Source organism: Carcharodon carcharias, chromosome 4 (assembly GCF_017639515.1).
Source record: "Carcharodon carcharias isolate sCarCar2 chromosome 4, sCarCar2.pri, whole genome shotgun sequence".
In the NCBI taxonomy this organism is placed as follows: Eukaryota; Metazoa; Chordata; class Chondrichthyes; order Lamniformes; family Lamnidae; genus Carcharodon; species Carcharodon carcharias.
The window spans coordinates 136,599,715-137,587,624 of NC_054470.1; the positions used below are offsets into that span (position 1 = coordinate 136,599,715).

The 987,910-nt window shown below is 43.2% G+C and overlaps 3 protein-coding genes and 1 non-coding gene across 15 annotated transcripts in view; 2 read left to right on the forward strand and 2 right to left on the reverse strand.

Moving 5' to 3' along the window:
* Positions 1-5,391: 5,391 nt before the first annotated feature.
* On the reverse strand, positions 5,392-78,108 carry slf1 (SMC5-SMC6 complex localization factor 1). Its single transcript, XM_041187076.1, has 16 exons — positions 78,036-78,108; positions 76,886-76,999; positions 66,902-66,980; positions 65,892-66,132; positions 58,266-58,428; positions 55,564-55,800; positions 55,347-55,418; positions 47,639-47,800; positions 36,856-37,022; positions 34,967-35,107; positions 34,201-34,360; positions 33,610-33,757; positions 33,211-33,356; positions 32,252-32,421; positions 26,746-26,834; positions 5,392-6,296 (listed from the first exon to the last, which is right to left on the reverse strand). The coding sequence occupies exons 2-16, from the start codon at positions 76,997-76,999 to the stop codon at positions 5,809-5,811; spliced, it is 2,577 nt and encodes an 858-aa protein (XP_041043010.1). The 5' UTR covers positions 78,036-78,108; the 3' UTR covers positions 5,392-5,808.
* Positions 78,109-82,920: 4,812 nt separating this feature from the next.
* On the forward strand, positions 82,921-690,944 carry kiaa0825 (KIAA0825 ortholog). Of its 2 annotated transcripts, XM_041185962.1 has the most exons (21): positions 83,037-83,125; positions 157,476-157,621; positions 190,154-190,322; positions 195,160-195,609; positions 195,703-195,826; positions 236,311-236,481; positions 240,962-241,053; positions 243,487-243,705; positions 266,485-266,750; positions 267,560-267,713; positions 274,278-274,468; positions 278,098-278,280; positions 301,620-301,739; positions 316,498-316,637; positions 355,351-355,533; positions 366,502-366,723; positions 369,576-369,978; positions 417,309-417,465; positions 420,332-420,487; positions 422,595-422,689; positions 690,286-690,944. In XM_041185962.1, exons 1-21 carry the CDS (start codon positions 83,087-83,089, stop codon positions 690,380-690,382), a joined length of 3,777 nt encoding a protein of 1,258 aa, XP_041041896.1. In that variant the 5' UTR covers positions 83,037-83,086; the 3' UTR covers positions 690,383-690,944. The 2 variants fall into 2 exon arrangements, with proteins under 2 accessions (XP_041041895.1, XP_041041896.1); XM_041185961.1 differs by lacking the exon at positions 83,037-83,125 and adding an exon at positions 82,921-83,012 and having other exon boundaries at positions 195,160-195,826.
* Positions 690,945-716,518: 25,574 nt separating this feature from the next.
* Positions 716,519-987,910, forward strand: part of fam172a (family with sequence similarity 172 member A) — a 684,886-nt gene continuing 413,494 nt past the window's right edge. For 5 of the 11 annotated variants that reach the window (XR_005942765.1, XR_005942766.1, XM_041185656.1 and 2 more), the window contains exons 1-7: positions 716,522-716,706; positions 718,240-718,381; positions 764,432-764,533; positions 777,006-777,106; positions 834,917-834,982; positions 840,692-840,883; positions 964,845-965,063. Coding sequence is in view for 9 of the 11 variants with exons in the window: in XM_041185656.1 (XP_041041590.1) it covers positions 718,273-718,381; positions 764,432-764,533; positions 777,006-777,106; positions 834,917-834,982; positions 840,692-840,883; positions 964,845-965,063 (789 nt within the window). In the remaining 2 variants the exon portion in view is untranslated. Of the gene's footprint in view, positions 716,791-718,239; positions 718,382-764,431; positions 764,534-774,322; positions 774,607-777,005; positions 777,107-834,916; positions 834,983-840,691; positions 840,884-964,844; positions 965,064-987,910 lie in introns of those variants that run through there. The other 6 variants (XM_041185660.1, XM_041185658.1, XM_041185663.1 and 3 more) reach the window with 5 other exon arrangements.
* The window catches only part of LOC121277513, a 106-nt gene continuing 5 nt past the window's right edge, over positions 987,810-987,910 (reverse strand). Inside the window, exon 1 of the small nuclear RNA XR_005942893.1 lies at positions 987,810-987,910. This exon is cut by the window's right edge and continues 5 nt beyond it. This is a non-coding gene — a small nuclear RNA (U6 spliceosomal RNA).

Genomic DNA, 987,910 nt, shown 5'->3' on the forward strand with positions numbered 1-987,910 from the left:
ACTTTTAATTATATCTTATTTCCTAGCCCCCTCAGGTAACCCCAATTTTTAACTTATCTGCCAACTCTGTTAACTTACTCATGGTTATTTTTTCCAACCCAATCAGAGTCGTATCTTCTACTCCCAGATGCATGTTAACAATTGCCAAAGCCATCTTGCAGTCTCACCACTTCCAAAACACCTCACCAACTCCTGAATTCAAAGTGCTTCTCATATTGGTAACCTTAAGATTCACCAATTCCAAACCAATTAAGGAATAATAAATTTTATCCTGGATGAGCTCCCAATTGTTATGACACAGCAGTTGCTAAAGGCTGTTGTTTAAAATCCCAGAGGGAAACTCTAAACAACTATCATAACCTATATTTTCAACTGGTATGTTTGAGATGCAACTCTGAATTCAGAAATGACCCCACAAAGCCTCCAGAGGTTTTATATCAAACTAACTCAAACAGTTTATTAATTTACAAGGTATTAAACACATATACATGTCTACAAATTACTATTATCATAACTTTTTAACAAATTCCAAAATTCATCTCCACTAAGGCAACAATAACCAATAGGCTTAACCAGCCACCAGGCAAAGCATTTTTACCTTACAAATTCAAAATGAGATTCCTTTCAATTTGGTTCCTTTGCAGACAGTTGTTGGCCTACAGGCTTAGATCTTACATGCCTCTGACCTGCACACACAAACTCCTCTCAAGTTATACCTAGCCATCCTTTTTGAATGCAATTTCTCATTGTAACAACCAGGCCCTTTGAATTCCACCTCTTCTAACAATAAAACCCATTTCATAGTCCCAATTTTATTAGTAATATAAACATTTCTTGGTGTCTCCTAGCTGGGTGCAAGATTTCACTCCCACTCTTGAATGCTCTATTCAACAAAATGTAAATGTACCCTCTATCTACTGTTTACATCTCAAAACTACTATACATCAAAGTACCCAGACTAGCTGGCTTTAATCCAATTAATACACACACAGACCAAACATCTATTTTTAAAATATAATTTCCAATAACATTATATACATTAATATTTCTTCCTGACACAAACTCAAAATGTCAACTGTTTTTCTCTCCACAAATGCTGCTAGACCTTCTGAGTTTTTCCAGCATTTTCTGTTTTTGTTTCAGATTTCCAGCACCCGCAGTATTTTGCTTTTATCTTAGTGTTTAGTTCACTGCCACTTCTCTTCCAGGAATGTCTACCTTGAAGAAGTACTGCTCTTCTCTCACACAGGATTTCTGTTTGTCTCTTTTGCCCTAGTCCATGTTGTTCTTTCACACAATGCTCACCCTTGTTCTGCTATTATCACATTCTGCTTTCTTACCTTTACTGCACTATCAGCACCTTTTTTTTAATAGCCCTTACCGCTACCAATAACACTCTCTTTGTCCTTTAGTTGATGACATCTTTGTCAATCTCTCCTTTGTCCCCACCTATCGCAGGCCTACTATCTAGCTTCATCTGCTCCACCCCCCTTGGACATCTGGGAATTGGTTGTCAGCCCCAATTGCGTGTGATGGGCCTGAAGATCCAAAAAACAGAAATGACCCTCCTTTTCAGAATCTCAGAATTATTACTGCTCAGGAGGCCATTCAGCCAGTCTCATCTGCATTGGCTATCCTTAGGAGCAAGTTACCTGGTGTTACCGCCCCCCTCCCCCCCCCACCCCCCCCACCCACAACCACCCTCTGCGTAGCCCTGCACGTTCTTCCTTTTCAGATAACAATCCAATTACCTCTTGATTGTGTGTGCAGGGGAGGCAGGTTCAGACAGCGTATTCTAGATCCTAACCACTTGCTACATTTTTCATGTTGCCATTGCTTCTTTTGCCAATTACCTTAAATCTGTGCCCTTTTGTTCTTGATCCTTCCACAAATGAGAACACTTTCTCTCTATCTACTCTGTTCAGTCCCCTCATGACTTTGAATACATCTATCAAATCTCCTTTCAAACTTCTCTTCTGAAAGGAAAACTGCTTCAGCTTCTATAATCTATGTAACTGAATCTCATCATTTGGGCTGTTCTCGAGAATCTTTTCTGCACTCCCTCTCTAATGCCTTCACATCTTTCCTAAAGTGTGACATGGTGAATGGGGAAGTATTCAAGACACTTGAAGCTTTAAAATTGATAAAGATGATTTATTGGATAGGCAGTTTGTACTGAGCGTTGATAACCCACCAAGGCTGTGGGAGATGCAGCAAAGGATATTGAGGGAACTGGACACAATACTTCAGTTGAGGTCAAACGAGTGTTCTATACAAGTTTAACATGTCTTCCCTGCCTTTATAATCTATGCCTGTATTAATAAACCCCAGGATGCTGTATGCTTAATTAACTGTTCTCTCAACCCGTCCTATTACCTTCAATGACTTATGCACATATGCAATCCGACTCCCCGCTCCTGCACCCCCATCAGAACTGTATGGGCAGAATCTTGCCCTTGTCGGGCAGGCTGGGTCGGGGCCAATTAAGGCCCATCCAGCATAAAACGTGAGCTGCAGCACTCATTGCTGCCTGTGCTGGCGGGGGCAAGGAGGGCAAGTGTGAACTTTGTACATGCTTGCAAGTACGAGCTTCACAATCTCGCTGAGGCCCAGTGCTGCCTCAGGGAGGTGAAGAGTTATATAAAAAAATGAAAAATGACTGTCACGTGAGCAGGGACATGTTATAAATTAAGTTTTAAAATTTTTATTTGTTTTAGGAAACCTCATCCCTTCTGTGGATGAGGTTTCCTAAAACATGCAAAGGCCGCGTGGCCTTTTTGTCTGCCCATCTTTTAATTGTCAGGGTAGGGGGGCACGCGCACCTGCCAACCAAAATATCACATGACTGCGTTGAGATCGGGATGCTTGCCCCACGTCAACGCACGTCATTTCACACTCGAGCAGGTCGAGCACGCAGCCGTCCGTTGAGCTAAAAATTTGCCCCATCTTTTATTGTCACCCCATGTTCTTCCTACCAAAATGGAACTCCCTCCAAACAGCACTGAGTGTACCTACACCACATGGACTGCAATGGTTCAAGGCAGTGGCTCACCACCAACTTCAAGGGAAATTAGGGATGGATAATAAAAATGCTGGCCTAGCCAGCGATTCCCATGCCCCCGGAAGCATTTTTAAAAAATGAATCACTTGAATCTTCTCTGCATTAAATTTCATCTGTCACTTGTCCACCCATTCCATAAACCTGGCTATCTTCATTTGAAGTTCTACACTATCTTCTTCACAGCTTGCAATGCTTTTGAGTTTCGCATCATCCGCAAATTTTAAAATGGTATCCTGTATGCCAAGTTCTAGGTCATTAACATACATAAGAGCAAGGGTTCCAACACTGACCCCTGGGGAACTCTACTGTAAATCTTCCTCTAGTCTGAAAAACATCCATTAACCACTACTCTGGTTGCTGTCACTCAGCCAATTTTGTATTCACGTTGCTCCTGCCCCTTTTATCCCATGAGCTATAACTTTGCCTCCAAGTCTACTGTGTGGCACCTTATCAAATGCCTTCTGGATGTACATGTACACCACACCAACATCACCCTCATCAACCCTGTATTGCCTCATCAAAAAACTCAAGCAAATTAGTTAAATATGATTTGCTTTTAACAAGTCCATGCTGGCTTTCCTCGACTAACCTGCATTTGCCCAAGGTCCTATGAATTTTGTCCCAAATTATTGTTTCTAGAAACTTCCCCACCACTATGGTTAAATTGACTTGCCTGTCATTGCTGGGCTATATTTACACCCTTTTTTGAACAAAGATGTAACATTTGCAATTTTCCAGTCCTCTCATCTCAAGTCTAAGGAAAACTGGAAAATTATGGCGAGTGCTTCCACAATTTCCACTCTGAATTCCCTCAATATCCTTTGCTGTATCTCCAATAATCCTGGTGCATTATCAAATTTCAGCACAGACAGCCTATCCAATACCTCCTTCATCATCAATTTTAAGCCCAAGTGTCTGAACTCCCTATTCACCATGTCCAGTGCAGCATCCTCTTGCTTGGAAAAGCCAGATACAAAGTATTAAGTTAATACCTCTGCCTCCTTGCATAAATCCGTTTTTTAATCCCTAATCAGCACCACTCCTCCATTTACAATTTATATAGCTATAGAAGACTTTTGGATTCCCTTTTATGTTGGTTGCCAGTTTCTTCTCATACTCTCTCTTTGCTTCTCTTATTTGCTTTTTCACTTCCCTTCTATATTCAGTCTGGTTCTCCATTAGATTGTTGGCCTGACTGGCATAAGCACACTTTTTCTTCTTCACCTTAATCTCTATTGTCATCCAGAGAGCTTTGGACTTGTTTGCCCTGCCTTTCCACTTCCTGAGAATATATCTAGTCTGTGTCCAGACTCCCTATTGACAGCCCATTATTCAGATATTGCTTTGTCTGCCAACCTTCAATTTCAATTAACCTTTGCAGATCCAGTCTCACCCCATTGAAGATGGCTTTCTGCCAGTTAATAAGTCTTACTCTGAATTGTTCCTTGTCTTTTTCCATAACCAGCCTAAACCTTATGATGCAATGATCACTGTCCCCAAATGTTCTCCTACTGACACTTGACTCACCTCATTCCCAAGGACCAGGTCCTTTCTTGTTGGACTAGAAACATACTGTAGGAAACTTTCCTGTACACTCTAGCAATTCTTGCCCCTCTCTGCCCTTTATACTACTATAATTATCAAATATAGACTGGGATGAAAGTCCCCCATTATAACTACTATATAATTCTTGCACATCTAATTTCCTTGCAAATTTGTTCCTCTACATCTTTGCCACTGGCTGGTGGCCTAAAGACCACGCTGTGCAATGTAACTGCACCTTTTTTGTTCCTTAGCTCTTAGCCAAATAAATTCTGTCCTTCATCCCTGTGGGACATCCCCTCTTTCCAGCACCGCAATATTCTCCTTAATCAATGCTGCCACCCATCTTCCTATCCTATCTTTTCTGAACCACCTTGTATCCATGAATACTTAATACCCAGGCTTGCCCTTTGAGGCCAGGTCTCTGTTATAACCACACCATCATATTTCCACATGGCAATCTGTGCCTGCAACTCACCAGACCTATTTAACACACTCCTTGCATTTACATACGTGCACAGTAACCCTAATTTAGAGTTCACTACTTTCTATTGTACTCTAAATCTACCTACTAAATTACTATTCTCTCCTAGTCTGCTCCTGTCTAATATGGAACTATCCTGTTCTCTAGCACTGCTTAGCATTCTAACGTATTCATCTTATTCCTCTTTTCTACTTCTATATACTGGTGCCCATTCCCCTGCGAATTTAGAAAGAAAAAACCTTGTGTTTTCTGTTTCTATTTGTTAAAAGCCAAGATATACTTATAGGTGCAAAAAAAGTTAATATTTGAATGCAAAGCAATTTAATCAATGTATAGGGAGTTACAACTATGCAAAAGATGGAGTAAAGTAATTGTTACACCTCATTGCATGCACAAAATGAAAATATGACAAATTTAAGGAAAACATTCATGTAATTGAATCAAAAGAAAAAAGTTATTTTTACAAAACCACATTTTAAAAAATATAGACATCAAGAACTATCATATATTAAACATTCAGCACAGCTTTGTCATGCCATGGACAATTAGCAGCAACACCATCTCAAGTCTTTCCTGCAAACAATTCTGCAAATTATACAGAATGCATCAATTACAATTACAAACAATTTCAGATTTCCCCGTGGTTAAACACTTCATAAGAGTTTCAGTTTGCAATCATTTCTGAGCAGCATTTTCACTTCAGGCCAAGATAAGCAATTTATCATTGCCATTTGGATTGATTAATAAGTGTTGATTCCATGTGCAGCAGGAGCAACTGCGTGTGCACCCCAAGTGCCAGAGATCCATTCCTCAGATTGCCAAACACTTGCTGGATGTAATTTGGAAGCTCCCGATAAGCTTTTACATCTTCAGCATACTGCACCATCAGCTGGTCAGGAAAGGAATTTACCAGGTTCTCAAACCTATTCTTACCTAAAAATTGAACAGTAGTCAAAGATGAATCATTCATAACACGACAGATCAAGGGCAAATTATGATTTTCGATGTAGTTCTTTAGAAGTATAGACCAGAGATAAGCACTGGGCTCAATTTCAGTGATGTCTTTGTTCAAACTTCCAAATTGCCTTTCAGCAATCTCCTCCGATCTGACTTCAGTGATGGCAGTAAGGTCTTCCTTTACCTTCGGACAATCAATATAATTTAAGGATGTTTTTCCCAGACAGTCTTGTTGTTGTAACAAAGCAGCGCCTGTAGGAACAATGACATATATTAATACTAATGACATTTACACATGAGTGACTGAAACAGCTGTTCTCTTTTCACCTTGGGGCTTATCTATAACCACTTTAGGCAGTAACTAATGTTGACACAATTAACTTATACTCTACCTGGGGAAATGAGCTGCTTTAAAACCAATTCAGTCTGCAGTAAATATCTATGCGAATCGCCCACAATAAAAATGACATTAATATTTGGAATACAAAATATTTTACCTTATAAAATCTCAATATAGAATGAAGGAATGCATTCAGTTTTTGAATGGGGGGAAAAAAACTTGCATTTATATAGGTCCTTTCATCAAATCACTTTACAGCCAATGAAATATTTTTGAAGTCTTGTATGTGGAAACAATGATCAACTTCATTTCAGCTATAATCAATGGTACTGCTACTACCCTGAAAATGTCCTCTAAAATTATGAAAGATAATGAAAGTAGTCACAGAAAGTTTCAAATTATTGCTGGCTCAGTTTTCTCATTTCCCGCAGTCATTTGCAAGCTAAACAACCCTCAAACAAAATTTCTCCGCATCTCTGTCTTAAATGGGCAACCCCTTATTTTTAAACAGTGGCCCCCAGTGCTAGATTTTCCCACGAGAGAAAACATCCTCTCCATATCCACCCTGTCAAGACCCCTCAGGATCTTATGATTCAATCAAGTCACCTTCTACTCTTTTAAACTTCAGCAGATACAAGCCTAGCTTGTCCAACCTTTCCTCCTAAGACAATCTGTCCATTCCAGGTATTAGTCTCGTAAACCTTCTCTGAACTGCTTCCAATGCATTCACATCTTTCCTTAAATAAGGAAACCAATACTGCACACAGAACTCCAGATGTGGTCTCCGCAATGCCCTGTATAATAGACGCATAACTTCCTTACTTTTGCATTCAATTTTCCTCACAATAAACAATAACATTCTATTAACTTTCCTAATTACTTGCTGTACCGGCATACAAACCTTTTGCGATTCAAGCACGAGGACACCCAGATTCCTTGGCATCTCAAAGCTCTGCAATCTCTCACCATTTAAACAATATGCTTCTTTTTTAGGCTTCCTGCCAAAATAGACAATTTCACATTTTCCCACATTATGCTCCATTTGCCAGATCTTTGCCCATTCACTTAACATATCCTTGGCCAAGATTTTACAATCAGGATGCTGGGATGGGCCTGACGTGTAAAATGACGTGCGATGTTTCGTTTGGCGGGCACGTGCACGCCAGAGTCAGCTGCGCGCCCACCAATAATTGACAGGCTTACTAAGGCCATAAACAAAGTAATTAATATCAAGTTTATGCTGCCAGTTCAACCTTACAGTTGGCAGGCAGGCGAAAAGGCCGAGTAGCCTTTAATTTTTTTTAGAAAATCTCATCCACAGCCTAAAGCTTTTATGAATTAAATAAAAAGTTTCTCTGAAAAATAAAAACATGTCTCATCTCATGTGACACAGTCACGTGAGGGGACATGTTTCATTAAATTTTTCTTGGTTTTATTTATTGTTTTCAATCTCCCTGAGGCAGCTCCGCATGCGCAAAAGAGCGCTGGCCCTGACTCTTCCTCCTACCCCCCACCCGCACAGGTAGCGCTGAGCGTTACCATTTGCGTATATGCTGGGTAGGCCCTAATTGGCGTGGAGCCAATCATGGGGGGGAGGGAGCGCGGTCGGCTCCGCAACTGCCCCTGCCAAGCCTGCGGGAAAAATTCAGGCCTATATCTTTCTGTAGCCTCCTTGTGTCCTTTTCACAACTTACTTTCCTACCTATCGTAGTATCATCAGAAAGTTTAGCAACCATTCCTCCGGTCCCTTAAATCTAGTTATGATGCTACAAGTTCAAAATATAATAAAGATGTTGAACAAATCAGTCCTTTGTAAATATGAAATGACATTAATAATGCAGGTCTGGTTTGAGGACAGGATGAGCCAGCAGCACTTAATTGTAATGCTAGTTCTGTGCCACTCAAATTAGAGTAAAGCAGGTATATTTATACTCAAAGTCCGAATGTCAAAAAGGTATCAAAATGTCAGCTAAATTTTAAGCATAAGCAAAGTGGTGGCATTCTATCAATTGCCAAGTTTGAAAACAGTCCAGTCAGATCTTCAAGTTTAAAAATTAACTTCACACCAGTTGCAGAATATTCAAATTTTTAGCAGGCCAAAAGCAAAGGCAAGATTACCTTCATCTGGTGGAGCCAATAAATTGTACTGACATCAGTTTGGCTTCAGGTATACTGCATAGTTTGTGTCTGCAAAGCCAAAATTGCTTTACAGTGATGCAAAACTTAGTATGAATGCACACAAATTCAGTTTAGAATCAGCTAAGGTGAAAGTTACAAGTTGCAACCCAAGTTTAAAAGAACTCGAGAGGTCCTTGAACAAAACTAAATTTAGACATCTGTAACCCAATGGCCTTTCTATGCTTCTTACAGTCCAAGATAACTAGATAATCTTATAACTTCAGTCCTCAATCTTTGTGGAATGTTCCACATCGATCATGTGAATCTTAAGACAGAGCAACATCTAAAGCTATCTTTGCTACAACAAAGCTATTTTTGGGCTAATACGTTCATTGATGAAAAGGGCACATATGCAAGTGCAGACTTTTTGATTCCATAAATTTCTAATTCTTATTTTGTATGCACAAAATAATGCATTCATAAGAAGTGACTTATTTTGATTCAGTTCCAGTTTATTGGACGAAGGAAGTGGCCATCAATGCATCATTAGTGTTATAAATAGTTTATAGTGGAAACTACATATGCCATCTAAATTTCTCTAAAATATTTCTGAAAGCTCAATTTAAATCTACCAGGGATTAAAGTTGTTTTCTAGTTAGTAATCCAATTTCTTAAATTTCCTGATCTCAATCACTGTTCCTGGAAACCCATTCTAAACCCTTTCAGGTACCTATCCTAAATATAAACTTAACCTTCAAAACATTATATCTGTACCTTTTTGTCATGCTGCTCTGGCATATTCTAAAGTTAATTCACTATTCTGTTTACATATTTTATACATTCTCAAAAGGCTCAAATCCCTAGGAGGAGCCTTGTTGTGTCTCTCTGTCTCTATGGCCCAGAGAGCCTGCAGAATGTGTTTTCTTACAAGAGGTGTATCCGATAAGTCAAATCAGGTGCAGCCTGATTGTACAACTTCATCTCCGCTTCCAGAGAAGTGTCAGCTTGCACCGTTTGGTCACAACATGTAATGAATCAAACTATCCATACAAGCTCAATCCATCCATGGAAAACATGTCTTTTTACTTCTAATATGCAATATATTTATAGCCACATCAAACTTCATTTGCCATTGACCATACTAGTGGCAAACTTAGTTGAATCTCCTTTTCAAAATCTTGCCCTTTTTCTCAGTATCTAGTTCATCCTCTGTAACTTTATCCTTATACTGGGCTTGCAAAGCTCAGAACTAGTATCATCTCATGACACACATTGCTTTACAAAGCATCTCTCGTGAGGTAATTTAGCAAGAGTCACATGGCTTTCCCCTTCAATTTAGGGCATTGCCCCCTCAAAAGGTGTGGGGAGATCTATCTGTCCTGAAGCAATGTTGTCCATTTAATTGGTTATTTGCATACAAATACATTATTGCTCATTATCCATTACTTCAATATTTTGACTATTGAGGTTGACTAGTTGTATTGGTCACTCTTCTTGAACATCCCAGTCTCCAGTCCTCCCCAGTGTTTCACAAAATATCCTCAGTAATACTCAAGTATCGATCATCCAACATGCCACATTTAATCTGGGGATGCTCCATTGAAAATGAATTGGAAATGCCTTGGTTTGGACAAGCCTGAGCTCTGATTAAACCCAACAGTGCCACACCAAAGCACACAGGTTGCCTTAACTTGAAGTCACTGGAATGTCTTGAGAGGATAGGGGAGCAGGGGCTCATGTAGAGAGAGAATAGAGAGAGGGCAAAAAGACAGCAGTGAGAGGAGAGAGAAATTTCCATGAGACTGCAAACATAACACAAAGCCTTTACCACTTTGTTAGGAACTTAAGAAATAACAAAGCATTTTCACATCCTTTTCTTCTTTCATTAAAAAAAATTACAAAAAGCTACACAATAGAACTGGAGAAATTAACAGTGCCCCCATTACTATTTTTTGAAATACTTAATTACTATTATTTAAAATCCTATATCATACATCAGGGTGAGAGAAGAAAGAATTTAGCAACTTTCTTGCTATTCCTGCCATGCAGAAACAAGCAGCCAAAATGCACTACAAGCCCATTGTGTAATTGCATTAAAAACTGAGTAAACAGATCTAGTTCCTATCAAGGTATTGTCAATACCCAGAATGTAAAAGATGCAGATAATACGATATGAACGCTGTATAATTGCCAGCAGAACTTGAGAATATAAACACCAGTTGATCTCCTCCCTTGGGACAACAGAAATAACCATTGTCTTTTTTTTTAATGGTCTGGAAAATACACATCTGTCAGCATTTTGCCATTTCCCATTGAGGAGCAGGACTTGATAAGTTAATGGCATTCATCACTGAGACCAATTGAAATAGGGCTAGGTATATGCTCAATATGTCAGAAGGCTTGCTTTAAAGATAAATAAAACATCTGTGGGATTATAGAACCTCTTTTGTGATGAAAGGATAAATGCATGATACTAACAACGATGGGTGAGCAAAGGAATTCAGGTCATCAGCTTAAAGCAACATACCAAGTCCAAAACAGCCAACAGGGGGCAGGAGTGGACCTTAAATTCAAGAACTGCTTATAATCAAATTTTCACAGCATTATCACTATAGCTGGAGGTTTTAATAAAGTGTTGCTAGGTCAGGAAGACATCAAGGGAACTGCACACATAGGTGAAGGGGCTTACTACAGTGCATTTTCCTAGAGGGTGAACAGAACTGCCTTGAACACCATAATATGCCAAAGTATTAAGTAACATATGGCAACTGTATTTCACATATGGATATGCATGGAGTTCTTTTGCCCTTAAGCTCAGTGTGAGTTGTTGCTGGGAGTATAATGCAGGGCTGGTAGCATACACTACAAATACTAAGATCAAACTTGTGTAGATTAACTGGTTATGAAACAAAGCTATAGAATTCCTTAGCCAATGAGGATTACTAAAAAATCTTAAAATTACATTTTGCAATGATTTAATGCTGAGTGTTGAACAGCATTTCTCTATTTATTGCAATTTATTTGATTTTCCCTGGTCAGAAACACTTTTTTCTATGATGCAGTGCTTTTGAAATCTCAATTGACCCATACTGTCCTCTGCAAAGTTTGTTCTCCAGCATTTCACATGTATCCTGCATTTCCTGCTTTCTAAAGTTTGAGCTGCATCAAGTCCAAAAAATTGGCAAAAAAGGGCAATGCAAACATGCAGCAATTAGTTTCAGAAAATTGCTATGATATAATTTCAATCAGTTTCCCATGATTAAAGACAGAAGGAGATTCTATAGTAAAGTTACTGAGATAGAGACACATTCTCCAATTCCTTTACTTCCTCCAGGAGCAAGTGGCCAGCTTTCACTGCACATGTAACTTTGAAGGGTGATCCAAATTAGTGAATGCCAAAATGTAACAATAAAATAAATGTGTGTCCAGATTCTCCATTGTGCACTGGAACTCCAATGTTTAATCAAAGATGTGCTACTGTATATGTTGCCAACTATGTAGGACAAGTGTCCTTCACCTTACTGAAGAGGAATAAAATTGAAAGCAAACCATACAAATAAAATTGCAGTAAAATGAATACTGAGAACGCTGTTTCTCAAATGTTAATTTTTTTTTATGTGCTTATTGTTCATAATTGCTTAGCTTTAATACAACCTGTGCTGGTAAACTGTGTGGAAATATGATTTATTCCATTGCAACCTTTTCATCCCTACTGGTACATTACTTCCAAATTTTGAATGCTTCATTTTATACTTCCAGCATCAAATTATAGAAACTAATATTTCTTATAATACATTTTTTGTTTTCAAATAATTCAATTTCTCCTGCACTTATTACAATCAATGATAACATGCAAACAATATGCTTAAACAATTATTCAGTCTGTATTGAACACCTATTTAAAATACAAACTGAAAAGTCAGTTGATAAAAATAATAGAATTTTACAGAAAAAATGGCAATTCCCCAAAGGCAAGAAACAATACAAGAAACTATGGTTAACATAATAGTGGTATAAAACTCAGTTTACTTGTCATTTACCAGATACCAATTGGTTTAGCTTTGCTGCAAATTTACCTCAACAGCTCTAGAGAATAGGACAGTCCAACACAAAAGCAAAAGTTGTCACTGAGTACAAAGCAAGACGTCAGATCGTATGAACAGAAGAAATCTAATTTTAAACAAAGAGGTCAGTAAGTGCACAGATCTACCTTTTGCCAAACCCCCTAATTACAACATCTGCCTTAAACAAGCTTTGACTCCCATGTCCATTGATAGGTATCGGTGGCCATTAAAAAAGTCCTCAAAAGTTCCAGAAAAGCTTTCTAAAAATACCATTAAGGAATGCAGATGTACTACTATATATGTTGCCAACTGTGTAGGACAAATGTCCTTCACCTTACTGAAGAGGAATAAAATTGAAAGCAAACCATACAAATAAAATTGCAGTAAAATGAATACTGAGAACGCTGTTTCTCAAATGTTAATTTTTTTTATCTGTGTTTATTGTTCATAATTGCTTAGCTTTAATACAACCTGTGCTGGTAAACTGTGTGGAAATATGATTTATTCTATTGCAACCTTTTCATCCCTACTGGTACCTTATTTCCAAATTTTGAATGCTTCATTTTATACTTTTGGCATCAAATTATAGGAACTAATATTTCTTATAATACATTTTTTGTTTTCAAATAATTTAATTTCTCCTGCACTCATTACAATCTGACTAAAATAAGGAAACATTTGTTAGAAAGTGCTTTTGATTGACACTCTATGCCAACAGATTTAAGGTTGCTCATATTAGTCGCCAGAGACCAATGTCTGTAAAGAAATTACATCTTTAAAAAGTTACTGAGGGAAAACTAAAAACGAGGGGGCAGATTTTCATGTTTGAGACAGGTATCTAGAGTCGGGAATTTTCCCAACCCTGTGATCCCGTCTCTGTCCTGGAGGAGTCTACCTGCCCTATTTTCATGCAGGCATCGGTTGGAAATGGGCCTGCCACTTTAGAAGGCAGGTGCAGGGCAGCAACAAAGGCGGGTGGATGGCAAGGCTGACAGGTTAGAAGACCCACCTCCATTTACTGGGACATTGGTACAGTTCTATTCACAGGTGTTAGACCTTTTAGCTCTCACCCACCTACCCAAAGCCCCCATGGCCACTCACCCAGTGTCCACTAGATACATAATTCATAAACCACTGGCAAGTCTTTGAAATGCTCACAAAATAAACATCAGGCATCGATTATTCCTTCAGAAAAAAAAAAATCTGCCCCTTAGAATCTCATAAAGCTGAGAGTCAAACACAGGCAGTGAAAGTCCCATGAATCTTGTCCAAATAAACACACAGGCATTGAAAAACAACTTCAAAGAAAGATCAAGGAACAGTCTCCTTTACAGATGTATAAATTGCCCCCCAGAGAGCTGAATGCATTAGTCAGTCTTGGAGCTCAGACTATCAATCATTCATAATGAGACCATGTGGCAAACAGATGCCTGGCCATCTATTCGGCCTGCTTTTGTTGATACAGTATGCTCTTTAAAACAGCCAACATTATTGTATTAGTCTTGCAAAATTATGCATCACAAAAAGAGGAACAACTCATTTCTTACCATCTTATTTTTGAAAGGCAGTGATATGGGACCTGGATATCGATTGTGGAAGATGCTGAAAATGAATGAAGAACATGGCATGGCTGGGATACATGGAGGTCATGCTCATCTTAATGGCAGGAACTCATTAATATCTTGTAGCTCAGCTTCCCACCAGACTGCTGGACAAATGGTCTGCATGGCTGGCAAGCAGCATGGAGCAGCTGCAACAAGATATCCTAGGGAACAGTTGGCAATTAGGAGTGGGAGAGAAGCCTGCGATAGTGATGAGGGTAGCAGAGGAGATTGAAAGCTTCCTTGAGGGGCTTGTACACAAAACACAAAATTAACATATGGGAACAGCAAATATATTGGTCTTTAGTGCAAGGAAGTTGGAGTACAGAAGTAAGGATGTTTTGCTGCAATTGTGGTGAGACTACACCTGAAGTACAGTATGCAGATTTTGTCTCCATATCCAAGGTAAGAAAGGGTGCAACCAAGGCTCACTAGATTGGTTCCTGGGATGAGAGGTTTGTCTTATTAGAGTTTGAGTAAGAGCTGATCTCATTGAAACATAACTTACCGGTCAAATCCTCTCAAAATTTTGAGAGAAGTTGTTTCAACTGGCTAGAGAATCTAGAACCAGGGAGCACGGTCTCATAGCAAAGGGTTAACCATTTAGGACCAAATGAGAACATTTCTTCAGAAACTACCTCAAATACATTCCCATGAACTTACTCTCCAAACTACTTTTTCCATTCAATTAGTCCAGTTTATAAGAATTAAGTCTCCCAGGATTACTGCTCTGCCCTTATTACAAGGTTCTCTTAATTCTGATTATAATCTGATCAACAAAATAGCTATTGTTAAGGGGCTCTGTGTGTACTGCAAGTATTTTTTGCCCTTTATTATTTATCTTCACCTATACCGATTTTACTTCCCGCTCTTGCAAGTCACCACAGCCCTCATGTCATTCTTTTCCATTTTGTCTGCCTTTGAAACATCACGCAACCTAGAATATTTAGTTCCCAACCTTCTCCATCATTTGGCCATGTCTCTGCAATAGTTATTATAGATCAAGCCCATTTATTGCTCGCAGGGAGGCAGTGGCATACGGGTATTGTCATTGGACTGGTAATCCAGAGACCCAGGGTAACGCTCTGGGGACCAGGTTTGCATCTCACCATGGCAGATGGTGGAATTTGAATTCAATAAAAAATTTAATGATGACTGTGAAACCATTGTCGATTGTCACAAAAACCTATCTGGTTCACTTAAGTCTTTTAGGGAAGGATATCTGCTGTTTTCACTTGGTCTGGCCCACGTGACTCCAAATCTGCAGTAATGTGGCTGACTCTTAAATGTCCTCCGAAATGGCTTGGCAAGCCACTCATTGTATTCAAAAGTCAATTTAAAAAAAGGAATGAAACCGAATGGACCACCCGGCATCGACCTAGGCACCAGAAATGACAATGGCCATCCTGACAATGACCCTGCAAAGTCCTCTTTACTAACATCTGGAGGCTTGTGCCAAAATTGAGAGAGCTGCCTCATAGACTAGTCAAGCAACAGTCTAACAGTCACACAAACGGAATCATACCTTATAGATAATGTCCTAGACACAACCATCACCATCCCAGCAGAGATGGCGCACAGTGGGAGGGAGTTGCCCTGGGAGTCCTCAACATCGACTCTGGCCTCCATGAACGCTCAGCGCATCAGGTCAAACATGGACAAGGAAACCTCCTGCTAATTACCACGTACTGCTGGCCCTCAGCAGATGAATCAGTACTCCTCCATGTTGAACACCACTTGAAGGAAGCACTGAGGATGGCAAGGGTGCAGAATGTACTCTGGGCAGGGGACCTCAATGCCCATCACCAAGAGTGGCTCGGTAGCACCACCACAGACCGAGCCCAAAAGGACATGGCTGTGAGGCTGGGTCTGCGGCAGGTGGTGAGGGAACCAAGTAGGAAAAACATACTTGACCTCATCCTCACCAATCTTCCTGCTGCAGATGCATCTGTCCAAGACAGCAGCAGTAGGAGTGACCACCGCACAGTCCTTATGGAGGCAACGTCCCATTTCACAATGAGCATACCCTCCATCGTGCTGTGTGGCACTACCTCCATGATAGATGGGATCGATTTTAAACAGATCTGCCAACTCAAGGCTGGGCATCCATGAGGTGCTGTGGGCCATCAGCAGAACTGTACTCAACCACAAACTGTAATCTCATGGCCTGGCATATCCCCTACTCTACTATTACCATCAAGCCAAGGGATCAACACTGGTTCAAAGAAGAGTGCAGGAGGGCATGCCAGGAGCAGCATCTGGCAGAACTAAAAATGAGGTGTCAACCTGGTGAAGTTACAATGCAAGACTAGTAGCATGCCAAAAAGCATAAGCAGCAAGTGGTGACAGAGTCAAGCGATTCCATAACCAACAGATCAGATCTTCAGATCTAACCTCTGCAGTGCGACCACATCGAGTAGTGAATGGTGGTGGACAATTAAACAACTCACTGGAGGAGGCGGCTCCACAAATATTCCCATCCTCAATGACGGAGGAGCCCAGCATGTCCGTGCAAAAGAGAAGGCTGAAGCATTTGCAACAATCTTCAACTAGGAAGTGCCGAGTGGATGATCCTCCGGAGGCTCCCAGCATCACAGATGCCAGTCTTCAGTCAATTCAATTCACTCCACGCAATATCAAGAAATGTCTGAAGGCACTTGATACTGCAAAGGATATGGGCCCTGACAATATTCCCGTAATGGGTCTGAAGACTTGTGGCATTTTCTGGACCACATCCCCAGCCAAGTTGCATTTCTGATCTCCTACATGTGCAGTTGCAGGATACCACCTGTACAGCTGTCCTTATATTTCCAAAACACTTCCAATATATGTTTCACTGCCAGGTGCCTGAAGGCTGTGATTTTGGAAAAAATCAAGTGAAAGGTGAGTTTTTAAAATGACAGATTAGTACATAAGTATACTTACTGGAGTTTGAGATCAGTTTTTATTCTACACATATAAAAAATGGTCATGTTCAAGGACAATGAATATGAATCTATTAGGTGCAGTACCCTGTTTAGAAAAATTCTTAAGTTTTCTAAAGTGCAATTGCGATACTGTATATTTTATTTTACTCTACAGCTTTCTTGCTGTGAATAAAATAGGCACTCTGAACATTAAAGGTCATCAATATTACATTGACACTTCAGCTTCCAAGCTCTGAGGAACAATATACAGTGCCATTGCTACAGTCAAGTCATATGCCCATAAAGTTTATTAGGAGATGGACATTACTTTTAAAAAGCAACATGGGATATACAAACATAGACAATAGGAGGAGTAGGCCATTCGGCCCTTCAAGCCTCCTCCGCCATTCATCATGATCATGGCTGATCATCCAACTCAATAGCCTGCTCCCACTTTCTCCCCATATCCTTGATCCCTTTCACCTCAAGAGCTATATCTCCTTCTATAACTCCTTCTTGAAAACATACAATGTTTTGGCCTCAACTACTTTCTGTGGTATCGAATTGCACAGGCTCATCACTCTCTGGTTGAAGAAATTTCTCCTCATCTCAGTCCTAAATGGTCTACCCCATATCCTCAGACTGTGACCCTTGGTTCTGGACTCCCCCACCATCAGGAACATCCTTCCTGTATCTACCCTGTCTGGTCCTGTTAGAATTTTATAGGTTTCTATGAGATCCCCCCTCATTCTTCTGAACTCCAGAGAAGATAATCCTAACCGACTCAATCTCTCCTCATATGTCAGTCCCGCCATCCCAGAAATCAGTCTGGTAAACCTTCGCTGCACTCCCTCTATAGCAGGAACATCCTTCCTCAGATAAGGAAAACAAAATTGTACACAATATTCCAGGTGTGGTCTCACCAAGGCTTTGTATAATTGCAGCAGGACATCCCTGCTCTTGTACTCGAATCCTCTCGCTATGAAGGCCAACATACCATTTGCCTTCTTTACTGCCTGCTGCACCTGCATGCTTATCTTCAGTGACTGGTGTACGAGGACACCCAGGTCCCATTGCACATTCCCCTCTCAATTTATAGCCATTCAGATAATAATCTGCTGTCTTGTTTTTGCTACCAAAATGGATAGCCTCACATTTATCCACATTGTACTGCATCCGCCATGCATTTTTCCACTCACTCAGCTTGTCCAAATCACACTGAAGCATCTCTGCATCCTCCTCACAGCTCACCCTCCCACCCAGCTTTGTGTCATCTACAAATTTGGAGATATTACATTTAGTTCCCACATCTAAATCATTAATATATATTGTGAATAGCTGGGGTCCCAGCACCGATCCCTGCAGTACCCCACTAGTCACTGCCTGCCATTCGGAAAAAGACCCGTTTATTCCTACTTTGTTTCCTGTCTGCCAACCAGTTTTCTATCCATCTCAATACACTGCCCCCAATCCCATGCGCTTTATGGACAATGTACATTCACAAAATGGACTAGAGAGAGTCAGGTGACTCCTTTGTTGTTTTTCTACAGATATAGGCAGACATATCTGAACATATCTCTGGAAATTAATTAAAATGCAAATAGTCTTCCCAGGTGCTGATTGACTATCCCTCAACATTTCAATGGAAGAGATTTAAAATGACACTGGCTGGCCATATGAAAATGGAATTTCAAATAAAGTTAGTTAGGGGGATAATCATAGCTGGAATGTTGATGGGATACCAAACATTCCTCCATTATGTGTCAATTACATTGGCTTCAATCCATTGTGTGGGCAATAGAATACATCAATTCCATCATCACATGACTGAAACTGGCTGGATAGAGAGTCAATACTCACAAGGACAGCTCAGCAAGTCAGTCAGAGATACCTCTTAGCCAGCACAAGGAAGGACCCTGTCTCACAAGTCACTTTAGGTGAAGAAGAGGGGCTTATTAGTTTTACCTGCAAGATTATATGCCTTCATTACAGGAGTTCGGATACAATTTTGTTTCAAACAACCAGAAACTAAAAACCTTACACTGTCTCGAGTAACCAAGACAGAATCCTTCAGCCTACAACGTTTCAACCACTATCTTTAGGATTGTGTAAACTAATGACCAGTTTCCTTTTATTCCATTAGTAATCCAAGTTTTTATTTTAAACTTATTCTTTCACAGCATGTAGGCGTTGCTGGCTAGGCCAGCATTTTCGCCCATTCCCAATTTCCCTTGAGAGGATGGTGAGCTGCCTTCTGGAACCGTTGCAGGCCACATGGTGTAGTTATATCTTTAGAAATCATCTTTTTTTTGTCTGCGAGTGCCTGTGTGTTTGGAGAGTGGGTGTTTGTTGTGTTTACATTTTGGGTATTGTGAAAAATCAATGTTTACCTTTTCTTTTGACTTAAATTTACAAGAAAGCCCATCCGTGTCTGTTCTTTAAAGTCACAACATTAAAGGGGAGTTAAAACACTCCTTTTCGAAAGTACATCTTGTGGTGGTCAGCTGAGAGGTGAGGAAAAGTGAAAGTTATCCTGCATTTTCCCCATCCGTAACACTACAGTTACAAAAAGTTTTAAAAATTTCAAGACCTCCAAAACGGAAAGATTTACACAATGTTCAACAGAACCGTCAAAAGTTGAATGGCAAGTTGCATGTAGAATGGTGCATGATAATACACTAAATGGTCTCAACAGACTTGCAGTTTTGCTTTGATTGTTAAACAATTCCAAGGTGCACTAAATTCTTGGGAAATACAGGACTGAAAGTGTTGTATCTGAATGCACGCAGTATACGAAATAAGGTAAATGAGCTTGTGGCGCAGATTGAAATTGGCAGGTATGATGTGGTGGGCATCACGGAGACAAGGCTGCAAGGGGATCAGGACTGGGAGCTTAATATCCAAGGAGTTCCATCCTATCGAAAAGATAGGCAGGTTGGCAGAGGGGGTGGGATTGCTTTGTTAGTAAGAAATGAAATTAAATCGATAGCAAGAAATGAAGTAGGGTCAGATGATATAGAATCTGTGTGGGTAGAGTTGAGGAATCGCAAAGGTAAAAAAACCATAATGGGAGTTATGTACAGGCCTCCGAACAGTAGTTAGGATGTGGAGCACAAGATACACCAGGAGATAGAAAAGGCGTGTAAGAAAGGCAAGGTTACAGTGATCATGGGGGATTTCAATAGGCAGGTAGACTGGGAAAATCAGATTGGTAGTGGATCCCAAGAAAAGGAATTTGTAGAATGTCTATGAGATGGCTTTTTGGAGAAGCTTGTGGTGGAGCCTGCTAGGGAACAGGCAATTCTAGATTTAGTGATGTGTAATGAGGCAGATTTGATAAAGGGACCTTAAGGTGAAGGAATCCTTAGGAGGAAGTGACCAAAATATGATAGAATTTACCCTGCAATTTGAGAGGAAAAAGCTGGAATCAGATGTAATGGTATTACAGTTGAATAAAGGCAACTACAGAGGCATGAGGGAGGAGCTGGCCAGAAATGACTGGGAGATGAGCCTAGCAGGAAAGACAGTGGAACAGCAATGGCAGGAGTTTCTGGGAGACACAGCAAAAATTCATCCCTAGGAAGAAGCATGCGAAAGGGAGGACGAGGCAACCATGGCTGACAAGGGAAGTCAGGGACAGCATAAAAGCTAAAGAAAAAGCATACAATGTGGCGAAGAGCAGTGGGAAATCAGGGGATTGGAAGCCTACAAAGACCAATAGAGGACAACTAAAAAAGAAATAAGGAGGGAGAAGATTAAATATGAGTGTATACTAGCCAGTAATATAAATGAAGATTGCAAGAGTTTTTTTTTTAGATATATAAAGGGTAAGAGAGGGGCAAAAGTGGACATTGGGCCGCTGGAAAATGACACTGGAGAAGTAGTAGTGGGGAACAAAGAAATGGCGGAGGAACTGAATAGGTACTTTGCGTCAGTCTTCACGGTGGAAGACACGAGTAACATCCCCAAAGTTCAAGAGAGTTGGGGGGGGGGGGGGGCAGAGGTGAGTATGGTGGCCATTACCAAGAAGAAGGTGCTAGGAAAACTGAAAGGTCTGAAGGTGGATAAATCACCTGGGCCAGATGGATTACACCCCAGAGTTCTGAAGGAGATAGCTGAAGAGATAGCGGAGGCGTTAGTGGTGATCTTTCATGAATCACTTGAGTCAGGAAGGGTCCCAGAGGATTGGAAAATCACTAATGTAACCCCCCTATTTAAGAAGGGAGTAAGGCAACAGATGGGAAATTACAGGCCGATTAGCCTGACCTCGGTCGTTGGTAAGATTTTAGAGTCCATTATTAAGGATGAGATTTCAGAATACTTGGAAGTGCATGGTAAAATAGGGCAAAGTCAGCATGGTTTCATCAAGGGGAGGTCATGCCTTACAAATCTGTTAGAATTCTTTGAAGAAGTAACGAGTAGGTTAGACAAAGGAGAGCCAATGGACGTTATCTGCTTGGGCTTCCAGAAGACCTTTGACAAGGTGCCACACAGGAGGCTGCTCAGTAAGATAAGAGCCCATGGTGTTAGAGGCAAGGTACTAGCATGGATAGAAGATTGGCTGTCTGGCAGGAGGCAGAGAGTGGGGATAAGGGGGTCCTTCTCAGGATGGCGGCTGGTGACTAGTGGAGTTCCGCAGGGGTCAGTGTTGGGACCACAACTTTTCACTTTATACATTAATGATCTAGATGAAGGAACTGAGGGCATCCTAGCTAAGTTTGCAGGTGATACAAAGATAGATGGAGGGACAGGTAGTATTGAGGAGGCGGGGAGGCTGCAGAAGGATTTAGACAGGTTAGGAGAATGGGCAAAGGAGTGCCAGATGGAATACAACGTGGGCAAGTGGCAGATGGAATACAACGTGGGCAAGTGTGAAGTCATGCACTTTGGTAGGAAGAATAGAGGCATACACTATTTTCTAAATGGGGAGAGAATTCAGAAATCTGGAGTGCAAAGGGACTTGGGAGTTCTAGTTCAGGATTCTCTTAAGGTTAACTTGCAGGCTGAGTTGGTAGTTCGGAAGGCAAATGTAATGTTGGCATTTATTTTGAGAGGACTAGAATATAAAGCAGGGATGTGCTGCTGAGGTTTTATAAGGCTCTGGTCAGACCACATTTAGAATATTGTGAGCAATTTTGGGCCCCGTATCTCAGGAAGGATGTGCTGGCCCTGAAGAGGGTCCAGAGGAGGTTCATGAGAATGATCCCAGGAATGAAAGGCTTAACATATGAGGAACGTTTGAGGAATCTGGGTCTATACTCGATGGAGTTTAGAAGGATGAGGGGGGATCTGACTGAATACTTACAGAATACTGAAAGGCCTGGATAGAGTGGATGTGGGGAAGATATTTCCATTAGTAGGAGAGTCTAGGACCCGAGGGCACAGCCTCAGAGTAAAGGGAAGACCTTTTAGAACAGAGATGAGGAGAAATTTCTTTAGCCAGAGAGTGGTGAATCTATGGAATTCATTGCCAGAGAAGGCTGTGGAGGCCAGGTCATTGAGTGTATTTAAGACCGAGATAGATAGGTTCTTGATTGGTAAGGGGATCAAAGGTTACGGGGAGAAGGCGGGAGAATGGGGTTGAGCAACTTAGCAGCCATGATTGAATGGCAGAGCAGACTTGATGGGCCGAATGGCCTAATTTCCGCTCCTATATCTTATGGTCTTATTCCAGTAGAGATGGTGCAGCAGTTAATTTGGAAGACAATGTGAATGTTGGGCCACTATTGCATGGGCATTGGCGTACAGGAATAAAGAAGTCTTGCTACAATTTTACAAGGCTTTGATGAGACCATATCTGGAATAGTGTGTGTAACTTTGATCTCTATATTTAAAGGAAGGATATACTTGCATTGGAGGTGGTCCACTAAATTGGTACTTGGGATGAGGGGTATTCCCATGATGAGAGGCCGGGTACATTGGGCCTATATTCTCCGTAGTTGAGAAGAAAGAGAGGCGATTTCATTGAGACATACAAGATTTTGAAGGGGTTTGACAGGGGAAATGCAGAGAGGTTGTTTTAGATTCCCTGAGCAAAAAAAAGAGTCTCAGGATAAGAGGCCGATCATTTAGGACTGAGATAAGGAGAAATTATTCACTCAAAAGGGTTGTGAATCTTTGGAATTCTTTATCCCAGAAGACTGTGGATGCCCTATAACTGAATATGTTATAGGCTAGGATAGACAGTTTTAAAATTTTCAAGACCTCCGAAATTGTTATTGTAGTGTTACGGATGGGGAAAATGCAGGTTAACTTTCCCTTCTCAGTTGACTACCACAAGATGTACTTTGGAGGAGTGTTTTAACCCCCCTTTAATGCTGTGACTTTAAAAGAACAGGCACGCATGGGCTTTCTTGTAAATTTAAGTCAAAAGAAAGGATAATCGTTGATTTTTCACAATACCCAAAATGTGAACACAATTGATAGACAGATTTTTGGTCTCTAAGGGAATCAGAGAATGAGGAGCAGGTGGGGAAGGTGGAGCTGAAGCCCTAGATCATCCACGATTGTATTGAATAACAGAGCAGGATCGAAGGTCTACTCCTGCTCCTATTTCTTGTGTTCTTGAGAGATCAGCATGACAACAAGTTTTCTTGATTAAACCCCCATGACAATGTTATACCATTAAAATAGAGGAAAGGAAAGTTGGAAAAAAAATTGCAACAGAGGAATATAGAGTGGTTTTTTTTTTAAAAAAAGTAGGGTGATGACATCTGTTAGAAGGACAGGTACCCAAGGCAGAGCCATTTACAATGTCAGTTGACAGGGCAGTCTGAAAAAGGCAGTAATATAGTGGAATAGGGTCAAAGAATTAAGGGATAGGTCTCAGATGAGCTCAGAGAACTTGAGGGAAGGGGAAAAATTAGAGATGGATGTGGGATCAGGGCTAGAATAGGGGAGGTAAAGTTTGGTTTGGTGAACAAGGGGAAGGGGTGAAGCAGCAGAGGCATATGAATCTTAATAACAAAGAAGTTGGAGTTCCTTGAATTTGTGGGAGATAAGGGTTGAAGAGGCTTGGGAGAAGGGGTTTAAGGAGATGGCTGGTAGCACAAAAAAGTTGCCAGAATTCAGGGTTTATCTATGAACCTGGGAGTAGTGGACAGAAATGGTGAGGCTTGAAGTTGTCCAAGTGTGTCAGAAGTAAAGGAGAGATGAGGGAGCATAATTGACAGTTGCATTTGGGAGGTTGAGGGTTCAGTGAGTAACTTCGGGGAAAGTGCTTCTTTCTAGCGCTGGACTGCACTGGATTTAAGGAACTGGAATTAGAATAGGATTAGGTTACGTGGGTGTGAATGATACAAGGAACTGGTGGGAGGTGGCTTGGTTAAGATTGAAACCATGCGGTTGGAGTTGCTGTTAGATGGCAAGGTCGAAAGGGCAGCTGTGAATATGAAGGAAGAGATAAAAAGGAAGAGGTTTTGTGAAAGCAAGGCGAAAATAGATATTGAAATCAGAGGTTAAAAAGAGTTACTCTGGTGTAGAGGCTGAGGGAGAGAAATAAAAAGGATCTTGGCAAAACAAAGAATGGGGTTTGGGGCCCACAATGGCAGTAGAGAACATGGCGACATGCTTGAAGGAAAGCATGCTGGATGAGGGGGAAAAAAAGAGTCCAAAGTGTAATTTGCTGATAAGGGACATCTCAGTGGTTCGGTGGCGGAAAATATTGTCAAGCTGGGGTGGGGGGGGGGCTTCAGCAAGGGGCAAGGTCTTGCCACCCATGATCCAGATTTCACAGACAAAGCTCTGTCTTACAATTAGCAGTGACAGGTTGGGAGAGGAATCAGAGAGGGGGAGGTTGTGGTTGGTTGTACGGGGCAAAGAACACAAGCAAAAAAAATGAAGGCATGTCTGGATAGAAAAGGATAGAATACAGGAGAGAAAGAACCAAGAAAAAAACTGGGAAATGCAGCATCCAATTTGAATATCGTGATATTCCATCAGCCTGAAATATTAACTCTCCATAGATGTTACCCTGGCCTGCTGGTGTTTCCAATATCTCCTGTTCTTTTTTCCTTGTCAAGCATCTACAGAATTTTATTTCTACATTTATCTATTACCTAATCTGAAGTATATGTGAATGCCTCATAATCAGTGTTCCTTTCAATTAATAGTCATGTTCCTCCAAAGTTAGAAATATAAAACAATATTTTAAATCCAAAATAACAGTTTATTTCCATTCAAAAAGGTTTTCCTGAGTCTGACTACTTAACATTCTAGATAAGACACAGCTCTAGACACAGTCCCATCCATGGATTTTTGGACAATGGGTAAGTTTATAGGTTTTTTTGTGCATTATTATGTGTTTGCAATGTTACAAATGTTATTATTTGCACCAAACCTTTAGCAGCTGAAAACATTCAAAGTTGAGTAATTTCACTGTTACTGTTTCTCCTTTCTTTATTGACAGCAATTTACTTTTTTGATCGATAGATGTATGTCTGCTTGCTAATTTTGGGGGGCTGGTTAGCTTAGTTGGCTAGAGTGGATCAGATTAACGCTAACAATTACAGCTTTGATCCCTGTTCCAGCTGAGGTCGAGTCAGCCTGCCTCTTTGCCCTACCCGCAATTAAAGAAAAAAATGGCACTCTGCTGTGGTTCAGCAAATAGTCACCAAGGACCTGCCTTTGGTCAGAGAACTCATCATACTGCATTTCCTTATTTTGACATTGCACTGCTGTTTTTCAGATTATGCTATTTCAACGAATCAAATGTGACAGAATTTTCATATGTAACACAGTCAAGTGGTAATGGACCTACAAGAGACATGATTTTAATCATGTAGATCAAAATTAAACCTTGTTACTGTGTTTTATATTTTAGAACGGCTAGCTTTGCATTTTGTTGTCAACCTTCAAATGTGGCATTATTTGCTCCATTATCCCAAATAGCTAACCTACTATTCGATTTTAAAAAAGTTAGAAATTCTTCAGTTTATTTTATGAAATCTGATTGGTCTGTCACTTTTGTAAAATATGATAGGTAACCTGGACCGGCATCAAATGAAATAAAAATTAGGTGAAATAGGATGCCCTGTAAAACCATTCAAAAAGTTGGTAAAGGTGACAAATAATTGAGCTGATCCACGAACAATTTTATGTGCTAATGGTAAATGAGCAATCATTTCCAAGATAAAAAGGGGAAATGCAGGAAAAGCTCAGCAGGTCTGATAGCATCTGTGGACAGAGAAACAGAGTTAATGTTTTGAGTCCGTATGATTTTTCTTCAGAGCTCAATAATTTCCAAAGATCTATTTAACAGCTCTGTTTTTCAAGCATTTAAATTATGGAGTTCATGGTTAAAATTGGCTTTGTGAAAATTAATTAGGTGTGTGGTGGACTAGCAAGGGAAGAAATAAATGACATAAGATGTGAGCAAGACACATAAATAAATTTATAAAATATTTCTACATTTGATTCCTCAGTGCAGAGGAGATCCTTTTTTAGCTCAAAAGAGTGCAGAAACTTTGCAAACTGCTGTAGCCAGTATCCCTGGCTGTGGAGGAAGTGTATATATGCTGGGACACCGTTCTTAGTTGTTGTCTATTGACTCTTGCTGAAAGTGCATATGGGCAAGAACAAAATGAAACTTAACTGTGATACCCTAAAACTGAACACCTTGCTGATACTTGATTTCCAGTTGAATAATTTAAAGTTGAACAATTAAGTTTTTACCATTCAGGTTTATTTTACTAGATCCAATTTTGGTGTTCTTCACTTCCAGAGAAGAATTCCTCCTTGCCAATAATGGAAGATTCTGCTCACTAGAAAAGGCAATAAAATAAATTGTTATAATTCTTTAATACATAAAGCATGATATATACATAAATGTTAATTTGCTATACTTTGGATATTACAACTAAAATGAGTTCACGAAAAATTAACTATTAACAATCCTGTGTGACGGAGCCTACAATTTGAACAAACCATTGCAAACACGGAGCTGAATACCGTTTCAAATTAATAAAGCTGGCTCCTTGGACTGGCTGAAGCATAAAGTGACAAACTAAATTACAATTGGTAGAAGTTGTACATTGCATCAAATATGCAATAAATTTAGCAATTTTAAAAGCAACATCAGCAGGAAGCTGCAACTCTATTATCTTCTTATAGCATTGTGGATGGATGGGGTGGAAAAAGGAGACAGGTCTCTTGGGTAAATAGTCACATCCATTCATGGAGTACTACTTACCACCTAAGAGAAGCAACGCTTCGTAAATCAAAGAAATTCATCCCACTCTATTTCACATAGGAATAGTACTGATGGAGAAATGCACTGGTATGAATTCAACATTAAATGGGAGGTTAAATATTATAGATAAAGCACCAGGGAAAGGTTATTCCCTGAAGAAGAGAAAATTATTAAAACTGCATGGTGTACAAGCAGATGTGCCATTGGTTATTCACTTTTAAGTCTAAGGATATATAGTGTTACAGCGTATGGATTAACACACCATGGCCGGGATTTAATGGAGCTTGCCAGAGTGGCCATGATGGTGGGGAGGCCGGGAGGATCTGGCAGGAGTACCCACTTCTCTGGTGTCAGGAAAACTGTCTTGAATTTAGTGGGGGATGTGAAGGACCCAACATGGGAATCCCATCCACTGGCAGCATTTAAATCAAGTGGCTCATTAATGAGCCTAAAGCCAGTTACCCCCAAATCCACCGGAATTTAATAGTGGCTCAGGAATTTAATGGAACTCACATGGGTTTCCCGAAGGCCGCCCAGCAAACCCTGTCTGGTTTGCCAGCACCTGACCAGGCAGATCCCTTGTTCAGAGGCACTCAGTGCCCACCAAGGAACCAGGCCTCAGGTGGAGGTGGGGAGTGGTGCGTGTGGAATGCCACCCCACTGCCCTTGCATCTAATCCCCCTTCCCCCCGCAAGAGATGTCTTCCCCATGAACCCCATCCCACCCAAGTCACCTGCCTTCAAGATGGTCCCGGGTGAAGGCCTCTGATCATTACCGGCAGCAGCCACAGCTCCTGACGGTGCTGCCAGCAATAGAGAACAGCCAGCTGCCAATTGGCCTGCAGCTCTTAGGGCCGGGGTTTCCACACTGCTGCAGACTCAATCCAACAGAAGGCTTGACACTGTCCAGTTGAGGAGGGGGATGGTGGGGGTAAAAAAAAAAGAGACCTGCATCACTGGAACTAAATTCCTCCCCATTTATTACTAGAAGCATTGATTTACAGGTTACTGGATATTAACTTGGTTTCATTGAAGAGTTTCCTGGAATTTCAGTATTTTTAAGATTCCGCACACTTTCAGTTATCTGTATATAAAGGCTGCAGTGGTCTCAATTATTTTATATATATAAATGTCCTCCAAGTTGTAGAGATGAAGTCCTGTCTTCTCATTGAGGACACCCTCCATCATGTTGTGTGGCACTACCATCATCCTAAGTGGGATAGATTTCAAACACATCTAGCAGCTCAAGACTGAGCAACCATGAGGCGCTATGGACCATCAGCAGGAGCAAAAATGTACTCAACCACAATCTGTAACCTCATGGCCTGGCATATCCCCCACTCTTCAATGAACCAGGGTCAATCTCCTGGCTTGGCAGTAATGGTAGAGTCCAGGACGGCATACCAGGAGCAGCACCAGACATACCTAAAAACGAGGGGTCAACCTGGTGAAGCAACAGCTCAGGTCGACCTGCTTGCCAAACAGCATAAGCATAAGACCATAAGACACAGGAGCAGAAATTAGGCCATTCGGCCCATTGAGTCTGCTCCGCCATTCAATCATGGCTGATAAGTTTCTCAACCCCATTCTCCTGCCTTCTCCCCGTAACCTTTGATTCCCTTACCAATCAAGAACCTATCTATCTTGGTCTTAAAAGCAGCATGCAAAAGATAGAGCTAGGTGATCCCGCAACCAAAGAGTCAGATCTAAGCTCTACAGTTCTGCCACATCCAGTCGTAAATGGTGATGGATAATTAAACAACTCACTGGAGAAGGAGGTTCCACACATATCCTCAATTTCAATGATGGAGAAGCCCAGTATGTCAGTGCAAAGGCTAAGGCTGAAGCATTTGCAAGAATCTTCAGCCAGAAGCGCTGAGTGGCTGATTCTTCTCCACCTCCTCCAGGTGTCCTCAGCATCACAGATGCCAGTCTTCAGTCAATTCAATTCACTCCATGTGATATCAAGAAACAGCTAAAGGCACTGAATATTGCAAAGGCTATGGGCTCTGACAATATTCCAGCAATAGTACTGAAGACTTGTGCTGCACAACTTGCTGCGTCCTTTGCCAAGTTGTTCCAGTACAGCTACAACACTGACATCTAGCCGGCAATGTGGTAAATTTCCAGGTATGTCCCGTCCACAAAAAAGCAGGACAAATCCAACCCGGCCAATTATCACCCCATCAATCTACTCTTGATCAGCAAAGTGAAGGATGGAGTCAGCAACAGTGCTATCAAGTGGCACTTGCTTAGTAATAACCTGCTCACTGACAGTCAGTCTGGGTTCTGCCAGCTCCTGAACTCATTAGAGCCTTGGTTCAAACAGGACAAAAAGGACTGAACTCGAGAGGTTAGGCAAGAGTGACTGTCCTTGACATCAAGGCAGCACTTGACCCAGTGTAGCTTCAAGGAGTCCTAGCAAAACCGGAATCAATGGGAATCAGGGGGAAAACACCCAGCACAAAGGATGATGGTTGTGGTCGTTGGAGGTCAATCATCTCAGTTTCAGGACATCACTGCAGGAGCTCCTCAGGGTATTGTCTTCAGCCCAACCATCTTCAGCTGCTTCATCAGCGACCTTTCACCATTCACGACTCTTCAGATGCTGAAGCAGTCCATGTCCAAAGGCAGTATCACCTGGACAACATCCAGGCTTGGGCTGACAAGTGGCAAGTAACGTTCTTGTCACACAACTGCCAGGCAATGACCATCTCCAACAAGACAAGATCTAACCATCGCCCCTTGACGTTCAATGGTACTGCCATCGCTGAATCCTGCACTAACACCACCCTGGGGGTTACCACTGACCAGAAACTGAACTAGACTAAACCTTTAAATACTATGGCTACAAGAGACTAGGAATCCTGTGGTGAATAATTCACCTCCTGAATGCCCAAAGCTTATCCACCAGCTACAAGGCACAAATCAGCAGTGTGATGGAATACTCCCCACTTGCCTGATGAGTGCAGCTCCAACAACACTGAAGAAGCTCAACATCATCCAGGACAAAGCAGGCCATTTTACTGGCATCCGATCTACAAATATTATCTCCTGCCACCACAGTGGCAGCAGTGTGTAACATCTACAATATGCTCCGTAACAACTTACCAAGGCTCCTTAGACAGCATTTTCCAAACCCATGACTGCTACCATCTAGGAGGGCAAGGCAGCAGATGCTTGCACTACCTGCAAGTTTCCCTCCAAGCCACACACCATCCTGACTTGGAAACATCACCTTTCCTTCACTGTCGCTGGGTCAAAATCTCAGAACTACCCCCCTAACAGCACTGTGGGTGTACCTACACCACATGGGCTGCAGCGGCTCAGGAAGGTAGCTCATCACCACCTTCTCAAGGGCAACAAGGGATGGGCAATAAAAGCTGGCATAGCCAGCGATGTCCAAATATAAGAAAAAAATGGCATAACTGTGGGAACTGGAATTATTGATTTGAGCTCAGTAATAGATTTTTGGAGTTTAGTGCATTCGGTCGAGGCAAGTGTAGAAATACTGCCTCAACGAGAAGTCCTGTCTCCAACTTGTCAGGCACTTTCCTGTTAGTGCATAAGTTGTTAACTATTTTCTGACCAGAGTTGAAATTTCCATTTGTAAAAACAGTATAAAGGGAAAATAAAACATTGGAAAACCATCCAGATCAACATGGGCTGGAAACAAGGTTAGGTGGGGTTGGGGAAGACTCAGGTAGGCAGGTTGCAGGGCAGCAGCAAACAAGTCAATGAGGGGACCATTTTCTTTTTAAAAAAAATTCATCCATGGCATTGCTTAGGGCTATATGAAGCACAAAGCAGTAGCCTCAAGAGTCAAATGTGACCTGCTGCCATTTTATGTTTATCAAATTCCAACCCATCAGATCCAAATGTAACAGAAATCAGCATGTTGCATAAGTACATGGCACACACTATGCAGCTTTTCTTGTATTACTAGGAGATCTCTAATGGCATTGCACTTGATTAGTCAGAGGCTATGTGGTGGTATTAGCTTATTTGTTTAGAAAAGCTTCCACTTTGAAGACTTTTGCAACAGTTGATGGAAGTATTTTGACCAATGGTGCAATAATTAGCACTTGAAACACTAACACATAGATTGGATTTTCTGAACTTCCAAGAATTCATGTTTGCACTGCCCTGTCTTTGCTTCCAACTGGGCTTCACTCACTTGCCTAATTCAAACTGAAATTGCAAACAAAAAAAATTCATGTTTTGTTCAAATGAAACAGTTTATTAAATATAAAATGAATATTAAATTTAATATATCAACAATTCATATTATTGCTAAAAAAAGGCATGAAATCACAGCTTTGTGCCTTGCACTCATCAGGATAGCTCACGAGAATTTTCCCAACAGTAACGGGAACAATTTGCATGAAAAGAGAGTGCTGATTGGTTGGCATGTGGACTCTGATTGGTGGAGGCATTGCCAAGGAGAATGCAGCATGGAAGAGTTAACTGCCCAGCTTTGTTCAAATTCAAACATGGCAGGTTGACTCTGACTGGTCAAGGCATTGGCCTGGGGAATGTTCCAGGGAATGACTTCCCCAAGCTTTTGTTTTGTTGAAAAAGGTGCAATGTGTGGAAAAGTTCCTTTTGTCTGCAAAGGACAGGCCGTGTGTTTGAATAGCCATACTTCGATCCCAGCTGATAAATCTTATTACTTAAAAACATTAAGCTGTAATTATCCATTAAGTTCAATACTGGGTGAACAAACAACTTTTTCACAATACAGTTAAAATTTAATACAGAATAAAATCCATGTATTTCCAGAGAGCAGTCGAAACTATAAAATTAAAATTCATATACACTTTTTTTTCCCATTTGAACTAAACCGCTCAAAAGAGAAAAAAAAACGAGTTTCTGACACTGACGATTAGCTGGGAACAAAATATGGGTCACCAAAAGGCTATGAAACATTTCAGTCAAACAGGTTTCCCAGAAGTCACTTTGAAGCAATGATGTTGTAAGAATTACTCACGCTAGAACGGTCAGCGCTTCCACAAGCTTCTGCCCGTCACCAGTTAAATTAAGTGACGGCCTCAAAGGTTCAGGCCAAGGCCACTGTCCCATCTTCTTTCCCTTGGGGTCTTTCACCACCACTTTCCTACAACTTCCTAGCCTCCCCAGGGCTATTAAATATGAAGAGATCTATCAGGACAGGAAAATTCATTCAATGAGATTTACAATCCATTCGCCTCAGTGGGATTTGAATGGCATTTGCCCTAAAAGTCATCCACTACTGATCTAATGTAAGGTCATTCTTAGAAGATACTTTTTTCTTGTTTGTCACTTCTGTCTGCATGTCTAACTATGAGCATTTCAACTGCACAGCTGTTGCTCAAACACAATGCAACAATTTTTCATGCTTTAATTTCATTAATATATCTTAGAAAAATCAAAAGCTACTAAAACATCGACTGCTTAAGCACAATACCGAATAACTACGTCACTTTCCATTTATACTTAGTTGAACAATTACATTATGCGGAGTTCCAACAAGGAATTTCATAAAACAATTGTCCTACATGGTCCATAAGTATATTTACTACTTAAGGGCATGGTGATATCTTTTGCATCTCAACATCCAAATTAGTAGAGTCCCAATTTAACTTACCCTTCAGTTAGTAAATTAGGAAACATATTGTTATCCTTCTATCTTTGAATAAAGAGTTCAATACCAAAAATCACAAAATAACTACACCCACAATTTCACAAACAAGGATGGCTACACAATAATCAGGCAAAATAAGGAACCCAGAGGGTTAATTGAAAAAAATAATCAGAATTTCTTCAAATTTTCTTATACAATGGTTTTTGCAACTTACACTGTATAGGGAATCTGGAGGTTAGAAATTTCATATACATACACTTGGCAGAAAAAGGCAAGTTCAAATGATTTACCCCATGTAACAGACTTTAGATAGAACTAATACTCACAATTTGATGCAGCGAGAAAGATTTTTCAGAGATTTCAATGCCATTATTGCAGCATATCTGCTTATAGATAGCATGTGCCATGAACATTTGTAGCCAAGGTGATGGCATTAATTTAAACAACATTTCTATTTCCTCTTGATTGTAATCTGTAAGGAATTACAAGTCTTAGTTTCTATTATGATAGTTATTTTGGAGCACATTCACATCATCCCCCAAACCAAGTCAATAAAAAAAAGATTTTATCCTCATCTTTCATTCATTTTACAACATTATTTTGTTTTTGAAGCTGTCAGTTCATTTTTGCTGAACCAATGCAAATTAACAAAATTATTACAGAAGCTGAGAAAATAAATTCAGAATGGGTTTTCAGGACTATAATAGATTGAAAATTGTTCTCACCTTGACAACATATAGGAATGTAAAACTGTAAATCATCCCAAGCTCTGCCAGATAAGGATCTCCCACGTAGCCTATTTGCCAAAAGCCGATATTCCACAACTACTCCTAATATGCCATGCAAAATGTAAGCTGTTTCACAGGAATCTCTCTGAGCAGGAAGATAAAGAACAGTTAAAATGAACCAATGTATAGTCACCTCTGATGGCTAGCTCAAGTTCAAATAAATCACTTTAAAATAAATGCACATTATGTAAAAGGGGCCTAAACTAGTTCCTAATCCTTCGGAGTTTGAAAGTTTAATACACTGTCTGCCCTAATCCAGTACCTAGTGCATTTCTCCATCCCTATCCAGAATTATAATTGCATAATTATGCTAAAAATATAAAACCATCAACTGGTGATTGTATTTTTTGATGCAAGCTGGAAAAAGTAAAACAATTCTCAAATTCACTTGAAGTTCACATTCTTCACATGCACACCCAGACAACTTACATAGATACTTCCAAGACAATGCATCAGGTCAATGTATTAGATATAAGGAAGTCACTGGAAAACCAAACTAACTTGTTGTAATTGATTAATTTTACTCACGTCATTTGGTTTCTTAACCAGTGCTTTAGTTGCTTGAAGAACACAATCCAACAAAACACCAACAGGATTTGTCATTACATCAGAGTATTCCAAGAAAAAATTTGCAAGGACAGAAGGAGGTATGGTACGGGAACACCCATAGTTTGCGTTTTCATAACAGCTTTTACACAGCAAAAGAAAAAAAAAGTACATTTACATCTTGTCAATCTCAGTAATTGTGGCCCAGTTTTTGATAAAGGAAATAAACTTAAATGTACAACCAAGAAAGAGCTTGACACATGATTTTCTATTGTCAGAGTCAGATTAGCATTATTCCAACAGCTATAATACCTGAATTTATACAATGCGTTGTGTTAAACATCTCAAAATAGTTTCCACATCGAATTACCTTTATATAAAAATGACTTTTCCTATGTAAGCAAATGCACTAGCAATCTCTCAGTTCATCTGTGCTTTACTTGGTAGCAGTAACCCAAGGAATGTTGACCAGTAGACAATCTTATTCTATGGAAAATGCTATGGGAACTTAAACATCCCAGGTAGACAAAGACTCCATTTCTAACATCGCATTAAAAATATTCAGCTGGAATGTCAGTCAAGATTACCCACACGTCTCGTGTTGAGGGTCAAACCCACAATGTTTTAAACCCAGGGTACTACCACAGAAGTAAAGCTAACACTTCATATCTCCATTGCTGTTTGCAAAAATCACTTACACATAACAAGATCCCTTATCAAAGGTATTATAGTGTTCATTCCAAGTTACCTTTTATTTAAAGCCTCTAGTTCTGCTTCAAACAAGTCAAAGAAGTACTTTAATAGCAATCTATAAAATGGCTTCAGTTCTGAAATGGATAGTTCTCGATTTGATGGCTGATGACAAGGTTCTTCATCATAAACACAGGATCTAAAATTCCAAATTAAAAGTTCATTTATAAATTAGTGATGGAAGAAATAAACTATCTTTGAAAACAGAACTGCTTACAGCAACTTGGCTTCTTATTACAATAAAAAGGCTTCAAGATATTGAGAAGTGTTTTTAACAGAAAAGTTGAAAATTTAATACTCTTCAAATCCAATCATAGATTCAGATTACTTGAAATATCTTTTGCTACATGTTCTAAAAGATCAATTCCTAAAAGTGCATTTTCCTGGTTATTCATAATTTTGTCAACACTATTGTTGCGTTAGTGCAACAGCAGTCCATTGACACTTTCTTACTTTTCCTAGTTGACATTGACATTTTAAAAAAAGTAGCCCAAAATTATTAAAATTAAGATAAAAGCAAAATACTGCGGATGTTGGAAATCTGAAACAGAAACAGAAAATGCTGGAAAAACTCAGCAGATCTAACAGCACCTGTGGAGAGAAAAAAAAATTCATACAGACTCGAAACATTAACTCTTTCGTTTTCTCTCCACAGATGCTGTTAGACATGATTAAAATTAAAAGGGTTTTCATGGGTCTATGTATTATACAGAAAGTCAATTTTCAACATATGGTAGTAAATTGTTGACTTTGCAAGACACTATGACAGTATTTTGTCAACACACATCTGCGCAAGGCATCAAGGTAATATTTCCAAGGTAACTGAATTCAGAGTGGCTAATTACCTCAAAGTACAGTTCAAACAGACCATTTAGAAATTCACGTGTAAATGCAATGCATACCAAACAAAAACATGCAGATGTTACAGCACAATTACCATTGTAAAGTCACAGCCAGTAAATATTTCTGTTTAATGCTTTACAAATTAAGTTTCTTATATATCATGTAAAAGTAGTTCTGAAATATGAAAGAGCTCCTACAGATATGAAATCTGACTATTTGTAATACAAGCTGATCCCACAGAACTAGCCTTTCAACATCAGCAACAGCAATGGGGAAATTCATACACCTATATATAAATTGAAGAGCAAGTGTCTAATCATGCACCTATAACAAACCTAGCTTTTTTGAAAAAACTTTTAAATGGCATATAATCATTTATTTTTTGAAATTGGCCTATACTCAATGCAGACAAATGATAATCTGCACTAATAATGAAAAAGTCCATAGGTTTATGTGGATAGCTTTGTAAAAATTCTTGAGATGTGGGCACCACTGGCAACGCCAACATTTGTTGCTTCAGCCCCAATTGCCCTTGAGAAGGTGGTGATGGGGAGCCACCTTTTAGAACCGCTAGAGTTTATCTAGTGCAGGTGCACACAGTGCTGTTAAGGAGTTGCAGGATCCTGATTTTGCAACTTCTAAGGAAATTGGGGCCCAAAGTGAGATTTCACTTTTAAAAGCTTATTTTACGTTGTAGTGATGTACTGCAGGCAGGGAGGTGACTGGAGTGATAATAGCTCAAATCAGCCCAGCCTCCTGGCATCACCTGAGTCTGTGATTAAAGTGCACAATTCTATTTCGAGTATTATTGATGGACAAAATGGAACCAATATGATTTGGTCATAATCAGCTTTTACCATCAGCACCATATCTTTTAAAATTACAAAACAACATTTAGAAAGGATTCATTAGCATACTTTCTTAAACAAAAGTGAGAGCCAAAAGTGGAGAAAACCATATTTTAAAATGAAAAAATTTGTGCAGTAGTCATACATGTGAAAAATACTGTCAATCCTGATATTTAGACATGTACAATTTTCTTACCTTGTAAGTGACTCCAAAAGAAACAAACTTCCTTTCTTACAATTGGAGCACTGAAGAATCCCCATATAATAACTCACAATCGAAGACGGTTGCCATGGTGGATGATGAAGAATTAGAGTTTGCATGATGCTAATGAACTCATGTAAAAAACCGATGTCTACAGTACCCTACCATGAAAACAAAATGATTGTGATTCAGTGGACACCCAACAGTACTGCACCATTTGAATGGAATGTATCTCTTTTTTCACCTTGCAAGTCTTTGGTGATAAACTTACTAATTATAGAAAATGCTAAATATACACAGTAGGCCAGTCAGCATTTGTAAAGAAAAAATACAGATGACCATTGATGTTAATAAAACGCCCTCTCTCTTTACTTTTTTGGCTAAACTGCAATGCATTCCCAGAATATTAGATTCCAGCATTTGCAGTTGTTTTCTTCTTGCTTTAGAAATAATTAGCTGTTCTTCGTACTCATGACTATCCTAGTGCTAAGCTCTGTTCCACAATTCGCCTGATAATGAAGCAGGTTATGACAGCTCCTACAGTACCTGCACAATATCCAGGCTTGAGCAGAGAAGTGGCGAATGGCTTTTATGCCACACAAATGGCAAGCAATGACCATCTCCAAGATTAAGCCCAATCACCTCTCCCAACCTTCAAATGCATGACCATGGAGTCCTCCACTATTAACATCCTGAGGAATAGGATACTAATGGCCAAAAACTTAACTGGACCAGTAAAATCAACAAACTTGCATTCATATACTGCCTTTCATGTAATCAGACAAAAATGAATAGAGCCAAAGAAGGAGATATTAGAATTGATGACTAAAAGCTTGGTCAAAGAGACAGGCTTCAAAAAGCATCAAAAAAGGAAGATAGAGAGGTTTAGAGAGGGAATTACACAGCTTTGGTTGGATGGCTAAAGGCATATATGCCAGCAGTGGGATGAAAGATGTAAAAGAGGATACAGCTGGAGGAACAGTTCTTGAAGAGCTGTAGCGCTGGAGGAGAATACAGAGATAGGTTGGAACAAGGTAATAAGGTATTTAAACATGGGGTAGGATTTTTTGGAGTCGTTGGGAAAGGGAAGGCGAAGCCAAAAGAGGGTGGCAAATGCCTTCTCACTGCAAATCCTGTTCACTTGCCAGCCAGTGGGGTGACTGATCACTCAGTGGCCGGAAGCAGGCCATGAGGTGGTGGCTGCATTGTCACCCAACGTGGAAGGGAATGCAGGCGCCATGCTTGAAGGGTAACAAGCACAAACCTGCAGCATCTTCTGGTGGTAGTCAAAAATTATTTGCATGTTAAGGGAATGAAGTCCCTTCCAGTTAACAAAGTCCGCTGGCTGGCCTGTAGGATCTTTGATGGCCCTCCTGTCTAACAGGATGCTGCTGGTCTTCATAAGGTTCCTTGTTTTGAGGGTGCCTGTCTTCAGCATTGAGGGCCTCCCTCACTCTCTGCAACACCACGTTTCGCAGAGGGTAGCACACCACCACTATCTGGGAGATCCTTGCTGGAGAACTTTGAAGTGCCCCATAAGTTTCCACCCTTGCAGGTGCAGAAAAGCTATGGCAGCTAGGAGTGTCCAAGAATGCATACTATGTGGCTGCTCCCAGGGTAACAAGCACAAACCTGCAGCATCTTCTGGTGGTAGTCAAAACTTATTTGCATGTTAAGGGAATGAAGTCCCTTCCAGTTAACAAAGTCCGCTGGCTGGCCTGTAGGAGTTTTGATGGCCACATGCATGCGGTCTATGAGACTCTGTACCCGAGAAGATCCATCAATGGCACCAAATCTACTGGCTTTTGATCTGTCTACGTCAGTTTGGAAATTTATGTACTTGTTGGCCCTCCTGAAGAGGGCATCTGTCACTACCTTGATGCAGTGAAGTGTGGCTGATTGGGGGATGCAATGCATGCTGCCAGTGGCCCTTGAAATGAAGCTGGGGCATAGAACTTCAGGACCACAGTGATCGTAGAGCCACTGGCATCAGATGACCACCAATATAACCGGAGCTCAACTTCTCCACCTTCAGGGCACAGATTGGTTAAGGCCTCTCAGGAGAAGTGCAGTCTGGGGTGACACTTCTGCTTTGACATCTAGGAGGTAGCTCATCCTTTGTAGAGTCTGGTCAGAGGGTACCTTTATGTCTGCACTGGTGTGCAAATGGCCCCCATTGCGGCCTTCTGCCCCATCCCCCTCATTAGAGTGTCCTGCATGTGGCCAAATGGTTGCTGAACGGGACCGGAAATTCCAGGAAAGTTAACAGAAATTTGGCTAGTTCACCAAATTTTCCGTCCCCCCTGAAAATCCCAGTCCTAAAGTTCAGATCAGTGTACCTGCACATCTCCCATCTCAAGTTTTCCTCCTCAGGAATGCATGATGTCCATGCCTCCTGGGCACTGCCATTCTGACTGGGACACCATTGTAGTAGCTGCAGAAACTCTGCCCAGCTACCCCAACAAACCACCTCCCCACCGAGCAACCTCTCTCAGGCCCCCCCTCCAATGAGCCCCTGCCAAGTGTATGATCTCCTCAATTAATGGCTGCATAACTCGTTTCTAGGAAAGAAGTAAAAAGCTTCACTGCATGGCTGCCGAATGCAGCAATAACAACTGCTTTCACCCTTTAAAAGCTGCCAAAGCTCCAAAAGCCACCCTCCCATGTGCTTACCAGAAAACAGGGGTCAAAATAATTTCTTTTTCTCAGGGGCTGCTTCTTGATTTTGTGGAGCTACTTTTTGGTTTTCAGGGACTCCAGTTTCATTTTTATCAGCTCGTTCATTTGATGATGTAGTCATGTAGTAACATTACATTCTGTATTTGAGTTTTTTTTTTAAGGTTTCCATCCTTTGGTAGATAAGGCAGCGCAAATACCAGAGATTATTCATCTATTTTAAATCTTTCAACTTAGAATCTATAAATATGATGCTTTTGTTAATTTATAAATAAATCTCCCAAACTCTGTTCCCAAAATGAAAATTCTAACTTCTTGGCACAAAGTAACTTATTGGAAATGAGTCTCATATCTGCAGCCCCTGTTAATATTAATTGCACCAAGTAGCACTCTCCAGCATCAGTTGGCTTTGTTCCAATTTCAAGTTTCTTTCCTTTCAATACTTCTGTTTAGGAACATAGGAAACAGGAGGAGTACACCATTTGGCCCCCCAAATCCACTCCACCATTCAACTATATCATGGGTGATCTTCTGGCTCAATGCTATTTTCCCGCACCATTCCCATATCCTTAATAGCTTCAATATCTAGAAAAAGTTAAAGAGGATGTCATTCACTGAGCCAATATAACATATCAACTTTTAAAAAGAGGCAAAAATCCAAAGGATTTATTAGTCAGGAGCAGAGGGAGGACACCCAAAGCCCTTCCCTGCTCACTCATTCAGCAGCCTCACTTCCCTGCCGCCGCAGTTTCTCTCTTCCCCGGCTGCCTATCTCTCTCCCACCGCTGTCGCTCCGGTGCTCAGGCTCATGTGCCACCACTCGCTTTCCCACTGCTCCTCCAATCTCAGGCCGTTTCTTATCCATGTTTGCTGCTGATATGCTCACTAGTGAGATGCAGTTGAGTGATCAGCAGCAAGCCTGGGAGAAAAACAGCCCATGATTGGCAGAGCAGCTCCTCAAATTCTGTCACTTCCACATACGGGGGAACATTTCTCTCATTTGTCACCCTCGTCACTGATTTCTCGCAGGCTTTTGGTAGGTCTTTCAAGGATGTATTTTCATGTCAACTCCAATCTTTTGAAACCTGGAAAAATCCGCAAAATTGGGTTCGACCAGCTCATTCACAAACTCAAAATGCCTCTCCAATGCAAATTTTGGTAATGAGAAGCATCCCCTCGCAGCTTGCTGATCAGCGTAAAATTGGGGCCCAGTGTGATAACATAAGGGGCCTGACTTGACTGCATCTCATGCAAATTTACGGACCCCAAACTTCATTGCCTTCCATTTCTGCACATAAAATCCCGCCTGAGAATTTTTATTTCAAGGCTTTGGTACACAGGAAGCTGATGAGGATTAGCAGGCACAGGAGGAATGATGCTTGTGTGGGACTTGGCATAAGTTAAGATACAGGCAGCAGAGAATTACAGACAGTATGTCAGCCATGAGAGCATTAGAATAGATGATTTCAAAGGAGATTTCAAAGGTATGGATAAGCTTTGAAGCAGATGGATATGCATCTCAAAAATCTCGCTCAGATAGCACCTCCCTACCTCAATCATTAAGGAGGACACAAAGAGAAATATTGTAACATCACTATCTCCAAGGGCAGAATTTTCCATTTGACATACGTCCGTGAGTAAAATGACGCGCGGTGACGTTGGGCGAGAGTCCTGACGTCACCGTGTGCCATCACGATATTTCGCTGCGCGATAAAATTCGATGCGCATCAGCCCTTATTTAACGGACCACTTAAGGCCCTTTAGTCTTCAATCGATGCCGATTTTTCGCTGCCCGTGCGATCTTCGGGTCGGTGCACGAGTGCAACGGACAGGCGGGTAGGAGACATTTGTATTAACCTCATCCACGGGCGGGATAAGGGGGCTTGGTGGGGTCGTGAATCTGCAGTGTGAAGTATTTATTGGTGAAAATTTTTCAAACTTGCTTGTGTGATCTGCAGTGCTTCAAAACACATCCCAGCGGCCTTTTCAGGACTCTTAACTTTCAGGTCAACACTGAGCAGAGAGGAATCTTTCCTGGGCCTGCAGGTTTCAGAAAGCCTTCCCTTAGCCTGGGTATGGGAGCTGATCTGTCCACTGGAGGCACCTCCTCTGAGGAGAAAGGGAGGGCTAGAAGGGGGAGGAGGCCAGGAGGGCACATTCAGCCTCCAGTGGGGCCACCTTTAGGAGTAAAGTCGCAGGCACAAGGGGCACAGGGCCAAGAGGTAGTCCAAGGTGGAAGGGGCCACAGAAGACACCAATATCCTGCTGCCATGTTATACAGGTGGCAAAGCAGTTACCTCAATATGTCTGAGGTGCAGTGCCAAAGGAGGCTCTGACTCTCAAGGGAGACAGTCAACTATATCTGTCAGATGGGTGGCCCTGAGATCTCCCGTGTGGGCGGTCACCCCATGCCAGTGGCCCTGAAGGTCACAGTTGCCCTCAGCTTCTATGCCTCTGGCTCCTTCCAGGGTGCAGTGGGCGATCTTTGCGGTGTCTCCCAATCAGTTGTCCACAGGTCACAGACGCTCTTTTCAGGCGTGCATTGACCTTCATCCACTTCCATTGGGAACAAGTAAGCCAGACACAGCAAGCCAGAGGCTTCGTGGTGATTGCTGGCTTCCCCCGCGTCCAGAGTGCAATAGACTGCACACATGTGGCCAAAGCATCAGCAGGTGAGCCCGATGCCTTCGTCAAAAGGAAGGGCTTCCACTCCATGAACGTGCAGATAGTGTGATCACCGGATGCTGATTCTACAAGTCTGTGTTAGGTACCCAGGCAGCTCCCACGACGCCTACATCCTCAGACACTCCCAGGTGACGGGGCTCTTCAGTGCTCCGGCTCAGCTTGATGGATGGCAAAGGCTATCCCCTCAGAAGGTGGTTCATGACACCTCTTCGCCATCCAAGAACAGAGGCTGAGCTGTGGTACAATAGGAGCCATGACTCCACAAGGGCTGTGGTGGAGACAGCCATCGGTCTTCTCAAGGTGTGCTTTCGATGCCTAGACTGTTCAGGGAGCGCACTCCAGTACCCTCCAGATCGTAACGTGGTGATAGTGGTTGCATGCTGCGCTCTCCACAATTTTGTGCTGGAAAGGGGGGATGCAGTGGACGATGAAGGCGTCGATGCAGTGTCTATGGCTGCACACGATGAGTCCAGCAGTGATTCCGAGGATAAGCATGCACAGGAAAATGCTGAGGGAGTAGACGCTGGCCCAGGACTACTCCAGGGAGGCAGGGACACCCGGGGTGCTTTAATCCAATGAACCTTCAGCTAGCACAACACAGATGGACCTCCAGGACAAGCCTGGGCTGCCGCCTCGATACTCAACACTTAAGTGCAAAATCTGCCAAGTCAGCAGCACTAACTAAGGGCCTTGTACATAAAGCTGAATGTCCAACAAATCACTCATTACATTTTTCTTAAACATATACATGCAGAAGAAACGAGGCACCCTCAGCCATGGTCACACATCTAGCATTTAATGTGTGAAGCAGAAGTTATCACAAATAGAAAATAATAGTGTAAACAATCAAAAAGAAATTATAAGGATCTAATCTTGAGCCAACACAAAAGGACCAGTGAAAAACCCGTAGTGTGCCTAAGGTGCCTTATGCTTACATTTACAGGTGTTACGTTTTGGTGCTGCCACATTGCTGGGAGTGGCATCTGAGACAGCCTGCTGACTCTGCTGTCCTGTTGGCCTTGATGACCTTGGCAGCCGTCCTCTGGCCCGTGAAGCCTGTGCTGGCCCTGCCTGGGAGGGAGCTGCCGGTTCCACAGCTGGCATCTCCACAGTCGTTGCAGCCTCACCGGATGATACGGTCACTGGGGGAGGAGCGGAAGAGCTGCCGCCCTCATCCGGAGCTCCCTGAGGGGAACCCGCAGAGATGACAGGCATCTACTGCACTGACGTGAGGTCGCTTCGGACCTCCCTGCTCACTGTGGATGGATGTGCAACGAGCTGGGAAGCTTGATTCCCACACCATCTCCCATACTGGCAGTGACCAACTAAGGCCATTGCCGATATGATGGCTTGCTGGTCAGAGCACATCCCCAGGAAGCCCTGGCGGGTCTCCTGGAGTAGGCTCTCCATGAGAGTCGTCACTATCTCCATGGAGGACACATGGCACTTGGACATGTGGCTCATTGCTTTGGTGAACATCCGCGTGGACTCCTCCACCACGGACAACATGCTAAGCATAGCCTCATGTTTCACCCGCAGTCACTCCCGCACAACCGGCTGCGCTTCCTGTCCCTGCTGCGTCACAGACGACTTCAGAGACACATCATCAGGCACCAACTGAGCATGTGCCTGGTCCCCTGCAGTCCTCCGATGATGGCACCATGGGCACTCTCTGTCTCTGCTAGCTCCTCGAGCAAGAGTGAAGTGTCGTCACCACTATGCCCCGGGACACTAGCCGATGTTCTAATTCCCATCGAGGTGCTGGTATCTGCGCTGGTGCCTGCCTCGCAGAAATGGTGTGATGCTGGTGAGACTTCAGGCCCCTCAGGTATGAGGGGGGGCATCTGCTGCTCCTCCTCCCGGCCATGCTCTGATGATCCTGAAAGGAGGAACAAGGACAGTGCATCAGTTAGCGTGCAGACAATGACGAAGTTCATCCCTGTCTCTCCCCAGGCTTATTATGCGCTCAACCTTCCATAACCAATGGCCCAGCAATGTTGCAACAATAACTAATTTAACGATCATCAGTGCTACGGCTGTTGGGAGAATAATGCGGACCTCACTGTTCGGCTTAAATACTGGGCCGTGGCACCCCAGCTTCACCGACACCAGTAATCCTGGGTGCATGGTGTCTCTCCAGTTCAAGGGCCTCCTGCTCAAAGCAGCTTAATATGGAGAGTTATGTCTGGCCCCCTCCAGTCCTCACATGCTCAGCCATGTTATGAGCATTCTTCTCCTGAAAAAGAGAGAAGAGCATTGATTAGGGCAAATCGCACATGGACTCTGTTTGCACACACCACACCTCAACCAGAGTGGGACATATCAGGCTTTCAGTGCCTCCTCACCCCACTGTTACTGATCACTCAGATAAAGATGGTAGGCCTGCTCCCCAACCCCCCACCCTTGGACACATGCTGCCTACATCACATTAGGGACCACACGGTATTTCCTTCCATAGAAAGGAGGTGCAAGCACGTGCAGCGTAGAGGGCAGCAAATGGTTTGTTGCCATGCCACCTTGAGGCTCCCCTTCCACCATCTCATCACCCTGACTAGGACATGTCCTGGAGTTCTGAGTCTGTGCCTAGGTGTAGCTCCTCCAGGTTGCTCCCAAACCAATCATGTGGGACAAAGATCAATACATGCCGCGTTAAATTAGTTATTGTCTCCTCATGACCCACTCAGGCTGACCTCAGCATGGGCACTATCTGCTTGCCCACCCAGCAAAGGAAAAGTGCCCTCAATGATTCAGTGCAGTCACGACACTAAGACTTGAGGGAGGGGAGGCGGGGAGCGCAGAGACTAAGGTTACATGCTTGAAGCGCTTGCAGCACTGGATCCAGGTGCACCGCATCACATTGCAGGAGCTCACCACCTCCTCCCAGGCATGTTTGGTCATGTAGGGGGTCCTCCTCCTCCCATCCTGGGGGACCAATACCTCCCACCGTGCTTCCACCTCCTTGAGGAGGGCAGGAAGGCAGTCATCAGAAAAACAAGGGGTGCCATGGACCCCCACTGGCCTACCCTGCAGCCTGGCCTATCCACCTGAACCCTTCTACTGCAGCCTGGAACTGGCCATTGTGAGCAGCCAACAAAAGGCCTTCTTTTAAAGAGGCTGCTGGGTCACCAATGGACCTGGTGGTCTGTGCATGCCCGCCGCCGTCCTCAGGAGTCGGGAAATATGCTGTGTGGGCTTTAGTTGGCCCACACGTATAAAATGGCAGTGCAGACCCGATCGTGGGTGGTGATCGGGTTCGCACCCACCCGCCCCGCCAAAAGGAAAATCCTGACCCAAGTCGCACACCATCCTGATTTGTAGACATATGTTGCCATTTCTTCATTATTGTTGTTACTTCGTGCCATGGGCGCAACATCAGGAGAAGGCCTGCTAATGCCCTCTTAGGGCAACTAAGGAACAATATAAACTAAACTGGACTAGCCATATAAATACTGTGGCTACAACAGCAAGTCAGAGGCCAGGAATCCTGTGTGGGTAATTCACTTCCTAACTCCCCAAAGCCTGTCTGCCATCTACAAGGCACAAATGTGATGGAATACTCTCCACTTGCCTGGATGAGTGCAGCTGCAACAACACTCAAGAAGCTCAACACCATCCAGAACAAAGCAGCCCGCTTGATTGGCACCCCATTCACTCCCTTCACCACTGACAACCGACGCACAGTGGTAGCAGTGTGGACCATCTACAAGGTGTACTGCCTGAATTCACCAAGTCTCCTTCATCAGCACCTTCTAAACCCAAGACCACTACTATCTGGAATTGGCTTGTCTAACCTTTTCATTTGGAAGGCCACATTTGCATGTTTTTCTCACTCAACGGGCTGATGAGCACATTTCGGAAAGGTAAGGTTCGGCTCAACAATATCAATTTAAAAAAAAAAATGATGAGGTTTTAAGGAAAGAAACAACTGCTGAGCAAAAGTACAGCAATGTCATAGCAATAAATTATTAATTTAAAAAACAGTAAGTATTAAAAATTAGCAGTGAGAGAGGTCAGAGTATGTGGCTCAGTGCCAGTGTCAAGGTGCTCACTCACTCACCCTCTGTGAGTGGGTGCATGTGTATGTGTTGGTTCGCCCCAGATCTGCCAAAACCTCAGACCCCACGCACGCACGCACACACTCACCCCACCAACCTCCACCACCCCCCCTCACAAAAAACAAAACTTCACTCTTCATGGCCCAACATACCTGGATCCCCGGGCTCCAGCACCTTCCTGGCCTGGCAGCCCTCAGCACACTTAGCAACGCTGGTGTTCGCTACTCCTCCAATCAGAGATTGTTTCTGTCTCTAATTTGCTGTGATCCTATCAGCAGCAAACATGGGAGGGAAGCAGTCTCTGATTGGAGGAGCAGCTCCATGCAATCTTCCATTGAACTCACTTGTTTGACCAGAATTTTGTAAACTGGTTCTGGGGGGGTACATAGAGGGGCTTCACAGGCCGCAACCGTCCCACAGGCCGTATGTTGGACAAGCTTGATCTAGAAGGGCAAAGGCAGCAGACACAGGGGAACACCACCACCTGGAAGCTCCCCTTCATTCCATTTACCACTCTGACTTGGAAATATATCACTGCTCCTTCATTGTTGCTGGGTCAAAATCCCAGAACTCCCTTCCTATAACAGCACTGTGGGTGTACCTACACCACATGGACTACAGTAGTTCAAGGCAGCAATTCTCCACTGCCTACTCAAGGGCAGTTATGAATGGGCAATAAATGCTGGCCTAGCCAGCAATGCCCACATCCCACGAATGAATAAAAAAAAAATGAATAAATGCATATCGCTCCATCCCAAGAATAAAAAGCGGTTACAGAAAACTTGCAGACCACCAGTATAATCTGGATTTAAATCCAGCCCCCAGGAAAAGTGCCACAATGTTACCTAAATTTCAATGTACACACCCAACACACACTAAGAACAGGTTGATTATCCACAAATAGAAATAAATAACGGTGCTTTGTTACATCATCAGGATATCACAACCAATGAATTGCTTTGGAAGCATAGTGATTGTTATATAGGTAAATTCAGGAGCTAAATGTTCTTCCTAAAACTTTGCTTTGTACAAAATAAATTGAATAACCAATGACTCTCCTTTTAGTGGTGTTGGTTGAATGAGGAACTTTGCTCAGAACAGCAGTGTTCCTAGGTCTTCTTTAAATAACACCAGTGACAGCTTTTAGACCCAAGAAGAGCTAACTGTTTGGCTGAAAGTTGTGAAAAGAAAGCAATGATGTCTTTATTTTTGAAGTGGCTCAGATGTAGCCATTTGGCAGTGTTAAATTTTCACAGGTGTGGGTGCCACCAGCATAAGTGAGCAGAAACTGGTAATAACTTCTCCCCCGACTCCTGAAAGTTAGAAGAGATTTAATTTAACACTGAAGCTTTTCAACTCACCTCCAGAATGAGTTGCAAAAGAGACTGAAGAAGATGTGCGGGTGGAAAAAATTTGGACGACAAGTGGAAGCGTATTTCCTTCAATGCTTCCATATAGAATTGCCCCTCCAAAATACCTTCTATTCTATTAACGGTTACTCCAGGGAATATCATCGCTTGTATCTGGAAGCAGAAGTTCTCCTTTCATGAATGACACTATGTTCAAGCATTCAAACTAAAGTTAAACAATCTTTCAGTCAAAGAACATGGCTGCGTATCTTCACTCCAGAAAGGCCTTCAGCAGCTTAACTTAGGTGATAACATGAAACAATAATTTCAACTGACACGGACACAGGCAGACAGCATAGTTACTACCGAACTAATTGCTGATTGGAATGCTGACACAGTTTTCACTATTCCACCACTCATTTAAGTTCCTTCACATTATTTTAGGAAATGCGTATTAGTGTGACAGCACAAGAAAGTTAAGAGAACGTACTTGGGGGCTCAATTGTAACAAAATAGATTCTGTCTTTAAGGGACATGAAATGATCTATGCTATTGGGTGCATACTATAGGTCACCAAATAGTAGGGAGGAGGTGAAGGAACACATTGCCAGGCAATATTGTCATCAAAATAATAATTTTCATAATATTGGTGATCTATTGTAAAGGTAGGTTAATAGTGGGACTTGGTTAAGTTTCTCTGTATGGATGTGTGTGTGTGTGGGGGGGTGGGGGGGTCTTAACTGAATTGGAGACAGCTGGTCTGGAGGTTTTGAGTCATCAAAAGGGAAACTAGGTTTGAAATGCTAAATACGTAAATATGTCTGATGTTTTAGAATGTGAGGTATGAGGAACATTTGCATTTTTAGATAAATTAGGTTAGTTTGAATTTCAAAGAGATGGGAAGATGTTACACCTAGCCACAAGAAGCTAAGCCAAACTGTGTTTATATTTCCCATAGGTTACTGATAATATGAGTACCATGAAAGATATATATTATGAGAAAAGTAAAGTTGCAAAGACATATTGGAACAATGGAATTTACATTAAAAAAGGAGAAACATGTACAAAGGAGATGAGATTATGGTGTAAGGGGGAAGGCATTCTAAGATCTAACATAAGTGTGAAAAGCCTCCAGCCACTGTGCATTAAGTTGCTATCTACAGGAACCAAAGCCAAGAAAACTCACTTTGAATATCACTGTTCAGAGCATTGTGTATTTTGCTTGGGTCTGTTGAAATTTTTGTTTTTATTATTGCCTTAATGGAGATGACTGGGGGCCAGATTAATTAGAGTTAGGTGTTATTATAGTAGTAATTTGTAGACCTATGTATGTGATTAAAATCTTTTCTTCTATTAATAAATGTTTAATTTAGTTTTGTAAAAAAAACTTCTAAGCCTCAGTGGACTTATTACTACTGAATTCAAGGCACACACCTCGAAATAAAATACAAATTGCAAAACAGTTGTGGCAGAGGTTTCAAGTTTCCCTCTGAGATTTGAGCAGCTCCGCATTTACCATCCACTGCGCCATAACAATATGCAGAAAGATGCAAGAATTTTAGAGTAATGGTAACGGGAGATCACAATACTAGGTTTAGATTAGCAAAGACAAAGAAAAGTCCAATGAGAAAATACTCATGCAGAGGATTAATTTTCTGAAGGTTGAAAATGGATCTGGCACAGAGGATTTGTATCAAAGATTGACAGGTAAAACTGTAAAATAAGCAAAGGGGCAGCTTCAAAAACAGACACACAGTTTGGGTAAAGACTAGACATTCCCACGAAGGAGAAAAAAGGGCAGCAAGGCTAGAGCTCTCTGGACAACTGAGAGAGATTAAAATGAACCAGGAAGAGGCTAACGATAAATGCCTGTTTCATAATTCAATAACAGCAACTTGGATCAAAAAGCACCTTTAACACATTAAAATGTCCCCGGGCACTTCAGAGGTATTATAAAACAAAATGACATCAAGCTATGAGGAAATTTTAGGGCAGCTGACCAAAAGCTTGGTCAAAGGAGGTAGGTTTTCTTAGTGTCTTGATGGAAGTAAGAGGGATAGAGGCAGACAGGATTAAGGAGGAAATTCCAGAGCTTAGGGCCTAGAAAGCTGAAGGCATGGCCACCAATGGTGGAGTGAATAAAATCAGGGATGCCACAGAGGTTGAATTCAGTTAAGAGCTAAGCTGAATTCAAAATGGACAGGAGGACTGAAAAAGGAAATAAGAGGGGCATGAACGTATGAGAATAGGTTAGCTAGTGTTATAACTGTTGCTACTGTGGATTATATTAAGGGTTAAGAATGTAGCGTTTTAGTTTCAGTTGAAAGTGAGTTGGGAGTTGTTTACTCTTGGGTTGGTTTAGTATGCCTGTGCACGCTTACAAACCACGCTTGAACTTTCAACTCAGTTGAGTGGCTTTTAGAAGCAAGAAAGTCAAGATTGCTGTGGAGAAAATTGCTGAGGGTGGAGCTATGCTCTGAAAAAAAAACAGGTGGTTTTGTTTTTTTTAGGAAAAAAGTGCAAGAGAAGCTAACCTGGAAGCTGCAGACATTCAGTCTATTGTGCTCAATCAGATAACTTAGTTCTGTATGCTTAGAGAGGAACACAGTGAGTTCTAAAGAATTGGGTAGGACCAAATAACTCTGTAAAGAGAGAAGTCCATCTGCAGAATAGATGCCAAGGGACTGCCTACATGTGTCTGGTGGATCATGGCATGTAACTGTCAACGACACCTAGACTTGGACAAGGAGGTCATACTGGATGGAATATACCATAGATCTAAGCTGTGACCTGTGTAGCCAGACCTAGAGAAAAAGGAACTGCCTCCCAGAGTATGAACATAGTTAATAGCTTATTACAGTGACAGCCACAGTAAAAAGGTTAAACTGGGCCAAGTCTGTTGGATTGAGGTTAAGGTAGAAGCTCATATCTTTTAGAATCAATATGTTATTTGCTCAGTGCACCTATTTAGTCATTATCGTTTGTGTTTGTTTGTTCAAGTTTGTATGGCAAAGATTCTTTTGGTGTTTCAATTTAACCTTGGAGTCCTGCCCCTTATTTCCTTACCCTAGGTTCTTCCACACATTATATTCTTAAAATGAATTTGATCTATCAAGCCAGATCCTAACAAGCATCAGACTTGTCCCATATTCTCATAGCTGGGATCTTAACACTGGTAACATAAAATGGGAACACAAAGTATTTTATAAACATAAAAGTAAGGAGAGGCTATTTCTAGCGGCAGAGGACACCGATTTAAGGCAAATTGGCAAAAGAAGCAAAGGCAATGTGAGGAAAGAAATTTTATACAGGGTGTTATGATCTAGAATGACTTGAAAAGGGTGGCAGAAACAGATTCAATAATGACTTCCAAAAAGGGAACTGGATCTATACTAGAAGAAGTGGAAAAAATTGTGGGGTTGAGGAAAGAGCAGGGGAGTGACAGTAATTGGATTTTTGATAAAAACTGATGGGCCAAAGAAGCTATAATGCTATGAAATAGAATAATTTCCATTCACTAGACAGGTTATGAATAAAAGCAGGCAATGGACGTCTTAAAAAAGTCAAATTCATAAAATTAGAAATTTCATAAAAGCAGTCTTTCCCTATTCAGTTTAAATTGATGTTACGTATCATGCAGTTACTAACAACTCAGTTATAAAGTAGTTTTCCCCCCAACACCTCTCTTCATTCTGATAACTTCCATTTTATCATTTAAATTTTCACATCAATTTTTCAATTTCAAATTTTTGACATTGATTCCTGGACGAAATAGTCTTACCCATTTACTTTGTCAAAGCCCTTTATGACATTACAAACTATTAAAGTTTCCTCTTAGGCTTCTCTGTTACAGTGGAAACAGTCCTAGTATCACAAGTTTGTCTTCAAATTACTTGGCTGCATTTTGCAGTTGTAATGACAGTGAAACTATCAGCATTCGCTATCATTACCCTGTGAAACAGCAACTTCTAGTGTCCGCGCATGTGCGGCTAAATGTGAAAATCCAGAAATTACTGTCAGTGATTTCCTGTTCCTCCACAGGATGTGCTGTTAAGTCCCTGCAGATAGCAATTTTTAGAAAAATCACAATGCTGAGAACTTTCCCTTTTGTGCAGCGATGCCATCGTTTAAAACCCTCTGAAAATGTTATGCCTTGTTCATGAGATGTAACTGGGTTTTTAAAATGGCATACTAAGCTATAACTATTGCTAAACAACCTCTCTGGCCCTCAAAAACTAATTTTGTATAGTGTAATATCAGTTTTTTCCATTATTAAAAACTAAACTAAAATTTTTAAACTTCATGGGCTGAATCTTCCGGTTGGCGTACAGGGGCGGGCCCGACACACCGACGCATAAAACAATGCGCAATCTCGCCATGCGTCACTTCGATATTTCGTTCGGCAGGCGCACGCCTACCAAAATGTCAATGGCCTATTAAGACCATTAAAAAAGTAATTAAGCTTGTTAGATCGCTGCCTGTCCAATCTTAATGTTGGCAGGCAGGCGAAGAGCCTTCGCGTTTTTCAGGAAACCTCATTCACGGGTGGGATGAGGCTTCCTGAAGATTTTCTAAAATAAGTAAATTTTCCATACTTCACAAACATGTCCCAACTCATGTGGGCACATGTTTAAATAAATTTTTTACTTTATTTATTGAAAAGTTTATCTATTTCCTTCTTAAATATATTCAGTGACTTGGCCTCCACAGCCTTCTGTGGTGGAGAATTCCACAGGTTCACCAACCACTGAGTGAAGATGTTTCTCATCTCAGTCCTAAATAGCCTATCCCTGCAGCCTGAGACTGTGACCCCTTATTCTAGATCCCCCAGCCAGAGGAAACATTGTCCCTGCATCCAGTCTGTCCATCCCTGCCAGAATTTTATACATTTAATGAGATCCCCTCTCATTCTTCTTAACTCCAATGAACACAAACCTAGTTGGCCGAATCTCTCATATGACAATCCTGCCATCCCAGAAATCATTCTGGTGAACCTTTGCTGCACTCCCTCTATGGCAAGTATATTCTTTGTTAGGTAAGGAGACCAAAACTGCACACAATACTCTGGGTGTGGTCTCACCAAGGCCCTGTACAGCTGCAGTAAGACATCCTTGCATTTGTGTCACAAAGTGCCAGGGAATAACCATCTCCAATAAGAGAGAGTCTGAACATTACCCCTTGACATTCAAATGATGTTGCCTTCATTGAACTCTGACTATCAGCATCCTGGGAGTTACCATTGACCAGAAACTAAACTGGACGAACCAAATAAATACTGTGGTTACAAGAGCAGGTCAGAGGCTAGGAATCCCCTGTGGCAAGTAACCTGCCTCCTGACTCTCCAAAGCCTGTCCACCATCTCCGTGGCACAAGTCAGGAATATGATGGAATACACTCCATTTGCCTGGATGAGTGCAACACTCAAGAAGATTCACATCATCCAGGACAAAGCAGCCTGCTTGATTGGCACCACATTCACAAACATTCACTCCCTTCACCATCGATGTACAGTGGCGGCAGTGTGTACCATCTACAAAATGCACTGCAGGAACTTACCAATACTCCCTAGACAGTACCTTCCAAACCAGGACCGCTACCATCTAGAAAGACAAGGGCAGCAGACACATGGGAACACCACCGCTCCTGACTTGGAAAAATATTGCTGTGCTTTCATTGTTGCTGGGTCAAAATCCTGGCACTGCCTCCCTAACAACACTGGATGTACCTACACCTCATGGTCGGCAGCAATTCAAGAAGCCAGCTCACCACCACCTTCTCAAATGCAGTTATGCCTAGCCAGCGATACCCACATCCCATGAATGAATAAAAAAAATTGAACCTCATGCAATGTCAAGGGGATCTCCAGGCATTCAGCAAAAGTATCATCAAGCAGGGTAAGCAGCTGGCCACATTTTCTTTTTGAGAACTCTTCAAAATGCACTGATTATCCCTCCATTTTAGACAGCAAAATTAGGTTTGGAAAATACACATAGGGGAGAATATTTTTCTATGGCGGGGGCAGGTGAGGAGCCGATCACTGCACGTGATCGGCTGTGCACTGCCATTTTCCATGGGCGGGCATGTGTGCGAAAAGGTGCAGCAATCTCCCTGAGCACAGAGCTGCAATCATCAGCAAACATCCTCACTTCTGACTTATGATGAAAGGAAGGTCATTGCTGAAGTAGCTGAAGATGTTTGGGCCTAGGATACTACCCTGAGGAACTCCTACAGTGATGTCCTGGGACTGAGATGATTGTCCTCCAACAACCACCACCATCTTCTTTTGTGTCAGGAATGACTCCAATAGCAGAGAGCTTCCCCCAACCATCACCACCCCAGATCCAGTTTTGCTAGGGCTCCTTGACGCCACATTGTCAAATGCTGCCTTGATGCCAAGGGCAGTCACTCTCACCTCACCTCTGGAGTTCAACTCTTTTGCCCATGTTCGAACCAAGGCTGTAATGAGGTCAGGAGATAAGCTTTTTTATTAATCTTGCAAAAGGTGAACTTCATGCCACCAAGGTTGCTAGATCTTTGTGGGCAGCCTTGAGGTCAGTGGTGAGCACCATTGCTTTGCTACTGATCACAAAATCTGGCCCAGTGTTTCTGATTCTTAACACCATCCTGCTTGCAATGGCTTGAACATTCTTTACTTAATGGGGCACCCAAATGGTTTGTATGAAGTTACTTTATCTTATACTATAATCCCCTACTTATAAAATATAATATTTTAGGATTTGCAGTGTGTAATTCTAGTTTCTAGAATATAATGGAAAGTAGACAGCTTGCAGGTTTGGCTATCAGAAAGTGCAAAGGCTATGTAGCAGTAATATTGTCCTGAGCAAGAAGCCCTTAGCATCCAGTTGCTGAATCCACTTCATCTATCTTTTTCTGGATGCAAGGGCTTCCGAACAAGATTTTTCTATTCGGCTCTCTCCCAATTTACCACTTGGAATATTAAGGCACCTGCTGAATCTCATCTCACCTATCTTATAAGAACATCAAAATGGTTGAGACATTGTGGGTGCTGCCCAAGAGTTAGATCATGGACAACTTCAAGAGCTTATTTTTTCTATGCTAACATTCATCCTTCAGAGTTGCCATCTTCTGATGAGATAAAGGAGATTAAAGGCCCACTCTTGGTAGCCTATTTGGTAATAAGCCTTGACATTTAAGAATCTTGCATCATTAAAACTGTGATACTGTACTTTAGGTTCTCTCGAGCTAGGGGAGAATCACAGCTTAGTTGGTTATTTGTTCTGTCAGCTCCTCGTTAATACTCAACTCAGTAAGTACACTGTGCTATTGCTTTAACATTCATAATACAACATAAATAATGGAAGCAATGCTCATCCTGTTTTAATCTATCAAATCTCTATTATAGATTATTTTTTATGAAATTTGATAAAGTCTAATATATTTTGGAAAACAGAGATGAATTCTGCAATTGGGTGCATAAAAATGGCAAAATGTACAAAACTCCCTTGGCGTAAACTATGCCATGCACAGCACATAAGGATATAAGGCTCTATATGGAAGATATAATTATGTATTGCACTCTAAACACAAGAAAAATGATTAAATATTCTCCAGTACAAATAATCATTTGTCTTTGTTTATTGGTTATTATTTTTAATTTGATTAAAAAATTGTATTACAACATATTACAGAACACCACAGGTTTATAACATTCACTGCACAAATTTAAAAATCAGCATACCTGATGATGATTCGTAGTTGAGGTATACAAACAGCATCCTATACCTGAGGGTACATAATTGCTTCGTATTGCCTAAAGATGAAAAAGAAGAATTGCAAGAAAAACATCTAAAAGTACTGCCACTGAATCTCCCGAAATTTTGAAACCATCACATTTGTGAAGGGGTTTTTTAAAAACGTGATTGAGGTGTTACAGACAAAACTTTTTGTTACCCTACCTCAGGTAAACTGAGGCACATCTGAAGTCTGTATTTAAATGCATCACTCTGGATATTTGATGTAAAGACAGAAGACTCCTCAGATTTCATTTCCGGGAAATAACCAGCATTCGGCTGTAGGATTTGTGCAACATCAAACGTTGAATCCAGGAAAGAACTTGAGGATGTGTGTGCAACGTCCAGAATATTCACATAGGAGATCTTAAGATCCTCATTAGACATTTTAAAACAAAGTGGCTGCAAATCAAAAATTAAATTTCAAATAGAAATTGCCATAAACACTGTGATGGTAAACAAATTAAGACATTATAATTAATTTAAATTATTAATTTTCCTTCTTTTAAAAGTTCTGATTTTAAAACAACTTCCCCCCCCTACAATGTTTCTACAGTGCTTACTATGAGCGGATCTTGTTCCTACAAATGAAAGCATACATCCAACCAGTTTTGGCTTCAGGGTTGACATGGCCTGGGTCTAAAAATAAATCTAACTGCAAGTAGGTTCTGTTAGAATTGCCAGTTCGAACCAATCTAATTGGAAAGCAGTAATATTACACAGGAACAGACTGTGTAGATTAAATCATTGGGATATTTTCAGTTTAGTTAACAGCAATGAACAGTGCAAGGCCTATAATACTAGATAGAATGGGAACATACAAAAGTGTAACACTCCAAGGGAGTCAGTGTTCATCCTTTTCATCAGTGGAATTTGGAAAATAATCTTTTGATGATTAGAAGTTAATCACAAAGTTCCGTTGTGCAACAATTCTAAATTTATTGCTGCAGGCCAGATTCTCTCTTTTGGCTTAGTATTTTCACCCTCTGTTAAAGATCCCCATCCTTCGCAGGACTAGTCAGAGATTCCATCTCCAGGCACCTGCTCCTTCAGCAGTAGATAGCCTCTAGATTCTAAGAGCCTAAATTTGTTAGGCTGCCACATTGCAAATTTAGGGAACAAAACTGCACCATGCAATGATGCAAAATTAGGTTGCAAAATATTCAGTTATAAAGCTGTTTTTACAATGGTTTTATTTCTAATTCTGGGAGACTGGTATTAGAAGCCTGTTCACTGTGTTTGGACTACTATGTAGGGATTTCCAATCAGTGCCAGTCACGATCATATCCTGAGAATAAGTTGAAAAAAAATCAGTTGGAAAAAATACATAATTCTGCAGGAATTAAAATAAGAGATAGATTGCTAGTAATCTAAATACAGGATGCTGACTCGTGAACTGACCAAAAGCCAGCATCAGCCATTATCTCACATGGCATTCCTAAAATTCTTACCTTAGACTATCATAATTAAGCAGAGTAAAGCTAACCTCCTGCATTCACACATCCTACTTGTCATCAGGTCATCTATTTTGCTACTGAAACACACCACAGCATTCATTTTGACTGGGTACATCAGAATTTAAATATAGACAGAAACAACTATAAGTTTCTATTTTTATCTCCCCAGCATCCCCAACTACTGCTAACCACCTCTACATCAGTTAAAGCTATATTATAACTTAGGTATAGAATTCACCACTAAATTACCAAGACTGCTCCATAAATCGCGTCTCCCACCTTGCTGTGCTCTAAAAGGGAGAGAAGAGAATTTTTCCAATATCTGGTTATAGCAACAAATGAGTCAGCATGCTTAATTTTGTTTCTTTCTGTTCCTTGAAACTTGTCATGGTAGGTTTAGACTATAAACATTTGAAAGCAAATGCAGTCAAAAGAGCTCAATTGTAGTGCCCTAACATAGTAACTAGAATATTTTTACTTTCTAAAGCAGTCCTCCATCTATTTAAGCTGACGCTTCTGGCTTTGAACTAATTTCACCAATCAGGTGATTCATTTGAATGATGAATATTAGATCATAGCTTCTGCTTCAGCAAACAGGGGTTAAAGAATTGAACAAACTGTATAGATGAAAAGCTATGCAACACTCGATTTTTATGCTTAATACTAAACAGCTTAGAGGACAGATCTGTTATTCTTATATCAACAATGCTTTATGAAGTTGCATTCATTTCTCCCTACTATTCTTTCATTTCAAATAATTGCATTCCGAACAATCTGAATTTCTGAGAAACAAGTCATTAAAAATAAAATCTTGGGTCTTCAGGACCACAGTAGTAGAATAGTAAACTATTTCGCTCAAGAGACAAGACTTTGATTGAGTGTATGAATGGATGTTGCAAAGGAAGGCTCTCTTCACATTTTCCATGTTCAGATAGCTGTCTAGAGATTACAAGTATTATATGTTACAAATACATAATCTTTCAACCAAGTTGGTTTTCGTGGAACAAGATTCAACTATTGATGGAAGAAATTATTCTCCCCTTGCATATAGCCAGGATTTTACAAAAGGTCTGAAAATAAATTACAAAGAGACCAATCAGGTTTTTTCTATCCAAACGTTAGTGGTGACTTCCAAATTAAAAGTCACTATTATCGAGTGAGCATTCATGTTCAACATTACAGTACTGACCCCCTAACTGGTGCAAATCTACCAGATATCATTATGTCCTTGTGAAAAGCATCCACAAAACTAGCTTTATTTCGAATTTGAATGTTTTAGGATTTAGCAATGCAACTAGCCTAGTTACACTCACACAGTTAGTCTCTTTAGATTAGTTTCTCTTACTTAACGCACAATGTTACCTGTCTGTTGCAGCAACAAAACTTAGTTTAAAAACGGTGTTAGGTTACCTCCAATATGAATTGGCCAATGTACTCTACAGGAAAGTAAGGTGCCTTGTATATATTTTTCAGCCTCTCCATTGTGTAATTCCTGTTTTCTGTTAATACATGTGTAATTTCACAACAATTTCTTGGTCGATGATACACTACTGCTTTTCCAGCATGCAGGACTCTGAAAGAGAAGCAATTTTTAAATTCACCCTACCTTTAAAAATGCATATTTTCACATAAAAATGAATCTACACCTACAGTGTGATTTTTTCTGTCATTTATCTCCCCCTTCCCATTTCCCCAAGGAATATGCTATATGGAGAATTACTTCACTGTTTTATCCCCAGCCACCCACCTCCCTCCACTCTGAACCAAAAATAACCCAGAACCTTGGCTACATGACACACTACCATCTGACATAGTTCATGACTGGGATTTTTGCTTAAGTATATAAACACCTTCAAAATGCAATCTCTACATTTATAGGCGCTAATGGAACAGCATCTTCTCAACCCATTTTTTTTCTCCTCAGGGTTTTGAAGATCGGATTTGCAAAGCTTTACTTCATGCAAATGGAGAATTTATATAAATACATAAAATTGTGCTTTCTATTCTGAACGCAACCACCACCACACCCTCACCTCCTGCCTGCCAGCAAAATAGAATCAACACATGTGAATGCCAACAGTTATGTGAAAAAAAGTGTGAAAAGCAATTACTATTTTTTTTTGTTGGTACAGGTCACTCACCACATTTGGTTGTATGTAATTTTTTTTAAAACTCCCGAGAATTTGTGAGGTGCAATGATGTTTTAATATTAAAAACTGGAAAATTATAAGCCAATGAGACGTGTGTTCTAGGAGGCAATTTTTGTTTCCAGAAATTTGTCCTCAAAGACGGTAAAGGTCACCAAATTCGCTAATAGTGCATGTTGCAAGACATGTCTCTTAAGCTCACTGCAGGGAGATGCTGCTCTACACTGTGCCAAAACCCAGCAACCCAAATGTTCCAAACACTCTCCTGGGTCTCCTGGGTCCTGACTGAATAAGATGAATTACATAGAGAGGTATATACACGAATACCTATATAGGAGGTCTCGTTAATCCTCTGACCTCAATCGTGACAAGCCCATTTCCAACCCCTTACTTCTCGTCCTTCACCACTTACATAGCCCTGCCTACTTCCAGCTCCACTACCTTTGATGTCCCTCAAGAAAAAATGTCGCACAAGTCACTTACAACTGCTTGGCCTTTGATCTTCCAGGGGGAAGGCAATGGCATAGTGGTATTGTCACTAGACTAGTAATCCGCAGAGGTAATGGTTTGGGGACCTAGGTTTGAATCCCACCACGGCAGATGGAATTTGAATTCAATAAAAATCTGGAACTAAATGTCTAATGATGGCCATGAAACCACTGTCAATTGTTGTAAAAACCCATCTGGTTAACTAATGCCCTTTAGGGAAGGAAATCTGTTGTTCTTACCTGGTCTGGCCTACATGTGACTCCAGACCCAAAGCAATGTGGTTGACTCTTAAATGCCTTCTGTCCCACCGGCAGGACAGACCCAGTAGGGGGTAGTGGCACAGTGGTATACATCATGAGGGAGTTGCCTGGGAGTCCAGCTCCAGACCCCATGAAGTCTCATGGCATCAGGTCAAACATGGGCAAGGAAACTTCCTGCTGATCACCATGTACTGCCCTCCCTCAGCTGATGAATCAGTGCTCCTCCATGATGAACACCACTTGGAGGAAGCACTGAGGATGGCAAGGATGCAGAATGTACTCTGGGTGGGGGACTTCAATGTCCATCATTCCAAGAGTGGCTGGGTAGCACACCTACTGACCGAGCTGCTAGATTGAGTCTGTGGCAGGTGGTGAGGGAACCAGCAAGAGGGGTAAAAAACATACTTGATATCATTGTCATCAACCTGCCGACTGCAGATGCATCTGTGCATGACAGGACCAGTAGGAGTGACCACACAGAGTCATTGGAGACAAAGTCCCGCTTTCATTGAGGATACCCTCCACTGTGCTGTGCTAAATGGGACAGATTTCGAACAGGTCTAACAACTCAAGACTGGGCCATCCACGAGGTGCTGTGGGTCATCATCAGCAGCAGAATTGTACTTGAACATAATCTGTAACCTCATGGCCCGGCACATCCCTACTCCACCTTTACCATCAAGCCAAGAGATCAACCCTGGTTCAATGAAGAGCAGGAAGGTATGCCAGGAGTAGCACCAGGCATACCTAAAAATGAGGTGTCAACCTAGTGCAGCAATAACACAGGACTATTTGCATGCCAAACAGCATAAGCAGCAAGCAATCCACAACAAACAGATCAGATCTAAGCTCTGCATTCCTGCCACATCCAATCATGAATGGTGGTGGACAATTAAACAACTCATTGAGGGAGGCTCCACAAACATCCCCATCCTCAAATGATGGAGGAGCCTAGGACATCAGTGCAAAAGATAAGGCATTTGCTACAATCTTCAGAAGCCAGGAATGCTGAGCGTATGATCCATTGCAGTCTCCTCCTAAGGTCCCCAACATCACAGATGCCAGTCTTCAGCCAAGTTGATTCACTCCACGTGAAATCAAGAAATGGCTGAAGGCATTGGATACTGCAAAGGCTATGGAGCCCGACAATATTCTGGCAATAGTACTGAAGACTTGTTCTCCAGAACTTGCCGCGCCCCTAGCCAAGCTGTTCCAGTACAGCTACAACACTGGCATCTACCCGGCTAAGTGGAAAATTGCCCAGTTATACCCTGTGCACAAAAAGCAGGACAAATCCAACCCAGCCAATTACCACCCCATCAGTCTACTCTCCATCATCAGTAAAGTGATGGAAAGTGTCATCAACAGCACTATCAAGCAGCACTTGCTCAGCAATAATCTGCTTATTGATGTCCAGTTTGGGTTCCGCCAGGACCACTCAGCTCCTGACCTCATTACAACGTTCAAACATAGATAAAGGAGCTGAACCCCAGAGGGGAGGAGAGAGTGACTGCCCTTGACACCGAGGCAGCATTTGACCGACTTTGGCATCAAGGAGCCCTGGCAAAACTGGAGTCAGGGGGAAATGGGAATCGGGGGAAAACTCACCGCTGGTTGGAGTCATATCTAGCACAAAGAAAGATTGTTGCAGTTGTTGGAGGTCAGTCAGTTCAGCAAGAGTTACTCAAGGTAGTGTCCTCAGCCCAATCATCTTCAGCTGCTTCATCAATGACCTTCCTTCCATCATAAGTTCAGAAGTGGGGATGTTCGCTGTTCAGCACTGGGGATGTTCGCTGTTCAGCACCATTCGCGATTCCTCAGATACTGAAGCAACCCATGTCCAAATGCAGCAAAACCGACAATATCCAGGCATGGGCTGATAAGTGGCAAGTACAGCACTTTCCAAACCCAGGACTACTACCATCTAGAAGGACAAGGACAGCAGATAGATGGGAACACCACCACCTGGAAGATCCCCTCCAAGTCACTCACCACCCTGACTTGGAAATATAATCGCCGTTTCTTCACGGTCACTGGGTCAAGATCCTGGAATTCCCTTCCTAACAGCACTGTTGGTGTACCTACACCACATGGACTGCAGCAGTTCAAGGCAGCAGCTCACCACCACTTTCCCAAGGGCAACTAAGGACGGGCAATAAATGCAGACCCAGCCAGCGAAGCCCACATCCCATGAAATGAATAAAAAAAATTCACCACAATACTTCTGCAGCTGCCAATCTGTTTAACCACTCCCTTACTGGCATCTTTGATATCCTGGGCCCAGTAATTGTAGTGCTTTGTCAACACCACTGACATAGTTCCATGTTTGTTCCAATTTCAAGGGACATAGATTTAAGTATATCTGGTGTACGGTTTGTTTAACCGCCCATCACCGGGCCCAATTATGGCCACATCAAGTCTTCATCTCCTCTGGCAAAACCACCTATGATTCCAGGATTATTGTGGAGAATAGCCCTGAACTTGCATCTTTCTCTAGCTTGACTATCTACCTTCATACCTCTGCTGGGCTCACCTGGTCCATAAGTGTCACTTGTTTCAACTTCATTTCCACTAAGCTGCTAGCCACCCAGCTTCCTCTCCTTGCCACGAGTTAACTGGCATTATAAATGGCTCCTTTTCATGAGGTACTGCACACTTCCTTCTGAAAACAGCCAGCATCGCACCTGTCCTCCAAGAATCCATCTTCGACTCCAGTCCCTCCGTACCCTAACAAGATCTTGCATCCCACTGTTAACACTCCCTTTCCCCTCATAAAGTCCTATTGTCTGTGCCCATCTTTCCTGCAATTCCATTTGGATCTCTAATCAGGTTTCCTCTCCGTTAATTCACTGACTTGGCCCTAATCGAAATCACAATTACTTTTGCTCCACGTCCTCCTCACCCTCTCTGCAGCCTTTCATATGTTCAACCATATCATCCTCCTCCTGTTAGGAAATAGATAGTTTAATTGAAGTTATATTGGTATTTGTAGGTGTTAAAAATGAATTTTAGCTTTAAAGTTTAAGTTTGTTTTGCATTGCATTTCTGTATTTGTGTGTTAAGAATGGTCAAAATGAGTTTAGCTTTAAAAAGGTGCCTGCATTTCTAATGAGTTTTTTTATGACTGTAAGCTAAGGTAAAGAAACAAGGGTGGCAGAATTGGGCTGTTGTCTTGCAACAGGGGCCCAGAGAGGCAGGTCCTTCCCACAGACACACACAGAAAAACTAAAGAAACAGCAGTTTTAAGTTCAGTTTGAAGCCAGGACCCCAGAGAGACTGGTCACTGGGAGAGGGAGCTGCAGACTTCCCAAAAGAACCAAAAAAGGTCCCAGGGCCCACGGTGTGACAAGCGTCTGGGGGGAACTGAGGAGAGATCCATAGCATCTGTTTCAGGTAGCATCTATCACTTGGTTTCAGAGTGTGGTGTGTCTGGCCACAGGGTTGCCATAGGTTTACGTGGACTGTGCACTAACCATGGACATTAGAGTATAAAATAGCTTTTGTAACTTATGTTATCCTTACAAATCTGTATATATTTATAAAGGTACAGTTGTGGGTAAAGGAGTATTGCAATATAGTTCATATTTTCTTGTTGAATAAAATGTTTTATTCTTTTGTTAAGAGCTCATCAACTGACTCCTGTGCCTCTGTTCAGTGGCTACTTTCCACGTCTCTAAACAAAGTCAGGATTTACCAAGCTGGGTTCCACTCTGGGATCACGCTTCTCCAGGGGGAACCTCAGCTGGGTTCATAACACTCCAAAGTTTCTCCCTGTTGTCCAACTCAGTGGCACTAGTTTTGACAATTCCAGTCATAACCATTTAATTGTAGCAGAGCATTTCCAGCAATTGCTTATTTCCTAGCGCCAAAATATTAGCTCAAGTATTTTCCCCCAGCCCAACCTCAAGAGATCTATGAACTTAACCTCTGCCTAAATCTACGTTCTGACCCATATCGTTATCATTTTGAACGAGGACCAGCGCACATGTACACCAACTACATCCAGTTCCATCACCTCTCCCAACCCCTTCACTACTTTTATCTGTCAAACATAGGGTATAGTAGCATGGTAGTTATATGTTACTGGATCAGTAATCCAAAGGTCTGGACTAATAATCCAGACATGTGCTCAAATGCTAATGATAACCACCCACCCCCTGTCTAGATTGTTGATGGTGGGGGATTTAGCGATGGAAATATCACTGAATGTCAAGGGCAGGTGATTAGATTCTCTTGTTGGCAATGGTCATGACTCATGTCCTGACTCCTAAAAGCCTTGCCATCAAGGCACAAGTCAGGACTGGTACCCGATCCACCTTTAAACAGTCACTTCCTCCACCACCGGTGACCAGTATGGCAATTTGGCCACCCTGTGCATCACCTACAAGATTCACTGCAGCAATTTGTTAAGGTTTCCTCATCAGGACTTCCCAAACCCACAACTTCTACCACCTTTAAGGACAAGGGCAGAAGCATAGGGGTACCACTTGGTTACACGTCACCTTGGCACTTGGAAATATATTGCCATTCCTTCATTGCCATTAAGTAGAAATCCTGGAACTACTTAATAGCACCATGGGAGTACCTTCACCACATGAGCAGCAGCATTAAGAAGATAGCTCAGCATCATTCAAAGGCAATAAGGAATGGGTAATAAAGGCTGGCTTTGCCAGAGTCTCCTACATCCAGTGAATGAATTAAACAAAAAAAAAGTCTATGCCTGACATCCAGTTTTGGATGAACCCCAACTCCGTCTGGTAAAACTTGGGGAAGAATGGAGCCATTGCCGTAAGGTCCTTCCACCAACTCTGTATACTTACCAAGTGATTCCATTCCTGTCCCTAACCATTGCTTCAAGTTGAACCAGACCATTCACAACCTTGACACTGTATTTGACCCAGAACTGAGCTTCACACACCATACTCTCTTCATTACAAAAGGTCCTCACTTCCACCTCTGTACATTGCATGCCTCTGCCGATTTAAAAAAAAATGTATCCTTTCATAGGGTGTGGGTGTTGCTGGCCAGGCCAGAATTTATCGACAATCTCCAATTTCCCTCAAGTAGGTGGTGGTGAGCTCTCTTCTTGGATCACTGCAGGCCATGTGGTGTAGCTACACCCACAGTGCTGTTAGGGAGGGAGTTCCAGGATTTTGATGCAGCGACAGTGAAGGAACAGCGAGTCAGAATGGCAAGTGGTTTGGAGGGGAACTCGCAGGTGGTGGTGTTCCCATGCAAGTGCTGCCTTGTCCTTCTTGCTGCCCTTGTCCTTGGAGGTGGTAGAGGTCACATGTTTGGAAGGTGCTGTCAAAACCTTTGCGAGTTGCTGCAATGCAACCTGTAGATGGTATGCACAGTGGCAGCAGTGTATCGGTGGTGGAGGAAGTGAATGTTAAAGGCTGCGGATGGGGTGCCAGTCATGTGGGTTGCTTTGTTCTGGATGGTGTTAAGTTTCTTGACAGTTGTTGGAACTGCACTAAGCTAGCAAATCCAGGCTAACAAATCACTCAAGCATTCCTTTGTCATCTCCAGATTTGACTACACCAGTGGCTTCTGGCCAATTTTGCACCTTCCACCCTCCAAATTTTGGCCCACCCAAAATGCTGGTGTCTACTTCCTATCCAGCACGAAGTACCACTCCCTTATCTACCTTCTTCCTGATTTACATTGTCTTTTGGTTGTGTCAACACTTCCAATTTTAGACTCATTTCCTCGTGTTTAAACCTCCATGTATCCCCCCGCCCCTGCATATCTCTAATCTTTTCTTTTCAGAATAACCCACTGGAACTTTTCTTTCCTCTTATGCTAGTTTCTCATGCATCCTTCTCTTCTTGTAGCTACCAGTGTAATTCCCTCTAACCCCCTGTGCCACCTTTAACACCATCCCTCAATGTATTGGCTATGCCATTTATTTTCTCTTTTGGGCATTCATTTTCCTTTGAGTGTCACTCCGGAGTGCTTCAGCATGTTTTTGGTGCTGTATAAATGCTATCACTTTTCCAATAGTGCTAGATGTTGGGTTAACATAATAGGATGTCTCCATTCATAATCAGCAACCCCTGTGATAAATACCATTTATCCCAGATTAAACAAATATTATAGGATATGGAAACATTAGTAACGCCCCTTCTGAACAGTACCTTTTGAAAATAGCTCTTCTCGCTTCATCATTGATCAGAAGCACTACTTTCCAGTTGTGAAACACTCCGGGTATGCCAGAACGGGCCAGCTCCTCACGCCATATTTTCGGTACCGATCCTATTGGCACAGCATACTGTGAATTACTTTGAATCTTATATCCCCACTCGTACTGTATTTCATCGAGCCACCTGCCATTTTTAGCACTGTCAATGATGTAATCTTTAGTTAAAACCCAATTCCCTAAAATGGAAGATGGAAAGAGACGACAAACAGATTTACAGCAGTTTTTCATAGCTATTACTGCATTAAAAAGTTAATTAAGGAAAAGCAATAAGACATAGTAATGGATAGGTTCTTAATTGCTTAAGGTTCATCAAAGAACAATCCCCTTCAATCTTTCTCTCACTTCAGAAACAAATATTCTCTTACTACAATTCAGACATGAACCACTGTAACCTTTTAGCTCCCAGATGTACTCCTGCTTCTAAACAGTTTACTGTGGTACAGTTTCCCCACCACACAGTTCAGACCAACTCTGGTCCTTCACCCTTCTCGTTTCAAGACATTATCCGTCCCTAATGGTCTTATCAGTATGAGTACTGGCTGCAACACATACCTGCTGCATTGCTTCAAAAATGGAATCTGTGCTGAGGCAGGAATTCCTGATCTATTCCAAAACCAGGATTTTTTTTTTACTTACAGCACACGAGGTACACTGAGTGAAGTAGGTATGCCAGGTACAATTGGCATCCACATAAAGTAATGACAATTGGAGCAGAAGGCACAGCAGCAATAATCATCTGACCAGGTCCCTTGGGGCAGCAAAATCAGTTGAATCATGAGCTCGTGCTGCAATAATTTGCTATCCCAGGGGATTAAATAAATGTGCATGTTTATTTACAGTGCATATGGCTGCCTACACTCTATTTGCAATAAGATTTTTTTTTCATCCAATATGAACAAGCTTATTTTGATTCAAGCAAGGTAAAAATGAAACACGTTCACTCACCTGCAGCACAAGCTGCTAAAAATTTCTCACTTCGACTTGGTTTATTTGCTATCATATGAGTGCACTGCTGCTTATATTCCTAATTTTAGAGGAAAAGAAACAACCCTCTTAGTAAAATGAGCATTCTAAAGACCCCACCATTTGGAGCATTATTTTTCCATTAAAAGTAAGTGTCCCCAGTAACATTAGGAACAGAGTTAAAAACAAAATCACTTTACAATCACATTTCCTTAGAAGAACATGGGAAGCCATAGTTGTTTTTTTTTTAAAAAAGCCTTCTGGCCCAATCTAGCTTGATCTTTCAAGATCTTAACTGCTTCAGCAATATTAAAGGGTCAACATAATTGTACTTCCAGCATTTTCAATATTTTTCCTTTTTATTCACCTGAATATTTGTGCTAATTCAAATGCACTCACCATGTACTTGACGGATTTTTGACCTATATGCAATAATAATGTATGTGCTAAATTTAATTTACCTTGTTTTGTCCATAATATTTCTGTGAGGTGTAGAACAAGACCACAAAGTGCGCATTTTCCCTCCGCTACACATCACTGATGGGGCTGGGCATGTGCATTTGGAGCTTGCTGGATGACTTTGGCCTTCTGAATGTTGAGTGTAAGTCACTTCTTCTCATATGACTCAGTAAATGCACCAGTGACTCTCTGGAGATCTGTTTCTGACACAGCATTTAGTGCAGCATCATCAGCCATAAGCTTCCATCACATGTATGTTGATGAAATCCAGCTTTACCTCGCCACCATTATCTATGAATGTCATTGCAGTGTAGCTACCATAAATTGCGGCATACAAGTCAACCCAATTATTCTGGCCCCAAAAATCACTTTTTGCATATACTTGCATATAAGTTGACATCTTTTCAGCCACGCAATGCTCGACTCGCATTAGTACTCAGCCTCAATCTTTTTCCCGACAAATGCATGTTTTACTTAGTGATACCTTATAACTAGGTGTAAGGGATCAAACAGGCGATATGGGCTAACACAGCAAAGGTGCGTGGGAGTTAAGACATGTCCAGTCTGCAATGGAAGATGACATTTCAAAGAAGTAAGCAAGCATGACAATAACAGCTCATCATTGAGTGCAATTCGAGACAGAGTGGGAGTTTGGGAATTTGGTGCAGTGAAGGAGAAGGTACTGGTCTGAACTTTTACATAAAGGGAGTGTACTGAGAGAGGGAGTCAGAGACCAGTAACGGCACCCAAGAGCTGAAGCTCAGCAGAATAAATTAGGTTGGTAAATTTTAAGTGTTTTATTCCTCTCCAAATATGGGCAGTAGCTTAAACTGGTACGGGGGAGATATAAGTATTGCATTAAAGTTATAGCTTAACTAGTTAAATCACTTGATACTACAGATAACCGCTGAGTGATATTTCTAAACTTAATTCATTAAATAAAACACAATAAAGATGACAGGGCAGGTGATGTCTTGCAACTGCAGCATGTGGGAACTGATGGAAACCTGTGCAATCCATAGCAATCATATCCGCAGGAAGTGTCAGCAAACTGGAGTAACTTTGGAATTGAGTTGATGAGCTAGACACCGAGCTTCAGGCACTGTAATGCATCAGGGAAAGGGAAAGTTCCTACTTTGTTCCAGGAGGCAGTTAAACCCCTTAGGCTAGGTAATTGGAATTTGGTCCACTGTTAGGTAGACAGGAGGGTGTGACTGTCAGCGAGGCAGGTAGGGAAATCCAAAAGATAGAATTGGAGGAGCTTCAGTCCTTGCAATTGTTAAACAGGTTTGAAGTTCCTGCAACTTGTGTGGACAAGTGCAGGAACTGCAGGGAAGATGAGCAGACTGACTACTGCACCATGGTGCAGGAAGCCATTAAATTGGGCAGGGGGTGTGCGGAGTTAAAAATAATGTAGTGTAGTACGGGACAGTATAGTTAGGGAGATAGATGATAGATATAGTTCTTTGCAGCTGTGAGCGAGTCCAGAAGGCTGTGTGGCCTACCTGTTGCCAGGGTTAAGGACATCTGGAGGTGGGCACGCCCTGCTCCAGCGCCTCACGACCTTTGAGGAGCAGGCCATGAATCTGAGGAGGAGGTAGGTGGCCAGGGCAGCAGGTGGCGGCGAGGCCAATGGCGCCAGCAGCCGGAGGGCTGCAGGGTACGAGGCACATGCTGAGTCTGGCAATGATGATGTGCCTCTGGAGTTGTCACCAATGCGGCGAGGCTGGGGTCCAGGTATTTGAGGTCCACGGTTCCGTTCACTCTGTCCACCATCTAAACCACTGATGGCTGCTGCAGTCGTTAATGCTGCTCATTCACAGACTGACACACTCTGACGTGTGGGTCATACACAAAGGTCCCTCGTCCCCTTGAGGAATCATGTCTCCACTACCTTCCAAAGTCACCTTACCCCATTTGTGACCACTATCCCCATGGCCTAACATGCCATGGCATCGTTGCTGCACAGCCAAAAACTGATTGCATCTCAGGGGGTTTGAGACCTCCACTATCCTTTCAGCCAGTGCGCCCCACATTACTCTGACCGAAAGGTCCTCAGCACCTCAGCTGTGAACCTCATGGCACTCAACTTAAATAAGTGCCACCATGTTACTCATCCTGCGCCAAGGGGAAATGTTGCCTTCTGTCTACCCGGTCTATGCCCCTCCTAACGGTATGAGGGTCAACAATGTGACCTGTCAATCTCCTGTGATCCACAGCAAATGTCGCAAGTGTTTGCAATGTTTCCTCATCACCGCAACTCTCCAGGCCAGCATGCATCCAAGTCAGGTACCTCTGCACTCTCACTACCCAATGGTACGTAACCTGCCATTTGGCATTCCTGAGGCCATCTGACCACTACTGCCTGCTACTTTTTCTTTAACTTTCCAAATCTCCCCTCACATGAACCCTTCTCCACCCACCCTTCTCTACAGTTCTTGTTATGTGATTCACCAGGGCATTGGTGCCAGCATGATTCCGGTGAAGGCTGTCCCAATGGTACAGCTCCCTCTTTCCCCAATACTGGCACCAGTGCCCCATGAATCAAAGCCTATTTCTCTCACACCAATGTTTGAGTGATGCATTCAGCTCTGATCTTATTTATCCCATGCTAATTTGCTTGAGGGTCAGGTAGTAATTCAGAGATTATTATCTTTGTGGCCAGAAGTTTGCCTTTGACAGCCGGGCGGGCCCGAACGACTCGGTGGCAGGCGGGCAGCCGATTGCCGCCACCGAAACAGGCCGTGCCACTATTTTCTGCGGGTGGGCCAATTAAGGCCCACCCAGCGGGTTAGTGACTCCTGTGGAGAACGGGAAAATAGTCGCCGGGCGGGCATGTTCCAACCACCGGTTCCAATAGGAAACCGGCAATTTGTATAAAGAGTGGCCAGGCAGCCTGCTTGAGGCAGTGCCCCTTGGCCACATGGAGGGGGGGGGGGCGGAGTCAGCTGTGGTTGGGCATGAGCAGGAGGAGGGGGGCAGGCTGCAGGAGAGGCCAGTGGGGGGCCACTGTGCCACTCGCTTCTCTGATGCATGCTTTGCTGTCCTCCTCCAAGAGGTTTCCAGCTGTCGGGATGTATGGTATCCGGACGATGGGGGGAGGAGGAGGGCCCCCCATGTCACCAGGCAGGTGTGGGAGGAGGTTGGTGACGCTGTCAGCACCCATGATGATGTGTGGCGCACAGGCATGCAGTGCCGCAAGAGATTCAATGATTTGCTGCGCTCTGGAATGGTGAGTACCATGTCAGCCTTGGCCATTTGGCCCAGCAAGTAGCCTTAGCCTTTGAGCCCCTCCGCCACTTCTTGCTATCGTTACTGCATTAGGCATTTGGCGCACACTGGGTGGGCAAATGGGTACTGACCATGCTTACATCAGCCTTAGTGGTTGAGGAGAAGATGAGTTCTCTCCGCAGCATATGTTGGTGTTTGTCACATTTGAGTAGTCTGGGGGCAACCAGCAGGGGAGGCTACTAGATATATATTCAGAACTCCAACACATGCCATATTGATGCTGATGAGATGGTGGAAGGGGAGCCTCAAGTGTTGTGGCCAAATGCCATCTGCTGGCATTGGCACCACACCTTGTTGCACCTCCTTGCCATGGGCGCTAAGACCTATGTGCTATTCAAAGTGATGGACACCGAATGTGTCCAAGGTGGCCATTGGGGAAGGGGGTTGCGACCAGCCGTACTATCTTCTGGGGACTGATCACCGGTAGTATGGACAGAAGCTGCTGGAGGCCTCAACTGGGCCAATGTGGTTGGGGTGTGGCGTATGCGTGCAGAGTACATGAGTGATCAGCTCCAACAAATCCTCTTCTCTGTTCTGCAGGCAAAAATTGAACACAGTCAGCATTTACATGCTGTTGGAGCTCCTATGTTAAAATAATGACCTCACCTCAATGAATTTCGGGCTCGACATGATGCTGAACTCTTCTTCCGCCGTCTTCGTCTCCGGGCTCACTTCTTTGGGCAGTCCTCTCCCAGTTCAACGGATCCTTTTACCCATCTCCAATATTCTCCCTCCACCTGGACCCCTCCCTCTGGATTCTTACCTTCTCTCGATCTTTTCATTGAGAACTGTCGGCGCGACATTAGTCGTCTCAATTTCTCTGCTTCTCTCACCCATTCTAACCTGTCTCTCTCTGAACTTACTGCACTCCATTCTCTCAGGTCCAACCCTGACATTGTCATCAAATCCGCTGACAAGGGTGGTGCTGTTGTTGTCTGGCGCACTGACCTCTACCTCACGGAGGCTGAGCGTCAACTCGCAGACACTTCCTCCTACCTCTTCCTGGACCATGACCCCACCAATGAACATCAAGCCATTGTTTCCAGGACTGTCACTGACCTCATCTCCTCTGGGGATCTCCCTCCCACAGCTTCCAACCTGATAGTCGCCCAACCTCGGACGGCCCGCTTCTATCTCCTACCCAAAATCCACAAACAGAACTGCCCCGGTAGACCGATCATCTCAGCTTGCTCCTGCCCCACAGAACTCATTTCTCGTTATCTTGACTCCCTTCTCTCTCCCCTTGTCCAGTCCCTTCCCACCTACATCCGTGATTCCTCTGACACCTTACGTCACATCAACAATTTCCAGTTCCCTGGCCCCAACCGCTTACTCTTCACCATGGACGTCCAATCCCTCTACACCTCCATCCCCCACCAGGATGGTCTGAGGGCCCTTAGCTTCTTCCTCGAACAGAGGCCCGAACAATCCCCATCCACCACTACTCTCCTCCGTCTGGCTGAACTTGTTCTCACGCTGAACAATTTCTCCTTCAACTCCTCTCACTTCCTCCAAATAAAAGGTGTGGCTATGGGTACCCGCATGGGCCCCAGCTATGCCTGTCTCTTTATGGGGTATGTGGAACATTCCTTGTTGCAGTCCTACTCCGGCCCCCTTCCACAACTCTTTCTCCGGTACATCGATGATTACTTCGGTGCCGCTTCATGCTCTCGTCAGGACTTGGAAAAATTTATTAATTTTGCTTCCAATCTCCACCCCTCCATCATTTTCACGTGGTCCATCTCTGACACTTCCCTTCCCTTCCTTGACCTCTTTGTCTCAATCTCTGGTGATAGACTGTCCACCAATATCCATTACAAACCCACCGACTCCCACAGCTATCTCGACTACAGCTCCTCACACCCTGCTTCCTGTAAGGACTCCATCCCATCCTCTCAGTTCCTTCGCCTCCGTCGCATCTGTTCCAATGATGCTACATTCAAAAACAGTTCCTCTGACATGTCCTCCTTCTTCCTTAACCGAGGTTTTCCACCCACGGTCGTTGACAGGGCCCTCAACCGTGTCCGGCCCATCTCCCGCGCATCCGCCCTCACGCCTTCTCCTCCCTCCCAGAAACATGATAGGGTCCCCCTTGTCCTCACTTATCACCCCACCAGCCTCCGCATTCAAAGGATCATCCTCCGCCATTTCTGCCAACTCCAGCATGATGCCACCACCAAACACATCTTCCCTTCACCCCCCTTATCAGCATTCCGTAGGGATCACTCCCTCCGGGACACCCTGGTCCACTCCTCCATCACCCCCTACTCCTCAACCCCCTCCTATGGCACCACCCCATGCCCACGCAAAAAATGCAATACCTGCCCCTTCACTTCCTCTCTCCTCACCGTCCAAGGACCCAAACACTCCTTTCAAGTGAAGCAGCATTTCACTTGCATTTCCCCCAACTTAGTCTACTGCATCCGTTGCTCCCAATGTGGTCTCCTCTACATTGGAGAGACCAAACGTAAACTGGACCGCTTTTCAGAACACCTGCGGTCTGTCCGCAAGAATGACCCAAACCTCCCTGTCGCTTGCCATTTCAACACTCCACCCTGCTCTCTTGCCCACATGTCTGTCCTTGGCTTGCTGCATTGTTCCAGTGAAGCCCAACGCAAACTGGAGGAACAACACCTCATCTTCCGACTAGGGACTTTACAGCCTTCCGGACTGAATATTGAATTCAACAACTTTAGGTCGTAAGCTCCCTCCCCCATCCCCACCCCCTTTCTGTTTCCTCCTTCCCCTTTTTTTTTTCCAATAAATTATAAAGATTTTCCTTTTCCCACCTATTTCCATTATATAAAAAAAAACCCACTAGAGCTATACCTTGAGTGCCCTACCATCCATTCTTAATTAGCACATTCGTTTAGATAATATCACCAACTTTAATTTTAACACCTATGTGTTCTATTGTAGTTGACATCTTTTGATGATCTGCTTCTATCACTGCTTGTTTGTCCCTACAACCACACCCCCCCAACACCCCCCTCCACCTCTTTGTCTCTCGATCTCTCCGCCCCCCACACACACACCTTAAACCAGCTTATATTTCAACTCTTTCTTGGACTTGAACGCAAGTTCTGTCGAAGGGTCATGAGGACTCGAAACGTCAACTCTTTTCTTCTCCGCCGATGCTGCCAGACCTGCTGAGTTTTTCCAGGTAATTCTGTTTTTGTTTTGGATTTCCAGCATCCGCAGTTTTTTTGTTTTTATAAAGAAACATGATGCCCTGGATAAGTCAAATTCCAAGTAAGCTTTCTTAACTTTGGTACTTTGAAGACAGCAGCTTGAGACATAGATGCTAAAGGCTTTTTCACACTTGTAAGATCTTAAAAATGCCTTCCCTTACAAACAAACAAGTCTCTTCTTTAAACATATCTTCCTCTTTGAATGCAAATACTCATTGTTTCACTGTGTCTTTGGATAATAAAACTTAGTGCTGTGAGCGGGTTTTATCAGTAATCTTTGGGAGAAATAAATACACTGTTTCTAAACTTCACCTGGTAGGTGACACATTTCACTCCTCCTTTGAAAACAATCCAGGCTGGTTCATTTAGAAATGTAAATGTTCCCTTGACACCCATGTTTCTGAACTTTCCCATGTTTACCTAATTAACATTTCAAACCCAACCTCTCTTCTTAGATCAAAGCACCCAGGCTAATTCAATTAAATCTCACACACATACACGCAAGGACACATCCCACTAGAACTCTATTTTACAATAAATCCATTAATATTCCCTTTATCTTTTCTCTAGTGATAATGATCATTCTAACGTCATCACTCCCTTTTGTTTCTCAACTATTTTTGGGATGCTTTGTCTTCTACCAAGAAGATGGATACAAAATATTTGCTCAAAGTTCTGTTATTTCCTCATTTCCCATTATCAATTCTCCAGCCTCGCCCTCCAAGGGATCATTGCACACCTTCGTGTTATGGATGGGGTAAGAGAAAACTGCTGAAATCCCAGTTTCCTTCCCGACTGTCTGTGACCTGTAAGCTTTTGAAAGGAAGGTGTGTATATTTTAACCCCTGAGCGTGTGGACAATTTGAATAATCAGCAGCAAGCATTCCTTGATTAAACAAACGATTATTGTCCATTTAGTTGGGGGGAGGGGGGTAGGTCTTTTGGTGCAGTGTTAGCATCCCTTCCTCTGCAGCAACTCCAGGTGCAAGTCCCACTTCAGGACTTGATGGCCATGGAAGGTGCGTTCATAACGTGGCCAAACAAGTTGATCATCAGCCTGTAAATCCTTCTAACATGCCTGATGGCAGGCAGTAAGGGCAAAGGGTTCCTGGTCAGCCATACTACTGAAGGCAGCAGCAAACAACTGCAGTATTTTGCTAACCATAATCATGGACCAGTCCAATGCAAGTCCATGGTGACTAACACCCTCATAGGGCATAGTACAAGGAGGAGGAAGATTGTTTATTCAAGCACTCACTCTGAAATCTATCACTATGCCATTCACTCATACACAATCACATACACAAACACACTCCAGGAAAGTGCAGCCGGAGGGAACAGTGCACTTTTACATTTTTTTTAAAAAAACAGTTAATAATTCACGTGGCCATCTGGTTCTGGAGAAGCTATGTGCAGACCCACTGGAAGAACTTCTTCACTCCTGAAGTGTAGATTAGGCGAGTTCAACAGCAGAAACCATGCACTGAAGTCATTTTCAGGACTCCCTCAATGTGGTGGATTTCCTGCAGATCATGCAGTTAGTCGATTATAGTCTCGTTGCCAGGTGGTCAGTTTGCTTAAATGGTGTACTCAAAATGGAACAGGCTTGGAGACCTTTGGATGTTCCAGCCTCTTTCCTACTGTCTTGTTTGCTGCTCCCTTTCTGCTGACAGCATTTAAAAGATTAAAAGGGACAAACATGACTACTCCACCATGTGACTCCTCAGACTAGTTTCTTTACCAAATATGGTGGTGGTCTTGGGTTGAAACATAGAAAATAGGAGGAGTAGGTAATTCTGACCTTCGAGCCTGCTCCAGCATTCAATATGATCGTGGCTGATACTCTATCTCAACGTTGTACTCCTGCGCTCTCCCCATACCCCTTGACACCTTTGGAGTCCAAGATTCTAATTCCTTCTTAAATACATTCAGTGGCTTGATCTCCACAGCGTCCTGTGGTAGAGAATTCCACAGGTTCACCACCCTCGGAGAGAAGTTTCTCCTCATCTCAGTCCTAAATGGTCTACCCCGTATCCCGAGACTGTGACCCCTTGTTCTAGACCCCACCCCCAGCTAGAGGTTCGCAGCCTGTGCCACTTCCTGACCCTTTTTCTCACTTCTTTCCAGCTTGTGGCTTCCCTCCTACAAGTCAAAGGTGTTTTTCCTGCCCTCTTGCTGCTTATCTCCAGGGCCCTTGTTCACAAAAAGGTTCAGAAGCTAGACAGTTTGAGTGAGTGGGTATAGGTAATTAAGCAAAATAAAGTTGTGAATTCACTCCTTATTGTAGAACTTAAGCACATAATCTGGGCTAACACTTTAGTGCAACACTGAGAAAAAGCTGCATTGTTGGAGGTACTAGATTTTGGTTAAGACACTGAACCAAGGCCTGTCTGCTGATGATACCAATATAAAAAAAGGTCCTGTGGCATTATTCAAGGAACAGTAGGAAGTTTTCCCCAATTGCCCTAGCCAACTTTCCTCAATGCTGATTGATTGAGAACAGATAAATGAATTGCGTATCTCATTTGTCCTTCGTGGAGCTTTGTGGTGTACAAATTGGCTACCACATTTGACATTTTGAAAAGCAGTTTACAGTAAGCCCCCATTTTAAGTTGCCTTCTTTAAAGTCGTTCAGTTTTAACGTCAGTTAATGAAGCCCGTATTCCAGTTTAGCACCGGAAGTTTGTTGTCTTGTGTCAGGCTTGACGTAGGACCGCAAGACCGGAAAGGCAACTACAACTTTAAGTGAGGACTCACTGTATTAGATTTCAAGATTTTTGAAATAGCCAGGGAGCAAACTTTGCTGCATAAGCTTTGCTTTTACTTATGATGATGGTTAATGACAATTATAGTGTAAAGCACTGTTAGTCAATTGAAACTAAGAGAACAAGGAAAAAAAGAACAAAAGCACTGTGTTCTTGTTTCAAAGAATCCAATTTGGAAAAAAAAACTATGTAAAAGCAAAATTAAACCAGCTAAAAAGATAAAGTTTTCAATATCATTTTGCCTAATCAATAGGACTTACCTGTGCAAGGAAATAAATGCAGTCTAGCTGAGTAAGTAGTTTGACAAGGGCTTCTTTTTCAGAATGTTTGAATCCTGTCAACTGTATTATAGGATTCTGTGCTAGTCCAGCCATCTGTGCATAAAAACTATAATTAGCAGTACACAAGATCACATTTATTCTTTTGTGAATGTCAAATGTTTTTGGTGGGGAAGTATATTATAGAACAAACATACAGTTATGAGGTCAAAACCAGGTGATGTTTGCAGATGAAGTAGGATTAGAGGGCAATTCTACCAAGATATGCAAGTGCAAGATTTTTAATAAGTTTCAGATAGATTAATATAAAAATACATGCTTAATCCCCAATTAAAAATAAATATGCTGTCCCTATTTTTGTTTAGTACTTTAAAGGTTGACTAAAGAATGTCTTTCGTTTTTGTACAGGCTGAGGCAATACAGCACCACCATTGGAGAGAGGTTGCATTTATACTGAGAAGTTAAGGTGGATAGTTTGTATCCATATTCGTAATGGAAAAAAAGTTAACCCAGTATAATTACAGAAGCAAGGTTTGTAAACTTAACATGTCTATAGACAGATGATGTTTTTAAAAATTAACTTGGAATACAGTAGTGTATTTCATATCCTCTGGACACCCCAAAGCACTTTACAGCCAATGAGTTATTTTTGAAGTGTACACACTTGCTTAGCCAATTAACACAGCAATATTTCATATACAGCAATATGAGTGATTGATTAATCTATTTTTGGTGGTGGTGGCTGAGAACAAGTGTTGGCCAGAATATTGAGAAATTCTCCCATCATTTCTCTAATAGTATTATGAGATGCTACATGTTATGTATCTGAGAGACTGCGTGCTTTGGAGATGGTGGCCCGGGGTGTGGTGGGGGAGGGGGGGGGAGATGCGAAGAAGATGACAAGGTCCCCTAAAAGGACTACAGAAGTCATGATGTGGGAGCAGTGTTTGCAGCAACAGCAGGACTAGGTCCAGCCGGAGCATTAGATAAGGCAGGAAGAATCTTCACAGCCATCTCAAACCTCTCCTCTGCATTTTAATCTCCAAACCACCTGGACTTGATGGGTGTGAGTGATTGAAGAAGTGTGAGGAAGTGTTTGCATGTTTCATGGTTTTCACTCACCCTCACATACCTGTACACATTCACAGTGGGCGTAGATGAGGTTGAGTGATTGAGCACCCTGAGACGGAGTGAGCTGGACACACACTCACTAATGGTCATCTTCATTAATTACTCATTTAAAAAAAATAGCAATTTATTGCTTTGACATTTTTTATTTTTGCTCAGCAAGTTGTTTCTTCTCTTCAAACCTCACCTTCTATTTTGAAATTCATGGTTAATGTTGTGCTCAACCTCATCTTTCCAAAATTTGCTCACTGGCCCCTTGAGTGAGGGAAAAAAAAAATGAAATGTGGCCCCTCGCATGCAAAGGTTGGACAACTGGTATCTATTAGGACAGGGTGGGAAGCACATAATGAATAGAGAACAGGGTGTTTCATGAGCCGAATTCTAAGCTAGCAATTTGGTGTAAGTGGGAATTCAGTGCAGAGGGTGAAGGAGGTGCTGTTTTTTAATTCTTTTTTGTTTTACTTCCAGTAGCTGGAGAGCATTCTTCTTTTCCCTGCAGGCTAGGAGACTGTAATTTGCTGTTATTTTAGCTAACTAACTTGGTGACTAATTAACTAAGCAAAGAAAATATGGTTAGATAGTCAAAGCAAGGATGGTGGCATACCACAACTGCGACATGTGGGAATCTGTGCACAGTCCCAGACAATATGCGTGGTAAGCATCTGCAGTTTGAGCAACTTCAACTCAGAATTGCTGAGCTGGAATCAGAGTTGCAAAAATTGGGGTATCAGGGAGGAAGGGGCAAGAGTTACCCGAACACTTTCAGAATGCAGTCATACCCCTTAGGTTAAGTAGAGCTTTACAGTTGGTCAATGGTCAGAGATGGGGGAATGTGACAGTGATTCAGGCAGGTATGGGGATCCAGCACGTAGTGATGGATGAGTCTCAGACCTTGACCGAGAGGTACAAGGTACTTGCTACTTATGCAGATGAGAACAGAGATTGCAGGTGAACAAACTGACCATGGCATCATGTGCAGGACATCATTCAAGTGGGTGGAGCAAAAAAAAAAGCAGTAGTGATGGGGAAGATAAAATTGGGGGGGGGAAGCAGATACTATTCTCTGCAGCTGTGAGCAGGAACTCCAGAGGTTGTGTTGCCTGCCTGGTGCTAAGGTTAAGGGCATCTCCACGTGGTTAGGAGGCGAACTTTGAGTGAGAATGGGAGGATTCAGTCGTTGTGGTCCACAAAGGAACCAATGACATAGGTAGAACTAGGAATAATGTTCTGCTGAGAGTTTGTGGAGTTACGGACCAGATGAAAACACAGAACCTCAAAAGATAATCATCACTGGGCAATTACCTGAACATGGGTTGATTGACACTCGTCAAGCAGCTAAGAGAATTAAGCACATGGCTTAAAGATTGGTGTTTCGTGGGGCATGGCACTAATACACAGGAAAGAGGGAGATGTTCTGTTGGACCCTTCTTCAGGAGAAGGGTCATATGGACTCGAAACGTCAACTCTGTTTCTCCACAGATGCTGTCAGACCTGCTGAGTTTTTCCAGCATTTTCTGTTTTTGTTTCAGATTTCCAGCATCCGCAGTATTTTGCTTTCATCTTAGATATACTGTTGGGATGGTTTCACTTAAATTGGGCTGGATCACCGGCCTGGCGAATAGCATAACCAGGACTGTGGATGGGGCGAAACACCAGCAAAAAAAAAAATTGAACAAATGGTGGCAGAAATGAAGCTAAATGGTTTGGATCTAATATTTACACATACATGGTTACAAGGTGACTGAGGTTGGGAAATAAATATTCCAGGATACACAATGGCCCAGATCTTCCAATCTCTGGGTAGTCAGAGACCATAAGTACTGCGGATCCATCAGAAGTCCAAACATAAGGGGCTGTGGGAATTTCCCAGGAAGTTTGAACTGCTTATGGGCAATTCCCCTGCTCTCTGGGACCCTCTGAAAGTCTCGAATTCTGAGTTAGAGGTTGGGGACATCCAACAGTTATGACTTATTTGGATAGTTACCCAGGAAATGTTAGACAGAAAAAATCCTAGTCAAACTCCAAGGTAACAACACAATCAGCTCCAACCACATCCCCTTCCTCCCCCCACACCCCAAAAAAATCACTCACACTGACCCCTCTGATGACCTGACTAGGCCCCAACCCAAGTTCCCTCTCCCCATTAACCCCACTCCTATGTCACCGACCCCCCCCCCCCCAACCCCCGGTGACCTAGCCCAACCAACCAATGACCTGACAACCCCTTCCGACTCAACTAGCCCCCAGTCCACCCCCACCCCCTTAACAGCCCACTTCCTAGGACTCCAAAAGAGACAGGTGCAGAGATAAAGAGGTGCTGGCTATAATTTTCCAAAATTTGTTAGATTTGAGAATGGTCCCAGTAGATTGGAAAGGAGGAAATGTAATGTCACTATTCAAGAAAGGAGAGAGAGGGGGAAATTGGGAACTACAGGCCAGTTAGCACTTTCCTGATGACTGATATCAGGCTAAGTGCTGGAATCCATTATTAATAATATTAGTAATATAATAATCTAAGTCTTAACAAGGCACTTAGAAAATCATAGAATGGTCAGACAAAGTCAACACGATTTTACGAAAGGGAAATAGTATTTGACAAATATAGTTTTTTGAGCATATAGATAAAGGGGAACCTGTAGATATAATATACTTGGATATCCAAAAGGCATTCAATAAGATGTTGCACAAAAGTTTAACATACAAAATAACGGGTAATATAATAGCTTAGATAGGGGATTGGCTAATAGGAAACAAAGCATAGGGCTAATCAGGCCATTTTCAAATTGGCAGGCAAGCTGTGCTGCAAGGTTCAGAGCTGGGGTCTCAGCTATTTACAAGAGGTCTTGTGGCTCAGTATGCAGCAGCCTGAGTCAGGAGCTCAAGTCCCACTTCGGGACTTATTAGCCACAAATTGAGGGTCCATGACATGGTTCACCATGTTGACTACTTATCCTTCCAACGCTTCCCCATAGGGAAAAAAAATTGGGTGAAGATACAAAACTCTGTTTCTTTATCTAAATTTAACGACAATACAAAGCTGGGAACACAAGCTGTTAGGACACAAAGAGGCTGCAAAGATATATATAGATGAAGTGAGTGGGCAACAAGGTGGCAGATGGAGTACAAGTTAAATGAGAGGATATTCTCTTTGGTTGTAATAATAGAAAAGCAACTTTTTCAAAAACAAGACCTGAAACTTGTAAACGTTGATGTTCGAAGGGTCTTGGGTGTACTTGTACAAAGAACAAAGTCAGCATGCAAGTACAGCAGACAAATAGGAAGTCAAATTACATGTTGGCTTTTTTGCAAGGGGATTGGAGAACAAGAATGAAGAAATCATGCTACAATTGTACAGGGCTTTGGTGATCCCACAGCTGGAGTACTGTATGAAGTTTTGGCCTCCATATTTAAGGAAGGAAATCTCTGCATTGGAGGTAGTATATCTAAGGTTCACTAATTTGGTCCTTGGAATGAGGGTTGTCCTATGAGAAGCTGAGTAAATTGGCCCTACACTCTCTGAGATTAGAGAATGAGGTAATTTTATTGAAATATACAAGATTCTGAAGGGGTTTGACAGGGTAGACACTTGTTTCCCTTGGCTGGGGACTCCAGAGCACAGTGTCTGCATAAGGAGTCAATCATTTGGGACCAAAATGAGAAATATCTTGAGGGCTGCAAATCTTTGGAATCATGTATCCCAGGGGTTACAGATGCTCTAGCATTAAGTGTATTTAAAAAGGCTGAGATAGACAGGTCGCTGGTCTCTCAGGGAATCAAGGGACATGCAGGAAAATGGAGTGGAAGCAGAAGATCAGCCATAATTGTACTGAATGGTGGAGCAAGCTTGAGAGGCTGTATGGTCAACTCCTGCTTTTCTTACTGTCAAGTTGACAGGTAAGAGAAGCTTAGATGAGCGTTTCAGCAGATTAACTGTGGCAGGGGCAAAGTCAGATGATGTTATAAAGGTGGGAAAGGTCACAGATCTGTTCAGAAGTTCATCACAGGGTCCAATATGGAACCAGGGTTACAAACTGTCAAGCTAAGTCTCCGAGTTGTCAGGGAGAAAGATAATGGGATGAAATTTTACGACTCCTCCCGCCGGCACGATTTTCCAATCCGGCCGGAGTCTATAGACTTTTCAACGACTCGTCGCATTTTCCGGGCCCGCAAAAATTCCGACCATGGAGTTCGTGCTTGGGTAACTCAGCGGGACAACAGAGGGAGCATATTCAACACAAAAACAAAAATAAAAATACCTGGAAAAACTCAGAAGGTCTGACAGCATCTGCGAAGAGGAACACAGTTAACGTTTCGAGTCCGTATGACTCTTCAACAGAACAGGGAGCATATTTTTGTACTGCGAAGAGGATTTAACTGACCATACATAAATAGAAACAGATTATAGGCGATATGCGTATTTGCGGATGGAAATCTATAAACCTCTGGATATTACCTTTGTCTTTACAATGAACAGGAACAAGCCATCCTCATGTTTACCCCGTCAGTCGGTTACCTCAAGTCCTCCCACCTGTGCAAGAAAGGTATTACAGCAACCGCTGGCAGCACAAGTTCATGTGAATGAATTGCTCAGATCAAGCCCGCGCTCAAGGCCGTTGCTTTCCACATCTACACCAATCCCTCGCGCCAAACTGCTAACAATTCCGATCGCCTCCACTACTTAACACGCTGGTGGCAAAAAAAGACACATACAACAAATAGAAAATAAGGCGGAATTATTTATTTAACTACAGCTAAATTTAAGCAACCAACAGTGATTTGAGGCATTTTGTATTTTTCCACGAAGCTTATTTTTAAAACAAATTAATCACCCCCTCCCCCCCATTGCTCCCAAGGTAGTACAGCCTGGTCACGTGCCATCCGGGCTTTGGGAATGACGCTAACGTCTCTGGGCGACGCGCGTTTGTAAACAGGTTGGTGAAGCTTAAAGGCAGGAATTTGGGGCAAGGCCACGTTGTCGCATGTAAGTCTTAACTCAAGGGATATCTGCTATCTTATTCTCACCTCCCTTCAGTGCCGGTATATCGCATACGGTTAATGACCCCGCTCCAGGAGTTGGTGCTGTTTCACTATTCTGTGCGTGAGTAGCAGCACAATCGATGCTTGTGGGATGTTACAGTGATTATCGTCAAATACAAACCCAGACCTGCGAATGGACAAATAGCGAATGTAGTCTTTTGTTATTTACAAACAAAGCTTTTTTTCCAATTGCGGAGAAATGATTTTCTATTTTTTGGTATCAGGCCTCACTGAGCATGTAATATATACAATGTAGTAATGGAAGGATGTTACAACAGGGTTTTACTTTTACTCGTTCCCTTCGGTTGAGTAGCAAAACCGTTCTCTCTGTTATGTTTGTTTTTAAGATAGTCTAATGTTGTTTTAGGCCTTAGTTGTTACGTGATTGAACATGGTAGAACTAATTGAAACAAAGTACTCGAGTTGACGCCTGAATTTTGTCTGCTCAAAACCAACCCATCTACTGTTAAAACCCTCATCAGTGCTTTTGTTAGATCCAGATCCGTCGATTCCAGCTCTCATTTTCAACTTTTCATCCTATGTAAACATGAGCTCATCCGAAACTCTGCCCATATCCTAACAGACAAGAAGTCTTGTTCACCCATCATTCCTGTGTTCCTATGTTGTTGGTTCTTATTCTGGCAGCACCTAATTTTTAAAATTCTCTTGCTTGTGCTCAAATCCTTCTATGGCCTTGTCTCCTTATCTGCTGCAATTCCTCTGAACTTAGAACTCTAAATCTGGATTCTTATGCATCCCCAGTTTCCCACAGAAGCATTATCAAACAAAATTTGACACCAGGCCACATAAGGAAATATTAGGACAGGTGGACAAAGCTTGGTAAAAGAAGTAGGTTTAAGGGGTTAAAAAAAAGAGCAAAGTGGAGAGGTTTGAACAATAAATTCCAGATTTTGGGGCCTAAATAGTGAGGGTGCCACCAATGACTTTGGGATGCAAATAGTGGATGTGCAAGGGATCAGAATTGGAGGATTGCAAAAAAGGGTTGTAGCACTGGAGAAGGTTAGAGAGGTTGGAAAGTGCAAGGCCATGGAGAAATTTGAAAAGAATGAAAATTTTAAACTTGAGGTGTTACCAAGCTGGAACTCTGTGTAGGTCAGTGAGTTGAGGGGTAATGGATGATTGGATCTAGGTGCAAGTTGTCATTCTCAAAGGCAATTAGAGATGGCCAGTAAATGCTGGAATTGCCAGTCATGCTCACAACCCACGAATGAATTGTTTAAAAATGTGGGCAATAGCATTTTGGATGAACTCAGGTTCACAGAATGAGCAAGCTGAGCAGCTGACCTGAAAACCATGAAATAGTTGAGTCTAGAAATAACCAAGACATTGATGTGGGGTTCAATAACAGTTGAGCTGTGATAGGGATGACGTTAAAGGCAGTGATTGAGTGGGCATGGTGTCAGAAGCTTATTGGTCAGAAAGGACACTCTTAGCAATTTGATTCTGATACCAAAATATGGTTTGCAGCCATAAATTTATTTATTGTGTTTGCCCAAGTTCAGACATATATGCTGTTTTTAAGCAGCAGACATACAGAGAAACAAGTTATTACCCCCTTCCTTTCCCTGGGTAGACACATAAGCTTTATCGCCCCTTTTGAACCTGACTCTTCCTACAATGTGTTAAAGAAAAGCTTAGGGTTTTCACAAACAAAGTCTTTGGAATACATTTAGTGCTGATTCATTGTGTCATGTCAAGTGTTAACATAAAACAAGATTCCAACAAGGAAGCATTTCTGTCAAAATAACGCGAACCTGTTATTCCTTAAGTCTCCATTGTTCCACCTATCTCCAAACTGTCTCGGCTATCCCACAATGCAGTCATGAAAATATATAAGTCACACACCCTGTGCCTTCAGTAAACACTTAAATAACAGTGATGAAAGCAAAATACTGTGGATGCTGGAAATCTGAAACAATAACAAAAAATGCTGGAAAAACAGCAGGTCTGGCACAGCATCTTTAGAGTCATAGGGACTTGAAACGTTAACTCTTATTTGTTTCTCTCTCCACAGATGCTGCCAGATCTGAGTTTTTCCAATATTTTTTGTCTTTATTACTTAAACAACAGTACCAGCTAAATTTCACCCTGACATATTAAACCCTGAAGTATCCTGGAAGGAACAACTTTTAACCTTTTCATTATTTCTATCTTCAGTACAAATCTACAAACTATCCATAACTAAAAGAAAGCAGAAACTTTAATCATAAGAGATGAGACCCAATCCTAATCCTATGTATAAATGTATACAGTGCCATAGTTGCAAATGTTGTGGTTCAGCCTTACACAGTGACCAGGAAGCAGGCTGGAGTTGGTGGCAATGGAATGGTGTTTGAAGTGGGAACAAGGACAAGGAATTTGATCTTTTCAATATTTAGGTAGAGAAAATTTCTGCTCATCCAGTGCTGTATGTCGGACAAGCAGTGTGACAAATCAGGCAGTGGAGGTGCAGAGAGAGGTGGTGATGAGGTAGAGCTGTGCGACATCAGCGTTCATGTGGAACCTGACATGTTTTTGCTGCCTGCATAGAGATGCGAAATAGGAAGGGGCCAAAGGTAGATCCTTGGGGGCTTCTGGATTACTAGTCCAGTGAGGCAGTGGCATGGTGGTATTGTCATTGGACCAGTATTCTAGAAACCCAGGGTAATGCTCTGGGGATCGCGGTTTCAATCCCACCCAGCAGCAGATGGTGAAATTTGATTTCAATAAAAATCTAGAATTAAGAGTCTGATGATGACTATGAAACCATTGCCAGTTGTTGTTTAAAAACCCATCTGGTTCACTAATGCCCCTTAGGGAAGGAAATCTGCTCATTGATAATGAGCATATCAATAAGATTTTTAACCTTCAAAGATTACACAAACACAGCTTTGATGATAAATGGTAGCTGTCATAAACAAAATCTAACTTCCCAATTTTAACAGCACAAGCAATAGCTTTATTACTTGTATGAATAATCAGTATTTGGATTTCAAACATAACTTCTGAAGTTCTATACAAGAAGTTAACAATCATATACTTTGAACATTAATTCTGTAATTTAGATGGAAGGACATGACTTCTGTAATCTGATAGATTAATTGATGTTAGCATCAGTGGGATACAATAAGAATCCCTGTGGAAGTGGTGACAGTTGATTCTTACTGTTGTTTGATGTATGGATCTCTGACTTTAGTTAAATAAATTATTGGCTAATTTATTAGTTCTCTTTAAAATTATTTGGTGTACAGATTAAAGTATGCTTAGTTCAAACATGCTTTCAGCAAGTTCTTGCATTTTTGCCTATTACATTACATTACACAAAAACAGGCCATTCGATCCTACTAGACTCTCCAGTCCTAAACTCTATGTGAGCCTCTTTCCACCCTACCCCTCTATTCTCTTGTGCTTCATCTATACATCAAACCTTCCCTTAGATGCATCAATGCTACCTGTTTTCAGCCAGTTGGAGTTGAATTTCCCTGACTCAATGGCAATCACCTGAGAAGCGGGAGGGCTGGCAAAATGGCAGCGGGAGTTGTCATGAGGGAAGCCCATCTGCCACTGTGCCATATTGCCAGTGGCAGTAAAGTTGGTCACTTGGCTGCCCACTGGATGGCCTTTGAGCCACTGAAGTCACAAACCAAGGGCCATCATGGGCATTTTGCCTATGTTGTGACAACATGCTACTGGGTGGGCAGCCCACTGGGTGAAAACTGTTAGCCTCACTGTGGGTTCTGGGGTTTATTGGCGGGGGGTGGGGGCGTATCTCCCTTATGGGCACTTGGCCAATGGAGGCCCACCCAACTGAATAGAATGGCTGTCTCTGAGGCAGTAGTACTGCTGGTGGTGAGTGACACCATTTCCCTCCCCCACCTACCCAGATCATTGAGGTCTGCTAGAGCTGATATTACTGAGTTGATGTCCCTTTTGATTGGGGCGGTAGCTCTTGGGGAAACGTCTTTAATTGGATTGCAGCCTTGCAACAACCACTTAATTGTTCATTACTGGTCATGATAGGTTCTGCCACTGCTCAAGCAGGGTCACATCACACCTTTGGCCCTGGTAGCCGAAATTCAAGTTAAGCAGCAAAATTCAACCCCTCTACGTGGCAATGAGTTCCACATTCTCACCACCTTCTCCAAAGAAATTGCTCCCAAGTTCTTTATTTGATCTGGTACTGGCTATCCAATATGTGTTCCACTTGTTCTGGACTCTTGTACCCTGTTTAATCATTCCCAATTCTTGTAGTTTCTTTCTTGTTTTTGCTTGCCGCCTTTGTCCTTCACTTACCATACTTTTTTCACTTTTACTGAGTTCCTTTGCTATTCCAGTCCTTTTATTTAAGAGTGATGGCTTAAATGGTTAAACTGCTAGAACTGAAAAGTAGCTTCGTGCAATCTAGTCAACTACAATAAAAATTACTTCTCCATGTGTTTTAATATTTCCAGTTAAAACTATAATTCTTGTTCTTTAAACAGTCAACGTCCAGTTATTGTTATCTCACTAAACCTCTTGCTCGTGCAATTGGCAAGCAGTATTTAATCCAGGCAATGGTCGGGGGGTCTTGCCTGCCATTGGAGAGCCAGTGAGCGCCCCACGTCACATCTTCTGGGGAAGGGCTGTGTATTAAGTGACAATCAGGCACTTCAGTGGCCAGCAGCCGGCATTACCCGATGTCAACGAACTTGTGGGCATAAATCCTGCTCCTCGAGAACAGCTGACCAGTCGGGTTGGCAGCTCATCATTGCTGTCAGTGCCACCAGGAGTGCTGGCTCTTGCCGGTAAAGCAACCACCAGAGGCCCAGAATCAGCAAGGAACCCAGGTCACGGCCGCGTGAGGGCAGGGTGGATGTCATGAGAGTGGGAGGAGAGGGATCAGCAGCAAGGGCAGGGGGTGGCTCTCAACAGACTTGCCCTTCCCAATGCTACATCTCTCAATAAGGCGCTGAATGCCTGACAACAAGGATCCCATCTCTCCCGAGAGCTCACAGGCAAGCATGACAGGGTTTGCTTTTTAGGCTTCCTGCATGATGACTGCCCCACCCACCACTGGTTGAATATCAGCAGCGGCAGGATGAGGCCCTTAAGTGGACATTAATTGACCACTTAAGGGCCACAATTGGCAGTGGATGTGGGAAGGCCATCCATGAGCCTGCCTGCTCTGGACTTAATTGGGTCAGAAGTCGGAAGGTGGCAGAGTCCCAACGTGGCACCGTCCCACCCAATTAAATGACCTCCCCCTGCCCAACCTCAAAATTCACCTCGGGGAAACCTTAAAATTCCCATTATGCCTGAGAACGCTAGCATGGTTGCATACTATTGCTGATAAACTTGTCTGTAGGATTCAGATGCAAAGTGTGAATCTGTGTGAAGTTGGAATTTTTAAAAAAAATTTGGGAATATGGAGGAATTCTGTAAAGAAGGCAGTGAGTGAGTGTGTGTAATTAAACTTGGGGAAGGTTAGTAAAGACAGCTTGTCTATGGGAACAGAGATGGAGGATTAAAGTGATTGATGCATGTAATGGGAGGCTATGGTGAAGTTGGTTGTAAGAGTAAATAGGTTGGGTTTGAAATTTGCATTATAACGTAAGTAGGAACATGACTTTTCAGTTGTTTCAAAGGGAGCTTAGAAGTGACAAGGGCTTTTACAACTTGCAACGGTTTCACAAGTAAACAAGGGAAGGTTATTAAATTTTATTTTACTCAAAAGTGGAAGCAATAGGAAGACATGAAAAATTTTTATATTTAGAAAAAAATTGAGATCAAAGAGGTGCTGAGAACAATGGAGTCTAAGATCAAATGGGAAAAGGATATTTAAGGAGAGATGTTTAGTTGAGTTGTGTTGGCTGTGTGGGGGAGATGTCCTGAGACCAGCTCTGTGCTGAGAAAAGTTGTGAATTTGAAACAGCCATCCAGTTTCTAGCCAGAGAAGTTTTTTTTTTCAAAAAGCAGTCTGTTTTCTGAACCTTTCTTTCTGGGATTTCCATAGCAGAGTGGAAGAGAGTGAGAAGTCATGTGGTATACCTGTTACTAAAGTGACAGCAGTTTTGACAGGGTGATGTTACTGGATTTTTATTGTTAAAAATCTATAAGGGACCTGTTGCCTAGCTGTTTACTTGTGTATTTTGACCAAGTGGACTTTTTGGGGAATGTTTTGTAAGATTGTTTAACTGTGTAATTTTAATCTTGTGTGTTTAAGTGTTTTTTCTTTTTGTTAATAAATCTTTAATTTTAAAATTGTAAAAGTGTTACTGGGATGCTATGCTCCTCGGATTAGTAGTTTTCCTCTTGTTTTTAAGATACAAAAAAAAAGTTATGATCAGGAAAACAAGTTCTCCTCTGCGATTTGGCTTGCTCAGCGAATAATATCAGCTGTGGTCGTAACATCTGACCATCAATGTAGTGGTGAAAAATGCCCGTTTAATCTTACTTGTGTCATTTTAATCATTGCTCTAAAAGCACAATTGAGGTATTGACTTTAATTGCTGCCAGCATCATTTGTAAGAATTGAGCCTTTTATTTAGTGAAACCTTGTAATGGCGATTAATTCAATTGCGGTGGGGAGGGGCATGTTCAGCTTTATTGGTTGGTGGAGATGGGGGATGGCTTTTTAGCAATGTTTGTTAAACTAGTGTGTAAGATGGCAGAAGTTTGATTTTCACTGGATGTAATTTGTACCTTAAGTTCCTTCACGTTCAGTGCTGGCTTAGTTAATTTTAGGTGAATGGCATCAAATGATTCCGGACCCAGAGCAATGTGGTTGACTCATAACTGCCCCCTGAAATGGCCTAGCAAGCCACACAGTTCAAGGGCAATGAGGGATGGGTAACAAATGCTGGCCTTGCCAGTGACACCTACATCCCATGAAAGAATAAAGACCAGCATTTATTGCCTATCCTTAATTGCCCTTAAGAAGTTATGGTGAGCTGTCTTCTCAAACCACTGCAGTCCATGTTGTGTAGAAACTCTCCCTGTGCTGTTTGGAATGGAGTTCCAGTGGCATTGAAGGAATGACGACTATAGTTCCAAGTCAGGATGGTGTGTTATTTGGAGGCATGGGCTTCTTGAGTGCCTGCTGCTCTTGTTGGGCATCTGGAAGGTGCTGTCGAAGAAGCCTTGACAAGTTGCTGTAGTGCTGTAGTACACAGTGCACAGATGGTGAAGGGACCAACTGTTTTGTTGGTGGATGGGGTGCTGATGAAGAAGGTTACTTTGTCCTAGTTGGTGTCAAAATTCTTGTGTTGTTGGAGCTGCACTCATTTTATGCAAGTGGAGAGTATCCCATCACACTACTAATTTGTGTGTTGTAGATAGTGGAAAGGCTGTTGTGAGTCAGGAAGTGAGTCACTCGCTGCAAATAATTTTGACTCTGACCTACTTTTGTAGCTACAATATTTGTCGCTGGTCCAGTTCAGTTTCTGCTCAATGATAATCTGCAGGATGTTGATGGTGAGGGAGGTGGTTAGACTTTCTCTTGTTGGAGATGGTCATTGGCTGGCACTGCGTCGCAGATATTAGTTTTTACTTATCAGCCCATGTCTGAATGTTGTCTAGGTCATGTCGCGTGTGGGCCCAGACTGCTTCATTGTCTGAGGAGTTGAGAATGGAACAATAATCACCAACAATAATCAGTTCAGATCTCATCATAGTAGTTTGAGTATGTGAATTTGAATTCAAAAAATCTGGATATAAAAATGGCTCTGAAGCTGTCAGATTGTTTTAAAGAATCCACTGATTGTTTTGATAATATATATTGGTGATAATTAGTTGTAACTGAGAAAAGATCATTGTGGCTTCTTATAAAAGTGATCCTATTTGGAAACATTTTAAATATGCCATTAATACATAGAAACATATACGGCAAAGAAGAAGGCCATTTGACCCGTCATGCCCGTGCAGCTTGAGAAAGAGCCATCCAGACTAATCCCAGCTCTTGGTCCTTAATCCCGTAGGTTACAGTATTTCAAGTGCATAAACATATATTTTTTAAATGTGATGAGGATTTTTGCTTCTACCACCCTTTCAGACACTGAATTCCAGACTCCCACCACCCTCTGAGTGGGAAAAAAATCTCCTCAACTTCCCTCTGCCCCTGGTTATTGGCCTCTCTGCTAATGGAAATAGGTTCTTCCCATCCAGCCTACCCAGGTCCTTCATAATTTTATGCACCTCAATTAAATCTCCCCTGAGTCTCTTCTGTTCAAAAGTGTGCAACCTCTTGAACGCCTATAACTGCCCTACATTTAAAAATGCTGAATAAAAAGATATTTATCTGCATTATCAAAATTTACGATGCTTATATTTTCAAACAGGAACGGAATTATTTTCTATGAGGAATAGTAGGGGAGAAAGCCACTAGTAGGAGTGCTCATCAGGCTGCCTAAGTAATCACAATGTAGGACAAAGTATACAAGAAAAAATATTGGGTGCTTGTGATAAAGGAACGGCATTAATTATGGGTGATTTTAATCTACATATAAACTGGAAAAATCAGACTGGATGAGGAATTCATAGAATGCTTTTGAGATAGTTTCTCAGTTCTTGAACCAACCAGAGAGCTGGTTATATTCAACTTGGTATTGTGTAATGTGACAGGATTAATTAATGACCTGGGGTAAAGGCACCCCTAGGTAGCAGCGACCACAATATGATTGAATTTTACATATAAGGGAGAAGAGTGGGTCTAGGACTAGTATTTTAAACTTAAAGGCAACTATGTAGGCAGCTGAGCCAGTTGAAGTTAACTGGGACACTAGGCTAGGGGATAGATCAATAGAGAAGCAGTGGCAGACATTTAAGGGGATTTTTCAGAAAACTCTGAGTATATTCCTACTATGAAAAAAATTTCTAAAGGGAGGACTAAACATCCATGGTTAACTAAAGAAGTTAGGGAAAGATTCAACTTAAGGAGAAAGTATATGACTGATAGATGAGTGGCAGGTCAGATGATTGGCCAGAATGTAAAGAACAGCAGAGAACGACTAAAAGGTTAATCAGGAGAAAGAAATTAGCGGATGAGAAGAAGCTAGCTGGAAATGTAAAAACAGCAAGAGTTTCTACAGGTATTTAAATAGGAAAGGAGTAGGTAAAGCGAGTGCTGGTCCTCGAGAAAGTAAGAATGGGGAGTTAATAGCAGATAATAAGGAAATTGCGGATGAAATGAACAAATATTTTGCTTCTGTCTTTACTGTAGAGGATATAAAAATCATTCCAGTAATAGCTATGAATCAGGAGGTGGAGGGGAGAGGGGAATTGGTGAGATTGAAATCACTAGGGAAGTAGTACTGAGAAGCTGATGGAGCTGTGGGCTGACAAGTCTCCGGATCCAGATCTAGGGTCTTAAAGTAGGTGGCTAATGAGGTGTTAGATGCGTTGGTGTTAATTTCCCAACATTCCCTAGATTCTGGAAAGACTCCAATAGACAGAAAAGTAGCAAATATAACCCCTCTATTCAAAAAGGGAGGGAGGCAGAAAACGGGTAACTATAGGCCAGTTAACTTGACATCTGTCGTGGGGAAGCTGTTAGAGTCGATCATTAAAGGGGTTATAGCTGTGCACTTAGGAAAACACAAGGTAATGGGGAAGAGCCAACATGGTTTTGTGAAAGGGAGATCATGTTTAACCAATTTATTAGAGCTCTTTGAAGGAGTAACAAGTGCTGTGGATAAAGGGGAGCTTGTAGACATACTGTATTCGGATTTCCAGAAGGCATTTGATAAGGTTCCACATCAAAGGTTATTGCGGCAAATAAAAGCTGATGGTGTAAAGGGTAACATATTAAGCTGGATAGAGAATTGGCTGGCTGGCAGAAAACGGAGTATGCATAAATGGGTCTTTGTCTGATTGACTGGATGTCAGGATGTGATGAATGAAGTCCCACAGGGGTCTGTGCTGGGGCCTCGACTTTTTTCAATTTGTATCAATGACTTGGATGAGGGGATTGAAGGTATGGTAGCTAAATTTTCAGATGACACAAAGACAGGTAGGAAAATATGTTGTGAAGAATACATGAGTTTGCAGGTGAATATAGATAAGTTGAGTAAGTGAGCAAAAATCTGACAGATGGAGTATAACGTGGGAAAATGTGAAGTTGTTCACTTTGGCAGGAAGAATGAAAGCCGTAGTCCCAGAGGATCATAGGCTGTTATCTCATTAGATGGAGACGACTGGTGGTGAGTTTAACCTGAGGGTCACCACACCTCAGGTGAGAGGCGAGGTTGAGAAGGCCGGGCCTTCATGGATGACCTCAGTTGGTACAGGAATTGAACCCACGCTGTTGGAGTCAGTCCGTCACAAACCAGCCGTCCGGCCAACTGAGCTGACCGACCCCCAGGCAGGAAGAATAAAAAAGCCGAGGGTTATGTAAATGGAGAACAACTGCAGAATTCAGAGATGCAGTGGGATCTCGGTGTTTTTGTGCATGAGTCACAAAAAGTTAGTATGTTGGTACAGCATGTAATCAAGAAGGCTAATGGAGTGCTATCCTTTATTATGAAAAGAATTGAACATAAAAGTAAGGTTCAATTATACAGGGCATTGGTGAGACCACATCTGAAATACTGTGTGCAGTTTAGATCTCCTTATTTAAGGAAGCATGTAAATATATTGGAGGTGGTTCACAAGAGGTTTATTCAATAGATACCTGGAATGATCAGGTTGTCTTATGAGGATAGGTTGGACAGGCAGGGCTTGTTTCCACTGGAGTTAGTAGAGTGAGGGGTGACTTGAGTGAGTTATATAAGATCCTGAATGGTTTTGACAAGGTGGATGTGGAAAAGATGTTTCCTCTTGTGGGTGAGTCCAGAACTAGGGGGCACAGTTTTAAAATTAGGGGCCGCCCTTGTAGGACAGAGATGAGAATTTTTTTCTCTTAAGGGTTGTGCGACTTTGAAACTGTCTGCCTCAGAAGGCATGGAAGCAGGGTCACTGAATATTTTTGAGACAGAGATAGATTCTTGTTAGGCGAGGGAATCAAAGGTTATCGGGGTAGATGGGAATGTAGAACTCGAAACACAAACAGATCAGCCATGATCTTAGTGAATGGTGGAGCAGGCCCGAGAGGTTGAATGGCCTACTTCTGCTCCAATTTCATATGTTCGTTTTTTCTCACCCTTGAAGCTTCCTTTTGCAACTGTGGACTTGAGGGCCAAATTTCCTAAACCTTGCTCTTCGGGAACCTTTAGTGCCTTGGGCATAAAGATTGGGAGCAGTGTCACTGTCCCTTTAATGTTGTCTGAGAATTCTCCTGACTCTCCTGATTAAATTATTGAAATGAATAATTCAAGCTCTACATGCTGTCTGTGATATCAACTACAGGTATAGGATCGGTTTCCATATACATGTATATATTGATATGCTTTACTGCTCAAATATCGCTTGATCCATCCATTGCCTCCATGCCACAATGATTGTTCAACATCAAGCCTTGAATGAGCTATATTTTGCTACAGCTAGGGATTAACGAGACCAAAGACACTGTACTTGGCCCCTGCTGCAAATTCTGTACCTTCACCACTGACTCCATCTCCGTTCCTGGTCACTGTTTCAGTCTGAACCAGTCTGTTCTCAAACTCACTGCTATTTTTCCCAGGCTGATCATCTAGCCACATGTCCTGTCCATCACAATGACACTAATTCAGACCATCTTTCATTTCAAATCCTACCTGTGCTTTTATCATTTCCACACTCAGCCATTTTAGTGCTCCCTGGCTTATCTCCTACCCTATATCCATCATAAACTTCGACTCATCTAAAATTCTGCTACTCTTGTGCTTTTGCCCATCACCCCTATCCTCTTGGAGCTACTTTGATTACTGATTCCTCAACACATCTCAAGTTTAAAATTCTCACCTTTATGCTTAAATTTATGCATTGCTTTCTCCTTCCTATCTGTTCCCTTCTGAGGACAGCAAAGCATGATATATTGGTGTTTCCAAAATCGGTACAGGAAAAGTGCAAATAAAAACAGAAAACGCTGGAAATACTCAGCAGGTTGGGCAGCATCTGTGAAGAGGTAACACCAGGTCAATGATCTTTCATTAGAACTGGAAAAAGTTAGAAATGGAGAAGCCCAGCCTTGGTCTGCATCAATTTATTTGCTTCTTCAAAAGCATTTTGTGTGGGACAGAGGAATAACAGTGTTCAACATGTGAACAATTTGATTTTGACACCAAATATAGTTTGCAATGCATACTGCCTGTATTATATTCAACCAGAGTTACATTATGGGCAGAATGAGCAGGGGGTGGGGCCCGCTCGCCGACATGTAAAATGACACGGGATGACATTGGCCGGAACCCCCGTTGTCATCCCCGCCCATTTAAATTTTCAGGAAGGCGGGCCCACAGCAAAATTAGCTGCGGGCTCACCGACCTGTCAATGGCCAACTATACAATTAAAGGACCTGCCTGTCCAACCTTAAGGTTGGCGGGTAGGCCAGGAGCCCCGGCGGCAAAAAGATAAAACATGAAACCTCATCCACCGGCGGGATGAGGTTTCATGTAGGGTTTAAAAAAGTTTAATAAACTTATTATGTAAATTATGAACATATCCCATCTCATGTGACATTGTCATATGAGGGGGACATGTTAGGGAATTTTTGTTTTTCCATTTTTCATATTTTTAAAACTGTAAGCGATTTCCCAGAGGCAGCACTTTACCTCAGGGAGATGTGCGCTCTTTCGTGCGCTTTTGGGGAATCCCTCCAGCCCGCACAGGAAGAGCATAGCACTTCCTGCCGGACGTCATGCTAAAGGCCCGTCCACGTAAAATGGCGGCGGGGCCCGCTTCTCTGGTGGGGATCGGCTCCCCGCCCGCTGGAGATTGGGTCGGCCCGCCCAACAAGCAGAAAATTCTGCCCAATGTCTTTAAGAAGCAGGCATACGGAAAATAAACAATATTACTGTATTTTCCCCAGGTGGAATTGCAATCTTTTTGATATTTTTTTCAAAACCAACTCTCTCTACAACTTAAGAAAAACTTGTGATCTTTATAGGCTGACTCTCAGGAACACTGTCAGTTTCATGATGGCATGCTAAGTGTTATTGTGAACAAGGCCCCAGAAAATAAATATTTACTTCAAAATGGCAGATGCCAACTTGTTTTCCATCTTGTCCTGTTGTCTCACTTCCTATCTCAAAACTGTCTTAGCTATGTCATTTCACAATGTGGCTATGAAGGGCCACTAATCAAACACCCTGCAGTTTCAGTAAAACGAAAAACAGTGCCAGCTAAATTGTACCCTGACACGATAAATCCTGGGATTAAATAACTTTAACTATTTCATTATTTCTAATTACAGTACAGATCTCCAAACTATAAGTAGAAAGAAAAACTTTAATTATATGAGATTAAACCAAATTTTAATCAGACATAGATACAGACTAGGGTATTTTACAAACAGGCAAGATGCAACTTGCCTTAGATAACTCAAATGCCCTGGGATGATCTCGCATTATTAGCTATATCTTTATACATTTGTGTTATTTTCTGCTGGTTCCTTTTCACAGTTGATTCTGGTCATGTGAGATCATGGCTGCATAGTATAATATGGAATTTTGTGAACTGAAATTTGATGGTACTTGTTTGCTGGGTTTGGCAATGACGTTTTTCCAACAAAGCAATAGCAGGGATCTGTTGGAAGTGGGTTAGAAACTGGCCTTTCACTTTAGGGACTCAGGTTCAAATCCAGTCTATAGCTATGCAACAAAATGTCTCCTTTATGTCTACTGGCTGTGAGGGTCCTGTATGAAATGGGTTTGGGCAATCTCAACCCAAGTCATAATAGGTATAGACCAGGCCATAGTAGCACAGAACTTTCCTTATTTGGTAATCTATCTCAAATAGAAAGCTAGTGTGATGTTGGAGCGATGCTCCTCCTAGGATTATTATAGTTGAGGCACAATGTTGGGGCAGAGGGGAGAGAGCTTGTGTCTGCCTATTGTTGTACCACACATGATTTATTAAAATGGTAACAAAGGGCATAAACAACATTTTGCTCAAGAACACAAATAACATTAGTAGGTTCTGAATTGCTGCCTTTCTATTTGGTGAACGGGCTCTAATTCACTCACGATTATAGGTACAGTTTTTGCAACGTTTTAGATCAGTTTCAGTTTCACTGTGCTATAGCTCGTAGGTTCAGGGTTGTGCAGAGTTGAACTTAAAAGTAACAAATATTTTAATTATTAATCTATTGAAAATATATGTAAGTCAACTTTTGTAATGGATGCATTGCATAATTTTCCAGAGGAAGATCAAGCTAGATTTTTTCAAATGATGCTGCCTGTTACTGATAATGAAATAGCTTCAGGAAATACAACCCAGCTCAATAGCATTGAGAGATAGGTTCAGGGAACATGCATGGCGTGATTACACAGAGATGGCAAAAGTGAGCACAACATGGCAGAGTTGCACAAACTTAGGCAGCTTCAAGGAAAATGCTGTAATTACAAAGAAAAGCTTTGAGAATATGCCACATAACTTCATGTGTGGCATGGTTACTGCTATTTTTCTTCCCAAATAGCAGCCCATGAAAAGAATCGAGAAAAAAGAAAATGACATGACAAAAGATGCAACCAATTTAGGATTTTATGTTTTCAAATTCAAAATAAGCAAGAAATCATATGATTTCTCTTTATAATTGTAACATATTATGCATTTTGCACATTTTGACTCAACTGCCTTAAGGTAGTGGCTTTGTGATGGAATAGCTAACCAAAGAATGATTTTACCCAGGATCAAAGTGTTACAGTGTTGCAATTGGCTTATGTCCCTCCATTATAAAATCAGCACAGTTAAATACTATAAGCATTAGGAGCGCCTTGATAAATGGAATAAATTTAAATTTTTAATAATTTTCTTTACAGTACTAGATGAACATAACGTAATAACTAAGAACAGGAGGAGGCAATTCAACTCAACGAGCCTGCTCTGCCATTCAATAAGATCATGGCTGATCTGATTTTGGCCTTAACTCCATTTTCCTGCCTGCCCCCATAACCCTTGACTCCCTTGTCAATCAAAAATCTGTCTAACTTAGCCTTGAATATATTCAATAACCCAAACTCTGCTGGGGAAGCAAATTTCTTAAATAACAATTTTTTAAAAATATTCATTTGTGGGATGTGGGCTTCACTGGCTAGGCTAGCATTTATTGCCTACCCCTTATTGCCCTTGCACAGGGGGCATTTTTTTAAGATTCAATCACATTGATGTGGGTCTGGAGCCACATGACAGACATTAGATGGGATTTTACGACAGTCATTTCATGGTCTTCGTTAGACTTTTAATCCAGATATTTATTGAATTCGAATTTCACCATCTGCTGTGGTGGAATTCGAACCCGGGTCCCCAGAGCATTACCTTGGGTCTCTGGATTACTAGTCCAGTGACAGTACCACTATGCCACCACCTCCCTAAACAATCCTCTGAGAAGGAATGCCTTCTCATCCCTGTCTTAAATGGGAGACCCCTTATTTTTAAACTGTTTCCCCCAGTTCTAGATTTCCCCCCAAACCTCATGGCATCTACCCTATAAAGCTCCCTCAGAATCTTTCTTCTTCTTCTCTGGAATCAGCCAAGTGAATCTTCTCTGAACTGCTTCCAATACATGTTCCTCCTTAAGTGAGGTGACCAAAACTATATACAATATTTTAGGTGTGATCTCACCAATACCCTGTACAGTGTAGCAAGACTTCCCTACTTTTATAATCTGTTCCTCTTGCTAAAGAGGTCAGCATTCCATTTGCCTTCCTAATTATTTGCTGTACCTGCATGCTGACTTTTTGTGATTCATGTACAAGGACTCCAGACTGCAGCACTCAAAAGTCTCTGTTTAAGTAATATTCTGCTTTTCTATTCTTACTTATGGATATACGAGCATATGAATTAGGAGCAGGAGGAGGCCACTTGGCCCTTTGATCTTGTTCCGTCATTCAATAAGATCATAGCTAATCTGATTGTCACCTCAACCGCACATTCCTGCTTACCCCCAATAACCTTTCACCCCCTTATTAATCAAAAATCTATCTAGCTCTGCCTTAAGAATATTCATAGATGCTGGTTCCACTGCCTTTTGAGGAAGAGTGTTCCAAAGACTCTCAACCCTCAGAAAAAACTTTCTCCTCATCTCTATCTTAAATGAGTGACCCCTTATTTTTAAACAGTGACTCCTAGTTCAAGATTCTCCCACAAGAGGAAACATCCTCTCCACATCCACCTTGTCAAGACCCTTCAGGATCTTAAAGGTTTCGATCAAGTTGACTTTTACTCTCCTAAACTCCAGTGGTTACAAGCCTAATCTGTCCAACCTATCCTCATAAGACAACCTGCCCATTCCTGGTATTAGTCTAGTAAACCTTTTCTGAGCTGTTTCTAATGCATTTACACCTTTTCCTTAATTAAGGAGACCAGTTCTGTACACAGCACTCCAGATGTGGTCTCACCAGTGCCTTGTACAACTGAAGCATAACCTCTCTACTTTTGTCTTCAATTCCGCTCTCAATAAACAACAACATTCTATTAGCTTTCCTATTATTTGTTATATCTGCATACTAGCCTTTTGTGATTCATGTGTCAGGACACCCATATCCCTCTGAACCTCAGAGCTTTGCAATCTCTCACCATTTAGATAATAAGCCTTTTTTTATTCCTGCCAAAATGAACAATTTCACATTTGCCTACATTATACTCCATTTGCCAGATCTTTGCCAACTCACTTAATCTATGTCCCTTTGTGAATAGGACATAAGGAGGCTACAGATTAGTTTCCTACCTATCTTTGTGTCATCAGCAAATTTAGCAACCATACTTTTGGTCTCTTCGTCCAAGTCGTTTATATAAATTGTAAAAGTTGAGGCCCCAGCACTGATTCCTATGGCACACCACTTGTCAAATCCTGTCAACCAGAAAAAGATCCATTTATGCAAACTCTCTGCTTCCTGTTAGCTAGCCAATCTTCTGTCCATGGCGATGTGTTAACCCCTATACCATGAGCTTTTATTTTCCGCAGTATCCTTTGATGTGGCACTTTATAAAATGCCTTCTGGTAATCTACGTGCACCCACAGATTACCCTTTATCCATAGCACATATGATTCCTTGAAAGAACTCCAATAAATTGGTTAAACATGATTTCCCTTTCACAAAACCATGTTGACTCTGTCTGATTGCCTTGAATTTTCCAAGTGCTCTGCCATAATAACATCTTTAATAATGGATTCTAACATTTTCCATATGACAGATGTTAGGCTAACTGGCCTGTAGTTTCCTGCTTTCTGTCTCCCTCCCTTTTTGAATAAAGGAATTACGTTAGCTATTTTCCAATCTAATGGAACCTTCCCTGATTCTAGAGAATTTTGGAAAATTAAAACGAATGCATCAACTATCTCACTAGCCACTTCTTTCAAGATGTTAGGGTGAAGTCCATCCAGACCTGGGGATTTGTCAGCCACAGCTCCCACAACTTGGTCAATACCATCTCACTGACGATTGTAATTTTCCCGAGTTCCTCCCTGCCTTCCATTTCCTGATTTACAGCTGTCGTGGCCTGTTTATTATTTCCCATATTAATACATTTCTCTCTTGTCTTGTCTCTATTCTTTGGTTTACTACACATTCCCAAATTTTTGATCCCTTGCCCCCACTATTCAGTTTAAAGCCCTCTCTACTTCCTTAGTTACGTGGCTAATGAGAAGACCAGCTCCACTATGGTTCAGGTGTAGACCGCTCCTAGTGGTATAGATCCCACTTTCTGCAATACTGGTACCGGTACGCTACGAATCGGAACCCATTTCTTCTACATCAATCTTTAAGCCACACATTTGTTTCTCTAATCTTATTTGTCCTATGCCAATTTTGTACGTGGCTCAGGTAATAAAGCAGAAATTATTACTTTTGAGATTCTGCTTCTTGATTTGGTGCACAGCTCCTCATACTGACTATGCAGAGCCGCCTCTTTCATCCTACCTATGTCATTGGTACCAACATGAACCACGACGACTGTATCCTTCCCATCCCACTGCAAGTTCCCCTCTAGCCCTGAGCAGATGTCCCTGCTACCAGGCAGGCCGCATAGCCATCTGGGCTCTCGCTCCTTGCTATGGGGAACAGTGCCAAATCCCATACTATACTGTCCCCTATTACCATTACATTCCTTTGTGCTCTCCCCACTTGAATGGCTTTCTGTATCGCAGTGCCATGGTCAATCAGCTCATCCACCCTGCAGCCCCCACTCTCATCCAAACAAGCTAAAAGAACCTCAAACCTGTTGGACAATTGCAGAGGCTGACACTTCTGCCCTCTTGCCCTCTGGGTCCCCTTGCCTGCCTCAGCTACTGTCACAACCCCTCCTGTCTCTGACCACCACCCGAAATGGTGTTACCAGCACTTGCTACAAAACGTTGAGGTAACTTTCCCCCTCCCTGATGTCTTGCAGTGTCTCAGCTCATCCTCCAGCTCAGTGACTCTGAGCTGAAGCTCCTCAAGCCGCACAAACTTACTGCAGACGTGCTTTCCCTGGATAACACTAGTACCTGGGAGCTCCCACGTGCTGTAGCCATGGGACATCACATGTCCTGCCATACTGACATGGTTTAATAAGTTAATTATTTTATTCAATGATATATTTTCTTTTATATTGTATGGAACATATCTTTTTACTTCTGTTGGACTGTGGACTAAAATTACAATGGCTGCAGTTTGGAAGACATGTCCACTGGAACAGGATGAAATATATATACAATGTTGCAGTCCTGGAACAGTGTGCCATGAAAGACAGGATAGTGCTGGAAAGGAGTGCTGGACCAAGGGAGCTGTCTGGCAACAATGTTTTAGTTGGCTCCTGACCAGATGGCCAGGTTTTTTGTGAGAGCAGTGCAGCAGCAGAATAGCTCCTAGTCTGAAAGGAACAAGACCTAAAACCTCTTTCTCCTGTATGTGCAAGATTCCAGTAATTCCACAATAAGAGCTGGATGGCTTTTTCTCCTCATATCTCTATAACTTGCCCTCTCTCTGAAAACCACTGTCAAGAGGCAAAGGAGAAAATCTCTGTTAGAGATATTGAAAGGCAAGTGCTCAACCAGTGAGCTAAATGCTGAAAATGCTGGAAGACCACCTCATGTCATCAACAAGAACTGAAAGGAATTTGGAAGACATCAAGCAAAATCAGTTCATCGAATCCTGTACTCTGGAATTGGTGCTATTGAACTGTTTTATCCCACCCTTAAAATCCATGTTTTTTGTGTGTCTTATATGTCTTGTAGGCGTGTGTGTATAGGGATTTAAGAAGGAGTAGAGTTTAGGTTATGGAGTTAGAAATTAGCAGTTCATATTTCTTTCTTTTGCCATTGGTTAACGACAGTTTGTTCAATAAACAGTTATTATTAAGTTTACACACCTGGTGCTCATATTCTGTAAACCTAAATTAAACAGTTATGTGGAATTGGGGCAATCTGGTGGTTTGCTCAAACTTTTCACATTTGTCGCGGCTCGGGGAACAGTGGGGCTTGAGATTACAGCACACTATCCCCAAAGAGTCATGACTATATTTTTATTAATCTTATCACACATTCCTGTACTATCTTAAACCTCAGGAAAAGAATAGACCTTGACCACTTACCAGATACTCATCAAACAGCTAGCTTCTTCCCCTGCAGTAGAGCAAGAACCAGTTTCTACAGGGTGAAAAAGTTAGAAAAAGCAAAAGGGCACCCCTGCCACTCCCTCCACTGAGCTCCCTTGGCCCACCAAACCTCACACTCCGTTGAGGTTGACACTTAGTTCTTCCCTCCAAAGTGGACAACCTCACGTTTTCCTACATTATATTCCACCTGCCAAATTTTTGCCCACTCTGTTAGCCTATCTATGTCACTTTGCAGACTCTGTATCCTCCTACTCAACCTGCTTTCCTACTTATCTTTCTTTAGGAACATCAGAACTTAAGAGCAGAGTAGGCCATTTGACATGTCGAGCCTGCTCGGCCATTCAGTTAGAACATGGCTGATCATCTACATCAATGCCACTTTCCCCTGCATTATCCCCATACCCTTTGATGTCATTAATGTTCAGAAATCTATCGATTTCTGTCTTGAACATGCTCAGTGATTGAGCTTCCACAGCCCTCTGGGATAGAGAATTCCAAAGATTAACCACCCTCCGAGTGAAGAAATTCCTCCTCAACTCAGTCTTAAATGGCCTGCCCCTTATTCTGAGACTATGTAGTGTTCCCGGGTTCTAGACTAACCAGCCAGGGAAATATCGTATCTACATCTACCCTGTCATGCCCTGTAAGAATTTTGTTAGTTTCAGTGAGATCACCTCCTATTCTTCAAAACTCTAGAGAATACAGGTCCAGTTTCCTCAATCTCTCCTTGTAAGACAATCCTGCCATCCTGCATCAAAGAGCCCTAGCAAAACTGGAGTCGATGGGAAGCGGGGAAAACTCTCCACTGGTTGGAGTCATATCTAGCATAAAAGAAGATGGTTGTGGTTGTTGGAGGTAAATCAGCTCAGCCCCAGGACATCACTGCAAGAGTTCTTCAGGGCCCAACCATCTTCCGCTGCTTCATCAATGACCTTGCCTCCATCATAATGTCAGAAGTGGGGATGTTTGCTGATATTCAGCACTACTCTAGACTCGTCAGATACTGTGCCTATTTGCAGCAAACCTGGACAACATTCAGATTTGGGCTGAAAAGTGGCATGTCACATTCGTGCCACACAAGTATCAGGCAATGACTATCTCCAACAAGAGAACCTAACCATCTCCCCTTGACATTCAATGGCATTACCATTGCTGAATCACCCGTTATCAACATCCTAAGGGTTTGCCTTGACCAGAAACTGAACTGGACTTGCCATTAAAATACTTTGACCTGCTCTTGCAGCCAAAGGCTGGGAATTCTGTTGTGAGTAACTCCCCATCTCTCTCCCCAATGCCTGTCCACCATCTACAAGGCACAAGACAGGTGTGATGGAATACTCTCCACTTGGATGAGTGCAGCTCCCAAAACACTCAAGAAGCTCAACACCATACAGGACATTGGCATACCATCCACCATCTCTAATATCCACTCCCTCCATCACTGACACACAATGGCAGCAGTGGGTACCATCTACAAGATGCATGGCAGCAACCACCAAGGCTCCTTCAACAGCACCTTCCAAACCCGCGACCTCTACCATCTAGAAGGACAAGTGCAGCTGATGCATGGGAGCACCACCACTTGCAAGTTCCCCTCCAAGCCACACGCCATCCTGAATTGGAAATATATCATTGTTACTTCACTGTCACTGGGTCAAAATCCTGGAACTCCCTCCCAAATAGCACTGTGGGTGTACCTACACCACATGGCCTGCAGTCATTCAAGAAGGTGGCTTACCACCTTTTCTCAAGGGCAATTAGGGATGGGCAATAAAAACACTGGCCTAGCCAGTGACGTCCATGTCCTGTGAAAGAATTTTAAAAAACCTCCGCTGTACTCCTTCTATGGTAAGTATGTCCTTCCTTCGATAAGGAGACCAAAACTGTACATAATACTCAATGTGTGGTCTCACCAATGTTCTGTACAATTGTAGCAAGTCATCTTTATTCTTGTACTCAAAAACCCTGGTGGTGAAGGCCAACATACCACTTGCCTTCCTAATTGCTTCCTGCACTTTTATGCTACCTTTTAGTGACTCATGAACAAGGACACCTGGGTTGTTTTGGATGTCAACACTTCCCAACCTTTCACCATTTAAGAAATACTCTGCCTTTCCGTTATTTTTACTAAAGTGGATAACTTTACACTTACTCACATTGTATTTCATCTGCCATGTTCTTGCCCATTCACTTAGCCTGTCCCCTTGAAGCCTCCTTGCATCCTCCTCACAACTTAAAAGGTGTCCTTGTCCATAAGTCACTGAAAGCTAACATGCAGGTGCAGCAGGCAATTAGGAAGGCTAATCGAATGTAAGCCTTTATCGGAAGAGGATTTAAGTACAGGAGTATTGAAGACTTGTTGTAGTTGTTTAGAAACTTGATTAGACTGCACCTGGAGTACTGAGTGCAGTTTTGGTCCCCTTACCTCAGAAAGGATATTATTGCCACTGAGGGAGTGCAACAAAGGTTCACCAGACTTGTTCTGAGGATGGCGGGACTGTCTTATGAAGAGAGATTGGGGAAACTGGGCCTGTATATTCTTGAGTTTCGAAGAATGAGAGGTGATCTCATTGAAACCTACAAAATACTTGAAGGAATAGACAGGATAGATGCAGGTAAGGTGTCTCCCCTGGTTGGGGAGCCTAGAACCAGGGGACACAATTTCAAAATAAGAGGGAAGCTACTTAGGACCGAGCTGAGGAGAAACTTCTTTACTGAGAGGGTTGTGAATCTTTGGAATTCTCTACCCCAGAGGGCCGTGGAAGTTCAGTCATTGAGCATGTTTAAGGTAGAAATTGATAGATTTCTGATTAACTATAAAGTAAAGGGTTATGGGGATAGTGTGGGTAAAAAACATTGAAGTGTTCAATCAGCCATGCTTGTATTGAATGGTGGGGCAAGCTCAATGGGCTGAACAGCCTTCTCCTGTTCCAATGTAACTACATTCCGAGCTAGTTTTCTGCCATCAGCAAATTTGGAAGTATTACATTTGGTCCCCACATTCAAATCATTTATATGGATTGTGAATAGCTGTGATCCCAGCCCTGATCCTTGGGTTACCCCACTAATATATCACCCTCAACACCATGAACTTTTATCTTGTATAGTAACCTTTTATCTGGCACCATATCAAGTGTCTTTTGGAAATCCAAATACATGACATCTACTGGTTCCCCTTTTATTCACCCTGCTTTTTACATCTTCAAAACTCTAATAGATTTGTCAAACATACTGCCAAGCTGACAACGACCCGTTTATTCCAATCTCTGTTTTCTGTCTGTTAATTAATTCTCAATCCATACCAGTACATTATCCCCAGCCCATGTGCTCTAATTTTGTTTACTAACCTCCAGTGTGGATTTTTATAAAAAGCCTTCAGAAAATCCAAATACACCACATCCATGGTTTCTCCTTTATTTAAGCTACAAGTAACATTCTCAAAAAACTCCAACAGGTTTGTCAAACATGATCTCCCTTTCATAAATCCATGTTGACTCTGCCCGGTCATTATTATTACTTACCAAGTACCTAGTTATCACATCCTTTATAATAGATTCTGACATTTTCCCTACTACTGACACCAAACTAATGGATCTGTAGTTCTTTGTTTTCTCTCTCCCTTCCTTCTTAGATAGTGAGATTACATTTATACTTTCCAATCTGCAGGAATATTTCCAGAATCTACAGAATTTTGAAAGATAACCATCAATGCATTGACTATTTACATAGCCACTTCCTTCAACACTCTTGGATGTAGCTCATCAGTCCAGAGGATTTATCAAGCTTCAATCCAAGTCATTTTTAATTAATTAATTTTGTTAAAACAAATTTCTTTCATTTCCTCATTTTCACAAGCCCACATCATCAGCAAATTGGCTTCCATACAATCAGTCCCTTCATCCCAGTCATTAATATAGATCGTAAATAGTTGAAGCTATTTGCAGTTTGACAACCTGAAAATGATTTTTTTAACCAGAACAGTTTCCTGTTAGTTAGCCAGTCCTCAATTCATGCTTATGTATCACCCCCAACACCATAAGCTCTTTATTTTGTGTAGTAACATTTTATGTGGCACCTTATAGAATGTCTTTTGGAAATCCAAATACACGACACCTACAGGTTCCCCTTTATCCATCTGCTTGTTACATCCTCAAAGAACTCCAATAAATCTGCCAAAAAGGATTTCCCTTTCAGAAAACCATGTTAACTCTGCCTAGTTGCTCTATGATTTTCTAGATGCCCTGCTATTACCTCTAACAATAACTTCCAGCAATTTCCCAATGACGGACATTAGGCTAACTGGCCTTTAGTTTCCTGCTTTCTGTCTCTTCCCCCTCCCCACCAGTCACCACCACCCCCACCCCCACCCTTTGACCAGTTTGTGATTTCGAATCCGCTGGGACCTTTGCAGAATCTAGGGAATTTTGTAAGTTTACAGGCAATGCATCCATTATCTCATCAGGTCCAGGGTTGTTGTCAGCCTAAGTTCCATAAGTTTTCCCATTACTTTTTTTCCAGTGATAGTGAAAATGGATACTCAGTGCATTACACTATGGATTCATTTCATTTCACCCAGCATACTGGTATATGAGCTAAGAGTTTTGATTTGTATTAGTTGCTATACATGTGATATTGACACAGTATTTTATGCATAATGTGAACATCACTATGATGGAACAATGTCAGTTGGTAATTGATAAATGAATTTTCAAACAAAATATCTACCTCCATAGGTGGACTCTTTTCAATGATTTGAAATCACAATCTGGATAATACTAGATTCTACCAACAAATATTTTCTCATTCACTCATTAAATCTGCAGATTAACTTTACAATAAATTCGCTTTTTTCGGTATCATTTTTTTTACATTTCAGTTTACAATGGAAATCTAACAAAAACACTGTAATATAGTAAGTGAACTCCTAATGGTCAAGATTTCCACATTAGTATAGTCCATGTCTCCAATTCTCCTACAAAACTTATTAAATAAACATAAATATTTCCATTGTTAAATTATTTACTAAAATCATATTTATACATAATTGCTGGAGAGAAACAAATTCACACTCACAGAAGTTTGTTTTTGCCAAAGCTCAGACTCAAAAATGGAAAGCCTTTCATTCAAGATTTGGTGATTCCATTTAAATTAGCCATTAGTTAGCATATTTAAACTTGAGTATAGAGTACAGACAGCCTGCCTAAATTCTTCTTTAAATGATCTATATTAAATGGCAATGCAAAGAAATGTGAATAACATATAAAAAGCACAATCACCATTTTCTCCTGCCTTAAAATTAGATCAAAATGAATGAATATGGCAAGAAGCGCAGGGGTAACTAAGCATTTTATGATAGTAACCCACAATGCATTAATAAAATTGATCTTAAAACTGGAACAAAATGGGCAGCAAATACAAATGGGAAAAAGATGTAAACCAAGGTTTTCAAAAAGCTCTCAGGAGATCGAGATATTATGAACCTCTTGTGGATGTGGAAAATGCTGCATTTTATATAGTTAATTCTTTTACTTCTAAATGCGTTTCATCACTCCTTCAAATAAAGTCTAATTATGGGAAAGCAAATTTGAACTACTCTGCACCTAGGGAAAATCACATTAGGAAATACAAAGCATAAAATTTCAATTGCTGAAAGACATTGAGAGGTACGCGCAAATCAAAATGCACAAGCGGGAAATATTACAGTACTTGCTATAACTGGCAAGAGATCAATAAATATAACTATTAACTGGACACATGGCTGAAATCTCCAAAACCATATGCTGATGTCAGCATTTTTCAGCAGAAGCAAATGCCATATGATTTTTCATGCAAATCTTGCACAGATGTTCAACAAGCCTCCAAAATATTTTACTCAAGTGGAACATTGTTTGCCAAATAACTAACCCCTGACTAACTGTTCCAATTATTAATACTTTAGTCTTTGAAGCACTTGGTTCCACTAACCTTTTCCATTGATTTTATGGAAATTAGATCAAGGAAACAGTAAAATTATCTTTCATGGACTATTCTTTTGTGTTAGGTTTACAACAATTTAAAAAAAAAATTAACACTACACAGTCAAGTTCCATTATCCTGCCAAAACAAATCCTGTGATTAGTTTAATAATCCTGTAATCCTTGGGAATAAATAAATATTGACTGCAGTTGACAGGTAATAAGAAAATGATAAACCCAAAGTTTAGAGAACCAACTTAGAACCTTATAAAGCATGAAGTCAGAGGCTCAGGCTATTGTTGAATATTCAAGACCACTTCCCCCAATCTGATTTGTATCTGGAAACTGGACTGAGTTTTTTTATTTTTTCGTATATGCTAATGTAAATTTACTTTAAGAACAGGAAACTTTTTTGATTTGCTTAAGCTTCAATCTAGGCTGTTGAAGCTGTTCAACCTCTTGCAAGAACAATTTCTGTTTTTGCCATTTATACTAAAGTTATTAATATGTGTTTGAAGAACATGTTTATATAGTGGCTACAGATAGCAAATGAGTGAAATTATTCCCCATATTGTCTCCACTCTATAAAAGCTATTTGCTGCTGACATCATTTGGTGCAAACTATTTTATCACAAATAACTGCCCTAAACACCACTGTATAATAAAGCAAATATGTACATTCTCTGAACCCTTCGTTACATTTTCCTCTTCTGAGACAAATAATGAACTATTATTTTAACTTGAATTTTTTTTTAAATAAGTGACTTTGCTTAAGGCCAAAGTATTTAAAAATTCTTTAAATATAATTGATTTTAGACAGCATACAGAAAGAAACCAGAGTAGGTCATTCGGCCATCTGAGCTTTCTCCATCATTTTTATAGGCAGAGCAACTTAATCCTTTAATGCCAATTCCTTGCTTTTCCTCCATACCCATATTTTCTCAGTATCTATCTCCCTTTTAAACTCCTCAGTTGGTTTTACACCTACGGTCTTCTGGAGCAGTAGAATCCCCAATTTTACACCAATTTATATGAAGAATAATTTTCAGCATATATTTATAACCAATTTAATTCTTATTTTAAGATTATGTCTCCTATGAAAATCAAGAATTTTTCCATCTTTATTTTTCCCATTCTTATGTTAAATTTCTGTTGACCCCCAAGGATCTATCCTTGGCTCCCTCCTTTCTCTTATCGATATGCAACATGTCCTAACTTGCACCAACTTTCACTCACCTATATTTACTGTGTTTGCTGATCTACACTGGCTCCTGGTCAAGCACTGCCTGAATTTTAAAATTCTCACCCTTGTTTTCAAAACACTCTCTTTTTGTGAAAGGGAAATCATGTTTAACTAATCTAGTACAGTTTTTTGACAAAGTACCATTCAAGGTAGATAAAGGGAAACCAGTAGGTGTGGTGTACTTGGATTTGCAAAAGTATTTGATAAGGTGTCACATGAAAGATTATTGACAAGATAAGAGCACATGGTGTAGGGGGTAACGTATTAGCATGGATAAAGGATTGGTTAGCTTATTCGGAAACAGAGGTGAGGGAAAAAATGGGTCTTTTTCAGATTGGCAAACTGTAACTAGTGGAGCACCAAGCAGATCAGTGCTGGAACCTCAACTGTTTACAATCTGGATCAATGACTTGGATGAAGGGACCAAATGTATAAATAGAAGATTGGCTGTCTGGCAGGAGGCAGAGTGTGGGGAAAAGGGGGTCCTTCTCAGGATGGTGGCCGGTGACTAGTGGAGTTCTGCAGGGGTCAGTGTTGGGACCACAACTTTTCACTTTATACATGAATGATCTAGGTGAAGGAACTGAGGGCTAAGTTTGCAGATGATGCAAAGATAGGTGGAGGGACAGGTAGTATTGAGGAGGCGGGGAGGCTGCAGAAGGATTTGGACAGGTTAGGAGAATGGGCAAAGAAGTGGCAGATGGACTACAATGTGGGGAAGTGTGAGGTCATGCACTTTGGTAGGAAGAATGGAGGCATATGCTATTTTCTAAATGGGGAGAGAATTCAGAAATCTGGAGTACAAAGGGACTTGGGAGTCCTGGTCCAGGATTCTCGTAAGGTTAACTTGCTGGTTGAGTCGGTAGTTAGGAAGGCAAATGTAATGTTGGCATTTATTTTGAGAGGACTCGAATATAAAAGCAGGGATGTGCTGCTGAGGCTTTATAAGGCTCTGGTCAGACCACATTTAGAATATTGTGAGCAATTTTGGGCCCCGTATCTCAGGAAGGATGTTCTGGCCCTGGAGAGGGCCAGAGGAGGTTCACGAGAATGATCCCAGGAATGAAAGGCTTAACATATGAGGAACGTTTGAAGACTCTGGGCCTATACTCGATGGAGTTTAGAAGGATGAGGGGGAATCTGATTGAAACTTACAGAATACTGAAAGGCCTGGATAGAGTGGACGTGGGGAAGATGTTTCCATTAGTAGGAGAGACTAGGACCTGAGGGCACAGCCTCAGAGTAAAGGGCAGACCTTTTAGAACAGAGATGAGGAGAAATTTCTTTAGCCAGAGTATGGTGAATCTATGGAATTCATTGCCACAGAAGGCTGTGGAGGCCAGGTCATTGTGTGTATTTAAGACTGAGATAGGTTCTTGATTGGTAAGGGGATCAAAGGTTACGGGGAGAAGGCAGGAGAATGGGGTTGAGAAACTTAGCAGCCATGATTGAATGGCAGAGCAGACTTGATGGGCCGAATGGCCTAATTTCTGCTCCTATGTCTTATGGTAGCTAAATTTGCCTATGACACCAAGATAGGTAGGAAAGTAAGTTGTCAAAAAAAGGTAAAGAGTTAAGTGAGTAGGCGAGAATTTGACAGGTGGAATGTAACGTGGGTAAATGTGAACTTGTCCATTTTGGCACAAAAGCATAGAAATAGGAAAGCAGTGCACTACTTAAATGAAGAGAGATTGCAGAACTCGGTGATACTGAAGGATCGCGGTGTCCTGGTACGTGAATCACATAAAATTAACATGTAGGTACAGCAAGTGATTAAGAAGGGGAATGGAATGTTGGCATTTATTGAAGAGGAATGGAATATAAAAGTGGGGAAGTTTGACTACAGCTGTACAGGGCCTTAGTGAAACCACATCTGGGGTACTATGTATAGTTTTAGTATCCTCATTTGAAAAAAAAGATGATGTATACTTTAGCAGCAGTTCAGAGAAGGTTCAGTCGTCTAATTCTTGGGATAAAGGACTTATCTTATGAAGAAAGGTTGAACAGATTAGGCCTAAATCCAATGGAGGTTAGAAGAATGAGAGATGATCTTATTGAAACATATAAGATATTGAGGGGCATGGAACTAGTGGTTACCAGGAGGATGTTTCCTCTTTTGGGATGAACTAAAACTAAGAGGGGTCTCCCTTTTAAAACAAATTAGGAGAAATATTTTCCTCTCAGGGTAATTAGAGTGTGGAATTTTGCTTCTCAAGAAAGCAATGGAGACTGGGTTTTTAAATTTACTCAAAGCTGAGTTAGATTTTTGTTAAACAAGGGAGTCGAGGGTTATGGGGGGCAGACAGGAAAGAGGAGCTGAGACCACGACCAGATCAGTCGTGATCTTATTGAATGGTGAAGCAAGCTCAAAGGGCGGAATGGCCAATTCCTGCTCCAGTGTTCCTCTGTTGCTATGGCCTTGCCCCTCTCTGATAGAAGGAACCTATTTGGCATGCATTTACAAACTATGAATACTCATTAAATGGAAACTTCACCAAATTAAGTCCTTACCTCAAAATTAAGTCAATGGCACATGAGAAATTCATGCCTCCTGTTTCCCAACAGCTTAAAGGTGGCCATAAGACCATAAGATGTCGGAGCAGAAGTAGGCCATTCAGCCCATCAAGTCTGCTCCGCCATTCAGTGAGGTCATGGCTGATCTGATAATCCTCAACTCCACTTTCCTGCCTTTTCCCAATAACCCTTGATTCCCTTACTGATTAAAAATCTGTCTATCTCAGCCTCAAATACCCTTAACAACCCAGCCTCTACAGCTCTCTGCGGTAAAGAATTCCGCAGATTGACTATCTTCCGAGAGAAGAAATTCCTCCTCGTCTCTGTTTTAAATGGGCACCCCCTTTGAGATTACGCCCTCTGGTTCTAGATTCTCCCACAAGGGGAACAAACTTACAGCATCTACCCTGTCAAGCCCCCTGAGAATCTTGTATGTTTCAATAAGGTCGCCTCTCATTCTTCTAAACTTCAATGAGTACAGGCCCAACCTATTCAACCTCTTCTCATAAGAAAATCCCTCCACGCCCGGGATCAACTGAGTGAACCTATTCTGGACTGCCTCCAATGCCAGTATATCTTTCCTTAGATAGGGGGACCAAAATGGTTCACAGTATTCTAGGTGTGGTCTAACTAATAGTTTTAGCAAGGCTTGCCTATTTTTATACTCCATTCCCTTTGAAATAAAGGCCAACATCCCATTTGCCTTCCCTATTACCTGTTGAACTTGTATGTTAGTTTTTTGAGATTCATGCACAAGGACCCCCAAATCCCTCTGTGTTGCTGCTTTCTGCTGTCTTTCTCCATTTAAGCAATATTCAGCTCCACTATTTTTCCTGCCAAAGTGCATAACCTCACACTCCCATCTTGTATTCCATCTGTCAAGTTTTTGCCCACTCATTTAACCCGTCTATATCCCTCTGAGGACTCCTTGTATCATCCTGACCACTTGCCTTCCTATCTATTTTTGTGTCATCTGCAAACTTGGCAATAGTACATTCATTTTCCTGATTTAAGTCATTAATATACATTGTAAATAATTGAGACCCCAGCACTGATCCCTGTGGCACTCCACTAATTACAGGTTGCCGTCCTGAAAATGCCCCCCTCTTATCCCAACTTTCTGTCTTCTATTAGTTAGCCAATCCTCTATCCATGCTAATATACTACCCCCAACACCATGGGCTCTTATCTTATTAAGTATCCTTATGTGCAGTACATTATCGAATGCCTTTCGGAAATCCAAATATATTATATCTACTGGTTCCCCTTTATCTATCCTGCTTGTTATCGCCTCAAAGAATTCTAATAAATTTGTTAGGCATGATTTCCTCTTCATGAAGCCATTCTGACTCTGCTTGATTAGCTTAAGTATTTCTGAATGCTCTGCTATTACATCCTTTATAATAGACTCCGACATTTCCCAATGATAGATGTTAAGTTAACTGGCCTATAGTTACCTGTTTTTTATTTCCCTCCCTTCTTGAATAAGGGCGTTATATTGGCCGTTCTCCAATCCTCTGTGACTTTTCCAGAATCTAAGAATTTTTTGAAGATTACTACCAGTGCATCCACTATCTCCGTAGCTACTTCCTTGAATATCCGAGGATGCAACCCATCAGGTCCAGGTGACTTATCGGCCTTTGGCCCCATTAGTTACCCTAGTACTTTTTCTCTCATAATTATTGTATTTATTTCCTCCCCCCACCTTTTGCCCCTTGGTTATTTAGTATTTTTGGTATGCTATTAGTATCTTCTACCGTGAACACTGATGCAAAGTATTTATTCAACCCCTCTGCCATTTCCTGGCTCCCCATTATTATTTACCCAGCCTCATTCTCTCAGGAGCCTATGTTCCCTTTGGCCTATCTCCTTTTTATATATTTAAAGCTCTTACTGTCCGTTTTTACCCTACTTGCTAGTTTACCCTGAAAGTTTATTTTCTCCCTCATTATTTTTGGTCGTCTTTTGTTGGTTTTTAAAACTTTCCCAATCCTCTGGTTTACCACTAATCTTTTGCACATTGTATGTTTTTTCTTTCAATTTGATACTCCCTTGGTTAAGCATGGTTAATTTAACCCCTTCCTTGAATCCTTCTTCCTCACTGGGATATATCTTTGTTGAGAGTCATGAACTATTTTCTTAAACGTCTGCCATTGTTCACCAACCGTCTTTTCTGCTAAACTGCTTTGCCAGTCCACTCCCGCCAACTCTACCCTCATTCCATTGTAATTACCCTTATTTAAGTTAAGCACAATTGTTTCCCACCCAAGTTCCCCACACTAAAACTGAATGCTAAATTCTACCATATTACGGTCACTGTTTCTTAGAGGGATCCTTACTCTGACATCATTTATTAAACCTGCCTCATTACACGTTACCAGATCCAAAATGGCCTGATCCCTGGTTGAATTCACAAGATATTGTACTAAGAAACTGTCCTGAATACACTCTTATGAATTCTTGCTCGTGTCTACCCCTGCCAATTTGATTTTCCCAATCTACATAAAGATTAAAGTCATCCATGATTAACGTACTGCCTTTTTTTACATGCCCTCATTATCTCCTGATTTATTCTCTGTCCTACAGTATAGCTACTGTCAGGGGACCTATAGACTACTCCCACCAGTATCGTCTTTCCCTTGTTATTTTTTACCTCCTCCCGTATGGATTCTACATCTTCAGATCCAAGATCCTTTCTTGCTATCATACTTATTCCATCTCGTACTATCAAATCTATCTCACCACTCTTTCCTTCCTACGTGTCCTTTCGAAAAGTCATATACCCCTGAATATTTAGTTCCCAGCTTTGATTTACTTTTAACCATGTTTCTGTAATGGCTTTAAGATCATACCCATTAACCTCAATTTGTGCCTTTTATTCATTTATTTTGTTCTGAATATGACATGCATTTAAGTCAAGGGTCATAAATTTTGCCTTTTACCAAATTTTCCCCTTTGGCTCTATTTGTTGCTGTTCTTTTATGTTTGTACACTCTGTCTCTTTCTGTTACGCTCTGGGTATCATTACCTAAATAGCTGCCCTGCGATGCTGCCATATCCTTTTGCTTTGTAAGCCTTATTTTCAAGAACAATCCCCCCTCAATTTAGTTTAAAGCCCTCTCTACAGTCCTAGTTATTCGGTTCACCAGGACACTGGCCCCAGTATGGTTCAAGTGAAGCCCGCCCCACTGGAACAACTCCCTTCTATCCCAGTACTGGTGCCAATGCTCCATGAACTGAAACCCATTCCTCCCACACCAATCTCTGGGCCATGATTTAACTCCTTGATTTTATTTACTCTATGCCAGTTTGCCTGTGGCTCAGGTAGCAATCCCGAGGTTATTACCTTGGAGGTTCTGCTTTTTAATTTAGCTCTTAACTATTCAAATTCTTTTGTCAGAACCTCCTTTCTAGTCCTATCAATATCGTTGGACGATGACAACTGGATCCCTCCCCTCCCATTCCAAGTTCCTCGCTAGCCCTAAGGAGATGTCTTTAACCCTGGCACTGACAGACAACACAGCCTCTGGGACTCATGCTCATGGCTGCAGAGAACAGTATCTATACCCCTAATTATACTGTCCCCTACCACGACTACGCTCCCATTTCTTCCTCTCACTTGAATGGCTCCCTGTACCATGGTGCCGTGGTCAGTTCGCTCATCCTCCCTGTAGCCCTTGTTCTCATCCACACAGCTTGCAAGAACATCATAACTGTTGGACAGTTATAGGGTTTGTGGCTCCTCAGACACTACCCCTGGATCCCCACACCTGTTTCACCTGCAGACACACCCTCCTATCCCTGCTCACAGACCAAATTTGAATTATCTAATCTGAGAAGTGTGACTACTTCCTGGAGCAAAGTGTCCAGATGACTTTCCCCCTCCCTGATGTGGCACAATACCTGCAGCTTGGACTCCAGCTCCTTAACTCGGATCCGAAGTTCCTTGAGCTGGAAACACTTGGTACGGATATGTTCACTTTGGATCACCGTGGTGTCCAGCATCCCACATATTGCAGCAGCAACACATCACCCGTCCTTTCATCGCTATTGTATTTTATTCAGTTTATTAATTAATTACTCTATTATCCCCACTCTTTACACTTTATTATAATTTATTTTATACAAACCAGTATCGATCTTATGCTTAACAAGCTATCTTTAAGAAAAAGAGAAAAAAAGACTAGAGATCTAAACACAAACAAAAGACCTTACTTTTATTTTAAACACTAAAATTACTCACCAATCAGCTGCTCTCTGCTCTTTTCCGTCTCGCCCTCTTTAACGATCTCACATTCTTCTCTCACTCTCTCACAGTTAAAGGCCCCGCACCTCTTGCACTCACTCCCTGTAAATGACCCACTGTTTCTCTCACACTCCCTCACTGTAAATGACCACGCTATTTCTCTCTCACACAATCACTGTAAATGACCAGGCAGTTTCTCTCGCACTCTCTTGCTGCAAATGGCCCCACTGTATCTCTCTCTCTCACGCTCTCTCTGTAAATGACCTCGCTTCTCTCTCACTCTCTCCCTGTAAATGACCACGCTGTTTCTCTCTCACTCTCTCACTGTAAATGACCACACTGTTTCTCTCTCTCTCTCGCTGTAAATGACCAAGCTGATTCTCTCTCACTCTCTAGCTGTAAATGACCACGTTGTTTCTCTCTCACTCTCTCGCTGTAAATTACTACGCTGTTTCTCTCACTGGCATGCAGCAGGTGAGGTTGTTCATTCATAAGAAACATAACAGATAGGAACAGGAATAAACCATTTGGCCCCTCGAGTCTGCTCCGCCATTCACTTAAAATCATGGTTGATCTGCTTGTATTTCGAATTCCACATCCCTATCTACCTGCAGTAATCTTAGATTCTTATTAGGCAAGGGAATCAATCTATCTCTGCCTTAAAAATAAAACTGTTTTCACCAGTTTTTGAGGCAGAGTTTCAAAGTCGCACAACCCTCAGAGAAAAAATTTCTCCTCATCTCTGTCCTAAAAGATGACCCCTAATTTTAAAACAGTGCCCCTTTGGATCTGAGTGAAGTTTTGTCTTTGTCTAGCTCAGTAGTAGAGGGAAGGGGAGCAAGAGAAACCGGACAGTCCGGTAGCAGCAAGGACAAAGAGAGGGGGAGAGGGTGGTGGCAGTCAGATCTCAGACAGTGCAACAGTTGTGCTGGCAAGAGGATGGTGGTGGTTAGGGCCTCAAACAGCAGAACATGAAGGCACTGGTATGTGGGGGCAGGTGGAGGGAGGAGGTGTCTGAAGGAAGCCAGGCTCCAGCCTATCGGGCAAGGTCTGTTGTTGCAGCAACTTGGTCCTGTGTTTGTCTAAGGGAGGCAGCTGTCTCACATGGCAGATCAATCGTCAGTGAAAGGATATGGAGCTTGAAGCAGGTAATGTCCAGCTATGGAGAGAGCATATCGATGGTTTTTGAGAGAGGATCAAGGGATATTGGGGACAGGTCAAGGATGATGAAAGGAGGCTGCTGTACTGGCTGTGGTTCAAGGCTGATGGTTGGAGGCTCCAGGATTGGGGAATGTTGGCAGAGTTGAAATAAGAAGCAGCTTGAGGGTGACAGGTGGAGGTGGATGGCCTGCAGCTGCAGGGTCACAATGTGCATGTCCATCCACATGGCTGCTAAGAAAGTTTGAGCTCACAGGAGATCAGGTTGTTGTGGGAAGAGGCCACTGTGCAATGTGAGGAGTTCTATGTGTGGCCCATGAGAGGATCATGCGTTCCCATTTATCAAGTGCAGCTGCTGTAGGAATGAAGATCATGTAAACAGAGGTGCTCATATCTTGGCCTGTATTCTTCACACAGTTCACTTTGTAGACCCATCCGCAATGGGTCTCAGACACCCAATATTTTTTGCAACCTCAGGCAGTGGAGGAGAGGATTTGCCAGAGGCAGGCTGTGGTCACACAACAGTATAGGCCACGAGGTCATCAGCTGGCACCTACCAAGGGGGAGGGAGGTTTGGAGGAAGGCAACCAGGGCCGTCATCATTGCTGAAAAGCTTTGGTGCATCAGTGCCTATTCAAAATGGGCACTAATTACCTTCTGATGTCCAAGGGATGATGCCAGAGATGGCTAATGCTTTCCAGGGAGGCATTCACTGACCTGTGTGTGCTCCATCAACAAAATCTACAGTTTCATATATTTGATGAGGACCCAATGCCAGTTACTCTCAAAGTGATTGTGGCCCTAAATTTTCACACCAACAGCTGATTCCAGAGTTCGACGAGTGACATATGTGGCATCTTCTAGGCTGCAACACTTAGATGCTTATGGGGGGTGACCTATGTCCTGTTCCTGAATTCATTAGATTCTCAACTAATGATGATAGCCGGACTGCAAGAGCAGTTGACTGTGGGGCCATCACCTGGTTCCCACAAGTATAGGGTGTAATTGATTGCACTCTTATGGCCATTAGACCACCTAGGGAACAATCAGTTGCATTTGTCAGTTGGAAAGGGTTTCACTCCCTGAACGTTCAAGTAGCCTGTGACCACTGGAAAAGAATTATGCAGGTCTAATTGTCTTATGCGCAATGTCACATGGGCTGGCCTCTAACATGTGGTACTGATGGTGACCATGTTTTTCCCAGCTTGGTCGCTCTCCCCATTTGCAAAGTCCCTTTGCTTGATACCATCATGAGACTCTTCGATGCAACGCCACTTTGCCACTTACCCTGGCTGATCGAAGGAAGTTGTTCATCTTTTTGCAGCACTGTATCCAAGTTCGTGGCTAGACCCCACAGCTGCTCACCACCTCTGTGATCCCTGTCAAGGCTACCTTGGTCAAGCGGGAGGGTCTCCTATTGCCATCCCTGGGGAAGAGCACCTCCCGCTGTTCCCAAATGATCTGGAGGAGAAGTTTCGGGAGGTATCACTGAACTGTGGGGCTGCTCTTTTTCTGTATACAGACATGTTGCTGAAAGAGGGGAAGTAATGGGGGCCAAAAAGATGCTTTGCCAGATGAAGATGGTGGGGGATGGAGGGGGGAAAATGATAAGGATTCAAGAAAATGCTTTGCCAGATGGAAGGGAGAATATTGGAGGTCATTTGATAGAAGGTATCAAGGGGGATGGTGGCTTTAAGTTGGAGGATCTTAATCAAATTTGGAATTAATTTCCCCTTCTGCAGAGGCTGGATGCTTGCTTTTAAAGCTTGCTACAACCAGAAATCGAGACACCTTATGGTGGGAATGGACACTTCCTGCCCGCTGCCGGGCCCCCCCCCCCCCCCCCCCCCCCCCCCCATGTAATTCTATGTGCAATTTGCATCGTAATTGTGTGTTGCAGCTTCTGTCATGAGTGGAAGTGGTGCCCACTTCTGGTTCCCCCATTAGGAGCTGCACTCTTCTGACAAAATTCCACCCACTGTTTCCAGTGGTTGAGAACCTGGAATGAGAGAACTTATAAAATCAAATGTAAAAGATTGAGGACAGAGGGCAAGACCAACTTTTTTTGCACAGCTTTATAAAGCAATGCAATGCTAGAATTTTTGATGAAGTAGAGACCATATTAACATTTAACTTAGGAAAATTGGTTAGAGGAAAGTGGGATAAAGAAATTTGGGTGCATGGATTAGGACTACTGCTCATGTGGAGAATAAACATGAACATGTTAGGTTGAATGGCCTGATTCTATGCTGTAATTTTTATTTAATCCTGCTGACCAGTGCACTAGGAGAACTCCAAATAGCATAACGGAGGCCTGCTGTGCTATCGAAATTCTGATCAATTTTAGGGAAGGCAATGTATTGTTTTGGCTGTGAGCAATGACTATATTGTTTCACTTCTGAGTATAGTGGCTAATGTATCCAAAATAAAAAAAATCATGCTGACTATTCTTGGGGACCAAAATGTGGATGATCTCCTAGCATCAGCAGCGTAGGTGCTATTGTTGCATGATGGGGAGATGGCAGGATAGTGGAAATGTCACTGGACCAGTAATCCAGGGTTAATGCTCTAGGAACACGTTCAAATTCCACCACAGCAACTGGTGGAATTCAAAATCAATTAATAAATTCAAACAATTAATCTGGAATTGAAAGTTAGGCTCAGTAATTTTACCATGAAACCATCATTGATTGTCGTAAAAACTCATCTAGTTCACTAATGTCCCTTGGGGAAGGAAATCTGCCATCCTAGCTTGGTCTACACGTGATTCAGATCCATAGCGATGTGGTTGAATCATAGCTGCCCTCTGAAATGGGCTAGCAAGCCACTCAGTGGGACCAAACTGCGACAGACAAGTCAAAAAGGAGTAAAACTAGACAGACCACCGTAGTCATCGACTAGGCACCGGAAATCACAACACATCCAGCCCTGTGGATCCCGTGAAGTCCTCCTTACTATTATCTGAGGGCTTGTGCCAAAATTGGGAGAGCGATCCCACAGACCAGTCAAACAACAGCCTGACATAGTCATACTCATGCAATCATATTTTACAGACAATGTCCCAGACATCACCATCCCTGGGTATTTCCTGTCCCACCAGAAGGACAGATCTACCAAATTTAGCAGCACTGTGGTATACAATCCGGAGGGAATTGCCCTAGGAATCTTTAACATTGACTCCAGACTCCATGAAATTTCATAGCATCTGGTCAAACATGGACAAAGAAACCTCCTGGTTACCACTTACTGTCCTTCTGCAGCTGATGAATCGGTACTTCTCCATGTTACATAAGAACATAAGAAATAGGAGCAGGAATAGGCCATTCGGCCCTTCAAGCCTGCCCTGCCATTCGATAAGATCATGGCTGATCTGCCCCAGGTCTCAATTCCTCTTTCGTGCAGCTCCTCATACCCCTCAACTCCTCGTTATTTCAAAAATCTATCTACCCCCTCTTTAAATACTTGCAGTGATCTAGCCTCCACAACTCTGAGGTACAGAATTCCAGACATTCACTACCCTTTGAAAGAAGAAATTCCTTCTCAGTTTTAAATGAGTGTCCCCTTATTCTGTAACTTTGTCCCCTAGTTCGAAATTCCCCTATGAGTTGAAACATCTTTTCAACATTTACCCTTTCAAGCCCCCTCAGAATCTTGTATGTTTCAATAAAACCACCCCTTATTCTTCTAAACTCTAATGAGTAAAGGCCTAACCTGTTTAGCCGTTCTTGAGGAGTCAACCCCTTCTCAGGAATCAGCCGAGTGAATCTGTTTTGAACTGCCTCCAATGCCAGTATATCCTTTGTTAGATACAGGGACCTAAACTGTACACAGTACTCCAGGTGCGGTTTCACTAACACCCTGTGCAGTTGTAATAAGACTTCACTATTTTTAAACTCCAACTCTCTCGCAAAAAATAGGCCAACATTCCATTTGCTTTCTTAATTACTTGCTGCACCTGCATGCCAACTTTTAGTGTTTCATGCACAAGAACACCCGGATCCCTCCGTGCTGCACTTTTTTGGAGTCTCTCTCCATTTAAATAATAGTCTGCCCTTTGATTCTCCCTACCTCACACTTTCCTACATTAACCTCCATATGCTAAGTTTTTGCCCGCTCACTCAACCTATCTATGTCCCCTTGCAGATTCCTTATGTTCTCATCACAACGTCCCTCCCACCTATTTTTGCATCATCAGTAAATATGGATACATTGCATTCTGCCCCCTCCTCCAAGTCATTAATATAGATAAATAATTGAGACCTTAAGATTGATCCTTGTGGCACTCCACTAGTTACGTCTTTCCAACCTTAAAAAGACCCATTAATCCTGACTGTCTGTCTTCTGTGTGTTAACCAATCCTCAATTCATGCTAATATATTACTCCCAAGATTGTGAGCACTTGTGCAATAACCTTTTATGTGGCACCTTATCGAATGCCTTCTGGAAATCCAAATACACTACATTTACCTGTTCCCCTCTATCAACTCTGCTTGTTATATCCTCGAAAAACTCTGTCAAATTTGTCAAACATGATTTCCCTTTCACAAAGCCATATTACTTTGGTTGCATCAAGCTTTTCTAAACATCCTGTTATTTCTTCCTGAATAAAGGACTCTAGCATTTTCCGAATGACAGATGTTGGACTGACTGGCCTATAGTTTTATGCTCTTTGTCTCCCTCCCTTCTTGAATGGGGGCGTCACATAAGAGGTTTTCCAATCTGATGGGACCGTCCCAGAATCCGGTGAGTTCTGGAATATTAAGACCAATGCCTCTGCTATCTCTGCTGCCACTTCCTTTGAAACACTTGGATGCAGGCCATCAGTTCCTGATGACTTGTCTGCCTCTAGTCCCATTAGTTTGTCAAATACCTTGTCCCTTGTGATAGAGACTGTTACAAGATCCTTCCTCCCATTAGCTTCTTGCTTATCTGATATCTTTGAAATGTTTATAGTGTCCTCCACTGTGAAGTCCGATGCAAAATATTGATTTAAAATATCTGCCATTTCTCTGGTCCCCGTTATCAATTCTCCAGTTGCATCCTCCAAGGGTCCCACGCTCACTTTAGCTGCTCTCTTTTTATATACCCGTAGAAGCTCTAGCTGTTTGTTTTTATATTTCTTGCCAATTTACTTTTATAACCAATTTTCTCCCACTTTTCATTAGCTTTTTAGTCATATGCTGCTGGTTCCAAAAAAAAAAATTCCCAATCTTCTCTCCTACCACTAGCTTTGTTTGCCTTAGTTTTTGATTCGATATTCTCCTTGACCACTTTTGTTAACCACTGATATGTTCATGCTTTTCATCGAGTCTTTTTTTTTGACTGGGATAAATTTTTGCTGAGCATTATGAAATATCTGCTTAAATGTCTGCCTCTGCTCATCCACTGACCTTCCCCTTAGTCTATTTTCCCAGCCCGCTTTAGATAATTCTTTCTTCATACCTCTATAATTGCCCTCATTTAAGTTGAGGTTCGAGATTGGAATTGTTCGCCCTCAAACTGAATTTGAAATTCTACCATGTTGTGATCGCTACCCCCTAGGGGATCCTTAACTACAAGATCTCTTATTAATCCTACCTCATTGTACACTACTCGATCTAAAATAGCCTGTTCCCGGGTAAGTTCTGCAACGTAGTGCTCTAAGAAACAAGCCCTGATGCACTCCACAAATTTGTCTTCCATGTTACGCCTGCCAATCTGATTGTCCAGTCAATATGCAGATTAAAACAACCAATGACAATTGTAGCGCCCTTCTTACACGCCTCCATTATTTCCCAATTTATACTTTTTCCTACAGTGAGGCAACTCTTCGGGGGCCTATAGACAACTCCCACCCATGACTTTTTCTTCTTGCTGTTCCTTATTTCAACCCAAACTGATTCCACATCATGATCTATTGCACCTACATCACTACTCACCACCACACTGATGCCTTCCTTTATTAACGAAGCTACACCGCCTATTTTTCTGGAACGTCAAATACCCTTGAATATTGAGTTCCCAGTCTTGGTCACCCTGCAACCATGTCTCTGTAATAGCTCACAAGGCATATCCATTTATTCCTATTTGTGCTGTCAACTCATTTATCTTGTTACAAATGCTGCGTGCAATCAGATAAAGAGCCTTAAGCTTTAACTTTTTATCATTGTTACTCATTCTGGTTCTAATTCCTGTTGCACTCTTCTGCTTATATTTTCTGTCCCTTCCTGTCACACTTTGATTATCGTTCGCCTCTTCACTACCCTGCACTTCTGCTCTCTCGATTATTTTTGATTTTCTAAACTTCCTTTAAATTGAACCCTCCCCCCACTAATTAGTTTAAAGCCCTATCTACAACCCTACTTACACGATTTGCCAGGACACTGGTCCCAGCATGGTTCAAATGAAGTCCATCCCAACGGAACAGCTCTCTCCTTCCCCAGTACCGGTGCCAGTGCCCCATGAATTGGAACCCATTTCTCCCACACCAATCTTTGAGTCACGCATTTACCTCTCTAATCTTATTTACCCTGCACCAATTTGCACGTGGCTCAGGTAGTAATCTGGAGATTATTACCTTTGTGGTTCTGCTTTTTAATTTAGCCCTGAGCTGCTTGTAGTCCCTCAGCAGAATCTCTTTCCTAGTCCTACCTATGTTGTTGGTACCTACGTGGACCATGACAACTGGATCCTTCCCTTCCCACTCCAAGTTCCTCTCCAGTTCAGAAGAGATGCCCTTAACCTTGGTACCAGGTAGGCAAACAGTCTTTGGGGCTCTCTGTCTTTGCTACAGAGAACAGTATCTATTTCCCTAACTGTTATCCCTTTTTACTACTACATTTCTCTTTTCTCCCCCACTTGAATGGTGCTGTGGTCAGTTCACTCATCCTCCCTGCAGTGTGTGCCCTCGTCCACACCGGGAGCAAGAACCTCATTTCTGTTGGACAAGGGCACTAGCTGAGGCTCCTTAAAAGCTAAGTTCTAGATCCCCACGCTTTCCTCACTCTCAGTCCCACCCTCCTGCCCCTAACCACGGACCACATTTGATGTAATTAATCTAAGGGGTGTGACTGCCTCCTGAAACAGTGTCCAGGTAACTCATCCCCTCCCTGCTGTGTCACAGTGTCCGCTGCTCGGACTCCAGTTCATCAACTCTGAGCTGAAGCTCCTTGAGCAGCCAACACTTGCTGCAGATGTGGTCGTAATGGTACTCTTGCTGGACTAGTAATGCAGAGACCCAGGATAATGCTCTGGGAACCTGGGTTCAAGTTCTGTCATGGCAAATGGTGGAATTTGAAATCAATAAACATCTGGAGTTAAAAGACCTAATGATGACCATGAAACCATTGTTGATTGTTGTAAAAGCCCATCTGGTTCACTAATGTACTTTAGGGAAGGAAATCTGTCATCCGTACCTGGTCTGGCCTACATGTGACTCCAGACCCGCAGCAATGTGGTTGACTCTTAAATACCCTCTTAAATGGCTTAGCAAGCCACTCAGTTGTAACAAACCACTACCAAGTCAGAAAAAAGGAATGAAACTGGACGGAGCACCTGGCATCGACCTAGGCACTGGAAACGACAATGGCAATCACAGCCCTGTCGATCCTGCAAGGTCCTCCTTACTAACACCTGGGGGCTAGTGCCAAAATTGGGTGAACTGTCTCACAGACTAGTCAAGCAACAGCCTGACATTGTCATCCTCACAGAATCAGATAAGGTCCGAAACTCCACCATCACTATCCCTGTATAAGTCCTGTCCCACCGGAAGGACCGACCTAGCAGAGATTGCGGCGTGGTGATATACAGTCGGGAGGGAGTTGCCCTGGGAGCCCTCAATATCGACTCCTGACCCCATGAAGTCTGATGGCATTAGGTCAAACATGGGCAAGGAAACCTCATGCTGATAGGAACCGCCCGTCCTCAATTGAAGAATCAGTGCTCCTCCATGTTGATCATCACTTGGAGGAAGCACTGAGGTGGCAAGGGTGCAGAATATACTCTGGGTGGGGGACTTAAATGTCCATCACCAAAAGTGGCTCAGTAGCACCACTACTGACCGAGCTGGCTGAGCCCTAAATGACATAGCTGCTAGACTGGGTCTGCGGCAAGTGGTGAGGTTCCCAACAAGAGGGAAAAGCATACTTGCCCTCATCCTCTCCAGCCTGCTTGCCGCAGATGTATCTGTCCATGTCAGTATCAGTAGGAGTGACCACCGCAGAGTCATTGTGGAGACGAAGTCCCGCCATCACATTGAGGATACCCTCCATCGTATTGTAAGGCACTATCACCGTGCTAAATGGGATAGATTTCAATTCAAGACTGGGCATCTGTGAGGCACTGTGGGCCATCAGCAGCAGCAGAATTGTACTCGAACACAATCTGTAACCTCATGCCCGACATATCCCCCACTCTACCATTACCATCAAGCCAAGGGATCAACCCAGGTTCAATGAATAGTGCAGGAGGGCATGGCAGGAAGCACGAGACATACCTAAAAATGAGGTGTCAACCTGGTGAAGTTATAACATAGGACTACTTCCATGCCAAACAGCATAAGCAGCAAGTGATATACAGAACTAAGAGATCCCACAACCAACAGACCTGATCTGTTAAACAATTAATTAAACTAATTAAACAACTTACTGGATGAGGAGGCTTCATAAATATCACCATCCTCAATGATGGAGGAGCCTAGCAGAGCAGTGCAAAAGATAAGGCTGAAATGTTCACAAGAGTCTTCAGCCAGAAGTGCTGAGTGGATGATCCATTTTGACCTCCTCTGGAGGTCCCCAGCATCACAGATATCAATCTTCACCCAATTTGATTCATTCAACGTTATATCAAGAAACAGCTGAAGGCATTGGATACTCAAAGGCTATGGGTCCTAACAATATTCCAGCAATAGTACTGAAGACTTGCACTCCAGAACTTGCCGCACCCCTAGCCAAGCTGTTCCAGTACAACTACAACACTGGCATCTATCCAGCTATGTGGAAAATTGCACAGGTATGTCCTGTACACAGGACAAATTCAACCCGGCCAATCACCGCCCCATCAGTCTACTCTCGATCATCAGTAAAGTAATGGAAGGGGTCATCAACAATGGTATCAAGTGGCACTTTCTTAGCAATAACTTGGTCACTGATGCGCAGTTTGGGTTTCACCAAGGCCACTCAGCTCCTGACTTTATTACAAACTTGGTTCAAACATGGACAAAAGAGCTGAACTCCCGAGGTGAGGTGAGAGTGACTCCCCTTGACCTCAAGGCAGTGTTTGACTGAGTGTGGCATCAAGGCTTTATCAAAACTGGAGCCAATGGGATTCGGGGAAAATTCTCCGCTGGTTGGAGTAATATCTAGCATGAAGGAAGATGGTTGTGGTTGTTAGAGGTCAGTCATCTCAGCTCCAAGATATTACTGCAGGAGTTCGTCAGGGTAGTGACCTAGGCCCAACCATCTTCAGCTGCTTCATCAAACACCTTCCTTCCATCGTAAGTCCAGAAGTGGGGATGTTTGCTGATGACTGTACAATGTTCATCATCATTCGTGACTCCTCAGATACTGAAGCAGTACATGCCCAAATGCAGCAAGACTTGGACAATATCCAGGCTTGGGATGACAAGTGACAAGTAACATTTGTGCCACACAAGTGTCAGGCAAAGACCACCTCCAACAAGAGGGAATCCAACCATTGCCCCTTGATGTTCAATGGCATTACCATCACTGAATCCCCCACTATCAACATCCTGGGGGGTTACCATTGACCAGAAACTGAACTGGACTAGCCATATAAATACTGTGGCTACAAGAGCAGGTCAGAGGCTAAGAATCGTGCGACGAGTAACTTGCCTCCTGATTCTCCAAATCCTGTCCACCATCGGCACAAGTCAGGAGTTTGATGGAATACTCCCCACTTGCTTGGATGAGTGCAGCTCCCACTACACCCAAGAAGCTGGACACCATCCAGGACAAAGCAGCCAGCTTGATTGGCACCACATCCACAAAACATTTACTCCCTCCACCACCAAAGCACAGTGGCAGCAGTGTGTACCCATCTACAAGATGCATTGCAGGAATCCACCAAAGCTCTTTAGACAGCATCTTCCAAACCCACAGCCACTACCACCTGGAAGAACAAGGGCAGCAGATAGATGGGATCACCACCGCCTCCAGGTTCCCCTCCAAGTAACTCGCCATCCTGACTTGGAAATATATCTCCGTTCCTTCACTGTCGCTGGGTCAAAATCCTGGATCACCCTTCCTCACCGTGTTTGGGTGTACTTACACGACATGGACTGCAGCGGTTCAAGAAGGCAGCTCACCACCACCTTCTCAAGGGCAACTAGGGATGGCAATAAATGCTGGCCCAGCCAGTGAAGCCCACATCCTGTGAATGATTAAAAAAGTTGAAGGGGCTCTCTGCCGCCAGTTTTTATCTCCTGCTGCCGCTACCATTCTCACGCAGACCTGCTCTCCTTGTGCTCCTCGCCTCACCTCTCCTCTGGCGGTTTTAAGCTGTGAATATCCTGGCTCTCCTCTAGCTGTTTTAAACTGTGAAAATCCCGGCTCTGCTATAGCTGTTTTAATCTGTGAAAATCCTGGTTCTCTTCTCGCTGTTTTAAACTGTGAAACTGTTGGCTGTCCTCTCACTGTTTGTAACTGTACAAATCCTGGCTCTCCTTTGCTGTTTTAAGCTATCAACTGTTGAATAACACTTGGAAGAAGCACTAAGGGTGGCAAGGGCATATTGAAGTCCCCCACCCAATGTACCTTGTACAATGTCCATCACTAAGAATGGCTTGGTAACACCACTACTGACCACGCTGATCAAGTCCTTGAGGACATACCTGTGGCAGGTGGTGATGAAACCAGCAAGAGGGAAAAACCTACTGCACCTTATCCATGACAGTATTGGTAGGAGAAACCAACGCACAGTCCTTGTGGAGATGAAGTCCCGTCTTCACACTGAGGATACTCTCCATTGTGTTGTGTGGTGTTACCACCGACCTAACTGGGATAAATTTGGAACATATCTAGCAATTGGGCATCCATGGGACACTGTGGGCTATCAGCAGCAGCAGAATTGTATACAATCACAATCTGTAACCTCATGTCCTAGATATCTCTCACTTTACCATTACCATTAAGTCAGGGGATCAACCTTGTTTCAATGAAGAGTGTAGGAGAGCAAGCACACCTCAAAATGAGGTGTTACCCTCATGAAGCTACAACTCAGGGTTACCTGTCTGCCTAACTGCAGAAACAGCACGGCAGTGAATCAAATCAAAACTCTGCAGTCTTGCCATTTCAGTTATGAATGGTGGTAGAATATTAAACAACTAACCAGAGGAGGAGGTTCCACAATTATTCCCGTCCTCAATGGTGGGTGAGCCCAGCAAATCAGTGCAAAAGATAAGGTTGAAGAATTTGTAACCATTTTCAGTCAGAAGTGCCGAGTGGATGATCCACTCTGCTTCCTCCTGAGGTCCCCTACATCACAGATGCCAGTCCACAGCAAATTCAAAATCACTCCACGTGATATCAAGGTATGGCTGAAAGCACTAGTTAGTGCAAAGGCTATGGGCCCTGGCAACATCCTGGCAGTAATACTGAAGGCTTGTGTTGCAGAACTAGCTGTGCCCCTGGCTGAGCTGCTCCATTACAACTATAACACTGGCATCTACGTGACAATGTGGAAATTTGCCAGTCCGCAAAAAGCACAATTTCAATGGGACAAATTACCACTATTCTTAATCGTCAACAAAGTGATAGAAGGTGGTTGTGTTCTTTTGTCCTGTTGTTTATGACATCTTTTGATAATCTGCTTCTATCACTGCTTTTGCCTACAACCACACCACCCCCCCTCCCCACTTTCTCTCTCTCTTTCTATCTCCGCCCCCCCCCCCCCCCCCCCCCCCCCCCAACACCTTAAACCAGCTTATATTTCAACTCTTTCTTGGACTCGAACTCAAGTTCTGTTGAAGGGTCATGAGGACTCGAAACGTTAACTCTTTTCTTCTCCACCGATGCTGCCAGACCTGCTGAGTTTTTCCAGGTAATTTTGTTTTTGATAGAAGGTGGTGTTGATAGTGCTATCAAGCAGCACTTACTTAGCAGTAACCTGTTCATTGACGCTCAATTTGGGTTCCGCCAGGGCCACTCAGCTCCTAAACTCATTACAGCCTTGGTCCAAACATGAACAAAAAAGGTAAATTCCAGAGGTGAGATGAGAGTGACTGCCCTTGATATCAAGGCAGCATTTCACCGAGTATTGCCTCAAAGAGCCCTGACAAAATTCAAGTCAATTGCAATCAGGGCGAAAGCTGTCTACCATGGTTGTTGGAGGCCTGTCAGCTCACTCCCAGTTCTTTATTGCAGGAGTTCCTAAGGGTAGTGTCCTAGGACCAACCATCCTCAGGTGCTTCATCAGTGACCTTGCCTCCATCATAAGGTCAGATTGGGGTTGCGTTCGCTGATGATTGCCCAATGTTCAGCACTGTTTGTAACTCAGATACTGAAGCAGTCTGTGCCCATATGCAGCAAGACCTGGTTAACATTCAGGCTTGGGCTGATAAGTGGCACATTCATGCCACACGTGTCTGGCAACGTCCATCTCCAACAAGGGAGAACCTAACCATCCCCCCTTGACATTCAACGGTACTACCATCGCTGATTTCCCCATCAACATCCTACCATTGACCAGAAAGTTAACTGGACCAGCCATATATTGTGGCGACAAGAGCAGGTCAGAGGCTGGAAAGTCTGCGAAGAGTAACTCAACCTCCTGACTCCTCAAAGCCTGTACGCCATCTACAAGGCACAAGTCAGGTGTGTGATGGAATATTCTCCATTTGACTGTTGTTGGAGCTGCACACATCAAGGCAAGAAGCTCGACGCCATTCAGGACAAAGCATCCCACTTGATCGATACTTAAACATTCACTCCCTCCATGCATAGCGTCAGTAATGTGTACCATATACAAGATACACTGCATCAAATCACCAAGGCTTCTTCAACAGCACCTTCCAGATCTGTGGACCTTCACTGCTTAGGACAAAGGTAATTGTTGCTTGGGAACACCACCACCTGCAAGTTGCCTTCCAAGCCACACACCATCCTGACTTGGAATTATATCCCCATTTCTTCACTATCAAAATTCTGGAGCTCCTTTCGTAATAGTACTGTGGGTGTACCTGCAACACATGAACTGCAGCAGCTCAAGAAGGTGGCTCACCCCCACCTTCTCAATTAGGGGTGGGCAATAAATGTTGGCTTTGCCAATGATGCCCACATCCCACGAAACAAATTAAAGAAATGAGGACAGTTAGCGTAATATTATCAGCTGCTGAAAATGAAAGAGATAGCTTACACTTGAATAGCTGCACCTTCTGTCAGTCTTGTCTCATTCAGTCTTGCCTCATTCCTTTATGGGAAAAGATGTACGAGAATGGTTCCAGGAATGGGAGTTGTCAGTTATTTAGAGATGAGAAGGTTGAAAGAAGATTTGATAGAGGTGTTCAAAATCATGAACGCCTAGACAGATTAGACGGAGAGGAATGATTCCTATTAGTTGAATGGTCAATAGCTGAGAACCAGAGGACACAGATATGTGGTGATTGACAAAAGAACCAATAGCGACATCAGGAAAAAACCTCTTTGCAGGGAGTGAATGGGATTTGGAATGTACTTGCTTGAGTTTGTGGTGGAGGCAGATTCAATCATGGCTTTCAAAAGGGAATTGGATGAGCACCTGAAGAGAGAAAATTGGCAGGGCAAAGGATGAGTGAGTGGGATTAGCTGAGTTGCTCTTGTAGAGAACCTGCATGGACACAACAGGCTCTATCGTTAGAGCAGAGAAGGAGGCTATTCTATGATGTTCAGAAATCATACAGTGATAAATATATTATTTTTGTTGACTATATTCACTGGTCTAGTCTATGAAGTACTGTGCTAGCTTCATTTCTCACCCAAAAACAAGCGGAAAATTTAGTGTAAAGTTTGGAAAACTAAGGGAAGGATGTTACCAAATCACTGCTTATGAGTGATTTCTAAAATTAGTAAGTAATTGACAGATTTTTCTTCAGCTGCATATCATGCCATAAGATGATCACATCAGTCAGAAGGAATAGTAATGATTCGAGTTTAACCCTAAAGTACAAAAATAAATAGTTTAAACAAATAAAATAAAAATGAATCAACATGGTTTATTTATTATTTGCTGTATTTCCATCTGTACTCTTTCTATATTTAATTATTTCTCCAGAATACCAACTTGAAAATTCTGTACTTTTATCTCAGTGGTCCTTTTTGGCAATCAATTTTTTGAAAAAACTTGGTTTAATATTGGCTAGGAAAGAAACCTTTGGAACCAATTAAATGGCAGACAACAAAGATGGTTTTTCAGCATGAGTCAGTGAAATGTGCTTGCATGTTAAACAACTTCCTGCCAGCAGATGATCATATTCCACAGCTTACAAGCAGACATTTTTGTCTACAATGTACTGAAAATCAGTATTGAAATTATGTTATTTCAAATGTGAACATAAATTCTGATTAAAGAACAAGATGTAAAGTTCAATATGTGTATGAGGGAGTGGTTAATAGAGAATTGTAATTGCAAAATTAAAGCAAACCAAGGAGCACATGTACCATAGAGCAGACAAGACTTTTGGTTAAAATATAAGATAAAAGTGCCTGTGAAGTTCTTGGGAAGAAGCAGTAAGAAGTATTCAGCATCAGAACTGCACATTATGTTAAAATATGGATTCTTTTCATGGATTCCTTTATTATCCTTCTAGACTCCCTCTGCTGGTACATGGGTTTGATAGCCTTAAGTGACAAAATGCACAATGCAATTTGCAATGCACAACATCTTTCCTCTTGGTAAATGAGAAACATAACATGTTTCGATGGTTTGCTTACAGTAAACGTAAGCTTAACTTGAACATTCAGCTTCACCAGGAATACTATTACATATGCTAACTTCTGTATTAATTTGACAATGCACTTCGTCATATGCAATGAGATAAAAGATTTGTTCACAAAATAAAAATAGCTCACTTTGTAACATCACTTGGGCACGGTGGAATTTTTCCTCATGCAAGTAGGACACTGTCTAACATAAGGCGTGGTCTCATTTAACTCGTTCTTCATCTGAGATGTTGGAATCGGATTCAATGATTTTTTCAGTACTTTGAAGGATGGCGTGTTTCATGTGGTGATTTATGAACCTTGCTCAGCAGTGATAATTGATCAATTTGTGTTAGCTTCAACAAATGGCTGGATGTCATATCACTTTTTTGAAGTATGCATAAATCTCTTGACTTCTCCATTTGCTCTTGATCAACGAGTTGAGATTTTTCGATAAATGACGCCATAAGTTCACATTTACTGAACTCATCACTTTTAAATGGGAGTCAATTGTCACTTCTCACTGTTTGAGGGAGTCCAAACAAAGCAAAAATTTGGTCAAGCTTTGGGATGACTGCTTTCATTGAAGTGGATGTAATTACTTCTACAACAGGGACTCTGCTGTAGTTCTCACTGATGACAAGCAGGTGTTTGCAAGTGTGCAAATCTGTGAAATCAATGTAACTTCAATCCATTGTCCTACAGGGAGCTCAAACATCTTGAGAAGATTTGACATTGTGGTTGCTTAACATGGCAAACACTGGCAAATTTTTTGTTCTGCCTGGGAATCAAACCTTTTCTCTGAGGAGTTGTTTGCTTTTGACAATTCCCTGGTGACTTTCATGTATTATATCAACAGCCTATTCCCTCAGAGTGCGGGATAGCAATACAGTTGCCACATAACACATGATCAGATGTGGTTGTAATAAAATTAGCTCATTTTGAACTTCATGAAGACCTTTTAGTGAGTCAGCAATTTTGTTTTTCGACATTCTCTTGATCATGACTTTAGGGTTTTGTGATTCCATAGTCGTCATATGTAGTTGCAACACCACATCTTGTTTCGTTGCTACTTTGATGTCAACCAATTTTATCAATTTTAGCACTGCATTTGCGATGCAACTACGATATTGTTTGGCTTCATGACTAGCAGGACTGTCTGTCAGCAACAGATGTCGTGAAAGATAGTCCGCTGGGTTGAGCTTGCTTGGCTGACACTCAACAAGGAACTCGTACTCTTGTAGCTTGAGTATTCAATGCTCTTTTTGAGTGGGTGGCTTGATATATGGATTGTTGAATGAGCTTAGCAGTGATCTAAATGAACATACGAATAAAGAGCAGGAGTAGGCCATTCAGCCCCTCGAGTCTGCTCCACCATTTAATAAAATCATGGCTGATCCGAAATCTGCATCCCACCTACTGCTGGTAACCTATCACCCCCCTGCTTAGCAAGAACCTATCCAACTCTGCCTTAAAAATGTTCAAAGACTCTGCTTCCATTACCTTTTCAGGAAGGGAGTCCCAAAGATTCAACGCCCTTTGAGTGAAAAAAATTTGCCTCATCTCTGTTTTAAATGGGCAACCCCTTAATACACCTCAATCTTATATGTTTCAATCTAGTCACCTCTTGCTCTTCTAAGCTCTGGCAAATATAAGCCTAGTCTGTCCAATCTTTCCTCATAAGACAATCCACCCATTCCAGGTATTAGTCTGGTAAACCATTTCTGAACTGCTTCCATAGCATTTACATCCTTCCTTAAATAACGTGACCAATACTGTACACAGTACGCCAAATGTGGTTTCAACAATGCCCTGTGCAACTGAAGCATAACTTCCCTACTTTTGTATTCAATTCTTTTTGCAATAAATGATAACATTCTATGAGCTTTCTTTATTACTTAGTGTACTTGCAAACTAGCCTTTTGTGATTCATGAACTAGGTCATTTAGATCCTTCTGCACCTCAGAGCTCTGCAATCTCTCATCATTTTGATAATATGCTTCTCTTTTATTCTTCCTGCCAAAATGGACAATTTCACATTTTCCCACATTAAACTCATTCTGCCAGATCTTTGCCCACTCACTTAACCCATCTACATCTGTTCGTAGCCTCCATATGTCCTCTTCACAACTTTCCTAGCTGTCTTTGTGTCATCAGCAAATTTGGCAAACATCCCTTCAATCCTTTTATCCAAGTCGTTTATATCATTTGTAAACAGTTGAAGCCCCAGCACTGATCCCTATGGCACGCCAGTTGTTAAATTGTGCCATCCTGAAAAAGACCCATTCATGCTTACACTCTGCTTCCTGTTAGCCAGCCAATCTTCTATCCATGCCAATATGTTACCCGCTATACCAAGAGCTTTTATTTTCCGCAACAACCTTTAGATGTGGCACTTTATCAAATGCCTTCTGGAGATCTAAGTACAGTACATCCACTGGTTCCTCTTTATCCATAGCACATGTTACTTCCTCAAAGAACTCCAGAAAGTTGGTTAAACTTGATTTCCCTTTCACAAAACCATGTTGACTCTGCCTGATGACTTTGAGCTTATCCAAGTGCCCTGCTATAACTTCTTTAATAATAGCTTCTAACATTTTCCCTACAACAGATGTTAAGCTAACTGGCCTGTAGTTTCCTGTCTTCTGTCTCCCTCCCTTTTTGAATAATGGAGTTACGTTTGTTATCTTACAATCTAATAGGACCTTCCCTGAATCTAGGGAGTTTTGGAAAATTAAAACCAATGCATCAACTATCTCACTTGACTCTTCTTGTAAGACCCTATAGCGAAGTCCTTCAGGACCCGGGCTCTTGTCAGCCCGCAGTTCCAACAGTTTACTCAGTACCACTTCTCTGGTGACTGTAATTTTCCTGACATCCTTCTCCACTTCCACTTCTTGGTTTATCTCTGCTTCTGGGATGTTACTTGTATCCTCTATAGTGAAGACTAATGCAAAATACCTGTTCAATTCATCTGCCACCTCCTTGTTTCCCATTATCAATTCTCCAGACTTACTCTCTATAGGACTAATGCTCATTTTGTTAATTCTTTTCTTTTTTAAGTATGTATGAAAACTCTTATTATCTGTTTTATACTTCTGGCAAGCTTTCTCTTATACTCTAATTTTTCCATCCTTATTAGACTTTTAGTCATTCTTTGCTGTTCATTATATTCTGTCCAACCTTCTGGCCTTCTACCTATCTTTGCACAATTATATGCTTTTTCTTTAAGTTTGATACTATCTTTAACTTTTCTATTTAATCATGGATGGCGTGTCCATCCCTTGGATTTTTTCTTACTCATTGGAATGCATCTATTCTGTGCATCTTGAAATATCCCCTTAAATATTAGCCACTGCATTTGTATTGACCTATCCCTTAACCTAATTTGCCAATTCACTTTCGCCATCTCAGCTTTTATGCTCTCATAATTGCCCTTATTTAAGTTTAAAAACTTAGTTTACCTCCTCTCTCCCTCAAACTGAATGTAAAATTCAATCATATTATGGTTGCTGCTACCTAGGGATGCCTTCACTATGAGATCATTAATTACTCTGATCTCATTGCACAATACCAGGTCTAGTACAGACTGTTATAAAAGCAAAAAACTGCGGATGCTGGAAATCCAAAACACAAACAAAAATACCTGGAAAAACTCAGCAGGTCTGCCAGCATCTGCGGAGAGGAGCACAGTTAACGTTGAAGGGTCATTCGGCCTCGAAACGTTAACTGTGCTCCTCTCCGCAGAAGCTGCCAGATCTGCTGAGTTTTTCCAGGTATTTTTGTTTTTTTCTAGTATAGACTGTTCTCTGGTTGGCCCCAGAACATCTGTTCCAAGAAACTATCCCGAAATATTCAATGTACTCCTCACCTAGGCTATCTTTGCCCACCTGACTTTTCCAGTCTAGATGATTATTGCCGTGCCTTTCTGACAAGCTCCAATTATTTCTTCCTTTAGGCTCAACCCTACCATGTTGTTACTGTTAGGGGGCCTGTACACAACTCCCACAAGTGACTTCTTACCTTCACTATTTCTCATCACTACCCAAAATGTTTCCACATCCTGGTTTCCTGAACTTAGGTCAACCCTCTCTATTGTGCTAATACTATCATTAACTAACGGAGCCACCCCTCCACCTTTCCCTTGCTTCCTGTCCTTCCTAATTATCCTGTACCCTTCAATATTCAGGTACTAATCCATGTCCTCCTGCAGCCATGTCTCTGTAATGGCTATCAAATTGTAATTATTTATTTGTATGTGCGCTCTCAGTTCACCTGTTTTGTTTCGAATGCTACGTGCACTTGTATACAGAGCTTTTAGTTTTATCCTTTTTATCCTTTATCCTTTTTATAACCTTTAGTTTCATCTGTTGATTTACTGTTAGATTTGTACTCTCTATCCCTTCCTGTCATGGTCTGTTTTTCGTTTCTCGTAATGATACCTTTTTCCATTGCCTTGTCTCTACTCTTTGGTTTATCACATCTTCCAAAATTTGATCCTTTGCCCCCACCGTTTAGTTTAAAATCCTCTCAACTTCCCTAGTTATGTGGCTCACAAGAACACTCGTCCCAGGACAGTTCGGATGTAGACTGTCAGAATGGTACAGATCCCACTTTCCCCAGCACTGGTGCCACTGCCCCACGAACTGGGAACCCAACTCCCAGCACTCTTTCCTAAGTTGCACTTCTTGTAATAAACCTTACCGGCAGCACCTCTTTCCCCCGTGCCCCAAATTCCCAAATATACTCACTCGGTCTCTGCCTCACTTAGGCCGGAGTCTCCACTCACTGTGCGTCTCTATGATTGGTTATTACTTCAAACTCACTTCCATACAACTAGAGATCTAGGTGTAAGATACCCCAAGTGAATGAGAGTGCTTCGCTCTGCTTGTGAATAATGTTGCTCATCATAACGATTGATGAGTTACCTGTCTTGTCTTTCTGCATGAGGACTGTATCCAACTGAGCTTCCATCCACAACTTGGGTGATTTTCTGAGTGTTGAAATAGTCACTTCTGCAACTTGCTGACAACCATCATTTGATCTGGTGCACAGTCTTTTTGTGTGATTTTTGTCCACTTCCACTTGGTGGTCTCTTTTGTCAGTGTTTTGTGCACATTGTGCAGGCCGTCCTCTTGCTAATCCCAAGCTGGGTGCCTCCATGTGTATCTCCTAACAGGCTACAGCACCGATGACTTCCCTCAATCTCCAACTTAAAGTGCTGTTGCAGAAAGTAGACACAAGACCTCCCAAAAGTTTCAAGCCTGAAAGCAAGATTTCATGTTTTCACCCTCTTCATCATCATTGTAAAGTTTTTGGGGAGAAACGGTATGATTCAATATCAGAATCAGAACTGCATGCACTGTTAAACATAGATTCCTTTATTTTCTTTCTGGACTCCCTCTGCTGATACATGGGTATGGTAACCTCAAGTGGACACAATGCATAATGCAATTTTCAATACACTACAGCACTAAAAAATCCTTCCAAAAATATATGCAAGTAAGCAAATCAAGCATAGTTCAGTATATTTTCTTATATTAATGTACTTGAATGTATTTTTTTTTAATTTACTCAATACAATTTAATAATGATGAACAGTTGGTGGAACAGAAGAATTTGGACTCCATTTGTGGGCACATGCTTGTAGCTAGTAATGAGTCCATAGAGTTGTTATGGGGGAACTCTGCTTTTGGATGGCACCTTCTTTTGGATGAGATATTAAACTAATGTCATGAATAACAAGGAAACCTTTCTATAACTTGTATTTCCAGATAATGTAAGGAATTAAATATGTATTTGTCAGCACTACTTAAGTGACTGCTAATAAATAACCTAGCATGCGGTAGCCAATTGGTTATGGTATTGATGAACAATCCAGAGATTGAGAGTTCAAATCTTACCATGGCAAATAGGCAAATTTAATTAACCAAATCTGGTGATTTTGTGGGCCAGCAGCCAATTTTAGAAAAGCATAAAAGCTGCCGATTGTCTTAAAAGCTTGACTAATTCGCTACTGTCCTTCAGGGAAGGAAACCTGCAACCTCTGTCTTTCTGGCCTACATGTGGCTCTATCTCACAATACATTATTAAACTCTCAATAAGCTCAAGGCAATTAGGAATGGGCAAATAAATGCAGTTTTGCCAGCATTGACCACATCCCGGGAACAACTGTAATGAGTATGTTGTTTTAGTACCCATTCAGTAACCGCATGTACATCTTCAATTCTACATCTAATTTTTCTTTTTTTATTTAAACCTCATTTCTGATGCTTCTGAAGGTGACATATCTCTTTGTGTACTACTAGTTTTTTCTGCTTTTAAAAGCATAAATGCAATTGTTGGGTAACTAATCCATTGAAGGGATCAGTACTGAACAAGTCGCTCATATCAAAATGTTGGCAGCTTCAGTTTAAAAAAAAACTTGGTTAACTGTAAGGCTTGTCAAGTGTGAAAATAATATTTGTCCAGCTAGACAGCTTTCTTTTGTGGCAGTTAAATGAATGTTGAGCTCTTTTCTCCCTGTTGAAGGCTCCAGTGTCAAGAAGGTAATGTGGACTTTGTGATTTGACAGGGATTATTAAAATCAGGATAGATGGAGGAAACTGAGTGTGTGAAAATGAAATTGACACTGACACCCTCCATTATCTGACACTTGAGTTGTGATAAGTGTTTATATTGTAGATCCAAAATGCCCAGTACAACTGGTTAATTTTTGGCAATATGCTTTATAGTGATAAATAATTATAACTGAAAATGCACAGAATGTAATGCTTTGGAGCTAAGGTGATTTGTTCTTTGTTTTAGCTTTGAAAATTTCAGAAATAGCAGAGGGATTATTTTCTGGTTCCATTGTCCATTGCATTGGCAATTTTTAATATATTTAAAGCCAGAATTCTCCTATAGCACTTAATTCCCTTTTGAATAATACTGTAAATTGCTTTGTACGCAATTCTCAAAAACTCTCATTTAAACCCACATAGCAAAATATAAAGCCTTTTGAGGATAAATATGGCTCTCCACACTAACGCATTATTTCATCCTATAATAATTATAAAATTATTTGCTATAAATATGCTCTATATGACTTACAAAATGTATGTATTTTTGAGCTACTAAATATTTCCTTTTGCAATTATCATAAAACAACCACCAACAGTCTTTTCCATTTGTTTAGTGTAAACCTGCTATTTAAACCATCCAAAGGTTAACTGAATACACGTAGTAACTGCACTCTGCAACCAAAACAGGGAAGCTGTTAATTATAAGATTGCTACATTTGCTCTCAGACCAGAAAATGGAAAATCATGGTGACTGACAGTGTTTTTTTGTTTTGCGTTTAATATTTCACGTGTAAAAATATATTGCCGAAGAATGATTTAAACTTAAGGCTTCTAGTTAATCAATGTTTTTGTTTAGCATTTTGAGGAAATGTCAAACTACCATTGGATGTATTGTTTAAGTTGGTGAATTTGCTTTGGCCATTGCGGGAGATGCCAGACTAATTGGAGAGCTACTGAAGATTTAGAAGATGGATGTTAAGTTGAAAAAATGCAATGGATAAAAAAGAATTAGCAAAATATGCTGATGCTGACACAATGAGTCAAATGGGCTCCTTCCATACTGTAAAAATTCTGAGATTCTATTCCAAATGAGTTGAAAAGGACATAAAATTGGCACCCCACCTTATTTTCATGATTGTAGTGTAGTTCCCAAGTGGCTTCTGTGCTGGACTGCTCTTTGGAATGCTGCCAGTGGACTCTGTGCCACTAGGGGGCTGACTTGAGTTAATAAAGTAACCACTTGCTCCAGGCAGCCTTACCTTCAGAAGCAGGCAGCCCCGATAGGGGGCAAGCTACAGCAATGCACTACAGGCTGCTGCATAATAACTTTGGTTCAGTGTGAATCGAGGAGGGTGTCACATCACTCCAGCGAAAAGGCTTCCCACTTCAATGACATAACTTTGGAGGCACTGGTCAGATTGAGAGAGGCCACAACATCCAGGAAAGCCACAGAACGAGCAGAGGACCAGCGTGCCTGCATCCCCTTGCACCGTCAAGGAGACGATCCATAGAATCATCGGGACCATTGCCATGATGGAGACAATGGCACCGGCACTGCAGAGGCCATTGAAGATGATGTTGAGTTGCTGCCCCTTCTCTATTCACTCCTCACCCCCATCCTAAAATATGCCATTAAATGAAAACTGCAGATGAAGTGACTGTAGAACACCTGCTTTCCTCCGCCCCACACCCCGCCATTTCCCGTTCTATCCCATCCCTCAGCCTTCCATCTCCAAACACTTTTTTGCTTTCAGATATCCAAAAAAATGATTGCTATTCAGCCCCCAAAGAGCTATGAGAAAGAGCAAACTCATGAGAGGGAAGAGGAGACACCATTACTTGACATCACACTTGCAGCTATAGCTCAGATACTGGCATTGCATGAATGCTAGAGGTAAGTGTAGAGTTGGGATCAGCATGTGGTGAGTCACTGGGCAGAATGGGCTGCAACCAGGTGAGGACCTCATTGGGGTGGACTACAGGAAAACACTGGTGATGATGCACTCAGAGATGCTTGGTCCATTGGCAGGCCTGCCAGATATGCTCCAGTCACTGGTTAGGAGCATTGAGGAGTCTGGCTCCAACATGACACAGGGTGTTGCCCAGAACTTGGAGCCCATCCTTTTCACCGTGGAAGAGGTGGGCAACTTCTTGGCAGCATTCCAGACTGACCTATGACTGAATGTTTGCTGGCCGCCATCTCAGCTTCCATGTCAACTCAGGCAGAGGTCTCCTGATGTTTCTGCTAAAGTAAAAGTTGAAATGGAGATCATGAGATCCCTGGCTACTGATATGCAGGCTCAGGCAGCTGTCATCATGGTACTAATCTCAGTTTTTAATGGCCAAGCAGGTCCTCAAGTCCAGCAATCTGTGATCTAGCAAATTATGAGGATTGCTCAGGTGTCACTGTATGACAGTGGCACTGTGGAGCATCAACCTGCTTCTTTCAGGATGACATGCACCTGCTGTCTTCACAGTCACCCTGCCAGTGCCTTTGCTGTTTCTTCTCAGCCAACTGACCCAGACTGCTGCCTTCCATGCTGAGGTGGTGCAATCCGTTGCCAGGCCCTTAAGTCTTAACTGCATAAGGGTGTTCTGAAAGGCTATCTGCAGTCTTCCTCAGTGAAAGTTAGCAGCCTTCCACCAGCCATACTGCAGCCACTCGGGTAACACTGTGAAGGAGCATCAGGTCAGAGAAGTGCACCTACCTGCAAGACAGTCAGCAAGGAAATGTGCAAGTGTAATTAGTTATATTTTGCTTTGTATTATTTATGTAATGCTGTGCGATGTTGTTAAGTGAAGATATTTGCTGTTAGCCTTTATTGAATGATGTTGATCAAAGGGACTTTGTGACTTGTTTGTACTGTAAGGGAATGGTTGGTTAAGTTTTCACTTGCTGGAGATGGTCATTGCCTGGCATTATTGTGGCATGAATGTTACTTGCCACTTGTGAGCCCAAGACTGCATGTTGTCCAGGTCTTGCTGCAAAAGGACATGGACTGGTTCAGTATCTGAGGAGTAACGAACATTGTGCAATTATCAGCGAACATCCCCCACCCACTCCTGACCTTATGATGGAAGGAAGGTCATTGATGAAGCAGCTGAAAATGGTTGGGCCTAGGACACTACCCCGAGGAACACCTGCAGTGATGTCCTGGGTCTGAGATGACTGAATAACTGCAACCATCTTCCTTTATGCTAAGCATAGCTCTAACCAGTGGAGAGTTTTCCCCCTGATTTCCATTGACGTCAGTTTTGCTAGGGCTTCGTGATGTCACATTCGATCAAATGCTTGATGTCAAAGCAGTCACTGTCACCTCATGAGCCTCCATGAGATTATTTGTAATTATAATGATGTAGAGTTATTACATGGCAGAGGTATGCACAGTACCCTCTTCATTTGTTAAAACAGAAAATGCTGGAAATAGCAGGTCTGGCAGCATTTGTGAAGAGAGAAACAGTGCTAGCATTTCAAGTCAATGTCCTTTCATCAGAACTATAAAAAGTTAGAAATGTAGCAGATATTATGCAAATACATAGGTGGGGAAGGGGGAGTGAACAGAAGGGAAGCTCTGTGATAAGGTGGAAGGCAGCAGAGGCCAAAGGGATGATGGCACAATGCAAAAGGAAATGGAAATGGAAGAGGTAAAGAAACAAAAGATGGGTGTAGAGAAGTTGTAAATGGGGGCAAGATCCTGCGCGCGGGCTCCCCCCCACCCCACCGCCCCCACCCAAAAATACAAGCCATCCTGACCTCAAAAGAGTCCTTCATTGATGCTGTGTCAGAATCCTGGAACTTCTTACCTGATAGCACTGTAGGTGTACCTACAGCACAGGCTGGAGATGGGCAATAACTGAGGGCCTTCCTTGCAACACACTCACCCCTTGAAAAAATTGAAAAAAAGCAGAATCATCTCCGTCAACAGCTGTCCAAAAAAATAAATGGGGTCAGAGGTTATGATCTGAAATTATTCAATTCAGTGTTGAGTCCAGAAGACTAAAGTACCAAATCGAAAGGTGAGGCACAGTGTGGGACACTGAGAACAGAGAGGTCAGAGTGGAGTGAGGCGGAGAATTAAAATGACAAGTGACTAGAAGCTCAGGGTCAAGCTTGCATACTGAATGGAGAGGTTCTGCAAACTGGTCACGCAATCTGTGTTTCATCTCCGCAGTTATGGTTGGAGAGTACGGTGTGTTAATTGGAAGTGCAAGTAAGCTGTTTTCCATGGCAGAAGAGGTTCAGATGTGCCCTTGGTAAAATAGCCTGCCAATGCTCATTGAATATTGGCCAGTTGGATAATAAACAGCATAAACAGCATTTATGAAACACTGTGTCTACTGCTAATGCAAAATGGTTGTCTGTGCATGTGCACTGGCCCATGCAGACATCACTCTGCCCAAAGTGATGTCAGCAAAGGTTGAGAAAGGAAAAAAGTGAAACCACTCAAGCAAATTGCAAACGTTCCAGCGCTGAGAGCAGATTTCGAGTAGAGTAAGTTCTTTTTAAAATAGTTACTCACTTCCCATTTAAAAGCTACTATGGCTTCTGCTTCCAGCACTATGCCCCCCGCCAGCCCCCACACAAAAAAATTCTCTTAAAATATCCTTGAATGTTTATAGCAAACTTCAGTTTGTGCTCTCTAGTTCGAGATGAGAATAATATTGCCCAATTTTACCTTAGTGAAGTGTCTCATAATTTTGAGCATCTCAGAGAAAATTTTCTCTGTTCCATTTTTTTATAATTTCTAATTTCTAATATCATTATAGTTAATCCATTCTGGGCTTTACAAGGCCTTAACGTCCTTTCTAAAGTGAGATGGTCAAATGGATACAGTATGAGAACTGTGCCATAACTGATGACTTGCATAGATTTTTGACAGTTTATTATATAATTTCTGTAAGACACTGATGGTATTGAGGCTTCCCACTGACAGCATGGAAGTCTATGATTACTGCTTAACATCTGCAATTTTTTGAAAGCATTGTATTGACTCTGCGAATGGATGGTCCCTGACAACATTCAGGCAGTAATACTGAAGACTTGTGCCCCAGAACAAGCCACACCCTGAGGCAAGCGATTCCAGTGCAGCTACATCACTGACATCTAACCGACAATATGGAAAATTGCCCAGGTATATCCTGTCCACAAAAAGCAGGACAAATACAGCCTAGCTAATTACCACCCATCGGTCTACTCGTGATCATCAGCAACGTGATGGAAGTTGTCATCGACTGTGCAATCAAGCAGCACTTAGTCAGCAATAACCTGCTCACTGCTGCTTAGTTTGGGTTCGTCAGGGCCACTCATCTCCTGACCTCATTACAACCTTAGTCCAAGTGTGGCACATCAAGGCAGTATTTGACCAAGTGTGGCATCAAGTCCGAGCAAACCTGACATCAGTAAGAATCACGAAAAGTCTTCATTGGTTGGAACCATGCATCGCACAATTGAAGATGCTTGGGGTTGTTGGAAGCCAATCATCTTAGTCCCAGGACATCACTGCAGGAGTTCCTCAGGGTAGTGTCCTCGGCCCATCCTCAGCTGCTTCATCAATGATCTTCCGTCCGTCATAAAGTCAGAAGTGGACATGTCTGCTGATGATTGCACAATGTTCAACATCATTTGCAACTCCTCAGCTACTGAAGCAGCCTGTGTACATACGCAGCAAGACTTTGATATAACATTCAGGCTTGGGCTGACAAGTGGCAAGTAACATTCAAGCCACACAAGTGCCAAGCAATGACCATCTCCAACGAGAGAATCTAACCAGCTCCCCTTGACATTCAATGGCATTATCGTCAATGAATTCCCCCACTGTCAACATCCTGGGGGTTACCAATGACCAGAAACTGAACTGGACCAGCCATTTAAATAGTGTGGCTACAAGAGCAGGTCAGAGGCTGGGAATTCTGTGGCGAATATCGCGCCTCCTGATTTCTCCAAAGCCTGCCCACCGTCAAAAGGCAGAAGTCAGGAGTGTGATGGAATACTCTCCACTTGTCTGGATGAGTGCAGCTCCATCGACATTCAAGAAGCTTAACACCACCCAGGACAAAGCAGCCTGCTTGATTGGCACCCCATCCAACACCTTCAACATCCACTCCGTCCACCACTTACGCACAGTTGCAGCAGTGGGTGCCATTTACAGGATGCATTGCAGCAACTCACCTTGGCTCCTTTGACGGTACCTTCCAAACCTGTGACCTGTAGCACCAGAAGGACAAAGGCAGCCGATGCATGGGAACAGCACCACCTGTAAGTTTCCTTCCAAGTAATACACATCCTGACTTGGAACTAAATCGCTGTTCCTTCACTGTCGCTGGGTCAAACTCCTGGAACCTCCTCCCAAGCAGCACTGTGGGTGTACCTACATGACATGGACTATGGCGGTTCATGAAGGGGGCTCACCACCACCTTCTCAAGGGCAATTAGGGATGGGCAATAAGAATGCACCCACACCCTGTGAAAGAATAATAAGAAACAGTTTTTCATCTTTTTAATGACCTTTTAATGTTGCAATATACTTCACCACTTAAAGTGTATTGTATGTTCAATTCTTTAATAGACTTTTAAATAAGTTAGTAAATATGTAGTCTGACGTGGTATTCTGTATACAACTCCAAAAACCCTTCTTTGTATACTCTTAGGTGGGGGGATGCATTATTGAAGAAACCCTTATAATTTCCGGGATATTTATAACCTAGCTGATGCTTAATAAAGATGACTATCTGGAAGAAGGTAACATTCTTTGCCGGTTCCTTTCCTTAAGGGAGCGAGAGATCAGTTCTTCAGACCCTAACAAGCGTCGGTGAGATATGGCTAGCTTAAACTTGAGCGAGAGTGATCATCAGTGAAATGCACCAGATCTGGAATAGCCCCATAAGGGGTTAAGGTTATAAACCACTTCATACCATCGACAAGATGCACAGCAGCAACTTGTCAAGCCTCCTAAAATATCACCTTTTGATCGCGTAACCTCTATCACCTAGAAGGACAAGGGCAGCAGACGCATGGGACCACCACCACCTGCAAGTTTCCCTCCAAACCTCACACCATTTGACTTGGAACTATATTGCTGTTCCTTCACTGTCACTGGGTCAAAATCCTGGAACTCCTTTCCTAATAGCACTGGGTGTGCCTACATCATGTGAATTTCTGCAGTTCAGGAAGGCAACTCACCACCATCTTCTGAAGGGCAATTTGCACTAATAAAACTAAATCCCATTGTGCTATTTTGCAGAATTGCGCTGGAGTTATCTCCATTGTCATGGCCAATACTTATCCTCATTCAACATGACAAAATCAGATTATCTGCTCAATATCACATTGTTTGTAGGAGCTTGCTGTATTGCAAGTTGACTGCTATGTTTCCTACATCACAACAGTGAACATCAGAGCAGGAGTAAGCCATTCAGCCAATGGAGCTTGCTCTGCCATTAAATATGATCATAGCTGATCATCCACTTCAATGCCTTTTTTCCCATGCTATCCCCATATCCCTTTATGTTATTGGTATTTGGAAACCTGTGAATCTCCACTTTAAACATACTCAATGACTCAGCTGCCACCGCCCTCTGGGGCAGAGAACTCCAAAGATTCACAACCCTCTGAGTAAAAAAAATTCTCCTCATCTCAGCCCTAAGTGGTTTCCCCTTATTTTGAAACTGTGTCCCAACCAAGGGAAACATCTTACCTGTGTCTTATTTTATAGGTTTCAATGAGATCACTTCTTATTCTTCAACACTGTAGAGAATACAGGCCTGATTTCTCCAATCTCTCTTCATGGGTCAGTCCCACCATCCTGGGAACAAATCTAGTGACCTTTCGTTAGCTCCCTCAATGGCAATAATATCCTTCCGAAGGTAAGGGGATCAGAACTGCATACAGTATTCCAAGTGCAGTTTAACCAAAGTTCTATACAATTTAAGCAAGACTTTGCTACTCCTATACTCAAATTCTCTTGTGACTAAAGGCTAACCTACCATTACCTTTCCTAATTACGTATTGCAGTTGCATGTTAGCTTTCAGTGACTTATTGACTAGGACACCCTGGCCCCTTTGTACATCTACATTTCTAATTTCTCACTATTAAAGAAATGCTCTGCACATCTGTTCCTCCTACCAAAGTAGATAACCTCACACTATCCCATCTGCCATGTTGTTGCCCACTCACTAAATCTGTCCACATCTTCAAACCACTTTGCATCTTCCTCACAACACACATTCCCATCTATCTTTGTGTCATCCACAAACTTAGAAATATTACATTTGGTCTTCACATCCAAATCTTTGATATATATTATGAACGGCTGGGCCCCAAGTACTGATCCTTGTGATGCTCCACTAATCTCAGCCTTCCAATGTGAGAAGAACCCTTTTGTTCCTACTGTTTTCTGCCTGTTCGCCAATCCTTATCCATCCCATGTGTTTTAATTTTGCTAAGCAACCTCCTGTGGGGTCTTTATCAAAAATCCAAGTATACTATATCCACCAGCTCCCATTTATCAATTCTGTTTGTAACATCCTCAAAGAACTCCAACAGGCTGGTCAAACATGATTTCCTGTTAATAAATTGATGCTGCCAATGCTGAATCAGATCATTATTATCCAAATGTCCATTTGTCACATCCTTTCTAATAGATTCTAGCATTTTCCCTACTACTGGTCAGGCTAACAGGTCTGTAGTCCTCTGTTTTCACTCCTCCTCCCTTCTTAAATAGTGGAATGACATTTGCTACCTTCCAATCTGTTCCAGAATCTAGGGAACTTCAGAAGATGATTATCAATGCATCCACTATCCCCATAGCTACCTCTTTCAACACTCTGGGATATAGAATGTCAGGCCCTGGGGACTTATCAACCTTCACTCATATTAATTTTCCCAATACAACCTTCTTACTAATACTAATTCCCTTCAATTCCTCATTCACCTTAGTCACTTGGATCTCTAACTCTGGGAGATTTTTGTATCTTCCTTTATGAAGACAGATACAAGATGTTTGTTTAGTTTCTCTGACATTTCCTTATTCCCCATTATAAATTCTCCTGACTCTGCCTATAATGGACCCGCATTTGCCTTAACCAAACGTTTTTTACGTACCTATGCAGCTTTTACAGTCCATTTTTATGTTTTTTCTAGTTTACATTAAAATCCTATTTTCCCTTTCTTTAACTGTTTCTTGATCCTCCTTTGCTGCATTCTAAAATGCTCCCAATCCTTTGGTTTACTACTATTTCTGGGAACATTATAGGCCTTTTCTTTTAATCTTCAACAATCCTTAACTTTGTTAGCCATGGTTGAATGACTTTTCCTTTTGGGTTTTTGTGTCTTGAAGGAATATAGGGTTGCTGTAAACTATGTAATAATTCTTTAAAGACTCCCCATTGCCTATGTACCTGCATACCTTCTAATGTATTTTCCCAGTCCACCTCAGCCAATTTGCCACTTACACCTTCATAATTTCCTTTGTTCAAATTTAACACCCTGGCTTCAGATTGAACTGCCTCACTTTTAAGCAAAATGTACAATTCTATCATATTATGGTTATTCATCCCCAAAGGTTCTTTTATGGCAAGGTTATTAATTAGTCCTTTTTCATTACATAATACTAGATCTAAAATAGCCTGTTCTTCAATATACTGCTCTAGGAAACCACCCCTAACACACAGCAGAAACTCGTCCTCTACAGCATTAGTGCTTGCTCATTAAGTTTACCCAGTCTATATGTAGATTGAAGTCACTCATGATTACAGTATTACCCATGCTACATGCTTCTCTGATTGCCTGATTAATACTGTTGTGGTAAAAATGACCACTCTTGAGTCTGAGAGATTCAAGCAAGTAAAGATTTTATTACAAAGCATATCCTGAGAGAAGCACAGCCTGGTTCTCGCAGGGTGTTTCTCCATAATACAAAGACTGTGTCACAATTTATAGTCCTTGGTTCTCACATTTCACTACACTGGTACAACCCTTAATCACTAATGTTATTTTAGCACATACATCACATAACCTAATTAATGAGTGGGACTATTCATGCTTGCAGATGCTCCCTGTTATCTCAGCTTTCGGCCTAGGGAGGTTTGTTAGTGTCTGGGGTCTAATAACCTGCGGTCTGTTTCCTTATCTCCTTAACATTTTGTTTATTCAAGCTGTGAATGCCATTAAATTTTACAACTTGCATACTTATCTAAGTTCCCACAGTATTGGCTGCATACCTCATGCCTACAGTGTTAGCCATATTTCCAATCATGCTTTGAAAGAGCTCTCATAGCTTCAATTGTCTATTCTAAAGCTATTAATGCATGTCTTAATATCATTCTTAATGTGAAATAATTTCAGTTATCCCACTTCATTACTATGCCCCACACTACCACTACAGTTTGGTGGCCTATAAACAAATCCCACCAATGTTTGCTGCACTTCAAAAGTATCTCTTTGGTAGTAAAGAGCTTTGGGACATCCTGAGGTCATGATCTGGTCAGGAGGAAACAACTCTCATTCCTCCGGCCTGGGTATTCTGCTGCGGGGAGGCAACTTCACCGTCTCCGAGGTTAAGGAGGTGGTGGGTAGGTGCCTCCTCATAGCAGACGTAATTTATAAGAGTGCTCCACCCCAGTTAATTAACATGTATGCCCCAGCACAAAAGGGCGAGCGGCTGGCGGTCTTTCAGCAACTCCCACTGCTGCTGGCGACCTCCAAACCGGTCATTCTGGGCGGTGACTTCAACTGCATCATCGTTGCGGCTGGACGATCTGGCAGGGCCGACAGCAGATTGGAAGCTACATCCAGATCCCTGATGGAAACAGTAAAGGATGCCAAGCTGCACGATGTCTTCAGTAACCCTGCAGACGGAGCGCAGCGTAGATACACCTGGTTGCGGCCAGGTGGGTCCATCTTCCAGGATAGACTTCCTGTTTGTGTCCTGTGCGTTCACAGTCAGATCCACCGATGCCAGTGTTCTTCTCTGGCCACTGCCTGCTTCTGGCTGACTGTCATTTGGAGGAAGACCAGAGGGTTGGCAGGGGGTCATGGAAGCTAAACGTGCAACTGCTGACCCTAGAGAACATTGAGGAGCTCAAGAGGGAGTACAAAGGTTGGAGGACCGTGAAACCCCTCTTTGAGTCCCTGACACACTGGTGGGAAGCGATCAAGGGAAACATCAAGAGGTTTTTCATCCACAAAGGGATCCAGAAAGCTAGAAAGGAACAGAGGGAAATGTCCCGACTCTAGAAAAACATGCAGAACCTGCTCTGGCTGCAGTCGATGAAGGTCGATGTCAAGGAGGAACTGCAAGAGGTGAAGAGCCAGCAAGCCTCACTCTTTGCCTCGGACGCCTCCAAGATCATCTTCCATTCCAGAGTCCGCTCCGTGGAGCAGGATGAGATGTGCTCATGTTTCTTCTCCCGAAAGGTACACAGAGAGAGCTCTGTGATCAGCCACCTGAAGGAAGAAGACGGCTCAGTAAAGTCATCGCGGTCCAACATTTTGAGGATCAGCAAATCCTTTTATGCCGGTTGTATGACGTGAAGCCCACAGACAGCACGGCCACCCAGTCCTTCCTGTCCTCTATCACGGAGGTCTTAGACGACAGTACACAGGAGAGCCTGGAGAAGCCGCTGACTTCTGACGAACTGACTAAGGCCCTTGAGTCCTTCAAAAAGATTAAGACTCCTGGAAGTGACAGCTTGCCGGCTGGGTTGTATTCGGCTCTGTGGGACTGGATCGGCCCAGACCTGCTAGAAGTGTACGAGAGTATGCTCTTGGCTGGCAACATGTCAGAATCCATGAGGAAAGGCATCATCACCCTCATTTACAAGCACAAGGGGGAAAGGGGAAATTAGAAATTGGCGACCCATTTCACTGTTGAATGTGGACTATAAGATTCTGTCCAAGGTCATCGCCAATTGGGTCAAGTCCACTCTGGAATTGGTGATCCAGCTTGACCAGACCTGCGCTGTGCCCAGCAAGAAGATCTCTGACAGCCTTGTGCTACTCAGAAATACGATTGCCTATGTGCAAGACAGGGGTGTGGACACCGCCTTGTCAGCCTGGAACAGGAGAAAGCCTTTGACAGAATATCGCACATCTACATGGTGGATGTGCTCTCCAAAATAGGGTTTAGGGATGGAATTCGCAATTGGATCCAGCTGCTCTACACTAACATCAGTAGCGCAGTCTCAATCAATGGGTGGGAATCAGATAGCTTTCCTATTAAATCTGGAGTCAGGCAGAACTGCCCCCTCTCCCCTGTCCTGTTTGTGTGTTGCATAGAACCCTTTGCTGAGTCCATCAGGAAGGATCTGGGCAAAAGAGGAGTGACGATCCCAGGCAGTGGAAGCACTCAGGTCAAAGCCTCCCTGTACATGGACGATGTCGCCGTCTTTTGCTCGGATCTGCTGTCGGTGCGCAGACTGATCCACATCTGTGGCCAGTTCGAACCGGCCTCGGGAGCCAAAGTAAACCGTGGGAAGAGCGAAGCCATGTTCTTTGGGAACTGGGCTGACCGATCCTTTGTCCCCTCCACCATCAGGGCTGACGGCCTGAAGGTGCTAGGGATATGGTTCGGAAGGACCAGGGCATGCGTTAGAAACTGGAAGGAGCGAGTGTCTATGGTGCAAAGAAAACTGGGCATGTGAAAGCGATGCTTCCTCTCCATTGCGAGTAAGAACCTGGTCATCAGATGTGAGACACTCTCGCTGTTGCTGTATGTGGCGCAGGTCTGGCCCATTCTAGACTCCTGCACGATGGCGATCACCCGAGCCATCTTTCGCTTTATCTAGAGGTCGAAAATGGATCGTGTCCGCAGGGACGCGATGTACAAGCCTCTAGATAAAGGGGAAAAAAACGTCCCCAACATCGCCCTCATACTGATGGCCACCTTTGTGTGCGGCAGCATCAAGCTGTGTGTAGATCCTCGGTACGCAAACACCAAGCGTCACTACGTGCTGAGGTTCTACCTGCCCTCAATGTTGCAAAGGATGGGTCTGACCACGCTGCCGCGGAAAGCTCCAAGTAGTTGGACCGTGCCATACCACCTGTCCCTCGTGGAAAAATTCATGCAGAGAGACACCTTTGACCACAAGTCCATCAGGCAGTGGTTAGCACACAAAGTCTTCAAGGCACTGTGGGAAAAGGAGAGGGTGGATCCTGTGGGATGGTTCCCCGAGCAGACTGTCAAAGTAATTTGGCAAAATGCCTCGTTGTCAGAACTTTCCAACAAGCACCAAGATGTAGCTTGGCTCGTGGTGAGAAAGGCCCTCCCGTCAGATCCTTCCAACATGCCAGGAGTCTCACCCCCTCCGCATGTTGCCCTCGAGATGGCTGTTGTGGGGACGAGACCATTGTTCACCTCCTTTTGGATTGTGCTTTTGCAAAGAAGGCCTGGAGAGAGATGCAGTGGTTTCTGTCGAGGTTCATCCCAAGAAGTTCTGTGACACAGGACTCTGTGCTCTATAGGCTGTTCCCAGGGACACACACCGAGACAAGCACCAACTGCAGCTGGAGGATCTCAACTCGATGAAAGACGCTCTTTGGTCTGCCTGAAACTTGTTGGTCTTCCAGCGCAAAGAGTTGTCCCCGACTGAGTGTTGCAGACTGGCACATTCCAAAGTCCAGGACTACGTGCTGAGGAACGCACTAAAGCTTGGGGCAGCCGCCGCAAAGGCGCAATGGGGAAAGGTCGCTGTCTAAGACCTTTCTGCCATTGTGCACTGAGAGGCTGGGAACTGTTAAGGGCCCCTCGGGCTGTACAGCTCACTATGAATGTATGCATTGAATACTAATTGTATTATAATTGTATTGAAGCAACTCAAAAGTGCAACATGATGTATGTTGCTAACTCCAATACCATTGTCTGATTGTCTGCAATGACCATATTGAAATGATGGTAATATACATTGTATTGATGCACCTCATGATCCATGTGTAAAAGTTGAATCTGATTGTACTTTTTGTGATGGTGGTTTTGAAATGTTTTGTAATGTTCTTCCAGATATTTTATAAAGTATATTCTTAAAACAAAAAAAAAATCCTGAGGTCATGCAAGGCTCTCTGAATGCAAGCCTGTCTTGTTTTTATCGGCTCCACTAGCCTTACCCCATTATCATTTTTGGTCTTTAGCACTGCTGCCTTCTATCCTATCACAGAGTTCAACCTTTTGTTCTTTTCCTGTCACCTTTTCCCTCAGTTCATATTTGCTTAAAGGCTTTTCATATCTAACATTTTTGAAACAAAAACAGAATTACCTGGAAAAAATCAGCAGGTCTGGCAGCATCGGTGGAGAAGAAAACAGTTGACGTTTCGAGTCCTCATGACCCTTCAGCAGAACTGGTTGAATCCAAGGAGAGGGGTGAAATATAAGTTGGTTTAAGGTGGGGGGGGTGGTTGGGTGGGGGCAGAGAAGTGGAGGGGGGTGGTGTGCTTGTAGGGTCAAGCAAGCAGTGATAGGAGCAGATAATCAAAAGATATCACAGACAAAAGAACAAAAGAACACAGAGGTGTTGAAGTTGGTGATATTATCTAAACGAATGTGGTAATTAAGAATGGATGGTAGGGCACTCAAGGTATAGCTGTAGTGGGGGTGGGGGGGTCATAAAAGATTTAAAAATAATGGAAATACGTGGGAAAAGAAAAATCTATATGAATTATTGGAAAAAACAAAAGGAAGGGGAAGAAACAGAAAGGGGGTGGGGATGGAGGAGGGAGGTCAAGATCTAAAGTTGTTGAATTCAATATTCAGTCCGGAAGGCTGTAAAGTGCCTAGTCGGAAGATGAGATGCTGTTCCTCCAGTTTGCGTTGGGCTTCACTGGAACAATGCAGCAAGCCAAGGACAGACATGTGGGCAAGAGAGCAGGGTGGAGTGTTAAAATGGCAAGCGACAGGGAGGTTTGGGTCATTCCTGCGGACAGACCGCAGGTGTTCTGCAAAGCGGTCACCCAGTTTATGTTTGGTCTCTCCAATGTAGAGGAGGCCGCATGGGGAGCAACGAATGCAGTAGACTAAGTTGGGGGAAATGCAAGTGAAATGCTGCTTCACTTGAAAGGAGTGTTTGGGCCCTTGGAAGGTGAGGAGAGAGGAAGTGAAGGGGCAGGTGTTGCATCTTTTGCGTGGGCATGGGGAGGTGCCATAGGTGGGGGTTGAGGAGTAGGGGGTGATGGAGGAGTGGACCAGGGTGTCCTGGAGGGAACAATCCCTACGGAATGCCGCCAGGGGATGAAGGGAAGATGTGTTTGGTGGTCGCATCATGCTAGAGTTGGCGGAAATGGCGGAGGATGATCCTTTGAATGCGGAGGCTGGTGGGGTGATAAGTCCCTTCCCACCTACATCCGTGATTCCTCTGGCACCTTATGTATGCCCTCATCTCAGTGAATTTCGGGCTCGGCACGATGCTGAACTCTTCTTCCACCATCTTCGTCTCCGTGCTCACTTCTTTGGGCAGGAGTCCTCTCCCCGTTCAACGGATCCTTTTACCCACGTCCAATATTCTCCCTCCACCTGGACCCCTCCCTCTGGATTCTTACCTTCTCTTGATCTTTTCATTGAGAACTGTCGGCGCGACATTAGTCATCTCAATTTCTTTGCTCCTCTCACCCATCCTAATCTGTCTCTCTCTGAACTTACTGCACGCTGTTCTCTCAGGTCCAATCCCAATATTGTCATCAAACCCGCTGACAAGGGTGGTGCTGTTGTTGTCTGGCGCACTGACCTCTACCTCGCGGAGGCTGAGCGTCAACTCACAGACACTTCCTCCTACCTCTCCCTGGACCATGACCCCACCACTGAACATCAAGCCATTGTTTCCAGGACTGTCACTGACCTCATCTCCTCTGGAGATCTTCCTCCCACAGTTTCCAACCTGATAGTCGCCCAACCTCGGATAGCCCGCTTCTACCTCCTACCCAAAATCCACAAACAGAACTGCCCCGGTAGACCGATTGTGTCAGCTTGCTCCTGCCCCACGGAACTCATTTCTCGTTATCTGGACTCCCTTCTCTCTCCCCTTGTCCAGTCCCTTCCCACCTACATCCATGATTCCTCTGACACCTTACGTCACATCAACAATTTCCAGTTCCCTGGCCCCAACCGCTTCCTCTTCACCATGGACGTCCAATCTCTCTACACCTCCATCCCCCACCAGGATGGTCTGAGGACCCCTGGCTTGTTCCTCAAACAGAGGCCCAAACAATCCCCATCCACCACTACTCTCCTCCGTCTGGCTGAACTTGTTCTCACACTGAACAATTTTCTCCTTCAACTCCTCTCACTTCCTCCAAATAAAAGGTGTGGCTATGGGTACCCGCATGGGCCCCAGCTATGCCTGTCTCTTTATGGGTTATGTGGAACATTCCTTGTTCCAGTCCTACTCCGGTCCCCTTCCACAACTCTTTCTCCGGTACATCGATGATTACTTCGGTGCTGCTTCATGCTCTTGTCGGGACTTGGAAAAATGTATTAATTTTGCTTCCAATCTTCACCCCTCCATCATTTTCACATGGTCCATCTTTGACACTTCCCTTCCCTTCCTTGACCTCTCTGTCTCATTCTCTGGTGATAGACTGTCCACCAATATCCATTATCCATTACAAGCCTACCGACTCCCACAGCTACCTCGACTACAGCTCCTCACACCGCGCTTCCTGTAAGGACTCCATCCCATTCTCTCAGTTCCTTCGCCTCCGTTGCATCTGTTCTGATGATGCTACCGTCAAAAACAGTTCCTCTGACATGTCCTCCTTCTTCCTTAACCGATGTTTTCCACCCACGGTCGTTGACAGGACCCTCAACCGTGTCCAGCCCATCTCCCGCGCATCTGCCCTCACGCCTTCTCCTCCCTCCCAGAAACATGATAGGGTCCCCCTTGTCCTCACTTATCACCCCACCAGCCTCCGCATTAAAAGGATCATCCTCCGCCATTTCTGCCAACTCCAGCATGATGCCACCACCAAACACATCTTCCCTTCACCCCCCCTGTCGGCATTCCGTAGGGGTCGTTCCCTCCAGGACACCCTGGCCTACTCCTCCATCACCCCCTACTCCTCAACCCCCACCTATAGCACCTCCCCATGCCTACGCAAAAGATGCAACACCTGCCCCTTCACTCCCTCTCTCCTCACCGTTCAAGGGCCCAAACACTCCTTTCAAGTGAAGCAGCATTTCACTTGCATTTCCCCCACCTTAGTCTACTGCATTCGTTGCTCCCAATGCGGTCTCCTCTACATTGGAGGGACCAAACATAAACTGGGCGACCGCTTTGCAGAACACCTGCGGTCTGTCCGCAAGAATGACCCAAACTTCCCTGTCGCTTGCCATTTTAACACTCCACCCTGCTCTCTTGCCCACATGTCTGTCCTTGGCTTGCTGCATTGTTCCAGTGAAGCCCAACGCAAACTGGAGGAACAGCACCTTATCTTCCGACTAGGCACTTTACAGCCTTCCGGACTGAATATTGAATTCAACAACTTTAGATCTTGACCTCCCTCCTCCATCCCCACCCCCTTTCTGTTTCTTCCCTCTTCCTTTTGTTTTTTCCAATAATTTATATAGATTTTTCTTTTCCCACGTATTTCCATTATTTTTAAATCTTTTATGCCCCCCCCACCCCCACTAGAGCTATACCTTGAGTGCCTACCATCCATTCTTAATTACCACATTCGTTTAGATAATATCACCAACTTCAACACCTCTGTGTTCTTTTGTCTGCAACATCTTTTGATTATCTGCTCCTATCACTGCTTGCTTGACCCTACAACCACACCACCCCCCTCCACTTCTCTCTCTCTCCCCCCCCCACCCCACACACACACACACCTTAAACCAGCTTATATTTCACCCCTCTCCTTGGATTCAACCAGTTCTGTTGTAGGGTCATGAGAACACGAAACGTCAACTGTTTTCTTCTCCACCAATGCTGCCAGACCTGCTGAGTTTTTCCAAGTAATTCTGTTTTTGTTTTGGATTTCCAGCATCTGCAGTTTTTTGTTTTTATCTCTAACGTTTTTGAATCTGTTGAAAGGTCATTGACCTTAAACATTAGCTTTCTCTCTCCACAGATGCTGAGTTTTTCAAGCATTTTCTATTATGACATTAGTATTTGAAATGTGTTGTATATTTTTCTAATTGGATTTTAGATGAATGGACTTCTTTTATTTTAACAACACTGTTAAACCGTTGGTTTAAACTATCGTTTTCAGGTATTGGTGATGGCATGGGAAGCAGAATACCTATTGGATTATTCCTGCTCAGGCTGCCTCTTGGACACAATACCAGGGGAAGGGGAAGTGGAATTGCATCAAGCTCTTGGTGACATTGATGAGGATCTGAAGCAGAATGCTGTGTGGTAGGTTGTTCACTATATGGCAAGTTATGCTTTGATTGCATACACCAATTTCAGAATGATATGCTAATATCTGTATTTTTTGTTATTATTTCATTTTCTTTGATTCAAGAAAGTTTGCCTATTTTATTCAGTAATTATTTGATGTGGAGTATATGACAATGCACATTTCAGAATACTTGCTCTTGTGTGCTGTGAGGGCTATATTAATTATATAGTGTATGCTGCGCTGTTAGACTAAGGAATTACTGCACCAGCGGTTCTGTGTTTCAGATGAGTTGTTACATCGAAACCCTATGTTCCCACTCTGATGGATATAAAGGATCCCACAGCACTCTACATATACAGGGAGTTTTTCTGGTGTCGTGACCAACATATTTCCTTCAATCAACAACTGATTATTTCTTCCATTGCTATTTGTGAGATTGTGTAAATTGGCATTACCAAAGTGAACAGACGTCAAAAATACTGAATTGACTACGAAATGCTTTGGCATGTTTTGAGGTCATAAACGTGCTATGTAAATGCATTTTTAGGACAACAAAAACAACTTGTGTTTTGATAGCATGTTTAATGTAGAAAAATGTCTTGGAGTTTCATAGAAGCATACTCAGAAAAATTAATGCTGAGCCTAAGAAGATGATATTAGGTGCAGGTTACCAAAGCTTGGCCAGAGATTGGTTTTAAGGAGTGCCTTGAAGGTGGAGACACTTGCAGAGGGAATTCCAAAGCATAGGACCCTGACAGTTATAGGCATGACCATCAGTGATGGACGAAGAGTGATACAGAGACCTGAGTCTGAGGAACATAAAGTTTGGGGGTAGAAAGTGGGTGGTAGGGGGCAGGGGGGAGTGGGTGTGCTGCGGTAAAAAGCCTGAAGGAGATTATAGAGGTATGGAGGAATAAGGCCATTAAGGGATTTTAAAATGAGGAAGAGAAAATTAAATCTGAAGTGTTGGAGGACTGGGAACCCAGAGTTTGACGTCATAATACAGGGAGTCCCGGGATCGAGAGGAGGGAATCCAGAGAGGTCCAGGGAGACCACCAGGGAAGGAGCCACTGGGATGAGATCACTGGTAGGAACCACCAAGAAGTGAAACCACTGGTAGAGAAGCAAAGAAAGAGACTTCCAGTAGTGAAAGTGCTGCTGTTGACAGGCTCAGGTAGCGATGACTCAGGAGATGCCCTGGAGAGTTGAAGTTCAGTGACTCCATGCTGCAGGTTGTTAAGTCAAAGGTAACCCTTTGGAGCAGTGGTGTTCTGTTTGGTGTGGCTGAAGAGCTGGAGTTGTGTTTGTGATTTGGCGCTGGAGTGTAGTCTCGGGAAGCCAGTGGAAGTAGCCTCATGAAAAGAGATTAAACCATGAAGAGGTGAGCAGTTGTTGAGACATCTGAGTTGAAGCGCTGTTTTGGAGGGAATTCAGAGGCTAGATCTTCGACAGGGAAGACTTGAAACCTCTTGTGAGGGAGACAATATTTTAATGAGATTGGTTGGGTTGCTGAGAAATCCGTGTGATCTACCTTGATTGCATCTGCTATTAATTATGCAGTGTGGTGCGTTTGATCACAGTTTGCATGTTAATTTGCACGTACCTCGTTGATTCTGATTGTTGGAGTATGAGATAGATATTGTAAGTTGTTTTATTTTTATGACTGTATAGTAAAGTTTATTTTGTTTGTTCAAAGACTGGAATCTTGTGGCTTTATGCTTTTTGTAAGAACTTGGGATTTCAAACTTTGACTGCTATAAACAAAATGTTACTGGCCCCTAACCGGATCGTTCCAAAATCTTAACAATGGTAATTCAGTAAATGTAAGTTATCTGGATTTTCAAAAGGCCTTAATTAAGGGGCTCATCATAGAGTAATGAATAGATTAAAGAATCATAAAATGGTTACGCACAGAAGGAGGCCATTTCACTGCTGTTACTAAGCTGGCTCTCTGTAAGAGCAACTTACCTAGTTCTGCTCCCCCATCTTTTTGTTGTAACCCTGCAATTTTTTTCACCAGATAAATATCCAATTCTCTTTTGAAAGCCACGATTGAATCTACCTCCACCACAGTCCTAGGCATTGCATTCCAGATTTTAACCATGCGCTGCGGGAAAGGCTTTCCTCATATTGCTTCTTTTACTCATTGTCTTTAAATCGGAGTCCTCTGGTTCTTGATCATTCTATGCACGGGAACAGTTTCTCTCTATTTATTTGACCTAGGCCTATCATGATTTTGAATACCTCCATCTAACCTCCTCTCAACCTTCTCTTCTCCAAGGAGAACAGCCCCAGCTTCTCCAATCTATCCAGGTAACTAAAGTTCTTCGTCCCTGGAATGTTCTCATAAATCGTTTCTGCAACCTTTCTAATGCTTTCAAATCTTCCCTAAAATAGGGTGCCCTGAACATAATATTCCAGTTGAGGCCGGTCCATTGTTTTATACAGGGTTATCTTAATTTCCTTGCTTTTTTACTCTATGCAACTATTTATAAAGCCCAGAATCCTGTGTACTTTTTTTAACTGCACTCTCAACCTGCCCTACTATCTTCAATGGTTTGTGTATAAATACACCCAGGTCCTTCTACTTCTGCACCCCTTAAAAATGAATCACTTCACACTACTCTGCATTAAATTTCGTCTGTCACTTGTCTGCCCATTCCATCAACGTATCTATGTTTATTTTGAAGTTTAACACTAACCTCCTCATGGTTAATAGTACTTTCAAGTTTTCTATCAACTGCAAGTTTTGAAATTGTACCCTGTATACCCAAGTCTTGATCATTAATATACATCAAGTCGGGGTCCCAACGCTGAATCCTGGGGGACTCTACCATAAACCTACACCCAGTCCAAAAAACAACTATCCACTACTACCCTGTTTCCTGTCATTTGGCCAATTTCATATCCATGCTGCTGCCAGCCTTTTATTCCATGAGCTCCAATTTCGCTCACAAACCTTTAATGCGGCACTTTTATCAGATTCCTTTGGGAGGCCCATGTACACCACATCAACTGCATAGCCCTCATTTACTCTTTTTGTTACCTCACCAAAAACTTGGGCGAGTTAGTTAAGCACAATTTGCCCTTAACAATTCTGTGCTGACTTTCCACACTACTGAAGTTAAACTGATTGACCTGTTGTTGCTGGACATATAATTGCATCCGTTTTGGAACAAGGGTGTAACATTTTTCATGTAGTTTTCCAGTCCTCTAGCACCAACCCTGTATATAGGGAGGATTGGAAAATTATGGGCAGTGCCTCCACAATTTCCACCCTTAATTCCCTCACTATCCTTGAATGCTTTTGATTCAGTCCTGGTGACCTTTTAGGTACAGCCAGCCTATCTATCATCTCCCCTTTAACAATTTTTAGTCCATGAAGTGTCTCAATTGCCTTCTCTTTCACTATGAATAGGGAAGCACCTTTCTCCTTGATAAAGACAGATGCAAAGCATCATTCAGTGCTTCAACCATGCCTTACTGCCTCCGTGTGTAAATCTCCTTTTTTGGTCCATATTGGGCCCACTCCTCTTTTTAACACTTTTTAAGTATTTATAATCCTATTGAAAACTTTGGATTCCCATTTATATTAACTGTCAGTCTCTTCTCATACTCCCCCTTTGCTTTTATTTATTTCTATCACTTCCCCTCTGAGATTTCTATATTTAGGCTGGTTCTCACTTATATTATCAACCTGACATCTGTCATTTGCACCCTTTTTCTGTTTCATCTTACTCTCTATCCGTTTTTGATATCCTGGGAGCTCTGGCTTTGTGCTCCTAGCTTTCCCCCTCATGGGAATGTACCTCGGCTATACCTGAACCATATCCTCTTTCAAACCCCTGCATTGCCTTTACAGTTTTGCCTGCCGTCCTGTTCAGGTCAAACACTTTTCATCTGAACTGGGAAATGTTAGAAATGTGACAGGTTTTAAGTAAATGTAAGGGACGAGGGTAGAAAAAGAACAAAAGTTAAGTTCTCTGATAAGGTGGAAGACGGGAGAGATTTAATGACAAGGGTTGGTGCGGCAGGCGAAGAGTGAGGAGTGGTAATGAAACAAGTAAATAAAAGAGGAGATAAAAGCAAAATACTACCGATGGTGGAAATCTGAAACAAAATCAAAAATAGCTGGTAAAACTCAGCAGGTCTGACAGCATCTGTGGAGAGGAAGACAGAGTTAACGTTTCGAGTCCGTATGGCTCTTCATCAGAACAAGTGACTTGTCTGTATGACTCTTCTTCAGAGCTAAAGAGAAGTAAAAATGTGATGAAATTTATACTGTTTAAGTAGGGGGTGGAGCAGGTGGTGGTGGTGACAGATATGGCGGAGCATGATTCATTGAATACAGAGGCGGGGGGGGGGGGTGGAAGATGAAGACAAGCAGAGCCCTAACATGGTTCTAATAGAGTTGGGCTAGGATTAAGAGCAGAAGTATGGGAAATGTGATGGATATGGTCAAGGGCTTTGTCAATTACGATGGTAGGGTGTCTTCAAAGTGCTGGTTCAGAAGATTGCATCATTAGGACAGATGCAATGGAGATAGAAAAACCGGAGAATGAAATGGAGTCCTAACGGGAAGCAGGGTGTAAGGCTGTGTAGTCCAGGCAGTTGTGGGAGTTGGTGGTACCATGTAGGTACCCATAGCAATACATTTATTTGGAAGAAGTAATTGGAGTTAAAGGAGAAGTTGTTCAATATGAGAACATGTTCAGCCAGATGGAGTAGGGTGATGGTGGATGCAGACTGGTGGATCTCCATTCAAGGAAGAAGTGGAGACTTCAGACCTCCTGGTGTGTGATGAAGGCATGGAGAGATTGGTAGTCCATGGTGAAGAGGAAGAAGTTAGGACCAGAAAATTGTTGAAGTCACAGAGAGCATGATGCAACTTTATATTTTAACTTAATTTCAAGAGAGCTTTATCAGATTTATTTTGGAACAGATTCAACACATAAACAGTTGTTCTGAGTTTGCAAACGAAATGCAACTGTGGTAATCTCAAACCATCGGTGAAATGTCAATTGTTGACAGTTGGGGATATTTTGAATTTTCTTTTATTAGTTCATGGGATGTGGCATCACTAGTAAGGCCAGCATTTATTGCGCTTCAGAAAGTGATGGTGAGCTGCCGCCTTGAACCACTGCACCCCATGTGGTGTACATACATCCAGTGCTGTTAGATTGGGAGTTCCAGGATTTTGACCCAGCAATGATGGAGGAACAGTGATGTATTTCCAGGTCAGTGTGATGTGTAACTTGCAAGGAAGCTTATAGGTGTTGGTGTTCTCATGTGCCTGCTGCCTTTGTTCTTCTTAGAATAAAAGGAGTAGGAGCAGGAGTAGACCATACAGCTCTATGAGTCTTCTCCATCATTCATTACAATTGTGGCTGATCTGCCTCAACTCCACTTTCCCACTTGCTCCCTTGATTCCCTTGATTCCTTGGGAAACTACAAGGTAAAATATTTCTCTCAGCCTTGAATAAACTCAACGAAGGAGCCCCCACAACCCTCTGGGATAGAGAATTCCAAAGATTCACAGTCTTCCGAGTGAAGAAATTTCTCTTTATCTCAGTCCTTTGTGATTGACATCTTATCCTGAGACTGTTCCCCTGGTGCTCTAGACTTGCCAGCCAGGGTAAACAACCTCTGTGTCTAACCTGTCAAGCTCCTTTTCGAGTCTTGTATGTTTCAATGAAATCACCTCTCATTCTTCTAAACTCCAGAGAGTATATGCCCAATTTATTCAGCCTCTCATCATAGGACAACCCTTGCGTCCCAGGAATCAATCCAGTGAACCTTTGTTTTACCACCTCCAAAGCAAGTATATCCTTCCTTCAATATGGAAACCAAAACTGAGCATAGTAGTCTGTGTGGACTCACCAAAATCCTATAAATTTTATCAAAACCTGCTTATTCTTCTACTCCAATCCCCTTGCACTAAAGCCCAATAAGCTTTTTGACTACCTAATTTTTGGCTGTACCTGTATGTTAACTTTCTGACCTGGATTTTCACGGAGCCATGGAGATTTCACTGTGTATACAATATGTCAGATGTACCCCAGATCTGGAACTCCCACCCCCATACCCAACAAAAACCATTTTCACTGGAGGCAGGAGGTGACTCCCACATGTTGGACTCAACAAGGCCATTTGAACTCTCTGCTGAGTTCAACCAGATCCCACTTTTGCTGAAGTAAGGGCCATATTCCACAGTTTGGGAGTTGGGAATTTTTGGAAAGTGCTCATAAAGGGCTGATTGAGGTCCATGCAACTGTCAGGCTGTCAAGTTATTTAAATAAAAGCAAAAAAACTGCGGATGCTGGAAATCCAAAACAAAAACAAAAATAACCTGGAAAAACTCAGCAGGTCTGACAGCATTTGCGGAGAGGAATACAGTTAACGTTTCGAGTCCGAATGACCCTCCATCAGAACTCTTCTCAAGACTCTTCATTCAGTTCTGATGAAGAGTCATTCGGACTTGAAATGTAAACTGTGTTCCTCTCCGCAGATGCTGTCAGACCTGCTGAGTTTTTCCAGGTATTTTTGTTTTTGTCAAGTTATTTAAATGTCCATCCCTTTAAAAATTGAAAAGCTACCTGAGATTTGGAAAAAAAATCTGTTCTAGCAGTTTCTTTAGCTGCTTCACTGTCATTATCAAGGTTGGGGAGCATCTGTAAATTCAGAGTTTGATTAACAGCTCCAAGAGATTATTAAGGTATTAGCTGTCTTTGATGTGGGGCTCTGAATACAAATGTTGTTGTTATAAGGGCTAAGGTATGTGAGGGGATAAAATGTATTGAATGGGCTTTCATGAATGAGAGTTTTTTATACAGTGATATCTGTAATAGACATTTAGAACTTTTCTTTATTTCATCTAAGCATGATTCCTGAGGTCTGTCCATGGTAATTACTGGGTAAGTTGGCATAGGGACTGTAAGGGGCCATTGGGATGTGTGGGGGGCATGAGTTGGAATTAAGTTGGCATCAGGGCTATAAGGGGCCGATGGGGGGGGCAGGAGTTGACTTCATCCTGGCCAATTTTTCCTGGGATCAGGGCAGTGAGCTGCAAAATTTCCTGGCTCTGCACATATGCCTCGGGAGCAAAATCCTGTATGAGTACACCCAACTCTTCTTGAACGTCAACATTTAAAATTTCACATCTTTTTAAAAAGTCTTCTGCTTTCTATTTTTAAAACTAAAGTGATTAACCTCACACTTCCCCACATTATACTCATCTACCACCTTGTTACCCACTCACTTAATCTGTCTATATTTCTTTGCAGCCTTTTTGTGTCATATTCACAGTTTACATTCCCTCCTCACTTTATATCATTAACAAACATAAATAGAGTACAGTATTCTTGCTCTCTTCACCTAAGTCATTAATATAGATTGTAAATGAGTGAGGCCCCTACATTTCAAAAGTTGCAGTCAACTTGAAAATGCTCCATTTATCTCTATGCCCTCCTTTGTGTCTGCTAACTAATCCTCCATCTATGCTGCTATATTACTCCCAATTCTATTAGCCCTTTTGTTGCATATTAACTTTTAATGAAGCACCTTATCAAATGCCTTTTGTAAACCTGAGTACACCAGATCTACTGGTCTCCCCCTTTATCTATCTATTAGTTATATCAGCAAGGAATTCCATTAAATTTGTCAAGCACAATTTCACTTTTTTAATACTGTGATGGCTCAGCCTGATTATACTGTGGCTAGGATTTTATGTTCGGCGTGTCGGCTCAGCGGGAGTGGGTGGGGGCAGCCGGGAAACCGATCGCCACCCGTGATTGGCTCCACACTGCGATTTCACGTGGAGGAGCCAATTAAGGTCCGTCCAATGTAAGACCCGATGGCAGCAACAGTGAGAAGGGGTGGGCGGGGGCGGGAGCTCAATGCCTGCTGGGCCGAATAGTGACCTGGCGACCGATTCAAAAACAACCGCGGCAGCCATTTGAAGGATGCCGGTGAAGCACTTGCACCCCGTGATGGAGATAGTTACGGGTGAACACAGCAGGCGGGAGGGCAGATCGGTGGGTCAGTCAGCCCTGCATTTTTCAGATGAGTGTCTCACTGCTCTCCTGGAGGAGGTGGCAGCACGGAGAGAGATCCTTGTCCCCAGGGACGCAAGGAGGAGGTCCCCCACCTCACCAAAAATGCCTGGGAGGAGGTGAGATCCAGGGTAAGCTCCCATGATGTGATGAGGCGCACATGGGTGCAGTGCCATAAGTGGTTCAATGATCTGCGATCAGGAGGGGTGAGTACTGTGTTGGCATGGGTCACTTAGCATAGCAGTTAGGAGCTGCCCTCCTCCCCTCCACCCGGACCTCAGAGATCTTAGAGTGTGAGCGGCAAATGTCAATGAGGTAGCATCTGGGCAAGGGGGTGAGCCCTGGCTACTTGGAATGAGTGTATTGCGGCTCCGGGGTCACGATTTAGCTGAGCCCTGCGAGGTATTCCTCACATGGGGCTGGCCAGGCTGCAATGGCAATGCAGGTACAGGGTGGATTAATCAATGCTACTTTGTCCTTTCAGGAGAAGACATCCCATAACAATGCCAAGAGGTTGCAGACTGGCGGTGGACTGCCCCACCTACTCATCCTAACTCGATATGAGCAGGAGGCCCTGGAGTTGGAGAGGTGCCATGCGCCTAGGTCAGCCGGCTGGGGTGCCACAGGGAGGAAAGAGTGCGGTGCACTGTGGTCAGAATGTCTGCAATTGCAACCATTCCACTGTAGTCTCTACAATGATGTGACCCTCGAACAGGGAATCCCCATTGATAATGGAAAGATGAGGGCACCCTGATTCGGGTGCCAGGCATGCACAGTAACAGTGTAATGACTTCAACTAATGACATGTCCTTGTTATTCCTTTCAGGCTCACCAGCAGCCCATCGAGGTGAGGAGCTTGAAGGTTCTCCACTGACCCCAGAGGACAGCAACCATCACAATGCACCTGCGTTACACCCTCTCAGCCAGGCAGGCACCAGCGCAGATACCAGCACCTCGGTAGGCATTACATTGGCAGCTGGTATCTCAGTGCACATCGGTGAGGGCACTTCACATTCGCTTGAGGTGCAGGCAGAGACAGAGTACGCCCAGGGCGCTGGCAGTCAGAGGAGTGCTGGGGACCAGGAACATGCCCAGTTGGTGGCTGATGATGTGCCTCTGGAGTCGTCCCTGAGGCAGCAGATGCTGGAAGCCCAGCTGGGTGTCGGGGGGATGATCTGGCAGAGATACATGAGGGAATGCATGCAAGGCCTCCGTTGTGGAAGAGATCTTGCGGACCATGAGCAATGCAATGACCCTCATGGCCGAGCGCACTGCCTCCTCCATGTAGAGAGTGGCAACTCTCATGGAGAGGCTCCTTCAGAAGTTGAATCAGGGGTTCCTGGGGATGCGCTCGGATCTGCAAGCCCTCACACCGGCAATGACCTCAGGTGGTCACTGTTAGTATGGGAGATGGATTGGGTATTCAGTATCTCAGTGAGGTCCCCATCCATCAATCATGAGCAGGGATGTCCAAAGTGCCCTCATGTTGGCATACGAGCAGCTTTTTGTCTCTGCCGGCTCCTCTCAGGGCGCTCCGGATGATGGCAGCAGCTCCTCCGCCTCTCTGCCAGTGACCGTAGCATCCGATGAGGCTGTGGCGACTGGGGGAGATGCCAGCTGTGGCACTGACCGCTCCCTCCCAGGTGGGGCCAGCACAGGCTCCACTGGCCAGAGTACACCCACCAAGGTCATTAATGCAGTGAGCAGGCTGTCTCCAATGCCAGTGCCAGCGAGGGGGAACCACCTAGATGTTGTACCCACAAGCGAAAACTTAAAGCACCTTAAGCACATCACGGGCTTATCACTAGTGATATTTTTTTCCCCACTATTACATTAAATTTTATTTGGTTTTATGGGTAACACCTATCAATTTAATTTGTATTATGTATGCCAGCACCACATCATTAAATGTGTTTCTATTCGACAAGCCTCTGGGTGCTTCATTAGTTCTGCAGGTGCTTGGTAACCCATGATGTTACGGATGACTTGTTTGTCATTGAACTTTATTGAAATGGCACATAGTGCATGTTGTTCACCAAGCAAATGCTCCTGTCAGGTATCGAGTATGGAGCCTGCAACACTGGCATGTCGTGGTGGTGGTTCTTATTTGGTAGGCTAGCTGAAATAACGTTGGATCAAAGCGTCCCAGGTGTCCCTGCCTCCCTGGAGGTTGCCCAGGTCAGCGTTTATCCCCTCAGCTCATCCTCGGACTCACTACTGGACTCATCGTCTGTTGCCAGAGCAGCTGCAATACCCCCCAGATCGTGTATCACTGATCTTCTTCCTCCACTGCATCCCCCTCTTTCTAGTGCCAGATTGTTGAGAGCACAACAAGCAATTACTATCAGTGACACACGATCTGGGGGGTATTGCAGTGCACTCCGAATGGTCCAGGCATCGGAAACACATCTTGAGAAGGCCTATGGCTCTCTCTTACACCGCCCTTGTGGAAGCATGGCTCCTATTGGACCACTGCTCGGCCTGTGTTCTTGGATGGTGGAGAGGTGTCATGAGCCACTTATCACCCAGCAGCCATCCATCCAGTCAGGCTGGAGCACTGAAGAGCCTTTGCACCTGGGAGTGTCTCAGGATGTAAGCGTTATGGGAGCTCCCTGGGTACCCTTGCAGAATCTGCATCCTCTGGTCACACACTATCTGCACGTTCATGAAGTGGAATCCCTTCCTGTTGCTCACCCACTGGCACTTTGATGGCCACATGTATGTGCAGTGGATTGCGCCCTGGATGCAAAGGAATCCAGCGATCGCTGCGAAGCCTCTGGCTCGCTCTGCCTAGCTGGCCTTGTCTGTGCGGTAGTGAATGAAAGTCAATGCGTGCCTGAACAGAGTGCTTGTCATCAACTTGACACAACTGTGGACAGTTGATTGGGAGATTCCACAAAGATCACCCACCGATCCCTGGAAAGAGCCGGAAGCATAGAAGTTGAGGGTCACTGTGACCTTCAGTGCCATGGGCATGGGGTGTCCACCCACGCAGTCGGAGCTGATCTCAGGGCCAATCATCTGTCAGTTGGAGGTCACGGTCTCCCTTGCCTCCTTTGGCATTGCACCTCAGACATATTGAGGTAGTTGCATCACCGTCTGTAAACCCAGGCAGCAGGACAGTGGCGCCTTTTGCGGCCTTTTCTGTCTTGGACTTCTTGTTGGCCCTGCGCCCCTTGTGCCTGCGCCTGTCCTCCCACAGGTCACTTTCCTGGAGGCTGAAAAGGGACACCTAGCCTCCTCCCCCTTCTGGCCCTCTCTTCCTCCTCAGAGGAGGTGCCTCCAGCGGAGACCACAATCCCCATTCTCAGGGTAAGGGAAGGCTGTCTAATGATACCTGGAAGGACCCAAGTGGTATGACTCCTCCCGAGTCCTGAAGTCTCTTATTTCTGTCAAAGCAGCTCTGATGCGAAATTAAGATGTCCTGTTCACACAAGCAAGCAGCAGCAACTTATAAGCTAAGGTACAAACAACTCGCATTAGCAAGCCCACTCACCCCTCTTATCCCGCCTGTGGATGAGGTTCTTGAAAATGTGGCCTACCTACCTGCCCGATGCGCCCATGCGATGCCCTGAAAATTGCACGGGCTACATAAACTCCAGATAGTTGGTGTTTCAAGGGCCTTAACTGACCCGTTAATTAATGACTGGCGCATCTCTGTGTTCATCACGCGCCCATCCATCGAAATATTGCAAGGGTGCACGGTGACATCGGGACGCATGCCTGCACACTCAAGGTAAAGTTTTGGCCTATGAGCCTCTACATGCATTGTTAGGACTCCCTTAATAGATTTCAGTATTTTTCCAATGACGGATGTAAGGCTAATTAGCCTATGCTTCCTTGTTTTTTCTCTCTTTCCTTGAGTAGTGGTGATACTGTAGATATTAAATTAATTGCAGGTCATAAATCAGTCTTAGATCTTGTCTGGAGAAGACCCTTGTGCAACTGATGTACCTACAAGACTTTGACCAATTGGCAATCAGGGTACTTGGATGCTAATTCAGTAAAGTTTATTAGAGAGTAAAATAAGAAGTAAAATATGCTTAGTAGAAAACTCAGGATATCGACTTTGCAGCTCTAGTCGGTTGTGCGTTCTGGTAGAGCACAAGTCACAGATGAGACATATACCCTCTCAGGACCCTCTGGACTCGATGTTGAAACCACACATGAAGAATGCATGATTTGCTGCCTCTGGGGTCATGTCTGCATGATGAGATCTTAAAAGAATATAAACATGAAGCCTTGCCTGATTATCACCCACTGACTGTCAGGGCATGCTGGCCAGGCCTTTGGTGCCAAGTGTCACTAAGCTGATTTAATTTCTTTTTAACTGATATCTTCTAGTTGATAACCCCTTGTTCAAAAGAACAGCGATGTTTCACCCATGGAGAGCAATAGCTTCTTTACCAGTTTTAATCTGATTTTGAGCAAAGCCCTTTATAGTAAGACCAGACACCTCAAAGTCTTGGTGATTTGGCTTCATGGGGTTATTTTGCAATGTCTCATGCTCGTACTTGACTGAAAACCTCTTGCATTGGCCAAAATGAGCTTAAAACATAAATTACTTAAAATCAATTAATCATTACTGTTGCTTGATTATTACATAGCATAAATCAAAAATCATTGATTACATAACTTATTAATTAACTCAATCCAGAGTTAGCCAAGGCTTTGAATTAATCTTAAGGCAGTGATACAAAATGGCTGAATAAACCACTATTGTTAGTCTAAAAATGGCCTTTTTGATTTTATATTCTTTACTCAATCAAGACTCCTGGCTTAAATTGATTTATTTTAATAAAAACTGACTCCTTTGGCTAAAAACTAATTCATAACTACCCACCTAAATTTGCTATTATGTTGCATTTTACATTTTTTGGGCTATCTCGTGGCCTAATCTATGCTGGGAAGATTTCCCCCTACTCATGAGTGACTTAGGCTTGACTCGGGTTACTTCAAAACTACTTTTTTTACACTACATACATGATAAGCTACCAGGTAAGCACATCTCTCTTGTGTACAGACTGTTCCATCTTCTCTACAGAGTCTCCAGCATATGACTGCTGTTGTCACTGTTACATCATGATAAACATCACTATCTCATTGCCATAACTATAGCCCATTATGCTACATCTCCCCAAAGTATAATGCCAACCTGTTTAAATAACAGTGTTAAACTATTTCTTTAACTATTTGCATTGCTTTTTCGAACTCCTGTATCCTTCTTTAATGTTACAGGTTCCTACCCCTACTCTTTACCCCTGTTCCCCACATCACTGTCATAAAGGATTCAATCTCCACCGTGTTTTTAACTGTCTGAGAGGACATTGTGGATACATGCAGGCGTTGTTTTTTCCCTGGAAGACAACAATATTGGCAGAGTGGGACAGCAGCTTTCCATGACTGCTGGCAATTGGGCTGTGATCTCTACAACTGAACTGTAAGGAAGGTTAGAACCTTTTCAATGAAAGACTGATCCAAGAGAGAAAACCTCAGGACATTGACAATTGCATTCTCTTGAAAAAGAAGAGGATAGACTTGTATTCGCTCAGGAACCTTCTGCTCCCTCTTAGCACACTGGAAGGTGAAGTACCTTCAACTCCAGTGAAGAATTGTACAGCTGCATCATTCACTCCTGCATTGAGGATGAAAAATCTGAGATTTGAACAAATCTGAGCGACAAGAAGAACGACAAAATTCATAAGGACATTGCAGGAAATTGAAGAAAATATGACTTCCTGACACCACTTTGGAAACTACTTTTACTTTCTGCGGGCAGTGGTAACATAGCCACATTTTCTTCAGCATGAGGCTGCTCCACTGTAGGCAATGGGATGACTGTGTCAGCATAAGATAAGGCAACACCAACTTCAGCAATGGAATGAATCTCCAGAACTAAGTGTTGATGAAATTCTTGTACAGGCGTCTGCAGCGATAGAAGCTCTGGTCACTGCTTCTGCACTGAAGGACAACTTTAATGGAAGGAAGATTTTCTGATGAGATTGAAGTGTGGGCATCAACTTAATTTCACCCAAGTTAACAGGCTCTACCAATGCTCTGGCAGTGTGATCCTCTATGGAAGCAAACATTTTGTTCTCCCTGGACAACTCTTTGGTCTGTCAGCAACATACAGTGCATATCATTGGTAGGTTCGGTGGGATAAAGATTTTGCTCTTCGACAGCAAACACCACTGACTGCTCAAAAAAAAGTCTTCACATGCTACAGCAGTAGAATCAAATAGCATACCATTCTCTAAGTCCTTATCTTCCAATGGATCATTCATTGCTACAATGGCTTATTTCCTATAACCTTCAGGAAAGAACCAAACTAGATAGAGAAGGTCCTCTTGCAGATGGTCACCATCTGCTGCCGTGGCTCCTGTTTCCGCACCTTCTGACCTACCTTCAAAAAAGAACGGCAAGATCCACAGTCTTAATCTCCTCTTGAGGTCCAGTGGATGGTATTTCTGTGATGGAAAATAATCCCCTCTCGATGGCACCAACCAACCCATTGTTAGGTTGGTGTCACCACCACTGCCACCATGTTTTGTATGCTGGTCATGTGGTCTATCTTATCTTGAGTAACTCTGGTCTGAGTTGGGTAGTTACTACAAACTGCTTTAATTACACTGCATATGCTGTTTACATATGAACTACCATCTGGGGACATCTCTCTTGAGGAGAGACAATTCTATCTTCTCTACAGAATCTCTAGCACATGACTGTTGATGTCACTGTTACATCATGATACGCATCACTATATCATTACCATAGCTATTAACCCACTATGCTACAACATTTTCACTCTGCTGGGACCATTCTGAAATCTTGGAAAATCTTAGTCAGTGCATCCACTATCCTTGCAGCCTGTTTTAGATGTAGGGTGTAGGCCATCAGGGCCTGTGGATTTCTTAGCTTTTGTTCTGTTAGGTTTTTCTAATTAAATATTCCCTGCTGATATTAATTACCTTAGTTTTCTAACTCTTATTAGCCGCCTGGTTACCCTCTCTTTCCAGTATATAACTGGTGTCTTCTATTGTGAAGACAGACACAAAATATTTGTTTAATGTCTCTGCCATTTCCTCATTCCCCATACTAATTTCTCCTGTCTCCGTCTCTAAGAAACCAATGTTTACTTTAGCTACTCTCCTTTTTATATACTTGTAAAAGCTCTAACATATATATTCCTGCCTAATTTACTTTTTTTTTTCTTCTTTTATCAACTTTTTCGCTGTTTTCTGGCTTCTGAAACTCTCACAATCTTGAGGTTTACTACCATTTTTGCAACATTATCTAATCCTATCCTGAATTTGTCATGTAAACCACAGATTAATTTTTCTTACTGAGTTCTTAGGCCGGAATCTTCTGGTCAGCCTGCGGGGGCGGGCCCCGCTAGCTGAAGCGTAAAATGACGCGCAGTGACATCAGGTATGCGTCCAGATATCACCGCGCGTCATTCAGATCTTCAGTTCGGCGGAAGAGCAACGGAGTCAGCTGTGCACTCACCAAACTGTCAAAGGCCTGTTAAGACCGTTAATAATCTTATTAAGCTAGTTGTCTGAGCTGCCCATCCAGCCTTAAGGTTGGCGGGCAGGCGAAGAGCCCAGGCAGCCTTCGCATTTATCATGAAACCTCATCTACGGGCGGGATGAGGTTTCATGAAGTGTTTATAAATTGAATAAAATTTTTTATTAAAATTCATTGACGTGTCCCAGCTCATGTGACACTGTCACATGAGGGGACATGTCTGAATAATTTTATTCCCTATATTTTAATTCTTCATAATCAAACTAACATTTAAAGAGACACCACTTTAACACTGCACTTTTATGTTGCCACGACATTTTTCTTTCGATTTCTAAATTTCCTTTCACCTGACCCTTCCCCTGCCTTTTAGTTTTAAGCCCTATTCACAGCCCAATTTACCAGGATGTTGATCCCTTTCCAGTTTAATTAGAGCCCATTGCAGTGCCCTATGAATTGCAATCTTTCTTCCCAATCCACTCTTTGGGCGACATATCTGACTTTCTAATCTGCTTGATTTTGTCAATTTGCATGTGACTAAGGTAATAATCCAGAGATTAACACCCTTGAGTTTCTGCTTCTTAATTTAGAACCCAGTTCCTCAAACTTCCCCTGCAGAACTTCATGCTTAGATTTACCTATGTCTACGTGGACTACGACAACTGGATTCTCCCTCTCCCACTCCAAGTTTTTCTCCAGCTGTGCGGAGATGCCCTGAATCTTGACACTGGGCAAGCAACACAACCTTTGGTCTTAGCTTCAGAGAACAGTATCAATTCCCCTGGCCATGCTACCCTGTACCACTACCACATTTCTTTTTACTCTCCCCACTTGAACAGTCTACTGCACCATGATGCCATGGTCAGTTTGTCCATCCACCATGCGGTCCTTGCTTTCAATATAAGGCAACAAGTACCTTGTACCTGTTGGACAAAGATAAGAGCTGAGGCTCCTCCCTCGCTACATCTCAGACCCCTATATCTACCTGATACACCTGTAAGAGGTTTCAAGACCAGACAATAAATTTCAAATGAGGAGACACTTAATGCAGAGGCATCAGGACAATTTATTAAGCAACAAAAGTTATACTTAACAAACAAAGGCAACCGATACCCTAGTTCTAATGGTTTTTTTTTTCCCTCCTTGCTAGGGGCACAGATGGCTCGCGACGTCTTTTCTCTCTTCTCTCCCTTTAACTTCTTGAAATCTGTCCGATGAGTCTCTTTTACCCTCTGTAGCCAGGGTTCTCCTGTGTTCTGATGTTGCCATTGTGCTTTGATCTTGCTATTTTATTTGTCTTTGGTCAAGGACCCATGGTCACAACGCATAGAGGATATTGCTAACACCTAAACAGCCCATTGTTAACTTTTTCCTGTATAACCATTTTCTAAACTTGATAATCAGTATCCTTATTTAGTTATTGATCCAAAGTCCTTTGATTTCAAAGCATTTGCTTTGAGCACAATTGGTATTATAGTTTGGACACCTGCCTCTGTTTCCCTTTTGCTATTCACACTATCGGTTCACACTAGAACCTAACCTGCTGCAGCTATGGCACACCATCTTTCTGCCATAACTAAAACGATGGAAGTCAGCAGATCAGGCAGCATCTGTGGAAAGAGAAATAGAGTTAATGGCCGAGATTTTCCAGGCCTACTGTGATGGGACCCGCCATGGGTGATTCAGCAGCCCAACCAAACCATTGACTTTTGGCAGGACTGGACAATCCCAGTGGCAGGCAGGACCTAGTTAATAACCTTTCAGCCAGCTCTGCCATGTCTGTCTAAACTGTTTACTTATTTAATGACTTAAGATTATTGTTCAGTTGATTAACTTAGCTTTATCGATAAAGTAATTCATTTGATTTATTAATTCAATAAAGTGATAGTAAATTACAGCTCTGAGTTTGATGCATCTCCCTAGCTTAAAGAGTAGGAATGAAACTACAAAATTCACCATCCAGTCACCTTCGTGCTTCCCTGTGATACCACTCCTTGATTTTTATTTGTTGATTGATGGTCCAATTTTGAGTCTTTTTCCCACTGCTCTGGGCTCTGCCACGGCGGCACTGTTTATGTATTTTCAGTCCTCTCTTATCTGTCCCCATCTCTGCTGCTGCTGCCACCGCAGCACTGTTTGTATATCCTCAGACCTCTCCCTTGCTGTTCCAGGCTCTGCTGTGATTGCCACCAAAGCTCTGTTTATATACCCTCAGTCCTCTCCTGCATTGCTCTGGACTCTGCTACTGCCAGCATGCTCTTTAGATATCCTAAGCCCTTTCCTGTGTTGCTCCGGGCTCTGCTACAACCTCCACACTGTTTACATGGCCTCTGTCTTCTCCCACGCTGTTCTTGGCGCTGTTTGCACTACCAAGTATTTATGTATCCTCAGTCCTCTCCCATACTGTTCTGGGCTCTGGTGGTGTCACTGCTGCTGCCGCTGTGCTGTTGTGGACATCCTTAGTCCCCTTAGTCCTATCCCATGCTGATCTGGGCTCTGGATAGAGGTCACAGGCTTGAAAATTCACATTACTTTTAATATTTGTGTTAATAGTGTAAAATTAGCACTACAAATAAAAAGACATATCTGAACACCTTTATTATTGTAATATTACCCTGGGTCAGCAATACAGTGGCTAGCCCAGTAAGACTTTATTTCTCGGGACCTACTGGCAACTTGAGTTAATTCGACTTTTTTTTAAAAAAAAATGATTATCTGATTTGTAAAGTATGAAGTCTAGTTTTGAGATCGGCTCAAAATTCAAGGAGCAGAACTTACAATGGACTAGATTTTGTGGTCAGCGACAGAGCAACAGTGTTTACTGTTAACTCCAGAGATAAAATCTAGCGATCTCAGTTGTGGACTTCCACTTTTATGACGGCAGTTTAAATTTGATTGTTTGTTAAGGGGATCTCCAAGCATGCAGCAGTAGTAATGTCAGCAAGCCGGGTAAGCAGTTAATCATGTCTACATATTTTCACAGACCGCAAACCAGGAAATTAAAAGCACTGAATCCCTTCACTTATCTCACTGAAAATTTAAATTCAGATATGTGACTATGACTGCATTAAGATAAAAATATTAAACATAAATATTTTAAAAGAAAATTGTTTTAAACATGTGGATTTTTTTTATCACATTGGGGAAATTTGACATTCTACAAATACTGCACAAAATTAGCTTTTTGGGCCAATAAGGGTACTTAACAGTAATTATGAAGCTGGTACACCTTAAAAAACCAGTTGCACCTCATTCAACAAGGTGTAACTTTTTCAAGGTTTTTTACGGTGAAACTAATGGTTTCGAAGTGGAAGTTTTCTTAATTCACTGATTGATTTGGGAATTGCATTCTGGTGGGGGCGGTGGCGGTGGCGGGAGTGGGACCTCAACATTGCACCCTCTGGTGGAGTGTAGAATTACTGACAGCAGCTCCTGGATTTTGGCATTATTCTGAGCATGTGTGCATCCTGAGTTCACTGTCAGTTTTGATGGAGTAATAAAGGCAAAAGCTAACAGTTTCGCCATCATTACCACTGCAAAATGCATGCCAATAAATTCAATTTCAATCAACGAACTATCGCAGGATGGCAATTTTCTTTCTGTTTGTGCATAATATAGGTGCACAGTTGAAGAATAATCTCACTTGTAAACATAAATACGTGCAGAAATTATTTCTGCATGCATTTATTTTTATAAGTGAGAATATTCTTCATTTGATTTTTGAATCTTAAAGATGATTTTTTTTATATTCCCACTATGTTCTTAAAAATTTGAACAGAGAATTTATGAAAATCTGTTACCACAGTAATTTAAATTGTTAAGTACTTCTTGCTATATAGTTAAGTAGTTAATCAATTGTGATTTTGATTGGAAGAACTGTTGAAACATCTTTATATAAAAGCAAAAAACTGTGGATGCTGGAAATCCAAAACAAAATTAAAAATACCTGGAAAAACTCAGCAGGTCTGGCAGCATCTGTGGAGAGGAACACAGTTAATGTTTCAAGTCCGTACGACTCTTCAACAGAACTAAGTAAAAATAGAAGAGAGGTGAAATATAAGCTGGTTTAAGGGGGTGGGACAAGTAGAGCTGGATAGAGGGCCAGTGATAGCCAAAAGATATCATAGACAAAAGGACAAAGAGGTATTGTAGGTGTGTTGAAATATCTTTCTTGTGTGTAATGATAAATATTTTATCTACTGAGCTGTCACTAACATAAAGTTCATTTATGCAAAACATGTCTGTGTTTGTGGAACAAAAGGCCTGAGCCCAATGTTAAGTTTTTGGTGCTGCATTTGACATGTAGGGTGGTCTTTTGAAATTCATCTATCAAGTTGTCTTATCATTATTGGGAACAAATTACTGAAATCTCTAGTTCTGTAAAGACTGAAACTTATTTATAGACTCGGGTCATTGCCCAGCACCCAGACTCTGAAGCCAAAGATTTACCTAAATGACACTTCCTAATTGAAGCAGATTGATTAGACTGCTAACAGTTGAATTCTTCCTGTATGAAATCCATTATATCCCTTCTAAGTGGAGACTTATGGCTGCTCACAATGAAATCCTTTGACGAAGAGTTTCAGGGGCTGTGTATACAGCTATGGAATCATATTTCACGAGGCTGGGAACTGCTTACAGTATATGGTAACTTATTTGCCTCACTTAACACACACAAGCATTTACAAAGGTCTGTCTGACAAGTGAATCACTAAGAAACCAAACCACAGGCAGTGTGGTGTTCATTTTCATTTTACCTGTTCAGTTTTAAGAAAAGCATCTTTGATTCTGCCGAAGTATTGGTTTCAGTGTACCTAAATTTCAACACGTAAAAGCTCTTAAGATCTTTCTTCCCAGTTTAAAGTGGTGTATTATCCAGTTCATTTTGACAAAGCACTTTTAAGTAGTTGTCTAATCAGTGGATTTTGTTTCAGTCGTTCTAATTGCTTTATATTTAATTTTTAATTAAAGAATACGTGATTAGGTATTTTATGTTTATGTCACTATATTGCTAAGTTTTATCAGGATGAATAGAAATTGGTACATGAAAAATGATCTTTGGTATCATAATTGCAGGAATATAATAATATAATAACTGGCTTAAAAAGTAAAATAATCAGCAACATAAAACTTTAGCTACTTTGACAAGTTTGCACTTATTCTCCTTGTTTTTTTAAAATATTGGTAAGATATACGTAGTCAGCAATGAAAATCTGCTTTTCTGTTACTCGCTCAGCTTCTAAACTTAATTCAAAAATTGTAGGTCAGAAAATACTGTTGGTATTTTTAGTGGACAATTGCTGAGCAATTGTGACATTTTGTAACCTGTTATTTTAATGGATGTGTTAAAATAGTGAACAGAAAAATTTCATATGAATGTGATCAAAATTGCCAACGGTAACTTGAAACATTAAACCATGCCCTCACAGCCCTGTGCTGCATCAAGGAAAGCAACATTGAAGAAGGGACATTGTTTGCACATCTCAAATTCATTCTTGAACTTCCTCTTCTTTTTGCTTTCTCCAAAGTGCATCTATTCATTGGGCCTTCATATACTGGAGTTGATATTGTGTCATGTAGGTCTTCATCACTCTTTTTTAATTCATTCACAGGATATGGGCTTCATTGGCTGGGCCAGCATTTATTGTCCATCCCACTTGCTTTTGGGAAGGTGGTGGTGAGCTGACTTCTTGAACCGCTGAAGTCCATGTGGTGTAGGTATACCCAAAATGCTGTTAGGAAGGGAGTTCTAGGATTTTGACCAGCAACAGTGAAGGAACAGCAATATATTTCCAAGTCAGGATGGAGAGTGACTTGGAGGGGAACTTACAGGTGATGGTGTTCCCATCTATCTGCTGCCCTGGTCCTTCTAGATGGTAGTGGTCGTAGGTTTGGCAGGTGCTGTCTAAGGATCCTTGGTGAATTCCTGCAGTGCTTCTTATAAATGGTACACGCTGCTGCTACTGTGCGTTGGTGGTGGAAGGAGTGAATGTTTGTGGATGTGGTGACAATCAAGCAGGTTGCTTTGTCCTGGATGGTGCCAAGCTTCTTGAGTGTGCTGGAAGCTGAACTCATCCAGGTAAGTGGGGAGTATTCCATCATACTCCTGACTTGTGCCTTGTAGATGGTGGACAGGTTTTGGGGAGTCAGGAGGTGGTTTACTCATCACAGGATTCCTAGCTTCTGACCTGCTCTTGTAACCACAGCATTTAGATGGCTAGTCCAGTTTAGTTTCTGGTCAATGGTTAACACCCCCCCCCCCCCCCCCCCCAGGATGTTGATAGTGGTGGATTCAGTGATGGTAATGCCTTTGAACTTCAAAGGGTGATGTTTAGATTCTCTCTTGTTGGAGATGGTCATTGCTTGTCACATGTGTGGCACGAATGTTACTTGCCACTTGTCAGTCCAAGCCTAGATATTGTCCCGGTTTTGCTACATTTGAACATGGACTGCTTCAGTGTCCGAGGAGTCACGAGTGGTGCTGAACATTGTGCAATCACCAGTGCACATCTGCCACTTCTTACCTTATGATGGAAGGAAGATCATTGATGAAGCAGCTGAAGATGGTTGCACCTAGGACACTACTGTGAGGAACTCCTGCAGTGATGTTCTGGAGCTGAGATGACTGATCTCCAACAACGACAACCATCTTCCTTTGTGCTAGATATGACTCCATGCAGCGGAGAGTTTTCCCCCTGATTTCCATTGACTCCAATTTTGCTAGGGTCCCTTGATGCCAACTCAGTAAAATGTGGCCTTGATGTCAAGGGCGGTCACTGGCACCTCACCTTGGGAGTTCAGCTGTTCTGTAATGTTTGAACCAGGGCTGTAATGAGGTCTAGAGCTGAGTAGCCCTGGCGGAACCCAAACTGCGCGCCAGTGAGCAGGTCATTGCTAAGTAAGTGCTGCTTGATAGTACTGTTGTTGACCCCTTCCATTACTTTACTGAGGATGGAGAGTAGACTGATAGGGCAGTAATTGGCGGGGTTGGATTTGTCCTGCATTTTTTGTACAGGACATACCTGGGCAATTTTCTACACAGCTGGGTAGGTGCCAATGTTGTAGCAGTACTGGAACAGCTTGGCTAGGGGTGCAGCAAGTTCTGGAGCACAAGTCTTCAGTACTATTGCTGGGATATTTTCAGACCCCATAGCCTTTGCACTATCCAGTGCCTTCAGCCGTTTCTTGATTTCACGTGGAGTGAATTGAATTAGACCTCTGGAGGAGGCCTAGATGGATCATCCACTCAGCACTTTGACTGAAGATTGTAACAAATGCTTCAGCCTTATCTTTTGCAATGATGTGCTGGGCTCCCCCATCATTGAGGATGGGGACATGTGTGGAGCTGCCAGGCATTGGACACCAAAGCCGGAAGTGAAACGATAATGAGCTGGCTGGATTAAGTAGCCACAGATTAGATAGGCTGAACTTTCTTCCATGTTTCCCACTCAATGTCTGACCTCCTTTGCTCTGAATGCATCATGGTACTGGGTTTGTAACCCCAAGATCAAGAGTTCAAATCTCACAATGGCAAACTATGAAACAATGTAACTTCATCTGAAACAGATTGAAACGGGTTTGTACTCGAAAGAGTTACTTCTTAATTTATTTGAAAAACCTTTAGTTCACGGACTCTCAGGACACGTGCCCTTTTTGCGGTCTTGTGGAGTCCGTGGACCATGTATACATAGGGTGTTGTAGTCTGCATTCCCTTTTTAGTTATTTGAAAAACCTTTTATTGATGTTTTGTTTGCACTTCAGCCCCACGCTCCTGATCTATGGGCACCCGGTGCGGAAGGGGGTCGGGAAGGAGGAGGACCTCCTCGTGAACCTGCTCCTGGGCCTGGCCAAGTTGGCCATTAACAGGTCCAGGCAGCGGGCGATCGACGGGGGAGTCCCGCCCGATTGTTTGTCCTTCTTCCGCAGCTACGTTCGCTGCCGGATGTCCCTGGAGAGGGAGCACGCGGTGTCTGCTGGCACTCTCGAGGCCTTCCGTGCTCAGTGGGCACCGCGGGGACAGGGGTGTTTTGTTGACCCCTTTAATCACATTTTGATTTAAAGTTTGTAAGGTTCCTTTAAACTTTTGTCCTTGGTTTTACAGCTGACCTGAATTAGGGGCTGTGCCTGATTTATCCCAATTTTGTTGATTTGGTTTACTTGTTTTCATTTAAAAGATTATCAAGTTAATATCAGGGACTTTGACCTCAAATACAATTTAGCTCATTTCCTTAATGACCAAAGGTATGGATACTTTATATTAACAAAAACAACTTTTATTAAAAATTAACACATTTATAGCTACAAATTATAAAATAATTATAAATTATATGAATATTCCTTCTGCTATGAACTAAATTCAAAAATGAGAAGATGCTATCAGTACACTTCCCATGATGCTACTCACGGGAAGTTGGCAGATAGAGCTTCTGGTTTATTTACTTATAAAGCTTTTCAGTTGGTGTTTGCCTGTGTCTATATGACTTGTTCTCTGTGTCTTTCTGTTTGTTCTGTTTTGTTCATGTCACTTTCCCTTAGTATTTCTTATGTTGTCTTTCATTCTTGTTTGTTTTCTTTTGCTTTTGGGTGTGAGGTAATGCATTGCATGATGATGAATGGAGACGCTGAAGGGAACAAACTATGTTTTCTGCTGGTATTGGGAAGAACGTAATGGGTGGGAGAAGATTGATAACAAAATAGGGGTACCTGGCTAAGGCTGCTGGTATGAATGAAAATGAGCCATTTAGAGGGTGTTTGACAACTGGGTGTAAGTGCTAAGCTTGGCATAAAAAAGCAGCCTGAAGCAGCAGCTGCAAAGCAGCATGGCGCCATAGGTTACTGAATAGTTTGCAACACCTAGTTTCACTGATGGTGTAGAAACATAAATAAATTAGTTCCATGAACAAAGCTACACAACGAGTGGGATGAAGTCCAGAAAAAATGAGCAGCCTGTCGAGAACAGTTGAATCAGCAAGACAGATCCATGAATTGTGCTGAATTTCAGTGAGTTGTGTAGAAGATCATCTATGTGCCCATGCAGAACTAAGCATTAGGCGTATGTGCAATCTTGCTAAAAGGCAGAGGGAGGTGGGAGTTCATCTCGAGGAGTGGGAGCAACGAGGCTTCAAAAGAGGCATGGAGAATAAGAGTTCACCCTGGAAAGGAGCGAGAGCGACTGGGGCTATCCACTGCCAGTTTCCAGTCCAAACTGGCATTCTAAAAGAAAAATCGAGGTGTGACATCAAAGGAAAGCAGGTGATTTGCTGGTGAGTATCCATTGGCTTTGCTTGTTTATCTTTCAAAACTTGTAATTTATTAGTAATTGTAAGGTTTTATGAGTCGTAACAAGGTTTACTAACAGTAATAAAGCTCATTGGGGTAGGAAGGTTTATTAATCATAAATTTAAAAAAATAATTCACACGTAATAAAGATGGCAGGGCAGGCGATGTGTTGTGACTGCAGAATGTTAGATTTCCTGGATGCTAGTGTGATCCAGGGCAAACACGTCTGCAGCTGAAGGAGCTGCAGCTCAGAGTCATTGAACTAGATGCTGAGCTGCAGACATTGCGATGCAGCAAGGAGGGGAAAAGTTACCTGCACACTTTGCTCCTGGAGGCAGTCACACCGCTTAGGCTAGGGTCGTCTAATTTGGTCAGTGGTCAGGGTCAGGAGGAGTGACTGCAAGTAAGGCAGGTAAGGGGGTTGAGAAGATAGAAGTGAAGGAGCTTCAGCCCTTGCAATTGTCCAACACATTCGAGGTGCTTGTAGCCTCAATGGACAAAAGTGGGGGCTGCAGGTGGATGACCATGAACTGACCATGGTACCATGGTATAGAAAGTCATTCAAGTGGTGGAAGTTAATAGGAACGTAGTAGTAGTAATGAAAAGTATAGTCAGTGGGGTTGACAGTTCTCAGCAGCCAAGAGCCATAATCCTGCCCGGTGTCAGGGTTTGGGACATCTACTCTGGGCTGAAAAGTAGTGAGAGGGGATGGATCCAGTGATCATAGTCCATGGGTGCCAACAACTTAGGGAGGACTAGGAAAGAGGCTCTGCTTGTCGAGTATGAGCAGCTAGGGGCTAAATTAAAAAACAGAACCTCAAAGGTAATAATCTTTTGATTATGACCTGAACCATGAGCAAACTGGCATAGGGTAAATAAGATTAGAGGGTTGAATATGTGTCTCAAAGATTGGTGTGGGAGGAATGGGTTTTGATTCATGGGGCATTGGTATCAGTACTGGGGAATATGGGAGTTGTACCATTGGAACGGCCTTCATCTGAACCAGTGTTCTGGCAAGCCATATAACTAGGGCAGTGGAGAGGGCTTTAAACTAAATACTGGGGGGTGAAGGATCAAATATAAAAAGAAGAGATAAATTAAAGTGAAAAGAAAAGGCAAGAGAGCAAGGTAGCATTAAGGGAAATGATAAGAAGAGCATGACAGTAATTGACAAAGCGTATAGACTTAAGAGTGAGCCACCAAATAGACTAGAGACTACGAAAATAGTGTGAACGAGGGAACTAAAGGCTTGCATCTAAATGTATGTAGCATTCATAACAAAACTGATGAATTGGTAGCTCCAACATAAAGAAAAGAGTATGAGAGAAAGCTAGCTAGAACTATAAAAACATAGTAAGAGTTTCTATATGTAGTTAAAAAGGAAATGAGTAACTAGAGTGAGTGTTGGCCCTCTAGAAAATTAATAATGGGAAATAAGGAAATGGTGGCTGAATTGAACTTCTGCCTCTTAATATGCCGTTTCTTCTCATATCTTGTACGATGTATGTATTGAAGAACTTAATCTTTTAATCATTTATTTCTTACTATTTTAATGACACAGTTCAAAAGTGTTTCAAAAAATACAGTTGGACCATATTATACAACTTGTGATCATAAAGGCTTGAAGGAGGAGTCACTTAGGCTGGTAATGGCCAGGCAAGATAGGGAAAATAACAACGGCATAAATAGGACAGAAGACTGGTGTTCTAAAAGTGCAGTTTTAGTAGACATTAATCAGAGAAAAACATAGCATGGAATGATGCATTCACCCATATAATGCCTGTGCTAGCTCTTGGAAAAAGCTATTAAATTAGCCCAACTCCCCTGGCTTTTCCTCATAACCCTGCAACTTTTCTCCCCTTAAAGTATTTATACAATTCCCTGTTGACTGTTACTACTGAATCTCCTTTCACCATCCTTCCAGGCAGTGCTTTCCAGATCATCCTAACTCACTTTGTATATTTTTTCTGCAGCTCTCTGATTCTTTTGCCAATTACTTTAAATCTATATCTGCTTACCGATCCTTCTGTCACTGGAAACAATTTCTCATTTACTGTATCAAAACTAATCATGATTTCCATTTCCATCAAATTTCCACTTAATCTTCTCTACTATCAGGAGAACAATCTCAGCTTCTCTAGCCTCTCTACATAACTGAAGTCCCTTATCCCTGGTACCACAACCAATGGATCAGATCTAATTTCTGCTGTTCTGCCACAGTAAATTGTGAATGATGGTAGACAAATAAACAACTACCTGGTGGAGGAGGCTCCACAAATATCCCCATCTTCAGTGAGGGGGAGCCCAGTACGTTTGCAACCCTCCAGCCAGAAGTGCCGAGTGGATGATCCATCTTGGCTTCCTCCTGAGTTCCCCAACATCACGGATGCCAGTCCTCAGCCAATTCAATTCACTCCATGTGATATCAAGAAATGGCTGACAGCACTGGATATGCAAAGACTATTGTCCCTGACAACATTCCAGCAATAATACTGAAGATTTGTGCTCCAGAACTAGCCACTCCCCTAGCCAGGCTGTTCCAGTACAGCCACAATAATAGCTTCTATCCAGCAATGAGGAAAATTGACCAGGTATGCCCTGTCCACAAAATACAGACAATTACCACCCCATCAGTCTACTCTCGATCACCAGTAAAGTGATTCAAGGAGTCATCAACAGCACTATGAAGTGGCACTTACTCAGCAATGACCTGTTCACTGAAGCTCAGTTTGGGTTCTGTCAGGGCCACTCAGCTCCTGATCTCATTACTGTCTTGGTCCAAACATGGACAAAAGAGCTGAACTCAAGATGTGAGGTGAGAGTGACAAGGCAGAATTTGACCAAATGTGGCATCAAGGAGCCCTAGCCAAATGGAAGTCATTGGGAATCAAGGGGAAAATTCTCCACTGGTTGGAGTCATACCTAGCATAAAGGAAGATGGTTGTGGTTGTTGGAGGTCAATCATCTCAGTCTTGGGACATCGCTGCAGCAGTCCCTTGGTCGTGCCCTAGGCCCAACCATCTTCAACTGTTTCATGAATGACCTTCACTCCATCATAAGGTCAGAAGTGGGAATGTTCGCTGATGATCGCACAATATCCAGCACCATTTGCGACTCCTCGAATACCGAAACAATCCGTGTCCAAATGCAGCAAGACCTGGACATTATTCAGGCTTGGGCTGATAAGTGGCAAGTAACATGTGCCATACAAGGGCCAGACATTGATCATCTCCACAAGAGAGAATCAAACCATATCTCATTAACATTCAATGGCATTGCCATTGCTGATTCCCTCACTATCAACATCCTGGGGGTTACATTGACCAGAAACTGAACTGGACTAGCCATGTAAATCTTGTGGCTACAAGAGCAGGTCAGAGGCTGGAAATTCTGCAGAGAGTAACTCACCTCCTGACTCCCCAAGCCTGTCCACCCACTACAAGGCACGAGTCAGGAGTGTGATGAAAAACTGTACACTTGCCTGGATGAGTGCAGCTTTACCTAGAAGGACAAGGGAAGCAGATGCATGAGACTATCACCACCTGAAAGTTCCCCTCCAAGTCATACACTATCTTAAGTTGGAACTGCATCGCCATTCCGTTGCTGATCCTGGGTCAAAATCCTGGAACTTCCTCCCTAACAGCACTGTGGGTGTTCCTACAACACATGGATTGTAGTGGCTCAAGAAGGCAGCATACTACCAGCTTCGCAAGTGAAATTAGGAATGGGTAATGAATGCTGGCTTAGCCAGCGACACATGCATCTGATGAACAAATATAAAAAAAAATTTCTGGTAAATTTCTCCTTCCTAAGTAATTACATTACTTCCTAATATATGGTGCTCAGGAGTGAACACAATACTCCAGTTGTAGCCTTAACTGACTTTTATAAACCTTTATAAAGGTTTAATATAACATGCTTGTTTTTGTGCTCATTGCTTCTGTTTATAAACCAAAGGATCCCCTTTGTTTTTTGAACAGTCTTATCAACTTGTCCTGCCACCTTCAAAAATGTGTACAATTTAAAATTGCACTATTTACTTTATATTGTTTTCCTCATTCTTCCTATCAAAATGAATCACTTCACACTCCTGTGCTAAATTTCACCTGTCATTTGTCTTTCCATTTCAGTAGTCTATGTCCTTCTGAAGTCTGTTGCTATTTTCATTGTTTGCTACATTTCACAGTTTTGTGTTGTCTGCAAACTTTGAAATTATGCTCATATATCCAAGTTCAAGTTATTAGATATCAAAAAGAACAGGCCTAATATTGACCCCCACGAGACATCACTGTGTACTTTCTTCTGGTCTATAAAACAACTTTTGGCACTACTCTGATTTCTGTCATGTAGCCAATATTCTATCCATCTAGCCAATGACCCTTCAATCTCTTGTACTTCAATTTTGCTAAGACGTTTACGTGGTACTTCAACAAACTCCTTTTGAAATCCACATACACCACATCAACTGCATTATTTTCATCAACCCTCTCCGCAAATCAATACCATTTAATTGTGTCAATGTCTGTTAAATCAGAATTTCAGCTGAAGATGTTACAACATAATTTTAGAGCCTTGAAGACTAGTTTTAAGTTTTGGGAATATTTACTTGAGCCTCAGGAATTCATTCTTGTAGCATTTTAAAACTTGCTTCAGTGATCTCAAAGGCTTTTATTATTGAACTTGAATGTTGCTAATAAAGGTAGACATGTTGCCAAAGCTTTTCATCTTGCATTCATCTGGACAAATGCAAGAATGCCATATTTCAAACAATCACAACAGTTATTCTACAGGAGCAGAGGGTACTGATTGGTTTATACATCAACTCTAACCGAGGCATTGCCATGGAGAACCAAAGGTTCCCAAACTTCATAAAAGGTGCAAGGTTTGAACATATTTCTTTTAATTGCAGAGTATGGGTCCGTCAACTAATTATCTTAAATTGGTTGATAGTTTAGCTATTAGCACACGCCAGCTTGTTTAGCAAGTGTCACCCAATCATGGAATCACGATTAGATATTTTGTTTTGGGTTTTACAAGTGTGGGCTGGTGGAGTACAGCCTGTACCCTGCCTATTATGAACAACCAAAGGTATATGCTGTTTGATTCAATCAGCCAGTTCTTGTGATGTATGACTTACGTACCTGGCATTGTACCAGCACTGAAATTCATACACAGCGTTGCCCAATTGTGCGGTAGACAGAATGTCTTCTTGGACTGACAGCAGGGTCCTGTCGGTGGAAAATACTGCTCATGTAGCCACTGCAAAGTAGCAGTGTAAAATGGCTTGCTTAACTTATTGTTCAAATTTCTAGATACTTTGCCTTTTTAGGGTAATTTGAGGTAGACCGGTCACCTTCGGGTCCAAAAGTGGCAACCTTTGGCCCATTTGCAAATTTACATGATACACAGTGAACAATGATCTGATTGTCCTGCGGGATAGCTTTGATGCGCTCTATTTCTGCATCAAGTTTGCAAGGTTAACAAATGGACCTGTTTACAAGATTGCTGGGAAGACCAATCTTATAGTGCATGCAGCTAGCCGAATTCCAAAGTGTTTACTGACTAGGGAAACTAGGCATGAGATAGATAGTAGCCGAGAACCCATTAGTGGATTTCTCAACTAGGCAAATGTCATGACCATGGATCATAGCCCGAATTACTTAGGGGCATATTGAACTTTTAAGTAAGTTTTTTTTAAAAAGGGCCTTTAAGCAAAAGACTGTAAAGTAACCATTCGCTTGAAAATTCCTGTATGGATTACACTTGACCAACTAGTCCAGAGAGAGTGGAATGTTGCACCTAAAAAGGTGTTAAGGCCTCCTTCAGACAGAGATACTTCAAAGGAAGAGATGCAATGCAAAATAGACTGATTACCATCTCAGCAGAAATCATCTTCTGTTGAGTTATATCCCAGACAGTGGATATGACCTAGGTTGAAAGAAAGCAGTTTCTGGGTGCAAGACATGTTTATTTTTTCCTTCCAGGAATACAAAAGAAAGGGGTTAAAAGCCAACTGCAACCCTGGTCTCTGTGTGCTAGTCTGGTGTTCTAGTTCTACTGTGCTAGTATGTGCTGTGAAGGCTACAGCTGAAGAACTAGGCATCCCTGTGCTTGCAGGTTAAAAAAAAAAGCCTCTCTCTCTGATTGCTAGAAGCAAGTCACAAGTCAGCAAAGCCACAGTCAAAAAGAAAACAGGACTACCCCTTTCAGCTAACCTGAAAAAACAAGAATTTCCAAACCAACTGCCCAACAGCCCAAAGTCGGCTCTACCAGAATCATCCAACTTAAGGGCTGCAATGTTTCATCATCAACTCCTCACAGACAAGCCAAAGACTGATTTGTATATCTTTTTTAACATTTATTTTTGGACATGCTTCTCATTTCTAATTTGTGTGTATGTGTGTTGCATTTTTATTATTTTTTCACGTGTTTTAGTAACTAATAAACTTTCTTTTTCTTTGACTCAAGAAAGTTTGGTCAAATTGGCTCCTTCTAAAACATATAAATACGTTTAGCCTGGGAAAAGGTATCCACGAGGGAAGGGATCTTTTAAAATTAACCTTGTTACGACTAACCAAGGGGATTGAATAAAGAAGGGGAGCCAATTCATCCCTCTTCACACGTGAACATAACAATTTGGGATACTTTGTCCGGGATCGTGACAAATTGGCGGGGTTGGTGGGGGGGGTGGTGGGAGGACCTCGCCCGGGGATCGGTCGTAACACATGTTGGGATTTTTATAGCCTACATGCCTATCCATCTGCCTTGGTGTCCTTGGATAGTATACAGGGAGATCAGATTTGGAAAAGAAATATGGAATGTAATTTTAAGAATGCAGTTTAATTTCGATAAGTTTGCAGATGAGATAGTGGGATCTGATGAGGGAATTGAGAGCTACAAACAGCCCAAGACAGTATTTGCCAGTAGGCAAAGCTGTGCTGGCTAAAATTAACTATGGGAAGTGCAAATTGGAGAAAAAATGGTAGGTCACTTTACATGATAAATGTTATTAACCGAACTGGAGAAAAGACAGATATCTGAGAGGAATCCTGCTGTGGATACCTAAAGAAAAATACCATTTGTTAGGAGTCATTAGAGCATAATGGATCCTTAAAAAATTGTCAGTGGAATTATGATGCTGGAAGAGCAACAAATGGGTATCCAGTGCTGTGTTACCTGCCCTACCCAGCTCCACCCCAACCCCCTGGTTTGGCAGTCATTTGAAATGCGATCATTGGTACCTGGACACCTGACAAAAAATTGCTAAATTTAATAGAAAAATTTAATCCAGAATGCAATTTCAAATTAAAACAGGCATGGAGAAGAAACAGACAGGTACAAGTTCATAAAGAGTCTTGTGTAAGGAAGTACTTTTTTAATACAAAATTTAACAGATATGTGGAATGGTTTCTTCAACAGAATAGTGAAATTTAAAATGTTAGAATTAGTCAAGAAGCTGTTAGATAATATGATGGGGTAATTATAGGTTTCTGTGAAAGGGTAAGCTTAACAAGGCAAATGGATTCCCTCATCTATACTTTGTGAAAAGAGGAAAGATTAAAACAAAATTCACTTTATTATTGCCTGTCCAAGATGTCTGTATTTAAGTTGTCATTCCTTTTACGTGGCCTTGTTACATAAAAGACATTTGATTTGATTTGTTTCTTATATTTCCCCATTCTTATCTTTCAGCATTGAGCAGACAATGAGGGAACTGCAATCAGACCTTAGTAAGCTGTGCATGGGAGAGAAATTGCAGAACACTGGTGATTGCCTACAGTGGTTAAGCAGTTACAGTATTTCCTGTGTCAAGCCATTCACCACTCCATGTGATCAATTGACAAACTTTCTTAAAGCACTGGTAAGTAATTTTTATTTTAATTGTTGAAACATAGTGGAAAAGTTTGCTAGAAAATTATTTGTGACTAAATTCACAAAATTATTGTATTCAAACTTGGAAAAGTATCTTGACATTCATTGTGACATACTTCAAATTAATCTTTAATTAGCAAAGTGTGATGTTTATTTTAATTACTTTTTATTACTTTCAAAAGTTATTTGATTAGTTTGTGTTGTAATACTGGCAGAAAGAAGTATAAAGAAGAATGATGAGTAGGATTATGGGTTTTATGTTGGGATCAAATGGGGGACCCTGATCTCTCACTAAAATGGGAGCAGTCGCACAGCAATGATTTTCCCTGAATTAGCCAATTAGTGGCCAGAGGATGCACTTGCCATCTAACTAAGGATGGCAGGTGGGCCCTGAGAACTGGCAGACCAATACAGCGGAAGGAGCTGCAGCTTGTCATTTAAGATGAGAGTGTGCCTCCAGTTTGCGGTATCCTCTAAACACTTCTAAAACTTTTCAATGAAAAAATGGCCACAGTTGTTGGGCAACTATTTGCAGGGGAAACTCCTCTACATGGTAACCTTTGGCTGTAGCTGTGGCTAGGCAGGTGGGGAAGGCCTCAAATTCTGCCTGGAGTACTGGCTCTCCAGTCTGCCATTGGGAGGCAACTTCTAGACAGTTCTTGACACAGTGGGAGGCCCACAGGCTGACTGGGAAATTCCAGTCAGCCTCTGTTAAATTGCCTTAATTAGCCATTGACTTACCTTAATTGGCTGCCTGCTTTTTGCAGATGGGAAACCCTTTCACCTCCAATCCCACCTCCGGGAACATGGTCCAGGAGTGAGATGGTGCCAGAAAAATGGCCAATGGTACAAATTTATCCACCCACCTGCCTCTGTCCTTATCTCCATATCAGGGTGAAAATACAGTCTGACAAATCTACCTGCCTTTTATAAGTTTTGACTTAGTTTGAGATCCTGTTCTTGGTAGTCAGGTGGACAGAGACACAGCAGCATCAGATTGTGAGTCAGAAGCAGCAGCAAAGTGCTGTTAAATAATGAAAAATAAGTTAAAACTGGTTTCACAAAGTCAGATATGAAGTATTGCTATTCTTCTGCCTTCCCAATTTTCCTGCTCTTTCTAAAGATTAGATTACCTGGAATATTTGGTTTCCAGACATGATTAGCTTATAGGCTGTTCTCTTTAATGGCTACTTTCTGGAGTTTGCAGCATAGAAGTAGGCCATCCTGCCCATTGTGCTGTGCTGGCTCTTTGAAATACCTAACCAGTTAGTTCTTCACTCTTTCCCAATAGTCCTGCAATATCATTTATTCCTCATACATCATGACCTAGAATTTGGACCACATTCATTTTTGGGCAGCAGGGGAACTAGTTTGTCTTGGTCAGGCATGGTGGCAGTTGGGGGAGCACTTGTACCTGCATTCGGATAAATTGCTTACCACCTTTGTCGCAGATAATCCCAAGGGCTATTTTCTCTGAGTATAACCTATGTAGACCATTTTGGAGAAGGGCCTTCAAATAGGCAATGGGCCTCTTAGGTATGCATGTAAAGGCCTTAACATACGCTTCAGGCATGGGTAAAAACATTACTTTTTTAGCCTTATCCAATATGGCAAGCTACGCACTTCTGATTAGAAACTTGTGCACGCTTCCTGCCTGCCATATTGGGACTTGAGTAGTCCAAGCATCCTCCCTCTGCTCTTCCTCAGTGCTGAAGTCTTGTTTAGCAACTTCTGTTTGAAAGCAATTTGTTTAAGGTAGAGATGGGCAACTCAGACAAACTGGCTCATACACCAGTAAGTTTCATGGGTGCTTGTAGCTTCTGATACCCTGCCCAAATAGACATTCTTTATTTATAACTCTGGAAAATAAGTACAAGCAGACAACTCATTTATAAGAACTACCAATAAACTTAATGTTTTTGTTGCCCAGCATACACACCAACATGTACTTTGCATATTGGAGGAAGCACTGAGGCTGTCAAGAGCACACAATGTACTCTGGGTGGGGGACTTCAATGTTTATCACCAAGAATGGCTCGGTAGCACCACTACTGACCGAGTTGGCTGAGTCCTAAAGGACATAGCTGCTAGACTGGGTCTGTGACAGGTAGTGACGGAACCAACAAGGGGGAAAAACATACTTAACCTCATCCTCACCAATCTGCCTGCGACAGATTATCTGGCCAAGACAGCATCAGTAGGAATGACCACTGCACAGTCCTTGTGGAGACGAGGTCCCATCTTCACATTGAGGATACCCTCCATCGTGTTACGTGGCACCATCACCATGCTAAATGGGTTGGATTTCAAACAAATATAGCAACTCTAGACTAGTCAACCATGAGACACTGTGGGCCATCAGTAGCAGCAGAACTATACTCAACCACAATCTGTAACCTCATGGCCCAGCATATCCTCCAGTCTGACATTACCATCAAGCCAGCGGATCAACCCTGGTTCAATGAAGCATGCAGGAGAGCATGCCAGGAGCAGCATGAGGCACACCTAAAAATGAAGTGTCCACCTGGTGAAGCTACAGCTCAAGCCTACTTGCATGCCAGACAGGGTAAGCAGCAAGTGATAGACAGATCGAAGTGATTCCTCAACCAACGGATCAGATCTAAACTTTGTAGCCCTGCCACATCCAGTCGTGAATGGTAATGGACAATTAAACAACTCATTATAGGAGGAGGCTCCAAAAATATCCTCGTCCTCAATGATGGGGGAGCCCATCACATCTGTGCAAAGATAAGGCTTTTGCAACAATCTTCAGCCAGAAGTGCTGAGCGAATGATCCATCTCACTCACCTCCGGAGGTTCCCAGCACCACAGATGCCAGTCTTCATCCAACTCGATTCACTCCATGTGATATCAAGAAATGTCTGAAGGCACTGGATACTGCAAAGGCCATGGTACTGAAGACTTGTGCTCCAGAACATGCCATGCCCCTAGCCAAGTTGTTCCAGTCTAGTTACAACAGTGGCATCTACCTGGCAATGTGAAAAATTGTCGAACTATGTCCTGTACACAAAAGGTAGGACAAATAACCTAGCACAAAGCAAGATGGTTGTGGTTGTTGGAGATCAATCATCTCAGTTCTAGAACACCACTGTAAGAGTTCCACAGGACAGTGTCCTGGGCCCAACCAACTTCAGCTGCTTCATCAATGACTTTCCTTCCATCATAATGTCAAAAGTGGGGATGTTCGCTGATGATTGCACAATTTTCAGCACCATGAAGCAGCATGAAGCAGTACAAATGCAGCAAGACCTGAAAATATCCAGGCTTGGGCTGACAAGCGGCAAGTAACATTCGCGCTATAAGTGCCAGGCAATAACCATTTCCAACAAGGGAGGATCTAAGCATCGCCCCTTGACGTTCAATGGCATTACCATTGCTGAATCCCCCACTATCAACAACCTGGAAGTTACCATTGACCACTGAACTGGACTAGCTATATAAATAGTGTGGCTACAGAGCAGTTCAAAGGCTAGGAATCCTGCGGCGAGTAACTCATCTCCTGACTCCCCATAGCATGTCCACCACCTACAAAGCACAGGTCAGGAGCGTGATGGGATACTCTCCTTGCCTGGATGAGTGCAGCTCCATCAATGCTCAAGAAGCTTGACACCATCCAGGACAAAGCAGCCCACTTGATTGTCACCCCATCCATAAACATTCACTCCCTCCACTGCACAGTGTCAGCAGTGTGTGTCATCTACAAGATGCTCTGCAACAATGCACCAATCCTCCATGGACAACACCTTCCAAACTCCCGACCGCTACCATCTGGAAGGACAAGGGCAGGAGACACATAGGAATACCACCACCTGAATTTGCGCTCCAAGTCACTCACCATCCTGACTTGGAAATATATTGCCGTTACTTCACTTGCTGGGTCAAAATCCTGGCACTCCCTCTCCAACAGCACTGTGGGTATACCTACACCACATGGACTGCAGTAGCTCAAGAAGGCAGATCACCACCATCTTCTCAAAGGCAATTAGGGATGGGCAATAAATGCTGGCCTCGCCAGTGATGCCCATATCCCATGAATAAATTAAAAAAAATTAGGTTAATAAATTGAAATAGTAATTATGGCATGCTTGTGATTTCTCAATGCGCTGTTACCCATTCTTGTCGTGTTATTGTAGTTACAGTTGAGCAAAATCGGGCATTTCCCGACAGAGCATGAGGAAAAATCAGTTGGAAACTCAACTGACACTGTGTCTGTGCACATTGGTTCAAATCAACAATTGAGAGTCTGTATTTACATTGCCTGTTCATTCTCTAAGTCTTATGTACAACACACCCACAGGAAAAAGGGAAAGTTTTGAACCCAAAAGAGGTGAGAAAATGGCATTCACACAGAAAACATATGAAGTAAATGTATTTATGACTGTATTGAGGCAATACAGTAAGAATTATGTGAAAAAGTAGCACACAAAAGAATTTTAAGTCACTTGTGTGAATTTCCTGCTCCAAGGTCCAAGACACTTTCAAGGTCAAGGAGTGGGAATCTTATTTTAAAGTACCATTTCATTGAATGATACAAAAGTTATTCTTTGCTTTTAGTTGTAAATCAACTGCATATTTATAGCTAGAGAAGATTTTGGAAACCATTGTATAAAGTGATATTCCCATTGCACTCAATAATATTCCTAAAGTTGCCTGAGGTGCAATATCTATCTTGTACTGTGAAGCTCTGGTTCCTGATACAGATATCATCATTATACCTGTCAGGAAGAAACAGTAACTGGTTACTGCTGACGTCAGTCCTATAGTTATCAATGAGTATTTATTCTTGTCTCTTTTTTTATTACAAGCTTCACTTTCTGAAGACTGAAGAAGGCCCGGAAGAAATGATCATGCAGCTACTCCTGGATCTCTCTGCTGAGTGTGGTGTTGTGTTTCCATTGAATTCATATGGAGCTTCATTTCATGTTCCTTCTACGACATCAGTTCATGCCGTTGAGTTCAATGATTCTCTTGATGCCCTGTCTGTGTGGGATGACGTGAGGTTACACCTTCGCAGGTTCTTAGTTGATAAGCTTCAAAATTGTCAAGAAATGAATAACATGCTTCCAAATATTCAATTCAAAGCACAGTGCCTTCAGCGGCTTCTATTTCTGTACCCAGAAACTGAAGTTCTAACCAAATATCAAAGTATCCAGTGCAAATCTGTGCAAGATCTGCTGCAGAATAGTGTCTTAACCAACAGCGATGATATCAGTTTTGACAAAGTAGCTCATGGGTTTGAAAGCTCGATTCCTGTGGTGTGTACAATGATGAGACAAGATTTGTATGCTTTACGTACACTTGTGGAGGATTCTAAAGTATTGAAATTTATTAATGATGCGTACTTACAGAATATTGCAGAAACACTCTACATTGTAACAGAAAAACTTGGTGAACAACAGCTGAGGAAAAACGTGCAACATTTGAAGACAAACAAAAGCTTAAGCAAACAAAAAGGAGCAGTACGGATTATGGGTTAGTGCTTTCCATTGCTATTTATTTTGGCAGAAAGAGCTTTAATATGTTTACTGGTTGCATAGATATTTCTTTAGTTAAATGAATGCTCATTACATTGTCAGCCTTGACTCACTGGTAACACTCTCACTTCTGAATCAGAAGGCTGAAGCCCTACACTCCAGGCTAACAATTCACTGAAGTACTAGGGCACTGCTACATTGTCGAAGGTGTCATCTTTGGATTAAACATTAAACCTAGGCTTTGTCTGTCCCCTCGGATGGCTGAAAAGATCTTTTTCTTTTCATCCTCTCTTTTTAACTCTTTTTCTCTTTACTCCCATCATCCACAAGCATGACATGCTTCCTTCTGTGCTACAAGGAGAGGTTAAAAAAGTTAGAACAGTTCTCCTTGGAACAGAGAAGGTTAACGGGTGACCAGATGGAGAGTTCAAGATGCTGAGGTCCTGATGGAGTATATAGGCGAAAAAAAATACCCTCTGCGAATTGGTCAATAACTAGAGGTAATTGATTCATAATCATTGGAAAATGATCTAGAGAGTTGAGAAGAAATATTTTTACTCAGAGATTTTTCTGGATCTGGAACCCTCTTCCTGAAAAGGTGGTGGCAGCTGATTCTGTTAACAAGTTTAAAACTGAATTGGATAATTAGTTGACCTTATTGGGTTATGGACAAAAAGTCAGGATGTGGGACTAAGTGTGACTACTCTTTCAAAGAGCCAGCCCAGTCACAACTTACCCCCTTTGTGCTGTAAGTTTCTTTGATTCAAAATTTCTAAGATTCAATAGTATGTTAATTTAAGTGTACTCTTTTGTTCACATTGAGTTCTGAGCCCAGGATGATGTTATTTATGACTGTATGGCTTTTCTACATTGCGGAAAGTTGTTATCACTAGCACTCTATCTAACATGCGATTTGAGTAGTTGATCAATTTTGATATTTTCATTTTTCACCTGTGCCACTCAAACATATAATAGCAAACCAATGGGAAAGGAGAAAATACAGCCAGCAGTGAAGTGTGGGTTAGATTAAAATTATTTTCTGAATTCCCCACTGAGAATACAACTTCACCAGACAAAAAAGGGTACACATAACTGTTATTTTGTAGCAGTGCCATTCAATTTAACATATTCAGCCCATGTGGATGATAATGTACAGTATGATTTGACACAGTCTGAGGTGAGGCCTGTCAGAGATCAGTTAATTTCACCAGAAAATTTGTCATTTCCACTTATAAAATTCAGATGTAGTAAGCTAAACAATTTCCTATTTTCACATATATATTCATATTTTTATTATAATATGACTTACTTATTATCTGAACTATCCCCAATTCACCATTTGTTTTATGAAGAGACATTTGATGATATATTATTAAGTAGTTGAGTAGCTGACTACTGATTATAGTAACTAAACCAATGAATAGAAAAGCAAAATGTTGTGGAGGCTGGAAATCTGAAATGAAAACAGAAAATGCTGTATATAATCAGCAGGTCAAGCAACATATGCAGAGATAGAATTAGAGATTTCAGATGTAACTTTTTAAGCAAGTACAGAGGGACGGAGAGGGGGGAGCAGGGGAAGGAACAAAAGAGGAAATCTGTGATATGGTGGAAGAGTGATGTGATTAAATGAGTAATATTTACACATATAATTACCTGTGTGATTATGTTAATTTTAATTTTACAGACAATTCTCTTAATTCCTAACCTGATCTATACATCATCTTTAATTTGTTTTATTGGTTATCTTTTTATGTTCTGTCTAGCTGACTTGAAATCATTCAAGAAATTATTCTGACATGTACTAGTTTTTTATTAGGTAATTTATGGCTTTTATGATGAGCTCTTTCTGTCTGGTTACTCATTTTCTAACTGCAATAATTTGGTACTCTACTGCGTGTGATCTACAGGTGTATACAAAATTAACAAAATGCTGTGGACACCCAGGTTACTGTATAACTCAATAGCTGACTGAAAATATTGCTTTGCAACAACCCGTACCACTTTTGTGATCCAACAACTTGAGACTACCTTTGTATCAACTTGGCTCAATGTAACAACTCTTGATTCTAAGTCAGAATGTTATCAGGGGTTTTCTTAGTGTCCTGGCCATCTTCCTCCCTCTACCAATGCCACAAAAAGACTAATAATCTCACTGCCTTTTGCAAGATGTTGCTGCTGCGGGGAGGCAGTGGCGTAGTGATATTGTCATTGGATGAGTAATCCAGAGACCCAGGGTAATGCTCTAGGGAGGTGGTGAAATTTGAATTCGATAAAAATCTAGAAGTAAAATTGACCAAAAAACATTGTTCATTGTTGGAAGAACCCATCTGGTTCACTAATTAGAGAAGGAAATTTGTTGCCCTTATCTGGTCTGGTCTACTTGTGACTCCAGTTCCACAGCAATGTGGTTGATTCTTAAATGCCCTCTCAGTTGTATGTAACAGCTAAGGAGTCTAAAAGGAATGAAACCAGATGGACCACCTGGTATTGACCTAGGGAGTGGGAATGTCAATGGCAAACTTGGCTCTGTCGATCCTGCAAAGTCTTCCTTACGAACATCTGGGAGCTGGTGCCAAAATTGGGAGAGCTGTTCCAACAGTCCAGGCAACAGCCTGACAGTCATGCTCACTGAATCATACCTTACAGAAAATGTCCAAAGGCACCACCTTCACCATCACTGGGCATGTCCTGCCACCAGCAGAACAGACCCAACAGAGGTGAAGTCACAGTGGTATATAGTCGGGAGACAGTTGCCCTGGGAGTAGTCCTCAACATTGACTCTGGAGCCCATGAAGTCTCATCGCATCAGTACAAACATGGGCAAGGAAACCACCTGCTGATGACCAAGTACCAAACCCCACCTCCAACCCCTCTCAGATGATGAATCAGTACCCCTCTGTGTTGAACACCTCTTGGAGGAAGGAATGGCAAAGGCCATCAATATTCCCAGGAGTGACTCAGTAGCACCACCACAGACTGAGTCCTAAATAGCATGGCTGCTAGACTGGGTCGACGGCCGGTTGTGAGGGAATCAACAAGAGCGAAAACATACTTGACCTCATTCTCACCAACCTGCCTGCCACAGATATATCTGTCCATGATAGTATCGGTAGGAGCAACCACTGCACAGTACTTATGGAGACCAAGTCCTCCTGTCTTTATATTGAGGATAGCCTCCAACGTGCTGTGTGGCACTACTACTGTGCTAGATGGGATAGATTTCAAATAGATCTAGCTGCTCAAGATGGGGCAACCATGAGGCACTGTGGGCCATTATCAGCAGCAGAATTATCCTTACCCACGATCTGTAACCTCATGGATTGGCATATCCCACACTCTACCATTACCACCAAGCCAGGGGATCAATCCTGCTTCAATGAAGAATACAGGGGGGCTTGCTAGGAGCAGCACCAGGGACACCTAAAAATTAAGCTTCAACCTGGTGAAGCTAAACACAGGACCACTTGTGTGCCAGACAGCATAAGCAGCAAGTGATTGACAGCGCTAAGTAATTCCATAACCAATGGATCAGTTCTAAGCTCTGTAGCCCTGCCACATTCAGTTGTGAATGGTGGTGGGCAAGTAAACAACTCTGGAGGAGAAGGCTCCCACAAATATCCCTGTGCTTAATGATGGGGGAGCCCATCACATCAGCACAAAAGATAAGGCTGAACATTTGCAACGATCTTCAGCTAGAAGTGCCGAGTGGATGACCCCTATCCCCAGCATTGCAGATGCCAGTCTTCACCCAATTCAATTCATTCCATGTGACATTAAGAAATGGATGAAGGTACTGGAAACTGCAAAGCCTATGGGCCCTGACAGTATTCCAGAAATAGTACTGAAAATTTGTGCTCTAGAACTTGCCGTGACCCTAGCCAAGCTGCTGCAGTACAGCTTCAACACTGGCATCTACCTGGCAATGTGGAAAATTGCCCAGGTATGTCCTGTACACACACAGTAGGACAAATCCAACCCGGGGTCATCAACAATGCGATCAAGCGGCACTTAGCAATAACCTGTTCACTGACGCTCAGTTTGGGCTCCGCCAGGGCCAATCAACATCTGACCTCATTACAGCCTTGATACAAACATGACCATAGAGCTGAATTCCTGCGGTGAGGTGAGAGTGAATGCTGTTGACATCAAGGCAGCATTTGACTGAACATGGCATGAAGGAGCCCTAGCAAAACTGGTGTGAATGGGAATCAGGGGGAAAACCTTCCACTGGTTGGAGTTCTACCTAGCACAAAGGAGGATGGTTGTGTGGTTGTTGGAGGCCAATCATCTCAGTTCCAGGACATTACTGCAGGAGTTCCTCAGCTTACCTGCAAACGTCTTCAGCTGCTTCGTCAATGGCCTTGCTTACATCATAAGGTCAGAAGTGGGAATGTTCGCTGATGACTGCTCAATGTTCAGCACCATTCGTGACTCCTCAGATACTGAAGCAGTCCATGTCCAAATGCAGCAAGACCTGAAAATATCCAGGCTTGGGCTGACAAGTGGCAAGTAACATTCACGCCATACAAGTGCCAGGCAATGACCATCGCCAACGAGGGAGGATCTAAGCATCGCCCCTTGACATTCAGTGGCATTACCATCGCTGAATCGCCCACTATCATCATCCTGTGGGTTACCATTGACCAGAAACTGATCTGGACCAGCCGTAAAAATACTGTGACTACAAGAGCAGGTCAGAGGCTAAGAATCCTGTGGCAAGTAACTCACCTCTTGACTCCCCAAAGCTTGTCCACCATCTATAGGTCTCAAGTCAGGTGTGTGATGGAATACTTCCTTGGATGAGTACAGCTCCAACAACATTCAAGAAGATTGACACCATCCAGGGCAAAGCAGCCCACTTGAATGGCACCCCATCCAAAAGCATTCATTCCCTCCAGCACCGACGAACAGTGGCAGCAGTGTATACCATCTACAAGATGCACTGCAGCAACTCACAAAGCGTCCTTGGACAGCACCTTCCAAACCCATGACCGCTACCATCTAGAAGGACAAGGGCAGCAGACACAAGGGAACACCACCATCTGAAAGTTCCCCTCCAAGCACTCGCCATCCTGACTTGGAAATATGTCACCATTCCTGCACTGTCTTTGAGTCAAAATCCTGGAACTTCCTCCCTAACAGCACTGTGGGTGTACCTACACCACATGAATTGTAGCAGTTCAAGAAGGCAGCTCGCCACCACATTCTCAAAGGCAATAAGGAATGGACAACAAATGCTGTCCTTGCCAGCGACACCCACATCCCATGAATGAATTGAAAAAAATGATTACTACAATTATCAACGTAACAGTTGACGACAATTCAAATGTGATTTAGTTTGTTGAACTCTTGAAGACATTTGCATGTGAAGACACACTAAATACAGGAATGTGAGGTTTACTGATGCCCTTTCCATAACTAAACCACCCTAGAGAGCTGTGAATGGCTCAAATTGCTGATGATTTCCAAATTTAAGTACCGTAGAAATCTGGACTGAAGGTGTCATAATATATTGGATATTTGGTGGTTTATTTGCCTGGCTGAACTCCAAGTGCCACTTATAACTCACTTCCCTGTCTTTTATTTTCTATGTAATGCATCCAAATTTTACCTAAAGGGAATTTCATTTGAAAGCAAGCATTTTAGGATGTGATTTCAATTTAAACCAACTTTCTTAAACCATTCGATGAACAGGTGTATAAAATAATCCTATTTGATTTATTTAAATGAGAAATCTGCTTTAGTTTGAGGAGTATTATTATCTGAATTTAATAAATCAAAAAATTAAAAAGCACCAACAGCACTTTAAATTTCCCATTGATGTGCTGCACTGCGGTTGAGGTGAGTTGAGGGGCAAGGGCTGCACTGCTTTTGATGGTAGTGCACAAGCATGTGCGGGTTTGGGGAGAAGGGAAGTGGCCATGCATTAGGGAAACCTTGTATAAATGACCATTTCTCCACAGCTGAGACAGTTCAGGTGCAGCCACATTGGCATGCTTGGAATCTGACCTCGAGCTTATCTGCCCATTCGAGCAATGCAGAGACTTGAAAGTGCTACCAAACATTCCAGAGCTTTTCACCCCTTGGACACAGACAGCAAACTAATGAGTGTTTTAGTGGACTGCAGAACAATTGGATGACTGGGCACGTTGTACAATCTCCTTGCGAAAGCTAGCCATGCAGCAGTCACTGGTGGAGTCGCTCACAGCTCCTTGCAATGTCATTATTCCGGTTTGGACCAGTCTCCCCCATGGTTCAAGCCAATAGTGCAGCCTTGCAGTGTGGGTTAGGAGAATGCTTGCACCTGAGCTGAGAGCACAGCATGCAGTCCAGTGGGCAAAGCTGTCGCCAATCGGTCAGGTGGAGTAAAGGGGAGATGGGTGGTGTTTCAGGATACTATGCAGTGCACTAATCTCTGGCCATCCAAGTGGTGGCCAACACTCTCTGGGATATGTTAAGGGTCCTTCAGACTTAACCAAGAGAGGTTCTTAGTACACCCAAGCTAACACACATGACTCTCTCTTTCATCCTGCAAGAGGAGTACATCAAAAGCATGGAGCTTGGTGACCTAGCTGTATGCTTCATGGTTTTCAGAGAGCGGAGACAATGGAGAAGAGAGTGACGGAGGCACCTGGCTGGGCAAAGGGAGGAGCAGCAACCTCAGGAAGAAGGGGTGGCTGGGGCTCCCATGCATGCCGTTGAAGAGCCGCAGCGAGCTGTCGCTAGTCGGTGCCTAGCTAGACCCAGGGCCTACAGATGGTGCTTGTCATTTCTGCAGATGACCGAGAACCAGTGTCACCGAAGACTGTCCAGGGAACTGTTTGGTCACATCTGCCAGGTGCTGCAGGATTTGGTGCCATGGGGACATAGAGGGCATCCATTGCCAGTGGCTGTGAAGGTGATTGTGGTGTCAATTTTTACGCCAGTGGCTCTTTTCAGGGCTCTACAGGTGACCTCTGATATTGCAAGTCTACACGCACAAATGCATCATTGATGTCATGGACGCCATCTTCATGAAGGCACACAAATTGGTGTATTTCACCTGGGATCAGGAAAGCCAGAATGCAAGAGCATGGGTTTTGCCCTGATCTCAGGTTTTCCACAGGTGTATGGTGGCATTGACGGCACTCATGTGATGCTCAGATCTCCGTGGCAACTGCAAGGGCTTTCACTCACTGAATGTTCAGCTGGTGTGCAATCACCACAAACGTATCCTATAGGTCTGCGCACAGTTCCCAGGGAGTGTCCACGACTCCTACATTCTCAGTACGTCTCAGATCCCTGATGTCTTCCAGGTGTCAAGAAAATATAAGAAGTTGTAATATTTTTCTAGTAATAACCCTGGCATATTTTCTTATGTACTAGAAGTCAGGCTATAATTGAATTAAGAGCTAGAGTGACGGTAAGGGTCCAAAATTAACAGTAAGAAGTGGTTTTAATATGTTAATGAACCAAGGGGAGCTTTAATCAGAGTTTTACATGAAGCAATAACAGGAATAGTTTGAATTGAATTGTTTTAGTTTAAAGGGGGATATGTGCAGGTTGTAAAAGGTGTGAGGAAGTTAGGTAAAGATCGGGTAAGTTTATTTTAACAGGACTAAGAGCTAAAGTAAAGAACGATTTAATCAATTCTGGGAGGAAGCATTTTTGAAGAGACTAGTTGAAACAATAGATAGATCAAAGGGAAGGGACACATTTAAGGAAATACTGAAGCCTTTGTGAGGGGTTGCTGCTTAGATCTCCCAGAAGACAGGTTGAGCAAGGCCAGACTTCAAGACCCAAGGAAAAAAGAAACTATGTAGTAAAAATTACTGGAATTCTATAGATTTAAAAATCTATAAGGATAGTTGCTCAACGGAGAAGAGAAAGTTTACCTCTGACGGTAGTTAAGATTTGTGGAACTGTTTTAAAGCACTGTTTACTGTGCGAAGCCATTCTTGTGTTTTAAATATAATTGTGTTTTTTTTCCCCTCTATTCTTTTATTAAATGTAAATGTTATAAAATCATCACAAGTAGTTGGGGACATAATTTCCTGATTTCTGAACTGCTCCTCATATGATATAAATTGCAAAAACCTTTTTGGCAGCTATTTTAAGTTTCCTTCTGTGATTTGAGCAGCTTGGCATTGACCATCCGTCGTGCCATAATACAGGGTCCACAGAGGCTGCAGAGCTGGCTTCTCCGGGACAAGGGCTACCCATAGAGTATGTAACTGACGACACACGTGCGGCAGCCTCAGAGTGCAGCAGAGAGAAGATCCAACAAGGCTCATGCTGCAACCCGCAACTTGGTGGAATTTTGAAAATGAGATTCCAGTGCCTAGACTGGCCTGGTGGAACCCTTCAATACAGTCCACAGAGGGCGTCACACGTCATCGTTGCCTGCTGCGCCCTAAACAACCTGGCACTGAAACAGGAAGAAGAGGAGATGGAGGAGCTGCACATATGTTTCGATGAGGAAGGTGTTGACAATTAGGCCATCACACTGGCCAGACGAGGCAGGTGTGCTGGGGAGGCCCTTATATCTGCTAGATTCGTGGAGGATGATAACAACATGCAGAGAGGAGACACCATAGATCCTCACATACCTTATGTGAATGCCTGATTTCTATCTGGCTGATGGCACCTCTGTGAACAGGGTCATATCATGGAATTGCGGTGGGGAAGCTTTAACTTCTCCTAATCCTATGACATCCTTCATGAGCTGAACCCTTCAGGACCACACTGTCACTGGACACAAATGCTGATGAGATGGGGGGCCAGCTGCATCTCAAAGGTGCCAGGTGCACACAGAGAATGACGGAACTCTGTGCCGCCGGCCCAGGACATTGTGGCAGAAATGATAAGCCCCATCGAGGTGCAGGCATGACTGATGTGACAGTGACAGTGAAGGCACACCATCAGTGTGCTGGGAAGGTTGCACAAAGCACAGAGAAGACGCTCTGGACTGAGACACCTGCCTTTATCTTGTGCAGGAGCCAAGGTTTCACATCTGAGCGACATGAACGCTACTCATCAGAATAAGGAGACATTCTTGGGAGTTTATTTACCAAGTGAATATTATATTCAAGTGATTAACATCCATGCCCAGGCTGTGCGACTACACTTTCTTAAACTCTCTAACCCTGCCACTACATCTTGGTGCTTCCCCAACATCCACAGCAGAGGTGGAGGCAGCCTGCTGATTGCTATACCCTGCCCTGTCTGTGATGACCTTGACAGGCGGCACCTGGAGGGCCCCAGTATGCTTTTGGGGCCCTGCTGTGTGGCAGTGGCACCCTCCTCAGCCTGTGGAGCTGGATTTGCTTGGGTCATAGGAAGGGAAGGTTCAAATGTGCCAGATACTCCAGAGTCACCTGCATGGACGGCCCCGGATGCAATTGTTGATCTTTCTCGCTATTAGTGCCCAAGGGCCACTGGCTGACTCCTTGGGGAGAAGGTGAAGCTGGAGTGAGATCAAGCTGCCCTGCACCTCTCTTGAGTTGATACTGTTGGAGGCCAATAATGGCAACAGTGATGGATTTCAGCCCATGCAGCAGTGCAGGACTGATGTTCTGGATCAAGGTCTCCATGGCGGCCACCATCCTACCAGTGTTGACCTCTGTGTGTTGGCATTTTGGTGCTATCATTCAGGCTAAACGTGGACAGGCTCCTCCATTGTGCCTTGCAATCTGAGGAGTGCAACGGACATTTCTTCCTGTTGTTCCTGAGCTTACCTTTGCAGCTCTAGCAACTGAGGTATGACCGAGTCCAGAGGTTCATCATCTGGCTCGGACTCAGCTGATTTCTGGTCTCCAGCAGTCCTCTGGGTGCCGGAAACCTGGGAAGTCCCTTCCACCTGCTGCTTGCTGTGGATCAGATTGTGACTCCCACAGCTACTCTAGAACTGGGTCCCACCGAGCTATGTGTCCCTGCGCTGGAGTAGGGTTTGGGAGGGCGCTGTGAGAGGTATTCAATGAGGTTTTCAGATCCCGCTTCTGAGATGTCTTTGGGGCTTGAGTGAATACCTGGGTCATGTGCTTGCGAAAGCAAGGAAAGATCATTTGTGCATGGCAGTGTCCTGTGAAACAGACACATCACTCACAGCATGGTCGTCTGATGCATGTTGCACTGCTGGATCCATACTTGGTTGGGCACCACCTTCCTCACCGTCAGCACAGGAATGGTCCAGATCTTCACCGACCAGCTGCGTGACTCTATTTTCAAAGTCCGTGAGCACCTTGATTTCAGGCATTCTTCCTCCAGTCTGCGACCTGTCTCTCTTGTGTGCTAGCTTGTCCTGCATGGAGACAGATGGAGAGAGTGTAAGCAGGACTCCTGCCCAGCCAGTTGATATGGATTCTTGGCATGTGTGGGTGGTGAGTTGTCCTGTGAACAGGATGAGGACAATGAAGGTGTGTATGAGAGAGTGAATGGTGATGTCCCTTGAACTGACAGCGAGTGTGTGTGATGGGTTTGAGAGTTTGTGAATTGAGTGTGATGAGAATAGTGACTTACCCTGGTGGAACAGAGGAGATCTTTCAGCACTAGGTGGCTGCCCCCTTTTACAGGATGTTGGCACTGACCACTGCTGCCATTGCTTCCCATGCTGGATTGGTGATGCTCCTGCCCCTCCAATGGCCAGAGCGGGGGTAAAGGACATCACGGCGGGCCTCTACAGTGTCCAAAAGGCAATCACACGGCTGCAGTCTTCTTGCCTTTCAGGGCCATGTCTTCTGTGCAGCAGTCCTGGGCTGGGAACAGTGACAGGTGTGCGAGTGGCTGCCCGGTGTGAGGATTCAGCAAGGCGGCGGATTGGGACAATACGGCATGATAAATCGCCTTTGCGGCTAGTGGGCAAATTTTTTTTTTCCCAGCCTGCTACCGCACTGAGTGCAAATCTGGGATGATTCTGCCCTTGGACAATGGCAAGGGCATTTGTGCTGACTGTGAGTTGACTATTATTCTCCAAGTCTCACAGGAAGTGTTAGGAATGTAAGGTTTTATTAACAGTTATACTTTAAACTATTTAGTTCCAAGATGGAATGGACTTGGGGGTCTTGGGGATAGCTAATTAGCATTTCTACCTGGATATAAGACCCATGTGATTCACATTGCTATAAAGATGGGCTTTGTGCGGAGAAAAGTCCATGGCAAAGCATTGTAGCATTGGGTCACAGGTTTTATAAGATACCTCTGAAACTCTCAGACATTAGTCAGTCTGCAAGAAGCAGAGAGAGAGAGAGCAGGAAAATAGAGGCAGCCTGTCTTGTACGTGAAGCAGAGAAAATGCTGATACTTCTGTTCATCATGCAGAAGACGTACACTCAGATTGATGAGGTCAAGTTTGTGAGAGTATAAAGAAGACTGGAAGGTTCACCTAGCTTAGGCTAAGTAGCAGCAGTCTCCAGTGTAACCCTCACTGTGAAAGTCAGTTCTGGGATTAGACATTACCAAACTGGGAATGGAGAAAAGAAGCAAGCCATTGGGATCAGAGAATAGCTTTGGACTGGTTCAAAGCGTCTAGTCCACTTAAGGGATGGTGTAAAATAACACCGTGGTGGGGTTTCTTGGTCATTTTAAAAGTTAAATTCATAAGCTTTCTGCCGTTCAGAATATAAGTTGTCAAACAAAGTGTTTAGTCAATGTTGCTTTTAGTTTGTTGATTACAAAAAAGTCTTAAAACCTGAAATCTTCTCATGTGATCTCTGTAGTCAGTCACTAGAATTCAAATATCTTTTCAAAAGTTATCAGTCTCTGGAGATCGTAACAATGTCAATGCATCTTCTTCCTCCTCCTGTTAGTGGTTTGATTGTCTACCACTATTCGTGATCTGAATGTGGACTGCAGAAGTTTGTTCCAATCTGTTGGTTGTGGGATTGTTTAACCCTGTACTTATATTGTTTGTCATGCATGTTGCTTCAACAGGTTGGCTGCTTATTTTTAGTTACACCTGGCACTGTTTCTCCTATGCACTTCATTCTCCTCATTGAACCAGGGTTTAAAAATAACAAGAAAGAATTATCAGCTATAGCTCAGTTTGTAGCACTCTCACCTCTGAGGCAAAGGATTGTTGGTTTATGCCCTACACCAGGGCTTCAGCACAAAGATCAGTACTGATGGATTGCTCTGTTGGAGGTGCTGTCTTTTGGATGAGACATTAAACCAAGGTCCCATCTGACCTCTGAGGTGGACATAAAAGATCCCATGGCACTCTTTTCAAAGAAGAGCAGCGAAGTTATCCTTGGTGTCCTGACCAATATTTAATCCTCAATCGGCGTCACAGAAACAGATTATCTAGTCATGATTACATTGCTGTTTGTTAGAGCTTGCTGTATGCAAGTTGGCTGCCACATTTCCTACATTTTAGCAGTGATTGCACTTCTTTAAAAAAAGGGTTTTTTTTGGGCAGACAGTTTGGGCTGTCCGGTGGTGCTATCTAAATGCAAGCCTTTCTTTATTCAGGGTTGGTGTCTTGGCTTGATGGTATTGGTAGAGTGTGGGATATGCCATACTGTAAGTTTACAGTTGTTAAGGAGTACAATTCTGCTGCATCTGATGACCCACGGCTCCTTAAGAATGTCCAGTTCTGATCTGTTAGATCTGTTCTGAATCTATCACAGTTAGCATGGCAGTAATGCCACACAGCAGGAAGGTGGTTGCCCTCTGTGTGAAGTCGAGATGACTTCTCCACAAAGCCTGTGCGGTGGTCACCCAGACCGATACTGTCATGGACAGATGCATCTGCAACAGGTAGATTGGTGAAGATGGGGTCAAGTAATTTTTTCCTTTGTGCTAGTTCTTTCCTGCCGCAAAACCAATGTCAGCCAGCTCTTTCAGTGAAGTCTCCTTCTCGGTACCTTTTATGCCTTGATGCTTCTTCCAAGTGGTGTTCAACATGGAGTACTGATTCATCAGCTGAAAGAGGACATTTAGATTTTAATGAGCAGGAGGTTTACTTGCCCATGTTTGACCTGATGAATTGAGACTTCAAGGATCCAGAGTCAATGCTCAGGGCTCCCAAGGCCACTCCCTCCTGAATGCATACATCTGCACTGCCACCTCTGGTGGGTCTGTGCTGCAAATAGGACAGGAAATACCCAGGAATGGTGATCAACATGATCCTGTCAGACTATTGTTTGATCAGTTTATGGAACTACTCTCTCAATTTTGGCACAAGTATATTAGTGAGGAGGACTTTGCAGGGTTGACTGGGCAGGATATGCCTTTCTGTAACGCAAGTATAATTTTCACAATATTTTTCTGGTTTATTGTGAAATAGGTTTATGGGTGTGATTTAATTACATTTGGAGTCAAGTAGACTGCAAGCTTGAAATCATCAAAAGAAGCTAGGTGTAGGAATGTGCTTGACATTCTAATGAGTAAACATGGATGCTGGCTTAGCATGTCAGATTTGAAGGGAATTTGCATTTTTGGATAACGAAGGGATTGTTGGATTTCAAAGGGATTTTAGTCTGTTTACAACTAGCCAGATAAGCAAAGCTAAGGAATGTGTTTATTTTTTTCTAAAGTTACAATATTGGCAACATGAAAGTTTTTGTATTTTGAGGAAGATACAGTTTCAAAGACACATGGAACAATATATTAAGGAGCGAGAAACATATATAAAGGAGAATGAAAGGCTATTTAAAGAGAAGGCCATTTAAGATCTAGCGGGAGCAAATGAAACAGCCTTCAAGATGCCTCCGGCCATTTGTGCATAAGTCTGCTATGTAAAGTAACTGAAGTTGGACAAAAGCCATTTGGAACCCCACTGTCAAGTGGGTACCATGTTAAATTGCTGGGTTTGTTTTAAATCTCAAATCTGTTTTGGACTGTTGCCTCAAAGGGGTGTAATGGCGAGTCAGGTTAACTAGGAATTTTAGGATTTGTTATAGTTGTAAGTAATTGTAGTCTCATGTATGTGCTTGAAATGTTTTATTTTGTTAATAAATATTTTAATTTTTTAAATCTCTAAAGGTCTTGGTGGGCTCATTGCTACTGAATTCAGTGCACACTTATTCTCATAATAAATACAAATTGCAAAACCATTGTGATAGTGCGACCAAGTTTCCCTTGTGGATTTGGTCCGTCTGGCACACATCATTTGCCACGTCATAACACTGTCATGTTCAAGGCCTAGTTTGATTCCAAGTGGCCTGTCCAGCATTATTCTCAAGAATCTCTGTAATGATTTGAGTTTAGGTGACTTGCTAGCTCCCCTAGGAGGCAGTTATAAACCAACCACATTGCCTTCTATTTGGAGTTGTGTCTCAGAAGGTCTGGGTAAGGCCATTGAATTTTTCACCACCCCACTAACATGCCCCTCCATCTTCAGAGATCTATGGACACATATGCCAAGGTCTCTTTGTTCCTCAGAACTTCCTAGTGTCATGCCGTTCATTGAATACTTCCTTGTCAAATTACTCCTTCCGAAGTATATCACCTCACACTTTTCAGGGTTAAATTTCATCTGCCACTTAATTACCTATTTGACCATCCCGTCTATATATTCCTGTAGCCCAAGACACTCAACCTCACTGTTAACCACCCGGCCAATCTTCGTGTCATCCGCAAACTTACTAATCCTACCCCCTACATAGTCATCTATGTCGTTTTTATAAATGACGAATAATAGGGGATCCAGCACAGATCCCTGTGATATGCCACTGGACATTGGCTTCCAGTCACTAAAGCAGCCTTCTGTCATCACTCTCTGTCTCCTACAGCTAAGCCAATTTTGAATCCACCTTATCAAATTACCCTGTATCCCATGTGCATTTGCCTTCTTTAGAAGTCTCCCATGTGGGACCTTGTCAAAGGCCTTGTTGAAATCATGATAGATGACATCAACTGCACTACCCTCATCTACATACCTGGTCACCTCCTCAAAAAATTCAATCAAATTTGTTAGGCATGACCGCCCTCTGAAAAAGCCATGCTGACTATCCCTGATCAAACCTTGTCTCTCCAAGTGGAGATACATTCTCTCCTTCAGAATTTTCTCCAATAGTTTCCCTACCACTGACGTGAGACTCACTGGCCTGCAGTTCCCTGGTTTATCTCTACAACCCTCCTTAAATAGCGGAACCACATTAGCTGTTCTCCAGTCCTCTGGCACTTCCCCCGTAGCCAGAGAGGAATTAAAAATTTGGCTCAGAGCTCCTGCGATCTCTTCCCTTGCCTCCCTCAGCAGTCTGGGACACAAATCATCTGGACCTGGAGATTTGTCCACTTTTAAGCCTGCCAACACCTCCAATACCTTGTCACTCCCTATATCAATTTGCATAAGAACCTCACAGTCTCTCTCCCTGAGTTCGATACCTTCATCCTTATTCTCTTGGGTGAAGACGGATGTGAAGTATTCGTTCAACACTCTACCGATGTCTTCTGGCTCCACCCATAGATTGCCCCCTTGGTCCCTTTTGGGCCCTACTCTTTCCCTGGTTATCCTCTTCCTGTTGATATACTTAAAGAATATCTTGGGATTTTCCATATTTTTACCAGCCAGAGCTTTCTCATATCCCTCATTGTTCTCCTAATTGCTTTCTTAAGCTCCACCCTGCACTTTCTGTACTCCACTAATGCCTCCACTGATTTGCTTCCCTTGTACCTGCTAAAAGCCTCTCTTTTCTTCTCATCGTATCCTGAGTATCTCTGGTCATCCATGGTTCTCTGGACTTGTTACTCCTTCCTATCACCCTAGAGGGAACATGTTGATCCTGTACCCTCCCCATTTCCTTTTTGAACGCCCCCCACTCCTCCTCTGTACATTTCCTCACAAGTAGCTGTTTCCAGTCTACCTTGGCCAGATCCTGCCTTATTTTACTAAAATCTGCTCTCCCCCAATCCAAAACATTTTTTTGCAACTTGTCTATTTCTTTCTCCATAACAAGCTTAAATTGTACCATGTTGTGGTCGTTATCACTAAAATGCTCCCCCAGCATCACCTTAGCCACCTGTCCAGCTTCATTCCCCAGAATTCGGTCCAGCACTGCACCATCCCTCGTTGGACCCTCTACGTATTGACCTAAAAAGTTCTCCTGTACACATTTCAAGAAATCCACTCCATCCAAGCTCTTAACACTATGTCTATCCCAATTAATGTTGGGAAAGTTAAAATCACCTAATATAATTACCCTATTATTGTTTTTACACACCTCTGCAAATTGTGCACAAATTTGCTCCTCAATTTCCCGCTGACTATCTGAGGGTCTATAATAAACACCTAACAATGTGGTTGCCCGCTTTTCATTCCTAAGCTCTACCCACAAAACTTCATTCAATGCCCCCTCCAAGATATCATCTCTCCTTACTGCATTAACTGACTCCTTAACTAATAATGCAATGCCGCCTCCTCTTTTGCCCCCTCCCTGTCTCAGCTGAACATTCTCTATCCCGGAATGTTGAGCTGCCAATCTTGCCCCTCCCTCAACCATGTCTCAGTGATGGCTACTATATCACAATTCCTCACCCTTGTCAATCCTCACCCTTAACTCATCCGTTTTACCTGTAATACTCCACTGATATTAGAGTAGAGGCCATCCAGCCTTGCCTTACTACCTTGAAACTTAATGCAGCTGTACTCCCTCTGACTTGATTATTTTACAGTATTATGATGTGTCCCTATTCTAACATTCTGTTTCCCCTCCCCCTGCCGAATTAGTTTAAATTCCGCCCAACAGCACTAGCAAACCCACCAGCAAGGATGTTAGTCCCGTTCTGGTTCAGATGTAGACCGTCCTGAGATGTAGACCGCAGAAATGGTCCCAGTGATCCAGGAATCTAAAAGCCTCTCTCCTGTATCAACTCTTAAGCCGCGTATTCATCTGCGCTATTCTCCTATTTCTGTGCTCATAAGCACTTGGCAATGGATGTAATCCAGAGATTATAACCTGAGAGGTCTTGTTTTTCAGTCTACTGCCTAACTCCCTGAATTCTTGATGCAAGACCTCATGTCTCTTTCAACCTATGTCATTGGTACCAACATGTACCATGACCTCTGCCTTATCACCCTACCCCTTCAGGATGCCCTGTAGCCATTCAGTGACATCCCAGACCCTGGCACCAGGGAGGCAGTACACCATCCTGGAGTCATGTTGGTGGCCACAGTAGCGCCTATCTGTTCCCCTGACTATAGAATCCCCTATTACATTTGCTCTTCCTCTCTTTCCCTCCTGTACAGACAGGCTGCTTGTGGTGCCAGAAGCTTGGCTCTGTCTGCACTCCCTGGAGGAACCAGTGCCCTCATCAGCCTCCAAAATGGAATACTGATTTGCGAGCAGGACCCCAGGGGACTCCTGAACTACCTGCCTGTTTCTCTTGGACTGCCTGGTGGTCACCCATTCCCTTCCTTCCTCAAAAGTCCCTTCAATTGCGGTGTGACCACCTCTCTAAACAAGCTATCCATGATGCTCTCAGACTCGCGGATGCTCCACAGTGTCCCCAGTCGCCGTTCCAGCTCTGAAACCTGAGCCTCCAGGAGCTGCAGCTGGACACATTTCCTGCACACATGCTGGTCCTGGGCACTGGAAATGTTCCTGGCTTCCCACATGGAACCCAAGGAGCACACCACAGCCTTAAGCTCTCCTGCCATGGCTTATCCCTTTAAATGAAACCTTTTCAATCAATTACTCTAGGGCCCATCTTCCCTGATCCCCGTTACTATGGAATATACAAACTATAAACCACAAAAAGACCTTAAACTATAAACGATAAAAGTAGTATATACTAACCTGACCTTACCCACTACTTAGCAGTCATTCCTTTCCCTTGTAGCCTCTACTGCTGTTGCAGGGCAAGACCACTCTCTGAAGATTTAAGAAGGTGGATAGCAAAGAAAAAATGCAAAGAGCACCTTTTCTCCTCAGCACCGAATTCCCACTGTGCACCAAATTGCCTATACCCACACTCACTCTGGCTGTGTCTCCAATAAACATATTTAAAGAAAAATGTTGGCTGAGTAGATGTCAGAAAAGACCATTTGACATCTCGCTGCAAATTCATTAGTCTTAGCAGACCAATCACAGAAAACAAACCAAGTTACTATGGCAAATTCTCAATTGAAGGGTGCGATAAAATAGCATAGTGGTTATTTTACTGGGCTAGTAATCCATAGGATTGGAATAATGATAGTCCTGGGCTGGAATTTTATGCTCCCCAGCGGTGGGATAATTGCTTTGTTGGGATTTCACTTCATGGGCTAAACTTAATGCTGAGGGCAGGGTCCCCTCACCTGCGTACCACTCCCCCGCCCCAGCGTAAATGCTGGCTTGAGGCAGAACCCCCATCCCCATCAGGGAGGAAATCCCACCTCCAAGAGCTGCCAGCCGGTCAAATGGCTGGCAGCTTTCTTGTCCGAACAGCGCCACTTGAGAATGGTGACCACTACAGGGACTGCAGAGAAGGGGACGAGCAGCGATGGAGCCGGCCTTAAAGTTAAGTCTTGGATCTTGATTGGGGCCAGCTGGCAGGCCCCCCACAAGGATTTGGGGAGCCAGGATCCTTAAGGGATGAAGGGGTGGAGTAGAGTGGGGAGAATTACTTTGGTGGGGGCGCTGGGTGCTCTGATGGACATGGAGCTGAAAAGGAGTCAACCCATTCCTTGCCCCGCCTTGGCCTCCCCTAGTAGTGATGCTACCGAGCCACTCTTGGTGATGAACATTGAAGTCCCCCATCCAGAAAACATTCTGTGCCCTTTCCATCCTCAGTGCTTCCTTGAAATGATGTTCAACATGAAGGAGCACTGATTCATCAGCTGAGGGAGGGCAGTACATGGTAGTCAGCAGGAGGTTTCCTTGCCCATGTTTGACCTGATGCCATGAGACTTCAAGGGGTCTGGAGTCCAGTTTGTTGTCAAATATTCACTGCTGTAGGTTGTAGAAGGTTGAACTGGGGCAGCTGATCTGGTGTTGGATCTCCTCACCAATGGTGACCTTTTGAGCGAGGTGGCTGCCAAGTATGTGAAGTGCTCAACATATTCCAGAGTATCTCTTTCAACTTATATGGGAGGTGGAATATATGGCTGACCAGGTGTGGGTTGATACATATGTTTTGTTTTGGCAACATTCAAGGACAGGCCAAGTTTCTTGTATGCAGAATTGAAGAGATCAGAAGTGGCTTGCAAATCTGGTGCAGAGTGGGCAATGACATCGCAGACATCCGCAAACTATAGATGTACAACTATGGTGGTCAGTTTAGTTTTGGCACAGAGGCAACTGAGGTTGGAGATTTCCATCTAGGCAATGTTTCGTACTGACATCAGAGTTCAGTTGATCTTTGAGGTGGATAGCCACTGTCAGGGAGATTGTAAATAGCATGGGCGTTGTCACACCGCCTTGCTTGACCCCTGTCCGGATTTTGAAGATGTCTGTTTCTGATCTCCCATTCAACACAATTGCAGTCATATCATCATGAAACAATTGCAGGTTTGTGATGAAGTTTGTTGGACGTCCAGATCTTTGGATGTTCCACAGAACCTTGAGATATGAGAAAATGCTATGGTCAAGTCACTGAAAGCACTGAAGATTTCTCGTGTTTGCAACATTTTTCTTGGATTTGTCTGGCAACAAAGATCCACAGGTTCCTTTAGTGGTCTCAAGCCCCACTATGTCTTTGGGAGGATTTCCTCAGCTATAGTGAGCAGGAGAATGCATGTCAGGATTTGCCTTACCATGGACAAGAGGGAACTATCTCAATAGTTTTCACAGCATAATTTATCTCCCTTCTTGAAGATATTTGTATGTATTCTGGCTGTGTTTGCCCAAGGTAATATACACAGAAAAGTGGCTGATATATTTGAAAAAGCCTATATAAGGTTCCTTTTGTTTTAATGACTTTGTTTTTAAAGACAGTGAGCCTTACTCGTACCAACTCTTAGCTGGCCTGAGTTCCTGAGGCCTTTTAGTGGTGGAATAGGCAGAATTTTCACGAGAAAGCCAGGAACTCCTTCAAATATGCTGTGTGCATAGAGTATTAGGTGGGTAGAATAGCCTGACCCTCAGCCAGAATGGCTGCTTGAGTGAGGATTTCAAATAATGTGGAATTACATAAATTAGCATCTTCAAAAAAAGAACGGGAAAAATTCAGAAGGAGTCATCTCATGTGATCTAGAAGATAGCTTATCTAGATAATGACATTTATGTCTTTATAAAAATATAATAACACGCCGTGTAAAAGAAAGGCTAGCCACTGGAGAATGGTTCACAGTAACATTGCTGCATTTGGGTTTTAGTGATACAGCTAGGTTGGTCTGTGTGAAATTTCTGGTCATTAGATTCCTAGACACAAAAACTAAACACAAAGTTATTTGATCCTTTTGTCCATCTAATTTTACTTGCAATCAATTTGTTTTCTAATATGGCTTCTTTGCAAGAAAGGAAAGTTACTTGAAGACCATGCACTGGCATGATAGATGCAGATTTTTTATCACTAGAATTTGTACAGTATTTTCATGCATCAAACTGAGCGTTACCACAACATGTTTCATGTAGCTTTTAATTATTTGAATCATGTCAGTAAATGCAGAAAATGGCAGTGATTCCATTGGATTTAGTTTTTAACTTTCACTTTTCAATCTAAATTTCTGTCCTTACTCTGATCCTATTTTGAAAACGATTTATAGTTCCAGTGCTTTGCATTGGGTTTTAAATCATCTTGGTTCACTGTCATGCTGCACTGCACACTTTCCCAATAAGCCACCAGAGTGGTGTTGCATGCCTGCTTAATATCTTAAGAGTGTAGCTTATTTATGAACAAATGCAGTCCAGAGGACATTTTTTAATTTAAAATGTCAATTATTATACACATAGAGCAATTCATATGACAATGACCACATTGCTTTATATATTGCCTTGAGCATGGAAAATATTCTGGTGTGATTGACATGGGGCGGTGGGGGTAGAAGAAAAATATAAATGTAGAGTCCAATGGGCAAACAGGATTTAATGCAGTTTAGGTTTTTTTCCTGAATCTGGTTGTCTGTCATTAACTTAAATATCCAATGTTACCTAAGTTCAAATACCCCTGAGCAAAGAATAATAATTAGAGTTTAGCAATTGCTATATAGTCCATTCCTGGACATCCAGACAAATAAGATGCAGTTAGTAGTATCTCTACAAATGAACATCTTTAATGTAGCGAACATATTCCAAGACTTTTCATGGGAAGTAGCACGGAAAAAGAGTTGGGGAGGTGGCTGAAAGCATGGTGGAAGACTTCTAAAGTTTGAGAGAAATGCAGAAGGCACAGGTTGTTATTATGAAGCTCTAAAATTTAGAGGAAACATGGCTGTTTCTCAACCAATGGTGCTGTTAGGGGATAAGCACACAATTGACCTGATTCAGAAGAGTAGAAGAAGTTAACAGAGACCTGAGGTTGGTGGTTGTAGAACAACTGTGTAGAAAAGCCATGTAAGGACACAAGGTGACTTTGAACTTGCCATTTTTCAGTTCCAGAACATTTTGGCTCCTTGACCATTTGGTATCTGACAAGTAGTTAGGTAGTACAACAGCTTCTGTCATAGTGAAAGTGATATTGGACAGACAAAATTGGCTATCATATATGGAAGCTTGCTTCATGTTTGTGGGTTATAGTGCAGCTTATAAGTGAATAACATGGTGTTGTGAAGCCATGCATTATGTCAAAAAATACTTTTGAATTTATTGGCTGGAAACCCCTCACTGATTTTTTTTAAAAAGACTAAAGCCATATTCCAGTGACTTGGGTTCACTGTCAAAGATGGCTGCATATTTGCATCACTATACCTTGAAAATTACAAAACCATTGAAGCGGACACACCCTGACATCAAAGCCGCACCAGGAACAGCTACCTTGAAAGAAATGAACGTGGGCCATCTCTTATCCTGTTACCCAAAGCTTCTAGAAAATCATTTGGATACTCTACAGGGTGGATACAAATCATTAGACATAATCACTTGGACAATAGGACCCTGGCTGAAAGAGGAATTCCCAACCATGACCTAATCAAGATAGTGGGAATACACAAGCCATGACCATATTTGGGTCAGTGAGCAGTTGGGGAGAGAGAGAGAGGTCATGTGACATGCCAACCCTTTGTGTGTTTAAGGACTTTCTTTCTCTGCAGAACAGGTCAAGCAGCTGAGATGTTGAAGGACCAAGACCCTGGGTGGGTTCCTTCTCTCTCCCCCTTCCTTCACTCCCCCTCCATCCTACTTGCAAGTTTTGAACCCTGTCCACTGACTATCCAGGTGCCGCAAACTGAGATTTTAAAAATAACTCAACTCAGCTTTGCTGTCTTCAGGAGAACAGTTAAATTGTCCATCAACATCTTTAAAGCGCCTCGACGCCAAGAGCAGCAAGACCACTAAATTCAGCTTGAAGCCAGCCTAGTCTCAAAGCATCAAGTTCCATTTAATTTTACTAGACTCTGAGGTACTTAATCTATCCTCCCCGCTCTAATCTGCATGTGTGTGAGAGAGATAAAATCAGTGTTTTTATTATTTTTATTACACCAGGTTAAATATTTTTTAAAACTAACCCTTTTTATTTAAAAAACTCCAAAACAATCTGTCTGATTGTTTTTTGTGGTCATCAACAGTTTAACATTCATGGAATTAGCAAGTATATCAGTTTTAATAAAAATACTGTTGTGATCAAATGAGGGGAGGGAAAAGAGGGGAGGTATTTGACCCTTCCTCAAGGATATATGATGATTGTGTTGGGAATAGGACCATATAAAGGCTAAGTGGTAAATTACAGAGGAGAGAAGGGTTAGGCAGATAATTGATAATAGGGTGATTGACCAGTTAGCAGGCCATAAAGTATTAGAGGAGAACAGAGCTCCGCAGCCACTCAATGTTATTGGTGACTTTGGGCGTCTCTCGAAGACAGAATAATGAGTCTCAAACAGGAGAAGTGGACATTGAATTCAGTGGCAATACATTCTGTAATCTTCAAGTGAAACAGGAAATGGCTTAGTAATTGGGAGAAGTTGGTGCAGCTGATGGTGGGCTTTTTAATCTTGGGTTGATGATAGCAGTTTTGAAAGGTGAAGTGGTGGAGGTGGAGAAACCAGTCTTGATTGTTTGGATATGGTTAGTTGTTTCTGAAGTCCAGAAATGGTCAGCATTATATAATATGCAAAGGCAGACATGTTAAATTTCTGAAGATATTTGTGTCATTTGCATATTTTCCTTGCAGTATTGAGAATTTTTTTTTTTCATTTACAGAGAATGCATGTGATAAGTATATCAGATCAAATTGTTCATGGATTTTTAGAACAAAAAAGGCAGCAGGATTCCCCTGGCCTATCTATTTCTTCTCTTTCAAGATTTGAAGTGCAATCATGATAAGGCAGAAATGTGTCATATGCAGCTGTGTACAGCCGGCACAGTGTACAACTAATTTGTGCAGGAAAAATTAAATCAGGAGGTAAATTATTTCATGATTGCTGATTCCCAGTAGACTTGAGTATCAGTTTGACGAAAATATATAATAATTGGTTTCAGACCATGTCAGGCACACACAATTCCCTCTACTAATGGCTGTTATGGTAGTGCTAGGCCTCAGGGGTCAGAAAAAGACTGAAAATAGCCCCGTGCTCTGATCGACAGTGCGGATAAAGTACGTAGGAAATGAAGTGGCAATAAGTATAATCCATAGGGGAAATGTACTTCAGTTGGGGTTTATTACATCTACTTAGAATCTGGCAGCAGGCCAAACAATGATTGTTTACTTTTTTTCAACATCTGCATCTGTTCTGTTTTGTAGATGGCACTTAGCTTTGTGCCAATATAATGTTGAAATTAATAACAACTGTTAAGGGATTTTCTCCTTTAACTTATTCAGTATCAATTGGACACAGTAAACAATATTTATTTAAGATTAACATGAAAGCATTAGCATGGTCAGAAGTTTCTAGATGATTTTTAAAAATGGAAAGGTCTGAAGCACTTGAATCTATGATTTTAATTCATTTTGTAGCAGTTTCAGATTAAAACAATGTCAACCTGTGGACACACTGTTAAATGTAGTGCAAAAAGAGGAGTATTAATCGATATAAAATTATGTTGCTACAGATGAAGATTACTGCAGATTTCTTTGCTTTCATACTGATGTAAGTAATTTTAAAACAGTAAAAGGTAATGCCATATTCAATTTTCTTGGTATTTATAAAAAATTGCTTAATTTCTTGCCTTATGCTCAGGTACTTGTACCTTTTGCGTAGTGAAACTCCATTTCCAGATTCCCTCCTCTATAATGTTTGTCACGACCACGTAAAAGGCATTTCCTCAAAGTGGTCCAAGAGCTAAGAATTTGCTTCTATGTGTATGTAGCGCCCCCCCCCCCCTTTTAATTTATGAGTGATTTTAAATTGAATCAATCAGCAGCAAAGCTTTACTTTTAAATCAGATAAGTTTATTACAAAAAATACTGTTGTAAGTTACTTATGTAAAAGTAGTAAAGTTACTAACTAAATACATACAAAGATTAAATGCAGATAAGGGTAAAAGGTACTTATAAAGATGAGAATAAAAATAAAAATACCTGGAAAAACTCAGCATGTCTGACAGCATCTGTGGAGAGGGACACAGATAACGTTTTGAGTCTGTATGACTCTTCAACAGAATCATACAGACTCAAAACGTTAACTGTGTTCCTCTCCGCAGATGCTGTCAGACCTGCTGAGTTTTTCCAGGTATTTTTATTTTTGTTTTGGATTTCCAGCATCTGCAGATTTTTGCTTTTATCTTATAAAGATGATATTCAGTTCAGTCCTTTAAGATATTGTTGCAGGCCTGTAGCTTGCAGTTGAGATGTTGTTTATCTGGAGTGAAGGGTTGAACTTGAAGAGTTGTGTTCATCAGTTGCAATGACTTAAGTGGTCAATTAGTGAGTGTTTGCCTTTTCAGGTGGACTCAGCAGGTTGGCAGGTTTTGGGAGAGAGAAGGTTTCTTGTTCCTCACTAGTTCTGCGGTTACAGCATGTGAAGATTGGTTAGATTCTTTTCAGCAGAACAATGGTTGATTTCTGGATTTTTTTCTTCTCCACCGATGCTGTCAGACCTGCTGAGTTTTTCCAGGTAATTCTGTTTTTGTTTTGGATTTCCAGCATCCACAGTCTTTTTGTTTTTATCTCTGTGTTGATTTCTGGATACCTTCTCTTTGTTCTCCCTTAGCTGTGAACCCCCTCTGATGATGTGTCTCCAGATTCTTCCTGGGAGTTCTGCAGACAAGGCTTTCACAGCTTGTTTTATCACAACCAAAGCAAAATGGCTGCTATTATAATTGCAAATGAACCATTGTTACACCAGGCAAAGAAGTTAATTTAGTTCAGATCCTTTGAAGACCCTTCCTGTCTCCTGTTCTCTCGGACCTTTCAAAGATTCAGTGGACAGCCTTGGAGGGGTCTCGCATTTTAATGTCTCTGTGATCAGTTCTGGAGATAAGAGTCTGACAAGGTTTGAACAAACTCAGAAAGGTGCCAAAGTAAAAACAGAATTACCTGGAAAAACTCAGCAGGTCCGGCAGCATCGGCGGAGAAGAAAAGAGTTGACTTTTCGAGTCCTCATGACCCTTCAACAGGGTCCTTCTGTCGAAGGGTCATGAGGACTCGAAACGTCAACACTTTTCTTCTCCGTCGATGCTGCCGGACCTGCTGAGTTTTTCCAGGTAATTCTGTTTTTGTTTTGGATTTCCAGCATCCGCAGTTTTTTGTTTTTATCAAGGTGCAAAAGTATCTGTCCACACCTCCGTTTTGAAAAGAGCATTTGAACTCAATTCAAAGGTTTGAAAGCAAATTGTACCGTTAAACAATTGTCCTTAAAATCTGTACTATTATGCCTACACTTTTGTGACATGTTATTTATGTCCTACAGTGCATCACCCAGAGGCAACCTGTTTTCAGGTTGGGAGTATCTGACCCCCAACCAGATGTTCATGAGCTTCAATCCCGATATAAGCAGTCACTTGAATTTACTTAAGTGAGACTGTGTGATTACAAAATTTGAATGTTGGAGCTAAAAAATAAAAAAATTCAAATGTTGGAAATCTGAAATTAAGAATTAAAAACTTTCAAGAAGTTAGCATCTGAAGCAAATGGTAAATTATTGTTTTGGGTAAGGCTATTATCAGGTGAAACCTCTTTTCATCGTCTATAGATGGCAAAGAGCTAAAGAAGTACAGATGGCTTCAGTAGAGTGCTTTTCATTATCAAAGTAAAAGGTTTGTTTCTGTGAATCAAGTGCTACACATGTACAAGCCCAAAAAGAAATTTGTGCATTGAACCAAAAGACGTGCAAGACTACTTGAAAACTGCTTGATCCTGCATGCCTGAAGCAGTGCCTGCAGCAGCTCCAAAACCCGGGACATCGTCCAGATCGTGGATTCCGCCCTGACATGCAGTATAAGTGCATACCAGAAGCAGTCCTACAATCACACCAAAATCCAACAGAGGGTATCATTCGGTTCCCCACCTGTGAACCTGACCTGCCACACAGCACAATTTCAGGACGGCAAGACAAATAATGAAAAGCAGAATAGAGCTTTGGCATGACTTTTCGTTCTCTTCATTTTCCCATTCACTCCACAGAAAGGAAACTGCACCATTACTGGAGATATTGCAATTCTAGGTTGATGCGTGGAATGGAAGGAGCAAGTCCCTGCAGATGAACGTATTGGAGCCAGACACAAATTTTAGCTCAGTAAAACACTGTCAAAAGCAAGCATAGTCAAGAAAACTTGGCTGGAATAGAACAGAAGATGGTTCAAGTTCAACTCTTTTAATTCATATGAACATACAAATTAGGAGCAGGGGTAGGCCGTTCAACCCCTCGAGCCTGCTCTGCCATTCAGTAAGAACCTGGCTGATCTGATTGTTGCTTCAACTCCACATTCTGCCTACCTCCCATAACCTTTGAATTGTTAGTTGAGAATCCATTTACCTTTGCCTTAAAGAAATTCAATGATCCAGCCTGCACCACTCTCTGGGGGAAAAGAGTTCCAAAGATTCACAACCTTCTGAGAAAAAGAAATTCTCCTCATCTCAGTCTCAAATGGGAGACCCCTTATTTTTAAACTGTGTCCCCTGGTTCTAGTCTCTTCCACAAGGGAATCATCCTTTCAGCATCTGCTCTGCCAAGACCCCTCACGATCTCGTATGCTTCAATGTCACCCTTTATTCTTCTAGGCTTCAATGGATACAGGCCTGATCCTGTCCAGCCTTTCCTCATAAGATAACACCCTCATCCACGTATTAGTTGAGTAAACGTTCCTTATGGGACTTGGGCTGAATCTGTCATCTGATGCTGATTATGCAGCTAGCATGACATTATTTTATGAATCTACCTCTAATACTTTGGGTATTGCAATCTCAGTTATTACAGTTGCGTATTGTACAAAATATGTTGCAAAAATAGTAGATTATTGAAGACTGGGTGTCATACTAGCAGTTAGACAGCACAGAAGTAGTGAACAGAGTGTTGATGGAGCGATCTACCTGGGTGACAACAGTGTACATGTGGAAGCCATCCCCATAACTTTGGATGACATTGCCAAGGGCCAACATATAGTTAAGGAAAAAGAGAGGGCTAAGAATAGACCTTTGGGTAACTTGGGAGGTGACTGCAAAGGTGGGAAAAAAACATTGGTAGAGATGCCGTGGCTACATTCAGATAACTAAAAGTGGAATTGAGCAAGGACAGATATTGGAGGAGGATGTTGTGATCAAACACGTCACAGGCATCAGAGCAGTTTCAGAGGTACAATGGACAGGGACATGGTAATAGAAAACATCATTCCTGACTGGTTCTGATGCTGTGGGAGGTATAGAAATTTGATGGAGTGATTCTGCAGTGAAGTGGGGGAAAGAGGTCATAAATTTGTATGGGAACAATGTTTTCAAAGATCTTGAAGATAAAATGTTTTACGCAAGGCCTATGCCATACTTGCACTGACTGACACAAACGTTATCTTTGTAAAGCAACAAATCACAACTAAGCTGATGGGGTGGGAATTGTAACCAACTCCATATGATGGGAATGGACTTTAAACAGGTGTCTTCAGCCTTAACCGTCCAAATCCTAGTGGTCACTATTTTAATGCTTACTGTAGTTGAGTGGCTGAGTGACAACCTGAAACAGTCAGGAGCATCATAAATTTATGCAAATTGGGGTGAACGACACCCTGATTGCATTTTGATCCAGTGTGAGCATGGATGGAAGCTGCCATATCTTTCCCTCCAGGTGAAAGTAGATTGGCAGCTGTCGGGAGGATGAAAAGGCCCTCTAAGCTTCGTGCAAATCTTTCTTTCTTGAGGCTAGAAAGAGCAGGAGAAACCCTGTCCTTGCGACTTGCCAGTGTGCGTTAATTTGGTAGTAGCCTGCACCCTCCAGCTGCACAAACTCCACTCCCACCAAGTAGCCAGCTGCTGCTTTCTGCCACTTTCAGACAGCCAGCTAATCGGTGGCATGCAGATGATGCCTGGGAATTAAAATACCCCAGGCATCAAATTTAGGCCTACAAATGTGTTCTCCATTCACTCCATTTCCCTGCTTATTCGAAACTCGCTGGTTGTTAAAAGCAATCCCAGAGAACACAACAATGAAAAGTAGCATCTGAAGGAAAAGTTTAAAGAAGAAGCAATTATCTATTATTGAGTTCAGAATTTGCCAATTAATAGTAGTTAGAAGCTGTGCCCTTAAAGGGACTAATTATATTAAATGAAACACTATTTCAGCAACAGAATAGTGGGTGGCATTTTACAAGTTATCACAATGCTGTCATTATATAAAAAAATTCAACTGACAGTGAGCAGTTATATAGGTAATCGACTGGAATTAACATAGTTATAAGTTTAATTTCAAACCCCATTACTGTTCGTATAGTTTACAATGTGTTATTGTACCTAGTCATTCCACCTATGTAGCCACATACGAATTAAACAAACCCTTCTGCTTTGATCTGCACAGCTGATTCATTCAAATTTGTTTGTGGGTTCAGAGCAAGTGTGTGATCATGGGGAAGTAATGTCCCTCCCAAATGAGGATACCTAATGCAACTGAAGACATGTGGAAGCAGATGTGCCACAAGTACATTCAGATTGTGGAAACAATTTATTATCTGCACATATCCTTCCCAGGGCAATAGAAGTGAAGGGAACATATCTTCCAATGCTCATAGGTATTATCTCATTTAGCCCCTTGGAGTTCTAGACCATGCAGGATGTTGGAATTTAGTTTTTTATAGGAGAGATTTGGTACACTTGTGGACATTGTACAGGCTGGGTTTACTTATGTACGTAGAGGCATAAATTTTGCAGAATCTGGTAGCCATGGTATGTCGGGTTGAAAATCTGTAGCTATTTTAGTGAACTCTAGTGCATTCTCACCCCAGGCAAGTGTGATATTAGGCTAGGGCCTGGGATCTGGCCTGATATTGGAGAATCTGTGGGCTTTGGAAGGGATGGAATTGCTCATATTACTAAGGCTAGCAGTGTGGGAGGGAATAGAGAGGTATCATAGACCACAAATGCCTGGAGTTCCTAAACCCCCATTTCTGAGGGACTCAATGATAACGTATGAGATTGCCAAATGGTGGTGGCAGACATTAGGACTGCAATTGTTGCCTGGATGACCATTGCAAAGGTAAGTGTTTTAAAAACTATTTTAAGTACCCCTCTGACATGAATTGAGCAGGGTGGGAATCTTTAAAACATTAGAAATAGAAACTGGAATAGGCTATTTGGCCCCTTGAGCCTTCTCTGCCATTCAATAAGATCATGGCTGATTTGATTGTTTCCTTAACTCCATTTTTCTGTTCGCCACCTTTGACTCCCTTGCAGATCAAGAATCTGTCAAACTCAGCCTGTAGTATATTCAATGACCCAGCCTCCACTGCTTGATAGGAAAAAGAATTCCAAAGATTAATGACCTTCTGTGAGACAAAATCCCTCCTCATCTCTGTCTTACATGGAAGAAGCATTATTTTGAAAATGTGCCCTTGCTCTAGATTTTCCCCAGAGGGTAAACATCCTGTTAGCATCTACCCTGCCAAACTCCCGAAGAATCTTATGTTTTAATATGATCACCGCTCATTCTTCTAGACCCCAATGAGAATAGGCCCAAAACTGCTCAACCTTTCCTGATGAGACGATCCCTTTATCCCAATAATCAACCTAGTGAACCTTCTATGAACTGCTTCCAATGTAAGTACATCCCCCCATTAAATAAGGAGACCAAAACTGTGCACATTATTCAAGTTGTGGTATCACCAATGTCCTGCACAGCTGTAATAAGACTTATCTATATTTATATTCTATCCCCTTTGCAATAAAGGGCAACATTCCATTTGCCTTTCTAATTATTTGCTGTACCTGCATATGAACATTGTGTAATTCATATGGGAGCACCCAGATCCCATTTAACTACAGCATCCTGCTGTTTCTCCATTTAAGTAATCCTCTGCTTTTCTAGTTTTCCTATCGAAGTAGACAACCTCACATTTTCTCACATAATCCATCTGCCAATTTTTTCCCATTCAATTAATCTATGTATAATCTATTTGCAAACTCTTTTGTGTCTTCCTCACAACTGGTTTTCCTATCTACCTTTGTATTATCAGTAAATTTGGGTACAAACATATGCTGTCCCTTTATCGAAGTCATTAATATAGACTGTAAATAGTTGAGACCCCAACATTGAACCCTGTGGCACCCCACTGTTACAGTTTGCCAACCTGAAAGTTACCCATTTATCCCAAGGCTATCAAACAGTTCCCTGTTTGATAGCCAATCCTTTATCCATGCTAGGAAATTATCGCCAACACCATCTTGTGTAGTAACCTTTTATGTGGCACCTTTTCGAATGTCTTTTGTAAATCAAAATGCACTACATCTAATGCTTCTCCTTTATCCACACTGCTTGTTACATCCTCAAAGAACTCTTAAAATTGTCAAGCATGATTTCACTTTCAATCAGACAACGCCAACCTGGTTTTAATGTGATTTTCTATGCGCCTACTACTACTTCCTTAATGGATTCTAGCATTTTTCCAATGCATATGTTAGACTAACTGGCCTATAATTTCCTGCTTTCTGTCTCTCTCCTGCCTTGAATAAAGGTGTTACGTTTGTGGTTTTCCAATCTGCAGAATCTAGGGAATTGTGGAAGATTATAACCATGTCCATCCACAATCCCTGTAACCACTTCATTTAAGACCCTTGGATGCAGGTGATCAGGTACATAGGACTTGTCAGCTGTTGATTTCATTAATTTTGCTGGTACTTTTTCTCCAGTGATTGTTTTATGTTCCTCCTCCATTTTTGTGCCTTGATTTCGTATTATTCTTGGGATGCTTTTTGTGTCTTCTACCATGAAGACTGATACTTGTTTAAAGTCTCTGCCATCTTCTTGTTTCCCTTTGTTAATTACCCAGTCTCATCCTCCAATGGACCAATGTTTGCTTTAGCTACTCTACTGCTTTTTATCTACTTGTATAATTCCTTATGGTTGTTTTTATGTTTCTTTCTAGTGTACTCTCATATTCCAATTCCTCCATTTTTTTTCATCAACCTTTGCTGGTTCTACAATTTTCCAAGGGCAGCATTTTCACTTCACTGGGCCAGTGTGCGCCAGACCTGCTCGACTGTGAAATGATGCGTGATGACGCGGACGAGCGTCCCGACATCAACATGCAGTCGCGCGATGGTTCGGTCAGCCGGTGCGTGTGGGAATCGGCAGTGGGCCTCCGACAATTTGAAGGCCAGTTAAGGCCATTAAAGTATTAATTAACTTAAATTTTTCGCTGCCCGTCCAACCTTATGGTTGGTGGGCAGGTGAAATGGCCAAGCAGCCTTTGCATTTTTTTGGAAACCTCATCCACAGGCAGGATAAGGTTTCCAACAACAAATAAAAATAAAGTAAAATTTTTCAAATTTCATTCATAACATGACAGCCACACGAGGGGACATGTTTTTTTAAATCATTTTTTAAATCTTTATTTCTAATTTTTTTAAAACTCTTCATCTTTCTGAGGCAGCTCTGTGCCTCACAGAGGCCCCTGCCCCCACATAGGCAGCTGCTCCTGTTTCACGCTGGGCAGGCCTTAATTGGCCCGCCAGCGTGAAATTGCAGTCCAGTCACGATCACGGGCGGTGGTCAGCCTCCAAGCCACCCCTGCCAAGCCCGCCCGACAAGCTAAAAATTCTACCCCTAATCTTCAGGGGCACCACACAGCATTGTATGCCTTTTCTTTCCATTTGATACCATCCTTAACTTCTTTAGTTAGCCATGGATAGTGCATTCTTCTCACAGGGTCTTTCTCAATGGAATATACCTTTGTTGAGAGTTATGAAGTATCTCCTTAAATGCCTGCGTATCCACTGTCTTACCTTTTATCCTACTTTCCCAGTCCACTGTAGCCAACTCTGTCTTCAGAACTTTGTAATTGTCATTATTTAGGTTTAAGACAGTAGTTTCAGATTCAAGTTTCTCATACTAAGCTGAATGTGAAATTCGATCATGTTACAATTACTCTCACTAATAGGATCCTTTACTATGAGATCATTTATCTTATCTCATTAGACTTTGCCAGGTCTAAAATAACCTTTTCACTGGTTTCAGAATATATTGTTCTAAGAAACTCTCAAATACACTGTATGAACTCATCCTCAAGTTTACCTTTGCCAATTTGATTTGTTCAATCTATATAAAGATTAAAATTGCTGATGGTACTTAAAAGCCCCCCCTTGTTTCTTGATGTATAATCTGCCCTACAGTGTTGGTACTGTTAAGGGGCCTATAAACTTCTCTCACTAGTGTCTTATTTTCCTTGCTATTTCCTACCCCACCCAAACTGATTCTGCATCTTGATCTTCCGAGAAGGCGGCCCCAATACCCATCCTTGCTTGGCTATTGTCCACTGCATTTTGCAGTCTCTTTGGCAGTTGGGTGTTTGAGGCATGCTTATATTGGAACATTGCCTACCATTGCCATTCAATGTAGGTGACCACCTGCTGGCCCCTCAAACTATAAGTCACAGAGTACCTGGGAGGATTCATCTCAGTACTTAAGCTAGGATGTGCCCTTTCCAATAGATTTTTACTCTATTCTATCTGGACACCTGCATTTCAACTATTGTCAAGAATTCGCCTGTCCTATTCCCTAACCTGGCAGATTTTACCAAATGTACTTTTATAGATCCAACTTAAGATCATCAAAAGGGAAATGTTCAAACAACATCTGATGGCTTTGTGACAGGTAATAGTCATTGAGGACTCTTCCCATATTTTCTCAGTAATATCAGTAAATAAATTATTTAAATAAAACTTTACAACACAATAGACTGTTGGTTAAGTTTAAAAATTATGCACATAGTTGTATGTATGTTCACTTTTTAATTCTACATAATGACATATGGTTTATATTGGTTTTCAGATACTTAAATCAATGTAAAATCAAACTGTTAATTGCAATAAAGAAATTGTATTAATTCTTTCTTTGTTTTGTCTCTTCAGATTGTATTTTTTAGTAAATTTAGACAATTGGGCCCATTTGTGGGAATGTGAAGTTGAGGTTACAACCGGATCAGCCATGATCTCATTGAACAGCAGAGCAGGCAGTCCATTTGTGGGAATGTGGAGTAAAGATTACAACCAGATCAGCCATGATCTCATTGAACAGTGGAGCAGATGTGAAGGGCCGAGTGGCCTATTTCTGCTCCTAATTCATAGGTTCATATATTTCCAATGCCTGCCTTGCTGCTGGATAGGTATTAGGACCTGAAATATGCTCTGCCTCTTGAAGACAGTAGGGCTGCTACTTGTCTTGGGTTAAATGGCTTGAGGGATCCCTGGCATAGACTTGCCTCTGTGGGGCTTAGTGCTGGCAAAATGGCGAGGGGTGTTATTGGAAATTTGTGTACAGCTACATTTGCAGTTCTAACCACTGGTTTCAGGGTCTTCTCTAAAGTGCCACAGTGAGGTTCTAAGATTGATGTGGTGGTACACTCAAAAGATTGACAAGAGGCAGGAGGCTGGAAATGCTCCTCCTCTAAGGAAATGTTAGGGCCTATCAGAGATGTAACTTGGTAACGTGCGTTTATGCTGCAGATGTGGGCAGGGTTCTCAATGAGTTTGTCTCTGTCTTCACTAAGGAGAGGGATGATACAGACATCCTAATTAAGGAGGAGTGGTGTCAGATATTAGATAAAATAAGCACAATGAGAGTGGAAGCACTGGAGGGACTGGCATCCTTGAAGGTGGATGAATCACCTGGGCTGGATGGATTGTACCCAGGTTGTTAAAAGAAGCTAGGAAGGAATTAGCGGATGCTCTGAGGATCATTTTCCAATCCTCACTAGACACAGGCTCGGTACAAGAGGATTGTAAGTCTGCAAGCATTGCACCAATATTTAAAAAGAATGCGAGGGATAGGCCGGAAAGATATAAGCCAGTCAGCCTGACTTTGGTGGTGGGCAAATTATTGGAATCAGTTCTGAGATACAGGATAAACTGTCACTTAGAAAGGCAGGGATTAATCAGGCATAGCAAGGTTTTGTCATGGGAAGATTGTGTCTTACTAACTTAATCAAATTTTTTGAGAAAATAATGAGGATTGATGAGGGTAGTGTAGTGGATATTGTCTACATGAATTTTAGTAAGGCATTTGGCGAAGTCCCACATGGCAGACCGGTCAGAAAAGTGAGATCCCATGGGGCACAGGGGAAGGTGGTAAGTTGGATCCAAAATTGGTTCAGTGACAGGACACAAAGTGAAATGGTCGATGGATGTTTTTGCGAATGGAAAGCAGTTTCCAGTGGTGTTCCACAGGGCTCAGTGTTGGGGCCCTTGCTGTTTTTTGTATATATTAATGATTTGGACTTAAATGTGGGATACACGATTGGGAAATTTGCAGCTAACACACAAACTGGCTGTGTAGTTGATAGTGAAGAGGAAAATGGTTGTCTCCAGAATGATATTAATGGTTTGGTTGAGTGTGCAGAAAAGTGGCAAATAGAATTCAATCTAGAAAAGTGTGAGGTAATGCATTTGGGGAGGGCAAACAAAGCAAGGGAATACTCAGTAAACAGGAGAATATTGAGGGGTTGAGGAAGTGAGAGACCTTGGAGAGCATGTCCACAAGTCCCTGAAGGTGGCAGGACAGGTGGATAAGTTGGTAAAGAAAGGTTATGGAATGCTTTCCTTTATTGGACATGGCTTTGAATACAAAAGCAGGGATGTAATGATAGAACTGTATAAAACGCTGGTTAGGCACAGCTGGAATTTTGTGTACAGTTCTGGTCACCACATTACAAGAATGACATAATTGCTCTGGAGAGAATACAGAGGAGAATTACAAGAATGTTGCCAGGGCTGGAAAGTTGCAGCTCTAAGGAAAGTTTGGATAGGCTAGAGTTGTTTTCCTTAGAACAGAGGAGGCTGAGGGGTGTGACCTAATTGAGGTGTACAAAATTATGAGGGGGCTAGATAGGGTAAACAGGAGCAACCTGTTTCCCGAGCTAAGGAGTCAATTACCAGGGGGCATAGGTTTAAGGTGATTGGAAGAAGGATTAGAGGAGATATGATGTAAACCTTCACACAGAAGGTGGTGGACATCAGGAATTCATTGTCTAAATTGGTGGTTGAGACTGAAACACTCAACTCATTTAAGAGGGACCTGGATCTGCACCTGAAGTGCTGTAACCTGCAAGTCTACAGACCAAGTGCAGAAAAGTGGGTTTAAAAATGAACACCTAGTTTATTTTTTTTTATTTTTTTTGACTGGCGTAGATATGATGGGCTGAATGGCCTCTTTGTGCACCATAACTTTTCTATGGTTCTATTTATTTGACAATGATGGGCCTGAATCTGTTACAGATACAGGGCTAACCCTGTTCCCCCAAGGGAAGCCTGAGAAATTACAGGATGACATAAATGAATATAGATATTTTTTACCAGGTGTTGCGAATATCTGATTTCACAATTTATTCATATGTTTACTTCAGAAATTAAAACTTAAATGTAGATAAATAGAAACACTTGGTTGAAAAACAGGTAAACAGACCTGGGATAATTTCAACCCAAAGGGTAACCTGTGTTTATTTAATAATGTCAGAGTTAGAAGTGAAAAAATTTAAGCAATGGATGACCCATCTTTGGGCTCTTGGTAGGGTCAGGAGGTCTACATTTATTTCAATAGGAGATTTAAATTTTTCATGTAGTTCCCAGATCCGGGAAACTAAAAGTGCCTTTGTAAATGAGGTTGGAACCAGCAAGTCTGGAAAGAGAGCTGTTAACTCTATTGGAAATATAAATTAGTCATGTGGGTCACAGAATCAACGGGTTGTTTTGAAGATAAAGGACATTCAGTTTACGTTTTAGTTTGGAATATCCCAAAGCATTCCACATGTTATGGAGATAGGTTGTGGGGATTAAGGAGGCTCCTTTGTTTTAATTTACCTGTGTGCGTTTGCTCACAGGAAAAAAGCAGAGTCAGCTTGGAAGGCTGAGAGAGAAAGCTGCTGGCATGGTTGACTTGAAATGTTAGGAGTAGACAGTTGGGAATCTGCCAGCATCCAGAACAAGGAGCATAGGGGCAGTAGGAATCAGGGATGTTTCTGATCTGGAGTCACTAAGCAGGAATTGTGTTTGGGGCCCGTGCTTGGAATGAAAAGTCCAAGTGCATGGAGAATTAACATTATCTGATCTGCCTGGGAAGCCTGGGGGAAAAGATCAGCAGTGGAATCCTTGCATGGAAAGAGAGTTCTGGAAGTCTAAGTGCCGGACTAAGGAAGTCAAAGTGAATTCCTAAAAGCTGTGGGACACTCTGGTTTGGACTCAGAAGAAGTGAAGGAATCCTCAAGATCCTGTAATTTATAGAGGAACTCGCGGGTGAAAAATAAAATGGAACAGGGAGTGCCCTGTTGAGATTTTCAGCCTTAAATAATAAGGGTTTACAAAATATGGTGTTAAATTATAAGTACTTGATTTGTTTAACTTCTGTGCAGTGAAAGTATTTGTTTGAAACATGACATCTTGTGGCACAATTTTTTTCAGTTAATAACTGGGAGTTTGTACTTTTTTAAAGTTAAAGGTCTCACTCAAGGTCATAGCACAGGTCTCTGACCCCATTCTCCTGACCATCGAGTTTAGAAAAAGTGTTTCCAAGGAGGGAAATTAGGAAAAGTTAGCCAGCATGGATTTCTAAAGGGGAAATCATGGGCAGAATATCGTTGTTGGCGTGCAGAGGCGGGCCCTAAATGCTGACACGTAAAATCACGTGAGATGATGTTGGGCGTGTGTCCCAAAGTCGTCGCGCGTCATTAAGATATTGCGTTCAGTGGGCACACGCCGGCTGAACTGTCAACGGCCTATTAAGGCCATTAAGAAAGCAATTAACTTTATTAACAAAGCAGCCCGTCCAACCTTAAGGTTGGTGGACAGGCGAAGAGCCCAAGTGGCTTCCACGGATGGGATGAGGTTTCCTGAAGGTTTTATAAAATTAATAAATTTTTATGAACTTCACAAACATGTCCCAGCTCATGTGACACTGTCATATGAGGGGACATGTTTAAATAATTTTTTACTTTATTTTTAAAAAACTTTTATTATCCACTTAATCTCTCTGAGGCAGCTCCATGCCTTAGGGAGATTGCTGCGCTCTTTCATGGTAGCACTTTATTCTGGGCGGGCCTTAATGGGCCCACCTGCGTAAAATGGCAGTGTGCAGCCGATCGCAGGCGACGATCAGCTGCGTGCCTGCCTACATTCGCTCCCGCCCAGTCTGCCTGCCATAGGTAAGACTCTACCCCATGTTTAACTAACTTGCTGGAGTTTTTTGAAGCGGTACAGAAAAGGTCGATGAGAGTAATGCCGTTGATGTGGTGTACACGGACTTTCAAGAGGCATTTGATACAGTTCCACACAACCGACCTGTGAGATAAGCTATTGCTCATGGAATATAAGGGACAGCAGCAAAGTGGATACAAAATTGGCTGAAAAATGGGAAGCAAGAGAGTAATGGTCAATGGATATTTTTCAGAGTGGAGGAAGGTTTGTAGTGGAGTTCCCCAGAGGTTTGTATTGGGACTCTTGCTTTTCCTGATATGTATTAGTGACCTAGATCTTGGTGTGCAGGGAACAATTTCAAAGTTTGCGGATGATACGAAGCTTGGGGGTGCTGTAAACTGTGAGGAGGACATTGTAGAACTTCAAAAGAACATAAACAGGTTGGTGGAGTGGGCAGATAGGTGACAGATGAAGTTCACTGTGGAGAAGTGTGACGTGATGCACTTTGGCAGGAAGAAAATGGACAGACAATATAAAATAAGGGGTGAAATTTTGAAGGGGGTGCAGGAGCAGAAAGACCTGGGTGTATATGTGCATAGATCGTTGAAGGTGGCAGGACAGGCAGAGGGAGCAGTTAAAGCATATAGCATTCTGGACTTTATTAATAGGGGCTTGGAGTTCAAGAGCAAGGAGGTTGTGCTGAATTTATATAAGACGCTCGTTAGACCTCAGCTGGAGTATTGTGTACACTTCTGGGTGCCACATAATAGGAACGATGTGAACACAGAGAGAGTGCAGCAGAGGTTTACAAGAATAGTTCCACGGGTGAGAAACTTCAGTTACGAAGATATGTTGGAGAGGTTGGGACTGTTCTCCTTGGAAAGAAGGCGGCTGAGAGGAGATTTGAAAGAGATGTCCAAAATCTTGAGGGGGCTGGACAAGTAGATAGGAAGAAGCTGTTCCCGCTCATGAAAGGATCAAGAACGAGAGGGCACAGATTTAAAGTGATTTGCAAAAGAAGCAAATGTGATGTGAGAAAAACCTTTTTTCACACAACGAGTGGTTCGGGTTTGGAATGCACTGCCTGCAAGTGTGATGGAGGCAGGTTCAATTGAAGCATTCAAGTGGACATTGTTTCTATTCAAATAATCATCTAATGTGCAGGGGTATGGGGAAAAGGTAGGGTATTGGCACTAGGTCATGCTGCTCATTTGGAAAGCCAGTGCAGACATGATGAGCTGCATAGCCTCCTTCTGCACCATTGAAATTCTGTGATACTAGCTTGATGCAATTGAGTAACTTACTCTGTCATTTCAAAGGGCAGTTAAAAATCAGCCACGTTTCTGTGGGTCTGGAGTCACATGTAGACCAAACTGAGTATGGATGGCAGATTTCGTTCCCTAAAAGGTATTGGTGACCCAGATGGAATTTTACAATGATCTGATAATCTCATGGTTACCATTACTGAGACTAACTTTTAGGGCTGAATTTCAGTGTTGGGGAGGTGGGGTAGAGTGTGTGTATTGCTTCCCCCCCGCCCCCTTGCAAAATTCAGATGCCAGTGAATCAACTTAAAAAAAAAAACACCCCACAGCAATAATGCGCTGCTGGTGAGCTAAACGAGCAGAGAGTGGGACTTCTGCCCCTTGGTGGGAGGAAGTTCCACCCTTGAGAGCTGCTGACCAATCAGATTGGCTAGCAGCTCTAACAATTCCAACAGTGCCAGAACTGAGTGGTGGATGCCGCTGGGGCTGCAAGTAGGCCTTGAGATTAAGGCAGCAATGGTGTCCGAACCCAGGTTAGTCCTGGGTTTTGGATAGGGAGGGTTATGGGAGCCTGGTGGGGAGGGAGCAAGGAGGGTGGGGTCAGGATTTGGAGGCCAGACGAGGGAGGAACAAAAGGGGAGGATGCCCCCAATGCACACAGGGCATCCCCTGAATGGTGCCCCTCCCCCCGCCTTTTCCACAAAGTTATTTTAAAACGGCCTTCTCACTCCCGCCTGCCTATCCACGCCAACCCTATCATGGCGTGAGCAGCATAATATTTGGGTCAGTTGGCTTGGTTATTAAAATATATTTAGTAATGGCAGGTAGGCTACCGAATTCGGTGCACACCCACCTACCATATTATGGGACCAGGTCGTGGCTGGGCAGGAAGGTGATGGGCTGGCCTGCCCACCTGCCGAAAGGGAGAATCATAAAATCCAGTTCTTAATTCCAGGGTTTAGTTAATTCAATTTAAATTCCCCAGCTACCTTGGTGAGATTTGAAACTATGACTCTGGAGTATTTCTATGTGCCTCAGGATTACCGGTCTAGTAACATAACCACTATGCTTCCTTTTCCATTAACAATCAGTAATCTTAAAGAAACTGCAGCACAAAGGAAGGCCATTCATTCTGTCCTGTCAGTGCTATCTCTAAGAACTAAGAAGTGCTATCTACTCCAATTCCAATTCCCTGCACTTTTCCTATACCCACTTATATTTTCAAATATTCATTGATGTTTGGGATGGGGATGTGGAGGGGAGAAGGAAGAGGCAATACATTACTCTTTTTGCTATTGTAACAAGCTTAAATCGTGAAACCTTTGTTAATGTTGCTGCTAAAATATGTGTTAAGCTGTGCTGAATGTTCACACCATAACATTGCTAACAGTAACTTTCAGGTTGTTTTTATTCTTATTAAGTGTAGTGATTTACCAATTTACATTTTCGTTACTTTGCTTTGTTTGATCAGTTTCACAGGAACAGACTAAGGAGGTAAGGAACTTATGTCTCACTGCGCATCAGCTTAGGTGCCTTTCCCACCTGATGAAAACTCTCCTTCACTTGGAAAAGCGAATGAAGGAACTAGCTTCGGAGGTCTTTTTGGGAAACTTTTCCACACAGCATGGCAGGAATGTTCGAGGTAAAGCTTACCCATATCTAATAGATTTAAAATTATTTGTTTTCCTTATTTCCAAAGAATGATAACATCCTTTTTATATTTTGTGGGAATATGTTTTCCTTTGCTTCCCCCCTATTTTCCCTGGCCTGTGCAGCATGATATCTCAAAGCATGAGTGTGTGACCTAATCTGATTCCACCTTCGGGAATAAATGGGAGTAGTGCTCAAATATGTTGTGTCACTGTGCTCTGCAGCAGTATAATAAAATTTTTTAATTGTACTGATCACCCCCAAAAAGTAATTTTAAAATCAGTGGTTGTGACAGGACTGTTGGAAGAAATCTGGGACAGTCTTATTGCGTAATTTTGAAAACTAAAATACTCAGATGTACAGAATGTTATTATTGCATACATAAGCATACTTGCCAACTATTCAGATTTGTATCTAAATTACAGATTTTCAAATGTTTTGTGTATATTTTTAAGTGCATCAAATATTTTAAACCATCTATTATGTATTAAAAGTGCTGAAAGGGCCTAACACTGTCTTTAAAAAAAATGGACATTTCTTACCTCAGGCTTTGTGAATTGAAAAATGCATTTTAAAATTGGCAACATTTACCTGCAGTACCAGTTAGGAGAACCTTGATAAGCTCTAACATTTATTAAAAGATCTGTCATGTTATATTAAAAGCTGAAGATACCGCCAATGTAATGTAATAATAACAATAGCAATATAATGTAGCACTGTGAGTGAACATGTAGTCAAACTCCAAGCCATTGTACGGCTGTTCACCATTGGTTTTACCTGTAATAAAGTTGAACAATGACTAAAATTTATTGTAATTGTTGCATAGGCATACATTTCCCTCGTTTTTTCCGAAAAACTCCTTGACCACCCTTCCTTAGCTCTCTTGAAAGGATGAGATGTGGCCCTTGCCCCAAACTTCAAAGGAAAGGAAATTTGAGCAGGATGCACAATAAATAGCCTATCCATAATGTTTAACACTATCATACAAAGTTGAAATGACTTTCCCTTCTTATTTTCTAACTGTTGGAGCCTATAAAATATTACTTAATTGATATTTCATGTTAAATTTTTAGAAATATTATTGCATATTAAATATTATAACCTTATCCAAATATGCTGTTATTTCTTTTAATGGGAATGGACATTTCTTTTTAGATTCTGCTGTCAGATACATCAGGAAGCTTCAATGTTGCAGCTTCAGTATTTAATATTGAGGTAGAGTTTTTGCTAGGTTGCTGACTGCTCCAGTGTAATTCACAACACATCACATAATCCACTGCAAAAGATCAAGGAATTTCAAGCGCAAGAATGTACAAAGCAAATCAAGTTTCAGTGCTGATTTAAAGAACATTGTGCTGGAAGCCAGCTCCGCCCACAAAACTGGTCACGCCCTCAGATTGATTTAGTCATCATTGCAAGTTTCTGCCAATTGTGCCCCTTTTGCAGGCCTTCAGGGAGGCTCCTAATATTAAGCTTTTTTGTTAGGTGCAAGGATGCCAATAGGCACCCTATAAAAGTTCTTACTATTAAAATCATAAGAATACATGAAATACAAAAAATAGGAGCAGGAGTAGACCATATGACCCATCGAGCCTGGTCCTCCATTCAGTAAGATCATGACTGATCTCAGGCTTCAACTCCACTTTCCTGTCTGCTCCCCATATCCCTTGATTTCCTGACAGACCAAACACCTGTTTACGCTAGCCTTAAATATATTCAATGGTAGTGCATCCAAAACCCTTTCAGATAGAGAATTTCAAAGGTTCACAATCCTTGAGTGAAATAATTTCTCCTCATCTCAGTTCTAAACGTTCTGCTCCTTATCCTGAGATTGTGCCCCATATTTTAGATTCCTGACCAGCTGAAACAATCTCTCAGCATCTACCTGATTTAAGCCCCTTCAGAACCTTATATGTTTCAATGAGATTGCCTAACATTTTTCTAAACTTCAGAGAATACGGGCCAATTTACTCAGCCTCTCATTATAGGTCAACCCTCTCATTCCTGGAATCAATCTAGTAAACTGTCTGGCTGTACTGTCTCCAATGCAAGGGTATTCTTCTTTAAATATGGAGACCGACAAAACTGTACACACAATTCCAGATGTCGTCTCACCAAAAGCATGTATAATTGTAAAATATTCAATTTGCTAAGAAACTAACTATTGTATACCAATTTAACTAGAAAATGATTCTGTACAGTTTTTACAGTTGCTTTCACTTATTTAAAATCAAGTTACACAGAGGTGACAGAATGGATACTCTGATTATGAATGCTTATTTTTTTCTGCTAAACTCATTTTCAGCTGTATTAATAAAATTGTACCAGGTAACCACTTAAATATATCAAGAAATATTTTTAATGCAAAATAAAATTAAACTCTAAAACACTGCCTAATTGTGATGGTTCAATGTGGATTTCAGGTTGTAATATGAAAATATATTTGAGCAAGAAGCTTGAGCAAAAGTGGCAATTCAGAAAACCAGCACAATTTTGACTGCAATTTTGCACCAGTCGTTGTCCAAGACAGAAACTTAATCCCACTGTTTAGAATGGAAAGTCTTTAAAGCTATTAGATAATTTTTCAAATCAAAAGCAGAATACTCTTTTTACTTGACTGAAACAGAAATAATATTTGTGTTTATTGTGAGGTTGGATGTTTCCAAAAAAAATTTTGGGTAATATTGTGTTATTCTGTGAAGAAGACTGTAGGTAGAATTTTTCCATCAGTGAGCTGGGGGCGGGGCCTGCTCGCCGACGCGAAAATGACACGGGGGGAACCCCCGGTGTCATCCCACCCCATTGAAGTATTCAGGAAGGCGGGGGGAGAGCGTGATCAGCTGTCCTCTCGCCGACCTGTCAATGGCCAATTGAGGCCATTGATAGGGTAGTTAAATCAATTAAAGGCCCTGCCTGTCCAACCTTAAGATTGGTGGGCAGGCCAGGAGCCCTGGTGGGCTTCTGAAAAAAACATGAAACCTCATCCACCGGTGGGATGAGGTTTCATGTTTGTTTTAAAAAAACTTTATTAAAGTTTCTGTGATATTTATTAACATGTCCCATCTCGTGTGACATTGTCACATGAGGGGGACATGTTAATGGCTTTTTTATTTTTCATCTTTCAAAAACTGTCAGCGCTGTCCCTGAGGCAACACTTAGTCTCAGGGAGATGTGCGCTCTTTTGTGTACATGCATGAAAGAGTGCACTCTGGCAGTTGGGGAGTTGTCGTCCCCCCCTGCCTGCACAGGAAGCGCACAGCGCTTCCCTTCGGGTGGCCCGCTGGGCAGGCCTTAACTGCCCCACCCACTCAAAATGGCAGCGGGGCCCGTTTCGGCGGCAGCGATTGGTGGCCCGTTTCGGCGGCGGCGATTGGCTACCCGCCCGCCCATCAAGGGCAAAATTCTGCCCTGTGTGTCTGTGTGTAAATGATTTGATTAAGCTGTGGGAAATTTACGAGAGACATTCTCTGGGAGGTTTAAAACATGAAAGGAGAGAGGCGTTAAGTATGCATTTGTAATGAGACATCCTGTGGTAGGTTTGAGGTACAAGTAAATAGTTTGGATCTAACATTTGCACTTTTAGATAAGTTGAGTTTGTTTGAATATTAAAGGGAAGTCAGAGGTGCCAAGAAAAATTTTTGCATCTTATAGGAGTTCCATGGGTAAACAGAAGAAGATATATTACATTTTTATTGACCCAAAAGTAGATACAAAATAGAAACATGAAACATTTTGTATTTGGAAGGAGTTTCAAAGAGGTGTGAGAACAATGGAACCTGAGATGAAAGGAGGAAAAGGTATTGTGGAGAGTTTAGGGGTTGGTTGGCTAGTGGGCAGTTAGCTGTTGGCTGTTGGGTATGTGAGGAAGATGTCCTGGAAACAGATCCAGGCTGGGAGAAGATGCATTTTGAATCAGCCATCCAGTCAAGCCAGAAAAGTCTTGGGCTAGAAAAAGCAGTCTTGTTCTGAAGTCTTGGATTTCTACAGCAGAGTGGAAGGAAGTTTAAGAGTAGCATGCCTTTATTATAGCTGCAGCAATTTGCCTTGGGGGACTTTTATAGTTAAACATCTATAAAGGAGTGTTGCCTGGAAGGTGTTTACTTCTGGGCCTGACCAAATAGAGGGTCTTTTGGGAGAATGTTTTGGAAGACTAATTCTAAATGTGTAACTGTAATCTTGTCCTTAAATTTTCTTTTCTTCTTGTTATTAAAACTTTTCCATCTAATTTTTAAAATCCCAAAAGTGTCACTGGACCTCTTGCTGCTGAGTTCAGTATATTTTCTTCTTGTTTTCAGAATAAAAAAATAAGGGTATAGCCTGTAAGACAAGTTTCCCCCAAGGATTTGGTTTGTTCAGCAATTAACGTCTGCTGTAGTCATAACAATCTGAGTGTAGTTTATCAAGATTGCATGAGATCCATGTACTGCAGTATGGCAATATTTACACAAGTACAATGGTATTTTCTCTGCTAGGAGTGTTAAAGAAGACCCCAGCAAATACTGATGTGCCATCAGAGGTGAACAAAGCTCATATCCAAGCTGAGCAGTTACTACTTGTGACCGAGGTAATCTAAGCTTTGTGTTAACTTTTCTGTGATGCCAATGATTACAAGAATAATTTATTCTTAAAACCTTGATATTTCCAGTCTGGAGGCCACCAGCAGTTTTCAGTCTCAATTTTAGCAGAAGATAGTTTTAAAAGAATGATGCCAGAAAGTGCGTTCTTTAATAAATGCCATCATTTTATGGCATCCACCCTGAAACATATAAGATACTGAGGGGCCTTGACAGGGTAGATGTTGAAACGATGTTTCCTTTGTGGGAGAGACTAGAACTAGGGGACACAGTTTAAAAATAAGAGACCTCCCATTTAAGATGGCAGTGATTTTCTTTTTCTGTTTGAGGGCTGTGGGTCTGTGGAACTGTCTTCCCAAGAGAGTGGTGGAGGCAGGGTCACTGAGTATTTTTAAGGCTGGGTTAGATAGATTCACGATTAACAAGGGAGTCAAAGGTTATAAGAGGTAGAAAGGAAAGTGGAGTTGAGGCTACAATCAGATAAGCCATGATCTTATTGAATGATGGAGCAGGCTCGAGGTGCTGAATGGGCTACTCTTGCTTCTAATTTGTATGTTTTTTATATTCAATCATGGGATGTGGGCATTGATGGCTAAGCCAGCATTTTTGCCCTTCCCTAATGGCCATTGAGAAGGTGGTGGTTAGCTGCTTTCTTGAAACGTTGCAGTCCATGTTGTGTAGGTACACCCACAGTGTTTTTAGGGAGACAGTTCCAGGATTTTGACTTCATAATTGTGAAAGAACGGCGATATATTTTCAAATCAGGATGGTGAATGACTTGGAGGGTAACTTCCAAGCGGTGGTGTTCCCATGTGTCTGTTGCCCTTGTCCTTCTAGATGGTAGTGGCCTTGGGTTTGGAAGGTGCTGTCTAAGGAGCCTGGATGAGTTTCTGCAGTGCATCTTGTAAATGGTACACATTGCGCCACTTTGCATTGATGTTGGAGGGAATGAATGTTTGTGGATGGGGTGCCAATCAAGCGGGCTGCTTTGCCCTGAATGATGCCAAACTTCTTGTGTGTTTTTGGAGCTGCACTCATCCAGGCAAGTGGAAAGAATTCCATCACACTTCTGATTTGTGCCTTGCAGATGGTGGACAGGCTTTGGGCAGTCAGGAAGTGAGTTACGTGCCATAGGATTCCTAACCTCTGACCTGATTTTGTAGCCACAGCATTTGAAAGGCTAGTCCAGTTCAGTTTCTGGTCAATGATAGCCCTCAGGATGTTGATAGTGGGGGATTCAGTGATGATAATGCCATTGTCTGTCAAGGGGTGATGGTTGGATTCTCTCTTGTTGAGATGGCCATTGCCAGGCACTTGAGTGGCACGAATGTTACTTGCCGCTTGTCAGCCCAAGCTTGGATATTGTCCAGATCTTGTTGCATTTGGATATGGACTGCTCCAGTTTCTGAGGAGTCACAAATGGTGTTGAACATTGTGCAATCATCAGCGAACATTCCCATTTCTGATCTTATGATGGAGAAAAGGTCATTGATGAAGCAGTTGAAGACAGTTGGGCTGAGGACACTACCCTGAGGAACTCCTGCAGTGATGTCCTGGAACTGAGATGACTGACTTCTAACAACCACAACCATCTCCTTTGTGCTAGATATGACTCCAAACAGCGGAGAGATTTCCCCCTGATTCCCATTGACTCCAGTTTTGCTAGGACTCTTTGATGCCACGCTCGGTCAAATGTTACCTTGATGTCAATGGCAGTCATTCTCACCTTGCATTTGTTCATATGTTTGTATCATTGCTTGATAGCTCACCCACAGAATTCATCAGCAGTATTTTTGTAGAAGTGAATTAATCTCAATTGTATTGTAAAGTAAATAATGACTGCAGTTTTATTTAGAGTGCCATAGTATGTCCTCTTTGATTCTACTCATTATTTCATTTTATAATGATGTCCAGAACAATATTGGTCACTGCTGGTCTTACTCGAGTCCATGGAGTTTATGCTGCTATGTTTGGCTCAGAAATTTTCACCGATTGTGCAATATTTGTCATGGCATAATTTTTACTTGCCAGTATGGCGAGTTTCATACTTTGAAACAATCCATGTTTGCAATCAGTGCCAGATCTCAATTGTTCCATTCTTTAATCCTGTTATCAAAGTTTTAAAAAAACTGATCAAAAATGTATTTTGAAATATTGAGCAAGGTTTTATCTCACCTCCATTCCTTCACTTGCCTGCAAATGGGACTGTAATTGGATGAATTTGATGGAATTGAAGGTATTGTTTTGGAATGATCAAGTAGAATCATACTTTGAATTCATATGATCTGAACATTTAAGCCTTAAATTTTCCTAGCTTTTATTCTTCATTTCAGGTTTATTGTAATAACGAGGCTTGCTAGTTTTTCTTTTAAATTTTGTGGTCTAATTTTTAACTCTTATTCTTTTGCTTATTTATGTTGTAGTCTGTTTCTCTTGAATGCAACTGGAGAAATGCTTTTAAGGGCCTAGCATCTTCTACAGCCCATTGTGTGAAAAGGGTAATTGAAGATACATGTTCAGGATGCCTTGAACAAGAAGCAAACCAGTACACATCAAGGAAAGGTTTGGCAACATGTACTCACCCAGTGAAAGCTACATGGGATCTGTACATGGAAGAAGAGCAACCCAAAAAAGTCGCAAAGGTAATACCACCATAACCAAATGTTGACATACTATTAAAAGATGTGAGGTACAATAGAAATTTGTCACAACAGCTTATATACTAGCCATTGTATTCAAGTGTTTGAATAGTGACCATTTTAGGAAGAATGTAACAATACACAAAAGCCCAAAAAAATTATATTTGCCCTTTTAAGTCCTTTCCACCTGTAGATCATGCAGTCTGCTGTTCAAGGGTTTTAATCAGTTTCTCTCCAAGATCCTTGGGTAAATCACGAATACCTCCAGAATATCTGTCTAATTTTATATCTAATACTTTATCCATCTGAATCCATTGGGTTTCATGTTGCTTTGGGTGGGAGGTAGCAACTTCACACAGCTTGGGCTGTATCTATATGAATGTATTCTTACAACCCACAATCTCATTCTTCAACATAAAATTACCTAATCCATTTTTAAAGTCATCATACATATGCACCACTCATGATCAATGTTTCACAATAGAAAAATGCATGCCCGAGAGAACAGTAACACCAAAGCTACATAAATTAGCTTCATCATTATGGCACCAACCAAATCTGCAAGTCATGCACACCCATAAGAAAACAGCGTGAGTGGAGAGGCAGTCGGGAGTCTGAAAACAGTGCAAGAGAGGCAGTTGGGAGATTGGAAACAGCATGAATGGAGAGGCAGTCAGGAGTCTGAAAACTGTGCATTTGGAGAGGCAGTTGGGAGATTGAAAACAGTATAATTGGAGAGGCAGTCAGGAGTCTGAAAACAGTACATTTGGAGAGGCAGTTGGGAGATTGAAAACAGTATAATTGGAGAGGCAGTCAGGAGTCTGAAAACAGCGCGAGAGAGGCAATTGGGAGATTGAAAACAGTATAATTGGAGAGGCAGTCAGGAGTCTGAAAACAGCGCGAGCAAACAGATAGTGACATCACAGCAAAGAAGCAATTTGGTTGGTTGGAGAAGAAGCTAGCTGTTTGGTGAGTATCTAGTAAGTGGTTAAGGTTTATTCTCTTCCTAGGCTTTAAAATAATATGGGCACTGTACTTTTGTAAGTTGATAGTAAGTTGATTGGCCGGTAAGTGTTTAGCGTTAGGGACAGTGTGTTAATAACCAACTTAGAACAAAGGAGTTAAGGTTGATTTAGAAATAAAATAGAACTAAAACTTAACTTTAACTATTTTATTATAATTTTAAACACCTAAAACACAGCAATGAGCTGTATCTATATGAATGTATTCTTATAAACCACAATCTCATTCTTCAACATAAAATTACCTAATCCATAACTGGTGTAGCTAAGAAACATGTAACTTTTAGCTGTCAGTGATACTAGCATTTAATAAGCACAGTAAATTTTAACATATTTGGAAATTACTCTATGTTAATTAAGAAAGTGATTAAATTAACTATATTAACATAAGTAACAATGGCAGGACAGGTGTTATGTTGCAGCTGTTGAATGTGAGAGCTTTTGGATGCCAAGGTTCACAGAATCACAGAATTGTTACAGTGCAGAAGGAGGCCATTTGGCCAATTGTGTCTGCACGGGCTCTCTGAGCATTTTAGCTTAGTGCCAATCTCCTGCCTTTTCCCCGCAACCTAGCACAGTGTTTCTATTTAAATAATCATCCAATGTCCTCTTGAATGCCTCAATCGAACATGCCTCCACCACACTTCCAGGCCGTGCATTCCAAACCCTAACTATTTGCTGTGTGAAAAAAAAATTCTCACCTCACAGTTGCTTCTTTTGCAAAACACTTAAAACTGTGCCCTCTGGTTTTCAATCCGTTACAAGTGGAAACAGTTTCTCCCTATCTACTCTGTTCAGACCCCTCATGATTTTGAAAACTTCTATCAAGCCTCCTCTTCGCCTTCTCCTCTCCAAGCAAAACAGTCCCAACTTCTCCAATCTTTCCTCATAACTGAAGTTTCTCATCCCCGGAAACATTCTCGTAAATCTCTTCTGCACTCTCTCCAATGTGTTCACATCCTTCCTATAGTCTGGCGCCCAGAACTGTACACAATACTCCAGCTGAGGTCTAACCAGTGTCTTATGTAAGTTCATCAAAACCTCACTGCTTTTTTACTCTATGCCCCTATTAATGAAGCTGAGAATACCATATGCTTTAGAAACAGCTCTCTCTACCTGTCTGCCAACTTTAATGACTTAGAGGTCATTAAAGGTGGCAGGACAAATACGTCTGCAGAAAGCGTAAGCAGCTAGAGGAATTCCTGATCAGGATTATTGATCTGGAAACCAAACTGTACAACATAAGGGAGGACAAGGAATACCTGGACACTTCATCCCAAAAGACGGTCACACATTTTAGAATAGGGTCATCTGTTTTGGTCAGCGGTGAACGACAGGAGGATGTGACCATGATTGAGACAGGTAAAGGGACCGAGCAGACAGTAGTGGAGGAGCCTCAGACTTTGCAATTGTCAAACGGGTTTGAAGTGCTCACAACCTGTGTGGACGAAAGCAAGGTCTACAAAGTGGATGAGTAGCCTGACCTTGGCACCGTGGTACAGGAAGCCCTTCAATTGCAGCAAACAGGAATGTAGTGGTAGTCAGGGACAGTATAGTGAAGAAATTGACAGTGTTCTCTGTAGCAAAGAATGACGGCCCAGAAGGCTACGTTGCCTGTCTGGTGCCAGGATTTGAGATATCTACTCAGGGCTGGAGAGGAACTTGCAATGGGACAGGGAGGATCCAGTCATCATGGCCCATACAGGTACCAACGATATAACTAAGACAAGGGAAGAGGCTCTGCATAGTCAGTATGAGGAACAAGGCACCAAATTAAGAAACAGAAACTCAAAAGTAATAATCTCTGGATTGTGCAAATTGACATAGGGCAAATAATATTAGAGAGATGAATACATGGCTCAAAGACTGGTGTGGGAGAAGTGGGTTCTAGTTCGTGGGCGCTGGTGCCAGTACTGGGGAAAGTGGAGGCTGCACTGTTGGGACAGTCTACACCTGAACCATGCTGGGGTGAGTGTTCTTGTGAATCGCATAATTGATGGGGAGAATTTTCTCCTTGTCGGGTGGGCCAGTCGGGAGCAGGTCGGGGGATGGGGGGTGGCGCGGAGCCGATCGACACCTGCGATCAGCTGCGAACTGCCGTTTTACGTGGGCAGACCAGTTCATGCCCGCCCAGTGTGCCTCAGTGCTACCTGTGCGGACAGGGGGAGGAGGGTGAGTCGGAGCCTGCGCCCTTTCACGCATGTGCACGAAAGAGCGCAGAAATCTCCCTGAAGCACGGAGTTGCCTCAGAGATTAAGTTCAAAATGAAAGTTTCAAATAAAGAAAGAATAAAATTATTTAGACATGCCCCCTTCCGTGACAGTGTCACATGAGCTAGGGCATGCTTATGAATTCTGTGAAAAATATTTATTAATTTAATAAAACCTTCATGAAACCTTATCCCGCCCATGGATGAGGTTTCATGCAAAATGCGAAGGCCGCTTGGGCTCTTCGCCTGCCCGCCAACCTTAAGGTTGAATGGGCTGCCCTGTCAATTACCTAAACTGGTTGATTAATGGTCTTAACAGACCTTTGACAGTTCAGCGGGTGCGTGCCCGCCGAACAGAAGATTGGAATGATGCGCAGTGACGTCGGGACACACGCCCGACATCACCGTGCATCATTTTACACGTCAGTGTGCGGGGCCGGCCCCCGCACACCAATGGGAAAATTCTCCCCATGAAGTACAATGGGTTTTAAACTAAACCATGGCAGCAAGGGGTCAAAGGTGGGAAACTGTGGTAAATTAAAGAGTAGAGACAAAGTAAGAGAGGGAGGTATTAATTTGGGAAATGATAAACAGACCATGACAGGAAGGGACAGAGAGTATAAGTCGAAGAGTAAACCAATAGATAAGGCTAGATGTTACAAAAATAATAAAAGGACAAAACTTCAAGCTCTGCATCTGAATGCACATAGCATTCGAAGCAAAACAGATGAACTAATTGTGCAAATAGAGATAAATAGGTACAATCTAATGGCCATTACAGAGAGATGGCTACAGGATGGGATAGATTGGGACCTGAACATTGAAGGGTATGTGATTTTTAGGAAGGATAGGAAGTTAGAAAAAGGTGGAGGGGTGACTCTGTTAATTAAAGACAACATTAACACAATAGAGAGGGATGGCCTAAGGGTAGGAAAGCAAGATACAGAAGCAGTTTGGGTAGAGAAGAGAAATGATAAAGGCAAGAAGTTGCTTGTGGAAGTTGTGGACAGGCCCCCTAACAGTAATCAAATGGTAGGATGGGGTATAAAAGAATAAATAGTGGGAGCTTGTCAGAAAAGTATGACAATTATCATGAGGGATTTTAATCTACATATATACTGGAACAACCAGATGGGCAAAGGTAGCATAGATGACAAATTATTTGAACGTTTTTGGGATAATTTCTTAGATCAGCACATTTTGGAGCCAACCAGGGAGCAGGCTACACTGAATCTGGCCTTATGCAATGAGATAGGCTTAATTAATAACCTCATAGTGAAGGCACCCTGAGGTAGCAGTGATCATAGAATGAATTTTACATTCAGTTTGAGGGAGAGAAGACTGGGTTTAACAGTAGTATTTGAATAAGGGCAATTATGAAGGCATGAAAGCAGAGCTAGTGAAAGTCAACTGGCAATTTCGGTTAAGGGATAGGTCAATCAAGATCCTGTGGCAGACATTTAAAGAGGAATTTCAGAATACACAGAATTGATACATTCCAACAAGAAAGAAAAATTCCAAGGGGAAGATCCACCATCCGTGGTTAACTAAAAATGTTAAAGATCATATTAAACTTAAAGAAAAAGCACATAATTGTGAAAAGATAGGTGGCAGGTCAGAAGATTGGACAGAGTATAAGTACAGCAAAGAATGATTAAAAGAATAATAAGGAGAGAAAAATTAGAGTATGAGTGAAAGCTAGCTAGAAATATAAAGACAGTAAGGTTTCTATAGATATTTAAAAAGGAAAATATTTAACAAAGTGCCTCTTGGTCCTATAGAAAGTAAGTCTGGAGAATTAATAATGGAAAATAAGGAGTTGGCAGATTAATTGATAGGTATTTTGCATGGGTCTTCACTATAAAGGATACAAGTAATGTCCCAGAAATGGCTGTAAATGAATAATTGGGAGGGAGGAACTCAAGAAAATTACTTTTGTCAGGTAAGTGGTACTTAGCAAATTGTTGGAACTGTGGGTTGACAAGTCCCCGGATCCTGATGGATTTTACCCTAGGGTCTTAAAAGAAGTGGCTAGTGAGATAGTTGATGGGTTGGTTTCAATTTTCCAAAATTCACTACTTTCAGGGAAGGTTCCATTAGATTAGAAAACTAATGTAACTCCTTTATTCAAAAAGGGAGGGAGACAGAAAGCAGGAAACTATAGGCCAGTTAGCTTAACATTTATCATAGGGAAGGTATTTGAATCTATTAGACATAACAAGGCATAATCAAGAAGAGTCGACATGGCTTTGTGAAAGGGATATCATGTTTAACCAATTTATTGGAGTTCCTTGAAGAAGTAATAGGTGTTGTGGATAAAGGGGAACTGGTGGATATGCCGTACTTAGATTTTCAGAAGGCATTTGATAAGGTGCCTCATCAAAGGTTATTGCAGAAAATAAAAGCTCATGGTGTAGTGGGGTAACATATTGCCATGGATAGAAGATTGGCTTGCTAACAGGAAACAGTGAATAGGCATAAATGGGTCTTTTTCTGGTTGGCAGGGTGTGACAAGTGGTGTGGCAAAGGGATCAGTGCTAGGGCCTCAACTCTTTACAATTTGTATAAATGATTTAGATGAAGGGATCGATGGTATGGTTGCTAAATTTGCTGATGACACGAAGGTAGGTAAATAAGTTGTAAAGAAAACCTAAGGAGGTTACAAAAGGATATCGCTAGGTCATGTGAGTGGGCAAAGATTTGGCAAATTGGGTATAATGTTGGGAAATGTGAGGTTGTCCATTTTAGAAGGACAAATAAAAAAGAGGTATATTTAAATGTGAGAGATTTCAGAGCTCTGAGATGCAGAGGGATCTGGGTGTCCTAGTGCATGAATTGTAAAAGGTTAGTATGCAAGTGCAGCAAGTAGTTAGCAAAGCTAATAGAATGTTTTTGTTTATTACAAGAGGAATTGAATACAAGAGTAGTGAGGTTATGCTTCATTTATACAGGGTATTGGTGAGACCACATCTGGAGTACTGTGCGCAGTATTGGTCTCCTTTTTTAAGTAAATATGTAAATGCATTAGAAGTAATTCAGAGAAGGTTTACTAGATTAATACCTGGACTGGGCGGGTTATCTTCTGAGAAAAGGCTGGTCAGGCTAGGTTTGTATCCGCTGGAGTTTAGAAGAGTAAGAGGTGACTTGATTGAAACATATAAGATCCTGAGAGGACTTGGCAGGGTGAATGTCGAAAGGATATTTCCCCTTGTGGGAGATTCTAGAACTCGGGGTCACTGTTTCATAATAAGGGGTTGCCCATTTAGGTCAGAGATGAGGAATTATTTTTCTCTAAGGGTTGTGAGACTTTGGAATTCTCTTCCTCAAAAGGTGGCTGAAGCAGAGTCCTTGAATATCTTTAAGGCAGAGGTAGATAGATTCTTGACAAGCAAGGGGGTGAAAGGTTATCGAGGATAGATAGGAATATGAGGTTAAAATCAGATCAGTCATGATCTTAATGAATGGCGGAGCAGGCTTGAGGGGCCAAGTGGCCTACTCCTCATAATTCTTATGTTCATAATATGGAGAACTGGCTCTGAAGGCTCCAAGTTTCTGTGCTGTATAACTATGACCCTATAAAACATGAATTGTGCCACCTGCTGTAAGGACATCTGCAGCTAACACGCAACATAGGGGAGTCACCACCTTTAACAATGAATATTAACACAATCCTCAATAATTTTGCCTAACCCCCTTACATCCTTCCTGTTTAGCCAATGGATTATCTGCATTGAAAGCCAATGTCTTTGGCAAAACAAAAACAAAAACAGAATTACCTGGAAAAACTCAGCAGGTTTGGCAGCATCGGCGGAGAAGAAAAGAGTTGACGTTTCGAGTCCTCATGACCCTTCGACAGAACTTGAGTTCGAGTCCAAGAAAGAGTTGAAATATAAGCTGCTTTAAGGTGTGTGTGTTGGGGGTGGAGAGAGAGAGAGAGAGGTGGAGTGGGGGTGTGGTTGTAGGGATAAACAAGCAGTGATAGAAGCAGATCATCAAAAGATGTCAACAACAATAGTACAAAAGAACACATAGGTGTTAAAGTTAAAGTTGGTGATATTATCTAAACAAATGTGCTAATTAAGAATGGATGGTAGGGCACTCAAGGTATAGCTCTAGTGGGGGTGGGGAGAGCATAAAAGATGTTAAAAAATTTTTTTTTTTTATATAATGGAAATAGGTGGGAAAAGAAAAATCTATATAATTTATTGGAAAAAAAAGAAAAGGAAGGGGGAAACAGAAAGGGGGTGGGGATGGGGGAGGAAGCTCACCACCTAAAGTTGTTGAATTCAATATTCAGTCCGGATGGCTGTAAAGTGCCTAGTCGGAAGATGAGGTGTTGTTCCTCCAGTTTGCGTTGGGCTTCACTGGAAAATTTTTTTTTTTACATCTTTTATGCTCTCCCACCCCCACTAGAGCTATACCTTGAGTGCCCTACCATCCATTCTTAATTAGCACATTCGTTTAGATAATATCACCAACTTTAACTTTAACACCTATGTGTTCTTTTGTACTATTGTTGTTGACATCTTTTGATGATCTGCTTCTATCACTGCTTGTTTGTCCCTACAACCACACCCCCACTCCACCTCTCTCTCTCTCTCTCTCCACCCCCAACACACACACCTTAAAGCAGCTTATATTTCAACTCTTTCTTGGACTCGAACTCAAGTTCTGTCGAAGGGTCATGAGGACTCGAAACGTCAACTCTTTTCTTCTCCGCCGATGCTGCCAAACCTGCTGAGTTTTTCCAGGTAATTCTGTTTTTGTTTTTGTTTTGGATTTCCAGCATCCGCAGTTTTTTTGTTTTTATAAATGTCTTTGGCAATATGTGCGTCAAACAAGTGGCTCATACATAGATTAACATCTTCTTTCACCTTTTTCACTGAATAGCAGCAGTAATATGACACAGCTACACTGTTATATTTCCCAAAGTAGAGAGAAATGGTAACCATGTAACCATCCTAAAATCCATCCTGTGTGTCATTAAATGACCATGCTTCACGCAGTTGTTACATTATGATTTTTATTTTTGCATTAAACCTATTTTAAATTTAAGCTTGCCATGAGTTTCCCTCAAGCTGCGACTTGAATGTATGCCCTCTTGGTGGATGAATGTTCATGATAGGCATTCAGAAAACAGTAAATTTAGGTGAAGAGTAGACAAGGACCAGCAGTAAATATGGAACAGGTTGATCGGCTGTTTTGTGCAGCGTGCATACATGGGCCATCTACTTGGAAAATTGTACTGTTAAATAATATTACCTTGACAGCTTTCTTAAAGCTTGCTTTCTCTACCTGCATATTTCCAGTTCCTGCGGTTGGTGAGCAAAATGCTGATTATGACATCGATTTATGTGAGGCATATTGCACTGCTGCCTTCTGAGGGTGTGACCAGGGCATCATTCCTCACATTCAACTTATTCGGTAGCTGCCACATTTTTTCAGCCATTAGGCCCAGGTGCTCACTCTTCCACCATTTACCTATAAACTCTATTTTGTGCCAGCCAATGAATTTCGATGCCCAATTTTTTGTATTCTGTTGCACCCTGTGTAAAGATTGAAATACACTTTTGCAATATTTACCAACTTTATAAAGGCTGGACCAACAATTATTCCCCTATATGATCCCTTACATTGAACTGGCCAAAACCCTCTACATTTTAACAGCAGCTCTTCCCCATCCTTCCATGAGCTTGGCAAAAAACACAACATGCTGTGGGTGCTTGGCATAAAATTATTCATTAGGGCTAGCATAAAAACCCCCAGGAGTTTACTGCAATGTGAAGTCATGTTCCTGGATTATTAAGCAGACTCACCCATCATATTTTGTGTTTCCAACAATAACTTATATTTGCATAGTACCTTTAATATAATGAAACCTCCCAAGGCACTTTACAAGAGCATTATCAAATGGAATTTGGCGCTAAGTCACATAAGGTGATATTAGGGCTTGGCCAAAGAGATAGGTCTTAAGTAGCATCTTAAAGGAGCGATGGGAAGCAAATAGGTTTAGGGAGAAATCCCAGAACTTGGCACCTGATGGCACAGCTGCCAATTGTGGAGCAATTAAAATTGAGGATGCTCAAGAGGCCAAGAGTGCAGATTTCTCAGATGGCTGTAGGACTGGAAGAGATTACAGAGACATGTAGGGGCGAGGCCATGAAGAGATTTGAAATCAAGAATAAGAATCTTAAAATCAAGGCATAGCTTAACTGGGAACCAGTGTGGGAGTAGTAGGTGAACAGGACTTGACCAGAATTAGAGCACAGGCAATAGAGTTTTGAATTACCTCAAATTTACAGAGGTTAAAAGATGGCGGCCAGCCAGGAGTGGACTGAAATTATAAAATCTAGAGGTAACAAAGGCATGGATAAGGCAACAAGTGAGTCAGGCAATATTACAAAAGTGGAAATAGGCAGTCTTAGTAATGGCACGGACATGTGTTTGGAAGATCATCCTGGGGATTATGTATAACTCCCAAGATTGCAAACAATCTGATTAAGCCTCAGCCAGTTGCCTGGGAGAGAGATGAAGTCCAAAGCTAGGGAATGGAGTTGTAGTTGGAACTGAAGACAATGGCTTTGATTTTCCTAATATTTAGTTGCAGGTAATTTCTGCTCAATCCTGAATGGCAGACAAGCAATCTGAGTCAGAAAGAGTCAAAAAGAGTCAGTGGAGAGATCAAGAGAGGTGATGGTGAGGTAGAACTGGGATTCATCACCGTACATGTGGGAACTGACAATCGTGGTTTGCTTGCATACAGGGAGTTCCCTGTAGAAGCTATCTCGCCCTTTTCTGGAATTTGGGGGGTAGATTCCAAGGCCAGTGGGATGTCCCCTTGTATCTGGCAGGAAGCAAATTAGGCAATTGAAAAAGGCAATTAAGAGCTTCTTTAACCTTGCATATCTCTTTCCTAGCCAATGCACAGGTTCCATGCTGTTCATATAGCTCGCCAGGTTGGAGGTGGTGAGTACACAGCAGGAAGCCATTGATCTGATAGCAAAGTATGATACAGAAATTGGCAAGCCTCTGATTAGCCACAATGAAGGCTAGCATGCAGCTTTAGGTCTTTCATCCTGAACCACTAATTTCTTTGGGAATTGCAGCTTTGTCCAATAACTATCAAGTGCTTTGGATTCCACTGCCCTCAATCTCAACCTATTGTCTGTTACAGTTCCTGCAAAATGGCTTCTACCTATTCTGCAGTTGCTTGGACCGCTGATGAGGCTGCAGCTCAGCAGCCATTGCGACAGGCCAGCCATTCCAGCAAAAACAGTAGCTGTGTTCTTCAGAGTCGCATGCAGCTACATGGGACAGAGTGCTGAACACAGAGCAGCATCATGGATGGATGCAGTACCCCAAGTACGGGGTTTATAGAGGAAGGATTAGCTTCCTCAGATTGTATTAACAACAGTGCCTCAGAAAACTCAGACTCTTGTGGTAGATATTTGCAAATATCTGCAGCCTTTTAGAAGCAAGACATCCACCTAAGAGGAGCAGGTGGCCACACATTGCTTGTGGCTGTCAATGTGACCTCTGCCCTCAATTTCTTTACATTTGGCTCCTTCAAGGGACCTGCGGATTACATCTACCGGATTTCACAATCTGCATTCCACATCTGCATCACCCAGGTCACTGATGTATGGTTTGCCAAAGTCTCCAACCATATTCACTTTGACCTGGATGAGGCCAATCAAGCCCAGAGGGCTGTCAACTTTGCTTCACTCACAGAATATCCACATGTCCGGAGAGTGATTTTTTTTCCTGTGGCATTCAAGGTGCCATCAGATCAGCCAAGAGTCTTTGTTAATCAGAGTGACATTTACTCCCTTAATATGCAGCTGGTCTATATTAAAGATGTAGAGTAAGATGAAACAGTAAAAAGGTGCATATGATAAATATCAGGTTGATAATACAAATGAGAACCAGAAGGAACATATAAAATACATAAAGGATGTGAGTAACAATCTACAATACTTACCTTAATCGGTATTTGGAGATTATGAGTTCAGAGGCCAGGAGCTACAGTTCTTGCTGGGCTTCAGGACATCTGCGTATGCGCCAGCCGGAAAAGGGCCGCACGTGCACAGTTCGTTTGTTTTCACATCATCAGGCTGGAAACCAGCCCTGCGCACATGCATAGAAGAAAAAGAAGCAAAATGACACCAAACTAGTGGTCAGGTGACCTTAAACAGAGTGCCTTTTGAGAGAAGGTGTCCCAAGGAGCAGAGCATGGGGAGGGGTCAGGGAGAATGTCCCAAACCAAGAAGAAGATCCCAAACCAGGGAGTGGGGCAGAAAGAGACTTCAGAAGCAAGTTCTAGACAGGGACAAAGACAGGGATCAGAGATAGATCTTATTGGATCACGATAAATGACAGAAGCAGAGAAAAAGGCTTCAAGTTAAAGAAAGGACCTGCGAGGAGCAGACTTGAAGCAAAGTGGGCTCAAGAGGAGCCCAGAAGATCTGAGCGGGCAGCAGGCCATAAGGGCAAATGTATCCTTTTGAAGCAGTGGTGTTCTGCTTGGCACAGCTGAAGATCTAAGTGTGTTTGGAAGGTGAAACTTGAATGTACTCAGAGATCCAGGAGAAAGGAGTCTCAGAAGGTGAGATTGAAACTGTGGAGGTGGACCCTTGTTGAAGCTGTCCAAGTTGGAACAAAGTCTGGAGAGAATTCCAAGGCAATTTCTTCAAATATGGAGATTGGAAATCCTCGTGAAAAAGACAGAGTTTCAGTGAAACTGGTTGGTTTACTGTGTGACAAACGTCTGAGAGGGTTGTTGAGAAATCCATAGAATCTGTTTTGGTCGCATCTGTCATTTACTTTGGAGTGTCCAACCCTTACCTGAAAATTTTATCATTATTTTTGCAATCAAGTGTGTTTAATGTGCTTGATTACAATTTGACATCGAGTTCTAACTTGGAATGAATTTGACATCAAATTTGATAGTGCACTCAAAGCTATCCAGTGCGCTCCTCCCCCTCACCCTGCATCCCAGTCTCAGTCTAAACACTCTCTCTTCCCCCCAATCTCAGGGTCTAAACTCTCCCTCCAACCCCCACTCCGCTTCTAGTCTCAAGGCCTAAACTCTTAGCCCTCTCCCCCCCTCCAGTCTCAACTCTCTCCACCTCTCTCTCTCTCTCTCTAGTCTCTAAACTCTCATCCCTCTCTCCGTCCAGTTGAAAGCTCTCCCTTCTCTCCCTCCAGTCTCCAAACTTTCTGCCACCCCTCCAGTCTTGATTGTCTCCTGCCAATCTCGAATCTCTCCGCCCTCTCCAGCCTCCAAACTCTTCCCCTCCAGTCTCTACTCTCTTGCCCCTTTCTCACTCCAGTTTCCAAACTCCCCCCCTCCATTCTCGACTCTCCCCCTCTCCCTCTCCCTGAAGTCTCGAATCTCTTCCCTCCCTCCAATCTCCAAACAGCCTCCCCTTCCACCAGCCTCCAAACTCTCCCTCTCTATCCCTCCAGCCTCCAAATTCCTCCGCCACCCACCTCGGTTCCCCCCCTCCCCCCCCACCACCACCACCATCACCAAGCCCCCAGGCCTTTTTTCCTGCTGATGCCACCGAATTCCAGGTCTCGTCGATCCTCCAGGCCTTGCCAATGCCCCAGGGTCTGGCCAATGCACGAAGGCCCACCAATGCAACAGGGCCCACTGATGCCACTGAACTACAGGCCATCCCAAGCTCTCTCTTTCTTCCTGATCTCTTCCCATCCCCCACCACCCCGAACACTCTCCAACCCTGTCCTGAACACACTCTCTCCCCGAACTCTCACCCTCCCAAACTCTCTTGAGCTCATCCCTCCACCTCCCTGACCTCCTCTACCCCCAACTCCCTCCCCTCTCCCCAGTACTTAACTTGTTGTAACCGTCCACACTGCTCCTGTGCCAGCTTCAACACTGCAGCAGAGCTGGGCAGAAAATGGCATTTCCTATTTCCAGCCAGCCCTCTAAGCTGAGTTCTCCAGTTTGTGGGTGGGGTGGGGTGGCGGGTTGGGAGTGGGTGGGAAGATAGAGGTGGAAGGGAAAGCGGGGGAGGGGAGAGGAAAGAGGAGGAGGGGAAGGGGTTGGGAAAACAGTGAAGGGGAGGTCGGGAAATGGGGGGGTGGGTAAAGAGGAGGGAGAAAGAGTGAGGAGTAGGGACGAGGGTAAAGAGGGGGAGGGGAATAATGGAGGGGAGGGGAAGGAGTATAAGAGGGAGGGTGGGTGGTGGGAGGATGGAGGGGAGAGAGGTAGAGAACTGCTACAATCTGGAGGTAAGGAATGGGCAGCTTTTCAGGTTTGAATTTTTATACTTATCAAGGTAAATGCAAAGGAATGAAAGACCTACCGCCGGGATGTTCCAGTCCCACAGCAAGACTGGAAAATCCTGCCCTCCATTTTAGACACCCAGGCGAGGATATTTCCCACATGCTTCAGGATCCCAACATCAGTGTTAAATAGGGGTCAGAAGTCCACATTGTGGGGAAAGCTGTCTGTGATTTTCCTTGAATCTTTAAAACCCATTTAACCTCTTTGGTTAGACTTTTGGGCACCTGGCCTAATACTGTCTTATAGAGTCATAAAGTTATACAGCACAGAAACAGGCCCTTCAGCCCAACGTGTCTGTGCCAGCCCTATCTAAAACCTCACTTTATCTAAAATGTTTGACTTTTGAAAGTTTGGGAGGGAACGTGGATGATAATTGCTTGTGGAGGGTTGTGGTGGGGCGGAGGGTTTGCTGAGAGAACTACTGCAATGGGCTAGATGGGGAGGCCGGATGGGCACCTAGCTGGGAGGTTGTTGAGTGGACACTGGGTGGGGAGTAGCAGGCTTGTACTGCACAAGTTATCATTATAAAGAAAAGTATGTACGTATTTCATCAAAAAAGGGTCTTTCTTTTTCTAAAGTTAGCTCAGTTTCATGATGTTTGAAGCTATCGAAATTCTGAAAAGAAACACAATGATTGATTGTTTTTCGTGTCCAATTGCTTAAATGAATTACAAACGTTTGAGCGCTTTGGTTTGAGGCAGTTGATGATATTGATGTCAGTTATGGTACTTGTATTGTTAAATTATAGCTAAATAATTTTTTTTAAGCACAATTGATATCAAATGAGTGCAAATGAGCAGTGTTGAACATGAATTATGTCAAACCTTTCAGGCAGGGTGGTGTGCCTGATCACAGTTCGTTCAAATGTACTGCATACTTACTCTGAATATTAGAGTATAAGATTGATGTGGTAAATTGTTTTATTTTTCCGAATTTGTATGTGTCTGTAAAGATATAGCTGGGATAAGGGAATAGTGAATATTTGAATCATTTTTTGTGTTTGAATTGAGATCTTTCCAACCTTTTTGTCCAGTGTAATATAGTTCATTTTTCTCGTCTAATAAATGTTTTTTCTTTGTGTCAAAAGTTCATCAGCAGCCTCCTGTGAATTTGTTCAATAACTTTACTTCATGGCTTCAACAAAACGTTAGGATCTATCAAGCCAGGTTTCACTCTGGGATCTAGCTGGTCCAGCAGTAACATCAGCTGGAATCGTAACAATACGAAAGAAGGAATTAAGAGCAGAAAGGAGAGAGAACATGAGAAGAGATTAGCAACCAACATAAAAGGCAATCCAAAAGTATTCTATAGGCATATAAATATTACAAGGGTGGTGAATGGAGGAGCAGAACCAATTCGGGACCAAAAAAAGTTTTTATGCATGGAGGCAGAACGCATGGTCAAGGAATGAAATGAGTACATTGCATCTGTCTTTAGCAAGGAAGATCATACTGCCAAAATAATAGTGAAAAGGCGGTAGTTGAGACACTGGGTGGGCTAAAAATTGACAAAGAGATATTAGCAAGGCCAACTGCATTTAAAGTTAATAAGCCACCAGATCAGATGAATTTGAGGATACTGAAGCTAGGTAGCGTGGAAATTGTGGAGGCACTTGCCATGGTCTTCCCATTTTCCTTTGAAATAGGGTTGGCCCCAGAGGGCTGGAGAATTGCAAATATTGCACCTTTGTTCAAAAAAGAGATGGGGCAGAATTTTACACCTTGTGGATAGGCGCGCACCTGAACCGATTGGGTATAAAATAGCGCAAGAAGACGTCGGGTGAGCATCCTGACATCATCCCCATGCATGCAATCTTCAGGTTGGCGGGTGTGTGTGGGTGTCGGAGCTGTGCCCCCCCATCAATTAAGAGGCCACTTAAGGTCATTAAAGACCCAATTGAACCCGATTTTATGTTGCTCGTGCGATTTCGTGCTCATCACACAGGGCTAAACAGGCAAGCAGGCAGCCCACATTTTGCAAAACCTCATCCAAGGGTGGGATGGAAAGGGTCAGCAGCATTGCCAGTGTGAGTAGTGAAGAGTTTGAAAGCTAGTTTGTTGCTGGATGCATATTTGAACTTGACAGCTTCGCTTCTGTTCTGAGCTTCATTCTTAGCTTTTCCAGCTTCATTTCAGGACTCATTGCCATCTAAAAGACCTCTGGGGGTGCATGTGGACCCTTCTAGGTATCAGAGAGCCTTCTGTTCCCTGGTAATGGGGATTGTGGTCACCACTGGTGACACCACATCTGAGGGCGAAGGGAGAGGAGGCCAGGTGTCCCGATGCAGCTTGCAGGGAAGTGACCTGTGGGAGGAGAGGCACAGGCAGGGCCAGCCTGTAGTCGAAGGCAGAAGAGGCCGCAGAAGACGCCATGATCCTGCTGCCAGGGTTTACAGGCGGCAATGAAGCTCCCTCAATATGTCCGAGGTGCAATGCCGAAGGAGGCTCCACCTCTCCAGGGAGACCGTGACCACCGTTTGTCAGATATTTGGGCCTGAGATCATCTCCAACTGTGTGGGTGGACACCCCATGCCATGGCTCTGAAGGTCACAGTGGTTCTCAACTTCTGTGCCTCTAGCTCTCTCCTGGGGTCAGTGTGGGATTTTTGTGGAGTGTCCCAATTATCTGTCCACATTTGCATGAAGTTGGTGACAGAAGCTCTGTTCAGGTGGTTGATGACATTTATTCATTTCTGTATGGACGAGGCCAGCCAGGCTGAGCGAGCAAGAGAGTTTGCAGTGATTGCTGGGCTCCCCTGCATCCAGGCTGCAATCAACTGCATACGTGACCATCAAGGAGCCAGCGGGTCAGTTGGGTGCCTTTGTCAACAGGAAGGGATTCCACTCTGATCATCCAGATAGTGTGTGACCACAGGACACAGATTCTGCAACTCTGTGCATAGTACCCAGGCAGCTCCCTTAACGCTTATATCCTGAGACACACCCAGGTATCGAGGCTATTCAGTGCTCCAGCCCGACTGGATGGATGGCTGCTGGGTGACAAGGACTATCCGTTGAAAAGCTGGCTTATGACGCCTCTCTGCCACCCAAGAACAGAGGCAGAGCAGCATTAGAATAGGAGGCGTGCCTCCACAATAGTGGTGATAGAGAGGACCATAGGTCTTCTGAAGTTGTGTTTCTGATGCCTGGACCGTTAGGGTAGCACTACAGTAACCAACCCCCCCCTCCCCCACCCCCACACACACACACACACACACACACACACACACACACACAAGAGCAGGTGTCACTGATAAAGGTTGCATCTTGTGCTCCCCACAATCTGGCACTGGCAAGGGTGGAATCCACTGGAAGAAGAGGATCTTGCTGCAGCTCCACAGGCCACAGAGGATGAATCCAGTAGTGAATCAGAAGAGCATGGTGAGGAGAACGCTGAGGGCGTGGAGGCAGACCTCTGTATCTTTCAGGGAGGCAGGGACACCTTGATCCAACACTCCATCAGCTAGGCTACCAAAGATCTGCTTCCACCTCATGCCACGGTTGTTGCCTCCATCCCAAATGTCTGAAATGACCCTTCCATTTTAATCCAAAGCCCCTCAGTGCCTGTGCAATAAAAGTTTGTGCCACAGACGTTCAACATTACACGCTGGCATATCCTGCACCAAAAAAATACACAGGTGAAGCATACTCAGGCCAATACAACAAAAACAAAAATTATCTCATTTTGACAATCCAAAAAAATTAACATAACCTTCTCTGGTCTTCATTCCCAGACCAGAAAACATCAACAAAACATTACACAACAGAAGATCACCCATGACCAGACCTCCTTGTGCTCATGGTGCCTTAAACATACATTTGCGAGTACTACGTATTGGTGCCCACCTCCCCCCCCCCTCGCTGGCAGCGGCATTGGAGACAGCATGCTGACTCTGGTGTCTTATTGGCCTTTTTGACCTTGGCAGTCGTCCTCTTGCCACTGGAGCCTGTGCTGGCCCTGCCTGGCAGGGAATGGCCAGTGCCACTGCTGGCATCTCCCCAGTCATTGCAGCCTCATCAGATGCCACAGTCACTGGTAGAAGGGCAGGGGAGCTGCTGCCATTATTCAGAGCACCCTGAAAGGAGCCCGCAGAGATGACAAGCAGCTCGTGCACCAATGTGACGTTGCTCTGGGCCTCCCTGCTAGCCATTGATAGATGGGCACCTAGCTGGGATCTAGGTGCCTCATCCATCTCCCACACTGGCACTGACTGCCTGAGGTCATAGCCTGTGTGATGGCTTGCAGGTCCAAGCGCAACCCCAGGAACCCCCGGTCCCTGGAGCTGCCTCTCCATGAGAGTTTCCATTGTTTCAAAGGAGGTGGCAGTGTGCTCGGCAATGAGGGTCAACACATTGCTCATGCTCTGCATGGACTCCTCCAAACCAGAGACCATAGTATGCATGCCCTAGTGGATCTCCACCAGATCCTCCCACACATGCTGCAGGACATCCAGCATCTGCTGCCTAATGGACGACTCCAGAGGCTCATCATCTACCTTACACTCAGCATTGTCCTGGCTTCCAGAAGTCCTCTGACTGCTAGTGCCATGGGCACCCTCTACCTCTGCCTGCTCCTCAAGTGAGTGTGAAGTGCCCTCAGTGCTGTGCTCTGACATTCTAGCCGAGGATCTAATGCCTACCATGGCGCTGGTATCTGCGCTGGTGCCTGGTTCAGAGAGTGGGTGTGACGCAGATGCACATCAGGTGTGGTTCTTCGGGGTCCTGTGATTGAGTGCATGCTGACAAATCTAAGGGAGAACAACAACGTGTCATTAGTTTAAGTCATCACATTGTCACTGTACATGTCAGGCACCGTGGTGAGACAATGAAGATCTGCATCATGGTGCCGTTGTCTTTCAAGGAACAGTGGGGAATCCAGTTTTGAGGCTCTCATCAAGATGAGACTGCACAAGAATGTTTGCACCATCTGAATCTCTCACCTTTCTGCTCTGCACTCTTACCTTCATCTGACACCCCAGCTTCTCCAGGACAGGTTGACCAAGGTGCATGGAGCCACTCCATCTCCAAAGCGCCCTGCTCAAATCTGGATAGGTTTGGGGGGGCCTCCGCCTGTCCGCGACTTTTCAGTGTTGTTCTGGGTCGTCTTCTCATGAAAGGACAGAGGAGCATGGATTACTCTTTACCTGCAACGCATTTGCAGCCTGGCCAACTCCACCTGAGGGAGCTTCTTCCAAATAAAAGGTGTGGCTGTGGGGACCCACATGGGCCCCAATTATGCCTGTCTCTATATGGGGTAAGTGGAAATCCCCCTTTTCTCTAATAATTTATTTTTTAAAATATATTTTTCTTTTCCCACCTATTTTTATTATTATTTTAAAATGTATTTCCATTCATTGTTTTATCTCCACCTTTTAGCTTATTTCAATCCCTTCCCCTACCCAATCCCACAAGGGCCATCTGTCACTTGCTTGTCCTGCTTTCTACCCTTAATGTCACCATTAGCACATGCTTTGCCTAATATCATCACCGTCAACACCCCTTTGTCCTTTTGTCTATGACATCTTTGGCAATCTCTTTGCTTCCACCTATCACTGGCCCTCTATCCAGCTCTACCTGTCCCACCCCCCTCAAACAGCTTATATTTCACCTCATTTCTATTTTTCTTTAGTTGTGATGAAGAGTCATTCGGACTCAAAACATTAACTGTATTCCTCTCCACAGATGCTGTCAGACCTGCTGAGTTTTTCCAGCTATTTTTGTTTTTGTTCCACCTGAGGGATACCTTGCAGGGCATATCCGAGTCGTGGCCCTTGAGCTGCAAGGCACTCAGTCCAAGAAGCCAGGGCTCACCACTTTCGCTGGCTCGGGCATCATTGACAGTTGGCACTCAGACTCTAACACCCCTGAGCCCACAGGAGCACGACCAGACCTTAACAATTCAACACTCTGGTCCATGCTAACACGGTACTCACCCTTCTCGAGTTCAGCACGTTGTTAAATCTTTTGCAGCACTGCACCCATGTGCACTGCACACCGTCGTGGTTGCTGACCTGCGCTGCCACCTCCTCCCAAGCTCTTTTTGTTAGGTGTGTTGGCCTCCTTTCTGGGGACAAGGGTGCCCCCCTGGCAGCCACTGCGTCCAGGAGGATTGCGAGGCACCCATCCGAAAACTGGGAGGCTGTGTGCCCACCTGACCTGCCCTCCCATCTGGCTTATCCAGCTGTACTTGAGGCCGTAACTTTGGTGGTTCGCAACGCTGTAAATATGTTCCTCCCTGGCAGCCTTTAAGGAACTGCCTGCGCCATTTTTGAACCGGCTTCCAGGTAGCCATTGGACCTGACGGCCGACAGGCCCCCGCCCCCGCCTGCCCCTTCTCGAACATTGAGAAGACACGTTTCATGCTGGGCAGGCCTTAATTAGTCAGCCAGCGTAAAATCGTGGCCAGGAGTCAACTGCGGGTGGTGGCCTGTTTCCCAACCAGCTACCGGCCCGCCAATCGTGCCTGCCCCCCAAGGGTAAAATTCAGGCCATAGGGATAAACCCCGAAACCAGAGGTCAGTCAGCTTAATCTTGGTGGTGGGGAAAGCTTTCAGAAATGATAATCTGCAACAAAAGTTACAGTTGGTGGGACAAATATGGAATGTTAGCATGGATTTGTTAAAGGCATTTTGTGTTTAACTAATTTGCTTGAGTTTTTTGTTAAGCTAACAGAGAGGTTGATAAGGGCAATGCGACTGATGTGATTCTGTGGGCTTCAAAAGGTATTTGATAACAGGCCACATAACAGGCTTGTCAGCAAAGTTGACGTCCAGGGAATAAAAGGGACGGTGGGAGTATGGCAACAGAGATATAGGGTCTTGAACTGCGGTCAGAAAGCCTAGAGGTCCATTGTCCTTACGTTTGAAGAGAGTTTAGTCGATGGCAGCTATGAAGTCCACCAGGGAAACTGCCACTAGCTATATCTCCTCGCAAATTCAGAAGTTTCCAGACATCGCCAATTTGTAAGTCAGGTGACTTCAGCCATTTTAAAGTCATTGCCTTTGCTCAGCAAAAGTCCCTTGAAAGAAGTTTGATATATACGTCTGACCAGCCAATGAAATTAAAGAATATTCCAGATACACCCGTCACATCATCATGATAACAGAAAGTTGCCATTCAACCTGTCGTGTTTGTGCTGGATCCTTGCATGTGCAATTCACCTAGTTCCATTCCCCGTTGTTTCCCCATAGCCCTCCAAAAATTTTCCCTCCACATAATTATGAAATTCTCTTTTGAAGGCTTTGAATCTGCCTCCACCAAGCTCTCAGGCACTGTATTCCACATCCTATCCACTCGCTACATAAAAAACCAAAAGAACATAGACAGATTGGTGGAATTGGTGGACAAGTGACAATGATATTTAATGTAGAGGTGTGCAATGATACATTAGTAAGAGGAATGAAGAAAGGCAATATGAAATAAATGATACAATTTAAAGGGATGCAGGAACAGAGGAAGCTGGGGGTATATGTGCACAAACCATTGAAGATGGCTTGGCAGGTTGAGAAAGTGATTAATAAGGCTCCATGAATAGAGATGTAGGGCTAGATTTAATGTTCCCACACTCGCCAGTTGATTTGAAGGCAAGGGACCATTAAACCTATCAGGTGGCCTGCCCTCTGCCCACCCTCCAGCCCCTGCCCCATCGTAATTTTACCAGTGACAGGGGTGACACTTTGCAACCTGCCCTCTGCCTATCCTCCTATCCCTGCCCCCACCGTAAATTTACCAGCGGCAGGCTCGCCTGCCACTGGGCCAACTGAGGTCCTTAAATGGTGAATTAATGCCCAAATAAGGTTCTCACCCCACCACCACCAGAATTAAACTGGCAGAGGGAGATGCCCACACAAAGCCGTCAGCTTGGCATGGGGAGTGCCTCCTTAACATGCCTCTTGGATCCAACTGAGGCCCCCCGCCAAGGTGTTAATTCCCAGCTTCCCCTCCCCCTATGGTGTCTCAAATTCCAGCCCCCACCCCACTCGTTGACTTCCTGTCCCTGACCAAATAATTACAAAGTTCTGAACCATCGCTGAACGCCTCCTCAATCCCCAAGTACAGTATTGGCAATGGCCACAGTGGCACCTACTGGTCCTTGAGAGCTGGTAGCCCCCTGAGTGGCTGGCAAGTCTCTGAGGCAGGACTTCCTGTCTCTGAGGGGAAGAAATCCAGCCTATTAACCACTATTTGGTCATTAAATAGCTGTAGGGCAGTTGTTCTTTCCCTGGGTGGGCTCCCAATAAGTCAGGCCATAGAGTACAAAAATAAGCAAGTTATAAAACAGCCTGATGTGCTGTTCGTGGCTGCAGCCACAGACCTGCTGCCAGATATGCCCATGACAGCCTCAGCCAAGTAAGTTTCACTTGATAAATGTGCTTGCAGTATTGTATGCTTTCCTTTGTGACCCCTATGCAACCCCTCCCAACCCTCACCCCCTCCCTCTACCCCCAGCAAACCTCTTTCCAATAGTTTGAGTTCTGCCAGGGCTACTTGGCTCCAGACCCATTACCTCCTTGGTCCAAATATGCAAGGATGTGCACTGCCTCTAAAAATCCTGACAGAACCAGACACACTTTCCTTTGCTGCTCCACAAGTACTATTTTCGTGGACCACCCCCCCACAACCCCCCTCATCCAAACCCCACACCCGAGGCTCAGCCTCTGTGTCAATAGTGTAACTCATGAGTTTTAATGTATTGTGGTCTGGCTTGTGGTGCGAATTTTAATTTGTTAACTAGTATTCAAAGTCAGTTGTAGTAGATAAAGCAGTAGTAATTGATTCTGAAATATTGTTTATTACATGTAATTAGATGTAACAAATTAAGCTTTGTAACATAAAAATATGGCATGTCCTCTAAACAAATGCACTCAAATTGATATTTAAATAGCTTTATAAAAGGAAACTCTGAATTGCAAATCATTATTGACATTTACTTTCTATTGATGTGTTCTTAAAATTCATCTTTGAGCAATTTCTGAACTATACGTATTGTAAAAGTGCATACATAGCAACGGAATACTAATTTGTGGAAATAGTTTAAATTAGCTTTTATAAATCATCTTTTTCAAATAAGCATTTTTATTAAAATAATTTATACCAGAGTGAGTCGATCTATTTTATCACAACTCTTGTATATTACTAGACTCTACCATTTTCTTGATGCAAGAATGTGTTCAAGGAGTGCATAAATAATGTGGTTATATCAGGTCTCAAATAACATGTTGCTACTTTTATTCTTCTCTAGTTTTGTTCTTACATCATGGAAGAACTTGACACGTTACTTCCATTGGCCCTGGCAAGCAGTGAGAGCTTTCTTCAGGAAATTAGAGAAAGCTTTTTGGATGGCTGTTCTAAAGTAGCTGTAGATATCCTGTCTCGACTTGAAGAGAGAAGCAAAGAGGTCCCCTCCAAGGTTCCAGTACAAAACCTGTATGTTATCCTCTCTACAGCAATATTCGTCCATAATTACTTAACTGAATATAAGAATTTGCTGAAAGAGTCAAACATAAAGTAAGTCCTCTGCACTCAAGCATTTAAATTGCAATTGCAAATAAACAATTAAATAAATTTGTGTTTCATAGTTACCAAAAGGCATCTGATGATATCTGCTGGTGGTGGGTTACAATTCACTGAGGGATTCTGAGTTGTTGTGGCAACATGCACTTTTACATGTATGTTATAACCTGGAGCTATGGATAGTGATGATGGAGGCTCCAACTTTCTTTCCATCACATGGCTGACCAGGAATCTCCCCCACTGTTACCGCCTGCCATTGGCATGTGTTGGAAGATTTGCAGGTTGATACTCAACCTTCTTGGCTGCTTTATGAATTTGTGCTCCTTAACCAGCAAGACCTGGGGTGGGACTCAAACTCAGAGCTCCTGGCTCAAGGCAGGTACTCTACCCATTGCATCAAAAGACCTCTATTCCTGATGCTTTCTACTTAATAAGAAAAGTGTAATTAATTCTTCTTATATATAGAGTTATTTGCCTCTGTAACTACAAGAAAATCATGGAAATAAGTTTGCAGTGTGCAATAATTGACACAAAATATTGAAGTAAAATATTGCAAGTTGTATAAATATTATGATATTATTGTCTTGATGAGAGGAGAACTTAAATTTGTCCAGAAACATGACTTGTTTTAAACGCTTAGAAACATAGAACAGTTTATAAAAGTGATTTGAATACTAATATTAGCTCTAGGTACAGCACAGAAAGGAAATGGATGATTGATACTTAATGATCAGAACCATTTGTAGCACTGAGATTGTTGCCATCTTATGCTAAGACCTTAAATCTCTGTCATTCTTTCTAAGTAAGCCATTGTTCTTGCTGCCAATTCAGCGGTATCAGGAATTCATCAGAGCGATTCAGTTTCAAGTTTCCAATTACTGCATAAGAGTTTGTGCTACGAGCATTTTCCAGGATGCACAGAGCCACCACTGGGATGACTCCAAATCTTTTTATGAGGTGGGAGAATTAATTCAGTAGCTCTTTGTTTCTTACCTATTTTGACTACTGTGCTCTAATTGTATTTTGACTATCTGCTGAATAAGAAAATAATCAATGCTGCTTATAGATAGGTGTGTTATTTACAGCACTGCTGTGCAAAATGGTACATGATAACTTAATCCATGTTTAATGTAGCTCTAAGTAATAATGGCTGTATTTTTTTCTGGGAGAAAATTTTAGCAGATTTGTTACCTTTTGTGTTTGAAATATCACTATCAAATGAAAACTTAATTTTGCACTTCTCTAATTCAAATATATAAATATAAATAAGTCTAGCTTTCCACTTGCAGTACAGTTTACATTAGCGTGACTGTTGCTGGAGCTTAGAATATTTAAGTGGAAATATGTTCTTTTCACCCAATTGTGTATGCTAAAGTCATTACTATACAGGTGCAGATTTGGACATGATTGAAGTGAATTAAGTGGGAATGAAATTTAAAGGGATGGGACCAGTAGTAAAACTGAAGAAGTTATGTCTTGATTTCACTTTGAAAAGGTTCCTTTAATTCAGCCATAAGGAGTTTAAAAAATTCTAGCTGCAGCTAGAATTTTGTCCAAAGCTTAACTGTATACAAATGTTGCAGTTTTCATCAATTGTCTGAAATTGTATTTTATATCAATTTCATATTTCGGTTCCAACTTTTAATGTCTTTTTTTCTTCACTAGTCTTGATGTGAAGGTGAATTTTTGGTTACAATATATGCTTATAACAAAAATAGTTCTTTGTAACTCCTGGCAAGGGAAACAATATAAGTTTACAATCTAAATGCTTCTCTTTTGTAGATAACCTTTATATATCCAGTGTCTATTGTGTTAAACTTCTTACCATGCTGGGTGCTGTGCTTCTCTGACAGTTTCCCTCAGAAGTTTCAGATGGACTCTCAATTTAACTGGCTATAATTCCTTAAATATCTCTGGGACTACAGAATAACTGTCTACCATAAATTAAATGACTGTCTTCCATAGAACTGAACAAATCTTGCAGTCCACAGCTTGACTTTTCCTTCAAGTATTTGAAAAGTCTAGCTGATGAAAGGTGGAAAAGGCAAGTACGTAAATAGTTCAAAGCAAAGTAGTTTTACAACAGAATGACAATAATTTCAAAAGCCTGTAGAAAGCCTCAGAAAACATCTCAACTGAATATCAGCCTTTACCATCACAAACAGCTGGGATCTAAGAAGAAAAAGCAAAGAAAGATAAAGTAACTGAAGATGCAAGTATGGGTCTTCAAGCAATTGATAAAGTAGCCCAGCACCTAACCTTCCCTGTTTAACGGCTGTTAAGGTGACAACACATGAAGGAGACATGAATGTCATATAAGCAGTATTAACATCTAAGATCCTGCATGCAAGAATAACTGAAACTGGTGTGCCAAAATAAGTTTTCAAACGAGTATCTGCCTATTTGAGGCTTTCGCCGCCACTGGTCTCATCCACTAGAAACTCTGCTGAAGTGCTAAGTTCGTGGTGTTCCAGTGATGTGAGACTTCTGCCTATTTCTCACACCTGAGTGCCCAATCATAGCTCTGCAAAGTAAAGCAAGGGGATAGATAATCTAGACTGCAGTCCACCAAGCCACATTGCACAAATGTTTTCCTTTTCGTTTGTTACTACCACTCATAGAAATAACATCAGTTTGAAGTTGGACATTTTTCTAGCACCAACATTTTCCTGGATCCAGAAAGCCACAATTCACAATCCTGAAGTTTAATCCTCAGCAACATGGTTTTCTATGTGCACAACAAACTAACAAAATACATAAGTCTGAAAATTATCCAGTGCAACATTATCATGTAAACCCATTACTCATTTAAGTGGTAATATTACTGAGTAATTTCCAAAGTATACTTACTACATGGACTACATCATCATTTTTATGAGTATTTATTTACAGATGTACACATTACAAACAAGCACCTCCTAACCCCACCACTAGAGGACTGTTACTATTTGCGGAAGTACGTGCAGTTAACGTCCACCACCTGCATATGTTTAAATAGAATTAATATACAAGTAACAGCAGCGCCCTCTATACTACACCTTTCGTTCAGTTTTGTGTCACTCTCAGCTAATGAACATAAGACAATTGTGCCTTAAAAAGGAACATGCTTAAACTTCCATAATTTTTAGTTCAGTTCTAAAAACAAAGCTGTGACCACGAAACTTGGCTCTATAGAACCCGATTTTTGGTGGTAGGTGTGTCATTTTGCCTCCAAATTAGCATTCATGGTACATGCACACACTTCTAGTGGTAGATTGTGGGCACATTAGCAAAAACGTCCACATGCAGAGCAGATAGATTGTGACATCAATCAGATATAACAGATTTGACTCTAGTGCTGCCATTTTGGAGCTCAGCTCTCCAACTGAAGCCATCTCTTAATCATGCATGGCACAACATGTGTTTAGTAGCTGGAAAGACCTAACCTCCCCTCCCCACCAATCAGTGCTATTTAAAGCAATCATTAACTGCTTGTAGGTTAGTTGCTGATTGATTAGACTGGCTATTGCTATGATTGTACAAATGTTTGGTACTTTCTAGAGTTTTTTAAAGTTGCTCATGTCTGCAGTGAGTATTGTGACAGATGCTGAAGGACTTGGTCTTGCGGATCCACAAGCCCTATTGAAAGCTGAGCTTGCCTGGGAGCAGTCTGATCTTGTAAGACAAAAGTCAGAGCTCCATTGTACCACCCAAACATTGTGTGGCTTCTGCTTATGCTGCAATGGACACTGAGACATGGGCCATCAGATGCTGCATTGTGGTTGGGTCCACAAGTGTGCTAATGGAGTTTCTCAGTGCTTCCATTGCTAGAAAAGATGGTTTTAAACCTCTACACAAAGCCATGGGCAAAGTTGGTGCTGGAAGTGTTCCATGCTCCTTGACATTGCCAGCAGGCTTTCTGGCAGGCCTGCCAATTCACTAAGCAGTTCATTGTGCATATCCATCAGCCTTCTTCTGTAGCCAGCCCCATCGACGTACTCGTGTGAGCCTTCTGCAGAGGCATTTGTGTGCGACCTCACCCTTCGGGGCATTGGCGCATGTGTTGCCCATGCCCGCTACCCTGGCCGAAGCCCTCTAGTGTCTTGTATCTCATTAGGTACATATCCTGCCTCTAAGATATCCTCTAAATTATGTGCAGTGTCAGTATCTCATGGTTACTGCAAGTATAAGATCAGTTACTGGTGTTCTTCATCACTTTCTACTTGCTGTTCCACCATTCTGCTGTTGCTGTTCCACCATTGTCTGGCCAGGTTACAATTCTTGGATGTCTGAAAAGAGAAAGACACAAAGTTAGGCTTGTGGTGTGAGGAGGGGAGAAACTAAGAGGTGATTTTTGATTGATAATTGGTTTATTGGCAAATCAACATGGCGGCAGGTGCCGGACTGTGGTGACAATACGAATAAAGCAAGTAAGTAATAATTCATAACATAGACAATCATTAAAATAAAAATAAAGTATAAAATGGGAAAAGGAATGCACTATTATTGTAATTTCAGCATACAAGTAATTACATTGCAAAGTGCAGGTCTCCTTAATTTGCAGAATAGAAAGGAAATGTCTGCTACACTCTGCATTTTGTATTAAAGCCCTTAAATCATATGTTGTCAAGTTAAGTTCATGCAATTCTTAATCATTAGAAGGCATATGGGATAATTGCCTTTATTAGCCGAGGCATAGAATATAAGAGCAGGGAGGTTATGCAGGACAAAAACAAAAATACCTGGAAAAACTCAGCAGGTCTGACAGCATCTGTGGAGAGGAATGTTTTTCCTTAGTTCCACTGAAGAGTCATACGGACTGGAAACATTAACTGTGTTCCTCTCCGCAGATGCTGTCAGACCTGCTGAGTTTTTCCAGGTATTTTTGTTTTTGTTTTGGATTTCCAGCATTCGCAGCTTTTTGCTTTTATCTTAGAGGTTATGCTGGAACTGTATAAAACGCTGGTTAAGCCACAGCTACAGTATTGCGTGCAGTTCTGAAATCCACATTATAGGAAGGATGTGATTGCATTAGAGAGAGTGCAGAGGAGATTTGCTAGGATGTTGCCTGGGCTGGACAGTTTTATTTATGAGGAGAGATTGGACGGACTGGGGTTATTTTCCCTGGAGAGGAGATTGAGGGGGGGATATGATTGAGGTGTATAAAATTATGAGGGGCATAGATAGGGTAGACAGGAAGGAACTTTTCCCCTTGGTGGAGGGATCAATAACCGGGTGTATAGATTTAAGATAAGGAACAAGAGGTTTAGAGGGGATGTGAGGAAGAATTTTTTCACCCAGAGGGTGGTGGGAATCTGGAACTTACTGTCTGAAAGGGTGGTAGAGGCTGATACCCTCATAACATTTAAGAAATATTTGTGCACTTGCGATGCCATGGCATACATGGCTATGGGCCTAGTGCTGGAAAATGGGATTAGAATTGTTAGGTACTTGTTTGACTGGCACAGACTCGATGGGCTGAAGGGCCTTTTTCTGTGTTGCAGACCTCTATGACTCTATTTACACACCCTCCTTTTACCTATACATACACAGATTTATACAATACATTTGTAGATAGACTTTTATAAAGTAGGGGATTGGGCTGTCTCGCAGTCTATTTGTTCTACATGTTAGTCATGGAATGATGTCTTTTCTCTTTAACTTTATTGCACATTTACTTTTGTGGGGTTGTGACAAGATGTAATGGCAATAGGAGGTAGAATTCAAGAGTTTTCTCACCAGGCTCAGCTAACTTTTTTCGCTCTTCAGCGAGGGAACACATATTGAATTGTTTGACTGTGCCAGAGTAGTTTTGTCATGTATTATCTAGGATCAATTTCAGTGCTCGTTTCTGAATGCTTTCAACCTGTTCACATGCATTCTGAGACCATCCTCAGCTTATAAATCAGTTGAGATGAGGGAGAAGTGGGATGTGAAAAGGTGCCATCATCTTTTATTGTTTCATCCCTGTTTCTGGCCACAGTTTCAACAATGGCTACTCTATTGATGGTGAGCACTGTCTCCTCCATGGGGAGAAGAACATGCAGATGTGCCCATTCCCCCGTCAGTTAGCACCTGATCCACCAGTTGGTCATCACCTTGTCTTGCAGGAGAGGGAAGTGTATCAGTGATTGTGTGCAATATATTTGGATGCTGTGACTGTCATGGTTGAATAGTTGACAGATGCACAAGCTGTAACATGTGGGTGTGAGGCTTTCAGCAGTGCTAAATGTGTGCGGGTGAGTTAAACCATGACTATTAGGTATGACTTGTGAATGATAGAGGCTGTTGGTAGGTTAGTGACAGATGTGTGATGTGTTGAGCAGTGTGTGAGCCCAATGGCACAGTTGGTGATGCATTTATTGATCACTCTTGTGAGGCAATTGAAGTTTTTGCAGTACTGCATTCAGACCCTAGGGGCTTGACTCCTGACATTGACTTCATGGCTATCTGGTCTCACTGTCTTCTGAGAGTTTGTCTGGGGGGCTTCCTGGCCTCCTGCCAATAGAGCTGGTCTCTCCTCTTCTACTCCTTGACTACTGTCTCCAGTGCAGCATTTGAAAATCTTCGATTTCGCTCTCTCCCATGTTGTGCTTTTTTTCTGTCTTTCCCAGGTTGGAATCTGTTGAGAATGACTGCCAGCACCTGCTCCAGTCACGGTGCACTACCCTATGGTGACTGGCTTTAAATAGTGCAGGCTAGCTTTAACTGGTAGTGACCTCCCACAATTTTGAACCCCTGCTGTGGTGCAGAGCCATTCAACCGTGCTTTTAGAGCTGGCATAATGCTGCGATCATGTTAAATAATTAACAAACAGTACAGAGTTGATAAACTGCCTGCATTGGAAGCAACGGTCGAGGATTAATCCTGCATCACGATCCCAGCGGTTGTTTTTGGGTGCGACTGAATTTAGCACCCACCCTCTCCCTACTTTTTAGCTATTGTCCTGGAAATTTATGTAACATTAAAGGAGCTAAGATGCTAAGTCATTTTGGGCAGAATTTTTGCTAACCTGATGCCCAGGGAACGGTTAAGCCAGAAAGTCATGGGAAATCACAATTCAAGATTCCACCACACAGTGCGGAGGAAAGAGGTTTAATGATGGAGGGGGAGGAGAGGGCATTGATCCGAGGAGGAGGGGAGCGTATGGTCAATCCAAAGTCTGTCGATCCTTGAAGGATATCAGGTGGGAAAGTTGGAGGCCTGATGGTGGGGAATTCAGAGGTTGGGAAAGTGGAATTAGAGGCCTCACTGTGTGTGAGAGAGGTGGATTTGTGGATCAAAGTCTTGGTAGGGATGGGAGACTGTTCAGAGGCTTGGTATTGGGATCAGAGGCCTTGGTAGGGGAAGGTCATTGACATGGATGGATGTGCTTCACAGGCAGGCACCTGGACCCGTCTGTATACTGTTTCTTTCTCTCAGTCCTCTGGTCCAGAAACTACCCACGGTTTCAGTTATTTCATTTTCACATTGAATCATTTACAGATTTATTAAAAATAAACTAATAGCTTAATCTCTATTGTTCACTGATTCATTTCACAGGGAGAGAGATGCTCTTTTTCCATTCAAATGTGGCATTACTATTGCGGTGCGCTTCGTTATGATCTTTGGACTGTGCTGCCCTCTAGATTAGCCCAGGAACTTCTAGCTGAGGTGTTGAGTGAATCCTTAACCATTCTGGCCTGCAGATACTCTCAGTCTTGTCCTACGTATAACAGAACTTCACAGATAAGGTAGGCTTAATTAAGTATTATGAAAAATAAGTTTGTATGAAATAACTTTGAAATACATTATCCATTTTTATAAAAAAACATTAGAATGTGTGCAGGGTTGGAAAAGATTATTTCAGTTAATCTGGTCTATCCCAAACTTAAAAATATACTAGCCTGTACTCAATCTCTTAGATTTATCAATTGCTTTATTCAGTAAAAATTTATTTAGCATTATACTGAATTTGTCAGTACTGTCTCATCTCTCCATATATAAGATGCAGACATCTGAGTTATAAGTTTAGTGCCTTCCTCTGTGCCTTCTCCAGAACCAGGATGTCATTAGTATAGTGAATAAAATTGTACATGAAGCAACGGATGGGAATTAAGCATTTATTCTGTGCAATTTCATTATTACTTATGTTCTTTCCCTGAGGCTTTACACCATTTTATGCCTTCTTTGCTGCTGTTATTGATGTGATCATTGAGTTATCTACCAGTAGTACCCTTTGATCCCTCAGCTGTATTGTATCCTGGAGCCTACACAATTCTCCCATTTTTTATCCCATTTCCTCAGTTTCAACACCAAAATAAGCTATTACGACCAACTCCCATTTCATCCAGGTACCTCTACATTTGATCTCTTTGCTCCCGTTACTTCCAGCCACAACCCATTCCCCTATTTCATATTATGAACAAGCTTTGTTTTTCATTTTCATGACTTCCTCTTCAGACTGCCCTCTGACGTTTAGCCAATTACAAATCTTAGTTCCGGGCTCGAGGAACTATATGGTCTACCCCTTCTCTAACTTGTAATATTCTTACATTCTTAATTGCTCCACCTCTCCGCTTTGTTCATTCTCTCATCTCCTTTCAGACTGTCTTCAGAACCCAGCATTTCAATCAATTTCTGCTCAATGCTAGGACATGTGCTGAAAGATGGAAATAGATTACTCGAGTGGAAAATCAGCACTGAGATAGTGTAGATGCAGCATGTGTAAGATGCCCAAGTTGGAACAGATGGATGTCATGGGCTGTCCAATGAGATTGATTTCATAAACCAATTAATCTGGGTGGTGTCCCCATCCATTCCACTGAAATTAGCTAATTTTCTTTATCTTTGACTTTACCTGCTTTCATTGTGAGGGTAATTATGTTATTTCCCAAGTATTTCCATCTTCAGACCACTTATTTGTTACCAACAATCAGATCTAATACCCCATCTTTCCTTGCTGAAGATGTAATGTTCTCATTAATGAAGCAGTCCTGTGCACATTTTAGAAATCCCTCTCTTTTTGACCAATGATTTTTGCTTGTCCAAATCTAATTTCAGATAGTTGAAGTTCCCATTATTGCAATTCTGTTGCTATTCCATACCTTGCTGAATTGAACACAAATTGCATCCTTGTTTTTCAAAATATTAATTCTGGGGAAGTGGTTATTGTTGGCAAGGCCTTGTTGCCCATGAAAAGGTGATGGTGGACCTTTCTCTTTTACCACTGCAGCCTGTTTTCTAGAAGTTGCCCCCAGGATGCTATTAGTAGAGATTTCCACAATTTTGATCCAACAAAGATGAAAGAACAGTAATATATGTCAATTCAGCACGGTGTTCACATGCATCTGATACCCTTATTTTTCCAAGTGACAGAGATGTCTGGATTTTCAGCTGACGACAAAGCTCTGGCAAGTTACAGCAAATCACTCTATGGATAGTATACATTACCATGGTATATCAGTGGTAAAGGGAGTGGATGTTTAGTGGTTGAAAAGTTGATCAAATGGGCTGCTTTGTCCTGGATGGTGTGAAGCTTCTAGAGTGTTATTACAGCTACACCCACCGAAGTGAATAGAGAGTATTTTATCACACTCCTAATGTGTCCCCTAGACGGTGTAGAGGAAGTCAGGAGGTAAGCCACTCACAACAAAATGCCCTGTCTCTGACCTGTCCTAGCAGCTAAGGCATTTACGTGGCTGGTCGTTTTGAATTTCTGGTCAATGATAACCCCCTGAAGATATTGATGGCAAGGGGCTTGGAGATAGCAATGCCATGGAGAAGTGGTTACACTCTGTTGTCAGAGGTAATCATTGCCTGGTACTTGTGTGCACAAACCTTTATGCCAGTTATCAGTCCTGGATGTTGCACAGGTCTTGCTGCATGCTGAAATGATTGGCTTCCAACAAACATTGCCAGGTTTGACTTCAGCCACCACATATTTTTTCTCCTAATCTCAACTGATTTAGTTTCAATCAGGCTCTTTAGTGCCACACTTCATTGAATGCTGCCTTAATGTCAAGGGACAGACATTCTAACCGCACCTCTTGAATTTTGGTTTTGTGCCCATATTTGGATCAAGGATGTATTAAGGTTTTGAGCAACTCTGATGAGGCCCAAACCAAGCATCGGTGAGGAGGTTATTGGTGCGTTTCTTTTCCACCGTTTGGTGGATTATTATGTGCTTCCAATATGCTAGGGAATCTTTTAATATTTTTTAGCTCAGACTCTGTCAGAACATCAGTATCAATAAAAGCTTTCTTGGTTAAAATCGTATCTTTAATTAATAATTCTTAAGTGTATCACTGTCTGTATTCTACCTGTTAGCTATCATCCTTCATCTGTTCCATACCTCTGTATCCTTTCTAAATCAACTTTAGTTTTCTTCTTTTTTTGATCCGCTCTGTTTGGTCTCACTTTTACTATTTGAAACCCTCTCCAATGGCCATGTTTACATTTTCTGCAAGGACATTGCACAGTTTGATTTAGTGGAAGCAATGCTTGGTTTTCTCTTCTACACCAGAATTCTTCCCAAAACCCCCAGAATCTGAAAGCTTCCTTTTTACATTACTCTAACATACCTGATCTGTTTCTTTTGTTTCTTTTTAGAATGGCAAGTTGTAATAACTGGCTTACCTCAGGAATCTGTTTTTGGACTTCTCTGTATACATAAATGATTTAAACATATCATTAGATAATAAAGCTTGTTAATAATGCCAAATTATAGGACATGGTAAATTGTTAGGAAGAATACAGAAGAGTTAAGAAGGTTTGAGAAGTGAACAGATATGTGCTAATGCATTTCATTGTATGTAAATGTGAGGACTTGCATTTATAAAATGCTTTGCATGACCACTGGATGTCTAAAAACGTTTCACTGGTGTAATGTAGGAAATGGGGCAGCTAACTTATGTATAGTGAGCTCACTTAGAGAGCAATTTTTTAATGAGAGAATCTGATTTTTTTTATGTTGATAAATGTTGAGGGATGAATATTGGCCAGGACACCAGGCTTAACTCCCTTGCTCTTCTTTGACAGAGGGCCTTAGGGCCTTTTACATCCATCCAAGCAGGCAGATGGGTCCTCTGTTTAACGTCCAATCCTACAAATAATACAGACAGTGAAAAGTTTAATATTTGTACACTTTTTTTATTTGGTGTTATCAAATGTTTAAATACTGAATTGTAGCTGAAGCACTCATTCCTTTTTGCCTAACAGTATATATGAATGCATCAAAAGCTGATTAGATGATTTTTTTTTAAGAAAGCAATATTTTAACTTTTTTTTTGAAGGTAGCAAATTCTCGATGTGATAATGTATTAAATAGATGTTGAGATATTTTAACATGCTATCAATTTAGTATGTGTGCATTCATCAACAGAATTGACATCACTGCCATACTTGTGTGCACCGAAAATCTTTTATGGTCAGTTTGCCGTTCAGCTCAAGAATTACTTCAGCCTTCAGAGGATCTGTCTCGCTGGATCTTCATTATTCATAACCATTGCAATGCACTTCTTAGTGCTCTTGCTATCTTAACATCACCTCTAGACAAACTATATGAGTAAGTGTATTAAAATACATTTATTAGTAAATGCAAAAATTGTCAATTAAATGAAAAACTGACTATTCCATATAAAGTACATTATGGATTAACTGTGTGACCTGTGGAATTTCTAATGAGTATTCAGAACTTGGGAGTGCAATTGTGATGTTCAGAGTGGTCATAGTCAGAGATAGTGAGCAGAGCACAGCTTGGGTGAAGTGTAATTCAGAATTTAGGATTTGAATCACTGGATATCAAGAAAATTAGGGCCAGGATTTAGCCCCCCCCCCCCCCCCCCCCCCCCCCCCCCCCCCAACCCCGCCAGCAGATGCAGTGAGCCATTTAAACCTCCATTCAGTTCTATGGGACCATAATATCCCACCAGGCGGGAGGGGCTGTAAAATCCTGGCCAGGGAGTTAGCCTGCTTAAAATCATCCAGAGTGCAACATCCTGTGGTATTGTGGCAATAGTTGTGCTGAGAGAATTTTTCCCTCAGATATCATTTCCAATTAGGACCTTGTATGTGGAAGGAAAATAATGATTTTCTAAATAGAATTGAAATATTTGTTGAAACTCTAGAACCTTTCATGATTGAGAAAAACTGTCCATTCACAGACTGTACAATGATTTCTTGTTTTTAAGCTCAATCATATCTGTCCAGTATTATATTAGACTGAGGAGAAAATGGCTGGTCCTGTCTGCTACACGTTAGTGACATATAAATTTTGAGAGATGTAGATTATCAGTGTAACATGCGCAGAGGGATGTTGGTAAATTCTTGGTTGAGCCTTTTAATTCGGGAAAGCGTGGATAAATGACAGAAACTGCAGAATTCAGCAGAACTGAAGCCCTACATTTCATAGTGACAGAAGACCTATGCAGAAGAAACTTATTGAAGCTGTTTCTACTATACAGTGACAGGTCATTTGGATAATTTTAGTGGGTTATGTTCAGAATTAATTATTTTCCTGTATTATTTATACGCTATATATTTCACTGGACTAGAACTGCATTAGGTGGTGACTGAAAATTGTTTTGAAAAGTAAATTGCATTGTATTACAGGTTAATTGTATGGCAGCTGCTGCTACCAAATTAATAGAATTCTGACATCTGCAGCCTCCTGGAACAGTGGAGCAGGTGGGCAGTGGCTCATAAGGTGCCTGTCACTGGTGGGCCACCGCCCTCCTCAGGCCTCTACCTTTAGCTGCAAGGAGAGAAAGCAGACAGGTGTGAGTGTTTGTAATGGCTTGTTTGGAGAGGAGGGAAGAACAGCATTTGTGGAGGGTGAATGTTGTGGGTAATGTGAGAGGGTAATAGGATGAGAGTGTGTGTGAATATTGGCTGCTTGGGGATGTGGGAGGATGGCAGTGTGAGGTGCTTGCAGGGAGAGGAATAAGTGCAGCATTTAATTTAATTTATTCACTGGCAGGGGTATTGAATATAAAAGCTGGGAAGTCATGCTGCAGCTCATTAGAACCTTGGTTAGGCCACACTTGGAATATTACATGCAATTCTGGTCGCCACATTACCAGAAGGATACGGAGGCATTGGAGAGGGTGCAGAGGAGGTTTACCAGGATGCTGCCTGGTCTGGAAGTTATTAGCCAAGAGGAGAGGTTGGAGAAATTCGGATTATTCTCATTAGAGCGATGGAGATTGAGGGGCGACTTGATAGAAGTTTACAAAATTATGAGTGGCATGGACAGAGTAGATAGTCAGAAGCTTTTTCCCAGGGTGGAAGAATCAATTACTAGGGGACATAGATTTAAGGTGAGAGAAGAAAACTGTAAAGGTGATGTGCGGGGCAAGTTTTTTTACGCAGAGGGTAGTGAGTGTCTGGAATTCGCTGCTAGAGGAGGTTGTGGAAGCAGGTACGATAGTGGTGTTTAAGAGGCAACTTGACAAATACATGAGTAGGATGGGAATAGAGGGATATGGACCCCGGAAGTGCAAAATGTTTTAGTTGACGGGCAATATGATTGGTGCAGGCTTGGAGGGCCGAAGGGCCTGTTCCTGTGCTGTATTTTTCTTTGTTCTTCGTTCAAGGGTATGGTCCTGAGGAGAGCTGTGCTGCAGAATGTTGTGAAAGCAAGAGAATGAAGCTTAGCACCGGAAGGTGTTATGCCATTCACCTATAGTGCCCCCTGATGTCCTATAGAATCATAGAATATTTAAAGCACAGATGAGGCCTTTTGGCCCATTGCATCCATGATGGCTTACTGCAAGAGCAACTCAGCTAGTTCCAAGTCCTTGCCATTTCCCATAGCCCTGCAAATTTTTTCTTTTTGGATATGTCACGAACATGTTATAGGCGTTTCCTTAAAGTGGTCCTTGAGCTAAGAATTTGTGTGTGTTTATGTAGTCCCTTCTAATTTATGAGTGATTCAATTAAAAATAATCCAGCAGACATCTTTCAGTCTTAAATAAGGTAAAGGTTAGTTGATTACAAAAACCACTGCTGTAAGTTACTTAGGTAAAAGTGATAAATTTATTAACTAAAATATAGATACAAAGATTAAAAGTGGATAAAGATAAGAGGATACTTAAAGATGGGAGTTCAAATCAGTTTTTGAGATATCATTGCAGGCCTGCTGCTTGAATTTCTTCTTCCCAAAGTGAAGAGGTTGAAACTTGAGGTTTGGTTTAATGGTTGCGATGGCTTCTGCAGTTGATTATTTGGAGGTTTGCCTTTTCAGGTGGACTCAACAGGGAAGGAGAGAAGATTTCCTATCCCTCAATAATTCTGCAGTTATGGGCACTTGCAAATTGCTTGAACTCTTTCAGCAGAACAGCGCTCGATCCCTTAATCCCTTCTTCTTTGTCATCCTTTGGCCAAGAACCCTGTCTGACGATGTTTCTCAGAGTTTGTCCCAAGGCTTTGCACTCAAAATACCATTCCAAACATGAAATGGCTGCTGTGTTAATTTTTATGAAGCATTGTTCCATCAAGCAAAGAAGTTAGTTATGTTGAGGCCCTTTGATGTCCCTTCCTGTTTCCTGTTCCGTTAGAAGTAAAAAGGTTTTATCACACCTTTTGGAATTCAGTGAAATCCCTGGAGGGATCTTTACATTTTTATTGACTCTTTGTAGTCAGTTCCAGAGATATATATCTGACGAGGTTTGAATAAACACTGGAGGGTACCATGCTGCCTGGCCATATTTTGAAAAAAGCTTTTACAGTCAATGTAAAGGTTTGAAAACAGAAATGTGCCTTTGAAACAGTTGTCCTTAAAATCTGTAACATCATAATTACATGTTTGTGACTGGGTGCTTGTCCAATTCCTTTTTGAAAACTGTAATTAAATCTGCCTCCACCACACTCTCAGGTAATGCATTTCAGATCCTAATCATTTGTTGCGTAAGAAATATTTTCCCCGTGTCAGCATTTGTTCTTTTGATAATCACCTTGAATAGAATTATTACAACTCAGAAGGAGGCCATTTGGTCCATTTTGCCTGCACTGGCTCCCTGAATGAGCAATTCACTTAGTGCCATTCTCCCCACATCCCTACACACCCTTCCTTTTCAGATTACAGTCGAAGTTCCTTTTGAATGCTTCAGTTGAACCTGCCTTCACCACATTTTAAATCTGTGTATTCCAGATCTTAACCACTTGCTGTGTGAAAAAGTTTTTTCTCATGTAGCTTTTGCTTCTTTTACCAATTGACCATAATATGATAGAATTTACCCTGCAATTTGAGAGGAAAAAGCTGGAATCAGATGTAATGGTATTACAGTTGAATAAAGGCAACTACAGAGGCATGAGGGAGGAGCTGGCCAGAATTGACTGGGAGATGAGCCTAGCAGGAAAGACAGTGGAACAACAATGGCAGGAGTTTCTGGGAGTAATTTAGGAGACACAGCAAAAATTCATCCCTAGGAAGAAGAAGCATGCTAAAGGGAGGTCGAGGCAACCATGGCTGACAAGGGAAGTCAGGGACAGCATAAAAGCTAAAGAGAAAGCATACAATGCCGTGAAGAGCAGTGGGAAACCAGGGGATTGGGAAGCCTACAAAGACCAACAGAGGACAACAAAAAAGGAAATAAGGAGGGAGAAGATTAAATATGAGAGTAAACTAGCCATTAAATAAAAGGAAATTGCAAGAGTTTTTTTAGATATTTAAAGGGTAAGAGAGAGGCAAAAGTGGACATGGGGCTGCTGGAAAATGACGCTGGAGGAATAGTAGTGGGGAACGAAGAAATGGCGGAGGAACTTAATAGGTACTTTGCGTCAGTCTTCACAGTGGTAGACACAAGTGACATCCCCAAAGTTCAAGAGAGTCGGGCGGGCAGAGGTGAGTATGGTGGCCATTACCAAGAAGAAGGTGCTAGGAAAACTGAAAGGTCTGAAGGTGGATAAATCACCTGGACCAGATGGATTACACCCCAGAGTTCTGAAGGAGATAGCTGAAGAGATAGTGGAAGCATTAGTGGTGATCTTTCAGGAATTGCTGGAGACAGGGAGGGTCCCAGAGGACTGTAAAATTGCTAGTGTAACCCCCCTGTTTAAGAAGGAAGTGAGGCAAAAGACGGGAAATTACAAGCCGATTAGCCTGACCTTGGTCGTTGGTAAGATTTTAGAGTCCATTATTAAGGATGAGATTTCAGAATACTTGGAAGTGCATGGTAAAATCGGGCAAAGTCAGCATGATTTCATCAAGGGGAGGTCATGCCTGACAAATCTGTTAGAATTCTTTGAGGAGGTAACGAGTAGGTTAGACAAAGGAGAGCCAATGGACGTTATCTGCTTGGACTTCCAGAAGGCCTTTGACAAAGTGCCGCATAGGAGGCTGCTCAGTAAATTAAGAGCCCATGGTGTTAGAGGCAAGTTACTAGCATGGATGGAAAATTGGCTGTCTGGCAGGAGGAAGAGAGTGGGGATAAGGGAGGTCCTTCACAGGATGGCGGCCAGTGACTAGTGGAGTTCCACAGGAGTCAGTGTTGGGACCACAACTTTTCACTTTATACATTAATGATCTAGATGAAGGAACTGAGGGCATCCTGGCTAAGTTTGCAGATGGTGCAAAGATAGGTGGAGGGACAGGTAGTATTGAGGAGGCAGGGAGGCTACAGAAGGATTTGGACAGGTTAGGAGAATGGGCAAAGAAGTGGCAATTAGAATATACCGTGGGGAAGTGTAAGGTCATGGTAGGAAGAATAGAGGCATAGACTATTTTCTAAATGGGGAGAGAATTCAGAAATCTGGAGTGCAAAGGGACTTGGGAGTCCTAGTCCAGGATTCTCTTACGGTTAACTTGCAGGTTGAGTCAGTAGTTAGGAAGGCAAATGCAATGTTGGCATTTATTTTAAGAGGACTACAATATAAAAGCAGAGATGTGCTGCTGAGGCTTTATAAAGCTCTGGTCAGACCACATTTAGAGTATTGTGAGCAATTTTGGGCCCCGTACCTCAGGAAGGATGTTTTGGCCCTGGAGAGGGTCCAGAGGAGGTTCACGAGAACGATCCCAGGAATGAAAGGCTTAACATATGAGGAACGTTTGGGGACCTTGGGTCTATACTCCATGGAGTTTGGAAGGATTGTGGGGGATTTGATTGAAATACAGAATACTGAAAGGCCTGGATAGAGTGGACGTGGGGAAGATGTTTCCATTAGTAGGAGAGACTAGGACCCGAGGGCACAGCCTCAGAGTAAAGGGAAAACCTTTTAGAACAGAGATGAGGAGAAACTTCTTTAGCCAGAGAGTGGTGAATCTATGGAATTCATTGCCACAGAAGGCTGTGGAGGCCAGGTCATTGAGTGTATTTAAGAGCGAGAAAGATAGGTTCTTGATTGGTAAGGGGATCAAAGGTTATGGGGAGAAGGTGGGAGAGTGGGGTTGAGAAATTTATCAGCCATGATTGAATGGCAGAGCAGACTTGTTGGGCCGAATGGCCTAATTTCTACTCCGATGTCTTATGGTCTTACTTTAAATCTGTGCCCTCTTATTCTCGATCCTTTCAGGAGTGGGAACAGTTTCTTCCTCTCTACTCTGTCCAGACCCGAGATAATTTTAAATATCTCCATCAAATCTCATCACAGCTTTCTCTTCTCCAAGGAAAATAGCCCCAGCTTCTCCAACCTACGTAACTGAAATTCCTCATCCCTGGAATGATTTTCGAGAATCTTTTCTGCACTCGCTCCAGTGCCTTCACACCCTTTCTGAAACAGCACCCAGAACTGGATGCAATGCTCTAAAGTAGTGTCTTACATAAGTTCATAACCTCCTTGCTCTTGCACTCTATTCTCATATTAATAAAGTCGAGGATACTGTATACCAGGGGTGTCCAACCGGTGTCCCACAACTGGATTGTGGCCTCCAAAGCCAGTTTTCAAAATGACAGTTAAGTAGAATGGAAGATTCTACAAGGATCTGCTCCTCCAGTAACAGACCATTTCTCTCCCATGTTTGCTGCTGATAGGCTTACCGGTGGGAGAGAAATAGCCTGTGTTTGGAGGAGCAGCAAATGCCAATGGTGGTGAGTCTGCTTGGGAGAAAGAAGTTTTTCTTCAAAGGGAGGGTGGGGAGGTGGCAAGAGTGGCAAGGGGCCACAGTGCCTTGGTCTGGGGGTGGGGAACAGAGTGCCGGGGCCTGGGAGCAGGGAACAGAGTGCTGGGGCCCGGTGAGGGTGGGACCAGAATGCCTGGACCTGGAGGCAGACCATAGTGCCGGGTATTGGGGGGTTGGTCGAGGGTGCTGGAGCTCTGTGGGGGAGGGGAGGAGGGGGCTGACAAGAGGATTTTTTAATTCATTCATGTGATGTGGGCATTGCTGGCTAGGACAGTATTTATTGGCCATCCATGATTGCCCTTGAGAAGGTGGTGGTGAGCTGTCCTCTTAAACTGCTGCAGTCCACGTGGTATAGGCACACCCACACTACTTTTAGGGAGGGAATTCCAGGATTTTGACCCAGTGACAGTGAAGGAACGGCGATATTTTTCCAAATCAGGGTGGTGCATGGCTTGGAGGGGAATTTGCAGGTGGTGGTGTTCCCACACACCTGTTGCCCTTGTCCTTCTACTTGGCCACAGCCTTGGATTTGGAAAATGCTGTCTAAGGAGCCTTGGTGAATTCCTGCAGTGCATCTTATTGATAGTACACACTGCTGACACTATGCATCGGTGGTGGAGGGAATGAATGGTTGTGGATGGGGTGCCAGTCAAGCGGGCTGCTTTGTCCTGGATGGTGTCAAACTTCTGGAGTTTTGTTGGAGCTGCACTCATCCAGGCAAGTGGAGAGTATTGCATCACACTCCTGACTTATGCCTTGTAGACGGTGGACAGGCTTTGAGAAATTAGTAGGTGAGTTACTCACTGCAGGACTCCTAGCCTCTGACCTGCTCTTGTAGCCACAGTATTTATATGGCTAGTCCAGTTCAGTTTCTGGTCAATGTTAACCCCCAGGATGTTGATAGTGGGGGATTCAGTGATGGTAATGCCATTGAACATCAAGGGGCAATGGTTAGTTTCTCTCTTGTTGGAGATGGTCATTGCCTGGCACTTGTGTGGAAACAAGGTCACAAGTCAGTAAAGCCACAGTTGAAAAGGAAACAGGACAAATCCTTTCAGCTAACCTGCAGAACTAAGAATGTCCAAACCAGCTACTCAACTGCCCAAAATCATCTCTACCAGAATCATACAACTTAATGGCCGCGACATTTCATCATCTATTCCTCACAGACCAGCCAAAGACTGATTCACATACCTTTTTAACTTTTATTTCTGGACTCACTTCTCATTTCTAATCTGCGTGTATGTGTGTTGCATTTTTATATTTTTGCTCGCGTTTTAGTAACTGATAAACTCACTCTTCATTTAACTCAAGAAAGCCTGGTTGAATTAGCTCCTTTTAAAACTTAAATATATTTGGGCTGGGAAAAGGTGTCCACGAGGGAAAGGATCCTTTTTAAATTAACCTTGTTGTGACCAGCAGAGGGGATTGAATAAGGAAAGGGAACCTTTTAATTCCTTCTCAACCGGGAGCATAACAATTTGGGGTATCTCGTCTGGGATCATGACAAATTCGGGGAACCTTGCCCGGGGACCGGTCATAACAGTTGGCACTGCTAACCCAAGCCAGAGTGGTGACACTGATGGGCCTCCTGTGGCTAGAGCGGGGGTAGAGGACATTGCGACCAGCTCCAATGGTGTCCAGAATGTATGCCAAAGATGCGTCACTGAATCGGGGGTTGCAGTCTTCTTGCCTTTTGGGGCCATGTCTCCTGGCCTGGAAGCACTGAGAGGTGTGCGTGCAGTTGCACTTTGATTATGGCACCCAGCATGAGGAAGCGGCAAGATGATGGTATGGCGGATGAATCAGAGGCCACTCGCCAGCAAAATGGTGTATTTCCTGGCAATGTATGATTTAATGAGGCGGGATTGGGATGATATGGCGTGAAAACCTGCCATTGCAGCCAGCGGGTAAAGCATCCTTTTTTCCTGCCACTACAGCACTTCGTGCAAATCTGGGGTGATTCCACTCAGTGTGTTTGTGGGAGGAAGAGAATGAGTGTGTGTCTGCCTTATTCCCAGTTTCAGGTTTCTCACTCACTCTCACGGCCACACACTCATTTACAGTGGGTGAGTGTGAATGAGTGAGCCCCTTGAGACTGGGAGTGAGCCTGGCACACACACTCACTCTCTGGACATTTTTATTAATTGCTCTTTTTTTAAACTTAAAAATTTATCGCTATGACACTGCTTTATTTTTGCTCAGCAATTATTTCTTTTCATACCTCAAACTATTTTTGAAATTCAATTTAGAGTTTTGCCAAACCTTATGTTTCCACAATTTGCTCATTGGCCTCTTGAGTGGGAAAAAATGGAATATGGCCCCCCCACAAGCAAAAAGAATGGACAAGCCTGCTGTATGCTTTAATAACTCTGCTCACAACCTGTCCTGCCACTTTCAGTGACTTTTGCACAAATATACCCAGTTCCCTCTGCCCCTGCACCCCTTTAGAGTTGTACCCTTTACTTTATATTGCCTGTCCATGTTCTTCCTATCAAAATGAATCACTTCACATTTCTCGGCACTGAACTTGATCTGCCACCTGTCCGCCGATTCCACCAACTTGTCCATGTCCTTTTGAAGTTTTACAGTATCCTCCTCACGTTTCACAATGCTTCGAAATTTTGTATCATCCACAAGTTTTGAAATTGTACCCTATACACCATGGTCTAGGTCATTAATATATACCAGGAAAAACAAGGGTTCCAAAACTGACCTCTGGGGAACTCCACTACAAACCTTCCTCCAATCTAAAAAAAACATCCATTAACCACGACTGTATGGGCAGAATTTCACTTCCCGCGGGCAGGTGCGCGCCTGACCCGATCTAGCGTAAAATACAGTGAGATGATGTCGGGCGAGCATCCCAATGTCATTGCACACTCGCACGATATTTCAGTCAGTGGGCACGCGCAAGAATCAGTAGCGTGCCTACCGACAATCAAGAGGCCTATTAAAGCCAATAATGTATTAATTAAGTATGGTTTTATGTTGCCCGTCCAATGTTACGGTTGACGGGCGGGTGAATTGGCCAGGTAATCTTTGCATTTTTGAGGAAACCTCATCCATGGGTGGGATGAGGTTTCCAATACTGATTTAAAGAAAAAATGTTTTAACAGAATTTTTGTAATCTATATGTTCACGCGAGGGAGTCTGATGTGTGAGCATTCTTTCCTGCATTGTTAAATATTTATTTCATGGTTTAAAATTCTTCCGCTCCATGACGGTGCTGCCTTCAGGGAACTTTCATTGCGTGCTCCCCCACGCTCACGCAAACTTTAGTGCTCACCCTTCTCCCGCCTCCACCCCGGCAGTGCTGAGCCTTTCAGTGCGCCTTTCACGCTGGCTATCAATTGGTCATCCAGGGTGAAATCGCGGCCGGGGGAGCCGATCACGGTCAGTGACCCAGTTGCTGGACACTCCAGGGTCCACCCGCCAGACAACCCAAAAATCTTGCCCTATGTTTCCTGTCACTCAGCCAAATTTGTATCCATGGGCGAATGTATCCCAGATTTGCACAAAGCGTGGTAGTGGGTGGGAAAAAGGTTGTTTTGCCTGCTGGCTGCAATGGTGGGTTTTCATGGCATATCATGCCATTCCTGGCGCATCCTGCCTTATTAATAATGCATTCACGGGGAACACACCAGATTGCTGGTAGGTAGGCTCGGATTTGCCCGCCCCGCTGTACCTCAGCGCTTCCTCGCTCTGGGCACCATATTTAAAGTGCACCAGAGCACATGCTTACTTCATGTATACAGACCAGGACTGGTCCAGGTGACAGAGGGCCCCAAAAGCAAAGAATATGGCAGCCCCCAAATCTAATGACACCTCTCTGGGGAGCCTGCTGGATGTAGTGGAAGACCACCGCAATGTCCTCTAGCCCCACTCTGGCCGCAGGAGGTCCACCAGAGTCACCAATCCAGCCTGGGAGGCAGTGGCAGTCAGCACCACCGGAGTACAGTGGAGGTCAGCCATCCAGTGCAGGAAGAGGGTGAACGTTCCGCCATGGTAAGTCAACCACCTAATCACTCTCAACTCGCACACTCACAAACCCATCACACATCCACAGGGATCTCACATCTCAAGGGACAACACCATTAACTCATACACACCCTCACATCTCCGTCAGGCTCATATCCTCTGGAGCTCACGTCCTCATCCCATTCATGGCTCCGCTCACCACACAAACATTCCATGCACTGCCATGCATCCTCACACTCTCTCTATCTGTTTTCATGCAGGAGAAGCTGGCTCACAGCAGCAGGGAGACGTCCCAGAATGGGAGTGGTGTGGCCCACATTAGGCCCCTCACTCACTTTGAGGAGCATGCCATCATGCTGATGGATGAGGACGTGAACCATGCCTGCGGCAACGGTGAGGTCGGCAGCAAACGCCCACATGAAGATCCTGCACCACATCATCCCTTTCTCAGCACAACTGTGAGTGCTCTCTCCTGCGTTTAACTCTGCAGCCATGCACTAATTATCTCTGCTTTGGTTCACAGCTTTGCGAAGTAACCAATGCCCTCAGCCTGCCAGACTCTCAGCTCCATCCTGGTCCTCACCTCCAGCCAAGAGGACACTCCTCCATTGAAGAGCTCAAAATAAGCCTGGAAGACCTGTTATAGCGCTGACCCGCACCCTCCACAAGCACAGAGACACACACAGAGACACACATCTCTAGAGCTGGAGCAGGTTTGGGTTCACAATCTGGTGGTCACTGCACGGACAAATGTCCACAGCAGGAAGAAGCAGGTTCAGTTGATCTCCCCGACACTCAGAGAACTGCTGGGGAAGAAGCATCTGGGAATTTTGAGTCAGATGACAAGCCGTTGGATTTGGCCTTCCAACTCATCGTGGAGATTCAGCAGAAGGCGGGGGAACATCACGCAGAGCTTTTGGAAGTCCTCATCAAAGTGTGTCCACATGCTCTCTGGTGAAGCGGTACCCACGTGTGCTTATGGAGGTCTCCATGCAAAGGATAGCAAACACCATGGAGACCTTGGTCCAGCAGAACACAGAGATGCGCTCAGACCTGTATTCCATTGCAGCAGCCATGGGTGAGCTCCTGCAGTGGCAACACGAGAGGCAAATGAGGCACTTTAGCGTCCCTCCAGATGCTCCTTCCCCTGAAGGAGTCAGGCTGGGGCCTTTGGGCACCTGAAGGGAGGAGGAGCAGCAGTTGGACGCCCCGTGTCATCAACTTGGGAATCTTAGAGCCTGTCTGCTCCCTTCAAGTCCCCTTTGCCTGTGAGCCCCTTAGTCTCATCTGTCACTGCAGAGGGGACAGCTGGCCCACAGGAGAACAGCCAAAGAAAGCCAGGCCCCTTAAAGCTTTGGATCTCCAGAGGACGCATGCAAAGTCATCAGAGGAAACAGGCCCAACTATTACACAGGTTGTCTCCACCCCTGCTGCAGATGTCAGGGCAGCGCCTGAAAGAAGTGATAGGCCTAAAAATGTTAAAGAATTCGGATCACGTGGTTGCATGGGTGAACAATTTTGTCACGATCATCGGAAAATATATTCACTTTCACTGAATGACATGTAATGTTGTCTTTCAGCTTCATTTACAGGCTTTGTGATTCCTACCACTAGTAGTTCAGCTGCACTCAGCTGGACAACTAGTGATTCTGGAGAGAGAATGTGTGTAGCAGGGCCTTTCGGAGCCTCATGCAAGCACTGTCCAAAGCCTGTCCACCATCTACAAGGCACAAGTCAGGAGTGTGATGGAATACTCTCCACTTACCTGGATGAGTGCAACTCCAGCAGCACTCAAGAAGCTTGATACCATCCAAGACAAAACAGCCTGCTTGATTGGCACATCTTCCACAAACATTTATTCCCTCCACCACTGATGAACAGTGGCAGCAGTGTGTACCATCTACAAGTTACACTGCAAAAATTCACCAAGTCTCCTTAGGCAGCACCTTCCAAACCCATGACTGCTACCATCTAGAAGGACAAGGGCAGCAGATACATGGGAACATCACCACCTGAAAGTTCCCCTCCACGCCACTTACCATCCTGACTTGGAAATATATCATATATTGCTGTTCCTTCACTGTCGCTGTGTCAAAATCCTGGAACTTCCTCCCAAACAGCACTGTGAGTGTACCTACGCCACGTGAACAGCAGAGGTTCAAGAAGGCAGCTCATCACCACTTTCTGAAGGGCAATTAGGGATGGGCAATAAATGCTGGCCTAGCCAGCGATGCCCACACCCCATAAGTAATAAAAAAGCTCTCCTACGCACATGGAGCCTTCATCCATCACATTCATCTCACCGTCCTGAACATTTTCAATGCTGCCTGCTGGGATTCTCTTTCCGTTGTCCATCTGATGCTGATCTGCATCACCGCCAACCCACTGATTGCACTTCCATGCAGCACCTGTGCCCTTCCAACATGAGATTCTGCTCACTTTCGATTTCAGTAGCCATGGTAATCTTTAAGTTTCTGATCAGCTCCCCCATCCTGTCCCCGCCCTCAGTCACCCATATCTTTCCCCCATCACTGTTGATCCCCTTGGCATCACCTTCCACCTCCATACCGTCATCCAGGATGTCCAAGTGAACGTGCAAATTCCCTACTTCCCTGGGAATCCCATCCCCATTCATATTGACCTCCCCAATCTCCATCTCCCCACCCCCAGGGTCCGAGTCTGCCTCTGAGTCTCCACCAACCACCCTTGCTGTCCCTTCCACCGCAACCATTGCACTCTAACCCTCATGGCTCACTGCAACCCCTCTCACACTCACCGTTCCCCCCGACCACACCCATCCTGTGTTCGCTCCCCAGGAGGCAGTCATTGACTCCACAGACCCCTCCCTTACAGGTTTACCTGGACATCCGCCTCTTCCCCCACTTGCTTCCGCCTCCACCCTTATTCCCTCCTCCACCCTTACTCCTTCCTCCATCCTTACCCATTCCTCCCCTCCGACACCTTCCCTCCCCACTGGACTCCTTCATCCATGAACTCCTTTGTCTCCCCAGGCTCCTCCCTCCCCCTGGACTCCTTCCTCCCCCCAGGCATCTTCCTCCCCTGGACTCCTTCCTCCCTCTGGACTCCTTTTTCCTCTGGATTCTTTCTTCCCTCTGAACTCCTTCTCTCCTCCGAACTCCTTCCCTTACACCTTCCTCCCCCTTACACCTCCCTCTGTGCTTGCTGCATTCTCCTCTGTTACACCTTCCTCCCTGTGTACTCCCTCCTCCTCCCTCCCAATCTCACTCCCCCCACAACACCGTTCCCCCCCACTTCCAACCCCACCCCTCCGACACCTTTGTTTCCCCCCTGCCAACCTCACCCTCTCCCCCCCAACTACACTTTCCTCTCACAGTCAAACCTAGATCTTCTCCTCCCTTCCGTCACCCCCTCCCCCACTACACCTTCCTCTCCCACTTACTGCTGGACCTTGCTCTTCACCCCCCTCACCGATCATGTGTAGCAGCCTATGGCGAAAACCATGATATTTTGAATCAGGCCCAGGACATCAATAGAGGCCCCCCACCTTTCGTGAGCTGATTCGCAGTGGAGCCAAGTCCATGAGAATTCACCCAGTATGCGGTGCTCGTGTTCCTCCAGGGTCCAGTAGTTCCTCGGATGTCCGTGATCTGAGCAAGGGCGAAATGACATGTCCAGACTTCTGCACTCACACTTGTCCAGACGTATTCTGGGCCAGTGTGGTAAATCTGGCATGGGGTGACAATTCCAGTCAGGCCTTACTTTGCATTCCATTAGTGGGATGCAAAGTGGGTTCCTCTGGCCTCCGGTGGATTGGCACTGTGCCACGGCGGACACCATCGGATGATCCCACTGTGCTTTCACACCAGTGTGAAACTGATTTTTTGGCCTTCTCGCCATACACCACCCGTGTCCACCATGATGCCAATAGGGCTGGAAAATTCCGGCCCACGTTGCTACTGTCCCTTTTATTCCATGAGCTATTACTTTGCCCACAAATCTGTCATTCAGCAAATGCCTTTTGCCTACTGTCAACATGGGCAGACATTGACAATGAGGTTCGATACCACCTGAGGAAGAGAGTTTTTGAAGGAAAGAACCTCAAACCCGACACCAAGCTCATGGTTTACAGAGCAGTCATGATACCCATCCTTCCCTCTGGTTCAGAGATGTGGACTATGTGCAGCAGGCATCTCAAAATTCTGGAGAAGTACCACCAGCACTACCTCTGCAAGATCCTGCAAATGCATTGGCAGGATAGGCAAACCAACGTCAGTGTTCTCGCTCAGGTCAATATCCCCAGCATTGAAGCATTGACCAAGCTCAATCAGCTGCGCTGGGTGGGCCACATTGTCCATATGCCTGACATGAGACTCCCAAAATAGCGCTCTGCTCAGAGCTTCGAAGTGGCAAGCGAGCCCTAGGAAGGCAGAGGAAACACTTCAAGGACACCCTCAAAGCCTCCATGGAAAAAAGTGCAACATCCCCGCAGACATCAGGGAATCTCTGGTTCAAGATCGCCCAAAGTGGAGGGAAAGCATCCGGGAAGGAGCTGAACACCTTGAGTCTCATCACCTAAAGAACTAGCTGAATCCAAGTATCGATAGCAAAAGGAGCAAGTGGCAACCCGGGCACCCCACCCACCCACTCCTCCTACCAACGTCTACTCCACCTGTGACAGAGACTGTAGGACGTGCATTGGACTCTTCAGTCACCTGAGAACTCATTTTTAGTATTGAAGCAAGTCACCTTCAACCCTGAGAGATTGCCTAAAAAGAAGAGGAAATGCCTTTTGGATGTCCATGTATAATACAACAATGGTATTAACCTCATCAATCCTCTCTGTTACCTCTTCAAAAACCTCCAGCAAGTTAGTTACACATGATTTTCCCTTAAGAAATCCAAGATGACCTTCCTTAATTAATCTGCATTTGTCCATGTGACTATTAATTTTGTCCTAAATTATTGTTTCTTAGAGGTTTCCCCACCACCAAAGTTAAATTGAGTTGTCTGTAATTGCTGGGCTTATCTTTACACCCTTTTTGAACAAGGGTGTAACGCTTGCAATTGTCCAGTTCTCTGGCACCACTCCTGAGTCTATGGAAGACTGAAAAATTATGGCCAGTGCCTCCGCAACTTCAACTGTCACTTCCCTTCATCTCCTTGAATGCACCTCATCTAGCCGTAGCACTTTGTCAACTTGAAACACAAACAGCCTATCCACTATCACCTCCTTATCAATTTTAAACCCTTCTAGGATATGAATTACCTCCTCTCTCACTTTGGTCTGCACAGCATCGTCTTCCTTGGTAAAGACAAATGCAAAGTATTCATTTAACATCTCAGCTATAACCTCTGCCTCTGTGCATAAATCCCCTTTTTGCTCCCTAATTGGTCCGATTCCTCCTTTTACCACTATTTTATTATTTATATGCCCAAAGAAGACTTTGGCAACTAACATAAAAGGGAACCCCAATCTCTTTTCATATCCTCTCCTTGCTTCCCTCATTTGCTTTTTCACCTCCCCTCTGAACCTCCTATATTCAGCCTGTTTCTCAAATGTATTTTCTACCTGACGCCTATTATAAGCACACATTTTGTTCTTTATCCTAATTTCTATCTCTTTTGTCATCCAGGCATCTCTGGATTTGTTTGCCCTACGTTTCCCTTCTGAGGGAATGTACATTGACTATGCCTGAATTTTCTCTTCTTTGCAGGTAGTCCGTTGTTCAGCTGCTGTTTTTCCTCTTAACCTTTGACTCCAATTTTTTGGCCCAGATTTGTTCTTACCCCATTGAAGCAAGCTTTCTCCTACTTAATCATTCTGGATTGCTTTGTCCTTTTCAATAGTCAGCATAAATCTTATAATACAATAATCATTGTCCGCAAAATGTTCCCCAACTGACACATGATCCATTTGGCCCATCTCATTCCCAAGAACCAGGTCCAGCAATGCCTTCTTTCTCATTAGGAACATAGGAACAGGAGAAGGCCATTCAGCCCGTCGAGCCTGCTCTGCCATTCAATACGATCATGCCTGACTGAACACTTCAGTGCCTTTTGCCCACATTATCCCCATAGCCCTTTACATTATTGTTAATCAGTTTTCTATCAATCTCTACCTTAAACATACTCAATGACTGAGCTTCCAGAGCCCTCTGGGATAGAGAATTCCAAAGATTCACAACCCTCTCAGTAAAGAAATTTCTCCTCATCCCAGTCCTAACTGGCTTCCCCCTTATTTTGAAATTCTGTCCCCTTGTTCTAGACTCCCCAACCAGGGGAAACATCTTGCCTGCATCTACTCTGTCAATACCTTTAAGTATTTTGTAGGTTTCAGTGAGATCGCCTCTCATTCTTTGAAACTCTAGAGAACACAGGCCCAGTTTCCCCAATCTCTCTTCATGAGACAGTCCCGCCATCCCCGGAACAAGTCTGATGAACCTTTGTTGCACTCCATCTATGGCAATAATATCCTTTCTGAGCTAAAACTGTGCTTGGTACTGCAGGTGCGGCCTAACTAAGCTTCTATACAATTGAAGCAAGCCTTTACTACTCCTGTACTCTCATCCTTTTGCTATAAAGAATAACATTCCATCAGCCTTCCTAATCACCTGCTGCACCTGCATGTTAGCTTTCAGTGACTTATGGACAAGGATACCCAGGCCCCTTTGTACATCTACACTTTCTAATCTAGTATTTAGGAAATACTCTCCGCATCTGTTCCTTCTACCAAAGTTGATAACATCACATTTTTCCACATTATATTCCATTCTTGCCCACCTACTAAGTCTGTCCAAATCCTCCTGTAGCTGTTTTACACCTTCCTCACAACACACATTCCCACCTAGCTTTGTATGATCCATGAACTTGTAAATATTACATTTGGTCCCCGCATCCAAATCATTGATATATATTAACAGCTGGGTCCTAAGTACTGATCCTTGCAGTACCCCACTAGTCCCAGCCTGCCAACACAAGAATGACTTGTTTATTCCTGCTGTCTGTTTTCTGCCTGTTAGCCAATCCTTAATTCATGCCAGTATATTGCCTCCTATCCCATGTGCCTTTATTTTGCTAATCAACCTTCTGTGGGGGACTTTATCAAAAGCCTTCTGAAATCCAAGTATACTGCACCCATCAACTCTCCTTTATCACTTTTGTTTGTAGCATCCTAAAAAAACACCAACACGGTCTATACACAGTCCTACCTTTTAATGTATTTTGCCAATCCACCTCAGCCAATTTGTCCCTCATGCCTTCATAATTTCCTTTATTCAACTTTAACACCTTTGCTTCAGAGTGAACTACCTCACTTTCAAACATAATGTAAAATTTAATCATATTGTGGTCACTCATCCCTAAAGGTTCCTTTGCAACAAGATTATTAATTAGTCCTTTTTCATTACATAATACTAGATCTAACATAGCCTGTCCTCTAGTTGGCTCCTTAATATACTTCTCTAGAAAACCATCCCTAACATATTCCAGAAACTTGTCTTCCACAGTGTTAGTGCTCAATTGGTTTACCCAGTCTATATGCAGATTGAAGTCACCCATGATTAATATATTGCCCATGCTACATGCTTCTCTCATCTCTTGATCAATACCATATTACCCACATTTCCAACACTGGTGGCCTATAAACAACTCCAACAATGTCTGCTGCCCTTTGCTGTTTCTTAGCTCCACCCAAACAGGTTCCACACATTGATATAAAAGCAAAATACTGCAGGTGCTGTAAATCTGCAACAAAAACAAAAATTGCTGGAAAAACTCAGCAGGCCTGACAGCATCTGTGGAGAGAAAGACAGAGTTAACATTTCGAGTCCGTATGACTCTGAAGAAGGGTCATGAAGACTCGAAACGTCAACTCTTTTCTTCTCCGCCGATGCTGCCAGACCTGCTGAGTTTTTCTAGGTAATTCAGTTTTTGTTTTGGATTTCCAGCATCCGCAGTATTTTGTTTTTATCACAGGTCCCACCTGCCCTGGAACCGGTCCCAATGCCTCAGAAACCTGATGCCCTCCCTCCTACACCAGTCCTCCAGCACATATTTAATCAACCAATCGTCCTATTCCTATGCTAACACATGGCACTGGGGGTAATTCTGAGATTACTGCTCTTGAGATCCTGCTTTTTAGTTTCCTTCCTAACTCCCTAATATCTGCTTTCAGGACCTCATCCCTCTTCCAGCCTATATCATTGGTACCAACGTGGACCACAATTTCTGGCTGATCCCCCTCCCCCCGAAGGATGTCCTGTAGCTGCTCCATGACATCCTTGACCCTGGCACGAGGGAGGCAACACACCATCTTGGAGTCACGTTTACTGCTGCAGGAATACTTATCTGATCCCCTGACTATGGAATCCGCTATCACTGTTGCCCTGCCATTCTCCTTCCTCCCCCCCCTGTACAGCTGAGCTGCCCATGGTACCACAGGCTTGGCTCTGGCTGCATTCCCCTGAGGAACCATAGCCCTCATCAACATCCAAAATGGAAAACCAATTAGCAAGCAGGATAGACTCCGGGGACTCCTCCACTACCTGCCTCGTTCTCTTAGACTGCCTGGCAGTCACCCATTCCCTGTCTGGCTGTATTCTTCTGACCTGTGGTGTGACCACCTCCCTAAACGAGCTATCCATGTAGCCCTCTGCCTCGCGGATGCACAACAGTAACTCCAGCCACCGCTTTAGTTCCAAAACCTGGAGCTGAAGCTTGTGCAGCTGGTAACACTTCCTACAGATGTGTTTGTCAGGGACACATGGTGTATCCACGACTTCACACTTACCGCAGAATGTACACTCCACTAGGCTGAGCTGACCTGCCATCCCATAACTCTAGGAACTATTTATTACACTTAGAGTAACTAGAATAAATTACTAGTAACTTTACAACACTTAAGCTATCTTACTTTGATTTACTTTATTACTTTATTTCACTTTGACTTGATTTAACTTTACTTACCTATTGAAATCCAAGTTGCTACCTCTTTATAAATGATATGTTTTTCTAGTTTTAAGCTATTTAAATGCACTCCCTAACAGCAGCTTCTCACAAACCAATGAGCTTACAGTTTTCCTGTGATGTCACTCGGGATTTTCTTTTCAAACTCAGCCCGCTGCCCGAGTTGGTGTCCCAAACAGGTCTGGCTGTCTCCATTCCCGGAAGGTGGGTCAAGGCCCTGAGCCTCGCCCTCTACTTATCCACTGCCCGAGTAGAGGTGACCTTCGCAGATGCATCTGTCTCCGCTCCCGGAAGGGCAGTGAAGGCCCCTAGCTTCGCCCTCTACTTATCCGCTGCCTGAGTAGGGGTGTCTCTCGCATGTCCAGCTGCCTCCGCTCCCACCCAGTCATTAGACTGAAAACATACGGTTGTAGTAAATTTTCCTGATCACACTCTAGGATCTCTGCTCTTCTTTGCCCTTCACATTATTACTATCCTAGTCTATATTCAGAAAAGTAAAAACCCCATTTTAACCACTCCATAATTTTTTCACCTCGCTGTAATTTTCTTGTAAATTAGTTCCTCTACATCCTTTCTATTAGTTGATGGTCTATAAACTACACTGAGCAATGTAAATGCCCTTCTTTTGTTCCTTAGCTCTAGCCGGATAGATTCTGCCCTTGACCCTTCTGGGACATCCTCGGTCCCCAGCACTGCAAGGCTCCCCTTAATCAGTGAACACCTTGTATCCAGGAGTACACCTAGTCTTGCCCTCCTTTGAGCCAGGTCCCTGTTCTTACCACAACAACATATTTCCACATGGCAGTCTGCACCTGCAACTCACCAATATTATTTACTACACTCCCTGCATTTATGTACACACACATTTAACCTGATTTCGACTTCATTACTTTCTCCCTTACTCTGACCCCACCTACTAATTTACTATTCCCTATTTTAGTGCTATCTATCTCTCCCAGTATTCTGTGTACTTAGGTATTCCTCTCCAATTTTACCTCCTGGTTTCCACATCCCTGCCAAATTAGTTTAATCCCTCCCCAATAGCACCAGCAAAATGTCCGACAAGGAACTCAGTTCCAGCTCTATTTAGATGCAACCTGTTTGACCTGGATGAGTCACATCTTCCCCGAGAGCTGGTCCAAGTGTTCCAAGAATCTAAAGCCTTCCCTCCTGCACCATCTTTCCAGCCATGCATTCATTTGCTTTACTCCATTTCGATACTCACTTGCGCGTGGTACTGGGAATAATCCCGAGATTACTTCTTTTGAGATCCTGCTTGCTAACTTCCTAACTATCCCTGAGATCCCTAAATTCTGACTGCAGGTCTACATCCCTCTTTCTGCCTATATCGTTTGTAGCAATGTGGACCACAACTGTTAGCTGTTCACCCTCCCACCTCAGGGTGCTCTGCAGCCGCTCCATGACATCCTTGACCCTCCACCAGGGAGGCAACACACCATCCTGGATTCATGTCTGTGGCTGCAGGAATGCCTATCCATTCTCTCAACTATTAAATCGCCTATCACTTGCTCTTTCAGTCTTCCTTGTAACACCCTATACAGCTGAGCCACCTGTGCTGCCATGGACTTGGCTCGGGATGCACCCCCCTGATGAACATATGAACATACGAATTAGGAGCAGAAGTAGGGCATTCGCCCCTGGAGCTTGCTCCGCCATTCAGTAAGATCATGGCTGACCTGATTGTGGCCTCAATGCCGCTATTGTCTACCCCCCATTATCCTTTGATTCCCTTGTTAGTCAATAATCTATCTACCTCTGCCTTAAGAATATTCAATGATGCTGCCTTTACCACTCTCTGTGGAAGAGAATTCCACAAACTCACAACCCTTTGAGAGAGAAAAAGATTTTCATCACCTCCATCTTAAATGCAAGACCGCTTATTTTTAATCTATGTCCCCCAGTCCTGGTCTCTCCCACAAGGGGAAACATCCTTTCAGCGTCACTCTGTCTACCACCCTTAATGACTAATCACTCTCATCAGTGTTCAGAACTGAATACTAGTTGGAGAGTGGGATGCACCTAGTGGACTCCAGCACTACCTGTCTATTCCTTTTTGACTGTCTTATGATCACCCATTCCCTCTCTCCCTGCAGCCCCTTAAGCTGTGGAGTGACCACATCTTTAAACGTGCTACCATGCAACTCTCAACCTCCCAGTTATGCGAACTGCTGCTCAAGTTCCCAAAGTTAGAGCTCAAGCTTCTGCAACTGACCACACTTCTTGTATAAATGGTTAGTCAGGACACTGGAAGCATCCTCGAGTTTCCACGTAGCACAGGATGTACACTTTGGAGGTCTGCCATTCCAGTAATTATTAGTTTACCTTGCTAATAAATCTTACCTATGCTAATAAATCGTACCAATACTAATAAATTTTACAATACTAATAAACCTTACTGGTATTAATAAACCTTACTACTATTAATAAACCTTACTAATACTGATAAATCCTACTAATACTTAACACACCTTACTAGTGGTAATAAACCTTACTCAAAAATAAAAGATAAGACTCATCGGCTCCTCACTTGTTCCTGATTAATACTCAATATTTTTATCTGCCAGTTGTTTAAACTCAGTCCCGCAGCAATACTCACTAGCCAATCAATTTATGACTTTTCTGGGATGTCACGGTTTGATTCCTTTTTCAAACTTCACCTCGAACTTTATGGCCCCGAAGTCTCCCCGGAACATCGGCTGCTTTTCAATCCTCGGAACTATTGCTGTTTTACGCTAACTCAAACTCTTGCTACTTTTCAATCCTCTGAACTCTCACTGCTTTTCAATCCCTGGAACTTTTGCTGCTTTAAACTGACCTGAACTCTTGCTGCTTTTCCATGTGTCCGCTGATCCTTGACCCTCCTGCCAATGGGATCAATTTCTCTCTATCTGCTCTGTGGAGACCTGTAATGATTTTGAACATCTAAGCCAAATTTTCTGTCAAACTTTTCTACTCTAAGGAGAACAACCCTAGCTTCTTCAACTTGTCCATGTAACTGAAGTCCCTCATTCCTGGAACTATTCACATAAACCTGTTTTGCACCATCTTTCAAGCCTTCACAGCCTTCCTCATGTGTTATGTTCAGATTTGGGCACAATGCTCTAGTTGAAGCTGAATCAATGTTTTATACAGGTTCATCATAACTTACTTGCTTTTGTACTCTGTACCTCTAATGCCCAGGATCCTGTATGCCCTGGATCCTCTTGGTGCACTGTTTCCAGATTTGAGAGACGATATTGGCTGCTGACTTCTTCAGCCATTTTATCCATGCCTGTTTGATTGGAAAGGCTGTCCTCTTCCTCCCATCCTGCAAAGTGGTCATCTCACTGCACCCTGTCAGACCCCACAACAGGACCTCCTGGTAAGATTGAGAGACCTAGGGACCAGCATTCTCAGGTCTCCTATTCATTCCAGTGGTTGCTGCAGCCTCAAAAATCCAAGATTTTGTGAGCCATCCTAACCTATATCATGGTCCCTTTAATTAAAAATCCTTCTTTTGCCAGACCAAGTACATCACCCGCCTACCATTCCTGATTGGCTGGGAAATCTGAAGGGGGAATATCAGTCAAAGAGTCTCCAGCTATCAACAGGTTCCTCATCTGCAAATAGTCCCACAGTTTGGTCAGGTACTAAACTGGGAAAATTCCACCACTACATTCTAATCTGCCAAATTCTGCTTTCCTTCCTTGTATTCCTATACTGGGCAACCCAGCCAAGACTAGGTGCCAAAGTTAGTCAAAGCTTAGATTTCAGCTTGGCCGTCATAATCAAGCCTGATGTCCTATTGTTTTAACCTCCAGGTTACTCTATTTTATTGGCTTTATTTAGTAGTGTGATGGATTTGCTGATTTTAACTCAACTAATCTCCTAATTATAGTTCTCAATTTTGATTTTGTCAGAATATTTTGCAATGGTTTCTCTGGATATATCTCTACGCTGGCATTGGACCCAATAAATAATGGCTTACTGGAATGGTTACATTGGATTCAACTCTCCGGTTTTTCAAATGAATTACGCAGGTAAATATAAAGTTTCCATATACTTTGTGAGAGGGTAATGAGATTTGCTATTTTTACTTTGGAGTTGCCATCCATGTTTAATTTCACAGCTTTACAAAGAATATGGTTTAATAAAAAGATCAATGCACTCTGATTTTGTTGCAACAGGCACACACCAAGGTAACTGTCACTCACCAAAACTAGCCCTTTGAGCCAGACATAAGCCACCATGAAAGGATAGCTCCCTATCGATGCCTCTCAGATGCGTTGAGCTGTATATGGGGTGATAATGTATTTTTAAAATTCTTTCATGTGATGTGGGCATTGCTGGCAAGGGTAGCATTTGTTGCCCATCCCTAATTGCCCTTGAGAAGGCGATGGTGAGCTGCCTCTTGAACCGCTGCAATCCATCTGGTGTAGGTACATCCACAGTGCTGTTAGGAAGGCAGTTTCAGAGTTTTGATCCAGTGACAGTGAAGGAGTGGCGATGTTGTTCCAAGTGAGGATGGTGTGTGGCTTGTTGGGGAACTTGCAGGTGTGCTGCCCTTGTCCTTCTAGCTGGAAGAGGCTGCTGGTTGGAAGGTGCTGTTGAAGGAGGCTTGGTGAGCAGTTGCAGTGCATCTTTTATATGGTACACACTGCTGCCACTATGTGGAAGGAGTGATGGTAGATAGGGTACCAATCAAGCGGCCTGCTTTGTCCTGGAATGTGTTGAGCTTCTTGGATGTTGGAGCCGCACTCACCCAGGTAAGTGGAGGGTATACCATCACACTCCTGACTTGTACCTCGTGGATAGTGGACAGACTTTGGAGAGACAGTTGTGAATTCCCAGCCTCTGACCTGCTGTTAGAACCACAGTATGTATTTGGCTGATCCAGTTCAGTTTCTGAATGGTAACCCCCAGGTTGTTGATAGTATGGGATTCAGCAATGGTAATGCCATGCCATTGAATGTCTGTGGAAATGGTTAGATTCTGTCTTGCTGGAGAAGGTCATTGCCTGGCACATGTGTGGCGTGAATATTACTTGCTCCATTTCGACACAAACCATTCAATATCTGAGAAGTTACAAATAATATTGAATATTTTACAATCATCTGTGACCATCCCCACTTCTGACCTTATGATGGAGAGAAAATCATTGAAGTAGCTGAAGATAGTTGGGCCTCGGACACTACCCTGAGGAACTCCTACTGCAATGTCTTGGGACAGAAATGATTGGCCTCTGACAAGGCAAACTACCAAGCCATTCTTGGTGATGGACATTGAAATCCCCCAGCCAGAGTACATCCTATGTCCTTGCCACCCTGAATGCTGCTGCTAATTGGTTATAACATAGCTGAGTATTGATTTATCAGCTGAGGGTAGGCAGTAATCGGCAAGGGGTTTCCTTGCCCATATTTGACCTGATATTATGAGATTTCATGCGGTCCGGATTCAATGTTGAGGTCTCCCACGGGAAGTCTGTCCTGATTCTATACCACCGCCTCTAGTGGGTCTGTCCTGCCAGTGGGACATGACAAACCCAAGGATGGTGATCATGGTATCTGGGACATTGGCAATCAGGTATGATTCAATGTGTATGACTGTATCAGGATATTGTTGGACTGGTTTGTGGGACAGTTTTCCCAATTTTGGCACAAGCCCCCAGATGTTAGTACGGAGGACCTTGCAGGGTCAACAGGGCTGGATGTGTCGTTGTCAGTGCCGAGGTCAATGCTGGGTGGTTCGTCCAGATTTATTGCTTTCAACTTTCCTGTTGTGTTTAGTACAACTGAGTGGCTGCAGAGGGCAGTTAAGAGTCAACCTCATTGCTGTGGGGCTGGAGGCACATGTAGGCCAGACCAGGCAAGGACACCAGATTTTCTTCCTCAAAGGACATGAGTGAACCAATGGGTTTTTACAACAATTGAGGTAGTTGGTAGTTTCATGGTCACCATTACTGAGTCTAGTTTGAATTGAGTTGAGCTCTACTAAGTTCAATTCCAGATTATTATTAAATCATTTAATTTCTTAATTAAATTCAATGTTCACCAGCTGTCAGAGTGGGATTTGAACCCTTGTTCCCAGAGCATTAGCTTGCGCCTCTGGATTACTAGTCCACTGACATTACCACTACGCCATTGTCTCCCTATCTTTGTATTCATCTACTCATATACAATGGGCATGAGTCCCCAAGTTATTATAAACTGTGGCCTGTCCAATGTCTGCCGTGCATTATAAAATTTCAGCAGAGGTGGGTAGGTAATGGGTATGGCGCCCCTCGACATGTCACCTGAGTTTACAACCTCCAACCCCCCTTTGCTAGCCAAGTCCCGAATTTGGGGGGGTGGGGGAGTGGAAAATTCCAACCTTTAGGAAGGTTGATTAAAAGCTTGATCAAAGAGGTAGATTTTAACAATAACAACTTCTTTTTATTCGTACCTTTAATGTAGGAAAACATCCAATGTGCTTCAGAGGACCAAAAGCTTGGTCAAAGAGATAAGTTTTAAGTGGAGAAGGGAAGTAGAGAGGTAAAGATGTTTAGAGAGGTAATTCCGGAGTTTAGGGCCTTGGTATCTGAAGGCATGACGGCCATTGGCAACGCAATTAACATCGATTAAGCTCAAGAAGTCAGAATTGGAGGAACGCATATATCTCAGAGGGTTGTGGAGTTGGAGGGGAATACAGAGATGGGAGAAATAAGGTCATGGAGAGATTTGAAAACAAGGACTTGAATTTTAAAACTGAGGTGTTTCTTAACCAGGAGCCAAAGTAAGTCACAGGGCTGATGGGTGAATGTTACTTAATGTGTTTGAATACTGGCGAGAGTTTTATATTACCTCAAATATATGGAGGATAGAACATGGAAGGCTGGTCAGGAATGGATTGGCTAGTCAGCTTTGAAAGTAACAAAGACATGGATGAAGGTGTCCACAGCAGGGGCAGAATCGGACAATGTTATGGAGGTGGAAATAGGGGGTCTTACTGTTGGTGCATATATGTGGATGGATGCTCATCCAAAATACGACACCAAAGTTACGAATAGTTTGGTTCAGCCTCAGACAGTTGCCAGGGACAGGATTGGAGCCAATGGCTAGGGAATGGAGTTTGTGGTAGGGACTGAAGACATTAGCTTTGGTCTTCCCAATATTTAGTTAGTGGAAGTTTTTGCTCACCCAGTCCTGGATATTGGACAAGCAGTCTGACAACATGAGACAACGGAGTGGCCAAGAGAGGTAGTGGTGATGTAGAGCTGGATGTTATCAGCGTGCATGTGGATGCTGTGTTTTTCAATGATGTTGCACCACGTATAAGAAATGGAAAGTGTAATAATTTTAATCTTTCCAATGCATGAATTGCACTTTCTTTCTTCTTCCACTTCTCTTCTCGGTACCTCATGCCTTCATGAATTCTCAAACTCTCCAAGAGTGTGAGCGCGGATCTACACTTAGGAATTTCTCTCCTCTACTCACTGCGCTGAAGCCTCCCAAAGTTTCAGGGTTGGACACAGTTGGATAATTGACGGGTCCTTATGGTCCGATAAAGATTAATTTCATTACAAGATGCCCAATTAAAGTCAAGTTATTTGTCTAAACTATTTAGTAAAAGCCCACCTTAAATTGCCTTCCACCCCCCATTAGCTTCTTGAGCCTTCACAGGTACCTTCTATACTTGATCAACCAGGACTTTATATTATCATCTTTTTATTTCATCTCATGCTGTTGCCTCTGATCAGCTTCTTCCTTCCAATAAATATTTCACCTCTAGCCTTCTTGCAGAAGTTCCATTATTTATACAGTATCCGTTTTATCATCAGTTATTTATTTGTAAGGCTGTTCATAAGGCATGATAAGTTGTTCATAATGGTAAAAACACGGTTTGGTTTCCCTGCTAGAAAAACTGTAAAGTTTTTATTTTGCCATTAGCCAAAAGTTCCTGTATATCAGCTGTACAATGTTACAACTTATTTCAGTTTTCAGTTGGCCTTGTGCAGCCCCACCTTGTCAGTCTTTTTAGTCAATCTTCTACCTATTTATGTGTTTTCTTGGCACCGTTCTCAGTATTTTTATTATTTTTTAGCCCATCTGTTAGTGCGGCCTCTGATGTTTGTGATTTCTCCTTATAGTCCATGCCATTGCCACTTCTATTCTTTTTCAGTTCCACTCCCAATTTTGTGCATTTCAGTAATTCACTGCAGGGCCAGATCTTAGCTCCCAAGATGGGCAGCTCAAGTCAGAAAATTTCCCGGCTCAGCACGCCCGCCTTGGGAAAAAGTTTTTGCTCAGGGGTCGGGAGGTAGGGGGTGATGGGGGAGGGCGGGGGTGTGCACAGGGGGAATAGGATTGTGGGAATGGTGGTGGGTGGGTGTAGTTGGAGTCAGGTCTGCCACCCCCAGCCAGAGATCGGAGGATGCCAGATGAGCTGCTAAGTGCCAAGGCAGGCTGGTTTAAAGGCCTGCCTCGGTTCTTTGGAACTTTGTCCCAGTTGTTTTGTTAAGTATTAAGTTGCTAGCCCTCAGTCTTCACACACTCTCAAAGTCCACCCACTCCCCAAGCTCCATCCATGCCAACTCATGGCCCCTCATACATTGCATGTCAACCCATGCCTCCACCCATCCTCATGGCCCCTTCTCGTCCCCATACCAACTTAGTGACAGTTCATGACTCCCCACCTATCCCCCATGGCCTCTTATAGCCCCTTTACCAATTTAGTGTCAACTCATGTCCCCCCCCAACTCATCTGTATGGCTCTTTATGCCACTTATGATAACTTCGCGCCAACCTATGCCCCCCACCCACCATCATTTGCCCTTGCACCTTCCGTGCCAACTGATCCAGTATCCATCATAAGCCATACTGTAATGATATAAAATAAAATTCTAAATATCAATTACAGAGTTCATTATATCAAAATGTCCCATTCCTGAAAGCCCATTCAATACATTTAAATTCCTTAAAAAACAAGCATTTGTATTCAGAACCCCACATCAAAGACAGCTAATCCTCTAATATGTTTTTGAGCTGTCAAACTGTGAACCTACAGTCACCACTCTGATAATGATTGGTTGTGGCAAGCAGTCATATAGTTATAATGCTATAATAATAGCGCTTAGAATTATGTCAACAAACAGATATTGAAATTTTCAGAAGTTTTTTTTTCAAATTTTAAAGGGGAGTGGATTTAAATAACTTGACAGCTTTACAATTCTACGTGCCTTATTTGGTCTTCAAGAACATCTACATCTCCACCATAAAGTCATGGAACACACACTGCAGTTTGAGGCTATTCCTGGAGTGAAAACTGGGTCTGTTTGTCCTTTACACTTTAAATGGCCCAGCCAATTCGAGGACATAAGGAGACTACAAAGGGATATATATGGGCCTTAACAATCCCCATCCACCACCACTCTCCTCCGCTTGGCTGAACTTGTTCTCACTGAAAAATTTCTCCTTTAACTTGTCTCACTTCCTCCAAATAAAAGGTACCCGCATGGGTCCCAGTTACGCCTGTCTTTTTGTGAGGTATGTAGAATGTTCCTTGTTCCAGCCCTACTTTTTCTCTGTTACATAGATGACTGAATTGGTGTCACTTCATGCTCTCACCTGGACCTGGAAAAATTTATTGATTTTGCTTCCAATTTCCACCCCTATCTCACCTTCACATGGTCCATCTCTGATACTTCCCTTCCCTTCCTTGACCTCTCTGTCTCCATTCCTGGGGATAGACTGTCTACCAATATTCATTACAAGCCCACCGACTCCCACAGCTATCTCGACTACAGTTCCTCAAACCCTGCTTCCTGTAAGGATTCCATCCCATTCTCCCAGTTCCTCTGCCTCTGTCGCATCTGTCCCATAATGTTACCTTCCAAAACGGCGGTTCTGACATGTCTTCCCTTTTCCTGAAACAACGGGTTGATAGGGCCCTCAACCGTGTCCGACCCATCTCCCGCACCTAAGCCCTCACCTCTTCCCCTCCTTCCCAGAACCATGATAGGTACCCCTTGTCCTCACATTTCACCCCTCAGCCTCCACATTCCAAGGATCATCCTCCACTATTTCTGCCAAGTCTAGCATGGTGCTGGAGTCACCCCACCCTGTCAGCATTCCATGGAGGCCGTTTCCTCGGTGGTAGCCTGGCCCACTCCTCCATCATCCTCAACTCCTTATTCCCTTCCCATGGCACCTTCCCATACAATCACAGAAGGTGAAACACCTGCCCCTCCTCCCTCCTCCCTCCTCACCATTCAAGGCCCCAGACACTCCTTTCAGGTGAAGTAGCGCTTCACTTGCACCTATTTCAATTTGATCTACTATATTCGCTGCTCCCAATGTGGTCTCCTCGACATTGGGCAGACTAAATGCAGACTCGGTGACCCCTTTGCGGAACACTTTTACTCCGCAAGCATGACGCAGACATTTCTGTCAGTTGCCATTTCAACTCACCATCTTGCTGTCATGACACATGTCTGTCCTTGGCCTGCTGCAATGTTCCAGTGAAACCCAATGCAAACTGGAGGAACAGTACCTCATCTTCTGGTAAGGCACATTATAGCCTTCTGGATTTAACATTGAGTTCAAACCATGAACTCTCTACTCCATCTTGACCCCTTTTTTAATCCAATTTGTTCCCCTCGCCGCCCTCCAGCCACCGCCACCAGGCCATCTGTCACTCGTTCTTATGTTTTGCTTTCACAGGGCACTGACCATTGTTCTGCTGTTAACATATTCTGCCAACTTACCTTTATGCCACCACCAGCACCTTCTTTAGTCTTTAACACTACCATTAACACTCCCTTTGCCTTGTGTCCATAAACTCTTTGCTCAATGTCTCCTGAGCTCCCACCTATCCCTCTCCTTCTATCTTGCTCTAACTGTTCCACCTGCTCTGCCACAGTACCAAATCCATTAAAATTTCTGTCTCTCTTTAGCTCTGAAGAAGAGTCACATGGACTCAAAATGTTAACTCTGGGTGGAATTTTCCCAGAATTGCACTAAGCGGGCAGGTAAAATGGAGTCCTACCCGCCAACGAAAATGGCGACTTTTCACACCATATCATCCTGAGCCCGCCTCATTATTTACTCACTCCCACGAAACACGCGTTTGCATGGCGAGTGAGCTCTCATTCGGCCACCCGCCATCACCTTGCTGTTGCATCACGTCAGCCACCATCTTTAAAAAGCAGCCACCAGCTCACCACCGCTGCCTGGGAGGCATGGCTATCCAAGGGAAAAAGACTGCAGCCCCCCACTTCAATGATGGGTCCCTCAAGCGACTGCTGGAATCCATGGAGGCCCATCGGGATGTGCTATACCCCCGCTCTGGCCACAGGATGGCCAGCAAAGTCACCAACCCGGCTTGGGAGGCGGTGGCACCAGTGATCAGCTCAAACGCCCTGCAGAGGAGGACAGCCACCCATTGCTGCAAAAGGATGAATGATCTCCTCTGGTCCTCATCATTCCCAACTCTCATATTCACAAACGCATCACACATCCACAGGGCCCTCACTCACAGCCAGTGCAAAGGACATCGCCATTCACTCTTTCACACACACTGCCATTGTCCCCATCCTGTCCATGGGACCACTCACCACCCACATAGACCAGGCATGCTTATCATCTGGCCTGTCAGGCATCCTGATACACTCTCCCCATCTCTATTCATGCAGGACAACTGGCACACAACAAGGGGGAAAGGCCGCAGACAGGTAGAGGGATGCCAGAGATCAAAGTTCTGACAGAATTCGAAAACAGAGCCACCCAGCTGACCGGCGATGACTGGTCCTGTGCTGCTGGTGAGGTTGGCGCTGCTGTACCGGGTGAGGATCCAGCAGTGCAACATCCATCGGACAACCATGCTGTGATTGATGTGTCCTCATTCACAGGCCACTGCTATGCACTAATTATCACCCCTTGCTTTCACAAGCACATCTGCCAAACAGCCGACAGAGTCCATGACTCAGGGCCTCCAATCAAACCCCAAAGAAACCTTCCTTGAAGACCCGTCACAGCGCTCACCCACATCCTCCACCAGCGCAGAGACACCACCTTGGTGGGACCTTTAGCCTCGGGATCACAATCTGGTGAGCACACCGTACTTGCTGACACACAGCAGGCGGATGCAGGGACTGCCCAGGTCCCCGGCATTTGGAGGACTGCTCGAGGCCAAAATGTTGCCGAGTCCGAGTCAGATGATGAGCCTCTGACTCGGTCATGTCACAGTTGCTGGAGTTGCAAAGGCAAGTTAGGGAACATCAGGAAGGCATGTCTGTTGCACTCCTCAGATTGCAAGGCACGATGGAGGAGTCCATCAGTCTTCAGGCTGAGGTGATAGCGCTGGCATTGCAACGCACCAAGGTCAACATTGGCAAGATGGCGGCTGCCATGGAGACCTTGGTCCAGGACGTCACTCCTGCACTGGTGCACGGGTTTAACTCCATCGATGCCACAGTTGCACAGTTGGCCTCCAACAGTGTGTATGCAGGAGGGGTGTTGGGCAGCACGATCTCACTCCAGCCATCCCTTCCACCGCTCAGGGCGTCAGCCAGGGGCCCTCGGGCATCCATAGGGAGGAGGATCAGCAGGTGCACGTCCCAGGGCCATCCATCCAGCTGACTTGGAGTGACCTGCCCATCCGAATCCCCTCTTCCTGTGACCTTCGCAGTTCTAGCTTCATAGGCCGAGGAGGGTGCCACTGTCATACAGCAGGACCACGAAAGCAGGCAGGGGCCCACTAAGTCTTGGCCCTCCAGATGACGTCCGCCAAAGTCATCACAGCCAGGGGTCACAGTCAGCGGGCTGCCTCTACCTCCGCTGTGGATTTCCAGGGTGCATCAAGACGTAGCAGCAGGGTTAGGAAAGTTAAGTAAAAGTAGTTGCACAGAACGGGCACGGGTGTTGTTCACTTGTACATACTGTTCACTATTGTCAATAAACTCCTAAGAATTCTCCCTGCCTGTGACCCCTTGTTCTCTTTTTCCGATGAACAGTGTTCTTGTCACTCGGATGTGAAACCTTTCTGCACAAGATAAAAAGCAGTACCTCAGTCCAGGGCTTCTTCTCTGTGCTCTGTGCAGCCTTCAGACCATAGTGATGGTCTAGCCCCACACTCCCTGGAAACGTCACTGATGCCTGCACCTTGGCCGTGCTGTCATTGCTGCCAGAATATAGTGGGCAGGCACCACAGAGTTCTCTCATTCTCTCTGTGTGCTCTCAGCACCTTTAAGGTGGGGCTGGACCCCATCACACCAGCATCTGCGATCAGTGATGCTCTGCACCAGCTCCCGAAGGATTGAGGTCTTGAAGGTGGATGCAGCATCAGATGCGTCAAAATTTTCATGACTGCATCAATGATATGGCCCTGATCATGGAGTGCAAATGAGCTGCCCTCTGACAGACAGGAGTCAGACATTCTAAGAGGCTATCTGAAGATCTGTGGAGTGTCCTCACTGCATGTTGTCATAATCCTTCGATCAAGCGACTATTAGGGTCACCACTGCATATCCACGGCAGGAGCATTTTCACATGGTATTGGCACTGCCATAAGCTAAATTGGAGTCAAACGTTCACAATTGTGATGTGAGGATCTATGGGGGCACCTCTCTGCATGTTGTCATCATCCTCCACAAATCTGGCAGCTATGTGGGCCTTCCGAGTGCGCCTGCCTCGTCTAGCCAGTGCAAGACCCTCATCCCCTTCATCATCACCACCGAGGGCCCACTCATCCTCCTCCCCATCAGTGTCCTCTTCATCTGAGGAGATCTCCAGCTCTTCCATCTTCTCAGCCAGCACGTCTTTCCTTTGGAGTGCCAGGTTGTAAAGGCGCAGCAGACAATGACTATGCGGACTGTATTGCACCAGGCACCGGAACCGCATCTTCAGCATCCCAATAGTATGCTCCACCAAGTTGCAAGCTGCTGTATAAGCCTCATCATAACATCGCTCTGCTGCAGTCTGACGCTGCCGCACGCTTGTCATTAACCACGGCCTCTGCAGCTAGCCCTTGTCCCCAAGGAACTAACCTTGCAGCCTCTGTGGACCCTGGAAGACTGTAGGGATCTGCGAGTGATTCAGGATATAGGCGTCATGCACACTCCCTGGAAACTGTGCGCACACCTGCAGGATGCATTTCTGGTGGTCGCATACCAGCTGCACGTTCAGTGCCCTTGCGGTTGATAAAGTCTACCGAATGTAGCAATGGAGACCGGAGTGCCACATGAGTACAGTCAGTCGCATCTGTGAGGATCCCAAGATCAGGGCGAATCCAATGGTCCTTGCATCCTGGCTGTCCCAATCCTGGGCAAAATGCACAAGTTGTGTGACATGGAGAAGATGGCATCTGTGACCTCATGGATGCATTTATGGGTGGTGGTTTGTGAAATCCCACAGAGGTCACCTGTGGAGCCCTGAAAGGAGCCACTAGCAAAGAAATTGAGCACTGCGGTCACTTTCACAGCTACTGGCAGTGGATGCCCTCCATGTCTCCTTGGCGTCAAGTCCTGCAGTAAGTGGCAGATATGAGCCACCAGGTCCCTAGACATGCGCAGTCATTGGCGAAACTTGTTCACAGTCATCTGCAGGATAGCAAGCAGCACCTATAAACCCTGGGTGTTGCTAGGCACTGACCAACCACGGCTCACATCGCTCCTGGGCAGCATGTGCAGGAGCTCCTGCTGCCCTTTCTTCATGAGGTTGCTGCTCCTGCCTTTGCGCAACCAGAAGCCTCAGTTGCTCTTTCCTCAGTCTTCTATGGCCTCTGTAGGCCAACAGGCATACAGCTAGGTTACCGGGATCCATGATCCTGATGTGCTCTTCCTGCAGCATGAAAGAGAGAGAGACATGGTTATCATGACTGTACTTAACACCTTTCCTGGCCCTGTTTGACCGTCCCTTAACGCTTCCCAGAGAGTGCTGGTCACCCCTCGGATGGCCAGAGATAAGTGTACTGCATGGCTGCCCTGTCAACCTGTGACATGGGGAACACTGGTCCAAACCAGTATGCTGAGATTGCAAGGGGCTGAGAGTGCCTCCAGCAGTGACTGCTCCATGGCCAGTATTGCTTGCGTTGCTTGCATGGGCGGGCAGTCTAGGAGCCTGACACCAGTCATATCACTGTGGCTGCACCTGACCTGTCTCATTGCAGAGGCATGGTCAGTTTACACAGGTGTCCGTGGCCACTTCCCTTGTCTACCCTGACCCCCACCCCGATTGCCTATGCGCGGGATGCAGCACCAGGGCAGCACGTGACCTCACCCCCCACACCAGTTGCCTCTGAGGCTGGCCAGCACTTGCCCCTGCCGCCCCTGAGGCGAGCTGTGGAGAATGCTGCTACTCACTCACCTCAGTTCCTCCAAAGTGAAGGCTGCCAAGTGCATGTCGCCTGCGTGCTGTTGTGAAACACGTCGGGGTGCTTTCACGCCTATGTGAACAGACGATACGGCGGGGTTCCAAGAGCCTGGCACGATTGCTTTTTAGTTATATGTTAATGTTTTACAATTAGCTCTCCACTAACCGATGGTGGGAAACGCGGCCCGCCATCAGCGGGTTGAGCAGACTATGATGACCTGCCTTGACACTGTTGTGAAGCAGGTCATGCCATATTTTCCATGCACGCCACCCATCACGCCCACTGCCAGTTTCTCGCTCCACAGATGCTGCCAGACCTGCTGGGTTTTTCCAGCACTTTCTGTTTTTATTTCAGTTTCCAGCATCTGCAGTATTTTTACTTTTATTATATATGGGTTAAGTGCCCTTTCATCAATACGATCCACAGATGTTGCATTTCTGTACCTGAAAAATGATCTATGAAAGGAGCCTATCTTTTAAACCTTGCAGTGCATATGAATAGATCTGTTTTTATCAAAGAACCCTTTAATGTCATTTTAAACATGTGTCTTTTTGACTGACGATGGTCGCCTCCGAGGCTGGCCAGCACTCGTGCCCAGACACTACCCCACCCCACTCAGCAGTCACCTCTGAGGCTGGCCAGCACTTACCCCCGGCACCCCTGAGGCCTGTAAACAACAGGCGAGCTGTGGAGGATGCTGCTGCTCACTCACCTCAGCTCCTCCGAAGTGAAGGCCGCCAAGTGCACGACCCCTGCGTGCTGTTGTGAAACATGTCAGCATGCTTTCCCGCTAACGTGCATGGATGATATGGCGGGGTTCCAAGAGCCTGGCATGAAATTTGGACTCTTTTTCTTAAAAGTCAAGCCACATACTAATGTTAAAAATATACACCTTAGATTGCCCCCACTGGTCCATTTCAGAGATTTATAGTTGAAATAATGAAATAACATTTTTAGGGTATGTGATTTTTTTATTTCTTGGTTTTTAGCAAAAAACCATGGGCAATGATGGAAACTGAAAATTGCAAGCTGTTCAATTTAACTTTAAGGGCTGAATTTTACCAGCCCTTTGGGGATGGGCTGGGAGGCAGGAAGGCTGGTAAAATAGTGTGCGAAGGTGGCATGTGGTGCAACTGTCATCTTCCCAATGGTGGGAAAGTTGGCTGATGGCTCTCCCATCGAAAGCCCAATTAAGCCAGTTAAGGGCCAATTAAGGACGGCTTCATACCCCCTAGCATTTTACCAATGGTTGGAGGGCTCTGCCATGTGGGGAGACCACCAGGTAAATCGTGGCAGCCTCCCAGTGGACTTCAGTGAGGGGGAGGCCTGCTTTTTGGGCACTCTTTGGAGCAGGGAAGTGTTCCCCCACCTCCCCTGTGACAATGGTGCCTTCCCTCAGCAACCCTCCTGCTCACCAGGGCCGCCTTGTCTGTCTGCCGTGCCCCCAGACCCTATTTGCTTGACTTTGAGTATGTATGGCTGTCAATGCGCCTTCATCCAGCTGGTACATCCCCTTATTTAGCTGCCAACGACAAAATGCGGCTGTGTATTCCGCTGCCTGCAGAAGCAGGGTTGCCTCCCCCACCTCTGCACCCCACATGTGACCCCGGCAGCTGGACCTCTGCTTTCTACATAAAAATTCAGCCCTAAGCTTTACCGTAGTATCATCTTTATCATTTAATTATCTTTTTAATGTAATTCCTACATTCTGCATTATTGAACTGATGCACTTAGCTACTATTTACTGCTTTACTTTATAATTTCTACAAAATCTTTTAACTTTGGTGTTGTCCTGCATTATGAGTCTTGTCACTTTACCTACGCTCTCATTAGAATGTTTAATCTTGGGACTAGATATTTCCACAATATTAACAATTTGCATTATAATGAAGCAAGGACTGGTCACACATCACAATTCTTCAGTACATGTATTAGTGTTCCTTTATTTGTTTTGTTATACATAATATGGAAGGAAAATGAATTTTAAGAAGAACTAAAAATGAGCTACATTGATTCTTAGATGATTTTATTACTGAATTGTATAATTATAAAACATTACCTTCACCTGTCCCACTTTGTGTGCCTGCATTTGATTCGTACTAATTATTTCATATGGTGAAACGGCACAAAAAAGCACCTTTAAGCAGGTGGCAACTGATCCAAAAGCCAACATATTATGCAACTGAGTTTTTTATTGGTTGTTGTATTTATATATAATCATTTGGTAGTACAGAACATGAGAATCATTGAGAAAAGAGACATGGTGAAGCTTTTTGTCTTGCAGTTATCAGGACACTGACAAGCATACCAAATGTAAAGGGAACAACAATTGTATTTATATATGTTTATGTGCTGAAATAGGGCAGGTATGATTGCATATGAAATTATGGAGGAGAAATCAAGACTTTACACTCATACTTTAGAGGCAGAATTCATGATTAAGTGCTAAGTGGGAAGCACTTGTATATTTTGTGTATTACTTTAACAAATACTATTTAAATATAAAACAAAAACATAAAATGCTGGAAAAACTCAGCATGTCTAGCTGCATCAGTGGAGAAAGAAACAGAGTTAACGTTTCGAAGGGTCATTGAGACTCAAAATGTTAACTCTGTTTCTCTCTCCACAAATGCTGCTGGACCTGCTGAGTTTTTCCAGCATTTTCTGTTTTTGTTTCAGACTTTTGGCATCCACAGTATTTCGCTTTTATCTTACTATTTAAATATAGTTTTATTTAAATTGAAATGTTCAGCATCAAATAGGGTAGACTTTGTTATTGGAAGATTAAACAGAAGATATATAAATTTAACAAAAATAGTGAAATCCTTTCAGTTTTGATTTATTGGTGTGAGGCATAAATTATATTTGCTTGAAGAATATCAAGCAAGGTTAATTGCACAATTGTAACGCTTCAACTGTAGTCTCTTTATAACACTTTTGTCTCCTACTGTTTAGCTTATTCAATCTCACACATCCATTGGTACAGATTTTTTTTTTTACATCATATCTGTTCATACTCTACAATAGCCTTCCTTTTGACTCTAAGTCAGCTCTGTGCAAAACTTAAATTCTCATTGAATCTGTGACATAATTTAACTAAACTTCAATCTTTTAAGCATCTTATCAGTAGCTGCCAACAGCTTTAAAAGGAATTGGCCTACATTTATTCATTTGATGTTGATTAGTTATTCTTTTTATTTCACTAAGTGTATCCATGATCTGTCTTATAGGCTTAGTGATACACATATTGTCTTAGCATTTTAGTTGTGAATTATTTGAGGTGTTCCTAAGATTTGACATTTTCTTCAAATGCAATAAGCCATGACATAATATTCTTTTAGAATATATTCAAGAACTATTGGGAAGAAATGTCATCTATTTTCAGTATTATATTTTAGGCTACTCATTCCCTTAAACATGTGAAGTATAATCTTTGTTTGGTGTGTGTTTCAGCCCTTCATCATGTGATAAAGTTGCAGTCGACCAGCACCTTATGTTGTTATTGTCACAACCCAACTGCAACTGGAACTTATTACTGCAAATGCTAATGCTTCAGGACTGTCTGGTACCTCGAATCCTGCTGAATAACACATGTAAGTATGAGGTTTTATAAATGGTTGCAACTAAATGTCAGCTAAAAAAAAACTTTCTGCGTAAGATAAGGCATAACAAAACCTACGCAGAAGTATACTCAAGAACTGGGACTGGAGAAGATTGACAGTTCATGGGATAGATCTCTGAGAAAATGGGCAGAATTTTTTCCACTTTAGTCCCTTCCATATAGCGGGATCATTAGCAGGTCAGCAACCTGTTGAACTCTTCAGCAGGCTTTGCCAAGGCTCTTTAACTGATAAATATCATGATCATCCTATCTCTAGGAATCCCATGCAAACAGGGAGGGCATATGGGGTGACACGCTGGATCTGTCAAAGGGAGGATTTCTAATGAAAGGGATCCTGGCATGATTTGGAATGGGTCAACTGGACATGGATTTTTGAGGCTTCAACAATGAGAGGAATAGAAAGGAGACTTGGGAAGGCTCTAACTCTGAACTGGAGATCCTGTTGTGGGATCTGAGGGACTGCAGTGAGCTGATCTTTCCCACAGATGGGAGGAAGAGGCCAGCCACTCCAACCAAACAGATGTGGATGGAAGTGGCCAAGGAAGTCAACAGACATGTGATCTCTCCAATTTGGAGCCAGTGCACCAAGAGGATCCAAGACTTATGGAGGATGGGAAAGGTGAGTAGCATTGCAATTTCTGGTGCTGAACCCCACACTCTGACTTTTCCCAGCATTCTCCTGCATAGCATCCTAAGAGCAACACACCTTTAAGCTCCACTTATTCCTCTCTCTTCAGACACCTCATCCCCATCAGACCAGCCAATACTCATTTCGCCCTCACCCCATGGCTCTCTTGTATCTATGCCTCATAATTACCCTCCACCAATGTTGTTTACCCTTATCCACACCATCCATTACTAACACTCAAAATTCTGATGTGTCTTCTTGCAGGAGAAGATAACACATAACATTGATGAGAGGCAGCGATATGGGGGTGCTGGGGGTTGGTTGGCCCATCAGTGTCAGTCATCATGATGGTCACTAGGAAGGAGGCCTTGGTCCAGAAGGCCGCAGACGTTAGCAATGACCTACCATGTAAGCCTGGCCTTCCTGAGACACTGGTGCTCATACATGTTAAGAGAACTGATCCTCTGTTTTGTTTGACTCTGTGTTGAGAGTCTTGGAGCTGGACATCTTTCCATTCCCTCTGCCCTGTGGAGCAGCATGTGGCTGAGGAAAAGGCAGCTGAAGCCGTTAGTGTTGGTGTTGCTGCACTGCTTGCCCTTCATCAGAGGTGCAAGGCAGAGCTGCATAAGCTGCTCCTTTGCCGTATTGAAGGCTGGCAGCAAGGAACTGCAGCTAAAGTAAGTGGGGTGCAAGGCAGCTTGAAATAGTTCCCTGAAGAAGTAGAGCCTTAGTGCCCTGCCAAAGGCAAGTCCAGGATCTCACCAAGGCCACACTCACAGGTCCTGGCAAGAAGCCTTTGGAGGCTGGGATTGATAGAGTGGGCAAGAGCAGAAATGCGGAGGTTGGTTAAACTTGTAGAGGGTGTCCGATGGGCACAAGATGCCCAAACAGGAAACAAATCCGCTGGTGTGTGGCCATGATGTGAGGTAAAATCCCAGCGGCCGTGGGCAGAGGCCCCTAAGCAGCCATTAATTGGTCACTTAAGGGTCTCATCCACCTATCCACTCATCCACCTACCCCCCGACCCACTTATCCACCCTACCCACTTACCCACCGCACCCATTTACCCATTCAATCATTCATCCACTTATCCATTCACTAGCATTCAAAGACTGGATATTTAAACTTACCATACAGCAGTTGGTGCCATAAAAAGAGATCATATCCTGTCTTCCCCCAACTCTACTCCACTTTGACAGAGTTTCTGGTGGACACTGCGCTTCACATTTCTGGAAAAGCTGGTGGAAGGTCCTGGAAGAAATGTGGAGCAGCGTCGAGTTAGGGGAGTTTTCTCGCAGAACAGCAAACCGACGATGATTGCCACTCCTCAGAAGATCCAAGCCATTCTGCTTTTCTATTGAGAAAAGGCTGCTGCAGTAAAAAGGTGTTGTAAAATCTCATGATAAAAGGCATTGGGAAATCAGATTTTAGTAGATATAATTAATTTTAAAAAATTAAAAATTAAACATTTTTTCAAACTTAAAATTTAAACAATTTTTTAGAAAGTACAATCATTTTGAGCACAAATAATTTTAATAAGTAATATTTAAAAAGTCTGATAAATCATGCGAAAAGGTCATATATCTTACATTTCAACAAGATTCATCAGACTTTTAAGTAATTTAATATTAATAAATCCATGCATTTTAACTTGTAAAATAGTGTGGGCCTCCTTGTTAAGCATTTGAGAATTGAGAGGAGGACCCTTATGCCTGGGAATACAGATGTAACATTTTAAAGTGTAATTAATTAGGAATTAGTGGGCAATTAGCCCAAATTTGCACCGGTTCCATATTTGCTGTTTGAAATTGTGAACCCATGAGAGTACAGTTGGTTGGCCTACTGCACCTTTCAGATTAGTGGAAAATCTGTTGAACTACTTTTTTAATTCACATGACTGTCAAGTGTACTTATTGTGCACCTAATGTGAAAATTCCCTGGTGGAAGACTACAGAGAGAAATCTTACCAAGTACCAAGTGCACTTCAGCCTGGAAGTTATGTAGCCTCTCCAACACCTAGTAGTGGCAAATGCAAAATTCAGCCCAGTGTCCTCTTGCTTCAAGGCACAGTGCATTTGTGCATCAGTTTACTGTGCTATGATGAAACTTCATATGATCAGTTAAGAAGAACAAGTATCACAACCAAAAGTAAATTTAAAAATGAATTGTTTACTTGGAGATTAAAGTGGGAGTGTAATGGTGGAGCAATAGTTCAAATTGTAAGTACCCTGTACTTTGTTTGAAATAAATAGAAGCAAATGAATTGCTTTGACATTCAGCCATTGACGACATAATGCTAGTACTTATCTATTTCAAGGGAATGGTTACTGAAGACTAGGATTAAGCAAAGGGAAAGTTTCTCTGCAGAGTGTTCAATAATATTGGTGTCAACACAATTGTTGCTATTTACTGTGCGTTTAGTGGAGGATGATGGTATGATATTTTTGCTAATCCGCATCATCTATGTGCTACCACTTAGTGCAAATTTATTTAAAAAAGTCTAAAATCAGTATTATAGAAACATAGGACAGAATCATCCCAGATTTGTACAAAGTGCAGGAGCGGGCGAGAGAAAGGACGTTTTACCCGCCAGCTGCAATGGCGGCTTTTCGCACTGTATCGTCCCATTCCCGGTGCGTTCCGCCACAATAATAATGCATTCCCGGGAAACACACTGGGTTGCTGACGGAGCAGCCACTGATTCACTTGTTCCACCTTCACCTCAGGCCTTCAGCAATATATTTCAAGTGTGCCGCTGCACAGAGCTAGCACTCTCTAAGGCATCGGAAGCTGCTGCAAAGTCCGGCTGCCAAAGAGAGGGAACATGCTGCCCCCAAATTTAGCAACACCTCCCTTGGGCAGCTACTGGATGCTATGAAATCCTCTACCCCTGCTTGGGGCGAAGACCAGCAAGCAAGGTCACCAATCCAGCATGGAAGGCAGTGGCAGCAGTGGTCAGCGCCAGTGCCCTGCAAAAGAGGGCAGCCACTCACTGTCTGAAGAAGACTTCTATGGACTTGAAAAGTTAACACTGTTTTTCTCATTCCATAGATGCTGTCAGACCTGCTGAGATTTTCCAGCATTTTCTGTTTTTATTTTGGTCATACCTCAGTTGCTGGAGCTGCAAAAGCAAGCTTGGGAACATCAGTAAGGGATGTCCGCTGGATGGCGGAGGGGTGGGCTGGATGATTCCCCAGGAGTTGGCGCAACGTGCATCGGTGGATGTCCAGCTTGTGGCCAATGCCACCAAGACTTAGGGTGGTCATGCTCAGCCCCGGTGTCATACTGGGACTCGAGGTGGCGCAGGTGCATGGTGGTCTTCTGTCTGAGCGCACCCCTGTTCGGACAGAATTCCACATTAGCCCCAAGCCCCAAACCCTCCCCCGGGAGCCGGTGCCCAAAGCAAAGGGGTGCCGTCAGGGACCTATTAACCTTAACTAGACACTCTGCAGCAGCGTACAGAAGTCAGATCCAAGCAATGAAATGCACCCCGAACTTGAATGCTCGCAGAGTCCCTAATAAATATTCGTGATCCATCCTGTCAAATTCCTTCTCCTGGTCAAGAGATAAGAAGGTGCTCGACAGACCAGTCCTCTGGGAGAACTGGATGATGTCCTGGACCAGATGGATTTTATCAAAAATAGTGTGGCCTGGAACCATGTAGGACTGGTCAGGGTGGATCATGTGATCCAGCACGGTGCCAAGGCAAGAAGATATTGCCTTGGCAAAAATCTTGTAATCTGTGCTGAGGAGAGAGACCAGGCGCCAGTTCTTAAGTTGATGGAGATCCCCCTTCTTAGGCAGCAGGGCAATGACCGCCCTATGCCATGAGAGGGGGATCTCCCCAGTAACGATACTGTCCCCCAGGACCCTTGCGTAGTCATTCCCTAGGAAGTCCCAGAATTCCCTGAGGAACTCCACGGTCAGCCCGTCCAGCCCCGGAGACTTGCCCCTGGAGAGGCTGTCAAGGGCGCCGGTCAGCTCCCCCAGACTTATAAGGGAGTCAAGCTTTCTGGCGCCCTCCAGGCCGATTTGTGGCAGGTCCTCCCACAAAACTCAGCGAGCATCCTCGCTGGACCGGTCCAGAGAGAACAGGGCAGTGTAGTAGGTTTTGACAATGGCCCTGATGCCCTCCAGATCCAAGACAAGGGATCCGTCATTGGCCAGCAGTGCTGACAGACCTGGTGCCTTTTTTCCAGCAAGTAGAAGGGGGAGCCATGGCCCAAGTCCTCACGTACGCGCCATGGGACCCAACGTGTTGCAGGTCCTACAGCATCCCTTTATTCTCTTCAAACGCCAGCTGCAGGGCCGGTCCGCATTGGGCTGACAGAGATGCGCCTCCAGGTCAAACCCCTCATAACCCTGGATTTCTGCCTTTTTGTCAACCCCCTCACATACACCTGACAGAAGACGCGGACGTGAGCCTTGCCCATGTCCTACCATAGCCTCAAGGAGAATCCTCCCTACTTCCTTCTCCAGCCTGTCGGAAACGATGGAACAAGTTCAGGAACCGCTCTTCCTCCAGCAGGAGGTTATTAATGTGCTAGTACGTGGACTCTGTCTGAGCACAGAACGGAATGAGTTCCGCCCACACAAGATCGTGGGCCATGCACAGCACCTGCTGCACAAAAGCCAACGGAACGCAGGACACGAACGCCTTGGAAATATAAAGGTGGTCGAGTCTGGACGTTCCAACTCCAGGTGACCCGAAAGTGAAAATGCTGGAGTCAGGATGGAGCTGTTGCCAGACGTCCACCAAGTTGAAGGACCCGACCAGGTCCCTCAACTTACTCACACCTAGCGTGCAGTGCTGGACACCGTGACGGTCCCTTGCCTCGAGGGTGCAGTTGAAATCCCCCCTGAGGATGATGCACTCGCCCACGTTGATGGAGCTAAGATGAGTGGACACTTCCTCAATGGACCTCACATGCTGCTGCGTACACATTCACAAAGTGAAGTGCCATGTCCTCTCGGTGCACAGTAAGGTGCAGCAACCAACCTGGCACCAGCACCTTGACCCCCAAGATCTCCGGCTAAAAATGTGAGGCCAACAAGTTGACCACCCCACCAGAATTGGAGGCTAGGTGACTCATGTAGACCCTACCTCGCCACTCCAGGAGCCACGCAGCTTTGTCTCCCAGAATGGTATGGGTTTCCTGCAGGAAGCACATGGCGTACTTCCCGTCCCTGAGGACTGAGAAGTTCTGGAACTTGTGTTGTGCATCCCTGCTGCCATTGATGTTGAAACTAACTATGGTAGTCTTCATTGTCAGAAGTTTGTGCTACCATCACCATACCTTGTGTAAAAAGGAGAGGACTATTTTAATCCTTCCTCTCCTTCAGGAGCCTAGCAAGAAACACGTGGACCCTCCTCTTAGCATTCTGGTCCAGCAAAGGGGCCTTGAGGGACTCGCGGGTGGACCAGAACATGAGGAAAAGAATGCAGCCAGCCGAGGGCCAACTGGACCCTGTCTCAGCGACTGCGATTAGTGGCTAAAAAACCCTGGAGTTCTCATAAAGGGATGAGGGGAGAATCAGTGAAGGGGGGCACCAAGGGATCCACCACCTCACCTGACAATGACTCCAATTTGTCCCCAGTGCTCACCACCGAAACCTAATCCTCCTTCAGGTCGTCGCCTCCAGCTTCCAACCCTTCCCCTGTACTGAGTTTGGGGGCTGGTTTGGAGGAGCTGCCAGTCAGCTCCAACCCCACCTTGATCCCACCCCTAGGATCAAGGGCAGAGGGGTCCTCTCTGATCTCCTCTTGGGGATATGGGCCAAAGGTGACGACGGCTCGGAGCCCTGCTCCTCCTCAGGCACTGGGTCACCCAGCGAGTCCGGAAAAAGCTCCAGACCAGGATGGAGGCACACGGCGCTAAAGGTCGGGAGGAAGCAGGGAGGCCTTCCTCACTACCACCACCTGATGACCCAGTGTGTGGGGCCATGAAGGGACTGCCACAGTCCCTTGGCGGGCCAGATGGCATCTCAGGGTGGGTCGTGGTTGGGCACCACCAGAAGGGCGACACCCTCACTGACCCCCGAGATGCTCTGTTCAGGGGACTGCAGCAAGGGGTCGGGGATTTGGGCTCCCCCCAAAGGACAAATCCAGGACTTAAAGTGGGGAGATGTCACCACCTTTTCATTGGGGGAGGAGACACTTCTGACCTCACAAGTGGTGAGGTCCTCCCCCTCCGAGGGGTGGCGCCTCTTCCGGGGTAGGCTGGGGGCTTGGGAGACCTCTAACTGCGAGGCTTCCGCAGCCTGCACCAACCCCCCACCGGATGCTCTCCCCTCTGGGGTTTGGGCAGGTCCACCCTCTTTAATAAGACCACCGGCTTGGGGTTGCACGCCTGATCGCTACTGGACCCGGGAGCCCACGCAGGGACGACGCCAGGCCCAGCACTTGGAGCTGAGGCGTCCTTGGGCACAAGAGCAAGCTTTGCCATGATGCCAGGGCTGAAAGGTGCTTTTTCCCCTGAGCCGGTGTCTTCAGGTCTCTTGGGATCCAAGTGTTTTTAGGGTGTTCAGGGGCCGCCCCCGGGTGGCGGGTCCTTCTCTTACAGCATGGATTCTCTCCCCCACCTCGCCAGCAGCCAAGGTGCCATTAGCTGCCAACGTCATCATCCCCGTTGTAGTGGAGCAGTTGGAGTGGTGGTGGGGTGAGGTGTGGCGGTGCCTGCCGCAGCTGCCTGGGTGCTGTTGGTGGCTTTGGAGGCGTGGCAGTTCTTCCTAACATGCCCCACTTCCTTGTTGGTGTGGCACCGCATGCCATCCGCCGTCCAAAATACCCGGTAGGCAGCCCCCTCGAAAATGACATCAAACCACCCCTCTGTGCACTGCCCCCGGGCCAGGCGAATGAAGACCTGGCGCCGGAAGGAGTACATATGGCGGAGACTGGGCTCCCTGAGGTCGAGCGGGATCGGCACAACTCCGGACCTGACCTCCCCTAGTTGGTGAAGGCGGGGAGGAGGAGCTCACCGGGAATAAAGGGTGGGACATTGGATAACATGAACTTCTAAAGGATCCACCGCCAGATAGGTTCCACCCCTGGTGAAGTGCACAGCCTGCTCAGACATCAGGAAGAATACCACCTTCGCATACATGCATGAGGCCGTGACGATGGCTGACAACCCTGGCCAAAGCTTTCACGCACGCTTTTATGCTCATCTTGTGATGGGTGTATCTCTTTATCCTGATTGCCCTGGTCAGGAGGCAGAACGGTGACGGGACTGCAGGAGCAGCGGAGGCCACAGAAGCAGCCAATCCAGCGTAGGTCTTTTTGGGGGGCCCCGGCACTGATGGTAGTGCCACCTTCACAGCTACCCTGGAGGACCCGGCTACCGGTGACCCCGTTGTAGCCATAGGGGCTGACCCACACTCACCCCAAGCTCTTTCTGGCAAGTCTAGACAGTATGGCCACAGGGGGAGTGTGGGGGGTAGATGACGTAACCTCTCCCTCCTTGCGGCAAGTAGAGGTAGAGAGAAAAGGACTGGGAGAGACAGGAGGAAAAGGGTAAAGGCTGTGGGGGGGTGGGTGTCACTCTGTGGAGTGGAGAGTGGATGGGGGCCTCGTTGTTCTTCCCGTAGAGGGAGGTCGATGTCTTCACCAGGCAACAGGTACTGCCTGGCACACAGGAGTCAGCCCTGCCCCTCTTCACCAGGCAGCACCAGCTACCTGGAGTCAGAGATGAGTGGAGTGAGGTGTGGTGGCAAGATTTTAGGCAACACACACAGGCCTTCTCCCCAGGTCTCTGTAATGGTCTTCACTCCTCCACCCACATAGCACACGATCATCTTCAGCACCCATTGAAGAAAAGTTTCGACACCCATCTCTGATGTTATTTCAAAAAGACCCTGGCTTCCCCATCACACAACACTCTCTCTCTCTCATTTGTTCACTATTGTAAGTAAACTCCCAAGAATGCCTAAGATAAAAGCAAAATACTGTGGATGCTGGAAATCTGAGAAAAACTCAGCAGCTCTGGCAGCATCTGTGGAGAGAGAAACAGAGTTAACATTTCGAGTCCATGTGACCCTTCTTCAGAGCTGAAGAGAAGTGGAAACGTGATGAAATTTATACTGTTTAAGGGGGGTGGGGCAGGTGGAGCTGGACATAAGGCCTGCGATAGGTGGGGACAAAGGAGGGATTGACAAAGTTGTCATGAACTAAAGGATAAAGGAAGTTGTAATGGTAGTAGTTAGTGCTAAAACTGGTGCTGATAGTGGCATAAAGGTAAGAAAGCAGAATGTGATCATAGCAGAACAAGGGTAGCATTGTGTGAAAGAACAACATGGGGCAAGTAACAGATGGCCCTGTAAGGGATGGGTTTGGGAGGAGAGGGCAGTGGTGAGGAAAAAAAGGATGGAAAATGGGATAGAAGGAGAGATAAAACCAAGGATAAATGAATAAAAATGAAAAAAAAAAGTGGATAAAAAATAAAAATGAATGTAGAAAAAGTGGGTGAGGATAGAGGAGAGAGTTCATGGTCTGAAGTTGTTGAACTCAATGTTATGTCCAGAAAATTGGAAAGTGCCTAATCGGAAGATGAGGTGCTGTTCCTCCAGTTTGTGTTGGGCTTCACTGGAACATTGCAGCAGGCTAAGGGCGGACATGTGGGCATGAGAGCAGGGTGGTGTGTTGAAATGGCAAGCGAGCAGAGCAAGGGTAGCACTGTGTGAAAGAACAACATGGAACAAGTAACAGATGGCCCTGTAGGGAATGGGGTGGGGGGAGGGGGCTCCCAATGCGGTCTCCTTTACTTTAGGGAGACCAAATGCAGATGGGGTGACTGCTTTGCGGAATACCTCCGGCCTGTCCGCAAGCATGACCCAGACCTTGCCATTTCAACACACCATCTTGTCTCCTCTTACTCTTCTAAATTCCAGTGGATACAAGCCTAACCTGTCCAGCCTTTCCTTATTAGATAACCTGCCTATTCCTGGCATTAATCTAGTAAATCTTCCCTGAACTCTTTCTAGCGCATTTACATCTTTCTTTAAATAAGGAGACCAATACGCAGTACTCCAGATGTGATCTCGCCAGTGCCTTGTACAACTGAAGCATAACCTCCCTACTTTTGTAATCAGTTCTCCTCACAATAAATGATAACATTCTATTAGCTTTCCTTACTATCTGCTGTACCTATTTGCCTATATTATACTCCATTTGCCAAATCTTTGCCCACTCACCTAACCTATCTATATCATTTTGTAGCCTCCTTACGTCCTCTTCACAACTGACTTTCCTACCTATCTTTGTGTCATCTGCAAAAATTCCTTCGATCAAGACATTTATATAAATTGTAAAAAGGTGAGGCCCCAGCAAGGATGTGGCACTTATTTCGTCATATCCTGCCAAACAAAAAAAAGACCCATTTATGCCAGTCCTCTGCTTCCTATTTGCTAACCAATCTCCTATCCATGCCAATATGTTACCATGAGCTTTTATTTTCTTCAATAATCTTTGATGTGGCACTTTATCAAATGCCTTCTGGAAATCTAAGTACAGTATATCCACCGGTTCCCCTTTACCCACAGCACATGTGACTCCTTCAAAGAACTCCAATAAATTGGTTAAACATGATTTCCCTTTTACAAAACCATGTTGAATCTGCCTTTTTCTAAGTGCCCTGTTATAACATCTTTAATAATAGCTTTTAACATTTTCCCTGTGACAGATGTTAAGTTAACTGGCCTATAGTTTCCTGCTTTCTGTCTCCCTCCCTTTGCTATTTTCCAATCTAATGGAACCTTCCCCGAATCTAAGGGATTTTGGAAAATTAAAACCAGTCATCAACTATCTCACTAGCCATTTATAATCCTGCTGATGAGTTAAAATGATCCACATTGGTGGTAGTTATGAGGTCTGCAGTAAAGTTTTTATTCAATATATCTTCTGCCTTTTGGTTACTCAATGAAATAACAAGTCCCAGTAAGTGTTTGTTACACTTACTCCAAGCCAATTTGTTGGTGTTATTGTCAGTGCTATTGTTGTTTTTCATTCAGGTTTCTGTTACTTGTCAATTTTTTACCTCAGCTCCAATAGTTCCAACATCAAAATATAGACATTAAAAAAGTGAAGCATGATTGGTCTTTAAAAAGAGAAATCCCTCCCACCAGATGCCCTAAAACAACAACTTGTATTTCTCTAGCACGTTTAATATAATAAAAAATCCCAAGACGTTTCACAGCAGTGTAATTTGACATCAAGCCACATTAAGAGATATTATGGCACATGACCAAAAGCTTGTCCAAAGAACTAGGTTTTACGGAAGTCTTCAAAAAAGGTATGTTGAGAAGTGGAGAGGTTTAGTTAGCAGATTTCAGAGCTTAGGACCCTGGCTACTGTGCTAAACTGTGGATCGACACAAGCCTGTTATTGGAGGAGTGGAGATAGCTTGGAGAATTGTGGGGCCAGATGAGATTACAGAGAAAGGGAGAAACGAGATCATGGGGGGATTTGAAAATAAGGATGAGAAATTTGAAATCCAGTAGTTGCTCAACCAGGAGCCAATGTGAGTCAAGTGATTCAATCTGTGGGAAGCGAGGTGTCATACAAGAGTTGGAGGCTTGGCAGGGCTTCCCATTGTTTCAACAATGCTGACCTAGATTTCATATTGGAGGCCATGAAGGAGAGGTTCTCTTCCAGGAGGGCGGCAGAAGGTGACGACCAGCGAAACCAGAGAGGCCTGGGTGCAGATTGCTGCTGTAGAACTGAGACTAGAGAACCTGGATTAAGTGCCATAAAAGGTTCAACGATCTCATACATTCTGGCAAGGTGAGTGCAACTTCCAACTCTCTGGGCAGTGTTCAGGGTTTGCACCTTCCAGCAGACACACCATCTGAAGAATCTCCTAAGACATGGAATGGAAATCGTGTTTGACAATTTTTTTTAGAGTTTTTTGAAAGTGTAACTAGTAGGGTAAATAAAGGGGAGGCAGTTGATGTAGTAGTCATCTCAGTCCTAAATGGCCTACCCCTTATTCTGAGACTATGTCCCCTGGTTCTAGATCCCCCAGCCAGGGTACACGTCCTTCCTGCATCTACCCTGTCGAGCTCTGTAAGAATTTTATAGGTTTCAATGAGATGACCTCTCATTCTTCTAAACTCTAGAGAATACAGGCCCAGTCTCCTCAATCTCTTCTCACAGAGAAGACCACTGGCATCCCAGGAATCAGCCTGGTGAACCTTTGTTGCACTCCCTCTATGGCAAGTATAAAGTACATCTAAGGGGATATTTCAGAGTATTCAGAATAATTACATTCCAATTATAAAGAAAAATTCTAAGAGGAGGACCCACCATCTGTGGTTAACTAAAGTTAAAGAAAGCATCAAACTTAAGAAAAAAGCATACAACTCCACAAAGATTAGCGGCAGCACAGATGATTGGTCAGAATATAAAGAATGGCAGACTCATCTCCTGTGCCTCTGCTCTCCCACCTTCCCCTCCTTCCCAGAACCATGATAGGGCCCCCGTTGTCCTCACTTTTCACCCCACTAGCCTCCGCATGCAAAGGATCATCCTCTGCCATTTCCGCCAACTCCAGCATGATGCCACCACCAAACACATCTTCTCTTCACCACCCCTGTCGGCATTCCGTAGGGACCATTCCCTCTGGGACACCCCGATCCACTCCTCCATCACTCCCAACACTTCAACCCACTTCCACGGCACCTTCCCATGCAATCGCAGAAGGTGCGACACCTGCCCCTTTACCTCCCTCCTCACTGTCCAAGGGCCCAAACACTCCTTTCAGGTGAAGCAGTGCTTTACTTGCACCTCCTTCAATTTGGTCTACTGCATTCACTGCTCCCAAAGAGGTCTACTCTACATTGGAGACACCAAACGCAGACTGGGTGACCGCTTTGCGAAACACCTTTGGTCTGTCCGCAAGTATGGCCCAGACCTTCCTGTTGCTTGCCATTCCAATAGCCCATCCTGCTCTCATGCGCACATGTCCGTCCTTGGCCTGCTGCAGTGTTCCAGTGAAGCCCGACACAAACTGGAATAACAGCACCTCATCGATTAGGCACTTTACAGCCTTATGGACTTAATATTTAGTTCAACAACTTCAGACCATGAAGCGTCTCCTCCATCCTCACCCCCTTTATTATCCCCTTTTTCCAATATTCATTTTAATTTTCCAATTTTTATTTTTTAATTTTATTTTTTACAGACTTATTTTTATTTTTATTTATTTTCATTTTTATTCATTGTTTTATCCCCACCTTTTATCCTATTTTCAATCTTTTTTCCCACCACCCCATCCCCACAAGGGCCATCTGCCACTTGTTCATGTTGTCCTTTCCACAGTGCTCACCCTTGTCCTGCTATTATTAAATTCTACTTTCTGACCTTAATGCCACCATCAGCACCTCTTTTAGCCTGTACCACTATCATTAACACCCATTTGTCCATAACATCTCTGGCAATCTCTCCTTTGACTCCACCTATCACTGTCCTTCTATCCAGCTTCAAATGCCCCACCCCGCTTAAACAGTATAAATTTCCTTACATTTTTACTTCTCTTTAGCTCTGAGGAACAGCCATAAGGCTTGAAACGTTACCCCTGTTTTTTTTCTCCACAGATGCTGTTAACCTGCTGAGTTTTTCCAACATTTTCTATTTTTACCCCACTGGTCACAGCCTGCCAACCTGAGAATGACCCATTTATCCCTACTCTCTGTTTTCTGTCCGTTAACCAATTTTCAGTCCATAGCACTACATTACCCCCATCCCAGTTTCGGGATTAGGGGCTCATCATTTAGGACTAAGATAAAGAGAAATTTCACTCAAGGGTCGTGCCTTTGGAATTCTCTATACCTGTGGGTTGTGGATGCTCCATCCTTGAATATATTTAAGGCTGATATAGTTTTTTGGTCTCTCAAGGAATCAAGGGTTATGGGGAGTAGGCAAGAAAATAGAGTTGAGGCAGAAGATCAGTTATGATTATATTGAATGGTGGAGAAGACCTACTCTTATTTCTTATGTTCCAACATGGGAAGTGTGTCTGCCCAGGTAATTTACTGACCTCTCAGAATTCCTCACAGCCACAATGTTACTGAGAACCTGTCACCACTGAGACATGCAGCTCCTAAGGGAAAGGGGCAGATGACATTGGCTACAGAGGCAACAGTGCCTTATCTCACTCTCTTTTGTCCTCTCAGTTGAAATAGGCACGCCATGTCCAGGAAAAGGCTCAGACAGAAGAATAGGAACTGTTCTCTGCGGCATCACACCAATGGAGTTGACAGCAATGTAGATAACCAGAATAGTGGTACAGCAGGCAGTGGACATGGCAAGATGGGAGCTTTCAGTAGATCTGATGATTAGAGGGCAAGGTGGTCATTCAGTGGATGCAGTGTGCTTCGCCACCCCCCCCCCCCACCCCCTGTCTGTTAAGTGTGTTGTACAATGAGTAGCTTCAATATCACAATGGTTTCTACTCTCTGAGGCTAGCTCTTATTATCTTTTTTTTAATTAATTTATGGGATCTAGGTGTTGCTGGCTAGGCCAACATTTAATGCCCTTGAGAAGGTGGTGGTGAGCTGCCTTCTTGAAACGCTGCAGTCCATGTGGTATAGGTACACCCACAGTGGTATTAGGGAGGGAACTCCAGGATTTTGACCCATCAACAGTGAAGGAACGGTGATATATTCCCAAGTCAGGATGGTGAGTGGCTTCGAGGAGAACTTCCAGGTGATAGTGTCCTCATGTATCTGCTGCCCTTGTCCTTCTAGATGGCAGTGGTTATTGGTTTCGAAGGTGCTGCCTAAGGAGCCTTCATGAATTCCTGCAGTGCATCTTGTAGATGGGACACAAGGCTGCCACTGTGCGTAGGTGTTGGAGGGAGTGAATGTTTGTGGTTGGGGTGCCAATCAAGCGGGCTGCTTTGTCCTGGATGGTGTCAAGCTTCTTGAGTGTTGTTGCAGCTGCATTCGTTCAGGCAGGTGGAGACTATTCCAACACACTCCTGACCTGTGCCTTGTAGATGGCGGACAGGCTTTGGGAAGTCAGGAGATGAGTTACTCACCGTAGGATTCCTAGCCTCTGACCTGATCCTGTAGCTAAATGGCCAGTCTAGATCAGTTTCTCATCAATGGCAACCCCCAGGATGTTGATATTGGCGGATTCAGTGATGATAGCGCCACTGAATATCAAGGGGCGATGGTTAGATTCTCTCTTGTTGGAGATGGTCAATGCCTGGTACTTGTGTGGCAAGAATGTTACTTGCCACTTGTCAGCCCATGCCTGGATATGTCCAAGTCTTGCTGCATTTGGACATGGACTGCTTCAGTATCTGAGGAGTCGCGAATGGAGCTGAACATTGTACAATTATCAGCAAACATGGAAGGAAGGTCATTGATGAAGCAGCTAAAGATGGTTGGGCTGAGGACACTACCCTGAGGAACTCCTGCTGTGATGTCCTGGAACGGAGGTGATTAACGTCTAACAAACACAACCATCTTCCTTTGTGCTAGGTATGACTCCAACCAGCTTACCCCCTTATTCCCACTGTCTCCAGTTTTGCTAGGACTCCTTGAAGCTACACTCTATCAAATGCTGCCTTGTTATCAAGAGCATTCACTCTCACCTTGCCTCTGTAGTTCAGCTCTTTTGTCCATGTTTGAACCAAGGCTGTAATGTGGTACGAAGCTAAGTGACGCTGAGGGAACCCTTCCATCACTTTGCTAATGATCGAGAATAGACTGATGAGGCGGTAATTTGTCAGGTTGGATTTGTCTTGCACTTTTCACATTGCTGGATAGATGCCAGTGTTGTAGTTGTACTGGAGTAGCTTGGTTAAGGGTGCGGCAGGTTCTGGTGCACAAGCATTCAGTACTATTACTGGAATATTGTTAGGACCCATAGCCTTTGCTATAACCTGGAGTGAATTGTGGAGCTTCCTCCCCCAGTGAGTTGTTTAACTGTCCACCACCATGGTTTTTTACGACAATCAACAATGATCCATGGTCATTATTAGACTTTGTAATTCCAGATTTTTTTTTTTTAATTGAATTCAAATTCCACCACCTGCCATGGTGCGATTTGAACCTTGGTCCATAGATCATTGCCCTGGTGTCAAGAAGAGATGTTAATGTTTATAATATTATTGGAAGTTATTGTTAAATTGTAATTGTAGTAGGGTCTGTACCTTTGTGTATGTCTGTGTTTGGCTTAATTGGATTAAAGCCAGCTAGTCTGCTTGCTTTGATGTACAGTAGTTTGAGATGTTAATTAGATAAACGTAAGGAGGAAAAGGTAAAGTGTAAATTTGCATTTGTTGAATAAAGCATTCAAGAGTGGGAGTAAAATCTTGCAACTAGCTGGGAGATGCCAAGTAATGTGTTTATATTACTAATAAAATTGGTGGAATGAAAGGATTATTGTTAGGAGAGGTAAAATGAAAAGCCTAGGATACAATAGAAAATTTACATTCAAAGGGGAAGCTAGGTATAAACAGAAAGGAGTTTGTGTGTGTAGGTCAGCGGCATTTTGGATCTAACCAGCCTGTAATCCTACAACTGTGTCTGCAAAGGAACCAAATCACAAGGAACCTCATTTTGAATTTGTAAAGTCAAATGTGCTTTGCCTAGTGTCTGTTTAAAGTCTATGGATTATTGTTGCCTTGGTGAAGATTTACGTGGGAGTGATTAATTTGGGGATTTGTTTAAAAGTTGTTATGGTAGTAATTTGTAGACATGTGTCTGTGTTTAATGTAGTGTTAATTAATAAATGTTTAATTTAGTTTTATTTTAAAAGCCTTTCAAAACTTGGTGGTCCTATTCCTGAATTCAGAGTTGCATCTTTTAATTGAAAATATAGGTTATAACAATTGTTCAAGTTTCCCTCTGGGATTTAAACAACTCAGCCTTTGCCAAATGTTGTGTCATAACACCTGGGTCTCTCGATTACCAGTCCACTGACAGTACCACTACGCCAGAGCAGCTAGGAGGAAATGAAGAAGCATGGTTGGATCTCCAGAAATGCACTGTCCGCTCGCACAGATACTCACGTCGCTTGGCCTAAACACCTTTGTAGGTAGTGTGGCACAGGGTGATGACCAAGGCACTAGTCATAAGGAAGAGGTGCCGGAGGCAGAGGGATGAACCTGGTTGGAAGGAGAACAAATTTTTCCCTGCTCAGCTGAGCACAGGTGCAGGGCCTCCGAAGTCAGTGTAAAGGAGGCTATACACTGAACAGCACAGGAGATGTGCTCCCATTTGTTGAAGTTTCCTGAAGCTGTGTGGATTCTTGGGTTGAGAATCGACGAGCCCATTCTCATCCATCAGGAGAGGTGGTGGCATAGTGGTATTGTCACTGGACTGGTATTCCAGTAATGTTCTGGGCACCCAGCTTCAAATGGCAGATTGTAAAATTTGAATTCAGTAAAATTTTGGAATTAAAAGTCTGATGGTGACCATTGCCGATTGTTGTAAAAATCCATATGGTTCACTAATGTCATTTAGGTAAGGAAACCTGCCGTCCTTGTCTGGTCTGGCCTACATGTGACTCTAGACTCACAGCAATGAACAACGGCAATTAGGGCAATAAATGCTGACCTAGCTAGCGACACCCAGATCCCAGGAACAAATAAAAAAATTCATCTCATGTTCCACAATTGCTCAGGACTATGAATGCATTTGCTTCTCCATAGAGAATGTGGCCAACCTCTTGGAGAGCCATATGCAACATCTTGGAGTACGTGCAGGAACTGCTCACTAACATCCACAGGATGCATGGGATGCTGGATAGCATGGACCAGTCAGTGGCACTGGTAGTTGTCCACCTGGCAAGGTTTGAGGATGTCACAGAGGAGGATGAGGGTGCCACACCTCACAGGACACCTTTATCATCTTGCCCCCCTTGACCCCTCTGCAGCAGGGCCACATCATGGAGGTGCCCATTGGAAGATCCAGTGATGGTGCTGAAACCCACTCTCGTTGTGTCCTTCTTGAAATGAATGCACAATCCAGCTCTAACAAATAAGGCATCAATGACCTTCAAGATGACATTTGTGGGACGCCACTGAGATCACACCGGATAATTAGAAGGATCCAAAAGCAAAGAAGCTCAAGGCCATAGTGATTTTGATAGCTAATGGCAGGGCATGGCAACCAGGGCTGCAAGGTGCAAGGTCTTCGGTGACAAGGTCACAGATGCCTGTGACCATCTGCCTCGAATGCCGCAGTCTCCTATGAAACTGAGCCTTGGCCATCTCCAGGTGGCCCTGTTTTCAGTTACCTGTGTTGAGGGCATGGCCTTTATTGCCTTCCTGCCCCTCTTTCCTCTTCCATTCCCTGCTGCTGCTCTGGGTTCTGCTCTTCCTGAACCCCAAAACCTCATTGTGCCCCAGTTGCCAGCTATAGCCTTCCTTGTGGGCAGCTAGCTGCCCTACTGTGACTGGCAGCCTTGCGCCCTGCTCTTCTGCCCCCCATTGTGCCAGGGGTTGGCAACCATGCCTGAGTGCTGTGCCTATTTTCTCTGCCCATTGTGCCACTCCAAGGGCACCTCTGTTCCAAAGGCTGCAACCTATATGCCCTGCTGACCCTCTTACAGGGCTGACCTAATTCTCTGGGGCAGCCATCACTGGCTTCCCACTCTGTGTGCACCTCCCTTCATTTGGTCAGCAACAGACCACGCGTGAAACCGATCTGATGGCAGTGGTATGTTATGGATCACTCAGGGAGTCCGAGTTGCTGTGGCAACATGCACTTTCACATGCATGTTACAGTCTGGAGCTATGGATAGTGATGGCAGAGACTCCAACTTACTACCCAGTACACCACAAGACCTCCCTCTGTAACCCATGTACCCCTGTCAAAATTTCAACCTCCACCGCCAATGAGCTGCTTTAATTGTTCAATTGGTGGCTGATTTGGGATCACTGTCCCAGCAGCTCTGGTAAACATTGCCAGTGCCAGGAACGACATATCAAAACCAATACACTGGCTGGCATCAGTATTTTCAGGTCCCGCTCACCTCAGTTCCTGACCTTGGGGCATTTTTTTTTTATTCATTCACAGGATGTTGGCTTCGCTGGTTGGTCCAGCATTTATCACCCATCCCTAATTGCCCTTGCGAAGGTGGTGATGACCTGCCTTCTTAAACTGCTACATTCCATGTGTAGGTACACCTGCAGTGCTATTAGGAAAGGAGTTCCAGAATTTTGACCAAGCAACAGCGAAAGAACGGCGATATATTTCCAAGTCAGGATGATGAGTGACTTGGAAGGGACCTTCCAGGTGGTGGTGTTCCCATCTATTTGCTGCCCTTGAACTTCTAGATGGTAGTAGTTGTGGGTTTGGAAGATGCTGCCTAAAGAGCCTTGGTGAATTCCTGCAGTGCATCTTGTAGATAGTACACACTGCTGCTACTGTGCATCAGTGGTGGAAGGAGTGAATGTTTGTGGATGTGGTGTCAATCAAGCAGGCTGCTTTGTCCTGGATGGTGTCAAGCTTCTTGAGTGCTATGGGAGCTGAACTCATCCAGGCAAGTGGAGATTATTCCATCACATTCCTGACTGGTGCCTTTTAGATGGTGGACAGGATTTGGGAAGTCAGGAGGTGAGTTACTTGTCGTAGAATTCCTAGTCTCGGACCTGCTCTTGTAGCCATAATATTTATATCGCTAGTCCATTTCAATTTCTGGTCATTGGTAACCGCCAAGATGTTGATAGTGGGGGATTCCGTGATGGTAATGTCATTGAACGTCAAGGGGCAATGATTAGATTCTCTCTTGCTGGGGATGGTCATTGCCTGACACTTGTGTGGCGCGAATGTTACTTGCCATTTGTCAGCCCAAGCCTGGATATTGGCCAGGTCTTGCTACATTTGGACATGGACTGCTTCAGTATCTGAGGAGTTGCAAATGGTGCTGAACATTGTGCAATCATCAGCAAACATCCCCACTTCTGACCTTATGATGGGACGAAGGTCATTGATGAAGCAGCTGAAGATGGCCGGGAATGAGGACACTACCCTGAGGAATTCCTGTAGTGATGTCCTGGAGCTGAGATGACTGACCTCCAACACCACAACCATCTTCCTTTGTGCTTGGCATGAATCCAACCAGCGGGGGAGTTTTCCCCTGATTCCCATTGCCTCCAGTTTTGCAAGGGTTCCTTGGTTCCACACTCGGTAAAATGCAGCCTTGATGTCAAGGGCAGTCACTCTCACCTCACCTCGGGTGTTCAGCTCTTTTGCCCATGTTTGAACCAAGGCTGTATTGATATCAGGAGTGGCCCCAGCAGAACCCAAACTGGGCGTCAGCGAGCAGATTATTGCTAAGCAAGTGCCGCTTAATAGCACTGTTGCTGACCCCTTCCATTTCTTTACTGATGCTCAAGAGTAGACTGATGGGGCGGTAATTGGCCAGGTTAGATTTGTCCTGCTTTTTGTGTACAGGACATACCTGGGCAATTTTCCACATAGCCGGATAGATGAACAACTTAGCTAGGGGCGAGGCAAGTTTTGGAGCTCAAGTCTTCAGTACTATTGCTGGAATATTGTCAGGGCCCATAGTCCTTGCAGTATCCAGTGCCTTCAGCCCTTTCTTAATATCTCATGAAGTGAATTGAATTGGCTGAAGACTGGCATCTATGATGCTGGGGACAACCGGAGGAGGCCGAGATGGATCATCCACTCGGCACTTCTGGCTGAAGGTTTTAGCAAATTCTTCAGCCTTACCTTTTGCACTGATGTGCTGGGTTCCAATATTTGTGGAGCCGCCTCCTCCAGTGAATTGGTTAATTGCCCACCACCATTCATGACTGGATATGGCAGGACTGCAGAGCTAGATCTGATCCGTTGTTTGTGGGATCGCTTAGCTCTGTTTATCACTTGCTACTTATACTGTTTGGCATGCAAATAGTCCTGTGTTTATAGCTTCACCAGGTTGACACCTCATTTTTAGGTATGCCTGGTGCTGCTGCTCCTGGCATTCCTCCTGCACTCTTCATTGAATCAGGGCTGATCGTAATGGTAGAGTGGGCGATATGTTGGGCCATGAGGTTACAGATTGCATTTGAGCACAATTCTGCTGATGCTGATGGCCCATAGGACCTCATGGATGCCCAGCCTTGAGTTGCTGGATCTGTTCAAAATCTATTCCATTTAGCACGCAACACGATGAAGGGTATCCTCAATATGAAGGCGGGACTTCATCTCCACAACGACTGTGCGGTGGTCACTTCTACTGATACTGTCATGACCGGATGCATCTGCAGCAGGCAGGTTGGGGAGGATGAGGTCAAGTGTGATTTTACCTCTTGTTGGTTCCCTCACCACCTGTGGCAAACCCAGCCTAGCAGCAATGTACTTTAGAACTTGGCCAGCCCGGTCAGTCGTGGTGCTACTGATACACTCTTGGTGATGGACATTGAAGTCCCCCACCCAGAGTACATTTTGCCACCCTCAGTACTTCCTCCAAGAGGTGTTCAACATGGAGGAGCACTGATTTATCAGCTAAGGGGTGGGGGGGCAATTGCGTGGAGTACGTGGTAATGAGCTGGAGGTTCCCTTACTCATATCTGGCCTGATGCCATGAGACTTCATGGCGTCCTGAGTCGATGTTGAGGATTCCCAGGGCAATTCTGCTTCCCCACAGCCCTCTCCCCCCCCCCCCCCCCCCCCCCCCCCCCATAGACTGTATACCATTCTGCCACCACCTCTGCTGGGATTCGAACTCAAGTTCTGTCGAAGGGTCATGAGGACTCGAAACATCAACTCTTTTCTTCTCCGCCGATGCTGCCAGACCTGCTGAGTTTTTCCAGGTAATTCTGTTTTTGTTTTGGATTTCCAGCATCCGCAGTTTTTTTGTTTTTACCACCTCTGCTGTGTCTGTCCTGTCGGTGGGACAGGGATGTTGCAGGCATGGTGATGGTGGTGTCTGGAACATTATCTGTAAGGTATGATTCCGTGACTATGACTATGTCAGGCTGTTGTTTGATTTGCCACCTCTGCTGTGTCTGTCCTGTCGGTGGGACAGGGATGGTGCTGGAGGTGTCTGGGACATTATCTGTAAGGTATGATTCTGTGACAATGACTATGTCAGGCTTGATTCGTCTGTGAGACAACTCTCCCAATTTTGGCATCAGCCCCCAGATGTTAGTAGGGAGAAATTTGCAGGGTCGACAGAGCTGAGTTTGCCGTTGTTGTTTCCAGTGCCTAGGTTGATGTCAGGTGGTCCATCCACCTTCATTCCTTTTTTGTGACTTTGTAGCGGTTTGATACAACTGAGTGGTTTTCATCTAAGAGTCAACCACGTTGCTTTGGGTCTGGAGTCACATGTAGGTTAGACCAGATAAGGATAGCAGACGGATCTTTACAACAATCAAGAATGGTTTCATGATCATCATTAAACTTTCAATTCCAGATTTTTATTGAATTCAAATTCCACCATCTGTGGCATTCGAACCCGGGTCCCCAGAGCGCATTACCCTGGGTCTCTAGATTACCAGTCCAGCGACAATACCACTATGCCACCGCACTTCCCTGTTAGCTTTGCCAAGTTGACACCTAATTTTTAGGTATGCCTGGTGCTCTTGCTGCTGGCTTGCACTCCTGTAGACCCTTTAAATGCAAATATTTTAAGAATCATTAGTTTCCAAAGAAAATAAATACCTTATTTTAACCAAAGTGTAACTTTTCTTTCATTAGTATTGCTTATTTTAGGAATACCATCATTTTTCAACTCAAGGAGATCCCACTAGTTAAGCGTCAGTAATGGAATAAAATTTACAAATTATAGCTCGGACCATTGCACCTTTTAAGGTCAAAGTGAGTCAGTGCATGAAACAGAAGATTCTACAGGGACATGAGGATACAGCAGATTAGTAGATACTCTAGGAAGAAATCCTTTGTGCATGTAAATTTTGATGGCTCTATTGAATTTGGGTGCCAAACAGGGAACAGTGCCTCTGTCAAGCATACATAGGAGGAGGAGTAAGCCATTTAGCCCATCGAGCCTGCTCCACCATTTAATATGATCATGGCTGATCATCTATTTCAATACCTTCTCCCTTCACTATCTCCATATCCCTTTATTGGCATTTAGAAACCTACCAATCTCTACTTCGAACATATTCAATGACTGAGTGTCCATAGCCCTCTCGGTCAAAGAATTCCAAAGATTCACAACCCTCTGAGTAAAAAAATCTCCTCATTTCAGTTCTAAGTGACTTCCCCCTTATTTTAAAATTGTGTCCCCTGGTTTTAAGAGAAAGGCAAAATACTGCGGATGTTTAGTTATGCGGAGAGATTGGATAAACTGGGGTTATTTTCCCTGGAGCAGAGGAGATTGAAGGGGGTCATGATTGAGGTGTATAAAGTTATGAGGGGCATAGATAGGGTAGAAGGAAGGAACTTTTCAATAACCAGGGGCATAGATTTAAGGTAAGGGGCAGGAGGTTTAGAGGGGAAGTGAGGAAGAATTTTTCCACCCAGAAGGTGAAAGGGTGCCTAAAAGGGTGGTAGAGGCAGAAACCCTCATAACATTTAAGAAGTATTTGGATGTGCACTTGCGATGCCATGGCATACAAGGCTATGGGCCTAGTGCTGGAAAATGGGATTAGAATAGTTAGGTACTTGTTTGACTGGCGCAGACTCAATGCCGAAGGGCCTTTTTCTGTGCTGTATACCTTGATGACTTTATGGCTCTATGCTGGAAATCTGAAACAAAAACAAAAAATGCTCGAGAAACTCAGCAGGTCTGAAGGCATCTGTGGAGAGAAAGACAGAGTTAACGTTTCGAGTCCGTATGATGGCTCTGAAGAAGAATCATATGAACTCAAAATGTTAACTCTGTCTTTTTCTCCACAGATGCTGTCAGGCCTGCTGAGTTTTTCCCAGCATTTTCTGTTTTATTTCAGATTTCTAGCATCTGCGGTGTTTTGCTTTTATCTTTCCTCTTAAAACCACTTTGCACCTTCCTTGCAACACACATTCCCATCTAGTTTTATGTCATTCATGAATTTGGAAATATTACATTGGTCCCCACATCCAAATCAATGATATATATTGTGAACAGCTGGGGCCTGAGTATTGATCCCTACGGTACCCCACTAGTCACAACTTGCCAATGCAAAAATGACCCGTTTATTTCTACTTTGTTTTCTGCCATAGAACCAGAGGAACATAGCAAAGTTACACCGCACAAAGAGGCCATTCAGCCTTTCTATGCTGGCCAAAAAAAAAGAAAAGAAACTAGCCACTCACTAAGTCTGTCCAAATCCTTTTAAGTCCTCTTCCAGACTTAACATTGAGTTCAATAATTTCATACCATGAACTCTCTCCTTTTAATACTATTTTCCGGCACCTGGTCCATAGCCTTGCAGGTTAAAGCATTTCAAGTGCAGAGATCCAGGTACATTTTTAATGAATTGAGCCTTTTGGCCTCAAACACCAATTTAGGCAGTGAAGTCCAGACACCCACTACCCTCTGGGTGAAAAACTTTTATCCTTATGTTCCCTCTAATCTATGCCTCCTGTCCTAGAGGCTTAACTGGAGGTACTGCACAGTGGAGGGAACAGCCATAGGGAGGGGGAGTAGAATGTGGTCGGCTGGAAAGTCCAGGGTGATAGTTGAATGACTGAAGGTTTCAGGAAAGGTTCACAGAAAAGGACGAAACAGGTGGTTTGGATAATGAGAGGAGTCAGGGCCAGGATGAGCATGGGGACGGTAACAGGTGTAAGCTCAGAGTGGAGAGAAGGCATGTGGAGGGTGATGGTTATAGGAATAAGGGTAACGAGGGGTGTTTCAAGGGTGACAGAGGGGAGGGGAATGGTTATATTGGGTGCGTCAAGGGTGATGAAGTCGGGAAGTTGATGGGTGACAGGGGAAGGGTAGAGGTGATGGAGCAAGCCTGGAATGTTATGCATACCATTTTTGTGTCCTCACATATCCAACGATATCACTGTGAATCTGTGATAGCTTGAAATGGGAGGAGGGTCTTTTCAGGTGGGTGGAGTTCAAGGTCAGCACAATTGGTGGAATAAAGAGACACATTAATAATCATGAGGCAACTCCTCTCTATGATGGAGCTCACACATCAGCAGGCTTTTTCCCGACTCATGGGTGTCACAACATTGAGAATCCAGCAAAATCTGGAGCTGCTGTTCGTTCCTTGCGATTTGCCATCTACTACTATTAGAGGCAGGGAGGGACAGAGGTGGATGCCCCCAAGGGGCACAGCTATTGGACAAAGTCAGCAAACTCCCAACTCCAAACCTCCATCCCCCCTAGATGAATGGCCATGGCTCATATGGGCTCATGTGGCATGTTTTACTGCGCTGCCAAGGCAATGGTCTCTCCATCGAGTCTTGAGAGTAATGGAGGAAAGCTGAATAGTGTCTGAGAAAGGATTCTTGCACATGGCTGTCACCACCTCAGTGAAAGAGCAATGTCTCCATGGGCAGTCATGTACGAACAGGAGGAACACTCATCTCTGTTTCTCCAGGATGTCTTTCACCTGATGAAAGGGGTGGAGTGGGAATGCCATGCCTAGACGGAAGCCAGATTCAGGACTTAGCACTGGCTTGGTGGTTGTGAGATAGTTGCAAACCTGAAAAGAACATGCTCACTAGATTGATTACTGCAATTCATTGACAGATCCACTGAGACCTAGATGTTGCAGGCTCCAGGCAACCCTACCTTTCAACTGGCTCTCGTCTAGATGATGATGAGGAGGAACCAGCACAGGTTGGCACAGGGCGAGGAGGAGCAATGGCCTGAGCAGCAAGAGGTAACAGTGCCTCAAGAACGTCAGGACGCTGGCAATCAGGAGCCACTGCAACAGTGGCTGGCCCAACCATGGGTATATTGTGGGCAATGCAGCTATCTGCACATGAGCAAAAAGCAATGCCAGAGACATGTTTGAATATCCTAGAATGTGCTTACACACATATGCCAAATTCACCATGGCAACCTGAGACCTCAAGAAGCTAAGGGAAACTCATGCCAGTGGCGTTAAAGGTCACCAATGCCTTAAACTGCTTTGCTAGTGGCTCCTTCCAGAGGTCCACTGGGGACCTGTGTGTGTTGCTGATTAAGAGTTGCCACAAGTGCTTCCAGGAAGTGACAGGTGTCCTGTTCAGGAGAACATGCATTTGTCCAATTCCACCTGGATCCCGGAAACCAGGCTGCAAGAGCGTAGGGTTTTACCCTTTAAATATGGCGCCTGGACCTTCGACTCTATGAGGTAATGACGGGGATGGTGACTTCCTGCCCACCCCACCATGAGATCCATGCATGGTCAGTCATCCTGCCCCCCTCAGTGGAAATCACTCCCACTTCCATGCCCGCCACCAACACCAGAACATAAGGTTCTGGCAGTTAACCCTATTTCCCTGTCCTCAGATGCGGCCAAACCTGCTGAGTTTTTCCAACACTTTCTGTTTTCATTCCTCCATATTTTATTGTTTTAATTTCACCATGTTGGATAAAATGCCGTTGTTAATCATGAAGCAATAGATAAGGAACTGAATATCCAGGGGTATTCAGTATTTTGGAAGGACAGACTAAAAGGAAAAGGTGGTGGAGTGCATTGCTGGTTCAAGAAGAAATTAACGCAATAGTGAGGAAAGATATGTGGAATCTGTATGGGTAGAGTTGAGAAACACTAAGAGGCAAAAAACGTTAGAGATGCATGCAATAAAGGAACATCTGTAATTATGGGTGACTTTAATATGCATATAGATTGGGCAAATCAAATTAGTAACAATACCGTAGAGGAGGAATTCCTGGAGTGCATAAGGGATGTTTTTCTGGACCAATACTTTGAGGAACCAACGAGAGAATAGGCCACCCTAGACTGGGTATTGTGTAATGAGAAAGGAATAATTGGCAATCTAGTTGTACGAGGCCCCTTGGGGATGAGCGACCATAATACGATAGAATTCTTCATCAAGATGGAGAGTGACGTAGTTGATTCTGAAACTCGGGTCCTGAATCTTAATAAAGGAAACTACGATGGTATGAGGCGCGAGTTAGCTATGATGGATTAGGAAACGTTACTTAAAGGGATGACGATGGATAGGCAATGGCAAACATTCAAAGAGTGCATGTGTGGACTGCAACAATTGTTTATTCCTGTCTGATACAAAAGTAAAACAGGAAAGGTGGCCAAACCATGGCTTACAAGGAAAATTAGACATTGTATTAGATGCAAGGAAGAGGCATACAAATTGGCCAGAAAAAGAAACAGGCCTGAGGATTGGGAGCAGTCTAGAATTCAGAAAAGGAGAACCAAGGGATTGATTAAGAAGGGGAAAATAGAGTACGAGAGTAAGCTTGCGGGGAACATAAACTGACTGTAAAAGTTTCTATAGTTATGTGAAGAGAAAAAGATTGGTGAAGACAAATGTAAGTCCCTTACGGTCAGAACAGGGGAATTTATAATGGGGAACAAAGAAATGGCTGACCAACTAAATACATACTTTGGTTCTGCCTTCACAAAGGAGGACACAAATAACATACCAGAAATGTTGGGGAACACAGGGTTTAGTGAGAGGGAGGAACTGAAAGAAATCAGTATTAGTAGGGAAAGTAGGGAAATGCTGTTTGGGGACATTGGTGGGATTGAAGGCCGATAAATCCCCAGGGCCTGATAATCTACATCCCAGAATATTTAAGGAAGTGGCCCTAGAAATAGTGGATGCATTGATGGTCATCTTCTGAGATTCTATAGACTCTGGAACAGTTCCTACGGATTGGACAGTAGCTAATTTAACCCACTATTTAAAAAGGGAGGTAGAGAGAAAACAAAATTATACACCAGTCGGCCTAATGTCAATAGTGGGGAAAATTCTAGAGTCCATTATAAAAGATTTAATAGCTGAGCACGTGGAAAACAGTGGCAGAATTGGACAGAGACAGCATGGATTAATGAAAGGGAAATCATGCTTTACTAATCTACTGGAATTTTTCAAGGATGTAACCAGTAGTGTTGATGAGGGGGGAGCCAGTGGATGTGGTTTATTTGGACTTTCAGAAGGCTTTCGACAAAGTCCCACATAAGAGATTGGCGTTTAAAATTAAAGTGCATGGGATTAGGGGTAGTGTATTGAGATGGATAGAAAACTGGTTGGCAGACAGGAAATAAAGAGTAGGAATAAACGGGTCTTTTTCTGAAAGGCAGGCAGTGACTAGTGGGGTACCGTAGGGATCGGTGCTGGGAACCCAGCTATTCACAATATATATTAATGATTTAGGTGAGGGAACTAAATGCAATATCTCCAAATTTGCAGGTGATACTAAGCTGGGTGGGAGGGTGAGCTGTGAGGAGGATGCAGAGATGCTTCTGTGTGATTTGGACAAGTTGAGTGAGTGGACAAATGCATGGCAGATGCAGTATCATGTGGATAAATGTGAGGTTATCCACTGTGGTAGCAAAAACAGGAAGGCAGATTATTATCTGAATGGCTATAAATTGAGAGAGGGGAATGTGCAATGGGACCTGGGGTGTCCTCGTACACCAGTCACTGAAGATAAGCATGCAGGTGCAGCAGGCGGTAAAGAAGGCAAATGGTATGTTGGCCCTCATAACCTGAAGATTTGAGTACAGGAAAAGGGATGTCTTGCTGCAGTTATACAGGGCCTTCGTGAGACCACACCTGGAATATTGTGTGCAATTGTAGTCTCCTTATCTGAGGAAGGATGTTCTTGCTATAGAGGGAGTGCAGCGAAGATTTACCCAACTGATTCCAGGGATGGCAGGAATGACATATGAGGAGAGGTTGAGATGGTTAGGATTATATTCTCTGGAGTTCAGAAAATTGGGGGGGGATCTCATAGAAACTGATAAAATTCTAACAGGACTAGACAGGGTAGATGCAGGAAGGATGTTCCTGATGGTGGGGGAGTCCAAAACTAGGAGTCACAGTCTGAGGATACGGGGTAGACCATTTAGGACTGAGATGAGGAGAAATTCCTTTACCCAAAGAGTGGTGAGGCTGTGGAATTTGTTACCACAGAAAGTAGTTGAGGCCAAAACATTGTATGTTTTCAAGAAGGAGTTAGATATAGCTCTTGGGGTGAAAGGGATCAAAGGATTTTGGGAGAAAGTGGGAGCAGGCTATTGAGTTGAATGATCAGTCACGATCATAATGAAAGGCAGAGCAAGCTCGAAGGGCTGAATGACCTACTCCTGCTCCTATTTTCTATGTAACTGTTTCAAGACATTCTGCAAAAATCATTTGAATAATCACTATTTTATATGACTGGCCTGAGTGTCCGCTTTTTCTGCTTTTAGTCCTCCCCACTCAAAATACTGAAGAAATCTTTGATGTTTGTGACACGTATTGCATTTTTAATTAAATGTGCTCTGTTATCTGCCAAGGGTGCTGCGCTGGGACATCATGATTGTCAGATTGTAGTGTCAGCAGAAATAAAAACAAAAAATGTTGGAAAAACTCAGCAGACCAGGCAGCATGTGTGGAGAGAAGCAGATTCATTTTGGGTCGAGTAACCTTTCTTGAGAATTTTTAAGCCAGTGGAAGGGGGGATTAGCCGGAAGAAAAGGGAAGCTTTGTGATAGGGTGGAGACCATGAGAGCTTAAATAACAAAAGATTTCATTATGCAACAGCCGTGGTAATGGGTATGGTAAAGAAACATAGGTTGTGTCCAAAGGAGGCATGAATGGCTACATAAAAAAAATCTTAATGCAACATGAAGGCATAAAGAAAGAAACAAGACAAGACCTAACCCAGCAAAACAAAGAAAAGGAAAAAAAAACACACACAAGATGAAAGCAACTGTTATGATCTTAAGTTGTTGAACTCGATGTTGAGCCCAGAAGGCTGTAGAGTGTTGAGTCTGAAGATAAGATGCTGTTCTTGAGTTTGCATTCACAGGATCACAACATCTTTACAGTGCAGAAGGAGGCCATTCAGCTTATCGAGTCTGCATTGGCTCTCTGAAAGAGCATTCCTCCTTGTCCCATTCCCCTGTCTTAACCCCGTTGTACATTTTCTCCTTTCAGATAGGAGTCCAATTCCCTTTTGAATACCTCAATCGAACCTGCCTCCACCACCCTTTCAGGAAGTTTGTTCCAGACTCCCACCACCCCCTGGGCGAAAAAAAAATTCTTCACATCACATTTACTTTTGTTAATTATTTTGAATCTGTGCTCTCTCATTCATGATGTTCTCTTGAGTGGGAACAGCTTCTCACTATTTACCCTATCCATACCCATCAAGATTCTTCAATACCTCTATCAAGTCAGTCCTTGGCCATCTTTTCTCCATGGAAAACAGTCCCTACCTCTCCAATCTATCCTCATAATTACATCCCAGGAATCATTCTTGTGAATCTCCCCTGTCCTCTCCACTGCCTTCACATCCTTCCTCAAGTATGGTGCCCAGAACTGGACACAGTACTCCAGATGAGGCCTAACTAGTGTCTTACACAAGTTCAACCTGACCTCCTTACTGTTGTACTCAATGCTCTTATTAATAAAGCCTAAGATACTATATGTTTTATTAACTGCTCTCTCAACAGGCCCTGCCATCTTCAATGAGTTATGTATGTATACACTGAGGTCCCTCTGTTGCTGCACCTCCTTTGGAGGCTCTCCCTTTGTTTTATACTGTCTCACCATATCTTTTGATATCACCTCACACTTGCCTGCATTGAACTTCATCTGCCACTTGTCTGCCCAATCCACCAGTGTCTATGTCTTTTGAAGTTCAAGGCTAAGTCCATCACAGTTGACAACATTTCCAATCTTTGTACCATCTGCAAATTTTTAAATCATGCCTTCACACTACAGTCTCGGTCATTAATATATATCAGGAAGAGCGGAAGGTCAGCAGCCTTCTACCAGCCATGCTGCAGGCATTGGGTAGAAGTGCATAAGAACACTAAGAGAGATAAAGGCATTTGGAAGACAGACACTAAGGGAATGCACAGGGGTGATTGGTTAACCCTTGTGTGCCATGTGGCATGATTTTGTTTATAACTTGGTTTGAACTTCTATTTTAGGTTGGCTTTTACCTTTGCATTTTGGCGGCCTGCTGCTGTGTGGGGAGACTGCCAGGTACATTGAGGTGACTTCCGAGCAGCTTTACTGCGGGGGAGAGGACTTTCTTCCTGCGAACTCCATGTCCCATGGAGGAGATCCCCAGCAGCAAGGGCACCCCCCCCCCCCCCCCCGCGAAAACTTGCTCCAGTGCTGCCGCTGGACTTCACCCCTGCAATCGCCGGGGCCTGCCTGCCTGCCTGCCTGTTCCTGGACATTGAGAAAAGTTTCTTATATGCCCTTTGAGGAGGCCTCAACATGGAAGTGCCCTCTCTTTTCCCTGCAGCCTCAGCAGCGGCCACCTCTGTGGAGGTGCTGCGGACACTGCCGTGCTTCCAGCCCTCTGATTGGGTAGGCTTGGAAAGGCAGGCCTCCGTCCTTAATTGGATGGCAGCTGTCTGTTAATTGGCCACTGCTGATAATGTCCTCTCCCCAGCTCCACTTACATCCACATGGGGCTTGGCCTAAATAGCCAAGTGGTTATGGTACTGGGTTTGTAACCCCAAGATCAAGAGTTCAAATCTCACAATGGCAAACAATGTAACTTCATCTGAAACAGATGGAAATGGGTTTGTACTCGAAAGAGTTACATCCACATGGGCTCATGAGGTGCATTTGGTACCAGTGGCAGGACACCGGTAAAGTTCCAGCCAAGGTGTTTATTGTAAAAAGTGGTAAGGTTTTATTATTTTTAATGTAGCATGATTTTAATGAGAAATACATGTAACTGAATGCTAGTTTCAATATGTCATTTTCAAATAATAGAAAAATTGTTATGTTTCAGCCTTATCAATAAATTTCCTGATGTTCAGTTTAAATCAGTAAAAACATTTATCATCTTAACAGGGAACAGTAGAGGAGAAATACAATGTACATTTTCTCAGCCAGTGTCCCCGAAGTCTCAAGTGTGTTAATACAGCCCTACCACCAAATAAAAAACACTAACATACCAGTATGAAGGCTACCTGAATAATTATACTTTGAAAGCATTGGAAAGCATCAACATTTTCATGATCATAGTTTTTTATGAGAAAAATTGTACTCAACACAATCTTGTGAGTTGCAATGATTCAGTTCCTTTGTGGCTTCACAGGGTGACGTATAATCCTAGTCGCATTGTGCTGAGGCCACTTTCATGGCTTATTTCTTTTTATATTATGTGATCATGCTACCATTATTGGAGAAAAGGATTCTCCTGTAGAGGAAAGATTGGTCACTTGATAGGCTAATAACTCCTGTCAGCAGGTCCTTGAACTACTGGTAGCAGGTAGCAGGAGATAATACAGTACAGCATTGAAGTATGAGGGTGGTTAAGATTGTGCACGTCAGTCTTTGTGAGAGATGACAGGTAGTTGAATAGATATGCAATTTCCTGAATCAGTAAAGAACATGATGAAAACCGAAGCATTGTTTATACTTTTTTGACAAATATCTGACTGCTTAAAAATGACAACACTAAGTTAGGTTACCATACTGAAGCAAGTAGACCGAGGAGTATAGAAATTATGCTCGTTCGCCTCTGCTTTTCGAATGCTACAAATGCCCTCAATGCTCCAAAATAGTGTCTAGGGCACACACACGCTTCTGGGGGAATCATACCACATTACATATTGGTTGCCATTAGCACTTGCACTATGAACATCTGCCAGAAATAGGCAGAGCTGGCAGATCATGACGTCAAATAGAGTGCAAGCTGATTTACATTAATGGTAGATGCACCCATCCAAAACATATTAGCTCCTCTATCTCCCCCGCCCCCCACAAATGCTGCCTGATCTGCTGTATTTCCATCATTTTCTATTTTTCTTACTTTAAGTGTGGTGTTTTTTAAATCACATGATTATTGCTTCTCCCTCTTAAAGCATTAGAATATCTATGGCATACCTTTTTGCAAAGTTCCCATGGCTCTTCCATTGAAGTTACAGTGGTTAAGCAGTGCAACCCCCACAAAGACTTACCTTCCCCAAATCTTTTACCATCACCACATTGCTTTTATCTTTATAATCTCATTACAGTGCAAAGATTCAAGTATCCAAAATGCAGCTACGACAGTCTGTTACTGAATTTATTCTCAATATTGTAGAACACAGCAAGTGAATTCGGATGTATTGAACTTAATTGCTGCTAATTGATTTGTTTAAAACACTGCATTGTTGGTTACATTGTTAGTTAGTTAGATGCAACCATGTCTTGAGATATTTCATCATTCTTTGAAGAAAGGATTTGGGAATGAGTTTTATTTAAATATTGGGCAGAATCATCTCAGATTTGCACGAAATGCAGTAGTGAGCTGGAAAAAAGTCATTTTATCCGCTGGCCGCAATGGTGGGTTTTCGCATTGTATCATCCCATTCCTGCCTCATTAATTATGCAGCCACGGAAACATGCCATCTCGCTGGCGGGTGGCTTCCAATTTGCCAGTCACTCCATTACCTCGCTGTTTCCTCTCCAGGGTGCCATATTTAAACAGCAGCCGAGTGAACACTTCTCAATGCTTGCAGCCCAGAACTGCTGTGGTGAAGACATGGCCCCAAAAGCCAAGAAGAGTACAATCTCTCAATTCAGTGACACATCCCTGGGACGCCTTCTGGATGCCATGGAGAACTGCAGGAATGTCCTTTACCCCTGCGCTGGCCACAGGAGGCCCATTAGTCTCACCACTCCGGCTTGGGAGTCGGTGGCAGAGGTGGTCAGAGCCAATGCTGCCATCCAGTGCAGAAAACAGATGAATGATATCATCTGTGCCACCTGGGTTAGGCAACTATCTTGTCACTCTAAAATCTCACATTCACTGTCATCTCACTTACTGCCAGCTGAAAGGATATCACCACTCTCACTCTCACACACAGCCTTACACCTTCATCTGGCTTCATCTTGCCTGTTAATCTTGAGGATAGCAGGAAATGTTTTCTTTAAATTGGTACCCAAAGGTGGGAGCTGAGGTGGGTAATTTTGTTGACAGAATCAGTAGTCTAACAAGGGAATGTTCAACAAATCCAATAATAGGAATGATATAGCATTTTTTAAGCATTATTTTTCCCGTCCTTGAGGTGGGTTTTGTGCTTAGTTAGAATGAGATTAGATTTGATTGCAACTTTCAGTCTGTATGTTCACTTAATGTCTGTATCATAAAGCAGCTCAATGATTTACATCTGTCCTTTTCTCACTAAGGTGTTTAAATTCACCTTCGGCAAGCTTGGAAAACTTTATATGAGGGCACATGTGAAAGACATAATTTCCAGTGCAAATTACAACAGGTTACATTTGTTACATAAACAGAATTACCTGGAAAAACTCAGCAGGTCTGGCAGCATCGGCGGAAAAGAAAAGAGTTGACGTTTCAACTCTTTTCTTCTCCGCCGCTGCTGCCAGACCTGCTGAGTTTTTCCAGGTAATTCTGTTTTTGTTTGTTTTGGATTTCCAGCATCCGCAGTTTTTTTGTTTTTATACATTTGTTACATTCCTGATTATGCTATTATATAATTAGCATATTATAATTATGCTATTATATAATTTGATATTGGATAGTGTCTAATGTATGACATTCAAACCAATTGCAGAAGTGACGAGTCAATGTGAGAATATCGATAGAAATCACGAAACTTGTTATTTGTAACTTTTAACCATGCATAAAATCAGTGGTGGGAAGCCTGGGCCCATCGGGGTTCCAAGTGCGGCCAGCGAGACATTTTGTTGACCAATACCCACATGCAGGCACGCACTGGTATGGTTCAATCAGCACGCCCTGCGAATTGTGAGTATGCGAGTACAGTTTGCAAAATTACCCTTTCCTGGGAGACCATCATGGTTATGACACCAGTGGACTTTGGGAGGTTGCGTTTTTTGATGTTACTTTTGCCAGTAACCCAGAGTTAGAAGATGAAAACTAGGTTTTGGATGTGGCTTTTCTTGCCAACATCACAGGTCATCGGAACGCTTTGAACAAGTCGTGGCAGGGGAAAATCACCTGTTGCCCACACTAGCTGCTCGTATCAGAAAATTCATACTACGCCTGCAGTTAATGTGCACTCAATTACCTTCATGTGACTACGCTCACTTCCCAAATTTGAAAAAAATAATGGAAAACACCCTGACCAAGGAAATTAATCTGATCCATCTGTTCACATACAAGATAAAAACAAAAAAACTGCAGATGCTGGAAATCCAAAACAAAAACAGAATTACCTGGAAAAACTCAGCAGGTCTGGCAGCATCGGCGGAGAAGAAAAGAGTTGACGTTTCGAGTCCTCATGACCCTTCGACAGAACTTGAGTTCGAGTCCAAGAAAGAGTTGAAATATAAGCTGGTTTAAGGTGTGTGTTTGGGGGGCGGAGAGATAGAGAGACAGAGAGGTGGAGGCGGGGGGGTGTGGTTGTAAGGACAAACAAGCAGTGATAGAAGTAGATCATCAAAAGATGTCAACGACAATAGTACAATAGAACACATAGGTGTTAGAGTTAAAGTTGGTGACATTATCTAGGTCGTGATATTAGGTCGTGAGCTCCCTCCCCCATCCCCACCCCCTTTCTATTTCCCCCTTCCCTTTTTTTTCCAATAAATTATAAAGATTTTCCTTTTCCCACCTATTTCCATTATATAATAAAAAAAAACCCCACTAGAGCTATACCTTGAGTGCCCTACCATCCATTCTTAATTAGCACATTCGTTTAGATAATATCACCAACTTTAACTCTAACACCTATGTGTTCTATTGTACTATTGTCGTTGACATCTTTTGATGATCTGCTTCTATCACTGCTTGTTTGTTCTTACAACCACACCCCCCCCTCCACCTCTCTGTCTCTCTATCTCTCCGCCCCCCCACACACACACCTTAAACCAGCTTATATTTCAACTCTTTCTTGGACTCGAACTCAAGTTCTGTCGAAGGGTCATGAGGACTCGAAACGTCAACTCTTTTCTTCTCCGCCGATGCTGCCAGACCTGCTGAGTTTTTCCAGGTAATTCTGTTTTTGTTCACATACAAGTGCTGTCTACACTGGCAGAGCGTTTTGAGAACCACCTTTCTTCTCTGAGTGATCTGAAGCCCTACCTCTTGTTGCTCTCAAATCCATTTGAATTTGATCTGAGCAAATGTGGCATAGTATGTCAAAGGCTTGGGGTTGATAAAAGGAAGTTTGACGAGGAATTGGATGAAGACAAAATTAACTAGCTAAAGAGGAAAGGTAAATGAGAACTTTGGTTGAATATCCCTGGTCCAGTTCTCTGGCATTGCATTGCAAAGCTGATGTCAACCTTTGGATCAACATACATCCCGAGCAGACTTTCTCTGCTATGGGACACATCAAATTCAAGAAGCATAACAGATTAACGGATGGAAACCTCAGTGCTGAATTGTGAAGCATCTGCACATCTCTGAGTCCTAACCTCAGAAAAATTGTGGAGGACAGATCCAACCAGAAGTCGCACTGAGTATATTGTAGGTAAGGCAAGTGTAAATATTTCTTTTGTTTTTATCGTTTGAAGTTAATGATGGATCTATTAATGTATGAATGATTAAGCATTTTCTGTAACTCATTATGAAATATTCAGCGTATATTATTCATAGGGCAATGGTTAATGCAGATGCCTGAATTCAATCTTGCAGCCCACTGAGATGAAGGAGGGCCACTCAAGCAGCCCACTCACTAGCCTAGGTTGCCCATCACAGATCTATATTCTGTACACAATAAGTCAGTTGATGTCATCATCCAATTTATGTTTTACCATTAAAAAAAAGTAATTTAGTTTGGAAAGGTTTTGTCCAAATGATCATGTACTGTTTTTACTGCACATGATTAATACATTTGTCTCAAACTTCTCAATGATTGTTTTAACAAAGTTATTAAGTCAATCCTTTTAATTCAGTTGATAACTTTTGTTAAAATAGCACATTTAGGAATTTTACAGAAATGTTACACTGAAATAGCACAGAAGAATGTCAGCCCTTAAAAGTATCAATAGACTTTTAAAGATATTAATTGATGAATGCTATTTTGATCAATTATAAAATTAAAAGAATGAATGGTTCATTTTTTCACATTTTAACTTCAGGTGATAAATGGTCTCTTGGTGGCAGCACCATCTGCTCTCTTACTGAGTTTCAACTGAGGCTGACTGTAAAGAAATTAATAATAACAATGGGTATTGCCAGACAAAATGGCATTAAGGGCAGAATTTTTAGTTTGGCAGGTGGGCGCGCGCCCGACCCAATCGGATGCAAAATCACGTGATATTTTGGCGGTGGGTGTGCACCAAAGTCAGAAGCATGCCCACCGACAATGAAGAGACCAATTAAGGTAATTAAAACGTATATGTTCAGGTGACTGATTAATTGTGATGCTTGCACATTTTTCCCTGATTTTAAAAGCTTTATTTAATGCTTTTCAGGTCTTCAGCTCCCTGAGGCAGCTCTCTGCCTTCAAGGAGCTTTCTGTCAGCGCTTGACCACGTCTGCGCTGACATCAGCACTGAGCATCTCAGCCTGCATTTCATGCTGGCTGGCCGTTAATTGGCCCGCCAGCGTGAAATCGCGGTCAGGAGCCGATCGCAGTTGGAGGTCCATTTCCCGGCCGGTCCTGTGCCCGCCGATCGCACCCACCAGCGGACCTAAAAAATCAGGCCCAGTTTTGGCATTATTGATTAAGGAATTTATTTCAGCTGCTGAATTATTTTAAAGTACAGAAAAGGTCTCTATCTTTATGTCCAATTGTGTCTCTCAATCCTCTCCAGTTCCAATATTTCATGCTTTCAAACTTCTGGTTAGAAATAGCCTAGGAACAGATATTTTCTATTAAATTTACGTTGCATTAGATGCATGAAATGTAATGAGAGAGCAGTCTGGTCATAATGTAGCTGTATTTGTTGTAAAAGCATTTCTAGCATTTCATTTTTGCAAAATATTTGGTACTGAAAGTAACCTTTCCATTCGCTACTGTCACTTCTAAACTAATTTATGTGCAAAGTATTAAAATGCAGTAACATTCTATGAGTAATTCTGATATATTTGAAAGACTTCAGAAGCCTGAAGATGGTAGATTATCTCAAAATCTGTGCAAGAATAATTTTAAATTTGGAAAAGAATAAGTAAATTAGATGGTATGAAGGAGCGTTGGAAGAAAGTAGTTGTAGCTTTATTTTACAAGTTGGTTTCTTAGGTCTCATCTGACAGTTCTTAATGCTTATGACAAAATCCAAATATGTTGCCTGACTCAGAGAGATAGCATTACAAAACTTCATCAAAAATAATCACCTGAGGAATGTTAAGGAAAAGATGTTGATTGAGGAAAAGATGATACATTATGAATAAAAGGATATCATGATAGGACTTTGCAAGAGCTATGAATGTCAGAACCACAGGCTAATCAGATTAACCGGCAGTTCTCTAGGGCAGGTCTTCCTTCCAGATGGGGGCAGAAGTCCTACTCTGAAACAATTAAGGCTGTTTCCAACATAATAACACTGCAGGGCAGCTGTGTTTCAGGTGGGCAGGCTGATGACTGCTTTTTCAGTCAGGGGGGAATACGGCATCTCATAAAATACAGCCCATAGGGTTCTGGGAAAGATGAGGGTGCATTTGGGAATTGACAGCATGTACAATGACTTTGGAGAAGAAAGGAAAGTTGAAGATGTGACAATAGTTTGCAAGGGTGATGGAGTACAAGATTTTTGAGGCAAAGGATGATTATAGCAGATTTGAAGAAAAAGAACCATTAACAATATCAATAACAATAGCAGCCAAGAAGGGAAGTTAGGTTCTCAGCATTTTTGGGGAGAACAGGATCGAGGGAGCAGGAGGTGGGTTTTGTCCAAGTTGAGCCTGAAGATGGCATATGGGGAGATAGGAGAGAAACTAGAAAAAGATGTTGAGTTCAGGGCTACGGAAGAGGAAGTTTGGGCTGGTGGGCTCGACTGAGAAAATGCCCTTTATTATGAGTCTAACAAAAATTGCCAACATCAGCCGTTCTAACCTGGTCAGCTGATTGAGTTTCAAAGCGTGAATATTCATTCTGAAAACATTGCTTTTCTTGCTTTCTAGCTATTGATCAAGAGAACTTTGATATCCGGACAAAGGGAAAAAACAATGATGTGCAGTCAAAATTGATGGAAGCAATCATGATGGTGATGATATACTCCAAATCATTGCCCAGATGTCTCAGTATTGTTCTTGAAGATTATCTTGACAAATACCAGATGTGGAATCAGTTGTGTTACTTATCAGGTGTGGTATTCCAACATTTTAATGCATTTGTGATATTAATGCTGAAAATATTAATTGTAAGTTGGTTAAGGAACAGAATTGCAGGTTGATTTTATTTTCGTGAACAAGTATCTTTTAAAATTTCAGTTGCAAAGAAGTTAAAGCAAATTATTATATTGTCTTTGATTTTGTTGTGGAAACAATTCTAAGGAAGCAGAACAAGAATAGCATTTTCTGATCCCCAATTCTGTGCATTATACCAGAATTATTTTTAAAAACCTGTAAACTGAAGACCATAGATATAATTCTTGACTAATCCCAATAATGATTGAATGCTTTTAACTGTTGTAATTTTTAAAACAATGAATATGGAAGCCAGCATTGAAAATTAATTTTTAATTTTCAAGCTATATGGATATTTACATCCAAAAGCATGCCAATGATATAAATAGTTCAGTGTTTTTAGTATGTGAGTTCCCTCACTTTTTGTAGCACAAAATGGCATATGGAATTATCACAGCAAGTTAATTGGGTGGAAGTCATTTGCACCCATTGTGGATCTTTAAAAGCTTATCCAAATTCCTTTTTACTTCCTGAGCCTTCCCACATTGCAGCTGCTTGGTCCTCGATTTTCACACTTACATTGGAATATTGGCCTTGATGATTTTCAGCTCCTTAACTTCTTGCTGGTAAAAAAAACACATTTCAGCGTATATGTTTACTTCAAAATAAGCCCCGTTCGATTTCAAATAGCATTTGCATTTCTGTGCATTTTCTCTTTCTTTGTCAATTTTCTTTCCTCTTCTCTGCTTCCCTCCTGAAAGAAATGACTGCAACTCCACTGCCATCATAGCCATCTTGTCAGCCTAGACAGCAAATATTAACAAGCTGGTTGATCATGGTGGACATCACAATCAAGCTTAATTCTGTCCTGATAAACACACTGGGCTGAATCTTACCTATTTCGGGAAGGAGTGAGCGGGCGCGGAGCTGACCGCCACCCGCGATTGGCTGCACGCTGTCTTTTTATGTGGGTGGGCCAATTAAGGCATGCATGCGAAATAGCGCAGCAATCACCTTGAGGCACGGAGCTGCCTCAGGGAAATTGAATAGACAATAAAAGTTTTTAAAAATTTATGTGAAAAATTATTTAAACATGTCCCCTCATGTAACAGTGTCACATGAGCTGGGACGTTTGTCAAGTTTACCAAACTTTTTTATTAACTTTATAAAACCTTCAGGAAACCCTATCCCGCCCCTGGGTGAGGTTCCCTGGAAAACGTAAAGGCCACTTGGGCTCTTCGCCTGCCCGTCAACTTTAAGGTTGGAAAGGCAGCGTTGTTAATGACGCAAATTGCTTTCTTAATGGCCTTAATAGGCCTTTGACAGTTTGGCAAGCGTGCAGCCGCCTCCGGCATGCACCCGCCAAACGCAATATCGAAATAATGCACGATGACGTCGGAACGCACACCCGATGTCATCTCGCGTAATTTTACACGTTGGTGTGTCAGGCCCCGAACGCTGATGGCAATATTCTGGCCACATTTGCAGTTTCTGGCAGAGTTCACTAATGCCCCTCTTTAACTCAAGCATGTTGAAACCAATTATAGGATATCTGTGAGGATTATGCATAGAGCGTTAAAATTAGTTTACCAATTACAAATCTGTTAGAGACCTAAGGTAAAAGCAAAGTACTGCGGATGCTGGAAATCTGAAATAAAAACAGAAAATGCTGGAAAAGCTCAGCAGGTCTGACAGCATCTGTTCAGAGAGAAACAGAATTAACATTTTGAGTCCACATGACCTGGAGAACGCTCTGAAGAAGGATCGTATGGACCCAAAACGTTAACTCTGTTTCTCCCTCCACAGATGCTGTCAGACCTGCTGAGTTTTTTCAGCACTTTCTGTATTTTTTCCTGTTAAAGACCACTTGGGCTGGATTTTCCTATAAGCACTGGGACCAATTGGGGCTTCCAAGCAGCGAGATCAGCTTAACAATCTTCTGGAAGGCCCTCAAATTGACCACGTCCATGCTTGCCATCCTATTAGAGGACAATGGGTGAGCTCCGGAAACTCCTCATCAGAGGACCAACAGCCCTAGAACCTCGACAGCCCCACCAGGAGAGGCCTCAACTTGGAGGCACCCTCAGAGGCATACATTTAAATTAAAATTTCTGAGAGCAAAGCTAGTATAGGCCACTCAGAGCAGAAGGGAAACCTAATAGTTCGTTTGGGCCATGGATGGAAACTTTTTGGACTATGGCCCCATCGCTGGGGCATGCCTCCATTGAACCAGCAACCTCTGCTCTCAGGCTGTGTGTCCGATCCGCTGCCAGCTAAATGCTGGTGAGGATGCAAAATCACTCCTAATTAGAACCTTAACAATGTTAATTAGCTGTCCACCTCCATGGAGCAGCCTTTCCAGCCTGCCTCTGGAAATGTTCTCCAGAGGTAGGAATGCATCAGGGAACCATGCTTTTCCTGGTCCCCCACCCCTGCCTCCAAGCCTGCCACCATGGTGCTGTGAAAATTCAACCCATTTAAATAATTGTTATTTTGATTTTAATTATAATTTAACCCTATAAGTTGATTTAGACCTCTAGCTCAAGTACACCTGACAGCAAACACATTTGTAAGTAGTTGCTTGATATAATACAGTAATACTGTAGTTAATTCATAAAATAATTCAGTGTTTGTGTATTAGTTGATGCTCTCAATTACATTTTTTAATGTCTTCATTTCATGGTACCAAAGAGATTCAGAAAACTTAGGGAGGGATTTTCCTATCCCAGTAGCGTGGCAGGCAGGACTGGAAAATTCGGAGTGCAGCCAGAAGTCAGTCTCCCACTGGTGTAAAAATGGATTGCAATTTTCCTCTCCTGACTTTCATGGCAGGTCGGGTTGCTCTACGTGCCATGTTGGGAACCACATTTGTCTGCCTTTGCATCTCATGAACGCTCATTAAAAACCCAGTTCACTGGAATTACACTCCACTCCAAAATCTAATGGCCACGCCAGCGGCTAATTAGACAGCTGTGAATCACGACTGGATATAACAGACGTGCTCCTGGCGAACTGCATTTCACATGCAACTTTGAGGTTTGTTTGCGCAGCTGTCGCCCACCTTTCACTGTGCTGCTTTCATGGCTGCTCCAACCCTGTGCCAAGGCTGCTCAGGCAAGACCAGTGGGAAGGGGTGGGTGGGAGGTGCATGCTTGACTTGAGGGTGGGGTGGTGATACTGGACAGGCATAGAAAGGAAGAGACTGGAAGGCACATGCCTGACTGGGGATGTTGAGACTAGATAGAGGCAAGGGAAGGAAGGGGCTGAAAGGTACACACTTGACTGGGGGAGAGGTGAAACTAGAAAGACGCAAGGAAAGGGGGAGGTAGGAAGCACATGCTTGACTGGGAGAGTAGACTAGACAGAGACAAGGGAACGGGGGTGGGGTGGAAGGCACATGCTTGACTGGGCGATGGTGGGAGGATGAGACTAGAGGATCAAGGGAGGGTTTGGAAGGCACATGTTTGACTGGGGTGGGTGTGCAACTAGACAAGACCAAGGAAAGGGAGGGGGTGGAAGGCAAACACTTGATTGGGGGGGGGGGGGTGACTGGAGCACACGAGGAAAGGGGTGGACAGAGACACATGATATGGGTGGGGGTGGATGAATCTGAAGCAGCCCAGGGCAGTGTGCACAAATGTAGTTGGGGCCAGGAAGCAAAGGCCATCCAGGGCAGTGCATACCCTGCCGGGGCCAGAAAGCAAAGGCAGTCCAGGGCAGTGTGCACCAAGGAGCTGGGGCCAGAAGTAAAAGCAGTCCAGGGCAGTGCACACCATGTAGTTGGAGCCAGAAAGCAAAGGCAGTCCGGGGCAGTGTGCACTAAGGAGCCGGTGCCAAAAAGCAAAGGCAGTCCTGGTCAGTGTGCCTCAAGGAGCTAGGGCCAGGAAGCAAAAGTAGTCCAGGGCTGTGAGCACCAAGGAGCCGGGGCCAGAAGGCAAAGGCAATCCAGGGGCAGTGTGCATCACGGAGTCAGGACCAAAAAACAAAGGCAGCCTGGGGCAGTGTGCACTATGCTACAAGGCTATGCCTGACATGCATGTCATGGTCCCAGTCCAGGGAGGGGAAGGGCATGTCCATACGGTGTCAGTCATGCACAGTGTAGTGTCAGGGCATGGTCAGTCCTTCATACATTTGGGTCCTGGCGTTTGGTGGCTTGGTATTGGGCAGCAGATGGCACAGTCACAGTCAGGAGAGTCATCTGCAACCTGTAAATGGGGAACTGTAAATAAGTTGGGGGGGCGGGGTGCGTCTTGGGAGGTCACTGTGTTTAGGGCCTCAAGATGGGTGAGGTAGACATGGACCATGGGGATAATCAGAGGAAGGGGTTCAGGGGGAGAACAGGGAAATCTATGAGAAGAACGATGGGCTCCAGGGCTAAAGGGGAAGGCAGGAGTGTGATTGGAGAGAGGGAAACTTGCACAAGATGCTCTTCCAGGATGATAGAAGGGTCTTGAACCGTGACGGCAGGGGGTATGGGTGGATGCTGGAAGCTGGTCTTATAATAGAAGTGCAGTGCCATTTTGACAGCCGATGGAATGACAAAGTTGAAAAACAACCTTGGAAGAAAATTGCCAAAGGAGAGTTCTGAGGGCTTGAGAGAGGAGTTGACGACTGCACTTTTGGGCCGATTGAAGGGGCACTCTAAAAATTTCTGCTTCACAACATGGAGAGCAAGGTTCAGCTGAGACAGGTTAGGAAGACTCAAATTCCAACTGAAGGATTTAGGCACCTTAACTCATGGTGTGAATACTTGTGATAATACATTACGGCTTGGGGCCAAATGTTGATAGGGGATGAATTAGCATTTGTCCCTTCCATAGGAACATGCAAAGGTCAGAAGGGTCCAACTGAAAAGGGCAGCACCTCAAGTACATATCCAAAGAGAGATTGAGCAGTTTAGGTCTACACTCGCTAGAGTTTAGAAGGACGCGAGAAGATCTAATTGAGGTATATAAGATGCTAAAGGGGGTAGACAAAGTAGACGTGGAGCGGATGTTTCCCCTTGTGGGGCAATCTAGCATGAGAGGCCATAGTTTTAGGCTAAGGGGTGGTAGATTTAAATCAGAGATGAGGAAGGACTACTTTTCTCAAAGGGTTGTGAATCTGTGGAATTCACTACCTCAGAGTGCCATGGATGCCAGGACACTGAATAAATTTGAGGAGGAGATAGACAGATTTTTAATTAGTAATGAGTTGAAAGGTTATGGGAAGAGGGTGGGAAATTAGAGTTGAGGCCGAAATGAGATCAGCCATGATTGTATTGAATGGCAGGGCAGGCTTGAGGGGCTGAATCACCTACTCCTGCTCCTAGTTCTTATGTTCTTATATAAAATGCTCCAAAGAGCCCAACACATTGCAGCTGAGAGGTTCAGACTTTACACAGCTCAATGATTGCAGCCATTACATTACTGCAAGGCTGGGCTCTAGTCTACTCCAAAAAAGGCAGCCTGACAGTGCCTTGACTGACACTGATAGCGCCTGGCTGTAATCATCCAGGTCCAACCCCCTTTGTTGACGCCCTGTCAAACCTGGGGCGATGGCAGCGGAGGGGTCGGTGGGGGGCTGGGGGGGTGCTGGGGAGGTGCGGTTAACTCAGCTACCTGTGATCCTTAAGGCTGTGCTACAGCTGCAAGGGAGGATCTGGGAATGGAATGCCTGGAATGAGGACAGCCCAAGGACTTTACAATGACTCCCTAGCTCAGTGATGGAAGGTGATCATTGCAGGGTAAAGTTCAATCATGTCTCTGATCAATTTTTCCACAGAGATGAGAAGGAGTGCTGAATGAAGGCAGCAGGCAACACTACCTTTTTCATGCAACTGAGGAGGAGAAGAAGGGCCCTTCGCCGTCATCTGGGGCACAAGGAAGGACCTCGCCCTGAGGAACATGGGCCAGCGGTGCCCCATCAAGGCCCAGAAGTTTAGGAGGAGAGACCAATTCCACAGAGGCGTTTTGTGAACCCAGGGTGGATTGAAGATGCCTTTTACACTTGACGATGAGCAAAAGACAGTGCCAAAGACCTCTTCACTTATCCAGGGGCCTGGTGACTTACATTTGCCACATTTTTCAGAAGGGTCTGATGCCACAGGGATTGAGAGGCCATCCATTGCCAGTGGCCCTAAAAGTTACCATTACACTCAACGTTTTTGCAAATGGCTCGTTCCAGGGCTCCACTAGGGACCTCTGCAAAATATCACAATCCTCCGCTCACAAATGCATCCGAGAGGTCACCGATGCCCTATTCAGTAAGGCACACAATTATGTCCACTCCTCCCTGGATGAAAACAGCTAGGCTGCCAGAGCTGTGGGACTTGCAGCGTTTTCCGGCTTCCCACAGGCGCAGGGTGCCATCGACTGCACATATGTGACACTAAGAGCTCCGTGGCAGCAGCTACTCATTCATCAATAGAAAAGGCTTCCACTCTCTCAACGTGCAGCTGACCTGCAATCACCAAAAGCAAATTATGAGCTTGTACGACTCTTACATCTTGAGACACTTGCAGGTGCCACGGATCTTCAAGCGCCCTCAGCACATTCAGAGTTCCCTCATCATTGATAAAGGATACCCTAAAAGAGGTGGCTAATGACACCCATTCGGCGGTCACAGAGTGCTTCAGAGGAGATGTACCATGTAGCTCATTCTGCAACTGGCTCCTTGATTGAGCAGACCATTGGCATGTTGAAGATGCATTTCAGAATGTCTGGACTGGTCAGATGGCGCTCTCCAGTACTCTTCCCTGAGGGATTCCACATCATTGTGGCTTGCTGTGCTCTACACAACCTGGCACTCCAAAGGGGAGATGAGTTGCCAGGTGGAGAGATGGAGAACCTGAACGTCTCTTCCAATGAGGAGAATGTTAAAAGGGATGAGCTCGAGGAGTGAGCGGATGTTTGAGGCCCCACAGGAAGAGGCCATAGCACTGGCCAGATGTGCCAAACATGCCCGTGAGACCCTGAAGTTCCAGGACGATGAAGATGACTAGCTCAAATGAGCCTTTTTCACGTGTGCCCTCCATGCAGGCTCAACATTAACACCTTCTTTGCTAACTTCATGCATCCCAATGAAGGACATCAATCTCGAATGAGTACACTCAATCTTGTGTGACGATGGCCCCATCCATGGAAGGCTAGGTAGCCTTTGTATCGTGTGGCTGTTCTGTAATAGGATAAGAACTCCATCTGCCCTTACTGTGAAGCAAGTAGATATGGTGCAGTCCTTTCAAGCACCCACATTTCACTGCCTTTGGCAGTCTTCAAGAGGTAGGGGGCAGCACTGCAAACCTCAGTGCATGCATAGCAGTATCCCTGGAGCGTTGCAAAACACCTTAAAGAGGGCAATCATCAATCATGATTCTCGCGTGAATGTTTGGGGACTGATCTGAATCCGAACAGCGGCATCTCTCCACAGGCCATCTCTCATGCAAGAGTAATTTTCTAGCCTCACCCTTATATCTAGCCCCAAGCATGAGATTGTTGTTTAGGATGCTGTGATTTGTCACTCTCAGCCATGGATGCGAGCCTGTGAGTCAGGCCACCTTTACGTGGACAGAGAGAACTTCAGCAGCAGTCTAATCATTGACAAGGACTCATGGCTCAGCCTTCGTCTGGAGCTTCCCAAGTTCATGTCCAGCATTGCCTTGGCATCTAGGTGTCAGGTGGCCCAGTCAATCTCAACACACTGAGCATTACTTAGTAACTTCATTGATAAGAAAGCGCACATATCAGGTGTACTGGAGCTTTGATCTGACCCCATTTGAGGTCTCAACATTTTCATTCCAGCAGATTAAGATATACTCAAGGAAACCTGGCACACTGATGTCACTGTCATGATCATGATTGCCCTTCTGAGAGCTAGCTCAGGGATTCCGTCAAGCCATGCAAGCCAGATGTACAGGTGCAAACCAGCATCCTCCCATCCAATAGTCCGGCATAAGGAGCTTAGACACCCACCTCTACCCTCGCACAGGCATGTCCCCCTAGCAGACATTTAAGGATTCAACAGTGCTATCTAGGTCCATAACATCATGCAGGTGGAGATTGGGAACTATTATAGGGGGAAATATTTAGCCATTAATGTGGTCACAACTTCACGCTACTGGATGCCATGAATGGCTAAGGTCCCCGAATATTACTTGAAATGTAACCTACACCCAAACCTGATGGACATTACGTGGCGGCCATTGAAAAATGCGCCAGGTTAGGATGACTCCAATGCAGGTTGCCATTGTAATCTATAAGATCCACCGAAAACAGACCTCAATGCATCAGGAGAATAAAGAAAACTGCAAAATCTATACTCCTGAGGTCACATGATATGATCCTCTGACACAAGTCTAAGATATGCATTGCTCAACCACCATGTTGATAGAGCAACTGACTTTACTCATGTCGCTCCGGTGGACATAAAGGCGACTCACCGTACTGAGATTGTGCGAAACACCATAGACCGGAGGGACATGATGGGAGATAAGTGAGGTGGTTGGGTTGGGGGGGGTGGGGTTTGGGTTGGCGGGGGCGGGGGGGTGCATCTGTTATACTTGGATGACCTCGGAGCATTGCATCAAATAGAAGAGTTATTCACTAGATGAAACTTTCAGAAAAGCAAAATATATCTACAGGTGTGCAAAGTATATACAGTGAATGAACACCCATGCCACCATTGTGCTCTCAATATTTCTTACCCCACAACCACATCTAGATGCTTCTCCAATATCCTCAGTAGAGGTGGAGGCAGCTTGCTAACTGTTGTGCCCTGTTGCCTGTGGCAACCTTGGCAAGCATCCTCTGGAGGGCCCGGGCTTGCTTTGGGTCTCCTGCTGTGGAGCAGCTGGAGTTGCTGGGGTCATAAGCAGAGGGGACTTGGAGCTGCTGGACAGCCTTGGAGAATCCTGGGTGTATTGCCCCCGGGTATCCAGCTGATGCTCCTCATTCCTGTGGGTACCTGAAGGCCCCTGTCTGAAATCTTGAGGAGGAGGGTTTGCTGGAGGGCAATTGAGGCATCCCATCCCCCTCTCTCATAGCCACTGATGGATCCCACTGATAACTATGGCTATGGTGTGCAGGTCCGAGAGCTTATCTGGCACAGACTGCTAGACCTGGGTCTCCGTGGTGGACGCCACCCTTCCAATGATGACCTCAATGCACTGGCATGTCGGTGCCACTACATTAGACAGAACATAGACAGACTCCTCCATCCCCCATTCTAATCTGCTGACGGCCTCTGACAACCCTGCCTGCTGTACCTCTGTCTGTCTTTGGAGCTCCAGCACTTTTGTGAGGGCCAATTCCAGAGGCTCGTTATCAGACTTGGACTCAGCAGGAGCTAGCCTGCAGCTGGGTGGCAGTGGCCATGGCTGTTACTGCCTCCACCAGCTGTGGACCCACATTTATGCTATGCTCACCAGATGGTGACCCCAAACCTTCCTCTAAAACTAGGTCCTACCAAGGTGTGTCTCTGCGTTAGTGGAAGATGCAGGTGAATGCAGTGATGGCTCTACATCTAGTGGGTCCTGGGGATTCTCATCCGAGGTGATCTGGGGGGCTGAGGCTGATGGGTTGGTTGGTGTTGTTCCTTCGCCTTTTCTTGCTGGTGGCTGTAATAGAGAGAAGAGATAACCAGTGATTGGCTGGAGATTTAGTTATATTAAAGAGCACTCACAGGTTCAGAGGGTGGGTAAAGACTACTCCTCACTTGTTGGCTTGTTGGGAGATGCTGATCCCATGTTCGGTGCAGGAATGGTCTCTCCTCACCTGTCAGTTCTACTACCTGCTCTTCAAAGGTGGTGAGTGGCTTGAGTTCTGGCATTCCCCCTCCTGTCTGGGATCTCACCCTGTTGTTGTGGGCAATCTTGCCCTGCATAGACAGATGGACAGACTGTGAGCAGGAAGGATGTCAACGCAGATGATAAGCATGCATGTCTTCTGTGTATGCTGAGTGGACCTATGTAAGGGCTGAAGATGCAACTTGTGCAGGATATGACAAGGGATGAAGATGGTAAAGTATGTGTGAGAATCGGTGATGATTTCCCTTGTGCTGGTAGTGTGTGAGATCCCTGTGGACCGTAACCCTGCGAATGCCTGATGGCCTTATGAGAGTGTGAGTTGATGGTGAGGAGAAGGTTGACTTACCCTGGTAGAGCGGATGACATGAGTAATTCTCTTCCTGCATTTGAGAGTGGTCCTCTTCTGAGGTCCGCAGGCACTGACCGCCCTGGCGACCTCCTCCCAAGCCTTGGTGATGAGTTTGCTGGATCTCTGACTCCCATCGAGGAGGTAGAGGACCTCCCTCCGGCCCTCGACTACCTGGGGTCCTGAGGTGCAGAGCGTGAATGTGTGCTTGGGTGCCATTTAAAAATGGTGCCCAGAACAATGAGGTAATGGCAGGGCAGATGAATATCAGCCCACCCTGCACAAAATACGATGGGCTGTTTGTTTATGTATACATAATGAGGTGAAAAGTGGGCAATCTGGGATGGCAATCTGCCCCACCTGCTAGTGGGAGCCATGCCAACTTTCCAGCCTGCCACTGCACCTAGTCTCCAGAGCTGAAAATTACGTGCTTAGTTTTCAGCAAAGTGCACAGTTCAGCTCATAACCTGGGGAAAAAAAAAATTAATAATTTTATTGGATTAAATGTTGAGTGTGCAGTGTTTTAGAAATTAGGGGTCCAATTTTAACTCTGTGTAAGTGAGTAGGTTTTGAATGAATTAAAATCTAGTCCAAGGTAACTGCTTACTGAACCTGAAATTGTTACCAATCTTTGTTAAAATGTAAGTGAGTAATACGAAGGCAACTAGGACTTAAAGCAATGATTAAGTTATATTTGTTTCTAATAAACAAAGACTTACTTTCACAGAATTCCATTGTGTATATACCTTAAAAGCAATGTATCTTATTAAAAGTTGACTAAGATTATCATCTTTTACAGCTGCAGACAAGTCAGAGGTGCTAAGGTGTCTGAAACTGTATATATCCAAAGCAAGCAAGGCAATATTAAAGCAGGTCGTCTCCTTGGTTCTCATGTGGCAAGCAGTAGAGAATCCAGGCACATATCATTATAAGCAAATGCTTCCAGAAAGTTTGCTCAGTAAAATTCCCAAAGCATGGGATTATATACCAAGGGAATTTAAAAGAGGAGAATCTGGAAAAAGTAAGTGTCTTTTTGTTGAAGCTGATAAATTCAATCAACCGTCTTGTTTTCTGGGAATGAAATTAATCATACAGATCCTAGCAACAATTTTTTTAATAATTGTTTTATATAGGATGGAATAAAAAATGAATTGTATATGATTTGTGGTTTTCATGAAGCAACTTGCTCAAAGCTTATGTTTAAACATTTTGTTAAAATATTTGCAATACCTTTAATATCAATTTTAGTTTTCCTGAATTAAGTTCATTTTTTGACAGGATATTTTTATTTGTTCATGGGATGTGAGCATCTGTTGCCCATCTGTAATTGCCCTGTAGTGGTGAGCTGCCTTCTTGAACCATTGTAGTCCATGTCACATAGGTACACACACAGTGCTGTTAGAGAGGGATATGCAGATTTTTGATTCCGCAACAGTGAAGGAATAGCGACATAGGTTCAAGCCAGGATAGTGTGTGGCTTGAAAAGGAACTTGCAGGTGGTAATATTCTTATGCATTTCTGCCCTGTTCTTCTAGACAGTAGAGATTGCAGGATTCTCTTAAGGTTAACTTGCAGGTTGAGTCAGTAGTTAGGAAGGCAAATGCAATGTTGGCATTTATTTCGAGAGGACTAGAATATAAAAGCAGGGATGTGCTGCTGAGGCTTTATAAGGCTCTGGTCAGACCACGTTTAGAATATTATGAGCAATTTTGGGCCCCCTATCTCAGGAAGGATGTGCTGGCCCTGGAGAGGGTCCAGAGAAGGTTCACGAGAACGATCCCAGGAATGAAAAGCTTAACATATGAGGAACTTTTGAGGACTCTAGGTCTATACTCGATGGAGTTTAGAAGGATGAGGGTGAATCTGATTGAAACTTACAAAATACAGAAAGGTCTGGATAGATGGACGTGGGGAAGATCTTTCCATTAGTAGGAGAGACTAGGACCCGAGGGCACAGCCTCAGAGTAAAGGGAAGACCTTTTAGAACAGAGATGAGGAGAAACTTCTTTAGCCACAGAGTGGTGAATCTATGGAATTCATTGTCACAGAAGGCTGTGGAGGCCAGGTCATTGAATGTATTAAAGAACGAGATAGAAAGGTTCTTGATTGGTAGGGGAATCAAAGGTTACGGAGAGAAGGCGGGAGAATGGGGTTGAGAAACTTATCAGCCATGATTGAATGGCGTAGCAGACTCGATGGGCTGATTGGCCTAATTTCTGCTCCTTTGTCTTATGGTCTTATGGTTTTGAAGGCTTGGAAATTTTGCTGCAATACATCTTGCAGATGGTAGACACTACAGCTATGGTGCCCAAAACACTAGTTGTATTCTGGAAATATTAACGTATATCAGAGGCAGGTGTCATCAACATTGAAGGTTGGGTACTAACGTACAGGGCAGAATTTTGAGGCCGTCGGGCGGGCGTGGTATGCGGGCCCATGAGCAACCGGGAAACAGTCTGCTGCCTGCGATCAGCCCCCGACCACGATTTCATGCTGGCTGGCCAATTAACAGCCAGCCAGCCTGAAACGCAAGCTGAGAACCTCAGCGCTGCCGGGGTGGGGGTGGGGGTAGGTGGAGGGGGCGGAGAGCGCACTGGAGGCTCCCTGAAGGCAGGGAGTTGCCTCAGAGAATGAAACAATTTTAAAATCAAAAATAAAAATGTTTAAAATCTGAAAAAAAAGTGTACCGACATGGGACTCAATCACTATAACATCAGCAGAATAAAAATTTTGCCCCCTAATTTTTAAAAAAAATTTAATTGTGGAAACTTCATCCCGCCCATAGATGAAGTTTGCTAAAAAAAATCAAAAGGCTGTCTAACCGATTTGCCTGCCCGCCAACCATAAGTTGGGTGGGCAGTGAAAAATAGGTTTTAATTAATTAAGGGCCTTAATAGGCCTCTTAGTTGTTGGCGGGCACGCTGCCGAATCTTGTGCGTGCCCGCCGACTGAAATATCACGTGAGTGTGTGGTGATGTTGGGATGCTCACCCGATGATATTGCGCACTCTTTTACGTCTGATTGGATTGGGCGCATGCCCACCTGCGAGACATAAAATCCTGCCCGTACAGAACAATTTTCCATTCAGGGCAACTTAGGTCAGGGTGATTTTAATGCAATTCTCAGCCATCCTGGTCTCACTTATTGATCAACAATCTCAACAGGAATAATGACCCTGATTTCAACTCCCCATGCCAGGTGGAAACTGGGCTGGTGGGCCGCTAAAATGGACTTACTTACTCACTCCTTTCCCACCTCGATCAGACTACATTTTAAATTGCAGGCAGTAAGAACAACTTCCCATGCTGGTGGGGACTCATTCAATATGTAGATCAGGCTGAAATGGCATCATCCAGGCCTGAAATGCTATGTTAACTGGTGGCCTGAGGAAGGGAACAGTGACGGACGGTTTCCCTAGTAAGTTAAGTCTACCTCGGTAGTTAAGTTTTTAAAAAGATTTTTAGATTTCTTTGCGGGTCACACAGAATAGCTTAGGCTTGTCTTGTACACTCTCGCGGTCCTTGGAAGGGGCCTTCTGCTACATGAGTCTTTATCCCTGTTCCCTCCCTCCTGCCTCCACACACAGTGAATTCTGCTCGGTTTGAACAGGAGTTGGAGCTTACATATAGAAATGAGCCCTGGAGTTAAAATCTCTCTGTGCTTTTAAATGTCAGCTAGTGACTTCCCTAGGCCCTTCACACTGAACAATTCCACCTCATGATAAAATTGGGATTCATATGCAAAAAATTACACTGATAAAAATTTATAAATAAACTCAAAATATTAATTTGCAGTTGCTATACAGGGACATAGTCCTGCAAGTAATGTTGTGAGTAATGACATTAATTATGATCATTAATATTTTCCTTTCAGATTTGACAAAACTTATAGCTCAGGCTGTTTCAGTTGTAATTGGTAACCTGCCTGGAGCAATTGCTTCATTGCCTTCAACAATTAAATACCTCTTCAACTTAGCGGATAAAAAACTTCATAACAACATTCCTGAGCTCAGAAAATCATGCCTTCTTTGTTATGTTATGACTATTTGCCAAACCCTGGAAGATGGAAATGGCATAGAGCTTTTGACAAGTGTTGCATTAGATAGATGGAGTAAAGATAAACTGGGTTTGCTGAGTGAATGTCTTCTGAACATTATGGGACAGGGAAAGGAAAGTCCCAAACCAATAATACAGAAGGTCATCAATTGTTTGGAAAAACAGAAACCTAAATGGATTGAAGCCCAGCTACAAAAAGCAAGAGAACTGTGCACAGAAAGGTAAGTGACAGTTGAAATACACTGCATTATAATATTGTTCAAACATATATATTCATGAATAGATTGTCAGTTCAATTCAGTATATTAAAATATTAATGTAAATAAAGCTACAGATTGTAGACTTGAAAAACTGTTACAAGTCAATATAATTTTAAAATATATCTGGATTGAGGGGAAGTTATTTCAGTAGACCCATGTTTAGTAGTCATGATTGCTTCAAGTATGAATTCAAACGATCCTTTTGTCCTTCTTTAATGGCCGTTAACTACATTTAGTTATCATTGTTTCAAAATATGTAAGATGAAGAGCAAGTCTTCATCAATTTTTATTTGCCATTATGCAACGTTTTTAAATTTTATAACTAAGTTAGACTCTGAAGTTTAGAGTTTGGGGGTATTGGGGGGATGCTTGTAGGACAGAATTAGAGATAGTAGGCAATGAAGGGATAAAAGCACAAGGATGAGAATTATAAATTAAAACAATGTACGTCAATAAGAACAGCAGTTGGCGAAGCTGAGGATCTAAGTATTAGAGTTCTCAAAGAATCATAAAAATTTACAGCATTGAAGGAGGCTATTTGGCCCATTGTGTCTGTGCCAGGCAAAATGTAGTCATTCAGCCTAATGCCACTTTCCAGCTCCCAGTTTATAGCCTTGTAAGTTACGACAATTCAAGTGCATATCCAAGTACCTTTTACTTGTTAAGATGGCTTCTGCCTTTACCACCCTTTCAGGCAGAGAGTCCCAAATCTCCAACATCCAGTGGGTGAAAACATTTCCCCTTTAATCTTCCTACATCTTGAAGTGGATTATAACCTTCATCCTTTGTGGGCCTATTCCAGATCAGGAGCATTTCTCTGATAATTGCTGTCACTCAAGTTCATGGTTCATGGGAGCCAACTCTTACAAATATTTTTTTGGGTCTGAAAACCTGATCTATCTCTCCCTTAAGGAGAGGAATCAGCAAAAAATATCTTCTTCAAGATAGTTGTCTTTAATTAGCATCAGCTAGGTTATAAGTTTCCTGGAAATTATAAGGGTCCAAGGGTCTCTCTTCAGTAATGTGTCTCCCCGCTTAGAAGTATAAAAAGCGGGGTTCTTGGAGTTGTATACAGAATACTACGTGAGACGATATATTTTACTAACTTATCTGAAAAGTTATTAAAGAACCAAATATATAATATACTTTGGGAAGAATTTTCAGGTTGGCAAGCGGGGGCTGGGCCCACTCGCCGACATGTAAGTTGACACACGGTGACGTTGGGCGGGTGTCCCAACGTTACCGCACGTCATTTAGATTTTCAGTTCGGTGGGCGCACAGCCGACTCGGCTGTGTGCCCACCAAACTGTCAAAAGCCTATTAAGGCCATTTAAATTGTCATTAAAACAATTAACAGGGCTGCCCGTGCAACCTTAAAGTTGGCGGGCAGGCGAAGAGCCCAGGCAGCCTTCACATTTTTCATGGAACCTCATCCGTGGGCATACACAGCACTTCCGGGTGCATGTCATGCTGGGTGGGCCTTAATTGGCCCCCCCATGTAAAATGGAGGTGCAGCCCCGATCGGGGGTGCCGATTGGGTTTGTGCCCACTCCAGCCTGCCTCCGCACAACCCTTTATTTCTGCCCTTTAAGTGGTTAAGTACATCACAACATTAAAGATTATAAAAGGGTGGAAAACATAATCTTATTTCTAATATTGGATACAACAGTTAAACTTCTACAATGCCAATATATCTTAGACTATCCATCAGAATCTAAAGTGTTACCATAAATCCACGAGTAGCAAGCCACCTGCTTAGCAAGATGCTTCTACTCAATTAAGAGTAGTGTATCTGACTAAGCATTTAGCACCTTTTACCTTGAGAAGCATTGAAGATTTCAATTCTTCTGAATTTTCAATGGTGAAGTTCCTATCTCTATACTGTTTTGAATTTGATTAGCTCATCTTTTGCAAATGTGGGTTTTGCCTCTTTGTGTATGTTCACCCTCTTTTCATTAACCTTATAGGGCTATATCATTCACTATTATTAGTAAATTATTTAATTGTTGAAAATTATCTTATTATGGATTTGTGAGCTTTTATCTGGACAAAAATGTTTGTAAGCCTTACGTTAATCCCTATAACTATTTTACTTCATAATCTGTATCTTATCCTTAAGTGTTTTTAAACTTTACTAAGAACGGTCAGCTCAGTTTTTATTTAGAATCAGGTCATCCAAAGGCTACATAGCATCTGTCCTCTTGTCAGGGTTGTATGTAATGCTCCATTTCTGTCCTTCAGTTGATTGATAATTTTTAGTTAATTGACAAGAGTCCACAAGAAATCGGTTCCATTCTAGTACCAGTTTCTAACAAATTCTTTCTTCAAACTTTAAAACATTAAAACTTTAAAACATCGCCAGGTTACAGGCAAAACTAATATTGATGCATGTTAATATCTTTTTAACATTCCTTTTGCTAAAATCTAGATCATCAGGATTATGAAGTATACATAACTTAAATATTGTTTCATGTAGTAGCTTGTACCAGGTTACCCTATATTTGAAATTTTTTTTTTAAAACCATGAACATGTGTTTTAAATCAGGTAACATAGATATCCCTTGTCTGGGTGAAAACTTTAACCCTTTTCTGCTTGAATTCATTTCTATTAAGGGAATCTGTATTCCTAAAATGTACCGTCCAAATTATATCAGAGTTCTACCTAATTATCTGTGCTCCACCGAACTGCATCTATTTTCCTTCATACTCTAAGCTAAGATCTATGCCCTCTGGTTATTGACCCCTCAACCAATGGGGAATAGGGCTGCCTTAGCTGCTCTGTTTAGACCCCTTATAATTTTAAACACCCTATTTAGGCCTCCCCTCAACCTCCTCTGTTCCAAGAAAATCAACACTAGCCTATCCAATCTTTCTTCATAATTAAAATACTCCAGTCCAGGCAATATACTTATAAATCTCCTCTGTATCCTCTCTATTATAATCTTTCCAAAGTGCAGTTATCAGCAGTGGACATGTAAAAGCTGAGCATATCTCTGAAGATGATGTCACCCAAAGGTAGTATATCAGTGAGGAAGAGGAGGTGGCCAAGACAAAGCTCTAGGGTAATGGTGTTAGGAGGGGACACCAGCCATTGTTGAAGATCTTCTGGCTACAACTAAATGCAGAAGAGTCGAATTAAGTGATGCCAATCCCACTAAAATGGATAATGGAAGAAACGTATCAGAGTACAATCGTGTGGTTGATCATGTCAGAGGCTACAGGGAGGCCAAGGAGGGTGAAGAGGCATAATATCCCACTGTTACCATCACACAGAACGTCATTTGGGATTTTGATTAAAGTTTGTATGTACTGTGGCAGGAACAATAACCTGATTAGAGAGGTATAAATATGGAGTTACAAGAAAGATGGGTTCATATTTGGTAGCTGACAACACATTCAATAACATTGGAGAGGAAAGGAAGATTGGATTGTGGTTTTGCAATGACAGAGATCAAAGAAATGGTTTTTGAAGAGGGACTCATTATAACATTTTTGAAAGTACCCAAATAGAATAAATGATTTAAAACATTAGCCTAGCATGGGAGCCAGGAAAGCAAATTGTGTGATCAGCAATTATTGGGAACTGTGTCAAGGGGCAAGAGTTGGGTCTCATGGACAAGATGAGTTGAGAAATGGTAATGATTAAAATCATTGCTTCACCCAAGATAGACATACTTGAACAAGTTTACCAATAAAACTATAAAAAGGAGAGAGTTGAAGTAAAATTGGTAGCTGATCTGTAAAAATATGATTAGATTCTGTATTATGATCCAATTTACAAGATTGGAGTTTATTTATAGGAAATAGAAATAAATAACAAACACACTTGTTTAATTGCTTTTATTACTTTTTTGACAAAATGTAGAAAAATCAAATTTTCTTCAGTCCAGTATTATTTGGCTTTAAGAAAATCCATTTAAAGCCAGTCCCATTAAGGTAAATATGATGAGCGGTATAATAGCAATGTAGATTGTTACAAGTCTCTCCATATATTGTTTTTGCTTTATCTAGTTCCTGTTATCTTCTTTTTCCTATTTTTGATTATTTGCATTTTTGTTATTTTAATCAGGAGTCTCACATGATATTGCTTATTGTGAACATGTTGCAGGGGGCGTTTTGATGTAGGGGGCAGGAATGGAACTAAAAGAGTGGTGCACATTACCATTGAAATAAGCTGGTAAAACCTTTTTAAGAGATCTACCAGAGATGTTGAAGTAAGTTATTTAATTAGCTCCGAGGAGTTTTTCTCATCCACTGCAGTTGGAGAAATGGACCCATAATCCTTAGATGCAATACTTGCATAAATACATTATCATACATGTTAAATTGGAGAGCACTTTTTACTGTTAATTTGCTTAGGGTGTGGACTTTTGGAGTGAAAGGAAAAAAATATATAACACTCAAGAAAACTAATTTTGTATCTTTCCTTCTTGGCCAAATATCTCTCAAATAGTATTTAATGTTACCAAAATAAACTTGAAATTTAAATTCAGGACATTTATTTAATCGTCCCTTCAAACTGAAATAATGTCAGTCTTCTGGCTACTACTTAGACTTAAAAAAAAAAGCAAACATTGATATAAGGATAAAATTGGCACTGTGGCACCCATTTAGAGCAGGGTTAGCCAGAGTCCAGCCCGCCCAGGGTTTCTATCTGGCCTGCCAACCAATGTTCAAAATACACCTAAGTGGAAGTGACAGATTCTATAAGGAGCAGTGCCTCTAATCACAAGCTGGTTCTCTCCCATGGTTGCTGCTGGTAGACTCACTAGCAAGAGAGAAACATCCTGTGATTGGAGGAGCAATAAACAGTGGGAAGGTAAGTGGCAGCGCTCAGCCTGAGGCCATCAAGACTGGAGCAACGGCTGTGAGAGAGTCTGCGGGACGGGAGAGATGGTGAGAGAGGCTGTGGGGCAAGAGAGAAGTTGAAAGAATCTGCTGAGCAGGAGAGATGGTAAGCGAAGCTGAGAGGCAGAAGAAGTGGCAAGGGAGCGGCTGTGGGGGGAGAGGTGGTAAGGGAGCGGCTGTGGTGGGGAGAATTGGTGAGGGAGAGGCTGTGTGGGGGAGAGGCCGTGAGGGTGTGGCTGTAGAGGGGGAAGGCAGTGAGGGAGCAGCTGTAGAGGTCAAGAGATGGCGAGGGAGCGGCTATCTACTGGGAGTGGGAGTGGGGGAGCGCATGGAGGGGAGGCTCTGAAAAATCCTGGATTATTCTGTCAATCTTCTGAAAGCAACAAGCACTGAATTGAGACGTTGAGTTTCAGAATATCATGAAAATCGTAGATTTGTCCCCAAATTGCTGCTGTGCTTCTTTGTTTGCATCAGATTTGTACCCAAGTTACACCTTTTTAGCAGTTGGAAAACTCCAAAGGACTGCGAGTCTGGAGTTGACTCTGGAAGATGCTTTGGGCCTGTCCCACAGTTTACTGGGAGAAAGTGCTCATGCAGAAATGCAGATGGTGGTTCAGTCCTTCACCTGCTTAATTCACATTGGCAGCCACTGACTGTCAGTGTGGGCTGTCAGGTGTAGGTCAAAAGTCTTAGTGGCAGTTAGTTCAACTACTGGACTTGGCAAGGTATGGACGTGTTGGGAGGGAGCATCATTCTATTTTAAAATCTCTTAAAGAATAAATGTACTAATGAAGTCAAATAGGACAGCATGAGAGAAAAGGAAAAATAGAAAAATATAAAACTTGCATGACTACAGCACTCTTGAACACCTCAGGACTGATTAGCACGAGTTCCATTCATCCATCACCCTCTGTGCTCACTGACCTACATTGGCTCCTGGTCAAGCAACTGCTGGATTTCAAAATTCTCATCTTATAAGCTCATAAGTTTGTCTCTCATTTGAAGCTTGTTCATAAAAATGCACAATTTTTGTTGTTTTGATTAACAGTGAGATAAATTTCTAATGCCTTCTCTTTGCGAAATTTGCTCACATGCCCCATGAGTGAGAAAAAAATTGAAATGTGGCTGCTCACGTGCAAAAGTTAGATACCCTGATTTAGAGTATATCCCAACATATAATGATCTTCTCAGGGTCTATCTTCAATCATAATTTTTCTGCTCAGCTGTGTTGGTTTGTCTCTCATACAGTACATACGGGTCTTCAGCTAGTATCTTGTCTGTTGGATTTTGCTTTCAAAGTTACCTTGGATAATTTGAAAATCTAAATATTTCATTTAAAAAACACAGTTTCTGGTTATTCCTAAAAATGGTTTCCATGTATTTTTTTCCTTCTCAGCAATTTTACATTAGAGGGGTTTGGGTTTATGAACAGAATGTACAGACACTCCATTAATAGCTAGACTTGCTGACAATCGCAACAATTTCTAGAAGTTGTGTGTAAGCTAATTCCATTGTTGTATCACTGGCACATGTTGGAGTCTGTCAGTTTGAGTATCTTCAGCTAACAGTGATAAGTTGGGAACTTAAATGAACTCTAGGTTCAAGCCCATGTTCTCAGTGGAAATACAACTAGAGGCATTTTTAGGAGAGAAAATGTTATATTATAAGGTAAGTTTAATAACTTGATTTTTCTAAATTTTAATGTCCTGTATTGTTGTCACAAGTCTGATATCTAATTGCATTCAGTTTGGTTCCTGCTGAAAAGGATTTATTAGTTCGCTTTTTTTTTGTTGGTAGCTGTTACTGTCTGTGCATTATCAATTTATATTTTATTGATTGGTAGTTATCATTTCTGCTTGCATCTCAGTGATTGGAATGATCCCCACCTATTTTTATTGCAAGCATGAGACAACAATTTGCACACATACAGACATGCTGCTTATTGTGTGGCACCTAACATGCGACAAAAGATGCTGCAATAGATAATGTTGTTAATGGTGACTCACTGTCACAAAGAGCAGATATAGTGTGTGGACGGAGGAATGGTCACATCTGCATTTTGGAATTTGTAAAATGTGTTATCTCTACGTGTAATATGACATGTTAGCTCTTTACTCATTGTTATTTGGTAATATAGAACTTGAGTATTGCTGAAAAAAGACATTTTGTCGAAGCGTTTCATCTTGCACTCATCACGACAAGCGTAAGAATGCCAACATCAGGGCAAGTAACAACTTTATACTGTATGAGAAGAGAATGCTGATTGGTTGGCAAGTGGACTCTGATTGGTAGGGGTGTTGCCATGGAGAATGCACCAGTTAATGGTGACTAACAGTTAACTGCCAGGCATTGTTTGAAATTTTAAATCAGGCAGCTTGACTCTGATTGGTCAAGGCATTGCCCTGAGGAATGAACTAGCAAATGGCTATCACTTATTTTGTTTAGCTGAAATGGAACAATGTGTGCACATGTTCTTTCTGTCTGCAAATTACAGGGCCCTGTGTAACTTCCAGTACATACAAATGCACCACACTGCGAGACCGACTGACAATCTTAAATTGATTGTCAGCGTAATTTTTAGCATACTGAGCACTCTACCACCGTGCTAAATGGGACAGATTTCGAACAGGTCTAGCAGCTCAAGTCTGAGCATCCATGAGGCGCTGTGGGCCATCAGCAGCAGCAGAATTGTACACAAACACAATCTATAACCTCATGGCCTGGCATATCCCCCACTCTACCATTGCCATCATACCACGGAATCAACCCTGGTTCAATGAAGAGTGCAGGAGGGCAGCCAGGAGCAACACCAGGCATATTTAAAAATGAGGTGTCAACCTGGTGAAGATAAAACACAGTACTACTTGAATGCCCAACAGCATGAGCAGCAAGTGATAGACAGGGCTAAGCGATCCCACAACCAAAGGATCAGATCTAAGCTCAGCAATCCTGCCACACCCAGTCATGAATGGTGGTGGACAATTAAACAACTCACTGGAGGAAGAGGCTCCTCAAATATTCCCATCCTCAATGATGGAGGAGCCTAGCACATCAGTGCAAAAGATAAGGCTGAAGCATTTGCTATAATCTTCAGCCGGAAGTGCCTAGTGGATGTTCCATCTCGGCCTTCTCCGGAGTTCCCCAGCATCAAAGATGCCAGTCTCCAGCCAATTTGATTCACTCCACGTGATATCAAGAAATGGCTGAAGGTACTGCATACTACAAAGGCAATGGACCCTGACAACATTCCAGCGATAGTACTGAAAGCTTGTGCTCCAGAACTTGGCGCGCACCTAGCAAACGATCCCAGTTCAGCTACCACACTGGCATCTACCAGGCTTTGTGGGAAATTGCTTAGGTATGTCCTGTACACAAAAAGCAGGACAAATCCAACCCAGCCAGTTATCGCCCCATCAGTCTACTCTCTATCATCAGTAAAGTAATGGAAGGGGTCATCAACAGTGCTATCAAGCGGCACTTGCTTAGCAATAACCTGCTCTTGGATGCCCAGTTTGGGTTCCACCAAGGCCACTCATCTCCTGACCTCATGACAGCCTTGGTTCAAACATGGACAAAATAGCTGAACTCCAGAGGTGAGGTGAGAGTGACTGCCCTTGAATTCAAGGCCAAATTTGACCAAGTGTGGCATTAAGGAGCCCTAGCAAGACTGGAGTCAATGGGAATCAGGAGGAAAACTCTCCTCTGTTTGAAGTCATACCTAACACAAAGGAAGATAGTTGTGGTTGTTGGAGGTCAGTCATCTCAGCTCTAGGACATGACTGCAGGAGTTTCTCAGGGTACTGTCCTTGGCCCAACCATCTTCAGCTGCTTCATCAATGACCTTCCTTCCATCATAAGGTCAGAAGTGGGGATGCTCGCTGATGATTGTACCATGTTTAGCACCATTTGTGACTCCTCACATACTGAAGTAGTCCATGTCCAAACGCAACATGATGTGGATAACATCCAGGCTTGGGCTGACCAGTGGCAAGTAACATTCGTGCCACACAATTACCATCTCCAACAAGAGAGAATCCAACCACCGCCCTTCAATGTTCAATGGCGTTACCATCACTGAATCCCCACTATCAATATCCTGGGTTACCATTGACCAGAATCTGAACTCGACTAGCCATATAAGTACTGTGACTACAAGAGCAGGTCAAAGGCTAGGAATCGTGCGATGGCTAACTCACCTCCTGACTCCCCAAGCCTGTCCACCAGTCAGGAGTGTGTTGGATTACTCCCCACTAGCCTGGATGAGTGCAGCTCCCACAACACTCAAGAAGCTTGACACTGTCCAGGACAAAGCAGCCCACTTGATTGGCACCACATTCACAAACATTCACTCCCTCCACCACTGACCAAAGTAGCAGCAGTGTGTACCATCTACAAGATGCACTGCAGAAATTCCCCAATGTTTGTTCAACAACACTTTCCAAACCCACAATCACTACCATCTAGAAGGGGAAGAGCAGCAGATAGATGGGAAAACCACCTCCTGGAAGTTCCCCTCCCCATCCTGACTTGGAAATATATCGCCGTTCTTTCAATGTGTCTAGGTCAAAATTCTAAAACTCCTTTTCTAACAGCACTGTGGGTGTACTGACACCACATGGACTGCAGAGGTTCAAGAAGACAGCTCACCACCACCTTCTCAAGGGCAACTAGGGATGGGCAATACATTCTGGTGCAGCCAGTGAAGCTCACATCCCATGAATGAATAAAAAAAAATTTTGCAAATGTTGACCAATCACGGAATCACACTTAATGTTGGACACTGTGTTTTGAGTTTGGCAAGCACGGGTCGATTGGGTACAGTCTGTACCTTGCCCATTGCGAACAGCGGAAGGGACATGCCGGTAAATATGACCCGCTAGCCTTTGGGACATACGGCCTACATACCTAGCATCACACTGGCACTGAAATTTATATACCACAATACTCAGATAAAAGCAAAATCCTGCAGATGCTGGAAATCTGAAACAAAAACAGAAAATGCTGGAAAAGCTTAGCAGGTCTAACAGCATCTGTGGGGAGAAAAGCAGACTTAATGTTTCGAGTCTGTATTGCTCTTCCTCAGAGCTAAAGAGAAGTAAAAATGTGATGAACTTTATACTGTTTAAGGGGAGTGGAGCAGGTGATGCTGGATAGAAGGTCAGTGATAGGTGGGGGGAAAGGAGAGATTGACAGAGATGTCATGAACAAAAAGGCAAAGAGATCATTGAAGGTTAATGGTGCAGGATGTCTTTGATGAGCGCTATTTCTGCATCAAACTTGCATGGTGAGCAAATGGCTTGGGCCCTATTTACGAGGTTGCTGATAAGGCCAATCTTATGGCACAAGGAAATGTAAGAATCTCAACGGCCAATAGAGGGCGCTGGTGAGAAGTGACTGAAGCATTCTGAGAGAAGTCACCGCAGCCACTGCAACTCAGGAGGTAATCGAGGAGAAGGACTCTTGCACTCAACAGGAGGAAGAACATCCAACAGAGGGGGCTGGTGAGAAGTGACTGAAACATTCTGGGAGAAGTCACCGCAGACACAACGACTCAGGAGGGAATTGAGGATGACCCACTGTCAAAGAACGGAATAGCCCCAAATATTACATTGCTGTAGTGTTTCCATCTCTCCCTGCTCCTCAAACCTAAAAAAAAGAGAGGAAGAGGCAGTGCCTTCATGAGGGCACCAGACCTGTGAGTGACACTCTTCTGAAAGTGCATTTTAAAGAAAAAGCAGCTCATTGGTGAGTAAATCCTGGGAGCAGACTCAGAGGGAGGAGCACCGGAGCGGTGACCTCGAGGCACAGAGTAACTGAAGCCAAAACTGAAAAAGTGACATCACAGGAAAGCTGTGACCTGATTGGTTGGTAGGAAATCTGCGCCAAATTTGAAAAAGAACACTGCAAAGCTAATTAATAAATTAATTATCTAAGTCGAGATGGCTAGGCAGGTGATGTGCTGTAGCTGTATGATGTGGGAGCTGGCAGATCCTATTGTGAGCCACGGTGACCACATCTGCAGCAAGTGTTGGTTGTTGGAGGAACTCCGGCTCAGAATTGATGAGCTGGAGTCCGAGCTCCAGACACTGCAGCACACTCGGGAGGGGGAGAGTTACCTGGATGCTTTGTTTCAGGAGGCGGTCACACCCGGTAGATTAAGTACTTCAAGTTTGGTCAGTGGTCAGGGTCAGCAGGGTGTGACTGCAAGTGAGGCAGGTAGAGGGATCCTGTGTTCAGGAACAGAGGAGCCTCAGCTCTTGACCTTGTCCAACAGGTATGAGGTACTTGCTCCCTGTGTGGATGAGGAAGAGGGCTGTAGGGAGGATGAGCCAGCTGACCATGGCACCGTGGCACAGGAGGTCATTCAAGAGGGGGGTGCAAAAATACAGGTGGTAGTTGTAGGGGATTCTATAATTAGGGGAACTGATTACATCCTTTGTAAGCAGGATCGAGAGTCCCACATGGTATGTTGCCTGCCCGGTGCCAGGGTGAGGGACATCTCTGACCAGCTTGAAAGGATATTGGAGAGGCAGGGGGAGGATCCAGTTGTTGCGGTCCATGTCAGGACAAATAACATAGGTAGGACTAGGAAACAGGACCTGTTTGGGGATTATCAGGAACTAGGAACTAAATTAAAGAACAGGTCCTCAAGGGTTATAAATCTCCGGATTACTATCCGAGCCACATGCAAATTGGCATAGGGACGCGAGAATAAGGGAAGTAAACACATGGCTAAATGAGTGGTACAGGAAAGAGGGGTTCCATTTCGTGGGGCACTGGCATCAGTATTGCAACAGGAGTGATCTGTACCGTTGGGATGGTCTCCACATGAACCAATCTGGGACCAATGTTCCAGCAAACAGGGTAAATAGGGTGGTCAACAGGACTTTAAACTAGAAAGTGGTGGGGGGGAGGGAAGGGTAAAACTCCAAGATGTATGACAAATGGGAAACAAAGCAGCAGGTTAGCATATGGGTGTGTGGATTTGACTTCAATGAAAATTATGAAAAAACTGAAAAGAAAGGAGAGCCCAGGAGAGGCTATTAACGTCCCCAGAACACAACATAGGACAGAGTGTTTGGAAAGGGCTAGGAATCTAACTTCGAGCACATCAGATAAAGGGACAACAATGAGAAAAGGGACGGGAAATACAGGACTGAAGGTGTTGTATCTGAATGCACGCAGTATACGAAATAAGGTAAACGAGCTTGTGGCACAGATTGAAATTGGCAGGTATGATGTGGTGGGCATCACGGAGACATGGCTGCAAGGGGATCAGGACTGGGAGCTAAATATCCAAGGATATACATCCTATCGAAAAGATAGGCAGGTTGGCAGAGGGGGTGGGGTTGCTTTGTTAGTAAGAAATAAAATTAAATCGATAGCAAGAAATGAAGTAGGGTCAGATGATGTAGAATCTGTGTGGGTAGAGTTGAGGAACCGCAAAGGTAAAAAAAAACATAATGGGAGTTATGTACAGGCTTCCGAACAGTAGTCAGGATGTGGGGCACAAGATACACCAGGAGATAAAAAAAGATGTGTAAGAAAGGCAAGGTTACAGTGATCATGGGGGATTTCAATATGCAGGTAGACTGGGAAAATCAGGTTGGTAGTTTTCCCAAGAAAAGGAATTTATACAATGTCGACGAGATGGCTTTTTGGAGCAGCTTGTGGTGGAGCCTGCTAGGGAACAGGCAATTCTAGATTTAGTGATGTGTAATGAGGCAGATTTGATAAGGGAGCTTAAGGTGAAGGAACCTTTAGGAGGAAGTGAACATAATATGATAGAATTTACCCTGCAATTTGAGAGGAAAAAGCTGGAATCAGATGTAATGGTATTACAGTTGAATAAAGGCAACTACAGAGGCATGAGGGAGGAGCTGGCCAGAATTGACTGGGAGATGAGCCTAACAGGAAAGACAGTGGAACAGCAATGGCAGGAGTTTCTGGGAGTAATTTGGGAGACACAGCAAAAATTCATCCCTAGGAAGAAGAAGCATGCTAAAGGGAGGACGAGGCAACCATGGCTGACAAGGGAAGTCAGGGACAGCATAAAAGCTAAAGAGAAAGCATACAATGCGGCGAAGAGCAGTGGGAAATCAGGGGTTGGGAAGCCTACAAAGACCAACAGAGGACAACAAAAAAAGAAATAAGGAGGGAGAAGATTAAATATGAGGGTAAACTAGCCAGTAATATAAAAGAAGATTGCAAGAGTTTTGTTAGATATATACGGGGTAAGAGTGAGGCAAAAATGGACATTGGGCTGCTGGAAAATGACGCTGGAGAAGTAGTAGTGGGGCACAAAGAAATGGCGGAGGAACTGAATAGGTACTTTGCGTCAGTCTTCACGGTGGAAGACACGAGTAACATCCCCAAAGTTCAAGAGAGTCGGGGGGCAGAGATGAGTATGGTGGCCATTACCAAGAAGAAGGTGCTAGGAAAACTGAAAGGTCTGAAGTTGGATAAATCACCTGGGCCAGATGGATTACACCCCAGAGTTCTGAAGGAGATAGTTGAAGAGATAGTGGAGGCATTAGTGGTGATCTTTCAAGAATCACTGGAGTCAAGGAGGGTCCCAGAGGACTGTAAAATCGCTAATGTAACCCCCCCTGTTTAAGAAAGGAGTGAGGCAAAAGATGGGAAATTACAAGCCGATTAGCCTGACCTCGGTCATTGGTAAGATTTTAGAGTCCATTATTAAGGATGAGATTTCAGAATACTTGGAAGCGCATGGTAAAATCGGGCAAAGTCAGCATGGTTTCATCAAGGCAGTCATGCCTGACAAATCTGTTAGAATTCTTTGAGAAGGTAATGAGTAGGTTAGACAAAGGAGAGCCAATGGATGTTATCTACTTGGACTTCCAAAAGGCCTTTGACAAGGTGCCGCACAGGAGGCTGCTCAGTAAGATAAGAGCCCATGGTGTTAGAGGCAAGGTACTAGCATGGATAGAAGATTGGCCGTCTGGCAGGAGGCAGAGAGTGGGGATGAGGGGGTCCTTCTCAGGATGGCGGCCGGTGACTAATGGAGTTCCGCAGGGGTCAGTGTCGGGACCACAACTTTTCACTTTATACATTAATGATCTAGATGAAGGAACTGAGGGCATTCAGGCTAAGTTTGCAGATGATGCAAAGATAGGTGGAGGGACAGGTAGTATTGAGGAGGCGGGAAAGCTGCAGAAGGATTTGGACAGATTAGGAGAATGGGCAAAGAAGTGGCAGATGGAATACAACGTGGGGAAGTGTGAGGTCATGCACTTTGGTAGGAAGAATAGAGGCATAGACTATTTTCTAAATGGGAAGAGAATTCAGAAATCTGGAGTGCAAAGGGACTTGGGAGACCTAGTCCAGGATTCTCTTAAGGTTAACTTGCAGGTTGAGTCAGTAGTTAGCAAGGCAAATGCAATGTTGGCATTTATTTTGAGAGGACTAGAATATAAAAGCAGGGATGTGCTGCTGAGGCTTTATAAGGCTCTGGTCAGACCACATTTAGAATATTATGAGCAATTTTGGGCCCCATATCTCAGGAAGGATGTTCTGGCCCTGGAGAGGGTCCAGAGGAGGTTCACGAGAACGATCCCAGGAATGAAAGGCTTAACTTCTTTAGCCAGAGAGTGATGAATTTATGGAATTCATTGCCACAGAAGGCTGTGGAGGCCAGATCACTGAGTGTATTTAAGAGTGAGATAGATAGGTTCTTGATTGGTAAGGGGATCAAAGGTTACGGGGAGAAGGCGGGAGAATGGGGTTGAGAAACTTATCAGCCATGATTGAATGGTGAAGCAGACTCGATGGGCCGAATGGCCTAATTTCTGCTCCTATGTCTTATGGTTTCAACATATGTATTGACCAGTGAAGGTAGGCTTGCGGTAGACCATGGTAGAGAACCCCCTGACAGATTTCTCAATTAGTATGTCAAGGAAGGGGAGTTCATTTGACTGGTGCATTTCAAAGGTGAATTTGAGTGCAGGTTGGAGCACATTAAGACATGCAAGGAAATGATTATGTGCTGCTGCGGATTTAAATATAGCAAACATATCATCCGCATATCGGAAAAATGCAAGTGGTTGTCATCCTATCGAAGACAGGTTTCTCATGAAACCAACAAAATTGTTTGCAAGAGCTGGGTCCACAGCAATACCACTATTGGGCACACATGATGTCATTAAAACTGAACTCAATTGCACGAGTTGCCAGGTTCTTCAGTTCAATGTATACTGATTCACGCAATGGCGGCAAGTCCAGATCACATGATATAGCGCTGCAGCACAGATATCCCAAATTTGCTCTTTTTTTATCTCTGTCTCAGGTATACAAATAGTCATTTAGTAGTAAAGAACTTGAGTATTGGTGAAAAAAGAGACATGTCGAAGCTTTTTGCTTTGCAAATATCAGGGACAACTGCAAAAATACCAATGTCAGGGGAAGCAACAACTTTATACTGTGTGAGAAGAGAGTGCTGATTGGTTGGCAAGTGAACTCTGATTGGTAGGGGCGTTGCCATGGAGAATGCACCAGTTAACTGCCAATCATTGTTTGAAATTTTAAACCAGAAAGCTTGACTCTGATTGGTCAAGGCATTGCCCTGAGGAATGAACCAGCGAATGGCTATCACTTATTTTGTTTAGCTGAAACAGATGCAATGTGTGTACATGTTCTTTCTCTTTGCAAAGAATAGGGCCCCGTGTATTAATATATGTAGCCTCCAGTACATGCAAGTGTGCCACACTGCGAGCCGAACTGACAATCTTAAATTTGTAGTCAGCGTAATTTTTTTCAGCTAAAGAAAATAAATGATAGCCATTTGCAGGTTCATTCCTCAGGTCAATGCCTTGATCAATCAGAGTCAAGCTGCCTGGTTTAAAATTTCAGTGCTTGGCAGTTAATTGTCAGTCACCATTAACTGGTGTATTTTCCATGACAACACCTCTACCAGTTGGAGTCTACTTGTCAACCAATCAGCGCTCTCTTCTCATACAGTATGAAGTTGCTACTTCTGCTGACATTGGTATTCTTGTGATAGTCCTGATGATTGCAAAACAAAAAGCTTTGATAAAATGTCTCTTTTCAGCAATTTTCAAGTTCTTGACTGATCATTGCTTAAGGGTGTATTTTTAATGAATTAAAAACCAATATAAATCTTTAGTTTACCTTTTTATCTATTGTTTTACTTATCTCTCTTTACTTTGTATCTTTGCAACAGTACAGAGCTTATTAAATAGACTTTTTGAAAAAAATATTTTAATTCAATAAGTTTTCTCCAAATTTGAATAATGGTACAGTCCTTTCAGATGTTGTTACATCTTTTGCTTATATGAAGAACCAGTTTTTGTGTTGCCATTATTTCATTTGACATTAGGGCGGGATTCTCTGGCCCTGCCCACCGCCAGGATCGTCCGGTCCTGCTGAAAGTCAATGAACTTTTGGCTGGGCCGCCAAATCTTCTGTGGTGTCTCCTGCCAGGTGTGGGCTGGATAATCCTGGCCTTAGACATTTCAAACATTGAAAATAAACAACATCAACTAGTTTTTATATAGTGCCACTCAGGGCCAGGAAGAGAAATAATGGTTGCTAGTTCTTCCCCTGTTTCCAGACCCCCTTATCCTCCCCACTTTACCCCTTCCGCATTCATTAAGTGGAGCCAGTTGACATGTAGCTGTTTCAACAATTCTTTGAATTGGAAACTGTACCAGTTGAGGCCAACTGGATTGACTTAAATCAAAAAAGATTGCCAGGAGCAGCTTAAAAAAAATTGCTGCTCTGGACGAACCATTTCACAAATTTGTTGCCACAGGGCACTGTCACAGAAACAATATAGCACCTTAATTTTCAATGAGTATATTTTGAAGATTACTATCAGTGATTTTTGTCTCAAATGCAAATTTTCTGACATAACTGGAAATAATCTTTGCATGTAGATTTATATGTGACATCTGGAATATTTGCAGCATTTGTTTTCTTATCAACGATGCAGGACAATTTTTATCAAAGCTGGCCTATTAAGGATAATTTATGTCCCATTGTGGACTCTTGCATATAAACATGTAAACACGCTGATTGCTGGTCAAAGATGCCTGGAGGGATTCCAAAACTGAAGTCCTGGCTGTTCCCCTGCTCGAAGGCCAAGCTTCCTGATCTCCTGCTTGATGGCAGCCCTTCCCAACTTCCTCCCTGTCGATGGCAACCCTTCTTGACCTCCTCGCACTTGATGTCCCTCTCCTGAGCACTTACTTACAGCAAGGGCTCAGCAGAAGATTGTCAAGTGGAAGGGAACAAGAAGGGCCATCAAGTGGATGAAGGTCAGGAAGCTTAGCCATTGAACAGGAGGTGGTTGGGAAGCTTAGCCATTGAGTGCAGATTTGTGGACACTTGATGTAATGTGGTACTGGGGACAGAGAAGCTAAAACATTGCATCAGGAAACTGTGAGGCAGGATGTGGGGTTAAGGCCATTAACTTAATGCAGAGGCAAGTGCTTTATCTTGTTTACCTTGTACTCCAGGTCTGAAGAAGGCACTCGCTGTGTCCTCTGCCACTAACATCCAACAAACGCACCTCTCCTCACATGAAGCAAGCAAGAAAGTAGGAATTGGGGAATCTGGCACGTTCTGCTCGGCCAGTGATCTGGCAGTATCCAAAGTAGCTAATCTGTTGCGTCGACCATCCCAATTGTCAGGCTATTTGACCAATTATTGCTGTTGTTCTTGCAGTGTGTGGAAAATATTTGCTTGAGCCTGGGCCCCCAAGGGCACAGGCCATGGTGTTTTGCATCTAGGGCACCTCCCTCTCCCTGGCCCTGGTGCCGCTCGTGTAGAAAGCCATGCCAAGATGCTTCAGGTGTAAGCACTCTGGTCAGTGGAGAATTCGAAGGATTTTCAGAAGTTTTTGGAGTGATTTTAGCTTTTCCTTTTGTTGTTAACTAATCTTGACTGATTTATTTGTTTTCATTGGTCAATATATACGTTGGAATTTGTATTGCTCCACACACTATAAGATTAGCTTTTTCAGCAATCTTGTAAGCAGGGCCGTGGCCATTTGCTCACCTTGCAAGCTTGACACAGTAATAGAGTGCATCAAAGCTCTCCTGCAGGACAATGACTATCCTGATCAGATCATTGTTCTCTGTGTAGCACACAAACATGCAAATGGGCCAAAGATGCCTCTTTCAGACCTGAAGAGTACCTCGAATTACTCTGCAAGGCAAAGTATCTCAAAGCTTTGGACAACAGGTTAAGCAAGCCGTTTCACGCTACTACTATGCAGTTGCTACACGAGTGGTATTTGCCATTAACAGGATAAGAGCATAAGAATTAGGAGCAGGAGTAGACCACATGGCACATTGAGCCTGCTGCGCCATTCAATACGATCATGACTGATCTTGGGCTTCAGTGCTATTTCCCTGCCCACCCCCCATATCCCATAATTCCCTGTGAAACCAAAAAACCTGTCTATCCCAGCCTTAGACAGATTTTTGGGTACCCTGGGAATTTAGGGATTTGGAGAGTAGATGGGAAAATGGAATTGAAGCCCAAGATCAGCCATGATGCTATCACTCCCAAAATATGTTCCACTCATCACACACGCACTATGTTACATACCTATCTAATCCTGAATTATTTTAAGAAAGACACTTGTATTTGCATTGCATCTTCTATGACCACAGGATGTTCAAAAACGCTTTACATTCAATAAGTAGTCACTATGGTAACATAGAAACACTACAACTTTGGGTACAAAGGTTGATCCAACCAACTGCAAAATTTTTTTTATTTGTTCACTTGTATTTTTCATATGTTACTTAAAGTGAAGAAAAAAAACATGTTAAAATCACATAGAAGAATCACATTATTCAACAAATAGAGCAATAAATAAATTGCTTAAATGTGTTTGGGTTGTTTATTGAATCTGTACTGTATTAGACATTACTAGTCTGGCCAATCTTCCTCACATATATTTTTGTGAAATACACTAGTGTGGGTGTTTAATAGCATGAAATAGCTTCACTCCTATATTCAAAAAGCACAGTATGTTAAGCATTGGAGAAAATGGCAGCAGGATGCATCACCTGCCTGTGTATACTTTGTGGTAACATTATTGTTCATTAAAATAACTTTCAGTCTGAAGTATAGTCTCAGTGGTAAACCCATCAGTCAGTATCCTAAAATAAATATGCAGTTCAGAATCTGAAGAAATGCCTGACTTTGCAAAGTAATTTGTCCAAGAAAAGATTATTGTTTTCCATCATAGTGACCCTGACTTGGCTGGCTGGGCGCATACATAGATTAAGATGAATGCAGTTATTCCTTGGCTGAGGACTGCCTCTTTCAGGCCACATTCTCTCTAATGACATGATTGATAGGCTGTCCCAAATCTACAGAGGAACTCATTAATCATTGGTGTGACTGAATACAATCATCTGCTTCACCTGCAAAGTGATAGACAGAAAAGGATACAATTCAGGTGTTGACATGATGTACTGATTGGTCAGAGGCCTCAACTTTTTCAATGTCAGCCTGCAAGATTCCTGATAAATGACATAGTTTATTCTACCCTTCTGTTCTGAAAATAAGACATGGTGTCCTTTCAGAATTGTTGAGCTAGTATTTAACAAAGAGAAATTTGAATATTTAAAATTCTGCTTTGTTACTTTTTCTTACTTGCATTGTATTTGTAAAATTTCTATCAGCAAACACTGAAATACACTTATAGATTATTCCTTTTTATTACCGTTTTGTTTCCCTTCACCCTATCCTTTATTTTTATCGTCATTCTCCTTGAAAGATCATTCTTTCAAGCTGAGGAGAATGTTAGCAGAATCTGCCATCATTTTCCATAGTTAAGCAGACAAGTGGACACATCAGTCTATTTATTCCTTTCACACTGGACTACTTCAGTGCTAAGTTTGAATACCCAGTGCCATGCCTATGTCCAAAAATAACAGTATAGTTCATAATTCAAATTAAGTGATTATACGTGAGGCAAATTAATTTGAAAAACAGTTATTTGAACTAATATTAAACTTGTATGCATTTACATGCTGAATAAGTGTATGCCACTATTATTTCCATTATTATTAATTTTATTATGGTAGAACAAATGCATGTAAACATAAGCCGAGGCCATGGAGACTTTTAAAAGCAAGGATGAGATTTTTAAAATTGTGGTGTTGGTGGATTATGAGCTTCAATGCTGAACTTCAATGAAAGCTTCAAAATGTCTTTGAAGCACATTCTTTGTTCTCCCCTGGAACATTGGCCATTTGAGAGTTGAGAGAACAGTACCTGGTAGGGGAGATGGTTTTCAGCCATCCGGACACAGTGTCTTGTCCATCAAAGTTGATCTTGCAGGAGTTTTGCATGAAGGACAATAGCATTTGGTCAACGGTCTTCCCATTGAATCTGAAGGATGTGGTGGAGGCAGTGCTGTTGGAATTTCTCTAGCGCTCTTATGTGCCGCTGATACACAGTTCAGGTTTCAGTTCAGTACAGGAGGGCGGTAACAACAACTGCTCTGTAGATTAGGACTTTTGTTGACTTGCGGAGGTCTTTGCTTCAAACACTCGCTGTCATAGTTTGTAGAAGGCTCAGCTTGTGCAGCTGATCCTGTGTTGGATCTCCTCATCAATGGTAGCCAAGGTATGGGTAGCACTCAACATATTCCAGAGTGTCTCCTTCAATATATAGGAGGTGGAACATTTAGCTGACAAGATGTGGGTTGATATATGAGGTTTGTTTTAGCAGCATTCAAGGACAGGCCAAGTTCCTTGTATGTAGAATTGAAGAGATGAAAAATGGTTTTCAGAACCTGGTGATAAAAGCAAAAAACTGCGGATGCTGGAAATCCAAAACAAAAACAAAAATACCTAAAAAAACTCAGCAGGTCTGGCAGCATCTGTGGAGAGGAACACAGTTAACATTTCGAGTCCACATGACTCTTCAACAGAACTAAGGAAAAATAGAAAAGGGGTGAAATATAAGCTGGTTTAAAGTGGGGGGGGGATAAGAAGAGCTGGATAGAGGGCCAGTGATAGGTGGAGATAACCAAAAGATGTCACAGACAAAAGGACAAAGAGGTGTTAAAGGTGGTGATATTATCTAAAGGAATGTGCTAATTAAGGGTAGAAAGCAGGACGAGCAAGGTACAGATAGCCCTAGAGTGGGTGGGGTGGGGTGAAGGAATCGAAAAAGGCTAAAAGGTAGAGATAAAACAATGGATGGAAATACATTTAAAAATAATGGAAATTGGTGGGAAAAGAAAAATCTATCTAAATTATTGGAAAAAACAAAAAGGAGGGGGAAAATTGGAAAGGAGGTGGGGATGGAGGAGACATCTAAAATTGTTGAACTCAATATTCAGTCCGGAGGGCTGTAAAGTGACTAGTTGGAAGATGATGTGTTGTTCCTCCAGTTTGCGTTGAGCTTCAACTGGTGCCAGGGTCAAGGATGTCACGGAATGGCTGCAGGGCATTCTAAAGGGAGAGGGCAAACAGGCAGAGATTGTGGTATATAATGGTACCAACGACATAGGTAGAAAGAGGAATGCGGTACTGCAAGCAGAATTTAGGGAGCTCAGAGGCAGATTAAAATACAGGACCTCAAAGGTAGTAATCTCTGGATTACTTAGAGTGCCATGCGCTAATGAGTATAGAAATAGGATGTTGGTCCAGATGAATGCGTAGCTGGAGAGATGGTGCAGGAGGGAGGGCTTTAGATTTCTGGGATATTGGGACCATTTCTGGAGGCGGTGAGACCTGTATAAGGCGGATGGGCTGCATCTGAATCGGAATGGCACCAACATCCTTGTGGGAAGGTTTGCTAGTGCTGTTGGGGAGGGTTTAAATTAACTTGGCAGGGGGATGGGATTCTGAGAGGAGGTTCAGCAGGAAGCGATACACAGCCAAAATTAGAAGAGAGAGCAAGTGAATCTGGAAAGCATAGAAATTATAGGTCAGTTAAGGGACAAGAGAGAGTGGCATGGTTGGATGGTAATTATTTTAATGCAAGGAGTCTGACAAATAAGGCAGATGAGTTGAGGGCACAAATTAACACACGGAAGTATGATGTCATTGCTGTCACAGAGACATAGTTGAGAGAGGGGAGGATTGGCAGCTCAATATTCCAGGATATGGGGTCTTCAGGCAAGACAGGGAAGGAGGTAAAAGAGGAGGTGGTATCACAATATTGATCATGGAATCAATTACAGCAGTGAGGAGGGATGACATCTTAGAAGGCTCCTCAAATGAAACCATATGGGTGGAACTGAAAAACAAAAAGGAGCAATCACATTGCTGGGAGTGTATTATAGTCCCCAAACAGTCAGCGGGAAATAGAACAGCCAATATGTAGGTAAATTTCAGAGAAGTGTAAAAATAATAGGGTAGTAATGTTGGGAGATTTCAACTTCCCCAAAATTAACTGGGTTAGTAATAGTGTAATAGATTTAGAGGGAGCGAAATTCTTAAAATGCATCCAGGAGAGCTTTTTAAGCAAATATGTAGAAGGTCCTACAAGTGTGGAGGCGGTCCTGGACTTAATTTTAGGGAATGAAGCTGGGATAATGGTAGAGGTATCAGTGGGGTAGCATTTTGCAGATAATGATCATAATTCTGTTAGATTCAAGGTTGTTATGGAAAAGGACAAGGATGGGCCAGAAGCCAGAGTTCTAAACTGCGGGAAAGCCGATTTTAATAAGATCAGATATGATTTGGCCAGAGTGGACTGGGAGCAGCTACTTTTAGGTAAATGTGCATCAGAGCAGTGGGACTCATTCAAGAAGGAAATAGGGAGAGTACAGGGCCAACACATTCTAGTAAAGATGAAGAGTGGGACCAACAAATCCAGGGAATCCTGGATGTCGAGGGATATACAGGATTGGATAAAGAGAAAAAGGGAGGCTTATGGCAGATACCGAGGGCTCAAAACAGTGGAAGCCCTAGAGGAGTATAGAATGTGTCGGGGGGAACTTAATAGGAGAACAAAAAGGGGGCATGAAAAACATTGGCAGGTAAAATCCGAAGTTACTTAACAAGTACATTAAGAGTAAGAGGATAACTAGGGAAAGAGTAGGGCCCATTAAGGACCATAGTGGTAATTTGTGTGTGGAGCCGGAAGACGTAGGTAGGATTCTAAATGAATACTTTGTGTCGGTGTTCACAAGTGAGAGGGACGATGTTGGTATGGAAGGACTGTGATATAATTAAAGAAATTAACATAGAAAGGGAGAGGAGGTCTAAGTGGTCTGGCAAGCTTAAAAGTAGAAAAATCTTAAGGCCCGGATGAAATGTATCCCAGGCTTTTGAGTGAGGCAAGGGAGGAGATAGCAGGGGTGCTGGCAATCATTTTTAATACCTCTCTGGCCACAGGAGAGGTGCCAGAGGACTGGAGGCCAGCCAATGTGGTACCGTTATTCAAGAAGGGAGGAAGGGATAAACCAGGGAACTACAGGCCAGTCATTCTAACCTCAGTGGTGGGGAAACTATTGGAAGCAATTCTGAGAGACAGAATTAATCTACACTTGGAGAGGCAGGGATTAATCAAGGACAGTCAGCATGGCTTTGTTAAGGGGAGGTCACGTCTGACTAATTTGATTGAATTTTCCGAAAGGGTGACCAGGTATGTCATTGAGGGCAATGCATTTGCCATTGGACTTCAGCAAAGCTTTTGATAAGGTCCTACATGAGAGACTGATAGCGAAGGTAAGAGCCCATGGGATCCAAGGCAATTTGACAAATTGGATCCAGAATTGCCTGAGTGGCAGGAAGCAGAGGGTGATGGTCGAGGGGTGTTTTTGTGATCGGATGCCTGTGTCCAGTGGGGTTCCACAGGGATTGGTGTTGGGTCTCTTGCTGTTTGTAGTATATATAAACGATTTAGACTTGAATGTAGGAGGGTTGATCAGTAAGTTCGTGGATGACACGAAAATTGTTGGGGTGGTAAATAGTAAGGAGGATACCCTGAGATTACAGGAGGATATAGACGGGCTGGTCAGATGAGCTGATCAGTGTCAAATGGAATTTAATCCAGATAAGTGTGAGGTGATGCACTTGGGCAGGACAAACAAGGCACAGGAATACACGATGAATGGTAGGACCCTGGGAAGTACCGAGGATAAGGGGGTCCTTGGTGTGCATGTCCACCGGTCCCTTAAGGTAGCGGGACAGGTAGCTAAGTGTTTAAAAAGGCATATGGGATACTTGCCTTTATTAGCCAAGGCATAGAATATAAGAGCAGGGAGGTTATGCTGGAACTGTATAAAACGCTGGCTATGGGCCTAATCCTGGAAAATGGGATTAGAATAGTTAGGTACTTGTTTGACTGGTGCAGACTCAATGGGCTGAAGGGCCTTTTTCTATGCTGCAGACCTCTATGACTTTATAAGCCTAGTCCACCATTCAATAAGATCATGGTTGACCTGGTTGTGGTCTCAGGTTCACTTTGCTGTATGCCCCTATAACCGTTGTGTGAGGGACTAAGACCTCACACTATAGTTTTATAAAATATATATAGACACCTTCATGGCTATTTCTATTTTTTTTTAAAACTGAACAAAGATCCTTAAAATGGCTGAAACTGTGTGTGACTGTGACTCCAGAACAAATGCAACCACTTTGCGGTTTCGTAAATCCCACACCTCGTTATCTCTGCGGAGCTATTAATGATCACCTGAGACTGCACAGCCCAACTTCAAAGGGAGCTACACAAAGGCCATTTCTGTTTAATAATCCAAGCTGGCCTACTAAGACATTGGCCTCCCAAACATTCCTTTTAACCCACAATGGCTGAGACACTCTCAGCCTGGAACACGAAACCAATTTCCAAACATTAGATAAACATCCTTTGTTGAAGACTTCATGGGGAGGTAAAGTCACTTGACCTAGGCCTGTTGCTTGTTGAACATGTAATATTGCCTTGCTAGGCTGAATTGTTCAGTCTGCTGTTTACCATCTGACTGGCAGCCTCACAAAAAGGAGCTCAGCCCAGGTTGAACACCTGGCCCCCATCTACACTGCTTCTGCCGGAACTTCTGTGCCATCGTCTCCAAGGCTGATTCATCTCTGCATGCCTATCTCATTGTGTGAAGTCAACACCACCGGAAAAGTGTATTCTACAACATCAGTTTCCAACCCACTGACCTCCGTGAAGGAATATCTTATTGGATTTTGATCCTGGACTCTGGAACCCCCGTGAACCAATATTTGTTTTATCTGTGGTCTCTGTATTGTAAATCCTTCTTTTCTCTATCCCTCTTTTTACTGTCTGAGTGTGGTGGCGATTTGTGACTCTCCTCTCATGTTTTGAGTGTGTGCAAATAAACTAACCCTTTGAGTTCATCCTATCTCGAATTTGCTGTGGGGTTATTACTAGAAAATTGGATCACACAAAAACAGAGGGATTGGGGAAACACACCGTCACTTATAAAGAGAGAAACAAATCAAAGCACCTTTCTGTTTTATGGACAGGTGCTGAGAGGAGAAATTAGTTCTGTTTAAATTAAGCCCCCCTCCTGTCCGCAACACCTTTATTCCCCTGTTCAACAAAAATCCATCTAACTTTGCCTTAAATAAATTCAGAGGCCCAGCCTCCACTACTTTCTGGGGAAGAGAATTCCACACACCAAAGACACTTTGGGGGAAAAAGTTTCTCCTCATCTCTGTCTTAAAACAGAGACCTCTTATTTTTTAAACTATGTCTCTAGCTTTAGCCTTCCTATAAGAGGAGACATTCCCCAGGTATCCACACTATCCAGACCCTCAGGATCTTACGTGTTTCAATATATTTTACCTCTCATTCTTCTAACCTCTAATTGGTATAGGTCTAACCTGTTCAACCTTTCTTCATTAGACAATCCCTTCATCGCAGGAATGAGTCCAGTGAACCTCCTCTGAACTGCTTCTAAAGCAATTATGTTTTTTTTTAAAAAAGGAGACCAAAACTGCACATTGTACTCCAGATGTGGTCTCACCAAGGCCCTGTACAGCTGTAATAAAACTTTTCTACTTTTATATTCCATTCCTCTTGCAATAAATGCCAACATTCCATTTGCCTTCCTAATCACTCGCTGTACCTGCACACTAACTTTATGTAATAAAAACAGAAGATGCTGGTAAAACTCAGCAGGCCTGGTTGCATCTGTGGAGAGAGAAACAGTTAACATTTCGAGTCCTTATGGCTCTTCTTTAGCTCTGAAGAAGAGTCATTTGGACTCAAAACATTAACTCTTTTTCTCTTTCCACAGATGCTGCCAGACCTGCTAACTTTTACAAGCATTTTCTGTTTTTATTTCAGGTTTCCAGCACCCATGAACAAGGAGCAGGAATCGGCCATTTGACCCCTTGAGCCTATTCCACGACTTAATAAGATCATGGCTGATCTGATAGTGACCTCAAATCTGCACCCTGCCTAACCCCGATAACCTATCACTCCCTTGCTTGTCAAGAATCTATCCATCTTTGCCTTAAAAATATTCAACGACTCTGCTTCCACTGCCTTTTCAGGAAGAGAGTTCCAAACACTCTACAGTATTTCGCTTTTATACTAACTTTATGTGATTCACGTACTGGGCACTTAGATCTTTCTGTAACACCAAGTTCTACAATCTTCCTCCATTTAAATAGTATACTGCTTTTCTATTCTTCCTGGCAAAGCGAAGACGTTCATATTTACCCATGTTCTGCCAATTTTTTGCGCGCACACTTAACCTGTCTATATCCCTTTGCGGACTCTCTATCTCCTGTTGACATTTTACTTTCCTACCTATCCTGGTGCCATTGGCAAATTTACCTTTTATTGGCTCCCTTCATCCAAGTCATTTATTTCGATTGTAAATAGTTGAGGACCCTCCACTAATCCCTATTGCATTCTACTAGTTACAGCTTGCCAATCCAAAAAAGACCCATTTACCTCTACTCTGCTTCCTGTCAGCCAACCAACCCTTTATCCATGTTAATATGTTACCCACTACACTATGTGCTCTTGTGTAGTTACTTTTGATGTGGTACCTTATCAAACACCTTTTGGAAATCCAAATACACCACATCTACTGGTTCCCCTTTATCTACCTTGAATGCTGCTTTGTCAAAAACTCCAACAGATAGTTAAACCCTTTCACAAAGCTATATTGGCTCTGCCTGATCAAATCGTGCTTATCTAAGTATCCTGCTATAACCTCCTTAATAATGGGTCCTAGCACTTTCCCTGTGACAGATGTCAGGCTAACTGGCCTATAGTTTCCTGTTTTCTGCCTCCCTCCTTTCTTGTGTAAAGGTGTTACATCAGTTATTTTCCAATCTGCTGGATCTTTCCAAAATCTGAGGAATTTTGGAAGATTATAACCAATGCATCAGCTACCTGTGCCACCACTTTTTTTAAGACCATAGAATGCAGGCCACGTGGTCCTAGGGACTTGTCAGTCTTTCGGTCTAATAGCTTTCCTAGCACCCTTTCCCTGGTGATGGTGATTGTATTAAGTTCATCCCTCCCTATCACTTCTTGGTTTTCAAGAACCTTTGGGAAGTTTTCTAAGTCCTCTACCCTGAAGACAGACAAAAAAAATCTGTTTATCACCATGGCCATTCCTGTGCTTTCCATTATCAATTCCCCAGACTCAGTCTCAGCTTTAGTTACTCTTTTCCTATTCAAATACTTCTAGAAACTTTTACCATCTGTTCTTATATTACTAGCTAGCTTTTGGTCATACTCTGCTTTCTGCCTCTTTATTATCATTTTGTCATTCTTTGCTGGTTCTTAAAATTTGTCCAATCCTCTTTGCAGATTTGTATAGTGTTTCTTTCAATTTAATACTATTAACTTCCAAATTTAGCCATGGATGATGCATCCTCCTCGAAGAGCCTTTATTTCTCACTGGGATTTATCTTTTCTGAGTGTTATTAAATATCTCCTTAAAAGTCTGCCACTGCAACTCTACAGTGCTTCCTTTTAACCTAGTTTCCCAGTTCACCTTAACCAACTCTGCCTTCATAATAGTTACCTTTTTTTTAGGTTTAAAAATACTAGTGAAGGGCCCACACTTCGTCATTTCAAATTGAACGTAAAATTCTATCATGTTGTGAACGCAATCACCTAGAGGTTCCATGACCATGAGCTTATTGATTACTTCTGTCCCATTGCACTTTACCAGGTCTAGGACAGCCTGCTCCGTGGTTGGCTCTCGAAGGCTAAGAAATTGTCCCATAAACACTCTATGAACTCATTTTCCAGGCTCCTTTGCCAATATGATTTTCCCAATCAACATGTAGATTAAAGCCAACCATGATTATCATGGCACCTTTCTTACACGCCCCATTTATTTCTTCCTGTATGCTCTGTCCTACAGTGTAACTGCTGCTATGGGGCCTATAAACTACTGCCACAAGTGACCTCTTAGCTTGACTGTTTCTTATCTCTCCCCAAACTGATTCCATATCTTGCTCTTTCAAGCTAAGGTCATCTCTCAATACTGAACAAATGCCATCCTTAATTAACACCACACCCTCTTTTCCTAGCTTTCTGTCATTCCGATATGTCAAAAACCCTTCAACATTCAGATTCCAGCCTTGGTCACCTTTCAACCATATCTCTGTAATGCCTGTCAGGTCATATATATTTATCTCTATCTGTGCTAGCAATTCATCCCTTTGGTTACATATACTTATTCTGACAGCCTGCTGCATTCTCCATTAGATGGCTGTCCATAGAGATGTGGCCCTGGAATCAGATAACTCATCGGAGGAAAAGAAGGGAGTGGAGGTGGAGGGGGAGACTGAGAACACCATGGTGTCCCGGCTGGGCAAGTGGGTTCTGGGAACGGCACTGGCCTTGAAGGTCTCATCAAGATGCCTTAAATATCAGGGATTATTTGTTTTAGGAATAATTCAACTGAGTTCCTCTGACCTCGGGATGAAGACATAGTTTGGATGTCAGTCTGAGGCACTTGTGCTAACACATCCATTGAAAATGCAGCCTGAAAATCTAAACTCTTAGCACCAATGAAGGCTGCATATCTGCCCAGAGGCTTTCCTCTCACTGTGAAAGAACCCTTAATCTCCTTCACCACCTCATATCACTTTTCTTGTCATGTTAGCTATAAAAGGAGTCTCAGACTGTGGGTTAACGTGTCATTATTTATTCAATGCTAAGAAAGAGAAACAGCGTACAGAGGTATTGGAGGCAGCATACTCACTCATCTCTGCTTGCGGTTGAAATGGATGTGGCGGTCACCCCTCGTATTGGAGGTGCTCATGAGGACATCTCAAGAGACTGCTGCAACTGCACTATTGCAGGGGTAGCCTCTGTTACTTGACCCTGCTACACAAAGGCTGCCACTGACAGAGGAGCCACGAAGGCAGAGGATAATTAAGGTATCCCATCATGGGTAGAACTCTCATCCTCCTTCATGACATCCTCAATCCTTAGCAGGCATGTCAAATGCCTGGATTGGAGCACCAGCTGAGATGCAACTGTCCTCAACTGCAAACATCTCTGCACCGCCATCATGACTGATCAGTCCAGGTCATGCAGTGGCATGCAACCTTTTGACATCTGTGTGCATTCCCCAAAAACACTCCAAGTTTGCCACATATTGCTCTCCATGAATTTGGCCACTATCTCAATGGAGGAGCTCATGCACTCGTAGCCCTGTTCCTTTGCGGCGCCCTTGAGCTGGATGGACTCCTCCAGCCTCTGCCAATAACCAGACACCACATCAGGGAACTCTGACAAGTGAGAGCACATCTGCTGTTGATCTAAGTAGAGCCAGTTTTCCTGTGAGTCTTGAGGCTCTGCATCTGTGCCCAGCAGAGCAGGGCTGTTACTGTCCTTCCTCCTCCAAGAGGAACTGCATACAGCTGTCTCTGCTTTGGATACTTCCTTCTGCACGATAGTGCCTTGCTCCTCACCCTCACCCTCATACACTTAGCACAAAGGAAGATGGTTGTTGTTGCTGGAGGTCAATCATCTCAGTTCCAGGATATCACTGCAGGAGTTCCTCAGTGTAGTGTCCTAGGCTCAACCATCTTCAGCTGCTTCATCAATGACCTCCTTCTATCATAAGGTCAGAAGTGTGGATGTTCACTGATGATTGCACAATGTTGAACACCAATCACAACTCCTCAGGCACTGAAGCAGTCCATGTCCAAAAGCGGCAAGACCTGGGCAATATCCAGGCTTGGGCTGACATGACCAGTAACATTCCTGCCACACAGGTGCCAGGTAATGACCATAGCCAACAAGAGAGAAACTAACCTTCGCCCCTTGACATTCAATTACCATTGCTGAATCCCCCACTATCAACATCCTGGTGGTTACCATTGACCAGGAACTGAACTGGACTAGCCATATAAATACCGTGGCTACAGGAGCAGGTCAGAGATTAGGAGTCCTGTAGCGAATAACTCACCTCCTGACTCCCCAAAGCCTGTCCACCATTGACAAGGCACAGGTTAAGAGTGTGACGGAATACTCTGCACTTGCCTGGGTGACTGCAGCTCCAACAGCACTCAAGAAGTTTGACACCATCCAGGTCAAAGTTACCCACTGGATTGGTACCCCATCTACCAACTTTAACATTCAATCCTTCCACCACTGATGCACAGTGGTAGTAGTGTGTAGCAGTCTGAAAATAGCGCAAGTGGAGAGGCAGTTGGGAGATTGAAAACAGGGTGAGAAAACAAATAGTGACATCAGAGCAAAGAAGCAATTTGATTGGTTGGAGAAGAAGTTAGCTGTTTGCTGAGTATCTGGTGAGTACCTGGTAAGTGGTTCAGGTTTATTCTGTTCCAACAGTTTAAAATAATGTAGGCACTATACTTTTATAAGTTGATTGGCCAGTAAGAGCCTAGTGTTAAGGACAGCGTGTTAATAATCAGCTTAGGACACAGGAGTTAAGGTAGATCTATAAATAAAATAAAACTAAAACTTTACTTGAATTATTTTATTTTAATTTTAAATATCTAAAACACCTGTGCAGTTTAAAAAATGTGTATCTTTTAGTTGTCAGTGGAACTTAGCATTTAATAAGCACAGTAAGATGTGGCAAACATAGGAATTACTCTAAGTTAATTAAGAAAGTAATTAAGTTAACTAAATAACATAAGTAACAATGGCAGGGCAAGTGTTATGTTGCAGCTGTGGAATGTGGGTGCTTTTGGACGCCAAGGTTGTCCAGGTCAAACACATCTGGAGAAAGTGTAAGCAGCTACAGGATTTCCGGATCAGGATTATTGATCTGCGAGCCAAACTGCAGACACAGCGCAATATAAGGGAAGGGGAGAAATACCTTGGCACTTTGTTTCAGAAGATGACCATACCACTGAGAATAGGGTTGTCTGTTTTGATTAGCAGTGAGGGACAGGAGGATGTGACTGTGAGTAATGCAGATAAAGGGACTGAGTAGACAGTAGTGGAGGAGCCTCAGTCTTTGCAGTTATCAAACAGGTTTGAAGTACTCACAGCCTGTCTGTCAAAAGCATGGTCTACAAAGTGGGTGAGCACTTTGGTGGCCCTGGTACAAGAAACCGTTCAAGCAGGGGGAGCAAGTAGGAATATAGTGGTAGTTGGGGACAGTATAGTGTGGGGGATTGACACTGTGCTCTGCAGTTAAGAGCGAGGGTCCAGAAGGCTGTGTTGCCTGCCTGGTACCAGGATTCGAAACATCTGCTCAGGGCTGGAGAGGAGCTTGCAGTGGGAGGTGGTAGATCCAGTTGTTGTGGTCCATATAGGTACCAATGACATTGGTAGGACAAGGAAAGACGTTCTGCATAATCAGTATGAGAAGCTAGGTACCAAATTAAGAAGCAGAACCTCAAAGAAAATAATCCTTGGATTATTACCTGATCCATGTGCAAATTGACATAGGACAAATAATATTAGATGAATGTGTGGTTCATACATTGATGTGGGAAAAGTGGGTTCCAGTTCGTGGGGTACTGGCACCAGTACTGGGGAAAGTGGGGGCTGTACCATTGGGATGGTCTACATCTGAACCATACTGTGATGAGTATTCTTGTGAATCACATTACTAAGGAATTAGAAAGGATTTTAAACTAAATTGCGGGGGCAAGGGATCAAATTTGGGAAGATGTGGTAAATTAAAGAGTAGAGGCAAGGTAAGAGAGGAAGGTATTAATTTGGGAAATGATAAACAGACCATGACTGAAAGGGACAGAGTTCAGTCGAAGAGTAAACCAATATGTAAGGCTAGAGGTTACAAGAATAATAAAAGGACAAAATGTATCTGAATGCATGTAGCATTTGAAACAAAACAGACGAACTACAAGTGCAAATAGAGATAAATAAGTATGATCATTACAGAGACATGGCCACAGGATGGGATAGATTGGGACATGAACATTGAAGGGTATGTGACTTTTAGGTGGGAGAGGACGTTAGGAAAAGATGGAGGGTGCCTTTGTTAATTTAAGACGACATTAACACAATAGAGAGGGATGGTCTAAGTGTAGGAAACCAGGATATAGAAGCAGTTTGGGAAGAGTTGAGGAATGACAAAGGCAAAAAGTTGGTTGTAGGAGTGGTGTAGAGGCCCCCTAACAGCAATCACATGGTAGAAGAAATAGCAGGAGCTTGTCAGAAAGGTACAGCGATTATCATGGGGGTGTTTTAATCTACATATAGACTATAATAACCAGATGGGCAAAGATAGCATAGATGACAAATTCATAAAATATTTTAGGGATAATTTCTGAGATTAGCACATTCTGGAGCCAACCAGGGAGCAGGCTATGCTGGACCTGGTATTGAGCAATGAGATGGGATTACTTAATGACCTCATAGTGAAGGCAGCCCTAGGTAATATTGATCATAATATGATTGAATTTTACATTCAGTTTGAGGGAGAGAAGACTGGATCTAACACTAGTATTTTAAACTTAAGTAAGGGCAATTATGAAGGCATGAAAGTAGAGCTAACGAAAGTGAACTGACAATTTAGGTTAAGGGATAGGTCAATCAAGATCCAGTGGCAGATATTTCAGGAGATATTTCAGAATACACAGAATCGCTACATTCCAACAAGAAAGTAAATTCCAGTTGGAGGACCCACCATTCATGGTTAACTAAAAAAGTTAAAGATAGCACACAATTGTGCAAAGATGGGTGGCAGGTAAGAATATTGGACAGAATATAAAAAAAACGCGAAGAATGATTCTAAGATTAACAAGGAGGGAAAAATTAGAGTATGAGAGAAAGCGAGCTAGAAATATAAAGAGTTTCTGTGGATACTTAAATAAGAAGAGTTAACAAGGTGAGCAATGGTCCTATAGAAAGTGAGTCTGGGGAATTAATAATGAAAAATAAGGAGATGGCAATTGAATTGAATAGGTATTTTGCATCAGTCTTCACTATAACGGATACAAATGACATTCCAGAAATAGCTGTAAATCAGGATTATTTTTCTTCTTTATTCTGTCATGGGATGTGGGCTTCACTGGCAAGGCCAGCATTTGTTGCCCTCCCTAACTGCCCTTGAAATGAGTGGTTTGCTAGGCCATTTCAGAGGACAGTTAAGAGTTAACCACATTGCTGTGGGTCTGTTGTCACATGTAGGCCAGTGCAGGTAAGGATGGCAAATTTCCTTTCCTAAAGGGCATTAATGAATCAGATGGGTTTTCATGACAATTGATGATGGTTTCACTGTCATTGTTACTGAGGCTAGCTTTTCAATTTCAGATTTTATTAAATGTAAATTCCACCAGCTGTCATGGTGGGATTTGAACCCAATTCCCCAGAGAATTCACCTGGGCCTCTGGATTACTAGCCCAGTGACATTACCACTATGCCACCATCTCCTCCAGAGACATTGAAAGGAGGGAGAAACTCAAAAAATAAATTAAAATCACCAGGGAAGTGGTACTTAGCAAATTGTTGATACTATGGGTTGACAGGTCCCTGGGTCCTGATGGATTTCATCCTAAGGTCTCAAAAGAAGTGTCTAATGAGATAGTTGATGCATTGGTTTTAATTTTCCAAAATTCACTAGATTCGTGGAAGGTTCCATTAGATTGGAAAATAGCTAATGTAACGCCTTCCTTCAAAAAGGGAGGGAGACAGAAAGCAGGAAACGTAGGCCAGTTAGCTTAATATCTGTCATAGGGAAGATTTTAGAAGCTATTATTAAAGACATTATAACAGAGCACTTAGATTAATTCAAGGTAATCAGGCAGTGCTAACATGACTTTATGAAAGGGAAATCATGTTTAAACAATTTATTGGAGTTCTTTGAAGAAGCAACAGGTGCTGAGGTGCTGTAGGAAAAGCGAACCAGTGGAAGTGCTATACTTAGATTTTCAGAAGGCATTTGATAGGGTACCTCATCAAAGGTAATTGTGGGAAAAAAAGCTCATGGTGTAGGGGGTAACATATTGGCATGGATAGAGATTGGCTGGCTAACGGGCAACAGTGAATAGGCATAAATGGCTCATTTTCTGGTTGGCAAGTTGTGACGAGTGGTGTGCCACAGGGATCAGAGTTGGGACCTCAACTCTTTACAATTTATTTACATGATTTGGATGAAGGGACCGATGGTATGATTGCTAAATTTGCTGATGACACAAAGGTAGGTAGAAAAATAAGTTGTGAAGAGGATGTAAGGAGGCTACAAAAGGATATAGATAGGTTAGGTGAGTGGGCAAAGATCTGGCAAATGGAGTATAATGTAGGAAAATGTGAGGTTGTCCATTTTGGCAGGACGAATAAAAAAGGGGAACATTATCTAAATGATGAGAAATTGCAGAGCTCTAAGATATATAGGGATCTGGGTGTCCTTGTGCTTGAATTGCAAAATGTTAGTATGCAGGTGCAGCAAGTAATTGGCAAATTGAAATGAATAAATATTTTGCTTCTGTCTTCACAACAGAGGATACAAAAAACATTCCAGTAATAGCTGTAAATCAAGAGGTGGAAGGGAGAGGGGAACTTGGTGAAATTGCAATCACTAGGGAAGCAGTTCTGAGCAAACTGTTGGAGTTGTGGGCTGATAAGTCTCTGGGTCCTGATAGACTTCATCCTAGGGTCTTAAAAGAGATGGCTAAAGAGGTAGTAGATGCGTTGGTGTTAATTTCAATCTGGGTGTCTACAGACTCCCCTTTATCCATGGCGCAAGTTATTCTTTCAAAGAACTCCAATAAATTGGCTAAACATGATTTCCCTTTCACAAAACCATGCTGACTCTTCACAATTACCTTGAGCTTTTTGAAGTGCCCAGCTATAACCTCCTTAATGATCGATTCTATCACCTTCCCCATAACAGATGTCAGGCTAACTGGCCTATAGTTTCCTGTTTTCTGGCTCTCTCCCTTCTTGAATAGAGGGTTTATGTTTCTTACTTTCTAGTATGATGGCAAGGGAATCAAAAATTACCAGGGGTAGATGGGAATGTGGAATTATAAATACAGATAAATCAGCCATGATCTGATTGAATGGAGGAGCAGGTTCGAGAGGCTGAATGGCGCAAAATTCATGGAGGTGGAGGAGTTGATTAATGAAAAATTGTTGAAGCTTGAGATCCTTGACACCTGAAAGGAAGAGAACATTTTTTGTAGTTAAATCACCAAATGAGACAAAGGTTGAAATGAAATGCAACTGTGGACCAGATCAGCTTTGAGATAGAATGAGTCAGTGCTGCTGAAGGGCTAGGACAAGAGCATGCATGTGGTGACATATATTGTTAACTTTTGACCTCAGTACATGGCGAGAACAGTGGTTTGAGGAATGTTGAATGCTGAAAAAAGAGACATGCTATCAAAGCTTTTTGCCTTGCACTCATCAGGATAGCTTGCAAGAAATTACCAACAGTAATGGGGAACGGCAATTTATCCTGCATGAGGAGAGATTGGTGGACTCTGATGGAGGCATTGCCATGGAGAATGCAGCATGCAACAGTTAACTGCCTAACTTTGTTCAAATTCAAACCAGGCAGGTCGACTCTGATTAGTCAAGGCATTGCTCTGGAGAATGAACCAGGGAATGATTGTTCCCTAAGCTTTTGTTTAGTTGAAAGAAATGCAAAATTTGGACATGTTTTTTCTGTCTGCAAAGAATAGGGCCCAAGTATGAATGCATCTGGCTTCTAGCATGCGTAAATGAGTCACACTGTGAGCCTGACTGAGAATCTTAAAGTGGTTTTCAGTATAATCCTTAGCACAATCAGAAATTGTTCAACAGGTGTTGTCCAATCACGGAATCACATTTAATGTTGAACACTATGTTTTGAGTTTTGCAAGCAAAGACTGGTTGGGTACGGTCAGTACTTTGCCTGTTATGAACAGCTGATGAGATGTGCTGTTTGATACGATTCACCATCATTGGAATGTACGGCCTTGAATACCTGGCATCACTCTCCAGGGCAAGGCCTTGAACAATTTGAGTCAACCTACCCAGTTTGAATTTGAACAAAGCTGGCTAGTTAACTGTTCCATCCTGCATTCTCAATGGCAATGGCTCCACCAATCAGAGTCCACTTGCTAACCAATCAGCACTCTCTTCTCATGCACTATAAATTGTTGTTCCACCGTTACTGTTGGTAATTTCTTGTGAGCTATCCTGATAAGTGCAAGATGAAAGCTTCAATAGCATGTCATTTTTCAGCAATACTCAAGTTCTGCACTACCAAACAACTAATGTTGAATATCTTGCAGATATTTGTCATCATGACCGGAATTTTCCACTCCAGGACTAAGTCCCATGGCGGGGCTGGGAAGTTGGAGTGACTTCCTCTGTAAAGCAGAATGGGAGAGCACGCCGAATCATGCGCTGCTCTCGTCATTAATAATGCAGCCATGAGGTTCATGTTGAATCTCGTGGTGGAGCAGGCAGGAAGTCACTTAGCTTGTAATCATGTCCAGGCGCCAATCATTCATCACACTAGGATTTTAGGAGACAAAAATGTTAACGAGAAGGCAGCAAGTTCTGGCCCCGCACTTCAGCGATGCTTCCCTCGAGAATCTCCTCCAGGCTATCGAGGAAAGATTATCTTTCCAAGGGATGGCAGCAGGAGGCCCACTTGTCTGACCACAGCAGCCTGGGAGGAAGTGACCTGAGTGGTCAGCGCCTATGGAGTCCAAAAGAGGACATCCCTGCAGGTCTGGAAATGGATGAATGATCTCAACTGCTCCACTCAGGTAAGTAAACTTTCTACTCACTCAAGACTCTCATCATCGCTCATTTTGTGACTCTGTCATGGGATATGGGCATCACCAGAAAGGCCGGCATTTTTGTTGCCCATCCCTAAACATCCTTGAGAGAGTGGCAGGATGGTGCCTTACTAAACCACTGAAATCTATGTGGGGTGCTGTTAGGGAGGCAACTACAGAATTTTGACCCAACAACAGTGAAGGCACAGACATGGGGGTGTGGAGTAGAGGGCAACTTGCACGTGGTGCTGCTCCCATACGTCAGCTGCCCTTGTCCTCTCTGCTAAAGGACGCGGGTTTGGAATGCACTATCAAAGGAGCCTTGGCGACTTACTGCAATGTAGCTTGTACGTGGCACATACTGCTGCCACTTTGTGTTGGTGGTGGAGGGCGTGAATGTTGAAGGTGGTGCATGGGGTATCAATCAAGTGGGCTACTTTGTCCTAGATGATGTCAAGCTTCTTGAGTGTTGTTGGAGCTGCACTCATCCTGGCAAGTGGAGAGTATTCCATCACACTCCTGACTTGAGCCTTGCAGATGGTGGACAGACACTGGGGAGTTCCTGGAAGAAAAGTGGCAGTTAATTAAATACTAATACAAAAGCAAAATACTGCAGATGCTAGAAATCTGAAATAAAAATACAAATTCTGGAAATATTCAGTAAATCAGTTGTATCTGAGGAGAGAGAAACAAGGTTAATTCTCCTGCCTTATTAACGGCCTTCGCTTTTGTTCTTTCTTCCTCTCCACTTTTCCTGTCTGTCTACTTGCTTAAAATCTGTTACATCTCTGACTTTTCCAGTTCTCATAAATGATCATCATCTTGAAATATTGGGAGGAATCGTCCTAGATTTGCATTAAGTGCGGTAGCAGCCAGTTGCGATGGCGGGTGTTCACACCATATCGTACTAAACCTGCCACGTTATTTATGCATTCCTGGGAAACATGCCGTTCCCATGGCTGGCAGGCTCCAATTTGCCTGCCATGCCTCACGTTGCTGCTTCATCACGCCAAGCACCACATTTAAAGTACATCCGCGCTCAGTGTTTCCAGCCCAAAACTGCAGAAAAAAAGTAATGGGCCCGAAAGGCAAGAAGACTGCAGCCCTCAAACACTCTTTAGGTGCCATGGGGGCTCACAGTGATGTCCTCTATCCCCGCTGTAGCCACAGGAAGAGCAGCTACATTACCACCCCGGCTTGGTAGGTAATGGCAGTGGTGATCAGTGCCAATGAGAGGATGGCCATCCAATGCAGATTTTCTTTTTATTCATTTATGGGATGTGTGCTTCACTGGCTGGGCCAGCATTTATTGCCCATCCCTAGTTGCCCTTGAGAAGGTGGTGGTGAGCTGCCTTCTTGAACTGCTGCAGTCCCTGTGGTGTAGGTACACCCACAGTGCTGTTAGGAAGGGAGCTCCAGGATTTTGACCCAGCGACAGTGAAGGAACGGTAATATATTTCTGAGTCAGGATGGTGATGTTTGGAGGGGAACTTCCAGGTGGTGGTGTTCCCACATATCTGCTGCCCTTGTCCTTCTAGATGGTAGTGGTTGTGGGTTTGGAAGGTGCTGTCTAACGAGCCTTGGTGAGTCCCTGCAGTGCATCTTGTAGATGGTACACACTGCTGCTACTGTGCATCAATGGTGGAAGGAATGAATGTTTGTGGATGTGGTGCCAATCAAGCGGGCTGCTTTGTCCTGGATGTTTCGAGCTTCGTGAGTGTTGTGGGAGGTGCACCCATCCAGGCAAGTGGGAAGTATTCCAAAACATTCCTGCCTTGCGCCTTGTGGATGGTGGACAGGCTTTGGGGAGTTAGGTGAGTTACTCGGCACAGGATTCCTAGCCTCTGACCTGCTGTTGTAGACACAGTATTTACTTTGCTAGTCTAGTTCAGTTCCTGGTCAATGGTAACCCCCCAGGATATTGATAGTGGTAGATTAAGTGATGGTAATGCCATTCAATATCAAGGGGCGATGGTTAGATTCTGTCTTGTTGGAGGTGCTGGCACTTGTGTGGCGCGAATGTTACTTGCCACTTGTCAGCCCAAGGCTGGAAATTGTCCAAGTCTTGCTGCATTTGGAGATGGATTTCTTCAGTGTTTGAGGAGTCACGAATGGTGCTGAACATGGTGCAATCATTAGCAAACATCCCCACTCCTAACCTTATGATAGAAGGAAGGTTATCGATGAAGCAGCTGAAGATGGCTGGGCCGAGGACCCCACCCTGAGGAACTCCTGCAGTGATGTCCTGGGTGTGAGATAACTGACCTCCAACAACCACAGCCCTCTTCCTTTGTGCAAGAAATGAATCCAACCAGTGGAGAGTTTTCCCTTTGATTCCCATTGACTTTTGCTAGGGCCTCCTTGATGCCACACTTGGTCAAATGCATCCTTGATGTCAAGGGCAGTCACTGTCACCTCACTTCGTGAATTCAGCTCTTTTGTCCATGTTTGAACCAAGGCTGTAATGGAGCTGAGTGGCCCTGATGGAACCCAAACTGGATGTCAGCAGGTCATTGCTAAGCAAGGCTGCTTGATAGCACTGTTGATGACCCCTTACATTACTTGAGGATGAATGTGCTCATCTCTGCAGCCAGGGTATAGCAACCATCTCAGCATGCTAAACTCATACACTGAAACCCATCACATATTCACTGGCATCTCACTCACTGCAAGCTCAAGGGACATCACCACTCGTTCTTACACACATTCCCTCACATGTCCATCTGGCTTCATCTCCTTTGGAGACTGCCTCCTCAGGCATCACCATCTTGAGGCCACTTGCACAGTTTAACATGTGCCCCAACACACACCCCCAGCACAGCCCTCGTCCTGCAGCCTGTTCCCTTGCCTAAGGCCATTTCTCCCCTTTTGCCAATTAAACCCTAGCCCTGCAACCATTGAAAAGTCACCCACATATGGCTGATCTGGTAGGTAGAGACCTATCCGTGAACTCCGCCTAAAAGTGATGTGGTGCTGTCTGTGAAGCCTGGCACTGATGACTGCGAGTGCTGACCGAAGCATGGTAGACAAACAAACCTTGAAGTCCCGAGCGAACTGCAGCACGCCCAGTGCACACCACTTATTTGCTGTTGTGAAGCACGTCAACGTGTTTTCCTGCTGACGTGGGCGCACAATACAGTGGGAGGAGGACGATTCCAGTGGGCTAATAATGCTATACTGATGTTTTACAATGAGGTTCCCGACATCCAATGGCAGAGCATATGGCCCACCATCAGTGGGATGAGCAGACGATTGCAAACTGGTTTCACACCGTCGTGAAATCGATCACGCCATATTGTCTGCTCATGGCACCAAACACATCCGACACCAGCGGGCACGGAAAATCCTTGCCATTAATTCTGTTTATCTCTCCACAGATGCTGTCTGCCCTGCTGAAAATTTCTAGCATTTTCTGTATTCTATTGTAGTAGTTGTAATTACTGCCCTTAACTCCCTGGAGACACCTCTTGAAATTCACCCCAGAGGAAGCAATTCAATGTCTTCAACAATTGATCATGAAATTGGACAGTGTCAACTTTGAGAAACCCGAAAATAAAATTCTGAGGAAGGGAAGTGTCATACTGATTTGACTTCTGAGTTTAAGGTTGAAGTATAGACAAGTTTAAATATTAGACTACATCCAATTTTGATGAAGGGTGCATTCAAATCTGAAGAAAGACTTGAAAAATTGGAGCTGTTTTCATTCGACCTGAAAAAATTATGGGTAATGCGATAGTATTGATTGGACAGGATTTATAGAAACATACTGTTTCCAGTGACTATGATACCTTGTATGAAAAACGGAGGGGCCAATTTTCTCTGTCCTGCTTAGCAGGAACTGGAAAATAATGTTCTGAAAATCATGGGACTGAACTTACTTCACTATTCCCATTCTCCATCTGTCTACTAACATTTTCAGTGAGGCATTTACATGGGTGACATATGCAGGACATCAGCACAATTTTGTAGTACCTGAATGCCCCTCACAGCCCTTTCCCACCCAGTGTTGGTTAATGTATGCTGGCACCTCCCTGTTACAACCAGCAATTGCCTCCTTCACTCTTTATCACCCAGCTTGTTGTGTGACCATAACATGGATAGGCTGATTTGTGTGTTGTAATCTTTATGGAATCTGTGCATTCCTGAGAGCAGTCTGTCTTTGACAGCAAGATAGAAAAGAGTTGTCTTGTTCTGGTCATGTCCTCCCTTGGTGAGAACTAAAATTGAATTTTCCACCTGTTTTTTTTCCATTTAATTAAAAATGTTGTTAATATTTAAAATTTCTGTTGCTATAGCTAGTGATCTAGGAATATAGCAATAAAATTGAAGAAAAAATAAGTGAATTTATAGAATATTTAGAAGTAAAAGATGTCCAATGCCTCCAATGATAATGACAGCTCCCTTATAGATGTTTAACCATAAAAATCCAAGGCACAAACTGCTGCAACTTTATTAAAGTATACCACATGACTTCTCACTCTCTTCCGCTTTGCTGTGGAAATCCAAAGGAAGTTCAGAAACAGACTGCTTTCCGAAAACAAAGACTTTTCTGGCTTGAAACTGGATGGCTGCTTCAACTTCACAACTTTTCTCAGCACAGAGTTGGTCTCAGGATATCTCCCCCACACAGCCACCTCAACTCAATCAAACATCTTTCTTTAAATATTTTTTTTCCCTTTCATCCTGGACTCCATTATCCTAAGCACCTCTTTGAACTTCACATTTTCAAAATATGAAAATCTTTCATGTCTTCCTATTTCCCCCACTTATGGGTCAAATAAAATTTAATAGCATTCCCTTGTTTACTTATGAAACCCTTGTAAGTTGTAAAAGTCCCTTAAACTCCTTTTGAAATTTAGCAGCTGAAAAGTCAAGTCCTTACCTATCACCTAAAGCAAATTTTAAAACACAACTTATTTACTTGTAATAACAACATCATCATTGACTCTCCACAAATGCATACACCTAGCACCCTTACCTTTCATCTCTCAGTTCCCATAGACAAGTTGTCTTTACTAAAACTCCCCCTTTTTAATTACCCATGGGCGCGCACAAACACATAGCCGTCTTTACAGAATACCACCATATTCCCCAAAATATTAAAAAAGATAATATCCAGCTTCACATGATCACATGACACTTGGCAATAACCTGCTCACCAAAACTGGGTTTGGCTTCTGCCAGGGGCACTTGGCTCCAGACCTCATTACAGTCTTGGTCCAAATATGGGTGAAAAAGCCGAATTCCAGACCTGAGGTGAGAGTGACTGCCCTTAACATCAAGGCAGCATTTGGCCGAGTTTGGCATCAAGAACTCTAGCAAAACTCGAGTCAATGGGAATTGGAGGGAAACCTAAATTGGAGCCATTTGCAAAAAGGAAACACAAAGGAAGGCAGCTGTGGTTGTTGGAGGACAATCATCTCAATCCCAGGACTTTACTGCAGGAGTTCCTCAGGGTAGTGTCCTACACCCAACTGTCTTCAGCTGCTTCATCAATGACCTTCCTTCCATCGTAAGGTCAGAGGTGGGGTTGTTCACTGATGGTTGCACAGTAACTGACCCTTCAGTTACTAAAGCAGTCTGTGTCCAAATGCAACACAACCTGGGCAACCTTCAGGCTTGGGCTGATAAGTGGCAAGTAACACTCATGCCAGGCAATGACCTTATCCAGCAAGAGAGAATCTTGATGCTCCAGGGCATTACCATCCCTGAATTCTCACACCATCAACGGGGATTACCGTTGACCAGAAACTTAACTGGACCAGCCATATAAATACTGTGCCTACAAGAGCAAGTAAGGGGCAGGGTATCTGCAGCAAGTAACTCACTTCCTGACTCCCGAAGCCAGTCCACCATCCACAAAGCACAAGTAAGGAGTTTGAAGGAGTACTCTCCATTTGCCTAGATGAGTTCTGCTCCGACAACACTCAAGATGCCCAGCACCATCCTGAATAAAGCAACCTGCTTAATTGGCACCCTGTCCACCACCTTAAACATTCACTCCCTCCACCACTGAAGCACATTGGCAGCAGTGTGTACCATATACAAAATGCACTGCAGCAACTCACCAGGGCTCCTCCAATAGTGCCTTCCAGACCTGCATCCTCAGACACCTGGATGGACAATGGCAGGGAAAGGCCAGGCGGCGACCACGGAGCTCAGGGGTGTAAGAGTCTGAGTGCTAACTGTCAATAACACCGGAGCTGGCCAAGTGGGTGAGCTCTGGCTGCTTGGCCTGAGTGCCTTGCGGCTCAAGGGTCATGACTCGGATGTGCCCTGCAAGGTGTTCCTCAGGAGCGGTTGGCCAGGCTGCAAGTGCGCTGCAGGTAGAGAGCCATTTAAGGAGAAGAGGAGCCATAACAACATAGAGAGATCAAAGATAGGCATGACGAGGTATAAAATGGACGCTTTGGAGCTGGAGAGCCGCCACCCACCTCGGTTAGCTGGTCGTGGAGAGGCAAGAGTCTCTGATGAAGGTAAGAGTGCGGCGCACAGAGGTGAGAGTTTCGGATTGTGCAAACATTCTTCTGTTGTCTCATCATTAATGGGAGCCTCAAAACTGGAGTCCCCATTGATCATTGAAAGACGATAGCACCATGATACAGAGCTCCATTGTCTCACCAGTACCCCTGGCATGCACAGTGACAGTGTGATGACTTAAACTAATGACATGTCATTGTTCTCCCTTAGATTCGCCAGCACGCACTCATATGCAGGCCCCCGAAGAGCCACCCTTGACGCCAGAGGACCGCTGGGCTTCAGATGCACCTGCGTCACACCCACTCTCTGAACCAGGCACCAGCGCAGATACAAGCACCTCAGTGGCTGTTAGGTCGGTGGCTGCAATGTTGGTGCACAGTGGTGAGGGCACTTCACACTCGTTTGAGGAACAGGCGGAGGCAGTGTGTGCCCAGGGGTACCGGCAGTTGGAGGACTGCTGGAGACCAGGATGATGCTGTGTCAAAGACAGATGATGAGCCTCTGGAGTTGTCCATCAAGCAACAGAAGCAGGATGTCCAGCAGGATGTGAAGGAGGAGATCCATAAGGGTATGCGTGCCATGGTCTCTGTTGTGGAGGAGTCCACGCTGAGCATGAGCACTGCGTTGACTCTCATCACTGAGAACACAGCCTCCTCCATTGAGAGAGTGGTGACTCTCATGGAGAGGCAGCTCCAGGGACAGAATCTGGGGCTCCTGGGGTTGCGCTCAGACCTGCAAGCCCTCACGCAGGCAATGGCCTCAGGTGGTCAGTACCACTGTGGGAAACGGATGAGGCACTCAGTATCCCAGCTAGTGCCCGTCCATCAGTGGTGAGTAAGGAGGTCCAGAGTGACCTCATGTTGGGGCATGAGCCGCTTATTGTTTCTGTAGGCTCCTCTCAGGGCACTCTGGATAAGAGCAGCAGCTCCTCCGCCCTTTTGCCAGTGACTGTGGCATCTGATGAGGCTGCGATGACTGTGGAGAGATGCCAGCCATGGCACTGGCCGCTACCTCTCAGATGGGACCAGCACAGGCTCCACTGGCCAGAGGACAACTGCCAAGGTCATCAAGACCAACAAGACACCAAAGTCAGCAGGCTGCCCCCAATGCTGCTGCCAGTGAGGGGTCTGCACCAAGACGCAGCACTCGTAAACATAAGCTTAAGGCACCATACGCACATGAGGGACTGGTCACAGGTGATCTTCTGTTCTGCCATGCTTTGTGTATATGTTTACAGGTGTTGGCTTTAACACCAGATATGATAATGTTCATTTGTTTTGAGTGTCAAAATTATATAAATTCTGCTTTTGTCTTAATGGCCTGAGTATGCTTCACCTTTTTTTTGGCGCAGGGTATACCAATATATAATGCTGGACATGAGTGGCTCTAAATTTTATTGCACAGGCACTGAGCGGACTTTGGGTTCAAATGAAAAGGTCATTTCAGACATCCGGGATGGAGGCGGCAGCCCTGGCATGAGGCGGAAGCAGATCTTTGGTAGCCTAGCTGAAGGAGTGTTGGATCAAGGTGTCCCTGGTTTTCCTGCCTTCCTGAAGGAGACAGATGTCTGCTTCCACGCCCTCAGCATTCTTCTCACTGTGCTCCTCTTCTGACTCACTACTGGATTTATCCTCTGTGGCCTGTGGAGCTGCCTCAAGATCCTCTTCCTCCAGTGGGTCCCCCCTTGCCAGTGCCAGATTCTGGAGAGAGCAGCATGCAACCACTATCAGCGACACCTGCTCTGGAGGGTACTATAGTTCTTCCCCTGAATGGGCCAGGCATTGGAAGCACATCTTCAGAAGACCTATCTTCTCTATCACTGCCCTTGTGGAGGTATGACTCCTATTATAACGCTGCTCTGCCTCTGTTCTTGGATGGCGGAGAGGCGTCATAAGCCACTTTTTCAATGTATAGCCCTTGTCACCCAGCAGCCATCCATCCAGTTGGGCTGGAGCACTGAATAGCCTCAGCACCTGGGAGTGCCTCAGGATATAAGCATCATGGGAGCTGCCAGGGTACCTTGCACAGACTTGCAGAATCTTCAACTTGTTGTCACGATCTATCTGGATAGTCATTGAGTGGAATCCCTTTCTGTTGATGAAGACACCCGGCTGACCCGCTGGCGCCTTGATGGCCACATATGTACAGTCGATTGCACCCTGAATGCGGGGGAACCCAGCAATCGCTGCAAATCCTCTGGCTTGTTCGGCCTGGCTGGCCTCGTCCGTACGGAAATGAATAAATGTCATTACCTGCCTGAACAGAGCTTCTGTCACCAGCTTGACGCAACTGTGGACAGCTGATTGAGACACTCCATAAAGATCCCACACTGACCCCTGGAAAGAGCCTGAGGCATAGAAGTTGGGGGCCACTTTGACCTTCAGAGCTACTGGCATGGGGTGTCCATCCACACAGTTGGAGGTGATCTCAGGCCCAATCATATGACAAATGGAGGGGGAGCCTCCTTTGGCATTACACCTCGGACATATTGAGGAGGTTGCATCGCTGCCTGTAAATCTTGGCAGCAGGATAGTGGTGTCTTCTGCGGCCCGATCAGCCTCGGACTACCTGCTGGCCCTGCATCCCTTGTGCCTGCGCCTCTCCTCCCACAGGTCGCTCTGTTGGAAGCTGTATTTGGACAGATGGCCTCTTCTCCCTTCTGTCCCTGTCTTCCTCCTCAGAGGAGTTGCCTCCAGCGGAGAGCACAATCCCCATTACCAGGTTTACAGAAGGCTGTCTGATATCTGGAAGGGCCCACACAGTCAAAATTCTCCGGGGGCCTCGGAGACACCAACGAGTCCTGAAATGAAGCCTAGAAATGCTAAGAATGAAGCTCAGAACAGAGAAGTGTCAAGTTGAAATAAGCAACCAGCAGCAAACTATCACCCAAACACCTCACTACTCACAATGGCAATGCTGCTGACCCTTTTTATTCTGCCCTTGGATGAGGTTTTGCAAAACGTGGGCTGCCTGCCTGCCCGTTTTGCCCCCGCAATGAGCATGAAATCACACGGGCAACATAAAATCACGAACAATTGCCTTTTTAATGGCCTTAAGTGGCCTTTTAATTGGTGGTGGCTGCAACTCTGACATCCGCCCGCTGACCTGACGATAGGTTGTGTGCAAGATGACATCAGAACGCTCGTCCGATCTCATCTTTTGCGATTTCATGCCCGCGTGCCCACCCACGAGATATCCATTCTGCCCATCGTATAAAGTTTCTGGAATTATCCATTCTTGGATTCCTTTCAACTAAGTCCAACTCCAAGCAATAGGCTCACAGAGGGATAATGGTGGCTACATATAGTACAATATATATTTGGATTTCTTCTGACAATGACTGCAATTAAGCGTATTATTGAATTGCAATCTTTTGAATGCACTATTTGGCATATGTGAATGAAGAGACAAATGAATTTATCAGCTTTGTCATTGCGCCCTCAGTGTCAAAATGAGCCAGCATAAAGGTTCCAGATCAGAAGATCAGAATGTGGTATCAAAAGCTGAATTATAATTAGGGAAATTTACACTGTCAATGAAACTCACCTGTTTGTAAGCCACCTCAATAAAATTAGTATTAAGTCTAACTGTTTTTTGCTCATGTTAATACAATATATAAAAGTTGCAGGAATTTTAATGAGATACAAGGGAACTAACACCTGGAGCCTCTTATACGTACTTTTGAACAAATTTCAAAGAACCTTTCACGGCGGCATTAACTTTATTACAGTTAATCAATTATTTTTAAGAGAAGAAATTTAAAGTTGCAATATTTTCATGAATCTTAAATGTGCATGAAATAATTGTTTTTTGCCCCTGCTGTTGCAGTACATTTCTCACAGACGGAGGTTGCTTTGCACAGGAGAAAGGCAGTTTTTCTGAATTGACTAAGCAGAAAATGAGCATGATACTCCTGGATATCTGCCACCAGCCAGGTGGTAGTGAATACCTGAGGCAAATTTATCACATCATCCAACTCAATGAGGTAGGGAAACGGACTTTTACCAAGCAATTAAATGTGTTTTGGCCTGAGGCAGCGTCTGCTATCAGCTAAGGGTTAGTCAAGAAAGCAAAACTCCTTTTAGTCAGTAGAAAATCAGAATAATAAAAAAAAGTTGTAAACAATATTTTTTTTCTTGAACATTGTTCAAAATAGATCTTATATATAATTACATATATATTTTTGAAACATATAGGGCCATGCTCGCTGACGTGTAAAATGACGTGCAGTGGCGTCGAGCGTGCATCCCAATGTTACCGCCTGTCATTCAGATCCTCAGTTTGTGGGCTTGCAGCCAACTCCACTGCGCGCCTGCCGAACAGTCAAACGTCTCTTAAGGCTTTTTAATGCTAATTAAAATAATTAACTGAGCTGCCTGTCCAACCTTAAGGTTGGTGGGCAGGCAAAGAGCCCAGGCGGCCTTCGCATTTATTATGAAACCTCATCCACAGGCGGGATAAGGTTTCATGAAAATTTTTAAAGTTTAATAAAAGTTTTTAATAAAATTCATTGACATGTCCCAGCTCATGTGACACTGTCACATGAGGGGACATGTCTTAATTTTTTTTTTTCTTTATTAAACATATTTAAAAATCAAACTAATCTCCCTGAGGCAGGTCTGTGCTGAGCAGGCCTTAATTGGCCGACCCATGTAAAATGGCGGTGCACAGCCAATTGCAGGCAGCGATCGGCTGCACGCCCACCTGCTCCTGCCCAACTCCCCCCCTCTCCCGACGGAGAGAAAATTCTCCCCATAATCTTATTTATATGTACAGTTTTTCTAATAGCATTTAATTAGTTTAATTTACATATATCTGACTTGTAATTTTGTTATCCACTGTAACATGCTTTCTGTATTATTATGACTAAATTATATTAGCAATAAAATTTTGTCACATTGTTTTTCCATTTGCATTTTTTAAAATCTTATCACTGAGACAGTTTGATTTAAATTTACTGCAGTTGAAATAAGATCACATTTACAAGACTACACAGAAGTCAGTCTGGACCAACATAACTTCACCCTTTATTCAGGGAATTCTCTGCTCTTGTGTGTATTTGCAAAGAGCAACTCATTGCACAAATCAGATAGGAACCTGTTTTATTCTGGATTGCCAATTCACATGGGTTCGTTCTGCTATGAAACAAAAGTTAACTGAGGGAGAAACTGCACATTCCAGTAATGATCCACTGTAAAACTGAAAAACCATGATCCCTGATGTACTTTCTCACGAGGCAGAGAGTATGGTACATTTATATTTCAGAAATTTTTCAGCATGTAGTTCTGCAATACTGATTCTCAGAACCTGGCTTAATAGAAACTCTCTTGTTTATATTGTAAGGCAGGTTCTACAATGTATAGTTCTGCACTGCACATGCACTTGTTTTGAAGTCATGTTTTGTAATATTGATACACATAGTTGTCAGCCACCAATCTGTTCGGGCAAATTCAGCTTTCAGTAGCCAGAAACATGGTTATTTCTTCTTCAAATGTCAAGCTTGTGCTCTGTTTATGTTGTTATTGTGGGCAAGCTGCTGCCAAAGATCTCTGCAGAAGCTATCCTTTTTGGTGTAGAGTAAATGTGCCCTTTGCCCTGTCCATTGATCGCATTAGCTCCAAACTAAAAAGGTTGCCTCCAATAGCAGACATGCGCTGAAAGATCTTTTTGGCTGATCCATTGGTGGCAGATTTTAGGCTTGGCTGCAGACAGCAATTTTAGATCTTTCGGGTGAGCTAAGCAGTCAGCTTGACATCGGAGTAAGTGCCATTCAAAGAATGCACACACAGGATTCACCACTTTGGAGAAACTTCATTATTTTGTGCAAGTATAATGGTCAATTGTTAGTAAAATGGGCCATCGACTATCAAGTGGCAGCAAGGCACCCGGCATATTAATATAGGTATAAAACAATCTAAAATAATTTCACTTGGAACACTTTTGAACAGAAGGCTTTGACACCATAGTGTCAGGTTGATTTGTACCCTCATCCAGGAGACATAAGATTTGGATTTAACTTACAATAACACCAAGCTTTCTTTCCCCTTTGAAAATAACTGTGAATTTAAGTATTGCTGAAAAAGAGACATGTCGAAGCTTTTTGTCTTGCATTCAACAGGACACTTCACAAGAATGCCAACATAAGGGGAAAACAACAATTTATACTGCACATGAAGAGAGTGCTTTTTGGTTGCCAAGTGGAATCTGATTGATTGAGGTGTTGCCATGGAGAATCCACCAGTGATAGTGACTGACAGTTAACTGCCAAACATTGTTTGAGAGTTAAACGAGGCAGCTTGAACCTGATTGGTCAAGGCATTGCCCTGAGGAAATAGTCAGCAAATGACTGTCACTTATTTTGTTTCGCTGTAACAGGTGCAATGTGTGTACATGTTCTTTCTGTCTGTAAAGAATGAGGCCCTGTGTACTAATATACGTTACTTCCAGTACACGCAAATGTGCCACACTGCGAGGCCGACTGACAATTCTAAATTGGTGGTCAGCATAATTCTTATCACACTAAGGATTATTTAGCAAATGTTGTCCAATTGCGGAATCACATCTAATGTTGAACACTGTGTTTTGAGTTTTGCAAGCGCGGGACCCCTCTTCCTGCTCTTCCCCTTCTCTCTCTCCCTTTCTTCTCTGTCAAGACTGAGGAGCTTATGTTTTAAACTTATTGGCAATAGTAATACTAGAATACTGATAACGTTATATTAAGTAATTAATTTACTGAATTTTTTTTAAAACCTTTGAAAAGCATTAGACTTAAGACAGATTTGTTTGCAATTAAAGTTTGTTCCACTGGTTTTTTTTGCTGAGTGTTAATATTTTCTCTATTCCATCTTTAGGATTGGTTGAAGGAACAAATTTATTCTCAACGTTTTTCAGATGAGAAAGGGGTCCCACAAAAGCCTTGGCAACTTACTTTGCACGGTTTTCAGCAACCTTTGATGTTTAACCCTTTGCATGTTTTTAACCATATTGGTTCCAGTAACTTTAGCCAGGTAAATTTCACAATAAAAACACAGTAGAATTAAAATGTGCATTATTCTTATTGATTTTTTAATTTATTGTTTTAACAAGATTTTAAAAAATATATCTGTGATTTTCATGCCATATCTTCTTTGCCTCATGTCTGCCAAGCCTCCCTGAAGTATGATGCCAGATCTGTTCACAGATCTCTGATAACTTCCCTTTCAGTTATCATCAATGAGACATTAAAGTACCATCTAGACAGAACATTCTAACTAATTTTCTCTCCATTCTGTAAATAGATAACAGTTCCTCCTTCTAGTGTCTCTCCACATAGGAAGTAAATGGAGTAGAAAATCTAATTTGCGTTCTCCCTACTCCATGGTAATGCCTATTGGTGCTCAACTTCTGTTGTCTATTATTTAAAAACATAGAACTAAAGCCTATATAAATAAATACTAAACTATATTTCCATTTCTGATATTGATTATTTATCTGATTTTACCATTAATTTGTATTAAGCCTTTTTGTTTTTATAATATTTGAAATTAAATGATTAAAATTACCATTTATTGTATTTTTATTTCCATTTAAGTTCCTCGATTATCTATAGATGCTTGCCATCATATAACCTCCTTCAACCAGAAGGATGGTAGGCCTGAGCTTAGGACTTCCTTATGACAGCTCCTAAAGCCATTTTCTCATCAGCTGAGAGAAAATGTATTTTCATAGAGGCAAGCTATCTATGCCCACCAAATTTTGCCTTCGTGTGCCATTTAGTGACCTGGCCAGGAATTTCCAACAGTGGTTTGGCAACTTTGATAACTCACAGTCCAGGAAATCAAACTAATAACTACTTTTTTGTGCCTGCGGTATTGAGCCAAATTTAAAACAGGTTGTAACTTAGTACATTAACGTTTTGAAAAAAAGATTACTAATAAAGTATCTGTGAAAAGACAGAGGCACAAGGTTAGCATATCACTTCGAAGTGTGGCGTGCTCGGTGAAAATTACATTAGGACTAGGACATGTTGAGCACCAACAGAGGCTGTGAGTACCAACAGATTGATTTGGACATGCGTGGAATTTCTGCCTGCCCCAAAGAAGATTCATGATTTACAAGAGTGTGGGGCTGAGGAAAAAGATTTCCCACATCACGAAATTTGTCACTGTTGGCTGTGACCTAGATACTAATTGAGCCCAGCATATAGGTCAGTTATGGGGTGGAAGTTGTGTTCACTGGGATTTCACAGCAAGGGTCATGATCTGAAAGGCTTCCGTTATGGGGTAATTTAAAGTTTTGATCAGCTGTCTTATAAAATGGGGCTAATCTTCATGGAGGCCAGCACCTTTGGGATATATGCTAGCAGCACTTCTCCCTCTGCCCACACCCCAAGCAGTACCATATTTGTTCCCTTATACACCACCCCCCTCTCTCCTGCTCATGTAGCAGATACCCTAGATATGCATACTTATGTGGTCAGAAGTAGTCACTTGCACCTGCTCCACTGCACATATACCAGTAAAGCAGAGCCAGTGATTTTTAGAACCCTATTTTTTGACATTCAGTTTTTGTGGTTGCAGATTTCTATTGTAAATGCAAGAGGTAAATTAATTAATCCTACACTCCCATAGAATGCTATGTTCAACCCACTACAATGCTGTAGAACAAATCCTTCATTTCAAATTTTTTTGGAGTATAGCTCCCCTCTGGGCTCATAGTACAGTTAATTCGCACATAATCAATACTGTTGAGCCCAACTTTTCTCTGAATTTTGCTTATTACTGTTTATTTTATCCACAGAATTACTTGCATCAATGTGATTTGAAAAAAATCTCATGTGGAGACTGCCTGTAAAAGTGGGTGGGAAAAATAACATTGTGGCCTGAAAGAACAGCAGCAACAAAATTGATTTAGCTTTTTAATAAGAAATGAGTACATACCCAAATTAATTTATAAATTAATTGTCATCTTTTTGGAATAAAAGTCTTTTCTGTGTGCTTGATTAATATTTTCTGTCTCAGCCCATGTTCAAGACCTCCTCCTCTTTATTTAGGCCATCACAGCTGGAGCTGTAATTTACTGATCATATTATATCAGATTAATAACTAACAATACCTTATTTTCATTTATCAACAGTCAGCTATAACAGAGTGGAATTGGGATTGGTCAAAAGTGCTGCAGAGTAATCTGGGACTGAGTCAATTGACCTTCAGGGCACTGCTAGCAAACAGGTAATAGCTTATTTTCAGAACTGACTGTCATGTTCAGTTTTTACATTATTTTATTACACATACTCATGTGGCATTTTTCCAAGAAATAAATGCTTGTGTGATTTGTGCAGCAGAACTATTTCATAAATCTGATCATAAAAACATGATTCAGCAACAAAATGTTAGCAAACAAATGCACTTGTACTCTGTTTTTTCTGAATGTAGGCTATTAATTCATGCTTTAATTAAGGAAAATTAGAAATATGTACAATTTAAAAGTTCTTTGATACTTCACTTGCCCAGAACTTTAATTTTGCTTTATTTTCTTAATTTTACATTAAAACAAATGTATTTATGTGTTTTGTGTTCTCCCTTTCCATTTTACTGGAAATGGTTGCTTCTTGTGTTTTAGTTTCTGATTTGCCGAGTTTGTAGTTAGCTGATGTTTATGATCCACATTGCATTCTTTGTTCATACAATGCATAGTACATACTGGATGATATCTAAAGGAAGACACATATTTGATATGCATCTGCAGTAAAATCAATTTTACTCTCTGTTCCTTTCTACCATACTCATTAACTTCCGTAGAATTCATAAGGCTTTATATTTTTCCTTTTCCTGGCATTAGTACTAATCCAGGTGGAAATTCAACAATAATACAGCTAAGTTTCTTTTTTGAAAAATGGCAGTATTCTCCCCTTGATTGAGGAACTATGCACATTCTATTTGTATAAGACTTTCATAATAACGCGATAAAAGATTGGAAATATTATTTTGTAATAATAGTGAAAGAGAAAAAACATATTCAAGATTATGTAGAGGAAATCGCCATGGGACCTGTGTTAGTGTCACAAACACTTTTGACTCAGAAGATGAATATCATATTATTGACAAACGGATCTGGTGCTGTCTATACCTGAATAAGGACTAAAATGAGAGAGCGGCAGGAGAAGGCTAGCCAGACAGATCAAGGAGGCATGGCTGGGGTCCCAGAGAATGTGAGTAGTCACAGCTTGGTGAGCAGGACCTGGACACAATACTGCAAACCTTCAATGACCTTCTGCGAACTGATAAGGTGATTGCAACCCTGCGCCTCGATGACAGGGCTAAAGGTGTAATGATCTCCTTAGAGATTGATAACTTTTATAATTTCCAGTTAACAGCTGAAAGAATAACATGCCCAGTTTCATATTTTAAAACTTTTACTGTATCAAATGACTAAAAACACCATTAACTAAAGACTTTTTTCTTTTGTAGGTAACTTATACTTTAAGCTATAATATATGCAGCTCCTTTTTACTTATCACACATTGCACTCCCCACAGAATTACAGTTATTATCGCAAACAGTTCACAATTGCTCAAATTTCCAATGGGTTGCTTCCTTTTTACTTTCCCAGTCAGGTAACTTCTAATCCTTTGAGGATTGCACTGTAAATCTCTTCCTCTGGCTCCAAGCTAGGCAAATCTTTCAGCCTCCTTTAACTGCTCATGAACTTGGTCTTCAATCTGACTACGAGCTCCCACTTGCATTCTGTGTGGTGAACAATAGAGTCAACATTTTTTCTGCTTCAGGTGCAGGCTTGGCTGATTCTACTTCTTGCTGTCTACCTCTCTGTTTACTGCACACCACACAAGACCAAACTCCAATTGCTCTCTGTCTGTGGTATTCCTGGATTTATAGGAAAGCCTGTAACCTGATTCAAAATGGCTTCCTCTTCCCCAAGGCAACAGGAAACACATTAGCTTTATATCTAAGTAGCAAAGCTAATTAATTATCCTTGATTCCAACTTTCTTGCGAACGTACGAACAAGGAGCAGGAGTAGGCCATTCAGCCCCTCGAGTCTGCTCCGCCATTTAATAAGGTCATGACTGATCTGAAAGTAACCTGAAATCTGCACCCCACCTACCCCCGATAACCTATTACCCCCTTGTTTACCAAGAATCTATCCACCTCTGCCTTAAAAATATACAAAGACTCTGCTTCCACCACCTTTTCAGGAAGAGAGTTACAAAGACTCACAATCCTCTGAGTGAAAAAACTCACCTCACCTCTATCTTAGAGGAAACGTCCTCTCCACATCCACCCTGTCAAAACCCCTCAGGATCTTATTCGTTTCAATCAAGTGGCCTCTTACTCGTCTAAACTCCAGCAGATACAAGCCTAGCCTGTCCAACCATTCCTCATAAGAGAGCCCACCCATTCCGGGTATTTGTCTGATAAACCTTCTCTGAACCGCTTCCAACGCATTTGCATCCTTCCTTAAATAATACCGTACATAGGAAGAGCGGACGTGGGGAAGATGTTTCCATTAGTAGGAGAGACTAGGACCCCAGGGCACAGCCTCAGAGTAAAGGGAAGACCTTTTGGAACAGAGATGAGGAGAAACTTCTTTAGCCAGAGAGTGGTAAATCTATGGAACTCATTGCCACAGAAGGCTGTGGAGGCCAGGTCATTGAGTGTATTTAAGACCGAGATAAATAGGTTCTTGATTGGTAAGGGGATCAAAGGTTACGGGGAGGAGGCGGGAGAATGGGGTTGAGAAACTTATCAGCCATGATTGAATGGCGGAGCACACTCAATGGGCCGAATGGCCTAATATCTGCTCCTATGTCTTATGGTCTTATAACACTCCAAATGTGGTCTCACAAGTGCCCTGTACAAGTGAAGTGCCCTGTATAACTCCCTACTTTTGTATTCAATTCCCCTTGCAATAAATCATAACATTATATCAGCTTTTCTAATTAATTGTTGTACCTGAATACTAGCCTTTCTTGCACTAGGACACCCAGATTCCTCTGTACCTCAGAGCTTTGCAATCTCTCACCATTTAGATAAAATATTTCTCTTTTATTCTTCCTGCCAAAATGGAAAATTTCCCAATTTACCGCCTTATACTCCATTTTCCAGACCTTTGCCCACCCACTTAACCTATCTATATCTTTTTGTAGCCTCCTTATGTCCTCTTCACAACTTACTTCCCTACCTGTCTTTGTGTTATCAGCAAATTTGGCATCCATCCCTTCATCCAAGTCATTTATATAAATTGTAAATAGTTGAGGTCCCAGCACTGATCCCTGTGGCACACCACTCATTACGTCTTGCCAACCTGAAAAAGACCCATTTATACCTACTTCCTGTTAGCCAGCCAATCTTCTATCCATGTCAATATGTTACCCTCTATACCATGAGCTTTTATTTTCTGCAATAACCTTTGATATGGCATTTTATCAAAAGCCGCCTGGAAATCTAAGCACAGTACATCCCCTTTATCCACAGCACATGTTACTTTCTTAAAGAACTCCAATAAGTTGGTTAAACACGATTTCCCTTTCACAAAACTATGTTGACTCTGCCTGATGACCTTAAGCTTATCCAAGTGCCCTGCTCTAACTTCTTTAATAATAGCTTCTAACATTTTCCCTGCGACCAATGTTAGGCTAACTGGCCTGTAGTTTCCCGCTTTCTGTCTACTTCCCTTTTTGAATAATGGAGCTACATTTGCTATCTTCCAATCTAATAGGACCTTCCCAAATCCAGGGAGTTTTGGAAAATTAAAACCAATGCACCAACTATCTCACCAGACACCTCTTTTAAGACCCTAGGATGAAGTCCATCAGGACCTGGGCTCTTGTCCACCCGCAGCTCCAACAATTTACTCAGTACTACTTCTCTGGTAATTGTAATTTTCCTGAGTTCCTCCCTCTTTTCCATTTCCTGGTTTATAGCTGCTCCTGGGCTGTTACTTTTATCCCCTATAGTAAAAACTGATGCAACATAGCTGTTCAATTTATCTGCCATCTCATTAAGAACATAAGAAATAGGAGCAGGAGTAGGCCATTTGGCCCCTCAAGCCTGCCCCACCATTTAATAAGATTATGGCTGATCAGCCCCACGCCTCAACTCCTCTTTTGTGCCAGCTCCTCATAGCTCTCAACTCCCCGATATTTTAAAAATCTATCTACCATCTCTTTAAATCCTTTCAGTGATCGAGCCTCCACAACTCTCTGGGATAGAGAATTCCACACATTCACTACCCTCTGCAAGAAGAAATTCCTTCGCATCTCAGTTTTAAATAAGTGCCCCCTTATTCTGTAACTATGTCCCCTAGTTCGAGATCCCCCCACCAGTGAAAACATCTTCTCAACATCTACCCAATCAAAACCACTCAGAATCTTGTACATTTCAATAAGATTATCCCTCATTCTTCTAAACTCCAATGAATAAAAGCCTAACCTGTTTAGCCATTCTTGAGAAGTCAACCCCTTCATCCCAGGAATCAGCCTAGTGAATCTCTTTTGAACTGCCTCCAATGCCAGTATATCCTTTCTTAAATATGGGGACCAAAACTGTACACAGTACTCCAGGTGCGATCTCACCAACACCCTGTACAGTTGTAACAAGACTTCCCTATTTTTAAACTACAGCCCCCTAGCAATATGGGCCAAAATTCCATTTACCTTCTTAATTACTTGCTGCACCTGCATGGTAACTTTTTGTGTTTCATGCACAATAACACCCAGATCCCTCTGAGCTGCACTTTTTTGGAGTCTCTCTCCATTTAAATAATAGTCTGCCTTTTCATTTTTCCTACCAAAGTGCATGACATCACACTTTGTTACGTTAAACTCCATTTACCAAGTTTTTGCCCATTCACTCAACCTGTCTATATCCCCTTGCAGATTCCTTATGCCTCATCACCACATGCCCTCCCACCTATTTTTGTATAATCAGAAAACCTGGATGCATTACATTCTGCCCCCTCCTCCAAGTCATTAATGTAGATAGTAAATAATTGAGGCCCGAGGACTGATCCTTGTGGCACTCCACTAGTTATGTCTTTCCAACCTGAAAAAGACCCATTAATCCCGACTCTCTGTCTTCTGTGTGTTAACCAACCCTCAATCCGTGCTAATACATTACCCCGATACCGTGAGCTCCTTTTTTGTGCAATAACCTTTTATGTGGCACCTTATCGAATGCCTTCTGGAAATCCAAATACACTATATCTACCAGTTCCCCTTTATCAACTCTGCTTATTATTATCCTCAAAGAACTCTAGCAAATTTGTCAAACATGATTTTCCTTTTATAAAACCACATTGACTCTGTTTGATTGCTTTAATCTTTTCTAAATGTCCTGCTGTTTCTTCCTTAATAATGGACTTTAGCATTTTCTGAATGACAGATGTTAGGCTGACTGGCCTCTAACTTCCTGCTTTTTGTCCCCCTCCCTTCTTAATATGGACATCACATTAGCGGGTTTCCAATCTGCTGGGACCCTACTGGAACCCAGTGAGTTTTGGAATATTTCGACCAATGCCTATGCTATCTCTGCAGCCACTTCCTTTAAAACCCTAGGATGCAGGCCATCAGGTCCTGGCGACTTGTCTGCCTTTAGTCCCATTAGTTTGTCAAATACTTTGTCCCTCGTGATAGAGACTTTTACAAGATCTTTCCTCCCATTGGCTCCTTGCTTATCTGATATCTTTGGGATGTTTATAGTGTCCTCCACCGTGAAGACCAATGCAAAATAATGGTTTAAATTATCTGCCATTTCCCTGTTCCCCATTATCAATTCTCCAGTCTCATACTCTGAGGGTCCCACGCTCACTTTAGCAATTCCTTTTTTATATACCCATAGAAGCTCTTGCTGTTTGTTTTTATATTTCTTGCCAATTTACTTTCATAATCAATTTTCCCCCTCTTTATTAGCTTTTTAGTCATCCGCTGCTGGTTCCTAAAAAATTCTCAATCCTCTGGCCTACCACTATTTTTGGCCGCTTTGTACGCCTTAGTTTTTGATTAGATACTCTCCTTGACCACCTTTGTTAACAACGGGTGGTTCATCCTTCTCATCGAGTCCTTCTTTTTGACTGGGATAAATTTTTACTGAGCATTATGAAATATCTGCTTAAATGTCTGCCACAGTTCATCCACTGACCTTCCCCTTAGTCTATTTTCCCAGCCTGCTATAGACAACTCTTTCTTCATACCTCTATAATTGGCCTTATTTAAGCTGAGGACGCTAGTTTGAGACCCGAGTTGCTCGCCCTCAAACTGAATTTCAAATTCTGCTATGCTGTGATCGCTACCTCCTAGAGGATGCTTAAGCATGTTACCACCTTATTAATGCTACCTCAGATTAAAATCATCCTTGACAATTGTAGCGCTGTTCTTACACGTCTCCATTATTTCCCAATTTATACTTTGTCCGACAGTAAGGCAACTCTTCGGGGGTCTATAGACGACTCCTACCCCTGACTTCTTCGCCATGGTATTCCTTATTTCCACCCAAACTGATTCCACATCACGATCTATTGTACCTATATCACTACATACCACTGCATGGATACTTTCCTTTATTAATAAAGCCACCCCACCTCCTTTTCCTTTTTGCCTATTTTTCCAGAACATCCGATACACTTGAATATTGAGTTCCCAGTTTTAGTCACCCTGCAACCACGTCTCTGTCATAGCTATCAAGCCATATCCATTTATTTCTACTTGTGCCTTCAACTCATCTATCCTGTTGCATGCATTCAGACAAAGAGCCTTGAGCTTTGACTTTTTACCATTATTACTCTTTCTGGTTCTAATTTATGTTGCATTCTTCTGCTTATATTTTCTGCACCTTCCTGTCACACTTGCGTTGCTTTTTGATTTTTTAAACTTCCCTTCAGTTGAACCCTCCCCACAACTAATTGGTTTAAAATCCTATCTACAACCCTAGTTATACGATTTGCCAGGACACTAATCCCAACATGGTTCAAATGAAGCCTGTCCCAATGGAATAGCTCTCTCCTTCCCCAATATTGGTGCCAGTACCCTATGAATCAGAACCCACTTTTCCCACACCACTCTTTGAGCCACACATTTACCCTATTTATCTTATTTACCCTACGTTTTCCCTTGTTTTCCATTATCGTTTCTCCAGATTCATTTTCTATAGGACCAATGCTCACTTTGTTTACTCTTTTCTTTTTATAATATTTATAGAAACTCTTACTCTCTGCTTTTGTATTTCTGGCTAGCTTTCTCTCGTACTCTAAATTTTCCCTCCATAGTGGTCTTTTAATCGTTCTTTGCTGTTCCTTATATTCTGTCCAATCTTCTGACTAGCCACATGTCTTTTCACAGTTATATGCTTTTCCTTTAAGTCTGACACTATCTTTAACCTTTCTATTTAACCACTTTTGGTGTGTCCGTCCCTTGGACTTTTTCTGATGGGTTCAAAAGCACCTATTCTGTGCGTTCTGAAATATTCCCTTAAATATTAGCCACTGCATCTCTATTGACCTATCCCTTAGCCTAATTTGCCAATTCACTTTAGCCAGCTCAGCTTTCATGCCCTCATAATTGCCCTTATTTAAGCATAAAAACATAGGGCAGAATTTTGGCCTTGGCGTGCAGGATCGGTGAGGGTGGTTGGGAAGCCAACTGCCACCCGTGATCAACAGTGCACCATGATTTCACACTGGCAGGCCAATTAATGCCCGCCCAGCATGATATGCAAGTGGCAGCGCTTGGCGCTGCCTGTGCGGGCGGGGGGAGGAGGGCGAGCAGGCCTAGTGTAAACTTTGCACATGTATGCAAAAGATGCTGAATAATGTCCCTGAGGCACGGAGCTGCCACAGGGAGATGAAGAAAATATTGAAAAAATTATTAAACATCAGAAAAATTTAATAAAACATGTCCCCTCGTGTGTCTCTGTCACAGGGGCAGGGACATATTTTTAATCAAGAATTAAAGTTTTAATTACACTTGTATTTGCTTTTGGAAACCTCATCTCCCCCGTGGATGTGGTTTCCAAAAAAACACAAAGGCCGCTTGGCCTTTCCACTTGCCCGTCAACCTTTAGGTTGAACGAGCAGTGAAAAATTAAGGACAATTGATAACTTAATGGTTGCAATAGGCCTTTTAATTGTCGGCGGGCACGCTGCCAGCTCTGGCATGCGCCCACTGACTGAACTATCGCACAACTGTGCATTGACGTTGGCAGATGTCAGTAACACTGTGAGTCAACCAATCTCACTGAAACTCTGTCTCTCTCACGAGGGATTCAAGTGTTCACCTTCGAGGATCTAACCTTCAAATTCTCTCCAAAAGTCACTCCAACTCAGATGGCCTCAACAATGGCCCATCTCACAGGGTTTCAATCGTGTCTCCCAAGATTCAATTCCTCTAGATTCCTGAATTGGCATTCAAGCACCAAATCACAAGCAAACTTCAGCTTTTTGGCCACGCTGAGCAGAGCACTACTGCTCCAAAGCGGTTTTCCCTCAACGGCCCGCAGCATGGAGTCACCAGCATTCTGCTGCCTTCCTGGATCTTCAGGGCTTCTCCTGAGCCCTCTTCACCTAAAGTCTGTTAACCACAGCCCATATCCCATTTGGAGCCTATTTCTCTGCTCCTCTCTTTTTCTTAAACTTAACAGATCTGCCTCTGTGCCCTCTCCTTGTCCTTTGCCTGGGACACTTGTCTTCAATGCGTTCTGCTTCCAGAAGCATGGCATGGGTTTTTTTGTTGTTTTCCTCTAAAGCGTGCTGGGTCCAAAGAAATTGAAATGCAGCACTGCACATGTGAAGCCCACTCCTGGTCTCTGCATGCACGGAAACTCCGAGGTCTTTCGGGACTTGGAGTTCCCGACTCCTGTTCTCAACTTTTAGGTAAGTCTGGCATTCGTAACATAGTTTACAGCACAACTGTTTATAACTTTATACTTTTAACCTTTGGAAGGTTCAGCGTCTACTCATTATAGACTTAGAAACTGCTGCCGTTGCTTCCAAGTGTAAATACCTTTCTCCTCCCTCTCAGTAAAACAAACTGAGTCCCTTCATGTCTAGCAACTAAACTGCCCAAGCTTCCGATCAAGCAGACTCCAGCACAGGCCATATGATCCCCATCGCCGACCCTACATTTAAAGCTACAGTCCCAAACTGCAATCATCTTATTAACCAAAAGATACAGTCCCAAAACATCATAATCTTACAAACTTCACAATTATCACACAGGTCTACAGTCATGAGCATACTCTTGCGCATAGTTTGAGTGAAACAATGAGAACTCAATACAGCAGATATGGTGTTGTTTCCAGTCTTTGATGAAATCAAGATAAAAGAAGGAAGATGTGGCAGAGCAACACAAAGGTTTGTGCTCATAATAAATGTGTGGCCAGTGGTAACTTGTGCCTCATTTATTATGGGAAACAACGGAAGACCTCTGCATCGATGCGATTTCTTATTTATGTGAAGTTGAGTATCAGACCAAAGTGCTTTCTGGGATAAAGCACCCTTAGGAGAAATGTTCTTGGATTAGAGTAGCCTGCATTCCCCTGCCATTCTGTTCAATGCATTGATCTCTGTTCTCATCCTATGTAAGGCCTCGCAAAGCATGGGCACTGTCCTCCATTGCCCCTTCTTCCTCCTCCGAGGATGTGTATTGCTCCACCTCTTTTCCTGTTATGATCTTGTTAGGGACTGTTAGCATTTAAAGAATAAATCTAAACACCCCACAATTAAGCGATAAAACTACACCACAAGATTTCATGTTTTTAATCAAAAACAAACTTTATTGTATTTAAAGAGAAATTGAACAATGCAAGCACCACTATCAGTATAGCTTATAAAAACTTATGCTATAAACAAAGTTCTACTTTATCCCTCCCCCTAAGAGTTCCCTTATCTTACAAAACTTTGGAAGTGCAATCACTTCTCCCAGAGACCAAACCAAAGTGATGCCACAGCCCTCCAGAATTAACTTTAATTCTCCTCAGTGTTTCAGCTATCTTCCAAGGTAAGATTCCATGGGGTCCTTCCATTGGATTTTTAGCTATGCTGGCCTCCATCTTTTCTTTACAGGCCTCATGACTGCAAATGCCCCAGCTCCATGTTTGAGTTGCTGGCAGATACCCAACTGCCTTCCCACAGCCTTCCAAGCTAACTCTGCTGACTGCTTTCTGCCACAAAGCTCTTGTGAGGGCTACTGTAGATTTCTTCTGCTAGCTGAAAGTCAGAGCAAATCTTCTAGCTGCTTTTCTCGCACGGAATCCAAACTGAAATAGAGTCCCATCTGCATTCCACACTGTGAATAATGAAGTTAGTACTTTTTGGAGGGAGGCCTAACTGACTAACATTTATTTTCTTTGGTTCTCCCAACTCAATGAACTGCAACTACCCCAGACCAAAACTGCAGAAGCCTCTGTCTGTTCCCAACTGAACTGCTTGGTTCTGTCAGAAAACACACAAAGATAAAGTAAACAAAAGAAGCTTCTACCCAACGTTCGAATCTGAATCACTATCTCTATGGCAACATGGCATGCTTTGGGATGGTTCAAACAGAAGCGCAAACAATTATTTTAACTTCAACACAATTCTTTGATTCTGTAACCCATATGAATAATTTATATTTCTAACAGATGTAATTGTCCTCTCTCCAGACTCCCTGGCCAGAATATTGCGCTCATCAGGCAGGCGTGCACCTTACCGAACGAGTATAAAATGACGCGCGATGACATCGGGTGAGCATCCTGAAGTCATCGCGCATTTGCACGCAATTTTCCGTCGGCAGGTGCACAGGGGGGTTGGCAGCACGTCCGCCAACAATTAACAAGTCTATTAAGGCTATTAAAGATCTAATTGAATTAAATTTTTCGCTGCCCGTCCAACCTTATTGCTGGCAGACAGGCAAGAAAGCCAAACTGCCTTTGGATTTTTTGCGAAACCTCATCCACAGGTGGGATGCGGTTTCAATCTGTCATTAACAAAAGTAAAAAAATTTCAAACTAATTTCTAACATGTCCCTGCTCATGTGACAGAGTCACATGAGGAGACATGTTGTTAACATTTTTTAAATCTTTCTTTTTAATTTTCATAAATCTTCACCTCCCTGAGGCAGCTCTGTGCCTCAGGGAGCTTTTCCTGCATGCACCTGCGAACTTCTACGCTCAGCCTCCTCTCCCCGGCCCCCCCGCCCCTGACACAGGCAGCACTCAGCACGGCAGAGCGCGTTTTCATGCTGGATGGGCCTTAATTGACCCGCCAGTATTAAATCGTGGTCGCAGCCTGATCGTAAGAAATGGTCGGCTTCCCGACTGCTCCCCCCCAGCCCTTGCCGAGCCCACCTGACGAGGGCAAAATTCTGCCCCCTAGATCTTTGAAGAGGCCCAGAGATGGCTCATCCATTGTTTCATAATTTCTTTGCTATGAAGTTCGACCTTGTAAGATAAACACAGCTTAATTTTTAAGTGTAATAAACCCAGGCTGATTGAGTTACATTCACATTCACTTGAGATGCATACTAATTTCCTAAACAAGTGTTTCCAATTATTTTACATTTAACACTTTACTTCCAAATTGAAAGTTATATTCCTAAAACTAAAAGTTATTTTCCTAAAATGTGTGAACTATGAACTAGATATTCACAGCAGTCCAAACCTCTCCAAAGGGTCATTTATGGAGAACTCAACAAACAACCACAATGCAAGAAACCTTTAAGGGAGGGTACTGGAGGGCACCTCCTGACCAGGGCGTCAGAACTGCATCTTCAGAAGTTCGATGGCTTGTCCAGTAGTAGGTTTAGTGATGAGATAACATCAGTTGTAGCACGGCTGTTCCTTCGTTTCAGTGTATCACATCGGTGTCAGTAGATATCTCTTCAGCAGAGATCCCTTGTCCCATAACAGCCATCCACTGAGTTTCTTGAGTGCCATGAAGAACTGTGGCACTGCAATTGCCTGAGGATGTAGGAATTATGGTTGCTGCCAGGATATCATTCACATGCCTGCTTGAAATGATCACAAACCATTGATAACCCTTCCTGGCTGCACAGATGATGCCTTGATGGCCTGCACCTGTGGGAATCTGCAGGAAAATGGAGGCAAATCCCACTGCCCTCTGTGCCTACATTGCACTATCCATTTTGAACTCCATGTAAGATCCGACTCTCTCAAACAACACATCCGTGACTGCCTTAGGCAGTTGTTAGCAGCTGCTAGAGAAATGTCACCCAGGTCAGCTCTCAATCTTTGGAACAACCCAGATGCAAAGAAGTTTAAAGCAACTCTGACTTCTGCTGCTATTGGCACGGCATGTCCACGAGACCTTCCAGGCCTGAGGTGATCTTCAACGAGGGCACACAAGTCAGAAACCAATTACCTGGATATGAGCATCCTCATGCAGCACTGATGTTCTGACTTTTCTAGAAAACTTACTCTTCTTCGGTACACCCTATTGTGAGGGTATCGACTTCATGATCTCCCAGCCTCTAAGTCCTCACCTTTGTGCCCTCATGTCCAAGGGTCTGCTACTGAGGCTGCTTCTCATCGCTGCTCATCTTCAATTCAGAGTAGCTAAATCCCACTTATAGGAAAGGCCTTGCTTGCCCAGCTGGAATATCATGGACTGCCCCTACCGTGCCCCCGTGACCCCTGTAGCTCTATTCTGCACCTTTGTGTTTTCTTGTATAGTTTCTGGCATTCAGCACTCTTTCTTGATTATTCTGCGATAGGTATCACTGTAAGTAGGTACAATTTAACTTTGGAAAGATCAAAAACAACATAGGAAATAACACAGCAGCTCCGATTCACGAACCCGTGCTCCCATTGAGCATATCTTGGCACTTGAGTGTAAAATTACTAAATTAATCCTATAGTGTTGGTGCTCAGTTTCTCTCCCCTCAAGCTATTTTCATAACAGGTATAAGTATTCAGGATCCGAGGTTTTAAAAATGAATTCGTCTCTTTGTAAACTCAGTCATGACCCTGTGATATGAATATAATGTGGAGGATATAATAGGCCAGAAAGATATGGAAGATTATCAGGGAACTTTATTATAGTTTACTCAAAGACTGGTTGGGACATCTCAAAAGCTTTCCAGTGCTTCTCTTAATTACACCTGTAGTGCAACAAAGTACCAAATACATTTCCTCAGGGGTTTATATGAATTTCAATCAGAGTTATGAGTTATAATATCAGACCATAAATATATTCTCTCGCTAATCATGTCCATTGCGGAATATATCCAGTAAGGACTTGAATTAAATAGAGGATTTCTAATGAGGTATGTACTAATCAAGTTTGGCACCACATAGTAGTTGTTCATAGAATTAAATCCTCATGAATTTTGAAAAAGGAACAGTTGCATCCTCTGAAGGAAAATTCAGCCACACCTGTTTAATCAATTGTACCAAAGCTCCCGAGAAAACCAGCAATGGTATGAAAATCTTATTGCATTTACATGCTGTTGGAGCTCCTATGTTAAAATAATGACCTCACCTCAATGAATTTCGGGCTCGACATGATGCTGAACTCTTCTTCCGCCGTCTTCGTCTCCGGGCTCACTTCTTTGGGCAGTCCTCTCCCAGTTCAACGGATCCTTTTACCCATCTCCAATATTCTCCCTCCACCTGGACCCCTCCCTCTGGATTCTTACCTTCTCTTGATCTTTTCATTGAGAACTGTCGGCGCGACATTAGTCGTCTCAATTTCTCTGCTCCTCTCACCCATTCTAACCTGTTTCTCTCTGAACTTACTGCACTCCATTCTGTCAGGTCCAACCCTGACATTGTCATCAAACCCGCTGACAAGGGTGGTGCTGTTGTTGTCTGGCGCACTGACCTCTACCTCACGGAGGTTGAGCGTCAACTCGCAGACACTTCCTCCTACCTCTCCCTGGACCATGACCCCACCACTGAACATCAAGCCATTGTTTCCAGGACTGTCAGTGACCTCATCTCCTCTGGGGATCTCCCTCCCACAGCTTCCAACCTGATAGTCGCCCAACCTCGGACGGCCCGCTTCGATCTCCTATCCAAAATCCACAAACAGAACTGCCCCGGTAGACCGATCGTCTCAGCTTGCTCCTGCCCCACAGAACTCATTTCTCGTTATCTTGACTCCCTTCTCTCTCCCTTTGTCCAGTCCCTTCCCACCTACATCCGTGCTTCCTCTGACACCTTACATCACACCAACAATTTCCAGTTCCCCCTGGCCCTAACCGCTTCCTCTTCACCATGGACGTCCAATCCCTCTACACCTCCATCCCCCACCAGGATGGTCTGAGGGCCCTTAGCTTCTTCCTCGAACAGAGGCCCGAACAATCCCCATCCACCACTACTCTCCTCCGTCTGGCTGAACTTGTTCTCACGCTGAACAATTTCTCCTTCAACTCCTCTCACTTCCTCCAAATAAAAGGTGTGGCTATGGGTACCCGCATGGGCCCCAGCTATGCCTGTCTCTTTATGGGGTATGTGGAACATTCCTTGTTCCAGTCCTACTTCGGCCCCCTTCCACAACTCTTTCTCCGGTACATCGATGATTACTTCGGTGCCGCTTCATGCTCTCGTCGGGACTTGGAAAAATGTATTAATTTTGCTTCCAATCTCCACCCCTTCATCATTTTCACGTGGTCCATCTCTGACACTTCCCTTCCCTTCCTTGACCTCTCTGTCTCAATCTCTGGTGATAGACTGTCCACCAATATCCATTACAAACCCACCGACTCCCTCAACTATCTCGACTACAGCTCCTCACACCCTGCTTCCTGTAAGGACTCCATCCCATTTTCTCAGTTCCTTCGCTTCCGTCGCATCTGTTCCAATGATGCTACCTTCAAAAACAGTTCCTCTGATATGTCCTCCTCCTTCCTTAACCGAGGTTTTCCACCCACGGTCGTTGACAGGGCCCTCAACCGTGTCCGGCCCATCTCCCGCGCATCCGCCCTCACGCCTTCTCCTCCCTCCCAGAAACATGATAGGGTCCCCCTTGTCCTCACTTATCACCCCACCAGCCTCCGCATTCAAAGGATCATCCTCCGCCATTTCCGCCAACTCCAGCATGATGCCACCACCAAACACATCTTCCCTTCACCCCCCCTATCGGCATTCCGTAGGGATCGTTCCCTCCGGGACACCCTGGTCCACTCCTCCATCACCCCCTACTCCTCAACCCCCTCCTATGGCACCACCCCATGCCCACGCAAAAGATGCAATACCTGCCCCTTCACTTCCTCTCTCCTCACCGTCCAAGGACTCAAACATTCCTTTCAAGTGAAGCAGCATTTCACTTGCATTTCCCCCAACTTAGTCTACTGCATTCGTTGCTCCCAATGTGGTCTCCTCTACATTGGAGAGACCAAACGTAAACTGGGCGACCGCTTTGCAGAACACCTGCGGTCTGTCCGCAAGAATGACCCAAACCTCCCTGTCGCTTGCCATTTTAACACTCCACCCTGCTCTCTTGCCCACATGTCTGTCCTTGGCTTGCTGCATTGTTCCAGTGAAGCCCAACGCAAACTGGAGGAACAACACCTCAACTTCCGACTAGGCACTTTACAGCCATCCGGACTGAATATTGAATTCAACAACTTTAGGTCGTGAGCTCCCTCCCCCATCCCCACCCCCTTTCTGTTTCCCCCTTCCTTTTCTTTTTTTTCCAATAAATTATATAGATTTTCCTTTTCCCACCTATTTCCATTATAAAAAGAGAAAAAGAAAAAAAAATTATTTATTTATTTATTTATTTATTTACATCTTTTATGCTCTCCCCACCCCCACTAGAGCTATACCTTGAGTGCCCTACCATCCATTCTTAATTAGCACATTCGTTTAGATAATATCACCAACTTTAACTTTAACACCTATGTGTTCTTTTGTATTATTGTTGTTGACATCTTTTGATGATCTGCTTCTATCACTGCTTGTTTGTCCCTACAGCCACACCCCCACTCCACCTCTCTCTCTCCCTCTCTCTCCACCCCCCACACACACACCTTAAACAAGCTTATATTTCAACTCTTTCTTGGACTCGAACTCAAGTTCTGTCGAAGGGTCATGAGGACTCGAAACGTCAACTCTTTTCTTCTCCGCCGATGCTGCCAGACCTGCTGAGTTTTTCCAGGTAATTCTGTTTATGTTTTTGTTTTGTGTAATATAGCAGCTAGCTGTCTTACATTAACTAGTTAACTAATGTGTTTATGTGCAGCAGAGTAGCTGCTACCAATGAAGTCCAGTTTAGATTTAGAAAAAATGTGAAACACAATACTAAAGACAAGTCTGTACTTCTACTGACTTCAATTCTCCATCCTTGAGAAGTCAGGACTTTGGCATATTAGTGTAAATCAATGGCCTGGATTTTGCAGGTAACTGCAAAACAATGACACTTCTGTTGACCATAAAGAAAATTACCCACAAAGATCAAGCAATATCTGTGGCATGGCTTTCACCTTCCCCAATGTTAATTCGAATCTGGTGCCAGCTCAAAGGGATCTTCAGGCATCCAGCAATAGTGATGTCATGGCGCAGAAGAATTTTCATAGTCAGCAAACTAGGAAGCTAAAGTCTCTGATACTCCTTCACTTTTTAATTATCATTTTGCAGAAAGAATAAAGCTTGAGAAATACATATGTGATTACGGAAGAAGCTGAAATAAGACCATCAGATGTAGGAGCAGAAGTAGGCCATTCGGCCCTTTGAGTCTGCACCACCATTCAATGAGATCATGGCTGATCTGATAATCTTCAACCCCACTTTCCTGCCTTTTCCACATAAACCTTGATTGCCTCACTGATAAAAAATCTGTCGATCTCAGCATTGAAAATATTTAACAACCCAATTTCCACAGCCCTCTGCAGTAAAGAATTCCAGATTAACTACCCTCTGATAAAAGAAATTCCTCCTCATCTCTGTTTTAAATGGGTGCCCCCTTACTCTGAGATTATGTCCTCTGGAACAAAAACAAAAATTGCTGGAAAAACTCAGCAGGTCTGACTACATCTGTGGAGAGGAAGACAGTTAACGTTTCGAGTCCGTATGACTCTTCATCAGAACTAAAGAGGAATAAAAATGTGGTGAAATTTTAGCTGTTTAAGCGGGGTAGGACAGGTGGAGCTGGATAGAGGACCAGTGATAGGTGGAGACAAAGGAGAGATTGCCAAAGATGTCATAAACAAAAGGACAAAGGTGTGTTGACGGTAGTAATATTAGCTAAAAGATGGTGACATTCAAGGTAGAAAGCAGGATGAGCAAGTGTCAGATGGCCCTAGTGGGGGTGGGGTGGAGGGAAGGGATCGAAATGGGCTAAAAGGTGGTGATAAAACAATGGATGGAAATAAATTTTAAAAATAACAATAGAAATAGGTGGGAAGAGAAAAATATATTTAAAAAAATAATTATTAGAAAAAATGAAATCAAAAAGGGGGTGGGATTCAAACAATATAAGGGGCACTGAGGGAGAAAAATTCATGCAGTGTGTCCAGGAAAATTGTCCTCAGGCTGGCATGGACAAGATGAGCCAAATGGCCTCCTTCTGTGCTGTAACTTTTCTATGGTTCTATGGATGGAGGAGAGAGTTCATGATCTGAAGTGGTTGAACTCAATGTTGAGTCCGGAAGGCTGTAAAGTGCCTAATCGAAAGATGAGGTGCTATTCCTCCAGTTTGTGCTGAGCTTCACTGGAACATTGCAGCAGGCCAAGGACGGACATGTGGGCATGAAAGCAGGGTGGTGTGTTGAAATGGCAAGCGAGAGGAAAGTCTGGGTCATGCTTGTGGACAGACCGAAGGTTTTCTGCAAAGCGATCACTCAGTCTACGTTTGGCCTCTCCAATTTAGAGGAGACCACATTGGGAGCAGTGAATGCAGTAGACTAAATTGAGGGAAGTGCAAGTGAAGTGCTGCTTCACTTGAAAGGAGTGTTTGGGCCCTCGGACGGTGAGGAAGGGACAAGTAATAGGGCAGGTGTTACACCTACTGCGGTTGCATGGGAAGGTGCAGTGGGAGGGGGGTTGAGGTGTAGGGGGTGGTGGAGGAGTGGACCAGGGTGTCCCAGGGGGAACAGTCCCGATGGAATGTCGACAGGGGGCGTGAAGGGAAGATGTGTTTGGTGGTGGCATCATGCTGGAGTTGGCAGAAAAGGCAGAGGATGATCCTTTGAATGCGGAGGTTGGTGGGGTGATAAGTGAGGACAAGGGGGACCCTATCACGGTTCTGGGAGGGAGAGGAAGGTGCGAGGGCAGATGCACGGGAGATGGGCCAGACACGGTTGAGGGCCCTGTCAACTTCCTCAGTTAAGGAAGAAGGAAGACATGTCAGAAGAACTGTTTTAGAAAGTGGCATCATCGGAACAGATGTGATAGAGGCAAAAGAACTGAGAAAATGGGATGGAGTCCTTACAGGAAGCAGGGTGTGAGGAGCTGTAGTCGAGGTAGCTGTGGGAGTCAGTGGGCTTGTAATGATCATTGGTGGATAGTCTATCACCAAAAATTGAGACAGAGAGGTCAAGGAAAGGAAGGGAAGTGTTAGTGATGGACCATGTGAAAATGATGGAGGGGTGGAAATTGGAAGCAAAGTTAATAAATTTTTCCAGGTCCAGACGAGAGGAAGAAGTGGCACCGAAGCAGTCATCGATGTACCGGAGAAAGAGTTGTGGGAGGGGGCCGGGGGACTGGAACAAGGAATGTTCCACATACCCCATAAAGGGACAGGCATAACTGGGGCCCATGCAGGTACCCATGGCCACACCTTTTCTTTGGAGGAAGTGAGACGAGTTTAAGGAGAAATTGTTCAGTGAGAGAACAAGTTCAGCTAGACGGAGGAGACTAGAGGTGAATGGGGATTGTTCGGGCCTCTGTTCGAGGAAGAAGCGGAGAGCCGACACACCATCCCGGAGGTGTAGAGTTGTATATGCCCTCTGGTCCTCGACTCTCCCACAAGCGGAAACAAACTCTCAGCATCTACCCTGTCCAAGCCCCCTAAGAATCTTATATATTTCAATAAGGTTGCCTCTCATTCTTCTAAATTCCAATGAGTACAGGCCCAACCTACTCAACCTCTCCTCATAAGAAAATCCCTCCATACCTGGGATCAGCCTGGTGAACCTTCTCTGGACTGCCTCCAATGCCAGTCTATCTTTCCTTCGATGAGGAGACCAAAATTGTTCACAGTATTCTAAGTGTGGTCTAACTAATGCCTTGTTTAGTTTTAACAATCTTAGACTTCCCTATTTTTACACTCCACTCCCTTTGAAATAAAGGCCAACATTCAATTTTCCCTATTACCTGTTGAACTTGTATGTTAGCTTTTGGGATTCATGCACAAGGACTCCCAGGTCCCTCTGTGCTGCAATCTTCTCCAGTCTTTCTCCATTTAAATAATCTTCAGCTCCTCAATTCTTCCTGCCAAAGTGCATAAACTCACATTTTCCCACATTATATTCCATCTGCCAAGTTTTTGACCACTCACTTAACCTGCCTGTATCCCTCTGTAGACTCCTTGTGTCATCCTCACTACTTGCCTTCCCACCTATTTTTGTGTCATAACATAAGAACATAAGAACTAGGAACAAGAGTAGGCAATTCAGCCCCTCGAGCCTGCCCTGCCATTCATTACAATCATGGCTGATCTAATTTCAGCCTCAACTCCAATTTCCTGTCCTCTCCCCATAACGTTTTAACCCATTACTGATTAAAAATCTGTCTATCTCCTCCTTAAATTTATTCAGGGTCCCAGCATCCACTGCACTCTGAGGTAGTGAATTCCACAGGTTCATGACCCTTTGAGAAAAGTAATTCCTCCTCATCTCTAATTTAAATCTACCACCCTTTAGCCTAAAACTATGGCCTCTCATTCTAGAATGCCGCAGAAGGGGAAACATCCGCTCCACGTCTACTTTGTCTAACCCCTTTAGCATCTTATATACCTCAGTTAGATCTCCTCTCATCCTTCTAAACTCTAGCAAGTATAGGCCTAAACTGCTCAACCCCTCCTTATAAGACAAGCCCCGCATCTCTGGAATCAAGCTACTGAACCTCCTCTGAACCATCTCCAATGCAACTACATCCTTCCTCAAGTAAGGGGACCAAAACTGTGCACAGTTCTCCAGGCGCGGTCTCACCAATGTCTTGTAGAGTTGCAACAATACTTCCCTATTTTTATACTCTATTCCTTTAGCAATAAATGCCAAAATTCCATTTGCAAACTTGGCGATAATATATTCACTTCCCTCATCTAAGTCATTAATATATATTGTAAATAACTGAGGCCCTAGTACTGATCCCTGTAGCACTCCATTAGTTCCAGGTTGCCATCCTGAAAATGCCCCCCTTATCCCAACTCTCTGTCTTCTATTAGTTAGCCAATCCTCTATCCATGCAAATATGCTACCCTCATACATCATGGGCCCTTATCTTATTAAGTAGCTTATGTACAGTACCTTATTGAACGCCTTTTAGAAATCCAAATATATTACGTCTACTCATTCCCCTTTATCTATCCTGCTTCTTATCTCCACAAAGAATTCTAATAAATTTGTTAAGTGTAATTTCCCCTTCATAAGTCCAAACTGACTCTGCTTGATTAGATAATGTATTTCTAAATGCTCTGCTGTTATATCCTTTATAATAGACTCCAACATTTTCCCAATAACAAATGTTAAACAAACCAGCCAACAGTTACCTGTTTTTGTCTTGCTGTTTTTTTGAATAAGGGTGTTACGTTGGCCATTTTCCAATCCTCTGGGACTTTTCCAGAATCTAAGGATTCTTTGAAGATTCTACCAGTGCATCCACTATCTCAGTAGCTACTTCCTTTAATATCCTAGGATGCAACCCATCAGGTTCAGGGGACTTTAGCCCAATTAGTTTCTCTAGTACTTTCTCGTTAGTTATTGTATGTATTTCCTCATCCCACCTTTTGCCCCTTGATTATTTAGTATTTTTGGAATGGTATAGTATCTTCTACCATGAAGAGTGAAGCAAAGTATTTATTCAACTCTTGTGCTATTTCCTGGTTCCCCATTATTATTTCCTCAGCCTCATTCTCTTAGGGACCTATGCTCACTTTGGCCTGTCTCTTTTTATATATTTAAAGAAGCTCCTGCTGTCCGTTTTTATATCACTTGCTAGTTTGCCCTCAAAGTTTATTTTCCCCCTCTTTATTATTTTTGGTCATATTTTGTTGGTTTTTAAAACTTTCCCAATCCTCTAGCTTACCACTAATCTTTTCCACATTGCATGTTTTTTCTTTCAATTTGATACTGACCTTAACTTCCTTTGTTAACCATGGTTGGTTTATCCCCTTCCTTGAATCTTTCTTCCTCACTGGGATATATCTTTGTTGAGAGTCATGAACTATTTTCTTAAACATCTGCCATTGTTCATCAACCATCTTTTCTGCTAACCTGTTTTGCCAGTCCACTCCAGCCAACTCTGCCCTCATTCCACTGTAATTACTCTTATTTAAGTTTAGCACGGTTCTTTCCAACCCAAGTTTCTCACTCTCGATCTGAATGCTAAATTCTCCCATATTATAGTTAAAGTTTCCTAGGCGATCTTTTACTCTGAGATCATTTATTAAACCTGCCTCATTACACTTTACCAGATCTAAAATAGCCTGATCCCTGGTTGGACTCACAACATATTGTTCTAAGAAACTGTCCCAAATATATTGTATGAATTCTTTGTCCTGTTTACCTCTGCCGATTTGATTTTCCCAATCCACGTGAAGATTAAAGCCACCCTTGATTAATGTACTGTCTTTTTTACATGCCCTCATTATCTCCTGATTTATTCTCTGTCCTACAGTATAGCTACTGTCTACACCCGCCAGTATCATCTCCCCTTTGTTATTTCTTACCTCCACCTATATGGACTCTACATCTTCTGATCCAAGATCCTTTCTTGCTATCGTACTTATTCCATCCCGTACTAATAAAGCTACTCCACCACCCTTTTCCTCCTGCCTTTCGAAAAGTCACAAAACCCTGAATATTTAGTTCCCAATTTTGGTCTCCATAAAGGCTATAAGATCATACCCATTAACCTCTATTTGTGCCATTACTTCAATTATTTTGTTCCAAATATTACTTGTATTTAAGTAAGGGGCCATTAATTTTGCCTCAACCATTTTTCCCCCTTTTGACCCTATCTGCTGCTGTTTTCTTTTATGTTTGTACACCCTGTCCCTCCCTGTCACACTCAAATAGCTGCCCTGCAAGGCTGCTATGTCCTTTTGCTTTGTAAGCCGACGTATCCCCTTTCCAGAACCCTCCCCCTCTCTATTTAGTTTAAAGCCCTCTCTACAGTTATTCAGTTCGCCAGGACACTGCTCCCAGCACGGTTGAAGTGAAGGCCCTCCCACCGGAACAGCTCCCTTCTACCCCAGTACTGGTGCCAGTGCCCCATGAACTGAAACCCATTCCTCCAACGCCAATCTCCGAGCCACGTGTTTAACTCCTTGACTTTATTCACCCTATGCCAGTTTGCCCCTGGCTCCGGTTGCAATCCCGAGATTATTACCTTGGAGATTCTGCTTTTTATTCTAGCTCCTAACTGTTCAAATTCTTTCATCAGAACCTCCTTTCTAGTCTTATCAATGTCATTGTTACCAATGTGGATGACGACAACTGGATCCCTCCCTTCTCATTCCAAATTCCTCTCCAGCCCTGAGGAGATGACCTTAACCCAGGCACCGGGCAGGCAACACAGCCTTCAGGACTCATGCTCACGGCTGCAGAGAACAGTATCTATCCCCCTAATTATATGTCCCCTACCAATACTACATTCCCATTTCCTCCCCCCACTTGAATGGCTCCCTGTACCACGTTGCAGTGGTCAGTTTGCTCATCCTCCTGCAATACCCACTCTCATCCACACAGCTTGCAAGAGCCTTGTAACCGTGGGACAGTTGCAGGGGCTGAGGCTCCTCGAACGCCAACCCCTGGGTCCCCAAACCTGCTTCACCTGCAGTCACATTCTCCTGTCCCTGATCAGAGACCAAATTTAAATGACCTAATCTAAGGGGTGTGACCGCCTCCTGGAGCAAAGTGTCCAGGTAGCTCTCCCCCTTCCTGATGTGGCGCAATATCTGTAGCTCGGTCTCCAGTTCCTTAACTCAGATCCCATGTTCGTCGAGCTGCAAACACTTAGTACAGATGTGTTCGCTCTGGATCACCTTGGGGTCCAGCAGTTCCCACATGCTGCAGCAGCAACACATAACCCTTCCTGCCATTGCTATTGTATTTTATTCAATTTATTAATTAATTATTCTCGTGCCCCACTCTTTACACTTTATTATAATTATTTTTATACACACCAGTATCGATCTTATACTCAACGAGCTATCTTTAAGAAAAAGAGAAGAAAACAAGACTAGAGATCTAAACACAAACTAAAGACTTTACTTTAAAGACTAGAAATACTCACCAATCAGCTGCTCTCTGTGTTCTTTTCCCTCTCGCGCTCTTTAACGGTCTCAAACACTGCTCGCACTCTCTCACTGTTAAAGGCCCCGCTCCCCTCACACTCTCTACCTGTAAATGACCAGGCTGTTTCTTCTACGCTCTCTCACTGCAAATGACACTGCTGCTTCTCTCACATTCTCTCGCTGTAAATGACCAAGCTGTTTCTCTTACACTCTCTCGCTATAAATGGCCCCGCTGTTTCTCACACTCTCTCACTGTAAATGACTACGCTATTTCTCTCACACCCTCTCACTGTAAAAAGCAAACTTTAAAAAAAAAGATATCTATGGATTTTTTATCATCGTGGAGGAATCTGGCGTTCTACAAATGCAGAATTCATTTTCCAGGGCCAGATAAGTTATTCAGCAGTGTTTGTGATGTTAATACACCATTGGAAAGCCAATTTTACTTCATTCAACAAGGTGTAACCTTTTCAAGGGTTTTTTACAGCTGACCTAATAGCATAAAAGTGGAAGTTCTCTTAAGTTAAATGCTTTCTAATGAATTGCAGTCTTTAGGGACCAATGTCATATATCTTTGAATAAGAACTAGAAAATAAATTCCAGTGATCTAAATAAATATGCAACAAAGGTAGAAGCTTAGAAATAACTTTATTTGACTTTATTGGTCACGAGATGCTTAATTTGTTTATGCTTTTCATCCACTATGTTAGGACAGATATTAACGCTTTTGCAGTAAGTGGGTTAACACATAAGTTAACATAATGGACACAGGAATTTGATGTTTGTGTGCTAAGTATGTATATACGAATGCTATCAGAAGTACTTCTAAACTATGATCTTTTCATCCAGACATAGTCATTAGTTGAAGGAACCTGAGGGTTAGCCTTAATAAGACTAATGAACTCACTATAATTAATACTAAGTTTTAGTACTGAATAACATGCTAAATGATTTTGTACAATACCAATACTAACATTACAATTAATAATGAATATTAACCATGATACTGTGTACTGGCAAGAAAAGAAGTGGTAAGTTTACAATTTAAAATCTGCATAAGTCATAAAAAGATATTGTATCCAATTAATATAAAATAGTATAGGCATGTATATATCCAAAGGAAATTGAACTTATAATACTTTGCATTGAAAAGAAACATTTTTTTAAAGTTGTTTTAAACTGGTGAGATACTGATTCTAATTGACACTAATTATCACCACTTATCTTCAAAATAAAAATTAAACTGCGCAACTGAAATGATTGATAATGCATGAGTACATAGGAACTGATAAATAAAGATCCTCAAAATGCCTATATTACTGAAAAACAAGTGGGTGATCTTATTCAGAGTTGAAAAATACAATCTTGAATAAACTCTTTCGTTATTTTTAACAGCACAAAGGGAACTGCAAAGCCTAGGCAGAGGATCAAAACTGTCCAGATGTAAATGTAAATCAAGATAGTCCCTCACTGTGTCCAAAGAATAATAATTTGTTTTCTCAATGTCAAGTTCCTGTGTTCGCTGTCTCTCATTGGTCACATCGTGATTCAAGTAGAAAAGCAAACACAAAGAGAAAGGCATTTTATTTTAAACCCTCGGCTTGATGAAAATGTAAAAGAAGATTTTGAAAGCAGACAAAATTAGTTATAAGATGTTGGTTGAAAACTAGGAACTCTTCACTTAAAAATGACTCTGTTTTAGTTACCATTTTACTTAAATGGGACTATTTTACCAACATTGGTGAGAAATTGGGTTCTGTAACATCCATTTTTTAGCTGCTAATCAGCCACTTAAAGGTCAAAAATCAAACCTTGGAAGTGTGCCAGACACCACCTTAGTATAGTAGTTTGCATGTACAAAGCTAATGACTGTCGACACATCACAAGAAACATTATAGGGCATGCCATCGGCATCACCAAACAATGTTTCCATTGCCTGGACTGCTTTCAAGAAGCCCTGAGTGGGCATCAAGATTTGTGGCAGTATGCTGCATACTATATATTTTGGCCATTATGAGTGAATAGCCCGTGCCAGCACCTGCTGGGAGGAAGTTGAAGAGAAGCGAGTGCCACAGGGAGAGGAAGGGAGGATAGACAGCCGCCAACTGCCTGGGCTGTACAAGATCAAATAATTCACGAGTGATCCCATTAAACTCAATCACAACTCCCCATTCACAAACAGTCCCGCACTCCTTACCTTTCCTTTAATCAATGACAGCCACATCATCTTCTTTCTGACAGCACAAAAATAAAAGCCACCAAAAAATGCACATTATAACCCAAATTTATAAATTTAGTCATGACATAATTAATAAAAAAACTAATTGCCCTTGTGCATTCCCTTTATCCCTCTTCTATGTCCTTTTTCCTCTCCTAGTGCTCCTACAAGGTGCTTCCCTGGTGGCTGCAGCATGAATGGTGGTAGGTTGCAGACCTTCTACTGAGGAGACTGCAGATAAGCTTTGATCTCAAGCAGCTCTTGGCCTAGAAGGCCCGACTTCTGCCATTCATCTCACCATGTGCTGCAACAGTGTGGGCTGGCTGGATAAGAGACAACAACAAGGACACTGGCAGTGTGGGAGGTGGGAGCACGAATATTGTCATACTGAGAGGGACAAGACATTCATATTCCACTGCCATGGCTGCAGAGTGGCACCTCAGCAATCCTGGTAACCTGTTGGGGTACAGATTGATGGACTGCTGAGATGCACTCTGAACACTAGTATCCAAACCAGAATGTAGCAGTCTGAACTTGCATGGCAGCAATCTGACCTTCCACTGCAGTTCTCAGACTTTGTTAGAATTTGCTTTGCTGCAATAGAAGCTGAGACATTGACAGTTAGATGCTCCATCATGCTGAGTTCCACGTTGTACTAATAGAGGTGATCACCCATTCCCTGTTGTAATGGATGGGCTCTAAGGTCTGAGTTAAACCCTGTGCTAAGTTGGTACTGGACTCCTCCATGCTTTTTGATATTGAGCATAGGCTTTCTCGCAGACTTTGCAGTACATCGAGCAGTTGGGTATGTACACCCATCAGCCTTCTTCTGTAATCTAGCCCATTGAAGTCCTCATCTGAGTCCTCTGCAGCAGAACTAGTGAATGACTTTACCATTGTTGTGAGCATGTTGTGACCATCTATACTGTTTTTACTGGAACTTCTGAACTTTTGTACCAGTGCCTGCAAGACTAATTCATCTCTGTGCCTGTCTCATTGTGAAAGTCATCTCAACTGGAAAAGTGAATTCTCCAGCCTGCTGACTTCTATGAAGCAATACACCATTGGACTTTAATTCTGGACTCTGGTCTCATGTGAAATAATAATTCTTTATTGCCCTGTAAATCTTTTGTTCTCTATCCCTCTTCTGAGTATATGACTGAAAAAGGAGGTTACATTGCCACCCTCCTCTCATGTTTGAGTGTGTGCGAATGAACTACCCCTCTAAGTTTACCCTATCTTGAGTTTGCTGTAGGGTTATTAATAGAAATTGGATCACAACAAACTGAGGGGTTGGGAAATACACCACCACTTATAAAGAGGGAAATCAAAATACACCTTTCTGTTTACAGACAGGTGGTGAGAGGAGAAATCAGGTCTGCTTAAATTAACCTCCCTCCTGTCCGTAACAAATACCTTGAGGAGGTGGTGAGTTTACTCATTTTTGAGATGGCCTTTGCCCAGCACTTATGCCGCTTATGAGCCCCAGCCTGGGTGTTGTCCAGGTGTTGGTGTAACCTAATTTGGATGACTTTACTATCAGGAGATTGGTGAATGGAACTGAACACTACGGCCAGAATTTTATGCTCTCCCCTCATCCCCTGAAGGGTTCTGAGGCACGGGGGGGGCGGGGGCGGGAGCGTGAAATTGCATGAACAGGATTCCCTCCGGGATCCTGCCCCTCTCCATCTGGGCGTAATTTTATGCTGGGGTCGGCAGGGCTTCAGATGGGAAGTCCGCCCTTGCCTCAATTAAAGCCCTTAAGTGGCCTCAATATTTAGGCTGGCAGGCGGATGATAGATTGGGGGGATACCAAAATTGAACAAAATCTGATGTCAGGTGGGGTGGGGTTTAGGGGACTCCTCCATTAGAAGCCTCTTTTTGACTGGAGATGGTTTTCCCTTAGGGCCTGGTGACCTCCAGACCTCCCTCCTCCCCGACCTATCCTCCAGGCCCCGAATGCTCCCCTTGCAACTACCCCAAACCTTCCCCTGCATCCCTTGACATTAAGCGCTTACCTCTCCTCCGGTTCCCAGCACTTAGTTCAAAGCAGCTAGCTACAGTGCCTTTTCCAACCACTGCAACGCTATTCCTGGATTACTGTAGAGCTGCCAGAAAATCTGATTGACAGAGCCCCCACCATCCTGCAAGATCTGACCTATGAAATCATTCATAAGCAGACATTATATCAGAGGGAATGTTACTGATGAAACACCTGAAAACGGTGAGGAACTTTGGCAGTAATGTCCTGGGGCTGTGATGAATTGGCACTAAGATACACAATCACTTTTTGAGTGTCAGACATGAGTCCAGACATGGGCATGTTTTAGTGTTGACTCACATTAATGGAAGTTTTGCTGGGGCTCCTTGGGGCCATTTCCAGTTAAATACTGTCTTAATATCAGCAGCAGCTACTTAGATCTCCCCTTGGATTTATTTCTTTCTCCCATGTCTGGTTCTAAAACATTATGAGGTATGGAGCTGAGTAGCTCTGGTGAAATCCAAACTTAAATGTCAATTATTTCAGCCTTATCCGTGTCACAGGCACCCCACAGTATGTCTAATGATCTGTGTGGGAGGAGACCTGAGCATAAAAGTACTTTGTGTTGGCTTTCTCCATCTAATCTCCCAGATTGTTGAAGCAGAGAAGAGGGTCTCTTGGAGTCCAAGGCATTGCAAGTGTTCACAAAAGATACTCATCTGCCCTTTGTCACTATGGACTCTGCTAAGATACCTAATACCTGTATCCTCATGAACACATCATCACCCCAGAGACTGCAGAAGACCCACCCATTACTGTCTCCTTGGTGCAAATACAATAAACACAAGCTTGTCAAAATTGGCCACATCCCATGGATAAATATCAAAAGGCCTGAGAGTATAGTTCAGTTAAGTATTTAACTACACAGATGTGAGTATAGGATCCTCCTGGACTCATTGGCATACTCTGTAGTGTGTTTGCTACTCTTTCAAGTGATTGTGCAAAATATTGCCGCTCAGTTTGGAGCGTTCTTTTAAAAGTAAAATCATGAAATATGGTAGCCTACTGGTAAAATATTAGTTTGTGAATGTGAACTCAAATCTCAACAGCCAGTCGTTAAATTTAATTTTAAAAACCTGATCGTTTGTTATGTTAACCCCAGAAATAACCGTGAAAGCTGCCTGTTATAACAATTCAACTGAATCACTAATGTCCTTTAGGTAAAAATATTTGCCACCTCTACCTAATGTGACTTCCACGTAACTCTAGTCCTACGTATGATTGACTGGTAATGCCCTCAGCGTGACAATGGCTGGACAGTAAATGTGGTTTTGCAATTGCTGCCCACATCTCTAGAACAAATAAAAACATGGCATCTATAGCTGATGAGAAATGCAACAAGATGGGAGCTTGCTTCATCTTTCCTGTTATTCTCATATCCTTCCATGATTCACTCAGTGTATGGCCCTGAAAGTGACTAAAGTACCAATATTAGATATAACTGTGCTGGTTGAAATGGGTAGTACAAATCACACAGGGTGTAGTGAGCACTTTCTTGATCCATTTATGTGGGCAATCGGACTGTTCTTTGGAAACATGCATAAAAATGCAATAAGAACACCTCTTCAAACAGTGTATCTTGTCCTCGTTGGTTTCCTTTCATTGTCAAAAATGGCTATATCTTGTATGTGTAGAATCATCTGTTGTGAATTCTAACGTGGCAGTGAAGTCCAAGTGAAGACTTTCATGGCTTTCCACAGTGCAGGTAAGGATGAATAGTTTGATTCTGTTGGGACTGACCGGTCTTCCTAGCTTGCCTTTTGTCCTTAACTGCCAGTATTCTTTGCTGTTTGAAGGAAACAATGTCATTACATGTGATTGCTCCCTAGGTACTTCTTTCTTATGCATTTTTCTCCCAATCTGTGGTGGACATACCACATTTCCTGAAGTTTGCCTTCAAGGAGTTCTTGAACCTTAATCTTGGCCTACCTCGCAGGTTGTGTCCAAGTTTAAGTTGTCAGTTATATGTACTACATGTCACTGCATCTGAGCTGGTCTCTGTCAAGTGTTTCAATTCCAGACCATTCTGCTCTTTGAAATACCTCAGTGTTGGACACTTTGCCCTCCTATTTTATGTCTATGATGCTCTGAATGCATCTCTTGTAGAACCTGTCTAACTGCTTAACATGCCTGGAATAGGTAGTCATTGTCTCACAGGCATGTGGGTAGGTAGGTATTATCATAGCTTCATACACAGCAAGTTTTGTTGAGAATTTGATACCTCCATAGTATCTTGCATAAGCAGGCAAATGCTGAGCTTGCTATGGCAATTCTATTTGCCACCTCGTTGTCAATGCAGAATTTTCTGGCGATTGTGCTTCTGTTTTAAGTGAAGTATCTACAGCCTTTACTGTCGTGTCATTGATAGTTATAATGGGTGGGGTAGTCAAAGTCAGACTTTGATGGTGATTGGTAGAGTATCTTGGTGTCAGGAAGGTATAATAATTTTCATAATGTTATTTGGAATTTATTATTTATTGTAAAGTAGAGTCATAGTGGTGTGTGTGTGTGTGTGTGTGTGTGTAAGGCAGTGGGTCCATAGGCTTTGATGTATCAGAAGATAAGATAGGTTTGAAATGTTAACTAGGTAAACATGGGGGAAGTTTCAGAATGTGAGGTATAAAGAGAACATTTGGATTTTTAAATAAACCCGAGTAGCTTGAATTCAAAAGAGGGGGTGAAATGTTTCGCCTAGCCAGGAGAAGTTAAGAAATAATGTATTTATTTTTCACAAAGATTACTGGTAAAATTAGTACTATGATAGATTTTTATTATTCGAGAGGTAAAGCCCAAAGACGTAGTGAAATATTGGGAATTTGCATTCAAAGGGGAAAATATGTATAAAGGAGAGAAGGCTGTGTGTAAGGGCAGGCATTTTAAGATCTAACGCAAGTGTGAAAAGCCTCCAGCATCTAAGCCTCAAGCTGCTATCTGCAAGAACTGAAGTTAAGAAAACTCACTTTGAATTCGACTATTTGGGGCATCGTGGTTCTTGGCCTGAGTCTTTTAAAATGTATGTGTTTTACAGTTGCCTTAATGGAGGTATAACTGGGAGTTAAATTAATCTGGGGAGTTAGGAGTTATAGTAGTAATTTGTAGACCTATGTATGTGCTCAAAATCATTACTTCTATTAATAAATGTATAATTCAGTTTTGCAAAAACCCTCTAAGACTCGGTGTCTTATTACTACTGAATTCAAGGCACAAATCTCAGTTTAATATACAGATTGCAAAACAGTTGTAGTAGTTGTTTCAAATTTCCCTTTGGGATTTGAGCAGCTTACCATTAGCTCTGCCATAGCACTCTGCCTTCCTTAAGCTGATGGCTAGCCCATAGTCATCAGCCACTTTTGAAACACTGTTCATGATCCTTTGAAGGCTGTGCTTACAGTGTGACATGAGGGCACAGTCATTGGCAAACAGCAATTCCCCATCATCATCTTTGATACCTTAGTCGAGGATTTCAGTTGTCTCAGGTTGAAGAGATTGCCATCTTTTCTGCATTGGATGTATATTCCATCAGCATTTCTATCAAACGCCCCAGAATGCATGGCAGCAAATAATATACTGAAGAGCACTTGGACCATGATACACCTCTCTCCTTCACACCACTTATTACATCAAATGAATCAAAGGTATTCACCACAGTCAACGACTCTGACTGTCATTCCACCATGAAACTGCTGTATCAGATTTATAGCTCTATCAGAACATCCAAGTTTCATTAAGGCTTTCCACAAGGCTTCTTTATTTACTGGGTCAAAGGTCAAAAAAAGCATTGTAGAGTCCAATCATGGCATTCCTCTTGTATTTCTTGAAGGGTGAAGATCAAGTCACAAATGCCTCTGCCTTTCCTGATCCTACTTTGACTTTCTGGCAGATCACGTAGTGTTATGTGGCTTGCCAGTCTGTTGGGTAGAACCTTTGCTGGAATCTTATCAGCTGTCACAAGCAGCAAGATTCCTTTGTGGTTGTCACATACTGATTTTTGTCCTTACCCTTTGTACAAGTGAACAATTGTAACATCTTTGGGGTCCTGAAGAATGGTTTGTTGATCCCTCATTCTGTGATATAGTTGTGTAAGTTGATGGCAAGATGAGATTCCCCCAATTTGTAAATTTCTCCTGGGATCCTGTCTGAGGCTGGAACTTTCCTTGAGGATAAGGAACTGATGGCTTTGTCAAACTCCACAACAAAGCGTTTGCTGCCTTAGTTTTCACATTTGGCCAGTCTGAAAGCATGTCTATAGCTATCCCATTTATGGTGGATGGGCAGGTCCAACAGTCTTTAATAACTGTTCCGTCTGTCAGGAGAGATTCACTGTCAATGCCAAGGACAGGTGAGTTAACGGGTGAGGGAGGACCATACACAATCTTAAGGGCTTTGTAGAAATTCCTCATGTCATGCTGATCAACATAGACGACACTCTCTGGCTTGTTTGGCCCACCTTGCGTCTTGCATCCTATGCAGCTTCTGTTGCATGTTCCTTTGCTATTCTGGATTGATTTCTTAGCAGTGGATGTATCTTTGTTTCTCAGCCATATGCATATGCTGCATTTTCTCATGTAGCATTTGATCATTGTTTTCATCAAACCAATCTCACTAGTTCCAGCAGTGCACCTAGGGCCAAATATTGTATACTATAATAGCAGAGTGGAGTGCAAGCACACTAGTGAGTATGTCTGTTATGTTTCCAGCCCAACAACGAAGGACACAGAACTGAATTTAGTTTTGGGAATTGAAGCAGGGGAAGTGGAGCATTGTTCAGTAGGGGAGCACTTGGAGAACAGTGATCATAATATTATAAAGCTTAGAATAGTTATGGAAGAGAACAAGGAACAATCAAGCAAAAAATATTTAACTAGAGGAGGACTAAATTTGGTGAGTTGAAAAGGGATTTGGTCCAGGTACTGTGGATTGGGAAAAATGCCCAGTCTACCTCAGATTACCCTGGGAGGAGAAGGTATCTCAAAATTTGTGCAACGGGTGAAGCTAGCCATTTCACACTGCTACTATGCAGTGGCAACACGCGTGGTGTTCACCACAACAGGATGCTAACATCAAGCCAAAAAAACGTTCTGCCTATCACACAAATGAATAATGTGGTATATGAATTTCAGTGCCGGTGTGATGCTAGGTATGTAGGCTGTATGTCTCAAAGACTGACAGATCATATCAAACAGCATATCCCTTTGGATGTTCACAACAGGCAAGGTACTGATCATACCCAACCAGCCTGTGCTTGCAAAACTCAAAACAGTGTCCAAAATTAGATGTGATTCTGTGATTGGACAACATTTGCCAAACAAACTTGAGTGTGCTAAGAAGTACTCTGACAACCAATTTAAGATTATCAGTCAGTCTCGCAGTGCGGCGCATTTACACGCGCTAGAAGCTACATATATTAATACACAGGGCCCTGTTCTTTGCATTCAGAAAGACATGTTCACAGATTGTGCCTGTTTCAACTAAACAAAAAAGACGACAGCCACTCTCTGGTTCATTCCCCTGGGCAATGCCTTGACTAATCAGAGTCAACCTGCTTGGTTTGAATTTAAACAAAGCTTGATAGTTAATTGGTGCATTCTCCATGGCAATGCCTCTACCAGAGTCCACTTGCCAACCAATCAGCACGCTCTTCTCATGAAGTATAAATTGTTGTTCCTTTTACATTTGATATTCTTGTGAATTATCCTGATGAGTACAAGATGAAAAGCTACAACAACATGTGTCTTTTTTCAGCAGTATATTATATATAGAGATATATATTAATGGCTAGGACTTGAAGGGCTGTAACCTCCAAGCTCCCCAGCATTGGATTTGGTGGGGGGGTACCCCAAAGATGCACCACGGAATCACTCGTGGAAGTTCCCAGATAAGGGTTTGCACGGCAATTGCCCAGAAGTGCACATTTCCTCTGGTCAACTGTGCTTTGCTGGAAACCATCCGAAATGCGGTTTAAATCACAAACTTCGCATGGTTCCACCAGGATTACATCAATAGTTACTCAGAAAAAGTTAGAAGAATTAAAACCTCTTCTAGCTTCTGGATAACTATTTTAAAGACCCAGGCCGACCCCACCGCTCCAAACTCCGATCTCCGAACCCCCAGCTACCCAACCTCCAATACCCCACCATCTCGACCCCCGATCCCCCATCCCTCGACCTCCAATTCCTCACCGTCTCTGATCTTCGACAACCAGATCCCCCACCACTCCCTGGACCTTGGGCCCCCTCCACCGCCCCTATCCCCTGGACTCTCAACCCCCGCCCCGCCTTGGACTGCAACCCCCCCCCCCCACCCCGGTCCCACCCAGGACCTCTGACAGCCCCCGAACCTCAGATCTATCCCAGAACTTGGATCCATCCTGGACCTCAGATCCACCCTGGATCTTGGAGCCCTCAACCCCACTAGCCTCCATCCTCCCCTCCCCAGACCTCAGGCCCCCTCCAAAGACATCGCCCCCCACCCCCCCCCAGGATCTCGGACCTCCAACCCAGACCTCGATCTCCACTGAACTTCTGACCCTCCTCACACCTTGGGCCCCCCCGGACTTTGGACCCCCACCCAACCTCCAACCTTCCCTCGAGCCTCGGCCCCCCCAGCCCACTGAACCTTGGGCCCCACCCTGGAGACTCCTGTCAACCCCACTCAGACTTCAGGTCCTCCAGACCTCAGACCCCCTCCAATTCCCTCCCCCGGGACCTCGGAACCTCCCACCGGACTGCCGACCATCTCCCACCCCCCCACCCCCCACCAGACCTCCGACTTCCCCCAACCCTCCAAACTCCACCCCCAACTCCCCACAAACTTCTGACCACCCCTCACTCCCCACGAATTTCAGACCCTCCCTCCCCACAATCCCCTCCACCGACCTCCCCTGGACACTCCGGGCTCCCCCACCCCCCAAATTCTAGCCACTTACCATAGACTCTTATCTTTTCTCTGGCCTGTCATTTCCCTGGCCCTTTAAACTTCCGTAAAAAAGGAAGTGTGGCTCCTTGAATCCACCGGAGCTACACTTCACTGGTATCTGTGAGGAGTCCTTCAACGCAGGCCCCAAGCAGCTCTAGCGACCGGAAGGGTCAGTGTAACTTTCAAGAGCAGGTAAGTGTGCATTTATTTCTTCTAATTCTTGCAGGCCAGAACTTCCCGAAATCCGGAAACGTAGAAAACACTAAAGAAGGTATTAACAGACTTCAGGGAAAAATAGATGAACTGGTGAAATGGGCAAACACTTATCAGGTGCAATTTAAAGCAGAGAAATGTGAAGTGATACATTTTAATTGGAAGAATGAGGAGAGGCAATGTATACTACATGATGGCAATTTTAAAGGGGGTATTGGAACAGAAATAATGGGGGTACGGTCCAAATCTTTTCAAAGATAGGAAATCGTTGAAAAGGCTTATAGGATCCTTGGTTTTATTAATTCAGGGATACAGCATATATTAAAGTTAAAATACAATTTTTTTTAAATGAAATCGATGGTTTGGTTGGGGGGGGCAACATGATAGGACAGTGTACTTCTATAGACTTTTATGGTTCCATCGATAATTTCACAGCTGACAGACAAAGGAGGTTTTCATCCTGTTTGTCAGGGTTGGGTTCAAGGTAAAAAGACTACATTTCTAAATGTTTTTCAGGAGACAAACTACTGCATGTAAGGAGACTTGTAATTTGCAGTTTTATATGAATTACTTAAATGCAGTATTAGACAAATTCATTTTGTACTGATAATCAAAATAATTAATTATATTTACAAACAGCATGGTCATGTTTCTCAATTGTATGTTCTCGTGTAAAGAGAATATTATTTTTCTTAGCATTACTGTGGGATACTAAAGCAGGTGTGTGTGTATGTATGTGTATGTGTGTGACTAATTTAATTAAACTGAACTGCATGGCTTAAATCATCAAAGAATTAGGTGTAAAAGCAGGCATTTTGAATTGGAGATGGGCAAACTAAGATGAGATCCCAGTAGATACAGTATGAATGAAAACTTACATTAGGAGATAAGTGTGGAGTGAAGTGTTAGCTGTTTGAATTTCAAAGAACATATCTAGGAGTTTACAATTGGCAAAATCGTAAATAAATAAGGCAAAGTTATTAAGTTTGTTTTCCCCTAAAGTGCTGGCCATAATGACAACATGAAAGATTTTTTATATTCTAGGAAAGGTAACTTCCAAAGAAAGTTTACAACATTGAGTTTTAAGGAAATATTGAAAGCTGTATGGTGAGTGGCTGTGTGAGAACTTGAAAAGTGGGCTGTACAAAGACAGATTTGTGAACAGCTGCCTCTAGCTACCCCAGAGAAGTGTTTTCTTGTTCCAATAGCAAAGTTTTGTTGAAAGCCTTGGATTTTCCATTGTTGAGCGAGAAAAAGAAAGAAGCTGTGAAATACCTCCCTTATTAGTAACAGTAGGCCCCTTGTGGTAATATTGTTGGATATTTTATAGATTAAGAATCTATTTGGACTGTTGCCTGGGAAACGTGTTTATTTGGTAGTCCAGCTAAGTAGAAATCATTTGAGAAATGTTGCAAGACTAAATTTAACTGTGTAACTGGAATCTTGTGTATTTAAGTTTTCTTTTCTTTTGTTAATAAATATGTTTATTTAATATTTAAAATCTCCAAAAGTGGCAGTGGCACCTTTACTTCTGATTGCAGTGCACATACTTTCTCATAATAAAAATACAAATTGCAAATCATTGTGATAGCTTGGCCAAGTTTCCCTTTGGGATTTGGAGAGCCTGGCAATTACCACTTGCACTATCATAACACATGTAGCCATTATTGTTCCCATAGGGATAAATCTGTTAAGCTATTTTTATATTACTATCTTCACATTGACAACTTGGTTCTGATCTGATACTGAGGCTATAAGCTTTATGACTATTTGCAGTATGAAGTCTCAGACTACAGGAGCTTGGCACTGGACATAGTTTAATGTAAAGCTGTGCTTTAAAATTATGCAGGTAGGATTGGATCATCTTAGATCCTGCACATTTAAATTAAATCCTGTTAACATGATGAGGTTGGACAATGCAGCTGGTTCACTCGTAACATTGAAATTAGTTACCTGGAGAGTGGAGCTGTACATGGTTAATTGCATATTAAGTTCATTAGCAAAGTTTATTTTGATCTAGCATTCCTAAAACTCGACAGCGAATTGCAACTGGCAATATTACGCTGGACTGCTGCCTAATCATTGCTCTATATAGTTACCATGATTGATAACAGTAACCAATGCAAAGCAGTGGTATGTACAGTATCAAAATTAGTTACATCAAGACATTTTAGATGCAATTCAGTCTACTTTCAAGTATTAATGTAGAATGAATAGAAGTTTTACTGTTCAATTTGCTTAAGTTGTAGTTTAAAACGAAATGGCTTTTAATGCATTTTGAAAAGCGATAAATATGTGCTTTTTTTCTAAAATGTATTTATTTCTATGGCAACATCAAAATTACACTGTGAATTTTTGGATGCTGAAGTCAACCATTTTGAAGAAATGTTCATATATTCTTTTAAATATGAAGATACAATTTGTTTTAAATTCTAGCTATATGGTGAAGTTTATCGGAAAATTTTTCGATTGTTTCCACTTTTACTTATCATCACATGAACTGAATTTTTTTAAGATTAGTTGTTTTCAGAGTATTGAAAGTACTCATTGCTTCAAGGTTTTCACTGTTTGCATTAATGTTTATCCTAGCAAATTTGCCTTTTTAACAAGCTAATAAGTCATTCACCTTGAAAATTGCCATAATTTTCTGAAGAACATATGAAAATGTTAAGGATTTTCAGTTAACATCTCTAAAATATCCTGTTTTTTTATGGAAAGTCCTTCGTCTATCGACAAAATCTGAAATTGTCACTCAGGAACTTGACGTTATATGGAATGTCATTGTGGAAGGTCTTATGCTTCTTTAAATTGACAGGCTGGGACAAAACTGCATTCATGTAACTTGAATAAATCTTTTATCTAGTTTAACATGCATTTTGGCTTGTCGAGACAATGATATATTGAGGTTTTCATTAGCTTTAAACAGGTGTGGCTTTCTTTACGGAAGATACCTTGCTGGCATTGCACTGAAGGCAAATAAATCACTGAAGCCCAAAAAGGCCATGGCCCTCCTTCAGATGGTGGCGATGAGTTGAAAGACTCATTAATCAAAGCCAAAGTCACAGGTGTGATGGCTTTCCCAGAAACTGCCAACAGACTGTGAAAGTCACAACTAACACACTGAACTGTTAGTGAGTCAGGCCATAAACCATTATAACCCGGATCTCATATACTTACAAACAAAAATATTCACTTCAAAATTGTGTGCTTTTTAAAAATTCTCTTAGGTATTTAAATTATTACTCATTAAGAAAAAGCAGTGCTCTTTATTTGAACTGATTAAAAGGGCGACCAATAATTTTAAGACTGAAGTTTCATCTCAGTTGATTAAATGGTTGGTTTAACAGCCAACTACAATAACATATCTGTGACATCTCACTAAATGGTAAAAGGCCAGCTGTTTATTTAATACTGCTTAGAAAAGTTGTAATGTGTTTCATTCATTACTCCCATTTGTCACATTGTCAGTTTACCATGGTTTATTTTCAAGGTTGTGTAGGGAACATTTTGTTGGAAAAGAAGTGGCAACATGACTTGGTGTGTGAACACTTTATAGTTAGCGTAAAAATGGTGGGCAGGTTTTCATTCCCAGGTCCTGATTGTGCCATTGGCACGAAATATGTGTTGGGAACCCACAAATGCCAGCTGCAGGACTTAAAAGGCGATTTTGGAGAAGGAGGCCAATTAAGTAGCCGCCTCCTGGACCTAGGTTCAATGAAGGATAGAAGATGGGTTTCCAAGGCTGGCGGGCCAACAGGAGGTCATCCTGCATTGGAAGATCGGCAGCCCCACTGTCAGAAGTTTTACTGCCAATGTAGGTTAGAGAACAAGAGGATGCCTCAAAATGAAGACGCCTTCTAAAGAATTTTCAAAGTTAAAATGTAAAAGGTGGCCACAGCTGCTGCCAGGAGTCCAGCTTCATTCATCGACCAGTTTTCAGTCTCAATGGTGGCTTGCATGCTGTCTGGACTTTTTTGATCAGTGCTCTCAATGAACAGTTTCATGAACCTAATTGGTCAATGCTGTTGGAAGACAGGTAGGCCAGCACAGTGGCCAGTGGCAGGAAATTGCCAGCACACCTGCCTCCTCCACATTTCCATAAAAATCCAGCTGGTGTTAAAAAGAAAATAGTGAAGATGGTAGACATGGAAGGCTAGAGCACTAATGCACTTTTAGATCTCATTATTTGAATGCACAATGTAGCTCCCAAAAAATTGTATTCCCTTTTGGATTAATTCAAACAAAGAAGAAACAAAGCAACAGTCCTTGGGATCTCTTGGATCCCAAATAGAACCAAGATGTTGGGCTAGATTTTACACAGAGGTGATGGCCCCATGCTCTGGCTTAAAAGTCAGGAACGAGCCAGCCTCCACTTAGCTGGATCTCCCCGGGTTAATTTTACAACCATCGGGTCATTAATTGGCTTGGCAGCCTCACCACGTGGCCTTGGCACTAATTAGAACCTCAGTTGACCCAAGGATGGGTAAAATACCAGTGGAGGCAGGTAAGCAACAGGCATGATACGGCCACCACGGACCCCGATTTTACACCCCCACTTGCCAGCCTGCTCCTGGTGGGGGTCAGAGGAGTGTAAAATTCCACCATGGACTCATTCTTAGTTTCAGTGTTGGGTTATATGGCTTACAGTGTTTCATCTTACAGAGTAATTGAGCTGTTTGGCCGATTAGAGAAGCACACTATAGCTTTTTTTCCTATTATTGTGCTTTTAGGTATCATGTGAGGGGCAGTATGTGGGAAGTTGTTTACACCTCATTGATGTACAGAAGAGTCATGGGACTGAGTTAATCCTGTCCCATTGCAATGAGCACCTGTCATGGACCTGTTGCTGGTTGCAAATTTGGAAGGAATTCCTGGGCAGCCTATTTTCACCTTTCATGTTCCACTGGCTCATTATTCTGTTGGGGATGGGTGGAGGCTTGACATGTACTGCAGACCTGAATGAGGGCTGCATCATGCTGCTGTGACTTCTGGTTGGCATGGTTCTCATCATCCTCGTCACTATTATCTTCTTTCCCCTGTGCCGCTTGTGTGCTTTATTGGATCTGCAAGAAGGATGGGTAAAAGGCAAGAATATTCGGAAGATGCTGAGTTTATGAAGGTAGACAGATGGGTAGAAGGGTGTGACTGTGTGATGTTTTACAGGGATGTTAGGGTCACATTGCAGGTGACCAATAAGTAACCTGGTTCTGCCAAGGTAATATTGCCATCAGTATCTCCCACCACATAAGCTTTGTAACATCTCCATGAGGTGCCTGACCTTGTCTCCAAAGTGGGTGAGAGATTTAAAGGTAGGAAACTTCTTCCCAGTTGCAGGCATTGTGTGCCAATTTCTTCTGCAGAGAAAATAAACTGGCACTTAAGAATTTTAGAATTACAAAATTGTTATGACGTGGAAGGAGGTCATTTGGCTCATCATGTCTGCACCAGCTCTCCAAATGAGAAATAAGGAATGTGTGAAAGTAGCATGGAAGAGGTGAAGTAATATATAAGGCCTGTCAGGATGTTAAAGCTGTGGAAGAGCTTTTGGGGTTGTGCAAAAGAATTGTAATGTGCTAGGAGAGTTATGTAGCTATAGTGCAGGTTAGAAACCTGCAGGTGCCCTTACAAGGCAGCATTGTGAAGAGTTGGTTGTATGTTCTCAAATCACCTTATGTGATTTGCTGTCTAATTTTGCTTTATAATGCTCCTTTGAAGAGCTTTGAATATTTTATTATGCTAAAGGTGCTATATGACCATGAGTTGTTGAAAGTGGTGCTTTAAAAGTGTGAAATAAGAGTGTGCTGGTGCCCAGAACGGAGAAAAAGAGAAGGGTGTTTTGTGTGTTGCCTTTGCAATACCTGTTGAGGATGTGGAGCTTCTTGTGGCATTATTCTGCAGTATTGAAGTTAGCAGTCAGTGCCAGTGCCACATCCTTCCAGGTTATATGAGTGATCATTCTTGATGAATTGGTAGTATCCACCCACAAGAATCTGTTCATCTTGTCATCAGAGCACTTGAAGGACTTACAGGACTAAACGAGTGAATTTGTGCATTCTTCACCCATGTCTTATTGCCATGTCTTCATGCTGAGCTCTGAGCATAGATGGCACTTGAATATTCATAATTCTGTCCAAGTCTAATAAAGTTTTAGTAACAGATATAGTGAAATAATTTAAGAGAAAAATGAAAAATTACAAACATTATTCCTGCCTTACCTTCTTGTAGTGATTTATGTTCTAGTGTTCTACTGAATAGCACAGGCTGAGCAATACAATTACAACATTGAATTGAAGTTTCCACTTGGTTCAGCTGTTTCACCCTGGTTTTGCACAAGTGCTTGTCCAAATGATAAACAAATGAGCATACTCAGGGAAGTTCCAACTCTCTCCAGAGACTAATGACTGATATAACACTTCATATTAAAGGTGCAACTGTGGTGTAAAAACACAGCTACTAAATTCCACACCTCTGATCTTCCAATTTCACAAACAATCCAAACTTCAAAAACAATGTTCAAGATCTCAAGGGACAAAGAAAGAAACTCAAAAACATAAAATTTTTGAAAAAATTAGGCTCAGATTTTAAAAAGGTGGAGTAATACCTTCTAAACACAATGTAAGTTGCTTTTACATTCAGGAGTTTCTGGGAAAGGCCATGATGTTGCCACAGTTTTATGTTATGTAGGACCCATTCTGGCTATTTTATAAACTGGAAAGTACAAAAGGTAAAGCTTTTTAAAATTTTGATTGGGAATTTTAGTTTCCAATAAGTCTAATTGTTTAAAATAAAATGGCAATGTTCATTTAGATTGAAATTATGACAGGCAAGGTAATGAAAAAAATCTATTTTGTCAGCTGTGAAATTATTAAGCTATGTTTACACAAACTGATTATGCAAAAGTTAGTTGCAGTGCTGGTTCTAATCCAGTACCTTGACAAAGTATTTTCCAACCTTAAAAGCATGCCTTTTCCCTCAGTGGAATTTCCAGAATCTGTATATTACCTTTTAGACCAGGCCTGAGAAAGAGAATTTATTTCAAGCAATTGTGATGTTAGAACTTTTGTTGGTGTGCAAGCAGGTTATCCAAGACAATGGTAGAGTTTGAATCCAGTCTTTATGATATCAGCAGTTTGAAGAAATTCAAAGCTACAACCATCACATGGAAGTTTTCACATCTAGAAACTGAAATCTTTGAAATTCTTCAAACATATTGTTGTAGCCAGAATTGCTGCTGACTTCAGTTCTCCATCGATACGGATATCCATAACTGATGCTATTGCTACGGTAATAACTAAGGCTGTTCTTAACCCTTACCATAAAGTTGTTGTCCTTTTCAGTTGTCCTGTGGAAAAAAGATCTGTCTTTAAATAGAAAATTCAGGACAAGTTAATTTTTACTATTGAATGGATTCATATTGGTATAATTTTGAGTGTCAGCACCTGTTTTTATCAGACATAGCAAAAAAAGAGAGATTTCCAATTTATCGGCCCAGTTTTTTTTCTTTGGGATTCCTGAGTGAAACAATCCAGATTTACAAGAATTATGTTATTACCAATGGTATACTGATCAAAATAAGCCATGTCAAACCTTTCTAATTATGACAAAAGCAATGACAATGACAATAGCTCCCTGGTGCATTCTGCATGGCACCGCCTCAACCAAAAAGAGTCAACTTGCCAACCAATCAGCACCCCTTTTCTCATGCAGTGTAAGTTGTAGGTCCCTTTGAAATTTGGCATTCTTGCGTCTGTCCTGATGATTGCAAGACAGAAAGCTTTGACAACATGTCTCTTTTTTCAGCAATTACAAATTTAGAAAGCGGTAGTGATTATATCGCAGTCATTAACTGTTTAGTGCAGATGAAAGCATGCACCTACTGCATTTTGTACATTGCCAGCTGGTGTCCACCACTGAAACAAGAGACCCTAAACAGAAGTACAGTAAATCACTGTACAAATTCCACTGTAAGGGATCTATGATATATACTAATAAAGGGAGTGACTTTAACACTGTAATATTATCTCATTCAAAAACAAAAATTGCCGGAAAAACTCAGCAGGCCTGACAGCATCTGTGGAGAGGAAGACAGTGTTAATGTTTCGAGTCCATATGACTTCACCAGTTCTGATGAAGAGTCGTATGGACTCGAAATGTTAACTGTCTTCCTCTCTACAGATGCTGTCAGACCTGCTGAGTTTTTCCAGCAATTTTTGTTTTTGTTTCAGATTTCCAGCATCCGCTTTTTGCTTTTAATATTATCTCATTGTTTGAAAAATAACTTAAAACCTCTCCACCATTGCCTTTGTGCTTGATGACCTACCTCAACTGAATTGCACAATGAGTTTCTTACTCCTAGGTATTAATTACTCTGCAAAATTTATATTAGTGATGTGACCTAATTACTCTTTTCATAATCAAATTTAAATGTCAGCTTCTTCCTGATGTGTTAAACAGGCCAAACGTTCACTTATGGTTCTGTAATTCTAATATGTTGTGGTCGCATTTGGCTCCTTGGCACTCTTTTTTGATGCCACGTTTCCTCTGCAAGCTGTACCAGATGCCATTCTGGTGAGGACATTAGCATGCACACGGGTAATCTGTTCGATTTATGTAGAAAGGGCAGATTGTGATGTCAGTCAACACGTAATGCTGATTTGATATCAGTGCAGTTGTATTGGATCCCAACACTCCAGCTAGCATTATTTCTTAAATTTGCGCAACACATTTAGCAGCAGGAAGGATTTCCCCACCAAGACTTATTTAAAGGGATCATAAACTACTCTTAGGTTAGTTGCTGATTAATTTCTACCGGCTGCTGCATCAAGCTCAGTTTTCATGACAACAGTCTGAGCTTAAGTGGCTGTAAGCCCCTTGCATCACTTCAGTCTGAGCTTCCACTTCAAGTTCCAGATGTTGGATGGCTTCTGTTTATCCCCCAGCCGCAAAGGTGGCTTTTGATATTGTAATGTCCCAATCCCGCCTCATTAATCGTGCATTCCCAGGAAACAGGCTGTTTTGATGGTGAGCTTGCTCTCATTTGCCTGCCATGCCAGCACCTCGCCACTTCAGCGCGCCGGGCGCCATATTAAAAGAGCAGCAGCACGAACACCTCCCAGTGCTTCCTGCCCAGGACTGCTGCAACGGAGACATGGTGCTTCGAGGCAAGAACACTGCAGCTTCCCAGTTTAATTATGTGTCCTTCGAGCACCTTTTGGACGTAGTGAAAGCATGCTGTGATGTCCTCTACCCCTTGCTCTGGCCACAGGAGGGGCAGCAACATTACTCATCCAGAATGGGAGGCGGTGGCAGCGATGGTCAGCACCAACACCCTATGAATGAAGACAGTCACCCAGTGCCAAAAAAGGATGAATGATCTCCTCCATTCCACCAAGTTAAGTCACTCTTCTCATCACTCTCAACTCACACACCCATCACATATCCACAGGGATCTCACTCATTGCCAGTACAAGGGGCATCACCATTCACTCTGTCACAAACACTTTCATTGTCCTCATCCTGTCCATGAAACCACTCACCAAGCATACTTATTACCTAGCAGGCATTCGATTTAGACTCCATCTGTATTCATGCAGGACAAGCTGGCACACAACAAAAGGGAGAGGTTGCAGACTGGCTGAGGAATCCCTGAAATCAGGGTCCTCTCAGACTTTGAAAGTAGAGCCATCCAGCTGGCCGGTGAGGATCTAGATCATTCCTGTGGTGACGGTGAGGTCAGCAGTGCTCTAGCAAGTGAGGATCCGGCACTGCAACATCCATCAGACAACCATGCTGTGGTGATGTGTCATGTTCTGCACTCCCCTGCCATGCACTAATTATTGAGGTGCAACACTTTATAATCTGAAATTATATTCACTTTCACTGAATAATGTGTAATGTCTTTCAGCTTCATTGATAGGCTTCGTGAGTCCTCCAACAGCATCCCTCCACCACCCCCCTCACGAGCATTTCAGCTGCACACAGACAGACCACGAGTGATTCTGGATGGATAAGTGCCTGGAGCAGAGCCTTGTGGAGCTTCATGCAAGCACTCTCCCACGCACATGGAGCCTTCATCCATCAAACTCATCTTACTGCCCCGAATATTTTCAATGCTGCCTTTTTGGGGTTCTCTTTCAGTTAACCTGCATCTCTGCCCACCCATTGATTCCACTCTCATGCAGCACCTGTGCCCATCAAACACGAGGCTCCCCTCACTTGCGATTTCGACAACCATGGCCCTGGTCAAGTATATTGTCAGCTTCCCTGTCCTTTTCCCTCCCCAGTTACTCCCAGCATCACCTTCCACCTCCCCACCATAACCTACCAACCCAAACTCTGGTCGTTTAGGATGTCCAGGTGAACGTGCTCATTCCCTACCTTCCTGAGAATCCCACCCCCATTTGTATTGACCTCCCCAACCTCCTACTTCCCACCCCCAGGATCTGTGCCTGTCTCCAAGTTGTTATGGCACAGCTGATGGTAAATGTGGAGCTGCTTAAATCCCAAAGGGAAACTTGAAACAACTGTTACAACTGTTTCGCAATTTGTATAAATTTCAAGATGCATGCCTTGATTTCAGTAGTAATAAGGCCACCGAGTCTTATAGGTTTCTTACAAAACTAAATTAAACCTTTATTAATAGAAGAAATGATTTTAAGTACACACATAGATCTACAAATTACTACTTTGATAATTTCTAAATCCCCTAGTTAAACTAACTCTCAGTTAGATTTTCATTACAGCAACAGTAAGACACATAGACAAAGGTAAAGAAAAACGATACCCTGAACAATCCAATTCAAAATGAGTTCTCTAAACTTCAGTTCGCTGTAGACAGCAGCTTGAGGCGTAGTTGCTGGAGGCTTTTTCATACTTGTTTCAGACCTTAGAATGCCTGCCCTTACACACGACCTTTGCTCCTTTATACATATTTTCCTCTTTGAATGCAAATTCCCATTGTTTTACTATGGCCTGAATTTTCTCGGGCGGGGCCCGCTTTCCCACAGGAAAATCATGCGGGATGACGTCGGGAGGAGCCCCCGACATCATCCCAGTTCATTTAAATCTTTAGTAAGGCAGGCGGACAGCAAAATCAGCTGTCCGCTCGCCGACCTGTCAATGGCCAATTGAGGCCATTGACAGGGTAATTAAGATAATTAAAGACCCTGCCCGTCCAACCTTAAGGCTGGTGGGCAGGCCAGGAGCCCCAGCAGGCTTCTGATAATACATGAAACCTCATCCATTTGCGGGATGAGGTTTCATGTCCGTTTTTAAAAACTTTAATAAATTTTATGAGATATTTATTAACCTCCCATCTCGTGTGACATTGTTTCTTTTATTTTTCTATTTTTTAACTTTGTAACACTTTCACTGATCTCCCTGAGACAGCACTTAGTCTCAGGGAGCAGTGCGCTCTTTCGCGTGCATGCGTGCATGCGTGAAGGAGCGCTCTTTGACAGATGGGGAATCCCTCCCCCCCGACACAGGAAGCGCATAGCACTTCCCGTCGGGCAGGCCGCTGGGCGGGCCTTAATTGGCTCGCCCACTTAAAATGGCAGTGGGACCCACTTCGGTGGCGGAGTTCAGCTGCCCGCCCGCCCGCCACTGAGCCGGTGGGGCCTACCCGCCAACCGAAGGCAAAATTCTGCCCTATGTCTTTGGACTTTACCTCTCTAATAATAAAATCGATCAAAGCACCAATTTTACCAGTAATTTTTGGGAAAAATAAACACACTGCGCAGAATTTTGCCCTTAGCGTGCGGACTCGGTGGGGGCAGTCGGGGAGCTGACCGCCACCCGCAATCGGGCCCAGAAGACAATTTCATGCTGGCAGGCCAATTAAGGCCCGCCCAGTACAAAACACGAGCAGCAAAGTGCTGCCTCAGGGAGATGAACTGATTTCAAAAAAATGAAAGCTTTTGTAAATGACCCTGTCACATGAGCAGGGACATGTTATTAAGGAAAAAATAAAGTTGTTGTTTGATTTTTATTTGCTTTTGGAAACCTCATCCTGCCTTGTTGATGAGGTTTCCAAAAAGGTGCAAAGGTTGCTTGGCCTTTTCGTCTACCCTCCAACCGTAAGGTTGGACGGGCAGCAAAAATTTCCGTTAATTACCTAATTAATGGCCTTAACAGGTCTTTTAATTGTTGGCAGACATGTGCCCACCAACTGAAATATTGTTTGATTGATGTCATCGCGCATCATTTTATGCTCAGTCAGGTGGGGCTCGCCCACCCACCGAGCTAAAAATTTTACCCACTGTTTCTTAACTTCTCCTGGCTGGGTGAAACATTTCACCCCTTCTTTGAAATCAATCTAGTCTGGTTTATTTAAAAATGCATATGCTCCCTTTACACCTATGTTTACCTACTTAACATTTCAAACCTAGCTTATCTTCTGTTATATCAAAGCCTTCAGACCAGCTGCAGTTTAATTCATTTAAGTATCTCTCACACAGCCCCACACACCTCCATACCCACACACACCCCCACACACATATACAAACAAAGATCCCACTATTACTCTACAATAAATTCCAATAACGTTATGAAAATTATTATATCTTCCTGACAGAGATCCCACCAACCACCCTCGCCACTCCTTCTACTATTACTGATGCACCCTCACCCTCCCACCCTACCGGATCCCTATGCCCCCTCTGATACTCACCATTCTCTCCTACCACACCCACCCTCAGTTTGCTCCCCAGGAGGCAGTCATTGACTCTACAGACCCCTCTGTTGCACATTCACCTGGACATACACCTCCCATACTCCTTCCTCCACCTGTACTTCCTCCTCCGCCCTTACTCCTTCCCCTCTCCACACTCCCTCCTCCTGCCGAACACCTTCCTCCCCGCACTCCCTCCTCCCCCCAAAGACCTTCCCCTCTCTGCACTCCGTCCTCCACACCCTCCGTACCCACTCCTCCCCCGAACATCTTCCCCATTTCGTACTTCCTCCTCCCCCCAAACACTTCCCCCCCCAGCACTCCCTCCCTTACTCCTTCTTTCCCTCTTACACCTACCTCCTCAGTTGTAGCATTCTCCCCATTACACCCTCCTCCTCCATATTCTCTCCCCTCCCAAACTAATCCTCCCCTTCCGCCCCCGCTGTACACCTTCCTCTCCCACTCTTTCATCGATCAGCCATAGCAGCCCATGGCCAAGACCGTGATGTTCCGAAGCAGACCCGAAGCATCAACAGAGACCTCTCACCTTCTGAGAGCTGCTTCGCAACGGAGCCATGTCCATGAGGATCCACCCAGCATACGATGCACATGTTCCTCCATGGTACAGTAGCTGTAGGGCTCCAGCATCTTCTGCTCCCTGGGTGTCCACAACCTGAGCAAGGCCCTAAAGGTGAGTCCCGATTTCTGCACATCTCTCTTGTTCAGACGCGTTCTGGGCTGGCGTGCTTTCCTACCTGTGTTGCAGGAAATTGGGTGTGGGGGGATGATTCCAGTTAGGCCTTACTTTGCATCCCATTCACGCCGGCCTCCAGTGGGATCCACATTCTGCCATGGCAGACGCCATCTCGATATGTTTTCACATCAACGTGAAACCAATTTCTGCTCCTCCTGCCAATTTGCTCCCCCCCCCCCCCACCGCCCACCATCACACCCGCCACCAATTGGACCGTATGATACCGCCCTATAAATTAGGCCACTTTGTTACAGCTTTGCAAAGTTTTATTTTTGCATAATACAGTTACTTCTCAAGAAATATTGGAGTAGAAATTGCCAAGTTTTGCTCCTGCTTTTAGAATAGATGGCCTGTTCCCAATCTGGGCAGGCATTGGCTCAATTTGTGGGGCCCCATTAGGCTTGTCATTAACAAATCCAAGAGATATAACACCTGTTGAAGGACAGCATTTGAAAGTAAGTGGTTTGTTATGACTGAGTGGCTTGCTAGGCCATTTCAGAGTCAACCACATTGCTGTGGGTTTGGAGTAAGATGTAGGCAAGTACAGCAGATTTCCTTCGCTAAAGGATATTAGTGAACCAGATGAGTTTTTACTATAATGGTTTCACATTCATCATTGGACTAGAATTTAATTCTAGATTTATTAAATGAATTTAAATTCCATCAGCTGCCATGGTGGGATTTGAACCCAGTACCCCAGAGCATTAGCCTGGGCCTTTGGATTACTCGTTCAGTGTCATTACTTCCATAACTCACAACTCGCCAAGACTCCTTCGACAGCACCTTCTAATCCCGTGACCTCAACCAGCCAGAAGGACAAGGACAGCAGATGGGAACACCACCACCTGCAAATTCCCCTCCAAGCCACACACCATAGTAATTCCTTCACTGTCGTTGGATCAAAATCCTGGAACTCCCTTCGTAACAGCACTGTAGGTGTAGCTACACCATATGGACTAAGTGGTTCAAGAAAGCAAGTCACTGCCACCTTGTCAGGGGCAATTAGGGTTGGGCAGTAAATGCTGACCTAGCCAAGCCAGCGATACCCACATCCAGTGAATGAATAAAAAAATGGTGGGCAGAGATTGGACCTTCCCAAGTCAGGATTTTTCTGCGGCTGCCAACGGCAGGTTAGTGTAAAAATGTTGTTTTAAAAAGTAATTCTCTTCCTTTGGAGTCAGAAGGAGCAGGAGTGCTTCCACAATTATAGTTGTTACAATCAGCCACCCTCCCGGTGTTTACTTTAGGACTGCTGCTTACAAGGCAAGTAGCCCTCAATTGTAATTGCTAAGCAAGCAGCTCACCCTGATAATGCTGATGAAACTTGAAGACCAACTTTTGTTGATCCTTTTGGATCTGATGCATGATGGCTGTTCAGTGCTGATTTGGCCCCCAAAACAAGCCTAGATAAGTTTTTACCTCGCTATTTTGTGAAATGAAAATGACTTTCTGTACGCTCAGAGTTATAAATCTAAACTTTATATCAATTAGTATTTCATGTTGCATGAGGTAATGGCCCAGATTTTGCTTTAGCGGTGCATCTCAAGGTGTACCCTGTTAGAATTGTTTGTGCATGTTTAGGTTTTCAAATTTTTTTGTCCACAAAGTTGCTGGAAGTTCAAGCTGATAACACCAGAGCGAGGGTACTAGGACATCTGGGGCCTTGGTGTACAACAGAACAATGAATACATATCCTTAACCAATGAAATTAAGGGATTGAGAAATAAAAAGAGGAGGATAAATTAGAGTAGGTGAATTTTATATCAAATCAGGTATAGAAAGAAAAATAAGGATTAAGAAAGATTGGAGTAAGAGAGAGAAAGAAAGAATGAGAAGGGGAGAGGAAATAGAGACGGAAAGGAAAAGTAATAAAAAATAAAAGTTAGCATATTTAAGATCACCAACAAAAATGCACACCTGAAGGAATGAGACTCCATATTAAAATTGTTCACTTTCTAGCAAGAGAGGTTAATGGGCAGTCATTAAAAATTATCAGATCATTAAAAGTGTACTTTGGCAAATAATTGCTAGACTTAACTTTCTGTGCCAAGTTTAACGGGCGATTAATGTGCAAATGCTGTAACTTCATGAAAGGGAGGTTAAGGGTGAGTTAATGATTTTTGCAACGCTAACAACTGAGGGGTGCAAATTGGTCAGCAGCTTGTGGTGCCTCACAATTCATGGGGTATCTCTTCCTCATAAAATTCCTGCCGATTTTGTGCATTAATAACAGAATACATTGTTCAGACACTTTTTTTTAGCAAAATCTAGGTCAATAAATTTAAATAAATATTGCAGCGCAGTCTATTCCTCTTAATTCAAAGTCATTTAATGCAAATTAGCTAATAATTCATTGTCTGACACTCGATTCCTACTTTGCTATTTTAATTACTGGATAAATCATTCTATTGCACAAAACAACTTTAAATTATTCTCAATAAATTGTACACAAATAAACAGTTTCTGTTTAAATTGGTAATTCCCAATATGCTACATATTCTAATCAGATTTTTGTGGATAGTACCTTTTAGGTCGGATGATTTTGTTATTTTTAACTATCAGTTTTCTAGTGTATGTTGACGGTGAAGAACAGCAATAAGCAGAGCAGAAATGTAAATGTAATAAGACTTTAACCTAAAAATAAAACCCTGACACTGCTAATAATCTGTGCTTGGATGAAGAACCTTTTCTAAAATATAGGGGAAAGGAGTTTTTGGAAGTTTAAGTCAATCACTGTACGAGATACTCAAGATCTCCCTTGTGTCTGGTCTCACATGTAGATTATCTCACAATGTCATAGTAATTAATGTCTCATCTTTCACTTCACATACAAAAAGACAAATTTAAGTAACTTTATCATTCAGTAGAGACATATTTATTATCTTCTGCAGATTATGGGCTTCCTAGTAAGCTGAAAGGGGCAATGTCTAGTAAATTCTGTTAAAATGGGCTGACTGCATGCAGTATTCATTCAATGACAAATTTATCGTTATTGCAATCTATCTGTTATGACCCAGTTGAATACATGCTGATGTTTGAGAGGGTGCCCATTGATAAAGGACCCAAATGGCAGTAAAAAGGTGGTACTTGCTTTCATGTTGGACAGCAAGGTCAGTGGAGGAAATGGAAATATTGGTTCCTATTTCTCAGTAACTTCATGGCCTCTGCCCTTCTGTCTATCTATAATGTTGACCTACCAAGTTCAAGTAGGCACTCGTCATTTTCTAAAACGTCATGTAGTTGTTCGATGAAGGCTGCAGGATATCTGCAAGAAACCTTAGCACTGAACATTCCATTAAAATTGAACTGTCACACCAGCTGACTAAAATCTCAAGGTGACCTAATGAAGAGGATTGTTCTTTACATGTTCTGAGAAAAGGAAACATTTATTGTTTCTACCAGGAGGTAACTTTGTCCAAGTGCATTATTTATATGGAAACTAGTAGATCAAGGGACATTGCTGAAGTGTTATTTTGTATAAAAGAATCAAAACATGTTAGTTGCATAAGATATTACAGTACATTAGCTGTTCAAATAATGATTAATATCTGTCCTGTAATATTGAGGATAAAATTCCTCAATTTTCATACTATCATCATGTTCTTTCTTCAAGGAAATACCAATGGAGCTGCCAAATTTCTGTTTTATTCTTTTAGTGTCAGTTTGAATGTTATAAGTAGTGATTTTATTTTAAATAAAAGTATGTTGTTCAGAGGATTATACACCTGGGGCATCTGAAAATTAAAAAAGTGAATGGATACTGAATTGATTCAGGCTTACTTATCTACAGTACTAGTTAAACCATAGAGAAATGCACTCTTAGTGACATAAAAGAAAACTGTAACAGATTCCATTTCTGTATGTTGACCTGTTTGACATAAACCTGTCAAATAAACTTCTGATCATTCACACACTATACGTTTTCTTCCTTTCAATCCTTCTCCAATATCTCGTTAATTTTCTAAGGTGAAATTTTTATTCTTATTAAAAACATTATATTAAGCTGCAGGCTATAAAAATAAATTACATTTTCTCTCTTTTTTGCAAGATTAAACCACTAGGTATTTTTTTTTAAAAGAATACCAATGACATAGAAACCTTGTATAAATGGTGCTACATAGGTTTTCAAATTTGCCCTTTGCAAATTGAACAAAGTTAATAAAATTAGTCAAAATTAAAAATACATTACCGTATTATTCAGAAGTACCAAAGCTATAATGAAAATGATCAAACTGAAATTGTGTAAATTATTTGTTGTGCACTATATACAAATAGTCCTGACATTACTGTGTACCTCTAAAGAACAATTCATGATTAACATAATATAATTCATAATGTGTAAATAGTGCAACTGTCTACATTCCTACAAAGATTGAAGTAGCATTTCTGAGTGGAATCACTAAATAGTGCAATATTGCGAGAGAGCTATCAGTAAATGTATTTTTCTCTCAATTTTATTGCAAGAAATAATTAACAGTTTGCAACACCAAAGGCAGTTTTGAGAATTAAATGGCTTTGTGTGCTCATTCAAGTACTTTTAAGGCAGTATACCTTTGCTGCCTACAGTTTTCACAATTTCAAATTGTCAAGTGAAAGATTTAAAATAGTTACTATTTGTGAGCAAACTTTACCAAGTTCCCGGGAATCATGTTTGTCATGGTGAAAACAGATTTAATATTGACATAACTGCATTTAATGGCAATTACAATTGTTGGTGAGTCACGACTGTGATCTTTTTATTAATACAAAAATGGGTCAGCTTTTGTGTCCTAAGGCTAGAATGTGTTCCATTGTTGTGGTGTCACTCCATCCCGACACGTATGACCTTTGCATTTTGATGATTTATCGCTGTCCATCGTCTTGCTTTCAAAAATCCAGATTGCCCTTTTCCCCCCACTAGGGGGTATCAAAACCTTTTGCAGCAGAATTTGAAGAATAACAAGATTTTTGAAAACCAATTTTTGTGGACACTTTACTCCGCCAGATGTCGCAAAGGTATCATTTGAAGAATGTTACAAGGATTGTATACATATGCAAAATACATTTGATTGTTTCTTTTTAAAAAATGCGAAGGTCTTAACAGGTCATTGATCTGCCAGCAATGCGAAAAGTCATATGTAACCCAGTTTGATGAAAAATCCCAGTGATTGCTCGTATCTCAACCTTTGAAAATTTAGTGTACCTATTCCAGAGGTGTGGTTTGGCATAAAATACATAGCTACGCTAACATAAGCTCTCTGCAGTTTTTCAGAACACTTCAATGTTTCTGTTTTAATGTTTAAATATTTAAGGGTTCAGTATAATAACTTTGAACTGGTCAGGCACATGGGGCCACCCAACACCTCATAATGCGAATGGTTATCCGAATAGACAAAAAAGTATTCGATGTATTAATTGTTGCCTTTATCTTTACTCTTAGTTTAGCAAAAATATGGTGGCTCTATTTTTATGCGCGTGTTCCCTCACATTGGCATAAGAATCTAAGAACTCCTTTGCGCAGAATATATTAAACTGTTTTCAAATTATATAAGTCATCAATTGCAATAAAATGTTTTACAAGCTAGTAAATTACGATGCCAAGTGATTTTTTTTTGTAACAGTTTCACTCTTTTATAGCTCCATTATTTACTTTTTGGCTTTCTCCTGTTTTACATCTCACATTGACCTATATCTAAATGAAGATACACAACAGTGACTTAAGAGGCTCATTCTCCAGTTCTATTTGTTTCCCTGACCATGAGTAAGCGTCAATCTTTTGCTTGTGCTTTCTCTCTATCTCCACAATCTGATAGCAGTTAGGAAATTGTTACAAAGAGATTCACAAACTGATTAATGCCAATTTTTAAAGTGATGCAAAGGATTTAATCTACCATTACCTTATATAAAGTGTTTTTTTAAAAAAGAGCTGGTTAATTAGGTGTAAGTTTGATTTTCATTACTTTTATCCTTTTAGTTTAGATTGGATTTAGTGTTGCGATCTTTAGCCCTTGGCTCTCAATCTAAACTGAATAATATGATGATACTTCCCCTATCTCTGGAAACTTATGGATTTCAAGTGAAATGAGTTTGGCAGTGCCATTCCAATTCCTTGCAGATATTTGTTCACAAGATAAAACAACTATTAAATATGATATTTAAGTAGCAGTGTCAATATTGACAGAATACATAGTTAACTGATGTAAATGCTAAGAAGCAGAAGGAAAGAATATTTTTGAGGTTGGAGTTGAAGTGCATTATTGAGCCAATGTGGGTGGAACTTTGAATTGAAATTAAACTGTGGTTTTCAAGCAGATGCTGTCACTATGTACACAATGGATAAAAATATCCTATTCTCTAGTACTGTCAAACCCCAGTTTGATGAGTACATTTGTGAAATAAAGTAATTTCAATCATTATGAGGTTAATGGCTGTCAACTCTACTGGAATTCCATATTCAAACTTTTGTTATTTGTTTGAAGATATTTAACCTGCATTTTGGTAAGACATTTTAATCATCCTGCAAGCAGATAAGACTTCTACATAATGAAGTTCAACATCTCAAAAAGTGGTGAGCTTCTTCAATGCTGCTCTGGGATATCAATATTAAGTACAGGTTCAAATTCCTTGCCCAAGACCTTGAACCAACCTCTTATACCTTTAATTTTATTTCTGTCTTCTTGGGCACTGACTATAAAAAGCATCCACTTGCAGGCTGCAAGATTCTTGGTTTCTAGAAAATTTGTTTTGTATATATAATACTCAACAATACTCAACCATCATTCCAAATTATTATGCATGATAATGAGAACACTGAAAGAGATGCTTTTCAAAGATCTCTGCATATAAATTTTTTGTCGCTATGATTTGTTGCAATTCCCCGACTATACATTTTGAGTCCCTCTCTGCTACCCAATTCCTCTCAGTGCATATATACCAACTACATCATGAGGGAAACTAGGCACATACAAGAGTATCAAAGATCAGATGGGCCAGATATTCGCTCACAAGTGGGAAGCTCGAATTGGGAAATTTCCCAATTCAGCAGACCCGTCTCCATGTGCGTCTCCCCGCACACACTATTATCACTCCAGGGAGGCACAGGCATCATTGAATCGGGTCTGCTGACCCAGAAGCAATTCGGAGGCAATCATAGAGGCTTGCATGTGCCAAGGTGTGCTAGTTAGAAGGCCTCAGTTTTCTGGAACTTGAGCCTAGTTGCATTAAATGTTGCTAGACCCCTAACCCTCACCCCTCATCCACTCTGCATGCCTCCTAATATCCCTTATGCCTCTCCATGGCCATTCATATCCCTCATTCCTCCTCTCCGTGCTCCTTCATACCTCCCTCACTGCATCCTCCATACTCACTCAACCAGTATGCTTTATGTACATAACCAATGAGCCCTATAGAAACAATGGAAATTTTTGAATTGCTCATGATTAAAACACCCATTCAGAAAAATGCTTTAAAAAAAAATGAGGCCATCCGGCAACTGTATCTTCAGAAACAGATGTCCAGACATGAGTTTCTCCAATGACCTCATTATGAATGCTTGACTGAGCTCCAAGACTCACTGATAGAATCAGCTCAGAAGGAGTCTTGTTTACACAGTCTGGAATGGAATGTTAGTCTTGATTGATTGACATTTTTATGAGATTACAATAAGTTATTCTTTCTTTGATCTGTTTTTCCAATGTCTGTATGCTTATTTAGACAAGATTAAGAGGTGTGAAGTGGGGTAACATTTCTATAATTGAAGCTATGAATGGCAGTGTCTTGTTGATACTTTTATAAGGTTGTGTGGAACAGTTTTTTTTTAAAACAGATTTCTGAATCCGTGTTTTTTCATGATGAGCGTACCAAGACTTGCCATTGTTATTTTATGGCACATAGGTTCTGTACATAGTGTATTCTGGATGAGCAGGCAGTGAAACATGGAAGAGGGTGGGGCCATGGAAGAGCCATGTGGGTAATGGAAGGCAGATGGAAGGGTCATGGGAGATATGAGGGGGCATGTGGAGCATGGAAGGGGCATGGGTAAGAGCTTTAACATTTCAAAGGTCCCTGAATCCAGATTATAGTTCATGGCTCTTCTGAGGGGCTGTGAACCACAACTCCTTGAGAAGCTGGCCAAACTCCATGAAAATTGAGGGGGTAATATGAGATGCCTACCCCTGCAATGGAACCAATCAGGTTGAGATTGCAGGATGCAGGCTCACTTCCCTCACCCTCATCCTAGCACCAGAAATGGGGGTGAGAATCCCAGAACTGGATCCTGACTGCCATTATTAAAGACCTTCAGAGTCAGCCTGACTCCACAAAAATACGGGTTGATGGGTGGAATCGTCCCAGAATCGTACTAAGTGCAGTAACGGTCGGGTAAAATGTTGTTTTACCCACCGGAAACAATGGCAGGTTTTCAAGCTATATCATTCCAAATTTGCATTAGTTATGCATTCCCTGGAAACATGCTGTTTCAATGGCATGTTCTCATTCACCTGCAAACCATCACCTCGTCTCTTCTTCACGCTGGACACCATATTTGAAGTCCAGCCATGCGCACACATCTCAGTGTGTCCAGCCCATGACTATTGCAGGGAAGATGTCCACGATGTAACTTGGCCACAATCTCAGAAAAACATCCCCAAATGTATCAGTGTGACTTTCTTCATCTATTTTCAACATTAGCTATTCTTTGACCTTTGAGTAAGTCTGTCCGTTAGTGCTGAGTTCGGACAGTTTTGTACCTACAAGGATCTGGATTGAGATTGCCAATTGCACAAAGGACCTTTGCAGCTAATTGACAGAGGAAGCTTTCATCCCTAAATCTTAGTTGGATTTAAATGCTGAGTTCAGAGATGAAAAGTCAGCCCCCGTCCCATTTTTCTCTATCCCTATTTTATAGTTTGTACTAGTGATAATTTTACAGAAAAATAAGAATTATAACTATTATGATATATCATCAGTCACTTGACTAATTTAGAAATAAGTACAGTTGGTCTTAAGAAGTTTAAAATGACCTCATACGCATGTAATATGTTTCAGTATGTACAATTGGATGTTTAATGCTGATCTATTTTACTCCTAAATTAAATGGCCTTTGCATTTGTGAAATAAAACTCAGGATTCCTCTAGAAAAATATATTGAAGTGTGTGTATTTAACAAGAAACTAGAAGAGATATAAGTATGCCCTGAAATGTATTGTAGTTTTATATTTTTCCAGATATTATTCTACCATCAAGACTAACACTAATCCAACAAAAACAAAGCTAATTTTAATTTTTGGTATTCTTTAGATATTAAGCAGGGTCAATTGTAATAATACTATTATTATTTTTTTCAGAAATGTTTTAAAGTTCAGTTGTTTCCCTATAAAAGTGAAAGCACAGACCTTATCTGTGAAGTACAATATGTCTTGAGGTAGAAATAATAGAGGAACCTCCAGTATAACGGTCTGTTACTGCAAATAAATTTATTTATATAAATAAAGGATACTGTGTGATCTGCTTTTTTATTTCTGTAAGTAAGGCAACAATATAACTCACCAGCAAGAAATTTGAATGAGTTGTAGTTAGAATTACAAAAGGATATAAAAGCTCACAGACCGCCGTGAGGTACTCTTGCTTATAATATTTTGTTTTCGTTAGGCTGGTAAATGGGGAGAAATATGAAACTTTGTTATGACCTCTTAAATGCGGGAATATTATTTTAGTGAGTCTACAACTACCTGAATGTTATAAAATGGAAGTAAGACTTATTGAGGTATAATTTGCATATGATTTTGAAGACTTTATAGTACAAACCCGATTATTCAACGGCATTGGGTATACATTACAGTATGTGAACTACGTTCACCGACAAACCTATTCACAGACCTATTGGTTTTCTTTGCTGGAACAATGTTCAAAATGCTTCTATTAAATTTGTTTGTAATTTTTGGGATACAGGAATGGAGTAATATGATGACCATAGTGGCCCCCAAACAGAAATGGCATTGTGTGTTTGAATAACTTTGAGGAACCAAGGAAGCGAGCTTGGGCCAGAAATGATATCATGAGGTTGTGTCCTTATAGATTGGGCATGCCCACTGAACTCCACAATACTACTAATTATTCACAATGTTTCAGGCCTACTTGTTACTGATTGCTTTGCTAATCTGATCTCTATGCAGGGTGAGTGGATATTGGTGGGTCAACAGAATAAAATAGTTTGTTTTATATTTTATATTTAAATTATTGCATAATAAATGTAAAGGCAGTACATTAGAAGTGTGGATAAAATCTATGTTCTAGTTGTTTTGTAAAAGTTTTTGTTTTATTTTATTTTTGTAATTTTTCTATTTTTTTAGTCTATTTGTTCTTCAATTACATTATTGTTAAAGCATCTGCAGCTTTCAAAAACTGGTCAGTTTGGAAAATACTCCAACTCTGGTGCTTTTAATGCCAAAATATAAAATATTCATCAGGGTGGTCTTTATTGAAATGTATCTTTTTACCATTTAAAAGAAAATTACTGAGAAACCCATGTACCATTCATTCTAGCATATATGCACATAGCATCACAACTTATTTACTTATTGGAACTATGGTAATGTTGCCTTGTATGGAAAAATGTGCTTTATAGATTACAAAAGCAAACTGAATCTATTTCAATAAATTAACAGGGATGAGAATCTCAACCCATCTTATTTTCTCAGAGGTTCATATACATTGAAATGAAATGCACCAAGTTTCTTTACTTGAAATCCAAATGAGACTCTTTTTTTGGCTTGCAGCCTTGACAGTCCTTTTCATAAATGCTGTTTGTGCGCAGACCTGGTAAAATGCCTCTTTTGTGAGATGCACAAGAGACAGTATAATACCAAGAACAACGAAGGTGTCAAAACACAAAGTTACTGGCAACCTAATCAATGCCTTGAAACCCATCCTTTGAATACTCTGCTCATTTCCACTATTTAATTATAAAGCCTATCTTTAAGAAGAGCTGTTATTTAATATTTTTCAATGTCATTCATTATAACATCATTTGTACCTTTTAAAAATGTTTTAGGCATCATTAGACGGAAAATTGGAGGCCTCCTAAGCCCGTTGTTCAACCTGAGTAGTTCCAGTATGAAGAATAAAAGCACATGGGTATCTTATCCAAAACAAAATTGTACCACATATGTCTTTAATCTCATAGCACTCATGAATTGCATTTCCCTTGTTGAACTAATGTCATCAGCAAGATCCATTTTTAACTTAATATTTAAGAAAGTTGGAGTGAGGGTGCCTCCATCTTGAAGTGCCATCTTCCTTACTTGACCTCTATTACAGCCACTGATTGGCCCACCAGCTCCAATAGCCTGTCCAACATCCTTAATTGTACAGCAAGCCCTTCTCTAGGACAAATAAGGGGGCTCCCACATGAAAATCATAATGAATGACTGTATGCCCCCAAAGATGGGGGGCGGTGTGGGGAGAGTGGGGTGGTGGTGTGGTTCAGGATCTGGAAATAGTCCCAACCTCTGTTCCCTCCCAGATTGAAAATCCTGCATCTTGTTTCACACTTCTGAAAATCCATGCACAGTATATCTATTGCATTCTATTAATCCATTCAATTGTGCATTTTATCAAAAGCATCTATTAAATTTGTTAAACATGTGTTGTCGTTAACAAATCAATGCTGGCTATGCTTGATTATCCCATGCATTTCTAAATGCTTGCTAAGTGAATTATGAACTCTAAACATTCGCTACAATCTATCCAACTCTGTTCACTTTTGCACCCAAAAATCTATCCTTATGCTGAAAGTTTTGCTTGGGCTTGATGGAGAAATTAATTTGGCACTGGTCCAAAAATGTGTAAATCAGGAATATTAGACTTTTTAGAATTTAGGTTAATGCATTGTCCTTTTGAACACTAGCTAGTGATGCCAATAACTTATAAATCTTTCATTTAATGCTAAACAAACTTAAGCTATGACAAACTGGGATTGCGTCAATCAAGAGATCTCACCTTGTGAGTAATTATGGGTCTAAATTGCTCTCTGGGGAGCTATTTTTCCTATATTGCTTTTGGACAGCTTAATTTTCCTATGCTGATTTCAGGACAGCTGCTTTCTCCAAAGTTACTATGTACAGGGCTTCTTTCTTCTACATTGTTCCAGAGAGAGCTTCTTTCATTGCACTTTTTTCCCCTACATTGCTATCTGTGTGGTTTAAATTTCTTATTTAATAGGTCTGAACTGTTTATTTAAATGAACGTTTATTTAAACGTATGCTGAACTACTCTTCTACATTTCGTTCTGATCAAGTTGTTTCATTTTCTTTTGTAAAGCCCCCAGTACACTGTAATCAAGATCATTACAGTACTTAATAGTTATTTTCTAGAAATATTCACTGGAGAAGCAAATACTGATTTGTTGGTCAATCATTGTGGTATGAATATTATCATTTTGAAATACATGAGAATGAAGTACTTGATAACTTACAAAGGCTGGATCAGTACACCTTTTGGATCAGATAAGTTATCCTAGAATTCTGAAGAAGAGAAAGGATATATGGAGTACTAGAAATTGAAATAAAATAGTCATAGGGTGCAGAAGAGATTCCATAGCACTGGAAGCAAGTAAAATACCATGCCTATATTTAAAATGGGGGAAAGATAAGATCCAGGTAACCATTATCCTTACTTCCATATCAGGTAATATAATGGATACTCAACACAAATGTAGACTGGAGGATTAATTGTATGGACTTAGAACAGGAGAACTAACAAACTTTTTAATATCTGTGGGGATAGTTGCATATAAAATATAGAAGTCCTTAGAATATAATTTACTTGAAATAATCCAATGCTGAAACCCTCATTCATGCTTTTGTAGCCTCTAAACATGACTATTCCAATGCATTCCTGGGGTAGAGTTCTTAGCTCGGCACGCATGCGCGCGCCTAACCCGATCGGGTGCAAGATGACATCAGGCGAGCATCCTGCGTCATCCTGCGCTCGTGCGATATTTCGGTCGGCAGGCGTGTGCAGAGGTCCAAAGAGCGCCTGCCAACAATTCAGAGGCCAACTAAAGCAATTAAAGGTGCAGTTGTCTCCAATTTTTTGTGATCCATCCAACCGTACAGTTGGCGGACAGGTGAATAGTCCAGGCGGACTCTACACTTTTCATGAAACCTCATCCAAGGGCGGGATGAGGTTTCTGTTATTAAGTGAAAGGAAAATAAAAATCTATGGACAGTGTTTTTATCATGTATATGTTCAGGTGACTGATTGTGATGCTTGCACATTTTTTTCCTAATTTTAAAAACATTATTTAATGCTTTTCAGGTCTTCACCTCCTTGCCTTCAAAGAGCTTTCTGTCAGTGTTTGCCCGTGCCTGCGCTAATGTTAGTGCCCGCCCTCCTCCCACCCCCATCCCAGCAGAGCTGAGCTTCTCAGTGTGTGTTTCACATTGGCTGGCCTTTAATTAGTCAGCCAGTGTGAAATTGCGGATGGGGGCCAATCGCGGTCAGCCCGCCGACCTAAAAATTCTGCCCCTGGTCATGCTCTACTGTCCATAAACTTGAGGTCATCCAAAACTCTACTATGCCAGGTCTAACTCGCATCAAATCCTGTTCACCTATTGCTTCAGTGCTTGCTGATCTACCATGCCTCCCAGTTTTAATACACCTCGATTTTAAAATACCCATCTTTGTCTTAAAATCACTCCATAGCCTCACTCTTCCCTATCTCTGTAATTTGCTCCAGCCCACAACCCTCGCGCTCTTCCATTCTGACATTTTGAGCATTCCTGATTTCAATTGCTCCACCATTCACGGCCACACAAGACCCTAAGCTCTGGAATTCCCTCCCTAAACCACCCTACCACTCTATCTCTAATTCTCCCTTTAAAACACTGCTTAAAATCTACCTCTTTGATCAAGCTTTTGGACATTTGCCCTACTATTTCCTTATGTGACTCAGTATCAAATCTTAAACAAAAACAAAACTTGCTGGAAAAACTTAGCAGGTCTGACAGCATCTGTGTAGAGAAAAACAGAGTTAATGTTTCGAGTCCTTCTGACTCTTCTTCAGAACTAAAAAGTTTGTTCGTACTTCTGTGAACTGCTTGGACACTTTGCTATGTTAACTGCATTTTTTCAATACAAGTTGTTGTATTTTGTGTTAAAACTCCCTCCCTAACAGCACTGTGGGTGTACCTAAACTACATGGACTGCAGCGGTTCGAAAAGGCAGTTCACCACCACCTTCTCAAGGCAATTAGGGATGGGCAATAAATGTTGGCCTAGCCAGCGAAGCCTACATCCCATGAAGGAATGACAAAGACAAAGTCTGGAATTGGCTGAAAATTTGTCACTTTCAATGTTAACACAATGTACAAAGCAATTAACTTAAAGAGTCTGCTGGAATATATAGCCAGGATAGTCTACAGAGCTGAAGCTTTATAATGCATGGGTCAGATCTCATTTGTTTGCAAATCCAGTTGTAATACTTCCAAGGGTACTGGAAAGGGTACAGAGAAGAGCAACAGAATTACTTATAGTTCATGGATAAGAAAACAGGAAAAGGAGCTCTGTATTTAGAGAGAAGGAGAATAAACGGCAATCTCACTGAGACATGCAAAGTATATGACATAGATAAGGCAAACATAAGTATCAGTTTAAGGATGATCGGGCTACTAGAACAAGAAGATGTGCACATAGTTACTGAGAAGTAAATTGAAAACATCTTCATTCAAAGGATGACAAATTTTTGGGAATGCATTACTAGATAAGACAGGGAAATCAAAAGCTTTAATGGAGTTTCAAAATGCATTTGAGTGCTAAGCTGGGTGATTTGAAATGCTAGAGTAGAACAGGCACAATGGGCTGTAAGGCCTCCACCTTTGACTTTTTTCTTAATTCTTTATTGTTTTCTAATGCATTTCCACATGGATCTTTATTACTAGTACTTGCAAAGTAGGGGAATCATCGGTCCTATAGTTTAAGGTATAATTTAGAACTTAAGTTCAGAGTTCTGTGTTTACCTCCCCCAAATTATTGAACTGGATTTTTTAAAATGGCATACATCACCCGATTCTGGCGTTCACACCCCCCATTCCTGGCACCCCCAATTTTTGCTAGTGAGGGAGAAGGGTCTGTGCAGCGAGCCCACGCTCTGCATTCCCAATCTGGTCAGCTTCATTGCTGAGGTAGATATCTTCTAGCTACCCGCAATTTTCATGGAGTCAGCCCTACTTCTGAAGGATTCCCCTCAGAGGAGTCATGAACCATAGTCAAGATGCGGGAACATTTTGAAAGATAACTTCAAAAGGTCTAATCTATGCCCCCCACCCCTGCATTGGTCCTTCATACCCTTCATGTCAACCCATGCCCCTTCGCCCACCCCCAATGGTCCCTTATTGCCTCCATGCCCCTCCACGCAAAATGAGGCTTGGCTGAGAGCCCAGACTTCCATTAGTTTGTTGAAACAGGTGCACACAAGGGAAAACATTGCTTGATTGACAGCTTTTTTTCCTTCGATCTATTTTGTCAATGGATCAATGTTTATTTACACAAGAAAAACTGGCATCAAATGCTTATAGTTTCTGCTTTTCATAGTTTAAAGGTTTGGTTGATTGACACTTTGATAGGGTTGTAGTAACAGTAGTTCTTTTAAAGAACATTCTGAATTGTTGTTTCTTAAGCTTTTTCACAAATGGCATTGTTACTATTGGTTCTAGATTGGTCTGTACAGAGTGTATACTGTATTAATGGGCATGGAAGTGCTATGAGTTGGCAGGTAAGGGATCATAGGTTAACGTGGAGGATATGAGGGACCATTGAAGGTGGGGAAATGGGTTGAAATGAGTTGGCATGGATAGGACATAGGGAGCAAGTTGGGAGGGGAGGTGGAGAGGTGTTAAGGCTAGAGGGCCTAATATTGAACAAAACGACAGAGATAAGGGCCCAGATAACCAAGATGGACCTTTTAACCAGCCAGCCTCGGCATTTGGCAATCCCTGTGTCCACCTCTGAACTCATTTTGTGGATGGTCACCACCCCAAACACCCCCACCCCTCCACTTTGGAACAAAAATCGTGCCTTTCATGGTACTTTTTTCCCACTCCTGCTACCCGCCTCTTAACATGAAAATCCAGCCTATGAAATATAGTCTTATTTCTTCTGCTGAGGCCATTGCTGAATTTTGGAGCTGAATGTTTAATCAGTAACTAAGATTTGAAAGCCATTATGTTACCGTTAATTTATCAAACAAGGATATGGTTATATCCAGCTTCAACTATATGAAAATAAAATAACTATTTTGTTTTAAACAATTAAATAAGAGCCAACTGTTATGAACATAATAGATAATTTTATAATTGTTATAATATATTTGCTTTCAGAATTAATGTACAACATATTCTAATTACACAGTTTCATCACGAATAAACAACCTGGACAATAAAAATGACATTTATTTTAAATATATTTCAATGAAATTTATGTTATTCAACAGTTTATATCAAAGTCTGCAACCAGAAGAAGGAATTTTTACATGTGATTTCACAAATTATTTGCAGAAATGCTATTGCAGTGATCACAGAACAAGTTCTGTGATGCTGACCTCCAGATCAAAATGGTGCTGAAAGCGAGTGCCATTTGGATAATTACTATAACCATATCTCCAATCATTGTTTCCTTCAAATTGTGCTTCCAGTCTAAGCATGACAGCTCTAAATTTACCCTTAAACCTGTTCTGGTTCAGTAATATTTTTTGTGCGCTATATCAATCGATATAAATAGCAGTGGGAAACCAGTTACCCATTTTTTTAATATTCATTTATGGGATGTAGGTGTCACTGGCTAGGCCAGCATTTATTGCCCATCCGTAATTACCCTCAAAGGTGGTGGTGAGCTGCCTTCTTGAACCGCTGCAGTCGACATGGTTTAGGTACATCCGCAGTGCTGTTAGGAAGGGAGTTCCTGGATTTTGACCCAGCCACAGCGAAGGAACAGCGATATATTTCCAAGTCAGGATGGTGAGTGGCTTGGAGGGGAACTTTGGGTAGTGGCATTCCCATGTATCTGCTGCCCTTATCCTTCTAGATGGTAGCGGTCGTTGGTTTGGAAGGTGCTGCCTAAGGAGCCTTGGTGAGTTTCTGCAGTGCACCTTGTAGATGGTACACACTGTTGCCACTCTATGTCGGTGGTGGAGGGAGTGAATGTTTGTGAATGGGGTGCCAATCAAGCTGCCCGCTTTGTCCTGGATGGTGTCAAGTGTTGTTGGAGCTGCACTCATCCAGGCAAATGGAGAGTATTCCATCATACTCCTCACTTGTGCCTTTTAGATGGTGGACAGACTTTGGGGAGTCAGGAGGTGAGTTACTTGTTCCAGAATTTCTAACCTCTGACCTGCTCTTGTAGGCACAGTACTTATATGGCTAGTCCAGTTCAGTTCAATTTCTGATCAACAGAAACCCCCAGGATGTTGATAGTGGGGCATTTAGCGATGGTAATGCCATTGAATGTCAATTGCAAGCTGACAAACTGTCTTCTTGGTACTAGAATGTATTTCAATATAAGTGCATAAATATAAAGAAAATTGTAGAGCTATATGTATTAAAGAGTTAGAAGATTAGTAACAAACTTCAGTTGGGCAGACACATGATAGATGAAATTTGATGAGGAAAAATATGAGGTGACACATTCTGGGAGGTTGAATGAGGAGGTGGAATATAAGCTAAATGGTACAATTTTAAAGGCATTGCAGGAAAAGAGAGACCTGGAGTTCACATACACAAAACTTTGAAGGTAGTAGGACAAGTTGATGAACCTGCTTTTAAAAAAAAAACATATGGGATCCTCTGCTTTATGAGCAGTAGCAGAGGGCACAATTTTTCCAGCCAGGTGAAGGCAAGTTCAGATGCATGTGAAGCGGAGAAGTCCCAGAAAATGACATCAGGTTGGGATCTTGACATCAACTCACCTTCTGGCTTTCCCCATGGTAGGTTCTGAGTTCAGGCCCCTGTTGGTTTGGCGAAAAATCAATTGAGGTGATTGAAAAGGCAATTTAGAACCTTTTTAACCATGAGTTCTCTCTTTTCCAACAATGCACAGCTTCTACGCTGTTCCTGCACCTTGCCAGGCTCATCGAGGAGAGTGCACAGTGGGAACAACTTCTTTTGTGAAACTGACAAGCAGGGGAGACTTTGATCAGTGCCCCTGAAGAACTACAACCATAGCCATTGAGAGACTGCTGTTCAAAGGACGACTCCTCTCAGAAAGTGCTTTCAATGCTTTACAGGTGATTGCCAACTTTTTGGAAAGCGCTTCACCTACCTAGTACTTCTCTGTCGCCAGCCTTCAAAGGGGCATGGCAGCAGCTTATGCAGTTCTACCTTCCACCTCTGCTGAGGGGCAAAAGCCACACCACAGCCAACAGCTCCAGCAGCAGCAGGAGCAACACCAGTAGCAGCACTAGCTCCCTTCTGCTCAACTGCATATTCCTCCAGTCAGATGGGATGTGCACCACGATCCAGCTAGAAGGAGGCAGAACCCCCAATACAGGGTCTAGAGGCAGAGCATCAATTCCCTTGACATTTCGGGGTATTAGTGCCTCAGGAGGCATAGGTCCTGATGGAAGGTGCTGCTGTCATCTACAGCCCCCTGGAACAATACCTCTTTTTAACTGGAGCAGGTGGGCACACATTGCCAATGGACGACAGGTTGCCTGTCGCTGCAGCCCCCCCCACCACCACCACCACCACCACCTGCCCCTGGGGCTCTGCGTCTCACTAAGATGTATCCTCTTCCTCAAGAAGAGAAAGCAGAGAGATGAGTGTGTTTGTAATGGCTTGTGTGGAGAGGAGGAAAGTACACCGTTTATGGGGAGTCACTGTGAGTTATGGGTGCAAGAGGGCAATAGGCTGAAAATGAATGCGAGTGTTGGCTCTTCAAATGGTGATGTGAGGTGCCTGCAGAGAGAAACTTTGATCAGTTCCCCTGAAGAACTACAAACATAGCCATTGAGAGACTGCTGTTCAAAGGACGACTCTTCTCAGAAAGTCATTTCAATGGAGCTGGAAGGTATCTTGCCTGAGGAGCGCTGTGCAGGAATATGCTGGGCAAGTCACAGTGTGGGACTTGGCACCTGGAAGTGTTATTTAACTCACCTGTCATGCTCTCCTGAGGTCCTCGATTCTCTAAGCAGGCTGTCCTCAGGTTGTAGGGAGCACATTCCTGCTGCTATCCTCCTTGGCCATTTCCATCCTTGCCTGCTTGGTTGAAGAGGTCGTCCCTTTTTTTCCTTGGGAGAGCTTTCCTCACTGCAGTTCCTCAGATTCCACAGCAGGTCCTCCAGGTAAGAGTGAGAAACCTGCGGGGCAGCCTTTCCAGCCTTCTCCTCTCCATTCCTGTGCTTGTTGCGGCCTCAAAAACCCAGTTGCTGATGAGTCCTTATGCTCATGCTACGCTCCTTTTAATTAGATATTCTTCCTTTGACAGAATGGACTTGTCATCCTGCTGCCTTCCCTAATTGGTTGGGGAGCCTGAAGGCAGGGTAGTAATGTCATTATTCTAAGAAAATGCCTCGGCAAAGCTACCAATTAGGAAGTTGGGTTCCCAACCTGAAAATTGTCCTGCTTGTACATCTCTAAGTGGACAAGAATCCCCCCCCAAAGAGTACGAAAGCAAAGCTGTTTTGATAAACCTGTATAAATCACTGGTTAAACCTCAGGTGGAATATTGTGTCCAATTCTGGGCACTATACTATGGGAATAATGTTGAGTGTTAGATTGCAGAGGAGATTTACCAGAATAATTCTAGGGATGAGGAACTTCAGTTATGTGAAGACACTAGAAAAGCTGAAAATCATCTTCCTAGAGCGGAGAAAATTAAGGGGAGATTTAATTGTGGTGTTCAAAATTATGGGCCTGAATTTTTCAGATGGCAGGATTTCACTTCCTGCCATCTGAAGAGTCAGCAGGGAACACATCCCCACCGAATCCGAGTGCCCTGCAATTGAGCATTAAGTGGCTACAGGTGGGACTTCTGCCCCTCACTCCGGAAGGAAGTCCCACCTTAGAGAGCTGCTGGCCAATCTGATTGACTAGCAGCTCTCCTGTCCCTTCATTGACAAGAGCTGCAATGAACTGAAGTGGAATTGCATGGAGAACGCCTGAGACTAAGTCTGTGCACCGGACGCCCAGGTAAGCTTAAAAAGTACTAGGGCGGGGAGGGTACGGAAGGCCTGGGGAGGGGTGGGGATTGGGGTCTCTGGGAAGAGGCCGGAGAGGGGTGGGAAGTCTGGAGGTCAGCAGACCTTGGGGAGGGGGTGCGGTAGCTGGGGGGCAACTTCATAAGAGGCCTTCTGATGGAAGCCCCCCCCAGTGCCCACCCTTCCCACCTGAGATTCAATTCCACTGATTTTTGGGCTTCCTCCATGAAGGTCAATCCTTCCGCCACCTAAAAATTGACGCTGGCTAGGAAATGGCCCTTAAGTGGCCAATAATTGGCCATTTCAGACCTCAATCGGGGCCTTGCCCACCCCAGCGTAAAATCACTGTGTGGTCAGCGTTGGCGGGGACCCAGAGGTAATCCTGTTTCTTCAATTTCACACTCTGCCCCTCCCTGCCTAAAAACCCACCAGCGGGGGAGTATAATGTTCAGGCCATGAAGGGTTTTGTTAAAGTATGTAGGGAGAAACTAAATAAATTAGGAAAAACCGATTCCACTGTCAGATGAGTTGGTAAGCAGAGGACACCAGTTTAAGATAATTGGCAAAACAACCAGAAGGAAAATGAGAAGGAGATTCTTTTACTCAGAGTCATTGTGATCTGGAATAGATAGACTGAAAGGATTGTGATTCTTCTCACAATGCATCTGCCTTGCTCAAGTTAGTGTGTAGAAGACCCTCTGGCAGAACTATGATCATTACAAAGTGAAGAAGTCGTCAAGTTATGATTTTTCCTCTAAATTTCTCTTATACTTCTACAGCAATGAATATTCAGCGGAATACATAACCAAACCTCTCTCCTCGGTACCCCATGATACTTCATGTTCATTCTACAACATGTTTGAGTTTTCAACTTAAGTTCTTTATTTAAGAAACATATAACTGATCTGTTTTCTGAAAAACTGATTTCTTTTGCTCCAAAATTATTTTCGGTAGACTAAACTACGTAAATATTTATGTGTCTCAAAGAAAAGAACTGATCCTTCCATGGATTTGCTCAGGAGGTAGGTATACTTTAACACAAAACTTGCAACTCACCAATGTAGTTTCAAAATCCATTATGTTTATACATAATGATGTGGTTGCCATGCAGCTGTGGCATTCATATCATTAACATCCACTCAGCATAATAATGAGTTACAGAGCAGCAACTGGCCACGAGTCTTCATAAACCTATTGCAATGTAGTAGACCTATGAAAAGTCCTACTTTCCTTTCACTGCAGTGGCAGAATGTAAAGCAATTTTGACCCAATTGTTATTTGATGCTGATGTGATATGAGCTTTCTCTCCAAAAAATATCTCAACTTCCTCAACTTTGGTGGCAAATCAATGTTGAAGACTTATTTATCAGATTATAACTGTGACAGGTGCACAGCAAATGCTTTAAACGTAAAATATAATGCTTAAAATATACTTAGGTGATATGCTCTACTGCCTTTAAGTTTGAATATGGCAAAAATAATTTTTCTGAGAGCATGCAACTCGTTCTTGTTTTAATGAAAATGGGAGTCTGAACCAATCATCTGGTATGTAGTGCAGGGATGTTATGATGTTTCCTTGGAATATAAGAATCCACAAAGTACATTTGAACCTCATTTATCCATATTTCAGCTATCCCTGGTTCTCATTAAATCCTTGTGGGAGTCTGAGACCAGCAGTATTCAAGGTTTTGTGTTCAGAATAATAGTGTGAGCTCAAGTACTCTTGTGGAAAACAAGAATTACACTCATCTTTATACATTTCCTGAGCATCAAATCTTCTAAACTTCATTACTGAAAATGTACAGATATATGACTGGTTGGACTGGCCTTGTACCTGTGGCCAGTCTAAATTGCTGGCAACTTGGTTTTGATCTTTATTCCGTATGATAATAAGCTAAATGATTTTGTACCTGAAAAATGAAATTAAATGCTTTTACACCTGTTATTCAAGACTCTTTCTTGAAACATTTTCCCTAATATCAATTCCCCCACTATTGGTAACAGGATGGGGGGAGTTAAAAATGAAGCCAATCACTTACCCAGCGTGATTCTGCAGCCTACCCTCCCTGTTCTGATCTTATTCTGCTCTTTTCAGCAGGCGAGTTAGCAGGGTCTTTCCTTCAATATGTAGAATGTGTCCAACGATGACATCCCCCACCTTCCGACGGACTAGGAGGTGACCCTGTTTCAGTGGGACAACATGTCACCAATGGAAGCCAAGTAAGTGGCTGCCATCTGGGCAGCCTGCCCTCAAGAGCTGCCAGTCCAATTAGAGGGCCAGCAACACAGCAGCCTCATCAGTGCCAGCACTATGGGATCCAAGGCAATTTGGCAAATTGGATGCAGAATTGGCTGAGTGGCAGGAAGCAGAGGGTTGAGGGGTGTTTTTGTGACTGAATGCCTGTGTCCAGTGGAGTTCCACAGGGATCAGTGATGGGTCCCTTGCTGTTCATGGTATATATAAACGATTTAGACTTGAATGTACGAGGGTTGATCAATAAGTTAGCAGATGACTCGAAAATTGGCGGGGTGGTAAATAGTGAGGAGGATAGCCTTAGATTACAGGAGGATATAGATGGGCTAATCAATGGCAAATGGAATTTAATCCAGATAAGTGTGAGGTGATGCACTTGGACAGGACAAACAAGGCATGGGAATACACAATGAATGGTAGGACCCTGGGAAGTACTGAGGAACAGGGGGATCTTGGTGTGCATGTCAACCGGTCCCTTAAGGTAGTGGGACAGGTAGATAAGGTGGTTAAGAAGGCATATGGAATACTTGTCTTTATTAGCCGAGGCATAGAATATAAGAGCAGGGAAGTTATGCTGGAACTGTATAAAACGCTGGTTAGGCCGCAGCCAAAGTATTGCATGCAGTTCTGGAATCCGCATTTTAGGAAGGATGTGATTGCACTAGAGAGAATGCAGAGGAGATTTACCAGAATGTTGCCTGGGTTGGAGAGTTTTGGTTGTGAGGAGAGATTGGATAGACTAGGGTTATTTTCTCTGGAGCAGAAGAGATTGAGGGGGGACATGATTGATGTGTATAAAATTATATGGGGCATAGATAGGTTAGACAGGAAGGAACTTTTCCCCTTGGTGGAGGAATCAATGACCAGGGGGTATAGATTTAAGGTAAGGGGCAGGAAGTTTAGAGGGGATGTGAGGAAGAATTTTTTGACCTAGAGGGTGGTGCGAGTCTGGAATTCGCTACTTGAAAGGGTGGTAGAGGCAGAATCCCTCATAACATTTAAGAAGTATTTGGATGTGCACTTGCGATGCCGTGACATACAAGGCTATGGGCCTAGTGCTGGAATATGGGATTAGAATAGTTAGGTACTTGTTTGACTGGTGCAGACTCGATGAGCTGAAAGGCCTTTTTCTGTGCTGTAAACCTCTATGACACTAGTAGTAAACATGTCCTGGAATGGGGCTTCAGCCTGGAGCTTCTGGCTCAGAGGTGGGGGCATTACCTACTTAACCGTAAGGCTTTTCAGGGTAATGAGTGATGGGCAATATATATCACCTTGCAGTAGTGCTTAAATCCCAAGGACAGCTTTTTTTTTCATTAACTACAACGAATTAGGATATTGAAGATAGTGGAAATAGACCAATTACCAATCACCTCTTCCTCACCTTAAGGTTACCAAAGGAGTGATCAAATTAGGAAAGTTTCCTTTGTCTAGTAGGAAATTGGCATCTCATTTATATGACTCCTTTCCCATGCTGTCAGAAAAACAGGTACTTTAGAACATACATCCCATTACCCATAATAGATATTGGATAAACACAATGGCCTGGATTTTTAACTTTGGGGCAAGTAGCAGGAGTTGGGAAAATACCTGGCTTGGCCTGCCTGCCTTGGGAGAAAGAACCCGCAAACAGCCCACTCTAATGGTAGTCTGGGCTCTCAGTCAAGCATTCATAATGAGGCTTGTCTGAGAGTCCAGACAACTATGAAAGTACTAAAATACCTGCACCTTGGAGTTAATATTGTTTGATTGACAGAGCCTAATCTCTGCTGTCAGTTTCATAAGTTTGTTTTCATAAGTTAAGTGGCTTCAAGGCTTAGTGATTTTTGTCATTGATACTTTAAAGGGTCTGGATGATTGACACTTTTGTTAGTTTGTAATGAAATGACTTTTTTTCAACAGAGGAGAAAGTAATGAATGAATTACTTTTTTAAAAGATTTTTTTTACACATAGTCTGTACGTTATAGGGTTCATTGATCCACTATACACTGTATAGAAGCAATGGGCATGCAAGTGCCATAGCTTGGCATGGGGCATGAGGGGCCAGAGGGGATGGGTGGAAGGGCACAGCTTGGCATGGGGCATGAGGAGGACCTTTTGAACTTACCTTCAAAAAATCTCCTCATGCAGACTAGGGTTCATGACTCCTCTGAGGGGTCATTAACCACAATTCTTTTAAAACCTGGCCTGACTCCATGAAAATTATGGAGGAGTAGGAAAGGTCTATCTCTGCAATGGAGCTGGCCAAGTCAGGTGTACCAGATGCGGGCTTTTGACAAAAACCAGCCTGCACCCTTTAGAAGCACTCCTGAAAACCAGACTGCCCTGGAATTGGATCGGGAATCCTAGAATCAGGACCCGTCCACCATTTTTAAAGGACTCCCAAGTCATCCCAACTTAGTGAAAATCCAGGCCAATGCTTTATTACAAACAGCTCTCTACTTAACTTAGCTCAATGTCATTGCCTTCTAGGCTCAAGAAGGCTAAAATGTGGAAGTGCATTAATGTTAGCATGGCATTGTTCATTCTCATAATAAACCAACCATAAGTGGGACTGAGACTATGCACCCTCTGCATCAAAGTGACAGGCCAGATGAATCAGAAACATCCAAATTGGGCTCAAATGAATTCCAAAACAACCAATTTAGATTAATCTGAGTTGTAAATTGTGTTTGAAACTGTCGAGAAAATATGTAAAATTTTGATTAGAATTCATTGAAAATATTCAGTCATAAATGAGCTGTAACATCATTTTTAATGAAAATGGCTTCCTTTATTATAAACTATAGAACTGGACTTGTGTATAGTTTATACTTGGATAGCCTGTGACCAACAGTGAGCTAAGAACAGTGTGAGCTGTGACCTATAATCATGAAATGCTATCATACATGTAACTTCATGCTGTTCTTGTGCAATTAATTTTCGCAAATTATTTTTTGTATAATAAAAAACTTGGCTGATAGAAATTTTTAATATTTTTCACAAAACATTGATAGCATTTTTGTTATGTGTATTAAATAAGATGTGTAGGAGGTAAGTTATCACCTAAGTATTCTGCATACATGCACATGTGGCCTTAGCAAATGGTCCTCAGTAATTGTGAAGTTTAAAAATTAGCCTGATTAATAATGTAAAGTACTGGAGGGAGCTTAATTGCATTCTTCATTGAATCTGACACATTTAGAACTGAGAACTATATCCACTGAGAATTTTGTAGTCTGAATTCTAAAATAAAAAAATGTTTTTCACGATATCCCCAGTTATCACTTGTTTCCATGGCAACAGGCCTATTTGTCTGAGCATTCTGTCCATAGTTGAAGCCACATCCAGCAGTGTCGGCAAAACATCTAGATACATCAAAGATGAATTCATCTGTTCAATCTGATTTGGTCAATTAATGTAAGAACAGCAGCTGAAGGGGGCTAAGAGAGGGCAGTTATTCAGGGTAGGCGAAATCTCTTACAGTGCAGTACATAGAGAGTGTGTGTGTGGAGGGAATTTAGCACGCTGTCAAAGGCATTAGCAGAGGAAAGTCTAGGGCCTCTTACACCTAACAGATATGAAGCTGTCAGACAAAGAATAGCACTATTCATTAAATGACACTTCCGTGCTCTCTCTCTGCAAGCCTGCAGTGAAGAGAAACAAGCTGGGAAGCTGTAGAGATAGGCACTCTCTACATCTGCCAATGATGATGGACACATAGAGCAATTATGTAGATACAAAAGCTAGACAAGAACCAGATCAGCAGTATGTTGATGCTAGATGCCTTAGTTTCATTTAACTGAGGTGAAAAGAGATTTAAAATGAACACTTCAGGTACTTTCTGTATGTTTGAATGACTATGGCTGGTAACTAGTATGAAGTACCTGGGAGATCCCCAGGGGTCAGTACCTTTTAAGAATCTTATGCGTAAGCCATGATGATTTGATTTAGGACCCATTATCAACATTCTGTTACTTATATCTGCATGATCTTGCACTGATTGATACCGATTCTGCAGCCATGCGCTCTGTAATGCGCTGTCAGGAAATGCTGACAGATGCAATGAAAAAACAATAAATGTGGGGCAGCAGTAATGTAAAGGTCTAGCTGGGCTGTATGAAAACTGATAGCTGAGATATTGGCTTCTGTGTTACCATATACACCAGCCCCTCTGAGAATTTAGCTAGTGAGTGAATTAAAATGGTCTCCAGGTAGACGGCAGGGATCTTCATTTTAAGAAGACTTCACCTTCACCGCAGCTTTGTATTATAGGATGTGCCAATAAGGAATCAAAGGATTAGACCTTTCAGAACATTGAATATCTCTGTAAGGTGGACTATATAAAAGGTAGATTCCTGTGGAACATTTTCTTTAACCTTGCGCTTCTAATTGCATTCTAATTGGCGCTTCCTGCTCCAATAAAGTAGCTCTTCCTTGTTTTTTTATCTGTATACTTTTTAATCTTTATTTTTTAAGAAAAAAACACCCTCTGCTGATTAGGTTACTTCTCAATTTCAATTTCCTCAAGTAGCTTGAAAAACTGCACAGTCATCACTGCACTTTGAACGAAGTGGATCTGGTTGTCATCATTGCCATGACCAAATTAACCATAATGTATGTATTAATTTATTTTTTAACACATGCATGTTATGAGTTTGCATATTTGACCATAAGATGTGAGAAACAATAATATAAGAAAAGTTAGGGAGGCAAAGAAACCATTGAGCCAATTGAGAATTTTTTTTTACTCAGCAAGTTGTTATCCAGAATGCATTGCCTGGAAGCAGACTAGGAATTTTCAAAAGGGGATTGGATCTCCGCTTAATAGCGCAAAACTTTGCAGGGCTGTCGGGAAGAAACATGAGAGTGGGTCTAATCAGTTGTTCTTCCAGAGAACATTCTCAGGCACAACGGACCAAATGGCATCTTTCTGTGCTGTGTAATTCAATGATTCTATTAAAGCTCATTTCTTTAGTGCTTTAAATTTCCATAATGGCATCCAGTTGTCATTTGAATACACCAATGTTTTTGCCTCTATCAACTTATAGAATAGAATCATAGAATAGTACTGTACAGAAGAAGGCCATTCAGCCTTTCAAGTCTATGCTGACTCTTTTGAGTGCAATCAATTTAGCCCCACTCCCCTGCTCTTTCCCTATGCCCCTGATATATTTTCAACTTCAAATATTTATCAAATTCCCTTTTGAAGGCTAGTACTGAATCTGTATCCATCACCCTATCTGGCAGTGCATTCAAAATTCTTCCTTATGTTGCCTCTGGTTCTTTTGCCAATCCCCTTAAACCTGTGCCTTCTGGTTATCAATCCTTAAGGTTTGGAAACAGTTTCTCTATTTACCCTATCATTATCAGTGATGTTTTGCAGTCGTGAAATGCTTCTACCTCATAAAACAAATGCAAACGAATTGCTGTTCACAAATGAAGGAATGCTTGAAATTTACGTTATTAATCAAATGTTTAATTGATGCAAAATGACTCAAATCTTAGCAGAACTTTTAACTCAATCCTACAACATGATATATGGCTCTTTACTTTAAGTACAAATTCATAATTGGCTTTCTCATTTTGCATACTGCAAATTGTCTCAGTAGTGGCAGGGATAGGCAGCTTCAGGGGATTATAGGGTCACCATCTTTATTGAAATCTTTGGATATGCCTTTAGATGTTTTCAAATCATGTTAAAGGTATAATTGAGATGTTTTTTTCAGTGGCTGAGTTGGTAAGAACGCTACTCGTTGTGGTATTGAGCCATAAAGACTACAAAGGCGCCAGGTTTGATCCTCCTTTTGTTCTGAGTCAGTAGAACATGATAAAAATTCTACAGTTGTCCCCAGTGACTATAAGTTAGATATATCATTTTCAGGATGTAAGCTGGCATTTATTGCCCCTCCCTATTTGTGCTTAAAATGGTGGCGGCGGGCCTTCATCTTGAACTTACTGGTGTTCATGTCTCCCACAGTGTTGTTAGGTAGGGAGATACAAAATTTTTACCCAGCCACTATGAAAGAATAGTGTCATATGTCCAAGACAGCATTGTGTATAACTTGCTGCCCCTTTCCTTCGCAAAGTCGAGACTTTGGGAGGTGCTGTCTAAAAGTCCTGATGAAATGCATCTTGTAAAACCTGTCATGGGAGTTTTTAATGCATTCTGAAATGAATGTTGCAACCTACTCATTGATTCCAATGTATATTAAGTGTGATTAGTTTACCATATGTCTATTTGAGCTTTTCTCCCCACAAATCAACACAGGAAAAAGACATTTGAAAAAATTCATCACAAATTTGAATATTTTAAAAAGAATCAAAGAGATAGAAATTCAACTTTAGCAATGGGAAACAATCAGGAGCAACTGCAGATTTGCCTTCCATTGACCTCAATGCAGAAGCAAATTTAACAGGATAGCTAGCGTGTGGCTTACTTGTCACTGCCAGTTTGTATCTGTATTAAACTTGAATTGCACCACAGAATATCTAAAACTGGGAATTTCAGTTATTTTATGACTGAAGTTTTGCAATTCTAAACAGACAAAACTTTCAAGTTTCAAGTGCTTGGCCTTGCTGAGCAGCAGTCAACTGCCTGCAGTGTTGTCCTATAGACTTATGTAGGGATTCAGCAATTATTTATGAGTCACTCACAGTTTATGCAGAAAAGTGATGAAACAGTGCTGTTTATTAATATGCTGTGTCCAGTGTCCACTGTTGTGACAGACATGGAATAATCGATAATTTCACTAGTGGATTTTGATGCATGCATTATTTAAGAATTACTTTACATTGTAGTTTTAACTTCTTTTTCAGAACATGCCCTATACTTTCTATTCCAAAATATTGTGAATTGAAGTAGATGGAATAAAATAATGTAATAAAAAAACAAATACACACCGAAGTACTATAATGCGTGCCCCAAAAAGGCAAGCAATAAGGAGATGTGCTCCACAATGAATTTCTTTCTGGTCGTTTTAGATATAACATTATTGTAAAAGATTCAAGAGCATATATCATAATGAAAGATATTTTGGACCAGGGAAAGTGGGTTTTGAGGAAAGCTGCTGGATTTTCTTAGTATGAAGTGAGGCAAGATAGAAAAGAGCAGCTGTGAACAGCAAATTGCAAGCTGTGCAAAACAAGCAATTAAAGCCACAATTTTCCATCCCCATTGGCGTCGGGCATCATGGCAGGCGCGAGTGGACCCAGTTTGCGAACATCTGCTCCACCCATCAATGGCAGGCCACCCCACCACACGTCGAGAACATTATTTTAATACATCTGCATCTAACTATAAGCCCTGCTCGTCAGAATCATCTCCCCACTTCAAATTTACTGCCCACCTTGGAAGGAAAACATGCCAGCTCAAACACTTCCTGACAAATGTGACATGCAGAAGTCAGGACTTACTACTAGGGCATAGCTTACATTGCAGACACCCGAGGAGCAGAAGATGCTGGAGCCCTACAGCTTCCGGACCCTAGAGGAACTTGTGCATTGCATGCTGAGTGGATTTATGTGGACAAGGCTCTGACGCGAAGCAACTCATGGAAGGTGGAAGGTCACTGTTGATGCCTGGGGCCTGCTTCAGGACATAAGTGATGTGACCATGGTCTGCTATGGATGATCATCGAGGAGGTGGAGAGGAAGGCCTAGGTTTGACTGGGAGAGGATGCTGTACTGGGTGGGGGATTTGGGAGAGCAAGGCTTAGGTTTGACTCGGAGAGGAAGGTGTACCGGGATGGGGAGGTGAGATTGGGAGGGGTGGGGGAAACGATGAAGTTGGGTGGGGGTGGGGTAAGGTTTGGAGGGGAAGGAGGGAGGGTGGGTGGAGGGTGGGGTAAGGTTGGGAGGGAGAGGAGGGAGAGTGGGGGAGGAATGCGTAACAGGGCAGAATGCGGCAAGGGGGGAGGTAGGTGAAAGGGGAGGAAGGTATAAAGGAAGGAGTTTGGAGGGGGGAAGGACTTTGGGAGGATGAAGGAGTTCGGAGCTGGACAGGAGTCCAAAGGGAAGAAGGAGTCCAGGGGGAAAGAAGAAGTTTGTGGGGGGTGGGGGAGGGGAGGGAGTCTAGAGAGGGGAAAGAGTCCAGGGAGAGGAAGGAGTAAAAGGAAGGGGATGTTCAAGTGAATGTGCAAGGGAGGGGTCTGGGGAGTGAAATGAGGTTGGGCATGGTAGGAGGGAATGGTGAGTATGAGAGAGGGCAGAATGCGCTGGTAGTGTGGGAAGGTGAGGGTGTGACAGTAGCAGCAGAAGGGACGGTGAGGGTGATTGGTGGGGACTCAGAGGTAGACATGGACCCTGCAGGTGGGAAGGAGAATGTTGGGGGGTCAATGTGGATGGGGGTAGGATTCTTGGGAAGATAGGGAACATGCACGTTCATCTGGATATCCTAGAAGGAAAAGAGTACTGGTTGGTAGGTGACGGTGGTGAGGTGGAAGATGATACTAGCAGGGTCAACAGTGATTGGGGGAAGGACATGGGTGAGTTGGGGAGGGGATAGAACGGAGGAGCTGAAAAAATACTTAACCACCATGCTTCTGAAATCGAAAGTGAAAGGAGATTCGTGTTAGGCGGGCACAGGTACTGCATGGGAGTGCGATCAGTGGAACGGCAGAGATGCAGGTCAGCTCAGATGGACAACTGAAAGAGAACCCAAGCAGGCAGCACTGCAAATGTTCGGGACAATAAGGTGAATGTGATGGAGGAAGGCTTTGCATGCATGAGAGAATGTTTGCACGAGGCTCCATAAGGTCCTGCCACACACACACACTTCCCCTTCCAGAATCACTCATGGTCCAGCTGTGTGAAGCTGAACTGCTAGTGACGGTGGGGGGGGGGGTGCGATGCAGGGAGAGGATTCATGAAGCCTACAAATGAAGCTGAAAGACACCATTGCATATTATTCAGTAAAAGTGACAAATTTTGTTCACCCATGCAACCGCTTGTTTAACTTTTCTAGGCCTACCATTTCTTCGAGGTGCTGCCCTGAAATCCGCAGCAGGGATGGAGACAGCCTGTGCAATGATTGGCCCTATTGCCTCTGATGACTTCGGCATGGGTCCTCTGGAAGGCCAATGCCTTGAGGACCCTTGCATGCTTTGGCTGTCCTCCTGTGGATCAGCTGCTCCCTCTGCGGTGAAAGAGGATGAGGTTGAGGGGGTCACAGACAAAGGGGACTCAGAGGGAGAGGACGGCATCTGAGATCCCTGAGTGGATGACCCAGGGGTGTCCAGTTGCCGTTTCTCTTCTCTTCGGGTGCCCGAGGGCCTCGGGCTGACTCCTTGAGGGGAAGAAGCAGCTGTAGGAATGTCGAGGTGCCCTGTTTCCCCCTTGCATTACACTGGAGGAACGTATCCATGGTTACTGCATCTCAGCGTTCTGCTGGACCAGGGACTCCATGGCATCCTTCATCCTTCCCATGGAGACATTTATACGTGCATTTGTGGGCACCACGTCATCAGAGATCAGGCAGATTCACTCAGGGAGATCGCTGCACTCTTTTGCGCACATGCGCAAAAGAGCGCAGGCCCCAACTCTCCCTAAACAAAAAATAAAAAATACCTGGAGAAACTCAGCAGGTCTGGCAGCATCGGCGGAGAAGAGTACTGTTGAATTTTCGAGTCTGTTCTGTTGAAGGGTCATGAGGACTCGAAACGTCAACTGTACTCTTCGCCAATGCTGCCAGACCTGCTGAGTTTTTCCAGGTATTTTTTATTTTTTGTTTTGGATTTCCAGCATCCGCAGTTTTTGTTTTTATCCCAACTATCCCTCCTCCCCCCGCCCGCACAGGTAGCACTGAGTGCTACGGAACACATATTACTCTGGGCGGGCCTTAATTGGCCCACCCGCGTAAAGTGGTGGCGCACAGCCGCTCCCGCCCAGCCCGCCCAACATAGGTAAGATTCTACCCAAGAAATTTGGTAAAATTGTCTGAAAGGTAGTTATGTTTCCCACACCTTGCCAGCGACACCCACATCCCATGAAAGAATACATTTTTTAAGAAATTGATGATTGTAATTGAGAGGTCATTGACTTTTTTGTAAGTACTTCTCCATCTTTTCAATGACTAATAATTTCCACTGCATCTATTATTCAAAATATCTAACTTTTTGTTGTTGCTAACTCCCAATAAGCAACAGTAAATATGGAATATGCACATTTACCAAGGATTTACTTCATTCATGCATGTCTTTACTTGTCCTATCTAAAACTGCCCAGATTTTCACCACAATGGAGAGCCTCTCTGTCGTGGCAATAATAACGGAACTGCCAAAACTCCTAACTCCTACTATCAAACACAGCACTCCCATTTTCGTGGAGGTGGCAATCAGTGCGTGCACATTTTATGGAGGCAGCTAGCCATTTAAATCATCAGCTGCCTCCACTCTAGTCAGATTTTGGTAGCCTAGGAGCATGGAACCTGAAGTGTGCAAAGCAGATCTGGTAAGAGCAGGTTTTTTTCATTCATTCATGGGATGTGGGCATCGCTGGCTAAGCCAGCATTTATTGCCGATCCCTAATTGCTCTCGTTGAGAGGACATTTAAGAGTCAACCACATTGCTGTGGGTCTGGAGTCACATGTAGGCCAGACCAGATAAGGACAGCAGATATCTTTCCCTAAAGGACATCAGTGAACCAGATGGGTTTTTATGACAATAAGCAGACCTAGGACATCATACCTCAATACGATGGAAAAATAGTACTGTAAGCGACTGAGGCTAAGCCATGAGGAGGTGACAGACATATGTTGCATGGTCTATCAGTATCTAGAGCCACAATCCATCAATCCCCACACCCTGCCAGTGGCTGTGAAGGTAACCGTCGCTGTCTACTTCTATGCCTCAGGATCTTTACAGGGATCACCGGGGACCTGTCTGGTCTATCGCAGTTAACAGCACATAGCTACATTAAGGCTGAACTAATGCCCTATTTATTCATGTGGGGAGCACATTAATTTTCCTATAGATTTGATGTCTCTAACGCAGATAGCCACCTCCTTTTCCCTATTAGCAGACTTCTCTCAGGTGTTGGTGCAGGGTGTTATTGATTGCACCCATGTTGCCATAAAGTCCCAAACTCAACATATGAACACCTTTATCAACCGGAAGTTCTTCCACTCAATCAACGTGCAGGTGGTTTGTGACCACAACAAGGTCTTCCTTCATGTGTGTGCTAGGTGGCCCACTTGTGCTCCTAAGTCCTATGTTCCCAGCTCCTTCAGCTATTTCAGCTACCAATGCAGATCCGTGATTGGCTTCTAGGGGACAAGGGTTACCCCTTAACTTGGATAATGATCCCCTTTAGGAGCCCACAAATGGAGGCAGAGCACAACTCCAACAGCAGCTATGTCATCACCAGGAGTACCATCGAGTAGGCAATTGGCATTTTAAAGATGCGCTCCAGGTGCCTCAATCACTCAGGTGGAGCTGTGCAATATACCACAGCAAGGGTATCAAGCATTGTGGTGGTGTGCTGGATATTGCACAACATTGCGCCATAAAGGAGCATACAAGTCAATGATGATGACACCAAGGGTGCAGAGCTCACACTCCTGACGAGGAGGAAGATGACAAGAAAGAGGAAGCCCCTGTCCTTTCTGATGATTCCCAAATAGAGTAGGATGAGGAGGCTGTCAATTGCAGAGGAGCTGGGAGGCATGGCCGTGTAGTCAGGGCTGACTCGGTACAGGAGGGCATCATCACCAGCCAGGTCCTTATGCAAAATAGGTTCTCATAAATTCCTCCAATATCATTATTGCCATCAGCCAATCCCTGGTGACATGCTTCCATCTAAAGTACCTTGGACATTGACTCCACAGTTACTCAAGGGACTGCCCATCCCCCACAAGGGAGAGACTAAACATCAATGAGTCTGACTTATTCACATTCATATAGTCGAAACCTTCACTATCATGGGCTTCATCACATTGCAGACACAAATGATAATAAGTCATTCACAACCTGGCCCCTCCTCACATGAACACCAATGGCTAAATGAGGGACCCATGCCACCAAATTGCCCATAGTCAACCATACCTACTATTCAGGGAGTGACACAATGTCAGACTTCAAACCCAATACATGCAGATAGTGGTATTTTGTAGCATACAAGCAGATAAGGCATCTCACACATGAGGAGCTCCTAACTGCAACAACAGCTCTTTGAAAGAACTTGCGCACCCTCAATTCCAGCCAATGGTCCAGTTTCTGGTGTGGGCACGACATGCAACATTCCTGGCTTCCATATGCCTCTTTTTATGACACAAAGCACATCCTATGACACCTGGAATGCAAATGCAGCCAAAGTAGTGAGCAGAAAAGATGATCAATATTACCTGCACGATACATGGCCTCTCGAGCTGAGGTGCCTACATCTAGCACTGTACAACTACATGTATAACACTGCAGTGTGGATGAATACCTTGCACCCAGCACTCATGCTTGAGATGCACCTGCTGTCCAGCATCTGCTCATGAGGCCTGCTTATTGAGGCTCCCTTAAAGTCAAGCTTGGGTGGACAAGGAAAGAAGCCAGGACCATCTCAGTGCTTGAGCTTTTGAATTCTGGCATCTTATGTGATACAGGAGAGAAGGAAGAAGACATCTAAATCATCACAAATCAGCTGACAACCTTGATCCTCATGACGGCACCTCGATATGGACCTCAGCATGCCGCCCTCTTTATTACTGGTTAAGAACCATCTTCATAATTTTGCCATTCTTTTTGAGCTCTCTACTGTACAGAAGTGCACAAATATGCTATATACAATGTGAAAAGTATAACCATGGTGAACCCGTTAGTGCTCTAGGCGAAATGGCACCCTTCGCTCTTGCACACTCCTACAAAATGCCCACCCTACCCCCACACCCATGTTGCCTCGGAGGAAGTGGAGCAACTTCTCTGTCCGAAGGGCAATAAAGAGCTTGGTGGCCTATATTGTCATACAGACACACATTTGGCCTTAGATTGCGATCTCTGCATGGGCAGCCATGGTCACTGGCATATGTGCAGCAGAAAAGGGAAAACATCCTCTCAGCATCTATCCTGTCAAGCCCCCTGAGAATCTTATATGTTTCAGTAAGATCACCTCTCATTCTTCTAAACTCCACTAAGTATAGGCCCAACTTGCTCAACTTTTCTTCATAAGCAAAACCTCTCACCCCAGAAATCAGCCTATTGAACTTTCTCTGAATTGCTTCCAATGTAAGTACATCTTTTCTCAAGTAAGGTGACCAAAACTGGACACAATCCTCCAGGTGTGGTTTCACCATTTCCCTGTACAGTTGTAGCAAGACTTCCCTACTTTCATACTCCATCCCCCTTACATTAAAGGTCACCATTCCATTCACTTTTCTAATTATTTGCTGTACATGCATGCTAACTTTTTGTGATTCATGTACAAGGACACCCAGGTCCCTATGTACTGCAGCATTACACAGATTCTCTCCATTTAAATAATGTTCTACTTTTCTGTTCTTCATGCCAAATTTTTATCCACTCACTTAACCTACCTTTATGCCTTTGCAGATTCTTTGTATCCTCCTCACAACTTGCTCTCCTACCTATCTTTGTATCATCAGCAAATTTGGCTACAGTACATTCAGTTCCTTCATCCAAGCTATCAATATAGATCATGAATAGTTAATGCTCCAGTAATGATTCCTGTGGCATTCCACTAGTTACAGTTTGCCAACCTGAAAATGGTCCATTAATCCCGACTCTTTTCTGTTAGTCAGCAGTCCTCTATCCATGCTAATATATCACTCTCAATGCCGTGAGCTTTTATCTTTTGTCATAACCATTTTTTGCGGCGCCTGGAGTGCCAAGGGACTTGGGAGTCCTAGTCCAGGATTCTCTTAAGGTTAACTTGCAGGTTGAGTCGGTATTTAGGAAGGCAAATGCAATGTTGGCATTTATTTCAAGAGGACTAGAATATAAAAGGAAGGATGTGCTGCTGAGGCTTTATAAGGCTCTGGTCAGACCACATTTAGAATATTGTGATCCATTTTGGGCCCTGTATCTCAGGAAGGATGTGCTGGCCCTGAAGAGGTCCAGAGGAGGTTCACGAGAACGATCCCAGGAATGAAAGGCTTAACATATGAGGAACATTTGAGGACTCTGGATCTATACTCGATGGAGTTTAGAAGGATGAGGGGGGATCTGATTGAAACTTACAGAATACTGAAAGGCCTGGATAGAGTGGACGTGGGGAAGATGTTTCCATTAGTAGGAGGGACTAGGACCCAAGGGCACAGCCTCAGGGTAAAGGGCAGACCTTTTAGAACAGAGATGAGGAGAAACTTCTTAAGCCAGAGAGTGGTGAATCTATGGAATTCATTGCCACAGAAGGCTGTGGAATCCAGGTCATTGAGTGTATTTAAGACCGAGATAAATAGGTTCTTGATTGGTAATGGGATCAAAGGTTATGAGGAGAAGGCGGGAGAATGGGGTTGAGAAACTTATCAGCCATGATTGAATAGCGGAGCAGACTCGATGGACTGAATGGCCTAATTTCTGCTCCTATGTTTATGGTTTTATGGTCTTATCAAATGCTTTTTGGAAATCCAAATACACTACGTTTACTAATTCCCCTTTATCCACCCTGTTTGTTACATCCTCAAAGAACTCTAATAAATTTGTCAAACAGAATTTCCCTTTCACAAAATCATGTTGATTTTGCCTGATTGTATTATGACTTTTTAAATGTCCTTCTCCTCCCTCTTGAGTAACAGAATCCAGCATTTCCCTATGACAGACGTGATGCTAACTGGCCTATATTTTCCTGTTTTCTCTCTGCTTTCTCAAACATTTGCAGTTTTCCAATCCGCTGGGACTTTTCCACAATCTACACAATTTTTGAAAATTACAAGCATTGTATCCATTGGGCGGGCTTTTCTGGGCCCACCTACTGCTGGGATAGTCCAGTTGCAGCGAAAGTCAATGGACTTTTGGCTGGGCTGCCAAATCTCCCGCGACAGGTCCTACCACAATGAAACCTGAAAATACCATCCATTGTCTCTGCAGCCACTTCTTTTAAAACCCTAGGATACAGGCAAACAGGTCCATGGGATTTGTCAGCCTTTAGTTTCATTAGTTTTCCTATTACTTTTTCTCTTGTGACAGCGATTATTTTAAGTTCCTTCCTCCCTTTTGCCTCTTGATTTTCCACTATTCTTGGGATGGTTTTTGTGTCTTTGACTGTGAAGACAGTTATGAAATATGTTTTTATTCATTTTATGGGGTGTGGGTGTTGCTGGCCAGGCCATCATTTATTGCCCATCCCTAATTGCCCTTGCAAAAGTGGTGTGAGCTGCCTTCTTGAATTGCTGCAATCCCTGTTGTTTAGGTACACCCACAATGCTGTTAGAGAGGGAGTTCCAGGATTTTGGCCCAGCAACAGTGAAAGAACGGCGATATATTTCCAAGTCAGGACGATGAGTGGCTTGGATGGGAACTTCCAGATCGTGGTGCATCGGTCATAACAGCTGCCCTTGTCCTTCTAGATGGTAGTGGTCGTGGGTTTGGAAGGTGCTGCCGTTTCACTATTTCCCATTATTAATTCCCCAGTCTCACCCTCTATGGGACAAATGCTCACTTTAGGTACTCTTTTCCTTTGTACATACTAGTCAAAACTTTTACTGTCTGTTTTTATATTTCTTGCTAGTTTTCTCTCAGACTCCAATTTTCTCCCTCTTAATTTTTTATTAGTCATCCTTTGCAAAGGCAGAATTTTATGCCCCGTGGGCAAGCAGGTGCCCGACCCAATTGGGAGTAAAAATAGTACACAATGATGTCGGATGAGCATCCAGACGTCATCACACACTCACACGATATTTCGGTCAGCCGCCGCATGCAAGAGTCAGCAGTGCACCCGCCGACAATTAAAAGGCCTATTAAGGCCATTAAACTAGCAATTAATTTGTATTTTTTGCTGCCCGTCCAACCATACGTTGGCGGGCGAGTCGGCCTTTGCATTTTTTTTTTGAAACCTCATCCATGTGCGTGATGAGGTTTCCAACAGTAATAAAAAAAATAAAAATTTTTAAAGTTAATTTTTATTATGTCCCTGTTCATGTGACTGAGTCACATGTAGGGACATGTTTCACCTATTTTTAAAATCTTTATTTTTCATTGTAAAACTCAGTGCACGCTCCCCTGCACACGTGCAGACTTTAGCGCTCGCTCTCCTCTCACACTGTCAGGCAGTGCTGAGGTTCTCGTGTGTGCTTTACGCTGGCTGGCTGTTAATTGGCCAGCCAGCATGAAATTGTGGTCAGGGTCTGATCGTGGGTGGCTGTCAGTTTAGCGGCCGTCCACCAAGCCTGCCCAATGGAGGGAAAATCCTGTCCCAGGTTTCTAAAACTTCCTCAATTTTCTGGCCTACCATTCATCTTTGCGGCATTGTACACCTTTTCTTTCAATTTGATACCACCCTTAGCTTCCTTAGTTAGCCATGATGGTGATTGCTTCTGGTAGAGTCTTCCTTGCTAAATGGAATATATCTGTTGAGAGTTATGAAATATTTCCTTAAATGTCTGCCACTGCTTCTTTACTGTCTTACCCTTTAACCTATTTACCCAGACCACTTTAGCCAACTCTGTCTTCGTACCCTTGTAATTGCCTTTTTATAAATTAAGACACTTGTTATGAACCCACATTTCTCACTCTCAAACTGAATGTGAAATTCTATCATGTCACAATCACTCGTGCCTAGAGGATCTTTTACTAAAAGGCCTTTAAATAATCTTGTCTCATTACACATTATCATGTCCAAAGTAGCCTGGTGCCTGGGGGTTCTAAGAAACTATGCCGAATACACTCTGGCCTGAATTTTCTTAAAGACAGAGAGGATCTCTAGCTTAGTCAAAATGGTACTGGAGACCCAATTTTGAAAGTTCCACCCCCCAAACCTGGCAACCAGCATTTTCACCTGGGAGGAATAGTGGCAGGCTGTAGTTTGCACATCTGTGGAACATAGACATAGTGCAGCTGTCTTCAAACAGATCCAATTTTCACTGGTGGGATGTCCAAAACATGACTTGTGTGCTTTACACATTTCAGGAGAAAGTCTAAAGCTGCTGGAGTTATTTGGAGAGTTAGGGTACCCTTTTGGATAGCTCCGGGAGAGGTTTGGGAGAGGTAAGGTGCTCTTTGGAAGAGGTGAAGTGCACTTTGGGAGTATTAATATTGAAGCAGGACTTACTGTGAATAAACAATGTCAAGGTTTTAGATCAGTTTTAGTGCTTGTATGATGAAAATCAGGAAGCTGGCAATGCACAATGTATAATTTTGTAATCACCACTGAAAGTCTGAAGGGTACTGCTCATAAACTAATGCATACTCAATGTAAATTTAGTTGTTAACTCATGAGCTAGGTATTCTCCAGCTATTAGTTCTCTAGACCTTAAGAGTAATTTTAACTGTTCGCAGTAGTGTAAAATGGTCAAAATCAGATTGGTTCCCCATTATACATTTTGCCTGATTTTGTTTTCAATTAAGTCAGCAAAAGAGAAAATTAGCTGGGATGTAAAGCAAGTGGCTAATCTGTTATTGCCCATTTCACATTCCCACCAAAGGTTAAAGTTGCCCCAAGTTCTCTGGGCATCACACAGTAATTTCACACAGTTTGCAACCTTTTTGATCCTTCAAATTTCCAATAATCAGATAGGGCATTAATTAGTTGACATTCCCAGCAGTGGATTTTAAGACGTTGCAATGGTAAGAGCCTTGAAAAATTGGGAAGCATTTTACAGTTTACAACTACTAAACTGAAACTGAAAGCAACCAAGAACAGCATAATTTGATGTACAGTAACAAAGCTCCTTATAGCTAAAAATAATTGCAAAAGAGAGCTGAACAAGTTGATATATTAAGACAGCATATGGGATATTTGGTTTTGTAAATACAAAGTCAAGGAAGTCGTGGTTAGGCCTGAGCTGAAGTATTGTGTACAATTCTGGGTATCATACAGGATGGTAAGGCCATGGAGATGGCACAGAGGAGATTTACTAAGATGAGAACAGGGATGAGGGATTTCAGTTATGTGGAGAGATTGGAGAAGCTGGGATTGTTCTTCTTAGAGTCGAGAAAGTTAAAGGGAGACCTAATAAAGGTATTCAAAATTATGAGGGATTTTGAAAGAACAGGTTGGGAAAAACTATTTCCTCTGGCAACTTTGTCGATAACCAGAGGTCATAGATTTAAAATAACTGCCAAAAGAACCAGTATCACAGTATCTTTATAGTGTAGAAGGAGGCCATTTGGCCCATCGAGTCTGCACTGGCTCTCTGAAAGAGCATTCCACCAATTCCCATGCCCCTGATTTTTCCCTGTAACTTTGCACAATCTCCCTTTTCAGGTAGCAATTGAATTCCCTTTTGAATACCTCAAACGAACCTGCCTCCACCACCCTTTCAGTAAGATTGTTCCAGGCTCTAACCACTGTCTGGGGGGAAAAAAAATTCCTCACATCATGTTTACTCCTTTTGCCAATTACCAGAAGAAAAATTAGGAAAAATGTTTTTACATGAAGGGTTTTAAGATCTGGATTGCACCATCAGAAAGGGTAGTGGAAGCTGATTATTTTGAAGAGTGTTTTCAAAAGACATTTAGGCAAGTGCTTGAAGAGGACTAATCTGCAGGGTTTTAGGGAAAAAGCTGAAATGTGGGACTAGATTGGACAATTCTTTCAAAGAGCTGGCATAGGTATGATGGGCTGAATGGTCGCCTGCGTTGTAAGTTTCTTTGATTCTATGATTGAGAAAATATATTGAAACTTAGAAATTGACAATTAAACTACATAAAAATTAGTTGTCCTTAAACTGTAAAATATTTCTGAAAGTATGCTTATTAAACAAGTAATAGTTGGTGACGAGTTCACTTGAAGCTTTATTTTTATAACACTTGTGTGGCTTGTCAGCTGTGGGAAAACCATTCTATTTCTACCGGTGTGATGTTGTCATATCAGCAATCCACAAGAAACAGGAGCAGCAGTGCCATGAGCTCTATTAATTGTTATATTCACATTCCGTCTTTGAAGTCCCCTCTTGCTCTTATCATCCCCTCTTCCATTGCAGTACCAACTCTTCAACTCTTGCACATTTTGTTCTAATTCCATTCCCAGTGTCTATGCCTTGTGCTCCCTCCCATAGACTGCCATAAAAACATGAACTATATCTTCTTGTGACCACAAAGAAAAGATATACCAATCATGACAAAATATAGAGTGACTGAAAAATGCTTTAAAATACTTGGCCTGAAGTTTCTGCTCAAAAAGCTGTTTCATTTAGTGCAATTTGCCTGACATCAGCGTAACAAGCACAACAGATTCCAGAATTTTAAGTGAACATTGCATTCAGCAGAACTCAAGTTTCCACAATCTCTTGTATGAGTTTTTAAAACATTAAGCTAGAAGTCCATCCTACAAAGCTGACCACACTTCAGGGATGAATTACTCACCATTGGGAGTTTCTGCTAATTGCATTCATTTGTAATAGACTTCAAAAATTAAGCTGGATCTTTTGGGCACAAGGGTGCTAATAGGCATTGAATTATTCATTGCTTACGAAGCTGAATTGGCTTGAGTCACCAGAGTTTTCTTGCTTTACCTTTATTAAGCTTGGCGTGAAGAGAAGTGACACAAGCAGAGTACAGTCAGGTACTCTTCAGGTATTACACAGGCACCTCTTTGGGTATTGTACTACTAAAAACTAAACGTCACATGCTATTAACACGTCAATGAGTTACACCCAAGTCCCTTGTTCTCCCCTAATGTCTCCCTTTTATCACATGACTTTATATGATGCTTCCCCCTCAGTAAATTTCCTTCATCCCTGAACCTGACTTTCATCATGAGCAATTTCCTCTCTTCGAACCACTATTAATCCAATCCACTGTTGCTAGACTCTCTTGAACCTTCTTCCCATTCCACGTTTTAATGTTGCTTCTTTGTTTTGAATGTATGTAATTAATCAGCAATTAAATATATCTTTCCCTTTCATCCACTGCTCCATCTTTCGTTCCAGTTCCACTTTTGTACTGCTTTGACTACCTGATCCTCATTTCTTCAGGCTTTTCCTTCTTGGATGCTGTTGGGTAGAAGGCATGTCATGGTCATTACAATAGCTAATTACCAGTTGAGTAACTACTGGTCCAGAATTGCTTGTGTAAGAGGGCTACTGACTGTTACAGGCAGGAGCTCTGGCCTGCCAGGGATAGGCTGCTTTCAAAATGGCAGTGACCAAAGCATCAGGGATTGTGAGGCTGTGAGGGTATAGGCCTCATTTCAATGCAGTTAGCGTCCTATTAATGCTGATTTTCTTGAATGCAAATTGGTCCTGGTGACTGTGGCTAGGTGTGTAATCTATCTGTGTGGTAAGATGATGAAGCACTTGAAGCACATCTTCATGTCTATACATCCTGTTTAATGATTTATTTTAGTTGTCCAAAAAACATTGGTAGGCAGGATGATTAAATAATGATGTCTGATCATAAAACCCTTACTTTTGCAATTAAGCCTTCTTTTATTCAGGAACTTCAAGTATATTGAGTAGCTTTTCTCTTACCATTTTCTCTGTAAGCTTATCAGCTTTAGGGAAACCTAATCAACTGAGATTGTCATACTTAATTTTTCATCCAAATGTATGATTTTTTCACTTTTCTACATCTCCCAGCTCTTGAACATTTATGTGCAAATTTTGCACTCCAAGGTGAAAGATGACAGTGATGGAAATTGGAACTTGTTTTTCCTTTATGTGTTCATTTGTCGGATTAGGGACTTGTAGGTCAGCTTCATGGATTAGTGGCATTAGCAATACATTTGCACTGAATCAGTGTTGTACTTCAGCAATAGCCTCAATACAGCAGCCCCTTATGTCCTGTTTCTTTTATGTACGTCATATATTTGTGTGAGTTCTCTTGAGTTTTTAGGGTTGAGACTGGAATCCAGAGTGATTACACCTCATACATAGTTACTCAAAACCCTGCGATGCCAATTTAAATATTTTCATGATTTATCACATGACGTGCTAAGAGCACCACAGAGGTCGGAATTCCAATATTGGGTGCAATTAGTTACTAAAGGGCTGCTACCTGACTTTAAACTTGAACTGCTATTTTCCAGCCATTTGAAGCACAACAACTAATTCCAAGGGCTGAATTCTACGTCCTGCGAGTGGGCACGCACCCGACCTGATCAGGTGTAAAATTGCATGAGAAGGTGTCGGGCAAGCAATATTTCGCAAGGCCGATGCATGCAAAAGTCGGAAGCTCGCCCACCGACAATTAAGAAGGCAATTAAGCCCATTGGCAGTGCAATTCTCTCCGATTTTTCATGGCCCGTCTAACCTTGCAGTTGGCGGACGAGCGAATCAGCCAGGTGGCCTTTGCATTTTTCATCAAACCTCATCCAAGGGTGGGATGAAATTTGCGTTATGAAATAAATAAAAATAAATATCTGTAGACAGTAATTTTATCAGCTTCATTTTCAGGTGATTGATTATGATGCATGGACATTTTCTTTGTAGCTTTTTAAACCTTTATTTTAGCATTTTCAGGTCTGCAGCTGCCTGCCTTCAGGGAGCTTTCTCGCAGCACTCACCCACACCCGCGGAAACATCACCGCCCCCACTCTGCCGGCGCTGAGTTTTTCAGCGCATGTTTCACGCTGGCTGGCCGGTAATTGGCCAGCCAGTGTGAAATCACTGTTGAGGGCCGATTGCAGTCAGGAGCCTGTATCCTGACTGCTCCCAGGCCCACCGATCACACACGCCCACTGAAGGTAAAATTCAGGCCCAGGTATTGACCTTTAAAGCTACACAAAGGGAGGTGCAGCAAGGAATACTGGCCCTAGCAGAAAGAGAGGGCTACAATGGAAGAACAGTATAATTTTTATTTCAGGCCTTCCCTCCGCCACCCACTACTCAGGGGTTTCAGTAGGGGTTAATGGGGAGGAGCTCTAATTTAATTACACTAAGTTCTTAATGTGCCCTGTACATTTGCAGCCAAAGATAGCCAAAATTAGTTGGGTGCTAATTTTTGGGGCACTGTGCACATCTGCATTTATAAGCCTCAGGATCCAAAGATACAGTGCCCCACCCCCTTGGCCACTGGAAAGGCAGAACTGGTGAGAATTTTGGAAGGGCTGTTATCTTCCCCTTTCCTTCCTCTTTCACAGTGCAGAAGGGGGCAGGCACAGAAACATCAATGAACATAGATAGCACTAACTCCTGTGGCATACAATTTCGAACTGTTCTACAATTTGAGAAACAGTTATTTGCCTTGTTTGCTATCAGTCAACTTTTTATTGATTATTACGTTTCTATTGTACCTTATTACTGAGGTTTTGTAACAAGTATCCTATGAGATACATTATTGAACTCTTTCTGAAATTCCTAACATTTCTGAGTTTGCTATATTCCCTTTATCAATCCACTTATTCCAAAGGTGTATGACATTTCTCAAACGCTCTTCTCTTAACAGCTCCATTCTGACTATCCTTAATTATCTAATGCAGTTCTAAATGCTTACTAATTTTGATCTCAAATTTTAATGCCTGATTTTTAGGCCACACTGGGGCTCAGAACAGAGGCAGTCAGGTGCTAAAAATAGCGTTTTTCATCATTTGCACCGGGGAGGAATAGGAGGGTGGGTGGCAGTAGTGCTACCTGATCACATGCCGCAGGTGGCTGGTCCAGCTAATTAAGGGCCACTTAAGGCCAATTGAAGGAAGCTGACTGGGATTTTCCATTTGGGCTCCAGGTTCCTGCAGGCCCAGAGGCTAATTTAACTAACTGGAAGTGACCCCTTGCAGAAGACCAGGGGTGGCAGTGCTCCAAGTAGGCCTAGAGGCCCTCCCTGCCTGGCTAGGTGCAGTAGCCACCAAAGGCTGCCCTGTAGATGGGCTACCCCCACCCCCAGAATGATGGCCTGGCTGCAAAAGTAACTTTTTTGTTTAAATTTTAAAATGTTCGAGAGTGGACACTTCAATATTAGGGCATACTGTCCCTCACTTATCTTCTTTTGCATCCTGCTTTCAAGCTGGAAGGCCTCCGATTGGTCCTTCAGCTTTGAGAGGCCTTCTGCAGTGATTAATTGGATGGTGAGCCCACCGTCTGGCCACAAATTGGCCGCTCCGGGGAGAATCACAGTGAATTCCTGTTTCCTGCATAGCTGACCACATTTGATCCTGATGGATCAGAAGCCAATTTGGAAAATCCAGTCCATAGATTCCAAGGCCTGAATTTTCAGATCCAGCCAGAAGTGGGAAAGGAGGCGGATGAGGCCCGAAAATACCAGCACTGGCCAGCCTGCTGGTTTCCTGTTGCCGTTCCAGGCATCAGCCATGTTCACCATGGCCTTGGGAGGATGTAATTGTGATCCTGCCCAATCCCCGATAAGGCCAATTAAGGTGGGTGAGGAGCTCTTTAAGAGTTTGTTGTTCGTGGTGGCGGGGGGGTGGGATGTTGAGATTTTCAGGAGGGGACATGGTCTGCACATGTTATCTGGGAAGACAGGATGAAAGGAAGCAGATACACTGTGGGAACCAGCCATTGCCACTCTAGGGATTACCTTAGACTCGTTAAACAAAAAGGCACAGAAAGGGTCACAGCCATTGGGAAACAGGTTGTATATTTGGCACAGCATATGTGGCAAGGAAAGTGGGCAGTCATTGATCGAGCATTGTCAGGGGCCTTCACTGTTGTGGCATCGCAGGGCAGAAGAGCAGGGGTGAGGCTGCCATGGACAGTTTGGAGCCTGACAACAAGGAAGGCAGCAGCTGGCAATGAGCACTTAACTTGACTTTGGGCTCAGTGGCAATGAGAAGCAATGCCTTCGCATGAAGAGCAGAGACACGAGCATCAGGAGGACAGGGGAGAGGACTGATCTAGGGACAGGAAGGAGACATGGAGACCCTCAGCCAGGGATCTATTGCCGAAGACAGAGCTACCTGGAGATGCCCGAAAACCAGTGCCACAGGAGCCTGTGAATATCCTGGAAAATGGCAACAAACATCTGTGAACTCATTGCCAAAGTCCTTGCACCCCGCAGCAATGGTTGCCATACCCTGCCTGTAGCTGTCAAAGTCACTGTGGTCATGAACTCCCCCACTTTTCACTCCTTCCAATTATCAGCCGAGCATCTTGCAAATAGCTGCACACCACTACATTTTATAGGTCACTGATGCCCATTTGCCAGGGCTGGTTAGTACATTCAGTTTACGATAAATGAGGCTTCATTAGCACAGAGGGCTTTGCCACCATCATTGGATTCCCCCAGGTGCAGGGCATCATTGATTGCAGCCATGAAGGCATCCAATGACCGTGCAGTGAGATTCCGCTCCCTCAACATTCAACTCATCTGAGACTACAATGAGAGCTTCTTACATGTGTATGCTCACTTTCCTTGCAGCTGCCATAATTCCTTCATCCTCTGCCAGTCCAGGGTGCTGCAGCTCTTCATTCCACCTGCCCAAAGTCCATGGTTGGATCCTTCGAGACTGGGGATATCACCTGAAGAGATGTCTACTCGCCCCACTATGAGAGCCAAGACTGTGGCACAAAGACGGTACAACCAAAACCAGCTGCTCAATAAGACCACCATCGAGCAGACTATCAGGTTCCTGAAGTTCTGATGTTGATGCTTGGACTTTTCGGCTGGCACCCTCCAATGCCCTCCTGCAAGTTTCTCTGTCATTGTGGTTTTATATTGTGCTCTCCATAATGTGGCCCTCCGTAGATGTGTGGACCTTGAGGACAGTGAGGCCCTGGAAGAGACAGCTCATTATAGGAAGAGGAGGGGCAGGGGGAGGAAGAGAAGGTGGGGAGAGGCATGCAGAACACAAGGTTGTCCAGCTGCACAGAGATGTGTTGGGGCATGGCACAGGGCACAAAAATCTCTTCAGTAAGCCATAAATGTAAGGGATCATCTTATTCAGGAATGTTTCAACCAAGCCGGGATGAAGGCTATGGTATGCAAGTCACTATGAGGGACTTGAGCTATCACATCCATTGAAGATGTAGCCTGAAGCTTCTAAACTCTTACCATCAATGAAGGAATCACATGTCCAAAGGCTTCATCATCACCATTGAGGAGCTTTTGCAGGGTATAACATATTTAGTAAGGATAGAGAGGGAAAACAGGGAGGTGGAGTAGCTGTATTTACGTGGGATAATGTAATGTCAGTAGAAAAAAGGTACGCAGCCATCAGCAAGACAAAAATAGAATCCATATGGATAGAGGTAACAGCTACTAAAGGATCTGTCACACTTACAGGTGAGGTCTACAGACCTCCTAATAGTGGAAGGGAGGTGGAAGAAGAAATATGCAGACAGATTAGGGAATTGAATAAAAAAACCTGGAACTGAATTTTTCATGTCCCCGTTAGCATGTTTCCCTTGGGGGGGCACATAAAATGGGGTGGGCATCTACCTTGATATTAATTGGACAGAAGCAACAGGTAAAAAGGATAAGGAAATGGAGTTCCTACAAAGTGTACAGGACTCCTTTCTAACCTAATATGTAAAAAGTCTATTGGATCTAATAATGGAGGATTAACCAGAGCAGATAAGAGAAGTAAAAGTAGTGGAACATCTAGGCCACAGTGAGTGTAATATACACTTTAAGCTGGTAATAGAGAAGGACATAAGAATGATGAAAACTAGGTGAATAATTGGAGAAAAGCTGATATTGAGGTGTTGAAAATAGAACTTGTGAAAATAAAATAGGAAACAATGTTGGCAAATAACAGTGTAGAGCAACAGTAGGAAATATTTAAAATGGTGTTTAATTTCGTGCAGGAAAAATATATTCCACAAATAGGAAAGAACAAGCCATACACCGGAGAAACTGCCTTTTTATTCATTCATGAGATGTGGGTGTCACTGGCTAGGTCAGCATTTATTGCTCATCTCTAATTGCCTTGTTCCGAGGGCATTTAAGAGTCAACAGCGTTGCTGTGGTCTGGAGTCACATGTAGGCCAAACCAGGTAAGAACGGCAGATTTCCTTCCCGACAGGACATTCAACCAGGACGTGCCTGGATGAATAAAAACATCAGGGAACGATTGAGTGTTAGAAAAAAGGCATGTATTAATTATACAGACAGCAGAGGAGTGCAGGATAAGAGAAAATTTGAAGAGATTAGGAGAGAAGTCAAAAAACAATTAGGTATTGTTACTACAATACAAAACTACAAAATTAAGCTACAAAATTAAATTATCAAGGAACATTAAAACAAAATAATAAAATATTTTACAGGCACATCAGTAGTAAAAAAGGAAGATTGGGATGTGAATAGGTTTATTAAGAGATAGGTAGGAGAATATCACAGGCAATAATAGAGAGATGGCAAAAATATTAAATAACTATTTCACTTTGGTATTTACCAGTGAAATAGAACAGCTAGACATGACATTGAATGATGAGATGAGTAATGAGAGAAGTGCATTTAAAATAAAAAAAAGATGTATTGAATAAGCTTAACAAACTCAAAGAAGATAAAGACCATGGTCCAAATGGACTGCATCCATGTATTTAAAACAATCGGAGAAGAGATAGCAGAGGCATTATACTATTTAATTCTAGTGTCCTTTTTTTCACTCCTTCATGGGGTGTGGGTGCCACTGGCTAGGCCAGCATTTATTGCCCATCCCTAATTGCCCTCGAGAAGGTAGTGGTGAGCTGCCTTCTTGAACCGCTGCAGCCTGTGTGGTGTGGGTACACCCACAGTGCTGTTAGAGAGGGAGTTCCAGGATTTTCACCCAGCAACAGTGAAGGAACAGCGATATATTTCCAGGTCAGGATGGTGTGTGGCTTGAAAGGGAACTTCCAGGTGATGGTGTTCCCATGTGCCTGTTGCCCTTGACCTTCTAGATGGTAGTGGTCATGGGTTTGGAAAGTGCTGTCCAAGAAGCCTTGGTGAGTTCCTGCATTGCATCTTGTTGATCTACACACTGCTGCCAATATGCGTTGGTGGTGGAGGGAGTGAATGTTAGTGGATGGGGTGCCAATCAAACAGGCTGCTTTGTCCTGGATGGTGTCAAGCTTCTTGAGTTTTGTTGGAGCTGCACTCATCCAGGCAAATGGAGAGTATTTCATCACACCCTTGACTTGTGCGTTGTAGATAGTGGACAGGCTTTGGGGAGTCAGAAGGTGAGGTATTCACCACAGGATTCCTACCCTCTGATCTGCTCTTGTAGCCACAGTATTTATATGGCTAATCCAGTTCAGTTTCTGGTCATTGGTAACCCCCAGGATGTCGAAAGGGGGTGATTCAGTGATGGTAATGCCATTGAATGTCAAGGGGGTGATGGTTAGATTCTTGAGGCTTCTCTCTCTATGGCATGATCCTCCATTGGCATTATGATTTGGAAGTAAGTGCCCTTTTACAGACAATATGTGCCCATTTCTTCTGCAAGGACAAAAGATAAGGTGATAAAGCACTGCTGTCCTTTGTGGCCAATAGCAGCGGCTCCAATTCTATAGAGGGTACATTTTTTAGTGTTAGCAGGTTCTGAGCATTGCTGTAGCTTTGAACTATTCTGAGGGGTCATTAAGCGTCCTGGGCACACAATACTCTAATGTTCTGCAGCTGCATGTTCCTGCGGCTCCTCAGCTAATGTGCCTGAGGGTGATTTCCCAGAGGCCTGGCCTGAGGGTTGGGGATAACCGTCACTAGAGCATTCGGGGTAATTGAATCTTTTCCTGCACTGAATCCAGTTCCGCCTTACAACAACTGCTGCTGATTGTGGCTGCAATCTCAATTCAGCCATGTTTGGCCTGAATGGATGGCCTTTTCCTGCCATCCCTTGGGAAGAGGACCTCCCCTCCTCTCTATCTCATGGCCTCCAGTATGATCTCCAGGTCGCTGTTAGAAAAATGAGAGCCAAACCTCCAGCTTTCCTGAGATATTATGGAAGGCAGCACTCCAAGCCAAGGCTCAATGGAATTATTCTCTGTGCTCCTTCACCATTCACACAACAGCCACAGTAATGGCTGTGTGGGAACTTAAATTGGGCCAACATATCATTTGGCTTGCCTCTCTTCCTGCCTCTGTGACTGATAATTGGCTTCCAAACCTGTCTGCACACCAATTGAGAGGTTACTCCCTGATCGTGACTCAATTCTGTTTCAACACCCAGAAACCCCCCTGACTTCTTTTTCCCATCCCCAACACAAAAATCTAGCTATAAGCGTTTGTTCACTAATAAAATTAGACAAATTGGCCCAAGATTACCCTGTGTATCCTGTCCCGTCTTGAACACATTGGCTACCTTCCACCACATTTTGTTATTGTAGGAAGATTGAAAAATTGTGATCAGACCTTTTACTATCTCCTCTCTGAACTTTCAATTGTTGCAATCCCAGCTGATGCACTATTAGACAAGTCAGATCCCAGAGCGAAACCTGGTTTGATAGATCCTAACTTTTATTTTTTTTAGAAACCATGGAGATAAGTTACTGAGCAAATTCACAGGAGTCTGCTAATGATCTTTTAACAAAAAGAATAAAGCATTTATTAAAAAAGAAAAATGAACTATATTATATCAAAAAAGGTTGGAAAGATCTCAATACAAATACAAGAAAATGATTCAAATATTCACAATTCCTTCACCCCAGCTAAAATTTACAGACACAAACAAATTCGGAGCTGTACAGTCATGAGGTCTGTAAAGAAAAGGTGGAAAGTCGAATAGCCAAAGAGCTAATGGAAGAACCCCCATAGAATCTTACCTTAGAGGAATAGCTGGAATGCTAAGGAGAGGTAAAGTAAATTCTGGAAAGCTGTGCCACATCATTTTAGCTGGTCCCAGAAATAATGAATGATCCTTTAATATTTTGTAAGATATGGGAACGCTTGACAGGAAATAAAATGTAGAACTGCGTTTATGGCGTAAGTCTTTATAAGCTATAGGGCAGGATTTTCTCCCCGTCGGGGGCGAAGTTGAAGAGCAGGCATGCGCCATTTTACGTGGGCGGGCCAATTAAGGCCCGCCCAGTGTGATGGCTGCACAGAAGCACTATGTGCTTCCTGTGCAGGCGGCAGGGGAATCCAAAAGTCAAGAGTGCGCTTTTTCATGCATGCGCACAAAAGAGTGCACTCATCTCCCTGAGGCTAAGTGCAGCCTCAGGGAGATCAGTTCTAAATGTCAAAAAGCTAAAAATAGAAAAATAAAATTTCCCAAACATGTCTTCTCATGCGATACTGTCACATGAGTTGGGACATGCCCATAATTTTTACAAAAACATTATTAAATTTTTTTAAAACCTACATGAAACCACATCCCGCCCATGGATGAGGTTTCATGCTTTTTCTAATTTGCGCTGGAGCTCCCGGTCTGCATGCCAAACTTAAGTTTGGACGGGCAGGTAATTACTTCATTGACTCTGTCAACGGCCTCAATTGGCCATTGACAGGTCGGCAGGTACGCAGCTGATTTTGCTGCGCCCCGCCTACCTGAAAATTTAAATGGGATGCGGTGACGTCGGGAGTTCTGCCCGACATCACGCCGCGTTATTTTACGCGTTGGCAAGCGGGCCCCATCCCCACTCGCCGATGCGTAAAATCCTGCCCATAGTTTTGAGTTAGTGGTGGTTGTTTTGATTAATTTCACTTTATATACAATAATGTTTGTTTTTGTTTAAAAATGTGAAATATTGTGGTGTCATTCTCTATTAATTCCTGGGTGTCCAGAATTCTTTTTAAACGTTAATGCTCCCTATCAGGATTATAACAATCCTCAGTTAAATGGATGCTAACTGGGTGCAAGGCTCAGGAAAATCTACCCCAATGTCTTCCCTACAATTTTATTTTACTGAAATAGATTTCTTCCTTAATTCCTATTAGACCTACCTTCTCTTAAACTACTCTTTTTCTTTTCATATGTTTTTCAAAGATTTTAGTATTTCCTTTTATACAATTTACTAACCCTTTTATATTCCCTTTTAGCACATCTAAGTCCCATTTGCAGCTACCAACTAAATATTCCACGTTGCTCAAAATTTGTTTTATAATGTTTCCACGTGCTTAATCATACACCTCCCTTTTAAACTTCAGTTTTGTGTTAGTCTTTTTACTTACCCACAGAACTGTACTCTTTCATCAATCCTTTTTTACCTTTTAGCAATAGTTCTACTTTATATTTATCCAGTCCTCATTGGAGATTTTCCTCTATTCATCTATAATTTTTTTGCTAACATTTCTGTTCAATTAATTTGGGTTAGATTCCCTCTTACTTCACTGACTTTCTCTTTTCCTAGTCCAGGGCCTTTATTTTACTTGTGTTAATCATCTCATTTCATTTTCACATCATAATATTTGTTTTGTAGTACAGAACTTAAATATTGCTGAAACAAGAGACAGTGTCTAAGAGGCATGTCTTGCACTCATCAGGACACTCGCAAGAATGCCAATGTAGGAGGGAAAACAACAATTTATACGGTATATGAAGAGAGTGCTGATTGGTTGGCAAGTGGTGTTGCCTTAGAGAATGCCACTGTCACCACTGATGGTGACTGACAGTTAACTGCCAAGCATTGTTTGAAATTTCAACCAGGTAGCTTGATCCTGATTGGTTAAGGTATTGCCCTGAAGAATGAGTCAGCAAATGGCTGTCACTTATTTTGTTTAGCTGAAACAGATGCAATGTATGAACATGTTCTTTCTGTCTGCAAGGAACAGGGCTCTGTGTATTAACATATGTAGCTTCCAGTAGACGCAAATGCACTATATTGTGAGCCTGACTAACAATCTTAAATTGGTTGTCAACGTAAGTCTTAGCACATTGAGGATTATTTAGCAAATGTTGTCCAATCGCAGACTTCGTGCCATTTTCAGGGCCGAAAGTGATGGCCTTAGGCCCATTCATGAGTTTGCATGATATACAGTGCAAAATGATCTGATCAGGGTGGCCATTATCCTGCAGGATGCCTTTGATGTGCCTTTTTTCAGTATCAAGCTTGCACATCACTTTAGCCCTGAAAAGTGCCCAGTCTACCTCAGACTGTAGTGCCCCTGGAAGGGCAAAGTATCTCAAAAATTTGAGCAACAGCTGAAGTTAGCTGTTTCACGCTGCTACAATGCAGTAGCAACATGAGTGGTATTCACCACTAACAGGATGCTGCCGGCAAGCCAAAAAGACGTTCTGCCTATCACACAAATGAGTAATGTGGTATAGAATTTCTGTCTCAGTACAATGTTAGATATGTAGGCCATATGTCCCAAAGACTGGCGGATTGCATCAAACAGCATGTCCCAGCTGCTGTTCACAATGCAAAGCCCATGCTTGCAAAACTCAAAACACAGCGTCCAACATTAGATGTGATTCTGTGATTGGATAATATTTGCTAAATAATCCTCAATGTGCTAAGAATTACACTGACAACCAATTTAAGATTGTCAGTTGGGCTTGCATTGTGGCACATTTACATGTACTGGAAGCTACATATGTTAATACACAGGGCTCTGTTCTTTGCAGACAGAAAGGACATGTACATACTTTGCGCTTGTTTCAGCTCAACAAAATAAGTGACAGCCATTTGCTGACTCATTCCTCAGCACAATGCCTTGACCAATCAGGGTCATGCTGCCTGGTTTAAGTTTCAAACAATGATTGGCAGTTACCTGTCAGTCAACACCATTCTCCATAACAACTCCACTTGCCAACCAATCAGCACCCTCTTCAGGTACATTATAAATTGTTGTTTTACCCTTTACATTGGTATTCTTGCGAGTGTCCTGATGAGTGCAAGACGAAAAGCTTAGACATGCCCCTTTTTTTCAGCATTATATAATATTATTGCTATTTCCCAATTGTCCTCCTACTCACATCAGTTTCTTGTGCATGGCTTCAGTCTGTAGACAGTGCAAAATAATTTTAAAAGCACTGTATTCAATTGTTTAATTATTTTCTGCTCACAATTTGCAGTTTGTCAAAGGTATGATAGAGTATGAAATATGACTGTCCACGAATATCAACATTTGTGCCTAGCTTTTCAACCTCAGTTTTATTTTATCATCTGCATTCATTCATTCATTCAAAATAAATGGCAAACATTTGTGTTAAAATAACCCTGGTCAGAAAATAAAGACTATTGCTTCTGTTGCTTGCCAAAAAAAAACATTTCTGTTACATGAGGTGGTCTTATCTGTGAATGATTGTGTATCGGTGAAATACACACATTCTTTAAACTTTTTATTGAAGTAAATGGCTTTTGTCAAGCTCCAGTCAAATCTGTCCTTTAGGTAACCATTAATTTTACTGTTGCACAAATATTTTATGTTAAAGTTACTAATAATAGATATTGCTTGCATTGTGTTGCTTACATTACTTATTGTTTAGGTCAAGATTAACTTCATATGCATTAAAAACTAAGGACGCCAGACAGCACTTCATTTTGCATCATTTTGTTTTTCAATGGTTAATACAAGCTGAAATAAATGATGGATCATAAATAGCAACTTCAAGGGCAGCAAGATTAAATGTCTAGGTTCATAAACAAACAGATGGAATCAGATTTTTTTTACATTATTCTATCTATTTCCTATTTTAAATGGAATGGTATCCCTTCAAGCATACCGCAGCCAAGTGATAATTAATAATCTCTAATTCAAGACATGATGCTTGAATTGATGTACTGTCATCAGTATCCTCTGTGAAAATGAAACCTCGACAGGGGGTTAACACCCTGGAACAGGTCATCACACTGTCAAACTCTCTAGCCTTTTGGTATTTATCTTCAACCAGGCAAAGCATTACAAGACAGAGTAAAAGAGAAATAATTACAAATGAAGAGTGACACGGGCTGTGAATAGAACATATGTTAGGCTAGGCCGAGACATCAGTGAATTATATCGTTTCTTGATGAAGTGGCAGTGGGGCTGAACGGACCCATTTTAAACCTTGATGTGTTTTATCTCAGCTGCACTTGGAATGTCATCTCCAGAAAAAGATTCTAGATAATTGAGAGTCAAATCCAATCTGTATGAATTGGATGTTAAGTACAGACTAAATGTGTGGCAGTTCAGGAAAAACAAAAATCGTCAGCCGAGTATCATTATTACTAAGAAGCAGTGTGCAACAACAATGTAAGATTTGCATTTCAGGAGAAAAAGATCCAAGGTACTGGTTATTTTTTTCTGATCAATTATTCCCATGCTGGAAAGTGCAGCGCAAGCAGTAAGTATACTTCTAAATTTTGTACATGCTAATCTAAAAGACTTGTACTTATATAGTGCTTTTCACAACCATCGGATGTCTTATAGCGCTTTACAGCAAATGGAATACTTTTGAAGTGTAGTCTTTGTTGTAATTTGGGAACTGCGGCAGACAACTTGCACGCAGCAAACTCCCACAAATAGGGATGTGTCATGATGAATCTACTGGGAAATCAGAACAGTGTGCAAGAAGTATAAATTGATGATACTCAAGGACTTTAATTACCCAAATGTGAATTGGAATAATGTTAGAATAAAGGATAAGAATGGGAAGGAATTTCTGAACTGTGTTCAGAACTCCCTTGATCAGTATGTTCTTGGATCAACTAGAAAGGAAGCATAAAAACCAAAAGTGCAGGTAAAACTCAGCAGGCCTGGCAGCATCTGGGGAGAGTGAAACAGAATTAATGTTTCAAGTCCAATATGACTCTTCTTTAGAACTGTTCTCTCTTCAGTTCCAAAGAAGTGTTATATTGAACTCGAATGTTAATTCTGTTTCTCTCTCCACGGATGTTGCCAGAATTGTTGAGTTTTTCCAGCACTTACTGCAGATGCTGGAAATCTGAAATAAAAAACAGTATTTTGCTTTATATAGAAAGGAATTATTGCTGCATCTGATACTGGGAAATGAGGTGGGCTAGACAGACCAAATGTCTGTCAGCAAGAGTGACCATTATAACATAAAATTTATATTAGTAATGGAGAAGAGCAAGGAGCAATCTAATATAGAACTTCTAAATTGGAAGAGGGCTAATTTCAATGTGATGAGAAAGGAACTAGCCAAGGTAAAACGGGACCAGAGACTGAAAAGCTGTTATGGAACAATGGGTGATCTTTAAGGAAGAGCTGCTTCAAGTACAGGTTAGATATATTCAAACAAGGGCAAAAGTTAAGGGAGCCAAAAACAGGGCTCCTTGGATGACAAGGGAGATAGGGATAATGATGAAACAGGAAAGGATGGTGTATAATGCATGTCAGCTGAGTTCTTCAAGTCAAAACCAGGTTGAGAGAGGATTTGAAGAAGAAACTAAGACAGGAAAATAAGTCTGAAGCAGAGAATGGCAGTCAACATAAAAGGCAATCCAAAAATCTTCTAGCATGTAAATAGTAAGCAGGTAGCAAGAGGTGGAGTTGCCCTATTATGGACAAAGGGGGTGATATAGGCTTAAAGGCACAGGTGTTGACTAAAGAAGAGGAATCTGGCAAAATATTGCTAAGCAGAGATAATTGAGGCAGTGGATAGTGTGAGATTGAAAGGGAGAAGGTACTGGGCAGGCTGGCTATAATTAAGGTTAATAAGAAACTGAACTGGATTGGCAAATAAATACTGTGCCTCCAAGAACAAGTCAGAGACTAGGAATCCTATGGCAAGTAATTTACCTCCTGACTCCCCAAAGCCTGTCCACCATCTACAAGGCACAAGTCAGGAGTGTGATGAAATACTCCCCACTTGTCTGGATAAGTGCAGCTCCAACAACACTCTCGAAGCTTGACACCATCCAGGACAAAGCAGCCTGCTTGATTGGCACCCCATCCACAAACATTCACTCCCTTCACCATCAATGCACAGTGGCGGCCTTCCGTGCTCGGTGGGCACCGCGGGGACTGGGGTGTTTTGTTGACCCCTTTAATCACATTTTGATTTAAAGTTTGTAAGTTTCCTTTAAACTTTGTCCTTGGTTTTACAGCTGACCTGAATTAGGGGCTGTGCCTGATTTATCCCAATTTTGTTGATTTGGTTTTCATTTAAAAGATTATCAAGAGTTCAAATCTCACAATGGCAAACTATGGAACAATGTGACTTCATCTGAAACAGATGGAAACAGGTTTGTACTCGAAAGACTATCAATGCACAGTGGCAGCACTGTGTACCATCTACAAGATGCACTACAGGAACTCATCAAGCCTCCTTGGACAGCACCTTCCATACCCACATCACTATCATCTAGAAGGGCAAGTGCAGCAGACATATGGGAACACCACCACCTGGAAGTTCCTCTCCAAACCACTCACCACCCTGACTCGGAATTGTATTGCCGTTGCTTCACTGTTGCTGGGTCAAAATCCAGGAAGTTCCTCCCTAACAGCGCTGTGGGTGTACCTACACTACATCGACTACATCAGTTCAAGAAGGCAGTTCACCACTATCTTCTCAAAGGCAATACGACATAGGGCAGGATTTTCTGTCCCTGCCCACTACCAGGATCATCTGGCCCCGCCAAAAGTCAATAGACTTTTGTCTGGGCCGCCACATACCCCACAGCGGGTCCTGCCATCACGGGGTTCGAAAATCCCAACCATGGATAGGCCAGCAGAATGGGCAAATAAGTGGCAGATGGAATTTAATAAAGAAAGTCTGAGGTGATGCATTTTGGCAGAAAGGATGGGGAAAGGCAATATAGACTTAATGGTGCAACTGTAAAGAGTGTGCAGGAGCAGAGGGACCTGGGGGTTCATGTACATCGATCTTTGAACATGGAAGGACATATCTGAGAGAGTGGTTAGCAAACCATATGGGATGTTGCAATTCATAAATAGAGGCATTGACCTTAAATCCTCGCACATCTTCGCAACACAACCTGTATCACCTGCTTGATCCCTAGTGCCCAGTTATAAGTTACCGATAAGTAAAACATGCATTTTTGGGGTGAACATAGGAATTAGGAGCAGCATTAGGCCACTTGGCCCTTTCAGCCTGCTCCACCATTCAATAAGGTCTTGATTGATTTGATTGTAAGCTCAACCCCATATTCCCTCCTCTCAATAACATTTCACCCCTTTGCTTATTAAGACCTCTGACTTAAAAATATTCAAAGACTCTGCTTCCACTACCTTTTAAGGGTGGGAGTTAGAAAGACTCACAACCCCCTGAGAGAAAAAATTTCTCCTCATCTCTGTCCTATATGGATGGCCAGTCATTTTTAAAAAGTTGCCCTTGGTACGGTTCTCTCACAAGAGGAAACATCCTTTCCATGTCCACCATGTCAAGAGCATTCAGGATCTTATATACTCCGTTCAAGTCACCCCTCACTCTTTTAAACTCCATTGGAAACAATACCAGCCTGTCCAACCTATCCTAAGACAACCTGCTCATTCCAGGTATCAATCTAGTAAACCACTGAACCACCTCCAATGCATTTACATCCTTCCTTAAATAAGGAGACCAACACTGTACACAGCACTCCAGATGTGGTTTCATCAATGCCTTGTACAACTGAAGCATAATCTCCCTACTTTTGTGTTCAATTCTCCTCACAATAAATGGTAACATTCTATTAGCTTTCCTAATTACTGTTGTACCTGCATGCTAATGTTTTGTGATTCATTCGCTGGGACATCTAGATTCCTCTGCATCTCAGAGCTCTGCAACCTCTCACCATTTAAATAATATGCTTGTTTATTTTTCCTGCCAAAATGGACAATTTCACACTTTCCTACATTATACTCCATTTGCCAGTTCTTTGCCACTCACATAACCTATCTATAACCCTTTGTAGCCCTCCTTGTGTCCTCTTCAGATCTTACTACTCTACCTCTCTTTAGCAGCTATACCTTAAGTCCCTTCTTCCAAGTCTTTTTTATAAATTGTAAAACGTTGAGGTCCCAGCACCAATCCCTGTGGCATACCACTTGTCACATCCTGCCAACCAGAAATAGACCCATTTATGCCTACCCTCTGTTTCCTGTTAGCTAGTCAATCTTCTATCCATGCTAATATGTTACCCCCTACACCATGAGCTTTTATTTTCTGCAATAACCTTTGATGTGGCACCTTATCAATTACCTGGAAATCTAAGTGCAGTACATCCACCCCTTTTAGCCACAATATATGCTACTTTTTCGAAGAATTCCAATAATTTGATTAAATATGATTTCCCTTTCATAAAACCATGTTGACTCTGCCTGATTACCTTGAATTTATCTAAGTGCCCTCATAACATCTTTAATGACAGCTTCTATGATTTTCCCTGTGACAGATGTTAAGCTAAGTGGCCTGTAATTTCTGTCTCCCTCCCTCCCTTTTTGTATAAAGCTATTTTATAATCTAGTGGAATCTTCTCTGAATCTAGGGAATTTTGGAAAATTAAAACCAACACATCAACTATCTCACTAACCAATTCTTTTAAGACCCTAGGATGAAGTCCATTAGCACCCAGGGTCCTGTCAGTCCGCAGCTCCAACAATTTACGTGGTACCTGGTGATTGTAATTTTTCCAAGTTCCTCCCTCCCTTCCATTCCCTGATTTACAGCTGTTTCTGGGATGTTACTTGTTTTACCTTTCATGAAGACCAATGCAAAGTACTGGTCAATTCATCTGCCATCTCTTTATTTTCCATTATTAATTCCCCAGACTCACTTTCTATAGCAACAGCATTTACTTTATTAACTCTTCGTTTTTAAATATCTATAGAAACTCTTTAGGCCTGAATCTTTCAGTCGACGTGCGGGGGCGGACCCAACAGACTGACACGTAAAATGATGCATGATGACGTGTGACGTGCATCCCGATATCATCGCACTGTCTCACGATGTTTCATTTGGTGGGCGCGTGCCGGAGTTGGCTGCGCACCCACCAATATTTAAATGGCCTATCAAGGCCATTAAGGAAGTAATTAAGGTCACTGTTGACGCTACCCATCCAACCTTCAGGTTGGCGGGCAGGCAAAAAGGTCAAGCGGCCTTCACATATTTTAGGAAACCTCATCCACGAGCTTTTATTAATTAAATAAAACTTTTTTGTGAAATATAAAGATAAGTCCTTTCTCATGTGACTGTGTTTAAATAAGTTTTCGATCCATTTATTTAGTTATTTGGAAACCGCTTCAATTTCCCTGAGACAGCTCCATGCCTCAGGGAGATTGAAGCGCTCTTTCGTAAAATGGCGGCGCAGAGCCAATCACGGGCGGCAATCAGCTCCGCGACTGCCCCCGCCCGCTCTCCCCGAGACCACCTACCGACTGAAACACTCAGGCCTTACTATCTGTCTTAATATTTCAAGCTAGCTTTTTCCTTCCTTATCAATCTTTTGGTCATTCTTTGCTATTTTTTATATTATCTCCAATCTTCTGACCTGCCACTGTTGTTTGCTCAATTATATGCTTTTCCTTTAAGTTTGATACTATCTTTAATTTTTTTAGTTAACCACAGATGGTGGGCCCCCTCCTTTTATTTTTTCTTTCTCATTGGAATGTATCTATTCTGTGTATTCAAAAATTTCCCTTTAAATGTCCGCCACTGCATCTTTATTAACATATCACTTAACCTAATTTGATAAAACTGAGGCTGACTACTAATGCGAGTATAGCATGGAGCGGCTGAAAAGCGGGGGATGAATTATAAGCCAAGTACTTGCACAAACATGATTTTTTGGGACTGAAAAATGGGATCGTCGTATACACCAGGTTGACTTATACATGGTGATTTACTGTACATAAAGCTCCGGTTAGGCCTTAATTTAAGTATCGTGTCACTTCTGCACATCACACTTTAGGATAGATGTGAAGGCCTTTGAGAGGGTGCAAAGGAGATTTTTCATTATGGTTCCAGGGATGGGGGTGGTTTCAGTACAAGCTTAGGCTTGAAATGCTGGGGTTGTTCTCCTTGGAGTAGATTGAAGGGAGATTTGACAGAGGCATACCAGATTATGACAGGCTTGGATAAGGTAGACAAGGAAAAACTCTTCCAAAGAACTAGAAGATATAGATTTAAGATTTTGAGCAAGAGATACAGGGTGAATATGATGAAGAACTTTTTTTATGCAGCAAGTAATAATGACCTCGAACCTACTGCCTATGAGAGTGATGGATACAGAAACAGTCAATGATTCCAAAAAGAAACTGGATGGGCACTTGAAGGAAATCATCTTGAGGACGACAGGGACCGAGCAGGGGAGTGGGACTGACTGGATTGCTCCACCAGGAACCAGCATGGACTTGATGGGCCAAATGGTCACCTCCTGTGCTGTAAATGCTTCTATAGGCAAAATTTTACAATCCCGCCCCTCCCGCCAGCGTTTGCAGCCAGTGGAGGGGTGTGGTTAGGCCTGTAACATTTCCCAGATGCCTACTTGTCACCCTCCCACATGCTCCTGACCTGTCCACAATATTCCAAGAGGCAGGTGAGGCCTGGGGCAGCCTGCCCACCCTCAGCCCAATTGAGATCCTTAAGTGGCCAATTATTAGCCATTTAAGGAATATTTCCTGCCCAGTTTCAATTTTGAGGCTGGTGGGGGAGCTCAGGGGCGGGGAGGAAGCACGGCAGGTCACTCTGCTTGAGCTTTGTGCGGGAAGGAGGGTGCCTCCCTCAAGGGCCCCTCTCCACATTAAACACCCTCATCAAGATCTGCACCCAGACCTCCGGACTCTCCGTCAAGATCTCTACCCACCTCCCCTAGCTCCCCTGGGGCCTCACCTCCCCTCCAAGCGGTGAGACCCCCTGCACTTACCTGGTCCTGGAATACAGTGCCAGAAGTTTACACTTTCGGAGTGGGCTCACACGATCCCAAATTTGTGTGAAATCACGCTAGAAAATGTTGGGCTGGCATCCCAAAGTAACCATGCCATAATGGTTGGTGGGCGCTTGCGGGAGTCAAAAGCACGTCTGCTGACAATTAAGGGGCAATTATGCCCATTAAAAAGACAATTGCCCAGAATTTTATGTGGCCCATGTGATTTAACACTGTGTGCACAGGCCACTTAGCCAGGCGGCCATCATGTTTTTAATTGATAAAAGGCAACCAGAACAGCGGCAATTCGAGTAGGTAGGAGTTTAGGTCTGAGTTTGTTGGAAGCGGCTTTTACACCGTTCATTTCATTTTCTGTGTTTTCTGGAGTACCCGTTGGGTTATAAGCTTTCTCAGAGGCTTTCTGCCGAGCGGCCCTTCAGTGCACTATTCTGTGCCAACTGTATTGCAACAAATGAAGATTGTCTACTCTGCTGTAGGGACCTCCTCCAAAGAGGAGGAGAGGGCCACAAGAGAGAGTAGGCCTGTCTGCAGGCAGTGTCCCCAAGTACAACCTGTGGGAAGAGAGACACAACCAAAGGGGGTGCAGAGCCAGCAGGAAGTGCAAGGCAGAAGGATCTGCAGAAGACGCATTATCCTGCAGCCAGAGTGTACAGGCAGCACTCTAGCTACCTGGACATGTCTGAGGTCCAGTAACAAAGGAGGCTCTGCTTGTCTAGGGACACTGTGACCTTCATATGCCAGATGATTGGACCAGAGATTGTCTCAAGCTCTGTACATGGCCATCCTATGCCAGTGGCCGTTAAGGTTACAGTGGCCCTGAACTTTTTCACCTCCAGTTCTTTCCAAGGGTCAGTAGGAGATCTATGTGGTGTTTCCTAATCTGCTGTCCATAACCAAAGCTGTATCAAGCTGATCACTGACACCCTGTTCAGAACGGGTCAGTAACTTCATTCATTTTCAGATCAATGAAGCCAGCCGGGCTGAATGAGCCAGAGGCTTCGCTGGAATTGCTGGTTCCCTCACATCCAGGGAGCCATAAAGGTACCAACAGGTGAGCCAGGTGCATTCATCAACAGAAAGTGGTTCAGTTCCATGAAAATCCAGATTGTTTGTGACCTCAAGACACAGATTTTGCAGGTCTACTCCAGGTACCCTGGCAGCTGCCATGATGTTTACATCATGCAATACTCCCAAGTGCCAAATTTCTTCATAGCTCCAGCTTGTTTGAATGGTTGACTCCTGGGTGACAAAGGCTATTCCCTGAAAAGATGGCTAATGACACCACTCTGACACCGAAGTACAGAAGTGGAGGAGAGGTACAATCAAAATCATGGCTCTACAAGGGCAGTAATTGAGAGGACCGTTGGGCTGCTCAAGATGAGGTTCCAATGCTTGGACCAATCAGGGAAGAGCACCTCAATATCCTCCAGAGCGCAACTCGCTAATTGTCATTGTGCGCTGTGCACTGCACAACCTGGCTCTGTCAAGGGGGGACCCATTGGAGGGCGAAGACAGTGAGGCAGCACCAGAGGCCACAAAGGACGACTCAAGTATTGGGTCTGAGGAGGAGCAGGAGGAGGCCCAGGGTGAGGACATGGAAGTGGAAATGATGAACCTTATGGGAGGCAGGGGAGACCAAGGAGGCCTTGATTCTCTGTTCTTTCAGCTAAACATCCAAGGCATGGCTTGAAAGTGAGGGCAAGGGTGACGGCACTCCACTGAACGTTCCTGATGGGGCTATCCTGTCACCTTTATGTCAAGTAATAACCTCCGAATAAAGCAGCCCTTCCCATAAGACTATAAGACATAGGAGCAGAAGTAAGCCATTCGGCCCATTGAGTCTGCTCCACCATTCAATGAGATCATGGCTGATCTGATGATCCTCAATTCCATTTTCCTGCCTTTTCCCCATAACTCTTGATTCCCTTATTGGTCAAAAATCTGTCTATCTCAGCCCGCCTGTCAAAAGCCACTCCCATGCCCATCACCAATGAAAAACATGAAGCACAATCAAGCCACGACACATAATGAGATCTTTATATGGTGGTCCGGTGAACACAATTTATACATAGTATACATATGAACCAAAATTATACCCCCATGACAACCCCTCTTGTGTTTTTTTCTTATTCATTTATGGAATGTGGGTGTAGCTGGCTAGGCCAGTATTTATTGCTCATCCCTAATTGCACTTGAGAAGGTAGTGGTGAGTTGCCCTCTTGAACCGCTGCAGGCCACGTGGTGTAGGTGCACCCACGGTGCTGTTTGGAAGGGAGTTCCAGGATTTTTAACCAGCAATAGTGAAGGAATGGCGATATGATTCCAAGTCAGGGTGGTGAGTGGCTTGGAGATGAACTTACAGATGATGGTGTTCCCATGTTTTCTGCTGCCCTTGTCCTTCAAGGTTGTGGATTTCATGGGTTTGGATGCTGCTGACTAAGGAGGCTTCGTGTGTTCCCGCAGTGCATCTTGGTACACACTGTTGCTACTGTGCATGGGTAGTGGAGGGAGTAAATGTTTGTGGATGTGGTACCAATCAAGCAGGCAGATTTTTCTTGGATTGTGTCAAGCTTCTTGAGTGTTGTTGGAGCTACACTCATCCAGGCAAGTGGATTACTTTTGCCTTGTAAATGGTGGACAGGCTTTGGGGAATCAGGGGGTGAGTTATTTGCTGCAGGATTCCTAGTCTGATCTGCTGTTATAGCCATAGTATCTATATGGCTATTCCAGTTCAGTTTCTGGTCAATGGAAACCACAGGATGTTAGTAGTGGGGGAATTCAGCAATGGGAATGCCATTGAATGTCAAGGGGAAATGGTTAGATTCTCTCTTGTTGGAGCTGGTCATTGCCTGGCACTTGTGTGGCACGTATGTTACTTGCCCCTTGTCAGCCCAAGCCTGGATGTCGTCCAGGTCTTGCTGCCTTTGAACATGGACTGTTTCAGTATCTGAGGAGTCACAAATGGTGCTGAATATTGTGCTATCATCAGCGAACATACCCACTTTTGACCTTATGATAGAAGGAAGTTCACTGATAAAGCAGCTGAAGATGGTTGGGCCTAGGACACTACCCAGAGGAATTCCCACAGTGATTTCCTGGAACTGAGATGATTGACCTCCAAGAACCACAACCACCTTCCTTTGTGCTAGGTATGACTCCAACCAGTGGAGAGTTTTCCCCCGATTCCCATTGACTCGAGTTTTGCTAGGGGGCCTTGATGCCACACTCGGTCAAATGTGGCTTTGATGTCAATGGCAGTCACTGTCACCTCACCTCTGGAGGTCAGCTCTTTTGTCCATGTTTGAACCAAGGCTGTAATGAGGTCAGGAGCTGAGTGGCCCTGGCGGAACCCAAACTGAGCATCACTGAACAAGTTATTGTTAAGCAAGTATCACTTCATAGCACTGTTGATGACCCCTTCCATTATTTTCCTGATGATGGAGTACTGATGTGGCGGTAATTGGTCAAGTTGGATTGTCCTGCTTTTTGTGTACAGGACATACCTGGGCAATTTTCCACATTGATGGGAAGATACCAGTGTTGTAGCTGTACTGGAACAGCTAGGAGCACAGCAAGTTCTGGAGCACAAGCCTTCAGTACTACTGCTGGAATGTTGTCAGGGCCCGTAGCTTTTGCAGTGTCCAGTATCTTCAGCCATTTCTGGATATCACGTGGAGTGAATCGCATTGGCTGAAGACTGGCATCTGTGACACTGGGGACCTCCACTCAGCACTTCTGGCTGAAGATTGTTGCAGATGCTTCAGCCTTATCTTTTGCACTGATGTGCTGGGCTCCCCCATCATTGAGGATGGGGATATTTGTGGAGTCGCCTCCTCTAGTGAATTGTTTAATTGTCCACCACCATTTACAACTGGATGTGGCAGGACTGCAGAGATTAGATCGGATTCGTTGGCTATGGGATCACTTTTCTGCTTATGCTGTTTGATATTCAAGTAGTCCTGTGTTGTAGCTTAACTAGGCTGACACCTCATTTTAGGTAAACCTGGTGCTGCTTCTGGCATACCCTACTGCATGCCTAATTGAAGCAGGGTTGACCCCCCTTGCTTGATGGTGATGGTAGAGTGGGGGTGTGCTGGGCCATGAGGTTACAGATTGTGGTTGAGTACAATTCTGCTGCTGCTGATGGCCCACAAAGCCTGATGGCTGCCCAGTCTTGAGTTGCTAGATCTGTTTGAAATCTATCCCATTTAGCATGGTGGTAGTGCCAGACAACATGAGGGAAACTGTGTTGTAGTCACTCCTACCGATACCGTCATGGACAGATGCAACTGCGGCAGGCAAGTTGGTGAGGATGAGGTCAAGTATATTTTTCCCTCTTGTTCGTTCTCTCACCACTTGCCGCAGACCCAGTCTAGCAGCTATGCCCTTTAGGACTCAGCCAGCTCAATCAGTCGTGGTGCTACCGAGGTACTCTTGGTGATGGACATTGAAATCCCCCACCCACTGTACATCCTGCACCCTTGCCACCGTCAGTGTTTTCCCCCCAAGTAGCGTTCAACATAGAGGAGTACTGATTCATCAGATGAGGTGGGGAGGAACGTGGGGTGGGTCCTTGCCCATGTTTGACCTGATGCCATGAGACTTCATAGGGTCTGGAGTCGATGTTGAGGACTCCCAGAGCAACTCCTCCCAAATGTATAGCACTGTACCGCCACCACTGTTGGGTCTGTCCTGCTGGTGGGACAGTACATACCCAGGGATGGTGAATGTGGTGCCTGAGACATTGTAAGGTATACTTCGGTAAGTATGACTACGTCAGACTGTTGCTTGACTAGTCTGTGAGACAGCTCTCCAATTTTGGCATTAGCCCCCAGATGTTGTTAAGGAGGACTTTGCAGGGTCAATGGAGCTGAGTTTGTCACTGTAATTTTCTGTTCTTCAGTCGATGGCTCTATTCCTTTTAGGCTTTTTAGTGGCTTGATACAACTTGCTAGGTCATTTCAGAGGGCATTTAAGAGTAGGTCTGTGCAGGTAAGGATGGCTGTTTTCCTTCCGTAAAGAGCATTTGTGAACCAAATGGGTTTTTCCCACAATCAGCAATGGTTTTATGGTCATTTTAATAGACTTTTAATTCCAGATATTTGGTGAATGCAAACCGGGTCCCCTGGGTCTCTGGATTACCAGTCCAGTGACAATACCACTACGCCACCGCCTCCCTCTTTACAGTGCTATAAACTTCCGCATGCAAGTGCTGCGAGTTGGTGCCCGCCCCCCTCCCACCCCTCACTGGCATTAGAGGCAGCCTGCTGACTTTGATATCATGTCAGTCTTGATGACCTTGGCGACTGTATTCTGGCTGGTGGAGCCTGTGCAGGCACTGCTTGGGAGGAAGTGTCCAGCGCTATGGCTTGGCACTCCTCAGTCATCGCGGCCTCTTCAGATGCAATGGGCTCCGGCAAAAGGGCAGAGGAGCTGCTGCCTTTGTTAGGAGCGCCCTGAGAGGAGCCCATAGATGCGACATGCAACTTGTCCACCAGCGTGAGGTTGGTTTGAACCTCCCTGCTCACCATTGATGGACGGGCACCTAGCATAGTAACTAGGTGCCTCATCCATCTCTTACACTGGCAGTGACCTGCTGAGGCCACTGCCATTGTGTGGGCTTGCAGGTCTGAGTACAACCCAGAAACCCCTGATTCTGTTCCTGAAGCAGCCTCTCCATGGAGCTGCACTCTCTTTTTAGAGGAGTGTGCTCAGAGCTCCAGGTCAACGCAGTGCTCATGGTCTGCATGGACTCCTCCAAGACAGAGACCACGGCATGCAGACCCTTAGGGATCTCTACCAGATCTTTCCATGCATCTCGCTGGACATGCAACATCTGCAGCCTGATGGATGATCCCAAAGGCTCATCATCTGCCTCGGACTCAGCATGGTACATGCAGTCCTCCGACTGCCAGTGCCTTGTGCACTTTCTGCCTCCACCAGCTCCTCTTGTGAGTGTGATACATCCTCACCACTGTGCACTATCATCTGAGCCGATGCACTATTGCCCACCGATGTGCCTGTGTCTGTGCTGGTGCTTGGTTTGAAGAGAGGATGTGACATGGGTGCTCCCCCCCTGGTGTCAAGAGAGAGTCCTCGGGGTCTTTGTCGTGGTGAAGAAGATGCATCTGAGGGAGGAAGAGAATATGTCAGTTAATAACATATTACAATTACATTCACGACAGTTGCTTGTCACAATGGACAACTGCCTCATTGAGGCATTATGATTGGGGACTCTTGGTTTGAACTTCTCATTGGAGATGCCATGACCCTTCATTTCCTCCAGTCTCTCAGCTGTCCACTGGACTCTTACCTTGCTCTGAGACCTCCGTCTCTCTGCAACCTGTGGAGTTTGCATTCCATGTCAAGGGTGTCCATCTCAAACCCTGAAGGCCCACATTGACGTATTGCTTACCCTCTTCCCATCACCAACCCAGCAATGATGAGCTTTTCAGCATGCACTTCATGCTGGCTGGCTAATTAACAACCGGCCAACGTGAAATTGCGGTCGGGGGCCGATCGCTTCTAGGCCCACTGATCAAGCCTGCCTGATGAGTGGAAAATTTAGGCCCAGGTTTTGTTATTCCCAACAGTGTACTCGAATGGATGTTATTTTTAAAATATTTTTGGGGAATATTGTGTTATTCTGTAAAGAAGGCTGGGTGTTTGTGTGTGTGTGTGTGTGTATATATATATATATATATGATTTAATTAAGTTGGGCAAGAGCTTGATAGGCATCAGATTGTCTGGGAGATTAGAAACATGAAAAGGGTAGAGGAATTAAGTTTGAAGTACAAGTAAGTGGGTTGGATCTAACATTTGCATTTTTAGATAAGCTGAGAATTTGTTTGAATATCAAAGGAGAGTCAGAGGTGTAAAGAAACATGTTTGCATCTTGCAGGAGTTCCATAGTAGTAGTGGGAATATTAAATTTTATTGACCCAAAAGCAAAGACAATATAGCGACATGAAAGATTTTACAATTGGAAGGACTTGAGTTTCAAGGAGTTGTGAGAACAATGGAATGCCAGAATCACAGAATTTTAATGGCACAGAAGGAGGCCATTTAGCCCATCATCTGTGCACTGGCTTTCTAAATGAACATTATGACTTGGTGCCATTGCCCTGTTTTTCCCCTGTACCCATGCACATTGTTTCTATTCAGATAATCATCTAATGCCCCTTTGAATGCCTTGATTGAACTTGCCTCCACCACACTTCGAGGCAGTGCATTCCAGACCTGAACCACTCGTTGCGTGAAAAAGTTTTTTCTCACATTACATTTGCTTCTTTTGCAAACCACTTCAAATCTGTGCTCTCTCATTCTTGAACCTTTTATGAGCGGGAATAGCTTCTCCCTATCTACTCTGTCCAGCCCCCTCATGATTTTGGACATTTCTATCAAACCTCTTAGCCGCTTTCTCTCCAAGGAGAACAGTCCCAACCTCTCCAATCTATCTTTTCAACTGAAGTTTCTCATCCCTGGAACCATTCTTGTGAACCTGTTCTGCACTCTTTCCAATGTATTCACATCCTTCTTATAATGTGATGCCCAGAACTGTACACAATAGTTCGCCTGAGGTCTAACGAGTGTCTTATATAAATTCAGCATAACCTCCTTGCTCTTGTACTCTCTGCCCCTATTAATAAAGCCCAGGATACTATATGCTTTATTAACTGCTCTCCCCATCTGTCCTGCCACCTTCAATGATCTGTGCACATATACACCCAGGTTTTCCTTCTCCTGCACCCCCTTCAAAATTTCACCCCTTTATATTGTCTAAACATGTTCTTCCTACCAAAATGCATCACCCCACACTTCCCTGCATTGAACTTCATCTGCCACCTATCTGCCCATTCCACCAACTTGTCTATGTCCTTTTGAAGTTCTACACTGTCCTACTCATAGTGTACAACACTCCCAAGCTTCATATCATCCGCAAACTTTGAAATTATCCCCTGCAGACCAAGCTCTAGATCATTAATTATATATCAGGAAAAGCACAGGTCTCAATACCAACCCCTGGGGAACTACACTACAAACTTTCCTCCAGCCCAAAAAATATCCATTGACCATTACTCTCTGCTTCCTATTTTTCAACCAATTTTGTATCCACATCACTACTGTCCCTTTCAATCTATGAGTAGTAACTTTTCTCACAAGTCTGTTGTGTGGCACTGTATCAAATGCCTTTTGAAAGTCCATGTACATCACATCCACAGCATTTCCCTCATCGACCTGTTCTGTTAGCTCTTCAAAAAACTCTAGCATGTTAGTTAAACACAATTTCTCCATGCTGGCTCTTCCTTATCAACCCATATTTTTCCATGCGACTACTAATTCTATCCTGAATAATTATTTCTAGAATCTTGCTCACCACTGAACCGGGGATGCAAGGAAAAAAATGTATTACATAGTAATGTAGGGGGCAGTATAATTAGAGGTATAGATACTGTTCCCCTCAGCCATGAGCGTGAGTCCTGAAGGCTGTGTTGCCTGCCCAGTGCCAGGATTAAGGACACCTCCTCAGGATTAGAGAAGAACTTGGAGTGGCAGGGGTGGGATGCAGTTGTCATCGTCCATGTTGGTACCAGTGACGTTGATAGGATTAGAAAGGAGATTCTGCTGAAAGAATTTGAACAGTTAACAGCTAAATTAAAAAAGCAGATCCTCCAAGGCAATAATCTCAGGATTGCTACCTGAACCACGGGCAAACTTGTATAGGGTAAATAAAGTCAAGGAGTTAAATGTGTGGCTCAGAGATTGGTTTGCGACAAATGGGTTTCAGTTCATGGGGCACTGGCACTAATACTGGAGTAGAAGGGAGCTGTTCCAGTGGGATGGGCTTCACTTGAACCATGCTGGGATCAATGTCCTGACGAATCAAATAACTAGGGCTGTAGAGAGGTCTTTAAACTAAACAGAGGGGTTTCGGTTCTGGAGAGGGGATAAGTAGGCTTACAAAGCAAAAGGATATGGCGGCATTGCAGGGCAGCTACTTAGGTAATGATACCCAGATTGTACAAACATGAAAAAACAGCAGCAAATAGGGTCAAAAGGGGAAAAAATGGTAAAAAGGCAAATTAATAGCTGTTTACTTAAATGCATGTAGTATTCGGAACAAATAAATGAATTAATGACACAAATAGAGATTAATGGGTATGATCTTATAGCCATTACAGAGACATGGTTACAAGGAGATCAAAATTGGGTACTAAATATTCAGGGGTATGTGGCTTTTCGAAAGGAAAGGCAAGAAGGAAAGTGTGGTGGGGTAGCTTTGTTAGTACGAGATGGAATAAGTATGATAGCAAGAAATGATTTTGAATTGGAAGATTTGGAATCTATCTGGGTGGAGGTAAGAAATAACAAGGGGAAGAAGACACTGGAGTAGTCTATAGACACCCTAACAGTAGTTATGCTGTCGGACAGAGAATAAATCAGGAAATTATAAGTACATGTGAAAAAGGCAGTATATTGATCATGGGTGACTTTAATCTCCATGTATATTGGGAAAATCGAATAGGCAGAGGTAGCCATGAGCAAGAAGTCATAGAGTGTATTCGGGACAGTTTCCTAGAACAGTATGTGGTGGACCCACCCAGGGATCAGACTATTTTGGATTTGGTAATGTGTAATGAGGCAGGTTTAATTAATGATGTCAGAGTAAAAGGTCCCCTTGGAAACAGTGACCGTAACATGGTGGAATTTAGCGTTCAGTTTGAGAGTGAGAAACTTAGTTCTGAGTCATCTGTGTTAAATTTAAGTAAAGGTAATTACAAAGGAATGAGGGCAGAGTTGGCTGGAGTGGACTAGGAAAGGAGTTCAGCAGAAAAGATGGTTGATGAACAATGGCAGACATTGAAGAAAATAGTTCATGACTCACAATAAAGATATATCCCAGTGAGGAAGAAAGATTGGCGGAAGGGGATAAACCAACCATGGTTAACCAAGGAAGTTAAGGCTAGTATCAAAGTGAAAGAAAAAAACATACATTGTGGCAAAGGTTAGTGGTGAGCCAGGGGATTGGGAAAGTTTTAAAAACCAACAGAAGATGACCAAAAAAAAAATAAGAGGGAGAAAATAAACTTTGAGGGTAAACTAGCAAGTAATATAAAAACGGACAGTAAGCGCTTCTTTAAATATATAAAAACAAAGAGAGAGGCCACTGTCAGTATAAGCCCCTTAGAGAATGAGGCGGGGGGAAATAATAATGGGGAACCAGAAAATAGCAGAGGAGTTGAATAACTACTTTGCATCAGTCTTCACAGTAGAAGACACTAATAGCATACCAAAAATACAAAATAATTATGGGGCAAAAGAGGGGGAGGAAATAAATACAATAACTATCACCAGAGAAAAAGTACCAGGGAAATTAATGGGGCTAAAGGCCAATAAGTCACCTGGACCTGATGTGTTGCATCCTAGGATATTAAAGGAAATAGCTGTAGAGGTAGTGGATGCACTGGTAGTAATCTTCAAAGAATCCTTAGATTCTGGAAAAGTCTGAGAGGATTGGAAAACTGCCAATGTAACACCCTTATTCAAAAAGGGAGGGAGACAAAAAACAGGTAACTGTAGGTCAGTTAACTTAACATCTGTCATTGGGAAAATGGTGGAGTCTATTATAAAGGATGTAATAGCAGAGCATTTAGAAATGCATAATCTAATCAAGCAGAGTCAGCACGGCTTCATGAAGGGGAAATCATGCCTGACAAATTTATTAGAATTCTTTGAGGAGGTAACAAGCAAGATAGATAAAGAGGACCCAGTAGATGTAGTTTATTTGGATTTCAAAAAGGCGTTCAATAAGGTACCACACATAAGATCTTAATTATTATTATAAAAACGGACAGTAAGTGCTTCTTTAGATTTTATAAATGAAGAGAAAGGCCAAAGTCAATATAAGCCCCTTAGAGAATGAGGCTGTGGAAATAATCATGGGGAACCAGGAAATGGTACATCTTAATAAGATAAGAGCCCATGGTTTTGGGGTTAGTATATTAGCATGGATAGAGGACTGGCTAACTAATAGAAGACAGGGGGGCATTTTCAGGATGGCAACCTATAACTAGTGGAGTGCCACAGGGATCAGTGCTGGGGCCACAGTTATTTACAATGAATATTAATGACTTGGATGAGGGAAATGAATGTACTATCACCAAGTTTACGGATGACACAAAAATAGGTGGGAAGGCACGCTGTGAGGATGACACAGAGTCTACAGAGGGATATGGACAGGCTACGTGAGTGGGAAAAGTGGGAATGCGTGAGTGGGAAAGTGTGAGGTTATGCACTTTGGCAGGAAGAATAGAGGAGCTGAATATTATTTAAATTTTGAAAGATTCAAGAAAGCTGCAGCACAGCGTAGTGCATGAATCCTAAAGAGCTAGTGTACAAGTTGAAAAGGTAATAGGTAAGGCAAATGGAATGCTGGCCTTTATTTCAAAGGGAATGGAGTATAAAATTAGGAAAGTCTTGCTAAAACTGTACAAGGCACTAGTTAGACTACACCTAGAATACTGTGAACAGTTTTGGTCTCCTTATCTAAGGAAAGATATACTGGCATTGGAGGCAGTCCAGAAAAGGTTCACTAGGTTGATCCTGGGTACGGAGGGATTTTCTTATGAGGAGAGGTTGAGTAGGTTGGGCCTGTACTCATTGGAGTTTAGAATAATAAGAAGCGGCCTTATTGAAACATAGAAGATTCTTAGGGGGCATGACAGGATAGATGCTAAGAGGTTCTCTCCCCTTGTGGGAGAGTCTAGGACCAGAAGGCATAATTTCAGAATAAGGGGGCGCTCATTTAAAACAGAGGTGAGGGGGAATTTCTTCTCTCAGAGGGTAGTCAATCTGTGGAATTCTTTACCTCAGAGGACTGTAGAGGCTGGGTTGTTAAGTATATTCAAGGCTGAGATAGACAGATTTTTAATCAGTAAGGAAATCAAGGGTTATGGGGAAAAGGCAGGAAAGTAGATTTGAGGATTATCAGATCAGCCATGATCTCATTGAATGGCAGAGCAGACTCGTTGGGCCGAATGGCCTTCTTATCCTACATCTTATGGTCTTCTGGTACTTTATAGTTACTGTGGAGAGCTTAGAATAGAAAGATAGTTGGAGCTGAGCTGGGAGCTGTTAGCTCTGGCTGGGAGGGGATGCCATTTGAACCAGCATTCCAGGCAAGCCAGGAAAGTCTTGGGCTGCAACAACAAGCAGCTTTATTCTGAAGTGGATTCTACTGCAGAATGGATAAGGATAGAGGTCATGTGGTATGCCTTTATTGAAGCTACTATAGTTTGCCTTGTGTAATATTACTGGATTCTATTTATAGTTAACATCTATAAGGGAGTGTTGCCTAGAGATGTTACTTGTGGGTCTGACCTAGTAGAGTGTCCTTTTAAGGAATGTTTTGTAAGATTAACCTTAAATGTGTAACTATAATCTTGTGTGCTTATATTTTCTTTTGTTCTTGTTAATAAAACTTTTACTTTTAATTTTTAAAAATCCCAGAAGTGTAATTGCTGAGATCGATATATCGTCTTCTCGTTTTCAGAATACAATAAAAGGTTATGGCCCATAAGTCAAACCCCCAGGGTTTGGTTTGTGCAGTGATCGGCATAACAAGGGCGTATGTCCAATACCATTTTTGTATATCAATTATGACAAGGCATTCTGAGTAAGTTTTACCAATATTGCTGTTTTGTTCAAATCCATTATGTTACTTGGGTGCTCTGAGCAATCACCAATTACGATTGGAATACCACATGGAGATATCACATTCAAAAAAAAGTCTAATTATATTCGTAAAAGAAAAGCTCACAGGGTAAAATAATATAACATCCTCCTCCTTTAGATACCTTGCCCTAAGAGATTGTTGACAACCATAGACTTCCAATGGATTGGTCCATTATGCTTGGCAAAGTACTGCATTGGTTTGCCATTGCCTTCTGCAATATGACTGACCAGGAAACTCTCCTGCTCTATACCACCTGCCATCAGGTGTATTGGAAGGATTTACAGGCTGATAATCAATCTTTTTGGTCACATTATGCACACACATTCCAAGGCTATCAAGTCCTGAAGTGGGACTTAAACCCAGCGCTTCTGGCCTGGAGGTAGGATTGCTATCACTGTGCCACAAGATTTACCTCAAACGCAATATGCGACAGGAGAATCCAAAAATTGTAGGGATCGAAGCAAAGAGGTCAATAGACAAAAAGTGTAATCAACCATGGTACATCTGATGGAATAAAATAAAGCAGTAATAAATTGGTTAAAGAAAGCAGTTGGAGCATTTACTTGATTTTCATTTTTAGAATTTAGCTTTATTTTAGTGGCAAAAATGAATTTATAATTGAGGAAAGAATGACATAGTGCTGAAGAATGGTATGGTTTTCTACTTTTGTGACCATTACAGGCATCAGGTATTTTGGGTAGAAAATAGAATAGACTAAATTTAGGGGAAAGCTCATTCTTTGCTTCAATTGTGTGGCTATCTTTTCCTCTTTATAAGAAATTGTAAATGGTGATGTAGTAACTTTTAGACAATGTCCATGCCCAATTTTTTTGCACTGCTCTAAGGATATTTCTCATTTAACAAAATTGATTCAGGGAAATTAGATTGTTTTTAAAACTACATGCTTCTTAATGTTTGATGAAAGACAATGATGGAATGTTTGTACAGAAATAGGTAGGGAGAAATGATGTCATGAAAAGTGAGTTTAATGCTGGATCACAGTCAGCTAAACAAAGGACAAGATTTTTAAATATTACCACATCACTGACCGAAGTTGTTGTGTTGATGGAATAGTGACTTATCCTTACTTTTTTTTGCAAAAATATACTTTATTCATAAAATATCTTCAAGAACATTCCAAAACATTTCAAAATTACCATCACAAAAGTACAATCAGGTTCAACTTTTACAACATGTATTACGAAATGCATCAGTACAAACAATGAATATTACAATCATTTGCAGACGTTCATTTTGAGCTGTACAGCCCGAGGGGCTCTACACAGTTCCCAGTCCCTCAATGCACTGTGGCAGAAAGGTCTTAGACAGCGACCTTTCCCCTTTGCGGCGGCTGCCCCAAGCTTTAGTGCGTCCCTCAGCACGTAGTCCTGGACTTTGGAATGTGCCAGTCTGCAACACTCGGTGGGGGACAACTCTTTGCACTGGAAGACCAACAAGTTTCGGGCAGACCAAAGAGCGTCTTTCACTGAGTTGATGATCCTCCAGCTGCAGTTGATGTTTGTCTCGGTGTGTGTCCCTGGGAATAGCCCGTAGAGCACAGAGTCCTGTGTCACAGAACTGCTCGGGATGAACCTTGACAGAAACCACTGCATCTCTCTCCAGACCTTTTTTGCAAAGGCACAGTCCACAAGGAGGTGAACAATGGTCTCGTACCCACCACAGCCACCTCGAGGGCAACGTGCCAAGGGGTTGAGACTCCTGGCGTGTAGGAAGGATCTGACGGGGAGGGCCTTCCTCACCACCAGCCAAGCTACGTCTTGGTGCTTGTTGATAAGTTCTGGTGATGAGGCATTCTGCCAAATGACTTTTGACAGTCTGCTCGGGGAACCATCCCACAAGATCCACCCTCTCCTTTTCCTGCAGGGCCTCTAAGACGTTACGTGCCGACCACTGCCTGATGGATTTGTGGTCAAAGCTGTTTCTCTGCATAAATTTTTCCACGAGGGACAGGTGGTACGGCACGGTCCAACTACTTGGAGTGTTCCGCAGCAGCGTGGCCAGACCCATCCTTCGCAACACCAGGGACAGGTAGAAGCTCAGCACATAGTGACACTTGGTGTTTGCATGTTGAGGGTCTACGCACCGCTTGATGCAGCCACACACAAAGGTGGCCATCAGTATGAGGACGATGTTGGGCACATTTTTCCCCCCTTTATCTAGAGGCTTGTACATTGCGTCCCTGTGGACACAATCCATTTTAGACATCCAGATAAAGTGAAAGATGGCTTGGGTGATCGCCATCGCGCAGGAGTGTGGAATGGGCCAGACCTGCGCCATGTACAGCAACAGCGAGAGTGCCTCACACCTGATGACCAGGTTCTTACCTGAAACACTGAGATGTCTCATTAACATTTTTATTCATCAAAACATTGATACAACCCATTACATACATTGGTACTAAAAGTTACTTACATGCCGTGAACTCATCAGTTATCATAAATATGCCATCTTGACCACTCATGCTAGTGTAAGCGAGGCTAGACAAAAGTCCTCCCTCAAGGGAAGTTTGGTGTCCTGTATCTTTATAGGGTTAATTATGCATCACAAATGTGACCCTATTACATCAGAGCCTGCTAATGATATCTAATGAATCCGTGAACGCCTTTACTTAACATGATATATGTTGTTAAGTCTGTTCTTACAGTCATCCCTAAGGGCCTGCACAATATCTCTGTTCATTGTTCATTCCACATGAGTAACCATGCCAGTGATACATTGTCTTTAATCTCTTGATCAGATAGTTCTGTCCACGTTTCAAAATCCCTTCCAATATCTAGACTATCAGGCCCCATGTCATTTGTTAACATTTCTATTTCATCTCTTCCCACAAATTGTTGAGTCCAGCCAGTCACAACATTCAGAAACTGACCTTGTTCTATTTAATCACTACAACTTCTTTAGAATTATGCTAAACATTCTAATATTTCTATTCTACCTGGTGTACAGAAAATAGCAGTAGATGAAGGTTTTAGAACCACAGCAAGAGTGCAACAGCCTGCATTGATTATGAGCGCAATTGGCATTGGGCCGGGTGGTGGGGGACAATATGGCAGGAAAGCCAAATATCAGTTTTGTCATGAAACCAGTTAGCCGTCACTACGCCACCTGTCAGTGGTGGGCCACCTTTCCCACCGTCCAACGTCGGGAACGTAATTTTAATGCATTTGCATCTCATCTTGCCTGCCTGCCGGAATCAATCCCCATGTCGTATTTACCTCCCATATCAGCATAACTTCAGAACGATGTGATTCACAACAGCATTTAAAAGGCGTGCACTGGCGAGATAAACTTCAAGGGGAACTTGGAGGTGAGTGCACACTAACGTTGCGAAGGTCGCCCATTCACCTTCAAGGAAGTGGCACCACGCATTCAGGTGAGGACATGGGCAAGTCGCTTTTTCCTGGCTGGCTGACAGTGCAGTGCTGGAGCTGGGGCTGCACTGCGGTTGGGGCAGGGGGTTGGGGGGTGCAAGGCAGCACAGTCTGATGGTAGTCCACAAGCACATGCGAGTGTGGGGAAGGGAAGCAGCCATGTATTGGGGAAACCTTGTATGAAGTGAGCACTCTTCCTCAGCTGAGACAGTTCAGACACAGCTACATTGACATGCTTGGAATCGGGCCTCTAGTTTACCTGCCCACCCAAGCAATGCAGAGGCATGAAAGTGCCACCAAATGCTCCTGAACTTTTCACCCCTTGAGTGCAGACTGCGAATTAATGAGTGTTTTAGGGCACTGCGGAACAATTGGATGACTGGGCAAGTTGTACAATCTCCTTGCGAAAGCTGGTCATGGAGCAGTCACCAGTGGAGGCGCTTACAGCCCCTTGCAATGTCATCATTACGGTTTGGAACAGTCTCTTCCAAGATTCAAGCTAACAATGCAGCCACGCAGTGTGGGTTAGAATGCCTGTGCCTGAGCTGAGAGCACAGCATGCAATCCGGTAAGTGAAGCTGCTGCCAATTGGTCAGGTGGAGTGGGGCAGAGATGGTTGGGTTTTCAGGCAGCAATGCAGCACACTAAACTCTGGCCTTCCAAATGGTGGCCAGCACTCTCCAGCTTGCGTTAAGGGGCCTTGAGAAGGAGCTGGAGCTGCAAATATAACCATGAGAGGTCTCTAAGAGACTAATGCTAACCCACACATTTCTTTCTTTCAACCTGCAGGAGGAGTACATCAGGAACCTGGTGACCTATCTGTAAGCTTAAGGGAGCGGCGATGAAGGGGAAGAGAGCGAAGGAGGTACCTGGCCAGGCAGACGGAGAAGCAGCACCCTCGAGACGAAGGGGTGGCTGGGTCTTCTGCGCACACCGCTGAAGAATCACAGCGAGCCTTCATGGGTCAGTGCCTAGCTAGACCCAAGGTCTACAAACCATGCTTGTCATTCCTGCAGATGCCTCAGAACCAGTGTTGCCAAAGACTGCATATGTCGAGGGAACTGGCCGGTCACATATGGCATCTGCTGCAGGATTTGGCGCCATGGGAACTTGAAGGGCATCCACAGCCAGTGGCTGTGAAAGTGACCGCGGTGCTCAATTTTTACGCCAGTGCAGGATCTCACAAGCCTCTACACACAAGTGCATCCAGGAGGTCACAGACCCCTGTGATGCTATATTTGTGAACTTTGTGCATTTTGACCAGCATCAGACAAACCAGGAAGCAAGAGCACTGGGATCTGCGCAGATCTCCGGTTTTCCACAGGTGCAGGGTGCCATCAACTGCACTCACGTGCATTTAGATCTCCATGGCAATATGCAGTGCAGTATGTGAACCGCAAGGGCTTCCACTCACTGAATGCTCAGCTGGTGTGCGACCACGGCAAATGCATCCTACAGGTCAGTGCATGATTCACAGGGAGTTCTAGTAGGTCTCAGATCCCTGATGTCTTCCAGGGTCCACAGAGACTGCAGGGTTGGCTCCTCAGGGCTAAGGGCTACCCACAGAGGATGTGGCTGATGACGCCTGTGCGGTGGCCTCAGAGTGGAGCAGAAAAAAGGTACGAGGCTCATGCTGCAACTCGCACTTTAGTGGAACAAACCATTGGGATGTTGGAATTGAGGTTCTGGTGCACGCACCGGTCTTGTGGAGCCCTGCAATGCAGTCCACAGTGGGTGTCATGCATTGCGCCCTACACAACCTGGCACCGCAACGAGAAGGGGAGCTGCCTGAGGAGATGGAGGAGCTGCATGTCTCCTCCGGTGAGGAGGATGTCGATGGGGATGAAGGTGATGAGGCCCTCGAAGGCAAGAATGACGGCGCTGAGGCCATCGCATTGTCCAGACAAGGCAGGCGCGCTCAGGAGGTCCTCATAGCCACCAGATTCATGGAGGATGATGACGAGATGCCTTAAGGACACTCTATAGATCTTCACGTTGCATCTGTGAATGTTTGACTCCTGTCTGATGGCAGTGCACATACCCTCTGTGACAAGGCTCCTGTCATAGAGATGCAGCTGATGCCCAGAGAGCCTACATTCCAGGTGGATGATGACAACGTGCAACGGGGACAGTCCATAGATGCTCATATAGCTTATGTGAATATTTGACTCCTGTCTGGCTGATGGCAGCTCACTTGTGCTCTGTGTAGGGTGCAGAAAGCAATAACAATGTGTGACACCCTTTGTGGACTGTATTACAGGGCTCCACCAGATCGGTCCAAGCACTGGAACCTCATATGGAGATGCAGCAGGGAACTTTTAACCTGATCCTATGGCATCCTTCATGAGCTGACCCCTTCAGAAACACACTGTCACCGAACACAGATGCTGATGAAATGGGAGGGCCAGCCGCACCGCAAAGGTGCTGAGAACACACAGAATGATGAAACTCTATGCTGCCGGCCCAGGATGTTCTGGCAGCAATGATAAGCCCCATTGAGATGCAGGCATGATTGATGTGTCAGTGACTGTGAAGGCATACCATCAGTGTGCTAGGAAGGTTGCACAAAGTACAGGGAAGAGTCCCTGGACTGAGACATCTGCCTTTATCTTGTGCAGAAACCAAGCTTTCACTTCAGACTGACATAACAAGGAGCCACAGAAAGGGTGACATTGTTGGGAGTTTATTTACAGTAGTCAACATTATATACAAGTGATTAATGCCCAAACCCATGCAGTGAAACTACATTTCCCTAACCCTGCCACTACGATTTGGTGCTCCCCCAAGATCCATAGTGGAGGTTGAGGCAGCCTGCTGACTGCTACACCCTGTCTGTGATGACCTTGGTGGGCAACCTCTGGAGGGCCAAGATCTGGCCTGCTTTTGAGGTCCTGCTATGTGGCAGTGGCACCCTGGCACCCTCCTTGGCCTCTGGAGCTGGAGCTGCTGGCATCACAGAAAGAGGGGATTCAGATGGGCCAGACACACCCGGAGTCACCTGGGTTGATGGTCCCAGGGTGTGCACCTCGTTTCTATGGGTGCCCAAGGGCCCCTGGCTGACTCCTTCAGGAGAAGTGGAAACTGGAGTGAGTTCGGGCTGCTCCACACCCCTCTTGCGTTGATGCTGTTGAAGGCCAACTATGGCATCAACAATGGAGTTCAGCCCGCACAGCAGTGCAGGACCGATGTCCTGGACAAAGGTTGCCATGGCGGCTGCCATCCTACCAGTGTTAACCTTGGTGTGTTGGCATATTGGGGCTATCTCCTCAGACTGAAGATGGACAGACTCCTCCATTCTGCCTTGCAATCTGAGAAGTGCAGCAGACATCCCTCCCTGATGTTTCCGAGCTTACCTTTGCAGCTGCATCAACGGAGGTATGAACGAGTCCAGAGGCCCCTTATCTGACACAGACTCAGCAAATTTCTGGCCTCCAGCAGTCCTCTGAGGGAAGTCCCTGCTGCTGCCTGCTGTGGATCAGACAGTGCGATGTGCTCACCAAATTGTGACCACAAGGCTACTCTAGAATTAGGTCCCACAGAGGTTTGTGTCTCTGCACTGGAGGGTGTTAGGACCTTGATGTCAGGCATTCCTTCACCAGTCTGCGACCTCTCCCTTTTGTTGTCTGCCAACTTGTCCTGTATGAATACAGATGGAGAGAACATAACAGGATGCCTGCCAGGCCAGATGATAAGGATACCTGGCATGTCTGGGTGATGAGTGGTGCCATGGACAGGATGAGGACATGATCCACAGGCCAGATGAAGGTGTGTGTGAGAGAGTGAATGGTGGTGTCCCTTGAACTGGCAGTGAGTGGGATCACACTGGACGTGTGATGGGCTTGTGAGTGTGAGAGTTGAGAGTGGTGAGAAGAGTGACTTATCCTGGTGGAACAGAGGAGATCGTTCATCCTCTTTCGGCACTGGGTGGCTGTCCTCTTTTGCAGGGCGTTAACACTGGCCACCGCTGCCCACTTCCCCATACTGGATTGTTGACCTTACTTGCTCGTCTTTGCCCAGAGTGGGGATAGAGGACTTCACAGCGGGCCTCCACAGAATCCAGCAGGCACCCAGAGAGGTGTCACTAAATTTGAGACCTGTCGTCGTCTTTGCTTTCGAGGCCTTCTGTGTCACCTGGAGGAGTCATGGTGTAAACACATGAAGTAGGCTGCACTAAGGTGCGCTTTAAATATCGCGCCTGGAGCAATGCAACACTGAGGTCATGGCATAGTGAACAAATACGAGGCCGTCCGCCAGCGATCTGGTGTGTTCCCCGTGAATGCATAATTAATGAGGTTAGACTCACTGGAAATGGGACGATATGGCGCGAAAAGCCATCATTGCAGCCGGTGGGTAAAACGTCCTTTTTCCCACCCACTGCCGCACTTCATAGAAATCTGGGATGATTCGCCCTATATTTCAGTGCAGGAAGAGCAGAAAGATATAGTAATTTGAGCATGGGGAGGCACAGGAGTGCACAAGCCACAAGAACAAAGTATCCCCGGCAACAGATATTATAGACAACAGAGTCAGATGACAAACAATGAATGATGCGACTCAGACTTGACAAGGGAGGCTATGTCAGCTGAAGACCTGCAGTCATCCATCTGCACTGCATTATCATTGGAAACGAAGGACACCACTGAGCCTCAACTTTTATACCATAGGGAGTTTGCAAGTGTATATATACAGTGGCAGTCATCCATTTTTCCATGCACCACACCATTTAAAAAAAAGCATGAAACCCTTTCTTTCACCATGCACAGTATTTTTCACCATACACAGCAATGTTATATAGAGAAATGCCAAGTCCAGTAAATAGACAAAGTCCCCAGGTCTTCCAAACAAGATCGGAAACCCTATTTCTGACTCTGATCATCAAAATTTGCACACTTAACTTCCTCCAATTTTTCTGAGGAAACATCCAATGGAGGATTCTTCACAACTAACTAAGTGCAATAAACCTCGTAGGGAGCAGTGCAGAGAACCTGCACAAAAGCTACACCCCCTTTTTAGGGCACTCGCTGCCATATAGCGGTGAGAACTTAAATGTCCCAAAACTGCTTTGAAAAGCTACGGAGAGAAGATAAGTGTGTAAGATGAGTGGTTTTGGGGTTAGGGTAGGTAAGGAGGTAGGGTGGCAGGTGAGTAAGCTGAAAATAGCTGGGCTCAAATATTGGGGTAAATTTTCAACTTGCTCCACTGGTGTAAAAAGCATGTTGTGGATTAGGCATTCCTGATAGAAATCAAAGGCTTTTCATCTGATTTCAATGAAAATGGCAGCCAATTTGCAACACCAGTATTATACTTTGACAGCAATGACAGCAAACCATAAAATTTACCCCATTGTCTCCGTTCAGGAATCAAGCCTAGCTGAGGGGTGTCATGCATTGGCAGCACCCACCACTCCCAGTGAGGCTGTGGGCCAACCACAGCATCAAGCGCTCCAATAGGCCCTCCCGTCTGCCCTCCCTAATTGGGTGGAGTTCATGGAGGTAGACTGTTAATTGGCCATCTCTAGGAAAATGACTTAGGAGGGTGGGACTTGGACACCATCGGGGTTGAGACCCCAACGCCCACTGGAAGTTTCAGCACTTTATTTCAGGATGTTTTTGCCCTATGGGCACTTTTGAGGATGAAATGGCCACTTTAGAGACATGAAAGACAAGTTGTGGATTTTCCACAGTGTTGTTTACAAGTAGTCTGGGGTGATTTTTTGATGATTATTGTAAAAGACAGTAATGTGTGTCAAGTTCTGTCGAAGGGTCATGAGGACTCGAAACGTCAACTCTTTTCTTCTCCGCCGATGCTGCCAGACCTGCTGAGTTTTTCCAGGTAATTCTGTTTTTGTTTTGGATTTCCAGCATCCGCAGTTTTTTTGTTTTTATTTATGTGTGTAATGTGTCCTGTTTATTCAAAACATCTCTCTTTGATTTGCTCACAGGAAACAATTAGAAAAAAAGTTGATCTGAAGAACATTGCCGCATTTGTTGCTTAGTGTTATTGTAAATATTAGTATAGTGGGAGTGTTATATAATAAAATTATTAGTTCAATTTCTAGTTGTATATAAATATTTAGTGAAACAATTGTCAATTATCATAAAACCCATCTGGCTCACTAATGCCCTTTAGGGAAGGAAATCTGCCATCCTTACCTAGTCTGGCCTGTTGAATGTTGAATGTTCAGTAGGTCTCACAAAATGGTACTGAGACTTGTATGGTTGAACATTAAGTTTTATTAACAAAACATAACCATGTACATTCATACAGGATATAGCCCAAGCTATGAGCTAACTCCATGCTTGCTTCTCCACAGTTATCTGTCTGGTCTAAAATTGACACCAGTCTCAGGTCACATGTCTCTTTACATCACACTGTGAGCAGTACTGTTTCCCATACCTACATTGGGCCTTGCTATGCCAGATACTCTTATATTACGTAGCCTACCTATGACCCGAGAACCACAGCAATGTAGTTGTCTCTCAAATCAAGCCACTCAGTTGTATCAAACTGCCACAAAACCTAAAAAAAGGAATGAAACTGGACAGACCACCGGGCATCGACCTAGGCACCAGAAAAGACAACGTCAAACCCAGACCTGTTGACCCTGTAAGGTCCTCCTTACTAACTTTTCCTTGTGCCAAAATTGGAAGAGTTGTTCCACAGACTAATAAAGCAACAGCCTGACATAGTCGTACTCACCAAGTCATACCTTACAGAAAATGTCCCAGACATCATCATCATCATTCTTGGGTAGGTCCTGTCCCACTGGCAGGACAGACCCACCAGAGGTGGTGGCATAGTTGTATACAGTCAGGAGGAGTTGCCCTGGGAGCCCTCAACATTGACTCCAGATCCCCTGAAGCCTCACTGCTTCAGGTCAAACATGGGCATGGAAACATCCTGCTGATTACACCTACCACCCCCTTTCCCCTATGAATTAGTACTCCTCCTTGTTGAGCACCAACTGGAGGAAGCACTGAGGGTGGCAAGGGCACACAATGTACTCTGTGTGGGGGATTTCAATGTCCATCACCAAGAGTAGTTCGATAGCGCCACTAGTGACCGAGCTGGCTGAGACCTAAAGGACGTAGCTACAAGACTGGGTCTGCAGCAGGTTTAATTATTCACCACCAATCACAATTGGATGTGGCACGCCTCCAGAGCTTCGATCTGATCTGTTGGTTGTGGGATCGCATAACCCTGTCTGTTGTATTCTTATGCTGTTTGGCGTTCAAGTAGGCTCATGTTGGAGCTGCAGCAAGAGGGAAAAACCTACTTGATCTCGCCCTCACCAATCTACCTGTCACAGATGCATCTTCCCTTGACAGTATAGGTAGGAGGGACCATCGCACAGTCCTTGTGCTGACGAAGCCCCATTTTCACACAGAGGATACCCTTCATCATGCTAAATGGAATGGATTTCGGACAGATTTAGCAACTCAAAAATTGGACATTCATCAGGTGCTGTGGGCCATCAGCAGTAGCAGAATTTTATATAACCATAATCTGTAACTTCATGCGCCAGCATGTCCCCCACTCTACCATTACAATCAAGCCAGGAGGGCCCAACCCTGTTTCAATGAAGATTGCAGGAGGACATGCCAGGAGCAGCACCAGACATACCTAAAAATGAGATGTCAACCTGGTGAAGCTAAAACCCAGGACTACTTGCATGCCAAACAGCATACGCAGAGTGCAATAGACAGAGCTAAGTGATTCCACAACCAACGGATCAGATCTAAGCTCTGCAGACCTGCCACATCCAGCCATGAACGGTAGTGGACAATAAAACAACTAACTGGAGGAGAAGGCTCCATAAATATTCCCACCTTCAGTGATGGGGGACTCCAACACATAAGTAAAAAGGACAAGGCAGATACATTTGCAACCATAGATAAAGGCAAAATACTGCAGATGCTGGAAATCTGAAACAAAAACAAATTCTGGAAAAGCTCAGCAGGTCTGACAGCATCTGCATTTGCAACTATCTTCAGCCAGAAGTGCCAAATGAATGATCCATCTCAGCCTCTTCCTGAGATGCCAGTCTTCAGTCAATTTGATTCACTCCAAATGATGCTAAGGATGAAGGCACTAGATACAACAAAGGCTGATACCATTCTGGAAATAGTACTGAAGGTTTGTGCTCCAGAACTACTCACGCCCCTGGCCAAGCTGTTCCAGTACAGCTACAACACTGGCATTTACCTGGCAATGTGGAAAATTGCCTAGGCATGTCCTATCCACAAAAAGCAGGTCAAATCTAAACCAGCCAATTACCGCTCCAGCAGTATACTCTTGATCATCAGTAAAATGATGGAGGGAGGTGTCAACAGTGCTATAAAGAAGCAGTTGCTCAGCAATAACCTGCCCTTTGAATCTCAGTTTGGGTGTTGCCAGGGCCACTCAGCTCCTAACCTCATTATAAACTTGGTCCAAACAGGGACAAAAGAGCAGAATCCGAGAGATGAGATGAGATTAACTGCCATTGACATCAAGACACCTGGCAAAACTGAAGTCAATGGAAATCAGGGGGAAATCTCTCCATTAGTTGGAGTTATATCTAGCACAAAAGAAGATGGTTGTGATTGTTGGAGGTCATTCCTCTCAGTCCCAGTGCATCGCTGCAGGAGTTCCTCAGGCTAGTGTCCTAGGCCCAACCATCTTCAACTGCTTCATCAATGACCTTCCCTCCAACATCAGGTCAGAAGTAGGGGTATTGCTGATGATTGCACAATATTCATCACCATTCACGACTCCCCTTAGATAATGAAGCAGTCCCTGTCCATATGCAGCAAAAATGGACATCATTCAGGCTTGAGCTGATAAGTGGCAAGTACCATTCATGCCACACAAGTGCCAGGCAATAACCATCTCCAACAAGAGAGAATCAAACCATCTCCCCTTGACATTCAATGGCATTACCATCACTGCATTCCCCCACTATCAACATCCTGTGGGTTACCATTGACCAAAAACTGAACTGGCCTAGCCACATAAATACTATGGTTACAAGAACAGCTCAGTGGCTAGGAATTCTGCATAACTCATTTCCTGTATTCCCAAAGATAGTCCACTATCTAAAAGGCACAAGTCAGAAGTGTGATGGAATACTCTCCACTTGCCTGGATGAGTACAGCTTTAATGACACTCAAGGAGCCATCCAGAACAAAGCAGCCAGCTTGATCGCCACCCCATTCACCACCTTCAGCATTCATTCCCTCCATCACCGACGCACAGTGGCAGCAATGTGTACCATGTACAAGATACGTTGCAGCAACTCACCAAAGCTCTTTCGACAGCACCTTCCAGACCCACAACCTCTACCTCCTAGAAGGAAAAGGGCAGCAGATGCATAGGAACACCATTAACTGCAAGTTCCCCTCCAAGCCACACACTTGGAACTATATCGCCATTCCTTCACTGTCACTGGGTCCCAAAATCCTGGAACTCCCTTTCTAACAACACTGTGGATGTACCTACACCCCATGGACTACAGTAGTTCAAGAAGGTGGCTCACCTGCACCTTCTCAACGACAGTTAGGGATGGGCCTAGCCAGTGGCACCCACATCCCATGAACAAATAAATTTTAAAAAACTTAGTGTGAAAATGAATCTTTTGAAACACTTGTGTGTGTGTGATGGTGATGTGCATTCTGAACAGCTGCAGATGTGGTTGAAGCAGGCTGCTGCTCTCTCCGTCCTTTGTTGACCATGGTGGGTTTCCCCTGGGTATATAAGGCTCTCCTGGACCAATGCAGGAGAGTTATCTGTGGCCACTGTCACTGGAGGAGTCTTGGTCACTGGCAGAGGGGCTGGTGCATTCCTGACGGCACTTAGATGTGCCTGGAGAAGAACACTCAAGTCTGTCAGGCTGCATTTCTCCCAGTCTCTTGGTGTAAGATGACAGTGCGCTGCTTCCCATTGACTGAAGTGCACCTGGAGGGGTGGTCCATGGATACTGGCAACCTCTTGCTGGCCCACTGCTTCAGGGAGCTCATTTTGTCAGCAATGGTCTGCATGGTCGCACTGACACCAGTGTGTTGTCACGTGGGTCTGTCTCTCCATGATGGTCTCCAACCTCTCCATGGTAGAAGCAATACTCTCACCTATCTGAGATACAGCAGAGGTCATGCTCGTGGATGGACTCCTCCATCATCCACGCAAGTCTGCTCAAAGCCTCAGGCAGCTTCCCTCAGATTCTCCCCTGTTTGCCTCTGCAACTCTAGCGGGTTGAGTGTGGCCCTCATCGGATGCCTTTTATCAAACAGGGGTGCAGGAGGGGATTGCCCTCCAGGAGTCCTCGAACTGCCATGTGTCACTGCCTCTTTCACCTGCATCTGTGTAACTGTGCAGTGCTCATCAGATTGTGACCTCGGGCTGGCACGTGATCAACTTCCTACTGAGGTGAATGCATCTGTGCTAGTGCTGGGTGTAGGGGACAGGTGTGACACTGAGAGACATCAGACAGTCATCCTTCGAGGAGGTGTGAGGTGGAACAGGTGGGGGCTGGTCATGACTCTGCAGCAGTTGACCCTGCAAATGAAGCATAAAAACAATTACAGGAATGATGATGTTAAGGGCCACTGCCATTCTTGGGTGCATCAGGCTGCCACGGTCACCAGAGATGAAGGGTCAGTGCAGTTCCTCCTTACTCTCCATGCCCTCCAATCCAAACTCAGCAACAGATATGAACTTTCTGTCCCGCTCCCCTGCCAGTTCTAGGGCTTCTAGCTCCACCACTGTCAGTGGATGAATCTCTGGCACTTCATCCTCAAACTTCGGTCTCTCCCTGGTATTGTGGGCTCGTTTTTCCTGCCAGCATAAATGGAGGAAAAAATGAGGCTTCTTGTGATGCTGAGGATAATCCCTTACTCCCATGAGGTGTCATGTTGCCCAGCTGTCCTTCTAATCTTCATACTCTCTCACTAAGTTTGTGTGAGGTGCAGAGGAAGGTGCAGATCCCACGAGGGGCACACATGCAGCTAATACAACTATGAAGCTGGTGACCAGGGACAGTTTACACTTCAACGATTGGCTGGCCCTTAACGATTCAGTTCCTCCTATTTTTCCCACCTACCTTTCATCCATTTCTTGGCAGCATGATCCTCAAACTCATCCTTGCAGAGTTGAGAAGGTCAATCATCCTTTTCCAGCAATGGACCCAGTCCCTTGATAGAGCCCAAGGTCACTGACCTCCACGGTGACCTCCTGTCCAGGCCTTCATCATTCATGATGGCCTTTTGCTGCCTTCATCTGGAACTAGGATCTCTCTGCCTTCCTGAGTGGCCTGGAGGTGGTCACACCGCGATCGCTCACTGAACCATGGGGCAATGTGCTGGGTGGATTGTGACATCTCCAAACACAGCTGAATCCATTGATGCCAGCAACTGAACTTTTACTAACAGAGATTTCTTCTAAATGAACCTTCACAAGTTTTTGGTAATGATATTCACACATCTTTAATGCTCTCCAGTTCAATTGCAATCCTCCCTCAAAAAGACTGCATGCAGAATTTCAGCTTTTAAACAGGGTTACCTGCCCATTAAACATGGTGCCTTCTCCTGCATGGGGATCAAGTGATGCAGGTTTCTTGACGTCAGAGCTGCCTCCATCACGTGATCAGGCAGCAGGCTCTCGTCACACATATTCACGGGATTGAATTTTCCCCACGTCGGGGGGAATGTTGAAGTGCGGGCACATACAGGCATGCTTCCGATCGGTGCCCCCAATCAGAGGCGCGCTGCCATTTTACGTGGGCGGGCCAATTAAGGCCCGCCCAACGTGATGTCCGCACAGAAGCGCTATCGCTCCCTGTGCGGCGGGGGGGAATCCCAAAATTGAGAGTGCGCTCTTTCGCGTATGCCTCAGGGAGATCAACTGTAAATGTAAAAAAGATAAAAATAGAAAATTAAAATTTCCCTAACATGTCCCCTCATGTGACAATGTCACATGAGTTGGGACATGTCCATAATTTTTACAAAAACTTTATTAATATTTTAAAAAACCTACATGAAACCTCATCCCGTCTGTGGATGAGGTTTCATGTTTTTTTCTAGTTCCCGCTGGAGCTCCTGGCCTGTCCGCCAACCTTAAGGTTGGACAGGCAGGTCCTTTAATTACTTAATTGATCCTGTCAGTGGCCTCAATTGGCCATTGACAGGTTGGCGGGCGCGCAGCTGATTTTGCTGCACACCCGCCTTCCTGAAAATTTAAATGGGCCGCAGTGACGTCGGGAGATCCCCCGACATCACCGCGCATCATTTCACATGTTGGCGAGCGGACCCCGCCGCCGCTCACCGCCGCATAAAATCCTGCCCATGAGCTTGCCGCCATGCTATTGGGTTCAGGCAGCTACATGCTTCCCACGCCAGATTCGCGACTTCTTCCAGGCCTGCCAGCCGCCTCAGCAACAATATGCAAAATCCAGTCCAGTGCCTTTAACCTTCCCAATATTTAATTGGAGGAGATACCTGCTCATCTGGAACTGAATGTTGGATAAGCAGTCTGATAATTTGGCAACAGTGGAGGGGTCAGGAGAGGTGGTGGTGTGGTAGAGATGTATGTCATCAGGGAACATGTGAAAACTAATGCAAAAGAGAACCATTAAAAAAACTTAACATCTGTTCACCATCATCAGGTGATTTTGCACCATGCTGCACTTACTGTTTTGGGCAGAGATCTCACCCCATTATTTGCTTAAATCCATGGAAGTCATATAAACTAATCTTTGCATGAGAAATGGAGCTACATAAATAAACAGAGGCCAGAGTTTTACGTTGATCGGGCGGATGCGCAGCTGACCCGAACACACATGAAATTGCGCAAAATAACATCAGGTGTGCATCCCAACATCATTGCACACGCAAACAATATTGAGATTGGCAGGTGCACTTGGGAGCCGGAGCCAGCCTGCTGACAATTAAAGGGCCAATTAAGGCCATTAAAAACCCTATTGTCCATGATTTTACGTTGCCCATGCGATTTCGCACTCATTGCATGGCCAAAACGGGCAGCCGGGCAGCCCATTTTTAATGAAACCTCATCCAAGGGTAGGATGAAATGTCCATGGTGAAATATAATAAAAAAAGATACCTGGGGCCTGATGTTTTTTGAGTTTTGCTGTCAGGTGATTGAATGTGTTGCGTAGACACAGTTGGTGAAATTTTTTTTGTTGTCATTTAATCTGTACAGGTCGGCAGCTCCCTGAGGCAGTCCCGCAGCAACTGTCAACCTTCAGCGAACTCGCAAGAAGCGCCAAGCCGCACCCTCACTTTTGTCTTCCCGCCCCCCTCGGCAGTGCAGAGGTTTTCTCAGCGCATGTTTCACGCTGGCTGACCGTTAATTGGCCAGCCAGTGTGAAATTGCGTTCGGGGGCCAATCGCGGGCAGAAGTGCATTTTGCATCCACTGCCAGGCCTGCCGACTTTGTGCACACACCGAGCATGAAATTCAGAGCAGAGCATTTCAGCAGTGGTCTCTCAGACCTATTATTCTAAATTTTCATGGTAATAAATTCAAGCAAGCAGATGTAATAGTCAGTAGTTTTAACAAAAATGGTAAATGGAGAACAGAGAATGAGGATAGAAATATCTTGGTTGGGGAAAAGGTGTACTTGTTTTGTACCCAAAGGGAGAGCTAAAGAAACATTTTCAATAACCAATAATGTATTTTAAATCCGCTTCTAGATTAACACTATCCACAAATGCATGGGTAATTGCAAAAGAGTAAATATTAATGGTGCAGTAGCAAAAGCAGAAATATTCTGTTTCCCACGTAAGTTTGGCTTCCAGAACTGCCTATCAAGTGAGTCCACCTACCACTGGGCACATTATATCTGTTTGCTGCTGGGTTGCAATTACTGGGACATTGCCATCTCCTGCAGAAGGGAAAAATGGCATGTTGTAGCTTACCTACAGTGAGAATACACCTCCTATCAGTTTATTATGGGTCAGTAGGGACAGCTGTCTTAGAGAATACTATCGCCCAGACCTTCTCTTTTCCTCTCTCTCGCTCTCCACACTGCATCACATTGATGTGGTGGTTAGAGGCCTCTACTAGAAAAAAAGCAAGGCTTTATTTTATTAAAATCAGAAAACTTACATGCTGATAAAGATGCGGTGCTGAGATATGCGTGCTGCTGGCTAGTCTCCAGGAGCTGTGCATGCAGCATAGGTTTTATAGGCATTGGTGAAGTAGCAGATGTCACTCCGTTTGCCTGAATCCTGCTGACGTTTGGAGATGTGGCAAAACTGAGCTACAGAATGAAATTTAATTAAAATTAAATGCAGCCTTGGACATTGTTTCTGTTCATTTCCTGCACTCCACAGTGTACATTTGCAGTCAACGCCACAGTTAATTTGTTTTATCAGGATGCCATGTGGGCGAAGGTGTATTTTGTTTTAACTGAGCACAGTGGCAGGTGCCAGGTTGCACATCATTGCATGTGATATAGCTTGTGTAAATGATGCTATCGATGTGCCTCACTAAACCACATGACGGCCATCCCACTTCTTTCCTACGGCTTCAGGAAAGCTAATCCACATAAATTGATTATATTTCAAATGGACAAAGGTTTAACCAATGTGATTCAGAAGGAGGTATTTGGCTAAATCTGTTTCAGAGTTAATATCTAGGATAGTGTTTTTGGGTGTCAATGATTAGGATTTTGTATTTTCTTCCCGCAATTTTATGCAGATAATTAAGAATATTTTTGTTAAAATAGATTCAATTACATTTCCAAAAGGATTCCACCATCAGTGAGGTAAAAGGATTAATCAGCAAAGGACTAAACCCCTTTTGAGGACTTCTGAGCCAGTTTGGCTAAGCAATTTGCACTAAAACACTGCTTTTTAGAAATCTGACTGATTATTATACAGTATTTGACATTCTTAATATTAATGAGAAACACATGTCTTTGACTTGATTCTAAATCTTTACTTGTGCATTATTGCATTGCACTATCCATATTCTGGCACATCTTTTCTAAATGGTATGTCTACTGTACCTGATGGACCTCAGGGAATTCTGAAGATCATCTGAGCTGTCTAGAAAGCCATTTAAATCACTTATGCTGTTTCAGTTCATCTTGGTGCTGAGATAGTATTTTACGTATCTCCATGAAATTTTCACTGTATAATAAGAGAGCTAAAATTGTACAACTTATTCCCCTACCGTACAAGCTCAAAACAGTGGCCTAATCATGGATTCAGATTTCCTAATGCCTGATGGGTTTTCACCACCATAAAGATGATACTGTAGCTGCAAAATTCAACCCTAGTGCCAAATTGGGTCATTAAGAAGTTTTCTCACACCCATGTTGTGTCTGTTGTACAATGTCTCATTGTAATTCTGCTGTAAAATCCAATGTCTACCATCAAATCTCAAAATAATTATTTTAAATTGCTATCAAGAAACTGTAATCCATATGGGAAACCATTATGATTGTTTGAGAAAAATGAATTATAATGCTCATATAACTATATACCTAAAAGAAAAAAGATAGCCTTTGTATAAAAGAAAAAAAACATTAATCCAAAAGGCAGTGAATGATTTTGCACAATTGAAATGAAAATAAAGTGTACAATAACTTGTAGGTTTATTCAAATAATATTTTGAAAATTGGTTACATTAGGATAGAAAGTAGGCTTCATGCACAAACTATTTATGAAAGGTATGTTAGTAACTAACAGAGGAAACATCTAAAGTGTTTTAGGCATAAAAGCATTTCTCTCTAGGTATTTGTTGAAGGAATTGATACATCTAGCCAACTAAAATCAGCAATAGCAAATTTGGGAAGTACCTCTTATAAAGGCATTAACAAGGAAAATAAAAAATTAGTTTCTCTCCATGTTAAGCTCGACTAATGCACAAACTAAACCTTTATGTTCTTTTGGGATTGGGAAGAAAAATTTGATGGCACGTGATTTAAATCCCTAGTTAGATTTGTCCTCATAAAAGTCCTAGATATTTTACGATTTCTGCTAAAATATCTTATCTAATTTCAGTTTAATATGCAATTGAGTATTTGTGTGTGTAGATAAATAAATCTATTTTTTTAAATTTCAGTATCTCACAGTAAAAGTTCTAGATTTGAGAATCAAATCTACAAAATCACACTCCTGACATAGAACCTCACCTAATGGAGCTCATGTATTGGATGGAAATTTTTGCAAATGCATCCTGATGCAGGATTCTGCACCAGGAGTATGATTTGGTAAAGTAGCCTTTGGTCCAATGAACCAACTGAAAAACACACGAGTATGAGTTTTGACTGTGTGTGGTAAAGGAGAAACCTGGAGGACTCAAAAAGGGGTCTGTGCGATTTTCGTGGTTGGCCCTCATTATAAAATGCAGTCAACAAGCTATTAGTGTAAAACCAAGGGGCAGTTCTCCAGTAAAAGACAGTAATTGGTTGGTGCTGCCACTTGTCAAGAGGCTGCAGGATCAGCCGAAAAGGGCGGTGTCTATTTTATTGAAAATAGAAAGAAGCAACATTGTGGAACAGCAGGCAAATTTAGTGCAAAGCCCTACAGCAACTAAAAAGCTTTTAAATTGATTAAGCTGGAAAACCCACTAGAAAGTGGAATACTAGAAAGTTTCCAAAAGCTCCATCCAGCTTTACCTGACAGCGCATGTCAATATTTAATATACTATGCTGTCCAGCCAACTGACTGCTTACAGAGGTACATCATTTTGCTGAATACCTTGCACGTGTGACAATTGCAATTCAATGTCAATAAATGGGAAGTAATGAACTATAGGGAAAATTCCTTAAGTCATAACATTCTCAAAGGAGTGAAGAATCAGAGAGATCTATTTGTGTAGATCCCCAGACCTTTAAACTCAGGATTGCATGTGGAAAGAACCCATTAGAGTTCAAATCTGATCTTGGGTTTTATATTATCGAGCATTGAGTACAAAAGCAAGGAAAAATGTTGAATCCGTGCAAGATGTTTGTGAGGCCACCATTACGTTATCCAGAGGTCTATATGTCATGCTTAATCCTGATTTCCATTGACTCCCCATTACCTAGCAGATTGTCTTTAAAATTTTCATCTTTAAATCCGTATATTACGTTGCACCTCAGAACCTTTGCAATCCCATCCAACCTTATGTTCCAGCTGTACTTCACAATTCCTTTGATTCTGGTCCTGTCCACTTCATGTTTTATGATAAAGTTTTCAGACACTATACTCTGAAATGTGCTTTCTAAACCCTGCCACCTTGCTACCTCTCTACTTATTTTCAATGCCCTCATCAAATTCTATCTTTTTGTTAGTGTATTTGCCCACCTCCCTCTTCCTGCTTAGCTCGCCCAATGTCTTTATCAAATTTCTCTGTGAAATGTACTACAAAAGTGCACATGGTTCTACTGTGTGCAGTTTTGGGCATCCTTGATGTGAAAGAATTTTGAAGCCATGGAAAATGCACCTTAAATTCACCAAGATGATATGAAGGATGAGAGGATTTAGTAAAAATAAATGATTTTAAAAACTAAGGTTGTATTCTGTAGTGCACAGAAAATGAAGAGAGCTGTAATAGAAGGGCTACAAGTTAGAAAGTTTGATCAATAGATTATTTCCACTACTTACTGAATTGGTAAAAAGAGAATATCTGATTACTTGATCTCAAGCTAGGTGGTGAAGTATGAAACTAGACACAAATCTTTTTCATGATAGTTCCTTTATTTACAGAATGCAGCATTACATATATCCACCTCCTACTTATGAACATCCAATGTCCTATCAGTCCCGCTTTACATGGGTTCACAATACTTAATCAATCAATTCCCTTCTATTTATCCTTAACCTTAACAATACAATTAACATAAAATTAACAACAGCATCTAGATTGTAAAAACCAAAATGGTCCAAATGAGCTTCAGTAAACGGAGTTGCCTACAGATAACTCCAGTCGTCACTATAGACTGGAAGAAAGCCTGGATGTGGGTGTGGGTAGGCAGCTAAAGCTGAAGAAAATTTCACCATGTCAGGAAGCCTGCTCCAAAGCACAGATTTCCACATTTAGTTCGAGTGCATCAAGCTGCATGCAAGCATAAGTTGTGTATCAGTCTCAAGGAAGTGTGCCAATAAATACTCAGTACTTGTAGTTGCTCTCTTACCTGCTAGTGGGGAAGGTTTCATTGATAGTATTTTTACTGAGATGTTACTTTCTACAGTTTGAAGATTTGTTCTATCATATCAGGATGAGTGCCATTTATACTGCCTTTGGTTGGACCTCAGATGAGGATCTTCTTTCTATTTGTTCTTCAAAGTGAAGATGACCATGTCAAGTGGGCCGTTTGGTAGGGTTCTGGTGGGTATGTAGGTGACTGCTAAAGCCAGTCTGCACCCATAAACTACTTCTCCAACTAGAACAGGATACCTGTTTGAAGAAAATTGAGTTTTGGATGAGTTGCTGGCTTGGGATTCCTCCCCTGGGTTTCCTCTCTGACTCTGGTATGCGCTTGCTTTCAAAGGAGGCGCACCATTTTTTATTTGTTTGCATGAGGTGCAGTGATCCGAGGTAGCTTCTCCCAGGACTCAAAGTCAATATCAGAACTTCTAAATTCATTGAACATTTCTTTTGACTGCCATTACAGCAAACCCCAAACTCAAGCTCTCCATAGAAGATTCACTTTTGTAAGCATGGTATCCAGTTACATAACCAGCCCAACTTAATTATGACTGTCTCAATATTGTGTGGATGCTTGGCATGCCAGCTCACATGAAGACTTCAGTGTCTGGTATTTTATCCTTCCATCTGATCTTCAGATGCTTCTAAAGGTAGCTCAAGTGAAAGCGTTTGAGTTTCTTGGCATGACATTGGTACACAATCCAAGGGCTGAATTTTATGCCTCATGGGTGGGCGCATGCCTGATCTGATAGGGCGTAAAATAGCGCGAGATGACGTCAGGAGAGCATCCCGACCACTCGCAAGATATTTCGTTCAGCGGGCACACACAAAAGTTGGAAGCGTGCCTGCCGACAATTAAAAGAGCATTAAGCCCATTGACTCCGATTTTTCATTGCCCGTCTAACCTTATGGACTGGACGGGCAAATCAGCCAGCCTTAACGTTTTTCATCAGACCTCATCCACTGGCAGGATGAGATTTCCATGGACAGCATTTTCATTAGCTAAATTATCAGGTGATTGATTATGATGCATGGACACACTTTTCAGCTTTTGAAACTTCTATTTTTGCTTTTTCAGGTCTTTAGCTTCATGAGGCAGCTCTCTGTCTTCAGGGAGCTTTCTGTCAGCTCTGTCCCACGACCGCATTGATGTAATCGCCCGCCCCCACCCGGTAGTGCTGAGCTTTTCAGCGCACGTTTCACACTGGCTAGCCAGCCATCATGAAGTCGCGGTCAGGGGCCGACTGTAATTGGTAGTCCATTCCTGGCCGATCCTGGGCCCACCAATCACGCCCGCCCGCCTAGCTGAAAATTCAGGCCCAGGTCTCACGTGTAGAGCAGGGTGGGTAGTAATATTACTCTATAAACTTTCAAGTTGATAAGCAGACTTACCCCTCTTCTTTCCCAGACTGACGTTCAAAGTCTGCCAAAGGCTACACTTGCTTTGACAATTCTTGCATGTGTTTTGTCATCAATATAGACAGCTCAAGAGAGTGTGTTGTCAATATAAAACCTATCCACTGCTGACAGGTTCTATTCATGAATTGAATCCTTGGACTCGAGATCAGGCTTTCCTGGAGTAGGCTAGTATATTAATTCAGTTTTCGTCATGCTGATCATAAGTCCAAAGTTGTCGCATGCATTGGAGGACAAGTCCATGCATAAATGTATGTCCAGCTCTCAACCAGCAGCTAGTGCACAGTCATCAGCAAACAGGAATTCATGAACTATATCCTTGGAAACTTTGCTCTTTGCCTGGAGTTGTCTCAGAAAAACGTCAGAGAGCATGGCAGAGAAAAACAAGCTGAGGAGGGCTGGCGCTAGCCCTGTTTAACTCCATTAGTGAGTGGAATGGGTCATTAGACTCACCATCATCCAGTACACACACAAGCAAGCTGTCCTGGAACTGTCGAACCATGGTGATGGACTTCTCAGGGCAGGCAAATGTTTCCATTACCTTTCAAAGGCCCTCACAGTTGACTGTTTCAAAGGCCTTGGTCATGTCAACAAACGTGGTATTGCGGTCCATGTTATGTTCTTGGCATTTCTCCTGGAACTATCTAAATGCAAACACCATATCAGTGGTTCCTCGACCTTGAAACCACAATGATTCTCTGGCAGCAGATTCTGGTTGAGATGTTGCACTAAGTGGTTCAGAAGGGTTCTAGTGAAGATTTTGTAAACAATGGAGAGGAGTGAGATTCCTTTATGATTGCCACAGGATTGGCGAATTCCGTTCCGATTATACAGATGTGCAATGGAGGCATCTTTGCATTCTTGCGTGATGGTCAGTACTTAGACTGAAAGAGTTAGTGAGCTCCTTGACCAGGCATTGACACTTAGACTTGTAGATCTCAGCTGGGATAACTAGATAGGAGTTTGATTTATGTTTGTCATTTCTAACAGCATGGGAGGGTCATTAAGAGACCAGTTGATGGCAACCTAGGGCAGCCTGTTGATTTCTTCTTCATTGATTGATGACAATCGTTTGGGAATGTAGTTAAAATGCTCTGCCCATTTTTCTAGCATTTGGACCTTTTCTGTGAGCAGTGTTGGCCAATCAGCACCGAGGATTGGTGATGAATCAGTATATGATCTCTTACCCCCACTATTTTAGTTGAAAGCCTTCTCTACTATCCTAGTTCTAGCCATTCACTATGGCGATAGAAAGGGCTTTAAACTAAGCCCTCTTAAGCTAAACTAGGTGAGGGAATCGCATGAGGGAAGATGTGATAAATTAAAGGGAAAGGACAAGGCAAGAGAGCAAGGTAGCAATAGGGTAAAGATAATCAGAGCGTGACACGAAGGGAAAGAGCATACAAACTTAAGAGTGCACCAGCAGGTAAGGCCAGAGTTGCAAAAATTATAAAAAGACAAAAAAAGTCTCTGTATCTGAATGTGCATAGCATTCACAACAAAACAGATGAATTGTCAGTTCAAAATAGAAATAAATATATGTCACATGATAGCCATTACAGAGACATAGTTGCAAGGTAACCAAGGCTGGGACCTGTATATTCAGGGGTACTTGACATCTCGGAACCTAGGAAAAGGTGCTCTGTAAATTAAGAATGACATTAGTACATTTGTGAGAAATGACCCAAATTCAGAAGAGCAAGACGTAGAATCAGCTTGGGCAGAGATAAGAAATAGCAAAGATAAGAAGTCACATGTGGAAGAAGTTTATAGGTTCCGTAACAGTAACTACACTGTAGGACAGGGTATACAGGAAGAAATAATGGGAGCTTGTAAGAAAGTACCACAATAATCATGCATGCATGATTTTAATCTACATATAGATTGGACAAATCAGATTGGCAAAGGTAGCCTGGAAGATGAGTTCGTAGAGTGTTTTTGGATCAATTTCTTAGATCAGCACATTCTAGAGCCAATCAGGGAACAGATTATTCTAGACCTGGTAATGTGCAATGAGGCAGGATTAATTAATGACCACATAGTAAAGGAACTTCTAGGTAGCAGTGATCATAACATGATTGATTTTCGCATTCAGCTTGAGGAAGAGAAGTGTGGGCCAAATTCTGTTTTAAATTTAAATAAAGGCAATTACAAGGTTATGAAGACAGAGCTAACTAAAATGAACTGGGAAATTGGATTAAGTGGTAGGCCAGGAGAGATGCAAAGGCTGACATTTAAGGAGATATTTCATAAAAATCTGCAAAGATACATTCTAGTAAGAAAGAAAGACTCTTGGAGAAGGGCACACCATCCATGACTAACTAAGGAAAGACCCCACCTCTGCCCCACCCGGAACTGTTCAAGGGCAAGCTCAATCATCAGGAGATGAGGAATAATGTGGGCTACTGACTGAGAAGTGAAAGTGTTTTGAGTGGACTTCCTGTATCCATGCCCCCTTTTGCCATTATCCCTCTCATGATAAAGCTCACTGTGCTTTAGAACACTTTGGTGCAGATCTGTGCAGCCTTGTCAGGCCAAAACTAAGGTATCTCAATCTATTTAAAGTTGTGGTCACCTTAGCATCCAGAGTTTGCAGAGTGTTGTTTCAAACTGTATGGAATCATTTGATTGGAGTGTTTGATGGTCCATGCCTCTGGCCACTCTATGCATGGAAGAAGACACATCTCAATGGCCTACAACATTATTCCCTTCGAGCCTAGGTGGACTGCTCCAATATCTTTCCAATTGTGGTGGGTGTGTTTTGAAGTCTTCTCAATGGGTCTTTCATTGTCTGCTGCTGATTCCCCTTTGTCAGTGGTCCAGTATAGTGTCTATATCCAGCTGAGCCAGAGCTTGAAGAGGGCTGTGCCCTCTTGACACAACCTTTCCACTGCTGTGACTGTCTCTACATCTGCTCTTGCTCATTTGTGAAGTGTGAGTTACCAGGTAAAAACCCAACCAACTGCCTAACTGGTCCCACCAAAGTGGATGTTTCTGAGTTAGTGCGTGAATGTACCCTCAGAAGGAATCAACTTCTCTGGGGATTCATCACCTGCCAAGCCCATTGACTCTTGCTGCATGCATGTAAGGCCTGTGGGTGAGTTACTTGAGGCAGGTAAAAATGCTGCAAGTTACATTGATGAAGATGATATTTCTCTCGCTGTTAAGTCAACATGACTGAGTGCCCTGTGACATACGGGTGACTTTTATTTAATTGTATCACCAGGTAATTGGAGCTCCCCATCTGAGAGCCAGGGATGCCATAACTCCACCGATTTCTAGTGCCACCTCCTTTGCACATGTCTTCTGCATAATCCCTGGAGGGCCCCCTCTATCTCTGGCCCTCTCATTATGTTCTGCACTCTCTTCACTTGCAAGGAGAAAAAGAAGAGGTGAATGAGTGTGTGTAATGGCACACATTCATCCAACAGATAGAATGCATTTGGTGAGAGTGACTATGAAGAGGAGGAGTGTGGCACCACTCTCCCTCCAGCTCCCCACAATCCACAGCAGCACACCTAGGGAGGTAAAAGCAAAATGCTGGATGCTGGAAATCTGAAACAAAAACAGAAAATGCTGGAAAAACTCAGCAGGTCTAACAGCATCTGTGGAGCGAAAAAAAATACCAGGATTAACGTTTTGAGTCCTTATGACTCTTCTCCAGAGCTTTTTACACCTAAGGCGGCGTTGGTGAAGTCTTGATTTCACTAAAACATTTGCAATTATCTGACAGCAAACTCTAACTACTTTCACTGCATGTTTAGATTTAGATTTAAGTACTGGAGTTGTGATGACTTTTTGCAGATTCACATCATGCCCACAGCTGCTGATTGGACAGAAAACTTGGAAGTTAAATGATAATGAGCTGCCTGAGTTAAAAGGCTCTGACAGAAGTGCTTGACAAATTCCCAGGTTTCCCACATACTCCTGGACCCCTCTCCCTGCTCCCAGCACATCCACACATTAACATCCAGCCCTAAGTTTCCATACAGAGGAAGACCTGGACAGTATTGAGGCTTGGGCTATAAGTGACAAGTAACGTCTGCGCCATACAAGTGCCGGGCAATGACCATCTCCAACAAGAGAATCTAACCATCTCCTCTTGACATTCAATGGCATTACCATTGCTGAATCCCCCACTATCAACATCCTGAGGGTTACTATTGACCAGAAATGGAACTGGACTAACCATATAAATACTCACAAGTCACATACCACCTTGATTTGAAACTATATCACCGTTCTTTCACTGTCATTAGGTCAAAATCCTGAAACTCCCTCATAGCACAGTGGGTGTTCCTGCAGCATGAATTGCAGCAGTTCAAGAAGGCAGCTCGCCACCACATTCTAAAGGGCAATTAGGGTTGGGCAATTATTGCTGGCCCAGCCAGTGATACTCACATCCCCCGAACAAATTTTAAAAAGTTTTTGGCCCTTAACACTTTAGGGATAACTAGGAATAATAAGTAGTGCCTTGCCAATGTTGCCCACATCCCAACAACAGATTTAAAAGACTGAAAATGGCTGCTGACACTAACTTAATCACAACATTTAAAAGGACATTAGCTGAAGGAAATTAAAGGATATAGGAAAAGGATAAGCAAGTGGGATTAGAGTTCAAAGAAACAATGTGTGCTCCTGTGTTTTATGCACTTCTAAATGGCATCAGCACTTGATAGCACAGGCATTTTCTGTTACCTCCAAGTTGTTGGAAGATTTGCAGAGCTAAGTTTATGTAAGGAAGACTAAAAAGCATTAAAAATATAAACAGTATAACCTGTTATTCATAACATAACATTTTATCAGAAGTTAATCCATGATGTAACTTCTTCACTACATAAATATGATTAAATACATAGAAATAAAAATGTGTCTGTAAAATTTTTACTTATCACTATGTTTAATGAGAAAACTACTATCTGTCAAGCTGACGAATAAAAAAGAGCAATTGTGTTTGGTGACCCTCTTTTTTTTGTGTGACAATCAACACTTATTTGACAATAAAAGTAAGGCTAGCATTTAATGTACTGTGTGTAAATACAGTAGATAGAAAAGTTGGAATTGAGCCAACTATCTTTAGTAAAGGCTGCCCACATCAATAATACACTGGGGGCAGCCTTGGCAAGCTGAGAGTGGGACTTCCTTCCCTCGGGGAAAGGACGTCCTGTCCTCAAGAGCAGCCTGCTAATCAGCTTCGCTGGCAGCTGAGCAATCATAGCAGTGCCAGAACTCAGTAGCAGACACTGCTAGGACTACAAGTGGTCTCAAGGGGAAGGAACATAGATGCCAGACTGAGTCCAGTGTTTTTGGTCAGGGAGCGATCGGGGAACCTAGGGAGGTGGGGAAGTTGTGTTCGGGTTCTGGAGGCTAGGGGGTCACAGAAAGAGTGGGGTATTATCTTGGGGGTGCCCCAATGGGTACAGGGCACCCCAATGCACGTACCCAAACTTCCTTCCTGGCTTTCAGACCGGGTTGGTGAAAATTTGGGCTGGCCTCCTGCGTTCCAACTTCCCCAGAAGCATGTATTATTGCAGTGGAGGTGGAAACAGGCCCTTAACTGGCCATTAATTGGCCAGTTAAAGATATCAATGGGCTGAAGGCCAGATGGGCTGGCGGATCCCTTAGTGGCCCGCTGTATTATGGGGGACAGATCGGGAGTGAGCAGGAAGGTGGTGGGCCAGCCACCCATTCTATTTTCCATGCCCCACCGACTGCAAATATGCTGACGGGATGGGTGGGGGCGGGGGAGCATAAAATTCAACCCATTGTGTTTATATTGACTATGATAGGATGTGATAGTTATATTGAACAGAATAAGGTTACTTAAAATTGGCACAATATTTGACACAGTAATACATTAAGAACATAGTGCTGAGAGGGTTAAAGATAACCTCTTTTACAAGTACTGGTTCTAGGACTGGAGTGCTATAATTTAGTTTCATGGTTTATTAAGTCAGATAATAACACTCATGACGTTAAAGAAAATGATGAAAATTAAACATCTAGTTATACATACTGCATGTTCAACTTGCAGCATGCACCGCATGTGTCACATTTTTTTCCCAGTTTTTTTTAATCTTTTATTCATAGCATTGCAGGTGATGAAAAATTTATGCTGTGAATCTGGCATTGAATTAAATGCAAAATGAAAACGGAGGCAGCTTATACTGACAACTTAAATATTTCTTTTCAACAGTGAGTTGCACATTGTTAGTACATATCCCTGGTTTGTTATAATGAGTTTTTGTCACCAAATAACCTTTCAAACAAAAACAGAAAACACAAATCACAAAGTACAATCAGTTTGTATTGTGAATTAAACTGGATATCATTTTAACTCTTTGATGACTGTAGCAAGTACTCCAGTGCTGTCAAAAATCATTCAAGGATATGTTGAAGTTATTCCTGTTTTGTTCTGAAACAAAGAGCTGGACTTTATATTTTTCAGTGGGATGAGGGAGGTGGAATGGAAACTGAGTGATTCCCTCACAGCCCCACCATCTCAGCTCATCCAATCAAGTGTCATATAGCCAATTAGTGGCCATACAGTGGGAAAGAGGCCTATTAGAGATGCAAAGTAAGACTGCGCCCAATCGGGACTGAGGGCAGTGATGTCATGCAGCAAAGTGGTAAAGCTGTGAACAGGGATTCAGTCACGACTACAAGTTTAAAGGCCTCCAGCTCTCTGAATGTCTCTTTATTTTTTATTGAAGGCTCAAAAAAGCTAAAAAAAACTTTAAAAACATGCAGATGCTGCTACCTTCACCAGCAGAATCCACTACTACATTCAGCCATGGTCCCAGTAGAAAGCCTTTTCTTCCACCCTTGTGCCGCCTCATCATTTGCTACCGCAAAACACTCCCAAACCTTTTCACATCTGACACCAGGAAAAATGCAGCGGGCACAAAACATTGCAGACCATTGGGTTGTTAATAAGCTCAATGGCTTGTTAATTAGTCATTTCAAAATAGCAGACGGACTGTTAATTTCCATGCCCACTCACCTTCCATAATTTCAGAGACTGGTGTGATGACATTGTATTGCTGATCCAATATTGCCCTATTTAATGTTAGCACAGTGGCCGCCTGCCCTATTTACAGACATAAAATCCAACCCATTGCGTTCTTGAAAAGCTGAACATTTTAGAAGAAAAAATGTGATGAAACATATTTCACAAGCTGAAAATAGTGTCAATAGATAAAGAGTTAACGAGCCAGATTTGATCACGGGTATAATGATATGGCAGATACAACATTTGATGTTGGGTTCTGTTACATCTACTTGTGCATGTTTGCAAAATGTAAAGCTAGATGAAATCTCTATAATTAACAAATAGCACCAAGTCAATTACTTTAACTCAGGCACTGATTCAATACCACTGTCATTTACAACCGGTGAGATAAATGTAATGCATTTTCTAGATTAGTTAAATGTAGTTAAAATTTTTGAAACATAACATTTTCACAAAATGTGAAGCGAGCTGATGGCTGAATCTACATAACATTGCCCATTTCAGTGCAGCATAAGTTACATCCCAAATATGCTCATATTTTCACTTTTTCCCCCTTTATCTAATAAGAATATATACAGGTAATAGTCAAGTTTTATGTACTTTTTTATTCAGGAACTGAATAGCTTAACAGATGACTATCATGACTGAAGAATTCCAATATTATTGGTAAATTTCAGGAGAATTATAACTCCATTTCAGCTACTGAATATTTCTCATTCCCTCATTTAGAGAAAATTATATAATAAAGGCACAAAATGAAACACTTACATTTATGCATTTTGCTATGTCCTACATTCTCATTTGCTATAGTATATTATAGAAGAATTATATTCTTCATTAATGGATCTGTTGTCATTGAACAATTATAGATGGAAGATTTAATAACAGCGAAAAACAAATGTTGCCTCAGTAATAGTTATTAAATTGAAGTAATATTTGATTATTTGAATAATTTGATTGTTATAGTAAAAAAGCCCCAGCCAACCTTTTATATGTTTGGTCATGGAACTTATCAAAGCTATTGTAGAAATATTAAATATATAATTAAAAGGGCTGGCAACGGAATATAGCTTTTCAAATATGCTTTGGAGTACATTTTTTTAAGTGTAAGTGATATTTTTCATCATTTGTAAAACGATGTTCAGTAAAATTGTAATTTAGCCTCCTCTACTTGAGAACAATATATGCAGAAAAACAGAACATTTAGAAGTTCTTGGCTTCATATTTAGGAGGACAGGTGTAGAATATCATTATAGATCTAACAAAATTCATGCAATTTGTTAGGGTGATCTGCTTTGATGTTTGAAATGTGTGTTTCTGTACTGGGGCTGCGTATTAAACAAAGAAGTGGCTTTTTGTGTGTTTTAAATATGTATTATTCTTCACAGTAAGTTAAAGAAATAAAATTTCAGATGACAATAACCTCAGTGACCTTTTTCAGTGATTAAATACATTACTACATGAAAGGAATATTTAAAATTTTTCTGTCAGTGCTTTCTCTCAGATGCTGGTTTTGTTTCATTGGCAACATGAGCAAATCTAAATGGTTTACTTTGTTTTTTATCCTGGAAAGATTTAAACCTTAAAGGTGACAGGATTACAAGGAATCCTCTGAATACATGGCCTTCAGGGATAAACGGATACGATGTATCTAATAAACAAGAAAGCAAATGTGCTGAATAATGAATTAAGTGGCATAAGTTGTGATAACAAGGAGCAAATGTAACTTCTGACGTTGGGTGTTTGCTTTGTGTGGGGTTATCTGGAAGTACTGATGTATTGCCAAGGGAGATTGAAAAGGCTCATTATATTAAGATGTTCTTTGACTCAATGTGGCCTAAAACGATCTTGCTTTGCTTTCTTTTGCCCAACTCCCTTGTGTGCCTCAGTCAAGGCAACAGGCTTTACCAAGGGGATAGCTATGATTCTTTTAGGCCATCAAGCTTTGTTTGTAGTTAAAATGCCTTGTGTGTTTAGATAGGTTACCCAACAATTAAATAGAGATGTCTAATTGGCTGATCTATATTAGGGTCAGCAGCCAGTTAGAGAATAAAAGCTTGTATGCCCCCATTGCACAGTTCTGTACTAAATTAAATTATTAATACAATCATTGCTACCATGCTGCTTCATAGGGATTCCTAATCTGCCACACTGAATAAAATAGAATTACCTCTTTACATTTTCATTAACAATACCAATTCTTAAATTGTATAAAGGCCCTACTTTTGCTTGCATGAGTAGATAGGATTTTGGAATGCTTGTTTTGTAAAAGCAATTATGTTTCTATTACATAGGAACAGTTTTGGTAACTAAATCTACCACTAGATTGCCACTTGGCCTTTAACTATAAATAATGCAATATGTCAAAGCTAGTAGCGAAGAGCCACTGGCCTCTGATTAGCAGGAAACTCTCGGAGATGGGACATCTGCCCCTCAGAACCTGGAAGCTCTGTTACTGACCTGGTAAGTGCCTGATTGGCTGTTAACCTCATCAGGGAACCCAGGAATGGCCACAGTCGGGTTGACACAAGCTCTCCAGCTGGGGGCCAGGTCCATTGCTACGACTGTTAAAAATAATCCAGAGTCCACAGATGTTGCCTGATATACTGGGCGGAATTTTCTGTGCCCACTGGCGTCGAGTGTGTTCAGTGGTATGAGCGGACAATATTCACAACGTCGTGAAACCAGTTTGCAATCGTCCACTCTGCCTGTCAATGGCAGGCCACGTTTCCCAGCACTGGATGTCAAGAACCTCATTGAAATACACCTGCATATTATTACAAGCCCATGCCACTGGAATCGTACCCCACGCTGGATCATCCGCCCATGTCGGCCAGAAAACATGCTGGTGCAGAACACGTCTTGACAAGTGTGGTGTTCAGAAGCTGGGACTTACATCAGGGCCTTGCTCAAATCATGGACATCCAAGGACCAGAATATGCTGGAGCCTGACAACAATGACCGTAGGAACATCCATCACATGCTGGGTGGATTCTGATGGACATGGCTCCACTGCAAAGCAGTTCACGGAAAGTGGAAAGTCACCATTGAGGGTCCGCTCACAACGGATGATCTTCAAAGGGGTGGAGAGAAGGGTGCAGCCCATGTGTGGGAGAGGAAAATGTACTGGGGGGTGGGAGAGGAAGGCCAAGGAATGACTGGGAGAGTAAGGTGTGTCAGAGGGGGTGTGGTTTGGAGGGGGGGAACAAAGGTGTCGGGGGATGAGGCTGGGAGGAGCGGAATGAAGGTGTCTCGGAGTGGTAATGTTCGGGGGATGAAGGTGTCGAGGGTTGAGGTTGGGACAGAGGGGAGAGAGTGCAGGGGAAGGAAGGGGTATTAGGGAGAAGATGGCAACTGGGGAAGTAGGTGTAAGGGGGGAGGAAGGTGTAAGGGAAAGAGTCCACTGAGAGAAGGAGTCAGGGGGAGGGAGTCCGAGGGGGGAGGAAGGAGTCCGGAGAAGGGAAGGAGTCCAGGGTGGAGGATGGGTGTAGTGTGGAGTCCGGAGGGGGAGGAAGGAGTCTAGAGAGGAAAAGGAGTCCATGGGGAGGAAGGAGTCTGGGGGGAAGGAAGGAGTCCAGAGAGGGGAAGGAGTAAGGATGGAGGAAGAATTAGGGTGGAGGAAGGTGTCAGGAAGGGGAAAAAACTAAGTAGGGGGAGGGGGAGTCTGGTGGGGAAAGGAGTTTCAAGGGGGAAAGTATTTCCAAGAGGGGAAGGAGTCTGGAGGGGGGATGTCCAGTTGAAATTGCAAGGGAGGGGTCTGTTGAGTCCATGACTGCCTCCTAGGGAGCGAACTGCATGATAAGAGGGAATGCTGAGACCGAGGGCAGAGTTAGGGGGTAGGGTGGGAGGATTAGGATGCGACATTATTGGTAGGAGGGGCGGCGAGGGTGGTTGATGGGGACTCAGAGGTGGGCACAGACCCTGGAAGGTGGGAAGGAGGAGGCCAGGGAGGTTAATGTGGATTGGGGTGGTATTTTCAGGAAGGAAGGGAATGTGCACTTTCATCTGGATATCCCTGAAAGAAAAGGATTGTGGCTGATAGGTCACAATGGGGAGGTAGGAGGTGACGCTAGGGTAGTCAACGATGATGGGGGAAAGAAGTGGGTGACTGGGGCAAGGGAAAGGACGGGGAGCACAAGAAAAACTGTAGCACTAGCATGCTTGCTAAATCAAAAGTGAAACGAGAGTCATGGTGGGCAAGAACAGGTGCAGCATGGGAGTGTGATCAGTGAGTGGGCGGAGATGCAAGTCGGCTCAGAGGTCAACTGAAAGCGAACCCCAGCAGGCAGCTTTGAAAGTGCTCAGGACATTGAGATGAGTGTGACACAGGAAGGATCTGTGTGCCTGGGAGAGTGCTTGCATGAAGCTCCGAAAGGTCCTGCTCCACACATACACACACACACTTCTCCCTCCAGGATCACTCGTGGGCTGGCTGCATGCAGTGGGGGATTGGGGGTGTGTGAGGGTAAAAGTAGGGGTGTTGCATTGGGAGGACTTGCAAAGCCTGTCAATGAAGCTGAAAGACACCATTACACATTATTCAGTGAAAGTGAATATATTTTCAGATTGTAAAATGACAAAATGTGTTCACCCATGCAACCAACTGTGATCAGAGCTCTTAACTTTTGAATGCCTTAGACTTCTAGGTGCTGCCCTGACATCTGTAGCAGGGGTGGAGATAGCCTGTGCAATGGTTGGCCCTGTTCCATCTGAGCTTTTGGCATGGGTCCTCTAAAAAGCCAAGGCCTTGCTTTGGCTGTCCTCCTATGAGCCAACTGATCCCTCTGTGGTGACCAAGGATGAGGTTGAGGGGATCACAGGCAAAGAGGAATCGGAGGGTAAGGACAGCCTCTGAGATTCCTGAGTGGATGACCCGGGATGTCCAGCTGCCACTCCTCCCCCCTTCAGGTGCCCGAGATCCCCGACCTGACTCCTTGAGGGGAAAGAGCACCTTGGGTGATGTTGAGGTGCCCCATTTCCCTCACACATTGCCACTGCAGGAACTCACACTTGGCTCCCATGATGGAGTGCAGGTCTGTGTGCATCTCTGCGGTCTGCTTTACCAGGGTCTCCATGGCGTCCACTATCCTCCCCATGGAGACCTCCATATGTGCACATATGGGCATCACCTCATCAGAAAGCAGGCGGACACGTTTTTTCGACTCACATGCCACTCTGTTGAGGGCTTCCAACAGCTCTGCATGATATTCCCCCACCTGCTGATTATCCAGGATGAGTTGGATAGCCAAATCCAGAGGCTCGTCATCTGAATCAGACCTCACAGATGCCTCTTCCCCAGCAGTCCTCCAGGTGCCAGGGAGCTCAGCTGACCCTACCTCCTCCTGCTGCAAACACCTGTACATGCATTGACCACCAAATTGTTAACCCGAGCCTGCTCTAGATCTAGGTCCCACCGAGGTATGTGTCTTTGTGCTGGCAGAGGGTGTGGGTAAGCACTGTGGCAGGTCTTCTAGGCTGCTTATTTTCAGCTCTTCAATGGAGGAGGTCTCAATGGAGGAGGTGACCTCTTGGCTGGAGGTGAGGACGTTGATGGAGCTGAGGGACTGGCTGACTGAGGTTGTCGTTTGTTTGGCAGAGAGCTCCCTGTGAACCAAAGTAAAGAAAATTAGTGCACGACAGCAGAGTCAAAAGCAGGAGAGAGTGCATTCACCGTTATATTGAGGGAGGGATGATGTGGTGCAGGATCCTCACGAGGGTGTTCACAACTGTCCTCACGGTTGCTGCAGACACCGTTCACGTCCTCACCAGTCAGCGCGATGGCACGCTCTTCAAAGTGAGTCAGGGACTGAATGTGGGCCACTCCACAGCCGGTCAGAGACCTCTCCCTGTTTTTGTGAGCCAGCTTCTCCTGCATGAAAACAGATGGAGAGAGTGTGAGCAGGACTTGTGGCACTGCATGAAATGTTTGTGTGGTGAGCGAAGACATGAATAGGTTCAGGACATGAGCTCCAGAGGATATAAGCCCGAGGGAAGATGTGAGGATGTGAGTGTTGTCCCTTGAAGTGTTAGATCCCTGTGGATCTGTGATGGGTTTGTGAGTTGAGAGTGATGAAAAGAGTGACTTATCCTGGCAGAACGGTTAAGGCCATTTCTCCTGTTGTGGCACTGGCTGGCTGTCCTCTTTTCCAGGACATTGACGCTGACCACCACTGCCACCGCCTCCCATGCTGGACTGATGACTTTGCTTGCTGGTCTTTGCTCAGAGTGCCGGTAGAGGACACCATGACAGGCCTCCACTGTGTCCAAAAAGGCGCTTGAGGGACACATCATTAAACCAGGGGGCTGAAAGTCGTCTTGCCTTTCAGGGCTGTGTGTTCTTTGCAGCAGGCGTGGGCTGGAAGCACTGAGAAGTGCGCACATTGATGCACTTTAAATATGCCATACAGCGTGATGAAGCAGTGAGGTGATGGCGTGACAGGCAAATAAGAGCCTGCCCGCTATCGAAACGGTGTGTTTCCTGGGAATGCATAATTAATGAGGCGGGATTGGGATGATACAGCTTGAAAAGCCACCACCCTGGCTGTTGGGTAAAACATCATTTCATCTGGGACAATTTTGCCCACTGTGTATTTCCAGAATTTTCTGCTGTTATTTTATACAATATAAAAAGGTTATCAAAATGTGTAGAATTAATATATACTAACTGTCTTTGTGTCTTGTCATTTAGTGTATTTAAGGAAGCATTTAAATGAAAGAGGTACTATCATCTTTTCAGGGATGCAGAGAAAGTTAGCTATTCTGGGAAAAGATTAAAACAGTCAAAGCTATTTTTGATGGCATCAGACTGAGTCCATAATGCTTTTCAGACCTTTGCAAGCAAGGAAGAAGTCCCACCACCTCGACTCAAAGCTGGAGACAGACCCACCATGGGATATTACCAGCGGTGGAAATCTTAGTTGTGCAGCCGCCCACTGGGCAGCCAAATAAGAAAATTAAGGGCCCAATTAAGGGCCACATCCCGGTAAACCCTGGCTGCCTCCCAGCAGACTCCTGGGGTGTTGGGCGCGGGAGACTTCTTTATGGCCGCTCCATGGCCCACAAAGAGGACTCAACAGCAGTGACTGACCCCTGGCCACAGCACTGCTCATGAAACACAGACTCTCTGATATCTGGGTCTACCCTGCCTTGCTCTGGCAGGCTAAAGAGAAAACATCCCTCCTCCATGCTGCAGCCTCAGCTGTGGTCATCTCGTACAATGGCACTGACAAGACTCCCCTCTGATTTGGCCGGCAGTTCTGGGAGGCAGGCCACCGTCTATAATTAGGCAGCGGTCCAGCAGCAGCCTCTTAATTGGCTGCTGTCTATAAAATGCTGCCGTCCACTGAAGCGGGCTTGCCTCCCGCTTTCGTTTTAGGCACTGGGACTTCTTCCTTGCTTAAATGTAAGTGTGGACACATCTGCAAGAATATCATTATGGAGGGGAAGCCCTCCACCAGGTGGCCTGCAGCAACAGATGTGATCCTTTGACCCCCACAGCACTGTGGATGTACCTACACTACAAAGACTGCAGCAGTTTGAGAAGGCAGCTCACCACCACCCTCTCAAGGGCAATTAGGGATGGGCAATATATGGTGGCCCAGTCAGTGATGCCTACATCCTGTAAATGAATGAAAAAAAGGATTGTGCCACATTCTCAAACCAACTCCATGCCAGAATTTTCAGTTTAACACAAATAGGGTGGACATCTGGTGGATCCAGGTTCCACCCCAAATTGCTTGTCTCCTACCATAACCATGTTGTAATAGTCCACCCCCTGCAGTCAAGATTCTATAACTATAGTGCTTTACAAGATCAGCAATGTTATTTTCTGTAATGTGCAATATGTTATTTTGCTACTAAAATGATGTTATATCCTTTTATGGTCAAAAGTTCTGATTGTTAAGTAAACAGAATCTCAATCAGAGTTTTAATTCTTTAACATGGAAGTTGTTCAGGGTGAGCTTCATTAATTATTTGATCTTGAGGCTGGTATTTGATCTTCAGTTGGAACCCAACATGAAGTGTATGGCCCTTTTCTTTTTTTTAGCAATTGTAATTATTAAGGTTATTTTTAAAGTCAAAGGCTGCAGGCTATTGACTGAACTTTCCAAATAACTTTTTTTTTACATATATAATAAAAACAAAAAAACTGCGGATGCTGGAAATCCAAAACAAAAACAGAATTACCTGGAAAAACTCAGCAGGTCTGGCAGCATCGGCGGAGAAGAAAAGAGTTGACGTTTCGAATCCTCATGACCCTTCGACAGAACTTGAGTTCGAGTCCAGGAAAGAGCTGAAATATTGCAGAGAGGAACAGAACTTCTTCAAGGAGGTAGGCATTTCTTGAAGAGCAGTGGCAGTCAATTAAACACAGAGATAAAAACAAAAAAACTGCGGATGCTGGAAATCCAAAACAAAAACAGAATTACCTGGAAAAACTCAGCAGGTCTGGCAGCATCGGCGGAGAAGAACAGAGTTGACTTTTTTCCAGGTAATTCTGTTTTTGTTTTGGATTTCCAGCATCCGCAGTTTTTTTGTTTTTATCTCTGTGTTTAATTGACTGCCACTGCTCTTCAAGAAATGCCTACCTCCTTGAAGAAGTTCTGTTCCTCTCTACGATATTTCAGCTCTTTCCTGGACTCGAACTCAAGTTCTGTCGAAGGGTCATGAGGACTCGAAACGTCAACTCTTTTCTTCTCCGCCGATGCTGCCAGACCTGCTGTTTTTACCATTGGCTAGTGTGTGAGTTTCTCCCAATGAATTGCAAGGAGTTTGCCTACAATGAATTTGGTTATAATTAAGTTTGACAGAGGAGTGTGGCAAAGGATGTAACATAGGATGTGCAGAAAATCAGGAGATATTACATTACTTGGTAATTTTGTTTAACATTTTTTGCACAGGGAGTCAAAAACAAAGACCGGAATTTTCCTCCCCCATTAGCGGCAGGTGTCATGGCGGGCTGGGGACACAATATGGTGGAAGGCCAAAAATCTGTCTTATGCCATTGTTAAGCCAGTTTGCAATTGTCCACTCTGCCGGTCAGTGGCGGACTGCCTTTCCCACCACCGCATGTCGGGAACCTAATTTCAATACTTTAGCATATCATTAAATGCCCTGCTCACTGGAGTCATCCCCCCCATGCTGGATCATTCAGGCATATTGACATGATTGCAGCCAACGTGTTTCACAACAGCATTTAAAAGGCATGCGCCTAGTGAGCTGAACTTGGAGGGGAACTCGGAGGTGAGTGCACACTAACGTTGCGTAGCGCTTGCAAGGGTCGCCTGTTTGACTTCAAGAAAGAGGCACCACACATGCAGGTGAGGGCACAGGCAAGTCGCCTTTTCCTGGCTAGCTAACAGTGCGGTGCCAGAGCAAGGGCTGCCCTGCAGTTGGGGCTCGTTGCGGGGGCAAGTCAGCACATTCTGAAGGTAGTGTAAAAGCACATGTGGGATGGTGGCGGGGAGGGAAGCGACCACGTATTAGGCAAACCTTATATAAAATGAGCATTCTTCTGCTGCTAGATGTTTCAGGCGCAGCTACATTGACGTGTTTGGAGTCGAGCCTCCAGCTTATCTGTCCACTCAAGGAACAGAGAGGCATGAAAGTGCCACCTAATGCTTCTGAACTTTTCACCCCTTGGGTGCAGACTGCAAATTAATGAGCATTTTAGGGGGCTGCATAAAATTTGATGACTGGGCAAGTTGTACAACCTCCTTGCAAAAGCTGCCCATGGAGCCGTCACTGATGGAGGTGCTCACACCCCTTACAATGTCTTCATTAAGTTTTGGACCAGTCTCCCCCATGGTTCAAGCTAACAGTGCAGCCTTGCAGTGCGGGTTAGGAGAATGCCTGCGTCTGAGCTGGGAGCACAGCATGCAGTCCTGTGGGCAAAGCTGTCGCCAATCGTCAGGTGGAGTGGGGCAGAGGTGGGTGGGGTTTTGGGCAGCCATGCAGCGCAATAAACTCTGGCCATCTAACTGGTAGCCAGCACTCTCTGGCAAGCATTATGGGGCCTTGAGATGGAGCCATACACGTAGCCAGGAAAGGTCCCTAGAAGACCAATGCAAACCAATGTGTCACTCTCTTTCATCCTTCAGGAGGACTACATCAAGAGCACGGAGCTTGGTGACCTACCTGTATGCCTCATGGCTTACAGCGAACAGAGACGAAGAAGAAGAGATTGATGGAAGTGTCTGGATGGGCAGAGGGAGGAGCAGCACCTTCAAGAAGAAGGGATGGCTGGGGCTCCTGCACACGCCACTGAAGAGCCACAGTGAGCCTTTGCGGGTCGGTGCCTAGATAGACCCAGAGACTACAGATGTTGCTTGACATTCGTGCAGATAACTCAGAACCAGTGCCGCCAAAGACTGCGCATGTCCAGAAACTGGTCAGTCACATATGCCACCTGCTGCACGATATAGCGCCAAGGGGACTTGGAGGGGATCCACTGCAAATGGCCATGAAAGTGACCACAGTGCTCAATTTTTACAACAGTGGCTCCTTCTGGGGCTCCACAGGTGACCCCTGAGGGATCTCTGAAGCCTCCCCACACAAGTGCATCCAGGAGGTCACGGACGCCATATTTGCGAAGGCACACAACTTTGTGCATTTCGCCCAGGATCAGGAAAGCCTGGAGGCAAGAGTGCTGGGATTTACGCAGAGATCAGGTTTCCCACGGGTGCAGGGTGCCATCGACTGCACTCACTTGCGCTTAGATCTCCGTAGCAACAAGCAGTCAACTATGTCAACCACAAGGGCTTCCACTCGCTGAATGTGCAGCTAGTGTGCAACCACCACAAAAACATTCTACAGGTCTGCGCACGATTCCCAGGGGGTGTCCACAACTCTTACATTCTCAGTAGGTCTCAGATCCCTGATATCTTCCAGGGTCCACAGAGGCTGCAGGGTTGGCTCCTTGGAGACAACAGCTACCTGCAGAGGATGTGGCTGATGACATCCATGTAGCAGCCTCAGACAGCAGCAGAGAGAAGTTACAACAAGGCTTATGCTGCAAATTTCACCTTGGTGGAGCAAACCATCGGGATATTGAAAATGAGGTGTTGGTGCCTGGACCGATCTGGTGGAGCCCTGCAATACAGTCCACAGGGGGTATCATGCGTCGTCGTCATCTGCTGAGCCCTTCACAACCTGGCATTGCAATGGGGGGAGGAGCTGCTTGAGGAGGAGATGGAGAAGTTGCATGTCTCCTCAGATGAGGAGGATGTCAACAGGAATGAGGGTGATGAGGTCCTCAAAGGCGAGCATGATGGTGATGAGGCCATTGCATTGTCCAAACAAGGCAGGCACACTCAAGAGGCCCTCATAGCCACTAGATTCATGGAGGATGATGTCGACCTGCAGTGAGGAGATTCTATAGATCCTCACATTGCATCTGTGAACGTTTGACTCCTGTCTGGCTGATGGCAGCGCATATACCCACTGTGATAAGGCTCCTGTCATGGAAATGCAGCTGATGCCCATTGTTCCTACGTTCCAGGAGGATGATGACGACACGCTATGGGGACATTCCATATATCCTCGAATAGCTTATGTGAATGTCTCACTCCTGTCTTTCTGATGGCAAATCGCTTGTGCTCTGTGAATAGGGTCATATTATGGAAATGCAGGGGGGAATCTTTGACTTCTCCTGATCCTAAGCCATACTTCATGAGCTGAACCCTTCAGGACCACACTGCCACCGGACACAGATGCTGATGAGATGGGGGCCAGCCGCACTTCAAAGGTGCTGAGAGCACGCAGAGAAAATGACGGAACTCTGTAACGCCGACCCAGGACATTCTGGCAGCAATGATAAGCCCCGTCGAGGTGCAATCATGGCTGATGTGACCAGTGACAGTGAAGGCAAACCATCAGCATGCTGGGAAGGTTGCACAAAGCACAGGGAGGAGACCCTGGATTGAGACACCTGTCTTTATCTTCTGCAGGACCCAAGCTTTCACTTCAGACTGACACCAACACTGCTCATCATAACAAGGAGCCATAGAAAGGGTGACGTTGTTGGGAGTTTATTTACAATAGTCAACATTATATACAATTGATTAACACCCATGCCCACACAGTGAAACTACATTTTCCTAACCTTCCTAACCCTTGCCGCAACATTTGGTGCTCCCTGACATCCACAGTGGAGGTAGAGGCAGCAGACTGACTGAGACATCAACTGTCTTTGCTGACAGGCAACCTCCAGAGGGCTGAAACCTGGAGGGCTTTTGCTATGGTAGTGGCACCCCCTCAACCTGTGGAGCTGTAACCACTGGAATCACAGGTAAGGGGGATTTGGATAGGCCAGACACTCCCAGGGTCACCTGGGTATTTGGTCCCGGGATGTGCATCTGCTGATCCTCCTTGCGATAGTTGCCCGAGGGGCCTTGGCTGACACTTTGAGGAGAAAGGGAACTTGGAATGAGATCGAGCTGTCCTGCTTTCCTCTCACCGTGCCACTGTTGGAGGCCAACTATGGCGTCAGCGTTGGAGTTCAGCCTGCGCAGCAGTGCAGGACCGATGTCCTGGACCAAGATCTCCAATGGTGGCTGCAATCCTACCAGTGTTGACCTTGATGCATTGGCATGCTGGTATTAACACCTCAGAATGAAGGTGAATAGACTTCTCCATTGTGCCTTGCAATCTGAGGAGAGCAGCAGACGTCTCTTGATGTTCCCAAGCTTGCCTTTGCAGGTACATCAACTGAGTTATGACCGAGTCCAGAGGCTCATCATCTGACTTGAACTCCAGCAGTCCTCCGAGTGCCCGACAGCTTGGAGGTCCCTGCCACTGACTGCTGTGGATCGGACAGTGCGATTTGCTCACCAGATTGTGACCCCCAAGCTAGGTCCCACCAAGTTGTGTGTCTCTGCTCTGGTAGAGGGTGTGGGTTAGCTCTGTGATGGATCTTCAATGAGGCTTTCATCAGATTCTTCTTTTGAGGTGTCTTTGTGATTTGAGTCGAGGACTTGCGTCGTGGACCTCTCGGGTCCCGGGTGTGCCTCCGAAAGTAAAGAGAGATAATTACAGAGGACTGCAGAACAGGGAAACTGACTTACAGCATGGTTGTCTGATGGATGCTGCATTGCTGGATCCTCTCTTGGTTGAGCACCGCCAACCTCACCATAAGCAGAGGAATGGTCCAGATTGTTGCTGGCCAGTTGTATGACTCTATTTTCAAAGTCTGTTAGGAGTTTGATGCCAGACATTCCTCCACCTGACTCCGACCTCTCCCTTTTGCTGTGTGCCAGCTTGCCCTGCATGAATATAGATGGAGAGAGTGTAAGCAGGATGCCTGCCAAGCCACATGATAAGGATGCCTGGTATCTGTTGGTGGGTCCCATGGACAGGATGAGAACACGGTCCACAGTGCAGGTGAAGGTGTGTGTGTGTGAGAGAGTGAATGGTGATGTCCCTTGAACTGTCAGTGAGTGAGATCCCTGTGGATGTGTGATGGGTTTATGAGTGTGAGTGTTGAGAGTGATGAGAAGTGGGCGGAACGGAGGCGATCATTCATGCTCTTTTGGCACTAAGTGGCTGCCCTTTTTTGTAGGCCGTTGGTGCTGACCACTGCTGTCACCCCCTCCTACGCTGGATTTGTCACCTTGCTTTCTGGTCTTCGCCCAGACAGGGGTAGAGGACTTCATGGCCATCCTTCACTGCGTCCAGCAGGCGCTCAAGGCAGGTGTCGCTAAATTTGGGTACAGCATGTTTCCTCCTTTTGGCAGCCATGAGTTTCCAGCAGCTTCCGATGCCTTAGAGATTGCTAGCTCTCTGCAGGAGCATTCTTTAAATATGACACCAGGATTACTGAAGGCCTGAGGTGACAGCAGGGCAGGCAAGTCAGAGGCCACCCCACTATTGACCAGACATGTTTCCCGGGAATGCATTAATAATGAGGCGGGACATGCCAGGAATTGACGATAAGGCGCAAAAACCTGCCATTGTCGCCAGTGGGTTGAAACATAGGAAAATAGAAGCAGGAGTCATTCATTCAGCCCTTGAAGCTTGCTCCACCAATGATGATTCTCTATCTCAACGCCATACTCCCGCTTTCTCCCCAGACATCTAGATGCCTTTCAAGTCTGGAAATCTATCTGCTTCCTTCTTAAATATATTCAGTGACTTGGCCTCCACAGCCTTCTTTGTGTAGAGAATTCCACAGATTAACCACCCTCCATCCTTTTTCCTGCCTGCGACCGAACTTAGTGCAAATCTGGGATGATTCTGCCCAAACTGTAGTTTTCAGACAAAGTATGGTTACAGTCAATTACCTGACCACCACGATGGTTTAGTAAAAGAGGAGGCTCAAGTTAATCAAGGAGCCTGTAGTACCTGAGCTGAGCTGTCAAAAACCAGCAAGCAAATATAAACCATCTACTTTGCACTGTAAGTGGCAGTGATAATCACCAAATCCCACAACCTACAGAAGGCATTAGAAGAATCATCTCCAGTGCTGCCCACTATTCTATTTAGCCGGTAACTGATATCATGCTTTGTCAAGTACATCAGTAGAACACAATAACACAAGAAATAGGAGCAAGGATAGACTGTGCAACCTGTTGAACTGCTTCGCCATTCAATCATGGCTGATCTTGGGCTTTAATTCCACTTTCCCGCTATCCCTCTCCCCATATTCCTTGATCCCCTGAGAGACCAAAATTCTATCTATCTCAGCCTTAAATCTCATCCAACATTGGAACACTGTTACAACCAGGTGAGGAGGGATGAACTGACTCCCCTTTATTCAGCCTCCCTCAGTTGGTCACAACAAAGGTTTTCACATTTCTTTTCCCAGTCGATGCCTTTTCCAATCCAAAAGTATCTACTTTTTAATAAGGAGCCACTCAAACCAGGTTTCCTTGAGTCAAAGAGCAAATTTATTAGCTACTAAACGCGAGGAAAAATAATAAAAGATGCAACAACACACAAACACAGATATAAGAAGTAAGAAAATTTAGAGTCCAAATAAAAGTTAAAAGAATATATGATTAAGTCTTTTGTTTGCCCTTGAACCATAGGCTGTTGAACATTGTGGTTGTTTGAAGTTAGTTGGTTCCCTTTTAAATCCTGGAGTTGAATTGAAGTCCATGCCTGCATTTTGCTGGAGACAATTTAATTCCATGATCCGTCTCCCAGAAATTGATGGGTTCCTCCTGGGGTTCTTTCTGATGGACAGCCACAATCTCTTGGGTTGGATTTTTATATCATAGAGATGGGGCTTTTTTTAAATTAAGGGAAAGAGAGAGAGAGAGACAGAGAGATTCCTTACTGCTCCCTTCAGCAGTTTTTCCAGATTACTTCAATGACATCTCTCTGCCTGGCTTGGCAAAATCAATTCTTGAAAATCTCCTGTCTGTATATCCCTAAAAAGGAATTTGATTAACATGTAGTCATTATTGTAGAACAATTTTCATCTTTCATCTCAGAGGTTTTTGACACATTTCAAGATGGTAGAAACCAACAGGAGATGGGGTTATTTCATCCTCCACAGCAGGGCTTGAGTGTATAAAAACAAAAATATAAACAAATAGATAAAAACAAAAAAACTGCAGATGCTGGAAATCCAAAACAAAAACAGAATTACCTGGAAAAACTCAGCAGGTCTGGCAGCATCGGCGGAGAAGAAAAGAGTTGACGTTTCGAGTCCTCATGACCCTTCGACAGAACTTGAGTTCGAGTCCAAGAAAGAGTTGAAATATAAGCTGGTTTAAGGTGTGTGCCGGGTGGGGGGTGGGGGGGGAGAGAGAGAGAGAGAGAAGTGGAGGGGGTTGGTGTGGTTGTAGGGACAAACAAGCAGTGATAGAAGCAGATCATCAAAAGATGTCACAAACAATAGAACAAAAGAACACATAGGTGTTAAAGTTGGTGATATTATCTAAACGAATGTGCTAATTAAGAATGGATGGTGGGGCACTCAAGGTATAGCTCTAGTGGGGGTGGGGAGAGCATAAAAGATTTAAAAATATTTAAAAATAATGGAAATAGGTGGGAAAAGAAAAATCTATATAATTTATTGGAAAAAAAAACAAAAGGAAGGGGGAAACAGAAAGGGGATGGGGATGGAGGAGGGAGCTCAAGACCTAAAGTTGTTGAATTCAATATTCAGTCCGGAAGGCTGTAAAGTGCCTAGTCGGAAGATGAGGTGTTGTTCCTCCAGTTTGCGTTGGGCTTCACTGGAACAATGCAGCAAGCCAAGGACAGACATGTGGGCAAGAGAGCAGGGTGGAGTGTTAAAATGGCAAGCGACAGGGAGGTTTGGGTCATTCTTGCGGACAGACCGCAGGTGTTCTGCAAAGCGGTCGCCCAGTTTACGTTTGGTCTCTCCAATGTAGAGGAGACCACATTGGGAGCAACGAATGCAGTAGACTAAGTTATTCCAGTGAAGCCCAACGCAGACTGGAGGAACAACACCTCATCTTCTGACTAGGCACTTTACAGCCTTCCGGACTGAATATTGAATTCAACAACTTTAGGTCTTGAGCTCCCTCCTCCATCCCCACCCCCTTTCTGTTTCCCCCTTCCTTTTGTTTTTTTTTCCAATAAATTATATAGATTTTTCTTTTCCCACCTATTTCCATTATTTTTAAATATTTTTAAATCTTTTATGCTCTCCCTACCCCCACTAGAGCTATACCTTGAGTGCCCTACCATCCATTCTTAATTAGCACATTCGTTTAGATAATATCACCAACTTTAACACCTATATGTTCTTTTGTTCGATTGTTTGTGACATCTTTTAATGATCTGCTTCTATCACTGCTTGTTTGTCCCTACAACCACACCAAACCCCTCCACTTCTTTCTCTCTCTCTCTCTCTCTCTCTCTCTCTCTCCCCACCTCCCCCACCCCACACACCTTAAACCAGCTTATATTTCAACTCTTTCTTGGACTGGAACTCAAGTTCTGTCGAAGGGTCATGAGGACTCGAAACGTCAACTCTTTTCTTCTCCGCCGATGCTGCCAGACCTGCTGAGTTTTTCCAGGTAATTCTGTTCTTGTCTTGGGCTTGAGTGTATGTTGGGTATCTGGCTAGTTAGAAGTTTCCATTGTCTTTACTGTTGATTAAAATTCAGCACTTTGCATTTTTAATCTCGTCCTTAGAGTGTTGGGTTTTGATCTCTGTAGATTTCCTTTGATATGTCTCCCTTTTCATAATTCCTTTCAGGGTTCTTCTTTGCTTTTCCCACCTTCACCTTGGCCCCTCAGTTTTAAAAGTACCGAAATGATTTTTAAAAACCATTTTTCAAAACTAAAGAGGCGTTTTCATGATAACATCTACAACCTCGAGTAAAGAATTCCAGAGATTTACAACCCTTTGAGTGAAGTAACCTCTCCTCATCTCAGTCCTAAATGATCAGCCCTTTATCTTGAGACTGTGCCCTCGTAGTTTAGATTCCCCGACCAGCAGGAACAAGCTCTCAGTGTTTACCTTATCAAGCCTCTTTGGAATCTTGTATGTTTCAATTAAATCACTTCTCGTTCTTCTAAACTCCAGAGAATAAACGCCCAACTTACTCAGTCTTTCATCAAAGGACAACCCCCTCAACCTAGGGACCAATCTAGCGAACCTTCGCGGTATTACCTCCAATGCAAGTATATCCTTCCTTAAATATGGAGACCAAAACTGCACCCAGTATTCCAGCTGTGATCTCACCAAAGCACTGTACAATTGTAACAAGACTTCTTTATTCCTGTACTCCAATCCCCTTTCAATAAAGGCCAACATGCTATTTGCCTTCCTTACTCCTTGCTGTACCTGCATAGTAACTTCCTGCATTTCTTGTATAAATACACCCAAGTCTCTCTGAGCATTAACATTTACAAGTTTCAAGCCTTTTAAAAAATTACTGCTTTTCTATTCTTATAAGCAAAGCAAGGGGATGTGGTGGCATAGTGGTATTGTCACTGGACTGGGTAATCCAGAGATCCAGGGAGACCAGAGTTCGAATCCCTCCAGGGCAGATATTTTAAAAATCTGGAATTAAAAGTCTGATGATGACCATGAAACCATTGCTGATTGTTGTAAAAACCCTGGTTCACTAATGTCCTTTAGGGAAGCAAATCTGTTGTTCTTACATGGTCTGGCCTACACATGAGTCCAAACCCACAGCAATGTGGTTGACTGTTAAATGCCCTTTGAAATGGTGTAACAAGCCACTCAGTTGTGCCAAACCGCTACAATGTCACTAAAAAGAAATTAAACTGGACGGACCACCCGACATTGACCTAGGCACCGGACACGACAATGGCAATCTCAGTTCTAGCAGTTACAACAGCTATTCACTGGCATTTCCCAAAGGGTTCTTTATGAATGCTTGGCTGATTTCCACAAGCTATAATGATCTCAGTAGAGAGTTCTAAGTTCGCAGTTTGGTTGACGTCTCAAAGAGGATATTAAATGATTACCTGTTTTTGATGTGGGATTATGAATAAAAGTTTGTTTTTATAAGAGATTAACCTTGCGGAGATTTAAAAGCTTTTAACAGGCTTTCCTGAATGGAATTTTTTAATATACTGAAGGCTGTGTTACAATTGTACACCTTTACTTTATTTCATCTCAACACAGCTCCTGAGGTCTGCATGCGGAAGTAGGCATGGAGGGTGTAAGGACCAATGGTGGTGTGTGGGTTGGTATGAGTTGGATTTGGTTGGCATTAAATTAGCATGGAGCCTTTAAAGTGGCCATGGAGCTGGGTGGAGGGCATGAGTTGGCATGGAGGGCATGAGTGGCATGAAGATAGAATGGGGAGTGGATGGAACGGTAATGGGCTGTGATGGGTGAGGGCCAGAGGGCCTAAAATTTAATGAAACAACTGGGGAAATATTCCCAGAAAACTGAGGCAGCCTTTTAACCAGCTCACCTCTGCACTCAGCCAATCCTGTGGATGCCTCTAATCTGCTTCCAGAGGTGGCTGGCCCTATTCTATCCAGCACCCGCCCATCTCTGGAATGAAAATTGGGACTGACATGGCTATCAAGGCAGTCTGCCAAGTCGGGAAATTTCCTGACTTGAGCTACCTACCTCAGGAGTTAAAATCCAGCCCACTAACACTCTGTTTCTCACCATAAATGCTCCCTGACCTGCTGAATATTTCCAGCATTTTCTCTTTTTATTGTATAATTTTCGTATGTGTTTACTGTCCTATAGAATGTTAACAAGAGTAGAACAATATTGTGTGTTGCACAATATTGGCACAGACAGAAATCTCACCATGCACTTGATGAGAAGCAGCAAGAAAAATAAAAGACCAAGAGGGGGATGGTTCACATCAGTCAGTGGGAATAAATCAGTTGCTCCAGCCAAGGAGACAGATTTATGACCGCCTATTGTCTAGCTTTTTTCAGGAAGCTAAGCAGTTGACCACAAATAATAGGTTATATTTCCCAGCCTGTGGGATCAGTCCCATCGGTGTAAAATGTGTGTAAAGGGACTCAGATGTCAGGAGGGAAATTCCTTTCACAGGATCACAACCCAATTAATGCAGCACATAAACTTCACCTATAATTGCTCTCATGCACTTAAAATACATGTGAATGGCTCGGTAAAGAGTACTAGTGTGAATCCCTGATTTGCTCATGAGGAATACACTATGCATTCAGGTTGCTCTTATAAATTGGGCAATGAAGGTCAAGCATATTCTGGCCTTTCTGCAAGTGATTTTTGAAGGTTTACCTGCTGAACATTTCACAGGAGCATTTTTTGATAGTGGAATTTAGTGTAGGGTTGCTGAGAGTTGGATTTGTGAATCTTAAGGTATTCATAGTAGTTTTGAAACAGATGTTTGTTCATTTGGATTTTTGACAATAAGATTTTTGATTGCTACAATTAAAAGTCCAGATATGAAAATTCCTTTAAGTATCATCCCTTTTTGTGATTTTGGTGCACTCATCAACCCCACCGTTTACAGAGGCCAAAGGATTTAAGTTGCAGCATCCTCCTCCCATGCAGTTTTCATTGTCTTGTTTGGAAAGTAGCAAGGTTGTGCTGTTAAGTTGGAAATTTGACAAGCGCTGAATAATATCTAAGTAGCCACCGTGCCTGTAAGTAAAAAAGCACGCATCATGAAGCCAAATTTTTTGAAAGATTGCTTTCTGAGCTCATCTTCACAGATGTGACATTCATTCCCATTTTTAGTGCAGGTAGGATATTTGCCGTACCGCAGTTTAGCCTCACAGTGACAGTGAAGGAACGGCAATATATTTCCAAGTCAGGATGCTGAGTGGCTTGGAGGGAAACTTCCAGGTGATGTTTTACAGGGGCAGAATTTTCCCGTTGGTGTGTGGGGGCAGGACCCACACATCAACGCATAAAATGATCCACGGTGACGTCGGGAGAGCATCCCAATGTCACCGTGCACCATCGCAATATTTCGTTGGGCGGGCGCACGATGATATCCGATCCACACCTGCCATTAATTACTGGGCCACTTAAGGCTCTTAAGGCTCCAATTGATGGCAAATTTTCGGCGCCCATGCAATCTTCGGGTCGGCACCTAGGCACAACGGGAAGGCGGGTAGGACACATTTGTATAAACCCCATCCACGGGTGGGATAAGAGGGCTCAGTGGGGTCACAAATGTGCTCTGTCAAATATTGATTTTTTAAAGTTATTGATACTTGCCTGTGTAATCTGCAATACTTCAAAACGCATATCAACTGCTTGGTCTGGACTTGGTCTGAACCTTCAGGTCAGCATTCTGCAGTGAATAATCTGCAGGTTTCAGGAAGTCTTCCCTTAGCATGGGAATGGGAGTTAAACTCTGCACTGGAGGCAGTTCCTCTGAGGAGGATGGGAGGGCTAGAAGGGGGAGGCGGCCAGGAGTGCATATTCAGTCTCCAGGAGAGCCACCTTTGGGAGGACAGGCGCAGGCACAAGGGGTGCAGGGCCAAGAAGTAGTCCAAAGAGGAAAGGGCCGTGGAAGACACCACTATCCTGCTGCTAGGGTATACAGGAGGCAAAGCAGCTACCTCAATATGTCTGAGGTTCAGTGCCAAAGGAGGCTCCATCTCTCAAGGGAGACAGTCAACTATATCTGTCAGATGAATGGGCCTAAGATCTCCGTGAACTGTGTGGGTGGATACCCCATGCTTGTGGCTCTAAAGGTCACAGCTGCCCTCAACTTCTATGCCTCTGTCTCCATCCAGGGTCGGTGGGTGATCTTTGCGGCGTCTCCCTATCAGCTGTCCACACTTGTATCAAGCAGGTTACAGACGCTCTGTTCAGGCGTGCATTGACCTTCATCCACTACCGTTATGACCAGGCAAGCCAGACACAATGAGCCAGAGGCTTAACAGCCATTGCTGGCTTCCCCCGCATCCAGGGTGCTATAGGCTGCACACATGTGACCATCAAGGCGTCAGCAGGTGAGCCAGGTGCCTTCGTCAACAGGAAGGGCTTACACTCCATGAATGTGCAGATAGCACAGGATGCTGATTCTAAGAGTCTGTGCAAGGTACCCAGGCAGCTCCTACGACGCCTACATCCTCAGACACTCCCAGGTGCCGGAGCTCTTCAGTGCTGGACCACTTCATGACTGGACCACTCAGGGACCGCGTCAATGATTCAGTGCACTCACTACACTCAGACATGGGCGGGCGGGTGGGGGGGGGGGTGGCGGTGGCGCCAAGGGGGAAAACTTACCTGCTGGGTTAAATGACCAATGCCAACATGGTACTCACCCTTCCTGAGCGTAACAGGTCGTTGAATCACTTGCGACACTGGATCCAGGTGCGCCGCACCAGGTTGTGGGAGCTCACCACCTCCTCCCAGGTACATTTGGTCATGTTTGGGGGGGTGGAGGGGGGAGCTTCTCCTCCCGCTCTGGCATACAAGGACCTCCTGCCGTACTGCCACTTCCTTGAGGAGGGCAGCAAGGCAATCGTCAGAAAGACAAGAGGAACAATGCACCCCCTGCCCTACCCTCCTGCCTGTCCTGCTTACCAGCAGTGCTCTGGAGAGCCCTTCCACTGGCCATGATTCACAGCCTTTGAAAGGCTGTTTTAAAACAGGCTGCTGGGTCACCACTGGAAACGGCGGTCACTGCAGTGCCGCCGCCGCCGCCCGCACACTCCCGCTGTCCTCAGAAGCCGCGTTTCATGCTGGGCAGGCCTTAATTGGCCCACCCGCGTAAAATGGCACCGGTCCGCCCCCGACTGCACCCACTCCTGCATAGTCCGCCTGACAGGCAGAAAATTCTGCCCCATGTGTCTGCTGCCCATGTTCTTCTAGATGGTAGCTGTCATAGATTTGGAAGGTGCTTTCTAAGGAGCCTTGGTGAGTTCCTGTACCATCTTGTCAATGGTACACACTGCTGCCACTGTGCATCAGTGGTGGAGGGAGTGAATGTTTGTGGATGGGGTGCCAATCAAGTGGGCTGCTTTTTCCTGGATGGTGTCAAGCTCTTTGAGTGTTGTTGGAGTTGCACTCATCCAGGCAAGTGTAGAGTATTCCATCAAACTCCTGACTTGTGCCTTGTAGATGGTGGACAGGCTTTGGGGAGTCAGAAAGTGAGTTACTTACAGCAGGATTCCTAGCCTCTGACCTGCTCATGTAGTCACAGTTTTTATATGGCTAGTCCAGTTCAGCTTCTGGTCAATGGAAACCCCCCCAGGATTTTCATAGTGAGGGATCCAGTGATGGTAATGCCATTGAATGTCAAGTGGCGATGGTTATATTCTCTTTTATTGAAGGTGATCATTGCCTGGCACTTGTGTGGTGCAAATGTTACTTGCCACTTGTTAGCCCAAGCCTGGATCTTGTCCAAGTCTTGCTGCAATTGGACATGGACAGCTTCGGTACCTGTGAAGTCGTGAATGGTGCTGTACATTGTGCAGTCATCAGCAAACATACCTTGTGACAAAAGGAAGGTCATGGATGAAGCAGCTGAACATGTTTGGATCTAGGACCCGACCCTGAGGAACTTCTGTAGTGATGCCCTGGATCATCTTCCTTTGTGCTAGGTATGACTTCAACCAGTGGAGAGTTTTTTTCCTGATTCCCACTGACTCCTCAGGGGCTTAAGTGGAATTTGTGTTCAAACAAACTTTCAATCACATATTTACTAGTTCAATCTATGGATAACACAATAAAAAGTTTTCTTATATTTGTACTTTCTTAGCCTTTCCATCACTGTCTTATTTCAAATTATAGTACTGGGAGCAGAATTTCCTTGGATATTTCTGCATAATTTCAGCAGAGACCCCAAAGAAATGGCATGAACAGTGGTTTGTACTGTTTCTCTAGAGTTTCTGCTGAGGTTATGGTTATAATCAGAAGAGCCCTCACAAAAACCTCCCATGCTCGACTTTGATGATTTTGTACAAATAATAATTTTAATCTGTTGTACAATGATTCAAAGGCCAAATATACTTTTGTGGTGATCTTATCTTAGTGCAAAGTAGTCTAGCTGTTTTAATACCATTTCAAGAATTATGCATTATTTGGATACAGCTGCCAATAGATTTTTTATGAATAAATGTCAAAAATATACTTTACATTAAGTCTACCAATTGCTTGAATTCAAAAGGATTGATACATTATTCATGACATTAATCTTATTTACACGTTTGCTGAACAAATCTACTCATTATTCAAATGTAGTTATGAAAAAATATTTATTTCTCAAGCAATTCTAGCTATTTTTAGATTATATGACAATAAGCTGTCAGAAAGAAGATCTATATTTAACAATTGGCACAAATATGTGGCTAAATTTGATTTGTATTACAAAAAATATAATTGTGCAATGTATGTTACCACTGACAGAGTAATGTATTAGTAGTCAAAAGAGGCAGATTAATTTACTTATTTTAAGCTAAGTGCATTCTTGGCTCACACAAGAGAAACATTTCCAAACTAAAACCAAACACCTCATTTGTGGTAGTGGCCATCATTGCCTGGATTTACCCATGACAGTTTGGCAACTCTGCCCCTGTGTTGTTGTATCCATTTATTTGTCTTGTTTTCAGCTAAATTAATCCTTTCTGTTTTGATAGGAAGACTGATGGGTAATTGATAAATGTGATTGGCATGACTAGATGAAAAAGACCCTGAATTATTTAGTGCTTCTCAGCATCAATGAGGGTATAGGCCAAAGAATTCAAATTTCTGTTTGCTCTAAAACCTAAGCCAGTAAGACATTTGTAATGCCACTTTATCAGCAAACCAGTGTACAATTGCTTTCTGTAGACAAAATATTTTATAAGCTTGTAACTCTGTCCATGAAGCTGCCAGAATAATAAATAGGTACACCAGTCCGTGCATGCTAATGAAATGTTGTAAGCAGTTTTGTTGACGAGTGCTAATACTTCTTTCATACCAACATCAAAAGCAGCTAGTACAACAGTCATTACTTGCTAGTTTTATAAGCAAGACGTGATTGATTGTGACCTTAATATAGGTTGGCCCAAGTTTTGAAACTTTAACAACTTCCAATAAATCATGGAATTATTACAATACAGTTTAATTGGTTGAGGAATGTTTATTTCCTAAGGAGACTGAAAAAATTCAGTTCCAATGCTTTTAATTTGCAAAGTGCATTTTCATTATGGGTGGCAGTTTAATTCTCTTTTGTCATATAAATATGCAACATATAGATAATTCATTAATTGTATCAAAAATGCATAGTAAGCTTAAAATATTATTTGAATTATTACTAGTAGGTTTTTCAAGTTTATTAAACATATTAAATTGGATGCTTTGGATTTCCTTGGTTAATGTTGCAAATTAAGTGAAAATTAGATGATGACCTTTTATTTGTTTTGCAATGTAAACTAATTAAGTAATCTATAAATATGAAAAACAAATTCAGCAATTATATGTTTCTTTCTGAAACACAGATGAATACTTTTTGTTAAGTCAGCAATCATCTGAAACTGTGAATTGTGTAATGATAAATTTGATTATGCAAATATTTAGGCACAGTTGATTCTTGGTAAATTGATAAACTTGCCTCACCTTGTAATTCTATTAATATGGATGTTTATAATTTTGATGAATCAAGTCTTAATCTAGGAAGAGTTTAAATGAATTAGTACATTGTGCAGAGATGAAAAATCATTCCCTGGGCCTTCAGAATGTTTCTAAGAAATTGAAATTTTTAACTGATTATGATTTTATAAATTAAGTAGGATATTAATGAGTGTACTATTCTACATATATAAACATTAACCACATAAATAAATTGTATTGAATTACAACAGTACCACTAGGTTGGAACCAACTACGACTGCGTGATATTAAAAAGAAAGATTTGTAGTTAATTGCTTTACTGTTTAAATAAATAAGTTTATTTACTTTTAGTCAAATTGTTTGTGTTTCACAAAGAACAGAATAATTGATAGTCAGGGATGCATAAGGAGGCTGCATTCAGAGAGTTTCTAATCATTGATTTGTTCTTGGCAATGCAATCTGCTACATTTCACAAATTTGGCAAACTACAGAATGCAGCAATACCCATATAGTGCCTCATATGCCAGATTTATTAAAACTTTTTTTGAAAGTACTATTTCTAATTTTTCACCTCCCCAGTGTTAAAGTTTACTTACTCCTGCTTCCTCCTACCTTTATTTCCAAGTTAGGCAGCATTATCCATCCTAAGGTGTGGTCCCCAGAGTTGGACACATTCCTCCAGATGAGGCCGAACCAATGTTTTATAAGGGTTCAATTCTTTTGTACTCTATACCTCTAGAACAAAGAACAAAGAAAAATATAGCACAGGAACAGGCCCTATGGACCTCCAAGCCTGCGCCAATCATATTGCCCGTCAACTAAAACATTTTGCACTTCCCTCTATTCCCATCCTATTCATGTATTTGTCAAGCTGCCTCTTAAACACCACTATCATACCTGCTTCCATCACCTCCTCTGGCAGCGAATTCCAGACACTCACTATCCTCTGCGTAAAAAACTTGCCCCGCACATCACCTTTATAGTTTTCTCCTCTCACCTTAAATCTATGTCCTCTAGTAATTGACTCTTCCAGGGAAAAAGCTTCTGACTATCTACTCTGTCCATGCCACTCATAATTTTGTAAACTTCTATCAAGTCGCCCCTCAATCTCTGTCGCTCTGGTGAGAACAATCCGAGTTTCTCCAACCTCTCCTCATAGCTAATAATCTCCAGACCAGGCAGCATCCTGGTAAACCTCCTCTGCACCCTCTCCAACGCCTCCATATCCTTCTGGTAATGTGGCAACCAGAATTGCACACAATATTCCAAGTGTGGCCCAACCAAGGTCCTATACAGCTGCAGCATGATTCCCAGCTTTTATACTCAATACCCCTGCCAATGAAGGCAAGCATGCCATTTACCTTCCTGACTACCTTATCCACCTGCGTTGCCACTTTCAGTGACCTGTAGACCTGTACACCCAGATGCCTCTGCCCGTCAATGCACTTAAGGGTTCTGCCATTTACTGTATAATTCCTGCTTGTATTAGAACTTCCAAAATGCACTACCTTGCATTTGTCCAGAACTTCCAAAATGTATTACCTCGCATTTGTCCGGATATTTATAAGGTTCAGGATCCTATATGCTTCATGAACCACTTTCTCAATTTCTAGCTCAACCTGGGGCAAATGAGGGTTAATTAAGGAAAGCCAGCATAGATTTGCTAAGGACAAATTGTGTTTATCTAACTTGCTGAAGTTTTTATTGATGAAGTAACATAGAGGATGGATGAAGGTAATGCTGTTGATATGCTGTACTTGGGCTTCCAGAAGGCATTTGATAAAGTGCAACACAACAAACTTATGAGAAAATTATAGCTCATGGAATAAATGGGACAGTCGCAACATAGATATGAAATTGGCTAAGTGACAGGAAACAGAGTCGTGGTTAATGGGCATTTTTTAGATTGGAGGAAGGTTTGTAGTGGTGATCACCAGGGGTCATGTTGGGTACAGGGTACAATTTGAAAATTTGTGGATGATACGTAACTGGGAAGAATTGTGAACAGTGAGGAAGATTGTGTAGAACTTCAAAAGGACAGTCAATTGGCAAAATCTTGGGCAGATGAGTGGCAGATGAAATTTAATGCAGAGAAATGTGAAGTGATTCATTCAGATAGAATGAACCCAGAGAGACAATGGGCAGTATTTTCCCAAATTTGCAAAAAGTGCGATAGCGGACAGGTAAGATGATGTTTTACCCACCGGCCACGATGGCGGGTTTTCATGCCGTATCATCCCGAACCCATCTCATTATTTATGAACTCCTGGGAAACACACCGTTTCCAGTGACAGGCAGGCTCTCTCACCCACCCGCCATCACTCCGCCGCTGCATCTCGTCAGGCGATATGTTTAAGATCCAGCCGCAGGCACACATCTCAGTGCTTTCAGCTCACCTGCTGCACGGAAGACATGGCCCTGAAACTGAAGAAGACTGCAGCCCTCAGGTTCAGCTACTCACCCCTCAAGCCACTTTTGGATGCCATGGAGGCCTGCTGGGATGTCCTCTATCCCCGCTCTGGCTGTAGGATAGGCAGCAACAACACTAACCTGGCTTGGGAAGCGGTGGCAGCGGTGGTCAGTGCAATGCCCTGTAAAAGAGGACAGCCACCCTGTGCCACAAGAGGATCACTCATCTCATCACTCAACTCTCACACTCACAAACCCATCACATCCACAGGGCCCGCATTCAATGCTGGTTCAAGGGACATCACCATTCACTCTTTCACACTCACTGTCATTGTCCTCATCCTGTCTATGGGACCACTCAACACCTACACAGGCCAGGCGTACTTGTCATCTGGCCCAGCAGGCATCCTGCTTACACTTTCTCCATCTCTATCCATGCAGGACAAGCTGACACACAAAAAGAGAGAGAGGCCGCAGACCGGTGTCGGAATGCCAAAATCAAGGTCCTCATAGAATTTGTAAACAGAGCCAGCCAGCTGGCAGACGAAGATCTGGACTGGCCCTGTGCTGACAGTGAGGTTGGCGCTGCTTTACCAAGTGAGGATCCAGCAGTGCAACATCCATCAGACAACCATGCCATGAGTGATATGCCCTCTTTCACAGGCCACTGCCATGCACTAATTATCTCTCCGTGCCTTTGCAGGCACATCTGCCAAACAGCTGACAGTGTCCATGACCCAGGGCCCCCAGTCAAGCACCAAAGAAACCTCTGAAGAGGAATCTGGAGGCACCCTCCCTGAAGTCCCGTCACAGCGCTCACCCACACCCTCCACCAGCGCAGAGACACACACCTCGATGGGACCTAGCTTTTGAGTAGCACCAGGATCACAATCTGGTGAGCACATTGCACTTTGATCCACAGCATGCGGCAGCAAGGACTCCCCAGGTATCCAGCACTTGCAGGACCGCTGGAGGCCAGAATGTTGCTGAGTCTGAGTCAGATGATGATCCTCTGGACTCAGTTATGTCAACATTGCTGGAGCTGCAAAGGCAAGCTAGGCAACATCAGGAAGGGATGTCCACTGCCCTCCTCAGATTGCAAGACACAATAGAGGAGTCCGTCCGCCTTTGGTCTGAGGTGATAGCGCCGGCATGCCAATGCACCGAGGTCAACACGAGAAGGTTGGTGGCCGCCATTGAGTCGTTGGTCCAGAACTTTGCTCCTGCAATGCTGCGCGGGCTCAACTCCATCGCTGATGCCATAGTTGGCCCCCAACTGTGTGTGCACAAGAGGGTGCCAACCAGCTCAATCTCACTCTAGCTACCCCTGCTCCTCAAGGAATCAGCCTGTGGCCCCCCCGGGCACCCATAGGGAGGAGGATCCGGGTGCACACTCCGGGCCCATCCATCCATGTGACTCCGAGACTGTCTGGCCCATCCGACTCCCTCTTCCTGTGACCTCAGCAGCTCTAGCTCCAGAGGCCGAGGAGGATGCCACTGCCACACAGCAGGACCCTGAAAGCAGGCCAGGGCCCTCCAAGTCTCGGCCCTCCAAAGGACACCAGCAAAGTCATCACAGATGGGCGTTGCAGTCAGCAAGCTGCCTCCACCAGCGCTGTGGATGTCCAGGGAGCACTAGGACATAGCGGCAGGGTTCGGATGGTTAAGGAGAATTAGTTGCACAGTCTGGACATGGGTGTTAATCACTTGTTCATACTATCCACTATTGTCAATAACCTCCCAAGAATGTCTCCCCACCTATCGCTCCATGCTCTGATGAGCAGCGTCCTAGTCACTCATACGTGAAACATTTCTGCAGAAGATAAAGGCAGGTGTCTCAGTCCAGAGCCTCTTCCCTGTGCTCTGTGCAGCCTTCAGACCAAAGTGATGGTCAGGCCTAACACTCCCTGGAGACATTACTGATGCCTGCACGTCACGGTGCTTATCATTGTTGCCAGAATGTAGTGGGCAGGCGCCACATAGTTCTCTCATTCTCTTGGTTTGCTCTGAGCACCTTTATGGCGGGGCTGGCCCCCACCTCTTCAGCATCTGTGAGCACTGATGCTGTGCTCCAGCTCCTGGACAGCTCAGGAGCAGACAAAGCATCAGATGTTTCTAAAGTTTCATGGCTGTATCTCTATGATATGACCCTGATCACGAAGTGCAAGCAAGCTGCCCTTGACCAGACAAGAGTTAGACATTCTCAGAGGCTGTGAAGATTTATGGAGTGTCCTCAATGCATATCATCATCATCCTCTGCAATCGAGCGATTATTGGATCCTCCATTGTATCTCTATGACAGGGGCATTCTCACAGAGGGTATTTGCGTTGCCACAAGCCAGACTGGAGTCAAATGTTCACAGATGCAATGTGAGGTCTATGGGGTCACCTCACTGCATGTCGTCATCATCCTCCGCTAATCTAGCAGCAATGAGGGCTTCCCGAGCACACCTGCCTCGCTAGCCAGTGTAAGGGCCTCATCCCCGTCATCGTTGCCTCTGAGGACCTCCTCACCTTCATCCCCCTCGGTGTCCACCTCATCGGAGGAGATGTGTAGCTCCTCCATCTCCTCCTCAGCCAGCTTGTTTCCCCGTTGGAGCGCCAGGTTGCAAAGGGCACAGCAGATTATGACGATGCGTGACATCCTCTGCGGACTTTATTGCAGGACCCCACAAGTCCAGTCCAGGCACCGGAACCTCATCTTCAGTGTCCCACCAAGGCTGCAGCTTAGGCCTCATTATAGCGTCGCTCAGCTGCAGTCTGAGGCCGCCACACGTGTGTCATCAGCCATGGCCTCTGCAGGTAGCTCTTGTCACCGAGGAGCCATCCCTATAGCCTCTGTGGACCTTGGAAGACTCCAGGGATCTGGGACTGACTGAAAATGTAGGCGTCGTGCACACTCCCTGGAAACTGTGCGCACACCTGCAGGATGCGTTTCTGGTGGTTGCACACCAGCTGCACATCCAGTAAATGGAAGCCTTTGTGGTTGATATAGTCCACCATGTGTTGTGATGGAGATCTGAGCGCTACATGAGTGCACTCAATTGCACCCTGCACCTGTGGGAAATCAGAGATCTGGGCTAATCCAATCACTCTTGCATCCTGGCTGTCCTGGTCCCGTGCAAAATGCACTAAGTTGTGTGCCATCGTGAAGATGGCATCTGTGACCTCATGGATGTATTTATGGGTAGAGGCTTGAGATATCCCACAGAGGTCACCTGTGGAGCCCTGAGAGGAGCCACTGGTATAGAAATTGATCGCCTCAGTCACTTTCACAGCCACTGACAATGGATGCCCTCCATGTCCTCATGGCACCAAATCCTGCAGTAAATGGCAGAGTTGAGTGACCAGTTCTCTAAAGATGCACAGTCTTCAGTGACACTGGTTCTTAGTCATCTGCAGGAATGATAGGCCGCTTCTATAGACCCTGGGCGTCACTAGGCGCCGACCAATGACAGCTCATTATGGCTCTTGGGTGGCGTGTGTGGGAGCCCTGGCCATCCCTTCTTCCTGAGGTTGCTGCTCCCTCTGCACAGCCAGGAGCCTCAGTCGCTCTCTCCTCCGTCTTCTTCACGCTATGTAGGCATACAGCTAGTTCACAAGCTCCAGGATCCTGATGTACTCCTCCTGCAAGATGAAAGAGAGGGACAAATGGTTAGCTTGGGTGTACTAAGAACCTGTCCTGGACAAGTGTGATGGCCCTTTAACGCTTCCCGGTGTGTGCTAGCCTCCACTTGGATGGCCAGATTAGTGCGTTGCATGCCTGCCCTATTGGCTTGAACCATGGGGGAGACTGGTCCAAACCAGGATGCTGACATTGCAAGAAGCTGGAGGCCAGCAGTGACTGTTACATGGCCAGTGTTGATGAAGAGATTATACAACATGTGCAGTCCAACTTCTCTGCAGTCCACTGAAGTTCATGGGACGTGAGCATCGCTGGCTAGGCCAGCATTTATTGCCCATCCCTAATTGCCCTTGTTCAGAGGACATTTTAAGAGTCAACCACATTGCTGTGAGTATGGAGCCAGACCAAGAAAAGACAGCAGATTTCCCTCCCTAAAGGACATTAGTCAACCAGATGGGTTTTTACAACAATTGTCAATGGTTTCATGGTCATCATCAGACTTTTAATTCCAGACTTTTATTGAATTCAAATTTCACCATCTGCCTCGGCAGGATTCAAACTCAAGTACCCAGAGCATTATCCTGGGTCTCTGGATTACTAGTCCAGCGACAATACCACTATGCCATTGCCTCCCCAATTGCTCATGAATTGGCAGTCTGTCCGTGGGTTGGGGGGGGGGGGGGTGGTTGGGGGGGCGGGGGGGGGGAAGGGGTGTGTGTGCAGGGTGGGCATGGGAGGTCTGCAGAACCTGGTGCTACTTTGATGCCTCTGTGTTGCTTAAGTGGGCAGATAAACTAGGAGCCTGACCCCAATCATATCAATGTGGCTGTGCCTGAACTGTCTCAGTTGCAGAGGAATGGTGACTTTCTGCAGGTTTCCTGAATTTGTGGCCACTTACCTCGCCCTTCCTACTCCCCCACCCCGAATACTTGTGTGTTATATTCAACAGCAGGGCTGCCCTTCCCCATCCACCCCCCCCCCATGCCACCACCAGTCGGCTCAGAGGCAGGGCTGCCCTTAACAAGCACCCCAACTGCAACCAGTCGCCTCAATCACAAGGCTGCACCTCTCCCCTCGACACCTCACAAGTCACCTCAATGGCAAGGCTGCACTTGCCCCCTGCGCCCCCTCATCTTCAAAAGCCCCCTCAGAGGCAGGGCTGCACTTTCCCCTGATCTCCCACCCTCCCTCTCCCACCAGTAGGGCAGGGCGGCACTTAACTCCGACACCGCCCCCCACCCCCCCCAGTGCACCTGAAGCCTACAAAGCAACAGGCAACCCTGGCAATCTCTGCAGAATGTTGCTGTGCACTCATCTCTATTTCACCCAAAGTGCAGGTGCACGTCACTTCTGTGCTGTTGTGAAACACGTCAACATGATTTCCTGCCGACGTGGACAGACGATCCAAAGCATGGTGGAATGGCCTGATAATGATATGCTGATGTATTACAATAAGGTTCCTGATGACCGATGGCGGGGAACGTGGCCCGCCACCAGCGAGCTGAGCAGACAATCGCGACCTGCCTTCCTGCTGTCGTGAAACTGATCCATTGTCCACTCACACCACCCACCAGTGGGCACAGAAAATTCCGCTCAATATAAAATAAAGGGTACAATGCTAAAGAGAGTTCAGGGGCGGGGAGACCTGGATGTATATGTGCATAAATCATTTAAGGTGGCTAGACAGATTGAGAACGTGGTTAATAAAGTTAACAGCAAACTGGAATTTATTAATAGGGGCATAGGGTATAAGGGCAATAAATTATGTTAAACTTGTACAGAACATGAGTTCATCCTCAACTGGAATATTTCGTCCAGTTCTGGGCGCAACACTTTAGGAAAGATGTGAAAGTATTAGAGGGAGTGCAGATAAGATTCGCAGGAGTAGTCCCAGGGATGAGGAACTTCAGTTAGGTAGATAGATTTGAGAAGTTGGGACTGTTTTCCTTTGAGAAGAGAAGGTTGAGATGATATTTGATGGAAGTGTTCTAAACCATGAGGTGTCTGGACAGAGTAGATAGGGAGAAACTGTCCCCATTAATTGAAGGATTAAGAATGAGGGCACGGATTTAAGGTAATTGGCAAAAAAAGCAATGATGACTTGAGAAAAAGCTTTTTCACGCTGTGAGTGATTGGGATCTAGAATGCACTTCCTGAAAGTGTGGTGGAGGCAGGTTCAATTAAGGGAATTAAATTGTTACTTGAAATGGAAGAACAGGGAGAAGACGGGAGAGTGGTACTCGGTAAACTGGTCTTATGGAGAGCGGTGCAGACACAATGGGCTGAATGGACTCCTTCTGTGCTGTAACAATTCTGTGATTCTAAGATACATTGCCCCTTCAGCAATTTGTAAATATATACCCCCAGGTGTCTCTGTTCCTGCACTCCCTTTAGAATTGTACCCTTTATTTTATATGCCTCTCCTCATTCTTCCCACAATAACGTATCATTTCACACTTCTCTGTATTAAATTTCTTTTCTGCCAGGTGACTGTCCATTCTACCAAACTGTTTATGTCCTCTTGAAGTCTATCACTATCCTCCTCTCAGTGCATATTACTTCCAAGTTTTGTGTTATTTGGAAATTTTGCCCTGCATACCCAAATCTAGGTCATTAATATATACCCTGAAAAACAGTGGTCTCAGTGCCAATACCTGGGAAACCTCATTGCATTCCAAATCAACCACTCACCACTAGTCTCTGTTTCCTACCACTCAGCCAACTCTAGACCCATGCTGCCAGTACCTCTTTTATTCCATGCACCTCCACTTTGCTGGCAAGCCTATTATGTGGCACTTCATTGAATGCTTTTTGGAAGTCCACATACACCACATCAACCACATCACCCTAATCAATCCTCTCTCTCTCTTACCTCATCAAAAGCTCAATCAAATTTGTTAAACATGATTTGCCTTTAACAAATCTGTGCTGGCTTTCTTTAATTAATCAACACTTTTTCAAGTGACTGTTAATTTTGTCCCGGGTTAGCATTTCTAAAAGCTTTGCCACAATCCAAGTTAGACTGATTGGCCTGTAGTTGCCTCATTCTCTTTCATTCCTCCTGCTTCTCACTTAATATCTTCATCATGTATTATCCTTACATGTCCTAAGATGACTTACCCCAAGGCCTTCTCCCTTAGCCCCTGCACTGAGTAATTTCTCAATCCTGGTGATTTCAGCCCATATGTAAATTTGACTTTCCAATTGCTTCCTTGCTGTCGTCACTCAGCCTCACCTTTGACTTAAATTCTGTCAGCTGCCCACATGGTTGTTACCTCGACTTTGCCATCTCTCAGAGCTTCTCTATCCTGAGCTCTTGATCACTAACAGGGCTATTTTTGACTACTTGATCACCTCTATTACTATTTACTTTGCTATGATCCTGCAACCCTCTCTCCTCACCATCTGCCTCCGGAATTTTTTTTTTTGCCAACTCACCTCTCTAGCTATTTACCAGCTAAGGTAACTCTGTCTGCTCAATTGTTCCCTTGCCTCTGCCTTTGACACAATTGGTCCCACTAAATCAGTTACTGTCTCTTATTCCTATCATTCCCTCTAGTATAGTTCCCATTTTCATTCCCTTAAGGCAGAGAGCTGCAATCTTGAACACATCTGGTGAATAAATGGTCTATTTGTCACCAGGTTTGGCTGGTTTTTGTCAAGCACTGCTATGACTTGCAGATCTCAGCCAAATCCACATAGTATTCCAGGACAACCTCAAAGATAAGAACAACCCAGTACAAAGGTACCTTATTACCTTTTCACCCACACCTTCACCTCCAGTATCAAGATCTTATTTCTTTCTAAAGTTGAGACCTCTGCTACTAATTCCTGTCTCCCAACACCAAGACTCAACCTCCTGGTCTGATATGCATGAGTGCCAGCCAATTTCCTGCTTTCCTTGATTGGAGAGTTGCCCACAGCTCACTGGCAGCATTTAAATGAAATCCAAAACTGAATTTGGCCCATTGTCCTGGGAAATTGCCTCTTTGAATTTGGGTATTGTCCTGCTGGATTTCAACCATTTTCTGACCAAATTTGGGTTATTGCCCCACTGAATTTGCATCCATTCAGACCTTGGTTATTTTGCCTTTTGTTTATTAGGTTACCAAATCAGCTCCATTTGAACTACTGTCAATGACAGTTCAGTGTAACAAGCTGATGCATCTTGTAGCTTCATAATGTACATAAATTTTCTGTTCTTTATTTTTAGTTTGATGCCATTAAGTTACATATTACATCATGATTTGACATTTTTTTCTCATTGCCTGTCATGATAATTATTCCACAGTCTGACAAAGGTGAAATGTAATTTGGCAAACTTGCCCAGGCTTCTGTCAAAACTATAGCTGATAGAGTTAACATATGTAATAAATTCAGCACTAAATCTAGGCCAAGACTTTCCACTTTGGACGCAAGCGGAAATCCAAGCACAAAAGGTACTCTCAATTGTGTTCGTTTTTATACTCAAGTTTCTGCTCAAACTCATTTGCATACCAGCAGATGTAAAATCTTCCATGAAACAGTGCAGTTAGACAGCATTTTAGAACTTTGTTTTAAAATTGCATTAAGAAACTTTCCTTGAAATACTTAAGTTTGGTTGTCTGGTGTAGCTTTATTAATACAGCTGAAAATGGGTTTATCACAAAAATAAGCATTCCTAGTGATAATGTCTAGTACAGCGCCTGCGATTAACCTGATTATAGATAATTGAATCACTGAATCACAGAATGGTTACAGCACAGAAGGTGGCCATTCGGCCCGTTTTGTCTGCGCCAACTCTCCGAATGAGCAATGCATTTAAGTGCCATTCTCCCACCTTCTCCCTGTAATTCTGCACATTCTTACTCTTCAGATAATAATTTAATTCCCTCTTGAATTCTTTGGTTGACCCTGCCTCCACCACAGTTTCAGGGAGTGCATTCCAGATCTTAACCAGTCACTGCATGAATAAGTTTTTTCCTCATGTCGTCATTGCTTCTTTTGCCAATTACCTTACATCTGTGCCCTCATTCTCAATCCTTCCATCAATGGGAACAGTTTTTCCCTATCAACTCTGTTCCGTACCCTCATGCATTTGAATACCTCTATCAAATCTCCGTTCAACTTTCTCTTCTACAAGGAAAAGTCCCAACTTCTCCAATCTATCTACATAACTGAAGTAACTGAATTAATACAGTAGACAGAGCAAACATTTTTTTCCCCTGAGTCTTGGATATAACCTTAATATCAGGGCCAGGGATTCAGGAGAGAAGTTAGGAAACACTTTTTCACACGAAGGTCTCCCACAAAAAGCAACAGGCAGTAGCTCAATTTATTGCTTTAAATGGAGAGTATTTTTTTTTGCTAGACAAGGGTATAAAGGGCTATGGAGCCAAGGCAGGTGAATGGAATTAAGATACAGATCAGCCATGATCTCGCTGAATGACTTTAATGACTGAAAATAACTTTCCAAAAACTATACAGTACCATTTGCTAGTTACTTTGGTATAGAGTGGTCAATTTCTTAGTAAATGAGAAAAAAATGTTTAAAGCCTTTAAATGATGACTGCTAGTGTCCTTGTGCCTAAACAAACCAGCTTAATTTTAAGAAACTCCTTGAAGGCCCACAAGCCTGTGCAATTACAAGAAATTGACAATGGTGATTAATTCCAATGGGGATGTGACCAGATTAGTGGCTTTGTCCGACTTCTAATGCAATGTGGTAAAGATCTCTGCAGTACCCACTCAAGAAAATCTTCGTGTTTGTGATGTTGTGCTTGCTCCACACTTCACAGTAATGAGCCCAGCCACCAGCTTCTGGGATCCAGAGATTATTGAGGGAGGAAGAGGAAGGGAGGAGACTGCATATACCATTTGCAACTGGAAGGACTGAGAGAGACCAACCTTGAGTAGCTCTGTGGCTTTAGATCGTGGCTTCAGACTGCATCACCTCAGCATGGATGGTAGCATTCTAGGCTGGTTGGCTGAGAGACAACAGCAAGGACACTGGTATAACGACAGTGATGGGAGCATGAATGTTATCATCTTGAGAGAGGACAGGAGTTCCATGCTGTATGGAGTTACTGCCACTCCCACGAGCTGGCACCTCAGCAATCTTTATAATCTGCTGGAACACAAATTGCTACGCTGCTGTAAGAACATTCATGGCTCATCAAACACTAAGATCTACATCCAGCAGCCAGGGATATCATGACTTCTGAATGGGTTGTAGCTAGGCCAGGGGGATTGTGTGCAAACAGCCCTGATATCGAGGTCGCCATGGATATTTCCATGGCAGCACCGAGTGTCCCATGGTTGAGTGTCTTCTGGCTACTGCCACAGCTTCCACTGCAGAACAGGCAGAAGATTCTTAATGTATAAGTGCTGCAGTCCGCCTGTTTAGTGACCGTGTCCGACATAGGGACCTGACAATGGTAAAGGCCGTCCCCAGGGAAAGACCTCCCCACTCTTGGAAACCTCCCTTCCCCACCTCTTGCCAGGACTTGTCTTACTGGCAACAGAGCAGCCCCCAACTTACCTGAGTTCAGGAGTTCCCAGCACTGTTCCTCTGCCCAGGCTTGCTGTAGTAACGGCAGTGCTGTAGTATCAGCCTTTCCTGATAGCACTGCTGATACTAAAGAGCTGCCAACCTCTGGCCAGCAACTGTCGGAGGTGGGTCATTCTTCTGCAGGACCCCAGAATCCTGAAGCGAAATGGGTAAACACTTGATTGGATTTTAATTGTATTGAGGTGCCTGGAAATGGCCACAGCAATGTTGCCACCAGCTTTCTAAATGTAGACTGGCCCACCACTGCAACCATTAAATCCAGCCTGTGATGTGCAGATGCATTCACTCGTCACAACCACCTGAGTGAGATCATTAAACTTTTTTTTGGCACTGCTGCATTTGTGCTGCCCCACTCTCAGCATTTATGACCTTCACCACTTATTCCCGCTCCTTCACAGGGTTAGTCAAGAGTGTTTCCTGCCCCCGGCCAGAAGCATGGGGCTAAATTTTTGCCCCATGTTCTGATCCCACTGTGAGGGGGACCTGAAGGTTGAAACCTAAACGCGTTGGTCCCAGGACCCAGAAGGTGATTTTTTTTTGGAGGCTGCCTCCAAAGCCCTATCCAAATAAGGATATTCTCCAGCACTGATTCGCCAGCAGCCTCACCATCAGGGGAGGGAACTACTGTTGTAGGTGAGTAGAGGGCATCTCCAGAGGGCAACACCCTCTGAAGACATTTCTATAACTTTAAAATAGGTGGCTACAGCTCTGTGACCACCATTATGGAAGGGAAACCTCTCCACAAAGTGACCTGCAGCTGTAGCCATCTCAGTATGCTGGCTGCACAGTGTTTTGGTGGTTAAAACAATGCTGGAACGCTGACTCCCTGGTCTGCCACCATGCATTGGCTGGGCTTTGGCTTTAATAACCCCTTTACTTACCTGAATAGACTACCTGCCGTTTGTGGGCGCGTAGCTGTTACCCTCCTCACCACATAGCCCTGCACATTTTTCGTGTTCAATTAATAATCCAATTCCCTTTTGAAAGCTTCAGTTGACCCTGCCTTGACCAGGTTCTCAGGCAATGCATTCCAGATCCTAGCCATTAACTGCGTGAAAAAGTTTTTCATCGTGTCAGCATTGCTTCTTTTGCACATTTCCTTAAATCCATATCCTCTGGTTCTAAGTTCTTCACCAATGGGAACAGTTTCTCCTGATCTACCCTGTTCAGAGCCCTCATGATTTTGAACGCCTCTATCAAATCTCCTCTCAACCCTCTCTTCTCCAAAGAATACAGTTCCAACTTCTCCAATCTTTCTACGCAACTGAAGTTCCACAAATCTGGAACCATTCTCATTACTTTTTCTGCATCCTATGAAAATGGATACAAATTAATGATATAATATAGTAGTTGGTACATTTCCACTATGTAACCTTGTTCCCATTTACCCAACAAGAAGTTGTGACACATGGCTTTCATCATTTGAGATATTTCTCAGATGAAATATGCATTGAAATAGTTCTTTACTGCATCTCTGAGAAATAACTCAAATGATGTTTTTTCAATTCTTAACACTCTTCCCTTGTAGAATAGTATGAAGTAGTGGAAGAATTGACAAGCCGATTAATGGTCTGACATGCCTTGACCCGTATGTTCCTTCCATGGCTGCAATCTTAATATTTCAAAGAACTTAATAACAATGGATTATTTTGAATTATAATGGCTGGAACCTTCCATTCTGGAGTCTAGATTTGCTGGTGGGATATCTGCTGGGGTGATGGGCCAGGGATGCAAGATGGCTGACCATATGTGATGTTGTGCTGTTCAACTAATTGAATATGCACCTGTGAGGAGCTCACTGATTTTCATGGTGGGGCGGACAAGAAGTCGTTGTCCCTGCTGTTACTTCATGGGATCAAAGGTCCAGACGCCATATTTAAGAGGCACCTGGACAGCTTGCACCAACCCTTCCACCTTTGCTCAGCCATTGCTCTACCCTTCCCCGCTAACCCTTCCTCCCTTCCTTGGTCATCCTCCACACAACTTGCACTGCCACCACCCGTCTCAAGCATAGGCTGGCATTTACAGATGCTCTCCAAAGAGGACAATGCAGCAGCAACTCACCGTTAATCAAAGAAGTCTACCTCACCAAGTCCACACCACTTACGTGCAATCGTAAAAATGAACATTCTAACCTATTGTTGGCAGGGAGCTTAATTTGGAGGTAGAACTTAATTCTGGCAAGGTTGTCTTTTAATGAAGGGCTTTCTGACATTGTTCGTTGGGAAGCCTTTAATCCGCCTTTAGAGACCCAAGAATATAATTTTTAAAGTTCATCCCACCATCGGAAACTGACTTTTGGCACCCCACCAAATTAAGTTCCTCTGCCCACCAAGCTTCCCGAGGAAGATTCTGCCCAGTGAGTAGCTGTGAAGTATAATTCACCTTAAACAATTAAGTGCCGATAACCCATGTCCGTTTTGGTGAACTCTTATTCTAACTTAATGAACTTTCTTTGATGATCCTGTATTAATCATTGGATTCCCATTACAAGGTCAGCATTGAGGAGGTTAAAATACCCGAGGACTTTAATTGAATCTGGCATTTTGTCGATGCAGGTTTACCTAATGAGACCAGAGATACTGCTGCCAATCAAGGGGTGGATGTAGGGTACACTTGGGAGTGCAAGCAAGATTATGGCCTGGACCCCCTTAGATTTGTGCCAATTATATTATTGCTGAAAAAGAGACATGCTGTCGAAATTTTTCATCTTGCACTTATCAGAATGGATGGAAGAATGCCAAATTTCAAAGGGAATGACAATTTATACTGCATGAGAAAAGGGGTGCTGATTGGTTGGCAAGTCAGCTGTGAATGGTCACAACATTGCCATGGTGCGTGCACCAGGGAGCTTTTGTTCCCTATGTTTCTTTTAATTCAAAAAAGATGCGATGTCCGGACATATTCCTTTTGTCTGCAGAGGACAGGTCCATGCATATGCATATGTGTAGCTTCCAGTGAGCTACATTGTGAGCCAGACTGATAATTTTAAATGGGTTATTAGTGTAAGTTTTAGCCCACTCAGGATTGTTCAGCAAATGTGTCCAATCACAGAATCACATCTAACATTAGACATTATGTTCTGAGTTCTGCAGCGCAGGTTGGTTGAGTACAGTCAGCACTCTGCCTATTCCTTCAGCTATTCATAATAGGCATTGCTTGGAATATAATCTCGAATATGAAATGCAATGTATGTTTGTAATTAAATATATTAAGGAAAACATTATAACAAAGGCAACTTTTTCTGGTCTTTGCAAAATGTTTGACAAGTTATCTGTCTGCACAGCTGAGGTGAGGTTATTAAATAATGAACACATACCCACTTCATTTAGACTTGATAAGTGAGTTTTTGACAGTGCAGACAATTTTTAATAGCCCAAAAGTATGTCACTCACATGGGCAGGACTTCTCAGTGGCCTGTGGCAATTTTAGACATTGCTTCTAGAGCATCATGGAGGCACAGATATGGTCCAGTACAGCTACAACACTGTCATCTACCCAACAAAGTGGAAAATTGCCAAGCTTTGTCTTGTCCACAAAAAGCAGGACAAATCCAACCCTGTTAATTACCACCCCATCAATCTACTCTTAATGATTATCAAAGTGATGGAACGTGTTGCCAACAATGCTATTTAATGGCATTACATCTCTGAATTCCCTACTATTAACATCTTGGAATTACTATTGACTAAATTCTGTGGCTACAAGAGAAGGTCAGAGGCTGGGAATTCTACAGTGAGTAACTCACCTCCTGATTCCCCAAAGCCTGTCCATGTCTACAAGGCTTAAATCAGAAGTGGGGAATACTCTCCGCTTGCCTGGATGAGTGCAGCTCCATCAACATCAAAGAAGCTTGACACCATCTGGGACAAAGAAACCCACTTGATTGGCACCCCAAACACCACCTTCAACACTCCCTCCACCACCGATACACTGTGGCAGCAGTGTGTACCACCTACAAGTTGCACTACAGCAACTCACCAAGACTTCTTCGGTATCACCTTCCAAAACTGTGACCTCTACTACTGAGAAGACAAGGGAAGTAGATGCATGGGAGCACGATCATCTGCAACTTTTTCTCCAAGCCACACACCATTCTGACTTGGAACTATATTGCCATTTCCTCACTTTCACTGGATCAAAATCCTGGAATTCCCTTCCTAACAGCATTGTAGGCGTACCTCCACCACCACATGGACTGCAGCGGTTCAAGAAGGTGGCTCACCACAGCCTTCTCAACGGCAATTAGAGATGGACAGTAAATGCTGGCCTAACCAGCAATGCTCACATGCTGTGAATGAATAAAAAAAAGAGACTAAGATATTTTTGTGGCACATGAAGTAAAAAAAGAAACCAAAGGTATTAGATATACCGAATGACTTATCTATAGTCTCCTCTTATTTTCTAGTGAATCACATGGGAGAGCTGAATCACACATTCACTGAAACTCATGGCTCAGCAAGTAACAAGTGTGTGACTGTGATGTTAGTTTGACATGTAAAGATGAAATTTCCATGAAGCTACAAGGCAGTCAAAAATGCACTGTCCATTCCTTGATAACAGAACAATACCGCAATTTGGCAAAAGGTCACTTTTTACCCTGTAGCTTCATTAGGACAAAACCAGTAAATTACTATGGGGGTTTATCTGGTTACTCTACAAGTGCCAAACAGTGGACAATTTGGTAGGTGACAATGCACATACCAGAGGTATTGATAACATTTGAATGACAGCCATTTGACTCACTTCTACAAAGTGCTGTTAACTTACTTAACAGTAAGTTAGGCTAGTTGACCTCAATGAGTACCAGTGAGATTGTAGAATGCAACCTGATGGTTGACACCAAGAAAAAATGAATAATGGGCCTACACGAGGTTTCGGGTAATATACCAAGAATAGGACAACTACCAATATAACCGTATTTTGAAAGAGGCAACATTACTGCAGATATGGCAATATTAGTGTTATTTGTTATTTCAATAAGTTTGTTGTTATAAAATGTATTTTTAGCTTGGTGATGAGGCTGTGTGCATGTACATGGATGATAGGTTAAAATGAGGTCTTGAACTAGAATCACTCTTAATCTAATTATTTTCTATTACCATGATCATACTTCCACAAACCTGATTTTCATTTACCCACCCTGGAATCACCATTTCCAAAGAAAAGACTTTTATAGCAGGCAGTTGAAATTTCAAAACAGCAAAGGTAGGGCTTACTAGAGTTCTAGAAAAAAATAATTTCTTTGTAGCTGCAATTTGAACTTTGTATTTTTCTCTCAACACAGTTAGAAAAAAGAAAATGATGTGGGTTTTAAAGATGTGCCACTTTTGAACAATTAACCATGAATAATTCTAATTAGGCAGGATAATTATAGGTTAGCTGATGAAATTAAACACAAGGATTTTGAAAACGTTAAAATACCAGAAAAGTAGCTATTGCAAAACTATCATCGCTTTGCAGTAGCCTTAGTGAAATCATTAACAATAGGAGATGTCCTTCAGATCCTACTTGCCATTTAATTGTGAGATGCTGAGATGCAAATTTTTTTGTAGGACAAAATCAGCAATAAGTATAGACCATTGAATTATAAAAGGATTCATGCAATAGGAATATTAAAGATGACAAGGTTGTAGACTTGGAAAAAAGAAATCTCACATGATTGGCATAAGAATGCTTTTCTTTAATAGGTATCCATGTTTCCTACATTGCACATCCCTTCTACAAGATGTAGTTAATTAAATAATATTCTGACCCAGGAATATGAGTATTATGTATCTGTGTCCTTAAATTACCTTATCATTATCACTGATATCCATCCGTGGTTAACTAAAAAAGTTAAAGATAGTATCAAACTTAAGGCATATAATTGTGCAAAGATGGGTGACAAGGTCAGAAGATTGAACAGAATCTAAAAAACACAGCAAAGAATGACTAAACAATTAATAAGGAGGAAAAAATTAAAGTATGAGAGAAAGCCAGCTAGAAGTATAAAGACTGGTAGTAAGAGTTTCTGTAGATATTTTAAAAAGAAATGAGTTTAACAATGTGGGCATTGGTCCTATAGGAAGTGTGTCTGGAGAATTAATGATGGAAAATAGGGAGATGGCGGATGAATTGAACAGGTATTTTGCATTGGTCTTCACCATAGAGGATACAAGTAACATCCCAGAAATAGCTGTAAAGCAGCAAATAGAATGGAGGGAGGAACTCAAGAAAATTACAGTCACCAGGAAATTGGTACCGAACAAATTGTTGGAGCTTCGGGCTGAAGGTTCCGGGTGCTGAAGGACTTCATCCAAGGGTCTTAAAATAGTGACTAGTAAGATAGTTGAAGCGTTGTTTTTAATTTTCCAAGATTCCCTTGATTCGGGGAACATCCCATTAGATTGGAAAATAGTGAATGTAACTTCTTTATTCAAAAAGGGATGGAGTTAGAAAGCAGGAAACTGCAGGCCAGTTAGCTTAACATCTGTCATAGGGAAAATGTTAGAAGCTATTATTAAATATGGTATAGCAGGGCACTTAGATAAATTCAGACTAATCAGGCAGAATCAACATAGTTTTGCGAGAGAAAAATTATGTCTAACCAATTTATTGGAGTTTTTTGAAGAAGCAAATGTGCTGTGAATAAAGGGGAACTGGTGGATGTACTGTACTTAGATTTCCAGTAGGCATTTGATAAAATGCCACATCAAAGGTTATTGCAGACAATAAAAGCTTATGGTATAGATGGTAACATATTGGCATGGATAGAAGATTGGCGAGCTAACAGGAATCAGATAGTAGACATTTATGGGTCATTTTCTGATTGGTAAGATGTAACAAGTGGTGTGCCACAGGGATCAGTGCTGGGGCCTCAACTTTTTACAATTTATATAAATGACTTGGATGAAAGGACTGAAGGTATGGCTGCTAAATTTGCTGATGACCCAAAGATATGCAGGATAGTAAGTTGTGAAGAGGACATAAGAAGGCTACAAAGATATATAGATAAGTTAGGTGAGTGGGTAAAGATCTGGCAAATGGAGTTCAATGTGGGAAGATATGAAATAATCCATTTGGCTGGAAGAATAAAAAAGAAGCATATTATCTAAATGGTGAGAGATTGCAAAGCTCTGAGATGCAGAGGGATCTGGGTGTCCTAGTGCATGAATCACAAAAGGTTACTATGCAGGTACAGCAAGTAATTAGGAAAGTTAATAGAACGTTATCACTTATTGTGAGGGGAATTGAATACAAAAGCAGGGAGTTTATCCTTCAGTTATACAGGGCACTGGGGCAACCACACCTGGGGTACTATGTACAGTATTGGTCTCCTTATTTAAGGAAGGATGTAAATGCATTGGAAGCAATTCAAAGAAGGTTTATTAGACTAATACCTGGATTGGGTGGGTCATCTTATGAGGAGAGGTTGGACAGATTAGCCTTGTATCTGCTGGAGTTTAGAAGGGAAGAGGCAACTTGATTGAAATATATAAGATCCTGAGAGGTCTTGACAGGATGGATGTGGAAAGCACGTTTCATCTTTTGGGAGAATCTAAAACTAGGGGTCACTGTTTAAAAATAAGGGGTCACCCATTCAGACAAAGATGAGGAGAATTTTTTTTCTCTCAGAGACTTGTGAGTCTTTGGAACTCTCTTCCTGAAAAGGCAGTGAAAGCAGAGTCTTTGAACATCTCTAAGGCAGAGCTAAATAGATGCTTGATAAGCAAGGGGGTGAAAGGCTATTGGGGGTAGGCAGAAATGTGGAGTTGAAGTTACAATTAGATCAGCCATGATCTTATTGAATGGCAGAGCAGACTTGAGGGACTCACTGGTCTACTCCTGCTCCTAATTTGTATATTCTTTTAATATATAGGAGGCCCAAACTCATACTGATAAGAATCCTTTTGGGAGACATATAAAGTCTTGTAATTTTAGAGGTTATTTGGAGAGTTTAACAATTGAAGTCAATTGAGATTTGGTCTCCACATTTAAGAAAGGATATACTTGCATTAGAGGTGGTACAGTGGAGGTTCAATAAATTGTTACCTGGGATGAGAAGTATAACCTATAATGAGAGGCTGAGTAAATTGGACTTATATTTACTGGAGCTTAGAAGAATGAGAGACGATCTCATTAAAACCTACAAAATTCTGAAGGGGCTTGATAGGGTGAACACTGAGAGATTGTTTCTACTGGTCAGGAAATCTAAAACTTGGGTCACATTCTCCTCACCTCTGCCTTAAATGGGTCATCCCTTATTCTGAACCTAAGCCCTCTAGTTTTAGATTTCTCCAAGGGAAACATTGGCCTCAATTTTCCCTCCAGGGTTGGGAAACAAAGGTTGAGACTGCAGATCCTGAACCCGCCTCCCGATGTAAACAGTCACTCATTGGGATTTCGCAAGGGTGCCCCCTTACTTGTCATGGATTCAGATTCCCTATCCAATTAAGAGCAGCAAATAGGGAGTAAACTGTTGCCATTGGTCAAAGATTTGAGAACCAGAGGACATCGATTTAAGGTGATTGGCAAACTTTTTTCTGCTGCAAGTGGTTAGGATCTGGAATAAAAACAGAATTACCTGGACAAACTCAGCAGGTCTGGCAGCATCGGCGGAGAAGAAAAGAGTTGACGTTTCGAGTCCTCATGACCCTTCAACAGAACTACTCCTGCTCCTAATTTGTATATTCTTTTAATATATAGGAGGCCCAAACTCATACTGATAAGAATCCTTTTGGGAGACATGTAAAGTCTTGTAATTTTAGAGGTTATTTGGAGAGTTTAACAATTGAAGTCAATTGAGATTTGGTCTCCACATTTAAGAAAGGATATACTTGCATTAGAGGTGGTGCAGTGGAGGTTCAATAAATTGGTACCTGGGATGAGAAGTATAACCTATAATGAGAGGCTGAGTAAATTGGGCTTATATTTACTGGAGCTTAGAAGAATGAGAGATGATCTCATTAAAACCTACAAAGTTCTGTTGAAGGGTCGTGAGGACTCGAAACGTCAACTCTTTTCTTCTCCGCCGATGCTGCCAGACCTGCTGAGTTTGTCCAGGTAATTCTGTTTTTGTTTTGGATTTCCAGCATCCGCAGTTTTTTGTTTTTATCTTTAGGATCTGGAATGCAGTTCCTGAGAGTGTTGTGCATGCAGATTCAATCAAGGCCTTCATAGGAGGATTGGATAGTTATTTGGAAGAGAAAAAAAATTGCAGGGCTACAGTGAAAATTCAAGGGAATGGAACTAGATAAGTTGCTTTTGAAAAGAGCCAGCACAGACACAACAGGATGATTGGTCTACTCCTGTGCAGAACTACTCTATGACATCAATTTGGAAGAATATACACAGATTTTGATTTAATTTTTGTTTCTTATATAAAATTGTCCTTTTTTAGTAATTGAGTAGGAATGTTATTTAATTAGTGTGATTATTGAGCTTGTTTCTCTTTCTTTCATTTTTTACCCTCTGCTTTTGAGGTCCCAAGTCCTTCTGGTTTAGAGGTCCATGGCCACCAACAGTTCTCCTCACCATGCCTATGTGGTCATTTGTTATGGAAGAGCACAGGAAATATGTGTCAGTAGAATATTCAACTGTGGAAGCCAACATGTTCCAGAAAGCCACACTGGTTTAGTTAGGAAAGAGAATTAGGAACAAACCTTAGCAGATATTTTCCCTTCAATTCCCAGCAAAACAGAGGTCAACAAAATATCTTTACCTGTTTTCCATCTGTGAGCAACTTATGGCTCACGTTTTGAATTATATTGAATTACACAGAATATACAGCATAGAAACAGGCTTTGTAAACCTATGTCACTACCTTTAATGGTTTGTGTGTCAGTACCCTGAGATCCCTTTACTCCTCTACCCTATTCACACTCTTACTTCCCAAGATGTATGTGGTTTCTTATTCTTTCTAATTGTACCACCTCACACTTGCCAATATTGAAATTAATTTGCCAATTGCATGCCCACTCTGCAAGTTTATTAACGTGTGCTAATATTTTGTTGCAGTCTTCCTTCATATTAACTATACCGCCCAATTTGGTGGTGTTCGCAACTATTGCAATTGTACTTCCAATTCCTGAGTATTTTTTTATTCATTCACAGGATGTGGGCTTCACTGGCTGGGCCAGCATTTATTGCCCATCCCTAGTTGCCCATCCCTTGTCAAAATCATTTGCTTAAATGGTGAGTAACAGTAATCCCAGCAACATCCTGGGGAATACCATTGACCAGAAACTGAACTGGATCATTCATATAAATAATTCGACTACAAGAAAAGGTCAGAGGTGAGAAATTCTGTGGCAAGTAACTCATACCCTAACTCCCTAAAGCCTGTCCACGATCTACAAGGCATTAGTCAGGAGTGTAATGTTTGCCTGGATGAATGAAGCTCTAACAACACTCAAGAAGCTTGACACCATCCAAGACAATGCAGCCTGCTTGATGGCACCCCATTCACCACCTTAAACATTCACTCCTGCACCGCCCATAAACAGTGACAGCAGTGTGTACCATATACAGGATGCATTGCAGCAACTCGCCAAGCCTCCTTCGAAAACACCTTCCAAACCTACAACCTGGACCACCTAGAAGGAAAAGGGCAGCAGATGCATTGGAGCAAAACCACTAGCACGTTCCCCTCCAAGCCACACACCATCCTGACTTGGAACTATATCGCCATTCCTTCAATGTTGCTGGGTCTGCGGAAGTTTTCTGGCAGGCCTGCCAGTAATGAAGCATTTCTGTGTACATACCCATCAATGTTTTTCTGTGCACTGCCCCATTAAAGCCCTCATCTGAGTCCTATAGATCAGAACTCATGTGTGATCTCAACCTCTGCGAGTTGGCAACTGTGCTAGTCTTTCCCCGCATCCTGGCTGTAGGCCACTCATTCCTGATGTCTCACCACATATAGACCCCACCTCTAAGCTTTCCTCTAAAGAACGTACTGTATCAAGTGACTGCAAATAAGAGAGGGCGACAGTGTTTCATCACCATCGATCTCTTCTTCTCTTCCTCATCTTGCTTCTGCTTCATTGCCTGGCCAGGTTGCAGTTCTTGGGTATTTGAAAGAAAAGAGACACAAGTAGGGATACATTGAGGGGAAGGGGGAAAGCAAGAGGTGTATTCTTAAACCATCTGCAAATTGTATGGCAGAAGAGGCTGTGGGATGAGGGGAAGTGGGTTATGTAGGAAGGATTAGGTATAAGCGTAGTATCATCTTCAGTGGTTTCAGCATCGCTTCATTCATGGCCATTCCAATGATGGCAACCACTGTTTTCTCCATCAAGAAGAGGACATGCAGTCATGCTGGTCTGCTGCCAGTTAATTCCTGCTGCCTGTGGTAGTACACGCCTTGCCCTACAAGAGAGAGGGAAGTTAAATAAAAACAGAAAATGCTTGAAAACTCAGCAGGTCAGGCATTATCGGCAGAGAAAGAAACAGAGTTAACTTTTCAAGACAATGGCGTTTTGTTCTGTTCCAGTGACGAATTATCCACCTGACACATTGATCTGGATTTTCCCAGGTGGTTCACAATTCCAACATCATCCTCAATTGCGTTTCTGGAACCCGGAAGAGGCCATGGTATGACATGGCTTGTGATCAATGCCTCCTCTCCATCACCATTAATCCATTAGGGTATGGAGATGGAGAGGAGGCATTGATAACTCCCTGGCCTGCTGCTGGGAGGCCACTAATTCAATTTCAGGCTCTGGATTCTGGGCTCCAACATCAACAGGGGCAATAGGCTGCTGTTAGGAAGGTCCCAGTCATAGCAGCATCTTCCCCGCAAATGGGCCTAATTGGCTTCCTGCTGCTGCCAGCTGGGTAGCCTCTTCCACACTCGCAACCCCTGCAGCAAGATTGTTTGGAGGTGGGAATGTGGTAGCCACATCCAATTAGCTCCCAGTTCCATCACTAACCTGCCTCCATGGGACTGGGAAAATTCAGCCCATTAACTGTCTTCATCTCTCCACAGATGCTACCTGAGTATTCTGTTTTTAGTTTGATTTTCAGCATCTGCGATACTTTGCTTTTATAGAGAAGGAAGTGTGTTAGTGAGCATGATGCAGTGTCTTTGCATGATGTGATTGACATGGTTGAATAGCTTGCAGTATATTCAAGCTATGAGATATGGGTGTGAGGCAGTGCTAATTGTGTGAGGGTGATGTAGAGCTGTGAATGAGGTGTATTGATAGAGATTGTTGTTGAGTGAGTGGTGAGGTGTGGTGCATTAAGCAGTATGTGAGACTAGTGGTGCAGTTGGTGGGAAATGGCATTTAAAGATGCATTTATTAACCTAGACCACTCAAGTGATGCCATTGAACTTCTTGCAATAGTGTATCCAGATCCTTGGGGCTACACTGTTGGCATTGACCATGATGGTTACATGCTTCAATTACCTTTGCAGTTTCTATCTAGAATTCTCCTGATCCATTGTCAATACAGGACTTCTGTTCTACTATCCAGCTCCTGCACCAGGGCCTCCAGACCTGCATGGGAATAACTTAGAGCCTGATCTCTGCCATATGGTGCCATTCTCATTGTCTTTCCCAGGTCAAGCTCATTTCTAGAAAGACTTCCAGGACATGCTTCAGTCCAAATGCACCTCACATTTAAGCAGTTTAGGTTGGCTTTAATTATTGCAGGCTAGCTTGAACCCATGCTAGACTATCATGATTTTGTACCTCCAACATAGGTGTGCAGCCATTCAACAGTGTGCTTAATGCTGGCTGCGCACTTCAATCATGAAAATGACCAGGAAGCATGAAGTTTGCGTGCCACCTGCATCAGGAGCTACCGGCATGTATTAATCATGCATCATGTTGACTGTGCTCTTTTTCAGGCCTTATCGAATTTTGCGGCCATTAAGTCCTAATCAAATCAGAAAATAGTTTCTGATGTACAGTCTCCTCACTACAATTTGTATTACTGCTGTGGAAGAATATCAGCAGCTTTTCATTTATGTGGAAAATTATATTCCTTTAAGATGTTGTTAAATTACTTTTTCTAAGGATTTGTCAACTACAACTGACTGATAAGTAAATGGAACCCTTGTGTCTCAAGTGACCTGGTAAAATGTTGTTGTAAAGCATAGATTTTATTATGTTTTTGTTTCATAAAACAGTTTTTTTTCCTTTTATGAAATAAATTATTAACTCCATTTGTCCTCTATCCCTTTGATAGAATCATACTTGAGCAATTATTGTAACAGCTAATTATAGTTTTGTTAGAAATTTTCCTACTGTTAACTCTTTATACCATACCAATGATTTGCAGAGTACCATACAGTACTGAGATTTTGTTAACTGTTTTCTTTTTGATATATGAATGTTTTCAGAGTAGATGCCTAGCTATCCTTATTACAGCGAAGCAGTAGTTTTTCAATAATGCTAAAACTGTTGTGCAGTATTCAACACTGAATATTTTCTAAAATTGGTTTTGTCTACAGTAGTCAATGCGTGAGTTGAATACTTCGAATGGGAATACCTTAAACATTAATGAGTCCCAAAAGTGCGTGGACTAGTCACAGATGAGCATTTTTTGAAAAATCAACTCATCGACCATAGTTGTGGATTACTGCAGAAGGTTACATAAATAGTTTGGGAAAAAGCAGCTTAAAAATATTGTCCAGAAGGAATAGTACTGCAGAATTTCTAGTTAAGTGGTCCATTCACTATTTAAATACCTCATCAGTCCATTTACACTCTGCTGACAAAATACTTGTCTAAAGACACTTTAATACCTCTCTAAAGACACTTTATTCCAAATGTAATCATAGATGCAAGCAGCTAAACCTGTTCAGAAAATACTGGCACTACATTGTACTTTCTAAACTGCTTGATGAAACTACTGAACAAATCCAAAACACGCTATGAAATGGTATCATGTTCAGAATCTGCACACCATATGGTGCTAAAAAAAATGGCTGAAAGAAATCACAGTAAAAATTGCATTATAAATGCAGTACTTGAATGATGGATAGCCTTCTGGATTGTGTCAGATAGCTGAAGGAGTCAACTAAACAATCAAATAGTCCTTGATTAGCTTGCCCAATCTCTATAATACACATGTATGTCCATTATCTTATAATATTGTACCTACCAAAATTGGAGACATGGAAAATGATTGCAAGTCCAAGGTGTGACATCCAATGGCTATTTTGTGAGATATAATTTGGGTGTGGTAGATTTAAGCATGTCCTACAGAAGCAATTATTACACAACTCTGAGGATCTGCAAGCTTTCCTTCATTACATTTAATTATTTTTTCAATTTATTCATTCATGGGATGTGGGCATTGCTGGCATGGCCAGCATTTATTGTCCATCCCTAATTGCCCTTGAGAAGGTGATGGTGAGCTGCCTTCTTGAACTGCTGCAGTTCAAGTGGTGGAGGTACAGCCACACTGCTTTTAGGGAGAGGGTTCCAGGATTTTGACCCAGTGACCGTGAAGAAACAGCGATATATTTCCAAGTCAGGATGGTGAGTTGCTCGGAACAGAACTTCCACGTGGTGTTGTTCCCATGTGTCTGCTTTGGCTGTCACTCTAGATGGTAGTGGGTTTGGAAGGTGCTGTCCAAAAAGGCTTGATGAGTTCAGTATGTCAATCAGTAATTGAAAAAGGTGGTAAAAACATATATAAGAATGTTAATGTGGATTTTATTTTTCTGCACAGGTGAATACACTGGTGAGTACACTTCACTCAATAATGTTATAGATTATAAAAATATTCTGATTCTGATTATATTACAGGATATAATCACCAAAGGAATTCATGGGCTATCAGTCTCATTCTCTCCTGTGTGTTCCTAGAATGCATTGGCTCTCCCATTAGGCATTAATTTACAATTAGCTTACTGATTGTCCATTAAGTGAAAGTATTTTTTAATTCTCCTGTTTTGTTAGCACATTCATAGTACTTTCTACATTACAACTACTGCACAATTCAGAGAAAACAGGAATAACATTTCTGAATCACGTTAATTCCTTCATGCTAATTGTGTCAATTCAGCTAAAATGCATGCAAGTTGAATCATTGATGAGAGGAATATTGAACAGTTCACATTACAGCTCAGACTTCAAATTATTGTGGACATTGTGAAAGATGAAATGTCCTCGACAGTTTTGATGGACAACCCCATCAATGAGCAGGGGGTTCAGCAGACAAGGGAGGCAATCAAGTAGGAAGTGTGTGTGATCACCACCATACATTGAACTTAAAGGGATGTGCTGAAGAAATAACCAATTTGAATAAAAAGCACCAAGAAAGGCAATGAGGATAAATGTCAATTGTGTTGTTATGCTAAATATGGGTACGAGGACAAATTACCTTACATATTGCTACTTGAAAGTAAAAAGAATAGTGATAACTATTGCTATGCACAAGTAGAACATTTCACATAAAACCAGTCAGCCTACTTTTCCATCTTCAACTATCTACTTTAAACATTCTGACTCAAACAGCTACCTTGATTATATGTCATCCCACTCCCCTTCTAGTCCATTTGCCCAGTTTCACCCTGACACCTGTTCTGACAATGCCACCTTCCACAACAGTGCTTAAAAATGTCTTCCTTTTTCCTAATCCAAGGATTACTCCCCATTGTGGTTGACAGGGACCTCATACATGTCTGTCGCATTTCTTGCATATCCACGTCATCCCTTCTCCTTATCCCCCAAACTAGTAGAGCATCCCCCTAGCTTTCACCTTTCACCACCACCAGCCTCCATTTTAAGCGGATCATCCTCTGCCATTGCCACCACCTCCAGCATGAGGCCACAACAAGGACATCTTCCCCCCACCCTTCCCCTTTCACCAATCCAAAGGAACTAGTCCCTTCGTGACACCGCTTCCATCACCCCAATTCATGAGAGCACAGGAGCTCTTATCACTGTCCAGGATCCCAAACATTCCTTCCAGGTGAAGCAGGTATTTAGAAGTACTTCTTCCAATTTAGTATATTGTACTCATTTTCACAATGCAGTCGCCTCTACCCTGGGGAGACTGAGTGCAGTCTGGGTGATTGCTTTGCTGAACACCTTCATTCAGTTCGCAAGCCTGACCCTGAGCTTTCTGTTGCTTGCCATTTTAATTTTCCATTTCACTCTCACTCTGACCTCTGTCCTTGTCCTGCACTGTTCCAATGCGGTTCAACACAAGCTCAAGGAATAGCACTTCATTTTTTCTATTTGGCACTTTACAGCCCTATGGTCTTAAGATTGAACAGAGGGAGGGGTGCAGTGGATGACCTGCTGGATTTAGAGGCTGGTGGAGAGGAAGGTGAGGACATGAAGAATGTTGATATGGTTCTGGAAGATAAGGGGTGGGGTGAGTGAAGAAGTACAGGAAGAGGAACGGACATGATTGAAGGCCTGTCAACCATGGTTTGGGAGGAATTTTAAGTTGAAGAAAAAGGAAGACATATCAGAAGTGCTGATATGGGATATTGCATCATCAAAACAGATGCAACAGAGATGTAGAAATTTGGAAGATATACTAGCCTTAACATTGAGTTTGTTAACTTTAGACCTAAATAACCTGTCCTATCTTTTCTCAGACAGCAGGTGCTTGTAATGGAAGATAGCTGCCACTAGGAGTGGATGCCCTGGTTGGGGGTCTCCTCTGCCAGCAGGGTGATCTGCTCACCAGCCTTTCTTCCACCATATTCCTAAGCTATGTCAACTGTCACCATTTTGCCAGGTTTTCCTTGCTTCTAATCCCCTCAGCTATTCAGCTGTAACCATTACAACTGCTCTGTACACATCCTCTGTCTATCATCTCCTCTGGGCCTGCTATCATCTCCTTTTGTCTTGCACATCATCACTTTTGTCATGTGACTGCGGCAATTCAAGAAAGCAGCTCATCACCACCTTCTCAAGGGCAATTAGGAATGGACAATAAATGCTGGCCTAGCCAGCGACACCCACATCCCGTAAAATTAATTTTAAAAAACTAATGCCCTCTGTCCAACCCAACCTTTCACTTTTATTCATTTTGGTAACCCCTTGCTTTTTCCATGGTTCTGTATTTGCTTAAAAGCTATTCATCTCTAACATCTTCCAGGTATGAGGAAAGCCTGAAATAGTAACTGTTTCTTTCTCCTCAAATGTTTTTATTTCAGTTAACAAAGCGCTTTGTATTTTATTCGACGAGAAATCACAATGTGTATTTTTTGTAGCCTTTGCTTCTGTATGCAAAATTACATCTGAAGGATATATGTTTATTTCTTTGCAATATGAGATGGTCTTAAATAGATGCTGTTACGATACAGTAAATAAAACTACTTACTAGCTATGTACATGACACGCTAGAAAACTAGCAAAAGCTAATGAAACCTATCTTCAAAACCTTCAAAAAGCAGATATAGCCCTCAAAAAGCTAATATTCTCAGAAAAGCCTGATTATAAGCCAATTAGTTACCAGGCTTGTAATTTAAAGTGCAGGTATGCCAAATGTTATTTTAATTATATTAGAGGGGAAGAAAAATGTAAGAGCATGAAAGCTGAAAGGGAGAAATTCAAATATTGAATATGCAAAATAAGTGATGATTTCTAGGAGGCATGTAGAGCCACATGGGCCTGGAAAACTGAAACTGCAGCAGTCACCCTTCCACATCTAAGCCACTCCCTTACCAAGTTCAGAAGTCAGTGTACCCTATCTAGCTACACATCCTTTCACTGAGAAATTCCTTTTCAGATCTTCCCTTTCACATTGGAATATTTTCCCATCTCCTCACTAAATTCAACTGGCACTCTTCTCCAACCCCTCAGTTTAACCTGGCACTCTTCCATTACCCTTTCCATTTCAGCTGGCATTATCCTTCCTATTCAAACTGCCATTTTTCATTTACACCAATGACCTTTTCAAACTTGCACTATTTTGCCCTCTGTTCAAGCTTGCACCCTTTTACCCATCCAACCCCTTAAGCTGGCACCATGTCCCTCATCCTAGTATAAGGTCATTCTCTTCTCCCTAGTTCAAGTTGGCATTCCCATCCCCCAATCAAGGTGACTGCAGACAGCAACTCCTGTTCTTATAGGAATTTCTGTCTACAGTAGTTTTGAATATTCATTCCCTAAGCAAGAGTGCTGGGCGAAGTGGGACCCAGTTTCGTATTTTTGTCAGAAAATACTGGCATGCTGGCTGGACCCTCAGATCACTGATTATTAGCATCAAACATTGACGTTTAACAGATATGCTGCTACAGTGATGCTACATAGAAATCAGAGCAGACAGCCATTTGGAGACTGTAGGAAGCTGAAGTTTGTGGAAATCAACAACATTTTTGTTCTGACATAGCTCTGTCCTGAAGTTCTGCAATCTTGTATATAATTAAGTAAATAAAAATACTTCTAAAGAATGATCTTTGCCTTCAGCCAGATCTCTTCCTAGAATAAGACACCCACTGTCTTCAGTGATAATCCAGCAACAACAGATGGTGGCAGCAGTGACTACAGCCACAGAGAAACAGGATAAAATTGCAGGAAACAGCTTGAAGAGAAGCCCAGCAGCATAGAGAGTGGGTGAAGGACTTTGAGGCCAACCCGGTAGTCAGACCAAAGAAGGAAACGATGAGGACAGCAAAGTGACCAGCACAGAAAGCAGCACGGGGAACAGGAACCTCGATCAAGGGTGAGCAATGACATCTACCCTTCCTCTCTCAGAATAATTCCAGAACGTACAGGGCCCGAAACAGGCTGAGCAATGGCAAAACTGGAGAAGACACTTCACTCTGTATTGCAATGTTTCAGGTCTTGTGAGCAAGAATAACAAGGACCAGGTTAGCACTTAGTTATATGCTAGGGGTAGCATCACAGATGACATTCTGGCCAGCAGGGGATGTACAAGGGGACAGCCTCCTACAAGGATGTCATTGGAACCTTTGACTTATACTTTAGACTCCTTCGAAATATTGTAATAGAGAGTGGGAAAAAAAATTGTCAACAAAGTCAAAGACCAGGTGAAGGAATTGATTCATTCATAAATGATCGCTACTGTTTGACTGACAATTTTGAGTACAGAACGTTAAAAGATGACTTGATAAGAGAGAATAGTGGTCAGTGTTTTAGAAGAAACTCTTTCAGACTTTCTATAATCTACAATTTACAACTACGTAAAACTGTACAGCTGGCTAAGCAGGCTAAAGAGTGAAGGCAAATTGAGTCTTTGTAAGGGGTTAGAGAGAAATCCTGCAGGAACAGCCCAATTAAGCTATTCAGTGGGTTGGGTGCAAAACCAGGGAAGCACGCTGAAAGGGCACCAACTAACATTTTCCAATGTTGGGAAGAAGGTCCACAGGCACGAAGAATATCCCTCCCAAATCACACAGTGCCATGGGTTTGGCAAGGTTGATCATTTTAAAACAGAATGTCATTCAAAAAGTTTGTGTCTGCAAAGCAAAAAGAAACATGTTTTAGAAGAAGCTCTGTACATGAAATACAAGAACCAGAAGCCAGGAAATCACCTTCCTTGGGGAAATAAAAGAATAAAGAAGCAAATAGTGGAGCACCAACATTGAAGTTAATGCACATCATACAGAATTTAAACTGGATGCAGGAGCAGGCGTTTCAGTTTTCTCTGATGGCATTCAGTGGCTGCAAAAATTTACTTGAGAACCTTCATCAAGCCAAATCCAAGGTTCAGGAGCAATGAAGCAAAATATCAAGGGTCAGCTTAATGCAACATTAAAATACAAAGATAGAAAATCTCTGAGACACTATATGTCATTCAGAACCCGGAATGTTCTTTGTTAGCAGAAAAGCCTGTATAGCTCTGAACCTAATCCTTAAAGTTGGTGAAGTCAACAAACAAATTCAGAAGAGAATTTCCAAAACTCTTCAGAGGTTTAGGAAAATTGAAAGCTGTGTACCGCATCATTCTCAAAACTGATGCAAAACCTATTTGTTTATTTGCACCCTTGAAAGTTCCACACCCACTTCTAAAATGGGTAGGGAGTGAGATTGAACCAATGCTTCAACAAGGGGTTATTTTGTCAGTCATACCTAGCACAAAGGAAAATGGTTGTGGTTGATGGAGATCAATGATCTCAGTTCCAGGATATCACAGCAGGAGCTCCTCAGAGCAGTGGCCTAGGCCCAACGATCTTCAACTGCCTCATCAATGACCTTCCCTCCATCATAAGGTCAGAATTGGGGATGTTTGATGACGACTGCACAATGTTCAGCACCATTTGCGATTCCTCAAATACTGAAGCAGTCCATGTCCAAATGCAGCAAGACCTGGACAATATCCAGACTTGGGCTGACAAGTGGCAAGTAACATTCATGCCACATGAGTGCCAGGCAATGACCATCTCCAACAAGAGAGAATCTAACCATCATCCCTTGATATTCAATGGAATTACCAACACTGAATCCCCTGGGGATTACCATTGACCAGAAAATGAACTAGACTAGCTACATAAATGCTGTGGCAACAAGAGCAGGTCAGAGGCTAGGAATCCTCAGCAAGTTACTCACCGCCTGACTCCCCAAAGTCTATCCACCATCTACAAGGCAGAAGTCAAGAGTGTAATGGAACACACTCCACTTCCGTGGATGAGTGCAGCTCCAACAACACTCAAGAAACATGACACCATCCAGGACAAAGCAGCCTGCTTGATTGCCACCCCTTCCACAAACATTCACTCCCTCCACCACTGACGAACAGTGGCAACAGTATGTCCCATCTACAAGATGCATTGCATAAACCCATCAAGGGACCTTAGTCAGCACCTTCCAAACCCACGACCTCTACCACCTAGAAGGATAAAGGCAGCAGATACATTGGAACACCATCGCCTGGAAGTTCCACGCCAAGCCACTCACCATCCTAACTTGGAAATATATTGCCGATCCTTCACTATTGCTGGGTCAAAATCCTGGAACTCCCTCCTTAACAGCACAATGGATGCACCTTCGCTACATGGATTGCAGCGGTTCAAAAAGGCAGCTCACTGCCACCTTCTCAAGGGCAATTAGGGATGGGAAATAAATGCTGGCCTAGACAGCAACACCCACAACCCTTAAATGAATAAAGAAGTGTCACTAACCAACTGAGTGGTGCTCTGGTATGGTTCCAGTTTCAAAACCAAATGGCTCCATCCGAATGTGCATTGACCTGATGCGACCGTACAAGGTGGTGGAATGAAAAATACAACCAATGGCATCAGTAGATAAGAACCTAGCCAAACTCGCAACGAGTACAATCTTTACCAAGCTTCATGTAAGCAGCAGATTCTGGTAATTACTGCTGGATCAGGAGTCAAAATGTCTAACCACCTTCATAACCCCCTTTGGGCATTATTGTTTCATACGTCTGTCTTTTAGAATCATGCCTGCGCTGGAAGTTTCCCAAAAGACGATGTCCAACATACTAGAAGGTGTCTATGGATGACATTTTAATCGGTGGCTCAACATAGGAAGAAAATGACAAAAGAGTGAGAGAAGTATTAAGAACACTGCAAAATGCTGCCTTGATACACAACGAGAAGTGTGAGTTTCCCAAACCCACAATGAAATTCCTGGGCCATATTATACAATCAATGGGAATCACTGCAGACCCACAGAAGACAAAAACCATAAGAAAATTCACGCTTCCCAGGAATATCACTGAACTACAAAGATTTATGGGTATGGTTAATCAACTGGGAAAATTCCTACCTCACCTAGCTCAAGTAAATGAACCTTGAAGACAACTTTTGCACCAAGACCAGGCATGGTGCTGGACTGAGCATCAACAGCAATCCTTGGAACAAATCTGAATGATGTTTATATCTTGGAGATCCTAGTTCACTGTACTCCCGAACTTCCTACTATTGTAGTGGTGGATGCATCATCAACAGGACATAGAGCAGTGTTATTCCAGATCCAAAGTAATGAAACAAGAAGACTTGTCTATTGTGCATCAAGATCTTTAACTGAGACAACAGTGCTATGCTGTCAGAGAGAAAGAAGCTGACACAGCAACTTGGGCATGTGAAGAATTTTCTGATTACATCTTGGGCTTACAATTAAAGATTGAAACTGATCTCAAACCACTGGCAACTTTGTTGAACACCAAAGAAATTGCAAAGTTGCCACCCCGAATCCAGAGATTCAGATTAAGGCTCATGCGGTATGATGCTACTATGGAGTTATGTGCAGGGTAAATACCAAACAACAGCCAACACTTTGTCACGGATACCCACCAACTACCCAGAGCAAGAAAGTAAAACTTTATTGAGGAAATCTAGGCCTTCACAACTTCAACTGCACAATACATGCCAGCAACAGAGCGGAAGTTGCAAGAATTTCGAGAGACACAAATGCGAAATGCAGAATGTATGCAGATTCACACTTACTGCCTTGATGGATGGCCACAGTATATTCCTTGTAACCCTTTCCTGAGGCAGTACTTTTAACAACATCGCCACATTAACATCATGGATGACCACAAGCTCTCCGCCTGAGGGTCCTCCTGAAGATTCACCAAGTGTTGGGCCAGGGCACAACAGTCCCTAAGGTGGTCAGGTATCTCACGTTCTATTGAAGAACTGCGTCACCTGTGCTATTCACAGACAGAAACAGAAATAGCAACTTCTGTCCTTCTCTTTCCCATCCAGGCCAAGGGAACACCTTGGTATAGACCTATTCAAATTCAAAGGGAAAGCGTTTCTCATCTTTGTGGATAATTATTGCCACTGGATAGAGGTGCAAAGGCTAAATGACCACATCGCTGAAGCCTTTATAACCTCTCTGAAGAGGATGTTTTTCACAATGTTGTCTATTTGCTAAAGGATGCTTCCAATGCTTTGCAGTGTCACATGGATTTGTCCATATCACAAGATTGCCGAAGTACCCTTGAGCCAATGGAGAGACTGAGAGAGGGATATATATCATTAAAGATCTCCTCAGGCAAAATGAAGACTTTTAGCTAGCCCTGCTTAGTTACCGTTCTACACCTTTGCAGAACAGTTTCTCTCCATGTGAGCTTTTGATGGGCCGTAGGCTCAGAACCCAACTTCCTTCCCTTCCCCGCATATTGAAGCCAAACGTCACAGTAGAAGACCATGGTTGTGCCTGATAAAGGGAAGAAAGTTACAGAGCAAGTCAAGCACGCACTTTCAACCAACGGCACAGGGCTCACGACCTTCCCACAATCAAAAAGGAAGAGATGGTGTGGATTAGAGATCAGCAGCAAGAAGGTACCATATGGAGAAGTTACAACAATCAAGATCGGACCTGATCTAGACAAAATTGGTATCCAAAGAAACTGGAGTGCCTTGATTTCAATGAATAGGAAACCATTAGCAGGATGGACTTCATATCCTGACCCTCAGATGGACATCACGCCTGCAGAACCACTAATGAAGAAACAAGGAGTGACCAGTCTCAGGGAATTAATTTGGAGTGAACAGATCCGCAACAACCTGAAAAATAACTCTGCACGCATTCAGGTAGATTGGTGAAACCACCAAGGAGACTATCCCTTTAAAAATAGCGATTCTGGGGGGAGGTGTAGGAGGATGTGTATATAATAATGTAGGGATAAAGACTTGAGGAGAAATGTAAAGAGTTAAATCTAACACTGCCCTAATAATAGCTACTGAGCATGTGCATAAGGGACTATGTCATAATGAAGTCACTTGAAGAGAGATGAGTGAGAAGAACCTAAGAGAGGAGCAAGAGCTCTGTCCTGATGTTCTGTAATTTTGTATATAGTGAGTTAAGTAGAAGCACTTTTAAGGAAAGTTATTTGCCCCCAGACATATCTCTAACTAGACTAAGACACCCAATGCCTTCCTTGACAACAGTAACAGAGTACATACTGTTGGCACTGTGCACTGGACGTGGAGGGAGTGAATATTTAAGTTGGTGGATGGGTGCCGATCAAGCCAGCTGCTTTTTCCTAAATAGTGTCAGGAATTAGTGCCAGCTTTTCCAGTCACTGGCATTCCCCCACACTGGTGAGTGAACAATGACTATCGCACAAAATAGACATCTACCCCTTGTTCTCTTATATTAATAAAAACACACTAAGTTTTGCAATTAGTACTTTTTTAATGTCAGATTAATATAATGAACAGTTGCTTAGTACCTTCTCAAAGGCAGTTTAGGACTGGGCAATAAATTACAGCCTCAGCCATGTTCCATGAACAAATAAAAACATTGATGTAAAAAGAACTTCCATTTTGTGGCCGGTTCAAGTATATGTGTAAAGTTCTGCATTTTGCCTGTTTCCAAAACAAAAGGCTATACAGATATTAATTGAAAAATCATTGAACTCTGCTCATATTTTCTGATATGTATTTGAAGAATGAATCTTTAACCTTGGTAGTTTAGCATTATGCCTGATCGAAGTGATGTCTCATATTGGTGGCTGGGAATAACCAGTAGAATCAAAATTGAGCACAATTGTTGCCCTTCCACTGATGATGCACTCCAAATGTTGTTGTATGCATGTAGTATGCTTTCAGGTCTTGAAACCAGTCTAAGGTTGCTTCCACGTCAAGTGTCTTACATGGCGGTCCTATCTCAAGTTTAGCAGTACTCACATTTCATTGGATGTTAAAGAACCCTATCAGTCCACCTCCAATGCCCTTGAACCTCTTAGGTGGTAGTGCCTTGCTGTTGATTTTCCTCCAAAGTATTTAGCATTCACAGATGAGAATAAGACACCCATGCTGTAGCATTCACATGAAAAGACTCAGGTTTTCGGCATTATCTCTTATTCAGTACAGTACTAGAACTCTACCAGCTCCCTCTGGTGCACCAGCTTTAGATGATAAAAATAATAGATGGTAGGAATAAATTGTACAAGTAGTTAACAATATAAAAAGCATTAATATCAGTTCTGTCTGTTATTGCAAGTTAGAAATATTTGGTTGTGGCAGCCTTCCGTCTTGTTAGATGATAGTTTGCACTGTGGTGGTCAATTCTGTGTTAGGTATCACCTGGTGTGGCTCAGGGGCCCCACCCTGTCATGAAATTCTCGGCTAACAGTTGCTACAGGGGAAGACAGTGGGCTGAGAAGGTGCACAATTCGCTGGCTTGTGTTTTCTCTGGGCCCTTTTCTTGGCCAGCTGAACATTTTACTTCTGCTCGTCTCTTCCATAGCCCTTCCAAACAGTCAGCCTCCAGAGGTCCTGGCCGTCAGCAATTGTCTCCTAGTTGTCAGTGTCAATGTCTGCAATCTGTATATATCATTTGCAGGTGTCCTTGTAGCAGAAATATGGATGCCCAGGACGTTGTGACCTAGTGGCCAATTCACCATACACACAGTCTTTGGATCTCCAGCTGTCATCCATCCAATGAACATGGCCAAGCCAATGCAGATATTGTTAACTGAGTGTATGCTTATTGCATTTGCATGCTCCAGGACCTCTGTGTTGGTGATGTTGTCCTGCCAAGAGATGCCAAAGATTCATCTGAGACAGCAAAGTTGGAAACTGTTCAGCTTTTTCTCCTGACTAGTATATATTTTCCAGGTCTCATCATCGTAGAGGAGTGCACTGAAGATGCAGGCTTAGTAGACTCTCAGTTTGGTGATCTCAGGTTGCTGCCATTCCATACTCTGTTACTCAACTTAAACATAACAGCTGCAGTTTTTGCAATGCATGTGTTGATTTCAGCATCAAATGACAGATTGCTGGTGATTGTGGATTCTAGATATGTGAAGCTATCAACAACCTCCAACATCACATTGCCATGCCACCATCTATCAGCATTGACAATGTCCTGGACCTTGACATTTGGCTTCCTGATGCTGATGGTCAAACCAAACTCTTTACAGGTGTGAGAAAGCCTGTCTATTGCCGCTGAAGGTGTTCCTTCATCTGGAATGCTGGTGTGGCATCATCAGTGTAGAGCAACTCTCTGATGAGAATTTGGTGTACCTTTGTCTTAGATCTCAGGTAAGTAAGGCTAAACTACTTTCTGTCAATTGTGGTATTTAATTAGACTTCTGCAGATGACCATAATACATATGACAGTAGTAAAGAAAATAATATGCCAGAGTGTCAGTGCCAGAACACGATATTGCTTGCCCCAACTGCGGATATCAAAGGGTTCCAATTTTGTCCCATCATAGCTGACCTTACCCATCATGTTGTCATGGAAAGAGATCACATTGAGCAGCTTTAGCATGCAGCCAATTTTCTCCAACAGCTTAAATAGATCACCTGTGTTCACATGGTTTAATGCCTCAGTGAGATCAATAAAGACAATATATAGTGGTCTCCATTTTTCACAGCATTTCTCTTGCAGCTGCCAGACTGAGAAGATCATGTCAAATGTAGATCTTCCAGTTCTAAAACCACATAGGGATTGAGGATAGATGTGTTCACCTAGGATCTGCAGTCTGACAAGGACAATACAGGCAAATCATTTTCCCATGATGCTCAACAGGAGATGCATCAGTATTTGTTGTATTTGCTGCTGTAACCCTTGTTCTTGTACAGGGTCACAATCTGCATCACACATATCCTGGGGTGCTGCCCCCTCCCTCCAGTAGAGACAGAGAAGTTTTGCAGATGCTACAGGAGTGCCGGTTTCCTGTGTTTGATGAGTTCAGGCAATATCTCATCAGCACCTGGAGCTTTGCTCATGGCAAGCAAGTCAGTAGCTTTGCTAAACTCCTCCACTGTTGGTTCGATATCCCAGCCCGCCATAACAGGCTGGCTTTCTATGGTGTTCAGATCTTCTTCGGTGACAGTATTCTCACTCAAGTACAATTCAATGGGCAGAATAGCCCAAATTTGTACTAAGTGTAGTATTGGGCATGGAAAAAGCCGTTTTGCCCGCCAGCTGGGCTGCAATAGTAGGTTTTTGTGCCGTATCATCCCATTCCCAGCATGTCCTGCCTCATTCATAATGCATTCAAGGAAACACTCCAGATTGCTGGCTGATGGGTTCGGATTTGCCCACCACATCGTAACCTCAGCAATTTTTTGCTCTGGGCACCACACTTAATGCATACCAGAGCGCAGCCTACTTCATGTCTTCAAACCAGGACTGCTTCAGGCAACAGATGGCCCCGAAAGCAAAGAAGACAGCAGCCTCCAACTTTAGTGATGCCTCTCTGGGGCGCTTGCTGGACACAGTGGAAGGCCGCCATGATGTCCTCTACCCCGCTCTGGCCGCAGGAGGTCCATCAGAGTTACTCACTCCGCTCCACTCACTTTGAGGAGCATGCCATCACGCTGATTAGTGAGGATGCAGACTGTGCCTGCGACGACAGTGAGGTCAGCGGTGAGGATCCTGCACCATATCATCCATCTATCAATGCAATTGTGCATGCTCTCTCTCCTGCTTTTGACTCTGCTGCCATGCACTAATTATCTCTACAATGGTTCACAGGGAACTCTGTCAAGTGACCAACACCCTCAGCCAGCCAGGCCCTCAACTCCTTCCATGTCCTCACCTCCAGACAAGAGGACGCCTCCTCCATTGAAGAGCTGGAAATAAGCAGCTTGGAAGACCCATCACAGCGTTTACCCACAACCTCCACCAGTGCAGGGACACACACCTTGGTGGGACCTAGATTTAGAGCAGTCTCAGGTTCACAACCTGGTGGTCACCGCGTGGAAAATTGTCCGCAGCAGCAGGAGGCAGGTTCAGCCAAGCTTCCTGGCACTCAGGTTACTGCTGGGAAAGAGCCATCAGTGAGGTCCGAATCAGATGATAAGGCCCTGGATTCGACCTTTCAGCTAATTGTGAAGAGTTAGCAGAAGGCAGGAAAGCATCACACAGAGCTGTTGGAAGCCCTCAGCAGAGTGGCATGCAAGTCGGACGAGTGCGTCCACCTGCTCTCTGGTGAACTGGTGCCCATATGTGTGCATATGGAGGTCTCCATGGGAAGGATGGCAGATGCCATGGAGACCTGGTCTAGCAGAATGCGGAGATGCGCACAGACCTGCAATCCATCACAGAAGCCATGGGTGAGTTTGTGCAGTGACAATGAGAGGGAAACAGGGCACCTCAACATCCTTGCAGGTGCTCCTTCCCCTCAAGGAGTCAGGCCAGGGCCGTCAGGTTCCCTAAGGGAGGAGGAGCGGCAGCTGGACACCCCTGGGTCATCCATTCAGGAATCTGAGGCTGTCCATTCCCTCTGTGTCTCCTCTGCCTGTGACCCCCCTCAACCTTGTTCCCCTGCACCACAGATTCCCATATGTTGAGAGTCTAGTATTCTCTCTGGGTCAAAATCCTGGAACTCCCTCCCTAAGAGAGCTATGGGTATACCTTTGCCACAGGGGCTGCAGCAGCTGGTGTTCTTTTTCAGTTGTCCATCTGAGCTGACCTGCATCTCTGCTCACCCACTGGTTGCACACCCATGCAGCACTTGTGCATGTCCAACACAAGGCTCCACTCACTTTCAACTTCGACAACCAAGGTAGTTGTTAAGTTTTTGATCAGCTTCCACGTCCTGTCCACCCCCATCATCTATGTCCTTTGCCCCATCACTGTTGACCCCCCGGCATCATCTTCCATCTCCCCACCATCACCTACCAACCTATATCCTTGACTTTCCAGTATGTTCAGGTGAATGTCCAAGTTCCCTACCTGACTGAGAGTCCCACCCCTATCCATATTGACCTCCCCGAACTCCCTCATCCCACCTCTGGCGTCCATGTCTGCCTCCGAGTTCCCACTAACCACCCTTACTGTCCCTTCTACCACGACCTCCCTCCCTTCAGGCACTTTCCTCCCTCCAAACTCCCTCCTTCCCATAAACATGTCCATGAGAATCCACCCAGCATGCAATGCACGTGTTTCTCCAGGGTTCAGTAGCTGTAGGGCTCCAGCATCATCTTCTCCTTGGATGTCCATGACCTGAGCAAGGCCCTAACTGTAAGTCCTGACTTCTGCATGTCACACTTGACCAGGTGTGTTCTGAGCCAACATGTTTTCCAGATGATAAATCTGGCGTGGGGAACAATTCAGGTTGGGCCTTACTTTGCATCCCATTACTGTGATGCAAATCGGGTTCACGCCGGCCTCCAGTGGGATTTGCATTCCACCATGGTGGACAGCAACAGATGATCCCGCTGTGCTTTCACGCCACTGTAAAACTGATTTTTGGCCTTCCCGCCATATTATCGCCACCCCCCGCCCGCCATGATGCCCAACACCAACGAGGCCGGAAAATTCCAGCCAACATAGTATTACACCATCGTTGCAACGGTTTATTGTAGGCGGTGATGAGCTCCCCGCCTTTGTTTTCAATGGCACCTTTTCCTTTGCTGATGGACCTTTTGCCATTTTGATACCTTCATACATGCCCCTAGAATTCTCTGTGTCAAGGGATATTTGAATATTCTGACAAAGCTATAACCAAAGTTGTAATTGGCTCACCGCCTTGCAGTCTGTTGGACTTTACTACACACAGCTCTTAGTGAAAACTGAGTCTTCTCATTCGCATCTCTCGTGTAATTAATGAGGGTGGACAGTTAGGCTTCAGTGACAGGTTCCGTCACATGATAGCCTCGAGCCAGTCAGCATTTTTATGCTCTTGATTCCCATGTGTTGAGAGTCCAGTATTCTCTCTGGGTCAAAATCCTGGAACTTCCTCCCTAAGAGCACTGGGCCGCAGTGGTTCAAGACGGCAGCTCACCACCACCTTCTCAAGGGCTATTAAGGATGGGCAATAAATGCTGGCCTAGCCTGTGATGCCCACATCCCATAAATGAATTTTTTAAAAATATAGTGTTTTCAAGTATGTTCCATTTCACTTCTGCAATCTATGTGGGAATGCCAGAGAGCAGCTGTTCAATCGTGTTGAGGAACTGCTGGTTTTGATCTGGATAGGAAGTATGGATGATGTTGATACGAGGACAGCATTTCTGCTTTGAATGAATAAACATCAGGGATTGCATTCTAACCTTGGTGCACATCAGGGAGTGATCTGTATCACAGTCAGTGCTGTGGTAGTTGCGTGTGTTGAGAATGCTGTTTAGAGAGTCGCATCTGGTGATGATAAGATCCAGCTGGTGCCAATGGCCTGATCTTGGATGTCTGTAGGATACCTTGTAGCACGGTTTGTTCTGAGAGAAGGATTTAGTTACATAAAGGTCATGGTGGAAACAAAGCTCAAGTAGTCTTTGTCCATCTTCGTTAATCTTTCCTCAGCTGTGATGTCCGAGCCAGGAGGGCCCTGCCTCATGGTCCGCGCCCACTCTTACATTGAAATCCCCCAGCATGTAAATGTGTTCTGACTTAGGGACTCTGCTGATAACAGTTTCAAGCTCCTCTTAGAGGTGTTTTTTCACCTCTGTAGTGGAGCAGAACATTGGAGCATAGATCAATGGCGGCAGCGGTCCCTCAGAATCGAGGATGATGTCCATCAGGCTTGGTGAGACTTCAGATGACTGAGGAGCCCAATTCTGAATCCACATGTTCTTCCACAGTGGGGGCATGTTGTTGAGCAGGGGAGTGGAAATCAGAGCCCCAGGTTGGCTTCCTTTTCCTTCCTCTGCCGCCATCGTTCTGCCTTGCTGTGAAGTCAGTGAACCTCGAAGTGGATTGCGCCTTGATGGACCAGGTGGTGCCATGCCGAGCGATCGGCAGCATTCTCCTCCCAGTCAGTGGTGTCAATTCCTCCATGCTTTAGAGCAACCTTGAGCGTATTCTTATACCTTTTCCTTTGGCCGCCCTTTGAGCGTTGGCCAGTGGAGAGCTGTGAGAAGAGAACCTTCTGAGGGAGGTGGTTTTTGGGCATCCAGACGCAATGGCCAAGCCATCGGAATTGGTTCCACAGGACAGGACTTCAATATTGGTAGATACATCTTCATGGAGGACGCTCGCATTAGTCCGGCGGTCCTCCCATTCGATTCCCAGGATTCGATGCAAGCATCACTGATGGAAGCTCTCAAGGATCTTAATGTGGCGTCGGTAGACAGTACATGTTTTGTTGCTGTAGAGAAGTGTGGGTAACACAAGGGCCTTATGAACCAGAATCTTTGTTAACTTGCAAAGGTCCCTGTTGTCAAAGACACGGCACAACTTAAAGAAGGCAGTGCTGACACAGTTGACGCAGTGTTGGACTTCCTCATCGATGGTTGTCTCTTGGGAGAGGTGGCTGCCAAAATAAGGGAAGTGCTGCACATACTCCAGAGCCACTCTATCTATGTGGATGGCGCAGGGGATGCTCAGCTGGGCCGGGGAAGGTCAGTGAAGAACCTTTGCCTTGGTGATGTTTACGGACAGGCCAAGCCTCTTATACGAAGTGTTGAAGATGTCAAGTGTCCTTTGCATGTCCTGTACAGAGTGAGCCATCACACAGCAGTCATCTGCAAACTGAAGGTCGTGGATGCCCATGGTGGTGAGTTTTGTTTTTGCCCGGAAGCAACAGAGGTTGAAGAGCTTTCCTTCCAGACGATACTGAACGCTGACACCAGGTGATAGGTCATTTGCTTCTTTTGCAAAGTGCTTTAAAACTGTGGGTCTAGTTCTTGTTCCGTTTACGAGTGGGAACAGTTTCTCCCTATCTACTCTGTCCAGAGTCTTCATGATTTTGAAAACTCCTATCCAGGAAAACAGTACCAACCTCTCCAATCTTTCCTCAAAGCTGAAGTGTCTCATCCCTGGAGCCATTCTCGTAAACCTCTTCTGCATTCTCTCCAATGCATTCACATCCACCCTATAGTGTGGCGCCCAGAACTATACACAATACGCTGGCTGAGGTCCAACCAGTGTCTTATACAAGTTCATCAAAAACTCCTTGCTCTTGTCCTCTATGCCCCTATTAATGAAGCCTAGAATACTGTATGCTTTAGAAACAGCTCTCTCTACCTGTCCTGCCGCCTTTAATGACTTATGTACATACGCACCCAGGTCTCTCTGCTCCTGCACACCCTTTAGAATAGTATCCTTTATTTTATACTGTCCCCCAAGCTCTTTGTATCAAGGTGTATCACCATACACTTCTCCACATTGAACTTCATCTCCCACCTATCTGCCCACAGCACCAATTTGTCAATGTCCTTTTGAAGTTCCACACTGTCCTCCTCACAGTTTACAATTCTCCCAAGTTTTGTGTTGTCCGCAAACTTTGAAATTGTCCCATGCACACCAAAATATAGATCATTTATATATATCAGGAAAAGCAAGGGCCCCAATGCCGTCCCCTGGCAACTCCACTACAAACCTTCTTCTAGCCCGAAAAATACCCATTAACCATTACTCTCCGTTTCCTATCCCTCAGGCAATTTTGTATCCGCGTTGCTACTGTCCCTTTTATTCCATGACCTATAACTTTCCTCACAAATCTGCCGTGTGGCGCTGTATCAAATGCCTTTTGGAAGTCCATGTACACTGCATCAGTGGCCTTGCCCTCATCAACCATCTCTGTTAGCGCATCAAAAAACTCCAGCAAGTTAGTTAGACACAATTTTCCTTGAACAAATCCACGATGCTCTTCCAAATCAATCCACATTATTCCATTATTAATTCTATCCCAAATAATTGTTTCTAGAAGTTTCGCCACCACCAAAGATAAACTGACTGGTATGTAATTGCAGGGCAGATCTTTATTACCTTTTTTGAACAAGGGCGTAATGTTTGTAATTCTCCAGTCCTCTGGCACTTCCCCCAAATCCAGGGAACATTGAAAGATTATTGCCAATGCGTCTGCAATTTCCACTCTCATTTCCTTCAATACTCTTGGATGCATCTCATCCAGTCCCAGTGAATTTTCAACTTTAACTACTGACAGCTTATCCAATACCTCCTCCTTATCAATGTTAAATCCTTCTAGTGACTGAGTTTCCTTCTCTGTCATCATGGCCTGGGCAGCATCTGCCTCATAGGTAAAGACAGATGTAAAGTATTCATTTGTCACCTCAGCCATGTCTCTTGCTTCTATGTGTAAATCCCTTTTTTGGTTCCTAATCGGCCCTACTCCTCCTTTTACCACCCTTTTGCTAATAATGTGCCTATCGGGCAGGTTTTCCTGGTCGGCAAGTGGGGGCGGGCCCGTTCGCCGATGCGCAAAATGAAAACGTCAGGCATGTGTCCTGATGTCACCCCGCATCATTTAGATTTTCAGTTCGGCGGGAGTGCAGCTGATTCAACTGCGTGCCCACCAAACTGTCAACGGCCTATTAAGGCCATTAAAAAACTAATTAGCCTAAATCATGGACCTTCCTGTTCAACCTTAAGGTTGGCGGGCAGGCCAGGAGCCCAGGCGGGCTTCGGAAAAAGCATGAAACCTCATCCACGGGTGGAATGTGGTTTCATAGGGTATTTAAATTTTTAAGAAAGGTTTCAATAAAACTTATGGACACGTCCCAAATCATGTGACAGTGTCACATGAGGGGACATGGCAGGGAAAATTTTTAAATATGTTTATTAAAATCTTTAAATCGGAGCTGATCTCCCTGAAGCAGTACTTTGCCTCAGGGAGATCTGTGTGCTTTTTCACTTGCATGTGTGAAAGCGTGCACTCCCGGCTGAGGAAATCCACACACCCCTCCCTCCACCCCACACAGAGAGCGCATAGCACTTCCTGGCAGACGTCACACTGGGTGGGCCTTAATTGGTCCACCAAAGTAAAATGGCAGCACCCCCCTCCCCTCCTGACCAGAGACGCCAATCAGAAGGCTACCCGCCGGCACCCACTCCTGCACTCTCCCCCCCCCCACCGGACCCCAACAGGGGGACAATGTTGCCCATAGAATACTTTGGGATTTCCTTTTATGTTAGCTTCCAGTCTTTTTTCATAATCCCTCTTTGCTTCTCATATTTGCTTTTTCACGTCCCTTCTGAACCTTCTGTATCAGCTTGGTCCTCAATTGTATTTGTTACCTGACGCCTGTCATAAGCACGCTTTTTCTTCTTTAATTTAATTTCTATCTCCTTTTTCATCCAGGGAGCACTGGACTTGTTTGTCCTGCCCTTCCCTTTTGAGGGAACATACCTTGACAATGCCCCAACTATCTCCTCTTTGAAGGTAGCCTGTTGTTCAGCTACTGTTTTTCTGCCAGCCTTTAGTTCTGGTCTATCTGGCCCAGTTCCATTCTTGCCCCATTGAAATCCGCTCCCTGCCAATTGATTATTCCTACTCTGGATTGACCATTGTAATTTTCTATCGTCACCCTAAATCTTATGATGCAATGATCACTGTCCCCTAAATGTTCCCCCAATGTCACTTGATCTACTTGGCCCACCTCATTCCCAAGAACCAGGTCCAGCAGTGCCTCCCTTCTTGTTGGACTGGACACATACTGCTGTAAGACCATAAGACGTAGGAGCAGAAGTAGGCCATTCAGCCCAACAAATCTGCTCCACCATTCAATGAGATCATGGCTGATCTGATAATCCTCAACTCCACTTTCCTGCCTTTTCCCCGTAACCCTTGATTCCCTTACTGATTAAAAATCTATCTATTTCAGCCTTGAATATACTTAATGACCCAGTCTCTACAGCCCTCCGTGGTAAAGAATTCCACAGATTGACTACCCTTTGAGAGAAGAAATTCCTCCTCAACTCTGTTTTACTCTGAGATTATGCCCTCTGGTCCTAGACTCGCCCACGAGGAGAAACAATCTCTCAGCATCTACACTGTCAAACCCCCGAAGAGTCTTGTATGTTTCAATAAGGTCGCCTCTCATTCTTCTAAACTCCAATGAGTACAGGCCCAACTTACTCAACCTCTCCTTATAAGAAAATCTCTCCATGCCCGGGATCAACCTCATGAACCTTCTCTGGACTGCCTCCAATGCCAGTATGTCTTTCCTTAGATAAGGGGACCAAAACTGTTCACAGTATTCTAGATGTGGTCTAACTAGTGCCTTGTATTGCTTTAGCAAGGCTTCCCTATTTTATATACTCCATTCCCTTTGAAACAAAAGCCAACATTCCATTTGCCTTATCTATTACCTGCTCAACTTGTATGCTAGCTTTTTAGGTTTTATGCATGAGGACCCCCAAATCCCTTTGTGCTGCAGCTTTCTCGGTCTTTCCCCATTTAAATAATATTCAGCTCCTCTATTTTTCCTGCCAAAGTGCATAACTTCACACTTTCCCACATTATATTCCATCTGCCACGTTTTTGCCCACTCATTTAACCTGTCTATATCCCTTTGTAGACTCTTTGTGTCATCCTCACCACTTGCCTTCCCACCTATTTTTGTGTCATTTGCCAACTTGGCAATAGTACATTAATTTCCCTCATCTAAGTCATTAATATATATTATAAATAGTTGTGGTCCCAACACTGATCCCTGTTGTACTCCACTAGTTACAGGTTGTCATCCTGAAAATGCCCCCTGTATCCTAACTCTGTCTTCTATTAGTTAGCCAATCCTCTATCCATGCTAATATACAACCCCCAACACCATGGGCTCTTATCTTGTTAAGTAGCCTTATGTGTGGTACCCTATTGAATGCCTTTTTGAAATCCAAATATACTACATTCACTGGGTCCCCTTTACCAATCCTGCTTGTTACCTCCTCAAAGAACTCTAATAAATTTGTCATGCATGATTTCCCCTTCATGAAACTGTGTTGACTCTGTTTGATTATATTATGCATTCCTAAATGCTCTGCTATTACATCCTTTATTTTGGACTCCAACATTTTTCCAAAGACAGATATTAAGCTAGCTGGCATATAGTTACCTGTTTTTTGTCTCCCTCCCTATTTGAATAGGGGTGTTACATTGGCAGTTTCCAATCCTCTGGGACTTTTCCAGAATCTAATGATTCTTGGAAGATTACTACAAGTGCATCCACTAGCTCTGCAGCTATTTCCTTTAATATCCTAGGCTGCAACCCATCAGGTCCAGGAGACTTTTCGGACTTTAGTCCCATTAGTTTCCCTATTACTTTTTCTCTAGTGATAGTTATTGTATTTATTTCCTCCCCCTCTTTTGCCCCATGATTATTTCATATTTTTGGTATGCTATTAGTATCTTCTACCATGAAGACTGATGCAAAGTATTTATTCAACTCCTCTGCCATTTCCTAGTTCCCCATTATTATTTTCCCAGCCTCATTCTCTATGTTGACTTTGGCCTCACTCTTCCTTTTCATATATTTAAAGAAGCTCTTATTGCCCATGTTTATATTACTTGCTTGCTTACACTCAAAGTTTATTTTCTCCCTCAGTTTTTTTGGTCATCTTCTGTTGGTTTTTAAAACTTTCCCAATTCTATGGCTTACCACTAATCTTTGCCACGTTGTATGTTTTTTCTTTCATTTTGATACTATCCTTAACTTCCTTGGTTAACCATGGTTGGTTTATCCCCTTCCTTCAATCCTTTTCCTCACTGGGATATATCTTTGTTGTGAGCCATGAACTATTTTCTTAAATATCTGCCATTGTTCATCAACCATCTTTTTGGCTAAACTCCTTTCCCAGTCCACTCCAGCCAACTTTTCCCTCATTCCTTTGTAATTATCTTTATTTAAATTTAGCATAGTTGTTTCTGAACGAAGTTTCTCACTCTCAAACTGAATGTTAAATTCTACCATGTTATGGTCACTGCTTCCTAGGGGATCTTTTACTCTGAGATCATTTATTAAACTTGCCTCATTACACATTACCAGATCCAAAAAGCCTGATCCCTGGTTGGATCCACAACATATTGCTCTAGGAAACTGTCCCAAATACACTCTATGAATTCTTGCTCGTGGCTACCTCTGCCAGTTTGATTTTTCCAATCTACATGACGATTAAAGTCACCCATGATTAATATATTGCCTTTTTTACATGTCCTCATTATTTCCTGATTTATTCTCTGGCCTAGGAAATTCTCTGCAACAGAATCTAAGAACGCTTGTCTTTCACTACCACTATTCCAGTCTATATACAGGTAATTAAAGTACCCCATTATAGCTACACTATGATGTTTACACCTCTCTGTAATTTCCTTACAGATTTGTTCCTCTATATCCTTCCCACTAGCTGGTGGTCTATATATTATACTGAGCAATGTAATCGCACATTCTCATTCTTTAGCTCTAGCCAAATTGAATCTGTCCTTGAATCTTCTGACTATCCTCTTTCTCCAGTACTGCAATACTCTCCTTAACCAAAAACGCTACCCTCCTCCTTTTTTCCCTTTCTCATCTTTTCTGAGCACCTTGTAACCAGGAATATTTAACACCCCGAACTGCTCCTCCTTAAGCCAGGTCTCCGCTATCACCACAACATCATAATTCTACAAGGCAATCTGTGCTTGTAACTCTCCAATTTTATTACTATACTCTGTACATTCACATACATGCAGTGTAACCCTGATTTAGACTTCATTTCTTGCTCCCTTACTCCAACTCCATTTATTAATTTACTATTCTCTATTTTAGTGCTATCCGCCTCTCCCAGCATTCTGTGCACCCTGGTATTGCTTTCTAATATTCTCTCCTGGTTCTACACCCCTGCTGAGTTGGTTTAAATCCTCCCCAACGGCACTAGCAAAATGACCCGCAGGGAACTCAGTCCTGGCTCTGTTCAGATGTTCATCACCAAGCGCACAAGTCGATAGTCTGTCCAGCAATACTCAGAACCCTTCATGGCCCTCATGACAAGCAAGTACCTCAGGTCTCTGCCTTGGAAAACGATGGAGTCCAGGAGGCACCAATGCCCTGACCTCAGGTGCCTCCATGTGGTCTTGAGCTGGTTCTAATGGCAGAAGATCGTATTCATCATGATCAGACCATATTGGGTGCACTTGGTCAAGAGTAGGATGCTGTTGGCATTGGCCTTTCCCACAACATTCTTGCCGATATTTCCACTCCAGATGCATCCAATTTGGGCATTAAAGTCACCTAGGAGGATGACCTTGCCGTTCCTGGGGATGGGAGCAAGGACGCCATTGAGATCGGAGTAGAACCTCTCCTTGAATTTATGGCCAGAATCTAAAGTCAGGGCATATGTACTGATGACAGTGGTGCATTGATTACGACTGAAATGCAGGCATAGAGTATTCAGCCTCTCATTGACTCTCAAAGGAGTTCAGAGAGCATGGTAGCTATCCAGTTCCAAATGGCGAAACCGAATCTGTGGATGTGGGAGTCATGGTCCGATTTCCCTTTCCAGAAGAAGGTGTGCCCTCCACTGACTTCTCTCAGCTGCCCCTTCCCAAGGGGCAGCGATGTTAATGTTGTGCCTCGCAAGTTCCTGGGCCACGATGGCAGTTTGTCTTTCTAGGTGATCACTCTTTGGATTGTCAACAAATGTTCTCACATTCCAGGTTCCAAAGTTTAGTTTTGTCTTCTTTCGACCGCTGAGATGTTGATCCCACTGGTTGTGGTTTCCTAACCAGGAGAAATGGGACAGTCTATTTTTGGGGCAGTTTTTCTATCCCCCTCACCATTCGGAGTGAGCAGAGGGTATCCTGAAGAGGACTGCTCAGTCGCAGATGCAGCTGCTGAACAGCACCCCTGTTCCAACACAGGTGCCCGACAGCCTCCACACATCCGCTGCCACCTGTGTGCGGAATCTTGGCTGGGGGTCTCCGAGTATCACAGCCCTGCCCCGTTGCCAATCCTCCATCGCCACAGGGTTTTCACCTGACGGAGGCCTGTGCATGGCATCGTTTAGCATGGGGACTCTGGTGCATAGCCAGGTTCCACACAGTCTTGGCGATTGGTGGTCAGGTTCAGTGGCATGGCGGACCATGACGACTGGGGCCACTTTGGCCTTCTTCCGCCTTCGCAGCCGTTGGGGCCGACGCCCTTCTCCGTTTGCTCTGCTATTGAGGACTTTTTGGCTCATTCTTTGTCTGGAACCTCCCCCTCGACCTTACTACCATGGAAGACCCTACCAGGAATGTGAGCTCCGGATGGCATCGCACTCGGGGTCATTGGGACATGCAAACCCCTCCGCCATGGCGAGGTGACGATCCTTGGAAAGGGAGTAGAGATACTTATGTGGTTAACTAGCCCTGTTTGAGTTGAGCAGCGGCTGGAGAGAACACATTCTGAATGACTTGTGAGGGAGTTCCAAACAGCGAAGCAGAGGAAAGGTGTGCTGACGACGCTCTTGCACACAATTATCATTTCTTAACTGATACTTAGTGTGCCTTTTACTTCTAATGTACATTGAAGACTAAGCTCCATGGGAAACTTTTTAGCTGTGCAATATTGGCTTTTTTTTCCAAATAGCAATGGTTTTATGCTTTGGAAAAAAAATGTGTTTCACTAAAAATTAGCTCCTTTCCTGGCCAGACATCATTCATACGCAAATTAATGACAGGCAGCTGATAGACAAATACATACATATAATTTAAGGAACCTGGTTCTTTGAATATCACCTTAAAATACAAACTACGATATCTGAAAAACAAAGACAATTAATTACATATTTATGATAATTCATTTCAGTAGCCTTGCTCTTGTTTAAATGTTTTTCCTGCAAAAGTTTCAACACTACTCTGTGGAAGAGCATACTGATGGGAACAGTACAAGTGTATGGTGAAGGGGCATAAAGTGATTAGACAGAATTATTGAATGTGTATGTAATCAGCTTGGTTACTGCCTTGGAAATTGTGCCTACCCAATCACAGGAGAATCAAAGGGTCACTGCTCATAAATAATTGGGAGTAGAAATGGTAGTGTAAGGTGATAAAATGTAGTCTTTTCACCTCTGGAGCCTCGGTCAGAATTTAACCCAGGCAGGTGGAATAAAAGTTATTATTTTATACTTGTTCCTAAGTGAAATGGATTTGGGCAGTCTACGTCAATGTCCCAGTGGACAATATTTCACAGTACAAAAATGCTCATAATTCAGCACTAATTGGGCCATCTCATTTGGACAACTGATAGAATGAGTGGATGTGGGAATTGAAAATGTCACACTGTGCAGCAGCAAGTGCTCTTCTGAGATGGAGGTTTAGGCATTAGTGAAAATGTTTAAGAAATGTTCTACATTCTGAATTTAACATGCTGTACCTAATTTGAAACTGCTTGATGCTATCTCTGGTTGAAAGGAGAAAACTGTTCAGGTAAATTAACAAAAGAAGAGCACCTAAGGTAATCTGGCATCCTTCTAAAGTATTTTTGATTTGCTTTGGTTGTGATTTTGTTTGCATCTTCATTTATGCTATTATAGTTCTGCTCGTTTGGTATTACAGAACTTGAATATTGCTGCAAAAAGAGACATATAAAAGCTTTTCGTCTTGTACTCATCAGGACACTTCAAAGAATACCATTATAAGGGGGACACGACAATTTATATTGTATTTGAAGAGAAAGCTGTTTGGTTAGGAAGTGGACTCTGATTAGTACTGGTGTTGCCATGGAGAATGCATCAGTGATGGTGCTGACAGTTAACTGCCAAGCATTGTTTGAAATTTAAACCAAGCAGCTTGACCCTGACTCGTCAAGGCATTGCTGTGAGGATTGAATCAACAAATTTTCTTTTTATTCATTCATGGGATGTGGGCTTCGCTGGCTGGGCCAGCATTTATCGCCGATCCCTAATTGCCCTTGAGAAGTTGATGGTGAGCTGCCTTCTTGACCCACTGCAGTCCATGTGATGTAGGCACACCCACAGTGCTGTTAGGAAGGGAATTCCAGGCTTTTGACCCAGCAACAGTGAAGGAATGGCAATATATTTCCAAGTCAGGAATAGCTGTCACTTATTTTGTTTAGCTGAAACACTTGCAATATGTGTACATATTCTTTCTGTCTGCAAATAACAGGGTCCTGTGTATTAATATATGTAGCTTCCAGTGGGATGCTCATTTGACTCTGCTAGCCTCTTCACCAAGGTTCCACCTAAGCAACCATAGATATTTGCACTGCAGCACTATATGATGGCGATCTAGACACCCCACCATTGTATGAATCAGTATTCATTGAACTTCTGAACTCGGCAACTCGCGGAGTTCATTTTTAATGACACCATGTACGTCCAAATAGATGGCGTTGCCATGGGATCCCTTCTAGGCCCAGCTCTCGCAAACACCTTTGCTGGGTTCTGTGAGAAGCATGTCTTCGATGGAATGACACTAACCTCCTCCCCCTTGCATATTTTTGATATGTGGATAATATGTTTGCTACATTTAAATCTGTAGCTGCATGTAATAAGTCCACTACATGTCTTAATGGGTGCTATCCTGCACTCAAACTCAGCTTTGAGTTCAAATGAACTCCCCTTCCTTGACCTACTAGTTGAGAAATCTGCAGGAGTTTCTCTACCACGGACTACTGCAAGCCTACCTTCACTGGTCAATATACATGTTGGGATTCAACAGTTCCACACTCTATAAGATTGGACATATCAGCAGCCTTGTAAATAGGACCCGAGCCATTTCCTCACCATGCAAGCTTGATCCTGAAATAGGGCACACCAAAGTCATCCTGCAGGATAATGGCTACTCTGACCAGATCATTTCACGCTATATATCACGCAAACTCATGAACAGGCCTAAGGCTGTCAATTTTGGCCCTGAAAAGTGCCCAGTCTGCCTCAGATAACCCTGGAAGGGCAAGATATCTCAAAACTTTGAGCAACAGGTGAAGCTAGCAGTTTCATGCTGCTACTACGCAGTGGTATTTGCCACTAACAGGATGCTGCCGTCAAGTCAAAAGACATTCTGCCCATCACACAAATGAGTAATGTGGTATATGAATTTCAGTGCCAGTGTGATGCTAGGTATGTAGGCCGTACATCCCAAAGACTGACAGATTATATCAAACAGCATGTCCCAGCCGCTGTTTGCAGTAGGCAAGATACAGACTGTACCCAACCAGCGCATGCTTGCAAAACTCAAAACAATGTCCAACATTAGATGTGATTCTGCGATTGGACAACATTTGCTAAATAATCCTCAGTGCATTAAGAATTACGCTGACAACCAATTTAAGATTGTTAGTTGTTCTCGCAGTGTGGTGCTTTTGTGTGTGCTGGGAGCTACATATATTAACACACAGGGCCCCGTTCTTTGCAGACAGAAAGAATATGTACACACATTGCACCTGTTCCAGCTAAAGAAAAAAAGTGACAGCCATTGTCTGACTCATTCCTCAGGACAATGCCTTGACCAATCAGGATCAAGCTGCTTGGTTTAAATTTCAAACAATGACTGACAGTTAACTGTCAGTCACCATCACTGGTGCATTCTCCATGGCAACACCTGTGCCAATCGAGTCCACTTGCCAACAAATCAGCACTCTCTTCATCTACAGTATAAATTGTTGTGTTCCCCCTTTATATTGGTATTCTTGCAAAGTGTCCTGATGAGTGCAAGACAAAAAGCTTTGACATGTCTCTTTTCTCATCAATATTATAGTTCTGGTGTTTCTACGGGAAATATGGGCCAAAATTTTCAAGGCTCGTTGGTGATCAGTTGAGAGGAGGGAAGGATAGCAAAATGGTATGGGAAGGCAACAGGAGGGTAAATTACATCTTCACATTGCGATGGTGCTTTGCCAAAGGCAAGAAGACTAACAAGCCAGCTCCTGCCCAGAGATCAATTGAGCTCTGCTCCTGTATTCTACATTCCCCAGCCAAGGGAAGCAACTTTTCAGTGTTTACCCTACCAAGTCCCTTGTATCTTGTATGTTTCAATTAAATCACTTCTCATTCTTCTAAACTCTTGAGAGTATGAGCCCAATTTACTCAGCCTCTAATCGTAGGACAACCCTGTCCTCCCAGGAGCCAATCTAGTGAACCTTTGCTGTCCTGCCTCAAAGGCAAGGATATCCTTCCTTAGATATGAAGACCAAAAATGTATAATTCATAATAACTGTTTTGCACATCTTTTGAAAATTAACTACACGTTAATAATACCTTACAATACTACATAGTCCTCAGGGCTGTCAGGATCTGAAACCTGCCATTACGCCATTCAGCTCTATAATCATTGGAGACACAAAACGAGTGTCATGCCACTTAAAGATGCTCCAGCCAGTTTCACACTCCAACAATAGGAGATTTCCCACTGCTTCCCCATTTCCAAGGGGCAAGCTCCCTATAAAGTGCCTAAAAACTAAGATAGCTTGTTTGCAATATTAAAATGAAGCTGACAAAAAATAGAATAGTTTCATAACTATTTGGAAAAAGTACAGTGCTGGTCCACTTCTGATAGTAAACTTCCTAAGGAAGAAAATTGAGCTCCTTGTTTTTGCAAATTCAAGATCCATTGACAATGAATATTTTCCATTTTATTGTTTAATTAACTATCAACATGTATTATTTCATCCAATGGTGGTGGTTTATACCAGAAGAATCTTGAGACTATATACATCTTAGATATAGAATAACCAAGTTTCTCAATTAGAAATTGTTGTTATAGCACTGCACGCTTTTGATTTCTTTTTCTGTGTATTTTTGAAAGCTCTCTTAAGTCATAAGTTTCCTGCTTAACTGCTTTAGTGGTATATTTGCAATAGTTGTGCTACAGACCGGGATACTTTGACAAAACTTATTGAATTTAATGTAATTGTGTTGATCTCACTGTTTCTATAAAAATTGTTTAGTTGCATACATGTGCTTTGTCTGGATATGTTGTATATTTTTGAGTTAAACTCAGCCTTGTTTTGAGGATTGTCTGGATGTTCTGGAATTTGTAATTTATCTGTTGAATCTGGGCTTTGCTGCTGAAGACCTGCATTCTGAAAACAATGGGTGGAATGGGGGGTGGGGGGGGTTTGCGGTGGTGGGCCAACTGCTGCCCTGGTGTTGAATCCCGCGTGCAAGAAATCAAGATGTTGGGCAGGGTAGGCAAGGGAAAAGGGAAGTGGCCATGCAGTAGGGACACCTGGGTAAACTCACCATTCCTCTGCAACTGAGACAGTTCAGACACAGCCCAGTGATATGATTGGGTTTGGGCTCCTAGACTGCCTGCACATGCAAGCAATGTGAAGTCACCTTATACCCCAATGCGCCCCCCCCCCCCACCCCCCCCGGCCAGCACAGACTGAGTCTGCGATTATTTTACGGGACTGCGGAGCAGTTGGACTGCACACATTGTACAATCTCCTTGCCAACGCTGGCCATGTAGCAGTCACTGCTGGAGGCGTTCACAGCCCCTTGCAATCTCAGCAACCAACCAAGTTAAGAGCAGCCTTCCCCATGTCGCAGGCTGACAGGGCAACCATGTAGCCCACTCATTGGTGGCCATCCGAGGAGTGGCCAGCACTCACCAGAAAGTGTTAAGGAACCATCACACAGGGCCAGGAAAGGTGCTAAGTACACCCATGCTTATCACATCTCACTCCCTTTCATGCCGCAGGTGGACCACATCAGGAGCATAGAGCCTGGTGACCTAGCTGTATGCCTGATGGCCTACAGAGAGTAAAGAAGACGGAGGAGAAAGCAACTGAGGCTCCTGGCCACACAAAGGCAGGAGCAGCAACCTCATGAAGAAGGGGCAGCAGGGGCTCCCGCACACGCTGCCCAGAAGTGATAGTGAACCGTGGCTGATCGATGCCTAACGACACCCAGGGCCTATAGATACCATCTGTCATTCTTGCAGATGACCGAGAACCAGTGTCAATGACAACTGCACATGTCTAGGGACCTGGTCGCTCACATCTACCACTTACTGCAGGACTTGGTGCCAAGGGGACATGGAGGTCATCCACTGCCAGTGGCTCTGAAAGTGAAAGCGCTGCTCAATTTCTATGCCAGTGGCTCCACTCAGGGCTCCAGAGGTGACCTCTTTGGGGTATTACAAACCGCCACCCACAAATGCATCCATGAGGTCGGGAATACCATCTTCTCTAGGGCACACAACTTTGTGCATTTCGCCAGGGACCGGGACAGCCAGGATGTGAGGGCCATTAGATTCTTCTGGATCTCGGGATTCCCACAGATGCATGGGGCAATTCACTGCACCCATGTGGCGCTCAGGTCTCTGTCGCTACACGTGATGGACTGCATCAACTGAGAATGTCTGACTTCTGCCTGGCCGAGGGCAGCTTACTTGCGCTCCGTGATCAGGGTCATATCATAGAGTCTCAGCCATGAAACTTTAGAAGCATCTGATGTTTTGTCCGCCTTCAGCACCTGAGCCCTTCAGGAGCTGGAGCACAACATCAGTGGTCACAAATACTGAAGACGTGGGGGCCAGCCCTTCCTTAAAGGGCACATCAAGAGAATGAGAGAAGTCTGTGGTGCCTGCCCACTACATTCCGGCAATGATAATCACCGCCAAGGTGCAGGGGTTCCACTCACTGAATGTGCAGCTGGTATGTGACCACCAGTAACGCATCCTGCAGGTGTGCGCACAGTTTCCAGGGAGTGTACATGACGCCTACATCCTCAGACAGATATAGATGCCTGCAATCTTCCAGGGTCCTCAGAAGCTGCAGGGATGACTCCTCGGGGGCAAGGGCTACCCACAGAGGCCATGGCTGATGACACCCATGGGGCGGCCTCAGACTGCTTCAGAGTGATGGTATAATGAGGCTCAAGCTACAGCTCGCAACTTGGTGGAGCAAACCAATGGGATGCAGATGCTGAGAATCTGGTGCCTGGGTTGGTCTGGTGGAGCCCTGCAATACAGTTCACAGAGGGTGTCACGCATTGTCGTCATCTGCTGTGTCCTTTACAACCTGGCGCTCCAACGGGAAGATGAGCTGGCTGAGGAGGCGATGGAGGAGCTGCATGTCTCCTCCAATGAGGAGGACGCTGACGGGGATGAGAGTGAGGAGGTCCTCAGAGGCAATAATGACAATGATGAGGCCCTCTGTATAGACTAGGGAGGCATGCTCGGGAGGCCCTCATAGCTGCTAGATTTGTGGAGGATGTTGACGACATGCAGTGTGGTGAACTCATAGATCCTCACATCGCATATGTGAACATTTGACTCCAGTCTGGCTTATGGCAGCGTGAATACCCTCTGTGAGAATGTTCCAGTCATGGCGATGCAGTGGAGACCCTAATAGTCGCTTGATTGTAGGAGGATGATGACAACATGCAGTGAGGACACTGCATAAATCTTCACATAGCCTCTGAGAATGTCTGACTTCTGCCTGGCCGAGGGCAGCTTACTTATGCTCCGTGCTCAGGGTCATATCATAGAGTCGCAGCCATGAAACTTTAGAAGCACCTGATGTTTTGTCCGCCTTCAGCGCCTGAGCCCTTCAGGAGCTGGAGCACAACATCAGTGGTCACAAATACTGAAGACGTGGGGGCCAGCCCTTCCTTAAAGGGCACATCAAGAGAATGAGAGAACTCTGTGGTGCCTGCCCACTACATTCCGGCAATGACAATCACCGCCAAGGTGCAGGCATCAGTAATGTTTCCAGGGAATGTGAGGTCAGACCATCACTTTGGTCTGAAGGCTGCACAGAGCACAGGGAAGAGGCACTGGACTGAGACACCTGCCGTTTTCTTGTGTCGAAAGGTTTCACATCTGAGTGACACGAACACAGCTCATCAGAACAAGGAGCCATAGGCAGGGAGACATTCTTGGGAGTTTGTTGACAATAGTGAACAGTATGTACAAGTGATTAACACCTGTGCCCAGGCTGTGCAACTAATTTTCCTTAACTTTCCTAACCCTGCCGCTACACCTTGTTACTCCCCGGACATCCACAGCAGAGGTGTAGGCAGCCTCCTCACTGCAACACCCTGTCTGTGATTACTTTGCGGACGTCCTCTGGAGGGCCATGGCTAGCTGGGCCCCGGCCTGCTTTCGGGGTCCTGCTGTGTGGCAGTGGCACCCTCCTCGGCCTGTGGAGCTGGAGCTGCTGAGGTCACAGGAAGAGGGGAGTCGGATGGGCCAGACATGCTCGGAGTCACCCGGATGGATGAGCCCGGAGTGCACACCTGCTGATCCTTCTCCCTTTGTGCCCGGGGGCCCCAGGCTGACTCCTTGAGGAGCAGGGGTAGCTGGAGTGAGATCGAGCTACCAGGCACCCCTCTCTTGTACACACTATTGGAGGCCAATAATGGCATCAGTGATGGAGTTGAGCCCGCGCAGCATTGCAGGAGCAAAGTCCTGGACCAAGGTCTCCATGGCAGCCGCCACCCTCCCAGTGTTGACTTCGGTGCGTTCGCATGGTGGCGCTATCACCTCAGCCTGAAGGTGGACGGACTCCTCCATTGTGCCTTGGAATCTGAAGAGTGCAGCAGACATCCCTTCCTGACGTTCTTGAACTTGCCTTTGTAGCTGCAGCAACTGTGACATGACCAAGTCCAAAAGCTCGTCATCTGACTCGGACTCAGCAATGTTCTGGCCTCCAGCTGTCTTCCGAATGCCGGGCACCTGGGACCTCCCTGCCGCTGCCTACTGTGGATCAGACAGTGAGATGTGCTCACCAGATTGTGATCCCGGGGCTACTCTAAAGCTGTGTCCCACTGAGGTATGTGTCTCTGCCCTGATGGAGGGTGTGGGTGAGTGGTGTGATGGGACTTCAGGGAAGGTGTCTCCTGATTCCTCTTCAGTCTTCTTTGAGGGCCCTGGGTCATGGAGTCTGTCGGCTGTTTGGCAAATGTGCCTGAGATAGCAAGGAGAGATAATTAGTGCATGGCAGTGGCTTGTGAAAGGGGACACATCACTCACGGCATGGTTGTCTGATGGATGTTGCACTGCTGGATCCTGACTTGGCAGAGCAGTGCCGACCTCACTGTTAGCACAGGATCAGGCCAAGTCGTGACAGGACAGCTGGATGGCTTTGTTTTCAAAGTCCATGAGGACCTTGGTTTTGGGCATTCCGCCACCAGCCTGCGACCTTTCTCTCTTGTCGTGTGCCAGCTTGTCCTGCATGGATAGAGGATGGAGAGAGTGTAAGCAGGACATCTGCCAGGCCAGATGATAAGTTTGCCTGGCATTTGTGGATGGTAAGTGGTTCCACGGACGAGATGAGGACAATGACAGTGAGTATGAGAGAGTGAATGGTGTTGTCCCTTGAACTGACAGTGAATGAGGGCCCTGTGAATGTGTGATAGGTTCATGAGTATGTGAGTTGAGAGTGATGAGAAGAGTGACTTACCCTGGCGAAACGGAGATCATCCACCCTCTTTCGGCACTGGGTGGCTGTCCTCTTCTGAAAGGCATTGGCACTGACTACCGCTGCCACCACCTTCCAAGCTGGATAGGTCACGTTGCTGCCCATCCTGCGGCCAGAGCGCAGGTGCAGGGCATCCCAATGGACCTCCACGGCATCCAGCAGTTGCTCGAGGGACCCATTGTTGAAGCAGGGGGCTGCGGTCTTTTTTCCTTTGCTGGCCATGTCTCCTAGGCAGTGGTGGTGAGCTGGTGACGATGAACGCTGTGCTGGTGGTTGCCTTTTAAACATGGCAGCCAACTTGATGCAACTGTGGGTTGACGGCAGGCAGGCAAATGACAGCACGCCTGCCAAGGATATGGTGTGTTTCCCAGGAATGAGTAAGTAATGTGGCAGGCTAGGGACAATACGGCGTGAATCCCGCCATTGGCAGGTGGAATGCCATTTTGCCCGCACACCTCTGCACTTAGTGCAAATTTGGGAAAATTCCACACAAAATTTGCTTGAGGTCTTCTGCATTTCATTTTGAAGCTCTGTCAGAATCTTACAGAATTTACTTGTGTCCTCTGTATTGAAGACCAAAACAAAATACCTATTTAATTCGTCTTCCATCTCCCTATTTTCCATTACCAATTCCCCAGGTGCATTCTCTATAGGACCAATGGTCACTGTGTTAACTCTTTTCTTATTTAAATGTCTATAGAAACTCTTACTATCCATCTTTATATTACTAGCTAGCTTGCTCTCATACTCTAATTTTTCCCTCCTTATTAATCTTTTTGTCATTCTTTGCTGTTCTTTATATTATTTCCAATCTTCTGACCTGCCACCCGTCTTTGAGTAATTGTATGCTTTTTCTTTAAGTTTGATATTGCCTTTAACTTTTTTAGGTTAACAACGGATGGTGGGCCCTCCCCTTGGAATTTTTCTTTCTCATTAGAGTGCCTTCTGGGGAATTTCTCCTGAGGTGGGTGTGACAAGCCAGGACATTTCCCGCATCACACAACCTGTCTCAGGAGTGAAAGTCCAGACTGTGGAGTATACATCCAATTCCCTATGTACTTGCTAATTCCATTCAAAGGTTCCCTCATTCATGACAAAATCTTGAGCATTCATTCACTTTTCCTTCCTGGATCAAACCAAGTATGCCACAGCTCTCCAGAATTCATTTTGATTTCTCCTCAGTGTTCCAGCCATACTCTGAGGTACATGGGGCTTTTTCCAGTAGCTTTTGGCTAAGCAAATCTCCAACTTTTCTTCAAAACCCCATGGCCGTGGACTTCCTCAAGCTTGGGCCTCATTGCATTTGTGCTTTGTGATTTAAAAATCAGGAACTCTCCTGGTTCCTAATGGCCTCTACGCTCCTTGTCCTGACTTTGGACAGACACAGACTGCTTTTTTGCAGTCTGCTCCCACAGCTGCTTTACAGCTCCAGGCAAGCTCTATCTCTCTCTATGTCTCAGGGAGATTGCTGCACTCTTTCGCGCGCATGCGCAAAGGAGCGCAGACCCCTCCTCTTGCTGCCTGTACACGTAGCACTGAGCGCTATGGAATGCTTATTACACCTTAGTTGGCCCACCCACATAAATTGGCGGCAGCAGCCGATTGCGGGCGGCGATCGGCTCTGCACCCACTCCTGCCCAGCCCACCCGACATAGGTAAGATTCAGCCCCATATGACTCTTCTTCAAAGATAAAGAGAAGTAAAAATGTGATGAAATTTATACTGTTTAAGGCAGGTGGAGCAGGTGAAGCTGAATAGAAGGCCAGCGATAGGTAGGGGCAAAGGAGAGATTGACAGAGATGTCATGAACAAAAGGACAAAGTGAGTGTTAATGGTGGTAGTAAGGGCTAAAGGAGGTGCTGATAGTGGCATTAATTGAGAAGGCAGAATATGACAATAGCAGGACAAGGGTAAGCACTCTGAAAAGAACAACATGAACAAGTGACAGATGGCCCCATGTGGGGTGCAGTGGGGGGAGGGGACAGTGATGAGGGAAAAAAGATCAAAAATTGGATAAAAGGTGGAGATAAAACAATGAATAAATGAATAAAAATGAAAATAAATAAAAATAAAATAACTGAATAAAAAATAAAAAATAACATGATAAATAATAAAAAGTAAAAATGAATATTGAAAAAAGGAGGGGGGACGGGGCAAGGACATGGAGAGAGCTCATGGTCTGAAGTTGTTGAACTCTCTCCTTTGCCCCACTATTGCTGGCCTTCTGTCCAGCTTCGCCTGCTCCACGCCCCTTAGACAGTATAAATTTCATCACATTTTTACTTCTCTTTAGCATTGAAGAAGAGTCATACGGATTCGAAATGTTAATTCTGTTTTTCTCTCCACAGATGCTTTTAGACCTGCTGAGTATTTCTGCCATTTTCTGTTTTTGTTTCAGATGTCCAACATCCGCAGATTTTGCTTTTTTCTTAAGCTGGCATGCATGAATTTTTATTATTATTAGATGAGTGAAATAAGTTACCCGCTTATTGGTCTAAGTGCCACATTAAAACAGTGCCGTGCCAACTAGTTATTGGCTTTGCCAGCCTGTATTTTCTTGCACTCTAAGTGGTCTGAGCTACCCTAGTCCCAACCCAACCCGGCCTGAACTGCCCAACCCAAACTGCCTGTCATGAAAACCGGCAAAGTCTGACATCCGGCACAGACACAGTCCCAAGTTGGCGGTTTTGAGACACTGTACCTGCAGTATGGTTTGGGAAGAGCTTTCTTTCAAGTTTTTCCTCTTTTCCCCCCTCCCTCCCCCAGTAAGGCAGATAGGTCAACGAAATAGTCAAGTATATTATCCATTACAAATTTAGAAAAAGTACTCAATCTGAAAATATTTTAAAATCATAGGCCATGAATTAAACAATGCAATGCAAAATCTGCAGTGTTAGCAGCTGGTTCTGCAGTTAAGTTTCTCAAGTGACTGTTAAGTTCTTGGGTTACCAGTAAGAGTTATGAGTTCCTGGGTTGCCAGTAAGAGTTATGTGCGATCTCTGAGGTGTGAGTGAGAAGAATCTGTATTTAGTTTATAACTTAGCTATGAAAAGTAAGATGCCTCAACTGAAAAATTGGTGATAAGATCTTTGCAGTGGGCTAAATTCATGGGGCAGGATCTTCTCCCTGTTGGGGGGGTTGTGCAGGAGCAGAAGCGAGCGGGTGGGTTCCCGATCGGCACCCCCAATCCGGGGCGCACCACCACTTTATGTGGATGGGCCATTTAAGGCCCGTCCAGGGTGACGTCCCCCAGGAAGCACGATGCACTCCCTGTGCGGGCGGTGGGTGAGGGGGGGAGGTGGATTCCTTGGGCCTGGAGTGCACTCTTTCGTGCATCTGCGCGAAAAAGCGCACAGACCTCCCTGAGGCAAAGTGCTGCCTCAGAGATCGGCTCAGGTTTGAAAGTTTGATGAAAGATGAGAAAAAAAAATACTGACATGCCCACTCATGTGCCCCTGTCAAATGAGCTGGGACATGTCAATATCTTTCATTTAGACATTTCAGAAAAATTTCAATACTGTCATGAAGCCTCATCCTGCCCATGGATGAGGTTTCATGTTTTCTCAGAAGCCCGCCTGGGCTCCCAGCTTGCCCACCAACCTTAAGACTGGATGGGCAAGTCCATTGATTACCTCAGTTACTTTATTAATGGCTTTAAGTGGCCATTGACAAGTCGGTGGGCATACAGCCGACTCGACTCCACGCGTGCCGACCTGAAAATGTAAATGACGCTGGGTGACGTCGGGATGCCCGCCCATAGAACCATAGAAAAGTTACAGCACAAAAGGAGGCCATTTGACCCATCTTGTCCATGCCAGCCCGAGGACACCCAGGTGCCCTTTCTAATCCCATCTTCCTGCACCCAGCCCATAGCCCTGCAGCTTACAGCACTTTAGGTGCAGATCCAGGTACTTTTTAAAAGAGTTTAAAGTTTCTGCCTCTAACACCAACTTGGGCAGCGAATTCCAGACACCCACTACCCTCTGCGTAAAAAAGTTCTTCCTCATGTCCCCCCCTACACCTTCTGCCACTTATCTTGAATCTATGTTCCCTGGTTCTAGAATTCTCCATCAAGGGAAACAATTTTATCCTGTCCACTCTATCCATTCCCCTCATAATTTTGTACACTTGTGAGGCAAGACGTTCCTTTAACAAATCCATGCTGACCATCCCTGACTAGACCAACTCCAACCCATGTCATTTATGCATCGGCAAGTGGGCCCCGTCACCCCCGCTCACCGACCAGAAGATGCAGCCCTTAGTCACTTGGCATCCTTGAACAATCCTTGCATATATATTAATAGCAATACCTATTATAAAATACATTACAAACATTTTCTTTTTACCAGTGCTGGAAATTTCTACTTTTTTTGAGCAATTGTGAATTTTGTGAATTGGGTTCTTATTTTTACTGCATTTGATCCTGAGTGACATTTTAGTAAGTGAACTATGATATAACACCTTACACCAAGCATTTATTTGTGGGATCAGCCAATTATTTACAGCTTCATCATATAACAATTTAACAGTTTATTTTGTTTGGCTGCTTGAAAACCACTTATATAAATTTACTGTAACTATATTTCAATGACAATTTTTTAAAATGCAAAAGAAATGGGTAGAATTTAATGTGGGTGCCAGGGGTCTTGCCCACTTGCTGGACAAGCGGTGGGAACCCTGCATTATTTTTCTCCAGGAGGCTCCATGCTATTCTGAGCTAATCAGGCACTTAACTGGTCAGCGACGGGACTGGGATGCATTGAGCCCCAAGCAGGGCGGAAATTCCACCCAGACAGCTACTGACCAATCAGAGGCCTGCCGCTGTCTGATACCAGCAGCACCATCAGGAGCAGTGGCCACTACTGGTACCTCGAGGATTGTTGATGGATCCCCAGATAGAGGTGAGTGTGGTTAGAGTGGGAGGCATGGCAGTGGGTCACTGGTGAGAGAGAGGGGGTGAGGGGTGGGGGTGAGAGAGGGGTTGGGGGAGACCACCTCCTGCATGCACACTGCCGCCCCCCCCCCCCCCCCCCCCAGCAATGCTGGGTCCCTCGATTGGACACAGAGTTTGAGCACCCAACAGGGTTTGCTGGGCAGCCTCCTTGGATAATTAGTCCCCACCCACCACTGATGTAATACCAGCGGCAACGAGATGAAGCCTTTAAGTGGTCACTTAAGGACCTCAGTTGGCTGCAAGCCTTTCCGCACCGGACTTGAATGGAGGAAAGCAGGTGGGATCTCCAACCCGCACCCTCCTGCCTAGTCACACAGACTCCCTCCACCACTGAATTTGTCTCTGCGGGGGCATTAAGTTCCTCCCAATGTACCTCACTCTTGGCATAGAACTTCACCATTTTTGGATGGAAAATTGGAGAATGGGAGAGTGTCTGAAATCAATATATGTGCTCCTGTCACGAGAAGCTGTGCATCAGAATGATCAAATTGTGAAATCTATCCAAATTTTCCAACGTCATGGACCTCAAGGTCAGATTCAATGCAGCCTGTTAAGGGAAAAGGCTCCCCGCACTTTAGTCCAACATTGTATCTTAGCCATAACCTTCAAACAGCAAGCCCTACTGCACAACTCCGACATTTCTACTTCCCAAACTAACGCCTTGCTGAATGAGGTTGACCATAAGTGCCAAATTGAAAACATTTTATGTTTTAGCTGTGCCCACTAGAAACTGGGCTTAGACTGTCAAAATTCATTTCACATAAGATTCCCACAGAAATAAAGAAAATTAAGACTCCCGGTCCCACAGTTTGGACTGGAATTGAATGCATATCCCAGAGGTAAAGGTCAGTTTGATATGCTGTGGCATTACTGAATCTCCCACCAATAATATTTTTGAACTAGCTGTTTGCTATGTAACAGTAACTGGGGAGGGAGAGAATTCTTCACTTTTTTTCCGATCTCCTGTGAGGAAAGCATTCTCCACTTGACTTCTGCCCCTATGGCAAAATAAAAATCCAACATTCGCTATAAGAGGAATTATTGCATTATCCCTCATCCCTTTACAACATTGTTTTCTTGTACAAAGATGGTTTCGTGAGCATGAAACCAGATGCTTAACAAGATGTGCCTACCAACAATCTTGCTTTTGGAAGATTGTAGCTTCTCGCCTTCCCACAAGAGAATTGTCACCACATACGTGCATGGACTATAGTGGTAATTCTTGGAACGTATTTTGCTTTCTCCCTCTGGAGAATGAATGAAAAAAATGAGTATGTTGTGGATGCAGGGTGATCCCAGCAGTGAAAGACATCTATTAAAACTTCACTGTTTTTATCTCTATTAAAACTATAGTGCTCATTGTTTTAATTGCAGGGCTTTCACTACCACTATGAATAGCCCTCCCTTCATAACATTGTTTTCCTTTCTCTTTAACAAGCATTCACAAATCATGCATACTGTGAAGATCAAGAGAGAAAAGTGTGAGAGGGAAAATGTAAGCAACAGTGATGAATAAATAAGAAATAGGGATAAAAGCAAATAAGAAAAAGAGGATAAAAGAAAGAAGGATAGAAGACTACTAATGCTCTTTGACTATACCTTATGTGGCAGATACAGTGTGGCACTGTTAGGTTTGTTTATTTTTAAGCATGAGCTGATGTCACAGGCGCACAGCTCCTGACTGAAATCTCAGCCTCAGATTTGTCCAATATTGACACCTCTGTTTAAAGAATGACATTTTTGGTGGAGATGCCATTGCAATCATGCAGATAATCTGATTAAATACTGATGCAAATGCTAAACTATCTTTAAAGCAGTTTTTTGCACTAATTCACCATAACCAAAAATTGGGGTTACCACACTTAATTGGGCTGCACCAGTTTGATAGGTGTCAGTCTCACATGGTTTTCCATTATGAAAGTAGGATGTCACCATTTAAGGGTTGAAAGACCAGCCCATATTTTTGGTGAGCATGCGTTGAGAATTATAAAGGGGAATTCAATCAACAGGCCGATGTATTAGGGAACTTTCAGAATGACATGCGTGCCCCTGCATAACTCCAGTTGTTGGTCTCAGAGGCTTCCAGTCATTGGATTTTCAGAGAAGTACTCAAAAAGAATGCCATTCAAGAAACTCACTATTGAACTAGCTTACTTAGCTTATGTGATTTGTTTGTCCTTTTTCACCATAGACCCCACTCCTATGCTAGTGGGGTGGTCAGATACAATTTTTCTTGGGGGGGGATCAGAAGTTAGTATAAAGAATTTTCCTATAGAGACAAAAAAACACAAAAGCTATCAAAAAGCTAGGCATGCAATGAAATGTCTGGGTCTATTGGGGGGGGGGGGGGAAAAAAAATTGAACAGGAACTTTTAGAAGTAAGAAGGGAAATAGAGCAAGGCTTTTTCATCCTAAATTTATGGGATAAGTTATCAGGGCAGTTGTTTGAAGCTGACAATATATATATAAATCCAAGTGATAATTAGATCAACCTATGGTGAGATAAAGGAACAAGAAATATGGTGAGAATTTGGAAGAAGGAGTTGATACCTAAGAAAGGGACAAGCTCATTTTGGTTATTAGCCTATTCTTCTCCTAAAAGATTAAGTTATGCAAAACCTAGAGGCGAATGATGAGCATGTGTCTTTAGGGGCATTTATTGAGTGGGTTGATAATATTTGCTTTCTTCAACCTGCAAATGCAACTACTTCCAAAGAATAGAATATTCATTTGACAGCATTTTAGCTGATGGTGTTACCTCATGATGGTGTTACAAAGAAGTGCATGATAAAATAGGGCAAAGTCAGCACAGTTTCATCAAGGGGAGGTCATGCCTGACAAATCTGTTAGAATTCCTTGAGGAGGTAATGAGTAGGTTAGACAAAGGAGAGCCAATGGATATTATCTACTTGGACTTCCTGAAGGCCTTTGACAAGGTGCCGCAAAGAAGGCTGCTCAGTAAGATAAGAGCCCACGGTGTTAGAGGCAAGGTACTAGCATGGATAGAAGATTGGCTGTCTGGCAGGAGGCAGAGATTGGGGATAAGGGGGTCCTTCTCAGGATGGTGGCCGGTGACTAATGGAGTTCTACAGGGTTCAGTGTCGGGACCACAACTTTTCACTTTATACATTAATGATCTAGATGAAAGAACTGAGGGCATCCTGGCTAAGTATTCAGATGATACAAAGATAGGTGGAGGGACAGGTGGTATTGAGGAGGCGGGGAAGCTGCAGAAGGATTTGGACAGGTTAGGAGAATGGGCAAAGAAGTGGCAGATGGACTACAACATGTGGAAGTATGAGGTCATGCACTTTGATAGGAAGAATAGAGGCATAGACTATTTTCTAAATGGGGAGAGAATTCAGAAATCTGGAGTGCAAGGGGACTTGGGAGACCTAGTCCAGGATTCTCTTAAGATTAACTTGCAGGTTGAGTCGGTAGTTAGGAAGGCAAATGCAATGTTGGCATTTATTTCGAGAGGACTAGAATATAAATGCAGGGATGTGCTGCTGAGGCTTTATAAGGCTCTGGTCAGACCACATTTAGAATATTGTGAGCAATTTTGGGCCCCGTACCTCAGGAAGGATGTGCTGACCCTAGAGAGGGTCCAGAGGAGGTTCACGAGGATGATCCCAGGAATGAAAAGCTTAACATATGAGGAACGTTTGATGACTCTGGGTCTATAGTTGATGGAGTTTAGAAGGATGAGGGGGGGATCTGATTGAAACTTACAGAATACTGAAAGGCCTGGATAGAGTGGACGTGGGGAAGATGTTTCCATTAGTAGGAGAGACTAGGACCCGAGGGCACCGCCTCAGAGTAAAGGGAAGACCTTTTAGAACAGAGATGAGGAGAAACTTCTTTAGCCAGAGAGTGGTGAATCTATGGAATTCATTGTCACAGAAGGCCGTGGAGGCCAGGTCATTAAGTTCATTTAAGACCGAGATAGATAGGTTCTTGATTGGTAAGGGGATCAAAGGTTACAGGGAGAAGGCAGGAGAATGAGGTTGAGAAACTTATTAGCCATGATTGGATGGCGGAGCAGACTTGATGGGCCAAATGCCCTAATTTCTGCTTCTATGTCTTATGGTCTTATGGTCTCTTATTTAAAGTGTAAGGAAGAATGGCTATATTTCATGGTTGTATTTCATGTGTTTTTGTCACTGAGCTAAGCAGGCGAGTGAAAAGGACCATTTCAGCTGTAATGTGCTAAGGTTCATTTCAACTTGGAAGATTTTATTTTAATATAAATGACACTGCATTTATCATAAAAAACATACCCCAGTTTTATTGGATTAATAAATCAGACTAAATATTCTTAGCACAATGAACCAGGATGCTTTCGTAAAATCAGCCAGAAGTTTGTACTTGATTCTTTGAAATTTGAAGTAAAAAAATTGTGAAGGTGAGGCACTTTGATGGCAAACATAAACCTAAGGAAAAGAGAAAGGGTAAAGTACCAGGAAAGATAATTCTCATCAGATCTGCTGAAGGAACCAGAAATGAGTTTGTTCAGCTTACTATGATTATGCAGTTGGCACTTTCAAAGAAGAAAAATACTTGAATAATAGCAAACTCTATAGTAGCACACTTATAAAATAAAATTTTAATTAAACTGGTAACTTTTACTGACTCAGTGGTTTAAGAATATACATGTTCTGTAGTTAAAACTGATGATCAGTTTTTTAATAGTTAATGTGCTGAAATTTTTATTCCTGCTACAAACCACTTCTTCCATTTCAAAATATCATATTAAATGTGATTAATCTGTGCAGATTACTTTGCAATTATGAATCATAATGTCTAAATGAGCCAGAAGTCTAAAATGTTCCATCTAATTGTGTTTTACAGGTAAGTAACTGTAAGCCTTAAAGGGCTAAAAAAAAATCAACTGGCTGATATGACCTTTCATGTGTAATGGTGTAATCTTTAAAGCAAAGTATTTAATTAATTTGTTTTGCCCACATGTTGTTGTTGGATACAATGTATGAGGGAACATGGAGATAGTCATAATCATGCATTGCACTGAATGGGTTCCTTTTCTGAGGTTGAGATCATTAAGCAGATGAAGTCAAATACAAATCCATTGACAAGTGAGAATGGCAATAATTTATATTATATTGATGTTGTATGACAAATATGTCAGAGTGGTGGCAGAATGCTGTGGAACTCTGTAAAGTAAAAATGTTATATGCAAAAATTAAACTCTTCACAGCTCATTTAGTCCCAAACATAGGCACCTGGATGGTGAATCAGTTCAACGTCTCAGCCAAGGCATTCTTGCATAAAATTAGATCACTTAAAGGCAAGAATATAGGTGTATTCATTGATCAGTACAACTTAGAGGACATTTTGTGGAGCTCACAAAGGGATAAAAGAGTTATGTGCAACATTTTGAATGGCCTTGATTGCTGGAATAAGTTATAACTATCATCTAAAACAACTAATAGTAGGAAATATATTATACATGCTGAAAAGAGCATATTAAAAGACAAAATATTTTGCTTTTCTACATTTTCCCTGCTTCAATTTATAATAATAAGATCATAATAATGTCCTACTTATTTCCGTGCAGGCAAGACAATGAGGGCCAAGCTAATTCTGTTTCCCAGTTCAGTCATGGTTGAAACAGGTGAACTGAATGATGAAATTCAGGTAGTGAGAGTGAGGTGAATGAGGTGAGAGTGACTACACTTGACATCAAAGCAGCATTTGAATAAGTTTTTTTTAATTTATTTATGGGATGAGGCCAGTATTTATTGCCCATTCCTACTGGCCCTTCAGAAGGTGGTGCTGAGCTGTTTTCTTGAACCACTGCAGCCCATGCAGTGGAGGTCCACCCAAAGTGTTGTCAGGAAGAGAGTTCCAGGATTTTGACCCAGCGACAGTGAAGGAACAGCAATATATTTTCAAGTCAGGGTGGTGAGTGACTTGGAGGGGAACTTCCAGTGGTGGTGTTCCCATCTATCTCCTGCCCTTGTCCTTCTAAATGCTAGTGCTCATGGGTTTGGAAGATACTGTCGAAGAACCCTTGGTGCATTCCTGCAGTGCATCTTGTAGATGGTACACACATGAGTGTGGTATCAAGGAATCGTGCCAAAATTGACGTCAATGGGAACGAGGGGGAAAACTCACCATTGGCTGGAGTCATACCTAGTACACAAGAAGATGGTTGTTGGAGGCCAATTATCTCAACCCCAGGACATTGCTGCAGGAGTAACTCAGGGTAGTGTCCTAGGCCCAACCACCTTCTGCTGTTTCATCATGGGCTTCCATCCATCCATCATACAGTCACAAATGGGGATATTCACTGATGATTGCATAGTGTTCAGTTCCATTGTCAATTCTTTGTGAATGGAACTGGACAATATCTGGACAATATTCAGGCTTTGCTGATAAGTGGCAAGTAGCATTCATGCCAAGTACCAGACAATAACAATCTCCAACAAGAGAGAATTTAGCCATCTCCCCTTGATATTCAACAGCATTACCATCACTGAATCACCTGCTATCAACATTCTGGGGGTTATCCAGAACAAAAGCTTAAGCAAGTAAATACTGTGACAACAAGAGCAAGTTAGAAGCTGGGAAATCTGTGGTGAGTAACTCATTTCCTGACTTCCCAAAGCCTGCCCAGAAAGCACAAGTCAGGAGTGTGGTGGAATACTCTCCATTTGTCCAGATGAGTGCAATCCCAGCAACATCCAAGAAACTCCACATCATCCAAGATAAAACAGCCTGCTTGATTGGCACCCCATTCATCACCTTAAATTTTCATTTCCTTCACCACTATTGTACCATAGCTGAAATGTGTTCCACCAACTGCAGAATTTGTAAAGCCTCTTTCAACAGCATCTTCCAAAATCACAACTTCTACCACTTAGAAAGACACAGGCAGCAGATACATGGGAACACTACCATGTGCAAATTTCCCACCAAGCCACATACCTTCCTGACTTGGAACTATATCACCATTCCTTCACTGGCGATGGGTATACCTCTTGCATTTGGACTGTAGTGGTTTAAGAATGTGGCTCACCACCACCTTCTCAAGGGTAATTAGGGATGGACAGTAAATGCTGGCATTGCCAGTGACAGTCATATTCCATGATTGAATAAATAAATACGAGAAATACTCAGCATGAGTGGCAGTATCTAGTGGAGAGAGAAACAGTGTTAACATTTCGGGTCAATGACTTTTTGTCAGAAATTTCAACTATTTCCAGCATTTTCTGCTTTTATTTCAGATTCACAGCATCTGCAGTATTTTGCCTTTGTGAGCTGCATGATATCCATTTTCCCCTGAAATATCAAATAGCTAGAATCTGGTTAGTGTTCCATCTAGTACCCTGTCAATGGTATGATGCCAAAGCACCTCTGTCCATAGGGTAAAACATTTTGCCAAAGCATTGTGTGCTTTGTCACATATTTTCTCACAAAGCAAGTATTCAATGCTAGTACTAAGTGGGGAGGCTGAGGGCACTTCTATCAACCCAAAATTGGGCAGCCATGAGGTGCTGTGGGCTGTCAAGAAGAGCACAAGCTGTAGATATTGATAAAATGTTTCCACTGGCTGGGGAATCTATAACACGAGGTCACAGTTTCAGAATATGGGTCAACCATTTACGACTGACTTGAGGAAAAATTTCTTCAATAGGTTTTTGGGTAGTAGGGAAATTAAGGGATATGGGGATAGTGCAAGAAAATGGGGATGAGATAGAGGATCAGCCATGGCTGTATTGAATGGTAGAGCAGGCTCAAAGCACCAAGTGGTCTACTCCTGCCCCTATTTCTTAAATTCTTATATTGTTGAATGACAGAGCAGGCGAGAAGGGCTAAATTGCTTACTCTTGTTGTGATTCCTTTGTTCTTACATTAAGAATACCACCGCTGGTCTCTTCCAAGTCATACAGCATCCTGACTTGTACATAGATTATTGCTCCTTTATTATCGCTAATCAAAATCCTGGAATTTTCTACCTAACACCATTGTTTGAACACCAATGACTACAGTGGTTCATGGAAAAAGCCCACTACGAACTTCTTAGGGCAACCACAAATAGAAAATAAATGCAGTTTTGCCAGCATTTTCAAAACCTGAGAACAATTTTTTCTTTTTCCGAAAGTCGTAACATAGAAGAAACTGCAGTTGGAAAGCTAAAGGGGTAGAAAATAATTACAGTCCATTTTCAGACACAAAGATAATCCAAACCTGGAGGTTGAAACATCAAGCAAAATTGCCCCTCCAGCCTCATTTCAATAATTTGGATGAGCCATTTTACATGTTGTGCACTCCTGCTCTTTCTTGTTCTAAACCAAATTTTGAAAAATAATTGCTTCATTTTTTGGTTAGCACTGCTGCTTAGCAACCACTGAGGCATCCTGACTCGAATAGGCCCTGTGCCTGCACCATCTAGTGCCATCAGTTACTGATAGGCATCCTAAAACAAGTGTCAGGCCAATTAGTTACATTTACAGGGTCACTAGGGGCACCTGAAAAATCTAATTTGGGGTCTGACATATTTCAGGCGCCTTGGGGTAAGGGAGGCGGCACCATGAAATTGCTGTTCCACCTTTACAAGTTTCACTTTATTAATTTCCACACTGTTCATCATGTTTCTGCTTATTTGGTATATTATTGTTATCTTTAAAAAATAACTACTTGTAGAACCTTTTTTGTCATTGTCTGCAGCAATTTTATGTTCCAACCTTGACTTTGATGTTCTGTTTTTAGAGTTACATAGGATAAATAGCACAAAAACAGACCATTTTGCCCCAACACATTGGCGTTTTTGCTCATCTCGAGCCTCCTCCCATCTTTCCTCAACTAAATTTATCACCATGGCCCTCTATTCACTTCTCCCTCATATGTTTGTCTAGCTTCCCCTTAAATGCATCTCTACTATTCATTTCAATCACTCCTTTGATAGCAAATCCCTACTGGATTTCTTGATGACTATCTTATATTGATGGCCTCTAGTTTTACTCTTCCCCACCAGAGAAAACATTCTCTCTGTATCCACCCAATCAAAACCTTTCACAATTTTAAAGACCTCTATTAAGTCACTCATCAGCCTTTTCTTTCCAAGAGAAAACAGACTCAGTAAGGAATGGGGAAAAAAACACCCAAGTTTATTATTTATTTTGACCCAAGAGTTACAAGAGAACAAATTGATGACTCACTGAAAAGACTGTTATGCTTAATGGAGTTAATTTATTTGCACCCATGATTACAGATTTAAAACAGGCACAGATTTGAAAGGATTACGGGAAATTTAAAGGGGTTCCAGAAAGTGATTACAGAATTAAAATGTTGAGAAAAGAAGAGAAAAGGAACAATAAAAAAAAGCTGCCAACTTTACTCCCAGGAAGTAATTGCTTCACGTGAGGTACTCACATGAAAACACTCAAATATTTTACCAGCTAGCCATGGAATCACCTGAGGTGGCCATTCCCATTGGTTGCAGACCTACTTTAGATGCTCATTCAGGCTTCCAATACTCTTTTTTTCAATGACTGTTACATTGCTAAATCCTTACTGACCTATCAATATTTGCCTTAGGATATAGAGCAGAGTTTTCCCATCCCTCCCCTGGCAGGTTTCATGGTGGGCCGGAGCGGATAATGGAGCAGGAGCCAAAAAGTTGGAAACTCACCGGCGATTCTCCCCATGGTGAATTGGTTACCTTGCCAACTAGTGGCATGAACATCATTAGTATTCATTAACATCTCATGAATGCTCATTAAAACAGCTGCTCGCTGGAATCTCCTCATGCCTTTCAATCAGCGGGAAATTATGTCAGCCTCAAATCTGTTTGAAAATGAGTAGCATGCACAAGTCAGGTCTTACATTTAGGGCCTTGCTCAGCTTGCGGACATCTGACTAGAAAAAGATGATGGCGGCTTACAGTTACCGGACCATAGCAGAACACGGGCATCCACATGGCTGCCCCACGAATCAGCTTTCAAAGGTGGGAGGTCTCCACACTGCAGCTTCGAATTCGCTGAGGCTTCAGACTTTCAGGGACTTCACTGAGACTTCAGACCATCTTCCAGGGACTTTGGCGTGGACTCAAGCATTCTTCCAGGGACTTCAGGATGGCGGATGAGAGCCTCGAGCTGCGGGATGGAAGACAGCAGGACATACTGATGGGTGGCGAAGGGGTGAGGGTGGGAATGTCTAGACCTGAAGTGGGGGGACAGGAGACAGATGTCACATGCTCGCCGGGAGAGGTCGTTGGAGTCAACTTCTGACTCCTGGGGTGCGAACTCAAGGTGGATGTGATAGAAGGTGATGATTAAGGTACAAAGGGTTAGAAGGAGCTACAAGAGCGAGGGTTTGACAGTATTGGGTGTAGGGGCAGCGAGGGTTGTTAGTTGGGTCACGGAGATAGACACAGGCATGGGAGGTGGGAAGGAAAAGGGGAGGTCAGTGTGAATGGGAGTGGGATGCTTTGGAAAGAAGGGTACATACATGTTCACCTGGACATCCTGAAAGGGGAAGGGTTCAGGCTGGAGGGTAATGGTGAAGAGGTCCAATGTGATGGTTTGGGGGGGTCAATAGTGATGGGGGAAAGGACATAGATGACTGGGGCAGTGGAAATGGCGGGGGAGCTCATGAAGAAAGTCACTACAACCATAGTTCTCAAATCGAAAGTGAGTGGACCCTTGAGTTAGCCAGGCACAGGTGCTGCATGGGAGTTGGATCAGTGTGTGGGTGTAGATGAAAGTCATCAGAAATGGAACTACAGCAGGCATTATTGAATATGTTAGGGACCAGTGAGATGAGTTTGATGGATGAAGGCTCTGCCAGTGCATGAGAGTACTTACATGAGGATCTGAGAGGCACTGCCACAGAACCTACTTCCTGCAGATTTAATCGTGGTGCTGGCTACGTTCAAAAATTCTGCTTGGGGATGGGGTGGCCTCACAAAGCCTTTAGAAGGACGCTGAAAGAAAACAGTATAGTCAATATTCATTGAAGGTGAATATATCTGCAGATGTTCAATTAAAGACAATTATTGTCTTCACCTATGCAACAGGCTGTGATCAGAATTTTTGATTTTTCTAGGCCTTCCACTCCTAGCTACTGCCCTGACATCCGCAGCAGGGGTGACGGCAGTCTGCAGATTTGTTTCCACTCTTGCCTTTGATGGCTTCGGCAGGCACCCCTCTTTGAACATAAGAATATAACAAACAGAAACAGGAGTAGGCCATTCGGCCCCTCAAGCCTGCCCTGCCATTCAATAAGATCATGGCTGATCTGCCCCAGGCCTCAACTCCTCTTTTGTGCTAGCTCCCCATAGCCCTCAACTCCCAGATATTTTAAAAATCTATCTACCTCCTCCCCATACCTGCCTCATTCGCAGTCACACCCTCCTGAACCTGACCGCGGAACAAATTTGATGTAATTAATCTAAGGGGTGTGACTGCCTCCTGAAACACAGTGTCCAGGTAAATCTCCCCCTCCCTGATGTGTTGCAGTGTCCACAACTCGGACTCCAGCTCATCAACTCTGAGCCGACGTTCCTCAAGCAGCCAACACTTGCTGCAGATGAGGTCAATGTGTATTGCACCGGCTCCACCAGCTCCCACATGCTACAGCTACAACACATCGCCTGTCCAGCCATCTCTATTCTATTTAATTAATTAATTTGGATGTTAAATATTTTAAAGATAAATTTCTTAATTGTACTCTTCAGCCGTAATAATATCTCCTAATTTAAACCAATTGGCCACTCAAAAGAGACACAGAAGAGATACCCATCAATCACCTACCTGTTTTCCTGTGACGTCACACACTGGCTCTGGCAGGTAGAAACAGGTTGAAAGGTCTCTGTCCCTTTCTTATCTCCCGTCACCACCTCTCATGCAGATCTGCTCTCCGTGCACTCCCAGCTCACCTCTCGCTGTTTTAAACTGTGAAAATCCCAGCTCTCCTTTTGCTGTTTTAAACTGTGAAAATCCCAGTTCTCCTCTCGCTGTTTTAAACTTTAAAAATATAAGACTGCATGTCACTCACTGTAATTGTCAGGATGTGATGAGCTCATGGAGGAGAGTTCCAAACTGGGTTGCTGAGACAATCCAATCTCCCCTTCCCCACAGGGGCAATCCCTGTCCTCCCAAGTAATCTGGGCTGCAGCCTCTTTGAACTCTGTGAGGTCAATGATGTTGGCCATGCCACCCCTCCAACCCACCCCTTCTGGCAACTTCCCACCTGTTGTGGGCAAGCTTGGCCTGGATGAAGATACAAGAAAGGCATGTGATGAAAAGGGATGGAGCATAAGTTAGCAAAGATTCAAGCCCCCTGTGTGTGGTGAGTCCTCCCCAGCAAGTCTGAGGATGGAGAGTGTGCAGCATGATAGGGGTGAAGTAAAGGTTCCTTTGGTATATCAGTGCTGTTATGTGCCCCCTGGTAATGGTTGCATGAGATCCTTGAAGAGAGTGTGTGAGTTGATCCGGAGACTGATTCTGTGTCGGATGATGAGCCTCCAGAGTCGTTGGTAAGGCGGTAGATGCTGGATGTCCAGTGCAAGGTCTGTGAAGATTTGGCTGGCACATCAGAGTGGTTGCATGCTTTGACCCAGACTGTGGAGGTGTCCATCCAGGCCATGTGCACTGCAATCACCCACTCTTCGGAGCACCAAGCTTCCTCCATGGACAGACTGGCGACTGTCCTGGAGGGGAAAATCAAGCGCATTGCAGATGCAGTCGTTGGGATGCGCTCCAACCTGCACACCATCGCCGTGACTCTGAGCTCAAGGGCGCAGAGCCAGGGTGACAGAGGAACTGGGAGCTTGGTGGCACACCCAGCTGCTAGAACCTCACTGGTTGGCAGGGAGGACCAGCTGATTCTAGTGGTGGAGGGTGAGCAGCAGCTGCCCGTACAAAGGAACATGTGAAGAAAGGAACAAGAGAAGGTCATTCAGCCATTCAAGTTGATCATGGCTGATCGAACACTTCAATGCCTTTACCCGCATTATTCCCATAACTCTTTACGTTATTGTTAATCAGAAATCTATCAATCTCTACCTTAAACATGCTCAATGACTGAGCTTCAATGGCCCTCTGGGGTAGAGAATTCCAAAGATTCATCACCCTCTGAGTAAAGACATTTTTCCTTATCTCGGTCCTAAGTGGCTTCCCCCTTATTTTGAAATTGTGTCCCCTGGTTCTAGGTTCCCCAATCAGGGGAAGCATCTTACCTGCATCTACCCTGGCTATTCCTTTTCGTATTTTGTAGATTTCAAGGAGATCACGTCTCATTCTTCGAAACTCTAGAGAATACAGGCCCAGTTTGCCCAATCTCTCTCTTCATAGGAGAGCCCCGCCATCGCTGGAACAAGTCTGGTGATCCTTCATTGCACTCCCTCTATGGCAGTAATATCCTTTCTGAGGTAAGGGGACCAAAAGTGCATGCAGTACTCCAGGTGTGGTCTAACCTAGCTTCTATACAATTGAAGCAAGACTTCACTACTCGTGTGCTCAAATCCTCTTGCGATTAAGGCTAACATTCCATTAAACTTCCTAATTGCCTGCTGCAGTATATTGAAGTTCCTCTCATGGAACTTCTGATGGGGGCTGCGTCTCCTCTGTCCATCAACCATTGGCATAGGCCTTGACCATTGCTGCGGTGATTGAAGACTCTCATGTGTGTCAACAAGAGCCTCCTGGAAGTAGCGGGCCATTCAATGCTACAGACACACAGAGGACAGCTACCGAAGTCATCCAAGGCAAAGGGGGTGCTAGATCAGCCATCTCTCTCCAGTGCAGCAGCAAGCTAGTGGGGAGCACTGTGCCGCAGCACTTGTAAACGTGTTAGTAAATATCCACCTTAGTCACAAAAAGAGGCACGTGGGTAAGCTGATTATTTATTGATGTTATTAGTCCTTTGAAGTTTGTGAATAAACACACATCTCACATACTCTCATGCTGATTGTTCTCACTAGAGCGACGGAGATTGAGGGGCGACTTGATAGAAGTTTACAAAATTATGAGTGGCATGGACAGAGTAGATAGTCGGAAGCTTTTTCCCAGAGTGGAAGAGTCAATTACTAGGGGACATAGATTTAAGGTGAGAGGAGAAAACTATAGAGGAGATGTGCGGGGCAAGTTTTTTACTCAGAGGGTAGTAAGTGTCTGGAATTCGCTGCCAGAGGAGGTGGTGGAAGCAGGTACAATAGTGATGTTTAAGAGGCAGCTTGACAAATACATGAATAGGATGGGAATGGAGGGATACGGACCCTGGAAGTGCAAAATGTTTTAGTTGACGGGCAATATGATCGGCATAGGCTTAGAGGGCCGAAGGGCCTGTTCCTTTCGCTGTACTTTTCTTTGTTCTTTGTTCTTTGATGTTGTTATTAATGGCCATGTGACTGGTGCCTGAAGGTTGAGGGAAACAATAAAATGTTGAAGGAGGGCAAGAGGAATTGTGTTCTCGTTTAGGGTTATGCATAGTGTGTGGACATAAGGGTGACAGACTCATAGTTCATGGGAAAAGGAGCACCAAGATGACCCAAAACCACTTCTGTTGCAGTAGCAAGGCACACTATTCAAACCTCTGGTTTATTAAGGCATCTCTGGTGTCAAGGCCATCCATGCGATCACAGCCAGGGCCATCAACTCTTCATTGCTATAAAAACAAAAAAACTGTGGATGCTGGAAATCCAAAACAAAAACAGAATTACCTGGAAAAACTCAGCAGGTCTGGCAGCATCGGCGGAGAAGAAAAGAGTTGACGTTTCGAGTCCTCATGACCCTTCGACAGAACTTGAGTTCGAGTCCAAGAAAGAGTTGAAATATAAGCTGGTTTAAGGTGTGTGGGGGGGAGGGGGGCGGAGAGAGAGAGAGACAAGTGGAGGGGGGGAGGTGTGCCCTCGTCCTTAGAGGATTGGCCCCCATCTGGCATGTCCTCATCCTCCAGGGCATATCCTCTTTGGATGGTGATATTATGGAGTGCACAGCAAACCACGACCTTTAGGGACACATGTGAGGGGGAGTACTGTAATGCTCTTCCAGATCTATCCAGGCATCGGAAACTCACCTTCAGGGGATCAATGGTCCGTTCCACTGTGGCCCTGCTGCTGCCGTGGCTCTCATTATACCTCCTTTCTGCCTCAAACCTGGGAACCCTCGCAGATGTCCTGAGCTATCTTTTCAGTAGATAACCCTTGTCACCTATTAGCCATCTCTCCTTGGAAATAAGGCCGGTGAAAAGCCTGGGCCTTGTGAGTTCTGAAGGATGTAAGAGTTGTGACTGCTGCCTGGGTACGCACCTGTGTGATCCACCGCTGGACTTTGAGCAAGTGGAAGCCCTTTCTTTCCTGGCTGTGCAGCAGGACTCTTTATGGCAATGTGAGTGCAATCAGTGGCTCCCTGAACCCAGGGGGAACCTGCATTCGGTGCAAATCCTCTGACTCTATCTATTTGACTCTGGACATCCTGTGCGAAGGAAATGTAATTCCCTTCCCTTCAAGACAATAGATTTGTTAAGACTTTTATACAATGGTGTTTAACAGACTGTCTCGAATGAGCCTGTTGCAAAGAAGTTCAGAGCAACAGTGATCTTTAATGCGACAGGCATTGGGCGGCTCCCTACACACAGGATGTTGGATGAGACGTCCCCTGTGAGCATCTCACAGAGTAATGTTACTGTGGCTCTTGAAAACTTGAGTCTTCTCCTGCATTGAGTCTTGGTCACTTGCAGGTAGTTAACTCTGCCTAGACTCTAAGTGCTGTATTAGACCATCTATGCCTCCTCAGAGGGCCTGAGTTCCCTTTGATCCTCAGTTCTGGCGCTGCTCTGTCCCCTTTATGCAACGCCACTGCATCTTGAGCCTCCCTGTGTCCCCATCTTCATCTCACTTTTCTCCTCCTCCTTTTCCTTCTCTCCTTCTCACTGGAGGTTGTGTCTCCAACCAATACCACAATGACCATTTGTCTCAAAGACTTTATATCTTTGGGAAATGGAAAAAAATCAAGCACTCAGAAGAGCCCTCCAAATCAGAGGAAAGTCCTCCAGCTTAAATAATCTCCAAATGGTTATTCTGCTCATTCACATGAGCATTCCCTGCAGTCACTGAAGCATTAACTGCAAAGCTGAGATTCTGGGGAGAATTTTCTTCCCGTTGGGGGTTTGGGCGAGAGTGGGGGCAGGCGTGCGCACAGCCAATTGCCGCCCGCAATCGGCTGGGCACCGCCATTTTACACCGGGCCAATTAAGGCCTGCCCAGCGCATGTGTGCGAAATTTAAGTTCAGGAAAATTTAATAAAGGAAAATAAAATTTTAAGACATGTCCCCTCATGTGAAACTGTCACATGAGCTGGGACATATCTATTAATTTTATTTAAAATTTTTACAAGACTTTAAAAACCTTCATGAAATCTCATTCCTCCCGTGGATGAAAAATGCGAAGGCTCTTGGCCTGCCCGCCAACCTTAAGGTTGGATGGGCAGCTCAGTTTATTGATTTAATTGATAGTTAGCTGTCCTTAATAGGCCTTTGACAATTTGGCGGGTGCGTGCCTGCCTGTCTGCCGAACTGAAAATCTGAATGATTCACAGGACACGCACCCAACGTCACCACGCGTCATTTTACGCCTCAGCGTGTGGGCCGCCGAAGATTCTGCCTTCTGGTCTCAGCTACAGTTTATAAACCCACCAAAACAAGCTTGACCATTAAAAAATGGATTCCCCACATGCTGTGATTCTTACCCTGAAGGCATATTATTGCCTTCAGGGTGTATTATTGCTCTCAGTTGGGTTGTTAATGACCTTAATGGCTTTCCAAATTGACATTTAAATAGCGCAGACAGGTTTCAAACATTTAACGCTGCCTGTATCGTGTTTTATCACAAACTGGTGTGATGCCGTTAGAAACACCGCCTGACATCATCATGCCCCGTATTACGTTTGGTGCTGCAGGTAGCGCTCTTGTTCTGGGAGCGTATTATTCAGGCTTCTGTTTCCTGTTAGTTGGCCAATCCTCTATCCATGCTAAGGTATCATCCCCAACACCATGAGCTTTTGTCTTCTGCAGTAACCTTTTATGTGGCACCTTAATGAATGCCTTTTGGAAATCCAAATACACTGCATCCACTGGTTCCCCTTCAGCCACCCTGCTTAAATCCTCAAAGAACTCTAATAAAATTGTCAGACACAATTTCCCTTTCACAAAATCATGTTGACTCTGCCTGATGGTAGTTTGATTTTCTAAATCCCTTGCTACTACTGCCATAATATTGAATTCTAGTATTTTCTCAATGACTAACTGGCCTATAATTTCCTGCTTTTTTGTCCCTTTCCTTTCTTGAATGATGACGTTACATATGTGGTTTTCCAATCTGCTGGGACCTTTCAGAATCTAGAAAATTTTATGTATTACTGAAAAATTAGATACACGCTTTTGATAAAACTCAATGCCACTTTCTATCATTTTGCTAATGACTGACATGCAGTGTATTTGGATTTCCAAAAGGCATTCATTAAGGTGCCACATAAAAGGTTACTGCAGAAGGCAAAAGCTCATGGTGTTGGGGATGATACCTTAGCATGGATAGAGGATTGGCCAACTAACAGGAAACAGAAGCCTGAATAATACGCTCCCAGATTAGGAGTGCTACCTACAGCACCAAACATAATACAGGACATGATGATGTCAGGCAGTGTTTCTGACGTCATCACACCAGTTTGTGATAACTAGATGTGGGGCAATAATTGGCCAAAGTGGATTTGTTCAGCTTTTTGTGGATAGGACATCCCTGGTCAATTTACCATTTTGTCAGGTACCTGCTGGTATTCCAGCTGCCCTGGAATTGCTTGGCAAGAAGTGTGACTAGTCCTGGAGCACAAGTCTTCAGCACTACAGCAGGCATATTGTCAGGACATTGAATTTGCTATATCCTGTGCATTCAGCTGTCACTTGATATCACTTAGACTGAATCAAATTGGCTAAAAATTAGCATCTGTGATGGTGGGAACTCAGGACCAGGCTGTGATGGATTATCCACTTGCATTTCTGGCTGAATTGCTGTGAATGCTTCAGCCTTGCTTTATACACTCATGGGCAGGGGATAATCACAGAGCCTTATTCTCCCCTTAGTTGTTAATTGTCCACTGCTTCACAACTGTATGTGGCAGACACAGAGCTTTGATCTGATCCATTGATTGTGAGTTCACATAGCATGCTGCTTCCACAGAGTAACCTACACATGTTGTAACTTCACCAGTTTGGCACCTCATTTTCAGATACACCTGATTGTGATCTGACATGCACATCTGCCTACCTCATCAAACATGAGTTGGTTATAATGGTAGAGTGATGGATATACTGGACTGTGAGATGACAGATTGTGGTGGTAAACAATTCTACTGCAGCTAATGACCCACAATGACTCAGGAATGACCAGTTTTGAGCTATGAGATGTGGTCTTACTCTATCCCATTCAGCAAAGTGCTAATACCGCTTAGTACGATGGTATGCTGTGGTGGGGGGGGTGGGGGGGGGGGCGCCTCATTATGAATACACATCTTCATCCCCAACCAACTGTGTAGTGGTCACTCCTACTAACACTGTCATGTAAAGATGCATCTATGAGCAATAGATTAGGGAGGAAGAGGTCATGTAGATTTTTCCCTCGTGTTGGTATTCTTACCATCTACCACAAGCCCAATCTGGCAACAGTCCTTCAGGATTTGTACAGCTTATTCAGTGGTGGTACTACCAAGCCACACTTTATGGTAGGCATTGAAGTCCTTCATCTAGTGTACATTCTGTTCCCTTGCTACTTTTAATGCTTCTTCCAAGTGGTGTTCAACATGGAGGAAGATGATCCATGGGTAAGCAGCATTAGGCTTCCTTGCCAATGCTTGACCTGGTGCCATGAGACTCCACCCTGAGGCAAAATATCCCCTCAGCATCTGAAATGCCCCCATCAAGCGCCCTCAGAATCTTACAAGCCTCAATAAGATCACCTCTCATTCTTCTAAACTCCAATGAGTATAAACCCAATCTGCTCAATCTTTCCTCAAAAGAGTCTCTTCATCCCAGGAATCAACCTCATTATGAAACTTTGGCTGAGCTCCAAGAATGGCTAATGCACTTGGTTCTCAGCAAGCAATGTTTAAGTAGCTGCAGAGGGGAGTGCAGGTTTTGTTTGATTGACATCTTTATTACCTTGTAATAACCTGACCATTCCTTGAAAAGCTTTTTAAATACAGGGGTGTTTATTTACATAAGATTTAGATGTGAAATGGTTAATAGCTTTTTGTCATTGATACTATGAATAGTTGTGATTGATTAACAGCTTTATAAGAAGGTAAGAAGGGCAATGTATTTCAAAGGAATGTCAAATGATGGATTTTTTTGGTGCCTAACTCAAGACTGTGGTTCCCCCATGGTACACATCCCCTCTGAAAAGCTGAAAACTACATCTACTAATAGAACAGGCACAGTTCCATCAAAATTGCAGGGGTTTAAAATTCCCAACCCCACCATGGAACCAACAGGGGAGGGATTGTTGTGTGTGGGCTGGCTAACCACACCCTTATCCTGTGCTGGCAAAAATGGCCAGAAATGAGAATAGTGGCGGGGTGGAGGTGGTGTCCTGTAATCGGGTACTGCCCGCCATTTTTAAAGGTCTCCTGATTTTTGTGTCATCTGCAAACTTTGTGATAATACCTCCAAACCCAATTCCATTTCATTAGTATAAATCAAGAGCAATGATCTTAATACCGACCCTGAAGGGAAAACCATTTTTATTTTCCTCCAGCCTGGTAAACAACTATTCACCACTACTCTCTTCTTTCTGTCTCAGTAAGTTTTGTACCTAGGCTGCCACTGCCCCTTTATTCCCATGGGATTCAGTTTTGCTGACAAGTCAATTTTGTGTCTCTTTATCAGACACCTCCTGAAAGTCCATATACACAACATCAATTGCACTATTTTCATAATCCCTCATTGTTATTTCATTGAAGATTCAACTAAGTTTGCCAAGCATTCCCAGCTTTGTATTCACAAACATTAGGTGACAAATGATAGGTTTGGAACTTTTATTCTCTTCCTTTACCACAACCCATCTGGATATATCCCATCAGTCAACCACACCCAAACATCGAGAGAAGAAAGAACGTGCATTTATTCAAAAAAGTGCATTAGTGCACTTTATCTAGCACTGAGTTTGAGTCCAGTCATTATTTGGCAATTGAAACTCACTGATAAGAGTCACAACCCATAAAATATGCCATAATTTTTCTCCACTTGTGCCCTTGTCAGTTGCTGGCTTTGCTAAAAAAAATGGATAAATAACCAGGGATACCCCACCACTTCACTGAAATACACAAGAGTGGATCCTTCGTGACTTTCTCTTTCTCCCCCCTTTCCTCCCTCTTGTTGACAGTCACTAACTGCATCTGTGTGTGTGGCACAGCATGGTGCCAGATGTGTTGCACAGTAGGGATAGCTACAATTTGCTTAAAACTTTAAACAAATAGATCCATGTGCCAAACTTTCATTTAAACATTCCAATTCAAAATACATTCTTTGATAGAGTTTTATGTATGTGTACACCTTCATAAAATAGTGCTAGTATTTTGACTTAGTTTGACAGAAATATCCTAGCAGGTGGCTTGCTCAAAACATGGACCTATTTAAACGTTAAAAAGGCCCAGTATTTATTAGTTTGCATCCTAATCATGAATACAGTGTATTGCACTGGCAAGTAGTTGCACTTTAAAATGCAAATTAATTAACTTTTCCACTGACAAATCTGCACTACTGCTCTACCAGTTTGCATATTCACAATACTACATCATTGACAGAAACCACTCTTGTAAAATAAGTTTTGTTGCCTTTGATTCATAAGGGAAATCCTTATGATATTAGTCATATATTTTTGTTTTCAATACTTTTAGCCCTTCTCCAGAGTTATTGAACGTTTCACATTATGTTGCATCATATGACTTTCGTGCATTCATCCGAAAGCTAAATTCGGTGTAACGTCAAGGCAGTGTTGTATTGTCTCTACCCTCCAGATTAGATATTTAATCCGAAGCTTCATTTATCTGCTTCATTATCTGAGAAGATCTCCTAGTAACCTAGTCAACATTTTCCTCTCTACCAGTAGCACTGAAAAACATTAAATGATTCAATTTATTGTCTTTGGTAACTGAGAATGATGGAATGCTCCATTATGTAAATTGCTTTCAAATATTTTGAAATGGTAAAGTGTATGGGATAAATTACATAAATATTAAGCATGTCAACCTGTAAACCCTGCAGAATCTAATTCTTGGCAATGGCCAGCAAAAGTATGGTGGCATCTTCATGTTGAGCTGGCTGTCCTGAAGAGTCATACTTGTTTTGGATTCTCATTCTAAATGCCTTAAAGTGGCCCTAATATTATCAACAGTAGCACAGCGACAATTGACATGTTATGGTATAAAGGCCATGAAACTACAGCATTATCATAAAAACCCAATCAGTTCCTAGTGTCCTTGAAGGGAAGCCTGCTGTCTTTACCCAGTTTGGCTGATATACGACTCCAGTTGCATATAAACTTGATTGACTCTTATTATGATCTACATAGAGACCAATAAGCCGGAAAGAAAGGAATCCCCAAATGATTGATGATGAAATGAATCTATGGACAAGATTTCACTGTAACAGTCAAACCCAAAATTATCATAAATTTAAGCATACATTAACAGACAAATGGTATTTCAATAGAAACAATGAATTTCACTTAAAATAGTCAATAGAACAAAGATACATCTCACACAGGTATGTGTATTATCCTTCAGCATGTATAGCGTTATGTAACTGCACAGTTCCACAATATGCTGTTCTTTCTTCACGCAGGGTAGGTCAGGTTTTCTATCTAACAACAGCATTCACCCTATTGTTTCATGAGTAATATTGTCATAAGCAAAGCACACTTCTACGAACCCTTTCTCCTCGCGTCACAACCATCCTGGTGGTGTAGCTTTCCAGAATTCCTTTTCAACTGACCAACCAATAACACCCAGTACACGGTTTGACCACTTTTGGTAAAACATCTAGCACTTTAGTATCTCCAAGCTAGTCACAGAGCTTTCTAGGTTTCAGACCTTTTTAGTCAGGTCACACAGTGCCTCAAGAGCTCCTCTCTCCTTGTCTACCAAACAGACAAACTGATCTCTTTCTAAGAAAGATTTGCTTTTTCTCCTCATAGGAATTTTCTGTGTACTGCTGCTAAACATAATCTGTAACCCCAAACCCCAATTAGTTTCTGTTTGTTAGTTAACTCTCATTTCCATAGCAACCTTCATCACAGCCCAATTCATGGCTTCGCCTCTTATCTGAACTCCGTCTCCTTAGCAATCAGGGTTCGGGGTTAGTTTCTCAGAAGTCTAATGGCATATTAGGCACAAATCCAATTAGATCTTTCTTTCCAGAGCCTCTTTAGTTTCACTTTGGATTTAAAGGGATATCTCACAGCTACAAGCTTTTTGCAAGTACAGAGTTCATCACACCCTTAACTGCCCTTTGTATCAAACCACAGAACCCACAAAAATCAACATAAATCAGCCTCCAAACTTCCTTTGAAATTTCCACAGTAATAATATAAAAATATTGCTCCATTAAAATACCTAGTGTGACTATTTAAACTTACTTCTGCATTCTGAAGCCTCTCATGATGTTGGAAAACTGATGTATTATGGTAGCATGAGTTATGTCCAGAACTACTGAAGTGCCAGTGCTTAAAAGTATTGATGTGTGACGTCACACCCTCGCTGCCACATCATTTGAAATTATGTGGTGTTTAGGAGGACAAAAAACTATCTAATGTGTTCAAATGAAAACTAATTTGTTCAAATGAAAACTAATGTTTCCAAGACTGAACATTCCCATTCCTGAGTCTGAAACTTGAAATTTCAATACAGTAGCAGTATTGACACCACTAACCACTGTCAAGCAAGTGACCAGGTCTTTCCTAAAGCCAGCTTTGGCCTGGCTTCAACTTGAATAGCTTCTTAGATAGACTGCCACTGTAACTCCTGCCTCATGTCCTATTATGCTGAAATTAATTTGGAAATTTTTTTTCAAAGAGTCAGCAGGTCAATTTTATGGCACTCTCTTTGTTTCAGTGTGCTGAGGTAGAGAGAACTGGCCAGCAATCCATGAGGCGGAGAAAGCCAATGTGCTGCTGGAAATTATAGCCCTGGGAATTGGGGGTGCATTTGAGGCTGGAAAAACTGTAAATGCCAAATGCTGAATTTAATGGCAGGACCGCATTACAATTTATTTGCTCTCATTCCCCACCTGCATCCGTATTCGAGACTTGCTAGCTCTGAGTGGGAAAGTCTATAGCACAAGATAGCAACCAGGGACCGCTGTGGACAACAGTGTTCCCTCTAAGGCGCAGATGCACAGCAACCCGGAAAGTGCCAAGCAGGTTGCTCACAAGTTCTCTTCCTTATAATACTGCATCTGTGAGGCTGCGCAGAAATGAACAGGCCACGCAGAATAGTAAGTTGGAGGTGTGGGGGTTAAAATTTCCTCCTGCATATTTGGTTCCAGGTGAAGATTGTACCACAGTCACATTGAATCCTTAGATAACGTCACATCTGATTGTCCAAGCATACTATTACCCAAGCATATAGCTGTCAATCAGTAATGGGCATATATGACAATTTAAAAGTAAAAGACTAGCATTTAGATAGTGTTTTTATGATCACCAGACATCTCTTTATAGCACTTTACAGCCAATGAAATACTTTTGAAGTGTAGTCGTTGTTATGTAGGGTACACATCAGTCAATTTGCACACAGCAAGCTCTCAGAAACAGCAATGTGATAATGGCCAGATAATATTTTTGTGATGTTGATTGAGCGATGCATCTTGACCAGGACACCTGGGTTACCCCCTACTCTTCTTCAAAATACTGCCATGGGATCTTTTACATCCACCTGAGAAGGCAGACAGGGCCTCGATTTAATGCCTCATCAAAACGACCAGTGCAGTACCAAGGGAGTGTGGCACTGAGTGTCAGCTTTGATTTTCATGCTTAAATCCTAGAGTGATACTTAAACCCAGAACTTTATAATTCTGAGAAAAGAGTGTTACCAACTGAGCTATAGCTGACAATCGAAATTAAAGTTTAGACAGTCAGTGAAAGTTTCGATTTAGTAGTCATGTAATTCCTATGGACCAATCAATGCACCAAAAAAGGACGGATGTGAAAAGAAATTAACTTTTAATAATACATGTAGGTAGATTCAAATTACTCTTAACATTGCTGGTAAACAATAACTTAGCTTTGCTGACATTAGCCTGATGAGAAATTTATATAAATTTTAAAGCATTCTAACAAATATATGGATTCTGATATTTGGATAGTGTTTTGTTTTTGATTATATGTAAATGCATCAAGGACCAATGTTAATTTTCTATGAACATTGTTTAATTTTGTCTTCCAGATGGGAAATGCAAGCTGACACAACTCTTGAAGCCAAAGAAAAGGTTATGATAGAACACCTACAAAAGATGTATTTTAGCAAGGATGAAGAAAATTAGTGTAACAATGTAAGGTTAATGAAAAAGCTTGTTACATATAAATAGTTCAACTTTGCATTTATTGTTTCCATTCATTGAAATTTTAAAATATTATATTGAAAGTCTGAAGCAATAGAAGAACATGACCAGTAATTAAACATATTTTATGTTCTTTGGAAGTTGTCTGTTAACTGTGTTATTAAAAACATAAAGTCTGATGTGTTAAGTTGGATTTACATTGCAATTCTGAAGAAATCAGTTGGATTTTTATACATTAAAACCAGATACTTTATGTTAGAATTACATTATTTCCATTGCCCACCTAATTGCTTAAAGGGTTCACAACTAAACCATGTAGAACAGAAAGTCCCCAGTTTACACAAAGTCTAAGTTGATTTCACTGATCTTCATCAACAAGGCAGCACAGGCTTTAGACTTGGCTTCAGTCCTGCTGGAAGAGAAGCCAGCATTCCTGCTCTTGATCACTGTCCAGTGTCTCTGCTGGAAATGCATGTTTGTCGTTGCTGGGTGACAACACTGTACTCCTTTTAGTTTCTATATAATAAATCACACTGCAATTTGATATTTGAATTTTCTTGCATAGTTTTAAGGGATGAATGTTTTATGTATACTTTTTGACCAGAAACTGAACTGGATCAGACTTACTATGGTAACAAGAGCAGATCAGAGGCTTGAAATTCTGTGGATAGTAACTCACCTCCTGATTCCCCAAAGCCTGTCCAACACTTACAAGGCTCAAGTCAAGAGTGTGATGGAATACTCTCCACTTGCCTGGATGAGTGCAGTTCCAACAACACTCAAGAAGCTGGATTCTATCCAAGACAGAGCAGCCTGTGTGATTGGCACCTCATCCACCACCTTAAACATTCACATCCTCCACCACCGATGCACAGTGGCAGCAGTGTATACCATCTACAAGATGCACTACAGCAACTTACCAAGGCCCCTTTGATAGTACCTTCCAAACCCGTGACCTCTGCCACCTACAAGGACAAGGGCAGCAGATGCATGGGAACATCATCACCTGCAAGTTCCCCTCCAAGCCACACACCATCCTGACTTGGGACTATATTGCTGTTCCTTCACTGTCGCTGGGATAAAATCCTGGAACTCCCTTCCTAATAGTGCTATGGATATAACTCCACTGCATGTAGTGTGGTGCCACAGCAGTTCAAGAAATCAGCACCCCACCATCTGCTCAAGGAAATTAGCAATGGATAATAAATGCTGGCCCCCAGCGAGTGATCCTCAAACCCCATGAAATAATTTTTTTAAAGTAGCAAACTTTCTTGAGGCTTTTAAATAATTTATGCAGTCATCATACAAAGTATGAAAAACAGAAACAGAAATACCTGGAAAAACTCAGCAGGTCTGGCAGCATTGGCGGAGAAGAGTACAGTTGACGTTTCGAGTCCTCATGACCCTTCAACAGAACGAAGTAAAATTAGAAAAGGGATGAAATATAAGCTGATTTAAGGGTTGGGGGGGTGGGGTGGTTTGGGACAAGCAGCCAGTGATAGGAGGAGATAACCAAAAGCTGTCACAGACAAAAGAACAAAGAGATGTTGAAGTGGTGATATTATCTAAAGGAATGTGCTAATTAAGAGTATAAGACAGGACAGATAAGGTACAGATAGCTCTAGTGGGTGTGGGGGAATACTAAAACGTAGAAATAAACAATGGTGGAAATACATTTAAAATTAGTGGAAATAGGTGGGTAGGAGGTAGAAGCAGGCCGTCTGAGGTTGGGCGACTATCAGGTTGGAAGGAAGATCTCCAGAGGAGGTGAGGTCAGTGACAGTCCTGGAAACAATGTCACCTCAACAATTTCCAGTTCCCTGGCCCCAACCCCCTCCTCTTCACCATGGATGTCCAATCCTTCTACACCTCCATCCCTACCGGAATGGTCTGAGGGCTCTCTGCTTCTTCCTCGAACAGAGGCCCGAACAATCCCCATCTACCACTACTCTCCTCCGTCTGGCTGAACTTGTTCTCACACTGAACAATTTCTCCTTTAACTCCTCTCACTTCCTCCAAATAAAAGGTGTGGCTATGGGTACCCGCATGGGCCCCAGCTATGCCTGTCTCTTTATGGGGTACGTGGAACATTCCTTGTTCCAGTCCTCCTCTGGCCCCCTCCCACAATTCCTTTCTCCGGTACATCGATGATTACTTCGGTGCTGCTTCGTGCTCTCGTCGGGACCTGGAAAAATTTATTAATTTTGCTTCCAATCTCCACCCCTCCATCATTTTCACATGGTCCATCTCTGACACTTCCTTTCCCTTCCTTGACCTCTCTGTCTCAATTTCTGGTGATAGACTGTCCACCAATATCTATTACAAGCCGACCGACTCCCACAGCTACCTCAACTACAGCTCCTCACACCCCACTTCCTGTAAGGACTCCATCCCATTCTCTCAGTTCCTTCGTCTCCGTCGCATCTGTTCTGATGATGCTACCTTCAAAACCAGTTCCTCTGACATGTCCTCCTTCTTCCTTAATCAAGGTTTTCCACCCACGGTAGTTCACAGGGCCCTCAACCATGTCCAGCCCATCTCCCGCGCATCTGCCCTCATGCCTTCTCCTCCCTCCCAGAAACATGACAGGGTCCCCCTTGTCTTCACTTATCACCCCACCAGCCTCCGCATTCAAAGGATCATCCTCCGCCATTTCCGCCAACTCCAGCATGATGCCACCACCAAACACATCTTGCCTTCACCGCCGCCCCCCCCCCCCCCCCCCCCCCCCCCCCCGACGGCATTCCATAGGGACCGTTCCCTCTGTGACACCCTGGTCCACTCCTCCATCACCCCCTCCCGTGGCACCTCCCCATGCAAACGCAGAAGATGCAACACCTGCCCCTTCACTTCCTCTCTCCTCGCCGTCCAAGGGCCCAAACACTCCTTTCAAGTGAAGCAACATTTCACTTGCACTTCCCCCAACTTAGTCTACTGCATTCGTTGCTCCCAATGCAGTTTTCTCTACATTGGAGAGACCAAATGCAGACTGGGTGATCGATTTGCAGAACACCTTTGGTCTGTCTGCAAGAATGACCCAGACCTCCCTGTTGCTTGCCATTTCAACACTCCACCCTGCTCTCTTGCCCACATGTCTGTCCTTGGCTTGCTGCATTGTTCCAGTGAAGCTCAACGCAAACTGGAGGAACAGCACCTCATCTTCCGACTAGGCACTTTACAGCCTTCCGGACTGAATATTGAGTTCAACAATTTTAGATCTTGAACTCCATCCCCATCCCCTTCCCGTTTCTTCCCCCTCCTTTTTGCTTTTTCGAATAATTTATATAGATTTTTTTTCTTTTCCCACCTATTTCCACTAATTTTAAATGAATTTCCATCATTGTTTATTTCTACCTTTTAGTATTCCCCCACCCCCACTAGAGCTATCTGTACCTTATCTGGCCTGTCTTATACGCTTAATTAGCACATTCCTTTAGATAATATCACCACCTTCAACAGCTGTTTGTTCTTTTGTCTGTGACAGCTTTTGGTTATCTCCTCCTATCACTGGATGCTTGTCCCAAACCACTCCCCCCCACCCCCCCTTTTAACCCCTTATATTTCACCCCTTTCCTAATTTTACTTAGTTCTGTTGAAGGGTCATGAGGACTCAATGTCAACTGTATTCTTCTCCGCCGATGCTGCCAGACCTGCTGAGTTTTTCCAGGTATTTCTGTTTCTGTTTTTGTTTTGGATTTCCAGCATCCGCAGTTTTCTGTTTTTAGCTCTATGAAAAAGAATGTGTTCTGTTTATTTTCATTAGCATCCTCCAGTAAACTTTGAAATAGAATAACAGAACCAAGAGTCTGTTACTTCTGTCATTGACTTGTGGAGTGTATGCAATAGAGGGTGAGGCTGTAGATAATATGAACACACACCTGCACTCTGAACAACCTACTCACATTGAAAGTGGCAGCTTTGGTAGAGCAGCTGGTGCACAATTCTACTTGAAATTAATTTAAGTTGTGAAACTGAGTGGTAGAATCACAATGGCACTGACATTCTTGTTTTTCTACTGTATCTCTGCATTTACTGCTGCTGTAAGGATTTCAGAAGGTGGATCAGGAAAATGTGTGAAAAAAGGCTGATTTCTTTTAAATCAATAGATTATTACTGACAAAATTATGCAGCATTCTGAAATTACAGTTGAATCAAAAAATAACTAGGTAAAGGTGGGACTACAAAAGGAGAAGTTTTAAATGTATGAAAACAGAAGTGACCAGATTATACTAAAAGGGAATTTTCTGTCTGAGCAACCACTATGTGGAGGCATCAGTGGAACAGGATGATGGGACAGCCTAGGATCACAGAGGAAATAGTGGACACACAGATCACAGGAAGTGATATTCCAGATAACATTCTCCTTCAACAATCAGCTACCCAGGCATGGATCATTACCAACGGGGAAATTACAAGTACTGCACCCACTGGGAACATCGCAGGAGACAGCCACAGTTTATTTTAATTTTGTATATCTTGGTTCATTCTTTTCTGCACAATGGGGTAGAATTTCCACAAGGGTTCTCCCCATCTCCCGGCATAACCTCTGCTAAGCACGTACATAAAACCCAAATAATCAGTGTAAGTGGTCTATGGTTCACATAAAGCACACTATTGTGCTCAACGGCCAGAGTGCAATACTATAACATCAGTATAATTGATGACCCTTCGGTTCTGAAAAAGCCTGTAGAATTGTGCCACCATATCATGCCTCTGCTCCAGCTTTTTCACACTTAGGACCTGGAGTGCACTGTCAGAGAGTGGGGTGAAGAAAAATTCAATTGTGGCTTTCAAAAGGGAAATGGATAAGTACCTGAAAAGGAAAAATATACAGAGCTACAGAGAAAGGGCAGGGAGTGGGGCTAGCTGAGTTGATCTTGCAGAGAGCAGGCACTAACACAATGGGATGAATGACCTCTTTCTGTGCTGTAACTATTCTATGATTCTGAGAGTGTTCCAAACTTCTACCACCCATTTTGTAGCAGGACCAGAAGATTCCAGTGGTGGGCGGGACCAGAAAATCCCACCCATAGTTTCTCCACCTTTTTGTCTCTTTAAAACTTTTATCTCTTAATTTTATAAATTCTAGGGAATACAACCCTAATTTGTGTAATCTAGCCTCACAATTTCATTCTTGGAGTCAAATCACATACAGGTAAACCTACTCCCTCCTTGGCAAATATATTCTTCCTAAGGTGTGATGCCCAGAGTTGCCCACAGTACTTCAGGTGTGGTCTAACTAGAGCTTTGTGTAGATGAAGCATGACTTCTAACCCTTCTTATTTCAGTCTCCTAGATATTAGGAGCTGGGAAAATAAGAATTTAAATTGGGATACTATAGTAGTAAGTGAATTTATTAATGGTAGTAATGTTTATTAGCAGCAGCAGGGTTTATTAGTACTAGCGAGGTTTATCATCTAATAATACTGCAGGGCTGCTCCAATCTCTAGAGTGCATATCCTTTGCAGGTAGGAACTCCAGGATGCTTCCTGTGTCCTGATAATCATTTGTGTAGGAAGTGTTGGTAGTTGCAACAGCTTGCACTCTGGATTACAGAGCTTAAGCAGCAGCTGGCATCACTGTAACACATCCGTGAGGTTGAGAGTCTCATGGCTAGCACAGTTATAGATGTGGTCACCCCACAGCTTAAGAGTGCGCAGGGAGAGGGGGAATGGATGAGCACCAGACAATCAAAAAGGAACAGGCAGATGGTGCAGCAGCCCCCTAAGTGCATCCCACTCTCCAACTGGTATTCAGTTCTGATGAGAGTAATGGTTCATCTCGGGAGTGCAGCCAGAGCCAAGTTCATGGCATCAATGCTGTCTCAGCTATACAGGGGGACACAAAGAGGACTGGAAGAACAATTGTGATAGGAAATTTGATAGGGGAATAGACAGGCATTTCTACAGCCACTGATGTGAATCCAAGATGGTGTATTAACCCTGGTGCCAGTGTCAAGGATGGCACTGAATGTCTGCAGAGCACCCTGAGGGTGAAGGGTGAACAGCCAGCAGTCATGGTCCATATTGGTATGAACGGCACAGGAAGATAAAGAGATCTGATCCTACAGTCAGAATTTAAGGATCTAGGTGGGAAATTAGCTAGCAGGACCTCAAAAGTAGTAATCTCCAGATTTCTCCCAGTAAATGAGTATAGAAATAGGATGGATAAAACATATGAATGGAAGGCTGGAAAAATGGTACAAGAGGGAGGACTTTAGATTCCTAAGGCAATCCTAGGGGAGATGTGACCTGACAGGTTGTACCGGAACAGAGCCGGGATTGATTTATCATAGGATAATTCTCCATCTCAGGAAGTAATTTAGTGAACCTTCTTTGCACTCCTTCTGTGGCAAGTATATCATTCCTTAGGTAAGGAGACCAAAACTGCACTCAATACTCCAGGTAAGGTCTCACCAAGGCTTTATTTAATTGCAGTAAGACGTCTTCACACCTATATTCAAGTCCTCAAGTAATAAAGGCCAACATACCATTTGCCTTCTTAATTGTTTGCTGTACCTGCATGATAGCTTTCAGTGACTCGTGTATAAAGACACCCCAATTGCTTTGTAGTTCAACACTTCCCAACTTCTCACCATTTAAGAAATACTCTTTCTTTTAATTCTACCGAAGTGGATAACTTCACATTTCTCCACATTGGGCAGAATTTTCCCAGAATTGGTGTGGTAGTAGGTAGATAAAATAGAGGCCTACCCATCAACAAGAATGGCAGGTTTTCACATCATATCTTGCCAAGCCCACCTCATTATTTATGCATTCCTGGGAAACACACAGTTTCCATGGCAGGCAGGCTCTCATGCACCCACTCGCCATCACCCCGCTGTTGCATCACGCCAGCTGCCAGCTTTAAAAGGCAGCCGCCAGCAAAGCACTCATCAACACCAGTTCACCACCGCTGTCTAGGAGACATGGCCAGAAAGGCAAAAAGACTGCAGCCCCCCATCTCAACTGCGAGTCCCTCGAGCAACTGCTAGATGCTGTGGTGGCACAACAGGATTTGCTCTAATCCATGCTGGCCGCAGGATGGGTAGCAATGTCACCAACCCAGCTTAGGAAGGGGTGGCAGTGGTGGTCAGCGCGAACGCCCTGTGGAGGAGGACAGCCACCCAGTGCCACAAAAGGATGAATGATCTCTGTTCCGCCAGGATAAGTCACTCTTTTCATCAGTCCCAACTCACACAGTCACAAACCCATCACACATCCACAGGGCCTTCACTCACTGCTAGTGCAAGGGACATCACCATTCACTCTTTCACGCACACTGTCATTGTCCATGGGACCACTCACCATCCACACAGGCCAGGCATACTTATCATCTGGCTTAGCAGGAGTCCTGATACACTCTCCCCATCTCTATCCATGCAGGTCAAACTGGCTCACAAAGATCAAAGAACAAAGAAAAGTACAGCACAGGAACAGGCCCTTCGGCCCTCCAAGCCTGCGCTGATCATATTGCCCATCAACTAAAACATTTTGCACTTCCGGGGTCTGTATCCCTCTATTCCCATCCTATTCATGTATTTATCAAGCTGCTTCTTAAACACCACTATCGTACCAGCTTCCACCACCTCCTCTGGCAGCGAATTCCAAACACTCACGACTCTCTGCGTAAAAAACTTGCCCTGCACAGGTCCTCCAAAGTTTTCTCCTCTCACCTTAAACCTATGGCCCCTAATAATTGACTCTTCCACCCTGGGAAAAAACTTCTGAATATCTACTCTGTCCATGCCACTCAAAATTTTGTAAACTTCTATCAAGTCGCCCTCAATCTCCGTCGCTCTAGTGAGAACAATCCGAGTTTCTCCAACCTCTCCTCATAGCTAATAACCTCCAGACCATGCAGCATCCTGGTAAACCTCCTCTGCACCCTCTCCAACTGCTCCATATCCTTCTAGTAATATGGCAACCAGAATCGCACACAATATTCCTTGGCCTAACCAAGGTTCTATACAGCTGAAGCATGACTTCCCAGCTTTTATACTCAGTACCCCTGCTGATGAAGGCAAGCATGCCATATGCCTTCCTGACTACCTTATCCACCTGCATTGCCACTTTCAGTGAACTATGGACCTGTACACTCAGATCCCTCTGCCTGTCGATGCACTTAAGGGTTCTGCCATTTATTGTATAATTCCTACCTGTATTAGACCTTCCAAAATGCATTACCTCGCATTTGTCCGGATTAAACTCCATTTGCCATTTCTCTGCCCAAGTCTCCAACCGATCTATATCCTGTTGTATCCCTTGACAATCCTCTTCACTATCTGCGACTCCTCCAACCTTAGTGTCATCTGCAAACTTACTAATTAGCCCAGTTACATTTTCCTCCAAATCATTTATGTATACTACAAACAGCAAAGGTCCCAGCACTGATCCCTGCGGAACACCACTAGTCACAGCTCTCCATTCAGAAAAGCACCCTTCCACTGCTACCCTCTGTCTTCTATGACCAAGCCAATTCTGTATCCATCTTGCCAGCTCACCTCTGATCCCGTGCGACTTTACCTTCTATACCAGTCTGCCATGAGGGACCTTGTCAAAGGCCTTACTGAAATCCATGTAGGTAACATCTACTGCCCTTCCATCGTCGATCATCTTTGTCACTTCCTCGAAAAGCTCGATCAAGTTAGTGAGACACGACCTCCCCGTCACAAAGCCATGCTGCCTCTCGCTAATACGCCCATTTGCTTCCAAATGGTAGTAAATCCTGTCACAAAGAATCTTCTCCAATAATTTCCCTACCACTGACGTAAGGCTCACCAGCCTGTAATTTCCTAGATTATTCTTGCTACCCTTCTTAAACAATGGAACAACATTGGCCATTCTCCTCTGGGACCTCACCCGTAGCCAGTGAGGATACAAAGATTTCTGTCGGGGGGTAAGGTCACAGACAGGTGAAGGGAATCCGAAAATCAAAGTTCTGACAAAATTTGAAAACAGAGCCATCCAGCTGGCCGACGATGACCCGAACCGGTCCTGTGCTGACAGTGAGGTCGGCGCTGCTCTACCAAGTGAGGATCCAGCTGTGCAACATTCCTCAGACAACCATGCCATGAGTGATGTGTCCTCTTTCATAGGCCACTGGCATGCACTAATTATCTCCCCTTGCTTTCGTAGACACATCTGCCAAACAACCGACAGAGTCCATGACCCAGGGCCTCCAATCAGGCCCTGAAGAAACTTCTGAAGAGGAATCTGAAGGCACCCTCGCTGAAGCCCCGTCACAGCACTCACCCACACCCTCCACCAGTGAAGAGACACACACCTCGGTGGGACCTAGCTTTAGAGTAACCTTGGGATCACAATCTGATCACATTGCACTTTCTGATCCACAGCAAATGGAGGCAGGGACTTCCCAGGTCCACAGCACTCAGAGGATTGATAGAGGCCAGAACATTGCTGAGTCCGAGTCAGATGACAAGTCTCTGGGCTCAGTCATGTCTCAGTTGTGGGAGCTGCAAAGGCAAGCTCGGGAACAACAGGAAGGGATGTCCGCTGCACTCCTCAGATTGCAAGGCACGATGGAAGAGTCCGTCCGTCTTCAGATTGAGGTGAAAGCGCTGGCATTGCAATGCACTGAGGTCAATACTGGCAGGATGGCAGCTGCCATGGAGACCTTGGTCCTGTGCATCACTCCTGCACTGTTGCACGGGCTTAACTCCATCGCTGATGCCATAGTTGGCTCCAACATTGTGTACGCAAGAGGGGTGCTGGGCAGCTCGATCTCACTCCAGCTACCCCTTCTCCTTAGGGAGTCAGCCACGGGCCCTTGGGCACCTATAGGGAGGAGGATCAACAGCTGCACAGTCCGGGGTCAACCACCCAGGTGATTCTGGGAGTGACCGGCTCATCCGAATCCTATTTTCCTGTGACCTCTGCAGCTTCAGTTTCACAGGCCGAGGAAGGTGCCACTGCCACACCGCAGGACCCCGAAAGCAGACTGGGACCCTCCAAGTCTCAACCCTCCAGAGGACACCCACCAAGGTCATCACAGGCAGGGCGTCACAGTCAGTAGGCTGCCTCCATCTCTGCTGTGGTTGTCTGGGAAGCACCAAGTTGAAGCGGCAGGGTTCAGAAAGTTAGGTAAAAGTAGTTGCACAGTCTGGCCATGGGTGTTACTCACTTGTACATACTGTTCACTGTTGTCAATAAACTCCTAAGAATGTCACCCTGTCTGTGGCTCCTTGTTCTGATGAGCAGTGTTCTTGTCATTCAGATGTGAAACCTTTCTGTACAAGGTAAAAGGCAGGTGTCTCAGTCCAGGTCCTCTTCCCTGTGCTCTTTGCAATCTTCAGATCACAGTGATGGTCCAGCCTCACATTCCCTGGAAATATTACTCGGCGGTGCTGGTCATTGCTGCCAGAATTCGGTGGGCAGGTGCCACAGAGTTCTCTCATACTCTCTGTGTGCTCTCAGCACCTTTAAGTAATCCAGATAAAATGCAAGTTGAGATAGCTAGGATTCAGTTACAGATGACAAAAATTGAATTGAAAAAGGGAGAAAAGCTCAAATTTGAGTTTGAAATCAAGATCCTCACGGACTTTGAAAACAGAGCCATCCAGCTGGCTGATGAGGATGTGGACCATTCTTGTACTGACGGTGAGGTCAGCAGTGCTCTACCAAGTGAGGATCCAGCAGTGCAACATCCATCAGAAACCATGCTGTGATTGATGTGTCCTGTTTCACAAGCCGCTGCCAGGCACAAAATATCTCTCCTTGCTTTCGCAGGCGTATTGCCAAACAGCCACAACCCAAGGCCTCCACAACCCAGGGCCTCCAATCAAGCCCTGAAGAAACCTCTGAAGAGGAATCTGAAGGCACCTTCCATGAAGTCGTAGCACTCACCCACACCCTCCACCAGTGCAGAGACACACATTTCAGTGGGACCTAGCTTTAGAGTAGCCACGGGATTACAATCTGGTGAGCACATCACACTTTCTGATCCACAACAGGTGGAGGCAGGGACTTCCCAGGTGTCTGGCACTTGGAGGATGCTGGAGGCCAGAAATTTGCTGAGTCCCAGTCAGATAACAAGCCTATGGATTTGGTCATGTCACAGTTGTTGGAGCTATAAAAGCAAGCTCGGGAACATCAGGAAGGGATGTCCGCTACACTCCTCAGATTGCAAGGCACAATGGAGGATTCTGTCTACCTTCAGGCTGAGGTGACAGCACCAGCATGCTGACGCACCAAGGTCAACACTGGTAGGATGGCAGCTGCCATGGAGACCTTGGTCCAGGACATCACTCCTGCACTGCAGCATGTGCTGAACTCCTCCACTGACGCCATAGTTGGCCTCCAACAGTGTGTACATGAGAGGGGTGCAGGATAGCTCGATCTAACTCCAGCTAGCCCTTTCCTCAAGGAGTCAGCCAGGGGCCCTTGGGCACCCATAGGGAGGAGGTCACCATCCACCCAGCTGACTCCGAGAGTATCCAGCCCATCTGAATCCCCTCTGACTCCAGCAGCTCCAGCTTCACAGCTTGAGGAGGGTGACACTGTCACACAGCAGGTCCCTGAAAGCAGGCCAGGGCCCTCCAGGTCTCAGCCCTCCAGAGGACACCCGTCAAGGTCATCACAGACAGGGCATCGCAGTCAACAGGCTTTCTCTACATCCGCTGTGGATGTCCAGGGAGCAGCAGGATGTAGTGACAGGGTTAGGAAGGTTAAGAAGGTGCAGTTACACAGCCTGGTGTTAATCACTTGTACATAATGTTCACTATTGTCAATAAACTCCCAAGAATGTCTCTCCGCCTATGGCTCCTTATTCTGATGAGCAGTGTTCATGTCGCTCAGATGTGAAACCTTTCTGCATAAGATAAAGGCAGGTTTCTCAGTCCAGAGCCTCTTCCCTGTGCTTAGTGCAGCCTTCAGACCAAAGTGATGGTCCAGCTTCACACTCCCAGGATACATTACTGATACCTGCACCTCGATGGTGCTTGTCATTGCTGCCAGAATGTCCTGGGCAGGCGTCACCGAGTTCCATCATTCTCTCTGTGTGCTCTCAGCACCTTTAAGGTGGGACTGGCCCCCAACACTTCAGCATCTGCGACCAGTGACGCTGTGCTCCTGAAGGGGTCAGGTGCTGAAGGCGGACAAAAGGTCAGATGCTTTTAAAGTTTCATGGCTGCATCTCCATGATATGACCCTGATCACAGAGGTGCCCTCGGACAGACAGGAGTCAAACATTCTCAGAGGTTATGTGAAAATCTGTGGAGTACCCTCAATGCATGTCATCACCATCCTCCTCCATTGAGTGACTATTAGAGCCTCCACTGTGTCTCCATGAGAGGTGCCTTATCACAGACGGTATGTGCGCTGTCATAAGCCAGACTGGAGTCAACCGTTCATAGATGCAATTGAGGATCCTATGGTGTCTCCTCACTACATGTCGTCATCATCCTCCACAAATCTAACAGCTATGAGGGTGTCCCGAGCACACCTTCCTCATCTGGCCAGTGCGAGGGCCTCATTGCCATCATCATCACCTTCAAGGACCTCTTCAATCTCATCCCCGTTGACATCCTCCTCATCAGCGGAGACCTCCAGCTCCTGCATCTCCTCCTCAGCCAGCTCCTCTCCCCATTGCAGCACCAGGTTGTAAAGGGTGCAGCAGGTGACTACGATGCGTGACACCCTCCGTGAACTATATTGCAGGGCTCCACCAGAACGGTCCAGATTGGAACCTCATTTTCAGCATCCCAAGGGTTTGCCCCACCAAGTCGCAAGTTGCAGCATGAGTCTCACTGTACCTTCGATCTGCTGCAGTCTGAGGTCGCCGCTCAGGGGTCATCTGCCACATCCTCTGCGAGTAGCCCTTGTCCCCGAGGAGCCAATCCTGCAGCTTCTGTGGACCCTGGAAGACATCAGGGATCTATGACTGACTGAGAATGTAGGAGTCATGCACATTCCCGGGAAATCATGCACAAACATGCAAGATACATTTGTGGTGGTCGCACACCAGCTGACATTCAGCAAGTGGAATCCCTTGCAGATGACATAGTTGGCCGCGTGTTGTGATAGAGATCTGAGTGCCACATGAGTGCAGTTGATGGCACCCTGTACCTGTGGGAAACACGAGATCTGGGCAAATCCAATTGCTCTTGCATCGTGGCTGTCCTGGTCCTGGGCGAAATGCACAAATTTGTGTGCCCTCACGAAGATGACTTCCGTGACCTCATGGATGCATTTGTGGGTGGAGGTTTGTGATATCCCACAGAGGTCACCTGTGGAGCCTTGAAAGGAGCCACTGGCAAAGCAATTGAGTGCCACAGTCACTTTCACGGCCACAGACAGTGGATGCCCTCCATGACCCCATGGCACCAAATCCTGCAGCAGTTGGTAGATGGACCGACCAGTTCCCTAGACATGCTCAGTCTTTGGCGACACTGGTTCTTGGTCATTAGCAGGAATGAAAAGCGGTGTCTATAGACTCTGGGTCTAGCTAGGCGCCGACCAGTGATGGCTCGCTGTGGCTCTTCGGTGGCGTGTTTGGGAGCCTCAGCCACCCCTTCTTCCAGAGGGCGCCGCTTCTCCCTCTGCACAGCCAAGCGTCTCAGTCACTCTGTTCTCCATCGTCTTCGATCTCTGCATGCCATGAGGCATACAGCTAGTTTGCCAGGCTCCATGATCTTGATGTACCCTTCCTGCTGGATGAAAGAGAGAGACGCATGGGTTAGCATGGTTATACTAAGAACCTCTCTTGGTTAAGTCTGAAGGCCCCTTAACATATCACAGAGAGTGCTGGCCACAACTTGGATGGCCAGTGATTAGTGCACTGCACGGCTGCCCAAAACCCCACCTTCCTCTGCTCCACGCCACCTGACCAATTGGCGGCAGCTTTGCCCATTGGACTGCATGCTGTGCCCTCAGGCATTCTCCTAACCTGCGCTGCAAGGCTGCAGCCTTGAACGATGCGGGAGACTGGTCCAAACCAGTATGCTGATATTGCAAGGGGCTGTAGTGTCTCCACCAGTGACTGTTTCACAGCCAGCTTTAGCAAGAAGATTGTACAACATGTCCAGTCGTCCAACTGTTCTGCAGTCCACTAAAAGGCTCATTGGTTAGTCTGTGCCCGAGGGGCGAAAAGTTCTGGAGCACTTGATAGCACTTTGAAGCCTCTGCATTGCTTGAGTGGGCAGGTAGGTTAGAGGCCCAACACCAATCATATCAATGTGGCTGTGCCTGAACTGTCTCAGTTGCAGAGGAGAAGTCACTTTATACATAGTTCCCCTAATGTGTGGCCACTTCCCTCACACACTCCCCCTCCCCGCATATGCTTGCACACTACCTTCAACCACAGAGGCAGCTTCTGCACCACCCCCAACAACAAAGTTGCCTCAACCTCGGGGCAGCATTTGCCCCTCCTCCCCACCAAAGTCACCTCAACTGCAGGACAGCCTTTGACCGCGCCCCCCCATGCACCTCAACCTTGAAGTCCAAAAGGCAGCCCTTGTGAGCACTCCTCTGTGTTACTCTGCACTCTCCTCCGAGCTCCCCTCAAAGTGCAGCCCACTGAGTGCACGCCTTTTATATGTTGTTGTGAATCACGCAGACGTGAGTGGATGATCCAGCCAGGGGGATGAGGCCAGTGGGCTAGCCTTATAACGATATGCTGATGTAATTCAAGGAGGTTCCTGACATTCAAGAAATGCAGCTGAGAGGATGATCGCAAACTGGTTTCACGACATCATGAAATTGAATTTGGGCCTTCTCACCATATTGTCTGCTGACGTCACTGAACACGCCTGATGCCAGTGGGCACGGACGATTCCACCCAGAGTTTCAAAAAGAGAACAGGAAAGCATTGAAACTCAACGAGAGGGGGAAGCCAGACAATTTGAACTGGACAGACAAAGGTTTCAATTATGTGAACAGAGTACAGCAGAGAAACATGATGTTGAGTCAGCTTTAATGAACAGCTCCTTTGTGTCAGGAGCCGATCACTTAACACCTTCCAGCCCCACGCAATCTATGCCCAACCATCTACATTTATTCAAGATGCTAAGTGGCTTCCTTACTCACCCTTGCAGAGCAGAGAAGGTCATTCACCCTTTTCAACCCTGCATCCAGCTCCTCCACATGGGCCCACAGTTGCTCGCTATCGTTGCCACCCCTATCCAGGCTTTCTTGGTTAGATGTGCCATCACCTGGCAGCAGTATCTCTCATCGATCAGTGACTACCTGCAGGAGGGCGCACAAGCAGTCATTGGAGAAATGTGAAGCTGTTTGTGTTCGAGCATTTCCATTGCCACTAGCTTGGGTTTGTCTTCTGGTAACTATGCCTCAAATCCCTTCAGGCGTTGATCCTGCCTGTGCTGCAAGATAGCAGAAAATAGCTGTCATTGAAGAGGGTCCTGCCACTGCACCATTCCCAAGATTGTTCCCTTGGTCTTCTCAGCATCCTTGCTCAACAATGGCTGTCCTTTAAAACCCTTCGCCCGCAGCAGGCTTCATGGAAGAGCCTGCTCTGCCCTGCTCCCCCACTCCAATCCAGACAGTGCTGGCTCTCTGAGCAAGTGACTTTCATGCTAGATGTCTGTTCATTGGCCAGCCAGTGCGTGATTGCTGCGGCTACAGGTGTTGGCCAGGAGCAGATTTTGCACCTGCTTTTGGGCCCGCTGATCTGGCACACACGCCAAATGAAATATTCAGGCCTTTGTTTGTGATCAGAGTATGTTGCTTTCAAACTTAATATGGAATTCAATTGTATTATGATCACCACTTCCCAGCATATCTTTTACTTTGAAGTTACTAATTTACCCTGCCCCATTGCACAATACTACATCTAAAACAACTTTAAACCCTTGTTAGTTTAACAAAGTATTTCTTCAAGAAACTGTCAAGAAACCATTCTAAAAGCTCATCTTCAAGATCACCTTTGCCAATTTGATTGGTCCAGTCTATATGAAAATTAAAGTCTCCCACCATTATTACATTCCCTTTGCTACAAGCTCTAATAATTTATTGTAAAAGCAAAATACTGCTGGAAATAAGAAATAAAAACAGAAAATGCTGGGAAAACTCAGCAGGTCTGGCAGCATCTGTTGACAGAGAAATAGAGATAATGTTTTGAGTTCCTATAACTCTTCTTCAGAGCTCTGAAATCAACAGCCCTCCTTTACTCATGGGATTGAAAGTTTGAGCACCGTTTTTAAGGGATCTTGGACAGGCATTCATTCCCCGCAAGCCAGGAGCATTATTCTCGAGTAAGTTTTGGGAACTGCAACTGTTGCCACCCTCTCTCAATTTGCCACTTGGATCCCTGGAACTGGAAGCCACCATCCTGCAGCCTCCCTCAATCACCTTTGATCTTTCCTCCATCACCCTCGACCCTCATTCCATCACCCTTGCCTTTTCTGTGACCTTCAGCCCACCCCCATCACCATTGATCAGCTATGATTGAACCTTGAGCTTCCTCCAGCACAGTAGAACTCCATCCCCTTACCTTCGAGCTGCCATCCATCATCTTCCACCCTCTATCATCCTTGACCTTCCCTCTGTTACTCTCTCAGGAATTTCACTATTGGCTTTCTCTGTATAACCCTTGATCTCCCCACAATCATACTTGACTTTCCATCTGTCGACATTGATCTCCCTCTATCCCCTTAAGACTTTATAGGGCTGCCACCACTCTCCCTCCCACCCTCCATCCCTTGGTCAGTCATGCCCCATTCCCCTTTGACTGCCACCACCTGATCTCAATCACCAATACCCCCTCACTAATAGTTGAACAAAGCTCCCCATACAAGACAAAGCAGTTACTACTTACTTCGAATCCATTAAGAAGACTACATCATATGCTGCATGCCATGTTTAAGCAGTTGTGAATCTGAAGGCACGTGTTTCTTGCTTGCTGATAACATAATTGGAAAGGTGCACTTAATTCTGCTGAGGATGTTTCTTAATGAGTTTGTATCACATGCAAATGTATTAAAAAGAGGTTCCCGACGCTTGCCATTGGGAAACTTGATCCGCTGACAACTTAATACTGTAGTTTCATCCCACCATCAAGAAGCTGACCTTTATTCTCCTGAACAATTAAGTGCCTTGCTGCTTCGCTTCGACCTCCCAGGGGCTTCACAAGATTCCACCCCCTGTCTCTGTAATGAATTTACATCTTAACTATTTATCTCTATTATTTCTACTAGCTCACCTGTCTTATTATAGATGCTTTGCGCTTTCAGATAAGGAATTTTTAATTTTAATTTTAACTACCATTCCTTGCATGGACCTTATTCTCTGATGCACTATTACCTTTAAACTCCCTGTCTCTTCTTGTCCCACTCTGCTTGACTTTACCCACATTGCTACACTATTCTATTGCCTTGACTTTTCTCTTTGGATTTCTAAATCCTTTTACCTGAACCCTCTCCACTCCATTAGCTTAAAGCCCTATCCCCATGGTCCCAGTTATATGCTTCCCAAGGACACTCGTCCCAGCCCAGTTTAAATGGAGCCCATCCCAGCAGAACAGCTCTCTATTTCCAGAATATTGGTAGCAGTGTCCCATGAAACCTTTCTTCCCATAGCACTCTTTGAGTCATGTATTTAATTCTCTAATCTTGTTGACACTATGCCAATTGGCATGTAGTTTAGGTGAGAATCCAGAGATTATCACCTTTGAGATTCTATGTTTTAATTTGGATCCTAATTCCTCAAATTCCCTCAGCAAACATCATTCCCAGTTCTAACTATGTTGTTAGTTCCTATGTGAACCACAACAACTATATCCTCCCTTTCCCACTCCAAGTTCATCTCCAGCTGTGAGGAGATGTCCTTAACACTGAAACCAGGCAGGCAACACAACCTTTGGAGTTCCCATTTGTGGCTGCAGTGAACAATATCTATCCTGCTTGACTATACATTCCCCAATCACTACCACATCCCTGCTCACTCCACCACTTGAATGGCATCCTGCACCTTGTGCCATGCTCAGTTTCTTCATCCATCCCATAGTCCTTGTTCTCATCCATATAGAGAACTAGTACCTGATACCTGTTGGTCAAAATCAAATGCAGAGTGTCCTTCATCACTACCTGCTGGATCCCCTGCCTGACTTGGAATCATTGCCTCTTGTCCCTGGCCATTGAACAATGGTAAAGTTTTATTTCAAAAACAAAATACTGTGGGTGCTGGAATCCTGGATTCTAATCAAAAGTCAACACCTGAAACATGAACTCTATTTCTCTCCCCGCGAATCATGCAAGACCTGCTGAGTATTTCCAGCATTTTATTTTTATTTTACATGATACAGTTCTAATTAACCTGAAGGTTATGACTGCCCCATGGAACAAAGTGTCCAGGTAACTCTGCCCTCCCTGATGCCCTGCAATACCTGCAACTCAGACTCCAGCTAAGCAACATTGATCCAAAACAAAAACAGAATTACCTGGAAAAACTCAGCAGGTCTGGCAGCATCGGCGGAGAAGAAAAGAGTTGACGTTTCGAGTCCTCATGACCCTTCGACAGAACTTGAGTTCGAGTCCAGGAAAGAGCTGAAATATAAGCTGGTTTAAGGTGTGTGTGTGGGGGGCGGAGAGATAGAGAGACAGAGAGGTGGGGGGGGGGTGTGGTTGTAGGGACAAACAAGCAGTGATAGAAGCAGATCATCAAAAGATGTCAACGACAATAGTACAATAGAACACATAGGTGTTAAAGTTAAAGTTGGTGATATTATCTAAACGAATGTGCTAATTAAGAATGGATGGTAGGGCACTCAAGGTATAGCTCTAGTGGGGTGTTTTTTAATAATGGAAATAGGTGGGAAAAGGAAAATCTTTATAATTTATTGGAAAAAAAAAGGAAGGGGGAAACAGAAAGGGGGTGGGGATGGGGGAGGGAGCTCACGATCTAAAGTTGTTGAATTCAATATTCAGTCCGGAAGGCTGTAAAGTCCCTAGTCGGAAGATGAGGTGTTGTTCCTCCAGTTTGCGTTGGGCTTCACTGGAACAATGCAGCAAGCCAAGGACAGACATATGGGCAAGAGAGCAGGGTGGAGTGTTAAAATGGCAAGCGACAGGGAGGTTTGGGTCATTCTTGCGGACAGACCGCAGGTGTTCTGCAAAGCGGTCGCCCAGTTTACGTTTGGTCTCTCCAATGTAGAGGAGACCACATTAGGAGCAACGAATGCAGTAGACTAAGTTGGGGGAAATGCAAGTGAAATGCTGCTTCACTTGAAAGGAGTGTTTGGGTCCTTGGACGGTGAGGAGAGAGGAAGTGAAGGGGCAGGTGTTGCATCTTTTGCGTGGGCATGGGGTTGTGCCATAGGAGGGGGTTGAGGAGTAGGGGGTGATGGAGGAGTGGACCAGGGTGTCCCGGAGGGAGCGATCCCTACGGAATGCCGATAAGGGGGGTGAAGGGAAGATGTGTTTGGTGGTGGCATCATGCTGGAGTTGGCGGAAATGGCGGAGGATGATCCTTTGAATGCGGAGGCTGGTGGGGTGATAAGTGAGGACAAGGGGGACCCTATCATGTTTCTGGGAGGGAGGAGAAGGCGTGAGGGCGGATGCGCGGGAGATGGGCCGGACACGGTTGAGGGCCCTGTCAACGACCGTGGGTGGAAAACCTCGGTTAAGGAAGAAGGAGGACATGTCAGAGGAACTGTTTTTGAATGTAGCATCATCGGAACAGATGCGACGGAGGCGAAGGAACTGAGAGAATGGGATGGAGTCCTTACAGGAAGCGGGGTGTGAGGAGCTGTAGTCGAGATAGCTGTGGGAGTCGGTGGGTTTGTAATAGATATTGGTGGACAGTCTATCACCAGAGATTGAGACAGAGAGGTCAAGGAAGGGAAGGGAAGTGTCAGAGATGGACCACGTGAAAATGATGGAGGGGTGGAGATTGGAAGCAAAATTAATAAATTTTTCCAAGTCCTGACGAGAGCATGAAGCGGCACCGAAGTAATCATCGATGTACCGGAGAAAGAGTTGTGGAAGGGGGCCGGAGTAGGACTGCAACAAGGAATGTTCCACATACCCCATAAAGAGACAGGCATAGCTGGGGCCCATGCGGGTACCCATAGCCACACCTTTTATTTGGAGGAAGTGAGAGGAGTTGAAGGAGAAATTGTTCAGTGTGAGAACAAGTTCAGCCAGACGGAGGAGAGTAGTGGTGGATGGGGATTGTTCGGGCCTCTGTTCGAGGAAGAAGCTAAGGGGCCTCAGACCATCCTGGTGGGGGATGGAGGTGTAGAGGGATTGGACGTCCATGGTGAAGAGGAAGCGGTAGGGGCCAGGGAACTGGAAATTGTTGATGTGACGTAAGGTGTCAGAGGAATCACGGATGTAGGTGGGAAGGGACTGGACAAGGGGAGAGAGAAGGGAGTCAAGATAACGAGAAATGAGTTCTGTGGGGCAGGAACAAGCTGAGACAATCGGTCTACCGGGGCAGTTCTGTTTGTGGATTTTGGGTAGGAGATAGAAGCGGGCCGTCCGAGGTTGGGAGACTATCAGGTTGGAAGCTGTGGGAGGGAGATCCCCAGAGGAGATGAGGTCAGTGACAGTCCTGGAAACAATGGCTTGATGTTCAGTGGTGGGCTCATGGTCCAGGGAGGGGTAGGAGGAAGTGTCTGCGAGTTGACGCTCAGCCTCCGCGAGGTAGAGGTCACTAGAAGTCCTTCCACAATTAGTATCTCCCTTGTGATATCCTGAAAACTCACTCTAAATTCACTATTACTTTAACTTTAGAGCAATACATATGAGTTCCTTAAACTCATTTCCTCAGCAGTCTGGCATCATTTCTGGCTAGAGTCTTAGACCTTTTCTGTCTTCACTCTGTGATATACACACACCAGCTTAACTAAAATCTGCCTTTCTGTCTCTCCCTGTCTCTCTGACGGTATTGCTCTGATTTCCTGTTGCTAGGCAACAGCACAGTTTTTTCCTACTTTTTGTGTTTGTTTTAACTTCCCTAAACTCTTAACCCTTTGGTAACCTATCTCTTCACTTCAAGAGTCGTAAAACCTCATTAAAATGCAAGTATACAAACAAGGCCTGGAGACTTTCTGGCTCCATCTCAAAAAAAAATTCTAAAATGAAACCAACCCAGGTTTCACCTTTCTTAACTCACAAACTAAAAGTATATATATATAAATTAAAGTTAAAGCTATATCTTGTTCCTAACACCCAAAAGTACAAGTATAACTTACTTAAAATTATATCTAGTTCCTAACATTGGCAATGCCTTAATTTAAAAATTCTCAACCTTGTTTTCAAATTTCTCCATTGTTTCAACCCTCATGATCTCTCAAACCTCCTCTAGTCAGACAACCTCCTGAGATCTCTGCAATCATATGCATTCCTGATTTTCATCACTCACCATTGGCAGCTGTCTTCAGCTGCTCAAGCCCTAGGCCTAGTGTACTGTGTAGTGTGCTTGAGTTGATGTGGATAGAAATATGTACATTCTACTGATGGGAAGATGGCAGAGCCTGATGTATGGTGGATAAAAACTGAAGGGTCAGAAGCTGGACCACTCACCATAAGATTACCCAATCTCTGCTTGACCCTTGTAGCTAAAATGTTGATACAGCTGGTCCAGTTCAGCTTTTGATCAATGGTGCAGGTAGGCAATGGTGGTTCTTTTGAAATTAAGAAGGAGGTGGTTGGGCATTCTTTTGTTTCAGGTGGCCATTACTTTGCACTTCTATGGTGCCCATGTTACCTTTCACTTTCCAACCTAACCCTAGATGTTATTCTGGCCTAACTATAAGCTGTCAAGGACTGCTACACTATTGGAGGAGTAACAGAACTGAGCGCTGTGTATCAGTGAACAGCCCCACTCATGATCCTGTGAGGTCTATCACTGATGAAACAGTTTAGGATATAAAATGCTGGAAACAATCAGGAAGTCTGGCAGCATCTGTCGCGAGAGAAAGAGAAATGTTTTTTAAAACGATTACTCTCCAAAATCGTTTGGTCTGATGAAAGGTCATGACCTAAAACATAAACACTGTTTCGTTGTGATGATAACCCAATTGCTTCATAGTCAGCTTCATTGATAAACAAATCTGAAAATTTGGAATTCTGAATTAAAATCCTCAAAATAGACATGGTATGATTTTAACTCAATTTCTCTGGTTTAATAGTCCAGAAACAAAACCATTACACTACCATACCCAAAGATGTATAAGTAGTAAAAAATTATATACTGTAGGCTGTAAATTGCTTGTTCTCTAAATTAGCAGAAGAGCGCTTTACGGTGAATGGTGTACTTTTTAAATGTTGCCTCTGTTTTAATGCAGAAAACACAGTAAATTTGTGCACAACAAAGTCCCACAACAGCAACATTCATCTGTTTTAGTTGTTTTGAAGAACAAATGTTGATCAAGACATCGGGAAAACTTCCTTGCTGTTCTTCAAATAGTACTATGGGATCTTTTTTGCCTACCTGAAAGGGCAGAAAAAACCTCGGTTCAATGTTTCTTCTTAAAGATGGCACCGCCTTCAGTATATTTTTGAAGGTCAGTCTATATTTTGTGCTCAAGTCTGAAAACAGAGTTTAGGGCTTAGAGACTCAGACTGGTGGAATGTGGGACACAGTGAGTCAGTGATTACTGCTGAGACCATTGTTGTTCACCATTTATACAAATTATGTGGAAGTACAATATCAAAATTATCTGATAATATAAAACTGGGAGTATAGTTAACACTGAGGAAGATAGCAAAAAATAAAATGTTAACAAACTTGCAGTGCAGGTATGTAAATGGTAAATACATTTCAATACAGATAAATGGGAAGTGGTGCATTTTGATACAGGCATGAGGAGGGTACTCCTCCTTGGAAAATAAGGATGGAATTTTCCATTCTTGAGACGAAGTACAGTGGTGGGTGGGATAGTCTGTGTGGTTCCCAATGGCGGCAGGGCGGGTGAAAATGTGCAATCTTCCACTTTTGAGCTAATTAATTATGCATCTGTGAGGAGCTGGGTGAATTTCATGGTGGGGTGGGCAGGAAGCCACCCATCCTGCTGGTACCTCATGGGATCAAAAACCTGGTGCATATTTAAACAGCAACCGGACAGACATTCACTCACTGCAGGCCAGGAGCTGTGCACCACTCCTCCAGAGTCCTTGTGGCCACAGCTCATTGGAGACGCTGGTAGATGTGAGCAACCACATTTTGGGACATTCAAGGATGTGTCCAGCATTGCTTTTGGTTCATCTCTAGATAAGAGTACCGCCAGTGATGCACTAATTTCTTGTCCATGCTTGCTGTTGCAGTGCTCCATGTTCGCCAGCCTCTTGACCTTGGCTGCAGCCTGCATCGTTGATGCCTCAGTGGATGTGTGAACAAATTGAAGTGATACATTAAGTGAGCATGTCCTTTACAGGTTTCCCTTCATCTCAAAGCCAGCAGGCAAGTGCTTAGCCGTTCACCTGGCCTCCGTCTAAACATGGCATTCCTACCCCTTCCAGGTAAAGGGCATAATGGAGGACCAGAGATGGCCTGAATCTTTGGCTCGCCAAGCGGGTGTGGGGCCCACTTGCTGAGGCATAAAATGACATGTGGTGATGTCGGGTGGGCATCCTGACGTCATCGCATGTCATTTAGATTTTCAGTGTAGTCCACCGAGCTGTCAAAGGACAACTAAGGCCATTTAACTATCAATTAAATTAATAAACTGAGCTGCTCATCCAACCTTAAGGTTGGCGGGCAGGCGAAGAGCCCAGATGGTCTATGCATTTTTCATGGAACCTCACCCATGGGCGGGATGAGGTTTCATGAAGGGTTTATAAATGAATTATATTTTTTCATTAATGTTCATCGACTTATCCCAGGTCATGTGACACTGTCACATGAGGAGACGTCTTAAAATTTTTTCTTTATTAAAATTTTGGGAACTTAAAGTAATCTCTCTGAGGTAGCTCTGTGTCTCAGGGATATTTCTGCACTCTTTCGTGCACATGTGCAAAAGAGCGCAGGCCCTGACTCAGGGAGGTCCCCCCACCCGCACAGGGAGCACTCAGCAGTTCCGGATGCACTTAATTGGCCCGCCCACGTAAAATGGCGGCACAGACCTGATTGAGGGTGCCGATTGGGTCCAAGCCTGCTCACTTACCCCTGCACAACCCCCCCGATGGGGGAAAATTCTCCGCCTAGATTCTATGTCTCCGGGTTTGTAATATAACAAAGGAAAGCTGACAAGACCAGTTATCCACAAGTTAAGCGTGAAAGATTGCCATCTCTATTTCTATTGTATATCAATGGCCGTAGCCTATGTGACTTTTAAATTGGTTCACTGATACTGAAATCATTTTATCCCAAAACTCATAAGAGACTTGGGCAGTTTGTCGAAAAACACCGACAAGAAACCAACTGCAGAAAAAGGCTGTGACCTTTGCCTTTTAAGAACAGAGAGACTTAAAAGTCTTTTAAAAACCTCCCAGCCTGATTCCAAAGCTCTGAGTTCACCTGTAAAGAAATCGTATCTCCTGATACAACAGCCACAATTGCCTGGCTTTGTGACCTGCTGAACTTTCTTCTCTTCGAAGTAATCCTGATATCTGACCCCCAGCTATCTGAACTTACTTGAGTCACAATCCAAGAGTGGGAAAAGTTTCCTTCTTCACTGGACTCTCAATGATAAGTGAACTGTTAACTATTCTTTTTGTTTAATACTCGTAGAAGTGCACTAACTTCTTTAATTAATTGTATGTATGGTGTATGACTGATTAAGTGTAGATCTTTTGGAGTGAGTTTGTGAATTAATAATCCTCTATGTTTAAACCCATGAAAGGTTGCTGCTGGTTCTTTTTAAACTGACCACACACTAATGAGGGTGTAGAAACAAGCACATCTATCTTTTCAAGCATAAACCAAACTGATTTCAGACAGAAGGAAGAGAATTATGAGTTTCAGTTTATCTCTCCTTCCCTTTCTGTGGCATAAGTATTTTTAGAACTTCTTGTGGCCCAAGAAGAGCAGGAGTGAGTCCACCAGTCCTGTCAAGCAATCAGCTCATCCCGACACTGATCTTGTTAGAAACCCAATGTCCTGCAAAGCCCTCCTTACACTGACTGTCAATCCCAATGGATTCCTGGCTGTGGCCTGTTGAAGCTCAACTTCTACTCTGTCTGCCAGATAAGTAATCTGACCATGTGGGAGTCAGCATACAATTATTTAAATAAATGGCAGATGCCCTATGCCCTGGCCTTGCCATGATCTTCTCCCACCTACTAGGTTTCTCTGTACCTGTCCTGCCTCCCATTAATATCAAAGCTTATGAAATTCTATATCTCTTGTAAGATTTTGATAATACTACTAATTTTTAAGGTGGTTTGAAGTAACATCTATGGATTTTATCTTAACCACCTTTTAAACAGTTGTTTGAATTTCTGCTAGTGAAGCAATTTACAGTTAAGGCAGCTGTTTGTGAGGAGCTGGTGTTGATGGACTTTATTAAAGATACCGAAAAGGAATTGTATTTATTTTAATTACCCTATGAAATTGAGGTTTTTTTGTCCTCAAGTCGCATAAAGAACTGTTGGTTGCTAATCATGAGTTGATTAATTATCGGTTTTTCACGCGGCAGATGAGTTGCAGCAGTATGCCACACTGTCGGGGGGAGGTGGAGACAGCAACCTTCAAGTGGCCCTCCTGTTAAATTAAATTTTCCAACAGGAAAAGCTGTGAATTTATGCCGTCAAGAAGGTGACCAAACCCCAGCCACAGGGCTCCCGGTCCAAGTAGTAAAGCCTATCGGGGGAAAAAGATGGGCTATAACGATTGGGTTTGAAGCACTTATTGCGCCAAACTTTGCTGATGGACAGCATTGAGAGCAGAGGTTAAAGCTCTTAGCTGAAAAGGCCAGTTTGACCGAAGATCCAAGGATATCACAAAATAACTGAAAAAAGAGAAAAAACTACCCTAAACTTATTAACAGAGTGGTCAGTGTCCAATGTGACTGGCGAGGCTGAGATCACAAGGGCTTCTCTGACATCATCAAACCTTATAGCAGGCCCCTCCCATCTCCCGGAGAATGGGAATTTCTTAGCACGGATAAAGATCCTTTCTGTGTTTTTAGAAGAAAAGATACGGGTTTCAGTCTCCATTCGCCTTGTTTATGGTCAACAAATTGCGCTTCTAATATTTCACTGTGGGCTTTCCAGACATTATCTTTCAAAGCCGAATCATCCACGGCGACCGTTGGTTTCGCGCTTGCCCTGTCGTCCTTTTCGAACTGGTTGCTATGGCGATGCCCGGGTTCCGGTTCCGCTGTGGTTATATCCATGTTGTGGTGTTGGATGGTCGGGCCCAGCGTGTGTGTTTTGTCACTTTATCATTGTGGGTTTTTATTATTTGTTTATTGGGTGGTGGGGCAGTCGTGATCAGCTCCCTGTGAGAGGCGGCGGATGCGGTACTGTGTCGGTACGGGCGGTGTTTTCCTTGTCGCGGTTGTGCGGTTTTGGGCACTTTACTGTACGTGGGGCTGCGGCTCAGTGTTTGATAGGAGAAGCAGTGGGTCCGAGTGCGGGGAGAAACTGGCCACCCCTTCTACCAGGATGATCGGGCGAACACACGACGACCCACAGGCTTCAGGCCTGAATTTCCTCCACCGAATGTCACGTACACCCTCATTCACTCTCAGCTGTGCTCTTCAAAATAAATAAATAGGCCTTGTTTTAAAGAACAAGTTTTTCATAGAACTCCCTTGTTCCTTTTCCTGTCATATGGTGCTCTTTTGCGAAAAATGCAAACTTGATTTACTTTGCCTAATGATTTTGTTAATATTTATGGCATTGTGAAGAATGTGATCGAAAGAACTGACAGTCCTTATTCTTGGCTACTCCAGCTGACCAAGAATTTTAAAAGATGAAAAAAAATCCAGTGTGAGGCAATTCCGTTTTTTGCTTAAAAATGAAGTATTATGGGAAAGTAACTAAAAGTTCTTTGTGATGACAGTTTAGATAATTTTAGGTTGGACAAGGAAGAGTTGATGCGAAGCTTGAAGCTTTGGTATACAAGCTTATTGATATATTAAATAGATATAATTGCGTTTGCAGTGGCAACTGTCATATGCCAAGGGAATGAATAAATATAGTCTAAAAGAATACAATGAGAATCATTAATTGCCTCTACTTGAATTCAGATTAACATTTTGACATTAGTAAAATGTCACAGATGCTGGAAATCTGAAATAAAAACAGAATATGCTGGATAAATTCAGGAGGCCTGACAGCATCAGTGGAGAGAGAAACAGAGTTAATGTTTTGAGGCTGTATGACTTAAGGAGAGCTCTGAAGAAGTCATACGGACTCAAAACATTAACTCTTTCTCTCTCCACAGATGCTGTCAGACCTGCTGAGTTTTGCCAGCGTGTTATTTTTTTAATTACTGTTTCCTAATTGTCTGGTTCTGTAATCTGTAGTTTAAATAACATTTCAGGCAAAGTTTATTTCTAGCTATTGTCAGACATAATTCATGTACTGTAAATGTTGATTTTTAAATATTTGTTAAGTGTTCATGGCAGTACTTCATTGACATTTATAATACCTTCCTGTAATTGCATAATATTCATATTTCCAGCCATTGTTGACAATTTTTATCTCCAACTTTTCATTTAAGTGTTCTGAACTTTGAAATATTCTAATGTTTGCATTTAGTGGTCTTAACCACATCAATCTAAACAAGTTTCCCCACTCAATTTTTAGATAATCAAATTTACAAATTATTATCTTGATTTATAAAATACACATTTAAACTTTGTTATCCTGTAACAGAAAACTGCTAAATGCTTTTGTATTTTTAAACATATGGACTCATAGCATTCGGAATACTATTTGACAGAATTTTTTTTTCTGCTCTGTGTCACTTCAGTTCTACCTAATCTGATCAAGTGAAACTGATTGGATGCTTGTTTATCTGGTGGTTTCTATTCTTTCAACGGTGTGGATTACCATGGCACAGAACCAGCCAGGAGTGCCAGAAGAAAAGGACAAAACTTCTACTGCATTAAAAGGTTTGAAATATGCACAATTTTTTTCTATGATATTAAACCTCATGAAACTAATACTTAAAACTATCTACCGTAATTACTGAGGAATTATGTAATGCACATGTTCAAGGTAGCCCTTTAATGACAGCCAGAGTCACTGTAGCATGTCTCAGAGGCTGAGAATTACATGGGAGTAGGTCACGGCACAGGTTAAGAGAGTTATGACAGGGGGGAATGAGTGACTGCCAGACAGTCTAGGCAGTGCAAATGTCCCCTGAGTCAATCTTGCTCACTAATCCAATTTTCCATTTTGGATACTGGTGAGGGTGAATGTTCCTTTCAGCGAGAGCTCTGTAATCCATGCCTACAATTATTGGCAGGAATTTTGAAAAAAGCTCAATTTCTTCATTTGCATATCATGCAAAATTCTAAATGAAACAATTCCCCAAAAAATCTTAACTTTTTGTGATCCAAGTCTCAGTTCGAAACCTGGCTGAGCTTGTTCTTACACTGAACAGTGTCTCCTTCAACTCCACTCACTTCCTCCAAATAAAATGGTACCTGCATGGATCCCAGCTGTGCCTGCCCTTTTTTGGGATATATGGAATATTCCTTATTCCAGTCCTACTCAGGCCCCCTCCATCTCTTTTAAGTTCATTGATGCATTTATCAGTGTCACTTCCTGCTCTCACCCGGAAATGGAAAATTCCATTGACTTTATTTCCAATTTCTTACCCTGTCTCTCCTTCACGTGGTCCATCTCTGACTCTTCCCTTCCCTTCCTTGACTTCTTTGTCTCCATTTCTGGAGATAGGCTATCAACTAATGATCACCACAAGCCCACTCATTCCCACAGCTACCTTGTGTTCACTTGCTCACATCTTGCTTCCTGTAAGGACTCTATTCCATTCTCCCAGTTTCTCCATCTCTGTCGCATTTGTTCAGATGATGCAGCCTTCCACACCAATATATCTTTTTCCTCAACAGAAGATTCTCACTTACTGTGGTTGACATACAAAAGTATGAAACAGGAGCAGAAGTAGGCCATTAAGCCTCTCGAGCCTGCTCTCCCAAAAGGAAAAATCATTTCAGACCAGTATTCCTATTTCCCAGTTTTTACTCTTTTTTTTCTCCCTTCTGGGCTGTCATTCAATGAGATCTTGGGTGACCTGTTTGTGTTTTGAATTCCACATTCCCATCTACCTCTGATAACCTTTGATTCCCTTGACTAACACGAATCTGTCTACCTCTGCATTGAAATATTCAATGAACCTGCTTCCGTCGCCTTCTGAGGCAGAGTGTTCCAAAGTCGTAAAATCCTCTGTGAGAAGAAATTTCTCCTCATCTCTTTCCTAAAAGGGCATCCCCTAATTTTAAAACAGTGCCTCTTAGTTCTTGACAGGGCCCTCCACTGTGTCTGATCTATTTCACATGCTTCTGCTCTCACCCCTTCCACTCCTTCCCAGAGCCATGATAGGAATCCTCTTGTTCTCACCTTACACCCTACCAACCTCTGTATTCAACGGACCAGTCTCTGCCATTTTTGTTAGCTCCAGTGTGATGCCACGACCGAACCTATCTTTCCTTGCCCTCCCCTTTCAGCACTCCAAAGGGATTGTTCCCTCCGGCACACCCTGGTCCACTCCTTAGTCATTTTCAACACCCCCTCCCCTTCCTATGGCCCCTTCCCATGCAAGTGCAGGAGATGCAGCACTGTCCTTTTATCTCCTCCCTTCTCACTATCCAAGCCCCAAACATTCTTTCTAAGTGAAACAGCAAAATACTAGTACTTCTTTCAGTTTAATACTGTATGTTGTATTCGCTGTTCACAACGTGGTCTCCTCGACATTGGAAAGACCAAACACAGGCAGGTGACCGCTTTGCAGAACACCTCTGTTCAGTCCACAAGCATGACCCCAAACTTCCTGTCACCTGTCGTTTTAATTCTCACTCCCACTCTAAGATTTCTGTCCATGGCCTGCTACAGTGTTTCAATGAAGCTCAAAGCAAGCTTGAGGAACAGCCTGACATCTTTCAACTTGCACTCTACAGCCATCTGGGCTCAACATTTGAGTTCATCAATTTTAGATCATAACCTTTGCTTCCATCTTGTTCTGTGTTTTTTTGCTGGGTGAGTCTTGTCTCATTCCTTTCTTAATCCCTTCATGTTGCATTCAGATGCCACATTTTCTTTCTTTACTATACCCATTAACACTCTCTTTGGCTTTTATACGATGAAATTTTTTCTTATTTAATCTCTCCTGCCCTTCTCTCCTCCCTTCACCCTATCAAAGATCTTCCTTTTTGTTTTTCTTGCCTCCTTACCCCTTCTGTTTTCTTAAATCCTACAACATATTCATCTTTCCTCAGTTCTGATGAAAGGTCACCTTGACCTGAAATGTTAACTGTGTTTCTCGTCACAGATGCTGCCTGACCTGAGCATTTCCAGCATCTTTTATTTTTATTTCAAATCTTGGGAATCTGTTCTGGGGATGGATTGACTCATCTTAGAAGGAGACTATGTTGTAGCGGTAATATCTCTGGACCTGTAGTCCTGAAGCCCAGGCTGATGCTGTGGGGACACTGGTTTAGATCTGACCATTGTTTCTGCTGAAATTTAAGAGCTGAAGCAGCAGGGTAGAGCAAGACGAGGAGTGGGAATATAAAGTTAAGGCATGGCAGGGCAGTTTGGCTGAATGGAATATGGATCCTGTGGAAAGTTGTGAACGCTTCCTGTGGGCTAGATGACCACATGCACAAAGTGTCACCAACTGCAGAAACTTGAGCTCCTGGTTTCGAAACTTGAGTGACAGCCAGAGTCACTGCAGCACATATGAGAGGCTGAGAATTACATGGATAGTACGTTTAGGGAGTAGGTCACAGCAGATTAAGAGAGTTATGGCAGGGGGGAATGGGTGACTGCCAGACAGTCTAGGAGGATCAAGCAGGTAGTGCAAATGCCTCCTGAGTTGACCTTGCTCACTAACCCAGTTTTCCGTTTTGGATACTGGTGAGGGTGACTGTTTCTCAGAGGAATGCAGCCAGAGCCACGTCCATGGTACTATAGCTCAGCTGCACAGGAGAGGAGGAAGATGAAAGGAAGAGTAATAGTGGTAGGAGATTCAATAGTTAAGGGAGCAGGCAGATGTTTCTGCGGTTGCATACATCCGGATGGTATGTTGCCTCCCTGCTGCCAGGGTGAAAGTTATTACTGAGTGACTACAGGACATTCTTATGGAGTGGAAGGATGAACAGCCAGAGGTTGTGGTCCACATCAGTGCCAACAATAGAAGATGAGGTCCTGAAAGCAGATTTTAAAGAGCTAGGGAAGAGATTGAAAGGCCATGTGTAATTGAGTATAGAAATAGGAAAGAGCAAATGAATGTGTGATTGGAGAGAGGTCTTTAGATTTCTGAGGCATTGGGACTGGTTCTGGTGCAGGTGGAACCAGCACAAGGACGGGTTACACCTGAGCAAGACCAGGACCAATATCCTTGCAGGGAGATTTGCTAGTGCTGTTGGGGTGGGTTTAAGTTAGCTTGGCAGGGGATAGGAACCTGAGAGAGAATTCAAATGGGAGAGAAACAGAGCTGGTAATGGTAGGAAAAAAGTAAGTGAAATTGGAAGGCAGTGTAAACAAAGGCCAGCATCAGTTATGGTCAAAATATGGAAAAATGTTAAAAAGGCAAAATTAAGGACACCCTATCTGAACGCACACAGCCTTTGCAACAAGTTAAATGAATTAACGGCACAAATAGAAGTAAAGGAGCATGATGTGATTGCCATTACGGAGACATGGCTGCAGGGTGACCATGGCTGGGAACTGAATATTTAAGGGTTTTCGACGTTTAGGAACGATGGGCGAAAAGGAGGTGGGATAACGCTATTAATAAAGCATGAGATCAGTACGTTCGTGAGAAAGTATCTTAGATCAGAAGATAAAGATGTAGAAGCAGTTTGAATGGAGCTAAGAAACAACAAGGGGTAGCAAATGTTGGTGTGTGTTGTTCGTAGGCCACTATACAGTAGTGGTAATGTAGAGCATGGTATAAGTCAGGAAATCTAAAGCGCATGTAACAAGGGTCACGCGCTAATCATGGGGGACTTCAATCTACATATAGACTGGATAATAAACACTAAAGGCATGGAGGACGAATTCCTGGAATGTACAAAAGATGGTTTTCTAGAACAGTTTGTTGAGGAGCCAACTAAATAGGTTATTTTAAATTTAGTATTGCACAATGAGAAAAGGCTACTTAATAATCACGTGAAGGAGCCTTTAGGGAACAGTGACCATAATATGAAATTTTACATTAAGTTTGAAAGTGACGTCGTTCAATCTGAAACTAGGGTCTTAAATCTAAACAAAGGAAACTATGAAAATATGAGGGATAAATTGGCTGTGGTAGATTGGGAAACTACATTAAAAGGTATGACAGTATACAGGCAATAGCACGCATTTAAAGAATTAATGCATGCTTTACGACAAAAATACATTCCTTTGAGGCACAAAAACCCAACAGGAAAAGTGATCCCACTGTGGCTAACAAGAGAAGTTAAAGATTGTAATAGTTCAAAGAAAGAAGCTTATAAAGTGGCTAAAAAACAAGTAGTAAGCCTGAGGATTGGGAGCATTTTAGAATTCAGCAAAGGAGGACCAGTAAAATGATGAAGAAAGAGAAAATAGAATATGAAAAGTAAACTAGTATTAAACATAAAAATGGACTGTGAAAGCTCCTATAGGTATAGAAAAATAAAGTAAAGATTAGCAAAGTCAAATGTGGGCCCATTACAGGCAAAGACAGGGGAATCTATAATGGGGAGTAAGGAAATGGCAGAGAAGCTAAACAAATACTTTGTGTCTGCCTTCATGGAGGAAAATACTGAAAACCTCCCTGAACCACTAGAGAACCAAGGGACTAGCAAAAATGAGGAACTGAAAGAGAGTTGGTAAATCCCCTGAAACTGATGATCTACATCCAAGAATGTTAAAACACGTGGCTGTAGAGATAGTGGCCATCTTCCAAAATTGCTGTAGGTTCTGGAACAGTTCCTGCAGGTTGGAAGTAGCAAATGTAATCCCACTATTTAAGAAATGAGGGAGAAAGAAAACGGGCAACAGATCTGTTAGCCTGGCATCGGTAATAGGAAATTGCTAGAATCTATAATAGAAGATGTGATAATAGGACGCTTAGGAAATTATGGTAGAATTGGGCAGAGTCAGCATGGACTTATGAGAGGGAAATCATGTTTGACAAACCTGTGAGAGTTTTTTGAGGATGTAGCAAGCAGAATAGATGAAGGGGAACCAGTGGATTTAATGTATTTGGATTTTCAGAAGTCTTTCGATAAGGCCCCATACAAGACGTTAGTAAACCAATTGGAGCACTGGGATTAGTGGTAATATACTGGCATGGATTGAGGATTGGTTAAAGGAGAGAAAACAGTAGGGATAAATGGGTCATTTGCGGATTGGCAGGCTGTGGCTAGTGGGGTATCACAATGATCAGTGCATGGGCCCCAGCCGTTCACAATTTATATCAGTGATTTGGATGTGAGGACTGAATGTAATATTTCCAAGTTTGCTGATGGCACCTAAACTAGGTGGGAATGTGTGTTGTGTGGAGGATGCAAAAGGATTTTGACAGGCCAAGTGAGTGGACAAGAACACGAAAGATGGAATATAGTGTGGAAAAATGTGAAGTTATCCACTTTGATAGGAAAAACAGAAATGCAGAGTATTTCTTAAATGGGGAGAGATTGGGAATTGTTGATGTCAAGGACGAAGGACGTAATAGCTCTGGAGAGAGAGTGCAGAGGAGGTTTACAAGAATGTTGCCAGGGTTAGAAAAGTGTAGCTACTAGGAGAGATTGGATAGGTTGGGGTTATTTTCCTTAGAACAAAGAAGGCTGAGAGGTGACTTGATTGAGGTGTACAAAATTATGACGGGAATAGATAGAGTGGACAGGATAAAATTCTTTCCCTTGATGGAGAATTCTTGAACCAGGGGACTTAGATTCAAGATAAGTGGCAGAAAGTGTAGGGGGGACATTAGGAAGAACTGTTTTACGCAGAGGGTAGTGGGTGTCTGGAACTCGCTGCCCAAGTTGGTGGTAAAGGCAGAAACTTTAAACTCTTTTAATAAGTACCTGGATCTGCACCTAAAGCGCTGTAAGCTGCAGGGTTATGGGCCAGGTGCAGGAAGGTGGGATTAGAAAGGGCACCTGGGTGTCCTTGGGCTGGCATGGATAAGATCGGCCGAATGGCCTCCTTCTGTGCTGTAACTTTTCTATGGTTCTATGTCCAAAGGGACCTGGATGCCCTTGTTCATGAGTTGCTGAAATGTAACATGCAGGTGCAACAAGCTATTAGGAAGTATGTTGGCCCTTATTGCAAGAGGACTTGAGTACGGCAGTAAAGATGTTTTGCTGCAATTGTATAGAGCCTTGGTGAGAATGCACCTGGGGTATTGTGTACCATTTTGGTCTCCTTACCTAAGGAAGGATATACTTGCTATAAAGTGCAAAGAAGGTTCCTGGGATGGCGGGATTGTCCTATGAGGAGAGATTGAGGAGACTGGGCCTGTATTCTCTACAGTTTAGAAGAATGCGTGGCGATCTAATTGAAGCACTCTAATTGGAACTACTCTCGATAATCAGTAAAGTAATGGAAGGGGTCATCAACATTGCTATTAAGCGGCACTTGCTTAACAATAACCTGCTCGCTGATGCCCAGTTTGGGTTCCGCCAGGACCACTCAGCCCCTGACCTCATTTCAACCTTGGTTCAAACATGGACAAAAGTGCTGAGCTCCCGAGGTGAAGTGAGAGCGACTTTCCTTGACATCAAGGCAGCATTTGACCGAGTGTTGCATCAAGGAGCCCTTGCAAAACTGAAGTCAATGGGAATTGTGGGGGGGGACACCCTCCAATGGTTGGAGTCGCACCTAACACAAAGGAAGCTGGTTGTGATAGTTGGAGGTCAGTCACCTCAGCTCCAGGACATCACAGCAGGAGTTCCTCAGCCCAACCACCCTCAGCTGCTTCATCAATGACCTTCCTTCCATCATAATGTCAGCAGTAGGGATTTTCGCTCATGATTGCACAATGTTCAGCACCATTCGTGATTCCTCAGATACTGAAGCAGTCCAAGTCCAAATGCAGCAAGACGTGGACAATATCCAGGCTTGGGCTGACAAGTGGCTTGCCACACAAGTGCCAGGCAATGGCCACCTCCAACAAGAGAGAACCCAACCATCGCCCCTTGATGTACAATGACATTACCATCACTGAATCCCCCACTATCAACATCCTGGGGGGTTACCATTGACCAGAAACTGAACTGGACTAGCCATATAAATACTGTGGCTACAAGAGCAGGTCAGAGGCTAGGAGTCCTGCGGTGAGTAGCTCACCTCACCCCCTTCGAACTCACCAAGGCTCCTTAGGCAGCACTTTCCAAACCCACGACCACTACCATCTAGAAGGACAACACCATCACCTGGAAGTCCCCCTCCAAGTCACTCATCCTGACTTGGAAATATATTGTCGTTCCTTCACTGTCGCTTGGTCAAAATCCTGGATCTTCTTTCCTAACAGCACTGTGGGTGTATCTACACCACCTGTAGGCAGCTCAAGAAGGCAGCTCACTATCACCTTCTCAAGGGCAACTAGAGATGGGCAATAAATGCCGGCCCAGCCAGCAAAGCCCACATCCTGTGAATAAATTAAGAAAAAAAACTGCCTATGTTGTACCTTCTCCCAGCTCACCAAGGCAACAGATGGTGGGAATATCCCAGCCACTGGGGAATTTTAGCATACCTATAGCATCCTCAATGGCATCAATGATTGTGCTAATTCATAGGATACAGTTACGTTGTTGTATATAAGTGATGTGTGATGGAATGCATGGTTCAAGTGTGTTAGCACCACAGAGAATTTCACAACACTCACTGAAAGTCAGTGTGAAATCATCACCTTGGTGAGGGAAGTTGGCTTTGAGGAGGTGGAGGAGGCTGATGTGGTGGAATTGCTTGAGTCCCACTGACAGGAATTGTCCAATGAAGATTTAATGCTGCTAGATAGTCAACGAACTAAAGGGGAAGATGGCACTGAAAATCCGAGGGGATGTAGTTTATCAATGAAACAATTGTCGAGCTTTCAAATTCATCAAAGAGGCAATGGAAATATTCACCGACGATGAACTCAACAGAGAGTTCAGTGCCAAAGTGAACAGGATGATCAGTGATGGTATCAACAGCTATAATGAGATCTACTGGCAGAAAACAAAACCCATTGGTCCTTGGATAAATTGTTCAAGGTTGTTGACAATCCTGGCCCTTTGTCCCATTAACTCCTTCATGTCCTGGTTGTTCAACCTTTGCTGCCTTCAAATTAAAACCAATATCACTGCAACTTCAGTCATTGAGCTTCTGAAGATGCTTGTGCATGCGCTCACTCAAAGTGTATGAGAAAATGAGCCTTTCACTAAACATCGGGATAATCAACATCTCTTCCAAATAGCTCCCATAGTACAACCACCTGCCCCAGATCAATTTAATGGTGAGATCCTGGAAAATGTGGATCATCCTCCATATCTTGCAAAACCCCTTTTTGACAAACATAAACAATGCAACTCTTCATCGCTTCCAATGGGCCAACGTGGTCTTTGGCAGACTGAAGATAAGAGTGTTTGAGGACCAGGATCTCAAACCCAAGGCAAAGATCATGGTTCACCAGACAGCAGTGATCTCTGCATTACCTATGTTTTTCATACTTGGACAGCCTGTAACTCGCATCTCAAAGTAACATCAGCAGTGCCTTTGGAAGATCTTCCAAATCCAGTGGCAAGAAAGGCAGTCCAACAGCAACATCTTCTCCCAAGCCAAAATGTCCAGCAGCAAGGTGCTAATCCCTCAAAGCCACCCTCACTGAAATGCTTTAGGGATGCACTCAAAGCATCCCTGAAGGGCCAAACATCCCCACTGACACATGGTGATGAACCAAAATGGAGAAAGTTCATTCAGGAAGGCACCTAAACGCATTGATAAACTTTGGGAAAATATGTAGGTGATATAAAGGCATCTGAAGGAGTGCACAAACCCCCAAACAACTTATCTACCTGACCCTCCCAAAACACCTCCCACATGTAGCAAGAGTCTGCAGATTGTGTATTGAATTCAGGAGCCATCTTAGAACCCATCAAAGCAGAGTACAAACGAGCCATATCCTAACCCCAGGGACTACCTAAGAAGAAAGAGTGGTAAGTGTTATCTAAATTGAATTTATTCAATATTTATTTTATTTAGCAAATTATTTCAATTAGAAATGCATAGTATTGTCCATGTATTGTACAGTATTTCAACTTGTCCAATGGTTTTTCCAGTTCAGAAATGTTCGAAAGATCCTATGGGATGTCCCTATGGGAACCTCTGAGTGAAACAACTTGAAGTAAATCAAAGTCACAATTTTAATAAATACAACTAAGACTTTAGGCAAGGAATTACTATAATATGTTAACATGGTTAGAGAATTGTCTAACTAACAGGAAACAGGGAGTCTGGATAAATGGGTAATATTCAAGTTGACAAACTGTAATTAGAGGAGTACCACAGGATTCAATGCTGGGGCCTCAACTGTTTACAATCTGTATTAAGACTTGGATGAAAGGACTCAGTTTACTGTAGCCAGATTTGTTGAGATACAAAGATCCTATGGGAGGTCCCTATGGGGTTGTGAGGAGGACATATGGAGTCTGCAAAGGGATTAAATAGGTTCAATAAGGAGAAGAAAGCATTCAAGTGGCAGATGGATAATATGGAGATGGATAGAAACACTATTATTTAAATGGAGAGACTGCAGAATGCTATGCAGTACTCCATGAATCGCAAAAAGTTAGCATACAGGTGCAGCAATTCAGTTCAGGGCATTGTTGAGACCACACCTAGAACACTGGGTTTCCTTATTTTTTTTTATTTGTTCATGGAATGTGGGCATTGGTGGTCAGCCAGCCAGGTTGCCCATCCTTTCAGAGGGCATTTAAGAGTCAACCACATTGTTGTGGGTGTGGAGTCACATGTAGGCCAGACCAGGTAAGGACAGCAGATTTCCTTCCCTGAAGGACATTAGTGAACCAGATGGGTTTTTGTGACAATTGGCAATGGTTCCGTGGTCATCACCAGACTTTTAATTCCAGATTATTTTGGAATTCAGATTTCACCATCTGCCATGGTGGGATTTGAACTGGTCCCCAGAGTGGGTCTCTGGAATACTAGACTTGTGACAATAACACTATGCCACCGCCTCTCCTTACTTTAGGATGTACTTGCATTGGAGATTGTTCGGTAAGTTGATCCTGAGATGAAGGGCTTGTCATATTAGGTAAGGTTGAGCAGCTTAGGCCTGTACTTATTGAATAAGAAGTGACCTGATTGAAGCATATTCTGAGGGGGCTAGACTGAGTAAATGCTGAAAGAATGTTTCCCCTCGTGGGGGAATCTGGAATTAGGGGCACAGTTTCAAAATGTGAGACCTCCCGTTGAAGACTGAAATGAGGAAGAAATTTTTCTGAAGGTCGTTAGTCTTTGGAATTCTGTACCCGAGAGCAATGGAGGTTGGGTCATTGAACATATTCAAAGCCGAGTTAGTCAGATTTTTGATCTTGAGGGAGTCCAGGGTTATGGGGGGAGCAAGCAGTAAAGTGGAGTGAAGGCCACATTCAGATCAGCCATGACCTTATTGCATAGTAGTGCAGGTTTGAGGGACCAAGTGGCCTACGCCTATCCCTATTTATTATATTCTTATGTGACGTTTGCCCCATTCAAGTCTCCAGTTGATCACCTGGAAGACTGAAGCCACCACCTCTGCCCTAAGCCTTTGCAATACAAAGCTATGTGAGACTGATTTTGGGAATTGTATCACTTGCTTATACTTAATCTAGTTTTACTTGACTGTACGTTTTGCAGTGATGTTAGATTGAAAGAAAGCACGTAGTACATCTGCCGTGGAAAAATTGGTTTGCACTTCGATTGACTTCTTTGAAAAGAAAATCTGGCCGAATGTAAAACAGGCTGTCGATTCATTGTCAGTTTTGTAGTGCCTCTCAAGACTAATTTTACCCCCAGAGATCTATTGCTAAACTTCTGTCAGTACTGAAACACATGAATAGCCTCCCCCTCATCTTACTGCATCCTAGGGTTCAATTTCATAATCAGCAATCAGAGTGCAATTTAAGAAGAAATACGATTTTATGCAAGCTGTAGACCAGCTTTTGGCAGAGGGGTGATATACATAGCAATCTAAATTGAAGCACAGACATTTTAGCTATGGAAAAGTTGGACCCTTCTCTCATTTCGGATGAAATACTATTAATCTTTACAAGCCAGTGCTTTTATAAACACGGCAATAGGTCAGCAACCTACCTGCATTATTGATTGAGAATGCAAGTTTCTGACACCTGGATTAGTGGTTTATGGGTGATACAAGCATCCTTATACTTAAAAATAACAAGATTAGCAATAAATTTAATACATTTCCAGATGTTACACCAATGTGAAATGTGACCTATGGTCTTGCCGCTTTTTTAGAATGATACATGCTGACTGAGTGCATTCATTTCATTGTACCCTTCAGTAGAAATGTTGGGATAGCCAATTCATTTCTTTGAGTGGAAAAGCAGCAGAGAGGAATGTTTTCTTCTGTGGATTCTGTAAGGGAAATCTGGACTCAGGTTTATAGTTTCAACAATGCATTTGTGAGGATTTCTGGCTTTGGACCATCATTTAACTATTGTCAAGGCCATTTTCACAATTAGTGAATCTTTTTAAGTTAATCAGCTGAGAAAAATTAAAGTAGGTGAGAGATGCAAGAGAATATTTGGTAGCATTTCTTTAGTTTTATTCTATAGGTAATAAGACTACAAACTCCAGAATATCATCCTAACATTTCATGCTGATCCAGGAACAAATTCATTTTAGAACAACTAATGTGGTTCCGCTATTTAAGAAGGATTGTAGAGATAAGCCAGGGAACTACAGGAAGATATAGATGGGATGGTCAAATGGGCAGATAAGTGGCAAATGGAATTTAACCCCGAAAAGTGTGAGGTGATACATTTTAGAAGGAGTAATTTGACAAGGAAGTATTCAATGAACGGCATGACACTAGGAAGTTCTGAGGAACAAAGGGACCTTGGTGTGTGTTTCCATAGATCTCTGAAGGCCAGTGAGTCTCATGTCAGTGGTAGGGAAACTATTGGAGAAATTTCTGAAGGAGAGTATCTATCTCCACTTGGAAAGGCAAGGTTTGATCAGGGGTAGTCAGCATGGCTTTGTCAGAGGGAGGTCATGCCTAACAAATTTGATTGGATTTTTTGAGGAGGTGACCAGGTATATAGATGAGGGTAGTGTAGTTGATGTAGTTTATATGGATTTCAGTAAAGCCTGTGACAAGGTCCCACATGGGAGACTTTTAAAGAAGGCAGCGGCACAGGGGATACAGGGTAATTTGATAAGGCGGATTCAAAATTGGCTTAGTTGTAGGAGGCAGAGGGTGATGACAGAAGGATGCTTTACTGACTGGAAGCCAGTGTCCAGTGGCGTACCACAAGGATCCCCTTTTTTTGTCATTTATATAAACGACATAGGTGATTACGTGGGGGGTAGGATTAGTAAGTTTGTGGATGACACAAAGATTGGCCGAGTAGTTGAGTGTCTTGGGCTACAGTAAGATATAGATGGGATGGTCAAATGGGCAGATAAGTGGCAAATGGAATTGAACCCCGAAAAGTGTGAGATGATACATTTTAGAAGGAGTAATTTGACGAGGAAATATTCAATGAACGGCATGACACTAGGAAGTTCTGAGGAACAAAGGGACCTTGGCGTGTGTGTCCATAGATCTCTGAAGGCAGAGGGGCGTATTAGTGGGGTGGTGACTGAAGGCAGAGGGGCGTATTAGTGGGGTGGTGAAAAAGGCATATGGGATACTTGCCTTTATCAATCGAGGCATAGATTACAAAAGTAAGGAGGTCATGTTCGAGTTGTATAGAACCTTGGTGAGGCCACAGCTGGAGTATTGTGTGCAGTTTTGGTCGCCACATTATAGGAAGGATGTGATTGCACTGGAGTGGGTGCAGAGGAGATTGACCAGAATATTGCCTGGGATGAAACGTTTAAGTTATGAAGAGAGGTTGGATAGACTTGGGTTGTTTTCGTTGGAGCAGAGAAGACTGAGGGGCGACCTCATCAAGGTGTACAAGATTGAGGGACATGGACAGGGTGGATGGGGAGCAGCTGTTCCCCTTAGTTGAAGGGTCAGTCATGAGGGGACATAAGTTCAAGGTGAGGGTTTAAGGGTGATGTTAGGAAAAACTCTTCTACCCAGAGGGTGGTGACAGTCTAAGATGTGCTGCCTGGGACGGTGGTGTAGGCGGGTTGCCTCACATCCTTTAAAAAGTACCTGGATGAACACTTGATACGTCATAACATTCAAGGCTATAGGCTAAGTGCTGGTAAATGGGATTAAGTAGGTAGGTCAGGTGTTTCTCATGTGCAAACTCGATGGGCCGAAAGGCCTCTTCTGCACTGAGATTCTGTGATTGATAAGGAGAAATAAAACAATAGTATATATTTTTGAAAACCCTTTATGCTGTGCTTAGGTGTGTGCTCAATTGGTTTAATAGCATTGCTGGTGAACTGGGAACAGCCACCTTCCCTATTTTCTTCAATCAAGAAAATGTATGGCCTAGAGGGGAACCGGCAAAAGGGGGAATTTGGATAGTGGAGGGATATTCATATTTTGAGGCTTTCTCAAGAGCATGTTTCCAACTTGAAAATGGTGAAGACCACTTCATTTTGATCAGCAAAGGAAATTGCTTTGGGACTTGAGTTTTTAATTTTTACTGAATTAATCACTCAGTCTTACAAAACTTGAGTATTACTTAAAAGAAAGACGCTGTCATAGCTTTTTGTCTTGCATTCATTGGGACAGGCGCAAGAATTTCAAAGGGAGTGACAATTTATATTGTATGAGAAATGGGTGCTGATTGGTTGGCAAATTAGCTCTGGTCAAGGTGTTGCCATGGTGAATGTACGAGAGAAGCACTGTTCCCCACGCATTTTAATTCAAAGAAGGTGCAATGGCTGGATATGCTCCTTTTGCCTGCAGAGGACATTCTTGCGTCTGTCCTGATGAATGCATGATGAGAAGCTTCAATAGCATTTTTTTTCAGCAACACTCATGTCTTTTTTACTGGATTATCTTTTAGTATAATCAACTTTGTCTTTTTTTAATCTAACATTACAGTTCATGAGGACACACCAGAACACAGAAGAGATGGGAGCAGGGGTAGACCGTATGGCCCATTGGGCCTGCTCCACCATTCAGTACAATCGTGGCAGATCTTGGGCTTCAACTTCATTTTCCTGCCCATACCCCATAATCCTCGATAACCTGAGATACCAAAAATCTGTCAATTTCTGCCTTAATATATGCACTATTGATGACTATAGACTAAGTACTAAGTAGAAAAAGCCAGGACAAAATAAACATCATTGAAGCTGTCATAAATTACAGTTAAAACCCCTCCATATGTTCTATTTTGTATAGTTACTAGAATTTTGCACCAACAGATCCCTATATTGTTGTTGATTTTTCCAAGTCTGCGTCTCTTGATCGTGCTGCAACTGGCATCCAGATCTTATTTTTCTTGAACTACGCCTCCATTGCGCAGTGAGGCCTTTCTGAGGTGTTGTTACTAGTTTATTAAGGTTATCATTGTGATCCACTTGATGTTTTTTGAAAGTTGCCTGTTTGGGCCTGCATTTGTCATTATTTGCCACATGGTCTCACCAGAATTTTGGTACGTGGTAAGCCCAAAATAAGTAGGAGTGTCCCCTTGTTACAGTGTTTGCATTTGCATTTTTGGCATTGTGTTTGGCACCCAGTATACTTTGTTCAGTTAGACCATAAGCCATAGGAGCAGAAATTGGGCCATTCGGCCCATCGAGACTGCTCCGCCATTCAATCATGGCTGATAAGTTTCTCAACCCCATTCTCCTGCCTTCTCCCCGTAACCTTTGATCCCCTTACCAATCAAGAACCTATTTATCTCGGTTTTAAATACACTCAATGACCTGGCCTCCACAGCCTTCTGTGGCAATGAATTCCATAGATTCACCAATCTCTGGCTTAAGAAGTTTCTCCTCATCTCTGTTCTAAAAGGTCTTCCCTTTACTCTGAGGCTGTGCCCTTGGGTCCTAGTCTCTCCTACTAATGAATAAATTTGATTTTGTACTTAGATAAACTTTTGCACTGTCAAGAAACTATACTATTTTTCCTGATATAACGATAGGATATTTTAAAACAGGCTTATTTATGTGTGTGTGTGTATGATTCTTGTGTGGAGCTAATTTAATTAAACTAGAGATGGTTAGACTGCAAGGTTTACATTATCAATGAAATGACATGTAAAGCAGGCTTTGAACTGGAGATAAGTAAAACTGGGGTGAAGTCCCAACGTCATTGCACGCCATCACGATATTTCGCTGGGCGGGCGCACGATGAAGTTTGACGTGCGCCTGCCATTAATTAACAGGCTAGTTAAGGCCCTTAAATCAACAATCGACGCCGATTTTCAGGCGCCTGGGCGCAACGGGCAGGCAGGTAAGCAACTTTTTAATAAAACTCATCTACGGGCGGGATAAGAGGGCTCAGTCGTGTTGTCAGTCTGGTCTGTGAATATTTATTGCAGAAAGGTTTTTAAACTTGCCTTTGTGATCTGTAGCAGTTCAGAATGACTTCCAGCAGCTTTCTGTGTACTTTGAACCTTCAAGTCAGCACTCTGCAGCCAGTAATTTTTATCGGGCCTGCAGCTTTCCGAAGGCCTCCCTTTAGCCTGGGCATGGGTTCTGACATGTCCACTAGAGGCAGCTCTTCAGGAGGAAGGGAAGGCTAGAATAATGAGGCGGCCAGGAGTGCACAATCAGCCTCCAGGGGAGCCACCTTTGGGAGCACAGGCACAAAGGGCGCAGGGTCTAGAGGTAGCTCAAGGTGGAAGGGGCCGCAGAACTCACCACTACCCTGCTGCCAGGGTATACATGCGGAGAAGCAGCTACCTCAATATGACTGAGGTGCAGTGCTGAAGGAGGGTCTGACTGTCAAGGAAGAATGATTGGCCCTGAGATCTCTCCTAACTGTGTGGGCAGACACCCCATGCCGGCAGCTCTAAAGGTCACAGTTGCCCTCAATTTCTATGCCTCTGGCTCCTTCCAGGGCTCTATGGATGATCTTTGTGGTGTCTCCCAATCACCTGTGTATACTTGTGTCAAGCAGGTCACAGACGCTTTGTTCAGGTGTGCATTGACCTTCATTCACTTCGGCTGAGATCAGGCAAGCCAGACACAGCGAGCCAGAGGCTTCGTGGCCATTATTGGCTTCCCCCACGTCCAAGGAGCAATAGACTGCACACACATGGCCATCAAGGCGCCAGCAGGTGAACCCGGTGCCTTCATCAACAGGAAGGGCTTCCACTCCATGAATGTGCAGATAGTGTGTGATCACAGGATGCTGATTCTACAAGTCTGTGCAAGATACCCAGTCAGTTCTCACGACGCCTACATCCACAGACACTCCCAGGAACCGGGGCGGTTCAGTGCTCTGGCTCGGCTTGATGGATGGCTGCTGGGTGACAAGGCTTCCCCCCACAGAAGATGGCTCATGATGCCTCTCGACCATCCAAGAACAGCAGCGGTACAATAGGAGCCACGCCTCCACAAGGGCTGAGGTGAAAAGATACGTTGGTCTTCTCAAGATGCGTTTCCAATGCCTGGACCACTCAGGGGGCGCACTCCGGTACCCCCCAGATCATGTCTCGGTTTTAGTGGTTGCGTGCTGCATTCTCCACAATCTTGCGCTGGAAAGGGGGGATGCAGTGGACGATGAAGATGTTGATGCAGCGGATGCGGCTGCACACGATGAGTTTAGCCTGATTCTGAGGATGAGGAGGCACAGGAATGATGGGGGGCTAAACGCTGACCCGGGTCTACACCAAGGAGGCAGGGACACCCGGGAAACCTTAATCCAACGAACTTTCAGCTATCTCCACACAAATGGATCAGGAGGACCAGCCTTGCCTGGCGCTTCCATAGTTGGCACTTCAAGTGCTACATCTGCCACTTCAGCTGCAACTAAGAGCTTTGGACGTAAACCTCAATATCTACTCAAGCACTCATGATGTGTGTAAAACATAAATATGCAGAACAAAAGAGCCACCCTCCGCCATGGTAACACATCTGGCTTTAATTTTCTCCATCATAAGGTCACACAAAATGAAAGCAAAGTGATTTTCAACCATAAACAAATAATAATTCCCTAATCTAGGGCCAAAGCACCAGTGAGAAACCCGTGGTGTGCCTCAGGCACCTTATGTCTTGGTGCCGCCCCATCGCTCTGAGTAGCTTCTGAGACAGCCTGCTGACTCTGCCGTCCTGTTGGCCTCGATGTCCTTGGCGGCCGTCCTCTGGTCTGTGTAGCCTGTGCTGGCCCTGCCTGGGAGGGATCTGGCATTTCCCCAGTAGTCGCAGCCTCACCTGCTGAAGCGCTCACTGGGAGAGGGGCAAAGCAGCTATTGCCCTCATCTGGAACGCTGTGAGAGGAGCCTGCTGATATGACAGGCAGCTGCTCTGCCGATATGAGGTCGTCCCAGACCTCCCTGCTCATCTTCGATGGATGGGCACTGAGCTGGGAAGCTTGAAGCCCACACCATCTCCCACATTGGCAATGACCAACTGTGGCCACTGGCGATGTGAGGGCTTGCAGGTTTGAGCGTAACCCCAGGAGAAGCTGCTTGTTCTTCTGGAAGCCCCTCTCCACAAGAGTCACCATTCTCTCCATGGAGGAAGCATGATGCTCTGTCATGAGGCTCATTGCATCACTGATGCTCTGCGTGGACTCCTCCACCATGGACACCAAGCGAAGCATTTTCTCATGCAACACTCCCAGATGCTGCTGCATCACAGACGACTCCAGAGGCATATCACGCCCTGACTCAACATGTGCCTGGTCCCCTGCAGTCTTCCAGCTGCTGGCGCCATCGGCACACTCTGTCTCTGCCAGCTTCTCCAGCGATTGTGAAGTGCCCTCTCCACTGTGCCCCGGGACACTTGCTGATGTTGCAATTCCCACCGATGTGCTAGTATCTGCACCGGTGCCTGCCTCACACGAATGGTGTGACGCAGGTGACAGTTGAGGACCCTCGGGTGTGAAAGGGGGCATCTGCAATTGATCCTGGTCATCAGGCTCTGATGATGCTGAAAATAACAACAAGGACAGTGGATCAGTTAGCGTACACACAGTGACACACTTCATCCCTTTCCCCCAGGCTCATTATGCGCTCAACCTTCCAGAACCTATGAAGATGAATATTGGTGGGGTGGCAAATAGTCAGGATGAGACCCAAACATTACAGGTGGATAAGTTGGCCTAAGGAATGCCAAATGGAATGTTATGTGGATAAGTGTGAGATAAGTGCACTCGGGCAGGAGAAACAAGGTACAGGAATACACGAAGAATGGTAGGACCGTGGACAGGAAGGAGGATCAGTGGGACCTTGCTGTGCATGTCGACAGGCCCGTTAAGGTAATGGGACAGGTACATAAGGTGTTTAAGAAGGTAACTGCCAAATTTGCCTTTATTAGCTGACTAATAGAAAATAGGAGCAAGGAGGTCATGTTGCAAATGCAGAAAATGCTGTCTAGGCCACAGCTATAGTTCTGCGTGCAGTTGTGATATGCGCTTCACGGCAGGGATGTGTTTGGAGTGGAGAGAGTGCAGAGGTCGCTGACCAGGATGCATGTTGGGCTGGAGAGTTGGACTTATGAGGAGACATACCATAGACTGGAGTTATTTCCTCTGGAGCAGAGAAAATTGAGGGGTGACATTATTGAGCTTTATAACACTTGAGGGTTATAGATAGGGTCGACAGAAAGGAACTTTTCCCCTTTATGGAAGGATGGTGGCATTGATTTAAGGCAAGGAGCATGAGTTTGGCAGATGAGGTGATGAGGAACTTTTGCACAGTAATGTGGGATGCACTGCCTGAAAGGATGGTGGACGCAGGAACCCTCCTAACATGTGATAAGTATTTGGATGCGCAGTTGCAATGCCATGGCATACAAGGCCATGGGGATAGTGCTTGGAAATGGGATAAGGCAACTTTGGAAGGTGGTTGACATGCGCATCTTCGAAGGGCTGATGGACCTTTGTCTGTCACCCACACCTATTACTCTATCAGTCTGTGAATGAGCAATGTTGCAACAATAATGATTCAAACAATCATCAGTGCTATGGCTGGTGAGAACGCATAGCAAATGTTAACTGTGGACCTCAAATACCTGGCCATTCAACCCCAGCCTCACTGACACCTGTGGACCTGGCGCCTCTCAAGCTCCAGGGCCTCCTGCTCAAATCAGCTCAAAACCGTCAGCTGGGCCTGGCCGCCTCCAGTCCGCAAACGCTCAGAGGCATTGTGAGCATTTTTCTCATGAAAAACAGAGGAGACCATTCATTGGGGCTAATCACACATGGACACTGCACGCGCATGTCGCACCCCAATCACAGTGGCCCGTATCCGGCCTCCAGTGCCGCCTCTCCACACTACTGCTGATCAGTCACAAAAAGATATTACACCTGCTCACCCCCCCCAAGCCACCTTGGATGCATTCTGAGTCCATCATTTTAGGAAACACACGGTCTTAGCTCCCATAGCAAGGAGGTGCAACTAGGTGCAGCGTCGAGGGCAGCAAATGGCTCTTGGCCACGAGACCGTGAGGCTCCCCTTCCACAATCTCATCACTGTGAATTGGACCTCTGGAGCTCTGAGTATGCGCCTAGCTGCATCTCCTGCAGGTTGCCCTCAGACTAGTCATGTGCAACTAAGAGCAACACATAGTGTGGGGGAGAACCCATCTCCTCATGAACCACTGAGGCTGATGTAAGCATGGGCACTATCTGCTTGCCCACCCAGCGTACGAGAAATGCCCAACATGATTCAATGCAGTCAGGACAGTAAGACTTGGGGGGGGAGGGGGGCTTCTTTCAAAGGCTAAGGCTACCTGCTGGGTTAAGTGCCAATGCCAACATGGTACTCATCCTTCTAGAGCGCAACAAATCATTGAAGTGCTACGGCACTGGATCCAGGTGCGCCGCACCACGTCGCGGGAGCTCACCACCTCCTCCCAGGCACGCTTTGTCATGTTGGGGGGCCTCCTCCCATCCTGGGGAACCAGTACCTCCTGCCGTGCTGCCACCTGCTTGGAGGGCAACAAGGCAATCATCAGAAAATCGAGGGGCACATTGGCCCCCCCACTGTCCTGCCCTGCTCCTGTGGCAGATCCTGCAGCCTGCTCTGTTCCTTTGCTCTTCCCCCCCCCCCCCCCCACACACACACACACACACACACACACACACACACAGAGTGCCGTGCTGTGGAGACCTCCTGAGCGGTTGGATCTCCAGGTGGCCATTGTGAGCAACCTGCAGGAGACTGCCAGGCCTTCTTTTAAACAGACTGTCGGATCGCCACTGCACGCCTGCCATAGCCTGCACTCTCCCACTATCCATGGGAATTGGAAATCGCCTGCCTGCCAAATGGAAGATTTTGGTCCTTGTGAGTGTTAAGTTTTATTCTTCCTTTGTTAATAAATGTTTTAATTAAATGTTTAAAATCTCTGGTAGTGGACTCATTACTTCAGACTTCAGTGCACAAGTCTCCTCTTAATGATTGGAAGTTGAAAAATCATTGTGATAGTTGGCCAAGCTTTCCTTGTGGATTTGGTCAGCCTGGCAAATACGACCTGCAATATCATAACAAAACTGGGGACTAGCCTGGGATTTTTGAAATTCTTTGATTGGCTTGGTGTTGGTGAATCTTAAGGCAATGAGTATGAGAAGAACATTGAACTCAGGAGTTGGTGTTGAGGGATTTTAAAGTGGTTAGACTGCAAAGATGGCTTTAACAATTGCTAAGACTTTTCTGAGAGTAGAGATGTAACCCTGATTGGTTTACACAAAGTAATGAAGGTATGGTTAATAGAATTGATGGATAAGTTGCAGTTAGGGTTAATCGCAGGGGCAAAGAAAGCAGACATAATTAAATTTATAGCACAACATTTGAAATTGGAAGGGTTACCTCAAAATTAGTGAGTCACAGTTGGAGGTCGTGAGACTTCAGTTGCAAATAAAAAAACCTTTAATTGGAGGCAAAAGAGAGGGAAAATGAAAAAAACATTTCGAAGAGAAATGGAAATGATAAACCTGACTTTCAGAAGGAGAAATTAACAGTGGAGGAAAGAGAATATCAGCTGAAAAGGCTGGAAGTTATAAAAAGAGATTTCAGATGCAGAGGAAGGTTCTCATATGGAAACAGATACTTTTAACTGAAAGCCCACTGGGTAGGTTTAAGTTTGTACTGGCTCTTCAGACGTTTGAGGAAAGGGATGCAGAGGTGTTCTTTATTTTGTTTAAGAAGATAGCTAAGTAAATGAAATGGCCACAAGAAATCTGATCATTGCTTTTACAGCCTAGGTTTGTAGTTAGAGCACATGAAGTATATGCATCACTGTCTGAAGTAGTATTGGTGGATTATGAGGCAGTATTTTGAGTGCACATCAATTGGTTCCTGAGGCTTACAGTCGGAAATTTAGGAATGTAAGGGAACAGCCTAGTCAGACTTATGGTAAGCTTGAGATAGTAAAACAAAGTAATTTTAACTGGGGGATAAGGGCATTAAAGGTAGAGGCAACATATGCAGCTCTTAGAGAAGTAATCATTTTGGAAGAATTTAAAGTCCTTTGGTAGTTCAAACTCATGTGAAAGAACAGAGGGTTAAAATGGCTAGGCAAGCAGCAGAGATAGCTGATGATTGAGTTAGTCCATAGATCTAAACCTTTTCTCGTCACCCTTTTAAATCCGAGAATGACAGAAAGTGGGAAGGTGAAACCCAGAATGAAAATGCAGTAAAAACGGTGAAATAAGTCTGGTCCAAACTTTTCCTTCTTATTGGGAAGGAAGGCAGATAGTTGGGGAAGACAAGGAGCAGTCGGAAATTTTCATAAAATTTGGCCTCAGACCAGAAAGGAAAGTGCTGAGGGTAGAAGTGACCTTCTAAGACTTAAATGTTTCCACTGTAATAAGGTGGTGCACACAGTCAATGTTTTGGAGTTTACAGGGTTGGAACACAGAAAAGTTCTGCAACTATGAGTACTGTGGGTTCTGAGATCCAGAAGCAAGAAAAAACGTGTGTGTGCAAATGGAACAGGAAGAATCAGTGGTCATTGAATTAATGGAAATGTGTTTGCAATTTAACCCAAGAGAGTTCTGAAGTCAGGTTACAGAAAAGTTTAAAGATTTTGTGTGCGAAGGGAAAGTCTTTCCATGTGTACAGGGTGGAGCAGGCAAAGATGTTCACATTTTATGAGATCCAGGGGCTAGCCAGACCTTAACGTTATAGGATAGTGTTATTTGTTGTCCAGAGAGAGTATTGCAGGTAAGAGTGGTAATAAGTGGAATTCTTGGAAATGCTAACCCTACTCTATTGTGGAAGGTAAATTTAAAGGATAAGTTGAAAACGGATGAGGTGATTGTTGGAGTAGTGGAAAAATTGTCTAATTCAGAGGTTCAATTTATCTTAGGTAATGATATAGCTGGGTCACAAATGTTGGTGATGCCTATTGTAGTTGATCAGCCTGTGGAGATGCATTCATCAGAGATGTTGCAGAAAGAGCATCCTGGATTGTTTCCAGATTGTGTATTAATGAGATCACAAACTCTCAGGTTGAAAAAGGAGGAGGGCATGTCTAAAAGGCAGAGGGAAGGATGCTGACATCCAATTAGCTGGATCTGTTTTTGAAAAGATTGTGCAGGAAGAGAAAGCTGAAGAGAATGAGGTGGAAGTGTTTAGTTCTGTGAAATTGGTAGAGTTATAGCAGAAGGATTCATGAATAAAGAAGTTATGTCAGACAGCTTGTTTGGAAACAGAGGTAGAAAGTATTCCAGAATGTGATTACCTTAAAAGTAATGTGTTATTGAGGAAATGGAAGCCGTCTCATATTCCAGCAGATGAGAAGTGGGTGGTAGTAAGTACATCAAGAAATTATATCATCTGGATACAGAAATGAAACACACAGTAGTTCATGAATTCCAATAGTTGGATATTTAGGAATTGGGAAACTCGGTCGAAAATACGAAAATGTTCTGATTGGCCTGTACTAAAGATGTAGATCATGCCATATGTGTCAAGTGATTAAACCTGCACCTTTAATTCTGATTTAAGCATTTGAAGAACTTTTTACCAGGTTTGATTGTGTAGGCCGCTTCCTTAAGACCAAAAGTGGAAATCAATACTTGCTGACAATCATGGATATGTCTACTAGGTTTCTGGAAGTGATATCTTTACAAAACTTTACAGCAAAGAGAATTGTAGAGCATTTGACCAAATTTTTTTTTTAATTGATATGGGTTGCCAAAAGAAATACAGTTGGATTAGTGTTTGAATTTCATTTCACAGCTGTTTAAGGAAGTAATGAAAGCTTGGGGATAACACAGTTTAAGTCATCAGCTTATCACCCTGAATCACAAGGGGTTGTATAGAGATGGCATCAAACTTTTAAAAACTATTATGAGGGTTTATGGTCAAGTCTACCCACAGGATTGGGATAGGGGCATTCCATTCTTGTTAATGAATTAACAGAGTTTAGTCCTTTTGAATTAGTCTGTGGTCATGAGCTAAGTGAACCATTTAAGTTGATTCAGGAGAAACTACTGGGTCATAACTCAGACACTACTCTCCTGGATTATGTGACAAAATTCAGAGAAAGATTGAACAGAGCATGTGTGTTAGTGAAGGAACATTTAAAGATATCACAGCAGGTGATGAAGACAAATGCAGACAGGAGAGCAAAAGCTCATAGTCTTGTTGCTGGGGAAAAGGTGTTTGTTTTGTTACCAGTGTCAGGTGAACCATTAAAGGGAAGGTTTAGTGGGCCTTACAGGATTGAAAAGAGACTGAGTGAAGTAAATTATTTGATGAATACTCCAGATAGAAGAAAGAAGCAGAGGGTATGTCATGTAAATATGCGTAAAAAGTACTTTGACACAGAAGATAACCAAAAGGAGGTATTAGTAGTGGTAGAAATGGAGGATTCTGAAATTGATTTTCCTCTAATCAAATTGGACAATGAGGGGGGTACTTAAAAAATTTAAATGTTAGTATTGAGTTACCTTCCAGACAAGTGTCAAAGTGTGTTGGAAAAGCTATTGCAGCCACACAAAGCTATTTGTAAGAATAAGCTGGTGAAACAAATTTAGCTACACATGATGATGTAGTTGTGAGAGATTCAGTATCAATAAGGCAACATCCTTATCGATTAAATCCAGTAAAGTTAGCTCAAGTACAAAAAGAAATTAATTCATGCTTTAAAATGGCACCATAGAGTCTAGTTGCAATAACTGGAGTTCACCTACTGTGGTGCTGAAGCCAGATGGAACACAAAGACTGTGTGTGGATTTTCGAAAAGTAAATGCAGTTGTGTGGATTATCGAAATGTAAATGCAGTAACAAAAGCAGATTCATATCCTATTCCATGGTTGGAAGATTGTCCCACTTTCTCAATACAATCAGAGCTTATCACAAAGATTGACTTGCTGCAAGGATATCAGCAAGTACGGTTATCGGAAGGATTAATAGAGATATTGACTTTGGTAGCACCAGATGGACTATATCAGTTTAAAGTTATGTCATTTGGTATGAAGAATGCACCAGCAATATTTCAAAGACTGAAAAACAAAGTAATTGCAGGACTTGAGCAATTGTGCTGTTTATATTGATGACTTGGTAGTTTTTAGTCAAATGTGGCAGGAGCATTTGCAACTTCTGAAAGAAATGTTTGATCGACTGTAAGAAGCTAATTTGGTGGTGAACTTGGCTAAGAATGAATTTGCAAATGCGCAAGTCACATATCTAGGCCATACCGTTGGACATGTTCAGGTGGCTCCATGAGACCTGAAAGTAAAAGCCATCATGAATTTCCCAGTAACCACAACAAAATAAGTTTTGAGATTTCTAGGCATAAATGGATTTTACCGGAAGTTGATACCAAATTTTTAGCAATGTGGTTGTTCCATTGACTGAACTACTAAAAAAGAACAACAAATTTCAGTGCACGCAGGAGTGTCAGAATGCATTTGACTTTTAAAAACTGTGTTGACTTCTACACCAGTCTTGGCAGCACCTAATTATGCCAAGCAGTTTAAGTTGGCAATCGATGCAAGCGATTTGGGTATTGGTGCTGTGTTGTTAAAAGAAGACGAAACAGGTATTGAAAAGCCAGTAGGATATTTTTCATGGAAGCTGAATGCACATCAGAAATTTACTCAATCATCGCAAAAGAGACTAGGTCTTGTGTTAGCATTGCAGCATTTCGAGATTTATGTTGCAAGCAATTCTTCAGAAACGATTGTTTATACAGACCACAATCCTTTAAAATTTCTGGACAAATTTCAAGAGCGAAGTGCAGATAGAATTTATTACTGCAGTCGTTTAATTTACAGATTATATATGTGGCTAGACGAGAAAATTTAATTGTGGATGCATGGTCAAGAATTTAAAGTTCAAAGCAAGTTGGACCTTTAAAATGTGGACATTTGAAACGTGGATACTGGACTGAAATGACCTCTGTTGATACAAAGGATTTGTATATATTGTCAGGTTAATGCATGTACCTGGTAGTGTACTAGTTTTGCATATATAGATAAGTATAGTAAGCAATGCAAGATGGGTTTATGATGGTTCATTTTTCCATAAGGATGGAGGTATGAAGAAACTATCTTATTTTTCCTGATATTATTATGGAGTATTTTAAAGTGTGTGTGTGTGTGTGTATGTCTAATTTAGTCAACTAGAGTTGGTTAGACTGCAAGGTTTACATTATCAATGAAGTGAGGTGTAAAACAGGCGTCTGAAATGGAATTACGTAAAACTAGGGTGAAGTCTCAGTAGAGACAGTGTGAATAAATTTTGCAATTTTAGGTAGGTGGGGAAGTATTTGATTTTCAAAGGGACGTGGAAGATATTTACAACTGGCAAGATAAATAAGGCAAAGTGATTGTTTATTTTTCCCAAAAATACTGGCCATGATGATAACATGAAAGACTTTTATATTCTGGGAAAAAATAACTTCTAAGACAAGTTGAAACAATGGGATTTACAAATCAAAAGGGATAAAATATATTTAAAGAAAGGTGGAAGGCTGTGTGAGGTACGGCCTTGAAAGGTAACTGTGTGAAACAGACTTGAGGGAAAAAGCCTCTAGTCACCCTACATAAGTTTGCTGCTCTAGTAGTCAAAGTTGTGTTAAACACCTTTTGGAAGTCTTATTATCCAATGGGTGCTTATGGTAAAATTGCTGGATGGCTATGTAAATTTGGAATCTATTTGGATCGTTGCCTTAAAGGGGGTGTGTAGTTGGCAGTCTGGTTAAATAGAAATTTTGCGAAATGTTATAACTGTGATCCTGTGAGTTTTTGTTAATAAATGTTTTAATTAAATGTTTAAAATTTCTAAAGGTAGTAGTGGACTCATTACTTCTGACTTCCATGTACAAGCCTTCTTGTAATAAATCCAGATTACAAAATCATTGTGATAGCATGGCCAAGTTTCGCTTGTGATTTGGTCAGCCTGGAAAAAACCACCTGCCATATTATAACAGCACTTTATCTTGAGAAATTTACCACCGTCCAATATAACTAATATATTCCTTTCTCAGCTGGCTTCATTTAAAAAAAAGACTCTCCAAATCAGAATGTTAGAGTTTGTATTTGGTAACTACATATGAACAGATGAGAGGCTGACAGAGTTGTCATCACCTTTTGTGTGGTACAATGATGTTATACAAGTAATCCATTTTCTCTATCATACCGCCTTATAAAAATGGTTTGCCTCAATAAAAGTTTTAGAACTTCAGAAACAATTTCTTCTAAATATTAAACCATTTGGAAAACACAAATCTAGATTACTACTTCAAGGTGAGCCATGGCAGTAGGATAAGACACAGGATCAAACTGTTAAAACTGATGTTTGGAAGAATTTCTGTACTTGGTATGACTATTTTGGAGAAACATCTTGATGGGGTGGAGGGATGTAGATTGGTACATGAAAATCAGTATTTCTGTTTGTTCCAGCGAACCATGTTATTAAACACCTTCCCAAGTTAAATATGTCTACACTTAAATGTGTGTTGTAACTTTGTCTGCCAGTAGCTGGTTGTGTAATAGTGAGACTGAATACTAGATGCAATGCTGGACTTTGTTATGGAGAAACATTGAAGGGCTGCTTTGGGTTGTATGTAACTGGATGCTTTGGCAGTGTGACTATGTTATCTGTTCCCTCACAACTTGATTAAAATAGGTACTGTGAATATTTCCGCTCTTCTGTTTTTCTCTAACTGAAACTACCTTTACAATATCATGATTAATCAGTTATTCATTGTACAGCTTTTAATGCTTGTTAAAATTTTCACTTGAAGTGTCTCAGCCCTTATTGAGGAATGACACTCGCTATTCACTATGCTAATAGCTGCCGGTAGAGCTATTGTGGGATAAAAACAAAAAAACTGCGGATGCTGGAAATCCAAAACAAAAACAGAATTACCTGGAAAAACTCAGCAGGTCTGGCAGCATCGGCGGAGAAGAAAAGACTCGAACTCAAGTTCTGTCGAAGGGTCATGAGGACTTGAAACGTCAATTCTTTTCTTCTCCGCCGATGCTGCCAGACCTGCTGAGTTTTTCCAGGTAATTCTGTTTTTGTTTTGAGTTATTGGGGCCTTCGACAGGATACCTGTGACCTGTGTAAACGGGGCAATAGTGAGGCTCATCTGCCAATCAGATGAGTCCTTATTGAGCCATGCAACATTTAAACCGGGAAGTATAAATCCAGAATTATAAATTGGTTTTTAATCCTGTGCAGAAAATGAAATAAAGATTTAGTAAGAAATGTGGGATTAAGAAATGAGATTAAGAGACTGACAGAAAAGGTAAAGCAAATTTCTTTGTAAATCTAAAGCAAATTCCTTTGTAAATCTACATCACTGATTAAATACTCCACACTTGTAAAATTAAACTTTCATGTCAAATAGGTTGTTTGGCATTATGATTGGTTATGACATTAAAAAACTCATGTAACTCCTGAATCTATCAGTTCTAACTTTTTCTGGTGTATTGTGTGGGACAGTCCTGTGACTTCACTACTGTTGCACATATATTTAAATGTTAAACCTGTTGGTGAATTACTGCTATATTGCAGCCTGTGGAGGAGCTGAATAACATGGACAGTGTTTTCCAAATTTCTATGTTTAGCTGTGTGTGTTTTTATGTACAGTATTCTGGAAGTTGCTTTGCTATTTATTCCATAATAACATTGAGTGCTGTTAGCCCCACCCTTATTCTCAATGTAGAGTCTGAGACATTATCTTTGATCTGGGTTCAGTAAAATTTCAGATCAAGGTGATGGTTCTACTACAGCAGAAGGATTTGATTGAGGAATAAGGTGATTTGTGTGGAATTAAAGTGTTCACCAAAGTGAACCTCAGTGATATAAGTAGGAAGCCTCCTTTACCACAACGAGAAGTAGGATATTTTTCTGAGCTTTGTTTAACTTGAGTATCTTATTCATTTTTGTGACTTAAGAAATCATGTTATCTTGATACCTACCTTCAGTTTTAGAGTGTTAAAGAATATTTGATTATTCAGCACTGGTGCAACATTTTTCATTCTTTACAGTGTTGTGTAATATTTGCTCAAAGAGCAACCTACCTGTAAAGAAATAGTTATTAATCCAGGAATATCAACATAACATTTTGTAGATCACAGGTGACTTTGCAGTTCATGTGGACCAGGTGTGTTCATATTGTAGCTGGACTCATCCTACAGTTTAAAACAATCTTTAAATAATGGAAGGAATCCTGCTTCCTTGATACTATTCCCAGAGCAGTGAATGAAGTGTGAAAACTAATTGTGAAAGTCTCCATCAACTCTTGAATATAACTGATAATAGTACTCTAAGAACTGTTGCTTAATCTCCTCCATAAAAACATTGAAAAAAGCCCTGTGGTGAAAATGTTAGACTTGCTATAAATTTTCGCTGTCCTATCCTAAACAATGGCCCAGAATTCCGGATCTCTGGGGTGTCGTACCCCGGAGGTACCCCAGAAGATGGACTGGGAACCTCCCCTCCCCCCATCCCATCAGAACTCCTCACGCAAGAACTGCACGGCAGTTGTTTGGGAAGTTTAAACGTCCAATGGGCATTGACCTGCACTGCAGCTACTCTGACTTAAATGGTTCCAACTCTTACCACAATGGTTACCCAGGAAAAGTTAGGTTTAAAACCACTTCTAATTCCTGGTCAACGATAATACAGACCTACCACCCCCCCCCCCCCCCCAATCTCCCTGTCTGTCTCCCACCAACTGACCCTAACCGTCACTGTGAAAGAGTAGGCCAGGGGAAAATGTGTTTGGTGGTGGCATCATGCCAACTCCACCATCTTCAACCTGACCCCCCCGCCGCCCACCGTCAACATTTTGTAGGGACTATTCCCACCAGGACACCCTGGTCCACTCATCTGCCACCCCCACGTTTCATTCCCTTCCTTTCCATGCAATTGCTGAAGGTGCAACACTTTTTCATTATTCGTTCATGAGATGTGGGCATCGCTGCCTAGGCCAGCATTTATTGCCCATCCCTAATTGCCCTTGTTCAGAGGGCATTCAAGAGTCAACCACATTGCTGTGGGTCTGTAGCATCACATGTAGGTAAAGATGGCAGATTTTCTTCCCTAAAAGACATTAGTGAATCAGATTGGTTTTGCGACTGTCGGCAATGGTTTCATGGTCATTATCAGACTTTTTATTGAAGTCAAATTTCACCATCTGCTGTGGCAGGATTTAAATCCGGGTCCCCAGAGCATTACCCTGGGTCTCTAGAATACTAGTCTAGAGACAATACCACTATGCATGCCCCTTTACTTCCTTGCACCTCAACAACCAAGGCCACAAACTCTCACTGTTCCAGTGAAGCCCAACAAACAAACTGGAGGAACAGCAACTCATCTTCCGATTAGGCACTTCACAGCCTTCCGTACTTAACATTGAGTTCAACAGCTTCAGACCATGAACTTGCTCCTCTATCTTCACTTTTTTAATCCCTTTTTAAAATTTTTAAAAATATTTTTTACCTCCTTATTCTTTATTTTTATTTTTATTCATTTATTCATTGTTTTATTCCCTTTTTTATCCCTTTCTCTCTCCTTTTTTCCCCATCCACCTCCCCCTCCCTCCATCCCACCCCAAAAAGGGCCATCTGTTACTTGCTCCATGTTCTTCCACAGAGTGCTGACCCTTGTTCTGCTATTAACGCATTCTGCCTTCTTACCTTTACACCACTATCATCACCTCCTTTAGCCCTAATCACTACCATTAATATTCCCTTTGTCTTTTTGTCCATGACACCTTTGTCAGTCTCTCCTTTGTCCCCACCTATCGCTAGCCTTCTATCCATGCTTCACCTGCTCCACCCACCCTTAAACAATATAAATTTCATCTCATCACATTTCTACTTCTCTTTAGCTCTGAAGAAGAGTCGTACGGACTCAAAACATTAACTCTATTTCACTCTCCACAGATGCTGTCGGACCTGATGAGTTTTCTCAGCATTTTCTGTTTTTATTTCACACTGACTTTCTCTCTTGTCAAAGTGACTGGGAGCTTGAAACTTTATGGCAGCTAGTGCTTTAAAAAGGGGTGTGCCTTCACTTTCCCTGATGCTGCTTCCCTGCACTGGAAGGACTCAGGAATCAGATACACTGCTCTTTTCTCACCAGGGCTCTTACTGTGATTGCCATTCCACGGAAGTTCTGACCCAGTATGTTTGGCTTGTAACTGGAGCAAACTCTCAAGTGACCTGTCTGCTTAATGTGAATTTCTTTAGATTCCATCTGTTTGGAACCAAGCCAATTCTTCTTGGTCTTTAATTACTTCCACTGTCCACACAGGCCTTTTGAATGTGATATTGGTTATTAGATCCCACTGTAGAATTGCAAAGCATGCAGACCAAATTTTCATGAGCTTGGAAACCTGACCTAAATAAAACCTGGATTCTGCCCAGTGTCAAAACCATCCACATACTTCATAGAGGAAGAGGGTAATCTGACTTAATGTGACTTTGGGTTTGATTGCAGTTGGATCTTTGAAATAGTTATAGTTGACTATTTTTCATTAACTTTTGATAGGTATTTAAATAAAACATTAGTTGCCTTGATGTAGAAGCTCAGAATCACAGAATCTTAATGACACAGAAGGAGGCTATTCGGCCCATCATGTCTGCACCAGCTTTCCAAACGAGCATTATGGCCTAGTGCCATTACCCTGCCTTTTCCCCGTACCCTCGCACATTGTTTCCGTTCAAATAATCATCTAATGTCCTCAACTGAACCTGCCTCCACCAAACTCCCAGGCAGTGCATTCCAGACCCGAACCACTCATTGCGTGAAAAGGTTTTTTCTGACGTCACACTTGCTTCTTTGGCAAATCGCTTTAAATCTGTGGCTTCTCATTCTTGATCGTTTTATGAGTGGAACGGCTTCTCCCTATCTATTCTGTCCAGCCCTTCATGATTTTGAACATCTCGATCAAATCTCCTCTTGGTCACCTTCTCTCCAAGGAGAACAGTCCCAACCTCTCCAATCAGTCCTCATAGCTGAAGTTTCTCATCCCTGGAGCCATTCTTGTAAACCTCTTCTGCACTCTCTCCAATGTGTTCGCATCTTTCCTATAATATGGTGCCCAGAACTGTAATAATATTCCAGCTGAGGTCTGATGAGTGTCTTATATAAATTTGGCATAACCCCCTTGCTCTTGTGCTCTCTACCCCTATTAATAAAGCCCAGGATACTATTTGCTTTATTAACTACTCTCCACCTGTCCTGCCACCTTCAATGATCTATGCATATATACACCCCCTTCAAAATTTCACCCCTTATTTTATAATGTCTGTCCATGTTCTCCCTACCAAAATGCATCACCTCACACACTTCTCCACATTGAACTTCATCTGTCACCTATCTGCCCACTCCACCAACTTGTCTATGTCCTCTTGAAGCTCTACACTGTCCTCGCAGTTCACAACACTCCCAAGCTTGGTATCATCCGCAAACTTTGAAATTGTCCACAAACTTTGAAATTGTCCCCTGCACACCAAGATGTAGATCATTAAAGCAAGGGTCCCAATACTGACCCCTGGGAAACTACTACAAGCGTTCCTTCAGTCTGAAAAATATCCATTGATCATTACTCTCTGCATCCTATTTTTCAGCCAATTTTGTATCCACATTGCTACTGTCCTTATTTTTTCCAGGAGCAAAAACTTTTCTCACAAGTTGGTTGTGTGGCACTGTGTCAAATGCTTTTTCAAAGTCCATCAACAGCATTACCCTCATCGACCTTTCCTGTTACCTCTTCAAAAAACTCCAAGTTAATTAAACCCTTTAGAAATCCATGCTGGCTCTTCCTCGTCAATCCATAATTTTCCACGTGACTACTAATTCTATCCCGAATAATTGTTTCTAGAATCTTGCCCACCACTGAAGTTAAACTGACTGGTCTGTAATTGCAGGGCTTATCCTTTCAACCTTTTTTGAACAAGGGTGTAATGTTTGTAGTGTTGGTCGTCTGGCACCACCCCTGAGTCTAGCGAAGACTGAGAGATTATGTCCAGTGCCCCTACAATTTCCACTCTCACTTCCTTCAATATCCTTGGATGCATCTCACCCGGTCCCGATGCCTTGTCAACTTTAAGTACCGGTCGTCTATTCAACACTTTCTCCTTACCAAATTTGAACCCTCCCCGTGACGGAGTTTGCTCATCTGTCAGCATGACCTAGGTAGCATCTACCTCCTTGGTAAAGATAGATGCAAAGTAATCATTTAGTACCTCAGCCATGGCCCCTTTGTTCATGTGTAAATTCCCTTTTAGGTCCCTCGTCGGCCCAAATCCTCCTTTTCCCACCCTTTTACTGTTTATATGTTTATAGAAGACTTTGGGATTCCCCCTTATGTTGGCTGCCAGTCTTTTCTCACAATCCCTCTTCGCTTCTCGAATATGCTTTTTCACCTCCCCTCTGAACCTTCTGTATTCCTCTTGGTTCTCAATTGTATTTTGTACCTCACACCTGACATAGGCACACTTTTTCTTCTTTATCTTAATTTCAATCTCTTTTTTTTATCCAGGGAGCTCTGGATTTGTTTGTCCTACCTTTCCCTTTCGATGGAATATACCTTGAATGTGCCCGAACCAATTTTTTTTTTTAAATGTAGCCCATTTTGCAACTAATCTTTCGTTCCAGTCTGTCTGGTCCAGCTCTGTTCCTGCCCCAACGAAGTCGGCTCTTGTCCAGTTAATTGTTTTTATTCTGGATTGCCTATCGCTCTTTTGTATCATCATCCTAAAATGTACAATGTAATGATCAATGTCTTCTAATTGTTCCCCCACTGACACTTGATCTATTTACCTCATTTCCAAGAACCCAGGTCCAACAGTGCATCTTTTCTTGTTTTATTGGACACATATTGCTGTAGAAAATTCTTCTGAACACAATCCAGGAACTTCTACCCCTCTCTGCCCTTTAAAGTACCTCTGTTCTAGTCTATGTTTGGATAATTAAAGTCCCTCATTATAACTACTCTATAATTCCTGCATCTCTCTGTAATTTCCCTGCAGATTTGTTCTTCTATTTGGCGGTCTATAGACTACACCGAGCAATGTAATTGCATCCTTTTGTTCCTTAGCTCTAGCCAAAATGATTCTGTCCTTGAACCCTCTGAGGTGTCCTCTTTCTCCAGTGATGCAGTGCTCTCCTTAACCAATATTGCCAAACCTCCTTTCCTATTTCTTCTGAACACCTTGTACCTGGGAATATTTAACACCCAGTTCTGCCCTAACTTGAGGCAGGTCTCTATTATTGCCACAACATCATATTTCCACATGGCAATCTGCACCTGTAACTCCCCAATCTTATTTACTATACTCGGTGCATTCACATACATGCATAATAACCCTGATTTAGATTTTGTTACTTTCTCCCTTACTCCGACTTTACCTATTAACTTACTATTCTCTATACATGTGCTACCTGTCACTCCCAGTATTTTGTGCACCCTGGTATTCATCTCTAATATTTTTTTGTGGTTCCCACATCCCTGTTGAGTTAGTTTAAAGCCCTCCCAACGGCACTAGCGAAACTCAGAAACTCAGTCCCAGCTCTGTTCAGGTGCAACCTGTCAGGCTTGTACAGGTGCCATCTCCCCCAGAGCCAGTCCCAGGAATCTAAAGCCCTCCCTCATGCACCGTCTTTCCAGCCATGCATTCATCTGCCTTATCCTCCTGTGTCTGTACTCACTGGTGCGTGGCACTAGGAGCAACCTGGAGATTACTTCATTAGAGGCCCTGCTTGCCAATTTTCTACTTAGCTCCCTAAATTCTGATTGCAGGACCACATCTCCCTTCCTACCTATGTGGACCACGACGTCTGCTGATCACTCTTCCCTAGAAGAATGTCCTGCAGCCGCAGCAAAAATAGTCAACTGTCATTTCAAAAGCCCAGCCGGGCTTTGATAATGAAAAAGCTCGATGCCACTGTTGTGGCAGAAAGCTCCAGTTGCAATTAAAATTACATCAGCTCCTATTTAGAATTAGATCTATCTCTTTGCTTTTACCCTAAAACCATCCACAGAAATGGGCTAACTTGGTGGTTTCCATCTACATGTATAGTTTAAGATTGGAACTGACAAAAAATCAGCTTAATGTCTAATTCTCCCATTGTGGATATCCTGCATAGTGTTATGGACCATGGCATTAGTACAGATGATATTGCTATATAATTTTCAAGGGGCGCCCCTCTAAGATTTAGTGATGTCGTAATGTGGAAACATTGCCATTGTCTTTCACAATGTAAAGAGTGAAATTCCAAGAATTGTCTTGCATTTATTTTTTCCTGTACCTGTAATTGTTCTTTAATTTGCTCTTTTGATGTGATAACTTAGTTTTAATGTTACTTTGATATCACAGATGTGCTTTCATTCCTCCTGTATTAGTTAGTGTTCATGTGGTTTTTGATCATTTGGAAAATTCAGTGTATTAATATGCTGTCAGTTACTGTATAAGCTCCTTGTTCTCAATACCAACAGGAACAACACTGAATATTTAGCTGTAAACATTCTGCTAAATGCATTTATACCTTTACAGGAGTTGATGCTGTCCATTGAAATATGGTGTCTCTTTTAGTTTCTTTTCTCAACCTGTAGCTGGGCATGAAAGCCTAAGCTACTGTAAGGGCTCTAGCTGTGCTGTGGTGAGCATACGCTGATCCATTCCATTTGACACTTTCAGCTGACATCAGTCTGTCTCTATGGCATCTGTCCAGGATAGGGCCTGGAATTTCAGTTCTACTTTAGAATATATTCCCTTGTTTAAAAACTATTACTTATCACAAAAAACAAACTATTGATACTAGAAATCTGAACAACACAGAAATGCTGGAAACTCTCAGCAACATCTGTGGGGAGACAATGGTAGGTTTAAGGTTTCAGGTTGATTATCTTTCATAGTGACATTACAGCCTTTAATTCCATTGTACTTTCAACTCTTATGCTGAGCCTTTGCTGTAAGAGAAAATACATTCTTTTGAATATATTTAGAGATATAACTATGAGAGGATATTAAAAATTAGGCTATTTATGAGCCAACTTTTATAAATGCAAATGTCTAATACACTGATGGAATGCTTTCTTCATTATCTCAAACCTTCCTCTTTAACCCTTTTCCACTTCTTGATGGCAAACTTGGAGACATTAAACTACAATGCAATAAGGACAAATACTTAGCCCCTACTAACCTATTACTAAGCAGCTGAATTTAAGAAGTTACAAAAATACATGAGGGAGAAAGGTATAGAAGGATATGCTGATGGGATGAATCCAAGTGGAAGGAGTTTTGTGTGGAGCATTAATATCAGCATGGACATGTAGGGCCGAGTGGCTTAATTTTCTGCCCTAAATTCTAGGTAACATATTGTCTGCAATCCTTGGGCTGAATTTAATGGGGCCTACAAGAGTGGGATAGGAAGCTGTGAGCTAGAGAATGATGAGGAAAGGTGGGGGTGGAGTGGCTACCACCTTCCCACTGCCATGGCATTCTATCAGCATTGGCGACAACCCTCCCACCCAGAGGCCATTTGTGCTACTTGTGGCTAATTAAGGGCTTCCTGCCACTGCTGGCAGATTACTATTGTGAGTTCTCTACCATGTCCCCCTGGTAAAACCTGATGAGATTCCCTGATGAACCTTGGAACCTCCCTGTGGGCTCAGGATGGCGAGGCTCTCATAATTGGACATTCTGTGGCCCATTGAGTGCCTCACCCTTCCCTAACACACCCCTACCCTCATAAAACATCCTCCCCCTACCCCCTCCAAAAAATGCAGCTGGGTGTCCTCCAAACTGCTGTGGGGTTGTCCCTGACTTTCCGGCCCAACACTAGGGCAGTTGTCACGATGATAAAATTCAACCCCTGCTTTGGTAACTTTTCAAAGACATTCAAACTTCTGTTTTGTTGTTAAAATAGTCTTGATTCTGCCTTTTTTATTGAAAAGAGAGATGCGTGTATCCAAGCCATTGCTGTGAATTTCACCCAGTCTATATCAGGAAAGTATTATAAGTGGCTTTTAAAAATAATGTGACACAGATCCCAAATCCATTTTTAAAAATATGGTGCTGTTTATTGTTAAGAGTGAGATATTTCAAATCAGATGGCAATTTTAGACCACAGGAAATGACATCTGAGCTGTAAAGGTCAGAGACATTTTGATGTTGATGGATCAATTTTGAATTTCCTTGCCTTTTGATACTCAGTATAATAAGGAATATAATTCCGATTTCTTTTGTGACTGTGAATCATTTACAATGAAAATATTTAAATTGTTGGATCTGTTTTTAGAATTGTGAAGCTCTACTTGCCCTTTGAGCCTTGTTAGGATTCCCTTCTCTGCCTCCTTTTCCCACATGAGTTCTGTAAATTCCCATTACAGGGTTATTTCACTTCATCAGTCAAATAATGAAGCAGACATGCCAAAGTGCAGGAAACCAAAGAGATCGCCTTGGAAGAATATTTGTTTTCTAACAGTATTGGTAATGGGATTTTACTGTAGACCTGTAACATCATCTTTGTAATTTTATTAAGCCCTAGTAGCTGAATCTTTCTGAAAAGGTGACAGCGAGTTTGTAATACACTCTGTTGTTAATGGGCAAATCAGCCAGCAAGGTTTTGGAAGAGATACACCATGAGTTGCAAATCGCCAGAATTCACTGGTCAATTTATGCCACTCTGTCATTTCCTTCGAACAAAAGTATTATGAGCCCTGTAGATAATGTTTAAAAAAAGAAATTCCACAACTTGTAGTAAATGGCTGAAAGGATCACACAACAAGATTTCATGTTCTAAGACTTTTACTGGAACTCACAAACGAAAAGCAACATTGACTAGATGCTAAGATAAAGGCAAAATACTGCGGTTGCTGGAAATCTGAAACAAAAAGTGCTGGAAAAACTCAGCAGGTCTTACAGCATCTGTGGAGAGAAAGACAGAGTCAACGTTTCGAATCTGTATGACTCTTCGGAGCCCCCTTCTCTGGCATTCTTGACCAGATGCTATTTCAGCCAGCAACTTATTTTCTAAACTATGGAAATGAGCCTCAATTTAATATTTAAAACAACTGAAAATTTCCCACTATGGTTATACTTTACTGACTCTGACTCTGTCCCTTAAGTAAATAAGTCATTCCCTAGGAACCAAAGTGATCCTTGGCTCCATTTTCTTTGTCTAGCCGGGTAACTTCTAATGCCTGTACTGACTTTCACGGTGTGGGTTATTTTGGACTTCCCTCCTTCTAGCCAAAGCTGCGTGAATCTTACAGCTTTGTTTAAACCCTTATGACTTTGGTCTCTTCAGTCCGAGCGTGAGCTCCCACCCTCATCCTGCAGAGTGAACAATAGAGACTTGCTTATAAAAACAAAAAAACTGCGGATGCTGGAAATCCAAAACAAAAACAAAAACAGAATTTCCTGGAAAAACTCAGCAGGTCTGGCAGCATCAGCGGAGAAGAAAAGAGTTGACGTTTCGAGTCCTCATGACCCTTCGACAGAACTTGAGTTCGAGTCCAAGAAAGAGTTGAAATATAAGCTGGTTTAAGGTGTGTGTGTGTGTGTGTGTGTGTGTGTGTGGGGGGGGGGGGGGGGGGGGGGGGTGCGGAGAGAGAGAGAGAAGTGGAGTGGGGGTGTGGTTGTAGGGACAAACAAGCAGTGATAGAAGCAGATCATCAAAAGATGTCAACAGCAATAGAACAAAAGAACACATAGCTGTTAAAGTTGGTGATATTATCTAAATGAATGTGCTAATTAAGAATGGATGGTAGGGCACTCAAGGTATAGCTCTAGTGGGGGTGGGGAGAGCATAAAAGATTTAAAAAAATTTTTAAAAAAATAATGGAAATAGGTGGGAAAAGGAAAATCTATATAATTTTTTGGAAAAAAAAAGGAAGGGGGAAACAGAAAGGGGGTGGGGATGGGGGAAGGAGCTCATGACCTAAAGTTGTTGAATTCAATATTCAGTCCGGAAGGCTGTAAAGTGCCTAGTCGGAAGATGAGGTGTTGTTCCTCCAGTTTGCGTTGGGCTTCACTGGAACAATGCAGCAAGCCAAGGACAGACGTGGGCAAGAGAGCAGGGTGGAGTGTTAAAATGGCAAGCGACAGGGAGGTTTGGGTCATTCTTGCGGACAGACCGCAGGTGTTCTGCAAAGCGGTCGCCCAGTTTACGTTTGGTCTCTCCAATGTAGAGGAGACCACATTGGGAGCAACGAATGCAGTAGACTAAGTTGGGGGAAATGCAAGTGAAATGCTGCTTCACTTGAAAGGAATGTTTGGGTCCTCGGACGGTGAGGAGAGAGGAAGTGAAGGGGCAGGTGTTGCATCTTTTGCGTGGGCATGGGGTGGTGCCATAGGAGGGGGTTGAGGAGTAGGGGGTGATGGAGGAGTGGACCAGGGTGTCCCGGAGGGAGCGATCCCTACGGAATGCCGATAAGGGGGGTGGGGAAGATGTGTTTGGTGGTGGCATCATGCTAGAGTTGGTGGAAATGGCGGAGGATGATCCTTTGAATGCGGAGGCTGGTGGGGTGATAAGTGAGGACAAGGGGGACCCTATCATGTTTCTGGGAGGGAGGAGAAGGCGTGAGGGCGGATGCGCGGGAGATGGGCCGGACACGGTTGAGGGCCCTGTCAACGACCGTGGGTGGAAAACCTCGGTTAAGGAAGAAGGAGGACATGTCAGAGGAACTGTTTTTGAATGTAGCATCATCGGAACAGATGCGACGGAGGCGAAGGAACTGAGAGAATGGGATGGAGTCCTTACAGGAAGCGGGGTGTGAGGAGCTGTAGTCGAGATAGCTGTGGGAGTCGGTGGGTTTGTAATGGATATTGGTGGACAGTCTATCACCAGAGCTTGAGACAGAGAGGTCAAGGAAGGGAAGGGAAGTGTCAGAGATGGACCACGTGAAAATGATGGAGGGGTGGAGATTGGAAGCAAAATTAATAAATTTTTCCAAGTCCCGACGAGAGCATGAAGCGGCACCGAAGTAATCATCGATGTACCGGAGAAAGAGTTGTGGAAGGGGGCCGGAGTAGGACTGCAACAAGGAATGTTCCACATACCCCATAAAGAGACAGGCATAGCTGGGGCCCATGCGGGTACCCATAGCCACACCTTTTGGAGGAAGTGAGAGGAGTTGAAGGAGAAATTGTTCAGTGTGAGAACAAGTTCAGCCAGACGGAGGAGAGTAGTGGTGGATGGGGATTGTTCGGGCCTCTGTTCGAGGAAGAAGCTAAGGGCCCTCAGACTATCCTGGTGGGGGATGGAGGTGTAGAGGGATTGGACGTCCATGGTGAAGAGGAAGCGGTTGGGGCCAGGGAACTGGAAATTGTTGATGTGACGTAAGGTGTCAGAGGAATCACGGATGTAGGTGGGAAGGGACTGGACAAGGGGAGAGAGAAGGGAGTCAAGATAACGAGAAATGAGTTCTGTGGGGCAGGAGCAAGCTGAGACGATCGGTCTACTGGGGCAGTTCTGTTTGTGGATTTTGGGTAGGAGATAGAAGCGGGCCGTCCGAGGTTGGGCGACTATCAGGTTGGAAGCTGTGGGAGGAAGATCCCCAGAGATGAGTTCAGTGACAGTCCTGGAAACAATGGCTTGATGTTCAGTGGTGGGGTCATGGTCCAGGGAGAGGTAGGAGGAAGTGTCTGCGAGTTGACGCTCAGCCTCCGTGAGGTAGAGGTCAGTGCGCCAGACAACAACAGCACCACCCTTGTCAGCGGGTTTGATGACAATGTCAGGGTTGGACCTGAGAGAATGGAGTACAGTAAGTTCAGAGAGAGACAGGTTAGAATGGGTGAGAGGAGCAGAGAAATTGAGACGACTAATGTCGCGCCGACAGTTCTCAATGAAAAGATCAAGAGAAGGTAAGAATCCCGAGGGAGGGGTCCAGGTGGAGGGAGAATATTGGAGATGGGTAAAAGGATCCATTGAACTGGGAGAGGACTCCTGCCCAAAGAAGTGAGCCCGGAGACGAAGACGGTGGAAGAAGAGTTCAGCATCATGCCGAGCCCGAAATTCATTGAGGTGAGGGCATAAGGGTATGGAACTAAGTCTTTTGCTGAGCACTGAACGTTCAGCATCGGAGAGGGGAAAGTCAGGGGGTATAAATACACGGCTGGGGTTGGGATTGGGATTGGAAGATATGGTGGGGACGGAGGGACAGGCAGGGGTGGAGCGTCCTAGATGGGTGTTGGTGTCGATGAGTTGTTGGAGCTTGCATTCCTTAGCACTTGAGAGAAAGAGAAAAAGTTTCTTGTTGAGGCGTCGGATGAGCCGAAGGATAAAATGAAACTGGGGGCACGCGCAGCTTTGAAAAAAGGTACGGCGGTGCTGCTGGAGGGAGAGGTCGAGTGTGTTCACATGGCGGCGCATGGCACTGAGTGTGGATTTCAGAATGTGACGGGAACAGCAGTCCGAGAAACGTTTTATGTCCTGGAGATACCTGTAATCCTGGGTGGGTTCGAAACATGAGGGGTGGAATTTCAGTTGAAATCCACGTGGGGTAAGTCGGAGATGGAGACAGTCACTGAGAAAGGAGATATGGCTGTGAAAGCGGGTTTTAGTAAACACCTTGTCAAACAGCAGGAGAGAAATGGAAAGCAAGGAAGGTGAGCAGGGCAAAAGAGAGATACGGAAATCTTGTCGCAGAGAGGAACAGAACTTCTTCAAGGAGGTAGGCATTTCTTGAAGAGCAGTGGCAGTCAATTAAACACAGAGATAAAAACAAAAAATCTGCTGATGCTGGAAATCCAAAACAAAAACAAAAACAGAATTACCTGGAAAAACTCAGCAGGTCTGGCAGCATCGGCGGAGAAGAAAAGAGTTGACGTTTCGAGTCCTCATGACCCTTCGACAGAACTTGAGTTCGATCCAAGAAAGAGTTGAAATATAAGCTGGTTTAAGGTGTATGTGTGGGGGGCGGAGAGAGAGAGAAGTGGAGTGGGGGTGTGGTTGTAGGGACAAACAAGCAGTGATAGAAGCAGATCATCAAAAGATGTCAACAACAATAGAACAAAAGAACACATAGGTGTTAAAGTTGGTGATATTATCTAAATGAATGTGCTAATTAAGAATGGATGGAAGGGCACTCAAGGTATAGCTCTAGTGGGGGTGGGGAGAGCATAAAAGATTTAAAAAAAGTTTAAAAAAAATAATGGAAATAGGTGACTTGCTGCCCCCTATATCTCTCTCTTGGATTTTTGCAGACTGACCCTGCGAGGTTAGTGTGATCTTTTTAGGAAAACCTGTAACCTGATCCTATAATGATTACCTAGGACCTCTTACCCTCTCAAAGCGCAGCTCCATGGCAACGTAAATCACATGGGCCTTGTATTTGGGTGGAATGGCTAAATAACTATCCTGAGGACCTTAACACCATTCTATCTTGGAATTAACTAGATGACTTAAAGTTATGTGTTTGCAAAACCTGACATTCCTAACACCGTTCTGGGACTTGGAGACTAAGGGGTGAATTTTCACCTCGGTGTGCGGGCTCGGGCCTGACACGTGCGAGTGTGAAATAACTTGTGATGATGTCAGGCGGCCATCCCGACGTCATTGTGCACTCACACAATATTTCAGTCGGTGGGCGGCACAGGAGTCAGCAGCGTGCCCGCTGACAATTAAGAGGGCTGTTAAGTGTATTAATAAATTAATTAAACTTAAGTTTTCTCTGCCTGACCAACCTTATGATTGGCGGGCAGGCAAAAAGGCTAAGTGACCTTTGGATTTTTGAGGAAAACTCATCCACAGGTGGGATGAGGTTTCCGATGTTAATTAAAAATAAAACAAATTTTAAAATCCCATTTCTAACATGTTCCTGCTCATGCAACAGAGAGGATGTGTTTTCCTTTTTTTTAAGCTTCATTTTTCATGTGAAAAATCTTCAGCTCCTTGAGGTAGCTCTGTACCTTCAGAGAGCTTTCTGTGAGCACACCGGTGTGCATGCGCTGACTTCCATGCTCGCCTTCCTTCGCCTCCCCACCCAGGCAGCGCTTAGCGTTTCAGCGCGCGATTCATGCTGGTTGGTTGTTAATTGGCCAGCCAGCGTGAAATCACAGTCAGGACCAGATAGCAGGTGGCAGACTGTTAGCACTGCCACTCCCGAGCCTGCCCGACGGACGTAGGGAAAATCCTCCCCAAACAGTCTATCCTGAGTCTGTGACAGGTGGTGAAGGAAACAACAAGAGGGAAAATACTTCTTGACCTAGATCTACCAATATACCTGTTGCAGACGCATCTGTCCATGACATTATGAAATCAGAACAGGTCACATGAATCCCTTCATTTCTCCATTTTACCCTAAATTAAAGACAGAGTTTTGATCTTGTAAAACCTCTCATTTGTGGTCGAAGTTTCAGGAGGGGAGCATTTCAGGAAAAGTGACCACAATTCAGTAAGTTTCAGGGTACTGGTGGCTAAGGATAACAAGAGTCCTCGGGTTAAGGTGCTTAATTGGGGGATGGCTAATTATAACAATATTAGGCAAGAACTAAGGAATCTAGACTGGAGGCGGATGTTTGAGGGAAAATCAACAACTGACATGTGGGGGTCTTTCAAACGTCAGTTAATAAGAATTCAGGACTGGAATGTTCCTGCTAGGATGAAGGATAAGCTGGCAAGTTTCAGGAACCTTGGATAATGAAGGTTATTGCGAGATTAGTCAAAGAGAAAAGGGAAGCATTCGTAAGGGCTAGAAGGCTGGGAACAGATGAAGCCCATGGAGAATATAAAGAAAATAGGAAGAAACTCAAGCAAGGAGTCAGGAGGGCTAAAAGGGGTCATGAAAAGTCACTGGCAACCAGGATTACGGAAAATCCCAAGGCCTTTTATACGTATGTAAAAAGCAAGAGGGTAGCCTGGGAAAGGGTAGGCCCACTCAGGGACAGAGGTGGGAATCTGTGTGTGGAGCTGGAAGAAATGGGAGAGATACTAAATGAATACTTCTCATCAGTATTCACCAAAGGAAAGGACTTACCGGTCGATTTGTCTAGGAAAGTGTGTGTAGATAGCCTGGATCATGTTGAGATCAAAAAAGAGATGTTAGGCGTCTTGAAGAATATTAAGGTGGTAAGTCCCCTGGGCCAGATGGGATCTACCCCAGAGTAATGAGGGAGGCAAGGGAGGAGATTGCTGGGGCCTTGACAGAAATCTTTGTATCCTCACTGGCTACGGGTGAGGTCCCAGAGGACTGGAGAATGGCCAATGTTCCATTGTTTCAGAAGGGTAGCAGGGATAATCCAGGAAATTACAGGCCAGTGAGCCTTACGTCAGTGGTAGGGAAATTATTGGAGAAGATTCTTTGTGACAGGATTTACTACCATTTGGTAGCAAATGGGCATATTAGTGAGAGGTAGCGTGGTTTTGTGAAGGGGAGGTCATGTCTCACTAACTTGATCTTGTTTTTCGAGGAAGTGACAAAGATGATCGACGATGGAAGGGCTGTGGGTGTTATATACATGCATTTCAGTAAGGCCTTTGAAAAGGTCCCTCATGGCAGACTGGTACAGAAGGTAAGGTCACACGGGATCAGAGGTGAGCTGACAAGATGGATACAGAATTGGCTTGGTCATAGAAGACAGAGGGTAGCATTAGAAGGGTGCTTTTCTGAATGGAGAGCTGTGACTAGTGGAGTTCCGCAGGGAAAGAGCTGGGACCTTTGCTGTTTGTAGTATACATAAATGATTTGAAGGAAAATATAACTGGGCTAATTAGTAAGTTTGCAGACAACACTAAGGTTGGAGGAGTTGCAGATAGTGAAGAGGATTGTCAAAGGATGCAGCGGGATATAGATTGGTTGGAGACTTGGGTGGAGAAATGGCGGTTGGAGTTTAATCCGGACAAATGCGAGGTAATGCATTTTGGAAGGCCTAATACAGGCAGGAATTATACAGTAAATGGTAGAACCCTTAAGTGCATTGATGGGCAGAGGGATATGGGTCCACAGATCCACAGGTCACAAAGTGGCAATGCAGGTGGATAAGGTAATCAGGAAGGCATATGGCATGCTTGCCTTCATCGGCAGGGGTATTGAGTATAAAAGCTGGGAAGTCATGCTGCAGCTGTATAGAACCTTGGTTAGGCCACACTTGGAATATTACGTGCAATTCTGGTTGCCACATTACCAGAAGGATATGGAGGCGTTGGAGAGAGTGCAGAGGAGGTTTACCAGGATGCTGCCTGGTCTGGAGGTTATTAGCTATGAGGAGAGGTTGGAGAAACTCGGATTGTTCTCACTAGACCGACGGAGATTGAGGGGCGACTTGATAGAAGTTTACAAAATTATGAGTGGCATGGACAGAGTAGTTAGCAGCTTTTTCCCAGGGTGGAAGAGTCAATTATTAGGGGACATAGATTTAAGGTGAGAGGAGAAAACTATAGAGGAAATGTGTGGGGCAAGTTTTTTTACGCAGACAGTCGTGAGTGTCTGGAATTCGCTGCCAGAGAAGGTGGTGGAAGCAGGTACGATAGTGGTGTTTAAGAGGCAGCTTGACAAATACATGAATAGGATGGGAATAGAGGGATACGGACCCCAGAAGTGCAAAATGTCTTAGCTGATGGGCAACATGATCGGGGCAGGCTTGGAGGGCCGAAGTGCCTGTTTCTGTGCTGTACTTTTCTTTGTCCTTTGTAACAAATGGTATCTCACCCTTAATCTCCCCATTTTTTTAAGAGCATGTTGGGTTTACACATGAATTGCCCATTAAAATCAGAGAATTAGGGTGTTAGCAGTTAGGATTTAATTCAATTTAGTGCCCTTTTAACAATGTGTTAATTGTTAATACAATGTCAATCAACCTCTCTGTCCCAGAAAGGAAATAATTTAAACAGATGAGTCTGAATCCTGCATGTAATAAATTCTTAGAGATTCCAAATTTTAAACTTTTCATCTTTTTTTCTCCTCAATCCAATCTTTCTTTCCTACTCTTCATTTCATTTTCTGTACCTTAATTGACTCTCATTCACCCTCCTTATCAATTGTTCTTCTGATTCAGGAAATATACTGCTATTTTGAGATAAAGTGCAAATTTTATTTGGGCTGAAGGTTGCAGGAAAAGCTCTAATGTATACTGCGAGATGTCCCACAGCGGCAAGATTTGGCCCATTACGTACTTTTCCTTAGACAGTTTCTATTTAAAACTGCTTATTCATAGGGTAGCCAGCTGTCTCAATCCCGTTAAAACATTGGGAAGCATACCCCAAAAAATTGCAACGGTTTCAAATTTACCATAATGTGAAAGATTTTAGTTTGTATTATTGTCTCTTTTTTTTCAGATTTGCTCTCCAGAATAGACTTAGAAGAACTTATGAAGAAAGATGAACCACCTCTTAAGTTCCCTCAAACACTTGAGGAATTTGAATATTCTTTTAATGAAAGTAAGTCAGAAATTATATTTCCAGATACTAATTATATATTATTTAAACTTTACCTCAGTTCTTTTCTATTTTGTAAGTAGTTATTAGAGATGGGCCCTTCTGCAATAAACCATTATTTATCAATTTCGAGCCAATCCATTGTCTCCATTACCTCTGCTTTCGCCATCACTTGGGACCCATGTAATTTGGTTAAGATGCAAAGCACTCATTTAGGACCCCAGCCATTCCTCCATGCGTAAGTTCCCTTTTAGGTCCCTAATCGGTCCCATTCTTTTTACTACCTTTTAACTGTTTATATGCCTAAAGAAAACTTTTGGATGCCTTTTTACGTTAGCTGTCTGTGTCTCCTTATATTTTCACTTTTTCCTGTAATTCCCCTCTGAATCTTCCATATTCACCTTGGTTTTTTTTCATTCATTCATAGGTTATGGGCTTCGCTGGCTGGGCAAGCATTTATTGCCCATCCCTAGTTGCCCTTGAGAAGGTGGTGGTGACCTGCCTTCTTGTACCACTGCAGTCCATGTGGTGCAGGTACACCCACAATGCTGTTAGGAAGGGAGTTCCAGGATTTTAACCCAGCGACAGTGAAAGAATGGTGATATATTTCCAAGTCAGGATGGTGAGTGACTTGAGGGGAACTTCCAGGTGGTGGTATTCCCATCTACCTGCTGCCCTTGTCCTTCTAGATGGTAATGGTCGTGGGTTTGGAAGGTGCTGTCAAAGGAGCCTTGATGAATTCCTGCAGTGTACCTTGTGGATATTTCACACTGCTGCTACTATGCGTCAGTGGTGGAGGGAGTGAATGTTTGTAGATGTGGTGCCAATCAAGTGGGCTGCTTTGTCCTGGATGGTGTCAAGCTTCTTGAGTGTTGTTGGAGCTGCTCTCATCCAGGCAAGTGGGGAGTATTCCATCACATTCCTGACTTGTACCTTGTAGATGGTGGGCAGGCTTTGGGGAGTCAGGAGGTGGGTAACCCATCGCACTACTCCTAGCCCCTGACCTTTTCTTGTAGCTACAGTATTTATATGGCTATTCCAGTTCAGTTTCTGGTCAATAGTAACCCCAGGATGTTGATAGTGGGGAATTTAGTGATGGTAATGCCATTGAACATCAAGGGGTGATGGTTAGATTCTTTTTTGTTGGAGATGGTCATTGCCTGGCACTTGTGTGGCATGAATGTTACTTGCTACTTGTGAGCCCAAGCCTGGATATTGTCCAGATCTTGCTGTAATTGGACATAGACTGCTTCAGTACCTGAGGAGTCGCGAATGGTGCTGAACATTGTGCAATCCGCAGTGAGCATCCCTGCTTCTGAGCTTATGAAGGAAAGAAGGTCATTGATGAAGCAGCTGAAGACGGTTGGGCCAAGGACACTACCCTAAGGAACTCCTGCAGTGATGTCCAGGAGCTGAGATGACTGACCTGCAACTACCACAACCATTTTCCTTTGTGCTAGGCTTGACTCCAACCAGCGGAGAGTTTTCCCCCTGATTCCCATTGACTCCAGTTTTGCTAGGGCTCCTTGATGCCACACTCAGCCAAATGCTGCCTTGATATCAAGGGCAGTCACTCTCACTCACCTCGTGACTTCAGGTCTTTTGTCCATGTTTGAACCATGGCTGTAATAAGGAGCTGAGTGGCCCTGGTGGGACCCAAACTGGGTATCAGTGAGCAGGTTATTGCTAAGCAAGCACTGTTGATGACATCTTCCATTACTTCACAGATGATGGAGAGTAGACTAATGGGGTGCTAGTTGGCCGGGTTGGATTTGTCCTGCTTTTTGTGTATAAGACACAAGCCTGGGCAATTCCCCACATAGCCGGGTAGGTGCCAGTGTTATAGCTGTACTGGAACAGCTTGGCTAGGGGCGGGTCAAGTTCTGTAGCACAAGTGGTCAGTACTATTGCTGGAATTTTGTCAGGGCCCATAGCCTTTGCAGTATTCATGCTTTTAACCCTTTTTAGATATCACGTGGAGTGAATTGAATTGGCTGAAGACTGGCTTCGTTGATGCTGGGGACCTCCAGAGGAGGCCAAGATGGATCATCCACTCAGCATTTCTGGCTGAAGATTATAGCAAATGCTTCAGCCTTATCTTTTGCACTGATTTTTTTTGTTTTGGATTTCCAGCATCCGCAGCAGTGTTTTGTTTTTAACCATTCACAACTGGATGTGGCAGGACGACATCAATTCTGCTGCTGCTGATGGCCCACAGAGCCTCATGATTGCCCAGTCTTGAGTTGGTAGATCTGTTCAAAATCTATCCCGTCTAGCATGGCGGTAATGTCCCCACGGAGGGTATCCTCAATATGAAGCTGGGGCTTTGTCTCCACAACGACTGTGCGGTAGTCACTCCTACCTATACTGTCATGGACAGATGCATCTGTGGCAGGCAGGTTGGTGAGGATGAGGCCAAGTTTGTTTTTCCCTCTTGTTGGTTCCCTCACCACCTGCCGCAGACCTTGTCTAGCAGCTATGTCCTTTTGGACTCGGCCGTCTCAGTCAATCGTGGTGCCACTGAGCCAGTCTTTGTGGTGAACTTTCAAGTCCCCCACCCGGAGTACATTCTGTGCCCGTGCCACCCTCAGTGTTTCCTCCAAGTGGTGTTTAACATAGAGGAGCACTGATTCATCAGCTGAGGGAATGCAGTAGATGGTAATCAGCAGGTGACCATGCTTATGTTTGATCTGATGCCATGAGACTTCATGGGGTCCGGAGTTGACATTGAGGATTCCCAGGGCAACTCTCTCCAGACTGTATACCAGTGTGCCGCCACCCCTGCTGGGTCTGTTGTGCTGGTGGGACAGGACATACCCAGAGGTGGTGATGCTGTGACATGATAATGTCTGTGACATTATCTGTAAAGTATGATTCCGTGAGGATGACTGTCAGGCTGTTGCTTGACTAGCCTGTGAGTGGAACTCTCCCAATTTTGGCACCCAGATGTTAGTAAGGAGGACCTTGCAAGGTCGACAGGGCTGAGATTGCTGTTGTCATTTCCAGTGCCTAGGTCGATACCGGGTGGTCCGTCCGGTTTTATTCCTTTTTTGTGACTGTAGTGGTTTGTTACAATTGAGTGGCTATATTGTATTATCAATTGTATTTTTAATTTGACACCTGTCATATGCACTCATTTTCTGCTTCACCTTACCTTCTATCTCTTTTGTTATTCAGTGAGCTTTTTATTTGCTTGCCATACCTTTACCCCTGGTGGGAAGGTACCTTGACTATAACCGAACTATCTCCTCCATAAAGACTGCCCCATTGTTCAGTAACTGTTTTGCCTGCCAATCTTTGATTCCAATTTACCTGGGCCTGATCTGTTCCCACCCCATTGAGTTTGGCCCACTCCCAATTAATTATTTTTACTCTGGATTGTTCCTTGTCCTTTTCCAAAGTTAACCTCAACCTTATGATGCTATGACCACTGTCTCTCTAAATGTTCCTCTGCTAATACTTGTTTCAGTTGACCCATGCCATTCCCCAGAACCAGATTCAGCAGCGTCATCTTCCTCTTTGGGCTGGAAACATAATGCCGTAGCAAAATTTCTTGAACACACTCTTGAAACTCTTTCCCCTCTCTGTCTTTTGCACTATGACTAATCCAATCTATGTTTGGATTATTAACGCGTCTCATTATAACTACTCTATCATTCTTGCACTTCTGTAATTTCCTTGCAGTTTTGTTCCTCTCTATCTTTCCCACTAGTTGTTGGTCTATAAAAAACACCCAGCAATGAAATGGCAATTCTACCGTTTCTTTGCTCTAACCAAATTGATTCTGTCCTTGACCACTCTCGACATCCTGTCTCCCCAGCACTGTAATGTTCTTCTTTCTTTCCTTCCCTGCCTTTCCTGAGTACCAGTATCCACAAATATTTAGTACCCAGTCATGTCTTTTTATGAGCCATGTGACATCATATTTTCACACAGCTATTTGCGTCTGCAGCTCACCAACCTTATTTAATCAAACTCCATTCATTTACATACTTGCACAGTAAACCTAATTTAGACCTTATACATTCCCTCTCACTCTGATCCCACGCAATACATTACTATTTCCTACTCTAGTCTTATCTGTCTCTCTATGCACCTTGGTTTTCCCCTCCTGGCTCTTTGCACTGCTGAGTTAGACAAAACCTCCCCCAATAGCAGCAGCAAATCACCCTGCAAGGATGTTGGTCCCGTGTTCTGTTCAGGTGCAACCCATCTGACTTGTACTGGTCCCATCTCCCTTAGAACTGGTCCCAAGTTTTCAGGAATCAATAGCCCTCCCTCCTGCACCATTAACTTAGTGAAATATCCCAAAGCATTTCACAGGAGCATTAGCAAACAAAATTTGGCATCAGGACACAAGATCAAAAGAAAAGTGATCAAAAATTTTGACAACCCCATTTATAGGCCTTATCCTGCCACTGCTGGTATTAATCAAGTGTCAAGCAGGGTGCTTGTGGGGAGCGTGATGAGCAAACCCATTTCGGGTTGCTCGCAGGCTCCCAGGCGGTGGGAGTGGGGGCGGTGCTCATTCAAAGGCACTTGGTACCTGATTGAGGGACCTGGCATTGGGAAGGGGGAACCCATTGAGAGCCAACCCCTGCCCTTGGCTGTTGACCCCACTCAATCCCCTTTCTCTGTAACCCTCCCAATCACTCACCTGTCACCTGAGATCTAGTGATGATACAAGGCCTTGGATGAGTATCATGGCAGCAGCCACCGCTTCCCCAATGGTGCTGCTATTCGATAGAGCTGCCTTATTGGATGGCAGCTGTCAGTGGATGGGACTTGTGCTCCCTGGGGTCCATAATCCCAGGGAAGGCTTGATGCTGTCAAGGTAAATACCGGAATGGCACTTCATTCAGCGTGCTTTCCCAAAAAGAGCTTTTGCTGGTGAGTGAGACCCATGTTGCCTCCATTAAATACTGCCCCATGTCAACATTTAAAAATGGGGTAAATAAGTGGTTCAAGGAAAGAAGAATGAAGGGAAACAGCCACAGGCAGAGTACATGGGATTATGCTTTTATGCTCCTATGGAGGAGAAACATCACAACAGACTTGTTTCTGCATTATAATTTCTGTAATTTTTTTTCCCCATTGTTTTGTGAAGGAACCAGCTTCTCTGCCCTGGAACTTTACCAACATGGACAGGGAGAGTTAGCTGGATGCAAGCAGTTTTGCAGTATTATGAATATTCAAATTGCCTTGGGGACTGCTTTTCTTGTGATTTTCTCCAATTAAAGCCTAATGTTACTCCAAATAATTGGAGAATATTTTATTAAGGGAATGAAGAAAATTTTGCAAAGATAGGCTGTCTTTCTTTATATCTGTTCTAAGAATCCTTTCAGCACAGTATGCAAATTGAAATTTATTTACTGCAATAAGGATTAAAATGTTATAGATTATTCTTTCCTTTTGTCCTGTCTTTATGGCCTATGCTAATGCTGTCCTGTGGCTATCCAGTAGGGGTGAAGTGCGACAGCAAGTGGAACCCAGGCAGATTTTGTTGCCTTCACAGGGAGCTGGATACTGCAACCATGCTTGGTTCTTTGATACATAGATACGAACATAGGAATTAGGAGCAAGAGTAGGCCATTTGGCCCTTTGAGCCTGCTCACCTCCAGGCTGATTTGATTGTGGCTACAGCTCCATTTTCCTTCCTACCCACTATACCCTTTGACTCCCTTTTCAATCAAGCATCTGTCTACCACAGCCTTAAAAATATTCAACGACCCTGCCTGCATTGCTCTCTGGGGAAGTGTTCCACAGACCTAATGACCCACTGAGAGAAAAACATTTCTCCTCATTTCTGTCTTAAATGGGAGACCTTTTAGTTTTAAACTGTGTCCCCTAGTTCTAGTCTCTCCCACAAGGGGGAACATCCTTTCAGCATCCACCCTGTCCCATCATGATCTTACATGTTTCAATAAGATCACCTCTTATTCTTCTAAACTCCAATGGGTACAGGCCCAACCTGTCCAACCATTCCTCATAGGATAACCCGCTCAACCCAAGAATCAGTTGAGTGAACCTTCTCTGAACTGCTTCTAATGCAATTATATCCTTCCTTAAATAAGGAGACCAAAACTGTACACAGTATCCTAGATGTGGTCTCACCAATACCCTATACAACTGTAGCAAAACATCCCAACTTTTATATTCCATTCCTCATGCAATAAACAGCAGCATTCCATTTGCCTTCCTAATCACTTGCTGAATCTGCATACTAACTTTGATATTCATGTAGCAGGACGTGTTGTATGGCACTAGCACTGTGCTAAATGGAATAGATTTTGAACAGATCTAGCAACTCAAGACTGGGCATCCATGAAGTGCAGAGGGCATCAGCAGCAGCAGAATTGTACTCAAACGCAAGTTGTAACCTCATGGCCTGGCATATTCCCCACTCTACCATTACCATCAAGCCAGGGTATCAAAAACAGAAACAGAAATACCTGGAAAAACTCAGCAGGTCTGGCAGCATCGGCGGAGGAGAGCACAGTTGATGTTTCGAGTCCTCATGACCCTTCAACAGAAGGGTCTGTTCTGTTGCAGGGTCATGAGGACTCGAAACGTCAACTGTGCTCTCCTCTGCCGACGCTGCCAGACCTGCTGAGTTTTTCCAGGTATTTCTGTTTCTGTTTTTGCTTTTATATTAGCCAGGGTATCAACCCTGGTTCAATGACGAGTGCAGGAGGGCATGCCAGGAGCCAGCACCAGGCATACCTAAAAATGAGGTGTCAACTTGGTGAAGCTATAACACATGCAGTTTGGCGCACACGTAGTCCTAAGCAGCAAGCGATAGACAGGGCTAAGTGATCCCACAACCAACGGATCAGATCTAAGCACTGCAGTCCTGCCACATCCAATTGTGAATGGTGGTGGACAATTATACAACTCACTGGAGGAGGAGGCTCCACAAATATCCCCATCCTCAATGATGGAGGAGCCCAGCACATCAGTGCAAAAGAAAAGGCTGAAGCATTTGCTACATTTTTCAGCCAAAAGTGCTGAGTGGATGATCCAAAACGGCCTCCTCAGGAGGGTCCCAGCATCACAGATGCCAGTCTTCAGCCAATTCGATTCACCCCACGTCACATCTTGAAACGACTGAAGGCACTGGATACTGCAAAGGCTATGGGCCCTGACAATATTATGGCAATAGTACTGAAGGCTTGTGCTCCAGAACTTGCAGTGCCCGTAGCCAAGCTATTCCAGTACAGCTACAGCACTGGTTATGTGGAAAATTGCCCAGGTATGTCCTGTACCAAAAAGCAGGACAAATCCAACACGGCCAATTACTGCCCCATTAGTCTACTCTCAATATCAGTAAAGTAAGGGAAGGGGTCATCAACAGTGCTATCAAGCAGCACTTGTTCAGCAATAACCTGCTCACTGATGCTCAGTTTGGGTTCTGCCAGGGCCAATCAGCTCCTGACCTCATTACAGCCTTGATTCAAACATGGACAAAAGAGCTGAGCTCTGAAGATGAGGTGAGAGTGACTGCCCTTGATATCAAGGCCGCATTTGATTGAGTGTGGCATCAAGGAGCCCTAGCAAACCAGGAGTCAATGGGAATCGAGGGAAAACTCTTCACTGGTTGGAGTCATACCTAGCATAAAGGAAGATGGTTGTGGTTGTTGGAAGCCAGTCATCTCAACCCCAGGACATCACTGCAGGAGTTCCTCAGGGTAGTGTCCTCAGCCCAGCCATCTTCAGATGCTTCGTCAATGACCTTCCTTCCATTATAAGGTCAGAAGTGGGGATGTTCGTTGATGATTGCATAATGTTCAGTACCATTCGCGACTCCTCAGATACTGAAGCAGTCCATGTCCAAATGCAGCAAGACCTGGATAATATCCAGGCTTGGGCTGACAAGTGACAAGTAAACTTTGTGCCACACAAGTGTCAGGTAATGACCGTCTCCAACAAGAGAGAATCCAACCATCGCCCCTTGATGTTCAGTGACATTACCATCACTGAATCCCCCACTATCAACATCCTGAGGATTACCATTAACCAGAAACTGAAGTGGACTAACCAGATAAATACTGTGTCTACAAGAGCAGGTCAGAGGCTAGGAATCATGTGATGAGTAACTCACCCCCTGACTCCCCAAAGCCTGACCACCATCTACAATGCACAAGTCAGGAGTGTGATGGAATACTTCCCACTTGCCTGGATGAGTGCAGCTCCCACAACACTTGAGAAGCTTGACTCCGTCCAGGACAACGCAGTCCGCTTGATTGGCACCACATCCACAAACGTTCATTCCTTCTACCACCGATGCACAGTGGCAGCAGTGGGTACCATCTACAAGAAGCACTGCAGGAATTCACCAAGGCTTCTTTAACAGGACCCTCCAAACCCATGATCACTACCATCTAGAAGGACAAGGGCAACAAATAGATGGGAACAGCACTACCTGCAAGTTATCCTCCAAGTCTTTTATCATCCTGACTTGGAAATATATCACAGTTCCTTCACTGTCGTTGGGTCAGAATCCTGGATCTTCCTTCCTAACAGCGCTGTGGGTGTACATACACCACATGGACTGCAGTGGTTCAAGAAGGAAGCTCACTACCACCTTCTCAAGGGCAACGAGGGATGGGCAATGAATGCTAGCCCAGCCAGCGAAGCCCACATCCCATGAATGAATTAAAAAAAAACAGCCAGATCCCTCTGGACCTCAGTTCTGCAATCTCTCTCCTTGTAACTAATATACTGCTTTTTTATTCTTCCTGCCAAAGTGGACGAGTTCACATTTTCCCACATTATACTCCATTTGATGAATTTTTGCCCACTCACTTAACCTATCTATATCCTTTTGCAGACTCCTTATATCCTGTTCACAGCTTACTTTCCTACCTATGAGGAGCTTCAGCTTAGAGCCGTTGAGCTGGAGGCCAAGTTGCAGAAAGTGCAATGCATCAGGGAGGGGGGAGAGCTACCTGGGCACTTTGTTCCAGGAGGTAGCCACATCTCTTATGCCAGGCAGATCTTTAGAGTTGGTCACTGGTCAGGGACAGGAGTGTATGACAGCAAGTCAGGTAAGGGGATCCAGCAGGTAATGATTAAGAAGCCTCAGCCCCTGACTTTGTCCAGCCAGGTACGATGAGCTTTCTACTTGTGTGGATGCGGAGAAGAACTGCAAGGGAGATGAGTAGACTGGCTGTGGCATCATAGTGAAGGATGCCATCCAAGTGTGGGGGAACGAAGAATGTAGTCGTGATAGGAGACCATATAGCCAGCAGGATAGATACTGTTCTCTGAAGTTGCAACTGGGAGCTCTGAAGTTGTTACCTGCCCAGTATTTTCCAAAATTCAATGGATGCGGGAATAGTCCCATCAGATTGGATGTTGGCGAATATTACTCTGCTTTTCGAGAAAGGAGGGAGAGAACAAGGAACTACAGGCGAGTTAGCCTAACATCAGTTGTTGGGAAATGCTGGAATCTATTATTAAGGAAGTGTTAACACTTTGAAAAGTATAATATGATTAGAACAAGTTAAAAAATCTTTTACTAAAGGAAAACCTTGGCCATCAAATTTGTTGGAGCTTTTGAGGATGTAACAAGTAGTGTGGATAAAGGAGAACCAGTAGATGTAGTATACCTGGATTTCCAAAAGGCATTCAATAAGACTCCATGCAAAAGGTTAATAGGAAGATAAGTATGTATGGAGTTGCAGGTAATATATTAATTTGGATAGAGGATTGGTTAACGGACAGGAAGCAGAGATTGAGAGAAATGGGACATCTTCAATTTTTCTTATTCTTTCACAGGACATGGATGTCGTTGGCAAGGCCATTATTTTTTTTTTATTGCCCATCTCTAATTGCCCTTTCAAGGTGGCGGTGAGCCACCTTCTTGAACCGGTATAGGTGTACGCACAATGCTGTTTGGGAAGGAGTTCCAGGATTTTGACCCAGCGACAGTGAAGGAATGACGATATAGTTCCACGTCAAAATAGTGTGTGGCTTGGAGGTGGTGGTCTTCTCATGCACCTGCTCCCTTTGTCCTTCTACCTCTCTCGTTGGTAGAAATCACATGTTTGGAAGGTGCTGTCAAAGGAGCCTTGGTGAGTTGTTGCGATGCATCTTGTAGATGGTACACACTGCTTCCTCCTGTGCATCAGTGGTGGTGGATGGGGTGCTAATCAAATGGGCTGCTTTGGCAGCAGTGAATAGTGGAGTACCACAATGGTCAGTGCTGGGGCATCAGCTGTTTACAATCTATATTAATGATTTAGATGAAGAGACAGAGTAAGGTATCTAAGTTGCTGATGATACAAAGCTAGGTGGAAAGGTAAGCTGTGGGAAGGACACTGCAAAGAGATATAGGCAAGTCAAGTGAGTGGGCAACAAGATGGCAGATGGATTATAATGTAGGAAGTCTGAAGTTATTCACTTTGGCTGAAAGAATAGTGAAGCTGAATATTTTTTTAAAGGGTGAGAAACTTGTAAGTTTCAAAGAGACTTGGGTGTGCTCATCAAGGAACTCAAAAAGTGAGCATTTAAGTACAGTAAGTAATTAGGAAGGCAAATGGCATGTTGGCCTTTATTGCAACGGGATTGGTGTAAAGGAACAAATAAGTCTTGCGAGAGTTCTACAGGGTTTTGGTGAGGCCAGATGGAGTACTGTGTGCAGTTTTGGTCTCCACATTTAAAAAAAGATATACTTGCATTAAAGGCGGTACAGCAAAGGTTCCCTGGGATGAGGGGATTGTCCTCTGAGAGGCTCGGTAAATTGGGTCTGTTTTCTCTGGAGCTTAAAAAGAATGAGAGGTGATCTCATTGAAACCTATTAAATGCTGAAGGGGCTTGCTAGGGTAGACAGTGAGTGATTGTGTCTGCTGATCGGGATACCTAAAACATGGGCACACAGTCTCAGGATAAGGGGCTGATAATTTAGTACTGAGATGTGGAGAAATGCTTCACTCAGAGGGTTGTGAATCTTTGGAATTCTCTGCCCAGAGGGTTGTTGATGCTCTATTGTTGAATACAGTTAAAGGTGCGACAGACAGATATTTGGTGTCTCAGGGAATTGAGGGGTATGGGCTGGAAAGTGGAGTTGAAGCCCAAGTTTAGCCATGATCTTATTTAATGGCGGAGCAGGCTCGATGGGCCATATGGTCTATTCCTGCTCCTACTTCTTGTGTTTTATCTTTGCCATCAGCAAATTTAGCAACCATACATTCGGTCCCGTCATCCAAGTTATTGATATAGATTGTAAATAGTTGAGGCTGCAGCACTGATCGCTGTGGTGCTTCACTCATTACATCTTGCCAACCTGAAAATGACCTATTTAAGTCTACTCACTGTTTCCTGTTAGCTAGCCAATCCTCTATCCATGCTAATATGTTACCCCGTACTCCATGAGCTCTTATCTTGTGCAGTAACCTTTGATGTGGCACTTTATCAAATGCCTTCTGGAAATCTTAAGTACATTACATCCACCTTTACCCACACTGCTTGTTACTTCCTCAAAGAACGCTAATAAATTAGTCAAACACTATTTCCCTTTCACAAATCCATGTTTTCTCTGCCTGATTGCATTGAGATTTTCTAAGTGTGCCCCTATAATCTCCTTAACAATAGATTTCAGTATTTTTCCCTATAACAGATGTTAAGCTAACTGGCCTATAGTTTCCTGTTGCAGTCTCCTTTCTTGAGTAGAAGAGTTACGTTTGTTCGCTATCTTCCAATCTGATGGGAGCTTTCCAGAATCCAGCGAATTTTGGAAAATTGAAAACAGTGCATCTACTATCTCAGCAGCAACTTCTTTTAAGACCCTAGGATGAAGTCCGTCAGGACCTGGGGACTTGTCAGCTTTTAGTTTTAATAGTTTTCCCAGTACTCTTACCCTGGTGCTTGTAAATGTTTTTAGTTCCTCCCTCCCTTTCACCTCTTGATGCATACTTATTTCTGGGAATGTTATTTGTATCCTCTTCAAGAGAGATGCAAAATCTCTGTTCAATTCATCTACCATTTACTAATTTTCCATTATTAATTTCCCCAGAATCACTTGCAGAGGACCAATTTTCACTTAGAGGACTGAGGTTAGCAACTTGCTGTCTATGGAGCAGCATTGTTTGAAATAAAAACAAAAAACACTGGAAAAACTCAGCAGGTCTGGCAGCATCTGTGGAGAGAAAAACCAAGTTTACATTTCGAGCCCATGTGACTTCTTCATAGCCCTGAAGAAGAATCATATGGACCCTTTAGCATTTCCAGCATTTTCTGGCTTTATTTCAGATTTCCAGCATCCGCAGTATTTTGTTTTTAGCGTAGCTTGAAATTCAGCCATGGGTTTCCTCCACATGGTGAATGAGTTCAATGTTTAAAAAAATATTTTGAATGGCACTAATTAACACTAGTGGGTTTTAAGACCTGCTGTAGTCTGTGTTTGCCTATCTGAGTTAAATATGAGATTGTTTAGATTGCATACAAGTCAATAAAATTTATTCTTTGTGTCTAGAGGGACAGTTAAGACATATAAAAACTGGACAACCTTATGTATTCAATTACCATGAGGACTTGCACAGATGGAACCAGAAACGTTATGAAGCTCTTGGAGAGGTAAGTTTTCCCTTTTAATAAATTTGATTTGTATGATCTTTACATGCACATGGTGACCGATAATTATAGTGGAACGTATGAATGCTGCTTTTGTGAAATTGCCACTCCCGGTAGAAAATCTTCCCCCATCTGTGGCACATGTTGGGAGACTGTGTGTTGGGAAATTGCACGTGCGTTCCTCCTGATTTTCTGTCCAATAATAATGGACACAAAGTCACAAGACGTAAGCCTGTGATTTTCAGAAACAAGGCTCTGAGCTAGTTGCATAGATTTGGAGAATCAGCTTTGAATTTGAATTAGCTTTGAATTCTAGAATTGTCAAAGGTGGCACTGGCGAAATCTGTTTACTTCAAATGTCATGTGAAATTATCTGCACCCAGTGCCTTTTTACCCTTGTTTTATTTATGGTGTGTTTAAATCGTTCTTGCATTACCAGGGTTAATGTTCCTGTTATTACAAAATAGCATATCTTCCAATGCACAATAAATAATACTGTAGAGATTCTAGCATCAGGAAGTGTAATCTATGGTCTACAGATCCTTCCATCAGAAACATAGTGAAAAGGTTGAACAGAAATGCTGCCTTAAGACAGGAAAACAATTGATTTCACTTTTATGAAGGGAATGCATACCATGTACAGTATTATTCTGCTACTAACATGGATCTGTATTATGGGGAGGTGATGGTGTAGTGATATTGTTGCTGGACTAATAATCCATAGACCCAGCGTGATGCTCTGGGGACCCAGGTTCGAATCCCGCCACAGCGGATGATAGAATTTGAATTCAATAAAAAATCTGGAATTAAAAGTCCAATGATGACAATGAAACCGTTGTCAATTGTTGTAAAAACCCAGCTGGTTCACTAGTGCCCTTGAGGGAAGGAAATCTGTCATCTGGCCTACATGTGACTTAAGTGCCACTCAGCTGTAACAAACCGCTACAAAGAAACCGGATGGACCACTCAGCATCGACCTAGGTACTGGAAACAACAAAGAGCAGCCCTGTTGACCCTGCAAAGTCCTCGTTACTAACATCTGGCTAGGCCAAAATTGGGAGAGCTGTCTCACAGTCTATCAAGCAACAGCCTGACATAGTCATCCTCACCGAATCAAATAAATGCCCCAGCCTCCACCATCAACATCCCTGGGTATATCCTGCCCTGTCCTAGGCACAGTGGTGTACAGTCGGTGGTGGGGGGAACAAATACAAAAATTGCTGGAAAAGCTCAGCATGTCCGACAGCATCCGACAGTGGAGAGAAAGACAGAGTTAATGTTTCAAGTCTAGATGAATCTTTTTCAGAACTAAAGAGAAGTAGAAATATGGTGAAAGGTATATTGTGCAAGGGGGTGGGACAGATGAAGCTGCAAAAGAGAGATTGCAAAAGATGTCATAAACAAAAGGCAGAGGGGTGTTGATGGTGGTGATACTGGCTAAAGGAGGTGCTAATGGTGACATTAAGAGGAGAAAGTAGGATGAGCAAGTGACAGATGGCTCTAGTGGGGGTGTGGTGGGGTGAGGGGACGGTGTGGGAGGAAGGATCAAAATAGGCTAAAAGGTGGGGATAAAACAATGAATGGAAATAAAATTTAAAAATAATAATAGAAATTGGTGGGGAAAAATGCGTATATAAAAATCTAAAAATAAATATTTCAAAAAAGGGATCAAAAAGGGGTGAGGATGGAGGAGAGAGTTGATGATTTGAAATTGCTTCCAAATTCCACCCCTCCATCATTTTCACATGGTCCATCACTGACACTTCCCTTCCTTGACCCCTCTGACTCAATTTCTGGTGATAGCCTGTCCACCAATATTCATTGCAAGCCCACCGACTCCCACAGCTACCTCGACTACAACTCCTCACATCCTACTTCCTCTAAGGACTCCATCCTATTCTCTTCGTTGCTTCGCCTCCATCATATCTGTTCCGATCATGCCACTTTTCTAAATAGCGCTTTTGACATGTCTTCCTGAACTGAGGTTTCCTACCCATGGTGGTTGACAGGGCGCTCAACCATGTCCGACCCATCTCCCGTGCCTCTGCCTTTGCACCTTCCTCTCCCTCCCAGAATCAAGATGAGCCCCCCCCCCCCCCCCCCACCACCAGCCTCCGTATTCAAAGGATCATCCTCCACCATTTCTTCCAACTCCAGCATGATGCCACTACCAAATACATCTTCCCTTCACCCCCCCTGTTGGCATTCCACAGGGACCGTTCCCTCTGGGACACCCTGGTCCACGCCTCCATCACCCCCTACATCTCAACCCCCTCCCACAGCACCTTCTCATGCAGTCGCAGAAGGCGCAACACCTGCTCGTTTACTTCCCCCCTCCTCACTGTCCAAGGGCCCAAACACTCCTATTAAGTGAAGCAGCACTTCACCTGCACCTCCCTCAATTTGGTTTGTTGCATTTGCTCCTCCCAATGCGGCCTCCTCTACAATGGAGAGAGCAAACGTAGACTGGGTGACTGCTTTGCGGAACACTTTCGGTCTGTCCGCAAGCATGACCCAGACCTTCCTGTTACTTGCCATTTCAACACACCACCCTGCTCTCATGCCCACAAGTCCGTCCTTGGCCTGCTGCAATGTTCCAGTGAAGCTCAATGCAAACTGGAGGAACAGCATCTCATCTTCCGATTAGGCACTTTACAGCCTTCTGGACTTAACATCGAGTTCAACAACTTCAGATCACAAACTCTCCCTTCCATCCTCACCCCTTTTTGATCGCCTTTTTTCAAATAATTATTTTTAAATTTTTATGCATACTTATTTTCCCTCTACCTATTTCTACTATTATTTTAAAAATTGTTTTATTGTTTTATCCCCATCTTTTAGTCTATTTTGATCCTTGCTCCCACACTATCCCCTCCCCCCACCACACCCCACTAGGGCCATCTGTCACCTGCTCATCCTGCTTTCTACTCTTAATGTCACCATTAGTACCTCCTTTAGCCAGTATTACCACCATCAACACCACTTCAACCTTTTGTTTATGACATCTTTTGCAATCTCTTCTTTGCCTCCACCTATCACTAGCCTTCTATCCAGCTTCATCTGTCCCACCCCCCCCTTATACAATATATATTTCACTACATTTCTAATTCTCTTTAGTTCTGAAGAAGAGTCATCTGGACTCGAAACATTAACTCTGTCTTTCTCTCCACAGATGCTGTCAGACCTGCTGAATTTTTCCAGCAATTTTTGTTTTTGATTCGGATTTCCAGTGTCTGCAGTACTTTGCTTTTATCTTACAGTCGGTGGGGAGTTGCCCTGGGAGTCCACAACATCAACTCCAGACCCCATGAAGTCTCATGGCATCAGGTCACACATGGGCAAGGAAACCTCTAGCTGATTATCACCTACTGCCCTCCCTCAGCTGATGAATCAGTGCTCCTCCATGTTGAACATCACTTGGAGGATGCACTGAGGGTGGCAAGGACGCTGAATATACTTTGAATGGAGGTCTTCAATGTCCATCACTAAGAGTGGCACAGCAGTACCACTACTGACCAAGCCGGCCGAGTCCTAAATGACATAGCTGCTCAACTGGGTCTGTGGCATGTGGTGAGGGAACTAACAATAGAGAAAAAACATACTTGATCTCATCCTTGCCGACCTGCCTGCCGCCGATGCAACTGTTCATGGCAGTATCGTCGGAGTCACCACCGCACAGTCATTGTGGAGACAAAGTTCCGTCTTCACATTGAGGATACCCTCCATCGGGTTGTGTGGCACTACCACTGTGCTAAATAGGATAGATTTCAAACAGATCTAGCAACTCAAGACTTGGCATCCATGAGGCGCTGTGGGCCATCAGCAGCAGCAGAATTGTACTTGAACACAATCTGTAACTTCATGGTCTGGCATATCCCTCACTCTACCATTACCATCAAGCCAGGGGATCAAAACAAAAACAGAATTACCTGGAAAAATTCAGCAGGTCTGGCAGCATCGGCGGAGAAGAAAAGAGTTGACGTTTCGAGTCTTCATGACACTTTGAAGGGTCATGAGGACTCGAAACATCAACTCTTTTCTTCTCCGCCGATGCTGCCAGACCTGCTGAGTTTTTCCAGGTAATTCTGTTTTTGTTTTGTATTTCCAGCATCCGCAGTTTTTTGTTTTTTGTTTTTATCCCAGGGCATCAACCCTGGTTCAATGAAGAGTGCAGGAGGGCATGCCAGGAGCAGCACCAGGCATACCTACAAATGAGGTGTCAACCTGGTGAAGTTGTAACACAGGACTACTTGCGTGCCAAACAGCATAAGCAGCAAGTTTTAGACAGAGCTAAGCAATTCCACAACCAACAGATCAGATCTAACCTCTGCAGCGCTGCTACATCCAGTCGTGAATGGTGGAATACAATTATACAATTCACTGGAGGAGGAAGCTCCATAAATATACCCATCCTAATGATGGAGGAGCCCAGCACATGAGTGCAAAAGATAAGGCTGAAGCATTCGCAGCAATCTTCAGCCAGAAGTGCTGAGTGTATCATCCATCTTGGCCTCTTCTGGAGTCCCCAGCATCACAGATGCCAGACTTCAGCCAATTTGATTCACTCCATGTGATATCAAGAAATGGCTGATGGCACCGGACACTGCAAAGGCTATGGGCCCTGACAATATTCCTGGCAATAGTACTGAAGACTTGTGCTCCAAAACTTGCTGTGCCCCTAGCCAAGCTGTTCCAGTACAGCTACAACATTGGCATCTACCTGGCTATGCGGAAAATTGCCCAGGTATGTCCTGTACACAAAAAGCAGGACAAATCCAACCTGGCCAATTACCACCCCATCAGACTACTCTCGATGATCAGTGAAGTAATGGAAGAGGTCATTAACAGAACAATAAAGCAGCATATGCTTAGCAATAGCCTGCTCACTGATGCCCAGTTTGGGTTCTGCCAGGACATCATTACGGCCTTGGTTCAAACATGGACAAAAGAGCTGAATTCCCAAGGTGAGATGAGAGTGACTGCCCTTGACATCAAGGCCGCATTTGACTGAGTTTGGCATCAAGGAGCCCTAGCAAAACTGGAGTCAATGGGAATCGGGGAAAAGTCTGCTGGTTGCGTTCATACATAACGCAAAGGAAAATGGTTGTAGTTGTTAGAGGTCAGTCATCTTGGGTCCAGGACGTCACTGCAGGAGTTCCTCAGGGTATTCTCTTGTTTTTTTTCTTGCTCTCTTTCCCCCTCTCTTCTTGCCCTTTCTTTGCTTCTTTCCTCTCCACCTCTTTACTCCACATCTATTTCCTGTATAGTTTCTCTACCATGGAAAATAGTTTTCTTCTCAAATGCATTTAGAGAATGCCAAATTAAGGTTCATCCTCCCACATCTCTCTCTCTGTTGTCTTCTATAAACTTAGTGGAACACATTTCAATGTTTAACATTGGTGGTATGGCACACATTGAAACCCATTTCTCAAGTTATTCTCAAGGACCGTGATGAGCAACATGTACCCGGAAGATATGAAAGGAATTGTCAGAGTGGAAGTTGAGGAAGTTTCTGAATGGGGTGTTGAGAAAGGAAAATGCTGAATGCTCCATGCACAATGGGAAGCTATCCAAGTACTGTGAATTTGCATGCATGTGAGGGAATTTGTAAACACTGTACTGCATTAAAGTGCTTTCTTGGTATGATCACCTTGGCTTAAAGTAGTACAGCCAAAACAGTTGCTGACATCGATGTAATTCATCACCTCTTGCAAAACAAGGCTAGCCACCCTTTGATCCATCATCTGTAACCATTGGCAAGATAGAGGACTCCTCGTCTGCAAAGCAGCAGAGGAATAAATGACAGTTGTCTTTTATGTGCAATAGGATCCCCTTTTGGTGCCATCATTACTTGAAGACATATTTCAGATTTTATCCCGGTAGTTGGATATTTTTCCCTTTCAAATTGCTGCAGGCCTGAGTTGGGAATGAGAACTGCCATCTGATGGCACTTGTGTAGGTGTTAGGGTTTTGTATAATCTGGAGATACCGCAACACAAATCCCAGGGCCTCTTCCACTTGAATAGTGTTTGTTGGAGTCTGTCAGTATTAAGTATGAAGGATTTTGAGTGTGGTAGCAATGGCAACAAGTTCTGGGATCTGCAGTACTGACAGGAAGTAGGTCTGGGGACATTAGTGAAGGGATGGATTCATGATGTTTGGCCTGAGGAAGGAGAGAGGGGATTCTAAGACTTGGAGCAGTGGGTAGTGTGTTCTAACACATCAAAAAAAATCAGAACATGCTTGCTCTGTGGCCTGGGAGCAGTGGAACTGATGAGCAGAACCTGGGAGCATTGTAGGGGGTGGGGAGTGTGGGAGAATTAGGCTGCTGGCATTGGAAGAGAGACCTCCAAGGTCCTGTTGAGATGGGAAGGAATCTAGTAACAAGTGGAGGGGACCCAGTGTTTGGTAGCATTGAAGAAGAGACCAAGGTCTGGGAACATTGAAGGCAATAATAGCCCAGAAGAACTTGGATTGTCCAGTGTGGGCTGTTCTGGAGGATGCCCCTACAGCTGGTTCATGGGTGTGGGCCCAGTTATAAGTTTGAAGACAAGCTTTAACATCCAAAAGCACTTAGTAGTTGCTGAGTGCATATGCCATATATGTGGAATAACACAGCTGTAATAAATTGGAATGTTTGCACTGGGTTAATCCAGGTGGTGCAATTAGCTTCTCTGAGATGAAGCTAATTAGGAACAAACCCAGGTGATGATATTGCCTTCCTCTGCTAACTGTAAAGTTTTAAAATTAGATTGGATTTAAAGATACCCTCTGAATTAAGCACTCTAAAATAATAAACAGGAGAAAAAAAACTAGATATTTTACAGTCACAGGACTGAATCTTTTCCATATCATATGCTTGAGAAACAGAGCAGGCTGTGTTCCTGGACTGTAGTATGTGAGAATTTGTGTATGGCAAGACTACCCAGAATGAAAACATCTGCAGTAGATGTCTCTGCCATGATTCTCTCTAGCTCAGAGTCATGGAGTTGAATTGGGAGTTAGAGATACTTTGACACAAAAGGAAAGGGGAACAGTATCTGGACAATTTGCTCTAGGCCTTGGCAATTCTCATAGGGTTGTTAGTTCAGAACAGGTTTGGTTTGAATGATAAAGTACAGGGTAAGGGGGATCCAGGTAAGATTAAAAAATGAGGATCTGCAGAAACTAATCTTATAGCTGTAAGTACTTGCAGCCTGTGAGGATAAGGATAAAGAACAGCTGGAATGCTGGACCATGGCCTTTTGGAGCAGGCTGTCCAAAGTAGGGACAGTGTGGTAGTTGTAGCAAATTTAATAATTAGGGGGACAGATAGCATTCTTTGTAAGCAGAATTGAGGGTCCCAATGATATTTTGCCTGCCTAGTGCTAAAGTAAGAGACATATTGAATAGACTTCAAAAGATATTGGAGGGGGATGGGGCAAATCCATTCATTATGGTCCACGTTGGGACCACAGCTATAGGGAACAGTAAATTGGGCCCTATTTGGAGAGGATCCAGAACTATGAGTTGAAGAATAGGACCTCTAGGATTGTGATTTCTGGATTATTACCTGAACCACGTGCAAATTGGCTTAGGGATAAGAAAATTAGGTGTGTGAACACGTGGCTGAGGAAGTTGTGTGGAGAAAGGGTTTATTTTCTGGGACACTGGCACAATTTTTGGTCTAGGAAGTGCTGTACCACTTGGGTGGGCTCCACCTGATCTGGGGATTGGACCAGGGCCCCAGAAGGACTTTAAACTGGTAAATGAGGAAAGGACTCAAGTGGAAAAGGTAGTATTAATAATATTTCAGAAACAATTGAAAGGAAAGAGTAGAATTGAAGTCAGCAGTTGTTCTTTAGGAAATACAGGTAAAGGGAAAACTAAAAGATGTGAAGTATTAAATCATGAGAGAGAAGTAAGAAAAACGTGGGGAAAACAATAAAGGACAGGTTAAGGTGTGTGGCTCAAATAAGCATTCTTTATACAAAGAGAATAAAGAATGCTTTGAATGAATTGCAGGCACAAATTCAGTTTGGAGGGTATGATTTGGAAACCATTACTGAAACATGGCTGCAAGAGAGGTCAGGACTGGGATTTAAATATACCAGGTTATAAGGTAAGACAGGAAAATGGTTGGGAGAATGGGGAGGAGGAATAACTTTTGATTAAGGATGAAGTCACTTCAATGATGAGAGGATATAATCAGAGGTAAGCAGACTTTATGGGTAGAATGAATAAATAGAAAAGGTTAGACAAGCATGTAGCACAGGCAGAGTGGTTTCAATGGGGGCCTTAACTTTCGTATAAGGGCAATCTGGCACATATCAGAAAGGTAGTGAATTTCTTGTGTGTTCGGGATACTTGTCTGCAACAATATCCTGGTTCTAATAAGTGGGCAGGACACAGATTTAGTAATAAGCAATAAGCCAGATTTAGTTATAACCGGACAAACATTTATCTAGTAATATACTATATTTATATAACATAAAGTTCAAAGTGTGTTTGAAAGTGGGGGGAAAAGCAAAATAGCTGCTAAGATTCTGGAGTAGGGTATGGTTAACTTCTATGCGAATGCGATACGACCAAGACTGTCCAAAGCAAACTGGGAAAGGGAAGTCTATTAATGCTACAACAACAGAACATCAGTACCTTTCTGACATGAGGACATTGCAGATGCCCTAACAGTAATCTTCTGAAATTCTCTTGATTCGTGAACTATTCATTTAAATTGATAAGCTGCACGTCAGTTTGCTATTTAAAAAAAGTGAGAAGGAAACATCAGGGAGTTATAGTCCAGTTAACTGAACATCTGTTGTTAGTAAATTATTCAAATCTGTAATTAAGTATAGGGTGACTGAATACCTTGAAAATTTTTCAGCTGATCAGAGAGAGCCAGCATGAATTTGTTATAAATTAGGTCACGCCTGACTAACCTGATTGAATTTCTTTTTGTAGAGGTGACTATAATAGTACTCAGTCTGTGGATGTTGTTTATATGGACTTACAGAAGGCATTTGATAAAGTTCATTATAAGAGACTGTTGGCTAGAGTTGGTCTCATGGAATTGAAGGCAATTTTTAAAATTTATCCATTCATGCGATGTAGGTATTGTTGGCAAGGCCAGAATTTGTTGTCCATCCCTAATTGTCTAACCAGCCCGCTCACACCCAACACTGCATTGTGGCTTGTAAAATTTGCCCATGTCTCTCGGAGACAAAAATGTGGGAGAAATTGAAAAATATGTGCACACTTAAGCTTAATAACTGCAGGCTTCCATTTTAAAACTATAAGCGTATACAGGTAATGCAATTTTTCAAAAATGTTGACTATTCTTGAAATGGAACTTGTGCCCAAAAATATACCAGTGAGGAAATGACAGGAGAAGTTAACAGTTATGTTTCCATAAATTTGATATTTGAATTTGGCTCGGTCCCGATGGCTTTTGCTAACTTGCAGCTTGAAATAGTTCTCATGAACAGTAAAACCACTAATTTAAAGGAATGGTGAACTTTCAAAATGACCTATTACATGAGAGCAAGGACATATTTCTACATTTCGGGTTGGGCTAGGTCAAAGGCCACATTGAGCACAGGATAGAATAAATTGCAGTCTATAACTGGTCCGGAGCCACACCACTCCACAGCAGCGCCTAGTTGAATTGTCCAGTTAAGTTTTTTTTTAAACATAAGAGTATGTTCGTATGTTAAAAAATAACTTAGCTGGACAATTTGGCTAGGCGCCATGTGGCTCTGGACCAGTTTACCATCTTTGCACATCACTATCCTATGCTCAATGTGGCCCTTGACCTCACCCAACATGAAATCCAGCAATATCCAAAATCCTGCCTCAGTCCCGAGGTTCTTGGGTTTGAAGTGCTGTACCTTTTTGTATCCACAAAAATACTTTAATATTTGTTTATTGTAAGTTTCTTAAATTGTGCACTTTCCCAGTCTACTGTAAACAAGCAGCATTTTTCTAATTTTTTTGTATTTATTCATCTTGGCTTTATTGCCTCATAATTGCGCACAATTATATTTCAGTGACATAAGGTACAGGTAGAGCTCATTTATATTTAATAGGTTTTTCTTTTAAAATATATTAATTTTATTTGATAACTGTTTATACAGTTCTAAGGGTACTATCAGTTACAGATGTTTGAGTATGTAGAACAATGTTACATGTCTCAATGTATTCAATTCTACTCTGCTCATGGAAGAAATTATGTCTGATGTACATCAATGAACCCTGGTTTCCAAACTTCTGCAAAAGGGAGTAGGCTCATCAAAGCAATGTGGCAGAATTTACAGAGTTCTGAGATGGTTTAGTAATTGCTGTTGGCTGTATTTCTCACCAAAGTGTGTTTGATCTAATCTGGATAGAAGTATGTTAAGTTGTTGATAAATGTAATCTTTGATGACTCTGGAATAACAAACCAAGATAATGAAGTTGGTGTTTGGCCGGTGGCTGTTGCTAACTTGCAGTGATATGATGTGGGTTACTTTGAAGAGCATCATTTGTTGGAAGAAACAATTTAATCTGTCTGTCTGTCTGCCTCAAAACCTTATAGAAAATGTTGAGAAGTGGCACACGTTGACATTGCACAAAAGTATGTACATTTGTATTCTCTATTTCCTGATTTTTAAGCATTAATGGTGTCTTGCTGAAAATGAGGCCGAAAGTGTGTATCTATTTAACTAGAACCTGTATCCATTCAAGGTAGATTTTTGTAACCTTACGTATAGACCATGTGCTGATTATTTAAAAAAAAATTGCTATTGTATCTCAAATCCTAAGTAATTTGTATTCATAAATTATTTGCTAAAATGGCATGATGATGCAAAGATCATTTTTTTGCTAGTTTCTGTTACAAAACACATACCTGTATTATAAAACTGTGATAGTGCATGTCAGAAGACTATCTGGACTTTGATGTCGCTTGTTCCTATGAAACCATAAACCTATAAAAAAATAGGACCTTTCTTAAAGAAGGAGAGAAAATCGGGAAAACCAAGGCATTTGAGATTCAATGCATGGTGCAACCCTGGGTTCTGTGTTAGTTTGGGGTGGGTGGGGGGGGTAGAAAGTTGGATCCTTTTGTTTTCTTTCAGAACTGGGCAAAGTAAACATTTTGCATATTAGCGTTGTTCCAATTCTCACCTTTTATGCTCATGTTACAACTCAATGAGTTTGTTGATACTTCAACATTCTACTTGGCATCTCTGCCAATTGGTACAATTGTGCATGGTACAATTTAAGCTTGTTATGGACAAAGAAATAGACAAGTTGCAAAAAAATGTTTTGGATTGGGGGAAAGCAGATTTTAGTAAAACAAGGCAGGATCTGGTCAAGGTAGACTGGGAACAGCTACTTGTGGGGAAATCTACAGAAGAGAAGTGGGCAGCGTTCAAAAAGGAAATGGGGAGGGTACAGGCTCAACATGTTCCCTCTAGGGTTATAGGAAGGAGTAACAAGCCCAGAGAACGATGGATGACCAGAGATATTCAGGATACGATGAGAAGGGAAAAAGAGGCTTTTAGCAGTTACAAGGAGAGCAAATCAGTGGAGGCATCAGTGGAGGACAGAAAGTGCAGGGTGGAGTTTAGGAAAGCAATTAGGAGAGCAAAGAGAGGATACGAGAAAGCTCTGGCTGGTAAAAGTAGAGAAAATCCTAAGATATTTTGTAAGTATATCAATGGGAAGAGGATAACCATGGAAAGATTAGGGACCAAGGAGGCAATCTATGGGTTGAGCCAGAGGACATCGGTAGAGAGTGTTGAACGAATACTTCACACCCGTCTTCACTCGAGAATGAGGATGAAGGTATGGAACTCTGGGAGAGAGACTGTGAGGTTCTTGAGCAAATTGATATCGGGAGTGACAAGGTATTGGAGGTGTTGGCAGGTTTAAAAGTGGACAAACCTCCAGGTCTGGATGATTTGTGTCCCAGACTGCTGAGGGAGGCAAGGGAGGAAATCGCAGGGACTCTGACCCAAATTTTTAGTTCCTCTCTGGTCACAGGGGAGGTGCCAGAGGACTGGAGGACAGCTAATGTGGTTCTGCTATTTAAGAAGGGTTGTAGAGATAAGCCAGGGGACTACTGACCAGTGAGTCTCACGTCATTGGTAGGGAAACGATTGGAGAAAATTCTGAAGGAGAGAATCTATCTCCACGTGGAAAGGCAAGGTTTGATCAGGGATAGTCAGCATGGCTTTGTCAGAGGGAGGTCATGCCTATGTGGATTTCAGCAAAGTCTTTGACAAGGTCCCACATGGGAGACTTATAAAGAAGGCAAATGCACATGGGATACAGGGTAATTTGATAAGGTGGATTCAAAATTGGCTTAGTTGTAGGAGACAGAAGGTGATGACAGAAGGCTGTTTTAGTGACTGGAAGCCAGTGTCCAGTGGCGTACCACAGGGATCTGTGCTGGGTCCCCTCTTATTCGTCATTGATATAAACGACATAGATGACAATGTGGGGGGTAGGATTAGTAAGTTTGTGAATGACACAAAGATTGGCCGGGTGGTTAACAGTGAGGTTGAGTGTCTTGGGAGGCCTAAATAGCTAAGTGGTTATGGTACTGGGTTTGTAACCCCAAGATCAAGAGTTCAAATCTCACAATGGCAAACTATGAAACAGATGGAAATGGGTTTGTACTCAAAAGAGTTACATTACTTGGCTTGGTCTAAATAGCCAATGGTACTAGGTTTGTAACCCCAAGATCAAGAGTTCAAATCTCACAATGGCAAACTATGAAACAATGTAACTTCATCTGAAACAGATGGAAACGGGTTTGTTGTACTAGCTTGGCCTAAATAGCCAAGTGGTTATGGTACTGGGTTTGTAATCCCAAGATCAAGAGTTCAAATCTCACAGTGGCAAACTATGAAACAATGTAACTTCATCTGAATAGGAACAGATGGAAAACGTGTTTGTACTCGAAAGAGTTACAAGGATGGATGTGTTGGCCAAACAATGGCTGGAACGTGGGGACAAGTCATGTGTCCTCCAGAAATATACTCGAAAGAGTTACAGGGAGATATAGACGGGATGGTTAAGTGGCAGATGGAATTTAACCCTGAAAAGTGTGAGGTGATGTACTTTGGAAGGAGTAATTTAACAAGGAAACATTCAATGAACAGCATGAAACGAGGAAGTTCTGAGGCACAAAGGGACCTTGTGTGTCCATAGATCTCTGAAGGCGGAGGGGCATGTTAGTGGGATGGTGAAAAAGGCATATGGAACACTTGCCATTTATCAATCGAGGCATAGATTACAAAAGTAGGGAGGTAATGTTGGAAACAAAAACAATTACCTGGAAAAACTCAGCAGGTCTGGCAGCATCGGCGGAGAAGAAAAGAGTTGACGTTTCGAGTCCTCATGACCGTTCGGTCGAAGGGTCATGAGGACTCGAAACGTCAACTCTTCTCCGCCGATGCTGCCAGACCTGCTGAGTTTTTCCGGGTAATTCTGTTTGTTTTGGATTGCTAGCATCTGCAGTTTTTTTGTTTTTATCTAGGTAATGTTGGAGTTGTATAGAACCTTGGTGAGGCCACAGCAGGAGTACTGTGTGTAGTTCTGGTCGTCACATTGCAGGAAGGATGTGATTGCAGTGCAGGGGGTGCAGAGGAGATTCATCAGGATGTTGCCTTGTATGAAACATTTTTGTTATGAAGAGAGGTTGGATAGACTTGAGTTGTTTTCGTTGGAGCAGAGAAGCTGAGGGGCGACCTGATCGAGATTATGAAGGGCATGGATAGAGTGGATATGTTCCCCTTAGTTGAAGGGTCAGTCACAAGGGGACATAAGTTCAAGGTGAGGGGCAGGAGGTTTAGTGGGGGGATGTGAAGAAAATCTTTTTTACCCAGAGGGTGGTGATGGTCAGGAATGCGTTCCCTGGGAGGGTGGTGGAGGCAGGTTGCCTCACGTCCTTTAAAAAGTACCTGGATGAGCACATGGCATGTCATAACATTCGAGGCTATGGGCCAATTGCTGGTAAATGGGATTAGGTAGGTCAGGTGTTTCTCACGTGCCGGTGCAGACTCGATAGACTGAAGGGCCTCCTCAGCACTGTGAGATTCTGTGATTCTGTTAATTACCTGTGGAGGTTGAATCTTGATTTTCCCCACCATCCCAGTTGGGTAGTCTTTAAGGTAGGGTAAGGGCTTCTAAGAAAGATGTAAATGCACTAGAAGCAGTTCAGAGAAGGTTTACTAGACTAATACCAGGAATGGATGGGTTGTCTTATGAGCAATATTGGACAGGTTAGGCTTGTATCCACTGGAGTTTAGAGTAAGAGATGACTTGATCAAAACCTTAAAGATCCAGAGGGGTCTAGACAGAGTGGATGTGGAAAGGATGTTTCTTCTTGAAGAATCTAGGACTAGGGGTCACAGTTTAAAAATAAGGGGTCGCTCGTTTCAGACAGACATGAGAAAATTTTTCGCTGATGGTCGTGAGTCTTTGGAACTCTGTTCCTCAAAAGGCAATGGAAGCAGGGTCTTTGAATATTTTTAAGGCAGAGCTAGATAAATCCTTGATTAACAAGGAGGTGAGACATCGGGGGTAGGCAGGAGATTACAATCAGATCAGCCATGATCTTCTTGAATGGCAGAGCAGGCTTGAGCAGCCAATTGACCTACTCCTGCGATGTTCGTATGTTGATAAATCTCTGAAATTTTATCTTGAAGGGATAACCAATTTTAATTAAATATAATCTATATTTATTTCTTGTGTGTTACACTCTATGCTGTACTTCATTCCTGTATATCAGAGATGTCTGTAAAGTTCACCCAGAGTTGATCTGTGGTTAGATCAGGGATATCAAACTAATTTTATAAGGTAGGCCTGATGTGAGGATCTTGCACTTGGTGCAGACCACATGCAACAGAAGTTACTAAAGTTGAAATATATAAAGATAGACTACAGTGTTGCCCTTCAGTTTAATAGTTTCATTTAGAGCTCATCTTGTACATTGTACATCATGCACATCGACAAAAGGTGGTCTGCCAAAAGTTGTAAACTCTCATTTGTGAGCTGAATCTTGTGAAGGTGATGAAGTCTTGCTTTCTGACTGGAGAGCCAATAAGAGAAATGCCTCCTTTTGAGGGGAGACCACTGAACCATGGACCAACCGTGCAATGGAGCAGCCAATGGTGGGCCTTTCCCTGGGATCCGAAGGGCAGAGGTCCCGCCTTCTGAGAGCTGCCAGCCAGTCAGAAGCTAGAAGCTCTTTTGTTCAGCAGTGTCACGGGAGGCAGTGGTTCCTGCAGAAAAGACACCCATCAGAGGCCAAGGATTGAGGAGCCACCCAGGCCCATGTAATGAATAATGGGAGGGGTTTGTGGGATGGGGTTCGTCGGGTAGGGGTAATGTAGGTCGGCAGCAAGGGCAAGGAGGGTGGCTCTCTGCGGATCCCTCACGTTCCTGATGCCAGGCTCCTCACTTAGCACTGAGTGCCTTTGAAAGAGGGAGCCTCACCCCCAGGAGATGAAAGGCAGCCCATACAGGTTTACTTGTCGTGCATTCCCTGTGACGCCGGGCTTGCCTGCAGCTGGGTTGTTACTTGGGTGACTAATTGGCCACTTAAGGGCCTCAATGGGTGCTGGGGCAGGAAGGTCAACCATGTGCCTTCCTACCCCAGACTTAATCGGGGTGAAAGCGGTGGGTGCTCATCTGCTCCGCTCCTTCCCGCTTTATTATATACCCTCCCTGCCTCCAAACATGTCACTAAAGAGGGCAGAAGATTCCACCTATGGTTTCTGAAGTCAGAAAATTGTTCTTGGAATTCCTTTCTCAGTTCATATATTTTGTCCGTCTGCCATTGTGTGACAATGTCAGAAGTTATCTCAGGAAAGCTGCTTTTCCCACTGTTGTGAAGCTTTATTTCATAAGTGCAAATGTTGTTATAGTAATCTCATTTGGTTATGCCCTCGCATTATTTTGAGCTAGTTCTGCTGTACTGTAATATTCATCATAAAAGCAAGAATAAATGCTATTCATTGTCCTGTAATTCTGTATCACGTTTCCCTTTTTGGTCCATGAACAGTTGAAGCTCACTACACAATTTAAAAAAAGTGCTTCCAGACAACTTCCCTCCAAATTAGCAACCAAGCTGCCAAATGGTGTGGCAGTCCATACTTCCAACAACTAGCTAAACTGCCGGGGTTGAGTATAAAATTTACAGCTGTAATAACCACATCCTTTTCATCATTTTCAAAGTTTTACTAGAGAGCCTCTTGATGTCAAATGCATTGAAAATGACTAAAATGATTGTTTGCAATATGGCCAATATTTTTTCAGTTTCTTGTCCACTGTTGTGGGTCCTCTGTTGGTGGCCAGATTGACAGCAATTGACCATGTCCACATCTAATTTGCCAAGAGTCGCCCCACCCTAGTCTAACCCAAAAAGGTATTGAAAAAATTTTGTCACTAACAAACTCTGTTTTCATCATCTCTCATCAACGCTGAATGAATGCTGCTAGATGAGCCATGCAGTTACATTGGTGCTTTCATCAATTGCAATCGAAAAAGTAAAGAACTTTGCTTTATTACAGAGGTGACTTCACATTCTCAGCTAAATAATTGATTTTTCTAAGCGGTTTTGTTTCTTGAGAAGCAGATATTTTTTGAAAGCTTGTCACTTCTTTGGATATAAAATTTCTGTAGCTTTTAGCATGCAGTTTTTCAAAAATTCTGCTACAGAAAATGGTTTCTATGGGATAGCTATTTCATGGGCTGCATTTGATTTGCATTAAAAGTAACCATCAGTTATGTGATGTGTACTGTATTAGTAATGATTACTACTTTTTCAATAATAACAAAAACAAAAAAACTGCGGATGCTGAAATCCAAAACAATTTTTTCAATGACTGCTAATTCAGAAAATTTAGTTTCATGTAACTTAGCTGTATCTATATCAGATTTCTCACCATGATTTGCTTCAATGTCTTTGAATGTTGTACTCTTTCAGCACAGCTATGTACAAATCAAGTACGAGGGATTTCATTCATGTCCACAAAAAGTACAAAATTTTCCATTTGTCTTGAAATGCACAACACTCTTGATCAACCTTCCTTTGATGACAACACAAGGACTACTTATCACTGCACAACTTAAAAGTCAGAGATGATTATGAGATGTTGAAATGTGCTGCAAGAAGAAATTAATGTTACAAAAAATTGGATAAGACAGATAGTGGCAAACAATTATTATCTTTTGAAAATAACTGTTACTAGAGGTGGGGATGGTTGGGTGGACTGTGTGAATTTAAGAGGTTTATAATACACTTGGAGTAAAGTTTGGTTTTCCTCTTACCCAGACAAAACTGGTGAAATATTATTCCTTTGCAATATTATTTCAGCTGGATTAACAAATTTCATAAACAGAACTATTGAGGTGACCATAATTTTTTTAGGGAAGGGTACATGCCAGTATTTAAATAAACTATAAATTAATTGTTGAACCTTGCAATTACATGTATGAAATTTAACATTCCAAGCAGCTTTAGTACCTCACTCTTCAAGCAGTGACCTGTCTGACTTTGCTCACATACACTGGAGTAGCCAGTGTTCTCAGTCCTGGTTCTATCTTGAGATTTCATACCATACCTGACCATCAAACTTTGAAAGAAATATAGCGTTCTTGTTGTTGAGCGTCTGCAACCTAACCTATGAACAAAAACCCTGTGTCTGAGCAGATAGTTTTTCTCCAATATAAAGCATCCCATTTTATAAGTAGTGCATTTTCTGAGTTGGAGTGATTAAGGCCTATATTTGCAGATTATTGGCCATTCTGTCATTTTTACTTTTTGTATTTCAATACTAGAAATTCCTCTGCTCTCCTTCAAATAATGCCATTGGATCCTTGTATCTACCTCGGGGCCAATGGCCTTGATTTAATGTTCACATGATAGATGGCATCACTGATAAGGCAGCGCTTCCTCTGTATAATAGCAAACTGTTGGCGTAGATTGTGCTGCAAATCTGAAGCGAGGGTTGATCTTGTTATTTTCTGACTTAGAGGCTAGAGTGCTGCTATTATTCGTGAAAATTTCATGTAAGATGCAGGGGGCAAAACTACAGTAAATTTTGATACAATTTGGTTTGCTTAAATACAAGGATCTTTAAGAATAAAATATATAGTTAATTTGAAAATTCTTAAGCTCAAAGGTGCTTCAGTGCAAATGTTAGAAATATGTGTGTATGGATATATATATATATATATATATATATTATATGCAAGCTGTTATACAGATGGTGGGGGGAAACTGAGGAAATGCTACAAAGAGATATTCTTCAGCTTCACAGCCCAGGATCATTGCCCAAGTGTGCCCATTTGTATGTAGTCTTTGTTCGTGAAATTGTACTTTATTTCATCAATACACCAAACAGTTGTTCTAGCTCTAATCCTTGGGGAACGTCACTGTTACTACCCTCTGGTCTGAGAAGTAACCATTTACCACAACTCACTGTATTCTGTCCTTAAGCTAATTTTTTACCCATGTTGATGCTGACTGTTCTATCCAAGAGCCACAATTTTGTTAAACAGCCTTCTGTGTGGTACTTTGTCAAGCACTTTTAAAAAATCCATTCAGACAACATCTATTGCATTCCCTCAATTGACCTTCTCTGTTAATTCATCAAAAAATCAATTCAGTTAGTCAAGCATGATCTGCCTTCACAAACCCAAGTGGCTATTCTTAACTAACTCAAACATCTCCAAGTATCTATTAACTTATTTCCTGATTGCTTTTTCTAAAACTGTACCAACCACTGATGTTAAACTAATCAGCATGTAGATACTCGGAATGTCCTTGCATTTTTTTTTGAATAAGGATGTCACATTTGCCACTTTGCAATCATCTGGCAGCTCCCATGAATCTAGGGAAGATTATGGCAAGTCTTTCCACCATCTACTTCCTCTCCCTTAGCAACCTGAGTTGCAAGCCATCTGGACCAGGTGACTTATCCACTCCAAGCATAGCCAGCCTTTCCAGTACATCCTGTCTGTCAATTTTCAGCATATCCATTATTAATAGTTAGTATTCTTTATTCAGATTTGTTATCATCAGGGTGTTATATCAGGGATAAAGGTGATATATACTTAGAGCCACGTACTTTGCATCAACCATTATTTTGTCAGAATCCTCTTGCTCAGCAAATGTTGATGCAAAGTATTCTATCCTTACCTTGTGGCTCTAAGTATATATCACCGTTATCACATTTATTCCTGTTCTAACACCCTGATAACAAATCTGAATAAAGAATACTAACTGAATCTGAAAGACAAATGTTTAATAGAAACAGTCAAATGTTTTGGATTTTGTTCCTTCCCTGTTGTGATGAGGCACAGAGTAGAGCAGGAAAGGTACATTGGTAGAGTCTTTAAGTGATAATGATGTGGGGTAAGAAAATAAATTCCTTCCTAAAATGTCAGTAAAAACAAATATAAATAAATGTTTTGTGTTTCAATTTGCATTCACTTAATTGTTGTAGTAAACGTATTATATATTATACCACCTACATTTTTGATGAAGGCTCAATAGTATTTTTGTTTTTAATGCCCTGTCATTCTGGATTTTGAGATTATTGGTTATCAACTGAAATTACTTTAGTTATATATTGTAATGGGCCTATGGGTCTACGTAATTGTGTATCCTGTCACTCAGTGCTATGGTCTACGTTAAAAATGTAATGGAATATCAAGGTCTGTAAATGGAACATTCTGATAGCTTATTTATAAGGTGAAGTGTAGTGCCTTGTGTACGTTGTATAACTTGATTAACAGTTATTGAAATATATTAAAATTAGTAGATCTGGCGACAAACAAGAAAGCGTGTATAAATATTTAGGCATAGCAGAAAAGAAACATTTCTCAAAGCTGGCTGGTGTTCTCAGAAGGCATTTCAGAAAACTAGTGTGTACAAATGTTCTTACACTGTTTCTTTCCAACTTTCAGATATATTAGAGCACCACAAAGTGCAGAACTCTTTTTGAAGCTTGCCACTTAAGACTTTCCCCCCCAATAGCTCTTGATACACCATGATACAGTGAAATCGCGATGAGCCAATCTCTGATGACACAAAATTTTGGTCATGTTGAAGTGGTCAACCATTCCCACTGGCAGAATAGCAAATTCCATAAAATGATGCTGTGATAATCCAAAATTCTATACTAGTAATACCGTATTAGGCAAACTTTTCTAAGCTTGTCATATGACAGTGCTGACCAGTCAGAACGGTGTTAGACCACACAACAGTGCAGAATCATGGTATGCTAGGCATTCTGTCATTTGACATTGCGATCTTCCTGTGAAAGAATGTGCAAAGCCTGCAAGTATGGCTAAACCTGTGGGAAAGTTAAGTGTTGCCGATCGGAGATTGGTTCCAAACAGGTTTGACTGCACAAGACATTGAGACAAGGAGGATCAGGGTGAGGCCAACCAACCCAATGGTGAGGTACTTTTCACTTGACTGCAGGAGGCTGGCATGGAAATTCCAACTAAGACAGTCATGGGAACTTTGGAGGTGGATGATGCTGTATATACATGATGGAACTGACAGATGATGCAATTGGAGATTCAGTACGTTCTTCACCCAAGGAGGCCGATGACCCTGAAGGATCCATTGAACGCCCACCCACTCTCCCGAGCAGAAAAAGATTAGAGTTATTCCGGAGCTAACTCCTGATGGTTTTCAATGGAAAGATGTGGCTTTTTATGAGGTCACATTGAATAAAGACTTTTTCACACATTTATTGCTTTATTGTTTTTTCATTTGACATCTGAATCTGTCATTTTTGGCCTAGACCGCATTTGTGGGCGAAACCCCTGGGATTTGACTCATTAGGATTTTACTGTATATCATTGCACTTCAAGTAAACTACTGAAACCATTGATGAAATAACTTATTTAGTGATTGCAGATGTCTAATTGATATGAAAAATACTATATCAGAAAATTAACCAGGTCATTGGTCCAGTGTTATGGACAGGGGAGAAAGGCACACTGAACTGCTTTATATTCTCGCTGTTTGTCTGCAGACAGAGGTCTTTTAATTTTTGAAATAGGCTGTGGCCTGTTTCCCCAACCCTCTGTTTATGAAATCAATTTTAAAGTGACTTGCAGCAAAATCTCTTTAGGGTTAAGTCAAAAGTATTGTTTATACATTCAAACCTGGGGGATGACCATCGCAACAACATATACGTGTGCATATAAGGAGACAGGAAAGGAAAGAGTTTTACAATTAGGAATAACTCAAAACAAAGGGAAACCAAAAATATGGATATTAATTCGTGTAAATGTCAGATTCCGGTGAAGTTTATTCACGTAGGGGTTAAAATTCAGCTAGCTGAAAGCAGGAAATGCAGAAATCCTTGAAAGTTGGTGATGATGTAGCAAGATGAGATTGGAGACTTAGTTCACTCTACAGGCAATGGCAGGAATCTTTCGGAGAACCAAGCTTCGAGATGGTTGAGACTTGGGGCAAGCTTTGTTATCAGCCTGGAATCTGGCTTTGGTGTTGAAAGGCTGGATGTTTAACAGCAGACTGACTTGGGAGACCAAGAATGTAACATTGAAACTTTCCAAAAGTCAAAGGAGCTGAGGTCATGTGGGGTTGCCCATGGATGAGACAGTTTCAGGGTAACAATCAATTTCTATGCCACTGGTCAAAATGCATTGTTCACCTTGGGAGATGCATGGTGGTTATTAACGCCTCCACAGGTATAACAAGTTTGATGGCTCTCTTTTCGTTATAAGTCCAGGCTGGGGGGCCAGACCATCCGCTGCCCCCTTGTTTCATTGATTGTAATGGGTCCACACAATGATGGGTATGAGATTCCACAAGGATTAGGGTTGAGCTTTCTCTTGTAATTACTGTTGGAAGTTTTCAGCACTGTAGCCACTTTGCAAATCATGTGACCTGTAGCAGCCATGTTTATTGTCCCAGCAAAGTCCATTTTTAAATAAGTAGAAAGTAAGGTTTGATTGAAACAGTTTATGATCTCTTTCATTTCTTATGGTAGGTTGAAATTCTAGACACTGCTTGCTAGGTACCCTTCTACTTCTTTTATATCACTGCAATATCCAATTGGCTCTTCATGCCTTTCATGAGTGGGGCACACCTACCATTTTCATGGAAAGTAAGAGGCCACAAAAACAAAAGTGTTCACTCTTAATTAATATGATCCACTATTCATTCTTCGATTGATAGGATTTCCCAGTAAACAGTATGTGTACCCTTGGGTAGAGTCATGTCATATTCCTTCCTTCGATCAGTTTCAGCTGGTCCTTGGTTGCTTGGGACTTCTGGCTTCTGTGGATGAATGTTGACAGAGAATTCAAGGAAGTTCCCACTATTCATCTGTAATATTCTTTATTACAACAGTGGTGGGATGAGAGCACTTGAAGTGTGGAGTCAAGGAGCCCTAATAAAATTGAAGTCTGTGGGAATCTGAGATGGGGGCAGGGCTGGGTGGTTGTGGGGGGAAAAGGCTGGATTCATAGCACAAAGGAAGATAGTTGTGCATATTAGCCAATCATCTCAACTTCTGGGCGTTGCTGCAAGAGGTTCTTGGGAAAGCTGCTTCATCATTAGATCTGAAATGGAAATGTTTGCTGATTTCTTAAATAGCGGAGTGACATGCAATTTTCCAATGTAAAGGAACGGTTCCCGAATTGGGAGAACTTTTGACATTTATAGTTAGGGCATCTGTAATTTTATTCTATATATAATTTTCTCACCTAATTGCCATCTAGGCAGAAATTGAGAATTCACCTCAGCAATTCATCTTCGATACCTGCATTGGTCCAAAAGGCATTTCCACTGGTAAAATCTATAGGTTTTGTATCCATCTTTATAGGATGCAGAAAAGATTCACAAGAATGGTTCCAGGGATGAAGAATTTCCGTTATTTAAAAAAAGTTTAGAGAAGTTGGAACTATAGTCCCTGGAGGAGATTTGATAGAAGCATCCAGGGTGGGGAGGGAGTACATTTTCCCAGTGGTGGAAGAATCGAGAACCAGAGGGCACAGATTTAAGGTAATTGGCAAAAGATGCAATGGTGACATGAGGAAAACTTTTTTCATGCAGCATGTGGAGTGCACTGCTTGGGTGTGTTGCGGAGGCAGGTTCAATTGAGGCACTAGAGGGAATTGGATTAGTACCTTGAAAAAAAAATGCAGGGCTATACGGAAATTTCAGGGGAGTGGCACTAGGCGAATTGCTCCTTCAGCGGGTGAGCACAGAGATAATGGGCTAAATGGCCTCCTTTGCTGTAACCATTCTACAATCTATGATCCCATCGAAACCCTGGAATGGAAATCATCTGGCTATAAGGTCAGGCAGCATCTGTGGAAAGAAACAGTTAACATTTCGGGCCGCTGATTCAACTGTGAATTATTAACTGTTTCACTCAGCAGTTGGTGCCAGACCTGCTAACTATTTTCAGTGCTTTGTTTTTATTTCAGATTTCCAGCATCTGCAGTATTTCATTTTTGTATCTGATCATGAGGTTTTTCCACTCTTTAGTGCCATTAGTTTCATTATTACTGTTAGTTTGCTTACGTTAATTTTGGTGAGTACCTGCCCCAATTCAATATTGATTTTCTTGAGATGTCTGGAATAGCCACTGTGTTTATAAGGCTGGTCCATTTCAACTTCTGGTCTGTCGATACCAAGATATTGATAATGGGTGACTTGGCATTGGAGGCCTTTGAAGGATGGAGAGAGATGACTGGAGTTTCTACTGTTTGAGACGATTATTGCCTAGCATTTGTGTGGCACATGAGCCAACAAATGGCATGTAACATAATTCTAGATGTTACTCGGGTCCTGCTTTAGTACTGCCTAGACTGCTTAGTTTTCAGATGAGCTGTGAATGGAGCCAGGCACTGGAATTGTGAACAGAGAGCTCCATCTTGACTTTCATGATGAGATAACTGAAGACAGCTGAGCCAACAATTAAGAACCTGCAACACAGGAACAGAAGTAGGCTAATCGGCCCCTTGAGCCTGCTCAGCCATTCAATAAGATCATGGTTGATCTGTTTGTATTTTGAATTCCACATTTCCATTTACCTCTGATAACCTATGATTCCCTTGCCTAATAAGAATATCTACCTCTGCCTTAAAAATATTCAATGACTCCACCTCCACAGCCTTCAGAGGCGGAGAGTTCCAAAGACATACAACCCTTAGAAAAAAATTTTCCTCACCTCTGTCCTAAAAGGGCAACCCCTAACAAAACAGTGCCCCCCCAGTTCTGGATTCAATCATAAGAGGCAACATCCTTTCCACATCCACCTTGTCAGTACCGCTCAGGATCTTATTTACTTCAATCAAGTTACTCCTCGTTCTTCTAAACTCCACTGGAAACAAGCCCAGTCTGTCTAATCTTTCCTCATAAGACAACCCACTTGTGTCAGATATCAATCAAGTGAACCGCCTCCAAAGCATTAACATCCTTCCTTAAATAAAGTGAGCAAAACTGCACACAATATTCAAGATGTAGCCTCACCAATGCCCTGTATAACTGAAGCATAACATCCTTACTTTTATGCTCAGTTCCTCTCAAAATAAAGGATAGCATTCCATTAGCCGCCTTAATTACTAGTTATACCTACATACTAACTTTGTGACCCATGCACGAGAACACCTAGATCCCTCTGCTCCTTGGAATTCTGCAGCTGTTCTCCATTTAAGCAATACTCTGCTTTTTAAATTCTTCCTGCCAAAGTGAACAACTTCACTTTTCCTACACTATGCTCCATCTGCCAGATTTTTGCCCACTCACTCAACCTATCTACATTCATCTGCAACCTCCTTTTGTCCTCTTCACAGCATACTTTCCTACCTATCTTTGTCTCATCTGCAAATTTAGCTATCATGCCTTCAGTCCCCACATCTAAGTCATTGATGTAAATTGGAAAAAATTGAGACCCTAGCACAGACCCCTGCGGGACTCCATTCGTCACATCCTACCAATCAGAAAAGGACCCATTTATGTATACTCTATTTTCTGCCAGCCAGCCAATCTTCTATCTATGCTAATACATTATCCCCTACACCACGAGCTTTTAGTTTTTGCAATGTGGCTTTGATGTGGCATTTATCAAATGCCTTCTGGAAGTCCAAGCACATGTCTACAGGCTCCCCTTTATCCACAGTGCATGTTACTCCTTCAAAGAATTCCAATAAATTGGTTAAACAAAATTTCCCTTTCACAAAACCAAGCTGACTCTTTCCGATTACCTTGAATTTCTCTAAGTGCCCAGCTATAAACTCCTTAATGATCGATTCTAACTCGTTCCCCATGACAGATGTCAAGCTAAATAACCTATTGTTTCCCATTTTCTGCCTCCCTCCCTTCTTGAATATTTGCTACTTTCCAGTCTAATGGAACCTTTCCAGAATCGAGGGAATTTTGGAAAATTAACACCAACACATCTTCTACCTCATTAGCCACCTCCTTTAAGACCCTAGAATGAAGTCCAACAGGACCCGGAGACTTGTCAGCCCGCAGCTCCTTCAGTTTGCCCAGTACAGTTTCCCTAGCCATTGTAATTTCGCCAAGTTTCCCCCTCCCTTCCAACTCCTGATTTATAGCTGTTACTGGAATGATTTTTGTATCCTCTATTGTGAAGACAGAAAGAAAATATTTGCTCATTTCATCCACAATTTCCTTATTATCTACTATTAACTCCCCACTGTCACTTTCTAGAAGACCAACACTTACTTATGCTTTTCATTTTTAAATACCTGTAGAAACTCTTGCTATTAATTTTTACATTTCTAGCTAGCTTCCTCTCATACTCTAATTTCTTTTTCCTGATTAACCTTTTAGTCATTCTCTGCCGTTCTTTATATTCTGACTAATCATCTGACCTGCCATTCATCTTTGCGCAGTTATATGCTTTTTCCTTAAGTTTGATGCTTTCCTTAACTTCTTTAGTGGGCCCTCCCTTTAGAATTTTGTTTTATGGGTAGGAATATACTTATTCTGAAATATCCCCTTAAATGTCTGCCACTGCTTCTCTATTGATCTATCTCCTAGCCTAGCAACCCAATTCATTTCAGCTAGCTCAGCTTTCATGCCCACATAGTTGCCCTTATTTAAGTTTAAACTACTAGTCTTCTCCCTTTCAAACAATGTAAAATTCAATCATATTGTGGACACTGCTCCTAGGGGTGCCTTCACTTTGAGATCATTAATTAATTCTGTCACAATGCCAAATCTAATATAACCTGCTCTCTGGTTGGTTCCAGATTGTGCTGTTTTTTGAAAGTGTTCTACGAACTCATCAAGCTACTACTGCCAATCTGATTTTTCCAATTTGTATGTAGATTAAAATCACCCATGATTATTGCTGTCCCTTTATCACAAGCACCCAATATTTTTCTTGTATACTTTGTCCTATGCGGTGGTTACTGTTAGGGGGCCTGTAGATCACTCCCACCAGTGACTTCTTTCCCCCACTATTCCTCATCTCTACATCCTGACCTCCTTAACCAAGGTCATCTCTGACTATTGCACCAATGTCATCCTTGATCAACAGTGCTACCCCTCCACCTTTACCTAGCTTCCTATTCTACTTGAATACCATATACCCCTCAATATTCAGGACCCAATTCTTGTCAACCTGCAGCCATGGCTCTGTAATGGCTAGCGTATCATATTTATTTACTTCAATGTATGCTATCAATTCATTTACTTTATGAATGCTACGCACATTGAGAATCAGAGCCTTTAGTTTTGTCATCTTAGTAACATATAGTCTTGATTATTGGTGTATTAAGTTTTATCTCTCTATCCCTTCCTGCTATTCTGTGACCATCATTTTCCATATTACTATTATGATGGCCTGCTTTGAATCTACCCCTTGATATGCCACATCTACCCAAGCTTGATTGCTCACTTGCCTTGTTTAAAGCCCTCTCTACTTCCCTAGTTATGTGATTCACAAGAACATAAGTCCTAGCACAGTTCAGGCATAGACTGTCCCAACGACACAGCCCCCACCAGTACTGATGCCAGTGCCGCATGAACTGGAACCCACTTCCCTAACACCTGTCTTTGAGTCATGCATTAATCTGTCCAATTTTTTGTACCCTATGTCAACTTGTATGTGGCTCAGGTAATAATCCAGAGATTATTACCTTTGAGGTTCTGCTTAATTTGATACCTAGTTTCTCATACTGACTACCTCCTTCCTTGTCCTGCCTATACCATTGTTATATACATGGATCACGACGACTGGATCCTCCCCCTCCCACTGTATGTTCCTCTCCAGCCCTGAGCAGATGTCCCGAAACCTGGCACTCGGCAGGCAACACAGCCTTCTGGACCCTCGCTCTTCGACGTAGAGAACAGTGTCAACCCCCCTCACTACACTGTCCCCTATACACTACATTCCTATTTACTCTTCCTGCTTGAACGGCTTCCTGTACCATGGTCCCATGGACAGCCTGTTCATCCATCTTGTAGATCTCACTTTTGTCCACACAGGCTGTGAGCACCTCAAACCTGTTTGACAACTGCAAAGTCTGAGGCTCTTCCACTACTGTCTGCTCAGTCCCTTTACCTGCCTCACTCATGGTTGCATCCTCCTGTGCCTCGTTGCTGGCCAACCGCATTAATGCAGACAACCCTATTCTAATAGGCATGATTTTCTTCTGGAACAAAATGTCCACCCTTTTGTTGTGCAGTGTCTACAGTTTGGCTCCAGATCAATTATTGTTCCAGAATTCCTCTAGCTGCTTACACTTTCCACCATGAATTGCCTTGGCGTTCACAAGTACCTATATTCCACAGCTGTAACATAGCGCCTGTCTTGTCATTGTTACTTGTTATTTAGTTAACTTAATTTAATTACTTAATTAACTTATAATTCCTATGTATACCACACCTCTTTCCTCTGTGCACCAAATTCCCATGTGAACCTAATTTGCTACTCAATGAATCTCCATCTCACTCCAACATAGTCGCCTGTCTCCTCATGCACCCCCCCATGCAGTTTGAAAAGCCTGTCTCTGTTATCGACCTCTGATGAGTCACTAGCTAGTTTAGCTTCCTGCTACAGTAATTAACACTACTTGAACCAACTGCTTTCAGGTGATTGACAGATAAGTGCCATTCCATGTAGTTCTCTGCTTAACAAGCCAACTTAACTTACTTGAAGGCTAGTGCTACGTCAGGTTTTGATTCTTAATCTGTAGTTAAAACTGAAAAGGACTTGCCAGAACTTACCATGTGAACCTAGTTCGATACTCACTCAGTCTCCATCTCACTTGGGCATGGTCGCCCATCTCCTTGCATGTCCCTTACTGACTGACTGATTATAGTGAGGCTGCCAACTTTCAGGGAAGTATCTCTTGGGAAAATTGTCACACTAAATAGAGTTGTTGTCTTCTGTAGTGCCACAGCTATGATTTTAATCCACTGGGGTGTGATGTACTGGCAATTATCTGGCATATTCAAATCCTACATCAAGGACTTTCTTCAATGCACACTGAAAATCTATTAGATGTCCTGCTTACAGCAAATTCTGGCCCAGTTGTGGCATGGAAGATGAATAAACTGCATTCCTTGGTGGGAAACGAGTGCTTGGTTAGAACAGTTGTCAAGATCAATTTCTTTTGCTTAATATTATTTCTGAAGTTGTCTTCGGAAAACATGCAGCTGAAATTTTGTTGCTTCATCCACTGAAAATTAAGTGTCACTGTCTTCTCATGGCACTCGTCTTCTACAGTCACAAAACAACAACTTTGTTATTTTATGTACTGCAAGAGTTTAGATAAACCTATTAGAAAACAGATTTACAACTGATTTATTAAATGCTACCACCTGTGCCTTTCTGATCAGAAAATCAGTTCTCTGCTCATTTGCAGAATCAACCAGGGAGAGTTAAGGGCTCATCCTGTCTGTTCAGTGGTTACTTTTTCAGCCTCAAAAGGGTATCTGTAAGTCAGCAATTTGGAATAATATGTATGTTTTCATTAAGTTTTGTTGCTTTGACAACTCAGAAGAACAAACATTTTTTGAGTCGCAGGGCAGGATTTTCCTGGTTTCCGGGGTGGCAGACTAGGAAGCGGGGGACTAGGATGCATTCCTGCCACCAAGGAAATTGCCTAGGGGAAGGCTGGCAGGTGAATAGAGCTGGCAGCCAATTAAAATCATTGAGGCCTCTTGCTAGCATTTTGCCAGTGGCAGAGCAGTCCCCTGCTGCATGGGGAGGCTGCCAGCTTCATGAGGGTGGCAGGCCAAGGAGCCATCAGAGTCAGAGGCTGCATTCCCCAAAGAGGGGCCACATTCAGGAAAGGCTGCCCTGTGGTCCCATTGAGCCATCTGAAGGAGCCTTCGCTCTGATCAGTAGAAACCTGTCTGCTTGGCCCCTTTTTTTTCATGGGATGTGGGCATCGCTGGCAAGACCAACATTGTATGTCCATCCCCAATTGCCCTTGAACTGAGCGAAGGCAGTTAATAATCAAAGTACATTGCTGTGGGTCTGGATTCAACATATCGGCCAGACCAGGTAAGAATGGCAGATTTCCTTCCCTAAAGGATATTATTGGATCAGATGGGTTTATTTTTAACTTGCCTCTTGATCCCCAACCTGCCGCAGCAGCGCCCACCTATGGTGCCAAGGCTTCAGAGCTGCAGGCCCCTGGACCAGCAGCATCAGGCCTTGCCCACCATCCTTAATTGGACAGAGAATGTAGAGGCAGCCAATTAGGAGGACACTTCTAGCAAAATAGCTTTCCTGGTCTGGCACCTTAGGAGGCTTGGGACAGCCATTTGGTCCTGACTTTGGGGTCCTGAAGCCTGTGGTAAAATTCTGCCCATTGAATTTTACAGAATGTGACTAATTTTCTTTTGAGTGTGTGCCGGTTCTTCTATAGAGCTATCCACTTGGTCTTATTCCTATGCTTTTTCTCACATACTTTGAAATGTTTATTCACTTCACCTTTAACAGCTATTATGACTTTTGTTTACACCACTGCTGCATTCCATATCCTAATAGTTCTCGGTGTTCAAAACTTCTAACTTCTCCCTTCATCCTTTATCCATCAGCCACGTGCTAAACCCTACTCTTTTGACCAATGAATGTCTTAAAGCAGTGGTATAATTTGAATAAGTCAACCAGTCAAACATTTGGATAATTTATTTTTGATGCACAAAGGACAGAAAAATATTTTGACTGTTGCGTAACACATTGGCAACACTGGAATGTTGTCATCTCTGGCTGTTTTATACTGGTGATGGACTCCTTTAGCGAGATCTTCATGACTCACATTACGGATGCACTCTCTCTCTATCTTTAATGATAACATGATTTTTTTTCCTCTGGCTTGCTCAATTGCAACAGTGCTGTTTGCTAAATTGACTTATGGACCAAATCATCAATTTTTTTTTTATTCATTCATGGGATGTGGGCGCTGCTGGCTAGGCCAACATTTATTGTCTGGTCCTAATTGCCCTTGGTGGTGAGCCACCTTCTTGAAAGGCTGCAGCCCATGTGGTGTAGTATACCCACAGTGCTGCTTGGAAAGGAGTTCTGGATTTTGATCTAGCGACAGTAAAAGAACAGAGATATAGTTCCAAGTCAGGCTGGTGTGTGGCGTGAAGGGGAACTTGCAGATGGTGGTGTTCCCGTGCCTCTGCTGTCCTTGTCTTTCTAGGTGGCAGAGGTCGTGGGTTTAGAAGGTGCTGTCAAAGGAGTCTTGGTGAGTTGCTGCAGTGCACTTTGAAGATAGTACTCACTGCTGCCATTGTGCATCAGTGGTGGAGGGGTGAAAGTTAAAGTTTTGGATGGGGTGCTAATCAAGTAGGCTGCTGTGTAGAACAATAGAAAATTTATGGCACAGAAAGAGGCTGTTCAGCCCATCGTGTCTGTGCCAGCCTAAAAAGAGAATTTTCCATCTCACTTTCAACACCTGCTCTGTTGACTTGTAGGTTACTGCACTTCAGGTGCAGATCCAGATACCTTTTAAAATGAAAACAAAAATACCTGGAAAACCTCAGCAGGTCTGGCAGCATCTGTGGCGAGGAGCACAGTTAACGTTTCGAGTCCGAGTGACCCTTCTGGGTTCAATAATAGTGACCATAAAACCATTGCCGACTTCTGAAAAAACCCACTTGGTTCACTAATGTCCTTGAGGAAAGGAAATCTGCCGTCCTTACCGGCCGGACCTACATGTGACTCCAGACTTTCAGCAATGTGGTCGACTCAAACAGCCTTTTTCCAGGTATTTTTGTTTTTGTTTTGGATTTCCAGCATCCGCAGTTTTTTGCTTTTACCTTTTTAAATGAGTTGAGCGTTTCGGCTTCAACCACTAATTTAGGCAGCGGATTCCAGATGCCCACTACCATCTGGGTGAAAAAGTTTTTCCTCATGTCCCCTTTAACCCTTCTGCCAATCATCTTAAATCTATGCCCTCTGGTAATTGACACCTCAGTTAGGGGTCTACCTGGGCCCCTCATAATTTTATGCACTGCTGTTAGGTCACCCCTCAGTCTCCTCTGTTTTGAGGAAAACAATCCTAGCCTATCCAATCTTTCTTCATAGCTGCAATTTTCAAGCCCTGGCAACATTCTTGTAAATCTCGTCTGCACTCTCTCCAGAACAATTATGTCCTTAATATAACGTGGTGACCAGAGCTGTACACAAAATTCCAACTGGTCTAACCAGTGTTTTATGCAGTTCCATCATTACATCCCTGTTTTTATATTCAGTACCTCATCCAATAAAGGAAAGCATTCCAAATGCTTTCTTTACCACCTTATTCACCTGTCCTGCCACCTTCAGGGACCTGTGGACATGCACTCCAAGTTGTCTCATTTCCTCAATCCAATTTTAGCACAAGCCCCTAGATATTAATAAGGAAATCTTTGCAGGGTCGACAGGGCTGGGTTTGTAGTTGTTTTCAGTGCCTAGGTCAGTGCTGGATGGTCCGTCTAGTTCTGTTCCAAGAATTTGATATAACTGACTGGCTTGCTAGGCTGTTTGAGTCGACCACATTGCTGTGGGCCTGGAGTCACATGTAGGTCCGGCCGGTAAGGACGGCAGATTTCCTTTCCTCAAGGACATTAGTGAACCAAGTGGGTTTTTTCAGACGTCGACAATGGTTTCATGGTCACTATTACTGAACCCAGCCTTTAATTCCAGATTTTGTTTGAGGTTTAGTTTTCAGAGGCATCTTCACATATGTTGTCTGGTGGTGTATTATGTCAGATATTTACCAAACTTTGAGCATCAAACATTAAAATATTTAAATGTTTGGTTGGATCACTTAAATCAGTGGTATGGTTTCAAATTTAAGACAGTCCTTGGCAAAATGGGTGGGGTTAACGCAGAGGTGTCAGGCAACAGTTATCTCCCATGTCTGCTGTCTCTTTGTATTTTGTGCACAGATGGCCATTTTATTAGTTATTCAATGCATACAAGAGGCAGGATGTGCATAATAATAGTTCTGTTGAAGGGTCATGAGGACTTGAAACGTCAACTCTTTTCTTCTCTGCCGATGCTGCCAGACCTGCTGAGTTTTTCCAGGTAATTCTGTTTTTGTTGTGCATAATAATTGTTTATGTCTGAATTAACCTCAGTGGAAATCTATTGTCGCATCCAGATAAGACTAGGCTGATCCTGCTTCAGTGTTCATTGTAGTAAGGCTGATTTGATTTCCATTAAAAACAATCATTGCCATTGAGATTGTTAAAACCATGTGTTACTTATAAGGAAGAATCATTATAATGAAGTTATACTGCATTTTCAAATATCAGAATCTTGATTTTAAGACATCCTTAACAAAAGCAGTTGTTACCATATATACACATTGCTAATAAAATTCCTTGGTAAGTGTAAGGGGGTAACTATGTGACCTTTTCCTATGGATTACAACTCCTAAAGTACTGGAGAAATAATTCACATTAAATGAAAATTTTTCCAAGGCACATTGACATCTTCTATAAGACGGGCATTGTATTTTTAAAACCTGTGACCTTTCATTTTTGTTAATAAATTAGCTTAAGTTAAATGTATCTTCTGTTTTGGACATTTCTGAAGCAATAGAAATTACAGAATTCATCATTTGAATTTATCGCTCACAATTTTCTCATACAGAGCAATGAAAATCTTCCTTGGAGAACATCATGGTATTTTTCATTTCATTTATTACTTTACACTATGTGGGTGTCACTGGCAAGGCCAACATTCATTTCCCACCCCGATTGCCGTTGAGAAAGTGGTGATGAGATGCCTTCTGGAACTGCTGCAATGTGTATGATGTAGATAGTCCTACAATGCTGTTAAGTAGGGAGTTGCAAGATTTTGACACGGTGACTATGTAGGAATGGCAATAAATTCCCAAGTCAAGACAGTATGTGATTTGGAGAGAACTTTTCAGATGGTGGTGTTTCCTTGCCCCTGCTGCTTTTGTCCTTCTAGGCGGTTGAGGTCACAGGCTTGAGAGTTGCTGTTGAAGAAACCTTGGTAAATTGTAGTCATCTATCTTGTAGATGGTACATAGTGCAGCCACGGTGCACCAGTGATGGAAAGAGTGAACGTAGTGGTGAATGAGACACCAATCATACAGGCTGCTTTGGCCTGGACGGTGTCGAGCTTCTTGAATGTTTGTGGAGCTGCACTGACCAGCTACATGGAGAATATTCCATCAAACTCCTGACATGTGCCTGGTGGATTGTGGAAAGGTTTTAGGAAGTTGAGAATATCCAACCTCTGACTTGCTCTTGTAACCACAATATTTATGCGGGTTGTCTAGTTAAGACTCTGGTCAGTAGTGATCCCAGTATGTTGATGCTGGGAGATTCAGTGATGGTAATGCCGTTGAATGTCAAAGGGAGGTGGTTGGTCTCCCGTTGGAGATTGTCAATGCCTGGCACTTGTGTGTCACAAATGTTTTCTCCCCACTTATCAGCTCAAGTCTGGATGTTGCCTATGTCTTGCTGCATGTGGGTATGGAATGTTTCATTATCTGAGAAGTTGTGAATGGGATTTTACACTCTGCAATCATCAGGGAACTCCTCCATTTTTGACCTTGTGGTGGAGGGAGGGTCATTGATGAAGGAACTGAGGATACTGGTTGAGCTTAACACGTTGCACTGAAGAACTCTTAACAGTGATATCTTGGGGCTGAAGCGATCAGCCTCCTTGTGCTAGGTATGACTTCAGACAGAGGAGAGTTTATTTCCTTTAATTCCCAAATGAAAACTTCAGTTTTCCTAGGGCTCTCTGGTGCCACACTCTGTCAAATGCTGCTTTGATGTCAAGGGAAGGCCCTCTCACCTCATCTATGGAATTTAACTCTTCCGTTCATATTTGGCTGCAGTAGTCCTCAGTGGATGGGAGGACCAGTGGGAAGGTACGGAAGCAGCAGGAGGATGGTCATCTAAACATTATTTTGACAGTTTTCTGTCTCGGAAGACTATGGTTTATGCCTTGGTAGTCAAGTCTGTGTTAACCGCCACCTGGTCAGCTCAGGAGCCCCACCCTGACATAGCAGTCCCTGCTCTGTTTGCTGCAGATGAAGACAGTGGACTGAGACGGTGCAGGATTCGCTGTCCTCTGTTTTCTCTGGGCCTTCTTCTTGGTCACCCGAGGTTTCTGTTTCTCTTCGCCTCTTCAATTGTCTCTCCAAACGGTCAGATTCCAAATGTCACAACAGTGGGTGGCTGTCTCCCAGTTGTCTGTGTTAATATCTGCCATCCTCATGTCTCACTTGCAAATATCCTTGCAGTGGAGTATTGATGTCCAGCAAGTCATGACCCAGTGGCCAGTTCACTGTATAGAAGGACTTTGCGTATATGGCCATCATCCATCTGATACATGTGGCTGAGCCTGCGCAGACATCATTGACTTAGAAATGAGTGTACACTGATGGGATTAGCATGCTCCAGGACCTCTAAGCTGGTGACTGTCTTGTCAAGAGATGCCAAGGATAAGTCAGAGACAGCGAAGGTGAAAACTCTTCACTTGGCGTATGTTGTCCAGGTCTCAGTTTTGCAGAGGAGTGCACTGCTTACATAGGCTTGATAGATTTGGAGTTTGGTGTTCTCGATCAGGTTGCAGTTGTTTACACGTACTTTCTCAGCTTGAGTATAACAGCCACAGCTTTTGCAATGCAAGTGTTGATTTCAGCATCAAGTGACATTGCTGGTAATTGAGGAACCTAGATATGTGAAGCTATTAACAACCTCCAGTGTCACATTGTCATTACTGATTGGTAGTATGGCAACATCTTGGACTGTGACATTTGCCTTGCTAATGGTCAGACTGAACACTTTACAGGTATGAGAGAGCCTGTCCATTTGCCGCTGAATGTGCTTCTTGGTATAGAATGCTAGTGTGACACAATTGGCATAGATCAAATCTCTGATAAAGACTTGGCACATTTTTGTTTTAGATCTCAGGTGATCAAGGCAGAACAGCTTTCCATCAGTTCTGGAATGTAAGTAGACCCCTCTGTAGATGAGGTTAAGGCATATGACAGCAACAGAGAGAAGAATATGCCAAAGTGTGTTGGCGTCAGAACGCAACACTTTGACCCCACTTCGGATTTCGCGGTGCCAGTCATACCTGACGTTACCCATCGTGGACAGAGGGGGTCACACTGAGCAGCTTTGGTGAGCAATCAGTTTTCTTAGCTCAAATAGACTGTTTTGTTGATGGGAGCGATGAAGGCAATATGTGGCAGTCTCCTTTGTTCATGGCATTTCTCTTGCAGCTACGGGACTGAGAAGATCATGTCAATTCGTAATCTTCCAGTTATGAAACCAGACTGGGATTCCAGATACATGGGTTCAGCCAAGATCTGCAGTCTGACAAAGACTACATGGGCAAATAATTTTCCCACGATGCTCAGCTGGGAGATGCATCAGTAGTTGTAATTGCTGTAGTCGTCCTCATTCTTGTAAGTGTGGGTAATGCTGACCTAACCAGTGATACTCGCATCCCATGAATGAATTAAAAAAGAAAGCTGCCGCTTGGTAATACAGAGCTTGAATATTGCTCAAAAGAGCAATTTAAGAAAAGAAACAAAACATGTTAAGGTAATCAGTTTTTTTTATTATTTGTTCATGGGATGTGGGCATCTCTGGCTAGGCCATCATTTATTGCCCATCCCTAATTGCCCTTGTTCACAGGGCATTTAAGAGCCAACCAAATTTCTCGTTGAGCTCGTAATGTGGCTTATTTATACTTGCCAGAAACGACAGGCTTTCATACGCAGGGACCCATTCTCTGCCAAAAAGAAAGAATATGTTCAAGCCTTGCACCTTTTTTAAATTACCTGGGAGCTTGGGGAGCCTATAGTTCCCAATTGCTTTCTCCATGGTAACACCTTGGCCAATCAGAGTCGACATGCCAACCAATCAGCACTCTTTTTCCTGTAGTATAAATTGTTGTGATTGTTTGAAATTTGGTATTCTTGGGCTTAATTTTGCTGTCGGCGAGCAGGGGCCAGGGCCCACTCGCCGACGCAGGATGATGCCAGGGGGACCTCCGATGTCAACCCGCCCCATTTAAATTTTCAGGAAGGCGGGGGCACAGCAAAATCAGCTTCGGGCCCGCCGACCTGTCAATGCCCAATTGAGGCCATTGACAGATCAATTAAAGTACTAAGTGTACCTGCCCATCCAACCTTAAGGTTGGTGGGCAGGCCAGGAGCCCCGGCGTGCAGTAGAAAAAACATGAAACCTCATCCACCGGCGGGATGAGGTTTCATGCAGGGATTTAAACAGTTTAATAAAGTTTCAGTGTAATTTATGAACATGTCCTATCTCATGTGACATTGTCACATGAGGGGGACATGTTAAGGATTTCTTTTTTTCTATTTTTAATGTTTTTAAAAGTGTCAGCAATCTCCCTGAGTTAGCACTTAGCCTCAGGGAGATGTGCGCTCTTTCGTGCGCATGCGCCAAAGAGCTGCACTCGCTTTTGGGAATCCCCTCGCCGCACAGGAAGCGCATGGCGCTTTCTGCCAGATGTCACGCTGGGCGGGCCTTAATTGGCCTGCCCGCGTAAAATGGTGTTGGGGCCCGCATCTCCAGTGGAGATTGGGTCGGGCCCGCCCACCCAGCAGGCAAAAAATTCTGCCCCTTGTGTTTGTCATGATGAGTGCAAGGTGTAGAGCTTTGTCAACATGTCTCTCTTTTCAGCAATAAAAATGCTGTTGTCAAAAAAGAAAACTAATGGTAAAGAATAAGATGATGGAAGCACAATTTTGTTTTAAGTTTTTTCTTCCATCAGAAAAGCTAATAGTTCATTAAAGGTAAACTATTTGAATTGTACTATTCAGTTGTTCCCTTATGATTTCAGCCAAACGTTAATTTATATAAATTTCTGTATTATGAAAATGCTTAATTCCATTTTGTATTTCTATTGGAGCTGAGGGAAAATTCTATTTCACGTGCACTGTGGAAATGAACAGAAATGAGTGAATTTTGTAAAATCTATTTGTGCCTATGTTTAAGAACACATACGAGATAAGTGGATTTGTCCTGTGCTCATAACAAAAATAAATCAGCTGATTTGGTATTTTGACACTTCAAAATTACATCCTGAAGGGACAGAGCTTTTTAGTTTCTGATTTAATGGGGATAGAGGAATGTTAATGCTGGAGAAAAATTGAAATGCTCAAACAAGCCCTGAATGAAAGCTATGGTGAGTTGGATCTGCAGAAGATAAATCTTGAAATTATGCCCATTAAAAATACCATTTCAAAAAATCCTATTACTTAAGGATTTCACAAGGTGTTTAAATCCATTATAAAGTCTTGTAAAAACAAGCTATTAATCGGCATCTGTAGAAGTCAATAATTTAATAATCAAATTGCTGATAAAACTATTAGGTACTGAATGGTCCTGAGCCACAATCTCTTGCCTAGAGGGAAATTTACATTACAGTGCTCATGCCTAATAGAATGCTTTGAGGCTAAACTTGTCTTGCATAAACTTATTGCTTGCAGCTATGATTTGCATTCATTGTTAACAAAGAGTAAACAATTCCCTCGTACTTCGTATTGCATGTATGACTGTAGTAAGTGAGGGCTAATCTTTCTTCACTGCTAATCATATTGATTATTTATGCCAGTTATTAAGTACTTTGAAGCTTGCAAGATATTATGCCAAAATCATATGATTGTGTTACTGGGGGTATTCTATGGGCCTCTAAATAATGAGATGGGCAATAGAGGAGCAAATCTGCAGGGAAATCACAGATGTGTAAGAACTATAGAATGTGATATTGCAGGTCTTTAATTACTTGGGATAGGGATAGTGTTAGAGTAAAGGGTAAGGAGGGGCAGAAATTTATTTAATGTGTTCAAGCGAACTTCTCAGTCTGTGCAGAGACCCACTAGAAAGGAGGCATTGGTGAATCTGGTGCTGGGAAATGAGGTGGGCCAAGTGAACCAAGTGCCTGTGGAATACATGAGTAAGAATGATCATTGTATCATAATGTTTACCTTAGTAAAGGAGAAGAGCAAGGAACAATCTAAATTAGAACTTCTAAATTGGGTAAAATGGAACACAGAACTGACAGGTAAAACTGTAACCAAACAACAGGTGACCTTTAAGGAGATAGTTCAGATACAGACTAGGACAGAGCTTAAGTGTTGTATCCTGTTCAGCTCACTACACTTTAAGAAAATGTTAGGACCCATGAGGGAGTGCAGAGGAGATTTACCAGAATGGTTTCAGGGATAAGGGATTTCACTTACAAGGCTCTGTTGGGGAAGCTGGGCTGGTTCTCCTAGGAGCAGAGGAGGGGAGATTTGATAGAGGTTTACAAAATTATGATAAGTTTGGATAAAGAAGACAAGGAAAAACTGTTGGTACTAGGACTAGGGAACAGAGATTTAAGGTTTGGGGCAAAAGATGCAGGTGTATGTGATGTTACAAAACACAAATACTTTTGATTTAAAGTCAGAGGCTGGGAACTCCAGGGGCAAAGACAGGGATCAGAAAGAGGTCCCAGAAGCCAAGTTGAAAGAAAGGAGCAGAGCAATTGGCTCCGCGTTAGAGCAGTAGGAGCAGACTTGAAATGAAGTGGTCTCAAGAGAAGCCCTGAAGATCCGAGGAGGCAGCCGAAGTTTGGTGACTCCCTATTATGGGCTTTTTAGAGCAGTGGTGTTCTGCCTGGCACAGCCGAAGATCTGAAGTTGTGCCTGGAAGGTGAAGCTTGAGTATACTTTGAGATCCCAGGGAAAGGAATCTCGGAAGTTGAGATTGAAGCCTTAGTGGTGGATCCTTGTTGCAGTCATCCAAGTGGGAGCGACGTTTGGAGAGAATTCCAAGGCGAGTTCTTCAAATGTGGAGTTTGGAAACCCTTGTGAGAAAGACAATGTTTCTGTGAGACTGGTTGGATCACAATATGACAAATGTTTGGGTGGGTGGGTTGAGAAATCCATGGAATCTGCTTTGGTTGCATCTGTCATTTACTCTGTAGCGTGGTGTGTTTGACCACAGTTCACCTGTTAATTCACATGTACCTCATACTTACCCTGAATATTAGAGTATAAGATATTGTAAATTGTTTTATCTTTCTGAATTTGTATGTGTCTGTAAAGATATTGCTGGGGTGAAGGAATATTGAATATTTGAATCATCTTCGTATTTGTATTGAGATTTTTCCAACCTCCTTGGTGTAATATAGTTCATTTTTCTTCTTTAATAAATATTTTATTCTTTGTGTTAAAATTTTCATCAGACTTCTGTGAATTTGTTCACTAACTTTGCTACATGATTTACTAAAAAAAAATTAGAATCTGTCAAGCCAGGTTTCACCCTGGGATCTGACTTGTCCAGTATGAACATTATAACGAAGTGGGTCCTCTTGGGAATCAAAAATCCTTGATCTGTGATTTTGATCACTGGAGTTAGAGAAAAATTTTGAGAACTTGAAGGACATTATGATTATGGAAGAATTTCAAAATAGCATTCCAGTAACCATTGAGGCTTATTTAGATGAGTATCAAGTATCAAAGATCCGAGAAGCAGCAGTTTTGGCTGATGCCTACGACACCTCACATAATTACATGTGGGTAAATGGCCATATGGGAATCAATAGGGAAATTGGAGGGATAGAAAACCTAGTGATTGAAAATGTACTAGTTCTAGGGAAGAGATAGAAGGATGCCAAAATAATAAGAGAGAGGCTGCAACCTGAAAGTGATGTAAAGAAAATAGTGTGCTTCCATTTCAATAAAACTGGACATCATAAAGCTAATTGCTGGAAATTAATTGCGAGACCTATTGCAGTAGTAGGAACACTGAAGGAATCCTCAGAAAAGGTTGTACCAGAAAAGGAAATGAGTTTTAAAACTATAGTAGTGGTACAGGTAAAATGCGTTCCCTCAGAACCGACTAGGAAGTTGGATATAGCTCAGGGTAGTGAAGAGAATTCTTCCTCGACTATTGCTAGAATCAGGCTACTGGAGGTTCTAGATGTTTTACATAAGAACATAAGAAATAGGAGCAGAGTAGGCCATTCAGCCCCTCAAGCCTGCCCTGCCGTTCAATAAGATCGTGGCTGATCTGCCTCAGGCCTCAACGCCTCTTTCGTGCCAGCTCCTCATAGCCCTCAACTCCCCAATGTTTCAAAAATCTATCTACCTCCCCTTTAAACACTTTCAGTGATCTAGCATCCACAACTCTCTGGGGTAGAGAATTCCAGACATTCACTATCCTCTGAAAGAAGAAATTCCTTTGCAGCTTAGTCTTAAATGAGTGTCCCCGTATTCTGTAGCTATGTCCCCTAGTTCAAGAATCCCCCACTAATGGAAACATCATCTCAACATCTACCATGTTTTTTCTCGAAGGAACAACTGTTCCCTTACTCCTTCAACAAAATAAGTAAACAAATGAAGATTTTGAGAGATACTGGGGCAGATCAGTCAGTGATGGTGGCTAATGATGTAATTTATGTTCCAGGTAGTATGATTTTTTAAATTCTTTTATGGGATGTGGGACTCGCTGACTCCCATCCCTAACTACCCTTGAGAAGATGGGGGTGAGCTTCCTTCTTGAACCGCTGTGGTCCATGTGGTGTAGCTACACCCACAGTGCTGTTAGGGAGGGAATTCCAGGATTTTGACCCAGCAACAGTGAAGGAGTGACATTATACTTCCAAGTCAAGATGGTGAGTGGCTTGGAGGGGAACTTCCAGGTGGTGGTGTTCCGATCTGCCTTTGTCCTTTCAGATGTTAGCGGTCATGGGATAGGAAGGTGCTGTCTAAGGAGGTTTGGTGAGTTTCTGTTGTACATCTTGTAGGTGGTACACACAGCTGCTCTTTGTATCGGTGGTGGAGGGATGGATGTTTGTAGATGGAGTGCCAACCAAGTGGACTGCTTTTTCCTGGATAGTGTCAAACTTCTTGAATGTTGTTGATGAAGGAGAAAGTATTAATAGGAGATATTCAAGAATTTTATAAACCTGTTCCTTTGTGTAAAGTCAATTTACGAAGTGACATTGTAAACGGAATTGTTACTGTGGAAATTATTCCCAGGTCTACTATTGACGGGGTAGATTTTATTCTGGGTAATGATTTGAATGTAACATGGCGATGACTGTGCCATCAATAGAGTACTAGCTGACGTCCTCCCCACCACCACCATGATTTTACAAGCAGCGGAGGAGGCACAAGTGAGTCCCTTAAGTGGGCAATTAATGTCCAGCTTTGGGCCTTATCCTGCCCCCACTCTGATTTAACAAGCTATGGGAGAAACCGGCATTCAACGTGAAGCCCATCAGATTTAACCTAGTGGGCTCCTGGCTAGTTAAAGTGGGGTGGTGTGCCTGTTGCCAGGCCCTTGGTGCCAATTGGAAGCCCCTCCCCAAAGTTTTGCCCCTCCACATCTACCCTTCCTCCCCTGCCACTCTCCTCCTACCTCACCTTCTCTATCCAACATGTCCGCATCCACCCATTGCTGTGTCCTGTCAGCCTCTCCCTAGTGAGATCCCAGACATACACGAACGTCCAGGTCCATCACTGAGCGCCACCTCTTTGGCTTACCTGCAGCACCAGCTGTGGCAGTAGCTGCCATAAAGCAGGTAAGTTTAAAGGTCCCATTGAAATTGACAGGCCAGGAAGAAGGTAATTGCCTAAGGTAAGTAGAAAGGATTTGGTGGGTGGGGGTGTTTGGAGGTTGGGTGAGGATGGGGGGGGAGGGAGTTGGACATTGGGGGGTGGTGCATGGGGAGTCGGACATCTGGGGGTGGTGCAGGGCCTGGGGTGGAGTTGGACATCGGGGGTGGTGCGTGGGGAGTTGGACATTCTTGGGGGCCTGGGGGGCGCGGTCGGACATTCGGGGTGCTGGGGGGGGGGGGGTTGGAATTTCGGGGGGGGCGTGGTGTGGGTCGGACATGAGGTTTGGGGAGTTGCGTTGGGGGGGTAAGAGTCGGGCCCATGGTGGGGGATGTGTTGTTGGGTGAGGAGTCCGTGCATGTGGGGTGAAGCCCATGGGGGTCGGCAGGTGGGGAATACTGTAGGGGGTTAAAAACAAAAAAAACTGCGGATGCTGGAAATCCAAAACAAAAACAGAATTACCTGGAAAAACTCAGCAGGTCTGGCAGCATCGGCGGAGAAGAAAAGAGTTGACGTTTCGAGTCCTCATGACCCTTCGACAGAACTTGAGTTCGAGTCCAGGAAAGAGCTGAAATATAAGCTGGTTTAAGGTGTGTGTGTGGGGGGTGGAGAGATAGAGAGACAGAGAGGTGGAGGGGGTTGGTGTGGTTGTAGGGACAAACAAGCAGTGATAGAAGCAGATCATCAACAGATGTCAACGACAATAGTACAATAGAACACATAGGTGTTAAAGTTAAAGTTGGTGATATTATCTAAACGAATGTGCTAATTAAGAATGGATGGTAGGGCACTCAAGGTATAGCTCTAGTGGGTTTTTTTTAATGATGGAAAAGGAAAATCTTTATAATTTATTGGGAAAAAAAAAGAGAGAAGGGGGAAACAGAAAGGGGGTGGGGATGGGGGAGGGAGCTCACGACCTAAAGTTGTTGAATTCAATATTCAGTCCGGAAGGCTGTAAAGTCCCTAGTCGGAAGATGAGGTGTTGTTCCTCCAGTTTGCGTTGGGCTTCACAAGACCGCTTTGCAGAACACCTGCGGTCTGTCCGCAAGAATGACCCAAACCTCCCTGTCGCTTGCCATTTTAACACTCCACCCTGCTCTCTTGCCCACATGTCTGTCCTTGGCTTGCTGCATTGTTCCAGTGAAGCCCAACGCAAACTGGAGGAACAACACCTCATCTTCCGACTAGGGACTTTACAGCCTTCCGGACTGAATCTTGAATTCAACAACTTTAGGTCGTGAGCTCCCTCCCCCATCCCCACCCCCTTTCTGTTTCCCCCTTCTCTCTTTTTTTTTCCCAATAAATTATAAAGATTTTCCTTTTCCATTATTAAAAAAAAACCCACTAGAGCTATACCTTGAGTGCCCTACCATCCATTCTTAATTAGCACATTCGTTTAGATAATATCACCAACTTTAACTTTAACACCTATGTGTTCTATTGTACTATTGTCGTTGACATCTTTTGATGATCTGCTTCTATCACTGCTTGTTTGTCCCTACAACCACACCAACCCCCTCCACCTCTCTGTCTCTCTATCTCTCCGCCCCCCACATACACACCTTAAACCAGCTTATATTTCAGCTCTTTCCTGGACTCGAACTCAAGTTCTGTCGAAGGGTCATGAGGACTCAAAACGTCAACTCTTTTCTTCTCCGCCGATGCTGCCAGACCTGCTGAGTTTTTCCAGGGAATACTGTAGGGGGGGTTGGTTAGTTGAGCTGGGCACTGTGAGGGGAGTCCCCTCGGGGGATTGGTCTGGGTCTTTACAATAGTTACTCAAAAGTTAGAAGTGGTTTTAATTCTTTTAACTTTTTCTGGGTAACTATTGGTTTAACCCTGGCAGAACCATCCAAAGTCTGCAATTTAAATTTTTGGATGGTTCCCAGTGCAGCGCAATTGTCCAGAGGAAGTGTGCACTCCTGGGCAATTGCCATGCATACCCTTACTTGCGAACTTCCCAGAGGGATTCCCCACCGTGCATTTGGGGTACCCCCCAAATCTGACACTGCGAAGCTTGAAGGTTATGGCCTATATAACTTTAAGCACTATTACAATCCATAATACTCACCTTGAACCTGTAACTGTATAATTCATGCTTAAGTAATACTACCCATTGTTGTAAGGTTGTATCATGAAGAAATCTAGAGGCTTTTATGGTTGAATAATAACTGTTTATTAATAACAATTATATATACATATACAGGATACAGTCCTGTCTAGGTGCTATCTTCATGCCAACTTCTACCAGATTCAGCCCTATACTACTCCTATGTGACTCTCTACATCATAATGTGGGCAGTACTGTTTCCCCAGTCCTACATTAAACCCCCAAACACCCTAACACTACACCCATCATTCTTACATGAATGCACAGTCTGTTTGCTAATTCGTGCCCGTTTAAGATATTTGTGACAAAAGCAGGATATTCTAGAAGGTGCCTTTTGAATGTTGATTTATAATCCAACATACGTCAAGGAACAAGAACTCCATGACCATCGCAACATTCGAACATTGTCTAATAGAATTTATTTTTGGGATCTATTTTATATAACAAAGAATAGAAGAAGGAATTTGACATTTATACAGCATCTTTAATTTCTCAGGATGTCTAAAAACACTTTAAAGACAACGAAGTACTTTTGAAATGCTGCCACTAGGAATATGTGGCATCTGATTTGCACACAGCAAGATCTCAACAAATAGCAATCAGAGTAATTAACTAGTAAATCTATTTTGGTGATGTTTAAGAGATAAATATTGGCTGGGGCACTTCTACAATTTAAATGTATTAACATAGGATGCATAAGATGCATCAGAAGTTCCACTTTTCACCAAGAAAAAGTAAGATATGCATACTTAAATTAATATAGACATTCTTGGATTGGAGGGCCACAGTTTTTCTGGGTTACGTCTAAATATGAGCCACATTGCTTTTGTTTCAGTTATTATTTAGTTAGTTTGATGGATATCCTGATTGAGCAATATTACCAAATACAGCTGTTATCTTTAAAGAAATGTATTTTTCATACATGCTATTGATTATGTGAAAGAGTGTCAGGGAACATAGAAAGATTTACGGCACAGAAGGAGATCATTCGGTCCATTGTTCTGTGCGGGCTGAAAAGAGGTACCTCGTCTAATGTCACTTTTTGGCTCTTAGTCCATAGCCCTATAGATTACATTACCTCAATTGCATATTCAAGTGTTATTATAAAAGCAATGAATGGTTTGCCTCTGCCATCTTTTCAAACAATGAGTTCCAGACACCCATCACTCTGCTGGTGAAAAAATTATTCCACAACTCCCCTTTAACCCTTCCGGTAATTACTTTATATCTCTGCCCTATGATTATTAACCTCGACTAATGGAAATATGTCCTTCTCATCCATTCTACCTAGGCCCCTCATAATTTGAAATACCTCACTCACTCTCTCCTCAGCGTACTCTGTTCCAAAGGAAACAAACCCAGCCTATGCAATTTTTCCGCATAGCTAATGTTCCCCATTTCTGGCAGCATCCTCATAAATTTCTTCAGAACCTTCTCTATTGTGTTCAGAGCCGTTCCGTAATGCAGTGACCAGGACTGTATGCAGTACACTAGCTGCAACTTAGCTAGTGTTTTGTACAGTTCTAGTGTAAACACCCTGCTCATATACTCTGTGCCTTGGCCAATAAAGGAAAGTACTCCGTATTCCCTATTGACAACCTTGTTTCCCTGTTCTATTACTTTGAGGGATCTATAGACATAAATGTTAAGGCCTCTCTGTTCTTCTACACTTTTTGGAATTCTACCATTATAGTGTATTCTCTTGCCTTGTTTGTCCCCCCTCAAATGCATTACCTCCCACTTCTTTGGATTGAAGTCTCCATTTGCCACTATTCTGCCTACTTGACCAATCCATCAATATCTTCCTAGAGTCTACAGCTTTCTTCCTCACTATCAACCACACCTCCAATTTTCATATCACCTGCAAGCTTCTTCATCATGCCCCTAGTTTTAAGTCTAAATCATTGACAATAATATATATATCACAACAGCAAGGGACCCATTAGAGTCTTGTAGAATACCACAGGGAACAGCCTTCTAGATCCTTTGGATCCAACTTATTGGTTTTCCTTGGATCCCATGAGCTTTTAATTTATTGATTTATGTGGGACCTTGTCAAAAGCTTTGCCAAAATCCATGTGAACTACGTCAAATGTGTTACCGTCATTGACCATCTTTGTTCCTTCTTCAAAAAATTCAATCAAGTTAGTCAGACATGACTTTCCTTTATAAAAACAAAAAAAACTGCGGATGCTGGAAATCCAAAACAAAAACAGAATTACCTGGAAAAACTCAGCAGGTCTGGCAGCATCGGCGGAGAAGAAAAGAGTTGACGTTTCGAGTCCTCATGACCCTTCGACAGAACTTGTTCTGTCGAAGGGTCATGAGGACTCGAAACGTCAACTCTTTTCTTCTCCGCCGATGCTGCCAGACCTGCTGAGTTTTTCCAGGTAATTATGACTTTCCTTTAACAAGTCCATGCTGACTATCCTTGATTGTGCCTCTCTAAATTATGACTCATACTGTCTCAGAAGTTTTTCCAATAATTTATCCACCACCGAGGTTAGGGTGGCTGACCTGTTTTCACTATTCCTTTCTTCCATTTTAAACAACAGTACAACTTCAGTTGTCTTCCACTTCTCTGTCACCATGCCTGTAACCAGAGAAGTTTAGAAAATGCTGATGCTAATCTCCACTACGTTTTCCTTTGTTTCCCATAGCAGCCTGAGATACATTTCATCTGGGCCTGGTGATTTGTCTACTTTCAAGGATGCTAAATACCTTAATATTTCCTCTCACTATATTTATCCCATCCATATGTCACACTACAAGGTGTGCTACGTTCCTTTCTGTTCTGAAAACAGATGCAAACTATTAGTTAAGAAGCATACCAATATCTTCTGCCTCCACACACACAAGCTGATTATGAAAATCTGTATCTGTTAACAGTTACTTCAGCAAAGCTGCAGCAGCAGACCGTTAGAGCTTATGTATTGATAAGGAGGAAACCTAAGGACGAAGGAGCTCCATCTCTGTTTGCCTTTTAAACTGGGCCTGTCATGCCAACTCTCGCTTCCTCACTGCGTCTGCTGTCCCTAATTGGACAAAAAATTGGGCCACTAATTGGTTATCTCATTGAAAATTGTGTTGGCTGTCTGGTGCTGACTTGGAGCAGGTTTGGAATCACAAAGTGATCCCAACCCAAAAACTAAGAAAGAGGCGTACGGTCAGTGAGGGGAGACTTTGGACTGAGTGAGACAGAGACCAAATGAGTATATTTGGGAATTTGGTTTAAAGTTGGAATTCAGTATATAAAGGGAAGAGGTACTTTCAGTAAGGTTTACTGCAAGAAGCAAAGTGTGCTGAGTGAGGAGTTTGGTGATGGGCAGGGAGCAGGTGCTTTTTTTCTCCTACGCTTTTTCAGCCTCAGGTATTTGATTTCTACTTTGGTGCAGCAGAAGGAGTAGGTAAACCAGTAACTGGTTTTATCAGTATAGTAAGTACTGTATTATTTTATTAATATTATAAAGTTTACTGGCAGTGCCAAAACCTATTGGAAGGTGTAGGCTTTATTGATTATGATTAATTAATTAGCAATTATTAATTAATTAACACATATTGCAGATGGCAGGAAACGTGATGTGCTGTGATTGCAGGATATGGGAGCTTCTGGATACCAGTGTGATCCAGGGCAAACACAGCTGCAGTGTTTGCAGCTGCAGGAACTACGGCTCCTGGTTATTGAGCTGGAGGCTGAGCTGCATACACTGCAGCACATCAGGGAGGGGGAAGGTTACCTGGACATTTTACATCAGGAGACGGTCACACCCCTTAGGATAGGGTCTTCAGATTTGGTCAAGGACAGGAGAGCGTTACTGCAAGTGAGGCAGTTAAGAAGATCCAGAGGGCAGAAGTGCAGGAGCCTCGGCCCTTCCAATTGTTCAACAAATTTGAGATTTTTTTCAGCCTGTTTGGTTGAGAGCAGGAGCGGTAGGGTGGATGAGCTGACTGGCCATGACAGGAAGCCATTTAAACAGGGGTAATTACAAGGAATGTAGTGGTTCTAGGGGCAGTATAGTCAGGGATTAACACTGTTCTCTGCAGCAAAAAGCATGAGCCCAGACGGCTGTGTTGCCTGTCCGGTGCCAGGGTTTGGTACATCTGCTCATGGCTGGAGAGGACCTTGCAGTGAGAGGGGGATGACCCAGACTTCATGGCCCATGTGGTACCAACACGATTGGCAGGACAAAGAAGGAGGTTCTGCTTAGTCAGTGTGAGGAACTTGGCACCAAATTAAGAAGCAGAACCTCAAAGGTCATAATTTCTGGATTATTACCTGAACCATGTGCAGATTGGCATAGGACAAATCAGATTAGGGAGATGAATGTGTAGGTCAAAGACAGGTGTGGGAGAAGTGGGTCCTGGTTCATGGGGCACTGGCACCAGTATTGGGGAAAGTGGGACCTGTACTGCTGGGATGGTCTACACCTGAATCGTGCTGGGACCAGTGTTATTGCGAGCCGTATAACTAGGGAAGTAAAGAGGATTTTTAAACTAAGTGGTGGGGGCAAAGGTACAAATTTGGGAAGATGTGGCAAATCAAACAGTGGAGACAAGGCAATGGAGAAAGATATTACAAGAAATGAAAAACAGACCGTGACAGAAAGGGATAGAGAGTACAAATCTAATAGTAAGTCAACAGATGAGGCTGGAGTTATAAAAAGAATAAAAGGATAAAACTAAAGACTCTGTATCTGAATGCACGAAGCATTCGAAACAAAACAGATGAACTGAGAGTGCACATAGAAATGAGTAAGTACGATTTGATAGCCATTATAGAAACATGGCTGCAGGAGTATATGTATTGGGACCTGAATATTAAAAGGTATAGGACATGGAGGAAGGACAGGAAGCAAGGAAAAGGTGCAGGAGTGGCTGTGTTAGCTAATGATGGTATTAGCAAAATAAAGAGGGATGACCTAAGTTCAGGAAACCAGGATGTGGAAATGGTTTGGGTAGAGATGAGAAATGCTAAAGGCAAGAAGTCACTTGTGGGAGTTGTGTACAGGCCCCCTAATAGTAACTACATGGTAGGGTGGAACATAAAGGAAGAAATAATTGGAACTTGTCAGAAAGGCATGGCGATAATTATGGGAGATTTTAATCTGCATAACAACTGGAAAAGTCAAATGGGCATAGGTAGCATAGGTGTCCTGGAATGTTTCCAGGATAGTTTCTTAGAACAGCGCGTTCAGGAGCCAACCAGAAAGCAGGCTATACTAGACCTAGTATTGTGCAACGAGATGAGATGAATTAATGATCTCCGTGAAGGCGCCTTAGGTAGCAGCCACCATAATATGATTGAATTTTACATTCGGTTTGAGGGAGAGAAGGCATGGGCCCAAGACTATTGTTATGACTCCAGCTGAGGTTACCCCTGGACAAGCCTGATCCCATAGAGGAACCCAGCCTGATAGATCCTAACTTTTAATTTTATTTGTTTAGATATGTGGAGAATGGCTACTGAACTGGAGTCAGCTAATTAACTTTTAACAAAAGAATAAAACATTTATTAAGCAAGAAAAGATTAACTATATTAAAATATTCCTTCACCCACAATTTTACATTTAGAGATATATATAGATTTGTAAGGATAACGCAAGTTACAAAAGCTATCTTATACTGCAATGTCCACAGTAAGTACACAGTCATGGAAACTAGGACTAGGAGTAGGCCATTCAGACTTTTGAGCCTGCTCCGCCATTCATGATGATCATGGCTGATCATTCAACTCAATAGCCTGCTCCTGCTCCCGCTTTCTCCCCATATCCTTTGATCTCTTTCACCCCAAGAGCTATATCTAACTCCTTCTTGAAAACATGCAATGTTTTGGCCTCAACTACTTTCTGTGGTAATGAATTCCACAGGCTCACCACTCTCTGGGTGAAGAAATTTCTCCTCATCTCAGTCCTAAATGGTCTACCACGTATTCTCAGACTGTGACCCCTGGTTCTGGACTCCCCCACCATCGGGAACATCCTTCCTGCATCTACCCTTTCTAGTCCTATTAGAATTTTATAGGTTTCTATGAGACCCCCCTCATTCTTCTGAACTCCAGCGAATATAATCCTAACTGACCCAATCTCTCCTCATATGTCAGTCCCGCCATCCCAGGAATCAGTCAGGTAAACCTTTGCTGCACTCCCTTTATAGCAAGTACATCCTTCCTCAGATAAGGAGACCAAAACTGCACACAATATTCCAGGTATGGTCTCCTGGAACGCCCTGTACAATTGCAGCATGACATCCCTGTTACTGTACTCCAATCCTCTGGCTATGAAGGCCAGCATACCATTTCCCTTCTTTACCGCCTGCTGCACCTACATGCTTACCTTTAGCGATTGGTGTATGAGGATACCCAGGTTTCATTGCACATTCCCCTCTCTCAATTTATAGCCATTTAGATAATAATCTGCCTTCCTGTTTTTGCTACCAAAGTGGATAACCTCACATTTAACCACATTATACTGCATTTGCCATGCATTTGCCCACTCACTCAGCTTGTCCAAATCACAGTGAAGCATCTCTGCATCCTCCTCACAGCTCGCCGTCCCACCCAGCTTTGTGTCATCTGCAAATTTGGAGATATTACATTTAGTTCCCTCATCTAAATCATTGATATATATTGTGAATAGCTGGGCTCCCAGCACCAAGACCTGCAGCATCCCACTAGTCACAGCCTCCCATTCAGAAAAAGACCCGTTTATTCCTACTCTTTGTTTCCTGTCTGCCAACCAGTTTTCTATCCATCTCAATACACTATCCCCAATCCCATGCACTTTAATTTTACACACCAATCTCTTAGGTGGGACTTTGTCGAAAGCCTTCTGAAAGTCCAAATAAATCACATCCACTAGCTCCCCCTCATCAACTCTGCTAGTTATATCCTTGAAAAATTTGTCAAGCATGATCTCCCTTTGATAAATCCATGCTGACTCTGTCTGATTCTGCCACTGTTTTCACGTGCTCAGCTATTAAGCCTTTTATAATGGAATTTTCTAGAATCTAGAATTTTCCCCACTACCGACGTCAGACTGACTAACCTACAATTCCCTGCTTTCTCTCTACCTCCCTTTTTGAATAGCAAGGTTACATTAGCCACCCTCCAATCTGTAGGAACTGTTCCAGAGTCTATAGAATCTCGAAAGATGACCACCGATGCATCCACTATTTCTAGGGCCACTTCCTTAAGTATTCTGGGATGTAGATTATCAGGCCCTGAGGATTTATTGGCCTTCAATCTCATCAATTTCCCCAACACCATTTCCCTACTAATACTGATTTCTTTCAGTTCCTCCCTCTCACTAAATCCTGTGTTCCCCAACATTTCTGGTATGTTATTTGCGTCCTCTTTTGTGAAGACAGAACCAAAGTATGTATTTAGTTGGTCAGCCATTTCTTTGTCCCCCATTATAAATTCCCCTGTTCTGACTGTAAGGGACCTACATTTGTCTTCACCAATCTTTTTCTCTTCACATACCTATAGAAACTTTTAATGTCAGTTTTTATGTTCCCCTCAAGCTTACTCTCATACTCTCTTTTCCCCTTCTTAATCAATCCCTTGGTCCTCCTTTGCTGAATTCTAAACTAGTCCCAATCCTCAGGTATGTTGTTTTTTCTGGCCAATTTGTATGCCTCTTCCTTGCATCTAATACTATCTCTAATTCCCCTTGTAAGCTATGGTTTGGCCACCTTTCTGGTTTTACTTTTGCGCTAGACAGGAATAAACAATTGTTGCAGTTCACCCATATGCTCTTTGAATGTTTGCATTGCCTATCTCCCGTCATCCCTTTAAGTAACGTTTCCCATTCCATCATAGCCAAATCTCGCCTCATACCATTGTAGTTTCCTTTAAGATTCAGGACCCTAGTCTCAGAATCAACTACGTCACTCTCCAACTTGATGACGAATTCTATCATATTATGGTCGCTCATTCCCAAGGGGCCTCGCACAACTAGATTGCCAATTATTCCTTTCTCATTATACAATACCCAGTCTAGGATGGCCTGTTCTCTAATTGGTTCCTCAGCGTATTGGTCCGGAAAAACACCCCATATACACTCCAGCAATTATTCCTCTACGGTATTGTTACTATTTGTCCAATCTATATGCATATTAAAGTAACCCATAATTACAGATTACAGATAATTACAGTCCATGTACCAATAGGCGACATGTGGTCAGACACAGCACAGTCTGAAACCAAGTGACAGATGCCACCTCAAACAGATGCTATGGATCTCTCCTCAACTGCCCCCAGAAACTTGTTACACCATGAGCCAACCAGCTTCACTGCACTCCATCTTTCACATGAGGGTTTCCAATCACCACTCTCAAGACCTCGCCTTAGAATCTTCTTCCAAACCGACACTTTCTATCAGACAGGGTTCTCACAAGGGTTCAACACCAGGGTTTCAAACTCTCCTTCTGATGTTCCTTTTCCCTGGGTCACCACATCCATTCAAGCTGTCCTGTACGCACTCTCTCTCACTGACTCAGCTGTCAACAGTACACCACTGCTTCACATACCCATAGCAAAGAATAACAGACCTTCAGTTGTCTCCTTGGACCTTGTGGCCTCTTGTAAGCTGTTCTCGCTTTAAATCTACTTTCAGAATCTTTTGTCTCTTTAAATCTGAAGCTTGGAGCCTTTCTCTCTGCCCCTCACTCTTATCTTCACTTAACAGGACCTTTTCCAGGCTTCTGTCCTTCTTTTGACCAGATGGTCTGCTTGGGACTTTCTTCTGTTTCACTCCCCTCAATTTTGGGGTTCTTCTTTAGCTTGGGACTGGCTATCTGTCTCCTTTTTCCAGCCTCACATGGAAGCTACTTGCAAATCAAACTGAACTCAAACAGCTTCCAAATCAAACTGTTGTTTCTAGTTTCTTGAGTGTGTGTGTCTGTGGGAGGGACCTTTCTCCCTGGATCCCTGTTGCTAGGCCACAGCCCAGTTTCTCTACTCCGGTTTGTTTAACTTAGCTGCAACAGTCATAAACCTCAGTAGAAATGCAGTGCCTTTTAAAGTGAAGTTAAAATTCAATTTGACCTTTCTTAACACACAGATATAGAAATACAAATCAAACGTAAACATTAAAGCTAAAACTCATTCATAACACCCACAAATACAAATATAACTTAAACTATATCTATTTCTTAACTCTATGTTTTTAAACTTAAATAAGGGCAATTATGAGGGCATGAAAGCAGAGCTGGCTAAAGTGAATTGACAAATTAGGTTAAGGGATAGGTTAATAGTGATGCAGTGACAAGCTTTTAAGGGGATATTTCAGAGTACACAGAATAGATACATTCCAATGAGTAAGAAAAAGTCCAAAGGACGGGCACACCATCAGTGATTAACTATAAAGGTTAAAGATAACATCTAACTTAACAAAAAAGCATATTATTGTGCGAAGATAGGTGGAAGGTCAGAAGATTGGACAGAATATAAGGAACAGCAAAAAATGACTAATATTAATAAGGAGGGAAAAATTAGAGTACAATAGAAAGTTAGCCATAATTTTAAAAATGGATAGTAAGAGTTTCTATAAATATTTTTATAAAAAATGAACTAACAAAGTGAGAATTGGTCCTAGAGAAAGTGAGCCTGGAGGATTGATAATGGAAAACAAGGAGATGGCAGATGAATTGAAAGGTAATTTGCATTAATCTTCAAATAAAGGATACAAGTAACATCCCAGAAGCAGCTATAAATCAGGAAATGGAAGGGAGGGAGGAACTCAGGAAAATTACAATCACCAAAGACGGAGTAAATTATTGGAGCTGCAAGCTGCCCGGGTTCTGATGGACTTCATCTTAGGGTCTTAAAAGAAGTATCTAGTGAGATAGTTGATGTATTGGTTTTCGAAACTCCCTGGATTTGGGAAAGCTTTCATTAGATTGGAAGATAGCAAATGTAACTTCATTATTCAAAAAGGGAGGAAACTACAGACCAATTAGCTTGATAACTGTCATAGAGAAAATGTTAGAAGCTATTACTAAAGAAGCTATAGCAGGGCACTTGGATAAATTTAAGCTAATCAGGCAGAGTCAACAATGGTTTTTTGAAAGAGAAATAATGTTTAACAGAAATACAAATCAAACTTAAAACATTAAAGCTAAAACACATTCCTAACACCCACAAATACATATATAACTAATTTAAACTATATCTCTTTCCTAACACTATGTTTTTAAACTTAAATGAGGGCAATTGTGAGGGCATGAAAGCAGAACTGGTTAAAGTGAATTGACAAGTTTGAGAAGTAACATGTGCTGTGGATAAAGGGGAACCGGCAGATATACTGTACTTAGATTTCCAGAAGGCATTTGATAAAGTGCCACATCAAAGGTTATTGTGGATATAAAAGCTCATGGTATGGAGGTGACATATTTGCATGGTACACTGTGGTACACCCACAGTGCTGTTAGGAAGGGAGTTCCAGGATTTTGGCCCTGTGACAGTAGAGGAAGGGCAATATATTTCCAAGTCAGGATGGTGAATGACTAGGAGGGGAACTTCTAGGTGGTGGTGTTCCCATCTATGTGCTGCGCTTGTCCTTCTAGATGGTAGTGGTCGTGGGTTTCGAAGGTGCTGTTGAAGGAGCCTTGATGAATTCCTGCAGTGCATCTTGTAGATGGTACAGACTGCTGCTACTATGCATCGGTGGTGGAGGGAGTGAATGTTTGGTTGTGGTGCCAATCAAACGGGCTGCTTTGACCTGGACGGTGTCAGGCTCCTTGAGTGTTGTGGGAGCTGCACTGATTCAGGCAAGTGGGAAGTATTCCATCACACTCCTGACTTGTGCCTTGTAGTGCACAGGCTTTGGGGAGTCAAGAGGCAGGTTACTCGTCACACTATTCCTAGCCTCTGACCTGCTTTTGTAGCCACAGTATATACATGGCTAGCCCAGTTCATTTTCTGGCCAATGGTAACCCCCAGGATGTTGATAGTGGGGAATTCAGTGATGGTAATGCCATTGAACATCAAGGGGCAATGATTGGTTGTTGGAGATGGTTATTACCTGATAGTTCTGTGGCTCGAATGTTACTTGCCACTTGTCAGCTCAAGCTGATATTGTCCAGGTCTTGCTGCATTTGGTCATGGACTGCTTCAGTATCTGAGGAGTCGCAATTGGTGCTGAACATTGTGCAATCATCAGTGAACATCCCCACTTCTGACCTTGTGTTGGAAGGAAGGTCATCGATGAAGCAGCTGAAGATCGTTGGGCCAGGGACACTACCCTGAGGAACTCATGCAGTGATGCCCCGGAGCTGAGTTGACTGACCTCCAACAACCACAACCATCTCCCTTTTTGCTAGGTATGACTCCAACCAGTAAGAGGTGACTTGATTGAAACGTATAGAATCCTGAGGGGCCTTGACAGGTTTGATGTGGGGAGTATGTTTCCTCTTGTGGGAGAATCTAGAACTAGAGGTCACTGTTTAAAAATAAGGGGTTGCCCATTTAAAATGGAGATGAGGTGGAATTTTTTCTCTGAGCATCGTGTCTTTGGAACTCTCTTCCTGAAAAGGTGGTGGAAGCAGAGTCTTTGAATATTTTTAAGGCAGAGGTGGATAGATTCTTGATAAACAACGGGATGATATGTTATCGGGGCTAGGCAGGATGCAGATTTAAGGTTACTATAAGATCAGCCATGATCCTATTAAATGGCAGAGCAGACTCGAGGGGTTGAATGGCCTACTCCTGCGCCTTGTTCGTATTTAAAGTTGAACCCCTTGTTTCTGCATATAATTGGGATTTCTGCTGAATTTCTGCTAACGTTACTATGCTGGTTTGGGAGAAGCCATGAGGAAATTCTGGACGGAACTAATTCTCCATGTTGATATGATTTCAAAATAAAATCAAAACCTTATTGTGATTATATGGAATGAATTGCATATCCCACATTTGCTTTTGTCATAAATGTTTGAACCATATAAATGGCCTGCAACGTTATGCTATGACATCCATATTTGCCTATAATCCCCTCCATGGCTTTTCCCAACTCTGCTTCTATAACCTTCTGTAATCATGTATATTAGTGCACACCCTTTGCTCCTCCAAATTTGACCTGCTCTACACCTTCTTTTGCTTCAGTAGCAAAGATTTCAATTATTTTAATGCTGAGCTCTAGAAGTTTCTCTTTTTTTAACATTACAAAAGTGACTATACTTCAAAAGTTCTTCATTGGTAAAGTGCACTGGAACAGCCAAAGGCCATGTAAGGTGCTATATAAATGCAAGTCCCTCTTTTCTTTCATTGTGCCTTTAAATCTCACCTGCTTGCTACTCTCTTCCTACCTTGTAAAGCCTTGTCAAAATCTACCTCCTCCACGCTGTCATTGGTTTTGTGTCCTTGTTATTTTACTACTGCTAAACATCCATTTTTATCTCTGTGATGTACCTTGGACGTGGACTATACTCGTTGCTTCACAGAGGTAAAAATGGATGCTAAATAACTGCAAGCTATTGCTGGAACATCAAGCCAGTTTCACATCTGTTAATATTCTGCAATTTGGTACTCAGATGTTGCCAATTTCAATTGAAACAATAAATTCAACAATCAAACAGTTTTTAATAATATAACTGTATATTTCAGACTGAAAGAGCCCATCTAATGGATTCTCAAAGGATAGAGCTGATTCTTATATTACCTTTGATGCAGGCTGATAACACATGTTATAGGGGGGAATCTGTTTTGAATGGCATAAATAATATGAGACAATATTAACCAAATGCCATGATTTGGTATATATATTTTTAAAATGTTAATACAGTGTAATCTCAATTATCCACCGTAATGGAAGGGAATCCCAGCAGATAAAGGAAATAGTGGATATCGAGAGCTGATTACTGCTCCTATTTCAAGTATTTTCTGTTGTTATTTCAAACCTCCCCACGAGTTCTCATAAGCTATGCTCTCTTTGTCCTACTCCTGCCAGTAGGATCAGCTGGTGCTGTGGAACAACTGATCTGCAAGCTCAAGTGTACTTGTGTATCTGCTCACAACTTAAGCTGTCATTTCCACCTTGGTTCTGAAAGGCAGCCAAAAATGCTCCTGTGAAACCAGCCAATGGCTTCCCACTTCGAGATAAATGCCAAAGACCACATGTGTTCATCTCCAGTGATCTTATTGGCAGTCTCCACTGAGATCACTGTTGTAGAACTACAGATACAGATCCTGCCTTTTTAAATGTTCTCCAGTGCCAGTGAACAGAGTTTGTTGAATATAACGTGCACTCTGCTCACCATCTTAGAAGCTTACTTAAAAACCTTGGCCCGGTATTGATTTTGCTGGAATTAGCATTGCGAAAGCTGTCAATGGGATTGCAGGAGATAAGTGCATGCTGCTTTTAGAGCACCACTCTATAGCTAGGGGACATCTTAAGGGAGTATTTTTGGTCAACACTTTGAATCCATAATAGTTGGAATTCAGGACAGTTGTATAGAGAGCATTGATCCTGCAGATCAGCTGATCTCTTCGACAGGATCAGCACAGTAAACATGTGTTGCTAGCCCTGGCCAAAAGCAGGGCTTATTAAGATTTCTCCTTATACAGGGTATTTTGAGTATGGATAACGTATGTATAATTCTTGGATAAAATTTTGTCTTTGCAGATTATCACCCACTGTGTTTATGAACTTTTAGAAAATGAATGTCATTTGAAGAAGGTTTATCTCCCGGTAAGTTAAACTTGTGCAATGTTATAAATGTCTATCCATGCACATTAATTCAGTTGCCACATACAAATGAAAATTTCAGCATCATTGGTGAGGCATTCACTTGAGAATGTTAAAATTTAAGAAGCTTGTGTCATTATAATCCCATTTTCGTTAGCTGGTCTGTCAGGCAACTTACTGTAAAATCTCATTCTGAACTGTCTATAATTTACTTCCCGTCATTAGCAGCAGACTTAATTGTTGACAATAAAGACGAAGGAAAGCATCTTGGGACCGAACCTTCTGAGGGGGATGGGGTGTTGGTAGAACACGTTCCACAGTAATTGCTAGCATGCGCCTGCCTGTGACGTCCACTGCTGATCCTGTCAAGTTTATCAGGTTCAGGGGAACTCATTCCCTCTTTGTTTGTATAGTACTCCCAAAGAAAGATATGCCACTTGGTTTTAAGCAAATTGTTATTAGAGCTATTTTAATTTGAGGGTTTGTGTTAATGGTTTCTTAACTAAGGGAACTAAAGGCTGACAAGCCTCCTGGACCTGATGGCCTACATCCCAGGGTCTTAAAAGAAGTGGCTGCAGAGATAGTGGATGCATTTGTTGTAATCTTCCAAAATTTCCAGATTCTGGAAAGGGTCCCAACAGATTGGAAAAATGCAAATGTAACTCTATTCAAAAAAATGAGGTAGACAAAAAGCAGGAACTTATAGGCCATTTAGCCTAACATCTGTCCCTGGAACAATAGTAGAATCCATTATTAAGGAAGTAGTAGCAGGACATTTAGAAAATCACAGTACCACCAGACAGAGTCAACGTGGTTTTGTGGACGGGAAATAGCGTTTGGCAATTTTATTAGAGTTTTTTGAAGATGTAACAAGCAGTGTGGATAAAGGGGAACTGGTAGATTTGGTGTATTTGGATTTCTAAAAGGCACTTGATCAGGTGCCACACAAAGGTTAATACACAAGATAAGAGCTCATGCTGTTGTGGGTGATATATTAATGTTATTACGACCAGGTGAGGAGGGTTCGAATAGCTCCCCTTTTCCCCTTTTCTCATTTGACTGTGAGAGGTTTTTTTGTTTAAAAAGGATGTACTTGCCAATTCTGTGAGTACTTAACTGTTTATGTGCTGTGATCATAAGACAACCCAATAGGACAGGTTTTGTTGAGTTTAACAAAGAAAGAGGTTAGCTTTTTTATATTTAAATCAACCTAAGTAAAGTAATAAAATACACATTGACTTTTGTGAGCATGCACACACACACACACACACTTGAAGTTCACACACATACACACAAACACACACACACAAGTAGGCACATACCCACACACACATATATCACAGTACGGGGAAGGACAGATTGGCCAAATTACAGTCCATAAAAAAAAGTAAGAGTGTATCATCTGTAGTTTGCTGACTTGGCTGGCTTCAGGCCGAATTTGATGATCCCAATGCTTCTGATTTAAAGATGTAGATGACATAAATTGGTTGTTCTTTGGGAGAGGGTAGTGCTGGTTTGGTTTCTTTTAAGAAATCTGTGCTGCAACAGGGTATCCCTGGATGATCACAGTCAGGTAACAAGGCTCAAAGCTTAATAGGTGGGCTGGAGAAAAATGAGGGCTGGAGGGACCCCACTTAGGTCATCTACCTAAGCTGCTTGTCCTCAGTTCTGCTGAGAAAACATGTGCTTAAAATATACAAAGGCTTGGATTGTCATGTGACCTTACTTCTTCAGCTGCCAGGGGAATTTAAAAAAATACATTGTCCGTGTATTGCAAAGGGGCTTGATTATCTCATGTCTGGAAGCTAACTTAGCCAATGTCCCATTGTCCAAGCGATTAGTACTTATGGCCTATATCCAACAGTTGAATACCTCAGGTGACTGCTAATTAGTTACGTGATATGAGTTCTTTCTATTCCCCTAAACTTATTGTCTTTGGGGTTTGCAGATAAACTGGCCCCACTCCACTAAATTGGAATGTGGAGTGTATGGTAATGCAAATTGGGGTTAGCCATCTTGGGCTGTGAGGTCAAGTCACTTTAGTCTGTGTTTTAAAAAAAGTTTTTAAAAGTTTGATCCAGGATTCCAGCCTATAGATTTAAAATAATTATTTAGCATAAAACACATCTTCATGACAACATGGATGGAGGATTGGGTAACTAACAGAAAACAGAGAGTTGAGGTAAATGCGTCATTTTCAACTTGACAAATTGTCATTAGTGGAGTGCCACAGGGATCAGTGCTGGGCCCTCAATTATTTATAATCAATATTAACGACTTAGATAATAGGACTGACTGAATTGTAGCCAAATTTGCTGGCGATACAAAGGAAGTAAGAAAGAATCTGCAAAAGGAAAAAGATAAGTTAAGTGAGTGGGCAACAATTTGGCAGATGGAGTCTAATGTGGGAAAATATGAGGTTGTCCACTTTGGCAGAATGAACAGAAAAGCAGAATATTATTTAAATGGAGACAAACTGCAGAATGCTGTGGTCAGATGGATCTGGATGTCCATGTACATGAATCACAAAATCAGAGCATACAGGTACAGCAAGTAATTAGGAACTCGCAATGGGAATTGGAGAAAATGCTCTGCTAGTTGGATTCACACCTAGCACAAAGGAAGATGGTTGTGGTTGTTGGAGGTCAATCATCTCAGTTCCAGGACATCACTGCACGAGTTCCTCAGGGTAGTGTCCTAGACCCAACCATCTTCAGCTGCCTCATCAATAACCTTCCTTCCATCATGAGGTCAGAAATGGGGATGTTCGCTGAGGATTGCACAATGTTCAGCACCATTTGCGACTCCACAGATATTGAAGCAGTCCATGTCCAAATGCAGCAAGACGTGGACGATATCCAGGCTTGGGCAGATAAGTGGCAAGTAGCATTCACATGCCAGGCAATGACCAACTCCAACAAGAGAGAATCTAACCATCACCCCTTGACACTCAATGGCATTGCCATTGCTGACTCCTTCACTTTCAACATCCTGGGGGTTACCATTGACCAGAAACTGAACTGGACTAGCCATATAAGTAATGTGGCTACAAGAGCTAGTCAGAGGCTAGGAACCTTGTTGCAAACAACTCACCTCCTGACTCCCAAAGCCTGCCCACATCTACAAGACACAAGTCATGAGTGTAATGAATACTGTTCACTTCCCTGGAATGCGTGCAGCTCCCACAACACTCAAGAAGCTTGACACCATCCAGGACAAAGCAGCCCTCTTGATTGGCACCCCATCCACAAACATCCACTCCCTCCACTGCTGACTCACGGTGGCAGCAGTGTGTACCATCTGCAAGATGCACTGCAGAAACTCACCAAACATCCTCAGATCAGCCATGATTTTATTGAATGGCATGGCAGGCCCGAGGGGCTGAATGGACTCCTCCTATTTCCTATGATGTTATGGGACTTAATACAGTTATTTGGCTAGCACAGATTTTGGTAAAATGTAGATGGAGAATTTCTTGAATTGTATCCAACGTATTATCAATTGAAAGTAATATGCTGCCTTTTGATATACACAGAGCACTGTTATCGAAGCAAAGTTTATTTGCCTATTTGAAAGGCAATTAGATAGATGCTTGAAAAGAGGGCTATTGAAGAGAATGGGGAGTGAGCAGTAAAGTGGGATATGGTAAAAAACACTTGATTGAGTTCATTCTGTGCTGTGATACTAGAACACTAAAATGGTACCAAAAATGCAAAGTTCCTGATATATCCCAAACATCGCAGTAGGTTACCTGTTTGTATATGGAGATTGAACTTCTTGATGAGCATGGCTAAGGTGGGCAAGCTAGTATTTAAGCTGTGATGCAGTTTTGGATAATTGTGTTTGGGCTGGGTGCTTCAGAGAAATCTAATACAATTATATATATATTAATTATTGCACTTAATAAGCTCATATAGTGGTTTCTGTTTCACTTCATCAAGTCTGAGGAGATTTTGTCAGTGCTGGTACAGTGGTTTCTGTTTCACAACATCAGCCTGGATTTTCATCCTTCAGATGGATGTTGGGAAAATTCCAGGCTCAGTCCCCCCACCTCTGCAAAGGCAAGAACTTCATTGATAAGGGATGAGTGCAGGCTAGTGGTCGAGCCAGCTGACCTGGAAAAAAAATTTGGGGGCAGCCACAGAGACTTCTGGGGGTGGAGATGGGCTGCTGTTGAAAGCACACAGGCCTTCCAGCCCTCATCCCTCACACCCCCTCATCCTCCAAACAACCCCCATACCCCATCCATGCCAATTCATGCCCCCACCCACACCTATGGCCCCTCATCCCCTCTATAGCAAGCTTTGACCTTACCTAACCACCATGACCCTCATGTCCCCTATGCCAAGCTCTGTTCTTCCATCCACCATCTATGGCCCCTCATGCCCCTGTGCCAAGCTTTGCACTTCCACCCACTCCCTATGGTCCCTTCTGCCAGGCTGTGCCCTTCCACCCACTATGGCACCTAATACTCCTCGACAATCTCTGCCCTTCCTCACCCCTGTAGCTCCTCATGCCCCTATGCCAAGTCCTACCCTTCCACCCACACTTTATTGTTCCCACACCAAACACTGCCCTTCCATCCACCCCCATGCCAAGCTCTGCCCTTGCATCCACCCCCTATAGCCCCTCATGCCCCCTATGCCTAGCTGGAGCACTTCCATGCCCATTGACCAACTATACGCTGTCTACAGCCAATTAACCCTATAGTGTATAGTGGCATGTGTAAAAAAGAGCTTTAAATATGTAATTCCTGGGTAAATATGTAAATTTCTAAATATGTAACTCGTAACTTTCTTCTGTGGTGAAGATGAAGTCATTTCACTGCAAGCCAGTAACAAATGTCAATTATCCAGACTCTTTAAAGTATCAATTACAAAAACCACAAACCCTGGAAGCCAATTAACTTGTGTAAACAAACACTGTGAAATTGTCAGCAGAGATCAGAGAGCCTGAGATGTCAAACAAACCAGTGTTTTCTCTGGGGCGCAGGCGTTTTAGTACTCTAATGGTTGTCTGACTCTCAGCCATAATGAGAGCGCTTCATCAAAAGCAAAGAAGCTATGATAAACTTGTATAAACACAGGTTTGACTTCAACTGGAATGTTATGTCCAATTCTGGGCATCCCACATTTGGAAGGATGTGAAGGCATTAGAGAGGGTGCAGAAAAGATTCACAAGAATGCTTCTTGGGATGAGGAACTTCAGTTATATGGATAGATTGGAGAAACTGGCGCTGTTTTCTTTAGAGAAGAGAAGGTTGAGAGGAGAGTTATTGGAGGTGCTCTAAATCATGAGGGGTCTAGGCAATGTAGATGGGAGAAACTATTCCCATTCGTGGAAGAATTGAGAACCGGAAGAAACTGATTGAAGGTGATTGACAAAAGCAGTAATGGCGACATGAAAATAAACTCTTTAATTCAGTGAGTGGTTTGAATCCAGAACGCAGTGCCTGAGAGTGTGATGGAGGCAGATTCAGTTGTAGCTTTCCAAGGAGAACTATAATTATCTGAAGAGAACAAATTTAGAGGGCTATGGGGAAAAGGTGGGAGAGTGGGACTAGGTGAATTGCTCTTGCAGCAAGTGGGCACAGACACAATGGACCAAATGGCCTCCTTCTATGCTGTAACCATTCTATGATTCTTTAAATTTATCATTTTAATATATACTTCAGTATGATTTTCAAATCACTTTTGCTTTTATTGAACTCAGGTGGATGCTACAGAAGGTGAACCAAAGAGCTTCATCTTTATGAGTGAAGATGCCATAACCAACCCTGACAAATTGATGGTTCTGATTCATGGTAGTGGGGTTGTCCGGGTTGGACAGTGGGCCAGACGACTGATAATCAACGAAGACCTTGACAGTGGCACTCAAATACCTTTCATTAAAAGGGCTATGGACGTAAGGCTAATTTTCAGAAACTTGATTCTGTTTTTTCTGCATTTATTTCAATGTATTTTTTAACCACTTGTTTTTGCCGTGATACCTGGAAAGAATAGAAAACCATTGACTTATAATGGAACATAAGAATGTATAGGAACAAAAAGATCATTGTAGTCCATCTGGCTGGTTCCAGCATTCAAAAGCAGAATATAAAGTTCACTACTTTTAAATCTTAATTGTTGTTCTTGACAAATCCTAGTTCAGTTACCCCTTAAAATTACTTTTATCATCAGTCTTATTGCTAGAGGTTTAGCCATATGGGGGATGGTCCTGGTATTTCAAAGCATGTGCCACATCCACAGCAGTAACTGTTCTGCACTTGGCATGTTCAATGTCAGTGATCGATTTATTCATGCTATTCTCCAGGGAAACCTTCAACACTGCAGGTTTCCTTGTAAACCAAGCCAAAGATACATTTAACACTACCTGAGTCAGGAGGTGGATGGCTGCCATGATGATATCCTCAAGGTTATCTCTGAACATTGCACAGTGATGCTTGGCTGCTCCTTTCTCTAGCCCCTCTGCCACCTTTCCCTCTACCACTCATTATCAGCATTCAAAGTTAAACTTCTAACAGATCTAAATCGCTTCTCATCCCAAATGTTCAGCATCTTCTTCATGAGATAGTTCTTTCTAATCTGTCCATTCTCTTTTCCTTTTCAGAGCTGCATCCCATGCCACCTTGTCATTCTCAGGGTCATGGTAAGCAGTTTCTCAGGGTTCAATATGTGAATACCTTTAAGGATCTTGCATATCTCAACACTACCTTATATTGGTGTCATCTTCTTCAGTGCAAGTTAACTCAATTTTTGTAATGTCCTGGTGAGTTCGATATCTGATGGCAGGCAGCCTTTTGTTACACCTTTTCCAGTATCAAGTGGCCCTTTTAATAATATGGTAAGCTGAACTACACATTACTCTCCCAGTAAGGTCAAATTCTATGCCTTGCATTGTCTCAGAGCCACATTTTGTGATGTTTGTTATTCAGCCCAAAATTGTCTTATTTACCACTGCCATATACTGGTTTCAACAATCACTCCGCCAATATCTCCAATACCCTTCCAACTGTGATAAAAACAAAAAAACTGCGGATGCTGGAAATCCAAAACAAAAACAGAATTACCTGGAAAAACTCAGCAGGTCTGGCAGCATCGGCGGAGAAGAAAAGAGTTGACGTTTCGAGTCCTCATGACCCTTCGACAGAACTTGAGTTCGAGTCCGATCGTCTCAGCTTGCTCCTGCCCCACAGAACTCATTTCTCGTTATCTTGACTCCCTTCTCTCTCCCCTTGTCCAGTCCCTTCCCACCTACATCCGTGATTCCTCTGACACCTTAATGTCACATCAACAATTTCCAGTTCCCTGGCCCCTACCGCTTCCTCTTCACCATGGACGTCCAATCCCTCTACACCTCCATCCCCCACCAGGATGGTCTGAGGGCCCTTAGCTTCTTCCTCGAACAGAGGCCCGAACAATCCCCATCCACCACTACTCTCCTCCGTCTGGCTGAACTTGTTCTCACGCTGAACAATTTCTCCTTCAACTCCTCTCACTTCCTCCAAATAAAAGGTGTGGCTATGGGTACCCGCATGGGCCCCAGCTATGCCTGTCTCTTTATGGGGTATGTGGAACATTCCTTGTTGCAGTCCTACTCCGGCCCCCTTCCACAACTCTTTCTCCGGTACATCGATGATTACTTCGGTGCCGCTTCATGCTCTCGTCAGGACTTGGAAAAATTTATTAATTTTGCTTCCAATCTCCACCCCTCCATCATTTTCACGTGGTCCATCTCTGACACTTCCCTTCCCTTCCTTGACCTCTCTGTCTCAATCTCTGGTGATAGACTGTCCACCAATATCCATTACAAACCCACCGACTCCCACAGCTATCTCGACTACAGCTCCTCACACCCTGCTTCCTGTAAGGACTCCATCCCATTCTCTCAGTTCCTTCGCCTCCGTCGCATCTGTTCCGATGATGCTACATTCAAAAACAGTTCCTCTGACATGTCCTCCTTCTTCCTTAACCGAGGTTTTCCACCCACGGTCGTTGACAGGGCCCTCAACCGTGTCCGGCCCATCTCCCGTGCATCCGCCCTCACGCCTTCTCCTCCCTCCCAGAAACATGATAGGGTCCCCCTTGTCCTCACTTATCACCCCACCAGCCTCCGCATTCAAAGGATCATCCTCCGCCATTTCCGCCAACTCCAGCATGATGCCACCACCAAACACATCTTCCCTTCACCCCCCTTATCGGCATTCCGTAGGGATCGCTCCCTCCGGGACACCCTGGTCCACTCCTCCATCACCCCCTACTCCTCAACCCCCTCCTATGGCACAACCCCATGCCCACGCAAAAGATGCAACACCTGCCCCTTCACTTCCTCTCTCCTCACCGTCCAAGGACCCAAACACTCCTTTCAAGTGAAGCAGCATTTCACTTGCATTTCCCCCAACTTAGTCTACTGCATTCGTTGCTCCCAATGTGGTCTCCTCTACATTGGAGAGACCAAACGTAAACTGGGCGACCGCTTTGCAGAACACCTGCGGTCTGTCCGCAAGAATGACCCAAACCTCCCTGTCGCTTGCCATTTTAACACTCCACCCTGCTCTCTTGCCCACATGTCTGTCCTTGGCTTGCTGCATTGTTCCAGTGAAGCCCAACGCAAACTGGAGGAACAACACCTCATCTTCCGACTAGGGACTTTACAGCCTTCCGGACTGAATATTGAATTCAACAACTTTAGGTCGTGAGCTCCCTCCCCCATCCCCACCCCCTTTCTGTTTCCCCCTTCCTTTTTTTTCCAATAAATTATAAAGATTTTCCTTTTCCCACCTATTTCCATTATATAAACAAAACCCCACTAGAGCTATACCTTGAGTGCCCTACCATCCATTCTTAATTAGCACATTCGTTTAGATAATATCACCAACTTTAACTTTAACACCTATGTGTTCTATTGTACTATTGTCGTTGACATCTTTTGATGATCTGCTTCTATCACTGCTTGTTTGTCCCTACAACCACACCCCCCCTCCACCTCTCTGTCTCTCTATCTCTCCGCCCCCCACACACACACCTTAAACCAGCTTATATTTCAGCTCTTTCTTGGACTCGAACTCAAGTTCTGTCGAAGGGTCATGAGGACTCGAAATGTCAACTCTTTTCTTCTCCGCCGATGCTGCCAGACCTGCTGAGTTTTTCCAGGTAATTCTGTTTTTGTTTTACCCTTCCAACTGTGTCCAATGAGCAAGACCCTTTTATCTATAGCTCAAATATTTATTTTCCTTTGCGAATCTCATAAATTGAACTTAACCATATTGAATTTCATTTGCTCTTTCTTAGCCTAATTCCCTGAAATCTTTACACCCGCTCAATCCACATCAGCATTTGATGGAATTTGTGTGATTGTTTGCACCTCCCTCCTAACTTAGTGTCATCAGTAGATTTTATCCCTACTTTGAAATGTTGGATGTACAATGTGAGTTACAGAGGTTCCACTACTGATTCAAGTGTTTTAAATTACATGCTTATTAAATCCAAGTATTTGTTTACTTGGGTGCTTTCATTTGTAATTCAAAAGGGGCTGGTTTCCGAGTGTCAATAATTATTACACTGATCCAAATCCAATTAAAAAATGGCAGTCTTAGCATTAATTCTCCTTTAAGCATTTTTCTAATGTTCCATTAATATATACCTGCTTCATCTGGGCTACAAGTGAGCTTGAACCCAGTACTGCAGTCAGTCTTATCAATTTGTTTTATTGGTATAGTATTCCATGTGTACCATGATGATGATAGATAGTCAGGCACTATAAATATGTTTTAGTAACTAGTGCTGTTGGGTAATGTTACCCCTTTCCCAATGATTCACATGACTTCATTATAGTGTAGTGGTATTTTATTAAGTTTCATACAAGCCTCAGCAACGATTTGTGCCTTAGCTATAACTTACAGTACAGAATGAGAATTACATCACCCATGCTGTTATGGGCAGTTTGTGCCCACTTGTTAGGAGTAATGAAGAAAGCTACCCCCCCGCCCCCCCCTCCCTCACCCCCACCTGGGGTTTCCTTTGTTCAGTGGCCCTTGTTTTTACCCTTGCTGGAAGTTTCCTCTGTTCGGATCATGCATCCTCCTCTTGATGGTCATTGCTGCCTGGTCCCTTTCCAGGGTCAGCCCTTGCTCTTGTACTGATGGCACTACAACTTATCTCTGCAATTGGTCTCTCTTTCATGCAACTTTTGAGACCAGGTATAACGGGTGATATTGACAAAGGTGTTTGTCTTGTTGGACCCTCTGTGTAGTTGGATGACCAATGAAGTGGCGAGAGCCTTTGACACACCTTTCAGGGCAAAGTGGGGATTGAGTGGATTTCAGGATGCCATATCCCTTGTCTGTGACAATGAAAGGGACAGTTTCCCAATTTGTTATGCTTCTTTCAAGGCTCAAGTCAGCCAACTTGGGCTTCTTGCTTACATTCCTGGTGTGTTCTCAGGTTAAGAATTATAAGGACCCTATGATGGGAAGAGATAATTCCTAATCTCATGGCTGAGATTGGGTAACTTGTTAGTATAACTGCATTAATGCTACATTAACAATTTCATTTTTTTAATTGTATTAATCTTCTTTTACCTAACAGTTTTGTAAAGCTTGACAGTTTGTAGGTTATGTGGCATTAAACACTTGTGTGGGTTAATTACTGTATTTATTTGATTAATACAAAATGGTGATCAAATAAAGGATACTAAAATTAAACTTCCAACGATATAGCTGTTACAATGAATCAAAGGATTTGTGAAGTTACAACAGTACCTCCAATTTGTTAGTGGTCATCTGTTCTATATTTGTTCTAAGAAGTGATTACACAAAGTACAAATTTGATACAGATACTGCATGTGGTGGTATAGTCTTTCGATACTGGTGTGTAACAGATACTCCAGTAATGACATGGTTAAATTTATGTAGCAGACTATAATGCCTTCAATAGATAAAATGAAATGATAGCATTTGTAGCATTTTTGCTTGAAACAAAGTTGGTTACTCTCATTACAAAGCACTGCACATACAATGATTTATCTTGGCAGTGTTGGAAGCCATTTTGCAAACAAGAAACTTTTAAAAATAATTCCTGTCAAGTATAATTTCCCTGAGTCATTGATTTTCTTTTCATGTATTGTTTTCAATTTTTTTTGATGGTATTGACTGAGGGAGGAATGTTGGGCAGACATTGGGAGAAATCCAGGCAGCTTAAGACCAGGCCTCAGCTTAAAGTTTTATTCTATAGTGTTAATACTAATTGCAATTACATTGTTAAGGTTTAATGGCAATTACATTGTTAAACAGGTGATGGGTATTTGTACACCTATAAATGGGGATAGCTGGGGCACTAGTAGGGTGGAGGAATGTTGACTCTAGATTAAGTCAATAAACTCTCTACAAGGAAAAACTCTTTGTCTCAGTTTTGACTTCATCAATTGGCTTGGATCTGTGTAACATGGTAGCAGAGGATGGTTACCTAAAGGTGAAGATTGGAAACTGGGAAGAAGTTTTGTTTCAGACAGAAGATTATAATCAGAGTTACTTTTGAGAAGAATGCTGAAATCAAGGATAAAGAATCAGGGTATGATTTTCTACTATTGTTTTGTGAAGCTGAACATTCTGACCAATGGTAGACTGAAGTGGATATATAGACACGGGTTACATCCTTACCAAAGAAAAAGCAAGGTAATGGCCTTGGCACTTTTGCTTCTCACCAGAAGCAGGATCAGGTGCAAAGTATTTTCAGAGCTACAGGCTCATCATTTGGACACTGAGGAAGGTTTGGATAATCTCTTAAATATTATGGACAACATTTATAAGAAAGATGATCTGTTAAATACTTATGAGGCATGGGCAGACTTTGATAAATTTAGAAGGATGGACAGTAATTCTGTAGAAGAATATATCATGGAACTTAACACATTATATAACTAACTACAGAAATTCTACCTGGAGATCCCTAATTCAGTGCTTGCTTTTAAATTGATGGATTGTGCTAAAGTATCGAACATAGGCTGCTGGTCTTGACAGGAGCTAGATTGTCAGAAAGAGATACACCTCTGGAACAGATTTCTGAAGCCTCAAAAAAAAAATTCTGGGGAAACATTCATTTCTAATCACTTTTATGGTAACAATGGGACATTCAGCGATAATACAAAAGATGGAGGATTCAATGTTAGTAGCATTTCGATACCGTTTAGATATGGGGCGCCAACGTCAATGTGAAAGAAGAAACACAAACAAAAGAAGAGGATAGAGACCATTTTGGTAGCTCTAGCGGACAACAGGAATTGGGTAATTATGGCTAGAGAATGAAACCCAGGAAAAACCGAGGAATGGTAATCAGGTGTTGCAGATGGGACTCGAAATATCAAGGAACAAAGAACAAAGAAAAGTACAGCACAGGAACAGGCCCTTCAGCCCTCCAAGGCTGTGCTGATCATATTGCCTGTTAAACTAAAACATTTTGCACTTCTGGGGTCCGTATCCCTCTATTCCCATCCTATTCATGTATTTGTCAAGCTGCCTTTTAAACACCACTATTGTACCTGCTTCCACTACCTCCTCTGGCAGCAAATTCCAGACACTCACTACCCTCTGCGTAAAAAAAACTTGCCCCGCACATCTCCTCTAAAGTTTTCTCCTCTCACCGTAAACCTATGTCCCCTAGTAATTGACTCTTCCACCCTGGGAAAAAGCTTCTGACTATCTACTCTGTCCATGTCATTCATAATTTTGTAAACTTCTATCAAGTCGCCCCTCAATCTCCGTCGCTCTAGTGAGAACAATCCGAGTTTCTCCAACCTCTCCTCATAGCTAATAACCTCCAGACCAGGCAGCATCCTGGTAAACCTCCTCTGCACCCTCTCCAATGCCTCCATATCCTTCTGGTAATGGGGCGACCAGAATTGCATGCAATATTCCAAGTGTGGCCTAACCGAGGTTCTATACAGCTGCAGCATGACTTCCCAGCTTTTAAACTCAATACCCCTGCCGATGAAGGCGAGCATGCCATATGCCTTCCTGACTACCTTATCCACCTGTATTGCCACTTTCAGTGACCTGTGGACATGTACACCCAGATCTTTCTGCCCATCGATAACTTAAGGGTTCTGCCATTTACTGTATAATTCCTACCTGTATTAGACCTTCCAAAATGCATTACCTCGCATTTGTCCGGATTAAACTCCATCTGCTATTTCTCCACCCAAGTCTCCAACCAATCTATATCCCATTGTATCCTTTGACAATCCTCTTCACTATCTGCAACTCTCCAACCTTAGTGTCATCTGCAAACTTACTAATTAGCCCAGTTATATTTTCCTCCAAATCATTTACGTATACTACAAACAGCAAAGGCTCCAGCACTGATCCCTACAGAACACCACTAGTCACAGCTGTCCATTCAGAAAAGCACTCTTCCACTGCTACCCTCTGTCTTCTATGACCAAGCCAACCCTGTATCCATCTTGCCAGCTCACCTCTGATCCTGTGCGACTTTACCTTCTGTACCAGTCTGCCATGAGGGACCTTGTCAAAGGCCTTACTGAAATTCATGTAGATAACATCCACTGCCCTTCCATCGTTGGTCATCTTTGTCACTTCCTTGAAAAACTCGATCAAGTTAGTGAGACACAACCTCCCCTTCACAAATCCATGCTGCCTCTCACTAATACGCCCATTTGCTTCCAAATGGTAGTAAATCCTGTCACAAAGAATCTTCTCCAATAATTTCCCTACCACTGACGTAAGGCTCACTGGCTTGTAATTTCCTGGATTATCCCTGCTACCCTTCTTAAACAATGGAACAACATTGGCCATTCTCCGATCCTCTGGGACCTCACCCGTAGCCAGTGAGGATACAAAGATTTCTGTCAAGGCCCCAGCAATCTCCTCCCTTGCCTCCCTCAGTACTCTGGGGTAGATCCCATCTGGCCCTGGGGACTTATTCACCTTAATATTCCTCAAGACGCCTAACACCTCTTTTTTTGATCTCAACATGATCCAGGCTATCTACACACTCTTCCCTAGACAAATTGACCACTAAGTCCTTCTCTTTGGTGAATACTGATGAGAAGTACTCATTTAGTATCTCTCCCATTTCTTCTGGCTCCACACACAGGTTCCCACCTCTGTCTCTGAGTGGGCCTACCCTTTCCCTGGCTACCCTCTTGCTTTTTACATATGTATAAAAGGCCTTGGGATTTTCCGTAATCCTGGTTGCCAATGACTTTTCGTGACCCATTTTAGCCCTCCTGACATTATGTAATGAATTGTCTGAAACTGAATAACAGGGTTTTTGAAATGACACATGACAAAGAAGGATAAGAAGAGGAAAATGACGATACTGATCAGTCAGAAGGAATTATACTGGTCACCAGAAGCTTGAACCCAGTAATAGATGTTCTAGTTGCGGACTCATTCAATTGTGCTGTGTTAGACAGCGGGTGCACATCTACAGTATGTGGAGTGGATTGGTTAAAACGTTGCCTGGATTCTCTAAATAGTAAGGTTAAGGAATACAAAAGTTCTACTTACTTCAGGCTTGGGACGATAACATGTTAAAATCACTAACGAGAGTGGTCATTCCATGTAAAATAGCCGGGGAGAAACCATCTTATCAGCACAGTGAAAGGCCCTTACTCTTGAGTAAGCCATCTATGAAAAAGACTGAAACAAAATTAGATATGGAACACAATAAGGTAATTATTTTGGGGAAATCTGTAGATTTAGATTTTACACAATAGGGACATTATTGTATATCCTTAAGACCTAACTTCACCATGTTAAAGAAGTGTTGATAACACCAGGGGGTAGGAATTTAAAGGAAAAAAGGCAAATTGTTTTAAAATGACATTGGCAGTTTGCCCATCCATCTTATCATAGGTTAAAAATTCCACTAAAGGATGTGGAGGTAATGGATGATGAATATACTAAACTTTGCGATGTGAGAAGTGCAATATATTTGTTTAAAAAAAAAAAAAAGGAATACCACCATGACCTGTAGTGAGTCCCCCATTATCAAGAGATTTTAATGAAATTGTAGCAGTGGACTCGAAGGTATGGGCTAAGGATAAAACGTTTTGCTCTTGCACTTCATAGATCCGGCAATTAGATTCAGTCTGTCAACAGTAAATAGAGGAAAGACAAAAAGGTAATTATGGACAAGAAAATGGAAAAATAGATAGGAGCTGGATTGGGATTGATGATGGAGGGGAAGTATATCTAAAAATATGAACATCATAATGATGAATACAGCATTGGAAAGTCCCTTTAGTAATGGGATTTATGAAAGAAATAACGCAGTAATTGGATGATGATTAACGAAATCTTAGCTGACCAACTGAGTTGTAAACTGGCATCCGCCCTGGCATAAGCAGTCCATGTGAAAAATTCACTTCAAATGGTCGGGGTTACAGTCCCTATCAATTGGTTTATGGGAGAAATCTGAAAATACCTTTGTTGATGTGGGATCATCCCCTGGCCTTGGAAGGGACTATAATTAGTTCAATTTTTTCTGAGCACTGGAATGCCCTGCATGCAGGGAGAAGGGCATTTATCAAGGCTAAGGTATGAGAAAAAAATCAGTGAGCCTTACGGCCATTAGAAATAAAGTTTAATCTTGGGGACATGGTTTATTACAAAAGAGAGCGGCAGTAAGAATGGCAGTGCCCGGGTAAAGTTATAGGCAGTGATGGAAAAACAGTCATTTTGCATGATGGAAATTAAACTGTTAGGGTATATTCCTCAAGGCTAATTGGCATTCACAGAATATTTAGCGATGTTTCACGTGGCAATCTTTTGGATGGATATTCTAACACAACAGGGTTTATCATATTTTTGGTGGGAATGAATAATAAATGCCCATTAGCCTGGTAAGTGAAGAAATTAAAAAAAGGTAGTTAAAAGCAACTTAGTGGCTGAAACACAGGTGTTAGTCAAAGCAATAGATACGGTGGTGTACTTTATCGAATATACTGAAGGAAATCCCATACAAGGGGAAATTTGAGAAAAGTTTGCCTATAGAATGCTATGCGGAAGACCACTCTCTTCGGGACAATGTTCATTCAGCCAAGGGCTTCACTGTAAGAAGGTTGAGCATTGACCTTGCCAGCACAAAGGAAATGTTGGAATTTTTAAAAAATTCATTCATGGGATGTGGACTTTGCTGGCTGGGGCAGTATTTATTGCCCATCCCTAATTGCCCTTGAGAAGCTGGTGGTGAGCTGCCTTCTTGAACTGCTGCAGTCCATGTGGTATAGATACACTGACAGTGCTGTTAGGGAGGGAGTTCCAGGATTTTGACCCAGCGACAGTGAAGGAACAGCAATATATTTCCAAATGAGGATGGCGAGAGATTTAGAGGGGAACTTCCAGGTGGTGGTGTTCCCATCTACCTACTGCCCTAACGCTTCTAGCTGGTAGTGGTCATGGGTTTGGAAAGTGCTGTCGAGGGAGCCTTGGTGAATTCCTGCAGCGCACCTTGTAGATGGTACACACTGCTACCTGTGCGTTGGTGGTAGAGGGAGCGAATGTTTGTGGATGTGGTGCCAATCAAGCAGGCTGCTTTGTCCTGGACGGTATCAAGCTTCTCGAGTGTTGTAGGAGCTGCACTCATCCAGGCAAGTGGGGAGTATTCCATCATATTCCTGACTTGTGCCTTGTAGATACTGGACAGGCTTTGGGAGCCAGGAGTCGAGTTACACATTGCAGGATTCCTAGCCTCTGACCTGCTCTTGTAGCCACAATGTTTATATGGCTAGCTCAGTTTCTGGTCAATGGTAACCCCCAGGATGTTGATAGTGGAGGATTCAGTAATGGTAATGCCATTGAACATCAAGGGGCGATGGTTTGATTCTCTCTTGTTGGAGATAGTCATTGCCTGGCACTTGTGTGGCGCGAAGCCTTGATATCGTCCAAGTTTTGCTGCATTTGGACATGGACAACTTCAGTATCTGAGGAGTTGTGAATGGTGCTGAATATTGTGGAATCATCAGCGAACATTCCCACTTCTGACTTTATGATTGAAGGAAAGTCATTGATGAAACAGCTGAAGATGGTTGGACCAAGGACACTACCCTGAGAAATCCCTGCAATGATCTCCTGGACCTGAGATGACTGACTTCCAACAGCCACAACCATCTTCCTTTGTGTTAGGAAGACTCTACCCCAATGGAGAGTTTTCCACCTGATTCCCATTGACTGCAGTTATACCAGAGCTCTTTGATGCCACACATCGTCAAATGCTGCTTTGATGTCAAAGGCAGTCACTCTCATCTCACCTTGGGAATTCATATTTTGTTCATGTTTGAACCAAGGCTGTCATGAAGTCAGGTACTGAGTGACCCTGGTGGAACCTAAACTGGGTGTCAGTGAGCAAGTTATTGCTAAGCAACTGCTGCTTGATAGTACTGCTGATGACCCCTTCCATTACTTCACTGATGATCGAGAGTAGACTGATGGGGTGGTAATTGGCCAGGTTGGATTTGTCCTGCTTTTTGTGTACAGGACATATCTGGGCAATTTTCCACATAGCTGGGTAGATGCCAGTGTTATAGTTGTACTGGAACAGCTTGGCTAAGGGCGTGTCAAGTTCTGGAGCACAAGTCTTCAGTACTATTGCCCGAATATTGTCGGGGCCCATAGCTTTTGCAATATCCAGTACCTTAAGCCATTTCTTGATATCACGTGGAGTGAATTGAATTGGCTGAAGACTGGCATCTGTGATGCTGGGGACCTCCGGAGGAGCCAAAAAAGATCATCCACTTGGTACTTCTCGCTGAAGGTTGTAGCAAATGCTTCAGCCTTATCTTTTGCACTGATGTGCTGGGCATTGAGGATGGGGATATTTGTGAAGCCTCCTCCTCCAGTGAGCTGTTTAATTGTCCACCACCATTCACAACTGGATATGGCAGGACTGCAGAACTTAGGCCTGATCCGTTGGTTGTGGGATCACTTAACTCTGTTTATCTGTTGCTGCTGTTTGGCATGCAAGTAGTCTTGTGTTATTGCTTCACCAGGTTAACATCTCATTTTTAGGTATGCCTGGTGCTGCTCCTGGCACGCCTTCCTGCACTCTTCATTGAACCAGGGTTGATTCCCTGGCTTGATGGTAATGGTAGAGTCGGGGATATGCCAGGCCATGAGGTTACAGATTGTGTTCGAGTACAGTTCTGCTGCTGCTGATGGCCCACAGTGCCTCCTGGATGCCCAGTCTTGAGTTGCTAGATCTGTTTGAAATCTATCCCATTTAGAATGGCTGTAGTGCCACACAACACGATGGAGGGTAACCTCAGTGTGAAGGTGGGACTTAGTCTCCACAGCGACTATACGGTGGTCACTCCTACTGATACTGTCATGGACAGATACATCTGCGGCAGGCAGTTTTCTGAAGATGAGGTCAAATATATTTTTCCCTCTTGTTGGTTCCCTCACCACCTGCCGCAGACCCAGTCTAGCAGCTATATTCTTTAGGACTTGGCCAGCTCAGTCAGTAGTGGTGCTACCGAGCCACTCTTGGTGATGGACATTGAAGTCCCCCAGCCAGAGTACATTCTGTGCCCTTGCCGCCCTCAGTGCTTCCTCCGAGTTGTGTTCAGCATGGTGGATCACTGATTCATCAGCTGAGGGAGGGCGGTATGTGGTAATCAGCAGGTGGTTTCCTTGCCCATGTTTGACCCATTGCCATGAGGCTTCATCGGGTGCTGGGTTGATGTTGAGGACCTCCAGGACAACTCCTCTTGACTGTGTACCACTGTGCTTCCAATTCTGCTGGTTCTGTCCTGCTGATGGGACAGGACATACCCAGGGATGGTGATGGTGATGCTTAGGTCTTTATCTGTAAGATATGATTCCGTGAGGCTGACTATATCAGGCTTATGCTTGATTAGTCTATTAGACAGTTCTTCCAATTTTGGTGCTAGACCCCAGACGTTAGTAAGGAGGAGTTTACAGGGTCGACTGGGCTGAGTTTGCCATTGTCCTTTCTGGTCCCTAGGTTGATGCTGAGTGGTCCGTCCACTTTCATTCCTTTTAAGGCAAGAGATTTGCAGAATTAAATGAGTGGATGCAAGTCACCAATTGTCAGACTGCTTTATGAAGCGAGGTGCTTGCTCCAAGAAATTATTAGATATATTGGAAGTCGGAAGCCTTATGTTTCCATGTGGATAAGGAAAACCAATATTCTCTTTGATTGCTTTGTAATTATTTATAAATAGTAAAGAAGAAAAAAGGTGAAAAAATATGTATACAATTTTATTTCTTTTCAATCTGTTTGAAAAACTGCTTGTATTTCCATTAAAAATGTTTAAATTTAAAGAGGGGAATCTTTCAATATTGATGGCAATTACATTGTTAAGGCGTATTGGCAAGCACATTGTTAAACAGATGGTGTTTTCTTGAACACTTACAAATGGGGATAGCTGACTCTGGACTAAGTCAATAAACTCTCTTTGCAAAGAAAGACTCTTTGTTTCAGTTTTGACTTCACCAACTGGCTTGGATTTGTGCAACATATAGCACTGTTCTGGCTACTTCATATGCTAAAGTCCTGAAATGGGCCTTGAACCCACAAGCTCTGACTCAGAGGTGAAACCACTACAATTACCTGTTGTTTTAAGACTCAGAACCAGCGAGATTAAGGAGAGAATCCTGCAAAGGTTAATGTGTTTATTTTAAATGGAAGAGCCATTCTGCTAAAAATTTACAAACTGCATTTAAAAATGAAATGAATATCTGAGAAGGAAAATAGAGCACTTGACAGAAATTATTGAACAGTGTTTAGTTACATCAACTAAAAAATAATACAGACAACTAAGAGAAAAGGCTGGAAATACTCAGCATGTCTGGCAGCATCTGTGGAGAGAGAAACCGAGATAATGGTTTTATTTTCCCAAGGAATTCGGGAACCTAACATCAGGACCAAATGGCGTCCTGAGCCCGAACTTGCTGGCAGCAAGACTGTCTGAACGTTCTTCTGGGTGGATCCTCGTAATTGACCATCTCCGAACTCATTGTTCAATTAAGTATTGTGGGCAGACTTTTAATACTGCAGGCCTAATCAGTGATCTGGCAGCTCTGGAGTTGTTGAGGCAGTTTGGGGCCTGTGAGGGCACCTCAACATGGAAATGCCCTTGCTGGCCAGCAAAGCAGTGCAGAAATTAACAAGATCAAAGCTGGTAGGTCCATTGGAATGGAGGGGAGAACCTGCTGCTGGATTGGGATCAGCCCTGATTGCGGCCTTTCATGCTTGAGGCCCCACCAATGGGCATTGAGCCTCTGGCTCCAATTCCGCCACCCCACCACCACCAAACCGCCCCCCCCCCCCCCCGATTAGTGCAAAGAAGCCCCTTCCATTGAGCTGGAGACCGCTCTGCTGGGGCGAAAATGCCAGGGAGGCTACAAGATCGCCTCTAGTAAGGGGTCTCTGTCACCATAATTGGCTGCCTGCCTCCGTGGTGAGGAGCCAATCCCCTTCCCAACACTCTGATGCATTCATGCCACTGGGAGAAGCTTCCCAGTGGCATGAGTGTATCAAAGAGTCATCCCATCATGGCTCCTTCCTATTTTCGACCCTCCAACTATGTCTCCATGGGGCAGGGAAAATCCGTCCTAGCGTTTCATGTTGATGACCTTTCATACAATATGAATTAGGAGTAGGTGTAGGCCACACTGCCCATTGAGCCTGCTCCGCCATTCAATAAGATCATGGCTGTTCTAATCTAAACTTCAACTTTATATTCCTGCTACCTCAGATAACCTTTCACCTCCTTGCTTTTCAAGAATCTATCTAATTCTGCCTTAAAAATATTCAAAGGCTACCTAAACCACCTTTTGAGGAGGAGAATTCCAAAGTCTCACAACCCTCAGAGAAAAGAATTTTCCTCATCTCTGTCTTAAACGGGTGACCCTTTATTTTTAAACAGTGGCCCCTAGTCCTAGATCTAGAACTAATTGTTTTGTTATTGTGTTTGCTCCACATAAAGGTTAAAAATCTATGGGATTGATCCGAACAATGGTACTGGGAATGGTTGTATGAGGGTGCATCTTTAACATGGGGGAATTGGCTTCAAGAGCACTTTGGGTGTATCGCTCCAGCTTATTAGCCCATGTCAATGGGAACTGCAGCTTGCTTGCCTTTGGGGGGTTGCCTACATTCTGACCCAAATTCCATTGCATTTAGACACCTAAGCAGTGGCAGAAAAATGTTAAAAGCCAGGTATCTAGAGCATTTGCCTAACCTGTATGTCATTAGTAGAGCTCAAATATGCCCTCATGTCCTGTATGCCTCCCCTCATTTCGCCATGAGAGAAACACTAGGTCCAGTTTGATCCTCGAGAGTGGGAACCCCTGGCTTTAGGAAGTTCTGCCTCCTGGCCGTCATTTGACTTTTATGGAGTAGCTAGAAAACCCCCCCTAATAAGGCAACAAGCAAATTCCTCGTGACTTACATGTGTTTTCTTGGGGGCTCTGTTAGATTTCCGACAAGAGCTCAGTCAAGGACAGATACTCAATGGAAGATAAGCAAAAAGAGCAGTAAGAAAGAAAATAATGGCACTAATGAATGATAATTCCCCAGGACCAGGTGATTTCTAGCCCTGTGTTTTAAAGAAAGTAGGTGAGAACATTGCAGCTACCCTAAATATAATCCTCCAAAGCTCTCTTGATTCAGGAACCATTCCTCTACATTAGAAAACCTAGGGCAGAATTTTGCCCTTGGTGGGCAGGCGGGCCCCACTGGCTCGGCGACAGGCGGGCAGCCGACCTCCACCGCCGAAACGGGGCCCACCGCCATTTTGAGTGGGCAGCCCAATTAAGGCCCGCCCAGCGGCCTGCCCGACAGGAAGCACTGTGCGTTTCCTGTGTGGGTCTGGGGGGAGGGATTCCCCATCTGTCAAAGTGCGCTCTTTCGCACATGCGCACGAAAGAGCGCACTACTCCCTGAGACCAAGTGCTGTCTCAGGGAGATTAGTGACAAGTAAAAAAAAAACTCCAAAAATAGAAAAATATTAAATGTCACATGAGGTGGGACACGTTAATAAGAAACACAAAATTTATGAAACTTTTTAAAAATGGACGTGAAACCTCATCCTGCCAGTGGATGAGGCTTCATGTATTATCAGGAGCCCGCTGAAGCTCCTGGCCTGCCTGCCAGCCTTAAGGTTGGAAGCGCAGGGTCTTTAACAATCTTAATTAGCCTGTCAATGGCCTTAATTGGCCATTGACAGGTCGGCGGGCGGACAGCTGATTTCAATGTCCACCCGCCTTCCTGAAAATTTAAAGGGACCGGGATGACGTCAGGGGTTCCACCTGACGTCATCCTGCATCATTTTCCCGTTGGCGAGCGGGCCCCATCCCCAAATCGCCGATGGGAAAATCCTGGCCCTCGCATGCTGTTCTGCTGTTTAAGAAAGACAAGAGAGGGAAGCCAGGGAATTATAAAACAGTTAGGCAAACACCTGTTTTTAGGAGGTACTAAAGTCCATAATTAAGGGTAGAGTGACCTTGAAAATTTTCAGTTTATTATGAAAGGCCAGCATTGAACTGTTAGCCGTACCTAACAAACCTAATTTAATCTTTGGAAGTGTTGACTAAAATACCCCTGCAAATGGGAATAACTATGGATGTAATTTATATGGAATTTGAGAAGGCATTTCATAAAGTACCTCATAACAGACTTAGGAAAATGTCGCCCCTGGAATTGAAGGCAAGTTATTCACTTGGCAAGGAAATTGGCTGAGTGGCAGGAGAGTACAAATGATGGGCAGCTACTCTAATTGGTAAGATGTGACTAGTGATGATCTGCAAGGATCTGTGTTGGGGCCTCAATTATTCACTCTTGACTAATGAGTTAGATGATAGAATAGGAAGCCACATATTCAAATTTGCTGATAACACAAATATAAGCAACATTGTAAGCAGTGTAGATGGAAGCATAGGATAACAAAGAAATATTGATAGGTAAAGTGATTGGACAAAACTGTGGCAAATGGATTTCAAATTAAGTAAATATAAGATTCTCCACTTTGTACCTTAAAAAAGGATACTTTCTAAATGGTGTAAAGCTAGAAACTATGAAACTGCAAAGAAACATGGGATCCATGTACATCATTAAAATATCATGAACAAGTACAGAAAATAATCAGAATGGATAAATGAACACTGGCCTTTATATCCAGATGACTAGAATACAAGGGTAGATGTGATACCTCAGCTCTTCAAAGCTCTAGTTAGACCATACCTGGATTGCTGTGAACAGTTTTGGGTACTACACCTTAGAAAGGATATCCTGGTCATGGAGGGAGTGCAGCGTGGTTTACCAAAATGATACCTGGAGAGGAGATATAATGAGAGGCTACACAAACTTGGCTTGTATTCCCTGAAATTTAGAAGAGTAAAGGCGTGACTTGATCGAAGTTTTCAAGATATTCAGAGGATTAGATGGAGACCAACTATTTTTGTTTTTTGGGAGTCTTAAGACTGGGGCGGGAGAGTCTAAAAATTACAGCAATACCTTTCAGGTATGAAATTAGGCAACACTTCTACACAAAGATCGGTAGAAGTTTGCAACTCCTGCAAATGATAATTAATTCTAGATCAATTGTAAATTTTTAATCTGAGATTGACAGATTTTTGTTATTCCAAGGTATCAAGGGATAAGAGACAAAGGCAGGCATGTGGAGTTAGATTGCACATTAGCCAAAATTTTATTAAATGGTGGAACAAACTTGAGGGACTAAATGGCCTATTCTCGTTCCCATGTTACAGTGGCAGATTGATCGAACTTCTGAAGGCTCCTGGGTCTATTGCATTTAGTGGATTTAAGTGCATATTGTTTTGTTTAACTTTAAATATATGTATAAACCTCTGAAATAACTTACTTTTGTACAAAATTTTGCAGTGTTACCTAAGTATATATCCTAAGCCTTATGGCATCATATTGCTCATGCACGTATTTCGTTAGGTTGCTTCAAACAATCCTTAGCACTTGGTTGTACCACACTGTACACTATTCTCAATGATAAATCTGATTATGATTGACACTGTCCAAAATAGACGCCAAAAAACAAAGTTAATTAGAGTGCAGTTACAGTCCCTCCATGTCACTGGATTTGTATATGGGAAATTTTTACGACACAGTTTTACTCTGGAAGTACAACATATTTCCCATGATTAACTCCATAACAACACTGGGTATATTGGGATGTGAGTAAGATTCAACCTTCTGCATTGCTATGGGAAGATAGGGTGATTAAAAATTTAAACTCCACTTCATCCCTCCCCCTGCAAGCCCCACCGTATGCTGTGCTTAGAGTATTGTGCAGAGCTCTGGGTCAGAAAACGGAAGTCGGGATTGTTTCCTGGTCCCAATCCTACCTCTGTGGGGGAGGAATTGCCATTGGCCAGATTTTCATGGAGGCGCCCCTTAATTTGCCTGGAGACAGGCTTTTAGTGGTGGCGAGGTCAGGGACAGAGGTGAGATTGCTCTAGTGTGAGCCCAGTTTAAGCAGGCCACAGCAGCCATTACTGTGGCTGCTGTTTGAGCATTTTAATTTCAGTTTGGGAGATCATAGAATTATAGAATGTCCCTGGAGAGTCCAAGACCTGAAACCTGGGGAAGGACACTTGATTCTTTGATGTGGACCATGAGGTCCTCTTCAGGCCCCATAAGGGAGGTGATGGCGATGCTCTTTCCAGAGGGTGGCAGGAGGAGGCCACCCACTCAAACATCCAAGAGCTGAGGCAGGCACTGTGAAGGAGAGGACGTTACCCTTCAAGGGACACCATCATCATCAACAGACTCCTTGGCCCCTCTGATAGAGGGAGCACCTGTGCAGCAGGGCCCAGTGACTGAGGCTCCCCTGCAATGATGCAGGTGCAACAGTTTCTGGAGGTGCCTCTATTATTATATTTATGACAAGGATGATCTCAGCTGCAGGCAGGGACAATGAGCAGGTAAATCCATCTCCTTCAAGACCATATGGGGGGCAGAATGTAGAAGTGGCCAAGCACAAAGTCCACTGCATTGAACAGAGCAGTGAGTGGGTAAGTGGGTGGCTTCCCTCTGTAATTGTACTGTTTTCCATTAGGAGCACCATGTAAATATGACACATGAAGCCAGATATGTAAGCATCCTTTTATTAATGGCGGGACAAAGAAAGAGGTGTGAGTATTGTAGGTGAGAAAGGGCCCATCTACAGTGATGGTGAAACCTCTGGGCAGATGTCACTTTCTCCATTTTTCCTGAGTTCACATTTTCCAGCAAGCGTTAGCACAGGCAGCTCAAAGTGAATTCCTTACCATGCCATTCCTCCTGAGTCAGGGGAGCTCAGCTGAAACATTCCTAAATCAGATGACCCCCCCCCACATTGGCATCTTGACGAAAACACTGAACCCCTGCCATGCTTGGCCAACTCCCTGTGCAGCTAGGATATCTCAGTTCTGTATCCTACCCCTCTGCATCCTGTTCCTCCTCCTCTTCCTCTGATGAGCTGTGTCCCTCAAAGGACTCAACCTCTTCAATGTCCATACCCCTCTGGAGAATTATGTTGTGGAGAGCACAGTAGAGCCATAATGACCGAGACCCTTGCAGTAGTGTATTGGAATGCGCCAGCCAATCGGTATAGGCACAAGAAACACATCTTCAGAAGTCTGACGGCCTTATCAATGGTTGTCCTGGTGAGCAGATGGCTCGGTTGTATCGTCTTAGTGCTTCTGTTTTTGGCTTTCATAGAGCTTTGAGTGGCCATCTCTTCAAGGGATACGTCTTGTCCCATAGAATCCATCCACGAAATTTGGGGGGCAGAGTGAAGAGCTGTGGTAACCTGGAAGGTGAAGGATTCCTAGCAGCTGCCAGGAAAGTGAGTGTACACATGGAGGAATGTCTTGCTGTGGTCATAGGCCAACTGAATGTTGAGGGATGGAAGCCCTTCCTCTTAATGGATCTCACTGGTTGGTCACTGGGTGCTTTGATCACTAGATGGATTTAATCAATGATCACCTGCGCTGGGGGGGATTCAGCAATGGAGGCAAAATCCGCGATCCTCTGTGCCTGCAAGGCCATGTTTGTCTGAGATTGAATATACTGTCCATCCCTTGCAAATAGGGCATTACTGCACGATGCAACGATGTGCAACCATTTGTGGAGATGCCACTAAAGTCAACAGCTGATCCTTGGAAGGAGTAAGATGAAGAGCTTCAAGTTTACAGTGACTTTGATGGTTACTGGTAGGGCATAGTGGGCAATGATGCGAGGTGTGAGGTCTTCATTGATGAGGGCATATCTCTCTGTGACCTTCTGCTTGGAGAGCCACAGTCTCCTGTGGCACTGGGTCTTGGTCATCTCAAGGTAGATCCTATGCTGAGGGTATGGCTTTTGCTGTCTTTCTGCCTCTCACCCCTCTCCTCTGCATGCCTGATTCCTGGGACTCTGTCTTTCCTGTGGAGAATGTTGCTTCTCATCGCCACCCAAAATCTGTGAGGGTTGTGCCCCCATTGCCAACTACTGCCTTCCATGAGCTCAGGTGCTTCCACCCAAATTGCATTTGGCTGCTTTGCCCCCTCCTCTTAAGGACCAGGGATGCTAGGAGGCTGACAGCTCTCTATACTGCCCTCTCTCCTTGCAACCTGTGCTTGTCCTTTCATGGGGACCACGTCATTCCCTGGGGCCGTCATGATTGGCAGTGTGTCCACCACCCAGACAGTGTGTGCAGTCCATGTGCCCCTGCCAAAATCAGAACATGCCCATTGAAGAGCTCAAAATGAGCTCTTTAACAATTTTAATTGGCACTGTTAATGGATTGGGCATAACCACTGGGTTGCCATCCCCCTACCCTGGTGAAACTCACTGGTTCTGGAAATTGGAATTGGGAGGCCGGCACATCAGCTGGCACTTGTATTTTCATCCCCTACCCACCTTCATTCCTTGGGACCTGAAAATTCCGTACTATTAAAAAGACATACAGAAGCACTGGAGAAAGTGCAAAAACATTTACAAAGCTGGTGCCAGAATGGAAAGATTACAGCTATTAGGAGATATTGAACAAGCTATGGCTTTTTTCTTTCGAAAAGTAAAGACTGAGAGGAGACCTGATAGAGATCTTTAAAATTATTAATGGGTTGGACAGAGTTGATGTGGATAGGGTGTTTTTCCACTTATGGAAGATTCCAAAACTAGGAGCCATACAAGATAGTTACTAATAAATCCAACAGGGAAATGAGATTTTTTTTTATTCAGAGTGTGCTTAGAAGGTGGAATAACCACAGGAACCAGTTGTGTTAAATAGCTTAGGTACTTTCAAAAGGAAACTAAATAAGTATGTGAGAGTAAAAGTAATTTTTTATCAAAGAAAATTGTTAAAGGCCTAATTTAGATTATTTCAAATTATTTTGTTTCTCCTTTCAGCCAATTTCTCCCCCATCCCACCCTAAAAGTTTTGATTCATTGCAGAGGTATAGTTCTATATATGCCAAAAGTCCTCCAGTATTTCACCCAGCTGATTATGAATTATGTGCTGCATTGCTATTTGAACTTGGAAGTCTCACACTGAGTCTAAACATGCATGCTCAAGCAAATAGTGATCAGGAGTGGAAACCCTGAAGAATTGTGCCTTCTTAACCAATGAATGTTGAGGCCAGTTCTATGTGGCCTTATTACTGCCCCATGCCAAGGTCATTTATTTTAGCATATTTCAGTTGTTGAACTAGGCACCATTAAGGTCTTTTTGGCTTAGTTACTTAACAGATATATTTGCTGAGCCCGGGAATCGATCTTTATCAGAAGCTGAAAAAGTAATCACGTGCTGGCACATTAAAAATATCTTGACAATACTAATATACTTTGAGAATGTGTTTACAGGTGTATAATAACCATTCTTATACGTATTACAAAATGCTACTGATTATACCAGTTATACAACATATGAGAGATATTTGTAGAAACATAAAATTAGGAGGAAATTTCAAAGGGATCATCTCGTAGTTGTTGAAATCCTATTTGTGAAAATCTATTACTTCTATCATTATTAAAGTTATTAGATCAGTCATCCACCCCAAGGGTGATATTGACAGACTGCTTGATAGTATTAATTCAGTAAAATTTAAAAATGTGGTGCCAAGATTGGTTGACAGGCTGTTTGAGCCCACACCAACCCCTGTGCTAGCGAAGGGAAACAATGAGATGACAGCTCCAGTGTTTGGAGAGAGGTTGTTAACGACAGCTTATTCCTTTATGATTTCAACTCCTGACAGAAGACAGGTCTGCTTGTTGCATCATGGCAGCTGTATCATTACCTCCTGGCCCTGTCAGGGAATGAATATATATAAAAAAAAAAATCAAAGTTGCTGTACTGGAAATCCAATTACCTTAAGGAATTTTGGGATCATTTTACTCTTAAAAAGTTTATATATTGTCTGATAGTTGTATGAGCCTGAAATGTATCTGTTTCATAAGGCAAAATTGGGGTGAATTTATAATGAGCTAATTAAACTGATTCTTTTTTTCTTCTTGAATTGATTGCTAAGAGATACATCTTGCTTTAGCTTGCTGCTACTTTGACATTGACCCAGCCAAAATATACCAGAGCTGCTGCTGTGTACGTGAGCAGAAAGGATGAGAATTGCAGGCATTTTGAGATCTCTTTCTCCCAATGGTGTCAGGGAAATATGAGTATTTGTTTGACAGCAGAAAGATGTACAGCAACTCTAGTCCTTTACAATTTTCTGTAAGAAATTTTTCCACAGCCTACGTAAAATACTGAAGTCAGCATTTAATGCTTATAACCTTTTTTATGTTCATGGAATAATGAATTAAAGATTATGGTTAGAACAGACTGTTCAGGTACTGTATGCAGCCCATGCTGGGTAGTTAGCAGCAGCTCTGGAGATTTGGTAGAAAAAAGGAGGGGGTGTGGGTTTCTGAAAGTGTGTCAAAAGCCTTGGGGTTTCTAGCTGACCAGAATTCCAATGCTGGTTAAAACTTGTTTAGATGCATACAAGAGAAATCGAGGTTTCTCATTTAATTGTTGTCAGTTTTTTTAGTCAGTGTGATGGCTCTTTTTAACCAGCATTTCTCCAACTCTTTGTGGTGTTTGTTGTGATCTTTTCTTTACTGTTTATGTGTTGACTGCTGATCCCATTCTTAATGTGTCACTTTTGTCTTTAAGACTGGCTGAAGTGGTCTGAATCACTGAATCAAAGTCAAAAGGGGAAAAACTGTGCCTTAGAATATGCAGTGTGAGATACTCTCGGTAGAAGGTAGCACTTCATGCAGTCGTAATCAATGCACTTGACACTTTCAAAGGCAAGAGAAGCCATGACTTGCTTAGGGGTTAAACTTTTTAAATGACTTCCCAAGGGACCGCTGCTGTCAATAAAATGCAATAATTAGTGGAGGATTCTATAGTGTGTATTGCAAAAAAAAGAGCTTTGGCAGCTTTTGCAGAGCTGATACAACGTTCCTACGCTTCGCTGTTTTATTATTTTTTCCCATTTGTCAAAAGGGAATGTGTGACATTTTACTAAAATATTTGCTTCAGAGTTGCCATGTTTTTGAAACTTGGAGAACGTTCTAAGTTGGTAACTAATCTTTAGGTGATTTTGTTACTTGCCTTGCCATATATGGTGATAGCATATAATTTGAATTTAAAAGATTCATTTATTATTCTTGCATTAAAAATTTTAAGAGCTTCAAGTTTGTCATTCATTTATACAAGAATTAATTACTTTGTTTCAATTTATTCTTGACTTTGCAAAGTAAGGAAAACAAGTTTGTTTTTACAATTGATTTTAAAGGCTGCTTTCGCTAATTTTTAATTTTTCCTAAATTTTCCATTCCAGTAAAATATATTTCTAATGGGAAAGAAGTAAATTTTGATTGCTTATATCTCCAAAATGCTGAATATTAAAATATACCCTATCAAATTATGCATTCTCTATACAGCAAAATAAAAAGAAAATGTACTTCCTTTTACTCAAAAGATTGCACTAAGACAAAAAATGATTTTACTGGGTTTTACAAATTACAACGTCAAAAATAATGACTGAGAGGTTTCTAGTAGGTCATTTGGAGCTTCAGGCAGTTTCTCCTCCTTCGGGAAGCACTTATTTGGTTTCTCTTGTATTCTGCCTGTGGCATTGTGTGGTGAAAGCTAGGCTTGTTCTTCTCTTTGGAGAAATGTCTGAGGCTGTAGATAACCTATGCAAAATTAATAAATGGTGTTCTTTTTCATTATCACCCATCTTTTAGTTTATTTGAGGTTCTGTTTTGAGAACTTTTAAAGTACTGTATGAAATATTTCATAAAACTGAATACCTTGACTATAGTTGTATTTTATGGGATTTTATTCATGGACTGATATATTTTTATTTTTATGTTAAAAGTTTCAAATTTAACATAGAAGCTTAATTTTTTTGACTCATTCAGGTCTATCCTGCTGGAAAATGTTTCAACTGATCTGGTCCAAATAATATTTTTTTCATATTATCGAAATTTCTTGCCAGCTCTGAGAATTAGTTATTGCTTAGATATATGTCCACCACATCTCAATTAATGCTTTTCAGTTTCCGGTTTTATTCCTAGAACATTGGTTCAGCACTTCATACAAACAACTATTCATCATGCTTGTCAATCCCGCTTACTGATCATCTAACTCACAAGTGTAGAATTGCATTTGGCCATGGGTAACATTGCAGTTGGTTATTGCTGATGCATCTGCAAAGCTTACTGTTCCTTTTACCCTCGAGCCATGAAAAAGAGGACCTGGAGGCAGTCAGCAACACCTTGAGGAGTGGGTGAAAGGAGGACCCGGAGGCAGTCAGCAGCACATTGAGGAACGGGTGAATAAAGTATCTGGAGGCAGTCAGCCGGCACCTAGAAGAGATTCCAATCCAGTCTAGTCGGTGGCTGCAGAGTGGAGCGGCTGTATTTTCAGAAAAATCAAAAGTGTGACATTGCAGGCAAACAGATAAGTGGTTGGTGAATATTTTGCTCTTCTATCTTCAAAACTCTTGTAATTTATCACTATAAGGTTTAATTAGTTGTAGTAAGGTTTACTAGCAGTAGTAAAGGTTATTGCGAGTAGCAATGTTTATTAATTATAAATTAATTATGAAAAGGGCAGGTGATATGTTGTGACTGCAGAACGTGGGAGCTCCTGGGAGCTGGTGTATATCAGGGTAAACATGTCTGCAGTAAATGCCTGCGGCTTGAGGAGCTTCAGCTCAGAGTCATTGATCTGGAGGCTGAGTTGCAGGCACTGCGACTCATCAGGGAGGGGGGAACATTACCTCAACACTTTGTACCAGGCAGTAGTCCCCTTAGGATAGAGTTTTCTGATTTGATCAGTGGTCAGGGACAGGAGTGTGTGACTGCGAGTGAGGCAAGTCTGGGGACCCAGTAGGTAGAAGTGGAGGAGCCATAGCCTTTGCAATTGTCCAACAGGTACGAGATGCTTGCAACTTGTATGGATAAAAGTGGGGGCTTTCATCATGAACAATGGTACAGGAGGCTATTCAAGTTGGGGGAGTAAATAGGAATGTAGTGGTGGTAGGGGACTGTAGAGTTAGGGGATAGACACAGATTTCTATAACCGAGAGCAGGAGTCCAGAAGGCTGTGTGTCTGCCTGGTGCCAGGGTTCGAGACAGTTCTGGGCTGGAGAGAAACTTGCAGTGGGAGGGGAAGGATCCAGTGGTTGTGGTCCACGTAGGTACCAACAATATAGGCAGAACTAGGAAAAAGGTTCTGCTTAGGGAGTATAAGCAGCAAAGGCCTAAGTTAAAATGCAAAACCTCAAAGGTAATAATCTCTGGATTGTTACCTGAGCCAGGAGCAAATTGTTGCAGGGTAAATAAGAGTAAGGTGTTGAATGCATGGCTCAAAGGTTGGAATGGGAGAAATGGGTTTCAGTTCATTGGGCACTGGCACCAGTACTGGAGAAAATGGGAGGTGGACAGTTGAAATGGTCTTCACCTGAATTATGCTGGGACCAATTTTCTGGCGAGTCATATAACTAGGGTGTTAGAGAGGGCTTTAAACTAAATAGTCAGGTCAAGGGATCATCACGGAAAGATGTCTTCACTTAAAGAGAGAAGACCAGGCAAGTGAGCAACAAGAGTAGTGATAATCAGAATGTGGCAGGAAGGGACAGAGTGTACACATTTAAGAATACATCAGCAGATAAAGCCAGAGATTGCAAAAATGGTAACAAGACTCTGTACAGGCTCTGTATCTGAATGCATGTAGCATTCATAACAAAACAGATGAATTGATAGCTCAGATAGAAATAAATATGTATGATACAGAGACATAGCTGCAAGGTGACAAAGGCCGGGGCCTGAATATTCAAGGGTATATGACATTTCAGAAGGGCAGGAAGCTAGAAAAAGGTGGAGAAGTAGCTCTGTTAATTAACGATGGCATTAGTACAATGGAGAGAGATTACCTTAGTTCTAAACATCAAGATGTAGAATCAGTTTGGGTAGAGGCAGGGAATAGTAAAAGTAGGAAATCACTTGGGGGAGTAGTTTACATGTCCCTAAAAGTAACCACACTGTGGGATGGAATATACAGGAGGAAATAATGAGGACTTCTGAGAAAGGTACAGCGATAATCATGTGTGATTTTAATTTACGTATAGATTGGATGAATCATATTGGCAAAAGTAGCCTAGAAAATGAGTTCATAGTGTTTTTGGGATAATTTCTGAGAGCAGCATGTGGAAGAGCCAACCAGAGTGCACGCTACTTTAGATCTGGGAATGTGCAACAAGACATGATTAATTAATGACCTCAATAAAGGCACCCTTAGTTAGCACTGATTATAACATAATTGAATTTCGCATGCAGTTTGAGGGAGAGAAGAATGTGTCAAAGACTGGTGTTTTGAACTGAAATAAGGGAAATTATGAGGATATGAAGACAGAGCTCGCTAAAATGAACTGGGAAATTTGGTTGCGGATAAGTCAGTAGAGATGCAGTGGCAGACATTTAAGGAGATATTTCATAATACTCAGGAAAGATACATTCCACTAAAAAGGAGGACCCCAGGGAAGGATATACCATCCATGGCTAACTAAGGAAGTTAAAGATAGTATCAAATTGAAAGAAAAAGCATATAATTCTGCCCATATTAGTGGCAGGTTAGAAATTAGACAGAATATATATAAAAAAGAGCAAAGAATGGCCAAAAAAGTAATGAGGGAAAAATTAGCTAGAAATACAAAAACAGATAATAAGTTTCTACAAATATTGAAAAAGCAAAACAGAAAGAAAAATGAGCGTTGGTACTCTACAAAGTGAGTCAGGGCAATTAATAATGGAAAATAAGGACGTGCCAGATGAATTGAACAGATATTTTGCATCTGACTTCACTGTAGAGGAAACAGATAACATCCCAGAAATAAGTGTGCGTCAAGAGGTGAAAGGGGGGGAGGAACTTAAAATAATTACAATCACTGGGGAAAGACTGCTGAGAAAATCATTAGAACGAAGAGCTGGCAAGTCCCTAGGTCCTGACGGACATCTTCTTAGAGTCTAAAAGAAGTAGCTGCTGAGATAGTAGACGCATTGTTTTTAATTTTCTAAAATCCCCTAGATTCTGGAAAGCTCCCATCAGATTGGAAAATAGCAAATGTAACTCCTCCAATCAAGAAATGAGGGAGACAGAGTAGGAAACTACAGGCCAGTTGGCTTAACATCTGTCAGAGGGAAATGCTGGAATCCATTGTTAAGAACGTTATGGTGGGCCACTTAGAATATCTCAATGCATTCAGACAGAGTCAAGATGGATTTGTGAATGGAAAATAGTGTTTGAATAACTTATTAGAGTTCTTTGAGGAAGTAATAGGCAATGTGAATAAAGGGGAACCTGTGGACGTGGTTTACTTAGATTTCCAGAAGGCATTTAACAAAGTGCCACATCAAAGGTTACTACAAAAAATAAGAACTCTTGGTGTAGGGGAGTGATATATTAGCATAGATGGAAGATTTGTTAGCTAACAGGAAACAGAGTAGGCATAAATGGGTCATTTTCAGGTTGGCAAGCTGTAACTAGTGGAGTGCCACAGGGATCAGTGCTGGGGCCTCAACTATTTACAATCTATATTAATGACTTGGATAAACGGACCGGATGTATGGTTGCGAAATTTGGTGATGACACAAAGACAGGTAGGAAAGTAAGTTGTGAAGAGGACATAAGTCTACAAAGGGTTATAGGTATGTTAAGTGATTGGGTGAAAACTTGGCAGGTGGAGGAGAATGTGGGAAAATGTGAACTTGTCCACTTTGGCAGGAAGAATGACAAAGCAGCATATTAATTAAATGGGGAGAGATGGCAGAACTCTGAGGTACGGAGGGATCTGGGTGTCCTGCTACATGAATCCCAAAAAGTTGGTATGCAGGTAGAGCAAGTGATCAGGAAGATAAGGGGAATGGAATATAAAAGTAGGGATGTTTTGCTATAGTTGTACAGGGTATTGGTGAGACCACACCAAGAGTACTGTGTACTGTTTTGGTCTGCTTATTTAAGAAAGGACATAATTGCATTAGAAGCAGGTCAGAGAAGGTTCACTCAATTGATTCTTGGAATGAAGGAGTTATCCAGTGAAGAAAGTTTGGACAGATCGGGCCTGTGTCCATTGGAGTTTAGGAGAATAAGAGGCGATCTTATTGGATCATATAAGGAAGGAGTAACAAGCCCAGAGAGCCATGGATGACCAGAGATATTAAGGATACAATGACAAGGAAAAGAGAGGCTTTTAGCAGGTACAAGGGGAGCAAATCAGTGGAGGCATTAGTGGAGTACAGGAAGTGCAGGGTGGAGCTTATGATAGCAATTAGGAGAGCAAAGAGGGGGATATGAGAAAGTTCTGGCTGGTAAAAGTAGGCAAAATCTCAAGATATTCTATAAGTATATCAATGGGAAGAGGATAACCAGGGAAAGAGTAGGGCCTATTAGGGACCAAGGGGCAATCTATGGCTGGAGCCAGAGGACATCGGTAGAAATGTTGAACAATTACTTCGCATTCATCTCCACCCAAGAGAATGAGGATGAAGGTATGGAACTCAGGGAGAGAGACTGCGAGGTTCTTGAGCAAATTGATATAGCGAATGACAAGGTATTGGAGGCATTGGCAGGCTTAAAAGTGGACAAATCTCCAGGTCTGGATGATTTGTGTCCCAGACTGCTAAGGGAGGCAAGGGAGGAGATCGCAGGGGCTCTGACCCAAATTTTTAATTCCTCTCTGGCCATGGGGAAGGTGCCAGAGGACTGGAGAACAACTAATGTGGTTCTGTTATTTAAGAAGGGTTGTAGACATAAGCCAGGGAACTATAGACCAGTGACTCTCGCATCAGTGGTAGGGAAACTATTGGAGAAAATTCTGAAGGAGAGAATGTATCTCCACTTGGAGAAGTAAGGTTTAACCAGGGATATGAGAAAGCATGGCTTTGTCAGAGGGAGGTCATGCCTAACAAATTTGATTACATTTTTGAGGAGGTGACCAGGTGTGTAGATGAGGGTAGCACAGTTGATGTCGTTTAAATGGATTTCAGCAAAGCCTTTGACAAGATCCCACATGGGAGACTTATAAAGAAGGCAAATGCACATGGGATACAGGGTAATTTGATAAGGTGGATTCAAAATTGGCTTAGCTGTAGGAGGCAGAGGGTGATGACAGAAGGATGCTTTAATGACTGGAAGCCAGTGTCCAGTGGCGTACCACAGGGATCTGTGCTGGGTCCCCTATTTTTTGTCATTTATATAAACGACATAGATGACTATGTGAGGGGTAGGATTGGTAAGTTTGCGGATGACACAAAGATTGGGCGGGTGGCTAACAGTGAGGTTTAGTGTCTTGGGCTACAGGAAGATATAGACGGGATGGTCAAATGTGTAGATAAGTGGCAGATGGAATTTAACTCTGAAAAGTGTGAGGTGATACACTTTGGAAGGAGTAATTTGACAAGGAAGTATTCAATGAACAGCATGGCACTGGGGAGTTCTGAGGAACAACGGGACCTTGGCTTGTGTGTCCATAAATCTCTGAAGGTGGAGGGGCATGTTAGTGGGGTGGTGAAAAAGGCATTTGGGACACTTGCCTTTATCAATCGAGGCATAGATTGCAAAAGTAGAGAGGTCATGTTGGAGTTGTATAGAACCTTGGTGAGGCCACAGCTGGAGTACTGTGTGCAGTTCGGGTCGCCACATTATAGGAAGGATGTGATTGCACTGGAGGGGGTGCAGAGGAGATTCACCAGGATGTTGCCTGGGATGAAACCTTTAAGTTATGGATAGACTTGGGTTGTTTTTGTTGGAGCACAGAAGATTGAGGGGTGACCTGATCAAGGTGTACAAGATTATGAGGGGCATGGACAGGGTGGATAGGGAGCAGCTGTTCCCCTTAGTTGAACGGTCAGTCACGAGGGGACATTAGTTCAAGGTAAGGGGCAGGAGGTTTAGGGGGGATGTGAGGAAAAACTTTTTTACCCAGAGGGTGGTGACAGTCTGGAATGCGCTGCCTGGGAGGGTGGTGGAGGCGGGTTGCCTCACATCCTTTAAAAAGTACCTGGATGAGCTCTTGGCACGTCATAACATTCAAGGCTATAGGCCAAGTGTTGGTAAATGGGATTAGGTAGGTAGGTCAGGTGTTTCGCACGTGTTGGTGCAGACTTGATGGGCCAAAGGGCCTCTTCTGCACTGTGTGATTCTGTGTTTCTGCATCACTTCGTACTTACTAACATTAAGTTCCATCTTCTACTCTTACTCCAATCCTAGAACAGCTTCCTTCAATCTTTTAAGGATTTAACTATACAACATATGTTTGTGTAATCTGAAAATTTCCACAACACTTGGGCATATATCCAAATCATTGATATACACAATGAACAGAAGTAGCCCCGGAGCTAACCCCTGGGATCACCACTGTCCATTTCCAACCACTCTGTATGCTGCCCAAAACTTCTATTTTGTTATTTCCCTTCCAACAAATTATTAACCTAGCATTTTTAATTCACCAGTTAATTACATACCATTTAACTGTCTCTGGTAATCTCCATGTGAAATCATATGAAAGGCTTTCCTAAAGCCTTTGTGCATTCCATCCACTGCATTTCCCTGATATACTGTATCTGTAATTTCCTTTGCTAAGCATTATCTTCTCTTTTGAAATCCATGCTGGTTACTCCATTTTCTCTTAAATGTAGATAGGTGATAATTTAATCCTTAATTAAAAGACCTAAAAAAATCCTTATCATAGATGTTTAGCTAATTACTCTTTCATTATACAGATTAGTCCTGTATCCCTTTTTTAAAATGGGTGCTATATTGGTTACTTATCCTCTGGCACATCAACACTCAGTTGAAACCTGCAATATAATTTATGTGGTCAAAGTAATTTCCTCCCTCATCTTTCCTGAATCTCACCATGATGTTCAGTGGCATTACCATTGCTGAATCCCATACCATCAACACCCTGAGGGTTACCAGTGACCAGAAACTTAACTGACCAGCCATATAAACACTTTGGCTGCAAGAGCAGGTCAGAGGTTTTGAATTCTGCAGCAACAGGACAGACCCAGCAGACATGGCGGCACAGTGGGATGCTGAGCTGGGAGTCCTCAACAGGATAGATCAAGGAGAACCAGTAGATGTCATATACTTGGATTTCTAAAAGGTAATCAATAAGGTGCCATGCGAAAGATTCATAAACAAGTTAAGGGGAGGTGATGGCGTAGTGGCATTGTCACTGGACTAGTAATCCAGAGACCCAGAGTAATGCTCTGGGGACCCGGGTTCAATCTTGCCACAGCAGATGGTGGAATTTGAATTCAGTAAAAATCTGGAATTAAAAGTCTTAATGATGACCATGAAACCATTGTCAATTGTTGTAAAAACTCACCTGGTCTATATGTGACTCCAGACCCCTTCTGAAATGGCCTAGCAAGCCACTCAGTTATATCAAACTGCTACAAAAAGGAATGAAACCGGACGAACCACCCTGCATCGACCGAGGCACCAGAAACGACAACTGCAATCTCAGCCCTGTCGACTCTGCAAAGTCCTCCTTACTAGCATCTGGGAGCTAGTGCCAAATTTTGGAGAGCTGGCTCACAGACTAACTAAGCAACAGCCTGACATAGTCTTCCTCACGGAATCATACCTTACAGATAATGTCCCAGATACCACCGACAGGACAGACGCAGCACAGGTGGCAGCACAGTGGTATACAGTCGGGAGGGGGTCGCCCTGGGAGTCATCAACATCAACTCCTGACCCCATGAAGTCTCATTGCATCAGACCAAACATGGGCAAGGAAACCTCCTGCTGGTTAACTTGTACCACCCTTCCTCAGCTGATGAATCAGTACTCGTCCATGTTGAACATCACTTGGAGGAAGCACTGAGGGTGGCAACGTCGCAGAATGTACCCTAGGTAGGGGATTTCAATGTCCATCACCAAGAGTGGCTGCATAGCACCACTACTGACCGAGCTGGCCGAGTCCTAAAAGATATAGCTGCTAGACTGGGTATACAGCAGGTGGTGAGGGAGCCAGCAAGAGGGAAAAATATACTTGACCTTATCCTCACCAGCCTGCCTGCCGCAGATGCATCAATCCATGACAGTATCGGTAGGAGTGACCACTGCACTGTCGCTGTGGAGTCAAAGTCCCGCCTTCACATTGAGGATACCCTCCATTGGTTGTGTGGCACTACCACTGTGCTAAATGGGATAGATTTCAGACAGATCTAGCAACTCAAGGCTCGGCATCCATGAGACGCTGTGGGCCATCAGCAGCAGCAGAATTGTACTCGAATGAAGTCATAACCTCATGGCCCGGCATATCTCCCACTCTACCATCAAGCCGGGTATCAACCCTTGTTCATTGAAGAGTGCAGGAGGGCATGCCAGGAGCAGCACCAGGCACACCTAAAAATGAGGTGTCAACCTGGTGAAGATATAACACAGGACTACTTGCATGCCAAACAGCATATGCAGCAAGTGACAGACAGAGCTAACCAATGGGTCAGATCCAAGTTTTGCAGTCCTGCCACATCCAGTCGTGAATGGTGGTGGACAATTAAACTCACTTGAGGAGGAGGCTCCACAAATATCCCCATCCTCAATGATGGGGGTGCCCAGCACATCAGAACAAAAGATAAGGTTGAAGCATTTGCTACAATCTTCAGCAACAAGTTCTGAGTGGATGATCCATCTCGGCCTCCTCCAGAGGTCCCAAGCATCACAGATGCCAATCTTCAGCCAAGTTGATTCATTCCACATGATATCAAGACATAGATGAAGGCAGTGGATCGTGCAACCGCTATGGAGCCTGTCAATATTCTGGCAATAGCACTGAAGACTTGTGCTCCAGAACTTGCTGCGCCCCCTAGCCAAACTGTCCCAGGTACAGCTACAACATTGGCATCTACCCGGCTATGTGGAAAATTGCCCAGATATGTCCGGTACACAAAAATCAGGACAAATCCAGCTCTGCCAATTACTGTCCCATCAGTCTAATGTCGATCATCAGTAAAGTAATGGAAGGGGTCATCAACAGTGCTATCAAGCGGCACTTGCTTAGCAATAACCTGCTCACTGATGCCCAGTTTGGGTTCCGCTAGGGCCACTCAGCTCCTGGTCTCATTAAAGACATGGTTCAAACATGGATAAAAGAGCTGGACTCCCAAGGTGAGGTGAGAATAATTGCCCTTGACATCAAGGCAGCATTTGACCGAGTGTGGCATCAAGGAGCCCGAGCAAACCTGGAGTCAATGGGAATCGGGGGGAAAACTCTCCATTGGTTGGAGTCATATCTAGCACAAAGGAAATGATTGTGGTTGTTGGAGGTCAGTCATCTCAGCTCCAGGACATCACTGCAGGCTTTCTTCAGGGTAGTGTCCTCAGCCCAACCATCTTCAGCTGCTTCATCAATGACTTTCCTTCCATCATAAGGTCAGAAGTGGCGATGTTCGCTGATAATTGCACAGTGTTCAGCACCATTCTCGACTCCTTAGATATTGAAGCCCATGTCCAAATGCAGCAAGATCTGGACAATATTCAGGTTGACAAGTGGCAAGTAACATTCATGCCATGTAAGTGCCAGCCAATGACCATCTCCAACACGAGACAATCTAACCATCGCCCCTTGACATTCAATGGCATTACCATCACCAAAACCCCCACTATCGACATCCTGGGGATTACCATTGACCAGAAACAGAACTGGATTAGCCATATAAATACTGCGGCTACAAGAGCAGGTCAGAGGCTAGGAATCGCGTGACGAGGAACACACCTCCTGACTCCCCAAAGCCTGCCAACCATCCACAAGGCACTCCCTACTTGCCTGGATGAGTGCAGCTCCCACAGCGTTCAAGAAGGTTGACAGAGTCCAAGAAGCTTGATTGGCACCACATCCACAAACATTCACTCCCTCCACCACCAACGCACAGTAGCAGCATTGTGTACCATTTACAAGATCCACTGCAGGAATTCACCAAGGCTCCTTAGACAGCACCTACCAAACCCATGATCACTACCATCTAGAAGGACAAGGGCAGCAGATCGATGGGAACAGCACCACCTGGAAGTTCCCCTCCAAGTCACTTACCATCCTGACTTGGAAATATATCGCCGCTCCTTCACTCTCGCTGGGTCAAAATCCTGGAACTCCCTCCCTAACAGCACTGTGGGTGTACCTACACCATCTGGACCGTAGTGGTTTAAGAAGGCAGCTCACCACTGCCACCTCCAGGGCAACTAAGGACAGGCAATAAATATTGATCCAGCCAGTGAAGCCCAGATCCTGTGAATGAATAAAAACAACTACATATAAAATAGGTGCAGAAGTAGGCCATTTGGTCCCTCGAGCCTGCTCCGCCATTCATTAAGATCCTGGCTGATCTCTTTGTGTTTTGAGTTCTACATTCCCATATACCTCCGATAATCTTTGAGGTTAAGGGCCGATAGAGTTGGGAGTAATATATTAGCATGGATAAAAAATTGGTTAACCAACGGAAAGCAAAGAGTAGGGATAAATAGATAATTTTCAAGTTGGTAGGCCCCTTCTAGTTGAGTACCTCAAGGATCTGTGCTGGGGCCTGAACTATTTGCAATCTAGAATAATGACTTATGTGAAGAGATTGAGAGTAATGTATCTAAACTTGCGGATGATACAAATCTAGGTGGGGATGCCAGCTCTGAGGAGGACACAAAGAGACTGTAAAGAGATAAAGAGAGGTTAAGTGAGTGAGCAACAAGGTGTGAGATGGCATATAATGTGTGGAAGCATGAGATCATTCACTTTGATCCTAAGAATAGAAAAACAGAGTCTTCTTTAAAAGGCATGAAATGTGTGAATGTTGATGTTCAAAGGAACTCGCATGTGCTGACACAAGGAACATTGGAAGTTAGCATGCAGGTACAGCAAGCAATTGGGAAGGCAAATGGCATGCTGACCTTTATTGCAAGGGGATTTGAGTATAACTGTAAGGATGTCTTGCTGCAACTCTACAGGGCTTTGTTGAGAACACACCTGGAATACTGTGGACAGTTTTGGTGTCCACATTTAAGGAAGGATACATTTGCATTGAGAGATTGTTTCCCCTTGCAGGGGAATCTAGAACAAGGGGGCAGAGTCTCAGGATAAGGGGCTATTCATTCAGGACCGAGATGAGTGGAAATTTCTTTACTCAAAGGGTTGTGAATCTTTGTAATTCTCTACCCCGCACTATTGTGAAAGAGCCATCATTCAGCATATTTAAAGCTAATACAGACAGATTTTTGGTCTGTCAGAGAATCAAGTGATACGGGGAGCAAGTAGGAAAATGGAGTTGAAGCTGAAGATCAGCCATAATTGTATTAAATAGTGGAGCACGCTTGATGGACTGTATGGTCTCTACTATTTTTTATGCTTCTTATATGTTCTTTCCTTTGAGTGAAAGTATTAGAAAATGTTGAGTAGATTTATGGATAACATTTGTTGAAGGTCACTGTAAGGGGTAGCCATTCCATTCAGAGTAGGGTGAGTGTTAGTGGTTGATGGTTGAATGGGAATGTAAGGAGGCCCATTGGCAGAGAAAGGATGGGTGTGCCTGCAAGGTGAGCTGGAATGAAAAGTGATGTGCAGCAGAATGCTTGGCAAGGGAGTGAGAGAGTTTAGAGTTAGAGGCACATCAGGATGTACAGACCTGTTTCAGTCATTAAACCTCTTTCAGCATTGCATTCACTCCTGCTGCAAACTTTTTCTGAAATCTCCAGCCATGTCTCCTTGTTCTCTGAGGCAGGCTTCTTCCTCTGTTTGGCAGGGAAGAGAATCTTCCTGCAGGCCATTACAGACAATAGCACCAACTTTAGGGAGAGGGAGGATCTGTGAAGTGAAACATACCCTTGCCCATTTGGGAATTTTTTGCTGCATTTTTTTCCTTTGTTCAAATACCTGGACAATCCTTCAACTGTTAGCTTTGCAGTGAGCCTTGAAATTGTTCAGCTGAAATAGACTCATGCAGGCTGTCGTCTTGTCTCCTCGCACTAATTGATCAGCTAACCTAGAAGCCAGATGCTATTGCAGTGACTCGATGAAAAAGTCACTGACAAACACGCTGCGGTGAGTTCCCCATGTACTCTGAGGCTCCCCTTGCTGCCAGTGCATCCCCAAATTAAAGTTCCACACTGCATGTGTCAGTGAGGATTCATCAATCTGATTGGTTGATGAGCTTTGATCCCCTCTAGAATGCACTGTGCTGAATCGGATGTCGGATTAAAGTATGCCTGCGCTTTAAAGCCTGTAAAAACTTTCTGAACAATATGTGTTATTCCTTCACCACTGACCACAAAAGCCCTCTCCAATCTCTACCCCTCTATCACTGGCACGTTGGAGCTGCAGTATTTATAAACTACAGCTAAACTGGAGCAACTCACAGAAGTTACTTTGACAACGCATCCATCCCTCACAAACCCTATCGTCAAGAAGGGCAAGAGTAGAAATCCTACCATTCTGTGTTGTATTAAGTGTTGTCCTTTCTTTATCTCTGTCAGTAGCTTGGAATTTCCAACAAAACACCAACCAGGAGCACATTCGCTACAAGGATTGCAGCATTTGGATGAAAAGACCCATCACCACTTTCTCAGGACAACCAAGGTTAGGCCTTGACAGCATTGCCCGTATCCTGAGAGCAAAAGAAAATGCCTGAATAATTTTTAAACTATTTTTCTACCATTTTCATTCAATCAGATCAATATTTACATCTATAAGTAGCATTTAGAGCATATGAAATGTATTTTAAAAAATGCATTACAATTCTGTAAAAAATGTCTGTCACTAGACTTGTTCTGGGGATGGCGGACTGTCTTATGAAGAGAGATTGGGCATATTGGGCCTATATTCCCTAGAGTTTCGAAGAATGAGAGGTGATCTCATTGAAATATACTTAAGGAATAGACAGGGTAGATACAGGTCTCCCTGGTTGTGGAGTCTATAACCAGGGGACACAATTTCAAAATAAGGGGGAAGTCACTTAGGACTGAGATGAGGAGAAATTCCATTACTCAGAGGGTTGTGAATCTTTGGAATTCTCTACCCCAGAGGGCCGTGGAAGTTCAGTCATTGAGTATGTTTAAGATAGAGATTGTTGATTTCTGATTAATAGTAACATAAAGGGTTATGGGAATAGTGTGGGTAAGAGGCATTGAAGTGTTTGATCAGCTGTGGTTGCATTGAATGGCGGAACAGGCTCGATGGGTTGAATGGCCTTCTCCTGCTCCTATGTTCTTAAAAACTGATAAATCAGCCCATAAAACTGCCTATTTAATACTAAAATGCTGCAAAGCTTTCCCTGCAAAATCAGGCTTCTATCTTTGGGGCATGAATTTTGCTTTATTACCAGTGTTGAAAATTTGATCTTGAGTGCTGGGGATTTTCAGCTTTTGTTGACAATTCTGTGCATGTATGTGAAAGAGAAAATGTATCATGGGAGTCGTAGTTTTCACCCTATTTGAGTGGAACGACCATACAGAGTTTCTGGCGCACTTTGCTGAGCACAGACTGAATCGGTCAGATTTACAGCCTAACAGATGCTATAATACGAAGTACTAAAAGCACAGGTTTGTTTTTAAAGCCTTTTTCCGAGATTCAATTGACATGTGAGCAATAAAGAATACATTAAGGGTATGTTGAACACTACTGCAACCTTCATTATATACTATTTAAAGAGCTGATCATGGGAGTCTAAGTCAGAAAAATGTCCCTGGCGTTGCATCACACCAACGGCAACATCAGCAAGAACAGGAAAGAGAGAAGACTAAGGAACGTGATTGCATCCTAAGCAAATATTGTGAATCCACCATGGGACCTGGAGGAAAAAATGTGGAATGTAAATTGCAAAGCATAAGTTTTAAGCAGGGAAGAACAAAGAAAGCTATTTGCATCTTAAGCAAATTTTGCAAAGCTGCATATAAGTAGTGTACAAGTGTTATCTGTGATGCCCAGATATTTTCAATGTCACCAAGATACTTTACTTAGTGTTAGTCATGTGATGTGTTGCTTCAGTGAATTTGCCACATTACAGCAATGGCCAAACCACTGTTTAGACAAAGATCAGAAACTATACTTCAGGTGCTGGACTTCCATATGCAATGCCGGGAGAGATCTAGAATATAAGTAAATAGGATCTGGAATGGAATAAGAGACAGCAACCCAGTTTCATGGTTCAGATGATAAATGAGATTTTTGACATAGTGTGACCCTATTACTTAGATCACTGCTGTATACATTACATGAATCTGTGGCTTTTTTTGTCATGTTTCTACTATTAATATTTCTACGCATCTAGTTTAAGTGGAGATGTGAATAAGTGGCCAAGATTTTGCTGCCATGAGCTAAGTCCTGATGTTGGGCCCAGTGAGGGTCCTAAACCTAAGGAGGGCGCAGAACTGTAGCAGCAATGTTACTGGCAGTGGCCAATTAAGAGTCAGTTGCCAGGCCCAAATCCAATTAAGATAGCAGGCTGCTTCTCCGAGCTGCTAGCCCAGTCAACTGCTAGCCCATCTCCAATGAGCTGGTAAAATCCCACCCAGTGTGTTAAAGACTCCTGTATACCATAACAGATGTACTTATGACAGGATTAATTGTACGTTTTATCTTGAGGTAAACAATTTTGCACCACACCTAGTTAGCTGGATGAGAACGAATGGAGACTGATCACAAAAAAAACTAGGGAATTTGGAGGGCGAATTTTCCATAAATCAGACTAAGTGTGGTGGCGGGTATTTTTGGCAGCGCCCACCCTGGTGTTCAGAATGGTGGAGACTCATGCCTGATTCTGCGCTTGGAGGGTCGTTAATTATGCAAAAGCGCGTATCTGTGCGAATCACTTGGGAGCTGATTCGCCTGTTTGCCGTCAGCCGGTGGGCTCGAAGGCCTAGGCACCATACTTAAAGTCCAGTCCAACACACAATCTCACTCTCTTCAGCCCACCAGAGATGTCTGGGAACTAGCAGAGGAAGGCTGAGAGCCTGAAGAAGAAGGCAGCACCCCACTTCATGCACCAGGTCCTCCAGGCATTAATCAAAGGGGTGCAGGGACAAAGGCATGCACTCTATCCCAGGGATGGCTGCAAGAAGCACAGCAGCCTCACCTCTCTGGCCTGGGAGACCGTTGTGGAGCAGGTCAGCACGGCTGGCAACCACGCCTGAAATGCCATTCAGTGCAGGAAGAGGTTGAATGATCTCATCCGTTCCACCAGGGTAAGTCATCCTTCAACACCCTCCAATTTCAAACTCTCATCATGCATTCAAACGGCTACTCTCTTCAGGGATCTCAAGCAATAATTAGTGGGGGACACATATCAATACTCATTCTCTCACCGAGACTTTCTTCTTCATACGGGCCAAGCTGATGCACAACAGGCACGAGAGGTCGCAGACCGGGGGACGGACGGCCAACATCACTGCCCTCGCCGAGTTTGAGGAGGATGCTGCCAAGCTGGCTGCGGGGAAGGGGAGATTGGCCTTCCCACCAACCTAGTATGGCTCTGAAGAAGGGTCATACAGATTTGAAATGCTAACTGTTTCTCTCTCCACAGATGCTGTCAGACCTGCTGAGTTTTTCCAGAATTTTTTGTTTTTATTTCAGATTTCCAGCATGTGCAGCATTTTGCTTTCACATTATGAACCACAGCCCCACCACTTCAAATCCTGACATTCACAGTGAGTCACATGCAATCTTATTTAGCCCATGCTCATTAACTGAAACTCTATTTTCTATTTTCTAGGCACCAGTAGGTCGAGGGCCCCAGGCCAGTGCAGCACCAGTGCAAGCCCACAGACTACATCTGAGGAGGAAGCTCTGGAAGAACCATCAAGGCACTCACACTCACCCTCCACCAGCTCAGAGACACACACGTTGGTGGGGCACAGCTGTAGATTAGGTTCAGGCTCACTTTCTGGGGAACACCTCACTGACATATCTCCATAGCAGTCGGAGGCAGGGACAGCCCAGGTCTCCAGCACTTGGAGGGCTGCTGGAGACCAGCCACCCGCTTAGTCCGAGTTCGATGATGAGCCTCTGGAAGCAGCTGCCAAATCCAAGCTGGAGATGCAACGACAGGCGGTTGAACATCAGGCAGAAATTCGCAGTCACTCAGCAAACTAGAGCAAACAATGGAGGAGTCCGTCCATGTTATGTCTGATGTCGTACCTCCAACATGCGTGTGCCTTGAGGTCACCGTGGGAAGGCTGGCAACCAACATGGAGACCTTAGTCCAGCACCTCTTACTAGATTTGTGCTCGGGTCTGCACTCCATGGCCACGTACCCTGGTGGGCATCATCAAGATGTAGGTGACATGTGGTGAGGCACCTTGACTTCCCTCCAGGTGCCTCATCTCCTGCAGGAGTCAGGGCAGGGCCCTCGGGCACCCACAGGGAGGAAGAGCGTCAGCTGTTAGGAGTGTCAATTCTGCTGAACATGCAACAGGCCTTCATTCATGGAATGCCATATATGATACAGTTGTGCCTCCTTCATTATTATCTGCATTCCCAAATTCTACATTATTATGTGTTACTCTTGAGATGTAGTGACTGTGATGTGAAGCTGCTGAGTTCTGAGTAGCCCTTTAACAGTGCTAATGAAGCCATCGGCTTTAGCGGCTTTCACCTCAAGGAGGTCTCCCTCCTTTCTTTCCAAACAGACTCCTGCTCACTCCTGCGGCAAGAGATTAGAGGGCAACCCCAGAAAGGCCCCCCTCTTGTTCGCCCTTCCCCTCACTGTCCCAGGAGCCTCCTCCCAGGACCCTCCAATACCACGTGACGCCAGGTCTTCACAAAGAATGCAGTAAATGTTATGTACCAGAGCTCGGGACAAGCGCAGACATGCACAGCATTATCCCTCACTCATTTGTAAATAGGAGACTCTTCTACGATAAACCCTAGGCCTGGCGAGTCACCCAGTTGTCTGGGTCTCTCCTCCTGACCCTCCTGTTCATGTTCTAGCTCCATTTGACTATGTCCTTCCTTCTGAAGCTATGTGCAAAATCGCCTCCCCCCTTGCATTAGGACTCTGACAAAGGAAGCATTGAGCCCTGGATCCATATCTGCTTTTGCTTTCTCTCTGAAAGGAAACATTGAAGACATGAATGATTCAAGGGACAAGAAAGTGAAGTTCAACGATGACACGTTTGGAAACTGTAAGGGTCCATAGTTTTTCCTGCCCTACTTGCATGGTGGCTGATGCTGCTTTGTCCCGGAGACACTAGCACACACAATGAGGTGACCAAGATGGCATTGCAGATATGTAATATCTTGAGCCCTGCATGGGATGCTAAGGGTTTCAGTGAGCTGAGTGACCCAATCTAGCCCTGTGCTCCAATCTCTGATGCATCATATTAATGACCAATCAGTTGCTCATGGTCAATGAGTGGATAACCGTTAGGAGTGTCAATTCTGCTGAACATGCAACAGGCCTTCATTCATGGAATGCCATATATGATAGAGTTGTGCCTTCTTCATTATTGTCTGCATTCCCAAATTCTACATTACTATGTGTTACTCTTGAGATGTAGTGACTGTGACGTGAAGCCGCTGAGTTCTGAGTAGCCCCTTAACAGTGCTAATGAAGCCATCGGCTTTCATCTCAAGGAGGCCTCCCTCCTTTCTTTCCAAGCAGACTCCTGCTCACTCCTGCGGCAACAAGAGATTAGAGGGCAACCCCAGAAAGGCCCCCCTCTTGTTTGCCCTTCCCCCTCAGTCATTCCACAGCCTTCCCTCCCCGTTGCCCCCCTCATGTTCACCCTTACCCCTCACTACCATTCCACTGCCTTCTCACCCCATTTCCCCCCTAGTGTTCATCAACTCCACCCTCACCTCACAGCCCACCCCCGGTTGAAATGCTAGTTTCTGAAAGCGGTGGCTTACATGAATACCACTGTACAGTGGTGTTCTTCGGGACAATGTAGCCAAAGAGCAGGAGCAGACCAACCCTACAGCCCCAGGAGAATGGTGCAGCACTATGGCAGGTACGCTATGTATGTTCCACTCACCTTGAAGTTACCAGCAAATTGAGGTCCAACTTGTGCACACCACCCCTTTTTAAACGGATTTGAGGCCGACTTAATTTCCTGTTGGCGTGATGCAAGATTGGAAGGCCTGACAAGATTCCAGCGAGCAGCTGTTTTAATGGGCATTCATGACATGTTAATGAATGCAAATGGCGGTCGCGCCTCTGGTTGACTGTATAACCAACTTGCCATAAACACACAATCGGGAGAATTGCAACCTGTTTTTACGAAGGCTGATTTGGGACTTTTTGGCTGCTACTGGATTCTCCGCTCCCGTCCACCATGGGCGGGCTGGGAAAATATTGCTCGTGGTGTCTGTTACGGGAACTGAGACTTTTAAAGCTATTCCACTGTCTGCTGTTCGCAAAAAATGACATGGTATATGGATTGTTGAAAACATAATTAACGATTATCCCCTCTTCCACAAGTTGAGTGAGAATAAGTATCAAGCCTTCACTTTGAGCTGCAATATACATGTCTTTGGAAGTCAGATTGTTTTGTCAAGCTCTTTGCATTTTGATTGTATAAATACATCAATATTCATATTGACATAATAACAAAAACTAATTGTGTAGTATTTTTAAAACCTGTTTTTAAGATATAAATAACATTTTGACAATAAAAAATAAATTGTTAAAGACTACTTCACTTTCATTGTATAGTGTTTATTGTTAAATTATCTGTAAATTTCATATATCAGACTTTTATTTCTGCTTTGTGTGAATTTGTATATGTTTTGCTGCAAATAGTTATGATAAACCATTGAGTGAAAATTGAGAAAGGTGGTGTCAGAATTCAGGGATAAAATGTTGCCAAGATTCAAGCGATAATATTAAAATTCTTCTCACTCTCTGCCTTAGAGCTATTCCACCTGACTCATCAAATGAAAAATTCATCAATTAATCCTCTGACAATAAAGATATATACAAAAAAATCAATCCAGAATTGATTTTCTGAGCCTGAACATGAAAACCTAGTTCCAACTTACATGTAATGTGAATTTTCTCTTCATTTGGACCTTATTACAGAGGATAACAGCTAAAGTATTTATATAATTATTGTTCTGAGTCAACCAAAAAGTGTTGTTTGAGAAAGGTGTATATGGCATGGTGAAGCATAGAATACTTTCTGAGTGAGCTAATAAAGTTGTCAGATGTATGTAAGAATACAGCTGATGTGAATCCCTAGAAGGCAACCAATGGAGAGAGAATGATAACCGAATCCTGATGGGAGACCACCCAGAATAGTTTGCAGAGAACTGAGTACTGAGGCAGATCAAAGACACTAAGCAGTAATGTTCAATAAATTAAGGCCATTTCTGAAAGTATAATATCGTAATTAAAATTAAGGTTTTCAGACTGCCGTCCTAATTTATATTTATAAGTTTTTCAGCAACAATGCTTTATTATGGAATGGATAATTTTTGTTGGTGTCACAATGCTGGCTAGCTGGCTCGTGTGTAAAAGACTGCCCTCATTTTCACGGGCAGAGGAGCAGACTATGGAAGATTACTTGCTGATTGACATAATTGCCACGATATAGTTACAAGAAATATATTCATTTAGAATGAAATAAAGTTGCACATGTTTTATTGAGATGGAAAGGTTAATTTAGTATTTAGGCAACTCTGTTTCGAGTACCATGATTTTTTTGTTAAACTTTGCTATTATTCCTTAAACATTGCTGAGTAGTTTTTCTTACCTGTAGAATCTCTTATCGTGAATGATTTCTTTCTTAGAGAGAAAGAGAATAACTTTGTGTACAATTTCAACAGCTTATCGAAGGTCTTTGCAAACTAGTTTTGAAGACATTCAAATTACTTGACTCCGGGAAAGGAAATTTGGCCTTAAAATTCAAAAACACAGCAGGATAAATTCACTGATGCTGTGTTCCCTTTGTGAAACCATGCTGAAAGAGAATGCAAGTTAGAGAATTGGTGCAAGGCTTCCTTTGAACTTCTTCGACAGCACCTCCCATTCTGTGACCTCTACTGCTTAGAATGATGAGGGCAGCAAGCCCATGTGAACACCACCATTTGCAAAATTCCCTCCAAGTCTCACACCATCCTGTGTTGGAAATATTTTGCTGTTCCTTAGTTGTTTGGGTCAAAATTCTGGAACTTCCTGCCAACACCACACCGCTGCATGGACTGCAACAGTTCACCACCATTTTCTCAACAGCAATAGGGAATGGGCAATAAATACTGACCTTGCCAAAGTTGCTCACATCACGAATAAAAAAAATTCTTTGCATTTTGAATATATGTAGAATTCTCCATCATGCAATCTGTGCATCGCATAACTTGAAGGGTAGAGGGTGTTTTTTTCTCCTCTTTGAGAAGTTGATTTGTTTTATTTCCAAGACTTTGAAGAAAACTGAATATTATATTATTAACATGTTATTTTGGGCAAGTCAATTAGGATTATTGTAATAATTTTCAACTTCGGTAGGACTGGAAGATTGGCAGCAGTAGACTGGCTGTTTGTTTTAGATGTGGCCTTATTCTTCTTTCCATTAAAGACAATATAAATTGGCAAGTTTTAATAAAGTACAGAAAGATAATTTTTCCACTTTCGCATTCCTGGTGTACCTTGAAATTGCATTTTGGAAAAATATCAACTCAGTGCCTATTATTTTCCATCAATTCATTTTAAGAAGCAAAACCTTTAAACTTACCTTTTAATGCCATATGGCAAGAAAGTAAAGATAGGAGCTGGCTTACAATAGCAAAAATGGTTGAGAAAGGATATCGGAGGCTGCAAATGGATTGGGGAAACAGATTGATAGGTGAAAACATAAACGCTCTGAGGGTTTGAAATGGGCCAAGGGCAGCTTGGGATGCATTCTCCTAGATCTCCCTCTTCAAGGCTATTGGTCCCTGTTAATTCCAGATCCAAGGAACCCCCTTCCATTTCTACTGAACTTGAGAACTCCCTTCTTAGACTATCCCTCCATCCCAAAAAATCAGTGCTTACAACCTCTAATATTTCATTCTCAGTTCTACCTGATCATTGACTAGAGCAATGACTACTTTTACATCTCATTCAAAAAACTCTATCTTTGACAATGCAGCATTTCCTCAGTACTGCAATGAAATGTCAGCGTAAATATTATGCTGAAGTCACTGTAGTCTGGCTAGAATTCATAATCTTCTGAATGCTTCAGGATGTTGGACTCGAACACTCCCTATGAGACAAGCATTGACTTGCATGCTTTTTATTCATAAAGCCATAGCCCTTCATGTTGATGTAGGGCAGGATGTGGAATGAGGTGCTGGTAGACTTAAGAGTGTGTAAATATGATCTGCTCTTCAGTAGGGGAACTATATTTGTGAAAAAATGCATCTGTTTCTTTAGCTAATGTTGCTTAACGCAACATTCTATGCAAGTGTCCCCTCCAGACGTACCTGAAGAACCAAATCTGAATTACATATGGATATTTTCATCTTCAAGATTAAGATATCCATGTAGCTGAATCCAAAGCTTCCTTCTCATGATCCTCTGTCCCAACCTTCCTCTAGTCTTCTACCTGCTGTAGCCCAGAATCCCCATCTTTTTGCAGTTCCTTGCTCATCTTTTCTCTCCAAGCTCATCTTCATTAAATCCACCACTTGTTTTTTCAGCCTCTTTCTCACTCCTCCCTGTTAGCTAATGATTTCACTTCCTTATTTCATCAAGTCCTCCTTAAACTCACTGTTATCTATAACTATAATCCCATCTCCAAATCTTTAAGGGCTTCAAATATATTGTCACCTTGTAACTATGCCCATTTCTCCTAAAACTGTGTTTGACTCCCTCTTGTATGATTTCCTCCCTTTTTGAAACACCGAAATGGCCCTAGCCAGAATGACAAATTACATTCTCTGTGTGGTGGATTGTTCCTTTTCCATTCTCCTTGATCTTTTCACAGCATTTAATGTTTTCAACCACACCAGCCTCCTCCAATTCTTCTCATCCTTTGTTCAGCTCCATGGAACTGCCCTGGTATGGTTTCTTACCTGCCATCAGAATGTAAACAACAAATCTCCTGCAATGCCAACAGCAACAGCTGCGTTAAAAAAGTGCCTATAACAAAGGAAAACTTAGCAACATGCTCTTCAACTGCCTAATCCAATAAAATTGGCATCAAGCTAAAGAAAGAGATGGGGGACTAAAATCTTGCTTAAAAAAGTAGGTTTTAAAGAGGACCTTAGAGGAGGAGTGAGCGTTTAGATAGGGAATTCCAGAGCTTAGGAATAACTAAAGAGAGCATCCTCCTTCCCAAAATCGTTGACAAGTGACAGGTGCTATATGATCACAAATTAATTTTCATCTTTTCCTTTGTTCAAGTTAAAGGATTTTTAAATTGTTTTAAGGTTGGTTTCTTTCACCCTGCAAAAGGTGTGTAAGTCCTATTCCACAGCAAAGGCCGTTTGGACTAATCTAGCCAACGTGCTTTTGTTTGTCCTGGATGTCCATTTCCTCCAGCTGCCCCCCCAGACTAGGAGGGCATGACATCTAATGGTTGTGTGAAATAAGTAGGTAATGCATTAGAGTACAGGAGGATTGTAAGGTTGCATGAGGTTACAGAGATAAGGAAAAATTAGACCATGGAGGATTTGAACACTCAAATTAAAATTTTTAAATCAGCGTTCACTGGGAATGAGCTTACGTTGGGACTTCCATTGGGTCCTGCATATCTTTTGGGTACCTCCAGCCTCTGACTAGAGATTAAAAGATCTGGACCAAAGTCATTTTCACTGGTTTTCCTTCAATGGTTAAACTATGAACCTTTTGTACCCAGATTTCACAATAAGTTGGAGGGTTGTTCATTTGGTGCCTTGGAACTTTCTTCCTCAAAAGACGTGGAAGCAGGGTCTTTGAATATTTTTAAGGCAGAGGTAGATTGATAGACAAGGGGGTAAAAGGTTATTGGGGTAGGTGCAGATGTGGACTTGATGTTACAATCAGATCAGCCAAATTCTTATCGAATGGCAGAGTAGGATCGAAGGGCCGAGTGGCCCACTCCTGCTCTAATTCGTATGTTCATTTTATACGAGTGTTAGTCCATTTAATTACATTTTTTTAATTTGCTCATGGGAAGAGAGTGTTGCTAGCAAGACCACCCATCCTTCATTGCCCTTGAGAAAGTGCTGGTGGGCAGCCTTCTTGAGTGGCTGCAGTCCATCTGGTGTAGGTACACCCAGATGCCGTTAGAAAAGAAGTTCCAGGATTTTGACCCAGAGACATTGTAGGAAGGAGAATATAGTTCCAAGTCAGTATGGTAAGTAACTTGGAGAAGAACTTGCAAGTGGTAGTGTTCCCATGCATTTGCTGCCTCTGATATTATAGATGGTAAAGGTCACAGGTTTGGAAGGTGCTATCGAAGGAGATGTGCTGTGTTGCTGCATTGCATCTTGTAGATGGTGCACATTGCTGCCACTGTACTTCAGTGATGGAAGAAGTGACTGCTTAAGGTGGTGTATGGGGTGCTGATCAAGTAGGCTGCTTTGTCCTGGATGGTGTCGAGCTTCATGAGTGTTGGAGCTGCACTCATCCAGGCAAATGGAGAGTATTCCATCCCACTCCTGGCTTGTGCCTTTAAGATGATGGACTGGCTTTGGAGAGTCAAGAGGTGAGTTGCTAAAGAATCACCACCCTCTGACCTGTCCTTCTAGCTACAGTGTTTATATGGCTGGCCCAGTTAAATTTCTAGTTAGTGTTCACCCCCAGGTTGTTGTTGATATGGGATTCGGTGATGGCAATGCCATTGTATATCAAGGGGAGATGGTTAAATGCTCTCTTGTTGGAAATATCATTGCCTGACATTTATGTCATGCAAACATTACTTGCCACTTATCAGCCCCCAGGCCTGAGTGTTGTCCAGGTCTTGCTGCATGCAGACAAGGACTGCTTCAGTATCTGAGGAGTTGCTAATGGTACTGAACACTGCAATCATTAGCAAACATCCCCATTTCTGATCTCATGATGGAGGGAAGGTCACTGATAAAGCAGCTTGGGGGTTTGGGCCAAGGACACTACCCTGATGAACTCTTGCAGCCTGTTCTGCGGCAGAGATGATTGACCTCCAGTAACCAAAACCATCATTCTTTGACTCTAACTAGTAGAGAGATTTCCTCTAATTCCCTTCAGTTTTGCTAGTGATTCTTGATGCTACACTTAGTTAAGTATGCCTTGATGTCAAGGCCAGTCACTCTCCTCACCTTTTGAATTCAGCTCTTTTAGCAATGTTTGGACCATAGATGTTAATGAGGTCTGGAGCTGAGAGGCCCTGACAGAATATAGACTGAACATCAGTTAGCTGGTTATTGCTGTGTAAATGCTGCTTGATAGAACTGTTGATGGCACCTTCCATCACTTTGCTGCTGATTGAGTGTAGATTGATGGGGTGATAATTGGCCAGATTGGATTTGTCCTGCTTTTTGTGGACAGGACATACCGGGGCAATTTTCCACATTGTCAGGTTGATGTCAGTGTTGCAGCTGTACTGGTGCTCCTTCGCTAGGTGCACATCTAGTTCTGGAGCTTGTCTTCAGTATTACTGGTGGGATATTGTCAGAGCCCAAAGCCTTTGCTTTATTAAATGCCTTCAGTTATTTCTTGATATCACGTGGAGTGAATCAAATTGACTGAAGACTGGCACCTATCATGCTGCATGACCTCAGGAGGAGGCTGAGATAAATCATCCACACAGCACTTCTGGCTGAAGATGGTTGCAAATGCTTCAGCCTTGTCTTTTGCACCTATGTGCTCACCTCCTCTATCATTGGGGTTGGGGTTGTTTGTGGAGCCTCCTCCTATGGTTAGTTGTTGAATTGTCCCCCACCATTCAAGACTGAATGATTGGGATTGTATATACTGGGAACAATGCAGATTCAAGTGTTGAAGTTGTTTGTTCTTGTTCCATTGGATTCAGTTGAGTGAAAGAACATGGGATCCTGTTGGATATCTATTGTTGGGCATCATTGCTAGTTTATTTCCTCTGGAGCTCCATTTTCTCTTCAGAATGTAATTGATGTAGATTCACTGGTGCATTTTCAGACAAGTGTTTACAGCACTCAGACACATGTGCGAACCCTTACTTGGACTCTATCTGGAATTGGGAAAATGTCAAATTGGTCTTCAACCTTTTGTTGGGTGTTGGCTGGAAAGTGCACCTTTTATAGCTTTTGATTTAAAGGAAAAGAAATACAGTTAAAAAGAACTCTGTTACATTTTATTTATTGCTAAGTAAGTCACCTTATCCTGATGGTGGGCAAGGAAGGATATATCTTTGTTCTGCTTTTGATGCCAGCCATCAGATCATTCAGCAGAAACTGTTTTAGATCTACTGCTTGGAAGATTTCTTAGTTTACTGTGTTGAAATGCCAATGACAGTTGGCACCTAGTTGTCATCTCTACCAACTAGTGGCTAGGAAGTTTATCATTATCTTCTTGAGGTGCTGTACAATTATGTTGATGGAAGTTGGAAACCTGATAGTTGAGGAAATAAAACATTTTAGAGGCCTGCAATTTTTCTAGCAAGTGCAGTGCCATGGCAGAACATTTCGCAAAAAATGTCTTAACAGATATGAGAAAGTAATTATGTTAGCAAAAGCCTACAATTTTTAAATTCACATAGCAAAGGTACAACATAATTAATAAAATTGGTTTTCTCCTTACATTTTTCCCAAAGCATTTATAGTCTTTCTTCAGACAGATTTTTTTGAAATTGTTAACACCACTGATATCAACTAAGCAGTTCTGAGAAGCAAAAAACATCTTTTATACATACATGATCAAAAATAACCATCTGATGGCCTAAAGGGTAGAATAATTATCTTTGGTGGCAGTGCAGATCATAATGTCGGAACTGAAAACCACAGGCCAGCAAAATTAAAGGAGAGAAAAATGGCAAGAGCACAGACAACTGCTTCAGGCTTTGTATCACTGTTTGATATTGTGCCCTTTGTTGAAGACCATGTTTTTTGGTGAGAGAGCCCCTGTGTCTAATCATACATTTGCCTTTATCATCAATTCAGTTCCTCTGATTTCACAAAACTGCAACATCACGTGAATTAGTTGACGTACTGCAATTGTCCTTCCTGCAGATAGATGGCACCCCATGTACAGACTGGAGCAGCCGAGCTGCTCTATGTTCACACTATCCCTTTCTGTAAATTAACCTGTCACTTCATCATTTGACAAGATCTTCATTTTTATTCATCAGGACTCAGTCTAGGATGGCGCATCTTACGCCCGTTTGCTTTGTATTGCTCTCAGCTGAGTTTGTAGGTATTGTAAGTGAGATGCATTATCCATGTTACAAGTACATACAATGCAGATGCTGATCTGAGTTGATTATGAGAATTCGAAGACGCTTAAAGACCACATAAGCCGACCTTGATGAGAAGATAAATGAATGCATAAATAACACTATGCTCTGCCATGTTTGCAAAGATCAAGGAACGATTTTGAGGGCTTGGAGAGATCACAGAATGTACAGAGCCAGTAGAAATATGCGTTTGCCTACTTTGCATTCAATCAGCAATTCAACCTTAACAGAATAACTGAAAGCATATTGTAATGAAGTCCTTGAAAATGGTGCAGTCCAGTTAAAACTCACAAGAATGTAATAATTTGACATTGCAAGTGGCATTGCGTGAGTGGTTAGGGGAATACCATTTCCCATTTCATGATCACCTGTAATAGCCTTTGTGTAAGTAACACAAGCTCAAGTTGTTGCTGGTTAATTTATATAGTTCCCATTAGGGTAATGTGCTGAAATTATGTTTATATTAAGGTCATAAAAACAAATCCACAATAATACTGTAATTAACTATATTTTCATCTAAAAATCTAAATTGAAATGTTATTGATAATTATAATCTTTCAAATATAGTTTATTGGACATTATCTTAAAAATCTGTTGCAAGAATAGCTTTTACTGTGTTAGTGTTTATCTGTGAAGTAGAGTTAGAACTGTTGTTATTTAATATTATAACCAAGGTATAATAGAGAAACAAAACATGCTTTACTAATAATACTGTAATTTTTATGAATAGTTGAAAAGAAATTAGACAGTACAATTTGTTTCTTTTTTAATTTGTAGCAAATGGATAACATGCAGCATTAATTTAAACATTATGGGACACCTGGTGGTTGGCTCTATTTTCTGTCTAAAGACTGTTTGCAGTTAATGTTAGCAAACCCACCGAAGTCTGCCTGTGTAAGCAGATTATCAGTAATTGTATGTGTGTGCATTTTGGGGGAGGGAAGAGGGCAACATTTTCTTCAGGTCTGAATAAGATATAGATTCCTGCTGGCTGTTTTGTATTTCATCATAAAGCCTACGAGGAGGCCACTACCCATTGAGTGACTGTGGCCCATGAAGTTGCTGGCATGCTGTGTGGTGTTTTGATCTCAGTAGTGGTGGTTATGTTCCTGATAAATTTGTAACCCCCAGGAACACCTGCAAATCAGACTGAATTTAAATTAAAATTAGGTTCCTCTGGACTTTTTAATCAAACAGAGGGTGGTGATAAAAAGAGATGTGTATATGGGTGGAGAGAGTCAAACCGTATTTCAGTTAAATCAAAACCATTGTGCCAATAATGGGAACCAGATTGATTTGTGTCAAATGTTGCAGAGATCAAAACCATATTTTAACTATGTGAAATTCATAGAAGGAGTCTGTTCAAATCACATTAAACCACAGATGCTAGGCAGTGAGCTAGCAGATGACACTGTACTTGTATAATAAAGGATGTCCATGCTTATTGTTTTCAAAGCTCAATAGTGTATATAGTTTTGATTGACTACAACTGGCAACTAATATTTTTTGAGCATACGTAGAAATGTAATTTATACATTACTTCCGTGACCATCATTTAACTATCTGTAACTGATATATTAAATCTCTTGTTTTTTGTTGGGGGTGGGGTTGAGGGGAAGGCACTAATAGATTTGACTAATTGGCCTTCATTTTCTATTTGCCAGCTGTCAACTTTGGGACCATAATAATATGCCAGACTCATAGCTGAAATAATAGTTACAAATTATAAATGCAAGTAATTGACTTAAAAAAAATTTAACATATTATTAGTATTTTATTATTTTGGAATTTTATGTATTTTTTTAAAGCTTACCTTTGGGCTAAATCAGATTTTCTTTTCAGAATATGTTAAACACATTAGTAAGATCAAGCAACAGTATACATTTTTTAAAACACATTGGCTATTAGAAATATGCCCAAATTTACACATGCTAATTTATGAACAGTTTGTTCAGAATTTTTGATGAATTTAAAAATCATCCATAGATAATATGTTTAAAGTTTTCTTACTTGTTTTCCTAATAATGAAAGTTAGTCCAGGATGTTATTTGATACATTAGGCTCTATGAATACTGTAATATGTTATATGTGTACAGAATGATTAACTTGGCATCATTTCAAAATAGTAAGAATGATAAAATAATGTATTTAAAAATTACATTTAGAATACAGTGTCGTAAGCTTAAATGCTGGTAAATTCTCAAAAGTAGATGTTTGTTAACATTTTAATTAATGAAAGTATAAAGTTCAGTTTTCAATCAATTCCTTTTATTAGGAAAGCACTCCCACAGTATCTTAGTTTTGCTGTATTCCCTTTAATATATACTGTGAATTAGACATTTCATATAGAAATTCCATTAAATCTGTATCACTATAGATCTAAAGCATTTCGGTGCAGCGTTTGATTTGAAGCAGTTCGCTGTGTATAATTGCACTTTGAGCCTGTGCTCGTCTTTGCCTGAAAACCAAGCTTATTGCAGCTAAGAGAATTTCACACAAAAAAATGCAAGTTGTCCTTGTGAATAAAAGCAGATTCTGCACTTCAACACCTTTTCAAATTAATATTTGTGATGGGTCTATTCTCTGCCTCCGAGTTTCTGTTCTCTTTCTTTGTTCCTGTGTTTGATGTAATGGAAGCAAGGACAAAAAGGAGAGCTGGGAGAGTGTGTGAAAATGGTAGTTAAGTGGGCTTAAGGGGTGCTTCAGCACTTTCTGAAAGGATTCATGTGTGAATAGGCCTTCAGAGTGCTTAGCTGTAGTGCTGTAAATAGACAGGTCCAGGACAAAGCTGCAGATGAAATGAGCGCATGCATATCACCCTTTGTGACATCTGGCCATTCCTGTAATATAATTTAACCACTACAGCCACAGTTCCAAAATGCCCCATCAGTTAAAAATCCTTTGTATGATTAATTGCAATGAGAATAACATAAGCCTGTAGAAGGACCAATAAAGACAAATGGACAACTGAAAGATTAATTTTTGCTCATTATTCATATTGTAAAGCTGCTTTGTGCATGTTTTGTGAGGTACAAATGCAAATATTTTTGATTTTTTTTGGGGGGGATATTAACATTGCATGAGATTATTTACCTAAAATAATTTATGGATCATACAATATAATTTAAGTTCAGTATGTAATGAAAATCAAATAGCAGCAGTTTTTAAAAAAAAACCATTAGCACTAGAAGTTTCCTTAATATAATAGGACAAAATGAGTTACTAAGTTTACTGTTGTGATGAAATTAGAGCAAATTAAGTTGATACAGTAGAAAAATTTATTTTAGTAGCAAGTTAAAAAATGATAACTTGTAGTAAAGCAGGAGATAATTGTAATCATTATGTGATCAAGCAATTTCAATAAGGTAGCATTCACTCATTCAAAAAACAATAATCAGTTGCCCTAGTCTAACCCAGTCTAGTGTTTGTAGTTAGACAGCTAAATTCTTTGTTGGTTGGTGAAAAAAGTGCATTCTTCCAAACCAAGTGATAAAACAGGAGCCTAGAATTATTATTATTATTGCACCAATGTAGAAAAAAGGAAATGAGTAGGGAACAAGGGTGGCTACAGTTTGACATGGGACAATTAATCTTCCCATATGCGTTGTCAGGCAGAAATGAACACAAATGGATCACTCACATTAACTAGAGAAGTGTAGGTTGAGATTTTAACAAGCATTTACAAGAGTCCATTTTCTCACTAATGAAGAGGGGAAAAATGAACCGGTGTAAGCTAGCATTATACACTTAAAGTTGCGTCCTTTCTACTAACGCAGCCTCTTCAGATTCTTGACATTTCTAGTGGAATTTATATGATCTGTCCTAATGTGCTATGAGAGTTGGAAATTTCAAGCCCATCTAAGAACTATGCAACATTTACTTCAGAGCTGTGCTATTTTAAGTGCTGGTGTAGTTTTTGATGTCTACATCCGTTTGCAGAGTGTTGTCATCTGTGTGATCATTCTGCACATGTTCACTTTAATATTAACATAGCTTTCGTTTTTAGACAAAACGAATAACATACCTGTTAGATATTTGAAGATGTGAGGATTTATCCATACAAAATGGTTTTGTCTTCAACTTTTGAAATGTATACACAATTATTATAGTCTGGAAAATTGCAAGTTGGAACTTGGTGTTCAATTTTGGCATAATAGTCATAAGGAATATTTTCAATAATTATTTATTCCTTATGTGAATGATAGTTTCAATTTCCAATGATGTAATACAATATTCATTGCAGTGAAATATAAAAACAACTGCAGTAAACTTAGTGAATATGTCCTTGACACATGTGCCCCATTGTGTTTGTTAACATGTAATTCATCCATAAGATACTTAGAATATAAATTCATTGACTAAGAGTATTAAACTTTCCTCACTTATAAAAAAAGGAAATACTAACCAACTTGTATCTGCATCATTCATGGCACTATAAGAATTTAAAATTGTGAAAACACATTTGTAACATACACCACAGGCCTAATTAACATTAAGCAAGAGGCATTGTGGTTCCTGGGAGGGCCAGTACTGTATGGCTGCAATGCTGTTTGAGGAATAAATCTTATATCAACAAAACAAAAGAAACCAAAACAGCCAGTGTATGAGCATGATCTTACTGAATCTGTATTCCCTTGGAGTTATTGCTTGATTGTCCTGGTATGCTGTTTTTTCTAACTTCAGGCCTGACATCTAGGCACAAATGAGTATTCACCTCAGCAATTCATCTCTGATACCTGCATTAGCCCAAAAGACATTTTCACTGGTAAAATCTGTAGGTTTTGTATCTACTTTTATAGGGTGCAGAAAAGATTCAGGAGAATAGTTCTAAGGATGAGGAACTTCAGTTGCGTAAAAAGATTGGAGAAGTTGGGAATATACTCCTTGGAGATGGGAAAATTGAGAGGAGATTTGGTAGGGGTGCTCAGGATGGGTAGGGAGAAAACCTTCCCATTGGTGGAAGAATCAAAAATTAGACGGTATAGATTTAAGGTTTTTGGCAAAAGAAACAATGGTGACATGGGGAAAGAAGTTTATGCAGCAAATGGTTGTGATCTGGAATGCACTGTCTGGGAGTATGGTGGAGGCAGGTTCAACTGAGGCATCTAAGAGGGAATTGGCTTATTATCTGAAGAGAAAGAACGAACAGGGCTATGGGGAATAGTCAGGGAAGTGGCACTAGATGAATTGCTCCTTCAGAGGGCCAGCACGGAGATAATGGGCTAAATGGCTTCCTTCTGTGCTGTAACCATTCTACAATTCTATGATTCAAAGTTTTGTATTGCACTACAGGTTGCTTTTGTAGGGTTTAAGGTAGGATTTAAAGGCACAGAAAGAGAGATGGAGAGACAGATGCTTAAGGGAAGGATTCCAGAACTTAGGGCCTGAAAAGCTGAAGGCACAGCTGCCAATGGTGGGGTGAAGAGCTACTGGAAGAATACTACCTAGATAGGTAGAGGTGGAGTTCTGGAGTATGCACCTGCTGTGTCCTTTACAATTTTGCTATCCAGGGAGGGTTTTATTTTGACATGGTTGAAGAAGAAATGCTGGCTCTGGAAGATCCTAAACTTCAGGGATTAGAGCATCAGTTCAGCATCCATTCAGATGAGCCATTGTTGATGGCTGCAAGATGGCATCAGAGGGCAGATTGCCTCAGAGATGGTCTCTACATAATTCTATCTGCTTAGATACCACAGCCCCGTGTCCTTTTCCCATTTGCAAATGAGAGATATTCCCTTGAACCAATGCCTGTCCTGGCTCACAACCACACATCATACCTCATTGCCCCAACATTGTTTTGCCATTTTCTTCATCTGAGAGAATGAGTCAGCATCATATGAGTGTTCCCTTTCATATAATTGTAACCTTCATGAATAACAAAAGCTCTGTTGATTATTGTAATATTGTTGATCGGTACTGGCTACAGGCATCCCTTGGTCCAATACGTTGTGCCTGTGTGATACCCTGGCCTCGTTAATGCGCAAACAGATCAAAAGAATACAGCAATGTGCACTGAGATGGATTTTAGGCTTCAGTACCAGTTCATGTCACAACAACACCGTTCATGTCACAAATCTCAGAAACTCTACAAACAAGAAGATTTCTATGATGTTCGGAAAATCTTTTATGTAATCTAACAAATTTCAGAACTGGTTATTCCCTCTATGCCCAGAACAATCAAGGCAACTCAGAAGTTTGACTAAATTCAACCCATGTAAGTACAGGACAGAAATATATTGATGTAACCCTATTCATTACATGTTCAGGTCCCCAATGAAGTACTTAAATAATGAGATTTATATGTACTTCAATACCTGTAATGTGGAAATAATGCATTGGTCTGTTCCTTAATCCCTTTCTTAATATCTCATCCACCACTGCCCTGTACCTGCTGAATTTATTTCTTTGTGTTACTACATAATTGTTACATGTTTGCATGTTTTGAAACTGATTACTGAATTTTTCAATGTAAGTCACACTGCAATTCAGCTTTTAGTCAGCAAATGTGTTTCCTAAATAAAATACCATTATTATTGACTCTTTCCTAATGCAGTGCTTCCTTTGGGTATCTAGCAGTGCCCGTCTATCTCCGAATGCTCTTTGAGGGTCAGGATCTTGCTTTCTCCTGCATTTCTGCTGGGAAGAGGATATAGCCTTCCAAAATTTCTATTTCTCATGCTTAGTGAATCACCAGTGCTGATTTCCCACTGCTTCTAATTCCCTCCAGATGAAAGTCTCTGAGTTGGTATCAAGGAGAGAAGAATCAAGTGGCACTGGTGTTAAGTTCAAAGCAGTTGGGACAGGGGAATATGAGTCAGTTTGAAGCAGTAGTTAATAGGGACTGTATTGGCTCTCCTCATCGTCACATATGTTACAAAGAAGAAAAAGCTTCCTCGGTCTGCCACCTTATGATTATCTTCCTCTTCCTCAAACTGTCGTCTTTTGCTGTGGTGGATCTGCAGGAAAGAATGACAGAAGGTAAGAGTGGATGAGCATTTCCTTTTGGGATCAAGGTGAGGTAGAAAGTGAGTGAAAGGTTGTGGCTGCGTAGAGCTGCCAAGATGCTCAGTTACTAATCTGGCATTAGCAAGATGCTGCCCAACCTTGCCATCTGCCAAAGCAATGGCTGTGTGAGTTCCCTTGGGCTGCATGGCCTTGTCCTATAAGGGGATGAGGGTTTCAAGATTGTCCCATCTGATGGTCTGCTTTTGGTGGCCATTGTACATTCATTTTCCCTACTAACAGCTAAGTAAATTAGGGTAAGGTTGGCTGTTTAGGAGTATGTGCCAAGTGGCATGGGAGAAGTGAAAAAATGATGTAGAGATATGAGGATATAGTGGAGAAAAAGTTTTTAGTTCTTGTGTGTTAGAGGAGCTGTGTGGGATAGGGCGTAAGAGCCACCCTTCACTATGGTGCAGTATGACAAGTTAGTTGTTTAAGTTGTTGCTTTAGATGGTGGAGTGTGTTGGATGTCTAGGGTGGACAAGGAAGATAGGGAAAGCAGCTGATATGTTGCACTACCAGTTGTGTCAGGCCATTACATTTCTTGCAGCATTATTTTTTAGCTCTGAGAATATGGGTTGCCTGTCCCACCTCTCTCCATGAAAGGTAGGCTTGGCAGAATCTCGCTTCTTGCCTTCACTCTCCTTGACTAAAACTCGGGTGATCTGTATCGCTGAAGATCTGTACCCTTTTAAATGGAGTCCTCTTCTGCTGCCCTCTAGACATAGATTGCATTTGAGTGGTTGTAATTTTGACTAAATGTAATCAAAACCTTGATAAACCATGTGGTGAAGTAATTTGAGACTGAATTGAAGAAAAAAGCGCTGTTGTTGTCTTATGTACTTGTACCTCAGAGAGCTGCTGGAGTGCAGGCTCAGCAGTGCTTTTGAAAGGTTGCACAGAAGTTTCCTGTAGGTTCAGCTGCTTACGCCTATTGTATGTGTTTTACACCAATCACTGCATATAAAAGGTAAATGCAGAGTAATGGTCATTGTTATTTGCTATAACTAGTCTTCATTGTTTGGTGAATGGATTGGAGAGGAATTTCTCAAAATTATTATTTCTTGAATTGGCAGAGCTCGATTTTTTTAACCTTTCTCTTTCCTCTCCCAAGAAATTACAACTCTGCTGGTGGGTAGGGAACATTGAATGTCATGATGCTTACTTGCAAGATAAGTGAATGGACAGGCTCATGAGACCAGTTGGTGTTTTTGGTATGTTTGTAACAATTATGCAAACAAGCTTAGCCAGGAAATTTGATTGTAACTCCATCAGTTGGTCACCATTGGGGTCACTTCAAAGAAATTCAGGGCCAGTGTGTTACAGAAGAGGACTAATATAGATCAGGGAGGAGAGAAGTGATGCCAAACTAGATTTAGGGCTGAATATTTGGAATTGGAGGTGGACGCAACCTGATAATTCTGGGCCCAGCTGTCATGCTGGGTTCCTGATGGTGTTCCTGGTGCTGTCCAGGTTAACCAGGGTGGGGAAAAGTGGAATCATGATCCTGCCTGATCCCTGATTAAGGCCAATTAGGATATTTGAGGAACTCATTGAGAGCTTGTTAATGAGGGATGTTGAGATTTTCGCAGGGATGCATGTACTGCATGTGCTGCCTGGGGAAGACCAGGTAAAGGAAGGCAGGCACACAGTGGGGAGCCAGTCATGGTTGTCCCAGGAAATTACCTCAGCCCCATAAAGGGTGAATGGAACAAAGGGGGACTTGGCCATTGACAAAAGGTGCATTTGGTGTTGTGCAGGCAGTGGGGCAATTGGGCAGTCAGTGATCGAGCATTGTAAGGGATCATCACCATCCTTTTTATTCTTTCATGGGATGTGAGCATCTCTGGCTAAGCCTGCATTTTTATTGCCTACCCCTAATTGCTCTTGAGAAGATGGAGGTGAGCTGCCTTTTTGAACCACTGCAGTCCATGTGGTGTTAGTGCAACCATAATGCTGTTAGGAAGGGAGTTCCAGGATTTTAACCCAATGATTGTGAAGGAAGGGCGATATAGTTCAAACTCAGCACAGCGTGTGGCTTGGAGGGGAATCTGCAGGTGGTGGTGTTGCCATGCATCTGCTGTCCTTGTCCTACTAGGTGGTAGAGGTTGCAGGTTTGGAAGGTGCTGTCGAAAGACCATGCAGTTGTTGTGGTGCATCTTGTAGATGGTACACATTGCTGTCATTCTGCATCGTAGGTGGAAGGAGTGGATGTTTAACGTGGTGGATGGGGTGCCGATCAAGCGGGCTGCTTTGTTCTGGATGGTGTCAGGTTTCTTGAATGTTGTTGGAGTTGCACTCATCCAGGCAAGTAGAGAGTATTCCATCACACTCCTGACTTCTGCCTTGTTGATGCTAGACATGCTTTGGGAATCAGGAGGTAAGTTACCCACTGCAGAATTCCCAGTCCTGGCACTGTGGGAGCACAAGAGCAGGGGTCAAGGCTGCCAAGAACAATTTGGCAGCCACTTGCCCACAAGAAAGTCAAGAGCTGGCAATGGAGGCATGACTCACACATATTGGGCCCTGTGGCAATGAGGAACAGCACCTTCTGTAGGGAGGTTGGCACCTTGGGCATCAAGAGGGCAGGGAGAGGAACGAGGAACAGGAAGGACAAAATGGCCATGCTCTCTCCATAGGATCTACCGGCCAAGAAGGAGCCACATATAAACATAAGAAATAGGAGGAGTAGTAGACGATATGGACCATCGAGCCTGCTCCACCAGACACTGCAGTCATGGCTGATCTTTGGCTTCAATTCCACTGTCCCACCAGTTCTCCATATCCCTTATTCCCTGAGAGATGAAAAATCTCTGTCTCAGCCTTAAATATATTCAATGTTGGAGCATCCTTAGCCCTCTGGGATAGAAAATTCAGAAGTTTCACAACCCTTTAAGTGAAGAAATTTCTCCTTATATCAGCCTAAATAATTGGCCTGTTAGTCTGAGATTGTGTGCCTGTGTTCTAGATTTCCCAGTCAGTAACTGAAAACCAGTGCCACTAGAGGCTGTGCCTCTCCAGGTAGGTGATCTCAGAGACCTGTGACCTCGCTGCTAAAGACCTTACACCACACACAAAGACACACCATAACCTGCCAGTGACTGTCATGGTCAGAGTGATCTTGAATCCCTCTGTTTCTAGCTCCTTCCAAGGAGCAGCTGTGGACTTTTGTGGTATCTCATGAATGGCAGCACACCATTGCACCTCACTGGTCACTGATACATTATTTGCCAGGGCTGGACTGTGGCCGGAATTTTCTGGCCCCATTGCGAGCAGGACCCACTGTGGGCGAGGCAGCGCCCCAGCCAGAAGTTCATTGACTTGTGGCAGGACCAGAAGATCGCGGCACTGGGCGGGTGTGGAAAATCCCGCCCAGTATATTCAGTTCATGACTGATGTAGCCTCGCAGGCACAGAAGTCAATAGGTTTTGCCACCATTGTTGGATTCCCTCAGGTGCAGGGCAAAATTGATTGCACTTATGCAGCCATCAGGCATCCATTGAGACTCATCAACAAGAAAGGCACCCGCTCCCTCAGCATTCAGCATGTCTGTAACCACATCAAGAGCTCCCTCATGAGTGCGTTCACTTTCCTGGCAGCTGCCAAGATTTTTTATCCTCCACCACTCCAGACTGCCGCAGTTGTTTATTCCACCACCCAAAGACCATGGATGAATTCAAGGGGTCAAGGTCCCTTGGAGACATAGCTGCTCACCACTCAATGAGAGCCCCAGACAGAGGCACAAAGGCGCTACAACCAGTGCCACCTGCTCACTAGGACAGCCATTGTGCAGGCCATCAAGTTTCTGAAGATGCTGTTTTGGTGCCTGGACCAGTCACTGGCGGCCTGCAGTACACTCCTGCAAGGGGCCATGCTCATTGTCGTGGTTTTCACTGCAGTCTCAATATCTTGGCCCTCCAAGGAGAATGAGAACCTCAAGGACAATGCGGCCCTGGAAGGAGATGGCTCGTCTGAGAAAGTGGAGGAACAGGAGATGGGAGAAGAGGAGGTGTGGAGAGTCTGAGGGAGAGGATACCGAACACTGAGGCTCTTTAGCTAGACAGGGAAGCTAACCAGTAAAGCACGGGCCATGAAGGTCTTTTTCAGGATGCCATAAATGCCAGAGACTATTTGATTCAGGAACATTTTGACTGAGCCCTTCTGACTCAAGATGAAGAGTAAGCTTTGGAAGTCACTCATTATTATTTACAAAATGCACAGAAATTAAAAACCTGCACAGTTACAGGTAGTAGACACCCCAGCGACCTACTCAGTGCCTTAAGTGACGTGGCAACCTCTGCGCCTGGCGACTTATACATGGTGCCCTCCATCACCTTGGAGATTTGGAGGAAGCCTGCTCATTTATCTCGGCTTGTGCTTGAGATGAATGTCGTGGTCATCCTCATTGTGAGTGCCTTTGGAGGCATCTCCAGAGGCTACTGCATTTGCAAATTACAGTGGCAGCCTCTGTCACATGGCCCTCCAGCACAGAGGCTTCCACAGTCAGATGAAAGCACCCCATGAGGAGTGGCACGCTCATCTTCTTCAGTGACGCCCTCAGCCCTTGATTGGCACTCCAGAGGGCAAGAGAGGAGCACCAGATGAGGCATAACTGGCATCCCTTCCAACCATCTCTGCGCCAATAGCACCTCTGACTAGTGCAGGTTACACAGCATCTCATGCATCCTCTGTATCGCAGTGCATTGTCTTTTTTGCAATCCAGGTGCTGCTGCATAAGGCTCTCCATGATACTGGCCATACTCTCCCTGGAGGACCTCCTGCTTGTAGTCCTGAGCCATGGTGCTCCATTCTTCCATTCCTTGCCCATGGCCCTGCACTGCCTCAAGGAACTTCAACAGCACATCTGCTGGTGTTTCAGGGAGAGCCTCCTTTCCTGTGACTCCTATGGCCCTGCATATTTGTCCAACTGAGCAAGGCTGTGTCTGTCCTCCATCCTCTGAGGGCATCTGACCACCGCTGTCTGTGCCTCTGGCACCTCCTCCTGTACACAAGCATTGGATCATCATCCTGTACCACTTTATCTAAATATGCGTGAGGGCCCATCAATGTGAGAGTACCTGCACTGGTGGATGGTGCACATGTAAGGTATGATGCAGCTTCTTTGGTTCCTTATTGGAGAACTAGGTCTTGTGGGTTGGACGTTTGCACCTGAGGGAGACAGAAGAAAAGACCATGGGAGCTAGCCCTAGAGAGTAGAAGCCTCTGCAGCTTTTTATTTATTCGTTCATGGGATGTGGGCATCACTGACTAGGCTAGCATTTATTGCCCTCCCTAATTGCCCTTGTTCAGAGGGTCGAGTCAACCACATGGCTGTGGTTCTGGAGTCACATTTAGGTCAGACCAGGTAAGGACAGCAGATTTCCTCTCTTAAAAGACATTAGTGAACCAAATGGGTTTTTACGACAATCGGCTTATAGATTGCTTAGAGGCTCCAGGCATGCACCCCCTCCCATGTTCCCAGCAGCAGGCCCCCTGGGGCTACTCAGCTGGTGTGTTTACTGGAGGTGAAAACCTCCGGGCCTGTCCTGAGGGTTCAGGGTTGCACTCACATTGTCAGAGTGAGGAAATTAAGGCAATTCATATTAGCAGAGAAACAGTATTAGAGAAATTTAAGGAGCTAAAATCCCACAACAATCCCTGGGACCTGATGGCCTACACCCTTGGGTTCTAAAAGATAGCTGCAGAGATAGTGGATGCTCTCGCTATGATTTTCCAAAGTTCCTTAGATTTGGGAACAGTTCCATGAGATTGGAAGTTGGCAAATGGAACATCACATTTCAAGAAGGGAGGAAGAGAGAAAATGATAAATTGCAGGCCAGTTAGCCTGACATCACTATTTGGGAAAGCGCTGGAATCTATTATTAAGGAAGTCTTAACAATACACTCAGAAAAGCACAGCATGATTGAAACAAGTCAACATGTTTTTAAAGAAAAGGAAATGCTGTTTGACAAACTTATTAGAGTATTTTGAGGATGTAACCAGCAGGGTAGATAAAGGGGAGCCAGTAGATTTAGTGTACTTAGGTTTCCAAAAAGCATTCAGTAAGGTGCCATACAAAGGGTTAATAGGCAAGATAAGGGCTCATGGAGTTGGGATAATACATTAGCATGGATGGAGGATTGGTTAACGCACAAGAAGCAAGATGTAGGCATAAACAGGGCATTTTCAACTTAATGGAGTGCCGCTGGATCTGCACTGGAGCTTCAGCTAGTTACAGATTGATCATGACTTAGATGAAGAGACAGAGATAAAAAATCTAAGTTTGCTGACAATACGAAGCCAGGCAGAAATATAAGTTGTGAAGAGGGCACAGTGAGCCTGCAAAGATATATAGCCAGATTAAGCGATTGGGCAACAAGATGGCAGATTGAGTATGATGTATTATGAGGTGGGTCAAGTGTTAGTTGCGGAACATGTAGGGAACAGTGACCATTATATCATAGGGTTTAGGTTGGTTATGTCAAAGGACAAGCAACAATCCAAAGTAAGAGTAATTAACTGGGGAAAAACCAACTTCAGTGGAATGAGAATAGATCTGGCCCAGATCAATTGGAATCAAAGGTTGGCATGCAAAGCAGTACTTGAATAATGGACTGCCTCTTGAGAAGAAAGTGTTTGGACACAGACAAGATATATTCCCACAAAATGGAAAGACATGGCAAACAAATCCAAAACTCCCTGGATGATAAAAGAGATAGAGATTAAGGTGAAGAAGAAAAAGTGTGCATATGACAGATGTGGACAATACAACCGAGAACTAGGCTGAATATAGAAGGTTCAGAGGAGACGTGAAAATGCATGTAAGAGAAGCAAAGAGGGTTTATGGAAAGAGGCTAACAGCTAATATAAAAGGGAATCCAAAAGTCTTCTATAAGCATATAAATAGTAAAAGGGGGTGGCAAAAGAAGTGGGGTTGATTAGGCCTCAAAAAGGAGATTTACACGTCAAGGCAGGGGACATGACTGAGGTATTAAAGAATACTTTACATCTGTTTTTGCAAGGAATACGATGTTACACAGGCCATGGTGAAAAAGGAGGTAATTGAGACACTTGAAAGGTTTAAAATTGATAAGGAGGAGGTATTGGATAGGCTGGCTGGCTGTACTGAAAGTTGATAAGGTGCCAGGACTGGACAGGATGCATCCAAGGGTACTGAGGGAAGTGGCAGTGGAAATTGTGGAGGCACTGGTCATAAGTTTCTAGTCTTCCTTGGACTCAGGGATGCCAGAGGACTAAATAATTGCAAATGTTACACAAAAAAGTGTTCAAAAAGGGGTATAAAGATACGCCCAGCAACTACAGGCTAGTCATTTTAACTACAGCAGTGGGGATGCTTCTAGAAATGATGATTTGGGTTAAAGTTAATAGTCCCTAGGGCAAGTGTGGGTTAACATATGGGTTCATGCCAGCATGGATTTGTTAAGGGAAAATTGTGTTTAACTAACTTGCTGGAGTTTTTGGTGAAGTAACAGAGAAGGTCGATAAGGGTAATGCTGTTGATGTTGAGTACATGGACTTCCAAAAGGCATTTGATAAAGTGCTGCACAACAGACTTATGGCAAATGTATAGCTCATGGAATATAAGGGACAGTAGCAACATGGATATGAAATTGGCTGTGTGACAGTAAACAGAGCTTGGTAATTAATGGATGCTTTTTGGACCGGAGGAAGTTTTGTAGTGGAGTTCACCAGAGATCGGTATTGGACCTCTTGCTCTTTCTGATATATGTCAACAACCGAGACTTGGGTGTGCGGACCACGATTTCAAAATTTGCAGATACAAAGAAAGGTGCATTAAACTTTATATAAAGAGCACTGATTTGGTCTATACTGGAATATTGCATCCTGGGCACCACACTTAAGGAAAGATGTGAAAACATTAGTGGGTGTTCAAAAAGATTCATGAGAATGGTCCCAGGAATGAGAAGCTTCAGTTTTGTAGATAGATTGGAGAAGTTGGTACTGCTTTTCTCAGAGAAAAGAAGGTTGAGAGGAGATTTGATAGAGGTATTCAAAACATGAGGGGCCTTGTCGGAGTAGATAGGGAAAAATTGTTCCCATTGGTTGAAGGATTGAAAACAAGAGGATTTAAGGTAATTGGCAAAAAAAAAAGCAATGGTGGCTTGAGGAAATACTTTTCCACACAGCAAGCAATTAGAGTCTGGAATCCACTGTCAGAGCATGTGGTGCAGACAAGCTCAACTGAGGCATTCAAGAAGAAATTGGATTGTTATCTGAAGAGGAAGAATGGGCAGGGCTATGGAGAGAAGGTGCGAAAGTGGCACTGGGTGAGTTGCTTCTAAATGCTAATGCAGACATGACGAGCTAATGACGACCTTCTGTGCTGTAACATTCTGATTCCGTGATAATATGGGTAAGTGTGAGGTTATTCAATTTGGTTGTAAGAATAGAAAAGCAGAATATGTTTTACAAGGTGTGAAACTTATTAGGAAGGCAAATGTCACGTTAACCTTTATTGCAGGGTATTGGAGGACAGGAATAAAGGATCTTGCTGCAATTGTACAGAGCTTTTGTGAGACCATATCTGGAATGCTGTGTGCAGTTTTGGTCTCCATATTTAAGGAAGGATAAACTGCATTGGAGATGGTACAATGAAGGCTCTTTAGATTGGTCCCTGGGATGACAGTGTTGCCCTTTGATGAGAGATTGAGTAAATTGGGTCTATATTCTCTGGAATTTGGAAGAATAAGAGGTGATCTCATTGAAACCTACAAGATTCTGAAGGCGCTAGACAGTATATACACTAAGGTTGCTTACCTAGCTAGGGAATCTAAAGCATGCAGCACAGTCCCAAGATCATTTAGATTGAGATGAGGAAAAATTCTTAGTTCTAAGGGTTGTGATTCTTTGGGATTCTCTACCCCAAAGGGTTGTGAATACTCCATCATTGAATACACTTAAGACTAGAATAGGCAGATGTTTGGTCTCCCAGGGAATCAAAAGATATGAAAAGCAGATAGGAAAGTTGGGTTGAAGCCCAAGATCAGTCATGATCATAATGAATGGTGGAACAGGTTCACTGGGCCGAATGGTCTACTCCTGCTCCTATTTCCTGTGTTCGTATGATCAGCATTTGAGGCTGGAAAGGACTTGGCGTGGGTTCTCAGTTTGGGAAGCACTCAGGATACACCACCACCACCTCCAGGAAGTTAAGGCAGGAGTAGGACTTGAGGCTGGGAATAATAGGCTTTTGTTAATGTAATGAATCTCCCAAATAGTGAAAGCAATAGGGAGCAAAAAGCAGCCATAGATACACCAAGGGCACAGGCAGTGATCTTTTTTTTCTCCACAGAATCACACAGTGCAGAAGAGGCCCTTCAGCCCATCGAGTCTGCACCGACACATGAGAAACACCTGACCTACCTACCTAATCCCATTTACCAGCACTTGGCCCATAGCCTTGAATGTTATGACATGCTAAATGCTCATCCAGGTACTTTTTAAAGGATGTGAGGCAACCCTCCCAGGCAGTGCATTCCAGACTGTCACCGCCCTCTGTAAAAAAAGTTTTTCTTCACATCCCCCCTAAACCTTCTGCCCCTCACTTTGAACTTGTGTCCCCTTGTGACTGACCCTTCAACTAAGGGGAACAGCTGCTCCCTATCCACTCTGTCCATGCCCCTCATAGATAGCTTATTCAATAGTAAGGGCATTTCACTGCATACCACATCTGCGCTGATAAGATGGTTTCTCCCTGACTATTTTACATGGAATGACCACTCTCTTTAGTGATTTTATTGTGTTATCGCCCCCAAGCCTGAAGTAAGTAGAACTTTCGTATTCTGTAACCTTACTATTTAGAGAATCCAGGCAACGTTTTAACCAATCCACTCCACATACTGTGGGTGTGCACCCACTGTCTACCACAGCACAACTAAAACATCCATTACTGGGTTTAAGCTGCTGGTGACCAGTACAATTCCTCTGACTGATCAGTATCGTCATTTTCCTCTTCTGATCCTTCCTTGTCATGTGTCATTTCAAAAACCTTGTTATTCACTTTCAGACAATTCATTACATAATGATATTTCGAGTCAGATCTGCAATACTTGATTACCATTCCTTGGTTATTCCTGGGGTTCATTCTCCAGCCATAATTACCCAATTCCTGTTGTCTGTTAGAGCTACCAAAATGGTCCCTATCCTCTTCTTTTGTTTGTGTTTCTTCTTTCATATTGATGTTAGTGCCCCACATCTATTGGAGCCATACTTTCAAAAAAGGGGAAAAACACAGGAAATTACCTCACAGGAATTGGGGAGTTTATAGATAAGCTAAAATATTTTGCAAACAATTTACATTTTTGTAGGTAATGTTATAAATTTTCTTTGTTAACTGCTTTTGGTTGACTGACTGCAGACTGACTTATTTCAGGCTTCCACTTTTATTTATGGGATGTGAACGTCATTGGCAATGCCACAGTTTATTGTCAATCCCTCATTTCCCTTTGAGAATTCAGTGGTAGAGAGATGCCTTCTTTAGCATTGCAGTCCATGTGGTGTAGGTGCATCCACAGTACTGTTTTGGAGCTTCAGGCTTTCGACTCAGCAACAGTGAAGGAATGGTGATATATTTCTAAGTCAGAATTATGTGGGACTTGGAGAGGCATTTTCAGGTGGTGTTGGTGCAATGCACCTGCTTCCCTTGTCCTTCTTGGTGGTAGAGGCTGTTGGTATGGAAGGTCTTGTCAAAGGATCCGTGTCAAATTGCTGCAGTGCATTGTGGAATCAACGTAGCAGCTGCATGTTTTCTCAAAAGTTCTTTGAGTGATTTCATCGGCTCCCTATTTCCCATTATTATTTTATTGGCTGCAGTTTACTAAGTGCTAATTCTTGATTTTTACACCTTCTTGGAGTGTTTTGATTGGTAGCTTTAATTCTGCTTGAGGTTCCTTATCAGTGCAGTTGTGATTAGTTGCAATTTTACAGTTATGTATCGTTACATGGACTGAAGCATTTTAAGAAGAAGGCCCACCACCATCTTCACAAGGACTTTTAGGAATGGGAAACAAATGCTGGCCTTGCCAGTAATGCTGCATCCCAAGACTGAATTAAAGAAAGGGGGCTGGTGTGTTTTAAAAAAAAAAAATGATTCATTCACAGGATGTGGGCTTCGCTGGCCAGGCCAGCATTTATTTCCCATCCCTTTTTGCTCTTGAGAAGGTGGTGGTGAGCTGCCTTCTTTAACCGCTGCAATCCATGTGGTGTAGGTACACCCACAGTGCTGTTAGGCAGGCTGTTCCAGGATTTTGACCCAGCAATATATTTCCAAGTCAGGATGGTGAGTGATTTGAAGGGGAACTTCCAGGTGGTGGTGTTCCCATCTATCTGTTGCCCTTGTTCTTCTAGATGGTAGTGGCCGTGGGTTTGGAAGGCGCTGTCTCAGGAGCCTTGGTAAATTCCTGCAGTGCGTCTTGTAGATGGTACACACTGCTGCTACCGTGCGTCAGTGATGGAGGGAATGAACAGTTGTGGATGGGATGCCAATAAAGCGGGCTGCTTTCTCCTGGACGGTGTCATGCTTCTTGAATATTGTGAGAGCTGCACTCATCCAGGCAAGTGGGGAGTATTCCATCACACTCCTGACTTGTGCCTTCTAGTTGGTGGTTTTGGCGAGTCAGGAGGTGAGTTACTCGCCGCAGGATTTCTAGCCTCTGAACTGCTCTTGTAGCCACAGTATTTATATGGCTAGTGCAGTTCAGTTTCTGATCAATGGTAACCCCTAGGATGTTGATAGTGGGGGATTCAGTGACGGTAATGCCGTTGAATGTCGAGAGGCGACAGTTAGATTGTCTCTTGTTGGAGATGGTCATTGCTGGAACTTGTGCGGCACGAATGTTACTTGCCACTTGCCACTTGTCAGCCCAAGCCTGGATATTGTCCAGGTCTTGCTGCATTTGGACATGGACTAATTCAGTATCTGAGGAGTCGTGAATGGTGCTGAACATTATGCAATCATCAGCAAACTTCTGACCTTATGATGGAAGGAAGTACATTGATGAAGCATCTGAAGATTGTTAGGCCGAGGACATTACCCTGAGGAACTCTTAAAGTGATGTCTTGGAGTTGAGATGACAGATCTCCAACAACCAAAACCATCTTCCTTTATGCTAGGTATGAATCCAACCAGTGGACAGTTCTCCCCCTGATTCCCATTGACAGAAGTTTTGCTAGGGCTCCTTGATGCTACACTCGGTCAAATGTGGCCTTGATGTCAAGGGCAGTCACTCTCACCTCACCTCATCTCGGGAGTTCAGCTCTTTTGTCCATGTTTGAATCAAGGCCGTAATGAGATCAAGAGCTGAGTGGCCCTGGCAGAACCCAAACTTGGCATCAGTAAGCTGTTTACTGCTAAGCAAGTGCCGCTTGATAGCACTGTTATGTCCCCTTCCATTACTTTACTGATGATCAAGAGTAGACTGATGGGGCGGTAATCGGCCAGGTTGGATTTGTCCTGTGTTGTTTATAGTGTTGAAATGGGAAACGACACATGCCCACTGAAAGGTTTTGGGAGGTGTTTTTAAGAGATTCCCCGCCCCACAGACAAAAAGGTCGGTTGTCAGCCTGCCCACCCGAAACCTGGCTGCCCCGCAATGATATCACACTGGAAGCAGCCTTAATTTTTTCAGAGTGGGACTTCTGACCCCAACTGGAAGGAAATCCTGCCCTACAGAGCTGCCAGGTGACCTCACTGGCCGGCAGCTCTGTACGCCCAGCAGTGCCAGGATCAAGTAGTGTCCACTGCTGGGACTACAGGCAGACCCTGAGAAGAAGACTGATGGAGTATGGACTTAAAGGTAAATCTGGGCTTCTGGATGGGCCTGTCTGGCAGACTCCAGCAAGGTGGGGAAGGGAGGTGGAGGGTGGAGTTTAAGAGGCCCAAGGGTGGGAGGGTGGAATTAGAGGGTTAAAGGGGGTGTACAATCTTGGGAAGGGATGCCTGTGATGGGCACAGGGCCCCCCTCTCCCCACCACTTTCTACCCAACAGCAGCCCATGCAGTGAAAGCTTCCAGGCTGCCCCCCTTGCCTCCGCCTTCCCCTGCCGCACATAAAATAGCGGCGAAGACAGATTGCAGCCCACAAGTGCCATTAATTGGCCACTTAAGGACCTCAATAGGCCTCAGGGCAGATGGGCTGCCTGATGCCTTCCCCGCCCGCCGTAATGTGGGAAACGGACCAGTGGTTGGCGGGAAGGGCATGTGCTTTATTTTACGAGCTCCTCCACTTTCAAATATGTTGGCAGGGGGCCGTAAAATCAAGCCCAATGAACTATTGTTTCGTTTGGTTTGTTTTGTTGGCTTGGAAGTATTGTTTGGTTCCTGGATTAATGAAAAGGATTTTCCTTAGAAATGCATATAAAACCCAGTGCAGAGATAAAAGATTTATCTCTCTTGCCTTCCACAGTTATATTTATAAATAATAAATCTCATGTAATGCAGGGGAGCAGCTCTTTACCTTTCCTCTCTATTCATCCATGTTACATGTTCTTAATTGTGCAGGTCAAGAAATGTATAAAACCTAAGATAAAAATTAAATTTATTTGTAACTTTCTTTATAAACATATCTCTCTAACAATACCCAATGCTCCCAAAAGTTACTGCTTCTAGATACATATTTAAATTCAAGATAATTATTCAGTATCTTCTGCTGAATTTGAATAATGGTACAAGTTTTCTATGTATTATTTTATTTGCTGGTTAAACATAACTGAAAGAAAATCTGGCTGCTAATGAACTATTAGAATAATTACAGAATGTAAATATATGCTCCAATACCTTTACATTTTTTACTTCATTCATGTGATGTGGGCATCACTGGCTAGGCCAGCATTTATTGCCCATCCCTAATTGCCTTTGAGAAGGTAGTGGTGAGCTGCCTTCTTGAACCACTGCAGTCCATGTAGTGTCGGTACACCCACAGTGCTGTGAGAGAGGGAGTTCCAGGATTTTGACCCATCTCAACTCCTTTCCCACTTTTTGTTTTTTTCCCCACTGCATCTGCATTTGACCAGTGATGATTAGTTTACATCATTTTTGCTTTCCTAGGTGCCTAAAGAAAGAGTTAAATTCATGTTTTACCTTGCTTTTGATGTTTTATACAAATAAACAAATTCTAGCTACAGTCACGACGCTTAAAGAGTGATTTCCCTGGAGGTTTTGTTCACTGCAATTTTCTGTAAATAAGGTGAAAGAAGAGAACAGGGCTTCAAACAGCAAGTCTAGTAGTGCTCTAAATGGCCAGTGTTGATGTCAGTCGTGGAAAGAAAATCAGGATAGAGGTAGACATGAGTAGTGAGAGCTATAACTGGAGCATACAATCCAGTTGATTCTTGTTCATTGAGTATGATGGCTCTAGGAACCTCAAAGGGCTCAAAACTCAAGCTTCTGAGACAGACGCAGGCTTTTGATGAAAAATATAGAGCCATTTTAAACACTGAAAATTATATTATAATAGGTTTAATCATTTAGTCTTTATATTACAGGATAATTCTAGGAAAAATAACTGTACAACTGTGGATGTTAATATTCTCACAGTGGTGGGGAACTTACTTTGCTGTAACTTACGTGATTTTCATATGCTCCCTGAACATTTTCACTGTGCGCAGGAGTTATTTTGATTGTAAGTGGGCAGGGAACAGGAAATGTGAAAGCTCTGGAAGGGCTGCTGATCTTTGGAATTGAAGGTAACTGTTACAGTAATTACTAGAAAGAACATAGAACATCACAAAGGACTTAATTGGATGGTGAATGAGCCCTCTGGCCACTAATTCACCAGCTCAGGAAAATTACTGCTGGGTGGCTGTTCCCCACACAGTGTGGGGTCAAGATCCCCATTTGCATTGGTCCTGACCCAAAACCCAAACTCCTGCCTCAAACCACATTAGGTCAGTTAGGATGGGTGTCCAAAAACTTAGTCAAAAAGGTAAGTTTCAAGGAGCGTTTTAATGGAAGAGAGAGTGGTTGAAAGGTAGAGCGATTTGGGAAGGGAATTCCTGAGATTAGGGACTAAACAATTGGAAGGCTTGAACTTTAATAGTGAAGTGATTAAAAATTAGGGGTACGAAAAAGGCCAGAATTGGAGGAACGCAGTGATCCTGGTGGATTGTAGCACTGGAGGAGGTTACAGAGATAGGGAGGGGCAATACCATGAAGGAATATAAATTTCAAAATCGATTGATAAAATAAATTGATTACGTACCTTAGGCCATATAAATAAGTACAATTATTGGATATTTGGTAGAATAGTCTTTTAGAACATAGGACTTAGGAGCAGGAGTAAGCAGTTTGGCCTTTTGAGCCTACTACGGCAGTCAATAAGGTAATGGCTGGGATTTTCCAGCCCCATTGTGGGTGGGACCTGTTGCAGGTGAGGTGGCGCCCCAGCCAGAAGACTTGCGATGGGACCAGAAGATTGCGGCAGTGGGCAGATGTGGAAAATCCCACCCAATGGCTAATGTGGTTGTGGCCTCCAGTTTTGTTATTATTTTTCTTACCCTTATTATTATTATTCTTTATTCATTCCAAATCCTGTTGTTTATCTATGTACCTATTTTTATTGGAACAGAGGCGACGAAGAGGAAATTGAATAGAGATTTTTAAACATTGTTAAGAGGCTTAGAGAGTGAATAGGGAAAGACTATTTCTTCTGGTTGGGTTATTCATCAAAGGCACCACCAATTTAAAATTGACGGAATGAGTATTGAAAAGAGATGTTAGGAGAAAGTCCTTCATACCGAGATATTGAGTGTGGAATTCTTTGCTGCATGGAGAGACATAAACAATTGCATCTTTTAAGGCAGAAGTCAATAGACATTTGAAGCGTAGAAAAGTGCACAACTTTGGAGAGAGAACAGGATAGTAGGATTAGTTATGAATTGCAAAAAACTGACACATGTTTGGCCATTTGATCTTCTGAGCTGCAAACATCTATGGTTATTCCTACACTGGATGAGGAAAAATCTTATTTGCCAGTAAAACAATTGAAAGGTTATAGCAAGAGAGCTATAAACAGAACATTCAATCCCCTGGGCCCAGAATTCCCTGGAAAGCTATGGTGCAACTACAGCATAAGAGGAAAGTTGCACTTTCTTGCTATGGAAACTGATTTAAACTGAGGTTATGCAGGTCCCAAGTTACGTCCACTGAAACTCCATCTAGCTAATCTTGTTTCCCCACAAGTGCTGCCTTAACCTGCTATTTTTCAAACATTCTTGCTTTACTTCAAGAAATAGCCATGGTTGGTTACCAAAATAATGGGTGACTGATGCATTATGCCCAGTGGGGAATGGTTCTTTGTGAGTGCCAGTCCCTACTAGGCATCATAGATCATAGAACTGCTCTTTAGTGAAAGTTTTTGGCCAACTGTCTGAGATACAAAGAAATTTAATTCAAAGTTTTCCAACATTTATGACATTCACATCATGTCAAATGCAAATGCATTATGTATTGTAATTAGAAAATATTGTAAATTGGATTAGGTGGGAATGCGAGTTGTGAGGAGCATGCAAAGAGTCTTCAAGAGGATTAAGACAGGCTAAGCAAGTGGGCAAGAACATGGCAGGTGGAATGTAATGTGAAAAATGTGAGTTTATCCACCTTGGTAGGAAAAACAATGCAGAGTATTTCTTAAATGGTGAGAGATTGGAAAGTGTTGATGTCCTAAAGGATCAGGGTGTCCTTGTTCATGAGTCACTGAAAGCTAACATGCAGGTGCAGCAAGTAATTGGGAAGATAAATGGTATGTTGGCCTTTATTGCAAGAGGATTTGAGTACAGGAGTAAAGATGTCTTGCTGCAATATTAAAGAGTCTTGGTGAGACAGCACCTGGCGTATTGTATGCAGTTTTGGTCTCCTTACCTAAGGAAGGATATACTTGCCATAGAGGGAGTGCAGCAAAGATTCACCGGACTAAATCCTGGAATGCAGGAATTGTCCTGTGAGGAAAGATTGATAAAACTGGGCCTATATTCTCTAGAGTTTAGAAGAATGAAAGGTGATCTCATTGAAACATACAAAATTTTTACAGGGCTCGACAGGGTAGATGGAGGAAGGATGTTTCCTCTGTCTGGGTGGGGGTCTAGGACCAGGGGACAGTCTCGGAATAAGGGGTAGGCCATTTAGGGCTGAGATGAGGAGGAATTTCTTCACTTAGAGGGTGGTGAATCTTTGGAACCCCAATGGGTTGTGGCGGCTCAGTTATTGAGTATATTCAAGGCAGAGATCGATAGATTTATAGCTATTAAAGACATCTAGGGATTAGGGGATGGTGTGGGAAAATGGCATTGAGGTAAAAGATCGGCCATGATCTCATTGAATGGCAGAGCAGGCTCAAGGGGCCGAATGGCCTACTGCTCCTAATTCCTATGTTCCCAGAAGCTGTACAGTTTTAAAATATTTTATTTAATTTGCATATTTAAGTTTAGGCTCCTTCACGATCAGTGATTAACATATCTTGTGTTTGGTGCTGCAACAGGTCATGTTGTTTGACTAAAATTCTAACTAAGATGACTTTCAGTAAGGTGACTGAGGAGTCATGGATGGGGTGCAGCGATGGGGAAGAAGGAAAATGGTAGCTTGATTTCAAAGGCATTTTGTTTCTGCCGTAGAATAATAGGGGGGTTTGAACGAACTGAAGTGAGGTGGTCAGCTGGGAGAAAAAAGAGAGGAACTTGAATTTATATAATGTTTCATGATCTCAGGATATCCCAAAATGCTTTACAGCTATTGAGGTACTTTGAAGTGTAGGTACTGATGTAATGTAGAATCACACCAGCCTTTTTGCACACAGCAAGGTCCCACAAACAAGTGTGATAATTACTAAATTACCTGTTTTAGTTATGTTGGTTGAGGGATTAATATTTTCCCGTGCACTGGAGAACACTTCCCGCACATCAATTAGTTCCATGGATTTATTTACATTTGCCTGATAGGGCAGATGACTCATCTGAAAAATAGCACCACTGACAGTGTAGTATTCCATCACTGCTGCACAGGAATGTCAGTCCAGAATTTTTTTCTCAGGTCACTGCAATGGGACTTGAACCCACATACTCCTGACTCAGAGGTGAGATTGCTACCAGCTGAGGCATAGATAAGAGGGAAGGAAACAAACGAGATGGAGGGAAGCATTGGGGAGAGTGAAAAAGCAATTGGGAGAGGGCTCAGCAGGCAGCTGGCAACAGAGTTTGACACTGCAGTGTGTGTGGGCATAGCACAACTGGCCCTCCTGGATCCACTTGCAAGTGAGTTGTAATTTTTAAAGAAGTGTACCTTTTTTGGGGGGGCATCCCTGCAGTTCCTTTATATACCGCTGGTTTGGCTATGCTTTCCTAAATGAAACCGGCACCAGTAAACCTCTGGTACAGAAGAAGCACCTGCACACTATTGAATATGTAGATGCTTATTTTGTGTTTGAAAAATGGGTGCTACACCACTTAATTTTTAGGGATGCAACTAGTAATGTTTTGGCTATTTTTATTCACATTGACAGAATTTTCAAAACCACTTTTATCTTATTGCAGCTGCCTGTTAGAGGATACATTTTTTTTGTATTGGATTTTCAGATTTGAGATTTGATACCCACTTTTTAATTCTATTATATATTACATTTCTAGCATTGCAATCAGAGCATTTACTGCCAAAGTATGTATTACATGTGGAGTGCAAACACTGAAAATTTTATTAATTTAGGTTATACAAGAGCAAGGTTTTCAGGCTCAGTGATCCAGTTGCTCTTTGTAGTTCATTTTTACTTTCAAAAAGCAGTAAAACAATGTGATTGTTTATTAAATACAGTTGAGCTCACGGAGCTAACAGTGTAAAAGTAGTGTATCATTTAGAATGAAAATGCAAAGTTGAAGAAAATATTTCTTAAATATGTATGTTATTTTTGACTAAAAAGAATGAGGGGCAAAGCAGTAGAAAACACTGACAAAAAGCATTGTACTTTCGAATAAGACCAAAGTTGATGGCCTTAAATGAAAAGCACTTAACGTGGGTATTACTGTTTTAAAATGTAAACTTGGGTGTGTTAAAAGCATGGACATACAGTATCCTTGAAAAAAATCATGACCATGACTGTGAAGAACATTCACAAATTACTGTTTTCCATTAATTCAGAATCATTTGTTAAAAAACATTTAAAGTTTGAGACACAGCAGGTGACAGTATAAGTAAGTGCAAAGTTATTAAATAAAGAGCAGTTATCTGACCCAAGATGTCAGGGCTATAGACAAGGGTTTTGTTTGTCATTACATGGTACATGTTTTACAGAAACCTCAGGGGAACAAGGAGAGACAAAAAATTCACCTTTTCTGTGCCAAAACATTTTAATTATATCTTCTTTCAAGTACAGCAGTTCAGTTACCAAGGAGCTGACATTGATTCATGTGTTGATAAAGCTGCAAACACTAGAAATGAGATTAACAAAGATTTTGAGGAAAGGGTGACAGCTAATTTTGCACAGTAGTCTGCATCTAATTTAGTGTAGTGTAATGATAGAATTTTAGAATGATCATGTTTGAGATATGTTGTGTCTGGCACAGGGAATACCATTTTTTATTATGGAACTGAAAACTGGTAACTTTTTTAACTTATTGACATTGCATTAAATGTTTTATTACATATTAGGCATTTTTAAATTGTGTTATTATATTCAGATAGACTTTGTCACTTTAACCTAGAATTGTTATCTAGAATTACTATTATCATTGCATATCTTACAGTTGCATTTATACAATATTATATCTTGTATTATTTAGCAAGTAATTTTTGTTAATTTTAGATTCATGATTGAAATTTTATTTTTCTATGCTATAAAGTAACTATTTAGTAGATTATGTTGCCATGGTGAATGTTGAAAAATAAGACTATTTTAATTGAATAGAAAGTAGGATATACTTGTGTCCTAGCAAGAGCAAGATTTTGTTGGAATAAGAATTCAACATATTTTCAAAATGCACTTATACTTAGTTGCGATGCAGAATCCAAAATCAGTAGACATATTTTTGTTGCTAGGGACAGACATTCAACGTTTTATTCAGATTTGTTCAGGTTCCTTTTGTTTCCTTCGTAGTAATCATTTGCAGCAAGGGGGTCTTGAATTTTCTCTGGACTTCGTTCCCCATCTTCATTTGCACGCAGCTGACAGTTTCTTTCGCTTTTCTTTGTTTGTTAAATTTTCTTTTTATCCACCCTCCTCTCCATCTGCTTTCTCTTTGTTTGCTTGAGCCTTCTCTCATCCCAACTTGATAATGAGGAATGCAGTGTGACCCTGACCTCTATCAGTCCAGGCCTGACCCATTGACCCTACTACATAGCCTTTGACCTTCTGTTTGACAGCTTGATTAATTACCCTATGTTATGATTTATGAGTAACCGGTATGTTAAAATAATGGACAACAGGTGGTCCACCAGAAACTTTTGCAGGCATGTTTTTCTTTTCCTACCCAGCTTGATGAGATAGTCAAAGTGGGAATCCTGCAAACACATTAAGACAATGTGAATTTGGCAGCAAGAGAGCATTTTTACACACTTGGACACAGCACTGGTATTCAGATGTCCATAACCAGAGTGCAGCCTAGAAAATTTCACAAAGTGTTGGCAGGGTGCATTTGCCAAAATGCATACTCAGGCAAAGTACAAAGGGGAAGACAACTAACATTTCAGACCTTTCAAGTCTTAGGTCACGTCTTGAGAAAATTGCTCAAATAAAAGAGGGATTTTTCAAGCCGAGCTGCATCTCCAATAGCTATTTAATGCTTCTTCACTGACTTCTGATAGATTTCAATGGTCTTATCCTACCACTACACCTAGGCTGTCACAATATTTATACATAATCTCTTGGCTAAGGAAGTTGGAATATTAGGGTGTATTGATCTGTAAAAATCTAAGTGGACAAACTCAGGAGTCCAGCTGTACAACTTCCTGCATCTCTCAACATTTTAATGCTCTCTTTAGGGATTCCTCTTTTTTTTGTTCTTTCAGAAGATGTGGGCATCTTTGGCTCTGCCAACATATTTACCCTTCCCTAATTGCTCTTGAGAGGTGGTGGTGAGCTGCCTTCCTGAACCACTGCAGCCCATGTGGTGTAGGTACACCCACAATGCTGCTAAGAAGGGAATTCCAGGATTTTGACTAGGTGACAATGAAGAAATGGTGATATAGTTCCAAGTCGGGATCTTGTAGGAAAATTTTAAATAGAATATTGAACTTGGGAAATTTGATTGATAAAGCTACGGAAAATGATATGTTGCAGATACCCACTCACAGGCCAAAGAGAAAGGTAAAGAGCAACTTTAGCCTCTGACCTTTTGGTCACATGGGGCATAGGACACTGGTAGATTAATATCCAGCGCTAAATGCTTTCTGTTCATTACTCATTCACAGAGTCAGGAAAGGTTTTAAAGGTAGTAGAATTGCAGCAAATATTTTAGATTGCTATTGACCTTACACTTGCTGACCATACTCAAAATTAACTTGCAGATTCAAGTAATTTTCAGCATGTGTTTTCAAAATCTGAGGATATATGTAGAGCTTTTCTTACATTTAAAGATATTGTTTTGCAAAATGTTGTACACCTTATTTCCATATGTACTCTAAGCTTAAAATATAAAATACTTTGAGGTGGTGTTATGTTATACCTATTTACAAGGTGAGATGGAACTCAATAGTATCAATGTCAACATTTCAAAGATTGCAGCTATTTATTTAAAATCAAAAATAGTTATTTAAGGAATGCTATTAGTAAGGAATGATTTATGAAGGCATATATTCTTCTAATTCTGTTGTGTAACATTAAGCATTGGAAATTTATGGAGTATATTCTTAAGAGAAATAAAGGAGCTTGTGTTCTGGTGCTATTTGCCATTTCATCTGTGAATTTGAAATTATTATCTTAATAAGTGAAGAATATTTTGTTAGATTTTAACCAAAATTAATAAGTGGTTTTCCTCATAAAACATTAAGTACTTCTTTGCCAATGTATGGGTTTGACACTGTCGAGTTATGTTGCTGTCATGTACACACTAAAGCGCCCTCTACCAAACTTAATAAAGAAGGTTGGAGCGTCTAATTTTGGATTAGCTTCAGCCCTTTTAGCCTTGTGGGAGTAAACGGTTTCTATCTGATTGGTGGATCTAGATGTATCAGGAATCAGTTTTCCAGATCCAGGCAGTTTATAGAGCCGAAGTTGAAGCTTCCCAATTTCAACCTGCTGAGCTGCCTGGGGCTACAGAAAAAGTTGCTGGAAAGAGTTACCGTAACCACTTTGAGCATCACCTAGAGAGCTTTGAGTTCTTTATCTGAGCCAAGCAGGGTTCCGAAGAGGAAGAAACATCAGTGACAAATTGCTACAAATATCAAAGATCATCCTTTATACCTTTAGCAAGAAATAATGCACAGCATCAATGTTCCTCATGTGGAAAAAGCCTTTGGCAACATTTAGCTCAGTGGGTGGCGATACATTTAGTGGAATCTTCACAGCTCTGTTGGGAAGGCAGCTTTGGTGACTAGACTGGAAACAAATTTTGCATGTTGCACATTAGGTTGACTTCTCGACATTTTTCCGCCATTGTGTGCGTGGGAAACTTGGAATTTTGTGTGTAGAAAGATTATGCATTTATATAGTCCCTTACCACATCCTCAGGATGCCTTAAAGTGCTTCTTAGCCGGTCAATTACTTTTGAGGTGCAGTCAATATTACATAGGCAGATACTGCAGCCATTTTGTAGCTGTTCCCCCTGCACAGTAAATATGGGGCAGTGATTATTTTATTGGACCAGAGGCCTGAACCAATAATCAGAGAACATGAGATCAAATCCCACCATGGCAGTTAGCCAAGATGTAAAACTTTTAACATTCCCAAACACATGTCTTAGCAGTAACATTAGAAGCTCATTAGATGGTCCAAGTTGCATTATCCTTTTCACATCCTTTTTCTATCAGCTATTCAGGAATTTGTATAGCTTTAAATTCAGACCGGGGTGTGAATTTCATTGCCACTGAGTTCATACTATACCATACAATGCATTTTCCACTCTCTAACAACTAAAGATAAATCAGTATTTATTTCCTAATTAGTGTATGAAGCCTTGTCATATAATTACAGCCATCTTAAAGCACTGTCATCAACAGGATAAAATAGTACAAAGAGAGCAGAGACACAAGATAAAAGAGTGCAAGGAGAGCGGAGACACAGGATAAAAGAGCGCGAGGAGAGCAGCAGAAACACAGGATAAAAGAGTGCAAGGAGAGCGGTGGAGACATAGGATAGAAGAGCATGAGAGTGGAGGCACAGGATAAAAGAGCGTGAGGAGAGCGGTGGAGATACAGGATAAAAGAGCATAAGGAGAACGAAGATGCAGGATCAAAGAGCACGAGGAGAGTGCAGACACAGGATAAAAGAGCGTGAGGAGAGCAGACCTGCGTGAGAAGGGCAGCAGCGGCGGGAGATAAAAACCAGTAGCAGAGAACCCCTTCAATGTATTTCTACCTGTCAGAGCCAAAGTGTGATATCACAGGAAAACAGGTAGGTGATTGGTGGATATCTCTTCTGTGTCTCTTTTGATTGGCCAAGTCATTTAAGTCAGGTGACATTATTACAGTTAAGAAATTCACTTTTAATATATTTAACACCCAAATTAATTAATTAAATAGAATAGAGATGACTGGGCAGGCATTGTGTTGCAGTTGTAGAATGTTAATTAATTAAATAGAATAGAGATGACTGGGCAGGCATTGTGTTGCAGCTGTAGAATGTTAATTAATTAAATAGAATAGAGATGACTGGGCAGGCGTTGTATTGCAGCTGTAGAATGTGGGAACTGGTGGATGCCGGTGTGATCCACGGTGACCACATCTGCAGCAAGTGTTGGCTGCTCAAGGAACTTCGGCTCAGAGTTGATGTGCTGGAGTCCGAGCTGCTGACACTGCGACACATCAGGGAAGGGGAGAATTACCTGGACACTGTGTTTCAGGAGACAGTCACACCCCTTAGGTTAATTATATCAAATTTGGACTGTGATCAGGGGCAGGAGGGTGTTTTTACGTGTGAGGCAGGTATGGGGATCCAGAGTTTAGCTTTGGAGGAGTCCCTGCCAGTGCCCTTGTCCAATAGGTCCGAGGTTCTTGCTCCCAGTACGAGGGCATAGACTGCAGGGAGGATGAACGAACTGACCACAGCACCGTGGTACAGAAAGCCGTTCGGGGGAGAAAAGAGAAATATAATAGTAATAGGGGATCACATAGTTAGGGGAATTGATATTGTTCTCTGCAGCAAAGGTAGAGAGTCCGGAAGGCTGTGTTGCCTACCTGGTGCCAAGGTTAAGGACATCTCTTCTGGGCTGGAGAGGAACTTGGAGTGGGAGGGGAAGGATCCAGTTGTCATGGTCCACATAGGTACCAACGACATAGTTAGGACGAGGAAAGAGGTTCTGCTGATGGACCATGAGCAGCTCGGGGCTAAGTTAAAAAGTAGAGCCACAAAGGTAATAAACTCCGGATTAGTACCTGAGCCATGTGCCAATTAGCGTAGGGTAAATAATATTAGAGAGGTAACCTTGGTGAAATCTTTGAAGAATATCAAGACAAAGTGCTCATTGTAATACTATTCTCTCATTGAAGACTATTAAGTCATCAAAGATAGTGAGCTGCTTGCATTATTCAAATTACAGTCGTGGTTTCAGATTAGTGGGATATAGTCTGGCCACCCTTGTGTTTGTGGATCAACTGTGATTCCAGTGGCTTGTACCATGTGACCTAGAATCTTGATCATGGAAATACAAAAATAAGAGTAGGAATAGGCCATTTGGTCCTTCAAGCCTGCGCCGCCATTCATTATGAACATGGCTGATCATCCAACTCAATAGCCTGCTCCCACTTTCTCCCCATATCCTTTGATCCCTTTCGCCCCAAGAGCTATATCTAACTCTTCTTGAAAACATACAATGTTTTGGCCTCAACTACTTTCTGTGGTAGCGAATTCCACAGGCTCACCACTCTTTAGGTGAAGAAATTTCTCCTCATCTCAGTCCTAAATGGTCTACCCTGTATCATCAGACTGTGACCCATGGTTCTGGACTCCCCCACCATCGGGAACATCTTTCCTGCATCTACCCTTTCTAGTCCTGTTAGAATTTTATAGGTTTCTATGAGATCCCCCCCTCATTCTTCTGAACTCCAGCGAATATAATCCTAACCGACTCAATCTCTCCTCATAGGTTTGGCGAACTCACATTTTTCATTCAACGTTAGACCTGCATCCTGTGAGACTCTCAGGACTGCTCTGAGCCTACGATCAAGCTCTTGTCTCATGTAGCCATGTATGAGCATGTCATCCATATAGCATATTACTCCTCCCATGTTTTCTGTAGTGTGATACAATGCCATAGAGAAGCTTGGAGATTTCTCGGTCTTTATATTTCAGCTTTGCCATGAGTTGGCCTTTCGCTTTTAAAATTGCCCCACCTGGACCACCTAATTTAATAGATGAGGTTTGCAATGCAATGTTTGAGCGATTTGACTTCATCTGATAAAAACAGAAACCCCTGCTCCTATGTCTAGTTTTAAACTCTGTGAAGTGTCCATCCACATCAAGTTTAATATTCCAATACTTATTTTCAGTATCATAACCTCCCCCAGGAAGGTTAGTTTCTCTGCTTGTGGTTCTTCCACCTCTTGTTTGTGGCAACGTTTTAAAATTTTCTCCCTGTTTTTACAAGTTTTCAGCATTTTTGAGCAACAAACAGTTTTGAAATGGTCTACTTTTCCAGACCTTTGGCAGTCTGCCCCCCACACCCCCACCTTGCTGGACATTCTTCTCACTTGTGCAGTTTGTTCACACCGCACCAAAGACATTTCAAAATGGCAGTTTCCCCCATTTTGGCGGGCTTAGGCTTTCTTTCTTATGACCTACAATCTGAACAGCCTCACTCGATCTTCTCCACGGGACCTCTCCTATCCTGTGAATAAATGCCTGATTCTATTTCCTGAGTTCCGTTTGTCACGCTCTCTTCACTGCTTTTACTATTGTTAAATCCTCTCCTGTCTGTAAGAGATCTGATAATGTTTTGAATAGGATCCCAACTACAATTCTATCGCAAATCAGATCATCCTATAAGATTCCATAATTGCTGTCTATAGAGATTATTGATGAACGAATCCATGCTTTCGTCTGGTCTCTGCTTTCTTTTGTTAGATTAAGCCCTCTATTATTGAATTCTGATGGACACTGAAATAAGAGTCAGAAGCTTTCATGACTTCTTCATAAGAAGTTGAAGTTTCATCAACCCCCTGTTTTGCTATCACATGGTCAATGATAGATCCTACTGCATAGTGTACTCTACTGACCTTGTCTTTTTGATCTTTTTTGTGTAATTCTGAAGCAGTTCAGTATTTTGTGAACCCTTTTCTCTAGTTGTTCCAGTTCTAGGCCTATTGCAAGCCTTCTGCACACTGAAATGGTTCTGGGAGTTGTAGTGTAGATTCCAGGGGTGAAATTTTCCGAGCCCACCGACAGCGGGCGTGATAGGTGGTGTGTGCAGAAAATATGGCGTGACCTGCTTCATGACGGCATGAAGGCAGGTCACAATCGTCCGCTCAGCCCGCCGATGGCAGGCTGAATTTTCCTGCCATTGGTCGGCGTGGACGTATTGCAATACATTAGCATATAATTACATGGCCATCCCACCAGACTCTTGGAACCCGGCCATATCTTCCATCCACATCAGTGGGAAAGCATGCCCACGTGTTTCACAACAGTGCACAGGCGATGTGCACTTGGCAGCCTTCACTTTGGGGGAACTGAGGTGAGTGAACAGCAGCGTTCTCCACAGCTTGCCCATTGTTTACAGGCCTCAGGGGCACCAGGAGTGCGGGAGAAACTGATGCCTGGCCTTGGAGGCGACTGCTGAGTGGTGGGGGGGGATGATGTTCGGGGGCAAGTGCTGGCCAGCCCCATACCTTACACTGTCTGTGCCCCCCCTCCCCCCACCCGGCACAGACCTCAGATCCGCCACCAGTTTATTGGACCACGGAGCAGTTGGACTGCACACATTGTACAATCTCCTTGTCAACACTGGCCATGTAGCAGTCACTGCTGGAGGCACTCATAGCTTTTGCAAACTCAACGTCACAGTTTGGACCAGTGTCCCCATGTCACAGGTTGACAGGGCAGCCATGCAGCACATTCATCTCTGGCTATCTGAGAGGCAACCAACATTCTCTGGGAAGCATTAAGATAGGTCCAGGAAAGGTGCTAAGTACAGCCATGATAACCACGTCTCTCTCTCTTTCATGATGCAGGAGGACCACATCAGAAGCATGGATCCTGGTGGCCTAGCTGTATGGCTGATGACATACAGAGACCATAGGAGACGGAGGAGAGAGCAACTGAGGCATCTGGCCGCACAAAGGCAGGAGCAGCAACCGCATGAAGAAGGGGCGGCAGGGGTTCCCGCACACACTGGCCAAGAGCGACAACGAGCTGTGGCTGGTCGGCGTCTAGCGACACCCAAGGTCTTTAGGCACTGCCTGCCATTCCTGCAGATGACTGAGAACCAGTGTCGCTGATGAATGTGCATATCTAGGACCCTGGTGGTTCAGATCTGCCACTTACTGCAGGATTTGGCACCAAGGAGACATGGAGGGCATCCACTGCCAGTGGCTGTAAAAGTGAACGTGGTGCTCAATTTCTATACCAGTGGCTCCTTTCAGGGCTCCACAGGTGACCTCTGTGGGATTTCACAATCTGCCACCCACAAGTTCATCCATGAAGTCACAGGTGCCATCTTCTCCATGGCACAACTTTGTGCATTTCATCCGGGACCGGGACAGCCAGGATGCAAGGGCCATTGGATTCGCCTTGATCTCGGGATTCCCATAGGCGCAAAGTATGATTGACTGCAGTCATGTGGCGCTCAGGTCTCCGTCGCTACACTCAGTGGATTTCATCAGCTGCAACGGCTTCCACTCACTGAATGTGCAGCTGGTGTGCGACCAACAAAAACGCATCCAGCAGGTATGCGCACTGTTTCCAGGGAGTGTGCACGACGCCTACACCTTGATCCGCTCTCAGATCTCTGCAGTCTTCCAGGGTGCAAAGAGGCTGTAGGGTTGGCTCCTCGGGGACAAGGACTACTCACAGAGGCCATGGTTGATGACACCTGTGGGGCGGCCTTACACTGCAGCGACGCTAGAATGAGGCTCATGCAGCAGCTCGCAACATGGTGAAGCAAACCATCGGGATGCTGAAGATGCGGTTCCGGTGCCTGGACCGGTCTGGTAGAGCCCTGCAATACAGTCTTCAGAGGATGTCACGCATCATCATCATCTGCTGTGCCCTTTACAACCTGGCGCTGCAATGGGGAGAGGAGCTGGCTGAGGAGGAGATGGAGGAGCTACACATCTCTTCCGATGAGGACGCCGGCAGGGATGGGGGTGAGGGGGTCCTCGGTGGTGACGATGACAGGGATGAGGCTTTCGCACTGGCTAGACGAGGCAGGCGCACTCAGGAGGCCCTCATAGCTGCCAGATTTATGGAGGATGATGACGACATGCAGTGAGGTGTCCCTGTAGATCCTCACATCTTAGTTGTGAATGTTTGACTCCTGTCTGGCTTATGGCAGCGCCAATACCCTGTGTGAGAATGCTCCTGTCATGGAGATGCAGTGGAGGCCCTAATAGTCACTCGATGGCAGGAGAATGATGACAACATGCAGTGAAGACACTCCATAGATCTTTGCATAGCCTCTAAGAATGTCTGACTCATGTCTGGCCGAGGGCAGCTCGCTTGCGCTCCATGATCAGGGCCATCTCAGAGACGCAGCAATGAAACTCCAGACGCATCTGAAGCTATGTCCACCTTCAGCACCTCAGCCCTTCAGGAGCTGGTGCACAGCATCACTGGTTGCAGATGTTGGTGTGATGGGGGCCAGCCGGACCTTAAAGGTGCTGAAAGCACACAGAGAGTATGAGAGAATTCTGTGGTGCCTGCCCACTACATTCTGGCAGCAATGACAAGCACCACCAAGGTACAGGCATCTGTAATGTTTCCAGGGAGTGTGAACACTGTGGTCTTAAGGCTGCACAGAGCACAGGGAAGAGGCCCTAGACCGAGACACCTGCCTTTATCTTGTGCAGGAAGGTTTCACATCTGAGTGACAAGAACACTGCACATCAAAACAAGGAGCCACAGTCAGGTGGCTGACAGTTTACTGACAATAATGAACAGTATGTACAAGTGATCAACACCCATGGCCAGGCTGTGTAACTACTTTTACCTAACTTTCCTAACACTGCCGCTGCATCTTGGTGCTCCCCGGGCATCCACAGCAGAGGTGGAGGCAGCCTGCTGACTGTGATGCCTTGTCTGTGATGACTTTGGCGGGTGTCCTCTGGAGGGCCGAGACTTGGTGCCCTTGCCTGCTTTCAGGGTCCTGCAGTGGCACCCCCCTCGGCCTATGAAGCTGGATCTGCAGAGGTCACAGGAAGGTAAGATTCAGATGGACTGGCCACTCCCAAAGTCACCTGGGTGGATGGCCCCAAAGTGTGCACCCGCTGATCCTCCTCCCTTTGGGTGTCCGAGGGCCCCTGGCTGACTCCGTGAGCGGAAGGGTAGCTGGAATGAGATCGAGCTGCCCAGCACCCCTCTCGCGTACACACTGTTGGAGGCCAACTATGGCATTAGTGATGGAATTAAGCCTGTGCAGGAGTGACGTCCTGGACCAAGGTCTCCATGGCAGACGCCATCCTATCAATGTTGACTTAGGTGCGTTGCAATGCCAGTGCTATCACCTCAACCTGAAGATGGACGGACTCCTCCATTGTCCTTGCAATCTGAGGAATGCAGTGGACATCCTTTCCTGATGTCTCCTAGCTTGCCTTTGCAGCTGCAGCAACTGTGACATGACCGAGTCCAGAGGCTCGTCCTCTGACTCGGACTCAGCAATGTTCTGGCCTTCAGGAATCCTCAGAGTGCCAGGGACCTGGGAAATCCCTGACTCCACCTGTTGTGGATCAGAAAGTGCGATGTGCTCACCAGATTGTGATCCTGAGGCTACTCTAAAGCTAGGTCCCACTGAGGTGTGTGCCTCTGCGCAGGAAGAGGGTTTGGGTAAGCGCTGTGACAGGACTTCAGGGAGGGTGCCTTCAGATTCCTCTTCAGAGATTTATTCAGAGCTTGATTGGAGGCCCTGGGTCATGGACTCTGTCGGCTGTTTGGCAGATGTGCCTGCGAAAGCAAGGGGAGATAATTAGTGCATGGCAATGGCCTCTGAAAGAGAACACATCACTCACGGCATGGTTGTCTGATAGATATTGAACTGCTGGATCTTCACTTGGTAGAGCAACGCCAACCTCACCGTCAGCACAGGACTGGTCCTAGTCATTGCTGGCTAGCTGGATGGCTCTGTTTTCAAAGTCTGTCAGAACTTTGATTTCTGGCATCTCTCCACCTGTATGTGACCTTTCCCTCCTGTTGTGTGCCAGTTTGTCCTGCACGGATAGAGATAGGGAGAGTGCATCAGGACTCCTGCCGGCCAGATGATAAGTATGCCTGGCTTATGTGGGTGGTGAATGGTCCCATGGATGGGATGACGACAATGACAGTGTGTGTGAAAGAGTGAATGGTGATGTCCCTTGCACTGGCAGTGAGTGAGGGCCCTGTGGATGTGTGATGGGTTTGTGAGTGTGTGAGTTTGGAGTGATGAAAAGAGTGACTTACCTTGGCAGAACTGAGATCATTCATTCTTTTGCTGCACTGGGTGGCGGTCCTCCCTTGCAGGGCGTCCACACTGACTGCTCCCACCCCCTCCCAAGCCGGGCTGGTGACAATGTTACCTATCCCCATTCTGCAGTCAGAGTGGGGGTAGAGCAAATCCCGTCGGGCCTCCATGGCATTCAGCAGTCTCTCGAGGGACTCGTCATTGAAGTGGAGGCCTGTAATCTTTTTGCCTTTGCTGGCCATGTCTCCTGGACAGTAGTGGTGAGCTAGTGGCAATGAATCCTTTGCTGGCGGCTTCCTTTTAAAGATGGTGGCTGGCGTGATGTAATAGCGGGGTCATGGTGAGTGCCCAAATGAGAGCCCGCCTGCCATGCAAACAACGTATTTCCCAGGAAAGCATAAATAATGAGGCAGGCTTGGGAAGGTACAGCATGAAAACCCGCCATTTTCATCAGTGGGTCGGACTCCATTTTACTCGTCCACTACCGCACTTAGTGGGAAAATTCCACCCCATGTTTCTGCTGAGCCCTAGAATTGTTCCTAGCTTCTGTGCTGTTGCTGCTGGCTGCAGCTGGCCTGTGCTCACTGCTGTCCAGTCTCTGGCTCTGTGTCTCAGCTTGCGCCTACTGCTTCTATGATGTTCTGATGTCTTGGTGAGTCTTAATTTTTTTCCTTTTGTCCTTTCTTTGTGGATCTTTTTTATTGTCACCCTCTATCTTTTTAAGGTCTGCTAGGTGTTTTATTCATTGTCACCTTGTTTTATTGTGTGCTTGGGGTCTAGATGAGGGGTTTGGGGAATGTCTTTTCTCTCAAAGTATGGTGCTCAAGTCTGCAGTTTCTTAAAACCATTACTCTTTATTTACAGCAAGTATTTACAGAGTTGGACCTCTACATGAGGTTGGAGCTTCTCCTCCTCCCAGATCTCTCATATGATCTGACATCATTATTACATCAGCGTCATGTATGCTTTTGATGTTAACCCTTTACTCTACTGTCACCAACATTCTGCTGTGTTCTTAGAATCTCAGGGCTTCTCCCAAGCTCCCATTATTTAAAGTCTGCCAACTTCACTCTTTATTTTGCTTGGAACCTCTTTCTGTGCTCCTCTGTCTTCTTAACTGGGACCTGTCCCTGTCCTCTCTCCTTATCCACTGTCTGGGTTTCTTCTTGAGTATGGTGGTCTGCTCCCAGTCACATGATCCCAGGTTTTGCGCCATTTTCTTTTTATGCAGGCCCTCCTGGGCCGTGTCCTCAGTCCAAAGACCTTCAACGTGCTCTCCTGTGCATTCTCCCCATACATGCACAAAATTCTCGAGTTTTTCTGGTACTTTGAGTCCCTGGATACCACTGACCGGTGCAGTAAGTCCAGACCTCATAACACTCGGTAAAGGCAGTTGCAAAGTACTTAGTATCTAAGCTATGCTCCCTGCCTACATGTGTAAACCCCCTTATGTCCCTGATCAGTCCCCTCCTCCCTTTACCATCCTTTCTTACTGTATATATGCTAATAGAAGACTTTTGGATTATCTTTTATGTTAGCTGCCTGCCTCTTCTCATACTCTCTCTTTGCTTCTTTTCTCTTACTTCCCCTCTCAACCTTTTGTGTTCAGCCTGGTTCTCAAATGTACTATCCACTTGACCTCTGTCATACACACCCTTTTTCTGCTTCACCTTACTTCTATCTCTTTCATCATCAGGGAGGTTTGAATTTGTTTGATCTACGTTTCCACCTGGCTGGGAATGTATTTTGACTGTATCTGAATTATCTCCTTTTTAAGGTAGCCCATTGTTCCATTACAGTTTCGCCTGCTGGCATGGACTGTTTTGTTTTCCGAGGAATTTGAATGAAACTGAACACTGTGCATTTATTAGCAAACATCCCTTTCCTGACCTTATGATGGAGGAAACATCACTGATGAAGCAGCTGAAGATGGTCTTGCCTAGGAGATTGCCTAGAGGATCTCCTGTAGCAATATCCTGGGACTTAGATGATTGGCATCCAACAACCACAACCATCTTGCTTCAATTTTTTAATTCGTTCATAAGATGTGAACAATGCTGACAAGGCCTAAATTTCCCTTGAGAAGGTGGTGGTGAGCCACTAGGTATGATTTTAGGCAGTGGCTAACGGCAATAGTCTTGATGATTATCACTTTGCCACTGAGAGACTCTCAACATTAAGTTGTATGATTTGCACCATTGCTCCTGTGGTCTGAAAGCTATCTGTCTGGCTAAAAAAGTTGATTGACTGTGATCTGAAGATTCTGTGATTCAATTTGCTGGTTGCATCATTAGCTTCAGTGATAAGTTGATTACTCAGGGAGTACAAAGAGAACTCTGATGTGTTGCACCCTGTATTAATATATTGATAAAAGTAGTATCAGAATCATAGAATTTTAAAGGCTGAATTCAGTCCTTTTACCTTTTATAAAAATCTATCAGACATACACTTAATAATGTTATTGCTAGTGCTATATTGCTTGTTGATTTATGAACTTTTTTATAATAGAGTGTTGTAAATAAACTATTTTGCATATAGCTTCAAATGCATAAATAGTAAAGGTATATGATTTTGCTTTTTCTGTGTTAAGTACTGAATGTTTCTGTGGTAGCATTAAAATCAGATGTTTCCAATTTACTGCAATAATATTTTGATTGATATCAAGTCACTTTAAAGAAGGATGGAGATAGTCATAATATTCAACTAGTTTGCTTAGTAAGAGATTATGTTTCAATATAAATGTGTTCATCATTCTTTAAATTTGGACTTTGATGTACTGAATTTGTCTTTTAATCACAGCATCCTTTAGTTAGAGTCATATTTAGAATATCATAAATATCTATTAAGGTACCACATTGTACAACAAAATTTAGTTTGTCAGCTAAGAAGTATTTGGATGTGCACTTCAATGGCATTCAAGTCTATGGGCCTAGTGCTGGAAAATGGGATCAGAATAGTTAGGTACTTGTTTGACCAGCGCTGACTCAATGGGCCAAAGGGCCTTTTTCTGTGCTGTGGGTCTCTATGACTCTAGCTACTCAGTAAAGAACTACAATCGTAATTACTGTGTGTGGTGTTATATGAAAATTTTATATGTTTCTAATAAATTCTTCTTTGCTATTTTAACAAAGATGTTAAATAAGCAGATTATTGGCTCCAATAAAATATTGGAGAGATGAACTTGAGACAAGCTCATCAAAAATTTGGGCAATTAAATCACTTTTAGCAATTTTCATCTTTAAACCTATTGGCCAGGATAACCCAAATTGTGGTAATCAGAAACAGGACCTATCAGGAAACATTTTCAAGGCTCTGTGCCAGGCACGGTACCTCTTTCCAGACATCAGTGCACTCCATTTGTGGTGCTTCCTATTTTCTGCAAGTTAAGCCTCACAAAGCTTGCGCTATAACAAAGTTGGAAAATCCTTGCTGTGTTTACCTTGGCACTTAAGTTCTCTATATACTCTCCTGGCACATAGATGTTTAAGCCAGGAATGTGAATTCATGAGATCCTGATATATATTGTGGATTTTTTTTTTGCATTTTACTTTTGCACAGGCATGCAAAGTGTATCTGCTGAACCTGTTCTGAAGTATACATTGCCCTACATTAGACTAGGCTGCTTTTCTACATTGATCTTGATTCTAATTTTCACTGCAAAAATAAGATTGACTGTGAATTGGAAGAAGCTGGCCTTCTATCCAGCTTCATCTGTCCCACCTCCCCTATACAGTATATATTTCACCACGTTTCTACTTCTCTTTAGTTCTGGAGAAGAGTCATCTGGACTTGAAACGTTAACTCTGTCTTTCCACAGATGCTGTCAGACGTGCTGAGTTTTTCCAGCAATTTTCGTTTTGGTTTAAAGTTACATTGCATATTGTTTCCAGCCATGCTTTTGTAGAGTGATGGGGCTCTTCCCTGTGAGTGATGGACTACTGTGAATGTAGACCCAATCTGTGACTCACCACAATGCCCTAAGTTTTAAAGAATAAAAGAAGACTTGCATTTATTTAGCACTTTTCATGACCAGTGGACTTTACACCAGTTTGAAGTGTAGCCACTGTGTAGGAACGCAGCAACCAATTTGTGCACAGCAGTTCCCACAAAGAGCAATGTGATACCAACCAGATAATCTGTTTCTGTGATAAAACAAAAAATGCTGGAAAAACTCAGCAGGTCTGGCAGCATCTGTGGAGAGAGAAACAGTTAATATTTCGAGAGCTCAAAAGAGGAGTCATACGGACTTGAAATGTTAACCAGATGGGTTTTTACGGCAATCAACAATGGTTTCTTGGTCATCGTTAGACTTTTAACTCCAGATTTTTGTTGAATTTAAATTCTACCATCTGCCATGGTGGGATTCAAACCTTATCTGGGGTTTCTGGATTATCAATCCAGCGACATTACCACTACGCCACCTTTCTTTGAAACAGTGCCATGAGATCTTTTACATGCATCCCAAAGAGGTCAATGAGACCTCAATTTAATGCCTCATCTGAAAGATGGCACTTAAGACAGTGCAGCGCCTTCTCAGTATTGTGACTCTGAGATGACAATGCTACCACAGAGCCATGGGTGATGCTCAAACAATCAAATTTGTTTGTGTGCCTGTAGCATAGAAAATTATTGTTGATAATATTATCAACTGAGTCCTTAAACTATTCATACTAGTATTTTAACCTTAAATAAGGGAAATTATGAGGGCATGAAAGCATAGCTAGCTAAAGTGAACTGGCAAATGAGTTAAAGGGTAGGTCAATAGAGATTCAGTGGCAGACATTTCAAGGGATACACAGAATAGATATATTCCTATGAGAAAGAAAAATCCCAAGGGTAGGACCCTCCAACCGCGATTAATTAAAAAAGTTAAAGACAATATCAAACTTAAAGCAAATGCAATTAATTGTGCAAAGATGGGTGGCAGGTCAGAAGTTTGGACAGAATATAAAGAACAGCACAGAATGACAAAAATATTAATAAGGAGGGAAAAATTAGAGTATGAGAGAAAGCTAGCTAGTAATATAAAGGCGGATAGTAAGAGATTCTATAGATATTTAAATAAGAAAAGAGTTAACAAAATGAGCATTGGTCCTTTAGAAAGTGATGCTGAGGAATTAATGGAAAGTAAGATTCCATTTGATTGGAAAATAGCAAATGCAACTCCTTTATTCAAAAAGGGAGGGAGACAGAAAGCAGAAAACTACAAGCCAGTTAGCTTAACACCTGTCTTAGGGAAAATCTTAGAAGCCATTATTAAAGATGTTATGGCAGGGCACTAAGAAAAATTCAAGACAATCAGGTTTTGTGAGAGGAAAATCATGTTTAACCAAGTTTTTGTAGTTCTTTGAAGGAGTCATATATGCTGTGGATAAAGGGGAACTGGTGGATGTACTGTACTTATTTCCAGAAGGCACTTGATAAGCTGCCACATCAAAGGTTATTGCAGAAAATAAAAGCTCATGGTGTAGGTGATAATGTATTGGCATGGATAGAAGATTGACTAGCTAACAGAAAACAGAGAGTAACCATAAATGAGTCTTTTCCTGGTTGGCAGGATGTAAAGAGTGGTGTGACACAGGGATCAGTGTTGGACTTTTTATAATTTATATAAATGATTTGGATGAAGGGACCGAAATTGCTAAATTTGCTGACAACACAAAGATAGGTAGGAAAGTAAATTGTCAAGAGGACATAGGAGGGCTACAAAGGGATATAGATAGGTTAAGTGCGTGGGCAAAGATCTAGCAAATGGAGTATAAAGTGGGCTGATGTGAAATTGTCCATTTTGGCAGGAAGAATAAAGAAGAAGCATATCATCTAAATGGTGTGAGGTTACAGAGCTCTGAGATTCAGAGGAATCTGGGTGTCCTAGTGCATGAATCCCAAAATTCTATTATGCAGGTACAGCAAGTAATTAGGAGAGCTGATATAATATTATCGTTTATTGTGAGGGGAATTGATTACAAAAGTAGCGAGGTTATACAGGGCACTAGTGAGACTACATCTGGAGTACAATGTACGGTGTTGTCCCCTTATTTAAGCAAGGATGTAAATGCGTTAGAAGCAGTTCAGAGAAGGTTTACTAGACTAATTCTAGGAATGGGCGGGCTGTCATATGAGGACAGGTTGGACAGGTTAGGCTTGTATCCACTGGAGTTTAAAAGAGTAAGAGGCAAATTGATTGAAACCTTTAAGAATCTGAGGGATCTTGACAGGACGGATGTGGAGAGGATGTTTCCTCCTGTGGGAGAACCTGCAACTCGGGATCGCTGTTTAAAAATAAGAGGTCAGTCATTTAAGACTGAAATGAGGAGAAGTTTTTTCTCTGAGGATCGGGAGTCTTTGGAACTATCTTCCTCAAAAGGAAATGGAACCAGAGTCATTGGGCAGAATTGGCGGGGGTGGTCAGGAAGCTGATCACTGCCCACGATCAGCACCGCACCGCGATTTCACACTGGTGAGCCAATTAAGGCCCGCCCAGCGTGGAACGCGAGCGGTAGCGCTGAGCGCTTCCTGTGCGGGTGGAGGGAGGAGGGTGAACGGGCTGAGCGCAAACTTTGCGCATGCGCGCAAATGAGTGCTTCATAACCACCCTAAGGCACAGAGCTGCCTCAGGGAGATGAAGCGCTGTTTAAAAAAAATGTAAAGAAAATAAAAATGTCATAAAACATGTCCCCTCATGTGACTCTGGTGAGCAGGTACATGTTTTTAATTCAAGTGTAACATTTTTATTTGATTTTTATTTACTTTAGGAAACCTCATCCCGCCCGTAGATGAGGTTTTCTGAAGAAGTGCAAAGGCTGCTTGGCCTTTTTGCCTGCCTGACAACCGTAAGATTGGATGGGCAGTGTAAATTTGAATTTAATTACCTTTTTACTGGCCTTAACAGGCCTTTTAATTGTTGGCGGGTGCACTGCCCACCGAACAAAATATTGTAGGACTGTGAAATGACGTCGGGACTCCCGTCCGATGTCATCGTGCAGCATTTTACGCTCGGCCAGGTCGGGCGTGCACCCAACCACCGAGCTTAATGTTCTGCCCTTTGACTATTTTTAAGGCAGAGCTAGACAGATTCTTGATTAACAAAGGGGTGAAATGTTATCAGGGTAGGCAGGAATGTGGGGTTGAGGTTACAATCAGATTAGCCACGATCTTATTGAATGGTGGAGCAGGCTCAAAGGCTGAGTGGCCTACTCCTTCTAATTCGTATGCTCGTATGTTTATATGTTCGTACATTAAATTCCTCTCCACTATATTAGCAGAGCATTAATGCACTTAAATGCAAGAATGATTCCAGTGATGAAGAGCTGTCGCCAAGGGGATAGATTGGAGTGATTGGGACTGTTTTTCTTGGAGAAAAGGCTGAAAGGAGACTTGATAGAAGTATTCCAAGGGCAGGATCTTCCCCCCGTCAGGGGGGTTGTGCGGGAGTGTGCCCGAGTGGGCGAGTTCCCGATCAGCGCCTCCAGTTGGGGGCATGCTGCCATTTTACGTGGGTGGGCCAATTATGGTCCACCCAACGTGATGTCCGCCAGGAAGTGCTATGCGCTCTCTGTATGGGCGGTGGGGGGGGCGGGATTCCCTGAGCCTGGAGTGTGCTCTTTCACGCATGCGCGCAAAAGAGAGCACAGATCTCCCTGAGGCAAAGTGCTGCCTCAGGGAGATCGGCTTAGGTTTGAAAGTTTGATTAAAGGTGAGAAAAAAAATACTCACATGTCCACTCATGTGCCACTGTCACATGAGCTGGGACATGTCAATTTCTTTTAGTTAGATATTTCAGAAAAATTTTAATACCCTCATGAAACCTCATCCCGCCCATGAATGAGGTTTCATGTTTTTTCAGAAGCCTGCCTGGGCTTCCGGCCTGCCCGCCAACCTTATGTTTGGATGGGCAGGTCCATTGATTACCTCAATTACTTTATTAATGGCCTTAAGTGGCCGTTGACAGGTCAGTGAGCACACAGCCAACTCAGCTCTTCACATGCTGACCTGAAAATGTAAATGACGCGGGGTGACGCCCACATGACGTCACCCCGCATCATTTTACATGTCGGCAAGCAGTCCCCACCCCATGCTCGCTGACTGGATGATGCAGCCCCAAGATCCTGAAGGGTTTGGGAACAGGGTAAATAGTGAGAAACTGTACCGACTCGAGGGACCATCAAGAACTAAAGGGCATAGATTCAAAATAACTGGTAAAAGGAGTAAAAATGGTGAGGAAATTTTTTTTCACCCAAAAGGTTGTTGGAGTCTGGAATGAACTTCCTGAGAGGGTAGTGGAGGCAGGTTTGATCAAGGTATTCTAAAAGGAATTGAATGGTTATTTGAAAAGAAAGAATGTGCAAGGTTACGGGGTTAAGACAGGAGAGTGGGACTAGGTAGAACGCTCTTTCAGAGAGCCAGTGCAGACTCAATGGGCCGAATGGTTGCCTCTTGCACTATAAAGATTCTGTGAATCTGTGAATATTTTTAAACAGGTTATTGCCTTTGTTAAAATAAGAAAGAAGAATTTCATACAAGCATATAGCTAACCTCAATGTTTACTTTTATACTTTTTTTCACTTTACATAATAGGATACTAGAAAGACAGAAGTACTTTCTCTTGGATTCTTCCCTTTCTGGCAATTGTATTTATTCTCTGTCAAAACTCATTCAAGCACTGCTCCCTACTGACCATTACACCTTGCTCCTTAATTACTCATTCAGGGCAGAAAGCAATCAAACATGTCTGTTTGGCCAGAATTAAGCTTCAATTCCATGTTCTAACCAGCACAAATACCATTTATTTCCACTTCTGCAGCATTGCCCATCTCTGACTCTGATTCCTCCAATGGCAGTATCAAATACTCCACTGGACACAAACCTCACCCATTTAAAATTGCACTTCCTACATCCTGTTCTGCACAATGTTTCAATTGCTTATTATACCAGTCTTTGTCATTGGCTGCCTGTCCCAATTCAAAATCATAATCATCTATAAATTGAGGATTGGTTAACAGACAGAAAACAGAGTAGGAATAAACAGGTCATTTTAGGGTTGGCAGTTTATAACTCGTGGGGTATTGCAAGAATCAGTGCTTAGGTCTCAGGTTTTTATAACCAATATCCATGAGTTAGATGAGGGGGCCAAGTGTAATGTTTCCAAATTTGCTGTCAGTCCACAGTTAGCTGGGAACATAAGCTGTGAGGAGGACCTGAAGAGGTTGCAGAGAGCAAGAACATGGCAGATGGAATATAATGTGGATTAGTATGAATTTTCCACTTTGGGATGAAAAAAAGAATATTTTTCAATTGGTGAAAGACTGGGAATTGTAGGTTTTCAGAGGGACCTATGTATTCTTGTCTATGAATCATAGAAATTCAACATGCAGGTATAGCAAGCTATTAGGGAAACATTTGGTATGTTAACCTTTCTCCCAAGTGCCTTCAAGTATACTGGCCAGACTTTACACTGGAGCATTGATCCCATCCCCATGTGTAAAACCTGGGGGCCAGCCGAGCAACAGTTGGCAGGCTCGCCCAATGGTCATTTTACTATCTACCTCAGAGAACTGCAAGCCAATCAGAGACTGGCAGCCTCCCAGTACCAGCAACAGCACTGGGAGCAGTGGCCACTGTCAGTACTGCAATGAAGCCTGCAGGGAAGCTAGTTGCACTAGAGGTGGAACCAAAGATAAGTCTGGGGGTCTCACCAGGGCCAGGCCTGCATGCCCTTGCAAATGCGGTGAGGGGCTTGGGCAGATAGGTAGGGGGAAGGGTGGAGAGGCCTGGGGTGGGTCATCCAATGGGCCTAGGGGGCCAATTAAGAATGCAACCACCACCTTGCATCTGAACAGCCCACGCAGTGAGAGCTGCCAGGCTGGATGTTGGGCATGTGGCTCTCCCGCTACTGGTTAAATCTCAGCAGTGGCAGGATGAGGCCCTTAAGTGGCTATTAATTAGCTACTTAAGGGCCTCAGTTGGCTTGTGGGTGGGTGGCCCATCACCCTCCTTGTTGCTGATAAAATTGCAGCAGGGCAGGTGGATAGGGGGTGACCATGGCATTTCACGACCCCCCCCCAACCCCCTGTTGACCACTTAGCAATGAGGTGAGGAGAAATTTCTTCACTCAAAGGGTTTCAGATCTTTGGAATTCTCTCCCCAGAAGGCTGTGAGCTCAGTTGTTGAACATATTACTGAAAGAGATCAATAAATGTTTGGATACTAAGGATATTAAGAGCTATGGGCCTAGTACGGGAAGGTGGAATTAAGGTAGAAAATCAAACATGATGATATTAAATGGCAGAGCAGGCCCAAATGGACTATTTATGCTCCTTTTTTTTATGTTCTTATGTTTTTAAATCCCATCACAACCTTGCCCACCCCCTCTTATTGCGACCAACTTTTATGCCCCCTGGAGTCCTTTCCCTCATGGAAAGTAACTAGGCTGAATTTCAATGGGATTTGGAACTGGTCCCAGTTGAGCTGCTCCCGTTCTTCCAGCTCCGGCCATATGCCTATATTCCATCATTGGTGGCAGAGGGTTCAAGTATTTTGTCTTATTGTCTTGATCACCCAACCCCCAGCCTCTCCCTAAATTCCAACTCCTCTCAAACCAACTTTAAACACTTTCTCTATTCAACAGCAGCAGCTTTAACACAAGGAAAAACAAATCTCAATGTGCCTCACAAAGGAGAGAAACACACATCCACGCACATGGGGCCCCACATGCAGATTCCATTAGCCTTGCTGGAATGTGTGAATGATCAGAAGCAGAAGCTCTGGTCCTTCCAAGCTCATGGTAGACCTGGACCAACCATAGCCCTGGCTGAGGTCTGCCAACCATACAGTGCATCAGTGTCTAGCTAAGCACCATCAATTACTCCAGCCAGCAGGAGAATGCAAACACCAACAGACCCTTGGGCACTTAGGAATGAGTTGTGGGTTTCTGACATGCCAGGTATTTGTTAGTAAAGGTTAATAGGGATTTTACTGCTCAAACTTCCAGACAATAGCATACTATCATACTGTTATTATCTTAAATGGGGCATGCATGTAGTGATTATATCCAACAGTCAACCCAAAACACAACAGCAATTTGCATTTATATGGCAAGTTCAACAAACCAGTAGCAAAATGTCCGAAGGTGCTTCACAGGAGCAATGATCCAACACAATCTGATATGACATCTGACCTCTAAACATTCCCATTTTTTAAGGCTAACAGTACTCACATGCAAATTGCACAGCCCCCAAGTATAAATGAAGGAGGTAGGTAAGATGAATAATTGACATAATTAACTACTGATGATCCTGCTTTTAAACACAGCGTATTATAGAAAATGAAGGAAAATTAATTAAAAAAAAATACCTGATCATGGGCCAGAACAACAACTGACATTTGTTTTATTTTCTCATGATGAATCAATCTATCTGCTCCAAAAATCATGAGTACACTCAAGTGTTTGGTTACTCAAGACATACATGCCAGGATTTTCTGCTTTGATCCTTTTTGGTTGTGGCTCCTAACCCCCAACAGGGTCATTTTTTCTACCTAATTGTGGTGGTGAATGGCTGCAACAGACCTGGTTTTGCCAGCCACAGTGTGGTGTTGCTAGCAGCCTGGAGGCAGGTTGCAAAATAAACAGGTGCTTATTTTAAAGGGGCACCTTAATGTATGTACCCTATCATATTAGCACTGCAACAGAATGCACAATGTTGCTAATTTCCAGTGTTCTTTTAATTTAAATGATAGGAGATATGTTGGAAGCCAAAGTAACAACTGGATTTTCTAGAATGTGATCTTAGCCAAGTTGTTCATTCTAAGCTGCAGATGCTGTCTTCTGTTCTTTTCCCTCTCTACAATATTTTGTTGAAATCAAGGTTCATTTCAACAGCTTCCAATCCAGCTTATTCTTTCCCATAATGTCAAAACAGTGAAACCCCATCTTCTACAATATCCAGGCTTTTAAAAATTCAAGCTTAGTTTTACCTAATTAATACTTGATTTATTTTGCTTTCTTGTCAATCTTGCTGTTTTGAAGAATTCCAAACTGCAGAACAGGGATACGTTTTCTTCCTTCACTTGCGTTTCTCACGAAGAGGGTTTGGTGATTAATATTTAACGATAACCAAGAATGAAGGTATTGCATATTTTTGCAACTTACAGCTGTATTCTCATTTTTTAAAAACCTGAGCAAACATTTAAGTACAGATCATTTGTCCTTTAAATGGTGCTGTTGAATTGCAGACTCCATTTCAACGGTGTAAGGGATTGCTAATATTTTTACTGTATCATTTCTCCTTCCATTTGCTCTGATTGTTATCTAAATCAAGTAGTTTAAAAGCTAAAACTTTAATCTTGCCATTTACTTTGAACAACAAGATAATTGCAAGCAAATCCTGCACAATATTGGCCAGCTTCTCAACCACAGATCCCAATTCACAGGTTGGTATGAAATTCAGGTCAGGAAACCGGAAAAGCCAGCAGCAGGGCCCTGAGGGAGAATTTTCAGGAGGTGGCCAATTAAGGTGCCACCTCTGGGAATGCCATCCAATAAAGGATTGGGGCAGGGGCAGGGGTGGGGTGGGGGGTGGGGGGGGATTCCAAAGCTGGCGGAACCACTCAGGGCACCTTGTGCTATGGATGGTTGGTACTCCAGTGGGAGAGGTGGGCGCTGTCCATGATGGTAAATGGTCACGGCTGTGGCCCTCTGGTAATCATGGCTGCAGGCTGAGGAGGCAGGGAGGAAATTAAATGAGGTATTATTCCATTCAATGGACTTCAACCTTAGTGGGAAAATTCCAGACAGAGTTTGATGAGTGTCCTCACTAGGCACTTTAATTGACCTAATTGGCGTCCACAAAGCAGCCTCCATGAAGATATGCCGGAGGTGGAAACACGCTGGCAGACTGGCAGTACGAATTTACCTGATACACACTTCTGCTCCTGCCTCCTCAGCTTCATATGTCACACAATTGTCATTTTTCACAACTAATCTTATCAGAGTCATATGATGTCCACAACTTTTAATACGGTTGATCACACCATCCTCCTTCAATACCTCTCCACTGTTGTCCAGCTGGGGTGGGACGGCTCTCAATTGGTCCCATTCTTATATAATTGTAGCCAGAGAATCACTTGCAATGGCTTTGCTTTCTGCTCCTGCACTGTTACGTCTGGTGTTCCCCAAGGACCTGTCCTTGGCCCTCCTATTTCTCATCTGCATGATGCACCTCAGTGACATCATCCTAAGGCACAGTATTAACTTTCACATGTACACTGATGACACCCAGCCCTACCTCACCACCGCCTCCTTCAACTCCTCCACTGCTGCTAAATTATTAGACTGTTTATCCAATATCCTGTACTGGATGAGCAGAAATTTCCTGCAATTAAATATTAGGAACACTGAAGTTATTTTTTTCAGTCCACTCTCCAAATTCCATTCCCTAACCACTGACTTCATCCCTCTCCCTGGCAATAGTTTGAGATTAAGCCAGTCTGTTTGCAACTTTTGTGTCACATTTGATCGCGAGATGAACTTCTGACCCCATATTTGTGCCTTTCCTAATAATCGTCTATTTCTACCTCCGTAACATCTCCTGATTTTTGCCCCCGTCTCAGCTCATCTGCTGCTGAAACCCCTTAAGCTTTGTTACATCTAGACTTAACTATTTCACTGCACTCTGGCTGGCCTCCCACATTTCACCTACTGTAAACTTCCAAAACGTTGCTGTCCATGTTTAAACCCACATCATCTCTGTGATTGTAGACCTACATTGGCTCCCTGTCAAGCAATCTCTTGATTTTGGAATTCTCATCCTTGTTTTCAAATCTCTCCTTGGCCTTGCCCCTCCCTATCCCTGTAATCTCCTGCAACCCCATAACTCTCAGATATCTGCACTCCTCTAATTCTGGCATTTTGTGCATTCCCAGTTTTAATTGCTCCACTAGTGGTGGCTGTGCCTTCAGTTGCCTATAGGCCCCAAAGTCTGGAATGCCCTCCCTACAACACTTTGCCTCTCTACCTTGCTTTCCTTCTCTAAGACACTCCTAAACTCTCTTTGAACAAGCTTTTGGTCTCCTGTCGTAATATTTCCTTATGTGGCTCCGTGCAATACTTTGTTTTATGATGCTCTGCGAAGCACATTGAGGCATTAGAGATGTTATATAAACATAAATTGTTTCTGTTCTTTTTCTTGTTGAGCAGTGCTACAGAGTATAGCTGCTTTGAGTCAGGAAAAAAGTTAATTGAAACATAAATATAGTAATAAACATCAATTTTAAAAATGCCATTTGTTTCAGTGCCATTTTACAGGTCACTGGTTTTGGGAATGTGAAACAGTGGTTGCATGTGGTGATCTTAGCACATTAAACACATCAATAAGACGGACAGGAAAAGAAGACAATTTGTGATAGGAAGTGCCAGATCTGAAATAAAATGAGTCACCTGAAAGTAACTTTAGTTTGGGACGTGGGGATAAATCTCTTTCAACCAATTGCCATCATTTTAAAATGCATTTTCTCCCTGTGACAGGTGACATTCACTGGACAAATAGTCAAGCAAACAATTTGTCTTCAAGTTCACCGCCAGTACTGCTATTAAATTGGGTGCTCAGTGGTGTATTGTAATCAGATAATTGATTAGTTCAGCAAACGCCTAATCTGCCCTTATATTTGTGCTCTCCAACAGCCAGTGCATGAGTACTTTACACCATGAAAACACAGCTTTGAATATTTGGCCTAACTTTCAGTCCCACATTGAAATGAAATATGAATAAGCACATATAAACTGTTCATTAATATATTTAAAAACAGCAAGTTTTGAGCAGAGGGTATGAGTTCTGCACTTCAGTTTCAGAAATTGGACAGATTATAAAAACAAAAAACTGTGGATGCTGGAAATCCAAAACAGAAACAGAAATACCCGGAAAAACTCAGCAGGTCTGGCAGCATTGACGGAGAAGAACAAAGTTGACGTTTCGAGTCCTCATGACCCTTCAACAGAACTAAGTAAAAATAGGAGAGGGGTGAAATATAAGCTGGTTTAAGGGTTGGGGGGGAGAAGGGCGGGGAGTTGTTGGGACAAGCAAGCAGTGATAGGAGCAGATAACCAAAAGATGTTGCAGACAAAAGAACAAAGAGGTGTTGAAGGTGGTGATATTATCTAAAAGAATGTGCTAATTAAGATTGGAGAGCAGGACAAGCAAGGTAGCTCTAGTGGGGGTGGGGTGAAATAAACCATGGGTGGAATACATTTAAAAATAATGGAAATAGGTGGGAAAAGAAAAATCTATATAAATTATTGGAAAAAAACAAAAAGGAGGGGGAAGAAACGGAAAGGGAGTGGGAATGGAGGAGGGAGTTCAAGATCTAAAGTTGTTGAACTCAATATTCAGTCCGGAAGGTTGTAAAGTGCCTAGTCAGAAATGAGGTGCTATTCCTCCAGTTTGCGTTGAGCTTCACTGGAACAATGCAGCAAGCCAAGGACAGACATGTGGGCAAGAGATCAGGGTGGAGTGTTAAAATGGCAAGCGACAGGGAGGTCTGGGTCATTCTTGCGGACAGACTGAAGGTGTTCTGCAAAGCAGTCACCCAGTCTGCGTTTGGTCTCTCCAATGTAGAGGAAACCGCATTGGGAGCAACAAATGCAGTAGACTAAGTTGGGGGAAATCCAAGTGAAATGCTGCTTCGCTCGAAAGGAGTGTTTGGGCCCTTGGAAGGTGAGGAGAGAGGAAGTGAAGGGGCAGGTTTTGCATATTTTGTGTTTGCATGGGGAGGTGCCATAGGTTGAGGAGTAGGGAGTGATGGAGGAGTGGACCAGGATGTCACGGAGGGAACGATCCCTACGGAATGCCGCCGGGGGAGTGAAGGGAAGATGTGTTTGGTGGTGGCATCATGCTGGAGTTGGCGGAAATGGCGGAGGATGATCCATTGAATGCGGAGGCTGGTGGGGTGATAAGTGAGGACAAGGGGGACCCTATCATGTTTCTGGGAGGGAGGAGAAGGCGTGAGGGCAGGTGCCCGGCAGTTGGGCCGGACAAGGTTGAGGCCCCTGTCAACTACCATGGGTGGAAAACCTCGGTTAAGGAAGAAGGAGGACATGTCAGAGGAACTGTTTTTGAAGGTAACATCATCAGAACAGATGCGACGGAGGCAAAGAAACTGAGAGAATGGGATGGAGTCCTTACAAGAAGCGGGGTGTGAGGAGCTGTAGTCGAGGTAGCTGTGGGAGTCGGTAGGCTTGTAATGGATATTGGTGGACAGTCTATCACCAGAAATTGAGACAGAGAGGTCAAGGAAGGGAAGGGAAGTGTCAGAGATGGACCATGTGAATATGATGGAGGGGTGGAGATTGGAAGCAAAATTAATAAATTTTTCCAGGGCCTCCATCGCATCTGTTCTGATGATGCTACCTTCAAAAACAGTTCCTCTGACATGTCCTCCTTCTTCCTTAACTGAGGTTTTCCACCCACGGTAGTTGACAGGGCCCTCAACCGTGTCCGGCCCATCTCCCGCGCATCCGCCCTCACGCTTTCTCCTCCCTCCCAGAAACATGATAGGTCCCCCTTGTCTTCCCTTATCACCCTACCAGCCTCCGCTTTCAAAGGATCATCCTCCGCCATTTCCGCCAACTCCAGCATGATGCCACCACCAAACACATCTTCCCTTCACCCCCCCCCCCCCCAGCGGCATTCTTAAGGGATCGTTCCCTCCGTGACACCCTGGTCCACCCCTCCAACACCCCCTACTCCTCAACCCCCACCTACGGCACCTCCCCATGCAAACACAAAAGCTGCAACACCTGCCCCTTCACTTCCTCTCTCCTCACTGTCCAAGGGCCCAAACACTCCTTTCAAGCGAAGCAGCATTTCACTTGGATTTCCCCCAACTTAGTCTACTGCATTTGTTGCTCCCAATGCAGTTTCCTCTACATTGAAGAGACCAAACGCAGACTGGGTGACTGCTTTGCAGAACACCTTCAGTCTGTCCGCTTGCCATTTTAACACTCCACCCTGTTCTCTTGCCCACATGTCTGTCCTTGGCTTGCTGCATTGTTCCAGTGAAGCTCAACGCAAACTGGAGGAATAGCACCTCATCTTCCGACTAGGCACTTTACAGCCTTCTGGACTGAATATTGAGTTCAACAACTTTAGATCTTGAACTCCCTCCTCCATTCCCACCCCCTTTCCGTTTCTTCCCCCTCCTTTTTTTTTTCCAATAATTTATATAGATTTTTCTTTTCCCACCTATTTCCATTATTTTTAAATGTATTCCACCCATGGTTTATTTCACCCCACCCCCACTAGAGCTACCTTGCTTGTTCTGCTCTCCAATCTTAATTAGCACATTCTTTTAGATAATATCACCACCTTCAACACCTCATTGTTCTTTTGCCTGCAACATCTTTTGGTTATCTGCTCCTATTACTGCTTGCTTGTCCCAACAACTCTCCCCCACCCCCGCACCCCCCAAACCAGCTTATATTTCACCCCTTTCCTATTTCTACTTAGTTCTGTTGAAGGGTCATAAGGACTCGAAACGTCAACTTTGTTCTTCTCCACCGTTGCAGCTAGATCTGCTGAGTTTTTCCAGGTATTTCTGTTATTGGACAAATTATGCCTTTTCTCAGCAATGCCAGTAGATGGTTCACTACACCACTGATGAATCATCTAGCTTAGCAACACAGGGGGGAGACCAATGTGGCTCATCAAAAATGACAGGATATCATGGAATAGTAGTGATAGTGGAGAATTTGGTGACCCAGTTCATCCTGCTATACAGCCTAAAGAAAGAAACATACTCGTGGTTGGCAGCAACCGGGTAAAAGCAGGCAAAGTAGTGAGGCAGTAGTCATTATAGGGTGGAGCAGCTTTGATGTCTATTTGTCATTACTTGATTGTGTCTTGCTGTTTCACTATTAAACTAATTCTGCCTCTTTGCACCAGGCATTGTGCTCTACAAAAAATCAAAATTTCAAGTGAAAACTTAGTTGGAAAATTTCGAACTAACAATAAGCTGGGAACAATTTCCCAAGTATAATGGGAAAATGCAATTAATATTAAATACAATAGCGGTTTGCTTCAAATTTTGATGTTTAAATTGTTATCAAGGTGTATTAATATGACCTTTGAGGTGGATTTCAGACGAGTTTTGTTTAGATAAATAGTTTCTTAGGGCTGAATCTTCTGGTTGGCGTCCGGGGGTGGGTCAGACACGCCAACATATAAAATGATGCGCGATGATGTCCGGCATGCATCCCGACATCATCGCACGTTATTTCAATATTTCAAATGTCAACGGCCTATTCAGGCCATTATAAAAGTAATTAAACTTGTTAAGAATGCTGCCTTAAGGTTGGCGGGCAGATAAGCCCAAGCGGCCTTCGCGTTTTTCAGGAAACCTCATCCACGGGTATCTTCCGGTCAGCGAACGGGGTTGGAGCCCACTTGCCGACATGTAAAATAATGCGGGGTGACGTTGGGCGTGCATCCCGACGTCACCCTGCGTCATTTAGATTTTCAGTTTCTCTGCTTTATTTAATGCTTCAAACTTGAGCTGATCTCCCTGAAGGCAGCACTTTGCCTCAGGGAGATTTGGGCGCTCTTTCGCTCCCGCCCAGCCCACCCGCCATAGGAAAATTCTCTTAATGTTATACAAGACTGATTCCTTAATTTAAGGTTGGGATTGCTGTTACTCATGACTGTAGAAATCTTTCTCAGTAGACGATCTTGAGTTTCATCGTACCTCATATCAGATTTGAAAAGCCTCCTTATATTTCCTTAATTGATCCTGAACATCACTGTGGATCTTATAAGCTATAAAATAACTTAATTCTTAAATAATATGTGGCCCACCTATTGTGTGGTATTACTCCTAAGTGAATATTACTATTTCATGTGGTCAGATAATATTTGCCATAACACTCAAAGTATATACAACACCTCAGTATAATTTGAAGATTTATCTGCAATTGTTTTAGTTTTTTTTTCTCTTCACTGCAACCATTGAGTCATGCAGTGCAGAACCATAGGTATAAGCAGCTTCTATTAACTAATCCAAGTGACCATTCTGTATGTTTGATCCCAAACAGTGCATAACAGTAGGCTATTTGACGTTAGGGAACATTGCATTAATTACTGATTTTGTTTTATTTGATATTCTCACACACTTTTCATTATTGGATAATGATCAGAAGCAGAAACTCTGGCTGATTTTCTCATCTTAGCCAATTGTGTGCGTACTGCAGTGGAGGCTGAGAATAGCTAACTCAATACCAACCGAGAATTGATCTTTCCATCTTCCTGGTAAGCATGGTGGAGTACACAGCTGGTAATGCTTACCCACTAAACCATCTGAAGTTTTTGTATTTTAAAAAAAATTCTTCCTCATTTATTTACTTCAAATCACACATCATTCTTTTTGTTCAAGAAGGTGGGGAGCAACTCTGTATGGTAACCTGGTGATTCTGGTTGTGGACTACTCAATTTATAGTCTTAACCTCTGCATGAGCTCTAATCCCATTACAGCAAATTGTGAACCTGAATTCAATAAATCTGGTAAGTCTTGGACTAGCACGAGGAAAATAATTATGAAGACTTAACTAATGTCCTACAGGACATTCGTACATTTGACTGCTTATGTCCTCAAGGCATCTAGGAATTGACCATATATACTGTTAACCATTGTTGCCCACAATCCAAGAAAAAATGTAAAACTCCTTCTGAACATCTGCCGTTAGAACTCTATAACTAACAACATGCAAGAGTGGTCTGTGTTGACTTATCCAGGCTTTACCCCCCCTCACAGTAGAAAAATAATATCACTTGAAAGCTTTGTGAAGATTAGGATCTCACTGTGAGGGGTATCAACTCTCAACCTATAACATTGTCAGCTGTCCTTCGCTTTGAGGATGATGTCCACTCAGGGTCGCAAGTTTCTGCCATGGGTCTTCATGTGGCTGAACAGGTTGATTCTCGACCCGCAGATCTTTGAACACATGGAGCAGGACGTCCCATGAAGTCATGGGATCCAAAGTGCAGGATTTGCTCCCTTTTCCTATCTTCTCTGCCGCCACTCTGCCTCATCATTAAGGCATTTGGACACAAAGCATGTTGCATAGACAAGTTGCTGCAAATTTGAATGATTGGTAGCCAGCTCCTCCCATTAATGTCAATGCTGTCAGTCTTAAAAAGAGCTCGAGTGTCTGAAGCATTTTCTTTGTCCACCACTAGAATGCTAGCCACTTAAGAGTTGAGAAAACAGGACATGGTGGGGAGACACTTTTCGGCCATCTAGATGCAGTTGGTTTTGCAGGAGTTTTGCCTGAATGCTTGTGGAGCTGTCTTCAAGAAAGACAATCTTCCTATTGAATCTGGAGAATGTAATGGAGGCATTGCTGATGGAATTTCTCTAGTGCTCTTATGTGTCAATAATACACAGTCCAGGTTTCACTGCAGTACAGGGACATGGTGACGACAACTGCTCTGTACGCTTGGAATTCTGTTGACTTGCAGCGGTCTTTGTAGTCAAACACTCACTCCTGTAGTAGTTTGTATATGGCTGAGCTGGCGCAGCTGATCCGGTGATGGATCTCTTCGTCAATGGTGGCCTTCAGATGGGACATGTTCAACACATTCCAGATTCTCCCCTTGAATATATATGGAAGGTGGCATATTTGGCTAACCAGATGTGGGTTGATATGTGTTTTATTTTGGCAACATTCAAGGGCAGGCCTAGGCCCTTCTATGCAGAATTGAAGAGATCAAGAGTCACAGAATCACAGTGCAGAAGAGGCCCTTCGGCCCATCAAGTCTGCACCAACACGTGAGAAACACCTGACCTACCTACCTAATCCCATTTACCAGCACTTGGCCCATAACCTTAAATATTATGATTTGCCAAGTGCTCAACCAGGTACTTTTTAAAGGATGTGAGGCAACCCGCCTCCACCACTCTCCCAGGCAGCGCATTCCAGACCATCACCACCATCTGGGTAAAAAAGCTTTTCCTCACATTCCCTCAAACCTCCTGCCCCTCACCTTGAACTTATGTCCCCTTGTGACTGATCCTTCAGTTGCTCCCTATCCACTCTGTCCATGCCCCTCATAATCTTGTACAACTCGATCAGGTCGCCCCTCAGTCTTCTCTGCTCCAACGAAAACAACCCAAGTTTATCCAACCTCTCTTCATAACTTAAATGTTTAATCCCAGGCAACGTCCTGGTGAATCTCCTCTGCAGCCCCTCCAGTGCAATCACATCCTTCCTATAATGTGGCGAACAGAACTACACACAATACTCCAGCTGTTGCCTCATCAAGATTCTGTACAACTCCAACATGACCACCCTACTTTTGTAATCTATGCCTCGATTGATGAAGGCAAGTGTCCCATATGCCTTTTTCACCACCCCACTAATATGCCCCTCCGCTTTCAGAGATCAATGGACACACATGCCAAGGTCCCTTTGTTCCTCAGAACTTCCTAGTGTCATGTCCTTCAAATTACTCCTTCCAAATTATATCACCTCACACTTTTCAAGGTTCAATTCCAATTTGCCACTTATTTGACCATCCCGTCTATATCTTTCTGTAGCCCAAGACACTAAACCTCACTGTTAACCACCCAGCCAATCTTTGTGTCATCCGCAAACTTACTAACCCTACCCCCCACATAGTCATCTATGTCGTTTATATAAATGACAAATAATAGGGGACCCAGCACAGATCCCAGTGGTACGCCACTGGACACTGGCTTCTAGTCACTGAAGCATCCTTCTGTCATCACCCTCTGTCTCCTACAACGAAGCCAATTTTGAATCCACCTTATCAAATTACCCTGTATCCCATGTGCATTTGCCTTCTTTATTAATCTCCCATGTGGGATCTTGTCAAAGGCTTTGCTGAAATCCATTTAAACGACATCAACTGTGCTACCCTCATCTACACACCTGGTCACCTCCTCAAAAATGTAATCAAATTTGTTAGGCATGACCTCCCTCTGACAAAGCCATGCTTTCTCATATCCCTGGTTAAACCTTACTTCTCCAAGTGGAGATACATTCTCTCCTTCAGAATTTTCTCCAATAGTTTCCCTACCACTGATGTGAGAGTCACTGGTCTATAGTTCCCTGGCTTATGTCTACAACCCCTCTTAAATAACAGAACCACATTAGTTGTTCTCCAGTCCTCTGGCACCTTCCCCATGGCCAGAGAGGAATTAAAAATTTGGGTCAGAGCCCCTGCGATCTCCTCCCTTGCCTCCCTTAGCAGTCTGGGACACAAATCATCCGGACCTGGAGATTTGTCCACTTTTAAGCCTGCCAATGCCTCCAATACCTTGTCATTCGCTGTATCAATTTGCTCAAGAACCTCGCAGTCTCTCTCCCTGAGTTCCATACCTTCATCCTCATTCTCTTGGGTGGAGATGAATGCGAAGTAATTGTTCAACATTTCTACCGATGTCCTCTGGCTCCAGCCATAGATTGCCCCTTGGTCCCTAATAGGCCCTACTCTTTCCCTGGTTATCCTCTTCCCATTGATATACTTATAGAATATCTTGAGATTTTGCCTACTTTTACCAGCCAGAACTTTCTCATATCCCCCTCTTTGCTCTCCTAATTGCTATCATAAGCTCCACCCTGCACTTCCTGTACTCCACTAATGCCTCCGCTGATTTGCTCTCCTTGTACCTGCTAAAAGCCTCTCTTTTCCTTGTCATTGTATCCTTAATATCTCTGGTCATCCATGGCTCTCTGGGCTTGTTACTCCTTCCTGTCACCCTAAAGGGAACATGTTGAGCCTGTACCTTCCCCATTTCCTTTTTGAACGGCCCGCACTGCTCTTCTGTAGATTTCCCCACAAAAAGCTATTCCCAGTCTACCTTGGCCATCGCATGCACACCTGGTGCAGTGTGGGCAACAACACTGCATTCATTCAAAAACTGTAGATCCTGTATGAGCATGGTGGTCAGTTTAGTTTTGACACGGAGGCAACTGAGGTTACAGCGTTTTCCGTCTGGACAGTTTAATACTGACACCAAAGAGCTGTTGATGTTTGATGAGGTGAATAGGCACCATTAGGTAGATTGTAAATAATGTGGGGGCTATCAAGTCTTGCTGTCTTGATCTCCCACTCAAGACAATTGCAGTCATGTCATCATGAAGCAGTTGCAAGATTGTGATGAAATATTTTGGACATCCAAATCTTTGGAGCACAATCCACAGAGCCTCACAATTACTGAGTTACATGCTTTGGTCAAGACGATGAATGCAAAGTAGAGTTCCTGGTTTTGTTCTTAACCTTTTTCTTGGATTGTGTGGCCACAAAGGCCACATCAGAGTTTCCTCTCGAAGGTCTAAAGCCCACATGTGTCTCTGGGAGGATTTCCTCAGCCACAGGAAGTAGCGATTCAGGCGTATGCGTGTCATGATTTTCCTGCTGTGGACAAGAGGGAAATACCTCAATAGTTTCCACAGCACGATTTATCTCCCTTCTTGAAGATAGTTACAATCATGGCATCCCTGAAGTTGGTTGTGGGGGGTGGGGTGGGTGGTGGTGGAGGGGAGAGTTCTTTTTCCTTCTGAATCCATAGGATGAGTGCATAGAGTCTTGATGTGAGCATATGCCCATCAGCTTTGAAGACCTGAGGTGAAATATTATCAGGGCTGCAGGCTTTGTTGTTTTTTTTCCGTTTGATTGCCTTTTCTTCCATTTGATGTCACATCTCACCCATCATTGGTGATTCACCCATGGATTCTATCACAGAATGTTGGTTATAACTTGGAGACTATCTGCTGCCAACATGGATTAATGTTTGAGGAGTTGCTGCAAATGTTCTTTCCAACATTGATGGATAGTATTGTCATTCTTGAGAGGAGAAACACCATCCTGTGAGAGAAGGGGAGTTTGTCGATTTGACCTTGGTCTGTAGGTGGCTCTGCATGGTAGCTTCAAAAAAGCTATGCATTACCATGACATACTGTTGGATACCTCGAGCCTTTATTTCCCCATCAAATGTCCTTTACCTTTTCGTGTCAGCATTGAGCTGTTGGAATTTTGCCTTCTTGACTTGCAACCTTGGGTTGTTCTGCCAGGCAATGAAGGCTGCTTGTTTTTGTTTCAGGAGGTCACATATTTCAGCATCATTTTCTTTGAAACAATCCTGGTGACGGTGATGATCGAACTCAATGGTCTGGACACAGGAGCCTGGTACAGGTCACTTTATTTGATCTCACTGCTCTGAAATTGAGTTGGCTGTGTAAAGATTTTCTTGATTGGTGGAGAGCTGCACTTGGAATTCCTGCCTTCAGTTGGGCTGCTTTAGGGCTGAGTCATTGATTTTCTTTCTCTTGGATTTTTGGGTCTTGCAATGTGTTGGTGCTAGGTGGATGTTACCGATTGACCAGGCAATGATCTTTCTAGGAGGCATAAGACTCCTGCATAGCTTGAATGATACAGTCATCACTTAGATCTTTGTCTCAGAACAATAACAGAATCCAAGAGGTGCCAGTGCTTTGATCTAGGATGCCTCCATGTGGTTTTGTATTTACCCCTCTAGCAGAAGATGGTGTTTGTTATAACGAGGCCATGCTGAGCATACTGTGTCAGCCGGAGGACACCATTTGCATTGGCTTTTCCCACCTAATTTTTCCCAATGATTCCTCTCCAGACATCAGAGTCACGGCCAACCCTGGTATTAAATTCCCCTGAAGGATGATCTTTTCTTCTCTTGGGATGGCAGTAAGGACTTTATCAGGTTGGCACAATACTTTCCCTTAACAGTTTTACGGGGGTCAAGGATCAGGGCATAAGCGCATGTGGCATATTAGTTATGACTGAGCTGTGGGTGAAATGTCATGACTCTTTCATTTACACCTTTGGGGAGTTTTGGCAGTGTATCCAGGAATCCATTCCAGATGGCAAAACCAACTCTGTGGATATGAGGGTCATTGTCATCCTTTTCTTTCCTTTCCAGTAGAAAGTGTTTTTCCTTCCATGCTTATTCCTTCAGCTGCCCATCCCCAGGAAGGTGGGCTCACTGAGAAGCACAGTGTCAATTTGGAGTATTTCTTGATAGTTCATGTGATACATTTGCAGTTTTTCAGGATGGGTCACTCTTCAGATTATCCATGTTCTAACATTCCAAATAGCAAAATGTAAGGTTTACTTTCTTTGACCTCAACGATAATGACACCACAGGGTGTGGTTCCCCAACCAGGAGGAAGTGAGACAGCCTATTTTTAGGGCACCTTGTCTAGCCTCCACCCCGTTTGGAGTGAGTAGAGGGCATTCTGAAGGGGACTGCTGGTCACAGATGCTGCTGCTCAAAAGACACCTCTGTCCCAACACAGGTGTCAAATGACCTTGGTGCTTGTCCTGTGTGTGCCAGTTCTTGACTAGGGACTCCAAGGTTCACAGCCCTGACCCCGTCGCCAATTCTCCATCGCCCGCAAGACTTGACTAAATGGGTCCTGGTGAGGGTCTGTAAAATACTTAGTTTAATAGTGGGGACCTTGGGGCGCCATCATTGTCTACACAATCTTGATGGGTTGGTGTTCATATTTTGGTGATGTGCCAAGCCATGATGACCATGATCATCTTGCTGCTGCAGCCTTCTTCAACCTTCACAGCTGGTGAGTCACATAGTCTTCCTTTGCCTATTCTGCCATTGAGGATTTTTTGGACCGCACCTTGTCTGGCAAATCCCTCTGACCATGCTGCCATGATGGCACTGCGAGGAGCAAAGAGCTCCCAATGGCATCACTCAACGGATTTTCAGAGCACAAAGCCTCTCCACTACGTCCAAGTGGCACTCTATGGAAGAAATCCACAACACATCTAATATAATCTGCTAGAGCTCTTTTATGCCAATTATATGAATTGTATGAATAACAGCATTATAACCAAATTATTTGCTGAGAAAGGGACATGCTATTGAAGCTTTTCATCTTGCACTCATCAGGATAGCTCACAAGATAAATCAACAGTAAAGGGAACAACAATTTGTGCCGCATGAGAAGACATTGCTGTTTGGTTGGCAAATGGACTTTGATTGGTAGAGGTGTTGCCATGGAGAATGCAGCAGAGAACAGGTGACTGTTAACTGCCAAGCTTGACTGATACAAAGTACTTATTCAACTCCTCTGCCATCTCCCCATTATTATTTCCCCAGCCTCATTCTCTAAGGGACCTATATTGATTTTGGCCTTTCTCTTCCTTTTTATATATTTAAAGAAGATCTAACTGTTCATTTTTATATTACTTGCTAGTTTACCCTCAAAGTTTATTTTCTTCCCTTTCATTTTTTTTTGGTCGTCTTCTGTTGGTTTTTAAAGCTTTCCCGATCCCCTGGCTTACCACTAATCTTTGCTACATTGTATATTTTTTCTTTCACTTTGATACAATCCTGAACTTCCTTGGTTAACCATGGTTGGTTTATCCCCTTCCTACAATCCTTCTTCCTCGCTGGGATATATCTTTGTTGTGATTCATGAGCTATTTTCTTAAATGTCTGCCATTGTCATCAACCATCTTTTCTGCTAAACTTCTTTCCAAGTCCACTGCAGCAAACTCTGCCCTCATTCCTTTGTAATTACCCTTATTTAAGTTTAGCAGAGATGTTTCCGAACTAATTTTCTCACTCTCAAACTGAATGCTAAATTCCACCATGCTATGGTCACTGTTTCCAAGGGGATCTTTTACTCTCAGATCATTTATTAAACCTGCCTCATTACATATTACCAGATCCAAAATAGCCTGATCCCTGGTTGGAATCACAACATATTGTTCTAGGAAACTGTCTCGAACACACTCTATGGCCAGAATTTTCCCATTGGCGTACAGTGCCCACCAACGTCATCGCGCGCTATCGTGATGTTTCGTTGGGCGGGCGTGCGTTGATATCCAATGTGCGCCCGCCATTAATTAACAGGCTACTTAAGGCCCTTGAGGCACCAATTGATTGCAATTTTTCAGCGCCCGTGCATTTTTCTGGTCGGCGCATGGGCACAATGGGCAGGCAGGTAGGACACATTTGTATAAACCTCATCCACGGGCGGGATAAGAGGGCTCATTGGGGTTGCGAGTGTGCTCTGTCAAATATTATTTTTTTCAAAGTTACTGATACTTGCCTGTATGATCTGCAATACTTCAAAACACATACCAGCTGCTTTGTCTGGACTCTCAACCTTCAGGTCAGCACTCTGCAATGAGGAATCTTTTTTGGGCCTGCAGGTTTCAGGAAGCCTTCCCTTAGCCTGGGAGTGGGAGCTGAACCCTCCACTGGAGGCACCTCCTCTGACGCAGAAGGGAGGGCTAGAAGGGGGAGGAGGCCAGGAGTGCACATTCAGCCTCCAGGGGAGCCACCTTTGGGAGGACGGGCGCAGGCACAAGGGGTGCAGAGCAAGGGGTAGTCCAAGGAGGAAGGGGCTACAGAGGATGCAACTATCCTGCTGTCAGGGTACACAGGCGACAAAGAAGCTATCTCAATATGTCTGAGTTGTAGTGCCGAAGGAGGCTCTGTCTCAAGGGAGACAGTCAACTATATCTGTCAGATGATTGGGCCTGAGATCTCCGCGAACTGTGTGGGTGGACACCCCATGCCAGTGGCTCTAAAGGTCACAGCTGCCTTCAACTTCTATGCCTCTGGCTCGTTCCAGGGGTCGGTGGGTGTTTTTTGCAGTGCCCCCCTATCAGCTGTCCACACTTGTGTCAAGCAGGTTAAATATGTTCTGTTCAGGCATGCATTGACTTTCATCCACTACCATTGGGACCAGGCAAGCCAGACACAGCGAGCCAGTGGCTTCGCGGCGATTACTGGCTTCCCCCGTGTCCAGGGTGCAATAGGCTGCACACATGTGGCCATCAAAGCGCCAGCAGGTGAGCCCGATGCCTTTGTCAACAGGAAGGGCTTCCACTCCATGAACGTGCAGATAATGTGTGATCACAGGATACTGATTCTACACGTCTGTGCAAGGTACCCAGGCAGCTCCCACGACGCCTACATCCTTAGACACTTCCAGGTGCCGGGGCTCTTCAGTGCTCCGGCTCGGCTGGATGGTTGGTTGCTGGGTGACAAAGGCTATCCCCTCAGAAGGTGGCTCATGACACCTCACTGCCGTCCAAGAACAGAAGCTGAGCAGCGGTACAATAGGAGCCATGCCTCTACAAGAGCTGTGGTGGAGAGAGCCATTGGTCTTCTCAAGATGCGCTTCCAATGCCTGGACCGCTTAGGAGGCACACTCTAGCACCCCCCAGATTGTGTGTCGCTGATAGTGGGGTTGCATACTGCACTCTCCGCAACCTTGTGCTGGAAAGAGCAGATGCTGTGGACAAAGAAGATGTTGACGCAGTTACTGTGGCTGCACACGATGAGTCCAGCAGTGAGTCCGAGGATGAGCACGCACAGGGAAATGCTGAGGGGGTAGACACTGACCCAGGCATACTCCAGGGACGCAGGGACACCCGGGAGGCTTTAATCCAATGGACCTTCAGCTAGCACACCACGTATGGACCTCCAGGATAAGCCTGGGCTCTAGGCTCCATACTCGATACCTAAGTACAAAATTTGCCTGTTTAGGAACATTAACAAAGGGCCTTGTTAATAAAGCTGCATGTCCCACAAAACACTCATGACATTTTTTGAAACCATCCACCTGCAGAAGAAAAGAGGCACCCTCAGCCATGGTGACATGTCTGAATTTAATATTACAGCCAAAGGCACTTAAGAAAACAAAATGACAAAGGTGTTGAAAATCACACCAATTCATAAAGACCTCATTGCGGGCCAACGCAAAAGCACCAATGATTAACCCGTGGGGTGCCTAAGGTGCCATATGTTTACGTTTTTGGGTGCTACGTCTTGTTGCTGCCCCCTCGCTGGGAGTGGCACCTGAGACAGCCTGTTCACTCTGCTGTCCTGTTGGCCTAGATGACCACGGCGGTCGTCCTCTGGCCCGTGGAGCCTGTCCTGGCCCCGCCTGGGAGGGAGCTGCCAGCTCCATAGCTGGCATCTCTCCGGTTGTCACATCGTCACCAGATGCAACGAGCACTGGCAGAGGGGTGGAGGAGCTGCCGCCCTCATCTGGAATGCACTAAGAGGAGCCTGCAGAGACAACAGGCAGTTGCTGTGCCGACATGAGGTCGCTTTGGATCTCACTGCTCACCATGGATGGATGGGCACTGAGCTGGGAAACTTGGTGCCTAGACCATCTCCCACATTGGCAATGACCAGCTGAGGTCAATGCCGATGTGAGGGCTTGCCGGTCCGAGCGCATCCCCAGGAAGCCCTGATTGATCTCCTGGAGGAGCCTCTCCATGAGAGTCGCCACTCTCTCCATGGAGGACGCATGGTGCTCGGCCATGAGGCTCATTGCTTCAGCGATAGTCCACATAGACTCCTCTACCAAGGACACCAAGCCAAGCATGGCCTCATGTATCTCCACCAGAAGCTCCTGCACACCCGGCCGCATTTCCTGCATTTACTGCATCGCGGACGACTCCAGAGGCACATCATCTGGCACTGACTGAGTATGTGCCTGGTCCCCTACAGTCCTCTGACTGCTGGTGCCATGGGCACTCTCTGTCTCTGCCAGCTCCTCCAGTGACTGTGAAGTGCCCTCACCGCTGTGCCCCGGGACACTAGCTGATGTTCTAATTCTCACCGAGGTGCTTGTATTTGCGCTGGTGCATGCATGAAAGAGATGGTGTAAAGCTGATGAGTCCATGACTTTAGGGCCCTCAGGTGCGGGGGGTGGGGTGTCCATGCTGCTCCTCCTCCTAGCCCTGGTCCGCTAATGCTGAAAGGAAGAACAAGGATATTGGAGAGTGGCGACTCTCATGGAGAGGCTCCTCCAGGAGATCAATCAGGGCTTCCTGGGGATGCGCTCGGACCAGCAAGCCCTCACATCGGCATTGACCTCAGCTGGTCATTGCCAATGTGGGAGATGGTCTAGGCACCAAGTTTCCCAGCTAAAGTGGAGACAATGTCAATGTACATCCCTGTCCCCCGGATCATTATGCGCTCATCCTTCCATAAGCAATGGTCAGGCCATGTTGCAAACTTCAATCACTGAACATTCAGCACTATATTGGTTGTTGGGAGAACAATGGTGACCTCACTGCTGGGCATACATACTTGCCTGTGACACGGGTGGACCTGGGCGCATGGCGCCTCTTCAAATCTAGGGCCTCCTGCTTGAAGCGGCTGAGAATCACCAACTGTGCCAGGCCGCCGCCAGTCCTCACCCGCTCGGTGGCATTATGTCCATTCTTCTCCTAAAAAGGAGAGAAGAGCATTGATTAGTGCCACTTTGTACCTGGGCTTTCTTTACAGATGGCCCACCCCAACCAGAGTGGGACATCGCAGGGCTCCAGTGCTTCCTCACCCTGCTGCTGCTGAACACTCACACAAGGATGCTCGGCCTGCCCCAACCCACCCCCTTGGCCAAATGCTGCCTACATCATATTAGGCACCACATGGTCTTACCCTCCATAGCAAGGAGGCGCAAGCACGTGGAGCACAGATCGGTGCCACACTACCTTGAAGCTCCCCTCCCAGCATGTCATCACCCTGACTTTGACATGTCCTGAAGTTCCAGCACTGCGCCTAGGTCCAGGTTGCCCCCAAAACAGTAATGTGGGTTGTGGGTCTCAGTGCACTACATGCTGTGTCGGCAGAACCCATCTCTTCACCACACTCTCCGGGTGACCTTGATATGGGTAATATCTGCTGGCTTACCCAGCGAAGGACACATGCCATCAATGATTCATTGCAGTCACTACACTCAGACTTGGGTGGTGGGGTGGGGGAGCCTACCTGCTGAGTTAAGTGACCAATGCCAACATGGAACTCACCCTTCCTGAGCACAACAGGTTGTTGAAGTGCTTGTGACACTGGATCCAGGTGTGCCACACCACGTCCTGGGAGCTCACCACCTTCTCCCAGGCACATTTGGTCATGTGGGGGGTCCTCCTCCTCCCGTCCTGGGGTACGAGGACCTCTTGCTGTGCTGCCACCTCCTCGAGGAGGGCAGCAAGGCAATCACCAGAAAAATGAGGGGCATAGTGCCTCCCCTGCCCTACCCTCCTGCCTGGTTCTGTCTACCAACAGCTATTTATAATCAGATTGTTAGGTGGTTGTGATATTAAGAGTGTATATAAAGAGTGGTAATCACTGCTTGAATGCAGGTTAATTTTGATCAGATGATTGTAAGCTTTTTTGTCTTAGAATATTTTTCACCTTCTCCATCATTTTATCATGCTTTTTTCTGCATGAAAGCCCTTTAGGTACTTCAGGCTAAGAATTTGTCCACATAACGCCATTTGATAGTGGTGCTCCATGGACTACATCAACTCCCTGCGGCAGACAGTGCCGCCTGCTGATACTTGTGAAGGCCTTTGGGTTTCCTCATTGAAGAAACCCATGCAGGCCATGCAAAGAGCAGCCCACAATGTTGTCTGCCCTGGGGAGTTGACAATCTATGTAACACCGCTTTGAAGTAGCGCTATACGACCAAATTTTTGGCCTTTTATTTTTAACCAATAGGAGATCCCTATGGGATAAAATTTCTTTTGTTGGAATTCCTGGGTAAGACATAACTGTTGTAGAATTTCATAACTTTATAAAGCTGCAACAACATTCAGCCTCCAATACATGGGGGAGAATTTTCTCCCCGTTGGGCGGGCCATTTGGGAATGTGCAAGTGGGCACGGAGCCGATTGCCACTCGCAGTAAGCTGCGCGCCGCAATTTTATGTGTAAACAGCGTAACATGTGCCCGGAAGTGCTCAGTGCTACCTGTGCGGGTGGGGGTAGGAGGGAGAGCATACGCGCAAAAGAGCGCAGAAATCTCCCTGAGGCACGGAACTGCCTCAGGGAGATTAAGTTAAGTTTTTAACTTGCAAAAAAAAAATTATTCAGACATATCCCCTCATGTGACAGCGACACATGAGCTGGGACATGTTCATGAATTTTCATAAATATTTTTATTTAATTGATGAAACCTTCATGAAACCTCATTCCGCCCGTGGATGAGGTTTCATGCAAAATGCGAAGGCCGCCTGGGCTCTTTGCCTGCCTGCCAACCTTAAGGTTGGACAGGCAGCTTTCTCAGTAGTTAATTTGTTTAATAATGGCCTTAATAGGCCTTTGATAGTTTGGTGGGTGTGCAGCCGATTCTGGTGTGCGCCGGCCAAACAGAAGATCAGAATGACGTGTGGTGATGTCAGGGATGCACGCCCGACGTCACCACACGTCATTTTACCCATTGCCCTGCACGCCGAACGGAAGGTTCTGGCCATGGTTACATGATTTCCAGACAGATTTTTAGATGTCATACTTAGGTTTAAGTAATGTTGCCAGTAACATGTAACTTAGTTTAATAGCCATTTGCTTGTAATATGGTTACTCTTGCAATGTGCACTTGAATTATGCAGGCCAATGGATATTGAGTAATTAAACAAAAAGTTTCTGATAGAGGATTGTAGGTATTTAGAATTGGATTCACTGTTAAATTATCCTTGTGTTTTTCCGTTGTGTAGGGATGATAGAATGTGCCAGCTACATTCCAGAACATAACATTAAAACTACTCAGATTTACTCACAGGGTGGGTGGATGTGAGACACTCTGACAAAAGACCACTTACCCATGGCAGAACACTTTGTATCAAGATAATTTTCTTCATGGCCTGTTGTGACCTTTCTGACCGTTTTCTTATACAAAGAGCAGTGGACTGAAAGCTGCCATTTCAGACTGTGCACTAGACTGCAACTTAGTCTTTTTACTCTGCTTTGGTGGGAGGGGTGGGTATAACAGAATTCTGAAAGAAATCTTGCAAGATTATGAAAAGTTGCAGTAGGCCCTGGGTGAGTGAGGGATCATCTTTCAAATAAAGTTCATTAGTCAATTGGATATAAAATAACCAAAATCTTGCAAATTGCTTTTTCTCAAATTTAGTAGTATAGAATCACTTCTATCTGTGCGTGTGTAAAGAGAGCTTTCAAAGATGAACCTAACTAGTAAATGGAATAGTTACTACCATAAAGAGAACTGTGCTTCTCACGATTTATTGAAAGAGGATACAATTTTGAATTATCTGCTTGGAATTTCTGCTTTAACATTACTGGATACAAGCTAATTAAAATAATTGTATGCAGCTTATAGTATTATAATTAGTAATACAAATAAAATTGAAAATTGCAAATTGTTAATTAACTATATAGTATGTAATAAAATATATATTGTAAAAGGAAATTCTCCATGCAGTAAGCTGACATATATATGTGAAGGATTTGCCTTTCTGAACACATACAGGAAAATATATGTTATTTATACAATAGATTTCTTTTACAATTGAAAGTTATCCATTAAGTAAGAAATTACATGTAGCTCACTTGCATAGGCATGGTTTTGCTCAAGCCAGGAAACCTGTTGTGTAGTAGTTCTAAAAGAAGTTCAGTAGTGAAACTACAGCACAACAAAGGGAAAATTAATAATATCTCATAAAAATATCTTTTAAAAATTGTGTTCACGAGATTCTTTACCTCCTTCCAGTATTAGGTGACCTTTCGTAGCTATCATGAGATGCATATTTGCTACAGTACAAGATCTGAAAACTTACTTTCAGTGCTGAATATTGTAAAGCAGGACTGGATAAATGTATGTCACCACAGAATGTCATTTAATACCTAATGCACTTTGAGGACCTCAAAAACTGTCATCTTTCCAGTCTTAAAGAATTGAGGTTGCAGGGTTAGGTTACAATGAAAAATGCATTTTTTATTACAAAAACAATTTAATTATTAAAATGATTTTCTGGTGTAATGTGTTACACGGCAAATGTAATAAAGTACACTTGCCCCTCAGATTGATAGAACATTTGAAAGGTTACTCCAATCCGTTTCGCAGTGCAATGCCTACAACTTGCTTTATCATAGCAAAACTTGAAATTGATGTATTTCCTTTGCTGTTGTTAGTCATTTAGCTGGACTTCCAATGTCAGCTCTGAGCCAAAAGCTATGGCATTTGACTTTATGTAAGTGGCAGCTGTTTTGAGAGTGTTTTTCCTAATGTTTAAAATGAAAAAGGCTTGACCAAGTATAAATGTTTCAGGACATCTACTGATAAAATTAAAAATGGACCTGTTGACCAAGATACTACACATTACAGTGATTGAATTACTACTGCCATTGCCATATTTGTATAGAGAAGCTTAAAATGTTGGTAATGGTAAAATACTGTGGATGCTGGAAATTCTGAAACAAAAACAAGAAGTGCTAGAAAAACTCAGCAGGTCTGACAGCATCTGTGGAGAGAAAGAGTTCTGAAGAAGAATCATACGGACTCAAAATGTTAACTCTATCTTTCTCTCCACAGGTGCTGACAGACCTGCTGAGTTCCAGCACTCTTTCTTTATTTCTTAAAATGTTGGTATTGCTTTGTTAATTTGATGATTGCACTACCGAAGTATTGGGTGTAACTTTCAACTTTGGTGGGACATAGAGCAGCAGCTATTTTATTGGTATCAGTTACACACTCTGCCCGATTTTTCTTTCCATTGACTTTAAATCCTGGATTTCTCATCAAAACCAAGTTTTTTGTACCAAAGGAATTGAATAAAATGTGTAATTTAGTTATATATAAAGATGACATGACATGTTCAGAATGTGAATCTTGTTTTGTAATGGTTAATTAGATATGTTTTTTCCAGCTTATCTGTTCATAAGAATTCACTTTTGATGTAAAAATTATATAAACAGAATGGCAAGTATTAATAGTCAGATGAGATGTTAAACAGCAGCCCATTTTGCTTGCTCACGTGGATGTAAAAGATCCAATGGCTTTGTTAAAACATTTCCTGGTGTCTTGACCAATATTCCAACCAACACCATCAAAAACAGATGACTGGTAACTTGTTATGTATGTGACCTTGCTGAGTGAAAATTGTTTGCCATATTTGCAGAAGTAACATTTATTTTCCTGAATAGGATATTATATTAAAAGTAACAGAAGTGATGATAGATCAAAAGTTATCCATTGGCTATAAAGCACTTTGTGATTTCTTGAGGACCTGATATAGTGGTTTATAAATTATTGTCCTTCTGTAACTGAAAAAAACAATATAGTTAAAGTTTAAATATTTTTATAAAAACTGAAAATGTTAAGAGCATATACATATTTTTTTTCCATTTTTCAGATGGCTAGGGAATTAAAAACCCTGACTGAACTCAATTCTGTAAAATGCAACCTTGTTGCTCTTTGTGTTATTTTAAAACAGGAGGGATATGGAGTGATCGTTCTAAACACCAATGAAAACTACATAGAAGTGGAGAAGTCAAAGAAACAAGTGCAATCGCCAGCAAATGAGACAGACGAGCCAGCAGAAAAGAAAGAGAAGAAGGATGACAGTCAGAAAGAGACAAACAAACGGCGTGACTTTTATGAGAAGTACCGAAATCCTCAAAAAGAAAAAGAGACAAAACACATTCCCATTAGGGTTAGTATTTGATACTTTTCAGTAATAGTAAATTGTTGTAGCAACCTATGTTTAGCAATTAATTAGTGTTTATGTACATTTACAAAGTTCAAAATTACAACAATCATCTTGATAAGCACTGGCTCAAGATCCCAATCGCTCATTACTAGTCTAGATTTTAGCATAAAGTCTTGAAAATGTATTCCAGGTACAAGGATTTTAATAGACAATTAAAGTTTAAATTCAATTTATTGAAATCTTATAGGTTCAGAAATTCTACATGCAATAACCTGACATTGAAGGAATCGTCTTTCTGAACACATACAGAAAAATAAATGTTATTTGTACAATAGATTTCTTTTGCAATTGAAAGTTATCCATTAAGTAAGAAATTAGAACGTGTAGCTCACTTGCATAGGCAAGGTTTTGTGTAAGCCAGGAAACCTGTTGTGCAGTAATTCTAAAAGAAGTTCAGTAGTGAAACTACAGCACAACAAAGGGAAAATTATTAATATCTCAATAAATATTTATGGTAGAATAGTAGTGGTGTGATATAATGAGCAAGTGCTATTCCTTGCTCTACCCCATCACTTATTCAGTGCACCCTTACACTTTGTAATGCTAACAGCATGAGATCGTTATAACAGTGCTGCCCACAGTTCTCCATTTCTGCAGGGGGCAGAGACAATATTATTCAGCCTTTGACATTAGCTGGTGCCTAGCATCTATACTATGCATTATACATTGCTTCTAGGTTGATGTAATACCAAAAGGCGCTTATTAGAACCCAGTGTTCATGTTGTACCTGTGAAATTTTCTACACAATCTTAAAAGTTGATTGAAAACTTGATACTAAACCTATGATTGTTATATATGCCACTTGCATTCAAACACATTAAAATATCATACAATTATTTCATAAGATGATCTTAGAAATCAATTTTGTTATGCTCAGAGAAATAATAGGTACCTAAGAGCAAGGGAATGCTATTTATTTGATAAAAGTAATTAACTGTTCACTGTTTTAAATTGTATCCGCATTTTTAAAACTGTCACTCAAAAAGAAAAATATAGTTGAATTCAATGGTAAATACAGTAACAGTTATATACTAAATTAAAGTTTAGAGTCATAGAAATAGAATGAAGCAGTGAAATTTAGTATGGTTAAAACAGCTTTAAATAATTTCCAGAATGGTTCTATGTTGAAGGTCTACATATAATACAAGTAGTTTGTCTGTTGGTGCTAAGGGGGTCTTTTGATGCCTCTATGATATCATGTGCTGGCTTTCATACTGCATCTTTGGATGCTGTTGGACCTGTTGGTACTATTGCCTCTCAGGATGGATCCATCAGGCAGTACTAGATTTCATTCTATTTATGCAGTGATCCCTACTCAGTCTTACATGAAGAGGAATTTTTTAGGGGCTATCTGCAAGGCTGTGAGCTAGAGTAACGTTACATTTACCATTGTTGACTGAACAACTCAAGTGACAGGCATTTTGGTATCAAAAGCATCCAAACTAGGTTGAAGAGACAAGATCTCAAGAATTGCACCTCTAGAGTTTGCATTACTTTATAATATGTGAATGTTGAAGGTATGGCAAATGATGTTAGATTACATGATTTTATTCTATCATGAATGTTCAACTTCTAATTATGAAGCACCCTCCAAGACAACCCCTCATTTTGTGTCTTCAAGTTATTTCCTGCCATGTTACGTTTTGTTTCAGTGCTCTGTTTTCCCAAATATCAACACTGTTTTTGGGCAAAAGCACAAAGTTATGGCCTACAGCAATCTTTTATACAATGGACTGAGGGAAGAGCAGATGACTGATCAGATTTTTTCAAGGAGCAATTTCCCAAGCGATTTTCCTGTGGAGGCTGACATTCTTGTACGTAGAACAGGATTGAAGGGCTAAATAGTCTACTCCTATTCCTATGTTTTTATGTTTTCTATGTTCCTGAATTTGAAATGCCAAGAACATAACATGGACCTCTACACCACATTTGTTGACCCTACCAAAGCCTTTGACACAGTCAGCCATGAGGGCTTTTGGAAGATGATGGAGGAATTTGGCTGCCCTGAGAAATTCGTCATAATGGTTTGACAGTTCCATGACAGCACGCTCACATGTGTCCTGGATGATGGTGAGTCTTCAGACCCATTCCCAGTCACAATGAAGTTGAACAGGATTATATGCTAGTGCCAACCCTCTTCATGTTTTTCTCTGCCATGCTGTCCAATGCCTTCCATGATGGTGAACCTGGCATCAAAATCAGATATTGCATGAATGGGAAGCTTCTCAATCTGAGACAATGCCAGATGAAGACAAAGGTTTCCAAGGACATACTTTGCAATTTCCTGTTTGCTAATGACTGTGCTCTAGCTACTGGTTCAGAGCTGAACATGCATAAGAGCATGGACTTATTCTCTAATGTTTGTGACACTTTCAGTCTTATGATCAGCATGAAGAAAGCTGAAGTAATGTACAAGCCTGCTCCAGGAATGCCCTATCTCAAGCCCAAGGTTTGAATCCATGGCCAGAGCCTGCCAGCAATGGATAAGTTCATTTATTTCAGCAGCACACTCTCTTGAGCTGTCTATTTTGACCAGTAGACACATGCAAGAATTACCAAAACAAATGTAACCATTGGCAAACCACATACATCAGTCTGAGAATGAGCAGGAGCAAATCTGCGTACCAAACTGAAAGTCTACAGAACAATATCCTGCCCACTCTGCTCAACACATGCAAGGCTTGGACTCTGTGCCAGCATCATGCCAAGAAGCTCAACCGCTATCACTCGACTACCTTTAGAAACTTCTGAAGATCAGATGGCAGGACAAAATACCAGCACTGAGCAGGCATGCAAAGCCTTCGCACCATATTGAAGCAGTTAAAATTGTGTTAAGTCTATTATGGAGAGCTGGAGGCTGGGGTGCAGCCAAAGGAAGCACTACAAGGATTACTTGAAGGCTTGACTTAGGGGTTTTGGTATCAACTTTTAGTCCTGGGAGAAGCTTGCACCGGATCGCTGCATCTGACACAACCAAATTAAAAATGGTGTGGCCTTCTTCATAAGCAAGTACAAATCGGGCAGAGAGAAAACTCAAGGACAGGAAATCCCAAGCCAGCAACTTATCCAAAATGTAATAGTTTGCGGTATCTTGTTTTATTTGCAGCAGAACCTTCTGGGTGCCGATAAGCCTTAGCAATCACCTAGATACCCATCAGAACCCTACCAAACACCCCAAATGATGAACATGATCATCTTTGCCTCGAAATAACGAACAAGAAAAGGGGTGATGGCATAGTGGTATTGTCGCTGGACTAGTAATCCAGAGACAGTTGTAATAAACCGCTACGAAGTCACAAAAGGAATGAAACCGGTTGGAACCGGACCTAGGCACCGGAAACGATACCGGCAATCTCAGCCCTGTTGACCCTGCAAAGACCAGTGCCAAAATTGGGACAACTGTCTCACGGAATCATACCTTACAAATAATGTCCCAGACACCACTATCACCACTCCTGGGTATGTCCCACTGACAGGACAGACATAGCAGAGATGGCGGCACAGATTTGAGAGGTAGTTGCCCTGGGAGTCCTCATTGACTCTAGACCCCATGAAGTCTCAAGGCATCAGGTCAAACATGGGCAAGGAAACCTCCTGCTGATTACCATGTAGCCCCCTCCCTCAACTGATGAATCAGTGCTCCTCTTTGGAGGATGATGTTCAATGGCAAGGGCGCAGAATGTACTCTGGGTGGGGGACTGTCCAATGTCCAGTAGCTCCACTTCTGACCAAGCTGGCCGAGCCCTGCTGGATTGGGTCTGTGGCAGGTGGTAAGGAAACCAACAAGAGGGAAAAACATACTTGACCTTGTCCTCACCAACCTGCCTGCCACAGATACATCTGTTCATGACAGTATCGATAAGAGTGACCACCACACAGTCGTTGCGGAGACAAAGTCCCGCCTCTACTTGTGACTCCATGTTGTGTGGCTTAATCACCGCGCTAAATGGGATAGATTTTGAATGGATCTAGCAACTCAAGACTGGACATCCATGAGGCGCTGTGGGCCATCAGCAGCAGCAGAATTGTACTCAAACACAACCTGTAACCTCATGGCTCGGCATATCCCCCACTCCACCATTACCATCAAGCCAGGGGATCAACTCTAGTTGAATGAATAGTGCAGGAGGGTATGTCAGGAGCAGCACCAGACATACCTAAAAATGAGGTGTCAACCTGGTCAAACTATAATAAAGGGCTACTCGCTTGCCAAACAGCATGAGCAGCAAATGATGGACAGGGCTAAACAACCCCGCAACCAACAGATCAGATCTAAGCTATGCAGTCCTGCCACACTAAGCCGTGAATGGTGGTGGACAATTAAACAACTCCACTAGAGAGGAGGCTCCACAAATATCCCTATCCTCAATGATGGAGGAGCCCAGCACATCAGTGCAAAAGGCAAGGCTGAAGCATTTGCTACAACCTTCAGTAGTGCCGAGTGGATGATCCATTTCAACCTCGTCCAGAGGTCCCCAGCATCACAGATGCCAGTCTTCAGCCAATTCGATTCATTCCACATGATATCAAGAAATAGCTGAAGGCACTGGGTACCGCAAAGGGTATGGGGCCTGACAATATTCCAGCAATAGTACTGAACACTTGTGCTCCAGAACTTGCCGCACCCCTAGCCAAGATGTTCCAGTACAGCTACAACAGTGTCATCTACCCGGCAATGTGGAAAATTGCCCAGGTATACCCTGTACGCAAAAAGCAGGACAAATTCAACATGGCCAAATACAGCCCTATCAGTCTACTCTCGATCATCAGTAAAGTAATGGAAGGGGTCATTAACAATGCTATCAAGCAGCACTTGCTTAGCAATAACCTGCTCACTGACACCCAGTTTGGGTTCCACCAGGGCCACTCAGCTCCTGACCTCATTACAACCTTGGTTCAAACATGGACAAAAGGGCTGAACTCCTGAGGTGAGGTGAGAGTGACTACCCTTGACATCAAGGCAGCATATGACAGAATGTGCCATCAAGGAACCCTAGCAAAACTGGAGTCAATGGAAATCAGGGGGAAAACCCTCTGCTGGTTGGAGCCATACCTAGCACAAAGTAAGATGGTTGTGATTGTTGGAGGTCAGTCATTTCAGCTCCAGGACATCACTGCAGGAGTTCCTCAGAGTTGTGTCCTCAGCCCAACTATCTTCAGCTGCTTCATCAATGATCTTCCTTCTGTCATAAGGTCAGAAGTGGCGATGTTTGCTGATGATTGCACAATGTTCAGCACCATTCGCGACTCCTCAGATACTGAAGCAGTCATGTCCAAATGCAGCAAGACTTGAACAATATCCAGGCTTGGGCTGACAAGTGGCAAGTAACATTCGAGCCACAGAATTATCAGGCAATGATCATGTCCAACAAGAGGGAATCCAACCATCGCCCCTTGATGTTCAATGGCATTACCATCACTGAATCCCCTGCTATCAACATCCTGGGAGTTATCATTGACCAGAAACTGAAGTGGACTAGCCATATAAATACTGTGGCTACAAGAGCAGGTCAGAGGCTAGGAATCGTGCAGCGTATAACTCACCTCCTGACTCCCCAGAGCATGTTCGCCATCTACAAGGCACAAATCAAGAATGGTGATAGTATGCTTTCCACTTGCCTGGATGAATGCAGCTCCAACTCTCAAGCAACTCGACAACATCTGGGGCAAAGCAGCTCGCTTGATTGGCACACCATCCAAGATGCATCGTAGGAACTTGTGAAGCCTCCTTCAATAGCACCTCCTAAACCCAGGTCCTTTCCAAGTCTCACACCATCCTAACTTGGAACTATATCACCTTTATTTCACAGTCCCTGGGTCACAAACCTAGAACTCCCTTCCCAGCAGCACTGTAGGTGTACCCAGATCATATGGGCTGCAGTGGGCCAAGAAGACGGCTCACCACCACCATTCCAAGGACAATTAGGGATGGGCAACAAATGCTGGTCTTGCCAATAATGATCACTTTCCATGAACAAATAAAAACAAATGTAAAAGTGGCACAGTGCCTGTTATCACTTTCAGAAATTTGGGAGCTAATTTAGTCCTGAAATTTCAGTACTAATGCATCTCCCTATTTTTCTGTCAGCTAAATGGTGGAAACACAGACAAAAAGACATTGGTGGCTTAAGGGAGTACACTAAGGCTTAACCAAGCTGGCCAAGAAATGGAAGTGTTTTAGAGAATGGGGTTAGAATTAAGTTCTAAATGTGTGTTCAAGAACTGTAGTTCTGCATTGTTTTATATATATATATATATATTTATAAAATATATATATTATGTATATATATATATTGAATAGGTTACAGCAAGCAAAATATTTGTACTTTGCCAGTTTTTAACTGCTGCAGCTGCTTGGTTCTTTCAATCCAGTGTTATGCTATGGCAACTAAAGACTAATTGAAAGAAGTTTTTAGCTGAACATGGTCAGGATATGAAACAAAAACAGAATTACCTGGAAACACTCAGCAGGTCTGGCAGCATCGGCGGAGAAGAAAAGAGTTGACGTTTCGAGTCCTCATGACCCTTATGTCAGGATATGAAATACCAGTTCAACCTTATCTTTTTCAATTATCTATCATGCAATATCTAATGCTCAGAATGCTTTCTGAGAAAAGACCTCAGAAGTTCAAGTTAGAGGTTCCCTCACAATCTTCTAATCAGGTCAACCAAAAAAAATTAAGTTATAATGGAAGGTCAGAACAAGAAATTCATATCAACACAACTTGCCACAATGTCATTATGACAACCTGCTGTAACAATCTTGGCTCTGTTTTGACTTTGGTCAATTAATTCCTAAAAGTAATTTAATCTGACAGTGGCAGGATGTTGAAAGGCTTGCAGAGATGTCATGAAGGCGACCTTTCTGGTCATGTGCAGCCAAAAGCCATTTTTAACAAGGAATCTAAGAACCATTGCAAGTTCTGTTGTACTTAGTTAATTAGTTATTGATCAGAAACAATGCACTACCAAATATTCTGAGATTAGTTTGACGCCAGAAGGTTGTGCATTGACAGCCTGTTCTAGATAATCGTTATAGTGTAGATGCTCTTAAAGGAGATATCCCATGTAAACATTTTGTTCTGATATCCAAGCAGAAAGATGAATTCTCCATTTTGTTAAAAGTGGTACTGTTACTTTTTCAGTTTATAAAAAATAATTTAAGGTATTGACTGAGAAATTGGGCTCCTTTTGCCCTTTTTTCAGGCATAAGGCTGGGGGGTCAAAGATGTCTAATTTCCCATTGCTATATCAGCATCTTTTGGACTTGGATGATATTTAGGCATCCCAGGTCCCCTCAACACCACTGCCAACCACCTACCCCCTCCCCCACAGCCTGCAATGACCTAGCTGAGTCCCGGTCCTGGCCCTGGCCTTGTCCTGGTCAAACCTGCAAGCTGCTTCTGGATATGTATTTAATGTTCACATCTTGCTGGACATATGCTGATTATGCCCAAGACCCAGTTTCAAGTGAGGCTGTAGCTTCTGAATCCTGTCATGCTCTCTCAAAATGCAACTGAAAATGGATGAAAACCAGTTTTTAGTCCACTGAATTGTAAATGCATTTTTAAAAAATTGTTTTTAAGAAACTATTTGTGCAAGCCATATGGCATCAGAGCAATTCTGTATCCAGGGAAAACGGTCCTGAGATTGAAGCTTGCCTGGTATATTTTGAGGAGCGTCTTGAAGGAGGAAAGTGAGGTAGAGAGGCGGAGTGGTGTAGGGTTTGGACTCCCAAGTTTGGGTCCAAGACAACTGAAGACAAGTCCACCGTTAGTGGAGTGATTAAAATCAGGATGCTCAAGAGGCCAGAATTAGAGGAGTGAAGTTATTTTGGAGTTTTGTGAGACAGGAGGAGATTACAGTAATAGGGAAGGTCAAGGTCATGGAGGAATTTGAAAACAAGGATGAGAATTTTAAAATTGAGCTGTTCCTTGACAGGGAGCCATTGTTGCTCAGCAAGCACAGAGGTGATGGATGAACAGGACTTGGGATAAGTAAGGCCACGGACAGTAGAGCTTTGGATGAACTTATGTTTACGGAGGGTAGAATGTGGGAGGCCAGCCAGGAGTGCATTGGAATTGTCAAGTTGAGCGGTAATAAAGGCATAGATAAGAAACTCAGCAGCAGGTGAGGTGAGGGAGGGGCAAAGTCTGATGATGTTATAGGGGAAAGAAAGACTTGCATTAATATAGTGCCTTTCATGATGACTGGATGTATCAAAGTGCTTCACAGCCAATGAATTACTTTTGAACTGCAGTTACTATTGTGGTGTAAGAAATTAGTGGCAGTTAATTTGAGCACAACAAACTGCAATGTGATAAGAACCAGATCATTTTTTTATTGTGATGTTGATTGCAGGGTAAATATTGGCCCATACTCCCCTGCTCTTCAGAATAGTGTCATGGGATCTTCTATATCTACACAAGCGGGCAGATGAGATCAATTTAACTTCTCATCTAAAATATGTCACTTTCAGTGCAATGCTCCCTCAAAACTGCACTGAAGTGTCAGCCTTGATTTTTGTCCTCAAGCCCTGGATTGGGACTTGAAGCCAGAACCTCATGACTTAGAGGCGACCATGCTACCAACTGAGCTACAGCTGACATGGAGATGAAAATAGGGGGTTTAGTGATGGCACGGATTTATGGTCAGAAGTTCTTCAGGGTCAAATGTAACACCAGGGCTGAAAATATGCTGGTTCAGCCTCATATCGTTGGTAGGGAAAGGGATGGAATTGGTAGCTAGGGAGTAAAGTTTGTGGTTGGGACTGAAGACCGTGGCTTTGGTCTTTTGCAATATTTAGTTGGAGGAAATTACTGTTCACCCAGTACTGAATGTTGGACAAGCAGTCTGATAGTTTAACAACAGTGGAGAAATCGAAAGAGGTGGTTGTGAGTTACAGCTTTGTGTCATAAATTGTGAAAACTGAAGTGTTTTTGGTTATTGCTGAGGGCAGTATTTAAATAAGAAACTGGAAGCGGCCAAGGATAGATGCTTTGGGGAACCACCAGAGGCATGGTGCAATTGAAGGTGATTCTCTGGCTGCAATTAAATAAGAATGGAAATAGCTGAATGAAGTACCACTCAACTGGCTGGCAGTGGAGGGGTGGTGGAGAAGGATGGTATTGTTAGCTGTGTCAAATGCTGCAGACAGGTCAAGAAGAACAAGGGCAGATAGTTTACCTTTGCCACAGTCACATAGGATGCTCCTTGTAACTTTGATAAAAGCCGTTTTGGTATTTTGGCGGCACGAAAACCTGATTGGAGGAACTTAAGTATATATTTCCAGGAACACTCGAGAATATTGACATCATCCAGGGCAAAGCAGCCCGCTTGATTGGCACCACATACACAAACATTCACTTCCTCCACCACCGAATTCACTAAGGCTCCTTAGATAGCACCTTCCAAACCGACCGTTACCATCTAGAAGGACAAGGGCAGCAGATAGATGGGAACACCACCACCTAGAAGTTCCCCTCCAAGTCACTCACCATCCTGACTTGGAAATATATCGTCATTCCTTCACTGTCGCTGGGTTAAAATCCTGGAACTCCCTTCCTAACAGCACTGTAGGTGTACCTACACCACATGGACTGCAGTGGTTCAAGAAGACAGTTCACCCCCACCACTTTCTCAAGGGCAGCTAGGGATGGGCAATAAATGCTGGCCCAGCCAATGAACCCCGTAAAATGAATTAAAAAAAGGAAAGATGGGCGTGGATTTGTGAGGCGCCAACACATTCAAGGAGTGAAAACAGAGAATGCTTGAGATTCTCAGCAGGTCAAGGCACATCTGTGGAGATAAAAACAGTTCACATTTCAGTTCGATGACCTTTCATTAGAACACATTCAAGATTTTGGAGAGGAAAACGAGTTTAGAGATGGGCAGTAGTTTGCAAAGATGGTGGGTTCCAGTGGTCCAGCAATTTTTGTTGTTGGTGGTGGGTTCAAGTGTTGGTTTTGGAAAGAGAGGGATAATGATGGAAGATTTGAAGGTGAGAGGGACAGTGGCCTGAAGAGAGAGAACTATTAACAATATTGACTAACATGGGAACCAGAGGAGAAGTTCAGTGGTCAGCAGTTTAGTTGGCGTAGGATCTCAGAAAAGGCATGAGAGGAGATGGAAGAGAAGCTAGAGAGCATTGCACCTTCAGGGCTAAGGCAAGGGCTGGGAACTTTAGAGAAAGTTTGAGCTGGTGGGCTAGTGGAAAGGAGGGACAGGGCGGAGGCACCTGATCAAACTGTCTCAATCTTAGTGACAAAACAGTCCAAGAGCTCCTTGCACTTATTGTTGGAGGTGAGGGTGGAGGAGACAGGGAAGACAGCTTGAAGTAGGCAAGTGAAGCTGGGAGTTATCTTTGCATTGCAGAATGATCCTGGCATAGTAAGCAATTTTAGCAGAGGAGAGCAGGACCCAACAGTGCTTTATATGGTCCAGCCAGATCTGGCAATAGATGGCTAAACCAGTTGTCTGATATATCTGTTAGCTTAGCGTAGACTTAAAGGAGCAGAGAAGAGGGATATACCAGGGGAACAGCCAGCGTGAAAAAGAATAATGGTTTAGTGGTGGCTATGGCATCAAAGTTGGAGGTGAGGGTGTGGTTGAGCAAATGAGTAGCTGCAGAAATGTTATGGTGAAAGAAAGACCAAAGGCTAGACTGAGATATGCGAAGTACAGTTGTAAGGAAATTGGGAGATAGATTTTTCCAGTGATGGATAAAAAAGGAAGTAGTGTTGGGATGGGGAAGGGGGTTGTGATCGGAGATGGCTTTATCTATCTGTGGCTAATGCGATGGGAGTAATGTGAGATGGCAAGTTGAAGGGGGAGTCTTGAATATGCATTGCAAAGTTTACATGGAGGGGGAGATTAAGGAAGGATAAGAGGGCAGAGAACTCAGGAGAGAGAGTATGAAGAGTTGAGAGGAAGGTTGAAATCACTAAGGAAGAGAAGTCACTCGGTGCAGAGGCTGAGGGAGGCGAGAAAGTTTTTATGATACTTGGGTAGTCTGCAGAGAAAGAGGTCAAGAAGTACAAGGGCAGATAGTTTACCTTTGCCACAGTCACATCTCTTTGTGACTTTGATAAAAAGCTGTTTTATTACTTTGGCGGCACGGAAACCTTTTTGGAGGAATTTAAGCATATATCTCCAGGAAAGATGGACGTGGATTTGTGAGGTGACAACACATTCAAGGAATGAAAACAGAGAATACAGGAGATACTCAGCAGGTCAAGGCACACCTGTGGAGATAGAAACAGAGAAAGAAGATTTTATACGAGGGATGAGACACTTAGAACAAGGTGAGATGTTCAAAGGAGGAGAAAGTGCCAGAGGAGTAGGGGGACAGGCGTATATGATTTGGTGATAATAGCCATAATGCCGCTATGGTGGTCTATGCAGGGCAAGTGATGAAATGTTTAAGCAGATGGGAAGGCTTCAGTTAGAGGGAGGGTATCATCATCCCTCAGCCAGGTTTTTGCCAAGGCCATGATGAAAATGCGCTCATCCAAAATGAGCTCATAAGTGGCAAAGTATGGATGTTTACAAGTAAACAGTCATTCTGGAGAGAAATATGGAGAAGGGGCGTCTAATATGCTGGTGGGGTCCACAAGGTCAACAGTGGGTGGAGTGAGTTCAATGGGAAGGAGATTGGCAAGATTAGCCTCCAGTGGGCCATTGGGTAGGAAGGTTACCAAGAGAGTTAAATGAGGAAATTATGATTGCTGCTTGTAAAGAGGCAGTGATGAGTGCCTTAATAGACCCTTCCAAGGATGCCAAGAGAGGTACAGATGGACACTGTTGGCTTCTCTAAGAGGGAATCGGCCTGGGACGGCGGCAGGAAATTAGGAAGATCGAGAAGTACTGAAGGGTTGGTGTAGGGATTTTGGAGGACAGAGTAGCTGAGGGGGGAAATTTGAAAAAGACATGACAATAGCAGGGAGGGATCTAGCATAATAATGGGAAACAAGTTAAAAGAAAGAGCAAAAGTGGAAATAAACTGACGGGCTCACATCCAGAGCAGCAGCCAAAATGCACATGCAAATGAACAGGCAAAACTTAAGTTGCATACGAATCTGGAAAGATAAACTAACCAAAAGTATGTCAGGCCATTTCAGAGTAACTGCTTGTACCATGCCTTCATACCTGTTGTAACTCTATCATTGCATTTCATGCACACCCATAATTCAGCTATACACAGTCAAAATGCAGTATCCATTTGAAAACATTGCCACATTCATAAGTTCCAGGGATTGGACACAAGGTAACAATCAGTACTTGTCTCCACATTTGTGTATTTTTCATCAAATGTATGTTTTATAGTATTCAATGGGTAAGGAATGGAGAGTACTGGCCATGCTGACCAACTCAAAAGTCATCTTTTTGATGCATAAGTTGACAGCATTGTATCTGAGGTTGCAGTGCTAGCTGAGGTAGTTATCTTTGTGTGCCAAGATCAGCAGAATGGTCTGGATTCAGCTGATCTGCCTGACAAGACTTCTCTCCTATCTTACTACTTCAACCATGATTTGTTATATTGAGGTACATTAGAATCTGGTCCCGGAGGTACTAAATTTACTTTGCATTCATTTAGATGTTTTTACATGAAACATGGGACCATATTGAGGCTAATGCAACAAATGTTTGCAAATTCTGCAACTTGCTAAAAATAAAAGAGTAGGAAATTGCAGACTAATTGCATGCTCCCTCTGTTTCAGTTGCTCAACTGCTTTCTTGATGTGCAAGACTAGAAAATTGCCCCTTCATGTTTAGAGAAATATATTTTAGTATAATTGAAATAATTCAGTATACTTGAACTGGAATACATGGGGTTGGATTTTCACCCTCGAGGCGGGTAGTGGGAGTCAGGAAAATCAGGCTTGGCTAAGAGCCCAGAAATGCCTTAGAGTACTGAAATACCTGAATCCCAGGGGAAGCATTGCTTGATTCGCAGCTCTGGCTCTCTGATCTCTTCTGTCAATTGCACAATGTTTATTTACACAAGATAAAGAAGTTTCAAGTACTTTCATTTTCAACTATTGATATGTTAAAAGGTCTGGATGATTGACATTTTTATTGGTCTGTAGTAAAATGTTTTTTTTTTAGAAAGTGGAAAGTTATCAATGAAAGTGTTTTTTTTCCTGAAGGATTTTTTTTTTACATATCCTATTGTCACTCCAGAGCTCGTTGATTCCATACAGTGCATAGTGAGTCAATGGGCATGGAAATGCTGTATAGGGGGCATGAGGGGCCATTGTGGGTGGGTTGGGGCATACCTTGGCATGGGGGGCTTGATGGGCCATAGCAGGTTAGTTAGGGACATATCTTGGCATGGGGGCATAAGGAACCATAGGGAGTTGGTGGGAGGCATACCTTGGCAGGGAGGCATGAGAAGAAGGACCTTTTGAACTTATAATTCTCTGAGGTGCCATGAACCATGACTCTTTGAAAAGCTGGCCTGACTCCATGAAAATTGCAGAGGATTAGGGCATGCCTATCCCCACAATGGAGCCAGCTAGGTCAGGAGTGCAGGGTGTGGGCTTGCGACCCAAAACAGCCGCACCCTTATAAGGTACAATACTCCTGAAAATCGGAAACTCTGGGAATGGAGCTGGGAATCAGATACTGAAGCAGTCCATGTCCAAATGCAGCAAGACCTGGGCAATATCCAGGCTTGGGCTGACAAGTGGCAAGTAACATTTGCGCCACACAAATGCCAGGCAATGACCATCTCCAACAAGAGAAAATCTAGCCATCATCCCTTGACATTCAGCTGAACTGGACCAGTTATATAAATACTGTTGCTACAAGAGCAGTTCAGAGGCTAGGAATCCTGCGCCAAATAACTCAGCTCTTGACTCCCCGGAGTCTGTCTATCATCTACAAGGCACAGGTCAGGAGTGTGATGGAATACTCTCCACTTGCCTGGATGAATGCAGCTCCAACAACACTCAAGAAGCTTGACACAGTCCAGGACAAAGCAGCCCGCTTGATTGGCACCCCTTTCACAAACATTCACTCCCTCCACCACTGACACACAGTAGCAGCAGAGCAGCAGTGTGTACCATCCACAAGATGCACTGCAGGAACTCATCAAGGCTCTTAGACAGCACCTTCCAGACCCATGACTGCAACCATCTAGAAGGGCAAAAGTAACAGACACATGAAAACACCACCCGGAAGTTCCCTTCCAAGCCAATCACCATTTGGAAATATATTGCCGTTTGTTCAGCATTGCTGGGTCAAAATCCTGGAACTCCCTCCCTAACAGCAATTTGGGTGTACCTACACCACATGGGTTACAGCGGTTCAAGAAGACAACTCACCACTGCCTGCTCAAGTGCAACTATGTATCGGCAATAAATGCTGGCCTAGCCTAAAACTTCCCTCATGTTTACCTATTTATCATTTCAAATCTAGCTTCCGTTCTTACAACAAATCTTTCAGACCAGCTGTCTTTAATTCAGTTAAGTCCCACACACACACACACATACATAGACACAGACTCCACTATTACTCAACTTTACAATAAATTTCAAATAAGATTATGAAAATTATTATATTTTCCTGACACTCACCCACAAGAAACTGGCCTGGAGTTAAAAATAATTTTGTCTTATGTTTTTTTAAATTTATTCTTTTTTCACCCTTTTCACTCATCTGTCACCATACCTTTACAGACAGATCAATCACTGGTCAATAATAGAATTTATAAATTGAAATGTTATTTTAAAGAAACTGAATCTTTTAGAAGTTATCTGAGATGGGCATGAACATTTTAATAATGCATGCAGATGGTGTCATTCAAACAAATGCTAGAGTAATGCCAACTTAGAGCATACAATGTAGTTTCAACAGGATTAATGAAGAGATAGGAAAATAATTATGAGGAGTGAATTGAGATACTGGTACTATTTCCACTGGAAGAGAGAACACAATGAGGATTATATCTGAAACAAAAACAAAAATGCTGGAAAAACTCAGCAGGCCTGAAGCATCTGTGGAGAGAAATAGAGTTAACGTTTCAAGACCGTATGACTCTCCTTCAAAGCTAAAGAGAAGTAAAAATGTGGTGAAATATATACTGTTCAACGGGAGTGGAACAGGTGAAGCTGGATAGGAGGCCAGTGATAGGTGGAGGCAAAGGAGAGATTGCAAAAGATGTCATAAACAAAAGGTCAAAGGGGTGTTAATAGTGGTGGTACTGGCTAAAGGAGGTGCTAATGGTGACATTAATGGTAGAAAACAGAATGTGATAATAGATGTACCAGGATAAGCACTCTGGAAAGAACAACACGAACAAGTGAGGGTGGGGTGGCGGGAGGGGACGGTGGTGGGAAAAAAGATTGAAAGTAGGCTAAAAGGTGCTTCACTGGAACAGTGCAGCAGGCCAAGGATGGACATTTGGGCATGAGAGCAGGATACCCCTTGACCATCCCCTCCCTGATGCTGAATGTTCAGTACTCAGCAAAGGACTCGGTTTCGTACCCTTACGCCCTCATCTCAATGAATTCCAGACTTGGCACGATGCTGAACTCTTCCGCCGCCTTCATCTCCATGCTCACTTCTTTGGGCAGAAGTCCTTCCCCCGTTCAATGAATCCTTTCACCTGCCTTCAGTATTCTCCATCCACCTGGACCCCTCCCTCTGGCTTCTAACCTGCTCTTGATCTTTTCATTGAGAACTGTCGGCGTGACATCGGCCATCTCAATTTGTGTGTTGAAATGGCAAGCGACAACAAGGTCTGGGTCATGCTTGTGGACAGACTGAAGGTGTTCTGCAAAGCAGTCACCCGGTCTGTGTTTGGTCTCTCCAATGTAGAGCAAACTGCATTGGGAGCAGTGAATGCAGTAGACCAAATTTAGGGAAGTGCTGCTTCACTTGAAAGGATTATTTGGGCCCTTGGACGCTGAGGAGGGGGGAAGTAAATGGACAGGTGTTGCACCTTCTGTGATTGCATGGGAAGGTGCCATGGGAGAGGGCTGAGGTATTGGGGGTGATGGAGGAGTGGACCAGGGTATCCCGCAGGGAATGGTCCCTATGGAATGCTGACAGGCTGGGTGTGGGGGGTGGGGGGTGAAGGGAAGATGTATTTGGTGATGGCATCATGCTGGAGTTGGCAGAAATGGTGGAGGATGATCCTGGTGGAGGATTATATAGAGGTTTTTAAAATTATGGGGATTTGGGAGAATGAATAAGGAAATAGTATTCCCTATGCCTAGGGAGTCATTGATAAAGGATAATCAATTTAAGATTGACACTTAAAGAGTGAGGAGAGAAATTAGGAGAAATGTCTTCATCCAGTGGGTTGTTGAAGACTGGAATGCTTTGCCATGGGAAATGGTTGAGGTAAAGACCATTGCTATTTTCAAGGGAATATTGAATAATATTTAAAGCAACAGAGCTATGGGAGAGAGCAGGAGTGTAGAAATAGATTCCATGAGCAAGTACACAATGAACAAAATGACATCTGTCCAAGCTATTAATCTCTATGGTGGATAAATATATTTCATTTTGTCTTTTTTTATAATTTTCCAAATCAATTTGTATTTACATAGTAGAGATAGTAATATATAAACATTTTGAACCTTATTTAGGTTAAGTTGCCATTGAGAAATTAACTAACTGGCGCTCAATGCCTATTTTTTAAAATTTACCTAAAATTCTCACGCACCTTCCCCTGACAAGTAGAAAAGGAAGTTCCCTTCTCCTTCAGGCCCCAACATTAGCATTCACTGAGGGGAAAGTTGTAGCCCTTCAAGGTTTTCCTCCCTGCTAGAATAAAAAATTCTTCTATCTCAACAGGATGAAATTCTCTTTGGGGTTAGAGTGGTCCTGAAAGATTACTTTCTGGCAGGACCTGAGATTTCCTCTGTGGCGGCCTAAGAGTATTTAGAGGTAGAGTGTGACCACAAAAGCAATGGTTTGTCAGAACTGAATAGATGCAGGACAACTTGTAGGAGGAAATGTACTGACCTTAATGAATGCTGGAGGTCAGGATGCTTTTTTTGCACGAACTAAGGTTATACTTAAAAAAGATTGATGGTTCTATAGCTTAAGCTAAAAGGGTGTTTTGGTGTATGCAGATGGATGATGTTCACAGGTGCAGGACAATTCAGTAAAATTATTTTATTATTTGAACTTTGCTTTTAGAGGAAGGATTAAAATTTGAAACACTCTTAATATAATCATTCTTCCCATGTGGGATACACACTAGATGAATCACTCACATCTCTTTGCAGATTGTCCTCCTCACAACTTGCTTTCCTACTTGTCTTTGTATCACCAGCAAATTTGGCTATAGTACAGCCTTCACCCAAGCCATTAATATAGATTGTAAACAGTTGAGGCTCCAGCACTGATCTCTGTGGAATCCCAACAAGCTACAATTTGCTGACCTGAAAAATTACCCATTTATCCTGACCCTCCATTCATTGCCTGTTTGTTAGCCAATCCTCTATTCAAGCTAATATATTGCCCCCAACACCATAAGCTCTTATCTTCTGTCGTAGCCTTTTATGTGGCACCTTATCAAATGCCTTTTGGAGATCCAAATATACTACATCTACTGGTTCCTCTCTATCCATGCTGCTTTCTACATCCTCAAAGAACTCTAGTAAATTTGTTGACCACAATTTCCCTTTCACAAAACCATGTTGACTGCCTGATTATATTACGACTGCCTAAATGTCCTGCTACTGCTTTCTTAAAAATGGATTCCAGCGTATTCCCAAGGACAGATGTTAGGCTAACTGGCCTATAATAGTTTCCTGTTTTCTGCCTCCCTCTCTTGAATAGAGTTGTTGCATGTGCATTTTCAAATCCACTAGGACCTTTTCAGAATCTAGGGAATTTGGAAGATTATTACCAATGCATCCACTATCTCTACACCCACTCCTATTAAGATGCTAGGATGCAAACGATCAGGCCCAATGGACTTATCAGCCCTTAGTCCAGTGCTTCCCAAACTATTTTGCAAAGGTGACTCACAGAATTGTTGCAGTGCAGAAGGAGGCCATTCAGCCCATCGTGTCTGCACCAGCTCTCCAAATGAGCAATTCACTTGATGCCATTCTCCCGCCTTCTCCGGTAAACACCATATACATATGAAAACCTGTTTTAAAAATACTTTGTAAAAATATTATTATTTTATTTACTCACTGGACTTAATGATACACATGAAATGTCTAGTGCTTCACAGTCTCTGAAAATCTGGCAGTGTGCTTGATGCTGCGCTTCTAATCTCCAATGTGACATCCAGTGTTGAATGATATCAAGATTTGATGCAGCCAATTGCACCAAATCTAGCTTCACATAAAAATGCGTTGTCGAAAGGAACGATCACTTTCAATGCACGTAGTGTGTTGTCAGAATCATTCATCTTCATACTGAACCAAAATTTGGTCAAAGAAATTCTGGAACTTATTTTTTCTAAAATCGATCACATGAAACTACAATTTCAGCTGCAAGCGAATTCATGTCGTTAGCCTGACATTGAAATGGTTTTTGGATCCAATCAAACTTTGTCACATCCAAAACAGGGAAAAAGGACGTAACGTGTACATCCAGGCCGCTGAGATGATCGATCATTACACATGTGGGACTCTGTTCGATTTCGTTGTTGGACAAAAACTTGGAACGTTGCAGGAAGGAGTCGTTGTTCAACTTAAGTGTATTACTTTCCCAAAATGCAATCTCTTCATGAATGTTGAGATTCGATCACTCAGTTGAAGATTGTTTGTGTTCTTTCCTTGCATACTTGCATTCCATTAATTTATTTTACCAAATCTGTCCCTGATATAGGCAAGGGGTCAATTGCAATTGGTTTTGGTCACAGTGAAAATTAACAAACTCTGCTTTTTTGCAGTCCTTGCATTTTTTGCAAATGCAAGCAGTGAATCTGTCAGTTCAAGATATCTTTGCAGTACCTTTCTTCTGGACAGCTAGTATGCCTCAGTGCGAAACAACACGTCATGATCAGAGCCATGAGCCAGATTTTCATCATGGAGGTGGAAATTGGGAGTCGAGAGATTTCTTGGCAATGTGATCTTGCCCCAGACTGTCAGTGCCTGCCAACACTATTTTCATGGTGGGGAGTTGGATGGGGACTGGAATTGGGATTGCCACCTTCCGCAACATGCCTGAGATGGAGACTGAGGTGGGCCAATGCCTAGGCAGCAATGTTAAAAAGCCCATCTACATTCACTGAGTTCTGGAGATGAGTGTGGAACCCAATAAGCCTCATCCCATCTCCTCACCCTCCATACACCTCCATCCCCTCTCTCTCCTCGTCCCCCCCATACCAACATCAACCAACTCACCCAGTATCCAGTATAAACAGAAATCATCAGCCCTATAATAACATTGGGAAGTCTCTGAGAAACTCATGAATCAATCAAAATAAACAAGCATTACTTGAAATTCACTGAAAGAAACAAAATAATTTTAACAGCTCAAGAATCCGTCAACATAAACAAACATTACTTGAATAGGTATTTATAAAAATATAATCCTCTTAACAGCTCATATCTCTGTCAAAATAATGAAACAGGCATTCCCTTTGACAGCTGTGTCAACAACCCCTGCTCACCAGAATCTATTAGTGGGCTTGAAAGTGAGCCAAGGGTCCATAATGCGATTCCACTGAATAACTGTATAAACAATTCCTGCTGAGCCGAATCTATTAGTGGGCTTGAAAGTGAGCCACCTCTGAGCTGGTGTGATGCAAGTTGCCTAAGAAAATTGCACCGATTCCATGAAAATTGCGAAAGTTTTGAAATACCCACTTCCGCAATGATGCCAGCAACATCAGGACATAAGCATATGGCCTCCCGACCCACCTGCTTACTCCGCAATGTTGGTGCCGGGAATGGGGATGGGAATCCCAGATTTGGGTTCCACCTAACATTTTTTAAGCCCACCCGCAGCGATTCAGCCCCAAGTTGGGACGGGAAAATCCGGCCCCACGTCTTCATAGTTTTGCATTGAGATGTTCATAAAGTAGATGAGGCATAATGTAGTTCATAATTAATGTCACCAGTTGCAATACTTCACCTATTTCTGTGCTCAATTCTTCAGCTGCTAGTTGTTCCCTGTGAATCATGCAGTGAGTCCAAGCACATGGAGCAACTCTACCAAGGCATGGAGGCCTGACTTGTAACCTGCCACAGATGGAGCACTATCAGGTCAAAACCCAATCATGTTATCCCAGGGATTTTTTTGTTCTTCATGTACCCCTGTAACACACTGAATATTCCTTGTGCCATTTCGTGACCAGGAAGTGGGAGACAGAACAGAATGTCTTCAAGAATATTACTTCCCAACATGTAGCGCACAAACGTCAATGGACGGAATCGTCCCAGATTTGCACCAAGTGTGGTAGTGGGTGGGAAAAAGAACGTTTTGCCTGCCGGCTGCAATGGCGGCTCCTAACGCTGCATTGTCCCAATCCCGCTAAAAGTAATTATGCATTCCCAAGAAACACGACGTTTCAATGGCAGGCGGGCTCTCATTTGCCCACCATGCCATCACCTCGGCGCATCTTCATGCTGGGCGCCATATTTAAAGTGCAGCCATGTGGACAGCTCTCAGTGCTTCCAACCCAGGACTGCTGCACAGAAGACATGGCCCCGAAAGGCAAGAAGACTGCAGCCCTAAGGTTTAATGATGCATCCCTTGAACACCTTTTGGATGCCGTGGAGGCCCGCCATGATGTCCTCTATTCCTGCTCTAGCTGCAGGATGGGCAGTATCATCAATCCAGCATACGAGGTGGTGGCCAGTGCCAATGCCGTACAAAGGAAGACAGGGTAAGTCACTCTTCTCATCACTCTCAACTCACACACTCACAAGCCCATCACACATCCACAGGGATCTCACTCACCGCCAGTTCAAGGGACATCACCATTCACTCACATACACATTTTCATTGTCCTCATCCCGTCCTTAGGACTACTCACCACCCACATGTGCCAGATGTACTTATTATCTGACTTCAGATAATATTCCAGCTATTTTTGTTTTTGTTTCAGATTTCCAGCATCCGCAGTATTTTGCTTTTATCTTATTATCTGGCTTGGCCGGCGCCCTGATTGGACTCTCTCCATCTCTATTCATGCAAGACAAACTGGCACACAACAAAAGGGAGAGATCACAATCTGGTGGAAGAATGTCTGAAATCAAGGTCCTCATGGACTTTGAAAATAGAGTCATCCAGCTAGCCAGTGAAGATCTGGACTGTTCCTGGGCTAATGGTGAGGTCGGTGGTGCTCTACCAAGTGAAGATCCAGCAGTGCAACATCCATCGGACAACCATGCTGTGAGTGAGGTGTCCTGTTTCACAGGCCACTGCCATTCACTGATAATGTCTCCTTGCTTTCGCAGGCACATCTGGGAAACAGCCAATGGAGTCCACGACCCAGGGCCTCCAATCAAGCCCCAAAGAAACCTCTGGAGAGGAATCTGAAACACCTTTAAAGACCTGTCACAGCGCTCACCCACACCCTTCACCAGCGCAAAGACACACATATTGGTGGGAACTGGATTTAGAATGCCCTTGGGATCACAAATCTGGTGAGCACATCATGTCTAATTCACAGCAGGCAGCAGTTGGGACTTCCCAGGTCTCTGGCACACGGATGACTCCTGGAGGCCAGAAATTTGCTGAGTGCGAGTCAGATGACAAGCCTCTGGACTCAATCATACCTCAGTTGCTGGAGCTGCAAAAGCAAGCTCAGGAGCATGAAGAAGAGATGTCCGTGGACCCCTCAGGTTGCAAGGCGTGATGGAGGAGCCTGTCCATCTTCAGGATGAGGTGACAGCAACAGCATGCCAATATAATGAGGTCAACACTGGTAGGATGGCGGCTGCCATGGAGACCTTGGTCCAGGATGTCGCTCCTGCACTGCTCCATTGCTGACGCCATAGTTGGCCTCTGACAGTGCGTGCGTGAGAGGGGTGCGGGACAGCTCGATTTCACTCCAGCCTTCCCTTCTCCCCAAGGAGTGAGCCAGGGGCCCTTGGCCACCCATTGGGAAAAGGATCAGCATAGGGTGCACACCCCAGGGCCATCCACCCAGGTGACCCAGGGAGAGACCAGCCCATCTGAATCCCCTCTTCCTGTGTCACCAGCAGCTCCAGCTCCACAGACCAAGGAGGGTGCCACTGCCACACAGCAGGACCCCGAAAGCAGGCCGGGGCCCTCCAGGTCTCAGCCTTCCAGAGGACGCCCACCACAGTCCTCACAGACAGGGTGTAGCAGTCAGCAAGCTGCCTCCACCTCTATTTTAGATGTCCAGGGTGCACCAAGATGTAGTGGCAGGGTTAGGACGGTTAAGAAGATGTAACTCTTATTGAGTTAAAACAATTAAACTAAATTAACAAAATTGGGATAAATCAGGCATAGCCCCTAATTCAGGTCAGCTGTAAAACCAAGGACAAAGTTTAAAGGAAACTTACAACTTTAAACCAAAATGTGATAAAAGGGGTCAGTAAAGCACCCCAGTCCCCGTGGTGCCCACCGAGCACGGAAGGCGTTAAAAAGATGTAACTCTTTTGAGTAAAAACACATTTCCATCTGTTCCTATTCAGATGAAGTTACATTGTTTCGTAGTTTGCCATTGTGAGATTTGAACTCTTGATCGTGGGGTTACAAACCCAGTACGATAACCACTTGGCTATTTAGGCCAAGCTAAATATGGAATGCTTCACGAATTTGCATGTCATCCTTGCGCAGGGCCATGCTAATCTTCTCTGTATCATTCCAATTTTAGTATATGTGCTGCCGAAGCG

Bases quoted from the DNA above. Each gene is read 5' to 3' on its own strand.
- slf1 (XM_041187076.1), bottom strand. From the start codon at position 76,999: ATGGCTGGACTAGCACAGAATCCTATAATACAGTTGACAGGATTCAAA. The intron at 37,023-47,638 runs GTGAGTTGAAAA...TTTTCATGGTAG, and splicing joins TTTTGCAACTCATTCTGGAG to GGTACTGTAGACATCGGTTT. The intron at 33,357-33,609 runs GTGAGAACAATT...AATTCCTTACAG, and splicing joins CATTCCTATATGTTGTCAAG to ATTACAATCAAGAGGAAATA.
- kiaa0825 (XM_041185961.1), top strand. From the start codon at position 157,485: ATGGCATGGGAAGCAGAATACCTATTGGATTATTCCTGCTCAGGCTGC. The intron at 236,482-240,961 runs GTAAAGCTTACC...TTTCTCTGCTAG, and splicing joins GCATGGCAGGAATGTTCGAG to GAGTGTTAAAGAAGACCCCA. The intron at 420,488-422,594 runs GTAAATTTCACA...ATTTATCAACAG, and splicing joins GTTCCAGTAACTTTAGCCAG to TCAGCTATAACAGAGTGGAA.